The sequence below is a fragment of the Ictidomys tridecemlineatus genome, chromosome 6 (assembly GCF_052094955.1).
Source record: "Ictidomys tridecemlineatus isolate mIctTri1 chromosome 6, mIctTri1.hap1, whole genome shotgun sequence".
Classification (NCBI taxonomy): domain Eukaryota; kingdom Metazoa; phylum Chordata; class Mammalia; order Rodentia; family Sciuridae; genus Ictidomys; species Ictidomys tridecemlineatus.
Window position 1 is genome coordinate 195,215,784 of NC_135482.1, and position 1,132,749 is coordinate 196,348,532.

General features: G+C 42.9%; 4 protein-coding genes and 7 long non-coding RNA genes across 16 annotated transcripts; 7 read left to right on the plus strand and 4 right to left on the minus strand.

Moving 5' to 3' along the window:
• The first annotated feature begins 149,850 nt into the window (after nucleotides 1–149,850).
• On the plus strand, nucleotides 149,851–152,378 carry LOC144378448 (uncharacterized). The gene is made up of 2 exons (XR_013440090.1): nucleotides 149,851–149,996; nucleotides 152,110–152,378. It is a non-coding gene; the product is annotated as an uncharacterized LOC144378448 (long non-coding RNA).
• A 32,312-nt stretch (nucleotides 152,379–184,690) lies between these two features.
• Nucleotides 184,691–736,698, minus strand: Nalf1 (NALCN channel auxiliary factor 1). 3 transcript variants are annotated; one of them, XM_021729643.3, is made up of 4 exons: nucleotides 734,347–735,993; nucleotides 209,455–209,626; nucleotides 188,355–188,400; nucleotides 186,633–186,771 (listed from the first exon to the last, which is right to left on the minus strand). In XM_021729643.3, the coding sequence occupies exons 1-3, from the start codon at nucleotides 735,283–735,285 to the stop codon at nucleotides 188,378–188,380; spliced, it is 1,134 nt and encodes a 377-aa protein (XP_021585318.2). In that variant the 5' UTR covers nucleotides 735,286–735,993; the 3' UTR covers nucleotides 186,633–186,771; nucleotides 188,355–188,377. The 3 variants fall into 3 exon arrangements, with proteins under 3 accessions (XP_005317050.2, XP_021585318.2, XP_077872452.1); XM_005316993.5 differs by lacking the exon at nucleotides 188,355–188,400 and having other exon boundaries at nucleotides 184,691–186,771; nucleotides 734,347–735,990; XM_078016326.1 differs by lacking the exons at nucleotides 186,633–186,771; nucleotides 188,355–188,400; nucleotides 209,455–209,626 and adding an exon at nucleotides 400,963–402,504 and having other exon boundaries at nucleotides 734,347–736,698.
• On the plus strand, nucleotides 209,626–224,787 carry LOC120888525 (uncharacterized). The gene is made up of 2 exons (XR_013423524.1): nucleotides 209,626–210,230; nucleotides 223,855–224,787. It is a non-coding gene; the product is annotated as an uncharacterized LOC120888525 (long non-coding RNA).
• LOC144365215 (uncharacterized) lies at nucleotides 305,336–311,129 on the plus strand. Its single transcript, XR_013423521.1, has 2 exons — nucleotides 305,336–306,872; nucleotides 309,816–311,129. It is a non-coding gene; the product is annotated as an uncharacterized LOC144365215 (long non-coding RNA).
• Nucleotides 346,557–355,949, plus strand: LOC144365216 (uncharacterized). The gene is made up of 2 exons (XR_013423522.1): nucleotides 346,557–352,503; nucleotides 352,590–355,949. It is a non-coding gene; the product is annotated as an uncharacterized LOC144365216 (long non-coding RNA).
• LOC144365217 (uncharacterized) lies at nucleotides 622,945–634,139 on the minus strand. Its single transcript, XR_013423523.1, has 2 exons — nucleotides 625,158–634,139; nucleotides 622,945–624,084 (listed from the first exon to the last, which is right to left on the minus strand). It is a non-coding gene; the product is annotated as an uncharacterized LOC144365217 (long non-coding RNA).
• A 135,228-nt stretch (nucleotides 736,699–871,926) lies between the features above and the next one.
• On the minus strand, nucleotides 871,927–883,139 carry LOC144365218 (uncharacterized). The gene is made up of 3 exons (XR_013423525.1): nucleotides 883,060–883,139; nucleotides 872,590–872,638; nucleotides 871,927–872,163 (listed from the first exon to the last, which is right to left on the minus strand). It is a non-coding gene; the product is annotated as an uncharacterized LOC144365218 (long non-coding RNA).
• Nucleotides 883,140–947,458: 64,319 nt separating this feature from the next.
• Lig4 (DNA ligase 4) lies at nucleotides 947,459–954,070 on the minus strand. Of its 2 annotated transcripts, none has more exons than XM_005316992.5 (2): nucleotides 953,956–954,070; nucleotides 947,459–950,932 (listed from the first exon to the last, which is right to left on the minus strand). In XM_005316992.5, exon 2 carries the CDS (start codon nucleotides 950,896–950,898, stop codon nucleotides 948,163–948,165), a length of 2,736 nt encoding a protein of 911 aa, XP_005317049.2. In that variant the 5' UTR covers nucleotides 950,899–950,932; nucleotides 953,956–954,070; the 3' UTR covers nucleotides 947,459–948,162. The 2 variants fall into 2 exon arrangements, with proteins under 2 accessions (XP_005317049.2, XP_077872453.1); XM_078016327.1 differs by having other exon boundaries at nucleotides 947,459–950,272; nucleotides 953,956–954,011.
• A 2,893-nt stretch (nucleotides 954,071–956,963) lies between these two features.
• Nucleotides 956,964–969,354, plus strand: Abhd13 (abhydrolase domain containing 13). Of its 2 annotated transcripts, none has more exons than XM_078016329.1 (2): nucleotides 956,964–957,250; nucleotides 968,190–969,354. In XM_078016329.1, the coding sequence occupies exon 2, from the start codon at nucleotides 968,210–968,212 to the stop codon at nucleotides 969,221–969,223; it is 1,014 nt and encodes a 337-aa protein (XP_077872455.1). In that variant the 5' UTR covers nucleotides 956,964–957,250; nucleotides 968,190–968,209; the 3' UTR covers nucleotides 969,224–969,354. The 2 variants fall into 2 exon arrangements, with proteins under 2 accessions (XP_077872455.1, XP_005317048.1); XM_005316991.5 differs by lacking the exon at nucleotides 956,964–957,250 and adding an exon at nucleotides 957,378–957,646.
• A 138-nt stretch (nucleotides 969,355–969,492) lies between these two features.
• Nucleotides 969,493–1,026,499, plus strand: Tnfsf13b (TNF superfamily member 13b). Of its 2 annotated transcripts, XM_021729618.3 has the most exons (6): nucleotides 985,321–992,735; nucleotides 992,827–992,914; nucleotides 999,620–999,676; nucleotides 1,021,257–1,021,369; nucleotides 1,021,452–1,021,602; nucleotides 1,024,893–1,026,499. In XM_021729618.3, exons 1-6 carry the CDS (start codon nucleotides 992,247–992,249, stop codon nucleotides 1,025,003–1,025,005), a joined length of 1,011 nt encoding a protein of 336 aa, XP_021585293.1. In that variant the 5' UTR covers nucleotides 985,321–992,246; the 3' UTR covers nucleotides 1,025,006–1,026,499. The 2 variants fall into 2 exon arrangements, with proteins under 2 accessions (XP_077872456.1, XP_021585293.1); XM_078016330.1 differs by lacking the exon at nucleotides 999,620–999,676 and having other exon boundaries at nucleotides 969,493–992,735.
• A 56,659-nt stretch (nucleotides 1,026,500–1,083,158) lies between these two features.
• LOC120888526 (uncharacterized) lies at nucleotides 1,083,159–1,090,229 on the plus strand. The gene is made up of 5 exons (XR_005732228.2): nucleotides 1,083,159–1,083,698; nucleotides 1,086,136–1,086,216; nucleotides 1,086,389–1,086,510; nucleotides 1,087,374–1,089,342; nucleotides 1,089,682–1,090,229. It is a non-coding gene; the product is annotated as an uncharacterized LOC120888526 (long non-coding RNA).
• Nucleotides 1,090,230–1,132,749: the final 42,520 nt, after the last annotated feature.

Consider the following 1,132,749-nt stretch of genomic DNA (forward strand, 5'->3'; position numbering starts at 1 on the left):
CACTGCAGGCACTTTGAGGGAGTGGGAGATGTAGCAGGATGTTTGCACCTTCAGGGGTACTGTTCATGCTGGAGTTCATGGAGAGGCAAATACTCAGAATTGTGCTTTAACAGAAAAGGGATTGCTCGCGCTTGAGAAGAATAATAGGCTGAAAGTAGGCCAAATTAAAACTTTAATAAGTTAAAACATTCTGCACCTTTAACCAAACTTACAATACTTAAATTGTTGGATGTTAGGGTCCGAGATCCGCCACAGCTGGGTGAGATTCTCTTTTCAGGATTTGGGCACATTCCCCCCAATTCACTGCTGTATCAATTCAGCTTCATCAGAACCAGATCCTGTCTGTTTTCTTTCCCTCCAGGACACGTAGCTGTCCTCTCCTGGGGTCACCAGCCACTGTCATTGCCTCCTAGTTGTACAGCTCTGTAGAACTGTTTCAACGTAGATTTTGAGACAGCTTTCTTTCTATGGCCAAGTCTGGTCCCACGAACACTGAGCAGCCTTCAAACATAAAGGCCCTCATGCTTTGTATTCTGCTGTTCTCACTGTGGTACTAGTGGTGCTGTTACTGATCTTGGTTACCCATACTATTATTTATTTTAGTAATGTGATTTGAGAAAAATAGGCAACTAATGTGAAATGAAAAACCTGAGCTTGCTGAGTTAACATTGTGTATGTGAGAGAGAGTGTGTGTGTGTGTGTGTGTGTTTGTGTGTCAGTTGGTCATCAAACTGGTATCAGCAGTGTATAAATAATATTCGATCTCTCACTTATAATGCTTTCTCCTCTGATTATTATTATTTTAAATATAATTAAGTGCATAAAAACTTGAAATCTGCCACAAATAATGCACTACTTTCAAAACCTGTCAGCAGTGTATGACTCTGAGACCTGGCTCTACCAGTAGAAATGATTATTATAATATTGTAACAATAGGTAGATAGAAAGTTCCAAACCACATACAATCCATACAGTGTTGCATCTTTTAAGAGGATAGTTGAACAGCATTCTGCAAATGTAAATAATGCCCTTTGTGGGAAGGTGACAAGCTTGAGACAATGAGTGGCATCAGACACTGTGTCCTCTCTCCGTGCTCTGCAGCTGCGGTGGCTGCCCTGACATACATCCCTGTGGGTGCCTGGCCAGAAGCGGCCATTATATGAGGAAGGGAATCATGGAGGAGCACATCAGCAAGCAGAGAGAAGGAAGAAAGAGGGAGGAGGAACGACCAATGGACGCGTGGCAACGCTTCGTAACCACACAAGAAAGCGGTGAATTCTACATCATCACGGGGATGACTTGACTCATTCGACAATTCCTTTTCAATTTTTATTTTTTTAAAAAAGAAATACTATCCGGTTTTAGGCAAGAAGCTTCAATGCCCCCAGAAAAGGCTTCTCACACAGGAAACCATGTCGCATGTACAGTTTATAAAATCATCGATGGGAAAGTGTCTGTTGGCCGAGTCTGAAGAGGGAGGGCTTGCACCTGTGCTGACCCTGTTCCGCACTGCACAGGAGGAGGCGAGGGGAAGTTCCTCCAGATGCCATTCTTCCGTTCCATCACAGAATCCTTTACTTTCCATCACTTGCTGTAGAAGTAGCCCTCCGCTTAACTATTTAACCAGCCAAGGCTAAAGCAATTAGGCTCATCTTTTTTTGATGTCCTGGAAGAAGCGGTTGGGTGACTCTCGGCTGCCTCTGCTGAGGGAAATGCAGTTCCAGCTGACTGCAGATATTTTTACAGTTGTCTCTCCTTAGTTCAGAGCTCTCCAAACAAACGAAGACTGGCCTTGTGGATTTTTTTAAAAAGTTAATCTCAGACTAGAAATCATGTTAGCTGGTTCTCATGCACTCCGTGGATGAATCCATGCTGTAACTCCATTTTAGCACTTACAACAACATTACATATGCAATACTGATTTCTAAAGATTTCTTCCTCCTTATTACTTTTCGAGTCTTTGAATTTGCTTTTTAAATCTCTTCACTAACTCACTGGTGAGTTTCCTTAAAGAACATTCTTCTTTTTTACCATAATTTCCTTTTCTTCCTGGAAGTCGTTGAGGAAATGAAGGGCATTTGAAATATTGTGAGGATATTAACCATACAAAATGAGAACATGGGAGTTGAGCTATGAACTGAGAAAAAATTTGTGATACGTGGACACGTGCCAACAAGAGACCGTCAGAGGAACCAGGTAATTGCAACGCTGGGTCACATTTTCTCCTTTGCTCTGGTTTAAGAGAACTTTTCCTCTCCTGAGGCAAAATCTCTCTCAGTTGTTATTTATTAGCTGAGTAGTGATTTTTTTTTCTTTTGTAAGGTCAAAGACTCAAGCAAGCCACTATTCACTGTCTTCACTCAGAAATATGAGGAATGTGGCTGGAGAGAAAGAGGAGATCAATGCATTGTGTTGATATGATCTAAGTGGACAATAATCTCCTGAAGTTTGCAGATATTATCTCTCCACTATTCATATTAGGTTTTGCTGGTAGACTTTGATGCAAGTTTAGATACAATGGGGAGAAACTCTTTTCCCTTCAATTGAACAATTTAAGAGATAAATAAAGATGATGGAGCTACTAATATCGGTTTATCCATGGGGGATGCTACAGAATGTAGGGAAAGAGAGCTGTTACTAGCCTGGGCTGGACGAGGCAGGGATGCAGAGATTTCCCATGGGATTCTTCTGAGCACAGCCCTGCATCTCTGCTGTGTGCACATACAGCACTGGAGGTCAGCCTAGCAAAGGGCTGCCAATATTATCATTCATTTTTTTATTTGAGAAAAATATATTGGTTTTATAATTACCGTGGAGTCTTGTTTGATTTTGATAACTGAAATTGATTTTTTTGTGAATTTGGCAAAAATATTCTTAATCTTGGTAATTCACATATAACCTTACTTAAAGGAGTCCAGCCGAAAAACTGAGAAGACATGAAAGACAGGAAAACCTGGATAGTTTATAGTCCCTCACCCATTTTTTAAAAACAATTAAGATTCCATGATTTTGATGACAACTGGTTGGGTCTTTTCCCCCCGAGTTGGATGGCTTCACTCACTGCCTGCGTTAGCACTAATTTTCCCAGAAGGGAGGGGGCAGGTGGACCAATTGCAGTCAGCGACTAACTGTCTTTCCACCTGTTTCTCAAAGGTCTCTATTTTTGATCCGATCATTCAAAATCTTCTCACAGTTAAGAAATATTGAAAATGATTATATCGAATAAGAAAGACAAGTTTTCTTCTGAAGTAGGAATTGGCAGAAGGCCCTTTCCCTTCAGGCAGGAGGGATGCTATTTAAGTCACTGCATCTCTTCCCTCCTCCTCTGTGGGAGTCCTGTGTCCTCGCAGGCTCCTTTCTCCAGCCATCCTTAGGACCATTCCTGGGCCTCTTTCTATAGTTCCCAGTCCACCTGTGGGTTTCATGCTAATTAGCTATCACACACAGGTATATGTGTACTCATATACACACATGTAGATGGTTGTGAAAACCACAAACGAATACACAAAACTCACACATGGATACACACACACTTGCACACATTTGTACCTATATGCAGATTTACATACCTGCACACACACACATCTGTACACACACAGATACACAAGGCACACACATGAACAAACATGTGACCAAACATATGCATACACAAACATACTCACATTGACATGTACACATGTGCATGCACTAAAATATGTAAATGTAGGAATATATGTTCATATATGCACACACATGCCTGAACACACATGCATGTTTGAACACACAAACACACATGCACACAATGCTCACATAATACAGACATACATCACATGCAACCAAGCGTGTTTACACCCACACAAAATGTGCCCATGTTAACATGTGCACACACACAGAAGCACACATATGAAAACACGGACACATGTGCACAAATATAATGTTTGAACACACATAAAACAAAAACAGTTGTGTAGCCATGCATGTGCATGTGTATATATAAACATGCAAAACATGTGAGCAAACACATGTGCAAGTACACATGGAAGCACTCACACACATATACATACCCCAATGCAGAAATGCATGCTCACATATGCATACATGTACACACATATGCATGCATGTACATGCATGTGCATCCACATACAGAGCACATACAAATGTGTGCACATGCAACACACTTGAACATACACAAAATAAAGGTACACATGCATACACACTCATGTTCAGTCACATGCACACTCATGTGTGCACACATGTGCACACAGATTCACACACTTACACGGACATGTGCAATATTCACACAGGTCCATACAGGGGTGTGTGCACACACATACATGTACATACATGCACTACACACACAGACACACGTGCACACACACATGCATGCTTGTGAGTTCAGGACAGTGGGTTTCTGCCTCAGAAGCTCGCCTTCTCTTGGCATCAAGTTTGTGAGGGCCTTGTGTCTAACCCTCCTTCCAGATCTTATCTCAAATAGCTTTCTGCTTCTGAGAGCCCCTCGCCTCCCACATCTGTGCTCTATGACATCCGGCTCTACAGAAGTGTCAACCTGGGGACGGAGACTCCCCCACATAAATGCCTGGTTTCCCAGTTTTATTTTGAAAAACTTTCTAAATAGCTCCCTTGGCTCCATGAAAGGAAATATGAAGACTGCATCTGGATTTTGTAGGAACTGGATCCCTGATGGCCTCTTCACCTGATGTGGGGAGAGGAGACAGGTGCAGGTGAGGTTTTAATAGGAGACATCTCACGTTGTCAAGGAGGCCAAGGAGGAAAGCTCTAGACTTGACTCACTTGACAGGTAGCAGTTGATGTGGAAAGTAAGTGGGAGGGGAGCAAGTAGAAAATTGGGCATAAACATAAAGGAATGCACGATTCCATTTTCATTGAGGCTTTCAGAGAAGCTCTCTAAAGGCAGTCTAAAGAATGTTTAAAAGCCCATCGGTCGTGCCAAGCTACAAGAAGTTCCCGCAGAAAGGCCTGGACGGATGCCGCAGCTGAATCCATCATGTGGCGATTCTCACAACCTGGTGCTATGGCCAAAGTATTTAGTTTTGCACAAGCAGGACATACGAAGTACTGTGTTCTGAAAAGGCACATTGGAAGCATTTCTCTAGGTGCTACGCAACACACGTGGCAACAGTGCATGTCTGCAGCCCCCATAGCGAGTCTTTTACCTTTAGCTCCATCTCATGCCAACTCAACCTAACATTATGTGCTCTCCATGCATGACCTACTTGAGGATGTGGGCTGTCCTTTAGTGTGTCCCCAGATGGCCCACACAGAAGCAGGACACAAATTCACACTTAGACACGGTCGCTGTGACTCTGTCCTTTATGTTTTCTGTTCCTCCTTGTGATGGCTGACTGTGTGTTGCGTTTGCTGGGCCATGGTGCCACTTTGTTTGATCAAACACAGTCTGGATAGGTGGGTATTTGGGGATGAGATTAACATTGAAACCACAGAACTTTGAGTAAAGTGGATGCTAGGCCTCATCCAATCAGGTGAAGATTTAAATAGTAAATTAGATCACTGGGAGCTGAGCTCTCCTGAGTGTCAAGGAATTGTCCATCAGGATGGCCAGCAGCCCAGAACCGCCACACCAGCTCTCCTGCCACCTCCTGCAGAGGACTAGCCAGGGACTTCAAACATGCAGGCTCCACTGCCGCGGCAACCCATGCCTTCAACTCGCTGTCTCTCTTCTACGCACCTGGGCACCTGGACATGCACACGAACATCCTCATGTTCTGTTTCCTGGGAGAAATCTGGTCTCTACAGCCTTCCTACCCCTTTCCTCTTTTTCCAGTGCAGGTTGCAGCCATGAATCCCTTCCATTAACCACAGGTCATGATGAGACGAGCCTTTGTCAGGTTGAAACGTTATCTAGTCCTCAAAGGAATAATGAAAGTCTAGAGCTAATCACAAAAATAAAACATGTCACTGATTGACCCTAAAGTCAATTAAACCTTATCAAGATGTTTCTAAGACACTTATATACCAATTGTTTTCAATTAATTCCCCAAGAATGTTGAAGTAGAATAGTATCTATGCTCATCTATGGTCTTGTTTCATTTTATCTTTATAAAAATTAGTTCTCTGGAAAGTATCCCAGTGAGGGGATAATAGAATTTAAAGAGTCAAAGTCATCTAACCTGGGAAAGAATCGCAGGACCTCCTGATCCCTGGTACGCTGGACACAGTGTGGTTGCCCAATGGCCTCTTCTCTTCTTGACTGCACCACAATCAAAGTGACCCTCATAATACTTCCTTGCTTAAAAATTCTTTGTGCATTCCCTTTGCAGAAGGTTGAGCTCCAGGGTGCCTGGCTGAGCCTATGAAGCTCCTCACTATCTGAGTTAGACATCAGTTCTGCTCTCTTCCTCCCTCACCCCCCCATTTCAGCCTGACAGGCCACTAGACTTCTCTCTCCATCTCTCCCGTGATGTCTTCCTGAACACCCTTCCCTCCTGGACACTCTGGTGTACCTAGAGTCTCAGCTCAGAGATTTCATCTGCTGCCGACTTTCCCAATCTCTAAAAGTTGCACTGGGTTTTCCTCTAACTCCATACTGCATATTTTCATTAAAATATTTTTGACCAAAGTGCATTGCATAATGCTCTCTCTTGACCACTAGGCTGTGGAACCCCTCCCGGGAAGGGTCCATTCCTTCCCTGTCATTGCACAGCCTCCCAGAACCAGAAGGTGGTGTGTTAAAAGTCGGGAAGGAACACGGGCACAGCGGAGAGGTTCACTCGACACTGCTGTTGGAAAGTCCCTCCTGCTGCCCCTCCACACACTCCCACTCACAGCATGAAGAGGGAGGCCTCAGCAGAAAACCAAAGACACACAAAACCGAACTAAAGTCAATACACAAAGAACAGAGTTTCTTAATACACAGGAAGGACTATACGTTTCCTTTTTAGAAGAAACATGAAAAAGGAGACCCTCATCATTACACAGAATACATGTATGAAGTCATGAATCTGGTGCCAACATACCTTATATAATCAGAGATATGATAAATTATGGTATAATGGTGTATTAAGAATCGTAATGCAAAAATAAAAAAAGAAACACGAAAAAACGTATTCTCCTTTCCTTTCCAGAAGAAATTAGAAATAAAAGAGAGGCTGAGACACGGAGAAGTGTGGTGTCCGGTCTTGTAACCCCTCTCAGCAGCAGGAAGGCCGGCCTCAGGTGAGCAGATGCAGGAGAAGTCAAGAGCATCTGGCAGGATCCAGCTGAGTAAGGGGCTGAGGTCAGAGGTCAAAGGCATGAGGAGAGTTCAGGAGGCAGAGGTCTTGGTCTGAGACTCTTTTGAAACCTTTCCCATAGATGAAGTTTGGGAGAAGAAACTTCAAGTACATGTCAGTAAGTGAATCCAGGGTAGGGGTCTTCCAGGATCCAAATAACATTTTCTTACCTTCCCCCCTTGTGGCCCTCCTCCCCTGTCCCTCTCCCTTCCCTCCTTCCCTCCTCTTCAGTGCTGGGCTGGAACGCAGGGCCTCACACACGCTACCACTGAGTGACAGCCTCAGCCTTAGTTCTACCTATGATGTGGCTGAGCATGAGCTTTCAACTATTATACAGAGCAAAGTAACTCTTTTGCAATTTGAAAAAACAAATCACTGTTTTTTCATGATTGCTACTATAAAAAATATTTGACCTGGAACAAAACTAGAAATTGGTCATGTTGGGAAACTGTCTTAATGCAACAGTGAATGCTTTCAGCATTCTGGGGAATGAGTGAGGATTTTTCTTGGGGTTCTCTCCTCTCGTTCTGGAGGAGGTACTTGGTGAGCCTGGAATCCTACTGACATGGAACAGGAACGTATGCAGGGCCACTGTGGGCTTGCTTCAGACCTGGTCTCTGAATGTCCTGTTCTTACTGGTGTCGATGGGCTGGCACAGCAGAGCAAAGCTGTCTTTCTGACAAATGGAGCTGGGCTACGCTGGCTTTGAAAAATGGTTCTTTGGCTCATGAGGTGTGTGCATGTGCAAATGTGTGTGCACGTGGACGTCCTGAGAGATGCCCATGGGGACCCAGCGAGCTGATGAATGCCAGGAAGGACGGGGAGATGGAAGCTGACCTAGTCCCTGAAGTCGCTACTGATGGCCTTCACACCATAGAAACCTGGGATCTTTGTTCCTTCTCTTTCACTCACAGTCGCATTCAAGCCACCAGCAAGGGCAGAGTCCCCTTTCAACACTGCGGCTCCATTAATAACTCAAAGGACGGTTTTCCTGTCCTGCTTCCACGCTGTGCCCTGCCATCAGGTGTCCCTGCTCTGTCTTTGCTGTAGGGAGCCCAAGTCCTATCTGGCTAGTCCCATCCTGTCCCATCCTCTCAGAGTAAAAGGCAGTCCCGGGGCTCTCTAGGTCTGCCTCCCGTCCAGAATGCCTTGGCTCAAGGCCTCGCCGCCCCCTTCCCCATTTGCAGAGGCCTTGGCCTCGATGCTGTTGCTCCCACGATCCAGCCCCCTACTCTGAGCTTTAGCCCTTCCTCCTGGAGCCCTCCCTGCATGCCAGCCCTGCACCGCTCAGTCTCTGCTCAGCTATCTTTCCTACGAACGTCCTCCCCCACCTCGCAGCCCCACTCAACACTAGACCCTCTTGATCTCTATCCACTTTTCCTGCCCTCGTTGGATGATTGCTCAGTACTGTACTCAAGTATTTTTAATATATTATGCCGACAAAGTTAAACCCCCAAAAGGCACAGATTTTAAAATTTAAGCCATGATCTCTGTATCATGGTTTCTAGTCTTTTGCCTGGCACCAATACTAATTGAATAAATAATTCTAGGTCAAATGCTGTTTCTATATTTCTTTCTTTAAGAGCCATGCATTAGGGTAGGAGGAGCTTGGAGCCAGAATGGTAGAAGAAATCCCACATTTCCCTCCCTTTTAGCACGTGTAGTGTGTAAAGTTTGGTAGGAATGACCTGAACATTCCTGGCCAGGCCCGGGTCCATGAAGCCATCATAGTTGTGCAGCTGGCCAGGCTGATGGTCCATGCTCAGGCATTGACTTGGGGGAATGTGCGTGTTTGGTGAGGGTCACCTGGCTGGGCTCCTCTGGCACAGGATCGGACGCCTTGTTCTCTCCCGAGGGGAAGGTGACACCTGGTGATGCTGTCACTGCACTCAGCACACTTCTGTCTATGTTCAGAACCTCTTTCACGTTGAGTGTTTAATGATGGGATTGCTTTGGGGACGAATCCTGGGACTCTCTCAACTGTAACCTAATGAGCAGGTCAAGTGAGCCAAAGGCAACATGGCTGTTTCACAGCATCGGGGCTTGACACAGGCTTCTCCAGCTTCCCCACCAGGCTGCAGTGACACTACCGAGCTACGGCCCCCTCATTCTTTTTCACTCTGCTACACAGGCCCGCCAGCTCCCATCACCTTCAGGGGTCAGTGCAGCTGTCTAACTAGTACTTGTTAATCCATCTCAAGTCTGCAGGGTGGCGATGCAGGCAAGGTGGCCTGTGATTGCACCCAGGAGGGCGGGGTCTGGCTCTTCACAATGGCTGTGATATTTCCAGAACTGTGGGCGACATTCCTGCGGCCCATCTCAACCCTTGTTAAATTCCAAAGCTGCGGTGACATATAGGGAAGCCTGGTGCACTCCCAAGCAATAAGCCAAGGCACCCACCAAGACTCCAAGGCACTAACCCAACCACAGAAATGTAATTTAGTACTGCGAGGGTGCATTTAAATAAGAAATATATGCAGCACGACTCACTTTAACAACGCAGCAATGCTTGCAGTCTTGTAAAATAGCCAATATTTGAAAAATATATATTCAGTAACATGGTCGAGGAAGTAATCCGGGAAAAGGAAAGGAAAAAGAAAGGTTAAAAGAGGTGGAAATAAGGGAGAGAACTCCGAGGGTCCACGTTCTCTCCTACGCCTGCCTTAGCTTACTTAGCATCATTCACAGCAAGGATTCAAGGTCATCGTGCTGATGTTTGCTCACTTTAGAAAACCGCTTCATACTTCTGAATAAGTCACATGAAATCCAACATTTTCCAAACCGAACCCACCATCTTCTCCACTTAAAAGAGCTGTGCCTTTCCCTACATCTTAATGTCGCCTTCTTGGAGACACTAACTCACACAGTGACGCTTCACACTTTGCTTTACGTGGATTTAATTGTTACATTTTGGATTTGCCATTAAAATAGCATTTAAAAAATCTTCCATTTCATGTCTCTCCTGCTTTAGCTAATGACAACACCGTGCCTGTCACTACTCATCTCGGCCTTCCGTCTCTTTTCCTTTCCACTTTGGATCATGTGATCAGAGCTCTCTCTTTATGCCAACGTTCTCAAGTGCTCAGACACTCAAGACAGGTGACTCTCACATGACCAATGCTCCCGTGGACAGGGCCAGATTTTGACACATTTGTACACCTAAATGAAGCAAATATTGCATTTTTTTCAGTATCATATTTATTAAAATTTCTTAAAAGCATGAAAGTATTGAAATCAGCCATTTGTAGATATCAAGAGTGTCATTAAACTGAAAAATAAATAAATATGCCCATTTCGATTTTAAACATTTTTTATTTTTATACAAAATATTTTAAACACGTAAAAGGCAATGAAAATAATGTAACAGACATTCATGTTCCGACCACCCAGATTTCACAGATGTTCACATTTTTCCATATTGACTTCAGAGTTCTCTTTCATGTCTTAAAGAAAAAAAATGGAGACACAGCTACAGTTAGGCTTCCATCCACACCTCCTTGGAGGCTGGATTTTTGTATCTCATCACTATACATACATTTGTACTTCGTTGTGTACTTTTCTTGGCTTATTAAGCAATTTATTATTATTATTCTGCTTAAATTTTTATTTAAATTGTATCACACTGTATTCACCCTTCAGCACTCAGCTTTCTGTATCAACGTATGTGGACACATGTTGATACAGTTCATTTAGTCAGTCCCTTTGTGAGAATCTAGTATGGGTTTAGACCAGTTGATTTATATGTTCTAAACTGAGGGCTGGGAGCTGGGGTTCAGTTCTCTCCTTGTTTGACTAGTGCAAATACTGCTGAAACAAACACCATTGGGGGTATGTGGGAGACTGAGGTCCAGAGAAGAGGCAGTCTGCTATAGTGCACCCCCACGTTTAGGGTCACAGGACTCAGGTTGGCTGACTCTGCAGCTGGGTGTGTTAAAGCACCCAATAGCCATGGGTGAGATTTCTTCCTCTGAAGGACATAGGCTTGGAGTGGTGAAGGGTGTGTCCAGTCTGACAAGCTCAAATGGAATTTCACCGTTGGTTGAATCTGCATTTCCCCAATTCCTAATAATGAGCAGGAATATATTCATATGTTAATTGGCTATTTTTTTTTCCTTTCTGTGAATGGAAGAATAGTCACAATTTTTGCCCAATTTTCTTTTGAGTTGTTTTTTTCACCCCTCACAACTTACCACATATTCTATATTCTTATTTCTTATACAAGCATAACTTGTATGCTTATACTCTCTTCCAGACTGTAGTTTCCTCTCAATTTAATTATGAAGGGTTTTTTTTTGTTGTTGTTGTTTGTTTGTTTGTTTGTTTTTTGGTGAAATTAGTTTGTATTTAATTTTCATTTTTATTGGGTCAACTTTATCAATCTTTGTGAAATACCAAATATTTTATATTTCTTAAGAAAGGTATCTAATATGGATGATATATCTTTTGTTTTCTTTTAAATATTTTATATTAAATCTTAATTTAAATAAGATTGCATGCTCCTATGTTTCATTTAAGGACCTGATTATCCTTAGTATTCGTGGTCCTAAGTTTGAGCACATCATCCAGCAGTTGGCCACCAGCAGTTTCTGCCATGTTTCTACTGGTGTGCAATGTGACATCCATCATTGGTCATCCTTACGTATATTTGGGTCTGCTTTTTAATCAAATACATGTTTTAACAGGTGATCTTATGTAAATGGACTCTCAAGTGTCCACTAGTGCTTAATGTGCTTTTCTGCATGTACATATCTCATATTAAAAGAGATTTAAACCTTAATTTTGAACTTTTTCCAGACCTTCATAATGTACATAATATCACTTTTTAAAAACCAAGCAGATAAGTGAAAAACTACACAAAGTCTTACTTTATTTAAAAAGGCATACAATTGAATAAAATTTCAGCACATTATTATATGCATTCAATATGCTACTTGGACATTAATGACTGCTTTGCCTCTGGTTTTTGTTAGACTGAATGATATATTTTTAGGATTAGTCTATTCTACATATAATGCAGAAGTGAATACTTAGCAGATAGACATCTTAAATTCATGGTTGGCTTTCCCAAATCATCCATATTTAAAATTAGAATTTAATCTAAATAAATTAATATTAGTAGTAATACTGATAACATAATGGTGAGTTTTTTTTTCTTTTTTAACTAATGCTGTTTTATAAATAAACTGGCTGTGAACCAGAACAATACTATGAGACCTGCCTTTAATTTTTGTCCCTCTTATGCAAAGTTGAGTGCAAGTAACTGGGAGAGGCATTATTCTCCCGGTTAATATTTTGGCAGAGATACTTGCTGGCCCATGAATATTCATGGACTCCCTGACTTCTCCCATCCCTCTTGCAGTTACGTGAGGCTGTGTGACCAGTTCTAGAAAAAGGGCCTAGAATGGAAAGGAAAAGCGTGTGCTTTGAAGCCAGCATCTGAGAGCAGCTGCCTGGCGCTTCAGCACTCTGTGCAGTACCACAGTTGCAGATGGCAGCATTATGAGATGCAAAATCTGGATCCTTGAGTCTGGAGAGCTGCTGTTAGAGGGAGGCCCTTCAGCACACGTTGATCCATAAGGCAGTGATCCTGCATATAAAAGAAATCCTCCTTATGCGGTAGGACTCGGATTCCAGGGCATGTTTACTAACAGAATCACATACCCTCCCACCCAGGAGGGACTGATCCAAGTTTTGAGTTAGGGTGGAAGCATCATAAAATCAATAGGAGGTTTGAAAGTATTTCTATCATGATACAAAGAAATTGGAAATAGGCACATTCTGGACAGACCATTTAGATCATTGCTTTTCAAATTGTGGTCCAGCAACATTGGCAATACCTGGATGGGAATTGGCTAGAATATCAGGTCCTGCCCAGACCTATGAGCCTGCATCTTGGTGTGTTCAACCACACCCAAGTTCAAGAGCCCTCAATTTAGATCATCACCTACACACGTGAGTGCATCCCAGCCTCGGTGTTCACTTGGCTTCTATGTTTCCTCCTTCATTGCTGCCATGCAGCACTCTTTGAACTGCATAGGCTAATGTGAAAAGAACATTCTACCGATATGGAAGCTAAATATCTAGCCTATGCTCCGTGAGTTCTTTGGTAGTTTATCTAGAGAAGAGTTCAGGCAGCACATGGCACCCTGTCGTATAGACAGGTGTAACTTACAAGAATCAAGACAGTTAGCCTGGTGTGGTAGTGCACGTCTGTAATCCCAGCGGCTCTGGAGGCTGAGGCAGGAGGATGATGAGTTTAAAGCCAGCCTCAGCACTTTAGCAAGGCCCTTAGTAACTTTGTGAGATCCTGTCTCTAGATAAAAAATAAAAAAGGGCTGGAGATATGGCTCTGGAGACCTGCCAGTGAGAACTAGTTCAAACTGCAACAGTGGCTCAGCTTCTGCAGTCACCAGTCGCTTGGCCTCCTATTGCTACTCAGTTTATTGGCTACATAATTTCCTTTTTCCTCCATTTACAATGGAGATGGAGATGTATTAAAAGTGGAAAAATAAAGATTTTACACGTTGATGTTTGTACATCAACCTCTCAACCATCAAAATCATTGGTAACTGTACTAGTTTCCTACGGTGGATATAACAAATTTTTAGAGATTTGGTGACTTAAAAGCTAAGTAAATGTATCCTCTCACAGTTGTGGCGATCTAAAGTCCCAGTCACTCTCACTAGGCTGAAGTCAGTGTCACAGGACCACATTCCCCCAGAGGCTCCAGAGGGTCTCTTCTTGCCTCTTTCAGCTTCTGGTGGAAGACAGAAGCCTGAGCTGGTGGCTGGAACTTCACCCTGCTCCGTGTCTTCAGGTCTTCTAGACTGGGGGTGTGGGGGTGTCAGGCTCGCTCTGCCTCCCTCCTGCCATGTCTGTGGCGGCGACCCCACATCCCAACCACCGTCTCCCTTTCGTTGCTGTCCGAGGTGACATCTGCAGTTCCAGATGGCAGGACACCTCCATCCTTGGAGGAGGGGAGTGTGTCCTTCAGATGACCGCAGCAGTGGTACCGCGCGTGGCCGCTCAGGACTGAAGACTCACCGCAAGCTCTGTTTCTTGTTTTCAGTTTCTCAAACTCAAGTTTGAGAAGCTCTTATTATTATGGGAATGATATTGATTACACCTAATTTAATACCAAATAAACCACGAAATTTGTTACTCGTGATAGCTGGCCACAAAATCAGCAACACCTATCAGAGATTAGCAATTTCTTGGATATGATGAAGGACACAATCATATCCTTTCTCCTCAGTTGACATTTAATTTGTTTTACAACCTGGTTCCTGGCTCTCAGCTGACTGGACAGTTTTTTTTTTTTTCTTTTTCTGTTGTTCATTTTTTTCCCCCTAGAATTCTTCTCTTCTCCTTTCCCTTCATGTCCCCATTCATGCAGACACCAGGGGATGGCAAGCAGCTGAAAATAGTGAGGGTGATGAAGAGATCCGGTTTAAACCAAGGCTTACCAACCCCACCAGGTATCAGCATTGGGTGGGGGAGACGGGGTGGTGGAGAGGTTGGGTTTAGATGAGGTGTTAGGCTCCTTCTCTGTGCAAGGCAGAGTGGAAGCCCCGTCAGTTATCAAGAGGGACAGCTGCACAGCTGCTAGGTGACCACATAGTGGCTCCAGAGGAAGAGCTGGGTGCTGGAAATGAGTGTCTCAGAAGCATCTCAGGGATGGGTCTGTGGAGGGACAGGAGCCGACATTGATTGAATCGGGGATTTATTATTATGTTTTTCTCTTCTGTCTGGATACCTGGTGAGTGATCATTTGGTGACTAGAATGTTTGGCACGCAGTAGGAGCTCATTACATACATTAATTGCAAACTCTTCATTTCACTTTGCACATGTGATGCTTCCCACCAGAAGGCTGCAGAGGAGCTCCAAGCCAAGGAGGAGAGGGGAAGAAAGGGAAAGATTAATCTGGGGACTGATTATCAAGGATCCAAAGGCCAAGCTGAGATTTATTTCTTAGCAGGAGATTGGTTATGGTTGTCGTTCTTTGCTAAAACAACTCTTGTAACAACTTAAGGGAGGTTTCTAGGGGGTGTGTGGGTGTCTATCTCACATGTTATGTGCTTTGTGTTGTTTTATGCTCAGAAGTTATTTTAGATTGTGTTAGAATATCACCCAATACCAGAAATTTATCTTGGAAGAAAACTAATGTGGCCTAAGCATTATATGGGCATTTTAAAATTAAACTAAGTTTAAAATCAAACTTGTGGGATTAACTCCAGATCGCTCTTGCATGTTTGCTCTCTCAGAGGTGATTTCCAGATTGACAGCCTCTAGACATAAAATATTCAGGGTTCTATTCGATCTCTCTCACTGACCACAGTGGGGGTGCATCTATGGGTAACTTCGTATAGATTCTGCTGGATCTCACATAAAGCAGTGTGGTAAATAGAATTCCGCTTTTGTGGTTATGTTGTAGTACCTGCTGTGGTTCAAAACCTGGCACAGAGGGACTCGATCCTCAAGTTTTACTCTTCTTCCCAAAGTTGGATCCAAGAGCTCTGAACACAGAAAACACACTAAAAAGTGTTTGTGAGGCCAACAAATGCTCAGTGTGTTCGTGGGGTGGACAGTCAAGTGGGGGACCGAAAAGAGGTTTTTTTTCTTTTCTGGGAGGTATTCACTTCTGAGGGATAATTATCAAAGCTCCATAAACAGGGTGCATTAATTCAACAGCAAGTCTTCCTCCACAGTTCTGGAGGCTGCAAGTCTCAATGGAGGGGTTGGCAGGGCTGATTCTTCTGGGGACCTGGGAGGAACCCAGTTTCCTGCAGTGTCCTTGACCCTTACTCTTCCTTGGCTTACAGATGCATTCCTCCAGTCTCTGATGCAGGGTGTCTTCCCTGTCTGTCTCTTTCTTTCTTTTTTTCCATTTTAAATAAGAATGCTGGTTGTGGGGCTGGGATTGTGGCTCGGTGGCAGAGTGCTTGCCTCACACATATGAAGCACTGGGTTCGATCCTCAGTACCACATAAAAATAAATAAATATAAAAATAAAGGTACTGTGTCCATCTACAATTTAAAAAAAATTAAAAAAATGAATGCTACTTATATGGATTGAACGCCTCATTTTCATCTGACTAAACACATTTGTACTACTCCTATTTTCAAATTAGGTCACATTTTGAGTTATAGAAGGTTAGAGTTCCAATATGCCTTTGTGGGCGGGGGGCACAATTCAACCCATATAACAGCTTCTGATAGAGAATTCCTTTCTAGAAACACCTCTATTGATCTTTACAACAACACTTTTCACAAACAACTTTTGATAGATGCCATTACTGAAAAGAAGGAGATTTGCTCACAGATTGCAGGAAACAGAATCTAGAACTTCAGAATATAAAAACCTTCTGAAAACCATAAGTCTGATTATTTTCTTTTATTCAAAATAATAAAAATAAACTCTTATGATAAAAAAAATCCAATCTTGTGGAAGCATGGAATTCCTTTCTCATATTCTATTCTGATCTTGGGAGAAAAATCAATGTTAATTTTCACATTTATTCTTCCTAAAATATTCCTGTTTATTCAGAATATGTATATGAGTGCATATATATTCATGTATGTACATATTCATGCATATGTGTATGTACAAACTGATATGTATATACATGTGTGTATAAATGGAGTTAGACTAAATATACTCTGCACAATTTAGCTTTTTCATTTTATAAGAATTGCAGCTCAAAGATGTAGCAAGCCAGTTTTCAAAATGAGCCCTGTATAGCCCTGGGCTCTATACAGGTGTTTCTGGGATTGTAAAAATTAAATTATTGCCAAATAATTCAAATGTACATTGGCTGAGGGTCTCCTTGATCATGTTTATTTATTTTTTAATATTTGGGGGCTCCTCAATACAATTTTATTTAAAATAGAGGCATTCTTGGCAAGACAGGTAAGGTAAAAAGAATTGATTGAAAAGCATTTGTCTATTTTATTCTCTTATTTTATTGCCCGGGGGCTGGAGGCTCTGAAGGGAATTAAGGAACTAATGGGAACAGTGAGTGGGCCCCGCTCTGCCCGGCTTCCCACACACAGTAAGTAGTTCCTGTGTATCTGCTGGACACTGAGGCTTGTTAGGGATCACTCCTGCTTCTTTTGTTTCTCAAAGCATGTGAAATACCTGGGTGTAGGATCTGGAGAAAAACAAGTTGAGACTTTATTGGAGGGGTGGGTGGTCAGAGTGAGAAGGTCGCGCAGGTCAAACCGTATGGATACTCCTCTGGTTTGGATATGGATTGAGGGTCCATCACAGGCTCTTGTGCTGGCACCTTGGTCCCCAGGGGAGCCATGCTCAGAGGTGGCGGGCCCTTTAAAAGGTGGAGCCTTGTGGAAGGTGCTTAGGTCACTGGGAATGCCGCTCTGCTGGGACACCACTTGGTGCCCACAGGAGTGGCTTGTCATGGAAAGAGCCAGGCTGCCTCCAGAGTCCCTCAGGCTTCCTGTATCATCATCTGATGGCTCCCTTCCACACATGCCTGTGCCAAGAAGCGGTCTGCCCTGTGGCAAAGTAATCAGCGGCCCTTCACCAGAGGCTGAGTTGATGGGGCCTCCAATCTGGGGCCTCCAGCCTCTCAAACTGTGAGCTCCTTCAGTCCCTTTCCTTTATCTATCACCAGCGACACAGGTCACACTGGCGTGGGGAGAAGAGAAGCCCACAGGGTCTAAGAGCAAGAAGAAAATGGGAAGGGAAGAGTGGGGGGCCGCGTGGTCACCGCATTGACACATACCTTCGCCTTATGACCAAACTGCCGATGGACGGAGAGCCACCTGGGCTTCGTAGGTGCCACTGGCATGGGGGGTGTTTGGACATTTAAAGACAGAAGTATCACAGGAAGGACGGAGGGATGGTCAAGAGCAGCATTCGCCTCCGTGGTGCTGGGGCCCTGGGACCAATCCCGAGGAGGGCTTTGGGGAAGTAGTTTCCGGGTGGGGTCAGGAAGAGGACAAGAGTCCGTGAGGAGGAAGAAGCTGTGTGGAGTCCACTTCAGAGGACGCCAGAAGAACTCTGAGAGGAGAGAAGCTCGAGGGGATGATGTCCACCAAGAGGAAGAGCCGAGTAATGAAGTGACTGTCCCTAAGGGAGGACTCACAGCCCTGGGCCTTACGCTCCAGGTCCCGGGAAGGCCATGAGGACACTGGCAGGAGCAGTAGGGTGGCCGTCAGCTCAGAGGGCTCCCTGGCCGGGTCGCCATGAGCCCCCTCCGTCAGGCACCGGCTCTGAAGGCCAGCGGGCTGTGCTCAGAAGGGCGAGGTGAAAACCCAGACGGGAGCTGCTCCAGGCTGTTCAGGAGCTGAGTGTGCGTGGGGTCCAGAGGGCAGCAAGAACTGGACCCCACAGGAAACCCCATGGCCAGTGCTACGGGGGGGGGGGCGGTGTAGACGGCTCCTGACTCCCCAGGCCCTGCCTGGGCTGTTTTCCCCGAAGACACGATGCTAGTGAGACTGAAGGACGGCTCAGCCACAGGACGGTCGGCTGTGGGTAGGGAGGCCAGAATCAGGACAGAGAGGGAGGGCAGTGGGTCAAGGCGTCTGGGTGGAGCTGGGGCAGGGGCCTAGGAATGCACGGCTGCGCAAAGGCAGGGTCCTTTCTGTGGTGCTGGGGGCTGAACCCAGGGTGTCGTGCGTGTGAGGCACACACTCTACCCACTGAGCTAACCCCCTAGCCCCAAAGACAGGGTCCTGGGAGGCAGGCTGCAGGTTTGGGCTGTCTTCTGTCCTTGAGCCTCTGAGCAGGAAGTGGACGGCTCCCTGATGTGGCATGGGCACGGGTCAGGTCCCGTCGAGGTTCTGACCCCTTGCTCAGGCGGCTGTCCTACCCTTTGGATGGTAGGACCTAAGTGACTGTGTAAGAACCTCGACCTCCCAACAGGGAGACCCACCGGCAGCATCATGGCAGTCCTGCTGACCAGTGTCTGTGCATCCAGCGGCTCCTCCACATGGCCACGTGCAGGTTCCCATAGCGACACCAGGACAACCCGCACTTGGAGTCTGTGCTGCTGACTCATCGACTGCTGCTCCCAGAGGTTGGAGAGCTGTGAGAGGTGGACGGGACAGACCACATGGACTTTCCCCCATCAGGCTGCAGGCTGTTCACCTGCGGGTGTTCTTAGATTCTTTTCATTGTCTTTCGCATGTGGAAACCTTCCATCATGCATTACTGTAAAGTGACGCGTTGAAGATGTGGCTTTTGATGAAGAGTGTCCCCTTGATAGATAAAAGGGCATGTAGGATTCAGAGAGGCACCCAGCCCCTCTGCCAGGCCACTTAACAGGAGTGAAGGAGTTCTGTGAAGGAGTGATAGGACACAGATAAGGGGAAGGACACAGGCCATCTGTGTGGACAGAGGCTTTGATCAGAGAGTGCACCTAGCAACTGATCTGCACCATCTCAGAGTAAATAGTGCCAGGGCCAGAATGGATTCATAGTTTAATAAATAATCTATTAAAGCGAAGAAATTGGAGAGCATTCTTTTTATGAACATTGACACTAAAATAGGTGTGCTTGCTGTGTTCTGAAAGAGAGAAATAATACACTTTGAAATGACCCTGAAGAATTAGAAAATTATACCTCCAAACAGCAATGTATTTAAAAAGAAAATTTTATGGCCATTAGAGATTTACATTGCACTAATTGGTCTTATTTCTTACACTTCAGCCATATTCATAACTCTGAATCTTTTTGATGTTTTCCCAAATACTGGGAAAAGAGTATTTTTTTTTTCCTGGAAATGGCCTGAAATAAACAAAATCAGTGCTAATAAGACAGGATTTATTTTTTTTTCATTTTCTGTGTGCTGTGTACCAGATTTTTCCCCTTCAACTATTGTGGAAAGAAACCAGGTTTTTAAATTCCCAATTCATTTGCAAACTCATGCAAAAACAATCAAATACCAGGAAAATGGAAGTAAAAGATATACAAAATGCAAGCATCAATTTTGTTATTACTAGATTCGACAGACGTGAAATCACTCTGTTAAGCTGTTCTAGAGGTTTCTGAATAGTTTCTCTCAATTGCAGGTCCTGTCCAGCTGAGGAAAGTAACACCTTATAGGAGCTTTCAGCACCAGGAGACGTGGCCTCTGTTTATGAACTCTTTAAACAAGGAGGCCTCCTGTCCTGTCCCCCATGTCCCATGTCCCATGTCCACCTAGCAGAGTGCCTGGAGTGGAGCCTCCAAGATGAGAGTGAGCCATCAGGCCCCAGGAGGCTCACAGTGGGAGGCTGCATTTCTAGGGAACCAGCCAGCGGCTGGCTAAATCTATGTTATTGTAATTTTGTTGGCAACCTCTTTTATTAAGTAATTATTTTTAAATGTAAAACAATGAATTTGATAGTCTAAAAATGCTTTTAATCATTTCCAAATTTCTTGTTGTAGAATGATTTTCTTTTGTTAAATAATTATCAACATGTATTCTAGTTTGCATTTTGAATCTTAATCTTACTTTTTTTTTTCCATTTCAATTTGTACTTGAAAATTCTTTCACCGTTCTTTCTTTAAGGATTTCTTTTCTTGTTCAACAAGAAAAAATATGCTTGCATGTTTTCTTAGGCTGTAACCTCCATTCTGTTCATTATTCCAGTGTTATTTTGAATTCTAACACTGTTGCTAAAGGGGATAATTACACTTCCTAGGTTATTGCTGGGTTATTTGCTAAGCATATAAAGTCCACTTTCTATATGGTAAAGTTGAACCCATTATGTGGTACCAGATCCCAAATGGATCCCAAATCCTACTTTATTAAGCCATGACCTTGAAATACCATTATAAACTGATGACTATTGGGTGAATCACCATAGTCCTGTGTCTGCGACCGTCATTTTATTATGGCCCTCCCCCCGCCCATTCCTGTCTACTCAGACTGCACAGGAATCTTACAGGAGACAACACACTTGATTAGTGAAGAAATATGGAACCATTTCTGCCCTCTAATTTACCTGGCTTCCACTATTATAGGAAGAAATTATAAAACTTTGAGAGCCTTTTGCTCCACGACGGTCACTTCACTGAGTTATTACCCAGTGGCATGTGCTCTGCTCCGTGCTGGCAAATTGATTTTTGGATGATTTGTTCCAGTTTTTCCAGGTAAGGAAAATAAGCTGACGCCTGTGGTTCCAGGGTAATTGTTCATCCTATTTTTAAATATAGACACTACATTTGCCCTTTTCAAGTCCTCTGGCACCTCCCCAGTATCCTCCATGAGTTCTTAAAAATAATAGCTGGTGGCTTTCTGAATATTTCAGTCAAGTCTACAAAATATTCTGACATATGAAGTTGTTAGTCCCATAAATTTGAACAAATTTACTTTCTTAATCTATTTCCTTCTTTTTTTTTCTTTTTCTTCTTTCTTTTTTTTTGGGGGGGGCGGGTGTACAAGGTAGAGGGAAGGCTGCCTCATTAACAAGGTAAAGATTACAGGAATCTACTTGGTTCTGACAGAAGAATATCAATGAGGTTTGACAGAAGGCTCCATGAAATGCGGGTGCTATTGGCTGTTGTATAAACAGAATCTAGTTTTCCAATTGTAGTGTGTTAACTTTGTGCCCTTTTTCCATGATGGATGCAAAAAAAAAAAAATGGTTGGCACTTGTCACTCTTGTCAAGATTTCGACCCAGTTGCAAATTCTCCTGTCCCCTACGCAGTCTGAGCTCTCGGCAAAACTGTCTTGTTCAATATAAATTTGATGAATATAAACTGAAACCTGTGTTCAAGGACTCAGAAAAGGCTCTTTGAGCTCCCTGAAGGCAGAGACCGTGTTTCTGGGAGAGCCCAGGACACATCAGAGTGTGCAGGTGAGCTCTGCAGGTCAGTTCTGCTCAGGTTAGCCCAGGTGACCATGTGGTCTGACCTCAGTTTTTGAGAGGTGCAATTCTTCTCGACCCATCTCAGGATGCCATCAGACGTCCCCCCAGAATCCAGCTGTGTGTCAGCACTGGCTGTGGGCACGGGACATGGATTCTATTAACCTTGCAGGACCAACCTAATGAAGGGCTTGCACCTGCAGGGAGCCCCAGGTATTAATGTGTGACTTCAAGGTGGTGTGAAAATGCAGCAGCAAGACCAGCCTGAGGGCCCCAGATTCAGTTCTGCGTAATTGTGTCTTCTGATACCTACTCCTGAAAATCAGATGTTGAACTAGTCATCTGGCAAGCTGAGCGTATGGGTTAATTTGCTTATAAAATATTTAAGGAAAGGATATCTGTTTCCCGAAGCATACAGACATTTACATGCATAAATCTGGCTACTTGGAGCAGAGAGTTTTGCGAGACTCTTCCTGACTCTCCATGTCTGGGGAAATGGAATGCGTGTTTTCTAGGCTTTCAGAACCATCTGGAGTCGAGGGGGAGGAAAACTTCCTTTACGGAATGGAGCTCTAAGTCTCTGCCGAAGCCAACCTTCCTCCCTCGTCCCCTCTCATCACAACAAGTGACAGGCACATCAGAGGTGCAACAGGGTGATGTGAACGCTGTTAACATGAAATGCCAAGCACCGCTCACACGAAACCTCAGTTATCCCAGAGAGTGCAGCAGTCCTGCTCAGTCCCAACGAGGGTACTGGAAAAGCAGAGGCCTAAGTGACCCCCCAGGATGAGCAGATAAGCCCTGGGTTTAGCTTCTGTGGACCACTGCTCCTCTAGTGCAGAGCGAAAGGTAGGACAATGAGGTTGCTGCTCTGCCCCTTCCCCATGCTCCTTGGCTCAGCACTTTCTTCCCTCAGGGGAAGTGGGGGAGTCCCTGTGTTCGCACTGCAGGTTTTATTCCATTTGGCTTCATGTGGGAAACACTTGCTGAAGCGGATGGCCATTACTGGGCATTACTGGGTAAAATGTGCGTTTCCACATGTCCAGGAAACATGCAATTGTTTCTTATTAAGAATGTGTTAGAAAATCTATGGGCATTAGTTTGTGTCATCAAGGGAATTTGATCTTCAACTAAAGGGAAAAAGAAAAATAAATGAAACATAAGAGTGAAAAGATAAAAGGAGAGACAAGAGAAAGAGAGAGAGGCCCGTTTCATCTTCTATCCATTTGCACTGAAGAGAAACGGGCGCTTGACGTGCCCTGAACTGGAGGTGACCTGCCAGAGTCAGTAGTAAGCAGCATTTTGTTGTATAATTTAATGACCCCACATACTTCTATCAAGGTGTCTGAGGCAGTTTTCCTCTCTCATACAAATCTCATGGTAACCTCTGCTCCTTGGTGGTTTAAATCACATTCTTAAGGGATTAAACTGTTATGACAAAAGAAGAATGTTTAGATATTGTGCTTTGCAGCTCAAAATTTGTCAGATTAGAAACTGTGTATTTTATAATCTTTAGATCAAAGAAGCGCTCCATCAAAGCTTTGTGTCTACTGCAGTATTTTCCCAACCTTTGTTGAACCTGAATTGTTTTGGATTATCTCACATTGGGTTCACTGCGTCCGCCTAGCCTCATGTGAAGGGAGAGGCGTCCTTCCAAGTATTTTAAACATTTCGCTGGCAGACTCCGGCGCTAAGCCCCAGGTATTAGTTTGCAGAGTGGCCCGGCTGCCTTGCCTTGACAGTCTTTTAGCTGTAGTCTTATACGAGATGTTTTTTGAGATTAGTATGACAGATAAAACCCTATAGGGCAACCGTTTATCTTCCATTAAAAACACTGCTTACTTTCTTTAACCGGCTGACCGGAGGGTTCTGTAAAGGAGCCTTTTTATAGAGTTTTTACATCTCGATGGATTAGGTATCATTACCCCGTTGGAAAAAGAACAGTTCAATTTTCTCAGAAGAATGGTTGGTCAGAGTCGAGTAGTTTGTCTTTATCCATCTCTAAATCCAGCAATCATGCTGCCCAAACAGGCACAAAGCAATGATCACTCAAAGTTCAAATTGCCAATTAATTTAGAATCCGCTCCCTGAATTCCTTTATTATTGTTCTGTCATGAATCCAGTGAGGCGAGCCAGAGGCGGGCTCAGTGTATCTATTATAAATACCTGAAGGTCCAAGAGAAACAATCAATGCAATCTTTTCCTTGAGCAGAAGACAGTTTTAAAATCATATTTTTTGATATAAGATCTTTAAGGAAAACTAAAATTTAAATTAAGTGTTTAATAATATTTTTGGTATGATATAATAGAAAATATAAGGATGGTACATGCAAAAATGTATTTCAATTGCAGTTATTTCTGCACTTAAAATGCTTTTCATTTTACATAAGTATGTACTTTTAATAATACATAACAGCAAGAAGGTGAATCACCAATTGTTATGTTTCAGGAAAGCAAAACACTACAAATATGAATGTTGTTGTTGGTATGGATCATCACCTTCATTACAACACGCTGTCACATTTCCTGAAGGAGCCTATCAGGACCAGTACTGAAAGGCTGCTGTCCTTTCTGCAACATGTGACCCAGAGAGGATGGTGTTTGCCAAATGAAAGCCAATGAAGAAATTTCGGGTTTTTGATTTTTCCCTCTAACTGTGAAACTTTAGGCTTCACAATAGTCGAGACTCCTTTTAGCAACCACTTTGTTTCTAGCTTAGGAGCACGGTACCTCCTGCCCTTACCGACTTCATCTATTGTACTTGCCAGAACATTTCAATCTGGTTTGGGGTTCAGCTCTGGGAAAGAGAGGAATTCAGGACACGTCTTTTCAATCTAGGTTCACAGCAGATCCAACTCTAATTTTCAACTGTTCATACCACCTTTATGTTTGTTTTGTTACATTTACTGTATTAATTTACTGCATCTTGTTATATTCTATGAATCTTTGCAAGTTAACATGCAAACTAGGAACAAGAACAGGGTGAGTAAAAAAATAGACATTGTCTTCTCATGAATAATCTCGTAAAGTAAAAGGAAAAAGTGAAAATGCCAAGCTTCCGTGGTGGCATGAGTACAGCCTGAAGCTGTGTTGGTTTAGAGTGGATTCCAGCCATCTCTGTTGTTTTAGCAGGAGCTGTACGTTAACTTATGTCTGATCAGGGTCCTGGCCTGATGTCCCCCAAACCAAGCACTTGTGCAGCAAGAAACTGTCTTACACAAATGTCTGTACCATTATAAGAAGATTCTTTGTGTCAGAAAATATCTCCTTTTTCTTGAGGATCCAGAGCTTTACAGCGCTTTACTGAGGAAGCAGACTGAATGTACAAAAACAGAATTGGTTTTGACACAACTAATGTTTATATAAATGGACGTGACTAATAGTGATTTTGCAGAGGTACCTTTATGCCCACATGGACAGTTGTAGCTGGGTGGTCAAGGGAAGAAGAACTGGGGAAAGTTAATTAGGGTCTATTCAGGAGAATATGAAGGTAGGGCTTTGTTAGAGTCTGTAAACAAGTCTGGATGGCGCCTGGCATTTTGCCAGGGGGAGTGGTTTGTGAAATGGCGCCAGTGAGCCATTAAGTGTGGAGATTCCTTATTGGTTGACTGCTGTATCTAGTTTATGCTAATTAAGATAAGCTGTGTGGAATGTATATATACCCCTCCTGTCCTACAGTAAACGGCTCCCACTCCTGCTGTATCAATGTACACAAGTTGCTCGTCACCCCCCGTTAGTTTGCTGCAGCCAGACTGCTGCAGGGCTTGGTAGGACTCCTGTCAATCCTAAACAATGTAGTAGCTGGAGTTAGCCCACCTGGATTTCTTCCAAGTTGGGTTCTTTGAACGGCTAAGCTGACTCAGTTTGGTAGGTAAGGAAAAATAATGGAGGAGACATCTAAGTTTATAAGTTATAGGAAAGAGCTGCCAACTTATTTGAAAATTAACATGCATAATAACTACTGTTTATGGAATCTTCTCTGTGCTTGGTCCATTCTGTGGTCACTATAGTCTATAATCCTTGAATCCATCCTAGGAATTAGCTGTTACTATTTTCACTTATAAATGAAAAAACAAATACAGATACACACTTATGTGGTCATTGGACTGGTTGGTTTTCCAGAGAAACAGAGCCAGCAGGACATAAGGTGCAACTTATGCAGCTGTGAAGGCCGAGACGTCCCGTGGCCTGTTCTCTTCCAGCTGGAGAAGCAGAAGGCATCAGAGTTTGTTGGAAGTCCAAGAGTCGGTGAGCAGATGGCACAGGTCTAGTCTGATCTGTAGGCCTAGAACCAGGCCTCAGGTAGAAAATGGTTGGTGAGCATGGTGAGTCAGCCAGTTTGACTAAGCATCACCGTGTGTGTGTGTGTGTGTGTGTGTGTGTGTGTGTGCGCGCGCGAACATAGGATCATAATCTATAAATGCACATAATTACAATTTGGCAGTTAAAAATAATGACCATGAAAAGCTGAGCTTTTTTGGAACCATTCTTGCAGACATGCTCAGAAATAATGTAGAAGCAGTTTTACAGCATCCCGTGGCCCAGGCAAGTTGGGACAGAAGTTTACACATCACGATCACTCAGCAAACCAGTGACAGCAAGACCGAACACAGGTGCGTCTGATGGCAAAGACCACCTTTCAAACCACTCAGTGCCAAACCCATGCACTGAGGAAAGTCTAATTTTCTTTCTTGCTGCTTCTACAAAGCTGGTTTGAACTTAGCCTCTTCTGGATGTTTCACTAAAATATGTGGTGTTGAGCCATGGTCGTGTCACGGTGGCCTCTTTCATTTAGCATAGAGTCTTCAGGTTTGTCTACTGGGTAGCATGGAGCAGTACCTTATTCCTTAGTCCTAATATTTTGAATTAAAGTGATATTTAACTGGCATATAAAAACATAAATGTCACACACATTAATGGAGTAACAAGTATTGCTCAACACACGTACGCATTCTGTGATGTCTCCGTCAGGTTGAACGCATCTATCTCCTTAGACATTTATCATTTCCTCATGGGATAAAACTTTTAAAACCTTTTCATGGGGTCTTTTGAAATACATAGTACATTATGGCTATCTGCAGTACCCTGCTCTGCAGTAGAACACCAGATCCTCCTGCTCTCTTCTGACCATACCTTAGTACCACTGACCAAGTGTCCCCATCCCTTCCTCCTGCTTTCCCTTGCTTCTGGTAGCCACCATTCTAATCTCAGCTTTGATTAAATTGATATTTTGAGATTCCGTTCATGAGTGAGATCAGGCAATGTTTGTCTTTGCTGTTTCTGGGTTGTTTCACTTCACACAAGGATCTCTAGTTCCACCCACATTGTTGTGAATGACAGTACTGCATTGTTTTTATGGCTGAATACTATTCCACGGTGTATACATACCATATGTCCTTTATTATTCATCAGATGATGGACATTTGGGTGTCCCTAACCGTGTCTTACAGTAAGAGCACGCTACATTTTACTAGCTCATCCACCCATTATGTAAACCATGTAAATTTGAGTTTTGGCCACCTTTGGCTATTATAAATCATGCCAGAATGAACACATGTGCACATTTTGTGTGGACACATATTTTCCTTTCTCTTGGATATATTCTTAGGAGTGGAAGTGCTTGACCATATGGAAGCTGTAGGTCTAACATTTTAATGAACCACTAAACTGTTTCCGGGTATGTACCTCAAAAATGAGATTGCTGGACCATGAGGTAGTTCCACCTGTGACTTCCTAGGGAAGCCCTGAATCTTTCCCTACGGTTGCTGCACCATTTGTGGTGCTGGTTTGCATTTTCCTGATGGTTGGTGACGTTGAACATCTGCCTTGGAGAATGTTCGTCCAATTCCTTTGCCTGTTTGTCAGGTGGATCGTCTGTAGTTTCGTTCCTGGTACTGAGTCGTAGGAATAGATATGCAAGTGCTTTCTGGGATAAGCTCCTTACCTGACGTGTGGTTTGAACATTCCCTCCCATTCTTTAGGTTGCATTTCACTCTGTTGATTTGTTCTTTGCTGAGAAGCTCTTGGATCTGATATAATCCTACTTGTCCACTTCGGTTTTTGCTGCCAGTGCTTTTGGTGTCTAAAAAAAAATCGCATTCATATATACATAATCCTATATATGTGTGTGTGTGTGTGTGTGTGTGTGTGTGTGTGTGTGTGTGTGTGTGTCATTTTGACAGTCACTCATGCCTGGAATTTGATTTGCTCCATTCCAGTCCCCAGTACCTCCTCTTTCCCTTCCCTCCCCTGCCCCTCAGCCCCCTTGCTTCTATTCTACTCTACGGGTCTCCTTTTTATTTGTTCACGTATGTATTTTTAACTGGTGCTTTCTAGATACACAGACCATTTTCTTGTAGGAGTGTTATTGGTTCAGGTTTTGCATTCAGGTCCTAGAGCTATGTCTCACACGCTGCGTAAAGTGCGGTCTGTCTTTGTTCTCTTCCTCGTAAGCACCTGGCTTCCTTCCTCAGCACCAAGGTTGGGGAGCTGGTCCTTTCCCCATTGTGTGGACTTTATATCCGGGCCCTCCGTCTGTCCTGCTGGTCTCTGTCTGCCTCCTTGCCAGCGGCACTGTTTTGATCACTGCAGCTTTGAGGTATATTTCAGAGTCAGAGACTGTGAAGTCGGTTTGTTCTTGTCGTTCCAGATCGCTGTCGCTATTTCTGCTCTTTTGTGTCTCCATATAAACTTCAGGGCTGCATTTTCTGTTTCTCTAAGGTGACTCTTGGAGCAGGCGACTTTGGTCTCTGACTGTGATCTCTCCTGAGCTATTTCTTTTCCATGGCACCTGTTCATCTGCAGGCTCTTGCTCTGCTTGCGACTTTGTGCCGACTCCCATCTGATCCAATCTGGGCTCCTTACCAGGGGCAGTCTTTGAGGACAGTCTTTCCAGTATATTGCAACCCAAGAAGGCTCCTCTTGCCCAACTCTCTCCCTGGTAATGCAGCTGGCTTCCGGCTTAGTGGCTGGCCTCTTCCTGGGCTTCACCACCCAGATCTTCATTTCCTCTGACGGTGGTAGACTTGCCTCTCCCGGCTGCTCTGTTTCAATAGTCAGTTCACGTGGCGGGAGGTGCAGTGGGGCACTGTTGTCATCTGCCTTTCCCCCAGGCTGTACCTCTGAATGGCCACCTCAGGGTCCACTTCTTCTGATGTGACAACCCTGCTTCATGACCAGTGGCCTCTGGTCTTCACAGTTTGCGTCTCCTAGCCTATAGATAGAAGGGGCCAAGATGACCGAGAGGGGTCTCCCCTCCAGGCTCCCAGCCTGGCACACTCAGGCAGAGCTTCCACGATAGACCAGGGCTGTGTGGAGAAAGAGCACGTCCGACAGCTGTTCTTCTTTGGAATAGACCTGCCAAAACAGGACTAGAGGAATGAGAAGCGCAGCAGCCTGTCTCTTGGGAAGGAACCAGAGTCCTGGGCTGGGAATTTTGAGGAGGCAGAGCTTTGCTGCAACCAGGAATGGAGCTTACATCAGAGTGCGTAGGAGCAGGAGGCAGTGGCCACGCTTGCCTGGACACCAGATTCTCGGCATTCTGACTGAGGTTTAGCAGAGACGCTGTCTTTGTCTTGCTTTGTTTTTGGCTCTGAGGATTGAACTTAGAGGCACTTTAGCACTGAGCTACACTCCTGCCTACCCCCTTGTCTTTATTTATTTTTTGGTACAGGGTCTTGCTAAGTTGCCCATGTCAGCCTTGGCATGCGGACCTCCAGCATCAGCCTCCTGAGCGGCTGGAGTCCAAGTGTGTGACCACACTTAGTTAGTAGATATTGTTGTTGGAGTAATTCTTCTCTGCTGCTGTAGGTCTTTAGCACACTTCCTGGAGACCCATTTGGAAGGGTGTTCAATGGTCTCCACCAGCCATGGTTGTCTCACAAGGAGAAGGTCTTTTTACCTCTTGCGCCCCTCCAGGCCTACTGACAGATGATGTCAGCAGCTTCCTTGATTACCCCTTTAGCTTGAGGCCAGGCCTAACTGCTGTAGGGACTTTCTATTGGATTCTGGATTTCCCTGAAGTTCACTTGCAGGCTCCATTTCAATCACATGTTCTTATTTCCTTTTGTCTGTGGGCTCCATTTATCCACATTCTATATCATTGTGGTTTTATAGAATCATATTTCAAATTGATATGATGATTTTTCATTATCTATATTACGTAGAGTAAGTGCTAGGGTTTCCACCTAATGCAGCACATAAGGAGTCATGAGAAATAACCCTTTCCAATAGTCAACAAAGTAGTGCATTAACTTCTAAATATATATTCATATTTGATTATCAGATTCTTTGTTCTTCCAAGTGTAGATCATCAATATATAAATTGAAATCATTTGTTCTAAAGTCATTCTTATGGTGCATTTAAAATTGACATCAAGCTCCTAACATTTGGACGTCTCTGGAACAGCATATTTAACGGAAGTGGTCAGTTGCATTTTCCTAGTAAAGAGAGTCCCTTCCACACCCTCTCACACTCTCTCAATCATGTCCTAAGCCTGATGATGATAATGTGACAGAGATCACAGCACATGCCTTTTCAAGGTCAAGACTGTTTATGTGTTTTGTTTCCGTTCTGCTGGCATGATCTGCCATTTTGCCAGAGAAAGAAAATATATCAATTTGTATCATTTGCCTCTCTACAAGGTCACATGATTGTTCACAATGGGGAGCTCTGGTAGTATTACAGACTGACAAATCCTGTCCCTGTGTCCCTTGTGCATAAGCTTAAGATGTGCCACACTGATGTAGGGGAGAGAAATCCAGGTGCATGGTGGCACTGCCACTAACCTGTGTCTGCTCCTAGTGTTCTCTGTGTTGTCTATCTCTGTATGTATCCAGGATAGTGAAGGGATTCCATATATTTCTGAAAGGAGTTTATAGACTTCAATGGCCAATTTAACTTGCTCATACATATTACTCGTTGAATTTGCTTTTACCAATTTCATTATGTGTCAGCATCATATTTTGTTCAAGAATTCCCTGAAGTATCTTAATATTACAAGCTTTATTTCTTTTTATTTTTTTCCTCTTCAACCCTCTGTTGAAGCTGAGAGGTGCCTCTCCTCACACACCCCTGCTCTTCCCTTCCCCTCCCCGACAGCAGTGGGCACGTTGGTGTCAATGAAGACCCCGTGGAAGGTCAACCTAAAGGGTGCTGGCCTTTCCACAACCAGCGGAGTCTGCTTGGCTTTTATGTCAAAGGCCATCCCAGAGCTGGAAGCCATGGCCATCACCTGCCTGCACAGTGTGGTACAGGACAGACGAGAGCTCTGCGATCCATCAGAAAACTTCAGAGAGGCCCCACCGTCATCATGAGCTTTCCCGTGCGCCTACGGCAGAGTCAGAAAGGTAAGCTGCATCTCTGTTACGAGGACGTTGAATGCCGTTCTTGACTTCATCTTTATTTGTAAGATAAAATCAGGGAAAACCATGTAGCCTTGACTGTGTTTTACACACACACCACACTAAGATCAAGAAAAGGAAGCGACCAGCCCAGAGCGGGAGCCTACGCAGCATAAGATGGTAAAGTGAGGACTTGACTGCTGGAGTCTAGAACAGACAACATGGTCCCCAGAGCTGGAACAGCCCCAGGGGAAACAGGGTGAATTTTTATACTTTTTATATTTTTATTCTCTGAAGAACCAGACAAGACTCAGAGGGACCTTTGAGGTTTCTGTACAGGTAGGAACACTGAAATCGCTCTGAGAGTCCTCGTTTGGACCAGATTCATGGTGATTGCATGAATAAAATGTGGACATCTGGGATCTGAGTGGTTTTTGTGGGGAAGGTAAAAAGCTCATTCGACATGGAGTTTGACACGCCTGTGGCATGTCTGTAAGGAGAAATCTGACCCAAACTCAAAAGATGTGGATCCAAACTTAAAAACATCCTACTTGGAGATGCAAAGAGAATTGGTGGCTGGAGAAATAAAAGGGCAATCCATACAGAGATGGCCACCAAAGCTGCAGGGGTGGAAGCTACGGGCAGGAGGAGGACGCAGAATGAGAAGAGGAAGAGGGGAGAAAATTAAAGAAAACCAACCCATGCAAGATGAAGCAACGAGAATTCCTGCAGTCACAGTACAGGAGGTGACAGAGAGAGATGGTTCATTGCATGATTTCCAGGGGAAGACCAGCTTGGGGAGGGTGGAAAGAGGCATTGCAATCCAACCAGGAAGTGGGCAGGCCTGACCTTGAGAGCCACCTGGGCAGGGTGCCATGGAGAGCTGGACTGCTGAGAGAGGAGAAGTGACAAGCTGAAGAGATGGAGACCGTGCAGCATTCTGGCAATGACTGTGACCATCTGAAAGGCCAGGAGAAAGGGAGACACTAAGAGAATCTCTGTGAGAGTGAAGCTGAGATTGCAGCTGGAGATGCCTCTGCTCCCCGGTCCATAATCCTCTCCTCCTGGATCCAGAATCCTCCACTGCACCCTCTGACTTGCCCGTCCCTAAAGTCACATGGGCCTTATGGAGAGCTTGGGTACAGAGAACGGAGAGGGTCCTGTTTTCCCGGCTCTGCAGGCTCTCTGGCCCCTGTGCTCCAGCTCTGAAGCCCCGGTGTGTTCTCCATCACTCGCTGGTCAGCTGAGGTCAGCCAGAGGGCCTGAGCCAGTTCAGGGCCCTGTCCTGGGTAGCATGGTCCTAGGGCAAGATGCTCCAATTTCCAAGGATGTTTTTAGAATGGAGCCTCCTACGTCTTGAGGGTATCTGCACAGTATTCATAGTATTCACTTCACTGTGTCCTCCTGTCCTCCCAACTTTGTCTGCCCGAGGCACAGAATCCACTCCCCTAACCCTCCACTTCTCTCCACCCCAAGCATGGAGTGAGTCACAGAGGTGAAGTGAGCGGTTGGCAATTCCATTCTCTGGAGAAGTGGGTGGGAGAGGCTGGTCTCGATTCACCACTCACCAGGAGGACCTCACTCCTCAGGGAAGGAACTGAATGAATGCTGGATTTTCCTGCCACCCAGAAAAGTTGTCCTCTTTTCCTGTGGAGGCAAATGTGGTATGTATCTGTCAACAAGGCTTTTAATCCCTCTTCTTAATATTTTGATTATCTAGACATGAGCCTTTCCAAGTAACTGTCTGCAAGCAACTGAGGTAAATTGACACGGGCGTGCTTTCAAGGGGTCCACGCATCATGAAATCTACCTTTGCAGACTCCATTCTATTCTGAAGACACCAGTCTGGGGGGAAATTCGTGTCCTTTTGTTAATGTACATAGGCAAAGGGCTCTAAATCCCCACCTTTTAGCTGCAGTCCTGATCTGAAGAGTAAGGTGGCTAGTGAGCTGGGCACAGTGGCGCATGCCTGTAATCCCAGTGGCTCTGGAGACGGAGGCAGGAGGATTGTGAGTTCAAAGTCAGCCTCAGCAAAAGCGAGGCAGTAAGCACTTCAGTGAGACCCTGTCTCTAAATAAAATACAAAATAGGGCTGGGGATGTGGCTCAGTGGCCAAATGGTGGCACATGAGGTGCAATTTTATTTATCTGTGTAATTTCAAAAGTCATGAGTTTTTTCTTTACAGTCATCTTTTTGAAATGTTGAATTGTATTAGATATTATCTTGAATAAAATTTATAAGAAAAATAAGTCTTGTCAATATTTTACAGATATATGTATACACACATATATATGTAATAGATGTAGTGACTGGATAGATAGGTAGATAATTTGAATGATGTTTAATGAGAATGAGATAATGTTTAATGAAATAACGTTTCTGAAATATTTTGCACACTCTATCACAGTAAATACACGTAAGACCTTATTCCATTCTTGTCATTTTTGGTGAAGATTCCACTGTAAACATACTGGATCTATTTCTGCCCCATTTTTATCGACTTTCTCTGCAAAACATGCTGTGAAAATAAATCACCTGCACAGTTCAGTACTTGAGGTATGGCCTGTGGATCGTCAGCATCAACAACACCTGGAAACTTGTCAGAAAAGCAGAACCTCCCTCAGACCCACAGTGGAGCATGTATAACTTGACACCATCTCCGTTAAGTTCTCACACTTAAGAAGCGTGGTTTATGAGGCAGGCTACTAACTATACCTAAGGTGGCAGCACAGTAGGGCAGTGATGTTATTAGGATTGGAATCAGGTTTGGTTAATCACCTGAACCTTGGCTTTCCCATGTGAAGAATAGGTTCTAGTTAAGAACCACATGTGACACGTGAGAGTATGTGACGCTATAGAGAGATGGCAGGGGCCTCCTAACCACATGCCCATATTGTCATCTTTCAGCTCCTGGAGAAAGGAGAGAACACTGGAGAATGTTGAAACTTGCTATTTAAAGATGCATCGGGCATCAGCGATCTCTTTCCAAGCCCTGTTCTTCCAGCTCTCCTCCATGATGCCCCTCCATGGAGACACTGCTGCCCATCAGCCACCAGCAAAGCCACTAAACGCAAATTCCTCTAAGCACCTTTTGCTGCCACTCACATTAAGCACCCAGAAGACTTACAGGTTCTGCAGCCTATTTCTCCTTTTCCTACACACAGGCTACCCTGCAGGCCAGTGCTCAAACTCCTCCTGTTCTTTGCCCCAGTCCAAGTTCACAGTTTCAGATTCTTGCTGACAGTGCCTCTCACTTGCTGCCTCTGGGCATTCAGTGGTGACTCTGCATCTGAATACTGGGGGCACCTGGCCACTCTTCTGCCTTACTGCCTTATAGTGTAGGTGTTCCTTTGTGGTCCTTAGGAGGCTGCAAAATCCGAGGGCACCTTTCCTCCTCTCTGCAAGCCTTTGCCTGTCCAGAGTGACTACATCCAAGCAGGTTTGGTGAACTGAATGGAGCCAGTCTTTCCAGGAATGTGGATTTGGCTCCAGCCAGCAGGACGGGGTGTTCTGGGAAAGCTCAGGCTCAGTATTTGTGCTCGGGCTTCCTTCCCTCTGGGACATATCTGTCCCCCTGTGCACACAGGGGCCCTGCAGGCTGTTCTCCACACACCAGCAAGTATACTTTGAAAGAAGAGGAACTAGGCCCAGTTAAGGTTTGTTTTTTCTTTATTTCTTTCTCTTTCCATTTCTTTGAAAGCCTGGGGATGATTTCACATCTTAATTTTAGCATTTCGTGCCACATTTTTACAACTTGACATTCAATGTTCTGGCTTGGTCTTCATATTCAAACTATTCTCTCTTGAACAAAAATAAAGTGATTCACCATCCAAAATGCACTAAGGAATGAAAAATAGAAGTCAGTCATGTGAGCATTTTAATCAAGCCATCTCAGAAATCTGCGGACATTGGTTACCAAAATGAGGCTTCAAAACCCCTGTCTGAACTGTGTCATACCATGTGCTTTTCAGTGCAATTTAGAAAACAAACAAACAAACAAACAAACAAAACAAAACAAAAAACAAACAAACAAACAAAAAACACACCACACACAAAGGCAGTTCACACACACTGTCTGAGTATTTCAACAGAAGACTCTTTTTTGCACCAGGGATCGAATCCAGGGTCTTTTAACATCTGAGCCACATCCCCTGCACACCCCCTCCCCAGCCCACACCTTTTTATTTTATTTTTTATTTTGAGACCCACCAGGGTCTCAGATGGTTTTAAACTTGTTGTGATCCTCCTGCCTCAGCCTCTAGAGCCACTGGGATTAGGCTCAATGGTGAAATTTCTTAAACTTGAATCAAACATTAGGATCGATTCTAGAATGATCCATTTTTATGATTTTTTTCTAGTTTTGTTTATTTGGTGGAAGAATTTGTAAACCTAATAATTTTTTTTGGCAAATATTAAAGCATTTATTTCATAAAATAAAGCATTTTTGGTCTCAATGTGACACATAAAAACATGTCTTGACTTGATCTATAAAATAGGAGTGAACTTATGATGTGACAGGCAGACGAGATCCTTTGGACACAAGAAATCAGTTCTCAGAAGCAGAGGTGACTTGAACCTTCTGAAACCATCTCCTTCCTGCGTTAGAAGACTATTAGAGACCTTTGCTCCAGGGAAGCAGGATGTAAGGAAGTAAGACAGAAAGTATTTACTTGTGATAGCAGTTGCTGCCTTAGAGATTAACAAAATTAGGCAATTGCATTTTCAAAACGAATGAGTTGATTTTTTCCACACTATTTTAAGCCAAAATCAATGTATGGCTGCAGCCAAGTATTTGTTTGTTGTTTTATATATTTATTTTTTTGAATGAAGGTAACAAGTTTATACATAGTAGCAAATATTGTCTTCTAAACATTTCAAATCTATCACTAAGGTTAACTGGAACATGTCGGGATGCAAACGGCCAGCACCTTCTCTCAGTCCTCTGGGATGGACAGTCATCTTCTGGTCATCTGCCCCCAAGGTTTGGTGGGCATCCACTTTCTTCACATCCAGGCCACATTTTCAGAATTTTGGCGAAAACTAGGTTTGTCCTGGAGAAGTTGACAGATTCTAGAACTGCTAATCGTTTTCTAACCCATAGCCTTTGGGGCTCAGCTCAAGGGTTTGTTCTGGAAGTTGGTTACTGGCTCAGACTGTGGTGGGGAAGGTCTTATCGCCCTGTGTTTTAGGAGTCTTTATTGTATTTGCATTGGCCATTCTCCCGCTATCATCGCCAGAGTGTGTGCCGACATTATCATGCTGGAATCTTCTCGGACATTAAGTCCTCCTCGTTTTCTTGACTCTCTCCGGGTTGCTAGCCAGTGTGTTTACTGAGTGTCTCTATCTGGTCATTGTACACACTTGGGGCTGGGAACTGCAACATCATTTGGATGATTATAATCTCACTTTAATGTTGACAGATATGATCTATGTGTTTTATATATATATATATATATATTTACACATATATGTTTTAAATACAGATGTCCAATCTGTGTTTATGGCTACATTTTATGCCTTTTAAAAATTATAAATATTTAATGAAACATTTAACAGACCTCTTTGAAAGAAGATATAAAGTTGTACTCTAAAGGGTGACAGTTAATAGCCTATAAACACTAGGTACGTTTTTCTGCATTTAGAGCTCAGGAAGGAAAACTCAAAATGGAGTGAGTGGCCAAAGTTAATGGTATCAAAGCTCACGTATGTTTATTCCTGTATTTGAGAAACAAACAAATCATATACTTATTTGATCAAAGGACTTAAACCTTGCCACAACTTAAAAAATAAGATAGAAAAGAGACATTGATCCCAGGTAGATAGTAGTGTTTTGCGATCAGCGGGTGCAATCTTAGCTAATATTATCAGAATTCAAGCAGCCCAGATACCGAGCCCAGGGCCACCTAACTCCCTGTTAACATGATTTCCAACCAACACTCCTAAGGTGATGTATGGAAACACAAGACTGTAACTCACCCCTTATATGGCTCTTGAGAAGCTGTTTTTATTACTGTGCATATAGACTTTTGTGTAAAAAGCAAAAGCTTTTGACTTAGCATTTTACCCATACCTTCAAAATGTTCTCTGCCTGATCCTGCTTAGAAACCTCTGCGAAGCGTGGGTAAGGTAGGAGCCCTGCCGTCTGCAAAGCTGACCTTGTGCTGGAGCTGATATGATAAGTCAGCTTTAGGCTGTAGTCAATAAATAATCTTGGTGCTAAGGAAACTATCTTGGGACAGCTCTTCCATGAAGAGCTGAAAAACCACGATGTCAACGCCTGGCTCTGGCTGTCACCACCTGCTCCTCCTCCAACCCAGGCCCTTCCCGCTTGATTAAGACACAGTCAAGTTCTTGGCATCTGGAACTACCCCACAACAAATTGCACAAACCAACAAAATCAAAACCTGTTTCTTCAGTTTACAAGCCTCCTCTGGTGGGTAATGCTGTCCCTTGATTAGTGAATCTGGAACCAGAGTGTGTGCCAGTATCCCAGCCCTGGGACAGTGTCACCGAAACAGACTTCTGGGCCTCATTCTGGTTCAGGAGTTCTGGCTGCCCCCTGAGAATCTGCATTTCTGCCACGCTGGGGTGGAGCTGATCCTTGCAGAGCATTGTGAGAACCTCTGGTCTAGCAGTTTGTCATTTCTGGGTTCTGCTTGGAAACAGTTTGATATCACATGTTAAAAACAGTAATGCTCCCTGAAGGGAAGGTTTATTCTTCCATTATTCCCAGAAACAAATCACAAAAATGTCAATCAAGTACTTGTGTGCGTTTGCAACCCTCCTCTGGGTTGCCAGATGAGACACAGGACACGGAGTTAAATTCAACTTTAAATAGCAAGTAGATTTTCAGTGTAGGTATGTCTCAGGGATGCACTGGCTAAATGTGGAGAGCCTACATTTGAGTCATAGAAGTTAATTCATGTCCTATTTGTTTTGCGCTCAACATAACCTTTTTAAACAAGCCAAGTGACATTTCAATAAAAATGTAGAGGCATATGTGTATAGTTTATAGTTATATTAAAGTCTATGATTTCTGTAAGTATAAATCAAAGTGGAGGTGAATTTAAGTGATGATAATACAAATTTGAAATGATCAATTTCTCTTAATTATGAGGTCTAATTTTATTCCCCAAGTGTCTTTTATAAATAGTTTCCACCAAATTAAGGCAAGTGCTACAGGTTTAAAACAGCAAACCAGCTCTGTTCTGTGGTGTATGCCTGTAATCCCAGAAATGTGGGAGGCTAAGGCAGGAGGATCAAGAACTCCAGGCCAGCCCCAGCAACTTAAGAGAGACTCTGTCTCAAAATGGACAAAAATAATAAAAAAGACTGGGAATACAGCCAGTGGTAAAGTACCCTGATACCTAAATAAATAAATAAACAAACAAGTAAACCAGCAAGCTGACTTGGTTTTCTTAAAGAGGCTAGCACTGACCTCAGCTTTCTGGAGGGAGGAAGAAACTGGAGACCTGGAGATGTGCATTGGCTATGATCACAAGTAGCCGCGGGCCTGGGAGGAAATCACGGTGTCTCCTTCCTGACCTTCAACTGGGTTGCCAGGGAACCAGGCTGCACATTTGGTAAATGTTAGACTTCAGAAACTCAACATTGAACTTGGGCTCCTCGATCACATCGAGTTGATGGATGAGGATCCAAGTTACAAAGGTGTTGCCATGTGGGTTTCCAGTGATGATGGATAGAGGACCTTGCTGTGCACTGATGGATAACTTCTCACGATGCTGGTTGTAGTTCCAGGAGTAAACCACATGAGGTTTCTGATTCCTCAAAGGAGTCAAAATTCTCCTGCAAAGCCCAAGTTTTCACCTTCCTTCCCATGCAAAAGAGCATTTCTAATAGACAGAAATGGATTACCATGCCCTTTGGCCTGTGCCCATGTGCTACTGGCTCAATGAGGAGAGTGGGCTTTTATTAGGAAGCCAAGTGGTCCTCCTCACCAGGGAGATTCCATATGTATATGTACACGTATATACGAAATGCATATGAAATCTCTCTAATGATGAGCCACTTGGCTTTTCATATATATATGAAACCTCCCTAATGATATATGTATATGTATGTGTATGCGTGTACAGATAGGTACGTACAGATAAAATAACATGTCTCCTTATTTAACCGAGCATTTCTTTAACTGCCTGATGTGGAAAAGATGAGATTCCCCCTGTACTTTCAGTTTCCAGGTAGAGTCCCAGTGTGTGAAGTTCCTTCAGGAATAAAACCTAATTACTAAACCTAGTATCTAGTACTTTAAAAAAAAAAAGTCTTCTGACCTTCCCTGCACAATTGCTGAGGTCAATGCAATACTTGTTCAGACTGCAAATGTGAGTAGCTCCCAGATTCAGAAACATTCCCATGGTGGGCTGTGGGAACTTCAGGAGAAATAAAGTTGGCTTTGATTCTTATACACAAGAAAAAGCTTTTAGGAGATCATTCCTCCAAAAAAAAAAAAAAAAAAGCCATCTTTCCAGGATTTCTTAGCAGTCACTCTCTAGCTTATGATTTATGAGGAAAAATGCCTCAGCTTCTTGGACTGAACGCTGCTAGGGCACCGTTTTGGAAGATCTCTGTGGAAGGAACTTGGCCACTAGACATCCCGGAAACAAGGCAGTGTTGGCCAGGCTGCTCCAGTCACCTCCTGGTTAAACACGCGTCCCTGTGTCTTTCAAACATGTTTTCAAGGAAAAAAACCATTTATTTTTTTGGTAAAGGAGAGCTCTTCTTGTGGAGCCACTGGATAAAGAGTGGTTTGCAGCAGGAAAACCTTGGAATAAGGAGCCAGGTCCGTCTTCCTTTTCCCCAAAGGCCGCTTGCAACCCTGCACCACTGTCCACTGAACGTGGCCACCAGCAGGTCACGTGGACCTCTGCATTGTCCTCTCCATGGCCTGGGCCTTTCCTGGCCCTCAGGTGGCTTCTCCACAGCAGCCTGTGACAGAGCCGGTCCCCTGCCTTGACACAGTCTCTGCTCTTGGGCTCAGGCTGCCCTGTGGCCTGCCCCCCCCCCCACCCGCCCCAGGTCACCCTCTGCTGCTTCCCGGTCTCTCTGCAGGCTTCCCTTCCTCCCTAAGTGCTCCCAGCCTCAGAGTTTACCTCTCGACTCACGACTGTCGTTTACAGGCTGTCTCCCTGATGTCCTCTCTAATCCAGATTTCTTCCTCTAAACCCAGAAAGCCATCTCGCTTCTGGACCTTGCCACTTCACGGTCCTTCACGGTCCGGTCCTGATATCTGAGGCTGCTCCCAGCCCAGCTCCTCCCAGGCAGCAGTCTTCATGTTGTGCCCTCACTCCAACCAGTTGCCAGGGTGTCTTCGTGAGTGATCGTCTTCTCTCTTCTCTCATCCCCTGGCCATTCCATTTTTGCTGTCATCTCAACATATCCATCCTGACAATTTACCTTCATGATTTGCCCATGTCTTTTAGGATTACCTGCCCACTCCAGATCCGCTTTTTCTCTTATTGCCTGTTGCCCCCCAATTCACTACTCGCCCCTGGGTCAGGAGCAGTGCTGAGCACAGAGCAGTTGCAGGATAAACGTCTGTTGAACAAGGGAATGAATGGACCGTGAAGGACATTGTAGAGAGCCCGTACACTCGGGTGAGATTAGAACAGGTAGAAGACCCCCAGAAAAGTAGCAAAATGATCCCTCTCGACCCCAGATGCTGCAGCTGGACAGGGATTTTAAAGTCGAGGAAAGCAAGAGTCTGTTGCAGCAAACACAGGGTGAAGGATTTCAGAGCAGTTAGGGATCTTCCCAGATAACTCTGTGCATAGGTGCTGATCTTGCTCTAACAGAAAGAGTTCCAAGACAGAGGGCCGGCTCTGTCATGCTGCTGTGGGAGAAGCGACCAGAGGCAGCTGTAAAATTTCTCTGAACTCTTCTGTCATATTCTTTTAGTAACTGGTATTTTTACAGAAGGTATTCATATGAGAAAGTGGTAGTTTTTCTGACACTTCAAGTTTATGGCATTAGAAGCAATTAGGGGAAAGTGCTGAACCCACAGAAAGATAGTAGGTAAAATCTATGTAATTGAGAGGCAACTTGCAGATGGAGATGGGAGAGGCTGGCCCAGCCGCGAGGCCACTGGGAAGTAACAGCAGAACTGAACGTGGGGAGACACCACCTCAGGCGTCTTCAGGGGCTCCTCATTCTCAGGGCCCGTTCACATGTACTCCTTCTGCAGCGGCTGCTTATTAGCCTTAAGCACCGTGTAACTTTCCTGTGACATGGATGCTCAGTTCAAAAGAGCACATTGTTGTCTTCACAGAGAGCCCCTTGAACACTTCCTTGGAGAATGGCCACCAAACAAGATCCATTACTTGGAGGGTCTTTTTTTTTTCCTTTCCAAAGATCATAATGGTTTACAATATTCAGAAAAGACTCCTGGAAACGTTGAAATAAGAACCGAAGCACAAAGATGTGCTCCCCTTGGCTAACCTACACCGATAGCTCGCTGCTCACCAGGCCTCCTGGCCAGGGCCAGGCTCGCAGCAGCCCTAGGGCCTGGTGGGAAACCGCAGGAGTGAGAGCAGGAGGGGGGAGACTCTGCACCGAAGCTGGCAAGCAGCTGTTGGCTCCCGTGAGCACCAGCGTCTGCTTCACAGAGTGAGGGAGCCAGTGCGGAAAGGCAGGTGGATCTGCCATGGTAACAGGCCTGTGCGACTGGCGTCTCCGTGCCTCCTTGGAGACGGTGTGGGGCTCGCATCCACTTACATTTCCACAGTCTCCCAGGGTGTAGGGCTTCTTTCCAGCACCACTCTTCTCCATAAGGGCATGGCAAGCAGCTCCTGGGTTTTGGCAGCGGAGAATGGGGGACTGCTGAGCAGGTCTCCAGGGAGGGTGCGTTCAGCTGGAGAAGGAGGCATCTCCAGAAGATGTGTGAATCTTTGTGGAAATCCTCAGATCCATTCCTGTAGTCAGAATGACACAATATGCTCCAACCACCTGGGCCTGGTTGACCATTGCATGCGAGATGATATCTTAGGACCGAGTAACCCAGTTTGGGGAATAGCATTCTAGAAGATCCGTGAGTATTTTCTGAATACTAAAGTGATAGTGTACCTGGATTATCCGTCCAGTGTTCTGATGGCTTTATTAATCGTGAGGCCTCACAGGCTCCCTCTAATTCATCTGGCCGGAAAGGTTTGGTGGGAGCACCTTCTCCCATGAACTGCGATCCACAGTCCAGGACTTAAGCACTGAAAGAACTGAGGCTGGCGAGCTTATCAGAGGGCCAGCTCCTTAAACAGGTGTCACTCTGTCCTGGTCCTCTTCCTCCCACACCACTGCCCCTGCCTGTAGCTTGGCTCAGTCCTCCATGCACAGAAGATCCCTACTGTGTGTTTTTTATTGAGTACCTAGATGCATGTTGTTGCGTTATTGCTGCCAGAAGTGGGAGAGATGGTGTTCACAGTAACACAGTGGTATTACAAAGCTCAGAGATAAACTTTCCTGTTGAAATATTTCTAAATTAATGTGTGACACTTCACTGGCTATCACTTTGAACACAGCTATAACTTCTGAAGAAAATAAATCACTGAATCAGGCCGTGTTTATTAGCCCACGCGCTGTTATTTCCTAAAGCGCTACTTGCACTTGTGATGAAATTGGCAGCCAGGGGAGATAAAGAGAGTATTTGAAAGTGTAACATCCACGGGTCCTACAGGAGTTGAAGAACGTTGATGTGTATTACACGAAAATGCCTGTTCTTTAATATCACCTTGTTGCCTTAGAAAATACTATTTTTAAAATGTTCTTTTATCTTTCCTCTGGTTCCTTTTAATTAAAACACTGCACAGTTATGATATTAAGAGTAAAATTGGCATCCATTCATTATTCTCCTTCTTCCTTTCCACAGCTATCTCCTGGTGTTTGCAAATTACAAAGTGTTTTCTTATCTGTCTTCCATTCTGTGTTTTGCAATAATCATGCAGCTGGTACCAGTGCCTTTTCCCTAGTCACGGGCAATGTCTCTCGGTTTTATGATGCTTTTTGTTATAGCTTGGGAAAGAAAAGAAAAAAAAAAACCTGTCAACTCTCAAGAGGTTGCGGGCTAATAAATTGCAGATTGTTATGAAGCAGGCTGGAAGAAGACGGTGCTGTTTGAACCCCTAAGAGTTCCCTGTCACATCGCCTTTCGTTTGCTCAGGGGAACTTGCTCAAGGACTCAGGGAGTTTTAGGTTTTGTCAGGCATGTTGGATTGGGGAGCTCACATGGCCGATAGCTCAGCAAGCAATTATCAGGAGCAAATGAGAGGCTGGCTCAGTGGCCCCATGTGCTCTTGCCTGTTTGCTCTTTACACCTGCCTGGGAGCCGGGATCTCAGTTGGTCGACATGCCTTGGCAGCACCTCAGATCTGCCCCGAGAGTCTTGCAAACTTCTCATTTTCCAGTCAATTATTCTCCTCCCCTTTCCTCCCTGCGTGGTAGAACTGCCGTGATTGGCAGGAAAACAAACTCACGGGGCGATTGGCAGGAAAACAACACACAGGGCTGGGCGGTGATGGGCCAGCGTGGGCAAGGGGTCAGGTAAGTTCCTTCCTGCATGCGGTGGCAAGGCCACAGAGCAGACCACTTTCTCTTCCAGCTCACCTCCACAGTTAGATAACAAGTCACCCAAAGAAAGAAAACTAAATTCAAAGCTTAAAAAACACCCACAAACAAGACGCAGTCATGGACACAGGAAGCATGCAGATGCTCTGACGGCTAGCTCCCATTTCTGCAAGGGGAACTGACCTTGGCACCTAACCACTGAGCCACATCCTCAGCCCTTTTTTGAATTTTATTTAGAGACAGGGCCTCACTGAGTTGCTTAGTGCCATTGTTGAGGCTGGCTTTGAACTCGTGATCCTCCTGCCTCAGCATCCTGAGCCACTGGGATCACAGGCATGGGCCACTGTCCGTAGAACTTTCTCAGAGCTGGCTGATGACTGCCCTGGAAGCCTTTGTCATTGTCACCTCCCCTGCCTCGCTGGCCTTTCAGGCGTTCAGTCTTTTGAATTGTTCAGACAACTTTCTGGACTCACATCTAGAGCTCTTTAGAAAGCAGCCCATTGCCATGAATATGGCTTGATGCTATCTTTTGTCAGAAATCTTCTAGCAGAGTAAGGCGGATCTTCTCACCTGGAGTCTCTGTAAGTGAAATGAGATCTCTTGGCCCAGTCCGCTTGGGCTCCTGTTGGGTGCTGGTGGCACCGACCACTGGTGAACACTCCCCACGTCCCCTGTGCAGTGGACTGAGGGCTCTGCTTTCCCACCTGACTCACAGCCTACTGCAAGGAGTGCTCCTGCTGTCTCTTAACCTTGCCCCAGTGAAACCTCACACTCACAGCTCTGCGTAGTTTGGAGGAAGTGTGCTTGTCGTAAGGAGATGCTTTCTGGTGAAGCTGTTGTTGGGATCGAGCTGAAACTAGTGTGGCTCAGAGGGAAAAATTGGTGAAGAGCCCTGTTCCTGACTTTCTCCTGCAGAGCAGCTGGGAGGAATCGGTTCCCTCCACAAGCGCGACTGCGGCTGGCCAGCTGGCAGGGAGAGCTGCGGGCAGGAGCGCCAGCGCTGCACAGCTGCCCTGCTGCTGCCCCATCTGCAGCACACGCCCTCCACCAAACGCCAGGCGAGAGGGAGGGGAGCCTTTAAAAGCTGATTTCAAAGCCACAGGGGAAACGCTTTTCTCCTGTAGCACAGCCGCTTTGATCTCACGCCCTCCCCTCCCTCCCTTCCTCCCCCGTCGGAACACCCATGTCCTTTAGAGCTGGTGCAAAGGAGGCAGGGAGCATCTCACGGGGTCAGCTTCGCCAGGTCCTCCTTCAGGGAAAGAGACCAAACAGCCGTATCTATCTCTTAAGAAAGGACTCAGGCGATAATTCATTTTGAAAAGGACCCTCATGAAATTTAAAAATCATTATTTATGTCTTAGATGTCATCAGACTGTCACTGTTTGAACTTTGAACAGCACAGAGTAAGTACCTTTGGGAAATATTCCCAGATTTTCTTCATCATGGTAATTTTAGAAGTTAGTAATCCGCAGTTAAGGAGCACTATATCCCAAAAAGATCTTCTAGTCCCATTCTTTCCTTCCCAAGGTCATTGGAGATCATGAGAATTTAACTTGTGGGACAGGCTGACCAGATATTCTGTTTTATAAGGAGATACCCAGTTAAGAAATGTGAATTCTAGAATGGAGATTATTTAGAGTAGCCAACCACTCACAGAGATTGTTTTCTACTGGAAACGAGAGGAAAATATTTTCCCACTCTTTTGTGAACATCTCAAAATACAGATGGCAAGGGACCAGCGGTCGTGAGAATGGGGAATGGCACTCAGTGGTCACCAGGGAGGGCAGAACTGCCCTTGGACAGAGCTGGCAGAGCCTGGCCGGCCCAGGGTGTGGGGGCCAGTCCTGTGGGAGCTCAGCTGTGGGCAGCTGACGTTTCTGGGCATGAGTCTCATTGCAGTTCTGGGGGCGGCCACAGGACCAATATCTTCGTTGTATTCTTTATCTACTTTTTACTTTGTTTTCTGAATTTTCCCCTATTAATAGAAATGTTTTTTGATCACACACTACTGTTTTACAAATGTCTGTGCATAAGACATTTCATCTGAAGACGTGTATACTGTAGAGAATCATGATCTCCTTCAGGAAACGATTTTTGCCAGAACCTACCAGGTCAGCACTCCTGGGTAGCACAGGAGTCTATTACCCTAAGTGGAACAAGGAACCACATGGCATGGTTTCTCAAGAGAGGAGCAAAGGCACCAAGAAGTACATAAAAATGAGAGTCACTCTTTAGAGAACATTGAAGGGAATCCCTTCTCTACTTCTCAGCATCACTTCTCAAGAGCTTTCTCCACTTTCCAACTGGTTACTCATTCTCCAGATCCTGAATCGTAAAAAACCTGAGAATAGGCTGGCAAAATATCTTGCTGACATCATCAGTAGAAGGTGTGTGCTCCTATGAGTGTGTCTGCTGTGTATGACACACATGCAGCTATAATATTAACCACACATATGTTCCACACACATATATACATGAACATAATGTGCACACACACATAACATACAAAATACATAATGATACACCCATGTGTATACATACATGCAAACTCATGAATATATGTGCTTCAGTTTAAGCACAGATTCACATAAATTATAGCAAAACACGTTAGCTACTTGAGGATGGTAGAGTCATAAGTAATTTCATTTAATTTTTATTTCCACTTAATTTTTTAAAAGTTTACAATGGCTATGCTAAAAATGTGCTTCAGTTAACAAGCAGAAGAAAGAGTTTTTGCGCTGGTTGTGAGTTTCAGAGTTAGGGAATCCAGAGGAATAGATCCATATGGTCAACATGTCAATCTTTGAAAGAAGGTGGTGTCCCCAGCCTCCTCTCCAGAAGAGGTTTTGGGGTGTGCCGACGGCAGCAGGGGCCACCTCTGCAGTGAGGCAGCTTAGCTGGCTCAGGATGGCATGACAAAACCCCACTGATGAGGTGCCTTTGCCAAACAAATTTAACTATTCTGAGAGTCCTGGACCAAGGTCAGTTTCTGGTGGAGGAGTCTCTCTTCCTGTCTCTCAGATGGTCCCCTTCTCACTGTGGTCATGTGGATGACAGGCAGAGCACAGTGAGAGAGCCCACGTGGGCCCTCTGGTGCTTCTTCATCTAACCCCATAGCAGCAGAGACGGTCTCGCCTGTCACAATGACCACCTAGCTCCGTGCCCTTTCAAAGCCCCATGTCCAAACATGGTCACCATGGGGTCAGGGCTTGCACACATGAAATGGGGAGGGTCACATCACATAGCCCGTAACAGCGGCCAGCCTCCTGTGGGCTTATGGAACATCTTGGTGGGAGGCTTGGAAGGAAAGGACACACAGCTCTGCTCTGTCCCCACCACGGAGGTGAGTGAGTTGCCGAGGCATTAACCGTGTAGAGGTAGCACAAATGTCCTCCCGGAGTCTCCGTGGACGATAGGTAATGTTTTAGAAATAGCCAAGGCCCCTCAACTCAATATGCTATTTTCAATTCGGTGCAGATGATAGGAAAAAGAGGCATGTGCCGAAATTAAAAGGAAAACAAATTCAAAACAGATGTCAGGAAATGCTTTGCTCCCCAGAGGAGGAAAAATATAGATGAGAAGAATATTTAAACAAGGCAGTTTACTGAGTCAAGAAACTGGGATCATCTTTTAAAAAGGGAGACTGGCTGCAGGGCGAGAGTGGGGTAGGTAGCCACTAAATTTAGAGCTGGAAATGTGACCTTGCAGAGAGAAAAATGCACCCAGTGTGAGTCGGTCCAGTTTATTAGGCCACGTTGCCCACTGCCTTGGTCTCTCCTTGGGCATTTGAAAAGGTGTACTAAAATCGTGTTTATGAGACAGGAAATACACGTTTTAGCAGGAAATAAATCTGTCCCTGCAGACGTCGATGGCTGTGTGTTTCATTTAGTTCGGAGCCAGTTGTGCCCCCTTTCACCTTTGTTTCCACTTTAGATTCCGGCACCTTGACAGAGGCCTCCAGACGAAAGTCTCAGGGCTGCTTGCTGAACGGCTCCGGGTCAGGTCTGCAGACCAAAATTTCCTGAGTGATTATCGCAGGGAGGTCCCCGCTCCGCCTGTGTTTAACACTTTCTCCTGTTTCAGCTGTGGAGTGGCACGGCTTGAGGGCCAGGGGGGTTGGACAGAGAAAACTGGGGTCTACCTTAGAAAGGCCAGCTCGGGAGACCACACTTTTTCAAGTGCCCGAGAGCCATCACAGCGGGGTCCTCCGTCTCCATATCATCGGTCACTGCCCCGTGACTGCAGACAGCGGGCTGGCTGTCAGTGATGTCGGAAGAGCGTACCCTCCAGGAGAGGAAGGTTTTGGCAAATCCTGTACGAGAAGGGAAACAGAAAGAACTCTCTGGGGTCACTATATCCATGGTTTGGTGGAAAGTCCACACAGCCCTTGCTGCCGGGAGCAGCATCCCCTGGCACAGCTTCAGGGTCGCCATGTCTTATTCACAGGATGGTCCCAGTGCCCAGCACAAAGCCAGTGTGAAAGGCTCCAGGACTTCACTGGAGGAGCAAGCATTCCACCTGCCTATTCTTTGCTCAACCACTCGCTCGTCCTTTGTTTCCCTGCAGCACACTCTAGTTAGATGTGTCTGGTGTGCGTTAAGCCCACCTCCCGGAGTCCCTCAGGAACTGGTTCCCTGCTCCCACAAGGAATTTGTTAATTTCTCCTCTGAGCTCCCACCCACCTTTGGAATACTCTGTTCTAGAAATCATAATATTCCCTTGTGAGAATGGGTCTGTTTGTATCTCTTCCTCCAAAACAGCCACGGCCCCTTGGGGTCAGGGGGATGTGTTACTGTATTGCTTATCTCTAGACTCTGGTACATTTTCTCGCATAGAGTTAATGGCCAATAAAAGTTTATTGACCTGAAGTGATCTGAGAAATGGTGTCAGTTTGAGTTCAATGAAAAAAAAAAAAAGACCCTGAGAGATAAGGTCTAGGGAACAAGTGGTCTATTTGAAAGATAATTCCAGAAGAAAAGGCATGGGAATGTGAGACAGGGAAGGAAAAAGGCCAATATTGTCTGTGTTACTGAGCTGGATATCACTGTGAGCACCGGGTTCAAGCCCTGGGGGCCCCTCTGAAAAGCTACACAGCACATGGCTTCGAACTCTCCTCCAAAGGCAGAGAGGCTGGGGCATTTGGCCACCCCCAGCCACGGACCAGGAATGACCATCTTGGGAACAGCGCCCTCCTTGTCTTGGATGCTTTGGCTGCAGAGACTGGGTGAGCTTCCAAGGCATTTGAGAAAACCTGAGCAAAACTCAGAGAGTCACACAAGACCCTTGGGATGAGAAGCTGTCAGAATCTGTCTGTCCCAGCTGCAGGTGACGGTGGCGGCGGCTGAGGGGAAAAACAGTACCTCCTCCACCCTCGGGAAGTGCTTGCTGAGGAATTGGCGAGAGCAAGCCTTGGAGATGCTGAGGCTGAGTACAAGGTCTGTGTCCACCTAGGGTCACATGACGAGTATGGACACACTTCTCAGATGTGTCTAGGGCCCCTATCCCCCCCACCTCAGGCCGAGAGGCCTCTCTTCAGCAGGTCACAGCTTGAGAAGATGCAGAACCACCAAGAGACTTTGTAGCTGGGTGCATGCACTGTAAAACTAGGAGCAGACACTGAGGTGTGTCTTCCTCGCAGCCTCAGGGAAGGATCAGGGGCAGGCTTGCATGAGTTTGCATGTGCAGGGGCATCCTGGCAGTCCCCGCAATCATCGGGTGAGGATGCTTCAGGTTGACTTGCAGGCCTAAGATGAAAATCTGCGTCTTTGAAAACAGGTATTTACTTAATCCTCGTGGACCAGTCAGCTCACATTAAGGGTGGGAAACATACGATGCAGATATTAAAGATTCACAATCTGATAGGGGAAAGCCCCCTCCCTGATGTCTAACTCCAGCGATGTCCGCTGAGTTGAGCAACAGCAGTGAGTCTAGTAAGCACGGCTTTTTATGTAGAGGAAAGGGAGTGAACTGCCCAAAAGAACCAATGAAGAATTTCCAAATAACAGCGCCATATGCAAGTTCTTCAGGGTCCCTTTGTTGTCGACTTTCATCAGTCATTTTACTTGTAGGGTATTTTTGCCCTTAAATCATATCTGACTTGAGTAACTTAATACTGTACTTGGTAGAGAATTAACCTGATTTAGAATTTAAAGTTAGGGATTACACAAAAGAGTGAGAGTGATATTTAAACAAAAGGGGAGTTCAAAGATATGGAAAGCTGTCTAATTGGAGAAATATTGCTACATTTTAAAATAAACGAGCTGAGTATTTTCTGTAAAGCATATTTTTAGCGCATTCAGACTGAATCAGAAACAAATTGAATGTTACATTTCTAAACAAGGGCATGTGATGATCTAGATGTGTACTGTGACAAGGACTCTGGAATGTTGTGACACTGAGTTACCTTGGGGTGACAGGAGAAGAAACCTGAAACCAGAGAAATAAGTGAACAAGAAGGATCTGTTCGTTAATAGATCGCCTCAGGAATTCAGTAGTGCAGGGGCCCCGGGGTGCTGCTGGAGGTGGCCTCTGAGGGTGCCTTGTGAGTCAGCGAAGGAGGACTGCCCTCCTGGTGGGAAGTTTCAGTTCTGTCTGGTCACATTCAGAGCATCGACCTTCACAGGGATAAAACCAAGCTGTACAAATAAGGGCACTCTAGGTAACAAAGATTAAAGGTATTTAGAAAAGATAAACTCTGTGATTAGGAGAACAGAATGGTCAATAATTTATTTAGTCCAAAACACACTCTACCTATCTTCAGGAGCTGAGTAATAGGGCCAGGGGCTTGATGTGTATCCTGTTCTTAGGAGAATAAGACAATGGAAAGACCAACTAGACTTTGCAACGGAGTTTTGAGTTATTGATACACGAAGGTGGTCTAAATACAAAGTACATGATGATCCATTCTCCGCCAAACTGAAGAGAGTCTTTCCCTCTCACTATTCTGGTCTTGGTCTTAAATGAGATAGAAAATTAAAAAAAAGAATTGTCATTTTAAGAAATGGCATCTTCTCTGGATTAGAAAAAGCATCAATATTCAATTTTACTTTTATAATAAACTGAAGATTTTTCTGTATCATCTATCAATGGTCTTCAGGTATAATCTTGAATTTCAGAATTATTTCAGTGTAATTCAGTATTATTAGCATCTCAAACCTCTGAAGACAGTTTGTTTTGTATTGAGATAAATGATTTCTCTGATAGTTTACAATTCCTTCAGCATTTCCCGGTATATAAACAGATATTCCTAAAATGTCGTCTCCAGACATTTGAAAAAAATGATCTTAATGTGCAGAGTATTAAATCCATCACTTTTTAAATTAGGCAACTCTTGATGCAGTTGAATAACAAATTAGCTGTGGTTTGGCAGTCCGTCCCATTAGCCTGTTAATTTATGAAAAGCTTAATCTACCTATCACCCCACAAGGCTCCTTTATACCCGCTACCACCGAGACTGGAATCCTCAATGGCCTCCAACTAGGAGTTTTGAAAATTAAAGTCTGTCTTGCAATTTTGAGTCCAATGGGTAACCTCACTGCTCCTGTGCCAGGATGTCTGGCGTCAGATTCCACCCAAGCCCTGCACACGCCTCCTGGCCTCGGTGGCCTGGTGCACCAGGGTGCTGTGGATGCAGGCTGCAGCCTCTCCCTGCTGGGATCACTGTCCATTTATACTGAAAGTGGGGACTCCCTACCCAGGGTGACCTATCTCCTGGAGGTATTTGACAGTGTCGGAAGACATTTTGGTCGTTACACCTGGCAGGGACTTTTGGTTGTTCCTGGCTTCTAGAAGATGGAGTCAGGGATGGAGCTCCATGTGCTCTGATATACAGGACAGCCCCCACCACAGAGTCACATAGCCCCCAGGGCAGACAGGACCGAGGCTCAAGTGCCCAGCGAGGGTCACTGTCATCATTGGTGGCAGTGTGGGTCCAGGGCTCTGCTGTGGGCTCCACGGCACAGAAGGCTGGATGGAGTTGGTGCTGTCCTGTGCCCAGCTGTCCCATCAGCAGGGTGTGCCACGTATCTAGAAACAGCCAATCAATGACAACATGCTGGCCACCGAATATCACACTGACACACTAAAACGAAGATCTGTGGCCATTTCTACTGGGAGATTAGGTATCAGACATTCTTCATTTAGATTCACAGTTCAATCCACAGAAGAAAGCAGTGTGAGCCCACAGGGCGCTCTGTCTTCCCCAGAGTGAATTAAGGTGTCATGGAGCTCATCTCATTTGCACTGGCACAAGCTCTAGCCGAACAGATGAGCAGCGCTAACTGTGATTCCAGAGAGTACACACGTCTCTTCCAAATCTTTATTTTAATATATCAATTTCCAGTACTATCTCAATTAATCTCTGATGGCTTCTTTCTGTGGCCTACACATGAGGCTGCCCCACAGGAAAACATGCTTCCTATGGCAACACTAATTAATTCTTCACGGCAGGAATGAGAGTAACCCCACAGACTCGCAGAGTAACTTGATAAAGCCTGTCTTTTCCAAATGATAACACTTTATTGTCATGTTCCTTCAATGTGAAATTCTGAAGCATTTTGAGACTTTGCTGCACAACCCTTGCTTCCTGATGAGAATGGGAGAAGGCAGCAAGGGCGGCTGGTGGGAGAGGCTGCCTTCCCATCTGCTTGAGCAGCTGCCTCCAGGATAGTGCCCTCCCTGGGGCTGAGGAGGCTGGGAGTCCCGACGTGGACCTGTTCATCGAGAGAAAACAGTGTGGCTTGGAAGTTCCAGCTGCAGAGGTGGTTCCGGAGCTCAGGAGAGGAGTGAGTGGAATGCAGGTCAGAGACGCTGCATGGGAAGTCCTGGGATTGGCCCAGAGCATCTGCTGTGGTACACCATTGAGGAAGGAAAGCCACGGGGGGAGGCAAACAGGAATGAGTGGTGGTCCAGGAGGGTGGGGCAAGGGACCCAGAGAGCGGCCTGTTTCCGGGAGAAGTCACCAACGGTGTAGTTAGTGGTGAATGTTCCTTTTATTATTTATCTGTTTATTTTTGAGAGGTGCTGGGGATGGAACCCGGGAGCCCTTTACCACTACGCCACACACCTACCCCTTTTTTGTGTTTCTGAGACAGGGTCTCAGTTGCTTAGGCTTCACTGAGTTGTTGAGGTTGGCCTTGAACTTGCCATCTTCCTGCCTCAGCCTCCCAAGTGGCTGGGATTACAGGCGTGTGCCACTGCTCCTGCTGAGCGTCGCCTCTCTTACATGAGACCTCCTTCAAGGTCACGAAAGGGCCCTAACGATTTGGTTTTCATCATTTCGTGTTAGATTTGTACAGAAAATTGTTAAGCTTTGGGCTCAACAAAACCTGCCTGTCTTCACCATTTCATAGTCATATGAAAAGACATGGATTTGTTTATAGTGAAGGAAAATGTTAAGCCCACTTCTGTTCTTCTTATTGTAGTAAAATTTTAATTGTTTTATAATATTTTTAAAATATTAAAGAGAAAGAACCAACATATCCTTTAGATGTTAAGAAGTACTGGGTGAATCCAATCTTCACTCTCACGGTGTCATGGGTGGTCACGAGACCCAATGACCCCACTGCTGGGCATGTGTCTAAAGCAACTGAAATCGGGGCGTTGAAGAGGCATCCACACTCCTGCGTTCACTGCCTCACTGTCCACAATAGCCAAGGTGTGACCCCACCTAGGTGTCCCCCCAGGGGTGAGCGGGTAAAGTAAATGTCACCTCACCCCTACATGTGTGCATGCACACACACACATGCACAGCAGGATATTATCCAGCTATGAAGCACGAAGCCTTGCCATTTGCAGCAACGTGGATGGAACTGCAGGACATTACGCTCCCTGAAATGTCAGGCACAGAAAGATAAATACCATATGTTCCCACTTATAAGTGGCAGCTAAGAAGTTGATCTCAAAGAGGTAGAGAATAGAATATTGGGCAGAAGAGCCTGGGAAGCTGAGGGGCTGGGGAGGAGGGGAAGGGGTTAACAAGTAGGTGGGTGCAGCTGGCCAGGCGGAGAGACCCACCTTTCTATAGCCAGCTGGGTAACTGTGCTTAGCAACAGTAGACTTGATTTTGAACGGTAGACCGCAGACAGGGTTTTACTATCCCCAGCACAAAGCCACGGTGCCTGTCTGCAGTGATAGTTTGCCATTAGTGGGTCATTGCTATTGTCAACCTATATTGAGTCTCACTCCTCATAAATATGTCCAATTTCTATGTGTCAATTGAAACATATTTTAAAAACAACGATGTGAGTTAGGCAATGACGATCGTTCAACATTTTACATGAGGACTGGGTCTGTTTTCCGTTGCTCTGTATTTGGCTGAAACATGTATTATGTTCAGATGTGACAAGTTTCCAAAACAAATATTCAAAATCGAAGCCATTTAAGGTGGCAGCAAAATATAAGAGGGTGATAATGGGGGCTGCTTTTAGAAGATGCGCTTAAAGTCATCCTCAGGGCGACCTGCTCCCAGATCACCATGCCTTAAAAACAGGGATGGAAAGGTGTGTTTCGTTGGACGGAGACAAATCAATACCTATTCCAAGCAGCACTGCAGAACGTGAAGGTGCTCATCTGTGGCTCATGTCCAGAGGCCTCACTGGGTTGGTTAGCAACAGTCTCCTGTTTGGCCTCGTGGGAAGGGTGACGGCTGTAAACTGCGTTCCCTTTTGCTTTCCTGCCTGGTAGATGTGGCCTGCCTTTGCAGATCCCTCTGGGCTGCGAGTAGAGACAAGAATAAATAAAACCACCGCCTGCGCTCACCTGCCAAGGTCGGAGGAGCCCTGTTACCCTGTGCGCACAGCCCTGCAATCCTGAGCCTGGAGAGGTGGGCAACAGAGGCCCCGAGTCAGGGAAGACAGGAAAGGTGGCCGGGTGCAGGAGAGGCCAAAACACGCGTCCGCTGGTGCTGGCCTCCATGCCTGGCCTGGCTCCTCCTGATTTGAAAGCTGTTGTTTTCACTTCCCTCTTCTCACACTCTTCACTGATTCTTTCCTCCTCCCCTCCCTCTATTTTTGTGAAATAACTATGTGGTGAAGCATCTGCTACCATCACAATTTGTAATTAACAGACAAAGTTATTACTGTTTTTGTTTTTCCCAAGGTCAAATGCACTCAGCTCTTGGGCTTTAGGCACAGTCTTAGGCAGTAATTCATAACTTTCGACCTTTAATTTAGAAACAGTGCCTCATACAGAGGCATTGCATATGAAATTGTCAACTATTTCCCAGTAAAACAATTGAAGTTTACAGAATAAAATGACGCAAGATGTCAAGGTTAAAGCCAGGGTGTGTAATATTTTAGGCAAGTTGCTATTTCGCACATTTCATGGACCAAATCACAGGATACATGAGTCAAAGGAGAGACGGTTCCTGGAGCTATGATAATTAAACTCTCCCAGATGAAAATTTTAGCTGCATCTTTCAAAAATTTCACCATCAAATAGTGTAAAGATCCTTCTAGAAACCAAATATGTCCATTTTTAAAAAAATTTAAGCCTGACATTGCCCAAATAACAGGTCAGTAATAAGATGCTGGACCATTTATAAAGACTGAGGAAAAAACATTTGAAATAAGCACCAGAAGTTTAGGTCACTCCACCTCCCATCTCCATGCCTTGGGCAGATGTGTCACCTACTCTTCCTGATGGGGAGGGAGGGACGACCCATCCTGTGTGTGTACGGCAGCATGTGAAATCTCAGCCACTGTCCGTCAAAGTTTAGTGCTACCGTGTGAAACACCTAAGGCATTGCTGGGTGTCCATAGAGCATGGACATCACCGTGTTCTTACTTCCGGCCCCCTTTGCCTCCTTGTGTGATTCAGGAGCTTGTCTATTTCCACATCACACTGGTCCTTGTGGAAATCCTTCTTGTTGTGTGCCACTGTGGGAGTCCCGTGGTGGGTGTGGCGGACATGGTCTGTCCTCCTGTGCAGACGCACCTCTCTTGCCCAACTAGGCCATCATTTCTATGCTGACTGCAAAAATGAAATCAATTAAAACGGGTTCCTACTCTTTTATTTAGAGAAGCCCAGTTCTTGACTGTCCGTCTATCAAGCAGACTTGTTTGAGGCCTGTGTGCCTTCCTGATACATAGTAGGCATATGATGAGTGACGACACGGAACCCGCTAGGCATCAAAGCATCTGTGGTCCCGACACAGCCCTGTCCTGCTTCCCAAGGCCTCCCGTTCCCACTGATGACAACCCCTGCCTTCCCTGCTCAGCTCTGAAACTCGGAGTCATCTCCCAGCCTCCTCTAAATCTCAGCCTCACTAGCAAACGCCACCATCTCTACCTTCAGGATCCAGAGCTGGGCCTCTGCCCACCACCTCTGCCAAGGCGGCCCGGGTACCATCAACTGCTCTCTCACAAGGCACTCCAGTAGCCTCCTGGCCTCCACCCCTGCCCCACAGAGCACAAGCTGGGCAGAGGAGCCAGATGAGCCTTCTGTCATCTTGTGGTCAACTCATTCTCTGGTCAATCCTTGCAAAAGGCCAAATTCAAAGACAAGCCAGTCTCTAAAACGGCTTCTGTGCTTCTCCCAGTTCTCTCTCTGATGCCTCCATCTTTCTGCCCACCATTCTGGTCCTCCAGCTCTCACTCATTTTCCTCCAGCTGCACTGGCCCCTCAATGATCTTCCAGCATTCCAGGTGTATGCCAACCCCAGGGCCTTTGCCCATGCCCCCTTTCCCACTTAAATTCTCTTTTTCATATTACTGTGATTCATACTGTTCTGGGAGATCTGCACTCAGATCTTGTCACCTCAGTGAGGCCTTTTCTTGACCCCCCTATTTAAAGATTTCAGTCTGATGTTAACATACTCTGTGTACATGTAGCATATATTATGTTTTGCATGTATGCACTTATTACCTTGATCCTCCCTTACCAAAGAAGGTGGGTTCTATAAAGACAGGGATTTATGTGCTTGACTCAGGTTGTCCTGACAGCATGGGCAGAGTGCCAGGTGGGCGTTTGGAGCTGAGAAATGGGCAGAATGAGTGATTGATGCCACATATGTCTAAAATCTGTTTTCAGAAACGTCAGTGATCCTCTTTTCTGCTCCCTGCAGGATGGCCCCCTGACGTTGGCAAAGCTGCCTGCCATGAGAGTCCCCCCAACTCGGTCCAACACTCCTCACATTGAGCTGGAACTGCACCCCTCTTCCCGAGGCTCTGGACACTCCCTCATTGTGCACTTTGTTCTTGGACATTTATTGTCCAAACTGATACACACGTTAAATTCCTCCAAAGCAAGAGCCAGACACCTGGTGCACATTGTGATCAGTATTTACTCAGTAAATATTTGTCAGCTGACTAAAGGAAGACGTGAACAAAGGGGAAACGAATGAATGAAACTGGCGTTGCTTCTCATGAATAGGATGTGGTGCAGAATCTGGAAAGAATTTATTTGTGGGCGTGTTAGAAATATCCCAAACACACAGTGATGGATCAGGCTGCTGATACTTTTAATCACACACATCTTGAACGCTTTTCATCTGGTTGAGTCTCTTTTGGAAGAGATCATCTATTGAAAACCTACGTTATCAAAGCCAAGAGCCACATTTTAAAGATGAAAATTCCTCCCTCCTCTGCCCCAATAATGACTCTTTGTTTTTCGTGTTGACAGTGAATTTTCTTATTGCTTTTTATTTTGCTATTGTTCACTATCTTTAGTTTCAGTACCTTACATATGAAGTTTCCTTTACATAGTCCTGAAAAGAAATAGTTTTGCATGCCAACTCAGTGTTTTTTATAAATTTTCTTTTTCATGAAATTAAATGATAGGAATTTATATACTCCACAACTGCACAACTCCAAGAAATGTCATTTATGCTCCTCCAAGAGTGAAGCTTTTGTTCTTCAGCAAGAGTTATCGTGCAAATTCTGACTGATGAAACATACAAAAAAAATTTAAAGTACTAGTGTGTGTGTGTGTGTGTGTGTGTGTGTTTGTATAAACTTGCTACTTAACTGTGTGAAGAAAGTGTGTCTCTGTGTTTATATATGAAATATGTTTAAATTACATCTATATGGAATTGCTACGTGTTAAAATATAAGAAGCATAATTATTGGAGGAAGTTCTCATCTAGAAATCAAAAGACATGGGGTTTTACATAAAAACATTTATTGATTGATTTAATTGAATGGATATTTTGTGTGGAATGCTTTCTATACATAAATCATTACTTCTCGCAGGGAATGTGTGACACAAGCACTGTTATGCCATTTTGCTGACTGGGAAACTGAGGTACAAAGGAAGTCAATGCTGACAAACATCCTGACCAAGGTTACTGGGCTATACATGCCCCTCTCGCTGCAAGCCTACGTCCTTTCAGAAGATTTGCTGGTGAGATCCCGCACTGTCATTACTAGGATTTTTATCTTCAGAAATGCACCTGATGGGCCTGGCATGGTGGTCCATGCCCGTAATCCCAGAAGCTCGGGAGGCTGAGGCAGGAGGATCACGGGCTCAAAGCCAGCCTCAGCAAAAGCAGGCACTAAGAACTCAGTGAGACCCTGCCTCTAAATAAAATACAAAATAGGGCTGAGGATGCAGCTCAGTGGCCAAGTGCCCCTGAGTTCAATCCCCAGTACCCCCTTCCTCTATCCCCCCAAAAAGAAAATAGAAAAAAGAAATGCACCTGATGGCTACAATAGGCATGGTGCTCTCTGGACGGATGGGATACAGTGGCTGGCTGCGGAGGTCCTCAATATCTTTTTCTGTAAAACAGGAACATAATAGCTGCTCTGTTATCTCACAGCTCATTTATGGTAGACTCTTTACACCAACTTAATACAGGACACCAGTGTAAATTACAGCATGAGGGTGGTATTGTAAAGAGATAAATCCAGAAATGCCAATGCTCTAGATTGAATTGTTACTTTGTGTACTTAAGTATTAGCACAAACACTGTGACGCTTGGCTCAGACAACCCTTTCCTGAGCTCCCTCCTGTCCCCTATGCCACTTCTGTACGTTATTTTCTCTCATCCTGAATTGCTTGCTTCTTTGAGAGGAGGGTCCTCCTGGGCTGCTGAAGTCTAACACACATCTATCTCATTTATTTCTACACCAAGGACAGATGGATCTCAAACTTTTCTTTGATCTATTATTTTTTTTTCAGAATTTAATTAATTTCTTTACTTGCAAAATTGACCAACTATGAAGCCTTTGTGCTCCCCACTGCCTTGGCACTTCAGATCCTTTCAGATTTCTTGGCCAAGTGCATAGAGAATAATAAGAGAATCTTTTATTGATATAATTTTACTGGTCCTGCTTTTAGAAAGCACGACCAGAGCTGTGATCTGAAACAGAGGAGGCCCTCATGTGCCCTGCCTATGGTAAGGGTTCGGTTGGATGATTCCACTTTTCACACATTCATAGGGCTTGGAAGATTTGCTTTGTCTTAGTTTTAACTTTCAGATGGGACACACATCCCTGCCTTTGAAGAATTCCTGTTGAAATTGGGTACTTTAGATCTTCACAAGGATGCTTGTTGTGTGGCTGCTGGGGGTGGAGGGAGAAGTTCCACGTGACATTTGTTCCCAGCCTTCCTCTCCTCTCATCTGATAGGAAGGGTGGAAACCCTCCAGCAGCAGGCGCTGCTCAGATCTGCAGGGGGGCAAAACCAGTGCCTACCCCCCTGTGTCACATGTGAGTGCCTAAGCAACAGGGGTGCATGAGCCCAGTAACACCCACAGCAGAGAATCATTCACCCAACATTAGTGTGACAGCTGGATTCACTGGGAGCCAGTAATCTGGCACCTGTTTTCTACATCCCAGCCTCTGAGATCTCTGTGAGTCTAACTGGGGACGAATAACAAATTGCCAGAAAGAATTTACCCATTTATAGGTTTATGATCTATCATTATATCACCATATACCATAAAGCAATAAACCACAATCCAGTCATTGTAATCTTAGTTTAATAATTTTGGAAGCAATATATTTACTAGTCATCCACGTCTAAAAATTTTGTGGTAAAAGATAAAGTGTGATACCCTTATCTTCATTCCCTTTTTTCAGTTCATTTTCTTGAGGCTCACGTGTTTTCTGAGTTCATATTGAAATGTAACTTGTCCAAGGATCTCCCCTGGGGCCAGAACTCTGACTTTAGCAAATGTCTATATAAATAAAGTGCAGTGCAAACATTGTATTCTAGATCACAAAACATTATGGACAGAAGTAACTCTCTTGGAACATGAATTCTTGAAGACAAGATAAATTTACATCCTTTCTGCAATGACCACAAAGTAGATATTAACAAGTGAAATGAATATAGCCATCCCAGTTAGTTAGCTTAAGAGTGAAATTTAAAGTATGTGCTTATGCATTTATTTTGGAAAAATGTCCACTGTATCATACCTAAAAGCTAGTGAAGTTGGTTTTTTAATACAAATTGTATCACTGAGTAGAATTCCATAATATTAGCAACACATAAAATCAGACATAGGAAGTTTAAAAGAGGCATAACAATGTAAAAGAAATATTTTTGCTTTAGATTGGAAAACAGATGCAAACTGAGTTATGCATGACTTAGTATATGCTAACAACACACACATACAACTCACATATGCACACAGAGGAACAATCCACATCAGCACACATATACACTCATGCAAAAAAAAAAACACCACACAATTTACATGCCATCCCACAATCATTCAATAGTATTAACTTTGATCAACAATAAATTGCAAACTATTTTTTTTTCTTCTTCCTGGATTGCCCACAGACATGCTGTACAATTTACACACCAACACATACTGCATCCACGGTATTAAGATAACTTTTGATCAATAATAAAGCAAACTACTTTTTCTTTTTCCTGAATTGTACACTCAGTGTATGCTCAGGTACCCTGGAAAAAATGCCCCAGACTTTTGAAAAGGTGTCAATTGGTGGCTCCTAAAGTCATACCATTTAAAAAAGCCAAAGCATGTGATTTCTGAATGTGTCTCTTCTTATCATCAGCATCTCTGACCACATCACTTTTCCCAACAGTTCTCTGATTTAGCAATGATGCCCACTGCAGAAGTGGGAGGCACACTTACTGGGGAATCGTTTCCCCACGGCTGAAAGCGAGTCCATCCTCTGGCCAGACCTAGGGGAAGTGAACGTGAGAAGACAACCCTGGAGAACGATTCTTAGGGCTGGGTTGTGTGTGTTCCAAATTTGACCTGCGTTTCCACATGGGGACTAGAGTAGAAGCTGTATTCCTCCTTCTAAAAAACAAAGTGTCTTTTCTTTTTTCTCATTAAGGAGAAAACACACTGTAAGGAGCTGCTCCCTCTGCCCCAGGCTGACCTGGCAGATGGGGACACCAGCTTTCCCAGAGCAGCCCTGTTTGCCTGGCAACCAGCAATGGGCACCCCCTGCCCTGGAGCGAGGCCCTTCCGGGCAGGATGTGGAAGTCTGATGTGCGGCCCTCAGCCAGACCCTCCAGGGCGCCTAATCTAGAGTCAATAATGTCTCCGTGTCCCCAGGTGGAGAGCCCACATTCCTAGAGTTTTCTTGAGCCAGGAAAAGGTCAGCAAAAGTAAGTAAAATAAGAGCCAACCCCAACCAGACCGTCTCATCACAGAGGCGGAACCGTGCAGTGGTGCTGGGCCACCTGCGCGCCTGGAGGTCAGCGCACCAGCAAAGGAACCCAGGGCCCCAGTTTATTGGTGTCATAGAAACGAAATGTTGATCAAACAGATAATTCCACTTGATAATCTTCAAACACTGGCTAAATAATCAGTGACTGATTTGAACAATACGACAGATAGATTTTTAATAATCACTCTGGTGTGAAAAAAATCACCATTTCAGTACAAAGTGTGCTTATCTAAAAGCGTACTTGTGATGAATTGCTACTTCAAAGTGACTGTATGTTAGAGGTGTGATTCCCCACAGAGGTCTGTGTCAGGATGATGTTCAGTGGCAGGTCTGTCTTTGTCTTAGGGAACTGGAGAGGCTGGTGGGAGGGAAGGGTAAAGGTAAAGTTAGTTCCACACACCCAAACACTCACACTCTCCCCTTGGTGCAAAGGCATAGACTCTAAAATTTGCTTTTGCCATAAAATGATGTCACCTGCAGAGTAGGTGTTCTTCTACCTGAATTCCAGGTACGAACACGCGTTCTTTTGCAGATACAACACTTTCTGAAAGCTACTCCTTTTGAAGTACTGAGAAGAGACTAGAATGGCTGTGTTTTCTCTGAAAATTCATCCTACAGCCACTGGAGAGTGTGGATAAGAAGGAAAGCATTTTCATGAAAATTGGGGACATTTTGAGTTGCTCTTTAGAATAAAGAAAAGTGACAGCTATTTTCTGCCATACCATCACTTTCCCATCACGAGGTTGCCTGGCTGTGCAGCCTTTTCAGTATCACCAAAACACCTATGAATGCCTCCTCCGCTCGGGGCATCTCTAGCCCCTTTGCAGTTTATTTTGTGTTCAGAATGTGTGTAGAGCTGCCAATTTGGTGATAAAAAAAGAAAAAGTGAAGAGTTTGTTTTTGCTTCTTTGTTTTAAATTAACATCTGCCATCTTCCTGACCTGAATTCCGACAGCACAATTGCTATGAAATATTGTTTTGAACTTAAAACCAGAAATCCTGAGTGTAGCTCTCTGCCAAATAGGTGCTAGTTAGAACCAGCTGCCTGCAGCGGATCTGCTGACTGCTTCAAGGTTGCCTATGATCCGCGCGGACCTGCACCGCGCCTTTTCAAAGGGGAAGCTGCTACCTCGGGTATCTCTCCAGGAGGGATTGGGATTTATCTATGGCAAACCAATGTGTTATTTCTCTTCTTATTTAGCTCATCATTGTGGATATTCCAAACATAAGCAGAAGTAATTAGGGTTTACATGGGGTGGGAAGGTGTGTGTGCATGTGTATGTGTGTGTATGTGTGTGTGTGTGTGTAGTGGGAAATAAAGATATGGAATACCTATAGATCTGCAGAGGATAGTCAGAGGGCATGGGTTAGGAAAGAGGCCTTGATTGTGGATTTGTAGTGGAAATCAGCCCAAACAGGCTCTAATCACACCTCTGGGTATCTTTTTTTGTGCAACAGGTGACCCTGCTGCATCCACATTTCCTAAATTTCACTAATCCAAAAAATTCTCTAAGGGTGGCTCTGGCTATGGTCATCTAATTAAGCACACAGTTCTGTCTTCAATATAATTAGTCATCTAATTACTCATCCAAAATTAGTTAGTGCTTTCAGATGCCTAATTAATTATAATTTCATTCAAAGTACCCTGTTGGTAATGCTTTTGTTCTCTTTTCTGACAAATCAAATTACTGAGGGACAGATTTGATTTGGAAATTGGTTTGGGTTGAGTCTAATCATAAACATATTAAAATATTAATGAATAAAACAGTGAGAATATTAATTTCCATAATAAAGATAACCCCCCAAATGTTAACTATTTCCAAGGAACACTGGTTTCAAACACTACCGACAAAAATCTCCTAGTGTCTCAGAATGAGTCCTGAAGTTGAAAATACAAGGTCTGAGGTCAAGTCTCCACTTTTTTGGAGGTGAAATCCTATGCACCCAGGATTGAAAGTTAGCAGGACACACCTGGGGAGTTACTGGAACACTGTCCGCTGTCCATGGCCACCAGAGGAGACTGCTCTAAAAGGCATTGGCCTCCCGCTGGATAATTCACGACCTAGTATTGTTCCTGGGAATAGAAAGGAGGAGTTGCTGGGGCCTGACTGTGCACCACTCCCTCCTCCAAGGGCTTAGCATGTTCGATTAATTAATTGTGACAGCAGGTCTTTGAGGTAGGGATCATTGTTAGCTCATTTATAGAAGAGGACATTGAGGCACAGAGAGGCTAGACAACTTGGCTGGAGCCACCAGAGGGAGGCAAGAAATAACTGTTTTATTGGAAAATTCACCGTCATGACATATTATACCATGCACTTTGGGATGTGTCGTAAAAATAAAATAGCACTGAATATGAGGATTGGTTATGAATAAGGCTAGTAAAGATTTGCTCTTCTTGGGGGAGAGCCATACTGTGACTCCATCCATAGCCAGGCATGACAATGGTGAAGGAATGGGACAGAGGCCCTTTTCCTGCCTCAAGGTCGTGGGTACTAATGTGACAACATAGGATTCCCAAAGCATTCTTCCTTGAGGTCAATCTTAATTTTAATAGGGAATGAGAAGGTGCAATGGAAGGGGAAAACTGGTTGCTTTTAGAAAGGGCTACAGGAAAGACAGGGAGGAAGGGATCTCCCTTGATATCTCTTACCAAATTTCTGTTACTAACTGCTGTCCTGACAGTTTTCACCACCTCTACCACCACTCATGATTTTACCACATTCTGGAAATGTTGGTATTAGCCAACATCATCCAAAGAAGGTTGTGTGTAAGGATCTCTGCTTCATGACCTCCTTAAACACAAAAACACAAAGCAAAGTGTCCAGAATATTTAGCTTTCCATGCTGGTTGGATCCCTATTCTGATAAAAACAAACAAACAAACAAACAAACAAAAAAAACCAGTGCCTTGGTCTAGTGTTCAGAGCTCTCTCTGGAAGGTCTGAGTTTAATTTTCAAGTTTGTTCCTAGTTAGTAGCATAGACTTAGGCAGGAGACTAAATTGTTCTGAACCTCTATTTCCCATTTTGCAAGATGGAGCAATTAGTTTTTTTTTTTTTTTTCAAATCTAAGAATGATCCAGCACAAATGATTCAGCTTCGATTCCTTATCCAAATAACAAACAAAAATAGAAATAATAAGTATATCATGTGTCAGAGACCGATGAGTGGTACTAAATGGAGTGATTGTTTTGAGAGTATAAAATGACCTAATGCTTATTGCTTTGATTTGCCCTAAGATATTATATTATTTCCCCTTTCTCCTCCTCATTCCAAATTAGCATCTAAATGCATGCCCAGATGATGATTTATGCACAGAGAAGACCCTGGCATGAATTGGGGCTGTTTCCTTTCTAACTCTACTGTAAACTATGTTAAAAATCTACTTAAAAAAAGAAAGAAAGAAACTGGGCCACTGACTTCATCACTGTATCCAGCTATAAAAGGAAAGAATCAAACTCCTCAAGGGAAAGCCATGAAGCCAGAGAACCAAGTCCCCAGCTGAAACTGCAGGGCAGCTGCTACACTGGTGGAACACGAGGCCTGGTGACCAGCTCCCTTCCTCCGTCAGGCCTCTGCTCTCCCAGCCCGGTCTGCCCCCGGCTCCTAAGGTGGCCACATGAAGAACCCCTGTGTGGGTTTCCTTTCCTCAGCTCCCTCTGGAATTCAGCACAAGCCTGAACCTTCGTTTCTGGGCTTCTCCAGAGGTTTCTGGCCTTAATGAAGGCTTTTATGAGACCAAAGGAATGGAATGAGCTGGCAGGAAGGCCCCGTGCAGCCTGGAAACGTTCTCAAACGGGACAGACAGAGGAAGGAGGGGGCAGGAGGAGGGAAATTGAGAGAGTGAGGAGGTTCAGGCTCATATTTCCCCATTTTGGGCCTCCGCCTCCCTCCTCCATATTCCTCCTTCCCGTTCCTGACTGTCCCATCAAGACTCCAGGGAGCGGAGAGGCCCTTCTGGTCTGTCTTCCCACACCCCGTGGCATCAGGGGATAACGGTCTCTGCGTAATCACCTTGTGCTCTTCAAAGGCCTGTTCTTGAAGGGAGCTTTACACTCTGTTTCAGCCATTAATGTGTGTGTTTAATTGGCCCTATTCATGATTATTTTGTCACCATTTTCTAAGTGTCCGGGATCTACATTTGAACTAAGACACTTTAATTATCAAATTAACACAATTTCATGGTTGATATGTTCAATTTCTCACTACAGACATTTTATTTGTTTGTTTGTTTATTTATTTATTATTAACTGGCTCCTTTCTGGTCCTTTCACCTACTAGTACAAAAAGCAAATAAAGCCCTTGTCTCACATCTATGAGGCTTTCCATAAATATCCAGAAATTAAAGGTTGCTGCAGAACACCTGTTTCTGCGACAAAGACTTTCCTTGTATGTTTTTCTTTATTGATTTTTCATCCATCAATGACATTTATTTATTCACAGGTCAGGAGCTCCAGTTCAGCTGGAAATATCAAAATTTCATAGCCTTTTCTACAACTAATTGTTCAAACTCAGTAGTCTCTTGTACAAAAGGACTCTGTATTAATGAAAAGGGGCATCCAAGCCTCTTGTTGACATTAACACAGGAAACCAAGAAATAGAAAGTGTTATTTTTTAGGTTGTCAGAGAGCAATGATGGAGTGAAGGGGCAATGGCTGAATAAAGAAGACAATAATTATAGAGCTAGAATAATTCCTTAAGTTCTCTGCAGAACTTGATCATTGGAAAGTACAGTTTCCATCATGTGTTTGGAACCCACACGTTTTTGCAGTGTATCTCCTGCAAAGGTCAGCGCTGCCTCTGATGAGCAGACCCAGAGGCAAGTGCCCGTGATGACTCTCAAGAGGCCATGTTCACGAGGATAAGGACAACTGACTGAGGTCCCCTGCCTGCACCACCATTTTGATGAACATAACTTTTAGAAAACAGCTTTATTAAGATATAATTTGCATATCATAAAACTCACCATTCAGGGGCACGATTCAATGAATTTTAGTAGATTTACAGAGTTATGCAAACCTCACCATAATTCAGATGTATAAATCGTCATTACTAACTCTAAAGATCCACTGTGTCCATGTCCAGAGAGTCCTTCTTTCCACCTGGATCCCAAGCACAATACCTGGAATGTTTTTCTCTCTATATTTCTCTATACAGATAGTTCATGGAAGTGAAATTGTAAAACATGTGGTTTTGGTGCCTGATTTTCTCTACTGATCATAGTGTTGTTGAGGTTCATTCATATTAGGGCAAGATGACTTTAGTAACCTCAAATTTACCATTGCAGACTCTCTTCCAGGAGGTTTTGGATCAAATTGCACGCCCCACCCATGGCTCTGCAGTCATTTTTGATGAAATCTGCTACAATGTGCAGTACAGTTCATTAATTATAAAGATAAACCATACCAAACTATGCTGAACTGGAAAGATCTTTTTTAAATGATCAAATGAGTATCATCAAGAAGTCTTTGAGTGATATGCAAGTCAAAATACAATTAGAAGAATGGATTGTACCTAACGTCAAAATATTTGCAAGTGAGAAATGGTGGCATTAGGGAGGTCACATTTGTTAAAGGAAGCGACTCTGAATGAAGGCACAAAGCAATGACTGAAAAATACTTGGTCATTTACTATTTACATATGTCAGTGTGAAAAATGTCAGAAATGGAAATATCCTCAGTGGGAAAAGAGAGAGGCAAGATGCGTCAATAAGATTAATCAATCAGAAACAAAATGGAAGCACCAATATTTATTGAGTAGCCAGCGTTTTTAATACTATGACAATGAAAGTAAATCTTTTTCCTGAAGTAGCCAGCAACTATATTCATTTCCATAGAAGACTCTGCCTTCTCCCTGTATATGTTTCATAAAAATCAAGAATGAATCCAGCAAACAATTTGCACAAGGGGAAAAATCTGCAAAGATTCAGCAGGATTTTCTTTAGAAAGCATAATAGTATTGCTTAAATAAAATTACCATCAATAGTTTTCAAAGTTTCATTTTGTGGTGACTAAATTAGAAATAGAATCTTTTTCTTTTTTGTAGACCATGAGTTTTTTTTTCTTTTTAAACAAAGTATCCATTTATTGAGGGTTAGACATCTCAGAATCATGCCATACTCTTGTGTTTCTACAGATTTGGGATTTTTCCTGTGAGAAATTCTGATTCACACTTAGTGGAAACACATCTGTAATGCAAAAACAAATCTACAAAACACTGGGAACTTCTGGTCCAATGATGCAAGGGAAGCAGCCAGTACATGGCTGACCATGTCGGAGTTGGAAGCAGCGGTGAAAATCAGCGGTGAAAATCAGTGCCTTTACACATGAGCTTTTATTGTTTTTAACAATAGACTTTAGAATTACAGGAAAATTAAAATATACCGGAGAGTTTTCATGATCTCCTTACCCAGTCTCCTCTATGGTCATCTTATCTTGCTGGGCTACATTTGTTGCAACGAATGAACAAGTGTTAACACATTATTATTAATGCAGATCTGCAGCTTATTTGGTTCACTTTACTTCCTACAGTATGTGCTTTTCTACTCCGGATCCTGTTGAGGGTGTCACTCGCATCCAGGTTCAAGTCTCCTTAGCCTCCTGTAGCCATGGCAATTTCTTAGACTTTGTTTCGGATGTTCCTGACTCTTTCAAGGAGGACCTCAGGTCTTCTGTGGGATACCTCTCTATAGAATTTGCCTGGTGTTTTGCTCCTGATTAGCCTTGGGTTATGCGTTTTGGGAGGCAAAACACAGAGGTCCCGTACCAGTCTGACATCATTTCAATGGGACGTGCTATGGACATGAGTTCTCACTGTCCCCTTGCCTGGCTGGGAGCTGTCAGCATCTTCAAGCCTACTTCTGCATTCTTCTCCTCCGACTGAGAAGAACCACGGCAGGAGGGAGGAGGTAACGCTCGCTTTCCACAGAGCATCCTGGAATCCTGTGGGGGAGGTCTGTCTCTATTGACTCATACCACTATGGGCTTCAGAGTGTTTGGAGATTGTGATACGCTTTGGGTTCAATACTGCTTTATATTGTTGCTCAAACTACACCAGCTGTGACCCTTGAGCACTCCATTGAGTGGCTCCCATGTCCTGTGACACACCCATCAACACAGAGCTTCCTTTATGGTTTTCTGATGAGATTTCCTTGTTTTCTGCCACTACAAGGCATGATGGCCCCCGTGTGTCTCTCCCCTGTGCCCACGATGGATTCAGCCAGCTCTGCAGGGAGCCGTGGCTCCTCCTGAGACTGTGATGCTAGAAGCCAGGATCTGGGCACTCTTCAGGCTTGTTTTGGGTACATCATGAGGGGAGGTGTCAGCTGACAAAGGAAAGAAATATGTGCATGATTAATATTTAATAATGATAAGATATATTATAGGTGTTGAGGTAGTGGTAAGTGAAAATTGAATTATTTTAACAGGATAATATTCTTATTTATGATGTTTTTAAATTAAAAATATTTAAATGTTTCAGACAATTTTCTCATCTTCTTCATTTAGGATATTTTCACACAACTACTATTTTCATAAGATTCTTTTGAATGTGTTTTACAGGAATTAAATTTGGGTGCTCAGAATTCATAGCCCTTCCAAATTCACTCTGTTATATAAATTTATTCAATTAAAAAATAAGACTCTGGTCAATTCATCGCAAAATACAATTACAGTCACGTGTGGCTTAACAGTGGAAATATGTGCTGAGGAATTCATCACTGGGAAATTTTGTTGTCGTGCTGATACTGAAGCAGAACGTGCTTGAACTGAGATGGTATGATGTCACTCTGCCGCACACAGGTGGCACAACTCTTGCATTGCAGTCCATCATTCACTAAAATGGAACATCATATTTAAATGTAGAACAAAATAAGAACAACTCAACACCCAAAGTAGTAGAAGACAGGAAATAACTAAAATCAGAACTGAAATCAATGAAATTGACCCAAAAGAAATAGTTGAAAAAATTGACAAAATGAAAAGTTGGTTCCTTGAAAATAAATAAAATTGATAAACCCTTAGCCACCATAACAAAGAGAAGGAGAGAGAAAAATTACTGAAATATGTGATGAAAAATGAAATATCATGAAATACAGAAAATAATTAGAAACTGTCTTGAAAGTTTGTACTCCAGTAAAAAAGGAAATGTCAAAGATATCGACAAATTTATAGAGTCATATTATTTACCCAAACTGAATCAGGGTGATAGCCACAAGTTAAACAGATCAATTTCAAACAATGAAATAGAAGATGCCATTAAAAGCCTACCAACCAAGAAAAGCCCAGGATCAGATGGATTCACAGCTGTGTTCTACAAGACCTTCAAAGCAGAACTAATACCAATACTCCTCAAATCATTCCATGAAATAGAAAAAGAGAGACCATTTCCAAACTCATTCTATGAGGCCAATATGTCCCTGATCCAAAACCAGACAAAGACACATCAAGGATAGAAAACTTCAGAACAATATCTCTAATGAACATAGATGGAAAAATTCTGGCAAATCACATACAAAAATATATTAAAATAATAGTGCGTGGACTATCAAGTGGTTCATCCCAGGGATGCAAGGTTGGTTCAACATACAGAAATCAATAAATGTAATTCATCACATCAATAGACAAGAATAATATGATCATCTCAATAGATTACAGAAAAAGCATTTGACAAAATACAGTACCCCTTCATGTTTGAAACACTAAAAAAGTAGGACTAATAGGAACATACTTCAACATTGTAAAAACTTCTATGCTAAGCCCAAGGCCAACATCATTCTAAATGGAGAAAAATTTAAAGCATTCTCTCTAAAAACCAGAACAAACAGGGATGCCCTGTTTTACCCCTTCTATTTAACATAGTCCTGAAACTCTAGCCAGAGCAATTAGACAGACAAAAGAAATTAAAGGGACACAAATAGGAAAAAAAGAAAAAAAGACAAAAAAGAAAAACTCAAACTATCACTCTTTGATTTCTTACCACTTGATTTGTGTGGTTCATCTCTTGCTTATAACCAAAATGTTAACTTAAAACATTTTTCAATTAGGAAATTTTGTTTTAAATAATTTCAATTTGTTAGAGTTTAATCAACCAACAATTTCTGCCACTTTAATCCTTGAAAAACTGATTGAAGATTTTAAAAGATTTTGAACAAAATGCTAATTATAAACAAAGGATCATGTTACCAAAGTTCAGAGGTATTTTTGGTGCTCACTTGATTGTTGCTTGGCAACACAGAACATGAATGAAATATTTCATTCATGCTGAAATATTTTGTATTTTTTATTCCACACCATTTTGTCCAAAATTTTTATGTTAATATTTTCTAAGCATGAAGATATCAAAATATTTGTCATCATTCCACACTTGATTAAATGTAGAGGCTTATTTTTAGGTGGTTATAAATCATGTGTATACTACAACTGAATCCACACCTTTCTTAATTCGGTATAAACATTGTTTTACCATAATGTTGTGCTTGACCAAAATTTATGTTATGTATTATCATTAGAAACGAGCAAACAAGCACACACATTAACTTATCTTCAACAGTGAACTTTTAAAATTTTATAACAGCATTTACAATTGTTTCTCCTTTGACAGAATTAACTTGCCTTCCTTTGATTCTGTGACCTGGATGGAAAAAAATAGAATCATTCTCGGGATTAACTCACTTTACCTTTAAAGCATTTGATGGCACTGAAATTACACCAGCAGTCTGACTCTTAACAAATTCTGCAGCCCATGCAGGGACAGTGATTGCTTCACTTATTTTAGATGCATAAGAAAACACGCAGTAAAAGAAGCTAGTGAAATTCATTTAAAGAAGAGCCATTGCTCTAAATGAATATCACTTTACACTGTGCGACACATGAATGGGCCTTTTCTAAATCTATTCAATAATATTTGGGCCCAGTCTCAACAATAATGAATAGTGTGAAGTGGCTGCTGATGCTTCCTAAGAAGAGGTGTCTTGGGTGCTCAGGGCTCCAGGGCATTCCTCTGGCCCTGTTACCCTTGTCTCTGGACAGTCAGGGTTGAACACCAATCTGATCCATGCAAGTTACATGCTTATGAACAGCCTTCTTGGAAACTGAAACTCCAGGTTTTATTTACATTGAAAATGCACCTTTTTAAAAAGTTCATGGCTGCCAGAAATGTTTATTGTAAATAAGAAAAAAAATCATCAAACAATTTTATGTGGATTTCCACTGTGTATTAAAGAAGGGATGGACTCCTCTCCCTTTGCTTCTCAGCATCTCTTTCCGGCTCACATTTTCACGTTCATCTCTCCTAGAATTTCTCACACTTGCCAGCCACTGAGCCTACTGTCCTGAACCCAGGGACTTCCTGACACCGGTGGCACAACTGGCCACCATTTTGAGATGGCAGATGGAAACAGTCGCATGGAATACTTCTCTTCTGCTGTGCAGACCACAAGAGTCTGCTGACCCCATCCATCTGAGTTTCAATCCACTTTGTTCTGAATGTCTGCATATTCTCCTTGAAAGGAAACCCTGGCTGTGAGCGAATGTCTCCATCTTGCACATGGGCCTTAAGCCGTTGAAAATAAAAAACCTGGGGCTCAGGAACCACTAGAAACCTACAAGTGGGTTTTCGGAGATCATGGTCTCCTCCGAATACTATGTGTAAGTCTGCAGGTGAGAGGTCCATAGGTCTCATCAAATTCTCAGGACAACTGTCATTAAGAAAAGTTATATAAAACTTAGAAATAAGGAAAATATCCCAGTGGGTGATTATTCAATAAGGCCGCTCAATGTTTATTTTAACATGCTTGAATTTGTTGTTATTTGAATAGGGCTTAGGTACCAAGAAGTAACATTTTAACTGTAGATTTCTGTTCAGTAGTAAAATGTAATCTGACAGATTCTGGTTTTGTTGTCCTATGAGACATCAAGCAATTCTAAATCTAACTTACCCATGTCTCTTCCTCATAGTCTGGTTATAAATGCATTTCCTGTGGATCTGTCCACCCCTCTCTTTCCTAAAGGTTCTGGGATCCAGCTCTACTTGTTCTTACTGGTCCCATCACTAGTCAGAGCGTTGCATAAAATCTCTCAGTACATTTACTCTTCATTGGTATTCAGACATGTTTTCAACTTTTTGGAAGTGGTTCTTTGACACTCCCAAATACCAAGGTCCCCTAGAACAGATGGCTGTGTGAGAGTCACAGGGATGGGCTGGCTCCGTCAGCTGCTGGCCTCCACCCTGGAGACTGCCAAGCAAAGGTAGGGATGGGACCCAAAACCTTTGCTTTAGAAATCAATAATGAACAAGGACCTCTGTATACAGAGGGGCCAAGAAGAGAACTCAGGGCATCCTCTCACACCAAATCCACTGCCATAGAGCATACAGACCATGAGAGGGGAGCTTTCAAGAATGAGCACCAACAAACAACCCTTCTTCCACTTCCAAAGTACCTCTGTTCACACAAGGCCACACGTTAAGGTTGGAAGCTGCAGCCACAGGGAAAAGAGAAGTACAACAGAAATCAGGGGACACAGAGGGACCTCTGTGTCGGTTAACTCATTTCTTTATTTCCCCAAATATACATTAATTCTTTATTTCATTTAAAAAGTTTTTGTGAGTGCTTCCTTAATGGCAGATACCAGTGTAGTATCTGGGCTTTCAAAGCAGACGTGGGTGAGAGATTAAGTATTAAATAGAAAACTCAAATACAGTGACACTTGCTGGGCACCATGGGAATTCAGTGGGAAAAATCCTACCCACATCCTGGAGGAGGTGACGAGTATGGTACCTCCTAAATATCAATAAATATTACCCTGGGGAAAATATGTTCGAATCTGAAGCAAAATGAAGAGCATATGCAGACAGCAAAAATGGAGAAAAGAGATGGTACCTGCTTGTGCGACTGAGAGAAATTATGGATGGGGAAGCGTAAGGTTTTAGAAATGGGGTGAAGGCAGGGGGCAGAGGTCAGCTCTGGGAGGTCCTGAGAGCCATCTACACAGTTTGATCTTTTGATGTTTTTAAATAAGGCTTTTAACTAGACTTCAACTATGCATATGATCAGGTAGTGCTCAAAAACTTTGGAGTGTTTGGATTTGAGAAGATAAGAGATTTGTCTTCCCTTTTACCTGCCCATTCTTTCTCTCTCTCTCTCTCTCTTTATCTTCAGATTTAAATTGAAAACGTAACCCATTATCCCTACTCTAAAGGTTAGCCCAAATGATCCATGCATTTAACTGCATGATGGTAGGAGCAGACATTAGTCAAACACCAATTATTTTGCATAGGAAATAGTGAGGAAGTGAGATCATAAGGTGATTTGAGGAAGAGAGGCCAAAGGATAGTCAGAAATGACTGCAATGGTTAAAGGCAGAAGGTGGAGAGAACTTTGAACATTCCCAGCGCAAAGATGTGTAGGATATTTGAGGTGATGGATATGCCAGTTGCCCTGATTTGCACATTACATATGGTGTGCATGTATTGAAATGTCACACTCTGCCCTATCAATACATAAAAGTATCATGTATCAATTAATCAAAGATAGAAATATATGAAATTGTATTTTAGGATTGGAGGAAAAAAAACAATGAATGAATGTGAAGAAAATGACTTTTAGAATTATACATTAAAAATTATTTTAAAGTAAAAAAATATCATTTGTTTTTAAGTGGCAGTAAACAGGTAGCCACACATATTAAGGTGTACTATACAAGTGACAAAAAATTAGATTTTCTTTAAAATATCTCCTTTTCCAAAAGACCCTCAAAGAGTACCTTAGCTGATTTTAAAATATATTTCAATTTACATATATTTGTAATACACATGAAATTACTAGGAAGTAGTTTATTTCATGTGGGATTATAAACTTATAACTCCAAATGTAGTATTTTTATGTCATATTTTTTTCCAGATCATATTCTATTACAGTTTTCTATTTTTTTTCTAACATTTTACTAGTTGTTGATGGACCTTTATTTATTTTTATGTGGTGCTGAGAATCGAACCCAGTGCCTCACACATGCTCTGCAAGTGCTCTACCACTGAGCCACAGTGTCCGTCCCAGTGTTCTATTTTTAATCTCAGTTTTATTTTATTTTAATTTTTTTACTGACTACATGTTTGTTGGCCAGCTGGAGGAGTTAGCCGCAGTTGACTTCTTAGCATGCCCTTTAGTGGTTGGGTCCTATTTGATCCCTTCTCTGTGTGACCCCTCAGGCTGTTCATCACACTGCTGGCTATATTGGGCTCGCCCTGCGGAGGAACTGTCTCTTCTCAAGGATGCTGCATCTGCTTAGCAGCCCTGGAAGTGAAGTGAAGGAGGCGGTGTGTCAGGCTTCCCTTAATTAATTCCCTAATCTACTGCTGTTTGTGTTGGAAAAAAAAATCAACCACAACCCAGCTCCACAAAAGAAAAAGTTCCATGTGCAACTTCAGTGAATTTAGGAATTGAAGTAGCTGCAGCAAGGACCTAAGACCACCTTTGTGCCAGGGTTTTAAATTTCTGCAGTGTCCTCTGTATTATCTGCACAGCTCAGCCATTTTGGATGGTATATTTGAAAGCTATAGGTAATTTTTACTTCGACTTTTACAAGTAATTATTTACATTCACAAATAGAATATGAAACAAAATTTCCAACGATATTGTGCTTCTTACACAAGCAGGATGATGCTCTGCATCATATGTGTGAGTGTGTGTGTGTGTGTGCGCACACATGCAAATGTAAGTGAGCAGTAAGGAACACTGAACTGTCTGTTCAGAAGCTTGTAGTCCAACTAACAGAAATAAACACTTTCCATTTTAAAACATGCTCATTGATAAGTGAGAAAATTTTGAGTCTTTTTTTTTTCTTCTCCTAAAATAAAACAGGTCGGGATGAGTAACTTTTCAGGCAGAGGAGTTCCATCCACCTGTGCTGGAAGTAATATTGGAAAGGTAAATTTGGTCCACTTTGGAGGAGTCGTGCTCACTGCTAAGCTGACAGGCAAGATCTCGTGGAAGGAGGAGGCGGTGGATGTGTCAGCCAGGAGTGTGGGGGGCAGGCTGCTTTACCTGTTCTCTGGTTGAGGGCTTGAACTATAGTGATGGCCAGAGAAGCTGCAAAGCAACTTGAACGACAGAGGCACAGCGGCCAAAACCCACGTGGACCACGGTGGCGGGACACGGTTTGAGTAGCAGCTAAACTTCTGGTCTAGGTGTCCCGGCTGTGCATCACCGTGCCTGTCTCACCCCTCACCCAGGGCAGGGCACAGCATGGAGAGCACACCGTGATGAATGAACAAGCAGATGGGTGACACTGAAGACAGCTCCTGTGCTTTGACCTTCTCCAGCTGAAGAGGACAAGGAAAGAGACTGTTAGGCACAGAGCTGTACAATAAATCAATACAGTGAGTTGGATTTAAGTGTGCTGAATTGAAAGAGACAGATATTCTCCAAGAGAAAATATTCAGCAAGTAGTGCAACTCAGGAAAGAACCGAAGGCTCCGGAGAAAGGATTTGCTAACCTCTTCCATGATACAGAGTCAAAAGAGGAAGCCGTGGGACTGGATGTATATTCCAGGAAGAGAGATGAAGAGGAAGGAATCAGATTCAAATGTAGATGCCACCCCTTTTAATTTCCCACTGTACCCAAATGACATCGTCACCTCCTTTACTCTTCTGTGTGATCTGGAGACAGCGCTAACGCCTCACGCATAGCAGTGGCAGAACCTGAGGTGGGAGGGCAGCAGGAGGATCCCAGAGAGAGGGGATGGCACATCCTCAGAGCAAGTGGAATCCGAACCTGCCTTGTACCTGTGCTCCATGCTTGCTCCCGTCTCTGCTAAAATTTCCCCTTCTGGCACCTTTTGGTCATAAGTATAGCTATCTCACATTTCAGTTAAGATGTGAGTCATTGAAATAACTTATAAAGTGTAAATCGTTCCCCAACAAAAGACTGATTTATAGACTTTTTCTTGAAAATAATTAAGGAGTTATTCATTTTCTTGGGTTTCTTTCCTCTGACATACATTTTTGTGACACTGTGAACAAATGATCAAAATCAGATGCAGAAAGATCAGCTATCTGCCGGAGAAAAGTGGAGGTGGACAAAATCGCCCCTAGCTAGTCACACTTTGGCTTTCTTAAATATTATTTTATAATGAGGAAATGAGAAAAATCCCAGCCCAATCTTAGAAGTAGGTACACTAAGACTAGAAAGAGTCCACTCAGATGTGCAGTTCTCACGAGCTTGGTGTGTCCCTAAGAATTTATAGTTGCTGTTGAGCATGTTCCCAAAGAGGGGAAGGCCTGAAATCAAGAGTGGTTCAGAGGAAGACCTGATCAGTCAACCTCAAACTGTCTCTCTGCACGAAGATTGTGCAAGTGCTGGGCCTAGATTCTTCCATTGAGTGGAAGTAACATCGCGGTCACATTTCTTTCCCCTCACAGTTCATTGCACAACTTGGACAAACTGAGGCCTGTAGAAGAAGTTCATATTCCAACTGATCATTTCCTCCTTTTCCCTCTCTTCTCTTTTTCCAAGATTATAAGTGTGTTTTTGACAGAAATCTATAGTTAATTCTTTGAATCCCCAATTGCCTTTGACAGACATAACCGCTACCAAATACTTGTAGAGTGAATGCAGGAGTAAGTCCATAGCCATGAAGAGACCCATGAATGTCTCATTTACCTTTTATATTTCTTGTCGTTCATCTTCACCCCACTACCACACTCATGGGTGTGTGGACCTTCTTTTCTCTTCTGAGGGCCTTTTCTTTTGGATCCTCCCACCTCCAGAAAAATCAAAGAAACAACATGGGAAGAAGTTGGAAGAGAGAATTTACTAAAACACCAATGAAGAGTCTGAGAAATTTGAATCACGGAGTTTGATTAAATTGACAACTTTAGCCAGATGGAGACAGTAGTGAAACTGCAGCGGGGTTTGACATCACACTCGTTGACTCTACTGCTTCCGTCTTGCTGAGCAGCAAAGGTGATTATGAAAGTTGTGATTTTCAAGCTATGACTGAGATTCATGAAGGTTGAAGAAATGAATTTATGGGTTGAAGTGGTGTTTTGAAAAGGTTGTGAGGTGAACTGGAGAGACAGAATTCATGAAATTTTTGGTTCACTTAGGCATGTACCTATAAGTGGCTATGATCACATGGATAAGGTAGAAAGAGTTGAGAAACACTCAAATCAAATAAATTATGTTCTTACAGTTTATCAATTTAACTTCTTTCCAGACTAGATAAAAGACATGGAACTTTCCACCTAATCATTTTGGCACACCATATCTGAGCTCTGACAAGTTACTAGCAGACCAGTTCTATAAAGTCATCGACTTGGTGTGAAATAGGCGTAACCTCCGCATGCAAAAGGCCCTGGTTTTCATGTGACATTTTTCTGAGCTACTGTGAAACATCTCTGGCTGTGGGCAAGGTCAGAGGGATTTTGCTCTGTAGCAGAGAAGCCTGTTAGAGAACATGTTAAAAGCAAGGCACTTTCATCTCTTCCTCATCCGTGTGGCTCTTGGCTGACAGGGACAGGCTTGGAGCATCTGCTAAGCGCTTCACAGAATAACTTAGAGCAACCATGAGGTGCACGCTCATTGTCTGAATGCAAATTGTGGCGACAATGGTTTAACAAGCATTTATTGACCTTTCCTGCAAAAAAAAAAGCTCATTAATTACCCTTCATTTTCTTATAAGGCCTATTTTCACATAGCTTATTACTTAAAACTTTTATTTTTAGAATTTTATTATTCATATTAATAGTATTTAGGCAGCAACTGTGTACAGGCATTGTGCATTCCTTCCTTCCTTCATTTATTCTCCTTCATTGAATTTTTATTCTATTTCAGGTTATGAGCTAGATGCCAGAGAATGGGGAGACATGGTTTCTACCTTTAGGAAATCTGCAGCTTACTGGGAGATAAAGATGAATACAGCAGCCTCACAGGACAGTGGGTCTATTCCAATGGGGTGCTGCTGGAGTGCTGAGGAGGGGTGTCAAGAGAGAGAGTGTCAGGCTCTGCGGATGCTGGAGTCGAGGACCGAAGAATGAAAACTTGGTAGACCAGTGAGGAAGGGGCTAATTGATGGGTTCAAAGTGTTGGGAAGGTGAGGACCAGTAGAACAGTAAGGTTAGAACATCCCAAGGGTACCACTCCAAGGGACTTTCAGACCATGTCCTTGTTAAGACTTTCTAACTAGCGTCTTGACTCCAGCTTCTTCCTCTAAAATTTTTTCTCTACTCCATAACCAACTTAAGGTTCCAAAGCCTTCATTCTCCTCTTATGATTTCCCCCAGGTGTGGGAGACACCCATTGTTCTAATAGTTAGGATTCTCCCCCTGCGTCCCTCTCTGTTCTTACCCTTGTTTTCCATGCTTACCCGTGATTCTGTGCCATACCAGAGCTGGCCAGCACCTGCTCTGCTTGCATTTTTTTCTTATTTTCTATTACCTGCATCAGAGAAAGCAGAGCTCATTAAATAAATCACCTTCCGACTCTCTTGTATTTGTGCCCAACTCATGACTCCATTCCCCTGGCCCTGGGAGAAGAGGACTCTCCTTCTCTCCTGCCGTTCACTGTGCCAGGTGGAGTCAGTCTGTCTTATCTCATGCACGTGTATGTACACATGCGAAAGTGTGTTCAGTGAACGGCCAAGCCAGGGATCACTCTCAGAGTTAGTAATGCACAGTATGTAGCAAGATAAAATGGCCCAGAACTCAGAAACAAACTTTGGCTATCGCTTCTTATGTGTTTTTAATTTTTATAAAGTTTGAAGACTGATGACAATATTTGATAGAAAGGGTAACTCTTTGATAGAATATGGTTTTTCTAAGTTCCTGGGGAAACGAAGACCAGTATTTCTCAAAATCATTAATTAAGAGTGCTTGGGGCTGGGGATGTGGCTCAAGCCGTAGCGCGCTCGCCTGGCATGCGTGCAGCCCAGGTTCGATCCTCAGCACCACATACAAACAAAGATGTTGTGTCTGCCAAAAACTGAAAAATGAATATTAAAAAATTCTCTCTCTCTCTCTCTAAAAAAAAAGAGTGCTTACCTTTCTCTTTTCACTGTTATTTATTTATTTATTAAATAGGAGTCCTTAGGAAATAATGATTTCATTTCTATGAAGCCACAAATTTTTTTGTGATCTATTATTTGTGATTACAAAGTAAAATATTCCTGCAAAATTTCTTTCTTTTTCCCTAAAAATGAGAGCTAACTGCTGAGATGGCTCCCACGAAGAAGCAGATAACACAGGCCTTCAATGTAAGAAAGAGCAAAAGTGAACATATGGAAATGCCTTACAGACCTCAGCCAAGGGAAAATAATCATGTTCCTGACTAGTCATTGAGGTCATGAAGATAAACAGTGTAAGACTGATTGCTTAAGGTCAACCCAGGGTACTAGGTTTCTATTCTTGTGGATTCTTATCTGTTTCCTGATCCAACAAACTCTCTCACAGGCTCAGAAGCTGTCTCCATGTTATTGACAAATCAAAATAAAATGTCTGTACAGAACTGATGCTAAACGAGAAAATAAACAGGAAGAAGACAAAAATGATAACTGTTAAAGTTGAGTAAACACTTCCGGTGGTGAATTTGACTTGTGGAAAATTTTCTAGTTATTTTCAAAGACCAATGGAGAAGGACATAATTTTTCACATTTTTTCCCAAGAAGTGACAGATTAAAAAAAAGTAACTAAATATATAGTTTTGTCAGCATTTGTATTCTTTTTGTTCCCAAAGAAAACTCTATTAAAATTCCTCAACTTTATACCTTCTCCCTTCCAGAACATTCCAGACAAGTTCTGGTTGAAACTGCTATGCTCATTCTTTGGATTTCGGTCAAATATCTGGGCACTAGTTGTGTGCTTTCAACACTCAGGGGTGGGGCTAGAGTCTCTGGTTGACTTCCATTCCTGTGTGATTGTCAAAGCACTACAGGCCAGAGCCTGGTGACTCATGGTGACCAGCTCCTGATGCTTAAAAATGATGTCTGGCACAGAGCTTGCCATCTAATCAGTGCACCAACCACCCTCTGGCCATGTCTACATTAGATAAGAGGTTTTGCCCTTCCTGGTTCTTTCTCACTTAAGTCATGTTTGCCTTGATTTTTTAAACAAATGGTCTCATTTTTGCTGTATGCTAAACACCACATTATCACTTTGAAATGTGTTTTTGGAGTAGAAGATAACATTTTCCTTGAAAGCTGTCACTGAGTCTTTTCTTAGAAATATTGAACTTAGGGACTGGTTAATAAATAAGTGACTCTCTAGGTCCCATCTGCAGCAGGTGGGGAACCTGTACTGGTCACTGAGCAGGCCCAGCTCCTCAAGTGTGAGATAGCACTTACTGAAATGTACCCTTCTAGAGCTGTCTCAACCCAGAGTTCAAGGTGAAGCAGAAGGACTCCATTTCACAAAAGCTTGTTTTTCCTTTAAAAAAGCCATCTCTAATAAACTTGTGATGATCTTCTATCGGAGATGTTATTCATGATGCTGAAAAGCCTTGGGTGTTGATCAGGCAACTCCTGCATTTAGAAAACAAGCATCTCCTCCATATTTACACTGATTAAAAACAAATTAGAATTGTCCCACACCGCCTTCCCACATTAGCTTAAGGATTTTATTTTTATTTTTTTTTCCCATTTGATTCTTTTAAGAATCTAATTATTTTTCACAAACTCCTTTTCAGAATTATCTCTTTTGAAAGGTAGTCAATATGTGAGGACTGATCAGCAGTTCAAACCATGATCTCCCAATTTCAAGGTCAGCCAGCTGTCACCTGCAAACTAACCGTCCAGTTATCTGCTGGTCCTTTGAGCAAAGTCTTTATTGCCTCCGGGAAAGTGTGATACTGACTCAGTTCTGGAGGCGGCCCTTTGTGTCCTGAACAGAAGCAGTGCAGTAGAAGTGCAGTCCTGAGGTGAGGAGCATACCAACTCCAGCCAAGAAAAACGAATTCATTGGTTCAAACCAGCCATACCTTTGGCTACTGGTACAATAAATTTCACACTTAATTCATCAAAAATAATGGTGACTATCATTTATCAAGATGGTAGATGGCTTCAGAAAGGTCTAAGCAACTTACTCAAAACCACAGTAAATTGCAGAGACCTGTATCATCATTATAAGGGCTAATGTCACAAATGCTCCTGATTGCCTGACAGGATAGGAGACCAGCCTTGCTGTTGTTTAATTGGGATTTTCCAGAGAAACAGAATCAATGGCTGTACATGAGTATGTGTGTATCTAGGTTTATTTATATCAACATATACTACACGTGTGTTTATCTCTAACATCTATCATCTATCAGCATTATCTGTCATTTATCAGTCCATCTGTTTAATACTTGTTTAATACATTTATTCAAATTTTATGTATCTATCATCTATCTACCTATTTTTTTTCCTCTGTGACCAAAAGTTCTGACAAAGACAGTTCTAGAATAGGAAAAGTTCATTGGGCGCTCATGGTTTTAGAGGTCTTGGTCCCTAGATGGCCAAGTCCTTTGTTCTGGACTAGAGGTGTGGCACAACATCATGGAGGAAGGGTGTGGAGCAGGAAAGCAGCTCAGAAGCTTTTGGGGGACACCTCATAAGTAAACCATAACGTTACCTTTTCCTCTTGAGTGGAAGGCTGGCAGGGGACAGAGGCCTCTTTCCCTCGGAGGAAATCAGTCTTTTCTCTTGAGACTTTCCACTGCCTGCACAAGGTCCACCCACCTTATGCAGGAGAATCTACTCCACTCCTAGTTTACTGATTTAAATGTAAATCCCATTGGAAACACCTTCATTGTAATATCTAGACCGGTGCTCCACCAAAACTAGTTAAACACAGAAACAGCAGTTAAACACAGAAAACCACAGTGATTCTCAGGTCGGAATGCAGTCAAGTGTCAAGTGTCTGCTTGGTGACTGAGGGTTTGCAGGTCATTCTGAGGCTCTGTGATGTACTTTGTGAACCTTTCAGCAAAATGGAAGTAGAACGGAGGATTACCATCCAGCCTGGAGACAGAATGGCCACAAGGAGTCTGCTGTCAAAAGAGAAAATTGCTGTGAACACAAAAAATTCCCAGTAAGGAGGAGTTCATGAAGTGGCTTCCTTGATGTCTTATAAATAGATGGTGGGCGTCCGCCAGTGTCTTTCAGGCTTGACCCCTCTCCAGAGCTGTGGGGGCTTGTCCTTTCTCAGGATGAGGAAGCAGAGATCAGAAAGGTCACTACCATAGGTCAGAGGGACTGAGACTGAGCTGGGAGGGTTATCTCACTCCCACTCCTATCCCTGCTGTTTTGGTTTCTGCCTCTGCTTTGTCAGCTCAGCACAGTTGGGGTAAATGAAGGATTCTGGGCACAAAATCAAAATCTGGGTATAACTCCGCCTTGGACTTTTAGTGAGCTGCAGGACTACTTAAATATCCTTGGCCTAATGATGACCCTCTGGCTCATGGTCAGTGAGGAAGGAAGGCTTTGCTAAGAGGAGATCACCGGGTCAACCCGGTAAACCACTGTGTTAGAGACACGACCTTCCTTCCACTGTCCAACCTTGACCTGGGATGTGCCTGCTGAGGAGAGTGTTGCTTGTTGTCTGGGAACTTGGATGAGACCTGCGCCTGCAGGTGACATAGCACAGTTTTAAGCGTAAAGTCAGTTTACAGGAAATATGATTAACATACTCTTCGCCCCTGCCTGCTCCAAAATTATTCTTCCAGGAAATATCAGTGAAGGCTGGAAAATAAATGATCCTCCTTTATTTCTAACCAGATTTATTGTGCCAGCTGCTTTATGGCCCCTTCATCTTGCTAAAGGTCTCAAATCATGACCTGAAGAACAGCAACAGAATTTTATTAGTAAGGCTTTTTATAAATACTCTTAATTTACTTCTAGAATGAACAAGCCATTAAAAATCAAGCCTGTCTTCTGAAAAAATATATCAGCCCCCAGCACCTTGGAGTTTCTAATATAAAGATAAGATTTGAAAAAAAAAGCAAGTTACTTAAAAATCCGAACAGAAACTTCACACCTGCAGATCATCTTAGAAATGTGCAAAATTCAGACACATTTTTAACAAATATAGAAATAACATCCACACATTAGAAATAGAAACCGAGAAACATGAAATCTTACAAACTTGCAATAAACTTTTGAAACGAAAAAATTAAATGGCCCCCAAAAGAACAGATCAGTGACTTTTAATCATTCTAATGCTAAGACGGGAAGACATTTACCATCTTTTCTAACACATTAATTTTTATCTGAAGACATTTCAAAAATCCCTTGACTGAAAATATAAATTTAAAACATTAGTGACTTTTGCTGGGAGGAGGGTCTGCTTTAGTCGAGGGCCCTGCTGAAGTTGAATGATGATATCAGCTGAACTGATTCTGTCACTGAATCCCACTTTGCATTGCTGTGAAGAAGGGCCTGCCCTTGGAAAGCATCAGAAGCTCTAGAGTAACAAGAGCAAGTCAGCCAGCAATGCCTGGCCACGCACGCGGTCACCGTGGAGTCTTGATGGAGCAGCTGTCTACAGGAAAGGCCACCGGGACCAGCCAGGGAACTCGGGGCAAACTGAATATCCTGTGGGACGTGAAGTGTGCCCCTGACGCACCTTTCAAAATGTTATCTGCTTTCTGTGGCTGGAGAACATTGAGCTATGTCTGCTAATGCAATCACTCAAAATTTGAGGGGAAACAATATCTAATCTTGACTATTTCTGTCATAGCCACAGTATTTAAAAACCCAATCAATCAGAAGCCTGATTCAGCTTTATTATCCAAATTTCTTTTGCCTCACTCCTAAATTTATCCCCATTATCCTTGCTGAGGTTCAGGTCGAAGGTGACTGGCCACCTAAGCATATGTGTGTGTGTGTGTGTGTGTGTGTGATGTCCATGGGGGTTCTGGCAGGGGCCTGATTGTGTGTGGCCAGTTCTTCTTGCCCCTCCTTCTTCCTTTCCCATCCCAATAGACTTGCTAAGTGCTAAACGGACACAACAGTTACAGGTCAAAAATGCAAATCTGACCCCTCCATCTCGGTCCTAATTCCCTATGTCACTCATTCTTTCCTTCATCTATTTATTTATCATAAAACTACCACACTCCCACATATTCATAGTTTTTATAAGAACTTCTGCACTTCTCAAAATAACACTTCAGCTACTTTTTTTTTTTTAAACTTAACTTTTACATTGCTTTTTTACTTCACTTCAGCAAATATTTGATTAGTACATGCCAGGAATTTTGGCAGGCTCAGGAACAGTCAAAGCCTTCTTAATGGGAAGCCACCCATCTCTCCACGCTCCCAGCTGCTCCTCAGCGTAAATATTACTTTCCAGCACTTTGGAAAAATCTACAGCTATTGCTTGCAGACTTCCATGCCATTCTCTGACTTTTGGCTTTAGCATGTGCCATTACCTCTGCCCAAAGTTTCTTTTCTGTCTCACTGTAATGTCCAGCTGTTGGGAGGCCTGGATTATTACTGTTAAAAACCAGGCACCTCCAACAGTGCCCAGAACATGGTGTTCACTCCACAAATGCTTTCTAAGTGAACAACTGCTGGGCATTGTGCACACTGCTGTCCTCTGGGAATCACTGGGTTTCCCATGACACATGCTCCCACGGCTGGCAGGGTGGGGGGGGAGGTGTTTCAGGGGACCTCGGGGCTTTGCGTTCAGGATGGAGTTGAGAAGCTGGCAGCAACACCCTAAGCCTTTCCTGAGGACGGGAGCGCTAAGGAGCCCGGCACGCTGGTCTTCAGGTGGGCCCATACTCTGAAATCTGCACTTGTTTTGTTTGCTTTATTTCACTCATCTCTGACCAAATTTTGGATGACTCACACAAAACACATTTATCCTCTGTGAGTGGGCTGAATACATGCACAATTCAATGGGGACACAAGGAAAGGGGACCACAGACCTGCCAGAACAATGCCAGGAAGGCTTGAGCCGTGACAAATGAAGCCCATGAGCAATGCTGAAAAAAATACAGCTCTTTTTGTCTGAAGCTCAACCTTTGGGCAATGTGATGTCTTGTGGGCCGAAGGCCAACTGAGAGTCCCACTGGGATGTAGTGCCCTTAACTCAGAGGACAGCCCCAAACCATGAAGGCCAAGGCCAGGGTAGTGGGAAAAATCCAAACTCGAATCAGCTGCAGAGAACACTTAAAAATCTCCCAATTTAAGTAAGTTTAATTTCCTTGTACATAAGATTACATCAAAACATGTTAAATAAATTCATGCAATCCCAGAAAAAAATTGTCATTAATTTTTAAAAATACAGGGTTATATGCTGACTTTATTTTTTGAATAATGGCAAATACTTCAAATCTCTTGGACTTTCTTGAAACCATATGCTGTTGTGAATTTTGCCAGGATATAATAGATCCTTTTTTAGGTGATTGTATTTAGAAAAGAATATGGTGGTACTGAGTTTTCTTAGAATATGTCATGCCCAGCCAGACCAATTTAAAGTTTTTGTCAGAATCACGAAGCATGCGACTCACGTGGACCAGAAGCCATTGACAATTGCCTTTTAGCTCAATGACTAGGACCCTGGTACCCACAAAGCACCCCTGGATTCCACTTGCTGTTTTGTTTCAGAGGCCAGGGAAGGAGCTCAGATGGGCCATGTGTGACTGTCCCCAGAACCATCTTTCTCAAGACGTTTGTTAGAGTCTTAAAATAAATGACCAGCATGTCTGTTCTATGCTGACAAATTATTTGAGGAATAAGTCATATACCAAACGGTAAGCACAGTGAGATTTATTGTTTATTTCAGAATATCTGGAATACTGGCAAAGCATATTTGGGGGGATAATGTTAATTATCTTACAAAATGAAATCCAACATTTAACATTTCTAAGACCTTGAAATACTTGCACTATTACATAGCTGCTCGGGTATTAATAAGATGGTTCCTGTGGAATAGTAGTTTACACACCAGGTTAGGATCTACTGAAAAAAGACCACTTTGGTGGCCTTCACAACCAAACCACCGAATGCTTCTCTAGTTGAGCTCCACTCCTCTGCTGTAGACACTCAGTGTGCCAGTCCTGTTTTCTGGGTCAATATCATGTACAACAGCAAAGCGTCCCAGAAATACATCACAGGAACAGTATTTGGAGATGAGGATGAGCAGAGCTCTTGTGGTGGGCTTACTGTGTGTGGTGGAAGACATGCTGCTGTAGGACCCGGTTTGGAGGGAGTGGAGTAGCCCAGCCTGCCACAGCTAAGTTATTTGGTAATTTCCATGACAATGATGTTTATTTAAATGTCTCTCTCTGCTACTAAATGTTAGGGAATCTGGCCCGTGGTGGCATTAAGGAAGGTGTGAAATATCAGTACTGACTCATGTGTCTTCATTTTCCCACCTTTACACAATTTAAGAGCAGTTTTCTAAGCCTATTTTAAGATGAATTCCTGGTGGCTGGCTGATGTTCCTGTCCATTCCCACAGGACCTGTTCTTTGAGGCTCTGACTCACTTTTTAATTTCAAACTCAAAGAAAGATGGTTGCTTCGGTAGAAGATGGGCTCCTATTATTTTTTTTCTTTTTTGAACAATCTTTTAATACAATTCTAGAAAAAGCCAACACTGACTTTTCTGTATTAGCCAAAGCAGCAAATCTGTCTCCAAAAATTTCAAGCAGAGGCTAGCAGCTATAGAAACAACTTTAAAATCAGCTCAGAAACAGATTTTCTACTCTTGGTATGCAACACTTCTGTCTTGGCCAAGAGGAGGACCACAAGGTGTTTTGAAAGAGGGCAGAGGTTATGCTGCTGACTAACTTGATTCTTCCTGATTGGAGGGCATTTCCAGGACCACATGAGCAGCTCCAGCAAACACAGTCTAAAGACCTTTCCACACTCCGGGTTAGACGGATGGTGAATGGGCACCCAGGTTAAGGATGAGCATTTGCCCTCCACGCCGATGCTGAGTTAAAGCCACTGGTTGCCCTCCCGTGCCCGTTCTGTCTGGCATCCTGGTATAGCCAATGGTCCTTTTCTTTTCAGCATTTATGTATACCTTTCCTCTCTCTCTTCCTCTACCCAAGGACACAGTTCGTACTGACCTGGACAGGCTTTGCTTGTCCCAGCCCCACCACTTAGAAGCACTGGGGATCCGTGCCTGCTGGGACAGGCTTGCTCCTGTGACCTGTTCTCTCAGCTACTACTTCCTGATACCCGCTTTCATCAGCTGACACCCCAAGATGAGCTACAAGCGGTGGTTCAGTCAGGGCTCTGGAAGACACTCAAGTGTCCAAGGGGGAAGTTTAGCGAAGGCAGTCCATGGAGCAGGGGTGGGAGAACCAGTGAAGGGGACCAGAGGTGGGAAGCTCTTGCACTCCTGGCTTGAGGAGGTGAGAGGTTGGAACCATGTTTCTGGAAGCCTGGGGAAGACTGGAGCCTTGGAGAAAGGGTCTCTCAGCAAGAACAAGAATTCAGCCACTGTGAGAATTAACATCACAGATGATCTGTGACACTGGGCTGAATCCACAAGAATCCAGAGGTGAGTGAGTTAGAGGTCAGAGCAGAAGGAGGATGATCTTGGTGTGGTGAGGCAAATGTAGAGTGAGTAGCAGAGGCCAAAAGAGGGACTCCAGGGGACAGAATTCTTTGACACTAAGGAATCTTTCACCGAATTGGAGTTTCAGGCATGGAAAGCACAGCTTGCTTTCAGAGAAGCTAGGAGGCTGAAGTGGACTGTTTGCGTGATGTACCTAGAGAGATGAAAAGGTCTCCACGTGGTGGTGGCCACCACGTTCCTGAATCCCTATAGCAATCCGAATTCCTGCTGGAAATCCTGGGTGAAAAAATGATTCATAGCTGATAGTAAAATCCGACCATAATGAATTGTAGGATGCTGCCCCCTATTCCTGACAATAGGGAAGGGAAATTGCACAATGTATTTTTTAAGAACAATAAAACATTTTATGAGACACATAAGTATAAGCTCTGAAGTGAGTGGGTTTCCCTTCCCTGGAATCAAAGTCACACAATGGTCACATTCTAATTTGTATTGTGGGATACAATATCATGTGACCATAAAATGAAGGACTTTTTTCTATAATTTTTATTTTTAAATTTTGAAATAAACTGTTTTGATAGAAAAGTTGTGAGTACAGCATAGAGAATGTTCTTTCCCTGAGCTATTGGAGAACATGCCAACAGGACACCCCGTTACTCCCTAATACTCCAGTGTGCATTTCCTGTAAGCAAGAATCCTCTTTCATACAGCCAGATGCGAACATCAAAACCAGGAGAAGGGCATTCATATTGTACTACCATAAAACTGCCAGAGCCCATTCAAGTTCTGCCCAATTGTTCTCACAATATCTTTTGCAGCAAAACGTTTGGGTTCTGAGTCACACATTACATTCGATTGTCACGAGCGGTGAGCTCACTGAATCAGGAAGAGTCCCCCATCCCACCTTGGCTCTGGGATCATGAAAACTTGGAGTATATAGGCCATCTGTTCTGAAGAGTAACCCTCAATCTGGATTCGTCTGAGGCTTCCTGGTGACTGGGTTCAGGTTAGGCATGTCGTTGGCAGGACCAGCTCAGAACCCTACCTGGGGGAGCACTTCATTTGGTTGGGTTATTGATGACATTACTGTCCACGTTTTGTTTAAGGTAGTGTCTGCTGGGCATCTTCACTCAGAAAAGTCTTTTCTCTCCCTTTGTAATTGATGGCTGTTTGTGCATGTAGTGTGTGTGTGTATGTGGGGGGTGTAGATTACTTTGAGGTTATATAAGAATGCTCATCAAACTTGTTCACATGTATGTACTATCAGTATGTACTCAGAGGTCCCTTCGCTATTCAATGGGTAAAAATCCGTCATTATTATTTATTTATTTTAATGGCCAACTGTCCCAGATTTGGCCAATGCAAGCCTCTTTAAGATGGTCCTTTTGACATGTTCTCATGATTTTTTTAAAGAACTTTTTTTGTTTCCTGGCACAAGGTGTTTGGGTCTTCTTGGGTTCAGGCTGCTGCTGCCTGTGGGGGCCCAGCCAGTCCCCGGATGGCCTGGCTCCTGCCCTGAGGGAGAGTCCACAGAAGCCAGTGTCATGCAGACATGTGGCTGACCTCCCAGTCTGGGCAGTACTACTAATCCCAGGCCCTCTCGTGGACGGAGATCAGGACTGTGCCAGACAAGTGGCTCATTTAGATGATGCGAGGCAGGTTCCTCACTGTGGGCGAAGGGAATGGCATTTGTACACACACTTCTGCCTTTCAGTTATTTCCATATCTACTTGTAGATATTGGAAATCATGAGGTTAATCTAATTCCTCATTTCCAAGCCAAATGCAAGGAATGCTTTCTAGGTTTGCCTCATTTCATGTTTGTAATTCTTCTCTCCCAGGGGTGAGGAATGTGCCCCTCGCAGCCCTGTCATGATTTGCTGACACAATCGGGTTCCCTTGAGTCCCTAGGCTCTGATGGCCAGCTATGCTGACCCACATGGGTGCCTTCCTCATGTCGCTTGGGCTCCAACCCTCACCCTGGTGGACCGTCTGCTCCTGTGACACTGCTCTCATTCCCCAGGGGCTCAGGCTCCCTGCACTCCTGGCTTCCTTGGGCCCCAACTCCCTGCAGGGCTCTTACCTCCACTCGGATTGTGTGGGACTTTCTCAGGATGAAGCTCTTCCATGGCTTTTTCAAACTTTTCTCTTTATTTATTTATTATTGTGAATAAATGTGTGGGGAACAGTGATAAAATTCTACACATGTATATAACATGTAAAGATAAAACCAGGGTAGTGAACATTTCCATCTCCTTAAACATTTTTTAAAAATTTTTTTGATTCACACAGAATTGTACATATTTATGGTTGCAGTGTGATATGTATGAAACATATGCATCATCTTAATAACACTTTTCTTCCATTATTTGGGGCTCAGAACAACATAAAATGTGAATGTTACAGGCAAATATTACCATCAAATATTAGAGCAATAAAGGCTTGGACGTTGGGTAATTGCATGAAAATTGTCCATGCCAGATTATAATAATCTAAAAATAATTCCACAGCACTGTGGATGAAAAAATCTCCAGATCAGTGAACGTGGGTATCATTCACTGAGATCCATATCCCATTTCAGGGCGAGAAGCTGTTTGTTTTTTTCCCTACATCTTTAAATGGACAGCTGAGCACTTTGTTAAAAAGTAAATTTTGACCCTTTCGCTTCTTTGTTTACACTGCAAGGAGACTGTTACCAGACGGAAGAGATAAACCAGTTTTGTGCCTATTTCTGCTAACTGATGCAGAGAGATCCATGGTTTGTGAAATGCAAATATTTTAGACTTTGACGCTTAAAAGAGACGACTTAAAGGGAAATTTTGCTTTCATCATCTTTATTTTCCACCTTTTGAAGAGTCTCCACTTAGTATCCAAGCCTCTGGTTCCCTGTTTCACCACTTGCTCCCCATTGCCCTGGGCGCTGCCTCCCATCCCCAGCCTGGGTCTCTGGACGGCGCATGCACACAGGCTTGTGTCTGAACCCTGTCTCCCACCCAAGCCTTCTGTGCCTCTGATCTAGGCAAATGCAGTTTCAATATCTGGGCTAGACAAACACAAAAAGTAGTATCTTTTATTTTGTTTTTCCACTCAACATACTAAAATTTCTTGATTTTATGAATAAAATTTTGGGGAAAAATCTACTGAGGAGGAAGAGAAGGGCTTCTCCCCATACCTGCCAGATGTAGCTTAGCATTATGTCATGAGCAGATTTCCTTGTGACCATGTTGGGAAATGTGCTATTTGTTTTGTTTTGAACAGTAAATTAGGCTAGTTCCGTTACAAATGAGGTTATAATGATCTTAAAATATGAAGCAGATTTTGGTGTGCTTTTATGTATTTTATGGCCAATGCATATGACCATAAAGTTTCTCTATAGCCAGTATTTTTCCAACAGATGGAAACAGGGCAGACGCAGGCAGGGGCCTGGAAGGGGACAGCAGGTAAGAAGCACACCTGGCCTCCAGCTCATAGTTCAGACAGGAAATCACCGGCTTCTCTACATTTTCTGTTTTCTGTCTTTCAGAGTACATATTTAAAGTGGACTTTCATGAATAGGTACCACACAATCTAGTTTCATAGATGACAAAGGGCTTGCAGGAAGTTAATGTTTTGCTACTATTAACTTATCAAGCAACTACAGTTCCAAGACATTCTTTCAGGCAATAACCCATACTTTTTTTTGTTGTTGGATCACCCTTTATTTTTATGGTCCATTAACTAGTGCTGAATTAAAATTTGACATAGTTTTTATATAAATAGTCTTGCAAACTAGTTAGTCATCTGAATATCCAGCACATTGCAAGGCCAAGATAAGGTTATGAATCAAATGCAAAAGTAGATTTTAAGTGATGGATGGTCAAAAAGATACTTCTTCTGGAATCAATACTCATATCTGGGAAGGAAAATGTTAAAAAGGGGCCAAACGGATAAATTTAGAACAATGTTGCATTAACAGAGCAGAGCAGGGTTTTGTGGCTGAATGAGTGATACACACATTCTGTGTGCAGAGTGCTGCTTCTTTCTTAGAGTCTCATTTTATTGGTTTTTGGAAGAGATGAATGTTTTTGGACTAATTTCTGCACTTTTCAATACCAACACCATCAGAATACACAAGAGCTTCCATTCACAATCCATTTACCATCCTGGAAAAATGAAGACTAAAGAGGATTTTCAAATGGGAATATTTCTGTGATACTAATGAGAGGTTTAGAGTTCAGTGAACCAATAATTATAATTGTTGGATTGTGATGTACTTCCTAAAATAAAAGAAGGGTTTTTTTATTTTTGAGAAAGAATTTAACTAATTCGTTTTCCTCTAAGGTGAGCATCTCAGCTTCCAAGTCCCGAACCATAGAGACTCTGCCTGCCTCACTCTCAACCGTGGTCACATGAGTGACCTCAGAGACATCCTGCTTCACCCCTCACCCCCAAAATGGCCACGAAACTGACCACAGAGACTCCCTGCCCAACCCCCAACCAGAGTCAAGTGACTGGCCACAGAGATCCCCAAACACCTCACCCACTACCATGGCCACGTGACTGTTGGGGAGGTCAGAGTGTCACTGGAGATTCGTGCAGTCATGCAGAACATCTTTGCTTAGCAGAAGGTCTTCTCAGAGCTCAGTCCTTCCTGGGAGGGCATGCAGGGTGGCCGGCATTTCTCCCGCAGTGAAATAAACTACTTCCCTATGTGTTTCTGCCAAAAAAAAAAAAAAATTATTAAGTAGACACATACTTGGATGGAGCTGCTAGAACTTGAAATGAGAGGAGCTTGTGTGGTGTAAAGATAGGGCCTTCAAGTGAGTGAGCTTGTTTCCAGTCCTGCCTCTCTTGCAATCCGCAGGCTGTGGAACTCTTGCAAAATGAAGATGATGCACACCCACCATGGCAAGCTTGGTAAAAATTACCTGAGGTGGTGTGTGCCGTGTGGTTTGATGCCTGGACACAGCCGAAGCACAAGAACAGTGAGCACTCCTAATAAACCAGAAACCCACATGAGTAGACTCAGGCATGTCAGTCTTCACTTGGACACATTCCATGTGTTCTCCTCTGGGCCTCTGGTGCAGTTTATGCAGTGAGAGAAAGAGAAAGGGCATGGGATATGGACCTCGTGTTTGCAAACCTCACACCCTCTTTAAAAATCTTCAATAGATTTGCACTCCATATATAATCTAGAAATGAAATGTATTGATCAATTAAAAATATCCAATTTTAAAAAATGTTCTCATTATCTTAGAAAGGAGAAATCAAATCAAATCAATTTAAAATAAAGTAGCATATGTTCCAGAGAACAAAGCATGCTACTGTAAAAGACACAGCCAGATGCTCATTCCCTGCTGTGGTCTTAATGTTGATGTCCTTCCAAACTCATTTGTTGAAGTCTAAGTCCCCAGGTATTGCTAAACCACGGGGCCTCGGGAAGTGGCTAGGTCATGAGGGTGGAGCCCTTGTGAATAGAAGTAGTGCCCTTAGAAAAGAGGCCTGAGGGAAGTTTGTCTCTTCAGCCACGAGGATACCACAGCTAGGTGCCATCTATGAGAAATGGGCTTTCACTGGGCTCTGAAATCTACTGAAATGTTGATTTTGGACTTCCCAGACCCCAGAACTGTAAATAATAAATTTTATTGCTTCTAAATTACCCAGTATAATGTATTTTATTATAGCAGCTAAATGGACTAAGACATTCTTATATGTAAAATCTCCGTGAGTACAATAGATGCAGATGAGGATGGGATAGACAATAGATAGAAGTGCACATACAATAGATGCTGACTTGGATATTTCATGATGGTGATGTAAACACTGCAGACAATAGCAGGGGATTTTCTAAAGTGATGAATAATTCTAGGGGAAGTTTAGGGAGAAAGACATCTTTCCTTGTTTTACATGAAGTTGCATTCCTGGAAAACATGGTTCATATTAAAGCTGCACAAAAGTAGTCTGCATTCATGACGTAACAGTTTCAAGACAAAGCGTGGGGAAGGTTTTCTGCTCCATAGCAGTGTCCTGTGGCTGGAGGGAAGCCATGGGGGACAGGACTGCTCCTCACTGTGTAGGGAAGGGAGCTTCCAGGGGCCTCTCTGCTAAGTGCTTGTGGAGCTGCTGATGACCGGACAACCACAGGACACAGGTCCACAGGTTTCACAGTCCCCTTTGTGTCTGCTTCTCTCTCTAGGGGAAGAGGTCCCACGGAACAAGCAGGTGAGAGGCCAGCAGTGGTCACCAGGCACCTGCAGCAGAGGAAAACATTAGGAAAAACACTGGAAAGAAAGGAAGACTTTGTCAAGAGCTGCCCGAGCACAAGGGAACTGGCCAGAAGCAGAGGCTGGGGACCTGGGAACTGGGAACAGATGACCATCCCATGTAGGTTCTGAGCCAAGATCCTCTTAGTCCCCCTGGGCTGCTGTATCTGAATACTGTAACTGGTTTATAACAAGAGCAATAAACTATTCCTCATAATTCTGGAGACGGGAAAGACTAAGACCCTGGGCATATTTGGTGTGTGCTGAAGACCCACTTCCTGGCTGGTAGTGTTCTCAGTGTTGTTCACACGGCGAAAGTCAGGGGCAGGGCATGTGAGTCCTTGGGCCTCTTTTACAAGGACAGTCATCCCTTTCATGAAGATTTCGCTATATGAATTTTGACGGGACACTAACATTCAGACTATAGCCAGAGACCAAGTGGGTCTAAGTCTCAGAAACCAACCCTAAGCTGAATCAGATCACAAGAGGCAGGTGCCCCTGTAGGGGGAGCAGAGTCAGATGTTACAGCTCCTGCGTGTTCTGCCACTTTGGAAAGCAAGAACAGAGCCTCCTCTGCACCCAGAGTCTGAGGATACTTGGAATACTTGCCCTGAGAGTATTTGCCACTGGAGATAAGAACCATCTCCATAACAGCCACTGAGTATTTCTGCCCACACATCTAGGAGTCAGAAGAGAGCAATCTTCCAACTTGATCTGCCTTCTAATGAGTCTGCTTCGGCGACTCAGAAAAACACAGCAAGAGCTTTTTGTCTTTCTCTGTACAAATATCTTTGATTTTTGTCTCTAGTGTTATTCTGTGAAGCCATTCCATTGGTGGTTCAATTGGAGAACTTAAAGAAAATAATTGTTAGCAAAATATTATAGACCCGCAAGTCATGTAATTATAAAATTTCTACTGTTAAAAAATAAACCTCATACACAGGGTACTGCTTCTTACTCCTTATTGTGTACCCCAAACACAAAGCTTACCCAGAGTCTTTCCCAGGAGCTTTCAAAAGAAGAGATACTTGCAACTCAAGATTTGTTTCTACGAGCAAGGATTCAGTATCTTCTATGATATTACTTACCATTATAAAATTTGGTTAACAAAAAAGCCAAGAAGTGTAGCTGGACTCTGTGCTCTGTTTTGCTTAAAGGTCAGGACACTGCTCTCCGTCTCCTCGATGTGCCCTTCAATCACTCTAGTGCACCTGAACGCACCTGCAGACATTTGCCTCAATGCTCTGTTTCTTGCCCTGGCTTTATTGAACTGTGGCTGGTTAATTTTGGACTTCCTGTCTGCAGGTCTTCATAGAAGCTCTGGATGATGTATATCAAGCACATGTAGCTGGCTGCCACACAGCCCGCACGATCTTGCCCTTTTACTGGGCTCCCTCGTTACAGGGAACTTGGTTATCTTGTTTTCCAGAACCTAGAATAGCTTCAGACAAAGATTAGACGCCCATAAGTAGTCATTGAACCAACGAGTGATAAGAACTAATTTTCTGAATGTGTAGAGGTCTTTTTGCTCAAACTTCCAAGATCATCTATTTAAATTTTGGGGCAGCTTTATTGGGATATAAATCACATACTGCACAATTCTTGCATTTAAACTGTACTATTCAATGATTTGTTATATACTCCAGTTATGCAGCCCTTGAAAGAATCCATTTGAGAACATTTTCATCACCCTTGAAGAAATTTGTATCTGCTAATGGAAACCTTGTATCATTTCCCCCATTTCCCCCAAAGACTCTGAACTCTGAACAGCCATGAATGCACTGAACATTTTTGTATGGACACATGTTTAAAATTCTCCGGGGTATATATGTGGCGAATTCGCAGGTAATATAGTAACTCTAATATTTTGGGAAACTGCCAAAATGTTTTCCTAATACTGTGCCTTTTAAATTTATATAAGCAATATATTCAGGCTCAGATTTCTCCATCACCAATACTTGCTACTGTCTAACTTTTTAAATTTCCTATCTTAGTCATTGTAGAGGGTTGAGATAGAATCTTACTGTAGCTTTGGTACCTATCTTTCTCATGAATAACAATTTTGAGTTTTTTCATGTGGTTATTGGCCACTTGTATACCTTCTTTGAAGAAATGTCTACTAAAATCCTTTGCTAATTTTTAAATTGTCCTTTATTTTTATTCTTGAATTGTAAGTATTCTTTGTTTATTCTGGACATGAGAATTGTAATTTGTCAGATATGTGATTTGAAATATCTTCTGTTTCACTTTCTTTAGAATGACACTTGGAGCACAAACGTTTTTAATTTTTATAAAATTCACTTCATTTTGTCTGGTATCTTGTGTCTTGTAATGGCTAAGAAACGATTGCTAATCCAAGAACACAAAAATATAAATAAAAATATAAAAATGCTTTGTTCTACTAGCTTTCTATTTCTGTCTATTGCTCTTAGGTCATTATGGTTTGGATGTGAGTTATCCCCCAAAAGCTCACGTGTGAGACAAGGCAAGAAGGTTCAGAAGAGATCTAATTGGGTTGTGAGAGTCTTAACCCAACCAGGACTAATCCTCTGATAGGGATTAACTGAGGGGTAACTGAAGTGGAGGGTGTGGTGGAGGAGGTGGGCATTGGGGACATTGCTCTGAGGGTGTTGCTCAGCCACACTCTTCTCCTAGGATGTTGTGCCTCACCTGGAGCCCCAAGGAATGAGGGATGGAGCCCGTCTTGTGTGGACTGAGACTCTGAAACCATGGGCCCTCAAATAAACCTTTTCTCCCTTACAATTGTTCTGGTGTGTCTGTAAGTCACAGCGGAGAAAAAGCTGACTAAAACATGGCTCTGGGTCCATTTTGAGTTAAGTTTGGAATACAATGGAAGGTAGGGTCCAGTTGCTCTAGCTTCTTTTGTTGAAAGGAGTTGTTGTTTTTTTTTTTTTTCCCCAGTGAATCATCTTGGCTTCTTTATAAAAACTCAATTGACCATAATACATGGGTTATTTCTGGGTTCTTTTGATTACATTCAATGGTTCTATGTGTCTATATTTGTACCAGCATTATCCTATCTTCATGTTGAAGCTTTATCATGAATTTTGCAATTGGTAAACATGAATCTCCTAATTTTAAAATTTTTCTTCCTTTTTTTTTTTTTTTTTTTTTTTTTTTTTTAGCAGTGCTGGGCATTGAACCTACATGATGGCCAAGTGTTCTATCATTATGCTACATCTCCAAACTTTCTCCAACTTTTTTCTTTATTTTGAAGTTTTTTTTGGCTGCCATGGATCCTTTGCATGTCCACATGAATTTAAAAATCAGTTTGTCACTCAGGTGCCATGGCTTATGCCCACGATCCCAGTGACTTAGGAGGCTGAGACAGGAGGCTCACAAGATCAAAGCCAGCCTTAGCCCTTAGCAACTCAGTGAGGCCCTAAGCAACTTAGCAAGGCTCTGTCTTAAAATATAAAGGGAAAGTCTTGCAATGCCACTTAGTGGTAAAGTGGGCTCAATCCCTGGAAAAACAAAATAAATGCAAAACCTGAATCAGTCGTCAATTTTTGCAAAAAGTGACAGCTGGTCTGCTGTTAGGGATTGTGTTAAATCTATAAATCAATATGTGGGAGATTGCCATTTTAACACTATTAAATCTTCCAGCATATGAATATTGAATATCTTTTCATTTATTGAGGTCTTAAATATATTTGAAATGTTTTTTAAATTTTTAGTGTTCCACTGAAAACTTGCATTTCCTTTGTTAAATTAATTGCAAAATTGTAATTTTTCCCCCTGTGCTGGGCTCAAACCTGAGGCCTCACCCATGCTCAGCTCTGAAGCCAGCCCCCAGGTTTGTATTCTTTGATAAAATTGATCTCTAAATTTTATTTTTGGGTGTTCAATTATAGAGTTTGGAAACACAGTTGATTTTGTACACTGACTCTGCAATGCTGATGAGCTCATTTATTATCTAGCAGATTCAATCATAGATTTCTTAGAATTTTGTATCTGCCAGATTATGTCACCTGACCGTGTCTGAGGTGGCTTCATGTATTTCTGTGCAGTCTGGATATTTTTGTTTCTTTTCCTCGCCTAAGACAGCTCTCAGTCAATTTTAAACAAGTGCTGACAGGATTAAATTTGCATAGTTCCTGATTTTACATGAAAGATTTTTAGATTTTACCAGTGAGTGTATTATATCAGATTGAAGAGGTCTCTTCTGGTCCTAGTTTATTGAAGTTTTTTGTTTTCCACCATGAAAAAAGTGTTAACATTTGACAAACACTTTTGTATATCTTAAAATGATCCTGTGGTTCTTTGCTCTATTAAGATGGTGTTTTGTATTATATAATTTTTTATGTTGAAGTAATTTTGCATTCCTGGGATGAATCCAACTGGTAATTGAATTCTCTTTCATTACCTATTTCAATAATTTGAATCCTCTCTCTCTCTCTCTCTCTCTCTCTCTCTCTCTCTCTCTCTCTCTCTCTCTCTCTCTCTCTCTCTTCTTGGACAATTGAGCTAATAGTTGTCAATTATATTGATCTCTATTTTTTTTTACTTTGTTGACTTTTTCTCTGTTAATTTTTTAAATTCTCTATTCCATCTAACTTCACTCTCATATTTATTGTTTCCTCTATTCTGCACACTGTAGATTTTAATTTAGTTTGCTTTTCTTTTCCTAGTTTTTGACCATGAATGGTTATTATTTTGTTACTCTTTGAACTTACAGCCCCTTCCATCTATCTATAAATTTCCTCAAGAAGTCTTTCTTAGATATAGTTCCATTAGTTTTGATATGAGTATGATTTTTGTTTGTTTGTTTTAATTCATTTCAAAATTTCTTAGTGTCTTTGGCTCAGGTTTTTTTTTTTTTAAGGAATGTTTTATTTAATTTACTTGTTTGTCAAATTCCCCAGGTTTCCTTCTGTGATGGACTTCTCAGTTTAATCCATGTGGTTGGAGAACATATCATTTGTATGGTTGTATGATTTCAGTCTTTTAAAATGCCTTGATATTTCTTTTATACCCTAGCATATGGGCTGTCCTGCAGCTGTCCATGTATACCTGAGAGCAATGTACATTCTGTTGCTGCTGGGTGCTCTGTAGGTGCTTTGGGGTATAATGGCCTTAAAGGGTGAGTTTAGTTTATTATTTACTTGTTCAACTTTTGACCTATTATTCTATTCACTATGGCAAGTGAGTATCCAAGTGTGCCAACACTATAGATGAATTACATCTTTCTTCTTTTTTTCTGACAATTTTTGCCTTGTGTATTTTGAGAGTCTTTTGTTAGGTCCCTGTGTGTTTAAATTATTTTGTTTTCATGATGACTTGACACTTAGGCCATTATACAAAAATGCTCTTTGTTCCCAGGAAAAAATTTTGTTTTAAAGTCTATTTTGTCTTATTTTGGCTACTGTTTGAACGGTATATCATTTTCAGTTCTTTGACTTTAAACCTATCATTTGTTTGAACATAGTGTGCCTCTTTTAGACAATATAGGATTGAATTACATTTTTAAAATCCATGCTGCTAATTTCTGCCTTTACCAAAAGTGCTTTATCCACTTATGTTTAGTGTAATTACTGATAAGATAGAATTAACCCTAGATTTTTTTTTTGTTCATATCTGTCTCCATTACTTCCTTCTTTTGTGTTAACATATTTTCTAGTGCAGTATTCTAATTCCTTGCTCATTTATTTTTCTTTTTTGAGTTATTTTCTATGTGATTTAAATGGGGATTAGAATTAATATATTAATTTAAGATAGTTACATTTATGTTGATATCAACTTAATTAAAACAGTATATGAAATCTTTGTTTATGAGAGTGTTTTTGTTCATTTTGGTTTTGTTTTGCAATCTGGAAGCACAATAAATTGCTGATGTGAATTACTGCCATTATACTAAAGACAAACCCATAAGTCATTTTTCATAAGAGGGTCAATGACAAAATATCACATATACTACCCAATTCTAACATTTATTTTCAAGAACCAAATGTACCTTTATATGTGATGTTTTTTTCATTGATCCTGTTATGTATAATGATTTTTACGTTTGATTTAGGCCATTTTATAAGCCAAATTAAATAAATTAGGTCATTACTAAAATATATTTTCTTGTGACTTTTATTCAGAAGTGTCTTATTAATATATTAGCTTGTTATTAAGCATTATTTTTATTTAATATTTCTGACACACATTCTTCTCAAATACAGAATGACTATTTAATTTCAGAATTCCTTATATTCTAGATCTTCAATTAGATAATTACAGAGAACAAGCTCATCTTGTACTTCAAGTTGTGTTTTTCCATAATACATTCATTTGAACTTATTCATATCAACCCAGTTGTATATTTCAACTTAAGTTTTTAGAAGATACCGGTGTATATCACGATATTTAAGTTCTGTTTTAGTTTTAGGTAGATAGATAGATGGATAGATAGTCTTAATCCTGGGGAACCATCATCATCATGGAGCAACACAGAAAAGAATGAAAGCTGTCTCCAGTGAATCTACCTGAAGATCAATAAAACATAAGAAGAGGTTTCTTGTGTATAATAAGGAAACTTGAAGTGCATGATACGTGAAATAATTGAAACCTCAAAGTAGCCACCCTAGGGACAGGGAACATGTAAGAGGAGTCCAAAACTTTAGGAACTGTCACTTCATAGTGAGTAATGAGACACTGCATCATGTTTCCACATGGGCAAAGGAGCGCAGTGACTTTAGGCAACCAGGAAGGAGATGATTGTGACCGGGCACTTACCCAGGGGAAGAGCTGGTGAGGTCCTTGCCCGGTTGAGTTTAAGTTTGGACAGGGAGCGGGCCTGGTGACCATGCAGGTGCTCATAACCCTACCACATTGGAACCCGTACAGTTGGCCTTCAGGAGCACTCCAAATCCATGCCCCTTTGTTTTGTGAAAACCAAGGACCAAGAATTATTAAGCTATAAAACTCAGAGGGTCCTGGCTTTAAGAAGTGAGTTTCAGAGGTGGGAGGATTAAGATGTTTTGGATGAGGGAGGATGGGAGTATTTTTTTGTGGAAGATTGGGAGCATAATCAGGGTGTGAGAGTGTTCTGAGGAAATCTGCAGAAGAGAGGGAATGGAAATCATCGAACACACCCAGTGATCAATTTGTGTAAAAGCTGGGTCTTGTGATTTTTATTGTGCTTCAAGACAAGGAAGGAGAGGAGACTTGTCAACTGGAAAATACTATATACCGAGAAATACGAAAGAGGTGTTAAGTATTACTCTATTTCCATCAGAAACTTGAACCAGGTGATGAATTCCAGAATAATCTGGCACCAAGAAATACCCAGGCCCTAGGTGGACCAGAAATCCATGACTCAGTGAATCAAGAGACCTCCTGTTTTCAGGAAATGGGGTTCTGTGCAAGCAGGTAGTGTGAAGGGACAAGACTTTTACCCACCTGGAGAGGCCAGTGAGAATAAGGGAAGGAGTGGCCAACGTGCCCTCATCAAGTGACCAAGACAGCAGCTCAGACCTGGCACCTGTACAAAAAATCTCAAGGAACAAGTCAAAAACTTGATGAGTGGTGTCAGCACCGAAGATCAGACTGGTCCTGATAACGAGATTGGTTTGTTTCTGGATTTGTAAAATGCTGATCTGAAGTTTCTTAGATGATTTTGCTCTGGAGGTTGGTCTGAGTTGATAAAGACCTAGAGATGGAGGTCAAAAGGTCCTAGCCACAAAGATTGGAAAAGAAGTCAGCAAGGAGCAGCAGATACTTTTAGCTTGCCTGGCCACTCCAATGTTGAGCACAGACCCCTGGAACAGACACTGTGAGAACCTGAGAATATCTACTGCTATTTAGCATGAACCAACGCCACAATCACATTACTGTCTGAAGTGGGCCTGGCATGGGTCACAACACTTGTCACCTGCTCACCCTTTCTGCACAAATTATGGAGAAAGCTCTAGAATGAATCAGAGTGTAGCAAACCTTGATTACCAGATCGAAGGATCATGATTTTGAGAGCTAAGGGACATCATGGGAAGATCATGACCAGCAGAGACGTGCTCTCCGGGTTTTTGAGCTGGGCTAACTGAACAGGTTTGCAAAGACGACGGGTTGATCGGGATGGCAACAATTCTTCAATTCTGTGTTTGTGGCTCTCAGATTTCACCCTAGTGTGAGAAATGGGATTCTGTGCCGGCGTGTTAAATTTTCTGTGCAGTGAGTTGTAAAAGCAATTGCCAATAAGAATGATTTCATGTACACATAATCCCCTGTGCAGCATGCTGCAAATTTATTCATGATCTTCTCTGGCTACTAGGAGGAAACTCAGCTGCAGCGCCAAAATGACAGGATGATTTATATATAAAACTGAAACACACATTAAAATTCCTCTATTTGATCTTCTGCTCTGGAATCTGAAGGGGAGTACAACGAATCTTTAAAAAATAGCCCTTCCTAAGGTGAGATGTGCACACACCAATGAGCATCTTTGGCCAGGGAAAGTAGAATTTATATGTTGCTCATGACCAGAGTGGAAAAAGACACTAAATAAACCACACCAAAATAAGGAGTAGAATGAGAAAAAAATATATAGATTTTTAATTAAAAAAATAAAATATATATTTAATATACACACACACACATATATATTTTTTCCACTGAAAACCAAAAATTTTATTGAAGAAAATAGGCCCTGAGAATGGTAGTGCCTCCTCCTTAGAGCTTTGCTGACATTTAACAGCAGAAACTTGCCTTGATGCTCCTTCCACCCACCATGTGGAGAGTGTGTTTGGATTCTGCTTCCCAGGGTGCCACGATCGTCCTCCAGTTGGTAAGCCTGAAGCTCCAGATGGTGTTGACTGCACACGCCCTCCTGTCCTCCTTGATGTCCCACCACTTTACTCTCAAGTGCAGGTTTATGCCCATTCTGCCAGCCAAACTCTTTCATTCATTTCTTCCTTCTTTCTTTCCTCTTAAATTTCTCAAGTGGACTTCTGTAAGAGATCTCCATTAGCTTAGTGGCTCTTGTATTTTTTTTTCCTCTTTGTCAGATTCCTTAAACCATCACCAGGTTGGTTTATAACACAAATTCTATCTTCTCTCCCAGGTATCTCTCAATGGCATCCTGTTCCTTCCTGTTCAGGTCCAACTTCTCTACATCCTCCCCCGGAGGATGGCATTCCACTAACTGAGCCCCAACTCCAGACCCACCTCCAGAGAAAAGTGGTTCTTGAGTGCTTTGTTCATATTTCACGTAGCATGTTTGTATATAGACATAACACACATGCACACGTGATGTGTGTCACCTTGGCCATGTGGACACATTTATTATATTCCACCCACTGTGCTAAATTCCTCATATGGTTCTCCTTTGGTCTCTTCCAAGAGGCGTCTCACACAGAGAACTGGTCCGATCTGACTCAGGGGGCTGCTCAGTCTCATTTGAGGTGCTCAGAGATTCAGTGAGGGAGTGAAGCTGCCTTCTATTGGCCCATCTTATCGAGCAGGATCACTGTAGGCTCTGCCCCAAGAACAGCCTTGTGCTGTGGCTCGTCTGTGGGCTCTTTCCACCAATCTCTCTCCTCCCTACACACCACCCAGATTGGGTTCCTTCCTACCACTGCATCTTGCCTGTTCTACTCGGATACACTTCCTGTGTGCGGCCTGTCTTGATGACGGCAGCCGGCAGGACTCTGACCTACTTTGGATCTGTCACTTGCAAACCTGGATTCCAGACACTGAGGACAGGTGCCCCAAAGCCTGTGCGGCAGTGGTCTGCGTGTTTATTCCTGGTGGACGACAGGGCTGCGTTCCCCATGTCTGTAGTTCCTGGAGAGGTTAAGCTGAATGGAAAAGCAGATCTGAAAAGCTGCTTCAACACAGAGCACCAACCTTATTATTTAATAAGATACTAACAAAAAAGCGCTGCCAAATGGATAAAAAGGGTGCTGTGAGCAAATAGAAACCTCGAGGAACTTCCAAAAAAGGTTAAAAAAGTTCCTCAAAGATGTAAACTGATGGATGTTTCACCACTCCCTGGTTAGAAAATCTCCAACTTAAAAAAAAAAAAAAAGCAGGTATTAAATGAACATGCAACTTCTCTTTGGTAAAATCTAATGCCTGGTGACTGTGGAATGACAATCACAACAGCTCCAGGCAGGAAAGCAAAGTAAGGAGATTTCCAACATAAAGAGATTCAGAAAGTCTCTTTTGCATGCACCTTATATTAGTCTATTTTCTCTTGCTATAGCAAAATGCCTGAGGCTGGGTAATTTCTAAAGAAAGAAGATAGTTAGCTCAGAATTCTGGAGCTCAGTACAACCTGGCTTCTGCTCTGTGGGGATGAGGGTCTCATGCCAGGGGCATTGCAACCCAGGAAGGTATAGAAGAGCGCTCAGGGCAAGCGGGAAGCCAGAGCACTGGAGGGCGGGGGGCGGGGGGATCTTGTTCTTCACCTCTCTCTTGAGAGAACTGCCTACACGAGAAGATCAGCATTAGTGCCCCATGGACTAACTGTGGTAGGCCCCATAGTGGGGACCGGGCTTCTCGCACATGAACCTCCAGGGGATAAACCACATCACACCTTTTAACAACCATAAAAAATACAAAATCCAAGAAACAAATCCAAAAAGAAATCTGAGAAAGAAGATTCAGTTTTAAGAAATGAGGGAATAACTTATAATGAGAAACAAAACAAAACAAAACAACCCCTCAGAATGATTCTCTTCTTGTACAGAACTACTCCAAATTAGACCGCGAAGCCTGAGCACCACGTGGAAACATGCTCAAGGAGAAAACGGTGTCGTACAAAATGAGTGATGGTTCTTTCTGACAAGAAAAAGAAAGGCAATTATAAAGTGAGGCTTAAAAAAAAAAGATAAATAAATCATGGTCCCAAACAAAATCTGCCTTTTTTTTTAAAAAAAGTAATTGGTGCAGTTTGAAGATGAGAGCCTTTTGAAACAGCAGTCAAGCAAATCGTGTCCAGGGAGTCTGGATGTGTCCTCAGTTCAGTTGTTACCACTTCTGATTTATGCTCTAATTACTTTACCATGATTTACTTTTCTAGAAAGTGATTTACTACTTGTTGTTTCATGACCCCACCTCTAAAGTCTTAGATACATTTTACCTCCATGAAAATCTCTTAAGAATTTACAGATATTGTTGAGAGGAAATTTTTATTATAAGTTCAGTAATTTCTTCAATTTTGTTTTGTAATTTTTCCTATACGTTTGAATAAAATCAAACAATGGTTAACTAAAATATTAAATTGTTTTCCAATAATTATACTTTTCTTCATTTTTTCAAATTTTAAAACACAAGTATATATCAATTTATAAAACAAAAGCATAACATATTAAGCGAATGAATAAATGTATTGACAATACCAATGAACATTTTCAATGTTTTTATTAAGAACACTATAAACAAACGCCAGGACAGCTTCAAACATAAGGTGATGAGGTGGCTTCTTAGACCATTGTGCTGTTGAGTTCACACACTTTTAAAGTCTAAAACAAAATTGAAAGTGAAAAAATATTACCATTAATTTTTAATCTGTAATCATTTTTCTTTTATTTTATGAAAAGTAAACTTTAAAAATTTTAATGAAAGTCCATCAGGATTCAGTAAGAATTTTGCTCCAGAGGCAAGGGAGAAGGACATCTGAGGACTGGGCCCTTCTTACTTACTGATGAAACATAAAGCATTTAAGCCCTGCCCATCCTCTAGTGAAGAGCACTCAGCCACGGACAGCAAGCTCCAAGCTGGAGAAGACCTGAGGAGGGTACTGGTCAGGGGCAAAAGAGAGACGGTGTGGGGATCTGGGGACACCATCTGGGATGAGCTGGATGCAGAATCATCATCCAGGAGAAGAGGAAGCTGCTGGCAGAGCTGGGTGGAGCTGGGTGGGACCGGGCTGCCGAGCTGGCCCTGCTCTGGAGGGGTTAGGTAGAAGTTTGAGGGAGGGGAGCTGGGGACCAACATTAGTGGTCCAAATAGATTTGTAGCCTTTGGAGTCAGAGAAGCCCCAGATCAAATCTAGCACTGCCATTATAGAACCAAATTATTTAACTTCTCTGAGCTATATTTTTCTTGTCTTCCAACTGGATTTTTTCCCCCAGATTCTTATCTTGTAAACTTGGTATGAGGCCAAACGTGGTTTGTGCAAAGCTGGTGGCATAGTGCTCGTAAGTAGTGCTCAACTCAGTTCATCACTATCATCTCTGTCCTTCTGGTAGCCATAGAAACCAGAGAGCCCATTCTAGGGGAGGTCCAGGTACCTGGCCATTCTGGACAGTGACATTATCGTGATCCCAGAAGATCTGTTCTTGCAGAGCATAGAGGAGTTTAAAGCTGGAAGCAGGTTCAGGAGAGCTCCGGACTGCATGTTCACAGGATAGTCATGCAGGAAGGAATTTAATGAGATCAGTACACTCAGGGGTTGCTGGGAATGGCCGGTGCCTGGGTTTGCTCCAAGCACACAGGCTACTGGACTCTTGGCACAGCCAGCTTGCTCTGGACCTCTGTCCACTAGGGTGAGGAGGGTCTCGTGATGTTCTCTAGGCCTTACCACATTTCATTCAAAAGTCGGTTGAAGTAAATTTACAAGTAGTGACTCTCTACTGTACCTTTGAATGATTGATAAAGTTTGTTAAAAGATGTGATCCTGAAACCCCTTCCATATGATTTTTATTTAGTTGGTATAATGTATAGCCAGGATAGAAAGCCACTGAGCTGAATTCATTAGTGTTTACAGTTGAAAGCAGTTGACAAATTTAGGAGAGAAAATAAATTCCTCAGTTACATAAAGATGCTACCAACCACTTGCTCTTGACGTTAGTTCTAGAAGCAATAGTTGTCTTGGGTTCAGCATCAAGTTCTAATTCAGTTACTGTGAAGGCATTTCAGAGGTTAAGGCTATGAGATAGCTCTTTAGTTAGCAAAGTCCCTATAAGGAGCCCTCTTGAATAGTGTCTGAAAGTAGTAGGAAGCTCCAGGGAGCTTATGATCAGGATGTCAGGCCGCAGCTGTATTTGTCAGGTGTTTAAACACACTCTACGTATTTTTACATCAAAACAATCTCCTTGGTGATTTGCTCAGCTATGGGAGGCAGGCCCCAGGAGGGCAGGACTTTGCAAACCTTCTTCTTGACTGCTTTTTGCACTCACCCTGTGGGTGGTGCCTGTGGGCCAAGGTCTGCCTCACACAACCTGTTGATTGACAGACAAGAGCTTATTTATTTATTTTCTATAAGAAAAGATGTCTTCGAGGTGGCAACCTTGACCCCACTCCCACACCGTCCCCTCTACCACGCATCCCAGGGGTGCAGCCCTGCTTCTCGCGCAGGGCCTGTTGGTCTGTCTGCTAAACCTTGACGTCGGGATGTGGCTGCGCCTGTTCATTTATGCGTCGCTCCATATGGCCCATTGACAGCGACACCAACTTTACTCATCATTACAGTTGGGTGGTTGACAGATGACAGATGTCAGTTGGAGATGGCGCTCACACAGGGCCAGCCAATCACCAGGCACTCCCCAAAGGTGCGGACGAGATCCCAGGCAACAGATGGCATGGCCTGTCTGGATTAGGCAGTAATTAAGCATTCTGGCTGGAAATCTCCCTTTTTAGGGTTCCATTAAGAAGTTGTCACTCAATCCCACAACTCACTGATTCCCTCCCTTTCTAGCATTGTCTCGCTGTCATTCAGTCTCCGGAACTTGATGCAATGCATTCTCAGGGATTCCCGTGTAAACTTTGGAAAACTAAAAGATGAGGCCCGCAGTCTGCGCGTCCCGGAGCACCCACGGAATTCCGCTCTCAGCGCAGCTTGGTGGAGCCAGTAGGAGAACACCCACTGCTTCCCTTCCCAAGAGGACCCTGTACAACGCAGCTGGCTTTTCCGACGGCTTTCTTCACAGTGTGGCTGACGTTGATGGTTCAGGAGGTGTTCTTTTTCTCAACTGGGGAGCTCTGCTGAGTATTTGCATCAGAACTCCCACAAATTTGGGGCTTTTTCTGACTGGTGCCAGTGAGCTCAGTGCCAGGCACAGGGGTGCGGGAACTGGGAAGCAAGGACTGCATTCAGGTGGAGGGCAGACTTCCCCAGGCCGCCCTCCCGCTGCTTCTCCCAGAACCACGCCTGGGGACTCTCTGCTTGATGGCAACCCCCCACCAAAAAAAAAAACAACAAAACCTCAAACCTTAAAAATCTCATGTATGCATCACATGAAGGGATACCTTAAAAGGGTTATAGAATATTTTAACAAAAATATGAAAGGTGCTATTAAAGTCCTGCTTATTTTATTCTTGTCTTTTAACAAAGGAATTGACTTTTCCAACGCAAATGGCAATGCTTTGAAAAACCATACTGAACAGAGATTTTTCTAAGGGAAACAAGGAAAACCCTTCAAAAATCTAAATATCTTGATCTCAGCAAGTTTTTTAGAAAAAAAAAATAGGTGTGTCTATACATATTTAAAATAAATTTCTATCCAAGGATTATTGAATGAAAGACCTGCAACTTACTATATTGTGATTTGATTGAATCATTTCTCTTACAGACTTTTGGTTAATTTTAATTTCAGTATTTTTTCTTAAATAAAAATTAAACACAGAAGATCATTAACAATATGGACCTGGGCAGTGCACCAGCTGCTGCTCCATGGGCTCCCTGCAGGGCCTCACATGCAGCTGCCTGCAGTGCAGTGATCATGCCCCCATGGAGCTTCATGGCTTCCCCAGTCATTACCATGTGTGGTGGCAAAGTATACCAGCTCCCAATCCTCGTGTCTTGCACAGGACTGAGGCCATGCACCTTCAAGCCACGTGATATCAGCCAGAGGATGCAACTAGGCCCTGTTTGGGTGCTGTGTGTTATTGATGCAATTCCTTATTGTATTTCCTCGGGAGTGTACTTCATTTACAACATTTAAATTTATTCAAGAGTGCCCATCTTCTGGAACTTATGCAGCTCACTCACTATACTAATGGTGTATTTAACACACATTTACAATCTATATACTTTAAAATCAAGTCATTGAAAAATGATGTGTAATAATTTCTGCATTTTGTTTAACTTTATCTTCAAATGTTTTTCCTTACAAAATTCCCACTTGTAAGACTCCACAGAACTAGTCTGTAGCAAGGGAGCTAGGTAAACATAATTGGTTTCTAGATGCTGGTCCTTATAGAAGCTGTTATGGCTCAGCCTGTGGCTGCTGCCTCTTGTGATCTTGGGAAGACAGAACTTGTGTCAAATCCAGGCATGGTTACCCTTTGGTCATGCAGCCACAGGCCTGTCTCCCAGGAGCAATTCCTGAGGCACAGGCTTCCAGTGCAAGCGAATTATTAAAAAGTGCTCCCAGGGGTCAGGAAAGCAGGACAGAGAAGCGAGGAATTCAGATGAAGAGCCAGACTCAGCAGAACTCTGCAGGGGACTCCATAAGGTTCTCAAGAGGAAGAGAACCAATAGAATATATATGATTCTGCGAGGGTTTCATTAGACTGGCTCATCTGATCAGAACTGGATAGCCCCGTGGTAGCCGTCTGCCCGCTGGAGAGCCGGGAAACCAGTAGCTTCTCAAGGCTCCAAGAAGCTGGAGCCTCAGAACAAGAGGAGCCAATGATGCAGCCCTTGTCTGAGGCTGGGGGCTGGAACCCCCTTGGAAAGGGCTGGAGAATCTGAATTCCAAGGTGTGCGAGCCATAGCAGCAGGAAATACAAACCTGCTCAAGAAGTGTCCAGGGGACACTGGAGAGGGCTTCCTTTCTTCCACTTTTTCTTCCAAGCAAGCCCCCAGCCAGTTGGATGGTGATACCCACACTCAGAACAGACCTTCCCCACTCACTCCACTGGAAACACCTCAAAGACACACCCAGACTCTTTACCAGTCAAGCTGGCAGCCAAGGTGGACCATCACCAAAGGTAGGCAGCCTCCAAGAGGACTTCCGGCTGCCTTGGGCCAGAGCTGGTGCTGGTGTAGCTGGTGGAGGGCGTTGGAATCTCTGGGCCTTTCTGTCCTCTCCACAGCTGGGCAGCTGATCCTGCTGCCCACATGTAGTCTCCGAAGGTGGCCTATGTGAGTCCTGTTGCACGATTCACAGAAGCTCATGTTTACAGATGCACAGAGCTGATGAAAGGTACAGACGTTATGGTACCTGGAGACAGATTCCACCTGCTACAGGGACCTGGGGAAAATCACACCCTTGGAAGACCAGGTCCTTACCCACCGTTACAGAGTTGCCATAGGTAGACGAAAAGACGGTGCTCTGGGGCGGGTAGAGCATTCAGTGAACCATACTTGTGAGCCTCTGGCAACTCAAGTACATGACTTAATTAGTGATCTTTAGTTCACCTCTACACATGCCATTTCCTTGGTTAGGAATCACCATAACTTGGTTCTTACAGAAAACATCTTTGGTATTCAGAGTCATAGTCCGTGTGAAGCCAGCATTTTTTCCCCCATTATTCCATAGATATCGAAGATGAAGGTGTTGGAATTGGTGAATCTGTGAGCCCTCTGAGATTGTGCAGAAAATGCAGATCACACATTCTTCCAGGAAAAGCAGAGGCAGGGACATGCCCAGCTCACCTCTTATTTGCAGATTGACTTTGGGCAAACCTCACGGAAGCCTTTTGCACTTTGGTTTTGTCGTCTGTTGAAGAGGAGGCTGCGACCCCACTACCTTGTGGGTCCTGCTGAGGACTGGATTAGTTAACATACAGAAAGTACTTATATGAAAGACAGCACAAGGAGACATTGAAACTGTGTGCTACAATTCACAATCTTGCCATTATTGCTGTATTATTTCTATTATCATCAGTTCCTCCCATTCTCAGAACATGAATGGGAGCTACTGCCCTGGAGACACTGGCTGCTCTAACACAGTTGTCCTGATTTTCTCTTGGGCATCTGTGTACCCTGGTCTCCCCTCAAGCCCCCTCTCCTCATAGCCAATCATCCTTCTCCTTCAAGGGCAGCTCCTCCATCACCCTCTCTCCACCCCTGGACTCATGGTCTGCCTCTGTCTGCTGGAATCCAGTGTGTCTTGGTCTTCCCCCTGAGATTCCAGTTTTAAACAAGAGTTGTTGGCACTCTGGGCAGCCAGTCCTCCAGTCCAGGACGGGATGCTCTTTTCCCTGAGTCTCATAGCACGAGTGATCCTAACACACAGAGTCAATGCGAAAACACACATTAAACTGTCCTTCTAAGACAGCTCATCCACGTTGCCACGGCACATCCCACATAGCAGGAAAGAACTCTTTGTTATGAACTCCTAGCAGAATGCCTGACACCTAATTGCTCAATAAATTGGACTGAGCAGATGCATAAGTCATTTGTAAAGTTGGACTTACGACACTGTGTTTGGAGTTAGTACCATCACTGATGATTTTTATGGTTAAAGAACTTGGTGGCAAGTTATGGTTGAAGAAGTTTTAAAGAGGAACAGGAAGTGATACTCTCTCCCAAACACTACCATTTTGGAAGTAGCAAAGGGCGTCACTAACTGGAGCCGTCTATTGCAAAGCCCTGAAATAACTGTTGCTGTGGGGCTGGTTAATGATAGCTCATTAGTGATGGAGATAATGAGATGATAAGGGCAAGATTCATTGACCTTTCAGAGGCTTTTGATTTACTAAATGACACTGTTGGATAAGCTAATTAAATTTGGCTTTTCTCCTGCAGTGATAGCTGGGTTCTGATCTCATTTGATTAGCAAGAAAAATCAGGGGCTGTTTTAAGGCTATCAGCCTGATTTATTACTGTTCCTATCTGATGGTGCCTCAGGGCTCAATAACTGATTGGCTTTATTTTATTTATTTTAAAATTATCTTTCTGATGCTGGAGATAAGCTAGGGATTCACTTATACAGCAATGATAATCCCACTTCAAATAATGTTTCTCTTCGTGTCCTGGAATTTAATATGCTCTCCTTCCGAGTCGCTGCAGTAGCCAACTAGAAGATTATGAAAGATGAGTGCACTCATCACGAAGACAGGACTTGGTGGCAAGTATCCTCAAACACGTGAGTCCAAACAAACCTACACTGAGGTAGAGCAGAAAAGCAACCAGGTTGGTAATAATTGGTGAGCAAGCCTACCTAATTGTCAGTTCCCAGGTGGTTTTCTGCAAGTCTGTGAAATTCTATTTCACTGGTAAACACTTGACATGTTTCTCAATAAATGCCAGTTGGCCTCTATCAAGCCAAATCCTACATTAAACTACAGACTGCTCAGTGCTGGAGAAAAAATAGCTACATTTATTTTTAGACTTAGGAATAGATTTAAAATGTTGAACACCTACAAAAAGCTTTTAGTTCTGTTCTTTCTTGAATGTAAATTTTAATTCTATTCTCCATTGATTGAAGTTAAATGCAGAGAATGTAAAGCAATATTCTTTGTACATTAAAATGAGTTTAACTTTTAGATCTTGAAAGTGTAGATTTATTTCCTGAGAACTTTCAAAGTCAGGCCTGTAAATAGTCATTCAAAAGGTTGTGTTGAGCTCTAAGAGTGAAATAAGTCATAATTGATAGCTTGAGTTTATAGGACAATAATAAATTTGGCTTCTGATATTTCTATTATGAAACAGAGAACAGCACTAAGTTAAAAGCTTATTAGTAACATGCACCTACCAGGTGACTGCCCACATTTTCCTCATAGGCATTTATCCAAGAGAAACCAAACCATGCTGCCCAGAAAAGACCTGCACACATGTGCTCATAGCAAGTTTATTTGTAATAGCACCCAGGAAAGACCCTCAAATGTTCATCCGCAGGTGAGTGGATTTAAAAATGTGGCATGTACATATTGATTCAATAACTTAAGATTTGATTCATTACTGCAACAACAGTGATGAATGTCAAAAGTTCTGTGCTAAGTAAAAGGAGTCAGACAATAAGAGTACATGCTGTATTTTTTCATTTGTATAAAGTTGTTAAATCTGAAGTAATCTAAAGTGATAGCAAGAAGAGCAGTGGTTGCCTTGGGAACAGGTGTAGGGAGAAAATGTGGATAGAGATAGTGAGTTTGGAATACAGCTGTGAGAGAAACACTACCAACAGAGTGTGTGCATGTGTGTACAGGATGGTATGTATTTTAAGGAATGGGCTCACAGGATTGTAGAAGTGCAAGTCCAAAATCCAGTGGGGCTGGAAGGGCCATCAGGCTGGAGACCCAGAGAGAAGCCCCAAGGCAGTCGGCTGCAGAATTCTTCTTTGCTAGAATCAAATCGATCAATCTTTATTTGCATAACACCTTCAACTGATCGGCTGAGGCCAACCTACACTGTGGGGGAGCACGTTTTCCTCAAAGTCCACTGAGTCAAACATTCATCCCATTCAAACAACACCTTCCCAGAAACACCCAGAATAATGTTGGACCAACGTGGCTGAGTTACTCAACATAAAGAAGGAAAGGGAAAAGGATTCTTAAAGGGTATGGGGGAATTGGGGGGTTATTTATGTGCTAATTTAGGTTACTCATGATTATAGTTGATCGGTGTATACACAAGTTGAAGTTTATCAAACTATGCACGTGCACAGTTCACTTCATGCCCATTATATCTCAATAAAGTTGTTTTAAAATTGCCAAAGGAATGAACTTTTAACACTCTCACTAAAAAAATTCAAAGAAATGGTAAATTGGTGAAGTATGGATTTGTTAGTTTAATCTTTAATAGACACAAAGGTGGAAATCATACCCTACACAAACAGACAATTATTATTTGCAATTAAAATACATTTTTAAAAATTGTACCAAAAAAAAAAAGTGAGTTATTGGAATAAATGCCAGCTGAGCCAGGGTGGTGGGAACAGCAAGGGCTTCCGGCATCGTCACTGAGGTCATGCACAACTTCTGAAAAAGTGCGCAACCTCAGAGAAGTGAAGTTCTCACACAGGAGTGTGGTTTATGGAAACTCCAGGGCCTGCTTTTTGGAAATCACCTCCTGAAAAGGTCTGTTTGGGACAGAAATGCTCTGACATTCTTCCCGGCACCACAGAAGACTCCGCATTTCTAACACTTGTTTATTTATTTTTTAAGAAAGTGCTTAGGTGGTTGTCTGTCTGTGTGGGATGAAGAGAGGATATGTCATTTTCTGATGCACACATTCACCCTGATGGGCACTCTGGGCTGGTGGCTGGGGACTGGCAAGCCCACCTAACCTGAAATGGAGCACCCTGGTTGCTCTGTCTCTTTCTCCAGAAACCCACTTGCACCCCACTAGCAATCAGTACATAGGAATTTTAGTAGCAAGACAAACCTACAAATTATGCACTCTTTGTTGTGAGAAAAATGCGTTAAATTCATCTCATGGTTGTAAATGCTAATGAAAATCTGGGAGATGTGCTAATGAAAGTCCCTATTTCAAGCTAATATTTTTAAGCCCAGTAAGGCTCACATCCTTCCAAAAGAATGATCAGTCCTTCCTGATAGTAAGAGGAATCTTTAAAATCATCACTCAGTTTAGTTTTTAAAATTTCATTTTGAAGAATTTTCCGATCTTGAATGTCATCATTTCAAGGGGACAGGGCTCTCCAGGAGATTCAGGAAGCGCTCTTTGACAGGTGGTCTCTCTCAGCCATCTTCACTTCTGACCATCCACTCACCGTGCCCATCTTGTGTCCAAGATCTGCCCCACATCTGCCCAGGCCAGCAAAGCAGAGATGGGATTTTTCCAGAGATGAAGCAGATTCTGAATCCTGCCTGGCCCTGAGTTCCCAGGTCTACCTAGGGGATGAGACCAATGTTCACCCTCCTGCCAAGCAGCCCAGGGAGGAAAGATTGACTCTGAGACACGCGGGAGAGGGTAGCATCACTGCCTCTTTACCTGCACCTTCCAGCACACCCCCTCCTCATCTTTATGCAGAGACACACTCTGCACAAGTCTAGAAAGCTCAGGTGGAAGAAGGGACCAATGCACCTGGAGAGCGTCCCTTTTCCTGTGTGGAGAATCCGGGCACAAACTTGCTCAAGGGGTGTGTTTCCAGAAGCAGCTCTCTGTGGATCTTTATTGGCATTCTCCCTGGGCTGTGGAGCACCTTGCCTTAGTAACCCAAAGGGGCCAGCCATATGTCTCTGCAGTTACTCAATAATTTATATTTCCCCAGCACTCCTGTTGGGGAGTTGCTGAGTGGTCAACGTCATTACTTCCACTTGACGTGGGAGGGCACAGGGAAGAAGGGAGTTGAGTGACTGGCTGAAGCGCAGACTGGCTCAGGCAGGGAGAGCAACACTGTGGTCACTGTTGCAAACAGGTATAACTCCTCCTGGGCTGGGTAATTCCCTTCTGCTCTGGCTTCCTCCACTCCCCAGTCTCTTGTTATGGAGCTAAGCCAGTGCTTCTCCCATAAATATCTGTCTTCCTGCCCTAACGTTGCAACTAGGACTTGCAGCCATGGGCCCAGGCAGCTTTGCTTCTGAAGGCAGCGTGTTTATGGACTGTCGCTTTCCCAGCAGCATTAATGGCCGCATTGGTCAAAGAGCCGTCTTGAGCACAGACAAGGGTATTGTGCGAGCTCTGAGGAAAGCAGCAGCAACCAGGAAGCGGAGCCATTTGCTTTAGGTTCATTTATTTTGCATTGCTACAGAGTCAAGCAATACTTTTTCTAAAAGGCTCATATGATGTCCCCAAATTAAAACCATGTCTCTGAGCCAGCATCCCCGCTCCCCCCCGGGTGTCCCCTGTGATCACTCCTCACCCAGACAGGAGGAATCGACTTGGGTAATTGCCGCCCTTAATTGTCAGTGTGGCTCTCCAGGCTGTACTTGCGTGTCTTGGCATGTCTGCTGGCCCCATAATTCTCAGTTGCTCCAGAAGCACATCGTTCCCAAGATGGGCACCGCGCATGGTTCCCAATTGCAATCACTGCACTACACTCAGCTCTGCAGATTTCGCCAACCTAGACTGCGAGGAGGGAGAGGGAACACCTGCAGCCTCCTTCACAGTCACATGGAGACTCCTTTATGGGTTTCTGGATGCTTGTTTGCAAAGCCTGTGCATGACGTCAGCAGCTGTCGGCCCTCAGCTAGCGGAGAGTGGGGACCCTGTGGTACAGTCCACAGGCGGGGGCTGCGGCAGGGGAACTCAGGCCTAGGGATTCTCTGCAGGCTGGAGATGAGATTGCTTATTGAATCTGGAAATAAAAATAATGAAACCACAAGATCATAGAAACCCAAGGATTTTAGAGTTGAAAGGGACAATAGAGAACATCTAACTTAATTCCCCTTTCTAGGATAAAATGTGAATTGGAGTCCCAGTGAGATTAAGGGATTTTGGAAAGCATCATTTTATGTTTCTTTTTGTTTTCTTGCTCAAGGACTTATAATATTTCTTGTTTGTTTTGGTCCTTGTGGTGCCGTCTTTGAGCTTTTGACTGTGCTCGTTAAGAGGAGAACAGCTGAGAGAATCTTGATCTTTGGGACTTTGCATGTGAATGTATTCACGTGCATGAAGATGGTAGAAGGTGCTTCCTGTTAAAGAGGAAGCTCCACTCTTGTGGCCATTTTGATGTCATGCTGTAAGTTTACTGGAAGGAGGTCAGATTCTTGTCCTCTGTTCATGTCCAAGTCCTATTTTCTTGCCGAATTAGGCCCTGGGAGATCAGAGTTGACCATCTTTATAAACTCTCTGAAATAATTAAATATTTATGCTGCTTCTAAGATGAAATACAATGTTCTGAATGCAGATTGTATCTGCCAACAGAGGAGGTGGAAGTGCCAATACACATTTCAAGGATCTCAGAGCTCTCCCATTCTGCTCCTAGTTCAGAAACTCTTTCTAGAATATCCACATTCCTTTAAAGTCACAAAACTTTTGGAGGATCTAATAAATATTGGATCCCACAACCAGCAAATAACATGTCCCCATGTTAAATTCTATTTACAATCTAAGGAATGGAGGAACCCCAAGTCAAGAATGCCTATTAAGAGATTGTCTGTAAGAAACTTATTCCATCTTCAGAGTGACTTAAGAGCTGAACTTAAGTTTATTATCAAACTGTACTAATTGGGGATTAACTAAGAATAAGGAGGGATACTAGGAGATTAGTAAAATGAACTGAGAGCTGAGCCCAGGGGAAAAGCCATTAGGAAGAACAAAGATATTTGATTTGGCATAATAGTGACTCATCAGCCAAAACTGTGAGATACTTTAGTGCTAAATATGCACAGATGAAAAGTTGTTAACACAATGTTTCAGTATGTTTTATTATTTCAATTGAACCAAAATTATGAGGTACAGGTGCAGCTAAAATAAAGAGTTTTCTAAAACAAACCTCCCATCAAAGGTGAGCCACAGGTCAAAATAATATAGCCCATGTAGAATGTGTATATTTTAAGAAAAGAAGAATTATGTGATGAAGTTGCAATACATGGAAATTAAAAAAAATAAATGTAATGCATTGAACCTTGAAAATTCCTCACTTGACTCTTGGATGAAATACCAGAAACATTTCAGAGGTGGAATCTCAAGGAGGATCCACTAGTCAAGACTCCTAGAAATTCCAGAAGATTGCATGAAAGCATACACATGCTTTGATAATTAAACAACATGATTTAATAAAATAATTTATCGAAAATTATTACTATTTTTGTCTTGAGGTTAGACACGATGCAGAGGACAGTGACCTTAGTTGACTATAAATCATGGTTTTTATACTTGAAAAGATTACCAAAGGGCATTTGGAGTGGAGAAAGAATAGGTAGGGGTAGAAGGGTACAGCTGGGTAAGAGTGAGAACTTCTAATATTCTGTAGCACAACTGACGACAGTTCACTGTTGGTCATCTTCACAGTACTACAACAGAATTTAAAAATAAAAGAAAAGGTTTATATAATTCACAACTTTGAAGCTTCAAAGTCCAAAATTGGCAGACACCTTTGGTTTGGCGTCAGATGAGGGCAGTGGATGCCGCCCATCGTTGAGGGAGGCACACATGTGGAAGAGCTTAGATCACCAACAGGATGTCACACAAAGAAACCGGCATCCCAGAATCCCTTCTGAGAGCAGGTCCCAAGACCTACGGACTCCCTCTAGGCTCCTTCTGATTCCTGTGCAGGAGGTGGAAATGGGGTTCCCCTCCAGGAAATGGGCTGGCTGGGGAATAGAAGCTAGGAAAAATAGAATGAAGAAGAAACCACAGGACACAGAAAATAGCTCAAAAGTGGGGACAAGACGAGCAAGTGATCAGGGCAAGGGATCGAGCTTCTAGACTCGGCAAAATGGAACCTGGGCCTGCTTTATTTATACTGGGAAATATCAAAGGCCTTCCATGGAGTGTTCTTCACCAGAAAAGGTTAAAGTTGGGCCGTCCAGTTCCCAACCGGCTCTGCCCGTCTCCAGAGCTACCATGAGGGATCCTCCTAGCAGAGTGGAAATAAAGGTCACGTGCCTTGGGCAGTCTGTTGCCATGGGAGAGCTGTGGAGAGTTCGCATTGCCAAACCTAAATCTCCCCGCTGCCATACGTACCCAGAGAAGAGCCTCATGCGCTTCACGATGGCTTCCCTCACCTGATGGGGTCCAGCACCTCCCAAACGCACCACCCTGAGGGCCAGGCCTTTAACCAAATGGGCCCTGGGGAACACTCAGATCCCGCCAAACCATAGCCATTGTGTATTGCAAAAGAGCTAACGAGAAGGATTTTGGTTTCCTAACACAAAGAGTGATACATGTTCAAGGTGAGGGGTACACCAATTGCCCCAATCTGGCCATTACACATGGTAAAGACATACATAACATCACAGTGTAGTCCCCAAATGAGTACAACTGGAGTGTGTTGTTCAAAAATTTTTTAAAAGCATGATCGTGGCTAACAAAGGCCATGAGCCTCTCAGGCCAATTCATAATGATGCTGTGGATTAATTAAAGTTGAAGCCTTGCTTTTGAAGTGAGAGAGGAATAGTAAATAGTCTCAGAAATCTGAGATTGAAAAGAAACTAAGTCCGTCATTGCTAAGTGATGATGCACACGTGAGCACCAGGAAAAATTAAAATTCAGAATAAGAAATTTGAAGGAAGACATGTTTGGGGGGAATTCGGGGACGTTGGCGTGGAGAGGATGGGAGGGGGGCGAGGTAGGAAAGGGGAGCCTTTTGGTTTCAGCTTTCCCTCCTGCAGCTCTGAACGTTTTCCTGCCCACCACGTTGGAGGCTGCAGGAGATATTCTGGCCAGGTCCCCAGGTACCAAGCAGCAGCCAGGAGGTGAGAGCCTGCAGGTGACCCTCCAAGGTGGTACTTTCAAATGTAGGCTAGCCCTCCCCTGCTGCCCCCTCAAGAAGCACATGGTGACTGTGTGGTGACACCCCGCACAGCAGGGTGCTCCTGAAGGTCTATCACAGATGTGACCAATTAACTCAGCAAAAATGTTAGACAACAGGGTTTGTTGGTGTCATACAGACAGGCCAACCCATCACAGTGGCCCAATCTTCCGTCATAGTTATCGAGCTATTACTTGAAAACCATGTAACTGTGTGTCTCACTCTGATTGCAGGCTTTGAAGCTACTGGTCTTCTTGAGAATGTGGGAACAAGGTGACCTGAGAGGAGGGAGAGCCATGTCTTCCCCAGGGGACAGGATTGCCTTGGCAGTGGGACTTCTTACATGGCCATTTCCAAGGAAGGAGACACAAAGGAAAGAGAGGAATGCTATTCACTGAGGGAAGGTGGAGGAGATACTAGGATGTATCTCAGAACATACTGCGTTTGCCTGAAAGATGTTAAACAAACACATCATTGGTTGCTTACATGGTCTATCTGAAAATTTCAAGTATGAAAGTACTTTTATTTATTTATTTACTTTTGTATGATTTGGACTTGCAGAGACTCTGTGATCTCAGCTTGAATTCTGCAGAAACAATCAGATTCCTGCTCCAGTGGAGCCCAGGGAGAAAGGCTGTATGCTTGTTTTGTTTTTGTTTTTCAAAAATCTGTTCTACCCTCCATAAACATAGAAAAATCCTTCTTTACTATCATTTGAAATGTATTCATTTGTAAACAGAAACAAAAAAAAAAGAAGCTATAACATTGAGTGTGAGATTCTAACTACTCCATCTCTGAAGATTCAGCCCTTCTGCACTGGTGACCTTGACCCCAGGCAGACCCCTTGCTGGGCAGTCACTGAGGAGTGGGGGAGACTTTAGTGGTTTTGGCCCTGGGACTTATTTTCCTTTTTATCTTTTATACTCTCTCTCTCTCTGTTTGCAACACACTTTCAGCTGAGTCTTCTTAAATTCAAAAATGCCACTTTGACACCGGGGTAAGCAAATAAGAAGGTGAGACTCAATACCAGTCAGAGCTTATATAGGCACAGGATTCAACCTAGGACTGACAAACCTGTCAAGGTCGTAGGTGAGAAGACTTTACCGACTGAGTGACGAGAAAAATCGGGAACAGGTAAAACGCTAGCAGGTTCCGCAGCCCAGAAAACCAAGGCTGTGCGCCCTGGGACAGGATGGAGCAGTCCTGGAAGGGGCGCCCCCACCTCAGAGCCCTTCCCTCCCGAGGCCGGAGCTGCAGAGGGAAATGGGGGGCTTGGGGGGCACATGACAGTGGCAGAAGGCTGACTCCCAGCTGCCCAAGACCCAGGGGATTTTCATGGCAGGGACAACCCACCACGGTGGTGACACTGCAGTGAACCCTGAAGCTCTGTCCATGTCAGGAGAGTCTTGGATTTGAGACAGCTTCTGAATTCTCCAGATGGGGACTGACCCAGGGATCCTGTTATTGTTACCCCAGGAAAACATGGGACACTCATTTTCTTGGTCTAGGCCAGGATTTTTTGGGGAAAAAAAAAGTTTCTCATGTCTCTTATTTCCACTGAATAATAAACCATTGAGTTTCCATCAGTTCTGCCAGAAGTAAGATGCCCCAGGGCTGGATTCTAGCTCCCGCTGTTCACTTGCCATCTGGCTTTGGTCAAATTACTTAAGCTTTCTGAACCTCATTTTTTTTTCTTTTTAATCTGTAAAACATGATAAAGTAGCTACCTCATCAAACTGATTGTGCATTAAATGAGATGTACGGAAAATGCTCCTCAGTATGTGGTAGAGACTGGGCAGTCAGGGCCTGAGACGCCTCTCTGCACCTGCCTCTCTGCTTCTTACCTCAGACCCCTGGGTTGACCCCCATCTTCGTGCAGATGACACCCGTGTCCTCATCCCTCTGTCCAGCCTCCATGTTGAGGTCTAGATCTGATACCCACCATCTATAGGGCCACACGAGAGGTGGCAGCATGATAGAAGGGTCACCCTAGCCGCATCACCTCCCACCCCATGCCAGGTCCCTCTGTGAGAGGCGTTTTCTGTGCCTCAGCTTCCTCACTGGCTTAGGATGGTAGTGGTGCCTACCTCTGGTGTGGACACGCCCCAGTGTATGACAACGTTGCATCCTGATAAACCCACTGTAAGCAAATCAAAGATGCATTTAACACTTGACCCACCAAATATCATAGCTGCAACATCTTGACTCTCTTCAAAGTGTGGCCTGATGAGGCCTGACCCATCTAGAATATACCCCCTTTTCATTAACTTAAAGTCAACAGCTCAGAGACCTTAATGATATCTGAAAATCTATTCCCTTTGCCCATGATGAAAACTCATCATGGAAATGATAGTTTGACATAAGCATAGTCTTGCCACACTCATAGGGAACAAATTATGTCTGGTGTGTCCACAGGTTGAGAGCAATTGCAGTAGCCAGCTTAGGTAGGTGGGATACCCCTGCTCTGTTGGAAAGAGGCGAATCTGCTGTACACATCTGCAAAATGGCTACCCAAACTTTCACTCATGATCATTTTGGGGTTTAAGTGGATAAAGCATCCTCTCATCAAAACACCCAGCAGCTTTGGTCACGCCCAGTATAACTTACTAAAGAGAAAGCATTACCTAGCGCAGAACTCGGTATTCCTTCATATTCCGTCTGTCTCCAGCTTTGCATATTTTAAGGTCATGATGTGCCCTGCCATCCAGCCTTCCTCCAGGGACTCCCTGGGTAGTCAGGGGATGAAAAGGTGCCATGGTGTTCCTGATGACAACAAGTGGCATTTGATGCCATTATGGATAAAACATAAGCAATGAAGATGTAACTGGGGTAGGTCGGAGGGGCACCCAGAGCCCAGTTCCAAATAGTTAAATATCAGCAAAGCACAAGGAACATGACAACAACAGAGGCCAGGCTGACATCTGGAGCTGGACTTAAATCCTCCTGGGAAGCTGGACATTAACCCTCTAGTTGCTGGAGTGTGGCAAAGTTCCATGACCCCAGTGTGGGGCTCAGGGGAAATGAGCAGCTGTTATCTTCCAAAAGGTATGGAGCTGTTTGGATATTTTATCAAATGTCAGGCAGCATGCACATACTAGCTGTCTGTCTATTGGCCCTGTTTGTGGTTTGAGAATATTTAGTTCCCAGGAAAGGTGATATTTCAAGCCACTGTCAGCCAATGCTGGGGACTAAATCACCAGATACAGAGAAAAGACTGTTCTAAGCAAAATGCACTGGTGCTGCCCAGATCTTCATGGTGGGGCAGGGAAAAAGACATTCAGAAAACAAAGCGGTTTTCCTAAGTCCAGTCCATCTCCTCCCCTCTGTCTTTCCATGAATGTCTCCACCATCCGTTGCCTGTGTCAGTCACATTGCTTCAGAGCTTTGGTCCTGCTGTCGAATACACAAAGCCACAGTGAACTGGCTTTATTAATTAGAGTGCTCGCCCAATGGAACTGTTTGCTTCTATTCATAATTCATTGGCATCCTTGCTAAATAAATATTGGAGTATTCACTCATCCCCAATGATTATCTAAAAGAAACTGTATCTATCACAAAGGCTCATAAACTGGGAGACTGGAGTATAAAAAATTCTAATTAAAAGAAGTCTACTTTTAATAGCAAAGGCCCCCATTCTCATTCATACGTGCTAAGTACACACCAGTCCTGGGAACGAGCTGCTAGCTAAGAAGATTCATTAAATCTCAGCCACTGGCCTCTCTCCTTGCATGCACATATTATAGCAGGACATTAAAAAGTTTCTGTCACTGCTTGGCAGTGAACGTAGACGTTCTGGGCACCCACTCTGCAGTTCACGACCTGGCAGAAGGGCCCGAGGGCCTCAGCTCCTTTCTGTGTTGTCGGCAGACTCCATACCGCCACAGCCTGGGCACACACCCTGACGCCCAGGAGCCAAGCTGCCAAGGAGAAAATTGGGACTAAGGTATGATTCTGGCCTCAGAGGTGGCAGGTGCTCAAAGAGAGGGTTATGGCTTCCTTCCCCTCTGGATGCTCAAGGGAAGTGTCCGCAACAGCATGTCCATCTGACGTCTTTCTGCTTCTGAGCAACCAGTCCTGAGGGCTGGCTCCAGGCTGGGTCAGCTCCCAAGGTAAATCATCATGCAAGGAAATAAGCAGTTTTACCCTGTCCTGGCCCCTGTGCGGGAGACAGCAGTTTGGCTCTTATGACAAAGTGCCCCTGCTGACTTGAGGTGGCTACTTGGATATTGGTTGAAATGAGTTCTTCCTTTGCCAAAACTTTTCCATTGCTTTTACCTCTGTGGAAAAAAAAATGACCTCTTTATCATCCTCATTATCCTCCAGTCCGTTCCTGGTTATCTGCAAATATCTGTGCTACAACTGGTTCTGGAAATCACTCAGGAAGCCTTAACTTTCAACTCAGCACCATCACGCTGGGTCCCCATTTCTTCGCTGAGCGATGACACATACACAACCAAGTCCTGATGTCTGAGCAACCCGTTGTTTCCACGTACTACCTCACGTTTCACCAAACACTGATAGTGATCTGTTGTGGGGAATGACAAATACTGTGCTTTCTTAAAAACAGAACAAAATAGCAGGCTAGAGGTCTGTGTTTCTTATTTCACAGCATGACACAAAACTAAGAGCTAACCAGCTTGTGTTTTCTAGTCCCAATATGAAGTCTTTTTGGACCATCTTGAGCCAGTTTTTTGAGAGGCATAGGATGGGCATGGCTGGAAATAAGCAGTCTCATTAGTGAGTTTGAAAGGCAGTGAAACTGGGCATCAGGTTTCCAGCAGGCGGCCCGTAACTAGGGAGGTATGGCTACTGTTCTCCCTCCACATCCACAGGTGCCTTTGTTTGCTTTTCCTGTCTTGGGCAGTGAGCAATGTTATCTGCCAACTGTCTGTTATGAGAATTAATGAGAAGATAACTTTATTGCCATTTGGAATTATTTTTACACAAGATTCAGTCTTAAGCGTTGAGCAGTTTGATCTACTTGTTTGTTTAAAGCGATGTAGATTTGAAAACATCACCCTTAGGAATTTCTTCAAGAGTTTCTCCCTAGAGTGAATTGTCAGTTACGGTTAATATTAGTCAAGAAACGATTCTTGAGCGCACATTGTGTACAGCAGCCATGCAGCACATCTACACGACCAAGCCAGGGCTCGGCTGGAAACAGCACAGGTTGTGTAGGTTCTCCATCCTGGGAAAAGCTCTCCTATCCTCAGGAGGCTCTTACAGAAAACAGCAAATCAAGCCTTTATGTAGGTCCCTCTCAGTTATCAGAAATTCACGTGGCATCTTCCAAAGAAAGAAAAAAAATATTGACACATGGATTTTTTCAAGGTTTTGAAAAAAAAAAAACATGCTTTAGATTTCAAAAGACAGCTTACCACTTTGTATCAAGTCGTTAACATGGTGTCAATTGCTTGCGTAGTATGATTTGAGGCCATGTAAGAAAAAGAAAATGATTATGATTATATCTCGAGCTTATATGACACTTATTCTGGAAATACTTAAAGTCACTTACAGTCTTATTTTGTTGTAAAACCTCTGAAAGTCAGTAGGATGCAGTATTCTGAAATAAGTACAAAGAAATGCTATGTAATTCAAAAGTCAACAATAATCTGCAGGTAGACTCACAATTCTTACATCCTATAAAATTATTTTTCATCAATGATTATTTATAAAATATTTGGGAGAAAAGCAACCAATTTCTATGAGATTTTTTTTCTTTCTTCTTTCCCACAAATATTTATTTTATTCATTGATTCACTCTTTCCTTTATTTGTTCAATGAGAATTTATTGAGTATCTACTTATGCTGCACATTTTACTAGGGGCTGGAAACATTGCAGTGAATCCAAGTTTAAAAAGCTCTGCCGTGACTGACCTATTGTCCTGGCATGTGTAGATGGGAAAGGGAAAGATTGATGGCTGTCTTTTCTATGTCTCTGTTTCTCTCTCTCTCTCTCTCTCCTCTTTTGTCCTTACCTCTACACACCCATATGCACACTCACATACACATATGTTTTGAGGGCCACAGCCGAGCTGGGATGACGCATGGCATTTTTGCCAGAAGTAGTGGTTGAGAGGTGACACTAGGGAGCCATTAAGATGATGACTTTTGAGTTCTGGTGGAGTTCCCGTTGAGTTCCGCTTGAGCTCTCGTGGGGATTCCCGGAGAGTTCCCATTGGTTGAAGAAGTACTGGAGGAGGGATATTTTCGGTTGCTGGTTCCTGGAGGAGCCGCGTGGTTCGGGGGAGAGCCAAGGAGCGTGTGTGGAGTGTGCTGGTGGAGTTCAGAAATAAAGTTTGTTCCTGCTACAGTGGCTCGTGATTTGTGCCCAGCCAGACTGCGGCACATATGGGTCATGTGGACACACATGTGTGTATCTAAATATGCATATTTGTAGTAACGAGATAGTACAAATACTATCGAAACAAAAGCAGGAAATAGGGCAAAGCTGAAGTTGGGAATACTTGACAGTGTTAAAATTTAAAGTGGAGTGTGCATGGAGGGACTCACTAGGGCAGTGTAGCCAGGTGCTGAACATGGCCAAGGAGTGGACATGAAGCCATCCAGCCTGTTGCTGTGGAGAACATGCTGGCACAACGAATGAGGAGCAAGGATCGACAGAGGGGGCTGGTGTGCTAGTAGCTGTATGTGGCAGACACTAGAGATTTGTTCTCCAAGACCTATTTGAACCCTGCTCCTTTCATCTCCTTCTACTCGAGTGGCAAGATCTATAACCCTTACTACTCCAGCCTCCACTACTCCCTAGGGATGTCACATGGCCAGTCTGGCCAGCAAGATTCCTGCAGAAGTTCTCAGAACAAATTTTCCTTTCCAAATAAGGCCTCTGGGGGAGTAGCTCAGCAGTAGAGCACTTTCCCACCTGTGTGAGGCCCTGGTCCCCCCTCCCCAGCACCACAAAAAAGAAGGCACGTCTTGAAGGAAGACACCACCCATTTTCCTCTCTGCCACCTGGAATGCTGAGCAATGCCTGGAAATCCCACAGGCTCCTGGGTGATCCCAATATAGAAAACTGAGGTGTTCCCTGAGCTCGAGCCCCAGAACTGCAAAAACAAACAAGAAAACTAAGATCCTTGAGCAAAAGAGAGGAAAGAAGTCGTGGCCCCAAAGACATCACAAGCAGGTTCTCAACCCCGGGCTGTAGGTGCTGCGCCTCCGTTTCTAGAAGAAAAAGAGTCAGTATTTGGAAATCAAAATAACTCAAGTGTATTACTGCCAGAAATATGTCTTTAGGTTGTCAACTTGAAAGAAAACAGGGTGCTGTAAATACACAGTGGGCATCTTGATAGTTGTGCTGATGGGTGTTACCTGCCAGGATTACTGAGCTACGGGGTGCCCAGATATTTGGTTAAATATTATTTCTGGGTGTGTCTGCAGGGGTGTTTCTGAAAGAGAGGAACAGTTGACTCAGCAGACTGAGGAGGAGCAGAGGGCTTCCCTCCTGTGAAGGGGCCTCTGAATTTAGGCCACTGGAAGTCCGAATATAATAAAAGTCTGGGAAAGAATTCTTTCTGTCTGCAGGGCTGTATTTAGGTTGGGTTGACCAATCAGTCTTCTGGCTTCAGTCTCAGACCCACACTGCACCAGGCACAGCAGGTAAGACTCCAGCTTTCCCAGGAAGGGAACGGATCTTTGTGTGCGGTGGGCTGTAGGTGGGATGGGGCACTCACACTTTCAGCCCTTGTAGCACAACCTTAATGATGGACTTAGCCTCCATAATTGTGTGAGCCCAGTAAACACATGCTGTATTTTATCAATGATACGCATTTATTGAGTGTATGTGGGGGGCCGCTTTGCACCAGACAGGGCAGTCGAATCGATTATTATTTATCAGAGTATATTTACCCCCGAGTTTGGAAACAGTTAAGAGTAGCACAGGGTGACCTCTCCCTGTTCCCTGACTTTGTGAAAGCCAGTGCTGGTGGTGATGATTTTAGATCAATAAAACATGCTCTTGATTCTCCTTCCTTGGAGAACACACTAATGCACAGACTGGGATACACCACTCTGATTGAGGCTATCCATGAATTACTGGTAATGCATTTTATTTCAAGGGTGAAGAGGTCTTGCTCTGTTTTCTGAAACATTTCTGGATCCAGGAAGCTCCTGCTTATGTCTGTGGCATCCACAGCAACATGGCCTCTAAGGAGACCTGTTGCCGGGCCACCAGCTCTCAAGGTCTTCAGGCTCCAGAGAAAAAAAAAAGCGAGCCTCTGATCTTGTTCTACCTGTCAAAGAAACCTCACAGAATAAAGAAGGGCTACCTCTCCAGGTTCTAGAACAGTCTTCAAGGTTGCTATGTCTGAGTAACTTTGAGGTCATTTCAAGTTAAACGAAGGGTGATGGATGAGGAGGGTAGACAAGCTCTCATTTCACATATCAAAATAACTCAAAATGTCCACACTTTAATTACTTTTGTCAAACCACATATTTTAGATTCATTGAGTTCGGGAAAGGATGGTTAAACGTCATGAAAAATTGAAAATGAATTTTTATTTCTGCAGTGATAAAGTGACATTGCATTTCTCAGGGCCCTGCTGTTAGCTGGTTTTCCAAAATTTATTGACAAGGTACCCTGGTCAGCCCCTAAGTCAATCAGCATTATTAAATATTTAATTTCTGCTAAGGGCAACAACATGAAAGTGAGATACACTAATAATCAAGGGCACGACTAGATATCAAAAGAAGTAATTGTTAAGTGAGATCAGATGTGTCCCTTTTCATTTCATGGATAAATAATACTTCTAGATCTTTAAGACATTTTCTTTTCTCCAAGGTACAATTTACATTAGACTAGTACAAGTACATTTTTATTTATTATGGTTAGGTTTTCCGGCATTCACACACTTTTGAATTACTGGAGGATTTAAGTATAAAACTTAATAGTATACCATCAAATAAGGAAAGAAGGGATGAGACCCAGTAAGGGAAGATGTTAAATCACACGTTTTAGCTGTAGTGGGTGAATAATTCTTAGAAAAGAATAATGTCCAAGTTCTCAGGACGAATGAAGGTTTTATTGATCTAAAATTATCACCGCCAGCACTGACTTTCACAAAGTCAGGGAACAGGAAGAGGTCACCCTGTGCTACTCTTAACTGTTTCCAAACTTGGTGGTAAATATGTTCTGATTGATAATCATCGATTCGACTGCCCTGTCTGGTGCAAAGCCCTCTGATTGGTGCTGTTGCAGAGTCATTCACCTTAAACAAATTTTGGTTTGTATTTCTTTCCAACTGAGCCCTGTGCTTACCCATCAGTTCCCCAGTTGTGCTCAGAACCACGCTGCACCACACATCCCCAGGCAAAGCTCCCGTGCCAGGAAATGGATCTTTTACGATGGGGGCTGTCCGTGTGATGGGGCGCTCCATATTCCAAGTGGCATCCCCATATAGACCTCAAGTGTTTCCTGGGGCATGCCTACACCCTCTCTGTTCATCCAAACAGGCTATTTAGGGACATATAGTAAAGCTCTAGGAAATTGTCAAAATACATTGAAATAATACCGAATAATTGCTTAATAGCAGCTGAGAACTTAAATAGAATGCATGGAATCAGGCAAACCTCCTTGCCAACACCCCTTCTTCACCTCTTGTTTTTCCTTCCGAGGCTCAAAACCCCCAGGCAGGAGGCCGAATGCAAGGGCCCTGCTTGGTGCTGGCTATGGTGCTTCTCGAATGAGACCTGGGCGCCTGTCATACTGATGAAGACAATTGGAGTATTGCTCTCAAAGCACATGGCTGTGCAAGGGGGAAAAGAACGTTTTCAAGAGAAAAATGAGAGCCATAGATCCAAGGAGTGCTACGTGAAGGGGCACACTGTGACTGCCAGGGACCAACTCCCAACTTCTCTAAAATTTGCACTTTAGGCTTATTACTGAATGTGAAAAGGAAACTCTCAGGAATTCAAAAGATTTGATTTTAAAAAAAATACATACTATCAAATGTGCAAGGAACAAGAAAGAATTTTTGAGAATATTTGACTAATAAACTTTAGTCATGTTAATTCAATAAGAAAAAATTGAGGCTTGGTATTTAGCATTTGGTAAACCATAAACAGATTTCTGCCAACAGTTTGTGGATGCATTAATAATGACCTAAGTTGACTCTTGTTTGGCATGGTGTTGTGCACTCCAGAGAGCACAAGCCTGTGGCACTCAAGTTCTTATCTACAGCATTATGACCCTGTAAGTCACAGGTTAAATCCTTCAAGAATTAACTACTGGAAGTTCACTTACAGTGAGCAATAGTTAAGGATGGATGATATATTAGCAAATAGGGCATCTCAGTCAAATCAGAAAAGCAGAGGATGGACATCTAGAGTTGAAGTGATCAATTGTGAATCATCTAAGATGTGATTAGAGTGTTGACTTAAATTGACTTTTTTACCTGAAAAAAGTCAATATGAACCAAAGAGTGGAGATCTATCGAGAGCTCAGAAAAGTGGAAATTAAAAAAATTATGGTACTCATTCAGTTTCTGAAGGAGAGAAATGATCTATCTACTACATTTAAATATCCAATACTAGAACAGTGTGCTCAAATTGAGAAAATGGGAACCTACTACATTTGTATATGACCTGAGGAAAATAATTATTATTGTTACTGAAGGTTTTTTTTTCTGATTCTTATTCTTAACGTTTCCTAAAACTAGTAAAAGTACATTTTTGCATAGTAAGTATTTTGATCTGTGTAAAACACTCTTTCTCTTCCTTAATATTACAACTTGGAATACTGACTTATGCATTGATCTCTTGTAAGTTTTCAATGTAAGTCAATTCTTCAAACTTACTTCTTTTTTTTTTTAAATCACCAATAAAAGAAATTTATTAAGAAATTGCCAAGGGCTGGGGATGTGGCTCAAGCGGTAGCACGCTCGCCTGACATGCGTGCGGCCCAGGTTCGATCCTCAGCACCACATACAAACAAAGATGTGGTGTCCACCGAAAACTGAAAAATAAACATTAAAATTCTCTCTCTCTCTCTCTCTCTCTCTCTCTCTCTCTTTCTCTTAAAAAAAAAAGAAATTGCCAAGGTGTCTTTTTTTTTTAAAGAGAGAGTGAGAGAGTGAGAGAGAGAGAGAGAGAGAGAGAGAGAGAGAGAATTTTTACTATTTATTTTTTTTAGTTCTTGGCAGACACAACATCTTTGTTGGTATGTGGTGCTGAGGATCGAACCCGGGCCGCACGCATGCCAGGCGAGCGCGCTACCGATTGAGCCACATCCCCAGCCCGGTGTCTTGCATATTGGTTATCTCATTTTGCATCTTGACCAGCAATAAGTGAGAATTCCTGTTCTCCCTAGGAAAGGAAGATAAATAATGGCAAATTAAGATATGAAACATTCTTCAATATCCTATGATGTGACATTACAGAACAAACTTACTTCTAAATACACAGACATAAATAAAGCTTCAAGACATGAAATCTGAGAGCCCAACGCTTTTCCATGGCCTTCCCACCAAATCCCTTGCACCCAGTTAGGTCCTGGCCTAAGAGACAGCCAGTCACCATCCTCTTTCCCTAAGTGCAGCAGTACTTAGATTTTTGCTTTGAAGTTGTTATCACCAACACGTTTCAATGGGTCTGTGCCACGTAATCTCTGGACCACCACAAAACCAAAGAAAATAGAAGGGAGACAGTGGAGTAGTGGAAAGGGAATGAGAGGGATATGGGAGGGCAAGGGGTGGTTCTGGGAAAAGAATTCAATCAAATTATGCTATGTCCATGTACAAATGTACCACAATGAGTCCCATTTGAATGTATAATTATAGTGCATGAATTAACATAAACAGGAGACTAGCAGTGTAGAGGAAGAGGGGTGGAGGGAGAAGGAGGGGAAGGAAAAAGGAAGTACTAGGGAATGAGATTGATCAAATCATGTTATGCGCCTGTATGAATATGTCACAGTGAATCCAACTATTGTGTATGATTATAATGCATCTATAAAAAACAAAAAAGAATGAATTTGGATGTGCAAATTTGAATGTCATCTATGAACCCATGTCTTGGGGTGAGGGTTGGGGTTTTGCCTCTTTCCTAGATACTCACGTCATTGCAAAGATCATCAAGGCTCCTCTGCGCTTCTCTTCCTAAGCAGGTTGCGTTGAGCGGAAACCCTGATCAGCTTGGCCTCTGCACATCTGCAGAATTAGCGGCTGGATGTGTTGCTTGAGAAATGCTAGCTAGCAGCTTTGCATGGTTGTGAGGAGCTGTGCTGCAGTCTGGCTGGGCACAAATCACGAGCCACTGAAGCAGGAACAAACTTTATTTTTGAACTCCAACAAAACACTTCACACACGCTCCCGGGGAATTCTCCCGAATGCCCCTTGGCTGGTCTGGAAAATATCCCCTCCGGAAATCCCTCCTCCTGCACTTCCCCAACCAATGGGAACTCTCCGGGAATCTGGGAATCCCTAGGAGAACTCCAAAGTAGCGGCGAGGCAGATAGTAAGGGCTCGCCTGTCAACCAATACTATTGGCAAAATGCCAGGGGCCATTCTGACTCGGCTGTGGCTCTCAGCAGAGCTGCACTTTAACAACCCACTCCCTGGGTCTTCCTGAGGGGCCCTTGGCGTTAGAGTTGTGGGAGACAGTTAGCGTGTCCGATTTACATTATCTCACCGAGTTACCAGACTCTCCACTCTCCAGAGCCCACAGCGTCACAGCATTTAAGAGCTAGAATAGGCCTCTGGGACTGTGGCAGGGAAAGAGAAATGGGTTTCAGTCCCAGCCACTTCCAAGGGGCCAGCTGTGTCACCCTGCTCAGTAGCCAGTGCTGTGCGGTAAAAAACTTGGAGGCTGCGTCTAGATTTGGAGTAGAGCATCCTGGGCACTAGTCAAGTCGGTTATACAGGTGAAGAGGCTTCCAAATGCCAGCACTCAAATCTCATTCAAGCCCCTCATCCCAAACTGGGGAAGCTGAGATTGACCGGGCCCAGTGGCTTTCTGCTGGCTTACCTATCCACAGTGAAGCATCCAGGGAAGTGAGAGAAACAGAGTCCTCATCCTTGGGGACAACTGCTCTTTCCTTATCCTCTGCGCAATGGAGGATAAAAAGCCCATTCCTTTCAGGGAAATTCACTGACTCTGAAAGTCAGTGTCTCGGGTTTACATATAGAGTTGAAGTTCCTAAGCTACAGCTTAGAACTAAGTCTTGTGAATATTTAAGAGAAAAAAGATTTTATGCTAAACAGTTTACATTTTTAAACATTCATTGCTAAAATGTTGGATTCTGGCCCTACCTATTATTGTCATTGGCAAGGGATAATGTGAAATGAAGACATCAGGGTCAAATTTCGAGGGACTTCGGTGGTGAGTGGAAGACGAGTGTTTGATGCAGGACTCCGAGGCGGGCAGAATCTTGGAGCTGGCCTCACAGACCTGGGCTTCTCAGCCCTGGCACTCTTGCACCTGAGCCAGCGAGTTCTTCATGGAGAGGATCTCCCGGGCATCACAAGGTACCCAGCAGCAGCCCTGGCTTCTACACAGAGGCGAGAAGCATCACCCCCACTCACTGCGAAAACGAAAAGATGTCCCCAGACATCGCCACGTGTCCCTTGGGGAAAGAGTACTCCCAGCTGAGAACCACAGATCTAATGACATTAGTGGTTACAGCATCTGGGAATTGTTGAGGAATGGAGCCCAGAGGAGGGCTTTGAGGAAGGTTAATCTGTCCTCTGGAGCAGCCTAGATGATTTATTTAAACTTCGTACACTATCTCCATGGTAATGTGGAGTGTTTTGGATGGATGATTTAAAAGAAATAAGGTAGAAGAGATGTCATTTAGGAAGCCACTTCATTTGTTGTTGTTGTTGTTCATTCAAATATATTCGTTGACAGCCTACTGTGCCCCAGACTCAGGAAGCTCAGAGTGATGGGAGCGCTGGCTTACGGTCCACGGGGGAAGGCAAGCACCTGGCGGGTTCTGTGGAGCCTGCTCCTGGGGGTGGGCTGGATTGACTGGCCTGCAGGACCTCTCCAGCTGGAGGGCTGGGCCTGGCTCCCAGTGTTTCTGGTCAGTCGTGGGGGCCAGGGCATCTGCATTCTAGCCCAGCTTTGATGAGGTCATCACCATTGCAGCGGGGGAAGCCAAGGTCCACCCGGAGAGCGTGGGTCCCGTCCAGCTGAATGGGGAGGCCCCTGCAGGCCACAGGAGGTCCTTCTAGATGCAGACCTGGAGGTGAGAACCAACTTGCCACAAAAAAGTTAGCTCTTTCACACATTTAACAGAAAGTTATCTTTAAACCCTATAACATCATCAGCGTTAGACACAATGTGGACTTAACCATAAACACACAGAAACGTCAAGACTCTTCTGTCATGACATAGACCATACGGTACTTTATTTTTAACTTTATTTTGTGGACAAATGATAATTGTCTAACTTTTTAAAGGTTTTAAAATATATATATATGTGAAATATATATATGTATATTAATAATATATATAATTAGGCTAAGCAAATTAATATATCCATCATCTTCTATACTTCTTTTTTTGTATCTGTGGTGAGAATATTTCCAATGTATTCTTTTAGCTGTTTTCAGTTATAAAATATATTATTATCAACCATATTTTGGTTGAATAGTATTCCATTAAATCACACTATATGTATATATTTTTTTAGTTGTAGATGGACACAGTACCTTTATTTTATTTATTTATCTGTATGTGGTTCCATGGATCAAACCCAGTGCCTCACACTTTTGAGGCAAGCACTGTCCCACTGAGCCCCAACCCCAGCCTTGATCATGCTGTACTTCAAGTGTCAATTTCTCTGTGTGCCTTTCTAACTGAAGTGAATGCAGAGGTTGGGCCACATTCAGTGTTCTATCCCAGGTCTCAGCCCACGGCCTGGCCCAGTGAGGGCCTCATCTCACCTCGACAACAGCACTAGGAACACTGGATCTTGTGTTTTCTGTAGGTTTTTGTTTTCTGTGTCCACTATTTCTGTGATAGCTCACACCTCTGCACATCCAAACACAGCCATGGTTTTCGGAAAATGTGTCAACACAGGCTCTTCCTGGCGTTTCCCGGTTTCATGGATGTGAGAATCCTGTGCCTTGGGTTTTCTACGTTTGAAACAATGTCCCCAGTCTCAGGACTGGTGAACTGGAACATGGAGTCTTTGTAAGTGACTGCAGGTCTTGCCCAACGTGCTCCTCGTGACAGACGGCAAGGCGCCTGCTCAGGTCTAACCCTGTGACTCAGGGCACACAGCAGGCTCACGGGAAGGCCTCTGGCATCACCCAGGTCTTCTCGGACCCAGTACGGTGCTCTTATCGCTCTGTGTCAGCTTGGTCATATCTGGTGACACAACTGGCTGTGTATTTAATGTTATGTTAATTGCTTCTGGCAACTAACTAAAAAAAAAAAAAAAATCCCTGGGTTCTCTTCCTAGGACAAAAGGGGGCGGGGGTGGACCTGTCCTGAAAGGAGTTTAAGAGGCGTCCTCTTCTCCCTGCTGGTGGGCCACCCCCTCCCACACTGAGTCTGGCCTGGAGAGGACAGGCGGTAGCTCCCGTCTCAGAAAGGCCCCAGCTTATGGGAGCACGTTCTAGAGGTGGGTGCAGCATCCCACTCCTACCTCCGTCGGACACGATCCCGTCAGCCTCGTTCTGTGAGAATTAGTTTCTCACGGTTCCCTTAAGCAGTGCTGTGTTCTGGGCACTCGGTGACTCTCCAGGCTGGCTGTGGAAGTGTCCTTTACAGGACTGCCGGCCAGGGTCTTGGGGGCTGTCCAGGCCACACTGACCCTCCGTCCTCACCAGGGATCACGGCGCTCCCACCCATTCCCACCTTCCTGGAGTCACCTGTCCACCCAGAGCGAAGGGAGTCCTTTACCCACAACCACACCGCGGCTCGCTGCTTTGCTTTCTTAATTTCAAGGTGAAGTATTTCTACTCAGTCCATGATGGCACTTTTCATGAGAATATTAGAAACTGGTGATTTTGGAAATTGGGAAGGTTGCTTTTTAACATTCAATCAGGCTCTGCTTTTGAAATTCAATAATGAAACATTTTCCCTTGTAGTTTGATTGCCTTTTTCTCCCAAGCATAATGTGAAACTCTTAAGATGCTGATTCTTTAGATGAATCTTATAAAATTGCTTCCTGCTTGTGGTTAGGAGTGACAAAGACCCTGAAAGACCAAAGTCCTTTTCTAGCCCTGCCTCATTTAGCAGGCTGATGAGCCCATGAAAGGGCCAGGCCCGGAGCACGTAGGTTATCATCACCAGAACCTCGGCCTCAGGGAGGGCTTGACGGAGACCCCGGGTGGCTGCCGGCCCATGATGACAAACAACAAAGGCTGGGCCATCCCGAGGGGCCATTCCGAGGAGCCCTGACCAGGCTTCTTTGTGAAGTTCCGTGAGAGTGTGCCAGAAATGAAGGAAGCAGTTTACCAGTGCTGCTACACCTGGGAAAAGCCAATGTGTCCACTTGGGGACTAGTTTTGAGGACAGATGTGTGACTGGCCATCAGTGCAGATGAGGCAACAAAGAGTACACCTGTTGTGGTCACAGACAGAGGACCACGCGGTCCAGGTGGGATGCGGCACCTCTGACTGAGCAGCACGTTTTATTCTCAGCGGTGTGCTTGCTATTCACAAAGTGGACTGCAAGGTCACCAAGGACGAACTAATTAATGCCTGCTGGTGACACATCCTGCTTTGTGAATCCACTGTGATGGAATCTACTGTCCCAAGCAGTAGTATAAGAATGACAAGGAAAAAATCATCATTCTCCCGTACAGCTTGACACGTAACTAGTTCTTTACCAAGTGAACATGAATCACAAAACCTTTCAATCTTACCTCAGAATGACAGAAAGCGAGCACATGACAAATACGTACAGGCAGAATGGTCGTGGAACATGGAGACGTACATGACAAACGGCAGAACCCCAGGGACGTTTTGAACAAACTCAATATGCATCTCAGCGTTTTCAGTTCCTCCAGTAAACAGAACTAATGCCTGAAAGTGGTTTATATATATAATAAATCATGTAGAAAATAGAGATTTTCTTCCTCCAGCCAATTGCCCTATCCTGGGCTTTTATCATCAATTTAACAATTAAGATTTTATGTAATTTTTAAAACTTTTTCTGTTGTTTGTGCGATGTCTAGAGCTAGGCTGGATGTGCCCATTGTTAGTGAGCTCTTCGGAATGATTGCATGTTGTGGAAGTAGGTGAGTGGAGGGAGCCCCTCGCTAGGTGCTGAAGCTTCAGTCCGTGATACCCACGCTCTAGACGCAGAATGCTGCACGTGAGTCCCCACGCCCAAAACATGGTCAGTTCAGTTTGCATCTGCATATAAACCTCCATGAAACATTTTAAAAACCTAAAATGTATTTTTTGTGGTGGAGAAAGATGTTACTTAACAGGTAATACTCAGGTTGAAATTTAAAAAAAGACAAAACAGTATTATATTTGTTTGCTTTTTTTCAGAAGCACCACAGATGCATCCTACAAACGCTAAAATCTTCAGTGCACCCACCCGAGTACACCCAATTCTCTCATTTCTAAAGCTCTCTTCATCCCTTTAGATTGTTCCCACTTCAGATGCTCTGTATAGCTGAGAGCAAATTGAACTGAAATGGAATTCTTAGTAGGCATAATTTCCTCCACCTTTATAAAGAAGCATTCTGGGCCAGAATCTGATGAGCTGATCTTAAGGCTCCTGCAACAGTTAGATAAGCTGAGAACTGATTCTCTCACTGCTGGGATGGACAGAGCTGCGGAAAACTCAGGTATCAGCCTGCATCAGAGGCACTTATCCCCTGTTTACATAAACTTCTGTGTTCTGGAAGTCAAAATCCAATTTACCTAAAACATAGTCTCAGCTGTTCATTAGGAAGGTCAGGCCACGATGCTGGTTGACAAGTCCAGTCTTGGGTCCCGGTGACTTGCACTGGCCTCTTTGCTCACGTTCCTGCACCTTCATCTGCTCTCACTGGCCCAGAGGGTCCGCGTGATGCTCATGTGAGCAGGGACACAGCCTCTGGGCTGTCCACTTTGGTCATCCAGCCATGCACAGACTGCTTCCACCGACCCCCTAGCATTCTGAAGGGACCCATCTCAGCTCCTGAAGAAGCCCAGAGACCCAGCTGGTCTGGGTGCTTCCACGTCATACCTGTTTCTCCTCCCATCTGCCATACTGGTCATCTTCCTCACACCTATCATCCTGCAGACAGTGCGCTGGGGAAAACTGGAAGTGACATTGAGTGTCTGAGCACAAATATAAGGAGGTCACGAAGAAGACTCCTTCCCAGCACAGGGCCTTCCACAGGCTGGAGGCAAATACATACCGCTTGTGGAAGGGACTTGGCGTCTGCGCTACCAATCTGGAGTTTCCTTTACCTGGTGAGTCTGTGGATCTCCCAGAGAGGGCTCTATTATTTGATCTCTTTTATTTTCTTCCTCTGCATGTTGTTATGAAAACAAACAACCAAAGTGTATTTCCTTGGCTTACTATACTCAATAAACCCTAACCAATCATTCAATCAATCAATTCTGGTTCATGGAGATATAATTTATAACTTACCCCAATAAAAAAAATAAATTTGAGGTGAAGAAAGGTAGAGATAGCGATTGGATTTCTCTTACAGACTGTTGCTTCTTTGCCATTCTCCTTCAATGGGCTCAGTGCCTGATCATCATTAATTACATCCTGTTTTCTTTAAGGCCCAAGGTGTGCAGACTACAACTTAATTCACAGCTTCACTGCAATGCATTTAATTTTTATATTTAATTAACAAAATGGCAATAAAATTGACACCCAATTTATTCAGCCAGGCTGAGATTGTGTCTGAGATGTTTGATAGCTTTGTGTCAGTTGAATGAAATATGATGTTTGACAAAGTCCTCCTTATGATATATGGCACTTAGACTTGCTTCTGCACATTTCATCACCACGAAGCATGATTTATGTTGTATTCTTCATCACTGAAATAAAACCCTGAACAAATTCCCCTCACTATATATCTAGATCTCTCACCTTATTAATGATCTTTTGTGGCTGAGAAGAGTGACTGCTAATAAGCACTCTATACGGATTATAATACGGTAATAAATAACTATCTTTTGAGGTTATGTGCATGCTGATCTCCTCTCACTTTAAATTACTCAAGAATAAATACAAGAATGCAGAGAGGATTTCCAGGATGAATGGACGATCCCATCAAAAGGCACATGTTATTCGAGTGCCTCTCCATCTGCCCACCTGTTATTACCACCTGGACCATCTTGCCGTCATACACCATCTTTCTTCCTCACCCACATGTGGCCACATCCCAGGCTATTTCCAAAATTTCTTTATTCAGCCATATTATTTGCTATTTCTGAAGTACGTTTGGGTTTAGCCTGGCTGCCCTGTGCCTGGGAGAACTTCTGTGAGTTCATTGTTGCTTTGTGAAATTCTGCTCAACTCAGAGAAGCACCACTCTTCCTGGAAGCCTGGCCTAGCTCCTGCAGACGAACACACTCATACTTTCTTGCCAACTGCTCTTGTGGGAAATTCGAGGAGGGTAGTCTGAGGAATGAGTGAAGTAGAATGTACTCATTGTAAAACTATCTTAAAGGAAAGAGCCAGTACTGTTGACATTAATTTATAGAACTGTTGTTGGGTTTAACTCCCTGAAATGTGCTGGCTGTCAGATTGACACTGACCACTTAACCTAGCTAGAATTGTGGACCAGAGAGTGTTTTTCTGTGACTTCTTTCTCACTTTCTGTCTTCCCCATATGAATAACAGTAGAATCCTTGACTTGGGTTTTTTTCTTTTGACAGCCTATACTGTTCATGGCATGCAGCAGAAGAATAGGGGAACGTTCAACCCAAGGCACAGCTGAGTCAATGTCTACTTCAAGAACCCCTCTTTTACTTAGGTGTTCCAAACATTTTGGTGATGATGGGAGAACTGGCACTTTTCTCACCAGGGAGATATTCTGGGCCAGCCTACAGGGTAGCCTGTCACCATCCTGGTGGTCTGTCTCTAGAAGGACACAATACAAGGCCCAATATCAAATCACATCTGCATAAAATGCAAATACAAGTAGTTTTTAGAACAGCTAAAATTTCCAGCAGAATTTCAGATCGTTGGGTTTCAAGAGAAGTAAAGACATAGTCTTTGTCAGGAATCTCTGCAGATTATGACCCTTCAGGTAGTCTTAAAAATGTGGATAGCATTTGAAATACACAGTAAGAAAAATCATAAAGATTGAAAAATTTAGGTAGTAGTCAGCAAAATATTATTCTGATGCACAAACTGAAAGTTTTCAATTTATGAGCTATTTTGTCACAAGTCAAGAAATGGTTTGAAGCATCTCACTTTATGTTCCCAAGATATTTGACTCACTTGAGAGTGAGTTTTATTACCATAGACTTGGCCAGATTCTAAGTTTAAGGTCACCATTCAAGATTTTAACACTCTTTTCCATGTGAGGAGTTAATACTGGGAGGATGTCTATTGAATGAGGCAAACATGCTAAAAACAAGAGAATCATTGTTTTTAATTTGCTGGAAGAAATAATTGACTCAAACTTCTTTTGTAACATTCATTAACATTCATTTAACATTTTCTTATGTTAAGAAACAGAAATAGATAACAACAACAATCCTAGAAATTAATTTCAATAGTACTGGCTCTTTCCTTTAAAATATTTTTACAATGAGTTCATTCTACTTCACTCATTCCTCAGACTATCCTCATCACAGATAGATAAAATAGAAAGAGATAGAAAACGCAAAAGTCTCAGAAATAAAGGTGGTTGTTAAGGTTTAGGTAAGTAGTGTTCCTTAAAGCTCACGAGTGAGATAATGCAAGAAATTTCAGAGGTGAAATTATTAGATTATGAAAGGTGAGGCCTAATCAGAGGATTAATCCACTAATATGGATTAACTGGGTGGTACCTGTAGGCAGCTAGAGTGTGGCTGGAGGAAGTAGGTTAGTTTATGTTTTGTCCCTTTGTGAGCAGAGCTGTCTCCCTGCTTCCTGGTGCCATGTTCTGAGCTTCTTCCCTCTGCCATCCCTTTCTGTCATGATGTTCTGCTTCACCCTGGGCCCAGAGCAATCAGTCAGCTGATCACAGACTGAAACTCTGAAACCATGAACCAAAATAGGCATTTGCTCCTCTCTGTTGTTCTTCTCAGGTCTTTTGGTCACAGCAAGGCAAAGCTGACTAATATACTAATAAAGTAACTAAAATACTATGTTTTTTTTTTAAGATACTAATATTAACTATTTGGAGGAGAACATGTGATGATTCTCTTTTGAAGCCCAAAGGGCACTCACTTGGGCTATGGCCCACTCAGCTACCCAAGCTCCTCACCTGCAGACCCATTCCTCAGTGGTTGGGGCCTACGTTGGACTCTGTGCTCATGACTGTCCTTCCTGGAGCCGTCGAAGAGGCCTGTGGGATCTCGCTGGTTAGGTTATAACCTTAACCTCCTACCTCTCCATGTTTGTTTGTTCTGGGACTGAATGTCTGCTTTGCTTCCTGTCTTGTACATTTGCCCCTTTGAGAATGGAAATCCTGCCCTGAACTCTGGTAGACTTGGATCTGGACTGGTCAAACCATTCTCAGGAGGTGAATGGGTGCCCATCTTCCCAGTTACCCATTGCTTAAATCATGATGTACCTGGAGGAAAAATTCTGGAGAAAATTCTCTGTGTTTTCTTCATTGCTGTCCTTCCCCTGTGCTGTGGTTTAATTTGAGGTGCTCCCCAAAAGCTCATGTGTAAGGCAATTTCCGAATGGTCAGAAATGAAGTGATTCAGGTTATGGAAGCTGTAACTTATAGTGAGTTAATCCGTCTGATGGATTAATAATTTGAACGGGTTTAGGTGATACCTGTGGCAGGTAGGGTGTGACTGGATAAAGCAGGTCGCTGGCAGTTTGTCCTGGGGGATCACACTGTGCCTGGATCTTTACACTCAAGTTTCCTCTGTCACAGCTCTGCCATATCTTAAGAAGTTGTGGTTTCTGCTCACTCACCTTGGGCCTCGGCTCTGCAGTTGTAACACTCGACCCCGCTGGCTTATTCATGCTTCCCCACTATCCCCACTGCCACACTCTTGGGACCACAGATAATTATTCTTGGTCTCAAATGAGAATAAGGGTGCAAACTAGAAACTCTATGGTGGTTTCCAAGCTCTAAAGTACTCCCTGGAGTTGTGGGTACACCTCCCATGAAAGGAGATGAGGGTGTTGGTTAATTAGCCTTGTAGGATCGATTTTCCATCTGAAATATGTTATTTTAAAGTTAATATTGAGAGCTTGGCCATTTTTATTTAATATATTCTGGCAAGCAAAATGTTGTCAAGTACAATTCAAACCGGACCTAGGACATTAAAGTCTACCAATGTCTATCTAAGAAGGACTTTCCAAAATGTTTTCATTTGATTAGAGCTTATATTAATATGCAATTCAAAGTATTGTTATAAAAATCTTTAAAAAACTTAGTCCGTGGAATGAGATGATCCTAGAAAACTGAAATAGTTTTAGCCATTAATTATCCAAATTTTTTAAAATGTTGATTATTTGACCAGAAAAAAAGTGTACAGCATTGTTTTATCTTTATATTGAATTAATCACTGGGTAAAATCCTTTTTCCTACCGTAATATTAACTTTTGGATATGAGTTTTGTTTTACTCATATAATTGTAAAGGTAAATTTTAACAATATTTTATTTCTACATTTTTTTCTTCAGTATAAAAACTTTTAGAGTGAAGACAGAAGTCATCACTGCATTGAGTCCCAACTGCTCCCAAAGAGGAAGGCAGACATGAGTTCACTCCAGCTCTGATTGAGTCCCAGCTGATTCCAGAGAGCAGGGCAGATGTGTGGGTCCTCCCAGTTCTTGCTGGCACGTTTCCATTTCACGGTTTCACCTTGACCCTTTAACCCCAGTCACTCATACACCAAATGCACAGGATGGTTATAGGAATCAGAACTTGGGGTTGCTTTAGGCCACACTTGAACAGGATGCTGACCAGCACACTTCTTAGTGCTAAAGTCTACATTCTGAGAAGACCAAGAGGTGAGGGATAGGAAGGTGGCCTTTTGAGTGGAGTGTGTGACAGGCAACATGCTACTGTGCTTAGGATAAATCAGTCTTCTTCTATTTTTTATTATAATCCTGATGACATATATGAACATCTTCATTTTATAAATGACAAACTAAATCTCAAAGGTATTAAATATTTATGAGCAAGGTTACCAAGTGGCTAGGCAGAGTTGAACGAGGCTTGTCTACAGCCACAGCAAGTGTCCTGTCTACAATATGGTGCTGCAGCCATTGCCTACCCAAATCCTGTTATAAATCTAAAACGGAATCCTAAAATCCTAAAATTTATTTCTGCTCACACGTCTGCACTAAAACAGTCCTCCCCAAAGTCATCAGCATCCTTCAAACTCCAAACCGATGTTCTCCTGTCCGTTGTAGTTGATCTGGAATGTTCTCCAAAGGCCCACGTGAGGAAGGCGTGGGCCCAGTGCTGCAGTGTCCAGGGTGGGTTCTAGGGCGAGTCTGAAGGGCCCTGACCTCTCGTGGACCCATCCACCAAGGGTTGCCTAGCTCAATGGATTCTTGGGAGGTGGTGGAAACTGTGGGAGGTGGACCTAATTGAAGGGTGTGGGTTCTTGGGGACATGCCTTGGGACATGCCTGGGGACTCTATATTGTCCCCTGTCTCTTCCTTTCTCTCTTTCAGCCTCCTGCGAAGCCTTTCTCTGCCATATCCTTCTATGTGATGTTTCTGCCTTGGAGACAGCTGACGAGAAACCGAGACCCTCAAAATGGTCAGCCAAAATAAATCTACCCCCACGCAGTTTTCCTCAGGTATTTTGTAACAGTAACAAAAAGCTGGCTAAAACATCAGTTGTTGTTCTCTGTGACTGACAAGCAGCATGTCATCCTATTGACCTCAGTGCTTCTTCTTCTCTTTCATCTTTAGCTCCCAAGAAAACTCCCCGCTTCCCCCTGCCCTGTTACCCTCATTTCTTGGGTCACTTCCATTGTGGTTTCCACATTATTTTGTTTCCTAAAGTGAACACATTCCAGGACTCAACACCAAAATCCGTTATTTTTCCTTTTAATTTCTTTTTTTTGCGTTTTAGTCTCATAGTCATCAAATTTGTGTAAGTAACTCCATAAAGTCACTGTGTGCTGAGAGCCATAGCCGAGTCCGAATGACACATGGCATTTTTGCCAGAACGGAGTGGTTGAGAGGTGAAGGAGTGGTTGAGAGGTGACTCCAGCAAGCCATTGAGATGACAATGGTTATGTTAAGCTGTGTACATTAGACCCCTGCTGTCCGCCTCGGCCTGCTACTTTGGAGTTCTCACGATATTTTGGAGTTCTCGCGGGGATTCCTGGAGAGTTCCCATTGGTTGGGGAAGTGCTGGAGGAGGGATTTTCCGGTTGGTGGTTGCTGGAGGAGTCACGTGGTGGGTGGCATTTGGGAGAGTTCCTGGGGAGCGTGTGTGGAGTGTGCTGGTGGAGTTCAGAAATAAAGTTTGTTCCTGCTTCAGTGGCTCATGATTGGTGCCCAGCCAGACTGTGGCAACTGTGTAATCTACTCTAGGGGATCTCTCCACCCCGATGCCTTTCTCTTATGTCTGCTATTTCTTTTGATGAGCTGATGAATCCTTTTCAGTGTTTTGAAGTCAAATCTCATCCTATGCATCATCCACTCCTCGTTTTGCCACAGTCCTGCCCCTCTATTACCCATACCTTGCGAATCCACATATTGTGCTGCCTGGTAGACATCTCAGGCAGTGACACTTGTGGTCTTTCAAAAATCAGCCTTCAAGAATCAACACATCTCAATTGCTATCTTAGGGGTCATCAAACTACAGTCCACTGACCAAATCTTGTTCTACAGCTTGTTTTTATAAATAAGGTCTTATTGGAACACAGACATGACCGTGTGTCCACCACTACTTGGATCCTGGTCGTAGAATTAAATAGTGCTGATGGAGACAACACAGCTCCCCAAATAAAGACTATCTGGCCTTTTACAGAAAAAGTTTAGCCACCCAGGTCCTGTGCCTATTCCAAGGGTCTTTATTTTGAATGATGACGCTATTATTCATACTATCTTCATTCTCTCATATTTCTCTCCTTTGATTTCTAATCAGTGAAATGTTCTGTAAATTTCCAGTACCCATCACACTGGTCCACATCATAATTATGAAGGTCCTTCATTTAATTTCCTCTTTCACTTCTGTGCTCTTAGTCATCCTGCAATGCACTCCTTGTTAATTCTCCTAACTCCACACAGTGGTCTTTCATTCAGAAGTCTTAGAGTCACTCATTAGAATAAGTCATAGATGTATAATAATTATGTACTATGTATTATATTATATTTGATTTATGAAAGCATTAGCAATCACAAACTCTGTATGCTTTAACACAAAGAAGTCAGATTAAATCATTTGTGTAAACAGGATAAATAATTTATCCAAAATAAAGTAGTCTGGCCATGGCAGAACTGAAGTTGTAATCCAAATCTCTTGGCTGCTAGTGTAAAACTCTGTGCTATTTAGTCTCTTCCAGCCTCTCTCTCCCTATCAGACCTAGGGGAAGACTCTGAAGGTTTCCTATTACCATCTTAAATAAGTCCTACAGTTCTGCAAAACATTCCCATTTCTCACATTTGCCTTTTACTCCCCCATAGGCCACCTCAACGCCCCTCCACTGCAAGTTCACTTGTTTCCTACTTCCTTGTGTTCTCCACTTTTCTTTTTGTGAGATTCATTGTTTGTAGTCATATTATATACATCAATGACCCATGTTTTATTTATTTTGCCAGCCATACATTTTTCTAACAACTTTGTAAACCTACTCTGGGTACTGCTGGTAGGATTAGTGGACTTAGTGGTGGGTCATGCGGGGACCTAGGATACTAAATCTGATGGAATGGTGGGGAGAAAGGGGCCAGGCTTAGAGAAACGGAGGACCAGAAAGCAAGACTGACCACTGGAAGGTGCACTTGAGGAGGCTGACCAGCTGTCTGTTGGAGATTCTCTGTGTTGAATGATTCCGTCTACATAGTTCCCATCTTGGTTGAGAGGCACTTCGACAAACAGGCTGTTTATGGGGAATGCTCAGTGTCAGGTGGGACACAGGAGAACATGCAGTCCTTCACTTGAGAGTACAGTTCAAGGTCATTCTTAGCATATGGAGCCAATGTTAGCCCAAGTCCTTGGAGTCATGTTAAGACATCAATTACAACATAGAAAGAGAAGACAGTTGAAATAAAAACACTGAGCCAGAAAGTCTAGTTACAACGACGGGTGAGCGCTGTGAGGTTGGGGAGTCCCATGATTTTGTGAGCTCATGTGTTCCTGGTCCTTATGAGATCAGCCTGACCCAATTTGGCCAGATGGCAACACAGGTTGGCTTGGTGAGTTTGAGTTGTGAATCAGGCTGAACGGCTTTGCTGATGCTGACATGTCCTCAGATCACAAGGTCTGGGGAAGACAAACCAATGGTTTCCTACGATGCTTCTCTTGAAGCCAAGCACTTATCACAGTGCTCGGCTCACATCAGGCTCTCAACACATTTGCTGCTGCTACTGGAGAGAGTTCGGAGACCCCCTGTGTTTACTTAACACACTCACAGAAGAGGGATGTCAGGGAGGGCAGGGAGACCGGGAAGAGTGGAGACAGAGAGACAGATGTGGATGGAGGGGTGAAATGTCAGTGCTTTCAGATGGCTTCCATTAGGAGAAGCCTGGCTCTTCATTATTCTGCATTAAAAGGCAGAAATTACTAACAATGAAAATGAGAGGCAGGAGGAGAAAGGGCCTGAGAAGAATGGAAGATCCCCAAAGTCACAGCGGTGACTCGTCTTTCCTCAGAGTAGATCTGGTCTGTGATGCAAGCCTGGGAATGTGGCTACTGATGGAAAGAGAAAACAGGAAAGAAAATTGGAGCATTCAGAAGAAGGTGCTAATATGGAAATTGACCATATAACCCAGTTTTGTATTTGCAGAAATTAGCTGAAGAGAGGTTTTCTTGATATGCCTAGCACATCGCATTCACATGGCAGTTAGCCTGCGAGGATATGCAAGGAGACGGAAGGCAGATTTGCCTAACTCTTATTCAGCCGGTGACATCTATTTAGATAGGGAAATGGCATCACTGAGCGGCCCTGACTGTGCTCACCTACAGAGCCTGAGGTGGATCCAGGAACATTTCATCTTATGCTGGCTCTTGTCACCTTCCTCGACACCATTCCCTACAAGGGAAGCAAATGGCCCCTGTGGTCAGAAGAGAACACTGTATCCTTCAATTAAATAAATGGGCAGCTCTCCTGCCGGTCTCTGCTTATCTAAATAATGGATTAACATTTAAAGTGAGAGAGGAAGAGTCCTGCTTGACTGAGAATTCTACTTCAAGGTAATTTTAAGCTCCGTTAGCATTAGTTTCATGGATCTTTTTGGGAGCACATTGGAGCCCACAATCAGCCCCCACGGAGTCTATTGTGAGCCCTGAGTCTGAAACCCTACCCCAAACAAAACTCACAAGGGTGTTTATTTAAATTATATTCTTTTATAACAAACTGGGATTTATTCTTAGAGCTTCTGATTGAACACTTTAATTTACAAACGGGTTTCCCAGAGCTTCGTGAAGCCAGCAGATGCAAAGAGAAGTGGCCGCATCCCCGCGCTCAGCCTGTTTAATGCAGGCGATATTGTAAACAGCACTCTGGGGGAAGGTTTCAGAGTGCATTTAATTGCATTTTCCACTTCTCGTAACAGCAAGGGATTAGGCTGAGATGGAACATAATGGAACCCGCTCTGTCCTACCACCTCAAAGGCAGAGAGGAGAGGAATACACAATGGCAAGTGTATCAGGACAAATGCCATCATCTTCATTCTTGTTCATGAATGATTACAGGCACATCAATTAATTTCTAGTTTAAGTTTTCTGGTGGTCAGTTGTAGCGGCATCGATCATAGGTAATTCACATTTACTAAGCATAATTTCCATTTCTTATAATGGAATCTCAATTTCAGAAATAAATTCTAATAGGCATTTTATATGCAGCACCATTTAACTTGTTTATATTATATCGACCCACACAATGTATCAGAAGGAGCAAGTGGACTGGAAAAGCAGATAAATCCTATTTGCTAACCTTTCAGCTTCCTGGGCTGTTGTGATGCCAAGAGCAACGAGAGGAAGCGGAGATGAGCTGCGCATTTGTTCCCAACATTCCCCTTTAGGCTAAGTCCTCAGCACCACCCACTGTGTCCTTTCCATAGGTTCTGGCTGTGCCTTCCTCTACAGCATACGTAAAATATGTGACTTTATATTCTCATAGTTAGTCTGGAAACATCTGGGCTACATCAGTAGATTAGAGAGTAGGTGATTTTTCTCTAGGTGAAGTTGACCCTTAGCCATCAATATCAGAATCTCCTGGTTATTATCTGAAGTGAAAATCTCAAGCCCCACATTTGGGAAATCAGAGTCTGAATTTTTTCCCAGGTGATTATTCTACACACTCAATTTGAGGATTGGTGTTCTACGAGAATGCTACAGGCCCTGTTTGGTCTATGCATACATAGACTTTTATTGGGTTGGTTAGAAATTATTGCAACAAGAATTAGTAAGTAGTCTCAAAGTGCATCAACTGCAGTTTGCTACTTAAGTTGGGAGAAGATCAAAGCTTTCACTATCTTCCTGTAATTTTCCTGAAGTTCATGCAAAAGACCTGGACACCTCTAAGTCCTCTACCAATAAAGACTTTCTCACTCTCTTATACTAAATCAGCATCCAGCATACTCTGGCAAACTGTTGGTTCTGACAGTCTGTAGCTCTTGGTGGCTGAGCTCAGTAAAGTTCTATTTGTCCTTGAAAGACACTGTCATGTGGCTCTCTGCTGTGGCCTGTGGATTACAGTCTACCACAGGACATTTTGCTGCAGCTGGCACATGAAGGAAGGAAGAGAGAGCAGGTGGGCGCCTGCAGGAGGCACCTAGAGTGCTGGACTCACTTAAGCCTCATAAGAGCGTCCTCAACTCAAGGGAGATCAGAAACGGCAGTAGTTATATGCCCACCTGGAGCAAGTCACAGGCAGGCCTGAAACACCTCAGGCACACTTGGTGTTATTCCAGCAAGTGGGGGCCTGGTCTGTCCCTGCCCCTCCTGTCCACTGCTGCTGAGCCACATGGGTTTTTTGCACTTACAGAGTGGCATATTAATTGCTTCTGAGCCACACATTTGGGAATTAAATAAGATAATGAATGCCAAGTGCCCAGTATGGTGGACGGCACAAAATGCATGCTCAGTGTAAGAAAATTCCCTGTGCCTCATTACTAAATAATGGTATTTGAAACAAATCATATTATGGGGTTTTTCCCCCTTTGTCTGTATGTTGTCTTCTGACTATTTTCTCCAAGGCAGAAAATTTCCTTGATTTTTATTCTTCTAGTGCTGTGGCCAAATCCTTTGTGTAACTGCAGAGGTGAAGGCTCTGGGCTACTCGTCTAACATCTGCTACCTACTAGCTCATATTTAACATCTCTGCTCCAATTCTCAATCCTTAAACCAAAGATTAATCCTCACTCCATGGAGCTGTTTAAGAATTAACAAACACAAGTGCTTAGTGGAGTATCTGAAAAACAACAGACGATACCCGTCATTTCCTGTGGGCCTTGCCCTGCTGTGTAGAAGGTATAAGTCTGGTATAAGATGTTGTGAAGCTGAAAAGTCAGAGAAAACTGGCATGACTCGGATCAGCTTTTCTGTTCAGAAAAAGCCCTGTGAAATAACCACAGATTTAGTAGGAGAGTAAATAGTTAAGTAGAAAATTTATAAGTGTGCAGAGGGATACTCACAATGACATTTTAAATTTTATTGATAAGATCATAAATATCCCCAGTAAGACTGTACATAACCCCATTTATTTATTTTTAATTAAAAGGATCTTACTTTCACTTTGTCATATTGTAAAATTTAACTCCCCTTTAGAAATTAACAAACCTAAGATCTCACATGTTGAGGGAGAGGTGGGAATGCTGCAGACATTTCCTGAATAACCATAATGACTCAGTGGTAGATATAAAATGTCCAAAAAGCTCTCTGGAAAACCACAATTTGATTTGTCATTTGGAGCTAAAGTATAAATGCTGATAACATTTTCATTCAAAAGATCAGGAAAATATGTATCTTTGTTGTCAGCACATAATAGAGTCGGGTATCAGTAATTATTAATACTTCAAAGTGTGTTTGAATTTGCTTAAGCCTAGTTAATAAGAAAACCTTTCTTTTTCTTGTTATAAATTAAGCATTAACCAGGCTTTCTCTTAACAATGCAGCTTGGGGCCATCCCAGAGGACCCTCCTACGGCAACTTCCTGTCCACACAACAGGACCCGCGGATAGCATAGGAGGAGGCCAGGGACTTGACCTGCAGAGGGCTGGGGTTCAGGTTCAGGTAACACCTGCTTCCTTCTTCATGCCCCCTCCCAACCCCAAGGATGAACGTAAAGTTGAAGGGAAAAAATAAACTTAGATTAGTTCAGAAATCATTTCCGTAATTGTCCATTATTGAGAGATCTCAGATAAGTCATTTTTAAGAATGCCCCATTGACCATCCCTCCTGGGAGGGATCAATGCCTTTAGCCCAGGGTGTGGCTGATTCCTCCTTGCTCTAAAAGCAACAGAAGCCCCAGAGGATAAAAAGGTCAGTGAAAATGAGAAAAGGGTCCCAGGACCTCTGTACTATGCCGTTATGAATCAGAAACCTGGCCAAATCTAGAACTGGCAGCCAGAAGACGGGTTTCCATTCTGCTGCATCTCAGAATGGCCGTGTATGGAGTGGGCGTGAATGACCAGGAGATTCCCTCTATGAGGGGTTGAGGCCCTTAATGAAGGACAGTCTGGTCTAGAACTTAGAGCAGTGAGAGGCTTACAAGGACGGAAACCACAGGTCCACCAAGCTGTGGTTTCCCAGGTGCCTCACCTGAAACCCCAGTCTGAACCCTCTCTTCCTGAATTTCAAAGCCCCTTCCCCTTAAGCTATTGCTCATGTGAAACTCTTACACCATGGGCTCTGACTTGGTCTCCTCTTCTGCCCATGTTAACGGCCCCAATACTTACTGAACTGACTTTGAGGACAGCTAAGTACTCGGAGGTTTAAGGATGCCTCTGACCAGCAGGCTGCTTCCTTGGCCCCAATGTCAATAAGATGCTAAGTGGCTGCCTTCTTGTTAAACTAAGATTAGAGGATGCTGTACTATAAATATGTGCATATTACAGAGGTTTTGTTTTTCCCAGATGAATTCACAGCAACCACCATTTAAATTATCTAGATTCAAATGAATTATATTTATTTCAAAACAGCCCACCAGCTTGGACCAAGTCTAATGTGGCCAGCACTGAAGCCCTGGCTAGGAGAATTAGACACGCCTTGCTTTGAAAAGGAGCATCATTACTTGGGATTTACGAATTTACCTTGGGCAGGTCACATGACTCATTGGGACTTGGTGGCTCCTAGGTAACACATCACAGAGGGTCATTGCCAGGTAGCCCTGCATGAATTGGAAGAGCTATTTTATCCCAAATTATTACTTTTTATGCTACAGGAATAATGTTATAATTATAGTCAATCATCATTTGCTCTGACTACATTCAAGGATTTTTTTAGGTATTTGATAAGCGTTTTCTTACTTGCGCTTTTCACTAGCCCTATGAGGAGCGTGTGATTGTCGTCTCTGTTTACAAATGGAGAAGAGTGTAGCTCAGCAGCCTAACACCACAGCCTGTGCCCCCTCTGCTCATGCTCTATGCCAGCCAGGGCTATGTCCAGACACGGCATTAGGTCTACCGTCACAGCAGAGAACAGACACACACACACCTGCTAACAGGATTGGCATTCGGGGGCTACTGCCAGCTGAAACAGCAGCCGTCATTTATTGAGCATTTGCCATAACTAGATGGTGTGATAGCCTGATATATTTTATGACCTATTCCTATGAGATAGGTAACATTTTTATTGTCCTTTATAAATAAGGAAAGCGCTATCTCTTAGTTGCAAGTGTTTCTTACAACCACACAGATTAACAACACTGAATAAGAGACAAACTTCATGTCTCCACTATTTTCAAATACTCTGGGTTAGTAGGATCAGTTGAAATACTGATTTGGATCAATTTTGATTCTGGAGATTCTTTAAGTCTCCTGCAAGAGTTTTAGGAAGTTAAGCAAAATAAGCCTACTGTATTTACTAGCTACTAAAAGTTTTGACTCCTACACACATTAATAGTTGTTTTCATTTATGTTTGGACCAAATTGGTGTAGCAAGGGGCTGGCTTTGTTCCCAGGCTGTTGCATTGATTAAGGTTCCAGACATTTATCATGAATTACTTCTTGTACTGAACTTGTGCAGATATTGTGCACATTAACTGCAGTGGCACCCTTGAAGCCTGGCAAGAGTGCCTGTCCTCGTCATGCAACGTGGAGCTGACGAAGACCCTGGGGGACAGTGGGGGTGAGTGCTGAAAGACGAATGGGCCGTGACAGACCAGGACCTGGGAATGTGTCCATAGGTGCTGCCGGAGAAATCACTTTGGAAAACAAGCCCTGTGCAGATGAGGATGACTCGAGGGATGAGGGAAGACCAACTCTTGTGCTGTGGACAAGAGGCAATAGGAAAGCAGCCCAAGTACAATGAGCCTACAGAGGTGCAGATTTTGGGATCGGCAGGGAAACCACAGGGAGCTTGAAAACTTGCTGTTCAGTGTTGTACTCAGCTTCCACGCTCATTGCCTCACGCAGTCACCGAAGAAAGTGAAATAAAGACAAGTCCATTCCACAATTTCTGTTGTTATAGCTTGTACCTATTTGTGAAATTTGGAAACAAACTGTTTAGAAATAGGAGTCAGGTTCAGTTTGGAGGAACAGCGAAAGGACCGCCACTATTCCTTCAGGCAGGTGCAGAATAGCACCACATTGTAGTTTGGGCAAGACGAAGGCACCCGGGGGTCCACAGACACAGTTTTCTGTACCCAGCAGATGCACAACAAGTGTGTGCTGACTTTGTAACATTCTGGATTTAAGGACTTAAGGACCACCCAGTTGAACTTCGTTAGCTGCCTCAGTCTTCCATGGGTAATTGTCCATGCTCGGTGTGAAACTCAGGTAAAGTTCATTGCTCATGGAAACCTTATTCCATTCAGTGGTTTTAACTGTTAAAATGCTCTTTTCTGAGTTGAACCCGAATCTAGCTTGTTATCATTTCCATTCCCTGTTCCTGGTTCTGTTGAATTTATTTTGAATTGTGGAGCTGGTACCCAAATGGAACAGTCCCCCATAAGCACTGCATACTTGAGACTTGCTTGTTGACCTTTCACTCCCCAGGGTTACAGAATGGGATTCCTGGTGCATCAACACATTCCTCCTCCCTTCTCAGGTTGGGATGAACCCTGTTCCATTTCTCAGACTCAGAGGGAGGCGTGACTCAAATACACACACCACTCACCATTAAGCCAGGTACAAACCTGGGCCAAACTGATGGTTTGGGTTTATGTTTTTTTGATAGATTAAACTATAAGTAAGAAAATTATATGGCTTTAAAAACAAAACAAAACAAAACCCTGAATCTGTTAGTTTTATTTCATTCAAATTTCAAAGTTTTTGGTGAGAAATTTAAAAGCTATAAAACAGTAATTTGGAGATGATTTGAATTATGGGAATACTAAGTAAGATATTCAAATCAAACCACAGCACATAGAATTTAATCCATGAAGGACACTGGGAGATATTTTTGATATCACCTGTGATAGCTCATTCAATTCAAAGATGAAGGGTAAACCCCAAAGCAACAAGACTCCAGAGTGCTTGGTACACATTTTACATGTAATCAGAACTAACCATTTCTTTTCATTTATAGAACATACTCCAATGACCTTTGAGGTTGGTGGCAGGATAGGACATTAGCTTATAATTATTCTTTGATTTGCAATGAAAAATTGGAATGACTATTCCTGTCCAATCTAAGACAGACTATTAGACTTGAAGTGCGAAGCGTTACTGCCCTCTCCTGATCTACTTGGGTATAGCATCTTCTAGAAAGGACTTGAACAAGAGACCAAATTTTAAAAGTCATTTTACACACTAGAAATTAGTATTTTCCATTCTGAATACACATCTAAGTCCTTGTGAGAATCATTATTTCACATAGTATATTTTTTAAATTAAATATAGTACATTCATCATTTGATAAATTAATGAGCCAGAAAATGTAGGAAAAAATAATGACAGCTGTTAATATCATGCATTTATATGACATTTTGAAACAGCACTTAATACATCTTTTCTCATTAAGTCTCACATCATTCCCGGGAGGAAGCAACTTCTTAAGTCTGTTGTTGCAGTTCATAAATGACTGCGAGTGCAAGTTGTAGCCATTTAATTTGCCTGCTTTCATGACTCAGTTAGGCTTGTTCATTTTACAACCTGGAAAAATCCAAATCCTAGGTACATGTAAACACATAATGAAGTCCCTTGCAACACCACCTATCCCCATCCAGATCCAAAAGGACAACTACACAATTCCCAATGAAACATAATGCATTTAGGGATTTCCACTTCATCTCGTCTTTAAAATAAAAATCCTCAATCAAAAGGTGAGATAAGGCACTGTTTGTATTTAATTATGTTTTATGATCCACTTAAGCATCGACACCTGCCTCAAATCAGAGTTTACTTTCTTATATTTTTGTGTCTAGAAAAGAAATGGGCATTTATCCTTTGCTTGAGGACTTGAGGGACTATGGAATGATTGATTTTACTCCAGATTCTATCTGTGCTCACACAAGGGGAATCCAGATGGGGAATATCTGCTTTACATGCGTGCAAGATATTTCCGGGGTTTTATTGATGTTTATTTTTTTCCTTCAGTCTTCCGAAACCACATTTTTAGGGTTTGTAACCCTTCCTGCAGCTGACCCATACATTAGGTCATTTCATTAGCAAGTTTCACCTGGATAGTGTAGTAACCAAATCTCACAAACTTATCCTAATTTTACTGCTAAATGAAATCCAATTGCCTTTTATATGTCTTCTTTTACAAAACCCTGGAGCGTTCTCACGTTAAAGTGTCTCACAGAAAGTTTCTTTTAGTGCTAGGACCCGTATCGGCAGACTGTCTTTTCCCCTCAGCTGACAGGTAGTGAGATTCATGCTGGAACCTCCCAGAGGAGCTTCTCCACTCACTGATTCAGTGAATCCTCAACACATGGCCAGATCCTCCTGTGAACCAGTCTCTCTGCTGGCAGAACACACTGTGGTCTGAACCAGGGATGCTGCTTAGTCTTCAAACACCCTGTCTTAGAAGTAGCTGCAAAACAAAGGAGTCAACTGCTTGATGATTGAAATAAGCCCTTAGGAAGAAAAGAATTTCTGCTGCCGGAATGACAGGGCTCCCGTTCAGGATTGGGTGCTCCACGTGAGATGTGGTAATGAACTTCAGCACATCTCAGATGCACCCATCACAAGACACGTTGATATGCTACATCCCACCAATGAGGTCGATGAACCCTAACCCCGCTCTCCTTCAATTAGAACCCTTTATGTACACTCATCAGAGGAGATTATCTTAGACAAATTTAGACATCACTTTTTAAAAATCAGACATCACCTCTAGGTGAACATAAGGAAGAAAATGAAAGGGAAGTCGGTTAATTAAGACAATTGTAAAACTCTCTGCTGTTTGGAGTTCGACCAGGAGGGCGTGGAACACACAGCAGAGAGACGGCAGAGGAGGCGCTGAGAAGCGGGGCTTCCAGAAGAGGAGATGCAGCAGCACAAGAGCTGTGGGGACAGTCGGGAGGTGCTCCGGAGGAGACGAGGAGCACTGATGGGAATAGCTCAGGGGAAATAGTGGGGGACGTGACTGACGGGGAACACGCACTGAGTGGTCCTTGCAGAAGAACAGAATGAGACCTGCTAGAGGGGCGGAGGTTCTGTGGGGCCGTGGTGCAGGAGCTCTGGACCCTGGGCCCCTGCGCTCAGTGTGCTGTGTGCTAGTCCACTTCCTGCGTGGGGAACGATCAAGGTGTCTGTGTTGTGTGTGTTTGTATTTTTCCTGTTAGAGTTTGCCCAGCAGAGATTGTAGGGGAAACGCCAAGAGAGTCAACGTGATCACAAGGGTGATATTCTAGCAGAGAACTGGGCGATGTTCCCAAGCACTCTGTGTGCCCCCTCTGGTCTGCATGCTTCTCCACAGGCCTTGGCACAGCACTGCTAGCTGGGAACAATCTTTACAGGTGAGGAAACTAAGACACAGGAAGGTTAAACAACTCATCCAAGGCTACAACCAGGAGGAGGCTGGGATCCAAACCCGGCTGCCACTACCTGGAGGTGGTGGTGGAGACTCCTGTCAACAATCCTTTCTTTCTTTTTTTTTGATACTGGGAATTGAACCCAGGGGTGTTTTATACGTGAGCAACATCCTCAGTTCTTCCTTTATTTATCTAAATTTTGAGACAGGGTCTTACTCAGTTGCTGAGGCTGACCTTGAACTTGCAATCCTCCTACTTCAGCCTCCCAAGTTGCTGGGTGGGTTTATAGGTGTGCACCACCTCACCCAGCTCCTGTGCTCCCTACATAATAAGGCCATAGATATGTAAAAGAGGCTGATGAATGGAAAGAAGCCTGGCCCAGATTCCTCCACAGAAGAAGCCGGGGACAGTGTGGGTGGCGGGTGCGCCTGGCTCCAGGGCCAAGGATGGCCAGCTGGAGCTGCCTCCCCAGAAATCAGGGCTCTCTTCATCTCAGAGGTCTCCCCACACTGCCTGGGAGTGGGGCCCAAAATAAAGAGAGTTTCTCCAGCCTCACCAGGTCACATTGGAGGTGATTAGAGACCTGGAGCATTAAGCTGATACAAAGAAACGTGAGAGTACAGTACACCTTGAGGTCAGGCCTTACGCAGCCAGGACTGCTTGAAACCAGGGATTGAGCTCTCCAGCCTCCGTTGTAGTTCTCAACACATAGTGCCGTCCAAGAAGTGGGGAAAGAAGTGCGTGTTCGGGCTGGGATTTGGCTCAAACGGTAGCACGCTCGGCTGGCATGCGTGCGGCCCGGGTTCTCGATCCTCAGCACCACATACCAACAAAGATGTTGTGTCCGCCGAGAACTAAAAAATAAATATTAAAAATTCTCTCTCTCTCTCCCCTCTCTCACTCTCTCTTTAAAAAAAAAAAAAAAGAAGTGCGTGCTCATTTTTTGTTCTTTTGGGTTTTTTCCTAGCGGTGTGTTGCTGTTGTCGACGTGACATTTTCTACTTCTAGCTGTTTGACATGCCATCTCGAGGGGTGCTCTTGCTTGATGGATCATTCTGCTAGGGCTTACATGTATCATTTCTACCCGGGCCTTTTCCTTGGTATTTCCATGACCTTCACAGGGCGTGATCCCTGTCTTTCCTCCCTGGCACCTTCCTCTGCCTCTGGCACCATTCTGCCAATGATTGGACCCCTTGCCAACGCGGCAGGTGGCATGGTTGGGGCGGTGGAGCCCTGACTCTGAAGAGGGAGAGAATGGGCTGAGTGGTTGGGGCGGTGGAGCCCTGACTCTGAAGAGGGAGAGAACGGGCTGAGTGGGATTGCCGGCTAATTTAATTTTCGTCTCTCTTGAGTATCCGTGAGCAACGTCCCCGTCAGGTTGTGCCCAGGCCTTCTCCTGCAGAGCTTCTCAAGCTCTGACTCCGATTTAGGTGCCTTTGGTAACCACAGCTGCTTCTCTGTGTCCTTGGAGTTTCGCTCTGATTATGATGCAGGAGGAGAATGGGGATGATGTAAGTCCTCCAATCCCCCTGGGTCTCCACAAAGGGCCAGTGAAGGAGGGTTTGGCCACTGTTTCCCAGGTGAAACCCCTCTTCAGGCACCTGTCTGCTCTGCACTGCTGGAGGAGTGGCCTGGGAGCCATGGCGTCATGCCTGCAGACCTGAAGCTGAAACAGGAGCAAGCTACTTTCCAGCGGGTTGTCCTATGCCGGGGTCTCCTTCCTGGGTGGGTGGTGGGGTTTCCCTTGCCTCTTCCTTCCCTCCTGGGTCTGCCCTCTGGGTGTTCCCATGTCTCTGTGCCTCTTCTCCTGAGGACAGGGGTCATACTGGAGCAAGGCCTTCTCCGTGACTTCATTTGAACATAATCCCCTCTCTGAAAGCCTGATTCCAAATCCAGTCATATTCTGAAACACTGGGAGTGGGGACTTGAGAAAAGCCATGGTAATTAAGAATGTAGAAGAGTATTATAATGCTCCTAATTTTAGCATTGCACAGTGCAGGTGACCTATGGTGAGAAGGTGTTAGTGACACACAGGTGAGAGAATAGGAAAGGCCAGGGTTCTCTCTTATAGAACAAGGAGGCAGGAGGCAGTTTTTATTGGCCAGAAGTTGAAATGAAATCATATGAAATAGCAAAGCTAGAAACAAAAACATCTAATAATTGTGTTATGGTTGTACTACACACAGGAAATGGCAGAGGTTGAGGTGGCGCGACATGTTCCTCCCCAATTATTGTAGCAAGAAGAGATGCATTAATCTGATAAAGGGATAACAGGATACCTGAGTATAAAAGGCCAAAACATCACAGTCACTCCTACTGCATGGTTTCAGAGTGGGAGGCCACGGTGGCTGGGAGCTCTGGGTTCAAATGCTGGCTCCTTTACTCCTTAGGGCTGTGACCTTGGGAGACGTCATTTAACTTACGTAGGGTGAGGTTAAGCCTCCTGTATGTAGGGGCAGCATGGCAGCTGATGGTCTAGGGCTCTGGATAAAACATGATGATCGTACCTACAGACCTCGGCAGGCCTCTTGGCCTCTGTGAAGACGCCTTAAGTGATAGTCAGGCACAATTCTCAGAAAATCATTGATGTCTTTTTTTTTTTTTTTTTTGACAAAGTGCAATAACTCCCAGATGGATTCCCAGGCTCTAAGCTCTTCCTGTTTTCTTACACATGGTTCTTCCAGGTTCCGTTCCCTATAATCTGATCTGATCTTGTCAAAAACTTCCTTTGGGGCTATGGTGTGTTTGACAGAACATCACAGTCCTAATCAGAGAATATGATGGTCTAAATTTTGGGCACATGCTACAGATCGCCCTCTATCTCTCTCCCAATCACTCTCCCTCAAGGCTAGAGAAGGCCACCTGGTCTTTTCCCAGTCCTTGTACACACCCTGCAGGCCCAGCCCATCCAGCTAGCTTGGTCCTCGTCAGGGATGCCTCTCCTGCTCCCAGCTTGTGCTTCCTTCAGAAGTGCATTCTGGGTGCCCCTCCAGTGAGCCCCTGGCCCAGTTGTCTGTCTCATCACCACATTCCCCTGGTACTCTGGAAGTTGTCCCTTCAGCTCATGGCAGTGTGGTGTGACAGATGTGTGTCCTAGACATCTTAGGATGCAACTCAAGGGTGCAAAATACATCCTTTATTAATTTCATTTTCTCGTTCCTATTGTTGTGGTATGTATTCAAGCTCTAAAATGCAATTGTGCAGAAGGGAGAAATCTCTAACTACCTGCTTCATAAGACCCACTGAGACTCTGAAATGTTTCTTCTGATGTTTTGGCCTTTTATACTCAGGTATCCTGTTATCCCTTTATCAGATTAATGCATCTCTTCTTGCTACAATAATTGGAGAGGAACATGTCGCGCCACCTCAACCTCTGCCATTTCCTGTGTGTAGTACAACCATAACACAATTATTAGATGTTTTTGTTTCTAGCTTTGCTATTTCATATGATTTCATTTCAACTTCTGGCCAATAAAAACTGCCTCCTGCCTCCTTGTTCTGTAAGAGAGAACCCTGGCCTTTCCTATTCTCTCACCTGTGTGTCACTAACACCTTCTCACCATAGGTCACCTGCACTATGCAATGCTAAAATTAGGAGCATTATAATGCTCTTCTATATTCATAATTACCGTGGCTTTTCCTCTCAAATTAAATCTGTGACTTGAAACTGAATATGCATTTGGTACTATCAAATAAATATTCGTTATAAGACATGCCCTAATATGATGGCTTTTCGTTGTTCAAATTTCTTTTATGAAAAATTTAATTGCTATTTTCTTGTATTAATCATTTTTAAATTGCTGCAAGATTCTAAACTCTCACAGCTGCTGTTCCATGGAGCTCCATTTTCCCACAAACCTCTGGCCTCCTGGGCTGTCAGTCCACACCCAGAAGAGGGCGCTGGCTGGGCCTGGGCCCCTCCTTAGCCCCTTTCCTTCCCTGCAGCAGATCCACTATTCCCACCTGAGTAGGTAAAGAGATGTGCTATTTTGATGCTCAGGATCATTCTTCTGTTAAAACTGAAACTCCAACTTTTTTCTTGGGGAACATCCTGTTCCCTCTCTTGAGCTATGTGGTTCTGGTACTGTGCTGCCGTGGACGCTCTGAACATGGCCAGTTGAGATAGCAGGGAGGGGCCAGGAGAGTCTGGAGGATACTCTCAGGCTGAGCCACCTTCTCTACCTGAAGGGAAGCCCCCTCTGTAGTGGACGCTGTTTGGTAAACAAGCACAGGATGCCAATGTCTTCACACTCTGCTCACAAAGAGGAGTCCTCCATTGTGCCTCCTGTCCAGTTCCCTTGGCCCTGAACCTTCATCCTTCTCTTCATTGATTTCCTGAAAGCCAGCTCTTTAGCCATCTCTCGTAAGTCCCTAAAGTTTTAACTTTTTCCTTCTCCTTTCCTGGGTCTGGAATAATTGAGCATCCTCTTTAGCATTCTCTCTCAGGAATATCCTAATAGAACTGTCAAGTGGCAAAATTTCATTATATCAGGTGCCAGAAAAATGTAAACTAGGCTAAAAGTTTTCCTATTTCTGTCCACTTATCACAGAGAATTGCTTGTTTGTCCACAGGTAGGACTGAATGAATAGCAGATATAATAGCCATCGGAACCATGTAAGATATAGCTGGGCCCATTGGGATCACCTTGCCCCTACATTTGTGAATAAGCCATGCATAATGTATGGTCGCATAGTCACTCAATGTCACAGGGCAGAGATGTTGACCTTTGCCAGGCTAGTGTAACAAGCCAACCACTGTTTTTAAGAATATAATAATTCTCTGGAGACCAGGAGATGAGTTTTTCTTCCAAATTACAATGGTCTTTCTTAAGATCTTCCTAGAGGATGCTGTAGAATTTTCCATATAGCATTTTGATTTCCACAGATGTGGTCACCTTTGGATCTGTGGGATCCTAACAACTGGTTAGGGAGCATCTTCCCCTGCAGACTTGCTGGGGAAGTCTTTTCTTGTTCTGGGCATGACTCAACTCAGGTGTCCTAAATGATTTCCTGGTCACTGGGCTTCAGCAATGCCTCCAAGCGTGGAGTAAGTTACTTCTGAAAGAGTCCCAGACAGCATTTTGCTGTTTTTCACATAGGGGAGATTTTGTCTTTTGTGTTAGGGAGGAAGCCAAACATATGTCTCCAGAATACTAGAAATCCACTTACGATCACAGGGCCTGGACGTGTCTTTCTCCCATTTTGCCACACAACATGTCTCATGGCATTTCAGTGGTTCCCTGGCTCCAGATAACTATGTCCAATCAGTGGGAAACCATTACTGCAGAGGAGCACTGGGATATTCTCTGTAAACCAGGGTAGTCAAAGTCCCAAAGTCCCATTAGCACAGAGATGTAGAGCTGATGATGCCCTTGGGATAAGGCCGTGGAGGTGTACTACTAGCCCTCCCAGGTAAAAGTCCATCACTTCGCACTGTATTTTTTCCTAATTGGGTTTGAAGAAAAAATAAAGCATGTGCAAAACACTAGCATTCCACTGCAAATTGGTGCAGCCAATATGGAAAGCAGTATGGAAAATCTTGAAAAACTGGGAAAGGAACCACCATTTGACTTAGCTATCCTGCTCCTCAGTCTATACCCAAAGGACTTAAAAACAGCATACTACAGGGACACAGCCACATCAATGTTTACAGCAGCACAATTCACAGTAGGTAAACTATGTAACCAACCTAGACGCCCTTCAGTTGATGAATAGATAAAGAAAATGTGGTATATATACACAATGGAATATTACTCAGCACTAAAAGAGAATAAAATCATGGCATTTGCAGGTAAATAGATGGAGCTGAAGAATATAATGCTAAGTGAAGTTAGCCAATTCCAAAAAGCCAAATGCCAAATGATTTCTCTGATTTAAGGATGCTCATCCATAATATGCTCCTGGGGGTAGGGGGTGGAGATGGGAGGATTAAATGAACTCTAGATAGGGCAAAGAGGAAAAGGAGAGGGACGGGAAGGGAGGGGGGATAGGGTAAGAAAGATGGTGGAATGCGATGGTCATCATTACCCTAAGTACATGAATGAAGACATGAAAGATGTGACTCTACTTTGTGTACAACCAGAGATATAAAAAATTGTGCTCTATATGTGTAATATGAATAGTAATGCATTCTGCTGTCATATATAGCACATTAAAATTTTAAAAAACTAGCATTCCTTATGTTAGGGTACTATATTAAGAATAATTATCATAATTGACCCATCCAGCTTTCTCTAAGACCAGTCAAGTACATTAAACAGCGTGAATTTATCTCCTCATCCCTGCATACATCAAATTATTGTGGGTGGCATTTATTTCCAATAAGCCTCTGAGAAAGATGGTATTTCTTTCTATTTACTCTTTTTGTTGGACAGAGGAGTACTAGGGTTTGCTGCTTGGTCATTCTTAGGAGACCATTTCTTGACGACTGCCAATATAGTGAGAGTTCCTTTGGAATAAGTTTAGTCCAACCATTCACTCAAGAATTGGGAATGTCACCATAGAACAAGTTCACAGACTCCCTCGACCCAGAGTCAAACGGTCCCAGGCCACCTTATAAAGGGTGGAGTCTTAATTTTCATCAGTGACTCAGTGATGTTTTAGTCTCCAGAATTGAGGGCAAACAGAATCAGCATGTAATAAACTCTCAAAGTCTAGACATCTTCCTGTCTCCAGAGTACAGCCATTCTGACAATAGGGCAGGGGAAGGCAGGATAGGATGAAGATTTATAATATGTAATATTGACTGTGGCTATGTTAAAGGAAACTTCTCCAAGGATACCCAACCTCACTTCCAACCAGGAAGATCTGTGTTTCCAGACAGACTTGATTCTGTCAGTTAGGAAAAAGGACGTGAATTCTCGTTGGAGGGATTCAAGTCAAGATTCAAGAGATTATGCAGTCAAATAAATCATTAATTGCTTCCCATCAATTTAATTCCGAGGGACAAGGGGACCAACTCATCACTTTGTGTCTTTGTCATTTAAAAACAGCCATATGGCTGCTGTCACTCAGCTTTCAACATTTCCACCAAAATTAAAGACCCTGTTTCCACGGAGGCGTCTCCCACTGTTGTCTCAGCCTCGAGCAGTTGCCAAGGAGCCCCCCAGGTGGGTGCTTCTCCCACCTCTGAGCTTTCTCAAAGCGTCTTCTTGGCCCAGCCAGTTAACAGTAAAGGAAGAGCTGAAAGATTTCCTCAATGACCTACCACAGCTCGGCCATTCCTCCCAGGTATTAGACCCTTTCTCCACATAGTGTCAGTTTCAGCACTTCAGTCATATTTGATTCAGTATACTACCAGATCCACGGTTCAGTTATTCAAGCAAAAAACCTAGTTTCATCCACTTTCTTCTTCATCCACACTAAATTCAGATTTTCAGAGAAGTGTGCTCAAACCTTTATATTTGGTCTGATCCAACATCATATTGATCTCTTTGGTCTAGCTATCTTAGAATAAATTCTCACACATATTTTCTAATTTTCTGCCAGTTTACATTGGCATGACTTAGCAATGATTTGTGTGTACAAATTGTCTCTTCCCAGATGAAATGTTGCAGTTTCCCCACCCTAATGCATATGCCAGAAGATGATTGCATTTGAGAATCTGGAGCAAAGGGAGTTAGGTTAACTCCATACAGCTACACTCTCAGATGAGATTTCTCGTGCTTTTAAGTGAGTGGATATTAGTCTCCTTGGATGGGGAGAGACAGGCACATCTGATGGCTAAGGAATCTCAACAGGATTGGTTTTCAGAATTTTCATTTTCAACCTATGGTCCTACTTCTTCTCTTTCTTTTATGTTTTAATGTTTTTGTTAGCGCATTACATTTATACATAATAGCAGGGTTCATTTAGACATAGTCATGCATGCACAGATAATCTGCTCCATTTCAGTCCCCAGTACTTACTCTTTCCATCCTCCTCACACCCCCTTCCTATACTACTGGTCTTCCTTCAATTTATGTATTTTTTAAGTGGTCCTACTCCTTTCTAGTTGTTTTTCTAGCCTCACCTAAGAAATTTAGCCAAGGTACACCTTCAGCTTGCTCCATAAATGCACAACCTGCATTATGTGACATTTGGTTGATGTCTTAACATACTACTTGGTGGCTGTAAGAGCCACTAAGGAAAACCTCTCACTCTCTGACTATAAGCTGAAGCTGAGTAGGCAGGGCAGAGCCCATAAGGTCTCCACTGCAGTCAGAATGAACCCAGGCCATGATCCCTGCAGACACCCTACATGCACACATGCTATGACAGGTGTAGCACCATGTCAGACCTCAGTGCCTGCACTTCATTTCTGGTTCTATTGTCTCTTGCATATTAATTCTGATGTCACTTGATATATTAGTACAGACTAATATTTTAGTGTTTTGAATAAATAAATTTGAATAAATTTATAATTAAAACATATTTGTACACATGAGAATATATCCATATGTTTTAAATAATTTAATTTCTAACAGGGGCTGGGATTGTGGCTTAGAGGTAGAGCACTTGCCTAGCATCCGCAAGGCCTTGGGTTCGATTCTCAGCACCACATAAAAAAATAAAATAAAATAAAATAAATATATGAAAAAAAACAATTTAATTTCTAACAAAAAATTAAAAATTACTTTTTAAAAATAGTAAATTAGAAGCTATAAACTTCAAATTCTAAGTGATTCGTTTACTGCAAAAGTTCTCTGAACTTTCCTATAGTAAAGCACAATGCATGTGACAGATCTTTGTCCCCAGCTGATCTCACTGAAGTATATTCTTGAAGACGTGCTTAGGAAAGGCAGCTTTACGTCCCAGAGCCTCATGTAGCTCCTTCCACTTTCCTGGTGTAAAAGGCTTGGGATTTCTTCTTGCACTTCTTTTCTGTTACTGTGTAACAAATTACCACAAATACAGCGGCCGAAAGCCCCCCATCTCCCCCGGTCTCTGTGTTAGGAGCCCCAAAGTGGCTCAGCTGGACTTGGCGCTGCAGCTCATATTAGAGGATAGTCAAGGACTGGCTGGGGCTGCAGTTCCATGGGACCCAGCCGTGAAAGGTCCAGGAGCTGGAGGGGTCGGCATGGGGATCATAGATAAAGCCTCGGACTCTGCTGACACTGGCCTTCGCCCTCAGCTACCTATGGGGCCTGCGCCCAGTTCCTTGCTGTGAGCATCCCCCACCACGGGCCAGCCATTGTGCAGCTTGCTCCTGGAAGCCGCCCTGGGAGCAAGGAATGCAAATACAATAGCTACTAGCATCTTGGTAATGACAGTGTAATCCCTTCTGTCTCTACCGCCCTCCCTCTATTCTATGGTCAGGAGGAAGTCCTGCAACCTGGCCCCTACACATGCTCACATTTGAGCCCGGGATTTCCCAGAACAGTGAATACCAGGGGACAGGGATTGTAGGTGGCCCCCTAAGAGTCTGTCTGCCACACTTCCCGCTTTTGAATGGCCTTTTGTTTCTCTCCGGTCACAGCCTGTTAATTACCTCATTGGGGGAAAATGATTAGGCTTCTGGGTATGACCTAGGCCAGAAGATTAGGTTTGCTGCCACCTGGTTCCTCCAGAGAAGAATACAGGTAGACGTGATGACATCATCGCCAGCTCAATAGGCGAGAGTTTAAAAATACAGGTACTTCCTCTTTGCTGTGTCCCGTTACCTCCTCTCCACTGCCCCAAACTTTCTGCCTCAGCTCTAGATGCGAAGATGGAGTGAGGAGGCAGAAAAATCAGATCAGGGTCCAGACAATGGAATTCCCCTTGGGGAATCCAGGATACTCAAAAATTTCACGCTCAGCAAAAACAACTTGCCAGAGGAACCCAGAAGGGTCTCCTCCCTGCCCCAGTCTGTCCCCTCTGTAGGGCAGATGATGGCAGCTGCTTCTTTTCTGTCCTCTTTTGTTTTCCTCTGGCCGTCCTGGGGATTAGACCCAAGGCCTCAGACAGGCTAGAGAAGCCACATCGCCAGCCCCCCATTTGTTCCCTCAATATTTCCAGGCATATCCATTCTGTACCATATGAAAACACATTTTTTAATTCAAGGACAGCTTCTCTCAAGTGGTCCTGTTTCTAAATGACTTCAGCCTGCCATCATTTGTTAATGCCCAGGAAATACAATTTTTAGAAGTAAGCAAATATAATTGTTTGGGTGAATCAGATGCCAAGAATACAGAGTATCTACCAAAGCCAAGCGTTTGCGACTTGAGGTTATTCATGCTTTGGGGACATCTCAGCTTCTTCTCTTCTCATTAGCATAGATAATTAACAGTTTATTGGAACTTGAGAGCAGCATCTGTGTTAGACGGCCATCCAACTCATAACATCTGATAGTTTCCTGCTTTACAAATATCCTCTTAACTAATTTGCTTTGTTACCATTCCAAGACACGTCCCTTACGATTTGAGTAACCTGGAACGAGGTGGCCCATCTGGCTCAGCTTTCTCTTCCGTTTGGCTCAAAAACTCCTACAGAACAGTACACCAGGCTTCACAATCGGAGGATGGAAACCGCTCTGCCAACATCTGCTAATGACTCTCTCTCACCACGGGACTGCTGAGTATCCTCCAGGTAGACCCAGAAAAGCAAAGAGGTATTTGTTAACTTTATAAATTTTACTTTGACTGGAACTTTCTTTTGAAGCAAAGGAATGCCTAAGTTTTTGAAAGGAAGACTAGATTGATCCAAAAGTTGACATTACTTTGTCTGCAGGATTTAATGCATTTTCCCATAAATGTAAAGCTTCAAATTATGCCTAGATGCCTGGTGGAGTAATCATGATTTGTCTCTAGCCTGCCTCACGTCACGGTGTCATTGTTCCTCTCTTCCCCAGATTTCTGCTTCGTCTGTTGTAGAGGTTGGCCGTCTCTGTCATCACCAGGCCATGCAGTCTGTGGGTCTTACAGGCCTGTGTGTCCGTCACAACCCAAAGGCAGCACTGACATGCCACAGCGTGCACAGACATACATAAGTCAAGATAGCTGTATTTCCTAAACTTTTATATCAGGGGCATGGAAACTTGAATTTCACATCATTTTCATCTGTCACAAAGTGTGATTCATCTTCTTTCCCTTTATTTTAAAACGTGAAAGTCTTCCTAACCCCCAGTTAGACAAACACGCAGCAGCCTGACTTGCCCCAGAGCCTTAGCTGGGGAACACCTGCTTTCCTTCAGTCCTTGGATGCCGCTGAACTCTCATGTTCATGCTAGGTCCCTGCCCGTCCCTCAGCTGGTCAGCTCCTCATTTTCCCCCTCCTCTTTCTTTCTCCCTTCATTCCACCAAAGCCTTTGCACCTAGCCCCACCACGTCCAGGACTCCCTTCGGTCACCACTTTCTTAAGGAGTCACACCGGGAACCCAACACCTGCTCCATCTCTGTCCTTGCCACAGCGGCTTCCACGGTGCCCTGGAAGCTCTCCTCACCACTATGATAAAGCAGCAGCCGCAAGTTTGGCCGTGCAGTTGTGGCCCTGCCCTCCAGTCTGCAGAGACTATGTTGAGCCATGAGCCGCTGTGAGCCCGGGGTTTAATACTCTGCTTTGTGTCCAGTAGGCTCCATAAATGTGCACTGAGAATAAAGCAATCTCTTACTGCTTCATACAAACATGCAATGGAAGTATCTTCATCTATGGACAAATAAACTGGGACCTCAATAAGATCACATTCTACTAGAGGCTAAAAGGTGACTGAGGTCATATTTGCCTGACTCCCAACATCTCCACTTTTGTACCACATCATAAATCGGTCTATATTAAAATATTATCTGCTTGTTTGCTATCTTAAGTTTTATGGCTTTATTCTTAAAGACCCCTGGCTGTAATCATGATTTCTATCTTTTTTTTTAACGTCTTAGAGACATTTTCCTGTGGTTTTCTGGGCCACAAATTCAAGCCTTTACAACATTCAAGTTGGCACCTATTTGGTTCAGAAATCAGATTTTAAAAAATGTTCCAGCCATCTGCTTTCTTATGTACCTTAATATCCTTGCATGCTCTTAAGTTTTTGAAGTTTCCATTGATTTATTTCATCCATCAGTTCCAGTTCATTAAATAACTGTCTTGTTTATTCTTTCTGTCTCTTAGGCCAGGGTTTCTCTGGTCCTTTGAGTAGTGGAGAAAGGGCCTTGGCATCTTCCATAAGATGGAAGAACACCATATTCTGCAGAGTGGAAACATGGTTCAGGAAAACTGTTCTCTCTACCCCCAAGTCTTTACCTGTCTCTGCCTAAGCATTGACTTCTCCTGACCCCGTCCTGGGCCCTCCCAGGTGCTGGTCTGAGGCTTTCTGCTTGCAATGCGTTCTTATGATGTTTGGAAGGGGCTTCCTCAGAGACGTGTGGTGTTGGAAGCTAGGCCACGGATGAGCTGAGACCCTTGTGTTGTTCTGGATGTGATGGGTTTTTACGTGTAACCCTATGAATTTCCTTTCAAGTAAACCGAATGCCAGATTCAACACTTAAAATCGCACGTGTAGGAACACAGTCAGTAGCAAGCTGTTTGTTGCTGTGTTGTTAAAGCCATCGTCCCAACACAGACCTGCAAGGGTCCCCAGCATTGGAGAGGGATGGCACAGGACCTCCAGAGTAATCCTTGGTGACAAGCTTCCAGGCACGTTTCCACCAAGGACACCAAGGACAGAGGCATCACATCATCTTTGTGGGGAGAGCACGTTCACTCATGGAAAAGCACATTTTCAAAAATCTCCGTTATCTTATTTAAAATCACCCTTTATAAAAATGTTATTTTTTCAAAGAATCAAAAACTTAGATTTTAATATTTGTGACCTTTTAGGTTAGGTAAAATCTTTTTGTCCATATCAGGGTTAGGACATGTGAAACCGCTTGGGCATGTTGTTCACTTTTCAGTCTGTGATTTAGTTCTTGTTTCAGCCGCTTTGGGCTCACAAGCACGTCTGTAGGGTTCCATAATGCCCTAACTGCTTTTTTTTTTCATATTTATTTTTTTTTAGTTCTAGGTGACTGCTTTTTCTATCCCATTTCTCTGACATTCTCTCTCAGTTGTAAATTGCTGTTGATGCTTCCATTTTGTACCGGGTCCTGCTGAGTCTGCTTGCAGGAAGCCTTCCTGTGCTTACTAGAACTGAGGCTTCACGTTTCAAAAGACGCTTCACTCCCTGACTGAGGTGTGTAAATCAGAAGACCTGGGCTCCAACTGCAGCCAGAGGCCTGAAGAGTTTTCACGGACAAGGATAAGAGTTGCACCAGTTCCTTTAATGGCCTTATGACCCCGGCTGGGCTGCAGCTCTCAGCCAGGGAAGATCTTGCTTCTAGGAGACGTGGCAGGTCTTCAGACACGTGTGATTGTCACAAGGAGCTGAGAGGATGAGTTCTATGGCATCTGGTAGGAAGAGGCCAGGGGCAGGGGACATTGGGACTGTTGAATATAGACTTCATCAAGAAAAGGGACCATGGGGATACTTGTTCTCTGTTGTGCAAAGCATCACCAAACCTGGTGACGGCACGAGTCCTTGGGAAGGGCCTGAAGTCTGAAGCTGGAAAGGAGACTATCAGGAACCCGAGGAACCCGGAAGAAGACTCGTTTAAAGGTCAAGGGGAACCTGGAAGGAAACAAATAGTCTGCAAACAGTTTTCTCAGAAAGTCGATTCCTGTTTAGGTGACAGTCAGAATAAGGGGTGGGGATGCAGAGTGGCCTCTTTTCCTGGTTGGGCAAAGTGCTGAGTCCCTTTGGGCTGACGGGACAAGGCCATCCCAGACAGTTAGCATTGCTCCTCGGACGCAACTCTTGTTGAACTCGAGTATTTGAACATTAACTTGCCAGTTAGTACTAGGTTACATTCCTAATGAGAACTAATTTGTGGATATTTTTCTTTCGTACAAAAGCAGGCTTTGTTGAATTCTGCACAGTTACAAATTAGGGTTTATGGGCAGCTTCAGAGCACAATTGGCCCATGAACAAACTTGCCCAAAAGAATGGAGAAGAAAGTAGAGCAAATGGAATTCTTTTATGAAGAATTAACACAGTGTTGGACCTACTGTTGACAGTGACCAGAACTTATCCCTCAGGCAAAACGCTATTACTTTTATGGGTCAAAATTATGTTCCCCCAAAAGCTATGTGAAAGTCCTAACTCAGGCCTGTTTGGAAGTTGGGCTACTGCGGACGTACTGTCACTAAGATGAGACCATTAGAGTGGGTTCCCCAGGACAACTCACAAGGAGAGGAGAGAGTCCCAAAGGAGCCCACCAAGTGAGGTATGGGGGGGGGGATCCCTCATGAAGACAGAGATCAGAGCCATGCGTCCACCAGCTGAGGGACCTCCGTGGCCAGCAAAGCTGTAGCAGGCAAGAAGCACCCTGCCCAGCAGGGTCAGCAGGACCCTCATCATCACACCTGGATGTGGGATTCTAACCTACTCAGCTCTGAGAGAAGGAGCTGTGGTTTTAAACCCTTTAGTTTCTGGTATTTCATTTTGGCAACTCCAGGAAAAAAGAAGAGATTTATTTATGTGAAATGTGTGTGTGTGTGTGTGTGTGTGTGTGTGTGTGTGTGTGTGTGTGTTAGGGGGTCCTTTCCTGAAAAAGAAAATTATCTAATTGTGAAAATAAACAGCTCAGTGATTTTCTCTCCTGTGCGGGATGATCTAAGGACACTCTTGGGGACTCACAGCACCATCCTGGGCAGCCGCCTTAATTACTCAACCTGATGCCAAAGCACTTTCCTTGCTTGCAGGGATAAAAGGAACATTTAGTGAGCAGCTGCTCAGTTCAAGGCACCTGTGGTCTTCCAGGGGAACAGGGCAAGCACCGGAGCAGCTGCAACACAAAAGAGAAAGTAAAAGGACTTAGAAGACCACATTCCAGGACAGAAAGGGAGCACAATCATAGTTTTCTCATGAAAAAGAACTAAAAATTCAACTAGTGTATAATATTTCACGTTCAAAAAAATAAAAATAAACTGTTAACTGCTTGTTTACTGTTCAGTAGTCAGTAAAGTGTTTAATTCAAAGAGTATTTCTCTCAAGTAGTTTCAGGTTAATTTGCATGTTGAGACACTTACGGTCTAGCAAATCTATAGATATATGAAAGAGCCTGCATTGGGTTCACAATTAGTACCACCATTTGCCAAAGAAATGATATAAGTTAATGTTTACAACCAGATGAGCTTATACTGTAATCATATGAAATAACCTAGGGAAAGCAAAAGCAATGCACACGAATATTTAAATGCTGGTAATACACTTTATGTGTATTTAGTAAGGTCACTTTACTGACTGAGCATAGGAAGTACATGCAACCCATGTTTGCTTATGCATGTATTAATAACAATTCCACAGAATCCTGTCTGGCTTATTTGGTCTTTAGGGGGATGCTGTAAGAGGAAGTATTGATCAGTATTGACCCACTGACCATTATTCACTAAGGCAAAGAAAAGCACATGGTTTTGTTTAGTTGCCTTTTATTTTTAGGGTATTTGCTTGTCTCAATGCTGGGCATTAAACCCAGTGCCCACACCTGTTAGCAAGTGCTCTCCCCTGAACTACCTCCTCAGCCTCCGGTTGGAGATTTTTGAGAGAGTATGGTATTTACCAATATGGTAAAAAAAGACCCTTATAATTTGTATGTCGTATTTTTCTATCCAAAACATACAAAATCCAATGTGAATGCAACTAAATTAAAAATTCTATACACATAGTGACATTGCCAATAGGACTTCAAATTTCAAAGAAAAATCAATTCAAACAAAAAAGGTCAGCTACCTTGGACTTACTGACGTCCACCTATCAGACTGGACAGAGGAAAGGAGCTGGAAACTGTGTCGGGCTACTGCAAAGTGAGCAGTGTACCGAGTTCAGGGCACTCGCAGACCTGGCTAGGCCACCGCCTCTCACCACCGCTGGCTGCTGTGCAAGGTGTGGCCTAAGCTTCAGCCTTCTCTCCCTCCCTGCTGGTGCCTGGGGTGAGAGCAGAGTCAGACGCCCCAGTGAGATGAGCAGGGCAGGACAGGGGGCCACAGCAGAAAGGCAGAGGGGCCCGGGGTTCTGCTGACGTCACGGATCTGCCCAGCCGGGGGTGGTAGCCAAAGTCCTTCATTAGAAGAAATAAATATGTAATGTCGACTGAAGTCACAGTAATCAGGTGTATTTCAATTGTTGCCAACCAGTCCTAATTAACAGAATTTATTTTAAGGACATATTTTCAGGTAAACCTGAAAAAAGAACCTGTTGATGGGTTGAGTGTGTAGTGGGCAGAGAAGGGACCTGTCACCTGTGATGGGCCACACACAGGGAACCGCAGCAGTACCGCCAGGGTCAGGAAGAATGACAGAAGAGCTGGTTCAGTAAGTTGGAGGTAAATATCGGTGTGGCTTTCACTTTTTGACTTGCTAAGGTGGAGATGTGGGCAGGTGGAGACAGGAGACAAGGCCAGGATCCCAGGGGTGGAGCTGGCAGGAAGATCCCTGGGACTGCGTGGCTCACCCCCATGTGAGTGTGGCCAGAGAAGGGACCAGAGGAATCACAGGGAAATCTAGGAAATGACCAAGTGGAAACTTCCAGAGAGGAGGGAAGATAGCATGTCTTAGAGACGGATGGGGAAGGAGGACGGCTCGGCTCCGGTAGCCATGGTGATCTGTGCACCTTCATAAGGTATTGCAGAGTTTTCTACGATATATTTTATTTACCATTATCTAAGAGATTTTCTGTTTTGCAGGTTTTGTGACTGAACCCAGGGTCTGCACAGAGGTGGTCTCCCCCTGAGCGACCCCCAGCCCTTTCTGCTGCACCCCAAAGCTGCCCTGAGCATCTCTTCCACCTCAGTCCAGGGTGATGAATTCCATCAATTTCCCATTACCTGGGAATCATTAATTTATCTGAGAAAATCTTCATTTTGCTCTTATTTCAGAAGTTTCTCTGGATATAGTGTTCATGGTTTGTTTTACAAATTCCAAACCAATGGTTTTTTGTATATATATATATATAGTTTTAAACAGTAATATTTATCTGAGTGACATTAAGGACAAAGTCGTGTTTCACCTCCACCCACGAGCAGCCCTTCAGCCCCCTCTGGTTCGACTCTCCTTCAGCCTGAAGCCTTCCTTTCTGCATTTCTCGTGGTGCGGGTCTGGCTTTCGTAACTTCTCTCTGATGTCAGTGGACACTCTTTTTGTTCAGCCTTAGCTCCTGAGGGCTGGGCTCTCCAGCTCGAGTTCTAATGGACAGTTCTTTCTCCTTGGTTTCTTCTGCCCCTGAAGAAGGTGCTTCTGTGTTTGGCTGCTTTTGGGATTTTTCTCTGCATTCACGATTATTTTGTCTGTTTCCCTTCCCTTTTCATCTTTTTTAATGATGCTCAGGCATGGGACCACCTCTTCATTCACACAGTCATGGACAATCACCATGGTGGGGACGTGATGGGATGCACTTTCCTGCCGTGCCAGAGAAGATCAAGAGCCTCAAGCTGGTAATGTGGAAAGATGAGACAAACTTTACCCAGGGACTTTAAAACTAACTGGCCACTCCTCAGCATGATGCAGCCACATCAAGGTTTACTTACAGCAGCTCAACTCACAATACTTAAGCTATGGAACCAACCTAGATACCTCCTCTTCAACAGATGAATGGATAAAGAATATGTGGTATACACACACAATGGAATATTACCCAGCCATAGAAAAGAATGACTTATGACTTTTGCCAGTAAATAGATGTATCTAGAGACTATCCCCCCAAAATTAAAGGCCGAATGTCCTCTCTGACTTGTGAATGCCAACTCATAACAAAGTAGGGGTGGGTGGGAAAGAATAGAAGTTCAGTGGATTAGACAAAGGGGAATGAAGGGAAGGGAGGGGAGATAAGAACAGGAAAGACACCATAATGAATCAGACATAACTCTCCTATGTTCATATATGAACATACCACATTGAGACTCCACATTGTGTACAACTACAAGAATGGTACCATGATTAGAATGTTATACTCCATGTTTGTATAAATGCATAAAAATGCACTCTATGTCATGTATATCCAAAAAGAACAAATTTTTTTAAAAAGTTAAAATAACTGGCTTATAACTTTCAAAAGTATCAAGGTCATGTAATCCTAGCAACTCAGGAGGCTGAGGCAGGAGGATCCCAGCCGTGGGCCTGCCTGGATGAGTTAGTCAGACTCTCAGCCACTTAGCAAGACCCTGTCTCAAAACAAAAAATAAAAAGTGCTGGGGATGATGCTGAGTGGTGCAGCACCCCTGGGCTCAATCCGAACCTCCTTTCCAACCACACAAAGGTCAAGGTCATGAGGGCAAGGGCATCCTGAGGAACAGTTTTGGACTGAGGGCATAAAGAGGCGCGGGAACTCAATGCCACATACAATCTTGAGTTGGATGTATTTGCTCCAAAGGTTAGTTTGGGGATGAGGGTGAAACTGCATAGGATTTGAGGATTAGACTGCAGTCCATTTCAGCTGAACTTTCTGGAACATTGTAGTTATGAAGGAGAATGTTTTTAATCTAGGAAACACAAAACATTCATAGATGAGGCTTCAGGTCAGCAATTTATTATCGATAAATAGTTTGGAAAAATAGAAGTAAAATCTGCTTTACTGTTCTTGAAACTCTTCCGTATTTTTGTAATTGTGTTTAAGTAACAAAAACATCAAAAAAAATCTCTAAAACATTTTCCATAATAAAAAAAATCAGTTTTATTAAAGCAATTGGAGCCCTATATTAAAAGGTTATAGTTGGTTAAGAATTCACTAGATTATTATGTTTAGAAGTATTATACCATGAATTTGAGTGAATTTTGAATGTTTTGACTAGCTACAATGTGGCATGGTTTTCTCTTATTTTCATTTGATAATAAAATAAGAATTTAACTATGCAAATGTGGTATTTGTGCTGCTCAGTAACAGGTATGGGGGTATCATTTAGTTACTAATGTGATAAGTAGGTAGGTGCAATTGTTTTAAATGATCAGTTCTCTAATGTTAAGTAATATTGAAATAGATTTTCCATTAATTTACTTTAAACCTCACTAAATTCAATTAAATTGCCATTAGCAAAGCCCCTGGTCTCTTAAGCCTACACTAAAATGGAGACCTTCTATAAAGTGGAAATGTATTCATATTAACCTGGGAATTGAGTTTTAACCTTTGCAAAGATAATTGCAGACAACCCAAATACAGGTTTATTAGACCATTCCCAAGCTTATTGTTCCTCAACTATATTTATATTGAACAGCATCCCTATAACACCAAAATGGAGGTCCGTTAACTTTAAGTGAGCTCTTGTTGACTGTGTTAGCTCACAAATAAGCCTGACATTTTCATAATAGTACCATTAGTATATTACATAATGCAAATAATTTAGAATTTTTGTACATAAAATCTAGCATAAAATCTAATTTTGGCTTGCATTCAGAAAGTAGGACCAAAGCCAACATAGTCTATTATGCTCAGAATCCCCTTGGCACTCACAGGATGGGTTTTATTCACTGGCATCATTAGACTGAGCCAGAGCACCACCCATTCAGCCAACCATCAATTGGAAAAGCCACTACCCAATGCTCTCAAGATCAAAGCAATCCCAGAACACATATTTTTGAAATTACATATAATACTGTATTTTTTTTCTGAAAACCAAGTAAAAATTAAACTAAAAGTCACTTAATTGAATGCTTCCTTGAAAAAATGCATGGTAGGAATTTTCCCAGGTGTGGGTAGATTTCAAGAATTCATATCCCTCCAGGAGATACTACGTTGACTCTGAACTCGGTATGATATTAGGTATATGAGACTTTCCTTAAGTCTTTAAGTACACATTGGTAACTCTGATATTCTCTCTTTTAATATATTTCCTTCTAGAGAGCAATTATTGACTCTACTATGTTGGAAGGAATGAATTTCAGTCATTAGGTCTTTGGGCACAAAGATTGTTTGGTTACCTGCCAATAGGCCTAGGATATAAGATGAATATTGTGCTTGCCAGTTCTATTGAAGTCATCGGCCTGTGGCATTAGCTAATTTTTAAGCTTGTCAAAATAGAAGGTAAGGTCTATTATTCATCTTGACCAGCAAGCACTCTGGACATGCTGTTATGATACTTCAATTAGTGCTGACCGATTTTCTAAGCAATTCTATAGAAATGGAATATGGTCATACTTGGTCAATATTGACCCTGATTCTGAATTCTGAGACTCAATGTTTGACAATTATAAATCTAAGAATAGAAAATTTTATAAATTCACTGACTCCGAGGACTAAAAGGCAGGAATGGAGAAATGGAGAACGCATTCCACGAAGTAATTTTCACTGTTCCTCTCACATCTTCAGCAATCAAACAATGCACTTTCCTTTTTTTTTTTTAAATGAGGATAATGTTGAGTTTTAAATAATTTCACTTATTATTTCCTTTTCTCATATTTAGAAGAGCAGGGCTGTATAGAGTGTGCTGTAAACAGAAGGGGGCCTCACTGTGGGAAAGTCCACCAGAAACCAAACACACATGTTCACTCACTTCTGGTGCAAACCTGACTTGCAGGTCCTCCAAAGTTTAGCTTAAGAAAACTGTTGTGTGCAGATGTGTCGTGAGAACCACAAATGAATTGGAAAAACGGGGCTGACCTGACAGATGCTGAAAGACAGAATCACGTCTTCTGTCATCCTGCCCTTTCTTCTGGGAGCCATATCCAGGGGTTCACTGCTCCCCCAGGGCTGATTCTTTAGAGCTTTAACCTTTTAATGTTCTTAGGACAGGGCTCCTAGAGGCTGAAGTCTGAAATTGAACATGAACGTCCAAAGATTTGATGTGCACTGTTGGAACAACGAAAAACTATGATTTCTATCCTTTAAATATTTCCCCTACAACGATAACATAATCTAGAAAACTATTTTTCAACCTTTGGAGCATATTCCCTTGGGATAAGGCAGGCAATGGCTTCATGTTAGATGTATTTTTAAAAACACATATGGAAAATATTTTGATTCACATGTAAATTAATATTCTGTAATTGAAGAATTGTGCAATATGATATTTTATATATTTTTGATTAATAAAAACGAAAATTGTTACTGGTGACACAATGAGAGGATCTTCTAGGTGATTTATATCAAAAAAGACACTCTCAGAGCAAAGAGGAATCCGGTCATTCCATCAGGTTTGATTGTCTGTTTGTTTTTTGAGGATAAAGTTGTATAGAACCTAGATTTTGAAATTTAAAAAGTAATATCACTTGAAAATGACTGTCCTTGTCCAATTTCTTCTAATTTCTCACATCTGTGGTTTGGAGACCCAAAATCTTTTATTCTTGTTTGGCATCTCTTCACTCAATAATGAAGTCCCGATGAAAAACAAGACTATAACCACCATGTGTGTTCCTGTGTTCGCCTCCAACATCAAATCCATAGTTCAGAGAAGAATCAAAGACCTGTTTCCATTGTGGAAAATACTTTCAGTGCAGGTGCAGTCGGCCAACAGGTGAGCATCTGCCCACATTGGTAGAAATGTGGTGTTATGGTTTGGACATGAGGTGTCCCCCAAAAGCTCATGAGTGAAGGTTCAATGCAAGAAGGTTCAGAGGAGAAATGATAGGGTTATGAGAGCCTTAACCCAGTCAGTGAATCAGTTCCCCTAATGGAATTAACTGAGTGGTATCTGATGGCAGGCAGGGTATAGCTGGAGGAGGTGGGCATGGGGGATATGCTTTGGGGGTACATATTTTGTATCTGGCAGGTGGAGTCTCTGCGTCCTGATCATCTTGTGAGCTGCTTCTCTCTATCACGCTCTTCCGCCATGATGTTCAGCCTCACCTTGAGCCTGTAGGAATGGAGCCTGCTGTCTCTGGACTGAAACTGTGAGCCTTCAGATAAATGTCTCCTCCTCCACCATTGTTCCTGTTAGGTCTTTCGGTCATAGCAGTGAAAAGGCTGACTAAAATGTGTAGGTAGGACAAATTGAAAACACATATTCAGATATTGATGATACAGTAGCCCATAAACTTTCTTTAGAAAAAAATGTTACCTTTAAAGACCTTAAAAATGCATGAGAGTGGTTATTGCAGCATTTAATGCAATAATGGAAACTTGGGTTGGAGGTTGATAAGTGTGATTGCTGGCAGCAGAGCCCTAGCAGAAGGATGAGAAGTGCTGGGGTCAACGGGGTTCCTCTCTGATTCTGGGACCTCAGGTGGGTGAGTCGGCTTTCCGGCCGGCCTGCTGGAGCCCACACGTCCCCACATGCTTCTCTAAGATGAGCTCTTTCCAAATCCTCTGCCTGTCTCTGAGGGAAGATGCAAGAGAGGGACGCCCACTTGGCCCAGCGGATTTCCACATCCACATTGTTGGTCCCTGGTTTGCAGGAGTCAGGACTTGAAGCCAACACTGCTCCTTTGTCCTTACTGTGCCCTCAGGTTTCCTGTGCCTTTGCACATGACGACAACTTCTATCTGTTCTCAACTTGCCGCATCCCAGTTGACTACCAAGATGTCTGTGTATCTATGAAACTTAGCTTCTGCCAATCAGAGTTAAATGCTTCTAGAGGACTCTCAGTTGGCCATGTTTGTGACAGCTTATGCATTATAATGTCCTTCTTCCATGCCTAGAGCATCAAAATGCACTTTTCACACCCGTTCCTCCAAAGTCCAGCTGCCTGTTGCTTTTGTGAAAGCTGTGAGTGTTGATGGTTGATGTCTATGTTTCATAAACTGTACAGAGAAGTGTCAAATGACATGCTGCTCTCAAACTGGAAAGTGCTAGGTATTAATTTTAACCTTTGGTACTCCCTGCCCCCCACCGACACTTTTCTGGAACCAATAAAATAAACAACATGGAGAAGCTATATGATATACATCATGATAACTTTTAGTAGCAAAACCCGGATGTCCATTACCCACACATTTGATGAGTATTTTTGATGTAATTTAATAGCTATCACCCTGCATCCTCAACTCCAGTTCTGCTGGGATCTCACTATACCTTCAGAGCTGCTTCTCACTCTCCAGAAAAGCTTGAGGAAAAAAACATACAAGGTTAATTTGCAAAGTTTGCAGGTAATAATGGGGAAAAAACCCTGGAGTTTATCTGTTTCTCTGAATAAAATCATGAAATCGATACATTAAATACATAATTCATAGGGTTTAGCTGTCATTTGTAATTGCACAGGAGTAAAAATTCCAGTATATTTTTCTTTAAAGGAAAAATTGCTTTTATATGTTTATTAACTTTTTATCTTTTAAAATATATCTGTGTCTGTAAAGCAACAATCTTAAAATACTATATAGTTTGCAAAATAAACAACCTTAAAATACTATATAGTTTGCATGGTCAGGGGTGTTTTGAGTCTTAAAAAGGAGGGTAGACTCATATTATAGTGTTAATTTTCCACAAAAATTTTAAGATAAATAGTTTCCTAAGAATTCTATTAGTAATATAAACAGCAAAACTGGATTTTTGTGGAGGTTACATTTCCATTTTGATTGAAACATGATTTTTTTCAAAATCAAAATTTGGAACTAAATTTTCTATATTTTTATTAGAATATAAATTCAAATTGCTAACACTGAAAAGGTCAAAGATATCATTTGAAATTTAAAATTTATTTTTATGAGATAGTTTTCTAGTATATTTCACAGACTCTGCTAATTTCCCTAAGTCATAGTGGAAAGAATTTTTTTTTTAAGTTTTTAGTAGAAAATTAAATGGTCTTGATTACTCGACTGCACTTATTCTAAGAAGACAATAGCTGATATATTGCCCATGCTTAATATATTTTCTAAAAGGCTCTTTTAGTCCTCTTTTCCTTTCTGAGAGTCCTGGACAGCGTAGTGGACTCAGCTGCATCCTGATTCTGTCCATTCATTTCAGATTACATCTTTCCTGGAGTCGAGAGGAGCAGGAAAACCATCAGAGAGCGAGGGAAGGAGTAGGAAGAAGAAAGAAAGGAAACAGGTAAATGCAAGTAATTAAGTTGGCACATGTTGGGAGTAACAGATGAGGAGAGAGATTTTAGTTTCATGTTTTACTTAACAGAAGTATGACTGTATAGTTCCAAATGAAATTTGAAGAGACCCAGAAAGCGATTTTAACACACACACAAGTACACACACACACACACACACACACACACATTAATTATATAAAAAGCTATGCTTTCTTCAGGGGAAAGGAGAAATGCAATAAGAACTATAAAATTTTAGACTCTAGCAGTGGTAAAAGTATCTGAAAATATTTTACACATATATAATAATAATCTTTATAGATCTCCTTTGTTTTGTTTTCCGTACTGGAGATTGAGCCCAGGTGCACTTAATCACTAAGTCTCATTCCCAGCCCTTTTTAATTTTTTTTTTAAATAGGGCTCCCTAAGTTGTTTAGGGCCTTGCTAAACTTTATGCTGAGGATGGCTTTGACCTTGTGATCCTCCTGCCTTAGCTTCCCTAGTGGATGGGGATGACTGTGCCTAGGTATGATATTCAAAATCTCATTTCACTGTATCACATTTCAGAAAAAAAGAAAATTGCATTAAATAGAAATACCATGGTTCAACTTGAGTTTTTTGATTTTTTGTTACTTTGTTTTGTTAGCAGGGATTGAATCCAGGGGTTTAACCACTGAGCCACATCCCCATCCCTTTTTAATATTTTATTTACAGACAGGGTCTCAATGAGTTGCTTAGTGCCTTGCTAAGTTGCTGAGGCTGGCTTTGAACATGAGATCCTCCTGCCTGAGCCTCCTGAGCCACTGAGATTATAGGCATGTGCCACGGCCTGTGGCTCAATTTGATTTTTGGCATTAAGCTGTAGCAAATGTTTCACTATTTTCACCAGTACTGAATCACCATTTATAGGTTTAGAAGCCAGGTTTTTATCCTATTTGATTTCATTTACTGATTACTGTAACATGCCTTTTAGAATAAAGGGAATGAAAAAAATGCACCCAAATATTAATTTCGGTTTTTCTGATAATGAAATCCTTGGTAAGTGCTTCAGTGGTACCATGTTTATATCTTTAAACCATCCCATGGTCCAACTGTGGCATCAGGAAGGTAGATGCCGGACTCTTGGGCCAAGCTTCCAGCAGAGAGTCCTAGTGATCCAGGCTGCCTTCAGTGAGAGGTTCCCTGCTCCTCTTGTTGAGCTCATAAATCATCAATCGACAGCAATGGCCACGTTAGCTGTGCTGCCCATCATCTCACACCACACGTACACAGACCAAGAAGGAAAGATGAGAGTCAGACACAAAAGAGCAAAGAGAGCCAAGTGCAGCCCTGACCATTCACAACTGTGCAGATGCATTTTCTTTAAAACTCAATCAGCAAAGCCAACAGCCCTAATATAAATATTCGCATAAGGAAGTTTGGCCAATTCTTGTTGTGGGATGCACCAGTTGGGTCAAACACTTGACAATAATGACAGAAAAAAACATGCACCTAAATTATGTAAATCAATCAGTGACCAAAGAATTAGGGTATAAAGCAACCTTAGCAGTGGCCTCCAAGCCCTCTTGGGATTTTTATTTTAATGTATCAGAATATAACATTGAAGAAATCTGGCATTTGTCTTGTTAGGAGCAGGCCACACGTTTCCACCTCTTTTGCTCCACATTCTTCTCAGTCCTGCAGAATCGATTGGCTTTAGTACTCTTGTTCTGTTTCCGTTCACCTAAAAATTGTATTTGCATGCATTCAGAAAAGCAATTTAAAAGTAGTATGTGTTTGTATTTGTTCCTATTCTTGATGTATCACACATAATCAACAAATCCAAGAGAAATGAAAGATTAAGTTTAAGTGCAAACACTCTGATGCTCTTCATGGGGTGGAAATGAGAGGCATGTGGAGGAGGAAGGCGGGCACAGGGAAGCAGGAGCCACCTGCACCTGAGCTCCAGCTCACACACCATGCACATCTGCGCAGCGCTACCGTTTCCACTCCCAGCGATATCGTCCACTTTGCAATGAGGTGGTCAATGGGAAGGGACCACAGTTGAAACCTGTATCTCAAAACTAGTGCTTTAGTTAGGTAGTGCGCAGGCACCAAGGATCCAGAAGCAACCAGCGCTGCGATGAGCTGCGAGCTTTAGGAGAGACACTGAAGAAAGTCTTTATCCACAGATCAATGGCCAAACTTGTAAATCCAAAAGCATTTGAAGACGTTGGTATTAGCCAGAAATACAGAGCAAGAAAGATACAAGCCAAAACATTAAAATATCTATTAGGTGGGTGGAACTGGAAGAGATAAGGAAACTTAATCAAGAAGGCTGCCTAACCCATTTATGTATACTTTATCAAAAATTCATAGATTGCTTAATTATTTTCTTCACTGTGATTTCATCCTATGGAAATTACAGTATTCATTTAAGACAAAGGAGATATTCAATTCAGGAGTATATTTATCTTGAGTGAGTTCAAATTTACTATAGAATTGGTTGCTTAAAGAATCCAGAGACATCCAACATGTACATTTAAAATCACTTGTAATTTAAATCCCACTTTGAGGCTACATCCCTATTCCCACTACTCCCCTAGACCTAGCTGCATGTACTTATGGAACGAGGCTCCTCAACAACATTTCTGGGGAGAAGACATCTAAAGGTACAAAACTGTTTGCATTACAAGTCACCAGAGCTCCCTGAAATTCTGCAATACATGGAAACTCCTTGAAACCATGTTAGAAATACACCAATGGTCAGTTTTCTCGACTAAAGATGTGAGTAGTTTCTAAAAATACATAATTAGGAGATAAACAATGCAAGTCAGAAACCCTGAAAGACTTCCAGGGCCAGTCCCTGCAATCGGGGAGATTGTTGGTGACTGTGAACACTCCTGATAACGGTTAATGGGACTCACTGTGTCCAAGAACATGGCCTCACTGCTCTCTTGTGAAAGCTTCTGTGAGATATTTCATCCCCTGAGGTGAAATCTGCCGTGGATTTCCCAGGGTCACGTGGTGAGGGTAGCTGGGCTGCTCCCCAGACCCTGGCTTTGCCTAGATCTGCTCTTCTCTCACACTAACAGATGCTTTGAAGCCCTGACACCACCTCCTCCTACCTAGGTGTTCCATCCAGATGCTTCCAGAGACCCCTTCTCTGTTTCTTCCAAAATATTGAGTAATAGATGGCAAAAAAAGTGGAGCAAAATATGACTTGGGCAAGTGGCTCTTTCAGATGGTTTTGAACCTTTCATATTCAAAGTTTGGTGAGAAAAGACACTCCACTGCCAAAGCGTGTGAAGCCCTGAGCAACCCACTGTGCTCCAGAGCGACACCCACAATCTGCTCTCCAGTGCTGCTGGAGTCCCACCTTTGCCCCACCCCGCTGGGTGGCCTGACAACACATAGGTGGTTTTCAGCTTTAATCTGAATATCTTGTGTCAGTAAAAGAGGCCTGAAATATCTCAAGAACAAAGGACGTGTTTCACATCGCGAATCATGCCTTCAGCTTTATTCCAAGGCTGAGAAGAGTATGCATACATTTTATGATGTAGAGAATTCTCTAGAATTTTTAGCAAAGTTTTGTAGCTCTTATAAATGTAGAGATCTTGCTTTAAACTGTCCTCTGGCTTTCCCTCCTCCCACTTGAGGTCTTGTTATTCCTCTTGGCCCCATTCTTACAAGCCGTAAACAGTTTTCTCTAAACATCATTAAAGCTTGAAAGATGGGGAGAGATTCTGGTTTTGTCAGAATTGTTTTCCCTTCACTAATGGAGACATGTTGAGAGTCTGTTTTCCATGTCAAAGCAGGTATGGTTTTTAAATGAGCATGCTGCTCAAACATTAACAAACAGGAACCATTCATCAGAATGCTGTGCCTGTGCTGTAGCTGTCCTGGACTGAATTCTTCTGTGCCTCAAGTTTTACTTGCAGGTCATGTGTATGCGAACCTATTGTATTCCTTCCTAGTTCCACGACTCTATGCCTGGCATATATCAGTGCTTCTCCTTACATACATGGGTGTGCACATGGAGTGAAGTCCTGGGCCGCTGCCCTCGCAGCAGCAAGACACCTTTCACTTCTGTGCTGGTACAATATCTCCAGGGGCAAAAGCTCTGTAAATTCAGTTCCTACCCAGAAAGGATAAAAGTCACATTTCATATCTACTAATGTTGTAGTGTTGCTCAGATCTCAGATGTCATCTGCTAATTCAGGCATTTGGCATAGGAATCTGACTCCAGCTACATCATTCGTTATTTTGTTTCAACTGACAACAATGAGGTTCCTTCTTCCTCATTCATTTAATATCTCAGTTTTCTTTCCTCCTGTTTTCTTTCCTGGCCTACCTTCTTTTATTTTAAGAACCATGAGTAAAGTACTGCATTCATCGGTAAGAAAAAGAATAAATTCCACTAAGTGTATAGTGGAACAAGGTAACAATACTATCTTTTTAATGACAGAAAAGTCAATCTAATGAATCACCAGAATAGAAATGGCGTAAGGAATGACTTTTTCCTCTATTGTGTTATTTGACATTTAGCTTAGCAGTACCAAAATATTCCACAGATTGAGTTCTTCCCCAGCAGTCGACCTCTGTCCTACCCATTCCCCCAGCATCTCACCTCCAGCACCATTGAAATCTCTAACCACCCGGGACAGAGCTATCAAAACACTCACTTCCACAAATGTTTGACAGTCAACAACTCAGTGCAGTTAGTGTGTCCCCCCAGAGTCACCCAACTCACCCACTCCTGTCCCCAGAAGAGCTCCATGTTTACTTAAGTTAAAATGCAGTGCCTGTGCATATGTGTACACACACGTGAATGCATGTGTGTGGGGAAAAACAGTTTTAAAAAAAGGAACAAAAACTGGAGAATTTTGCATTTTTGGTGTTTTTTTTTTCCTTGTATTTGCGCAGACCATTTTAGGATTTTTCAGTCTCAACAAAACACTATTTAAAACAAAGAATCTAGTAAAATATTTGTGCATGTACTGCTAAACAATTCTAGCAATTTTATTAAGCAATACCTTTATTATTTTTTGAATATTCTTAACAGACTGGAACAAAACATTTTTTATTCAAAACAAAATATGCATACTGTACGCATGTTGCAGGGGTTAGTATGATGCAGAGGGTAAAGTCTGTTTGAACAAAACAAATGCCTGGGGGATTTCATAGCTATAAAGTCAATAACTAAATTTTGTTCGCTAAGAGGACCTTTTCTATGGATTTCCTTCATCTCCCAGCCACACAGAAACCTCCCAAAGTGCACTTCCCAAGTATACTTAGAGAATAGGAAGGAATGTAAAGTGTTTTTTTTTTAAATTATTTGTTTTGTTTGTTTGTTTGTTTTTTAAAAACAGCCCTTATTAACTCTTCCTTCCAGTGATTCTACTGTAAACTCATAAAAGCCATTTTTAGAAAGCAAATTCATATACACTCAGCAGGTGAAATGTTCCCACAAAGAAAAAAAAATACAAACAGAGTGATCAGACTTCTCTCTTCCTCAAGTCCCTAGAGCGTGTTGGAGTGATAAAGTTTTTGCACTGTAATAAAAATGGCTGACCTATTTATTTTCTTTAAAAAAAGTAGTTGTTCCTCTGTGATAATGCAGAATTGCATATACTTTATACCTGGAATAATTCAAAACCCTATGTTGGGGAAATACTGGGATACAACTGTATATAATGTGTATACTGCAGATGTTGGAGCAGTTCTAGAATCTCTTCCACCACCATAAAGGAGGAAAAGTCCTGTTTGTGCCCTCCTTGGTCTCTCTGACACCATCACAATGGCCCAAATGTGCTCGTACATTACGGAGCTGAACTCAGTGAGAGCCTCCTCCATGGTCAAGGGAAGGCCCTGCCCCTCCCTGCTGCAGTGCTGGACGCTGCTCCTGTCCAACTGACCAGCAAGAAAGGACTGGATTGCTTGGGAATGGGAACTGGAGCAACTCAGTTCATGATAACTTTTGTTTCTTTGTTTTGTTTTCAACGTAAATATGTGTTACTGCCGGATTCCACTCTGGTGGAACACACTGCTTGTTCAGCTGGAAGGGAACCCCCACCGGCCCCCTGGGTTCTGCTCCCGTCGGGCTGTGCAAGGGCTTGCACACCCATCACTGTAGTTACACAGACAGAAGCAAGCGGATGTTGTCTGCTTAGGGGACGAGAAGAGGGAGGGCAGGACGGGCTGGGAAGGGTGTGGGATTCATGGGTAGAGGGAGACTTAGGGAATTTTTTTATTTTTATTTTTTGTTGTTTTCTTTTTTTTGTCTTTTTTATCTTTTTATTCTTTTTTTTTGTTGTTGTTGTAGTTGTTTTTTGCTATACCGTGAGGTCATAGCAGTCATCCTCTAATAGAAACTGACAGGACATGAAGACAGAACTACCTGGTGGACACACACGATGGCTAGAAATAGAGACAGCGAAAAGACTTCGTTCACCTCGGAGAAACCATCCCGAAAAATAAGTCCTGTATTAACAAGTGCAGAGAAATAAACAAACAAACAAACCCAGACCGGAACGAAAGCAAATAAAACCTCCAAACATTAAAACACAGTGTATAAAATGGTGTGAGAAACTGAAAGTCACTTCACAGCCTTTTAGTCAATAAAACGCTGCGGGGTGTCCTTTTTGGAATCAGGCCCATCTTCTGAATTTTACCCTTCAGGCCTTGCAAGAAGAGATCCAGGGTAAAAGCACCCAGTTTCTGGTGGGTGGGGCAGCAGTCGTTGCTCTGGTGGGCCGCTGGCTGGGGACGCTGTCCCCCTAGTCCTCGTTGGTGGCGTTTTCCTCCAGCGAGGTCATGCCGCCCAGGCCCAGGCCCGCGGCGTTGTGCGCCGCGGAGGCGGTGAGCACTGTGTGTAGGAGAATCAGTACCAGGACACACAGCTTGAGTCTGCCACTGCACAGTCTGGTGGCCGAGGACACGGTGAGCGACGTCCTGTGGCAGGCGTCGCTTCGCTGGGGCCTCCCTCTGCGGGGGCGGTCGGGCTGCTCCCCTGTCCGGACCTCACAGCATTCCGGTTCATCATTGGTGAGGAAGGTTTCGTAGAGCCCTGCGGGGAGAAGCGCACAGGTTAGCGAAGGGCACGGGCGGCAGGAGGCGGGCTACAGGGCACCCCATCACCACCTAACGCTGAGCTCGGTAAGGGCGGCACCTCCGCAGCCCAGAGCCGGCCCTGGCCTCCAGCTCAGGGTGTTCTTGGGTATTCCTGCCACTTGTACCAAGTGCTGGTGGGTCCTGAATACCGAAAAAAGATGTCATCAGGTCGCAATCCGAACCTGTGGTTCTGGACTGACTTGGAGAGCAAAGACACTCGGCTGCCTTTCCCCTGCACCCCTGAATGCCATGCATGGGCGAACGCTGGCTGCGCTAAGGGAGGCCACCACCAGCGGTCATGGTGCGCTTCCAGGAAACACGGAGGCCAGCGCTTTGTGCTCACGAACTTCCTCTTGCCTTGTCGGAGCAGAACCATCCGTGCGGCTAATGGTGCTGGGGTGCTTTGATTTATCTCCTGCTGTGGTGTCTCCCCACATTTGCATTCGCTACCTACGGAGGACCTTGCCTGCACTGGAGGGCTGCAAGGGAGCCCCCTTCCCATCCACCCTCCCACTTTGCCTTTCAAGAGTATCTGTCTCTCATTCTCCTGTTCCCTCTCTTGCTCTTTTTTTCTTCCTTGCTGAATATCTTCTTTTTCTCCCCTTTTTCCTCTGAAAATACACGTTATTCTTATTTTGAAATTGATAAATACATATTTTGAAACTTTGGGATTGATGAAAAGAATAAAAACTGCTTGTCTGTAATCGTTCCAATCTTGTGCATTGCTGTGTCATGCCTAACACTTTTATCTAGCTGTGTAAGCCATTGTGCTCCTATTTTTTTGTCTGATTGAATCATTCCCCCATGGGTGTTAGAATGAATTTTCTACGCACATTTTGTCATAATACTCTCATGCTTGGAAAAAAAATAAGGATAATAATAGAGTAGTTGTAATGATTAAATGAGATTTCTCATGTAAGGTGCTTGGCTCAGGGCCTAGCACTTAGAAGTAACTTGAAAAATCTGGCTCCTGTTAATAGTGATAGTTACCAACCCCATTTCATTGCTTCTACCCATATAGTAACATCTAAAGACCCTTCCTTTCTCTCCAGATGTGGTGTTTGATGTCTTGGCAAGCCTGGGCCGCTGGGGTTGCCCATCCATGGAGTCTGTACCACTTGCTTGGCTGCTGTTCCTTCCTACCATGTCCCGTGTCACCATCTGCCTAACTCTCATTCAACTCTTAGATGTAGCTCAAGTGGAACTGCTTGTGATGTCTCTGCTCAGACTCCCAGGCTGCCAGTGCACTTTGCCTCACTATTCACTAGAGCAATTATTATTATTTTTAATTACAATTGCCCATTCTCTCAAAAATTTCCTTACTCATCTGTCAACTTAAAACATGAACTACACAGTTTCAGCATTGCATTCCCAATAAGTAGCAGAATGCCTAGATAAAAATATTCCATCAGCATTTATCACATGAATACACTAAGTGCATCTGGTTACTTAATTTAAAAGAATCCTTTAAATAAGATACGTTTCAATCTTCAGGTTCTTTTAAAGAAATGACCAAGATATCCTTATAACGATGCTTACAATATTCATTTCTTCTTAGGCATTCAAAGGTAAACTTCACCTTCGCCTAGGAAGAATATGGAAAAAAAACTGAATTAATGAGATCTGCAGCTGCGACATTTTTACTGTATGATATTTTCTTTTTTTTTCATATAAGATACCTCACTGGTAGGCTAATCATTTATTGAAGTATGTTTTCCAGTACTATATTCTACAATGAAAAGAGTTCATACTGAGATAATAAAAACAGGAATCTAAAGGTCATGTAGATCAACATTTTAGAATATTAATAGAACATATTTAACAATGTCGTGTGAGGAAGAAGTTCTTGGGAAGTCTTTCAGAAGCTGGCCTGCTAATCCAACAAAAGTCACTTCACAAAGAATGCAGTGCATGCAGGCCAATAAAGGAACACTTCTCTTTGAGAGGCACAATTGATATTCTTTCTTTTCCCCCTGCCCATCTTTTAAACGAGGTTTTTTTTTATTAAGTTATACATGCATACATACTAAAGTTCAAACAATGCCACAGGGTATGTTACAAAATAAAAAAAAAAAATAAGATCTTCCCATCCCTTATCTCAGATGTTTCCTTTCAAAGGAAAATATCAGCAAGTTTTTTAGCTCCAATTTGGAATGTTTTACATTTCCCTTGCTTTTCGCACCCTCTGTAGACTCCTCCTTAGGAGATGCGGGGTAATACATATGGTCCTCCTCCAGGAAGTAGCTCCCTCCCAGCCATCCCCTCTTCCCGAAGGAGCAAGTCAAGTCGCATGCTCTGTGTTCCCTTCCTTCCTGAGGATGCCGCCAGCCGGTCCTCCACCCGCCATGCGGTGCACTGGCTCTCTACTCCCAGGCCCTCTGCTCCTCCTGGAGCTCCTCATTCTGTGTACTGACTAATTCTGCCCCAAACAAGCAGTTGGTTCTTTCCATGCATCAGGGTGTTCCCCTGCTCATCTTCCCAAGGAAGTGCCTGTTGGACCTCGGCCAGTCTGTAGAGGCACAGGCACGCCCTGGAAACTGCGCGGCAACATTGTCTTGAGATCATTTTTTAAAAATTAAATTTACTTTTCACAGAATATTTAAAAGCCATACATATGTATGGGTTCCCAGGTGACATTTCAATATGCATGTACACTGTACCATGTTAAAATCAGGTTGAGCATGTCTACCTTCTCCAACATTTATCACTTCTTTATGTCAAAAATATTCAAAAATCTTTTCTTCTAGATTTCTCTAGTACAAAGTACATTACTATGACCTAGAGTCACCCATACAATAGCACACCAGAACTACTGTTAACTGCCACCTAGACCCATCAATCAGCCTTCCCTCCCTCTCCTCTTTCCCCTGCCTTAGTAACTGCCATTCTACACTCGACTCCATGAGATCTGCTTTTTTCAGATTCCACTTATGAGATTATGTGATGCTTGTCTTGCACATTTCCCTTAACACAATGCTCCCCAGTCCCATCCATTTTATTGCAGATGACAGGATTTCACTTCTTGGCCAATGCGAGTGGTTCTGTAACAAACACAGGAGTACAAGTGTCTCTGACACAATGATGTCGTTTCCTTTGGATAGAGACCGAGAAGTGGGATTGCTGGATCTTATGGTGGTTCTGCTGTAAATTTTTGAAGAACTTCCCATGGTTTTCCATAATGGTGATGCTAATTTATAATCCCACCACCAGCGGGACTGTCCACCACCCATTTATCCATGTCCTTCAGCACTTGCTATCTTTTGGGCAACAGTCACTCTGCCTGGAGTGATTTGATATCTGGTGTTTTGATTTGCATTTCTCCTGAAGATTGTTGTCACCTCTCTCCTACGTTGGACTTTCTGTTTCTTGTATCTGTGCTTGTATCTCATTTTGGAGGGCCTTAACATCTAGTGCTTTCAGGAGGAAAGCCTCATGGCAAATGTCCAAGACACTGTATGCCTAAAAACGTGGTTTTTCTATTTCGTATTTATTTGGTTCTTTGACTGGGTCTGGAATTCTAATCTAGAAATTGTTATCCTTCTGATTTTTTTCTAACATTGCTCTCGTATTTGGTTGTTGTATTTCCAGAACCTGTTCTTTAGTTTTTTCTCTCTCCTATTTCATGTTGCTTTATTTTTTTGTTGTTGTTGTTCTGTTTTCTAGAATACTGGCTGGGTTTTAGTGTATAATTATATTCATGAGTTTTATTTATGATATTCCTAGGAGATTTTTCTTGTCATCTGAGGTTGCTTTTTTGAAGGGACTGTTCTCATTTCATGATTTCAATAAATATAGCACACACACAGTGTTGACATAGTGAATTGCTTTCTTCCCCCTTTATTTTCCTCCTTTTCCTCAGGGGAAGGCTTTGCCTTCTTGGTTGTCCCCCATATTGGAAAGCACTGGAGTCCAGCAGCTAGGGAGGGCTATTGATGATGAGGATATAGGATGTAGAGGCATAAACTTATAAAATTCTGTTTTCAGGTTAAGTTTCCCAGAAAACTCTATCCAGTATTGGCCAGGAGGATGAGGCTGGGCTGTCTGTTTTCTGAGCATGACGTGGGAGGAGGAGCTGAGGGAGAAGTCACACATGCAGAGTGGGTTCAGGGATCTGTGCGCCATGGGGTCCTCCTGCCTTACCTTCCTCCTGGGTTTCCCAAGTCAACAACTCATTCTCATCTCCAAATTCTGGTTTCCTCCTGAAACAACTGTGCCACCCGTCTTCCTCCAGGGTGGGGGACAGGTGTGGAGAGCAGGCCTGGCACAGCTCACTTGGTCATCTCCTCCTGCAGACTTACAGGGAGCTGCTCTGTCAGCCGAGTCTGGGGTGGAAACGGATTGGCTGTGCCTTCAGCTGCTTCAGCAACCTTTAACACACATCTTTTTCCTTCCTATTTTCTGAGGGGTTTTGGTTGGTGTCTTCTTATCCATTGTTTTGTTTTGCTTTTTGATTTATGCCTTAAAACATTTCTTTTGGTTTGGACTGTGTGGGAAATGCTGCTGCTCTTTTTATTCATGTCAGTGTGCCCTGTCCTAAATCCTGACAGATGCTGCGATTTCTGCTGGACACTTCCCAGTAAGCAAGGACATAGAGCCATCTGAGGACATCATTTCCAAATAAACAAGGGCTACAGCCATCTGAGGATGTCACTTCTTTGCCATGTGTGGTAGAGATGAAAGGGTCACCCTAGGGTTCCCTGACACCTGGGGACACTTGCTTCTTCAGGTGGGGAAGGATGACTGCTGATGGTTCTGTCTTCAGAGTGTCCTACAGGTGCTGCCCGCTGGATTGTGAGAGTGGTGACCCAATCAGCCCACCCTAGTTTGACGGACTGGCTGGGTGGGAACTGTGGGAGGAGGGGTGGGGCTGGAGGAAGTGGGTCACCCGGGTGTGCTCTGAAAAGGCTGCTATTCCTTCTACCCCTTTCCCCTTTCCTCCCACCCTCGCTCCTCCCCATCTGTCTGTCTGTCTGCTGTGATCTCTCCATCCTACTCTGAGCTGATCAGCCTTCTTCTCTGGCCCTTCCCCTATAATGTGCTGCCTCACTTTGGGCCCACAGCAATGATGTTAGAGTCTGTAAACAAGTCGGGATGGCGCCTGGCATTTTGCCAGAGGGAGTGGTTTGTGAAGTAACGCCAGCAAACCATTAAGTGTGGAGACTCCTGATTGGTTGACTGCTGTATCTAGTTTATGTTAATTAAGATAAGCTGTGTGGAATGTATATATACCCCTCCTGTCCTACAGTAAACGGCTCCCACTCCTGCTGTATCAACCTACACAAGTTGCTCGTCACCCCCGGTTAGTTTGCTGCAGCCAGACTGTGGCACAATGAGTCCTTCCTCTGGGCGGAGACTTCTGAAACCCTGAGCCCCAAGTACACTTTCTTTCCCTTCAGTTGTTCTTGTGGGGAATTTGGTAACAGTGACAGGAAAACTGACTAATCAGATAGCAAAATCTCACCTAATATTAACTATTTCTGTTATGAGTTGGGATAAACAGTAGAATCCAAATTTATTATTAGGAAGAGTTTTAAAGAACATTAAATTCACATTATTTCTCTGTTTCAGTTAGACTAAGTCACAGAAGAACCTCATTTTTTTCACAGCTCAACAATATTATAATGTGATTTTAATAAGTATTACCTAAGAACAGGTAAGTTAAATATCTAATGAAATCCTTAAAATAAATACATGGTCATAGAATTCTTACTTATCTCATGTATTTACCTTTTAGGATATTTGCACCTAGGAATATATAAGGATAACTTTTCAAATATTTGAACTAATAATACATTTTAAAATACTTTGAAATATTTTTAATTATGTAAGCTTGGAACACATTAAAGTTAAAGGACAGAGGGAAAATCACCCTCAATTAGAATTTTTTAGCATGAAAAAACAAAAAATGAGAAATTACTAGATATTTTCCCCAGTCCTTTTTTTTTAATCAATGAAGATACCCACACCTGTAACACACACACACACAAACACACAAAGATGCATATAATTTATAGATTTCAGACATAAAAATGTATTTAATGTGAGATTTGTTTCACAATATTATTTGATTCTAGAATATTTATTTTCTTTTATGCATGTATATTATCAGAGAGATTGTGTATAATATGTATATATTAAAATCAATAATTTTTACTTATTTTAATCTTTAAAAGAACTTACATTAGCAAAAAATTTATTTTATACTCTAGACAACCTTACATGACATAGAATTTATAAACTAAGCAAATAAAATTTCATGATTTTCATTTTTTTCCAGTGGTTATTAATCTATTGAGATTGTTTTGTCTCACTCTTAATCATATTTCTCTAAAATATATATCATTTTATAGAACATTTTACACTTATTAACAGAGTTGTTCATAATGTCTAATTTAAAAACTCTAAAAGTGTCTATATCTCTTCCCTATTGTTAATATTTTATTCCACTTTATTGTTTTGTGATCTATGATATAACATAAAAAGCTTTATTTTTTAATGTTTGCTTTATCAATAAAGACACAGCTCTGGACAGCATGTGCACTTGTTCTGTTTGTCCACACATTTATTTCTTCATTTGTGCTCAGTATGACTCTGTCTTTTGTCCCATTTCCTTCTATCATTTCCCTCTAACTGCATTGTATTGAATGCCACTTTACTCTATTAAAGTTTATTTTAAAGTATAAAAAATGTTTTGCTCTAAATTATCTAATAATAGCATTAGATAATTCTCTTATTCATATTCAGTGATTTTACATATTTTTAATTGTAATTTATATTTCCTTTTCTATTTAAATGTCTTTGAGTCTTTTGCTACAATTTTAATTAACACATTTTAGGACTATTTTGTAACTAACTTCAAGTTTATTTATATTAAAGAATTTATTTATATTAAAGAATTGGGCATTTAAGTGTGCCAGGCCGGATGGTACATGCCTGTAATCCCAGTGAGGCTGAAGCAGGGGGATTGCAAGTTCAAAGCCAGCCTCAGCAACTTATCGAGGCCCTAAGCAACTTGACAAGGCGCTGTGTCTAAAAAGAAAAAAAAAAAAAAAAAGTGTGGATGCAGCTCAGTGGTTAAGTGCCCCTGAGTTCAATCCCCTGTACAAATAATAATAATAATAAATTAGTTCTTTTTCTGATTGTTTCTTTGTCTTCATTATGCAACCTTTTAAAATAAACATCTATGTTTAAATAAACATTAACTATTAACAGAAAAAAATGGCACTCTTTAACCAAAAAAATATATTTCATCTGTTTACTGGGGTTTTATCATTGTAGTTGCTTTGGGGGTGACCTTGCATACATTCTGTCAGGGTCATCTCTACCCCCGAGGGTGTACCTTTCTGTTCCACCTTTTGACCTCAGTGCTTCTGGCTGGCCTGCATGTTTCTCTGTGCTATGTCTCCGGCTGGCCTCACAGTGACTGCAAAGGAGAACTTAAGACTTTGTATGTCTATTGCCAGGCAGGTCCGCAGCGTTGACTGTGGTTTCCTGATTGCACAGTATGGCTTCCATCATTTGATACTGAATGTCCCCTTACCATTCTCTCTGCACCCTGTCATTGGCTATGTGAGCATTCACTGCATATTTTTTTCTGTTTTCGAAATTCATTTTATTGATTTTATTACACCTTTTTAAAACAATAATTATATACACTTGAATCTATGCTTACCTAGTTACTAGTGTTCATGAATGAGTAACAAATTCTTACTTTCTTTAACTCATTCCTCATCATTTTTGGAGTGTTTATTTAGCTTCAAATTATTAACATTTTATATCTTCCCTCCCAGTAACTTTAACACTATTTCCATATTATTTCTGTATTATGATTTCTGTCATAACCCTGGGCTATTTGGTTATAAGCAACAGAAACCTACTGCAGCTAATTCAGGCAAAGAATAGAAAGCCAAATGCGGATCCCTCCAGGTCTGTTGGAGGCTGGCTCGTCTCCTCGGCAGTCCCTGGAGACCTCAGCTGCAGGCCCCTGGCTCTTTCTCCACTCCCCCTGGCAGGCAGTGTCAGTTCTGATTGTGTCCCACTTTCAGGTTTCATTGCTTCTGCGAACACATCCTACTCTGTCGTTTTCACTTCAATTTCAGTAGGATTTAGGAACAGACAGGAGGTCCGGTTTTGGCTTCAGCCTGCCAGCTTGAACCAGAAATCACGCCCATTCTTCAATGCAGGGATTTGATTATTACCAAGACAGTTTTTGTCAGAAAATGTTTTTGGAAATTGGTGTTTTCACATTAATATCTGTTCATTTTATATTTGCACAATGGTGATTTCACCTATATACTAAGGGTTACTTAAAAATAACTTACCAAAATAAATAAATAAACCCACTTTCAGTGTTACTCAAATGCTGCTACTTTTTGCCTCTAAACATTAAAAAAAATAGGAGGTTAAATAATACGTACAGAATTTGCTGCTTTTTCAAGGGTACTTCTTTATTTAGCAGTAGTTGGTATTGAACCCAGGACTGTTCTACCTCTGAGTTACATCCCAGCCACTTTATTTATTTTGTTTTCCGATGATTTAGCTAAGTTGCTGAAGCTGAAGAAATTGCAATCCCCCTACCTCAGCCTCCTGAGGATCGCTGCCGTGTGCCATAGCTCCTGGCCTTCAGGGTTCTTTTATAACTGGACAAGTAAAACCATATAAAATGAGAGTGGTATCTAAGAAATCTAGAAAAAATTCCAAATTGTAGCGACTATCTGAAAAATGAAAAAAAATCAGACTTTGGAATAGTTACATGTTTATATAACTATTATATAATTAAATTATAAACTATATGTTTATAATTTTTATCAAATCTTTTAAGCATGAGCAAATTTTATTAACTAAGTCATTCATTTGTAAATGAGTATTTGGGGGCGAGTCAGGGTGGGCATATCAGATCCTTAATGGTGAATGAAGTTCCACATTACTACAGCTAAGAGACATGAATAAAATATATTACTTTTCTTGTGTTTGACATTGTTGAGAGTGAAGATTGTTCCTCCACTCTGTCTCAGAATTATCAACACCTAGCAGGTTACTTGTCTATGAAAGAAAAATGAACATTGATTTAATGAGAGAGAGAGCCAAGGAATGATAGAGCTTGTGCTGTAAGAGAATGCCACACAGAACTGAATGTGCTAGACCACAAACCACCTAGATGGAGCCGCACAGTAGCCTCTCGTGTTACATAGAGGCAACCCTCTGAGTCCACAGGCTCAGCGTCCATGGACTTAATCAACTGCAGGTCGAAAATATTAGGAAAAAAATGCATCTTTAATGAAAATGTATGAAGTTTTTTCCCATCATTAAACTAAACAATACAGTCCAACAACTCCTGACATAGCATTTACACTGTATGGTATTACAACTGGCCCAGAGATGATTGAATGTGAATGGGAGCATGGGCATAGGTTACAGGCAAATCCTATGCCATTTCATCTAAGGAACCGGATCATTTTGCCGATTTTGGTATCCCTGGGGGGTCCTGGGCCCAATACTCCAATCCCAACAACTGTCCTGGATAAGGAAGAAAAATCACAGACTCTTTAAAAAGGCCCATATGGACCTGATTATGTAAAGGCCACTCAAAGCTAAAAGTTAACTGCACATAAGATAGAGTATAGATTACTCAAAAAATTGAAAAATGATACTATATGAAATTAAAATCAAAGGCCCACACTGAAATGGCAAAGAAGTTTTACAGAGAATTTACTTATTCATTAAGACCATAAGCTAAATTTGGGAATAAATTGGGCATTTGAAATGTCTTGAAACTAAGCAGAGAATTTCCTCAACCGGTGTTCCCAACGTCTTTGAGCATTTTACTAAGAGAACAGACTGTCTGCAGCCAGAGAGAATATAGTCTAAACAGAAACCTAACACACGCTGTTAAATATCACATTTCACATTGTTATTTTCCCAAGATGGTTACAGTGATTTTTTTTAATTATGAAAAATGTGTTCTGAGAAAATAAGAAAGAAAAAAATGGACAAAGAAAATGAACATGCACCAAACATTGAATTTCCCACCCGACCCCTAACAAATCCTTTGAAGTTGGCCTGGGTGATCACTGGACTTGATGGCACCCTGCATAGGGCACCCCACGGATTCCGGGGAAGGGCCAGCACACTGCAGGACAACTGTCCGTGTCTGCCCTGAGTATTAGAGCAAAGGAGGGGTCATGGCAGGGGCAGTTCCAGGGTAATATGGCCTTTGTCCCTCGTCCCTACTCTGAGAAGTTACCAAGTACCAGGATTATCAGGTGGAGACGGTGGGAGTTACCATGGCCAGGAGTAAATCAGCAGTTCTTTCTCTTCCGTGGCGGTGAACCCAATGTTCTTCAAAATGCATTCACTTTGCAGATTGGATTGGCTCTCTCAAATGGAAGTGCATTAAAAGAATCTCACAAAGTGCCTTAAAGAGCTCAGGTAATTCCAGCGCTGCCTAGGAGCCTGAATTTCAGGTGGATGTGAAGGAGCTGGATCTCCTTCAGGATGTCACCCTGCTTCCTGCTGAGTGCTGCTTTTGTTCCCTTGGATGCCCAAGAAGCCACTTAAAGAAAACTGCATGTTCCTCATTGAGAACATTATCCATTGCTCTCTATTTTTATTTATTTTTCATCATTTTTCTCTGTGAAACGGTACTGTCTGGATAACATGCTGTAGACCAGTATCATTGCTTAGTGATTGCCCACAGACTTTTTAAAATTGGAAATCCTGGTTACTACAACGCTGTAAAGGAAATATTCTTGTAATAGGAAACTACACAAATAATTCTGAGACTGCAGTATCTTAAGTCATGAGCTGTAATGGAAAAGACAGTATTGTTAATGCTTTGATCCATCAGCATATTTAGAGTACAAACAATATTTCCTTTTTTTTTTTTTAAAGAAAACCAGGCATTTTGTGAAATCACAGAGTACATATGCAACTACCCCACTGTCTGCATGCATACAGTTAAGTCTACTCTACATGAGGCAAAGGTTTAAGGCATACAAACACCTCGTAAATAGGTCCTGATTCCAGAAATGTGGTTGTTTTTCAATGAGTTAGAAGGGAATTATTTTTCTGATTTGATTCACTGGTTTTTGAATTATTAAATGTTAAAAAAGAAAACAGTTGTGATTTTAAACAAAACTTTTTACTCAAAACAAATGTTAAAGCTTAAGTTGGTAAGACCTGGACTCTAAGAGGAAGCAATGTTCTGTTAAAGAAAATATAAGATAGCAATCCACAGAGCAGGTCTGAAAACGAGACTCAATATTTTTGAGTAGATTTTAAATTTGACAAAAACATTATCTACAATAATTAACCACCTTTATATTTTCAGATTTGAATTGAATCGACTTGCAGTACTTTCACCATTTGAAGTAGAACATTCAAATAAAAATAACATGAGACAGTAATTTTCTAAAAGGAGTCTCAAGCACTTGGGAAGCAAGGTAGGGCTGGCAGCAGGCAGGGCTGGGGGTGGAGCCTTGGTTTTGTGGGCCTGGACACCACTCCACAGAACTGCTTTCTTCCATCAAAAATTAGACTGTTATCTTGGAGTTGCACACTTTCTGCAGAGTAATGGGGAATAATCATCCAGTTCAGACTCTGGTATGCCAGGTGCCAAACAGAATGTCTCTGGCAGAGTGATAGTTTTTATTCCCCTAGTTACAGCGTCAGATAGGGAAATAAAATTATAACTCATTGCACCCAATGGCATCTTGGATCTTTTCTGTTTTGCTTCCCAAGCACAGCCCTTTGGGGTCATTGGTTTACATGTTGTTATTGTTGTTATTATTATTATTTTGTATCAGAGATTAAACCTGGGGTGATTAATCACTGAGCCACAATATCAGCCCTTTTTATTTTTTATTTGGGGACAGGGTCTTGCTAAACTGCTTAGGCCTTGCTAAGTTGCTGAGGTTGGCTTTGGACTTGTGATCCTCCTGCCTCAGCCTCCTGAGCCTGGGATTCCAGGCGTGTGCCACCACTCTCGGCTGGTGTACATATATGATTGAAGACAAAAGACTCTGAAGTTTTAGCACATTGCAAAGGATCTGATCATTATCACTAACTAGTCAAAGAATGAATTTAAAGTGGTAGAGGTATTTTGCCAGGGAATCATCCTTTTCTTTTTCTTTTATAAACAACAGGATTTAATATCCAATTGCAACTCTTAATTAGGATACCTAGAATATCTATTCTTCAAAATGACCAAGACAGTCACTTTTACTAGTTTACATGTCTTTCTGAGGATTACTTTTTTTTCAAAAACACATTTTGTAGAAGAGTTAGAAGACCTACTAAAGGAAAAAAAAAAACATAAAGAAAGATAATGTCATTTTTGAGTCCTTGTCTCCTAGAGGCAGTGCAGTGTGAGCCAGGGTTTGCAGGAGCTGGCTCCTGGGCCCCTCTGCACTGGTCATCTGCAGTGTCTGACGCCTGTCCCCAGTGGGACAGCATTCTTTATAGTTCTGTTTCCCACAGAACCAGAGATGAGGAAAAAGAGAGGCCACCTGGTAATGAAGGAAGAATGGAAGAAGGAAAGGAGAGAGAGAGAGAGAGAGAGAGAGAGAGAGAGAGAGAGAGAGAGAGAGAGAAAGTCTTGTGCATTCACTTAAGAATTAGACATTAAGAATAATGTAAAAGGAAACAAGAAGGACCAAGGAAACAGTTCCTCTGTCTTCCCTTTCCACTTCTGTGAATTTTCAAAAACAGCCCTCTCTATCCTTAGTTCTTTCCCTCTCTATCCATGCTTAAAACTGAACATGCAAAGCTTCTAGGCTGGTATGTGTTAATTGCTTACTTCTGCAGATGAACATGTGTTTCTTAGGTCATGACCAGGTCTATTGATCCCTTTTGTATTAGCAACATGCGGCACAAGATTGGTGCATTACAGATATGGTAGAAAGAATGATGGATCACTATTAGAAAGAGGGTCCCCCTCTTAATCTTCAGAAGTGTGCATAATTTATGGAACATGACAAAAAGAATTGAGGATGCAGAAGGAATTAAGTTAGCTTGCTGGAAGACCTTAAAATAAGGCGATTTTTCTGGATTATCCATGCAGGACTAATGCAATCACAAGAGCTCTCAAAGTGGAAAGAAGGCAGAGGGTGGATAAGAAAGAGATGGCGTATGAAGGATCTCAACCACTGTTCCCTTTGAAGATGGAGGAGGGAGTCAAGGAACATGGTGGCTTCTGGAAGCTGAGAGCAACCGTCAGCTGACAGGCAGCAAAGCAACAGGGCCTGAGTGTCACAACAGTAAGAAACTGCATTCTGCCAACTGTCTGAGAGATGACACCTGTGCAGGTGAGCCAGCCTATAGACCCGTGATTCAGCCCCAGGAGGAGCTTCTGACCTACAGAACCACGTGGCAATTAGTTCAGTCGGCAGTGGAATATGTAACACAAAGAGCTTTTAGGAAATGATCATCGAATGAATGAAGAGGCAAGAGAAGGACTGAAAATGTAAGAGGAGATACTTAGGGGCAAAGAAGCAGGGTGCACTTCTCCATTGGAAAAGTGTGAAGGAGGAGGAAATCAGCTTAGATGTATTCCGTGCAATTACTCATTTGCATTTCTCCCTAGCACAGTAAGCCTAACAAGTATTTTATAATAAAAGCAGGGAAATAACCTGCTGGAGCCAAGCTCATAACAAGAAAGTCACTATTAGAAGAATTTCAGCTATTCCAATTACAATCTAAAGAACTGGGGAAAGGAAAGAACAGAAAAGCGCAATGGACCATGCAGTGAGCCGTGAACCAAGGAGACAAGGCGGCATCTCTCTGCCCTCCTGGAAGACCTTCCTCATTGATCAGGCCGACTCTTCTTGAGGACTCAGTCTCAGTTCTCCTGCTGTGTGGGGCGACCAACACGAAACCCACCGTCAGGCTGCCATTGCATTTGGACCTTCTCTCATGGACTCCCATTCACTTCTTAGGTCATTTGATGGAGCTCCTGATTTATAATAAATTTGATGCTTTTACTGATGGTAATTCTCCATGTGATTGAAAGTTACTTATCTCTCTGTGTAAAAAAAAAATTATAGAAAGGAATGAAGAGAGAAGTCATTCATTTTGAAGGGATGCAGATTGGGAATTGGGCAGCAGGCCGACTGCAAATCTGAGGGCAGCCTTGCAAGTCAGCAAGACCTGCCTCAAATAAATAAATAAATAAAGCTGGGGATGTAGCTCAGTGGTACAGCACCCTTTGATTCAATCCTCAGTACTGAAAATAAATAAATCAAATTTTTAAAAGATTGAGAATCTAAAAGCCAGTGAGGAATTGGTCAAACTGTTGCATAAAGCAATTTGTCTTTATCTCTTTTCAAAACCACATGAGAAGCTCATAAAATCAAGTTGAAAGTGATAGAACAAACATATTTCCTAACCAAAGGAAATTTCCCTAGAGACAAAAAGCTTATTCTGCTAGACTTATATATATATATATATATATATATATATATATATATATATATATTCCCTTTTTTCCCTTTTAAACAGGCTTTATTATTTAGAGCAGTTTCAGGGTTTCAGCAATATTGAGCAGAAGTTCAGAGCGTCTAGATATTTTTCAAAGGGAAAAGTCACTGAGTACAGTTTTCTCCTGAGATGAAGGGTTTTTCAGTCTCAAGTCTAAAATCTTCCAATTATTTAAACATGAAAAATTGGACACAGCGTGCACAACAGTGTCACAGATTCACACTGCTATGTTCCTTCAAAGGAAGATTTGTGAAATTTACAAAAATGGTTTCATTTTGCAAATCAAGATGATCCATAATGCTAATGCCGATTCTCCACATGACGATGATCCTCCAAGACTTCTGGACGGGGCCCGTGCCCTCTTTAAAATCCCTTTTTACTGCGTCCTGACCTCTAATCCTGTAGAAATTTTGAATTAAAAAAATGTTTCCATGTGAAAGTTACAATTTATTCACAGAGCAACCTTGAACTCATCTGTTTCTCTGCACCATTGCAAGCCACTTCTCTGGGCATGGCTCTGCCAGGGCAGCAGACAAAGTTGTCTTCTTCACTGTCTTTGCCCACAGTGCATCCATGTGTCCAAACTTTCCCTTCTCACAAGAACCCTGTTATGGGATGAATTTATTTTCTCCCCAATTTCACACAGTTAAATCGTAGTCCCTGGGGAATGTCCTGTTTTTGGAGAAATGACCTTTAAAGAAATGATTCGGTGAGAAGCAGATCTTTGGGGTGAGCCCTAATCCATCATGACTGGTGGCCTTAGGAGAAAAGGGAATTGGGACACACAGAGAGACACCAGGAGCGTGACAGAGGAAGCACTCCATGTGGAGGGGGAGGAAGCCATCCACAGGCCAAGCGGAGGCCCCCGGAGAAGCCAGACCTGCCCCCACCTCCATCTTGGACCTACAGCCTCAGCACTGGGACAGCTCATTTCCTCTATATCAGCCACGCACCCCGGGTGGCTCCAGCCTAGCAGACCATACACCGTCACACAGGAAGAGAGCCCAGCCTCTTGGCCGCAGTCTAACCGAACGGACTCCATTAAGACCTCAGAGACACCACCCATCACCATCCGAGATGCAGGAATCAGGATGCAGCATGTGCGTTTGGGAGACACAACTCAACCTGCAATGCTCAGTTTGGGGAACCCACTTAAAATGTGCCTTGCTTGAGGTTAGAGATCCCAACAGGGCAACAAAGGTCAAACTAGAGTCCTCAGAGAGCATTCCGGAAGATTCATTTTCAAGGAAGCCTAGGGCTTTCAATTTTCTCCTTGGGGAGGCCCCACATTTCCATCAGAGTTGCCCTATTGAAATTGTCCCCAAACCCTTCTTCTCATAGTATTGACTTTAAAGCTATTTTTAAAGCCCACGCTTAAAAAACTGAACTTCAACATTTAAATCTAAAATATTTCCTCTTTCAATTACCTATATATTCTTGAGAAATTTAACCATTTCATAAGTATTTCATGCATTTACATGTACATGTAATAATACATGTCTACAAGTGTTACATGCATATATAAATAATATATGTGAATTTCACATGTAAATATGCTATACATTGATCTACGCTACAGATATTATCTAGTATGTGGTACCTATAACACAAATTAGGCTGAGGTTATTTAGATTCAGATGAATACCTTAGCCGTGGTCTGTCTTTCCCCTTTACATCAGCACAGTTTTGGTGTGTTCATGTACAAACTGAAAGCCTTCCTCACCAGCCCTACTGACAATGTTAGCGGTCTAAGCACAATTTTTTTTTCAGAGAACAGTGAGACAGACTGTTCTCTTATTTAACCAGAAAAAAAAATGGTCTGGGTTGAAAAATGCTTGTAGCATTCATTTTTAATGGGGTATATGCTGTTGAGAAGCCAGGGCATGTTTGTGGAACCACTTAAGCATGCAGGGACTGCAGGCTGTGGCTCCTCCCTCTTCTGCGGAAGCCACTGACTGGCTTTCCCCAGCTCCACCAGAGTAGGGACACCTTTACTCACACACTGATTCCAGAATGGACTGGCTGGCCATTTCCTGTTCCACTGGAGATACACACACTGGACTCTTAGCTGGGAAATGTGGAGCTCTTCCTGCTTCTTCAGTAGCAGGGGTGAAACCTGGGCGAAAGCAGCACCAGATCCCAAGGGGTCAGTGAGCTGGGGCGTTCCTGCATTGATCTTACAGCCATGTGGTGTGATGGCGCTATTCAAAGCAATTTGGTGTCCAGAGCAGCTGCAGAGGGGTTGGTTCTTCATAAAAAATGTTTTTTTTTTTGTTGTTGTTGTTTTGTTTCTTTGTAGGTGAACAACCTCATTGAATAAGATTTTGCTGTCCTGGGATATCTCCTTACAGAAATCACCCTTCCTAAAGTCCTAAAACTGAGGAGCTCACGGCTTCCGCTGCTGCAATGTCACGGATGCCTGAGTCTCCTCTCTGTCGTGGGGTTCAGGAAGCCATGCTGTATGGGCACCGTCACCTCCTTGTGCTGGGCAGGGGCGGGAGGTATCTCTGAATGGTTTGATTCCTTTCCACCCAGGGTGCACCAACCTACTCGACTCTGGGCAGCTGGCACTGCCATACCTTAGGGTGGCATCCAGTAGTCCAGCTGGACAAGGGGGCTGGAGAAGACTGCATGCGACTGCCAGATGCCATGCCATGTCACTTCTGCTGGAAGGTCAATGGGCAATTGTTGGCTGGTGTCACTAAGATCTTCCTCAGGGACCTCAAAAAGCCAACTACCCTGTTCTCTGCTGAGTGTCCTTGTGCAGCCACAGTCTAGACCTCAGTGGTCCCTGGAGCAGTGAGCTCAGTGCTCACTGCCAGGAAACCTCTGCGGACTGGTTCCCCCAGTTCATGCAAATGCTGAGCTGGTTTCCTCAGCCTCCTGGCTGGACCAGCTGTCTCCCTCCCATTGGGTGTTCAATGGGCTCAGCAGCGTTAGTTGCCTATAGAGAGGAGGGGCTGTTTGGGGGGGCCTGACTTTGCAAAACTACTGGCAGAATCCAGGCATCTTTACATCTACTCCAGGTTTTATTTTTTTGCCCCTTACATTCTGTGTCCTTGCAGAGGCAAATGAGCTGTTGGGAATACACATGAAGGTAGAAGTCAGGAAGAGCAATCTTAAGTGTGAAGGATCTGAATGCAGAGCTACAGATATTAACTGGAATAAACCTCACAAGTACAGTATTCTAAGCCAGGTGTGTTGCCACATGCCTGTAATCCCAGCTACTCCAGAGGCTGGTGCAGAATTACAAGTTCAAGGCCAGCCTCAGCAAGAAGACCCTGTCTCAAAATAAAATGGGATGTAGCTCAGTGGTAGAGTTTTACCTACCATGCAAGAGGTTTGACCACTAAAGAAGCATAGAATTCCAATGGAAGATATCGCAATCATATAAAGTTACTAAATTTCATTTATTTTTATAACTTATTCTCTTATTTTAAAAATTTTATTCTAGACATAGCATCTCTCTTCACATTTCTTCTTTGGCCCAAACTTTGATAAATTTTTTCTAGGATCAAATAATCCTATAACTAAAGTGGCATTTCTTTTTTTCTTTAGAAAAAAAATTGTAGTTTAAAAAGCAATTAAACATAGAAACACACTAGGGAAAATTCAGAAATGGAACATAGTATGGGTGACTATTTTGAAAATCTCTGGGAAGCAGATTTTTTTTTTCTGCCCAAATCCTCCTTTAATGAGAAAAATATGTTCTCTTAAAATCCTGCTCAGCTCGCTGGTCACTTTGAATGGGATTTGGGGACCGTTTGGTCTTTCTCTCTTGGAAACTCTCTCAAACGTGAACTTTAAGGCAGGAGACCTTTGGAAACTCCTCTGTGGTGAGATCCCCACGCCCATCTGTTATCTCCCGCGGGATTCCGAGGGTCTCGGCGGCGGTGCAGCGGCGCGGCGCGGCCGCGAGGGGGCGCCGTCCCGCGCGCTCACCCTGCCCGTCGCGGGGGGAACCGCAGCGGCCCACGGTGTTTTCCCGAGAGGCAGAAACAGAACCTCGCTCTTGTCACAGCTGAAAAATGGGATGCAGAATTTACGTAGAATTCTGAAAATATGTTTTATCTTCGTTGTCAGTAACCCTCAGCGGACCAACTTTTACTTTTGTTCTTTCACTAATTTCCCTGCGAGCAGATCGCGCCAGGTCTATTCTACCCGTCAATCAAAGGGTAATTTCCCCTGTTTGTTGCCATAGCACCCGCAGCCTGCGATCCTCCGCTGCCTCTGTTTTCCTAATCTCGGCTCCCTGTTACAGGTAAGCCATCAAGGAGTCCTCTGGGGACTCAGATGGAGGCGAGGAGGTTGGAGAGGGAAACCCACGTAATTACCCCGTGAGGCTGAGCCCAGAGCCACCCACGCCCTGGCTCTGCAGAGGGAGCTGCGACCGCGGTGCACGGTGAGCTGGGGCCGGGGCTGAGCCCACCCACCTGCAGCCCTGCAGCTGGCGGCCCCACACCGACTCAGGGGTCCTGCCCCCCCACCACCCACAACTTCCCCCTGATTAACCTTCCACCCCTCCTTCATAATGAGGAGGTTTTCTTCTTTAACTGGGAAACCATAGAGATGGCAGGTACAGTGTCTTTCCTTTTTCTCCTAAAACAGAATCAGAATGAAGCATTGGAGGCTGTGGCCTTGCCACCTGGGTTTGGTCATGAGCTTCTGTAACACCCTGGATCAAAGGCACTGTTCATCCTCAGAGGTTCCTTCTTAATAAGGTATGGGTTTACTGAGGATCACAGTCACATATAGTAATGGATGATCAAAATAAATTCTGAACTTGGACATTTAGCACATGGGTCTGTCACATACACATTATAAAGAAAGGGTACACTGAATGTTGAACTTAATAACAGGTACCAAAATTATGAATAAAACTTGTTTATTTAGAGAAATTTTATCTGGTCTGAATCTTCTAGTTCACTAATAGCAGTTGCTGAGATTCACTTTTGTAAATGATAGGAATTTCCAGTATCAGCATGTCTCATAAAACAACATGAAGAAGAACTTGGGGTCCCTCCAATGACATATCCCTAAAAGGCTGGGTACAGAGTACTTTGAGGAGAAGCAGTCACAGTACCACTGGTTTGTCACAAAGGAGAGAAGCACCTTGAACAAGGTTGTTCATCACTTGTACCTGTCAGTGACACAATTATGCACTCACTCAATAGTGGGGACATTGACAAAAGGAATAAGTTGAGAGTCCTCAGCATCAAACAGGGCGCTGTCTCTCCCAGGAGCTGCCAATCCTGTGCATTTTAGATAGTGAGGAAATGGCTGAAGTGAATGTGTTGAATTTGAAGAAAACTGCAACCATGCCTTCAATCCTTGATGATAAATGGTAATTTTCAGTATAATACCTCACTTACTTTTTTGTGTTATTAAAAAAAAATTACCAGAGGTAAAGATTAAGATGAGCTTGACACACTCCTCGTCCTGGGATGTGTGGGACGTGTTTGATGGCTGCCACAGAGCCGGGTTTAGTGAAGGGGCTACTGCTGGTGCATAGGCCCTGCTGCCATGAGCCGCCACCCAGGTGGCCTGGGATGTCAGCAGCCAGCTGGGGGTGGGGAAGATCGTCCCCCTGTGTGGAGTCTGCTTGTTGGTTGGGAGGGAATATGATTCCCCCAGTGTGCACTAAGGAGCCTGCAGTGGCTCATGCTCCCTCCACTCATACTTAGAAGACCAGGTGGCCCAGCCTTTGAGCACACTAGGAAGAGGAACCTCTGAAAAATGTGCGACTTGGAGTTTGGGACCGAATGCTGAGCACGGGGTGCTCCTCCAGCCAGCCCTGCTGCATCTCTGAGCTGACTTCTTCCAGCCGAAGCCTGTTCTCTGGGGACCCTCCTACATTTGGCAAGGTAGCAGTGCACAGAGGAGCACTCATCAGGGACACGATGATCCTGTGTGGTCACAGAATCTCCAGAGGCCTGGCCATCTCCAGGAAAGAAGACCAGTCTGAAACATGATCTTTCCTGTCCAAGACTTTCACAGAACTTCAGGGCAACATGCCTGCGGCGTTGACCGTGCAGCTCCAGTGGCTCAGTAATGAAGCCACATGGAGAGTGGGGGAAGAACAGCAAAGTCCCAGAGGCTCCTATAGGCAGAGCCCGGGTGGCCTCCCACGGAGATGAAGGAGGCACTGTGTCCTGAGCCAGCCACACAGCTCTCTCTTCCTGTGGGGTTCCTTAACGATGTGATTACGGAGAGGAAGTTTTTACAAAACTTAAAAACAATTAAAAATACCAGGTGTGCTCTGGCCCACCTTGTGTGGAGGGAAATGCAATCCTGACTTTCCCTTTCTGGTGGCCTTGAAAGTCTGAGAAAGGAGGTTAACGTCCAAGTGCATCTTTGAGAGCCACAGATCTGGATGAAGACGAGGAGACAATGGAGGATAAACAGCATCGCCCACACCCCTGCCTGGGCTCGTGTCCACATTAAGAACCAGGTGCAGGCTGCCGACCTTCTGCAGGAAAAAGCCACACTCGTGCCTGTGACAGCAGACAGCATTCCACAAGACACCGAGCCTTTCCCCAAAGTCCTAGCACCGCTGACACCTCCCTGGCCCATAGTTAAAAACTGAGGGCCACAAATTTTGACAGCTGTTCATGGGAAGTTCCATGTAAACCTCAAGATAAATTGAAAATTGCCTGTGCCTGGTGAAATTGATCTCAGAAGGCAAGAAGATAATATTGTAAGTGGGGAAAAAGGGAAAGATGTTAGTTTCCTTCTTCTTCCTCCCTCCCTCCCTTCCTCCCTCTCTCCCTCCCTCTCCTTCTCTCTCCCTTTTCTCTCTTTTCTCATTTTCTCCCCAACAGAGAAGGCACATAAAAAATGATCTAAGCATCAAATCCGTAGAATAACAAGAACAACTGCTAAACCATTTGACATTTCAAAGATCACCATCTTGGGTACAAGGGCATTTGCCAATCTGTGTTGTTGGGTGCTCTGCTCATCTGTGACCCTTAGAGCAAACTGGCATGGGTTGGGAAGGGCTATTGCTCTTGCTGATGTGCCAGGAAGGGTAGCGTCACAGGAAGAATGCATGAGAGAAAAAGCAGCCCACATCTCCTCACCTACAGCCAGGGGTCCTTCCCCCCAGGATGACATGAGACACCCATCCATTCCTCCAGGCAGGTCTTAGGAGGAGAACTGCAGGGCTGTCTCTTGCTGGCTTGTCACTTGCACTTAGAATAATATGGCTAATGCACAAGAGATCTGGAAATAATTTGATGGATTTCACATTTGCATCTCAATATCACTGTGTTTAAGAGGAGTTTCCTAAAATCTAAGATAAGAATAGAGTTTTCATGTTTGTCTACTCTTACGATAGTGTTTCATCCTTAAAACTTGAAAACTAGACGTAGTATGTATGAGTCAAGACATGTAGTTACAAGGATATTATGTTTTCCAACTGTAAGAGAATACAGAGAAACAACTTGGATTTTCACTTCACTCTGGCCAAATATCTCGTTCTCAATGTAGAGTCATCATTTCTTTTGTCAAAAATGAACCACTTTTGTCCTTTGCATCTTACTCTAAGTTATATAATGCTTATAAATATCCAGACAATGCATGCAGTTGCTAGTGTTTCTCCCCATCTCAGTCCTCCACGGAAACAAGTAAACATTGTTAATGGGAAATATAAACTCAAATTGTATCTGGCACTTGTGCAGCTCTAACACACAAACGACATACATAACAACTTGTACAGATATGTTATGCTACTGATACTTAAGATAACATAAAGTTCTTAGAAAATAGACATGGAAACATAAACATGCTAATTTGGAGAAGCATCACCTTAACGGTCTTTCCCCATCATCTGTTCTTACATAATGTAGAGAAAATGCAAGCAGAATCCAGCCCACTCCTAGTCACATGTAAGTGTCTCACTATTGCTAACATGTTCCCTGCAGAATTATCCTCTCACAGAGTTCATGACTGTGGACTCAGTGGTAGCATAGACAGTGGAGCATAAACACTGAACAGTGTTCAGATCATGGGGGGGGGGGTGCTTTCTGTGCCTCTACCTGGGCAAGCATGGAAAATTACCAGCTGCATCTTCAAGGCTGTATGGGTGGGAGGAAGCAGCAAATCAAGGAAACATCACAAAAGAAGGAACCCCGAGAGACGCCGGGCAGAGCAGGCCCGCGCCTACCTGTGCAGATGAAACTGGAGAGGCCTCCGTAGATGACTTCATCATTGTCGGGCAGTATAAACGGACACCTTGTCTGAACCTCCAAACAGTATTGCTTGCAAGGAATTGTCTTTCTGCAGTTAAACTGTGTGACTTCAAAATACTGGGAACACAGCCAGGCTTTGTAGACAATCTGAAAAAAAAAAAAGAATAAAAAATATGGCGGGGTGACAAGAGCTCTGCCTACAGTAAAGGACATGCTGTACTGCGAGCAGCACGCCGTGGTTTCAAGTGGATCATAAGGAAACCTCATTTTCAGAAAGCATATTTACACAGTGGCAGCTGCATGCGATAAGAGCGTAGCAACAAATTTCTGCAGTAGGAGAAAACAGTCAGTGATTGAGCACTTACTAAGGTGCGAGGCGAATTCTGGCATTTGGTTTACCAGATGCGTGTCTTTGGACAACAGTGGATTTAGTGAAGTTTTCAGACCCAGGGATACATAGGGGAAAAGGCAGAATGACCCTGTGCATAAGCTGTAGCTATTTACTGCAGTGAGCAAGGTGGCAGTGATTCCCTGGACCACATACCGCTGGCGCCTCAATGGGACACTAGATGGCGCCAAGGTCCGTGAAGAAGGGCTGCAGAAGCACCGGCTGCTGGCCCGGCTCGCACCTCTGAGGCGCAGAACAGGAAGGCAGGGGCATTTACATGATGACTCACGTCAGATGCAGAAAAAAGCTCCTTGGAAGACCGGAAACACTCAGCATAGATCAGAAATGACACGCCGTGGTGAGGTCAGAGGAGGGAAACCTCGTCAGAGCCACAGCGTCACCCGTGTAGAGGTTATGTCATCCCCGTCAATCTTGGTTCTGTGTTTTGTTTTGGTTTTGATTTCGGTCCCAGGGATTGAACCCAGAGGAGCCACACTACTGAGCCACATCCCTAGCCCCTTTTATTTATTTGTGTGTGTGTGTGTGTGTGTGTGTGTGTGTGTGTGTGTGTGTGTGTTGAGACAGGGTTTCTCTGAGTTGCTTGCTAAATTGTTGAAACTGGCCTGGAATTTGCACTCCTCCTGCCTCAGCCTCCCTCCGGAGTCAGAGTCACGGACACTGGGATTAAAGGCGTGTGACCCAACGCCCTTGGCTGTTTGGTGTTTATCTAATTGAATGTGATGCGAAAGGAGTCTGTCTTCATTTTTCTTTGGTTTTTGGTAGCTATTCAGGGAAATATTCATTGGGGAAGATGACTTTTTCCTTACATTAAAAATAACCCAAATTTAAATTGGAATAAGCAATGGCCATAGTATCCACCAAAGGGATGGATCACTGAAATTCAGCCTTGTCTTGGGTCCTTGGCCGTGATGGCTTTGTTTCTCTGTTTCTAGGTTTTTCTGTTACTCAGATAACATTTTGCCCATTGTGTGCTAGGGAAACATCAATGGTTTAGAGTTCCATGTACACTGAGAGATTAGAAGTTCTAGATAAGAGTGGCAAGAATAATCAATCATTTGTCATGTTTACTCTGTGTTCTAAGCATGTTACAATTACCATGTAATTTTTGGCATAGAGTTAATGTGTTAAGGGGCTATTAGCCCCTTTGCTCAAGAGTAATGATAAATAAAGGGGATAAGGGGAAAACCCACGATTTAAATTTATATTCTAGAGGACTCTCAAGGTCATGTTCTTAATAATTTGTCTATGTTTAATTTGAAAACTTTCTCAAAGAACTTAGACAATCACAGGGAGTTTTTGGATGTACCCAGAAGCAACATGTGTGCTCCTTTTCAAAAGGCACTTGCTAGAAGGAGGATGGCATAGAATTTCTGTTTTTAACTTCTAATTAATTCCATTAACATGTAGTTTTATTCTCTGGTCAAGGTGCCTCCACAAGAGTAAGATGGGAAAAAGTAAGAAGCCAAAGTAATTCTTATTTGCTAAGTATTGTCAGTGGTCCATAGTTACCCACATAACCAAAAGCAGACAAATAAATCCTATTCTTATAGGTCGTTTGAGTGAGTCCTAAATGTAAAAGTATACAATGAAAATTTTCACCAGAAAAAAAAAATGCTCTCTTGGCTGGGAATCCCTTTAAGAGTACTTAAGTTTCAGCTAGGAAGGTGGTGGGAGTGTGCCCAGGCACTGTGTGACAGGTGGAAGTGGTACCCTTGCATCATCAGAAACGGTTTGGAAGCATCGGCTTCAGAAGAGAAAATGAAATGGGTATTAACCATTCTTTGGGGCTAAAGTTTGAATTGAAGATACTTTGGAGAATACCACTTGATATGCGTGTGATATAATGTGAAAAATGAATATATGATATAAACCAAGATGATCTAAGACTGGTCTGTGTTCACTGTGTGAATCCTGGTTCTAATTACCTACCAGGTACCGGAGGGGTTTGGGAATGGTTCTGTCTACATCCCAACAATAAAGTTCCATTGTAAGGAAAGCTCACATTCTGGGAATTTTAAAGGGATTCCCAGCCAAGAGAGCATATTTCTGAAACTCTGAAGCCTAGAGTTACATTGTTCTAAGATTTTTCTTTTAACGAGTATACCTATGTAATTCCAGACAATTCCATGTATTTTCATGGGCCTTGGGTGCATGTTCCCACTCTTGCTCTCCGGGGGCTTTGACAGAGTCGGGATGGTGTCCCAGTGGCCTCTCATGAGCAATGGGGACAGACAAGGTCTCTGGGGACACAGACCAATCCTCTTTCCCAGTCTTTTCCTCTGCATTGCTCTATTGGAACAGAACCATTGTTCTTCTAGTTCAACTGAAATTTGTGTGGAGATTTTTCACTCAAAAAATGCATAAGGGATCAAAGCAAGTGTTATAAGCAGGAGGTAGATGGCCTGCCAGAAAGCGGCCACTGCTGCACAGCTGTCTGGGGGCACTCAGGCCTCGCACCATATCCAGCCAGGTCCCCTGCATGTCAGCTCCTGATCATCCACATAGCAACATTTAAACACGCTGCCAAGAGCTCTCATCTGAGTATTAAACATTTTCTAAAATTTGAGTTCTAGGCACAAGACAAGTCAGAAAGCAATTGGAAGAAACAGTGAGAATCAAAACAAAATAAAGACGGGAAAAATATTTTATTGCTACTTAAGAGACTAAGTCTGGGGTGGGGTTGTGGCTCAGTGGTAGAGTGCTCGCCTCGCACGTGCGAGACCCTGGGTTCGATCCTCAGCACCACACACAAAAATAAACAAATGAAATAAAGGTGTTGTGTCCAACTACAACTAAAAAATAAATATTTTTTTAAAAAGAGAGAGACTAGTCTGAGAAATAATTTTTCTATAAATGGGGATTCATCTTTTCTCTGTGTAGACATGTTTCTGATAAAAGAGACAAGGCCTACATACAGATATTTGCTAAAACATTCCAGAGGTAACCGGAAAAGCTTTGCCAGGGAAGTAAGAAAATTCTTCTCTAATCTAGACAAAGATTACTTGAAACGTGAAATACTGGGTTAGCAAGACATCTGGAGACTGTCATGTGGATAACAGAAATGGCTGAGGACGCGCAGTAACTGGAGGAAGAGAGGGGCGGCTACCTGCAGATGCCTCAGTATCTAAGGAGCTGCTGGGTGCTAATGACGGTGGCTTTTTTTTTTTTTTTTAAGTGTAGAAACAGAAGGTAAGAGTGAAAACAAATAGGTAAATATTGGCACAACATAAAGAAGCGCTTTCTTGCCAGAAGAGATGTGTTGGAATAAAATGGTCTCTCTGCTGAGGCACTGAGCTCTCTTTAACTGGAAGAGCTCAAACTGACTTGAAATTTCTGGTCAGAAAACCTCCAAGAGGATTCTTGGGTGAGGAAGCTGAGAGAAATGAGTGGCTCCAAGATACTTCTAACACGTTTCTGGAAGTTTCTGAAGGAGGGAGGTTGATAAAATTGGATGTTTTGTGGTGGCATGGAGCTAAAAGAAAACCCTTTTTTCTTTTCTTTTCTTTTTTTTTTGGGGGGGTACTGGAGATTGAACCCCAGGGTGTTAAACCACTGAGCCACTTCCCCAGCCCTTTCTATATTTTACTTAGAGATACGGTCCTGCTAAGTTGCTTAGGGCCTTGCTAAGTTGCTGAGGCTGGCTTTGCACTCATGATGCCCCTGCCTAGGGTTTGACAAGCAAAAGCATGTGACAAGAAATGAATATACTTGCATCGTATCATTGGAACTATTTAGTACAAGGAGGTAAAAGACCTTCTCAATCATAGCTCAGCCTTCCCCTATGGGAAGGCTCTGGACAGGCCTTCTGATGGCTCATCTGTTGAGAACCTTTCACAAAATGCCTACAATCAGCATTTTTTTTTCCAATAGGAGGCCAGATGGTCTTTACTTTTTAAATATACTTTGTTTCCCTCTCCAAATCCATACCTATATCTTAGAGTTAAGTGGCAGATTTATATTGCAAATATGTGTTAGTCTGCAGATAAAAAATATCATGCTGGCTGCAAATTTTTAGTACCAAGAAAAACATCAGGTGTTGACAATGGTTGTCATCTTCAAACCAAGAGGTCCCTTTCTCTTGTCCCCGGTCCTTTTCTGATCTGCCACATTTGTTGATGCCTTTTGTTGGGTCCACTTCTGTGGGCTCCCTGCTTTGCTGGCCTGTGTCTGGGCCACATATTTATGAGCTCTGGTCTGCTCTGGCACCTGCCTCGGGCTGCTGCAGTTAGGTGCTTAACACATGCTACAGGTTTAAGCGGGCCTAGAACTCAAAGTCAAGCTCCCCTTCGTGCACCGGACCGCCTGCTGCCAGCTCTGCCTGGGTCGGTGTCTCCTGAAGGCACGTGCACCCGGAAGCTGCCGAGTGTGGTACTTTCTGAGGGGGAGACGTGAAACCAAAGCACTGCCTGAGGCCGAGCCAAGTCTGGGAGGATCTGCAGGGAGGCCGAGTGCTGGGGCCCTGGGCCACCAGAGGCAGACAAGGGCAGCAAACGGTCTTTCTGGCCCCCTTCTCTGAAGAAGGCTGCGAGCGCCTCCCTGCTCTCGCTGTGACCCACTTTTTGGATCCTGCTGTTGGGCTTGGGCTTTTCCCTGGTGCCGCAGAGCTCCCTGAGCCCCTGCCGCGGCCCCACATTCCCAGGTGCGCCCACACCCTTCCCAGCACCAGGCTGAGGCCCTGTGCTGCCCGTGGCCACCGGTGTCCACTCACACAGGGACAGAGCTGGTGTGGCCATACTGTGCCAACCTCAGCCGGCCTGCTGCCTGGGGCACGGCCACGTGGAGGCCACAGAAGCTGACTGCAGAGAAGTCACGCAGCCTGTGCTTTCCCAAGGAGAGGCGGCGTGGCCCAAGGCCGAACCTGCGCCCAGGGGAGAAGGGAGACCAAGAAGAGTCTGCCAGCCCCTCAGCACGCTCAGGAGAAAGAGGGCCCTACTTAGGATCCCAGGGGGCTTGCTCCCTCTCGCCCTCCTTAATCCACTCTTCGGTCCCCCCTTCTGTCCTGTCATCTCTCCCTCTTGATCTCACCATGCTTGGGCAGGAGCCTCTCCGTGATGCTCTCCATTCTAAGCTCCCTGGCCCAGCTGCTGAGTCAGTCATCCCCATCTGACTTCTGGCCAGCACTGACTGCGGTGGGCCCAGAGACGGAGCCCCCCGACTTGGTGGCTTGCAGTACCCTGGCTTCCCTCCTCCTCCCGCCCGCCTCAGCCTCCCTCTGTGTGCTGTTGTCTTGGGTTCTTGTCTGTTTTCCTCCACAAAATGTCGGTGTCCCTTAGGCCCCAGATCTGGTCTGCAGTCCGCCCTCATGATTCATGTGTTATCTGGGAGAGAGTGAGAGCTACATCTATTTCCAGGGCCATCTCTCTCTCTCTCCCTCATCTAATCTGTTTCAGTTAGACTCTTCAACATCTCAAGTTCAGGACAATACCAAGTCGGAATCAGCATCTTTTCAGAGGAACCTGGGAGCTGCCCTAAGCCTCTTCTGCACTCTCCACGACTCCATCCCCCTCTGCAGGGCCACCCCTCGACCTCCCTGATACCTGGACACCTCTTCTGCTTTCCGCTGACACCTGCGCTCATCCCCGTCACTGCCTCTCCCTGCCCCGTGAGCTCTGCCTTTGTGCCCTGCACCGTGAGCTCGTCCTCAGCCGCAGATGGAGGGTTGGTGGCCTAGTTCATGGATTTCGCCACTCCAGGTTGTCATCCAGCCCTGACGGCACCAGGGAAAAGTGCAAAGCCCCAACAGCCTCAGAAGCTTAATGACCTTTGTCCTGCTCTGCACTTCAGCCACCTCATGCCATTCCCATCCTTTCAGTGGGCTCTCAGGCTGTGACAACTGACAGGCAGTCACTAAGTGTGCCTTGTAGCTCCTGCCTGAAGACACCTCCCTCCAGCTTGGCTGCTCAAATCTCGTCCTGTGAAGCCCTCTGGATGCCTTCCTCAGTCCCCATTTCAAGCCCCTGAATGGCATTCCAGTGGACGTTCACTGGCCCCCCTCTTGTGGCTTCCTTTCTGGAGTGGACACCCTGGCAACCATCAGAGCCTTGAGCCTTTTTGTATCCCTGTGCTCTGGATGTGCCTAGTAGAAGTTTACCTTCAGGGGACTTCTCACTGGGAATTAGCTGCGTGCCTTCGGGTTTGCGTACAGAATCCTGTAGTTGGTGAGGGACTTCCAGGCCAAGACTCTGAGGACATGCAGACCCAAGGCTCAAGCCTTAATTGAAGGTCAAATAAATGTTAAAGAAATAGAATTTCAAAAACCCACTTTATATAGTGAATCTCTCTTCCCAAAAGATGCCATGGTCCAGGTGCCCAGGGCAGGGTGGGCCCAGGTATAAGCTAAGAATGTCCCACACAGCAGAGGTGAGGTGGGTTGCCACCCAGTGCTCACAGGGCCTAGCAGAACCTCAGAGAGCAGAGATGAGCTTAAGCTTGCTCTTTAAATGAGCACAATGATTTGGTTGGAATTCTGCAAAACAGGATCGTTGCTCTAATTCATACCTTCCAAAGTAGTTCTGCCAGACCTCCAACAAGAAGTGTTGGCAGTGGTAGTAACCTAAGTTTAGCTCTTTCCTTTTGGGGTAAGGACTCTGAGGGAGCTGCCCTCCCCTGGTCCCCGTGACTGAGACAACATGGTGGGCATCTGAGAGGAAGGATATCCCTTCATAGAGGCCGCTGTGGCACCCTGGCCATCCAGGGTAGCTGCGGTTTCCCCACAGCCTTTTCTGAAGTTGGGACAAGGCAGGGGGAAATTTGCAGCTCCTCCTGTGGATGGTGGGCACCTGGGGACATGGTGGCAATGCAGGGCCCTTTGCCCACACTTCCTGTGAACCCAGTCTGCTGACTGTCATGGAGGTGGCAGGGACCTGCTGCGATTCGAGCAGCAAAAGGACAGCGAGTGAACATGTCCACGCACACCCTGTTCCAGGCGCCGCGGCTCAGGCTAGCTGAGCATGTTGAAGAAGGTTTAAAAAGTGGTGAAAATCTGTCTTGTGAAGAAGAGGAGTTGGAAGTGAGTCTCAGATCCATGCTGAGGCCAGAGGTGCAGAGCAAGGGAGAGACTGTCGCCTCCACGGAGAGAGGAAGTATGCATGAGGCTGAGGCAGGAGGGTCGCAAGCTCAAGTCCTGCCAGGGCAACTTAGGAGACCCTGTTTCAAAATAAAAAATAAAAAGGGCTGGGGAGGTGGCTCAGTGGTAAAGCACTGCTGAGGTCAACCCCCACAAATCTCCCCTCCCTGACTCATTATGAGACATTTTCCCTGACTCGAAAAATAGTCCAATTAAAGGAAGCAGGTGAGCCACGTCAGGCCGAGGGTGCAGGGGAGAGAGCGAGGTGCAGAGCAGCAGGGGCCTGCAGGTTTAGGAGAAGAGGCATCCCACAGGAGGGAGGGAGCGACCTGGGCATGAGACAGGGAAAGCCGGCGGGAGGGATAGTGTCACTGAGGACTGGGGAGAGAAGGAGGTGACACTAGCAAGGAAGGAGTGGTAGATGCTTCCCGTCCCTGTTCATTGTACCAAGTGGGTTCAGCACTTCATCATTGACATGGGGCTCTCACTCTCAGTGTACACACATGGAAACCAAGGCCTGGGCACCTAGCAATCTGGTCTGTGGAAGACCCTAAAGGCCAGAATGAGGAGGATGAGCCCATTACCCTGCCCACACCCCTTATCGACACCAGCCAGGAGTGAGCAGGTGTTAACACAGGTGTTTGTGGGTCCCCGGAAACCCCTCTTCTCAGGTTGGGCTTTGGAGGTGGACCACTCTCTGTCTACTCTCCACAGCTGCAACTGTTACAGGCACCTTTCCATAATGAAATATGTAAAATATAGCTAAGGATTCTTGCTTGTGTTTTTCTTAACACAGGCTTGAAATGCTTTAAACCCTGGCATAAGCAATGCTATTGGTAGTGAGGAAAGATCAAGAATTTTACCTGGAAAAAAAAAAATGCCTGCTACCACAATGAACAGCCTCCTCCAACTAAGCAGCTTATTTTTCTGGTCCCGATCCTAAGTCTGCACCCCCCACTCTGGCTATTTCTCCCACGATCATTTATCCAACCATTAAATTATGTAGAAATGACACTAAATTTTGTATGTTTTAAATAGGATGCTCCAAACACTTTTAATACTCACTCCATGAATTTAAAGCTTTTGACACATTTCCCTTACATAAATAGGTATTTATAAAGCACATATACAAACTATTATGTGTACATTGTAACACACACACAAAGTGTAAGTGTTTGCACATGTGAGTGGTGGAGTAAATGTGATGGTATGGTGCCCGTCCTGGATGGCCACACTCCACTTGGAAGCCTGTCTTAAGTTAAATGGCAATTCTCAACTTTTAAGTGCTGAATGACGTCATGCAATTTGCCCAATTATGTGGCACAAACACTTAAAACTGAGCATTTGCTTGGATTATGAAAGCCAAGTTTAATGAATTTTATCTGACTAAACAAAACCCCAAAATCACAAAGAAGGCAAGTACCTAGTCTATCTTAACTCAGCAGTTAATGTCACAGAGTGGGGGCCTGGCCTTGGGCAGGGCTCCGCCATTGTTTCCTGAATGAATGGATAAATGGATGAATGAAGGCATCCAGACACTAACTGAAGGTGGCTAGCACAGGCCTAGGCAGACTCGTCCCTGTCCTCCCCTTTGTCCTCCTCCTATTCTTCTTCTGATGTGGGAAATAATGGTGACACTGAGCAAATAAGTATAATTTTGGATATGCTGCAACATTTTTCTTCAATTGAAGATAATATTGAGGTTCATTGCTGACGCAGTAGCAATGATACTGGTGATGACTACAGTTTTTTTTTTTTTGGTCCTGGTTAGTATGACTTAGCACTTTCTAGAATCACAGTAATATTTAAGTATGTACTTGCTGATACAAAACTTATTGGTATTGTATTCAAATGATGTTAGATATGATCATATATAATATATGTGTATATCATATTTTATATATGATCAGATGATTTGTTGAATTCAGTCACAATGCAGTGTTTACTCATTTCATGCATTCTTGAATGTTTCACCAGTTTGGGTACAGGAGAAAAGGGAAATGTGAAATTTCCTCAGTAAATACTGAGATTAAGGAAAACATTCTTCTGACATCTTAGAGCATGCGACTTGCTAAAAAATTAAACCACATTTCTCCCAATGATACGATCAAGATGTTTGGTGTAAGACAGGAATAAATTTCACTCATGCAAATTGGGACAAAAGGTTAAGTCCACAGGCAGGACTTGATCTGTTCCCTAAAACATTTCTAAAGACAACTTTTAATCAGTTCTTCTCTGTGTTCCATTCATTTTCTACTGTCTTATGCTGGTGAAATCAGTGAAATAAAATGCATGTCCTGTTTAAGAAGTGTGTGACACATGTGAGGGAGAAGCAGGTGTCAGGCTTTCCACAGAGCCAGTGTGGACATCCCGCCAGTGTGCTCAGGAGCGCAAACCAGGCAGAGGATGCTTTTGTTCCCACTCTGCATAAACCCAATCTGTGTGTGTCACCCTGAGCTTAGTATCCATCAAAAATATATTTGACATAAAATGCTGTTCAAGATAATACTATAATCACCATTATTGAAATCTATTATCAATGGAATATTAGTAATGATTAGTAAAAAAAGCTAGTGGTGACCCTGGAAGGTGCAGCTTCCGAGCAGACGGTGACAGTGCTGGTGTTTGGATGGCAGGGCAGCATCATTTTATGCTCACAGTCAAGTCTGACAAATTGCATAACGATGCTGAAGCAAGCCTGAATTAAACTAAGAAAGTGTTTACATCATTAGGTAAAACTGGTACCATAAAATCTGGACATTGAATCTTAAGATTTTTCTGTTTTGAAAATGCATGTTTATATTCATCATTAAGATATGCCACTGAATATACAACGCTACTTCCATGTTTTGACATTAGATTGCATTAGTAGCCCAAAGCAAAGCTGAAGGATAAAAAGCTCCTAAGTGAGGCTCTGTACAATGCCTCACATGGAGACAACGCTCTGCCTCCACATTGTGTGTGGCCATGCTGACCACCATGCGCCCTGAATTGAGCACTTTAATACATTTTTCTTCAATTGAAGATAATATTGGGGTTCAAAAAATCATCATAAATGAAATGTAATAGCAATGATAAAGATTTACTACTTAGTACATCTCCAGGGGAAAGCATGCACCTGGGGCTGCCCAACACAGGCCGTGATAAAAACTGTGCGTTAATATACAGATCTGAAATTAAATGTGGGCTAAAAACCAGACCAAATATTAGGAATTAAAAGATTATCCCTATATAGATAATGCAGTGTCTATAATTAAGATACTGATTTCTTTATGCTTTCTCATTGGAAAACAATAATAATAAAAAAAAAATGAAAATAAAACATTCTAAATAAAAATGGGAAGATTCAGGCAACTTTTAAACCCTAATACTGATCAATGAATGGGGACGGGGAGGACAATCGAGTATGGAAATGGAATAGATGTAAGGTACACAAAGACCCCAACCACAAAGGGAACTTATCATTCAACTTCCTCTTACTAGAGGCATTTTATCAAAAACCCCTCTGCCTGTTCTCTTTCCAGAACCGAAACTGAGCTACTCTTTACGTGTGAAAACAAAGGGACAGGCAACACTTACTCCTTGCCATGAACACCTGCCATAAACAGGCACATTCCTAAACTCGTCCCCTGGGTTGAATCATGACTGATGGAGGTCGGTTTTCTGAGAGTCACTGACCTGCAAGCAAACAACTGACCACAGTGACTGTCTGATCTGGCATATGGGGTCTGAGCCCCCGAGTGCAGACCACGACCAGGGGAGGATCTGAAAACATCGACAGCGATGCAGTCTGATTTAATCCTTGGAACTTAGAAATCTCTATTTAAAATTGGTTTGAGCCAGGAAATATCCTCTACATTTTCTAACAGAAGAGTAAAATAGTGCTAAGTGTGCATTTGTTTATTGGAATATATAAATACTTTGATGAAAATTCTTTTCTTGGAAAATTAACCAATAGACTGTGTCTCTCCTACAGTATAAATGTCAGAAATGACTAAAGACAGGTTCTCACTCAAAGCAGAGTAAGTGAGCAGGCGCAGGACAGGGGACCCTGAGGCTTGGCCTTCCCCGAGATCGGGAAAGCATGCACCTGCGGCTTCCTGACTTCCTTCCTAATCCTCATCCACCTGAAGCCATGAGAGTGACGGTCGCAGCCAACAGCCAACTCTGACCCTCACGGTGGACATGTGAGCCAGAGGAGATGCTAGCAGAAACGGTTGTTGAAAGCATCACCTTCCTGAATAGTAATACACCTCCTTTTCCTAAGAATGTGGAAACATGAGCCCAGAGAATTCAGGGACTGGACCCAAGTGGCCAAGCTAAGCTGCAGAGCCAGTTTTAAACCCAGACTGTCCAGTGGCCTCAGATATTTGGCCACAGTGACACCTATGACTGCTAGATACTTTGCCTTCATGGAAGGGTGCTGGGTCTACATGTTGTACCAGCATAGCCACCATGTCACTGGGCATGTTGTAGGAGACAACCTCTATCATTCCAGGAAATTTCTTTTTGCAAAATATATTAAAAGTATAGACTAAGCAACTCAAGGTGCCATCAGGGTGAAGGCAAACTCCTGGAGACCCTGTGTGATTATCGCCGCCCATTCTCTTCCTGTTGAAGTCAGCGCTCTGTCCCCCTCCACCCATCTTCTGTCTTAGGAAACTTGAACACTTTGTGCGTGCTTCTACTTTGAGTATCACGTGTATGTAAAATCTTTTTCTTTCTTTCTTTTCTTTTCTTTTTTTTTTTTTTTTTTTGTAGGAAGGACAGTATGACCCTTTTCAGCTGCCCCATTGCAGGCCCATTTAGTACCTGCGAACCCTGTGCTGGTGGCGGAGAAGCTCTGCCGCTCTCCCTTTGACTATGATCACATTATGGTTTCTCTCCTCTAGACTTCCTGGGAAGGACACTTGGGTACTTGCTGTGCAGCACTGTGCCTTAATCTCATGCTGTCCTGAGTGCTTTAAATAGTATGTGTGCAACTCCTGAGGCAGATGTGTAAATACCATGTCTGTGGAAGCGCTTTTAAAGCATCTACCTGGTGATCATGAGTGATCCAGACCTTCTGAGCAGACCGTCTTGATGGTTTGCTGGAGTTTCATGGAGGTAGAGTTTTTGCAAGGTTGTGTGGGAGACAAGAAAGCCGTGTGGCGAAGACCAGCAACACCCCACAGGGGCCAGTCTTACATGATGATTGACAGTGCAATGGAGAAGGGAACGAGCTCTCAAGTGGGACAGCCTACCATGTGCAGGGGCAGTGTTCATGTCAGTGTTCAGCTTATTGCCTTGGATTTCAGCCAGCAACACCCCGCTCAGGATGTTAGGGAGGTGGGAGAACCATACCTGCATCAAATCTTGTAGAATCAAATCCTACAAGACTGCTAACGACGGGAATTGCCAAAGGCCCCTATTTCAAAACATGAGCTCTTTGTGTATAATACCTAAGAGCAGAATTAATGGAATCAAGTTTTTGATTAACTAATTAATTCTACCAACATCCCCCAAGTGTCTATCATGTGAAACCCAGAAGCCAGCAACATTGGTGAAAGCAGAGGACCCACTGTTGGCCAAGCCATATTTACCAGGTGATTTAGATCAACAGTAGCGTCATCAGGGATGCATCCCAACAAGGGTCAATGGAAGCTGCAACCCATTAGACCCTATTTGGAAAAATATATAGTGAAAGATCATGAGGTGCATGGAATTATGAACATAGAACCTGCCATTCCGCTGAGCTGGTCTCCTTACTGCCAAGTAGAGTCTGGTTCATTAAAATCCAACCCTCAAAGTACAGTGCACACCTCTGCCTGGGAGCAGAAACTGTGATACATACCACTCAGTATGTTCTCTTGCCACATTCATCTCAAGTATATGCCAAGAAAGTAATCCAGTCCTTTTGAGCTGTTTATGTTGTTATTGGGAACAGCACCAAACACATATGCAAGTTGAAGGGCTTGGGTGATTTTTGTCTGTGTGCCAAGCCCTCCATTTCAAATATTAAAGTCTCTTCTGAAGATTGATTGTCCTCTCTGGTTTAAGCCAATGCTCCACAGAAGCTATGTCATTGGAATGCTTTATAAAATTTTCTAATATTGTTTTGCTTTTATCTCCCAGAATAATGCTAGTGGAACTAAAGAGATCTCAGATAAAACATAAACCATGTTTTAGACACACACACACACTCAACTATATTCAAGGAATACTAGAGCTTGGTGAACATATTCATTTTGGATTTCATTAAAAACATTTTAATGGGAAAGTACATCCAGGAAATACACGCTAATCTAAAATCAATACCAATCATGATGATGGGGACTGCGCGCTGCTGGGGAGAGGCACTCTGGGGCGGACCTGGTCTCCCTGAGTAAGGGAAGGTTTCATTATGTCAGGCCAGTGATAAAGAGCGAGTCGGGGATCGGTTCTCATGCTGGGGGACGCACAACACCTGCAGCATAATTAGGTACTCAAAATCTGTGAGCATTTTAAAAGTGCTTTCTATAACAGTTATTATGCATCAGGGGATGCCTGGGCTCAGCTGCTAACCTTTCATAGCAGAGTTCAAGAGTGCAGGAGAGGAGTCCACGGGAGATGCAGAGTGGATGGGAAGTTTGGCGGGGGGAGCTGCGTGCCAGGGGAAGTCAGCCGCCATACCCAGGAACATTTTATTTTTATCCCTGGTGTTAAATCAATTCCCCTCTCTGCCCCCGGACTCAGGGAGCAGAGATCATTAAGAAGATTTAAGTGCTTAATTGGGTTTTGAAGGAGGTTTCTCCACTAACATTAATTAAAGTCTCCCTGGGCTCGAAGAAGTTCATGTGCCAGGTGGGGTTTCCAGGTCCACATCTCTTTCCATTGCTTCCTCCGTGAACCATGGTTTTCTTTTTCTTTTTGATTCCAAAGGAACCTTCCTGTGCCTGCCTACGAGGAATCCCACTGCACACTGGGAGAGAAGATTTGGCAAAGTATGAAGAAGTCCTTTCTCATATGGTTTTGCTCTGGAGAAGAAAATAAGAATGACCACCCACAAGCAGAGAATAAGGTCAATGACTTTATCTTCAGCTGCCTGTTGGGACAAGAACGTCTGGAGGTCTTTTTGTGAGTGTGTGAATGTACTGGCACTATTATATTTACCCCATACAGCCACCTGCATTTTTTGTTGTTTCTCAAGAAGTATGAAACAGTGGAATTATGTAGGAAAATTACAAACTTCAAGGTCATAAATATTTATTGCTTGTCCAGTAGGGATGGTGAAGAAAACAAAGAAGAGATAAATGGAAGAGATCCAAAAGGAGATGGGGAAGGGATAAGAGAGAGAAGAAGACTGTGGGCCAGGCAGGAGGGAAGTCAGCCAGCCTGGGCCAGGTGTGGAGATGGAAAACCAGCCACAGCCCTGGGGTAGGCCCTGAGCACCGGGAGGTTGGCAGTTTAACAAAGGAAAGCCAAATAGCATCTGAAATGGAAAACTGGTCATGGTTTTTACAATTCTATCCAGTGTAGGGTGAAAGGGGGAAATAGATGAACAAAGAGGAGACATAAAACTGTCCATGTGACACGAAGATCTTTAAATAAAAAATTTCACATTTCTCAGGTATTGGCATATTTTTTTTCTTTGTTATCTCAAATGTCTTCTACAGGATAAATGGTTTTAAATCTTATGTGGGTAAAATGCATTGGAGAATAATGGTTTCCACATCATGGGCCTCTCAGGGGCTAACCTGAGCAGTGATTTGTTCCCCTGTGCTATGGGTAATTGGAAATCTATGTGGTGCATTGTCTTCAGACCAGGAAAAAAAAATAAACATGCCTTAACATGGAAAACCTGCACATAACAAATCTGTGTTGCGTGTCCTTCTCCTCTTGCTTCTTAGCCCTTTTATCGACCGACTGCATTTTGGTTTCACGGGGACCTCTTCTTGAAGCAGTTTTTTAAAGTTGGGAGGCCATTATCTTTTTCCGTGAAAGGGCTATTAATTTTTAGGATTTTGTGTATCAGAACTGATTTGTGCATTTCCAACAGCAACTCAGAACCCACAACTGTGGCGTGAAGTGGCTGGGCAGAGCCGAGAGCAGGAGGGGCCTGCAGAACACTCTCAGGCCTTCTTCCAGCCGGGGACTGTGGGCGCTGCAGACGGCATCCTGAGCAGCAGGAAAGCTCTGGGGCTTCATCTCGGGAAAGTAGTCTAGAATTTTTAAGCACTTCTAATTTTTTTTATTTTCTAATAATAGACTTCAAAATGGCTGTGTGTCAAAGGAGATGTGTTGGAACTACTCTGAGAGCGAGGGCACTTACAATAAACACTCCTTGATCAGCCCTTGGGTCTAAATTTAAATGTTCACAAATGAGTTCTGGGAGCAATGGAGGGACGGAACGAACGTCAGTCCTGCAGATCACAGCAATTTCCTCCTCCACAGTCACCGTGACGTAAGCACTTGGAATTAAAGCCATGGTAATAAAGGGCATGCCTGATTATCCCAGCCATGGTGCCTGGCATCTACTTGAGAGAGGGAACCAGCGGGCAGTTCAAAGTGAGGGGAACAATGGAGCTCATTATCGGGCATCTGATGATGGACAGCTTGCTCCAGGCCCAAGAGTCTAAGGCACTAGGTGTCACCCAGGAGCTCATGGAAAGTACCAGAGTTTCAATAAGGAGACCAGGAAGCCAGGCTACCTCTCTGCAGACCTCTTCTGTTGCTAAGATTCTATGCAAACTCACCTGGCACAGCCAACAGCCCTATAAGTCACCTGAATCCACTGTCCTGGTCACCATCATCTCACCTAGTCCTTAACAGTTTCCCATGGTCGCATGGCAGCTAGTCTCAGAGCAGGACTGAGCCACATTGGCTCCAGACCCCATGGTCCTCTCTGCTGTGCTGTACTGCTCTCTGGGAAAGTGTGCTACATTCAGAGGGAAGCTTTTTCTTTCTTTCTTTTTTTTTCCAGTTAAGAATTGACATAGATAACTAAAATAGTAAAGCTTTAATTCAGAATTTTGAGCAAGTGCATCTGCAAAAACAGTTACCTCCCAGGGCAAGGTATCCGGAAGATGGCACATGGCAGCCAAAAGTCTAGACAGAGGAGCACAGGGAGGCGGGACCCACCACACCACAGAACCCAGCCAAGAGACAGCAAGGGACGGGTCATGATCATGGTCACCTCCTAAAAAGTTTTCAAGCTAAAACCAGAAGCATTTTCAGTTTGATCTACATGAAAACATAAACTATCCACTTAATGAAAGGTTAAAAGTGCTCTAGAGTGTGGGCCCATTGATTCTCCAGCACTTTCATTCTTTATAAAATCTTTAGTTCATGGATCTCTTTGGATATTGAAAGATAACCGAGGGGAAAGTACCCCCAAGAGACAATTGCAGCCAAGATTTGGGGTAATGAAGAAGACAAAAACATATGTCAGTAAATTGCTTACAGAGTTCTGAAGGCTGATTTCTGCCTGGTTGTGCTTCACGTTACATAAGCAGATCTCAAGCAGGAGGAGCAGGGCACCAATCAATATGAGCTAAATTGAATTCGGTGCCTGAACAGCTACATTTACCACCCAGGGCCACAGAAAGAGGCAAAGCTTGAAATAACAGAGTCTGCCTGATTCCCAACATTAATTATCAAGTAATGAAGTCAGCAACAATTTTATCCCCTTATATTAAAAAATATAATTTGCTATTGTTGCAGAAATAAAGAATCAGAGTCTTAATTTTGAAAATAATTTTTCGCACAACTCTTTAACCAACAGAGGAAAAAATACTCATTTCTTTCCCATCTTATTTTTTTAAAGCCTTTGTTTAAAAATGGTCGTTTAAGGGAATATACTTTTTTAAGGTCAAAGGAGATGTTTTGAATAGGTACCTTTAGATACTACAATGAACCAACTCATGGTAACTCTAAAGATCACAGTGTAAGACATGTGCATTAAGTCCTAGCTTTTAATCACTTTTTAAAGTTATTCATCTTCAAATACAATGAAAAAAATGATTCATATCTACAATCTATGTGAAGAAAACATGGAAAAAGACTTGCCGATGATATATTATTATCTATATTGTACCACATGGGCTTATTCTATTACCAGACTGCTCTTATTACATTATTATATGAATTATTACATTACTGTACAAATGATATGAGGAACAGAACAGCAATAGAAATAAAGAAGTATACTCATGAAAAATCCTAATTTTCCAGTAGTGCTCTCTGACTATACTTTCTGGCATTCAGAGTTTCGACTGAGAAACTAAACATTAGGGCCAATGTTACATTTTAAATGGAGCCAGCACAGTTAAATGGAGACTTTGGGTTTGCAAAGAGCGAGGAATCGACACGTTCTTCCAACCCCCTTCTTTCCTCCTTGCTTTTCGATGAGACAAGCGTCCATCTGGTGGGAATCAAAGGGCGAGGGAGGCCTTCCCCGCAGCCCTGGTCGCCCCCGGCCAGGGCAGCGCAGGCACCGCCTGCTTTCTCAGGCAGATAGCAACCTGTGCAGCAGGGTCCATGACAAAGATGAGCCGATTATCCTGTCACCAAGGAGCACGTGTCCCTGAGGTGGAAGGATCTCGTGTCCTCGGCTTTAATGAGGATGCCACTTATAAGCATCCGAGTCAGGCTGGACAGCCAGTCCTGGCAGGGCCTCCAGGTCCCTCCCAGCCCTGGCCCAGCAGCACACTGTCTCTGGGCCCAGCAGCACACTGGGTCAGGTGGACAGGAAACAAACAAGGCCACCCTCCCCGGGTCATGTGCCCTCCTTCACCAGGGTGGCAGAGCTGTGCTGAGAGTTACCTCAGGTGAACTCCCCACCCCACACTGTAGCCAGGACCCGCCTAGTAAGGAAAAGTAAAATAGGAACATGCTCAGCTCTTCCTCTCCTGCCGTGGTTACTCCTAAGTGCTGGCCTGTGACAGCTCTATTTTTGGTGATCACAGCTTGACTGATTGACGCTCAGAATCCCTTCCTTAGATTTCAGGAAGACTGGGTGACACGAACCTCCTAACACTCTCCCTTCTCAAATGCCCATCTCCTCCCCCCCTTTCCACTTCCTTCATCCTAATGATTCTCACAGCAAATTAATCCCCACTCAGCCTTCCTCTGAATGCACCAGGCTGAGAAAACACAACACATCCATCCACCTCTTAGCTTTTATATTCCTTTTCTGTACAATTCTGTTTTTAACTACGTTAATTGACTAATGTTCTGTGATACCATTAATCATTTTACAACTTATTTGAAATCTCTGAAGAAATCAATAAAACAAGTAAAAATCATTATCAGAATGCACTGTCTTATTATTCAAACGATCCCTGAAAGTAGCAAGTTAATTATTATATATTTGCTAATAATTTTGCTCTATTGAAATGTTCTCCTGCCTAACCAGGGATATAAAAATAAGCCCAGTTTGCAAACACCGATGGTTTTTAAAAAGCCATTGCATTCAGTGAAATGTATTCTCTTTTTGCTTTTATGATTCCAAGAGACACCATCTTCAAGTGTACATTCAATCACGTGTTTTTGAGATAATGGTGACAATTACATACAGTCACAGTGGTAGAGACGGACACTATTCCACCCAGCTCAATCAGTGCTCCTTGTGAGTCTAGGGCCCGAAAGGTGTGTGTCCCATCATCACCTCTGGGTTTAGAGGTTCAGGTTCCTTCAGTTGTGAGCCCTGTCGTGAAGAATGAAGTCGCTCTGAGAAGAGAAGACATTCCCAAGAACAGCCATGTCTCATTTGAGCTCCGTTTCTCCCTGTCTCCTAAAGGGCATTGGGAGCAATCTGCAGCAGGCATGCCTGCCCCTCTGCCACCTCCTCCTGCTCCGACTCCTGTCCCCTGTCCATCTGCCCAAGATGGCAGGAAAGGCTGGTGCGGCAGGCACTAGAGCCCTTGGCCTGATGCTGCTGGCTCTTCTCTGGCTCGCGCTGGAGTTTGTAGGTCATCACGTCCTGTCTGATCTCAGACATGCCATCCACGCCAAGGACACATGGAAGGGGCATGGTGTAGGGAGGAAGAGCCAGACAAGTCTCAGAATTTCTCAGCCTTGTGAAGCAGGGACTCTCAAACATCTCTAGAATTGCTTGCTGACATTCCTGGTAGATGCACTGGGCTGGAAACCAGTCTTTTCTGCCTCCTTGCCCTGCTAGACCTAATGAGACCCAAACTGCAACGTCCATGTTACAGGAGTCCACATGTTTCCAGTTTTGAAAATTAGACTACAGATTTAAGTGGGAATGTTTCTCAATATTAACGATCAAATTGATGAACCAGAGACTGCAAACCTCATCTCTCCATTCAGTGGTTTAAGTATATTTGACAAATTTGGACAATTATTTTCCTGACACGATATATCTTTTATTTTCTGTTTTTAATCCTTTATTGTTTTATAGGAGATTACTATAAATACAAAAATACAGAATTTACAAATTATAAGTGAATTTATTAGCAACTTAAATACTTTGAATTGTAGAACTAGTAATATTTAATTATAACAGATGGGAATAGACCAGGAGAAAGTTTACCTCTGTGGATAGTGAGTCCTGAAACATGTGTTTAGAATATAAGTATTATTAAATTAGAATATAAGACAAAGGACTTTAAGTCAGCATATTACAGTGATGCAGCCACATCAATGTTTGTAGCAGCTCAATTCACAATTTCACAATAGCTAAACTATGGAACCAACCAACTAGCCAGATGAATGGATAAAAAAGGGATATATATATATATATATATATATATATATATATATACACACATATATATGTATATATATGTATACACACACATACATATACATATACACATACATATATATATATATATATATATATATACACATATTTCATCATATATTTCTATCATATATGATGTACATATATACATATATATGATGGAAATATGATTATGATGGGATATATATATGTATATACATATATATGATGGAATATTACTCAGCCTAAAAGAAGAATGAAATTATGGCATTCACTGGTAAATGGACAGAGCTGGAGAATATCATGCTAAGCAAAATAAGCCAATCCCAAGAGACCAGATGGGTGGGGGATGGGAGGAATAGAGTTACTTTAGGTACAGGGGAGTGAAGGGAAGGAAGGGGGTATGAAGGTAGGAAGGATAGTCGAATGAATCAGGATTATTACCCTATGTACGCATATAAATATACGACTGGTGGGTTCTACATCATGTAAACCAGAAAAATGAGAAATTATATTCCATTGTATCTGATATATCAAAGCACATTCTATTGTCATATATAATTAATTAAAACAAATTTAAAAATTTTAAGAAGAATTAAAGAACTAAACAAGAAAAAAATTTTAAAAAACATTTAGAAATGCTAAATATTCTAACTTCTCAATTTTGATTCAATCATCTCAATATTTTTCCTAAAATGACATCTATGTGATAGATAACGATCCTTGTGTTTAATAGAGCATGTAAATGTGAAGTTAAACATAAGAATTTGGGGCTTAGGATAGACTTTGGTGTTCAAGGTAAAATTCCCAGAGTCATGAACATGCACATACCAGGTAGACAGGTAGGCACATAGGTAGGTGGGGAGACAGGTACAGAGACAGAGCATATATGTGTCTGTGCCTGAGTGAAACCTCCCACGGGATGCATAGAAACCCTGATGAACTGGTGCATTATACCTAGTCCAGAGGACTACAGAAGGCACAGGCTAAGAGTATATTAAGGCTCACTTTGTAGGATGGAGGTGACAGTGTCCAGAGGGTCTCTACATATTAGAGAGCTGTCACTTGTGGTCAAGGTGGAAATCGTAACACATGAACTCAGTGAAGTGTGGTGCAGGACGTTGAGGATGTGAAACCACTACTAAGCCACCATGGGCCCACAGACAAGCCATCAGCTGCTAAGACGTCATCTTTCAGTCAGGAGGAGTTGAAGGCACCCAGCAGCATCCCCTGGGAAGTGCTGGGCAGCGGGGGTGGGGGGAACACCAGGGCCGTGGCTTCTTCCCAGGGTGGGTGGTGGGCATGCCTGAGGCGAGGGCTCAGGAGAGATGGCAGTTGGACAGTGTGGGATGAGGCTCTGCAGCACGGCACTGCTGCTGAGGACGGTCCTGCCTCAGGAAACTCAGCCACCAGGGAGTGAGACAAGGATGGTCATCGCTGCCACATGAGACCAGAGGCTCTGTCACACACACATGGCCAGGTGTGGACAGATCAGGTAGGGAGGGCAGGGCTCCGTTCTGAGTCAGGCACGGTCAGCAGGGGCTCTGGGGGATAGGCAGGGACAGGGTTTTCCGACAGTGGAGCCCAGGGAGAGAGCGGAACACCGTGCTCTCCTGTGGGCAGAGAAGATGGAGCGATTTGCTGTTCTGGTAAATTACAGGGCAGGCAGCGAGTGTGATGAAGCCCCACGGTCATGGAAACGGGGCCTGGTAATTCATTCCAAGAAACTTGGACTTTCCCTTGTGTTTCAAAAGGAGCCAGAATAACACAGGACTTTAGGAAGGGGAACCTTATTCAGAGATATTTTAGTTAGATTACTTGAACAGCTGTGTGGGGGACGGATTTTAATTTCGCATGATTATGGAAGAAATAGCATGCAGTATTTAAAAAGGGAGCCATGGAGGCCTGAGCCGGGGCAGGGGCAACGTCAGCGAGGGGGAGGCGGTTGGAGGACTCACACAAGGTCAAGTAAGCACAGGAGGGAACTGATTGGCTGTGGGGGACCAAAGGGAAACGTACGATGTCAGGTTCAGTTTGGGGTCTGTTGTCCACACACGAGGTGGCTGAGAACAGCCCGGAGTTACTCTCCCAGAGTAACACACGACCAACACAGGTGTTCCAGGGGCCTGCTGGCCAAGGCTCCGGGGAAACCGCGTCCCAGGCCTCTCCTAGCAGCCGGTGCCGCAGCTCCCTGGCTGGCAGCCGCCTGATCCAATCTCCTCCTCTGTCATCAAAATCCTTCTCAACTTCTGGGTGTCCTCACATGGCTCTGTTCTTAAAAGGATGCCCGTCATCTGGATTAGGCCCATCCCAATGATGTCACTTTAATTTGATTACAGGTACAAAGGCCCTATTCCCACCCACCCCTACTGCCTTTCCATTATCTCACCTACTTGTGAACCTAACTCAAGGCAGAAATTCTGTATGGGTAGTTCCTTCACTTTTATCAGCAACTGAAATTGTCTATCTAGAGTTATTCAATCACTATGATCAGATAACCTGTTATAAATTAAACATGGAAATATAGGTTTTAATCATCTAAGTAAGAGATATGACCATCTTACGTAGAAATAACGGGAAAGTATTTGTCCACGAGCTTGGTTACCTAGGAATCCTCATGGAGAAGACTCCTACCTTGCATACACACAAATGCTTGTTTGGCACGACAAAACAAAAGGTTGGCTAATAGACTTCACCTTGAAGCTGAAAAATGAACCTGAATGGTAGCTAAATCCAATTTCAGGATGGTTTTATGGGGCCAGCCTGATTTCCTCAGCTTATTAGATTCTAAGCTTCCTCCTATTTACTATCTTGGCATTTTACTGAATGGTTCTCGTTTCCTTGCTGGTCTCTCCCCTGCAGAGCGTGGGGCTACAGGTGTGTGGAGATGGAGGGGCATGGCCTTAGAGAACGGCACGGTTAGATCCTGTGCCTTTCTATCTTGAGGCTGCAGACACTGACATTTACTTTCCACTCCAGACAGAGCACCTTGTTTAATGCACTTGGACTTTGCACCAGCCACAAAGGTATTAGGACCCCTGCTGCCTTGGGTCCTCCAGCTCTGAGACTCCGTGTTGATGGAAAAGCACTGCCCACAGAGCCAAAGGCACCGTTTTAGGTCTTGGTGCTTCTCAATATTCCTGATAGGAGATGAAGACTGTGGAAGCAAAAAGTGCCGCCGTGTTCCCTCCGATCGCCATGCAGTTCCATCTTCTCCAGGACACAGGAGGGAGAGATGAGCGGGAGCTGGATATTGGTCCTAAGCAATTCCCCTCAACTTGGCTCAAGTCAATGAGGCCTGCTGGACAAGAACGCGGCTCTCTTCAGCTCTGGCCGCCATCAGCAGGTAGCTGGGAGCGTGCTGAGGTAGCCCTGGGGGCCTCAGTTCCTGCCCACATTAATAATGGCTGGATGGTGGCTCTGAGCTCCTGGTGACCTTGAGGATGTGGTGATTGACACAGGTGAAGTCCTCATGTTGCCGCCCGGCATCCCTCACACACGGGTTGTTTGGAGAGCTGAGCAGATGCCTGCTCAGGCACCCATTTCATAATCCAAGTCTCTCTGCCGGGAAGTGGGGAGCTCCTGTTTTGTGCACTGACTGACACTGCGTCTAGGAAACACACAGCTGTGAAGTGGGGGTCAGAAGAATTGGTGGGAGCAGGTCCCTCCCTCCATCAGGAAGTGTTGGCCAGCCAGGGCAGAGAGTATAAAGCGCCTTGGGAGGGACACTTGGAAGGGCCTGCTGCCCCTGGAAGATGGGGAGAAACATTGTTTTCCAATCAGCACGGTTGCTGCCATTGGGGAAACCCCCCAGTTGATTGCAGCTTTGGAGGAACAGGGCATGATTCACTGCCCCCTACCCTCTCAATAGGTCCACGTTGGCCTGAGCGCCCATCCCCTCTCCCACACTCACCAAGAAGCATGCAACCCATCTGCTACCATCAGCATGTGATCCTTGAGCAAGAACTGGCTGCCACCTAAGTGGTCTCCCCCTCTGCCTGTCCACACTCCCCTGCAAGCAGCCTGGGGCCCTCCGCCTGGGGGCCTTTCTCTTATTTATTTTACAGAATAAAGTAACATGTTGGTTTTTTTCCAGTGGTAAATTACTTTCCTTACATAATATTTGAACAAGTTATGAATGATATGTTTTGAATTCATTTACATTCATTTTAATTAATTGAGCAACATTAATTAACACAGAATTTATAAATAATTCAAAGTGATAGCTGTGTGCTCGTTGTTTGTTTCTCTGTTTATCTAAAGATCTATTTTGCAGCGAGGCATAGTGCATGGAAACAAGACCCCGAGAAGAAGACCGGGTTGGGGCCTCTGCTCTCCTTAGATGAGATTCTCAGCGGGTTCTAACCGCCTCGGGGTCTTCTCAGTGGATCCAGTGAGCTGGGCAGGAGGCCTCTCAACTACCTTACACCTTTGCTCTGTGAGCAAAGAAACCAATACTCATAGCTTTTAATCATGTCCCAAAAAACCATGGGGACATCCCCAGGTGGCTCTGCCATTGCCACTGCTGCAGTTTCAGGCCAGGCCAGCCGCCTCAGCAGCCACCTCTGCACGGCAGGAAGAGCATGGCACTCAGGACTCTGACTCCTCTGGTGCTCTACTGACTCTTACTGCTCCTGCAGTTGCACCAACTCTCTCCCTTCTGAGGCCTGGACAGGATCTGCCCACTGCCTAGCTTCCACTGTTCTCTGAAATCTCTTTCCCTGAAGCCGTCCCCTCTGTGTTCCGTGTTTCAAACAGGCTGAGCTCGCGCTGCATCTTAAACGTCGCATGTCAAGGCCATGTCTGTCTTCAGCTGTTGTCCAGCCTCGATCCTGGGCCCTGGAACGTGCTAGGCCCTCAGCAGGTACAGCTGAGAGGAAGAACGGGTGGTGAAGGGGCTGCGTGTCCATGCGTGCAGAAAGAGGATGAAGACCCTTTCCTCTTCCAGTCTCCTAGTGACTTTTTTAAACATATTTTTTTAGTTGTTGATAGACCTCTATTTTATTTATTTATATGCGATGCTGAGAAACAGACCCAGTGCTCACACATGCCAGGTAAGTGTGCTACGGCCACAGCCCCAGCCCCTCCTAGTGACTTTTAAAGCTTCCTTTTTAGTTCTTCTACCTATAGCACTAGAGGAGCTTTGCTGTGGAGGCAAGCAGAGCTGATGTCAAGAGACCGTGAGCAGAGGGACACTCTCTGCTGTGGTCACAGGAGGCATCTGGGGGCAGGGTAGCCGCGTGATCTCCTGCTCTGAGTTATGAGCCATTTGATTTTGTCAAAGACAGGCTGTAGGTATTTTCCACACGTCCCCCTCCACCATTTCCCTAATTCTGAAGGGAAATACTGGATAAGGCAGTACAAGAGCTTCCCAAGTCATAAAACCCAGGTCAGCCTCTTGGACCATGAGAAGGTGGCATTAGTGTTGAGCTCTTCGTTAAAAGGCATATCAAGGCCTCAGCATCAATCTGTGAGCCATTTGGTGTCAAAATTAGCTCTATAATTCTCCTACAACTGGAAGTCATTTCAAATTCTACAATAAATAACTCCTCTGTGCAAACTGACTCTTACAATGGCACTGCAAAGCCTGGGCCAGAACAAAGTTAGGAGCATTAAAATAAACACCAGTCGCCATGGGGATTTCGCTGGGGACATCCTTGTAATTTTCTGATGATCTTATGGGCAAAGAAGCATAGGACTAATAGCGTATCAGCTTTAAGGACTGTGTGCTAAGACAAAATCTACTGCATTTTTATTATTCAAGAGCTGCGTGAGCTTTCTCGTGGTGACTAGGCATGTGATGGGAGGAGGCCTGTTTGCCATCTGACCCACAGGGAAAGTGGTGTGTGAATGTGAGTCTCAAGATGACTGATTTCTTTTCTGATTGGGTAGGTGTGTCTATTCTTCTGACAGGGACCCTCCAATTCAGTGGTCAGTCACAGACAGTATTTTTGGAATGTCCATGATCTGGTTCCTGAATAGCTTTTGAGGTTTATTCCCCCAAGGAAAATAATATCTGTCTCCTTTCCTTCTAGTGTGTCATGAGGAAAAAACTGAGATAGATATGGGTTGTGTTTGGAAAACCATTTTACAAATTATAAATCCATTTCAAAATATAAAAATTTGTTATAAAGTCAAAAGACTTTAAAAATACCATCATTTTTCAATTGAACACTACTTTTAAATTATAATAGTTGGAGATAGGCCATTCAATTTTGAGGTAAAGAATCAAAAAGATACATCAAAGATGCCATTGTGGGACAATTCCCTCACTATGGCTCTGTAACATGAGGAGTCTATTTTTAAATTTGAAAGGCATTTACAAAGCATCTGTTGATTTTCTCTTGAGTTGCGTGTGTGTGTGTGTGTGTGTGTGTGTGTGTGTGTGTTTTATGATAATCAGTTGGAAGTCACAAATTTGCAAAATTTTAAAATTTACTTTTCATTATGTTTTTAGTCCAGGGTAAAATCCAGCTTAAAGTTTTACCTCGTTTTATAAGATTCACGCTCAAAAAAAAAAAAAATGCTTGCACCATGGATCAGAATTTTTGTCACATTGAAATATATCTTAGATTCATATATCACCAAGCAACAACTCTGATTTCCAAGTCAATACATTTTAATAATGATTTTTTAAAATAATAAATCATTTCTGTAAAAGAAACTATTTGTTTTATGCCAGTACCTTATATTCCTTTTGCTTATTTTCTCCTCGATGTCTTTTTTTTCCTAGAAAATTTGCTATAAAAGGCAGAATTTCATATCCAATAGAGAAAAATATACTGCCTACTAATCATTCACATAGGAATATTTTTTCTAGAATAATTTCCTCTCACAAGTTTAAAATAGAGATTTATTTCTTTGACATTCAGTCCAAATTAAGCTGCCCATTCATTCCCTGCTTTCATAGGTATGTCACTTAAATATGAATGACCCCATATTCAGAGGTCTTGTCTAGCCTTGTCTTTCTCCTGAGATCTAGCCCACAATGGATCTGGCATGGAGCATACATGTGTCCTCTGAAGCGTCACCTTCAACTAGAGCTCAGCACTTCTAAGGTACAAGTGGTCTCTGCCTGCCTACCCAGCTGTGCTCACCTTCTCCTCCTTTCACTGTCTGTACCCACTCGCCCCAGTCACATCCTTCACCAACAGTGGTATTCTACCTCTCCAAAACTCAGACCATTCCGCATTCCTTCATCTATGCATTTTTTAACCTGATTCTAAGATAAGCAGGAAGCAACATAAAATATTTTTGTGTGTGAGAATTTTCAAGCATAAGTTTTCCTTACAACAACAAAAATGATTTTCTTTAGTGCAGGTCAGGGAACTGTTTTTCACATGAGTTGGGGGTTTGTTACACGTAACCATTTTTTTAAAGAGAACAATGTAATTAAAGTGAGATTCTGCCAGAAGATGGTATGTTCAAGCTCCAATCCCGTTAGAGAATGGAGGGTATAGTTATTCTTTCATCTTCTTCACTCCCTCCTTCAAGATCAAATTGTTTTCTTAAAAATCCTTGGTTTGTTTTTCAGAGCAGGAGAGAGGTCATCTAGAATTCTCCTGGGGCTAAAGGTGCACCTCTCCAAGACATAGGTCAACCATGTTTATGCACTTGGACTCCCGAGGAGTATCACCAAAGATTGTGATGATCTGATTATCACAATTTCCCATTCAGAATGGGTTTGTCAGTCTTGCCACTGATAAAATGAAAACCGAATAAGACTATTCAAACAAAACAAAATTATAGTTTGCATTTGCTCTCAAAGCTATTTGCAACATTGGAAATTATTCTTTATGGTAAGTTACTAAATATCATGCTCATGTTTAGATGTGGGAAAGAGGGAATCAGACAAGCCCATCTTCCAATGTTACTTTCCAAAATTATAATAAACTACCCATGAAGAGGCAACTCTCTAGTTAAAGAATGCATTTCTATCACAATTGTTCCACACATTTACAAAGAATCTATTGGAGTGTTCTAGTCAACACATGGGAGAGTTCACTTATAAGCCTATTTGTAAGGATTTATTTCTCATCTGTAATATTTAGTCAGAGTTGCAACTGAATATTTCCTAGCCAAGGAATAAGTTCTCAGATAATTTAATTTTTAATTAGTTTGGACTTTTATCTGCTTGAATTAATAGAAATGAGAAAAAAAGAAATAGTTAGAAATGCTACAGTGAAAAATAATATCTTGGTTGAGTTTTGTAATTACAAAATATTATATGAATCATACTAAGCATATGGCTTTCCCCTTCTTTTATATTAACTTTTAACAGGATATTCACTTTTAACGGGAGAGTTTTAAGCACATCAGAAAAAAAGAGACTCTACCAAGTGTAGGATCATTATTATTGCTATTAAAACCACTTTGTTGTAGCAGTGATGACTGGGCAAATTTTAAGTCAAGAATTAAGATTTCATTAATCTTTAAAATATATCTAGCATCATCCATTCCAATAAAATCCAAGAAAGATGACAACAGATAAAATCTGTTTACTCACAATGTTGTGGTGGATAATGGATAATCAAAGGTCTTGGTGATAAACCCCAAATGAGTTGTTCTCTAGATGAGACCAAAGCAAAAAAAAAAAAAAAAAAAAAAAAAATCACAATGTACTTAAATCTTCAAGAACTCTAAAATAAGTGACAGGTGTGCAGCTCAGGGGTGGAGGAGGTACAGGGAGCACTTCCCCAGCATGTGAAGGTCCTGATTTCACTCTCAGCAAAAAAAGAAGAAGATGAAAAGCATCTTTTAAAAGTCCCTGGAGAAGATGTGTTCAATGGGCAACAACTGAAAGAGCTGCCTCAAATACTAGTAGCAAAAGAGTATTGCACACTGAGGTGATGAGTTAAATGCACAGCTGAATCACACATACTTGAAAGAGCTGCTTCTCAAGGGACTCGTGGGAATATCAGTTATTTGGACTGAAAGGGAATTTAATTAATTCAATGTAGAAAACAAAAAGCAATGATGATGGAATGAGATTAGATAGTAGAAGGGAAAGCATGGATATTAAGAAATGACTTTGGGGTTTTGAATTCACAGAAGCAGGAATACATAATGACAGCAGGAGCCTCCCCAGGCTCAGGCTGCCTGACTTCTGCAACACGCAATGATCTGAATATCAATAAGACGCAAGGTCTGCGGAGGTCAAGCCGGGCGTCTTGCTCAGGTTTAGCACATTACAGAGGCTTAGTGAGGAAAGGGAAAGAAGTAGCAAAGAGCCCAACCATTATCTAGCATCTTGGAGGATATTCAGTTTTTTTGTGTTTTTTTTAAGAGAGAGAAAGAGAGAATTTTTAATATTTATTTATTAGTTTTCAGTGGACACAACATCTTTGTTTGTATGTGGTGCTGAGGATCGAACCCGGGCCGCATGCATGCCAGGCGAGCATGCTACCGCTTGAGCCACATCCCCAGCCCAATATTCACTTTTAACAGGAGAGTTTTAAGCACATCAGATAAAAAGATGCCCTACCAAGGGTAGGATCATTATTGTTGCTATTACAACCACTTCGTGGTAGCAGTGATGACTGGGTGAGGACAATCATTTTAAAAGGTAAAGATAAAAACAGAGTCCAAAGTCAATAGAATGTGGGCTCTTCAAAGGGGTGGCCAGGTGCGGGGGTGTCATCAAACAAAAAAAGGGAAAAAAGACTTAAATATTCAGAGGAATTTGGAAGGAATTTCTATGTAAACACTTTTACTGTACCAGGTGCTCCTGCTGCAAGAACACTGTCTTAGAATCCAGGCAAAATCCCATCATTTCCTGCTGAGGTCCTGCTAGTTGATTATGGCTTACTCTGAGGTACTGCAGGCAGACATTGAAAATAATCTATTCGTAAGCTTAAATTCCTGCAAAAGTTGAGTAGATCAAGACTTTCAAAAATCTCTGTGGGGTACAGAAGAGTTAACAGAAAAACTTAAGTTAATAAAATCTCTCTCTTTTTTTTTAACTATTTTTTTTTCCTGGTGTGCATGATCCAGTATGGTAGCCACCAGTTACACGTGGTGGCTTTTAAATTTTAAATAGATTAATTTAAATCCCAAATCCAGTTCCTTGGTGGTGCTAGCACATTTTATGTTCACATTGGGGTGCATGAACAGAAACCACAACTATCCTTCAGGATGTTCTAGTGGACATTGCTGTTGCTTAATGGGAAATCTTGATGATATGGAAACTTTGAGTGTATAGATTAGTGCACAGTCTTTTATAATCACAATATAGAATGCAGAAGCAGGTGTCTGATAAGTGAAGGAACTTCATATTGATGAATATGGACAAAGACACTGCAATACAGGATTTTAAAAAAAAAATTCTGGAAAGCTAATTTAAGATGAAAAGCAACACTTAGATACAAACTCTAATATGTGTTTTTTTTTCTTAAACAATGTGTTGCTAATTGAAATCTCAGAATATTCTCAAACTCCAGAGTGTGCATTTTTGCCCATATTGTGCAGCATACTCTTGTACCCACAATATTGAGGATTCTACTCAATATTGTGGGTACAAGAAGGCAGAAAAGTATTCAGATCGCTATGAAAGCAGAATTTGTGCTTTGGGATTTTAATAAAGATATAATATTGAGGTAATTTATTTTGTCATAGGTTTATACTCAGAAATTGTGATGAATCATGGCAAGAAAATTTAATTAAATAGAGTTTATTGAGAATCTTATTTTTTTATTGAGGAAAGGTAGACTTATGTAATAGAAATATTACCCAGATACTTTCATTTTTACTAACTTCCTGTATTATCACGTTCAGAAAAAAATTGGAAAATGCACAATGTCATTCTTAATGGTTTGGGCGCACGGGTTGAACTGAGTTTTTTCTCCTGTGAACAGCATGGAATTAAGCTCTCTCATAACTACACCCTGGCATGCTAACATCTGGCATGCCCACGTAGTTACAAGTTTGCAGATTGTGTGGTGACATTATCCAAAAGTAAACAAACCTAAACGACTGTATATTCAACTATGTAGATCAGAAAAAAAAAATAAATAACTTTTCCCCCAAAAGCAGTTAAAAGCAGTCTTTGATGCCATGGGCCTCCATTTCAACCTTTTCACACAGAGCTTGTAAGTGCAGAAAGCAGCAAAACCCGGAAGGCCACCAAAGTCAGATTTTTGGCAGATGGGAAAAGGAATCACAGAATGAGAAGAACAGTATTCTCTATTTCATCTTAAATTTAAAAGACACAGATTTGTTGAGGCTGAACATAAGTTTTGGCCTTGAAGGAGACTTCGCCCTTAGCAAGGATGGCCCAGGACCTTCATTAAAGACGGGCACCTGCTGCAGCCCAGCCAATGGGCAGCAGCCTCAGGCTTTGCCCTGGAGAAGGAGATTGCAAACTTTCCAGTGGCAGCAAAAGAACTGAAGCTGAACGCACCTGGATTTTATCATAGCAAATCCAAGAAGGCATGGTGACTGATGCATGCAAGTTAAACTGTACAGAGAGCATACATGGAGTTCCTGGGATTTTGCTACCAGGTGGATTTTTGGTAGCCACATTTAATTGGGAGCTGCATAGTTGGATTTTGAAAGAAAAGAGAGATTGTATACACTTATTAAAGAATAGTGAATAGAATGTATAGATTTTGATTTCCTAGAAATATCCTAATTCTTTTAATTGTATGTTTTCCAAGACCAGTACATACAAAGAGCTAAAGAAGCATGCTACAGAAGGCAGAGGAACACCCCTGGGTCTCTGAGAGAGTGTACCTTTCCAAGGTCCTCCTTCACACAAAGAGAGACTGTGCACAGTCTCAGGATGCTTACAGGAGAAGTATGAGAGGCGGAGAGAAGGGAGATTGTCTTGGGAGGAGGTATGTGGGGACTCCAATCCCACCGCCTCTGCTACACTTCAGAACTGAGACAGGTGGTGGCAAGTTGGGCTTGTCTCTGCATGGGAACAAGACCCCCTCCAAGCTCAGTTGCATGGTGTGGTTGTGGGAAGGTGTCAGTTTGTTACAGGTTGCTGGATGGAGGGCCTCGATTCCTGTGAGCTCCTGGCACAGGGCTTCAGTCCCAGCCATGGCACAAGGCTTCTTCTTAGGGATGCTCACAGCATGGCATCTGGCTTCTCCCAGTGAGTGATGGGGTGGCACAGAAGGAGGAGAGAGAGGACGGTGGGGGGAGCCCCCTCATCTAGGAAGGAGCAGCACCGCACTGCTTGTATGTTCCTTGCTGAACACTGGAGCCTTAAGGCGGTTCTTACTCACTCACAGCTGGAGATTAGAGGAGGGGAAAATGGGAGGAGGAGCCACAGTTCAGAATTACTGTTGCTACTGTAATGTTTACTGCCAATTATTAACAATGTGACCATATTCTTGTCTAAAGATAACTAAAGTTCCCTATAGATACTTGTCTCAAAGCCCAAAAGATGTGTGTCTAAGCAGTGAAATGCCTGTTAGCTAGCATAAGAGAAAGTATGGTATGAAAGGTTGTCATTGGACTTTATTAACACTTTAGTATCATCTTTTAAATTCAATTGTAATTATACAATGTCATACTTCACTCATTGTCCACATTGAACTCAATTCGTTACTTTAATTTTTTTTTCATTTTAAGTCTCTATTGTTTAACCTTTTAGTTATGAACAGAAATAGTCTGTAAAATATTAATGATGAAATGCAAATCTAAATTAATGCTCAAATTTTTAAAAAAGCAGATTTGAATCAATTCATTTACAAAGATCTTTGGAATAGTGAATCTTTTTTGCACCAATCCTTTCTTTCCTTCTTTGATCTTTCCTTCTTCTCTAAGAGTTATTTCTTACCTCCTCTTAGCAAGTGGTAACTTGGTTTCTGAAGCACTGAAGCACATTTGCTTAGCAACAAGTTAGTCACCCAGCAGGCAGATTTGAAATCCGCATGCCCATAAATCAAAGCGACACCAAGTGATTGATGGCAGCTCTTCCCTTGCTCACAGCGATGTCGCATGTGTGTTTCTCTGGTGCCTCTGTCTGCTCACGCCATCACCTTCCGTCTTCAGTGAGCTCTGAGAGAGTCCACACAGACACAGGGCCAGTCCCCTGCGCCATGCCCCTCCACTACTAGTTGGGTGTCATCAGCATCTGTAACGCTCATTCACACGAGGGGACCTGGATCAGCCACCCTGCAGTCCTTTCTCTGCCAATTGACTCCTCTTCTGAGAGACCTTCCCTGTCCAGTCTCAGAGGGTCACTGGACCCGTTAGAGCCTAAATGCCCCCTCACTGTACTCTGGGTTCAGGCCTTCGGTCGTCCTGTGTCTCCTGCTCACACGTGAGCTTTGGGATGGCAGGTGGACTGACCTGGATCCCCGTGCCCGGGCTCCCCACAGGTGACAGGTGGCTGAATGACGAAATCCTAATTGTGTTTCAAACAAGTAGACAGTCATCGGACCTCACTGGGATCCAGACCATTAGTCCTCCTGGCTGCCGTGGGGTTGCCTGGATCCTCATTTCAAGGGTCATAAAATCATTACCTTCACTTATCCAGGCGACACAGCTAGGAATAAAGAGTCAGAACTTGGACTCTTGTTCTTGGGTTGAAAGTCCAAGTTCCGACTCTTCGTTCCTAGCTGCGTCGCCTGGATAAGTGAAGGCCATTGATCCATGACTGATCTGGCCTCCACGGTACTGGAAAGCATCCTGTCTTTAACTTGGCTGTTGAGTCTGACCTGAAGAAACAGCACTGTCGGAGGGGGGGCAGGGCGTTTCCCCCTCAAGAGACAGAGGCCTAGGGACAGGAGCGCAGGTGAGGGTAGCAAAGGCCAAGTGAACGGACAATAAGCCCGATTCTGAGGGCTATGCTGGGGGGGGGGGAAGGTGACACCCACAGCCCCCATCACCACTCTTGGGCTTACGGATGCTCATGGACTTGTCCCCAGGCATGTGATGGGGCGCAGCAGGCAGGAGGTGACTTTTGAAGGTGCTTTGTCCCTGTCTGAGCGCAGCATTATTACTTATCTGGTTCTCTCCAAATGCATCCAGAATTTGGGAGGGGGATTATATTGCGGTTTTACATAATAAAATCAAACCAGTCTGTAATTACATTTGTTAGCCTATTGGCTTACAAGGCTCAGGTGTCCAGTCAGGTTACCCTAAGTCGAGGGAAACACAGGTAGGTGCAGGTAACAGATCCCACTGGACCTGCGGAAGGCTGGGGTAATCTCATCTCTTCAGAATCAGCTTATTTCATAGACGCTGTAAGATGGATGGTCAGGATATATTCAGTCCATCTAAGTTGTCTCGTTTACAGGCATTTCACAAACCCCTTCTGATCTCCGGCCCCATAGGAAAGAGGACTATCGTGGTGCCTGGGAAATGCCTGACCCTTTCATTCACAGAAGTACCATTCTGATTTTAAAGCAGAAATCTGCATAGATCTGGATACTGCACTCTCTCCGCCTCGGCAGTAGTGGGCTGGCTCCTCACTCTCTCATTGCAAGAAGGCCTTTGTCTTTCCTCCTTTCTGCAAGACAGTCCTTTCTTTTTTCCTGGGCATTCCTTCACATCTTAATATCTCCTAAAGCTGAAGCAATCTCTTTCACATTAGAGCCTGGGTCAGTATTTAGTTTTTGTGCCACCACAGTGAGGGATGGCTGGCCCTCTTACCAGAGTACAGAGTGACGTTCTCAGCCCCTTCATGTCATGGATTGACAGACCGACCAGCTCTGGGAGTGGCAAGGCTGACCAACCTGTCTTGTTCCTATGAAGAAGACTAATCAAAAATTTACAAAATTTTTACAAAAATTTGCAAAAACTAACATTCATCAAGTTCTTTATATGTGTGTAGCACATACATTGCATACAGTGTTTCATTTAATGCTTACAGCAACCTTTAATGTTGTTATTGTTATTGCTGTTGTTGTATAACTTGGGATACTTAATTTTTTCTGCATAACCCAGTGGCAGAGCCGAGATTTGAACTCAGTTTTGTCTATGTCTGGAGTTGTCTCTTTACCCACTTTTCTCTACTGCCTTCAAATAAAGGAGATGTAGAATCTTCTCAGTTGATTCACACCTTCATTGGTCATTTAATACAGGGAAGCATTATCAAAAGAGCAAGCAGCTGGAGAGATCTTATATCAGCACAGACAGTGAAAATAAGCATTATTTTACAGTATATATTCAGTGCCAAATTATGCTTATTAAACAACATGGACATTCATGTATAGCCAACTCATACTGGCTCAGGAAAGCCCTCTGTTAAATGTTGAGCAATTCCCTAAAGCAATTGCTCAAAAGAGACATTACTAAGAATTAAATTAGACAAATTTACAATAAAATAAAATTGTATTTGAAACAAAGATGAAGACTCAAAACACTCTGCTTCTTAATTATTCTGCCATGGTTGGCTGTTATCTGTGCCCTTAAGACTGTTTACCTGGAGTTTTTCCACGTGGTGGAATCCACATGACAATGTGCTACTACAGGCCTTTGATGCCTCTGAGTGACATAAAGTCAGTCACCTGGAGGCCACCATGATAGGAGTGTTTCTAACACAGAATGCAGCAAGCAATGCAAACCAGGGTTTGGTTTATTGTATGATTTTAAGAAGATGATGGGGAAATGTTATTAAATTGAATTAAACCACAAGTGGTTCCTGTCCATAACTGCTACATTTTGAGGAGCACAACAGTGGCGGTAATCTGTCAGCCAGCGTTCAGACACATCCAGCCCAGTAGAGTAGTGGCTCATAGGATTGCTTGACAAATGAGGACAGTTTAAATACATGTTTCACTGTATCATTTCCTTGTTATTTGTTAATGTAACTAAAATCATTAACCAACATGTTGGTTTTATACTCACATAGGGATTATACTCATTTGTCAGATGCAACCATTTGTCTACAGGTACAAGAGTTTGCAAAAAAAAAAAAATCAGTAAAAGCATTTGTGAAAATCACTTGGTTATATGAAATCTATGGCAACAGCTATTTGTATTTTTTTATAGCGCATGTACTGCACATCTGTGTTAGTCCCTCTGCAATTGCCATAAAAGTTACCTGAGCCTGGATAATGCATAGAGTAAAGGGGTTTGATTGCCTCACAGTTGGGAGGCCGAAAGTCCAAATTCAGACAGCTCCACTTGTTTGGCTTCCAGTAAGGGCCACATGATGGAGGCATCATGGTGGGATGAAGTCACACCTGGAGGCCAGCATCATTCCCTTACAAAGGCAGTAACTCAAGGACGCACTAGGCACTGCCATTTAAAGGGCCCACTATCTCAGCACCGTCACACAAAGGGCCCAGTCCCCAACACATGGACCCTTGGGAGCAAAACTTCTTCAACATCATAGCAACACCCTTTATTAGTGAAATAGATAACAAACTTAGGTTCACACACACCTGCCTTTTGCTGGTACGTCCATTGTTCGCCACTTCACCAGTAAATCACGGAAGCTGGGCGTGGTAAGACCATCCTGATGTCAGGGCTCCTCTCCTGGAGCACGGAGTCACTCAACTACTAACAGGAAACTTAAAATGTGGGGGGTTTGGAGAACGTGCAAGTGGGTACAGCAGCAGTCAGGGGCACTAGGACAGTCCACAGCTAATCTCCACGTGTTTCTGCTTCGAATCCAATCTCCTGGAGGCTCTAATAGAAGGCACTGGATAGTCACCAGGAGCCTCAGAGAACCATGGAGATGGGATTTCCCTTCCATCTGGAGAAACTGCAGCAGGGAGTGCTCTTGTCACTCCAACCCCTGAGGTGGCTGGATGCTTGTGCATGGCCCTGTCTCTGCAGAGCAAGCATGCAGCTGAGTTGTGTGACTATACAAGTCCAGCTCTGGGGACTGTGCATGGGGTAATGTGACACTGTATGGAGCGTCAAAGCCTACTGGTGGTTTCTGGAAGTCCTTCCTGTTCCTTGGCTGTACAGGGACAGCTCACTCAGCAACACACACCTTGCTGGGAGCATGGAGCTGCCGGCTGAGCTTCCTTTCATAGTGACATGGGCTTTTTCAGGAGCTAATCCATAGTGAAGGGCCCAGTTTACATAAGCAGAAAATATTTAATGGAGTTTAGTTTATACTGTACTGGGTGTGTTTGGGGTAAGATGATTTGCTTCACCCAAGAGGATATTTTTTGAGAAATAGGCTAACCCAGCATTTGGTTAGATCAAAGACTGCAAAAAAGTTTTGGTTCTTATCTTAGGTAAAATCAATAGAAATGAAATATTTTAATAACTTCTACTGAATTAAATATGAGCATTGCTTTTTTATATTTTAGGTTTTTAAAAATATCAACTTGCTAAATCTGCATTTCAAGCAAAATGAACTTTGTCTTTCGTTGGTTTATGTCTTTACACTTTAGGATCCCACTCTCATTGCCACCAACGTGTTTGAAAGCCAAGGTAAAACAAAATGTTTACATCGCCATGCCTCATTCCTCTACCCAAAGACAGAGCTGATAGATGCCACCAAGTCAAAAGGTCATAATTAGCTAGAAAGCTACAGTTGTGAAATTTAATTAGGATAAGGGTAAAGTCCCTTCCCAAGCCCTCAGCCTAACTGTGTGAGCGCATGAGTGTCTTCACCCACAGGTAATGGCACCTCCTGCTTTGATCCATCAGGATGACAGGGAGGTCAGTGTGCCGGCATGACCTGGGGGTGCCTGCAGAGGCAGACACTTCTGGCCTTAGCAGACAGTCGTCCAGACTCCCTCCGCACAAGTGGCACCACACAAGGAACCTCACCCTGCACTGCAAAAGGAAAAGCTCCTAAAGCCAGGGGACAAGAGTGACAGATGGTATAGAGGAATCATGCTAATGGAAGGCTCAGGGCCATGCAGATGTAGGGCAGCAGAGACAGAAGGAACTTAGCTGCTGCACACACTTGAAGGATGCTCATGGGGAAGCAGGAACATGGCCCAGCATCACAAGCTTTTAAAGTGAGTGTAACTTACAGTCATGGTCCAGCTCCAAGTGGGAGGGAGCACATGGTCAAGCTGTGGAGGTAGAATGGGCTTCCACACTGGGCTCTGCATTATAAATCTTTAAAGCAACCAAGCAGAAACTAGGTGATCACCTTGAAGAGTTTAAAGCCCACAGATTTAAGTATTTGTACCTTTCCAAATATCACGACTGCCATTCCATTAAATCCTACTCCAGTGTCAAGACCCAGAAATAATCCTGGTAAGAGTATTGAGTTCTAAGAAAGCTGAGATTAGGAAGCCAATAGGGGAAGGCTGCAAAACACATTCAGAGAAAAAGTGGGTGGGGACCAGGGAAAGAAGATAAGGCTCTGATAAAACATAGGGGATCAATGTCGAGAACCAGAGCTGGTTGGTCCAGAAGCAAGAATTAGTGGTGTAATTTCTTGCTTTCCATGGTTTATGTTTTCATTAAGGCAGAGGAAGCATGTAGAATTATCTTGATTTGATAACTAATTAATTAGTTTCTCATTTAGCACCTGTGATTAGCAGGGGGTTAATGTTGACACACAAAGCCTTCTAGAAAGGTGACAACACTTCCTATCTTCAGGATGTATGAAAGCAAAATCTGCACATAAAACATGTACATGACAATGGTCTCCAGCTCCCAGAAAGCAAGGACTGTGCCTGCATTGCTCCATGCCCTAGCACCGTTGCCTGGGATCAATTGGAGCACAGTAAAAAATTTTCCCCTGAATGAATCAGTGGTCCAGAGAATAGACATAGTTCTGAGACACAGAAGAGACACGGAAAGTTTCATGGAGAAGATGGGACTGCATTGGGACCTTCATATTCTATCTTACACATGTGAACTATGCTCAGGTAAATGCTGAGATGAAGTCGACTTTACTGGTGTTCATAACTAAACTTGGACTCTTTTGTCCCATGATCTCCAGGTAAGCTGTGAGCAGGTAAGGGATCCTGGGTGAAGTCATTGCTGAAGACACCACTTGCATGCAATAACTACTCTGCAAAACAGTCTAAGGATGGTGGCACCTACTACTAGCTGGAGACAGAAGTTCAAGAAGATGCTCCTTCTGGGATGTGTCACCTCACTTGCAATGGACTCATAGGTTCGAAATAGAGTTCTGTTACACTTGGAAATCTGATGAGGGTGTTTGATAAGGACAGTATTGTGTTAAAAAACAAAACAAAACATGGACTTTGCAACTTTCTTGCAGATTTCTGGATTGCAGAGCTCTCCTGAGCCTCCCCATTCTGGCGGTCCACTCCCAGGCTTAAGAGTACAAGTAGAGCTGATGTGGAGTGGTCTGAGCTCCTGGTGGCTTGTTTCAGGACAGCTTCTGGGTGTGATGATGTCCTCTTCTTCTCACTGCAGAGTCTGAATCCAGAGGAGCTGGACAGCCCCTGTATTCTGAACACACCAAAACCACACTTGTGTGGCCGACACCCCCCACCTCTTCCTGGTGCCCCCCCTTCACCGCCCTTCCCAGCCAGGCTTCGAGGGAGGAGGACTTTGGGCCCAGCTCTGCTAGTGGAGTGTCATTGACACTGATGCCTTCTATTTCAAGTGAGGTCCACATGTATCTCCTAAACCCAGCCCTCTGCTCTGTCCTCTTCTATGGTGGTTGAATATGGTTGTCTCCATGAGATGAATGGACCATGGGTCCCAGATGATTTCTTGGAGGAAATTCACCTGACCTGTACTGGATGGTAGCAAGAATAGTAAAGAAATTAAGCTACTAAAATTTTGGATTATTTTTTTAGTAGTTACACTAAAAAGGATCTATGCTGCTTGTACTTGATCAGTGTTTCTTAAATATTTGAATATTTGTCTCTCTTTCTCTCTTTAATTTTATTTATTTGTTTAATTTTATTTTGAGACAGGGTATTGAACTCAGGAGCATTTTACCACCGAGCCACATCCCAGCCCTTTTTAATTTTTATTTAGAGACAGGGTCTCCCTAAGTTGCTTAGAGCTTTGCTAAGTTGTTGAGGCTGGTTTTAAACTTGCAATCTTCCAGCCTCAGCCTCCCAGGTGGTGATTATAGGCATGCACCCCTTTCACCTCCTATGGTTAGGGACAGCATGACAGCTAATTGTCTAGGGTTCTGGATAAAAGGTGACAGTGCAGCCACAGAGCTCAGCAGATCTCTTGTCCTTTGTGAAGATTTCTTAACTGTAGCTCTGCACAGTTCTCCATAAGGACCTCACACCCAGCTAGATCATTTCCTTCTGAAAGTTAGATTAATGCTCTCCAAATTTCAAACTCACAGTATCAGATCCGGCTTTAGATTTTATAATCAAATAAAATAATAAGTAATATTTCTTTGTTGGGCTGGGGATGTGGCTCAAGCCGTAGCGCGCTCGCCTGGCATGCATGCGGCCCGGGTTCGATCCTCAGCACCACATACCAACAAAGATTGTGTCCACCGAGAATTTAAAAAAAAATAATAAATATTAAAAATTCTCTCTCTCTCTCTCTCTCTCTCTCTCTCTCTCTCTCTCTCCTCTCTCTCTCTTTAAAAAAATATTTCTTTGTTTTTGTGCAATAATAATGTAAACTAACAAAAAATCATATTTATTAATTAATTTGTTATTTCCTTATTTGCTTACCTGTTTAAGACTCATGTGTAAAAGATAAATAAAATTGAACAAAGTTGTACGTACAATTTTAACAGGTAAAACCAGCTGCCATAAAAAGAACCTGAAAGCAGCAGTAGTTTTCAGTTGATATTTGTACTCTACACACCGCATATATAAAACCAAAACAAGAGTCTCTTCCATATATCTCTTTTCCCTGAGGAATTTATTCACTTTCAATAGGTATTTGATACAGGCACAGGAAACAGCTGCTCATTCTAGTAAACATGATTTATTCACATGTAGAAATTTCCATTATAATAAGAGGAAGCCCTGCTTATAAAAATATATCACTTAGGCTACCTGAGTAGGTGGATGCTCCCATCTTGCAATTTTCCAATATTATCAGGGCAAAAATATATAGCACAGAACTCTACAAAGTTGCACAGCTCACAGGCTCTCCCTCATTCTCAGGCAAGATCACTTCACTGCATATGGATGACCTCAATATATCATGGAAATCAAAGTGACAAGTCACTTTATGTTGTCTGCCATAACTATAATGCATACATATGGCATCCAATGTACATGAGTATTCAGTAAATGAATAAAATTACAAATTTGATGCTTATATAGGGATGATTCAAAGACCCGCCATTAAATGATTACTATTAAGAGTAGTATCAGAGGGGAGGACAGGCCAGGGAGGGTTGGGGTGGCTATCAGTCCTGGTTTTCTGGACTCTCCAGGTATGTTAGGAAACTCTTACATCTCGGGGAATACTTCAGTCCATGGCAGACTACAATAATTTGTCACCACAGGAAGACTCTCCTTAGCCTACCTGCTAAGTTCTGTGTTTTGTGTGATAAAGTTTAGGCTCCTAACACTCCACAAAATGTCAATAACTGCGCACGTGTATACACACACACACACCCCAGTGGACTCTCCATCTTGGTGCATGGAGGTTCCTGGTATCTTCTGGATGCTATCCTCTATTTCTCCATTTGTTTACTCATGGTTCATGGAATATACCCTATTATATCTCTCTACTGTAAAACTGCTCCAATTCCTTTGCCTCAACTAGAGCCATATGCAAAGAGCTGAAATCTTCCCCTTCTGCCTAACTCCAGTCACCTCCCAGCACTAACTGAGGAAAATCGTTTGTGTTAAGAAGACAGTTGACTGTCCTTACACAATTGTGGCCAGCTTTGATTTAATGAATGCAAAAAAAAATACATTTGACAAATTCACATATGAAATAGATTTGAGGGAAAAAAGGAACCTTCACATTGTCTTCCCTTTCATGATATTCAATCCTCCAATGTAAGAGCAGGTCTCCCTGATTATTATGAGATTAAATATTTTTATACTTTTCTGAACAATTATTTTCTTCCATGAACTTGTGCATGCATAAATATCTTTCCAAACTTTTATTGAATTGCTTGTCTTTTCCTCATTGATTTTTAAAATTTCTTTCTATATTATTCTCTCATCTAACCAGATTGCCAAATTCAGTTATTGTTAAGTTTAACATGATGCTCAATCCTCTTTATTCCATGCTTTAAAAAATATTAATTCAGTTGCTAAATGTCAAAACTGTCCCTAAGCAGAGATTTTAAGGTATGGATAACATTTCATAAACTGAAACACATTTAGAGAAATAATCCCAATTACTTTGGTTTATGAATTTGAGGCAATTTTCCCATGTGATCTTGAAAATCTTGTTCTTTCATTCATAAGAAATGATACAAACCTAGACTATGTCATTTACGTGTTCCTAAAATACACCTTGATAAGGAGGTCAGAAGTGCTGTGTTAGCCCGGGGGCTTGAGCTCTGGCCTGGCCATGATGTGGGCTTGCTCTCGGGAAGAGATCTGTGTTTCCAACACTGTCTCATTGGTCTTCCCTAACCTCATGGAGGCAGTAGCACGTGTTTCCATCTATGTCTAAGATTAGCAAGTAAGACACAGAAACCATAAACCTTCTGACAAAGCAGCCCAGCAAAAGGGAGAGGCTGGGAGACCAGGTCATGTCACATACAAACTGCAAGCCAAGGCAGTACAAACATCCTTCTGCCACTTCATGCTCCTGTCTGTCACACTGACAGACAACAGCCACCTGGCTAGTCTATGGTTTACTCTTGCTTCAGCCAATTCAAATTTCTAAACTGAGACATTACTGCGTGAGTGCCACTTGATGTCCTAATTGGTTTAATTTTACACCTGCGTTAATTGAGGTCCATGAGTCAAGTATTCCACAGTTATACATCCAGGTTTCCCTGAATTCCTTGTTCCTGGACATGGCTCTGCCCACCATGCATCTATTCTGCTTTCCCTTTAGTCCGTCAGTCATCCAGCGGCTGCTTATTGATCATCTTTGTGCCCAGCAGTATGGCAGACGCTGGGGAAATGGAGAAGCAACAAAGAACGCAGTCTACTGGGACTATGAACGTTGAACAAAAGGTGACCAGGCCCAGTCAGGAAAAGTGATGTCAGAAGTATAAACTAACAAAAGAGAACTGGAGAATAGCTGGGTGGCCGTCGGGGTCAGGAAGAAATGTGCAGAATGTGGGGCTGGCTGTTAAAAACACGGGACACTCTTGGGGTGGAATTGGGTTTTGGTGGGGATGGTGCACACCGAACTGTGCGCATGATAACACTGTATACAAATAAAGAAACACTCAGACACCCAAATGAGCACAAGCATACCCGGGAAACAAGGACCGCATCTATGGACTGTGCTGTTGCATCCTGGTTACGGTACTGTATTGAAGTTTGCAGATGACTCCATTTAGGAAACGGTGCATAGGCTACATGGGTCATTCTGCGTTACAATTGCAAGTGCACCTAAGGTCATCTCAATAAAAAGTTCAATGACAAATGAGAATGCTCTAATGTAGTCTGGTGAATCAGGGAACATTCTTGAAGAAGTTGTATTTAAACTGAGACCCAAATGGTGTGGGTTAGAGAACTTGGGCAAAGGGGATGGTAAAGAAGCAGAGCACTCCAAAGCCCAGGGGCAGGGAAGGCAGCTGGCTGGAGACTTCAAAGTACAGCGAGCAAGAGGGAAGTCTCCGGGGGAGTCTCCAAGAAGGCAAGGAGCCAGGCATTCCAAGTCACTGAAGCCAGAATATATATTTTGCTTAATGTTTCTCCAAGAATAATTCATTTTAAGGAGAGGAGTGATGCGATTAGATGAGTGTTTTTCTATTCTCTCTCTGGCTGTGGAGTGGAGATTGGATTAGAAATCAGGGAATTGTGGATGGGAGGAGAACACTTTAGAAGCTGCAGCCATAGTCAAGGGAGACCATGAGACCCAAGCAAAATGACAGCAATGTGACTGGAGAAAAATGGGTGGATTGGGGAGGTACTTAGGGAGCAAAAGAAATGGACTTTGAATGACGAGATAAATGTATCTCTTGTTTAGCGGACAGTAATGTTTGCTACTGAAACCAGAAATCACCTAAAAAAAAATCACAGGGATCAAGGCATCCGACAGTAAGGTGGATTTTGAATAGGCTCTAGAGGACAGTATGATTATAGTATTTTTGAATAAGACTCTGCATAAAAGTTTGGATTTACTAATCTGGTAGGTCAATTTCTGCATGGTAGACCATCCCATGGTTCTCAGATCATGTCCAGAAATGTCATAACGGACAGTATCTTTCTTCTCTCCCTCTGCACTGTGCCCTACACAGTCACTATGTAAGAGCAGGTGGATTGGAGCTGCATGTCTGATGGCAACCACAGGAGGGAGGACACATCTGCAGAGGGAGCCGTGGTGGAAAGCAATGCGATGCTACTAGAAACTCTACTTTGTAATATGACAAAGACATATGTCTCTTATAATGTCACTTTAAATTGTGAATGATGCATGGTTATTTAAAACTGGCCAGCTATATGAAGCCATAAAAGTTTTAATGTTTCTATTCTAGGAATAATCAAGTTTTTTTTCAGAATATTGAAATTTTAATTTCTTTCTATCTCAACCATCGGGTCATTCCTTTAACTGAATTATTGATGGGTTCCAAGAACAATTTCTCAAGGGGGTGATTTTATTGCAATTTCATTTCTTGAGGCAAAACATGCACTATACACCATGTTAATATTTAAGCGGGACTCAAGATACAAAAATCACAACTTTCAGCACTTTCACGAAATATTGCATTTATTTTGATAAATGTTCATCCAAAGTTATCGGTTCTCTTATTATGAGCTTTTAAATAATTAGAAGACATTGTTCATCACTCTACGTGCAACTGCACATACTTTATTTGGAATTTTTAAGGTAGCCATGAAGTTAGAATTTCCCATTATGGTCTTAGAGGCCTGTGGACTTGGTTTCCAGGTATGACCTCTTTCCTGCCACTCTTGCCCTCTCAGGCACCCATAGTTCCTTCAGCTCCTTGGCTGCTAAAGCCTTTCCTGCCTTGACCTTTTCCCTCCATGGCAGGCCCTCATTCCTTCAGGCCTCCAACCATATGACTTTGCTGACCGAAATCATACTCTAGCAAATTAAGTCAGCTCTGGTTGAATGTTTTTATTGCATTTACTCCAGGATCCAACTCTATCAACCTATGCTTATTATTTATCCTTCCATCTATCTATCTTCCAATTAATTTATCTTCTTTCACACTATCTATCTAATCTATCTTCCAATTAATTTATCTTCTTTCACACTATGAAAACAGAGAAAGGCACTTCTTTGCCATCCTTGCACCTTCTGGACTTAGCATAGACATGTAACATATGTGACATGCTTTGGAGAGATGAATGAAAAAAAAAGAATAGTTTTAAAGTATTGATCCTTCAAAAAAATTGCTATGATTTTAAGTTTAAATGTAGTACTTTTTTAAGTGTAGGTTGCAATGTAAAATTAAATTATTTCGATGTAATAAACTTCGTGCTTTAGTCAAGTCACAGAGATGATAAGATCAGTAAGAAGCAGGCTTTGCTAAGTCTGAGTTGCTGCCATTAGGTTATGAGCTTTGTCCTCTGAACACAGGTCTCCACGGCCATCTACCCTTTATGAACCTGGCATAGCGACATTCAGTTTCACCTCTGTTCTTGGGTTTTGATTTCCTTGTGAAGGAGACTGTGGCTCATGACTTGCATTAAGTAAATTTGCATGCTGTTCTCTGGCTGGTCCTTCTTCTGCGGGGGGCCTCAGGGGGTGTTTGGGATGGAGGAGAGGTGGCACTCCTCCCCTGCAGTTCTGTGCTCATGCTGTGATGCAACCTGCTTTCTTAAGAAGCTTTGGAGTGTTTATGTAAGTCTCTGTTGATGTGACAGCAATTTATTAATGTCATCCTCAAATTTCACTTCTTTTCAACAGTGGCCAGAGACTATCAAACACTGCAGCAGGAATCAGCCCCTCACGGGAGCCTGGCCCGAGAGCAGTGCTCAGAACAGATTGTCCTCATTGTTCCTGAGGCTTGAGTAACGGTCTTGGAAAGAATCTTCTGTACACATGTGTCAAGAGAAGACGGATGAAACACTGAGCACCCCCAGCACACTAGGGGCCGTGGTGACGGGAGGTGACTTCAGCAGGTGAAGCAGAGGAAGCGGGCAGCTGGAGGAGCCACCGGAAAACACTGCCCTCTGTAGACGACGGGGCCACACTGCATCCTGAGCATCCCACAGGACACATCTGGAGAAGTGAGAGACCTGGCAGTCTGCCCACTGCCCTCTGATCCAAAGGCAAAGATTCAGTGACAGTCCCCTGCGGCACAGTGCAGCAGTCGCTGACGGCAGCACCTCCCGTAGACAGCATCGTGTTTTGGACAGTGTTAGGGATGGAATATTGTGTCCCCAAATTTGTATGCTGGAGTCTATTGCCATTTGATGGAGTTAGGAGCTATGGTGGGAAACGATTGGCTTGAGCTGTCATGGCAGGGTGTGGGGTGGGGGTCCTTCCTCAGGATGAGATCAGTGTCCTCGACAGAACTGACCAGAGCACTCCCTTCTTCCCTCCCTTCCTGCACGTGTGCGCGCACGTGCACAATACCGCAAGTTTGGATGGGTATCTTCTCTTCCAGCTGAAGGATGACACTCCTTGTCATTTCTTCGCCTGCATGGACCGTGGACCTGTTTGGGGATTTTCTTCTGGAAGGCAGCTGTGTCTTTGTGCCTCCTTTGTCCAGAGGAAGGCCTTGGAAGCCACACATGGGCAGACTGTACACAGGGGGAGTTCCAGTACCATGGAGCTGCCCCACCAGGGCCTCATGGACTGTTTCCACTTCATTGAACCAAGAAGATAACAAGTTCCTCTGATGGTTAGGACCCTCCTGCTTCAGTCTTGGTTCCTTGCAGCCAAACCCAATTCCTCTTCATAGACGGAACCTCTGACGCAGGCGCATGTGTGGCTGGAAGGAAAGCAACTGATGGATGGAAAGGCCTTTTAGAATAAGTAGGATTTCTTTATTTTCAGTGGTCCTAGAGTCTCTTTTTTATTTGTGCAGAGGACTAATCAGAGGGCTATTTAACCAGACAGTTACATAAGATCTAAAATCTTGATCATTAGGCAGATAGATCAATCATACAGCATCACATGAAAATAAAAATATGATTAGATGATATTACCATTTGTTCATGTAGGAAAGAGAAAAGAAGGCCCTGGCGCGCCTATCTTCCTGTAGAGGAAGGATCTGTTTCCACATCGTACAAAACCAAAGTGTTTGGTTTTCGCCTGAAAAACTGATATGATGTTATGAAGATAGACAACCATTTTGGTTAAAAATTAGAGTTGAAATTTTGAGCTGAGACACAAATGTATTTCTTTGGGGTGCAAAGTGACAAGGCCCAGAAGAAAGAAAAATTGCATTAGGAAAAGAAAGAAGAACAAAGAAAACTGTCAAGGTCCTTTCCTGGCGAAATAACTTCTGGGTGGGTCCGCGGAACAGACTGGGCCAGGCAGCCCTTCGGAGGGAGAACAGGGCGATTTCCAAGCTGAGGTGCGGGGCCAGGTACCTCCTACCTCCAGGGAGCAGAGGCAGGGGAAGTGCTCTAAGGGCACTCTGCGTCTTGCTCAGAGAAAGCCATCATGCCCACGGCTTCTCCACAGAGCCCATGACACCTACAGAGTCAGAGCCACCACCCCAGGGAGCCTCCAAAGAAGGACAGGACGCTGCAGAGGTCAAGCCACCTGCCGGCATTTCCCCCCTATGTTTTATCAATGCTTCATCTTTGGTTTATACTAGTGAATTTGAATTTCTAAATAAGTCCCCACAGAGCCCATGTCCACCTGGGATAAGGCACATTACTGAGTTTCCAGGGTGTGCTGCAGCTCACACCCTCGGCGGCGTGTAGAGGCACCTCCCTTCCAGGGAAGACCCAGAGCTCCCAGTGCAGCAGGGAATGTTCTGTCATGCTGGTTTCATGGTCTGAGACAATGTGACAAGACCTGCCAGAGAACAGGTTCATCCAGGTCATCACGGAGGGCCCATGAACGTCCTTTCCTCTCTCTCTGGATTAGGGAAAGTAACTAGAGCTTCCAGGGTATGGTGCGGTCCAAGAGCCAGGGGACGTCCCATGGCAGTGCTGGGTATGTTAGCAAATGTCGGCAGGGAGATCAGCCAGTGAGGTGTGATCAGGAACAGGGAGCGTTGCCAGGAGTCTCACTTGCGGGGATGGCGGTAATTGAAGGGAAAAGCAGGGAGGGGATTAGAAACGTTCCCCAGAATGGCCCGTGGTATTTAGCGATTGGTTAGGTTTGAAGGGAGGGAAAGGATTCCAGGATGCTACTCCTCTATTAAATCTGGGGAACTCGTGGGTCATTATAAGATCTCGATATAAATTTTTTGACTGCAACAAGGAATAATATTCTTAAAATATACATATAGTTTCAAAAAAAATTTTTAAATACCTTTCTTTGCTTCAAAATAGCTATTGTCAACCCTTATAATTATTTTTGTTTACTAAAGATTTTTTAAAGAGGTAAATTATTTTTAAAAATTAAAATTTCAAAATTACCTATGGTTTCTCCCAGACATCTCTCTCTAGTGGGACCATGAATATCCAAAGTTTTTTCTCAATTAATAGTGTTTAAATGTAGATTGCATCTCTCTCTCATCTGTAAACTAACCAACTATGTTGTATCCTAGTGAGATGGCGAATGTAAAATCAGAATCATTGGCTTTGCACTTGAGAGACCAATTAAAACACATGCTGATTTATTTAGTCAATCACAAGGGCTGTGCAGACCATCATCTAATTTTGAATAAAGTATTAGTAATGTGCTGCTCCATAACAAGTTGCTTCAAAATGTCCCAGTCGGTCAGGAAGCTGAGAGAGGCTTAGCTGTGGCTCCAGCCCCAAGTACCTTGTGCCTAGGGCTTCCAGACAAAGTACAGACACGATTTAAGTGTCAGGCAAGTAAAACTCATGTATTGGGCTTCAAGCATTGCATGGGACGTGCTCACACTTTAAAAAAATTCTCTCTGTTCACTCACCTTGCATCTCATGTGCTGATCCCCACCACCTTACTGGGGAGGTGGCAGTAATATGGTGGCTGTGTGTTCATTGGCTCAAGCTCTACAATGCCACTTCCATGCCCACTCGCTGGTTGAGAGCACAGACTCCTCTCTTATGGGCTATTGAACTAAAACCCCGAGTTCCCTGACTGCTCATGGACTGGAGGTCTCTGCTCTTCGCCCACCACACGACTGGTCACAGCCCGCTGGCCCCAGAGTGCTAAGAGAGAAACAGCCTAACCTGCCAGTCCCTGTCTTTCAGATTCCCAGATGTGACATCCCATCCCTTCTGCCACATTGTACTCAGTAGAAATGGACCAACAGGCTCAGTCCACAGGGAGCCTGGGGTTATACGAGGACGTGAACATGAGGGGGCGGGCATCAGCAGGGGATTCTCAGACTGGTAACACGGATTCCTGGTAAATTAGACGTTTGTGAATCATGTTCAGAACAGCCATAAACACACATTCCGTCCTGCTCCGAGGTTCTTCCCCTCTCTCCTCAGAACATAGTCCAAGCAAGAAGCGGTAGGCTGTGTGGCCTAGCCAGTCTAGCACACACTCGGTTCATTGTATTTCATAGATGGAGGAAGCAGCGCGGCTCGGCATGATTGACGCTGGCACTCCTTCCTACACACAGACTCTGGGTCCAGTACAGGGAACCTTAACACTACCTTCCTTCACACTGAACTCCATGTAGATAGCTATCCATATGTCTGCTCTTTTGATGATGATAAAATGACTTCAATGTATTCCATTTTACCGTTATATAAATTATACAAGAATATAAATTTTTTTCCTGCTACAACAAGAAATAAACACATCATTTATTCTAAAAAGTTTTAAAAAATATGCATTTAGGTTCAAAATTAAAATATTTCACAATCTGAAAGCTATGTTTTAAATTTAGTAAATACAAAATTCTTTTTTCACTACATGTGTTATGCCTGTCTGGTGGACCCAGCAAGTATATTTAATCAAAAGCTATAATGGAAGAGAAAAATATAAAAGAAAATCCCTCAAGGAACGTTTCCAAATTAACAAAATTAACTTCCTCCTAAGTAAGTTATGCATGATACAGAATGTTACATCCACATTCTAGTTTTTCACTGGGTTTTGGAAATTATTTGACCTTTCTGATAATTTAAGATAATTGTTTTCTTCAATTTTGATTTAGAAATAATGTGTACCGGGTTTCTGCCAGAAAACTTTCAATTTATTACTTTAAAATTATAATGTCATTTTCCCCCTTCATGTCTGAGAATCTTTTTGAGCACTATAGTTAAAAATATCTTAACTATTTGTGCAAATCTTCTTCTTTACATAAAAAAAAAATCCAAAAATCCTGATTATTCATACAGCTAAGATTTTGGTTAGCAAATACCAAATAACTCTAAGAGTTAGATAATGGGTTATTATTTTTAGTTTTGCCTCAATTTCTTTCTCTTCCAAAAGAAAGCATGACATATTCTCTTCCACTTTGGGCAATTTCTTCTAAAAAGTCAACTACCCTGGAGGAAAGCTTTCTATCCCTCTCTCCATCCACAGTCAGCTGCTTTAAGATATCCACAGGCCAGGAAGAGCCGTTGTCAGTGTCTAAATTTGGATCCTAGCTGTCAGGTTCTCATTAGCATGCTTCGGAAAATGGCTACTTGAAGGCACTTGTCCTACTAATGAAATTGGCTTCTAAAGCCAGTGCCTGAAAGATGTGACAGTGTGTCCTATTTGGGGCTCTTTAGGCTCTCCAAGTCCCTAACTCCTACCCTGGTCCCCACAAACCAGCTCCTAGTGCTCCTTTTACTACCTGTTATTCCACAAAGCATCTGTGACAGTGTAGAGGGATGATTCTAAATTGTCATCGTTCAATCAAATTTAAACAAACGAGAACATTAGAACATACCAGAAACATCATCTGGTCAATGCAGCTTCAAAGAACAAGCAAGCTGGTGGGGGTCAGCCTCTGGGTAAACACTTTACATACGCTGTCCTGCACCATCTTCCCAGGATCTCTCAACAATACTGCCAGGTAGATGTTCATCCTGTTTATTATTAACTCTGTTCCTTTGGCATTGAGGTTCTGATATTTGTGCAGGGAAATTGATCAAAAGTAAATATGGATTTCCATTTTATAACACCATTTACAATGAAGAATGGTTTTCGCAGCATGTTTAAGAACAGGTCATAAGATATTGATCACCTTGTTAATCATAGGCCATACTGATCATCAAGTCATCTACCAGATGCATTTGGGGGTTCTTTCCTGGCTGTTTTGTTTTGAGGTACTGGACATTAAACCCAGAGGTACTCTACCTCCTCAGCCGTTTTCAGTTTTCATTTTGAGACAGGATTTTGCTACATAACTGAGGCTGGCCTTGAACTTGCAATGCTTCTGCCTCAGCCTCCTGCATAGTGGAGATTACAGGTGTGTGTCACTGCACCCAGCTAAATCCGCGGTTTTAAAGGAAGGATGATTCACTGATTTGATTGTTTTCTAGGATGTTTCAGCCCCATTTGTACTCGGAATAGGAGGGCACTGATGGTTGATTGTTTTTTTCTAAACTCAGGGTCTCACTTTCTTTTGTTCATGCTCTGCCAAAGCAGAATTTTACATAATCAGAATCAACTCTAATACCTATGCTATTTGATATTTGCTTATACAGTAAACATAAAAAGATTGCATAAAACGTAGTACCACATCATCTCTAACTTCTTGGAATTAAGTGGGCTATGGATTACTTTTCCTGCTCTGTCTCCAACTCTGTCATGGTCCTGGACACTCAGGGTCACTACCTTGTGATGAGTGAATAAGTACATCACATTTTCATCACCCAAGAGCCCGGAGAGGAAAACAGCACCGCACTTTCCTAATATGTTTGCTAATGCTAGATGCTCAATAAAGAAGCTTGTTTACAGAAAATGAAGCCAGCTAATTAAGAGACATGAGCTGTTGGTTTTTCAAAAATCTGATAATGATGGTACTTTTGCCTGATCCTATTAAGCTACAAATTTGTGAAGTGACTGACTGTAAAGCCTAAGAGTTTAAAGAACATACTAGAAAATGACCATTAGCTATTTCATAATTTTACTGGTATATTATAATTATACCTAATAGTGGGATTCATTATACCCTATCTGTACATGCACATAACATAATTTGGTAAATTTCATTCCCCAGTATCTCCTGTTTTCTTTCCATTTATCACCTGGCTTTGTTGAACTGATCTCCCTTCTATTATCATTATTGCTATTTTAATTAATGCATTATATATATATATAATACTCATACAAGGGCATAACATAATTTGGTAGATGTTTTCTATGATAACGTTGGGCTTTGTTACCAAAAGCAAATTGTCTGTTGTACAAAATTTCCTCTTCCAAATTCCAGCGAAGTTTCTAGACAAAGCCAGAAGGCACAGCTGGTTGGATTCAAGGAGGATTCAAGTCACCTATCCTCTTTGTTCCCTCAGGGCCATTTCCCTCATTTGTACCCTCTCAGAGTCCTGATCTCCGCATCACCTCCTACTGACCAGAGGTCAAGGTCATCTGGATGAGCAAGCTCCCAACTTTCTTCTTGTTCTCACACATTCACCCTTAGACTCCCCTCAAGCTTTGAGGAGGAGAGGATGGCTGTCCTGCCCCCCAAGGCCTTGCTAAGGTGAAACACTACAGGGATGTCCTTGGTCCTCCTTCCCAGGCCCCACCATTCTGCCTCTGTCTGCAGTCTCTCCTCCCTGGGCACTCGGCTGCCCACACACTGCCTCTTTGCCCTAAGCATTTCCTGTCCTTGATCTTGATTCTGTGCAACGAGCAGTTTCATCTCTTCCCCTTCCTGCTTCAACACCACTTCCATGTCCCCTTGGCTCCCTGTCACCTGCTCTACAATGGCTTGCGCTGGCCTTCTACATGTTAGTAGAAGTTGCCCTCCCAAGGTCTCCAGATACCTCCTGAGTGCCAGTTGGGTGGCCTTGTCTCAATTCCTAGTCTGCTGCCTTCCACAGCCACTTGAACTACCTCCCTCTCTAAATTCTCCACTCTCCAGATGCAATGAACCATCCCGAGGTCAGTGCACGGCTCACACCTCTGAAGCTGGGCCTCCCCTCCAGCAACCTCCGACGGTTTCCCTCTTCACCACCCAGTGTCTGCTCAGATGCTCCTCTCCACAAACATGATCTCACTACTCTGAAATTTCAAGGCTCTTAGTTTTATCTGTCTTTAAGAATTTAATTGTAGTATCAGTTACCTGTGTATTACTTTATCTCATTTAACTTAGTGAACTGCTTGAGGGTTGTTACGTTTTATTTATCTTTTTAATCTTCTCCCAATAGTGTGATGACGTAGGTTCACACAAGTCCTTGGCACTGCCCCATGTTCAATCACTGTGCAGCTGTTGATTGGCTGAATGATAAGTGCATGTTTATTAACTTCTAAAATATTAATCATAGAAGGCACAATCAGAATGTAGGACAGTGCTGAAAACTGTATGTCAATGATTAATGTTAATTCTCAGCACAAAATTTGTTCAGAGGCTCATTTGTCTTTATTTTGATGTAAATTGAGGAAACCTATGAATCCTTATACTCTGAAAGGCCATCTTTAACCAAGTTATGACCAGCAAGCTCAAACTCAAGTACCTGTGTTTATTAAGGAGTAGTTTGCACGTCTGTCTTCTGTGCTACTTTTCTATGAAACTCAGACAAAACTAACCTTTGTTTCAAGCTTCAAAGTCCCACAAGTAGGGACTATGTCCCTAGTTTTTCTAAAAGGCTGAAAGAAGGTATATTGTAGCCCTTTGTATTCCCACTTTTGCACAATAAAGCCATATCTTTACTTAATTTATTTAATCTTTTCTCTGAAATATTTCATGACATCTCACTACTCCACTTTTATTTGTTTTTAATATTTATTTTTTAGTTTTGTAGTTGAACACAATACCTTTATTTATTGTGGTGCTAAGAATTGAACCCAGGGCCCCACATGTGCCAGCTGAGTGCTCCACCACTGAGCCACGACCCCAGCCCCATATGTCCACCTTTCTGTATCTCAATGTGACCTTCAGATGCAAAGTTCTGTATCTATGCAGTCGCTGTATCCCTAACCTTATTCATCGCTGGCATTTTAATGTATTTCAAAACTATCTATTGAGAGCTCGATAGGTACAAGTTACTGCTAAGTGATTTGGGGATATAAAAATGAATTAGACAAAAATCTTACTCATAAGGGACTTGTAATACAATGGGAAACAAAAAAAAATACACATAATTCCTGTTCAAGGGTGACAGTGGTAAGTCCCACAGGAGCACTACAGAAAAGATGAAATGCCATGGGAGTTTTCTAAATAATCAGGAGCAAACAAGAAAGGAAAATGTGGAAACTGGAACTGATCCTGCAATAATTTGTATAATTTGAACATGAAAGAAGAAATATTTCGGCTAGACAAAACACAGTGAGAAGAGGCAATGAGGTCATTTCAGGGGCACCCAGCCTGCTATGGGCTTCATAATGCAGAAAGAAAAAGATCACAGAGGCACAGGACTGCCGAAATGGACTGTCCTCTGGCACTTGAGAAGTGAGGTTTCCCCTGAGGCCTGAGTTTATGCAGGTGGGAGTCTGTAGTCCTGACCACCTTAAACCTGACTCAGAAGTCTTTTCATCTGCAGTGTGCACCTGGCTGACCACTGAAGCACACCAGGATGACAGAAGAGGAGACCCAGGGTCGCACTTGCTGCAGGGGTTGAAAGCTCACCTGGCAGGTGCATGCCTGACATTGCGTGGGGCAAGCCTGTCGGTTCTCAGGCTTAATGCAAGCAGGAAGTGAGGGCTAAGGCAGAGTTGTAGAGCATCTGGGGAAGTGTGAGGGGGCCCAGCACAAAGCCAACACACAAGCACTGGGAAGGGGTTTCTTTCTTTTTCTTTTTTAAAAAATAAATGTTAGCTGATGGATTGCAAATAAATCTCTTTCAAAGCATTAGTTGAACAGCTAAATGAACAAAGACTTTTCTAACCATTCGTGACAAAGAGTTCAGTCTTTCCAAGAAGAGTCTGGAGTGTTACTAAATCAATGGATGACTCTAGTCTTCAACATCCAAAAACACCAAGTACTTGGAAGGAAAGACTCTCATTTACAGTTACCATATTTAATATTCAATGTCCAGTTTTCAACCACAAAAAAATGACAAAACATAAAATAAACAGGAAAGTATGGCTCATTCAAAGGAAGAAAACAAAATTATCAGGTCTCATTGCACTTACTAAAAAATAGTTTAAATAAAATGGCTTAAATGTACTAAAAGAATTAAAGGAAATCATGGACGAGGAAATCAGGAAAAAAATGTATGAATAAGGTGGGACTATTGGTGAAGAAATGGGAACCATAAAAGGTAACTTCTGGGGGCTGAATTTTGTCCTTTCAAAATTTGTATGTTGGCGCTCCAAATCCAAATATGATGGCATTTGGAGATGGGGCCTTGGGAGGTGACTGGGCTGATATGCAGTTGTGAAGCTGGGGACTTCATGGTGGTGTGACATACAGATAGCCACCAAGCCTGTTCACTGTGCTTCTCAGCAAGTGCATGAAGAAGAGGTTAGAGGAGCAGGGTGAGAAGGACATTTGCTATGTCAGAGAAACCGCAGAAGGAAGCCACCTTCACCTTGCCCATGGACCTCAGCTTCCAGGATGTGAGAAGTAAACTTTTGAGGTTCACACCCCCCAGCCTGTAGCATGCTGTTATGGCAGCCTGAGCTGATGGAGGCAGTAGCAAATGCAAATTCTGAAGCTTTATTTGGCAATAGGTGAAAAATTCCTTCGAGAAGCTCAATAGAACTTTTGAGCAGGTGGAAGAAATGATCAACAAATTTAAGATAGAGCAGTTGAGCGTATCCAGCCTGAAAAGCAGAAAGAGAACAGAAAAATTTAAAATAAAAGGCAGAAACAATATCTAAAGAAAGAGAACCCAGGGCAGGAAGAGTGTCTGCAGACATATTGGGGGAAACTTCCCAAGCTCATTGAAAATGGAACCCACATATGCAAGAAGCTCTATGAATTCTAGGTAGGATAAATGGAAAGAGCCCGACACTGAGACACTTTATAATCAAATTACTAAAAGTCAAAGATGGAGGACAATCGTGTACATTGCTGGTGGGAATGTAAAACAGTTTGGCTGCCGTGGAAATGTTTGGGCACTCCTGAAAATGTTAAACATAGAACCACCATCTGTCCCTGCATTCCACACTCAGTGTATGTCCCCGAAGACGGGAAAATAGGTGCTCAAGAAAATATGCGCACACACTGAATCATACCAGCTCTGCTCAGTACAGCCTTGAGGTGGAAGAGCTCTCCCACCTGGGAATGGACAAACTGCAATGTATGCACACAACCAGTGAACCTTGAAAAGATCCTCCAAAGTGAAACAAGGCAGGCCCCAGAGATGGAATGGTAAAGGATTCCACACACATCAAGTTTCTGATCTACATGCTTCCACAGAGAGAGAACACACACTGGTTAGGTTCCAAGGGACTGGGAGGAGAGTGGCCAGGAGAAACGGATTGTTATACCATGTGGTCACCCTGAAGAGATGAAAGTGTGTGGACCTGCACAGGGGGTCTGGTTGTGAGCATTAGGTTCTATTATGTTTAAAGTACTGTGTACTTTAAAATGGATAACTTTGAGTTATTCACATTCCACTGAAATTAACTGCTTCCCAAATGGATGGACACAGGAATAACATTCCTAGGAGGATGCACGATGGATTTCCTGCTGTGGAACTGACAAGAGCTGTTTGTGACTAGAAACATACCCTAACTGGTCTTGTCTTGGTCAAACCAGTGTTCACATGGAGGCAGTGGCTCTAATTCAGGATGTCCAGCCTCTGTGGGGTCAGTCTGGCCCACTCCACTTACCACCTGATTGTCCCCTTCAGCAGTGACATGCACGAACCACATACTGCCCGTCTTGACCTCTCTCTTGGGAGCTTGGGTTGTGTTTGATTTCCCTGGGACTCTGAGACTCTGAATGTGCTGAAGAAGTGGTAAGCAATCGGATTCCTTCTAGAATTTGCATAGCATTTTTCCATACAGGTTTGTCACCTTCTAGGGAATCTGATTACACAAAATGAGATTTGTACCCTAGTCTAAATGATCTTATAAAATTTGTTTCCATTTTATAGTGTCATTAGTCATATATTTAAGCTATCATTTGGTCCTGTTTTCAGGGTGTGGGATATTTCAAGAGGCTCCATCCCTGTCTTCTAGGTCCTTCTCTATTAATATTGGATAATAAAATGATAAATATAAAATTTTATGATCTAACTCTATATCTTAAACCTAAAATAAGCCTGCCTTTTAAAATTCTTGGTCATCATTTAAAATATTTGAAGGCATATTTTAATTGACTAGTATAAGTCATATTTAATAGAAGACCAGTCTTGTGTCTTGGTAGGAAAAATATGTGATGTTCACATATTTTCAGCATGAATAAAAAAGAAAGAATGTCGCACCTGGCACTCAGGTGGATTCCCGGTACATATTCATTATCGCTACATTTTGAAATTAATACAAGGACGAGTCCATCAGATAAAGTAAGCAGTCAGAGAAAAAACACTGGAAAGTATGAAGAAGACCATGTGAAACGCAGTCACAATTCCCCTTCATGGCCTCTCGGGAACTGTTAGGAAAGGATTCTGTTTGGGTTCTCTTGGCATCTGCCATTGTCCTGGAGACTTGCCCTTCGCGTCAGAGCCTTTTCTCCATCCTCTGTCCTTTCTGAGGTCTTTGCCCAAAGGCTCCTGACATGTTCTCTGAAAAAACACCTCTTCAGTTCCCTTCACATGAACACATGCCCTTCTTTTTTCTCCTACAACTTATCCCTGAGGCAGGAGCAATAGGCATAAGCCTGCAATTCCAGCTACTCTGGAGGCTGAGACAAGAGGACTTAAAGTTCTAGGTTAGCCTCAGTAACTTAGTGAGACCATCTCAAAATAAAAAAATAAAAAGGTCTGAGGAGGTAAAGGATCCCTGGATTCAATCCTGGGTATTCCCTAAACCAACACAAATCATTTAAAAACCTAATCACAGGCACAGTGTTATATATCTTAATATTTATCATTGGTGTTATCACTAAAATAGATTCTCCGTGAAGTATCAAAGCTGGTCTATTCACTTTTGAACTCCCACAATACAAATGAGTACCTGGCACAAAACAGGTGCTCAATGGATAGAGCCAGTGAGTGTTTTCCGTAACTATTGTACCTTCTGCATTTCTGTTATAGTACCTGTTGTACATTGTAGAGATGTTCCTCTGTAACATACATATGGTATACGCTCTGTTTGGTGTGTGTGTGTGTGTGTGTGTGTGTGTGTGTGTGTGTGTGTGTAGTTATGTGCACACATGCATACATTGAGGACCTCAAAGCTGCTTATGGGTGGTTCAGAGACCAGTGAACTGGAGAATGATCAGCTCCAATCTGAATGGGCCTTTCAGAGGGTAGAATCCGAGTGTGCTCACCCACATCCATTAGCCTCCATCTGCAGCCATCCAGCTGAGAGCCATTTGGGGATAAAACGAGCTATTTCCTGGATGGATTCGTCACCAACTCTCCACCAGAATAGCTTGGAATAGAGATGTTTCAATGACTAAAAGAACATTAAAAAATATGGCCATTCATATGACTCACAAAGAGTAAATGAAGAGACACTGAAGAAAATGTGAATTTGAAAGACAAGCCTTTCCTAGGCCCAGCAGCCACAGGAAGAAACCTGTGTCAATGCAGGAGGGTTGAGACTTGTGCGTACGGGGTTGGGGGTCTGGGGGTGGGTGCTGGTGCCTGGATGTTCTCTTGGTGATGGTAAACGTAAACCATGTTCAGTGGCCTTCATTGATAGAGTTACTTTGTGAAGCTTCTAAATTTCTTTGGTAACCCTGCTCAGCACACCCTCACCCCGCTACACACACCATCAGGGAAACTGAATGTATGCTTCTATAAATCATGTCCAAAGAGTTGGATGATTTCATCATGAAATTAATTTTAGTGATTTAAGTAGCTCATGCAGCTTCCTCATCTCTTACAAAATACGAGTAAAAGGAGAAACAAAAAGAGAAATGTAATTTTTGATTAATATCTTGTAATAAATTCAATGCATTTTAAATAAACTCACACTGAGGCATGACTATATGTCCTACTTATATAAATTTATGGATACACGATCTATAGTGTTTAATGGGCTGGCAGAAATATCTAAGTTTATGTTCAAATTTGCATGGCATTGAATAAAGGGAAACACAGTGCCACCCTTAACTGACACATTTGGAAAACAGTTATTAATTGAAGATGTAGAACATCCTGAAGTCGTCATGTAAGACTGTGAGGCAAATTTCTAAAAACAAAGGCTTTTGATTGCTCTTAGTTGGGTAAAGCTTACTCTTAATTAACCACATTGTACCTCTATCATTTGTCTCTCCTTGGGCAGATTATCTAGTTTGCCATATTTTGTAGTTTGATTATGCTTAATAAATGTTTCAAATATGCAATCAAATATGCAAAATCCTCTTCCCAAATGTATTTCTTTATTCTGGAAGCCAATTCTTTTCCCATTAGCTATATTGAGATAAACAACAAATGACAAATTGTGTTCTGATTTAGTGTTTTCTGGTTCACGTGCTTCAGCACTCAGTGACAAGAAGTAAACTCCTCCCTAACATGAGTGATACTGTGAAAGATAGCCAGCAAATAGCTCCCAAGCCAAAGATTCAGGATTAGTCACTTCTGGAGATATACAGAAATTACTTTTAATGGAAAATTTTTCCAAATGAGATTTTTATCTATCTTAAACATTCCAGGCATTTTACTTTATGGTTAGTACCTATGAAACATTTTAACTTCTCACATCATTCAGTGAGAGCACTGGAATTTATAAATAAAATGCAATATCCTACCATAGCCATTCTGCTCCGACTGAAGTAATATGACTCTTGAAATGAAAAGCATGCATTAATTCATTTATTTGTTTAGCTTTTCCGAGACTAGCAAATGTTATCTTCAATCATAAACAAGAGGCCATAGAATGCTTTCCTGGCCCCCAGGCCTCATTTCCAGGATCCTCACTTACTGGGATTAGAAAAAGCCTTTGGGAAGGAAGATCTCAGCAGTGTCCTCCCATGGGAATCAACACTGAGTCATCCTGACCTTAGACACCATGGGCTTGGGCTTTCAGAGGCAAGCCAGTGTCCGTCAAAATGCAGGATTCTTCTTGGACCTGGTGAAAAGTGTCACTTCCTGGCCCTGGTGCTCAGAATTGAGCCTAGGAATGTGCATTTAGAAGAAGTATCCAGATTGATTTAAGCCTTAATGCCCCCGGGGAATCCAAATCGAAGTACTTAGATGTGTTCTATAAAAAGCACCCCATAACAAAGGCAGTTTTATTTCAAGACTTGGAAAAAAAAGAGCATTATTATTCTATATAGGAATATGCACAGGTGTTTCATGGCACATTCAGCCTACATCTTAGGAAACATGGAGACTTGGGCCCAGGAGGACCGCTTTGCTCCCTTTACCTGAGAGCTAGACCTGGTGGAATGTTGGAAACGCAAGGCACGCTCACTACAAATTTGAGAGCTACTGATCTGAAGTGTTGCGCAGTCAACCCACAAACCTAAGATCACAAAGCCGTCGGTGAGCAAGGAAGGAGCCAAGAAGTCATGCCGAAATGCTACTGAGAACTCATTCAATCCCAGCGTTTCCCCCTTACCTCTTTTGCTATTTTATTAAATTTTATAAATGAAACGTTACAAACTTTAAGGGCAGGGTGGTTTTCCCCATTCATTCCAGTCAAACTGCAGAGTTAGTGAATGTCAGATTCAAAATTCAAACACAGATCTCTTCATGCACCTGTCTTAGAGCACTGGAGAAGCTTCTTAGTCATAAGTAACCACACAATTTAAAAAAATAGCTAAAGTGTACTAAGGAGTTCGTTCCTGGGTGGGGTGGTGCAGGCCTGTGCTCCCCGCGACTCAGGGGACTGAAGCAGGAGGACCACAATTTCTAGGTCAGCCTGGGAAATTCAGCAAGACCCTGTCTCAAAATAAAATGGTAAAAATATTAAAAAAAAGTAAAAAAGGGCCAGAAACATAGCTCAGTGGTAAAGCACCCCTTTAATTTTAAAAAAATCAAAAAGTTCATTCACTTCACCAATAGTCATTCAGTGCCTGTCACATGCAGGGTCTCCACCGGGTGTTCCAATCTACATCATCCCAGCAGGGCTGTGAGGTGGGTGCTCATAGCACCCCCATCTTAATGACTTGGAGGCTGAGGCGGAGCCTTCAGGGCACTAAGATCGGAAAGCCAGTCGGTGAGCAAGCTGAGAATCCACACCTCAGCTGTCCATCCCTCTGAAATATCAACTTGCTCAGTTTCTTAGTGCTGCTCCTTAGAAGCCCAGACTCTGGGACCAGGCCAGAGTCATGTACCCCAAACATCTGAAGTCATTGAAATGAGCCAATGCACAAAATTCAAGGACATTTTGCTGAGGAAGAAGGCAGGTGAAGCAGGCCTTTAGGCTGAGCTGCACAGGCATTGGCCGGGGTGCTGTGCCCCCGCCCTGCCTTGTTTACAGATTCTCCTCCCAGGTACCTCGCCTGCTCGGGGTCCGCCTCACCTGGCCAACTGCACCGTCCACCCTAGTGAGAGGTGGCAGCAAGTGTTCCTGTGGCTGGCACTGTGCTCCTGCTCCTGCTGCCTGCAGCTTCTCCCAGATCACTGAACAGAAGGAGGAGTGGGGAAAGAGGGGACTGAAGGGGAGGAGAAGGACTTGAAGGAGGAAGACAGCTAGGACCAGGCGGGAAAGATGAGTGGAGGACCTGCTTGGTTTTAAGATAGAAGCACTGAATTTCTGTGATTTTGAACTCAATATTGATTTTTAAACTCATCTCTTTTACTGCATTTTTGAACTGAGCCCTTATGGACATGAGATTCACCCTCATCTGTCAAAATCGGATTATTTAAGAAACCCTGTCTTGAAAGCCTCTGAAAAGTGCTCCCAGAAACTATAGCTTGTCTCTGCTCTTGCAAGGCGGAATTGTGAACTGTCAGTGTGAATTTTGAAAGAGACTGACCAAATTGCTTTAAAATGCAATAGGTTAGAGGGCTGAAAGAAACTCTTGCCAAAAGACATTCTGAAAATTGTTCAGCAAAACACACAGAGGAGTCAATACTTCTTTTAAACAAACTATTACCAATTTGGCTCCATTTCCATTTCACATACATTTCCTTATCTAATTTAATAAGACATGAATTAATGACAAAAATTGCACAATATCAAATTAATTGCAGCCACCAAATTGTATTTTCTCTTGCCAAAAAAGAAATGCTAAATCAATACTTGTAATTCATCCAATTATGTTTTCAGATTTAATCCATTTTGATGGTTTAACTTTTTTTGAAAATGTGTCTGAAAATTAACTATAAGATGCTCTAACATAGTGGCATTAAAAATAGTTATAGTTAAATTTGTTCACAGCTTATTTTTTAGGGGGTAACCTTTTAAAGAATATCTAGCAAACAGTCATTATGTAAGAAAAATCCAAAAATCTGTGGAAGTGGAAAATGCTCCCGCAGGGATGATTGAGATGGGGCAAAATGAAGGAGACTGAACTCGTCTCTTCAGAACCAGCACTGCCTTAGAGAACATCATTTTGTTCAAGTTCAGTTGTTGGTTTCAGCTACACTGAGGGGATTTTTGCAATGTGGAATTTTACTTTAAATTGGTAAACAATCAATATGAGCTGATTCCTAGATTTTGTTCTTTTAACAAATATTTATTAAGGAGTTACTCATTGAGCAATCTGGGCGGAGCAGCTTACAAATGGGAAAGTCTTAACTGGGAGACAGAGAAGTTACCAGGAAAAAAAAAAAGTCCCTAAGTTCAGAGTGGCAAGAGCTGATAAAAACAAGGTGTCGTGATCCCAGTATTTGCAGAGTAGGTCCCAAGGGAGTTGAGGACAGAGCCAGGCTGGGGGTGAAGGTAGACACCCCTATAGTGTCCGGGGCAGAAGTGGTTTGAGGTTACAGTTGGGCTACAGGGGTCAGGAGGAGAGTTAAAAGCTTAAAGCAGCGTTGTCTGTGGCCACCTGGACCCAAGTGGATCGGAATTTGTCTTGTTTCTTTTCCTTGTTACTAAAGCTACAGTGGGAAACGCAGGGCTGCCCCGGGCAGCATGCCTGGGCCTCAGCCTGCACACTGGGCCTCGGCTGCACGCTCTCAGGTGGCTTTCTGGGCGGCTCCAGTGTGACTGTCAGCTTCCTCCTCGCACAGCGGGTGGGTGCTGCAGAAGTGGAGCCTTCCTCCAGCGTTGAGGACCCGGTGAACACCAGCCAAATGCTTGCTAAATGTGCTGACCACGAATCAGTAGAGTCACGGAGATGTTCTGCGATTCCTTTGCCTGAGTCTCATGACTCTCTAAAATGAGGTGTACCAATGAGGCTACTTCCTCTCTGAAATGTCCAGAGGAGGAGGAGCGCTCACCTCAGGATATTAAAACGAAGGGAAGGGTGGAAAACTTACGTTTCACCCGGGAAGGCAGCAGGTAATTCCCCAAAGACTGTATTTCTGAAAATGTAATTCACAAGGAGAAAGAATCCAAGGACTTCAGGACTTCGGGAGAAAGCAATGGACAACCAGAGAGACTGATGGAGAATTTAAAAGCAGGTCCAACCTGGCAGGTGCCACTCAAACTTGAGTTAAACCCCTTAGGAGTAGCTTCCTGGTTTAATAAGCAGGCTTGTTTTTACATCTTTTTTAAAATAACATATCTTCCATTTTTTTCTTTATTTTATTCATTTTTATGTGGTGCTGAGGATAGAATCCAGTGCCTCACATGTGCCAGACAATTACTCTGCCTCTGAGCAACAATCGCAGCCCTTGTTTCTACCTCTTAATAATGACTTCTGACGTTGTTTAACCAGGGGCAACATGGGGCATACTGAATGAATCATTATTAAGTAGATTATGGCCTCTTGGGCTCACTGGGCACCCATAATACATAAAATGTGAAACAGGACACATTTATCAATGTTTTCATGAACCCAGATGTGTCAGATAATGACATCTGATTCTGTGAGGGATTGTTTTTGACTTTTTGGTACTGGGGATTGAACCTAGGAATGCTTTACCACTGAACTACATCCCCAGACCCTTTTATGTTTTATTTTGAGAGGAGTGTCTCTCTAAGTTGCCGCAGTCCGGCTGCAGCAAAATAACCCAGGGGGTAACGAACAACTTGTGTACATTGATACAGCAGGAGTGGGAGCCTGGTAGGACAGGAGGGGTATTTATACATTCCACACAGCTTATCTTAATTAACATAAACTAGATACAGCAGTCAACCAATCAGGAATCTCCACACTAGTGGCTCGCTGGCACCACCTCACAAACCACTCCCTCTGGCAAAATGCCAGGCGCCATCCAGACTTGTTTACATACCCTAACACTAAGTTGCTGAGGTTGGTCTTGAACTTGCAATCCTCCTTCTTTAACCTTCCTAGTCGCTGGGTTTACAGGCATGTGTGACCATGCCCAGCCCGTGAAAGATTCTTGAACAATTAAAGGAGCACACACTGCAGTGAAAGCCAGTTGTTCTGCACCCAAATATGTCCCAAACTGTTGTCAAAAAATTTATGAGCTGAGGTTTGGGCAAATTTAACAGATTAAATTGTGGTTGTAATGAATCAAGCAACACACATACACACATAACATATGCATGTTTACTTATTTTACTTTTTCTTTTGAAATGATTTTAGAGTTACAGAAATTTACAAAATTAGTTCAGAGATTTCCCATGTCTGGTTCCTCCAGTTTTCCTTAATGATAATAGCTTATATAATGATGGTACAATCTTCAGAGCCAGGAAATTAGCCCTGGTGTCCTGCTCTTAAATAAATATTAGAGTTTATTCAAATTTCATCAGTTACCATCCTAGCACCCTTGCTCAGCTCCGGGATCCAATCCAACAACACAGGCAGCATTTAGTTTAAAACATAATAATGTTTTATGTTCAGCATTTAAAACATAATAATGTTTTATGTTCTCTCTCAGTCTGCAAAAGTTTTCATTCTTTATCTTCTGTGATCTTGACAGTTTTTATGAGTATTGGTCAGATATTTCGTAGAATGGCTGATTTGGGTTCACCTGGTATTTTTCCCTGCCTAGTTTGACATTTGGCAAAACCTCCACAGAAATGATGTGAAGTGCTTCCCAGTACATGTTGTCCAGGTCCGCCATGTGGCTATCTCCTTCCTGGTGACCTAAACCTTGGTCATATGACAGTGGTGTGGACTGGCAGAACTCTTCTTTCTTTAGTAAATATCTAGGGATAGATTCCTATGCTAATATCCGATTCCCCCTCAAACTTTCACCACCTGGTTTTAGAATCCATCTGTGGATCCCTCTGTAGCAATTATTATTGAGGCATTGATAAATAATGATGTTGTATTTCATTTAATTCTCTACATTAACTGGAACACTTCTGTAAAGAAGAGCTGTCCCTCTGTGCCTCCTTACATATTTATTTACTCAGTTATTTATTTGTATCACAATGTTGTCATGGATTTTTATTGTTGTTTTATGAATTTAAATGATACATTATTTTTTAATTGCCCAAATTGTCCCACCTTTGGCTTTAGAACATTTATTTCAATTAACCCCCTTCAAAAGACTCCCTCTCCTTTTTTGAACACTTCTTTGTTTTCTGGAGTCATAAGAAGACTCCGAACAATGCAGACTCATCTTGTATTGTTTCTGCCTCATCCTGGAACCAGTCTCTTCTCTGAAGAGCCCAGGTTCTTGAGTTTGGCAAATGGTACTTTATTATCTTGAATTAATTCATGTTAATTATACAGAATAATTAGTTTCATGTGCCCTGTTCACACATGCATCTGACATACCTGAATCACACCCAGGTCGCCAGACTCTTCCCCTCACCCCGAGCCCTGTGCTTTTAACCATCTACTGTCTAATTCCCTGTCATATTCTTTTTTTCTAGATTTCACAAATGAGAAAAAATGTGATGTCTGTCTTTCTGAGTCTGGGATCATTGCTTAACACAATGATCTTGAGTTCCAGCCATTTTCTTGCAAATAACATGCTTTATTTTTTTAATGGCTGAGTAATACTCCTTCATATTACCACATTTCCTTATTTATTCATCCATTCACAGACACCGAGGCTGATTCCATAACCTGGTCATTGTAAACTGCGGTGATCAACATTGATATACAGTATCACTAGAGTATGCTGGTTCTAATTCCTTCAGATGTGTGTCAAGGAGTGGGATAGTGGGATCCTGGGGTAGTTCTACTTTTAGTGTTTTAAAGACAGGACCAATATGTGTTTTTGTGTGTGTGCGTGAGGGAAGCAGGGAGTCTGAGGGAGGGCTGGAACCTCTCCTAGGAAAGGCTCAGTTGAAAAGGGGCAGACAAAATCGCCGTCTCCCTCCGTGCAGAGTTCTAGTCCCAGAATGGGAGCTCCACTCGACTGCACCCCTGTGACGTTCCCTGGGAGCGGAAGGAGGCCTGTGATCTTTGTAAGAGTTTCTCCAGATTCTTGCAATTTTCTTCTGTGGAAGGTGCTGAGAAGTCCCAGTTCTGTCCCAGGGATCCAGAGAGCCTTGCTGGGCAGAGCCATATGGGAGGACCCTTGCCCTTTGATTTCTTAGTCCACCGAAGATGCTCCTAGAATTCTTCTAAAAGATTCAAAGGGACTGGGATCCTCTTAGGACAGTATGGGGTTATGAATTCTCAAAGTTTGCACATAAATACCAATGGAATTCATTTTTACCCAGTGCCAGGAAAGGTTTGAGGGCCCTTAGGCTACAGTACTAGAGGCTATGGCTATAAATCATTAAAAACAGAATGCCCCAAGTTTCTGTCTTCAAGAGTATTTAGGCTGCAGCCCTTTTTACCATCTCCACTGGGAGAGAGACAGCCAGGTTTAAAAACTGATCTAAAAAATCTCCACAATATGAATATTTTCCCTGCATCTGCAGCCTCAGGCCCAAATTTTAATCAAATGTGCGTGTGGTTTCATTAAACAAGGTGTATTATAATTCACACTGTTGCTTTAATTTAGCTCATTTGGGCAATTAGAATGATTCATACTAATATTTGCATTATTTCTAAACGACAGGAAATGATCACACTTCACGAGTATCCTTGCTTCATTTTGTACCATCTCCAAAGTTTCCACACTTGGTTCATCGTGATAAAAAATTTTAAAAATGTTACCTTCATCCCAAATTTTAACTGTGAAGTAAAATTTCATTCCCTGTAAGTATTTTCACTGTCACCCCTTCCTTCTTCGAGGATCATGGATGACCCAGCGGGGGACTGCCTCTCCGGGGCCATGACAGGCCGTGCAATTTACTTCATCGATAGCTGCTCAGATGTCTTCTGTTGGTGACATTCACCTTTCACTGAAGTTTTAAAGTGTGTTAGCTAAAATGTGGTCATAACAAGGGGAATGGATCAGCTGTTCCAGTTTTAAGGTTATTTCAGTTAATCTCCTAAAGCTAGAAGGGCAACTGCCCAGAGCCCTCTACACAGCTGCACGTTGAATACATTCGGTCCACGTTATGTAACGGTCTTTCTCAGGCAACCTTAGATATCAGGTGAAAATCCCCAAAGGGACGTTGCAGCTCAGTGTGGGCGACGGCCGTGTTTGCAGGCTTCCCTGAAAACCTCTTCTTCCTGTGTGTGTGGGGTTGTGAATTGATTATCCAGAGGATGTCTCTACGTTCAGCCAAGGCCCTGAGGCTCAGCCCCACCCTCTCCCTCAACTGTCACCCCCTGGGCTGCCCACTTCCACGGGCATCCTGTCCAGGATTCATCTTGCGCTCCCTCGGCTCCTTGTTCATGGGTGCACAGAACAAGCAGAGCGGAGCCGGACTCGCTCATGAGAAGAGGTGGAAAACGGAAAGACAGATAAGGCAGTGGCTTTCCATCTGGTGGGAAATATGAGGCAGATGTGAAAATCACTGCCATGTAACCAGCAGCGTGAAGCCTTGCCCTCCAAGAACAGACAAATCAGTGCCACAAGGAAAAACGACTCCAAGGGCTGTGGTCTTACCTGCCTTTTATTCTCATCTAAAAACGAAAATTTTATGCAGGATTGTATTTTAAGAGCTTATGTACTTATCCCATATAATATTGTTAGAATGTAGTTAGCTCCTACAGGTTATTTTATGATATTTTAGGCCTGTAGTTTATTCCTGAATTAACAGGCCTAGGCTACAATTCTTATAGTCTAAATTCATATAACAGCAGAAGGAAAGACCTCTGGGCAGGACTTCCCTTCCTCTCAGCTGGGCAGAACAGCTTGAGAGAGACCAGGCCTGCCGCAGGAATAACTGGGAAACCTGGGGTGTCTGCCCATAGTCGTAGAGAGCCACCCTGGAGGTGCAGACGAGGGCCTGGAAGAGCTTTAGGTTTTGGCTTCTGTTTTGAAGCATCTAGTTCCAGCTGGGAGATGCAGTGGACAAATGGGCAATAACCAGCATCCAAGAAGATGAGAAAGAACGAGTCCATACAGCTGAGAGACGAGGATCAGGGCAGGGTTCCTTGAAGAAAAGGGGACCAGGTGAATACCTCAAGGCATTCAAAGCAGGGAAAATAGAGATAATAATACTACTAATAAATAAACCTGCTCAAAGCAGTGCAGCCAGGGGTGGAGCCAGAGGCTTCTCGTCCTAGTTACTTGGGGCAGGGGGATTGCAAGTTCAAGGTCAGCCTGGGCAACTTGGGGAGACCCTGCCTTAAAATATAAAAAGAGCTATGGATGCAGCTCGGAGGTCGAGAACCCCTGGGTTCCATCCCAGCACCTCAAAAACAAAGGAACAAGCACAAAGCAATCTGAACTGCACAGATTAAGGTCCTCTTGTAACCCATTTGCCTCTCAGGCAAAATTAAGGCTCAAACAGTAATTAAAGTTTTTTAGGCCACATGTGGATTGTAACACACACACACACACACACACACACACACACACACTTTAAACATGTGAAAAATATTCCTAACTTGAGGACCGGGCTACACCCATGTTGTAGTTCACTAACTTCTGTTCCTGAGCCTCAAATAGTCCCCTCTCCCTCCTCCTCCTCTTCATACTGAGCGGAATTCACTGCTCTGACTTGACATCACCTGCTCCAGAGCCTCAACACTGTGGCTTTCGGTATTGTTTTGTTATGCTTTTCTTTTCTTGTCGCTGTTCTGCTCTGTGTGAGGGCCTCACAGGGGTGTTATCTTTTATGTTATCTTTTCACTGATAACATAACTTTCTCCCCGTGTTTGCTGTGCAGTTGTGTGCTTTCTTTGAAGAAATGTCTAAGTCCTTTGCCCATTTCTGTTCATCTTTTTTCTTGTTGTTGTTGGGTTATAGAAGTTCTTTATATATTCTGGATATTAAACTTTTATCACAAAACTGAAAAATAAAATTACTGACCAGATCAAATGACCGAAAAATAAGGAAAAAACCCTCAATGGATTATATACCCATGTATCTTTATATACATTTTTCTGTAGTTGTATTATACGTTAATTTTAGAGTATAATTTTATACTGAAAATCCTAGAGTCTAGTAAGTAAAACCTTTAGAATATTTATGCTGCAAGTGGAATTTTTTTTTTATTTTTTTCCCCTTTCTTACCTCATCCCCCTCATCCTTCAGAAACTTTTTATTATATTTAAATAATAAAAGTTTTCTGAATTATTTAAATCAGATTTTTCAAGTTCCTGAAAACCATGATACTCTTGAATTTGCCACTACTCCCTGTGTTCAGCTGTGCAAGACCTGAAACTGCAACTCTTTTTCCCACAGGCCCTGTCTTTGCTATGTGATCACATAAACAATGATGTTCTGACCCTGCCCTGAGGTGTCGGATTCAGGAAGGACTAGCTGGCCTCTCCTGTACCTCCTCCTTTCTTTCTGAACAACTGGATTGAGAGAAGGCAACGCTGATAGGCAGCAGATGCCCTCTTCTAGCAGGCTGAGGGGCCTTTCTAGAAAATAAATCCAGATGGTTGAATAGTCCCAGGGCTAGTATATTTTTAGGGACTAAGTCTTAAATTGCTTCCTTATTTCATTTTTCACTGGTAGAGTCTTTTTAAAATCAATCAATCAATCAATCAATCAAACCACAACTTCCCTTCTCTGGATTGGTTTTTTGTGTACCCTTAAAATATACAAATCATGAGAGACACAGTCACAATTTCTTCTGACCGTATCATCTCTAAGCCACAACATTCATGCAAAGGCACGAGATAGATGGAAATGGGTATCTTGAACTTAGGAATCCAGGTGGGCTCTGTCAGTAACTGGGTACTGGAGCTACACACCTGGGAGCTTCATCCTTCCATGGTGGCATCTAACTCCCTCTAGCCATCTCGACATGCTTAGATGGATTTGTCAAACTCTTCAAAGAGCAGGGGGAGCAGAGGGCCTTAGATTTCCACTGTGCTGTAAAGAACTTTCAGTGTTCAAGGTATTGGGCACATGCTGTCTTCATGGGGGTCTCAGCAATCTGCAAAATTAACCAGGAAAATACAGAGGTGCTCCTTTTAGAGCTGAAAGACAGCTTGGGAGGCGAAGTGACACCTACTATAAATGTTTAAAAGGTGGATCCAAGATGAGAATTCTCATTGTTTCATTTCCAAGCCACTTCTCCTTAAGAAACTTGAATAATAATTACACCTAAGAGCAGGACAAAATTCTAATTAAAGGAGACAGAGTTAAGAGAGACAGAGGATACACAAGACACTAGTCAGAGGGGAACCCAGTGTCAAGGAGATGACGGTGAAAAGAATGTCAATGCTGGAGAGAGGTCGGGGGCCTCATCAACTTCACAGCCCCTGCAAATGCTATCTATTATTTATTACTGTTGTTATTATTCCAAAAATGCACTAAAGGCCATTAGGTAATTACAAACACAGGAGAACGCCAGGCAAATAAATGCAAAAGTCTTCGAAGGTCCTGTTGGAACACTTTTCTGAATACAAAGTGATAAGGGCCAAATGAGGTTATTCAGCGTGCACACTGGTACAAGCTGCTAAAAATGCACGTGACCAACAGTTTTCATTTGTTTGAACAAAGTGCACATTTCCTTTCAACCTTTTACCTGAGCTTCCAGGCCAGAGCCTCAATGTCCCCAGTGAGTTGGTCCTGTCATCAATCCCACCACCTCTTAGTGCCTGGGGGACACTCACTGTCTAGGTGTACCCAGCAGCATGCTTCAGGGAACAAGGAGCAGAAGAAAAAATTGTTTTTGCTCAGTACTTTTAGGACAATCAGATTAAAGACAAGAACGTAATAACTCAAATGTCTCATGTTAGTCAGTTTCTTGTCAGAAAAGAACTTCAGAGCACCAATTGTTTGGGTGTAAAAACAAAGTTCATACTATTGTTTGCCTCCACATTAATAGGTGGCAGCATTCTATCCAGAAGTTCTTTTTATTACCAAAGAGCCAATTTTATTTACTCACATTCAGTTAAAGATCTCAAAGTCTTTGAGTCTACCCCCTTCTCAGGCTTTATGTGTTGTCATGAGAGAATAAGGCTTGTGCCCACAAAATCACACTTAGTGAGGCTGGTGGAAAAGAACTGGGGTTGCCAGGCCCAACGGTGTCTTCTCACTGGGTAAGAAGTGAGGGGCAGGAAATCTGTCTTGTATGCCCAAGGCCCTGGTTCTGTCCCTAGCACCACAGGGGAAGAAACAAAGAGGAAAAAGATGTGAAATATTGATCCACTGAGGAACTTGCATGGCGCTTACAGGCTTTACGTAGAGTAAGAGAAGCCAGACCAAAAGACTATTACACGTATGTATGTTTGCACTATATACATATGCATTTTAACATGTTAAATTCTAGAAATTGAAAATAGAATTGACACACAAAAGGACAGTGATTGACTGGAAGGTTGGTGACTGAAGGGAAAGTACCAAGATGACATCATTCTAGAAGAGACAATGCCCTATGCTATGCCAAAGTGTAGTTCACAGCAGCATATCCACACATCAAACTGGACCCTTAAGATGTACATGTTTCGATGATGGATACGGTTTTCACTTTAGACCCTGTGCATACAACAGGAGACCACACAGGGGCGCGGGGAGTGGGCAGAGAGTGATGGGAGAGCAACGGCAGGATGCTGAGGCCATGGAACTTGGGTGATATGTGCACAGGAATCCATTGGTTCTCCTCTTTTTTGTATATGTTTGAGACTTCCCAAATTTATAAATTAAAAAGTGTCCCATAGTAAACATTCATTTTATCCAAGAGTTGTTTTTTTCTTTTTTCTTGATTAACTTTTTTAAAAACAAAGATAAACTACCAGTTGGATAAATATAACACTACCACACTATGGGTAGATATCAGGTGGCGGTTATCAAAGGAAAGCACCAAGATGTCCTCCATCGCCCATCTGTGGCAGGGGTACCAGTCTTAAAGATTGTGTACCAACAGTCAAAGTCCCCTACCACTTCCCACAGCCACTTCTATGTGTGAGCTCTGGCAATGAGTTTGCTGTCCTTTGGTCTCAGGATGACGGGGTACCAGTGCTGGGGTCTGTCAGTGGAGCTGTCTGAGGGGTTAACTTGTCCTTGCCCACCTGCTTTTTCTCATCTTTCCTTTTCCTGGCATTCTGATTCCCAAAGGAAAGCCACACCTGCATGATCCAGGACTAATTGCTGGACTCAGCTCTTCCAGGGAAAAGAACTCCTAGTTGGTCATTTTTCTTAGATTCACCGAACCCAGAACATCAGCTGACCTTCAGATAACACCAGAATATGCATCAGAAAAATGGATGGGGGAAGATCAACGGCCACTCTGGTGCCCACCACCTGTGGCTGAAAGCACACTTCCTTAGGTTTCTTCCGTAAGCTTCTGGCTTGCAGTTGGTAGCTGAGGTGGTGGTTTAGGACGGTCCCATCTGCCATCTTCTGATCAGCCAGCTTGGCATAATAAAGATCTTTTCCTGCCTGATCCCTGCCTCTGGACTAACTGACTTCGTCCTGGGGCCACAAGCCCACTGAGCAGGCCTGGGTCAGGTCACAGTTCCACCATGACTTCTAGCCCTGAATGTCGAATGGATCGTCTTGACAATCTTGAGGTCTGAGGGAAAAGACTCAGATCACATCTTGTCAATAAAGGAAACTCCAAGCACAATCACTACATTTTATTCCCCATCCAGAACTGATGGGAAAAACTATGCTACCTGACATTTTCATCAGTGAAGTTGAGAATAACGTCTATGTGGGGGCTGGGGTTGTGGCTCAGTAGCAGAGTGCTCGCCTAGCGTATTCGAGGCCCTAGGTTCGATCCTCAGCACCACATAAAAAAATTAAATAAAGATTGTGTCCAACTACAACTAAAAAATAAAAATTAAAAAAGAATAACATCTACGTTCAAAATGCCCGTCTCTGCAGCCTGCCATGCTGAATCTTAACTGAAGGCCTGACTTGATGTTCTTTTCTTAATGAAACAAGATGATGCTTTTGTATTTAGAAATCAATTGGGTTCTGCTGTGTCAGCAGGAACTCCCCTAATGAAAGCCACGTGACATCTGGAGCTCTTAATTGCTGCACGACAGCAGACCCACCCGTGACTGTGTGGTGGAGAGTGGGACCAGCTCTTCACAGCCTTTGCTGCTGTCAGAATCACAGGGACTCAGGAACCCCCATACCCAGGCTGCACCCATCACTGATGAACCAGCAAATCAGAAGCTCTGGGTGGGAGCAGTTTTTAAGCTCCCCAAATGATCTCCTGCCCAGCCAGGATGGAGAAGCGCCGGCCTCAAGCCCCTGCCAAGCCTGTACTCCACTTCCCCGAATGAAGCAGAAGGCTTAGTTTCCTGTTGGGTTTGTCTGACAACAACGCCGTTACCTACATGAAGAAATGCACATTACTTGGGACAGAGGAAGAAGAAGGCTGCGGTGGGTTAAGTTGCCCTTCGCACTAAGATCACAAGGTGGAACTCTTGAACCAGGTAGAAAAAAGAAGGCCAGTTTCCCGGCTGCCACTGATTTCTCAAATCAGACTTCCATGATTCTTTTTTTTTTTTTAATTAAAAAAAAGTTGTTGGTGCTCCAGTGGCAGACACTGGATTACATGAAAGAAGATTCAGCAGGCCAATGGAATCGGTGCGGGGCCCTACTGATCGCTGCCATCCTTTGGGCAGAACTGCTGCACCGATGGTTGACTCACTCTGGAACAAAGGAGGGACCGAGGTATTCTCACACAGAACAGTTATAGGAAAAACTGCCAAAGAATACTGGGGTATATTTAGAAAAACAAAATCCTCCCATACTTTATAACATTTTTAAAGTGGATTTATGACCTTTGGGCAGTTGATTAGTAGAAGCGATGTGATGTACTACCATCTGTGACGCCATTCCTAATGCTCAGTAATGATGTTCTCATTATCTTCTAAAGAACCACTAATATTAGATACATGCTCTGTCACACCTGGGGGCGAGAGCTTCCTGTGGGGAGAGACGGGGCAGGGACAGGGACAGTGCTTATGCTGCTCCGATGCCCCTGTGTTTCCAGGGCTACACTGGAAAGCTCACTTTCTGTCTGGGTCACCCTACTCTATTTCCACCTATTTCCTCCTATAATGGACGGTTACAAGGTGCTGGTGTTAAAAGCACCGACCCTTCACCTGGGTCTGCAGATGCCCAGTGGGTAACGAAAGGCACGGTAGCTACACGGGCTCTTCACTTATGGTTGGGGTCTGATATGGTCTTTTGGAATGACCCTTCAGGACCCACCATCCTGAGGTCAGCCAGCTCCTCACAGTGAAGTTCTCTGCTATCATCTGCACCTGCCGACTTAATGACCTTGAACTTTTGGTTCAGTCCCTGTACGGCTCTGCACAAAGCCACAGCAATCACTCAAGGAGTTTCATGCCAAGTTTATTATCCCTGAATCTACCTAACCTGCCTCCTCTCTCTCCTTTAAGACCAAGGACAGGAAGAGAAGAGTAACTAAGGTACCACAGCCTCCTGATCTAGACCCCTGGCCTGGCACCGAGAGGTCTCCAATCACTGTCCTAAACCTGCAGTGGCCTTGGGTTCCAGGAACAGCAAGCCTCACAGACAGATGACCCTGTAATGAGACAGTGCCCCAAAGGGGAGTAAGTACCCCATGAGGGGCACTGAGGCTGCCCCCCTTAGGAGTAGTTCTTTCATAAGAAGTAGATTGCTCCCCAAGAGATAAGGACTTCTGTCCATCTGCCTCCAGAACCAGTCCTGGGATTAATCAGACCATGTACTGACCAAGATGACCTACTGTTCCAGCTATGCAACCCCCTCCCCGCCCACACACACACCGTGCAGGCCACTGGGCCCTGCCTTCCTTCCCTTCTTTATAGAACTTCAGCATTTTGGCCCTTCTTGAAGACTGGCCTTTGGTACCATGCACAGCCGAGTTGTCTGTGCCCCCCACCCAACATTTGTTCTCCTCAGCTGATTAAAGCTCTTTTCCTACCGGTCACCACTGATGATCTGTTTGATTTACATATTGGGATGAATGGCTGAGTCTCCTCTATCAGGACCCTCCCACATCCAGAACTGGAGCCTACTCCCCGTGGACTACAGCAACAGTCTTACACTACAGGGAAACTGTAATGCTCATATTTATTTGATCCACTAATTCTACTTCTGAAAACCTCTCCTAAATGTCCATCTTGAATGTGAAAAATTTTTGTTAGCCAAGAAAAAAATTTTTTTTTCTTTTTTGTGTGACATTACCAGTGTTAGAGAAAACAGTGGCTTGTTCAAGCACTGGGTACCTGAGTGCTGGCCATGGTACCCAAGCTGTGTACTAGACGCTCTTTAGTGGGCAGCCTCTTCAAACTTTTAATTCCTAAATGTATTTGATTTCTAATTCAATTGAATGTACTTAGGCTCCAAACCAAATATGTTTGGTTGGCCTGTGTATTTCTCCTTTACACCATTCCAGTGGAAAAGTGTCTATTTATCTAGCTCCTCTGAACTGACCAGGGAGCCTGTTAATGATGAGGACAGAGTCTCATTCATTTTTAGTACTATTAGGAATGTTGACAAATGAACAACTCGGCCAACCCACCTATCTGTTTGGAAAGCTTTCTCCGTACCTAGAAAAGGCTGGAACAACAGACCTGAATGGTGCCTTTCAGAACCACGCCATTCAGCCCTTCTAATCCTCACTTGGCATTCGCTGGCATGGCAGGCAGGATTCCCGACCGCTGGAATTATGGCCAGAAACATTCCTGCTTCTAAATGCCAAAGAGCATGATCACCATTATTTTGCTTTTCTCAAAATTCAGAGAGAAATCCCAAAGCAAACAGGACTCGTACATTGACAAGAAAAGGGAGAGTTTATTACTTGGCTCAGGAAAGCATGAGCTGACATTTAATAAACCAGCGTCACCTTGATAAGAGGTCAACACAAAGGTCCTAGGAAGACCAGGTGCCATAAAGGTCCATCTGAAAAACCCGTTCCGGCACAGCCAGGAGGCTTGCACGGAGCAGAGGCTGGCGCCCGGTGCACGGCGGCAGCGGGTTTCGTGGGATTGTTCTCGGTACTGAGTCTCGGTTAACATTTTGCTCGTCAGAGCCCTGATTATAATGTAGTTGGAACACACAGCAAATTCCTCTTTAGAAGCACACTGCTTATTTAACAAATTTGGTTAGCATGTGGCTCAAATTTCAGCCTCATGTTTACTGTGGTGCGGAGTGTTTTTCTTTTGCAATTAGATTCATCCTCCGGGTTTTAGAGCAGCGAGGATTCCTCTTAAGCAATCACTTATAGCCATTTTATTTCTTCATTTCAAAAGCAGAGCACTCTGACGGATTATCTCAAACATCCCAGATGTCAGTTCCACAGGATGCTTTGAATCGGGGCTACCAGCAAGTCAGAGCACAGATGTGGACATGGGCTTTTGCTATTTGCTTTTTGCTTTTAAGGCCTTGATGCTTCAGGTATCATGATGTGATTTCTCTTAAAACATTCAGAAAATGAGTGCATTTTTTATTTTTTCCCCCATCAGTGATGTTTTTGCATCAAAGCATCACCATGAATTTCATTCTGTAAACATTAAGTCTACAGGTAGCTCTCCTGTACATTGAATTATATAAATATATGAGCCACCTTATCATAAAACCCAGTGAAGTCACCTGTGATTATTAAAAACCCTAGGAAAGTGAAAAATTAGAAAATATGGCTGAGAGGAAAAAAAAAACAAAAACAAAAAACACAAGGCTTCAATCTGATAAGAAACAACTCGGAGCTGGCCAAATATCCTGCCTGACGTCATGACACGCTTTTTTCTGAGAAGTCAGATAGCTCTTCAGCCGTTCCCATCTCCACTATCTGTACTGTTTGTTTTATTTTTGCTTAGAGGTACTTCATCTACAGTCTCTGTGCAAGAAGGAACACTAAAGAGTGTCTAGTAGAGATAATTCCTGTTCCCTCACAGCATGCTTTTGGTAAAGATAAACATGTTTGCCATCCAAGTTTAAACAATTAAAGTCACATGTCAATTTTAGAGCTTTCTGAAATCTGAGGCTTGATGTTGCTTTTTTACTCTGAAAACTCTCAGCTCTTCAAACATACGATATCTCAGAATTTATGGACTTTCTAATTAATAAATCATCTACTTCTTTGGTATTGGTTTACTGGCTCAGATACAAAGATTGAAAAAAGGAGTTTCCTTACAACTAAACTGTGTTGTATGGTTTATTAAATTATGAGATAACCTCTGAACAAAATCACAATTGTTTTCCAAAGAAGTACTCAATATAATCCCGAAATCTATTAAACATCAGACTTCTGTTTTCAAGACAGAGAAACTCAGATATTTGTAAAGCTGCTGTAATGTACTCAGAAATGACAAAGATGAAATCAAGGAGAATCAGAGTAGAATCACTTAAAAACCCCAGAATCATAACACTTAAGGAAATGAAAGCACAGACAGGAGGGTTAATTAACCAAGCAGAGGAAGAAAGCTCCACTCAAATTGGTGTCCACACTGGGGAATTTCCCCGGGGAACTGTGAGGAGCACCGAAGTCCACAGCTGCCAACAGGAGATGACCCAAAGGTGCGGGGAGAGTCGCACTCCTCACTTAGAAAAATTAAGTTTCTATCAAAGATACATGAGAATGCTCCCTGCTGCCCTCCCGGGAAAGATGAAGCACATGACAAGGGAAAACTCGGAGGCATTTCCATGTCACAGGGAGCTGAGGAAATGCCAACACCACAAAAATTGTTTTCCTTAAGAAATACAAGAAAAACTGCCTTTATAACATAAGGACTGAGCACTATGAATAGAAACTGGAGAAGAAAGGCCTCTTGCAAATTTAAAATGTAGAATTTATAAAAAGAATGTTTGGAAGATGAAATAAAGAAACATCCAGAAACTAACAAAGATGAAAAAAATAAAAAAAGGAGACTTGTTTTTTAATGGCCAAAATCAAGATCAAGAAGAAGAGATTAAAAAAAAATAATAAATAATGAAATTCACCAAAATAAAACACAGATAATGAGGAACAGGAAATTTTATTAAAAAGAAAGAAAAGGATGGTAATGCAATGCATTGTCCACGACTCAAGGCGTGAGGTTCCAGGTCAGAAAGACTCCGATCGTCCACACAGGCTGCACTAACTCAGAAGCCAAAGTGGAGCAAGGCAAGGGACAGCCCCGCAGCAGGTCTGCAGCATGGGGGGGGGGGGCCGGGTCTGACCATCTTCCACGCAGCACTGGGTCTGCGAGGTGGCTCTTGGCCCCCACCGTCCACCCAGCGAAGCCCGCCCTCCTGTTCCAGGGCACTGGGAAGGGGCACTTTCTCCCTAGGCCTCAGCCTCCAGCTGTCCGGGCTCTGCCTATGGTCTCCTGGAGGGCACAGCCCTTACTCTCCCACAGTGAGAATATTCCTTCCTTCCTGAGGCTCTGCCCCGTGTGCCCCTACTTGGCCCTGTTTGTCTTACTCTGCACCCATTCTCTGAAGGCCCTGTCTCTTCCTCCTGGCTACACCCTCACCCAGACTCTGCACACTGAAAGACGGCTTTTCCTCTAGATCCCACACTGGACACTGTTCCCCTGACCCGCTCCCATCCCCTTTGAATATAATGTGCTCTTCATGCCTAACCGCACCAAGTCTCACCCAGCTTCTCCACACTAACATCATGTTCTCTTGAAAGCCTCCTCCCATCCTCTTCCAGGTTCCCATGCACTCTCTCTGCCCGTGAGGGTTTACCGGGTGACTTGTTTATGTCCCCATTAGGTGGTCCACCCCCCAAACTGAAGGAATGTCTATTAACATATCCAGGGTATAGAGAAATGCAAAACACTCAGTAGACGTGAAAAATATTGACTGCTAACGAATAAATGTTCATGAAATTTAAATAATGGAATCAAAGCAGACAGTTGTGAAGCCTTAGAATCTAGTACAGAAACTCAGGTGTTCCACTGTGCTTCTTTAGTTTTCCACCATGTTATCAACACACATAGTCCTGTGGTGTCCTCTCTGGGTTGCCACAACTCTCTCCAACAGTGAACTAGACATTTCCCTGAGAATTCCCAGCCCTCAACTGAAGTCCAACCGGAACAAAAGGAAAATCATGATCTGTTCTCTCCTAATGCTCCTATTTGTCACAATTCTTCATTAAATGTGAAAGAATTAAGGAATTTGGGGTTTTGCTTGTGTACATCCTCAGTAATAAGTTCCTCCTGTATCTTAGAAGTGTCTCTCTGATTTACCCAGCATTATGCTTTGGAAATAAGGTGTCCCTCAAAAGCTCAAGTGTGAGACACTACAAAAACACTCACAGGTGAAACGATCGGGATATAAACCTTACCTGAATCAGTGAATTAACCCACCGATGGGATCAATCAACTGGTAACTGAAGGCGCAGAGAGTGTTGCTGAAAGAGGTGGGTCCCTGGGGGTGTGACTTTGGGGTTCGTATGTTGTACTTGGAGAGTGGACTCCTCTCTCTCTGCCTCCTGATCATCATGTGAGCTGCTTGCCTCTCCCACACACTTCCACCACGATGTTCTGACACCCCTCCAGCCCAGAGGGAAGTGTTCTGCTGTTTGTGGACTGAGACCTCTGAAACCTGAGCCCCCAACTCAACTTTTTCTTCTTTAATTGTTCTTGTCAGGTCTGACCAAAACCCCAGTGTCCGGGCCGTCCCTCAGAGCCGGGCTCTCTTGACATCTGCTGCCTTCAGTGGCCCTCCAGGCACCACGTGAAAGAAGCTGCTCAGTTTGCTTCCTGAGCCAGTGTTCCCTGGAGCTTGGGGATAAAATCTCCCCTTTCTCCTCTCACGTCCTCTGTCTGACCTGACATAAGCTCACTCTATTACCTTCCCCTGGATACTCATTTTGTCACAAAATGGAAAATAAGCACCGAAGGCAATTTCATACTGGTTCAGAACAAATGCAATTTCCAGTGTGCTTTGCTAGGTTTTTCTTTTTTTTTTCTTCCAGATTTACTTTTGAATAAGTGTTTTCTATTGGAGAAATTGAAATCCAATCCTGTAGGTCTTCAGCCTTATCAAGAACTAACCATGACTGTCTTTGCCGTCCTTTCAAGTGGTTAGCCGAAGTCTCTACTTTCACTTAGCTGTGTTTCCAAAAGCGTTCAGCATCTTTCCCTGCTTAAGATTATCTTCGCTTTCAGCTTCTTCTTCCCAAAGTAGTAGAAATGAGCATATTCTCTTTCCAGTAAAAATAATAAATAAAATTAAAGGCAAAATAACTTAAAATCTTAGGACTTAAACCTGGACTTCTCTACTTTAAAAATTTGGCTTTCTTTGACGTTGCTGACCTATTTGCAGTGGATTACATCATTTTCCATACGTACACTATTTCCAAAGAATAGCTTCTAAATCTTTAGTTGAATCCTCATTGCAACCATCGCAAGTGATAAATGGGAAGCACTGGAGCATTTGAAAAGGAAACTTTTTTTTTAATAGAATTAGAAAGGATTGTGAAAGATGTCTTTAGGAAGAGAAAAAAAAAGATTGTTATTTAGTAGATGTGGAATTTGTCTAACGTTATAGGAAAAATATTAGTAACCAAGACTATAATTCTGACTTCATAAGCACTTAAATAACACTTAGTTTTGCATTTAATTATTTCTCATCCATGACAAAACTTGACAAGATAAATGATTATCTTGAAATAGATTGTGACTGTGAGAGATAACCTAGTGATCAAGATTACAATGTAACTGTTTTTGAGTTAGTCCATGCATAAAATCACTTGCTGAGACAAGAATTCTTGAAGAATATATTTTAACGCAAAAAAAAATCATTACAGTCTGTATGTACTTGGCACCAATCAGATTTTAACTCAACCTTTCATAAACTTTATTGAGATACAATTTTTATCCATTTTTCTTATGATATTGATGGACTTTTTAATTTTTGAAGTTGAAACAAATTAGAGTACTTAAAAAATGTATAATCCTGGGAATCATCTTTAGACTCAAGTTTTAAAGTTTTAATGTGAGTTCCATCTCCTACACTCTGTTATTAGAAACTCATAATTTTAGTTTGGATGTGGTAGGACATATCATATGCTGAATAGATTATAATTCTAATTTGATTTAGCTCTAAATTTTTATAAAGAGCATATAGTGGTCTATTGTAGGATATAGTAGCATATGATGTATGCATGTTTATAAAATGTGAAAAAAAAACTTTTGAAAAATAAGAAATCATTATATGAAGCCACCAAATTCATACCAAGGATATGAGCTTACTAGGAGAGTTCAGAGCTATCTAGCATAACTGAGATGAAACCAAGAGATAAATAAAACAATAAAAAATAAAATCTAGAATACTCTAAAAATAAAGAAGTCACAGAAGTTCTTCAAGGTATAAACAGAAAAGAAGCAAAGACTAACAAACTGAGTAGAACTTTGAAAACATAAAATTTTTGGAATGACAAGTGTGTAGACACACACACACACTCGCACACACACACACTCCAGTAGCCTGTGTTACTAGAACTGACCAGGGGCCCAGCACTAGGATTCCAGGACTCCCCTCTGTAGGCAGCACACACAGTACAGAGATGAGACTGCAGCACAGCTCTGCCAGGAACAAAGAAGGGGATGCAGGTTACCTGTGGTCTCTCAATATTCACTTTATTTTATTAGGGATAAAGCATTTACATCCTAAAGAAACTTTTTTTGAATGACAGTCATCTGACAAATATGTGAGTCAAATCAACATCATTTACAAAATAGTAAACGTTTTTGAGTTTTTTATTGACTGCAAAATTCCTGCTTTAAAGAAGTATAAGCCAGGACTCCTGTTTGTCCTTCTTGCACAGAACTTGTCTCTGCTTTAACAAGGCTCTTTCAGCTATTGGGATGTTGAATGCATGCAAACTGTAAATCATGGTGTATTCACTTTAGAATACACCATGGTACAGGTACTAATTCTTTCAAATCTTAAAAGATCTGAGAGGAGGGGCAGTGTTTCTACAGCATGACTTGCAGATAAGATAGAATTTACAGAGTAGACTAAAAAGTCTATGAGTGTGAGAGGAGGAAGAGGAATATCAGGAACTCTCCTGTGTTATGATAAGAGTGAAACTTGGGATGACTTTTGGAGGAGAACTTGGAAACACAAAGTTTAGAATCTCCACACCCTTTGTCTTAACAGTTCAACTTGTAGTAATTTTCCCAGTGGATGTTCTTGCACAGGTAAGTAACGACTAGGCACGGGGATGTGTATGGAGCATTGTTATAGAGCAGAAATGTAGGAGCAAACAAAGGCTTCACTAATTGAACATGGCTCAAAGAAAATTTATAGAACTATAATTAATAAGGACATGCACACATTACCTGTGGAACAATGCCCACTTGTAAGGTAAATTGCAAAGGTAAGGTGAAGTACAGCATATGTATAATTGCTCCCATTTGCACAGACATTTTTAAAGTAAATTAAATGAATGCATATTCCCTAGACACGTGCTTGCAGGTTCCTATGTAACTGGTGTTTGTCTAGATGAAATGGATTAAGCAATCTATTTGGGGGAGTTTAATTTGCTAAGCTGTCACAGTTCTAAAATCCTAGCAAGGTGCTCCAATAGAGAGAAAGGGCATTCATTGTACAGTACTGTTTGATGGAAAGATGTGAGAGAGACAAAAGATAAATCTGGACCACGTGGCAGGCTGACCACCAGGATGTCTAATGATGAGACTGTGAGTCAGAGAAGGACACTGAGCTAATGTACCTGGATCAGAGAATGTGGTGAGCAGATATCCATGTTGGAAGATCACTCTGCCAGGAACCAGCAGGGTATATTCAGAGCAAGACCAAAGGTGGGAAGATTAATAAAATGACAACCGCAGAATTTCAGGGAGAGATGACAGGACATCCAATATCTCCTCTGGATAGACACAATGGGATAGATAAAGAAGAAATGTAGCACATATGCTTGTTAAAAATTCATGATTAATTAGATGTGAGGAGAAGGCACCAATGAGCTGCCTTATCCTTAAGCAGTTATAAATATAAAATACCAATCCCTGGTTATTGATTCATTCAATCCCAATAACTGCTGTGCAAGATAGGTCCTGATATTGTCATCCTTGGTTAGCAGGTTGGTGACCAGCAGCACCACTATATTTAAATCACCTGTTCAAAGTCCAGCAGCCAGTACTTGGTGGGCTCGGTATTAGGAGCCTGGGCAGCCTGGCACCATCACGTTTGCATGTCACCTCCGTACTCCACTGTTCTCAGGCTCCCTGCAGAGGCTGAGCTGCTCTAATGAGGGTCAGATTTCAATTCTGGTGAAGAAGTGAGAAGAGGCACCACTAATGCAAGGAGGGAAGCCCAGGAGTCAGCTTAAGGGGTTCAAATGTGAAGCACAGGGGACGTTTGGCAGATGTTGGGGAAGCAAACGGGGCGGCCTGTTGGCAAACACCTGGTGTGTGAAGACACAGGTGGAGAAGTGGCCTTCAGGAAGGGCCCCAGCTTCCTGTGTGCTGAGGCCTCCTGTGTCTCTGCTGTACTAGGTGCGTCTCTCACCGTGCAGCAGAAGGCAAGCAGCCACGGGCACAGGAGGGAAGTGAGCTCGTCTCCATCCTGTGAGATAAGCCTGACAGCTGCAGGTGAGCAACAGCTCAGCACTGGTCTTCCCTTGGAATTTGTCTCCCATCGCCAACATGGAAACCTAAACACAGCCAACGAAACAAACTGCCTTTCTGTGACCTACTCACTGCTAGGCAGGAGAGCCACAACTGCAGCGGACTTCTGCTGCACCTTTGAGGTACTTCCTACCTTCTCACATCAGCAGCCAGTTACAGAGAATGGGGTCAAGGGACCTCAACAGAATCAGTCAGGAAGAACCCGTGTGGATACAAATAATCAATAGGACAAACAAGTATTGGAATAATTGGATACTTACTACAATCTTCCCAGTAAGAAGAATCAGTTCCTTGAGCACAAAACCAGGGTTTAGTGACTATTTACTCATGTTACTGGGATAGATATCTAGAGGACAAACTACTCATGCCACCTAACTGATCAGAGGCTTTAATTTGTAGGTTCAGTGATCTGTAATTTGCTTTCTGCCTATCAATGGCTACAAATTTTTATTAATAAGATAGCCTTATTATATCGTTAAGCTATTATATCATTAAGAATATAATTTCCTATCAATACTTCCCCCCCCCAAAAAAAAAAACTTAAAATGGGCCAAGAAGGTTTAAAACTTTGGAGGAATTTACAACATTTTGCACACTGGATTTTAAGATGCACAGAAAAAATTGAGGTGGATAAGGCAAATCTAGAGGCTACTAATTAAAAAGGGTGACAGATGTTTTTATTTTTGTTAGTAATGGACTCATTCTATTTTTTCTGTCAATATTAAACATCTAATTATGAGCCTTTAAATTCGAAAAGTGGAGTTTCCGAGATAAATTAAAGAGTTGAAAGGAACGTCCTGGCCAAAAGAACAGAACAAGCAATTTAAATTTTTTGAATATTGAGACAAAAAAATGTGAGGACATTGCCAGCGATTGAAAACGAGTGTTAATCTCTTTCCTGTAGACTGGGCCACTTTCCCTGCTAGAGGAACATCTCGAACTCCACTGGAAACGTTACTGTTGCTTTGTGAGCTGGAGAAAGACTGCACTTGGCAAGTTTGTTCAGAGCCCTGAAATGCTGATTTCAGGAATAATTAGCATGATGACTTTCTGAGGACCTGGTCGTGTGGCTGGACTTTCTCTGTGAAGAAGCAGTGCCTGCCTTTGTCAGAGGCCTAGAGGGTAAGAGGCTGCCTGGACGGACCCTGCACCCAGGACTGACCACATTCTGTCACTGGCCTCCATCAGGGCACTTACAGGACATTGGAAGCGCTCAAGCCCTCCCTAGGTGGCATCTCTGAAAGTCACTTCCAAGTGCTGCCACCTGGTTTTGTTTTGAGACTTTCTGCTGTCCCCACTTTGGGATCCTGCTGCTGATATCCCTGCTCTACATGAGACTTCCCGACCCCCCAAACAAGCACACTTGCTATCTGTGGCATCCCAGCACGGAAGAGCGCGGTTTTCACCTCCCTTCCCCATTATCGGAGCCCAAGGCCTTGGTGTGTGGTCCACGACTCGTAGGCCCCGCCCACACTTGCCTTCCACTCCTCAGAGAGCCCTGGGGAAGCCCAGGAGGTGGTCCCTGAGCCTCAGTGTGAACCCTTGTCCACCTCAGGATACTGCCCTGTCCACGGAGGGTCTTGCCCCAGCCGTCTTTCTGTAAGCCCTGGAGCTCCTGACTCCCTTTGGATTGCTATTTCCCCCTCCCCCTGGAGCTCCTGACTCCCTTTGGATTGCTATTTCCCCCTCCGTTTTCACATCACCAACCAGGAACACTTGGACAACTCTGAGCTCGCCGATGCACACTGTGAATAAACCTCATCTTTCTCTTTCATCAACAGGCTGGCATTAGACACTTGTCAAAGGCCTTGTTACCAGCAACAAAGAGAACTTGGAAAATAAAAATGATCTAAGCCACTGGACTGAGTGAGCTGATCATTCTGGATCCTCATGACGACTTGCTTCCACGCTGATCGACCACATACGCCCAGTCTCCAACCGTGGAGGTCAACCGTGGACCCTCATTCTGCTATCTGTTATCTAATTTCTTTTGTTCTCCCTTTTTTTGAATTTAGAAAAGAAGCCCTATTGCATTCCTTCCTCCCTTACCCTCTGTGTTTGGTCTTGGATGAACACCAGAGCAATGTGGGATCCGACTGGGAAGAAGAACTTCCCTCCTCAGGCCTCCTGGGGTCTCCTGCTCCAGGGAGCTGCAAGGGCTCTCAACAGCCTTGGCCAGCATCCTCCTTCTTGCCAGGTCAAGTCCCTAATTTCCTAAGCCTGCTCTGTTGACTCTTTCATAGCAGACATTTCTCTGGGAGGGAGGAGAGCAGCAAAATGGAGGTCAAGTTGTTTTAACCAGCCACAGATTACCTCCCCGGAAAACCATCCTCAGAGGACACACTGCCTGCTCCAACAGTAGCATTTGCCCTCCCAGCCACAGCCAACAGGGTCCCTATCACTCCACACACCAGATGACTCTGAATGTCACTGGCCACACTTTGATACAGTCAGAGTTTTGATTTTCTTTCTCTTTTCAACTAATATTGGAACTAGTTGCTTTTTGATTTGCAGGGCACTTAGCTTTTAATGAAGGGAGTTCTTTCCACTTCCTTGGTCCCTGGGAATACTGAGGAGCCACGACTATTGGGAGACTCCTGCTGAACCGCGACTTTCGCCTCCTGGGTTTCCAGCCCTGGGATCCAAATCCAGACCTTGACACAGCGCAGAGGCCTCTGGGCCCCTAATCAGCTTTGAAGCAGTTCCACTAAAGATTCTCTTGGCTGCAGATACTCCACGTCTCCAGAACAGCTCTGAGAGCCGCTCCCTGCTTTTCAGAGACTCAACAGTCTTGCTTCGTTTTGTGCTTTAATCTCCAAATCCCTGCTTTAAAATGTTCTGAGGAAATTCCTCTGCACTGCCTCATTCTCAGGCCCAAGTCCCGGCCACTCTCCATGAGGCAGGGCGGGTTCATCAGTGTCTGAGTTGGTTTCTGACTTGGCCTCACCCAATTTCTCTTCCTACTTTGTCCAAAGAGAGATTCTGTATGAAATACGCATCTGATCGTTGTTCCTGGTGAAACACCTTCCCTGGCTCCCACGTTACCGTCCTCTCCAACGTGATATTGTGGGACGAAGGCAAGCATGTCCTCTCAGCCTGCCCTGCTCCAGCACCACATGCACAGTAACTAAACCCCCAAGCATCCCAGTATGTGTTTCTTTGGTCTTTTCTTTATCCTTACTTTGCTGCCTCATTTTTTTTTTCTTTTAGATGTAGCTCATCAGAGAGACTATTAGGATATATCCACTCTTTGTTTCCTACAGGATTTGTTTTTTTTAAACAGTAGGAGGGGGAAAAAGTGGCTTTAGAGAATTTTCATTTTTATCATTGTCTTAACACTTTGGCAGTATTTCCCAGTATTTCCTATTATTTTTCTAAATCATAGTATTTTATATTTGTAATAAAATATTATTTCAAAAGAACTATCATTTTTTAAATAATTTGCTTCTCATCCGTGAAATGCTCTTTAAACCCCATTTTGTCGTTTCCTCCCTCTAGGTATAATGTGCTTACTTGAAGTCACCAGAGACAAGTTCAAATTTGCATTTCTGAGGTCTCTCTTGAACCACATAACCTTGAAGCTCACTTTCTGGTTAGCAGGTTAAAGTACTGTGATTCTGAGAGGGGACAGTGGGGATTGGGGACCCCTCTGGTTAAAACAAGAAATAGCACTCTCTATACCCAGAGGTGACATTCTAGAGGAAGACCCCTGAATCCAAAGACAATGTCCTTCATGTGCTCCTGCAGAGTGACATCCTTGCCTCAGACTGTAGTGGCCTGAGCACAGTCTCCTTCTCTTCACCACACATTAGCTCCTGGGATGCTGTAGGGTAGAGGACCAGTACAGGAAGCAGCCATGGATGTTCCCGAAGCATTTTCCTCTTTTTAAGAGTTTATATAACTTCTAAAGAAACAGTTATCTGCTACAGAGGAGTTGATTATTAAATGGATCAAGTATCTACTTTTAAGTCGCTCAGGCTACACCGTCTAAAGCCACAAAGACCCCCCCCCCCGCCCCCGCCCCCAAGCGCACTACAATTCGGCCAAATCCAGATGGGCTGATTTATTCACTGTATTCATCTAAAATGAGTTCTTTCTACACCCACCAAATTGATTAGCAGAAGCAACTGAATCAGTTATAAAGAGGACTGCTGTGGGCCACCCCACCCTCCCAAAGATAGTCCGTTCTATCAAGCGCCATCCTGAAATAGTCAGCCGTTTCTTTAAAGTAGCCTGTTAACACGTGATTTATTTTTAACGTTCTAAAATATTTTTCAGGAAATTTACTGTATTTTTGAAAAGCATAGTATAGATATCATGATACAAAATGGCATTATACAGTATATTATACATAAAAATAAAAATAAATAATAAATAACAACACTGTACAATGGCCTATTAATGGAATGCACAATAGTTATCTTTTCCAAGTGTTTACATTTATTTACAGTTCTTTTACATGGATCTTAAAAACAGTCCTCCAAACAGTTTTGAGAGACATATGTAGTAATTCTAATTTAATTACAGAATAATTAATGGAATATAGTTGAGTTATCCAAAACTAGTCAGAGCTACAGCCAGCAAGCAGTTTAGAAGGTTTGATTTCTCTCCTTTGACCTCTAGCATTTTATTTTACAGACAGAAACAATTTAGTTTATTGGCTTGTGTGAGCCCACGTGTTGTCACTGGGAATTGAACCTGGATCCTGTGTGTACTAATGCTTTTAATCACTGACCTATATCTTAACCTCACTGTTATTTTTAAAAAATATAATTTTATTTTTCATCTAGAATTTCTATTTCTAATTTTATTTTTCATTTCTCTAGAATCAAGTCATTAAACAAAAATAGTATACAAATTTTCAAACATTTTTTAAAAATCTCTGCGCTAGTTAAAACAATTTTGAATGTTGAAATGCTAGTAAGCAGAAACAGGAGGTTGAGGTGTTAGTGTGGCATGTGTCTGGGAAATAGCACAAGTCATCTTAACAGTGGAACAGAAGTAAGGTTTGATGGACAGACAGACCTCAGCAGGAATGCTTTCTTCCACTCAGTGGAAGGAGAGGGTGTGGGCTTCACAGGGCCACCTGATCTAGACAATAGGGCCAACCACAGGCTGGGAATACTGATTCCTTCCTTCATTAGTGATGAACCCACTTCCTACCCATCATGTTATGTGATTTATATGAATTGTTTCAATTAATTATTCCAATAAATCTGTCTTGCCCATTTTATAGAAATGAAAACGGAGACTAGATTATCTCAGCAAGTAGAAGAGTTCAGACTGGGATTTTTTGTGTCAGAACTCTTCAAAGAATTGAGTAGCTTGGGTGTTGTAATGATTTCTCTCTGAAATGAGTGTTGATAGCTTGTCAGTTGCTACGTATGTAATAGTGTAGGTGAGCTGCAGACGGGGCAGGAACAGGACACCAGGAAGTCACTAGCTCAGAATTTGTGCTCTGTAGCATGGAAACCTAGTCCTGCACCTCCATCAGATCCCAGATGTGGCCTTAATCAGGGCTGGCTGGATCCTGCCACTAGAATTCTTACCCCATAACCAGCTCTCATTGAAGGATTTTGTCACCAATGAGAATCAGGCCACAGATCTGGGACTCTCCTGAGCTTACAGAATATGGTTCTCTTGATGTCCCATCGCCAATCAATATTTGTTTAGAGAGAAATTTAATTTCACTGTAATATACTACCTAATAGCAAAGTTGCCAGCAAGGACTACAACTTTTGCTTGACTGCAAATACCAGCAGCTACCAAATTCTATCAAAAGGGTTTTCTAGAACTAGCTTAGGACCACCAGCTTACAATGGAATTGGCAGCACACCCACACTCTTTGACAGGATGACTCAAAGGAGCAAGGTATCAGATGCTTCATTCTTCCAAAGTGTAGCTCCATCGAGACTATACTTATTTCAAAAGAGATCATTTTCTGAAGTCAATGCAGTATAAATGAGATCCTTGTGTCCGAACCATTTATAACGGGGAATTTTCTAATAGGTTGTCATTCACATATTTTAATACATTCTTTTCTATTATCAGGCTTTGGGTGTAATTACCACTTAATCAAATGTCGCCAAGTGTCCTGGATATTGTAATATATCAGGCTTGTGAATAATTTCAGGTTGATGAAACATGGCGATAGCCACACTGTTAAGACTTTTTACTGACTTGATCCTTGGAACTTCATATGCATTTTACTGCATTGACACACTTTTTCTTCCCTTGTCCTATTTGGGATTGCAATACCAGCATGCAAGTGGTTAATGGTTTCGTTTCCTTCAGTTCTAGATTATTGACCTCAACAGTCTCAGATATTAAAGGTATTTTGGTGAATCCATGCAGGTGACTTTGTACACACCTATGCCTTGATGTTACCTCTCTATAGAGGGTGCCACTTGGCATCCCTCAAATCCTAGTCATCGTCCTGATTAACTCAAAAGTGATTTCTCTCTTTCCTAAACACCCTTGTTCTTCTTCCACCTCCCCATCCCAACACATACACACTCACATGTGCACGTGTGCACATACACACACATATTGTTGTTTTACACATTTACATTCACTCCTGGCTACCTGCAGAGCTCTCTTCTAGAAGTATCACACTCTGTATTCAATGCCTGGCTTACCATAGGCACTGTGTAGTTCAAGACATGTTTTCTAAGCCTCTACAGTTAGGTACATAATTAGAAAAATCATATCTAAATTATTTTAACTTAAACTCAAAAGTCCCACCCAGCATCAGAAGCCTGTGCACAGATCATCTTCCCTGTCAGGAGCCACGGGACACTGAGGAAGGCTGTGCACACCTTTGGTGTCAGGTGACCTCCCACAGTGCACGAAGAACGGTCACACTGTCATTGCTAACCAAACAAACAACACACACCTCACGAGCCCTTTACCCAATCCTGGGAAAAAAAAATACTTGAATCTCATTTTCTTAAAAGAGGAAATAGAGGAAAACCTTGCAGTCCACAGCTTCAGCCCCTCCATTCAGGGTCACACATGACTATGGTGGCACTCATGTGTACTGGACTCAGACATATGTGGCTTTTTAAAAAATCAAACATTTTTTTGATTGAGAACCTTGAACAATCATGATTCCAATGCAAATCAAAAAGAGTTTCAGGGACAAGACACGTAGCAGCCAACATGTCTACCAAAAATATCATTTTAAACTAGAGGCATGTCTCACCAGTATGTGACTTTAGCATATTAGCTATTGTAATGAAATGTAGCAGAGCTTTGCAGTAGAGTTATGTTATCAAGGTCACAAGATGTGTGATATTCAAGGAAGAAAGTGTACCATAAATATAATGTGACCATTTACTTAATCTAAGTTAGTTAGGAGCTGAAAACAAGCCTTGTGAACTTTAAGCAGACAGATAATAAGAATGAAATATAAGGGACACTTAATTTGATTTGAATAAAAGAGATTAATCTTAATGCATGGAAATTGAAAACATTTTTCTAAAAATCCATGTAATGACTTAATAGCCAAATGGCATAGAAAGGAACGTTTTGCAGAAGTAATGACAACTTGATGTCATGTACCAAGAATTGCCATGTCCTGATACAGGTACATGTTTTGTCTAATTATCACCCTCCCATCTTGACTATTGCATCAAGGAAAGACACTGTCCTCACAGGTCTTATGGCAAAACTTCATCTTGTAAAATTTTAGACTGTTTCATTCCTCCTTGTCACTTTGGAGTATAGGAGTTGAACAAGTGAAGTTTGGGAGCAAGGAATTTGCTTTTTGCTCCAGAGACATCTTGGGTTCTAATGAAATCAAGGAGGGAATTCTTGGATAAGAGCACCTAGATGTTGCCGAGGTGGGCTCTGGGCTCCAGCTTTGCCCCCAGAAGGCTGCTGGGATTCGCTGTGTTGACCAAAGTCCCAGGGAGGCACTGCAAGTGTGCAGCCCTCAAACTCCAGTGCCTCTGACTGGAATATGGCCATCAAGCCAACATGAGAGGGCTGCAGCCCCAGAAGATGCAAGAGCTCACCTGGTCATCCTGGTTCTGAGAAGGGGAATCTGAGACTATCCATTTGATGTCAAAGGGGAAAGACAGTGAGAAATACATGGGCACCTCATCTGCATGAAGTCTGATACTATTTATAAATTCTGACATAATTGAATAGTCACATTTTATGTATGTATCTGATATTATGACAATATTACGATATTATGGGGAATAACATTCTGAATCAAACTAACTCTCATTTGATTCTCAATTAGAATGAAAATATATCAAGGTAACTATTAGAGAAAATGGTTACATTTATAATACAACATTAGAATATAGAAAAAAAGAAAGCCCAGTGTGTTTTGTGCTTTGAATGCATCATACTTCACCCCTTTGTCTTGAATGGCTTCCCACACGAGACTCCTGTGTTTTCAAGCCGTGGGGCTATGTCGCCATAGTTACCGAGGGATGCTGGAATAAGTGTGCTCCTAGAAATAATTGTTTCCTATTTGTGTACAAACAGCTGAACTGAATTTTTCAATTTTAAATGTGATCAGTCAGAATTCAAGCTCTGTCATGGAGAACATCGTAGAATGTTCAAACAAGAACAGAAATGAAGATTTATGCTAATAAAATTCTTTCAAAAAACATGAAACTATTTCTATCATTGTATCCCCTTGTAGTACCTCTTTTTTCTGCTTCTCTGTTGAGACTCTGTCGACCTGTCAATGAATAATTTTAATGGCTGACTGTATAACCTGCAGTATGAATTAAAGAAATGTACAGAAGCCCAGAATTTGAAAAAGACTTGTAGTAATTACAATATACATTTTGAATACTAGGAAAAGAGAAGAAAAGAAGATGCAGTTGTAAATAGTCATGTTTTCTACAGTGTTTCAAATCAACTTCAAGAAACAATACTGAATACTAAGCTGGAAGTCTTAGTTTTATAATACTGAATGAAACTGAAGTTGACAATTGTATGCTGATTTTATATTTGATACCTGTTTGGAGACATTTCCAACTTAGCCTGTTTTTTTGGTTTTTCTTCTGACACCCTTTTCAGGAATGTAATATTTTGAAGACTGGGAAGACCCAGACAATTTATTTATAAAATAGATAAAGGCTAAGTCCTTCAGAGGGGATGGGTTTATATGGTCTTAGTTTTCCCAGATGACAGGAACCACAGAGGGAACCAGAATCACCATCTCATTTAACATTCAGGAAACCGAGGCCCAGAAAAATCAAGTAACTTGCAGAAGTTCATATACTTCACTAGTAACAGGGCCAGCACTGGAATCCCCCGTCCAACAGTCTATCCAGGTACTTTCTCGACAGTTGATTCTAATACAAAGACTTTTAGATAGTTATGATCAGGATGTGGAACAGTTAGAACAGTTTATATATAATAGAAATACTTTTCTTTCAACTAATAATTAGGGGAGATTATTATGAATAGTTTTAAAGACTCAAAAAGGATCAGATATTTAGAATCAAAATGGTTCAAAAATATTTTCGTTAAACATCGCCATTTCCTATAACTCAGAATATTAACTTCTAGTTCCCTAAAGAACACAGATCCCAAAGGACATCAAAATAGTCAACAAAAAAGCAAGAGCAAAAGTCATTAAGCACTCCATGTCTATTATGTATGTTTTAAAAGAGAATTACTCATAAAGTGTTTCCCTTAGAAAGAAAATTGCCAGTAAATTTAAATTAAATTTCAATAAAAGAGCAATTCTTAGATAAGGACATTAATGCTCAGTTCCTGGAATTGAGCCTTTCAAATAGCCACATTTCTGTACATAAGACAATTAGCTTTTGAATACACAGATTTTGTTAAAGTAGCAATAAAGAGCACACTTTCAAAAGCATTCATTTACTGGCTCCATAACAACTTTGCAATGATCCTTCCCACCCCATTCAAATCACCCAGTTTGCAGAAGGGACAAAATGGCTATATTCAACCACTGTGCCACCTGGCATACAGATGGAGAATCTAAGCAGGAAGGGGATTCAATCAAAACTGTTTAAACGAAGACAAAAAGGAAATTCTGTGGAAGGGCAGCAAGCAGGCGGAGCAAACAGGAGAAGGTAACGTTTCCCTGGGGTGAGAGGTAACCTCCTAGGAGCTCCCACCAGCAGAGGAGCAGTTCCAGGGTGGAGAGACCTGGCTGGGTTTGGAACGCAGTGGACACTTCCCAGGGCAATGCAGGACCTGGGTGTGAATACAAGGCTGCCAAAGCCTGCTGCTCAAGCTGAATTCCCTCAGCATTCAAAAATAATTTAAAACCAATAAGACGTTAGTGCAATTCTATTTTTGACAGAAATGTGAAATAAAAGGTGAAAACCCAAGGAGTAGATTCTCCTTTCTGGTGGGACCAGGTAGCCAACGCTGAGTCACTGCTCAGAGGGAAATGCAGGGCTAAGCCCCCCAGCCCTGGTCACACCCACATCAGCCAGCCAGCACCTAGCCCTGCTTCCTGCCGGTCTGCTCACAGACCCCTCCTTTCACATGACCTTGATTCCTTAACACTGGACCCAGGAGCTGCAGTCTCGGACTCACCCTGAATGAAGCTCATCTTACTCTTGTCTTCCCCAGGAGGCACACCCCAGGCTTCTCGCCCCAGGAACACTAGACAGCACCTCAGCAGTACACCCCAGGGCCACCAAACAGTGAAACAGCAACGGGACGATGGGACGACGGGACGTGGAAAGCATGGCACCATGTGGGCTACCAAAAGGACACTTGCCCATAACAGGAGAGCTGTTTACGAGAGGCAGAGCGCCACTTTGGGCAACCTGGGCTGGCTGTGTACATGGCCAGGGACTCAAATTTCCCTTGCTCTGGGCATGTCTGTAGTGACTGTGAAAGTGCTCTGAGCAGTGATTTGGGGGTTACAAATACATCTTAAAAAGCAGGTGAATGCACAGCTACAGAATCAGCAAAAAGTGTGGACTGGCTGTGTCTGGGGCAAGTCTATCAGAAACTCATGTGCTGCAGGTGACTTCAAGGGGTTGCCCCATTAGAAAGCTTGCTGGTGCACAGATGCTCCAATGCTGAGCCAGTGTCAGCGTGGGCTGCTCCCTGCTCCCTTGTGGTCAGCAAGGGCTCCCCGTCCCTAGACAAGATGCTTCCTGTTGGCTGACACGGATGGTATTTTCCTTGCTATTCAAGAACTTACTGTGTTTGCAAGTTTCAGAATTTCTCACCGATGAATAATTCAGAGAAAGAATGTTATCTTTATTTTTGTGTATTTATTGTCCTGTAAGTTCCCTTAAATAAAGGGAATGTGTTCTATTCATTCATGCCACTGATTCATTCATGAAGTTATGTATGAAAGTCAAAGAGTGCCTCTGCGAATTTAGAAATACACATCTTAAAAGAAATTAAACATACATGATCTATTCCTGTTATATTTTAATAAAATGATGGCAGATCAAATTCAAGTTATTCATATTTTTTCAACAACATCTTTATTGAATATAGTACTAATAACATTACAATTTGCATAGAAGGATAGTATTATTTCTTTGGAGGATCTTCCTCAAATAGGAACCTTAGAGTATGCATATTATGAAAACGAATGCTTTCTTGGGGAATCTGATCATCTGATGTGCTCTTTTAGTTGAAAACAGCCAGCCCATGTGATCAAGGACAGAGGCCTCATTCTTGTCTCTACTTTCTTCTTTGCATTCTGAGCCTTTTCCGGCCCCTCCTTCATAAGATCTCTGCAATATTCCTTCACGTCTCCTTGGACTGGCTGGCTTTCTGTTGTATTGTTTGGGTATCGGGATGGAGCTGATCCCAGGGGCACTCCACCACTGAGCTACATCCCGGGACCCTTCCATTTCTTGTATTGAGACAGGGCCTCACTATGCTGCCCCGGCTGGACTCACATTTGGGATCCTCCTGCTCCCGTTCCTCAGGGAGGTGGATTACAGGCCTGTGCCACCAGAAGATTCTCTGAGGAACAGCCTTCAGGAGCTCACATGTGGTGAGGTTATTTTTCCAACTTCAAAAGTAAAAACTGGGGAAAAACTGTATTTAAAATTTGCAAACAGCTTTTTCTTATTCACAAAGAAGCTCTGGCTTACGTTGGTGCTATGTGTTTTTTTTATTTTTATTTTTATTTTAACTTCTTCAAATGCTTACATAAATCCAGTGCAATTATTCTCCTTCTATTTTGGAAGTGAATTATAATGAAGCGACCTGAACACCTGACTGAGGACAAAGGGCTTGGCTGTAATTGAGCCTCCCAGTTGCATTTTCTAGCTCTCCTCCCCAGCTCAGGTTTCAGATGGAGGCTTACTGCTAATCATAGGTGGTGAATTTTGGCAGTGGGGGCAGGGGTTGGATTTGCGATTTTGAGAGCTGTTGTCCCAAATGAGGAGAGGATAGGGCCATCCAAAGGTGCTTGGAGTCCTTGCAAATCTCCTCTGCACCAAGTCAAGATGAAGTCAGAGGATGGATTTGGGGAAAAGGCTGTTCTCCCATCTGTCATAAATCCCACATCCATGTTCTGGCATATCAGAGAAGCAGACTGTTCTTCTGCTAAAGAGCAATGAGAAGTGGCTTAACAGTAATTTCCAGGACACCATTGGAAAACCCCAGGAAGTTAAGATCAGTGGCCCAGACTCTATGAGAACATTCAGTTCCTCAGACCTTTAATAAGTGACACTCGACCACGTCTGTTGTGCACTGTCACTATAACAGCAGCACCCGAATCCCTCCTATTAGAGCTGATCAAGTGTTGTGAAGCTGTAACTAATCTGCAGTCCTCAGAGGAGCTAGAGGAAGTACACATGAGACCTATTAAATCTCACAGAGCAATGACCTTTTCCTTTCTTTCATCTAAAATGGAGCATTTCCTTTTAATTTTCTACCACTTTAAAAGCAATTTAAAAATCTCAGTTGTGAGGCATGTTTATGACTTGTTCCTGGCTATGTCCAAATCTGTAGCTTTTAGAATATAATTGTTTGCAATCTTTTTTTTTAACCTCAGGCAAGATCACTATGCTTTTTTTTTTTTTTTAAATTCTCTGGTCCACCATGATGTGGTGTCTTGCTTTGAATGGGTACCAAGCATGGCAGACAGCTGATGTAGAGATGGTAAGTTGCATTTACCTTGGTTTTCTGTACCTTGCTTTCAATGCTTTTCCCAAGTGAGATATGGGGATACATTTACTTTATGGGGTAAGGCATAATTTGAGGCATATTTTCAAGATTTTAACTAGTTCCCGTTTTTAGTTTTATAAATTACATCTTTCCAATTTTAAAGCTTTTTGCTTTTGCTTTTAGAAAATGCATCTTTCAATGAAACCAATAACTCTTGATTAATTTTTATAGCTTTCCTCTGTCTTGTAGAATTAGCGTCTTCTTACTATTTAAAAATCAAATAATAAATTAGTGAGTAGAAAAGAACCTACCAGAAGTTTCACATTCCAATTTCTAAAACATATATATCTACATAGGAGATTTTCTTGTTTTGGGGCTGCTCCCAGAGCAGCAGCCACTGATGTTCTAGAGTAATGTGCCTAGGCCATGCCCAGGAGAGCATGTTGTGTTTCCTGGCTCCCGAGTAGGTGACAAGTTGGGTGACCTCACTCACTGTGTTCTCCTCTTCTCTATCAGGAGCATCTGGATGTTCATATCGTGCAGCACAGAGCTATGAGTCAAGCTCATTATCAGTAGCAGTACTTTTTTTTTCCCTTATTATGAAATAATGCTGAATAAAATAAAATGAACAGGATGCCATGTTTCCCCAACCGTCTGAGACTCTTTGAAAGGGAGAAAAACAACTTAAGTTTATAAGTGAGCTTGGTTTGATGTGTCTCCAAGCTCTTTTGTTTCCCTTTACTTTACAGGAACAATAGAATCCCGACAGAAAATCAGGGACACCTTTTGTAGTGGTGGATTCTAATTAATATCAAGCAATTCATATCCAATTGAATTGCTTGATATTAATTAGAAAGTGAAAGAGATCCCTCGAGGAAAATAAGACAGGAATCTCTAGAAATCAGCACTGTTTTTTTTAATTCCAAATTAATGGTCTTTCTGAAAAGAAAATGTTTCCTTTCACTAAGATACACATCAGATGAACAGAGAGACAGAGTTGGTGCTGGGCAGGATGCCCATCATGGTGTGGCCTAGCCTTGGAATGTTACTGAGTGGCCAGACATTTCCGATAGGTCAGAAAGCCTAGGACCAACCTTCAAAATGCCAGGTGCTGGTGTGCTAGGTCTTCCTCCTGGAGCACCATAGAAAGTGACACTGGCCAGTCTTATGGTGGTGGACTATTTTGCAGCAAAGCCAGAATTTACTGTGTATGTTCGTCAGGACGGAGACTCGCTGCTATAGCCATATTGCTTTTGAATGTAACTTCTTTCTTTTTATTTTAAGTTAGTCTCTATCTTTTAAATTTTTTTCTATGCAATTCTCAAGGGAGAGAAGGTGACCTTTGGGACTCCTTGTGGGTTGCTGAGGGTCCGGGTCCTTGGTGCATGACATACTACCTGAGTGCAAGGGACACTGGAGAATATGAAGAGCTCTTGCCTCATGTCTGGTCCTTTCCTTACCCTCCCATCCCTTTCCTCCCTTAATCCTGGGAAAGCTATTTGAGGCCGTTATTATAACTATTTCCTCTGTAGAAAAGTCAAGATCTGAGAGCTGACCAACTTGCACAGAGAAAAGAATCAAGAAAAAAACTGTTGGGGGATTAGTGATCATTGATGCATCCAGCATAGCAGGGAGGAGACTCAGGGTCTGAGGAACTTGGGCAGCAGTCCTCAGAGCACCACTTAATAGTTTGGTTTTGAAATTGCTTCACTCCTCTCAGCCTCAACTGCCTTATCTGTGCAATGAAATAATAATACTGTCTCTGCAGATGGTTGCAAAATCTAAAAATAAATGTATGCACTTTCTGCCCTGTCATGCACATAATAGGAACTTTTGAAAAAATGTCCTGGTTACAGTTTCCTGGGAAAGCCTGACATTCACCAGTGATTGAAAACCTATTAAGTATAGCATGCCATATTTCATCCATTATATGGTGCATGCATTTGCATATTTTAACATCACTTAAATTGAGATGCTTCTTAGCAAAAACAGCTGCCTGAATTCAAAGACATACAGTATAATCCTCTTTTACTCCATTTAAGATAATAATGAAAAATCTTTGCTAAATTTGAATTCTTACTATGTGGTAAGTGTTGGGTATTTATTTGCTTGGATCATTTGACCTAATTCTCTCAATAACTAAAGAGTAGAATCCCTTTATATAAGAGGCTGAGTACATTTGACATGGTGGGTATGTAGAGAGAGAGCTAAAGTCCAAGTACATGTGAGGTAGAATGCCATCTTAGGAAAGTGTTTAACCTTTCACCTTCCTCCAATGAAATAATATAAACATATTTTTTCCACAAAATCACTGTGCTTGTGCTTTGAGATTAAGACATAACCTCTGCTTCCAGCCTCCTGCCTGCCTTTGAATATTGACTTTGTTACTTGCTGCATATGCAACCTTGGGTATTGACCTAATATCTTTCGGTTTTGATTTTCCCACATGCAAAGTGAAGATAATAATTGAACACCTCCCAGTATGTTATAAGGATTAGATATATTAATATTGTGCAAAGCTCTCTCTGTCACTTACTAAGCCTTGCTTAAGATTAGCTACTATCATGACTAAATAATATGTTTTTAAGGTTTAAAGAAAAATTTGTTTAAAATGTATCTGATGCAGGCTGGGGATAAAAGTCAGTGGCAGAGAGCTTGTCTAGACTAGGCGAGGTCCTGAGTTCGAGGTCCAGCATTGCAAAAACAAAGAAACTGACAAAAAAAAATTAAAAGGAAACTATCTGATGCTGTGCAGTGCAGGACCTCTTTGACACATGTAATTTTGGAAAACATAAGTAGAGAACAGAGTTGGGTTTTAAATTCACTATATTTAATGTGTGTATCATAAGTATATCTTAAATGGGCGAGGCATCTAGGAACCAGAATGAAATGATTTGCAATCTATGTCATAAGTTTTTATCTTGTTTGTGTCCACAGACCTCTCACTGGTCACTGAGGCAGAAGGTGGAATGCTGGGGGTGCCCTAGCCCACCTGCTGTGGCAACGGTCCTCACACCTTAGGTGCATATGGGTCACCTGGAGAGTTGGATAAATACAGAATACTGTGCGACCTGGGGCCTGAGCATCTGCACTGTATCAACCCTGAGTCAATACTCATGCTGCTGGCTTATGGACCACACTTTGAGAAGCACTGGCCTCAGAATCCCCAAGGATGCTGTATAAAAATCAGAGTCAAAGGAAACAAAGAAATGGGTGTTTGATGGTAGTCATGACATAGGGGGACACATGTAAATTTGGGGAAGCTGGAGGGTTTAGTGGCCTTGAACAAGCCATTTTTTAGCCAAATGTGATTCTATCACAAGCCATTTCTTAGCTCTCTGCTAAGGTGAACATCAATAGGAATATTATTCCATGGATCTGCTGTTTGCACACATACGAACACATATACATGTGTCAATAATATCTATATCTCTCTATATAAATGTTTGCATATGTATATATGCAAACATTTCCAAATTGTGATGCACTATACATTTTATCTTAATCCTTAAAAAAATAATATTTCCCTCTCAATTCTTTCACATTTTCTATTCCTGGGTGAGTGAATGTTAGTTGGAAAGTTTCAGGAAAATTATTGTTACTGTCCAGTTTTTCCTTCTTCCAAGTGACCTTTCCTCAAGCGCCCATTCATGCTAGATATCAGCAATGACTCCAGCAGCATTGGGGCTGAGGACAACAGGCCTAACTGTGTCAACTGAGAAACACAGAGGCTGCTGAACTGACGAAGGTGTTGTGCGTGAGCCTCCCTTGGCACAAACCCTTAGCCAAGAGAGCTGAGCTCCTGTGCAGTGGAGAGTTTCACTTTCATGGTTGACAACATAGGACACAATTCAGTTGCATAATAAATAGCTTCTGCAGAGTAAGATGAACTGTGTGTGCTTATGTGTGTTTGTGTGCACATGTACAACCACTTAATGGACTATGTCCTGTTAAGAATGTGGAATCTAGAGCCAGAGTTTCTGAGTTCAGAGTCTTCTCACTTATAGCTTTGTGACCATGGGAAACCTACTTAGCTTCTCTGTGCTTTCTTTTACTTCTATGTAAAATGGTTGAAATAATATAATATGTGGATGTGGAGAAGATTTATTATCTATAATGTATATGTATATATATATATAAAAATTTGTATATAATTTTGTATATATTATCTGCATAATTTTATATATGTATATATTTGCAGGTCTATAAATGTGTATATGATATATACATTAAATAGAGTTTATGCCATCATTTCTTGATATCCATGAAGAGTTGTTTCCAGAACACCCACAGATAACAGAATCCATGGATGTTCATGTCCTTTATATAAAATGTACAAAATACAGAAAGAGAAAAGCAAAAAAAAAAAATGAAAAAAATAATAAATACAGTAAATTAAGTACTGTTTGTTTTAGGCCAAGGGAAAAAAAAAGAAAAGAAAATTAACAAAAGAATCAAATAGTAATAAGCATGTTGTTAAGTATATCTTAATTGTGTGAGTCCTCTATTAAAGTGTTATAAAATATTTAAAAGCCCTCAGGATGTCAGTAGGATGTGAGAATAGGAATTCCTAGTCCTTGTTTCCATAATAATATAGCAAACCAAACACCTCTGTGAGAACCCCAGAGAGCAGATGAGGTGCAGGACGCTGGGCAGGCACAGAGAGACCAGCCATGTGGAAGAGATGCACAGCCTCAAAGATTCCATGCATGGCCTTGGGAAGCTAAAGTAGGCTGGGGAGATGTCAGAGAAGAATGATGTTTAAAATAATGGAAGTTATAAATACAGAAAAGGCAATGTAAAAGGAATCAGGGCATGTCGACATAGAAAAAGCAGTGAAACGAAGAAAAGCAACAAGAGATGAAAAGAGGGAAAAAATAGCTACAAGCTAAGACAGAAAACAATTAAAAATGTTAATAATACATTCCTTTCTACCAATAATTGTGTTAAATGTAAATGAATTAAACTTACCCATCAAAAGACAGAGCAGCTGATAAGAATAAAAGACACAACTCTAGTTGTCGATAGATTCATCTTAGATGCAGAGACACATGGGCTGATGGTGCAAGGAGGGTGGGAAAGAGTTCTTCCACACACACGGGAAACAAGAGGGCAGATTGGCCATGCCTATACCACTCATGGTAGCCAGAAACTAGCAAGTGACCAAGAGGGTCAGTATATGATGGAACAGCTCAATTCAACAGGAAAACGAAATGATTAGAAATGCATATGCATCTAACATCAGATCACCCAAATGTCAGCAGCAGACATCGGCAGAATTAAAGGGGCAATGGTCAGTAGCACAGAGATAGTAAGCGATGTCAACCCCCCTCCCCCCAGCCCCGTCAACAATGGAGAGGACAATCAGACAGAAGACCCGCAAGGAGACAGAACAGGGAAACCCAACCAATGGACCCCACAGGTGCATTCAGAACTCTCAACCAAATGGTAATAAGGTGCACCTTTCCTCAAGGGCACAGGGTGTTCTCCAGACCATGTTAGGCCACAAAACAAGCCCTGAGAAATTCAAGACAGTCGGAATCCTACCAACTATTAACCACAATGGAATAAGAGTTGAAGTCAACAGAGATTCACAAATATTTGAAAATAATACTACACACACTAGAGCAATAAATGAATTAAATAAAAAAGGGGGAAATTAGAAATGAAAAGGGAAAGACAACATACTGAAATGTATGAGATGCTGCAAAACAGTACAAGGAGTGAAATCAAGAGCACAGAGTACGATTCAGTGTAGAGAGTGAGAAAGAAGAAAGATCCCAATCAAGCAATCGAACTTCACCTTTCAAGGAACTAGGAAAAGAAGAGCAAACTGAACACAAAGTTAGCAGAAGGGAGGAATGAGGCGTAGAGCAGAAATTTACAAAAAACATGAATAAAAAAATCGATGTTTTATAGCTACAATTAAAAAACACTGCTCCACTGATTAACAACAAGATTCGAGTGACTATAATCAGAAATGGAAGAGGTGACATGACAATTAGCGCCCCAAAATAAAAGAAATGAGACTGTCATCAGTATGTGTCACCAGGTTGGAAACCTAAAGACATGGAAAGATTCTTATATACACAGAGTACCAAGCCTGAACTGTGAAAAAGCAGAAAATCTGAACAGGCCCCATAATGAGTAAGGAGGCGACATCAGTAACCAAGAATTTCCCATCAGATAAAAGTACAGGACTAGATGGCTTCATTGAGGAATTCTATGAAGTATTTGAAGAATTGTCAATACTTCTCAAATTGCTCAAAAATGTAAAGAGAAAGGGAATCTTTCAGATTTATTTTATGAGGCGAGCATTATTCCAATTTGAAAGTCATACAAAGATACAATAAGGATGGAAAATTAGAGACCACATTACTGATGAATACTATGCAGATATTCTCAATGAAATAATCACAAGTCAGATTCAAAGTATGTTGAAAAGGGGCTGGGGATGTGGCTCAAGCGGTAGCGCGCTCGCCTATCATGCATGTGGCCCCGGTTAGATCCTCAGCACCACATACAAACAAAGATGTTGTGTCTGCCAAAAACTGAAAAATAAATATTGAAATTCTTTCTCTCTCTCTGTCTCTCTGTCTCTCTGTCTCTCTCTCTCTGTCTCTCTCTCTCTCTCTCTCTCTCTCTCTCTCTCTCTCTAAAAAATAAATAAAAAATAAAACAAAGTATGTTAAAATGATCATAAAGCATGGCCGGCCCGGCTTTATTCCTGACACACATGGATGGCTTAACATACAGACTTCAATAAATGTTATTCACCACATTAACAGAAGAAAGGGCAAAAATCGCATTATCACCTCAACTGATGCAGAAAAAGCATCTGACAAAATTCGACACACAGTCATGACAAAGACAAAATGCCCAACAACCTAAGAATAGAATAAAATGCCACAATGTAATAAAGGTCACACCTGAAAACCTGCAGGTAATTCAGCCACCGTGGTGAAATCCTGAACGCTTTGCCCAGGAAGCCCAGGGAACCCATTCTCACCACTTCTCCTTCACACAGGACTGGGAGCCCTGACAGAAGACTCAGGCAAGGAAAAGAAATAAGAATCAGACAAACTGGAAAGGAAGGAGTAAAATCATCTCTATTCACACATACACGAGCTTACACGCAAAATGACCCCGAAGATTCCAAAAAAATTGTTAGAACTAGTAAACGAATTTAGCAAAGTTTACGGGTACAAAACCAACTCTTGGAAGTAAGTTGTGTTTCTCTGCTGTAGCAACCTGAAAAGGAAATCAAAAGGAAAATTTTATTTTCCTTTTAAAATAATACACACTCCTTACCCTGTGCATGCATGCACGCGCGCATGCATACACACACACACACACTCAGGAATAAATTTAACAAGGAGGTAAAAGACTTGTACACTGAGAACCTCAGAACACTGCAGAAAGTAATGAAAGAAGACATAAGTAAATGAAAAGATATCCCTGGTCTGTGGATTGGTAGACTTGCATTGTTAAAATATTCATATTCCTCAAAGCAGTCTACAGATGCAATGAAATTTCTATCAAAACCCTGATGGCAATTTTACAGAAATAGAAAAAAAATCCTAAAATTCATATGGAATCTCAAAGGGCCCTAAAATAGCCAAAACAATTTGAGAAAAAAAGAGAAAGCCAGCTGCCTCATACTCTCCTATTTCAAAAGCTATTTCAAAGGTCCATAAACTGAGACTGTAGTGTTGGCATGCCGATAGACATGTAGACCACAGGAACAGAACAGAAAGCCTAGAAATCCATCCTCACACATGCAACCAGATGACCTCCAACCAGCAGGCCAGTGCTTCACCACAGGGTAAGAATCGTCTCTTCAATTAATGGTGCTGGGAAAACTGTCTATCCACCTGCAATAGCAAGAACATGACCCCCCAACATGTAAAATTTAACTCATGATGGATTGAAGTCCTAAACATCAAGACTGGAACTATAAAACTCCAAGAAGACAATATAGGGGGAAGACTTCATCACATTTGAGTGGGCAACAATTTCTTGGACATTGCCCAAAAGCACAGGCAACAAACCAAAAATAGATGAATGCAGCTACACTAATCTTAAAACCTTCTTACTTCACTGGAGAGGAAAATCAGCACTGAAAAGGCAACCCATGGCATGGGGGAGAATATTTGCCAATGCTTTGTTGCATGAGAGTTCATTGTTGAACATGGTTTTAAAATCCTACCCATCAATCACAGCAACAACAAACCCAATGAACATGTGGACAACAGAGTGGAATGCACATTTCTCTAAAGAAGATTCACCAGTGGCCAAACAAGCCCCTGAAAGCATACTTAATGCCAATCAAGGCCACAGTGAGATACCACTTCATATCCCTTAATAGACACCACCACACAAGCTAAAACAAACAAAGAGCACTAAAGCTCTCGTGTGGGCAAAGGTGAGGAGAAATTGGACACATTGTGCATTGGGGTGGTGGGACTGTGAATTGCTGCTATCATTACGGAAAACAGTAGGCAAGGTCTTCAAAAAATTAAAAATGAGCCAGGCATGGTGGCACATGCCTGGAATCTTAGTTTTTCTGGAGGCTGAAAAAGTCTGGCAAATTAAAGAGACCCTGTCTTAAAATGGGAAAAAAAAAAAAGACCTGGGGATGAAGGTCAGTAGTGGAGTATTCACTTAGCATGTGTGGAGTCCTGGGCTCAATTCTCAGTATTGCAGTCAATCAATCAATTAATCAATAGAACTACCACGTGATTCAGGAATTCCACTTGTGTGTGTGTGTGTGTGTGTGTGTATACACGTATATAAAAAATAACTGAAAATAGAATCTTAAGGAGATCTTTATACTCCAACGGTATACTCCAACGGTCATTATAGCATGATTCAAAATAGTTAAGAAGTAGAAGCAATCTAAATGTCCACAGACAAAGGATCGAGAAAACATGGTATATACCCCAAATGGGACATTATACAACCATAGAAAAAAAATTCTTGTCATTTTCTACAACATGGGTAAGCCTTGAGGATATTATACTGAGGAAATATACCAATTACAGAAAGACTAATCATTACATATTTCACATATGTATGGCAGATGAATGTAAAGTAATCAAACTAATGAAAAATCAGAAAATAGTGTTGATAGCCCGGGGCTGGAGCGGGGGTGGGTGGCCTTTGCTGCTCTGTAGGTGTGGAGCTCCAGTCTTGCAGGGTGAAAGATTTCTAGAGATGTGCTGAACAATCATGTGCATATAATTTAAAAATACTGTACTATGCTCTTAAGTTGTTAAGACAGTAATTTATATTATTTGCTTTTTTATCAAAATGAATTTTAAAAAACTCACTTATTTTGTAACTAACAATCAAAGAGATGGAACTGTTACCCACAGGCACATGAGAGCAATCTAAGTTGGTACTTTACAGTTAGCCCAGAGACAGAATTGTAAAAGTGGAGAATCTTACATCCCAGTGAAGGCACTCATGGAAATTGAACTGTGGCATCTCCCATGAAGTAGAAAACCAAGAGCAGTGGCCGGGGCAGCCCCTCTTGGCAGACTCCTTCTGCGCAGATGCTGCCCTGTCCGCCAGGCTCCTCCAGCGGAGGCCATATTTTCTATGGACTGTGTGCTCCGTGGGAAAAGGTGAAGAAGGGAAACAGGAGGGGTGGAATAAAAGACAGGGACCTTCTTGAGTCCATCCACCATGTAGCAGTATCTGAAGAAGACCTTCCGCCAGACCTGAATAAGAAAACAGTGCTGACGTGAAAGATGACCAAGTTCCCGTCTGCAGGGAGAAGTGCGTAGCTTAGGAGCAAGGAGAGTGGGTGGCAGCCTGCACTCAGAAGCACTGAGCCTTCGGATCGCTCTGCTCCCCGTGGGCAGTGTGGCCGTGGGTGTCCACCCCGGGGCCTGGTCTCCTCTGGGTGTCTCCCTGTCAGGCGCACGGCAGTGTCCCAGGGCCACCTCAGCTGAGCACTACACCAGGGGCGGCAGGCAGTGATCCTTCCCGCGTCCCAGCCCAGGGCCAGAAGTGTCACAGTGAGCTTACGTTGAGGATTAGGTGAGTTGTCTTCTTAACTCCTTCTCATTTAGGGTTCCACTTCCTGTTTAATCACAAGCTGGTGGCGGTGATCTCTCCTGGATCACACTCATCTCTACACCCACGCAGTCGTGACATGATTTTTATTTTATGGAGAGGAATCCAGGAAAACCATATGTGGCCCTGGCTTTGGGCACTTGAGTTCTGCCAGACTCTTATCCAAGGATGGAGAGAAGTGACTCTCCAGGTGACTTCTCTGATATCTGGGGCAGCCTGTGGGGTCACCCAGTCACTCTGTGTGGGATCTCAGATGCAACCCATTTGCCTCTAGGGGATCTCGGCTGTCCCATTGCATTTCTTTTGTTTTCTTGTGCCACCTATGAAATCATACACCTTTGGCCTCCTTTGCTAGGAATCAAGTGGCCAAGTCTAAACTTCATGCCTCTCCAGCAGAGCACACATACCAGGCATGTTTTGAGTTAAAACCAGGGCGCACAATAGCCTGAGTAATTATTACAAGCCAAGTCAGTCTACTTATCCAGCTATGACACAACCCATGGTCAAATTCTGTCTCCTCCTCTTTCACAGCGCAGGCCACCCAGCTACATCAAGTAACACTGAGCGTGAAACACCCAGCGGTGAATCATGGGCCTGTCTTCCCTGGGCTCTTGTTTAATAGTGCAGAGCACAAATACAGCTACAAAGTGTGTGTTGAGTCAGTTGAAAGCAGAAAGACGTTCTAATTATTAGCCATACCTCTGTAAGCGGCTGCAAATATTGTACTCACGCTAATAACAACGTACAAATGTAAAACTTCAACACGTCCACTGAGCGTGTGTGATGATAAGAGTTAATTATTGGTTGTCCACAGAATGTTCCAAGCTCCTAAGACGCACAGGGGCTGTGATGCAAGTGCTGCAGAATGAGCACTCCTGCAGTTGGCAACCAGGGAGCCCAGGCTGGACCCCACCTCCACACCCCAGGGCAGGAGGAAAGGCAGAAGCACTCCCTATTCCAAGAAGTGTCAAGCGCGGCTGACACTCTTCCCTAGACATCCATCCTAGAAAGCTCCAGCGATTTTATTGGCTGCACTTAATTATCTGGAAGCCTTTCTCGATGGCCTTAAGAGTAGAGCTAGCTTTGAACCTGTTTCCTTTATTTCACCTCTGAAGGAGTCATCCTAGGGCTTCTCGAACCTTGGTTGGATGGCTCAAAACTCGGGGGGTGGTTATCGATCAAATCATCTGATTTAACTCATAAGTTGTGAACCACTGCACTTCTCAAAGGCATATTTCAGTGGCCTTGGAAATGTAAGTCTACTCAGAATCAACCTTAGTACTTCAATAAATATCACTGAATGTGTTCAATTTCTTGGAAAAAATTTGCATGCATGTGACATTTTTTTTTTCTCAACCATTGATGAAAGATTTTTCTTTCTTTCATTTAGTGATAGGTCAGGCATTTCCAGAAGTGGGAACTCAATATCTTAATGATGGTTTTTGTAAATACGTGCAGGATGACATTTTACATCATTTAATAATGCCTAAAAAATCAAGGAAGTTGGCTAAAGTAAGTCCTTGATAGCTTACTCGTTGCCATTTTCTCCATAATGCCTTTGTAGGTTGTGAGGGCAAAGCTTCGGGGCCCCCGGCGATCCTGCTCACTCTTCCAGGGAGTGCTTTTGTACTGTTCCTTGGTAAACAGGAAAGCAAGGTACATGTCCTAGGTGACACAGCTTCTCCAATAGTGTATACTGACCACAGTGGACAGTGGCCTAAAAGAAACGTTTTAGATATCTGGGAATCAAACTGTGAGCTGGGATTTCGTGGGGATGTTTCTATTGCCCGTGTCAGATATTTCAAAACAGAAAAGCAGCTGCATCGTCACCTCCTTCCTTCCTCACAAGGCTTCTTTGACAAACTCATCAGAAACATATTCAGTCGGCTGCAAATATCCAAGCCGTGGCTCCCAGCCCTGCGGCACTTCTCTGAGGCTCCGCAGGCAAAGCCTCTTCTGCCTGCTGTTGACATCAGAGTCCCCCACAGTCCTCCACGGCCAGCAAGGTCCTTGACGGTATACATTTTGTCAGTGGCGAGGGGACTCTCTCTCTGCTTCCTGGTGCCATGTCCTGAGACGCTTTCCTCTACACAGACCCTCTTGGCCATGATGTTCCGGCTCACCGCGGGCCCTGAGGAATGGAGTTGGCCATCTATGTACTGAGATCTCTGAAGCCATGAGATCCAGTTAAGCTTTTCCTCCTCCACAGTGGAAAAAGCAGATTGAAATAATCCGTACTGCTCTCTTTTTCCTGGGTGCTCCTTAGGGAAGGCATTATTTGGAGTGGAAACTGTGAGGCCACGGCTGAGGTTCTCAGCTACATCAGAGTCACTCGGAGGGCCTGGGCTTGCTGACTGTGTAGTTGTGGGCCTGAGGTGAAAACTGCATTTCTACTGAGATCCCAAGTGACAGCAGGTGACACTGGTGCTTTGGTCCCAGCACCATGCTGAAGGCTGAACTGTAGACACCACCCAGGAACTGCTCCCAAGCACGTCCATTAAGTGACCCTGTGCTGCAAGCAAACACTGCCCTCTGCATTGGGGATGGGCAGGCTACCACTGAGCAACACCCAGACCTTATCATTTTTATTTTGAGGTAGGGTCTTGCTAAATTGGGATCCTCCTGCATTAGCCTCCTGAGTAGCTGGGATTACAAGCATACACCACCATACTTGGCTGGAAAAGATTCTTGAACTCTAAAATATCAGTAACTGTCAAACTCTTCTTTGTTGTGGAAACAGCTGTTAGTTGCCAGTAAACCTTTTTTCATGCTGATTTATTTTAGGAATTTATGCTACAGGAAGGGACCACTGAGGAGCTGGAGTTCAGTGGGTCAAGCTTCAGTTGTGCAGATGACTCAGTCCCAGAGATCTGCTCTGCAGACCCGCTGAGCCCACAGTTGGCAATATTGAATGGTGCGTTTAGAAACCTACCCAGCAGGGAAGGTCTCACGTTAAGTGTTCTTAGCACAATAAACAAACAAACAAAAGACAGGAAGAAGATTGTAGGGATGGGAATTCAGTCCACTTGGGCTGCCACAACAAGTCCCATAGGTTTGGTGGCTTTGAGAATTCACATTTATTTTTCATAATCTGAAAGTCCAAGGTCAGGGCGCTGGCAGGGTTGGGTTCTAGTGAGGTTCCTCATCTGGGTTCAGACTGCCAAATTCTCATCGTGTCCTCACGTGGCAAAAAGACAGCTCTGGTGTGTCATCCTGTAAGGACACTAGATCCATTCACAAGTGTCCTACGCTCACGTCCACATCCCCCTTTGAAAGCCCCCTATCACTACATGGGGTCTGGGGTTTCCACATTCAGAGTTGGGAAGGACACAAGCATTCAACTCCTTGCAGATGGACACTGTCCTCTGACACCTGCACATGTTAGCAGTTGAACTCCCACCTGAGATCCGGCAAGGGGATCTAGTCAAAACCTTTCTATTTAAAGCCTTTTGGGAAAAAAAAAAAAAAGCACTTGTGCTCTGTTCAGATTAATGATGAAATGATCAGAAGAGAATAAGGATGTGCTCACTCTCAACTGAGTCAATGAGGATTTCCAACCTCCAGAACGGTGAGATAACACATTTTTATTGTTTTAAATCACAAATTTGTGGTGATTTCATTTGGCAGCGACAGAGACTGAATCCAAATGTTGGAGATGGTGGCATGCCGACACTGACCAGCAACTGTGTTGATATGATAGGGTGGGCTAATCTGCCAAACAGGAATAGTATGTCCATTCATTGGTAAACTGATAAATATTAGTTAGTTTATTATACTCTAAAAAATGGGACAATATTAACCATGAGTAGTAGCCTGTGCCTGTATTTCCATCTACTCAGGAGGTTGAGGCAGGAGGACCACAAGTTTGAGGCAATTAAGGGAGACCCTGTCATAAAATTTTAAAAAAGTGAAGTATCTAGGGATGGGGCACCGAGGTGGAGTGCTTGCCTGGAGTGCAAAAGGCCCCAGGTTCAATCCCACCTGAAAAGGAGGAATTTCTGTTCAAATTCAGATAGAAGGCAGAACCTGGGTCTCCTATTGATTTCCAACCACTACTTAAGAGAAGTGTTAGTAGCCGTGAAGTGGGATGAATGTAATTTTTGTTCTGTTGACTTACCTAAGGAGCTGTGTACTTATAGCTGTAACTCATAGAGAGTGGCCAGCAAGGACAGTGACAGGGAGAAGGGGACCCTGTGATGAGGGAGCAATGTGCTGTGTCCAATCCGAGGGGCGTGCTTTGGATTCCTGAGCCACAGCGAGCAAGCAAGAAGAGCAGGGGGGTAGAGGGAGGGAGGGAAGAGAAGAAGGCTGGGATTCAGAACTGCGGGAGCTCCACCTGTCAACGGGCCTCTTGCAAATAAGGCCACTCGGAAGGAAGGAGTGTGGGGACCGGGAGTCCTCTCTCTGGCTCCTCCCGAGACTTCTGGATCGATCCTCGGTGCCCTTGCAAGCGATTGAGAGAGTAGGTGTTGGCCTGTGTGGAAGCCACCAGAGTTCGGGCTTCACATCGGCAATGGCATGGGCCCAGCAGCCACTCCTCCGGAGAAAGAAGATTCCAGAAAGCAGAGGGCAGAGAACCTAATCCCCCACCCAGCTTCCCCCACCCCAGATTCCGTGGCATGAGGGGAGAGGACCGAGTGCTTGCGGAGGCCACACAGAGAGAACCTCCACCTGTCTGCTGCAGGAGGCCTGGTGGGCGTGGGGGTGAAGCAGTTCCTGTTCTTCATTGTCTCTGCCTTTGCAGAACCACATGTGTGAACCAGGGCCCTTGGGGACCTGGGGAAGGATCACAGTGAAGTGACAGCAACTGTCCTCACAGGCCTAGGTTCGTCAGCTCTAATGAACAGGAGGCCAGCCTGGGAGACAAAGAGTAAAGAGCACAGCAAAAGGGGCTTTGAAGCAGAAGGCGTGGAGGACAGCCACAAGGTGTCCCAGGAAGGCCGGGTGGGCCAGTCCCTAACTCTAGTCTGAGAAATACTGGTCTTGGTGTAAATTAATTTTGGCAAAACAATGACAGTTTCTAGGAAGTATTGACTGAAAATTTCTAAAGATGCCAGTGCAGAAGATGTTGACTGGGCATTGAGAAGAGTAAAACGTGAAAGATTTTAATATTGTCCGGTTTTGTTTCTGCAGCCAGGTCTGCTAATGCATTTAATCATCTTAGGGTTGCTTGTCCCTACAAAACTCAAGGGAAACCTAGGGTTGCTGGCTGCTTGACCTCTGTTGAAAAGGCTGCTGGTTAGGTCAAGTTATCGCCCTTCTAAGAGCCTGTGAGGTGGGATCCAGGTGCCCACTCCTTAACAAGCCCACAAGCAGAGGCATCTTTGTGTCATCCAGGAACAATTAGAAAAATTTTCTCTGAAACTATAGATGCTCAAAAGGTCACTGTTGCAAGATTGGTTCAGGTTTATAACTTAGTTTTTAAAGATGATCTACATTAGCCTCCTCATTTATTCCTGAATCTACTTACCATGCTGCCAAGATGTTCAATTAATTAAATTATCAGACTATTGAAGGTCTACAACAAAACAGAACACTTCTAGAAACATACCCTTGGAAGAGAAGTTCAGTTCCATAGTGTGCTCAGTAACCAAGTGGTTTGCTAAAACTTAGTTTGGTTTAGATTACCATATATCTATTTAGGAACTTTAAATTGCTTGGAAAGTAAAATTACCATCTGAGCATTCTTTATTAACTGGGAATTAGCCACTCTGCAGGGTCTTCCTAGAATGCATTTGTGCTAACACCCTGCATCTCCCTCTATTTATCACAACCCAGTGCTCCTTGCTGAGACATGACCATGCACATAACTCCCCAGGATAGAGCTGTGGGGATCCAATAACTTCCAATAGCACTGGGCCTCAGTGTTATTTGAAGTTCATGGTTTGACTGAAAACAAAAGCAAATAAAACTCATAAAAGTTCTCTTGTTAACAAGAGTGGATAAGGATGTGGACACTGTGGTCAAATCCACAAGAGCCAGCAAATCTCAATCAAGTTGTCAAACTCACCATGAGAAACTGCAGTGGCCTTTGAACAAAAAAATTGGTAAACAAATGTCAGGCATGCAAAATCCACGGATTCTACTTTACTCAGGCCTCCGCAGTTCTCCTCTCCCGCTGCTAGGACAGAAATTGAGAGAATGCCACAGTGTCCTCCTCAGAGTGTGCGCCGTGAGGGGCAGGAGATGAATCAGACATAGAGTGGCCTGAGATTCAATTTAGCATGTACGAGATAGAACAGGAGGCAGAAATGTAATCGCCACCTTAAGAGTCATTTTGCTAAAAAAAACAAAAGCATAGCAAGTCTTCAGAGAGACGACTCCTGGTTGAGGGACCAGGGAGCAGCTTTGAAGCATTTGGACAGATAAATGGAGAGGAAGGGCATTTCAAGTGCAGGACACCTTTTATTTTCTCCACAGTACTTCATTCAACCCTATAAAACACACGTTACCACGGAAGAGCGGACTCATAAATTGGAGCTAATAATGGCAGATACTCCCATATGTTTCCTTCAAAGAACAATGCAATAATATTCGGGCATAAATTAGAGAATTATGCTTAATGGACCACTTTCCAGGGGTTCTCAAATAAACAGCTCAGGATGGCTCACTGATACTTTAGTGGCCACTACGAGGCTCTCCCCAGCCTGTTATCTGCATGGACAGTATGAAGGTTAGGTAGATACTGATTTCAGGATACCATTTGGTCTGTGCACAAAAATATATGTGTGCATGTATATATATATACGTGTGCATCTTTGCATGCTCCTACTTATCTTACAAACCTAAATGTATAATATATATGTATAGGTTTATGTGTGTGTGTGTGTATGTGTGTGTATATATATATAGAGAGAGGGGGGGGGGACATAAACTGTACTTGTTGTAGGTGGTGACACTGAAGCAGACAGCTTAGATTTGGTTCCTGCTTACTGTGTTACCTTCAGAAAATGATTGGACATTTCTGCACCTCAGGGTCCCCAGTTACCAAGAGAAGAAAATAATGGAATCTGTCACACAAGGAATTTGAGCTTCAGTGAGACACAGACAATAACTACCTGTGCTGTGTGTGCAGCTAGTAAATGCTCAGAAATAGACTCCTCTCCAAAATACTTGTACCCTTATATATTGGTTACGTGGCTGGCTGACCTCAGGCTAAGTGGTGTGGACAGGTAACTAAACTGTCGGAAGCCATGGACGTTACTGCTGGAGGAAGTCTGAAGGAGACACTTCTAGAAACATACCCTTGGCAAATAGCTATAGAAATAGTGTCAGAAATTTCAGGCCCAGGGTCTTCTTTGGCCCCTACATCACCAGTGTGTTATGTAAGCCAGTGTCCAGCAGCCCCACAGGGAGCTTGTGTCACCTCGGAGGTTGAGAGTGTGACAGTAGGCATGTAACATCCCTTCTATTTATACACAGGTTCTTTAGGACTAGATGCAGTGACAAAGCAGCCAGGGAAGTGACTGCCATTGGCCACTTCTGTCCCTGAAGAACAGTTCAACCACAAAAGCACAAAATGACATTCTCAAAATGTCACTTTGTGTTAATTCTTGATTTTAAAACTGGCTAAAAGTCCTGGAGGGTTCTGGAGGCACTGAACTGTTTGGCTGAGTCTTTCTTTCAGCTGGACATCTCTACATTCAGCAGGTCCCAGAGCTGCCCACATCATGTCCTGGGCACCCTCCCGGGACCTGTCCATTGTGCTGCCACTCCTGTGGTCTATTCTTCTCTTCCCTTCCCAATGGAGTTGTACTCATCTTCCTCTCTTGTTCCTACTTCTCCCTGGACACCCGACTACTCGTGAGCACTCCTCTCGGATGTACTGGCCTTGTAGCAGAGATTGCTGTGAGCTGCTCCTGACGGGACTGTGTTGCAGCCTCCCGAGGTCCAAGTGAGTATGGGCTCTGCCTTGTCACTCCCAAAGTTAAAAGTGGAATAATGCTTTGTCCAGGGATATTTACAACTAAAGACTGAATAACTGCGGAGAGGTCAGTGTATAAAAGATGAAAATACAATAAGCCTTTACAGATTACTAGTTTAGTAGCATTAAGGATTTATGTCATATTTTGACCAAAAAAAAAAAAAACATGAGGTTCTACTCCCTGAGAGTTTTGTTTTCCTGTTTTCTTCCTCTTCCCTCTTTTCCTTCTCTCCCTGCCTCCTTCCTTTTCCTTCTTTCCGTTGGTATTTATTTTTTTCTGCAGTGGCAATTTCTCTCTTTTTTTAGGAACCAAATAAAAACAAAAAATATTGCCACCTCTAGGGTGAGACAATTTAATCACTTTTTAAGTGGCTTTTAAATCAAAGTGCCCTTCAGGATTCTAAAACGTCTTTGTCAGTCTCCCTTGGAAATGGAGCATAAGCACCCAGACCACAGCGCCAGAAGGGACCCGCGACCACCTTCATTTTTAACTTGTTCATTTGCACTTCAATGAGTAAATTAGTATGCCACATCAGTCCTGCTCGCTGTCATGATAAAACTTGCATTTATATAATGTGTAATCATTTTCACTAGGGGCACAAGGGAGAAATTGATTTTTAAAGTGGAAGACAACAAACACGGTTATGCTATTGCCTAGACATGAGGATCTGCAAAGGACTTGTGGCAACATGCCGCAGCCAAGTTACAATTAGAAGCGTGGCAACAGACATAATTACCTTGATGATGGCTGCTATGGCGCTAATAAAGAGACAATAAAAGTAGGCACTTGTATGCATTCATAAGTCAACAAATTACATTGAAAACAAATGAGTCAGAGTCAAAGGAAAATTGCTTTGAGTCACTAGTCATTTCTGATGCAATAGCTTCCTGGAGTCTAAACTAGATTTGCATCACCATCTCCACCAAGCTAGAGGCTCAGGTCCCAAAGGAATTCTATTATTCTTCACTTGCACACAAAACCCATCAGAACCCACTTGAGGCTGAACTGATAATGAAACAAACATCACACCCTTTCACAGCATGAACCTTGCTGGAGACTTACCTGTCATTTACCAAGTTCAGATAACCCTCTCGTCTTTTAAATTATGGAAATTTTCAAAGATGAAAAGAAAACGGAGTAAGGTTGAGCCCTCCCACATCACCATCCAGCTCCAATTCATATGGCATTCATATCGGATTCATAGTTAATCAGTACCCTTACCACTTTTTCACACTCTGGGTTACTTTGGAGTAAATACCAAATATTACATCAATATGTTTACTGTGTAAAAAAATATTTAAAACATACTTTTAAAAATATAACTCCTGTATTCCTTATTTGTCACTCCTAAAACTTAAATATACTATAAAACATCAAATTTCTCTTACATCATGATTTTAATAGTTTATTCAAATCAGGATGCAACAGTCGTAATAGGTTGACTTTTAGTCTCTTCTGTATTCCCCCTCCACTCTCCCACCCTCTCTGCCTTCAGTCTCCCTCACTCTTTCCGTGTCTCTTTTGCTCACTATGTTCAATAAAGCATGCCTCTTGCCCCGTGGTTCCTTACACTCGCCAGCATGTCAGAGGTGCTGTCCTGCACGTCCTCTCTCCCACATTTCCTGCAAATTGGCTGTTACATCTATAGGCTCCACTGGTTTCCTGTTCCTTTTTTTCAGCCAAACCTTGCACACATAGAAACATTTTACTTTGACAATGAGCAGTGCGTCACATCTTTCACTTACTGATTCAATTGCCTAGACCTCTAATATCAGTGAATATGTGCTTACACAGGTGAACATGAAGCCAGTAATTGCTTAAATATCAAATATTGTAAACTGGAGGAATTGAGAGAGTGCTTATTAAAGGAAGTGACTTCTGCAAGCCTTGAAGTCTTCTAGTGGAGGCTGCTGTAAAGAGTCCATGGAGGGGAGAGATAAGGGCCAAGTTACAGTATTGCATTGTGCATATGCATGAATATGTAACAGCAAATTCCATCAATCCGTACAATCATAATGCACCCAAAAAATGAGATAAATAAAGCCATGGAAGGGACCAAGCTGGGATGGCTCCAGGACTAGCAGGTGGCAGGGGGTTGGGCTCTGGTGCTCAGGGGAGAGCTGAAGACCAGCGATGTGGCATGAGAGTAGATGCAGGTGGGCAAGGCGCTCAAATTTCTGCTAGTTATTATTTCCCCCATTTTTCTTTCTTTCTTTCTTTCTTTGGTACTGGGGATTGAACTCAGGGGCACTCAACCAGTGAGCCACATCCTCAGCCCTATTTTGTATTTTATTTAGAGACAGGATTCACAAATTCATCAGCAGGATGACAGAGTTGCTCTGAGTTGCACTGAGTTGCTTAGTGCCTTGCTTTTGCTGAGGCTGGCTTTGAACTCACTATCCTGCCTCAGCCTCCTGAGCCACGGGGATTATAGGTGTGCACCACCATGCCCTGTTATTTCCCCAAAGTTTTATTCCTTCAGTAGCATTTAGTTTACCCATGCAACCAACATGGACCACACCTTCCACTCTGCCAAATTAGTTCTTTTTACAAAGGGAAATAAAGTTGCAGTTAACAGAAAATCCAAAATAGTGGCTGTAGGAATACAGAAGTTACTATTTCTCTCAGTTTGTTAGAAACTGACTAGGGCTGATCCGAAGTCCGGTATTATCATGGACCCCAGCTTTGCCCCCGTGGTTCCTCTGTTGCCCTGAATTCATGGCTTCGATTTCCAAGCTGCTTCCATAAATGCCTAAAGGGATGAAGAAATGGCAGAAACTCGTACCATCTTAGGATAGTTCAGGATATTCCACAGGCACTTTACTTATATCCCATTGGTCAGAACGTTGATAATGGAGATAAAGTCTTTATTCTGAGTGTCCCTGTGCACAGCTTTTTAGAGGAAAAAGAGAGGAAAGGACACTGATGACCCCCCAGTCTACTGCTCCTGGAAGAAAATGAAGAGGCAGGAATGGGCAAGCCATGGGGCCCTGGAAAGAGACAATGCCATTCGCTGAGTTCTGTGTGCTTGAACTTGAACTGGTTTTAAATAACAACTGAGGGACAACTCCTACCACACACTCCGAGTCTGTTATGAAAATCTGATTCACGAATTCATCAGCAGGGTGACAGACTGAGTGTGCCCACAAGAGCTGTCGGGGCTGCGCTGCACCAGGGGCCTGTCCCGAGCACACACAGGTACTGTGGCAGAGGTCGCCTGACTGAAGCCCATCTCAGAGCCCCTCTCCCCATTTCCAGTCTCAGGCTGAGAAGCTGGAGCAGTCTCGTCCTCACCTCCTGCTTAGGTGGATGAATTGATCTTGAATTCCCTACTTGGGTAGCATCTCTCCTGGCTGACAGAGGAGAATCCAGCCCGGGGGAGGACTTCACAACAAAAGTGGCTTGGGCTTTGCTCCAGGTGGGAGGAAACAGGACCACTGCCAAGCCTTTCGCTTCCTTGGGCTTGTAGGTCAAGCACATTCCCAAAGTGCAAGTGGTGGCCAAGGGCTCTTGGGCAGGATGGTACTGACACGAGGCACATTCTGACGTCCAGCTTCATAACCCCTTGTGCAAGGTGATACAGCATTTCATCTTCCACAACTATCTTCACAGACAGAGAGGTGGGGATATCATGTATTGACAAACTACTAGGCCAATATCCCAGTAGGATAAGCAATCAATCAAGATTGAGCCAAAGGAAACGGGTTCATTGCATTTTAAAAGTGCATTAATATGCACACATTATACTGAGCACTGTGGTTCCTTATGATAAAAAATGAATGATGTTAATAGTTGACCATTTTGATCTTGCATATCTTGCATATATAAAATATATGGTTGTGAACTTAAAGTATGTAAATAAGTTGACATAATGAGGCTCTTTATTCTTCATTATATTTCTTAGAAAAAAAAAATCAATGAGCCTTTGAATCTAGGTCACAAAGTGCTGCTTCTTCTAATCAGCTGTTAACCTGAGTGTGGTGGAACTGTTCCCAAACAATCCCAGGTAAGGCTTTTCTTTATATGGCACATAATGCACTTTATAGGGTTCATACTGTTAGTTTCTTGTGGCTGCTATAACATTTGACCACTCACTTGGTGGCTTAAAATAATAAAAAGTTCTGGAGGCCAGAAGTTCAAAACCAAGGCCACATTTCCTGCACCCCTCTTGGAGAGATCTCACTCTCTGTGGCTTTTGGCTTCTGGAGGCTGAGGGCAACCCAGCATTAGCAACGGTGTCATTTTTCATAGCTTTGTGCCTTTGCACATTCTGTTCCCCCTTTGTGAAATGCAATTCCCTTTCTTGCTAACTTGCAAACTCCTACTCGTTACCTGTCAAAAATTCTCAATTATTGCTCCATGTTCCTTTCTTCAAAGGAAAATGGAGGAATCCACTTCTAAACTTCCATGGTACCTCGGCATGATGATATTAAAATGCTTGTCAGAGGCACTCTAAGATTCATTCCAAATGTTCTCGTCAGACTATGGTACCTCTGCCACAAAATTTCAAGATTCATGTCTGAATTCATCTTTGTATTTATGTTTCAATATCTGGAATATAATCGCTTTTACTAGGTGATTTATAATGTTTTCCAACCATTTTTCTTGTTACAAATAATTTAGACAATTTAAATAAACAAAAAATTGAAATCTCTATAACCTTATCTTCAAGAGTTTAAATCAGGAAACATTAATTTATGTGTATCTTTCCAATATTTATGTTCTTCATTGCTGTATATTTGTGTACGTAGCAAGTTACTAAAATCAAATCATTCTATACATTCTGGGTCCTCCTGAAACACAGTATATACTTAATAAATTTTGTTTAATCAAGTTTGAAGAATAAACCTAGCACCTAAGGAAGACTAACATGATCACAAATAAAAGAATTGGAGAAGTAGCTACGTTGGTGCAAATTGGGTTTCCCAAGCATTTGATATTAGGGTCATAGCCACGTTGTAGACAGTTTAAAGAACACAGTAGAAGAATCCTTCTAGGTAGTGAACATCATAATGGAGTTTATTCTTGAAAGCACCCATTTTTTTTTCTGATGTGCTAAGAAATAATAAATGATAGCTCACATGCTTCCTTCACATCCTTAGCCTTGCTGTCTTCCCTAAGATGCTCTTGGGACAAATGTGAGAACGTACTAATTGGAGTCTTGTTACAAATGTCTAGTTCATCCATTTCCGACACCAAAAAACATAGGCTGCCATGGATTTTTGTTTTTTATGAATTTCAATTAACATGGATTGTCTGTAGAACACCACCACCAGCCACAAAAAGGGTCACAGAAAGTGTGTGGCTGTTTGCTGTTCTATTGAAACATGCAGATTTTCCCCTGGAAAAGCTACCTGTCTGTTGGCCTCAGGCACAGAAAGTGCACATGGGTGAAGTTGACAGGAAAAGACAAAAAGCAACAGAGACAACCTGCCTTCCACTGGCTGCCTCCTGCACAGGGAAATGGGGCTGAGGGCTGCAGCTCCATGCACAGCATGGGTGGTGACATGGAGTAGCTCCGTCCAGAGGCACATGGCCTTGTCTCCCCAAAGCAGGCTGCTTCCAGCTCAGTGGGTGCAGCAGTTCCCAGAGAGTTCCAGTGTGTTCTTGCCAAGTCTGACTTTCACCCTGTGTTCTCACAATGTGGAATCTTGAAACTTAGTCCCAAGCACTAGACCGTGGGCCACTGTTCGGCCACAGGCCTACTTTTAGGGCTCACAGTTAATTAAGGGCAACACAGACGTTGATTAATCAGGGTCAGGTTGTTCTCTGGGTAAATCCAAAAGTGAATTCATGTAAAAAAAATTGCAAAGCTTCATAAATCTTTAATTTTCATTTATTAAGAAACTTGCATCTTCCTCACACACCAACTCATGCTAGGATTTGGCTTTAATCACAGAGCACATTTTAAAGCAAAGCAGCAAAATTTGAGATAAGACATCCAGATTTTAGTTCTTATTCTCTGAGCCAGGGTTCCCTTAACTGTGCACTGGGGAAAATTCTGAAATAAGTATTATGAGCTGCCATTGCCGGAAAATCCTCCAAATCAAATGACAATGGTGAGGCTTCATTGGAGTAAACATTTTTCATCAGGTCACCCTTACACCTTCTGTCAGGATTAAATCCATCAACTCAGAGAAACTGTTGTCAAAGATGCCATTTTGAAATCAGCGGGCAGGTCGGCAGGTCGGGTTCTACCTGGGCTACAATATCCCATTCATTTTCTTGTGGTGGTAGAGATTCTGAGAAACCATAATCCCAAAGATGAGTAATTCATCTTCCACTTCAGGCTATTCTTCGACCATAGAGAAATAGCAGGAGTTCAACTTGTATTACCAGTCATGGAAAATGCTGTATCTGACGAGTTAAAATGTCATTGCCATTTTAGAAATATTTAAACATGTATTTTGAATTAAAAGTTTAACCAATTTTTTTCTGGAACATTCCCATTGCAGGAGCCTACATAGTTTGAAATTAGCTAGTCAGATGATTTCTGGAGTTCTTCCAGCCCGAAATGCATTTCTTCTTTTGTCTGAGGGGTGCTTTTGGGGAACTCCAGTTTAGTGGCTCTGTCTGCAGGGAAGTCTCAGCGTGGGCTGTCACAGGGTAGTGAGGTGTGGGGAAAAGATCATTAATGACAAACTGAAGCCCAGTTTCTTTGTCTTTCAGACCTGTAAAAATCCCTTTAAACACTGAACTTTTAACAATGAGGATATAACTTCAAGGGTCTTGAAGTCTCCTTTGAATCAGGCCTTCTGACCATATTGTGAAGTCTGAGACTTCTAATTTCTGTGCCTTTGGGGGTAAGATATGTAATGCTTCTGCCAAAACCATTAAAATTCTTGTAGGATATACAACACACATGGGCATCCCAGGCGCACTTAAATCTAAACTGCAATTTGCATATCACCACATCATTTTAGTCTGACATTCCAAGCTATTTCCAGCACATCTTTTATTGAAAGGCACTGCACTTCTCTCTCTGTGTTCTCATCCTCTAGGCATTTGAAATTCAGCAAAGTTAATATGTAATGAAAACACAACAATAGAGTAAACCAATGATCAGTATTGCAAAGGACAGTCATAGAAAGAAGCGTCAGTTCAGACGGAAGCTCTGAGACTGCAGTCAGTTATCAGGGAAGACCTTCCTGCTTTGGTTGAGTGGGTGCATTCGCATGTACTCTAGAGTGCCAAGCTGGTATCAAAGATATCTGCAAAGGCACAATTGTGTAGGACCACAGGGCACGGAGACGTCAAAGGGCCAGAGAAAGCCATAAGTCTCAGTCAGTTGTTCAGCTCAGCACAGATGACCACCAGTCTCACTGTCTTCCTGAGTGACATCCACAAATCCATTTGGGTTGGGCCTGAGCTCCCCATTGATGGCCTTGTTAACTTAATGAAGACATTGACTTCCCCTCCCTGAGCCTCAACGTGAGTTAACAATGCATAAGCTGATGCCTTGGGGATTCGTTCACAGAATTAGGTGAGTTACACAATCATTAGATGAGTGCTAATGCATTCATAAGATGTATGCGGGCCTCTACCCCTGGAGACCACTCTTAGTAGTTCACTGAAGGCTGGTTTCCCTTCTTCCTTCCTTTTACTCTTCATCAAAGAAGAATTGCTCCAGAAGAGCAAAATTTAATCATTTCAAATGAAAAACAGATCTGAGACTAGCAACTGGTCTCTTTTTGTTACTAGTTCATTGTAGATACACATTTGGTGGGGTTCATCTTGACGTAGTTACACAAACATGGAAATGATCTGCTCCAATTCAGTCCCTAGTCCTTCCCTCCCCGTTGGATTTCCCCATCCTTTCCTTTTCCTGATCTGTGCTCTATGTTTACAGTTCTTTAAATCAGTACATTATAGGTGTCCATGAAGGAGTGAGTCACTGAGGTGTATTCAGAGAAGGATGTAGGACAGTGAGGGCAGATTCCTTCTACCATTTTGTTCTTTTCCTCTCCCTCCTTCCTCGCCCTCAACCTCTTCCTTTATTCTACTGGTCTTTTTCTATTTCATGGGATTCTCTTCTATTCTTTTTCTTTATTCTCTTCCCCCTTTATTTTGATCTACCCTCTACAGATGAGAGAAAACACTCCACCCTTGACTTTATGGGTCTGGTTTATTTCTCTCACATCATGTTGTCTAGTTCCCCCCATTTAATAGAAAATGCCACAATTTTCTTCTTCTTTATGGCTGAGGAAGACTCCAGTGTTGATTCATTCATCAGTTGAAAGGCACCTAGACTTCTTCCATACCTTGGTTATTATAATCTGTACTGCTATAAACATTGATGTAACTCATCCTGAAAGGGTACTGATTTTAGATCTTTTAGGTAAATACCAAGTGGGGGAATACCTGGGTCATATGGTGGTTTCAGCCCTAATCTTTTGAGGAATCTTAATATGCTTTCCAGAGTGGTTGCACCGATTTGCAGTCCCACTAACAATGTATCAGTGTGCCTTTGTCCCACATCCTCTCCAACAATAATTATTATTTGTTCTCTTGATAATTGCCATTCTGACTGGAGTGAGATAAAATCTCAGGGTAGTTTTGGTTTGTATTTCCCTGACTGCTAGAGATGTTGAACTTTTATTTTTTTTTCACGTACTCATTAACCACGCATGTTTCTTCTTTTGAGAAATGTCTCCGTAGTTCTTTTGCCCTTTTATTAATTGGGTCACTTGCTGGGGGAGGGGGCTTGGTCTTGAGTTTTTTGAGTCCGTTATACATTCTGGATTAATCCCTTATCTGAGGAGCAGGTGGCAAAGATCCCCTCCCCTTCCGCAGGTTCTCTCTTCACACACTTAATTGTTTCCTTTGCTGTGCAGAAGCTTTTTAATTTGATGCCATCCCATTTATCGATCCCTGGTTTTATTTCCTGAGCTTTAGTATCCGTGTGAGGGAAGTCAGCGTGGGCAGCACCCAGTCGGTTCCCTTGACACCTGGCTTGGGGTTCTTGAGAAGGAGGACACCGTGGCCAATAGATGGGGGTATCTCGTGCAGGGACTGAGGGTGTATGGCGGAGGGGACTGGAGTGGGTGGAATAAATTTCTGACTTTTGAGACTCTCAATGTGAGTCTGTCTAGTTACTCTTTATTGCTATGAGAACCGGGGTGCTGGTCCCCCACTCTGGACTCCTTTGGCATTACTCTGCATCTCCTACGGCTGATGGAAGATGGAAACTCAAAGGAATCACCTGGCCCGGTGGCTTTCATAAACAGACCAAATAAAAGGGGCTCTCCACATTTCCAGGGCGAAAGCTTGAACAGGAGGGGCGCTCCCCCGGGGCCTCTCCAGGCCTCAGCCTGGTCTCTGAGACAGCCACAAGGGGGCGACACTGTCCTCTCTCTTTCCTGAAAGGGAGACTTGGTCTGACTCCCTGGGCCAAGATCACATCATTTCATTTTATAGAAACCAAAAAACCTGGCTGAACACAGTGGGAAGTTCATACTATCAGTCAAAAAAAAATAGAAATATGGCTTATAGCAACTTCCATTTATTAAAATACTGTGAAAAACAGGTTGCAGATGACAGTCAATAGTCTTAACGTCATACTCAGTATTCATGACTGTGAAACATATTTTTTCCTCTTGTCACCTAAAATATATATTTAGGATGATTTCCTCTTAGTGAAAATTACTAAGGTATATTCAGATATTCACTCTTCTGAAGCTTGTCAATGGTTCTTTAAATAGCATGTTTTCCATGTAACTTTGTAACTATAAAGTGTTTGTATTGTAGCCTCCTGTTCCATCTCTGGGCTCTAGTCCAGCTACACCCAGGACCTTCCCCAAACAGATCCCCTTCCACAATATGCTGTGCTGAGACCTCCCTCTCAATTCACCAACAAGAACATGGAATTATCTTCAGAGAAGAGTTTATATGCTCTGACTCAGCACATGACCACACTAGGCCATTTCCACTGAATTCCCTTTCAATCCCATAGGAATTCATTAAAAAGCCTTGAGTATCAGGTTTTGGAATAAGTTTCTATCTATCTGTCTATTTTTTGCAGTGCAGAGGATGAGACCCAGGGCCTTGCATATGCTAGGCAAATACTCTACCACTGGCTACATCACCAGCCCTACTAATTTTACTTTGGTCAAGGTGCGTGGTGTTGGGTGTGTACCACCATGGCCTATTTCTGGTTTTTATATACAAGCTAAACTGTATGTTAAGTTTGATGACTCAAGTATTATCAAGCAGCTATCACTTGAAACAAGTATTTTCTAATCATCCAGGGCATTGTTCACAGACATAGTGATATGCCAAGACTGGCCCTGTCTTATGGCAAGATTACAATCTCTGCTCCAGTTTCAATAGGAGAAGCAAAGAGCAAGGGTATTTCATTTTTTTTTTTTAAGAATTTGCTAACTTATTCCCTGACATGATCTGACCGACAACCTATTTTGATGAGATGAGAAGTGACATCTGATAGTTGTTGGGCTTCATGAAGAAATCCCAAAATGGTACTTTCCACTGGTTTTCAACATTGCTTCTAGTTATACAAATGGCTCAATTATGTTTTCAATAGTTTCATAGAAAAACAAACAGGTATATAAATTCAATTGCATTTATTTAAATAGAATAAATAGAGCACATTTATAATTTGAATGACTATGATTCAAAGAATATAAATGAATGAAATTTTATAAACGGCATGAGCTGTGATGTCATGTGTAAGTGTGTGTGTATGTGTGTAGCTTCCAAGTATGTGGTTTTAAATCCACATCCTTTCCTACCTATTGATGTCTATTAAAGTTTTGAAACCTGCTGTTGACATTTTGTATTTGACCAAGCCAATGAAGACGAACTAGAGATTCATTTACTATTTTTCATATTCTCAAAAGGTACCTCTAGGAGATACTTGATTGAATTCTGCAAAAATACCATTAATTTTGAAAATGTACATTAAAGAAGAAAAAGCCTTCCAGAAAACATCTATCATGTAGATAATTATGCAATGCCTCCTTTCTGTGCCTTGTCCAATTTCCGTTTTTAGTAACTGCTGCTTCTTGTAATGATACATTTCATATTTTCCATCATAAATTGAGAGAAAAATCCCACCATAATAATAAGAATATATGAAAAGTTATTTCAGCCTCAGTTTTGATTTCTTTTATAGTTTAACATATTTTTTAATCAGATGAGAATCCTGCATAGAAAACAATGAAAGAACAAAAAGTGGCTCCGAGTTTGAGGGACATATTAACATTCCCATCTGGAAAAACTTCATGGATAAAAAGAAAACAATGTTTTAGACAAGGTTCAGAAAAGGCACCAACGGGGAGGAGGGAACGGTCCTGGGGAAGGCAGGGCTTCGGGAGGCCAGCCTCCAGGTGTCCCATTCCTGACCTTCACGTCGCCTCGTGAGGTCCCTACCCCCCACGCACACAGACCAAGCAGGGACCCCGTGAGCCTGTAGGGAACTGCAGAGCAGCGTGACTTCAGGGCCAGCGCTGGAGAAGCCGTCATGGGGACATGCGAGCAGCCCTCGGGAGGCCGAACGGGGAGACCTGGAGGCCTCGTGCAGCACAAGCACTGCGTGGGGTCTCTCCCTGCAATCCAGTCCCCAGCCCTAGTCAGTCCTCCTGCACCTGCATCCAGGGCCTTGTCCTATTCAGAGGACCCATAGAGCCTCCCAGCAAATTGACCTCAGGAGGCCTGACCCCAGCCCTCTTGGAGCTAATTGTATAGGAAGTGATTGACAGCTGGTTGGTGGGGTCCAGGGGAGCTTTTACCTCTCTTGTGAATGCACTTCTGTTCTATAGACAACCAACACCAGTCCAGGTGAGCAGCAGAGAGCAGTGGCTGTGTGTCTTGGTTACCTCTCCTCCCTCCTGCCTGGCTTGAAATTGGTGCTCAGTAAGTGTTGTTGACGAGATTCAATAACTGCTCTAAATTATGATCATGCCACATGTCACATAGGAAAATGACCAGAAGACCGCATGTGATCTGCCAACTTCTCCTTCCAGGGAGTCACTGAAGACCGTAACATTAAGCAGTCCACAAATTATACCTAACATTTCCAAAGCACCTCATCTCTGATGGGCAACAGTGGGCTCTACATTCATGAAACATTTTAACAACCTGTTGAAGAGAGTCCATTCACCAGGGATAAAGTCAAACCCACACCTGCCACCGAGAAAAGAGAATGGAAGTTCCCGTCCTCTGTCAGAGCTGTCCAGGGGAGAGGGGAAAGCACTGCAAAGATGGCTTTCAGGCTCACTGGCCTCAGCCACCTAGCCAGTCTCTCTCTCTCTTCAGCTTGCTCCCGCGCAGCTCAATGACAGAACCTTGAATGCCACCCAGTCCCTCTGTTTCCCTCTGTGCCAGCCAATCAGATGCCCTTGCCTCGCCTCTTCTTTCCCAGAGAGGACAAAAGCCATCCCAAGGCAACCCACCAAGAGTCCTCCTGCTCCCCTGATGGGCAGCAGCCTCTGCGGGGGACGGAGCTTTCTCCCTGACTTCCTGTAGGGCTGGCTCAGGTCAGACACAGAGGAGGAGCTGTTCGCCTGCCCTAAGGCGTGTTCTTGCTCCTGGAGGCTGAGATGAGCCCTGAACCAGCACCAGGTCGCAGTCATGGACTGGATGCTGGAGGGAAGAACATCCAGCTGCCACGTGGGGTCTGGCCCTGGGATGAAGTTCAGTGAATGAGTTTTCCTTTACTTTTAGGCCCTTGGTGCCTCAACTAGGACCTGCATCAGAAGAGGGGGACAGAGAAGCTAAGAGATGCATTTTGAAAAGAATCTCAGAGGTTCACAAAGTTAGGGAAGGAGGAAGTAAAAAGACACTGGGCAAGAGCCGTCCCCTCTAACCCAGGTCCCCAGCCCTGACCAGACTGGCCATTCCTGATTTACAAGCAAAGCGCAGCGAGACCTGAGACACAGGATTCTATTTGTTTTCAAAATAGTCTAGCAGTTTGGACTACATTTCTTAATAATAAAGGTTTGGTTGAATGCAGAAACATTTATGACTCCAAATGGGAGAGACACTTGCAGGCAGGTAGGCAAAGTGCCATGAAAATCATTTTCCAAAGCAGCTTCTTCCTTTCCCTCCTCATTCTCCTCTCTGGGCTTCCGACCAGACAGGACTTCTTTGTGGGGACCCCATCTCCTCATGCTTCCTGCTTTCCTTCTGTGGTCCCCCAGATTATAAAAAAATTTGATAAGTAGCAGGTGATACTTCTGGGTTGTTACACACAGATGCCTAAAATCTCAGCATTACAATACCTTTTGCTTTACATTTTCCATGGTGCTAAGGGAAGTGATGACACTTTCTCCCAAGTATAAACCAAGACGTTCTTACAATTACCAACAGTACATTCTCTTAGGTTTGGTTCCTAGAAAACTATCAGTGATGTCCAGGAATGTTGGCTTTGGAAACCTGAGTGAATGATAGCTATTATGCGACTGTGGCTTAGCAGGTGAACTATGTAGGTCTGTACATATGGATAAAGATGTAGAGACCTCTGTTACACACACACGTACACACATACATATAATATATAATACATTTCTAATGTGACTAATTTTTTAGAGCACAAAAACAACTTGTTTCATTATTTTCCTAAATTTCATTTCCAATTACACATTTTATGAAAGGTGGAATACTAATTTTCAGATACAGCAACGGTATCAAACATGCATAATCTGAGATGTTACTGCTTGAGTAAATGACTATTCTCTCAGGATTTCCTGGTTAAAGATGGCAAAACTAAGAAAATAGGAAAAGTGAGAAATGTTCTTCTGTAGGAAATTTATTAAACTCAAAAAAAAATTCATTCACGGGTAAATTACCCAGTTTTTAAAGAAAACTCCAAAATTTCTAGAAACATAAGACAATGTTGATATTTTTAGATGACTACACATTGATATATTTGTGTGAAAAATTGTGCAAACACTATGGAAAATGTTATTTGTTTTCATGGCCACAGAAAATATATTTTCATTTCCATGTAACTTAAACTTTTTTCTCCATCTCCCATTTTATGTCCTATAAAAAAAAATGCTATGCATCTAGTTTTTGAAACAAACTGTTGTAGGAAGTAGTCACAGCAGAGGAGCTTAACATCCCTCATACTAACCAAATGCAGCCAGCACAGTCAAAGGAGTTGTTGCCAGATTGTGAATCACCCAGCTCAATGACTGGATCTGGGGCCTGCTGTCCCAAGTCCATGTTTGAACACCATGTGGACCTGGACTCATCAGTGAGCATGGTTTATGGTCATGCACAGGTGCCATTCATCCCAGGGGAGGCAGCTAACAGGACCAGTGCTGATGGCCACGTCCAGACGTCCCATCCTCAGAGTTTTTGGCTGTTGTAAGATGAAAATCTATTTCTGAGAGCTGCTTTTCTTTTTCTAGCCATCCACACTAAGAGAATTTATTACAAATTCTCCTTCAGTTTTAGAACATTTAACTTAGTATTTCAAAATCCCCAAATTAATTTGAATTACTGTCAGTGCTCATGGTGAAAACTACAGGTAAGAAAGGTTTTGCAGGAAATCTTATTTCTCTAAAATACGCAATGTTAGTATTGAAAAATTAGACATAAAGGTTTTTACTATTGTTCTGATGAATTTTCATTGGCAAAAAAAAAAACAAATGGTGCATTAATTAACCTGGAAGACAGAAAACTCAGGGCTTAATATTTAAATGAAATATAAAATTGAGACCTCATTAATTTGGATGTTTTTGTCCTTAGTAGCAATTTGAACAAGCTACTGATAAGCACAATGGGTTGATAAATCATCGCTAACACTACTCCACATTGTATCTTGGAAGAATAAGGGCTTTTGCAAGGTCATTTGCAGGGCCCCTTGCCATAGAGGATTCTTTTATCTTTATAGACCACCTTGCAAGTTACAAATGATTTCAAATACAGTTGGAAGGCTCGGCTTCTTGTGTAGTTAAAAAAAAAAAAATCACTTTATGTTCTGTTGAGTGATAACCCAGAAATAACCATAGTAGTGGGCTGTTAATTAATTATAACTTCTCTTATCACCAAGGGAACAACTAACAACAAATAACAATGACTTTCAGTGTCCTAGTCCGAAACTGGGCTGATTTTGTTATTGCTATAGTAACTGTCCATTAGTTGCTCAGAAGGCTCTAGAATTTGTTTCCCCAAGGCTGCAATGATAATTTGCTGAGATAATGTTGCCCACTCCTTAAATTTATCTCAGAGCACATGGCAAGCTCTGAGAAGCTCAGGTCTAAAGCAAGTTGGAGGAGAGCAGAGAGAACACAGAGGGTGGTGGGAGCTGTGCCCACACCACGTGCCCCAGGAAGCCCTGCCCTCTCCCAGGGAGAATGGCAGCACAGCCTCACCATCTGGCCACAGTCTCCACCCAGCCCCTCCCAGTGCTGCCTCTGTGCTGTGACCACCTGGAGGTTTGCCTCCTCCTCCTCACCTCTCCTCATCCAAAAACCTGTCTGATTAATTACATCCCCGCCTGATCACTTCTCTATTCAACACCTGTTCAGAGCTAATCAGGCTTCAGACAAATGACATGCCCTAAGACAACCTATCACAGAACAGTTTCTATTTAGAGATGGATGATAGACTGAGCGGGTCACATGGGATTTACACTCAAGGCTGAGACTGAAAAGTCTCTCTGCTAGATCAATATGACGTGGAGACAGGAGAAACGTCGAGACAGAAGTACATGCTCCCTTCTGAAGTCCTGGACTTACTTGGGAATTTATTATAAACATCTTTTGCATTTCAAGGAAACGATGTCGTACACATGCCATTTTTATGGCATACTTGGCCCCTGTTTATGATAATGGAGAAATAATAGGTTTTTTTAATAGTCTTGTCACCTAACAGTGCCAATTTGTTGTCATTATTTGTGATGCATCTGACTCATTAATTGAATATACCTACAAGTTAGCAATTCTTAAAAAGCATTAGTATTTTTATTGATCCTAGTTCTATAATTTAAATCAATATAGCCTGAGAAATTTCAAATTTCTCAGCCTTTGCACACTTGGAAGGTTTTCTTTCTGAGACACACACACACACACACACACACACACATCATCATCATCATCATCATCATCATCATCATCATCCTGGTTGTTTGTTTGTATATAGTAGTTACAAAAGCAAAAAGCAAAAACTACTAAAGCCCTATGAACTAATCTAATCATCTTGGGAAACTCTCACGGGGACGGAGGCAGAAGGAGTATGACTTGATCTTTACCAAGGAAAGGCAAATGGTGGGTATTCACTTGTGCAGCAGAGAAACGAGTTCACCTAAGACCGTGCTCAGACATCAACCAGGGACATGCATTCTGATGTCCTCTGAAGTCTCCTTACACCACTTGAACTCCAAGATAATTGGGACTGTTACTTTCAAAAGAGAGTATTTTTCAGAAACAAAGAAAACAGAAAATAATACATTTTGGGAAAAGGAGAAAGGACTTTTTAAAGGATGAGGATGGAGAGTGGATGTTTTCGTAGACCTCGTTTCTTTCCTCTCATATGATTATTATTACAGTAAAGGACTGATTACAGAGGAGAGTAGGACTTGGAGAATAAGAGGACCAAGGTATCTCCCTTCGCCCTCTCTGACTGTCCCCCACCCTCTCGGGAGATCGAGTCTTGACTAGCAGGGCTGTGGTGACAGGTGTTGAGACTCCCGCTGGGTCTCAGACTGTCTAAGGGAAGAGGACTTGGGGGTTGTCATCAGCCAGGTTTCTGTGGTGACCGCAGACACAGTAGGCATCAGGAGGACAGCCACTCTTCTCCTCTGTGGGCTAGTTTTTTGTTTTCATAAACTCAGTACCCAGTCTCCTCACCTGGTCATTTCTGAGCTCCGCCCTCTCATTCTTCCCATTGCCACAGCCTCTGTTTGAATGGCCTTCCTAGCCTCATCCCCTGGCACTGTTTTTCCTAGAGGGTGGTGTCAGCATCTGGCCTGCTCCACAGAAGAGAGTCATCTGCGCATTTTTATTTTTCTTCTACCTCTCAATCCATTACCAGAACCTTTTGGTTTTTCCCAACAGTACTGCTACCAAAGTATCTCAAGACACTATCGTCTCTGGCTGGGCTTCCGAGATTGCCCCTCCGTCTAGTCCCTGTGTTCACTCTGTTTATTTGGGAGTCTCATCTTCCCACGGCCTGAGGCCCCTATTCAAAGTCGACATTAGACAGATCCTGTAACACTGCATCCCAACACCCTGCAAGGTCTCACTGTACAGACAGAGCTACCGCAGCCTCCTCATCAAAAGTTATAAGGAATTTGGACCCTTCCTGATTCTTCTGCAGTGTCTCCAACTAATCTCTGCCTTGTTCAGTCCCGTGTGTGCATAGGGTCTTGGCAGTTCTCAAATATTCCAACTGATTCCTTTCTGACTGGGGGTTGCTATTCTTGCCTTTTCTATAACCTAAAAATATTTTCACATTTCACTCTTTATGGAAAAAGTCAGGTCCTCAGAGAGGCCATCTTGTCCACTGGACCAAGATGGTCAGCTCCTCTTCACTACTGACTGCCTACACTACTGCATTCATCGCTCTTGTCACTCTTTTAAATTACGTTGGATATTAGTTCATGTAATAAGTGTCAATCTCTCTCAATAGAATATCAAATCTACAAAGGCAGGAGGCATATCATTTTTCCAAGAATATACTTGGGATCCAGAACAGTACTTAGACCAAAGTTGGAACATACATACATGTGTGTGTGTGTGTGTGTGTGTGTGTGTGTGTGTGTGTATGTATGTATGTATATATGTATATACACCTATATGTAGAGTTATATGCTGTCTGAGCACATAACTACATGCTCCCAGCAAAAGGGACAGTATTATGGATTTGAAATAGGTCATTTACTAAGAATGATTTTGAAATTTGTGACATTTCATGTGCAGGAGTGTAAAAGTATTGTACAATTATGACCGAGGTTGGTGATGTGCAGGATTTGCATATAGTGCATGCATGACAGCAGATACTGGCAGGCAAATAATGGTGAAGAGTAAAATTGTTTTAAATGCTTATATTGACAGCTCAGTATAAAAGAAGCCTTAGCTAAACCTCCTCAGGAGTGTTCTGAAGTCATGCAGCTATAGCCCTGTCTTTCATGTGTTTTGCTTAATTTGTTTCTACTTTTTATTTTAGATTAATTTTAGACTAGAAAAGAGTTGGAGAAATAGTGTCCTTCCCCCATCTCCTCCTAAACAATGTAATAAAATTGTATGATAATTTGCCAGGACTAAGAAATAAGCCTGCACATAATGTCCCTGACTAGATGTTCCTCGGGTTCTCCCAATGTCTGCTTCAAGAGCTAACTCAAGAGCTAACTCCAGACCCCCATGCTGTTTTTAGCTGCGGCCCCCCTTCGTCTCCCCCAACCTGGCAGCACCTCAGTCCTGGTGGCCACACATTCAGAGAGCACGGTCGTTATACAGAAGGATCCAGAGCAACGCTGGCTGAGGTTGAGTTCAGTCTTCCCCCAACAAACTGCTCTACTTTTGTGTGGTCCATCGGCTTCTGAATGAGTGACTGGTGTCGGCTCAGCTTTAGGAATAAACAGACAGTGGGCAGAGGCAGCAGCACTGAGAACTGGTTCTGAGGTACCCAGGAAGGTCAGCCGGGCAGCCCCGACGGTGGCCCCTGGCAGCCCCAAAGCATGCAGGACACATTCTCTCTCCCAGGTTTACCCCTGGTTTAAGTACTACAAGTTCGTCTCTGTGCACATTTTGCACATTCCATGACCTCATTAAACGACAAGTGTTGTTTCTAGCAAGGCTGTGGGACATGCAGCTCCAAAGCCTTCACCTACTGCAAGAAAAAGCAACAATGGCCTACGGTATTATGTGGTTACTGCCAACAGCCAAGTTTAGGAATGAAATGATTTTGTGACCTCTTCTGAAAACACAATCATTGCTTTTATAACATGCAATTAAGTCAGTCAAAGTTAGTCTATTTATAGTACCTATTGCACCATTCCACCTCATTTGTAAACTGAAACTCACCGGTGGCATTCTGCTGACCTGATTAAACTACTTATTAAATTTACATAAATATCAACCACTGAAGCACAGTAGCCATATTCACTTTGTATAGTTCAGTTTTTTTTTCTTTTACCCTACTGGTGCTTGAACCCAGGGGTGCTGTACTCCTGAGTTAGATTCCTAGCCCTTTTATTTTTTATTTTGCGACAGGGCCTCACTAAGTTGCTGAGGCCAAGTTGGAATGTGGGCTGCTTCTGCCTCAGCCTCCTGAGGAACTGGACATACATGCAGGGACCGCCCAACCCAGCCTCACTTTGTGTATTTAACAGACAGGAACAGTTATGTTGGGTTTTTAATTTTAATTCTCCAAAACTATCAAAACAGGCTAAAATGCTCTACACATTTTGAAAATAAAGTGATGTTTTTCTTTGTGAAAAATAATCGATGTTTATTTCCTTGTCATGCTTAAAAAAATATTTGGAGTGGAGAGAAATCAGATATGGGGTATAAAATTACTATTTTCTTGCTAAAGGGGAACAATTTTCCTTATAATATTGTTCATTTCCCCTGAATAACCAATTTATACTTAGCATAGTCCAGTTGAAAACTTAAAAAGCCTTTGAAAAATTAGTAACTTAAAAATTTAAGAAGCAACTGTAAAATTACAAATAGATTATTTACTTGCATGAAAGATAAATGGATTGGTTTATTTTTAATTCACTTTATCTGTGCAAGTAGGTAAAAACAGCCTTATTCAAGTAAAAGCAATTTTTAAATTATATCACAGAATTAGAATACTTACATTCCTACCCCCAATGCCCTTCACAGAAAAGAATTGGTCTTCCTTTTGCTTTTCAGAGAATCTGGGAACCTATACTTGAAGAAGAAAATTACTCCTCTGAAGTTGTATCATCTGGAGTGTAATTTCTTGTTTTGTATTTTTTTTTCTTTCTCCCCAATAGTTTAGATCCCTTATATAGCAACTAAAATGAAAATGATAATTTTTCCCAAATTAGGAAGGACTAAATTACAAGTTAAATAAGTGAAACCAGGAAAAAACATTTTTTCCTAATTAGATAGAGATCATATTTGAACTATTGTTTATGAATATTCTATCTTCATTTTCAATTACGTCTCTCCCCTTTAAGTGTAAGCAGAAGGATAACAAAGCTGAATTAGCACAGCGAGAGAAGAGGCAAGAAGGAGCTGACTGCGATCCCGTATGATACAAAAAGAAAAATAAACCATGCACATTTGTAGAAAGCCTGCCAGCTAAGGCAGGGTGCAGGAAGTAGTCTATTTCCCACTGACTACACCAGTAGGACTGGGAGTGAGACCACAGGAGAAGCTGAATGCTGCCACTCAGCTGGGAGGTCAAGCAGGCAGATCGATCTGCTCCCTGCAAATCTGCCTCTCCATCTGTAGGAGCCACAGACAATATCCACACCTACTTCATATGACTCCATAAGTGAAATTATATAATCAAAGGAAAGCAGTTAGCGATAGCTCTGGTCCACATGAAGGACTAATTAATGTTATCTATCTCCACCGTTATTATTTTTAAAACCTCTAAAGTTAAAAATAAGTGCATCTCTTTTAATGTTAAGCGTGTAAGTATTCCCCCATTGTTTTTTTCTTTTCTTTTTCTCTTTCCTTTCTAAATTCAGAATTCCTTAATTTAACTCAAAGGCACGTCTATAAGGAGGAAAGGTAAAGGCAATATTTTTAAGTTCTTGGAAATTAATTACACAGAAATCTTCTTAAAATAACATGTCTAAGGCTATTTGAAGAACAAGATTCTATTTGTTCAATAGTTTGCAATCTGTATATGTCAATTCTTAGAAAATAGTGTTAAGAGGAGCAAATTCCATATTTCTCCATTCTGGAGTCAATTTTAGAAAGTGCTATTTCATAGTTTATTTTTAAATTTTTTTTCTCACTTAGTAATGATATTGAAATTGAACAGAAAGGACTTTTCTTAGTTAGATCCAGGCTTAGAATTAGAAAAAAAAAAGGTTTGTAATACTAATAGTCTATTAGTCACAATTTCAAGCTTAAAAGTGGTCTGTTCCGATATGAAACCTTGAAATAGGTAAGGACACCTTAGCTTCTGTAAAAACCGGATAATTTACAAGTTTAAGTTTTTGCCATAGAGAAGAATCTCCACCTCAAAGTCACTTAAATCACAATTTTTCTTGAACACTATTGAACACGACCTTATTATTCCTTTATGTGCTGTTCTCAGGGAGAACATGCTTGGAAGACTTGACATGTAGTCTGGTAGAGGAGAAAAACAAAATCAAAGACATATAACTTCACTCAAAATATACCATCCTCAAAGTTACATTAATGCAATTTGCAGATGATTCACAGTCAATGTCATCTAGCCACGTCTGAAGGAGCCGGCGCGGAAGTCACATTTCCTTTAGGTTGGTATGCCGTCAAATCTCTCCTCTAACTGGACTTGTCCACACCATTTCCATTGCTTGGAAAGTCTCTTAGGTCCTCTCCTGAGAATATTTTTCTCAGTCCTTAAGTCTAGCTATTTCTGGATTTGAGATAAGTCCTCTACCCCTTGAACTCTTGTGCTAACTGTGGGACCCTTGACCCCTCAACTCCGCCCCAGGCAGAAATTGCCTGATGACCTCAAGCTTTAATATTCTAATGGAGTGCTGAAGGCTACCCCCCCCCCCCACCCAGGCAGCTCCAAGGGCCACTTCCTGCATTTATCTGCAGTGCTCTGCGCTAAAGGTTCTCTTGCCCCCAGAAGGCCTAGATTTCCACGTGGAGAGCTTAGAAAGCAATAGAAGGTGGCAGATCTCCCAGAAAGGAGTAGAAAAGGGGGATCTTTAAAGTAGCAGTGACAAGTTAGAGGGAAAACTGCGAGCAGCCACTCCTGGGTATCTGGCATCTCAACCTTTTCTCCACCTGGAAGATGCTGCCGTTCATGTATTACCTACTCACTGGAAAAAAGAAAAAGAAAACCTTCAGAATGGCTTCAGCAGCTGCTTCACATGAAGAGGACGGTGATGGGTGGATACCTCCCTGGGCTGAGAGAAGGGAAAGGCTGCATCAAAGCATTTTGGCCATTTTAAATGGCTTAGAGACTCGGGCACATCTGATGGAAATTAAGATAGTTTCTGGAAGTGAACCAAATGCGAACTTTTAAAACTCAGAGATGTTTCACAAAGCTCCATTACTCCCTGTATGAATTGATTTGTTCAGTTTGGTGACCGCAGGTGAGATAGTGTCTGACAGACAGTTCAACCCCCATCTGGCAGCACCAGGCAGCAGGTCCCTGCGTAATTCTCAAAGCTGGAGCTGCCAAATCAAACATGACTTATCTTCACACGTCTAATGGGCTACTGTCACCTGCAGCTGATTGGGTTTGGGTACCAGCCTGTCTAGTGCTATCTTGTCCAACTGAGCACATGCCCCAGCTTAGAAGGCAGCTCTTGGGGAGGGTGCAGGGGACCTGTTCCGTGTTTGAAAATGGCCTCCCGCTGTAGAAAATGAGACCGTTTCAAAGACCCAGTCTGATCTGAGATGGGACTTACATATCCACTGGGTCTTAAGAGGACAGAGGGTCCCAACACTCCAATCTTAGACTCAGGCTGTGTGCAGGAGGAAATGGCCCCAATAGCCAGCTTGCACAGGAAACAGCTGGTTAGGCAGGGGTTCTAGTCTTGGTACAAACTGGCTGAAATTCATAACTATTTGTACTTTTTCAAAGCAGGCTGTGCCTCATTCCAATTAAAAGGGAAGTCTTGGCTGGGTGTGGTGAGCCAAACCTGGAATCCCACCTACTGAAGAGGTTGAGGCAGGATCACCCCAAGTTTAAGGTTAACCTGGGGTTCGTAGCAAGACCCTGAGTTGGCCAGAGGCTGGCGATATAGCTCTTGGGCGCAACCCCTAGAACCTCAAAAATATATAAATAAAAATAATGAGAAAAGGACAAAGGAAGTCTTGGTGCCCTTGAGCGGCTCCCGGTGAAGGCTCGGCCAGCGGCCTTCCTCCAGTAGCTCTCTCCTTCCTGCTTCTTCGCCTGCTGCCTTCACTCCGCCCTCTGAAGCAGCACCATCACACGCTGATCCCACAGCCCTCCCGGCTGGCTGTCTTGCTCTCCTTCCCCTGGGAATGGCAGTGCACACCAGCAACACCCACTTCCCCCACCGACTCCCAGAAACAAACAGGCTGCTCATCTTTCCTCTAGTCATTAAGGGATCAGAGGCATCATGTAATGCTCTCGGAACATCTCTTATCGTACTTAATCATTTATAGCATAGATCATTTGAAATACACTCAAAATAGAATTTCTGAAACTCTGATCTCATGCGAGAGAAAAGCCATCATGTATATTTCATTACCCAGAATGCTTTATGTCTATTGACCAGGGTACTGAACCGAGTGACAAAAGCTCACACATCTCTATTTTTCAAAAGCTCTATGCCCAGAGCTCTGTTCTCAACTCCTTTGAACACTGTAAAGTGACGGAGGACTGGGGAGCCATGCCGAGGCGTAAATCTCTATTCCTTCCAGAGTTGGTCCCGACCGACTCACTTGGCACTTAATCATTGGGAAGAATGACCCTATATACATTTTACAATGAACAAGACTTTAGCATCACTCAAAACAGATTGTGTACAGTCGAACCTAGGCTTTGCAACTGTGAGGAAAAAGCTTAGCATGTTGTGTAATGAACACTTGTACACAGTGCTCTCCATGGGGTAGAGCCAAGAGTATTTAGAAGAAAGGAACTCGCCTTCCCAGAGCTTCTGCAAAACACTTCCCACAGAATTCTGAAGGGGAAAGGAAGAGGCCAGAGAGCAGAGCCTATCAAAAGCTACAATTCTTGAAGCAACTGTGCCCCAACCTACTATGGCAAGGACCTTCACGATCTCTCCAATCCACAGGAAAAAGTGTTCAAGAGTTGTTGTTGAGCAAGAAATGCAAGGATGTTCCGCCTCCTGCATTAAGCATTCATGCCCACTCCTCCCCAGCCTGTTATAACTGTAAATTCATTTAAAACATCGCCTCTCCATGACACAGGGAACTGTCAGCAGACGCAGCGCTTCAGCTTCAGGGAGAAAACTCCACCCCACCTCGAGGAAGGCTGCTGGCTTTCCTGCCCTGAACACACCGAGGCAGGCAGAGGCAGAGGGGGCTGGGATACGCCCCCACTCTCCATCTCAAAGGTGGTTCCCGTGGCAGGTAGCCCCTGGCTCCCTGCTGGCACTGGAGGAACACGTCCAAAGTACTTGTCACATTCTAACAGACAGCTAGGGGTTGACTCATGTGCCCCAAAGAGGACATGTTGGCGTCTTCATCCCAGTCCCTGAGAATGTGCCCTGAGTTGGAGACAGGGTCTGAGCAGGGAGACGCCAGTTCAGATGGAGTCAGTAGGGTAAACCCCAGTCCGGGGCGTGCTGACAAAGCAGAGGAAAGCTGGACATGTGCGTGGGAGAAGGACGATATGAAGTCACGAGAAAAAAGCTGGGGCAGCCACAGGCCACGGAGAGGGTCTGCGAGTCCTGCAAGGGAGACCCTCTGCTGACCCTTGGGTCTCAAACTTCTGGCCTCCAGAAACGTGAGGCAGGACATTTCTGTTCAACATACCAGGTGCGGTACTTTGTGGTTGGGCCTGACTTATTTAGCTGTGTGTTGCTTCATGGCCTGTCGCACAGCCACCCACAGACACACCAGCACAGAAGCTAGAAGTGGGGTCACCTGTGTCTGCCTACCTGCCTGGAACAGTGCCTGGCATCCAGTGCTGCTCAATTAAAACTACTGAAAAAAATGAGTTATTTTAAGAAATGAAATTTATAATATATATGTAATTGGCTCTGACAGTTGCTGCAAAAATTAAAGAACTTGGATTAAACAGCCCAATTATTACTTAATTGTTGTCTCTAAAACATGTCTTGTCAGATGTTTAAACATGAGAATAAGACTCTTAGGTTTAATTTTTCTTCTAAAACCTATCTCATAAATTCTGGGTAAAATTACTAGTTGGGCCATTTGGGCAGTAAAATATATTTCTTTGTAGAAAATTCAGAATAGCTTTTCCCTTTAGACCATAAATGGACACCAAAGAGCTTACAAGCTTTCAAATTCATGAGAAAAGGGAAGCCAGAACTTCAGCGGGTGACTGAGAGCCACAGGGCACATGGAAAAACCCCGTTTACATCTAAAACGCAGGAGCCATGACAGATCTGCAGTCCGAAGGTCTCAGTGATAACAACCAAAATAACGAGGATCTTTTGAGAATGGAAGGAGAGACTGACTGCTCTGTTCGGCATTTCTCCAGGCACCATGATCAGCTCTGGGAATAACGAGTGGTGGGAGGTCCACCAACACAGATGCACCCACCACCTGGGACGACATTCCTGGAAAGGCATACTTTTCCTTCTCTGCCCTTTTCCAACTCCACGCGTGGTTCTCTCCCACTTCTGGAGATGACAGCCTGCATGGATTCCATCTCAGGTGACAAAAATGTGCTCCACACACTGTGTCACTTCAAGTCAAGGTCCTAGCTCAGGAGCTCAAGTTCCCAGTCCAGGGTGACAGTGACAAGTGGCAGGCATCCTTAGAGAGCAGCAGCTCCCTGCCTCCTGAGCCTGAAGGTTTCCTCCTTGCCCTGCTCTCCTGCTCTTCCAGCATGGAGCCCCAAGCTGGGCAGGCTGGCGGGAGTGAGTCTCCCCTTCCTGGGGCTGTGTGGGATCTCAAGACCTTCTCCTCCCTGTCTGTGGAGATGTACCCCGTGGGACCCTTCACCTTGGCCGGTGGATGAGGGGCTCAGTCCCAGGCACCTAGACACAACTGCGGCTTCTTCACACTCTGCCCTTCAGTTGCTGTATTTCGTGAGAGATAACACCATCTGCTAGACATACTCATGCTAAACACACTTGCTTCCTTTTCTCTGAAAAAGGGACAGTGGTGACAGTCTCCCTGTGCAGCAAGGGCTCCTGGTTCTGTCTTCAGAAGGGATCAGACATGTTCTCATGGTAAGCATTTTCCCAGGATAAGGAGGATACCCTCTCTGTTTCTAAGTCATCTCTCTAAAGTCCCCTTTTCCTACATTTAAGGGCAGAGACCTTGGGGGTGAGAGTGGGATTTAGAATATACCACCTTACACCAAAAGGGCTAGGAGGGGTAGCTCAATGACAGGATGTGAGTTTAACATGTATGAGACCCTGAGTTTGACCAACCCCAGTACCCCTAAGTAAATAGAGTACATAAGAGATTCAGTCTTCAATTGTGTGTGTGTGTGTGTGTGCAAGAAATAGAGAGATAGAGAGAGGAGAAAGAGAGAGAGAGAGAGAGAGAGAGAGAGAGAGAGAGAGAGAGAGAGAGATCCCCAGGAATAAGCTGGCCTTGCTACCCTCTTATACAGAATGGACATGACTGGCCAACCAGCATTCAAGACCCACCAGGGCTTACCTCTTCTTGATTCTAGGTGTTGGGTTCACAACCTCAGTTTGGAAGAGGTCATCTGTTGCCTTTGGCCCTTGGCAGGGTCCCAGACCTCAGAGGAGGCCAGGAGGAGCCAACGGCCCTAGGAAGGATGGGAGGCAAGAACTGGATGAAGGAACAAATCGTGGCTCATTTTAAGAGCTGAAACAATGCCAGCATGTAGCAAAGTCCAGAGGAGTAGAGAGAGAAACGGAGCGGAAATTCCCATTCACAAGGACTAAGCAACCTGCGAGGCTGGGAGTCCCAGTGTCCTGGAAAGGCACCTGTGGAAGGTTTGGTGGAGCCTTCAAGAGGCAGGGGACTAGGGGTCCTTAGGTCACTTGGGGCCTGCCCTTGGGGGGTGAGAGACCGCAGCCTCTTGCTCACTCTCTCTGTTGGCTTCCTGGTTTTGAGATGTGCAGTGTTTCACTCCCTCCCTCCTACCATGATGTGCTGCCTCCCCAGAAGGCCTCCAATCTGGACTGGAAACCCCAAAACAGTGAGCCAAAAAACACTTTTTATTTTTACAAGTCAATTACTTCAGCAATTTTGTTATAGAGATGGAAAGCTGACTCTCAGATAATCCTTTAAAGAGGGTTAAGTTTCTTCCAATACTCTAGGTATCATAAATGTATATAAGGGAAAAAAAGAGCCCGTAACTTTGATTTACTTCTCATTTTGCTGTCAAAAATTCTAGAATTTGTATTTCAGAAATTCAAATGTGAGCATTTTTGTTCAGAAGAAAGTGGAGGAAGAGCAGGTAGCGGAGACTAAATTTCTAGTATTCTAGATCATCTTGGTCATTTTCTCCGTGAGAAATTACCAATATTTTATAAAATTTTCCCACCTTCTCAGTACTTGGTGCAGGCAGTGAGAAAATAGGGGTCTTGGCTGTGAGGCTGGAATGAGAGCATGCTGTGACCTGAAGCAAAACGTCCACTGGCCAGGGGTCCCTGCCTCCAGGAGAAGGAGAGGGGTCTAATCTCCAGGTGCCCCTGGCCTCCCACCATGATCCGGAAACGGTAGAGAAGATCATAATAAAAGAGCTCGGTTACACAGAGTGTGGGAACCATGCTGAGCTCCCGTCAGTCAGCAACCCTCATCAGCTAGCGAGGAAAACGGTTCTCTGGGAGTTCTCTCAGGAGACCACAAGGGGACCCGGCCAAGATAACTTGGTAGGAGTTTTCCATTTTCAAGGTAAAAACTCATTTCTCCATCAAAGTATGTGCAATTCCAATCAAAGTTGATGATTTTTTTAACAGATAAAATATTTGTTCCTCTAGAGTTTGACTCTCAAAAATGACAAAGAAAGGAAGGTGTGGCCTTTTCCAAGGTATTTGACCAAAGCAATGGACGTCAATGACTACATAAGACTTGAAGAGAAAACCGTGTCAACAGGAGATTGAGTGAGTAGCCACAGCCCTGAGCAGAGGAAATCTTGTGACAACATACAGCAGCCTGGGCCTGACCCAAAGAGACTTCTCGGGTCGGTAATAACCACCTCAATAAGCGGTATCACCTTTTTCCCTTATTACCATTCAACCTATTAAGTTACTATTTTCGTGGGTGCTCACGGGAAAGTATTAATTAAAAATTGTAATCTCCATTTTACTAGAAGTCATTAGCTCAGTAACTTATTAAAATAATACTGAGAAATATTTCCACAGCTTTCAGACAGCCTGTGGCAGCGAATAGCTAATGCACCTGAGAAAAGCTCAAAGACTTAAAACAAATATGACCTGAAATAAATGGGGCCTTTTCTGAAGTCAAAAGTGCCCTTGCAAATGTGTGGCCTCTGTGTGGTGTGAACACACAGAAGATCATTGAGTGGAAGAGGGAGCTATCTATCACTGGTCAAGCTAGGGCAGTGGTGTGCAGGGTCCTCTGAGGCCACCTGCAGGCCGTGCGTGTGTCTCATTACCAGTAGCGAGACTGGGGAGACTCTGATTTCATTAGAGTCGGTTTCTTTAAACAATCCCTTTTTGAAATAAACATGTACCTGCCTATGTATATTGCAAACTTTACTGAACCTTCAGGGCAAATTCCACTGGTGGAGGCCCCCCCACTTTTTTTTTTCATAAAAGTCCCTACAGTACTGTGAGATTTTCACAGAAGAAAAGAGAATAAGATAATTATGGACAAGAGGCATAGCAGGAAATGTATGGTCAGGCGGGACGGTCGCTGGCGGCCAACTGCTAGCCCAGAAGGAGCAGTGAGAGCAGAAACAGAAGGTCAACAGGTCAGGAGGAAGACAACAAGAAGACCGCCAGGAAGAGTGGCAGGAGACGTGACGCGTGGAACCTCCAATGGGGGCATGCAACAATGCCCTGCTTCATTAGGTGAAAAAACATACTTTTATTGTCCTATTCTGTTCTAGATGCTAGGATATATACAAGAATATAAGGTATAGTTCTCATCACTGAAGACATTAATGGACTTTTGAAGAACTACATTGGAAATGAGAATGACCAAGTTTCTTTTTATGACCAGAAAACGAATCTTACTAGTAAATGTCGGTTGCTTTTCTGTTCATGGCAACAATCCGTTGAAACTTGAGTTTTAAACTGACATCTTCCTGTAGCTCCCACTGACTGAACTGATTTCCCTGGTTATACATTCTCCTCCTGTGCTGCTTGATATTGACTCCTGTTCACTTGGTCAACACTGGGTCACTCTAGAGGATTTTCCTGAAACTTAGGGGGGTAAGAGCCCATTGAAGGCCACAGACACAGGGAGACAGAAATGGTGAGTCTCCTGACATCTACTCAGAGCATCCCAGAGAGATGCAGGAAACACAGCGCCTCCCAGCGCTCATGTGGCAGCTCCAAGGACTTCAGGCTGAGCCTTTGGGATCTGCGGATGTGACCATAGGCTGTTAGCGTATGTGGATGAAGATAATGAATAGGAAATCATCAGTACTGATTGATGGATATGGGTCAGATTAAATGTGTGTGCATATAAATACATGTAAAATAGACATACAAATACATATGAAATCACTTACGATTGTGGCAGAAGCCAAAGGAAGCAAGGAGACCCTGGGGGCACATTGGAGGTCCGAACCCCACTGTTGTGGAAGGTCTAACATCTGGGACTAGGGATCAAGGTTCTGGATTGCATCTCACCCACTTCCCTCCAGCTGTGCACATCAACTGACCAGCTCTGAGTGCTGAGCCAGCCATCCTACTAGAAAAGCCTGGAAGGACGGTTCCTGAGACTGCTCTTAGAGTCCTTCAGGAGAGTCTGCTCCTGCCAACTCTGCAGGGCCCGTAGCAGGGTGCCTTCTTCCTGCTATTGCATGCCTTTCTCTTCTGTAGGCTGAGAGGTGACCAATGGGGAAATCCTTACGGACTCTCCAGCCCTCTCCTTTGGCTCTGTGTGTTCCTGACATCAAGGTGAACTTGTATGTCCTGGGATGCGGAGGAACCCTGGTGAGACTTTGAGGTGCTGGCGAGCTCACTGCACTCACAGGCCGCTTCTGACTTAGATCAGCCTGCCTTCGGATTGCATGTGACGTCAACCAACAAAACGGTTACCAGGCCCCACTTTGTCCTTAGAGGCAAGCACCCAGGATCCTGGTTTTACTGTGTCTACCATGTTCTCTACTCAGCCTGAGTTGATGTCCATATTTCAAAGGCGGTTGTACCCACCACCATCCAAACACTTTGATTTTTGAGCTCCCCAGAGACCTGGCCTTGAGTCGCTCTCCTTGACCAGTGTTCATCAAGCCCGGTAACCGGTTACTGTTGCCAAAGCTATGCTCAGGAACCTGAGCCCTGACACTAGCTAAAGTAACCAGTGGTCACAGAAAGAAGGAGGGCTTAATATTAATATGTCTTCCTACAAATAGGCAATTCTAACGTCGTAAAAATAACCCAGGGCCTGGCGTGTCAGACTGAGGAGAGCCATGTGGAAAGTCCTTGATATGCTCTCACACAGGTGATTCCATGACGACGAGCTTGCCTGACATTCATTATTCCTCCCCCACCAGCATGATGATGTTCCAGAAGCAGAGGAAACAAATGGGCAACTTATACTTCATCTGTGCCGTTCTTTTCAAAATATGAATTTGATGTATTTTTCTAAACTTTGTGGTAAAGGGCACATACACTACCTTTAAAATTCCATTTTGAAGAAGGAAATATTGAATGTGACTCCTTGAGAAATGATCATTTTTTTATAGTTTTTCTTACTATTTTAGCTATCCAGATCAATAATCCCCAAACCTTATCACTGTCAAAGTTCAGAATTCTCCCAGTTTAGCCAATGAATTCAGAAAAGGGAGACCTTTTTCCTTAACACAGAAAAGGGGACACAGAATCTTACATGTGGACAGTTGTGACTGATTTACCCATAAACATACCAAAAATACTGAACCACATAAAATAAAAGGTCAACAGGTACATTCATCTTCAGGAATGTATATTCCCTCGGTAAATACTTCTGGAAGTTGAAAAGAAGCATTTTAAAATTGGGGTTCTTGTTATTATTTGTCTTGTGTGGAATAAATACATAAATATTATTGTAGGTTTTGATAGGATGGAAATCAATTATTTGCTGCTCTTCCCTATGCAAATTTTGTCCACAAGTCATTAATGATAAGCAAAGTTGGCCTCAACTCAGAATAAAAAAATTAAAAACCATGAGCGTCTGATTGTTGGCGTTGCTCTCAACACACAGTACAAAGACTGTCCATCGTTGGCATTGAACAGATATCAGTTGTGAGTACAAGAATGAATCGATGGTTAGGAAAACAAGCTATATATGTGTCCAACTGCCAGAGGTCAGGGAAACAAAGTTCTCCTCCTCGATTATTTCACAAGTAGAAAACAGCTTTCCTCGCTGGTGCCCCAGGCTTTTTGGTATGTGTGGGGGTGGTAAGAAGCATCATGTTTAGAGCAGAAAGTCACAGAGGAACGTGCATTCCCACACCTGTCTCGGGGTGTAGAAAACACCCCAGTGTCAGTCTGTGACCCTGGCTCAGCAGAAGAGAGCCAGGCAAAATCTTCAAGGAGCAGCTCTCTTGCCTCTGCTTATTGAGAAACAAAGGAGGTGCGTAGCCTTATGTGTCGAATAGAACTAAGGCCAGGTTATATGTACTGTATTCCAACATGGGTGTGTGCGTCCATTCAAAGGAGCACTTACCTAGGTAACCCTGGGACACTCGAGATACAGTGAGATGTGCAATGCTCCTAACTCACCTGATTACAATGTGCTTCAAAACTAAAACAAAAAGTACACACACTTGTGCTCCCCCCAACATACCCAATGATTAAGAGAGAAGCAAGGCTCCCAGCCCCTGCCCCTGCTGGACACTGGCCCTCCCAGTGTCTGCCCAGTTCTGAGGCTCTGCCAGCTCACCATCCTGACACACGCATCCTGAGCCTTGTATGGCAACACCTGTGTTGGCCACGCTTCCTTGGTTTCCCACTTCCTGGAAGAGTTCCATCTGCACACACCAACAACACCCTCTGACACCCAAGTAATGGCAAAAGCCCTGAGGCCGATCACCAGGAAGAAAACAAGGAGCAGAACACCCCAACTCCACCATCTATTTCTGCTCATTATCTCGCTGGCTCTTTTGCTGCTTCCTTTACAAACAGGCAGGAAAAAAAAGAGAAAGAATTAAAAAAAGACTAAACAAAAAGAAAATGAGGTGTGTGATAATTATAACATTTTGTGAATCCTATTATTGCCAAGGTGAATTATTCATATCAAACGAACTATCAACTGAAATCTTTAATTAATAATGCTCTTCTAAGAAGACCATAACGTTTCAGTTTAAATGCTCTGGAAAGACCATAGCATACAATAAAAACGACTTTAGAATCAAACTTTGGCTAATTGTCTGTCAAAATATTCATTTAATGCTGTTTACTTTGAACCTCGGCCTCAGAATTGTATGCTAGTCCCATGCATTTGATTGTTTAATAAATGATTCAACAATCCTCTGATTTTTAGCTTTTCAAATATAATTAGGCATATTAACATATATGAATTTGGCTTATTATCAATTATTTATGCAAATTTAGGCATGGGTTTTCAGTAGAGTAGCTCAGTTTTTTTTTTTAAGTGGATGTTTTACTTGGTGGTTTTCCCCCCTGTGTAATTATGCTAACCATAGGCAAACCTTAAGAATAATTTTCATTTAGAGAATAGACATGAACAAAGAGAAGATGGCCTTCAACCATGCTTTTGGCAGTGATTCTCAACCTGGAGCATGCCCAGAGCAGTTTGAAGGCTGGTAAAAACACAGACCACGGTATTCTAGCAGTGCGTCTCTATCAATCCATGGGAGAAATCTGTTGTAGAAATTATTTTAACCAGATTCATTTATAATCTCTACCAAAATTCCACAAAATTTGAAGAGTCTGCAATTTTGAGGCATTTAAAATTGGTAAAATATTTAAAAGGATAATAATAACAAATTGATATGGTTGGCACAAAAATATTTTCATACAAGGATAGTATGAATTGAATAATGAAAAAGCTGATAATGTTTGCACTGAAATATTTTAACACTGAAATATAGGCACAGATATATTGAGAATAGCTTCCAATGGAGCAAAATTTGCTCTGTATTTTCCACATATCTCGGCACTTGTAAAGATTTTCTTTCCCAATAAAAGTGACATATCATGGATGGAGTAAATTGAATTTGACTACATTTTTTCAATTCTATGATGATTTTTTTTTTCAAATTAAGAAATATTCCTCAGCAAAATAAGAGAGACATACGCTTGAGAGAGAGATGGCCAAATTAAAAATAAATGAAATTGTAAAAAGAATAATTAATCTATGTTACTGCCTACTGTTGAAATAATTCATATAATGTTCATAGTATTCTTTTATTTCAATACATATTGATTTTTTTATTTTTTACTTTTGAAATAAATTTTATCATTAATTATTTTATAGATAACCTTTCTAAATCCACTGATGTAATAAAAAAAACTTGGTCAATAAATACTTTTTTTATTTATATGTTTCCAACATTCTCCTTTACTCTCAACATTGTTTCCAATTAGGAGATAAATCATGGGGTTCATCAATTTTTACCACACCACTCTTCAGTTTCCTTATAGTGTGTGTTTCAGGTCCTCTCTGAACTGTCCTTTCTTAGACCTGAATTACAAAAGAATGCCCTCAATCATGATTTTGCTTTTTCCTAGCTTGCCTGAACAGTAATCTCTAGTTTTCAGTCTTAAGAATATCCCGTATCTTTTGTAAAGACAGTTAGTAAAACAAATCTTGCTGTATTACTGAGTTCAAAAGTGAACCACTGGGCCAGTTTTGAGAGGCTCCACATGGACACTCCAGGGAAGACCTGCTTGTCGAGACCCCACCAGACAGGCACTAAGGGCTCTGCAGCCCAAGGAAGTCTGGGCTGGGTGGATGGGTGTTATGACACAGGCCACGCAGGGAAGCCAAGGTCAAACCTACAGTGCCAGAATGAGTTCATTTTCTTGCTCACTCATAACATTGGACCCTCTTTTCAAATCTGTTCTGAATATTGTTATCACAACAAACACTGGAGATACATGAAAGCAAATTATTATTTTGTCAAATGGATTTTGTATGACAGGCTTTTCTCTAGAGTAGCTCATTTCCATGTCAAAGAAAAATATTGTGTTCTCTAAAATAAATAGACCATTTGTTAATGATCCCCACCCAACTGAAACAGTTGCTAGCTTCAACAACAATGTTAAACTGCTTTTTCTGCTGCCGTGTGGTTGTCTATCAGCTCCTGTGGCATATGGCTGCGGATTTAGGATAGCAACAGAACCCCAAGCAAACCCATCTCAACTTGGGGTTACTAACGAGCCCTGCCCAGAACCTTGAACGCTGTCTTGGGGAGACCCAGTGGGGAGGTGACCGAGGCCTGCCTGGACTCCTGTCCATTGACACTGCAGATCAGCGAGTGCTGATCCAAGTCCGTGAGTGTGTGGCAATTCACCTGAAGCAGTGGATGACGCGCGTGCCTCTTGTTGTCCCACAGGACAACATGGCTCCTGCCAAGTTGTAAATTGCACAATGACAGAACCGGATTCCATCAATTCTTAAGGATCAAGTTTTAGTCAGGAGGAAAATGTTACAAAAGGCTGGTATTCATTAATCATCATTATTCTTTTCTTATTTTGCTAATAAATATAAAACTTTATACTAAGTGGCAGTTCTAAAGGGCACATGGATCCTCCCTTCCTTCTTACCCGGTGGTGGTGATAACTTGAGAAAAATGTACTGCCAGGATCTGGTACATGGTAGATACTCAGTTCTTTAAAAAGAGAGAAGGATCAAGTCCAATAAATCTCAACATCTTATCATGAAAGTAAGACTATAAATAAAAAGGTTCAGTCTCCATAAAATACCTTTAGAAAGGCTCTTAAATTCATGCAGAATGTGAAAAGGGCCAAAAAATGATCTACTATCTATCTGCCTCACTAAATTTCATTTTTTGCCTGATGAATGTACTCTCCAAACCCATAAGTCTCTAGTCTCCCCGATCTAGAGCCCCATGGTAGTGTTCTCTGTGCTCCTTGACCTCCCTGCCACTGTGCCCCCAGACTTCAAGATCCCTCATTTTCCCTCCCCTCAAATCTGCCCCAATTCCTGTTTCTTCTCAGCTGTTTATCTCAGCCAGTTGAGTTCACTGCTTAAAATTTGTGCAATTCACACTAGAAATTCAGAGCACGGTGCTGTTTGTGCATTAAAAGAACATTTTGGAAAAACACATCCATTCTCATAGGACATTTTGAGGCCTCTTGGACCACGGAGGGAGAAATGAGGTCGACAACCACATCTACGTAGGCAGATGCTCACGCTTGGGCTCAGGCCTGTGTGTGCCAAGGCCTCCAGTGAGAGATGACTTGGGTTCCTTCCTACTAAATGATGTAAGTGGTGGTAAATGAGATTAGGAGACTCTAAGCTCCTGTTTTGCATGCTGTGTCTCAGTTCGCAATCACAAATACCAGTCAAATTGGCATTAATATGATTTGCAATACATACCAATGGAAAGCAAGGATGATAATAGGGAGTCTAAGCTGCTTACCCACAGTTTTCCTAAAAGTAAATTACAGATCTGGATCAGATAGCACCAGTCACTGTGAGGGCATGACCTCATCCCACCCCTGGACTGGGGCTTCCGTCCTACCCTCAGGTCTCAAGGGCAGTGGCTCTTTTAGTGCCCACTCCTACACACACTCCTCCCGAGCAAGCCCAATCATGCCAACAGCCAATCTCTGCCTCTCCGCTGCTCTCCCAGAGTGCCATGCCTTTTTATTTTGCATCTTCCCGTGTTGGGAATGAGACAGCCTCAGGAAACTGGGGAGAAAGACCAAATAGCTCAGTTTTATAGCAGATAAGGAAAGGAAATCCAGTGGAGGTCTATGTGATAATGAAAGGTGTCCTTTACTTTCCGTAAATTCCAAATACTAGAATCAGGAGCTTTCAAGGATAGAGTGTATGACAAATTCCTGAAAATACCTCTATATATGTGAAATATGAATGCTCGGTACATGTTGGAAATGTGCTGAATACTTAAAGCTCAAGTAGGTTCAAGAAAGAATTCATTTATTTTTTTATTTGGGATGATGAAGCCACTAGGTCAATTTTAATTTCTCAACTCATTTAAATTCTCCAAGATGGTCACTCCTCTCCATTAAACACCTCCTTCCCCTGTCTTCTGGGGCACTGTGTTCTGCTGGTTTTCTCTTACTTATCCATGCTCCCTGAGGGTTTCCTCATCTCTGTACTCTGGGTCCCATATCTCTGACACAACAATGCTGTAAAAAACATTGATTTGTCCAACCAAGAGCACATAGATTCCACTGTGAAGACACTGTCCATGTCCACCAGCCCTGATGGTCACTTATGTGGACCTGGCTCTTAAGAATCATAGCAATCACATATGGAGGAACTTGAAAAGTATCAAGGACTAACACACACACACACACACACACACACACACACACACACACACACCCTTAGGCTGGAAAGCCTGCAGGGTTAGGAACTGCCTTCCCTGAGGAACTTCACAGGAGAACAGCCCCGGGTAAGTGGGACACTGCAAGGAGAAGCCCCTCCAAGCAGAGAGAAGAGCGTGGGTGTGATTCACGGCAGCCGGAAGCTGCATGTGGAGCAGACAGAAGTGCAGAATTGTCTGAAGAACAGGTGAGGGTGACGGCCTGGCAAGTGGGGAGCCGCTGGGGTGCCCTCACCTTAGGGGGTAAAGGCTGCTTCTCTGTTTCTCTATCCTAGGAAAACAGGAAGCCACTGGGGGTCTCCTCAGATTGGGTGCTCAGCTCGCAGTTCCATTGCTAAATGAGCTGTGACTCCAAGTGGCACACATTGAAACAGAGTTTTCTAGAAGAACCTTGGTTTGATCTGAAATAACCAGAATCGTGGCCAATGGTTATTGAGCATTTTTTGATACCATGCATCAGGCTAAACATGTCACAGAAATGGCCTCATTGAACTGTCACAGTCAAAATTTCTGTGAATCAGACACTACTAGTGCTTTCATCTAATGAAACAAAAAAATATTAGTGATATATATATATATATATATATATATATATATATATATTTTAAAAAGTCTTGCCAAAGTGGAAAACAAATATCTAGTAGCCATGCTGCTTTGCTACCACTCCTTCTCCCATCCAGGGTTGTGGCATAGATCATCTTCTGCATGACACTGACTGCCATCCATCACCACAGGAGAGACTGCTAAATGCCCTCTCCCACCAGCACTCAAAGCTTCTGAGGGACGGCAGTAGTACATGGCTGACCACGTCTGTGTCCCTGCAGCAAGTCACAGCTGCTGAGTTGTTATGGATCTAACATGCTTTGCAAGTCACTGTCACACAACCCTGAGACTGTGACAGCATAAGAAAATCATTCAGTTAGATGGTATGAAGAATATTTATCACGCTACAGTATCAAACTATTCCAATTCTCCCATTACCACACGAACCAGTGCAGCCTGCTGTGATGGCAGCGATCTCCGCACCAGCAGAGCATCCTGACAGGAGGAAGCTGTTTCAAAGAGGAAGCTAAGAACTCATGGCACTTGCAGAAGTAAGTGAGAGCGCTTTTGCAGAGGCAAGTTATTACTTTGTTTAAGAGGAAAAATGCGATTTTCTTGGTAAGGAAATACAATGAGAAGAATTTCACATTGAGAGTCATATATGAAAAACCACATAACATTTAAAAAGTTTAGCCTGGAATTGTTGAATATATTAAAATTAATCATCTTGCCAAAAGCAGGAATATCATTTCCAGAACCAGTCGGAAAGGAACGCGATGTAATAAAAGAATAATCCAATTTTTATTCTCTGCCAAATTAGAAAGTAGTCGTTGACTTTTCCATGAAATATTTAACATTTATGATTATACAATTTATGTTTATGCACTAATATACCTTAGCTAAGGGTTCAGAAAAAACAAAACTTTAGAAGAATAATTAATAACTACATAATTTTAAGTGGTGTTATTTTCACTAAAGAGAAGGTTAAGTGCTAAAAGTCTTTGAATATAAGAAACAAAATTGCTACATTTAAACTTCATCCATTAATAAGCCCTATGTGCATACTATAATGTGGTCATAAGAGGAAAATAGAGAAAGTAAATCTCCCATCTCCTCATGTACCCTCTAAAAATGCTTAGATCAATGTATTTGAAATAAACAAGAGTGATATAATGGAACTGTGGATGCGGGTTAATGTAAGCTGAATGGCATGATGGGTAATAAAGCAGATAGCCTTGTATTGGCCACTTTTCTTCTCTTTTTCTGAAGTCATGTTTCAGATATTCAAAAGGTTTTCTATTTGAAGCTCTTTTCCTTCCCATTAATCATACATTATATTACACATTAAAAAATAAAGGTGGTCATGTGTGTTTCAAAACCTTTTCTTAAATTTTTGATTCAACTTTTAATATTTTAAAGGAAATGTTGTTAAATAGAAACATTTCAATATTCTATTTTTTAAATGTTACATAATAAAAACTATAAAATAATTTGTTATAATTATCTGCTTTAAAAGTTTCATTGAAAATTATTTAAGAAACATATGCATATATTTCATTACTTTTATGATGCTAATATTGAAGGGTCATTTTCCCTTGGAAATTATTCAATAAAAAGTACAGAGTAGTGGTTTAGCTTCCTCCCGCCCTCCTTCCTCTCTCACTTGCTTCCTTCCTTTCTTCCTTTCAATTTTTATTGCACATGAATTTGCCATCATCCCAACCCTGATATTTCTCTAGCAGACACAGTATTTGTATGTGTTGCTGAGGATCGAACCTGGGCCGCACGCATGCCAGGCGAGCGCGCTACCGCTTGAGCCCTGGTGCTGTTTCTTGATGGAGTCCTGGAGGATTTTGTGGAGTCGGAGCCCAGGGCCCTGGGGCCTCCTCATCCTCTTTCCTCAGAACCTGACTCTGCTCCCAGACGTCCCTTCATCTCCCTTGCCTCTCCCCAGCACATTTCCTGCTTCATTCTTAGCTGTCTCTAGCTGTATCAGCAGGGAAAGGAAGGGGACAATTAACATTGACAGACACTAGTATGCAGTATGTAGAAACGTGGATGTGTAACGATGTGATGCTGCAATCTGTGTATGGGGTAAAAATGGGAGTTCATAATCCACTTGAATCAAGTGTATGAAATATGATATGTCAAGAGCTTTGTAATGTTTTGAACAACTAATAATAAAAGAAAAGAAAATAATAATGTGGAGACAAAATGAAAACGTTCAATTAAACTTCTCAACAAATATACAAAACATGTTAAGGTCTATCAAAAATGTTATGTTCTATCAAAAATAGTACATAAATATACATATTGAAAAATAATAAGATTTTTATAAATTAAGAAAATTTTCCAGAAATGGCTAAAGAGTCTTAAAGTGATAAATTATGGGGAAAAAAATAAAATAAAATGACATTAGAAGAATTTGGAAAAAAACTGAAAAGAGTAATACTGAAAATTTTACTATAGTACAATAAAGATAACTTCATTAAGTATGTCCAAGGAATGTGTATAGAAAAAAATTAACAATTAGACTATGATAAAATGCACTGAAAATATTGAAGATAGTCTTATTTATTTGAAGACCAAACTATGACCCTTGGGTTCCAAAAAAATGAAAGACTTCTTTAAGAACTGCTATGATGGCAAACTGAAAACTGCCCAACAAAGCTTTGTAGGAAGCACCCAAAACTATTGTAACCAAACTATCCAGCAGGTCTCAAAGTCCACTGTATAAGTGGATAAGAATCCATGGTTTAGTGATTTGGCCACTTGAGTCTTTTGCCAATTGACTGCACTGACTTAGATTTTGGTGCGTTATTTTGGAGAACTTCCTGTTTTCTCCCCTGAGCCCACTGCTAAACGGGATCACACATTTCTATTTGTGAGGACAAAGGCAAACTGAAAATCTGACGCTGAATTCTCCTGGTGAAGGTGAGGAAGGCCGTTCTCTCTCCTCCGGTTTCTCATAGCATCTATCTGCCTCAGATGATTTGTGAGCCTTTCTCCTCTAGAAAGCGCAGGCAAATCCTTCGGAAGAGAAGATAGTTTTTCTCAGCTCACCCTGTGTCAACTTTATCACCCAGCAAGGTCTTTCTCAAGGCCCAGGAGGGAGGACGAAGACCCCTGCCTGGCCAGCCAAATCCTCAGATCAACCATGCAACCCACCTACGGGAAATGGCCCTCAGACCCGTCATGTATTAGCATATAGTTAGTGCGTTAAAGTTATTTCTCAGTCTTGGCCATAAAGGTTTTGATAAAACCAGGGGTTTAAATGTGTAAAGTTTTTTTTTTTTTTTTAATTTTAAAATCAGTCCCCAGAAGTACAAATCATAAACACTCAGACTGTAATAAAATAAAAGCATTTAGGCCTGAGCATGTAGCTCAGTGGTACAGTATTTCCCTCCCCTGTAGAAGACCTTGGTCTCCATCCCCTATACAAAACAATAAATAAAAACATTAAAGTTAAAAAAATGAAAAAAATTAGTCTCACTCTAAGCTCTCATTTGAATTAATATATGCAGGAATGTTTTCCCTCATACAATACCACACACGTGTTTCATAACTTCAGCATATATAAAGAGAAAATCAAAACTGTCAATGCCAAATGAAGATCCAAATGATAAATTTTGATGTTTAACTTAAAAACTGCACAGGAAAATAATAGCTGCGCAATATTGTCATTTTCAAAATAGACATTACAAGACATTTTACTAAGTACAGCATGACGTAATTTTGTAAAATTCACTTTATATGCTTATTTTCTAAACATGTTTTTGATTGCTAAATGGGGACACAAAATTTTTACTACAAATTTGTAAATAGAGAATTATTAAAATTTCCTGTGTAACATATACCCTATCTTCCTATATGACAACTGCCTTAATTTCCACTTTTATGACATGAGAACTAACACATTAGAAGAATAAAGTGGTTGCTGGGAATGGTGACCCATGCTGTAATTCCAGAGACTTGGGAGGCTCTGGCAGGAGAGTCATAAATTTGAGGGCAGCCTCAGCAATTTAGCAAAGCCCTGTCTAACTAAAAAGGTTCTGGGGACACAGCTTAGGAGTAAAGCACCCCTGGGTCCTATACCCTCCAACCTTGTACCAAAAAAAGTAAAAAAACAAATGGTTAATCAAAGACTATATATTCTTTGAAATGGGGATGACTTTATTGAATTTTCTATCCACCAAAAAATACCCAGAATCCTACAAACAAATGAAGGACAAAATGAGAGAATTTCTCTCCATGAAACAAAGACAACTTCGCTTAGAAACAGCAGTACAAACTGCACCACTGTGTCTGAAACAGATTTAAGATTAGTAGTGGGCGAAAACTGGCGAATTTTCCTCCACATGGATCTTGCTAACAACACTGCAGATCTCTTTATCCTGGGGGAGGGACCCCTTGAAACTTTCCAAAGCAAGAGGCAAATAAAATATTTATGACATTGCACCTAAAATAATCCCTACTGCCAGAACAGTTGCCTCACTCTGAAAATATGAGAATTAAATGGGAATGAAATAGCCTAATCCCATCATGTGGCATCTCCATTTACCTTTCCTCCAGCTGTTAATGGAGACAGAATTAGACAGCCTTGTTGAGCTTTTACTTTCCATTTAAAATCATCTGAGACACTCCTGAACAGAGGCACCCAGGTTGCATTTTTCAGTATTGTCCTGTTTCTCTCTCTTTTTTTTTTTTTTAAAGAGAGAGTGAGAGAGGGGGGAGAGAGAGAGAGAGAGAGAGAGAGAGAGAGAGAGAGAGAGAGAGAGAGAGAGAGAGAGAATTTTCAATATTTATTTTTTAGTTCTCGGCGGACACAACATCTTTGTTGGTATGTTTCTCTCTCTTGACCTCATCTCTGAGAAATCTGCCTTGGACACACATCTAGAGTGCAGGGACTTCAGAATCTGACAGCAGAAACATTCTACTTGAAGTCTGGGGGTAATTTTTATGCAGCAATAGACAATGCAATCCATTTCTTACACACATCCACACAATACCACTGAAATAAAAATCAATTACACATACTCTAAAGTTAAAATAAGTGATCTCACTTGAGAATTCTTAACTTTGTTCCAAAAGATCATTTGACAGATGTTAAATTGTATCTTTCATTGCCTAGGACAAAGAGAAAAAGAAGATAGCAAGGGTGGCCTGATGGATTAAGCTGGAAATATAAAATTATAATTCTATTCGAATCCAATCAACAAACACTATGACAGCCTCAGTCTTGCCTTTAAGAGGAAAGGTCACTGAGTCCCCAAAGTGCAGTTCCTTAAACAGCACACGTGCCAACAAGATTTTTTTCTTCATAAGAGCTTACAGGTTTTTTTGTAAATTTAGTTTGTAGTTTTCTGTATGGTGCTTGTAAGAGTAATTCCTCAATTCAAAACTAATGAAATAGAAACAAAGCTCTATAATTTCCAAAAATTTCCAGAATCTTGAAGTTGTTTGGAAATTACATTTGGTATTGAGACTGTGCTAATGCAGCGCTAGGTATTTGGTGTGCCATATGGGCCTAGTTTGAAAACTAGGCATCTTTCTCCATTCAGGACGTGACTCATATAATATTGCTATAAAGCTATTCTAGAGTGAACAGGAAAAAAGAAAGAACAGAATTAAACAAATGGAACTGGCTCTTGGAGAGATTTCACATTGACCAAGAGATTCCTGCAAAGGTTGGAAAGTGGCTGGTGGGGCTGTGGCAGCAGAGAAGATAGCCTCTTTGGGTGGTTGAACTTGGTAATCTCTCCAATTTAAAGCATTAAATACAAAATAATTAAATGATGCTATGATTTTAATTTATTTAATTTATCTAAAGTCATTTCTTTCAATATACTTAATAAGTGTATATATATAATTATTTCATTAAGAAAAAGAGGCAAAATTATTAAACTTTTTAGAGTTAATCAACCACATTGGCAAATGGAATTAGCAAATTGATTGCCAATATATCTTTATGGTAATGAAAAATATATGTGCTGTTATCTGTATGTGCAATTGCTTTTTAATGAATTGTGAACCCATGTGAAGAAATCAGAAGTCGATTTTCCATGGAGTGCTGGGGTAATAAGTCACCCACATGTCCCACATCTGGTTCTCAGGAGGTCCTCAGCCAGACTTACAAAAGAAGTTCAAAATTAAAAGGACAAATAAGGAAATGGACTCTGGGTTTAAACTCAAGAAAGGTGTTTGCCTCACTTTCTATTTGTATTCTCAACTGCTATTAGGATATTATAATTACAGAATTCAATTTCAATATTCCCAAAGAGAACTCCAGTTTGAGTTGATACTGCTTTGAATTTCTCATATGTTTCTACAATCAGCAAAGGCAACGAGACTCTTTTTTTTTTAACTTTGAGAAAAGAACCATAAATGAATGCAGTCATTGAACTATTTTAAACCCATATTTATTTTATTTATTCAGTTTCCAAAATCTAAATTTCTCCTTCATTGCTCATCTGACATTATAAAAAGTATATTCTTTCCTGTCTTGAGGAAACATAATGTATTTTCTTTTCCTTTAAAAAATGCTATTTTTTAAAGGAAAAGCAAATATATTATGTTTCAGCTTTTTATGATAAAGTGGCACATCTCTAACTAACAAACAGGAATTCTGTTCAAGTTCACATGTGTTGGGCGCTTCTCCTAGAGCAGTCACAGCTGACACATGAGCTCCTAATGGCTGTCTCTTGGGAGATGACTGCTACTATGTCCTTGTGTCTCTTTGGGGTTCTAATGGTTCTCGTTCAACACCTTAAGGGTGGGTGTTTTCCATGTCCTCCAAGTCCTGTATAACCATCATCCATCATCCTTCCTGTATAACCACAGCAAGTCCAGGATGAAGGCACGTGGGAGCTCCCCAAAGGCCCGCGTCTCTATCCCCACCCTCTGAGCAAATGAGCTCTGCAGAAGAGTTTAAGAAAGGGATCTTGAGATGGAGGACCATCTTGGATTATCTTGGCAGGACTATGTAATTACAAAAATCTTTATAAGGCCAAGAGAGGGGCAAGAGGTTTAAGAAGGACGTGTGCTATGTAAGTTACTGCCCCGCTGGGTCCACCAGCCAGGGAACGAGAGTAGCTGCGGGCAGAGGATGGGGGGGGGGCAGTCACTCTCTGGAGGCCCCAGGAGAAATGCATCCTATGAGCTCAGTGAAGCTTATGTTGGTCTTCTGACCTCTAGAACCCCAAGAAAACAGAACTGGGTTAAGCCATTAACTGTGCTGTGGTTTGTCATAGTGGCCATGGGAAACAAACTAGGAGGATGTACTGTCCTTATAGTGCTCCTGTCCAGGAGGTGGATATGTGGACCCTGCCCCTCTGATCACAATGGACACAATGAAGGAACCCAAGTTGGAGCAAGTAATGTAGATACTGGAGAGCAGAGTCCCAAGGGCAGCGCTCAGGATCCTCAGGAATGATGAGAAGGAAGAGAGAGCTTGGAGGCCTAATGCAGGAAGAGTGAGATGCGTGAGCAGAGCCCCTAGCAGGACGCAGGCAGGAAGCTCCACAGAAACCATGCATTGTGCCCTGCAGCCAAGGGTGTCGCCTCCTGTGGGACTTTGCAGCATTGACATCTTCTCTGGTGGGGAAAACCAGTGCTCCAAAACACAAGTCTCTTTCACAAATAAATATCGTTTCAAAAAAAGACGAACAACTTGAGTGCTTAAAACCACATTTTTCTTTAGGATCTTCTAAGTGTTTCCTCTCAAACGATAGGAGAGGAAAATCACAGCAGATAGAAATGTGAACATAAGCCTTGCAATAAGCTTGACTGGCATGCCTCACCATAGGTGCTTTTGACTGAAAATCTGTAATAATCTTACACTAAAGATTTTCAGATCATGTGAAAAATAAATCCTGGAATCCTAATAGCATTTTGAGCTTCAAAATTGCTCTGGAAAAGTAATAAATTATTATTATGAGTTTATTTTTAAGACATACGTATAATCCTGTACATCTGGCAAAGCTTTAGAATAATTCTGTATACTAAAGATTAATCTTCAAATTATTTACTTACAAGATGTTTTTATGGCAATGCAAGATTGTATCACATGCTCAGAATGATTTGTTTGCATAGTCTCCTGTGCAATTATTTTTACTTTGAGAATATCCTGCAATTTGAGCATGTCTGAGTCCTCACTGTGATTAAACCCAGGGTATACACCTCAAAAGTGGCACTCTTCTTTCCCCAATGCTATGTCAGGGGCTGCTTGTGACTAAGGGGGCTAACTCTGGTCCCTTGTTTAACCTGGGGACTGACAGGTTTCTCCACTGTATGTTACTGTTTATTTTCATAATTAATAAATACTTTCTGGGAGATCCTGGGAGGTAAGGCAAACCTCTTCTTTCTTGTCACAGTGTAGGCGACTAGATTTGTCACCCATGATGCTCACTGTCTGAAATGACTATGACTGGCATGTGTCCTCAGTGGTGATCTCCTGTTTCAAGCGTCCTTCTGTATTTATAATGTGCAATTCTGCTGTGATGGAGAGCAGCCACTAATACCCCCCGTAATCACTGTAAAGTGGTAAGTCAGGGTGATGGACAAAATGGCATTTTTATTTCCCAAGATAGTACCCAGACACAGGTAACCGCTGTTACAAATCATACACTGCACATGAGTAGAAGACAGGATAAGGAAAGGAGAAAAAAGAGAGGAGGAAGAAGAGCAACACATCCATTTGCAAGATGGATGCATTCTGGTCTCCTAGTTGAGAAGCAGAAGGCCTGGGAGAGGCCAAGACCTGAACCTGCTCTTCCTGCAAATACTGCACCATGTGTCCTATCCACCTGCTTTCTCATGGCTATCCTTATCATTCCAGCCTCCCCTGATCCCCACTTGCTGATGCAGATATAAAATGTTAGCAAGGTTGGATTCTCTCGCTCTTCCACTGCTGAAAAACAAGAGGAAAATTCTCCCTTAAAGTGAGAAACAAATTTGAATCTGCCTGTTTTGTTTCACTGGATGAGAACCCCAACAGGCTTAGCTTGCTGGTTAATCACACTAATAATCTCCATCCACGCACAGTACACAGTCGGCCTGGTGGCTTTCTCTCTCTTGTCTGACATGATTTCACTGCAGGCATAACAGCTAACAGGTAGCAGATGCCCACAGCATTCCGAGAATGCTGTCCTAGCTGTATGGACAGCATTTCATTTAAGCTTGCCAACAACAGCGTGAGAAAGACACATTACCATTACCCCACTGCACGAGAAAGATATTGAGTCAACCAGAGTTTCAGGATTCCACATAAGGCCAGGCAGAGCATAAAAAGTCAGCACAATTCAAAATGCACTAACCCACACCCACTGTCAGATGAGAAGACAATGTCATCCGGGTACCCTTTAAGCATTGGCCACCTGCATAGAATATTTAAATTATCCAAAGAGGACTGAGTTGCTTTTCCACGTGTCCCAGGAGCAAACTACCTTGCAAGTTATTTAGTAAAAGACCCCTAGGAATCCTGAGCCCTCACAGCAGCCCTGCCAAGGGGACACCTAGGTCATCTCCACTTAGCAAATGCCCACGTGCTTACAGCCGCCGGGTGCCTTTGCCAAAGGATCAAAATCAACTCCTGTGGCCTCACCAGGACATGCTCCAGGCTCACTGGTTCCAGACCTGTTCATTCTGACCAACAAGCATTTTCTCTGAAGGTTTATGATGAGGTCTAGACGGGGGTGAAAAGCTAGAGAGAGAAGCACTTGGTCCCGACTCATTCCAGACCTGGAGCTGGACTACCTCAGCAACCGTGAGGCAGACACAGGAACACTGACGCCTACACAAGCCTGCTAGCCTCCAACGTCTCTAGAAAAAGTGTACTTCCTTTGACTCCTACCTTTACTTATGTTTTCTTTATCTGTCATTTTCTCAGAGGGCACGTTGGGTGTCTGTACTGCAGAACCTCCTGGGCACCTGTCCACGCTCTACCTACTCGGTCCTGTAAAGCGCACAGCCTGCTCCTGCTCTTGAGGAGGCGCGGTCCCCCAGCTCTGGGACCCAGGTGCCGGCTGTTCCTTCTGCACAAAGGCTCTCCACTGGCTCACGTCCATCCCCCACCTGCAGCTTTACTCCATCACTCCGTCCAGTTCTGAAATCCCTTCCTCAAAACACAGCCTGTGCTGGGGCAGCAGCTGTCTCACATGCGGCCACAGGTGGAGGCCCTTCCTTTATGTGCTCCTTGTTGTCATTACTTGACTGACATCTGTCACCTGTGCTTGACAACACACTCCAAGAGGACAGGCATTGTCAAAAAGATGAACAGGTTTGCCACAACAAATAGAAAGTTCCAGAAACCTCTGGACAGGACACATGCTTGGGCCTCCCTGTGATGGGCCTCAGTGAACAGGAGGTTATTTCTTTTGACTGCACCAGTTACTGCGCCTGCTGAGAAGGGCGTGAGTGTATTTGGGATCTTTTCCTCATCTTTTCACAAAGGATGATTGAATATACAGAAACCAGAAAAAACAAAGTAAAAATAGCAACAAACAGGGGCTTGTCCAAGCCAAGTCCCATGTGCCATGAGAAAAACCCAATAGGGTGGCCCCTGGCATGCAGGTAACCAGGTTCTGACCTGGTGGTCCCACCCTCGCCCCAAACATTTTCAGAATTTTTGTTCTCAACCAAGTAAGCACCATTTGGAATGCCTCAAGACTTTCATATGATTGTCTCCAGAAATTTCCCCCAAAGATCCTCTTTCCTCAGCCCACTGTCATAGACTTCTTGGAAATACTTGCTCAATGCTATCCTACCTTGAGTCATAAAATAATTTAGATTTCAGTCTGTTTAGATAACAATGAAAAATAATATACTTATTAAAATTGATCTTTTTAAAGATTAGAAATCTAGGATGAAATTACTCATCTCACATTAAATGAAACAAGTATTGAGAACAATGTACACCCAAAATAATGTGAGTCAATTACCTAAGTTATTTTTATATATTCTATGTTTTTATGTAGAGGAAATTAATATAAAAACTAAAAATTGTGTGATGATCTCAGCATGATATGTTAATGGGAAATGTTACTATAATTTTAAAAATAAGAATGCTGATATTTCTAGTAGCAAAATATGTACAAATGAGGTGGTAGAATTTCCCCTTTTGTTAAATAATTATTTTATTCCATTTCACATACATAACTACCATATTTTCCATTGGTTTTCAAAACAATTTCAGATCTAAATGCTATATTGCTCATGTTTTAAATATTCTTCTTACATTTCATCCAAACTAATTTTTAGCTCTAGAGGGTAACAACAGAACATTATTTTAAATAAAAAAAAAAAAGTGGTCCAAAACAATTTGGCAAGTAATTCCCTGCCAGTTGCTTTCAGTTTTGGGGGAATTTTATTTTATGTTTCTAAGACAGATATTTCCAGAAGAACAAAAATGCACATTTCTTTGAATTTCACTTCTTAAAAGGAGGAAAATGAATATTCAGGAAAGGAAAACATGTCTGTCAGCTTTGGATAATGTTCTTTGATCATTCTTCAGATGAGTAAACTTTGGGATGGGAAGAAAGAAAAGAAATGATGATAACAAAAAGACAAAAAGTAGAGAATTTGAGGATGGTTCCCTGCATGCCTGCTTCCTGAACAAACAGTGAAGAAAACCTGCAAGTGCTTTCTCTTCAAGGTTGCTCGAGACGGTAGCTACTCTGCACAGAAAACTGGATTTTATTTTCAAATCTAATTGCCAAGCTTCCTCCTTGAGTGGCCTTATAGGAGTTGTCCATAAGCTGTCTAAGAGCTGGGATCCAAGAAGGGAAGCTTCCATCTAAATAGTATTTTGAATGGAACAAATGATAAAACTATCTCTAGAACTCAGTATCCTAAAGGACAATGTCACTTATTCCACAAACACGTATTTAATTTGAAATATTCTTTTGGGCCTATACGGACAATAAGGAGAAAGACAAGTCGTTATTTGGAGTGACATGATGTCATCAGCAAAACAGAATTCCTGGGGAAGAGATTATTGAAATCCATTGGCAGACTGCCCCATGGACCCCTCTTCTGAGGCAGAGCTGCCTCCAGCAGGTGTGTGTGACCTTGCAGTGGGGCCCTCTTCCAAGCCCTCATGTCTACTGACTCAAGGTAAGCCTGCAAATGCCCTGTGAGGTCAGGGAGATTATCATCCTGTTCACGGTAAGAAAACTGAGGTTCAGAAGTGACACATGTTTTAGATCACCTAGCCAGGTTTGAACTCTGGTGAACTGGACCCAGAATCTGGGCTCTGCACCAGGATCGGTGCTGCCTTCTGCACTGGAAGTGAGAGACGGGGATTGACTGACAGCTCGTGTACACCATCATTCTCCAGAATTCACTTTTATTACTTATAATTTGAGACTTATATAAGACTGTACTGCTTTTAGGTTAACTTCCAGCCCTGAAATTCTGAGGACAGGGACTCCCAGAATCAGGAAACAGCCCAAGAATTGTGACTGAGCAACAAAATAACAGGGATGTTAGGATGAAGAGACTTAGGGGCACACTGCCCAATTTTGCAGTCTAAAATATCTCAGCAAGTATTTAGGAAAAAAAAAAAAAGGATCTTTAGCCAATTGAACTTTAGTGCTTTCTAGGAAGTTTTTAGATAAAAAGATAAGCACATCATTGTTAATCAATGGTTCATTGAATGAACCTTGGTTTCTCATATTATTAGCTATTTATGTTTTGCTGCCAACTAAGATCAATTTGGCTAATATTAACCTCCCACTCTTTTCACTAGTTGAAGACCCCTCTACATACCCAACCCAGTGCATCCACTGACACTTGAAAACAAGCTCTTTGGTATGGCTATTGAATGTTTACCACAGTCCAGGTGTTTTCTCAGGTCCTAATCAAACAACTGTGTCTCTGAAATGCTTGTAGTCTGGATTGTTCAAATCTTTGGAAGAAAAGGATTATAAAGACATCAGAACATTTCTGTGTGTTTATTTTGCTTACCTGCCAAATATAAATCATTGTCCTTCCTAGGGAGAGCAAAGATCTAAAATAACTGAGGGGACTGCAGGGGCGTCCATGCTTAGCAAAGCAGTAACTCTGGAGCATGGTCACTGTACTGGGGTTGTTCTGCTTCTCTGGGAACCACACTCGCCGGTGCTGATAAACTAGATCATGTCACAGAGCAGGACACAGCTCTCCCTGGTATTCAGAGCTGCTGTCAATCTCTCAGAGCCACTTGCTAATTTCTAGTGCATTGAAATTAGTAAGAAACAAGATGATGAAGTTAGAATCAAAATGAAAAACAACCAGATGCAGGGGAAACACAGAATTCAATATCCAAGGTAGATTTAATACAGACAAATGCAAAAGTCCAAAGTTCCATTAGTCAATATGCACATATATTTTTGAGGCATTATTAAAGCAATTTGTTTTATAAAGACCTGGGATTTTTTCTATGCCCTAGCTTAATAATAACAACATTTGATAAAACTGTTAAAGATATAACCTGAGACTACTTTACTTTCCTTCAAAGGATGATAGATCCTATTTAGATTTAGGTGTTCAGTCCCGAGTCCTAGAATCAGGAGGGACATCAGTGTTGGCAGAACATATTCACAGCATGGGAAAATTACATAGAAACTGTGGAACCCATTTACTCATTCATTTGTGTATACATTTGCACATATTTACTGAAAAGTTATTCCATAGCAAGCAGCCAGAACACAATAATGGACCCAACAGAATATTAAAGTAGCTGGCCCTGGACAGGGTGTGGACACAGAGCTATGAGACATTGCAGTTCCTAATCTAGCCTGACTCCAGTGTACACAGTCCAGCCACTATGCTACTTGGCTTCTCATAATTTGGCCTCTTGGTGGTGGCCATGGGAATCCACACCTACTCTCCCTTCTAGTGACACTCAGTGTGTGGCACTACCTGAGTATGACCCTCTGTTTGCTGGAGGAGATCCCCATTGATGCCTGAATTTCAGAATTAGTGGTGCCACCAGGCCACATGCTCACTCAGACACAGTTTGGACAAGAAATCTTGCCTAACACCACAATACCATTGGTCCCCTTGCCTACCACCATGATACCATTGGCCCCCTTGCCTACCATCATGATACCTTAAATTTCAATACATACCTAACAGGGATTGATTTGGTGTTTGCTTCCCACAGGGCAGAGGTAAAGTGGGGCTGTGAAGGAGCTTCAGTACAAGTTGCAAGAATGCCTGGACCCCTTAGCCATATCCTGGGATACTACCCTGTCCTGGTGTAGGCACACAACACTTGCACTACATTAGGACCAGTCAACGTATCCCACACACTGACGCCTCTGCATGTGCGGGTTTCATGTTCCCAAATGCCCTTCCCCTCCTTTTCTCCCAGGTTTTCTTAACTGGGATTGTGTGTGAAAATTGAGCCATAAACTCTAAGCCGTTGTACGTTCATCGGCTAACTTCTCTCGTGTTGATCTGGAATAGTTATACAAATGCTTGGAGAAACTGGAGAAATACATGGCTAAAATTGTTTTTGATGTTGTATGGTTAAAATGAGGAACCTCCTTTGAGAACACAAGCCATTCCAAAACCCCTGGTTGTATGGTATTTTCATCAGTAAATTTTTCTGTCGTCACAGTTTCTTGGCACAATGAGCTCGACAACAGCGCTTCTCACTCTTGGCTGCTAGAATTGTGTGGGAGCTTTGAAATGATGCTCTCTCAGATTCCCTTAAAAAAAAAAAAAAAAAGACTTCAGAATCTCTGGGCTAGGGCCCAGGCATTAGAAGGTACTAGCTCTACCCCAAGGTTACCCCAATATGCAGTCAAGGTGGAGAACACCTGCTATGAAGAAGTAATTGATTGTGTGAGGAGGCCAGAGTCCTCAGCCTCAGTCCAGCCTTAGAGCCCAGAACAGGGCCTGCATACTGCTGCCCAGTGCTACTAGAAGAGGAAGCAAACTGGCCGATTGCATACCAACTGTAGAAGTCCAAACTCTCATTTTCTGCATAAGCCATCTGTTTCCAGTACTGCATGATCCCTTTCTATGTTGAGTCGGACATGATTCTCTTAACATGAAGAGGTCTGAGAGCAGCGAGTAGACACCATAGCTCCAACCTCTGCATCAATGAAGTTAGGAACTGTATACCAACGGACCACAGCCAGATTACCAGCACACTTAAAGTCAGTGCTCACTTTTACTTTATTCCCAGTAGGTGAAGAGAAATAGGATCACGGTGATGGTGAAATTTACACCCAGCAGAATTGTGAGTGGAGACTAGACAATTGAGATGCTTGGCTGGATTTTGTGCTCCCTCTATTTTCCAACCCAACTGCCCTACATCTTTCTGTCAGTTGGCTGTAGAATCACAGAATGAATTACCTTTTCCTAAAACCAAACAACAATAAAAACTCTCAGACACAAGTAATAGCACCCTGGGAGCTGACCGATAGGAGTGGATGGAGCTCCTCACAGGCAGCCTCGCTGTAGAGAACAGAGCTGGGGTGGACTCATCTTCCTTTAAAGTCTAGCTCTGCTGCCCACCGGTAAGGACCTTAGGGACCAGAATGTTCTCTCCAACTACATTTTCCCCTCTTTGCAAATATAGAGTACATTATGTGCCAAGGAATTCTTGCAAAATGTTTTTAGGATAGTGAATATAAAGATCCCAGCTGAGGTTGAGAGTGTGGACAGCCATCAGTAAAAACCTGCTATGGATCTTCCTATGCAAGTGGCCTGCGGACGGCAAGATGGAACATGGCTACCTGGCTCTATCCTTTCTCCTGTCACTTGGGTCTTTTCATCTTTACCTCAATCTTCAGAATGACCAAGTGACCAAATGACCAAGTGACCAGGTGACCAATTGACAGATGGATTTGGGGTCAGTTTGTGTGTTTAAAGGTGCTTTTCTCTGTGGTGTTCTTGCCTCAGTTGTGTGAGGGTTAAGGACATTCATGGGCACTACCTTGGTGACTTGAACCAAAAGTCCAACATGTTGAGGAGAACTCCTCCCACTTGGGACGAATAAAACAGGTGTTCCCAGAGCTCTGGTCCTCAATCAAATTGGTGAGATGCTGCATGGTTTCTGAAAATCTTTCCCAGCTGTGCAGCTGAGAAGATATTAAAAATAACAGCACATTAGAGGTTGATTAGAAAAAAAATATATCAGAAGTCAAGTTAGCTCAAAATGATGTTAACAGACCCATTTTAGGTGTTTTCCTTCATTAAATGAATAAATAAATCATGCAGGTGTTTTCCTGCTTCTCTGGGTGATGAAACTATTAGTTCCTTCAGTGTCTACTGCTTGATTATATAGGGACATATAGTCTTATTTTCCATTCAGGAAATGATTGCATTTTGTTTTAACTTGCTGACAAATCCAGCAGTTTCAACATAGATTTTAACCTAGCCATTTGCTACCTGAGGAAAGTTATGATAATACTCAGCTTTAACCCAAAGAGGCTGAGGGTACAGGGTCCTGATGATGGAAAGAAACCACTTGAAATAGGAAACAACTTGATGTCTGAGATGTGGGAGGTTTTGATAAACATTCATAACTCCACAGAGTGACTAAAGAGTGTTGAGAGGGACAGAAACAGAAGAAGGGACAGAAGCAGAGCTTGTGCCTGCAGAACAACAATCAGACGAGACAACAGATACTTCTTTTCCAAAAGCTTTGCTTGTAGGTTCCAGGAATCACTGACTCTCGGAAAGACCTAAGTGCAACCTGCTTCACTCCACTACGGCTGAGTTTCCTCTCGGTTCCAGCTGATGCGTGTCTCCACAGCCCTTGGACGGTGCTACAGAACTGTCCAGCACTAACAAGTAACCAGATTGTCACTTACAGAGCTGGTGCAGGAGCTCACCTTTTAAAAACCACTAGATCAAAATTTTTTTAAAAGGGAAGAAACACTAATTACAACAATAAGTAGTGTAATTATGGGCAATAAGCTTGTGCACTGATTAATCCATTTTTCTGCCATTTTCAGTGTCTAATGCATTTCAAAATAACTGCTTAAGCTCATTCTAAGAAACCATATTTGCAGTTACAACTCATAGCTCAGAATTCTATAGGAAAAGGAAATCGGGTCTATTGAAAACCTAAAAGAAGTAGATGATTTTTTTTAAAAAAAATAGATCTCTGTGAATCTATAAATTGTTTTAAAAGTCAGAACCAAGAGATATATAAAAATATTAACCATTGTGACCAAGTAGGGATTATTCCAGATTATGTGACAGGTTTAACATTTGAAAATAAGTCCACATCATTCACTATATCCACACAAAACCAAACAGAAAAGGACAGAACAATATTTAGGGACAGAAAAGGTCATAATTATTTTGACCAATGACTTAAAAATATTTGACATAATTCAATATCCATTCACAATAAAAATAAACTGTCAACAAAGGATAAAAGGAACTTTCTATAGCTCATGATATGTGTCTATGAAAAAAATTTAGCAGCTACCTCACAGCAATAGTAAAATGCCAGATTCTTCCTTCTGAGATAAGGAACAGATGAAGAAGTCCACTTTCTATTTCATATTTTGCTAGAATTCCTAACTAATGTAATAAGAAAAAAAATCATGACGTTCAGGAGGAAAAAGTCAAACTGTTTTTATTTGCAAGTAGCATGATTGTTTATGTAGAAAACCTGAGCAATTTACACTTCAGAAGACTTCCTTAAAAGTATGACCTCAGATGCAGCTTGGCAAAAATATTCAAAAACATATATTTGACAAATATCTAGCATCAGGATATATAGGAGAATTTCTGGAAGTCAATGGTAAGAATGTAAGCAACTCGGTTTTAAAAAGAAAAGTCTAGCTGGGTGCAGTGGTGCAGCTTGGGAGGCCGAGGCAGGACGATTGCAAGTTCTAAGCCAGCCTCTGCAAGTCAGGGGGGCCTAAGCAAGACTCTGTCTCAAAATTAAAACAACAACAAAAATGGGCTAAGGATGTGGCTCCATGGTAAAAGCAACCCTGGGTTAAAAAACAACAACAACAACAGGGTAAGACCTAAAAATTCAAACACTTCATTAAAGAAGAGATGTGCCAGGGAGCATATGGAAAAAGAGCTGCATGTCATTAGTTATTAAAGAACTGTCGATTAAAAGCACAGTGAAATGCTACCACACACTTGCCAGAAGGCTATACATAGAAAGAAGAAAAACAACGACAAGAACTTGACAGAGCCACCCCTGCTGCACAGGAAGGAGCAGACCCACTCCTACTCTGTGACAAGAAGAATGAAATGGCCCAATGCCTCCAGGGAATGTCTACTGACTTCTCAGAAAACCCCATGGAGCTCGCTGTCCTGTGACAACTTTTCCACACCTCACTATTTCATCCAAGGGATAAGAAAGAGCCACAAGGAAATGGGTACCCGAATGCTCAGAGCATTTCTTCATGTTGTTTATTATCATCAAGAACTAGAAAGTGCCCAGGTATCCATCAACAGAAGGACTGACCAGTTTTGCTACGTGGTGCAGAGATACTCTTCAGAAATGAAGGGGAGGAAGTGCCAGGCACAGTGGCACACTCCTGAAATTCCAGCTCCTCTGGAGGTGGAGGCAGGAGGATCTCAAGTTCAAGGCCAGCCTAAAAAACTTAGCAAGACCCTGTCTCAAAATGAAAAGAGCTATGATAGAGAGAGGCCCTGGGTTTGGTCCTCAGTTCAGCAGATGGCAAGATAGAGAGGAGAGGGAGGGAGGGAGGGAGGGAGGGACAGAGGGGAGGAAGGCGGGGAGGAGGGGAGGAAGGGAGGGAAGTGTTAATGGGGCAGCAGCGTGACAGCAGCTCAGGCCCCTGGCCAGTGAGAGGCTCTGCAGGGAAGAGCACCTGCTCTGTAAATCGACTTAGAGAAATGGCCAGAACCATCCACGTGAGTGGGTGCTGGACTGGGCGGGAGTAGGAATGGGATTGTCCAGAGAGGGCAGGATGATATCCTTCTCAGGGTTAGTGGTGCATTACGTGGGTGGGCACCTTTGTAGAAACTTGCCAAGAGGCACCAACCTCATTTAGGGTAGGTCGTACCACAACGTGGTGAGGAGAGAGAAAAAGGAAAGCAGACCTGCACATTTCTTCACGGATACGCACATGGAGGGGCGCCCTGGTGAGTGGTGGGTGATGACTTGAAGGGCATTATGGGAGGGGAGTGCCTCTTGAAGGCGCCTGAGAGCACCTGGGGCAGGTTCATCACGTGACCTAGATGGGCATGGAGCTCTCCAATCCTCCCACAGGGTGGAAAATTATTCTGAATGATCTGAATATATCTTCAAAAGCATAAACCTTGAAAGTTATTTTGAATTGTATGAATTTCCTACCGAATTGGGATTCTAGCAATTTTCACCAAGGTTAATGTAAGTTGGCCTTGAACTGGGAAGGAAGATTCGTTGTTGAGAAGGAAATGCATCCTTTTGATTTGCTGGACACGGACATTTGAAATGTATATGACCTGACTGAAGTGGAGACCTGTTGGCTTAATGTCATGTTAAAGGGATTAGAAACCTTATTAAAAAATAACCTCTACGACACTTTCTAATATTGTTTTAGAAACAGAAGTAGGCAGAGAAATATCTTATGCTACAGCCTAATTGGTTGTTTAGAATTTTTGGAGAAGAATTTAAGACTGTATGAAGAGTGCCTCTGTTCTTGATAACATAGACCAGCAACATAAGTTTAGATTTGTCATAGGCACATTCATTTGAAGGTGATTTTGTTATGTGTGTGGCATGTGTATTTAAATTCAGAGAAGTCATCTATTAGAAATGAAAGTTGAGAGAAAAAGAATTCTCACAACCCATTAACTAAAAAGCACCTATATTTCTAAGACTTACAAATCCTTGTACTTTATATCATGCATATTTAATGCTTAGCAACCACAGTGCTGCCCAGGTAGAACAGAGATTCAAGGTCAGATAACTTATAAAATTGTGGTTCCGCTCTGTGTGACACTGATTAATCTATGCAACATCTCTGTGCACCTGTTTTCTCATGTGTGAATTGGGGACGATAATTTACTTATTAAGGTTGTTAGGAAGATCAGAGAAGATAATATGCATAAATATGTAGTATACTGAAGTAAAAATCTGAGCTCACAGCTTTCACTGTTCTTACTGGTAATGCTGTGATTATGGTCTGGCGATTCTGGGCACCTTCAGTTCTGTCCAGGCTGAGATGGACACTGCCCATGTTTCTTTTTGTTTTTCCTGTGATTTTCTTTTTACAAGTTTCTTGGCTGATAAATTCCTTTTCTAATTAATATGTTCATTTAAAAATATGCAGATATTCAAATTTGGTAACAATGAAATCATTGTCTTGAGGACATTTTTTTCTGGGCAACTTTGCCAGTCTCTGTTCTGGTGGATTATAGGTTGCTGTCATCTGTAGTTTAATTATGAATGGCAGCTGTGGGTCCAGGTTCCCAGAGCGAGGTGACCACGGAGCAGCTTCAGTGACTTGGAGACTGTTCTGGATCCAGGCCTGGCTTTAGGAAACCATCTTTTCATGGGTCTGATGATAATGTTCTTTTATTTTCTGTTTGAAATTATCGTTCTCTGTGCAGTTTTATTCATATGCAATTCATCAGCTCTGCTTTTTATCTGTTTTAATTATTGGGCCTCAGGTGAAGGTTTATGAGAAGGAAGGAATCTGCCACTGGAGTCAGGAGAAAATGGGATGCGTATGTACGTGCATGCACCTGGCGCACAGGTGTGGTCCTGTGTGGAGGGGAAGGATGGGGAGGGGCTCTCTTTTCCTGGGTTTGCTTTAGGCTTCTTGGATAGAGGGTTGGAGGACAGAGGGCCCAGAACACCAGCCACCAAGTGCTGTTTCAATGTACCTGCCTCCTGTGGAAATGGCTTAACAGTGGCCATAGCACAGAGAATGGAGAGGCCCTCGTGGGCAGCAGGCCGGGAGCCAGAGGGTCTGTTCAGTCCTGGGACACAGTGCTTTATGTATGAGCTGTATCTTGCTGTTTGAAGGGCCCTTGTGGCAGCCTTAGGAGACCCAACGAGCCACAGTTAGAGCTCACAGCTCCTGTGGTTTGAACAGCAGAAGGCAGGAGAGAGCAGAAATGCAGATAGCACTGCAGGGCCTCACACAGCGGCCCATCAGAGACTAGGAGAAATCAGCTGCCACCTCCTGTGGACACCGCCTCTCCAGACCCTCGTGCCTGTGTCCCTCCTCCCCCACGCTCTCTACCAGGACAGTTCCTGGCTGATCATTGTCATCCCAGCACACAGATCCCCCAGGACAGTTTAGCTACTATGATGTCACACACCACCCCACACAGGTGGTCCCCAAGTTACGATGGCCAGACGCAATGACTTGACCTGTCAGTGAGATGAAAACAACTCGTATTCAGTAGAAGCTTTGATTGAAATTTTGGATTTTGATCTTTGGCCAGACAAGTGACACGGGTCTTTTTAAAAAATATTAATTAATTAATTAATTAATCAATTAATTTTTGCATTACAATTCTTAATACACCATTATATCATAATTCATCATATCTCTGATTATGTATAAGGTCTGTTGACACCAAATTCACATCTTCATACATGTATTTTGTTTAGTGATGACAGTCTCCTTCCACCATCCATGCTATTCTCCTTCTCCCAGTGACATGGGTCTTAACACTCTCCATCCGTGCTGGGCAGCAGCAAGCTACAGCTCCCTGCAGCCACAGAGCATGAGGGGACCCACCCACACTCCCCACTCCATGGTGCTCTGTGGCACTCCTGGCTGCTCAGTAGGCCAGGTGAGTCACATGCATCTTCTCACACGACAGGTTTTTCTGGACAGAACACCAGTGTAAGTCAGGGAGCATCTGTATTTTATTTCACATTGTGTGAAAATGTTTCATGGCTGCCAGCACAGAGGGTGTTTTATGGGAAAGTAGTACTTCATCGAGTGAGGGACTAAATGAAGTACCTAGAACATCTGATAAAGAGCCAAATGTCCCACAATGTCAGCCAGCTTTCCAAAACCACATACATGACAAATGGTACTGCTTGTGGTCCAATAATCCGTGTGCACACAAAGACAGTCCCACTCTCCAACTTGGGCATACCCAGTATGATCCCGGGAAGAGTCTTGGCTCCTGGACAAAGTTCAGGAGGAAGGCTTCAGACCATGAGCCCACGGCCAGCCCAACTGGTTTCAGCTAAGGGAAGATCCCCGAGTCAAAAAATAAGTAATTCTGAGTCCGTCTCTTCCTCCCATGCTCCCTCCCTCCCTACCCCACTATGAGTCAGTCACCTTATATCAGAGAAAACATTTGCCATTTGTTTTTTTGGGATTGGCTAACTTCACTTGGCATTGGGGGCAGGGGGTTAGCAATGATGGTGGAATGTGATGGACATCATCATCCAAAGTACATGTATGAAGACATGAATTGGTATGAACATACTTTATATACAGAGATATGAAAAATTGTGTTCTATATGTGTAATAAGAATTGTGATGCATTCCGCTGTCATGTATTTTAATAAATAAAAGCAATTAAAAAAGAAAATAAATAATTCTGAATTTGAACATCTATATTTTTCACATATTTTTATTATGTGTGTGTAAAAGTTACAATGAATAAAATCTATTTTCTGAACTAGATATGGCTTTCAAATTAGCAATATTTAAGTTTTTATGTCCTTTCCATGGAAATAGCCTACATAAAAGTATCTTTGACATCTTTTAAAGTTTAGGAGTCTTATTCCTAGTGAGTAGCAAGTTATTTAAATATCTTAAATTGCTCCATGAATTAAAAAATGGCCTTTAGATATTTTCTTTACTTTTCTAAAAGTTCTAAACAGTTCTCACTATCTCTATCACTTATTTAGGTGGTAGATCAACATGGGTCACCTAGTGATTCAAGAAGGTGAACAACAAAGGTATTATAGAGGGGCCTGCCTGTTGTCTGATGATAGAAAAGCATGATAAAAAGAGGAAGTCACACTTATTGCTCTAAGTGACCTGAAACAGGTCATGATGTCTCCTGGCATTTCTCACAACTTTTGGAAAAGTACCATATATTTTAGTTAATTTTTTTTACTTTTTTAGGAGATAAAATAAACTAATATTTTATCCACTTAAAAGAAGACTGTCTCATATTTAAATATTTTTAACACACTGATTTTAAATTGGTTTGCTGTGGTTTGGATCTGAGGTGTCCCCCAAGACCTCATGTGTGAGACCATGTGAGAAAGTTTAGAGGTGAAATGATGGGTCAGGAGAGCCCTAGCCTAATGGGCGCATGAATGGCCGATGGTGACTGCAGGCTGGTAGGTGTGGCTGGAGGAGGTGGGTCACGGGGTGTGCCTTGGAGTTCATATTTTGTTCCTGGAGAAGGAGCTCTCTCTGCTTTCTGGTGGCCAAGTTCTGAGCTGCGTTCCTCTACCATAGTCCCCTGCCATGATGTCCGCCCAGAGCTGCGGCGCCGGCTGTCTGGGGGCCCGGACCTCTGAAACCGTGAGCCTCTCCCCTCGGTGTGTTCCCCCCCAGCTGATCTTGCCAGGCCTTTTGGTCACAGGGATGCAATCAGACATCACATAAGAAAATATGATATTTAATTTGTCTGCAAGTGTGCTTATTTTAATGTGTTAAGAATAATTTGAACAAACTGATAATATATTTAAATTAGCAGCATCTGTTTTTTTTTTTAGTGACATGAAGCATTTCATTTTTAGTTCTCTTTATATTGAGATAATAGCTAAAATTCTAAGAATAAACCAAGTGAAAACTGTGGACTCATGAAGTGCAAATGAAGGTATTTTGGAATTCTTTTTTTAAAATTAATTTATTTATTTCATACATGACAATAGTTTGGTGTCAACATACCTTATATACAAACAGAGGTACTTCTTTGGAATTCTGTGTTTAATGATATAGTATAGAAAATTAACTTTTTGCAGCACTTCATAATCAATGAACAAAATAATTAAAAGATTAAATGCAAAAATAAATTTCACAGGTCACAAATGATAATTTATATAAAGAGGCAGCACTCCTGGTCATTTAAAATGTGATAAGAGTGTGCAGTAATTTTGTCAAGTAAAGAAAATTTATTACAAAGGCATTAGAAAAATTACTCTATAAATTTAAAAGTCAATGCCTACTTGTGGGAAAAACATCTTATTTATAAATAAGAACAAACAGAGAAAACTTTATAAACTATCTTTTAAATTTTCAGTTACAATTAGCTCTGAATAAAGGCTTGGAGTCATCTATTTGTGAAAATGTGTGTCTACAAAAGTTTATCTTAGCATATTTATGATTAAACTATGGCAGTACTAATAAGTGCTCACTGACCATGTTTTAGATGAATATGTGGTAGGAGGTTGATATTTCTAAATTCAGGAGAAGGGGTCCTAGAAAACTATTTAAATTACAATATTTAATTTTTCCGCAAATGTGCTTATTTTAATGTGTTAAGCATAATTTGAACAAACCGATAATATATTTAATTTAGCAGCATCTGATTTTTTTTAGTGACATGAAGCATTTCATTTTTAGTATTCATATTAGCCACCCAGAATGATATTCATTTTAATTTTAGTTTTCTGTAATTATATTCTTCCAGTTTTTCTTACATATACTTTGATATGTCTAACACAAAAACTGATTATAAAATTAGGATTTTCTTTACTCTTATAATATACAACTTCAAAATATTTTACAAGAATACAATGAAAATTTTCAGTTTATTATGCTAAGATAAAAAGACTTTTACTTATATCCTACTTTAACTGAGCATTTTAACCAAGTAGTATTATTTTATGCAATGGTAACATGGATTTCCACAAAGATTTTGATTATTTAGAAGGATAAATATCTAGTGGAACAGCCTATGATTGATCCCATCATCCTTAGCCGACTTAAATGATTGATGGATTCCAGTTTATAATTTAATGTGGCAAATTTCTGTTGCCCATAGATATCGGGAGATTGCATTAGCTTTTCCATCGAGAACCAGGGGCAACTACAAATCCAGGAAACCAGAATTAACCTGAATTTTCTAAGTATTAACATGTCCACTCAGAAATTTATCTTGATTGTCCTGAAACATTTATGCAGGGTTTTGCCTCATTGTGTATACAGAGTTCTTTTCCTCACCCACTAAAACAAGGAGAACACCATTTTCTCACAAAGCCTTTTGAAAAATCAATACTTCATTTCAAAAATTGCTTTTCTTTGGTGTTTTGTTGTGGAAACTTCTAAGTATATGTAAAAATAAAATAATGGTAAAATCACCCTGACCTATCCATTAGGCAGGTTCTACAATATTAGATATTGTAGATACACAATATTGCCAATATTAGGCCAAACTTATTCACCTACTCTTATAAACACTTTAAAACAAAAACTTTTATTTTTAAAAAATAATTATAGACTCACTAGAAGTTTTAAAACAAAAGCCCCTAGAATACAAAGAGATCCTATGAGCAATAGAAATATTTTGCATGATTATAGTTAACTCTCAAAATCAGAGAACTTCCATGGCCAAGAGAGTTTTTACTTTCCACCAATTTCTCAGCTTCCGTGTGAGTGTGAATGTGGGTGCTTGGGGCTCTTTTACCAGCACCACAGGGCACACTACTCTGTTCTCCCTTACAGTAGCTGGGGGGCCCCACTCTTCTCCCTGGCCAACAGTTCTTAACCCTCAAACCTCTATTCCATTCTTCATCTCTATGGTTTTGTTCATGAACTTGATACAAATAGTCATGTGATATACTTTTTTTTTTCATTTAGTCGAATGAAAAAAAACAGCTACTCACTGAGGGACACTTGGCCAGCTTCAGTGTCTGGCGACAGCAAGCAGAGCTCACAAAACCCATGTCATGCAGTTGTTTATATGAGCACATGACTTTCCTTCTCTGGCACAAATGCTCAAGCCTGCATCTGAAGAGCTACTGAACTCTTTTGCAACATGACAGTGGTGTTCTCCACCCCATCAACCCCGTGTTAGCCATCCAAGTCCTTGGACGCCTCACCAGCATTCACTGTTACCGTTTTCCCTTGTAGTCATTCTGACAGCTGTGCAGGGACTATCCTGTCAGTTTCTATTCTCCAACATTCTATTGGTGGTGAGCTGAAAATTTCATTTTTTTTTAATTTGAATGACCCCACCCAATTCATCCCTGATCTTTAAATTGGAATTTTTTATAATGCTGCTCTCAAAAATTAATCATGGTATGGTTTGCCTGTGGGCTGTCTCCCCAGTCTCCTGTGTTAATGCAGGAAGGTGCAGAGTTGGAGTCACGGTGCTGTGAGAGCTGGGACCCACTCAGTCCATCTGTTTGAATGGACTGAGTGGTAACTACAGGCAGGGGACATGGCGAGGGGACGGGCCACTGGGTGTGGTGGGGGGGCTACCTTCCCTGCTCACCCTGCCCCCATACCTCTGCGTCCTTGCCGCCATGGCTGCCACAATGGGAGTGCCTTTCCTCCGTGGGGCCCTCCGCCATGACCTTCTTCCCCATCTCAGGCCCAGAGCAATGGATTTGGCCTTCTATAGACTGAGACTCCTAATGCTGTGAGCCAAAATAAACCTTTCCTACTCCAAGTTACTCTTGTCACGTATGTTGGTCACAGCAATGCAGAGGTGACTAACACAGTTCCGTTTGGGATAGGTGATTATTCATTGTTGACAGGAAGTTCAGGTAATTCTTTTGTATAATTCTATTTATTCGTATATTATGTACTTATTTGTGAAATATTTTGGTGTTTTCCTACATTTCTGATTAGAAAGTGATGTGTGTTTCATGGAGAAAAGCATGCAATAGCTGGAGAAAGAAGAAAAGAAGGAACAACAAAAAATTATGTTTGAAATTTCATCTTCCAGAAATAATCCCATAGGCAAACTCACACACATATTTACTCTCCCAAAATTGAAATTATACTGTACCTGATCCTTTGCCCACTGCTTTTTAAAATTAAACTTTGCTAAGTTGGTCAAGGCCAGCCAGAAGGCCTGGTAGCTAATGGCAAATTTTTGCTTTTCAGGTTTCCTTATTATCGTTTTGCATTTCCCTTGGCAAGGGCTCTGCTGTGGCCTTGGTCCTTCCTCTGAGGACTCACCTGAGCTGCCCATCTAAAGGAGTCTTCAGATCGCATTCCATCCCTCTCACCCTGACGAACTCACCATTCAGAGTCCCCTCACCTCCAGAGGTGAGGTGAGATTCTGCTGACGGGTAGGATCTCCTGGATGTATTTCTACACTACTCATACTAATAATTAGCTCACACTGAATGGTGGTGGGGTGCTATGCACCATTCCCAATGATTCACGTGTTTTCTTTCCTTTTCTAGCTCTTGCAGAAGATTGTTATTAAGATTTCCACTGCTTTATGAAATTCATTTGAAAAAAGGAGAGTCCCAGCCAAAGCAATGTTCAGTGAGAAAAGTGAAGCAGGAGGGAACACAATTCCAGACTTAAATGATACCCCAGAGCTATAATAACAGCAGCATAGTATAGGCAGTCACCAAAACAGAAGTAGACCAATGGTACAGAATAGAAGACACAGAGACAAACCCACATAAGTACAGTTATCTCATATAAGATGCCAGAAAAATTCACTGGAGAAAAGATAACCTGTTCAACAAATGATTCTGGGAAAACTGGAAATCCACATGTAAGAGAATGAAATTAGACTCCTATCTCTCACCCTGCACAAAACTCAACTCAAAGTGGGCCAAAGACATAGGCATTAGACAGAGACCCTGCACCCACTAGAAGAAAAGTCAGAGCCCCAATATCCATCATGTTAGCTTAGGAACTGACTTTCTCAACGAGACTCCTGAAGTGCAAGAAGGAAAATCGTGAGTAAAAAAATGGGATGATGTCAAACTAAAAAGCTTCTTTGCAGCAAAGGAAATGATCAAGAATGTAAAGAGAGAGCGTACAGAATTGGAGAAAGTTTTTGCCACCTGCGCCTTAGATACAGCATCAATCTCCAGGGTATATAAAGAACTCAGAAAGCCTAACAATAAAAAAAAATGACCCAATCAATAAATGGGCAAAGGAACTGAACAGACACTTCACAGAAAAAATACTATCAGTCAACAAATATATGAAAAAATGTTCAACACCACTAGCAATAAGAGAAACGCAAATCAAAACTACACTGAGATTTCATCTCATTCCAGTCAGAATGGCAATTATCTAGAATACAAGTAACAGTAAATGTTGGTGAGGATGTGGGGAAAAGGTACACTTATACATTTCTGGTGGGACTGCAAATTGGTGCAACCATTATGGAAGCAACTTGGAGATTCCTCAGAAAACCTTTAATTGAACCACCATTTGACTCAGTTATCGTACTCTTTAGCGTATATCCAAAGGATTTAAAATCAATGTACTACAGTGATGCAGCCACCTCAATACTTATAGCAGCTCAATTCACAATAGCTAAACTATGGAACCAACCTTGATGCCCTTCAACAAATGAATGGATAAAGAAAATGTTGTGTATATACACAGTGGAATATTATTCAGCATAAAGAAGAATTAAATTACAACATTTGCTGGAAAATGGATAGAACTGGAGAATATCATATTAAGTGAAATAAGCCATCCCAAAAAACCAAAGGCTGAATATTCCCTCATATGTGGACGCTGAACTACAGTAAGTGGGGCGGGGGGCGGGAGGAGGAGTGGAAATTCACTGGATTGGACGAGGGAATTGGAGGAAGAGAGGAGGACAGGAATACGAAAGACTATAGAATGAATTAGACACAATTTTCAATGTTCATATATGAATATATGACCAGTGTAACTCCACATCAACTACAACCACAAAAATGGGAAATTATACACCATATATATATATATATATATATATATAATGTCCAAATACATTCTACTGTTATGTGTAACTAAAAAGAACAAATAAAAAGGGGATGGCTAATCAGGTTCCAGGATCTGCTTGGCGATTGCTGTCCTGAACCATCCAGAGTCAGGTCCACTTGTCCATGCTAGAAGCCAGACATCTGGGATCAAAGCTGTGACTCGTTTTTCTACCAGAGGAACCCACCACTGGCTGCCATCGGTGTGGGCTCTCTGCACAATGGCCTTGGTGGGGCTGCACCTGAGAAGTCTGCAGACTCCTGCCACGCCCAGGGACAGTTAGGGGGCTTCCCATGCACCTCTGGGTTCTGGGGAACTGAGGTCTGCTCTTTGAAACACAGAGGTGCCACTTTGACCCTGGCACCTTCTGTGCACATCTGGACAGCACTGCTGGACTTGAATTGCCCCTCCCCTAGCCCTGCCCTTAGTCAGGCTTTCTCTGTCTCTTAAATTCTACATCCACCTTGTGTCCTGGCCCCACACGGCACACTTCGACCCTCAGATCCCAGCTGTGGCTCAGCATCAGACCTTGTCTCTTTCAAGCTATACCCACTCACTGTATGACGATGACTAAGCTAATTCAAACAGAAAGAATTATTTTTCATGCAGATATATCATAGTTTGGATATGTCATAAAGGCTATGTTTCTAATTCTTTAACCCTAAGGAGAAATCTCAAAATCAGGAATTTTCATGCCCTGGAATGGAAGCAGGTGGGACGATTTTTGACAAGCTGACACTGGACCATTCTCACAGTTCCTTAGCACAGAGTGAGCCTGGTGCCTGGATGCACAGAGCAGTCTCCTTACATAACACGCACAAGCACGGGGAAGGATGATGTTCAAGAGCAATGGTGGCAGGTGGGTGACCTTATGCATTTCACACATTTCTGCACTTCCTTTCTGGGCTTTTCAGCATATGGTCATTTTATCAAACGACTTGTTCACCCAATGAGAAACACCCTGTGAGCACCTGAAACTTTCAGCCAGGAGCTCGTAGGTGACAAAGCCTTAGGACTATGCAATCAGCCCACATTTCGTGTACAGAAGAGGCCCGCCATTGTTTTTGGAATTTAGGCGTCTGAAAGTGGCTTAAGACATGTGGTTCCCAAGGAAATGTGCTATTTTTAAGGTGAATTTGATAAGAGGTGATGAGGCTATTCCTGGCTGTGCTCTGTTCTGCAATGCCCGGTACCCACCCTGCAGAGCAGGGCTGTGCACATCACCTGGGCTGCAGCAGGCAGGACCCAGAGGCTGAGCTGGGAGGAGTGTAACTGGGACAGGACACACTGGCGGGGAGGCTTCCTGATGGTCCAAGCTAGGGAGGGTTAGCCTGACCCAGATTCTTGATAAAAGAAGTGTAAAGGACGAACTGGGAGAAAGAGCGAGAGGTAGAATCACAAATGGTTTGTTTGTAGGGCAAAGAGATAAAGGGACCAAGAGTGGCAGAGGAGCTTCAAGCAAGAAGCCTGCTAAGATGTAACAATGATTAAAAAAAAAAGAAGAAAAAACAATCCTCTAGGAATATAATACACAGCAGATTTGCAGAAGTAAGTAAAGAGAAACTTTATTTTGAGTCTATTGTGACCACCTTGGGGAACGTGGAGATCAAGACATTATTCTGGCCCTGGGGCTTAGAGGAGAGACTGGAGCTGGAAATGTGGATCAGGGAGCAAAGTAGAGCTCAGTAACTATGATCATTATTTGCACAGCACTTCCTGTGTGTAAGACATGATTCTTGTTTCCTTAAACATGGTAACTGATTTTGTTATCACAGTAGCCTATGAAGCAGGTCTTATTAACATTGTAAATTTACCAATAACAAGAGACACATGGAGTCCGAGTGCCTGGCCTAAAATCCCATTCTCATAGACAGGCAGAGGCGACCGTGATCCTAAGCATGCTCTTGGGCACTACGGCACACAAGGCAATTTTGGCACCAGCAATTTCTCCCCAGACTTCTAGAGTGATGTGCTTTCTACCCTCTGCAGCCTGTGGAAACCCAGCGGAGTTGCTCCATTCCTGTTGGCATGTCCTGTACAGGAGAAAGTGCTGAGTTGGAGCTAGCAGGTATAAAAGTTCAGGGTGGGCCTTATGGAACACTCATGTTGGATGACTGGGGAGAGCACAAGGAATGAGTTGAGAAGGAAAGGAAATACATCCTCAGAAAAGTGTCTACCCTGGGTCCCAGGGACTGAGAGAGCCCAGCAGGACAGGTGGCTTCACCAGCCAGTGTTGTTGGGAGATGAAAGAAGGGTGTGGCAGCAGGAAGGACCTGAACACAGAGTTGGGAAGGGGCAGAGGGCCTGAAGGCCCAGATGTTATCAGATGGATTTGTGCTGAGTGAATCAGGAAAGGCTACTGCCAGGAGGAAGCCCAGGTGCAGTTAAGAAGGACTAATTCTGAAAGTGGGCATGCTTAGGACACAGCATTGGCAGTGCAGGCAGGGGGAAGAGAGGGCCCCAGGGCTGCTGGAGATGAATTCCCCAGCCTTTGTGACCCGAGCTGGTTTAAAATGGAGAAATGAAGTGGGGCTGGGCAGGGAGAGGAACCCTATTTATTGCCAACCTCATTAGCACCACTAATCGTTATAAACAGATAATTTGCAAGGAGATGAAAGAATCCAAATTCATGTTGCCAATACTAAATATTTAACTAATGAAAAATATAGGTTCTGAATTGGCTGTGGAAATCTCAAATGAGTTAAATTTTAAATCCTCTGTGCCCTGGAGACGATGTTTCAATTCCTGATTTGCCAGATGGGGTGTGAGTCACAGCACAGGAAATAACACTGGATTTCAAGTTATTCTGCTTACACAAAGGATACGGACCTCTTGAAACCAGTCACCGTGTGCATGAAACCAAAACCCAAAGGGAGGCAATTAGGAGGGCTGTGCTCTGCCGAGCAGACCCAGCTCGGAGCAGAAGCCGGCCCGCGCTGCTGCAGGAGCCCCTCGGCAGGATCCAGGAGCCTGACAGCGGAAATGTGCTCCTCCCCGCAGGATGCGGCTGCCACACACAAAGCCCATCAGCGACACTGATGTAACTGCGGACTCCTCCGCAGGGGAGGGAGGGGGGCTGTCAATGCCGCGGGTTCTCCTGCCCCCCCCCCTTTTCCTTATTTCTTCTCTGGAAGCACATGTGCTAGACTAGATGAGCCCCTTGGAGTCGCAGTCCTCAGGACAAGGGGCGTGTGAAGTCGTGAGTGCGGAGTGGAGAGTTGGCCCCCAGCTGTGAGGACCGGGCTGTCAGCTAAGGCGGGCGCCAGTGCTGCGCTGCCGGCTCTCCCTCCTCCTCCAGCATCTTGAGTCCCTGTCCCCTGGGCTGGTTTCTCCCTCGGCTGCGCCCCCGAGGAAGCCTCCCTGTCCCCTAAGAAGAGTCCAGCTCCAGGACTGGTCTTCCCGGCGGCGGCGCTGGCTTCCCCTCCTGGACCTCGCCGCCCCTCTCCACCCAGCCCCGCGCCCTTTCCCTCTCCGACAGCTGCCTGACCCTCTGCCCTGCCAATGGCACAGTCCTGTCGAGGCGCAGACCTGCCTTGGCTGGCCCAACCCGGCGGCCTGGCTTCCCTGAGATTTGGGGGTCACCCCCCCAGAGGAGGGGGCGTGTTTTGCAGGGCGCTCCCGCCCCGCTCGCTTGGCCCCTGCTTCACCGACTGACTTCTGCTCCAGTTCCCTCCTTCCACCCCTCTCCGTCCCCTCTTCCCTACCTTCCAGGAGTGTTTCCTCCTCCCCCAGCCCAGCAGGGATCCCGTGCCCTGCTCTAGAAGGGACCCTCACCGCAGCGCATGGCCTGCACTGCTCCTGAGGGGTCTCTTTGGTCCTCTCCAAGTTTCCCTAACAGTGACACCATTTTTTTTTTAATATTTATTTTTTAGTTCTCGGCGGACACAACATCTTTGTTGGTATGTGGTGCTGAGGATCGAACCCGGGCCGCCCGCATGCCAGGCGAGCGCGCTACCGCCTGAGCCACATTCCCAGCCCCAAGTAGTGACACCATTTTTAAGTTGAGAGGTCTTTATGAAAATTTTGTGTTTCTACAAATTCCGGGCCGCACTTCTACCTGCGCCTGTTGAAGAGCTCCCTTCTGCTTGGATCATGGCTCCCCCACGGTTCCCGCTGAGGGCCTCGCTGTGTGCAGTGGAACTGGGCCCCACAGAGCCTGCACCACCACCATTGTGGCCAGGGCTTGCTCAGAATCAAATCCTTGTCATCAGACACTTAGAAGAAATTTATGTGTGATGAATAATATATCAGGTCTGGCTAGTGAAAATTGTTATTAAATGAGCATGAAGCAGAATGTTCCAATAATCCTTTTTTCCTTTATTGAGCATTGCAACATATCCTTTCTCTAGTTAAATACAAAAATGATGACTTTATCAAGAATCATAAGCAATATGAGATATTTCAAAAATCCTATTTGAACATGACTTTTGACTTTAATAAAATAATTTATTTTTACAGCAATTTTAGGCCCATGGCAAAATGCAGTAGAAGTATAGAGAGATCCCATACACACCATGGGCTCCCCACATGGACATGGCCCTCCAGAGTGGTCCATTTGCCACAACTGATGACCCCACACGGACACAGTCTTTTCATCCAAAGTCCGTACTGTGCAGTAAGGCTCACCCCTGGTGCTGTTTATACTAGAAGTTTGGACGAATATATGGACTCACCATTTTCTGCCCTAAAAATCCTGGGGCCCAGCCTGTTCCTCCTTCTTCCCTCCTAACGTTTGTTTAGCAACCACTGTTGCCTTTACTGTCTGCATAGTTTTGCCTTTGCACAACATTATAAAGTTAGAATCACACAGCACGCCGTCTTTTCAGATTGACTGTCTCACTTAGTAATATGCATTTATTCTTCCTCGGTGTCTTTTCATGACTGGGAAACTCATTTCCTTTTAGCATGAATGATGGTACATTATCAGGATACACACAGTTTGTTTAGCCATTTACCTACTGAAAGACGCTTTGGTTGTTTCCAAGGTTTTGACAATTGTGAGTTAAGCCGACAGAGACGATTGTTTATAGGTTTTTGTGTGGGTATATATTTTCCACCCATTTGAATAAATACTGAAGAAGACAATTGCTGAGTCACATGACCTTATTCTTCCTTGTTTTCCTTTTGTCCCCAGGCTGTGGAAGGGCAGGCAGCAGGCAGGCGGGAGCTATGGGTGTCTTCCTGATGGTAAAAAGGAACCTACAGCAGAGGGAGGGAGGTGGCCTGAGGAGAGCATGTCTCCCTAACATGGCATCATTCACAGTGAGAACACAATGGATTTTTCTGCTACAATGCAAAGCACAACAGTGAAAGCAGCGCTGGTGAAACTTCAGACTGGTGTGTTCAATGACAGTCATCATTAATTTTTAAAAATTGATTTCTTATTTCAATAATCTCCTTGTTGACCACCTAAGGAGTCATTGCTTGGGACCAGAAGGAATCAGGCAAATGAATCATCCCACATCTAAGTGAGACGCTCTACTTGGCCCATTTTTGTCTTTATAAAACGTGAAGGTTTCTAAGCAATGATTCCTGGTCCTGTGTTCCCTTTACTACCTAGTGGTACATAGGAAAGCCCTTTCCTCCATTTTTGGTCTCACAGCAAAGTTTTCCTTTCAGCAATTGTGGCTACTCTTTGCCCTCCCTTTATACGCTCAGGTTTCTTATTGGTTGGATTTCTGAAAAAGGACAGGGGACGTTAATGGATGTTTAGTTCTAGGAAGAGTGTATCTGATGGCACCTGATAAGTCTCATGCTGATATGTTTTTAAAATGGTATTTAAAATCATGATAAGCTCTAGGAACACAAAGTACATCATTAAAGAGCTGAGATCTGATAGTAAGAAGTTTTACCTGATAAAAACAAAGAGTAGTTATATTTTCCATCACCTCTGAGGATTTGTACACATTGCCCTGTCTTCACTTAAAATGATGAAATTTATATGGCTTCTGTTGGTGTCAGAGCATCTTGGCATTCTCAGAAGGAAGCCGGCAGGTAGAAAACTCCAATGCTTAGATAAAATCTTTGGAAAGAGTGTTTCATTATTTAGCTTTTACTCTGAGTTGAATAAATACTGTCATAATTGTAAAGAAGTTTACATTCCAACAGTTGATGGTCTGATCTAAGTACGCCCTCTCACAGATCGGCAGTGGGCGGGACATCAAAAGCCTTTATTTACTGGTGAGGAACCTGAACCCCAGGAAATGAGGGGCTTTACCCCAGTCACCCTTTAACCATGAAAGCCAGGGACAGAGCCCATGTTCTCACTGGTACTTGATGCAAATCCAAAGACTATGGAAGAGCTTCTGTTGATATTTCCCAACGTGCATAACTAATATCAGCATCCATCCAATTTGTTTAGTGACTGACATCTAGGAACTGTACTGAGGCCTAAATGCATGTCACAGGCTGCAGCGGGACAGGAAGTCACACTGGCCCTGAGCTCAGATGCCAATGAGAATGATCCTCAGCACTGAGATTCCCTAGAGGACGCCCACTATTACTTAATTTGCAAAGTGGTGACTGCATCTTCTGAGGTGAAGACAGACTAAAAGAATATGAGTGTGTTTTTGAAGTCGCTGGGATTTATTTATTGCTCAAGGATAAGTGACCAAGAAAGCAGAAAAGAGACATTTAAAATAGTCTTTTAAGAAAAAGTTTTAACATTTGTTTTGGTTAAGAAAACCTCACAAGCACTTTCCACGCACCGCTTTGTAGTCTTTTTTGCTTACTTATTTTCAGTGACCTCTGTTCACATTTATTTTGACCTTGGTTCAACATCAAGGTTTGTTCCTCTTAAGAGGACATTTCCAAGCAGAGATGATGTTTCCATATTCCTATTTGTGTTGAGAATTATTTTTCAGGTTGTCCCCACCACATTATCAACATGGCAGAGGCTCTACCACTCTCTCTGGGTCTCTCCGACTCCCTGCCCTATTGTACAAATTCAAAAGCCAAAGCCATGGGGAAAGATCTGGCCAAGGAAAATGTTGCGCATTTCTAAGAAAAAAAAATCTAATGTTGATTTCCTACTAGACACCATGTTAGGAAAACAGATAAAAAGCACATCCTATGTCAGAAAACAACCCAGTTTTGAGTGAAAAAGCAGATAGTGACCTGACCATCCTTCTCTGGTGGCCTGTAGCCAGTTTTAGAGCAGCTAAGAGAGACAGAAAGGGCACTTTTCTGGGCCTGAGGGGACCAGACACAGCAGAGGCAGAGCTTGAGCTGAGTCTCCACTCAGCAAGTGTGACCAGAATGCAGCCCCAGGACAAGTAGTCCCCAGGACAAGCAGACCCCAGAGACCAGGGCTGCCTCCAAATCTGCTTCCATTGGGAGTGGAGAGGATACAGGCTGAGGCTAGGTGGACACAAGTGCCCCTGACCTTCAGGAAATGCATCCTGAGAAGCACCAGGTTCCTCTAGTCCCCCAGGGGAATGACAGGAACGTTGGTCAGAGGAGGAAGACGGCAAGAGGTGAAGCTAAGCAGGAAGACACCACTTTGGAAAGCTCCCTTGAACCGAGGGCAGTTCATAAGGAAGAGCTGTTTTGACAATCCTCTCTGGAACTTATAAATTAAAAATTCCCAAGTTATTCAAACAGTGCAAAAATATATACATGGAGAAAAAATAAAAGCCCAGGGTTCAATTTTAAATTTTGGTGTATGACATAAGTGGTGCTTCACTGCAAAGGAAGGGGCTAAGGAATACTGGCTGCTAGGCCAATCCATTGTTCCTGTAAATTCTATAATACTTTTAGAGCATTTGGGGGAAACACTGAGAAGAAACTGCAGAGTTCCTGTGGGTACGTGACTTGTGCTTGCCAGCCTAGCTCCCCCATCAGTGACATTCTTATTAGCCTAGTGCATGGTGATAATCGATGACCTCTGGATGATGGTTGTTCAGACAGAAAACCCAAAACATAATCCGGGGAAGAGAAATATGGTAGGTTGGATTTCATTAAAATCAAAACTTCTGCTCTGCCAAGATATTCTTAACGAATTAAAAGACAGGTCTCTGACTGAGAAAATATTTTCCAAACAAATAGCCGATAAAGGACGGTATATAAAACCCCAGAGAACTCAACAATATGTAAACAAATCCTCAGTTACAATCTGGGCAACTAAGATCTTAATAGATGCTTCTCCAAAGAAGATACGCAGATGGGGAAGCAAACATGAATTATTTTTAAACTTGGAGCTCTTTAACATCTAGAAACAATGAATTATAAATTTGATAGAAAACTTTAAAATTAAAATGTAAATATAAAAAGAGAAGAAGAGTTGTTTTGTTTGTGCACAGAGAAAAGTCTTTTTGAACTTAAACATAAAAGAATACATAATAAAGCAAAAGGTTGATAACAATTTAGAAGAAAAAAACCACTTTCATCAGAGAACACATTAGTATTCTAGTCCTTGCCCCTGTGATAACTGGGCTCCAAGGCTGTGGTGTGGGAAGATCTGCAGAGTTCTACAAGCAGATTTTTTTTTTTTTTCCGTTGAAGCAAAAGTAAGCATAAGTCCCTTGTGCTTAAGAAAATCCTTCCCAAACCACTTCTGCCATTTCTCTGACATCCTTTCTTTACATGTGAACTGAAGTCTTGTATTTTGGAACCAAACCAAATGTTTAATTAAAAAGTGAAATGAATATTCCTTTATATCTCACTTCTTTCATCCCAAGCCCAAAGAGGCAGGAGTGGGAGGGTGACAAGATGATAAATTAAAAAGCAAGAAGCCCAGACATCTCCAGGGATCCACAACCCCCACTTACCCCGCAGCAGCTCATCTGTACACCCCTCCCCAGAGGCCTATGGAGGGACTGCAGTTGGGATGCAGCCACCGGGTTATGACTCTTTACATAACACCCAATTATTCTTCCAAATTTAACACACATCTCAAAATTCTGAGGCCTGGCACCTACCTCTCATGTTATGGGCTAGCAATTGACACCCAAGATATTATCTGTGCTAGGAGTAGGTGAGCTCAGGCCTAATATGCTTACCTTTTTTTTTTCCAGGCCTTTTGTTCTATAAAAGATGTTTCCGGGCATCAACTTCAGTTTCTGCCAGAGAAACACCGAATTCTGTGGTTAAGGAAAGCAGTAATCTATTCTTCAGCTAGCAAATCCCACCTTAGATTTTGACACGTGCTCTCTTTTGCAATGCACATGTTATGGGTCTAAAGCTAATTGTATGTGGTATGAACATATACATATTAAACTAGAAACTGATGATGAAAATTCACTGGAAGTTTTTAATGTGATTTTAATTCTTCTCTTTCCTCCTATTTCTCAAGGCAAAATTATTCTTAATATTTTTCTTTTAAAGATTTCTTACAGACTGTATTAAATTTTGCCTTTAAATGTAAGAACATCTCTGAGTAATGGCAGTATAATCTAATCATGGGTATTAGAGGGAAATATATGACCCTGAGGTTATCTCAACATAATACTGTTTTTAAAAAAGGAATCATTTGGCTCAGGAAGGGCCATCTTTTTAATACTGCAGTATGGGCCTCCAGACCACCTTTAAAATGCAGATCACAAAGTTAAAATATGCTGCCTTGTGTTCAACTCTCCACCTAAAAGACCAAAACTCAGAGGATTTTTTTTTTCTTCAAAGGGATCAAAACAAAAAAGCTTGCTGCAAAATAAAGACCAAAACACTGGATTGAGCCCAGAGTGTCATATTTATTGTTAACATCTTTACAAGTAGAAATAATTTTTTTCTTTTTTTAAAAAATTAGATCTAACCAAATTAGTTTCTGTAAAATTATAGTCTTCTCTTTAAATAGAAGAAAATAATTATATATGAATTGGAAATGCCATTGTATTAATCAAAACTATCATTGACATGAAGTAATTAAACTTGGGTGAGATCATGCTGATTTGCATAAATATTCACATCTAATGTCATGTATGAATCAGATTATTATAAAAGAAAATAAACTCATTGCTCAGATGCAGAAAAGAGTTTTTAAAAAAGCTTCAAGAAATACTTCTTTACCTTTATATTGAACTTCCAAATCTCTGTTCTATAGAAAAACACTGCACATGCTCAGGAGGTAGAAAGGACGAGAAACCTTCCACTCCTTTACATGCAAATTTTGTTGCCAACTAGGTAAAAAACTAAGAAATAATGTGTGCTTTTTTCCCTTTTTATTTGCTCTATCCACTGCCCAGTGTTTACTGGGTATATTCTACACATTTTGAAAACACAGTTTGAAGGATGCCTGTGAGATGGAAGGAAACGTGGCTCTCACCCCTGTTCCCCTCCTTCCTGCCTGCCCTCCCCCCCCCACACTCGCCTCCGCCCCCAGGCTCTTCCCAACACCTCAATAGATTTAGAAATCAGGCAGTAACTGCCCTGCTCCTCTCTTATTTCACATTTAAATGTTTTCCTTAGCCTGGCAAATATGGGCTTTGACCCTGTCTTTCCAGTGTTTTCTGTGCAGCTGAGCCCATCCAAGGTCTATCCAACAGGTCAATTTTGCTAGTTCATGACTTCAAGTTAAAGTAAAGATCAAGGCTGAGTTTCTTTGCTTTCTGCTGTAACTGAAAATCATCCACAAGCTGCTGAAGGCTCTCTGATGACCCAGAGAAATGCAAAATCTAAAGTTTAAACAAACACAAAGTTTATATTTTGCCTGGTTCCATAACACAAAAGAAAACAACAAAGGGAACCATCTCTCTGAATTTTTAGCATTATCTAATTACCAACTGATAAACTCACAATGCATAATACGTATGTGTAAAAGAACTGTTAGGTTCTGTCAGACACCATGCGGCCAGGGCAGACTCACAGACTGACCGTCAAAGCTCTGTGTGTGACAAAGGAAGGCCCTGGCCTGGGTCCTGGGAGGAGGCCTCCCAGTTCTCGAAACATTCTGCCTGATGTGAGTGTCGGTCTGGGGCCCAAGGCCTGACCGTGCTGTACCAGATAATGTACGACACCGGAGCAGCTTTTGGCAAATGTCTGGCTGTATGCATGAGGCCCGGGCCCTACTGCGTCAGCTCAGCCTTTCAGCGGCTGGATTAGCTGTGGACAGGTGTCCGCTGCAAGACACCCAGGTAACTGATTTCCAATGAAATGATGGACACCAATGCTTGGGCGAGCTTTCTTGATTGGGAAGACATCATGGGTGCTGTCTGACTTCGTTGCCGTTTGTAGGACTCTGGTTGAGAGGGCAACGGGAAGCCCTGGGCTTTACCATATGTGCCCTTCTCTTTGCTGCGCCCTTTAATCTGCACCTGGGCCACAGCCATGCATACAGTAGCGCCTCTGAGCACTGAGAGTCCAGCGCAGAGTCCTGGAGACTGAGGGGAGTCCTGGGGGCCCCAACACATACGGACCTGCATGAGGACAGGCAGGGACCACACAAGGAGACACCAGGGAAGATGTCCCAGAGAAGATGTGTGGTGGACCTTGATGAAGGAGGCAAGGGGCCCTCAGTCCTGAGTATGTACAGTGACAAAGAGGGTGCTTCACCTGTCATATCCATCACATCATCTAGTCTTCCTAAGGATTCTTGGATGTGGGGGCTATGATGTACCTCCAATTACTAATGAGAATTCACAGAGATTGAAGGAGTGGAAAGGAGATTCCAAGCTCTGCCCATTAGCCCCAAAGTCCACTTTGTTTCTTAACAAAGGCCCAGGGGCATGATCTTATGTGACCTATGAGAACACTGTAAACATCTAGGACAGGGTACAGAACAGCGTGGCAGGAGAAGATGCTGTTGGAAAAAGAAAGAATTTTCTTTTGCTTGTCACATTGTGAAGTTTCCACTTCCCTCTGTTCGTAATGCAGGAACATGGATGGTGAAAGAGCAAGAATTCTTCTGTTCCTCGTCAAGAATCTTCTAAACTGAGAAGCAAAAAAGATAAGTGTCTGATAATGTGATGTAACTGAGAGTGAGATGCTCCGGACAGGACAGAGGCATCCTTGCAGAGGTTCCGGAGGGGACATGAGCCTGCGCAGAGGGCTCCTGCAGATAGGGAGCCCTCAGCCAGGGGGCACGGAAGCAAGGAGCAGTGACATGTCGGGGGACAGTAAAGGACCAGGTGTCCCAAAGCAGGCACAGAGGCTGATCTCAATGTAACTACGCTTGTTCCTGGGCAAGAGACAGGAAAGGCTCAGTCTCTTGCCCTTGGGCAGCTCTTCCTCGGGCTGCGGAAGACTGGTACTGAGCAGAACCACTCAACCTGGATCCCTATGGGAAAAGGGCTGGGAAGCGAGGGCTGGGAACTTTGGGAAAAGACACTACTGAATAGGTAGGAAAACAAGGAAGTCTGTCTGGGTCCCACCAGGTGTCTGACCCCCAGCTCAGGCTCAAGGGCAGGAGGGTTAGATTTCCAGCCCTGACATTTACAAAGCTATCATCCAGAGGACTTATCTTAGGAGGGTCTATTTTTCTCATTTGTAAAATAGAAACACTGTTATTTACCAATTCACATTTAAAAACCTGTTATATGATAGTAGCTGGCATATAGTTCATTGTTGCTATGGTTACATATAAAAATAAACAAGATTTAAATAAAATCCAAATATTTGACCAAGGGATAGAAGGTACATGTTGTGGGGAGAGAAGAATCACAGTTACAATGTGAGGGTCCTGGGAGAGATCATACCATGCCAGGAATTCTGAACTCTTAACTTTTATTTTTCATTTCTTTTCTGTTTTGAGAAATTATGCCATTATACAAATAAATGCAATATGAATTTCTAAACCATTTTGCTGAGACATGACCAACATACCAAAAGCTACACATTTCATATACACAATGGGATAAAATTTTGAATGGATAATAATAATGGATAATGATGATTTTTGAACAGGTAATAATCTAGGAATTATCTGTACTTTTTTCTACAGTCATTATAAATTGGACTGTATTTTTCAGTGATGGACCCCATGAGTCTCATTATATATATTGCCTTACTTTTAAGTTTTACTATTAATTTTAATTATACCCCCAAATAGCATGTCTGGTTTATAATTTTTAAAAGTATATTACTTTTATCATTAAAAGTTTGTGGGACTTTGGTAACATTATAGATGATGTAATTTTAGATTTCTTAAAATACAAAGGTGAAATGACCTGCAATAAATGTCTTGGCTTATTAAGCAATTTTTGGTTTTCCTGGTTTCCTAAGCATTTTCATTTCCTTCATATAGATCATTAATGGGATGGTTATAATCTTAAATGGTTTAGAAGTCAACATTCCAGAACTCTTACAATCAGGAACCAGCTGAAGTGGGGTGATGGCTTACACCATAGAAATGCACTTGACGTAAAGGAGTTTCAAATTTCTGATGTGCTTTACAACTCAAGAAAGAAAAGTGCTAAAAACCCTGGTAAACTGTAATGATTTTGTTTAAGTTTAATTCAACCTTAACTTTTAAAACTTTACTTGCATAATTTTCTGAAGGGGAAATGAAAGCCACTACAACAGAAAGTTTGATTCCAATCAATACACATTGACATTCGGACACAAGAGGAGCAGCAAGTCCTGCCTCTGTGCTCTTGAACTTTAAGTCTGGAGGAGAAAGAGCAGTCAGCACTCCCGAGCCTCACACTGGCTGGCGGTGGCTGGCTCTGAAACATTAGCCACTACAAGGGTTCAGTGTAGCGGGAGTCAATAGATCCCTATTTCCAGCCATAGGCTGGACCTCATAATGCATGTGGATACGTTTTCTTTTTGCAGTGCAGAGGGTGGAAGTGCTCCACCCCTGAGCTGACCCTAGCCCACGACCTGATGTACATTCAAAATTCCAGATTCAAAACACATAAAGTGTCTGGATAAAATATGTTTCAACTTATAACCTAGTTTATAGAATAGTGAGTGAGAAATCAATGTAATTATTGGAATGGTAATTTTAAGGATGGAAGTATGAGGAAAACACTTTGATGACATATTTACTAAGGAAGTCCCAACAGTGAGAGGAGTTCATTATTTAAAGCTATCTTTGTATGGTATTGAGCAAATATGCACTCACCAACACAGGCACAATCAGCTGTTGAAATAAATATTTTTTTGTTTCCATAATAAATACTCAATTGTGTAATTAAACTTAAAAGATAACAGTGGGCTTGCCTTGTTCGATTTTGAGTCAGTTTCCTCAATGAAAGTTTGGACCTAAAATATGAAACTTGATTTCTTCTTAGGTCATTCAGGTCTTACTTTCAGAGATATACCTAATATTTTTTTAAAAAATGTATTACAAACCTAATTTAAAAAACACAGTCATGAGCACAACACTATAGGTGCCTCCTGTTCAACAAGTTATTCTGCTTTAGAGCACACTTACTATTTTTCAATCTCAGCACATACAAAATATTTGACTATATCCTTTGATTGAAACATAAAAAATGATATTGATTGTAGATGATTGTAGATTGTAGATTGTAGATGATGCTTCTTGTAAATGATCTGTCTTAAATATCATACTTCAAATACACACACACACACACACACACACACACACACATATTATTTTTTGTTGTTTTTGGTACTAGGGATTGAACTCAGGGGCACTCTACCACTAAGCCACATTTTTAGCTCTTATTTTTGTTTTGTTTTTTTGTATTTCATTGATACAGGTTCTCACTGAGTTGCTTAGTGCCTCACCATTGCTGAGGCTGGCTTTGAACTCATGATTCTCCTGCCTTGGCCTCCCAAGTTGCTGGGATAACAGGCGTGTGCCACCATGCCTGGCTCAAATATATTTTTAAGCTTACAAAATACAACACATGTTTTCTATATGTCCAACTATGGTATCAGAAAATGTTGAAAATATCTACTGTATCAATGTAAGGTATATCTTTTTAATCAAGATGAATTTATGAAAAACTTCTTAGAGGGTATAACTTAATATTTGAAACTGTTTTGGATCTCACAGCCATCGTCAAAAAATAAAACAAATTATTTCAATGCAAGCTAGAATCATTGAGGCTTGGTTGGAAGTGTCTAGTGATCAATAACTCAATTTCTTCCCTTGCTTTTGCATATTGCTATACCTAAACTATTTCTTATTTATTTTTAATTGACACACAATAATTGTGGATATAGAAGGGGTATAGTGTGATATTTTGATATACAATGTATAATGATCAGATTTGAATAATTAACATGTCCATAAACCCAAACATTTATTATTTTTTTCTGATGACAACATTCAAAAACCCTCTTCTATTTTTTTTTTCAATAGATATCATTAACCACAGTCTCCCTACTGTGTGCTAGAGCACTAGAATTCACTCTTTCTATAGCTTCGCACCTGTAATCCCCCTCCCCTTACCCCTCCCATCACTTTTCCCACCATTCAACTCTCCACCTCTATGGGATCAACTTCTCAGATTTCACAGATTAGTGAGATCATGCAGTATTTGTCTTTCAGGCCTAGTTTTTTCTACTCAGCATTATATGCTAGAGGAATATCTATGTTGCTGTAAAGAACAGTTTCATTGTTTTTATGGCTGAATAGTATTTGTGTGTGTGTGTGTGTATTTGTGTGTGTGTGTGTACCAGATTTTCTTTACTCATCCTCGTCCATCAGTTGACACTGAGATTAATTCTTGGCTACCATGACTAGAGCTGTAATAATCATAGTAGTGCAGATGTTTCTTTAACATACTGATTTCATCTCCTTTAGTTATATGCCTGGCATCTGGATTGCTGGATCATGTTAATTCTATTTTTAGTTTTCTGAGGCCCTCCATAATGCCTTCCATGAGGGTTGTACTAAATTACATTTTTTGCTTTATCAATAAGCGTTTATTCTTCTCCAAGGATGAACAGTTTAATAAGAATTTCCCTGTTACGCCATCCTTGCTAGCATTTGTAATTTCTTGTTGTTTTGTTAATAATAACTCTAACGAGGTGAGATAATATCTCATTGTGGTTTTCATTTTAATTTCCCTCATGAGCAGTGATGTCGAGCATTTTTTAACATACCTGTTAAAAATGTGTGTTCTGCCATCTTGTTTGAGAAATGTGTGTTCTGACATCCATCTGTTTCCATTGCTGTGTGAAGAACTGCATCTCCTTGCAGAGGGGATGGAGCAGACAACACAAGTCCCCTGCCTGTCCTAAAAAGGGGTTGTCCCTATAGCCCTTTGCAATTATTAAAATCACTAACGATACCGCCTCCTGACATGTTTAGCTCTTCTAGAACAATGGAGCAAAGGAGAGAGAGGAATACATCGTTGCCTGTCAAATTTAAAATCTGGATCCCAGACTGAAACAGAAGCTCCAAAAAGTGAGTGAACCCTTCAGATGGCACCAGGGGAAGCAGAGCTCTGGACAAAACGAGTCCTGCCGTTCTCCCTTCATAACAGGAATTCATGTCCTACATTCCCAGGCAGTGCTCATTTGCCACTTTCCTTGAAATGCCCTCGTATTTTCTTTTCTTTTTTGCTTTATCAATAAGCATATAGTCCTCTCCAGGGATGAACTCAGGTCAAATATCTCCATCCAGCTTTCTTTCGCTTCAACCCCCCTTACCCAGTTCTCTCCCTCTGGGAGGCCAGTCTCTGCCATTGGCTTCACATCTCATGCCCGCATCATGGGCGAGGTGTGTGTGTAGGTCTGGCTTCTTCAGCCCCGAATTCCTTGAAGCTAGGAGGTGTCCCACTCACAACATCCAGCATCAGGGGTTTGGACAGTCCTGCACCTCCACAACAACTTTGTTTTCTTTACTGACTTTAATTTTGATATGCTACTTAGAAACGGTGCCTTGTTCATACTTACTGTGGAGCTACTGTTCTTGTTCTTCTTCATCAAAATTTTTAAAAAGACAAAGCAAACATTTTTGATCACTCACTAAGTCAACCAAGGTATGTTTATGTTGCAATATGAATTTAACAAATAGTCATTGTTCCTTGTCTCGTGCCTCAGAAAATACAGCAGCCCAGTTGAGACAAAGAGAGAGGGAAGGCGTGCACATCCTGCTCTCAAGTGCTGCTCCTTTGGACACGCTCAAGTTCATGGATGCCTTTCTCTGATGGCATTTAGGACAGAACAAAATACTTTGGTCCAAACACAAAGTGCAAGATCACTGTGTCCACACTGTGATCTAGAGTGTGGACTCTGTGATCTTAGTGAGTTTTTAGCAGCTGCCTCTGCTGCTCCTAGAATCAGCTGGGCAGGTCTCATCTTCTTCCAGACCCACACCTGTTCACTAGATTACAACTGCGGTTCATAAATTAACTAAAATATGCCACACTCATCAGAAGGGATGGACGACATCATCTAAGATTTCAACACGGAAGCACTTCTGTTAGGCAAGGTTGATATTTAGAAATGCAATGACTACTTCCTATGCAGGGTTCCTCTGTCAGAAGTATAAGGCATTCTTCACAGAAAGTTAACAAGCAAATATGGTTGCTTATGTTTTCCCTCCATTAGAGTCCTTTTTATCTCACCAAATTGGAAATTTTGTGTTTTATTTAGTGAGGGTTGTCACAGTTTTCTGAAATACAAATTAAGACAAATTATCTGATAAAGGACCTGTGGGCACAATATTTGAACTTGGAACCATCCGGGAACATGGTGAAGGATGTTCTCAGTAGAGCTCAAGAGGGACACGAGACTTTAAGAGGAGAGATTGGAAGAGTTGAACGAGGGTAGGGAATAAGTTTCTGGCCCCAACACTTCAAGTTCAGCACTGGGACCTGCATCCGTATCCGGCTGGCATTTCATCTTGTGCCTTAGATGCTCATTCCTACAAGGAGCCTGACATTTTCATGTTCGTAACAATGGCTTTGTTGGAGATGTTTTAGAGCAATCAAAATGCACTTTGCTGATCAGTGTTGAAAAGAGATGCTTTTAAAAAGCCCAGGGAGGAGCTGAAGAAAATAAGCATAATAATAACCTCATTTTATTTTAGAAACTGCTAAAAAAAAAAAGAAAGAAAAAAAGAAACTGTTAAAAATTTCTGAAGGGAAATACTGTCTCCTTTAATGCAATAAAATAGACCGAAATTAACCGGAAAATAATGGAGATTGATTCCCTTCAAGAGTAGTTCTTTCCTGACTTGTTCAACCAACCAAGACAGAAAACACACACCCCACACCTTCATCAGTATTCAGACACAGTTTCCCCCATTTTTCTTTGTGGTAGATGAAGGAGAGAGAGAACTTGGTGGGGTGGATGGGAAAGAAAGCCATTCAGTCAGCGCACTGCCTGCCTCTGGGCAGGTACCCTGAAGAAGGTCTGGGTCTGCAGGGAGCTGTGTTCTTTTGGGAAATGAATCTGTGCTCAGTTGAAACATTTAATTTATGAAACATAGATATTTGAAAATTTAAATATTTTAGGACTCATAAATTACTTTGGGGGAGGAGGGGTAGAGCCTTGGAGAGATAAACAACGTCCAGTCTTTGTGGACGATGGTCTCCTGAGTATAATTCTTCCTTTCATGGATACAAATTTCCTATGCCATCAAAGCCGTGAAGAAGCTGATGATAAAATAAACTATTCTGGACTTGCACTCTCTGTGGCATAGAAGTGCAACACACAGGTGTGCACCTCCTGGTTTCCCTCCAACTGTCGACCACGGTCTTCAACATATAAGTGTATTTTTTTCATGCAGAAAATGTAAAGAGGAAATTAAATTAGATTAAAAGCTGCAAATGTGTATTATCCTGCCTTAAAAATAAATGTATTATTTAATTGATCAAATAAATTTTAATATATTATAAGCAAGCTGATCATTCAAAGAGTAAGAACTCTAAAATACTCCTTTGATATCTGAAGAGCATCAAACCATCTAACACGTTTAGAATGATCTTTCCTACAGCAGTGAATAGAGCTCAGGCAATTCTGGGCATGCTATTGATTCTCCACTTGAAACCTGTGGAGTTGGGAATTCTGCATCCAATATCATCAGGTCAGGCTTATAGATTTATACTGGAATCCTTAAATGGACTCACCTGGAAGAAATCCACTGGCAACAGAGACAACCATCGAGACCCTCTGCTGGGTCAATTAATACAAGTGTTCCTCTAATGAGTCAAGAGGTATTTAGAAGCTCAGGGATCAATTAATTTGTTAGTCAACAAACAATTTAGGTCAGTAACTAGAGCATGTAAGTGGACAGTGATTCCTTTTAGAATACAAATCAGATCCAGGCAACCTCAAAAAGTATGTCTGTGCAATGTTGGGGGTCTCATTAATGGCATTTCTGACAGGGAAACTGAGTAAAAAAATATTAGTTAAAATAATCACTCAACCCATCCCATTGTTCCACAACCTGGACCAAGAATAAAGTTCTTTACGTTGACATGACTTCAGCATGTGCTCCAACCGATTCTTGCTCAGAAAAGCCAGGTTACAAAGTAATAGCCTCACGGTTTCCTTCAGGAATGATTCCAAACCATCAGACCACCCAGAGCCCTGTCAACCCATTGCTCTCTTACCAAATTAGTGTGGTGTTTGATACTTGCTTCAAGGTGTTTGCTTCTCTGGGTCCTGAAATCCTAAACTACAGAATCACAAACTTGGCCTGATCTCCTTGGATCTCCATCTGAAATCATTTCAGTCCAGACCTCAAAAGCCCACAGAAACCCATGCTGCCCCGGGCCTCCCTTTGGAAGGACGGGGGACTGGGCTGCAGGCTCTGCCTTCCTGGAGGTGGTGACCAGAGCTGTGGCCAGCAGCGGCGGACTCTAGGAGTCTGACCACAGGGACCTTAATGCTCCCCTCCAGGTGACTGATGTCTGGACAGGCCCCTTCCTGGCTCCTAGGCCACTGGACTTCCTGTTTTAGAACCTTTGATTGGGAACCCTGTGATTGTGATTCCTTTCTCTACCTGTCAGAGATGGACCTCTCCCCCCACCCCCTCTAGCCAGGGACGAAGACAAGGCCCCTGGCTCCCAGGTCCTCTGGGGGGTGAGGCCTCTCCTCAGGAGGCAACTTGCTCCAAGTCCTGAGGGAAGGACAGTCCGGGGCTGAGGAGGACGGTGCGGTCTTCCTCACCAGCTCCAGATCCCCGCCTCCGGACGGCTGAGGGGACCTCCCGGTGGGAGCTGGCCTCGCCCCTCGCCCCTCGTCCTCCAGCAGCAGGCCTGAGTCACCTCATCCCAGCTTGTCCACCTCATTGGGTGCAGTGTTTCTGTGTCACTGTCTATCAGGGACCTGTCAGTCGACATGCACTTTCTCACACGAAAAATGAACATTTTAATAGACACAAGCACTTTTTGAAAAACTGAAGCGTGCTCACTGAAATGAACATTGGGGTTCTAAAATGTGGCTTTTATTTCTAGTTGGAGCTTTTTGTTTTCCCTTAGGGCATTCTACAAAACCTCATTAATTACATAATCTGATAAGGAAACATTTGGAAATAATTTGAAACACAGATATTTTGAATAAAATTATTTACAATATAACATCTCTAGCAAGGTAAAGAGCAGAGGTGTGATTCTATATGTGATAAAATCATTGGCTATTATTTAAATTATTTGCTATTATTTATAAGGTGCTTAATAAAATACAGGTACCATGCTTGTATTAATTCATTTAATGTTCACAAAACAGTAGGAGGGTGGTGGAACTGTGATTTCATAATACAGTCTTTAAAAAACCAAAACAAGATAAAATAATCAAAGAGGAAACAGGACTTTCACAAGGTCATATGAAAGAGTCCAACAGAGTTTGACTTTCTAGTCTGTTCAATTCACATACTTTCTTCACCTTTTCTCCCTTATAGCTAGATGCTTCTGTTTATTTTTTATATTTGATTAGGCTTTCCTTTTGCTTGACTGAGAAATATTTAAAAACTCAGCCAGTTTATGTTTTCACTAAAATCTCAGACTGGTACCATTTTGTTGCAAAAAAAGTCACTGTTACATAACTCTGTTCTACAGTTATTAAGTATTAAAATTATGAACTTGAGAAATACACAGGATCTTTAGAAACCAATGTGTTCAAATCCTAAAATAAAATAATTTCTGACTGTTTTCATCAGAATTACAGTTCAGAAGTATCTTCAGAGCTTCACCATGCAGAGCAGCTGAGAAAGCAGGAGAATGAAACTTCTTCACATGAAAGTCACTTTTTAATTCAAATGAGTTACTAGTGCCCACGGGCAGACTTGCCATGCTGCTCAGCCTCCCTTAGAAGGAGCTGTCCACATCTGTCCCTGGCACCACGTGAGGACTGGCCACCCCTGGCTCCTCTCTCCCTGCCCAGGCCCCCATGACTTCAAAGCCTCCTGGACATTTGAAGTATCTGAATCAGCAACTGGAAGTTTCAAGACAACTAACAAAAACCCACGACCTGACTTTTGAAAACCAGAACTCCTGGCCCCGTGTCTCTTAGCTTTTTATGGTGATCTTGCCTCCTTGTCTCCCTCTGTCACAGTCCTCTTACTGTCATTAAGGACACACCAAGGCTACCCGCACCTCCTCTATCTTCAGACATCCTCACCATGTTAACCTACCGACCAAGGAGACTCAGTTCCCTCCAGAGCTCCCTCCTCCCCAGGGACGTTCTTTATAGATAAGTTTGTCACTGGCACATACTCTGGGTGTCCCTTTCATTATCATGACTGCTTGCATTTGGTGATCAGAGCTGTTAAACGGCTCATTTCTAAACTGGATTAAAGTGCTAGGTTGGGTTTTAAGTGAGGTCTCCTGAGAAGATGCAGACAGCTTGGATGCGGTGGAGCAGATGATCTCTGATGGAACCCATCTCCAGTCCAGTCCCCACCTGGGCTCCCATGGTCTCAGACAAAACAAGGTCAGACCATGAAAGGTGACAGCCATGTATTAGGAACTTGTCTGTCACTGTTTTTAAATTGAAGAGGATTATTTTTCAAGAACTCAGAGGAGAAAATTAGCAAAACATAAAAAAGATATAAACTGTGTTTTGAAAATCCCCCAATTCTTTCTATTCTAATGTTTCCCCTCTCTGGAAGTTTTGCCTCCATAAAAGTGCTTCAGATGCCCAGGGTGAGAGCGGTTCTCAGGTAGACAGGTCACTTAAGAAATTTCTGGCTTAATGTAGGGGAGGGAAACACATGCTTCAAAGGACCCAATCAGTGGAGGGATTATTTTCTATAACATGGAGACAAGCCTAATGACCAAACCAGTTTATTAGCAGCTGGCTTGTTTGGGCAGCACTCCCGGTGGTATGAAATCCCTTTCTATGTGAGGACACTGAGCCCAGCAAGATTAGGCACATGGACTAAGGTCATCCAGCTAGTAAGTGGGGGGCTGAGGTGGAAGGAGGCACCCTAAACCTCTGGATAACAACACTGATGTTCCCTCTCAAGTCACTCTTCTACCAAGTCATTCACTGTCAAAAACATTGTAGTACAGCTGCCCCACAGTATTTTAACCCAAATTTGTTCATTAGTAAAACTCCAAATTACTACATGTCATGCTTGTTTGGGATCTCTGTAAAATACCTTAATATGCTTAATACTAAATGTCTGTTTAACTTTTATTCTGGTCTAAAATGCAATATTGCAGAGCGTGACTAGAGACAATATGTGGCCAGGTCAACTCCAAGCTTTAATGAAATGCATTTGCTAAAAACAGTATTCCCATTAAATCCCTAATTTCAAGCAAATGTGCTGTAGAATCTTTCTCATAGCTACTGGTTAGTATTTCAACCGATCCTACTATATTCTGAAAAAAAAAAAAAAAACAGTTTAAGACAAAGCAGACTCATGGGGCAGCATTGATCATGGCTTGATGTGGCCACCACCCTGTGAGCTTCTGGAAAGACGGGGACCTGAGCGCGGGCGTCCTTGACCACACAAAGCGTTCTGAAGCAGGAGTCCTTCTGCTCTCTGAGCCTGAAGATTTTGTCTTTTAAGATTTAATTTTAACCCAGCCTGAGCTATCACAGCAGAATTGATTCTAAGAGTTTGGTGTGATTTGGGAGCAAATGCATTCACATTAAGATCAAGGGAAAGCCACTGCGGGATTCCACATGAGACCTCTTCATGAGTGCCCAGCCCGAAGTCCCTGATAAATAAAATGCTATTGTCAAGTGTTTTGCTATAAATAATTATATTTTTCTCGTTTTTAAATTTTTTATTTGTTTAAATTAGTTATATCTGACAGTAGAATGCATTTATGTACTTTGATATATCATATATAGATGGGATATACAAAGGTTTTAAGCTTCATAATTAATATAAACTTTACCTTATGTCAATTTTATGCAAGAGCATGAGAAGTGGCCTTGAATATTTGTCCGGAGAAAACCAATGTATTTCCACCCAGATCAGCTTGGAGAATGGAGAGAGGTCATGTGTGGAGGAGAAACCCTGGAGCTTTGTCAGTCAAGGACAAGAATAAGAGCAAAACAGTCCCAAAGCAGTTCCTCAGCCAGACTGCAGAGTTCCCTATGCAAAACATAGCCACAGTCTCCTCCCTCTTCCCCTTCACACTCCCTGTTCTCCTGCCTTCAGTTCCAAGTAGCCCTACCAGGGGGTGCTACCCCAGCTCCAAGCCCAGGCTCCCTGCCCAAGGACCCCAAGAGCCATGGAGCCTGTGCTATAGAGTGTTGGGGTCCCACTTTAAGGGTGGGATCATCTGGTTGATCCTCACCTCCCGAATCACACATGTGTCCCTGTATAGAAAGAAGCACGGCGCACAGAGTCTTTTTCCTTTCACCCAGTATCATGCCTGCACATAGGAAGAACTCGGCGTGGACAGTTAATGAGCAGATGAGTTAACATGTCTGTCTGGCCTACTGAGTGCTCCAAGTCAACTTGGGGACACACACAAACATTACTCCAAGTCCCAAATTTCTTTAATTATAGAAGTTGATTTGTATTCCTGAAATCCAGAAGTACAATAAAACGAATGGTTTGTTCTATTTAATTTTCTGTTTTTGCTTTCATAATATTAAAATTGATAGTATATTAGACTTCATGAAATGTACTGTATGTACATTTCCAACTGAAACACATAGAAATTTTAATCTTTAAAGCAATGATCTGTGAAGGGTATTTCTTGCCTTTTTATCCATACACACAGATATGGGTATTCTAAGAAAGAACCCATTAGTAAAAATAGGCTTCAGATCATTTCAGAGTAAGGAATGACATTTTAAACCAGGCAGTTTCGGTTCAAGAAGCTTTGAAGCAATGGTTATTATTATATGAGGTGACAATGAAACTTACATGGAAATGAACTAGAGCTTCAACTTCAAGCTTAATTTTTAATCCCTTACATGGTACCAATATCACACTCTGGATTAAAATTAGTTTTAAAAAGTCAGCAATCTTATACATATAAATAGGTTTTATAAATATTAGAGTTGAAAAAGCTTTAGAGTTAAAATGCTAATTTGGAGCACAAACATACATTTCATAAAATTTGCAAAATTCTCACAAGAATTTTAAGGGGTAGATATTACCGGTGTTCTTATTATTATTCTCTTTTCATAATTCTTGACAATTGTGAATGTTGCTGTATTTATAGTCCCATAGCAAGTAAATGGAAAAAGTACCACTAAAGGCAATTGCATAAATCTAAAATTGTACTCTTTTTCTCACCAAATTATTCTGGTATAGTTTAGAAGGCCAAAAAAAGAATGAGAAATTCATCATTCATTGTATCTAGCTGACACAAGAAAGATACTTGAAACAAAGTAACATGCATCCAATTTTCCTTTATAGTACATTATTTCTAGAAAAAAAATGAATTATTTGCTGTTCCTACATATTCTCTATTCAACATAGAACTGGGGTAGTTTTGTGTCAGTTAATGACTTTTTTGCTTTATAAATACTTTCCAAAAAATTACTTTAGGGAATAGTCATGTTTCCAATCATAGAAAACATCAGGCATCCAAAATTTCAATTATTCTTTCAGTTTTGAAATTCTCGCTAGACCTTGGGAAGGACAAGCATTTGGCAGAAGGGTTTATGCTCTGCAGTGAGAGGACTTGTTTTTTTTTCCCCCCTTCTTCTTCTTCTCCTTCATCGAGATTAAGTGAGAAACAGTCAAGACTCTATAGGGCCTGTGCTTGTCTATCGGATATATTTTTCTTGAACAAATGTTGCATTAGTCAGCTTCCATTAGTGTAACACAGCACCTGAGGTAATCCCCTTCTAAAGAAAAAGGGTTTATGTAGGCTCAAGGTTTTGGAAATTCTAGCCTGTGAACTGCTGGTCCCATTGCTTTGGGGCCTGTTGGGAGACAGTGTGTCATGGCAGGAGCATGTGACAGAGAAAATTCATTCACCTGGGGGCCAGGGAGAACAAAAAGAAGAAAGAAAGGGAGAAAAAGGAAGGGACAGAGGTCCTGCTGTTGCCTTTGATAACTTATTCCCATTGACCTAACGGCCTCCAAAGCAGGCCCTGCCTCTTGAAGTTTCCGCCACCTTTCTGCAGCATCATCTTGAGGAATGCGCCTTAACACACGGTCTTTCAGGGGACACATGAAGCCCAAACATTATTTCTGCCACGCGGCCAGCGCTGGCTTCAGGAAAGAAGGTTCGGTTCATAAGAAATTACCAGGGAGTTTTCAATTAAAGAGACACTCTCTCATTACCTTCAGCACAGCTCCTAGACGGCTTCTCCTAGCTCCTGCCTCCAGCCACCCAATGCGGTGGCGAGGTTTACAGAAGAGACTAGCAAGAGAGAGAGAACGCCAGGGAGTGGGCTTTTATTGGGGAACAAAAAATTCCAGGGAAAGTCCCAACCAATGAAGGTTAAGGGGGACAGCATCCCAAGGTCAGGGGCCACGATTGGGTCTTCAGGGCAGTGGTCAGGCATGCCTCTGCACGGACAAGCCCTCGGACCTGGGAAAGGGTGGGGAAAGCTCTGACTCAGCTGTGTCTAAGCGCCTCTCACCCACCAGGGAGGGAACTGAAATCACGTGCGAGGATGGCCTCCCACAATATTGACCATATGAACCCATGCTCCTAAGCGACTGGCAGCCTTCACCAACATCTTGCATGCAACACCCTAAGTCTGTCGTAATAGGCAGCAGGAGAAATTGCCGAGAGGTCATCTTTGAATGAGGAAAGCATCCTTGAATCTGGACGGAGTCTAAATGATAGAAAAAGGTCCATCAAAGTCCCTGAGAACAGATCCTTGGTGGAGAAAAGAAGTATTTACTGTTTGAATCAGAACTTCACAGACATTAGCAGGGAAAGTCTGCAGAGAAACCAGGCTCTTAGCCAAGATGATCTAACCTCAGTAGAAAGCTTCTCAGAGAGAAACTGTTGCTATTGGTCGTTGGGGTATTTCCAGTGATCAAAGTAGGTGACCACTGGAACCTGATGGGATGTCAAGTTCTGCAGACGTCTGTGCCCTCACAGGACTTTCCAGGCTCCTGAATGCTGGTAACTCACAGAGGGATTAACAAGGTCTTGTCGCAGGTTTCCTGGGCAATCACTGTCCTCCCAACCCGACAGGCTCCCCTGGCAGTGCCACGGGGCTGGGGAGGCTCTCCCTCCCACGCCTGCCTCTCCGTGGAGCCAGTTAGGAAAGATGCACGACTCTCCCCTGACACTTCTGCTGGCGCTGCTTGCTGTGAGGGCAAGCCTCACGTCTCAGGTGTTCCTTTCCCAGTTCCCAGCCTTCGAAGGCTCCTGACATCTGCAGCCACAAGGGGCCTGCCTGGCAAGCTACCCCGCAGTTACACATGGGCATGGGTGGCAGGACTATTCAAGCAGGGATGTATCTTCCTCCTCATTAGCTGCAGGACATTCCCCACTTCTTGTGAACAGTCAGGTCCTTAGTGAAGAAGATGGAGGTAGGTGGGGACTGAGCTGCTTGGGAGCAATGGAGCTTCTATCTTGTTCCTTTCTGTATTTCTGTACTCAGAAGAGACGGAAGTTGGTATACACTGTTCAAGGCTCTTCAGGGAATGAACAAACAGCTGGACAAGAAGCACAGACGCATCTCTACACATCTGCCTAAAACATTTTGTAGAATTTGTCCACTAAATCTGGTTAAAGTTGAAAGAACGAACAAGGCTCGTAGTCGGAGAAAATGCCCGTTTATTGAGGAACAGCTCTGTATATTTACAGAGCCAGGGGATGGTTTGACAGTTATGACAGTTTAATGGTTGAAGGGTTAGACAGTTGGCATGGGGTGCTTTCTGATTGGTGGTAAGGATCATGTGAGCCAGCAGGGCTAGTCTGATTGGTGGGTAAGGATCATGTGAGTCAGCAGGGCTAGTCTGATTGGTGGGTAAGGATCATGTGAGCCGTTGGACAGCTCTTCTTGGGGGATGGGGAAATTAGTCTTTGGAGCCGGGGCGACTCCCAACAAAAATCAAAATCCTTTTTCATACACCTGGGGGCTTTGTTGAGATGGCATTGTATATTCAGATGGCCTCACCCTGCTTCTGCATGGCATCTCTAGTTAATTCCGAGGTAAATGCATCTGCAAGAAGAAATTCCAAATCCCTGCACCAGGAGGTGTCCTTGCTGTCCCTTCTCTTAGCACATCTCTTATTATTTTCTGTAAGTTTGTCAGCCTGTCCATCACAGGCATTTCTCCTCCTTTGTCTCCCACCCTTGTTCAGAACCCCTGGTTTTTACTGCCCAGTGTTTCTCTAGACACAACTCAATGTCAGGCACAAAGTTGAGTGTCCACCTGCTGGTCAGTTGTTGGAAAGCTCAGTTCCCTCCTGGCCAGCACTGCACACCTTGCCCTCGAGGACCAGATCTGCTGACCTAACTAACAAAATGAGATTCTAACTGACAACTGATCCAGGATGTAGCAGCCAGCAAGACTCACCTCAGGACTCGAAACTGGTAAAGAGAAAAGAAGTTGTTTTATTTTTATTTTTTATCTTTTAGCTGTCATGCCATTAATAAAATATAAAACAAGTAGAAAGGAATTATTAAAGGAAAGATTCTAGGAAGAACTTAGCAACAGCAGAATAGAACGGGGTGACGAGGTCCCAGAAATTCCCCCAAGAAATGGCTTTTTTGTTAAATTATAGCACAATATCCCTATTCCCATTACCTCCATGTCTCTGAGAAGACAGGCTGGCCAGGGACCTTGGGTCAGAGATGCCTGGGCTATGTCCTCGCCTGGCATTGGCCATCCTAGATGCACGTGACTCTCTTCTGCTAAGGCATGTAGAGATCTCCTTAGAGTCTAACAGGCCAGCGCTCTGCAGCTGGAGACGTCGGTTCCATTAGGAAAGAAAGACATGGAATCTCGGCAGGGAATATGCCCTGAGTTGGTGCTCAGAGAAACCGGGCACCTGGCTGGGATGGAGCCCAGTGAGGGGCTGACGGGGGCGTGGCCAACCAGGACCTGGGCTCCAGAGTACTCCTAATGCTTAAGGAGCTTCTCAGACACTTCAAGAAATCCCTGTAGGAGACTGGGCCAGGCAAGGGAACATGAGGAAAGGGTGAATGAGGTCGGCAGGGAAGACCCACTGTGCAGCTGTGTGGGCCTGGAGGCTCCACGGACACCCTGTCACCACAGCCAGAGGCGGAGGATGTCGGCCACACAGGGGTGGAGCTAGAAGGGGCTCTCTGATGCAGCTCCCAGTGGCACCCCCTCTACCTGCTCCTGCACCGACTAAACAAGGCAGAAATCAGAACTGCATGTGAGAGGGGACAACTGAGCACAGCAGAACCCACTGCTCCAAAACCCCTAGCTCAGTCCCTAGCCATGTCCTCTCTGTCCCCGTCCTTATCTATTCCTGTCCCTGACGCGCAGGTTCTCTTTGCAACACTTCATGAGGTTTTTGCAAATATGAAATGATAAGGGTTGTTGTACATATTTAATTCTCGTAGAAATTAGCGTAAAAGGAAAAAAATGGAGAAAAAAATTGAAGATGCTAAATGAGCCATGGGGAAGGAATGATAGAATCTGTGATTTTAAATGGAAATACCGATAATAACAAGGTCGTTATTACCCTGCTGACAGATACCTGGGCACACATCACCCTGAGGCTCTCTGGAAGACTCCAGAGGTATTTGTATCTCATTTTTGCAGACCTGTCTTCAGCTTACCCATGACACAGAGAACTGGCAGCAGCAGAAACAATACCAACTGATGAAACTCCTCATGCGCTCCCTCCGCCCCTCCCCCCAGGTTCTGAATGGTCCCCTGCAGCAACACCTCTCTGTGGTCCTTTCATGAGGGCTCCCGGCATGGCCCTCCTCCTCCAAGATACCATCCCTGCCTTACCACTTGCTGAAATGTTGTCTAGGACCCCAGGGCCACTCAAACCGGCTATTCATCTCTCTTCCTCCTTCTCTGACAAGTCTTTATTGTCAGCAAACAGGATATTTCCTTAGATACCAAAGCAACAAACTCTACAGAAAACGAGTAATGTATAAGACACTGTTCATGGATGTACACCATCAATAGCCAACAATAGATATTTCTGTAGTTCTTTAGATTCAAAAATGGTTGAATCAAAACTCAAAAAAAAAAAAAAGAGTACACAATTTTTTTTGAGGGTAAAACATCTGTGACCAAAAAGAGCCAGCTGTTGTAATGACTTCACAGTGATATTAATATGTGGAATAATTATGAAAAACACAGCAATCTGTTGTTAAGAACAAGTGTGACTGAATAAGAATTTATCACTGGCATTCTTGTAACTTGGATTATCCACCATTTCATAATCTTGAGAATTGTTCAAGGTACTTTCTTCACAACCATTATTTTAGCTTCCTGGCTTTAGCTTGTCATGACAGCTCTATGTGGAAAATAAAACCCACAGTGACCAGGAGACTTTCCCTCGCCAAGGCCCAGTGCTGTTGGAAGAAGTAGAAATGGCAACAAATGGGCTGGATATGGAGTTATCTGGGAAAAAATGTGCAACAAGAAATAACCCTAGACAGAAACCCTGCACGGTAACATTTGCTGCAAGCTGTGTCGCCATCTCCCAGGCTCCAAAGAGCAGGAGCAGTGCCCAGAGGACGGCAGTCTGCAGGGCTGATTTCCAGGCTCCAGAGGAGAGAATGCAAAATGCATCACCTACTGTTTGCAGTAGGAACTGCACCTTTGTCCCACTGCCCTGACATGGCATGCAGCAGGTACAGGGATAAGAGAGTGGTCTGAGGGAGGCGTGCACAAAAGAACAATCAAAATATTAAATAAAATAAAATTCTGGAGGAAACGATGCACTTTGTAGAAGACACATTGTCTCTTTTCAGTATTTAATCTGTCTACAAATCTGTTCAGTGCTTTTATTTTAGAACAACAACACTTATTTATCTTGGAATTTATTAAGTTTCATTCGGAAAAGTAATAGGACTTGAGACTCATCAGTTAGCAGAGCCGATTATCGAGGGGAATGTGCTGCAGACATTTCTGAAATGTACTCATGAGGACCAGCGCGTACCACCGCCACCGTTAGACAGATGGAGCAGGCCTGCGACGAGCATCTGTGCAGGCACAAGGAATCTGGTTTTGACAATCGGCAGAGCAGCCAGGGCGGCCAGCACGAACAGGTAGGTGGACCCTAGGGTTGGTGGCGTGATCATGCTCTTTACCGTCCCCAAAGAGAAATGGCCTGGGTGGAAAGAACAAAGCCTGTGGCTTTGTTGATGAAGGGGAAATGAAAAAACAGAATCAAAGGATGCATCTCCATTAAGCATGGGAGACGGACCTGGGCAGGCCCACTTTGTTTGCATGGCACTAGTCCCACTGTCTCGGATGTCACCATGCTAGTCGTTTCTCACTTCCGCAGACAGCATGCTGCTGCTGCCAATCTCAGGACCTTTGCATATACTGCTCCTGTTGCCTGAGTCCTTTCCTCTGGCTTGAGCATTGTCTGTTCTTCCTCAGACACTGAGGTCTCTTCCCTCAAGCCTTCCTTGATCTTCCTGACCAGGTCCTTTGTCCTGCATCCCAACCCCATGCCCTGTTCCTCTGCAGCATGCATTACGGTTGGATTTTCGAATGCTCTGTGAGGGGCTCTGTGGGTGACATTTCCTTCCCCACAGTGGACTGTAAGCTACAGGACAAATCTTAATTTTGACTTTATACGTGCCGATCATCCCTGACTCACACAACTTAAACAGCTTCATCCCCGCTCCGAAGGCCAGCTGCTCTTTGGGCAAGATGCCCTAGTCCATTCTTCCTGCTAACATTTCCCTCAAGAACATAAAAAATAAACCAATGCAGAAGACACTGAGTTCCCCTTGGCAGGGAGGGAACCATAGGCACCTGTTGGAGCTGAAGAGGTTTTATCTAAATCAGCCCCAGCTTTCCTGTGTGGAGTTGCAGAGGATTTGTGCATTGATTCCCCAAGCCAGTCCACTCCGAGAGCTCTCGAATCTCCTGCCTCATTCTCTGCCACACTCACTCAGAGCAGCGGCAAGTAGCTAGTAACCTCCACATTTCATCTAAATTTGTAAGATTTCAAACTGTTAGGGTTTCCCACCCCCAAGAAATTGTGATGCACAAGTCCTTTAGTTGATCAAACAAAGGAAGTGGCCTGACCAGGAAATGCTCTCAGAATGAGAAAGGTCTGGACAGGCTTGGACAAGGAGGATGTACTTTAGGGGGAACATGCAAGACCCAAATGGCAGGAGGGGGCTGAAAGCAACCCTGCTTTCCGTTTCAAGTGAAGTGGCCTCAATGTGCACAGCACCTCTTATGGTTGCTGCCGCTGTTTTTCCCCGAACCCTGAGGTCCACAACTTCTCCTGGTCCATGGTGATGGATCACGTCTTGCCCGTCTCTCTGGGAGAAGAGACTCCAATGCACTGTGGTCATGAGCCGTAACAGGCCGAGCTTCCCAAGCACTCAGGCAGTGAGAGCAAGAACAACTCCACCACACCCGCATGACCCCGGTGTCCTTGAACAAGTCAGCGGCATGGCTGTGATGAAGAGCATGCCCAGGTAACAGGATTAGGGAGGTGAACGGCCAAAACAGAGCAGGATGTGTGCTTGGGCATGTGGGAAGGGACGAGGAAAGGAGGAGACTGAATCTCACAAGTGCAGTGTAAGACGGGCCAGGGCTTCCCCAGCGATCAAAAGGGTCTGACTCCCAAAACACCACTGCACCGACAGACGTGCAGGATGCAGAATTCGGTGGGGCACAGCACAAAACATAGACGTCACCCCATCGTTCTCTTGATTGCTTGATGAAACCGAGGAAAGGCGAACTTCCAGAACCAGAGGTGGAAATTAAAATGGTCCATGCCTGAACAAAATGGAGGATTTTGGCAACAGATGTGTTGGCCCTTAGGGATCAGATTTCATAAGATCCTACAACAGCTGTGCTTTCTGTAGAACAGAGAGACCATCCAGCCTCAACAACAACAATACCCAAAGTGTTCTTCCTAGTGCTCAGGCATGTACTTTGGTTTGGAAAATGGAGTTTAAAACTGTCTTCTTGATTTCTGTGATGATTTTAGTGAAATCCTATAAAATTTAAAATTAAAAAAATGCTGATGGTTGATATCTCATCCATTGCAAAGTAGATGCAGATTATCTATCTGCATGTCCAGAAGAAAGCAAATATAAATTGTAAATTCCACTCAGAATATACATGACCTAAATGCCCTCTCCCCCGCCCATCCAAAATTAACGACCTTCTTAATGTCCTGTACACCTCCTGCATCATGCTGCCAAAATGGCATCTGATTTACTTCCCTGTGATGTTGAGACTTTGGTGATGAAAGCTCAGTCACTGTTCAGCTTTTTTGAACCATGTAGAAAGGCTTCATGAAATTTAAAAATTCATAGATCAAAAGGAGATAGTTCTGTCGATCTGACAGTGATTGCTATTGGCAGCCATAGGAGAGAGCAGAGATGCTAGAAAGATGAACTGCCATAAGATCCTGCTTTCCAATGTGGGGCAAGGAGGGTGCCCTTCCCTGACTTGGAAGTGAATGGAGAAGATGACTCCAGTAAGGCAGGTATGTGTGTGCTGCTTCTGCAAAACAGATGGATGCCCTTGGGAGAGGCCAGAAGGGTCCTTAGCAAAGGATGCACTGATGGCACCTGGGTGGTTCGCACCGGGGTAGACTGCAATGAGAACTCACACGGTTCAGGAAGGACGCATGCTTTCTTAAGACGGCTTCAGAATTCAAAAACAAACAAACAAAGAAACAAACAAAAATGTTCCCATAAGTAGCAAATGCATTAAGCAGTCTTAATTTCTTTTGTGAAATTGTTACTTGTGAACCAAGTTTGATTTCCCAAGTTCAAATTACCTCTGTGCCTTAAAGATGTTTTCCCTGAGTAGTTTAAGTCATGGCCCCATCCAATGTGTTTTGTAGTGTGCAAAACTGTCTGATGCTTTAGGGTCAGGCAGGCGGATGCACAGGACGTGACTGACAGAAGCCGGTCCACATGGCAAGCTGGGGACAAAGGGGGCAGCCCTGTTTGGAGAACAGGAAACAGTTCTGCAGTCCAAACCGCGCTGCAGCTCCTCAGCAAAACCCAGGCACCCTGGGCCCCGGAGCTTTCATGGAGAGGGTGGCAGCTTGGTGCCATCCACTGGGGTCGGGGATGCAGAGTGGCAAGGCAAAGAGAAACATGTTTGGCTCTATTCAGTTTTGCAAAAAGATTTTTTTTAAAAAAAGATAAAGTCCTATGGCTTTAGTGGCCCAGAGAAGAATTACTGGGAAAAGAAGATTTAAAATATCCTGCTCTATTGTGGAACAGAAAGCAGCACTCCAATTTATTTTTTTGAATAGTGGTAACATATGCTTAGCAAGGCCTGTTTTTATGTGTTTTCCATCCTAAAATTCTTACATTTTAGCATTTTAGAAATACATAATATGTACAGCTTACGAATCTAAGAATCTAATAAAATTTTAAGAAAAATCAAATCTGAATTTGAGAACAGCAAGAAATGTTATTGAAACATTGTTCTGTTTTTACCATACATATTGTTTGGTTAGCTTCACTTCTAATTACTATTAATTGATACTGATAAACAGTCTCACAGTTGTTTCATTTAAATAATAGCATTTAAGTAACAGAAAATTAAATAATATAATTTCAAGCAAACACTATTCTGTATATTTTTGTCGGAGCCAAAGCTCTTTTGTCTTGATGTTGTATAACAGTATTATGTTTCTGTTTTACCTGGAGTGACTGCCTTGTGAGTTCTCTGTGCTACTGTGGTCACTCTGACCACTAAACTCTCTCCCTCCGACTGATGTGCATGTTCTTCTATTACATTTTCCAAGATGATTTGCAATCCACATCCAGTGATATTCAGTAAAAGCCTTTTTGATCAATGCCATCAAAATTAATAATCTTCTCTGCTCCACAGAACTTTGGATGTAGCATCCTTGTAATTAGATTGGTATCATGGATACTTGTGTGCATGCAAATCCTCATCAAGCACAGACAGTCCAAGGTCAGGAGCTGGCCTCCTGTGACTGCTCGTCCTGCAGCACCTCCTGTGGAGGGGGCTTCAGTTAATGACGGCTAAGTGTATGTTTGCTGTTCTGACAATTCAACCAACACAACAGTGAAATCACAAATGAGTGAATCTACCATATCCATGAAGATAAAGTCAATAATTGCAACCCTTTGTGTTTCATGAATTTCTGTAAGAATAGAACAGTTTTATGAAACATAGCAACGTTGCTTGACCACCTCACCTATATTCTCATTTTAGCCAGACAAATGAGATGAAGCCAATCAGAGGTATTACCAACCTGATGTTAGGGTAGATGTGATATTGATTATTTAATAAAGAGAGGTCACAGAATATATGTGCAAACAAAGAAAAAGAAGTCAGGAAGCAATATCTGGAAATTGGCTTCTTTGAAAAGGAAGGAGCTGGGAAAATATTATCACATGGCAAAGAGAGTCAGGCAGATGACATGAGTCAAACTACAGGAAGTTCAAACAGACTCCTTCCTGTTGTGAGGCCTCTGTCGGAACAAGCAGCGGTGAGGAATACGAAGGGCTCGAGACAGCCGTGGTCAAGCAGGAGCAGTCTGTGTTGGGAAAACAAGAAAGCCCTGGAGATGTCTGCTTCCTGGCCACTGGTAAAAATGGCCTCATTTCCTAAAAGCCAATTGGATGTGAGCAGTGATTTGGGAGGTAAACAAGTTTTGTGCAGAAAGAGATATGAGGGGATGAAGACTAACCATCAAAAAGCAAGATTTATTGCTGTGATTGTAAGAAGAGAGAAAGGCGGAAGGAAGACAGAAGGAGAACAATGTGGAACTGAGAAGGGACGTTGAAACTGGGAGACTCTGGCAAGAGAGCATTCCTTGATTATGGAGGGCAGGAAAAGGGATGAGCATGCACAGACTAAATGGAACGGGAATTTGGTTTTCATCTATGTTGCAACTATTGTTTCAACAACAAATTCAAGTTTCTTCAACAAGAGGAATGAAAGCACCAATCCTGATAACTGCCATGAGTTAAGAGTGGGAAAGGAAATTGTTCAGGTGCACCCCGAATACTGGAGGAATAGGCAGACACCGTTTTCATGAAGGACATGCAAAGGGAGAATGCAGGGAGCATGGCAGAGAGCAGTAGCCAAATTCAATGTCACTGGGACTCTGTCACAAGTGTGCATGCACAGTGTGTACCACCGCACACAGCCAGGGCGCAGCGCTGCGGACCTCACACTCAGGGAAGGAGAGCAGATCAACACGCTCACAGGTAGATCTGGGAGGAAGGCTGACTCTGAGTGTTTCCATCATTTCAGCCAATAGATTGATTCTAGAAGTAAAAAAGAAAAAGGAGAAGCATATGGTCTCCTTGGAAAACTTATCAATATAGACCACTGGAAGGACAATTCTTCACAAACAAAAGTGTGCTTTTTAAGACATTTTGAGAATTCTAGTTGCATGAAGTTCATGAACCATTAGAATTACACCCCTGTCTTCTAAATTCAACTATACAATAAAGTCTGCTCCAAGTTACTTTGTCTCTAAAGCTGTGGAAATCCTACTTTTGATTAGGAATTCTGGGCTCCATGCCCACCTATGATCTTACTTAGGTCACTACCGATTATGATGTCAATCATGAGATTTTTTTTTTACAGAATTGATTCAAATTGAGGAGACTGAAAACAAGTCTGAGACGTGGGGACCAAAGGAAAAGATCTCCAACCAGGATTTTGCTGTGATTGGCTTTTTCTTATTTTTATTCATATTCTTTAATTATTCTAAATCTCTTTTATGTATGTACATTTTCTCTTTTCTTTCACATACAAATTACTTTGGGACTTTCCCTTCTGGGTGTATTATCTAATATGATTTTGTTGTTTATTTTCAAATAACATGCTGATAACAACTCTATTGTTTCTCTGAGGCAGCTTGTTATCTTTGAATTGCATTCTAACATTCATTTTAAAAGGTCAGATATAAAAGTAGCATCAAAATCACCTAGACTCTCAAACAACTCACAGGTCATCCACATCAATTATTGTGCACAAGGCTGGACCAAACAACTCACAGGTCATCCACATCAATTAATGTGCACAAGGCTGGACGTTCCCAGTTGGGTCTGTCAGGTGCAGAATCGTGGAAGTCTTGGCACTCTCACACACGCTAATTCAAATGTGGACGGGAATACAAAAGCACCTCGCTACTTTGTTTTTGCTGTAAAAAAAGGTTACATCTTGAAACATCATTTATGCCTTCCCTAGGCTACTGTGAGCTGCTGTAACAGAACACCTGAGCCTGGGTAGTTTATAAAGAGCAGCAGGGGGACCAGTTTCCGCACTTCCATGTGGGGAAGCACTAAGACCATGGCCTGCTTCTAACTCTCAATTCGACTTTTCTAACTCTTACTTTTCTCATTTTGTCCAATATTTTTAAATGCTCATCGTATATCATCCTGCATAAAGATGTCTGTTAAGAACGAGGCTGCTGAAATGGCAAATATTTTGAACAGAGTCTCAATAACCTAAAGTATTTAAAGAGAAGCTGCATTTTCAGTGTCAGACACATCAGGTGGATGTGATTCATGCCTTTACCAAGTCAAGGTCCTCACCGCATATTAAACATGGCTGTGTGAATTATTTAAGCTGTCACCGTTGGGATCAGAGCTGTACTTTTACTGAAAGGACGTGGTTTCAGGAGGATGAATAAAACAGTGAGTTGCTAGAAAATAAGAGAGGAATTGTTTTGCAATCTTCCATTAGGATAAATATGTGATTTCAGGTGTTTTTCCCCTAATGTGAGAACTTTTAATGTATATATATATTTAAAAAATAAAAACAACAACTTAACTATCTGAAAGGATGGATTTCCTGAGGGGAATTTTCTTGTTTTCCCCATGAATAAGGGTAAAAGGATCAGCTGGGGACTCGCTCACAGGGGACCGAAAGTACCCCTTGAATTGGAACAGAACAGAATGAATCTTTAGTCATTTGTAGACAATATTTGGCTGAGAACAACATGAAGATTCTTTCTAGGCCAATCTTGGAGCAGAACAAACTGTTTCTACAGCTGCGTACCTGCTTTGCAAGGTCAATATTGCAAAGTCTGTCCAGTCTTGAGTTACAGAAGAAACTGTCCTCTCCCTGTTCAGTCTTTGGCAAATTCTTAAAATAATAAAAATATGAAAAATTAGTTTGAAAATGCTTTATATTGCTAGTGGGAAAAATTTTTAAGATACAGTTAATTTTAACTTTTTTTTTTCCCCCAGAAGAGAATGTGAAGGGAGGTTTGCTTTCCAGCCTGTCCCCAGCCCTCAAGCACGCCAACTTTGAGCACACAAGCAACCTCAACCTTCTCTGGAGTCCTAGGACTTAAATCTCTTGGTAGATGTCTACTTAAAAAAGATCATTACTGTTTAGCTCCATTGTTATTAGTCAGAAGAGGAAACTCCAGAGAAGCCATGCAACTAAGGTCATCAATCAAATGAGAACTAGCATGACCTTGATGGAAAGGTTCTCCCGGGGTCCACCTGCTTCCACCAGGTTGCCGTGACTGCAGGGTTCCTCCCCTGGTCCTAGAACTTTCCCTGGAGCCTCACTCACCTACTGCCCGGGGACTCCGGAGGCATTTCTACTTTTAAGAAGCTTTGGAGGGTATTGTGCTTTTTAGAACCACTTAAAGTACACATTCTGGTTGCCAGACGTTTCATCAAAGAGAGAGAAGTGAAGGCAGACGCGTGGTAACCTTTAGATTTAGTCCCTTGAATGGAAGCTTTTGTGTGTGTGAAATTTAAGTTCCTAGAGACTTTCAGGAAATAGAGTTAATTTGATACTGATATTGTCATTGGGCATTCTTTTTTCTTTTTAAAAATATCTGTAAAAATGGAGCCGGAGCTGGCTTGCTTCTGAACTGGGAAAACAGCCCTTTCAGGCTCTCTGGTGACAGTTCCGCTGAAGGCAGCCCCCAGGGGCTGGGCAAGCTGCTTGAGGAACCCCGGGGCGTGCGGCTGGGCTCCCTGGGGCTCAGTCCCACCAGCAGGCTGCTCCTGTTACATCAGGCTCAGAACAGAAAACTGCTCCAGTGAAAGCCCTTTGCAGCCCCACCTTCCTAGCCAGTCCACCCAGACAGCTCACCCATCCATTGTTTCCTGCCACATCATCCTCACAGGCACTTGAAACTGTGGATGAGAAGGCAGATAAGACAAAACAGACCAACTTTTTAATAGATCTTGCAGTGACTATTATGGCTCAGTGTTTTTAAGAAACAATTTATTACCCAAAAGGTATGATTACATCAATCTTCAGTTTCAAACTCCTTTTAGGCATTTCAATATCTTTTCCAATATAAAGGTCAATGGTCTGGATCCTGATGTAGAAGATGCCCCTGCAGATGACCTCAGCTGGACTTTTTGATTTTATACTGCGTACTAACCTCAGTGTCCTATCTTTATTGGCCAAGATGTCTACTTGCCAAGGCCACCATCCTCTACTGCCTTCAGTTACCATCATCATCCCATCTGGTGCCACCTGAACTTCCTTGTCTGTTCTTCAAGTCAGGAGCAGAGAAGCTCCTCCTGACTAAAGCTGCCCTGAGCCCCCAGGGCTAGGACTTCCCCCAGCACACTGCATACTCAACACCTCTCTAGGGAATGTCTACTGCAGGGCCGGCCCTGTTGCCTGCTGTGCAGACGCAGTGTCACACCAATCAAAGGCCCTGCTCTCCAGGAAGGTCTTTCCTTAGGAGAAACACAATACAGGCAAACCAGTGGTTGACAGGATTGCAGGAAGCAGGAAACGGGGTTAAAGAAGACTGGAAGGCAGAGAATCCTCTGAGCAGGGGTTGGGGAGGAGAGAGCAGGGCAGAGCCTGGCTGGAGAAAGGTCAGCGCCATGGTGACACATGGAAGGATCTTCCGGGCAGAGAGTGCAGCAAGTCGGGAGGTCCTTGGGAAGGAGAGAGCTTCTCTGTGGGGTATGAGGGTTAGGGCAGCTGGTGTGCAGAGAGCACAGACGAGAACAGCAGGCGCAGGCTGTGAGGGTCAGGGCAAGGAGTGAGGAGGGCTGCTGGCGGAGGTCTGGACCTGGGAATAGCACAGTGGGGGTGTGGCACAGAGGACCCTCAAGCCACGGTGCAGGAGGTTCACCACAGAAGCAGGGAGCTCAGAGTGGCTCATGGCAGTGGTTCAGGTGAGAGATGAGGCGCTCAGAGGGCTCATGGTAGTGGTTCAGGTGAGAGATGAGGATACCTGGGATGGAGGTGAGAGCTGGTGGAGGCCTCTTCTTGTGGAAGGAAGGATGGAGGATCTGCCAGGGGTGCAATAGATGAGATCAGGGCAGAGAAAAAGAAAGTCAAAGATGAACTGGAGTGTATGGGTTGGCAACTGGGAGTGGGCAGGTCTGGGGATGTGAAGAGAGAGCTGGTGGGCAGCAGAGGTGAACAGCCCCCTGGAGAGCCTGTGGAGCTTCCAGTGCCCCATACACTAGAAATGGAGCCAGCTGGCATTTTAGTAGGTCAGTGGATGTGTGGGCCTTGAAGCCCAGGGCTGGGAACTTAACTTTGGGAGTTATCAGCCTTGATTCTATCCTGCCAAAAGACAAAATTGCAGCAAATTCAGTTATAGATCTAATTGACTTTTATTCGCAATTCATTAATCAGGCAGACTCCGTTCTACCAAACAGAATGGAGGCTCCCCCTGGGCAGTGGCTGAACATGGTGTTTGCCAGGTGGAACAAGGAGAGGGGGCAACAGGAAGAATGGGGAGCATCAGGGCACAATTTTGTAAGGGATAAAGCCTAGGGAATTTCCTTATTATGCCTATCAGGTAGCCTAAAGCTTTGTCTCCGGGGAAGAGTGATCTGCTGTGGGATTTTCCCTTAAAGTTCTAATTTGATTATGGGGCATTTAGCATCCATGATGTTATTTCCACTTGGTGTCTCCCTTGGGGCCTAATGCAGGGACTTGGTCCAAAACAAAGGCCTCCTGTGATCTCTGTTCAGCAATCCACGACATCCTGAGAGTTATGGTAGTCTTAAGAGTCTCAGTTATGGGTAGCCACCATATAAAACCTCAACGGAAAGAGAAGGTCATCTTCTGAGTGGTTTGCATAATGACAGATAAACACACATGGCTGTCACAGCAAAGGCTTGGGAAGAGCTGACTGAGCTTATTTTCTTTTCAGGTAGTTTACACACTAGACAATTTTTTTTCCCCTGAAAATCAATTCTGAAGTCACTAATGCATATTTGATATTGTTCTGTCAGCCTTACTTACTTAAAATTATGATGTAAAACACCTTAACGATACAGCTACCAGACATGGAAAGCCTTCTTGGTTGTTAATTTGTTACATCAGCAGATGTGAGAAAGTAAAGGCTTGAATTCTTCCAGAAAGACAGTTACGTAGCACTAACTTCAGAAATTGTAGTCATACCTAAATTTTTCCTCTGAATTCAAGCCACTAGTATTTATTTCTATTCTATACCCCACTGGCATGTCCCTAAAACTATACTAGATTAAAATATAAAATAGTATTCTTAGTAAATCGTAGATGTACTTGTTGACATTTAATCACACACAGTGCAGATCACCTATTTAAAGTGTGCGCTTCAGGGCTGCAGAGTCGCACCACCCTCACGCACTGTAATTACAGAAAGTTCCTTAGCATTCCCAACAGAAGTCTGACACCCACTGGCACCCCACCCCAAGGAAACCCCTCCCTTCTACTTTTGTTCCACCTCGCATTTCAGAAACTTGACGCACACAGCATGACAAATATGGGTTTCCTGTGATTGGCTTCTCTCAATTAATATAATATTTCCATTCATGTGGTAACAGGTATCAGAATTTCTGTCCCTTTCTTCCTGAATAATGTGCCATTCTGTGTACATGCATCTTGGTGTATCCACTGATCAGTAGAAGGGCATTTGTGCTGTTTCCACTTTTATGGAATAATGTTGCTAGGAGCATCCATATACAGCTTTTTAATGAACATGTTTTATCTTTGTTTTTATTGGGTACATACTTGCATTTAGAATGGTTGGGTAATTGCATTTTTGTATATTCAAAAAAATATTGTGAATTTTAGAAACTTCATTAGGAAAGTCACCTTCTTTTACTGGTAAAATAGGAGAGATAATGAATACTGTATGAGTTGGATATAGCCAGCTTCCAACTGAATAGGTGGTTCTTATGAGGGGCATGTAAAAAGTACAAGTATCCTCATTCCATGTTAAATTGATACACATGAAGGCACTAAGCTATTTTCCAAGGTAAAAATCAGTATTCAGATTGGGAAGAGAATTTCATGTTACTCTGACCTAGCTTGAGCATCTTGTTAGGAGTTCCTGGGGAGTCAGCAGGTTCTTGGGTAATTACAGATTTTTAACTATGAAAATGGCAGCGTTATCTAGCAGGAAGCTAGGGCTTCTCCAAATTTACTTTCCTTCATTTACTTGGAACGTAGAGCAATTATTTATAACCCTTAGTGAAGATTGGGAAAGAAGCAAATGAGGCCACCCAGGTTGAAGGCACCCATTCTGTAGGTTTCCATGCCCACCTTCACCTTCTTCTTGTTTTGTTGTTTAAGAGTTGTTACGAGGTGTGAATGTTTCACCTTCCATAAAGAAAGGCAGGGCAGACACACTCAAGACAACACAGGTCACAGGACGGTCACACAGCCACTTTTCTAGTGTGGAGAAACTGATATAAGATCAAATTTGGGGGTTCTTAAATTGTCTCAGTAACTTGATTCTGGATTGTTTTAAATTAAATACTTCTGTATTTATTGAAAATAGTCAAGAATAATTAGAACTCATTGCTGAGCAAACAATCAAAGAGCCAAAGACAAAGTCAGCTGGAAATCCAAAATGCTGCTCAAATAGATGGGATTCCCCAAGTGCAGAATGGGGCTCTGCCTTTCTCCTTCACTGGATGATGGCACTTTCTCTTCTGAAATCTCTCCTTATGCCTGTAATCAGACCAGCCTTAGCAATTAGAAAAAAATGGCAGTCAACTATACTGTTCCATGCTATTTAAAAATGCAACTATCATGACTTCCAACAATTGGAAATAGTCATAGGAATATTTGGCTCCTAATAAAAGCATGAAAGGCATTGTATATTATCACTGCTTCCTAATGCATGGAGTCATAAACACTAGGGAAAGCTGTGCTTGGCTTCTGAAGTCCATTCATTCAGCTCTTTGTATCACTTTGTATAATAACAAATATTTGGATCTCTAGGGGTAATCATAAATACTTCAAGCAAATAAGTAACATAAGGAAATTACTGGTCTATAATATACTAGTGCATATCAATATATGCACATATTAATTATTGGTATGTTAATTACATAACATATTCCATATCATGTATTAGTTTAAAATACTTTGAATCACTGACAAAAAATACTAATTAATATGGATAGAATGCTAACCTGGCAGAAGTTATGTCACTAGCCTGATGTGACACTTTAGCAACCATTTAATCTCTTTGAAACTTCATATTTTTATCAGTGATATATAAAGGGTAGGACAAATTAACTTTCACACTTGACAATGAAATGTAGTTATTTATTTCACCATCTTGCAAATTCATTCCAGTTTTCCTACAGTAATTTGAATATAAATAAATTATAATTAAAAGAACACCACAGGTAAACATCCAGAGGAAAAGCCCCCCTGTGGGTTGTGCTTACACACAGACCCCAACCTGTCAGTCTGATAGAAAAGGCCAACCAGATCAGCAGCAGGGACAGGCAGAGAGGCAAACAAATAGAACACAAAAAATAAGACACTTTCCAAGCTTAGCTGAAAACTTGGATTTAGGAATCTTATTTATCTTCTGCTAAAGAACACTTGATTTATCAAAAATAAGTCTAACACCTAAATTGTTATTTGCAGATCATATCTTAACTATATTTTAGTCTCTTACAAAGTCATTATAATTTTTAGTTATACATTTTTTTTATTTTCTAAAAATTGGATTCTTTATTTCAAAAAAAAAAAAATGGTTCAGCCATGTGGTGCATGCCTCTCCAGCAATTTGGGAGGCTGAAACAGGAGAATTGCAAGTTCGAGGCCAGCCTCAGCAACTTAACAAGGCACTAAGAAACTTAGCAAGATTGTGTCTCAAAAAAATCAAAAAACTGGATATAGTTCAGCATTAAAGCACCCCTAGGTTCAATTCCCAGTACCTTCCCCTTCCAAATTGGTTCAAATGTACAAATTCAGCATGCTGTTTATGAACAATTGATCTATGCAGATTAGACCATTAGTGCAGATATGTGTATTTTGCAATATCATATCCACATAATATGTTCTGATTCATAGGACTATACACAAACACACATATGCACACACAAACATCAAAAGCACTCCTAGAGGCTTTATTTTTAAATAGTGTGTTACCCCCAGAAAATCTAAGCCAAGATTTTGAAGCAGACCAATATTAAAGAACTGTGGAATAAATCTCCTCTCACCAAACCTTCACAAACAGAAGATTTGAGTTTAAAGTTTGTGAGATTATGATTAAATATTTAAGATTAAAAGAAACGTGTGTGAAATGGAAATAGAGGGGTTACAAGAACAGGTGTTCTGATTTGGGGAAATTCACTTTCCAAATGCATCAGTTTGGCCTTGAGCTATATGGACTTCCAAAAATGTCTCTTTGCAATAGTTCAGAGTTTGCTTTTCAAGATTTCAACCTTTCTTTTTAGATGTGCTTTTTAATTTGTTCTTTTTAGGTATGCATGACAGTAGAGTGTGTTTGACATATTATACATACACGGAGTATGAATTTTTAGATGTGGTTTTATCTGTTGACTTCAGCCACTAGCCATAAGAAGGAACAAGTCACCATTCGCCTTTCAAAAAACGTTCTTCTAGCTATCAGGAAAACGAATTTTAACTGACTTTCCTTGGAGATTCTCAAAAGAATAATTGGTTTAACCAACATTTAAGCTACCTAGAAGGTAGCTTTCATCTCACTCTGGTCTTTTCTGTGTTGAAATTCAGACAGATTCGCAGGCCCAGAACTCCCCGTCCTCATCAGTGTCTTCTTCCTGACAGCCTTCTAGCCAGGGCAAAGCTGCACTCTGAACCCCTCCCGCATTGCAAGTTGCAACCCAACTGGACTTGTGCTGGCTGGATGACACTGACATAGCAATACGCAAGCAGATTTCAGTGATTGCTCAGGTGACAATATGTCGATTAGCAGAAGCAAGTCTTCAGCCCTAGTCTCCTATGTCTATACCTTGTGACTAGAACCTACTGTGGCCCACCGTTTACCATGCTGACCTTAGAGTACATGGCATGGGATTGCGGTCATAAGAAATTAAAATACAGGTTTTTCGGGCATTCTGAGTAGAAAGGTCACAGAGAGCTGGTGGAAGGAGTTGGCAAGCAAATTCACAAAGGAGGGAAGGTATTTGCTAATGTGCAGAGGGAGGAAGGATACGAAATGTTAGAACATCGCTTTCTTGTCTGAAGACAGGTCAATGCGGATGCAATAGTAATAGTAAGCCTATTACAGTGCACAAATTCTGGGCTATACATGAAATAGCATAGTTTTAATAACGTTATGAACAGGACAACAGTTTTTATTCACATTTACAAGTGGGTAAATTGAGACATCAAGGAGTTAAGGTTTCACACAAGTGGTAAATGGCAGTACCAGTTCAGACTTTAAGAACAGTAGACAAAGTAACTATTACATACATTAAAACATTTATTAACTTTCCTTTCTATGTCCAAAGTTGGAGAAAATAATGTAGTGGTTCTTAAGCACGGCTATTTCCATACGTGTTTCAAGGAAAACAAAATTATCCCTTTGTTCACCCGCCCAGGTGCCTTCATTGTTGACTGACACTTGAGCCACTGTCACATCTAGATGTTTGAGTAGTGGCATTTTTGCTCTTTTTGATGACTTTACTGAAATCCAGGCCGGCTTTGGGTAAGGTGAGTATGTGGCTATTTCTGCGTCGCTCTCTGAACCTGGAGCTGAACCCCATTTAATGCATTGATGACATCAGCTTTAGCAGAAACCTCATTTCCTTCCAGCTCTGAAATGTACCATCATAAGATCGTTTATCTGCCAGAAGCAAACAGTACTTCTATGTTAAATATCTTGATTTTAAATATTCTTTAGGTGACCTATTAACTAAAAACCCAAACAGTATTGTTTGCATTCACTTCCAGCCAATACAATTTCCCATAAAATCACTCTAAAAACACATGTTCAGAAGAACACACCATAGTGTGAGGACTTGACAAGAACTCATAAGTCTAATGAGACCTTTTTTGAGACTTAACTGTTGAGAAAAATAAAGGTCACCTTGACAGTTTGGTTACAAAGCAGTTATGATCGCTGCATGGTAACCACATATTCCTGCCCAAGATATTTTCTGGCAAATGGTTTATTGAACTATTGAAAATTATTCCTTTTATTTCTTTATTTATGGGAAAAAAATGTCAAGCCTACAGCAATGTTGCCTAGATGTCTATTTCCGTGTTCTTGGGCCATGGGTCTCTCTCTCTCCCCGTCCTAGCTGTCAACAAGGCTTCTGCCTCTCCCTGCCTAAGAGGAGGCTCCTGAGGTGGCCGAAGCCCTCGTTCACCCCAAGTTCACTTAGTCTTTTTAATATTTTTCTGACATCTGAGCTAATTAAGTTTACAGCTCTTATAATTGAGGATGGACGTGCCTTTGGGGGAAAAAGGGTAGGTAGAGGCAAGAACAGAAAGCGAGACTATTGCCACAGGCCTGGACAAATGGGGGATCTGTGAGCAGAGGAGGTGAGGGTTGCCTTCTTCACATTGTCCCTGCTTCTGCGGGTGGCAGGTGTCTAACACAGTGGCTGAAGGCACAGGAGGGAATGCACCAGGAGGAGGAGCAGGCTGCGGAAGCTGGAGGGCCCCTGAGCCAGGGCGATTCAGGAGAAGCAGGTGCAGAGAGCTCTCTGCCCTCCTGCTGCCTGCTGAAGAGCAGGGCACAGATCAATAAAGACAGAAGGTGCCCTGCACCACTCTCTAAGGCAGAACGGAGGTCACCTGTGAAGACAGCCTCAGACCCTGACGTCTGCAGATGCTACCAAAGGCATCAGAATTAACCGGCTTTATTACACAGTTGTTATCTGCCATTGATTTGCTTTCCCACGAGGTGCCAGCCCTGAGAGACTCAAAGTCCTTTTCCTTTGTCTCATTGCTGCTCTAAAAAATGTACTGCTTTTTGTCCAAGATACTATATAAGCCAGAATCCAAAGGCACCTCTTGGAGAACTACCCATTCCCTGAGTGTCTGCCACGAATATGTAATATATACACAGATTAGCAGGATCCTGATTTTCTCTCATTAGTATGTTTTAGTTATAGGGATCTCGTCCAACTAAGAACCTAGGGGCTGAAAAAAAATTAAAATTCTTCCTTTATAGTTAAAGGCAATATGGAAGATCTGTGACATCAGACCTCAAGGGACACTGATTGATAGAACGTGTTTGTTTTGTTTGCTTGTTTTTGATGGATGAGTATTTATACCTTCCACGTGGAAATGTGGACTAAAATAATATACATTGCTTTTATTTACTGAATCCTGCTGTACTTTGCTGAGAAAGTTTAAAGAATTTGCTTATAGTTGCATAGCAAGTAAATCACTGAACCTGAATTCAGACCCTCGTCTGATAATCCAAAGCCCATATTCTGCCCACTTACCCATGGACTCCAGTTTGGCTGAGACATTGGGCAGATGAGAAGACCCAGGTGGACAAGCAGCCAGGCTGAGAAAGCACAGGTGGATGGTGAGTGCTGGAGAGGCTCAGAGGCCTGCATTCCCCTTTCCTCCCTCACCTCCTGCACCTCCTGCTTCCCTTTTCCAGCTCCTGGTCACCTCCTGTCAGCTCTCTAGACTCGGGCTGCGGTGGAAATGGACCGTGATTCTCACTGTGTTAATACAGATTCAGGAAGAAGGAATGATTTCAGGTCATGGAGGTTGAAAGAGGAGGTAGGTCCATTGATTTAGAAGGAAATTGTATCTCAGGGCATTGACTATGGCATGAAAGGAACTGAGACAATCTCACAAAGAGGACAATGAGTGTGCTATTCTGGGCTAGCAGAATGTGACAAGAGAGTGACACACTTTCAGGATGATTCTGAAAATAAAGTGAAAATATTCACTCTGGGCTGGGAGCTAGTGGGCATGACCTGAAGAATTTTAAGGATAAAAACACTGATAATGATCCACAAGCAATAAGAATTCCCAACTAGTTCTCTAAAGCCAGAGAAGGTAACAAAGGCAAGGTGCAGAGTCAGGGCCTGAGGACTGGAATGTGAAGAAATAAAGGGGAGGATCCAGAATGCAGCCACAGGAGCCGACCCATTAATGCAGCAGAACTTAATGAAAACAAAAGACACGGCTCTCATTTGGTCGAGATTCCATGCCCACTAATTGCATGGGATCAAGGATTAGCTAGAATTATGTAAAGTGTAGCCCCATCGCCCTTAAGTGAGAGGAGAGGCCTCATTTAATTTGACGGCTCAGTTTAACTTGCCTCAGTTTCACAAGTGTCCACTGCTGTCACAATTCATCACCAGCCTTCAGATTCCATGAAGTAACTGAACAGTTTGGGAAATCTTGTGGTCGTAGACCACCCTTTGGAAAGACACTGCGTGATGGTGACACTGTCTTAAGATCTCTGTCGTGCACACACACACACTGGGGAGGACCTAGTTGAACCCCGACTCTTGAATTGAGTGCCTCCCCCTATGATTTCTGACATCTGAGGAAGGTTTTACTAAGGGTAGGACATTCACTGGTGATACCTGGATAAAGAGGACAGTCTGTGCTTGTCTAGTTGCAAACATGAGTATGGCTTCTTTAATAAACACCAAATTCAAAACTTCCAAATTTCAGTATTTTGGACAAATAGAGGTCTTACTTTGCTGACATTTATCAGGAAGATGAGAATGGTGTCTAGCTGTCTTTGGAAATATTCCTTCAGGTTGTATGAGAAAGAGAGTCCTTACAAGTCCTTCCTGCATTTCTTTCTTTAAAGTGGTATGCACGCCCGTGTGCATGTTGGGTGCTTTCCTGGGCACTGAAGTCTGATTTCTTAGTTGTATCAATGCATGATACACACAAAGAGATTCTAACTGATCCCACGTAAGGGGATCTGGGTCAAGAAAGAGAACTTTGAAAGAGGACTCATTGACAGACAGAACTACTAGAATCACTGAAACTGCTATAACCCTCCCGCCTTTTTATTTTGGTACTGAGGACTGAACCCAGGGTTGCTCGACTGAGACACATCCCTACCCTTTTTATACTTTATTTAGAGATAGGGCTGTACTGAGTTTCTAAGTGCCTCGCAAAGTTGCTGAGGCTGGCTTTGAACTCTCGATCCTCCTGCCTCAGCCTCCTGAGCTGCTGAGATTACAACTGCATAGCACTGCACCTAGCCAAACTGTTATAACTTATAAAGGTCCTAGCAGCATGAGCAGTATTGGCATTCCACAAGTAGAGGCTCCTTACAGTGTCCCACCAAAGAGCAGCCCTATGCCCATGACAGAGGGCAGCATAAGGGGTCAGACTGCAGCTGCTTTGGCCTGGGACAGGGAAAGTTGCTAACTAAAGGACCCTATTATAACACTTTCCTAGGAAAAGTGATGTTTCAAAAGACAATATATAAAAACAAAATATTAAATAAGATGAAATCTACATGACCTATAACCATCAATGCTCCATTCCAGCCAAAGTCATACTTTTCTTTCTGACAGCTCAGTCTTTTATATTACCAATAGAAAGAGATGATGAAGAAGAAGTAGCGTATAAGATTCTCATCAGGTGTTTTTCAGTTCGAATTACCTAGCAGCTAGTAATAGAGATAGGAACTATCCCAAAGCAGAGTTAGAAAATGGACATTTTAACAAATATAAATGGAAGCACAAAAATTCTAGTTGGAATTGCCTGTCAGTCATATCCTGCATCAACATATACAGAATGTCATTTGAATATTAAAATCAAGAAGTAACATGGGCATTATCAAGAGTAGACTTTTAGTGACTCAGGATATTCTTCAGAGTCTTATGTCCACCAGTGTCAGCACAGTAAAGATCAATCATAAATTTTATAGAAGAAAACTGAAGTTCTTTTGTGGTGGCTGAAGTCATACCTGTGAAATAACTTTTGGGAGTCAAATAAATATAACTTTCCAAACATGTATTAGGGGAAATGCAAATAAAAACAGAAATGATCATTTAGGGCTGCCGGTCTCTCTGGGTTTTGTTGGGATGAGGATTTCCTAGTCTAAGCCCGTGATTGAAGCAGTGCAAATGAGTCTCAGGATGCCCTGTGTGATTTACTTCTCTTCATTCAATGTACTTCCTGTGACTGTCTAGAACTAACAAATAAGAAAAAAATAAGATTATAAAACAAGCAATAGAAAGGAAGAAGAGAGGGCCAAGATACACCTGGAGAAAAAGAGCTCAAAGAATGTGCAAGGTCTCTTGACCTAAGTCTGAGAGCTAGGGGATATTTATGATGTTGAATCAAAAGTGACCACAGGAGCTAACTACAGAGGTACATGGTACTCAACTCCCCAGTGAATTTTTTTGCATCCAGTTCCTCATGATTGAACTTGTTCGTTCAATCAGCAATTTACCACCCTCTCACTACCTGCAAGCCTCTGCAGAGGGTCTGCTCTTGCCAACTGGTGGGACAATTTTTTACTGCACATAACCAGAGGCATTGCAGAACAGATGCACCACAACCATGGAAAGCCGATGGGCTCCCCATCCCTGGTGCACAGCCAAAGTGCTTTTCCCCACATTTCTCAACACACGCCAAAGCCATACCAACCTTGGCGGTAAGCCCCTGCCGGAGAGAGCTCTTCTAGGAGCTCAGGGGCGGGCGCAGGGCCCCTCTCCCATCCAGCACTGTGGGTGCTGTCAAGAAAGGCATGCCCCGTGACGTGTGGTTTGCACTGTGTCTTAGGATGCACTCACGTCCTGTGTCTAAGCCATCAAGTCATACAATTTAACATTGTGAAAATGAGAAGGAATTCCTAGATGAAGCTTCGTCACGAGTGGTTTGGCACACCGTGTGACTGGAAGCCTGTGAGCTCCCTTGATAGTGTCAGCGGTTGTGACTTCTCAGGTAAGGCGGACTCTGATATAAAGTGGCGCATCCTGCTGACCACCATGGCCTGTCCCAACTCACCTGAATTTACCAAGTTGGGATTTCACTTGCATTGTAAAATTCTTTAAGGGATGTCAGAATTATGGTTCTTTACACTACATTAAAACAAATCATAAACCCCCGATATTTCACAGATTCAAAGAAGGAACACCATTTACCTTTGTAGGATTCATTTCTTAATGAGACAGATCATTTAGAGACCTTTCCCGCTGTTTTCTGCCTAGAACTTAAGAGCTTCCTAGTAAAATTAATTTGAGATTCCTAAGGAAATTCTTTCTGACATTGTAGTTATATACAAAATGGTTGTATTGGGTTGACTATTAAGCACTATCAGTTTGAGTATTACAGTCCAATGTGTTATTGTGTCCTGTAAGTCGCAGTGCTGGTATTCCCGCAGTTCATAATTAAATCAAGCCGGACTTTCCTCTTTTAACCGGGATCTGTAAGCTGAGACCTCTAGTGGGCCCTTCGCTGTAGTTTCCCTCGGGCCCTTCCACGGATCCCAGCCTTGCCCAGAGCAGGTGGCCCCTGTGGGTGGCACATTAAGTTCAACCTGTGGTGGGCACTGTCAAAAGCAGTCAGGACACTACGTGGTAAAGCAGAGAAACGGATCACTCTGCCCTTCCACAGGCACAACATGACTAGCATCTCGTGAAATGGCTGAAGGATGTGACGTTGGCAAGACAGAGACAGGAGACAAGCACTCTGTTTCTTCCCGTCGTCTTACACTCAGGATCCAGTTGAGATTCCACAGTGCTCAAGCTCCATGCTGGGTCCCACGGAGACCCACAGGTCAGCAGGGCAGCAGGAACAAAGCCATCACCCGCCATGGGCAGCACGGTGGGAGCTCCTGAGGTATGTCACCTGCCAGGATCCCGCTGTGAGGAGCTCTGACAATGTACCTACTCACAGATGAAGAACCGGGGTGCAAGGGGTCACTCACTGCTCAGAATGCAGCCGGGGAGCAGCCAGGCAGGGTGACTTCAGGCTGTGGGCTGCAGAGCCTCCTCCTACCCCCAGGGGTCGATGTTCTGAGAACAGCTCCCAGGGCTGCATGACCAACGAGCCAGATTTTCTGCTATTAAAATTGAAAAATGCACAGTCCACCTGGGATGCACACTGGGAACAAGGCCCCGAGTCCACACAGACACACAAGCCCTGCAGCCAGCAGGGTACAGCCTGGGTGCTGGGGCTCCCACCTGGCAGCCGGAGCAGGGTATCAGGAGACCCTGACCCCCCCAATCTTTCTCATCCCCTCCCACCTCCACCGACCCTTCTGTACGTCACACTCACACATCCACATCCCCAGACAATGGGCACATGTACACACACACTTCCCAGGTGCTATGTGTCTTTTATCAAGGGATAAAATCTCCCAAGGTGCCAAAGAACGGGCGATTAGAACTACTGGTTTGGCCAAGAGGAGGACAAGTCTCCTCTGACTGCACCACAAATCCTCTGCCATTCAAAGCAGGGAAAATAGATCTACTGGTCGACAACAAGGAAAACCTCATTTCCAGAAGTCAGGACTCTTTTTCCTCCTTCAACTTGTTGGATCTTTCTTGTATCCTGCTTCTGGCCTCCACACAAGTGAAACAAGCAAGAACAGGATTTTTCTTTATATCTTCAAATTTTTCCCCATCTCTCTTACTGACTCTTTGTTCTGTCACCTCTGAAAGTCAGTGTCTCTTTTTATGATGGCTTTAGCTTCTTCCTGAGTCTCCATCACAAATACGTCTCTCTTGTCTTTCCCAGGAGCTATTTGTGTGTATTGGGTTCCTCTCTATTGAGCACAACCAGGGTTACTTTTTAGATAAACTTTCTCTTTCAGGCTACCTCTCTCTAGTTAGGGAATGTCACTTTCCCTAGATTTATAGTGTTCAAATTCTTTCAAAAGGAGTCCTGCTGAAGAGAAGTTGGAGAGATGTAGGAATATGGAAAAAATGTGTAGGAATAAGCAGGAATTAAGCCCAGTGCATCGTAACCATCTTCTGGATCCATCTTCTCTTTTACCTTCTCAAACTGTGGCTTGGTAATAGCAGACAACCTGGTTGGTGTTTGAAAACAAAGAAGGTTGTCAGGGAAAAAAGGGAGTGGAACCAGAGAGGCCCTTCATAAAACTACAGGAAACAGGAGCAGGGGCAGGGATGGCTTCAGACCACGTTCCTCAGCACGTGCCACTGCTGTGGGACATTACCTGCCGGTAACTCGGTGGCCAGCTGCAGTCTCCACAGGTGCAGTGCTTCTCAAGTGGCCCAGGTGAGGTCTCACAGCTAGTTCAAGTGGCCTCTGCACACCAGTGCACGAAGGAGACCTGGATGTCCAGAGCCAGCCCTGGCCTCTGCTCAGCACCTCTGGCATGGGGTTCCAGGTGCTACGACTCCTAGCCACATGAAAGCTAGAGCAGGGACTGCATTCCTAAAGGTGGTACCCCAGGTGCCTGGCTGGGTGTCTGGAGGGTGGGGCTCCCTGTCAGTGGAGCTAAGGCAAGCAGAATGAGATAGCAAGACAGTTTTTGTTTAAACTGTATCCCCAAATGAAGATGAATTTCCAATCACAAAAACAATATCTTAATATTGAAAAGAAGCAATAATATGTTTTGTTACAACCTCTTAATTTTTTAAAAAAATACGATAAAGGCATATTTTATATCAATAAGTGTAAACCCACAAAAGCCACATGAAATTACATTATATGGAATCATCTTTAATTTATGTGGAGGTGTTTTTTCATGTTTGGGCTATAAAATAATGATGCATCTTGATGGTACATCTCTGTACATGTCTCTTGTTCCAAAAAGAGGCAACCACATGTCCTCAAGATTTTCTTCCAAAGACACATGAAAATTTCTAGTCCCATCTTCAGCAGGAATATGTCCTTTCAAGAAGTTTGAATTGTCAGAGAAGCCAGGAAGAATTGACCCAGGTGATTGAAATGGACGGAGTTCAGGAAAGAGGCCAGATCAGAGGGTGCAGGTTTAGAAGTTACTCCTCTGGTGAGGGAAGAAGACTCCAGAATGATTAATTTTATATGTCAAAGAAAAGTGTGTATGAAGGAAAAGAATTGATAGCTCCAGGTTCCTATCCTAACACATGTCAGCATTTCCAAGTTCCTACCTTAACAAAATGTCAGCGTCTCCCCCACTTCACGGGTGGAAGAAAGATCCACAGAAAGAGTCGGAATAAAATGATCAGCCAAGGGTCAAGCAGGCAGGAAAAGGGCAGGATATCGAAGGCAAGGTGGACAGGGTTATTTTTAAGATGGAATTAGAATACCACACAAAATAATAATTAGCACTTGAATCATTCTGTATCCCAAAGTCTCCAAGCACTTTGCAGGCTAATGGTTTGAATTTTAGAATACCCTTGGTACAGAGGTAGTAATTCAGCAGGAAAAACTTGGATAAAAAGAGGCAAGATGGATGGCTTAAAAGTTCCTCGACCTTGACAATTTCAGGAACTCAAAACCTTGGGTTCAGAAAAAAAAATGTTGACTCTGTGCTAAATTACTGTATATATAATATTTACACATTCTCAGCTTCAGATGATTTCCAGAGCCATAGTTCAGCAGCTGCAAGCTCTGAGCTGTGATTTAAACATGTCAGTGTAACAGCTGAGGAGCTCATTCTCAGGGAGGAAAAACCCCAGGAGGCCCAGGCAGTTTCCACGCTGCACATTTCACCCCCATTTCTGACTGGTCCATGTGGGGCTGTGGACGACTGGCTTGAAGTAGATTCTGGGAATCCTGAATGTTGCAAACCCCTTAAAAACTGCATTGAAATGTGAGATGTAATTCCATCCATCTGCCATGCGTTTGTTTCTGTGGACTTTAACACAGGTTCATGCAATGACCACTGCTCATGAAATCAGGAAACCATTCTTCCACCAAAAAAACTCCTTCACCCTGTCCCTGTAGTCACCTGGTCCCCTCAGCCCACACACTTCCCTCAGCTTTGAAGTTCCAGAGAGTCACAGAGAGTACTCTTTAGAAGATGCTTTCTCTCACTCCATAAACCCTGACATGGAAGATTTCAGTTTGGGACCATCACAGAGAGAATCTGAATTTATGTACAAATATATGTTTATGGTCAGACAAGGGTAAATATCCAGGAGTGAGACTTCTGGGTCGCATGATAAGAAAAATGTTTAATTTGATAAGAACTTGATGAACTATTTTCCTAAGTAGCTGTACTTTTGGGGGCTGTTTTTGCAATATTTTGCTGCAGCAACCGCCCTGTGCACTTATCAGAACTTGGTTTTGTCTACACTGCACACGTTTGGTCTACATTTGAGTAATTCTAAAGGGTCATGGCATCTTATTGTGATTTTCATGTGCACTCCCATGAGGGCTAAGGATGTTGATCTTCTCATTGTTTGTCCACTAGCTATCTATACATCTTCTTGGGAAAATGTCTATCTGCAAATGTTTTCTTTCCAATTTTTACATGAGTTGCTTGCTTTTCTTTTTTTCTCCTGAATTATAAACATGCTTTTTCATTCTGGATAGATGTTTTTTTTTTTTTCTTTTTTGTCAGATGTAGACTTTGTATACAATCCCTCCCTAGTTTATAGTTTGTGGTTTTACTTTTTAACTGTCTTTCACCAAGCAGAATTTTAATTTATTTCCCCCCTGCCTCACTCTCTCTTCCTTAACTCCTTTCTCTTCTCGCTGGGGAGAGAACTTTGCATATGGTAGGCCAATGCCCTACTGCTGACTTTGACCTTCAGTTCCCTTCTCTGTCTTCTCAATTCTCAGGCAGTTTCTATGCGAGAGCTCCCTATTCTCCATGTTAGTGTCACCACTGTCCAGGCGTTCAGATAAACTGAAGTGTGCTCCTGAGACAGCATGGCCCTAGCCGTACCTGAAACCACTTCCTCCTCTGTCCACCGTGGAAAGCTCCTCCTAGACGCATCTGTCGTGCCTGTCTCCTCCGAGGCGCTTATCCCTGAACCCTGTTTCCATTGTTGTATAATATCTGGTTGTCCTCTAGCTGGCAAAACAATGAGCCCTTGTACAACAAGGTGGTTACTCATGTGGATAATTCCGTGAGTATTGTTCATCTCATGCATTATTTTCCAAGGCGATAAAGTAAACCCGACAGTTTTTGAGACTTTTCATTCTAATGACAAATTAGATTGTTGTAGTAGGATAAACAGTGGAGAATTATTGTTTAACAAGAGGACCTTAAAAAGTGATAAAAAATAGCTGTGTTACTAGAATTGATATGATTTAAAGGTCACCACAGCAAAAGAGAGTCTGGCACTCCAGGCTGGAATTAGCAGTCGGTAGAGATGCGGCTGATGCCTCTGTGTATGGAGGGCACTAAGCTTAAGACGTGCAAACCAGTGCAGAGCAACCCGACTTTTGAAGAACCCTGACAACCAAGGAACAGCACCTGCTGCCCAGAAAAAAAATGAGCCCAGAACACACTTGCAGGCGAGAGACAGCTTTGACAGTGTTTGTCTACAAAATGGAGGAATGAAATTAAATTGAGAGCAAGTGTGGTCTGACCTAGCTGGGACCCGGTTGACCTTCTGCTGAAGATGGGCTGAGCCTCTGGAACAGGAGCACTAAAGATCAGGACAGGCAGGATTCGCATGAGCCACGATGTTTGCCAGGTAGCTTTTGGGGCTTTCTAATTAACCTCAGAGAAATTTATTTTTTTAATATATATTTTTTTATGGGTAGTTCAAAACATTACAAAGCTCATGATATATCATCTTTCATACATTTGACTCAATTGGGTTATGAACTCCCATTTTTACCCCAAATACAGATTGCAGAATCACATCGGTTACACACTCACATTTTTACATAATGGCATATTAGTGACTGTTGTATTCTGCTACCTTTCCTATCCTCTACTATCCTCCCTCGCCACCCCTCCCATCTTCCCTCTCTACCTCATCTGCTGTTGTTCAATTCTCTCCCTTGTTTCCCCCCACTTTCCCCTCACATCCTCTTCTATGTAATTTTGTGTAACATTGAGGGTCTCCTACCTCAATGTTACACAAAATTACATTGCATGCTTTTAGCCCCTTTATCAAATATCCCTTTTCTCTCCCTTTCTCTCTCCCCACTTGTCTTTGTTTAATGTTAATCTTTTCCTCATGCTCTTCTTCCCTGTTCTGTTCTTAGTTGCTCTCTTTATATCAAAGAAGACATTTGGCATTGTTTTTTAAGGATTGGCTAGCTTCGCTTAGCATAATCTGCTCTAATGCCATCCATTTCCCTGCAAATTCTATGATTTTGTAGTTTTTTATTGCTGCGTAGTACTCCATTGTGTATAGATGCCACATTTTTTTTATCCATTCATCTAGTGAAGGGCATCTAGGTTGGTTCCACAGTTAGCTATTGTGAATTGTGCCGCTATGATCATTGATGTGGCAGTATCCCTATAGTACGCTCTTTTAAGATACTCATGGAATAGTCTGAGGAGGGCGATAGCTGGGTCAAATGGTGGATCCATTCCAAGCTTTCCCAGGTATCTCCATACTGCTTTCCAAATTGGCCTTACCAATTTGCAGTCCCACCAGCAGTGTACAAGTGTACCCTTTTCCCCACATCCTCGCCAGCACTTGTTGTTGTTTGACTTCATAATGGCTGCCAATCTTACTGGAGTGAGATGGTATCTTAGGGTGGTTTTGATTTGCATTTCTCTGACTGCTAGAGATGGTGAGCATTTTTTCATGTACTTGTTGATTGATTGTATGTCCTCCTCTGTGAAGTGTCTCTTCAGGTCGTTGGCCCATTTGTTGATTGGGTTATTTGTTATCTTATTGTTTAATTTTTTGAGTTCTTTGTATATTCTGGATATTAGGGCTCTATCTGAAGTGTGAGGGGTAAAAATTTGTTCCCAGGATGTAGGCTCTCTATTTACCTCTCTTATTGTTTCTCTTGCTGAGAAAAAACTTTTTAGTTTAAGTAAGTCCCATTTGTTGATTCTTGTTATTAACTCTTGTGCTATGGGCGTCCTATTAAGGAATTTGGAGCCCAACCCCACAATATGTAGATCGGAGCCAACTTTTTCTTCTATCCGACGCAGTGTCTCTGATTTGATATCTAGCTCCTTGATCCATTTTGAGTTAACTTTTGTGCATGGCCAGAGAAAGGGATTCAGTTTCATTTTGTTGCATATGGATTTCCAATTTTCCCAGCACCATTTGTTGAAGATGCTTTCCTTCCTCCATTGCATGCTTTTAGCCCCTTTATCAAATATAAGAAAGTTGTTATTTTGTGGATTGGTGTCTGTGTCCTCTATTCTGTACCATTGGTCCACCTGCCTGTTTTGGTACCAGTACCATGCTGTTTTTGTTACTATTGCTCTGTAGTACAGTTTGAACTCTGGTATCGCTATAACTCCAGATTCACACTTCCTGCTTAGAATTGCTTTTGCTATTCTGGGTCTTTTGTTTTTCCATATGAATTTCATGATTGCTTTATCTATTTCTACAAGAAATGCCGTTGGGATTTTGATTGGCATCGCATTAAACCTGTAGAGAACTTTGGGTAATATTGCCATTTTGATGATGTTAGTTCTGCCTATCCATGAACAGGGTACATTTTTCCATCTTCTAAGATCTTCTTCTATCTCTCTCTTTAGGGTTCTGTAGTTTTCATTGTATAAATCTTTCATCTCTTTTGTTAGGTTGACCCAGAGAAATTTCAAATGTGATTTTTCTGTGTCAGACCACCTTAGGTGTCAGACAACCCTGCAGTGTGCTGGTTCTACCCAAGCTGCTGACTGCTTCACTGCAGCGTAGCTGTGCACAGAAGGACGGGCAGATCGGCACGGGTCCACGTCCCTGCACAACTCAGTTTCTTCATGATAAATTGTGGATATATGCAAAAGGGTGTAGAGGACAGGTTTGCACACACAGACACAAGCAGGGGACTCTCACGGTCCAGGAAGAGAGAAGACACTCTGAAGGGCACACGCATGTCTGACTTTGGAAGTTTAAATCTTTAATTTTTGAAACAGTTAAGACAGTGACTTTAAATCAGATACCTGCATGGGTACACACACACACACACACACACACACACACACACACACACACACACATGCACACATTTTTCACAGTTTATAATCAAATACAGACTTTTCCCCTTAACTGAAAAACCTAGCAATTTAAATTTACTTGGACTTCTATTACTTAAATAAGTTTCCAATATTTCAAAAGCAGTTTAATAAAATGAAATATAAACACAACTAATACATCACAATGGCCAAGGTGTTTACAAATATGCCCGAAACAACAAGCACCTACTTAAAAGTTCAAGAGTTTATAAATATAAATATCCTCAAATTACTAGTGGATGATTTAATAAAGATATCTCTAAATTGTCTCTATAACTAATCTAAACATAATATTTTAATTTGCATGTTAGTAATTGCAATTTTAAAACTCAACATCTTTTACTGATTAGGAAAAAAAACAGTTTTCACACTGGGGCCAATCTGATCAAGTAAGTAATAAATAGAAATTTTATATGATAATAAAATAATTTAAAGGCATGAACTCTAGCTAAAAAAAAAAACTGGCCTTAATAACTTATTCTCTTTAAGAAGATTAACAGAAGTCTGTCCAATTACAGAGGGGTTCTCTGAGTCCCAGGAGACTCGGTTACTTGTTCCATGTTATGAGTTCTTTGAATCCTCCTTCCACAGGCCTCCAGGTTCACCTCCCGGTCTCCACCTGTCCCCATCTGGAGGCAGCAAGGAACAGGCCCTGTCGCCAGGTGTGTGGACCCAGGGAGGCAATCCGAGGCAACATGGGTCACATACCGGGCCCTAGAATGACCCCATCTCATGAGAACAGCAGAGGAGCCTCCTGCCCAGGCTCATGTCAGCAGGCCTGACTTCTGTCGGAGTCACCTATGATACTGCTTTTTGTAGAGCTGCTTCATTAACATGCCCAGCGACGGACAAGAGTCGATGACTGGTAATCAAACTCCTTCTTGTCGTGTGGTTCAAAATTTAAGGACTCAATTAAACAACAGAGGAAACCAAACTCCGGCAGCCTGTCTTCATGAGTGAAGCCAGGACACGGCACCTCGAGGCACGAGTTTTGTGCACAGGCCTGGCGGCCTTGGCCAGGAAGCCTCCTCCCCTGACCAGCCCCGACAGGCTTGCAGTTCAGCCGGTTCTGTGCCCTTCCCCACGTCCAGGGGACTCCACCACCACAGCACTGCCACAGAGCCCTGGCCACTGATTTACATCCCGCTTCGTTCAGTAGCCAACCAATCCGGGAGGAGCCCAGGCTGGGGACTATAAAGTGAAGAATCCTTGAAGAGCAAAAGAAAGAGACCGCGGTCTGCCACTGACGAGCTGCGGGGCTGCGAGATGACTTATGTCTTCTGGGCCTGAAGATGACAGGAATTGGGGAGGTTCCCAGTGAGAGCATTCCGGGTAGGGAAGGAACTTCAGAGACCATCCAAAAGAGAGGTGCAGTGGGCTCCTCACCAGGCTTCACGTGGCTTCCCCTGAGGGCCACAGGGTGCCACGGGAACTTCCCATAAAGAATCACAGCCTAATCATGTTTGCTAAACCACCCCTGCCAGCCCCCACCTCCCCCCATTCCCCACTACCCACTCTCATTTAGCCAGAGCTTGTCCTCTGGTTTACCCCAATCTCTCAAATCCCCTCTTCGGGAACTTCCCCTACACTCTTGACATCACAGGCACCCCGACTTACTCTTGACATCGCAGGCACCCCGACTTACTCTTGACATCATCGCTGGCACCCCGACTTACTCTTGACATGGCAGGCACCCCGACTTACTCTCGACATCGCAGGCACCCCGACTTACTCTCGACATCGCAGGCACCCCGACTTACTCTTGACATCGCAGGCACCCCGACTTACTCTTGATACTGCAGGCACCTGTCCAAAGAGGCCCAACAACTCTCCACAGCTGCATCCCACACAGGTACTCTCCTGTTGCTTACTTCCTAACACATGTCTACAGTTGATAACTGTTTCCACATTTATTTTCCCATTTACCCATCTGTACCCCAGTGGCATGGAATCTTCTTGATGACTACTCTATCCCTTCCCAAAGTCATGAAGAACCTGGTACAGATAATTGTTAAATGAGTGAAATATATCCAAACAAGTGCAACATAATTTTGGAGATTTAATACTTCTAAGGTTAAAAATGACATAAGGTTTGAATGCATGAGCTATGATTATTTTAGTACACTCTTAGCAGATGCACACATGCTTCATATGGACTTATTCCACAAAAACGTGTCATGGCAGAAGACCATCTGCTGGTGCAACCCAGCAGTTACTCCATAAAAAACAGGAGGCAAAACAATATGGCACACCACTGAGGCCACGGGAAACATAACAGCCATGATATGGAACTATCCAGAGTGGAGTCTGCCCAGAATTCCAAGGCTAAGCATCGATGGAAAGCAGCTAACAAGTGGGAAGAAAAAACGAGAACCTGCCTATGAACTGTGAATGATTTCACCATGCTCTCAACAATACAGAAATCTTCAGAACTGCACAAGTGTGCCAAGGACACGGTCACTTTTCATGATTATTTTCATTGAAAATTTTAGTGGTGTAAAAACTCTGAAAAAGAATTCTGTCCGCTGCATTCTAGCATTAAAAAAAAAACAACTTTACTAAGCATTCCTATTCACAAATATTTGTCTCATTCAAACATATTTTCTTCTTCCTGAAAATTTTTTGCCACTTACTTTCTCAAGGAATGAAACACATTGCCATTATTTTCTCAGTGTTCAGGGATTTTGGTAAGATGCTCAGTGGAGGGTGTGTGCTCCCTCATCAACAGACATGAAATTTATCACACGTGGAGAGTTCAGGTGATTGAAAGCATCAGGCTTTAAGTGTGAGCCAAATTCATATTTCAGAAAATCAATTACACTGTATCATAAGAACCTTTTATATATATCTGTAGCTTTTGACATAAGTAATTTAAAATGTTTGACTATTTCCCACTGACCTCATTTCAACTTTGATTTTTCTATCTCACATTCCTGGTTCAGTTGTATTATTAGCCTTGGATATTAATAAAATTCTTGAGAATTTCAGTTTGGAGAAAATATACATTCCTGAAAAGTTAGCAATTTTGAAATTAATTTAGAAATATCATCATATTTTTGTGTGGGTCTCTAACATAAAATTGCAATTACATTAACCAGAGGCAAAATGTCGGCCCCTAGACATGCTTCAAATATTAAAGTCAGTAGGAGAACAATTAGGGAAATTACATAAAAATGACACACAAAAATATTAAAGATTATATAAAAACAAATTAAGTCCAAATGTGAAGCTGAGACTTTCAATTCTCATCTCTGGCAGATTTAAGTCTCTGGGGTGGCGGTGACGATCGTGTTTCAGACACTAACCCAACCCTGACGTCCGACAGTGTGCTGAACCAAGCTTTCTCTTCACAAGAGCAAGATGATTACCCTGTTGATTGTGTGTTGAAGTACAGAGGGTCCCATGTGAAGAACCTTCTCTCCTAACCTAAAAACATCACCATGCTGAAAAGTCTGCCGATGGCTGGCTGGCCCATTACAGCCTCGGGCACCACGTGGACCAATTCTACAGAAGTGTTTTATATATGACTTGTTAGCTTGATTTGGAAACTGAGTTGAACATAGAGTTTTCTATGTGCCATTTGTTTTATAATGAATGACATTAATGTGAGTGATGACTTGATTGATAGAACTTGCTCGTAGTGACTGGAATACAGTCTTCACCATTCCACTTGAGGATGTGGAGGGCTTGCATTCTTTGACCCTGTAATTATGGCTACACCTGGGGACTGCTTTTTCACTATAGAGGTTTTACAAAGTCACATGGAAGATGAAATGATTGATATCCCACAGAGGGATGTCGAACACTGAGGCCTCCAGAGCCCAGCTAGGCAATGTGAACGAGGGCAGAAAGCCTGGGATCCCCCGAGACCTGGAGGATTCTGGTGAGCTGGGCTACCCAAGTCTCTTATCTTGAGCACCCATATGGCCGTGCCCAGTGCACAAAATGCCCCCCAATTCTCCAGCCTTTCCAGAGCAACCAACAATCTCAACTTATCTACAAAACTGTCTGATACTTGAAGAACTTCCAGTCCCAATGAAATGTTGCCTGAGGACCACGATTCATCCACTCTTCACATCTGACGGATTTGTGACTTATGGTCCAACGAAGTCATTTAATAAATGCACTCCATACTTTCCGTCGTACACTTTGTTTTCTTTATTTTGGGAATTTCCTTCCACCCTTCAAATCCCCCTCATCTAAAATTCTCTCACGGGTCACTGAAGCCGCAGGAATCTTGAACTGCTTTCCTTTGAATCCCCATGAACATATTTGGTGAAACATTTCTATATGTAAAATTTTTGATAGATCTAATCCTGCGAGAAAGAAACCTATCATCTTTCTTACATTAAAGACAGAGTCTCTGGAATTCAGGTTAAATTGTTTTCCCAGGAAGCCTAGTTAGTAAAGAGCCTATATCAAGTTCAGATCCTGTCTCTCCTTGACAGTATCGTTCAAGACTCAGCCACTGAAATCAGACCTTAGTTCAAATTCTGACTTTGAGAATATTCTGTAACACGTTTCCTTTCTTCATTCACTTGTTGGTGAACACTTAGGTTGATTCCACATCTTGGCTGTCGAGAATAGAGCTACAGTAAGTATGGGGAAAGCTACTGATGATTCCTTATTGGTAGGAAGGGGATCATATATGTAGTCCACAAGGTTGTTGTAATAATTATTATAGATAATATTGATAAAGGGCCTAGCATAGTCTAGAAATAAAGTGAATGGTCAATACCGGAGTCTTTTAAGAAAACAATATAGAAATAATTGAAAAATACCATCTTATTATTACTGTTATTGTTCATTCATTTTCTACTCAAACAGGTATTAATAATAATAATAACAACAACAACAACAACAACCCAATAAATTTTGCTAAGCCCTCAATGCACATTAGTGAATACGACAAGTGTGGACTTACTGTTGATTATCTCTAGAATTTCAGCACTTGACCTTTTCCTCACCAGGCAGTGCGCTTCAAGGGAATCTCTATGCTTTGTGCCCTCCCATGTTTCAAAGCAGCCCACATGTAGGGGCCACATGCAATGAATGTTTGCTCAATACAATTTGATTCTCCCAAACTTACTTCTTCATCTATAGAACAGCAAAAATAAGACAGGTTTTACCCATTGACTATCCCAAAATAACATTAATATCATGAAATAGTATAAAATTCAAAATTATGTGACACAGAGTGAAGGGAATGGCTGTGTGACCTTTACCTGGGTTATTTATTGAGGTACAATGTCACGTGACATGTGACATATGTTTTTGCTCTCCGTGGTTGTGATTTGGGTTGGATGTCACAACTGGTGAGGCTGAGACTCAGACCCAATTCTCTGTGCCTTCATGGCATCAACCTGAACTACCATCGGCTTGACGAAGCTCCAGGTTACTGAGACGTACAGATGTACAAAATGTTCTGTCTTACCTTCCTTGAGATAGCATGATTTTAACAACTTCTCATTGTATGATTTCTTAAAATAAGATTTAAAAACAAACAAACAAAAAACTCAAGGTAGCCACCCATTTATTTTAGGCCGACTGAAATATACAGTGGCCCTAAGATTTCTAATAACGATGGCTCCCTTTGAAAGCAGGATGGTTCTGTGGACAATGCCTGCATAGTAACAGGGGGTGCCCTGTAGGTGACATGGTGCCCTGTACCTTGGGCAGGAGAGAAGGGCCTGCTCTCGGAGCACAGCCAGGGTGGGATTTCCTGAAACTCTCCTCTTCCTCTCGCCTGGCGCCAGCACATGGAGAGGTAGAGCCAGTCCAAATCCCGCCTCTGCAGAGCTGGAGAACACAGCCTATGAGAGCAGGTTTATTCGCAAACCTGATGAGACTGACTTTGAGTTTTGACTTAAGCACATTTTTAATATATTTGTACCACATAAATAACATTTGAAATTGTAACTTCTCTACCAAGAGCATTTATATGTGTGTGTGTATACACACACACACACACACACACACACACACATATATATATATATATATATATATATATATATATATATATATGCTCCCCAGGTTGCATAAAACTCAGACCTTCTAGGAAAATAATTTCCTTTTGAAATGCACAATTGACTGCAAGCTCTGGTGTCAGTTTCCATAGTGAAGGCTGGTCTCTGGTGCTGCCTGAATTTTAAAATGTTGGATTCATTAGGGGTAGAGAATATTTCATCTTCTTCCACACTCTAAACATTTTATACGAATTCAACTCATCTGATTTCTAAACTCCTGCCAACATGGCAACCACAAAAGTCGGGGCCTGCGCTTGGTGACGTGTACACAATTAGGCAATGTTTTCAGATACGGGCAAACGACGCCCACTCGGAAACACGCAAGCTTGAGCATGTGAATTAATTTAGGAGGTAGGAGACTCTGATTAAGGACCCATGAAAGTCCATGGTGTTCTCTGTATAAAGACGATTCCAATAACACTCCATTAGGATTCCCCCTGTTAAATTAACTTTACAGACTTCTAATGGATTTCTTAATTAGACTTGTTATTAACAAGAATATTAAATGAATTAAAAACAGCACTGACAGCCACTTGTAATAAACAAAAAATGAAAATGAAGATTTATGCTCCTTACTTTTCCCCACCCAGTCCAGAGCTTTTAATAACCTTACAGACGCACTGCAATTAATTATTCAGCTGTCAAAGAGTAAAAAGCTGGGATCATTGCCTGTCTGAAGAAGGCACTCTCATCAATGCCCGGATGGGGCCGTGGCTGAGGCAGCTATGTAGCCCTGCTCTTGGAGAACCTGTCCCAGCCTGGATGTTGGGTCATCCTAATACCATTTATCGCTAAAGGACATGAATTTAGGATCTGCCTCTGCAGATGCACCCTTGTTCTTGGTGTATTTTCTAACGAGAAGGGTGTTTATTTAAAAGCAAGGAGAAGTTTAATTCCAAACGCAGGACCTCTGAATGACAAATGTCTTTGAATTTTAAGACAACAGGAAGGAAGGGAAGAAGTGACAAGATTCCCCCCTGTGGACCACGCCAAGACTCTTAAGATCTGAGCTGGCCTTCACTATGTACGGCTTGAAGCAGGCACTATGAAGCTCATTTTTATTTTGATGCTGTGTATAAGTAATTTAAATGTCACAAATGAAAGATGAAGTAGAAGAACAGAGGTGCTCTTATTAAAATAAATGACCTGACAGACAGTGCTGAGCTGCTCGGGTGGGCAGTGCCTCCTGATCCCCGAAACAGCCTTTGACAGGGAAGGGTGGTAAGAGTTACGCAGACATGGGGCCACAGGTAAAGACAGGGAAGGGTGGTAAGAGTTCTCCTGGGACAAAGAGAAGCAGCTGTCAGCTTGCTCACTGATGGAACCTCTACTCTCCTTATTTCAACAGGATGTAAAGTGAGACTCAAAACACTAGGTGGTACCTGCAGTGTTCTGGGCACCACACCATGAATCAGAAGGATTGCTGGATATCAAAGAATAAGGACATCCCAAAAGGTGGCTATAATAAATACATTTCTATATATAATGCCTTTCTCCCCGGCATATAGATATATTTGCATGAAAAAGGAAGATAAAAAGAAATTAAAGCAGAACTGGGTGAAAGATTCTGTGTGACACCACCTAATGTCTGTTGGGCCTCGGTGGCCTCCGTCAGCGTGAATTTGAGTTTTCCTCTCAGGAGAATGGAGAAGGCCACCTATGACTGTGCAGGATGGAGCTTCGCCCCCACAGAGATGAATCAGGAACTCCACTGTAAAAGCCATCGACATGTTATTGAAAATTTATTCTGGGGCCTGCAGACAGTATTTTTGAAGAAAATGATCATATATGGGTCTATTAATTCCATAAAGCCAATTGCAAATATTTACCTGAATGCAACTACAGTTACTTGTGGACCCATACCTGTCCATGGCAGAGATGGGAAGAGTCCATTCAGCAAACACATAGGGTGGCCAAACACCCCAGGTACAGAGAACGCACTCCTCTTTGTAGCCCTGCACCCAAAGGTGGGGTCAGGCCAGGCAAGAGTTCAGCCCACCATGAGGACCTGCTGCTCCGGGGAAGCACAGGTGCCTCACTTGCTCGCAGGCATGGGACTGGCTGACGAGGGTCAGCTCCCAGAGACAGAGTGGCTGGTTTGGTTTTCAAGATGAACAAGGCAGAAAATGAGGGGCAGCAGGGAATGAGGGCAGAAGTGGGGGGCGGCGGGGAGTCCCACAGGCTCCCGAGCCCTGCTCTGTGGCGAGGTTTGCAGCCCCATAGTGAGGCAGACCTGGGGTCTTCTCTGGGCAGATGCCATCACACCAAGCTGATGACTTACAGTAATACAAATGAGCCAGGAGTGCTGTGGACAAAGAGCTCCCATTCTGAAATCAGTATCCCAGTTGGAATCCTGGTCATCATTTGAGAGCCGTGAGCCCTTGGAAAAGTTCATTAGCTTCAAAGTCACAAGATGGAACAAGAAGATGCCACAGAGCACATGGCACAAGGTCCCGCAGGACCTGCTGAACAACTGCTGCAGGGGCCAGGGCAGAGACCTGAGCGGCAGGGAGGAGGAAGAGGCAGGCGCTCCAGAGGCGGAGGGCAAGGAGAGAAGAATGACCGAGAAGGACACTTTCCTCGCTTTCCTTGGCAGATAAAGCCTGCCCGTGGAGATTCAGTTATAGGAAAGAATTGAAAGTACCAAGGCCAAAAATAAGCTGGACCAACCCAATAAATAAATGTGCAAAGGGTCTGGGTAGACAATTCTCCAAGGAATACAGATGCCTTTCCAGGAAATGGAGATACCCTCAATATTATCGATCATCAGTGAAATGCGAATCAAAACCAGCCCGGCACCCCACATACCCACCTACCCAGAGAGTAAGAGTTACTGGGAGGGACGAGGAGAAATGGAACCGTCCTACACTGTGGGTGGGGACATATAAGGGCACAGCCAATTCAGAAAGCAGCCTCCCAGTTTCTGAATGTTATGGATCAGCAGACTAGCATCTGCAACAAATGCTACATTATAATTTCACTTCATCTTGTTTTATGTAAAATAGCAACAACCACAAACCAAACCACATAACGTGAATTAGCGGTGATTAACTTTACAGTGTTCGGCAGGCTTCCCGACAGGGACAAGGATCCCAGAATGTCCTGTTCTTTACACCAAGAGGCAGTCAGGGGTCCACCCTCAAAGCCCTTCACTTATTATAGGTTTCTAAACAAAGATAGTCTCGGGTTGGGGTTGTGGCTCAGTGATAGAGCGTTTGCCTAGCACATGTGAGACACTGGGTTCAATCATCAGCACCACATTAAAAAAAATAAATAAACAAAATAAAGATATTGGGTCCATCTACAACTAAAACATTTTAAAAAAGAAAATAAAAATGAGAGTCAATCTTCCTTATGTATATGACAAGTTGTAGAGCTTGCAGCCTGAAGAGCAATTCAAAGGGGCAGAGAAACCGGAAGAATAAGAGTGGTAGTGTAGTGTTAAAACATCCAAGGCTCATAAAATGTTTTTATGGCTAATATATATAGCCATTTGGGTTTTTTTTTTTTTTTTACAAAATATAGCAGTGGGGCACATGGGGGTGACATTTCCAGTCAGTGAAGAATAATCTATAAGCTGAAATATAAATAGAGTATTTTGATTCTCTAATCTAACAGAGTATGTCATTCTACCAAAATCAACAAGGGGATTAGAGTAGGCAGACATGGTAATGGCATGGCGTCTGTACCGCAGTCCCAATATGAAAACTCACTCTAGGCAAACTCTCTAATCCTGAGTCATGAAGGGGGAGGGCTGACCCATGCTTTTAGCTACGTGCCTCACAAAGCTCCAGTGCATCCCACAGGAGGTCCAGAGAGAGTGGACCACTCCGACCTCCCCAAGGCATTCAGGTCTGGAAGATGCTACGCTTTAGTTTGCTTCATTCCCAGTCCAGAGGCTACTTTATTTCAAATGGGTCTAACTATAAAATCGATGTGTTAAGTGTTCGAAACAAAAACCGCAATCTTGCTCAAACTTTCCCACTGAAAGAAGCGAATTCTGTCTCGGAGCCAAAAGAGAAGCCTAAGGAGCACGCACTCAGAACGCCAGGTACTTCTCAGCCTTGTGCTGCTGAACTTGGGCAAGCCTGGAGTCTCTCAGCAGCACCCATTTTTAAGTGGCCGGAATGTCCACACGGGCTTTGGGCTCCAAGGCCCCTGCATGGCCCTGGGACCTGACTCTTTGGAGCATCTTTCTATTTTCTACTCAGGTCCTGGGAGGAGCCTCACTGTGGGTGGCAGGACTCCCCGCTGCCTTGGGATGGAAGAGGCTGGGGAACGTTCTGCAGATAGGCTGAGAAGTAGAAAAGATTCACTCGAGATGTTTTTTGCAGGTCAGTCCTGTGCCTGTCACTATGTGAGGAGCCGGAGCGGGAGGCAGGGACCATGGAGGTCCCTGAGAGCTGTCGGGGACAGGCTTGGGGCAGGAGACATCTGCAACAGCTCTCTGTGCTGAGCTCTGAGGGAATCACATGGCCTGCTCTGCAAGGAGGCTTGAGTGGTGTCCCCCGGGTTATGCCGAGGCCCTAACCCTGGTACCTGTGCATGTCAACTGATCTGGCCTAGGTCATGGCAGATGCAGTCAGGCTAAGATTCCATCCTTTGGCTAGGCCCTAATCTACATGACTGCTGTCCTTAAATGAAGCAGACAGACAGAGGGAGCAGCATACATGAGGAGAATAATGTGATGGGACTCAGAGACAGAGCTGCCCACGGAGGGGAGAACAGGGAGACTCCTGCCAGCCAAGCATCACTAAGGACCCGCAGCCTCAGAAGCCAGAGGGGGCCTGGCTGGATTCTCCCCTCAGCCTTGGAGGGTGTGGCTCTGAGGATGCCCTAGCTGAGACCTCCAGCCTCTACAGGTACAAGGAACTAAATCTGTGGTGTAACCCACCCCACTAGTTTGAGCAGCCCCAGGAGACTATGAGATTGCAGAGGGTATAGTGGGGTGCTGAGCCCATCTCCCCGGGAGGCAGGTCCACACTGCTGAATTTCCGGGGGGAGAGGTGGGGTGTGAGGCTGTGCACCCTGTGGGGTCCAGTGGGTCTAGCCAGAGAGGCAGGGCGTGATCATGGTGGGCTCGTGGACTGAGAGAGAAACCTTCATGGAGCTCAGGTAGAGCAGGGTGTGGAGGCCAGGCCAATGGCTCTTCTCCTGTAAGTCCTAATGCGTGCAAGTCCCCTGGCAAATGACACTGCCCTAGACACAGGCAAGGGCTCTCACTATACAGATGTCTTCAGTGACCTTTTCCTCCTGGGTTTCTAGTCACTTCATCAAAACAAGAGTGAACTTCACACCAAAGTGATGCTGGGCTCCGGGTCAGGCAACCAGCAACATATTCAAGCTTTGCTTTAGCTTTCCCCAGAATCCCCCACAGGTCACCTGACACCGACCGCCAGGACTTTCTTCTCCCCAGGGAGTTGCAGCCACCCACCCCAGCGAAGCTTGTAAATACCCACTGCGCCTCTGCCTCGCAGGGCCCATATGCCACCAATCCACTGCAGCTCTCTGGTCCTGTGCTCTGCAGACTGGCCCCAGGCGGGCAGGGAAGGTCGCCACTTGAACTTGGCGCTCTGCATAGGTTCCTACTGCGAAGCCCTCAGGAAGAGGAATCTCCAGTGAGCACACACCTGCCCCGAGGTCTTTCAGCCTCTGTCCTGGGCTTGCCCTGGACATTTCTGTGCTCAATTGACCTCATGGGTAATGAGGATCTGAATCTAATGACCTGAATTATTTCATTTTAAACTGTGGCCTGCACTCCAAAATACTGCATCCATTTATAGATCCTCTGTTATACTGACCTTTCTATTTGCATCTCCAGGGACAAAAGAACTCTACCCACAACCCCAAGCATGGCTCCTACAGATCAATAATGCTGCACTGTGAGGGCACTTTAATTATTTTCTTCTCTCTCTCTCTCTCTCTCTCTCTCTCTCTCTCTCTCTCTGTTTTCTATCTATGCCTAAACAAAACACTGAAGAACAATAGTGAATTTGAAAGATTCTGGCGTACAAATAAAATTGCCTCCTAGAAAAGCAGGAAAACTCTGAGACAGATGGCCCAGGTTGTGTGTGTGCCGCTTGCGACATTCGAGCAGCCCTTGCCGCAGCACAGAGCACTAACATCATAAATAACATTTTACCGTACAAGGAGGGAATGTGGCAGAACAATCTGCAGCGCAACATTATCACACCTGGTCTGCTGAAGCCAACTCAAACCTCTGTGGGCCATGACTCTGTCACTGGACGCCTCTTACCATCTTAGGGTATTTGTCTGCAAATGGGGATGATAATCCTTGCCTCATTGTTTTGTTAAGGAAAAATGATAACAAGTAAGAAAATGCTAACTTATTAGTGGATATCTTTGCTCCATGTCTGACCCTTGGACATCATTTAATAAGTGGTGGCCATGAAGGGTCTCAAATTGTATTAAAACAGTTGCAGAAATAATGTGAACCATGCTCATACACTGATCCCCAGGTGCTGTGGCTTAGCACAGGTACTTTTTCATTCTGTGTCTCTGTGGCTGGTTTCATCATCTTTTCCTGCTCTTGTTGGTTGACAGAGTGGCACTTTTCCTCTGTAGACTCCAATGTGTATTGAATAAGCACCTTCTTCTTCCGAGTGGCACTGTTAGGGTTTAGCTGGGAGGTTCCCCCCAGAGGCTCATGTGTGAGACAGTGCAGGAAGGTTCAGAAGTAAAACGATTGGATTTTGAGAGCTGTGACCTCATCAGTGATGTTAATCCACTGATGTGGCTTAACAGGGCAGTGACTGAAGGCAGGCGGGGTGGGTCACTGGGAGTGTGCCTTTGGGGTTTACATCTTGTCCAGGGTGAGGGGAGTTCTGGCAGCTTCCTGTGGCCATGTCCTGAGCAGCTTTCCTCTGCCATACTCTTGCACCATGAAGTTTCTGTCACACTTCAGGCGAGAGCCGTGGAGTCGGACGTCTACAGACGGAAACTTCTGAAACCTTGACCAAAACAAACTTTTCGTCCAGTACGTTGTTCCTGTCAGGACTTTTGTCACAGTGATGAAAAAGCTGACTAAAATGAATACAGTTATCAAAATTAGGAAATCAATCTTGGTATGGAGTTGCCCTCTAACTCACAGAAATTACTGGAATTTGACAGGGGTCCCTCTAGCATTCTTCACAGCAATTTTCCCACTTTTTCCTGGCTTCGGATGAAAACCAGGTTCCCACACTGAACTTCATGTGAAGACTCTTCGGGTCCTTCCCTCTGGAACGCTTACCAAGTCTTGCTTTACTTACTGCTTCCGACCCTGGCATTTCTGAAGGCAGAGAGCATTCAATACTTAGAAACTCTCTTTTGCAGTTTGTTTGATGCTTCCTCATGGTGATCTTCAACCATTTTAATACAATCACCAGCTTAAGCAGCAGCTGAACCATGACATCACCAAAACCATCCCAGATATGCTCCGGTGGAGGGTCTTTCCTCTGCAGATAGCTTTACAACTTCCTGGGATCTCTATTACTCCTTTATTTCATCGCATTGCTGTATTATTCTGAGGTGCTAAGGATTGCACCCAGGGCCTTGCACATATGAAGCAAGTGCTCTTCCACTAAGCAGCCACCCTTTGCTCTTAATTTATTTTGACACAGGTTCTCAACAAGTTGCCCAGTCTGGCTTCAAAATGGCAATCCTTGTGGCTCAACTTCCTGGTGACTGGGATTATAGCTGAGTGCCACCACACCCAGGACTCACTTTTATTTGAAATACTCATCCTTCTCCTCAGTATATACCTAAAGGACTTACAGACACAGCCTCATCAATATTTATAGAAGCTGGAATTACAGTAACTAACTATGGAACTAACCTAGGTGCTCTTCAATAGAAGAATGGCTAAAGAAAATGTGGTACATGCACAGAGTGGGATGTTATTGAGTCATAAGAAAGAATGACTTTATGACTTTTGAGTTAAATGGGTGGATCTGGAGATTATCACACTAAGTGAAATAAGCCAATCCCCCAAAACCAAAGGCCACATGCTCTCTCTGACATCTGGACGCTAATACACGATAAGTGGTGGGAGGGAAGAACAGAAGGTCAGTGCTGCAGACACAGGGGAATGAAGGGGAGGGAGGGAGAATGGGAATCGGAAAGACAGTAACTTTCCAGTGAATTCACGGCAGTGGAACTCCACAAGAATGAGATCCTAATTAAAATTCGTTACACTCCCTGAGTTTCTCATATGTCAAAATACACTCTACTGTCATGTATATCTAAAAGGAACAAGTAAAAAAATGATCAACCTTCTGTCTAATTTCTGACAGTTCATTTACATTCATCTCCAAGGCCAGCCAGCACCCTGCCATGCCATAAGCTGTCCGTCTCTGAATCTGCAGTGAGCCTGAGGACTTCTCGGGACCATTAGAGCAGCTATTGATTTGTTCTTCAAGAGTCCATTCATCCTCTTTGTTAAAACAAATATCAACTCATCGCATAAGGAAGCTTTGAGATTTCTCACCATGTTTATTAGTACCTGGAGCAATTGATCATTTTCTGGCTAACACTGGATTGCCTTGGAGTAACCGCTGATCTCTGTCCACGCTTACACTCTCAGCGTTCACCACTGTAGATCCCTGTCCACCGGTTTCACTCCCTTATGGATCTCTCCCCCTCATTATTCAAGAGTCTTCATCTTGGCTTCAGACCTTTTATCAAATCCTTACTAAAGGGGTTTCCAAGTCTTAGTTACTCTAGTTTCTGACCACTTTCTAAATATGAGGCTTCTTTTTTAAAATATTTTTTTTATTTATATGTGACAGCGGATGCATTACAATTCTTATTACACATATAGAGCACAGTTTTTTATATCTCTGGTTGTATACAAAGTATATTCACACCATCGAGTCTTCATACATGTACTTTAGATAATGTCTACCACAGTCCACAATCATTTCTAACCCTATGCCCCCTCCTACCCCTCTGCCCTATCTAGAGTTCCTCTATTCCTCTCATACTCTCTCTCCCTACCCCACTATGAATCAGCTTCCTTATATTAGAGAAAACATTTGGCATTTGGTTTTTTGGGATTGGCTAACTTCACTTAGCATTATCTTCTCCAATGCCATCCATTTACCTGCAAATACCATGATTTTATTCTCTTTTATTGTTGAGTAATATTCCATTGTGTATATATGCCACTTTTTAAAATCCATTCATCTACTGAAGGGCATTTAGGCTGGTTCCACAGTTTAGCTATTGTGAATCGTGCTGCTGTAAACATTGATGTGGCTGTTTTTAAGTCCTTTGAGTATAGACCAAGGAGAGGGATAGCTGGGTCAAGTGGTGGTTCCATTCCCAATTTTCCAAGAAATCTCCATACTGTTTGCCATATTGGCTGCACCAATCTGCAGTCCCACCACAGTGTATGAGTGTGCCTTTTTTCCCACAACCTCACCAACACTTATTGTTGCTTGTATTCATAATAGCTGCCATTCTGACTGGAGTGAGATGAAATCTTAGAGTAGTTTTGATTTGCATTTATCTAATTGCTAGAGATGTTGAACATTTTTTCATATATTTATTGATTGATTGTATATCCTCTTCTGTGAGGTGTTTGTGAGTATTGGCCTTCTTTAGACATCCCTTTGATTAAGAATGTGAAGAGCTAAAATATACCTGAGTCGGGGGGTTTTGCCACCCCAGCATGGACAGCTAGACCAGGAATCTGAGACCCTACTTTTGGCTCAAGAGATCTGAGATAAAAATTCAAATTTCCTGGTCTAGATCTGAAGCTTTTCCGTAACTGGAGGTTATTTAACTTTCTGTGGATTTTAAGGGAAGGTGGCTGTTCTCTTTCTTGTCCTTACATCTCATTCTTCCCATGCAAAAGCACACACCTTTGCCCTCTGCACCTCGTGGTCCTGCACAGGTAGATCCTGGACCCACCACAGGGTCCCCATTGCTCCACAGTGCCACTTTCTCTCTCACCTCAGCATCAGCTCATTCAGTCTCTGACCCTTGGCACAGCGGGAAGCACCTGTCCACCTGTGAGTGTGTCTTTTCTGAAGGAAGAGTCCCCAGGTATTGGGACCCTACTTTACATCAGTTTCCCCCAGATTTTCGTACCACCCCTTGTACTTGTGTCTTCTTTATGTAACATCCTATTTACTTGTGTTTTTATCATCGGAGTTTTATGAATCTTGGAGAGCAATGGCCATGTTTTTGTCACCCAGGACAAGAGTGTGTGGCTAATCAGAAAGCAAGCACCTGGGCACCCCTCCTGCCCAGCACTGTGAAAGAGGAGACAAAGTGCCTGCTCCTTGTGATGCGGTCCGCACGTGTGCAAGAACTCAGACGCAAGTGCCAGGCTTGGTGTCACTTCACTGGATAGAGTGCCACACGGGCACAGTCACTATTTCCAGGGCCCTCTTGTTGCCCCTCCCTCAGCATACCGTCACCTGCCAGGTCTGGGGCTGTGTGGCCTCCATCCCTCCGGTGACGGCCTGAGGGTCTGTTCTAATGGCCCCTGCATCACTAGCTGCATTTCCTCATGAGATACACCTGGCAGCACACTCTCACCAGCCTCTGGTTTCCTTAAACTGATCTCCACAAATCTTGCATTATTTCTCCAGTCACCTCCTCTACTTGTCTCTTGTGACCGAAGAGCATGTTTCTCGCCAGGAGATGCACTGACCATGCCGGTCTCCAGCTCTGGATGCGCTGCAGTCCCTGGGTCTCCTCACCCGAGAGCAACCAGGGGCCAGTGAGAGGATCAGAATCTACTTCAGTTTTCTTGCTAAATGCAAGGTAAGAAAACAAGGTGCAATCATGAAGACAAAGATTCATAAACATCTTCTTGTAAGTGTTAAGAACTAAAATTATGCAACTAAATCAGGAATCTCCCGGACAGGTCTGTGTTGCCTCCAGAGATATTTTAACAGAAAATACACTTTAAATTGATCAATAGACTGACCCCTTCAGGCTGCACTACAAGAGAGAGACTAAATCCTGAAGTCCACACATTACCTCATTAACGATAAAACACAGGGATTGTAGATTTTAGGGGGAAAGAGGCCTGTCTTTTCTGAGTATACCCTAGCACTTGGGTTTTTGTCAGCCATTGTTCACATACTCCACTGATTTCACTGAGCAAGGAAAGACACAGAAATGCAATGTGTGAGCAATAAATATGATACATGCTTACTGTTTAGTCTCAAAATGTGCCTGTTAGATTATTTAATTAATGCACCAAGCAAAGTGTGCATTTGCAGATTAAATTACATTAGGAAAATATGTGCATCATTAAACAGAATTTCTCCTTCATAGGACAAAATTTAGTGATCTTAAATGCCACTCTAAAATCTAAGAGCATCCCAGCTCCCAGACTCTTCAGGCATCAACTGCCCTCACCTGTGGGTATTACTGTCTAGTAAACAGCAGGTGTCCACAGAGTGCTCTGTCCCTCCCAGGTTCCCCCTCACTTCACAGTGCAACACCAGAGCACCACAGCGTGCGGTGGGGATGACTCTGGTCATCCTACCCTCGTGAGAACAGGGGAGAATACCACAACTGTAGCTTTGCATAAAACAGCACAAGGGTTCGGCTTGTTCTTCAATCTTAGGGCACTTAGAATATGTTTGACAGAGTTACGTCCCATCGTTAGGAATTCTTTAAAAATTTGTCTGGCTTCGCGGCTCCATTACACACACACACACACACACACACACACACACACACACACACACACACACACCTCTTCAGCAGCATCCAGGTGCAGTGAGTAGAAACAGCGGTGGCAAGATGAAGGGATGGGGAAGATTCTCAGAGGACAGTCTGCGTGATGCTGAAGGGTAAGAGGTGTTTTCCGTCTTATGCAGGCGTGGAGTGCCCTAGTAAATCTTTTCCTATGCTGTTTTAGAACATACAAGAAGCGTTATTGTAACTAATGCACTTCACTTTTCAAAAATAACATTTTGTTCTCATGCCTTGAGCAACTGTGGAGCCCACACTCTGTGACCCACTCACAGTTGAGTAGACTGTGTCCATGGTACCTACATTCTTGATATTAGATGCCCTGGAGGCTGCACTACACTAAGAATACAGAGATAAGAAGGATTTATTAAAAGATTAATTTTTAAGTTAATATTCATAAAATATATATCACTCCAGAAATCCCTTGAGACCCCTTACATGCATGATTTGGTCTTTAAAAGAAGCTTGCAGTTTCTTCTGAACTTAATATTACAGTTACTCTGGGTTATTCTTATTTGAGGTGTATTTGCCAATATTTATGATTTGCTTTTCTTAATGTCCTAGTTGAACTGCCAAGTCAATTAAACTTCTCCAACCAAGATATTCACTGATCTACCTGACACTTAGTTTAATCTAAAATAGTTAAGAAGCTTCATTAATCCATACCTATCTTGTCAATATACTTAGAACAAGCAGTCATAAGTCACTAAAGCTGTGCCAAGCAGAGGTGACTAGGCTCCTAAGGAGAAGGTGGGACCTGGGTCCTGCACTGCCAGGAGCCCTGGTGATCCCTCCCTGCAGTCACTCAAGGTTGGTCTTGGCCCTAGACCTACAGTGGCTCTACCTTCCTCAAAGAAGTGCCTGGCAGGATCCAGGTCTACTTCAGAAGAGCACGTTCACTCAGAAAGTCCTCGATGGAATTCTGAGCTTCCCACTCCCTTGGCAGCTGCCCCTGGATGTCATGGTGCTGACCAGACTCAGGAGTACCTCATCTGCAAGTGGACAGGTAGTCCTGTGACCTTGTGTGGCTGTACAGATAAAGGGGTGACATTACAGTGAGTACTGGACATCCTGGGGGGCGGTCCTGATGTATGGCACACAGTCTGGGCTGAGCCAAACTCAAGGCCAAGGTCAGACTGCATCAGAAGGAGTTGGGCTTTTGTTTGCAAGAAGTTTCATTTTCAGAATTTGGCAGATACGTTGGAGGACATAACTGTGTCTGTTCTTCTGTCCAGTTCTGTGATCTAGACCAGAGGTTCTGGGAAAAGGCTACAAGAAGAGATGAAAGGACCCTTCTCCTAGGAGAGGCTGGGGCACCCGAGTCAGAAGACCTGCTACTTCCGAGCTGCTAAGGACGCACCACCAGGTAGAGCTGATGGCTTCTGCACAGAATGCACCGCCTCTGGCCAAGGGAACCCTGGAGCAAAGCTGTGTCCATGGTCCCTGGAGGCCTCGCAGCTTGGAAAGCCCTCTACCATGTCAGCAAGTCACCCCATGCAATACCCAAGGGGCAGCAGCAGGGCCAGAGAGGCTCAGAAAGAGCACAGACCAGGATGGGAGTTGGACGGGAGTCACTGCAGCAGGTTTGACCCCCTCAAATCAGCATGCATTTTCGCTTCCAGGTTGGAAATGAAACCCTTTCTTTCTAGTGAGCTCTGACAAGTGATTCCCATGCATGTTGGCTGTCCATGGTTTAAATTGGGTCTGTGTAGTTTCCATTCCTCTCCAGCTGCCACTCTGGCACAATCAAAAATATTGCCATGCCTTTGGCCTCTGCAGAATGTATGAATGGACTGACTGGCGGGTCGGAGCACCAGTGTACCGAATGCTCAGGTTGGGGATCAGTGGATCCAGACAGCAGGATGCCAAGCAGCCCTAGGGTCTGCAGGATGCATCAGGAGTCCCAGCTCAAGACCACAGTGTGGAAGTTCAGCCTCAGCCACCTGGGAAGCTCCTACCTAGCAATTTCCTCTTCTCTCTTAAGTACAGAAAGAAAATGTTAGAGTCTGTAAACAAGTCTGGAAGGCGCCTAGCAAAATGCCAGAGGGAGTGGTTTGTGAAGTAGGGCCAGCGAGCCATTAAGTGTGGAGATTCCTTATTGGTTGACTGATGTATCTAGTTTATGCTAATTAAGATAAGCTGTGTGGAATGTATAAATACCTCTGTTGTCCTACAATAAACGGCTCCCTCTCCTGCTGTATCAACATACACAAGTTGTTCGTCACCCCCCGGTGAGTTTGCTGCAGCCGGACTGCGGCAAGAAAAGACAGGTTGAGCTCTAAAACAATCACTTTAATATGAGTGACTATTCAGGCTTTCTAATGGTTCCAGTTGGCAGAAAACAAAAGTAATCCAATTGATCACTTATGTAGCAGGCTTCGTAATTGTGTTGTGTTTTGTAGCCTCTGACCAGAGAAACTTGGGCTGTTAACAGGATGAGACAAAGTCTTTATGAAAATCATCACTCAAAATTTATTTTGTGTTGGACAAAAATGTTTGATTGTCATAAAACAAACTTGGAAAGCCCTCTAGAAACCCTAATTCACTTTGAGTAACAATCATTCACTTTTCTCTGCTTACTCAAAGTGACTTGATCTTAATTGGTATCATTCTCGAGTTGTCCTTCCAAAGCGTAACAAAAGATAATTGTGGATACTTTGGGGGTAAGCCTCTTAAATTAGAAAAAAATAAGCTTTATAGAAAAATTTTAGAATAAAGCCAGTTTTACCACCTATAAGTTTACAAGGTTATAAATTAACAACTAACAGAATGAATTATTAAATATACCTACTCAGGGTGGTTTCAATGACTGGATAAGAATGACGATGTATGTTTCAAATATTGCTTAAATCAGACAAGTACCTTAATGTTATTTAAAATTATTTACCTTTAAAGTATTATAAATCATTGTGTGTGTGTGTGTGTGTGTGTGTGTGTGTGTGTGTGTGTGTGTGTTGGTGGGGGGTGGGTTACTGGGGATGGAACCCATGGCCTCTTGCATGTGAAGCAACTTCTCTACCACTGAGCTATGTCCCTAGTCCTTAAAAATATTTTAAAATGATTGCTTAACTCAAATTGCATTTGGATATTCTTAAATTCTAAATCAGTAAATTTTATACATTTATTCCAAGAGTAACTAAATGGCATGCATTCTTTCCTTGTAAGTCATCATTTTGGTTTAATTTGTTTCAGAGAATTCAACTCAATTCTTACACATATGCAGTCTCTGAGATATATGTCAATTGATTAATGAACAAGTTAGGGGCATAGAGGGATGGGGAGGATGAGGTTATACTGTGCACAGATAACAGAATGGCAATAGTTCTTTTGTTTATCTTTAGACACGTACCTACATTCTTCTTCTGCATCCATGTGAGAAAACTTTGGGGAGTAAGATTTGCATTAAAAATTTCCCCATTTTTCTTTAACATCACAACCCAAGAAGCCTAATCAGCCAAGCTAATTCATCTGTGCTTCATTGTTCAACAACTCCTTCGAATCAGGCTGTGCTGATCTGCCAGTGTTTGGTAGAAGAAGAAAGAAGAGGAGGAGGGGGAGGGAGAGGAGGACCAGAGAAAAAATAATCTGCTAACAGATGGAAGAGAAGCCAGAACATTCCATACTACACAATTGTATAATGCAATTCTCCAGCCTCTGAAGTACTGCATGTGTTATGATTTAGTGTACAACAGTTTACCTTTCCAAAAATATAGGAATGGTTTAACTAGATTTTTAAATATTGCAAAAAAAGTGAGTAACATCTGTTCTTCAATCAATTTTTATTTATGGCCAGTGGCTAGGTTCTCAACAGGAATATAGTTTTGCTATTATTTATTTGTTTGTTTGAAGAACACTCATTCATTCATGCACCAACATTTCAGTGCTTACCATCCCTTGGAAGGCTTCTAAGCCCAGCCAGCTACGTGGGGACAAGTACAGTCTTCCTTGGGTTCCAGAAACAACTCACACGGGGCAGAGAGCTTCACAGAGTCCCAAGAAGTTCCCGGTCAGGAAAGAATAGAAGCTTTGGAAAGGGTATTGGTGGGGGCAAAGGTTTGCTTGCAGCTGGGGGGCTGAGACCAACCCCACTCTCTTCTGGCTTTCCCTTGTGTTAGCCTTCCCGTCTGAGGTGTATCAGAGATAGGCCCCCACCGAGGCCACTTCCGACAAACCCCCTTACAGCAGGATTCTGTCCCTCCCGGGGTCACCGTCCTCATCAGCAGTGCCATCCTCACCTGCCACCTCCATCGTTTTCACCTTCCACGAAGTTATCAGCTCTGTATTTCCCTGGGCTCCTTCTCACTCTGTGTGGACCCCCGTGACTATGGACCATGCAAACTGACCATACAGGGCAGAGTTCTAACTTCCAAACACAGAACCAGACTTGATCCATTACAGAACGATATAAATGGTTCAAATTCTCCAGGCCTGGAGAACCAGACGTACGGAGTGTGACATACAAGCCCAAGTCCTGTTGCAGAGCCAACCCTCCGAGGACGGTGCTTCCAACACCAGGGACACAGGTGCTTCTGCTGCAAACGTCAGAGAGGCCAGTGTCTCCCCGGCCTTGCCCAGGAAATAGGAGTTGGTTACTCTCCTCCAATTATTTTGGTTTCTCGGAAGCATGGCCTTTTGAGATGGAAGGAAACACATCTTATCGTACAGAATGCTTGGGCACCAAACATTTAAATGTTTTTCCTAAGGCATAAAATCTGTGGATCCCATGTTTTCTACATGCCGCATTACATAAGGAAATTTTCTAACAATGAGCAAATGATCAAAAAAAAAATTTGAACAAGAAGGCAGAGGAGGGGTGATTTACTCTTTCTCCTGAGCTAGGGCATCCACTGGGTACTGGGATTCCTCGTTTGGGAGCCTCTACACTCAGACTGGTACTACTCCAGTGCTTTGGGGACAGTGGGCTTACACTGGACCTGAAAAAATAATCCAAATTTTATCAAACATGCCCACAATCAATATCATGTCTTTGTGCTATAGCTGTGTGTCTATGCTTTGGGGAGTTGTGTCATTAATAGACTGCAGAGATGAGACAGAACCACAACCCAGGCCACTCCAGTCCCAGGACGTGCAGGTAACTCTGAGATCTTCCTGAAAATCTTCTAGAACACTGCTATTCAAAAGTTGGTGAAGATGGGACCTGGAGAAATATGTTCATTGCACCCAAATATGGCAGAAAATGAGTGGTGATCCATGAATAAAACGCGGATCTCTTCTCTCTTAGTACAGCATTTTGTTATGCTGAAATTCATCTCCAAAGTATTGCATACTTCTTGAGAGAAAATACTAATATAATTACATGAAATAAAATGCAAAGAGCAACCTGGTTGCTTCTGCTGTTTCCACAGTGAGAGTCTAACTAAGTCACCCTCTGCTCTTACAGGTGGTTTGCTGGTGGTTTGAGCTGGAGGTTGGGCGGGGAAGTTGGGGAAGGCACCAGAGGTGGCTAAATCTATGTGTCAGTTTGCTGGGCTGGTGCCCACATAACCAGCGACATTGTCTCTGGGGGTGTCTAAGGGTGTGTTCAGAAAAGATTGGGGTTTGAACAGGTAGACTGAGAAAAAAGTGGCCTTGCCAGAGTCAGTACCATGATCCAACCCAGAGGCTCAAGTAGAACCTGCAGAACTAGAGGGCAGCGAAGGCACAAATCTTCTTCTCCTGAGCTGAGGCATCCATTCTCTCCTGACCCTGGACATTAGCACTACTGGCTTCTGTCATTCCAGACTCAGACTGGGAGGACTCCAGTGCTTTGAGGCCAATGGACTTGCACTGGAACCAAATCTCTGGAAGCTTCTGCAGCTTGCAGATAGGAGACTTCTGGGCTTCTCCAGCTCCATAATCCCACCCCTCAAATAAAGCTCTGTCTATATTTACATATGCTATGGTTCTGTTTCTCCGTAGAGCCAAACACACACCCCCGTGGAGGAGGCATCCCTAGGAAGAGACCACAGGAGCACATGCAAGTGGACAGAGGGCAGGGTGTCTCTGAAATCTGCCAAGCGAGGAAGGGGTGGCCAGAGAGCTTTTGACTCCCCACATCTATGCACAGGGCACCATCTTGCTAAGGAGAAATGCTTCAGCTGCTTAAGTACCTCATGCCCCACCAAAACAAAGGAACCAAACAAACAATGACAAAGACATAAGGCAACTGACAAAATGAAACGGGGCAGTAAGATGAAGAAATGTCAGGGAGGGGAAATGAGATGGATCGAGATGAAGGAAGAGCTGCACTGGTGAGCGCTCCCCCCCCCCCCCAGCTTCCTAGGTCCAGAGCTAAGGGTCAGACGTGGAGCTGAAGCCTCCTCCGGCAGCGAGGCACTGGGTCCATGAATCACCGGGTCCTGCAGCGGGGAAAGGCTGCTCATCAGGACTGAAATTTCTCCTCTGGGTCTTATCAGGGCCATAAAGACCATGGACTTTATGCTCAGCACTAAATCAACGTATAAACAGCAACAATGAGACAAGATCAAGAAAGCGGCCAGTCCTTCACTTTTTTTTTAACCTTTATTTCATTTATTTATTTTTACGTGGTGCTCAGGATCCAGCCAGTGCCTCATGCTTACTAAGCCACCACCCGGCCCCATCCTTTCACTTTTGTGCTCACCAATGGCAAACTATTAAATTAAAAACTGAAATTTTTTACTGTAACTGTGACTTTTATACAGACACAGGGGTGCCAAGGGTTGGAAATCGACTGATACTGAGAGAAACGGGAAAGAGTTGGAGTCAACGGGGGCCAGTGTATATTGGCTGAAGGAGTAGAGGAGCCAGGGAGGGCAAGCTGAAGACCCTCCCCAAGTTTCTTTCTGTAAAGAGGAATGAAGAAGACACTGTTGAGCAGGCTAAGGCCCACCAGGGAGACGATCGATGGTTTTTGGAGTTGGGGTAAGTAGAGAAATTGGGTGGAATATTTGGTCTTGAGATGTTGAATTTGAAAAGCCAGTAGGATTTTTAAGCTGACATGATCAAATCTGCAGGCTTCTAGAGGATGCCTTTGGAACTGGCAAAAGAAACTGCCAGAGAAGACAAAGCCCAAGGTGGACTGAGAGGGGACGGGAATTGAGGTGGGTCTTCTGCAAGGTCGACAACAGGGGACCAGGTGGAGACTTGGGGATGTGGAGCACTGATGAGGAGGGACACCCAAGGACTGGTCTGGGGATTTTCTTTCAAAAACATTGCAAATAAGAAATCAAAATCAGGGCTGCAATTATATTCCATAGCACCCAGAAAGATGCCGCTTACTCCAAGAATGAGTATATTTTATATTTCTTTTAGTGATTTAAAATTTTATTTTTTACATTTCATTTTAAGTGATCTGAAATGCTTTCTTAAGATGGTATGAAGTAAAGTTAGAATTTGTGCTTTTTATTTAATATAAACAATTTCCTCAAGTTCTAGTATTCCCCCCTAAACCTCAGGGGGCTTCCAAGACCATCAGAGGATGCCTAAAACCACCCATGTTGCTGCATAGACTATGATTTTTCCTATACATACATACCCATAATAAAATTTAATTTATAAATTAAGAACAATCAGCTATTAATACCAATAACTAAAGATAAAATAGAACAATTATAATAATATGCTCTAATAAAATCTCTAGCCTCACTACTCTGGAGCCATTATTAAGTAAAATAGGGTCTGAGGCAGCTTCCAAGTAACCAACAGGTAGGTACCATATACAACATGGATACTCTAGGATGAGTCACACCCTGGGAAGGGTGAATAAAAATTAAGTGAAATTTCATCATGCTGCTTAGAATGGCATGCCAAATAAAACTTCTAGTTGTTTATTTTAAAAATTTATCATTTAATATTTTGAGAACACAGTTGGCCATGAGTGACTAGAACATTGAAAATGTAGTCACAGACAAAGGAAGACTACTGTATTTGACTGTCCTTGCTTTCTCCCTGCTCCACTTACATCTGGTGGCGTGCACACACACACACACACACACACACACACACACACACACACACGTGCCCTCAGTTCCTCCAGTGGCCAGAACCATTCATTTTTAAGTTGTCATCTTTATATTGGCTAGAAACATATTTTTATACAGAAGCATAGAAACAATTTCCTTAAAAATATAGTTAGAGAGTTTTCACTGAGCACAGCGCAAGTCCCCTCAGGGAAAAGAAAGGCAGAAAAGAGGACGAGCTACCCGTCTTCAGCAGCGCTGCTTCAGCCTCCTGACACCTCTCACCACTAATGTCACGTTTTTGTCACACAGAATATTAATTTTGGGGGGAGGGGTTGGTATTTTATGTCATTTCATTATTTTGGTCATTATTCAAATGTTCTAAGTGTTGAATGCCTTTGACAAACTTTTTTTTTTTCTGGATCATTTGTCCCTAAATACTCAGCTAAGTTCCTGTTGCCTAGGAGTAAGGATGGTCTCCTACTCAACAGGAGCTCTCCCGTCAAAATCAGCTGACACACATTGAAACGCTTTCGTCTAATATGTATATACCATACTGCAAATCGGACAAATGTCCCAAGAAGGTCCTTGATAACTTCCCCCGTTCTGACTGGGATTCCACCCCAGGACCACTTATTCTCTCAGCTGCCAGGTCCCTTTCGGCTTCTCTGAGTCCTTAACATCTTCTCAGCTTTACTTGGTCTTCCCTGATATTGACATATGGTGACAAACCTTTCACAGAAGGTTCCTCACTGGGGCTTGCCTGATAGTTCCTCGTGATGAGATTCGGGTGATTTCTCTAGAATCATGTTGAATGATTCCACTGTCTCCATTCTGATTGGCAAGGTTATTCTGATACTCTGCCAAGATGTCGCCTGAGATTTCCAAATGCAGTTTCTCCTCCCTCCACTTCCTATAACAGGCAGGGAGGGCCCTTGCTAGCTTCCTCCTCACCCATCTTGTCACTCTCTGACTTCCTGCCTATTCCTTTGTCCTCTTTGTGTGTGTGAAACACTCACAGCCCTGGCGCATGGCAAGATGTTTGCCTTGTCTCTTCCAGCAAAGCCTGTGTGGGTCCCTTTGCAGGGCTCGTTTTTTATGTGTTTAGGTAAAAATCTCTTTCCCTGCTGAATGTTCACTCTCACAAACAACATTTTGGTAGCACTTAACATTTTCAAGCTTGTGAATTGGTTATTTATGAACTGACTTCCTTTCTTTGAAAGACATCTTCTTAGGTTTCCCATTATAGAGACACAAAACTATGGCAAGAAGGAGCCCATTTTATAACCCTGGGATTTAAGCATATTTAGTAAAGTTGTACCCATAGTACCTAAATATGGCTGTCTAACGGACTATGAGAAATTGACAAGGAGACATTGCTGTTTCAAACGGCCTTGAACGGCCTTGACATAACAGGGAAGAAAATACCACTTTTCACTGCGGGGCCCACAGCTCAGTGTGTTGTGCGTTCTGACGTCTGCCTTCAAAGGCCTCAGCCATGGGATTAGGATGTGTTGGCACAGACTGAGCCTTCACTGTCATTCTGCAGCACATGCTACTCTGAAGGAGTCCTTATGCTAGCATCTGTGCACTTTTATTTCTAAGAGAAATGACAGTCAGAGGTGTATTTGTAATGTGTGTATTCTACCCTTACCTGCCACTCAATTCCCGGCTCTGAGTGTCCTGGAAGAGAGGAGACTCCACCTCAGCAGGCCCTGCTTTCGCGCCATCCCACCCTGGCCTCCTGCCCTCTCTATGTATCCCAGCACAGCTGCAGCACCAGAGTTTGTGATGATTGATATCTGATATAAACTCAAAAGTGCCCATTTTATTCTGCTCTGAAAAATATCCGTTGGTAATTGTAATGGATGGCTGTGGACCTTTAAGGCAAAACCTGCCCCTCTAGCGTCCCCAGGTATTGGCGTATAAATGCCAACCTCAGAATCTTATCATGCCAGACAATGCTCTTTGTTTCCAAGGCCAACCACTCCTTCTTTGGCTCGCCTTGGACCATCTACCATACCTCAGTCTACAAGCATCACTAAAGGCGGCCCCTTCCCCCCAGGAGTTCTGTGCGACCGTGCGTCCGAGGAAGCTGGGTGCTACGAGAGTCTTGCCTTCACTTCAAAGAGAAAACGACCTTCCAGCCAGCCAGAGCCTTCCCAGCTTCCATTTCTAGTTTCTTCTCCATTCTGATTCACAACTGCCAAAGCCTACTTTTGAACTTGAGGAGCTGACTCCTTAGAACTGCAACCAGTTGGACGTTTGAACTCAGTTGAAAAGGATTCTTCAAACAGGTTAATAAGGTGAGTGATGATAGGTTGGATGACTTTTAATAACTGCTCATCCCCGTCAGATCAAAAAATATCCACAGAGCACGGAGTTTAAGGCCCACGATTTGATATTCAAAGATGGAAATAAAGGAATGAGATACAGCTCTTGCCTTCAGGGAACTGCAGCCTGTGCATAAGAAGGCAACTCTTGAGAAATCAGAGCTGTTCGTTAAAATCACAAGCCCCAGGTCAAGATCACCTCTCCCAGACCCATGGGCTTAAAGACAGGCCAGATGGCACTGATCATCCTCAACAGACAGGATCAGGTGTGCAGATGCCGCCTGCTGAAAGCTGGTTCCAGAACCATCCGCGCCAGGGTCAGCAGACAGCTTCTCAGAAGAGCAAAATCTCAGGCCTCGGCCGAGAACTTAGAGTCAGAATCTGCATTGTAACGAGTTTCTCAAGTGATCTGGGCACACATTAATATTGGAGACGCGCTGGTATAGCAATTTTATTCTTCCATTTGCATTTCAAATAGTGACATAAACTCCAAAGTTGATTTCATCTGAGAGAAGATGGCACTTTAGACTGCAACATATTATTTATTTATTCCTATGAAGCCCTAGTGTCCTTTAGCTCTGTCCCTTTTTGCTGAATGTCTTTGAAGACAGAGCAGCTAAATAGCCCTATGCAGTCACAAGGGAATCAAAAGAAAACATTACCATTCTGGTCACTGGTGGCAGCAGCAGCTGTTATGTAATTCTGTTATAAGGCTATTTCCTGCTACTGGAGGGTTTGAAATAACATTTACTTGTATAATTTTAATTCTATTTAGTTTATCCATCCGGGGCCAAATAAAAAGCATAAATTAATCCACTATGAATATGTCAGGCAGATACCCATTTAAGAATATGAGAGAATTAAATGTTGTTTACAAATACTTTATCATCTTACAAAAATACCTTTCTGAAGACCTGTACACATTCAGTGTCTGTCTGACATTTGGCTTGTTATTGTTCAGAAGGACAATCTTTTCTGGACTTTCACAGTGCTCAGCGTGCGTTGGAATACAGGAGCTATCAGGACAGACGGCCTGGAAAGAAGGAGCTGTTGGGGGAATGGAGATGCCCATTCTACAAGAGCTTGGGGACGGGGACTTCCTCTCTCTGCAATCTGAGGATTCCTTCTCAAGTTCCAATATGCCTGTCATCATTCCCAGGCCTTTTGAGCTCTAAAATCTTGTTTTTCTATGACTTTGTTCTCCTATGACTTTGAGGGCTTTGGAAACCTATACTTAGAACACAGAGCAGCACTCGTGCATGAACGCTGTGTGTTTTGGAGGAGTCAGAGACACCACGCAGTCCCTGTTCTCTAGTTGGGAAGCTGAGTAAATGTCGCCTTCCAGGGTCTTCATTGACTGGAGACCCATCCTGGTAAAGACCAGAGCACACCCCACAGCAGGGCGGGTTCTCCACTTGCTCCTCCTCATCCCCAGGGTCTAGGCACCTCATCCCTGGAACTTTCTTCCTGGAGGAGAAACCCTGCTTCCCTTTAAGTTAAATATGCACACGGAGAGTCTGGTTGCCTCCTGAACACTGCAAAATCCAACTGCTGGGCCCTCTGCACCTCTTTCCTCCCTCTGTCTGGGTCTGAAGGGACCTGGAGCTGGATTTGCTGTTGGGTTGGGGCAAGGAGACAGCAACAGGAGCGTGGCCTTATGCTTTGCTTCCCAGATGCAGGCCAGCTTGCAGCAGCGGGGCCTCCTTGCACAGCAGTGTTAGGATTCTGAGCCCCAGTCTCCCCACAGAGGGAAGGCTGCGGCAAAGTTTAGAAGGGAAAGTTGGGAGCCACAGGTGAGCACTTACCGCGAGAACTTCCCAGTCTCACCTAAACTAAAGGAATCTCACGGATACATTTCATTATGCACGCAAGCTAAATGTGATTTAAAAGTTCACACTGACCAGCCCAACTAAACACAAACGCAAATGCCTACCATAGATATTTTCTTTGGTTTTCATTTTTCGTATGTCATATCTAAGCCAGGGAAAACCAGGAAGTTGAAACTGGTTATAATGAGAGGAAAAAAATGTGACAGAAAATGTGTCATAGGATGAATTAAGAGAACAATTGGAGGGCTTGCATTGTGGCTCAGAGGTAGAGCGCTCGCCTGCCATGGGTTTGACCCTCAGCACCAAGTATATTGTATCCACTTATAACTAAAAAATAAATATGTTTTTTTAAAGAGCACAATTGGAAAAGGAAGGGGCAGAAATAAAATGAATGAAATAGAATCAAGGAAAAGATACAGACAAATCGTGGAGCTGTGAAATACAAGCTGGAGAGGGTTCAGGTAGCAGCAAAGGATGGGTATAGAAATGGAAAAGTGAGAAATGAGCAATAGCTGGAAAACAGATAAGTAAAAGGCAAAGGAAAGAGAGAACCAAAGACAAGCAACATGAAATGGAAACAGTGTCACATAAGAACAGGAAATAGAAGTCCCGAAGCTCCCCAGAGAAAAGGACCAAAGATAGACATTACCGAAGTTGAGGGGTATAATACAGGAACTGCAGGAATGTAAGAAATGAATCTGCCCCAGGACAGCAGGCCCCGGTCAAAACAAAATAAAATAGAAGCCCTCCTTCCCAGGGATCAGAGAAGAAACACAGAGTTTTGTTTGTGTTTATTTCTCAATAAAATGCACCCTGAGGTTAGGCACCACCTCTCCTGGCCTGACTCAGTCATAATCCACCAGGACTCCAGGGCACATTCCCAGGAGGCCCGTTTCCCATCTGTAAAACAAGACAGCCACTGTGAGTCTAAATCAAGTGTGCCTGCATGTGTGCATGCATGTGCTTTGCATGAGTACATGTGTGCGTGTGTACATGTATGTGCATGCACCTATACATAAATGTGTGTGTGCGCATGTGTGTGCCAGTATAAGGAGAGCACTGCTTTATTTTCTTCCCTGTAACATAATCTCTTGAGGCTCAGCGCTTTCTCCCTAATCTGACTGTCCTTGAAATTTATGAGTCTATACTTATTTATGCTGACCAGATTTTAATTTCTCTATGAAAATTTGCAATGATTTCCCTGACAGCTTCTATCATTCTCTTACAGGAAACCATTGGGATCATCCAAATTTCTCTTTGGAACAAAAAATGTTCTTAGTCCCCAAAGGAACCGAGTATATGACTCGGGCCTAGGTTTTCAATTAAAGGTGATTCTGTATTTCCAGATAAAGAGTGCATTAGGGCCATGGCTTGTCATTGACCCCTGAGGCCCTCGTTCAGGGAAGCGGTGACAGGAGAACTTTCCTAGCAGTGCTAAGCCAAGAAGCCCCCTTCTCTCACCTGAATCACCATAAGCACATTCAGACACAGTGACAGGGAGGGTGTTGTGAGGGGCATTTCAAAACGATATTCCCCATTGTACAGGCAATTTATGGACGATAAATCCTCGGGGTTTGTCGACGGCTTGGGCAGCGCACATTCCAGGGGACTTTCCCCATATGCTGCAGATTTCCGCCATAGCAAAATACGAGCATGAACGGCTACCTTGACAGAGGCAGGCGCGGGAGCTTTCCTGGCAGAGGAGCATCTCTGTACTTTAAGACTGCACTGGGCTCAAATGCAGGAAAGCAAAGGTCACTGGGGCATTAGCAGAGGCCACCGGGAGCACTCGGCTCTGGAAAGGTTCACGGGCAGGAGCTGCTTCAGAACATGCCACCAACCAGGCAGTCAACAGAACGCGTGGGAAAGCAGGACCAGGCCACCGCAGCTGGTCTCGCCACCCTCGCCAGCGGGATGGGACACGGACACCCCACCACAGTGACGGTCTCGGAGTCTCAGGGCTGCTCTCACACGGCATGAGTCTGCCAATCCTTTCTAACATGACTTTTGCTATATTTTCTCCAATTCCAAATTGAGTAGAAAACTCAGTCTGCGGTTTGTTCTATGGTTGATGTCAGAATTCCCTTTGGGTTTTCTCCTTAAAAGAGTGTTACTAACACACACAAAGGACAAAGATTAAAATCCTGAGATAACTATCTTTGACAATTCAATGTACATTCTTCCAGTTTCATCTATACATATATTAACATATTGTTGATTTTTTTTAAAAGTCAGTTATTCATAAAAGTAGAAAGGGGTTCTCTATGTAGTATGTGCATATATAAACATTGCAATACCTTCTTCCCCATGCTCACCAAAATACATTAGATATATTTTTCATTTATAGAAAATTTTAAATCAATGAACTTATAAAAATCTTACCTAGCATTAACACTAAATTCAGTATCTTTATAAAAAAATAAAATCCATTAAAATTCAAAGTAATTTTGAGTTAGACATTAAGTTCAGCAAACAGTTTCATTTACTTGTCTACTCAAGATTATATCCAACTTTATGTTTTGTTAAGTTTATTTTTAAATAATTAATAAACACACAGAAGTTTTCAAACAACTCTACAGGAAAGTCATCTATATATTATCTTGGACAACTAAGAAAAATATGAAAGTCAAGAAATTGACATGCTTAAAATGATAGAATTTGCTAAGATTCTCCATTGCCTGTGCATGCTTCTATGCATGGTGGTAGTTGTGGGTGGGAACATTTGTAGCTTTACACAGGGTTATTACATAATGTGTGTGGCACAATTTTCAACAACTAAAGCAGCATCAGCAGGCCTCTCTCTCAATTACCCTATCATATCCCAAACCTCGCATCCCTGTTTGGAACTCCTGCCAATCACAAAGTTGCTCTCCACCACTGTGATGACCTCAGATGCAGATTGTTACATAAACAGAGTCACACAGTCAGATCCTTTTGAAACTGGCTTGTTTAAACCTAAATCAATTTTGAAGATCATCTAAGTCCTTGTGTGTTAGTGATAGCTTGTTCTTTCCTATTTCTGACAAGTTTTCCTTGAAGTTATAGGTATACCCTAGGGCATTCACCTACTGAAGGACATTTGGTTACTTTCTAGTTTGGGGCAATTACAAATAAAGCTGCTGTGAACATTCATGTACAAATTCATACATAAAATAAGTCTTTATTAGCTGATGTAAGTTCTGGAGAGTGCAGTTGCTGGGATGTAAGAGGAGTCCACTTTCAGTTGTAAGATACCCAGGTATCCTCAGGGCAGCAGTATCTTCTACTCTATATCCCCGTTAGCAAGACAGGAGTGATTCAGATTTCTACGTCCTCTTCAACAAGGATGCACTGCCATTTCTTATGTTGGTCATTCTGACAGGTGCAGAGCCATTACGTGGTTGTAATGGACTTTTCTCTACTGGTTTATGAAGCTGCACATCTTTTTAAGCATCTGCCATCTGTACATGCGCTTCAGTAAAATGGCTCTGGTGTGTTGCACACATTTTCAAATTCAATTTTTTTTTTTAAGGTTGAGTTTTCAGAGTTCTTTTTGTGTTCTAGACACAAGGCCGTTGTTAATTCTACAGTTTGAAAATAGTTTCTCTTAGTCAGTCATTTTCTTTTTAATTTTTTAATATTTATTTATGCATTGGAACCCAGGACATGATTCACATTAGGTAAGTATTCTACCACTGAGTTGCATCCCCAGCCCTCTTTCTATCTTTTAAATGGTCTTTTGCAGAAAATTTACTTACATATATATATTTTTTTGCAGAATATATTTAGAGAGAGATATACATATTTATTTATTTATTTTCATGGACATGATACCTTCATTTTATTGATTTTTATGTGGCACTGAGGACCAAACCCAGTGCCTCCTACATGCTAGACAGTGCTCTACCACTGAGCTACAGCCCTAGCCCCTGTATTTTTATTTTGAAGTATATTTTTTGAATGTTTCTCTGCTGATCAGGTTTGCAGCATCTGTTCTATTTGCCTCGATTTAGGTCACGATGATCACCACTCTGCCAGGTGTGCAAACCCTACAGCTGTCCAAACCCCCAACGCTGCTTTGATTCCACCTTCTATAAAATCTCCACGTCACTGTCAGCCCCTGAAACACCAGGCTGGGGACAGGGGTCTGGTTGCCTGGATGGAACCCCGTGACTTAAAGGCTTCCCTGGCTGGTTCTGAGGAGGGAGGCTGCACCTGCCCTGCCTAGTCCCCACAGCCAGGCCTCTGCCCGGCGCTCCAGCAGCAGACTCACCTGCCATCTCTAGAAAGGCGTGTGGTGTTGTCCTGAGACCCTTGGTGCTCTCTGCATGGATAATCAGTCATCTACAAGCACCAATTGTTTCATGCCCTCCTTTCCAGTCCCACACCTTCCCTTTCTCTTTGCTCCCTTCTTGCTCTTCTCCCTGCTTAAAGCGCTGATTGGATCTGCCAATTCTATACCAGCGATGATGGCAATGTACACCTTTGCCTCTCCCTGACCTCAGAGGCTTAGCCTGAATCTTGCCACACTAGATAGGATGTCACCACAAATGCTCCTTGCGGAGGTGAGGGAGGTCTCCTGTATTCCTTGCATGCTGACGTTTTTTAATCATAAGCAAGCACTGAATTTTTAAAATTCCTTTTTTTTGTAAATTGATCATGATTTTTCTTCTTTAATCTGTTGATATGGTGCATTACAAGATTGGTGTTCAGTTATCAGAGTGACCCAGCATACCTAAAATCAATCTCATTTGATTCATTACTATTTTTAAAAGCAAAAAATGTTCATTACCATGTATGCCAGATATTTTAAAAATAATTAATTAATTACACAGAAGAAATAATTAGTACTTAATATTAAGTTTGTATTTGATATCAAGTAGTGGACACTTGCATTATAATCACAGCCATACACATATTAAAACAAATGCTGACAACTACGCCTTTTGGATACTTTTTTGTGGGAATTGTTCATTTCTTGTCTTAAACATTGATGCTTGTAAATGTGCATTCACATTAAATTTTGCCATCTATCATTGCTGTAATTTTAGGGTTGTGTTGCTGTCATGCATAGGGACTAAAATTTGAAAATCTCTTAGTTTCTTGTTAAAGTTTAAGGTGAGGAAATGTCTCATGTTGCTCATGATATACCCTTTTCAATTATAGCTGAGCTGATGCTACAGAAGTGATGCTTGGAGGATAGAGCATGGGGAGTAGTTGTCTAAAAGACCAAGGCAAGATTAGAGGATAGGAATTTCAACCCCACTCTGAACCTCGCAGGAAGGGAGAAGGCCTTTGAGACAGACTTTGTTGTCTGTTTGTTGCAATTGACCAATGGTGAAATCCATCCTGACAGGTAATGACACGTCCCTAAAACCTCTGAATAACCAGGTCTGAAGATCTTCGGGCTCAGGGAGCACCATGAGGTGCTAGGTGGGTGGTATACCCTGAGGGGGCATGGAGGCTCCCCAAACTGTTCCCCTTACCTTGTCCCAGGTTTCTCTTCCATTTAGTTGTTTCTGAGTTGTGTCGTTTATAACAAACTAGTACTAGTGAGATCCCCTGAGTTCTTTGAGCCATTATAGCAAATTATGGAAGCTGAATAAGGGGTCATGGGGACACCAATTTGCAGCTGGTCAGCTGGAAATATAACTAAAAACCTAGGACTTTCAGACAACGGGTGTCTGAAGTAGGACAGCACTGTGGAACACAGTGTGTGCTGTGCACCAACTCCAGATGGCGTCAGAATTAAACTATAGGACACCCAGTTGTGCAGGCAGAGTATTGGGTAATTGCTTAGTGTGGGGGGAAAGAATATTCCATGTTAGAATAGCTCTGTGTGAGTAGAAGAGGAGGAGCTTTTTTCCTTAAACGGCCCTTTTTAAATCCAAGATGTTCCAAATCATTGATTTTGAAACTTGTGTTTAGCACATGACAACCAATTCTCAATGCCTCTAAGGTATCTTAACATTTCTTCTGTCAATATAAATAGCACATTTTATTTGTATCCTGAATAGTGCACAACAAACTTTACTCACATTAAAATGATAATTTAAAACGGATACAATTGGCATATCTTGCAGAAACACTTTCAACTCATGCTACTGACATTGCATTTATGGGAAGCAGTCTCTCAGGGCTCTGTTCCATACATGCATGGTTCTGAGAAGGCACTGACTCCCTTTGGTTGTGGGCTATATGCCCAAGAATATGTGTGTAATCAACAACCTTGGAAGACAGAGTATCACTCCATGGAACCAAGGGCAGGAGCATTCTTAATGAAGACCCATTATAAAAGATGTGGTTTCCCTAAGCTCAGGCTCCTTCTTGCAAAAGGGAACTTACCAGAGGTGCATGAGGTCACCTGGTCCTCTCTGTGTTGCTTTGTGGCTTTGGGACTCAGCATACTAACCCCAAAATGAGATACTCCAGCTGCTGCTGGGCTGTGAGAAACCTCCCTTTGCTCTGATATAGGATTCTCATTATTTCCACCAACATTCCTGAAACTATGGTGGGCAGGGTTTAACTCACCAGTTTGCAAGCAGGGTAGTCTAAGCCCTGCATTGTTTTGACAGATATAAGATGGTTAGCCATACTTTGAGTGCAATAATTAGTAAATAGAATCTTCATGATGACAGACAAATGGCATTACTGAATTCCCTAGAAAATGGAAATTCATGTAATAGTGTATCTATGTCTGAGAACTAAATTCATCATTCACTTTGATTTTAATTTTTCTATTGTTAAAAATAATTCACACAAGAAATACTTTTCTCCTAAAGCATATGTCAAATCATGTCACTTCCTTCCTCAAAACATGCCAGTGACTTCCCCATCCCACTCAGTGCAATTCAAAGTTTCATAAGCCTATGAGACCCTTTGGGATATGTTCCTGAAATTATAAGGAGTCAGCATCCCTGGGCATGCTACAAACACACTGCCCCCTGAGCTGGACTTCACACACGCAACATCCACCTGCTGAGGGCCTCTGTTTCCCTTCTCTTCAACACATGCCCCATTTTTCTGTCCAGGACTCCAGCATTGCTCTAGACCCAATGACCACTGCAGGCAATGAGCCACAGAAGTACTCCTGAAGTAGGACTGCCACAGAGGTGAAGAAGCGGAGCAAACAATTTTAATATTTTCCTAACGTGTCTCTGCCCTGATTCAATTTGTTTTTATTTGGTGCACTTTGGTGTAGATCTCTGTTAGGCTGTGACCTAATTTTGGATTTCCTTGCGCTGCTTAATTTTGCCAGGATATTGGAAAAGAAAAATAACTGGCCCCGGGAATCGGCCACTGCAGTACCTGGCGATAGAAGTGGTGTCGGGCAGGGACCTGCTGCTCCTCCACCTTGCCTCTCTGTGTCAATAGCTCCAGGTACAAGACCTCAGCTTCTAGTTGTTCCTGTATCCTGGTGTGGAAATGCGTCCAAGTTCCAGGCAGTGAGGTCTGAGAACTTGCAGGTGACGTCACAGAATGACGATGTTGGGGCTCAGAAAGCAGAACCACAGAGGGCAGTTCTCAGAACCCGCTTCTCCTGCAGCCCCCCGGCCCTCCTGTCATTCACCCTCATTCTCCCCTGAGGAAAGGCATAGAGGACAACCCCTCTCCTTCAGAGCAGCCATAAAGCCCAATGACATCCCTCTAACTTTCTTGGCTTTTCTTCAGATGAGTTGTCCACAAATTCTCTGGCCTACCTTGTCGGACAGGAGGTCTCAAGACCCCCATTCTAAGGTGCCCGCCCCACTTTTCAGAGGAAGGACTATTCCATGGATTGGCTGGGGGGAACGGGGCATTTCTGGACCGGCTTTCTGGGTTTCTCACCCTCCATTGCTATTCGATCAAACCCTTTATGTCCAGTCATATTTCTACACAGCTGTCCACGACTCACTGAATCTAAGCATGGAAACTGGATGTCCCCTGGGTCTCTGGGTTTTCATCTGAGGCTCCGTGCCATGTGAAGAAATGACAGAATGCACATGTATGTCTTTTCCTCCCACCCACCTGCCCGTTGTCGGCTCATCTCTGGGAAACACCAGAGAGGGAGGGAGTTTCCCTTAACCCATGACATACTCAGGGAACCTGAGCTAGTCCTTCATCCTCTTCTCCTTCCCACTGCAGTGGAGACACAGGTGACTCCTCAGAAAGGCAGCCCCCTGTACCTGTTACACATTAAGGTGAAACACACTTCTATCCTGCGTAAGCCAGGGTTATTTGGGGGGCTCTGTTTTGGGAAACAACGTGTGATCCTGAGAGATAAGGTGCCTGAATGGACACATGTGACGGCCCAGTCCCTCTCTGGGCCTTGGGCTAAGCCATTTCATTGGGTCACTTTCCATTGACCCCCAAGGATGCTTTTCTCATGGATCCTGTGTTTGTCTAGTGCCTGTTTCTTCCCTCCCAGCCCTAACTAGAATATAAGCTTCAGAGAGCAGAGGCACACTTAGATGGCTGGAATATTCCTAGCGCTCGAAAACAGGCTCTCAGGAAATGTGGAGTAAGTGAATGAATGAATGCTTCACCTGAGGTTTGCAAGTGATCTTGTGCTATGGACCGGCAGTGAAAGACTTTTATTGACACCAAGACCATTACTTCCACATTAAAAACATTCACTGGAAATCATGCTTTGCTTTTTTTTTTTTTTATAATGCTAAGTAAGGCTCACTGATAAAGCCTAGTGACTTGTTGGTAGCAAATCAAAGCCCCACAACCATGAAAGGCTCCATGGTCCTATTATTCTGCAGACCTCTGGTTGATTCCACAGCTTGAAACTCCTAAAGGACCAGCTGATCCTTCCATCTGCATATCAGTGAACAGTCTTCCTTTAGCAAAGATGTTCTCTTTGAATTACAAATGGAAACTTGATTCCAAGAGCAAGGGAACTTGGAAAAGAAAGTGCCTACAGTCTAGATCAGGCACCTGAGCTCTCTGGACCACAATCTGTGTGCTTGCAGTACCTGGTAGGGATACTCTGAGAGTACTGTCCCTCTGCTAACAAGCTCCTGAGAACATGCCATAAATTTTTTCCTTGAGGCTCAGTAAGGAAGTGTAACTCTTCATTGTGTCAGAACAGGGATCATAATTGAGACCTAAGTGGACAAGACCCACTGTGAAATTCTATTTTGTACTAACAATGTAAAACTGAGATGATAATACAGGCACTGATAAGTGTTTTTTAATACAACTGAGCCTTAGGACCTTGGTAAATATTTCACATTATCAAAATTAGTGGAATATTGGGGGGAAATATAGCAAAATCTTGACCTCTGAGGGACATCAATGCCTCTGATAGAATGTACCCACTGCATTTAAATCCGCCACTGTGCCACTGTCCTTGTCCTCCTCCTCCTCCTCCTCCTCCTCCTTCTAATGGGTACTGGGGATTGAACTCAGGGGCACTCAACCACCGAGCCACATCCCCAGCCCTATTGTGTATTTTATTTAGAGACAGGGTCTCACTGAGTTGCTTTGCACCTCACTTTTCCTGAGGCTGGCTTTGAACTCACGATCCTCCTGCGTCAGCTTCTGGAGCCTGTGGGATGACAAGCCTGCACCATTGCACTTGACACATTCACTGCATTTAAAAAGAGTACAGAGGTGGGAAAGCAGCCCAGGGGCAGTCTGGGAACAGAGGACCCAGTCCGGGACGGCTTCTGTCTCTACATGGCACCGTCCCATGAGCCCTATTGTATGAGATGAGATTAGCCTAGATCCCCTGATTCTCTCTCTTCTCTAAATCCTGTGAGCAAAAAATCACCACAAAATACTAAAGTCAATAGCTCTGTGACTGGGGAAGTCCAGCCCAGGAGTCTCAACAAGAACAGTTTGCTGTTCCATCCACGTGACACCACTGTCCCTCCTGGACGTGGCCTACCTCTCCACCCCGCTGCATGCCTTACTCTCCCTTTTCTGTCTCTCTTTCCTCTGATGAAGATGCCTGATTGTCACTTTCAGCCATCAGTCTGCAAGAGCGAAGGTTTGTGAAAAGATCAGATTTCATGTTAAGGTCATTTTATTCTATCTGTAACATAACCTTGGACTCTGGTTTCTAAGAGAGTGACACAGAACATCGACTGGGTATAAAAGAAAAAACATGCTAGTGTCTTTGGAAAGAGGTGCCTATGTGTGCGCACCAATGTTTAACACGTTCAGTTTCAATTGTGATCGAGAGAAGGGACATAAATTAAATAGTGGCGGGATCCAACCTGTGTCAGGTCCCCTTCCTACTTGAATCAGGAATTGAGCCTGCCACCCACCATGCTCTTCATGCTTCCCCATGAAAGTGAATCTCTCTGGCAGGTCTCATCATTGCAGATAATGAATATGGTCTTGCTACACCAGATTCAAATGTGCGAAAAAGCTCCATTTCAGAGAAGAAACACTGAATTAGCAATGTGTGCACATTCACTAACATCCTTCCTTTCTGCTTCTAAAATTCTTAGTAGTGAAACAATCATTATCCCAAAGAAGAGAGATTTTTCCTTTTCCTCTTCTCTTGAGAATTCTTTACTGGGCTACATTTACTGCGTATTAGGTATCAGGAATTCTAAGAAGTGCCAAGCAGTGCAGAGGGCAGAAAAGACTGATGCAGAATGAACCAACTACTGCACGGCACGAAGCCCTGCATGTGGGTCACCTCTATGTGGGTCACAAAAAGAAAGGGCTAATTGTCTGGCTGATTCAGGGAAGGCCTCTTCATCTGGATATTTCAGAACTGGGAGGCATAAGCCAGGCAAAGGGTGGGAAAAACGTTGTAGGGAGAAAGGATGCCTACACAACAGAGGGAGGTCTGAATGGGGTGTCACATATTAAAAACGATGCATGAGGAGGAGTGTGCAAGCTCAGGGGTGTGGAAATGAGCATTCCCAAGCTCGGTGGGGATTGTCTTGCTGGTTGTAAGACAATGGAAGACTTCAAGTGTCACTGCTAATTCCTTATCGATGCACACTCCCGGGCTACGATCTTTCCATCTCTGTTCACTTAAAAGTCTCCCATTGATCTCATCAAGACCTAAATTTTGACAGATCCAAGTAGAGTTGCTGCTTGTCCCCTCATACTTGGGTGATCCTTCTCCAGACCCTGGAACTGAAAATCTGGGTCTCTGACTCCTTCACTTATTGGCTCTTTTTTTTATTATTATTATTTTTACACGTCCCACCAACTTTTCTTTTCAAGCACATCCTAAATCAGTCAATTTGCAAACCTTGTGATTCTTTCCACCCTAGCACAGTCACTCCCAACTGGGTGCTTCTACATCCGTCATGCCTGTTGAGTTGACTTTTCAGTTCACCTGACATTCCAACAGAGTAATTTTCATCCTTTTCTGTGATGCTTTCACCTACCATATACATTTTCCTCCGCTTACCTGAATACAATGCATGTTTTGAAGTCTACTGTAGAACTTCTTCTGTTCTCTTCCAAAACCACCTTAGCCCAGGTAAACATTCTGACTTTGAATTTAGACACATCATATATTTCCTTCACACCTGTAATAAATGCAAAAATGTATGCTAACTATCAACTAGATTGCTACACCATTCTGACTTGGATCTGGTGGATTTTATCTTTCTCAGTTCTGTAAAATTATCATATACCTCATACATATTTGCTTGTTGTCTAAATGTACCTGGATTCTGGGGGGAGGAAACAGGTGTGCAGGTATTTACAGCCATGCCATCTGTTAACAGTCATTGATTCAGAACTGATTTTTACTTCATTTCTTAAATAGGCTGCTTTGTATGTTCCCCGAACCAAAAATAGGCCTCTCCTTAAATTTTCCTCTTCCCCCATCTTCCCTATCTAAATCCCCAACCTATGATTTCTACCAAACTCCTTAACGTCCATCTCTGAGGTCCAAGCCATCATTATACATCCTGAATGGCTACAAAATTGTTCTCCAGGCTCCTGTGCTAACTCCCTGTCACAACGCAGCTATTTCAACAGACATCTGTTTTGCCAGTGTTCACTCAGTATTTCCTGGGTGCTTACTCTGTGCCAGGCATTGTTTAGGTATTGGAGGCAGAGCAAGGTGAAAAGCCAAGTCTCTGATCTCATTTGAATTTTTTGACACATTCTACGATCTTTTTCTTTTCAAATAAGCCCTAAATCAGTGGATTTTCTTTCCTCTAGTTATTTCTACCCCAGCACAGAACCAGTTCCCTGCCAGGTGCGAGTCTCCTGGGTTAAATGCACTAATGCTTCACTGTACCCCCACGGCCCTGGGTGCTCTTCCTGCCTTGCCCAGAGGAGGTGGCTCCCCCTCCAGGCCTTCCACATGCTACTTGGCCTCCCACACCAAACTGCTTGCCCCTCAGGGCTGTTGTCCCTGCCTTCTCATCACCTGCCACATTTGCCTCTGTTCTGTGTACTTGATTCTATATGTCATCCATTTCCCGGTTGTAATGAGACCTCTCCAAGAGACCTGTCCTGGCAGATCTCTCAGAATCTGTCCTTCCCAGCCCCTCTGGATCACAGCCTCTCCCTCCCTTTTCTCTTTTACTGCCTCAGTATTTCACTGCTGTGCATCTTCCCTTAAGAACATCGGTGGATTAAGCTGCTATAAACATTGATGTGGCCGCATCACTGTAGTACGCTGATTTTAAGCCCCTTGGGTATAGACCAAGGAGTAGAATAGCTGGGTCAAAAGGTGGTTCCATTCCAAGTTTTCTAAGGAACCCCCATACTGCTTTCCTAATTGGTTATACCAATTTGCAGTCCTACCAGCACTGTATAAGTGTGCCCTTTCCCCACATCCTCGCTAACATTTATTGTTGCCTGTATTCTTGATAATTGCCATTCTGACTGGCATGAGATGAAATCTTAGAGTAGTTTTGATTTGCATATATCTAACTGTGGAAGCAACCTGCATGCCCTTCAATAGATGAATGGATAAAGAAACTGTGGTATGTACACACAATGGACCATTACTCAGCATTAAAAGAAGATAAAATTGTGGCATTTGCAGGCAAATGGATGGAGTTGAAGGATATCATGTTAAGTGAAGTAAGCCAATCCCCCCCAAAATAAAGGCAGAATGTTCTCTCTGATAAGTGGATGATGATCCAAATGGAAGAACTTTGATGGGGCAAAGGGGGAGAGCGTAGGGAGGGGGCATGGGGGCTGGAAAGATGGTGAAATGAGATGGACATCATTACCCTAGGTGCATGATGACTGCACATAGGGTGCAACACTACACCCTGTACAACCAGAGAAATGTAAAGTTGTGCTGCAATTGGGTGCAATGAATCAAAATGCATTCTGCTATCATATATACCTAAATAAAAAAAGAAAAAGAACATCGGTGGCATGACAGAGGGACTTTACCTGCTGGCTGCTATATTTCTGTGGCCCGAAATTATGTCTGACAGATGGAAGGTAATTCAGTAAATAATCACCTAATAAATAAAACTGTACGCACTGTTCTTGTGGGGGATTGGGTTTAATGCACACACAGCTCCTCTTCCTGAACTTAAATAAGCACTCTAGCAACAGGGGGAAGGTGCCCTGGGGGTTTGACCCCTGGTGAAGGGCAGTTTGAAGGCCATTCAGGAGTCCAAAATATGTAGCAGAGGAACAAGCGGAGAGAAGTGTGGCCCTTCCCTGCACCAACCCCAACAGGAGCCAGAAGAGACACAAAATGCACTGGAGATCAGGGAAAAACGGCCAAAGCATGGAGGGACCAGATGAGGGTGGCGTCAAAGGCTCTGTCGGTGAAAACCAAAGGAGGAAGTGATGTTTTCCAAGAGCAGCAGGGTGCAGCTACTGCTGTGCCCAGGGCTGCTCTGCATTCCTGGAGGCATTTCAGTTAGGCCAAGCTGGCTCACCACTGTTTGGGGATGGTGTTTGTCAAAGGCGGGGTAATTGCTCCATTATTGTTTCTTTTTGATATTGAATATGAACGTATGATATATTGTTATAAAAAAGCAGCAAAACAATTAAAGACTTAGAAGAGGGGCACCAAATTCACAAGCAAAGCTCTGACACTTAGTCTGTTACTTTGTCAGCTAATTCAAACCTCGTGAGCTTCCTACTTGGCACTTATGTTGACCATTGTAGTCTTGGAGGCTTAATGCTGCACTTAACCAGTCTGTCCAGAATCAAGCAATCACACCGTGTCAACACACTTTAAAAGTCATTGCTCTTGCTAATTTAATTAAAAACCAACACCTAAATCCTTGTGTAACACAAAAATCTTGTGTAGAGAGACAGATACCCAAAGTATGCACAAAGGAAGTAGACTATAATTCACTTAGACTGAAGCTTTAACAAGACAAAATGAATATTCATTTCAATAACTATCTGAATAACAGAGGCATCCATGCAGGGGCCCTTCTACACAGGGTCCCATCAGTGGACTACATTTATAAGCAAAAGGCACCCATTTCCCTGGCCCAAACCAGCTCAGAGCCTCATCAATTCACAGGTAGCTCCCGTGTTCTCAGTGACTGTGCCCGGCCATCTTCTCAGGCAGTCTGTGAGGATGGTCCTTTCTTTGATAGAACAGCCCCACTCCCAGGGACATTTATTTCTCTTGTGACTTACTTTTTGCTAAGCAATGTCAAAAGCTTTCTTCTAGAAACCTCAATGTTTTATCTCGACAGTTTTTGATCTCTCTAATGTCACAGGTTGCTTAGCCCCAAACCCTGGATCTGAAATAAATCTACATTGCATAAGAAATTAAAAATATAAGAGCAATTTTGTTGAGTGATGGTGATTAAAGTCACTATAAATGACATGAGTCCTTGAGAAACAGAATCATTTCCAAAGGCATTAAGGCCCTATTATGAATGGATGCTAAGACACACGGGGCCTGGATGAGACAAGGGTCCTGATTGGTGGAGAGGACATGACACCGGGGAACACACGGACACCATAGAGCAGGACAAGCTGGACAGTGGGTCTGGGAACACGGTGCTGGGAAGGGCCCTGTGCTGCCAGCTGAGCAGGAGAGGACCCAGACAGGCACAGTCCGAAGCCTGGGAGCCGTCCCCACCAGAGCCGTCCCCACCAGAGCCGTCAGGACCCGGCGAAGCTGGCACCACCCCCAGCCAAGCACAGGGAGGCAGGTGAGGAAGCACAGCTGAACTGCACTGGTAAGAATGGACTTCAGCCTGTGATGTAAGTTGTTTCTTCTTAAGTTTTTATTTAGGAAAAGAATCAAATTCAAAATGACATATGTAAAATATTTCTTTTATGTGAAAGCATATGTATGGGCCCCCAATGTGGAGAAGTTCATATTTAAGAAGCAAGAATCCAAACAGCAACCCTTGGATTATGAATTTTATACTTAAGTAATAATAAAAAAATGCACTCCGGACAATGCAGCAGTCTGGAACCTTCTTCTGCCACCTAGGTGTAGCCACCGAGCGTCTGCCCTGGCCCTCCCTAATCTGCTCTTCTGCTTGGGTTTTGCTGCTGGGAAATGCAAAGCCCTTCTGATCCCTGACACTCAGATGCCATTTGTTCCCCTCTCTGAAAGCTTTTAGAATCATCTTTTCATCATTAGTGGCTTGACAGTTCCCATAATGCGTCTGGAGTAGAAGCGTCATTTCCAGGGACATTTCTAGGGCTTCGTCACTGTGATGTTCTCCCTCTTATCCGTGTCTCCTTTACAGAATCGCCCAGTCTGTGATATAGAAGGAAATCAAGATTCCAAATTCGATTTAGGAAGCATACATGTACACTGTACAGCATTTATAAAACCGAACATCTGTTCCTGCAAACATGCGCTTTGTCTCCTTTTTACCACGTGTGGGCATCTTTCTAAGACTCTCTCTGGTGAGCCTTCTCAGCCTTTAGCGTCCGTGAAAGTATGTGACCAAATGAATAAGTTTTCAAATAACAGAATCAGTATTTTCACATCTCCAAATAAGAAAATCTTTACCAAGCTGATTTATATCAGGTCAATCATAAATCATGAAGTATAATTTGGTACAGCACCCACGATCTCTGTTTCTGGGTCATCCACCCTTTGCATTGGTTGTGTGGCCGGTGACGATAAAAGGCACGGTGGAAAGGGAAGAGTGAAAGCAGTTCCTCGGACTTTAAGTTTAGCATGAAACCTTGATCCTTGGGGAAGAGACAGGCTGTCTGAGCCCTGGGCGGCCTGGGCTGGAGCAGGCAGGGAGGGGCAGGGCTGCCCACAGGCTCTAACCTCAACAGGCCCCGACTCTGCATCTGGTAGCACTGGAGCACACTGTGGGAACACTGGCACTCCGGGCAATTGCAGAGTGCTGTGTGCACATACGTAGTACAGGGGTGCTAAAATGTGGCTCCAACCCATATTCAAAGAGCCTGCGTCCCTCACAGTCACTGCTATTCATCAGAATGCCCAGGGAGCCTCCTGTGCACCCCCAGGGCTTCCCCTCCCAGCAGTGCTTCCCGGGTCCCCTTCTCCCCTCACTCCAGGTCAGGGAGAGAGGTTCCCTGTGCCCCATGCCAAGAAGAAAGCCTTCCTTCAGTCTTCATAGAGGAGTGTCCGACAAGACCTGACCACAAGGTGGGACGCTGTGTTCAATTCAGAAAGGTCCCTTGTTGCGGAGTTGTAGGACATATGGTTATACTGCATAGAAAATTGTTTAAAAGTCAATCGTAAATTATTACCGATTATAAATTACCATAACCTATGGATTCTCCAATAAACACTCTCCCTTTCCTGTTTTTGAAAAGACTAGATGCATTTTCTTGAATCAGTGACACAGGAATAAGAGAGTCCAATAATCATTTGTGAATACAAGGTTAATATGCATCATATATAAAAGAAAATTAGATATATACTATAGTTACATGAGTGGCTTAATAAGAACTGTGATTTGGGTGTGAGATTGTCTGAGGTCAACAGCTGTAAGCCAGTAGAATCACAGAAATAGTTTAATGCATGGCTGTTTAAGCAAAGAAGCTATATCCTTCTGCACCTTGGGTTTGCAAACCCCATCTTTGTCTGTGATCACTTCATACCTGCACTTTAACATAAATGAAACTTCAAAGAAGCAGCCAGGAGTGCCGTGGATGGGGATATCATCAGTTAGAAGAGGCTCTAATGCTGCTCCTTCTTACGTGCTCATTCCTCATCACTGCATTAAGTAACACTAAGCCAAAGGGTGGTGTTAGCTGAGCAGCAGCTTCTACGCTTGCTTGTTCTTTTTGCTTGTGACAGTGCATCAGCTCCTTCTGACAGCAGGTCTCACTGTCATTTCTGTGGCTGCTCCTTTGCAATTCTCAGTGTCACGTGATTCACCATGGGAAGCCCACGGGTGGGATGGCCCTTTCTTGCTCCCACGGGCCTCCTGATTCATTCCTCTGGACTTCTTGAGACCCTGTTTCTTCTACTCATGGCACTGTCACAATGACGATGACGAGGACAAGCATTATCATCTTTACTATCACCACTATTTAATATCAGCTACCACTTCTTGGGAGCCTGTTACTGACTGCACAGCACTGGTTTTTAAAGATAACTTAAGAGCCAGGTGAGATGGTGCTTGTTTGTGACTCCATCGACTCAAGAGGTTGAGTCAGAAAGATTGGAAGGCTGAAGCCAGTCTCAGCAATTCAAGGAGACCTGCTCTCAAAACAAAAAACAAAAAAGGGCTAGGGGTGCAGTTTGGTGGTGGAACACCCTTGGTTTAATCAGCAATGAGATTAAATAAATTAATAAACAAAATATACCTGAATATAAATCCAATAATAAAGAATAATTGGTCCTGACTATGTCTTATAAGGAGAGATTATTCTCATTTTGTGGGTAATTAAAACAGAGGCCTGGAAAGATAAACCTATTGACTGTACTGCCCAGATAAAATGTGAGAAAACTAATTAAATTTCACTCTGACTTCAGAGGCTTAACTTTTCTATTCCATTAAAGCCCCAGTCTCTTTTGAACAACATACCAAACATGGCTTTCAAATCTTTGTTTCCAACCCAGTGTTTTCTCCAAAATAGATTCTTAATAATAATTGTTCAATAAACCAAATAAAGATTCACTTCTGCCTTTTTTTTAACCTGAAAACACAGGTAAATAAACCAGGGGAATTATTAGAACACACCTTTAATCACAACCAGTCCAGACCCTCCCAGCAGAGAGCAGACAAGAAATCCTCAGTAAGCCCAAGGGCCAAATAGGGAGAAAGAAACTCCAACCAGCCTTGGGAGAAGGGGCTTTGCCTGTGATCTCATTCAAGTGCACACCCATTAGTGTCTTTTTCTGAAGATTTCACAGAGGCAAAGAAAAGGCTTCTGTGTTTTCTTTGCTTAATGGGAAAAAAAAATACATTATTGGACAGGAGTTCACAGATGAGGTGGAGCCTGTGTCTCTGCACCCCACCCTGGCCTCTGCCCTGCTCTGGGGAACCACCAACCACTGCCCATCACCTACTTCCTGCCGCAGCAGCCAGTAACCCGCCAGACGGCCGCTGCCATCTGCTCTTGGAGAGGAGTCAAGGACTGCAAATACCTCAGAGTCCAAAGCATCCCTCTCTGGGTTTGTTTTTCTGCCATTACCACATACCAACCTCAGGAGCACACTGAATGGCATCAATTAATTTAATCACGGGTTTCGCAGTCCTTTCTGCTGGGGAGAATCATCAATTCCCTGAAGTCTCACGCAAAGAGTGGATTTATTTACTTCTGACCATGTGTTTAGTGCCGGGACACTTTCACATGACAGAGGTGGGATGGCAAGGAAGCACTGTGAGACCTCTCATGTGGACCTGGAGGTCTGCAGGAAACCCTCCCCTCAGGGGTCCACCCTCGAGGATGGCAGCAGAGCGGTCAGGTCACACCTGCCAAGCAAGAAGCGTCATGAGGAGGAGGGGGAAGGAGAAGGAGGGGATTCCAGGCTCCAGTGGCAAGAGAGCAGAGCCCTGAGGCACTGGCCAGCTCAGGGGGACTCAAAGACACAGGTGCCTCAAGTCACGCCCTCCGTTCCCTGTGGCGCCAAACACCAGACACTGGACTCAATGCGCTCTGAGGATACTACCCTTTGCCAGTTGTTTTATGAGCTATGTAAATAAGTTGCTATATTTATTTAGGGGAGTCGCTACTCATCACGTATTTTCGGATGGTAATCCTCCGAGACCACTCCTTTACTCAGAACTTCCCTGGGTTTTTGCTGGGGACAACTTTATAAAGTGTATCCAAGCCAACAGAAGCGACACCTATGAGCATGGTGGCCCCAGGGCCACCAGGCAGCAAAACGCTTGTCCTTTTTATGTTCTGCTTTTCTCAGCATTCCTCATGGGTTCTCTGTGGGCTCTAAGATATTTATACAGTGAAGAAAAATTGGACACGGATTAAAATGAATGAACAAAGGCATCATGGTAGGAGAATCGTTTGCCTTGATTAATCTACTATGCTAATGAGCTTCTACAAATTTATAACTTCATTGTAGACTGGATAACTCTCATGAGTTTCTCCACTTGGAAAAAAAATGTCTTAAACTGTCACTCATTTTCAGACTTTGCTCACGAGAGCAGTTTTCTTTCCACATCTATGGAGGGTGGGTTTCAGGATCCCCCATAATCCACAGGTAATCGTGTCCCTTAGAGTAGTATCACACATGAGCTCTACTTTCCTGTACTTCAAATCATCTCTAGATTAGTTATAACAACTAATAAAACGTAAGCACTATAAATGTCTAGGAAATCAGAACAAGAAGAAACGCCAGTACATCCTCCACACAGATGTAAAGTTTTCTTGAATGTTATGGACCCCCAGTTGGGTGACTCTATTTGATCCTTGCTTCGAGATGTGAATGGTACCACTCCTCAGGACTGCATCTGGTATATCACGTAGCATCTGTTCAACTGAAGCTAATGAAAGTCAAAAAGCTTCCGCAGGGGCTCTGAGGTTCCAGAGCCAGGAGGAACTGAGAGGGAGCACAGACCTGCCAGGAGGCTCAGACAAGTCTCTATGTAACACATGGATTTTCACAGTCATGTGTGGATTCTTTCGGAGCAAAGGCTTCAAACATCAGGCAGTGTGAAAACCAGTAACCAGACTCTTAAGAAACCAATTTACAACATGCAAAACACACGCACTGCTAAACTGTTTTAAGGGCCGGTCGTCCCTCACTCAGCTGTTTTGTTTCTAATCTATATTTCCCTGTAAAGAAAATAAAATCTAAAATACAAATGTCACTTTAGAGATTGTCATTCCCACCCAATGCTCAGTTCAATTTGTTTCACCAGCTGGGCGTAGTGGTGCACCCCTATAATCCTAGAAGCTCTAGAGGCTGAGGCAGGAGGATTGCAATTTTGAGGCTAGCCTCTGCAACTTAGCAAGGCCTTAAGCAACTTAGCAAGACCCTGTCTCAAAATTTATAAAGTGGGTAGGTATAGGGATGTGGCTCAGTGGTTATGTGCCCCTGGGCTCAATCTCTGGTTAAAAAAAAATAAATTGCCACCAGGCAGAGGGGAGCAAGGAAAGGAGGGGGCAGTAGAGTAAGGGCAGCCAGTGTGACAAGGATCTAGTGATCTATTTGCACCTCAAATGAAGAGAAGAGTCTATCAGTATGAAAAGGAGTGAAGGGAATTTCGGGCTGAGACTCTTAACTCTTCTCAGCTTTGTCTAAGAACAAATGAGAGATGTATGCATGGATGCAGCCTCTCATTGTGACTTCTGCCAGTGCTTTCATGAGCATTACAGCCGTCCCCACTGTCACTTTGGCTAGGGGAGAGCAGAAGAGAAGCCAAGCACAGGTCTCTGTTACCAGCTCAGCCTCACTGAACTACGAACCCCATGTTCCTCTCCTCCCAGGGCCTAGACAAGGAAAGGTGCTGAGTGCATGCACCACCGAGGAACGGAAGGGGGCCCAGCCGACCAAGACACTGTTGTACATTTTACCAAGAGATTTATTCCCAGAGACACCTTCAGGTAAGCTCACACTGCCGGTCCATCAAGGGCTGTTGGCACAATTCTTGCATGAAGTGGGGACACTCGTGAACATCCTCCCTTACCCTTCCCCAGGGATGACACCGGAGCCTGCAGAGGCCGTGTCCACAGAAATTCCTACCGACTCACACACATCTTGGCTGAGAGTGAGGCCCAAAGATGCTGCACAGAAATTAATTCATCAGCTAAGTTAGCAGCCCGCATTGCTTTAGGCAATTCTGAGTCTGACTTGGTGCAACGTAATTGCACATGGAATGTGGTGCAAGGTCTGCAGGCAAGGAGCTGAGGAACATGATCACTACAAGCAGAGACGTCTGTGCCCAACACACCAGCCCCAGGAAATGGAAACAGCAAGTGTGCCAGGAGGCAGACAGCTCCATAGAACTGGGCACAGAAAAGGCCCGAGGGGGAGACAGGATGGCGTCATCCTGGAACCTCTTTGGCCATTTCCTTGTTTTGATGAGGGGTGTTGGTATTCATAAATCTGTCATGGGTGATGGGGGCGCAGGGGCACATTCCTGTAACCCCAGTGACTTGGAGCCTGAAGCAGGAGGATCATCAGTTCCGAGCCAGCCCCAGCCACACAGTGAGACGCTCCCTTAATGTAAAAACAAAAAAAGGGTTGGGGGTGTGACTTGGTGGTTAAGCACCCTTGAGTTCAATCCCTGTGTTTATTTAAATACATAAATAAATAAATCTGTTATTTACGAATGGAAAAGGAAAAAACAGTGCAAGTAGATTTTACTTGACTTTTTCTTCTGGTATACCTTCTTTTAAATCTATATCTGCCTAATTCTGACTACACAGAGAAAAGAAATACCCATTTGACCTTTGTCTTTTCTGAATGGTGAATACTCAGTACCATGTCAATGGTATCCTGTATGTTTTATAGAACTGAATCAGTCATATTTGCCAGGAATCATACAAAAGAAAGAAGCCAAATCTTTGAAGGTACCCAGAGTATGTGAAACTCCACAAATAGCAATGTTGCAATTTGATGTCATTTTTAAGAAATACTTAAGCATTTAAAAATGCTGAAATGATCAACTTAATCAAAGTTAACACACATTCTACCCAAAGTAATTGAATTACAATTCATTCTAATTGGAAATTTGCCTAAAATATTCAGTACAGAGAATAGTAAACATGATACTGCCAAGATATTTTGGACCACAGTTTGTGTTCATCGTTTTTCTCAGTTTCATGGGATAGTGTATATGATGATGCATCCTCAAGAAATCAATAGTCAAATGCCAAATTCATGAATTATACAAATTGTTGTTTATCTGTGTCTCTCCCTTTTTCTGCCTTTCAAAATTTTTATGAGTATTGGCTCACTAGGGTGGTTAGGAAAACCAAGAAGATAAATTTAAATGTTCTATTTTCACCACAATTAAAAATTTAGTTACTTTGCCAGGTCACAAGTGAAGCCAAAAGCAAATTCCAACTGTTTGAATTTTGGTAGCTTTTTTACTAAATAGGAATTACTTTCTTATGTAAAAAAAATTCACACAGAAAAATTATCCCTGAAACATTTGGTGGTTTTATAAGTTCACTGAATCATCATCATCAGTGGCATATTTAGTTAAGCTTTTAGAAGACCTAACTTTCATTTGATGAATTTGTTATTAATAGTCAAACAGGTATCTACAACTGGTGCATAAAGGTCCATTCAAGAGTTTTCCCCCTGTACATTAGGTTGCATGAAGTTATGTTTGTCCCTAGCCAGTCCATTAATTGTATAAGAGCCCACCTGCTGATGCTCATTTTCAGATCCTCTCATATAAATTTTTCAGAATGATGTGTAATTAGGCTGCAATCATGATACAACACATGGAAGTGTACTATTTCTGAAACATAGTGACAATGACAGACAATAAAGAAGAAAGAGACCAACCAGTGGCCCAAACGTCTGAGAGGATTACGAGAGGTGAGAGTGATCAGAGAATTCCTATCAAGGTAACTCAATATTTCAGTGCTTCCCAAGTATTTTTATGATAAATACACACACACACACACACACACACACATATCCTGATAAAGTTTTGTTTAAGCACTGAATCTGCAAAGACAAGTCAAAAGTCAAATGAGTTTAAAATGGGAATGAGCCTAAGATGGTGTCTGGGTAGAAACATGCACTAAGTTACTGCAGTGACACTTGAGTGACAATTCTCATTTCAGTGACCAAGTTTAAGGCTGACTTTGAACCAAAATAGACTGAAGAAAATACAGCATTATTTCAGAATTCTTTAGAGGATAATTAATATATTTGAGTACATCTGAATCTACCTTTCAGAGAAATTTAAGTAGGCAAAGGCTAAATTTGATCAGAGCACTTTATGTACTTTATCATACATGTCTATTAAATGCCAAATGCAGCATGAAGAATAATTCATAATCATTTTCTTTCAATTTTTATTATAGGGTCAACTTTATTTCCAAATGAGTGAAGTGTAACTGGACTCTGGCTTCGTTGGCTTCTGTCTCTTCCCATTGGTTAAGGGAGAGCAGGGAGCCATTGCTCCTTCTGCACACATGTGGGGCTATAAAGGGGCAGGTACCACCTGTGTCATTCTGAGTAATCAAAAGTGAAGGAAACTTTTCATGGACTCTTAGTAGATATGTGCATGTGTGTGTGTGTGTGTGTGTGTGTGTGTGTGTGTACACATAACATAGATTTTTAAATGTAAAGATGTAAACACTTGGGAAAATAGTTTCTAAAAACACACTTGGTCTAAACATCTTCCCCACAACAATTTCTTTTAAAAGACTGTATAAATCAACTTTCTGGCTGCTGTTGACCGAAAGACCAGACCAGAACAACCGTAGGGGAGGAAAAATATAGTTAGGGGCTCACAGTTTCAGAGGTCTCAGTCCATTAGAGCCTGGCTCCATTCTTTGGCTCAAGGTGAGGCAGGACATCATGGAGGGAGAGTGTGGCAGAGGGAAGCAGCTCCCAGGATGATCAGAGAGCAAAAAGACTCCACTCTCCAGATACAAATGTATACTCCAAAGCCATGCCCCAAGGCCCACCTGCTCTAGCCACACCCCACCTGCTCTAGCCACACCCCACCTGCTCCAGCCACCATTCTGTGGATCCCATCAGGTGATTAACTCACTGGGTGGATTACGGCTCTCATGATCCTGTCATTTCTCCTCTGAACCGTCTTGCATTGTCTCGCACGTGAACCTTTGGGGATACCTCATATTCAAACTCATAACCATGGTTTCTACCGCTGCTGATTGTAGATGGGGAGTCTATAGCCCTTGAGATACTGGTAGAAAACTGACATTTGTCCCCTACTTTCAAATAGGAACCTAACTCAAGGCAAGGAGCTCATTCATTCCCTCAGATGAAACTTTTTACTTCTTTTATTCGATGTTTTTGGAAAATCTGGCATACCATGATTTCATTTCTTTCTGGGAAGAGAGAGAGAGAGAGAGAGAGAGAGAGAGAGAGAGAGAGAGAGAGAGAGAGAGAGAGAGAGAGAGGGGGGGGAGGGAGGGAGGGAGGGAGGGAGAGGGAGGGAGAGGGAGGGAGGGAGAATGTGTGTAAACAGCAGTATGTTTTTGTAAAAAATGTCAAATAAAGTATATAAACCATTCCCAAGCTTTTGTCTATATGTAGTAAAGATATAGTAATAAATTGCTAGGAATTTGTTTGAAGAAATTTAAATTATTTTTAAAGTACTTGAAAATGTTATATTTACTATTATGACTAAGATAGACAGAATGCTGAAAAAAAACAGTTAATTTATGGACATTTTACAAATCCCTTGACTACATGGAAAACTCGTCAATCTATGGCTATGAAAATCCCATGGTAATCATCATCATAAAATCTAGATCCTTTCCTAGCAATAAGAAAAAAATTATTTAAAAATATCATCTCAACTATTTTTATTATAGTAAATAATTTCATTAAAAGTATGTTTTGCCCTTTGATGTTATTTATACCATAGCTATTTTAAAATCATAATTTATATATTCCAAAAATAGAAAGTGCTAGAGTAAAATTTCCATGCCTTGTAACACCAGTAATATTTATTAAGAGAAAGAAAAAGAAGAGACAATTACATTTCATGGGAAAAATTTAAAGGATGTCTTAATTTGCACTGACCTAGGCTCATCTTAATGTACTGGGACTTTAAATTCTGTACAAAAGACATACACTCAGTTTTTAATTAGCATAGGCAACCTCTGGAATTCAGTACATATTAAGGTCCAGACGGATATTTCACAGATTTCAGAAACACTGTCTTTGCATGATTTTTAACAGCTTTTGTAGTTAGTGGCAAATTCTATATATATATATATATATATATATATATATATATATATATATGTAAGAAATGAAACCCTGTCATACTGCAAGCCATCTGCCTCACTTACTATCCTTGCCTAGTCTTTACTTCCTTTCATCCAAATGAAAAATAATATACTTGGCATTTGGGTATACTACTCTAAAGAAAGAGAACCAAGCATTTACCTTCTACAGATATGTAAAAATTATCTGCAGTTAACACTATTGATCTCTTCAGCAAATGTCATCACTTAATGTAGCTGACTCTAAATTTATTAAAGACAATTTTAATAATCTGTGCCTCCTTGACAGAGCACATATTTTGCTAAATTTTTCATTAATTATCAAAACAACAGATTCCAATTAGAAAAGCATTCTTGACATGTTTAGAGTCATAAATTTAACCTAGGAAGCTACAGCTTAAGAACATTCATCATATTATTCTGAATCATTTTATTTCATGTATATAAGTGAACTTCGAATATGCTGAAACTTTTTACCTGATGAAAATGATATTTACTATTTTCTCAAATATTTGCCTATGGAATCTTTTGTATTTGTGATTATTTTATTTATTCATTTATTTTTCATCTATTTCTTTATATTGGTACTGGAGATTAATCACAGTGGTGCTTAACCAGTGAGCAACATCAGCTCTTTTTATTTTTTATTTTGAGACAGGATCTTGCTAAATTGTGGCGAAATCATCAGCCTGCTCCTAACAGGAGACAGTGATCATTTAATTGGAGTATACCAAATCTAGCACATAATGAGAACATGATGTGGGCCCTAAAAAAAATCATCCTCAGTGTTGAGGTCCTCCTTCCTTAGCCTCCAAATTTGGTAGAATTGCAGCCCACACAAGTGCACCGGGTTTATGGTAACTTTCTAATCACCCAATTTTATTATAATGCTTAAGACATATTGTGTTGAAAAATGTTTACCAAATTGATTTTTACCTAGAAATAGGTATGGTCACTAGCCATTCCCAGCATGAGTAAAAGTTTTAAATAAATTTAGTTGGTAAATAAGAAAAGTTATAGGCATATAGGATTTAAGAGCTATGAGAAACCAAAGTGCATTTCCCCAAACTTTGACCTTGTATCTTCAGTAAGTGCCAACACTGAGCTCCACCAAGGCTGGGAGACATCCTTTACTTGAGATCAGGTTCACCATGGTAATGGTTAATAATCAATGACCAGTGATTAATAATCACTCGATGCCCTAAGTCTAGATCCAGAAAAAGACCTCTGGGATGAACAAAGACCAGGTTAAGAATGCAGAGAACAGAAACAAGAGCGGGCATTCCTGGACAGATTTCTAAGGCTCCGGCACTTGGAGTGTCTTTTCAGCAATGATAAGGGAGACTGTGACATGCAATGGCAACTCTAGAGTACTGAGCCTCTTTCCCTCAGATAATATGACTTAAATAGAACCATAACTTTATCATCTGCATTAGTACAAAACTTTTAAAAAATCAGCCAATTAATCAATCTTTTTTTGTTCTAAAATATGACATTGTATCCACCTTCCAGATAAAAATCCATCTCACTTTCTTCATTTCCACATTCTCTGAAACTGACAGTCAGAGCCCATCCATTTGCTCTGCAGCTCACTGAGACTGGGTTGAGAGAGTCTGTCATCTACGTTATGTCCAGGCTCTGGTTCTATGCTGTCTCAGAGCTGACAGCCCGACAGACCGAAAGCACATAGCCTACTATGTCAATCTTCCCCTCAATACACTCTCCTTTACTTTATTGCCAGGGAAATTAGGCTCCCAATAAATATTTGATGACTTAATTTATGAATAATGAATACAGAATTATTTGCATGAATTTGAATAGTAAAATATGGAGTCAGTCATGCACCCACCACCCCTCTTCCTTTCCTTGCTCTCCCTCTCTCCTTCTCTCTCTGCCTTTTCTTCTCTCTCTAGCCTCTCTGGGTCTGGGTTTACATCTGTGCATTTCTTCTGCTAGATTGGAATGGTCTATTATGATGCACTGTATATTTATTTACTGTCCTTCAAAGAATCTCACCCTGAAACTTTCTACCTAGTACTGCTCAATGCATGAGAACAAGAAATGACAAAAACATCGCCAAAATAATTCCACACGTCCACACAAGTTATGTTTAAATCATAAAATTACTCTCAATAGTTTCTGGTTGAGTCAAAAATCAACACCAATTGTATCTCTATAAACTGGAAAATAAAAATGAAGCATTGTTTCCCCTTAAGGGCTACTTTGAAAGGGTGGATTCACAAAGACAGCTCTGTTGGAAGTTGAAAAACCCTGGCCCCAAGCTCCCATCCAGGAGCCTTGCCCAGGCTCCCATCAGCAGATGTCACACGAGTTAGCCACCGCCATCCTCGGGCACACGTGCTCACACATGTGGTCAGGAAGCACTCCAGGAACATGCCAGCCACCGTGTCCCAGAGGTGTTTCAGTGTCATAGAGGGGGGGACAGGAAAGCCCTTTGGCCTCTTTGTACTAAAACAAGCCACTTGGTCATCTTGAAATCATGAGCCTGCTCCTCACAGGGGACAGTGATCATTTAATTGGAGTATACCAAATCTAGCACATAATGAGAACATGACGTGGGCCCCAAAGAAAATCATCCTTGTATGTACCGCCCCAGTCCACAGACTTCAGGGTAGTGAAACTGCCCACTGAAGCCATCTCAGATTGTCTACTGATAGCACTGATAAAAAAAGAAAGGAGCGGATTACTCGGGATGTTTTTCTGGTATCCTCTAGGTATTATGCTTTCCATGGCCCTCATCTGCATGCACTCCATTTCATAAGGAGCAGAAACAGAGAAGGCTCAACCAGTTCTGCTTTACAGCTGAGTTTATTTTCATAATAGCAAGAATGTTCCCAGTGCCTGCTTTCCAACTGTCGTATTTTCCAGATAGGCATTTCTTAAGAGAAACGCGGAGCTCTTTCTACCAGGTCTCCTCTGACTTGACTGCGCTGTCACATGCTTCCTCTTTGTCCATGAGCAACCTGTGAGCAAAACTCAACCATTCCATGTAACTGCAGAACTAAGGCTCAGAGAACTCCGCCCATTTTAGCACAGGAGTGGGAAGGTGCTACCCTACAGACAGCCACGTGGTCAGTGCGTCACCCTATTCTAGTACAGTGCGCCATGTGGCTTTTCTGCTTAGTTTTTGGAAACGCCAGGGTGCTGGTTGAGATAGAAAGAAATCAGCTAAAATTCTAAGATGGAAACTGCCAGAACTCAACCATAGCTTTGTGGTGTGTGCGGGACACAGTCCTGAGCGGAATAGGAGGAAGACCTCTTCAGTGGAGGTGGGATGGACCAAGGGGAAGGCAAGCAGGTGCAGGGTAGCAGGTTTCTGGCAAAATCCAATTCTCTGTCAGTCTCAATAGGAAGTTAGCCTTGATGTGTCAAGTTCTTTGAAGAAGTTTAAGAGTCTTCTTATAGGAAAAGGCAATACACTCAATGTTAAGCTTACCCCAGAGAAAGGCATTGGGCCTATTCTTTTAGGAAGGAGAACTTCTTAAAGTTATTACAAATCACTTAAAATAACAATCGGGTCCTCTAGGTATGTGACTTTTTTCCTGCTTCAGTTTGACATTTGTTTGACATAGTTTGATAAATTTTTAATTGAGATAAACCTTTTTTAATTGAGATCTGATATTTTGCCTGTATGAAGGGGGCTGCTTCTGACATATGTCCTTTAAGAATATCAGAAGTGCTTTTGCAGACAAGGAGAAGAAACTTTTCAAGTGGATCTCCATAAGAGGTTCTAATTATCAAAGACATTAGCAAGAAGCAGCAGGTGTGTTGCCTTAAAGACTTGGCTTATGTAACTAAGGTACACACGTGCACACACACATATTCACATACTCCTGGCCTCCTGGACACATACAGGAGGTAAATTAAGGCAAAGTTGGCTCAATGATGCTTTTGTACTAGCTTTATAAAGCATCTCCAGTAGGTTCTCCTACTGAGTACCTCACTCCCACACACTTTTCTGTTCTATAATAAGAACAGTGAAATTGCATGGGTTTTAACATGTGCAGTAAGGTCCACCTGAGACTATCAATCTCACACCTATTGAAATGATTTCTTCCCAGTTATTATGTTCTTACAAATAACACAAATAACATAAGGGTATTGAATTGTGCAAATGGCTTGTTTCTAGGGAAAAAAACAAAGTTGACAAAAGAAAAGTTGCCAATATTAGATAGTTCAATAGAATCATAAATATGAATTAGAAACTTTATATAAAACAATGGTAATAAATATCTGATTTTTTTAAAAGATAACAACTTTCACTAATTGTAAACATAATGCATAACTATTGAAAAACATTCAATCAATAGAGTAAGTAATAACAGATAATTAAAATCCATCCAAAACCTTAAGCATCTCAACTTGATGGTGAATGTTTTGGTGTATATTTCCAGAATTTGCTCTATGGACATACAAACACCCAAGTATATATAATCACACAATAAACACACACATGCAACCCTAATTTCTCATCAGTATGTGATTTTCTCTTTATTTAGTTTTGTATTATGGGCACAAATTTTTCTTGGTTCACCATCTTTATCTTTGGTAATTGCTTCCTATTTTCTTGGATGAATACTTACGTTGTCTAATCTCTAAGTACTTGTTCTCTAATCTCTAACTATTCGAACAATCCAAGGATCGTTTTCTCTTCTTTTCTTTCTTTCTTTTTGCTAGTGATAGAACCTCGGGCCTCCTGCATGACAGAAAGCAACCCTCTGCCACTCACCTACATTTCCCTAGCTGCAGTCAGTCTCATGGTTATTTTTTGAATCAGTTTATACAAGAAAGATTTTCAAGCTCACACCTGTAAGTACTGAAATTTCCTGCTTGAATGCTAGCTTTATTGCTGGCAAGACGACATCATTGATCAGATGTCTGATGAGCATACCAAATGTAAAGTAATAAAACAGGTGTTTTACTGTTCCCATCCCCAGAATGCTCCATTATCACTCTTGCCCAAATAAGCACTGGGAATTCCATTATTCCACCTCCTCTGTCCCCCACTCTGTGACCCTCCAACTTCCACACTTTGGAACTGTTCCTCTGAGGGAACGTCTTTCTCCCTGCGGTTGCCTGCTTTGCACATTTGCTTGAGTCAGGACTCTGCTCAGGTATCACTGGCTGACGGAGGCCTGGCTTGACCTCCTGGGATGGTTATGCACTTACCATCCCTCACATTTCCTCTCACTGATCATGATCTGACACAGTCTTCTCTGCAAAGAAAGTCATCTAAGCCAAAACTTGTGCTATTACTTGTTTTTGCTCATCTGTCTTCCAAGACTAGAAGACCACATGATGCTCAATAAGTACTTGTCAAAAAAAAAATCAACTCATTTTATTCATTTTATAGTATCTACAGCATGAGTTGGCAACAATTTCTTTTTCTGATGAATGCTTGTGCTATTTCAAATCTTCACAGAACATGTCAGACATGATCTGTGCACATGTGATATGTCCTGGGGTACACTACATACAACCAGTGTCTTCTTTTTAAAAGGTTGCTAGGTTGCCCTCCAAAGTAGATACAGATGTTCTGCATCCAGTAGAACCTGATTTGCAGTTATTTTCACGTCCCAGCTAATAACTTGCTATTGCTAAATAGTATTTTTTTAAAAAATCCAATGAGTATAAAATTCCACTTATTTATTTTTAGTTTAAAATAGTTTATGAGTTACTAGTGAAGTTGAACACCATATCATTTCCTTTTTCTTTTTTTCTTCTCTAGGTAGTCTAACTTCACATGTATATTTTAACTAGGTCACAGGAAAAGGAATCTAAGAAATGCAATGATTAAAAAATAAATCCAATGAACAAATATCACTTGTTTCTTTTATTTAAATAAGTTGCCTGAGGAAGTTTAGGGTAATTATACCCACTCTGCTGTAGGAATTTGGCAATTCCCTAAATAAACACATCATAAAAATATCTAGTCTTTTGCAAAGGGGCAAATTTAAATAAGTTTAAATATTTCCCCATTATATAGCTGAACATGGACATAATATGTCATTGTTACTGGAATGATACCATCATAACTTATAAATATGATCACAAAACCATAGATAAATATATTCATTTGCTATACTTCTGGTGGCTAGAGATATTATAAATAAAAATATGGCTTTTAAGGTTTAAGTATGAAGATTATGTTCTTCAACAAATGAAAACAGACACATACAAACTTAACTAAGTTTATCTAGAGAATACGAGAGTGTTGTACAGAAATTCATGGACCTGCAATAGATAGCAAGTAAAGCAGAAGAATGCTTCCATTGCATGTGTGTGTGTGTGTGTGTGTGTGTATGTGTGTGTTAGCAGGGGTAAGACCCAGGGCCAGCAGATGCGGACGGACCAGCCTTCTGCCCCTGAGCTGCATCCACAGTCTGAGGACAGAACAATGGGAACTTTACATTGGTTCCCTTGAGTTGCAAGCGGAGTTAGCATGATGAATGACTTTCATCCCACAAGGAAAGATGCCATTTGTACAGGAAGTTCAGACTTGGACTGCCCTAAACTATCAAACAGATTAATATCTTCTCAGATGATGGCCAGACATTCTAATAAAAATCTGTTATTTCAATTAATATTGTTTTAGTATCATATATATCAAAACCAAAATACTTCAACACTTTGGCTAACAGCTCACTTAGTCTACAAACTCCTCCATGCATTTCTTGCCTCACAATTGTTCAGCATCACCGGCAGCTGCTGTTTACAGAGAGGCGTCAAGATCATATTGGAAAATAAAGGATTAAAAATAATAATAATAAAGTAGCATCTGACTCCCTCAGACAATGATGGTTGTGTCAGGGTACTTGGAAGTACTCCTGAAACACAATTTAATTTCAGCAGTATTTGTTGAAAAAATGGGCAAAACTATGTGCAGGCAGCGTCTTGAAGTATGAGTGGGAGTTATCTTAGTGGAACGTGGAGGGTCTGTCCTCTCCGGGAGGGCTCTGGACAAGTCCTCGCAGAAGAGGGACAGGGGAAAGAAGATATTACGAAGCAGTAGAGTTCAGGTTCCGCTCTTTAGTCACTGTTCCTATTTCATATTAACTTCTCAATACAAGCATATTTCACATCTTCTCTTCTTTAGTAATTGAGCAGAAAAATCTTCCTCTGCTTGATAAATGACATGGCAAAGAGGCCTAGTTGTGGCAGAAGGGACAAGGTAGGTTAGCAGCTCTCTTAATACAGATTCTCTGGTCAAAGTCTTCTCTAGGAAAATAAATTCTGATCAAATCAAAACGGCTTTTTAAAAACTTAATCCTTGTTTTATAAAGCCATGTTAAAATTAATGAACGTGATCACTCTTTTTCTTTTGTTTAATACACATGCAATTTGATAGTTGGTTATAAAATTTAAATGCTACTGAAATGCTTTTACAAATGCATTTGTAACTACAATGTTCTTTCTGTTCACTTTTCCAGGTGTTGAATGGACCTGAGACTCCATTTTCTGACAAAAATACAGAGGGGCCACTTCACTTCTTAATAAGAAAGATTGACATGTTCTACCCACAGTTGTTCAGAATTCAGAATGTACTCTCGGTTGGGAAATACAAAGGTGGTTCTGTTTGATTTTGAAGCAATAATAAGTTACTTTTAAAAGGCCCAAGTCATCAACTATGTAAAGATGAGAGCAGGTAATCAATGATACAGGGTTATTTATTAAAATGCTAATCTGTAGGTAAAAGAGAAAAATGGATCAGCCGATATCATGTAGAAGTATCCACCTCTCCTTTCACACCTACAGGTAATGAACAACACAGACCCAGAGACAACAGAAAACCTGGCAGGACTAACCTGAAGAAGACACAGAAAACTAAGATCAGACCATCGGCCCCCAGAGGGTGCCCAAGGATCGGAGGCCTGTCTGAAGCTCCATTTTCTGCTGCCATTGGGGATGCCCAAGGCCAGTGGGATTGTGTGGAATAAGGTCCCTATTTTGAGAACACTGTGCTTATTGTAGGTTTGGACACTGGCAGCCTCTAGTTCCGACAGTGCTCTGGGGGGGGGTGTGGGCCATGGTGTTACCCAAAAGGGTCAGGGCAGCAAGAGGCCACACACGCCCCTCACGGACTGAGCAATGGGCTTCAACCCAAAGAATAGACTTATTTGTTCCGGCACAGGGGATCGAATCCAGGGACACTTAAACACTGAGTCATATCCCAGCCCTTTTTATTTTTTATTTTGAGACAGGATCTTGCTAAATTGCTGAGGGCCTTACAAAGTTGCTGGGGCTGCCCTCCAACTTACTATCCTCCTGTCTCAGTTTCCTGAGCCACTGGGATTACAGGCATAGACCATCCTGTCAGACAAAGAATGGCTTTTGAATTGAGAGAAAAATAATTTTCAATTTTGGGATTTTCCAGAAATAATTTGTCCTCTGTATCTGAAGTCCAAAAGGGTTCATGTAGCTATGTCTACATCTTCAGAAAGTGCATCCAAGCACACAGAAGAAAAATACCCGTAGCGTTCTACCACCAAGGTTTGCTCTATCAGTGGCCTTCGGATCAGAAACGAGTGTGGTCCTTGCACGTGCCTTCCTGTCAGCAGTGGAGATCACCACCCTCCGTGAAGACACACTGAAAGTGCTTCTTTGGCTGTTGAGGAACTTGAGGGACTGCATTGAAACTTTTGGTTTTTAATTATTTTCTCATATTTTTAGAAAACGAAAATCCATGTTTAGAAAATCCACACTTAGAATTCAGTGGGTTTTCCCCTCTTTCTAAGGAATTTAGAAACCATTTTTCTCATTTATATAATTAGACATTTTAGAAGACTCAGAATCAAAATGAAAATACTCCAAGCAGCGTAAGCTCGAACCTGAATTAGTAGATTTTTCCTTTCTTAGTAAGCATATCTGAACAAAACACTGCTGATTTCAGGAAAGTATAACACGCTATCTAGTTTACATGCTTAATATTCAAGACTCAGTTGAAAAGACAACGTTATTCTCTGTAATTAAGGCTGGGGAACAAAACACGGTTTGAGAAAAGAATCCAAATACGGCAAATTGCCTCATTAATATCCCATAATACTTTGATTTCAGAGATTTCAGTTCCCAGCATGAAGTTCATCTCGGAAGCCTTTCTCAGCCAGTCCACAATACCAAGGACAGTGGCAGACGGTATGACTTCCATGAGGCCCCTGCACCCTTAGTGTCCCAGCTGGGTCTTGCATGGAACAGACGTGGGCATGTCCCCTTCCAGCCCCTGCTGGCTAGGAGGTGGGGAACGGCATGAAGGGCAATGGCGAGAGCTCCCATCAGTCGGAGGGCTCACCATGTGCCAGCCCTCTGCTAAGCATGTCATATACAGTTTCCTGTTAGGAAACAAAAATAAAGCGTATTCTAAAGTTAGCACAGTATTGTTTCTGTTTATAGATAATAAACAGAATTGGAGGTGTCACAACATGTTCAAGGTCACAGAATGACTGGGCTGTGGAGTCTGGTGCAGAGGGACTCCGGGAGGTGCCCTTTGCCGCCCTGTCCTGCACACACTGAAGGATGATTGAAGTAAGGTGCTGCTCCAAGCCCAGCTTCCATTTCTGCAAGGGCGTCATTCATACAACCACAAACAGGAAGTCCCAGGTTCTCCTTAAATCATGTCCTAAGACCTCGATGTGCTCTCTGCCAGGGAAACCGGTTGAGCTGCCGCTGTTCCCAGCACCAAGCGTATCCTGCATCCTCCTCCTCCCTCCCCAGCGCCACAGCTCAGGACCCCTGGTCCTACAGAAGCAAGGGCTTTCCCCCACTTGCTAGGAAGTGATTCGGGACTTGCTTTTAGAGGTGCACAAGCTGAATGAGGAACTTACTTCGTCGTGTCTCACTGAGCTTCTGCTGCTTCTTACTTCGGATCTTCTGGATTTTGCCATGGGTGTTATTTTTAGGTTTTTGCCAACTAAGGACTTACCAAAGAAAATAGGCCTTTATTCCTCCAAAAGGAAGAATCCTTACTTTGTCCTTCTTGGAAATTCCCATCTGTTTGCCTGGCCTGGCAGTGTGGCCCATTTTTCCATATGGTGTGCTTACAGAGAGCCAGACAAGGATACCCAGATGATACAGAGTGGCTCCGGTCACTGCTGCTGGGAAACATGCCCTCCACGCAGTGAGACATATTAGTGGAAGGAAACATTTTCTGGAATGCTTTCTAGTAGGCGACCTGTTTCCATGCTGAGAAGCTAATGCCGAGTCTCTGAGGCGCCAGTCAATCCATTCCCAACACATGTAGACCCAGCCAGGACATTTCACTGAAGCCATAACCCACCCTGGGACACAAATCTAGGGATGCTTGAATCTTGGTATTCAGGACTCAAATCTCCCGAAATACCCTAGAGGATGCAATTCTTCGTATATGTACACACTGCAGGCAAAATGTGCTTTCATCTTAAACCCACATGTACATTAAACTAGTCTCAACATGAACACTCTGTGTTCTTTGCTAGAGTAATTACTAAGACAAGGACACTAGTGTTCACACTGGCCACAGCCAAGAGTAGATGTGAATCTACTGTCCCCCCGGGAGACATTCTCTAGCTCCCTGTCCATTCTGCATTCACTGACATTTTTGAGAGAAAATAAAGTGTCTGTAGTGGGACAGGATGTGTAGCTCAGGAGTAGAGCACTTATCTGGCATGTGTGGTGCCTTATGTTCAAGCCATGCAAGGCAAAAATCAAAACAATAAATTAATACAAATAAAGTATAGGCATTGACAAGTGAGAACAAAATCCAATTTAAATAATGTTAATTTCTTAATGTTTTCAGTCTAGATAATTAGTTGGTTAGCTGGAAATCTTCTTTTACAATATTGTCCCTCTGAGGAGTCAGTGATTTGGATTTCATTAAAATAAATTTTTTCTGTCCTACAAAGTGAAAGGATATATTGATCTTGACTTGGTGTCATTTCACAGTTAACTTTGCTTAGTTAACGAAGATGCCCTATGAACTCTGTCCCGTCCCTGTGGACTGCTGGTCACTCCTCTCGGCTGTTAGGAAGACTGATTCTCATCAGGTTTAGAACACGCGGCTGCACTTCCTACAGGATGCTTGAAGATACTTCCTAGAAAACACTTGGAGAGTCTGTAAGTGTCCTAAACCCAGGCTGAAGATACTTGAGGCATTTCATCTAAAAAGACGGCCAGGAGGAAGCCCTAATGACCCTGGGAAGTATTCAGAAAGGAACAACACGAATTCCACACACTGAGCGTGAGCAAGTCAGCTCCACTAGACTTAGACATCCCTGATGTGAATGGGTACTGCAAAGAAATAAGCTGGGAACTTGATTCTAAAGGCTAAAAATAAACGTGGCTAAATTTTTTTAAAAAAATTAAGAAAGAAACTGGTGATGGCTTCTTTGAAACTAGTAAAAATAGAAAAACTTCAGCTAGCTTTTTTTTTTTTTTTCCAAGAGAAGAGGTCCAAAATGGACAAATGAAAGAGGAGGTTCATGGGGCTGGGGATGTGGCTCAGTGGTGGAGCGCTCGCCTAGCATGTGTGAGACCCTGGGTTCCATCCTCAGCACCGCATATAAATAAAGGTACCGTGTGCAACTACAACTAAAAGATAAATCAGTGTTTAAAAAAACGAAAGGAAGAGGAGGCTCATTTGATTTCCTTGCCTCCCGAGGAACAGATTCAGCCCTCTTCCGTCCCATCTACTCTGCACCTGCCCAATGACTCCTGCAGTGGCAAAGGAAGTGTATGATTAGAGCCCTGGCTTCCAGAGTCAGAGCAAGTGGGCTGCAGCTCTTTTCTCTCACAGCTGTGTGACCCTGGGCAATTCACTTAACCACCCTGGTCTCATTTTCCTCTTTTTAAATGGGGAATAATCATAGAAGCTTCCCCTGGAGGTCTGTGAGGATCTAAGTAGAACCTGTGTCCAGACAGCAGGTTGAGTTAGTAGGTCAGCTCCCCCATCGTTTCTCTACAGAGGCTCGGTGCTTTCCCATCTCCACTGAATCGCTGGACTCTAAGCACCACCATGGGTGAAACTCCATCCTCTTTAACATTTCTATCCCGTATTGCTCTAAAACACGTCTGCAGGTTCCTTGGCTTCTCTTCCATTCAAAGGTAACATGCAATTTCTCCCCTTCTCTGCAGGGTCCCAACTTCATATTTTATCCAATGAACAGAGGGTTGGCAAGGATGCTCGGTGGCTTCTTAGACTGGGTCACGAAACACAACGCAGCCACTCCTGGCTGTCCCGGGACACTTGCCCTTGGAATCCAGGCACAACGTGGAGAGGAACCTAGGACCCCAGAGAGAAGTCACAAGTCCATGACTTCCTTCCCGCCAGCAGCCCGGAAACATGCCAAACAAAAGCCAGTTTCAACCAAAGCCAGCACGATGAGCAAGTCCACAGGTGACCCCGCTCCTCCAAGTGGCCCCAGCTGATGCCACATGGGGCAGGATGAACGGAGTCTACAAGGCTCTGCCCGATGTGCAGACCCAGGATGAAATAAAAGTTCCTGTTGTTCCAACCCAGGATGTGCGTAGCCAGGCAGTTGCTGTCACTGAACGTGGTGTTGCCAGGTTTTAGACCCTACAGCATGTGTCGGCAGCTCTAAGAACGATTGGTGGCTGGAGTCGTCCTGGGTGACACACAGCTAATTGTAGATACATAAGCCAGGATCACACCATGTGTGGTCTATAAAAATGTAATTACGCATATTTAAAACTTAAAGGAGACAAAATCATATGATACTATGAATTGATTAAGAAAAGATTTCAAGATAACTCCCACTCCTTAAAAAAAAAGTAATTTTAGCAACTATTGTCAAAAACATCATTTGTTAAAAAAAAAAATCAGAAATGGAAAGCCAAGTAACATACATGGAGAAAATATTTTCATATACAATGCTGACAAATGGTAAATATTCCAAATCAATAAAAAAAAAAATAGCAAAAGGAAACCCGAGAGAACACGGAAGCACAAGAAGAAGAGCCTGCTAGGTTTCAGGGGAGACAGCCTCAGCTCTCACCGAGATGCTTCCTGTCCTTAGATTCACACAAATGCAAATGGTTTGAAAAAGTAAATTTTGACCAGTAAATGGGAGAAATGAGCGCCCAGGCCACGCAGGGGTGAGTCAGTGGGGCGGCCCTCCACAGGCATGGAGGCAGTGTTGGGTGTCAGGAGACCCTCACCACATTCGACCTGTCCCATGTCACATGGCTGCTCACACTGTCACACTCTGGAGACAGATGAGGCGTCCACTGCATCAACATACAGTCAAGTGACAAATTTCAGAACACCCTCAACCTCCGCTGATACGAAATTGTAATGAAAAGATCTAAAGTACGATTTTAAGAGAAAATAATTAGATGCTCTATGCGTAAATTTTTCATTGATAAGCCATCAATATACTTATAACCATGCTATGTGTGATTTCTGAAAATAGAATATACACAAATACTTAAAAGAAGTATTTGAGTTAGTAGGTCAAAGTTAGTAGCTTGTCAAATGGTGGTACTGCCTGAGTCTGGGAAGACCTGGAGAATTGGGTGTCATTCAAGTTGTTATAATAAAATTAATTAGAGACACACATCGTCTACGTGGGAATAAAGAAGAGATGGGCCCACGGCAAGGCCACCTCCATGCTGGTTGTCAGGGTCCCCAAGTTCCCAGGCTTTTACCTGAGGAGGGGTGGAGTCATTCTCTGGAGAACGCTAAGTGACACAGAGAGTAGAGGACTTTGTGACAATTTGAACAAAGCCCCACCACCTCTGCAGAGGAAGTCAGGGGCACAGAGCTGGGCTGAAGGAGAAGCCTCTGCTGGGAGGGAAAGGAGGACATTCCCGGAAGAGTTTTCAGATTTGCTACTTTGTTTTGTTTCTTGCTTATTTTTACTGTAGGTATTAATTTTGGAGCTTGTCCCCGATAAAAATTTGAAATCTGCTGCTACATTCAACCTTGAATGAAGGGAAGAAAGTTATTTTCAGGGGTGACTACTGTCATCCCATCTTTTCTCCCTATTGGGCACATTAAGTGACAAAAGTGACAGGTGGGCAGCTGTCCATCAACCTGAAACTCTCCCTCCCAGCCAGGTGTCCGCTCCCTTCTTGGCGTGCAGAATGGCTGATGGCAAGGAAATCCCCTGGGTTTCCTATCCAGTGTCAAAGGGAGATGACAACCAATTTACTCTGTCAGAGACAGAGTGCCTGACACGAACGTCTAATTTTCCCCAAAGAGCTCTGTGCATCTTGGACATGAGCCGACCTGTCATTGGAAGCACCTCGACTTCTCCCTTCTGAGCCCGACCCCATCCCGTGGCACCAGAAGGGAAGCCCTGCTTCACCCGCGTGCCGGTAACTCTTCCCAAATGATTTAATGAATCGATTCAGCTAACTGAGTGTCAATGTTAGCAGAAAGTAGACATGCAATGAATATTTTTAAGTCAAATTGAAACAGGTTTTCTTAGGAATGATGCTGGATTTAATCAGGAATGAAAATTTAACCCTATTTCTTGTTAGGCAGAAAAAGACAAAGAAAAAAAGCAACTACATTGGCAAAGTGACCATGGGGGGCGGGCTCTGCCCCTGGCTTCCTCATTGCAGCCCCGAGAAGGGGAGCCACATCCTTTTTAAAGATAAAAACAGAGACTCCGAAGAGGAAAGGACTGTCTTACAAGCCCTCAGCCATGTCATTCCAGGATATTTCCTGCTTGCACGATTTTCCTCTTCAGATGTGAGAGTCAGAATCCAGTGCTGGGTGTCAGATGGCTTTGTGGAAGGGACAGGGAAAGGGCTTTTCTGTCAAACCAAATTCTAAATCTTTCAAAGCTGGAAACATGCACTCTCTTCTCTAAAAGTGACCATTTTAAATGGCCTGATACGACATCAGAAGTTCCACCTCTTCCAACATCACCAGGGACTGAGGACAGAATCTCTGTGTGGGCGCTTCTCATGGGGACTCAGGTTCTTAGTGGATGGGTCAGCTGCTGCCGTGACTCCCCTCCTCCTCACCCCAATACCTGAGCAGCAGCCTCCGCAGGGCACCCTGCTTCCTGTGCTATCCTAGGCCATTACCCAATCCCTGTCTCATTTCACCTGCATAAAATGGGAACAATCACAAGGATGTTTTGAGGATTGGATGAATCAATATTTAGGAAGAACTTAAAATCATGCTTGGAAACACGATCTTCAAGGGAAAGCTCATGAATTAAACTGGTTGACCATCTCTTCTCTGGATAAAGGTGGGAGTTTGTCCAAGGACTACAAAGACTCTCTTTGCTACTCTGAAATATTGGAATGCAACTACCCCTTTTTGGAACCTTGTTTTTTCTTTTATTTACACTCTGTATTCCTTTTATTTCTAATGACAGACGCCTAAATACGAAGTCATCATTTCAGCTTCAGTCAACAGTACACTGCTTCATCTCCCCCTTCACTTCAGTGAGCCTGTGCGTTTGTTTTCTCCCTAGTGAGGACAGGACCACGTGTCTCTGTAGGACTGCAGCAGTCTGTCTGCAGTGCACTCTGCAGGGCTCAGCCTCTTTCCCGCTCTGTCGTCCTGGCACCCAGGGGTGCGGGTCTGCTGGCTTCCACTTCCTCTTCCTGTTCTTACTGCATAATTATTTCCCCCACCACTGTTCCTGTCTGAATTCCACCATTACTTCATAAACCCTGCATGAATCCATAAAGCACTGAGCTCTCTGCAGCCCTCTCTCCTTCAATTTCCAGGACATAAGACACAGTGGCCCTCTTCATGCCATGGGGCAGGGAACGGGCACAGTAAGGCACAATATCTCCTTCAGGAGTGGCTGGAGCCCAGGGATCAGCTGCTTCCTTCTGAACCAGTCTCTTTGACTTTGCCTGAACACAAGCTTTGTATGCTGTCGTGTAAAACGTCTGGGAGGCACTTGGAAATCATTTCCTTGACTGTTTTGTTAATGTGGAGTGCATTCTGCTCTGTTAAACTGAAAGCCCTCTTAAGACCGATGAATATCATCACTTACACATATGGTAGCGGCTTGGTGAGGCATGTCTCTAAACTAAGTCTCCTATGGCCTGGGTTAAAATCCCAGCTTTTCCATTTAAAAGCTCTGTGATCTCATGGATATTTATACTGTCAATCTGTGGAGTCCCCATCTGCAAAATGGGTGCAGTTGTGAGCTCTGCATAGGGCTGTTGTGAGGATTAGATTACAAAGGGCTCTAAGGTGCCTGCCACCCAGCAGATGCTCAGTGACAGCTGCTTTCTTAGTGACTTCCAGACTGCTGCCAAAGACAGGAGGGGGCGCACTATCAATATCTGTATCAGCAGCACAGAAGCTTTGTAGAAAAGAGAAATATCAAAAAGTCAAACATAAAAGTTCATCAGCATAGAAAATGGAAATTTAAATCTTAACATTAAATTCCAGTGCATGGACACACTTGTGCACACGCACGCACAGGGCTTAGGTTTACATTGGCACCTGATCCCTAATAACTGATTTCTGTCAATGTGCTTTGCCGACAGCCTAATCTCCATGAGAATACTCCCTGTCACCACAGATGCCATCACATTCGATAGTAGTCCAAGGACATCATGCCAGTTTTACATCAATCAATGTTAAACTTTCCTTTTTTTGCCATATAGGATATGTAAACATTTTAAAACTGAAAATGAAACACAGATTTGGGTTTGAAACAGGATTCAGGGAAGCCTTCTGAGAACACTCCTGTTGCAGGACTGATCTCAGAAAGCAAGATCCTAACTTTTTCTTCTTTCAGTTAAAAGCAAATGCCAGCAACGGCTGGCTGTTTCATCCTTTGTAGAACAAATGCCAGGCGAAGGTGTGAGCAGGTGCACAGGGACCGAGGTCATCAGGAACAGGGGTAGAAGGAAAAGAAGGAGCTGGTCCTGAAGATCCCCAGGACAGAGTAACATGACCAGCAAAGCCCCCCAACAAGCTCTGCCACATTCAGATTCTGAAGGACTCCCAGACTCCGTCTGTGGTCAGAGCATGGATAGAAAGACGGAACAACAGCCATACATGGAAAATAAAAAGCTCATATAGATTAATTTCCCATATATAGCATAAAATGTGATGATTTTTAAGAATTGTTTTTCATAAAGAAATGTCAGGGCTTATACATTCAGAAATTTCTCATTTATCAAGTGAAATTCATGACAGATCCATTCCATTTGTTATGGGATTTAATTATCCAAATGAAGGAAATTAGGCATTTTATACTTTAAATCTTGAGACCTTGGATTTGAAAATCTTCATATTTTTAAATTTTAACCACAGTCAACGAAAAAGAGCCTTACTTGTGCTCTAGGAAGCAATCCAGCATGGCAAGGAGCCTTCTGTGCCAAATCCTCAGGGAAAGATTTGCTTATTTGGTCATTTATTGCTGGAATCTAACCACCTTACCACAATCTTAGCTGCAATCAACCTGTGAAAAGATTCTACAGCTTTCCTTTTAACATTGGTGAGGAAGAATATGGTGTTCTTGTAACCACCTGTTGACACAGCAACTTACTAACAGCTTAACAGAGGTTTAAACTTAAATACCTCTCTGTGAAACAAGAAGCAGCAATTCTCAAGAATTAGCAGATGCCTGGCCAAGACCACAGTGGGCAGTGCATGGCCCCACACCAAGCAGCTCAGTGAAAACGTGACTTGTGGAAGGACTCAGGGCTACAGCGGAGGGCCCCCCACCAATGACAACCCCACTGCAGCAGGAAGGACTGCAGGACACATGAGTGACAAATGAATGACAGATGGAGAGAAGAAGGTCATCCAAGGTCAAAGGTATGGGGGATCACTCTTTTAAGGTATTCTTAATTTAGTTTTCATTCTTCTTCTTTGTTTTCTCTTTAGCATTCCTACAAGCACTCAAGTCCAGCGCCAGGCGTTTACATGCTGGCGCCTGACTGACCATGATTTGTGACTGACCATTATGCTCTAGAATTTTGTAGTCACTTCCCTTGTTGGAATCTGGCTCTGGATCATACTTAGAAGTGCTTGGAACGGGTAACAGGTAACCAAGTGCACTTCGTTCTCTCGGTTACTAATTCACTAGCATATATTTACTAGTCTCTCCACAGCAAATAAGACAACACACGCCTTACTCTCACCTAATACATAACCCAAAAGAAAACAAGTGCATTAAAGCCATCTGCATTGTGAGAAGTGCCATGGGGCATCTAACAGGAGTGAGCTGGGCTGTAGAGGGGGTGCCAAAATAAGAGGGTCAGGAAAACCTCTCTGAAGATCAGGAGATACTAGTAGAGACTGAAAGAAGCCTGAAGAAACCAGCCATCCACTGTATGGATATGAAGTCCCCATAGAGCACAGAGGGATTAGCAAACTTTCCAAGGTAGGAAAGAGATTGAGGCAAGTGGAACTAGATAGCAGAAGGGCACTGTGGCTGGAGTTTGCCAGAGGTGCAGTCTCAGAGGCTACAGAGGGAGGTGGGCTGTAGTACCATGGGGATGGGGCATATCGTCAATGGTCAATGTTTTCGCTTAAGTGCAAAGGAAAGACCCAGGAATTTTTAATAAAATATGCATTCTAATTTATGCCTTGAAAAGATCATGCGGTCAATTCATCACTGGAGTATAGGAAAGCAATTTATTTATGGGTGTTAATTTTGTATCCTGCTACTTTGCTGAATTTGTTTATGAGTTCTAGAAGTTTACTGGTGGAGTTTTTTGGTCTTCTAAATATAAAATCATGTTGTGGGCAAACATAAATAGTTGAGCTCTTCTTTTCCCAATTGTATCCCTTAAATTTCTTTCTTTAACCTCATTACTCAGGTTAGAATATCAAGGATGATGTTGAATAGAAGTGGTGAAAGAGGGCATCGTTGTCTTGTTCCTGTTTTTAGAGGGAATGCCTTCAGTTTTTCTCCATTTAGAATAATGTCGGCCTTTGGTTTGTCTTAGATAACTTTTACAATGTTGAGGTATGTTCTTACTATCCCTAGTTTTTCCAATGTTTTAAACATGGATGGATGCTGTATTTTGTCAAATGGTGAATTGGTTGAAAGAGTAATTAGAAAAACCATCTCATTCACTATAGCAACAACAAAAAATAAAATAAAATATTTTGAATCAATCTAATAAAAGAGGTGATGGATCTCTGCAATGAAAACTACAGAATGCTAAAGAAAGAAATTGAGGAAGACCTTAGAAGATGGAAAGACCTCCCATGTTCTTGGATAGACAGAATCAATATTATAAAAATGGATATGTTACCCAAACTGCTATACAGATTCAATGAAATTCCCATTGAAATTCCAATAATGTTCTTCATTGAAATAGAAAAAGCAGTCATGAAATTCATGTGGAAAAATAAGAGACCTAGAATGACCAGTGAGAAAAGGAAAGCAGGAGACATTACAATGTCAGACCTTAAACTATACCAGAGCTATAGTAACAAAAACAGCATGGTACTGGCACCAAAATAGACCCAAAGGCCAATGACACAGAATAGAAGACACACATGCACTTACCTCCTTCTAGACAAAGGCACCAAAACCACACACGGGGGAAAAGATTGCCTCTTCAACAAATAATACTGGTAAAACTGGAAATGCATATGTAATAGAATGAAGTAAATTCCTCTCTCTTGACCTGCACAAATATCAACTCTAAGGGGACCAAAGACCTAGGAATTAAGCCAGAAAACCTATACCTTCTATAAGGAAAGGTAGACCTAACACTTTGACATATGAACTGACTTTCTGAACAAGAATCCTAAAGCACAGGGATAAGTTCAACAATCAATAAATGTGATGACATCAAAATAAAAACTTTCTTTACAGTCAAGGGAACAATCAAGAATGTGAAAAGAGAGCCCACAGAATGGGAGGAAATCTTTGCCACCTGCACTCAGATAGAGCATTAATCTCCAGGATATATAAATGACTCAAAAACTCAATGCCAGAAAAACAAATAATCCAGTTGCTAAATGGGCAAAGAAACTGAACAGACATGTCACAGAAGAAGAAATATGAATGGGCACCAAATATATGAAAAAACGGTCAACTTCTCTAGCAAATAGAGAAATACAAATTAAAACTACACTGAGATTTCACCCCCACTTGAGTGAGAACGGCAATTATCAAGAAAACAAGTAAGAACAAATGTTGGTGAGAATGTGGGGACAAAAGTACACTCCTACGTTGCTGGTGGGACTGCAAATTGGTGCAGCCACTATGGAAAGCAGGATGGAGATTCCTCAAAACACTAGGAATGAAACCACAATTTCACCCAGTTATCCCATTCCTTGTCATATATCCAAAAGATTTATTTATTTATTCAGTAGATTAGATACATGTGAGAAGGGAGAAAGAAGAGGGGAATAGAAATAGGAAAGAGAGTAGAATAAATCTCACATAACTTTCCTACGTGCACATAGGAAACTACCTGTGTGGACCCCACCATCGTGCCCACCACAAGAATCGGTTCTAGTTAGAATAACATACATCCTGTGCTTGTATAATTTTATCAGAATGGATTATTCTGTCATGGGTAACTAAGAAGAAACAATAAAATATTTTTTTAAAAATCACATGGCTGTTGTACATTAAGTCAATTTGAATCTGAGTGAGGGTGGGGAGCCAGAGCCCACCCTGAGTGGGGAGAGCCCTGGATTGGAGAAGCTTGATGCAGACCTTGCCTGTGACCTCACGCAAGTTTCAGGGATGCAGGAAAGCTGTGAGGGAAGTGAGAGAAGGAAGCATTTCAATGCCACCACTGTAGGGGCCACTTAGGGACATGGGGGATGTTGGGAATAAACTGGAAATTGGGGGCGGAGGAGTGGAGATCAGTGTGTGGAGGGGGAAGTTAGTAAGAGCAGGGTCTGGAGAGGCACAGGAGGCAAAGGCTCACGAGGCCCACGCACTGCTCACTATTTCTCTCCTCTGCCCACCCCTGTATTCCAAGTATTGCCACTGTCCAAGGTCTGCAGCCCTGGGATCAGGGACAGTGGTGCCCAGTGGGACTTTCTGGGGCGAAGACGTCCTGAATTTGTGCTCTGAGCACATGCAGGGTGCCCAGGCTCCGTAGGCAAGCCATGTCTAGCAGGTGGAAATGAGTCTTTGCTCCCACAGGTACATGTGGGGGAGCCATCATTTCTGACCCCCACTATAGTGGAAGCACTCAGGGGAGAGAATTGAGCTACGCAAGAAAAGGAAGGAAAGGAGGGACCTGTGATCAGAGTCATCATTTTCTGATCAATCAGGAATCTTCCATATTGATTAGGAGTAAGGCCCAGCCATAGGAGAATCCCATGGCCTCACACCATGTCCCTACTGCACGCTGACAGTCAGTGGATTTTGGAAGAATTAAAACTTAATGACAAAGCTCAGACTGGCTGCCACAGATTGCTAACCCAATCCTCTGCACACTGTATTCACTTTATTAGATCACAGCCACCATATTGTTGTTTGCCAAACTCTAACTTGTACAGATAAGAAAAAGTATCAATTGTAAGATGGACTATTGTTTTAGAGAAAATCTCTGACTACTGGTAAGGGGAGGTAGTGAGAGGTCCCAGAGACTGACCCCTGACCTGCAGGCGATGCTAGCTCAGAGAGCTGCACACTTACTCCAGGTAGACGGCCAGGTACCAGCAGAACAGAAAGGGGCACAGAGCTCCTTATTCTCTGCACATCCAGGTGAGACTTCATGACTGTTAGATGATAAGATTTGCACAAACAACAGAGTGGAAGCTGTATTTTTTTTTTTCCAGAGGAGGCCAATATAAAAATTTCAGGAGCTTAAATGCCTGGACATTCTGTTTTTCTGTCCAATTTCCCATAGCATAAGTAGATGAGGAGCATGGGAAGAACAGGTCTCCCTCTCCTTGTGTGGTCATTGTTAAGTCATCTGGCACACATCGACTCAACATTTTCTTTCCTGGTATTTTCCAACTGGTTTTCATAGCGTGATTAAAACTGAATAATCCTTAATTGTGAGGTTAGAAACCTGTTTCAAACAACAACAAAAAAATTTTAAAAAATTAAATCTCTCCAGGCAGGAAGCTTGTCACTGAAGTTTAATAGGACCCACCTGAGCTACATTGGATGGGGATCCAGGGAGAGATGTCAGGAGTGGGGCTGACTTTGCTGACTGAGGGTCTACTTGGTAGTGAAAGCTACGAAGACCTGAGTGACAAAGGGACCCGTCCTACACCAATGGAGACAATCCCTAGGAATCATGTGCCGGACAGGATTATCTGATAGTGCCTGTGTGGGAGTTCTAAGAGGAGCAGAGGAGGGCCCAGCCTTTCGCCTCTCTAATGGGATGCTCACAGATCTTCTATAGGATTCCTTGTTGGCAAGACTGGTTCTTTCCCTTACCAACCAGGGGATGTCTTCCCCATCTGTGGGTTCCCTGGCTGTAGGACGGAGGCTCTGACTCTACCCACAGGGCTTTGTCAAAGCAGCAAGATCCCGGCACCTGTGCTGTCTAATCCACCGGCACCTCTTCAGACAGTTCAGACGAAAATGCCCTCAGTGTCAGATATGCACGGCCCTAATATTAGGAGTTCTCAGCCAGCCACATTTGTCTTTTAGGGTTCTATTCTCATAGGACAACAAGGCAGAGACGTCTGGAACTGTGCAGAGAGCAGAAGCTTCTATGTCCTTCTCACCCAGGCTTCTCATCCTGATCTGCTGTCATCTCTGAGCATTTCTGAATTTTGCAAATTGTCTTTTGATTATTTGAGGAGAAACTTTAGTCCTCAACAGTATAAATAGTCCTTTCTAGTTCTCTCTCTCTCTCTCTCTCTCTCTCTCTCTCTCTCTCTCTCTCTCTCTCTCCATGTATGTTCACTCATGTCCTTCACCAAGCAAGGACCCATGCTATCTACATCTTCTGGTCATTCCTGATACTTATCTTATTAGGAACTCAAATCCAGGGTGCATGCGACTGACAACCTGAGACCATCCTTCTACAAGCAGTGCATGAGATTAGGACAGACCGACCCAGGCCTTGGGATGGCATGTGCTGTTCTGGATGACCGTCATGTCAGTGGTCACACTCTGACTGCCTAAATGCTCACTGCCATCCACTCAGATTCTTCCTGCTCTGAATTAGAGTTAACCCTGCAGTTCACTGACCGGTAGTTGGTATATGTCAGGGTCAATCAGGATGCTGATCATTATATTTTTCATTTGATAAATATTTTTAGTATAAATGTTCCTGAAGGTTAAAAGAATCGTACAGGGTGAGGGGGTCAACTCTGATAAACAGCAATGTTGAGCTTCCGAATCATTCCAGAAGCTGTGGACCATGAGAAACAAGACATGGAAGAACACTGCATCTGAACTTGTCGACTAAGCCGAGCAGACAGGATGGCAGGGAGGAGTGTGGAGCCAACAGAAGAGCAGGCCCAGCCCCTGGAGGGCCTTCTGGTGCCCTTTGTGCCAGTCTTGTGTGGTGCCCTGTGGGCAGCTCTGCTTTCCGAGGAGTACGTGACTCTCCTCTTTTGTGGCTGTTAGAACGTTACTCTGTCAGCCGATGAGCTCCTGTTCCTCGGGGACAATATGCATTGATCCCGGGAAGGCCTGAAGGTGGGACGGAGCTGCCCCACACGTCACGCACGTCGAAAACCCCCAAGGGAATCCGAGGCCTGACACTTTGCTGGGCTGCGCTGATCTGGCGAGGCTGTGACCACGGGAACAGAGATCCTGCTCTACCCAGTCCCACGGGCTCCATCCAAGCTTTCCCAGGCATGACCAGGCCACGCAGGCCACGGCTTCCTTTTTTGCACCAGTTCCACCGTGTACAGTGGGTCACAGGTTCCTTCTCCTGATGACAGAGTTGCTGTGCAGATAGATGCCTGGAACGTGCCCATGACAGGCTTTCTCTAAGAAGCATGAGTCCCTTCCACTGATGGTCTGTGTCAGCAGGTTTCTGCCTGCCTATCTGACAGGTAAAATACTGAAACCAGAAAAATATGCCCTGCCACACCCAGGGAGTCTGCAGGTCAGCCTGCCCAGGTGGAACTCCTAGTAACTGTCCACACACAAGTCTCTGTTCGCCAACGAAACCCATCTGAACTCAGATCCCGTTCAGCTTAAGTCAATTCCTTGATTTTCTTCCTCTCTGTAGACCGTGGGCCCTACCGAGGATGGTGCTCAGGAACTGTTACAGAAACTATTCACAGCGGGACAAGGGAGGGGGACTGACACCATCCATGGGGTTTTCTATTACAGTGAGACAAATACACTTACATGTGACCACATAGAGCTGAAAAACAGATTCTAGCCACATATAAAATTCATAGCCACATATAAAATTCTAGACATGTCAAGCAACCTTGATTGGACAAGCGAAATGCACAGCAGTTCGCTCTCCTGGGAGCTCCTGTGAGGGGCTGCCTGATGCCGTGGGCAGGCTCTAGAGAGGCTGGGGCGCTGCCCAGACTCGGCTTGGCACAGGGCGGGAGGGTCTCGAGCTCTCTCATAAGGTACAGGGATGACATTGGTTATAAAACACCCCTGCAGAGGCAATTCCATCTCACTGTGAGAAGCCTTGATCTCAAGTTTCTCATAGTAAAATTAAGTTGGAGGGATCATGTGTCTCCCACTGTCTGGACCTCTCCCATCGTGATTTCTCTGTTATGTAGCTTACATTCAGAGTAAAGAAACAAACATGCACCACTTTCTCCTCATAAGCATTTTTCTCATGGACGTATTGTTTTCGTGCAAGATCAGGATGTTTAAAGTGATGGTTCCGTCACCGAAAAGAAAATGTTCTCAAACTTGGGAACAGACTGAAGAAATTAACAACCAAAACAGAACACATGAAAAACGTCCCCCTGAGCCATATCTCTAAAGCGACTCTTGGAATTAACTTGAAACCTTAATAACTTTGCATTCAAAACAACCCCAAAGTGAAACGCACTCTCAGCATGACGGTTTCTTTCGGCTTTCTGCACAGTTTAAGAGAATTTCACAGAACAACTGGAAAGCAGAGGTGTGGCAGGTCTGCCATCAACTAAGGGGAAGGGACGGGGTTTGGCTCTCTGTTGCCCTAACAGCGCCCGAGAAGGCCCAGACACAAGCCATGGTCAGCAGGTGTCTACTTGTCAAATCAGCACATGAAATGGCTCTATGGGAAGATTAATTAGGAAAGTCTTTATGGACTAGGTAATATTTAGTTAAGAGATAGAAGAAGGAAAACTGGTTTGGACCAAAAGATTCTCTAGACAGGTTTTCTGGATGGAAAGGAAATGATGCACAAAAGCCTTTTGAAGCCAGGCAGAGGATGCGAAGGTACTGAGAGACGCAGGTACGCAGCACGCCAGCCTGAGGACCGGCGACAGAGCACAGGTAGCATCCAGCGTGACAGAGGATCCGAATACCATGCACTTGCATAGTGCTTCACCGTCCGTGGAGGTCTTCTGGAATAGTATAAGCATTAAGTCTTTGACAGAGAATAGCTCAGCAGGAAAGTCATCCCCAGGTTACAAACAAGGAACCCAAGGCTCAGAATTGTTAATAAACGACCTACAGCTTCCCCCAAGAAGGGAGCGAAAGTCGCCTTCACAGTTCTTCTGACTTCATGTCCGTGCTCTGTATTTCAGGGGGCAATGAAATGAGGGCCAGGACTCCGAGAGCTGGCAACACTGTATTAGTGGTGCCACGGCCCAGAGGGATTATTCCCAAAGTCTGAGCCCCAGGCACAGCAGGGCTTTCACTTTTAAACATAATCCAGTTCTGGGTACATCAAGGCAAGGGCGTTGGTGCAACTCTGTTGGAGGGGTACTCTACGTTCCCTGTATGGTACAAACTTGTCCACGGCCTCGGAGCTCTTAGCTCTACAGCTTAGGGACTCTTCTGCACTAAACCTAGAGGAGGTGGCTCTGCCCTATTGTGTTGTTTTTCTGTTTCCGCTGCTCTGCTTATCTTTTACCTGCAGCCACTGCAAGCCTCTATGGTTAGAGTCAGTATGCAGCTGCTGTGTGTCCATGTGCAAAACCACAGCCTGTCAGCTCTTAACCTGCTAAAGTTCCCATTCTGTTATACCACAGTGTGGTATACATACACGTAAGTAAGTACACATTACATGCTCTTGGGGAGGAAGGATGGCAAGAAAATTCAAGATGATTTCAGGAGCCCTTAAAACTCTGTTTACAGTAACTCTTGTGTTCATGTGAATTGAAATATCTGGGCAAAAAAAAACTTTAAAAAATCAGAAAATTCTCCATCTTTACTCCTGGAAAATACCACAGGATGTCATTCTGACTGATTTCTCGTCAAGCAAGTTCTGATTTGTTTTGAGATGGATAATATACGTATTTAAAGACAGCATAAGGCTTCACTTCCCTAAAACAAAATTTAAAAAAAATTCATTTATACATCTTAGAAACAAAAATTATTACTGTTATTATTATAATAATTCTTATTATTGGTACCAGAGATTGAACTCAGGGGTGCTTAACCACTGAGCCACATCCCCTGCCCTGCTGGTATTGTATTTTGAGACAGAGTCTCATTAAGTTGTTTAGGGCCTAGCTAAATTGCTTACACTGGCTTTGAACTTGTGCTTCCCACTGCCTCAGCCTCCTGAGTCATGGGGATTACAGGCACACTCTACCACATCCAGCCCCAAATTATTTTTTAAAATTACATATTAAAAAGTCTTAGTCCTACTATGGTTTCTATTGGTTTCCTTATCCCTATACATCAGCCTAGGTACTGTGTGTTTCTTCCAGTATTTGTCCACCTGTCTCTCTCTCTCTTTTGATCTCTCTCTCTCTCTCTCTCTCTCTCTCTCTCTCTCTCTCTCTCACACACACACACACACACACACACACACACACACACACATACACACACACACACACTTCTTCATTACTTAAAAGACAGAATGCTAGGGATACATGACTTTTCATGGGTTTTTAAGTGAACACATCCTGAAACCTTGCATTATCAATATGTAGATATGTAGATAACTCCATGTTTTAACAGCTGGAGGGTATTTCAATATGTAGGTGTACCTGGCAGGGTGGTTGAGTTCCTTCCAACTTTTGCTGTAAAATTTTGAATACTGCACTGCACAACAGACATGGCTGAGATATTGATTGACCTGCGCCTGCCGCCTTGACTGTTAGCCCCTGATCCCACTCAATGCCTCTTTGCCTCAGCAGACATTCTCACAATTTGCTCACCTGCTCACAGTGGCCCCCTGTCCTCTTCATAATAAAGGGGCAGAGGAAGGCAGGGTGGCATTATGAAAAAGATGCGCAAGTTCCAAATCCTGGAGAGAAATGCTAGATTATCAGGCCAAATTCACAGGTCCACATTCAAACGGCGTGCCTCAGTCTACCTGTGAACACGATTCCGTCTGCCTACCCTGGCCCTGCATCATTTGCTTTGAGGAATTACCAACCATCAGGCGCAGATAGAGAACTCCCATACACAGGATCACTTTTCTTGCCTTTAAAGATTAAATTTCACTAGTGCCTGATAATTTGATTCTAACCTATCTCTGCTTGCAGCTTTATGTAGACACAGAATTAAATTCATCTCTACCCAGAGGCAATGCAACTTGAAAAAATAAAAAGCAAGGAAGAAACAGCCGTGAAGGCAGTTCAATGTTTTGATAAAACAGGGCTAAATGGACAGCATCCTAATAGAAAATAGCACACAGCTATGAGCTACCTACTGCAAGTGATGTGCAACTTCCAAAGTGACAAAGCTGTTTAATGCAGACGCTGCCATTTAAAGTGATTTAAAATGCTACAGGTCAGGGTGTGTCTAAAGTACCTCTGGGACAGTACCACACTGTGCCTCCCCTTTCACACCTGCAGATCCTAGTGCTGCATTTCACCTGAGGCACTGGGATATGGAAAGGTATAAATGACACGCTTAAAGACATAAATAACCACGTCCTGTTCGCCCCAATGCCCATTCAGTCCCAATGTCTACTTGGTCTTCAACAACAGTCCCTCCTGCAGCCTGTGATCTGTCTTCTAGGCCAGGAGGACGCTACAGTTTCCAAAGAGAGATACTTTTGGAATGAACGTGCTTTCTAGTCTGTAGACGACACCAACAAAACCTGTTGTAAAGCGAAGATTTCTTCCTACCTGACACCCAATAACTGTTTTGACTGATTATTTCCTCTGAGCTGACAGGTTGTTTTGGCAACGTGGATGCAAGCTTACTCAGTTCATGCATGAACGATGCATGAAGGGTCCCATTTTCCAAGCAGAAAAATTTTACAGTTGTTCACTGAGTATTTGGGGTGTCTGTTTGGCTCAGTAGCACCTATTTTAGAGTAGATATTTTTGTGAAGATTATGAACGGCTTTTTAAAAACCTGTTAATCTTAAGCACCACACACACAAAAATGGGAAAACATTAGCATGTTGTTTAATAGATATCCTTAAAAACTGAGAAGATGATGGTCCCATCAAAGTCTTCAAAACCTACTCAGATTTCCCACTTGGGTAAATGTGCACAATCAGGTAAGTAAAGAGAGTTAAACGTGCTGCTTTTATTATTTTATTATTTATCATTATTCATAACTGGAATGACAGAAACCAACCAACAAACAAAACTGCAATAAGAAAGTGGCAAACGAAGTTAAGGCAGACTTACTTCTTGTCTGCCATCCATCCTGATGATGAATTCTGGAGCTGAGCTGAGCTCTAGGAGGGCCCACCCTCTTCCTTAAGGCCTGCTGCAACTCTCAAAGGAGCAATTCTCAAAGGTGAGTTGATTTCAAAATGGCACAGCACAGCCCAAATGGAATGGAACCCTCCAGACTCAGGTGATTTTCCTACCCCATTGAAATATTTCTAATCCAATTGACTTAGCTGTCATTCCATGTTCCAGTGAACTCAGGAAAGTTTAATCATATAGAAACTATATTATTATTTCCCCCAAGATATGGTAATTAGGGAGTGATTTTCAAAAAAAGGTATGAAAGGAAATAAGTACCTTGCAAGAGGAAGCATGGCACCGCTTGATTCTATCCCAGCAATTCATCAGAACCTGTAGTATTCAAAAGAACAGATTTCTTGAGGCCCTTTTCTCCTGATAGTTATTATTAGAAAACCCTATAATGGAGTCCCCGACTTCACTGAAAGCCACTTCGTTTTCAGTGTCATTTTCCGCGGGCGAAGGGGGCTGTGGTTTAATAGGTGCCACTGAAGCCTTGATGGAGGTGACTTATTTTCTCTGCATGGGCGCTGAGTGAACGCCAGCTCCCGCCACTCATCGTGGGCGTCCTATTTCCTATAAAACCTGCATTTAGAGCCTACACACGAGGCTGAAAAACGCCACTCGGAAGGCTACTTGGGACGTCAGCATCTCTTCCCAGAGGACACGGGATGGGCACGCGTCTGTAGGAAGCCCTTCCCTGCCTTTGCTCAGTCTGCCCTAAGCCTGGGAGCAGGTGCCGCCCCCAGCTGTGTTCTCAAACCCATCGCACAGGACAAAGGAACACAATTTTAAAGGTTTCTCCTGCCTTCAGGGTAGAAAAACAAAACCTAAAACGGATCACAGCAACTCTACTTTCATTTATGGGTTACGTCTACACAGACTCTATAAGTGTGATAAAATAACATCTGAACGTGGACAGGTAGCCTCCCAGTCCTTCCACCCCGTCCACAGCCAAGCCCCTGTCTTTCTCTTGCCCATAACTCGTCTTCAGCCACGTGCTCAGAGCTTGTTGTTCAACCATCACAGCGGCTGCCCAGTCTCCTAACACACACTTGAATCCTCCAGAGCAAGGAGTTCCATTTTATAAAATAGTCAAGACTTGGGCTTTGGCCACGTGTGGTTATACATCCACTGACACTTCTACCATTGCACTCTGCATCTGTAGGGCGCATGTTAGTTGACTTAGGGCCAAACCCAGAGCCCTGTTTAGGTAATGGTATTGTTTGTCCCCTACCCACTCTCTTGCTAGCCTCTTCAGGGCTTCATTTCTTTCAAGGAGGAGGTCAACTGATACACTCATGGACTTCTTGCTGTTCTGCTAGCCTCAATTAGAAAGCAAGCAACATTATTAATTAACAGGTTTTCATTCAATTCAACATACCCTTGCTGCACCTCCTTTTGTGCCATGCAAATGTCTGAGAAATGCCTCGGCATTTTTGCATTCCACGAAATACGATTAATGATTAATGTTATTAAAAGATATTGATTCAATGTGTTCACAAGGCAACTATACAGCAAATGGAGAAGATAATTAGCTAAAAGAAGTTTGTCAAAGTATTTTGCATATCAAAAGGTAACATGGTTTTTAAGTGCTAGAGGTAATCCTCAATGTTCTTTTTAAATGAAAGACTATCAGAGTCTTAAGGAATATCCCGGACATGACTTCAGCTGTCTTTCCTTCATTCAGCAAAGAAGCTGTTATCTAAAATGTACTGACGATTTGCAACTGTTACTAAAAACTAAACAAGACAATAAAACAAACAAAACCCTGATCATCTTTAATATAGAATGCAGAATGAAATATCTTTTAAAAATTGTTATTCATGTTTTAATTTGAAATAATTTAGATATATTAGAAAAAAATCATACGCGCAATTTTAGATTTCAGAGCATTGACATCTGTGAGAAGTGCATTTAGCGGTGAGTTCGGCCGTGAAGGGGTGTGTTCTCTCTCTGTGGTGCTTTCCCTTTCTGTGCGACCCCCACCCATGCTCAATCCCTTGGGCCACCCCTTCACTGTGTCGTAAGTGGCAGTGTGCCTGAGTCTATCTCTACCTCATGAAAGTTCACTGGACTTGCATTTTACACTTTCTCATTCATCCCATTCCCATATATACCCCAAAGAACAAGCAGACAGCAGAATTAAATTCTGGACTTAAAATTAAAGGCCAGATGAATTTCATGAAACTATTAAATTTATACCAATATTACAATTGCTTTTATCTGTCCATTGACTCTAAGTTGCTGTTGGTGAAAACAATATTAACAGTTTCTAATCATCAAAAGACTTATCTTTCTCTTGCTCATTAAACACACATGTATTCAGGTCAACATAAACAAAATCTTTGAAATATATCTTTAGATTATCTATAAGGAATTTATGGTATTTGATTTCTGTAACAAAAATATATCATGAAAATTGACATTGAGATTTTAATAATTTCGTAATTCTGACTAAATTACTCTTCTTTATTTTTGACTGACATTTCTAATGATCATATATATCTATGGAGTATCATGTGATGTTTTGATCCATGTATTCATTGTGTAATGATCAAATCAAGGTAGTTAACATAGTCAAAACATGGAATCAATCTAAGTATCATCCATCAACAGCTGAATGGATGAAGAAGAGGTGGAACATAGACCTAATGGAATACTATTCAGTGACAAAAAGATGAAATCCTGCCATTTGTGGTACCATGGACGTGGAGGACATTATGTTCAGTGACACCAGTGAGCACAGAAAGACAAATGCCATCTTCTCTCACTCCTGTGTAGAATCTAACGCAGTTGATCTGGTAGAAGTTGAGGGTGGGTGGGAAGAGAAGGGTGCCTAGGGATGGGGAAAGGTTATCAACTAAGCGCTGGTGAGATGTTGCACAGTAGGCTGAAGACAGTTAAATACTGTTTACATGCTTCAAAAGCTATAAGAAAGTGCTTTGAAAGTTTTCGCCATAAAGAAAAATATAGAAATCATTTTGGAGAGTTTCCTTTTAAATAGACCAGCTATCTGCCTGGCATTTTATTTTTTGTGTGTATTTATACATACACTATTTTAATTTACACAATTGGTCTCATATTTTTGTCCTAAATGCTATGATGTTGTTATGGTATGGTTTGAATCTAAAAATGGCCTTTAAAAGTTCATGTATTAGGCAACACATTGATATTCAAGGTAAAAAGAGTAGACTATGAGAACTACACCTTTACCAGTGGACTAATCTACTTGATGGGCTAATAATTTGAATGTACTACTAGATGGTAAGTGCAGGCAGGTGGGCGTGGCTGGAGGAAGGAGGTCGTTGAAGAGATACCATTGAGGACTGTGTCTTGTCCCTGGCTCCTGGCTCCCTCTCTGTTTCTGACTGTCACCTGCTGAGCAACTTCCCTCTGCCATGCCCATCCACCAGGATGCTCTGCTTCACCTTGGCCCTGGAGCAATGGAGTCAGTCCACACAACTGTATTTGGGAACTGTGAATCCCAAATACAATTTTACATGATATTAAAAAAAAATTGAAGTCCACTGATGATGAATCCTTTATTTTGTTTGTGAAATTGTTTAGAATGAGAGGGCTGATTACCGGTAGGGACTGGCAAGTGTTCAGACAGCAGGCCTTCACTATCCACCCACAAGTCATTCGGTGAAGCCCCCCTGAAAACAAAGGTGAGGGTGGGTGGGGTGTGAATTGGGACCCACTCCCTTCCCTTCCACAGATTCATAGGCCTGGGACCAATGGAATGAACATATGTGGATACATCAGAACACAGATTGGTCTCTGACGTGTTCACAAAATGTTACGGAATTATTATGGATTAAAAAAAAAAAAAGGCTCACGGCCAGCGATCTGGCAAAGGAAGCATGGTTAACTTGAAAGGCCACTGTTTCAGAGAAGAGCTGGGAAGACTGCCCAAGAGGGAGAGTTTGAGACTATGGTGGCACAAACAAGACGGGGAGTGGCTGTTGTGAGTTAACTTGTTTGCTGCATCGCATTTATTCACATCATGGCTAATAGAACACATGGACATGACTGAAATGCTTGGCCTAGTTAGAGTGTGTGAAGTCTTAACATCTAAGCTCCTACCAACTATTGGGCTCTTGACCTTCAAACACCTGCAGAGTGAATTCCTTCATGGACTGACACTTGCCATGGGAGGCTGGGGCAAGTTTCTAACGTGTTTTCTGTATTCAGCCCTCTACTTACTGAATGCTTATCCTTTGACAATTCACCTAACTTTCTGAGTTTCCATTCCATCCATGAAATGGGTTTCTGATAATAATGAAGTTAACAGTGTGAAGAGCACATGACTCGATTTAGATGAGTTGTGATTCTTAGTAGCAGCTCAAATTAAAGCGAAACCTCTCCATTACAGAGTGGATTGGTTTAAATGGGAAACAGGAGCCTGTTTATACAAATTTACAAGGATGATTTGGCTTCCTCTGGCTTTACTCATTTATTATTAAGCCTATAAACCTGCACTAGATTGGGAAGTGTTTAGGAAGGAAATCTACATTTGTGAGCTGAAAAAGGAAGCATTTTTTGGAGGTATGGAAGGAAAGATAAGCAGGAGTCTCTCTTGATTCAAAGACTGGGTGGCTTAATTAGGGTGGTTTGGATCTGGACCAAAGGGAGCACAAAGCAGAAGGTCAATCGAGTCCCTCCTACAAGGCTGAGAAGCACAAACTGCCACGACACCACACAGTTGAATTATTGAATTTATTATCTAGAATAACTCGATCCAAAAGTCAAAGTTGCCAAACAAGAAAATAAACTGGAATGAAATATGGATGAGTTTGCCCAAGCATCCCTGTTGAAAGCTCTTAAACAGACATGCAATTGTTTGGAATTGTTTGTGCCAGTTCTATAGAACCTGCAAGAGGGAACCAAACACTTCTTCACCCCGTGTTATTTAAACAATTGATTTGCGGTTGCCAAAAATAGACAATGATCTAGGAGAGTCCTCCTGTACCTGTTTATTTTGGGGAAAAGAAGCTACAGGTAAAGCATTCCCACCATTTCCAACTCCAGCTTTGGGAACCGTCTCCCACCCCAGGGACACTCTGTGGGTGTTCTCATCACACAGAGTTTGTCTTGCTTTCTGATTGCTTTTTGAAGCAATGGGAGCTTCTTAGTTTTTAATTCTTCTTACTTGCTTTTATAGGATGAGGGAAAATAGGTTTTAAAGTAGGAAATGAGAGTAACATTTAGGTTGGCCCTAATGTTATTAGCCCTTGTACATTTTTTTTCATTATTCCAAAGTTATTTCCTATTTTTCTTAAGACTTCCCAGGATTGTATTAGATTTATATCTCACCTTTCCTTACACTTAAAAATAAATAATCAAGGTAGAAAACTGATCCACTGATATAACTTTGTTTTCTTCTTGTAAGAACTTACATATGTGCATGTGCGTGTACATACACACAAACCTATGTACACATGTACTTTCTTAAGGTGGAAGATCATTTCTTAAGTGACTGGGGATCATTATGTAATTGTTCTATCTTTGAGAATATAGCTATTTTTCCCCTGTATTCCAACTCAAGCCAAGCCACAAGCCATACCCTAATCATAAGACTCTTAAAGCATTTCTTTCTCAGAGGAAAAGGCTTCTCCTACATGCTCCACCCAGGTGTGGAGGCAGTGCTGCCACAGGCTGGGTCCAGGTGTGCAGACTGAGTCCATCTCTGTCCTCAGTGTGTGATTACTGCTGTCAGTATTTACCTGGAGCTGGGGTGGGGCAGGGGCAGGCCTCCAACACCCTTCCCACCAGAACACCCAGTCCATGGTACACTGGAGGGATCTGCTGCACAGGGCTGTGCTGCATTCTTCTGGATCTCTTTGTTCTGCCATTCAATTGTCCTTCCAGTTGACATTGACCGTATACAGAGAAGTGCTAGGCCAGCCACAGGTAAGCCAGAGGGGTGACACACATGGAGATGCAGGCTGTTGAGAAGACACTGGGGGTGGTACAGAAATCTTGCATATTCTGTAGGACCCCGCAGGGAGTCAGCCTCAACCTCTCCCCCTCCTCCTCTTCAGCAGGAACTGCTGCCTGGGGAGCCCAATCAGGTTTCAAGGGTCAGCACTTTCAGGATGGAGGGCAGTTCAGTGGTAGACTACTTGCCCAGCATTGCAGTGGCCCCCGGTTCATCTCCAGCACCACAACAGCAAACGGCACGCTGAGTGCAGACACTCAACAGGTGTGGCCTTAGGAGACCTTGCCAGAGTGCCTCTGTGACCACAGGCCATTTTTCCCATATGTGGCATCTTAAACCACATCATCTACTCCTGCTAGGATTGTTATGAAAATCAAATGTAGCAAGAAACTCATCTATGACACTAAACTACTGCAAAAAACATCCATTTATATCGCTTGGAGAAAATATGCTATTTAAGAGTAACGCTGACAGAGTGCTTTTAACACCCATAGAAATGGCATAATTTTGCCCTAGGAATCGATTCTTTGGTCTCACAAAACATTGTGACCTGTTTGTCTACATGAGTGGAGAACTCCAACCTTGCGGCCTAGATGGGGAAGTTTCATTCCCTCATTCACAAGACCATGATTCAAAAAGCCAACTACGTCCCAGACGCTGCTCAGAGTGCCAGGCACGCTGTGAGTGAGGCAGGGGAAGCTCTCTCTGAACCCAGCCTTCTAACCTGCGAGAGGTCACAGGGAGAACAGGACAACAGGCTGCTTCGTTCTTTAGTCCAGTTGTGCCAGGCCAGTGGAGTAGGGTGTGGAGAGGCCAAGACCGTGCCCAGAGTCAGCGTGGACGTCACGTGGTTTACTGGGGAAAGCTAAGAAGAGATCACAGATGGCTCCAAGCAGAGTTGAGTGGTGACAAACTGACAGAGAGCACCTCTGTCCCTCACAGTGCTTCATCCAGCGGCAGCCAGCTGGATGAGCGACACACACCCTTTCCCAGTGCCCCAGTTCTGCCCAGTCCTGCTCATGGAGGGGTTTCACAAGTGAGATTATAGAAGCAGTGACACCATCAGCATGAGATGTTTAGCTTTCTTCTATGACCAGCGTCCCAGCCAGTAACTGTCCTGGTGCACATGCAAGAAAGTCACTTTCTGCAGATGGCATTGGCTGGCCCTGGTCTCCAGTGTGCACAGCAAAAGCCTGAGTCCTTGAAGATAACATGGATCTGGACATTCTGGCCCAGCGCACTCTCACTGTTCCCTTACCTTGGCTAGACTTTTGGGAAGAGAAAGGGAGCATTCAGGGACATGGTGTTTTACTGTCCCCCTTTGCTTTAGTGAGGCTCAACAGGTAGTCACAAAATGACTGCTGAATGAGACAGATTTAAGTGATGATACAAACTATGAAAAGAGAAAGATGGCAGTGAGGTAAGAGGGTAGCGGAGGTAGCTTCTGCAGAGTCAGGGACGACCTCTCTGGGGACCTAGAACTGGAATGAGTCAAGGGCAGGCCTCTGAAGATTCTGGAGAAAACTCTCTGGGCAGAGGGGCGAGAGAGGGAAGAGCCCTGGCGCAAGCTGGAAACTGACAGAGAGAAGGCTGGGGAGCTGGAGGACAGCGGGCTCCAGGGGAAGGAACCTGAGGTGAAATCCCAGGCACAGGCAGGGCCAGGCCCAACCTGGATGACAGCCCCCGGGGCAGGGAGGGCTGAGGCCGCCAGGGGCACACAGAGCCAGGCTTTCCACCAGCAGGAGCCCAGCCCACAGCTGCCGGTGCATCTCTGCTAGAGCATGGATTAGAGTAAACTCCAGCCAAAGGAAACTTTTCCCTGAGAGAAATAAATATGAGGGGGGGGGGCAGGCTCCTGTGGAGGGGATTATTCACCTAATATGAGCTTTGTGTTTCTCTGGAGATCAAATGCATTACTTCCAATCCATCCTCAGGGGTGGCTTCACGGTTGTGCAAGGCAGGGTCTCCAAGACTCTTATCTTCTGCTCTTTCATGGAACATAGGGCCTTGTGTGATCTGAGAACCTGTCCAGTTTGCACACTTATTAACCAACTCACCTTCCTGGTCCCTCAGTGGACCACCCAAATACAATTTATAGTTCCTACATGCACCGTGGGCCCTCTACATTTGCTGATAGTATTTACTCCAACCCGAGTATCCTTGCTATACATATCCAACTCTTGCCTTTAAAGTCAGCTATATTCGCGTTTTGAAATTTCCTAAGAAACTTCTCTGATTGCAAAACTCTGCTTGATATCCCAGGCAGAGATGACCAGGCCAGCTTTGCACCTCTGTGGTGCTTGCTGCATTCTTTAGTTTTTATTTCTAGAACAATGTATATAAATTATTTAGACTGGGATTGTGTTCTACTCCTGCTGGGATTCCTAATACCAGAGAAAGGCAGTTATTGCCTAATAAATGTTTGTTGAATATATAAACATTTGACAGGTATTACTCAACTTTTTGGTATTATGGTTGTTTTGAACCAATTTGATAACCAAACATCATTCCAGCAAATACCTGATAAAATGATGGCATATCTCATCTTCAGAAGGATTAGAATCGTTGAATATTTTAAATATTTATGATTTACCTTGCCTTCTTTTATTATGGAATTGCTTTGGTGAGTGAAAAGAAAATCATTTAAAATTATAATTAAAAGATCCTTCTGCCAAAGAAGAAAACAAATTTACACAGTGTGGAAGGTTATAAACAAATTCCATGTCTCAACCACTAAGCACCATGGCATTAGTCAGAGGAACACAATAAAAATTATAACATGTCCTCAATGACAGATTCAACAGCTATCCCGAGAAGAACACGGGTCACCAATGCAATGATGCATGTATTTGTAGCATTAAAAAGTCAAGGCAGGGATTTCAGAGTGTAATTTAAAAGTGAAATATTCCTCAGTGTATCATCTTATTTTGTTTAATTTTGGTTTATGGTGATATTTTTATGGCACTGTGAGAATGCATTCACACCGCTGAGGCCAACTTTCCTGGTATGGAGTCTTCAGTTAACCACACGTCCTTCATAGTTACTTTATGAGGTTTGGCATTAACAAATATGAAGTGAAGATAAGCATCCACGGAGGTGACCCACACATCACTCCTGGTTCAGAGCTAACTGTCCTCTCTTCATGGAAATGCATTGGCAAGTCTAGGGCTTGTGGAAACAGAGAGTATCCTTTCCCTGAAGCCTTCATTTGCATGAATGCTTTTCTAAGAAGAATATTTAGTGAAGGAAATGCATCCAGCATTGGGGTCATGCCTTTCCATGAGAGGTGTAAGAACAATAATGATGAAAGAGCCCAAAGGTAAATGGAGGCAGCCGCCTTCTCGGGGCTCCTCCTTGGTCTTCAGACCCGCAGGAGGCCTGCAGTTAAGAGCCATAAAACTGTATGAGAGGGAGCATTTGCTCTGGGGAAGCAACTACAGATTTTTTTTGAGATACTGAAATAGTGACAGCAATAAGAATGATGATAGCTAAAAATGACTGGTGACTTATCACCGTAGGTAAGGTTCTGTGGGGCCCTTGAGCTGAAATCATCTAATCCTCTCAATATTCATACGGCACAGACACTGAGACCCCGGACAGCTCGCCAGGACCTCACATAAAAAGTGGCAGAGCTGGGAACTGAATGAAGACACCCAGGATCTGAGAGTCCTGAGTCCTGGTCCATGACATCAGCACTTAGGAAATGATGCACACGGCACAGATGCTCCACAGGCCCGCCTCAAAGGAAGGGGCTGCACCCGGGGAGTCTCTGTGCCTCTGCTAATTATTCACCATGGAGTTAAAAATGGGAAAAGTGCTCTCATGTGAAGACAGGTCAGTATCACCACATTCCATCATCGTCGGAACATGCCAGAAGACCCCAGTTACTTTGGCATCAACAGACTTTCTGTCCATGGAGTTCCACCTTCTGGCATGAGAACCAAACAGACCATGCAAACTCCCTTCCTTGTTCTCAAATACCGTTTCCCTGCCCATTAGGTGTGTCCGGTGAGGTTCCACCAAACCTGAGAATCACTCTCTGTAGAGGAGACAAGGTCAGGTGTCAACAGGAGGCATGTGGCTGCTCCTTTCCTGAGCAACTGTCCCCCTACATGCACTCTTCCTATTTTCATTCAGCAAAAATAGTATTTTTATAGTATATTTCTATAAAAAAAGTGAACCACGTACTCATTTATAATTTAATAATCAATGGGAGTTTAAAACCCTGGTGCTTAAATGGATCAGTTATTGTAGGAGCCGAATATCATTTGATAACAGCTAAGAAAGAAACTAGCTGACCCTAAGAGAGTAGTCTTTTCAAAGACATAGAAATGTTTCATGGATACTAAGGGCAGTTAGGGAAGCTGAACCTCAAAAGAGCAGGGCCAAGCCCCAACGCCCCAAGGTCTCCTCGATGCTAGCAGGATTTCATTCTTCAGTCTCTACTCAGGTGCGGCTCCTGCTTCTCAAGTGTCAGAGAGCAGCAGCTACCCGGATTTACCTGACTCCGTCTCATTGGGCGGAACAGTCATACGGACAGTCTTGATTTTGCAGGCTGGAGGACGGTGGCCCTGAATGAGCACCACAGCCTGGACTCAGGCTCAGAGCCAGCTCAGCAGGGGAAAGGAGGCCAGCCATCACCGGGTTCTCCACCCAGGACTTCCTACACACTCCTGGGGAACTTTACAAACCACATATGAATCTCATGCCACACTCATGAAATCCAAATATCTATGGTGGCATTCAGCTTCAATAACTTCAGGTGACTCCAAAGTGCTTCCCAGAGTGACAAGCCAGTGCTGAGAGCAGCTGAGACCCTCCAGCCAGCAGCAGCCACCTTGCCAGCAGCACGTTGGAGAGGTGGTCTGCCTGGCCTACAGGGTCAGAGTCTGAACTTTTACACAACCTTCAAACCATTCTCATTCTTTAAAGCCAAGAAGCAGAGTTTAAGTGTGTGGGGGATCTGGTCAACAGTGGCTGCCATAACTTACAGAATCCTATTTTTACCCCAAAGTGAAGGTGAGACACACTTATTTACTTCTCTATGAATCAGTTAACTGAGTGACAATTCTAGCCCTGTCTGCACAAAAAGAAAGTAGCTGAATTGAAGTCATAATTTATCCATTTTATCCAATAACTTTTTTTAAAGTCAATACCTTGTGCTCAGCACTGTACCAGATACTGCTGAGTTTGGATTTATGAGAAATAAAAAAACAAACTTACATGATCAATGTAGTAAGAAATCGATTGTTGCACACACTGCTTGTGCATTCCCTCACAATGAACACATGGACCACTTGCATTTCCTGAAACGAGGTCTCAGAGCTTTTCCAGCTGAATCCCTAGTGATCCATCTCAGAAGCATGTACGGGCATACCTGATCATGTAGGTCCAAAGACCACAGGTCCAAAGACAGAAGATTGTTCAAAGGAAAGATGAGGGAGGGTCTGAGATTCGACACAGTGACAAGATAAAGGTCATCACTGACCGAGGACTTATTTAATCATCTCATGTGTCAGAAGGGCCCTTCTCACCTTAAGACAGCTCTTCTGCTCTGCTCTCAAAGAAGATTGGCTCAGGAAGAGGAGTTTATACACAGACCTGGTGTCGGAGCTCCCGCCTTGTCATGTGCCACACAGATGAGAATCAGCCCACAATGCAGAAAGCACCTGTCACAGCATAAGATGGCGTCTATCACAGCTGATCTTTGGCTCAAGAGCAGAGTCCTGCAGCCAGCTTTGGCAATTGGCTGTCACCCGCCACAGGGCAGTAAGGCTGATTCACTGATCCACACCCTGGCACCAATGTGGTCCCCCCATATAGACGTGATTTACAGCGAGTCATGACTGTCCTGAGAACAGAGTACCAGGAATGTTACAAAACCTGAATAAACATTGATGTGGCTGTGCCCTGTAGTATGCTGATTTTAATGTTTATAGGAGCACAATTCACAATAGCTAAACTGTGGAGCCAACCTAAATGCCCTTCAGTAGATGGATGGGTAAAACTGTGGCATATATACACAACGGAATATTACTTAGCAATAAAAGACAATAAAATCATGGCATTTGCAGGTAAATGGATGAAGTTGGAGAAGATAATGATAAGTGAAGTTAGCCAATTCCAAAAAAAAAAAATGCTGAATGTTTTCTCTGATATAAGGAGGGGCTGACCCATAGTGGAGTAGGGAGGGGGAGCATTGGAGGATTAGATGAATTCCAGATAGGGAAGAGGGGTGGGAGGGAAAGGGGGGTGCAGGGGGTTAGAGACGATGGTGAAATGTGATAGACATCATTATCCAAAGTACATGTATGAAGACATGAATTGGTGTCAACATACTTTATATACAACAAGAGATATGAAAATTTGTGCTGTATATGTGTAATAAGAAGTGTAATGCATTCCACTGTCATTTATTTTTTTAAAAAAAAAATCAATTAAAAAACATGAATAAACACGTCTATTGAAATGGTTGCGTCCCTAGGGGAGGCAGTCAGCTGCTTGAAATCAAAGATGAGAAAATTTTAATGTATGTGCACAATTAAAAAGTGTCAGAAACCGGGGTGAACAAACCAACAGGCCATTCAAAAATAAGTATGATAGCTACTCATAAGTAGTTTTTCAAAAATAGGTAAAATTTGTGGCTCAGACTTTCAAACAAAATGAGAAAAGAAAAACTCAGGATAGGCCAGGTACAGTGGCACACGCCTGTAATCCCAGTGACTCAGGAGGCTGAGGCAGGCTAGTCTCAGCAACTGAATTAAGGCTATGTCTCCATACTTAATAATTATTTTAAAAAAAGACCGGGGATGTAACTTAGTGATTAAGTACCTCTGGTTTCCAATCCCCACTTCAAATAAGGGAAAAAAAGGGGGAAAGAAGAAAGAAGAAAAACTCAGGGCGTGGAAACAGAAGTACAGTGCGATTCCCATGTACCCGTGTGGGCCATGGAGGGAGGAGAAGGAAGAAAATGCACACAGCTTACACATGGCTTTGGGGGCAAATGGAATCAATAAAGGAGGAGGATTAGTTAGGACCATGTAATTTTATTTTCTCCTGTCAAATATTATATCCAATTTTCAGATAATTACTTGATATAATGAGAAAAAATATGCCTTCAATTTCTAAAATGAAGCCACTATTTGAACCGCAGAGAAAGTTACACTCTGCCTGTTGCCAAGAAACATTTTATAACCAATCCTTTATTGCATTCCCTATTCACTAAGCAGCTTTCCAACACTGCGCTTCCTGTGCAGCCTCCAGGGAGATACAGGCCAGTTCGAGCCTGCCCATATTTGAGAAAAGGAAGGTCAGATCAGCAGAGGGCAATAGCCCTGCCGCTGGCTTTCAGATGCACTTAAACCACAGGTCTGCGTGGTTGTGGACCAGCTTCTACCTGGGCAAGGAGCAGTGCCACTGCTCTGAACAGCACCCCAGCTACTTCTCACCATGGCCTACCTGGGTAGGCATTATTTCCCTCTGATTGCACACACAGAAGCTAAGCTCAAAACTGTCTAGGGCTCAAGAGCCAATACGTGCTGGAGGATTATTTGCACCCAAGTCAAATCATTGGCTTCTTCCATTCTACGACATGTACTTAACTACTGGAATGATTTTGGCTATTTCAGCATCATCGGAAAAAAATAGCTTTACGAAAGGAACTTAGAGTATGTGACTGTTAGTTCCTAAGTTGTGATTCAGAGAAGGTTCCATTTGTCTGAGAAGACTTGGGCCTAAAATGTTGTCTTAAATATTTCCATGTTAAGTTTCATTTTTAAAACTTTTTTTTTTAACAATGTGTAATGGAAAAAGACAAAACCTCTGCACTCTATGGCCCAGCTCAGGCACTATGCTTGCTTCATTCTGTTTGATAACAAAAGTAACCACTATGTAGATTTATTTTGCCTGGTTTTGAGCCTTACACAATTGTACTCAGACTCGGTCTTATGGCATCTGTCTTGTCATGGTGAGTAGTGAGAGAGCATTTAACTCCTTGCTTTATTCCATTATATGAATGCACTACAATTTGGCTATTTTTTTTTTTTTTTTTTTTGCCACTGATGGACATTCAGACTTTATGGCTTTAGGCTATTATAAGCAGTGCTGCTATAAATACTTAAGCATTTTGATGGTGTGCCAAGGAAGAGAATTGCTGAATCTTAAGGTATGTGTGTACTTAGCTTTAGTAAATACTACCAAATAGTTGTGCAGAGTGATTGTTCTAGTTTACAGTCCCACGGATGAGTTGCCCATATCCTCACCAACACTTAGAATTGTCCTTTTCATTTTAGCCAGTCTGATGGATATAGAGTTCTCACTGTCTTTAGTCTATGTTTCTTTGATGACTGTGGAAGGCAGAGCTATGTCTCTGCCAAAGATCTTCACAGTCTAGTCCCAGGACTGAGGATGTACTGTTATATAGCAATGGGGATTCGCAGCAATGGTTAATTTTGTACAATTTTATGTGCATGAGGGAAGAACTGGTATCTCTAAATACTGATGGCAGAGTAAATTGGATTGATTATCGATCATGCTGCTCAAACTCTTAAAGTCCTATTCAACTTTTTTCTTCTTGTTCTGTTTATGAGAGTGGTCCATTTTAGTTTTCCTCTCAGTTTGCAAAGTTGTTTTGTTTTCCTTTTAATTTGAGCATAATGATTTTGAAGCTAGAATGTAACTTTATGTAACTTCTACCTGGACATTAGAATTGTTGCATCTTCCTGTGAAATAATCATTTCAAAAGTATAAGGTGTTATTCTCCATCTGCATAGTCCCTTGATTTATGCTAGCATAGCTCAAAGAGGTCTCACTTGTTTAAAGTTTAAGACATTGTTTCCCACTCTTCACCTTGGTCTTCTTGCCCCTAAGTCAAGCTGCATCTCTGTAATTGTCATATGGGTCTATTTTAGAAATTCCATTTGAGCATTATTTTTCAAGTGGAATCTTTTGACCCTATGTTTTGTGACTCAAGTCAGCTATTCTGGAATGTTGGGGATGATGTCTGCTGTGTTGCTATTTATAACCTACCGTCCTGCCCGTCCCACTTTATTTTTCTCCTTTCTGCCCTCTTTCAGAGACCCTTATTTTCTGTTGCTTTTCATCCTGAGCTGGGTTCTTCACAGTTAAAATGGCTGATGTCTTGTTGACCAGATGATTTCCTTGTATTTAATTATTGAGTAAAATATTTTTTTCTTTTTACATGAATTACTTCTCTATTAACATAATTGGCATAATAATGTGTTTAATTTCCACAATAAAGTAAGTAATATTATATATCCACTAATTGGATGAGATTCCTTCATTTAGCTTCCTTGAATCATGACATGTAAATCATTTTACATTGGCACCTATCATTTTACGACCTTGTCAGCAAAATTCTTGAGATTCACTCAAGAACCTATTAGTGTGAATTGGAATGATATCCTCATAAAATAATTCCATGTGGCGATTTTTAGCATTTTCCAAGGATAATGACATGTACGTACGCAATTCCTTTCTAAAGATTTGCGATACCTGTTGAAAACTGAAATGTACCCAGTGTGATGACCAAGCTGTTCACTCATGGAGATCTGCTCTGCAGACAAAATCACACATGTGAACAAAGACACATACTGGGCTGCCTATTGTTATTTACAAATCACAACATGGAGATGTCCTCAGGACCCATCGATGGTGACTGGCTAGACAAACGATGTCCCACATATCCAGGGATTCACTGCACAAAAAAAGTGGAATTGCTCGATAAGTGATGTGAACCAGGACAGAAATATAGTGGTATAGGAAGCAAAAGAAGTTAAATGAAATGCAGAGAATTTATAGGATGAGGATGCTCTCTGGAAAAGCAGACAAGAAACTGTGAACAGACCCCACATCTCCACCCCCACACCAGCCCCACAGTGAGAGAGACTCACTTTTACATATTATGTGCTCTTGTACTTTTTTATTTTTGACCATATGGGTAGGTTACTAAAAATTTTCTGTTTAAAAAGAAAAGAACCACATTATGTTGACATGAAGCTCAGCTTTATTCCTTTTGTGTTGTCCATGGCATTCTGTGGAGTGTTTGAACAAGTGAATTAAACATTCTCCTACTAATGGACATGTATTGCTTCCACAAAGGCAGAGCTGCAAAGTTGCCCACACCCCCACGCCTTTGCTTGAATGTCATATAGTTGGAAACGTGCCGCCCCCGGCTTCTTTCACTTAGCACGGTACCCTTCACGACCCTCCATTGTCTTTGCAGCTGATGGCTCCTTTCTCCTTATCACTGAATATCGCTGCATGGTTGGTGTGGCTGTACCAAGGCCACTTCATTCACCTAGAGGAGGGCATCTTAGTTTTGGCAACTTTCAATAAGCCTGCAATAAACATTTCATGTGCAGGGTTTTTAAGCTTTTGGTGGATTTGAGTAAATATCCAGGGGAATGAATGCTGAATCATATGGTAGGAATAGGTTCAGTTTTGTAAGAAACTGACAAAGTGTGATCTGAAGTGGCCGGGCCGACTTGCACTCCCACCAGCAGTGAATGACAGCTCCTGTCGCTCCCCATCCCTGCCAGCATCTGGTGCTGTCAGGGTGATGGTTTTAGCCTTTCTACTAGATGTTTCTTGTTTTAATTAGCATTTCCCTAATTCCCCATGTGACAGTGAGCGTCTTTTTCTTTTTTAGCATCTTTTCAAATGATCACCAGCTACCTGAAAGATGTGTCTTTGAAGAAGCGTCCATTCAGATCCTTTGTCGTTTTATGTTAGGATGCTTGTTTCCCTAGTGTTGGGTTTGGAAAGCTCTTTGTTCATTCTGAATACAAGTCCTTTAGTGGATATGCCTTTTTGCTCAAATTTCTCCACAACTAGGCCTTGTTTTTCAGTCTCTTCATAGCCCTGATTCAGTGGTTCAAGGACCGCCACTTCCCATTGCCCAGGACCCTCTGCATGGCAAGCTCAGTCCCCACAGCTGGTGTGGATACGTACACCCTCACTGGGGACTGGGACATCCTGAATTAAACATCAAGAGACACTGAGGACACGGAACTCTTCCACTTCCACTGACAGAGCTCCTGAAGCATTTTAATGTGCTGACCCTGAAGTCGTGATTTTTCCCAGCTACACTTTTGTTTTGTTTAAATTGAATAAATCAGATGTTTCTTTATCACGCATTTACATTTCAGTCCTGGGTTTTAGATTTAATTATTTCTTATAAATGACTTGTCCCATAAGGCTGTTGACTGAATAATGCTTGTCTTCATCTTTATACATTCCTGTTTTCATGGAAAAAGTATCAGTTATAGAAGAAAAACATAGTCGATTATTAAGAATTTTTAAAATGCCACGGCCCAGTTAAACGGCAACGAAAAGGGGGCGCCAACACAACTGAGAGGGCACTGCAGACTGTCTTGTGGGAGGCTGCATTTGGTGTCAGGCTGGGTCCCTCAGGCCACATTGAACAATGGCTCCAACCACAACCACAACCACAACAATGTATCCATGGGTCAGAGCTGAGCTCATAAAAGCCTCCCTAGAGTCTGAACGTACAATTCCACATAGACAGCTGCTGATGCTTATAAATGACTTCGGCCATTAATTATAGAACTTAAAAGGAGAACCACTACAGACCAAAAGAGAAAATACCTGATCATTTCTTCTAAGTTTTAAAGACATTCAATCTGCTTTCAAAATGTCTACTTTGAAATTGCCTGTTGAGTTTGAAGATGGCGTTGTGTTCCTGGTGGTGGTGTATCCTACACTGCCATTGATAATGGTCCTGCTCTATCTGGAAGGATGAGTAGATGCTCCCAAGTTAGTGTGGCCCTACAGAAGGCTACTGGAGTTGAGATGGCACAGCCGCCAGGCAGGCCAAGCTCTGCCTGGCCCTCTAGGACCCGCCGCCTGGCGGGAGAGTAAAGGAGGTTGCGCCACCTAGGGGCTGTAATTTTGAGTCTCCTCTGACAAAATCAGGAAGTTATTGGCAGATGCTTAAGGAATTATGAATTAATTACTTTATTGATTTTTTTAAATATATGAGATAAAAGTAAGAAGAGTTATTTCCCCTGTTTTATGTACGGAGAGAGAGTAAGGAGCTTGCCCTGGGTCTCACAGTACGTTATCTTTGGCGTTTGGTACTTATCCTAGTCTGTGTTCCTTCTGTGCAAAGAGAAACACTCAGAAAGGGATGGTAGTTGGTGAGATGGAGGACGCCTTAAAACACTGCGCTATTCTAACTGGACGGGGTCAAAAGGTCAAGCCACAAAGCTCCATTTTTTGTTATCTTGTTTGAATGGGTATCCAAACCTTCCATCAGCATTCTCATGTTCTAGTCCTCAGTTTGGGCAATGCCCTGAAATAAGCAAACTGTATGTAAGAGTCTTAAGACTCACATGCAGTTAAAATAACAAAAAAATATATATATATATGTGCAAACAAGTATTAAATGGAGATTTGAAAACTGGCTTTCTCAATGGAATTGTGTATTAATTGCCTGCAAAATGGAGCAGACATTTCAGTATGCTTTTCTCTTCTTGTGGAGAGGAAAGAATTGCCTGCCCACAGCCCATTTCCCAGGACTTCCCACAGCTCTGGATTCAGCAGGGGTGTCAACTCCTTGCACAAGGTCCTGAGAAACACTGCACAGAGTCGTGTCTCAACAACATCCGTTTGAGCATTATTAAGCTTCAAGTGGAAAGAGTTAGTCTAATCGAGGTAAGACTTCAGTGTAGATTGCAGGATGGTGAGAGGAAAGGATGAGCGCCACGTCCCAACGCCCAGGTGTCCTGGAGACCACCCTTGGAAGGGTCAAAGCCATTTTAATCTTGAAAGTTTTCCATCTTAACCAACGTGGGATCATAAACTAGGAGACCTGACTTTCTAAATCTTATTTGGTCTGATCAACTTGACAAAGAGTTGTATTATGGTTTTCTGAAACGTTCTTTGGGTTATGATGCAGAACTGACTTGACTTCTGATTTTGGCACTTAAAAAAAGACTGCTATGGCACCCTCTTCTCATGTAGGCAACAAGGTGCTCAGGTTCCCTAAGAACTGAAGCATCTTCCCACTTAGATTGTTTGGATTCCAAGCTGTCTGTGATGGCACTGCTGTATTTGGAATTCTGGCCCTTGTCACAAAGCTTATTGCCACGTTCACGGTGTTTAAATTTTAAAATCTTTAAATGTACCCATTAGAGAAATAGTTATGACTCTTTAAATTGAAGAAAATTATCTATAATATTGTTACAAGTTAATGGATTTCAGGCTTCTTAAAAGTAGACACAATTCATAATATGCCTGCCAAGTCCCTCCCCCATAAAACAGCAGTCACACGCTCTGGCCATAGGATGCAGACACCTCTGGGCGTTTGTTAGTAAAAAATGGCCCTATGCATCCCAGCCCCCCAAAGACCATGCCCATCTCACACTGGAAATGCACTCAACCTCATTCCAACACACCCACGTCTCAACCCGTCACATCAACAAATCAAAACCCTAAAGTCCATCAGCGTGGAGTCTGTTTCCTCCTCCAGGCCATCTGAATCAGGCCTGGCTGAGGCTGAGTGTCACCTACCCCAGAGCACAACTGCTCTGGCTATGTGAGCTCTGGGAAGCGAGAAGAGAAATGTCATACCCCCAGGATCCAATCTCAGGTGAACCCGGGGATAATACTTTAAGACGGTTCAGTTCACAACACAATGCAGAAGATCAAGGCGTCAGTGGCCCCACTTGGTCTGAAGTCCATATTCCAGGGGCTGAATAGTCATGCTCTGGGACCTGAGGCCCTATCCTCTAGGACACGAACCATCACTTGGTGCAAAAGAAAATCCTACCGAGGGGATTGCTCGCGATCCACAACGTGTTTTGATATTATGAAGACAGACTTCAAGAATGCTCTAAAGAGAATGTGGAGGTCACCCTCGATCAGTACGCTCCGTCATATCAGGTCAAGACGACATGACTCCTCCCTCTAGACCTCCCAACCCAGAGCCATCCCTTCTCAGCCAACAGTTCAACGCCTGACGATAAAGAGGATCTGGGTGAAGCCTCAGGGCTCTCTACCACACACAGACACAACACCGCCTCAGGGGTGAATTCACACTGGATGTGCAGATGCTCAGAACCTGTGTGGTGGACAGATTCTAGGCTTCCATTAAGCTGGATAAGTAATATGGGTCCTGGAGGAAGCAGGGTGCACGTGTGTTGGGGTCCAGGTTAACTTTCCCCACAGCCAGGTTGGTGCAGCACTATGTTGCTTTGATGACTGAAATTCTGAAGTCTTTTTACTCTCAAAACTTCCAGTCGTATTTCTCATCATTATTTTCAAGAACTTAAAAATGCTAACTTGGACTAGAAGTGACAGTTTTTGTCAGGCAAGGAGATGGGAATCCCCTGTATTTCCAAACTAAAGAGATGATCGGGATTACCTGTGTGGAGCTCCTTGGGTCTACGTGGGACCTTCCATTTGAGGAAGAAGCAGTCCTTGCACAGGATAGGGAGAATATGTGACTACTTTGTGCTGACTTGAGCACCAATCTGGGGAATCTATGAGAAAGGGTATGGTTATCAGAGTAGGTTAAGAGAAAAATATATGGAACTAGGTATCAGATGGAAAATGTTAACCATATTTGTTAGTATCATTAAATCAATGACTGCATTACAGATTTTTAAAATTCCTCCCAAAATCCATACATGTGTATAGGGAGCATGAATTTTTCAAGGTCATTTTTTTTTTCATTCTTGGGTTTCTTTCTATGTTTTAGACCTTCACAGCCATAGCCCTCGAAAGCTTTCAGGACTGAGTATTACTGTACTTGGGCCTTATTGCCTGTCCCTGTTCTGATGAATTTACCATTCTTATCTTGTCAGTAAAAACATTTATCCCTGGAATTGCTTTATCAATTATTCACTTCTCACAGAATGGAAAACACCAAGGATTAGAACCTCACACGACCCCAGGCCTTGGAATTGCAGCTAGAATCTCTCCAGTTTGCACCAGCCCCTTGAGTTGCTGCTACCTTTTCTTTCCTGGTTCAGGCAACGACATTTCAACAGAGTCACATGAGGACACTTATTTTCTATGAATTACAGACCGAGAGTAATTATGACTTTGGCCAGTTTGTCTCAAATAAAATTCCAATATTATGACATTTTATGTTCACGTGAATGTGACTAAAGATGATCATTGTAAACTATGGAAGAAAAAAAAAAACAGGCTCGTCCTCCTGGTCTCTCCATGGGGCTCTTGGTTTGCATCTGGAGTTGAGAAGGTCTACATCATGGGCCCCTGAAACAATTCCATGGAGACCTGTATGACATGTTTTTGTCATTTGTATAGAAACTCAAAATTTTGAAAGATGTTATTGGACTGGCTAAAGAATGAGCCACACCTAACGTTTCGTCTTGCCCATCTGAGTCTTAAATACTGTAGCCACCGTTGAAAGAGTTAAATGAAAAGGGAAAGAGAATTTTTCAATCAAAACTAACAATATTTGAAAAGGGAGCATTAAAATATAAGGTTCAAGCTGGGTAACTCTGATAAAAGTCACCCACTGATTCAGAAATCACTCATGTCCTGTGGGTAATCCCTCAATCTCCTTTATATGCTGGTGGGAAACTTCTAGAAAGCATTTTTTTCTTGACATTTAGAAAGATTCTTGTGCTGTGATTTTTTTTCTATATTGTTAATGATTATTTTGTATAATTTCTAGGAGGAAAAATGTTGGATGAAATTCATTCTCATTTTTAAAAGGCCTTTCCTTGAAAAGGAATGGCATTAAAGAATAAATTTCATTTATCTCCAATTACAGTAAGAGGCACTATTTCATTTGGGAAACAGATTTATCAAGGCAATGTGAAGCTACCTGATGTCGCAGATTCTCCGTCACTAGCTTTGATTTCGTCTTCACCCCAGATGCTTTCAGCCAGTCAACAAATCACATAAATGATAAGAAGTTAGCAAAAACCTACCTCAGAAGTTAGAAAATAATTTACCATTTCAAAAGAAATCCTTTATCAGAAAATAACTTACTCTTTTAAAAGAAACCCCTTATCAAATTCATTTTGTAATTTTTTTCTGGAGCTAAGGCATTGCTAAAATTGTGTTCATGTACCTGGCCATATAAGATAAGAAAAGTAGATTAAATTAAAAACATTAGTACTTTTTTGATAATGACATCATATTACTTAATAAACCTTTGTCTATTTTCTGCTGTTACCTTTGTGAAAGCCAGAAAGCTGATGAAATAGTACTGGTTTTTATATGTGCACACCTGAATACACTCTGTACACCCTTGGCATAGGCTTGGTGCTAGTTGGTTCTCCCGTTTATTGTGTTACGTGTGAGGGACTCGATATGTGGAATGGATCAGACAGTAGCAAAGTGAAAGGGACAGGCTATGATAGTCAAAAGCAAATTCATCTCTTCAACATATTCTTCAACACCAACATTCACATTACTGGAGGACAATCTACGTCTAACCTCAAAGTCTACCAAAATGTATGTTGCCAAAGGAAAGGAGGTGGATGGAGTAAAGTAGAAATTAGGAAAAATAAAAAGGCTTGGTAAAAATCAAAGAGACAAATATTTGTGTCATTAAATTGTATCCCTTTGTCAAATCTAATTTTGTCTATGTTAAAATAAAAACTTAGGTGTTGACAACGATTCAAATATATAGCACTATGGGTGAAATCTATAAGCATACTTAATATTAAAGTCAGAGTTCTCACACTACATATAATCAATGTTATTATAGCTGCTTTATTAAATTTCTTCATCCAAATATCTCAATATCAGTCATCAATTTTTTGAAGATTATAATTTAGAAAACCCAAGTAATTATGTGAGCCTTTAAAATAGACGAAGCCCTCTTAGATAAAAACAGTCCAATTTGAATATCTAGTCAGAGAATCAATGTTGTTCTAAAATAGTATTTCATTTCCACAGCATCTCTTAGATTACATCAGTTAAATTTAAATTGCAAAATTATTGCGTATATATGTAGCAACCCTCTGGTTTATTTTCATTTCTACTTTTGCCACAAACATGAGAGGGATGCTATGGCAATGTAATATTTGGAGTCAAAGAGGTGTTGGAGTCTGTAAATGTATCTTAAAAGGAATAAACATTGGTATATATAAACAATGACATTGATCATGATGGTACTGTTCTATATAAATAAAAATAAGCACTCTGCTTTAAAGTAAATGTTAAAATGTAAATAAGCATCAACAAATATGCTTTAGCTAATATAAATTAAGCACCTTGACCCTACTTTTTTCTTTTTTTTTTTTTTTTTTTTGGATTTTCCAGGGAACAAATTGCTTGCACTGTGCAAAAGTTTGTATGAAACTTACCATATGCTGTCACAATCAGGACAAGGATGAGTGCACATTCCCTCCGCTGGCAGCTGAGGTCGGCACTTGATGATGGCAGTGTGTCCTCCACCGTGACAATCACTGTCCTCGTGTTGCTGTTTATTTAGTGATTTATTTTGCTGTAGACTAACAATGTTGAGGAGAAGACTATGTCTTTTTGTGCTATTGTATCCTGACTCCTAGTAAATCAATCACACATGCACAGGGTTCCATAGTGCCCGCCACCAGCACACACTAACAGAAAAACCCAGAGTGGGTACGTAGGGAAAGGGATACACTAGGGATCTGCACTGCAGAAAATGAGGTTTTTGACTTGCCCAAAAGAAATATTTATCATAGGTTTATGTAAGAATTGAATGTCTCCTGTGAGATTAAAATGGAAACTGTAACTGAAACAAAAGTGGGCAATTTTGAGCATTAGTAAGAACATGACATTTCAAGGAAAACAATCTATTCTCTATAATTTTACCACATTTCAATGTGCAAAGTTGCCTTCTGCATTGTGTTTTGATGTTAGCTCAATAAACGCATACTCCTTCTTTTTCCATGTGTGTTTTTTATGGGGGAAGGTAATTGGGAATTAACCATCGGGGCCCAATTCACTGAGTGTTTCCTTACCAATGAAAGAGAAAATTAGGTGGGGGATTGTTATGCTGGGGCACCATTTCATCAATCCTGAATCTTCTAACACCAGTAAATATAATCAAGTCAGTGGTGTTCTTACCATGGCACTATTGTCTCTCCTTTTAAAAAATTAAATAAGCATGTAGAAGCGTTGGAACGTGTCAACTGTCCACCAGCTCCATTTTTTAAAAATTTCCAATGAAATGTCCAACTTTTCACATGATCAGGCCATCCCCACGTACAAATCTGTCCCCATGACTTCTACCTACAACAAGGAGGAGCAGGAGTCCCTGAAAGACCACCTTCCAGCATAGACTCCCAGAGGCCACCGCAACTTCTCACCTGGAAACAATCCTGTGGGTGTTTTCCAGTTCAATTTGCCAGTGCTTTTAGGGCCCTTCACCCCCAACACACACACACACACACACACACACACACACACACACTCACTAAAGGAGGGAAATGGTAAACAAAAATCGCAGTTCAAGTAAGTGCAAACTGGAGTTCTCACTGCAGACCCTGTGGGCCTAATCGCCCCTGCTGCCCGGGATGCACCTGCAGAGAGACGCTGCAGGGCTTGGTGGTCACCTGTGGGCAGCAGCTGCGAAGGGTGGTCTGAGGGTAAAGCAGCAGGGAAGGCAGGTGACTTCTCCCCCTGGGGGCGTCCCTGTTCACCCTGCTGGGCCACCAGGGCTTCACCTAGACCCTGCAGGGATGTGTCACCTCAAGCAAAGGAAATGGACGCAGTGCCTGGCAGCCAGCGGGGACTGCGCGGTGCCCATCTGCAGCTGTTCTCACGTCGGGGAGGTACTATGGGACCCCAAATGCCTGTGTAGCAGAAGGAGGAAAACTAAGACATCAAGTTTCCTAAAAATGGCTTCTTCCATTTGCAATTAGAAACAGAATTTCTATCCTCCCCTGAAATGAAGAGAAGAAAAGTGGGGGCGGGGTGGGGGGGCTACTAAACGTGTGATATTGGTGTGAAGCTAAATCAACAGGCACCCCAGGCGGGGGTGCCCCTGCGGGTCTCCATCCCACCCAAACGCACACGTGAATCGCAGAGAGGCCAGGGTCAGTGACAGAAGTGTCTGCGCGTGCTCCCAATCAAGGACACAAGGACCTCGCGGGTCCCCTCGGCTCAAGGCAGCTCTTCAGGTGGCGCCCGTGGCTGACAGTTTACCCCTCAAGTTGCGGGAGCATTTACAACGCCATTTCCATCCTGTGTGGAATGCAGTCCCCCAAGTCCCAGTTTCTTATAAAGGCGGCACAGTGTGTTCACAGAGGCGGTTTAAATTGAATATAGTCTTTTTCTATTCAAGGGAATTATGAGCTCTTCAAAGGAAGGCAGGCCTCCCTCCTCATCTGTGGACTACACAGACCGAGCAAAGGCCAAAAGTGATTCTGGAACAGAACCACTACTGAGTAATTAAAGTATTGTCTATAAATTAAGCAGGTAGGAAATGCTGTTGGAGACAGGGCTGCGAAGCTGGTTCACAGAGCAAGGAATGAAATCAATGGAACATGCAGGTAATTGAAAATAAGGTGACATTTGCATTGACCTTTACACCATATTTCCAAAGATTAAAAAAGGTAAAGAAAAATAAGGAGGAGGAGGAGCAGGAGGAGGAGAAAAAAAGGAGAAGACAAGCTCTGCTGAGCTCAGCGCTCAGCTCTCTATTCTGTCTTTGTAAATGTCAAAACACATGCTTATTTTTACCATTAAACTCTAACACATTATTTTAATTGTTTGAGATTAAAGTGAACTTAGAATAATATCAAATAAGCAGTTGCTGGTAAAGTTGGTTCATTACTTTCTCTCAATTAAAAAAAAAGAGTGTTGATTCTGAGTTGGTTAATTATATACATGGATTCATTGAAGCACATAAATTTTTGTATGCCTATCACTTTTTACAAATAAAATCTTTGTAAAATTATGTTTTCAGTTGCAAACTTTGTTCTGAGCCCCAGACGTGTGTTTCCTGATCTTCATTATATAAACACTGTGAGATTCTACAGGTATTAGAAACATTTTCCAAAATGAAATCACTCCTTTCTCCTACTTCAATATACCCCAAAGCATGCACAATTAGCCACTCTTCAGGCTGGAACCCCACCAATAAGTCTTGCAGGTGTTTCGTGAGTATGAGTGTTTATGTGTGCATGTGTGTAAGGTATGTGTGTGTGCATGTATGAATATGTGTGCATTTGTGTAAGGTGTGTGCATGCGTGTGTATGAGTTAAGGGTCTGATCCATAATCATAAAGTGGCTGCAGTTGTGTAATCTCAGCTTCTGGGTAGGCTGAGGTAGGAGAATGGCAAGTTTGAGGCCAGGTGTTAGGGTCTGTAAACAAGTCAGGATGGCGCCTGGCATTTTGCCAGAGGGAGTGGTTTGTGAAGTAATGCCAGGGAGCCATTAAGTGTGGAGATTCCTTATTGGTTGACTGCTGTATCTAGTTTATGTTAATTAGATAAGCTGTGTGTAATGTATATATACCCCTCCTGTCCTGCAATAAACGGCTCCCACTCCTGCTGCATCAACCTTCACAAGTTGTTCATCACTCCCCGGTTATTTTGCTGCAGTTGGACTGTGGCACCCAGGCTTGGCAATTTATCAAGACCTAAGACAATCTCAAAATAAAAAATAAAGGGCTGGGGATGTGACTCAGTGGTAGAGCTCCCTTGGGCTCAATCCCTAGTAACTCAAACAAATGAAAACATATATATATATATATATATATATATATATATATATATAAAATCATAGTGAGACAAGAAAGTTTGCAAGGAGCATTGTGGGAGGAGGGTCACAGTTTCCTGGGCTCTGACTTCCACACTGTGGAGACCTGTGTTCACCAATCCTTCTGGGGCTGTTACATCCATACTGCTGACCAGTGGGCCCGACTCAGTTTCTGAGGGCTGGGAGTTGTTCGACAGGACCTCCTGCCTGCTTCTCATGGCCTCTGAGAATGGCCATCCACTTCTGTTTTCCAAAGAATATTTATACTTCTCCATATGCCAACTACTAAAATATCAACACCGTGTGCAACTTTATTTATATTTCTCACCTAGTTTGCCTTTTCCTGGTTCACAGTTTCCTTTGACATATCAGACCTATGTGAATGTCATGTAATAGGATTCCTTTAATTGAGTGTTGCTTTTTGATGACAAACTCTCAGGTATTTAAAAAATAAAACCATTTTTATCTCACCCTCCTCCTTAAAACAGGATTTTACTGGGTGTCACTTTCAGAAGCCTGTTAGTTGTTTTTCCTGGGCACCTGTCCCCTGGAGCCCACTGATGTTATACTGGACAGTGTCCCACTCTAAGTAACTCCTAAGACATTTCTCTTTGTTATTTGGCATATATATTATGATGACTTTGGGTGTCGATTTCTTTTTATTTATGTTTATTGGGATTTAGTGACACTCCTGAAATAGAAGGAGGAGTGAATTTTATGAATTTTGAAAAATTCTCATCCATCTTTGAATTCTGGCACCTCGTCTTGTCTATGTCACTTGCTTGAGAGAAGGTTGTCTGTTGGTGCCCCATGCCTCTTGATCTACTTCGAATGCTCTTCATCTCCTTGCCTGATTTAAAATCCACCTGGTTTCTATCACCTTTCTTAACAGCATCTACAATTTCCAGGTCATTGCACATCATTATTAACAGTATACCTCAAACTGTTTCCATGCTGAATATTGATGTTTCCTTATGCTATAGTTAGATGAACTGGTCCCTTCACCTCCATCTCTCCAAGTTTTAAACCCTCATCATTATACAAAATACATGTATAAAGATGCAAATTTGGTGTCAACATACCTTATATACAAACAGAGATATGATAAATTGTGGTATAAAGGTGTATTAAGAACTGTAACGCGGGGCTGGGGATGTGGCTCAAGCGGTAGCGCGCTCGCCTGGCATGCGTGCGGCCTGGGTTCGATCCTCAGCACCACATACAAACAAAGATGTTGTGTCTGCCGAAAACTAAAAAAAAAATAAATATTAAAAAAATTCTCTCTCTCTCTCTCTCTCTCTCTCTCTCTCTTTTTTTTAAAAAAAGAACTGTAACGCAGAAAAAGAATAAGAAAGAATAAGAAATAAGAATAAGAAATAAATAATTATGTCATTATGTATAATGACATAATTTGGCATGAACATACTTTATATACAGAGTTACGAAAACTTTTGCTGTGAATGGACAATTATGATTGCAATGCATTCCACTATTGTCATGTATGTAAGAAATAAAAATAAACAAATAAAAAAAAGAAAAAGAAAAAAAAAAGCCTAGTGCAGTTTTCAAACTCTGCTTCTTGTGATCACTTGAAATTATCCTCTTTCTGAACTACCACCCCAGAGTTCTCAAAGCCTTGGACTGTCTGGACTCAACTCGGGTCACCTTGCTCCAGCTCTACCTTTTCTTCACCTCACTGCACTTTTCTTACTCTTGACCTGCTATATTCTTTCTTGCCCGTGTTATTAACAGCATCTCTGCTATGACCCTTGGTTCTGCTTTCTCTCCCTGAACACCAGGAGGGGAAGGAGAGAACATCCCAAGGCCTGTCCTCAGTACTATGAGCTTCTAGTTCTATGGATATTCACAAAAGTTTTCATCCATCCTCGGAAGAGGTGCATGAATCGACTTTGCATAGACTTGAGTTCCTCATTCACCCAGACTCAGCTGCTTCCTACTCTCTGCTCTCCAAACCTTAGCATGAAACGAATCCCTTTTCCTGTTAGCAGCGGATGGTAGCAACCATACTCCATCAGACTACACCAGATATTTCCAATTTCATCTCTAAAATGTAATCTGTTTGTCACTTTGAGAAAGCATTTTTTTTTAAAGATGTAGTTGGACACAATACCTTTATTTTATTTATTTACATTTATGTGGTGCTGAGGATCGAACCCAGCGCCTGGCACATGCTAGGTGAGCGCTCTGCTGCTGAGCCACAACCCCAGCCCCAAGAAAGCACTTTGACAGCCTGTTTTGACTTCCACATCTGCTGTTCATAACATTCAAGGACATAAAGGAAACGGCCCCATACAATGTCTTCAAAACAAATTGTAGCTCTGTCTTGCAAATGACCAACTGCACTAAGACCACAGATATTGAAACATGAGATACATGATGGAGAAGCTTCCTAACAAAATCACTAAGAAATAGAATACCTTAAACAAGACATGCCACATAACCCAAAGATTAATTCAATTAGCATTACATAAATGTTCCGTGAAAAGTGAATTACCTCCCATGTCACAGTTTGAGATAACATCCTGTCATCTATCATCACTGGGAAAATCATGGGTTCCCCAGCCCAATTCACATCAAGGTAATTATGCCTCACTAATAAGAGATGTCAAGGAATAAATATATTCTACAACAGTAATTTTGTACATATTTTAAGCCTGATATTTAAAAGTGTTACACAGTCCTATCTAGAAAAAAAAAGACAAAGGCAACGAGGAAAAGACAAACAACAAATTACATATATTTCTTACATCTTTTTCTACTCTTAAACCCAATCAGTAATTTCATAATTCCTGTGGATTATTTTTGTAGTTAGTATTTCAAAAAAAAAATCTATGAAGAAGCTATGAGTATTTGCATCTGCTTCAAGAAGGACTAAATTCATTACCATGCTAAGTGAAATAAACAAGTCCCCAAAAACCAAAGGCTGAACATTTTCTCTGATATGTGGATGCTAATTCATAATAAGAGGGGACAAGGGAAGAATAGAGGTACCTTGGATTAGACAGAGGGGGTGAAGGGAGGGGATCAAGTATGGGGGCAGGAAGGATAGTGGAATGAATTGGATATCAATTCACTATGTGCATAGATGACTACAGGACCAGTGTGATCCTACATCATGCACAACCATAAAATGAGAAGTTATTCTCCATTTATGTATGATGTGTCAGAATGCATTCTACTGCCATGTAGAACTTATTAGAACAAATTTAAAAAATAAAACAAAACAAAAAAAGAAGGACTAAATTTGTGAATCCCCATCAGAATTCACAGCAGTTGTGGTGGCTGATAGAAAGGGGAGGAGTGCCATAGGATAAATATCTCCATTCAAATGGAATCAAATCCTTTCTTCCAATATTTGGGGCTGTGGAGATCTTCTGGCATCTGTTTTCTCTCCCGCCTTGGCATCTACTCCTCTGATTTGGTTGATGTCCCCGCACCTACTCATCACTGCCTGGCCGCGGTTGGCCATGAATGTGCCAGGGGTAACGAGGTCATAGGCTACTGCAGCAAACATCCACAGGGCCTCCTTGGCACAGGTCAGCCAGATGGCAGTAGAACCCTCCACTTGCATGAAATGCAGAGCAGCCCATCAAGTAGATGAGCTAGGAAATCTCCATTTAACTGAGTAGACTTGGAAAAAATTGAGAGCGTAAGCCGACTCTCCCAGCTCTGGTCTGGGCCTCAACCCCATTAGCTAACAGGTATAGCCACCTTAGGAAAAAAGAGGAGTGACAGTTCTTTAAACTTGTACTTGTGTTCAGAAGCAATCGTCATTCATACCTGTGTGTTTTGTGCAGTGCTCAAACACCTCATCCATTAAAAGCAATTTGAAAACAAAGAATTATGCCTAAGTCCCCTTTTGCTATGTTTCAGGATTCTAAAGTTTTTAAATAGTTGAATATTTTTGGCAAACTAACAATAAGTACAAAATGGAAAAAAAGGGAACCAACTGCACTGATATGCATATTCTAATTAAGTGATAATGATTCTATTATTAGTTGTAAAAAGATAGGCTCACTTTGCCGAATGAACACAGTTGAACAAAACTGAGAATACGCTTTTTCAGGATAAGTACAATTTAGAGATTTTGGGAATGTAAGTTGAGTCATTGAAATTAACTTAATTTTTAAATTTTGGGATGCTGATACCCAGTTCACTCGGATGTATCTCTTATGCAAACTTAAATGAATCAATTCATCTCCATTAACAAAGTATGTCTCCCTCCCATACTATGTTGAAAGTGAAAGTAAACATTTACTTTGACTATTTCCTTTTCACTCCAAAGCAAAATTTTGGGTGCTTCAGGTATCATGCCATAGCTACATGCTAACAAGACTTAATAGGTAAAATTCACTGTGATATTTCATTCTGAGGAAGAAAGTTCTGCATTTGGAGAAGATGAACTCTAGTTCTTCTTTTCATGACGTAGCACATTAAGTTCGCACATCAGTTCCTTTTAAAAGATCGTCAAAGCAAAAAACCCTAAAGAAATCTTTCAAGATTAAAAATATTAGCTTTTTTTAAATGTAGATCTAGTACCTCAAACCACAGTTAATCTGTCCTTAAGAAATAGATCACCACCTGTTTCAAACTCTTAGGAAACAATACAATGTTCTATTATAGGAAAAATAAAAGTTTGGCTTATTTTTAAAATTCTCTGTGACATCACCTGCCATCAGCCCCTTGTCCTTTCCCTGTTGCAAAAACTGCTCTTGACAATGCCACCTCCTCGTCACCAAGTGTAATAGTGAATCCTCAGTCATCTTCTGTCACACAGATCCGTCCTCTTCTCATGCACTTTCTCCTGGTGGCCTCCTGGACATCAGAGTCCTCTTCTCCCCCAGGCCCCTGGGCACCCCTGCCCACCCCCTACTGCTTCTCCTTACCTCCTGCACTTTTAATGTGGCAGTAGCCAAGGCTCTGTCCTTGGACCCGTCTGTCTCTGCTCCCTCCTTGGTGATTGCACCCACTGCCATGGCTTTGGGTGCCACAGACATCTCCAGCTCAGCACCCTCCACAGCGTTCATGTCCACAGGTGGAGCTTCCACCTGACACTTCCAAATGGGTTTCTCACAGACGCCTAAGGAAAGCCTTCTGGCCTCTTCTCCAGCGAGCCTGCCCACCAAGTCTTTCCAGTGGCCTCTGTTTCCATGTGCGCTGTCACTCTTGGAGACCAACATCAGCATCACCTCCCGTGCTTCTTGCTCTCACGTCATCCACCCTGTCCACACATGGACTATGGGCTCCACCTTCCACCTGGACTCCCACCCCAGCCCTGGTCTCTGCCCGCCAGCTCTCACGTTGCACCTGGGCATCAGCTTCTAACCCATCTCTACTTGGTCCCTTGCGGGCCCTTCCCTTGGTCTACTGTCAACACAGTAGCTGACAGGTTGTCATTCCCGTCTTCCAGACAAAGCCCTCCATTGCTCCTATTTCCTGCAGAGGAAGCCAATACCAACCTGAAGCCCTGCAAGGCCGCAGCACGCTCACCGCCACTCCCCAACCCATCTATGAAGTCTTCTTACTAAACCTGGGAAATGAGTCTTTTCTACTCCACGCATCTGTGATCCACAGCTGAATTCATACACTTTTGCTGTAAATATAAACTCAATCAAATAGTTCCCTATGCATTTGATGAAGATACAGAACTCCAACGGTTTTTATTCCTTGCATCATATTATTCTATGTGTGTGACATTCTGCACTCGGCCTTGCTTAACTTGCCCTGAGCATGCACGGTGCCCTTGGCACCGTGAATGTGGGGTTTCTTTGTTCAGGAATTTTGTTTCCCTTTCCCACACCCTAACTGGCTCTGTGGTGCATGTGTCACAGAGTCCTCTGAGGACAAAGAAGAACAGCGGGGGCACAGGTACACAGGAAGTAGAGATGCCAACAACGTGCCACTGAAAGACAGTGCTTCCAGCCAGACGTGTGGCAGCTGCTCAGATAGGCTGATGTATGTCATCTATCCCTCCCCAGGACTTGACAAGACGGATGAGTTTCACCATTTAATTTCTGACTGTAGAAAATTCAGCTCTATTCCAGGGTTATTTTTCCACAATACAATCATTTTCTGCATGTAGCATAGGAAGAGTTATCATGGTTAGCATCCCATGAAATTTACCCCAAGATTGTTGAGAATATCTCAAAGACATCAGAGAATAGAAGACTTCCATTGTGGGTATCATGAGACAGCCTCCCAAGCAATGGTTTTCCTTTTACCAGATGGGCTTTGAAGGTGCTGTAACTGACCGATCTATACTAGCTTTGACTGCAATAAAGCTTTGAAGACAAGTTTGAGGATGTTTCTACCAAGCATATAGTATATATTTAGTAAGATATAGAGATAGAGATGGAGATGGAGATGGAGATAGAGATAGTATTTCCTAGGATGCTAGAACATTCCCCTGGCCAGCTTTAGCTCAAAGTTCTACAGTCGGATGCTCTATTGTTACTGGTTAAGACATCTTGGGTGCTTCCTAGAATCAACTTCTATATTGATTTCTATTTTGCCACATCCTCTCATGTTATTTGTGACCCACAAGTTTCCTTAAATACTTTGAAATATCAATAACAAAGAAAGATATTCAGGCTGGGTGTGGTGGCACACACCAGTAATTCCAGCCACTTGGGAGGCTGACGCTGGACCACCTAAGTTCAAAGCCAGCCTCAGCAACTTAGTGAGGCTCTAGGCAACTTAGGGAGACCATGTCTCAAAATAAAATAAAGTAAGTAAATAAATGAACAAGTAAATAAATACAAAGTGCTGGGGATGTGACTCAGTGGTTAAACACTGGGTTCAATCCTTGGTATCCCCAAAAATAATTTTTAAAAATGTGAAGAAACATTGAATAATAGAATTTAGAAAACCATTTCAAATGGAGAAGCGACTGTACCTAGGCATTTTTAAGGATTGCTACAGGTCATCTCCATCCCTATTCTCCCTTCACTTACATTGTGAATAAATGCAGTTTCAACTAATTTATAGACACTCAACAGCATAATTGCTTTTTTAAAAAGCATTAGATTGTTTTTAGCTGTAGGTAGGCAGAATACCTTTATTTTATTTATTTGTTTTTATGTGGTGCTGAGGATCAAACCCAAAATGCCTCCACACACTAGGCAAGCTCCATACCACTGAGCCACAACCCCAGCCCCAGCATAATTACTTTTAACATTTAATTATCAAAAAGAATATTCCTCTGGGCTGGGGATGTGGCTCAAGCGGTAGCGCGCTCGCCTGGCATGCGTGCGGCCCGGGTTCGATCCTCAGCACCACATACCAACAAAGATGTTGTGTCCGCCGAGAACTAAAAAATAAATATTAAAAAATCTCTCTCTCTCTCTCTCTCTCTCTCTTCTCTATCACTCTCTCTTTAAAAAAAAAAGAATATTCCTCATCTGAGACTCAAAAATAATCTTTGACAATATTCCAACCCACTAAAGACGCGTGAAGTCCTGAAGAATGAGTATCCACAAAATCCCAGTGTAGCAGGGGCTGCCCAAGGCCCTCCTCCCCAGGAAACACTGTTCTTTGTATTGTTGAGAGACTTCTCTCCAGGGGAGGTTCAAGATTTAAGTCCAAGTCAACAGGAAAAGGCACCCAACACTGGTGCCTAAAGGGAGAGGGAGATTGCATTCCATTTACATACTTCACTCCACAGGCTAGGCCTTGGTGAGGATTTACAGCAGTGGCCTAAGATTCTCAAGCATATCTGAAGGAGGAGAAGTAGCACAAAGTAGAGTGAAATAGAGGACTCGTTCAAAAGACACCTTTTCACTGTTCAAGGTCTATTTTTAAAACTCAATTCTTTTACTTTTCAGAAAAAAAAATGACATCTATTAAAAACAAAGTTGATTTGTATAATTACACAGCTCAGAAATAAGATCCTTAAGAAAATGTGGGGTACTGTATTTAACAGAAAAAGACACTCAGCTAAAACACTAAAAGATTATACAAGAAAATCTGAGTTACTAATTTCCTTTATGTAACTGAAAACATTTTCTTACTTTTTGTGAGGGGAAAAAGTAGATATACCACTTTTTCTCTTACATATTTATCTCTAAATCATATAAGCTTGTGCCTCATTTAATTAGCAAATTGAAAATTATAAAAATATGTGAACATAAGAACATTTCTATTATAATGATTAATGCTTGTGTTTGTGTAAATTCCACACACGTGCACCTTGTTGATCATGTCCTCCCTCCCCCTACCCTCTTACCTCTCTCCCCTCCCTCCCTTCCCTAGTGCCCCTTCCCTCAGTCCCTCTTCTACCTGCAGGTTATTTACTTATTGGTAGTAGAATTAGTCCTCACACCTAAGAGAAAACACACCTGCTCTTCTCTCTATCTGGCTTGTTTTGCTTAACGAGCGGTCCTCCAGTTCCATCCATCCTCGAAAAAGGCCCGATTTCATTCTCCTTCAGGGCTGCTGATCCTCCCAATCCGCCAAGGCGGGAGGTGTCTTTTCCAGCTTCCTCATGCCAGGTTTTTGAATGTTCCTTGGAGAGGTCTTTCATCTCCTTGCTAAATCTGTTCCTAAGCATTTTATTGGAGCATTAAAAAAAATAAAAATAAAAAACCTACCGATTTTCAGTTCAGTTTTGTTCCTCCTATTTTGCTGAGTGTTTATCAGTTTTAAGAGTCTCCTGCTTCCCAGCAGCTCAGGAGGCTGAGGCAGGAGGGGCACAAGTTCATAGCCAGCCTCAGCAATAGCAAGGTGCTAAGCAATTCAGTGAGACCCTGTCTTTAAATCAAATACAAAATAATTTGCTGGTACAGGAATAGAGGTTGTCAGTTATTTTTTCCAGGACTTAACACACAGTATTCCATGCTCTTGTGGCCTGCAGAGTTTCTTCTGAGAAATCTTCCCGTGTTCTAATTGATTTTCCTTGATACAAGACTTGGCACTTCTCTCTTGCGGCTTTTAATGGTCTTTCATTGAAAGTTCAACTATAGTTTGTCTTAGAGAGGTACTTTTCTAGTTATATCTACTTGGTTCTAAATGTTTTCTGTACTTGGATGGTCATGTCTTTCCAGAGACTTTAGAATTTTTCTGCTTTTATTTTGCTAGATAGGTTTTCTATTCCTTCAGACAGTAGTTCATTTCTTTTGTCTACTAAGATCACACAGATGTCTGGTTTTCTAAGAGTGTTTCAGAGAGCCCACATTTTCTCTTAATCTTTCTTATCTTTATTTTTTATTAACATCTGAATGTTTAATTCCTTAAACTTTCCTTCAAGCCCCGACATCCTTTCTTCCACTTGATCTAGACTATTGGTGACGCTTTTAACTGAGTTTTTAATCTGACTTTATTAAGTATTTTATTTCCAATATTTACCTGGTTCTTTTTCAAAATCTCCATCTCTTTATTGAATTGCTCATTCTTGCCTAGTTTTGTCTGCCTTCAGCTATTTATTTGTATACTTTTGGAATTCACTGAGTTTAAAAAATATATATTGTTTTGTATTCCTTGGCCAGTATTTCATCTAAGTTGACATCTTTGGAATACAAGTTTAAAACTTTAAGAGGAATCACGTGGCCTCGGTTTTTTAGTATTTCTTGTGTTTCCATCTTGAGATTTGTGCATCTGATGGAATGGACATCTCTTCCACTTCCATGTGAAGGCCTGTTAAGAAGCAGCCTTCTCCTGACGGTTGCCCTGCGATATCCTGTGTTCTGTGGTGTCATGCTCAATTCCAGTTAACTTCAGAACGTAGTTTTCCTGTAACTTATTATGAGTAGACAGATTCTGATAGATTCTGTGCCAAAGCCCCTGGGCCTGCGTCCTCTCCAGGTCTTGCGGGACTGGGGTTCCTCTGCAGTTCTGGCAGGCGGGGTGTAGAGAGCGGAACACAGGGCAGCACCCCCCTGGGTCACTCCTCCAGGCTCCTCCACAACGCGTGGTCTGAGGTCCCTCATGGAGTGGACACTCGCCACTTTCCCTGCTCTCAGGTCCTCCCTACCTGGGAGAGACCAATGCCCAGGGCCTTTAGCTCCCTCCTCTTTCCCTGCCTCTGTCCTCCACAGGGAGTGGTCAGGACCCCTCCTGGCTGGCCCTCAGCTTCCCTGCAAGCCCGGCCAACCCCAGGCTGCACCCTGAAGATCTGGCCAACTCCCCTGCTGCAGAGTGTCACCAGGCTCAGGCAGAGTCAGGAGCTGGGGACAAGGACTCCCTCTGTGCCATTGTGCCACACTCCAAGGGCAGGGCTGACACAGGCTCCACAGCTGTCAAGGCTTCCAGTGCCATTTGTGCTGCAGGGTCCCAGGGCGGGGACCGGCCATGGAGCCAGAGCTCTCTGTGCTGGCTGAGGCTCGGCTTCGGAGGGAGACCCAGTCCTTCCCGGGACTCCTGCAGCGGGCTTCCCAAACCGCCGGTTTAGAGCGGAGGCTCCTCCCTTCCTTTCCAGGTTGCACTGGGTTTCCTGCCCCCGAGACTTGGCAGGTTTCTGTCTGAGGCTCTCCCTGGGCCAGGTTAAGGCTGAAGGCAGCCACCAGCTGAGTGAGTGTAGTCACTGGGTCTCAGAGACCCAGGGACTGGGAAATGCAGGGCCTTCCCCTGCCCAGCAGTGAGCCACAGGACCTTCTCTACCCACTCCGTTCCCCTGCTGAGAATCGGCGGGAAGTGCAGGGGACTTCTCCAGGCCAGACGCCTCAGAACCCAGGCTAGGGTCTGTTTGACAGGGTGACTCCTGTGCTGGGGGCTCACTGTGACCCCCTTCTCTCACTCTACCCTGCGCTTTGCCACACTGCTGGGGCACGCTGCCTCGCCCTCTCCCACTACTCAGAGTCTCTGGGTGTCCCCGAGTCTCTGCCTGCCCAGTATTGTCACGTGTTCTGACAGGCTCCCACCTCCACATGGCACTGCTCCCCAGCTGTTCTGACTCTCTCACAGAGAAGCAGGCACGTGCCCGGTGCCTCTCAGTCACCATCTTGACTGTCACCACAGGGACCTTGGAAGGAGTGTTGCTTCCAAGCATAAATGGTGAACCACATATTTAACTGAAAACTTACGTTGGTCCTTCCAGTAGTTTTCCAATTTATTTTGAAATCAATCAGCCCTTTGAAAATTTACTGGAGGTTGGTAAACCATAGTACATTGCTGAGCAATCCAACAAATAAACTAAAAATAGACATTTGTCTTCCCAAAGAAGTAGCCTGAGGGGCTTAGAGAAGCACAGCGGTGCATGTCCTCTGGGTGCTGTCCCTCTGTCTCGAGCACTAGCTCGCGTCTCAGGTCTGCAGGGTCCTCCCCCTGCCTCTCAGCACCCAGGCAGCTGTGCTGCTGCCGTCCACTCGGGCTGGCCTTGGCATGAAGAGGGCCTGAGCTGCCCCAAACGGCTTCTTCTCACCTTCCTGTCCAGAGAGTCACCCGGGACCCACCTCCCTACACTCTCCTGCAAGTGGTGGGCCCTGCAGAGAGTTGGTTCTTCGGCTTATCTGAAACCTAGATAGATCTACCTGCTTGTTTCTTTCAATTTTCAGAATTGGTGCTGCAATATTCATGGTCAGGGATTATATTTGTTAGCAGCTTCTGAGTTAATCATGGCAATTAATTATATCTCTTTTCCCTAGTCCAGAACGTACACAAGTGCTCCCGCTGAAATCAGGAGCAAGTCTGCCCTGTGATATCTGAGATGTGCTGGGGTAGAGTCCAGGCCTCTCTGCCCTGGGAGACTGCAGGCATGAAATACTCTATTATAAATCTAACAGCTTTTCATTTATAATTTAGCCATGGCTCATCACCTACCTCAGAGGAATAGTATGAAATTTAATGAGATCAGGTCCAGGGTAGGCTTTGAGCTTCTAGGAAGACAGAGAGCTCATAAATAGTGCACTAAATATGAGGACGCTCTCCTGGGCCTTCACTTTCTGGTATCAATTTTCTTTTTAAAGCATTGATAGTTTGAGAGTCACAAATCACTAAATCATATAGAAACCTTTTTATTTTTATGCTTTGCTTTTCATGTTTATACACAAAAGTAGTTTCTTTTTAAACCAAGGTATTAATCTTGGCTTTTTTGTGCATTTTTATTTATATAGTCATTTATACAATCAACAAAAATTAGTAATAATCTATTATATTTTAGGCACCATCCAAGGTCTGACATACAAAAGAAGAGAGAGAGGAAAACTCTTACTTTAATTTTTCAGGAGATAATAAAATTAGAAAATGCTAGGGATTGCTTTTCTTAAACAAAGTTTTGCATAGGGAAAAAAAATTGTCAAGTCATGAAAATTAATGAAAAATTACTTTTTATAGTCGAAATGTAAAATATTGCTCAGAATTTGCAGAAAACTTATGAAAACTAGGAAATGCAAAACTTGGATGCTTTTCTCCAACCACTGTATCCACTGTTGCTGGAGCCACCTTAAATTCAAGGAAACTACAAACAGGAACATGTGACCATGGGCATAAGGCTCCCAGGGCACAGGGCTTCAGAACCTTCAGTGGATCACGGGCTGCTGAAAGCCCTGGACTCCCTGAAGGAGCGCCAGGCTGCGGCATGGACAGTCCAACATCTGCTATTTCCAACAGGTTTACAAGCAGAGCGGGTGTGAGCTCATCACGAGGCTTACCCACACGACCACGTTTTGGGGAGATGAAAGGCTTACAAGCATATCCCCCTCCCCACTTCCTGTCGTGTTTTCTGTTAGTGGGCCTGAACTCAGGGTCCCCACCAAAAACTAAGGAAGCGATCATGGCTCATTTTGGGAGAAATCTAGCAAGGAAAAGTAGGGGTGCTTTGGGACACAATGTGAGTCAGAACACACAGGAACAACTCAAGAGGGGCCTTCAGTACCCATCTCCTACTCGCCAGTCCCAGGTGTGGCCAGATTGTGAAGCTGCAAACAGTCAGTTATGGAAACTGGACTCTGCCAAAATGATATTTGGAATCATCAGGTTTCACACTATGGTTTTTAATAAATTATAGAAAACTCAAAACAGTTTCTTTAAGTCATTTATTTAAAAATTAGTTGTTTGAATCAAGAATGTGAAGAGAGAGTCTACAGAAAGTGAGAAAATCTTTGCCACCTGCACCTCAAATAGAATACGAATCTCCAAAACCTTACCACCAAAAAAACAAATAACCCAATCAATAAGTGGACAAAAGAACTAAACAACCACATCACAGAAGAAGAAATACAGTCAGCAATGTATGGAAAAGTGTTCAACATCTCTAGCAATTAGAGAAATACAAATTGAAACCACACCGAGATTTCATCTTACTCCAGTAAGAACGGCCATTGTCAAGAATACAAGTAACAGTGCATGTTGGTGAGTAGGTAGGGAAAGGCACACTCACGCATTGCTGGGGGCACTGCAGATTAGGGCACCACTCGGAAAGCAGTATGGAGATTCCTCAGAAAACTTGGAATGGAACCACCATTTGACCCAGTTACCCAACTCCTCAGTATATAACCAAAGGACTTAAAATCAGCATACTGCAGCGATGCAGCAACATCAATTATAGAAGCTCAATTCACAATAGCAAAACTGTGTAACCAACTTACAAAGAAAACCTGGTATATATACAGAATGGAATATTATGCAGCTTTAAAGGAGAATGAAATTATGGCATTTTCTGGTAATTGGATGGAACTGGGGACTATCATGCTAAGTGAAATAAGCCAGTCCCCAAAACCCAAAGGTCAAATGTTCCCTCTGATATGTGGATACTAACATACAATAAGGCAGGGACGAGGAAGAATAGGAGTTCATTGGAATAGACAAAGGGGAATTAGGGGAAGGGAGGAGGGATGGGAATTGCTAAGGCAATAGAATGAATCAGACATAACTTTCCCATGTTTACATATGAATCCCTGAACAGGGTAACTCCACATCATGTACAACCACAAGAACGGTATCCTAATTAGAATCATTTATACTCTATGTATGTATAATATCTCAAAATACACTCTCCTGTCATGTATATCTAAAAAGAACGAATTTTTAAAAATTTAACAATAAAATGAGTTGTTGTTGTTTGGACTTCCCCATATACTGGTGCACAGTGGTAAGTTTAAGCTTCTGATTTAGAGTCACGCATTAAAATGGCTCAAAAGATTTAATAAATACAAGGCCATCTCAAGATAATCTTCTGGTTTGCACAGAGGTGGATCTGTTCTACTGGAGAATGCACTGAGACAGGCATTCACAAGTGGAACTTCAACATGGTCTTTAGGAACTAGCAAAATCACTCACACCATCCCTCATACACACGTATGCACACACAGAACATCACACATATCACACATGCACAGACCACAGAACACAGGAAGCAGCACCTGCCTCATTTGTCTCTTCATTTTCTTACAGTTGAACTTGAAGCAAGAGTCAGAGAAAGAATCTCCAAGGATGACGGGCTGGCTCTCACCTCTGTGGGCCTCCGTGTCCTCATGGGACATCGTGACGGCGCTGCTGACAGTAGGCATGGTGGCTGGCGATGGCTGGGCTACTGTTTCCAGGATCCTCACTCTCACTGTCATAGTCCATGGTCGACTTCTGCATGATTATCACCTCTTCCCAACCAGGTGCCCGGATGCTCAAGGCCTCTGCGGCTCTGAGGCTACGGGGCTCATGGGCCAGGGGGAGCCAGGCTCACTGCTGCCCATGGGGACACCGCAGTCCAAAAGCCCCAGCCACCACCTCAGGGTGTTATGTGAAGCCACTGTGCCTCCAGGAGCACCTGTGCTAGGAGGGTGGGAATGTGGAGGTGGGGTCTGGGGTCTGCAGGCAGCCGAGACGCTTCCTGTCTCTGTTCTGTTGTCTAGACGCTTCTTCACACTTTCAAGCATTTTTAAGGAAGATACACCTTGGATCCATTCCCAGCCGTCAATCTTTAATTTTGTCACTTTGAACCAATTCTGAATCTCTCAGATTTTTAATCTTCCTTTTCAAGCATAACAATAGGTGGATATGTATCCAACTCAATTTTAATAGAAAAAAATAAATTGATTTTCACTCAAATTTCACAATTATTTTTTTTGCAAGATTTTAATGCTAAGAACTAAAATAGCAAAGAGAGTTGGAGGAAGGGAGCTTTTACCTTAAGGTAATAATATATCACATCAAGTTACGATAACGAATATTGACCCTAGCAAATAAGTGAGCAACAAGATCCATGATACAGAAACAGAGGTGGCAGAAACAGGGCGAGCTGTACAGGGAGACATTTCCATATGATGAAGTTACATTACAAAGGAAAAGGAGAAAATGAATTCTCACTGTGGGGCTCAGTGATGAGTCCTCTCAGGCCGTTCCCATTGGACTTGGTGTTCTCTTTCCAGTGTTTTTCTGTTTAATCACCATTTCTACATTCATTGCTTTTTTTTCCCCCTAAATAGCACTTAGTGGGTCCTTTCATAGGCCACGCCTGTCCTCCAGGGTTAAACCTCTAAGCAGTGGCCAAACTGATAAAGAAAACATAAAAATCAACACTTTGACTTATGATACCAGGGCAGTCCTGGACCAAGGCAGAGGTCTGGGGGGAGGGGGGTAACCAAAGCATCACTTTGCACATGAGACCATCGGACACCAATGATCACATGTGCAGAAAGCATCTGGGAGTGAAGGCCTTCCCAGCCCGCACACAGGGACAGGCAAGGGGGGGCAGGAGGGAGGGCCCAGCCTGCAGAGATACTGTCAGGGCAGGACCGCATCTTGAAGCCTCCACCTTCCCTGCTGCTCAAGAGTCAGGTCCTATCAGAAGCCTGAAGCTCAGTCATGAGGATGCTTTTCTACCAGATTAAGGAGGAGGAGGACATGGAAAGAACAGCCTTGAGGTGGACAGGTCACAGCCTGCTGCAGCATCGTCAGCAACAGATAAGGAGCTGTAAACTAGCATCAGCCAACAAGTGGAAGCATGGAGAATAGGGCAGACATTGCTCCTGTTTTTTATAAAGGTTCAACTCAAATATCATCTTTCATGTTAAATTTTCCCTTCCAGAAGAAAACTGCTGGTCTGTGTACGGTTGCCATGACAACGTGTTCATCCTTCTGTTCTGCACCCATGTTACTGGTCCCTGCACCTTTGTGTATCTGTTGAGAAATGTTCAGAGCATCTTTATCATATTGCATTACAACTTCTTCATCCCTTGTTTCTTTCTCTGGAAATCTGAAGCAGAATCATTAATCACACTGAAGTCCTAACGTAAGGGCTGACCACAGCATTCTTACCAAACAAGGAAGGATTTTCAGAGTTACAATGACACTGCGTACCCATTTCTCAAATGGAAAATGTGTCACAACAGTTCGAGCCTCATGTATGCACGCACTATTCCCACCTTCCTTCACCCCGCAGAAGCAGCCTGATGCGGCCAGAGATCCAGCCCAAGTGATCCGTCAAGAGCATGCAATATATTTAAGACCAGCTTTGCCCTGGACCAATGACTAATGTTTAGGCGGGAGGCAAGAGCCTGGCGACTGTGCAGTGCAGGCACAAATGCAGCCTTAGTCAGCAAGAAAGTCACACATCAGTTGTCAGTTACATAAGCAGAGCCACTGAACAGACAAGGAGAGATTCCCTGACTGCAAGGCCTGGGGCTGGGGGCCTGACAACTGCCCTGGGGAAGCCAGACGCTGTTGGGGTGGGGGGGGGCAGAGATCAGAGGAGCAGCATGGCACCTGAGTCCAGTTTTTTTGTTTGTTTGTTTGTTTGTTTTGTATCTGTACATTCATTTTAAAATCCACTTTTCAGAGCAATTTCAGATGGTTCTCTCTAGTATTCCAATTTTTAGGAATAAAAATTACATACTATAATACACTTCCCAAAACCTTTATCTGGCTCATCCTGTGCTCTCTGATGTTCACCCTCTAGACAACTCAAAGCAGGCCTGGAAGTTAACGTAACCTGGTGTTCAAGTTCAGATTGGAGAAAGCCTACCAGGAAGTCACTGTATACCTAAGGTCACTGCAGAACAGTCGGCTGATCTGAGACAATGAAACAACTTCACTGTCATTATTTGGCCATTAGATCTAGTATCACCTAAAGAATACAAAAAATTCTCATCTCCTGTTCTGTCTGGATAACTGGTTTCTTGTATATCACGTGGACGTGAGCACGCTGACCCTATTGGGTCCCAGAGCCCGTCGCCTGGACTCTGGTCTCCCTAGCGCTGCTACTTGGTTTCTGTCACCAGCCTCTGCAGTGTCAGTGTTTCCCAGGGTTCCAGTTCTTGTGTCCACGCTGCCCCCTTCCCCGCACGCCCTTGGGTCATCACACAGGCTTCACACGTCACCTGCACATGGGTTCTCTTGCTGCCTCCCACACCTGTCCCCAACACGGCCCTCTCTGACCACTGCCCGGCCAGTCTAGAGCCTGAGGCACTTCTTGCCTCTGCTGTACTTTTTTGGAGGTTAGGGGACCAGAGATTGAACTCAGTTGCACTCGACCAATGAGCCACATCCCCAGCCCTCTTTTGTATATTTTTTATTTAGAGACAGAGTCTCACTGAGTTGCTTAGAACCCCACCATTTTCTGAGGCTGGCTTTGAACTTGCAGTCCTCCTGCCTTGGCCTCCCAAGCCACTGGGATCCTCTGCTGCACTTCTGTGTCACCTGCCTTCCCCACGGGGGCATGCTTACGACTGCCGAGACCAAATAACTTCCATTAACTAATTAAAATCGAACTACAGTTTTGACCTTCGTTTTTATGGCAAATATAATCATGCTCTCAGCAAGGTAAAGAGGCAAGGTGCATCCCTTCTAAAAACTGAAGGAAACAAAAATTGGACAGTGACGCTGGGTGCTGCAGCATAAAGAATGGGGAGCAGGGGCAGTGCCCAGGGTGGGGGAGGGCTTCCCACCTTGTGCAGTCTGATGCGGTGCTTTCTGGGAGCCCTCCCTGTCCCACCAGTGCTCTGGCCGGCTGATGTGAACTCACATTTCATGTCATGTGGTTTGTGTCTGCCCACCAGCCCCTGCACACCCAGTCTGGTTCAAAGCGGAACCTGCAGACCTTGGGTCTGGTTTTGTGCTTCAGCTGATGGTGCGGAACGTGTCCTGGAAATACTCCTGCCGGACATGGAAAGGCAGACCGGTTCACTCAGGGGAGTCAGCCTCGACCTTCTCAGGCCAAACCCTGGACTTACTGCATTTAAGCTGCCGTCAACGTAGCCCTTGGAACGTGGCAGTGCCGCAGGCCAGTTTTCACCTTGCACAGCGCTGAGTTCCTGTAGGAGCCAACAGTCATGCTAACATCACTCCTGAGGAGGGAGCCACCTTCACGTGAGGCCAAGAGTGTCACCCCCAGTCAGAGACCGAAAGCCATGCCTTTGTCCCACCCTCCTCTCGTCACTGACAGCCGGTTTCCTGGTGTGGGAGAAAAGCAAGACTTTTCTTCTCGGAGAGGGGAGCCACCTCCCATCCATTTCCAGACGACTTAACTGGAAACTGCCAGCCACGAGGAGCACTGCGAGGTTTGGGGAGGTGCAGGTCTGCCTGGTCCCACGCCTTCCTGGATGTTCACCCACCAAAGACAGAGCCCTGAAGAAACAGTCAGGTCTGCTGAGGGGTTGGTGTTATGGAGTCCTCCCTCCCTCAACAGAAAGCAATCACAGTTCACCATATTCCCACTACAATCCAGTAACACTCAGACCTGCTAACTGGCCCAGTACATTTGCTGTAAAAATACTTATTATTCCACCAATAGTGATCTAGACTGAGAGGGATCAGCCCCTGGAGACAGAGATGTGTCAGTCAACAACCTGGGAACTCCATGGCAGGATTTGACCTTTATTGTCTTTGATATTCAACTGGAGGAATAATGGAAAGAAAAAAAATGCAGAACACGCTTTCTTTACGCATGGGCAACAAAAAAAAAATATGTGAGGTATTTGGAAAATGTAAAATTATCTGTTTTCGAGGCTACCAGCTCCACTGAAGTGACCTGGCACTTTGTCATACAAGCAAGATGTTGTTAATGCAGCAGTTTTTTAAAAAAGGAGATTATATGAAAATATAGACTTAAGAATGCAATTCTAGCTAGTTTACAGGATCACAGGGAAAAGATTCATCTTTGAAATAAAGACATGTCACATTTAAGTGCATATATACCCTTTTTTAAAAAATGGTATAAAATAGACTTACACCTATTTTTGGCTATGTGCCTATAACCATTTAACTTTTAAAATCATACAAATAATCTCAATAAAGCAACATAAAAATGAAGGACAAAGATTCATAAAATGCCAACAGGAAAAAAAGAAAATCCCATAGATAGATACAAAATAGCTACCTATTAAAACACCCTATAGATTTAAGGCTTTAATGAAACACTCTCTTTATTTGAGATCAGAATCTAACATGGCCAAGGGAATTCCGAAGCCAGTGATGTCTAAATTTGTATAACGACCAGGGAGGAAAATACAGAAATAGTCATCAAGACCCTTAATAAGGCTATTCACCCCATTTTGTAGCCCCCCCTCCTAAAAGTGTGTCATAAAATAGAGTTGGACGCACAGACAGACGGGAGAATGTGTTGCCAACAGCATTATCATTTACAACGTTTAAAAATCAAAGATAAATCATCGAATGTTCAAAATCAGGAATCATCCTGCCGTGTGGCAAATTCACATAATGGGGTGTTGATTACATAAACATTAAACTCACTTCTTATAAGAATATGCATTTAATAATGAACTGTCAGGTGAAAAACGCACAAAACAGCATAAAACACCATCAAAATATTGTCCCCAAAGCTATTTCATCCTGTTATTCACCGCCTGTGTCTAAGCCACGTAGGTCTCCAGCGTCTGCAGTCCGTGATTTCACCCTGCAGAACTAAGCTGTGAAAAGAGAGACCGGAAACGATCACAGGCAAGTCACAGAACAGAGCAGAAACACGAGACCTTTGGTGCAGAAGGTTTAAGGAGGCTTCGGTGGGACTTTTTGGAATTTTTATGTATTCAAATTTAGCTTCCTGTTTTATAGCACACGCATTTCTGTGGTTGTACATATGAAAATGCCTACACACAGAAATGACCTATTTTTCAGTTGAATTGCTGTCTTTGGGCCTCTTAATAACCAGGCCATAAACGATCATGCCAGCCACAGAAGCCCAGGCTTTCCCTGGGTGTCAGAGTGGAAAGCAATGCTGGCGGACCTCTGTGGAGCCAGCCACCTTGTGGGGCTCGCACCTGGACGGGCATTCCCTTGTCTTCCAGGAGACTCCGCAGATCCTGTACTCACCCGGGGTGGAGGGGGTTCAGCAGAGGGCCGGTGGGAAGGGATGAGAGAGAGGACACCAGGAGCTCAGGTTTTAACTGCACAAAAATTCTGGAAAGACCCATCCACCGCGTGTGGACTCTACTGCTAAGTCCGTCAGTCTCCACAGACATGGACGCAAGATGTGAGCCCGACAGGGCAGTGCCTGTGCTGTCCTGCGGCGGACCCTCTGCCCCCTTAGAACACTGCTTTCCTCTGATGTGCCTCACGAGGCTTTGCATGCAGTGTTTTTGGAAAATAACTGATGTTTGGTGTGTATTCTTTCCCTTTTCTGGAAGGATCTTCATGGCAGCTGAATGACGTCTGCAAACAGTGGTTCCCCCATATTCTATTTCCCTGACCTTTGCCTCAGCTCATCCGTTTGCTCTGTTCTGAGATAGTCTCTGTTCCCTGTGGTTTTAAAAACTGTTTGAAAATGATCAATTATTAGGCCTAGAATTGAAAGTTTAATTTTTCATAGCTTCTCAGTCTTTTCACATCATTAACCTTTGAGTAGAAAAAAATTTCTCTGCTCAGAAAATACATTCTAAAATTTTATTTAGAAAAACTGGAAGTTTCAGCAATAAGTATTCCTAGGATAGGAGCCACGGTGCTTTTATTGATTCCCTCTTGGTACATTCAGTGCTTAGCATAGAATAATTGCGTAATAAATATTTGCTTCAAAATAAATGTCAGACCCTGGGGCTGAGTGGGGGAGGGGTACTTGCAGAGCCAGGTGTCCCTATTCAGGTGACTGGTTTTAAGCAGTGAAAGTAGATTACAGTCACGACACGCAGTGTGAAGTGCAGTGGTGGGGATGGGCGACCCTTTGAGTGGAGGGACTCTGCGCTGGTGGAATGTGCTCGCCCCGTTCTGGACCTGTTTAGCGCCTCTCCCAGGGTGACAGGGTCCTGCTCCCGTGTGCCTCCCTCACTGAGGCCGTCCATGGTTCCCGTGACCACCTGACTCTGAACTAGGGTGCCCTGGTTTCTCTGAGTTTCTGTGACAGCCAGTGGCCTCTCGGTGGAGAAGATAGACGCCTGGAGCCCACCCAGCTCACGGTTACCCACTCATGGGACCTTCCGCTCTGCAGGGGCTGTATTTGCAGCTAGTGGCTGTGGATTTTCATTTCTGAGAAGCAAGGACACGTTTTTCAGGGCTCCACTTTGTCCCTCTTCCTTTAGAAGGAGACATCCGTCCCTCCACCGGACAGCCCAGTGCTTCTCCGTGTCTCCTGGATGGCCCAGGAGATGCCGCAGGGACGGCTCTGTCAGGGCTCCGCAGCATCCCCAACACGGCGCTGCCCAGGGCCTTTAGGAGGAGCCTGCTGCCCACAGCCCTTTTCCTATGAATTTCTGTCTGACTTCCACAAAGGCCATGTCCTCTCTGCACAAATACCCCTGGGACCATGATGACCAGCTGGTCCCCAGGAAGCCTCAACCCTGCCTTGTGTGTGTGTGTGTGTGTGTGTGTGTGTGTGTGTGTGTGTCTGTCTGTCCGTGTGCGCGCGCACACACACACAGCACGGTCCACTTTATTGGGGAGTTTTCCAAGTGTCCTGCCTTTTGGAAGTACACATTTCAGATTTCACTAAGGATGAGTGCATATTTAAAAACTTGAATATTTACTTTGTTGAGCAGATATTTTTTTCTTTTTTTCTTTTTTTTTGGTACCAGGGATTGAACCCAGGGGCACTGAGCCACTGAGCTACATCCCCAGTCCTTCCCTTTTTTTGTATTCTATTTAGAGACAGGGTCTCACGGAGTTGCTTAGCACCTCACTGAGTTGCTGAGGCTGGCTATGAACTCGCAATCCTCCTGTCTTAGCCTCCTGAGCCACTGGGATTACAGGGGGATGCCACTGTGCCTGGCTAAAACGTGAATGTTTAAACGGTCATTGTCAATAACATTGCTGCCCGCGTTGTGGTCTTTTCCTTGACACTGAGCTTGGCCCTACATGACACAGCAAATGAAATAGAAGCATACAGGTGACGTTAGCGTCCCTCTAACCCTGGAGATGTGCCTTTCCATCCATGTTTCTCCATCACCAAAACCAGGAAGAGGACCCAGTCGGGAGCCCAGAGCATCTGCTTGTTTGTTTGTGGAAAGACTGGCCAGGCCGACTTCAAGTGGAAACGAGGACAAAGACTATGCAAGAGTGAGGCAGAGCAGCTGGTGGCTGAGCCTGCTTTAGGAAGTCTGTGTCTGACCAGTCCCCTCCCACTCCCCACGTGGCTCTAGGTCATGCAGGAACCTTGTTTGCTGGGGAAAAAAAAATTTTTTTTGAAAAATCATTATTTTACATAATCTTTATGCCCTGCTAACCTCTATTTTCTTTTTTTAAATTCACATGCCGTCCTGAAGGCAGAAGCAGAACCAGGACCGTCACTGGGGTGAGCCAGGTAGACCAAGTCAGAGCAAATGAGGGGAACAGGCTGCCCATCTCTGCACAGGTCCAGTCTTGGGGCACTTCACCTTGTCACCTGGATCCGGCTTTTGCCTGGCTGCTGTGGGTGCCTCCTGGAGGCCCATCTTTCCCAGGGAACCCAAAGTGCTGCAAGTCCCCCCTCTGCGTCTCTCTTTGGCACTTGGCTTGTCCCAGAAGTCTCAACTATTTATAGACGCAGAGGCCAGGAAGCGGTGAGAGGGAGCCTAAAGCACAGCCTGGCCCAGTTACCCTCCTCCTCTCCACGGGCGCGGAGCAAGCTTCCCAGCTGCTTCTCTCACCGTCCCCCTAAGAGGATGTGAATCCTAAAGTCCAGCCGAAATTCTGCCACCACGGAACACCTACATGACCTCCTGCCATGCATCCCACTGATAGAGATGAATCAACAATGCACTGGAAATGCACTGGGGAAGAGGCCGGCAGGAGAGCTCACAGGCCTAGCGGAGGCTCAACCCACATTACTAAAAGCTTCATGTAGACTCAACTGCCCCTAATGAGCACCCAGTACACCGCTGACCTGCCTGTGCTCTGCCAGTGCTCAGCCCAAACATGCCGTCCCAACAAGGACCCAGGACCTCCCAGTCAACAGCACCACTGGGCCCTCTGGGACGCCCAGCACGCTGTTTCTATTTTTAGTGTATAATCTCCTGACCCGTCCACTTGTTATGTGCTACTCACCTCGAACTCTCAGCTCCATGAGGCCAGTCCCTGTCAGCCTGGCCCTGTCTGCAGGAGTGCTCAGCAGGGGTCCCAACCAGTGGGCTGCGCTGGAGAGAGCAAGTACGTCTGGGCTCCCCTGAAGACACCTGACCAAGCCCAGCGTGGCTTCCAATGGCCTGCTATCCCTGGATGGCCCCAAACTGTTTCAAAATCTTATATTATTTCTGAATAATAAATTTGAAATTGAATTATAATAGGGGCTCATCTGCATAATGTTTGCTAACAAATATTAGCAACAGGGCATTTATTCTATTCAAATTTTTAAAACTGATCACCCAAGTATAAAACGTAAGTGGAATAAGCCACCAGACACCTAAGAAAGCCCAATTTGAGTCTGCTTTGCCACCGTCTCTTTAAAGCATATTTGGTGGAGTAGTCTGTCCCGGATACTGGATTAAACCTTTTCAGAGCCTGTGTGCCATTCATGCTCATAAGTAGTCGAGAGAAAGGCCGAGGGTCATTTCATGGCATAACATACTCTTAATTCTATATTGGAATACAAGTACAAAGTGCTCTCCAAACCCCAGTGTTAGCCTAGCAGATCTCCCTCTCCCCACGCGCATGCCCGCAGGCATCCAATGGGGCAGGAGAAGGCAGGCCCTCGCTCTATACCTTTGCTGCTGTGGCTGCCTGGTATTGTCCTCTCTCAGCACTTCTGACCTGAAGTGCTGGCCTCCCCAGAGAGGCCTCTGCAGAACTGAGGCTCACTTGGTGCAGAGTCTCTTCAGGGCTGGCCTGCAGCTCCTCCCCCGACCTTCTGGTTCTGCACTGGTCCATTTCAGCTCTGAATGGTCACTTTCCATTCCTTCCTCAGCCTTTGGACTTCAGTGCAGCATGTCCTGTGGAGGCCTCCTGGACACCCGGGAACCAGGAGCCACATATACCCAGAGCTGGCTCCCACCTCCTGGTCCACATTTCTTGCACCAAAGAACTCATGAGTCCTTGCTCTGGAAACCTTGACATCAGTCCAATCCTGGTGCCACTTCCCAAAACACCCATTCAGCCATTTGCCGCCCATCTGGGCTTGCTGGACACCCCAACTCTAGGGCATTCCACCCCCTGTCATAGCCATCCTCAGCTGTCCAGCTAAGGTCAAGCCACAAAGTCTCTTAAGTCTCAAGTGTAGCACACACCCCTCAGCCCCCCAATTATTCCACTGCCCCCCAGCCACAGTGTGTCTGTGATGAAGAGCATCAGCCTCAGCACATGACCTCACAGAGGGAGGACCCTGCTCTCTTCTGAATCATTTCCTTCTTGACCTTGCTAAAGACTTTGACTCTGACAACAGCTACTGAGGGACAGGTGTGCTATAAATGTGCCAAGCAGGGAGCTCTCCTCAGGACACTAATGTCACCATGTGCTGAAGGCTGATCCCCAGGGCCATGCTATTGGGATTCAGGAAACTTTGAGAGGTGGCACCTAGTGAAAGTGCCTGAGGTCACTGGGGTATGCCCACAAGGGGATCCTCTTTTCTTCTTTCTCTCTTGGCTTCCCAGTCATGAGGTAGGCAAGTTTACTCTGCCACATGGTTCTGCCACAGGTCCAAAGCAATGGGGGCCACTGATCAGGGACTGAAACCTCCAGAACCATGAGCCAAAATGAACCTTTTCTCTTTCTAAATTCACCATCTCAAGTATTTTGTTTTAGTGCCAGAAAGCTGAGTCCCTTAGGGAAGAAGTGTGCCTCTCACTCACATTGGCTTTTGGCAAGTGTACGTTGATGCCTTGGGACCCTGATTGGGAAATATATTCATGATAACATTTCTTTATGATCCTTAGAAGACAGCAACTGCATATTAACATTTTATCCCTCGACAACTCCAGATACATAGTATTTGCTTGGAATGGGACAAGTCTCAGGTGGTATCAGAAAGTCCCTAGGAGGACCCCAGGGAAGAGTTGGTCCAGGAAATGTTCCCTGCCTAGTGTTTAACGTTGAAAACAGGTTTCTAAAATAGATTATGTAAGCAGATTCTAGAGAGCTTAACACCGTTAACGGGCAAGGTGTGACAAAACAGAGTTGTTCATCCATCTCCAGAGGATTCCTTAGCTGCTCCAAATGAGGGCGTTAGAAATATTGAGCACAGTCACCCATGCACATTCATGTCTTCAACAAGGTGCAGAGTTGCTCACTGAAGGAGCATTCATCTTCTCTTTGAACAGCTGGTATGAGTGAATCTTAGTTTCCAAGGTCTCCTAAGGTCACGGATTCCTCTCCCGGACCTCTTCTCTGTCTTTGCTGATCAGACCTTCACTTCCCCAGTTCTCTTGTGAGTCTGGGAACATGCCACGTGCTGTGGTCATATGTGTGCATACACCCCCCCCCCCCCAGTTAAAAACAGAGAACTCTCAAGGACATAAATGCCCACTTTAACATTTTAATTTTCATAGTACTGCTTTAAAGGTAAGGTAAAGGCATGAGGGATTTTGTCAGACATTATATTATCTTTAAAAACTGATCAAAAGACCAGATAGAATACCAAAAGACACCATTCCATACTAGTATGGATTATTTATTGATGTGTTCGTATGCAAAGCTTAGAAGAAGAAAGAGGGAGAAGAAATAGCATTATATTATTTTCCAAAGGTACATTTTAATGTTTATGGGGATTAGCCAATAATGTTATAAATTAATTTAATATATATTTATTTCTTTTATTTTTGTGGGTGGGGTGCAGGGGACTGAACCCAGAGCCTTGTGGGTGCTGGGCAAGTGCTCTACTACTAAGCTACACCCTCAACCTATTGTTTTTCTGTTTTTGAGACAAGGTCTCACTATATTGTCAAGGTTGGCTTCCAACTTGGGGTCCTTCTCCCTCAGCCTTTTGAGGAGGTGGGATTACAGTGTGCACCCCCACACCTAGCTGGTCTTCATTCTACTACAATATGGAATGCATTATTTTTAAAGGGAAAATTATTCTCTTCACAGAGCTCACTTTTGTTTCAGCAGCATCTGTGTAGATGCTGAACGGGTTGGTGGATTGGTGGATCTCTCTGTACTGAACTCGCATCTAACGGGAGATGACAGCATAGAAGGAAATGGCTGATTGCTCCAAGAACACAAACCAGGACCTCACTGTTGGAGTCATCTAACCGACACATTTTAAGCTCCAGTTCTCTACTGACGCTGAGTTCTTAATATTTAATAGTAAGTAAGTTAGATATGGCTTCTCTCTCAAGGACTGACTTTCTAGCTAACCAGGATGGTGAAGAGTGGAAAACAGGCTGACGTGCAGAGAAGAGGTGAAGATGTGGCCCGGGGTGGTGGGGCAGGCCTCTGAGAGGCTGCGGTGAACCAGGTCTACATAAAGGCCACGGGAAGGCCTGGGGAAGCCATTTAGAGCAATCTCTTACAGATAAAGGGAAAAGTAGCTCGGAATGCAGGAGAGACTGCCGTGGGTCAGGACTGGACACAGTGGGTGGGAGTAACCCAGAGAAGAGTGTTAGGTGAACCACAATGGAGCCACGTGGGCAGCAGGCAGGCTTGTCTCTTACCAGGTTCACTCTGCCCATTGCCTAATGATGAACGCAGGCTGAACACGCAGCTTTTCAGTGTTGGCTGGCCAAGATGTGGAGCAGGAAGACCAGCAGCTATGCAAGGAGAGCTGGTGGACTGGGAAAGTACTCCAAAGCCACAGGCATGCATGAAATAAATTTCATCCTGAACATTTCTTACACCTCTATAGGTTTGAATGTTTACAAAATACAGGATCATCCTACAAAGTTTGGCTTTATCATTCCTGTTTCCATCATCCATTGTGGTTGGCCTGGTCCATAATCCTGAAAACTTCCCTTGTCTAAATAATAGCTTTGATTTGCAAGAAAAAGTAATCAATTTGCATTTCTGAGAACTTAAAGAGTATTAGATTTCAAATAGTTATGAATTTGAAGATGGTGATGATGATCATTCAGTGACTTTTCCCTAATGATGAAGACATACAGAAGGCCCTTGGCAGAGAAGGGTGGTGGAAGGGGGCCTCCTCTCCTGGCTTGTTCCCCAGATGCACACAGGCGGAATCCGAGGCATCAACAGTACCTGGGTGGAACACAGCCTGGCTCATTCAGTCTGCCCCGGGTGGCCCAGCTTTTCCCACACTCACACTCACACTCCTCAGACACCTGTGTGTTCCGCGTGACTCCAAAAAGCCAATTATTTCTATTTCACTTATTTATCTTCTCTTAATAAGCAGATAAAATCCAATTTGGCATTATTTAAAGTACCCAAATCGTCCCATCATATCTTAAAGAAACTACATACTTTAAGTTTAGAAACTGGGCTACAAAATGTGGTGGGGTTGATCATAGTGCTCTGCCTTATATTTCCTTGTTGAGCTGGGTGTGTTCATTTTATCTCCTTGAAAACTGAATTACTCTTTCCAATCCTGTAAGCATCCATTCCATAAGGCTATTTCAGTCTGGCAGATAAAATATTTAGTATGAGTATGGCCCATGCAATATGTGGATATACTTATACTGACAAGTGTATTTGTGATTTATCTAGAGTCAAAATTAAACTGAATGCTCTGAATTTTTATGTGCTAAATATAGCCACCCCAGGCTATTTAAATTAAAATGAAATGAAATGAAATAAAATTAGAAATTCAAATTGTCAGATGCACTAGCCAAATGTCAGGCACTCTATAGCCACATGTGGTAAGTGGCTATTGCAGACAGAGCTGCTCGGTCACTGCAGAGAGCTCCACCGGACAGCACTGGGGCCAGCACCTGAGACCCTGGACCAAAGGTGAACAGAGAAAACATACAACATCAGAAGGAAGAACGTCCTTTTAAAGATCTTGGTATAGCCCTTTTACAGTTTGAAATAGAATGTAACAATAGTAACAAGATCATGCCCAATACTACTACCAGCACTGTTTAGAAGCGTAACAGTCATAGTTAACAATTATGGATTAATTCGATGTGGAAAAGACCATTGAACATCTCAGCCCAATCCTCATATTATTTTCACTGAAATCCAGTGACTCAGGTGCTGTTATTATCTGCACTGAGGCTGTGAAACTGAGGCTCAGCGTTCTTCGTCAAGTCCCCGCGGCAGGCAGCAGAGATAACAAATATGGCCCCAAGTGTCAGTACCTAGACTACGGACACCAGCCCTTGTTCTGAACTGCTCCCTCACCTCACTCCTGAGAGTTCAAAGAACTTTTAAGGCAGAAGGAGGCTGGACTGGCCTCCTGACAAGCTGAGTGAGCATCAAGGAAGTTGAAAGTACGTGCAATTTCCCTTAAGTTGGATGAGTGCTAAATGACCCCCAAATACCTGCTGCAGAAAGCCACACCTGCTTTGAAGGGCACAAGCTGGAGACGTGCTCGGCAGCACTGTTTACTTGCTGTCAGAGCTCAACAAAAAGAGAAGAATGGCGTGGATGGTTATGTCAGTGAAATGAAAGCAGACATTTACTTTTTTTCCTGCGTAAGAAATATTTTCCAGGGAAAGACCCCTGGACAGAGTCCAGGGCAGCGTCCCCACAACATTTCATCGCTGTGATTCAGGCCACCCACCGCCAAAGGCCATGGACTTGTTGCCAGAGAACAGCAGGAGAAATTCCACCCCAGGGCAGAGTCCGCTCACAACGCGGGACTAGAGTCAGGTTGGCAGAGACTGGCCCTGGGCCCTGGTGGCAGAACTGTTTTCCCAAGGAAAATGTCACTTGAGTGAGGCAGACAAGTCTTGAAGGGGAGGTCAGTGGAGGGGTCGTGGGGACAAGCAGGAGCGCCCATCTGAGCAGGGCACAAGGACAGAGTGACACGGAACAGAAAGACCCAGCCCGAACAGCTGGGCATTCTGCTCAGCCTTGGACAGGAAGGTTGTGGATCGGGCAGCCTGCTTCCCTGGGGACACTTTCTCTCTAGTCCTCCTGACAGCATCTGAGGGAAGTCACCCTGCCAGGATGCAAGGCAGGCCAGCATCTGCAGCTGCTCCCGGGGCCAGGGCTTCCGCTCACCGCCCAGGGCCAGCTCCCCTGTCCTTCTCCTCTGTCCTTGTCTACCCCCCATCCTCTTGTCCTTCCTCTGGGTTTTCTCTTCCCCCTTCTCTCCTTCCCCCCTTACAAGGGGTTTACCGCTTACATTTCATGATAAAAATTTCTCTTTTATTTGGCAGGGGGTATACTAGGGATTGATCCCAGAAATCTCTGCCACTGACCGACACCCCCACCCTTTTTTAATTTTTTGCTTTGAGACACTGCCTCACTCATTTGCTGAGGGTGACCTTGAACTTGCTATCTTCCTGCTTCAGCCTCCCCAGTCACTGGAGTGATAGGTGTGTGCCACTGCACCTGGCTTCATGGTGAGGATACTTTTATAATTGATATGATCGACTTTTCTTTCTTTTAGAATCCCAGTAAATAAATAATCACACTGGAGTTGAATTGTTTTCAGCTGTTTTTTTGAGAAGTAAAATTAAAGCACCTTATCTAGAAAATGACAACTAAAAGACATCTGCCTTCATCCTATGAACTTCCATCAAAAAGGAATTTCAGGAAACTGTTGGAGCTAAATTGGAGCACTCAAAATAATAATATTGAAGGATTCAATAACATAAAATCAGAAATTGAAGAGTCATGGCAGATTTTTTTAATGGATTTATTTTGGGGACTTCAAATTTTCCATATGAATCTGAGAATAGGAGACTCTTTTCTCATATAAAGAGCATTCAGACTCTTGGAACGTGTCAGTGCATAAGTTAGAGCAATTATGAAAATGTTCTAGATTCCGCCTCTTAATTTGGTTTTATTTATTAATTTGCCTTCATTTCTTTTGACAAATTGAAGACACCATCAAAGTAACATCTCATAAAGATGATTTATATTTTGTCATTTGAGAAATGAAACAATATAGCTCCCTAAGATATAACTAAATCTTAACTTGCACTTTTTTGGGGGTGAGGGGTACTGGGAATTGAACCCAGGGGTGCTTAAACACTGACACTCATCCGTTTTTATTTTCATTTTGAGACAAGGTCTTGTTAAGTTGCTTTGGGTCTCACTAAGTTGCTGAGGCTTCCCTGTGAACTTGCGATCCTCCTGTCTCAGCCTCCTGAGTTGCTGGGATTACAGGCGTGCACCACCAGGCCCCGTGTTTTGCACCTTTTGGATGCACTTATAGTTTAGGGTTAGCATTTCAGTAAGTCAAAGTGAGAAAATGTGCAAAGGAAAGTTTAAGAAAGGTGCTAACCATGTATTAATTTCTTCCAGACAACTGTTAAGGACAGTCGTCTCTCTCATTTTGCTGATTCTAGAATGGTACTGTTCTTTATGTGAACTCAGACTTTAGGGGTCAATGCAATCAAAGCTCAAAGAGAATGTTCCCAATGGCAGAGAAAGCACAAGAAGGAGCATCATCAAGAGAGGAAGAAGGATGTACGCAGGGAACGTCATATTCTTAATAACGCAATGTGCAGATTCAGGTGCATCTGAAACTTTCCAGGACTTGATGTCCCTGGGAGGATTCAATATAGGACATCTGGAATGACAAGTTTTACGTATATTTGTTCTGAGAAGCTAAAGAGGTTTTCATATTGTCTCTTGGGGAATTAGGGAGTGATCTGAACTAAAGAAAGCATTCAAATTGAAAGATATTTTGATCATGTGGAACAGATCAACTGTGTACACTAGAATGCTCATCTTAAAATTTAGGAAATAAAACTAAATAGGTAGTATGGTGTTGTCACAGATAGGGTACCATGGCAGTGAAAAGAAAAATGTCTGTTTACCACATTTGGTCAGAACACATACTTAGGAAGACCAGGAAGACCGTGGAAGCTGGGGGACCAATGTGCTCAGAGCGCAGCTTCACCAAGGACGGAATACGGTGGGAGATGAAGAAAGAATGAAAAGTAGAAATTTAATTATTCATGGGATGAATGCTTGTGGAGAAATTCTAACAGAGGTGAAGAAGGTTCACTCACAAAAGGGTGGTAGGAATACAGGTCATTCACTTATTCTTGCAGCAATATAGAAATACACTTAGCATTTACCTAAATTTGAGCTGTAATTTCTTATCCCTCGTGGGTGAAGTGAATCCCTCCCCCTCCGTTCATATGTTGAAGTACCCAAGAATAAGAAGATGTTTTGCAAATGCAATAGTCAAGTGAGGATGAGTTCTCACTAGAGTCAGTGGGCCCCCATTCAATAGGACAGGTCATTATCAAAAGGGACGCTGACTCAGGCTCACACAGAGGGAGGATGCCAAGTACAGATGAAGGCCAAGATCAGCATGATGCTTCTACAAGCTAGGCAACACCAAAGACCGCTGGCAAGCAACCAGGATCCAAGAGAGGGACAAAACAGTCCCTGCCAGCCTCAGCAGGAACCAGCCCTGCTGACACCCCAACCTTGGATTCTGGCCTCCAGGACTGTGAGATAATGCATTCCTGTTGTGCAAGCCACTTGGTTGTGACACTCAGTTGTGGCAGCCCTAGGAATGAGTCAAGTGTCCCAGGACGTGTTCACATCTGATTAGTCACACATTGTCAAGACATGACCTCCACACCCTTTGCCTTGGAAATCAGGATCTAAGAGATCATCCGTCTCATCAGAACACAGCCCAGTTTCTCTTAGCACAACTTTTTCAAAGTGCAAAATAAGTGCAGCAACAAATTGACAACTGAATATTTTAAAAGGCTGGTATCTAAATCCATGTGCACTGTTCTGTACAATTTATTATCAAATATTGTATATAAATGCTATGTTTCTTTTCAGGAGTTTTGTAATATATGCCACTAATTGATTAATGTGAAGATAACAAAAGTATCATTAAGAATAAAAATAATTGGGGCTAGGGATGTGGCTCAAGCAGTATCGCTCTCACCTGGCATGCGCGGGGCGCTGGGTTCGATCCTCAGCACCACATACAAATAAAATAAAGATGTTGTGTTCACCAAAAACTAAAAAATAAATATTGAAAAATTCTTTCTAAATAAATAAATAAATAACAGGCCTAATTAGGCTCCAGTGAGAATGGGGTGCAATCAGCCCAATATTTTGCTACCCTCCTTTGACCACTACCCACAAGAATGCCTGAATTTATTACATGTAAAATACAATGTTTTTTTTTTAAAAAAAAAAAACATGAGTTTTTTGATGTCATGTGAAAAAAGAAATTTGGTAAAGCAATCCTTTAGTGTTGCATGTTGATACAAATATACAATATAGACAAACAAATTTTTCTTTCATTTAAAGTCTTAATTTTCTTGAGAAATCCAATCTGGATTTTTTTTTTTTTTAATGCCAGTGTAACCCAGCTTGTAGCCATCCGGAAATTACCTTCACTCTAGCCGTTGGTGGATTAAAGAGTTAGACTTGCAGCAGAAGCAATCCATACCACATGGTTCCCATTGGTTCCTGCTGGGTCTCAGCACCAAATAAAAAATGTGAGTCAAAAGTCAATCTAGCATAAGTCAACGTGTCCTCACAAGCCTTGAGAAAGATGTGTGCAGCTGCTGTGTTTAAAATGATCCCACTCCCTCACTACTTACGGCCATGCCCAGTGACCAGGTCCACATGCATGGGTATGGCGGGAAGGCAGCCCCAGGGCCGGGGCCTGCATGGCTCCAGCCCCAGCCGTTCTAAGTGGCTTTTTAGATTTCTGAGTTCACATAAAGAACAGTACCATTCTAGAATCAGCAAAATGAGAGAGACGACTGTCCTTAACAGAATCTCCCTTAATGCTTATATGTGAGATGCTCTTTAGAAAGGAACTTTTTTTTTTCTGTTTTCTTTATAATGAGGACAGGGTGGGGATTAGTGGCACGTGGTTCATTGTCATGCTTCCTGAGTATTCTCCACCTATCACCTAATTACCCCTGGACTTTACTGCACTAATATAACATAATATTTTTCCCTGGGGAAAAAAATCCCAGTGTCTACCTTGAATAGCAGGCACACAGATTTCACACATGCTAAGATGTCACTCTTGAATTTAACAGCCAAGGTCTTTCCTAAGTACCAGGCTGTGGTCTCCCACACCTGAATCTCCTGAATCCTTGCAGGATCTCCTTAGGTTACAATTATCACCATGGTTTTGCAGGGGAGGAAACTGAGGGCCAAGTCACATGTTAATCAAGTGATGTGCCCACCCTGCTTAATCCCACCATGGGATGCACTACATTTAAGATGGAAGGAAATGAAGGTGCAAAAGTATGTCCCGTAGGTTTTAAAGTCCAAGATAAACAAGTATATGCTAGAGGGACCCACCATGAATGTGCACATGTGACAGGCTCCAGTGCTTTTTAAACCAATTTCTCTCTGCAGAAACCCATAGGCATTAAAACAAATGGACACAGCAGGTGATGGTCACCTTGGCCCAGGCCAGCCATCAGCGACTCTCCTCTCGTCTATTTCTCAACAAGTTAATATATCACCTTGGTGGCAGATTCATGACTCTGTACAAATATAATTTTGCTTATTTCTTACTACTAAGATGCCTGTCTCATTTAATTTGTTTGCCTATTCAAAGCCCAGAATGAGCTTTTATTTTAAATACAGAGATTTGTATCCAACTCAAATTATAGATGAAAGAACTGGGGGCTTAGAGACTAAAAATAATGCAAGTCAACAGTGATGAGCAAAGGATAAGGCTCTCCAAGTTTCCAGCTGACTAGATACATCATGGAGCCTTGGCTTGTCTTGATTACATGATGTATCTTTTACTTAGGGAACCTATACAATTAGATACCCCTTTATCAAAAGCACAGATAAGATACAATTTTTAACACACTGCATGGTTCAATACATTTTTTACTCAATGAATAGGTGTAATTCTAGGTGGAAACATGAGACGGGTGTGCTCATCTGTCATTGCTTTTGACTATAAGTCCTTATTAGGCAGGCATCCTTGAGTCTAGAGCAGTGAGCCTCACAGGAGTGCCGCTGCTAAAAGGTGCTTTATGTGGAATCAATACCTCAAACATCGCGGCATCTCCTACGGTTTCTCCATGGTGGACATCCATTTGATAAGGGTTCATGAAAACTCTGATTCCCATTTCACCACTGAGAAGCTCACACATACAAGAAACAGATGCACACAGGGAAAAGATAGGATTATAGATGACATGGGAGTCACATTTGTTCACAGCACTACTACCTCCTGGTTCAGGGTTTGTGAACAAAATCCTTCTCATCTTCATGCATGCAGATCTAACATGGAAATATAAAATTAATACTATTGCATAGAAATGTTAGACAATTAGATTAGATGATGTGTACGAAAAGAATTAAATCAGATGACATATATGTAAAAGAGCCTGTAGTGTCGGCATACCACAGTGGCTCCGTAAGTAGCAGCTGTCATTTACTGTTGCTAGCCAGACTTGGAGTAGTAACACGAGCCTGGCCTCTGTGGCTTTTATGTGCTGTACATCTCACAGCTGCCCGGATCCTACCCCTAAATGCTTGCTCTACCTGTTCTTTCTCTTTTTATTCTTCCCCCTCCTCTATAAACTCTTTTTTTTTTAAATTCTCCTTATTTATATGGGCAAGAAGTCAGTATGTACAGTGATCAATAACAAGGAATAAATAAGAGGTAAAGTATTTGATACCTAAGGAGGATATTTGTGAGTTTGGGAGCATAATGGTGACATAGAACACAAATTTCTGCCTAATGACATTTTTCAAGGCTATTTAGACTAAAATAGGCAATTAAAAAAATGAATATGCCGAATTTATAAGTACCTACCACTTCAGTAAAATGACTATTTCACAGAACACATACTTATAAGACTCCTGATATATTTGGGTCCACTAGATGATTTTTAATAGCACTGGATTTGTGAAGAATGTTGTATGAAGACACTAACTGATTTGCCAAATATCTCGTTTAGGTGAAAAAGGATCAGTCCTGAGTTCTGGGACTGGCAATTTGTAATACAAATACATTGATCTGCAGTCTGGCCTTCATCTATTAAGACAGATATCTCTATCCAGAAGCCGCTGCCTGAACACTGCAGAAGCTGACTGTACCACGTCGGCCACTCTTTTCACCTGTAATCCTTTCCTACCTTGGCCATTTTCACTTTTTAGCTTCAGTTAAATACTCCCAATTAAAACTTGGCATCTTCTGTCCTATCTCACTGGTTTTACATGACTTTCATTTATTAAGTAAGTGCTGCGAGTTTCTGCTGAGGGTGAAGCAGTGGCACCATATCTGCACACGAGGGTAAAGCAAGAGTCAGCAGGCAGGGACCAGTGCAGGCTGAAGGAGCCCTCAACTCAAAGTGCTGCCCTCCTTTGCAGGTGGTTCTCGCCTCTCACACTTGACACTTACATGATTGTACCTTCCCTGGAGCAAACGACCCCACTCTTCTCCAAACTCCTTAACACAGTAGCAAATTAAAAGTTTCAAACAAAAATCTTCGGAAAGTTCTCTCCGTCTCTGATGTCTATGCACCATTTCCAGCTCCAGAGGGTGATGCACAGTTTCACGTCTGTCCCTGTCCTTCTGTGTCAATTATGCCCCAGTACGAGCATAATCTGTGGCTTTCCATCTGTCCTTTGATTCTGATTCCTGATCATTTTTTGTGAAAATCTTTTCATGTCCACACATTAAAAAAAAAAATAGAATGAGAATGGTCTTTAACAGCACTGGCTTACTCTTCTCCAACATATCAATTTATTTTACAGATTACTGGTGAGAGAACTCCAGTCTGTTCCTTATCTTTCATTATTACAAAAACTAACATGTCCTTGGACATACATAATTCTCAGAAGTGAGAGCATGTCTGCACGGTTGGAAGAGGGCCAAGTGTTGTGAACTCAAGTGCGCCCTATGGGCCCTGAAGCCTGTGTCCACCTACAATCCCAGCTCACCCTCCTCCCATCCACCTCCCATCTCCTGTCCCTGCTCCAGAGGGCAAAGTTTCTCCATCTGGTCACTGCAGTGCCCATCAGGTACTTTTCTGCTTTCAAGGTCCTTTACATTCAGCCATCTCCTGCCTATTCTGGGAATCATCTATGACATTACTCAAAAACACCCATTTTAAAAAGCAGCATATACTTTTAACTAATTGTTTATATATGTGCTTCATGATTAAAATATTTCTAAAATCATAAAAAATGTAAAAAATCATTCTCCGAGATCAAAACTAAAAATTAACTCCCCTTTTATCCTCGGTGGTTAAGATTTTAATTAGTCAAAGGAGTATTTAGAATAAGAACTGTATTTCCTGGAGGCTTGTCCCGTCCAGAAAGGCCCTGAGTCTCCTGAGAGAAGCCCAACTGTCTTTCAATTTGGGAGCTTCCTTCAGGGGAAGGGTTGCCACCTTGCTTTGTCCCTCCTAGTTGTCACCTGTCAGAGGTGGGGGACATCTAGGATCATGAGGACTCAGGATCCTGGCAATCTCTGAAGTAGTTGCCTCAACATCTCGGACTTTGACAAGAGGAAGAAAACAATTCTGTGTTATTTAGGTGTTTGCCAGGAAGAGGTACTCACCACTCCTGCATGAGCCGGGCACAGCTATCCTGCCTTCCTTGGTGTAAGCAAAGGCAATACTTTGTTCATTCAATTAGCAACTCATAAATCATGGTTTATATTTCATGAGAGTAATGTCAAGGTGAACTGTTTAGTTTGTAATATCACTGATTTTTTTCTGCAGAAGCCAAAAATCATTGACCCTGCCCCCCAAACGAATAGACCATTACATTCAGTGTATAAAGAGAGAGAAGCTACTTGGAGAAGATGCATTTCTGAGAACTGGATTCTGTTTTGGTAGAGGGGGTTAGGGTAGGGGAACATCAGAGGCCTGCGCCTTGGTCAGACATTGAGTCTGCAGTAAGAGACTCAACTACTCTGAGTTACCTTGCAAAATTCTGTATCCATGGACGATCTTCCTCAAACAAACAACTGAAAATCATGCTCCCTGGAATCACGCCTAAGTAAGGCAAGAGCTCCCCAGGACTGTGCGAGTGTGTTGTTCTGGTAGGGGAGGGAGACGTGCTCTCCACGTCCAACTGAGAAGGGTGAGCAGAGAGCTCCTTTCCATGGGCTCATGCTGGCTGGAAGGACAGGCTTCTGCAACCAGCATCCGTCAGGAGCAAGGAGAAAGAAAATCACAGCTGGCTGTGCAGTAACCAAGGCACACACCGACCAAGCCCCACCGTCAGATGCACATTTGAAAGGAGTCATGCCGCCTGGTTCACTAAACAGGAAGAGCATCGGTTCTAGGTATCTCAGGCCTCGTTGACGACAGGGACACTGGGCGTGTAGCATCCCAGCAGAGAGCAATCTGACTTGAACTATGGTTCTTTCACTTGCTATCTGAATGACATCAGCAGAGTTAATCCCTTTCCTTGACTTTTAGTTTCACTCTGGAAAAAAAAAAATTGTTGGGAATAGCAACTGCTATCATTGACAGGAACAACGAAAAGTTTGAAATACCAATTTCTACCCCAAAGCTCACTATGGAAAGTGCCCCTCTGCCTCTGACTCTCCATTCTTGCTTCTCAGAAGCAACTGCTGTCACCTGCTTTAGTTGTTTCTATTCATGTTTAAATTTACATGTCTAAAAAAGAGCTCTTATGTAATTAATTCTTGAATATATTATTCTTTAATATATTTTATATTTTAATTTTCTAACTGATTTTCTGTCATGGTGGGGGGAGAAATGCTCCCTGCTGCATGGTCCGTACCTGTGCCTCTGCCCGTGGGGAGTGTGGGGATGGTTCCCCTCCATGGCTGAGCCTCCTTGTCTGTATCATATGCCAGGTTTTAATTCCTTCTCTCCTTTGACTTGTGCATTAGGCATGTGAAAGACGTGCACACAGGCTCTTTTTATGGGCCAGGGCAGGGTATTTCCTAGTCTGAGACACTATAAGATGCTGGTGGTGAGAGCCAAACCCAGCTTTGTCCAACCGTTAAGTTGACGCCGTCAACCTCCGGGAGCATCACCTCCCCCACAGGGATGCAGGGCAGATGGGTCTCCAGGAACAAACTCACGTGTTTCAGTCTTGCAGGTGATTTTTTAAGGAAAGCTGGATCTACATAAATTCAGAGAATTTACTGCATTTGGCAGGAGGTTCTTGTGAGGGGCACATGCACAGTACACCCTTGGAATTGCAATACTGGAAGTTTATGAAGGCTGATGCAGTGAGCTGTGGAAGAGCCGCACGCCACGTCCAGTAACATACACATATTCTCAGTTATAATCCAAATCAGACCACCTCTACACAGTGGGGCATTAAGTAGAAAACAACAGAATTTGTCCTTGATTATAATAAGAGTATTATCAGCCATCAATAAAATACTGGCTTGGAAAGAAACAAAGTGAAAAAGGAATATGATTGTGTGTATGATTTATTCCAAAACCAGGGCTATAGCATAAACAAAGTTTAATTAGTTACCAGCTTCTGCCGAGGGCAACACAAAAATAATTTTGCCTTTCAGTGTACAAAAACACAAATGCTTTAGTGAATGCAATGGTACAGGACTCGGGAGCTTCTACACTTATTGTAATTTTTTTATATTGAGGTCTTAAGTTTGGTAATAGATATGTAGTGCTGAGAGAGGAGTTGGTTGTTTATTTCTCCAACTGACATACTGCAGATATGGGGCGGGGGTTTCTCGGTGGTGCAGTAGCTGAAAAACTGAAGGACTGTCAAAATCTGAAGTCAACAGAGAGTCAGAGTCTTAACTCTGGTGACACTGAAGACTGTACGGGAACGTCCAGATATAGACAAGGCATTAAGTTATTCGGTTGAAGAACACATCATCAACATCCTGCTGAACTGCAGAGAAAGGAAGCACTGGAGGCCTGCAGTATTCTGGAGCCGTAAGATTCTGTCTTTGGTGTACATAAAATATGGGAACCATGCTTGCTCCAGACTCCCCCACTGAGGGCAAGGTCGATTAGAAGTCAGAAATACGGACAGAACTCCACTCCCTTCCAGACATCATCAATTTCTTCTCTTGCCCTATGTTTCGATTTCCTAGGAAATTGAAAATACATGTTCTGTAGAACACATGGGCAGGCTGCTCAGAAAGATGGATTATATTGGCAGTTACTGCACTAAGCCTAATAAGGATTCACATTATATTTAGATTTCTCACATGCATTTCTTTTAAGTAGCTGAGGTTGATCCTCAAAATTCATAGGCATATTTATTTCCTCAAGCCTAATCTGCCTGCTCCCCACCCTCTGGAACTGTTCTCAATGCAAATTTAAATTAAGCATTAAATGCAGTGTGTTTCATTTGAAAGCAGGATCAGTCCTGAGCAAACAATGTTATCCAGAAAGGCAAAATAATTTTGTAAACAGAGAGAATGTGACCCAGGTCCTCACTGTCCCAGGAAGGAATTCTCTAGAATAAATAGATGTCCTAGGCTAGCTACACGATGAAAACATCAATGGTCCCTGTTCTTTGACCTAAAAATTTCCTATCTTCTAATGGAAAACATCAACTAGAAAATATTTTTCTCTCAATAGCTCTAATCTCATTAGCAGTTGAATACAATTCCTTCATTTTTAACATAAATGGGGATGAAATTATGCCCTCCAGTTCATATTAAGGACTTTCATATTATAGTGGGTTACTTGTCCATTCAGGTAGGCTGAAGTAAATCTAATAATCTGGAAATTTTTAATTTCTTCCTCAAGGCATAAAAATGATGTATCTAATACCAGCGATAAAAGGATTAGATTGGATTTGGGGTAAGCGAGGTCTTTTTCATGGTTTGAGTGTGCTTCTCTCTGGAACCCCCATTCATGTTTGTCAAGTGTCCTACCTCTTGCAGATCCACTTCTCACAACTGGAATGAGACTTCCTGACACTCCTTTCCCATCTTGCCCCCCTGCTAGGGCACAGGGATGGGCCTTCGTCCTTCCTGGCAACCACGGGCACCCACTTCCTGCACTGAACAGGAAGTCGGAGATGCAACGTAGAACAGAACACAAGGACCTGCTCTGGATGGAGTTTGTCCTGGTGAGAGGGGTGGGAATGGTGTCTCTGCTAGATGTGATGGATAGACGCATTCTCCAGAGCAGCTTGCTTCCCTAGCCTGTCGCCTGCTGCCCAGCACTCTCAAGCACATCTGATTAAATTAGCTGATGTTTTTCACTTACTGATGAGAACTCTTACTGACACTCTGCCTTCTGCATTCTCCACTGTTTCAGTTTAGGGACATCTTGACCAGAAGACACACAGTGACCCCTGGCACTGGAAGTGTATGTTTTCCTTATGTAAACAATTACGATGCCCTCATTGTTTCTGAGGATAGACATATATGTTTTCTTTAGGGCAAGAGAAAAAGATAAATGATTAATTTATTATCTATGAAATGTTCATATAAAATTTGTATCAAGATAAAAGTGCTAAGTAACTAAATAGACAGTTCATAGAAGCATGAATCTTTCACCTCTTTTGTTAAATTGATACCCAAGTATTTTATTTTATTTTATTTTATTTTTAGGCTATTGTAAATGGGGTAGTTTTCCTCATTTCCCTTTCTGAGGATTTGTCACTGATATACAGAAATGCGTTTGATTTGTTGATGTTGATTTTATATCCTGTTACATTGATGAATTAATTTATTAGTTCTAGAAGTTTTCTGGTGGAACTTTTTGGGTCTTCTAGGTATAGAATTATATCATCAGCAAATAGTGCTAATTTAAGTTCTTCTCTTCCTATGTCTATTACTTTAATTTCTTTCATCAATCTAATTGCTCTGGTCAGTGTTTCAAGAACCATATTAAATAGAAGTGGTGAAAGAGGGTATCCCTGTCTTGTTCCAGTTTTTAGAGGGAATGCCTTCAATTTTTCTCCATTTAGAATTATGTTGGCCTTTAGTGATTCCTTGGAAAACTGGGAATGGAACCATCATTTGACCCAGCTATCCCATTTCTCGGTCTATACCCAAAGGACTTAAGAAAGTATACTACAGGGACACAGAAACATCAATGTTTATAGAAGCATAATTCACAGTAGCTAAATTGTAGAACCAACCTATATGCCCTTCAGTGGATGAGTGGATAAAAAAATGTGGCATATATACACAATGAAATATTACTCAGAAATAAAAGAGAATAGAATCATAGCATTTGCAGATAAATGGATGGAGCTGGAGAAGATAATGATAAGTGAAGTTAGCCAATCCCCAAAAAACAAATGCCAAATGTTCTCTCTGATATAAAGGGCTGATTCATAGTGGGGTAGAGAGGGGAAACAAGGGAGGAAAAGATGAACTCTAGATAGGGCAGAGGAGTGGGAGGGGAAGGGAGGGGGCATGAGGTTAGAAATGATGGTGGAATGAGATGGCCATCATAATCCAAAGTACATGTATGAAAGCACGAATTGCTATGAATATACAATTGTGTACAACCAGAAATATGAACAATTGTACTCTACATGTATAATATGAATTGTAATGCATTCTACCATCATATGTAAATTTTAAAAAAATTAAAAAGAAGAAATTAAGATTTCATCTCATTCCTGTAAGAATGGCAATTATCAAGAATAAAAGTAACAATAAATGTTGGCAAAGATGTGGGGGGAAAGGCACACTCATACATTGCTGTTGGGACTGCAAATTAGTGCAACCACTATGGAAAGCAGTACAGATATTCCTCAGAAGCCTTGGGATGGAACCACCATTTGACCCAATTATCCCACTCCTCAGTGTATACCCAAAGGACTTAAAATCAGCATACTACAGTGATACAACCACATCAGTGTTTATAGTAGCTCATTTTATAACAGCTAGACTATGGAACCCATTTAGGTAATTTTCAACAAAAGAATGGATAAAAAATATTATATTATATTATATATATATATATACACACACGATGGAATATTGTGCAGGCTTTAAAAAGAATGAAATTATGGCATTTGCTGGTAAATGGATGGAGCTGGAGAATATCATGCTAAGCAAAATAAGCCAAACTCAAAAAACGAAAGGCCAAATGTTTTCTCTGATATGTGGATGTTAATTCACAATAAAGGGGAGCTAGAGAAGAACAGAGGTACTTTGGATTATACAGAGGGGAGGAAAAGGAGGGGAGGACGTGTCAGAGTAGGAAGGTTAGCAGAATGAATCAGATATCATTACCCTATTTGTATATACGACTACACAACCAGCGTAATCCTACTTCATGTATAACCAGAAAAATGAGAAGTTATACTCCATTTATATATGATGTGTCATAATGCATTCTATTGTCATGTATAACTAATTACAACAACAAAAAAAGATAACAGCAAGGGCCTTGGAAGTCATGATAAGTCATGCTTCTGCAGAGGAGCCTTCCTGCCCGTAGCTACAATTGTGTTGCTCACATCTTTTCCAGCACATTTAGAATCGGGGGTCTCTTCACAGGGGAAACAGTGACTCTTCTTTGAGACTACAATGGCCCCTGTAAGCTATCCTCTTAAGAGAGATATAGACCAAGTGTCGTGATTTAAAGGAAGAATTTCTTACTAGTTTTGGAAATCACAGGAGGCATTCTGAGTACATTACAGTCAGAGTTAGCCACTTGCTGTCGAAACAATCTCAATCCCCAATTTGTCCCACAATTTCACTACCAACAAATTATCTTATATCTTTCCCTCTTGTTATCCATTTTTAAAAGTCTTAATTTTAACACTTTTCCATTTGTTTTCATCAGATTCACAATAAACAGCTTATAGGGCCACATAAAATAAAATTCATATTAAAAACAACTAACACTACAATAAAATACTACAAAAGATAATCTAAGGCCCAAAATAACCAAAGTTTAAAAGCCCCATAATCCTTAAGATTATCTCTTTCCATTTTATTGAAGGAAGATTTCATTTGCTTTATGAATATTAAAAACAGAGTCCACAAATACTACTTCCACTTGCTCACTGTCACTTGTACTTGGACTAGAATGTCAATGACACTGCATCAAGCCATGTGTTTGTGTGTATCACCACATAAACCAGGTCACTGGAGGTAAAGTTCATATGGCAAGGGAGAGCCTCGGCAAGCAGGAGCCCCTGTGTGCCTGGTGCTGTCCACGGTGCTGAGCAGGTTTTCAGCTGCCCTGAGAATGGAGAGGGCTCATACTCCATGAGGGTTCAGAGCAGAGGAGTGTCAGTGCCTTCAGCACATGCTGCATGCTGAGTGACCACACGTATGTTTCACAGGGGAACCCATTCTGCAATGGAGACTATCTAAACTGCTACGCTTTTGATGAAGTCCCAGAGAAAACGCCTCTTCAGGAGTAAAATCGTCTCAAAATCCTGGCTTATCAATTAGTCTGTTGCATAATCTGTTCCAATTAGTCAGCAGCTAACATTCCTTCAATATTTTCAGCATGCATACAGATTTCAGAAATTCTTCTAAGCCCTTTCACCATTGAGGAAGCACAGACTAAACACTCCACAAACCTTTCCTGATACAACCCAATGCAACGAAGAATCACCATTACAAGACGCTATCCTCAACCAGTTGTTGGCAGTATACCATGGTACAATTACTCACCTTCAAGATCTATTCCTTGACTCTTATTCCCAGGGACAGAATGTCTCTAACAAAACTTTAGCCAGCCGTTGGACATGATTGGGAGGGAGTCTGGGCATGGATAAGCAGGTGCATCTGGGAGCAGACATGCCAAACCTGTAGGCATCCATTCCATCCTCCAAGTGTTGCCAACAGTTGCTCTGGGGAAAGTCTAAGCCCCAGATGGGCTCATCCTTGGAAAGACACTTTTATTCAGATATCATAATCCTTAAGATTATCTCTTTCCATTTTATTGAAGGAAGATTTCAATTGCTTTATGAAAATTAAAAACATAGTTCCAAAATACTACTTCCACTTGCTCACTGTCACTTGTATTTGGACTAAGATGTCAATTAAACTGCATCAAGGCATGTGTTTGTGTGTATCAGAAGCCCTGCCATCAATATGGTCCCCAGCATCTGTACTATCATCATCATGGCCTAATTCTTATATTTACCAAAGACACAGACTTTACAAAGCCCAGAAAGAATCCCCAGGAGACAGAAAGTTTCCATTGAAGACTCTCAACTAACCACTCTACCACAATGTTACTATTTAATCTCCTAAACAATGAAAACTTAAGGCTCTGTCCCTGTGAGTCTATGGATGGTACTATGCAAGAAAACTATCTGCAGCAACAGAAGTACTAAGTTCTGCACCATCCCACAAGGAAGCCACTAACTGTGCATGACTTCAGGACTTGAAATGTAGTGAGGTCTCAGAGAAATAAAATGTTAACTTTATTCAGTGTGAATTAAGTTAAATTAAAATTTAAATAGTCAAACATGGTTAATGGTTAACTGTTTTGAACAATGCAGACTCGGTGGACTATTGCTAAGGTGGTGGGTTTTGAGAGCATCACAAAATATTTTCACTTTTTCATTTCTCCCTTTTCCAATATTTGATATTTACAATATCAAAAAATGTTCCTTTTATAAATCCCTTTTTCATGATGATACCGCTGGAGCACTACCATCATAAAATGAGCAACGAGTTTTATTTTTTCTCATCCACTCCTACTACTTGGTTTATACATAATCCTACCAACGGGAGTTGATAAACACATATGGAATCTTCAGTATGAATAAGATGATGGTTCCTATATGACCCATTTGTTGGGCCGCGAGGGTCTGGCCAATAGAGCAGGCGCTGGCATTGCATGCAAAGGGCCTCTGATGACGACAGGATGTCAATTATTCCAAGCTTCTTTGTAGAAAACCCAAATTTAATTTATTGTGTATAAAGTTCAAATGTACACACATGTTATCATTTTGGTTCTATAAAAAGCAATATGGCTACTCCTTTTGGGATATTCCATGGATTAGACGTATTTGAAGAAGATTTATCAAGTTGTTATAGCTTTTTTTTTTTTCTTATTTGCTTGGGAAGGGTACAATCCAGATGTTAGTAATTATTTTATGAAACACCACTTTGAGTAAAATCTACTTTGTTTGCCCTTCCTTCTTTTTTGAAACGTTGTTTTGTGCCACTTGAAGACATGTTTTAAAGCCACGATGTTATAAGAAACTAGAGGAAACAGGATGTATTTAGCATGTTCACTGTGCTACCCACATGGATTAAAAGAGTATCCTTCTTCCATTGGATGCTCCAGAAATGTGTGTGAGATTGAATCATGTATTATTCCATGAGGCCACACCAAGGTCCATGGGGGTCAGTCTTTTATGGAGCTATTATGCTAGTATGAAGTGGGTGTATTCACAAAAGAGAAAGCAGTGGGGTATATCACCTGCCTATCACCTTAGCGACACCTGTAGCCCCTAAACATTGCTGTAAAAACTTCTTGTAAGGAAAGAACATTAATGTGTGACAAACCCTGGGGTATCTAGCAGGAATTTCAAATAGCCTTTTCAGCATGACTTTTAAATACTACATCCTACAGAAATAATAAAAAAAGAAGACAGACATGTAAAAGAGTGGGGTTTTTTTGTAGCTATGGATCATGCCTTTTGTTCTTAGTTATTAAGAATACAACAGGTAATTCCTAATGAAAGCAGTATGTAATGGCTGCTGCACAGAATAAGGAGATAATGCCAAGAGGGAACTTCAAGTGGCTTTAGAGCTAGTGACAGGCATCGTGAACTACCTAAAATGGCACCCAAAAGCCCCAACACATGAGACCTTAATCATATAGATTTCTTCCACACCAAAACATATTTACAAATCTCTGAATTTTTACCTTAATTAACTTAGTCAAGTTACATTGAAGCCACAAAATAAACACTCTACTCTATGAACTGTGTCCCCAACGTGAAACAAGGAACTAGACAAATTGTCCAATGAACCTATGGCTCCATTAAACCTGGATGTTTATACGTGAACTTGGGAATTTCTAAAGCCTGTGTTCTTCCCTAGTAGAGAACATTAACCCACAGTGACATTCCCAAGAAGGATTAAAAAACAGGAAGGAATGAACCCAAAGCAGAAGACAGTAATAACAGCAATAGAAGAGAGACTGGGGCAAGGCACAGGCTAAAAATCATGTCAGATGTGAGCCATAAAAACAAACCACATCCAGCTTCTGAATTAAGCTGAGATCCAGGATGACACAAGAGGCCTTAGGAAGCATAGAAATTGATTTTGAAGGTTCTTTTTTCAAGATCTGATTAAAAAGGTAGAAGAGACAGCAGAGGGCAATGCGGAGATGGAAACCACAAAGCATCTTGCACCGCCGGGCTCCGCGTCAGGCAGAACGAGTCTTGCCAGATGGTGGACTGCTCTGCTTGTGATTTCACTGTGGCATGTGCTAGAGGAATGAAAAAACGGAGAGCCCAGAAATGTCACGCAGTGTGAAGGCTTGTATGAAAGGTGCAGGCCTGTCTTTCAGCAGACGGTCTACAAAGGCTTTTCAAATCGTCGCCTCCTAACAGCTGCACTGGTTTGATTCCTTAAATTCAAAAGGCTTTCTCTTGTATGCTATCAAAGACAGAGCTGACTTTGCTAACCCACAAACAACCCAGACACTGGGCCTGAGGGTCCGCTGAGCTGCGCTTCCATCCCCGTGAGGATGGGCTGTGTCCACCAGGCGGACCTTACCCAGGAGGAGCAGGCAGGCCCAGCCCAGGCCCGGCTGCAGCTCCAGAGAATGGTGCTGACCCGGATCTGCTGGTCAGAATCCTGTCCACACACCAGCACAGCAACTGCAAGGCAGCTCGGAAGTTTCCCTAGAACGAGCTCTCTTCCATGTATTTTGAGAGCCCAGTAACATTGTTCTAGGTCCCACTCCCTTGATAATGTAGACAGATCACATGTTGATATCCTTTGAGGGAAATGAGAGCAAACAAGTGGATTTACTCCTTCAGAGCACAAACATTTCACTGGATAGTGTTCTGCTCTTGTAGGATTGATTATGTGGTATTTTTTCTCTCCGTGCACTTTTAAAGACATTTTTATATTGAAGATGCTCAACACCCACATGCAATGACGAGGGTACACTCGTGGCTTGTCCACTGCCACCCCACGGGTAGCCACGGCCTCTTCAAGAGGCTCCCCAGGGAGGCCCTGTCCTTACCTACATCCCATAGATGAGGTGATGGACGACCAACGGGAGGTCACAGTACTCTGTCTAGGAGTGCTCCTTTGGCAACTCAGTCCCTGGTATATTTAGTGACCAACATAGTATGGAGAGAAGGATAACACAGTGAACTGAGATTCAGCACAGGAAACAGGTGTTTTACATTCTCATCAGGGACTTTCCCTGTATGACGTCTAAAGAACGGGGAGAGCGACATCACCATCCATACCCTCTCCCTTCCTGCATGACAAGAAACAGATGTCCACCTTGGAAAACCATTGTACAGTGGGAGGAACGTGTGCAGACCACAGGGGAGGAGGGTTCCTAAACAATTATGCAGAAGGCGTCAAAAAAAAAAGATGCAGAGACAGAGCAGGGCCAAAGGAAAGGTCTCATGTCTCGAGTCAGAAGCCCTGGACGGCACCAGTGAAGCCTCACGTGCACCCTTCAGCTGCCCAGATCTGAGTGGACTCCACCACGCCAGGAGATCAGCAGAAGAGAGAACTTCTAAAGCTGCTGGCACGATTCAGTTCTGCCAGGAGGAGTTTTAATGTAAGGGGTTCTTCTCATGCCAAATTCCATTTATTGTAGATCACAGGAACACTGGTGAGTTCATCCACATGAAGTCCAGCATTAGGAAGGTCCAAAGCTTTCCTCCTGGACCCTCCCACAGGTCTCCCTTCCCAGCATCTGTGCACCGTGGAATTGTCCTTCTTCATCCTTTCCCCACCAGATTGGGCCGCTCCTCCATCTAAACAGAGCATTATCTCTTAGGTTCAGAGCATTGTCTCTGTTTCAATTTACCTTCCATGAGGAGTTTGCTCTAGACAGATCCATGCCCACATTATTCATCTCCTACATTTAATGACAAGAAACCAGGGACCATGTCTGTTGCACTGTTCCTCAGGTGCAGCTTCTGTACCCACGATCCACGTTAGGAAACAGAGGACCAATTCACCAGTTCCTTCTACAAAGAGCAGAGCTTTGCCATCTGTGACCACCAGTGACTATGCACAGCAAGCACACCTTACACCAACATTGAGAGAGTCTGGAGAATATTTATGATGGGATTTTTGTGAGTAACCTTCTTTGAAGTTTCTAAAAACGTACAACAAAAAACCCAAAGAATTGGGATACACGGATGCTAAATGGCGCACAGAATTTTCTTCCCGTAATTATAAATGTCATTCTAGAGAGAAGGAAATAAATAGAACCAGACACAAAGTAAAAGCAAAGGACCCAGCCTGCTGGCTGTTTTCTCTGACTCTGCCTCATCAGACTTGTCAAGTTCAAGTCAGGGAACAATTACCCTGGGAAGATAAAACAGAAACTGAGGCTGTGAGACTTAGAATGTCCATCTCAGGCAGCAACTCGAATGCCCTCCTGTCCCTCTTGGAGGCACCCTTAATATCTCAGATCATCTCCTTCATATTTCCATCAGGACCAGGCAGACATGCGCCAAGCATCAGACTCATTTGCACATCTTACTGGAGCAGATACCAGGGATAAGAGAGCACCAAGTTCATGAGAAATCTTCACCTCTGAGACAGAGTACCTTCAATCACTCAAGCACCTGTGCTCCCCCAGTAAGGACAAGTGTGACACCCGCCCGGGGGTGCAGCAGCTCTCCTCCTTTCCTTGTGGCAAAGCCTTCGCGAGTGTCCCATGCTGAGCACAGAGAGAGGACAGCTGGACTCACTCTCCTTCCCGGTCTCAGTTCTCTAGGGTCATGGCTGATATGGGAGAGAAACTGCACCTGAAGACAAGTTGGTTGGGCAACCTGCTTCCTCTTCACCCTCTGCATAAAGAAGCAACACATTCTGAAATCTTTACAGGCCTGTGAACAGCCTCTCTGCTCTATCAAATCTCCTTGAAGACAATAATGTGTGCTGCTCAGTGTTACAGTGGCCACAGTTCCCAACATAGTGCGCAGGAAGCATTAAGAGCCTGGTGACTCCTGTTGAATTGGATTTTCAGGTGCTGCATGTGACCACCTGAGAGACTGTGGAAGCACATTAGCTAAATCAAATGACAGAAGGAACTTAGCCGGGGAATCAGAGAGCATGTTATTTCACAAGCATTACCCACCTGCTGCACTGCGGTTGTAGTCTGTGTCCTTCTAATGACAGACCACTTTAGAGCAAAGCCATGCTGGGCTGAGGCTAGTGATTACTCCTGCCTTCTGGGTAAACACAGGCTGGATCACATCTGTTCACACCAAAGGCTGCACAGGTATGTATATTTTTTCCAAAAAGGGAGAGTAACCCTACAGATATTTGTGTGTGTGCGTCTTATGGGAATTTGGGAATTGCATGACATACTCCAAAGCCAACATTAACACAATGAAATCTATATTGCCATTGGATCTCAAAGTCTATAAAATGACATATAATAAAATAAACTTAACTTTGAATTTTTGAATTAATTCAAGGACAGTATTGTGAAGACCTTTATATCATGAACTAGCAAAGCATGTTAAAATAATCTAGGTACTTAGAAGACACTGTACAAAGCCAAGGTGACCTTGCAGATACTTCTGTTGCTGCCAGTCATCTCCAGAAGCAAGCTGGCCCTGTGGCACCTCCCCCAAGCACCTAGTCCAGAGGAAATTCACTCCTCATAGTGTAGACCAGCTGCTGTGACAGTCCTTCCAGAACAGGGTGCAAACCCAACACTGGCATTCGATGAGTAAGCAGTGTGCGGAGGCTGAATTGGTATCTACAGACTGCTTAATTTCCAATGTTGCACTGCATTTCAAATGGAGCAGATAAAAAAAAATTCCAAGTTCTATGCATTCCTGAAAAAAAAAATGCAGAATCTAGCTCTCTCCACCATGAGGTGCAAATCCTGCTGCCCTTCTCTCCATGTGCTGGAACCACTTACTGCTGCAAGAAGGTGCACACAGCTGCCTCCATCCCTTTTGAAGGGATTACCCTCCCCAGGGCTCCACCCAGGATGTGCACTACTTCTTCTCCAGCAAAGTCCCACTCCTCAGTCCCCAGAAGTGCTGGGTGCTGGGCATACTCTCCAGCAGCACCACTTCTCCTTATAATCATCCTCCTCCTTGTGGTATCCAGCAGAATGTACCTGGTCCTCCCTGTTCTCTCCAGCAGGACCAGGAACTGAAGAGCAGAGGCCTCGGGAATGGTCTGACCTTCCTCAACTGAGGTCTTTTGCAAGCTGCTTATCCACGTGCTCTGGCTAGTGATGGGTTATGGAAATCACCACTGAGGGGGCCCCCATACCCACATTTTTGGGTTTTAAGACAATTACAAAATCAGGACAAAGCAGACAGCCATTTTAGAAATAGAGACATTCAGGTGGAATTATAGGCAGACATTGACTTAAATTAAAAGAGAGACAGAAATTTTTGAACTCATTAAATCTACCTTAGAAAACATAAAGCCAAACTTTATAAAGCCAAACTTTCATTTTCATCTGTAAAAGGTAAGCAATCAAAAGCTACCACAAGGTTTGAAGTCTCAACAATTGTGCAGGAAGCTTTAGGTCCCCTTGGCTCAGACTGCCACAGTGAGGATGGGTTCAGCCCTACCTTGGCCTCTCTGTGTAGGATTTGACTGCAGATGGCAGCTCCATGCACAGGGCCTGCGTGGACCCTACACGGGCTCTCAGAATTCGTTCTCCATGTGTTTGTCACCAACCCTCAAACTGAAAAACAATACTGTACAAACCATCTCATTAGAATCCTTCCCTCCAAATCTGGACGTCCTTGTGCAATGACCCTGATTCACTGTTACCTTAGTTCTTAGCATTAAGTCATGGGCCGTGTCCCAGGAGGATAAGAAGTGTGAAACTGGACATGTGATTCCTGCACTGCTGCTACACAGGGTCCCAGGACCCGAGTGCCTGCTGGTTCTGTGATTACCAAATGCTCTACATAACGTTTGTCCTATAATTCATATTTTTAGATGTGTCAGTGTCCTCTGGACCCTAAAATCTCAAAAGAGTCTAGTACACTAGCAAAGAAAAAAAAACACTTCTATTTTCTGTAAGGTCTTTGATGTATAAACATTAGATTCTTATTTCTTAGAGATGACTTCAAATCTGGAAAGAAAGATGCTTAGAAGTTCTGGAGGATGGAAACACCACCTCTCCAGCTTGCCTGGCTTCGCATCGGGAGCTGTGGGGGTGCAGGCAACTCTAACAGGAGCCAGGCTGCCCCTGACTCTCACCCAACAGCCTGCTGAAACGTTTTTGGACGTGGGTAGTGTATAAATCAAATCTGACGACACACAACAGGAAGGCAGGTAAGAGTTCAAATAAGTTAAACCTACACACCCAGCCAGATTTTGAATCTTGAAGTGTGCAGGAATTCTTCCTGGCATTGAATGCACCCAGTAGTTTCAAGATCCTAGGACCCCTGGACACACTGCTCCTGGGGCACCTTCCAGGGGAAACTCCTATGCAGACCCTCCCACCGACAGCCACTTCCCGTTTCTGCGTGTGCTGTGCCCCAACTGCCCTGACTCTTCCTTATCAGCTTCTCTTCTCCCCTTCATTGGCTCCAACCCCACTAGGAAACTTTACCCTTGGTTTGAAACATTTTGAATATCATGGCCTTTTATTCACTCAGCAAATAATCACTGAATGCCCAATATGTAGCAGGTAAAATGGACAAAAACCTCTGTTCTCATTGAAACACACATGCAGTGTGTGATCAGAATAGATGGCTACCCGAAAAAATCACAGGAACACAGCTGCCCTGCACAGTCAGCCTCTGAGCTTCCCGGGCCTCACTGCACAAGGAGACACAGGCAAACTGCACAGGAGGCAGGAAAAGCGCTTCTTTGAGTTGTTGAGTGAATGAGAAAAACAAAAAGCTATGTTTTCCATGTTTCCAAAATGGAAGATGCTAGAATTTTCTTTAAGGATCCTGTATGAAAGCCGGGATCCTAAATGAGGCTGAACTGAAAGTGAAAAGCCCTGATGGAAGCTCAGGCGGATTCCCCACAGCTAGCCCCAGATGCAGGTTCCTGCTACTCAGTGGGGCACCTGCTACCATTTCACACTCTGCAAAACAGTCCACCTCGCCTAACTCAGAAAAAGACAGCCGAGGAGCAGAGCCAGGGGTCTGGCAAGGGCAGTGCATTTGTGAACTCAGTCCATCATTCCATTGGTTCCCGTCCACAGATGCTCTCTCCTCCCCCTGACTTTCTCTTCTTTCACGTGTGCTTATGAGAAATAGCTAGTTAATGAGTTGGACAATTTGAAGAAAAATAAGTATTATCTACTTTGCATTTTAGGGCAATTTTTCTTATCCCTGCTGTTTGTCAAAGTGCTCTCTCCCCAGGTAGTAAGTAGTGGAGAGATGCAGGTAACCACCAGCTCTCTTATACATACAGAATCACTTCCTGTCTGTAGCTCAGAGCTAGGGCTAGTTCGAATCATGCTTACAAATACGATTTCATGCCCATGGTGACATTTCTAGTGATACATGCCATCCAGAACAATGATACATCTGGCATACATTATTCTTCTGATGTCCTATCTCAGGGCTCTAAAATGAAATCTTATAATTGATCTTCAGATTTAAAACCAAAGAAATCTCAATCAGTGTTCTGATAGGATGATAATATCCTCATATCTATGTGAAGCAGGCAGTGATGCTAATCATGAGACTGTGTCTCTTTTCCATACCTATGCCAACCTCTCAAAGTCATTTAACATGTGTGATGCCCAAGTACTTCTGAAATCAGTGTGTTTTATATTATTAAGGAAAAAGAACAATTAAAGACACCTATATGTCTGTAACTATGTCTATGTATCCCATATAGTTTTTTGATGTTGGGTGTTCCAAAAACAACAGCAGCTACTATTAGTAATGCTAACTAGCCTAATGTGTGTGCAGTCACATTGCAGTTAATTACCCTCAACACCTTGGTTCAATCCCCACAGCTACATGGCTGCAAACAGCAGATGTGGTTTATAGTATGAAGGGGGTGCTTATTTACTTTAATTAAGTAAGCCTTAATTTTGCATGCTTAAATTATAGAGAATAGAAAGGGTTATTTTTCAAAATAAAATCACAGTCAAAATCATATTTGATTTCTATTTATATGAAATTAAATTCTATTCCCTGAAATTGACTGATCTGGACCAGTTTCTTTGCTCTTTGGGAACAAGTTAATTGAGTTTATCAATTTATGGTGTCTTACCATTTTCAGATGACTTTGAAGTACCCACTCACAGACCCTGAAAATACACATGAAGGGAGAACGCACAGCCACACCCCTTGTTCTGCACCTCACAGTGGCATTGGGGCTCAGTCAACACTCTGACCCTGTGTTCTGCCCTGGAGAACAGGGCAGGCTGGAGAAGGGGACTGGCCCAGCTGTGGAGAACCACCACAGCCGTCCCAGTCAGTGACCCTTAGAGTTCTCCACTGGAATAAAAATGCCCCAGCAAGAATCTGTTTTAACCAACACTTGGGAAATAACTTAACACACAGTTGACAAAAAGAAGCTTTGGATGAGAGGGTGAGCAGGGATTACCAGAAAACTACCAAAAATAATGCAAAATGTCTATTTTATAGAGTTTTCTTCTAAAAATCAAGGGATGCTTTACAAATGGATTTTTGCAATTACCACCTCTAAAGGCTGAAGAGGTCCCTGGCTATGGGAACATGAGGGCACTGTTTTTTAATTTAAGTCAAATTAAATTAAGTCATTCGCACCTAACAATTTATTACTGATTTCAGTTACTTCAACATGTGTAACATGTATATAGAAAATAACATATCTAATATATATTATCTAATGTGAAATACATGGTTAGAGTTTTATATACATTATGTGTTATATAAACGGATGCTATGCTAAGTGTAAATATGTACCACATTGTATAATACATTGATATATATCTCCCAATTTCTTAGGAAATGTTCAAAACTCAAGCTTCTCTACTATCTACCAGAAACCCATATTAAATTGTTCCTCACAAATGCAGGGAAAGAAAATACTCTTAAACCTCAGAATCAATGAAGCCTGGTGAAACTCTTTAAAAATCTGGCCTTTATAGCTCACATAGAATGTATAAAGATGATCTTGAAATGCTATGTATTTATTGCCTTTTTAATTATAAAAATGATTTTAAATGAAGGAACTACCCTGGACTGTGCAACCATCTTTACCAGGTGCCCTCGGACTCCTCTGGACAGATTTTGGAGGACACGGATTTCAGAGAGCTGACTCAGAGGCCCAAGGCATTCATGACTAGTTGAAGACCTTCTACCGAAAGCACTGCTGGCAAAACAGGCTACGTTTCCTCAATCTACAAACTCTTGGCCAGTATAACAAAAGCCCTGCAGTTCCTGTGTCTGCTAATAAGTTTGCCACCAGACAGGAAAGCTCGAACACTCTCTGTGGCATCAAAGATGAGAGGGCATATCAATAAAGTAGGCTTCTAATGAAGAATAGCAATGTCAGGAGTCTTCTCGCTATTACTATTTTGCTTCAAGTAGAAGTATTTCTTTCCACAGAGTGCCGAAGATGTTGCTGACACATGAGTGCATGTCCTGTGTTCTGCACAGCACAGTGGCACTCGGGCTCAGTCAACACTTTGACCTAATGACCTAGCTGTATCCTCCTCAATATGAAAATTAAATAGGAGTCTGCTTCCTGCACTTTTAAATTTCTTTTATTATTTGAGGTTCTAAGTATTGAACTCAGAGGCTGTACACATGCTAAGCAAGTACCATGGAGCTAAGCCCCAGCCCTGAATTTATTATGGCTTTTGTGATGTCTGACATTAATTGTTTTTTCAAAAAATAAATGATGTAAAGCTTTGAATGAATACTTATGAATACTTCTGCGTTGGTCAATTTACTTTATTGGCTAGATTTGAGAACAATAATTTCTAGCATTACAAGCTAACTCTTGATTTAAAGGAAATCAAAACTGGAGGACATTCAGTATCACCTTGTACTCATCTATTGTCATCTCAGAAGAAATTTTTGAAATGTCACACAGAAATTACTTTCATTGAGGCTTTCTGTAAAATGTGTCTGATTTCTTTAACGCTTTGGGGAGACCTGATCATTTTGCCTAAATCCAGGTGATCATCTTGGATAGAATAGCACGGTTTACCTCTGGCTGTGATTCCGTGGATGAGTTATTCAGTCTAAAACAAGGGCCAGCGTCTCTACAGGAACAGGGTAGCAGCCCCCTGTGTGGTCTGACTGCGCTGGATCCCTGGGTTTCAGAGTCGGTGCACAAATGGGAACCTCAACGCACACAAACCCAGTCCACCACTGTGGGTTAGGAGGCAGTGATGAGGGCTGAGTGACCTTCTCCACTCTTATGGGGGTGAAATGACAATCCGGGGGAAGGACCTGTGGCAGAGGTGCTGGGAGGAAGCCGCAGGACCCAGGAGTAACTCCTAGGAGTTACTGTGCCGACTGACTTTGCAGAAATAAGCTGCGGAAGGAGCCTTTGCACACAGGTGTGAAAGGTCCTGTGTCCCCAAAGAGTCTGTGTGGATTATACCCCTGTGCACCCCGAGGAGATGTCACCCCGGAGTTAACAGAGCAGCGAGACCACGACTCCCTCCCAACCGTAGCCTGAATTATATGTGTGAATTGTTACGAAACCTCATGCCTTGGGCGCAAGCACTGAGAAAGTGTCCTTGAGGACCTGAATGATAACTGAGGCTACAGTGAATTTTAAACTCTTCCTCTGTCCTACAGAACCCTGCACAGGGCTGTCGACGTTCAGCACTGCACGAGTTGGTACCACAAAGGAAAACAAGAGGAACGAGGAACTGGGAACAATGAGGGGCTGCTGCCATAAAGTGACTTATTCACCCAGGTCCACCGGGTCCTCATGTCACCACTGCATTCCTATCTGAGGCTCTTTCTCAGCCCTGTGGACAGTAGTGACACTCAGCCTTCTCCCTGTCTTCATGGGGCCTTTCTGGATCCCTTTCACGTGACTTCGAACTCTGTACTGTGTAAACTGTAGGATGCGTTATGAACACCTACACAGAGCAACAATATGCTCATGGTATCATGTCGCACACTGACGCACCTATTTGGTGTGCAGGGATTTCAGCTCCAGGTGACTTGGTATCTTGCTGGTGTGCAAGTACATAGAGTGCCGTCTTCACACTGACAGTGCTCTGGCACCGCAGTCACTGTAAACAAAACAATACCACAACACTGGGGCCCTCCCACTAGAAGCAGTCACCTGCCCTGACGGAGAGCTGCCCCTCCTCCCAGTCCTCTGTGTGCGAGAGCCACTGCACTGTCCCCACCGTGCAGGAACAGGGCCACTCTCTTTCCTCTGAAGCTCACCACGTGGTCATTCACCATGTATCCAGGACACGCTCCGTGAGAGGGAAGGCAGCAGAGCTTCTCCTAGGCTCACCTGGGGCTGCGGAGACAGCAGAATCTCTGCCTTCTAGTACCTTCTATTCTAACTGCTTTTCTCAGTCGTGAGATTGCAAGCTTCCTCTTGTCTTTTACTTACTGTGTTGCCCAGGGAAACAGGAGAGTTAGAGCAATCCATTACAGAAAACATGTCCCTAGAGGGACATGGGCAGCAGGTCCTGACCTCAGAGTTGGGCTTCATCCCTCCTCCTTCCTCCACAGAGGTGTGTGTGTGTGAATCTGCACCCAGCTCACTCACTCAGAAGGAGCCCAAGTGTCCTCTGTTGCTTTTCAAAGAGTTCAGAGAAAGACACAAGGTAGGGGATGACGCACCACAAACACAGCATGCCGATTCCAGGATGAGTGTGGAAAGTCACGGGGAAGCCAGCCCCATGGAAAAGAGAAGGGATATGTAAATTAGAAGCATGTTCACTCCAATTTTCTAGAACCATCAGGTAGTTCTTTTTTTTTGGAGTAATAGTTTTTTGGTTTTTGTTGTTTTTTTTTAATAAATGACAGTGAAATTCATTACATTTCTTACTACACATATAGAGCACAATTTTCATATCTCTGGTTGTATATAGTTCTTTAAGTCAATTACATTTCCTAATACCAGAAGCATTAATCCATTAGGATCATGCCTTATAGCAATTTCTTAAACTGATCTCTGTCAGCTCATGACCTAGCATGAGGTCAGAGGCCACAGCCAAAGTGGTTCAACCCCTTTTATTCTGTCTCCTTCTGTAGAACAAACCTGTTCTACTGTGCATCCACCTGTGTCACCAAACCAACAGCAAATTCATACTATACCCATTGTGAAGGCTTCTGTTTACTCACGACTTACACCTTAGCTATGTTGTCTTATAGTTGAATTTCTATAGGCAGTGCCAAAAGTGTGATCATACGGAGGATTTCAACAGCTTACAATAGTAGTTGATCTAGATGTGTCTTTAAAAATCGAAAACATGCAAATAGACAGTGACATATATCTATTATTGTTTTGCCTAAAGCAAAAGGTAAATGTTACTATTAGACTAAAACAGAGATGTCTGAATTAATATGAAAGAAATTATTTTTATTAATTCCTAATCTACACAATGAAAATACATCAATGACCCCAAAAAACTAGTAGAAATATCATGGCATTAAAAGTCACCAGATCCATCAGTGACACTTCATTTCCCCAGCTACCTTTAGATATAATGAGAAGCCAGGATCTGTTCGGAGGGTACAATTTGTGTATATCTACCTCCCAGAAGAGGTGGGCAAAAGATGAGCTGATACTTGAAGAGGAGTCTGGTCTTGGCACCATGGTACCTATCAAGCCAATTCTCCTGACAGTGTCTGGCAGTGGGGAAGCCCACCACTGACCTAGGGGAGCACCAATAGGGGCGTCAATGATAACTGCACTGCAATTCAAGAGAAGATCCATCGATTTTCCTTCCTTAAAAAAGCATCAGAGTGGAATTCAGGGAGGAACAGAGAGCTGAGTGCAGTTAGTGAAATGCGGTTGCTTTCCTCGGCTGGACCAGTGGTCTCACCCATTGTCCTTACGGCCCTTCTTAACGGTGAGCAGTGGAGCACAGCAAAGGCTGTGGCATACAGCTTTGGTTGTGGGAAGATGCGGTTTCAAACCCAGCTTTTATTTGGTAGTGGGTTGGAGCCTCAGCTTTCGCCTTCATAAGATACAGGTGAAGAAGCTCATCTCAGAAGCACGCTGTGAAGGTGCCCTGAGATGACGCAGGCAACGTGTTCACGTCCATGGTAACAGTGGGTACTGACACTGACATGGTGCTCACTGTACGCAGGCGGTGTGTACAAACACCACTACACTAGGGGTGCCCTCTGCTCCTCCTCCTCCCGGCTCCAGTCTGAAGTTCAGACCTCGCTCTCCACCCTCCCCTCTCAGTGAAGGTGAGCCAACAGGTGAACTCCACTCCCTCTGCCTGTCTGTGGAGTCAAAGACCTTCACTCCTGGGAGCAGAACTACAGCTGTACCTTGGAGAGAGCTTGCCTTTCCATCACCAAGAGTTTTCCAGCAGGAAACCTCGAGGACTGTGAGCCCAGAAACACCCACCAAGAAGCTGGCTCACCTGCAGGGACCCCAGGAAGGCAGCAATGCAGCAGCATGTTCTTCGTTAGGGTTTTAAGGTTCTCAGAGTGCGGTGGGAGGAAGAGTCTGATCACCAGGGTTGGTTTTATCAGGTGTTAGCTGCACATATGACACCTGGACTTATGTTGAGGGGGCACACTGAAGCCAGCCAGCCTTCATGGTGGACTAAATAATGGAAATTTCTCAATTCCAAGTGATCACAGGAACACAACATGGTTGGATGAATAAAATAATTAATTTGTAGAGAATAGCCAAATGTTTTCAGCCAATTTTTGAGTTTTGGCAGCTTGCCTGATTCTCTGGCTTCACTGCTGTCTAGCTCTTTATCCAGGAAGATACTGCAAAATCAGAAACCCTCACCTCCACATTCCCCACCTGAATGCATGAATGGTTTATTACTCTTTCCTCTTAGGTTGCTTGGAGAGGGGAAGTGGCAAGGAGGGAAAAATGTGAAAACTGCAATGCTTCAAACCCAGCCCTGTGGAAGCCAGAACCATCTAATCAATTTTGATGGAAAGATCTGATCATGCTTTAGAAACAGGACCTACTGAACAGATGCACCACCTACATTTGAGTGTACATCATTAGCAGGTAAAGGAGGCAGCCCTCTTCCAGCTACCCCTATCCTCAGTTTCCCCCTGGTATAGGGAGAAGGCAGAAATGCAACTCTCCCAGGACACCTGCAGGCTACACCACCTGCCTAACAGGTCAGAAGCAGCATGTGTTTTCAAACAGCTGCCAAGTGTTTTCAGGAACTCTGTCCTCTGACCTACAGGCCCTTCCTGTGGCATTCATCTCCTGTTATCCTAGCTGAGCTATTGTATGTTAATTTGCATTCCTTATGAGACTCTAAGGACTCTGAGGGCTGGGACAATAAACACACTTGCACAGACTGGATCAACGTTCTCATGATGCTACTTGAACAAGAACAACAGAAGAGAAAAGAATCTCTGACAGGTGCCCCAAGACACACAGACACAGACACAGACACACACACACACACACACACACACACACATGCATGCCAGCTAGCACACCTGACACGTACGCTGTGCCTGTAAGAGACGTGTGTGTGATGCTGGTGGCAGGTGGCAGCAGGGCTCCTCAGTGGTGTCACTTCCTCCTTGCTGGAGTCGGCTTGTTGAAGGTTCTCCCAGGTTGATCACAGCCCTGTTGTTGCTGCTGTCAGTAGGTTTTCCCGAAAATAAGATGCTGCAGGTCAGCAGTCAGGAATAAATCAGCACAAATAAGTGGAGAGCACACCGCCTTGTGCTCTCAACACTTGGTTAAGAAGCCCTTTCCGAAGCAGCGCTGTCGGCCCTGGGGAATCAAAGCACCCAGCACAGCACCCAGCTGCTGCTGCCCTCCCACCCCTCAACCCGGGTGCTCTTAGATTCAAACGTTAGGTTTTAAATGGTCTTTCCGTTCAGCTGCCTATAAATTCCAGCCATTTACATTTACTGCTTTTAGTTAACAAGCTGTGGAAAAAGCCGGAAGCAGTCAAAGACCTAGGGCTGATTTGGGGTGCAGAGAGGCACTAACGCAGGAGGAGACTGGAGGCTGAGGAGGAAACCAAAACAGAGGCCAACAGCCTTCCCCAGAATTTAAGACTCAAAAAAATGGAGGCAGCTCCACCATATTGACATGGTTTTTCCTAGACTAACTTGGAGGGAATCCCACACAGGGAGGAAATCCTAATGGCCTGCCAGCCACTGGAGCAGATCTGCATTTCTAATTACACATATTTCCATGAATTATAACCCCGAGTTTTATCTGCTCAACCAATGAGGAAGCCAGCTGAGCACCACTGGCTTTTCTTTGATTCCAAACATTGAAACAATATGAAGTCTTCGTAAATAACATTGTTAGTAGATGCATAAGAGTGCACGGCATACCGTTCTTTTATTAGTCATTGTGTAATTTCCAGTTTTTGTGATTATTATTAATCATTTCATGAAGCCATTATTAACGGTTCATTGTGTATATATTGCAGCTAACCACAAATGAAAAACCTCGGTCAAAAGTGATGAATATTCATGAGCTTGGTAAGTTGAAATATTTCTTAAATAGGTTTTATCAACATCTCAGAATGATGCAGAATTCCAATTCACTAAATCTTAAATAGTAACAGATTATCTCCTTTAAATCAATGGATTGTAAAACAAAATAAGGGAAGAATTGGAAGATCATCATCACTACGTCTTCTATGACTTTGATAATGATAGGTGATAATCTCCCACATGTACTAGCCCTACATGTTTTCTATTTTATTCTCACTTTTTCTTACCCCTCAAAATTTTCTGATTCCTGGGGGGTGGGTGAGGAGCCAAAACAGAACTCTAAATGTTGCATTAATAACTTCCTGAGGAAATAAAGGAACTCAAGTGGAAACAAACAAACGTGCTAATTACCTGTAGATTTCTGTTTGCACTTTGTGTAACCACATCAGTTATGTATGGTCACTGCAATGATCCATGACTTTATAGAGTGCCCTGATGCCTGGGATCCTGTACACCTAAAGGAAAGAAACGGATTCTTCCTTCCTCTCAGTGGAGAATCAGAAGAGTCTTTCTGAGGAACTAAAAGATGGAACTATGTAGGACTTCGCACATGAGTGCATTAGAACATGAAGTCCAAAAATACAATGGGTACAGTTCAGTCGGATACAAGGACACAGCAGTAAAATATTTAAAAACACAAGTCTCTGAAGTCATCACTATTTTCCATGGAGGGCAAAACAATGAAACTTAAGTCAGCTTTAGTTACTTATCAGACTCACTGATATGCTTCTAAGGAAAGCTAGAAGAGATTTCTGAAAATCCTCATTAAAAGTAAGGCACACACAGTTCTTTTATACCTTGTCACCAAAAAATGGGAATGGAAACAATTTCTAGAATATTCTCCATGTGCTGGTTGCTCCTCCACATGAGGAGTTTGCCCTGGATGAGAGGCCTGCTTCCTGTCCTAATTGACTCTTGCGCATTCCGTAGACCTGTGATCTTGATGGACAGCACCTGTTTCTTCACTTGATCAATATCTGCATCAGTCTCATGTGCCTTTGATCATAGGATGGCACTTTGCCCACTCACCCTTTTTCTCTCCCTCACCTCGTCCCCTACTCTTTCTCAGTCTCCTAATAGTCAATGTGGGTCAGAGAAGTCAGGGCTAGAGAACATGCAGGTGGCAGCAGAACCCTGTGAGAGGCAGCAGGCTCCAAGGAATTTCTCCAAAAAACTTAAAATTGCTCCATAAAAGGCAGAGGAATGCTGTCAAGACCTTTCAAAATACCTGTATACTATTTACAAAGAAAAACAGTTAAATTTTATAATCAAAGGACAAAACTCTGGTGGCAGGGGCTTCTATTGATCCACTGGATAGGTGGTCTCACCAGCTCATATTGAACCAATTGAATAATCAGGAGCATATGGTTGGAAATGGGCCCTAATACATCATTCCACTGACATTACCCCGCCACCCTTACAATAAAGTATATTATTTATTAGGACCTGAAGGGACTTTAGTCTACAGTGCATCCAAACCAGTATAACTCAAACCATACTTTGCACAATTTATATTATGTGTCAAAAAATCAATTATATGTAATTTATACTGAATACCTGGAAATTACATCATTAATCATTGTCTTTAGGCTCAAATAAACTATGATAAAATGAATAAAAGTAATTGGAAAATTTAAAATATTCACATATTAATCTTATCCATTTTCAATAACACAACTATGAATGACCTAGGTTACCCCAGATATTGCTAACATACTCACTTTATTCACAGGAAAATACTTTTAGTAGGCGACATTCTGCACGCACCCCTGGCCCACCCCTTGCCAAAAGGGTGGCGCACTCTGCCAACTCCTGCAGCTTTCCTAGGGATCAGAAAACCAAAATCCCTCTAGATCCCCTATTGGGAGGTGTTGAGAGCCACAGCCAGAAGGGTCCCAGCAAACTTCCAGCTGCCAACTGATTGGCTCCTCTGCAGTGATGCTCATTGGGCTGTTTCCCCGCCCTTTCAGACCACAGAGCTGCTCATTGGGGGACTTTTTTTGGCTCCGCCCATGTGACCCAGCCAATCAGCCTCAAGAGCAGGAGGAGTGGGGGAGGTTGAGAGGCTTGTGGGAAGCCGGTGGTGGCAGTTGGGCTCTGAGGGTTTTCCTGAAGAGCTGTGTGGTTTGGCTTGTGTGGTTCTAAAAATAAAGTTTGTTTCTTTTGACAAGTGGCTCCTGAATTGTGCCCAGTCAGACTGCGGCAGGGAGGGAGTTAAGTACATGCTTTAGAATGTAAATAAGAGAAGTGTGAACTACTTCTATGGGAGAACAGGTGGGGGAATGAAGGTAATACAAAAACGTATCTTCAAATGGTATTAAATTCAAGAGCTAGGGTGGCAGTGAACCCTGTGTTCATCCACCCAAACATCTGTCCATCCATCCATTACTGTGGTCCTTACTATATATACGGCTTAACACCGGTTTTCCTTTTTACTGTAATAGTTTGCAGTTATAACAAAATAAAATTGGTGTTAAGATGATTTATTTGTAGCAATTGTTTATTGGTGGTATATTTGATACAGAATTTCAAGATTCACATTTTGTTCTGGTTCTAAGTAAATTCCAGAATCCCACTAACTATTTTGAATTTCCCTGAATATTGTTTTTTCAACTAATAAACAAACTAAAAGAATGTTTCTGTACTTACTTTAAAAAAATTCAGCTGATTATAGGAGAATTATTTGCAAAAGCATACATTGGTCAATGAAATGATCTTTATATCATTCATGTACAGTTTTGTGGGTAAAGTGAAGATATGAAGAAAGATAAATGCTTTCATGGTTGATAAGAAAACATTTATTGAGTATCTACCTCAACAGATTTACAGTTTTTTGTGGAGGCAATCTATTGGATTGAATCCATATAACTAAAACATTATATAATAACTGAAAAATGCCTCGCATACATCCCTATGATTTTTTTTTAATTCAAGAAAACAGCCACATTGGATGCTGACTGCTGTCACATTTCTCAGTCATGAGGCAGAGCTGCCTGTCCTCAATGTGATTTTGATCCTTTAGCTTAGCTGTAAGCAAACATTTCTCTGCTTACAAAACTTCTCTAAGTGTGGTGCTCCGAGGCGGTCTTGAGACATTTCCTTCTCCATCAGCTCCTGACTCTGCATCTCCTGTTCTTCCATGTGTACTATCTGCAAGCTCAGGGACAGCGTTGACAGGAGGCAGTTTTGTGTAAATGCGTCCTGTAGCAGCCTTTCTGCAGGGAACTCAGCAGTGGTCTCTACCTGGTGGTTCACCTGATGGATGTCTGCATCACGGTCACCTTTGATAACAAACTATCTCTTGAAGTCAAGTCACAAAGCTCTGAGTGAAAAGCTCTATATTTGTGACCGCAGAGGGTTGTGGTCTCCTCTGTTGGATTTGTGGATTTGGAATTGATAAAGGAGGTTGGAAGTCACTGGCCAGGCCTACTGACCAACCAGAAAAACCTCTGGCAAAAGATGCAGTCACCAGATTTTCCTTTTGTCCAAGAGACACAGTTCTACAGAGGAGGGGGCCTCTGAAGGAGCAGTAACACACAAAGAAAACAGGAACTAAGCAGAGGTGTTTTCCACATGAACAGCGCAAGGCAAGAGCAGACTGTGCAGGCCCAAGGGAGCGATCCTGAGGGGAAAGGGAACAGGGATTAAAGGGGAGCACAAGTTGGATTTCAAGGGCCATGAATACAGGGTATTGGGAGTTTTCACCCAAGTTAGCTGGTGAAGCCTTCAGGATTTTGAACAAGAACATTCTAGAATTAGCATTCTATGAAAATTAATGAAAAGAAATAATTTGAAAAGGTCTTAGGGTGTCGGAGCTATGACAGGGTTGAGAGAAGTTGAAGAATCTAGAATGACAACACATATTTCCACCTGAGTCACTGAGAAATAATGTCACTATGGTCAGGTACAGAAACATCTTGCAACAGTACCAGAGCCCTTACGAGTTAATTTCTGAGTCACTGAGTATGGGAGCTGGTGGACCATCTACTTGGAATTGTCCTGCGTCAGGCCACAGGAACTCCAGGGAGAGATTATGACTTGGCATAATTAGAAGTAATGGATGTGAGCCAGGCACAGTGTTGCAGGCCTGTAATCCCAGTGGCTTGTAGGCTGAGGCAGGAGGAGAGCAGGTTCAAAGCCAGCCTCAGCAATGGAGAGGCACTAAGCAACTCAGTGAGACTCTATCTGTAAATAAAATACAAAATAGGGCTGGGGTGTGGCTCAGTGGTCAAGTGCCCCTGAGTTCGATCCTCAGTACAAGAAGAAGGAGAAGGAGAAAAGAAGGAGAAGGAGAAGGAGAAGGAGAAGGAGAAGGAGAAGGAGAAGGAGAAGGAGAAGGAGAAGGAGAAGGAGAAGAAGAAGAAGAAGAAGAAGAAGAAGAAGAAGAAGAAGAAGAAGAAGAAGAAGAAGAAGAATAAGAATGATGGATGTGAATATGTTGAAGGTAATTTGGTGCATGTAACGTTTTAAAGACAGAGGTTATAGCAAAGGCAAAAGGATTCACGGTCTGGAATTTAGGCTGTATTTTAGTTTATGAATGAAAAGTAAAACCAAAAGCTTCTTGAAAGAAATGGACACAGGTAGCCATGAGAATCAGCACGATGCAAGCTCTCAACTGCGCCCCCACAGAGGAGGGTCTCTCCCAGGGAAGACGGCTAGTCACAGTAACAACAGATTCAAACATGAAGTTCTCACCAGAGATACCCGTGGACGCGTTTATGACACAAGGCTCTGTCTTCATGAGATGGCGCTCCGTGTCTCCAGGACCTGCATGAGAGAGTGACTGGAATTTGTTCTTCCCTCCTCAGCATTCCACAGGGAACTGCTGTTGGAAAGGACACAGCCCCTGGACAGCCTGCCCGCATGCTTGCCTTTCCCACTTATGGACAGCCACTGCCCCAGGACTCACACCGCTTCTTCTGCAGGTCTCCCTCGAGCCTCACTGGCGACAGGCCAGCTGCCCTGCCACACTGAGCATCCCCCCTGGCCCCCCAAGGGTCCTTGGAGTGTATACACGTCAGGGGTCCCTGGAGTGCAGGCTCATGGTGAGCAGATGCTACCTGCATCTTATTCATGAGTGAATTCACAACCCCTAGCAGAAGGCCTGGCCCCTAATAGGCTGAGGTTTAAAGGAATGAGCAAGATTGAAGGGGCCATGACTGAATTAGACACAGAGGCAAGTCCCTGAGGTTCTGCACCGGGAAAGGAGGACGACACGGCCAACCACACCCAGCCGCCTCCTCCCTGCCCACACATCCCACACACCAAGTGCCTGCCTGTCTGGCACCTCCTCTGCTGCCTGACATGTCCGCCCTCACGGCCAGGCTGGCAGACGTGGGGAGTGTGTGGTATCAGGGTGTGACCCTCCACCAGTGCCACAGAGCACCCAACAAGTAAATACCCAGCTTCTTCCCCTCGGGTGCACTCGGAGATTCCCCAAAGGACTGAGTCTCGGTTCCCAGAGCATAATCCTACTCATTAACACCCTCCCGTCTCACCCCATCCTGTTCTCCTGTGATTCTTCCTAGGATCAAAATAGTCACTTGTCCTCAAACCTTGTTTCAGTCTTAGCTCCTGAGAAAGCCCACCTGTGGCATGGACCTTCAATGCTTTGGGAAAAGACAAGCAGAAGCCACCCTGGGGAACAGTCGAGGGAGGAAGGGCCTTGGCTGGATGCTGACCAAGCCTATGGGAGTTCAGGGGAGACAGTGTCTCAGGAAGAGCCAGGGAAAGGCAGTGCGATAATGAGAATATTCATGTTTTCCAAATCCCCGGCTGTTCACCAGGTGGCACCACTGGCAGATGGTGAAACCTTAAGGAAGCAGGGCCTTGTCATTGGGGTGTGCCCTGGCCACTTCTCTATCCTCTCTTCTCCATGGGATCAATGAGGTATTGGTCTGTCCCACCACAATGTACTGCTTCAATTCAGGCCCAAAGCAATGGTGCCACTGGATCTTGGTTTGGAACTTCCAAACTTGGATGCCGAAATAAATCCTTTGTCTTTATAAGTCGATCATCCTAGGTATTTGCTACAGTCACAGAAAGCTAACTACCAGAATGGCACTTGGTATTTATAGAAGAAAAAAAAATTATACATAGAACTTATTAGGTGCTTTGTCTGCCTAGACCACTGCTCTGTGAGGAGGGTCAGTACAAGGAAGGCCTGCAAATGGCCTGTGAGTACAGACATGGAGTGTTCTGTGTCTGTCCATAAACTTTGATTGCTCCTTATGAACCACAGGGAGGCTCAACACTACCTAGGAAAGTGACATGATCAGAATGTGCCTTAGAAAACTGACTTTTCATTTGCATCAAATTTATTACAATTAGGAAGGGGAGGTTGTGAAATATTTGAAGAAGGCTAATCCAAAAGTCTGATAGCATAGAGTGATGCTTGGTACAGAGGGTACAGCAATGGAAATGGCAAAGAAAAGACACAAATATGTATAAGGCTCAGCTGGGTTGGCTGCGGGGCAAAACGTCCGTGAGTGGGTTTGGAGCCCTACAGGCTGGGTTTAATCCAGAGAGAGATTGCAGGCTGCTTAACTGTCTAGAATGGGAAGGTTTTCACTTGAAAGACAGTGAAAATACAACTTTTGATGCTCCAAACAGATAATGCAAGTCTAGCAGAGTGCCCGGAGAACACTAGGAATGCAGATAATTAACAGAGTATTGACATTTTAAAATAAAGAACTGATCCATCAGAAGAGGAGTGTGCTCATCAGCCTAGAGTGGACTGTGAAAGACAGAGGGCAAAAGGCAGACAGGTGCACCGCTGCTCTGGAGTCCAGCAGCCCGTCTATGTGAACAATGTGATTTATATTCCTTGCTCTGCTCTGTGACCCTGAAACCACCTTGAAATAATAAGGTGGTTTTCCAATTAGGCCTGAATACAAGGACACAAGCTGCTGTCCAGGACAATTTGAGATTTCTGCCTTTTATTAATTTGATAAATTCTCATTTTAAATTTATATGTGTCTCTTATGACAGGGTCTAGCATGATTATATTTCCACATCAGACAAATTAAAGTCTCTATGAGTAAAAACTTTAAGATTAGACTACATTTTACTTAGTCTTTCTTTTCTGCCAAAAGATATGGCAAGAACAATTAAAGAAGGAAAAGTTTTTTGTGGGGCCCAGAGTTTCAGAGGTCTCAGTCCATCGACTACGGACTGCATTACTTCCCTCATTTGAGGCAGAACCTCATGGTGGAAGAATAGTGAAGGAATACAGTTGAGGACACAGAACCAGGAAGCAGAGAGAGATCCCATCACCAAGGACAAATTCAAACCCCAAGGCCACACCCCCATCAACACAGCTCCTCAGGCCACACCCTTCCTGTTTATCAGGGGATCAATGTGCAGACTAGGTTACCAAGACAGAGCACTAATCTCTAGAATACATAAAGAACTGAAAAAACTTAACACCAAAAGAACAAATAACCCAACCAGTAAATGGACCAAGGAACTGATCAGACCCTTCTCAGAAGAGGATATACAATCAGTCAAAAAACATATGAAAAAATGCCCAACATCTTTAGTAATTAGAGAAATGCAAATCAAAACTACTCTGAGATATCATCTCACTCAGTCAGAATGGCAGCTATTATGAATACAAACAACAATAAGTGTTGGTGAGGATGTGGTGAAAGAGGCACACTCATACACTGTGGTGGGACTGCAAATTGGTACAGCCAATATGGAAAGCAGTATGGAGATTCCTTGGAAAACTGGGTATGGAACCACCATGTGACCCAGCTATCCCACTCCTCAGTTTATACCCAAAGAACTTAAAAACAGCATACTACAGGGACACAGTCACATTAATGTTTATAGCAGAACAATTCACAATAGCTAAGTTATGGAACCAATCTAGATGCCCTTCAGTAGATGAATGGATAAAGAAACTGTGGTATATATACACAATTGAATGTCAGTCAGCTTTAAAAGAGAATAAAATCATCGTATTTGCAGGTAAATGGATGGAGCTGGAGAATATTATGCTAAGCGAAGTAAGCCAATCCAAAAAACCAAAGGCTGAATGTTTTATTTGATATGTGGATGCTGATCCATAATGTGGATGGATTTGCATTTCTCTAATTGCATGAGCATGGGAGGAATGGAGGAACTTTAGATAGGGTGAAGGGGAGGGAGGGAAGGGAGGGGTGGTTGGGGGTAGGAAAGGCAGTGGAATGAGATGGACATCATTTCCCTAAGTACATGTATGCAGCCACAAATGGTGTGACTCTACTTTGTGTACTACCAGAGACATGAAAAACTGTGTTGTATTTATGAAATATGAATGAAAATGCATTCTGCTGCCATGTATATCAAATTAGAATAAGTATTTTTTTTTAATTAAGGAATATATAGGAGACTATTTTTTTAAAAAAAAAGAAGAAGAAGCTCATAACACAATCATGCTGCCCCTAAACTTTCTGGCATTGTCTCCCACATGAGCTTTTGGGGGACACCTCACATGGATGCCAGAACAGACTCTAAGCCAAACAGGATTTACTAACATGAGGCCATTTATGTTTGTTCTTCATCTCACCTGCCTCGTTACTGACCCTGGACATCTGAAAATGAAAAACTCAACCCGCTGACTCTCCGTCCCACCCCTGTCCATAGTCAGCAGGGCAACAAGGGAGTTGTTTACCCCTCGTCTTAATTCCTATTATCAACTCCAGTCAGAGGCCACTCGCCAACACACAAGACATGCATTCCAGGAGGTAACAGAGAGGCTGGGTGGCATCCTGGCTGGCCCACAGACTGGAGCCAGGGATACAAGCACTGGTTTTTAATTTAACCAAACCTAAGAGAGACAGCCTGCAGATTTTATTATTTTTAAATGAATTCTGAAGCAGGACTTTACACAGTTAGGGCCAGAAGTAGGCACCATCTCCCGTAAACAGTAGGCCAAATAATGCACTGAGAAACAGAGATGGCTGATTTCTGAAATACACTAGCTATATGAGGTGAGTCAGATGACAGATGCTTCCCACCCTCAGTTTCAATAAATGTCCAGAGATTGGGTTAAATACGTATGAACATCTCCAGAAATTCTAATGTGCTACCTCTAACTGCTATTACTCCTTGGCCAACACCGAGCTGATACTCTCTTCCTTCCTTTTTGTGGGGTTAAAATAGATAAATAATTTTAAAACACTAAAATATTGATATTGTTTTTTTCTGATGCAAGGAAACTCAAACCAGGGAATTCCTTTTCTCACACACACCACTACATTTATTATTGATTACAGCCAGCAAGGTAGAGCAAAACCATAGATCTAGGGCTCACCCAGAGGAGCTTGATAAATATTGATGACTAGCTTTGTGTGCAATGGAAACGCAGACGCTGGTGAAGAGGGAAAAATCAAGGTCCTTGGAAGGTGTTGTGGGAAAGAGTCCATTGCTGAAACTGGTTCCTCACTGTTTGGCATTTGGTTTCGGCACAGGCTTTTAGAGACCCACTGTCCTTTAATCTATCCATAACTGAACATTAACACGTAATATGCAGCATTCATCTCACATGGGAATTTCAGGACCATGAATCATTTGCATTTTGAAGCAGTTATTTTCCATATCTCTGCTTGAGATGCACTGAATTCAGAAGCTTCTTTTCACTGTGAGAAAGGAATAGGTGGTGTGGTAGCACTTTAAAGAAGGCCTTTGACTGGTTGCAAAGAGTAGATGTATTTCCAGGCTCTCCATTCTGTTCCAGGAACACACCATGAGCAAAGGGAGGTTCTTGGGTAAAGGTGTTGGGAAAGTTTCTTGGCATTATTCAGCTCAGTGGCCTCTGGCAATGATCTCAAGAGCACAGGCACAGAAGCAGAAACACTAGATAGAATTGCATCCAACTACAAAGCTTCTGCACTGCCATGGAGAGGAACAACCAGGGAGGCAGGTGGGGTATGGGCAAGGTATTTCAGGTAGATGGGTGAGCAAGCTCTGGAGACCTAGCTGCAGTGTGGTGGCCGTGCTTCAGGAGAGCAGATGTACAGCTGAGCATTTCCAAGACATTAGATTGTAAAGCTTCTCACCACAAAACAGCAATAGGTCTGCAAGCCTATTTAATCATTTTACACTGCAAACACACACAATTTCTATTTGCCCACACACCTTGATAAAGCTGGGAAGAAAGGGGGTCTTTCCGGTAAGCAAATGGAATGAAGACTGAGCCTTCCACTCTGCCTGTGGGTGCTTGACTATCCTCAGATAGAAAAGGTCTCTGCCTGTTAAAAGTTTCTATTCTACTCTAGGTAAAAGTCTAGGTTGCCTCTACATCCTGTCAAAAAGTCTGGAGGTACATGCCAAGACCCAAATGAGAAGTCACTGCATTTCTGCCCAAGAAGGTGCAAAACCAGACAGTGCACAAGCCCCTGGCCTCCTCACCAGTGCCCACTTCCAGGGTCCCCATGAGGACCCCTATGACTCCAAGGTGAGTCCAGAGGCTCACCGTCGATGACATGGGAGACCAAGACAGAAGGGCAGGGCAGCTTGGGGCCCAGGATCGTCCAACTAGATTCACAAAAGAGTTCCAGAGCCTGTAGGGACAGAAACGAGCCCAGCCACACAGGCCGTGCAGCACAGTCCAATTCTGATGACTACAGACAACTAAAACCTTGGCATGCAATAAACTCCTGTGCTAGGAAATGACACTTCAAGGAAGAATTGCGTTGGCTCAAGAGTGGTAGACCTTCTTTAGTCTGGTCACTCAAACTCAAAAGGTATGCATGACTCCCTATTGAGATGCAAAACACACGCACAAATAAAAAAAAACCCAAGATGAGGTCAGCAGAAATTTAATTATTTCTGCTGTGTTTCCTGTGTGCAGTCAGCAGGATACTTCATGAGATGATCTTAGGTTGATGCTAATTCTTCCAAGCTTTCCTGGTCTGATTACTCACAAGGAACATCTGAAGTGAGTGAGCCGTCAACTGGAGGAGCCCTTGGTTCTGCCAGAGCCAAGGTTGTCCATTGTAATGACAAGGAGAGGTCGAACCTCCACTAGAGGAATCCGCTCTTCCCTGTCAAAGTCATCCCTTTCCTCCTTCTCCTCAAGAATCAAACAGGACCTTACCCCTCAAAGCACACTGAAAGGAGACAGGGAACGGAACACCAGGAGCAGAGAAGCCACATCAAGTCAGGGTCAATCTGCTCTCTCAGCAGCTACTTCTGATTTCTTTTTAGATCTGAAGTACATAAAGATACTTTGGTTGCAGATGGTGCTTTTATAAGAAAGAATAACTCATTTTTATTTTACATTTATTATGTACAAATGGTTGCTTTACAGATCTACATTAGGTGCTTTAACATAAGGATCAAGAAGCAAATTTAATAAAAAATTAACAAATCTTCATACTAAACTTACTGGCATGGACTGTTTTGCCAAATGCATGCTATTTATTTACTGCTAACAGTCACTCTCCATGAGGTCAGGTTATTACAGTCCAAGTGCGTCTGTTCCTGGTGCCTCTTGTGGTGCCGAGCTCCTGTCTCTGGGGGAACCAGGACCTTCTCCCTGCATCTGAACTACAGAGCAGCACTGAACAATGGAAGCCAAACAGGCATTTTAAACATTCCAGTAGCCAAGTTAAAAAATTAAAAATGGAACAGATAAGGTCAACTTTAATACTGTATCATTCTGGCATATCATTCCTATACAAATTATCCTGAGCTATTTTGCACCCCCTTTCAACACTATATCTTACATTTTGCATTTCCAGTCTATCTTATTCTGATGCTAAACTTTCAGTGTAAGATAAACATAATCAATAAGGTGTGCTTAAAGTGAAATTACACTGCATGACTTTTTAAAATTTAAATTGATGAAGGTTAGACATTGAACAAAACCAAAACAAAACAAATAACTTCCTGGATCTCAATGGCCCCATTTCAGAGGCTGTTGAACCCGCATCCCAGGCCCAGGCAGTGCTTCCTGGGGAGACTGAGCTCTCCCCGTCAGCACCAGCAGAGGAGCTCAAACATCACCCACCAACACCAGGTCACACCACAAGACCCAGAGCTGTCCCACAGGGCTTGAACTTGGCCTTGCACCAAAACACCTTGGGGAAGGAAATTATCTCACCAATAGTTGTAGCAAGATGAGCTGCATAGTAATTTTTACCTTTTAACACATCACATTTCGCTTACTGTTTTGTATCTGGATGTTTTGGAATGAAATCGGATATATGAACTCCTATACTTTAGGTAAAATGAAGGTTGAGAAAGAAAAAGAGAAAATAATAAATAATAATATTGGGGGTAAATTCCTTACTTCCAAAATTTATACTGGTTTTACTAGTGTGAAAATCAGAAGAAAACAAAGAATAGTCAACAAATAAAACAAATCTACAAAAGCTACATGACAGTAACAGGTAACAACATTAAAGGAGATACTAGTTTTCTATCAAAATAATAACAGCTCTATAGTTACTTCCTGGAAAATTCTAGTGGAGAAAAGCAAATACAAATGACTTCCTCTTTTGTTTTTTGGTACTGGAAATGGAACCCAGGGGCATTCTATCCCTTTTTATTTTATTTTCAGACCAGGTCGGACTAAATTGCCATCCTCCTGCCTCAGCCTCCTGAGTAGCTGAGATTGCAGGTGGCACCACCACACCAGGCTCCCAACATGAGCTTTTCTAGAATGTTACCATGGAAGCCCCTTACACTAAAATATCAAAAACATTATTTTAAGGATTAGAAAATAAACTTCTTGAAGGAAAAATAATTTCTTTTCATAGAAAGCTAAGAGGGGTTAAATTGGAAATAACAATCCTTTAGTGTGCTCTGTAAAGCAGGATTCTTTTTTTAAAAAGCCCAGTTTAATGACTCCATCCTGGTGGACCCAAGGGACAGCTCATCAGGAGAACACCTTCATTTGGAAGCCTCTCAACAGAGCCATCAAACAGGAAGAGATTGGTTAATCTCTGAACTGCAAAGCTGAGAGGAATGTGCCACTAAACACTCTAAATTGACAACTTCATTCCTTTCAGGGCAAACCACTCTTAGGAGCAGAGCTGCTTCACCACAAAACGATCCATTTCATAGGCTCAGAAGGTTTCAGCTGGACGGCCGACCTAACTGCTCTGGAGTGCGTGAGCTACTTACGGCACATGCAGAACAGCAGGTAGGTTCCAGTGACACTCACGTTGCTGTGATGTGTGTGATCATGGCAGCCTTCACTCAGGGTTCAGGGTAACAGGACCCTGACCTTGAAGAAGGTACACTTTCTATAGTCAGAGAGAACACGGTTCAAGTAAAACACTACAGCTGCATGACCCTGGACGACTGGACTCTGACTCCTCATACATCTGCAGTCTATTGACTTCACACAAGTAGTTATTCCCTCAATCAGTCCTAGTTGGTGTTAGCGACTAGGGACTTTTCTATTCCATATACACAATCTGCAGAATGGTAGTGAACATGAATAAACTGGATCCTAATAAGACACTACCCTGTGAAACAGTTACACTGGAAATGCTAAAGTATAATCAGGAATATAACACAGAAATTCATAGAACCATAGAGCCTAAATAGCTGTTCACCCCAAAAAACAGACTTAAGATGCCCAAACTTAGTCAATGTTCTGTTACTGGCAACTACCATATTATATATATATATGTGTGTGTGTGTGTGTGTGTGTGTGTGTGTGTGTGTGTGTGTGTGTGTGTGTGTGATTATATGTATCACACATTCATATATATTCATAATTTTTAAATATCCCAGTCAAATTCATGTAATTAAGGTGTTTAGAATTTAACTCTGCATATGAAAATAAAATATAAATTTCAAATTTGGTAATGTAGCAAAATTTAAAACTTAAAGGCTAAATTTAAAAACATTGATATGTAGGGATGATTTCATTTTCATTTGGTACACAATGAAACAAAAGACATCTCATGGGAGGGGGCATGCTGCCTGGCACATCCCATGCCTGAACCTCCACTCAGTGGCTATGCCCCCACACAGACTGTAGCGTAATCTTTCTTCTATAATAGATGGTCACTGTATTGGTTTCCTAATTGTTTTTCATCATTCTATTGGCCAAGATTTAGATTTGGGAAATCCTGTCAATAAGATGCCTTATGAAGGTAAAATCAGTTCTTTTCTGAGTTTTATAATTGCTGTTTTCAATTCTAAAATATTTTATTGAATATATATATATATATATGTAAAAAATAAGGGCAAGTCACAATTCAATAAACATAGCCATTGTATAGTGAATGGCACAATAGATGAATTAACACCATCCTTACCATCTGTGGTGTCCGTGGATAAAGAAAGCGAGGGATGTGTGTGTGTATGTGTGTGTGTGTGTGTGTGTGTGTGTAGCAAGCCCTCCATGCCTTTGAGTTTCACACCTGTGGGTTCAGCCAACCACAGACAGAAAATATCTGAAATGAAGAAACATGTCTGTAATGAACAGTTTTCCTTGTCCTTGTTTCTAAACAGTACCGCATATCCTCAGCCTGTGTATCCTGTCAGGTGTGTCAGTGATCTAGAGGTGGTTTAACCCTCAGGGAGGATGCCCTTGGGCTACATGCAGTACTAAGCCATCTTATACAAGGGACAGGAGAGGGCCTGAATTGTGGCAGTCTCGATGCCCTGGAACCAATCTCTCACAAATGCCAATGTGGGTGTCTGCACATGATTGAATATTATAAAGCCATCAAAAAGCAGCAAATGCTGCCCTTCGTGACAACAGGGATGAAGGAGCTGGGCATTCTGCTAAGCGAGCCAGACACAGGAAGACAATATCAAATGGTCTAAAGATGCTGCTTCTCAATGCCAAATCAGTTCATCCCTAAACCCCTCCAAAAAGAGTATCAACTCCTAACAATGCATTCACAGTCAGCTAGTCAACCTGACACCTGCTAAATAAAAGATGAGCGCAAGAAGGCAACTCCTTCTCCTCCAAGAGCAACACAGTAAAATTCTAAGTAGAATCTGGCCACACATTTTGCTGTTATACATTCTTCTGTTCTCAGCACCAACGTTCAGTCAGATAAGCACACAGTCCTTGAGCACCACAGTTGTGTCTTAGTGCACAGGAGCAAGTCCAGATAGGGCACAATCTCGGGGTGCCACCTGCTCCCTTTTGCGCTGCTGCTTATAGCCCTAGATCTGCCTTTGTTTGGTTATTTATTCACTCTCCCCCAAACCTTTCTTAGTGTTATGGCAGAGTTCTCCCTGCTCCAAGTCCTCACTTTTCTAAGCATTTATAGTCAATTTTTTCATTTCCAATCTAATTATGCTGAGAAGCTCTGTCATTAATTTTACAATAGGGCCTAAATTCTACAGGTTTCCTGATGAAAATGAATTTTATGCACTTTATTTATGATAAGTATCACAGGTAATCTAGATCTGATGTAAACTATATAGGAGAACGCACATAGGTTATTTGCAGATCACAGGTTTTACCTGACCCCAAATTAGTTGTTTAATATCTTGGAAGCAAAATAATAAAATCCTGTTTCTTGTTGTTGGTGATTTAAACAATGTGGTTGATCAAACAAATGTAGCCTTTATTTATGTTAAGGAGACAAATACAAACCTTCAAGCCAGGAGAACATTCTTTTAAGTAGACAAAAACAGATCTGATTTTTATTTATGACGAGGTAAAGAAGCATGACACACTGTTGACTGGCTGAATGCTTTCTTCAAGCAGATTTATATAATTTTACTGCTCAATTTTTTTAACAGCCCCAAGTCATCAAAAGCAAATTCATAGATACAATACATCATCATTAATCTTAAAGTTCTCAGAAGAATGCAATACAGAAGAAAATGTTAAGCTAAGGTATGTGTTCAGTGAATTCAAAGTAAATTGCACAAAGAAGATGTGTCGGGCCAGAACGGAGTCCCCCTTGATGGAGGATGGCCAACAGAGGTATGTTGACAAGCAGCAGAGGGTGGAATGAGGGAATCCTGTTCAGTTATGACAGGAAGTTTTAAGCAGCGGTATTGACAAAAGGCTTCCCAAAAGTTGGTCTGCTCACCATAGAGACTTTCTATGATCCTCAGGAAAAAGGGGAAAATTCAGGGATACCTGGTGTGTTAACTGGCCAGGTCATCATAGAATTCAGCTGTCACAAAGGGACTCTTCATTCTGAGATTACTTCCTTACTTTTAAGCAAAATTTGTATTTTCATATATTTTGTAAGGATGAATTAGATGGTACTGATTGTTTAAAATGCAGGTTGATGAACCTTTTGTTTAATTTCATTTGGGGGTGTGTGTGTGCGTGTCCGTGTACGCTCGCACACCTGTATGGGGCACAGGAGAATCTATGCAGGTCTAGGTTAGAAAAGAGTTCCACAGAGAGGCCTGGTAATTGTCTTTCAAGTTCTCATGGAACGAGAGCTGTTGTGGGCAGGAGGCACAGACAACAAGCAGATTATTGCCGCAGTATGGCTGGGCACAAAATAACCGAGCCACCACAAAAACTTGTAGATTCCAACAGCAACTCTTTATTCCCGAACTCTCACCCGCACTACACTCCCTCCACCGGGCTCTGCGCACCAGTTCTCTCAGAACCCTGCGAGAACTCAACGGGAACTCCAGGAGCGGGCGCCTGAGGCAGCAGGATATGCCCTATTCCCAGCAGGATCCACCCTAAACCTGGAGCCACCCTAATCCAGCAGGATCCACCCGAAGCTGCCCTAATACCTGAGCAGGGTCACCTTTCATGCAATGTCACTGCAAATGACCTGGGTCCAAGGCAAGCCCATTTCCACAATGGAGAGTCCTCCCTCTAAGCAACATGGGGTAGGCTGACAAGGAAATGGCCATGCGTCATTCCTACTTGGCTATGGCTCTCAGCAGATGATCAGATGGATTTCTTCCCTGACCCCAAGAAGAGAGCTTTCCAAAACCTTTCTTGAGGCAGTGAGGAAACTGTGAGTTTGTGAGTCCCAACAAATCTGAATGGAAGGAGGCAGAAGGGTGGCTTTCCTCCACGTGAAACCTGGAGAAAATGATTCTCGGGCTGCCGTTCCTCCACCACATGACTACAGGCAACAAGTTTGAAAAGTATTTTCACATTTAGCTCCCAAATTTATTTGAGCATTTCCAGCTACCATATTAACCAGAATAATTTCTTTCTGTACTTGAGTTATCAGGAGGCGGAGAAGCAGGCATAAATGCCTAAGGCAGTGGTGAGTACAGTTCGCTTTCTTTACTTTTGGTATGTGTTAAACTTTGTCTCCATTTTCTTTCTGGTTTTCTTTTTCATACAGATTTTACTATGTGCTAGTCAAGGTCTTCTGACAATGGATATGCCACTTGGATCTTGTGCATCTTCTCTAGTCACGTTTAATGTCATCTCAAAGCTCAGCTCTAAAACCACTGATAAATTGTGATCTACTACAGAGGGGTAAAGGGTTAAAAGTGCCACAGAACTTCTTCATTTTGTCACGAATGTCTTTGGGTACAAGAACAATGAGGTCACAGAAATATCACCATAGTTGTCACCTCATGGGAGATAACTCTCAAGGAACAGAACATTCCACCTTACTTCATTCTTACAAAAAGCTACAAGAAGGGATTTTGAATATTTTCACCACAAAGAAAGGACCCTGGGTTGAGGAGATAGTCACACTTGTCCTGACTTGAACATTGCATCACGTGCACACACGTCTGGAACCGTCACAAGGGGGCCCGTGAGTAGGCACAATACGTACGTATAAGGTAAAGATGAAAATTTCATAAATAAAACTTGTAAAACAACAAAAGCCTTTCTTGTCTTGTCAGATTTCTCTGCTTGGGGCTGGGTTTAGATGGCATGACCCTGCACACACAACCTTGCAATGGCCCCCTCTATCTTATAAATAGAACTTGAGGTTGGCAGGGCAGCAAGTGACACTTGCAGGCTCTAGCTTCACACTGTCCCGTCCGTGGCAGCTCTTCCCAAGCTGTCCTCCCTGCCCCACGGCTTTCCAGAGCGGGCTCCGCGACTTCCCGGGGAACTAGTTTTCCTCCACAGTCGTGATTTCTCGTGCTCCTGCCTTACAACGCTGGCCTCCTTCTCCCGGCTCCAGGGCCCTGGCCTTCTACTTGCTGGACAGCTACCTGCACCTCAAGGTGCAGTTCAAGATCCTTCACTCCAAACCGTCTTGCAGATCACCCTGGGCACAGCTGTTATCTGAGGCTCTTTTGTCCCATTTTCACACCCAGATGACTTCTGCTCAGCTTATTCTGCAGACGAGATCATAAATGCCCAGGAGGCAGGGACTGTTTGTTCTCTGCTTATCTTGCAACGATGACGGCTCTCGTAATGAACATATGTGGATATACAAAACTATGAGAGCTGATCAAAATTAATTTTAAGTATGCTTGAGAGCACATGAGTACACACAGCTACATGTGTACCCAGAGAGGAAAGCTACACTTGACTGCAGACTGGGAGATGACCAGAGTGTCAGCTCTTTGTCACATTCAGCTTAGACCATAAATGTTGTATTGAGCACCCAGTGACTTAAGAAGCAATAGAAATCAAATTCTGCAAATTCTTTTGGCCCAATGTTTTATTTATGAATAACTCTTTAACAGTCCTATAGAACCCTTCATAAAATACAGATTGATAACTGAGGATACAGGGTTACTAAAAAAATAAAAGAGAAGCTACTTTTAGTGATCTACAGACCCACTGTCCACACAGTATCCAATAACAGTTTTTGTGTATGTGTGTTGCTGTTGTTTTGGTGCAACTCCTGAATACAATTCCTGTCTGAAATCAAGAAGTAGAAAATAAGACATTTTCAGGAAAAAATATTAAACTATTGATTCTGAGGGCTCTTGCATCACCAAATCAATGGTAATGTTTCAAGACTAAATACTGATCCATGTCTACAGAGAGTATGATTTACAGAGACACAGGCCAGCACTTGGGCTTCAATGTACTCAGGAAACACTGGAAGAGGGGGTCTCGTTAAAATTCAGTCATGGCTTCAGTTTGGGGTGGCGCCTGAGTTCTGCAATTTTAGCAAGCTCCTCAGTCGCACCAAAGTCACTAGTCCACAGACTGCCCGTGAGAAGCAGCACACAGTAAGGAGCTGTGCCGATCCATCACAAATCCTTATTAAATCAGTCCAATGGCTATGCATAGGCAAGGTGCACACAGGATGGACCACACCTCAATACAAACACGTAGATTACAGTGGAGGCTCCACATTTCAACATAAAATAAATGATGGCCCAGGCAAGACTCACGCGGCTTTTATGTCCTTACAACTATCATCTGAAGCTTTTTGTCCTTTATTAAATATGCCTTTTTAACATCTGAACACTCCAGGGATTTGTCACCACTTAATTTATTCCTGTGGTCCATAAACTGTGAATATCAATTTTCACAAGTATGTCATGGTCAGAAGCAGTCCTACAGGGGTGCGAGGGGGGGGTCCTCAGGAGAGCAGCAGTCGGCCATCAGCAGGTACTTTTCAGGAGATAAACAAGGGCGAAGCCCACTCTGCATGTGAGACTCACTGTGCGGTCCTGTAATGGCATTAGGTCTGTTTATCACATGGATCTTCACCCTTCGTCTCCTGGCTCTTGGATGCATGGTTACTGTGTTTTGTTAAGAAGCTCATATTAAAGGCTACCATCTGACGTGTGTCCTAACTTCCTTTTATAAAATTTCTAAGATACTTTGGAAAGGAAAAGAATTCTAGTGATGATGGGACACCGGATGGAAGACTTGTGTCCACACACAAGCTTGCCCTATAAAGCTTCTGACGAGATGCGAGCAGTTTTCTCTCCCTTAAGCAAGCAGTGAGGCTGCACTGGAAGCAGCATCTACAGGCCTGCGGCCATCAGCACAGAGGTGGGAAACTGCAGGATACGTGGACAGTGCAGGTGTGCACTGCCCCAAGGCTAGTGAGCCTTGGGGAGTTAGAAATCTCTACCAAACAGGCACTCACGCTGAAAACTGAATTTAGTTTAATAAGCAATAAGGAGTTATTTTAGTTATAAACAGATATAATATCATGAATCCTCAACTATCTCTTTCATTTATTTCAAATAATTCAGGTGAATATGTGTTTATATGTATATACTTACGCACAAACACACATTTATTATATTCTTTGTTGGTCCCTGAGTTTTATAACTATTATCAGACATTAAGATACACTCTTACTTTTATTGGTTATTGATACAGTAAAACATCTGTCAAATGAATCACTAGTCTAATTTGAAGTTGATTAAACTTGATGTTGAGATGCTTAAGAAAGTTTGGAAATGATACTGCATCCTTAACGGTAACACATCACCAAGAACATCTTACCTTGAACATTCTGGATGATGTTAAAGGGTTTTTTACTCTACCTTGTTCAGGGACTGATTAAGCAATATGATTTTGTTTTTGCATAAAAACACAGTGCAGTATCTTATTACAGCTCCTTTGCTGAGTCAACAAAAAACACATTATACTTGCCATAGTTTTAGTTTTTCCACAAAATGCAGGCTTAGAACAATTCCCAATGCATTATGGGGAAAATGTTCAGGTATATAATTGTTTTATTAAGAATCTCAATACAGACTTCCAAAAAAAAAACCAATACAAATCTACATATGGGTTGGGGATATAGCTTAGTGGTAGAGTTCATACTTATCAGGGTTAAGTCCCCAGCACCAAAATCAAAACCCAAAAAATTAAAAATTAAAAATCCCTATAACCAAACTGCAAGACTGCGGTGAAGGCATGCTGGATTACCTTGACCGAGAGAGTCTGAAAAGGATCAGCTCTGTTCCAGCTGCCCAGAGCAAGCAAGGTCTCAGGGCAGTAGCATGTAAGGTGCTTGTGGGTTTGTCAAAGAGCCAATGGGTTAAGAGAAAAGCCAAACAGGATGTCAGGAAAAATAGTGTCTCTGTCTGAAGGATGCACCTCTATCTTGGTAGAAATAGGTAGAGCAAGTGGGACCATGTGTACCTCATTTCTCGCTTAACAGTCTGCTTCTCATGTGTCCAGGCCTGAATTCCAGCTAGTCCCAGGGGCCTGCCCAGCACTGCTAGTTCTGCCTGAGTAGGAGCTAAATAAAGCATCACCCAACTTCACCTGTGTCCACTCTGCCCCACCTGTGAGCACCTCCGTCCATCCTCTGTTTGCAGCCTTAATGAACTATCTTCAAATGGCATTTTGCTCCTCTCTCTACTTCTTCCCACAGAACCAGTCATTCTTGCCAGAATGTTTTCCCTAACCCTAAGGACTGCAGTGAAGAAGCCGTAGAGATGGCACCATGGGATTCAGTCCATGAGAACAGCAGATTCCTGATACAGGCCAACATTGCACAGCATGAATCATCGATCGGAACAGCAATGATCTGTACTTCTACAAAAACATAATTTCCTATTCCAACCAAAATCCACACATGATTAGGATAGAATTATAAAATATGTACAATCAATATAAAACTATCAAGAAACAATAATTTTTAGAAAACTAAATTAGAAAATATGTTCCACATTTTTTAAAACACAGTAACAATTGTTTGTAAGCCTTCCCTATAGCTGGGTGGGGAGGGGGAGTGTGGGGGAATAGATGAATGCTCTCTAGACAGGGCAGACGGGTTGGAGGGGAAGAGAGGGGGCATGGGGTTATTAATGATGGTGGAATGTGATGATCAGTATTATCCAAAGAGCAGATATGAAGACAGAAATTGGTGTGAAGGTACTATGTATACAACCAGAGATATGAAAAACTGTGCTCTATGTGTGTAATAAGAGTTGTAATGCATTCCATTGTCATCTATAAATAAATATCAGGATAAAAAAATTAAGTCCAGTTACCATCTTCTATTCCATCAGAAGGGACAGTCATCGTGAGGGCACATCATCAGCAGACACAATTTATTTCTCTATTTCTTTATTTGCTGAGGCACCAGCTAATATGAAAGACTTCAAAATGGACTGAGGAGCATTCCGAATCCTACTACAGGATGACTGGAGCTGGTTATCATTACCATTTATCATGTGTTTAATATGAAATATGCTTAGGTCTGACTGCCAACGCCTCAGACTGTGACCTTTCTGGAAAGAAGGTTCCTGCAAATATAACTAGTTAACACAGGTTATACTGCAGTAGGGGGGCTTCCTACTCCCATGTGACAAGGGTCCCTAAATGAGGGCAATATGAAGTCATGGATATTCAGTGAGGACAAAATGTGACGATGGTGGATTGTCGTGCTGCTCCCTAGGACAGGAGGGACACAGAGCAGCCTCCCTGGGACCCTCAGGCAGAGCCAAGCCCTAGGACAGGAGGGACACAGAGCAGCCTCCCTGGGGTGCTCAGGCAGAGCCAAGCCCTAGGACAGGAGGGACACAGAGCAGCCTCCCTGGGACCCTCAGGCAGAGCCAAGCCCTAGGACAGGAGGGACATAGAGCAGTCTCCCTGGGACCCTCAGGCAGAGCCACTCCCAGGACACGTAGGTTTGGAAGAAGCCTTAGAAGTGGGAGACAATACATTCATGGTGTTTCCACCACTTTCCAGTCTCTCTCCTGGGTGCTTTGGGAAAGAGAAAAGGTGGGTGGAATGGAAGGAGCATGAGCAATGAGGGCACAATGCACCTCCACAAGGCCCTGGACAGCTCAGGGGCGCTGTCCGCCCTGCCCCTCTCACAGCGGTCCTGGTGAGATGATGAGTTATATTTCAAAGAACAAGCAATCTGAAAATAAAGTTTCTTATTCTTTTTTGGGCCCAAGCTGTTAGCTTCTCCAGACACCGAGGGCTCCTGAAGACCTGAGTTGTGATACTGTATCCTTCCGAATCTCAAGGTCAGCAGTGAAACGTGATGTGTGTGAGCAAAGCTTTGAAGCTACAAGTGTCACTCAAACACCAGCATCAGAGCCCCACCAAAGTCTCAGCACCCACATACAAATGGCTGTGTTCCCCTCCTTCTTCTTCTTTTTTGAATATTTTTATTGGTTCTTCTTAATTATACATGAGTAGAATATATTTTGACATAGGTAGGCAAACATCTCATCCTAATTAGAACCCTGGTCTGCGGCTGTGCATGACGTGGAGATTCACTGGGGTGAATTCCTGTGTGCACAGGACAGTTAAGTCGGCCCAGGCTGTGTTCTTCTTAGATCGGTGCTGTTCCTCTCAAGCTGGTATTGATTATAGCTCCTGGTAGCCATCACAACGTCTCTCTGACCTAATGCTCTCAAGGTGGTGGCCTCTGACTTGCTCTAATTAAGAAAGAAAAAAGGGGCGAGAAGGGATAACCTGGAGGGAGAGGTAACCTAGTCTTCAGCACCTGACACAGAGGGCACGGGGCGGCTGGAAGGTGTGAGACCTCGCCGTGCACCAGGCTCATGCTACCCGCTCATCCTAGGCCACTTGACGCTGACCACCCACCCCTGAGCTGCCTGTGATCCTTCAACAGAAATAAGGGAACGGTGTGACACGTCACGGGTGACAGTTCACACCATGGCTTCGTTTCCCAGCGTTGATGCCAGTGGCAGGTGCTTCTGAAGAAGGAAGTGGCCGGGGACAGATCTCTACCATTGCTGTCCTCTCTGCTCACCTGACAGGGGCACAGTCATGGGCCTACCGTGAAGAACTGCTGTGAGGATGAAATGAATTCACCCAGGAGAGGGTCGGAACACGCCTGGCCTGGGGAAGGTGCTCGTCGACACAGAGATGGCTGCCGCTGTGACCGGGACTGTGTTTTAACGAATATGGTTGTCATCACCACTATCACCTTAGGTGCCCAAGGATGGCGACAATATTCAACCTCAGCGTTTGGAACATAGGCCCACTTAACCAGACAACAAAGACCCCAGTGCGTGCTGTGGTGTGGGAATAAAACCTAGAGCAGGACTGGGACTCCATGTCCCTGTTGCTGTTGGTTTAGATCAAAGGGTTCAAATTCTATCAGAATAGCTGATTCTAAAAAAAACAGTTACTGTGACAGCCGGAAATACAAAGCCATGTATCAAAGCACATAGTAGGTACACATGTCCCATTTAGGGATGCCTCTTAAGTCTACATCTGAAAGGTGAGTCAGAAGCTAACCACCGAAGGAGGGGGATGCATCCCAGCCAATGAGAAGGACAGAGTAGGCTCGGAAATGGGTTGGGACACCAGAGGCCAAAAGACTCTGTCCATGGCTGTGAGGAACAGATGGGCTGGGGACAACTGACCCGGTTGGCAGGAACCAGAAAGGGGAAGTACTACTGAAGGCTGACCGGCAGCAGCAGAGAGGAGGGGGCCCTGCTCCCAGGGGCTGTGTTGAAGAGGCTCTGCAAGTCTGTGGTGCTCACAGTAGCCCTTCTCCACGTGGCCAACAGGGTCAATTCTGTGCTACGTGTTTCTCACTGCCGTTACTTTTTACAGTTTTAGAAAGAAAAGAAAGTCTAAAAATCGTGTTAGGGGGTTTTGATTTAGCCTGACTTGTAATGAGAAGCGGTCGCACACTCAGAGGGTGAGAGCAGACGCAGAAAAAGAGTCACCCACTCCCAGCCACTGGATGTCGGCTCTGGGGATGCATAAGAAGGACCACCAGCAGCTCTGTGTGGATTTCTTTTTCCTATCAGGCCTCAGATTTTAGCTTAAAGAAAGAAAAATGAAGCTATTCTTTCTCTGGGATCCAAAAAAAAAATATTTATAACTCTTTCATATATTTTTAAAAATCATCTAAAATAAACATAATACAAAAGAAATTATAAGGATTAGAAAATCTGTATCTACACAAATAAAGGATCCACAGTTTAAGTGATTTTTAATCTTCCTCCTCCTCCCAAGAATTAGTCACCGGTCAGCCCTCCACGGACAAAAATAGCACTCAGGTCAATTAAGAGCCCCTAGAGCCATCCTCCACAGAAGGTCCACTTCCAGGCTCAAGATAGCTATTTGGATGTCCTGTTATTAATTTCTTCAGAGTAAATCACTGGTTCTCAAATTACGTACTTTCTGAACATCTGGGATTTATACTGGGGTATTCCCTACTGAAATCTTAAAAACTTAAAGAAAAAGAGAAGCAGTCTGTCAGGTTCACCAGGGGAGAAAAGTAATAGACTCGGCTGCCCCCACATTACAAGTCCTTCAGAGGTGTTTCTGAAAGCCTGTTGTTGACTGTCTGGAAAAAAACATTAATCTTAAAAAGTCCACAGAGATATCAGCAGTCAACTTAGAAGTGACCTGACTTGCCAAACTGAGGGTGCACTAGTGGTGACAGGGAGCCGACGCACGTGCCCTTCCAGGAAGACGTGCTGTTTTGAAGGATTGAATTAGTCCATCCATGTCACCCAGAGTTACATAAAGATAAGCCACCAGATCCCAAGCCCTGGCTGAGGGTCCCCCTCCCTTTAGGGTCACCATCTCACCGGCTGTCACCCTGCCCTACGTGCGTCACCTCCCTACCCCATCCTCTTCCTTTGCACTGTACATTTAAATTGGCTTCACTGCCTCAGTCATGAGATCTCCTGACTTGGATCTGAGAGCCTTTCTGTCTCATAGCCTCTGTCCCCAGGCAGGGCACAGGGAAGCCCCAGGACATTAAGGAAATTTCCCTCTGGTCGGCCCTAACCCTTCATTTCCCCTTTTCACTTCTCTCCACTGGGGTGGAATATTATGGAAACTGAGCACGTTAGGCGGGAAAGCAGGCAGAATCCTGCAACACCCGGCAGCGAAGGCTCAGTACTTCTTGCAGATCTGAACAGGTGACATGCACAGTGCATAGACACACACACACCCCTACCTTGATGTCAATACACCACTAAGGACAGCGTTCTGAGAGAGGCACTGCATCTCATCCAGGTGACACCAATGTAAGAAAAGTCAACAAAGGGAAATCTGACTTCCTAGACATTTCTGTGACTCTGTCCAATTGGCCTTTCTGGGCTCTCAGACACGTAACGTTGATAGCTAATCCTGAGAATTCTCTGCTCACCAATGTGTCCATCAGATGACCTTGACCAGCACAGATGACCTTGACTTGCAAGCAGGGCAGGAGATCCAGCGCAGGGCTGGCTTTGCTTCAGTGGAGTTTACAATTTCTCCAGAAAGACCTTCTCTGTGTTCAAGTCCACTACCTGACCTCAGGCAAAGCCCTTTGGAGGCTGCTTCCCACCGGTGATTTTCCAGGCCTTGGACTGGGAGAGATGTGTAGACCGTCCTGGGCATCTGACCACCTGGGATGACCCTAGTCTTGGAGGAGGCTGGTCCCTGTCCTTCAGGACAATGCACGTCACCACATCCAGGGTTCTCGGGTGAGAGCCGCTGCTCACCCACTGAAAGAGGTGTCTAGTAGACATATCTGTCACTTTTCTGGATGACAGTTCCAACTGAATGGAAAGACGATACGTTGCTAGGATTGGGTTTCCCGGAGACCCCCGACAGCTCAGCCGCAGAGACACTGAAGTCTCACAACTTCCTTCGTTTTTTAGCCTGTCGTGTTAATTACAATTTACAGATTTTCCGTCACCACAAATGTTCAGTAAGCCATAAATAACCATTTCCAAAGAGCTGGGCGTCATCGGAAACCGCTCTGGGTGAATCCAGTCCTACGGGTTTCTAATTTTCTTCTTAAAATATTTATCCAGCCACAAAATTGCAAGGCTCCATATCAAGTCAAAGTGGCTGGCATGATACCCAGTGGGAATGTATGTAAGAAATGGCGTGTGACGTGCGACTTTATCTTCCATGTAAATGCAAATCTACTGGCATACAACACACTTGTTTAGTTCTAATTATGAGTACATGTATAAAAATGTATGTGCACATGCATACACCCTATTTAGGGACAGACTTAGAAATAAAATTTGAGTTTTCATCTCTCATGAAATAGGATTCCACCCACCAACTCTTGATATTCATAATAAATGAAATAGATACTTTATTCTCATCATCATAAAATCTGCTCTCATCAAGTAGGATGAGAGAACTGTCTTCGTTTTTTTAAGCCTGCTATACAAAGATGTTAGTAATAAGGGCCACTTTTTAGATGTGGGGCACTTTAAAAAGAAATGAAGTATGTAGGGAATGCCCTCTTATTAAGCTTTTGTAAATATTTGAGGAACATATTATGTCCATGACAAATTGCATTCTTCAGGTTCTGATCAACCAGCTGTTTTAAATTCTTCTTTTTCTAGGTCACATTGCTCTCTTTTATAAAAATAGCTATAAATTTAACTGGATGTTTTTTCTTTGCTCATTGTAAAAATAAAAGGCATAAAGAATGGGAAAATGACCTGCAAAACTCCTTCAGAGGCCGCTGCTGTTTGCCTCTGTGATGACCCCTCACGCTGCATCAGGAAGAATTCATGACCAGCGGCACGGGCCCTGCAGCAGGCTCCTCCCCTCCAGACCACCAGGGGCTGTGGTCACCTTAGAACCTCAGCACATCTCTCTGAGGACAGCTTTTGTGGAATAAGACTGTACCTTCCCTAGTGATCAAGTAAATAAAATAGATATCTTTTACTTTAGATAGCAAACTGAAACAACCAGTGACTTGGCGGAAGTGTTGGAAATACTGCTTGGCAAAAGTATAAATAGCATAAGCAATGTGCTCACCAAAATGCTTTTCATATATGGAATGAAAATCAAAATCAAATAAAGGCAATTAACATTAGGTCACTGAAAATAAAATTTCTTTCACATTCTACTACAATATCCATTGAAATGCAGAATCATTAGCATTGATGACAGAAGAAATATACTCGTTAAAATCTGTACGCATCTATTGTCTTGATTTCTCAGTGATGTGATAATACAGATTTAAGCAGATGGGTTAAGTGTCAAGCAGGATATTTTGGAATTGGTTTCATCTTATGAGATAATTTTGATCTGTGTATGTAAAAAATAAAAAAAAAACTATTCCCTCATCTTATGAACATACTGATATTTTGCCTCAAAGTCATATTCAGAATTCTGATCCAACTTAAAACACAAGTTCCACTAAAATGAATTAAGCAACAAAATTTCTAAACCCCGTGTTGTCACATATTTGAATTTCATCTGTTGAAAGCACTTGATGGAAAGATGGAGAAGGCAGACGCAGGCCCATTCTTTGTCTCCATGGCATCGGCCCTGCAGGACCGAGCTGGCAAAGTGAAAGCAAGCTTTTTTACACCTATGTATGAAATACAGAGTGCAGAACTTTGCAGAGCTCCTTAGCTCTCCTTTCATTCTGTGTGGTGGCTGAAGGAAGCAGGCAACTGCGAACAGAAAGAACTGGAGATGCAGGGACGGAGCTGGGGGGAACAAACAAGAGTAAGGCAGATCAGAGACTCAGGCACTAGAACAGAGACCCTGCAGCTAACAGAAGAAAAACAGGCCCAAATCTTCACCACGTTGGCCTACGATCTGACATCCTTAACAAGACTCCTAAAGTTCAAGAAGTAAAATCAATAATTAATAAACGGGATGGATTCAAATTAAAAAGCTATTTCTCAGCAAAGGAAACAATTAATAATGTGAGGAGAGAGCCTACTGATTGGGAGAAAATCTTTACCACATCCACCTCCAATAAAGCATTAATCTCTAAGATATATAAAGAACTCAAAAAAATTAACACCAATAAATAAGTAAATAGATAGATAACCCAATCAATAAATGGGTAAGGAACTGAACGGACACTTTACAGAAAAAATACAATCAGCAAATATATTAAAAAAATGTTCAACACTTCTAGCAATTAGAGAAATGCTAAAACTACTCTAAGATTTCATCTCACTCCTGTCAGAATGGCAATCATCGAGAATACAGACAACAATAAATGTAGGTGATGGTGTGGTGAAAAAGGCACACTCATACATTGCTGGTGGGACTGCAAATTGGTGCAACCACTATGGAAAGCAATATGGAGATTCCTCAGAAAATTGGGAATGAAACTACCATTTGACCAAGTTATTCCACTCCTTGGTTTATACCCAAAGAACTTAAAATCAGCATACTATAGTGATGCAGCCACATCAATGTTTATAGCAGCTTAATTCACAATAGCTAGACTATGAAACCAATCTAGGTGTCCCTCAATAGATGAATGGATAAAGAAAATGTGGTATATATACTTAATGGAATATTACTCAGCTTTAAAGAAGAATAAAATTATGGAATTTTCCAGTAAATGATTGGAGTTGGAGAATATCATGCTAAGAGAAATAAGCCAATCCCGCAGAACCAGAGGCTGAATATCTATAATTATCATTATTAATACATAACTAATGACAATCAACTAGATCAATTGCTATTTTATATTCACATATTAGTTTTTTTAAATTCATAAGTGTATATTTATTTATGGAATATAAATATATAATATAGCATAAAATCTTATGTTAGTAGTGAAAGTAAAAAATTATTGATAATTGGCAGATCTATTATTCATTGTGGAAAGTCTCTATGTTTGATGTGGAAAAAAAATCCTTTCCTGGTACAACTTAGGGAGTATGTCTTGATTTCCCAAGATAAATTTAATGCATACATTCATTCAGTGAGGTCTTCGAGGAGTTACATGAACTGTTAAGTGGGGGAAAAATCCTTTTTTAACAATTTAGGAAATGTGTTAGCACAGGCAAAATTAACTAATGTGAAATTTGCAACATCCTTTATAGAAGAATTTCCTAAAATATGTTCAATGAGAAAAAAACTCATAGGGTGAGATAATTGTGGATAATGCAGTAAAATAAATAAATAAATAATGTACATATATATATATATATAGAGAGAGAGAGAGAGAGAGTGTGCGTGCATCACAGCCATGCATTCAGCCTAGCATCTTAAAAGTTCTAAGGACCTTAGATTCCCATGTTCTATAACGACCTACTCCCAGTCTCTGAAAGTAGTGTCCTTTGGAACACACTTTGAAGAAAGGCCACATTTAAAATTTCTGAATAAAATTTCTCCCATATGAGATTATTCCCAGTTAAAAATTAATGTCTGAATTTTATATGATGTAAAATTTTAGGATAAATCTTTATTACTGATCACATTTAAAAGGGTTCCTAATACTTAGATTTGCTTCACTAAATAAAGACTAAATGAGTATCAAGAACATCTTGTTGAGTACAAGTAATGAAGGTTGAATAATTCACAGGCCTTACTTTTACAATTTCATCAGAGGATAAAACAAAGGCACTAGTTCTTAATTAAGGTAAACTAGACTGGCAATGCATCTGCAAATCTATTTGAATTGTGAAATATGTTTTCATTTGCAGACTTTGACGCATTTCAGCTTGGTCATAATTCCAGTTTGATTGATTATTTTCAATTTTCTCATCAGAAACATGAACTGAAACAAAGATAGCACTAGTAAATAAGAAATTCCCCAGATGTACATGATAAATCATACTTCAGGATTATAAATCACACCCAGATAATCAAGTTCAAAATAACACAAATGGAGACTGGCAATGCCTTTGTTTGGCTCTGCCATATGGCTGGAACTTGAAGTCATTCATGGAATAATCTTGAGACTACTTTGACCTGGATGGAACAAGCTAAGAAATTGATAATCTCAAAAAAAATCTATTTATTCTTCTGGTCCTGTTTATAACCCCTATTTGTCAATAAACTTTCTAAAACAGAACAAAACAAAATCATCATACAAAAAACTTTTCCTGTTTAATAACAGCATGTGTACTGGGAGCTTTGATTTCCTTATCATTACCCCCCCACCAAAAAAAAAGGAATAAATAAATCTGCTAAGTTGTAAAGTCACTTTATGCTTCCAATTCTGCTGAAGGTAGTTCCCCCCACCCTTAAGTGGTCAAGTCCAAATATTTTAAACTAATCGTTATTAAACTAATTACTAATTAAGTTAGCCTATTTTGTTTCTATTCATCAATCATTAATTGTCTACTGTGCTCCAGATTCCACTAGAATATTTACTCCTTGAAAATGCAAGAGAAACAGTTGCTCACTTCAATCATTCCTCTTGACACCCAGTGAATTTAAGAAGTCTGAATTGCAGAAGCCCTAATCTGGGTCCAATCAAATGTTGGCCCTTGTGTTTCTGCGTGTTACAGAGCTCCAGGACCTACATCGTGCTACCCTGAATGCTTTGTAAGTACTAGAGGCACCTCCTGGCCTTACTAGAGGCCCTCAGCTGATTCAAGGGACATTTGAATCCACGAGGAAAATGGAGTCTACATGCAACCACCACCAGGATTCCCAGTTAGAACTCTTGATTTTGTATGGCATTTCTTTCCAAACTATGAGGACTCTATCCTAAGAAACTATACACACATATTTTAAAGTCACAAATTCTAACTTCCTTCCTCTTTTCTATTGATAAGAGATAAACTTTTTGGCCAAATTATGACCTAATATTTTCATTAGCAAAATGGAGTTAAAACTGCATCTTACCTAACACCAATGTAATAGCTCTGGTTGTCACATCTTTGTTGTTTGATAATTCATCCAATGGTGGTCTGTTGGATAGATAGGATGTGCAGGGCACCCCTGCTAGGCTGTGGGGGTGCGGAACTGGGTCTGTTTCCTCCTCGTGGATTCTACAGCAACATAGCACTCCTGCAGTAGTGCTCAGGGCAGGGGAACCACCTCCAGGAACCAGCCCACAGCCCAGCTCCTGAGGGCCTTCCTCCTCCCTCTCCCAGGGATTCTTCCTCCTGATTTCTCCATATGAAGTTTATGTTCAGCACAGCATCCTGGGGACCACGGGACACCACAGTCATCGCTGTTCTCCTGTTTGCCTTCAGATTGTGACAGTCTCTGCAGTGAGAAGCAGGCTCCACTCTAGGCCAGACAGCACGACTGACCGGCACCTTGACCTTTTACCTTGACCTTTTATTCCACCGACTCTTTGTAACAATGTGGAAAAGCATGAGGCCACTCGTGTCAAGCTAGGGGGACAGAGGTTGGTCAGAGAGTGTCACGGCATGATTCCAAGGGTAGACTGGCTCTCGTGCCCTTGGCCCGCCTCAGATGAATGTGACGTCTTGGTGCCCTGACTTGGTAAAAGTGGCCTCAAGGAAAAGTGGCTCTTATTTCTCTTGCCCATCCAGGGCACAGTCCCCGCCCTGGTAGCCAGAGGAAAAGGAGGAAATGCTGTGGTGGCCCCTCGACTGAGGCGTCTGAAATAACCAAGAAAGAACAAAACAAATGCACAGACTGGCCCACCTCTGGAGCCGTTGGTGGTGGTTGTTGTTAAAAGGCGTTATCATCATTAGCAGCCCTGAACTCGAGCCACGTAGCAGGGTGGGCGGCAATGGAGGGCAGCAGGGAGGCAGGGGTCAGCCAGCCAGGATCTTAAGTGTGTGGTGTCACTCACCCGGAGTGACCGACCTTCTAAAAGCTTCTTATCCTCTAGTCCCCTCAGTTTCCTCATCTGTGACAGAGGCTCGTGGTGGAACTCATCATTAGGCTTGTAGTAAGGACTAAAGGAGGAACTGTACCTAAATAACGTCTGGCACGTGGCAAGCTCTTGATGATACTAGTAACACTGCAAACACGGAGGACAGGCCACGGTTTTTCCTGGCATTACATCTTCCTCAGTGTGTCACCAACCAATGTTCTAAGCACTGTGACCGATGGGCCCTCACACTGCATCAGGTCTGCACTAGCCCACTGATGACACGACTTTCCCGAGTATTTACTGAGTGCCCCTGTGTTCCGGAAGTCAGGATAGGTTTTTATGGATTCAAAATCCAGTAGGAAACCATTCCCTTGACAGATCCTGGGACAGACGGCAAACTTGAAATACACCTGAAAGGCGCTTTGATGAAGGTGCTGCCCAACAAAGCCACCGGAATCCTGGTGGCCTAACAGAAATGCTCCGATGACTTTGCCTGGCACACTTCCTGACTGGAGCGTCAATAAGCTCCTGTCGTGACAGTCGTGACAGTCACTGCCAACTTATGAGGAAGACACAACTATTGATCTCAAGTCACAGATAAGGACATTAAGGGAAGTTTAAAATGTGCCCCAGGCACACAACTGTCAGAGGCCCAGCCAGGAGCGGCCTGCTGAGCTGTGCAGGCCTGGGGGAGAGGAACACAGCAAGGGCCACACACCCATCAGTGCCTTCCCAGAGAAGAGATGCCAATTACAGAAAAGGAGCAGAAGGCGGGCATTACAGACCTTTGAGAGAATCAACTTTACAGGACCCCTCTGTTATCTAGCCCTTATATAATGTATTTGCTCAAAAAAGTGGCAAAAGCATCTTTACAACGCATTACCCAAAATATTCTTCCTTTCACTTTGCGGCACCGTGCCTTTTTATCTTGTTCAAGTTTCCTGATGGTTTATTTCCCAAATAATTAAAAATTTAACTTGAGGTAGATTAAACTGCACATTTTAGTTGTTAATAGATTGATTCCAAAGCCCAAGAGAAAGGAGACCTGGGTAAATGCAAGAGCTGGAGCGGAACATGCGGGACTTCCAGGGTGACCGTGCGCCTGGAGGAGTGAGCAGAGGCGAGGCACCCAGAACTGCCTGCAAACTGGGCCTGCCCGAGACCAGCACAGGACTGTGAGCAGAGGAGACGCCTGGCTTCTGTCCCTTGGTGGGGACTGTATTTGTGGCATCAGGCTCATATCTGGCGCTGCGTTTGAAGAAGGTGCTTAATTAGAGTGTGCCCAGCCGAGGGAACTGGGGGGCCGGCTGCTGACGTGGGGAGCGGCTACCGAGGCTGGGAAATGAGGCTGGAGCAGGAACTAGCAGGGAGCCTGCTGAAGGCGCACAGGCCCTGGGAGAAGGGGTTGCCCCTCCCCGCTGCACACACCCCACTCCTGTTCCAGCTGATGGCTGAGGTGGGCTGGAGGCCGACTTGGGACCAGGGTAGGAAGAGGACTGGGGCGAGTGAGCAGAGAGGCCCACTTGCTCCCAGAAGGAGCAGGTCCCAGGCCAGCGCAGATCCCAGGACTCAGTCTTCTTCCACAGCCTCTTCCTCCCTTCCTCTGCCCTCAGGCTCAAGAGGGCTGCCGCTGTGGCTTGGCTCCAGCTCCACTGGCCAGCGATCACCTTCAAAGTCCCTGTGTGTCCATCACCACTCACATTTTCCAGTACCAATATTTTTACTTAAAAATAGTATTATTTAACTGTTCCTGGGGTGACGTCCCTTGCAGGAACCTTGTCACCAGGTTCTGCTGTTCTTTTTTGTTTTAAGATCCTAGGATTTATAAGGACCTTGTTATTTTATATCTGGAATATTTGGGCTAGATTACTGAAAACAGAGGCACCCTTTCCACAGCTCTGTGCTTTCTTTCCATCCACAAACCTCACCGGCCTTGCTGTGTGCTCCATCATCTGATCCTTCCCATCTAAACAAGGGGTGGTCATCTCCCACCTGCCTTCTCATGACAACTCAAATGTCCGAGTTTTTAGGTTTCCTCTTGGATCATTTCAACTCTGTCTGCATTTGTTCAGGGCCACAAAAGGCCATGTGTGCCCCTCAGTGCTGCGTGTGGAAAGGCACATTTTGAAGCTGTGTCCTGCAGAGATTCAGTGCTCTCTAACCTCAGATTCTCACCTGTCGAATGGTCTGGAAATGTAAAGGGACTGCTTACCAGTTAGATCTAGTGACTTTCAAGTTACATTCCCGGGTGCCCCTGGGCTTCCAGGGAGCAGGCAAGGAGCCTGCCCTTCCGCCTCCACTGGAAACGCTGTCCCCCGTCACCTCTCAGTTGACCACGCACAGCCTCCAAAGGCACACAAAGTCCGGCATGCCAAAGGCTCACCCTTGCTGCTCTGCCTGGGGAATAGGTTTTACGTGGCATGTTCACACATCAGGCTGAGAACTCTCGCTCTTGGGAGATCTCATTATTCCTTCCAAGTGGCTTTTGGGATTTTTCTTGTTCCTCCTTTTCTTACCACCTTCTTCTAAAACCTCAGGAAACCCCCCTTTCCCTTATGGAAGCCGACAATCATACCCCAATATGCCTCTTCCATTTCACGCTGGGACCTCGGAGGTGGACAAGGTCTGTTGTAAAACTCAGAGCGTGGTTGGTGGCCCCGACCCTTTTGGAAAACGAAGCTGTACTGCCCGAAGTTAATGGGGATTTCAGTCTTTGTACAAAGGAACTCCATCACGCCTCTGCCCGCCCTGCTTGGGCCCTGCATTTGCTGCTGCTGTTCTGTTCCTGTTCTCTTGGAGCCGCGCTCTGTCCTTGACGATCCTCCCCAGAAGCTGCTGCTCTTCTTTCAAAAGTCTCCTGGCACCCAGCCAAGCTCGACCTTGTACTCACAGGTTCGATCCTTTACCCTGGTGTTCCTCATCTTTCCCCTTTAGTTTGCATGTCTTCTACTTCAATCCATCTGCATATTTTAATTTTGACTCAGGTTCCTCTGCTTACTCCAAGTTTTCCCTCATCGCCAACACCAACATCCAGCATAGTCTTTCCATGCTTTAGGAAAAAAATCTCACTATTTAAGCTTAACTTTCTGATGCATGATATGGAGTGATAAAAATGGTAGTCATTTCCCACAGGTGGAGCAATTACCAAGTGATTTAATGCTTTGGAGATGAGTCAAAATTTTTGTAGATTGCTCTTGTGGAGTAACCCCTTGCACAGAGACCCCAAAGGACTTCAGAACTTTGGCTAAATCTCCTGTCAGCACGTGCATTTTTGGAAGATGAGACCCAGTTTTCAAAATGATTACGTTCTTAATGTTTAATCTATTGCTGGTCAAATTTTAGATGTTTGTTTATTAAATTAATCAAGGTTTGCTAAGTATTTTGTCAGATCAATAAACTAAAACATAGAAGGAACATCAGACATTTACCAAATTTACAGTGGATTTATGTCACTTTTTTTTACTGGTGATGGTATTGCAAATTTCTTCTTGTGCAAGGAGAAAAATAACAAATATTGTCTATGCTAATATTCTCACATCAAATATTCCATTTCATTTCTATATTTTCTGAAACCAGAGATACCTCTGCAAAACAGAACATTTGTCACTAATTCACTGCCCCTTCCCATGTTAATCATTCTAAGACCAAACAGGCCGCTTTATGTGGGTGTCCACGGAAGCCAAGTTGGAGGATCCTCGGGAGGTGGAGAAATCCGAATTCCCTTGAAGACACAGTCTCAGGCCTTTATCGATGGTTCTTATCTGACCTACATTCTGGATCTGTGCAAAACCCTCAATCCGCTTGCTCCCACCCCATCTGTAAACTCTGCCCTTTTTCTAACCCTGAGGGTCATTTCAGTCTCTTCATGTCTGTTCTTCCCTTCCTAATAACATTACACGTTGAACTGTGTTTGAGAGTGTGATGTTTGGTCTAATCACTTCAAATGCATTAGTAGCTCCACTAATTGATGCAGTCACAAAATGTGCTGGCTGGCCAGAATGTCTGAAGCACACAGCACCCTCTAACCTCTGCTTTGCAGCCCTTCATCTGAAAACATTGTTTTGAATTAGATGCCACTTCTGTAAGCCGTGAAGGCTCTGTGCCTTGACTTCATTAGTTATTGATTGTGCATGCTTTCATTGGCTGTAATTACTATGCAGACAACATATATATATTTATAATTCACTATAGTTCCACTGCCTACCTCAGTAGAATTTGTTGAAGGAGTAAAAGAACCAAAAAGATATGGTCATATCTGTGTTTATTTACTGCACAAAACTGACTTTCAATAAACTGGACAGTTTGGGGGTTTGGTCTGTTTTATTTTGTTTTTGTGCTTTGTCTTAGTCTTTAGCAGGTGATAAAAGATGTGTAGTAAGCCTAAGTTTCATTCCTTTGAATCTATTTTGTAAGAACATCCTCTAAACCCCCTTCAGTGGTAAGAGAGGAATCTGTCCCTCTGTCACCCACAGTGAAGTCCAGCTGCCACCCTGGGAGGCAGGGGATCCATGCTAAGGCTCCCAGAGCTAGGCTGAGTGATGAAGAGAACCTCCTTCCAGAAGTTGTCAAGAATCTTAAGAGTGACATCTTAGATTGTGTTCTAGACAAGGGACATGGCATGATAGGACCATGTGTCCGTACTGGGCAGTACATATGTGTGTTTGTTTTGGAAAGGAGGATTCTATAAAGGTATGCGGTGGATGGCCTCAATAATATTGCCCTGCAGACTTTGAGTGATGGCTCTCAGATAGAGATTTGGCCTGGGCAGCTAGGACAAGAGGTGGAGCTGGACACTGCAATGCCTCAGGCTGGGACGGGTCACTGTGGCATCAGGTCCTTCTTAGCTGTGCGGTCACCCCCACAAATGCCACACAGCTGCTGCATGTGCCAGGTCACGAAAACTTTCCTAACTAATTATTCACTCTTTCCCTTCTTTACAGAGAAGGGAAACCTCCTCAGATTATCTACCAAGGTCACAATGAGCCCTTCTGAGGCCTGTTTCAATAAGTATTTAAAGTGGAGTTGAGAAACATGGTTCCCTTGAGATAATACTCTCTCTCCTTTACTGAGTTTCTAATGTTCCTATTTTGATGACAGCAGTTTTCAAAACCTAGAGACACAGAGAAGGACCTTCTAGAAATGTAGAGATCACAGTGTCAATCAGGATCTGAGGGGACACAGATGGCACCCGAGTTGGGATAGCACAGGAGCTACTTAGACACGTAGGTGTGGGCAGGAGGTAGGGAGAGGGTGACACAGGGCTTGTGTCTCAGCTACTTCTATGACCAAGATCCTAATGACCAAGGGAGGGAGAGGGCCAAGAGGAAGAGAGTTCCCAGAGATGGTCTCTTTGGAAAATCAAGGGCCTTGAGGACCCAGTGAGCAGTGAGCACAATCACAGGAAAGAAACCCAAGGTATGGACACACGACCTGAGGCTCCTCCCTCTACCTCACCTGCAGAGGCACCCACCTGCCTGGCCCATGTGTCCCGGAACTCACTGAAATGGAGCTCCGAGCATTGACTCTACAGATGTCCACTGGGGCTGGGAGCAGAGCAAAGAACAGGATGTCGCAGAGGATCTTCTGGGATGATTAGAGGCCGGGTGTGTCTTCCTTTCAGGGATAAGAGCACAAACGTCCAGAGAGTTTAACACATGGACTTAGCGGCAGAGATCTCCTGGTATTACTATTACCTTTTCATACTATCTGACTCCCGTAAGTGATTACTACTGAGGCTCACTGAAAATCTACACTGAGAGTATGTGGTGTATTGTATACTTCTGCTATTACTCACTGACTATTCTATTAAATTGTCTTCACCCTGCACTACTAAGCATTTAAAAAACCCTTTAACCAACTCTGTGTACATTCGGAAAAGATTTTTATGTTGGTGAGAAGTCTGTACATAAGTATACACACACCAATTATTTTTAACAATCTGAAACTCTAGCCTTAAACTGTTCCAGTGGTATCTGCATATGTCAGAGAACATTACCATCACAATTAGATGAAGAGTAATCTGTGCAACTAGATTTGTTCAAAGTTGCAAACTTCATTAGAGGCTCAAAAGTATTGCAAATTCAAGGAGTTGAGTCCTGGATGTGACTTTTTATTCTCTTAATGATTCACAATTTATGTGACCTTAGTTTTACAACTAGTGATACCATAACTACTGTAATGAATCTCATAATAAAGCAACTAATTAGCTCTTGCCAATGTTTCTATGTCTTAGGAGTTTTAGGGACTGTGATTCACAGCTGTCTCTTTGTACATCCCTTCAGCTAGTGTATCTTTTATCCCAGTATACTTGTAGATAAAATAATATATTTTTAAAGTCATTTCCTTGAGCAAAAAAAGCTGATGGTCTGACATCTTTCAAAGTACATGCAGCTCATGAGAAGCATTAAAACCATTCTTTCTGAAGACTGTGGTGTATGTGCTTAAATTATTAATCAGTGTATCTGCTAATCAAATCTTCCTAGATGATATAATTCATTTTCTTAGACCCTGGTGGTTTCATCCATTACTGTGATTTATGAAACTGTAACTCATGTTTACATCCTTATCTCCAGATTAGATGTGCACCTGCCAGCCAGCTGTCTTTGCTAATCAGCCCATGGTTACCTCAAAGCCAGGGTGGAGCTCCGTTCCTCACTGCTGGGCTCCCCGGGGGGACCACCATGTGAACATCCTGGCAATCTGTACTCTGCCCTCAGCAGGAGAATCTTCCTCACCTGCCACTTTGGAACCCTGCACTTCCCCCTCCTGAGTTTTCTGTTTCCCTCCCTCCCATCACCACCAAGTTACTTTCCCTTCTTTGTTTCTCAACTGAAATGCAGATTACTATCCAGGCCTCTAACTTTGCCCTGAAGATCTGTTCTCCACACTGGGGCCTGAATACCATGTTTTAAGTCCAACCCACTCGGGAGGGAGGCGCTCCACCTTCCATCCCTCTGCCTGGGCCCTGCATGGCCTGACCTCCCCTCCCCCTCCACCCTCCATCCTCCTGTGGACCTTGCTAGATGAAGCGCCTCTCCCAGAGTCTCCTGCAGCACCCTCCTCCGGCACTTCCTTCCCATAGCTCCTCCATCTGAAGACACCAATACAGCCACACTCTCCCCTTCCACGAGTCTTCCCTGAGTGCCAGTTGTTCTCAGCTGTCACCCCCACTGTGCACTCATGCTGTCCCTGGACCACAGCTGCTTGTGATATCAGTGGCCACACAGCTCTGATTGGCTGGTCCATGCCACTCTCCACAAGACGAGGTCAGAAAGCAGAGCTTATCCCAGGAACCCCAGAACCTAGTTCAAGCACAATCACCCTTTGATAACTGCAGTTTGAGTATGCGTTTGCCATTCTGCAAGTCAAGGGAAGATTGTGTCAAGTTGTTCAAGCCCAGCAGCAGTTGGAAAGAGATGGTGAAAAAACTCAGCAATATGTGATAATCATTAAAGACGCAGGACTGCAGGTGCCTCATAACAGAGAGCAAGCACGTTTAGGCTGAGTTAATGGAAGCTTAATTAGATCCAAGAGAAACCCACGTGTCTGCCACAAATGGCCTTGTGACTGTGGTGAGGGCTGTTGGGCCTTAGTTACCTGCTGCCTGAGTTGTGTTGAGTGGATCACAGCTTATCTGCACCAGACCAGAAGCCGTGAAAATGAGGACACGTGGTGGCATAACAGGGAGAAGAGTGCACGTGTGTGCACGCAGACACGCACATCAGGAAAGCAGGTTTTATAATATTGAAATTAAACATGCTAGTGGTTTGGCTTGAATTTACTGGAATTAAACTTTTTTGAGACCGCGAATGTTTAACCCTATAGTTTCTTTAGACAATAAGCGCAGAATGGTCTAACAAATCTTAAAGCTATTTTCTGCTTTCAGAAATTCTGAATTTAGAAATCCATGAGTGTAGGTGGCAACGGCCATTCATGTTGTCTTGGTGTCATGACATCCGGTTCCACCCACAGGGCCAAGGCTATGCACAAGGTAGATCACTACTCAGACAGTGTGCTCACTCCATCTTTAACACCATGCCTCTGTCCATCCTTTCAAGAAGTATACAGGATGGGAAAGGAGCAAAATAAGCAAGAATGATAAATAAAATACCATGAAAACAGGCTCCATGCCCAACACTTTCTTCTTAAAAAAGACTCAAAATCATCCTGAAATTGCAGTAATCTCCCCCCCCCCCATTTCAGAGGTTAAAAGAACTGGGCTCAGAGGGGATTCTTTTCCAGGGTCAAACAGCTGGAGTGGGGCAGAGCCAGAACTTGCACCCAGGTCTCTCTGAATCCAAGGGCCACACTCTCCCATCCTCAGTACACAGCTGGAGGAAGTGGGTTAGCACGCCCTGCATTCCTGGTAAATTGTAGTACCTGGCTAAAGCTCTATCCACCAATCATTTTTATTGAATGTCACAGATAAGCAAACATGGACAAAGACAGCTGAACATTTTCTGAAGAAAATAAAAACATGTGAATGTGCTTCTCAGGGCTTCTCCACACCCTGGTTGTACTCCGCTCATCGTATCTGGAACATTCAGTAGTCCAGGTTGTGGTTTCATCTCAGTAAAATCACTGCTCGATCTCATTGCAAAGCCAGTAAGACTTTCAAGCCAATGGCTAGTTGGGGAAATCAGGATCAACCAGACATAATATTCAAGAAGATTCCTAAAACATTTAGTAACCACCATCCATAGTCACTGAGCACTTCTGACTGTAAGCACTGTTCAGAGTCTGTCGTGCGCACTTATGTACATGAGCAGGTTGAAATAAAATGAACAGTTCCAAACAGCACACGACAAATAAGGATTAACCGAAAAGAGGTGGAGTAATACATAGAACAGGCCCAAACTATCTAAGGCGTAAATAGGCAGCCATTTGAAGAGTGCATAGCAGGATAATATTGAAATATGAAAAGACTAATTTTATTCTGAAAGCTTCTGTGGAGGTAGGTCTAGAATAAAGAAGGAAAGATTCCTCCTGGCTCACTCCGTGTTCCGCTGTGTCGTGGCCCTGGGCCTGGGGTGAGGCAGAATATCCAGGAGGAAGGGTGTGGCAGGGGACAGCCGCACAGATCACAGAAGCCAGGGGCAGACAGGAAGAAGAGCAAGACGGGCCAGGGCTAGATATAGTCCCCAAGAGCTCATCCCCAATGACCTACTTCCTCCAAACGCGGACCTCCTGCCTACAGTCCCCGTCTCTTTTCAGGAGTCCATTAAATCATCAAATGGATTAATTTACTCCTGAGGTCAGAGGCCTCAGGATCCCATCACTTCTGCAAAGCTCACTTCAGGGCACCGCTGCACCAGAGACCAAGTCTCCCACGTGTGAGCCTCTGGGGGACATTCTAGATCTCCACCCTAACCAAATCATTCACTGCATTAAGGATTTGAATCTGTTTAGTAAATAATCATCCACTGATCAACTCCTGCCTGGATGGCTCCTTTGATAATGACGACGATGAACTGGGTCAAACGGGCCGAAGCCCAGTCACAGGAAATCACTAGCAGGGCCACAGTCACAGCCAGATGATCTCCTGCCTGTTGTTAAAGGAGCATGGCGATGCTGCTCCTGTTTATGTGAAGAGCAGATGCAGCTGCCTCACTGCCATCGTGGGGAAGAAGGACGGTTCATTGCTAGCCCAGTGAGAGGATCCTACAGAGTTGGGGGGAATGTGTTATGTTTAGGCTCTTAATTTGGGGGTCCTGTGGTTATTTGATATATAAGGCTAAATGAAATCAGCAAATTTAAATTTATAAAAATATAATATATATTATAAAAAATCCTGGTATTCTTGTTCTATAAGGAAATGACAGAAGACAGTATGACAAAATGTCACGTGAGGCCTCAGATAATAACCCAAGGAGAACATGAAAACTGCCGGGAACCGGAAAACATGACCAGTCTCACATGAAGAAAACCCTGCTGACCACAGAAATGAGATCCACTTCCTCTGTGTAGTTGGCTGATTTTATTTATTATAGAAATGATATTTAATAGAGAAAGTTACTGACCTTCAGGTTTGCTGAAGATATGGTATTGATGGGGCTATAAAATGGTAAAAATCTTTTGCATCAAGTTTAGCAATTTATACCAACTATTTACTATTACCAAACAATGCAAAAATGGTTATTATATTAAAGAAAAGAGCAAAACTGAAAGTAGCATCTATGCTATACCCTAATTTTTTTAAAAAATTGTACCTATTATTTCTGTGTGCTTGTCTACCTACCTATCTATCTACTTACCTGATTACTCACCTACTTACTTATCATTTTACCTACCTAGCTACCTGTCTCCTATCCTACAGTGACTTTTCCTGGGAGTAAGAGATTATTGTTTTAAACCTTAAGGGTTTGGGGTGGGTTTTTTTCACAATTTCCATAAAGGCTTTTACTATTGTCATAATACAAAAAAAGAAAAAAAAAGTTACTTCAATTTGCATTATAAACCTTTGATTTCTCTCATGGTTATTTTCTTTTTAAAATTCCTTTTGCAGCAAGTCATTAAAAATATGCTATTCTCAGCATTTGCAAAGATTAAAAAAAAAAAAGATGTGAAAAGGGAATAACCAATTTACCAGGAATCTTAACTTTAAAGAACATTCAACACAGACCTTACAAAGTTGCTAAGTTATAAATTTTGATCAGGAGTTGAACTACATTTTTATTTCTTTTCTTTTTTATTTTTTTCTATAATTTTAATTTGTTACATATGATGACACAATGCATTACAATTCATGTTACACATACAGAGCACAATTTTTCATGTCTCTGGTTGTACACAAAGTAGAGTCACATCCTTCAAGTCTTCAGACACGTACTTAGGGTAATGATGACCAACCCATTCCATCATCTTTCCTACCCCTATGCCCCCCCCAAGCCTCTCCTGTCTCCCTTTTCCCCTTTGCCCTATCTAGAGCTCATTTAATCCTCCCATACCCCCCCACCCCACAGCATATTATGGATCAGCATCCTTAAATCAGAGAAATCATTTGGCATTTGTTTTTTGGTATTGGCTAATTTCTCTTAGCATTATATTTTCCAGCTACATCCATTTACCTGCAATGCCATGATTTTATTCCCTTTTAATGCTGAATAATACTCCATTGTGTATATATATCACAGTTTCTTTATCCATTCATCTACTGAAGGGCATCTAGGTTGGTTCCACAGTTTAGCTATTGTGAATTGTGTTGCTATAAACATTGATGGGGCTGTGTCCCTGTAGTGTGCTGTTTTTAAGTCCTGTGAGTAAGACTGAGGAGAGGGATAGCTGGGTCAAATGGTGGTTCCATTCCCAGTTTTCCAAGGATTCTCCATACTGCTTTCCATATTGGCTACACCAATTTGCAGTTCCACCAGCAACGTATAAGTGTGCCTGTTCAATTACTTGCCCAATTTATTAATTGGGTTATTTGTTTTCTTGGTGTTAAGATTTTTGAGTTCTTTATATATTCTAGAGATTAGTGCTCTATCTGCATGTGTGTGGTAAAAATTTGTTCCCAAAATGTAGACTTTCTGTTCTCCTCACTGATTGTTTCTTTTGCTGAGAAGAAGCTTTTTAGCTTGAATCCATCCCATTAATTGATTCTTGATATTAATTCTTTTGCTAGAGGAGTCTTATTAAGGAAGTTAGGGCCTAATCCAACATGATGGAGATTTGGGCCTACTTTTTCTTCTAATAGACACAGTGTCTCTGGTTTAATTCCTCTGTCCTTGATCCACTTTGAGTTTTGTGTATGGTGAGGGGTTTAATTTCATTTTGTTGCATATGGATTTCCAGTTTTCCCAGCACCATTCGTTGAAGAGGCTGTCTTTTCTCCAATGTACATTTTTGGCACCTTTGTCAAATATAAGATAGCTGTAATTATGTGGGTTAGTCTCTGTGTCCTCTGTTCTGTACCTTTGGTCTACAAGTCTATTTTGGAGCCAATACCATGCTGTTTTTGTTACTATTGCTCTGTAGTATACTTTAAGGTCTGGTATAGTGATGTCACCTGCTTCACTCTCCTTGCTAAGGATTGCTTTAACTATTCTGGGTCTCTTATTTTTCCAGATGGATTTCATGACTGCTTTTTCTATCTCTATGAGGAATGTCATTGGGATCTTGATTGGAATTGCATTAAATTTGTATAGTACTGTGGGTAGTATGGTCATTTTGACAATATTAATTCTGCCTATCCAAGAACACGGGAGAGCTTTCCATCTTCTAAGGTCTTCTATAATTTATTTCTTTAGAATTCTGTAGTTTTCATTATAGAGATCTTTCACCTGTTTTGTTAAGTTGATTCGCAAGTTTTTTTTTTCCTTGATGCTATTGTAAATGGGGTGGTTTTCCTTGTTTCCCTTTCAGAGGCTTTGTCACTGATGTACAGAAATGCCTTTGATTTATGGGTGTTGATCTTGTATCCTGCTACTTTGCTGAGTTCATTTACTAGTTGTAGAAGTTTTCTGGTGGAATTTTTTGGGTCTCCTAGGTATAGAATCATATTGTCGGCAAATAGTGCTAATTTGAGTTCTTCTTTTCCTATCCGTATCCCTTTAATTTCTTTCATCTGTCTAATTGCTCTGGCCAGTGTTTCAAGAACTATGTTAAATAGAAGTGGTGAAAGAGGGCATCCCTGTCTTGTTACAGTTTTTAATTTCTTTTCTTATAGATAAGCCACAAAGGACATGTATGTGGAATTTTAAAATGTATAATTACTTAAAGAAAACCCAGTCAACACTCTTTTTATTTCATAAAAGACACACATCTTTAGGAAGTTCATTTTTATCGCTGCTGGGGCCATGAGTAGGCAGCTGAGCCAAAGGGCTGGAGAAGCAGGGCTCACCAGGCCAGGACCAAGGAGCCCCCTGGGGCCTCTGGAATAGGACCTGCCTCCTCTGAGTGACCACAACGTTCTCACTTTTCTCTCAAGTGGCACTACTAATGCTAACCTATCAGGATCGGCAATTTTAAAAATTTACAAATGTAATCCTGCACACAGATTATTTCAACGTCATGTAGATACCACATTTTGGTATAATTACAACAGATTTTTCTTCAAGTTCATGCCACTTTCCAGAAGAAATACAGACTACACATATAGGTATCACTCAGCAAGGCTCAGGGGTTGACACCTTGCCCCCAAACAGATCTTTACACAATATAAATGCATGTCAGTTTGGGTCCATAAAAGCGATATTTATGCAACAATCACACCAACTGCAGGCTTGGGTGCCATCACTCCACATTTTACAGTCGTACTATGAAATTAAACCTCATTCTTTAGCTTCAATATCTGGCTTTTTTTTTCATATTTATGGACATGAGTGAGACTTCTACATACAATCAAAACAAAAAAAATTATTTAATAACATGAAGATATCAGGTTTTTGTGAAAATGTCTACGGTCTGACATTCATAAGAGGCCGTGGGAGAAGCGCAGATGCAGTGAAGAACTTGGTTCTGCTCCCTTTAGACTTGAAGTCAGCCAGACTCCTGCAATGGGGTAGGCAGGCTGTTTTCAGCACCTCCTCCTTATACACGCTACGGTTAGAAGAAACACGGGTAGACTATCTCTTGGCTCAATAAGCTCTCTCTACAGCAATGACAGAGTCATACTGCCAACACTATAGGCAACCATGATCAAGAACGGTCCTAAGCATAAGTCAGGACATGAACTTGAAATTCATCAGTGTGTCTGAACATATTTATCAAATAACATGACTGTCAAAGATTACGCAGAACTCCGTAGTGAACATGTTAATCTATTTTTATAATATTCCCAAACTGCACTATTTGATGCCAAGCACAGTGTCACCTGGTTCTGCTTCTATTAAGAAGAATGTTAATGTCAAAATTCTAGTATTTTTTAAATATATCAGCTTCCAAGTTTCTGCCATTAACATGTCATAAGTTTGAGTCAGACCTAGTTAATCTGAATCAATTTCCCCTGTGATTTTAGGTTATAAAGTATCTCCCACCTACATAGCCTATTATAAATCCTGGTATCCAGACATAAATAAACCCACTTCAACTCCACTGTCTTCTTTAGTCTAAATTGGCAATGAATCATTAAAAGGTTTTTTTCCTTTAAGTGTTTGAAAGTTATTTGCAATCATCTGGAAAAAAGAGGAGCATGAATATAAATTTCATTACCTTGTCCTATTCACTCTTATTTTTAAGCAAGGTGACACCTAACTTACCCTAAACAGGTGAGAGAAACTCCACTATTTTAAATTATATCCAGGAAAAAGAGTTCAATATCTTCCCTAACTTAATTTTTCCCACAACCAGTTTTATGTTAGCCGGTGTGCACTGCCTGCAGCACAGTTATTCTGTACCTCTCACCTCTTCCCTCAACCTGGAGACCCCGGATGTGGCCAATTGGCCTTTCCTTATCCAACCAAGCCTTTGATGTTTGTGAGCTTTTAATTTCTCTTTTCTCAAATGATTTTTATGCTCCTTTTTCCCAGTTCTATTCCAATGGCTCAAACTCTGAATTGGAAAGAGATACATAGGGCCTGAGAAAAGTAATGGCAAGAAGAAAAAATGTTCATTCTGAGTTGTTTTCTTATTTCATTGCAAGTGTTATCATGCTTAGCACAAAATAAGCCATCATAGGTCATTTTTTCAAAGCTTTTCTTCACTCACCAAAAATAAATAAATAGGTAGATAGATATATAAATAAATAAATGAAGTAAGTAAGTAAGTAAGTATCCCTAATAATACCTGACATAGTACATAAATTTCCACTAGCATCTTAGAATTCACAGGTTGGAATTTTTAAAAAGTCTCCTATTCAAATTTCTTACCTATAGGTCATCAGGAATAATGTAACCCCAGTATAGGGTCACTGTAAGAACTAAAGACACTTTAAATCAACTTTTGCCACAGAAGAAGCACTACAAAATTATTTTTATCCATACTTTTTCAGTTATATTTTGATTGTGTGTGAAATACATTCATACCTAAATAATATATTCATATCAAATAATTGGTTAAAGTTTTTAGTAGAAAAAATAGTTTTCTAAACAAGTTCTTCTAACATTGAAGACACAAGAAAAAGTTCTGATTCACTGATTTCCAATCATCTACTTATTTATTTATTTGCATTTTTAGTTGTAGGTGGACACAATACATTTCTTTTATTTTTATGTGGTGCTGAAGATGGAACCCAGTGCCTCATGCTTGCTAGGCGAGCACTCTACCACTGAACCACAGCCCCAGCCCCCACCTACCTTATTTATTGATAGTGTAATGAGGATAAAAAGAAAAAATAAATAAAAGAGACAAAATGAACATGAACATTACTTTCATAAAGTGTCTATTTGCATATATAAATAACTGCAAAACAAGAATACACATCAACGGGGGTGGGGCTGTGGCTCAGTGGTAGGGGACTTGCCTAGCATGTGTGAGGCCCTGGATTCCATCCTTGGCACCACATATAAATAAATTGAATAAAGGTATTGTATCCATCTACCAAATAATAATAATTCTAATACACATCAAGCAAAAGGGCAAAAAATCAGCTAAGGGGTAATTAATACATGCATATGTTTCTAGATAAAATGCAAGGGAGTCATATTCAGGCCAATCTAATTTGCTCATTCTCAGGCAACAACAATCAAAAAAAATCAGTACACATCTTGTGAAAAAGGGGGGAGGACAGAGGCTTGACAAGGTCGACACTCATAGTGACCGAGTGGGGGCCCTTTCCTAGGCACTATGGAGGGACACGGAGAAGGAAAGGACGCTCACCGACTAGCCCACCGCAGCTCAGGCTGTCCCCTTGGGGCCCTGAGGTCCGACCTTTCTGCAGTCGAGGGCTACAGGACGGCTAAGGACTCTCCATCCCCCACCCAAGGCTCCAGGGTCAGAAGCAGAGGTGGGTCTTCCAGGATCTCCAGGTATTCCCGAATCACAGCACAACACGCACACACAACAGTCAGCACTGGTCATCCCTAGGAATGCCATCGTCTCCCGGCACTGCACACCTCTGCAATTTGTAAACACACACCATCCTGCGTTAACCATGAACAAAGAGTCAACATTCCCACGACTCCACTGACCACAGTGGAAGTGTTCTTCTCTAGTTTCATCAGCAGTCTTGTCCTGTGTCAACATGTGGGGAAAGAATCCTGAAGCACGGTTCTCCTACAGGGTTAATCCTTTTTGCTTCTTCTGTTTGAGCATTCTTAAACACCCGGGTCTTCCGTGCTAAATGTCACATCAGACTGATCACTGCCAGGCTGCAGCATGCCTCTGTTAATGCTGGTGTCTTCAAATATTCCCAGGTCCCATTACTTGATATTAAAAACAATGTGACCATTACTATTGCTTTTAAATGGTTACATTGTTTTTAACATCAAAAAATTCTTAATGCTAATATAAAATAATCTTATTGTGCAGACTCATAATTCTTTTTGCATATATTTGCTTCTTAAAATGCAAAGCCATTATGATTGGATTTCTTTTTATTTATCTAAGTACTTTGCTTCTTATAATTTTTGAGCCCTATGATAAGCTCATAGTAGTTTTTGTTCAAATTAAATATCTAACATGCCCCCTCTCTGAGACTGCTTACTAACATTTCTTGATTCTACCCCATCATCCTGGTCTTAATGCAATATATTTTTTTAGTGCTTTGCTTTAAGAGTTTTTCTTTGCTATTATTATTTTCCAGGTATTTTCCTCTTATTTGACATGAGCAGGTGATGGCGACATGTTTAATCTCATATTTTGCTGGCCAGCACTTACTGATTCTTGGCTATTTCAACTCCATCTGGAATCTCTGTGAAACATGTATTTCTCCTAATCATGGTTAATAATTCTGGATGTATTTCTTTGTATATTTTGTTTGTTTCAGAAACAAACAAAAAAATATTTTTAATTGGTGTTCCTTCCTAAAGGCTAGTTTCACTCCTTTATACTTTTATGCAGTCCCCCCTGGCTCTCACCCAGCATGAAACACCAGCCCACTGCCACCTGCTTTCCATGAGACCATCCAAGTGATCATTCTTAGACAGCCATCTGATTTGCACTTAGACTTACATAGTGAAGTTACTCAAGACATCCTTCTAGTTACAGAAGGAAGAACACTCCTTATCAGGAAATGTGGAATACAGCCACATGCATATTATTTGACCACCCTTGAAACACACTTCACACTTCAGTCATATAAAGTACAACTGCCCTCTTGCAGCTCGTGAAGCCCATGAGCCCACACTCGGTCCAAAGATTCCCAGGGGCCTCCTGGCCAGTAAGTGACTGTTTCATGCCACCAGACTTCCTTAATCTCCTTACTCTGAGAAATCAGCTTGTTTTTCTTCATTTATATTTGTGTTCCTCGTCACCTCTCCTTTCTTGGAACAAGTCTGCACCCACATTTGCTTAGCAAACAATCCATACGTGCTTATGGAGTATCTGAGACACACAGAGATGGGATATCAGAGCCCTGGGTGTACTGGGATAGGTCACAAAACAAAGCACACGGGATCCATACTCTGGCAGAAGAAGGAATGAAATGGGACTGATTTTCAGATTTTACATTCATGGGTGAATTTTGCTTAATTTCCCTCTCAATATCTAAATTTAGGAAAGATGAAAAATTGAAAGAAAATATTTTAAAATACAAAGAGATACTCTAATATTTGAAAGATGTATATGACCATGCTTTCTCTGTGGTTTTTCTATTTTTCACATAAAATATTTTTAATAAAACAGATGAAATTCATTTTAATGTAAATGGCACAAGATGGCTATTTTCCCCCTATACTTAAAAGGTTTGAAAGCTATTTTTAGCAAGATAAATAACACCCACTTTTCCTCGGCTTGGGCTAAGCAGATTGCACATAGCATTTTGCTCTGCTTTGGAAAACAACATTCTTGGCCACAGGGACATGCTCATGTGTAAGGAAGGATTCATGATTTTCTCCAAGGCCTGTACTTCCTGCTTTGATCCTGGGATGCCTTGGCATCTGTCCACTCACCAAACAGATCATCAATTACCCATTGAAGCCTGTTTCAGTTTGTGCACTTGCTTGTCCTTTGAACGCAGAACTGATTTTTAGAGGAGAAATGCATGTTAAGTGTATGTTGCTAGTTGAATCTGCTCACTTCTTGTCTCTAGAAGTTACTGTATTTTCCAGAGTTGAGATACTATTTTTACAATTAATAGCACAACTTCCATATTAGGTTCACGGGGACTTCCAGCAAGCCATGGTGATGGCTTAATAGAACATTGTTTTGAAAAGACATGATTATTGTCAGGGCTTTCTTTTCTTTACTTCTCATTCTACATATCCCTTTTTAAATTCATTTATTTGTGCTCCTTTCTCTTTTCTTTTGAATTTTGAAATATACTCAAAAAACAGATAAACCAAGTGACAGAGCCATGGAAATGAGAAGAGTCGCCGTGTCCCAGCGGAGAGTGCGCGCTCAGACTGGGATGGCCTCACAGGTACCTTGGAAGCACTGTGAGATCGCTTGTCCATGTGCCATCAAACAATACTGTTTTTGCACGCTAAGTCTTTCAGGCTGATATGTCTTTGAATTGCAACCACCATCCATGAAGTCTTGGCCATAAAAAAAATCTTCCCCCCAGATACTGCAGACCAAAATTCATCTTATTCAAACGAGAAACAAACAAACAAACAAACAAAAGCATAAATTGTGGCATTTTGCACTTCTTATGTAAGTCAATATCTTTATGTTTTCTCTTTCAAATTCATAACAACTCTTTCATGGTCTCATTTTAGAGGGAAATCAGAGTCTAATTCGGTGCAAGTCCCACAACCTGGAAACTGCACTTGGTGGTCTGCCGTGGCTCGTTATCTGCCTGTTCCTAACTGCTGTCACTCTGCTACTCAACACCTAATCCTGCCACCCAGGTCAGAGGGGACCTTGTAGGCACCATGGTGGCCTTCAGCATCACCTGCTGTACCTGAAACACCTCCACCAGGCTGTGTGCTGCTGCCCTCCACTCACCACACCCTCCTCACAGCTGCCTTTATGGGGCCGGCCCAGCAGAGGCCCCCTTGTTGGTACCCATGTGAACGGGACGTGACTCTCCATGAAACAATGTGTGCAAGAGTGATAAGCTCAGTGCAGGAACATAACATGTGCTCAGTAAATACTGATGTGTTCGTCTTTCATCTCTGTGACCAAAATAGTTTATTTTTTGACCAAAAGTTTTACCACCCATCTAAACCCTTTACCCTCCTCTAACCCCTTCCTTCACCCCCGTAAGTGCCCACGTTGACACGGGAGCTGGGGGGCCACTCCACACCCAAACCCTTACAACTGGTTTTCCTGAATCTCCTGATGCGTTGCTCAATGCATTGTTTCAAATACAATAAACCTTAGTATATAAAACTCTGTGGACTGATTATTAGATGCCTTTAAAAATAGGGCACATTAAACTGTGTCATGACAAAAAGCCATCACAAACTGCTAAAAATCTTGAAAACGGTTTTAGGATTAGGTCAGTGGATGAAAGCAAAAGAGCAAGAATGAGGGTCCACCTGTGGTCAAACTGCCATGTACAGAGGAGGGAAAACAGCAAAAGCGACACTGCAGAAAGAGCACAGGGGACGGCTCTTGGGGACAATGAGTTACTTTTTTTTCCTAACAGAAGGAGAAAGCAATGTAGACTGAAGACATTCAGAAAAAATAAAAATGTAAGAAGGGCTGAAGGAAACAGGGACGAAGGAAGAATGGGAAGGGAGGAGGAAGGGAGAGACAGGGGACAGGAAACATTTTTAAGAAGTAAACTATGCCGCCACTTCCTTGCAACCCCACACTTGGCGCACACAGTTGCTATTTGTGGGCTGATACAATATGAAACTAAGCCAGAAAGGAAAGAAAGACAAAAAGAAAAGAGTCGTACCATGAAACAAAGTCTTCTCTAAGGAGGAATTTTGAATTGTCCTTAACTTTTGTAGGAAAGTAAGAATCTAGGGAATTAGATTATTCAAAATACTTCACACTCAGGCTTGATCTTTTGTAGAAAACTCACTTGAATCATTTTGTTGTGTTGATTACTATTCATATTATTTCTTCAGAGGCTCTATCATGGATACACTTACAATTAAAGTACTTAAAATAGTAAAAATAATTTCCAAATTGCAAGTGAAATATAACATCCCACTCTTCCTCTTATCACGACTTTGATTGAGTTAGAATATTATGTTCATCTCTAAAATAATAACCTCTAGATTCCTTGGGACAAAGACTTTTTGTCTCACTACAGGTTAAATGTGGACCAGTGCCTGGGGCAGTAGGCAGTGGAAAAAGAAGAAACCTGAAAACATGCACAACAAGGGAAAAGGAGGGGGCTGGCCACCTCCCTCCTCTCTGCTCCTCAGTTGAGGATCAGAGTGACCTTGTTGTCAAAGAAAGAATGCACTCATTGACCCCTGGGGAGCCCACCTGCATGGTGGCATGCCACCCATCCTATATCCTGCCCCCGCCTGCAGCTGCCCTGTGGTCCTCCACTGGCTCCTGGCCCCTGCCTAGGAGGAGGTGAGTGAAAAAGTGCCCAGACTCTTTCCCTTGAGTCTGTCCTCCACGTTCTTTCTTTGGGGTCTGTCAACAGTGTACTGGGCATGGCCATGCTGGGTCAAACAAAGCAACACAGGTGGTGTCAACCAATTGTCTTCTACTGACTGCAGTTCCTTACTCACATATTGAGGAACTGCATTTGCATAATTTACCTTGCTATAGGTCATTTTTCCTGGCCTCTATAGTGATCTGCTTTCACAGCTACCCATGCATACAAAGACATCTTCCGGAAATTTAAAAATACTAGATTAACTGGTGGACTAAAGTGATGTAAACTTGTTTGAAAATGTTTGCAAGAGAGGTTTTGAATAGCTGAGCAATTACTAAAAGCAGGTGGTGCAATTATAATCCAGTCATAGGTGATACTTGGTGACTGTGTTCATGTTCAGGGGATTTCAAGGAAATCCAGTAAAGGGAAAGAATAATAAGACAGATGGTTTTGGCGGGGCCTTGGCAGCTGTCAATAGAAAATATAGATTAGTGCATCTACCACTTGCAAGCTTTTCCTAGAAACTGACTGCAGAAAATTAAAATCTTGTCAGGGGCCAACTAAATGTGTGCCCTATATAGCTAACATAATATTCAGTTGGATGTGAACAGATTTTAATTTCATATCCTAATTAACATTGATAGAGAGCAATTTCAAAAATGTTTCACAAGGAAGAACCAAGTCTACTCCGACACTCTCTAAAATTGGCCATGAATATTTCTATCAGCCGCTGGGCTGCGTCCTCCCCTCCTTCCTCTTCCAACGGGGCACTTCCTGGCTCGAGGATGTGCGCAGGGATTACCCAGTTCCCTTTGCTGGCCTTGCCTTCTAAATTCCAGAACCTCTTGTGCATCAGTGGTTTGAGGAGCCATCTCTTTTGCCAATAATTTTAGGTTGAAATGTATTTTAGGAATTTCAAAACAAAAAGCAAATTTACATAAAATCTTGTCTTAGGCAAACACTTCATTATGAAAATCTCTTTACAGGAAAAATATTGAACTCTATTATCAAAAAAAATTGATGCTGGATGTGTGTCCTCTCAGATCAAGACATGTGTCATAGATAAATTTAAATATCAATCATTTGCAACATATTTGTAATAATTGTTTTGCTTCAGCTTATTGGGGTCTCCATATTTTTGCACTGGGGTAAACTGAGCATTCACTTATCATATTACAAATTAGGATGCTGTGTAGGTACCCAAGAAAAACATCCTTTTACCACAAACAGGAATGACAAAACCAGTCTTCCCAAAACCTGCCTTTGGGATATTTTTATTTGTTTTTTTATGCTTCTGCCTAATATATATTATATAGATTTTTTTTCAGATGGCAAAACAATTACAAACAATACTGAAATCATTTGTTTATAAAATATATCCTTCCAGACCTGTTTAATGTAGCTTTTCTAGTCATAATTCATGATTCTATAAATTTTTGAATAATTAAAATAGTTTATATTTATTTTTCTTTCTTTTGAATTTTCAGTTTTCCACCAGTCATCTAGAATTCATTCAAGCACATTCCACTGTGCACATATATGTAAAAGAGATGCGTAAAAACAAAGATTTTTTAATGAATACACAAAACAATGAAAACTGTACATATTTAAGGGGTACCAAGTGATGACTTGAGTCATGTACACACGAAAAACACAAATTTCTTGATAAAGAGTACCAAGTTCCTCATATAAAAATTTGCAGTACCTGGCACAATGCTTAGCAGAAAGTACATACTTAATAAAATCCAGAGTGTGCATGACAGGTGGGTAAGTCATAGAGAGGCTGACCAGAGTGCTGGAGAGAATGAGAAAACAAGTCCTTTATATCATCACGTGGTAGAATGCTTTCTGCCCTGTTGGTTTACGATTGAGGATCATCATTTCCCTGTTAGTTGGTTTCAAATAACTCATGCCTCAACGCAGTAAACTCAGTTCTGCCAGTGAGTTAAGCTTTGGTCAGCACCCTTTGGGCAGCAGTGGAAGGACCTCTGACATGGAGCTGCCTGGGTAATCCATTTGGGTGTCACTCATCCATGTGCACAATTATTGAAAACGCATGTACTCTGCATCCCTGGTTCTGTCATTGTGCTGAGGGCAGGAGAACCCACAGACAGGACAGGAATGACACCTGCCCTCTCAGACTCATGGCCACGGGCGGCACCTGCCAAATGAGATGGGCAAACACAGGCCCAGACAACCGGGGAGTCTGGATCCCACCTCTCTGGTGCATTGGTGTGAATTTAAAAGGAAGTTATAAATGTATATCCAAAGACGAATGGTTCTAAGTTCAACACAATGTGGTGAACGTTTCAGTAAGTTCCTCGCCCGTTTCCAGAACCCGGGAATGGGAGCTCTGGGTAACTGGCACCTACTCCATGAGGCTGAGTTTCTATGCCGTGACCCAATCTGAACTAAGAACCTTTAAGGCGGCTTCAAAATAAGCAGCTAGGTTAGAAGGACGGACAAAGACTTGATGAAAACTCGCCATTCTCTAAATATGTATTTCAAAATCACCACATTTTCCCTTGGTTGAGCATTTTTGAGTGATTCTGGCTCGTTTTCTGATGAAGAGTGAGTGATCCTCTACCCCAGACAAGTGCTGAACTCTCTGAAGTAAAAAATTTCCTGTAGAAAAGTTTCCTCAGAAATGTGGAGGTTTCACTTGTGATTTTTAAATGAACTAGAAATAAATGATTCTCAAAACAACAAACGTAGCAAGTTTCTAATGAGGGTCCTTATAAAGCAGACACTCGTATCTGCATGACTAATTAGAAGGTCCTCCGAGCAGGACGGGTTCCACAGTGGGGGCAGAGCTCTGCCCAGGACTTTCAGGTGGAAGGGGCTGGGCTCCTTCAACTCCGCCCCAGGGCAGTCCCTGCTCTGCCCATGCTTCATGCAGCTCTTGCTGTCCCAACAGCAGTGACCTTCCTCCTTCAGACAGGTGGCCCTCCCTGCTTCCCCGCCCCCAGGGCCAAGCCCTGCCCATGCCTGTCCCCATGTCTCCTGGTCTGGTCTGCATCTTCCTGGAACTCACGTTTCTAAACAGCAATGCAAGTCTGCAAGTCCCTTCCACTGGGCTGAACTCAGTGCAGGTGGACGCTGCCTGAAGGGCATGCCCACCTCTGGAGTCTCTCCCTCCTGCCCCTGCGTCCAGTCCAGGCTAGCTTAGCTCCAGTGCTTCGCTCTCGGCCTCGGGACTTTAGCACTGACCTTCTGCTGTGCTCCTTGACTGTCATTAAAAATGACCAAGGCAGCACAATTCCCAGTTGTCCAGGCATGGAACCAGCCTGCGTGTCCACCAGTGAAGGAATGGAGAGATAAAATGTGGTGTTTATACACAATGGAGTTTTTGTCAGCCATAAAGAGAAAAAAAAATGATGTCATTTGCAGGAAGATGGATGGAACTGCAGAGCATCAGAGTAAGTGAAATAAGCCCAAATCACAAAGTGAAGTTATGTCAGCCAGAGAGGGAAAAGGAACACAAAGGTGTCTGGACACTGAAGGAGGATTGGGAGAGCAGAGGAAAGGAGGCTGGGGGAGGCAGGAGGAGGGGGGAGGGAACTGGCTAGACCACAGGGTGCATTGTGCACAATGCGGATAGCAAATCCCACCACAGGGAAGACAAGTGCCCAAGGCACTGTTTGGCAACTAGGGACACAGACGCGAAAATGGGGACAAGCTGCTCCCCTCACTCCTTTCCAAGGCCCCTTCCTGCAGGCTCCAGCTCCAGGGGCCTTTCCTAACCTGCGAAGCCTGTCTTGTGTCTGCCCCTCTAAGCCTACGTGGTGTCCTCCTGCGCACACCCTGGCTCCCTCAGCCACTGACCTCTGCTGGTTCCTGAGCCCCAGGTCTCTTCTGCTTCCAGTGTGCTCAGCTCAGCACCGCCCAGAAACCGTGTTTGTTGGACTGAACACACTTCTTCTTTCAGGGCAGGACCATACAGGAGGACTGCGGCACATACAGTGGTCTTAAAGGAGACCACACGTCTATGTTATCACTCCTCGCATTTAGTTCACGGTGAAAAATTAAGGTTTAATGACAGTCACGGAGTTTGTTGTCTCAAAAAAGCACGTACAAGCTGGATATGTTGCCTGGACTAAGGAATGAATAGGAAATAAAATGCTCATTTGTCAATATAAACAGATTTGTTTATAGTGGACATAGGTGCAGATCTATATACAAATAAGTGATTTCCTGTCCTCTTGGAAGTCTTGGTTAAGCATTCTGCAGGTATCTCTTATATAGTTAATCATAATCACTTTGCTTCTAATGACATTTAAAAGCACTGAAGGAATTAAATACAATGACATACAGAAACAGAATTTGCATGGTCATTTATGTAGTACCATAAATGTAGTATGATTCAAATCAGCAAGTATCTTTCACTGACTTGGTGATGGCCCCAGATAAATGAGGTAAAGTGATCACTCTCCAGTAGAGCAGCTAAAAGGTAGTTTCCCTTGCTTTAAGATTTCATAGGTCCACCTGTGAAATTTAGTGTCAAAAAGACACAAAGTACATGGGTTGTCAGTGATGCCCCCAGGCCCCTCCCCATCCTGCAGATTCCCGAGAGCTTCCTGTTAGAGCTCATGTGCAGTCTCCTTGGTTCATCTGCTCGCTGGTTTGCTGGTTTGTTTGGGGCCATGATGGAGACTGAACCCTGAGCCTCCCTGGTGCTAGACAAGCACTCCACCCCAGCCCTGCAGCCTCTTCTATGTGTGCATGTCCCCATTCACTTCCCACTCATTCGAGCCAAAACTTAGCAGTGCTACCAATATTTGTACTTTCAGACACTTTTCTATGCACCATGTCACTTCTATGCTAAAATTTGTAGTAGAATCAAAGATAATATTTTAGAATGTCTGAGCTAGCTTTACTCTTTGATAAATATAAAATAATCAGAGGTTCTCTTGTTCTTACAGAGGGATAAGAGAGGGTTAGAAGAGGGTTAGCTAAAATAGATGATGGTCTATTTCCATTCTTCTAACTCTTGCTTTACTTCCACCAGCAGGAAAAGAAAAAGCATGGTTTTAAGTTTTATAAATTATATGAATAAATAAATATTAATTTGGTAAATGATGTTTTATTTATGCTTATATGCAATTAACCCTCATATTTAGTGGACATAGGTGCAGATTTATATACAAATAAATGATTTCCTGTCCTCTTGGAAGTCTTGGGTAAGCGTTCTGCAGGTATCTCTTTAATACCCACCAATGATTCTGTCTCCTGGCAGTACCAGGCACTGTGGCCGCTTCCTACCCAGGTCCCCAAGGCAGTTACAGCTGCCGCTCTTTAAGTCATGGGGAAAATATCATGCCTCAAATTAAAAGGGCTAATCCAAACAGTTGGATTAAGGGACAAGTGAAGACAGGCTGACTGCCTAAGTACAGTTTTCCTGTTATTCAGAATTCCAAGCAACATTTTGCAGAATTATACAGAAAGAGACATGAAGAAGACTTCAGAAGGCTCACCCCTTATCTAGCTCCAGACGATGAGTGTTTGGATTACACATGAAAACCTCACAGAGACTTAGAAAACCAGTGGACTTAGAAAGCACACACAGGTGGAGAAGGACAGCACTGAAAACATGCTGTTCCTGGGTGGCCATAGGGACAGAGGCCAGCTGCTCTGTGTCTTCAGAGATCTGTTACTACAGCCTCTAAGGATGAGGCTGGAATATTGACCTTTCTAATTTAAAGGACCCCCATAAAATAGAATATTTCATGCTTTTCCTGTAAAAATGTTAAAATGCTTTCAGTTAAATTAACAAAATCATTTCAGTGAAGAACCATTAAAAAGGAATGAGCTTGGGGCATGACTGTTTTTCTAAGAATCAGTTCTATGTTGTGCTCACCCCTTAATGTTTCATAGAATTTAGAAATTATGAGAATAGATAATATTATGCATTTGAAGCACCAAAGAATTGTTATTTATGATTAAATATGTTGTCCAAATGTGACATCTTGTTAGAGAAGAAAAACGTCAATGTGTGGGGTTGATTTCATACATTGAGTAGACGGAGAATTTGAAAACCTTTGCAGAATATCATAAATATCACTTCTATTCCCTGACCCTCTTACAATGTCTGCATTTTATTTTCTATGTCTCCTTCCAAGGACAAGAAATTGAAAATCAAGACTTTTTAACAGCTCTTGTTTTAAACCCCAGGAGTTTCAATGCAGGAAATCAATATACCCATTTGAAAATCCCTGACTCATGGACACTGTACTTTATATGAATTATTTCTTTCAAAATCAGCCTTATAAATTTAATTACCTTTGCTAGTACACACCATAATTCTCTAAGTTAAAAAAAAAAACTGGCAGGTTCATCTTATTTCCTATTTTGCTGAATTCTAATATGCAATTGAAACTCTAAATATTAAGCCACTAACCAGACACTCACTAAAGTACCTAACACTGATACATACTTTCAAAAGAACAATATATTTAGTTCCCTTCATTATTAATCTATTCTTTGAAAATTATCTTATCAAATATTCAATATGTGAGTATATCTGACTGATCTGAGACTCACTGATTCAGCTTCATAAAACAATTGGTATTATGAAAAGACGTTTTTCTCAGTATTGAATGTCCATTATGTGAATCCAAACTACAAACTCTCACCACATACAAGTATCCACTGGGACGTTACACACCTGAATGATTCTGCAAAGACTGACGCAGTCAAAGCAGGGAAACAAAAGGTTGAACACTTCCTAATGTTTCTGGGAAACCATCTACAGATGTCGAAAAACGCCCCATGCTGGTGTGAGAATCCCCAATACCAACGAGTGTCCATGAATGGGAACCAGAGGGGTCCCCACCAAAGCAGCCTGTAGATTCTGTTCTCTCCCCATCGCATTACCTAAATTTGGGGATGAAAGGAAAAGTGCTTTAATGATAAATGAACTCGGGAGATTTCCATGTGGTTCCTTCTACACACAATAATTTATGCCGGAAGCAAATGTTATCTGGTGAGTTCTAGGCCTCCGTAATTAACAGGCTGTCTGATTTAGGAAAATGACTTTTTCTCTTCAGGCCTCATTTAATTTATTTATCAAAGGGGACCATAACGATCCCCTAATTTGCAAGGGTATTGTGGAACCCAAGTGCTTCTGCGGCCCAGATACGTACCCCACAGGGAATGCCTCCTAAGGACGAGCACATAAATGATTACAGCAAACAGTGTTTACAAGGAAGTGTTTTTATATCTGTTTCCATTTTCCTACCTAAAGGAATCCTTTGTCTTTTTTTCTTTTTATCAAAAAAATAAATAAATAAATAAATTTCACTGAGACTTTCACAAAATTCTTCCAAGATTCTTTGTGCTGGATGGAGCCTCTCCTTCTGGGGACTCCTGTATGACAGTCACCTCAGCCTGCTGCAGCTCTGCGTGGAAACAGGCTCTCCGAGAAACAGGGTGACTAAGGAGAAAAGGAAGCTCCGCTGGCAGAAGGGGCAGCCTCCCAAGTCCCACTTCACTTCTGGTTGTGACTGAGTTCCCACTCCAAAAATAGACGCCTCGGGTAGAGTAGGAGAAAGGAGCAAGACACTAGGCAATAAAAGGAAAGGCAATCCGGAAGGTTCCTTCCTGAATGGCTCAAAGCGCGTCTTCCTGCTTCTGCTCCTGACATTAGCCGTCGCTGGACAAGGCACACCCACATCCACGTGCCTTGGTGGAGACTGTCCCACAGGGCCCTGTGCCCACCCTGGGAATGAGAGACGGACAGGCCGGTGAACACGGGACCTGCTGGTGTTGACCCACTTCACAAAGGGATCAGCGGCCTTGCCTTTGGAGCGCACAGATCTAGACTCCAGTGAGAGACATGCCATCTCTCAGGGCATCTGAGCCACCGAGTGGCTTTCATACCAGAAGAAGACTTGAGTTCAGAATGCGGGGCAGAGCTTCAGACAGGGAATTTGGGGATTCAGCATCCCACACTGACCTTCCTCATGGGATCTGTCAAGAAGCAGGACCTCAGTAACAGTCACTCTTTTCAGTGCTGCTGTTAGGCAGGCCACGGGTTTCCCAAGAACATAAAATGATGTTTTCAACCACACATCACAAGGCCACACGGACCACCTTTCTGCCTAGGCCACACAATCTGTCTTCCTTTCCAAAGACCCCCTGCCCCTCCCGGCCCCTCCCAACTCCTGAGCAGTCACCAGGATCGGTGAGTCCTGCACAGACTCTTCACAAGATCTGACTTGGCCGACCCCTGCTTTCCTTAGAACATACTGTTTGTTATTCAGCAAAATTTCAAGCCCTAAAATAGCTCTCTTCTATCCCTCCAACCAAGACACTCACTGTGCACACAGGGTGTGCTCCACTCTCAACAGCCAACAGAACAAGCTACCTTTGGCCTTCCTGGTCCTTGGCGGGTGGTCTGGATCCTCCTGGAGAATCATGGGATGTGCCCTCAGGTTCTGAAAGACCCTTCTTGTGTTATCCACTGTCGCGTCCTGGTCTGAGTCTCACGCCCACTGTGATGTTCTCCTCGTGGTTTACCCAGAAGGGAGGCTCTCCACAGTCGGGAAAGCTCCACTTCACGGCACTGGCTCCCAGCCCGCGTCCACCTGCACACATGGCTAAGAGAACAGCGTCCACACCCGTGGGAAGGGCCTGTAGCCTCTCAGTCCCATCAGCCCGGGGCTGTCTCAGGAAGTCACAGGACACTCCTTCCAGGCCAGCCATTCCATCCTACTTCAGACCCGCCCCTCCTGCCCACTCCCTCTCTCCCTCTCTCTTCCTTCCCCTTGAGCTAAGCAAGGGCTAGGACCACCTCTGACGACTCAGTACCCCAGCCCACTCTCCCCTCAGACAAATGTTTCTAAACAGTGAGCACATCTTCAACCTCCACTTCAATACCACTCTTCTCCTCAGAATGACCAAACCGGCTGCTTCTGCATTCCTCCATTTCTACATGGACTACGTTTCCAAGCCAATAACCACTTCTCAGGGGCAAACCCATGGTCTAGATGTGAGTCGGTATCTCCAGAGTTCACACTACTGACCAGTCGCGGGTCGTCTCCTTCCTGCCCTCTATGATAATTCACAGCCGCTTCCCCCACTCTGTCTCTAGCATTCCCTGGGAGTCTCTATATTCTTCTTTCTGTGATCAGTCATCTCAAACTCAGCCTGTCACCAGTTTCTAGCACCATTTCCTTCTCTTCTTGCTCCAGGTATCCACTTCCATAGTTCAACTTCATCACCTCTCTGCAGGTAATACCTAAATCCATATTTTGGTCCTCATGTTTTATTTTTAATCTGATACCGATGCCTGGATGTCCTAACAGCATCTCAAATGCACAAACAGCATCTAAGGAAAGACCCCTCTCCTTACACCCCCGGGGTTCTGGCAGGACTTCTCAGGACTTAAGCAAAACCTCATATTCACGTTCTACTGCCTTCTCTCCTTCATTCATTTCTAAATCCGTTGCCAAATCCTGCCAATTCCCCACACAGCCAATGTCATTCTGTAGCTCTGTGATCTCAATGCATCCACAGAGTTGTTCCTCAGCGTCTGGACAAATCCCCCATCTCCCACGCTACCCTCTTCACCTTCACTCTGCAGCCAGATTAACTCCTGCACGATTCCCCACAGGTACTGTCCAACCAGGGACTACCTGCCTAGGTGTGATTCAGTATGTAAATTAATGCCCAAATGTTTTCTGCAATACACAATGACACGTTAGAACTTTTCTCAGAAATAATTATCTATAGAGTACAATCCAAATTCCTATATATGATATTCAAGAGCTGCTACTAGGTGGGGTTTTTAGACGTGGCAATTTTCTTAAATCAACTCTGTTTTCTACTGAACCCTGGCTGAGCTGCAATCACATGGGACAATTAATTGCTACTGAAGCAGTGCTCAGTGCCACACTTGCTTGACTCATGCTGGGTCCTCAGGGGGAATGGTATTTCCCTTTTGTCCACTTATGAAATTTACCAACCCATGAAACCCCAGTGTAAATGCCACTGCCTGTAACTATCCCTGACTCCTGAACCTGAAATAATTGCTCCTTTCTTTCTGACAATATATCTTTTAATCTCTGTGTTGCATAGTTCATGTTTTGTTGATTGGCATTACACATACATATCTATGACACAAACGTCCCCTCTATTAAATGATGAATACACAGAGGACTGAAAAGTCATCCTACCAACTCTCATAACGGCCTAAAGTCTAAAATATATTTTGAGCCTTGACAAAAAAATTCAGTGTGTAAAATTTTTTCATGGTTTAAAGTGGCAAAAATTTGTATTTTTCCCAAGCCATAGCTTGTTTCTGAAGATGTCTAAATAATGCTACATTATTTATATCTATGTTGTTAGGAGATTTTAAAAAACTCATTCTACCTGGCTCCAATGGAATAACATTAGCAATTTTCTTGATAAATTATCTCTTGGGCACAGGCTTGGTGAAATTTTCAAAAACTATGAGTAACTGAGCTTTGAATAAATATGCGTATTTGTATGTTTCCTTTGCCCAAAGCAAATTATCACAGTGAACAATGAAACCAAAGCTATAATTAAGTTGATAGAAAATGACTATTATACTCTGCATGAACATTATAGGTCCCCAAGGTGACTGGTGTAGAAACACAGGCTTCCCACAGAAACAGCAGCACGTGAATCTCATGAGTCACCTGGAGAAAGAGTGCTGGACACCACACTGGCCGTGTGGAAAGTTCAAAAGTAAAGTTTTGAAAACTCAATCTTGTTTCAATATTTATTTGTTTGTGTGGTTCCATATTTCTCATAAGGTTAATTATATACTAGGTACAGCTTATTATTTATATGTACCTACATACGTGTATTTGAGTGTTTGTATGTATTCACATATATGTGTTTATATACACATATATACACTACATGCAATATATCTTATTACTGTATGTACATACTGAATTCAATTGGCTGTAAATAATGGAAATTTTCTACTGAAAATTCTAAAAAACTATATGAAGGAAACAAACAACATTTTCTATTATGGTATTGAGATGAGGCTTCTGAGTTCCAACAAGATGATGAAAATATTAATTTAATTTAAATCCACCAGACCCTCCATCTCTATAACAGACATGGGTAGACAATGGTGTGTGTGTGTGGGGGGGGTTATGTGTTTCGGAATTGCTGGGGTTCATCACCATGAGTGAAATTAAAACTACCAGCCAACCTGCTGTCCTTACTGTCCAGCTGTCCTCACTGGGAACTATGTTGAGCTAGAGATGGTGGAGTCAGACCACTGAGTAAGGTGTGTACATCAATGACTTCAAGAGCATATTAATTTTAATTCTTCTCTGATACTATATTTGCACAAAATGAATCTGTTATCTCCAAGCAAAATCAATCTCTCTCTCTCTCTCTCTCTCTCTCTCTCTCTCTCTCTCTCTCTCTCTCTCTCTCTCACACACACACACACACACACACACACACTCTCTCTCTCTCTCTCTCTCTCTCTCTCTCTCTCTCTCTCTCTCTCTCTCTTTCTCTCCCTTCTTTCCCCTCCCCCCCTTTTCCTTCTCCTTTCTCTGAAACACATTTTACTTTGGGGACCCTCCTGTAGGGCTGTGGGCTTCGTTTCTGGAGGTTTCTGATTTGAAGTTGCTTGCTTAGACACTGGTTCTAGCTTACCGTCATCCCACTGGTGAATCCATTGGGAAGTCTGGGAGCTAACACTCTAAACTGCAGGCGACAGCCGGTGCTTCCTGTTTCCCACTGGCCACGTTCCCTGCGACCCTGCTTGGTAGAGCCCAGTTCCCCCTCTGCTCCAGAAAGAATTCCAGCACCTCCATGCTTCCAGGGCAGCTTGGCAGTAGACACTTGGCACCATCTGCCCTTGGCACCCTCTGCAGTGCACAGACACTGTTTTGCACAAGGTAAGAGGGCAATCAACACCTGTCTCAGGAGTGAGGTACTGGGCGATGTGTGTGAAGGTAAGGGTGTCCTGGTCAGCTGGACCCACTGCTAGCCAGATCCTCTCCTGAGCATGGCCGTCTCCAGTAGCCCAAGCTGCACTCACACTTTGAGCTGAATGCACACACACAGCTGACATTTACTTTGGGTGGATTATTCTGAACTGTTCACAGCACATCAGACAAGCAGAGTGGAACTGCCCTTAGCCCTGCACCCTCAGCTCCCTGCCGGCCCTGTCAGGGTGCTGAGCTGCAGACTCAGTGACTCCATACCCTCCAGCAGGAGCTCCCAGTATTGAGGGAGTCCAAAAGGCTGCATGATGTGACAATTTCCAAATGAACGCTGCGGGAGATGATCCACTTCCCGTCCACCCTCTAGAGCTCTCCTTCCTGCTCAAGGGTTTCACATTTTAATGGAAATGCATGTTTCTGGTCCTGACTGCATTGGTATTTCTGTCACACTGCCTGCTGCTTACAGTGATTTTCCAGTTCTAGTCTGTAGCTTAATAACCATAGGGGACACTGATTTGGCAAAATATGGTAGGAGTTCATGATCGAGTACTGATGGATCGTGGGAACCTGGCAGCAAATCCTCCTGCCACGTTTTCACAAAACCCACCCTTCGTGATCCGCACTCTCCTATCAGGGGACAAAACGCAGAGCACTGTTGTTTCCACACTCCCCCCATAGCTATTCCTCCCAAAACAGGTTGATGAGCTTGGAGTATACTCATTGAGCACGTGGGCATCACTGCCTATGTTCTGTGATGTAAAATAAGGCTCCAGAGATGAAAATAAACATTTCTTTAAAGACTACACTATTTCTGTGCTTAAGCATAATTCTCTTCTTGTTCATTTGTAACTTTATTTACACACTTTAAGAAGTTTTGATTGGTTATAACAATATTTATAAGAGTTTTGTACCTGATTTTCAGTGGCTGCACACCACGACTTCTAAAATATGAATTTGCTTCAATGTTTGCTCTCATGCATTTACTATGACTTAACATCAGCTAATAAGCCTGGGTTTATGTAAACACAGGCAAAAATTTACAAATAGCAGATACTGGAAAGTCACGAGGATACGATGCACCCTCTAACACGACGCCATGAGACAGACTCTGCTCTGTGGAATTCTTTCCCACACCATCACCCAGGTCTGATCCTGAGAAAAACACAGACAAATTTAAATTGGGAGATGTTCTTCAGGATACCCAACCAGTACGTTTTAAAATGTCAAGAACGAAAAGCAAACAAATATTAAGAAAATGTCACAGAGCAGTAGACACAGGGGAGATGTGACAACCAAACACAAGGTGTTATTTTGATTTGATCTGAGAAAAGAAAGCGAATGTAAGGGGGGGGTGACGGGTGAAATCTTTAAAAAGTCATGTCATTAATCATGTCAAGAGAAAAAGAAAATTTTCAACTAATCATTAAATTTATTTGTAAAATAAAGTGTCATTCTCCTCATCCTTCCTCAAACCTTTACGTAACTTGCATTTTCATATTGTAATTGATGTTTCCCTCAAGAATTTTAGAATGGCTGAATAACCATATGTACAAAATGACCACAGCACATAGTGATACTCCACATGACCCTGAAACAATAGAGGTAGAGAAAGATGGTGTGGACACTCGGGTGGACGTAAAATCAACTACAAGCATGTCTCTTAGGGAATGCAGGTGTGCACCAGTTAGAAGAACGGCTTGACTTCACGACAGAGTCCCGCGTCGCAGGTGCCCAGGCAGCCAGGACGCAGGCTGGTCCTGCCCGCTTTCCTGCCATCTGTTGGCTCTAAGTGCCCTGGGGTGGTGGCCCTCTGCTGTCCTCCCACCCACCCAGGTACTTGAGGTCATTCAACACTTGCATTTGAAGTCCCCTTTGCTTTGACCAGTGGTTCCAGGAACTCCTGAGAGGTGTGAATGTAAGACAACTAAATCAGAAATTCTGGTGGCTCACGCACAGCAGCGTGTGGTCCAGTGAGCCCTAGGGGTGATTCTACTGCACCCCACACCCAAAAGCGAGGACCACCCCGACCCCTAGAGCAATTCAGCGTGCTGCCCTGGAGACGGAGTCAGCCACACGCAGTCTCACGAACGCACTTGACAAACTGAATGCGGGCTCCTTTGTTAACCTGCCTCCTTCTTTCTTTAAATTTTAGCATGAAGGTGACTGAAAATGCTTCAGAGTCTGGGTACTGCAGTTATGGGGCCAACTGTATCAAGGTTCTGGAAGAGGCTGTGAACTCTCTAAATCTAAAAAGAAAGAAAATGGAAAAATCTGGCTTAAAAAGACAAACCTCAAGATTGAAATGGTCAGTTAAACGTGAACCAGAAATTCACGGAGCGTGAATATGCACTCACCTTTCTGCAGAGGTCTGCTCTCTTCAACTGGGTCTTTAAAAAGTGCCTGCCAGTGGCCACAACAGACGACGGAGCACTGCTGTGGTCCGCTCCGCATGAGAACCTCTGGCTGGCTCTGGGCTCCACCTAGAACCGCCAGCCACCCTCGGGTCGCCCTGCCATCTGGCCCCCAGTAGCTCTTACCTCTCCATGCAGTGTCCTTAGTAGAAAACCCTGATGCATTAAAGCTGTGTCCTGTTGGGGCCACCCGACTGTCCTCGCCACCTCTCACCTCTGTTCACACACAACCGTCTCACACCCAGGAAGTGCAATGATCACTGCCCTTTCCCCGGGGGCCCTCCACCCCTGCCTGCGGCCACTCTCCCCGTGGGGCCAGCCACTCCATGGCTTCTCAGTGCGGTTTGGATGAAAAGAACCTCCTGCTGGGGTTTGAATCCTGAGTCACCCCAAAGGCCCACAGACTGGAGGCTGGGTCAGCAGCCCGCGGTGCGCCTGGGAGGGGAGAGAACTCTTAGGAAGGGGGACCACAAATGCAAGCTGGGTCATCTGGAGCGTGACGCTGAAGGGGATATTGGGACCCTGGTCCCTTCCTTATCTCTCTTTTTGAATCCCAGCTGCCATGAGGTGAACAGGCCTTGTTCTCCACGTCTTCTGCCACAGGCCCAAAGCAATAGGGTCAAGCTATCATCACAGAAACCTCGGATACCATACCAAAACAAACCTTTCCACCTTTTAAGTTGACAGTCTCAGGTATTTTGTCACAGCAACAGAAGGCTGACTAGCACATCTCCTTACGACAGTCAAGAATCCCACACTTGGACCTGCCCAGCCTACCCTCCAGTCCCACTTTGCTGTGCCTTGGTCTCATATTCCACAACCTGGGCCTCCTCTTGAGACAGCCTTTGGACTTTCCCCTCCTTCTTCACCAAGTTATTCCCTATAATTCTTCAGAGTTTAGTTTTTCAGAAGAAACTTCCAGAGCCCCTTCAAGTTCCTTCTTCAAAACAAGGTTACATAAATGTGTGCAGTAAGTACACAGGTTTGGAACTAGTGACCTGGGTTCGAATATTGATCATGCTACTGACTAGCTCTGTGATACAGAGTCAGTACTTAACCTGCACCTTCTCAGTTCTCTTGTCTAAAAGTGGGATTGATAGAAATGCTGATTTCATAGAACTACTGGGAGGAATCAATGATTCAGTATATGTGAAGTGTTTCCTATGGTGCTGGCATCTAGAAAACGCTTAGTATGATGACTGACGCTATTGTTTTAATGATTATTAACGTTCCCGACCAAATCTCTTCCTTGCTTTACAGACAAGGGTGGTTTCTGGTTCTTGTCCTGTGTAAAACACTTTTGGTAGATGGTTGGCTTTTAATAAATGTTGAATAGATAAATTATTATCTTCATTCCTGTTTTTAAAACATAAGATAATTATGATAAGTGCATAGTTAGGTTTTTCCCCTGGATGATCTATTAATAATTGGGACCCTACTCACTTTAACTGTAGCTGATGCATAATATAGAATTTGGCATGTGATATGTAAAATTGGGAAATAAATGGGTTAAAGATATGAATTGACAACTTTTCTTAAAGCTATCTTCTTCCATGATTTCCTTAACTGCTTGTATTTGAGGTGACAGTCACTGAGCTGAAAAGGCTGGACTCTTTTCTCCATGAACATTAATTCAGGGAGCATTGTCCAGATTTGAGGACACAGTAAGATAAAGGGGGGAACAGAAGTCATGAGTCTCATACTCTGGACAGGAAATTCCGGCCTACAGCCATCCAGATTAGAGGATAAAAATAACTGAGACAGAGAATTGCTTGTGCCCTATACCATTCCCACGAGAGGCAGATCCTTCCACACCGCAGACTTAAACGGAGCTAACTGCAGACTTTTGGGTAGAGGCCGTGGTTGCACCGAAGCTCTCTTCTGGTGAGGGTTCTGACATGAACGTGAGCAGGTGGGGCCTGGCGTGACGGCCCAGGAGAAGCCCCCCTCCTCTGCACCATTCCACCTGCACTCCAGGTCACCCTTTCCTCCAGCAAGGTCAGAAGTGTGAAGGCTCCCACCTCTGCTGAAGGCTGGCACCGTCGGAGCCACAGAGGCAGGAGCGGCTGCTCTCCTGCTGCCTTTCACTGGTGAGCCCACGCTCCAGGGGCACTCGGGGGTCTAGGAAGGAAAGCCAGCAAACCTGTGTTCGCAAGAGTAAAACACGACTCTCAGTCCCCAAACACTCCGCAGTAATCAGACCCAGGCTGCGGAGGAGACGTTGGGAGTCCTGGCCGATGTTAGCAATCAGCTTTGGTGTTCTGTGATAAGTACCTTTAAATGCTTCTTCCAGAAATTGCTTCAGGTGTACAATGAGGATACTGGTCTAATTTAGAGGGACTAACGGGATCTGTCACTGTGATCTCTAGGATTCTGTCTAGTTAACGTTTTATCTCTAACCTAACCTATAGAGGAGCATGCTACTTAATTGGTAAAATGTCATTTTTCAATATCAAATGTCATGTGACAGGGAAAAAAATGTTGGTGATCCTTGAATTTAAAAAACATTTAGACACTCATTTGTCAAAACCCCTTTCCTTGATCTGGACTCTTGCCTCAATTCATAATTAGGTTTCAATTCTTATGTACCATATTTTAAAAGTATCTAACAGAGAGCGTTAACTCAATAATCTAAAATATTTAAAGAAGAAATAAATTCCAGTACCTTGTAAAAAATAATCAACAGTATTTATCACTCATTCCCGTAGTTCTTAAAAAAAAAGAAAACTATAAATAGAAATGTCCTGCAGGGCACAATGGTGCACATCTGTCATACCAGTGCCTCAGGAGGCTGAGGAAGGAGGTTCACGAGTACAAAGCCAGCCTCAGCAATTTGGCAAGGACCTAAACAAATCAGCCATACCCTGTCTCTAAATAAAATACTAAAAGGGCTGGGGATGTGGCTGAGTAGTTAAGCACCCTCAGGTTTAATCCCTGGTACCAAGAAAGAATAAAAAAGGAAGGAAGGAAGGAAGGAAGGGAGGGAGGGAGGTAGGGAGGGAAATAAGGAAATAAAATTTTTAAATGAGCAATTATTGCAATAAAGTCCAAAGTGAATCTGTACTTTGTTACCCATTAAAGAATACAAGTATCCAGGTGGTTTTCTTTGAAATGTAGCAACTTTGCTGAAGCCTGCAGAGCATTTTAGACACAAAGAGAAATTAATATGAGAAAAGTCCCTGAACCAGTTATTTCTACATAGGTGCCAGGTTTCTTGTGCCACTGAGTGCACAAGTGCATTTGGGTATGCGGCAAAAGCACTCGACCAATGGCGAGATCTGAGAGAGTGCACCTTGGGGAATGCCTGCAGGTGAAGAGCTGTCACACACAGCCTGAGGACAGTGCACGATTGAGAGCAGGAATAATAAATCAGAAGAGTGTGGCTGAGAAAGAGTAGAAGAGAAACAGCTCCATACACAGCAGTGCAATGAGAACAGAGAGAAGCCAGGGCTCCTGAATAGTGCAGTACAAAGCAGAACAGGGTCTTTCAGGCGAAGAGAAGCAGGTTACAAACAGGAGCCGGCCCGAGTGAAGAGGCCCTTGGCCATCAGAGCCAGCAGAGAAAAGTTTGCCTGCTTTAGACAGCGGAGGGACAAAGCCAAGCCACAGGGGGACCTCTCCCCTGCAGAGGGGCAGGCTGTGGGTTCAGAGGCATTCCAATTAAAATCCTGCTCCACCTCTTCTTCCTGCGACCTTGAGGCCGCAAGGGGAACTCATGGGCCTTGGGTTTCTCCCTAGAATAAGAGGCATCGTGGACTTGAAAGGATGGCTGATAACATTGACAACAGTGGCATCTGCCCCTGCCTGGCACATGGCGGGTGCCTGGTCTCCTTAACTTAGGAGGAAAACAAGACCGTGCACTCGTGGTAGAAAATAATAGACGGAGAAGGCAAGTGTGCCCATCTAAGTAGGTCAGCACTCCCCAGACTTCGGATCCACGGAACTTCATTTATTTGCAAGATTTAAACCTGCTGCACGTAGGAAGCTAAACCTGATCCTGAATACTGTTTCTGGCCTGCCTTAGGATTTACTCATGTGGGCTCCCAGAATGACACACGTTGCAATATACCTGTTTTAAACCACCAAGTCAAATACTGCTTAAGTCATCTTAGAAATGCAAAAAACAAAAGCGTGTGCAGCACAGACCAAAAGCTCAGGTGCTCTCCTGGTGATTCCAGGAACAGCTCAGAGGAGGCCTCTTGCTGCATTTGAAGATTTTTTTTTTTTTCAAATTTTCTCTTCCAGCCCAGCATTTAACTGACCTGACAGACCATAAAGGCTTGTTCCTACTGACTGATGTCTTTCTTTTAGGATTGCTTCACCCAGGCATCCAGGAGCAGCCCTGGGATTCAGAGGCTTGGCTGCAGAATTGCTGAGGACAGAGCTTCTCGGGGGAAGGAAATCTGTGGCTTCTGAGGTCCTGTGTGGATCTGGCCTCAGGCCATGCTGCAGGCCACACAGACCCCTTCCCCAGGCCAGCAAGCCCGGGGAAACCTCTAGAGCAGCTCTGCCATTTGCTTTTAATTAACTACTGTCCATTTCTGTTTGTCTTTATATTTAGTTGCTGATATAATCTTTGTCCTGCAGATCAATAATTTTATTCCAACAAATACATTCAAAAAGCATTCTACGGTTAGATCATTATGTTGTTTCCCCGGGACACAAGAACAGGAAACACTGATGCTTCATGCTTTGTCAGTGGGGCAATGAATTAAAAAAAAAAAAAATTAAGGAGGTGGAAGTTGGGGAAATTTCAGTAAGGGCAGTTAAAAACACGGCTTTTAGCTCTGAGAAGAAAAGATGAACTCTTCTGGGAATATCATGCTTCTCTTTTTATTTGAACAAACCAGTAGCAGCCTGCAGTCAGGAAGTCCCAAATCTCCACTCTGCCCTTTGGTGGCAGAAGGGCACCTGAGTTTCTGACAAACCGAAGCCCACCATGAATCCCAGCTTACCCCATTTTTAATTTGGGCAATTTTCAGCTTAGTCTTAAAATGCTGATAGCATTTTTATTAAATGACACAATCTTCGTTTTCCTTTGGGAAAGACTTTTATGAGTAATTGGAATTAAAGCCCTCCTTGGTACTGCGGCCATGCTGAGTCGCCACGGTGGCTACGTGGCTGTACTCATGCCCCTGTGTGGCTCCACCTGCCATCTCTGCAGCAGGCAGAGACACAGGACACCCAAGCACAGGAGAGGCTCCCCGAGGCTACACATTGCTCTCTAACCCTTTTCATCTGATTAAATCACATCACACAGACAGTAGGGGTTTTTGAGAGTTTAGCCAGAAAGCTCCTTTATTCTTAAAAAAATTATAAAGAAATTTTGAATATGTAGTAAGTCATGTTAAATTCCATCAGAACACGAATATTTACACACACACACACACACACACACACACACATACACACATACACACACACACTCCCCTAACAACAAAAATTATTCCATTTCTAACGCTTCCCAACCCAATATCTCTTTTTAGAGAAGAGGTATTTCTGCTTGGAGAAGCAGATAAAAGCATAATGACCCAACAATTGGTCTCCAACTCAAAAACTGCACAAGACAGATGTGAAAAGTGAATTCCTCATTCCCCTGGTTAAGCTGCAGCTCGATCAGTATGAATGTGGATGTGCTTTCTGATCAGCGTGGGGGACCTTGCGGAGAACACCCTGTGGTTGTCATGTTCCTCACTGCCTGGACGAGGACATTTCCTTAAGCAGATTATGTGCACTGTCTTTTTTTTTTCTTGGCCCCAATTTCAGTAAAACCTTTATCTATCACTTCCACTTAGGAGGGCTTCCAAAAATGGTGGGCCAGAAACTGCCCCCTTTATTGTGCCCATAAAATGGTGGTGAGCCAAACGAAGGAAAATGAAGAGGCGACTCTGAGAATGAGGCCTACTACATACCATCACTGGGTTCAAACCAAGTGAGGAATGGCCTTTGGAGGAGGCGGAGAGGCTCAGAAGTGAAACTCCAACCCCCTACGTCCAGCCTGCGTGTTCCTTCCACACAGCATGCAGGGGGCACGAAGACGGAGCCAGGCTAAGCTGTGTCTCATCGTGCGGGTCACTTTACACCTGCAGCTGTGATGGCACACACTACACTCGCACACTCAGAAAATTGCTAGACCAAAAATACTGTGGTGCCCTTGACACACGCACCCACCCCCACCGTAGAAATGGAATAACGTCTAAAACTCAGGGCGCACGTTTTCATTGAATAAAATGAGGTTTTAATTTTTAAATTCTTTCAGTCAAAAGTGCTGACATTTAAGGAGCCACAGTAATCATGGAGCCTCCTTTCGACATTTTCATATTACTATGAATTGTGTCAGAGTTGAAGGCAACTCCACTGACTGCACATCAAAATACTGTTGGTACTTCAGAGTCATTTAGGGCAAAAAGATGCAAGTTTAGAAAAGTATACCTACCGATAGGCATACATATTTTCCCCTTCAGGGAGATCTGCATATACACACTTTTTGAAATTACAAATTCTCTGTATCCTTTACATTTTGTATTGTAATAGAAGGGTACATTAGATTGAAAAAACAGTCTATCTCCATTCATCTTCATCAATGCCAGTGAGGTACGATCTGCACTTTAGTCTACAGCACCTCTGTGCTGCATGGACACTGAGCCACACCACACCTGGTGGGCAGGGGCCAGGTGATAGCTGGACAGCACATACCAACTCTGCCCAGGAGAGTCCAGCACATGATGCCATGGGGACCATCCTGACCCTCAGGACCCTCTTCACGTCAGCAGGAAGCTACGCAGACCATGACACGGCCCTCCTGCCTGATCCATCCCCATCTACGTGCTCTTGGGTAGGCAACACGGGCTGACTCCTGAGTGGTCAGCAAATTGATAAAATGAGCCATTTGCACTGCCTGAACCAAAATGTCTCTTTTCCTACAGTAAAACCCTCTGTTCGCTTCATTCCTTTAAGAATTTTATTTATTTGAATGCACTAAAATGATACCAAGCTAATTTACCCTAGATACAACACACTGGGCCTCATCTCTCCTCCTCTTCACTAAGCTTTTAATCTTACTTACCCACGTGGCTTCATTATATTCCAATCCCTGTGACCCTTAGAGGGTTTTTACTTGATAAATCCTTATCTCTAAGCGTATCCATCACTTGTTACTTCATAATAAAAAACATGCCTTTTGTTTTGACTTCTTTTGGCATTATACTTTGAGAGCTCATGAGAAGAAATAGTTCTTTCTAAAATTATTGAAAACCTGTCATCACTGATATTTACACAAAATCGCCTTCTTCTACTTTGATTTTTAAAAATACATTTTCCTTAGGGAATGCCTCGTTTTTACATGTGATCAAAATCTTGGAGTAATTTTAAGTAAATAAATTTTCTTTTAGAAGTCTGGCACCTGGAGGCAAGGGGACACCCAGGTCTTGCCGCTCTCCCTCTGTGCACGTCTGCAGGCCAGGGCAAGCTGGGCAGGGGCTGAGAGTCTGCACACGGAATCAGGCGCACCCGGTTTCAACTCCCACTTCCTCTACCAGCAGGCTGCTCCTTGAGCCTTGATTTCCTCTTCAACTCTTCAGCTCTTCTGGTCATGGGCTCCCGAGACCCTCTCACCCAGCACTTAAGGATGACACTGGCAGCTGCTGCTTTGGTATGTTCTTTTCCACCGATGCTCCTGCCCTGCAGGTCTGCAGCAGGAATACCCTAGGCATTCTGGCAAGTGCTTCCGTCAGGGCTGCTAACGGACAATGGGGAGTAGCAAATTTTATCACCCACACTTTTCTGTTCTGGGAGACCTGCTTCATGGAGGATTCCTTCTACTTTGTTTTTTTTTTTTTTATTTATTTTTTTATTGTTGGTCGTTCAAAACCTTACACAGTTCTTAATACATCATATTTCACAGTTTGATTCAAGCGGGTTATGAACTCCCAACTTTACCCGTATACAGATTGCTGTATCACATCAGTTACCCTTCCATTGATTGACATATTGCCTTTCTAGTGTCTGATGTATTCTGCTGTCAGTCCTATTCTCTACTATCCCCCCTCCCCTCCCCTCCCCTCCCCTTTTCTCTCTACCCCTTCTACTGTAAATCATTTCTTCCATTTGTATTATCTTGTCTTACCCCTCCATTACATAGATCTTGATATATCATATTTCACATTTTGATTCAAGTGGGTTATGCACTCCCATATTGCCCCTTATACAGCTTGCAGAATCACATCAGTTTCACTTCCATTGCTTTACATATTGCCATCCTAGTGTCTGTTGTATTCTGCTGCCTTTCCTATCCTCTACTATCACCCCTCCCCTCCCCTCCCCTCCCCTCTTCTCTCTCTACCCCCACTACTGCAATTCATTCCTCCCCCTTGTATTATTTTTCCCTTTCCCCTCACTTCCTCTTGTATGTAATTTTGTATAAACCTGAGGGTCTCGTTCCATTTCCATGCTATTTCCCTTCTCTCTCCCTTTCCCTCCCACCTCTCAACCCTGTTTAATGATGATCTTCTTCTTGTGCTCTTCGTCCCTAGTCTGTTCTTAATTACTCTCCTTATATCAAAGAAGACATTTGGCATTTGTTTTTTAGGGCTTGGCTAGCTTCGCTTAGCATAATCTGCTCTAATGCCATCCATTTCCCTCCAAATTCTATGATTTTGTCATTTCTTAATGCAGAGTAATACTCCATTGTGTATAAATGCCACATTTTTTTATCCATTCGTCTATTGAAGGGCATCTAGGTTGGTTCCACAGTCTTCCTATTGTGAATTGTGCTGCTATGAACATCGATGTAGCAGTGTCCCTGTAGCATGCTCTTTTTAGGTCTTTAGGGAATAGACCCAGAAGGGGGATAGCTGGGTCAAATGGTGGTTCCATTCCCAGCTTTCCAAGAAATCTCCATACTGCTTTCCAAATTGGCTGCACCAATTTGCAGTCCCACCAACAATGTACAAGTGTACCCTTTTCCCCACATCCTCGCCAGCACTTATTGTTGTTTGACTTCGTAATGGCTGCCAATCTTACTGGAGTGAGATGGTATCTTAGGGTGGTTTTGATTTGCATTTCTCTGACTGCTAGAGATGGTGAGCATTTTTTCATGTACTTGTTGATTGATTGTATGTCCTCCTCTGAGAAGTGTCTGTTTAAGTCCTTGGCCCATTTGTTGATGGGATTATTTGTTATCTTATTGTCTAATTTTCTGAGTTCTTTATATACTCTGGATATTAGGGCTCTATCTGAAGTGTGAGGAGTAAAGATTTGTTCCCATGATGTAGGCTCCCTATTTACCTCTCTTATTGTTTCTTTTGCTGAGAAAAAACTTTTTAGTTTGAGTAAGTCCCATTTGTTGATTCTAGTTACTAACTCTTGTGCTATGGGTGTCCTATTGAGGAATTTGGAGCCCGACCCCACAGCATGTAGGTCGTAGCCAACTTTCTCTTCTATCAGATGCCGTGTCTCTGATTTGATATCAAGCTCCTTGATCCATTTTGAGTTAACTTTTGTGCATGGCGAGAGAAAGGGATTCAATTTCATTTTGTTGCATATGGATTTCCAATTTTCCCAGCACCATTTGTTGAAGATGCTATCCTTCCTCCATTGCATGCTTTTAGCCCCTTTATCAAATATAAGAAAGTTGTAGTTTTGTGGGTTGGTTTCTGTGTCCTCTATTCTGTACCATTGGTCCACCCGCCTGTTTTGGTACCAGTACCATGCTGTTTTTGTTACTATTGCTCTGTAGTATAGTTTGAAATCTGGAATTGCTATACCACCTGATTCACACTTCCTGCTTAGTATTGTTTTTGCTATTCTGGGTCTTTTATTCTTCCATATGAATTTCATGATTGCTTTCTCCATTTCTACAAGAAATGCCGTTGGGATTTTGATTGGCATTGCATTAAACCTATAGAGAACTTTTGGTAATATCGCCATTTTGATGATGTTAGTTCTGCCTATCCATGAACAGGGTATATTTTTCCATCTTCTAAGGTCTTCTTCAATTTCTCTCTTTAGGGTTCTGTAGTTTTCATTGTATAAGTCTTTCACCTCTTTTGTTAGGTTGATTCCCAAGTATTTTATTCTTTTTGAGGATATTGTGAACGGGGTGGTTGTCCTCGTGTCCATTTCAGAGGATTTGTCGCTGATATACAGGAATGCCTTTGATTTATGCGTGTTGATTTTATAACCTGCCACTTTGCTGAATTCATTTATTAGCTCTAACAGTTTCTTTGTAGACCATATTGGGTCTGCTAGGTATAGAATCATGTCATCTGCAAATAGTGATAACTTAAGTTCTTCTTTTCCTATTTTTATGCCTTTAATTTCTTTCGTCTGTCTAATTGCTCTGGCCAGTGTTTCGAGAACTATGTTGAACAGGAGTGGTGAGAGAGGGCATCCCTGTCTTGTTCCAGATTTTAGAGGGAATGCCTTCAATTTTTCTCCATTCAGAATGATGCTAGCCTGAGGCTTAGCATAAATTGCTTTTACAATGTTGAGGTATGTTCCTGTTATCCCTAGTTTTTCGAGAGTTTTGAACATAAATGGATGCTGTACTTTGTCGAATGCTTTTTCTGCATCTATCGAGATGATCATATGGTTCTTATTTTTAAGTCTATTGATGTGGTGAATAACATTTATTGATTTCCGTATATTGAACCAACCTTGCATACCAGGGATGAATCCTACTTGATCATGGTGTACAATTTTTTTGATATGTTTTTGTATCCGATTTGCCAGAATTTTATTGAGGATTTTTGCATCTAGGTTCATTAGAGATATTGGTCTGTAGTTTTCTTTCTTTGAAGAAAACTCTCCTTCATAATGATTGCTCTTACCAGTGTTTAATCTGTTCAAATGAATTTCTATGTTTTCATAAGATTCTGTTGGTTTTCCAAACACAAATCTCATCACCTATCCTGATACACAGGAAGACAGGAAATAGAAACATACATAAAACCCAGTAGGACCCAGAGAAAACTAGGAACTTTTAATTCACATATGATTGCAAAGCACCAAGCCCAGATGTGGCGTGCACCTTTTGAAGGCAGAATGACATCCCATCATAGGAACAGAGCACATTTGCTCCATCAATTGCTGGACTATATGGTAATTTGACGTGTAAACTTTTGGGGACCCACTATCCGATCCTCTGCAGTAGCACTGACATACTTCCCCACCGACAGTAGGAAAGGTTTCTGCCAGCACTTGTTATCTTCTGGTTCTCTGAGACTAGCCAACTGGTGGGTGTGGCATGACAGAGGGGCTTTGTTTTGAGTTTCCTGCGGTAAGTGCTGCACAGCGTCTTCCCATGCTTCTGCCCGATCTTTGTCTTCTTTGGAGAGATGCCTGCTCAAGCCTTTGTCCATTTTAAAATCATCCTGTTGGTTGTTGTGTCCCCACTCTCCATTCTCTTCTCCCCAAATATTCTCACTGTGTGATCTCATCCATTGCCCTAGACTGAAGTTTCTTCTAACTGCAGGTCTCCAAGGGGAGGGACAGCAGCCCACGCTGCCCAAGACAGTCTGCGCCAAGAGTTTATGAGGACTTTTCTTTGTACTGCTACATTGAACTATGAATGCATTCAAGCTTTACTAATAAAATATTTGGACTTTAAGGTGACTCCTCACTCCATCCTCATTCCAAGTGAGCCCAGGCCCTACGTGGAAAAAAGAGCATCCAGAGGAATAGGACTTGCACAGGTCAGGTCGGGATGGACACTGATGACCCTACTCTGGGTGTTCAGATTAAACTCTCTCCTGACAACTGGAGTTTCAAAAGATTCCTGCAAAGAAACTGGGATTGGAGTTAGACCTGTAAATGTAAATGTGTAGTTGATAAGGAAATAGAAGTACTGGGCTCTCTTCCTACTCCAAAAAGGTGTTGTTTTGTTTTTTGTTTTTGATCCACAATCCTAGATAAAAATTGAGACAGGCTGTCCAGATCCACACCGCAGACAGTTTCAACAGTCCAACGACTGAGAAGGTGGTTTGAATTCTGAACTTACATGACTACTGCTAACAATGAACTTCGTCTTCAGTGTCCTTTGTGTCCTGAGAAACTACTTTAAGAAAAATAAAATCACTGGATTTAGTAAAACACTAAAAACTTAGCTTCACCATGATCAAATAGCAATAATCCAGAGCTTAAGGAAAGAATATGTTAAAACAGAAGGTCTAGCTTGACTTCTTCATCCCATGCAGGGCGTATGACAAAGCCTTCCTTCCCACTGGGTTGTGATTTCCAGGCCCTAACAGAGGCTGCAGAAGAGGGAGCTTGCAAACCAACAGGACAGCTCCCCACTGCGCTCCCAAGGTCACTCAGTCGCCGTCCACTGCCCCTGGATGGGATCCAGTCTCTTCAGCACGTCAGCCTGAGGCCTGCTGCTGTCTGCAGCCTGGAGGTCCTCAGATCCCTCACCCCTGCCCTTGCAGTTTTTGCCTGATCCTCACATGGGCCGTGGCCTCTCTACACACTACACAGGTCACATCCTGGCTAACTCCTGTCTGTCCCCCACTCTCTGTGCAGAGCTCACCTCTGGGTGAAGCTATTGTAATGTTCCTGAGCATCCCACATGCCCCTCCTCCAAGGTGCCACTTTGAACATGTGAAGACGTATCTGAAATTATTCTAAAGGCTTCCAGAACAAGAACTGCTGCTCGCCAGTGTAGACCTGACTTACACTATCTTCCCAAGCCACACGTTTAGTTAAAGGGCGTTGGATACAGATGTAAGTGCTATTGGTACCATGTTGCATAAGCTCTCTGCTGTGCCCTGTGCCTTAGCTGGATGAGCAGCCACCCCTTCCTCATTTTTTCCTCCATGAATAGGATGTTTTGGTAAAATCATTCTTGCTATTTTTCTTATGACACCATTACTTCTGTCTCTTCAAACTAAGCTTCTACATTCCAATTTATCATGGTGAATTATGTCTAAAATTTCTGTGTTATGTTTTGATTCACTTTTTCCTCCTGTTCAATGATAACCTCCCACCTGCACTCAATCCTCTCCACTGGAAAGATGTTAAAAATAAGACACACAGCATAGAAAAGCAATGACAGAGTAGAACATTAAGTAATGCGCTAAGTCTTTGACCTGTTAATGAAATTGAGTAACAACCAGGACTTCTGGCCCCTGTCTTCTCCCATCACAGAGCTTCCTGTGCAAAGGGGCAACCCCACATGCCCTTTGCTTTCTTCTCACAACAGTGTTGAAGTCCCCAGTGTTTTGCAAACTTAGGACCAGTTGTCTTTTATTTTTAATAATGCTATTCACTAATGTATGAACTAACTACAGCAACTTAGAGGAAAAATTGAAACCTATGCTAAATTAATACTAAATTTTGTGTTGGAATGAAAGAACATGAGACTAAAACTTTTACAAATTGTTTAATGATAATGAGACTCTTATACCAAAAATGTCAAGAGGGAGGAAAATACGCAGTGGACCATGTCCCTGCCTGTCGGTCACATTGGGCCACACCAGTCACCAGGGTCCTGCCCAACAAGGTTGGCAATTAATGATGCATAACTGAGTAAACAATTAACTAGCGTAATTAAAGAGATTGTAAATCTCACATCTAAATGCAACCCCAGACATCTGGATCATCTGCCTTGAGAAAACTCTGCTCCACAATTCTTAATAAAGAAAATGGAATCAATTCCCATTCCTGTACTCCCTATTTGGATGATAAAGACAGCTCTCTCAGAAACATATACATGAAGACATTTCAACTCTGCTAAGGTATGGTGTGCAATGTAATTTTGAAAATTCTGTCAAAACATTATTCATCGATAGCATTGCTCTCCTATCTGTGGGAAGACAACTTCCTGTAGAACCAATTCTTCCGAAAGTTTCCTATGGAAACGAGGCAAGAACACCGAACTAATTCCAGGTTTAATCTGAAGCAATCGCACAGAGGGAGGAGGAGGACCACAGTCCTGAGCGCCGACTGAGGAGCACAGCAGCTTCATGCATCTAGCATCTTTCTTTCTTTCCCTTTTTGTCCTTCTGTGAATATTCACAGGACCCTGTCCACTCTGTCTGCTACAGGGTGTTGTACCAGTTAGTTACCTATTTTTTCCCCTGACATAGCATGATGTTGATTTGCAAGAGGACTGTCAAGGTATAGTATCCTGGCTGGGCATGTGCCTCATTGGTACAGTCTCACTTGACATGCAAAGGCCCTGAGTTCTATTCCTAGTACCAGGAAAAAGAAAAAAAGACCCATTGTCCTGTGGGCTACAGATAGAGGTCACAACAGCTTAGAAGAGCATGGGTACACCTGAAAACTGGCACCAAGAAGGCTTGTTCTCAGATGCACAGAAGAGCCTTTCTTCACCCACGTCGCCAATACCTCCCCCTCCCCAAATGGTGAAGGGAGAGGGGCCTCCTGCTCCCCTCCTGACTTCCTGCCCTGGTAAGCTCTGACATGGGAGCTGGGGTCACCTGAGCTAATCAGGCCCCAACCCACCTATCTACCCACTCCCTGAGGTCACAGCATGGACTACATCCTGGGATTGTCCTTCCTCTCAACAATTCTGCTCTGAAAATAAGAAAAACAGGACTTTTGTCACATGAGCCTTTTGTGTCACCTACTTGAGACAACGGGAAGCTCAGACCACATGGCCAGCCCCTCCAGAGGGTGTGACGGCAGGCACAAGGCAGGTAACACAGCTCAGGATGAGCATGTTCACAAAGTGTTGAGTAAGAGTGACACTGAATACCTAAGGTGACAAGAAGGACCCCAAGAGCCAGCTCTACCCAGTGGCTACTCCGCTGGGCTGAGGGCTTCATGTTCCTATTTTCTTCATGACAACTGTCCTACAAGGACACATGCTGCCGGGCCTCCTGTCCCACAGGTGAGGACAAGAGCCTGAGATGACCCCTGCCCTCCCACAGCTAGAAAGCCAGGAAGAGCCAGCCAACCTGGGACAGCTCAGAGCCACACGTGGCTGACTTTAAACACGCTGCAGCACATTCTGTGATGTCAGGAAGCACTCCTCGTGCAAAACTACCCTAGTGATTTGTGTCTGATGCACAAAGAGCTTGGAAGGCTGTAAGTGTTGAAACTAAGGTAGTGGAATGTTAACATCCATATGCTACTCGTTTCCGCTTAAAACATGCCAATGAGACATCATCAGAAATGAGAAATTTCTCACTGAACAATGGATTAGACCATTTGCACATGAGATAGGAGTTTTAAACTTTATAGAATTATGGCTTAATTGGGAGAGCAATAGGAAAATATCATAACATTAAAAAAAAAAGAAAATCAGAATCATACTATTCTGCATTGAATATTACTCTGTATTTGAAGACTATTTAACAGCATTTTTCCAGCAGTGAAAGTCTTGGCCTGGATTCAAAAGATTCTTTAAGATATTGAGTGGCCAAGCGACCTCAGGTGACACCCACCTACATTCAGCATTGAGGGAATTTGTGTGAAAAGCGCTCTTGAACATTAACGCCCTGGAGAGGCGGCCAGCCTGTCTTCCCAGGAGCTCCTCAGACTCAAAAAGACAGACAGGTGGAACGCAGCCGGCAGGTGCTTGGGAGGAGAAGATGCAGAGGAGAAGCCACTCCCAAGCCCCGGGTTCTGACTCTGGGGTTGAAAATCCAGTCCACAAGGTCTTTCTCGGCTTTTATTCCGTTTCTTGCCATTCAGGGCCTCCGTCTGTTCCCCTTCCCACCATCAACAAACCTCTGCAGCTTTCCCCAGGCATCTCCTAATAGAGCTTCTCAGGTGTGTTCCAGGGCACAGAGGACCCCATGTGCACACAGTCCCTAGGAAGATGGGGAGGAGCTGAGAAACAGAGAGAAGCCAGCGACCAGATGACTTCAACAGGCTGGAGCCGTGGGACTGAGCCCCAGCTGGGCTCACTCTCTGGGCTGAGCACAGCCTCTGCATTCGCCACTCCACATCAGGGCTTCACAGAGCCACCCAGGAGGAGAAGACCCTGGATGAGGATGCTGAGTGGGCGACAGTCGCCAGCTCTGTCTGCAGAACAGCCTGAAATCCTCCGGGACCATTCCACAGTTTCCCTGCAGGAACACGACCAGGCTGGCTTCCCAGGAGCCCCTGTCACTACAGTGGAGAGTTTCTGGAGAAAGGTGGGATAACTCAGGACAGACTGGGGCTGCTCCAGATGGGCGCTCTGGTTTGGCGTCAATACCAAGCAGGTGTTAATACGAAGAAGGTGCTGGAAGCACTGTCAACAGAGCCCGAGAAGCAATGGGAAGAGTGCTGAGGAGGCTGTGTGACCCTTCCCCACACCTGCCAGGAGGTCACACCTTCAGCTGTGGACTGGTTGCTCTGAAGGTGCCAAAAATAAAACAAACAAAACCAAAACCATCCTCAGCACCACCTGGGAACTTGCTAGGTAGGTTTGAAGAGATACATTTTTTTCACCCTGATAGAACGTTGCACAGTGTACTCACATATGGAAACACCATGTTACCCTCATTAGCATGTAACATTTTTATGGTTCTTTTTTGTACCAGTTAAAAATAAATTGAATTTTAAAAATGCACTTTCATACCCTACCCCATCTGACCAAATCAGATTCTGCATTTTAATGGGACCTGCAGGTGATTCACCCATGGAATAAAATTCGAAAATGATCCCTATTCATTGCTTTTCTTTAAACAACAAATGGAAATAGAACTGAATGTTTTTATTGTTCCTTTTCAGAAACAGTACTTTTTTTTTCTGTAATTGCTTACCCTGTACAGAGCATCCTAGATTTGGAAATCAGTTTTCCTGTTCACAGGAGTCTTGGGGAAGCCTGCCCTGAGGCATTTAAAACTGTGCAGCCCATAAGAGCAGATTGGTGGAAAACGTGCTTTTTGAATCCACATCCAGACAACAGCACTGATGAGAGATCTCAGCAGAAACAACAATGACAGCAACAGTATAAAAAGTGCTCTATCGATCTGTTTTACCTGAGCTATCATTTAAATTCATGCCAGACACACCTCCACGCTAGTCTTTCCCCCTAGTGATCTCACTAGGCTTAAAAAAAAATACTCTACTGGGGGTTCCACTTATTCCTGGGCGGGTGGGAGGGGGATGAGGAGCTCTTCAATCATCCATCTCCAAGAAGTCGGAGGATGAAAGTCATCATAGGAAAACAAATCCTCTTCTATTACATTTCATTGGTGAGTAATTATTATGTTCTAGCAAGTGAAGGATTCACGCTCTGCCTTGCAGGGAAAGAGCTCAGCGGGTGCTTCCCCCCTGAGCCTGCAGGTGCCTTATCTCTAGCTGCAAAATACTGACTCAATTCTGGGTCTGCATCTGGGTCTTGCCCTCCCAGAGAGGGAGGGCTCAAGATGACCTTCCCCACCCTGGATGAGGCTAATAATTTCTGTCCTCTTGGAAGAAAAAATATTTGCTATGTCATGAGACCAAGGGTAAGAGGTTGGCATTTAGCTGGTCTAACTACTTTAGCATTTAATTCTCATGCTGTGCAAATGAAAGTAAACCTATTCTGCTCTTATTCTGGTCATGTTATATAAAACTTAGCTGAGACTAATCTCTGATGTCCATCCAGTCCACCCTCCAGGCCCCAATCTCTTTCCACCTACCTGAAACCCCAGTTTTCTCATCTAGTATACTTCTGCTTCCAATTTAAATCACCTACTGATTTATTTGGGGATAACTCTAAACCCTGTAGCTTCTAACAAAAGGCTCTGCACTGTAATAATCACTGCTTGCTTGAGACTGTCAGTGTCAGGCACAATACAAGCACTTTTCATATAGTAATGAATTCACCCTCCGTGGTCAGTGAAGGATCACGCTGATTTTCTGTACACATTTTATTGGTGAGTACGTGGTCATAATGCACACATATCTATCTACAAGTGAGTTCAGAATATTGGGTATCTACTGGCAAAACAGTAAAGGATGAATGACTATTGAGAAGTAACTATCCATCTCTAGTACATGAGGATCAAAGGACAAACACAGAAAAACAACCTATTTGAGGCATCAGAACATCAGACACATCACGCCCACTGCCTAGCTCACCTGTCTTTCTGGTCTCTGGGTATTTGTTCCTGGTATTCTGTTTACCAAGAAAGTCCTTCTCTTCCTCGGTATGGTAAGGTTCTGCTGATCCTTATTGTTCAATCTAGAAGCAATTCCTATCTTAAATCTTTCCTAATCCTTCCCCGCTGAACATGACCTTTCCTAGTGATGCACAGCATTCTGGCTTGGAATATAGATAGTTTTAAACAACTCTGTTTCTCCATTACACAATCTGCCCTGGAGGGGCAGGGTCATCAGGGCATTCATTCATTTATTCAACAAACACGACTATTATTGATTCCCTCCACCCCATGTTTTCCATAAGGAAAACATTCAATAAGCAGTTGTTAAATTATGGAACCGTCACTTCAAATGAAATTTGAAGAGAACTTTAGGTTCTGCAATCCAGTGAGGGGTCAAGGTCAGCGACTGCCTGGGCCTCCATCTGACAGTGCCAAACCACAGTCTGTAAGAAGTGGGCCCTGGAGCCCCAGCCCGCTCCAGCACCCCGCCTACAGCTGTCTCCAAGCTCAAGGACAAAGCAGGTTTGGAGCAAGCGGATGACACAAGGAAGCTGAGACATGAGGAAGTTCAGGGTCATTTTCTTTCACAGAGAAAAAAAAAGTGCTGTAATTCTCAAGGGGGAAGAGAATGTCAACCCCCAGGCCACCCACGAAGCGACAGCCCAGGAGCTCTCTCCTTCACCGCTCTCCGCTCTTCCCCGGAAGCCCACTCAGGGAGTCCACTGCCCATGTAAGGGACAAATGCAAGAGAAGCTGAGTCTCTCTGTAAAAAAAATTCAAACTAGAAAAAAACAACATGTTTTCGATTTTGTGTTTTTTTTATTGCACTCTGTTTTGCTTTGTTTTGTTTTTACACACCACATTTCACAGGGACTGTTCTCACACTGCGGGAGGGAAGGCATATTGTTTGCTAAGTTCTGCAAAGAAGTCAGCTAGGTGCCTGTTTTCCTTTTCACAATATTTTCTGTATGCTTGAAATTCCATTGAAATACTAAATATTCTTGTAAAATAATGACTTTCACAAATCACTTATGTATAAATTACTCTGTATAAATTACTATCACTTCAGAAGTAGTCAGCATGACTATTAATGAATACACATAAAACAAACACGTATCAACATTAATGAATGCATATAAAAATGAACATGAATTCCTTTCTTATACTTATAAAACTTTTTAAAATGTATTACTTGGTAAAATATCCTATTCTTTTCATATATTCATGATAAAAATTTTAAAATGTTGACCCCATTTTGAAACATTTTAGCCATTTACCTTCTATACTTATAAGACAAAGGATAAATATTTTCTTTAAGATATTCAATATATCACTGATGTAAACATGGTTCAAAATTCATATATTTGTAGACACTGGAATTGAAGAAAATATATAAATACTCTATTTGATCATTTACTTAAATGAAAATGAGTTATCCCTATTTTATAGGTAATAAAACAAAAACCAAGAAAGATCAAATCATTTGTGCAAATCACAAAGAATCAATGAAACTATTATAGAACTTTGCTATATTGCCTTTAAAATTCCTTAAGTGGTGGCTATTGGGATACAAGATAATGACTGCTTTTAAGATCCAATGTGTAAATTAAATTACACGTAAAAATTGAAGGTAAAAATTTGTACGTTTCCTAAGAAATAATGGTATTTGTGGTAAAGTGCCTTTAGGGTTATTTGGTTTATATTAGTGTTTCAAATTGCTCTGGACCTAAATTCCTCACAATGTCTCTTAAAAGAATTCATGGTTTGAAAGGATTGCAGCAGCAAGTGATGCTCACACTGAACAGATAGCCCTGAAGAAATGCAGTTTAGTTCCCCTTTAGTCCCTTTCTATTGGCGCATTATACTCATTCACAATAGTGGGACTCCTTAGGCCACATCTGTCTGTCCATACACATACCATGATTTGATCCATCTCTTTCCGCACTACCTCTCTGACCCTTCCCCTCCTCCCTGCCGTCTGCTAGCTGGACCCTCCTGGCCTCACTCCTTCCATTGTTACCGTGGTTATTATTTTAACTAGTGCATCACAGCTGCATGTAAAGGTGGGATTCACTGTGGTGGGGTCTCGGGTGGACATAGCACAAGGCAGCAGGCTTTGTTCCTCTGCACTTCCCCACGCTGCCCTCTTCTTCTACTCCGTGGGTCTACTCAGGTGGTCTCCCCTCGTGACATTCTGTTTTATTCCTCGCTAGCTGCACACATGAGATAAAACATTCCACCCCCGGCTTGCTGAGTCTGGAGCATTTCCCTTAGTATGGAGTTCTCTGGTTCCATAATTCTACCAGCAAATGCCATCATTTCAGTCTTCTTTATGGCTGAGTAAACGTGTGTGTGTGTGTGTCCCATTTTCTTTATCCATTCATCTACTGATGGACACTCAGACTGGTTCTAAAACTTGACTATTGTGAATTGTGCTGCTGTAAATATTGGTTTGCATGTATCACTACACCAAGCTGATTTTAGTTCTTTGGGATAAACACCGAGAGCAGGATAGCTGGGTCATACGGTGGTTTTATTACTAGTCTTTTGAGAAATCTCCATCCTGCTTTCCAAAGTTGTTGTACTAATTCACTTCTTTTTATAGCTAATAATTTTTAGCCAGGTATAGTGCTGTAAGCCTGTAATTCCAACAACCGGGAAAAGTGAGACAGGAGGACTGCAAGTTTGGGGACAGCCTGGGAAACTTACGGCAACCTTTTCTCAAATAAATAATTTGAACAAATGGCTGGGGGTGTAGCTCCATGCAGAGCACTCTTGGGTTCAACCTGTAGTACCGGAAAAAAAGAAATGCTAATAATTCTCAGATATACTGGAGCACAAAATCCTTTATTTTTTAAAATCTCTTAACTTATACTAGGTAATCAGTTGTTCCCTAGCATATTCTTGGGAACATCTTGAGAGAGATTTAGTGCAATTTTGGCAAATATTTGGGAAGAGAGCATTTATCAGTATATTTATTGTCTGGTTTTGGATTTAGGTAATGCTGGAGCATGCCTGTCTCCCTCAGTAGCTTTATACAGATGTGTCCGAAGCCCAGGAAGCCCTCAGGCCCCATGGTCCTAGGCACATCAGCCTGGCTACTAACACTTGCCAGGTACTAGGCACGCACCTCTTAACGCCAGCAGATAGCACGAAGACTGACGGCTGGCTGGGGCCTTTGCATGCAAAGCACATTTTATTCATCTAACAAATACTTATGGTACTTAGCTTGCTCCAACACCATGGTAAGTGCTTTGCTAACCTGAATTTATTTAATCGTTACAACAGCCCCAAGAGGTAGTTGCTGGTTTTTTCCACTTATTGCAGATGAAGAAACAAAAACATTCAGTAAATGGCTGGGTGTCTTGCAGCTTGGGAAGAGCTGGACTGCAGCCTGAATTTAGACAGTCTGACTATTAACGCTCAGGGCCATTTAGAGATTCATCTATGAGATATGTCACTCCGTCAAAGAGATATGTGGTATGACGTGGTCTCTTCAAATGTCCCCTGACCAATGGTCAAGCATTATGACTCCTGGTGTGAATCAAAATCATATGACAGTGGATCTTACAAAGGGAGCAAGCTCATTTGACTGTCACAAAGAATTGATTATCAACTGAGAACTTCCTGCTCAGCTTGTAACTTCTGATTTTTATGGACATTAAAAAGGGCTTTGGGAATGGTTAGTACATGGTAAATATAATTTCACCTCACCTCAATAATCACAGAGTGCAGGGTTCACACAAGCTACCTTGATATGGCCATGCAGATATAAATGTGATTCAGTTTATTTATGCATCACTATTGTCCTCTAGAGCTGTGCTGCCCAATGCGGTCACCACCATGGATATGGAAATTAAAATTTAAACTAATTAAATATAAATAAAACAAAAAGTTCAGTTCCTCAGTTTACTAGTCACATTCCACGTGGTCAATAGCCACATGTGACTAGTAGCCATTGTACTGGGCAACAAATATAGCAAACATTTCTATTTTCAAGAAAGAATCTAGTGAACAATACTACTCTTGAATAACCATAGGGAAAGTATGGCTCAGCACTGCAGCTCCGGAAGCAAAATAGTGGAGACAGCAAGTCACCATAAATAAAGAACGCTTAGTTTCTTTAAAATAAACTTTGAAGGTCCACTTTACATTTAGGTTTAAAAAAAGTACTAATATTTTATTATAAAAATGTGGTTTTGTGGAATTATTTATATTCTGAAACAGTCTAAAAACGAAAGCTATGGTATTTGTTCAACTTCTATTTGATATTTTTAAGCACTTGAATAATTGCCTATATACTTATAATATTCTAATTTTGCAACTATAGGCTGTTTCCTTTGACTGGTTTCATTGTCTTTTGCCCAGAATCCCTACAGCTGATTAGCAATTCCCTCAATATATGAGATAAATATTATGTGAGTTGTAGGCTGCGGCCAGCATGCCCATGGAAGGTCCAGAGGGCAGAGAAAGGAAGACCAAGGTCCGCACAGAGCAGTGGAGGAGGAGGAGCGATGGTGCTTGCTCGCTGAGCTCCAAGGCCCAGAAAGCCCTGACTATAATGAGGAATGTGAAGTCACACGTGGTGAAGTCTACGTCTTCTCTGGGCCAGTGGGACTGGGGGTAGAAAAGGCAGGAGCCCCTCACTGAGGCACACACATTTCCTGTCTCTACAGAGACAGATGACAATCCAATTGTCCTGGTCTCACCCTGTACCTTTACCTGATTTCTCTGTCTTTGAGTTGCTTGCTCACATACCAAAAATAAAGGTCACCCCGAGCTAAGGCCGAGTCTCACGCTCTCACCCAAGGTCATGATCCAATGCCTGACAACTCGGGACCTCTGACTGGTCATGTTCCAGATCCCCACACTGGACTTTAAACACGTGATATTCAAGGAGTCCAACAAACTCCAACCCCATAGAAAGCTTAAATTGGAAGCTTAATGGAAAAGGACCACGCTCCTCCTTATCTGACATATCCACAGAGCTGAAGAAAATCCATAAACTGGATGATTTATTAAACAAATAATGCTTCTGACATTGTATATCTCAAAATTGTGCTAATAATGAGCATTTCAGATCATGAGTGAAATAAGTGGAATAAGTAGAATATAATCTATGTTTTAAATAGTATAAGGTTAAAAAAGAAAGAGCTCACTATCTCATGTCCCATGGGCTACATCTTAAAAATGATTATTAATTGAAAACAAAATTCTCAGGAGCCTAAAGTTGACAAGCTAAAAATTCGGTAGAATTAAAATGTATTCTTAATGATGAATTTCACAACTTATCAAATTTACTTTTTTTATTACTACTTGTAAGATTTTTTTCTTTCTTGTATTCACCTTTGATGGATAACACATTAATAAAAATCTTCAGGTGAATCTAATAAAAAAGATGGTGCCTTTTAATGTATCAATTATGATTCCAAGGCACAAAACTAAATTGGAGGGTTTTGTGAAAAGTGCAATATGTACATCTTCAAGCAAATACCTATTCTTGCAGTAGGCAGCCAATAAGCATGACTGTGTTGGGGCCAGCAGGTATATATTTTGAGCTTTCACTTGCCAATTCTGTTTTGTTGAACAATTAATTGCAAAGAAGTAGGAAAGCAATCCGTAGAGAGAAGACACAGCTTAGCTGAGTCTCGGGGAATAATCCCCATGCCACATGGTTAGGAGTGAGGGTCGCAAGAAAAGCACTCTTCCTAGAGGAGACTGAGAGAACCACTCTGCTTTATGTTCCCTGCATGGCCTGGCAGGAGGACTTCAATCAACAATAAAAGCAGGAGAAGACCAACCCCAATAAATACAAGCTCCATCCCACAGAGTGACAGAGCTCTGAGCAAGAGATGGCCTACACCTATTCTAATTTGTAGATGTTTTTAACAATTAAAATTCACACGAAGCACATATGCTTCTTGCTAACCTGACAAAGAATCCCAGAAGGCACCTCTTTACAGACTGGCCTTCAGGATACCGGCTCTTCGATGCCTGCTCAGCTGTCTTTTCCAGTGAAATAAGTTTTGGCTGTATATTGAATGTCACTCTCTCACACAGTCAGTCCTTTCCTTCACTGAGTTATTTGGGGATCTTATTAATGTGCACATAAATCACTGGAGGTTTTGTTTAAATGCATGTTCCAAGGCAGGGAGGCAGAGGATGCAGAGGCCTGAGAGTGTTTCTAACACACCTCCCATCGTGTCTGTACAGTGTTCTAAGGACCAGAGTTCTGGGAGCAATGAATCTGGGATCCTTCTTCTCTCTTGTACCCACGGCCCCTCCCACAAACATTCCTGATGCTTCAGGTTTCTGCTTAGACATCTTTTCCTCTAGGTAGACTTCCAAACCCACACACAGTACCAAATGACCCCTGGATGAGTGGTGACCACACCAAGGTGTAATTATTAAGTTACTTGTTTGCCTTTGCCACCCAGCACCTAAGAAAACACTTACACAAAGTAGGGTATCAGTACCAATTCACTTAACTGATGACTGACTTAAAATGTGCAAAAAATTTATCTGAGCAATATGTAAATTAGATATTAATGTGCACATAAATCATGGACTTGTAAATTTTAGATGTTAAATAATAAATGCCAAAGGTCTGTAAAGAAAAGATACACTGGATGTGAGAAAGTCTCAATGGGGTGACAACCTCCAACCAACCCCACAGGATGGCAGCACAAAGCATGTTCCACCTCTGCTTACTGGCACCTGCGCAGGACCTGGAAACTTGGAAGTTCAGAACCTCAGATTCCATCCCAGACCAACAGAATCAGGCTTGGCAGTTCAACAAGATCATCAGGTGGTGGAGCTGGCAAAGGTGAACAAAATTCACTGCTAAACGGACCTCGTCACTTCTACTCCTTGTTTTTGTTTTGTTTTTCCATCAGTTACATCCTGAAATTTCTAATGTGCACATCGAAAATCCCTTTCCCTGGGATGGAGGCCAGATTGACCCACACTCCATTAAGGAAAGAAGAGCCAGAAGAAAGGTAAGCCATCCACAAATGGGATGAAGCTGAAAGATGTGTTGAGAATCAGTTTAACAGCATTTTAAAGAGTTTGGAAGGAAACTAGATATTAAGTAATGGTCAAAATCCTGTTTGTCAAGTAGACATTCTTCTAACAGCAAATTCTAAGTTCTAAGGAGACAAACTGCTGTCAAAGTGTATTTCATTGAGTTACGTTCCATCCAAGCACTGAAGCACCTGAACAGGTGCGGCCGCCACCTTCTGTGTGACGAAGTCTGATGATGGCTCGCCAAGGGCAGAAGAGATCCTCCTGCCCACTCTCTAGAGCAGCCTCTGTTTTGAAGGGTTTTAAAGACACATGATTAGAATAATTGGAATAACCCAGCATACTCTTTTCTAATATTTATGACTAGAAATAAGGACAGTCTGCTGAGTAGCAGTTGTGAGTAGCCACAAATAAAACACAAGATAAGGAAGATCTAGAAAACCAGTAACTATTCAGGACAATCCTTTGGAATGGTCAGATGAAAACTGATACTAAGAACTCTGAATTTAAAATGAAAAGCCAAGTCGTTATGCCAGGCTGCTTTTTTTTATAGTATGCTAATAAGAAGTTGAAAATTCATTATTATATAGGTCATTCTTAAAATATACTTCAATGAGGTTTTAAGGAACAAAATGTCTTCCCTCGGATTCAATCATATTAAAGGAGTTTTCGACAATAACTATAACTGAATTCTACACCCAGCAGTTCTCAGACTCGCCCTTCTCACTTCATCTTCTTTCATTCATCGTAAACCACTAAAATATCTCGAGTCCTTTAATAAAGCTGATCATAATACAGTAATTATGTGAATCATGCTTTGATTTGAAGAAATCCAACAACTACTGATAGTCTGACAATGGAATGAATACATTTTCAAATGAAGAGATGGGTTCATTTAAATTCTTTTCCTCCAATTCAAACAAGATTTTGACACTGTGATTCAGCAAGATTTTCACTAAAACCACAGAAAAGGACCGTGGCTGACTTCAGCCCTGTGTCCTCGAGAGCAGAGCCCAGTGGGCTCAGATGTGCTCACAGTCACAGCAGACCTGGCTACCCAACAGTTTTTTTTTTATTATTATTTTTAATTTGTAGAACTCAAACTAGATATTTTCTTTTTTTTTTTTTTTTTTTTTAAAGAGAGAGTGAGAGAGGGGGACAGAGACAGAGAGAGAGAGAATTTTAACATTTATTTATTTTTTCTTAGTTCTCGGCGGACACAACATCTTTGTTGGTATGTGGTGCTGAGGATCGAACCCGGGCCGCACGCATGCCAGGCGAGCGCGCTACCGCTTGAGCCACATCCCCAGCCCAAACTAGATATTTTCAAATGAAAACTACTCAACAAATTATTTAGGGATCACCTGTGTACTGTGTATAATGCCAGAATCAGTGACGCTCGAGACCCTTTTACATAGCACAGTGACCTCAAGTCAGTAATCACACACAGGGAAGCAAAACAACATAGGGGTTGCTTATCAGTCTAAAAACGTTCAGGAAGACAGGGCTTCTGCCTATGGCCAAAGGGGAAATCCAGAAACATGCTTTGGATTCTTAATTTTGGTTGGATGCCCCCATTTCTCTTTCTCCATTTCCTTCTTATTTTGTTTTTTTTACTTTTTGACTTGGGTATGACCCAGGTCCAGATGAAAGGTCACTAAGCCCATTCTGTCCTTCAGATACCAAGGTGACTCTACTAGGGAGACTAGGCATGGACCACCTATCTGGGAGTAAGGATGCATCTGCAGAGATTCATCCCCCTCCTCCTCTACAACCAGAGGGCTCAGTCGGTGCTGTGGAATGGAGCTACTCATGACAAGAAATGGGGGCCGCCCAGTGGGCGGGATGGTGGCCAACCTTAGCCTAACTTTGTCGACCAACACTCCTCCTCCATAAGCAACCATACCACTTGCTCATCAAGGACGAATCCAGACTTTGAACATCACACCCCCCACCTTGTTTTCTATTTTCAATACAAAGCACTTGTTTAGACAATTTTAACTCATAAGGTGAAAAGTGGATAATGCAATTAAGATCAATCTTTCAAATCCCAGAACTCTTTAACCTTTGTGTTTTTTGATAGAGGACTTCAAATGTTGTGAGATAATATAGATAAATGATTGGATGGTAGATAGATAGATAGATAGATAGATGATATTGATTTCTGTGATATCTCTCCCGCTCCCAGGGAAGTCATAATTTACTTTCAAACTACTAACATGTATAGACTACAGGTGGAGAAGTCTCCTATATCAGCTCTATCAATTTTGTCACTGTTAAAACACTATCTAAAAGAGTGACACTAATCAAGAATTCTTTGGAACACACTCCCACAGAATATCAGCTTTAAAGCTGGAATATAATGGTTAACTTGGATTTAATTTTCACACACACACACACACACACACACACACACACACACACGTACTTTTCTTCTAGGAAAACAGTGCAAATGATAAGCCAAGTGCTTAATATTGGCTTATTCCTTGAGCCCAGGTCCTCTGCCTGTTATCTTTACCCTCTGTCATATTACACCGCTGCTTGCCAAACATTCAGGATCCCTCCCTGCTCTGTGAACACACTAGTGGCAACGTGCCTTGATTCAGTCGGGGGAATAGCTACAATGTCATGCACTGCCACTGAGCTGGACTTTTCAAAACTGAAATATGGCACTCAGTTTCTTTTCCTTCTGTTATACTCTGGAAAGAGACTGCTTTGTCAGACAGAAGCCTACGATGAAAACATACAGAAAAGGTTCTCCAAACCACAAAAGGCATAGGATAGTCACAAGAAACCAAGCTTTGGTAAAAGTTGTGGTAAGCCCTAAGCTTGTGGAGATGCCTATTAACTCGGCATAACCTGATCTTTCCTGACTGATACATCCTTCTGACTCTCATCTCACTGTGGTGCACTCATTTCTACCCCTAGGGATGCTTTAGCTCTCTTCCTAATAAGGCTATATAAAGTAAGCAAGAATTTGGGAAGTTATTTTAGTTAAAAGTGAATGTATAACAAGCATAGGCAAATAAAATTTGTACTTTCATGAGGATCAAGGAATCAAGACAAAAAATGAAACTCCCCCAAAATATCTGGCATTCTAGAATTACTTAAACACACACACACACACACACACACACACACACACACACACACACACTTACTTCTGCTAGCAGAGCCAAAGTAGTTGAAGAGAGAGTTTCCAGACCTCTGTTCATGAAGGCAGTTGCCCTAAAGTGCCTTCGTCTTTGTTTCAAATCCTATTGCTGAAACAGTTAATCTGAATTTAGTATTATGGGCAGCATTCCAGGCAAATGAGATTTGTATGTCTGGCTAAATAGTCATATGAGATTATGATGAGGGGCTAAAAACGTTGATCTTATCATGAAAATTTTCATTTGCCACTCAGAAACTGTAAGTTCTGGAGATGCACTAATTTATCAAAAAATACAAGTTTAGGAAGCATTAAATTATCATCAGGTATTTGTTTGACATTTACCATCTCATAGTTATGGCACTTTTTTTAAATTAAAAATGTTCAAGGCAAACTTTCAAATTTACCTTAAATATAAACAAATTTGGAAGTAAAAAGGAAACCTGAAAATAACTTTTCAATTTCATTAATTGAAATTGCATTTTCCCTATGCAGAGAAATGCCTAATAAAATTTTATTTACCTATGATCTTGTGGTAAAAGTCCTTTGCATTAAAACATGATGATGGTCTCCCATATTTAGAGCTGAATATTCATCAATTATTTCTGGATTTATGGACAACATAAAACAAACTGTGTATTTTTCCTGAGATGTTTTGAAAACATATGAAATTGTCTCTGATTACCTAAAGAACAATGTAGGCAAGGGATCTTGGAAAGCAGTTCAGTCTCTCGAGTGGCCCATGATTTCTTCTCCTGGTGTTCATGCCCTTGTGCAATGCCCTCCCTTGAATGTGGTCCCGACCTGAGAGTCTCTTCTAATAAATAGAAGGGAGCAAAGGTGAGGGATGTCACTTTCACAGTCACCTTATGTAAGACTGTCACATCTGTCTCACTCAGAAACTTTTCCCCTAGCTGTCTTTAAAGAACAAACTGCCAGATTGTGAGCTACCTCCAAGAGGGCCCTATGGCCAGGAGGTCAGGGCCACCTCCAGCCAACAGACAGGAAGGAGTGACGGCCTCGGTCAACAGATGCAGGGAGCAGAGCTCCGCTGAAGACCAGGAGAGCTTGGAGCCTGATCTCTCGCTGGGAGACCTTGAGATGACCCTGCCTTGGCTGGAACCTTCACTATGGCTGGGTACTTTCATTAACACAGTGAAATTCTCGACTTGTTTTTCACAAAGCAAGAAAAATAAACACAAGCTACCTCACTTAGGTCTACTCATTGAGAAACAATTAAACATAAAATTATTCTAGTTTTTTTAAATTATTGTGAAAAAGAGCAACCACTCTACTGAGAAACCTGATGGTGCTTTCCTCTGTGTCAACCTCTTTACGATCTACTCGACATTAGATAGTGCCTCTTGCTCATCAGGTTTTCCTTGGTGATTTTCGTGAATATTAACCTTTAATTATTCCCAAAATATTTAAAATAAATCAAACATGAAAATTTGCAGAAATGATTTTTACAATATTCAAAAGTGTAGCTTGTGGGTACATGATCAAGAGGCGATAATTTTAATACAAGCATGAGAATAATACTGCTGGCTCCCAAAAAAAACAGCAGAAACTTGGGCTACAAGAGAATATCATGATCATTGTCTAATTGAAATGCTTGATATTATAAATTCAGAGGAAGTGAATCAAGTTCAAGAGGACTAGTTCACTATAGTTTCTTCATTAAACTGTAACAACATCAAAACATGAGGTTTGAACAGAATTTCCTAGATAATGCAGTCTTAAAATTACTTTTCCCTTAAAAATGATGCTTTAATGATTAGGACAGTGAATTTCCATTCTGTTTGTCACCTATGGACATGAGAGAAGCACATTAGTATAATCAATGAAAGAAGAAAAATGGGTGGCTAACCTCAATTCCCAGGGCATTGTGCTGTCTCTGCAGGGCACTGTTTATATTTGCCTAAAACTATCTTTTCAGTGATACTGTACACAAATGGCTAAAAGCATCATGTCTGGAAAACATCATATATATCATAACTCTTCAAATGGTGAAATGTGCACAAGTTTACCTATGAGTATTTTCTCTACATGATTTAAATGAACTGGCACGGAAAACATCCTAACTACAGCTTCAATAACCTAACCAGCCTTGCTAACCAGAGGAGAAGAATTCAGTCAAATACATATGGCCACTTAAAATTATTTTATTTAAATTTTCATTTATTTTACTGAATGGAAACTTTCACACAGTGAAAAATAATTCAACACACTATTATTTGACACTATTCCTGTTAGTTATTGCTACATAACAAACCACCCAAAAATGTAGCTTAAAACAATCATAATTTATTGCATTGTGGATTTTTGCAGACTGGGAATTCAGCACATAATGGAGGTGTATTTTCTTTCCTATAGAATATATGAGGCTCTGGGACAATTTTAATGGCTCAGGGTGATTGGAATGACTGGAACTAGACTCCTCTGGAGGTTCACTCACATTTGTGCCTGGTCTGGGAAGATTCTGAAGCTAGGCTGAAGTGAGGCAGGCCATAAGAAAGTCTGCCTGTGCCTCAGCTTGGGCTTCCCCACAATATGGCGACCTAGGGTTAACTGAACGTACCACAGGACAGCTTGGAGTCTCAAGAAAACATGTCTCAACAAAAACCAAACCGCATGAGCTTTTGTCACCTGCCTGAGGAGTCCCAGAGCACTGCTTCTACTCTTTTTTTTTTTTTTTTTTTTCTTTTTGGTGGAGACAGGCACCAGCATGCTCAGAAGCAAAGCCATGGCATGCTATGTCCTATAAACTGAAGGATCATGGAAGAACCTGCTGCCATGCTTTGTAACCCCCACAAACTTGCTTCTTTCTTTCTTTCTTTCTTTCTTTCTTTCTTTCTTTCTTTCTTTCTTTTCTTCTTTGCAAGAAATTTAGACAAAAATGAATTACACATGACTTCTATCCTTAAGAATATTTTCAAAATGTAGTAGGAGAAGCAAAGAGGCTGGTATATAGGAAGAGATCTCATTTTATACTTTTATCATGTTTATTCACACATGTTCCAAGAAATTGTCTTTATGCTAATGTTTTAGTGATTTATTCTTGCTCAGTAAGTTGTAATATCTGAAAATCAGTATTGTTTATATACTACTATAGCAATGAGTCGTAAAATACATAAAATGGTTGTTAAAAACCTTAGTTAAGAGTCCTGTCCATTAGATCTTAGGTTCCTTACCTACAAAATGGGATTACCATCAGACCTACTTCAGAGAGCTGACCAACTTGCTTAGCACCCTCACTAAGTGCTGCTAACTACCACTGTTTCACCAGAGAAGAGAATAGTCCTCCAGCTTTTGGCATAATTTTGCTTCCTTTCTATAAGTCAAATTAAAACTCAAAAATAAAATAAAGTGAATCACTTATATTAACAAAATCAGAGAAGTTGATGACATCAGTTATTTTCTCTATACTCATATTATCGAGTGATAATTAAATTGTCTTTGAATTAGATGTCAAAGTGTTCACTATGTATATTTATGTTTATATTAGTAAAGGGCTTTTCTTGCACACACACACACACACACACACACATACACACATACACTATTAGTAGGGATTCAGCCTCTTCAACTCACTCTTCAAAGGGAAATAATACAGAAAAATGTTTGGGAAAAAAACTAAGTTGTCTGATTTCCTGGGAATGTGGGATCTGTCAGGTGATTTCATAGCTACAACAGTTCTGTGGTGCAGCTATGAACATCATAAGTAAATTTTTAGTACAGAATTTCATACTAAAGAAGATATCCATAGTTTCACCCCCATGGTTGGATCAATCAAAAAAATTCAATTATGCTGTTTCATAGGCTTCTGTTTTCTTCTGTTTATGTGGAATCTCTTATCTTTCAATCTCTCTTTAATTTTGGTATCCAACATGGTAATGTTATCATATTTTCCAGTTTCTTCAAATGCATAAACTAATCAACAGAACCAAACAGCAACATATTTTTCTATAATCTTCTAAATTTAGAACACAAATAACATTAGATTTAAAATTGCTTCTCTGGAAAGGTTCACAGATGAACAGTTATTTCTTTCTTTAAGTGGCCAGATTAAGGAAACACACATCCCTACTGCAAGCCATGGAGTAATTATACTGCTGTTTATTATTTTGAAACCCATAATTAGCCATAAAGAAGCATGTACAAATAAAATACTGTGTTTATATTTCCCATATAAAAAGCTCTGTTGTTCAACAACAAAGATATCAAACACCATATTTTATAAAGCTGGTATTTTGCAATTATCTGACTTGGAGCCCACTGTATTTTGTGGGGAAAACAATGAACCTTCCACAAACAGGCAAGAAGGAACAGGTTCAGGTTGAAATTGCAGTTCTGTCCTGATTTCAAGGATCTCAATTAAATCTCATTTCCACTGAAAGGTTAAAACTAAGACCACTTGAAAAGGAAAAGTTGCCACCAAGATTTTTTCAGTAACAGATTCCGAGCACAACAGCTTTTGCCTTAAAAGATTTACATCCATATCGAAAAAGAAAAGCAAACATCCTCCTAAGTTTTCCCTCCTTTCCCTTCCACCCTTGCTTTAACAGTCGCCTCATTTGAATATGGCATTCCTACATTCTCCATGTCCACATGTGAGTCACGCATGATCAAGTGCCTGATTATTTATTCCTTTTTTAACTAGGTGCACTGTGGGATATCTTTTATCTCAGTGACTAAATTACTATTGCCATATAATAACAGTGCTCAAATTGTCCACGAACAGTTTCCACTGAAGATCTATTTTTAAAGAGCAATATTCATTTGTCCCTATACTGCCTCTGTTTCCATGTAGGATGCCAAAATTATATAGCAAAATGCATTCCCAGAGGAAATGATGGCAAATTAAGATATTAGAATGTTCTTTATAAGGACCCCTTAGTGCCTCTGGCCAACAGTTATCACGCCCTTCGCAAAGAGTCAGTGTGAGATCTCTGAGAAAAAGCCTATGTTCTCTCCAGTGCTGACGTCTTGGTCCCTCTGCCTTGCCTGCTCATTGCACAAAAGGAATAAGCAGTCTTTGAAGGTCACCTTCCCATCAACTGGGAAGTCAGGGCCACTTGGCAGAACAGCCCCTTGGAAGATTGTCTTTAAACATCACTACATTATATGCAATACATATTGTCATGATATTTAACACACACACACACACACAGAGACACATACACACACACCATAAGTTAAGAATAGGCTCAAGGAGCCAAGCACCGTGGCTTGGGAGGCTGAGGTAAGAGGAGTGTGAGTTCAAAGTCAGCCTCAGCAACTCAGCAAGTCCCTAAGCAATTCAGTGAGATTCTGTCTCTAAATAAAATATAAAGAAGGGCTGCGGATGTGGCTCAGTGGCAAAGCACCCCTAGATTCACTCTCTAGTACCAAAGAAAAAAAGAAGAAGAAGAAGAAGAATAGGCTCAGGGTCATATGAAATACCCCAAAAGGGAGAAAGCATTACATTAATATTAACTACAACTAAACTGTTCCAATCAATCAAGGGTAGGACCTGGGCAGTCTGGAATCCTAGTCCCTTGCAATACCTGCACAGTTGCTTCTTCTTGCCCACTGTAATTCAGTGTTAGCACATTTACATAAATTAATATATTTGGATGAAAATATGGTTTTTCCCTAAACAATATCTACTATGAATTACTTTTCTACAAGTCGTCAACTGTAAACTTGACATATTGAGGAAAAAAACTGTTGAATGTATCACAACATCATTAGCTACATTGATTTTGTATTATGAATATTACCAAATTGTGAAAAAATGCAAATTTGCACTACTCAGCTTTTGCACTAAAAATGAATATTGTGAGAAACTCAAACATACATCTAATTAAAGTATAATATTGAAAAACTGTGCACCGTTTCTGAAATAGTGATTCATGCTTTTCTGACAGACTATTAGCCAAAAAAAAGTTGATTGACACAACAGTGTATCCAATGTGTGCATATTTGTAATGGTCTCTACGGTAGTTGACTATTGATCTTCATTTTCATTTCCTGTGTGGACACAATAAAAAGGGAATTAGGAAAAGCTGACAGCATCAGAACTTCTTCTTTGGCTACAACCTATTTTAAAATTCCTACCTTTTGAAATGCTTGAAGGTTCAGACTGACCTTTCAAAAAAATATGAAACAACAGAGGAACACCAAAGATGAGTCCCCAAAGCTTTAAGGAAACATCAGAAAGTTTACTATGAAAAATTCTAGTTCTTAATACCATAATATCTTAATATCACAAATTAAACTTTAAAGCAATTGATACATGTAAGTTAATTTAAATGCACCATTTAAAATTTGAGACATAATAATCCCCGAACTTTCTTAATGTTCCACAGATTTTAAAGTTACTTGGAGAGAAATACATAAAGAGATTAGGTATTCTATTTTAATGTTTGGTTTTGCTGAGAGTGAGGGAGAGAGACCCTTCACATCCTTGTAGGTGAGAAAGCATGTGCATGGTTGTCTAGTCTCCAATTCCAAAAGACAACAAAATATCAAAACACCTAAAGACTAGATCAATCATTTAAATCATTTCAAAGACCCAAGTCATTAAAATTCATTAAATGTAGAAATCAAAACCACAGCTGAACAGCTAACAACTGCAAAAATTAAAAAAAAAAAATACTCCATATATCCATGAGCAAAGCTAGCCTCTGGATGGACCTGTGCTTACCCACACTAGAATCCCTCCTCTTCACTGAAATTTTCAGACACATTGAATAAAGATGAGCATTCAGTTTGAAAAGTCAAAACTGAAATGATATGAAAGGATTCGTGTTTTATAAGTGGCTTTTAAATTTTCAATACATATTTAGAAACTTCCTGGAATAAATAGAATATATGTGAAACCTGTCACAATTTGCCAAACCTGCAAAGCAGATCAGATGTAAAGACCACAATCATGAGGACAGCAAGATCGTTTGCATGGACAAGTGGCCTTATGGGGTTTTTTCCCCACTGTTTTACTTCGAGTTGGGCATGAAGCCATTGCCCCGGAAAGTTCCTCCACCTGACAAGTCCTTGCTAAATGGCCCATAGCAACCAGACCAGCATTCACCATGGGACAGGAGGAAACCTGTTTTTAAATGGTTTAAGATTCAGAGTGACCTTTATAAAAAATTTGTTTTTCTCCAGACAGACTGTTGCAGTCTGATCCTTGATGTTGAATTTATCATAAGTGCCTGAAAAAAAAAAGGTCTATCTGGAAACCACGCTCAAGATCTCTATCCAGACTAGAAAAAGGACAACTTTGATTAGAAATATTGGAGAGAGAGGCTCACCAAGCTATCCACAGCTGGGAGGAGAGCCTGACTGGGCAGAGCAGCAGGCTGTGCCATCCGGGTCACTGGGAGGAGGACCATCGCTAGCTGGGTTCTCTAATGCGCTTGCTCTGCTCTTCTCCCAGAGACTCTCAGCCTGGACGGACACACCCCATTTTACAGTAGGTGGTGGAATAAGCCCTGGATCCAGGACCTTGGACGGGAGGCCCCCACCCATCTTAGCACCAAGCTGTGGAAACAGCAAAGGTTACAGGTAAAGCAAATTATGGTGCTTATTATGTGCCAAGTGATTTTATATTCTAACCACTCCTGAGTCCCCCATCACCCTCCTTCCCCCTAAAGCAAAATCAAAACAAGCCAGGCAATCCTAAAACTACACATGGTCAAAAATTGGACTCTGAGTGGAATGTATTCTGGTCAAGACCATGATGATAAGAGGCAGATGTTACAAGGTTGGAATTCTGGCCATGCCACCCTTGATTGTGAGGGCTCTGGCACATTTCTTAACTTCTCTAAGTCTCAGTTACCCTGATCATTGAAGAAAGTGAACTTGACCCAGGAGGCCGGATTGTGCACAGGATGAAAAAGACAAGAATGTTCAAATTTTCACAGTAAGAATGAGATACAAGAGTGGGACTGTAAAGGAGATTTTACACAATGGCTTCTGTCCTGTTGACAATAGCCCCAAAGAACTGTTGTGGAAGATTGATATGTGAAGAAGTACTCTGAGACCAATGGAGGAAAGTCCTGTGCAACTTGTCTCTACGGGTGCCATTGTGTCATGGGGTCCTGCTGTGCTGGAGCCATTTGTTTGAGAAGTTACGATAGTGATTGACATGTACAAGAGGTGAAAGAGTATGTGTTCTTGAAATTCACAATAACAAAAAAAAAATACTTATATATCATTCTCAGCTCCTATCTATCACCAGAATAAGCACATATATTTAATTTTTTTTATTTTTCAATTATTCCGATGGATAAGAACAGGAAGAGAAACCAGAGAAACAATTTAAAGTTCAAGTTAACAAGACTTTGTCTTTTAAGAGCAAAGTGCTATTACTAAGAAAGTAGTTATGATTTCCATGTAGAGAAATGTTCCCTCCCACCAGAGCAGCGGTGAGTACAACCACACTGTGCGCATCGTCACTTCTGGTGCTGGTGCCAAAGGAAGATGGATGAGGAAGTGTTTAAACTCATCAGGTCTAAACTGCAACCCTAGGAAAGACGGCCTTGCCCATGACCGTAACTCCCACCCCTCCGCACATCTTCTACAGCTGTGCGCTCCTGATCTCCTGGACAAGCTTTTCTGTTGTAGGACAGTGATGGCTCTTTTACCAGAACGTTCTTTCTTGTGTCAAGCATAGATCTTCCTGCTTCCACACCTGCACCCAGAGCCTAATTCCACCCCTAGAGTCAGGAAGCCCTCTCCTCCCTCGTGGAGACCGGCCTTCCTGTGCCCCCCTGGGTTCTGTTTTAGGGAAGAGCAGTCCCTCTCCCCATCCCAGCCTGCAGTCTTGTCTTCCACCACTCCCTCTCCTGTGTCCTAACACCTGCCACGTTGGCAAGGCTGGTGGCTCTAGTTCAGTGCCAAGGCTATCTTATTAGCTCTGCCTCTCCAATCAATAAAGATACTAATAAGAGTGGGTAAAGGTGGAGTTGGACAGAGCACAACAGAAACATTGCAAAGCCAGGAAACTAAAATGCAGGACAAATTTCCCACCTCTGCAAACAGGATTTGGAGGTGCCAGAATTTCCAGTGCTTAACAAACTATATGTGCCCCAATTTCCCCATCACTATTTATAACAGTAGGTTTAAAGAAGAGGAGATATGGTGACAATGGCTTCTCCATTGTCCTCACAGGAAGACTGTGGGCAAAAGTGCTCAACTTCCCCTCCTCAAGTAACCCAGCAGGGTGCTTCAGCAGGAGGCTGTGTGCACGTGTGCACTGTTAACCTGAAATAACTGCAGAAACATGGAGCTGTAGGAACAAAAAGTTTCTACTCCAGCTAAACTCTCACTTTCCATTTTACTTAGTGTTGTTCAAAAATTTAATCCACTTTATATTCCAATCTGTTGGTCCTATAAATTGTACTATGGAGTGTCGGGGCAAGTCATTTTTTAATAAAATATTTTTAGCAATACATACTGCTGTTCAATAGTATTAAATATATTAAACATAATATATTTAAACCATTTTCAGCAGTTGCTGATAATTTCATATTTTAAGGCAGCATTTTTTTATTATTTGAAAATGAGTTTTCTTTTTGATTTAAACATATTCAAGTTGATGTTTTATTTATTTTCTGAAATCCTGAAAGTAAATCATTATTCCTTTTTAAAATACAAACAACAAAATAAAGGGTCTGGGATGTACAACAGCATGTTCAAGATTCGACCCACAAACCTGCACCTTTCAGACCATTAGTCTCTCCTCCCCCCCACACACAGATACACACACACACACACAGATACACACACACAGATACACACACACACACACAGATACACACACTCTAACTCTTGCCCCCATTCCCACTCCTCCACCCTCTCTCTTCACAGTCTTTTCCCCCGTCTCCTTTCTGAACCCAGCCAACAGGACGAGCCACGGCCCAGTCACCTGCCTTTGTGTGTCGCTGCAGCCATCCCCAAACTATCCAGAAACCCCAGCAGGGCTACACCAGACCTGTGAGTGACGGAACCTTCCCACACCTCCCAACCTCAGCACATACCACATGGAGCAGAAACACGCCACTCTCCCTGGGTCCTGCCTGAATTCTTGACCTTCAGAATTGGAAGTAAATTAAATGGTCATATTAAAAAAACTTCAACTTATACATTCTCTTCACATTATCTGCTTTTTAAAATCACCTAGTCTATGCTCACAGCATCCAGATCAAATCTACATGAGGGTGGACTCCACTCCACACTCACTATTCCCACACTGGCTATTCCCATGATATATTTATTATTCACTGGGCATCTTCTAGTATTATGTCCAAAAATGAACTCCTTCCTTCTTTCACCAAACTCATCTCAACCTATTCTTCTTCTTGTATTTCCTATCTCATTCAATGGGGTCAACATAGACCTTGCTTTACACTTTATAAAACCCGTTTTATATCCTCCCTCTACATAAAATGGTTCACCATGTGCTAAAGTTCAAGAAGTCTCCTGAATCTGTGTTTTCTTTTCCACTTTCATAGCTACTGCAATCACTTAGAATTTCCGTGCAACTTGGACACCACCAGCCATGTCAGCTATTTAAATTTAGAATAACTAAACCTGAAAATTTCCCTTTCCCTAGCCACATTTTAAGTATTCAGTAACTGCATACTCACTGGACAGGATAGAGAAGGAAAAGGTTCCCTGGCCATTGGAAGTCCCACTGCAGACTGCTGGTTCAGAAGACTCCACGGCTCTGCACTGACCTCTCTGTCACCACTTGACCTGTTCCAAGCCCATGCTACCTGGTTGCCAGAGCTAATTTTTAAGTGAATTAAATCATCCCAAATGAGTCACTTAAAGAGAATTCTTCTCTTACATTTTAACTTATAGATAATGCAAATCAAAGGCTTTCTTGTAGGATAAATGATATGCCCAAGCACAGATCTCTCTCAAGTGGCATTTCCTACACACTTTTACACATACTGTACACAGGATTATGGATTAATTGTGTCCCCTTCCCCCCCAAATCAACATTGAAGCCCCAACTCCCTATGTGACCATACTTGAAAATTGGGTCTGCAAGTGTAGGAACACTTAACTGAGGTTTGAAAAGTGGGGCCCTCACCCAAGAGGAGTGATGTCTCTGATGAGGAGGAGCAGGCACCAGAGTTCTCCCAGGTCATGTGAGGATGGAGCAAGGAGGTACTCTGTGCCTGTCAGGAGGAGCCTCCCCAGAACCAGACTGGCGGTCACCCCGGTCACAGACTTCTTGCTCTGGACCTGTGATAAATGAACATCTGCTGCTAAGCCATTCAGTTTGTGCTATTTTGTCAAGGACCTGAGCAGACCAATATTCTCAGCCACATGGAACTTACGAACTCAGTGCTAAGAATGATCACAGATCTCCAAAGTTGACTTCCTCTCCTCCAAACCTTCATACCCACTCTTTCTCTAATTGGCTCTCGATGTGAAATCAGACACCCCTGTGTTCTTCTGATCTTAAGGCCATTCATTTATTCTGTCCCTGCGCCTTTGAAGGGATGGATTTGGCCATCCATCCAGCTGTCAGGGCTCTCAAAGCTCTGCCTTCTTAGCTGGCCATATCATCTGCAAATTGTTTTCAATAATAAGTTCAAAATAAGCAGAAGCAGCAATATGGCAAAATGTTTAACAATTGCTAATCTATGTGAAAGGTAGATGTGGATTAGTATACTAATCTTTTAATTCTTTGGGATGTTGTGAATGCTCATAAACAAAGGAAAGAGAGAAATATTTAAGGTAATGAAATGAACTTCATATTTAACATGACCCAGATGTTCAACCTTGGGCTATTTAGCTGTATGTCCTTGCTTTCCTCCTCTATGGAATCTGTGATGATGCTCATCCATGGGGTTGGCATGAGGAGTTAATGAATGAGAGGAGTTCTGACTTCTAAGATATTCTGAAGGTTTGGGTTGCTGCAGGAGCTACTTCTGTTACTGAAAACTTCAAGTAATTTTCTGAGTCAATACTGTGTTCTGATCACCCATTTGCCTATTAGTTCAATTTTAAATAAACGAAGTTGGCAATAGTTCGTAAGAAAAAAAAATTTATTTTTGATGGGAGTGGAGATGCAGCAAAGAATCCTGAACTGTGGGTTTCCCATGGGACAGAGGCTCTGGGAATGCCTCCTCCAAGTGGCGGGAAGGACACAGCCAGACGACAGCAAGGCACACTGACAGGGAGGAGAGGAAACAGGTGAAGAAGGGGAACATCATCCACTTCACGCTCAGATGGAATTCACTCTCCTGTGCAGGATGGAGCAGCCGGCACACTATGCTCATGCGCCTGCATGGGAGTGCTTACTGTACTCACTAGTCACAAAAATGAGGGGATGAGCTGTTACCAAGATCAATACTGGTATTTAAAAAGACAGGAACATCTATATTCTTCTGGATTTTTATCATTCGTGGACATTTTATTTATAAATGACTGAACATGAAAACCACTAAGGAGGAAAAATAACCACTATATTTAAGATTTTAAATACCCAAGAGTTAGATATTTGCATTCATTCTAGTACAATTCACAGTATAATCATTCACCACTTATCAAAAGACAAAGAAAGAAAGAAAAAAGAACATGTTAGCCATCTCTTGTTTTGAATGCCAAAGAATTAGAATGAATTTCATGAAGAAAACTCTACTACGTGGACTATAGTTAATGTCTTACTATATGAAACTTAGTTTTCACTTTTCATAGTATCTTGTGACATAATTCTTTTAAAAAGAGGTTTTGTTTACATCGATTTCCAAAAAGACCACTAATGTCCTATTAAAATCACTCCTGAATTGATCGGTAATAATCCATGACTAGTTAGCACCCTGAAACTTCAAAAACATGTAAGTCAACTTGTGGTTCCAGTATTATAGAGATAATTAAAAACAAAACTATAAGAAACATAGTTTCATCTATACAATGAAAAAAAAATTGAGAAGGTTTAATGAAGTGAATACATGAAGAAGGACTAGACTTGAATCAGGTGAAACCATAAAAAAAAAACAGGTTTTCTCTTAAAAATAGACAATTTTGAAAACATCTAAATTTTATCTCTTCAAATAGGATAAAAATCATAGATTTAAAAAATAGCAAGGCAGGGTACCTCATCAAATAGTTGACTGTCTCAGGGAAACATCCATTTCTGTGCTCATGGGCTTGGGGCAATATGGGGACACAGTGTCATGGGTGGGTCCTGCTAGAAACAGAAAACCCAGCCAACAGACCCCACTTCAAACAGTCAAACCTCTAGTCCTCCACATGTGCATCTCCTCGTGCTCAAATTTTCTGCCTGCACATCGCCTCCTGCTGGTGCCCAGGTAGCACCTTCTCCGTCCGCACTTCTGGTCTCTCCATACTTGCCCCAAGCCCTCTGCCTGTCTAATTGATGTCTCCACTCTTCCAAAATATGTCTGTGTTCTATTCTCATCTGCTTGGCACACGGAATATTATGTAAAACTGAGACACGGGACCTAAAAGGTCTGTCCACAATGGTTGTCACTGTCAACCAGAAAGTGCTTCTCAATCTTGGCTGCACCTTGGAATCACTGAGGCTCAGGACTCAAGCCAGATCAATGATATCAGAATCTCTGGGTTTGGGGATACCCAGGCCTTGCTGTTTCCAAGACTCCTCAGGATACTCCACTGTGACCCCAAGGACCACTGTTCTAGAGTTCCCTATTTTGAGGAACTGCTTCATGATATGAATTAATACACAAAACAAGAGAGTCGGTGCTTAGTCATTGTGAGATTGACACAGATGAAGGTTTTTCAAACTGAGAGATAAAATAAAAGCAATACCTCAGAAAATTCAAACCCAAATGGTCCTTTATTTGAGATAGTTTTCTGCATATTTGTTCTCATATGTTAAACCTAACAAGAAAATGGATTATGATTTATATGTATATAGTCTGAGACTAAGGGCTGGATTGATTGTCTTTCCTCTATGCTTTAATTCACCTTGAATAGGCACACGCTGACCTCATCTAATACAGGTGATTAAAACCAACATATATCTGCAAGCTTTCAAACCTTAGGTTTGGATAAGTAGGTTGTGCCCTATATAGCTACTAATTTGACCCAGTTACAAGTCCAAAGTAAAAATATTCATTCTTTGATCTGTAATACAACAGAAATCTACTATTAATACAAAATTTGGGGTGTTTCTCTATAAAAGCAAAACACAGATCACAAATTAGCAGTTGCATTTTGAGCAAAAAATATAAGAGATATAAATCTTGGTCATAAAAATATGTTATTGTCTTTGGTCTTACAAATAACCTTATTAGTGATTAATCATCTGCATGATCAGACTGTTGCCTTCTGTAGAGAACCATTCAACTACAAATAATTTGAAAATAATCAAGTGGCAGAATTTGAAAGAGATCTCTGTAGATGTGTTCTTCATACTTCTGGGCAGTGACCTAATATGTACAATAGTACAAAATAAGCAGCAAAATAAAATATTTATTTCAAAATTTAAATGAAAAGAAATATGAATAATCTTATTTTTTTATATAAAAATATGGAATCTAAAGTTCATAACACTAAAATAATTAAGAACTAAGATTTTTTTTTTTTAATTGCACATTATGTAACCCAAACTCTGCATTTTCAGATCAGGTAACATTGTAAAGAGTGCGTACCAAAAGACAGAATGTTGCAAGTATCAGAAGAGTTACAGAGGCCTAAGACTCACATCATATCCTTGTGGTCAGTGTCTGTTAAATATAAATAAGCAATAAAACCTTCTTTGAGATGAGGCTATAGAAATACTTTTATGGAGCATAAAGACTAGAGTTTTTGCTGATATAGGGAAGCTATGGAGGATACAATGACCTATGTAAAAATTTAACCTTAAAAATCCATGTTCTCTCACCACGTATCTGTATCTGAGGGTACAGTCCGTAAGGAAAACCTCAGTAACTACAAAAGTTTACCCATAATACAAAAAAGAATATTCATAAATGCTATGTTTTACAACATTTATTTGTAATCTTCCTCAGGAGCTTAACATATGTAAGAAAAAAATCCTTATTTAAGTAAAAATCAAGCCTAAAAATAATATACATTTGTAATTTTGAAGCTTAAAATATTACATTTTTAATATTGCCTGCCAACTTGAAGATTTTGACAGATTTGTCAGATTCTTATTATATACCAAAACATTGTTTTGAATAACACTGCAACCAAAAAGAAAAATTACTGTTATAATTTTTGCTATCCATTATAAAATGCATCAAGTTAAAATCTATAGTATAAGTGATATATGCAACAGGTATTTTTGTTCTTTATGTCTTCATATATGAAAATTTTTATATTTTAAAAAATTAAACCAGTTATTTCTTATATTACTACAAGTATTCTTGGTTGTGAATTATTCCTATAATGTGGTATAATATAAAGGATTACCATGGTAAATAAGCTCTATTGGAGCTCAAATTACTAGCAATTCAGATACCATGATTCTATTAGATATATTTTAAGTTTTTTTTTTTTAAGAAAAAGTGGTCAGAAACTATTTAAAATAATTTAAATCAAAAGTAAATTTAATCCATTTTCTTTTGATACATATGTGGAATATGGTAAGTTTTAATGAAGGGAGAGAATATGAAAACAGAAAGTAAAATATATTCTAGCAACTAATCGATTATTTGGTTATATATGGGCATAAAACATTAATATATTAATATATTTTCCTAAAATGTTAACCATACTATTTTGTAATGCTAACATAATTTTACATATCTTATCCACAATTTTAATCAATGTATTTATAAACTATTGAATTTTTCATGAATGTATTACCAATTACAGAAATATAATGCATTTACTTTTAATGTATTCCATGACTTTGTAACTTCCTTAAAAATGGAAAAATTTTCATAGAAATAATCTTTTTTAGTGGGAGATGGAGGCATATTGCTGGGATGGAACCCAGGGCCTTGCCCATGACAGACCACTGAAGCACTCTACCACTGAGCTACCTGCCTGTCCCAGAACTTTTATCTGTAACGAAGCTCTGTTTGATAGTCATTTTATAATTATAATTATGTTTGAAATAATTGATAAAGAAACTCAGACACAATCTTCAAAGACGACAAGTAACATTTTAACCCACATGACAGAGTTTGGGTGCAGACACATTTGTGGCTTTTTCAGAATCATAGATTAACTATGCATTAAACTAAGGAACTATGCTTCTATCTCATTTCTACATATAACCAATTGATTTTTGAGCCTTAATCCAAGAACACTAACACTTTAAATTTAAATTTATATATTTTAAATGGCTACCGTGTAATAAATAAATATTTCCAAATGACCAGCAACAACAACAAAACAAACAAACAAAAATCCACAAAAACCTCTACAGCAAAGAAATACCTACAAGACATCACACACAGGCAATAAATTCTGTGTCTTGGTGAGGAGAAAATTCAAAAAATTTATATTTTACTTTTCAACGTGAAGAATTTTTTAAAGAAGTTAAGATTTTTAAAGGTAATGTGCCTTTGTGTATACAGCTAACTACTCCTACTTTCTACATAAACATGATGCTGAAGTAGTTCATAACATTACAAATCTAACTCATCCTATGTCTTATAGCTATCACAATTTAAACATCAAGTTGGGAAATAATTTAGGCAAGGAAGAAAATAAGCATTTTAACATATTTGTGTGGACATTTGAACAAAGATAAATCTGATATACGTATAGAAAAATATGCTGCAGTCTCTTGACAACACAGACTATCTTTGAAATACTGAACTATGCAAATTTAAAGTGCTAGAAATTTCTATGAGGGCTTACATTCAAGGGAACAGGCATGTTCAAATTATTACCACAAACAACTTCTTCAATCTATCAATATTGAAACCTCTGCAACCTTGTTTTAGGAATAGAATTACTCACACACAGCAGTTTCCTTCCCTTTTATATTTTCAGTGCAACACATCTTGTCAAAATAAAAAGCTCCACAGTAAATACACTAAGCATTCATTATTAATTTCTGTCATTAAGATTGAGTTTAAGTTCTAGGCATGAGTAATAATGGTATTATAGAAAACTGAGACCCACTTATCTAGCAAGATAGCATTCCCAGTTAATGCCATAAACTCAGAATTACTATTTCCTAAGATGTATGCTTCTAGTCTTAAGAAATGATCCCAAAACCAGGTCAGATTGAAGTTAGCTTAATTGTCAAAAGCACAACTAATCAAGCCGAAGTAAAATGCAGCCCTTGACCCATATTTATTTAAAATAGGTATCAAATACCTATTACTGAAATAAGTCTTCTCTTGGAAAAGCAATGCAAATCCTTTATCTATACTATCATGGATACAATTTCCAGGTGCATAGCAGGTTAGAGGTAAAGAAGGACAGTTGTTCCCTTTGTGTGTAAGGTTGGGTAAGTAGGGAATAGAAAGAGAGACAGACAGTGCTGTCTCACTTCTTTTGAAAGGTAATGATATTTATTGTGTTGTTTAATAAATTACCCTAGTGGAAAACACTGAGACTTGTAGAGATTCTGTCATCATTTCTACCCTACCAGAGGTCACTGCAGTATCTTCATCTTAACACTTCCCCTGGAAAATCTCGTTTCAGCACCATGGACAGCAACACCTCTAGCCTAGGCTTGCCTAGACCAATGCAACTTGCACAAACTTCTTTGTCAGTCAGCAAAGGTTACATTCCTTGTTGTATTCAATAGGAAGAGCTTGAATATAGGCTACTAGATATTTCAGCCTATTTTTAATTCATGGCACCAAAGATTTTCCACTTAATACTTATGAAGACTAGTTACCCTGGAAAATCCAAAGTAATTAAAAAATGTGTCTGATTGATAACCTAACATTGTTAATCAACCACTAGATATTTAATTACAACTTTCCATGCCTAGTGAATGTCACATCAATGATTATGCAAATGTTAAGAAAAGATAGGAAACTTAAGTAGAGTTAACTAGGCCTCAGACTTTCCAAAGATGAAGAAAAAAATGCCCCGTAAAAGCAGTAAATGTTTTTGTTGCTTGTCCTACATAAACAACCACACTTTCTCTGGCTCCTCTGGTCAACCAACTTCATGACGTCACTGCACTAGGGTTCAATGTGCAGGTCCACAGGCCAAGCCAGGCATGGCAGTCTCTGACTCTTCTGACTACCTGTGGTCACCAGTGTGCAGTCCAGTCTTCTTGGTAAGCCTTATTCAAATTCTATTTTTTTAAAAATATGTAACCGAAATAGTTAAAGCAATGGGTGCATAATCTCAAAAGACCAGGGACTTCCCTGATCCTCCAAGGATCCCCAGAGGAAGACACCAGGCCACCAGAAATTCTTAACTGAGCAGCAAATCAAGCTCTTTTAACCAGTAAAACAACGACTGGAGCAACAAAGCCAGAGCCAGAAAATATTTCAAAACTCTGACACATCCACTGAGTGAACAGAGATAGAAAGGGACAGAAAAGGAGGTTAAAAAAATAAATAAGCCCACTGTTCCTACCTTACAGTCTTCGGGACACGACTTCACCGAGTACTCCTCTGATTGCAAGTACTTATGGAGCACACTTTCAAACTCTTCGTACTTCTCCTGAGCGTGGTGGTCGTAGTCTTGGTAAGCCGCGACGCACTGTCTGCAAGTGGTCCTCTCTCCGCCCTCCGTGAGCACCACATCCAGACTGCAGTTCAAAGTGTTGGGACTGGACAGCCCCGAGAACAACTCCCAAAGTGTGTAGGAATTACAAAACGAAAGGTAAAAATCTGACAAGTTCCAGAGCGGAGTTGGATGCTCGCCCCTCGCCTGCTGCTCCTCCCCCCCGGCCGCCGCCCCCCGACTCCAGTTCCTGGCGCACACAGCGTCCGCGCTCTCCACGGTGAAGCACTGGCCCGAGGAGGCGCCCTGGGGGTAACAAGTCTCCAGGCGCCACACGGGTCTGGCAGAGTTTCCTAGAAAAAGAGCCTTGCTCCGGTTATTTTTGCCTCGATTGCCCTTGCCGCCGCCGCCGCCGCCTCCCGGGGAGGGGGGCAGGGTGGGGGACGAGGAGGCGGAGAGGAGTCTGTGTGCCTGGGCGGCGGGCGAGGACTCCCCCATGCTGGCCAGGAGCGCGGGCCAGGAGGGCTCCTGCTGTCGCTGCCGCTGCTGCTGCTGTTGCTGCTGCTGCCGCTGCCGCTGTTGCTGCTGCTGCTGCTGCTGCTGCTGCCGCTGCTGCTGCTGCTGCTGTTGGTGATGCTCCTTGTCCCGGGTCCGGGTCAGTTTGGCCTCGGCGCAGAACCACAAGTGATCAGAGAGCAGGACTGTGAAAAACAAGAGAGATGCCAGAGACAGTCGCCATTTCTGAGCCCTCTCGGAATCGATGAACGGTTTCTCGTTCTCCCGGGGTGCTGCCAACCAGATTTTTAAGCCGTCGTCATACTGTCGACACATCCAAGCACCCCTGGTCATATTTTGGGAACGCACAGCCCTGGCCGACTCCACCGTGAGGGCTCCTGTGCGGGTGTCACCACAATATGCATTGACTTAAAGGGTTTAATTTCCTTATCCCCTCCTCCCGTTTCTTCTCTCTCTCTCTCTCCCCTCTCCCTCTTTCTCTCCCTCCCTTTCTCTCTCTCTCCCTCTCTTTTCTCTCTCTCCCTCTCTCTCTTTGCCTACATAAATATTACCAGGCTTGGGAGGAAGATCTGACTGGCTTCCGACCTAATCATCTGCCGACCCCATCCTCGGTGGAGTGGGAAACAATAATGCAGAGAGGGAGAGAGAGAGGGAGAGAGAGGGAGAGAGGGAGAGGCGGAGGAGGCTGAGCTGGTGCTGGCCGGTGGCGAGGCTGAGTACTGGAGGTGATGGTGGAGGTGGCCGGGTGGCTGGCTGGCGCTGCTCCTCTCACCCCGGCATTGTCAGAGCGCGGGTCCCCATGGCTCTGCTGAGGACAACCCGCTCTCCCCTGCCAGGGGCATGCCGCGTCTCCGCTGCCCACTGACGGCGACCAGAGCGCCTCCCCTCCTCCTCTTCTCCTCCTCCTCCTCTTCTCCTCCTCTTCCTCCTCCTTCCTCTCCTTCTCGGTTCGCGTCTCCTCCGCCTCCCGCTCCTACTTCGCGCTGCCTCTGCCCGAGTCCGGAGCCTGGGCAGCCGCCGCCGGCACGGCTCTCCCTCCCCCCCACCCCCCACCCCGCGCTCCGGCTGCCGCCGCCGCAGCCGCAGGTCTGCCCGCGGGCGCCGCCGCCGCCGGGGCTCCGACTGCTGACGCCGCCTCCCCCGGACCTCGGGGCCGAATCGCCTGGACTGGGCCTCCCGAGACCGCAGTCATCTTCAGTCCCCGGGCTAAGTTGCCGCCATCTTCGTCCTGGAGAAACACTTTTTGGGGGGGAGCGCTGAATTTTGCGTCATCTCCTCCCGCGCCGAGGTCTCACCATCCTGGCGCCTCGGCGGCAGCCCGGCCCCGGGAGGAGGGCGAAGGCGCGCGGGGCGGCGGGGGTGAGGGCCCACGCGGAGGCCCCCGCCCGGCTCCCGACCGCGCTGGCCTTTCCTGTCCGTCCCCTCCCCACTTTTTATTTTCTTTTGTCACTGAAGAAAGTCAGAATGCAGAGTGCGCGGCCGAGGCTGCGGTCTGTCTCCAGCATCGACCACCCTCTGCCTCTGAGAAAAGTCCGAGCTGCGGGCGGGAGGTCAGAGATCCCCGCGGGGTCAGGGTCCGGGTGTTGCCATCTCCACTAGGGAATGGCCTCCTTCAAATGGATGGTGGTAGAGGAGGGACGAAGTGACATTTGCTGACTGTGAATGTGCCTCGCGGTCCCTGGACAACGGAAGATTAACAGCCCCCACTGCGATAAATATCCCCGGTTGATTCTATCACCGGGAAGGGACGGTGTGTGTCTGTGTATCTGTGCAGATGGTCACATGTCGGCAGCCACATATGTACTGCATATATGTGTGTGTGTGTGTGTGTATAGTTCCATATTGGCCCACGTTTTCCACTTCCAAAGTAAACGATTCGAAGTGGACTCGGAGACTTGGGGAAACGCAGAAAGACCCGCACCACCTGGACCCGGCGGTCAACGTCTTAATCTCTGAGGATTCCTTCACCTGGGAGCAGCCCCGGCTCGGGCGGCCGCCCCGCACCCCGCCCCCGTGCGCCCAGCCCCCACGCAGTGGGCTCCTCCGCCGCCCAGGACTTCCGCAGCGGCGCGCGGGCTGCCGGCTGCAAGCGCCGCAGTCCAAGGCTCTGGTGCCCCTTAGCGTCGGCTCTCGGAGTTCTGAGAAGGGAAAGTGACAGATGCGCTGGAAAAACCTGGGGTCCCCCGTTTCCGGCTCACAAGGGTGGACGGTGCGAGCTAACGGCAGACTATTTGGATCTGAAGATTCTCTGCACTCCGCCCTGGTGGCCGCCAGAGCCGCGGCGCGAGCGAAGGCCGCACTGGGACCAGAGAGGCGCGGCGCACATTAGCAGCGCCTCCAGGCGCAGGACCGAGATGTGCTCTACCCGGCACTCTCAGGGTCGCCCCCCTTCCCTTCTTTCCAAGGACCCTAACCCAGCGGGTTGCTCGATCGCACTAGCTTTTTCTGGTTCCCTAGTGCTAAGTTACCTGAGAAACCAAAAGGACTGGTCGCGCGTATAGTTTTCCTTTTAGAAGCGCCATGGGTGTTGGGATGCAGATGTGGGTATTTTTTTTAAATGGAACGTAATGGGCAGGATTCAACCACCTGGTCACTTCCGCGGCACCTAGTAAATTATATACTAATTTTTACCCACGTAAATTGTAAACTCCTAAAAACTATATGTAATGACTATTGAAAAGCTAGGTTCAGTTCCTCCGCTGATTTATATAGAAGTGCCAAGTAATGTTCTAAAAGAAGACCATTTGTGTAAGTATGCCATCCTAGTACTTTGAACTACAATGTGTTGAATTTCTGGTTAATATCAGAATTTTTCTCCATAATTCAAACGAAAGTACTAATTATGAACCAGCTTTTTATTTATCAAGCAACTGCATTTGTTACATGTGAACCCTATCTCGCCATATGTGTGTGTGTGTATATATATATATATATATATATACACACACACACACACACACATAATTATTGTCATTATACAAGAAGTGTATACAAATTGTACAAAATTATAAAAAGCAAACGAGCAATTTGGGAGGTCACACCTCAGCGAGATACAGTGGCACCACCCTGTGATGCAAACTCCTGGAGGCTGAGGCTGAGGCTGAGGCAGAGGATCCCTTGAGCCTAGGAGTTGAGGGCCAGCCTGGGCAAAAATGGCCAGATCCCCTCAGAAAAGAAAACCCAAGTGACCCTAACACTTAGAAAGAGATCTAGAAATGGGAGAAATAAGTGAACAATGTGTAAAATTCAAAGTGTACAATTCCCAAACAAGGGAAAGAAGCAAAGCAGGGCTCTGTTATTTTATCTCATTATTATGCTAATCTAGCTAAATAATGGCTTAGAAAATATTTTAATGATACTTATGCTGCATTAAAATAACAGTGTTTAATGGGATTTCTGATATCTGTAACAGACTTGTGTTAATGCTTTGTTTTAAGTAACCTGGGCCTTGCCTACCTCCAATGCTTCTCATGACTTGGCACATTCTAGAATAGGCACAGGCCGTGGAGAGTGAACTGTCCACACCCACTCCTCCTCTGCTTGCCTGATGGTTCTGGAGTGACCAGTGGGGAGACTGAGGTGACAGAGCTGTGCTACTTCCGAAGCCAAGGCTGGGGTGGGGAACCAAGCAGGGCCAGCAACCATAAGGCAATGACTTCCCTGGATCAATTAGAGGAACTACAATTGACCTCCAACTGGATCTTGAAGGGACCCAGGGATGGGGAGGTGCTGGAGGTACTGGTGGGGATCAGGAAGAATTATTTTAGAAAATAGAAAAGGAATTTTGGAAGAAAAACAATGCTCATGGAGTCAGGGCCCTAGAGGGTATTCAGATAAGCTGTCTGTTAGAGTGAGTCACACACCTGGGAAGGAGTCAGGGAGGAGACCAAAGGATGCCGCATAGTAAGCAAAGGAGAATGGCTTTTCTACTGAAAGAATTGGGATTCATTAAGGAAATTGCAATTGTGATTTGAATGTTCATTTTGATTAACAACACTGTTCGCTACAATCAAAATGAGAAATATATTCAAAGGAGGTGCTATCTAGATTAGAAAATGTTGATTCTTGTTAGTTTATCAACTAAAATATTGCACAGTGGAAAAGAAGAGCAAATGGCTTGCTGGATGTAGGTCTCATTTATCAGGAGACAGAGGCTGTGGAGTCTAGAACTCCTGCGTAGGCTTTACCTGGGAGTGTGACTAATGGCACAGAGAAGTTTAATAGCGCTGGCATATTTCAGGAGGCTGCTGAATAGCAGACAGTTGCAAATACATTATATTGAGGGATCTGGTGCCAGGATGTTCTTTGTACTAGAGAACATTGCAGAAATGATCTGCATATATATCATGGCTCCATGTTTACTGTTCAGACAGTAGTGCATACATCCTTCAGAGATTCAAAGTCTTAAGTTTTTTGATAATGCCTATTTTCATAAGAATCTGTATTTTTATTCCTATTTAAGTGGTTGAATTTGTAACACATTAGAGGGAAGATGGGCTGCTTATTCTGCATTCATATTATAAAGTAATAAAATGATACAAATAATTGTAATTTTTTCAAATTTTTTTCCTTACCTCTTAATGTCTTTCTCAACAAATTTTATAATAGGAAAGCATTAAAATCAAGAAGAAACATCTTCTTTTCAATAAAAGCAACTACTTATATATGGCCACTCAATAAATGAAATTGATATTTTCTTTGTTCACTCTGAATGACTCGCTGGTACACAAAGATAAGAACAACCTAGAGGATGTGCCTATACAATATTTATGTTCCACACAAGTGACACTAGATTTTTATTTCATTCATATTGATCTAGTAATGGAATTTTGTGTTTTCATAATTTACAAGTAATGTGATCAGCTTGTTTACATTTTTAAGGGATTAAATATAAAGAGTAATAGAGAATAGTCTACACTTATTTATAAGCTTATGAACACCCTATCGTCTGCTAATGTAAACCTCTCTTTAAGATAAAAGCAGATTCTTGCACCAGCAGAGACCTGAGAGATTCAGTTGTTCCCCAAGATGGCAAATATGCCCAGATCTGTGCAACAAATTTTCCACCTAGACTTGATTGAGCTAATTTGATAGAGCTATAATGTCCTCTCTGTCTGTTCCACAATGCTATAGCTCAGTGATTTTCAAATTCTGGTGGACAGGAAATCAAGTTGGGGCTTAGTAAACTTCTCTGAAATCTGCTTCAGTAGAACTAGCGGGTAGTCTGAAGAAACTCTTTGACAAGATCCCTTGGCAACTTTGTATGACCAATGAATCCTTCTGTGCCAGGAAGAGACTTGCTGGATAGGGCAGTTATTGTCAATCACTGAAGGAGCATGTCTGAAATAACAATCCAGTGTCAAGATTCCTCTGCAAGAGAATGTGGTGTTAATATCATTTGTGAGTAAGAGCCAGGGTGTACATAAGTAGTTCATAAACGCTTTGCGTGGTACACCACATAGATCATTAAGAATCAACCACATCTTTATGGTTACAGAAATTGCTAAGTATTTTGCTAATATTTTTCTGAGAACACATGTACATACAAAAGTTTTGTAAGTAGAAAAGCAACCATGGGATGCATTTCCTTCAAGACATACATATCCAGCCTCACAGAGGAACAAGCAGTACTCACTGAGAAATAGGAAATTTGAACATTAGGAAAGATCTGTCTGAGTCTAAAGGGAAAATGGCTATTTCAAAATGGAAATTTTCCCTCATCAACTTGGAGTCTGAACACAGGTGTAATAATATTCCTGAGAGAAGTTATAGAAAAAGGAGCGCGCCCTCCACGTGAGTCCTTAGTCCAACATTTGAGGCATCTCTATGTTATTCCAAACTTCTTTTTAGGAAGATGCACTTTCTAAATAACATCTACCAGTGCTGGTTTTAGATTCCTGTGGCAGATGCCTGACAGAGCCAGTAACAAAAAGTCATTTTTTAAAAATAGGCAATTTTACTAATGATTTTGAGGCTAATGATTTTGTGATAGCAAGCACTAGATAGTATTTAAATAAGGATTGGAAAGATCATGGAAAAACGCAATAGACAAAGTGCATATAATAAAATACATTTTCAGGGAGAGATATATGTAGAGAGAGAGCAGTTCCACAGAGAATCCATTGAACACGTGGATTCTCTGGTTTGGCACCACGTTTTCCAGTGGTCTCATCAAGAGGAATCCAGATGACAGCTGACAAGCAGTCACAAGAGTGACATCAATGATGACAGTCCCATGGCGTCACTGTGGCTCTAGTGGTGACAGAGGTTCTGATGTCAGTTGCACAAGTAAAGACTTGGAATGACATGATTTCCTGACATTTGAGAGTATAAAAAGAGCATTTAAAAATTAATATATTACTTTATGTTTTGCTTTAAATAGTCTTGTATCTAAATCGGTGCATAAGATATTATGGGTGGACATTGGGGTATTCAGTTTTATTTCATTCTTAGATTTGATAAATACAAACATACTGAGCCTTTCTGGGGTGAGCTTCTGATTCATACAAATGGATGAGTTTGGACGGAGTATAATTGGGTTTGCTTTATATTCAGACAAGAAGATGGTTGCTTAATACAATTTCAGTTATGATAGGAATTATTTTTTGTTGACGCTGATGAATTATAGATTTTATCTAGAACCACACACAGATCTTAGAACCTCACACATAGATCTAAGGAGCTCCCTGAATGGGCTCCTCAGACAGCCTACAGTTGTTACTCTCTGCCTCCACCCTCAGTGGGCCTTGCTCTGGCTTTAAGATGGAAAAGAAACTCTTCCCTATTCAAGGATTTTAGAAGCTGATTGCAGATTGAATTCTGCATCCTGAGACACATATCCTGCACAAGCTTACAACACATCAGGTTGGGTTCCAAAGTACAGTGGCTTGTGTCCATTCATCCAGTCATGATAAAACATTGCTTATTACACAATGACTGATGTTGGTAAATATCATGGTCTGCTCAGCTCGAAAAGAACATGTATATATGCTCCTCTGGCCACAAGCTGCTTATACTCTGGAGATGTTTAAAGAAAATTGATGTAAGACTAAATAAACTCATTGCCACAAAAAAGTGTGTCACCAATCCAGTCTTCCTCTTGAACTTCTGATCACTCATTAAGTCTCAGTTCATACATTATTTTCCCCTGATGCCTTCCTGGATTATTCCAGACAGAGCTAGTCAGCCAGACATTAATTCACTTAACCAATATATACTGAGTACCATTCTGGAGGAAACATATGAGCATCTGCAAGCATGTTTTGAACACAGTTGTATTACACATTGTATTAGATATTGCACATAGTTGCAATATGGACAGGATGATTCTTAACCATTGAAGCGACGGACTTCTGCTTTTCTGATGACACCTCTGCACATTCTCTGGGAAGGGAGTTTATGGGCTCATCACTCAGTATTTTTCTGTCACTGTACAGGCTCACAGACTTTGTCAAATTCCATCAAAGTCATTCACATCAGGTTAGCAGGACCCACGTCGACCCTTCCACCTTGGCAGGTGCTCTGAAGTTTTGTCTGTATTTGTTTGTACATCTGCCTTCCCCCTCATTTTCCTTCCTATGTTGTGGGCTCCTCTTGAACAGCATGTCTTTTCATGCTTACAGTAACTAGCAGAGTGACAGCAACTATCAATACTCATTGAGTAAAGGTGGATATAGGAGAAGACATGACTGGATAGCTCTTGACATAGCTTTCTAACACTTCCACATAGCTCCCTTCACAGGACCCAGTCACACTAAGCTGCTGTTTTCCTGGCACAAGTAAGATGGCTGCTGTCAGTTAGGTTGTTTGTTTGCAAGATGGAGAAAACCTACTTAAAATGAATCTGAGTAAAGAGAAAGGAAGACGTTGGCTTTTACTATCAGCATTTCCAGGAGCCCAGCCGGCTTGATGTGCATCTGGGTTCCTCTCAGCCAACAGCGGAAGTCTCAGCCTCTCTAGTTCTCTGCGGTCCACTACGTTGGCTTCATTATCAAGGTTCACAATGTGGTCTCAGGGTGAAAAGAAGTCCCCAGAAGTGAGACATCATCCTCCTGCTTGACCCAGCCTGGCCCTGGAGCCCATCCTTGAACCTGGGAGTGTGGACAAGAGGACAGTCCAGGCTGGGGCTGAGTTTGCAGCATGTGTTACATTTGGAAACCCAGGAGTGGGGGTAATTTTTCAGGAACCACCTGGACTCAGAAGAGATTCCCCCATGAAGTCAGAGTGCTGTAATTACCAGAAGAAAGAATGATCTGGAATAATAGAGCCTACTTCCCCATCACGGAGACCCGAATCTGAGTCCAAACCCCAGATCCCTGGCTGATATCCCATAATACTGGACACATACGTGGCTTCTCCAGGGCTGATGTTTGAGGATAAATGATAGTCCCACCTCTCCCAAGCACACCAACGCCACTTTTCAGAGAGTGATCTGCCAGTTGAGGAGGAAGTTCCACTTCCACTACAGGGCTTGCTTCTACCAGGAAAACTGGACAATCATAAAATGCACCTGGGTGGCATCCCGAATGGGGAGAGCAGGCCCAACCTTCTGTAATTTCCCCTGAGGGATCTGTCAGTTGATGAGCTGCCCTGGGGCTTCCCAGTAAGGCTGACAGGAAAAGCCCTGGGACTGCGGGCAGGTCAGGGGATTTGGGTCCACCAAGGAGGAAGGACCACAGTCCACACTTATGCTATTGGGCAGGAGCCTCTAACACTGAAAAGCTGGAAGGAAAAAAGAATTAGAAATAAGACCAGTCCACGTGAGGCCCGAAGCCCAGGGCTGGAGCAGTGAGATCCCCATGGTTCTGACAAGCTCTTGTTTACCCTGAGTGTGAAGCTGGTGCGACAGTCAACATCGTCTGAGAAACATCACCCAGGCGCTCAGGTTACTGCTCAAGGGCTCATACCAGTATCTGAAACACAGCAAAAGTGGCCAGCCATATCAGAAGATGGCACGACAGAATTTCAGGAGGAAAAGTGAAAAATAGAAACAGATGTGCATTCTTTTTGTGTATATTTTCTTCTGAGCTCAGAACTGGGGCTTTGGTCTTTGGAATCGTGGACAGTTCTCAACGTCTTTTCAATCGCAGGCTGGATGCTGAGTTCTCTCTGTGTCCCACAGTGTAGTCTCAGCCTCAGTTTATGGGGACTTCCTTCCTGTTCACTTCTATGTCCTTGTTTTTCCAGCTTTTTGGTGATGACTCCCCTTCCTGCTTTCAAGGATAAATGTTGGTATTTGCAAGATGGGCCTAACTCCCTTTTGTCCCTTTAATGCCACCCAGCTTTCAGTTTAGGATCTTGTCTACCTTGGGACTTGGGCTCAGCTGCTTTTGTGACTCAGTGAGTCATACTTAGCTTCAAATGCAAAACCCTATTCTCCATTTAGAAGTCTCCATTAGTAAGGGTTCTTTGGTTCAGGTGACCAGGAGTCAAGAATGGCAGTGGTGGCAGGTTGGGTTAGTTCAAGTGACAGCTTCCCTCACCATCTGCTGCTCGTCTGGGCCTTTGGCCCACTGTGTCAGCTCTCAGACTCCTGATGATCGCTGCAGCTCCGGAGCCTCACATTTCTCAGGTCCCAGACGCCCTGGCCAGAGCTGTGCCGTGCTGCACGGACGCTGATGTGACTGAATGTCCATCTCTGGACCTTGCTCTGGAGACAGGAGTAAAATTTTCTCATTTACTAGAGCTATCACAAAGTCCTAGTCATCGGGGGCTAGAAGACCAGGTTTCCCCAAAGCACCGATGTGGCGAACAGAGAGCAGACTCTGGGCCGCGTGTCCTCCATCAGAGCGTCACCCCACCTGAGGGGGCTTCTGGAACCAGCGGCAGGAGCGCACTTACCTGGCTCATTTTGGTGGATGTGAGAGTCCAGTCTGTCGAGTTCACAGCTGGAGGTATTTGCGGAAGAGCCATATAGAAATCCACTCCAGGAAACCTTGGAGTTGTGCCCACAGGAGCGCCACCTCCGAATCCTGGAGGAGGTGAGGAGTGCTCCTCCTGACAGCCCGGCCCTGATTCCCCCGGCTGCTGGTGTCGGGGTTTTATTTCAATACGCAGCTGAGTTCCTCATCTATAATTGTCCTCAGCAAAGGGAGCTGCCTGGCCTCAAGGACACCCCCAAAATGAGGGGCTGGTGTGAGGGAATGGAGGCGCCACCCAGGGCCTCCATGGGGGCACCTCTGGAAAAGAGTCTTGCCCAAGTCCTCCCATAGGATCATCCGAGGGGGCTTCTCCTTCCCCTCGGCCCCATCCTGCTTCCATCATCCACTTGGGTTCTGTTTCAGAGTATATTCCCAATAAACCTCCTGCACACACACACACACACACACACACACACACACATCTGCCAAGTTTATTTCCAGGGTCTCAGCCTAAGACGAGTGGTACCAAAAGTGGTCTAACAAAAGGTTCCTTACCAGCTGCTTGGCGATGGTGGTGGGTGTTGTCCACTGCAGCAGTGCAGCTCTTAAAAGATTTACTGATGGTCACCCTGAAGGGGACAGCCGTGGAGAGAAACTCACTGATGACATATCTCGGTCGTGTTGGAGCCATGGGGGAAGCGGTAGGTATAAAGACCATGGACTTGCATGGCTGAGACTCCATGCCAGGAGAAAGTCACAGACCAAGGGCGAAAAATGCAAACTTCAAAGCAGCGTGGAAGACAGAGGCCCCCCAGGCAGCACATAGAGAACTCCATCTCCTGCAAACAACAGGGGAAGAACCCCGTGGGCTGTGTGGAAGTGCTTTTAATTACAGAGCTAGAGACTCTGCTGAGAAGATGAAGCTCAACCCCAGCAGATCCGCCAAACAAACCCGACATCAGATGAGAAGAAATGGGGCCCTGACATTCCGGAGGGTGAGGCCGGGGCCAGTGCTCTAGAAAACCCCGACTCCCTGGATTCCTCTGACCCTCCGAGGCTGAAGAAGGAGCCCCAGGCTCTCTGCTCAAGACCACTGCTCCTCCCGGGTGAAGCTGGCCCACAGGACTCTGCTTTGGAAGATGCTCAGTGTCCTCCCCAGAATGTATACCCCTTCCTGCTGGCCACCAGCCCCATAGTTGAGGGCAAATCTCAGCATCTTCTCACAGGGGACTTGCTGGGCTTCCAAGGGGGAAAAGGGAGCTAAAGAGCTGTAAAAGGGTTGTAAGTGAGGCTGGCAGGAGCTGGGCACGGACCAGAGGGGACGGGAAGTGAAGCTGTGTAAGGGAAGGTCCCTTAAGATGGAAATGCTCTCCTGGGGCTCCAGGAAACACCGTGGCAAGATCCTTGGCAAGTTCTGAGGTGCTGCCATGATGGATCTCGGAGGCTTGGAAGGACAGAGGCCTACTCTCAGAAGACACAGGAAATCCCAAGGCCCAGAGTGGTGGGCACAAGCCGAAAAGACCCACGGGCCAGAGCAGTGGGCACGCTTGTGAAGAAGACACACAGGCCGAACCCCAGCAGTGCGTGCATGGATTTTAACTCAGCGTAGATTTTTGGAATTGTATTTGACAGTATCTATCAAAATTTGAAATATCTGTGTCTTTGACCCAAATTCTACCATTAGGGCTGAATCTTTGAGAAATTTATATATGATCAAAATAACATGTATTAAGTGTATACATATTTTATTTAATTGATACCAAAAGTGGGGAAAATTAGTTTTCCTTCAACAGAAAACAAATAATCGTTATTGCTATTTTTATAGAGAATGCCCATTAAATAAACAAGCTTGGGCCATGCAAATGCCCATGGGGAGATTTTTAGAACATATTCTTGAAGGAACAAAACTCAATCCCAGCCAGATAAATTGATTCAAATTGAATCGACACAACACTATAGTCCACCTCGCATTGTGTACACAGGGAAGCTTAGAGATGGAACTTACCGAGTGAGGCTATGGAGCTCCGTGGGCACCCGAGGTTGAGGGTGAGGGAGCAATGGGCAGAAGGAAGTAACCTGAGGGAACAGATTCCCTTTTTCATTGTTCATATTGTGGTAAAATGCACAAAACATAACGGTTACACTCTTAATCATCTCCAAGACTGCAGTTGGTGCTAGCCACACTCCCCTGCAGCCGTCCCCACCATCACCCAGCATGCTTCATCCTGCAGGACTGGACCTCTGCTCCTGCTGAACAACCACTTCCACATCCCCAGCCCCTGGCAGCCACCCCCTGCTCTGTCTCCAGGACCTCGATGACACTAGGACCTCACATACGTGGAATCCAAAGGTAACTAAGATTTTTCCTTTCTTTGTTTCCTAATTTTTAAAAATCACTTAGGATGTGTCATATACTACTTTTCCAGATTTGCTTAAAAAGAAAAGTTTTATAAAGCGGTGACTGACAGCAGTTTGTGAATTGATAATGAAAGAAAACATTTGTGATAATATGTATTTATCTAAAATATTGAAATCTCATGTTTCTAATTCACTTTGTCAATTTTATTTTTGCAATGGTCTAGCTTTAGCTTTCACAATCTAATGAAATAGAGAACACAAAGCATCCTGAATATTTATAGTTAGAAACACAGAGAATCAAAGAAAGAAAGCCAAGCCATCATTGTTACTATTGCTACGTAGTGTAGTTTAAGGTCTGCTATTACGATGCCTCCTGTTTCACTCTTCTTGCTAAGGGTTGCTTTGGATATTCTGGGTCTTTTTTTTTTTCCAAACGAATTTCATGATCACTTTTTCTAGTTCTATGAAGAATGTCATTGGGATTTTTTATAGTAATTGCATTAAATCTATTTTGGTGACAATACTTTTGGTAGTATGGCCATTAGCACCACAATAGATATATAGACCAATGGTACAAGAAACAAACCCACATAAATACAGTTACCTCATACTAGACAAAGATGCCAAAAACATTCAATGGAGAAAAGATAGCCTATTCAATAAATAGTGCTGGGAAAACTGGTAAATACATATATAGCAAAATGAAATTAAATACCCTGCACAAAAACCAACTCAAAGTGGATCAAGGACAAAGACTCTGTGCCTAATAGAAGAAAAACAGGTCCAAATCTTCATCATGTCAGCTTAGGACACAGTTTCCTTAACAAGACTTCTCAAGTACAAAAAGTAAAATTGAGAATCAATAAATGAGAGGAATTAAAACTAATTAAAACTAAAAAACTTCTTCTCAGCAAATAAAACAATAAATAACATAACAGAATGAGAGAAAATCTTTATCACATGCACCTCAGATAGAACCCTAATCTCTAGGGTTTATAAAGAACTCAAAACACTTAACACCAAATAAATAAATAAATAAATAGCCCAATCAGTAAATGGGCTAAGGAACTCAACAGACACTTCACAGAAGAAGAAATACAATAGATCAATAAACTTATGAAAAAATGTTCATCACCTCTAAAAATTAGATGAATGTAAATCAAAACTACCCTGAGATTTCATCTCACTCCAGTCAGAATTGCAATTATCAAGAAAACAAGCAACAGTAAGTGTTGGCGAGAATGTGGGGGGAGAGGCACATTCATACATTGCTGGTGGCACTGAATTGGTTCAACCACTATGGAAATCAGTATGATGATTTCTCAGAAAACTTAGAATGGAACCACCATTCAACTCAGCTGTTTCACTCCTTGGTTTATACCCAAAGGACTTAAAATCAGCATATTACAGTGACACAGCCACATTAATGTTTATAGCAGCCCAATTCACAATAGCTAACTATGGAACCAAACTACATGCCCTTCAACAGATGAATGGATAAAGAAACTGTGATATATATATTGTGATATATATATATATATATACACACACACACACACACACACATACACACATACATACATACACACACACAATGAAATATTACTCGGCCTAAAAGAAGAATGAAATTTTGGCATTTGCAGGTAAGTGAATGGAGCTGGAGAATCTCATGCTAAGCAAAATAAGCCAAATCCCCAAAAAACAAAGTTTGAATATTTTCTCTGATAAGCAGATGCTGATCCATAGTAGGGGGAGAGGAGGAAAAAGAATGAAAAGAACTTTGGATTGTGTAGAGGGGAATGAGGGGAGGAGGGGCTAGGAGGCAGAATGGGTGGTGGAATGAGATGGACATTATTGCCCTTTATACATGTGTGACTTCTGCACTCTGTATCTAATCAGGGACAGTGTCAGAGCACAGAGAAGGACACAGAGAAGAGCAGAGATGGCCGATTCCAGGCTGTTCAATTCCTTTAACTCACAGATATGAAAGACGTCATCTGCTGCCCACTTGTTCATCTCGCAAGCTGATGGACACGCATTCCTCAGTTGTTGGCTTGGTTTTCTATTTTGAGGCAATTTAGGGATGATCGCTCAGCCAGACAGCCTGGTATTTCTTCAGTTAAGGTTTCCAGAGGGCTCTTTTCTGTTGTAAGTCCCCCCAGACACAGAAGCTGATGCATGCAAGTAGACCATGGTGTGCTAGGGGAGACCCACCCTCATCAGTAGTGACAGTCTGTATTGTTTGGTGCTGAATCATACACACAGACTCTGCTGAGGGAATTGCTTAAAGTACAAATACAAAGTTTGTCAAATATCCTTGAGACCAAAGCCAAGGAGGATCTCAAGAAAGAAAGTCCTAAAAGGAGCAGGTCCTAAACCATGTAAAAAGATCAGCAAGCATCAGAAACATAATAGCTGGCAATTGACACATTTGAAGAAAATTTTAAAACAATCCCCTTATAAATTCAAAACAATGTTCAAATAAAAATTTCAAACAACATCTAAACAAAGATCCTGGTGTCTTATAGCTGTGATTAAGTGAATTCAATACTGGATGTCATGTATGAAATGAAGTCATTCTTGGTAAGTTGATAGTAAGAAGGTCAACTAATACAACTGCTTTGCAAAGTAATGTAATACTATTGATTAAAATTAAAAATTTTTAGTTCTTTTAGAAGTCTCTAAAAATCCATAAATTTGTAAAAGAGGCCAATTATGTGATTTAATACACAATAACATACCAATTATATTGAATATATATGCATTTATATGTGCATATATACCAAAATATATATATATGTCTTTTATGAATATACAAAATAACACCAACGCACTAGTTAGCTGAGACTGCCATAACAATACCCCACAGACTGGAGGGTTATCAGGGGGTCAGTTCCAGATCAAGGTGCTGGTTGGTTCCTGTGAAGAACAGTTTCCCTGGCTGGCAAAGAGCTGTTTGTTTGCCGTAAGAGAGCCCTACCTTCACAGTCCCATCCAAACCTGAATGTCTCCCAATGACCCCATCTCCAAACAATATCACCTTGGGCATTAGAGCATCAAATATGGATTTTGGGAAAACACAATTCGGTCACTGCAGAGAGCAAACATCATTTAAGTTTTTAAAAAGTGTGGGAAAATCCAATAAAAACTTAGTAGTGGTTCACCTTGCTAGGTGAGGTGGAAAGGCAGCGAGCACTTTGATTTCATATCATATAATTAAAATTCTTGCATAATTCCAGTTATGGGATCATTTTGGCAGCACACTTTTAGAATATTCAGGATAATTTTCCTAAAGAACTAATCAAAACAAAGAACCAATCAGGATATTGAAAAAACATTATGATGGTACATTCCACAAAACAAGGTGTCAGACAGTCCCCAACAGCACTAGAGGAGGCTCAGGTGAAGAGTGAGAGTGGTGGGAATGAACGGGACCCCACATGCTACACGTCCTGCAGAAACCAATGCACTGCTGGCCTGTGCCCACCTCAGAGGGCAGGAACAGGTGTCGAGTTTGCAAGGTTAGGAGGACAAAGAGCCACCAGCAGAACTGGAAAGTCCTGTCTGTGGGTGGCTGGTGAGCACTCAAGACCACGAGCTGAGGGTCCCCAAACAATTCCGTAATAGAATCAGCCCCCAAAGAACCTCAGAAACACCAGCCAGTACTCTCTGCCACAGTCAGAGGACAAAGACTGAGGGCAAGAGCAAAGAAAAGGTTCAGATGGTTCAAAGGAGAGATGCACAGCAGGAGCAGATCCAAGATGTGCCCTGAGGATCACAGGATGCTGAGATAGGAGGCCTGCTGGGGACAGCTAGGCTCAACAGCTTTGGGGCTGGGTCACAGAGCAGGAGAGAAGAAATCATCCCAAGTGTATGAGTTGGGGTTCTGCCCAAAACAGAACCAGTGGAATGTGTACCAATATGTAGGGGATTTAGAATGGAAACCCAGAAGACCCAAGGTATGCCTCCTGCAGGCAGGAAATTCAGGAAAGCCAGGGTGACTCAGTCTGATTCAAGGGCCTGTGGAGCAGAAAGCTCATGCTGTGAGTCCCAGAGTCAGGAGACCCTAGATCAGGATGTCTGAGGGCAGGAGAAGGTGGACATCACATCTCCTCTCTAGGGAGAGAGGAACAACTTGCACATCCTCCATCTTTTCTTCCTTTCAGGTCCTCCACAGATTAGATGATACCTGCATACTTTGGAACTTGCAATCTGCTTCTTTTAGTCTCTGGATTCAAATGCAATCTGTCCTGGAAGCATCCTGGAAGACACAGCCAGACATAATGTTTCACTAACTATCTGGGCATCCCTTAGCCCAGTTAAGTTGTTGCACAGAATTAGCCATCACACTGGTTAAAACTTCATTCAGGGCTGGGCATGTAGGTCAGTGGTAGAGCACATGGGTATTGGCATGTGCAAGGCATAGATTCTGTCCTCAGCAGTGCAAAAAGAAGGAGGAGGGAGGAAGAAGAAGATGAAAGAATAAAGACTCCATTTAGATTGCCCAAGGAGTGGCTTCTCAGAGCAAAGTGAGGCTCTGTATTGTGAATCCCTCAGGAAAACAACCAACAAGGGAGCCCCAAACCAGCTGAGAAGGTCTAGACCTTCCTAGACCAACCCTTGCTCATTACCTCATGCAATCCTAAGACAAAAAAAGTAATGTGATAATGTGATCTTGTCCCAAAAAGCTATTGTCAGGAGAAAGATGGACGTAATCCTAGGAATCTCGTGACGGACAATGAAAACACACAGAAACACGTGGCAAGGAAGGGAGTGAGTGGAGTCTAGCGTTTCACATTGACCCAGAGAATTAAGAAAATGGTCATACCTTTGAAATAACCAATGAAAAATCCAGAAAGGTGTGACTAAGTCAAACCTATAATGGTATTAGTGAATTATTTTGTAAATGCATTTTCAAAAAATTGGTTCCAGATTGGTTGGAAATCTTCAATCCAAGTATTCAGTGACTAGAGTGCTAAGAAACTTCAGCATTTGAATAGCTGGATGAACCATAATTATTGAAAATAGACCTTGCAAGCAAAAAGACATTGAAAATTATCTTGACAAAAGCAAGGGAGGAACTGAGCAAATCCAAGAGGGAGGGCTCAGATGGTGCACAGAATTTAATTCTGAAGTTCTGTAAGTGTGATTTGGAATATCTTGGATTGTGAGAAGAATTTTTGATGAACTTTCTATTTTAATTCGATAAATTTATGTTCTGCCTGGAACAGAATGAAACAGAAAGAGTCCATGATTTTCCAGCTTATAAATGTAAGACATTCAAAGAATCATAGATTTAATCAAAGGACTTAATGGTATGAGTTTTATTGCATATACAAACAATTAAATGGGAAAATATTAAACAAGACTTAAATACTTAAGGGTAGCCAGAAGGGAAATATGCACATAATGTAATGTGGCACAGATGTTTGGCTCTCCTAATAATATGAGAAGAAAAGTCTTCACATTGAATACATCCCTAAATTTTTCTAAAAAGGAAAATCCAAAAGGTTGACGTTGATATTTGTGTGATTTTTCTCCATCCGATATAGCCTTTAAATCTGCATCTGGGAAACCTAGTTCCCGCAGGTGGGAGGTGAGAGGCCAGGAAGTGTGCAGATCCTGGGCTGGCAGCACAAACAGAAGAGGCAACTCCAGGTGTGCATGGGCACCTTCCTCAGGAGACCTCTACAGAGCTCTTCCTTCACTTCAGGACTTACCTTCATGCTTCTAAAATCTTCTAGCAGCCAGATGACACTAGGGACTGAATGTCTGTGTCACACCCAAATTCTTATGTTGGAACCCCAACCTGGTGGGATGCATCAGGAGGCGGGGCCTTTGGAAGTGATGAGGTCACAGGGCTGGGGCGCTCCGTGTGGGCTTAACGCCCTTATGTGATGGACAGCAGCAAACTCTCAGAGTGGAAGCATGGGGCATTTCAGCTCTCTGTGACCGACAGGAGCCCTCAGGACAGCCCAACCAGGAGCACTCTGACCTCAGACGTTCATCCTCCGGAAATAAACTTTCATTGTTTCTTATCCAGCCAGTCTGTGGTGTTTGTTATATCTAAAGTCACAGATGCTAAGTTCATACGAGGTCAAGCCTGCCTGTATTTGACCAGCTCTTTCGTCAAAAACCAAGCCCGGATCTTTGCAGAGGCCTGAGAGGTCTAACCAGCAGCAGGGGCCTGCCAGGTTTTCAGAGTCCCCACCTGGGGCTCAGCCAAACAGGCGTCAGCCCCAGCTTTGGGATCTTAGGTCAGTGCTTCCAATGCCAACGTGATTGGCAAAGCTCATCTGCTACCACCCCACTTACTTTCCCTGCATCGATTACATGAACTTCGAGGTGTTTCCGACCTTTCGTGGGGGACTTTAGTTTTGTCATTGTTTTTACGTGAGGTTTGTTCAGTGTGTGGTGAGCTTGCTTTCTGCCAGTTTTGTCTACACAGGGCTTTCTTTCCCGGCACCACGGTACAGCCCCTGGTGCCAGTGCATAGGCACTTCTGCTTCCTCGGCTACACCGAAGAGAATGGACATCAAAGTTCTCGAAGCTCTCCACTTGCTACCCACTCGCTCCGGTGCACTGTGCCTCTTTCAGCGCTGAGGCCCGGGAATTGGAAGGTATGAGACTTGATGTAATTTCTAATGCCAGGCCCAGAAAACTTGCCATTTATATCTGCCACTTCTCTCTGAGGCCCGTCATTTCTCTCAAAATGCAGTGGCATATTGTAACGCCTACTCACAATTCTCCACTCCTGGTTCTGACACTTTCTCCTACCATTGTTTTTGCTAACACCAGGAGTTCAGCACTTCGGGTGCTGGACGGCTCTGCTGTTGCTCCAGGCCCAGGGGCTCTCCTACTGCTGCCCCTGCCATGGACACCCTCCCCACGCCACAGCTGTTCCCCCCACAGCGTGGCTGCACCCCTTCTCCACTTCTCCTGTGTTCACTTAGCTTCTCGGTTTTTCTCTGGATCCCTCACACAGTTGGGATCTCAGAGGAGTTTGGTGACATCGCTAACCTTGAGGCAGTGCTTGAGCAAGGACCCTCACAGATGCTGCCTGCTGCTCCCCCTCGAGGGCTGCTCCCCCCACGTACAGGTGGTGAGGTCCATCCTCAATCTCATCCTGAGAGGTGGATTAATCAAAGACGTATCCCTTCTTAGTACAAAACTCCTGTGTGGAAATCTGCACATCGTGGAAGAATGCCAGCTCCTGCAGGATTAGGAAACACTCAGCTCTAAGCTCTTTGAAACTCTTGGCTGTTTCCTCTGAACATCTTCATTTTTATCTTTGTGTCTACCTTCTTTCTGTGTCTGCACCCCTTTGCTTTTTTTGCTCTGTGTAAGCAGGTCTCAGTGAAGGTATCCATCCTACAACAACCCACACTGAGACACTGCCAGCCCCTGGGGAGGCAGCACTTTCCCAAGAGGGCCTGATGGAACAGGCACAGCTTACCACCTCCCGCCCCCCACCCCACCTGCTGCACTTCCAAACCAAGCCTCTGGGTCAAAATCTGATAGGTGCCTGCCCCACCTTCCCAGTCATCCTTCTAGAATTTTGTTGATGAAACTTGTTGAGAACCAAATATGCGAGTTTCCCTTATGGGTGCTGTGTCAGACTCACTTGGAAATTTTCATTCCAACTGAGATCAGGTGCTCCTTCTTTGTCTACCCTGATTTCCCAAACACAGTCTTTGCACCGTTGGCTGCACTGTGGACTCTCAGGTGCCCTTATCAGCTATTTCCAGGGGGCCTCCTCCATTCCCCTAGAATCCTATTCTTTCCTCCCTCCACCCAGCACGGTCAGTGAGCTCACGCCACAGTGAACTCCCCGGACCTCCTAGCCCTTCCCGACCTGCAACTACCCCTTCCCTCTGGTGTTTGCAGTTTGCAGAGGAAGATGTAGAATCACGTTGGCTGGTCTCACAGACTCAAGCTTTCCAAATTCAATTTTGCCTTTTCTACCATGTTTAACTATTTTATTCACCCTGATCCACTATCAATCACAAAGCTCACACAAGTGTATCCTACATTTTAATTTCTCTACTTCATCTTCTAATGCCGGTCAGCAAAGGACCATATGCTACAGAGAAAACCAAAATAAGCCTGGATAATTCCAGCCCCTCTGCTTGAATTTCCACTGCTTTCTCTCCTCCTTCAGATATTACCTGCTCTTGCCAGAGTGTTCCAGCAGTGAGTACAGAGGGTTTCTCTCAGGCACAATAGGTGGTTGCATAAATTGGAAGAGGCTTCCTCGAGACCTGTCGGAAGATCTATTTCAAAATATAAAGTGCCTACAACATGTGATTCAGAAGTGGTTACTTTCCTGAGACAACCTGAAGGAGGAATAAAATTGACTACAGGATGTTCTTTTGAACATCAAAACTAGTAGTGTTAAGTATAGGAAAAGAAAAGAAATGGTCTAAATATCTATCAAAAAAGAATGACTGGAATTATAATTAATGCATCTGCAGCAGAATTGATTTTGGTCAATTTATCAATGTACTTTCCAATCTTGCATTTTGTGTGATCCAGTGTAGAGGGTTTCATATTCCGCATAACCAGTGTCCAGTCTCCTGTCTGTTTATATGGTGGCCACTTTGGGGGTGTACCAGCTGCCTTCCTCCAAAGAAACCAAGAAGTCTTACTCCTCAGTTTCCCACAGGGCATAATCAGCAGACACAGAAGACTCCAACTTCAGCAGTTGAGTGTGGTCTTGTATTTTGAATCTTGAACAAATAATAATGAATGGTTAGAGAGCCCCACTCCCATGATAGCAAGCAAGCCAATCAAGCCTTCCCAAGGGCTGGGAATCCCTCTAGATATCTGATGTGGATAAAAACCATTTACTCTGTACAAAACTCTATATGTAAATAGTTATGATCCCCTTTTGCAGATAAGAAGATGGAATCCCAGAAAATTTTATAGGCATGGTCACAAAGATAACCCAGAGTCAGAGCCACAATTTAAAGCTAGGAACTCTCGCTGAAAAATCTATACCTGAAGGACTTCACTGTTAAGGCTTATGTGGTCTTTTGAAAGCAAAAATTTTGCCTAGAAATCTTAGTGAACTCTTCCAAGTAAAGGCAAAAATTAAGCTGTTTTATGATTATGGTGCTGGGAAATAGAAGGCATAATAAAATCTATGTGGTTTTTATCCACATCAGATTAAAGATTCAAGTGTAAATGTTAGTTCAGTGTGGACGAAGGTCAGAGGACATACCTGACAGATGATCAGTTTAAAGACCTCTAAGCAATGGCAAGGGAAACCACAGAAATCCCAGGTAACCTCGAGTAATAAAAATACCATGCCCTAGGAGCTGTGACACACTCTGGAAATGAGGCAAAACTGAAACAGACCCCAGTCCACCAATAAAACCTATAACCAAGAACTGGGAGTCACCACACAGATTGCTAATCTTTAATTGCCATAAGCAAAGGGATGGATGAATGAAACCCCTTTTAAGAAGAATCTCATCCAGAGATTCCCCAGGAAATCATCCAGACTGGCTGATATGCCATTGTAAACAAGGGTACAACAAAAGGAAGGGGGATTAAATATGGGGTTACAGATTAAGGAGAGGAGAGAAGCAGACACAGAGGTGATTAAGACACTGGAGTTAGTAGACAAAGCCTTGAGCATGAAAATATTAAAGAAAGAAAATGGAGAAATACTGACAAAATAGATGAAATGATGTACAACTGAGAAGTATAGGTCCAAATGTCTTCTTTGGAAATTCTTTCAAGTAGGGAATTAAGGAAATGAAACACAAAATTTTCCAGAAAAGAATAACATGAAAAGTGTTCCAACCCATTTTATGGAGCCTACGTAGTCTGGATAGAAATACCTAGCTAGAATATTATAATAAAAGAAAACTGCCCATTACTGTATCTCTTATTTAGAGATGCAGAATGCTCTAAATAAAATTTCATAAAATGTAATTAATGTACCACAGCAAATACAAACATGAGCAAGCACACATTCAGGTCTTCCTCCATTATTTCAGAAATGTAAAACTAGGAGATATTTGAAATGAGTAAATGTAAATCTTTTCATTAAAAGTATAAAAGGGAAAAATTAATCCTCTTAATAGAGGTAGGAAATAATAGCTATGAGTGCATAACGTGGTTAGCACTTAAGTACCTTGAAACCTGTGTGGAGTTACCTGGGTTGAGGTCTCATCCCTGGTAGATTAGAACTTTGATTTTAATGGGTTGGGATATTTGACTGGAAATGGCATCTGGGGCTCCGACCTGATACCCATCTGGATCAGACTGTTGCATAAATGAGAATCTAGAAGGTTGCCACCGTTGTAGGACTGTGAGCTGACGAAGGAGTAAAGCATCATCGTCCTGACGGAAGTGCACAGGCCAGGCCTGTAGTTACTCCCTGCCCAGGTCTTTGGTCTTCAGAAAAATCAGGGGGAGAGGTATCATGCCTGGTCTCTGGAGCTGAACATTGCTTTACTTCTACTAAATTGTTTTTTATAATTGCTGAAATAATAATTATTTTAATAATAATATGAAGGAGTAATTATTCTAAAAGGAATATTTCCCTTCTCCCTTCCCAGATGATTTGGCTGATAATTGTCTGGATAAGTCACATGCAGCAGGTTTGGCCAAGCTGGAGTTCACAGAGAAGGTCTCCTGGACCCACGTGTCCACGTCACCTTCCAGCGTGCATGTGCCCACAGGAGGAGAGCTCTCTGGATGACCTGGTGGCAGGTACTCCTTGGTGTCTGCGTGGCTGCAGCTTGTAAACATAGCTCCTTCTGAAGCTCATTCTGGGCCCAAAGAAACAGTTTTTCTCACCATAATGCCGCCTATGAAAAATAAGTCTTTACTGTAGACCTGAGTCAGGCAGCTACCCCTGCTCCCTTCCCACACCTTTCACATCGGAATTCAGACAAGCGTTTCCACCCTGCTCAGTGGGTTGGGAGCCTCCTCAGACCCTCCTTGACATTTCCCAAAGATGATTCTCAATCAGGAGATATCACAGAATGCTTGAATAAAAAAAAAGCCTTTCATGACCAAGTTGGTCAATGTCTACATTAACTACTTCCAGAATCTACTAACAACTGCCCAAAGTGGGAACACACAGGAGCACACAGACAGCATATCTGGTGCTGTTAGTGCCTGGGTTGGTCTGTCTGCCTGCCCCCTAGCCTTTTTTTTAAATTAATTAATTAATTTTTTATTAGTTACACATGACAGTACAATGATCTTGACAATTCATACATTTGAATCAAATGGGGTATAATTTCTTATTTTTCTGATTGATCAATGTGATTCTGCAAACTGTACAGTCACCTAAATACGTACAGCAATAATAATGTCTATTTTATTCTGATGCTCTTCCTATCCGCCCTTCCCCTCCCCTCCCCTCCCATCACATCTCTCTATCCAACCCTTTCTCTGACAATTGGCTTAGGCAAAGCAAGAGAAGAAAAGGGTTTTTGCTGGAGGAGTCAGCCTCCCTGCTGAGCCCAGCTCTCCAACACCAGGCCCTGGCTTCTGAGTCTCCCACCCCCTTCCCTTCTCCTTCACAAGATGTCTGGGACAGAATCAGGCCCACCTGCTCATCACCGCACCTCCCAATTGTACTCAGGGTGCACCCTCTTCTTGTGGCCAAATGAGAAACACAGAACCATGAAAAGTTTTGCTTTTCAAAGAAGTTTTAAAAACTTAAACTCAAGGTGCTTCTGTCTCTGACTATCCCATAGACCAAATATTTTAACTTGTTAGTGCAATATTTCAGTTTAGAATTTCAAGTGATAACCCAAGAGGGAAGAAAAAGTCCTGTGGCCTAAGAACCTTGGGAAACGTGGACTATAAAAGCACATTTCTCAAGACTCAGATGGCCCACTCACCTGCCCAAACTGCCAAAACATCCCATCAAGGAGAAAACCTGTTTACTCTATTTAAACCAGCCTGTTCCACATATCTGACCCCCCAAATGGGGTGTATATTAGCTTCTTACTCCAAGAAATCTACTTACATACTTTGTGTCCTCTCACTAGCACAGACTTGATTCATAATAGGCATTAAAACATGTTTTCCATGAATGCGTAGAATAGATGATTGAATGGATATATTTAATTGAAAGACAACCAACATCTGTTATATATCTGTTCATTTATTTTCTGAAAACTTTCTGAATGAAACTAGTTAAAACCTTAACTAAAATTGAAAGATAAATCATTTATTTCATTACAGACTGGTGGACATTAATATGTCCCTGCCCTGTTACATTTTACTCAATCAAATAGCAGTTCCCACACATCAGTGAAGATATCCTGACCCACCACACATTTCTATGATATTTCTGGATTCACTAGAGACACCATTACTAATTGTGTTGGAAAATCCATCTGTAACTTCTTCCACCAATCCAAAGGGAACATGTTTTCATTAACATTAACTGACCACATAGCTTGATTAATTTATGCACATATTTTTTTCTGCATGTACTGTAAACCATTTCTTTCTTTCCCATTCAAAATAGCAACTCCACTTGCAAGTTGGTGAGAGTGTTGGGATTTGAAGAAAAACTCACATCTCATTTAATATTTTATATTTATTGGGAAAGAAACAATTCACTGTATTCAGCAGGAAGTTTCCGGTTACCTATTGGGCAGTGATTGTGTTTTGATTTGATTTTCTGTTTTACTGTTTCCTCTGTATCCATTCGCACAGTGAGCAATTCCTTACTCTTCAAGGAAAGGAAATTTCCAAACACAAGTGGAGAAAAATTAATAGGAAACATGCTATTTCATCTTCATGCTCTCCTGGTCCCCAGTTCTTGGCAAGTTGTAAACCATTCAGCTATGTCCCAGAAATAGAAGGGAATTTTTAAGAATACTGTGTGTGAGCAGAATAAAAACTTTGAATTAACTATCAAGTCGAATGATAGAGACGACTTCCACCTTTTACATAACTGAAATCACATCCTCAGGTGTATTTCTTTTGCACCACTCACAGCACGAGTGGGCTGTGACTCACTGTTGGAAGGCACTCCAGGGGTCAGGAAAGCATCAGCACCTGAGCCTCCAGAGGTGCACTTAGCAATATGTGCCTCTGTCACTGCATTGAGCCAGCATAGTAGAGGTTTCCCGGCAAGGTACGCCACACTCAGTATATGGTGACAAATCTATAAACGATTACGGGTCTTTCATTTCTGTGCACATACATGCTGGCTTAAAGAGTTTTTTTTTTCCTTTTTTAATTAAGTTAGGTAACCCAGAAGCTTATTTTTGGTCAGGACTCTGAATAGGTGATGTGATCACATGCTGTTGTGAAGGGCTCCTTATCTCAGGAACGTGCTGGGAGCAAGATCAGTTTATGCAGAACAGAGGGTGAACTAGACAAAGATGGGTCACTAGTAAATGCCCAGCCAGGCTTTCAAAGCCCCTGAGGACATCCCAGATGTCTGTGCAGGTGGGGTTGAAAGCAGGGCCACAGCTTTGTGGGAAGCATATTGTGGAACCGAACTTGGCAAGTACAAGGCAGAGTAGACTGGATCCTGTTTTAGCAAGTTGATTGTGTAATAGAATGTGTGCAGTGAGGATTATTTGTATAAGGAATCATTATGGAACACGTAACTGTGTCAACTTTATTCATGTAGGCAACATTTAAATGTCTACTTCAAGCAAAGTCCTGTGGTTTTCCTGCATATTAAGGTCAAAATGATGGGGGATTTTATGTTGCAAATCTTTCTTTTTTGGGGGGGGGGTAGTCCTAACAAATTGACATACCATGTGATCAAGAAAGTGTTAAAGTGTTAAAGAAAGACTGAAATCACAAGACCTCTTCAAAAGCCACAATGATTAGGGCAGTGTGGTATTGACACAATGTAACAGAACGTGCACAGGCTGATGATTGACTTTCAAGAAGAGGTGTGGGGGGCCCAGGCTCTTCATAGAGGAAGGAGAAGTGCCAGATGAACAGCCCTCTAACAAGTGGGTATCTTCATGAAGAAGTGGGACTATATTGATGCCCACTTTGCCCCATTAATTTCAGATGACTATAGAAATAAATGCTAAATCTAAAGCTAAGAAGGATCAGAGGCAATCACAGAAAACGTGATATCTCCGTGACATTGGAGGGGGCAAAGAAGACACGAATGGTGCCACTCATAAAATTTTAAAACTGTTGAATTGATTTCTCCAAAATTAAACTTTGATTACAAAAAAACTATTAAGAAGATGGAAAGGTAGGACACGGACTAGAGGAAATCGTTTAAAATGAAGACTAATAACTGGAAACAGAACTGCCAGGCGCACTCCCCCTTCCTAACCTGGCCATTTGCCCGTCCCTCATCTCCCCTGCCTCGTGCTCAGGCGTCTGATCTGTGTACAGTGGTTCAGGTTCCCCACACCTGCCACTTCCCCTGCTCTTCCTGGGAGCTACGATGATGCTGTGTGGCTGTTTCTTTCTACCTGAAAAACTTCCTTTCAGTATGTCAGAATACATTCTTAAGATTTTTTTTTTAATCTGAAAAATCTTTTTATTTCAATTCTTTATTTAAAGTTAACTTTGTGCAACCACATAACCATCACACCACTCTAGGTGCAGATCTTTCCAACCTTCCAGGAAGTTTCCTCCTCTGCTTTGAACCCAATCCCAGCCAACTTCTCACCCAAACATATCCAATTTCTGTGACTATATTATTTTCCCTGCTCTGTAGCTTCACATAAATGGAAGAAAGGCATTGGTACTTTTTGCCATTTGGGGCTATTATGATTAAAGTGTCCTGTGTATATCAAACTTTTATGGAAGTATATTTTTATTTCCTTTGGGGGGAAAATATCTGAAAAGGGAATTTCTTGCTCCCATGGTAAGGGTATTTTTAATATTAAAGAAACTTCAGTAAAATTCCCCAAAGTTGTGATACCATTTTACCCTATGCATTCTGGCTTGCTTCATGTTCTGGCCAGAACTCCTCACGATGCTCTCTCTCCCCTTTTGTGGCTGCCAAATTTCCCTAGTCTCTAAAGCATTGGAGCCCAGCCTTGAGCTTATTGTGTACTTCCATGTCCATTTGTATAATTCCCAAACAAGACTTCTGCCCGTTGTTTTTGTGTGGGTTTCATATTCTTTTTATTAGGTTGCAAGAGACGGTTAATTCCCGGATAGCAGCTCTTTACCAAACAAACATATTGCAAGTGTTTTCTTGTAGTTTGTGCCTGGAATTTTCATTTTGTTAACAGTTTCTTTTGAAGAGCAGAAGTTTTAAATTTTGATGAAGTCATTCATCTCTTGTTGTAAAGATTAGTACAATTTTGCTTTTAAGAGATTTTTGACAACCTCGAGGATGAAATTATTTTCTCCTATTTTTTTCTAGAAATTTTATAACTTTAGCTCTATATTTGTCTCTGATACATATCAAACAAATTTTTATATGATGTAACATAGCAGTCAAGGTCAATTTTCCCCCACACAACATCTATTGTTGCAAAGCTGTTTGAATGACTTTTACTCATTGAATTATGTTGAAATTGTTTTGCATATCAATTGAGATTAAATCTAATTATGGACTCTTTAGCCAATTAACTATATGTATATATTTATAGTAAGACCAACCCATCTTGTATATTGTATTAGAATGAACTTTGAAGTGTGGGAGGATAAATTCTCCTTTAAATTTTTTTTTTGAATATTCTATGCTTTTGCCTTTCCATCTTTTCTCTAGAGCCAACTTGTCAGTTTCTATCAGAAAAAAAATGGTTGCTAGAATTTTGCTTGGGACTCTGCAGATCTTAATGTTAATTTGGGACAATGGGCTTAATATTATCATGCCTCCCAGTCTATGGACAGGTTGCTTCTATTTATTTAGGTCTTGTTTCATTTCTCTCAACAATGTACTTACTTTGTTTATTAATTTTCCCCAAGTTTTACATGTATTATGCTATGAAAGATGGAATCATTTTAAATTTACCAAATTTTTATTGTCAGTATATAGAAATGCATTTGAATTTCATATACTCGCTCTGTGTCTTTCAATCTTGCTAATCTTATTAATTCTAGTAATTCTTTGGCAGCATCCTTTGCATTTTCAAGGGAGATAATAAGTCTTCTGCAATTAGATGCAAATTTTTTTTTCTCTTTTACCATATCTGTGTCTTTATTTCTCACTTAGCTGCCTGGGTAAGATCTTCAAAATCTTTAGAAGTTTTAAGAATGGATATCATTTCCTTGCTGTTTTCTTAGGGATAAATTATTCATCGTTTCACCAGGAAGTACCATGCCAACTGTATCATGAAAATGGTGCATTCTGTGGATTAAATTCAGAGTGCTGAATAAACCTTCATTTTAAGGGTAAACCCCATTTGGAACTGATATTTTATAGTTTTGACATTTTTCAAGATTTAACTTCATCTAACCAGGTCATCAAAAAGTTCCCTTACAGAGAGTCCTCATTCCCAGTAGGCAGTATAGACTCAGTATTGGGACTTTCACATGAAATCAGCTCAACATCACGAGGCCAGAGAAGTCTCCTCACAAGAGCTCGTGGCACCTTATGGGGACCGCCTAGTTTTAGATTGACAATCTGAGCTATAGCAAATATATTCATCTGATTCTTATGGAGACCCCAGCTCTGTAAAACTCCCTCACAAATCCTTCCAAGAGTCATGTTAATCAAAGGAAGCTGAGTTAAACTCCTTATAGCAAATGAGAGAGCAAACTTGGTGAGACCCAATAGCACCTACCAAAGGGGAGAGCTAGGATATGTATGTGGCTTTAGGATCTGGGACGTGGGGTTTACCGTGGGTCTTGCAAGGTGGAAACTGGGTGCAGACAGTGTAGAACAGGTGTTGAGGTAAGCAAGCTCAGCAGTGTGAAGTCTTGACCCAGGTTTGGGGGAAGGAGCTGCTGCTCTTTTAATCCGTCCACAGGTTCACACACCAGCAACACGGGAGGTTGCTTCCGATTACTCTCAGTCATTATCATCCAACACAGGAATAGGAAATTGGGTTGGTTTTGGTCATAAAAGGCATGATTATTTTTTCATTTTCTCTCTACAAGTGTTGATATTCATTCTGGATGCTTCTTATTTCCCCCATTTTATCCATGGAAGCCTTCATTTTGGTTATCTTGATCTTTGTCTACCACTCTATGTCAGGGGAAAGACTAGAAAATATCCCATGCTTTTAAAGTCACCAGATCATGAGGGATGATACTGAACTTATTACAGAAAACAGTTCTCACCCCAAGATCTGGAATTTTGAGCTAGTTTCAGGAAGACTTTGGATTTTGGTGTTTTCTCTCCTGAAAGCCAATTCAATGTAAGTGAAAAATACATATAGAAATTAAGTTGCTAAATCACTAGTTTCTTTCCAGTATTAATCTTTTTGCATGGAACAGAATGTTTAGTCCCTATCCCAACCCTAAATTCTTAATCTTTCTAGAATACTGGATAACAAAGTTTTGGCCAAAAGAATAGCCACAGGAATAACAAGTTTAATATTTGGATTGGTACCTTAGAATGGGCAGCTCTGTTCTCAGCATTTCCCCTCTGTGGTGACTGGAATCTACTCATTAAGGCAGCCATGTGGTCACAAGATGAATCTTCACAGGTAATGAGGATGAATTGTTTCTAACACCCAGAATCCTAATAGCAGAACTTAAGACTGAGTAGAGCAGAGTGAAGAAGAAATGCAAGTGTTGAGTCTGGAGGTGTGTTGTACATGCAAACCCATCTAGAGAGAACCGGAGAGGATGGAGAGGAGGAAAGAGAGGGGCAGGAGGGGAGGGGGAGAAAGTAAGGGAGGGGGAGAAGAGGTACCCTGCACGTCAGCTGGAGGAAGTCAGAAGAGCATCTCAGAAGCTAAATGAAGACAAAGTGAGGGATAGAGGGAGAGACGGGCCGTTTTGCCAATGATCTTGACCACAGCAGCTTCAGCGCATTGGTTAAAACAAGTCTAGACTGATGTTCTGCTGTCTACTTCTGCCTAACAACCCCCCCAGGGTTCCTGGCATAAGCAACAGCATTGTTTAATGCCCATGATTCCACGAGTCAGAAGTTGGATTTGGACACAGTAAGAACAATCTGACTCTGCGCCTGGCTCAGTTGGCATGACCCACCTGGGGTGAGATGGCTGCAGAACTTGGCTGACCCACGTGTCTGGGACATGTCTGTGTGGCATCATGGAGAAGGATTATCCAAGGTGTCTCCTGCTGTATGGGACTGTGGTCCACGTGGTGGTCACTGCAAAAGCTGGGCACTGGGTGGTTGCTCTGGATTCCCACATACAGATGGGGTTTCCTGACTGATGGCATCTCATACAGATGTTGTATATGGTAGCTGCTTGGCCCAGAGCTGGTATTCAAGAAAACTGAAGGCTTCTTATGACTTAGCCTCAGAAGTCACATATATAGACAGGAATACATGTGCTATAAAATGGTAAAATAATGCTGAGAGCCACAGCCAAGTCGGAATGGCCCCTGGCATTTTTCCAATAGTATTGGTTGAGAGGCGAGCCATTAAGATGATGCTGTATTGATTCAATTGTGTATTAGACCTTTATTGTCTGCCTCGGCCTGCTACTTTGGAGTTCTCGCGGGGATTCCCGGAGAGTTCCCACTGGTTGGGGAAGTGCGGGAGGAGGGATTTCCGGTTGGTGTGTGGTGTGTCCCGGGAGATGGCCGCGTGCGTGGTGTTCGAGGGAGTGCGGAGAATAAAGGAGTTCCTGTTTTGAACCTACAAGGCTGTGTGGCGGCTCGGTTATTTTGTGCCCAGCCAGACTGTGGCAAAATAACACAACTGTGAGCAAGAGTAGGTGATATTCAGTGCATAAACAAAGGGAGTACAATTACCTAGAAGTACAGAGGGGTAATTATTGTCACAATAAGTAAAACAGAGCACATGAGCATTGACACAGTTAGAAAATAATATAGTATGGGAATTGGGAGAAGCCCCAATTTCCATTTCCATGAGTAGAAAGGTTACCAGTTGAGAATGGGAAGGGGTCATGTGTTGGAGTTGCATTGTTGGTTGGACATTAATTATAATCAAGACCAGGTCTTCAATTAAAAAAATCCACCTTCACTATCAAACCCACTTCTTTCATGGCCACACCACCTGTTCTCCTTTCCACGTGGATTTTCAAACAGAAGAAAGATGCATTTGTCATATAAACCCCCACCTTCTAAATTACATTTCTAACACGATGATGGTTAAGTTGCAAACATTAAGTCAAATAACCAAGAATTATTCTTGGAAGTCCTTTACAACTAATCAAATTCTAATCCGAGACCTCAAACCACTGAGCTGGCGGTGATCCAACCTCACTCATTTTAGGGAAACTACCACAGCACAAGGTCCCAGGATCTGGAACCCGCTGTTACCTCTTATGCTGGCCCTGCTGTTGCTACTCCCTCATTTGGATTCTGGAGTTTTCATAAGTGAAAAAGTCTTTTAAAGACAAATAGCTTAGGTTCTCCTTGCAAGATGGCAATCTGCCAAGACCTAGTGATCCAGGGCTGTGTGGACACCCATTCAAAGCCCACTATTTTATTCCCCACTTCTCAGCGTCTCTCCACTTCCCGAGAAGAAGCCCAGGAGAGTGAGGTTTCCCTCCCCTAAGGACACAGAGGGATTATCCTCTGGGATCTCTGTACCTTGTCTCATCCTCACACCCTGGACAGAACCCATTTGCTCTCTCCCCACTAGGGGTCTTAAAGGATGGTCCTCCCATTACACCACTTTTTCTAGATATCACTCTACTTGTCATTGTTATGGTTTAAATATGAGGTGTCCCACAAAAGCTTGTGTGTTACAAAGTGCTAGGATTTTCAGCGGTGAAATGAGTGGGGTATGGGAGCCTTAACCAAATCAGTGGATTACACCACTGATCCGGTTTAACTGGTGGTAGCAGTAGGTGGGTAGTTGTGTGTATAGGGGTGGTGTAGAGCTGCCTTTGGAGGTTATCGTTTGTCCCTGGTGAGCAGAGGTCTCTCTCCGTGCTTCCTGATTGCCGTGTCCTGGGCTGCTTTTCTCTGCCATGCCCTCCTTCTGCCATGATCATCTGTCGCAGCTGTGGCCCACAGGGATGGCGTTGGCCATCCTTGGTTGAGACCTCTGAAACGGTGGGGCAAAATTGACTTTTTGCTCCTCTGTCTTGTTCTTGTCAGGTCTTTTGTCACAGCAACACAGAAAGCCTGGCTAAAGGAGTCCTATTTAATCTGCTCATCACTCTCTTTTCTGGCTCTCATGTTGCAGCAATGGCGTCGTGGTTATCTCAAGTACAACTTCATGGGGCAGGAAGATCACAGTTCCAAGCCAGCCTCAGCAACAGCAAGGCACTAAGCAACTGAGTGAGACCCTGTCTCTAAATAAAATTCAAAATAGGGCTGGGGATGTGGTTCAGTGGTCGAGTGCCCCTGAGCTCAATCCCCAGTACCAAAAAATAAGATAAAGTATAATTTCATGGGAAACCACTCACCATTGAAAGAGGGCTGAAGCCATAGCTAGACAGACAGACCCTGAAAAAACCACTGCTTCTCCAACACCTTGTAAAGAAGGGCCAGGATGGGTTGACTGAAGTGGGGAGGGGGCATGGCCCAGCTGAGTGTGGTGTCTACGGTGCAAGTGTCCCATCGGTAAGAGACCGTCTGTGTGTTGAGTGGACGCAGGATGCCCTTCCAGGTAAATGTCTGGTGCCTTGGCATTCACAGGGGACACATTACAGGGCATATTTCATACGTAATAATCATATGCCTTATTTATTCCTATAACAATTCTTTAAGAAAAAGATGATTAGTTTTCCTTTTTCTTTTCAAGAGGTGAAAAATTGAGCCACTGCACATTTATGCCATTTCACTATCAAACAAGAGATAGACAATAATTTCTGTAGAACCAACTCAACCTCATTCCTCTGTCCCAAGAAAAACAAAGTCTTTTCACCCTAAAGGTTTTTTTTTTATCTTAAAATCGTATTCCAAGCCCATTCTTGAAATAAAATACAATTTTTAAGCTTTGGGTATATTGAAAAGCAAATTTGTAAAGAGGAGGAATGGGCGATTGTCACACCCCTGGCCTGGAGCCCCCACCTGCTGCTGGGCACAGAGGGGAGGGAGCCCCCCCTCACATCCAGATCTGCTGCGTTAGAGGCTAATGACTGCAAGTGTATTTCATATTAGCATTCATTTTATAGATTTTCGTCTCTGACTAGAAATATCACTTCAACTCTACTCACCATGGCAACAAAACAGCTGAAGAGTCTTACAGCTTGCTTAGTGAAGAAAAATACTTGAAAATATCCTTCAGAGCTAAAATTGGTCTGTTTTCACAGTATCACATGAAGGGACGGAGGGATAAGGGGTATCACTCTACATTCAGATGGAGGCCCAGCAGGAGCCGCGAGGGCCGACCACAAGGAGAGCAAAGAGCCAAAGGGAAAGCAAGGGCGGGGAGGAGGGGGTGCAGCCCTCTGTGGGCTGGAAGGTGAACGTGGCCACTCACGGGCCACCACACGCCATGTTTCAAGGACAGCACTCGCTGGGCTGTTGGGAATTTCCTGCGGGCCTGGCCGTCTTCCCTAGTTAGATCGTGACCTCCGGGAGGCCAAGACTCTCCCATCGTCATCCCTGACCTGCAGTGCCCACTTTAAGTGTGTGTTGGATAAAAAACAAATTAAGATTTTCATTTAAAAAGTAAAGAAAAGGGTATAGATTAAGGAACAGTTAACTTCAGACGGCTTCATGAATCTTGGCATGAAAGGGATTCTCAGATCACAACTGCTCTTGATCATGATTTCTGGTAAAATATGTTGCATCTATTTCCCTGCTTCCCCAGGACAAGTTGCAGAGCTCTTCTGTTCAATGCTGTTTCCTCAGAGGGCAGAAGCCGACAGGAGTTAAGCCAAACCGATTTTAGGAAAGCAATCGCATTGCCAGAGAAGATGGGCCAAGAATCACAAAGGCACACTGAACGACGGTGCCTTCCTTTTCCCAGGCTAGCCCTGGTTTTGCAGGTATCTGAGGCCTGTGGCATCCTGCAAGGAATTGGTGAGGGCCGGGTGACCACGGTTCTGGGGAGGGAGAGGACGTTTCTTAGCCATCGGAGTCTGATGACCCTGTGATGTGTACTCGGCTCTCGGCTCCTATGGTGAACTAAAAGCAGTCTCCACTGGGGGAGAAGTGGATCCGTGGGGTATTATCAAATGTTTAACAGTCAGTTTTCTGTAAGAAGACAAAGCCCGTGTTGTGGTACTTGCCAGTTTCCATGGTGAATTTCCAATTACCATGACCAAAATCAGGCGATGGACACACAGAACGAAAGCGGAGGGGGAAGAAAGGCACAGTTATGTGCTGCAGGTTGGATTTTCCATCTCATAAGTAACCTCAAGAGCATAGACAAGGAAGAAAAAACGAGGAAGCAATGAGTCTCACCTGTTTATTATTTTGTTCTAATATAAAATTCACTTAATTATGCTTCTATAGTTTAATTTATAATAGAGGGCTGTTTTTAAACTGCAGCAATCTCTCTCTCAGAGGGGTAGAAGCAACTCCAGCAGGATCCCTGATATTGGTTCTAATACTGGCCCTAGATGCAGTGATCTGGGTTGTGACCAGATTCCTTCCCGCCAGACACCTCATGGACAGATAGGGAGGTGCATGGCTTTTCACTGTGGAATGGGGTGCACAGGGCTCAGGGAGGCAGAGCTGCAGCAGGCAGCACAGCCCCCACCCCCGGGGCTACTGCCCCTCTGCAGGGAGGCAGCCTGTGTTGGGCTGGGCTTATCTGGCCAAGGGAGACACCCCAGAAGCACCTGACCCCCACATCACTCCAAAGACTGTGGGGAATGGAGCAGAACAGGATGTCTACTGTGCCCCCGCGGTGATTTCCTGCAGAGGAAGTAGCCTGGTGTGGAAACAACGCTGCGTGGACTCAGACATGCTGAGCCAGATGTGGGGGAGCTCCAGAAAGGGAGAGGAAATAAGGAACTCCACTGTTCTGGAAGTGCTCTTCTTCCCCCGCCCCACTGCCCAAAGAGTTACTTTGTATAACCATATTCATTTCACTTCGGGACTCTCTAAAGTGAAATAAATATGGTTAGACAGAGCGACTCTTTTGTCAGGTAAGACCTTTGTGTTCCCAAGTCTTCTCTCTCCCTGCATGGTGTGGGCTGACCCCAGAAGTTACTGGCTCTGCTTATAAGGTAGGTAGCCATATGAAGTTCTTACAGGTTCCGGGCTGTTGAAGAGAAGGGTGACAACAGGTCAAGGTGACAACTTGACAACAGGTCCTGTGCTACCAGGGACCCTCATCAGAAGAGGGGAAAGGTGAGAGGCAACATAGGGACAAGTAAGAAGCAAGGTGGGCGGTGTCGGCTTCGGAGGTGACCTGGCTTTCACAAGCTGAATCTGGCTCCATGTTGGAGTATTTAGCAGAATTGCCAGCAGGATGCCCAGAGAGTGGCTTTGACCAATCACAGAGAAGATCAATCAGAAACCTCAGAACACCATGCCACATGGGAGACACCCCTCCCCTCCTGCCATGTGTCATTTCCACCTGGGGAATATCAGCAGCAATATCAATATCATACGGGGAGGTCTGCCCAGCTTCCTGCTGGACTGAGTCCTCGGACTGTGACCTCTGCTTGTGAAAAGCCTCCTGTTAATTCTTTTAGTTGATGTTTAGAATTTCTCTATTTTCACTGATTGAGTTTGGTTACTTCTAATTTCCTGGAAAATTATTTCAGTGACCCATATTTTAAAAGTTGTTTTCTCAGAATTGCACCCAAAGTCTCATGGACCTGAATTCACTCTGCGATCATTTTCCCCGTCTTCACATGTTCTTAAACTTATGCTTTGTCTCCCGGCTCCCCATTTTTCTCTGAAAAAAGTTAGCTGATGATTGTTGTGCTTTATTCTGTTTCTTTTCTTCAAGGATAAGCCCTTGGATATGTTTATTTTGACAATTTTACTAATTTCTGCATTTATCTTTATTGAGTTTTTACCTCTGCCCACCTTTTTTCTATTTTAGGTTTATCTTGCTGTTATTTTTCTAATGCCTTGGGTTGGAAACTTGGTTGTTTCTTAGTAATTGATAATACAGCTAGTTGTGGCTGTGATTCTCCCTCACGGGTGGGTTTGGCTCTGGTGATGTCACAGGGCATCCTCTTGTGACCATTTTAGAAATGCTCTTCACAGCTCTTCTTCCTGGCCTTACCTGGCCCCTGCAGCTTCCGCTGTAAGTCTTTGAAGAGAAGGTTTAACTTCTAGATAGTGGGATATTTTAATTATGAGTTTTCTTTCTTCATTTTTGCTTTAGTTTAAGGAAATAATGTCTTTTCTTCATTTTGGGGTGAGTTGAGTTTTTCTGTGCAATTTCTTGGCAGTTATTTCAGGATGAATGTCTGTTTTGTTGACAAGAGTCAATAGTAGGCAAGAGCTGTCAAAAATAACAGAGTCTCTGTGTATGAATCCAGCATGTTTAATTATCCAAAGGATCCAGAAATAGCAGCACAACAGTGGCAGGTAGCTCAGAGATCAGCAATGGTTTCACAGTTGGGATTGTTAGCCCAAACATTCCTCCGTGGAGACAACCAAGCGGCAGATGACATGTCCTGTGTGGTGTGGTTCAAGCTGTGGCAATCCTGCTAGTGGCCAAAGCTGAACCTGAGCCTGGGAACATCTGTGTGGGCAAGATGAGATTCCTCCATCCCAGGAGGCCACAGACAGCTTACTCCTGAGGGGCAGCAGTGCCACCATGAAGTCCCATCCAGCACACTCAGACTTAGGTTGAAGGGTTTGTCCTTATTTTCAAGGAGTAAAATGTACTAAATTGAATAGATCTTTTTACTGATCAAAATACTTGGGTCTTATATAAACATTTTGTCCATATACTGTGCCAAAAGAAAGGAAAGAATAAATTCTCCTGATACCCATTCTCCTGATACCCGCTCTCTGGGTCTCCTTGCTTTACCTGCTGTTTGGGTTCTGTGAATATTTAAGTTAGGACATGCATAGACATTCCTGTTAGGTTTGGGTTGTAGATTTCACACTTAATCAATACACGTTGTTCTTCTTTTTGTCTTCTGGTGTTAGCAAGTCCACATTTAAGTCGGATAATGTGAGTTTTGATTTCAATTTGGACCTGGAAAGTTTTGACCATTGATTCTTGTGAGTCACTGTTTTTGTGACTTACATACAATTAAAAATTACATTTTATTCCATAAACCCATCTGGAATTGTTTTTGGTTTCATAGATTTAAAACAATTAAAGTCTCTAGAGGTCAATGTGGTTGTTCTTAGATTTGTATTTATGCTTTACGTTGTTACGCTTCTTGTTTTTTTAAGTATTTTCACTTATGGTCTGTGTTATTGTTTGTGTTTGTATTTTTCCTTCTGACTGCTCTGAAGGTTTGAAATTTTGTTGTATGGGTCAACTTTTGAATAACAACTTTATATTGTGTGAATTCTCCAATTTCCTTTTCTCTGGCTTTTAGCAATTAGTTTTGTAAGTCAAAATGAACACCAGAAATTTTTTGTAAGTAAATGTGGAATTAATGATGATCCTCAATAGTACTTACTTAGAGATACTTAGTGACTTTAGGTTTTAACTCTTCCTACACAGAAATTCTCTCTCGGTTCTAAATTTTGCTGGCACTCCAGGGTTGGTGTGTGTTCTGTGGCTGTTTCTCTCATGGTCCTCAGGTGTGTTGAACTGGAGTAGACTCAGGAGGCTGGAGGTCACAGGCAGAGACTCACTGAGCTCCGATACCATGAGACACGCAGATTTGAGTGAAAGTGACTCAAGGAGCATGACTTGTTTGCAGAGAGAGGTGTTCTCCATGAGACCAGTTTCCCCTCGATGCCTGGCTTCTTGCTTATTTTCTTACTAATACCCCATCATATTCCTTACTAAATTAAACCCAGAGTGGGGTAGCCTGTTCCCCCCGCCCCACCAGTCTTGCTTCCCCACCATGCGCTGACTTCCGGTTAACTTATTAACTTAAAATGCCCATCAATGCTCATCACTCTTCAACTGAATATTATAATGATAATGCGATGAAACCTGTACCATCTGGAGACAAAGTAGAGGACCCTAGATACTCACAACATGCTCAGGATCAGAATCTGACTCTCAACGATTAATAACACTGAAACATTTAATCCTGATGAAGCATCTGGGGAGCATCAGAGGTTTTTGAAATTTTTGCATATAAATGTAAGGAGAAAGAGTTAATTTTAGTGTCTAAGCAAAGAACAAAAGATAACTCCCAAGCTTTATAAAGCATTACTTTAGAATATTTGGTACAGTGTTGCTTAATTAGAAGAAAAATAATGTATCTGAAAAATTTTTCACAACAAAATTTTTATTCATTTATTCATCCATTGATTGATTCAATACAATCAAATGCTAATAATACCCCCAAGGAATGTGTGTCATAAATATGACATAGCCTTTTGAATACTTAAATAAATTTTCCCTTGTTTACTAATATGAAAAATTAATTAATTAATTAATATTAAACATTTATATTACAATGGTATATTCTTTCTTAGTACTTTTTCACTTACCGTGAAATACGACAGTGTTTCATGTCATTGAGTGGTAACCTAATGCTTTATACAGTAGTCCCCCTTGACCCCCAGGACCCTGGTTCCAAGACCAGTAGTGCATCCCGGAAGCCAGGGACAGTATTGAGCCCTACGTAGACTGTGTTTTAAATGACAGGAGATTAGGGTTAACTCTGGTCCTTGTCCCTCCTCCATGGCTGGGGGCAAATTCTGCCCACTTAAAGTCAACTCATGACATGAAACTCGCTGGACACTTTTCCTCCTTGCCTTTGTCTGATTTGCCTTTCGCCTTGCTTGGATGTCATTGCCTTGTTTAGAGAAGGCACTTGGCCCATTTCCTCAGAACGATGTTCTGAAGGACACCCTGAGCATGGCACGCGGGGCTCCTGCATCTCCTTCTTTTGCCTTCACACGCCTGCTGCATTGGGCGTGGGAATGCTCTATGGGAGTGCTGTGCTCTGACCCAATAATCTGCAAACATTGTTCCACTGCCTTTAGCTTCCAGGGCTGCAAATAAGAATTCTGACTCTGTGGCTCAGGGTCCGCTTGCTGAAGCAGGGGCACGTTGGACAGCTCGGCACAGACGTGGGCAGGTGGGCAGCGTGGGTGGAGCTCCCAGCTGCACTGTTCCAGCTCCTGACTCTTCTGCCCAGCAACCGACTGACCTTGGGCAGGCACATAACATTTTCGTGCTTCATTTTCCTCACCTTAAAATAAAATTATATGAGTATACCTACCAGAGATGGTTATCGTAAAGATTAATACATTTTTATATAAAATATTTAGAGTAAATAATTAATGTGAACTAGTGATAGATCTGAAAATTTACTGCCAAGTCACTTTGCTATAATCCCAACAAAAGCTTTCTTCTCCATGGACCGTTTTCCTGTGCCCACTGACCACTCAGAGAATAAGCCCAACCATGGGCCTTTGCGGAGGGGCTCGATCTTTCTGTTTTCTACTGTTTATGAAGATTACCATTGGCGCTGTTCAAGGAGACGTCCTGGGAGCCCGTGTACCTTTGACCTGCAACAGCCACACTTCTGGATTTCCTCAACATTGGCACTGCTGTCCAGCCCTGCAAAAATAAAACTCCGTTGTTGCAGGGCTCACCTTGGCCCCTTTGGAGGGATGCTTGTCTTGCTCATCGTGCAGCAGAGAAGGCCTAACATAGAACGCTGTGTTTGGGCACAGAGTGCTGTCAGAACACTGGCCAGCGGCATTTCCTTGCTCCTTTGACAAGGAGTCATTCCCCTGTTGGTGCAAGGTCAGCCTACGTGGTGGTTTCTGAATTCTTGGTGTCTGGACTCTGTAGGATGACACGTTGTGTATCGTCTCTGGCCTATCGTGACTGTTACATGTAAACAGCACATACCCACTATAACAGCTGTTTCTGCTGTGCTATAAAGCAGACGCAGTTCTCTGAAACCATCTCCAGAGGGGCTTGTCCACGCCCTCAAGCTCCCCACAGTCGATGCTGGAAGGGCAGGCCCCTGGGCACTCTATGCCCACATAGTAAGCTAATGCTTTTCCCTTGGTCCTGGGATTGAACCCTGGGGCGTTAACCACTGAGGCACATCCCAGCCCTTTACAGACAGGTCTGGCTACATTGTCCAGGCTGGCCTGCAATGGATGTGGTCCTCCTGCAGTCTCTCCTGAGTCTCTGGGGATCACAGGCTTGAGCCACCGTGCCCAGCCTGGCATCAGCTAATTCTTAAGGTCAAAGTGAGACTAGAATCCTGGTCTCCTGGGCCCTACTCTGCTCCCCCCACCCTAAGCAGGACAGGCTGGGGTAAAAGGGAATCTGGTTTCCCCTAGATACATTATTGAGTACCCTGCTGTGACACCCAACTCTGGCCTATTCTCCATATGGCTATTTTTGAGTGGCCAATGTTTTTGACATTAACATTCCAATCTGGGATATTTCCAAACCTAACTATTTAAAAAAAAAAAAACTTTAGGTTTCTCTGGGTTCCCATGCGCCTTAGATCCCCAATACCACCGGGCCCCCAAAGGGGACTGAGAAAGTGGGGATCTGTGGGAGGCTTAGTCATTGCTGAGATCTGCACGGGAACATGACTCAGTGCTGGCGGATGGTCTGCAGAGGGAGGATCTGGAGATTCAATCCTGCACCTCACATGCTGGGCAAGTGCTTCTGTGTGAGCTACTGCAGAACTGTTTATTTTTTTAGATACTATCCTGACAGGTTGTCCAAGATCCCTGCATTTGATATCCTCCAGCCTCAGCCAAGTAGTTGGCATTATAGGCATGTGCTCAACCCAGCTGAATATTATCTTTAATAAATAATCCTAATGTCTAAATACTGGGAAATAGTCGATGTCAACACTCAAGAGGATGTCATGAAGCCACAGCATGTTTTTTTCTTAAATATTAAAAGATGGCTATGCTGCTACCGTAATGTCAGGCCATAAAGGTAAAATTAGGTGTATGTATATGTTTGTGTGTTTGTAAATGATATTATCATATACATAAGACAATACCATATGTATTGTATGTATTATGCATATATATATAATATATATATCAAATGCTGTTATCTTATATTTACTCAAGGGAAACAGACACTCATCCCAATATTGCACAGTAACTATCTTTAATTATAACCTGCAGGTTCATTTTACTTTTTGCAAATTCTAAAAGATGAACATAGATTTTAGGTCCAGAGAAATAGTGGTTTGGGTCTAGTAAACACAGGAAGTTGTTTTCTGTCCTTCTGTGCTCAGGGAACCACACCACTTGCCTGTCCACTCCTAGGTCTATTATTGGTCCTAAGTATGGAATCAATAACCACCTGTGCTGTGTTCTTCTCACCTCGAGCCCCTCAGCTCACCCATGAATGTGTGTGTGTGTGTGTGTGTGTGTGTGTGTGTGTGTGTGTGTGTGTCTGCCTGTGTGCCCAGTCTCTGCTTCCTGTGGAGTTGCTTGCTTATTGCTCTCCACTTCTCTTTCCTTTTGTGGACCTTTGGTGTCGTCCCAGGAAGACAGTGGAAGAGAAAAGTTGTTTTCTATGTGAAAGAAAACACTGGCAAATGAAACAGCACAGCTTCACGACAATTTTCTCTCTCGCAGCAGCTTAAAGGTGGTGCATCTCATAAACAAGACCCATCTTGTTTGCAAAGACAGAACTCCCCTGGTATTGCCTCTGTGAATTCTGGTTATCCACATCATTCCAGGCTCACATGGTCCCAAAATATATTTTGTTGTCAAGAAATTTCCCCACATACCTCAAAATCCATCTTGAGCCCTGAGTTTGGCATCAGCTCAGACCATCAAACTACCTACAGTGTATTTTTTGGCCTTAAAATTAATGTAATCAGGAAATCGCAAGTTAAGATATATGAGACATGGAAGAGTTTTAATCCAACAGTTGTGAAATTATTATGACTTTTTTCATTTTGCTGATGGTTTTTAGTGGGAAAAAAAGTTTCAGAGCGCTACCTCTTAATGAGACCATTGCATTACTCCTGCTAACCAGTTCCCATGGGGCAAAGTCATGGGTGTGGGCTACTTCAGTGTTCCTTTAAGCTCCTGTTTGTCCTCACACCTCCCTCTCAGCAGCCCAACTTTTCATTACTCATGGATTAATGGTCAGTACCTAAGAGATAGGGTCAGGTCTGAGTGGAAGGTACCAACAGCACACTCATAGGTCAAGACCCAGTCCCTTGGCACTGGAGCACAGGCAAAAGGGTCGACCACATTTGGACCACACTGGACACACATCAGAAAAGGCCTGATACCGTGTTCTCCTCATCACAAGGCCTTTCTCTGAGGTACATCCACCCCCGTCCTTGGTTATTTTATTATAAAGTAACATACATAGACCTTATGAATACAGTTCATTTTGAAAATCAGCCTTAATGATATAAGAAATATCACCTTCAGAAGAAATCATAGCAAGTTATTTCTGACAGCTTATAGGAAAGTAGAAAGAATGATTATAGGTTAATTTATATGCTTTCTGCTAAAATAATATTCTTACAATAATAAGTGTAATAACTGCTCATGGTAGAAAAATCAGAAAAATAATCCTTTCCATTTTTTCCTACTGTCAAGAGGGAACTTTTTGGTTTTTTTCTTCTGGTCCTTTATACACTTGTGTGTGTGTGTGGGGGGGGGTGGGTGTGCATGTGCCTCTGTGTGCACAGGTATGTGTGTGTGTGCAAGCACAGGCCACGTCTGGACCTTTGTGTTGTACTTAATGAACAATTGGTGCCCCCTCCACATTTATGTCATCAAAAACCTTTTGCCTTCAGCGCCCTCTTGACTCAGGAGAGAAGAGCTGCCAATCAAGGCTCCTTTCAAGGGTGCCTCAATGTGACATCAGTCCAGAAAGGGTGGATCCCTGCCGTCACCCTGTCCCTGACCTCTTGGATTCATTCCCACACTCACTCTTAATTACATTTTATCTTTTCACTTAGTCTTCAAAAAAATTCAAAGCTCCTAAGAAACAGATTTTGAACTCTTTATTGGAGCTTTCAGAATAATGTTCTTTCTCTTCATCAGAAATTCACTTTTAGAACTCTGTGTTGAAGTCATCTATTGTCTGCTGATCCATCCTCCGCCAGAGCCAGTGCTGACTTCTGGCGAATTCCTTTCTGGCCTCTGGCCGATGGCAGGGTGTCCTCCCGATCTCCTAAGGGGCCTCTCTGTCTGGAGGGTTCGTCTGGAGTTGCCGTGCTCCTCGACATGGGATCATCTCCCTCCTGGAATGTCGGAGTGCCTAACATGCTGGATGAATGGCACATAGACATCTTCTAACTGCAGAAATGAGGTAAAAATAGCTCCTGAGAGACAGCACCCACGCCCTCCCAGCCTGCCTTCCCGTCCTCACCCATCAGTCACGGAGACGGGATGTCAAAGGCACAAGGTCCACTTATCTCCAGCTCATGGAGCAGTGGGCACAGCGCCCTTCAGCAGGGATTCCTAGCCACACCAGGGAGCTGAGGGAGAGCGCTGGGAGGGCCAGCGGATGAGGCCTGTGAGACAGGAGCTGGCCACAGCAAGCCCTGGGTCTGGGCGCCATGGGGGACAGTGCAGACTGGCAGGAGAGAGGGCCTGGGTACAGGGGAGATTGGGTGGGTGCCTTTCTCTGCACAGTGTCACTCTCTGAAAGCTGCAGGGTATTAAGGCAGCATTCAGGACGCAGAGAAGTGATCAAGAGGCACAAACTGCCTGGCAGACCTTCGGACACAGACTCTGTCCTATTTTTCTCCCACACCTCAAAGGCAAGATGATGTGAAAGATCACCTTTGAAAAACAGCCACACAAGGAAATATGTGCAATGTCATGGCGCCAGAGACCTGTCCTGAGGCTTGCTCCTACCCTTATGCTCACCACCAAGAGCCACAGCCTTTATCGAAGCCCAGTGCAGCACATGTCACCAAGGGAAACTGAGAGGTGTTTTAAGAGCACAGCTTACGTAACTGAAAGACGGTCACTAACGACCGGGCTAGTAAATAGTGGAACAGATAACTGAAGAAGATAAAATGAGTCCCACTCAGTATTCTTCAGGAGATAAGAGAACATGTGCTCATGAAGGAGAACCACAGGCCTGTGTTGTTTTGTGTTTATTTTAAATTAACTATTTAATGACGTGGGGGAAATGAAAAACTAAACAGACCAAGGAACAGCAGAATAAATCTACTGGCCGATCAATGAGCTTGAACTTTAGACTGATACTCTCCTGGAGGTGACAGAAAGAGATGTGAGGCAGGTAATGCAAAAGGAAGTTTGAAAGAGCTGGGGTCAGAAGAAACACATCAGCAGGATATAAAGAAGCACTCAAGGACGGAAAAAATAAAAGGCAACATCGTCTGAGAGGGCCCAAGGATAAAACCAAAAGTATCATTGGCTTAATTCAAATCTTCAGAATACCAGGAAAAAGTCACACCTAGCAACATTTTTTTTTGACATTTAAGTAAACAAATAACAAAGAGATTTGTTTCAAAACCTCCAGAGAGGAAAGAAATCTTTCACAGAAAGAAAACAAATTCACCAGATCACTTTCAAAGTTGTCAACAGCGATTCTAATAGAAGAAGAAAATGAGTATTTTCAAGTGTTTAAATAAAATGACTTTAAAATGAGTTTTATATCCAACTGAATTATCATTGGATTAAGGAGTGATAGAGATTTTCAGATTTTCAAGGCAGTGGATGGTTTGCCATTCTGTGATCTGATTCGTAAACAGAGAACTCCAGCAAGAAGGCCACGGCATTTAGAGCACAGGAGTCAAGGGAGGTTTAGGATTCACGGAACAACAAAATTTCGTGTTTTCCCACAAACAAGGAACATAAAACCTGCGAAGCAATCAGCAGATGCCCATCAATAACAACTGGGTTCTGTAGTTCTGGATGTTACTGTCACACATTGGCTGAGGTCTGCAGCCTGCAGGAGTGGAGAGAGGACCCTGAACATGAGGGAGCAATATGCTCACTGTGCCAGGGGAAAGGGGCAGTGACAACCGAAAGGACAGAAGGAAAGGCTGCCCTGAGATCAAAAGTCCAAGAACCGCTACTTTGGAACAACAAAAAGGATTGAAACAAGCCACAGAGTCTCCACTGGAAAGTCTCAAACAGTAGTACAGGGGAAAGAGCAGGTTTAGCAGTATCATCCTCTTCTCAAAAGCTCATAAAGAAGCAAAACTAAAGCATGCATACATTACTTTGGTACTTGTCTGCACATGGTGACAGGTTTACACAAAAATAAGAGTAAGTTGTCCTCATCAAATTTAAACGAGGGTTACCATCATGAGTGAGAGATGAGCCACTGACTCGCCAAAGGACTGATGTATTTATTTCTTTTAGTGCAGGGCTGGCTCATGAGGGTCATTGTATTTCTATTCTTTCATTTTACATAAATGTTATTATACATTATATGCAATTTTTCCCAATATATTCTGGCCATAATAATTATTAAAATTTCTGAGATTTCTCTGCTTGGTGTATATAAACAATTACAAATTTCCATAAATAACAAATTACATGCCAAATAAAAGTTTTCATGGTTACCAATAACCATAACTTACAGGGAACCTTGTCAGGTCTTTAGCCTGTGAGGTGCTCATGCCATGTTTTTTTGATGTTTTATTGACACCATCTAAATACCCCTTTGGACTCTAGATAGCCCTATGCAATCTGGTGTGTTATCAAATAAAGAGATCATCTCGTGTGTTTAGAAAATATTATTTTCTTTTCAAATTATCCTCATGATATTTGGCTAATGCTGTCTAATCCGGACACTCATCCCCCTGGTATGTATCAGATCCCTGTCTTTGCAATTTACCACACTAGGTGCTGAGCAGTTCAGTACGTCATTTTCATGCAATATGTATGAGATATTCACAATAACGTGAGATTCAGTGAGGTAGGTTCTGTGTGCATTAAAGGTTCTTTTAAGTATTTATTGAAAATATGATTTGTGATTGAAAACGAAAACACAAATTAGAAATTGACCAGAATTCCTCCAAGAAATAAGCAGAAGATAGATGTGAGCCTCTTCTGGGCAGCCTCTAGGTCCCCACAGCCTTCCCGTAACAGAGATGAATTGCAGCTGAATTCCTACTGCTGGCTGCTGTTTCCAGAACAATCCTCGGCTATTTGTTTGGCTGTTTCTCCTGTTTGCATTCAGACGGTCCATGCATCAGAGGATTTGTTTAACGTGACCAACCTATTATTAACCCACTCTGTGATTCCAAGCGATGTCATTCCTCCAGGTTAGAAGCTGCTATCTGAGTGAGTGCAAAGTGGATATCGGGAGCTCATCAGGTGGTCGGGGTGGTTGAGGGGCATCTGAGACAGGAGTGCAAGACTAAATCACATGTGAGCATTTTTTAAAATCACATTTGAGTTGTAAATTTAACAAAGAGCCCAAGTTCTTAACTGATGTCTGCAGCTTGTCTCAGTAATACTCTGACTTATTCTGCACGCCACGAAGTGAATCACCAGGGAGATGTTTGCATGGCAAGCAGTGTACTGAGGAACAAGCAGGGCAGACGGCCTGCCTTCATTTACACCAAAGACACCGAATGCTAGAGACACAAACAAACATTCTCTTCTGCCCTCCTAACTCTATGCAAATCCAAACTCAGGAAAGGCCCAACACAATATGTAACAGAAAAGCAAATAAGCAAGAGCAGCCTCTTGACATATTTTGTGGTTCAGGAATACAAGTCTTCTGTTTAAAAAGGAATCTCAAAGTTCTGCTCTTTGTGTTTATTCTCTGTTGCAAGATGTCTGAGTTGGAAGGTTTTTTTCTTTTTCTTTTTCCTCTGGTGTGTGTTAACACAAAACTCACATGAGAGTACTGATCCAAAATAAGTATAAATATTTGTGAGAGCCTGCATGAGTGTGGGTGACCTTTATTACGTAAAGGGCATCAGCTAGCACTGTAGACTAATGTCCAATACACCCTCACAGAAAGAGAAATCATCAAGAAATCTACTTTAATAAATGATCTATGATGTTAGCACATGCACGTTGTAATGAAGATTCAGTTATTCTGTTTGATTTTTACTATTTTCGAAACCAAATTATTTCAGAAGTATTTTGCTTTGACTTCAAAATACTTCTCTAGAATTCACAATGCTTACATAAAAAGCATGCACACCAAAATAGTACAGCTGTCATTATGTATGCACAATCACAGGCATGTATACAGGAAATAAGGATATGCTAGAGAAAGACAGCTTTAGTTCAGAAGAAAGGCGATCGCATTGGTCTAAAATGCAGTATCTCCAAAGGACCAACTAGTGTGATGGAATACTGTCCACACAAGTCATACCCCACCGTTGCAGCAGACCTGGATGCCTATCTCGAGCACAGCCTACCATTGGTGTGTCCTGCACGGAGGACCCTGAGGACTATGAAGAACGTTAGGAAATCCAGCCGTATGAGGAGTCCAGAGCTCCAGGTGCACCACTTCCTGGCTCCAGGCTGCCATTGCTATCTTTTTCTAGCATGAAGACAGCTTCTGGCACTGTCCTTTCCCAGTGTGGTCCAATTCGCTCTTTCAGTACCGTGGTCTGGTTCTGCCCCCTCATGGTTGGCTCTCTGTATCCTCAGGACCCTGTTCTATGTGTGTGAGTTTGGGGTTTTCTTCCTTTTTCCTTCTGCTCATGACCATCTGTTCTGGAGGCATCTCTCCTGTGGCTCTGCAGTCATTCTGTCCACTTTACCTGCTCGGGGAGCTGAGCATGCCCTCCGCCCTCCCCAGAGGGGGGCACGGGAATCAACCTTAGCGAGTCAGAGGGCTCCAGGAAAGAGAAAAGGGCCCCAAATGTGCCAGAACTTTGCTTGTGTGTTTGGAAGATAATAGTGGCAATGGTACCCTCTACAAAGATGCTCAGACTGTAGGGCAGCCAGACATAGGAAGGAGCTAGGTTGGCTCCTGAGATGTCTGGTTCTGTCGCTGTGACCCAATGCCACCCATGGAGACTTCTGTACAAGGGAAACATTAATTCTGCACCTGGATCTGAAGGCTGGGAAGTCCAAGACTGGGTGCTCACGTCTGATCAGCCCAACGTACTGCAGGCATCGAGTGACAGGACACACGCCCAGCCAAGCCTCTGTGTCAGAGCCTCAGTCCCACTGCAGTAGCCCCCACCCTGACGGCCTCAGTTAATCTCAATTTCCTCCCACCTCCAAGTTCCATAGCCAGATTAACAACTCAGAATAAGGACTAATTCAGCCTGAGTTTTGGTGGGGACTTTCAATCCATAGGATCATCCTTTTGTCAGCTCACGGAGGATGCACCTGTCACATGGGAACCAAGGCCAAGATGGAGATGAAAGGCCAAGAAGGCGAAATGTGAAGGCCTAGAGTCCATATTCTTTCAAGTAGATAAGTACAGGCTTTCTTGTTTCTCCTTAAGTTTAGTTGAGGCAAATTTATCTTCTTAAGTGATAAAGTCATTAATAGGATATTCTTCCATTATCCTTTGAACAAGGACATACTGCAATGCTGAAATTCTAGTGCTCTCTAAAGCAGCTCTGTTTTTTCACGCGTTCATGGCTTGGCACAAGAGCTCTCATCTACAACTCTGTCCCATTGCTTCTCAGCCTAATTAAACACTTATCACCACTTTGCTCCCAACTGAATCGCTTTTCCACGGTTCAGATTTCTCTGACTCCATCAGAAATGTAGCTCATCCTTCTCCAGCTCTCCTCTTGCCTACACAACAAAATCTGTGTCCTGTAAAAATGTCCTTTTTCATGGTTGTATCTCTGTTAATTGCATCACAAGTTATGAGCAGAAACTGTGAAGGCTGAAGCAAATCCTGACAGTCTCTCATAGATACCAACTGAATAAATAAAGGAATTTATTGTCTCACAGCTGAAGTCAAAGGCTTCGGCAGGGCGGTCTCCTCGGGACACTTTCTGTGCCTCTTCCTAACTTAGGTAGCCAGCAAACTTTGATATCTCTCGGCTTGCAGCTGCTGACACTCGGCTCTGTAGTCTCTGCCTCGGGTGTCATACAGCTCTCTTCAAAATGAAAGTGGGATTACTATGAACTACCAAGAAACAAAAGACATAATGATAATCAGAAGACCAATCCGTAGAGAAAGAGTAGTTAGTTTTAACAAGTGGTCTTGAGATAAATTTGGACATATGCCTCAAAAGAGCTAAAACTATCAAACCCTTAGAAGAAAACATAGGTAAAAATTTTTCTGACTTTTCATTAATTGTACTTTCTCAACTATGACACCAAACATTTAAACAACAAAAGAAGATACCTTGGATTTCATCAAAATTGAAAATGCTTGAATTTCAGAGAATCAAATCCAACTCACCAAATGGGGAGACATATTTGCAAATCATATCTCTTAAAAATATCAAAGACCAGGCTACATAAATAATTGTGTAATGCAATAAAATTAAATTTAAAAATGTAAAATGCACAAGAATATGAATAGATTTCTCTAAAGATACATACATAGTCAATAATCACATAAAAACATTCTCAATGTCATTAATCATTATGAAAAAAACAAATCAAAACCACATTGAGATACTAATTCACATGTACTTAGATCATTATGGTAAAGAAAAGAAGAAAAATTAGAAGACCCTTTCTATGTCAGTTGTAGGAATATAAAACAGCAAGAAAAGTGTGGAATATAAGTTTCAAGGCTCTCAAGTGGTTAAACAGAATGTCCATATGACTTACCACTTTCACTCTTAGAAACATATCCAAGAAAATCGACTACAAATACAAAAACTTAGGCATGAATATTTATATTAACCAAAAAATAGAAACTTCTCAGATACCCAGCAGACGATGAACAGATCTACAGAAAGTGGTCTATCCCCACAAGGGGATATTACTTGGTCTGAAAAGGAATGAAGCACTGATACACACTGCAGCATGGTGAACCTTGGAGACAGCGTGCTCTAGGAAAGAAGTTAGACACACCTACACACACGCACAAGCACACACACTCACACTCACAGGCCAAGATGCCTTGTATGTAAAATGTCCAGAACAGGGAAATCCTTAGGAACAGACAACACAGGATGAGTGGCTGCCAGAGACGGAGGGTGGGCAGGAATGGGGTTCAAGTGCTTATCAAATGAAGTACACATTGGGAAATTAGAGGGTGGGGAAGTCTGCACAGTGTGGTGGGCGTCCTAGATCTCACAGAGCTGGGTACTGAAAGGCGTCCATTATGAATGTATGTTCCATAAATTTTCCCTCAACTGAAAAGGGAAAAGAGCAACATCTGGAATGTACAACAGAGATCCTCCAGAATTATATTAATGTCATCTCCTTTTACTTAATTAAAACCTGATTAGAGGTGGTTTTCTACATCATCTAAGTATTTTTCCTTCCATTTAACACATTTTTTGTCATTTATGTAAAAGTAATATAAATTAATATTAGTCTGCGTAATAACTTCACCCATTTTGCATACTTGAAGTATTGCTCAAAGATTGAGACCCATCAATTTTCTCTACACGTATACATTAATCTGAAGTCAAGGCTTCAGATTAATAAATCTGACAATAAAAATCATTGAAAACAATTGAGTTGATTACTTTTCACAGAACTCTATCATCAGACATTTTTTAAAAAATGAGTGAGCAAATATTTTGCAAGAATTCTGTACCATGGAGGCTGCCGGTGTGACTCCTTGGCACAGTGCTTTTCTGGAATGTCCAAGACTCTGGGTTCAATTCCCAGCAATAATTAAAAAAAAAAAAAGAAGTCTGCATCTTGAACACTGAATTTTATCTCTTTCTACATTGTCGATCAGGGCAAAATATCTAGATGAAAGGAAAATCCTAGATATCTAGATGACACTGAAAATTACAAAGGGTCACAGCAATGTGGGGGAAGGCATGGAGGACCCATGGAGTCTCTGTGAAGATGGTCCATGGCACAATCAGAGTGTGACAGACTCTGGGGACACCACCTGTCTCAATGATGTGTGGGGGCGGCACCATGAAGCGATTCAAGGATTGCCCATGAAGATTCAGTGAGGGGCAATCATGAGATGATTCTCTGTCTTCCTGGTCTCCCCTGAAGACTGCAGTGACAACCCTCAGAATGTTACAGGCCATACCAAGGACAGTGGCAGCTGGTGCCAGTTATTGGTGAGAGGCTGAGGCTGGAGGGTCCCCATTGCCTAGAGTCCCTTTGGTTTTTCTTTGATTTCCAGCCCTATCTAGACACAAGTGCTTGATTCTGCAGTTGTGAAGTGTCCGACAGAGGTATTTCAGGGTGAAAAGAGATCTAGAGAAATGCGGAGGTCAGTTTTGTTGCTTCTTTCTCCTCTGCGGCCTCAGATGGGCACCAGTGCCGTGGAGAAGGGGGCAGAACCACAGGAGGGATAAAGACCTCCACGTCTTGTCCCTCGTGGTCTTTGAGAGAACCTGGCATCAGGCCACTTCCCTGAACAGCAATCGCTGCGTCTCTTGCAGACGAGTGTCAAGGGTGGCATGTCCCCCTACATGACACTCTACTGGGCAGGCACTTGCCAGCGTGAGCCCTTCCATACATACCCTTCTGTTAGTGCTTCCATTCTGTAATACACTGTTTGACAATTAATTAAAGCCCTATGGGAAAAATGTATCATCTGGAAAAAAGAGTAGCTTGAAAATCTAGAAAGAATAGGGTGCATTTGATAGAAGGTAACACAATACGGTGCAGAGCGAGGGCGCTGCCCCTCTAGCTCCCACTGCCCCTGCTTAGGAAGGACCGGGGCTGCATCAGGCCTCCTCCCACGGCCCATCAGCAGGTTGCACACATCAGCGGGTGGATTATGGCCAATTATGTTCTCCTCTTCAGCACATGATTATCTATGAAAAACTATGTGCATAAGCACCCCAGGGAAAGACCTCTTACCCCCTGTCCATCCCGACTTCCACATCTCCTGGAAAATGAGACAAATCAAACAGAGAATCCTGCAAAACAGTGCCTTGCTGTGAATGACCTCTCTTCTCACTTTAGCTCCTATTAGACCATTATTTCTGTTATGTAACATTCAGCTAAACATGTAATGATGTAGTGAAAAGCAAGCTAAGAGGGTGGCCTTGTGAAATTTAGAAGACTAATGACAGTAAAAATCCTCAATCTGTTTTAGAATATGTGAAGAAGAGGCTTCACACCTGACATCCATGCCCCGTGCCTCACTGGGAGAATGACACATCGAATTGTCCAGTATGAGTCATGAATATTAATTATTAGAAGGACTGCTCATTATTGATGACCAAAATAAGCATTCTAATAGCTCCTGATTTCATCTAACACTATTAATATAATCAAAGAAAAAACCTACCCATTTTGCAGCTAATTTTTAAAGCAGATGACATCAGATTACATCTAAAGAACAGTGTAAAATTAAGTGCAGGGTTTGACTAGTGAACTCAGGTAAATCAGTTCCTACACACACACACACACACACACACACACACACACACACACACACACGGATGACCAGGTTATATCTTAAAAGATATGCTTCTTATAAGAGAAACTGCTCTGTCTCTAACGGGTGACTATTTACTGGCAAGTAAACTCAGAGGGCCAGATGGCCAAGACCAGACGAGATCATTAGACAGTTCCTGTTGAAATTTTGGACAACAATTAACAGAAGCGCGGCAGGAGTCCCCCACTGTTGACCCCCTAAAGGGTGGCTAATCAGCAGCATATGTGTTTATTTATACCAGCAGGCCCTTTTAATTAACAGCTCCGAGGTGTGCACTCTTTGGGACTTAGTACAGTATATGAGGAACCAGTTCTGAAAAGGCCCAGCTATAAAGCATAATTCATAATGAAATTGAAGGAGGAAGACAGGAAATGCCAAGATGTGTAGTCATGGTACAGAAGGATCGACTATTGCAGGATCCCAGTCCAGGGGTGTCAAGAAATGGACCTGTTTTCCATCTTCCCTCACTTGTACATTATTAAATGGTGAAGAAGCACAATACTGTTCTAAAAACGATGTCAAAGAGGCTGAAGGCGTTGTGCAGGTTGATTATTGCTGTCTGAGAGTCGTTTCATGATCCAGGTAGGATCCAACACTCCCAGATTGGAACTTGAAAGTGAATCTTCAGCTGGAGCATTCTGGACCAGTCTGCATAGCCACTGACCACAGCACCCCCTGACACCTGGAGAGTCACAGCTGAACTGCATCACAGGACTCCCCAACCTGTGCTTGGCGAGTTCAGCCCGAGAGCTTCTTCATCCCAGAACCAAGCTGTAAGAAATACCCTTTACATGACTGGAAACCCATAACATTCAGAGATAAAAGATGACATAAATTGTCCTTCTTGGTCTTCACCTAAAATCTTGATCTTTAAGCTCAGGGATCTTAGAGTCAAAGGCTGATGCATGAAGAAGCAGAAAAGCAGCTTTCCCCAAAGATGCCCTTCTGTGAGTCCCTGAGACAATTATGTCAGGAACAGTGTGGCTCAGGACAATGACCCGGTGGACTCAGCACACCCTGGAGTTTCTGAAACACCCTGGCCTTACTTTCAAGCCCTCCGAAGGCAAAAATAGCCAGTAATATTAATAAAACAAACATTCCCATAAACCAGTGTTCTTTTTATTCATTTAATTTAGTTAGGAAATTATTTGCTTAAATTTATCCTCATGAAGTAATTTTTATTCTAAAATAATTCTGAAAAGCATAGTGATGTCTGATCTTTCTCTGTATATTTTCCTTTGATCTTTGAACATGTAGTTCACTCCCAAATTTTCAAATTGATTTGAAATCTAATATTTCATTTGACTTTGGGAATAGCCATGGGAAATGGCCAAAACAAAAGTCATCATTTCTATTTTATAGGCAAGGAAAAAAGAAGTCTAACCAATGCCCCAGCTCCTGTGACCCCTGACCCTGATCTTGTAGGATCCTGCTCTTGCAGGTTGTCCCCTGAGCACTTTCCAATGGCCAAGCCTCCTCAGGAAACAGGTGTCCCCAGCTGCTAAGGCAAGGGCCAATTTTCCTGAAATACTTATCATTTACACATTATTGAATGGTGAAGAAGCACAATACTGTTCTAAAAACCATGTCAAAGAGGCTGAAGGCATCGCACAGGTGTGTGATTATTGCTGTGTGAGAGTCGTGTCATGATCCAGGTAGGATCCAACACTCCCATATTGGAACTTGAAAGTGAATCTTCAAATTGAGTAAGAACTTTATGTCGCTGCTTTTCTTGAGATAAAGTAGCAGTTAATGAGTCCAAGAAGTAAAGCAATAGATGAACATATTACATTTAATGAATGGGATTCCAGTATTTTTTCTGGATAATAAGAAATTTCACTTGATATTATATTGGGGGGAAGATGAAGTCTTAGCTACCCACTTATATAAAACAAAACATAATTTCTATGTCTGAATGCTAAAGGCTTTAATTCTTAGTTTATTTCAAATCATAATGCATTTATTTAAAAATAAAACAAGTTTAGTTGTTCTCTCTAGTGACCTCACTGAGAGGCAGTGACTCCTTTATAAAATGCATCAACTGAGCAAGAGTAAGCTACGTGGGGGGACCTGAGGTGCGCTTTGCATGCTGAACAAGACAGTGCTACCTGGTGGCGTCAGCGTAACTGTTCAGGTCTAGATCTCACAAGGCACTTGAGCAAGTGACTGTTTTCTTCAAACTGGAATGAAATGCTGAGACAACGCCACGACATTCTGGATTGGCTGCCCTGTTACCAACGCTGCTGCAGATCCCTTACATTCTGCTGAGCTGGGCTGGCGGCGGTATTACACTGAGAAGCAGCAGACATGAAGGACTGTGCTGCCACACAGCTACAGTACCAGGGCTGCGCAGAACTGCACAAGACTCCGAGCTCTTGGAATGCTCATGAAATCACACCGAGATCAGAGAATGTTGACGGGACCTCATCGAGTATGCCATGGGTGCCTTGAAATCCATCAACTTGTAATTTATAGGGTGATTAGTAACGTTTTGATGACATAATGAAGCAGAAATCCTAGCCTCACAGTAATCTAACAAATGTGAAGAAACCACTTATACATATGCTTAGTAGACCAGCTTAAATAGTAGAATCAAAAGCTCTAAACGCTCTTCAAGTTTTAGTAACAATCGAATCAGAATCATATAATGGCTCTACAACTTCAGGAGCTTCCTTTTAATTTTACAACTTAACCAACATTCTACACGTAATTTTGGCAGAACAAAGATTGCAACCAGTCTTTTGATTTGCTCAATACATTTCAACCACTGTAAAATGAGTCCTAAACATTGGGTGATCCATGAATTGTTTGGGGACTAAGAATGAAGTAAGTCAACAGTGCTATTTTATACTGTATTTTATACAGTTCCCATGTTCTGACGCATACTTGAGAGTATCCTATAGAGAGAATACATTACTAGAAATTTTTAAGCATGAAGACATAATATCATTTTGAAAAACAAATGTAATTTTGGTAAAGTATCATTTTTAAATGGAACTAAAAAGCTTTTAAAAATAGATCTATACTTATTTTCTTCTTATAATTACTCAATTGTAACCAATGCATTTGTTGTTAAATATACTTATTTAGAAATGGATGTGTTCTTTCCAGAATTCAACTTTCTCAGGAACTTTTATTTCTTTCTACCACTTGTGTTAGAACTTTGGAAGACAATACTCCAGTGGTAAAGTGCTGCAGTCCGGCTGCAGCAAACTAACCGGGGGGTGAAGAGCAACTTGTGTACATTGATACAGCAGGAGTGGAAGCCGTTTATTGTAGGACAGGAGGGGTATATATACATTCCACACAGCTTATCTTAATTAACATAAACTAGATACAGCCGTCAACCAATAAGGAATCTCCACACTTAATGGCTCGCTGGCACCACCTCACAAACCACTCCGTCTGGCAAAATGCCAGGCACCATCCAGACTTGTTTACAGACTCTAACATTATGCCAGGCGCCATCCAGACTTGTTTACAGACTCTAACATTAAAGATAATGTAAACATGGCAATTTGGAAATGTTCTAATATAGGCGTCTTACAATTCATCTTCATTCCCCAAAAAATATACTCAACTCTTCTGATGTTGCTGGCTATGGTGACATATTGTGACATGTAAGTCACACAACAAGGTGTCCACTCCAAAGATGGAGTTAAGGAAGTCTATTTAAAGTCATATAAAGAATAAATAAAGAACAGGAAGCACCGCAGTCACACAGATGAGCCAGAATCTCTCCAAATGCCATGTGCATATGGACATAATGAGAATGACACCATTTGCCTCCACAGAAGGTGTCTCCTGCTTCCCACACTGGGATCCTGCTGTAACTGGAATCTGCCCCCCTCCATATCTGTTTTTATGGCCTCTCCTCTAGTTACCACCACATGTCCATTTTCTCCAATTTAAATCTGAGTTTCTGGTGAGCTCTGTGAGCCTGTCTTCTCCAGGGCTCATGCACCAGTCCTCTAGGGTGGTGGTGGCAGTTGCTTGGGATAGGTGGCTTTCCTGTATCCATCCATGTGGGGCAGGGATGGCAGACTCATGTGCAAGAAGACATAACGACATTTCAGAAGAGGGTGTGCTCACGTGCTGAGGCATTTGAAAGGGCAGTGATGGAACTCTCAGATACTGGTTTTAAACTCTGAACCCTGGTACCCAGCTGGTCTTGGCTACCATCTTCCTATGGTAACTGTCACTGTGATGATGACGATCATTACAGGCTTTCCAGCTCAAAGTCACAGGATCTCAAAGGCGTAACAGTACCCAAATAATAAAAGCGTTCCAACTCCGTCCCGTGTATTGAAGCACTGTTTGGGAAATGGATGGTAATTCCTCTAGACCCGTGCTTACGTTTGGAGTGTGGTTCCTTAGGAATGAGTGTGCTGGCATGGAAGATGCACCTCAAAAAAGAAGCTACCCTGCCCCCATCACACTTGCTTCCATTGTTGGAGTTGGCCACTCGGGTCTTAAATCAAAATCTCACCTCCTGGCCATGGGAAGGGGCAGAAGTACTTAGGTGCCCTGCCACCTGGGGCAGACCCAGCCTCACTCTTCATTTTTGTGTTGCCCATAGAACGGACGGTGCGTTCTCATCAGCCCTCTGAGAAGGGCACCCGTGAGGCCAGCATGGACAGTCGTCAGAATCATTCAAGCTAATAGGATGCTGCTATTCCAATGATGGATCTTTGACTTTGAGCATTTCTTAGGCTCAGAAATCTTGAAAAATGCAAAGTAAAGCAATACTTTCTAGTAGGATTTTTTTTAATAGAAAAATGTACTACTATAAGTATATGCAAAATATGAAATGGAAACCAAGGTAAATATTTAGAAGATGGAAGCAAAGCAATGTAATATGCAAACCACTGAAAGCACATTCATGATTACATTTTAATCTATTTGAAACATTTATTTTTATTTTATTAATATCCCATTGCCTATGTCATGGTTTTCTTATTATATGGTACTTGAATATTGCCCAAATGTTGAATCTTGCTCCAATCAGCAAACTAAGATCACTTTTAAAAGAACTTTACTCAAAAAGAATTGAAAAAATGCGTAATCACTGAAAAGTTACACAAAGCTGTTCTGATTTACAATGTGCGTGGTAAATCCATTAAATGTTAGTAAAATCTAGCCTTTTTTTCCAAGTAAAAGAAAAAATAAATAAAACCAGATCATTTTCTCTTATGCATATTACCAAGTTAGAGGTTTTCATTAATATTTTTAAATCTTCCATTTAGAATTTAGAGTATGCTCTTGGCCAGAAGTAGGAAGTATTTTAGAAATAGTACACAGGTGAATATAATCACACAAAGAAGTGTTGGTTATGAGTTACATCATGCTCCCAAGATAAAAATATAATAATAATAATTAAATAAAAATCTGTCAAAATCCCACCCCCTGCGACCTCAGAACGTGGCCTTCTTTGGCAGCAGGATGTTGCACTTGTTAACTGAGAACACAATGCAGCCGGGGTGCCTACTCCAGGAAGACAGCCCTGTGAAGACAGGGAGGGAAACGCTTCCTTAGGCCCCACGGGTCACCCTACAGACCCCCGCCTGCGGGAAGACTGGTGGACCTGCCTTCCTGCCGCACAGGAGCAGCAAGGTGTCCTGGGGCAGCGCGGGCGGGCAGCATGGTCTGCTCACCGCGGTAGGCGCCTGCCCGTAGTGAAAAGGGTCCTTGGAAGCCTTGCAACTGGGTTCCTCCAGAGGGGCGAAGGAGGATTGGGTGAGGGCGTCAAGGAGGAGAAAGACGGAGAAGAGGAAAGAAGCACTGTTTTCAACGAAGCTGAGAGAAGCGACATTTTTACTTCCCAGAATGTGTGTGCTTTCCTGAACGCGCTTTCTCTCTGCAGAGCTTCGCCTTCCTGTAAACCCAGCAGCTAACCATCCCAGCAGAAGGCACCAGCTTGCCTGCACAAGTGCGTCTAATATAGCATAATTCATGGACTTGGGTTTCAAAATAAGCATCGCTTATCCCGTCTGACACCTCTTCCTCCTCCTCCTCCTCCTTCTCTCTCCACAGTGTCACTGTGAGTGGAGTAGCCTCCAGCAGTGAGACCACAGCAGCTGCCCTTCCCTCCCCACGCCCCTGAGGCTGACAGGTGCCTGTCCCTGCAGGGTGCTCCCTGGCACAGCAGAGGCCATGCAGTTTGGACCACGCCTCTCCGGGGGTCCCTGGTGGGGTACTTTGATGGCTGCCCAGAACTCATCACGTGGAACAGAATGGTGATTCTGAGGTAGCAGGCTCATGAATTTTCCCTGGCTTGGGTTCAACCACAGGAAGGGGCACGATTTGGCTGCTCTAACTCTAAGCACGCAGAGAGGAAGCACTTCCTGGTAGGAGGACAGCAAAGGTGAAACCAGCCCAGTGGAGCATCCCTCTGACAGATACCTGCTTTCTTCAGACACTAGCTGCCTGATATCAGGGACCCGTGAAGACAAGAATGTGGAGCCACCCTCCTTGGAAATTCTTAAGAAGAGCAGGACTGCAGCGCCAGAGTGCTGGGCCAAGCGTGGGCCTCTCCACCCGCCCCTGTGGCTGCCGGGTGAGCTCTGCTTGGTGGGTTGACTCAGTCCTACGCAGGGCTATTCCACACTGTTGGATCCAGACTTTCCATTCAATACTGATCCATCCTGTGTTTTAAACTTACAGTGAATGAATTCCACTTTCATTTATCAATAAATGAAAGTGACAAAGTAAATGTCTGCAGTTTTTTGTTTTCTCCACTATTAACAGATTATCAAATTCTTTCTAGGCCTAAACTGAGGATCACTAAAATAAATTCATGATTCTGAGTTACCAGAATAGATCATGAACTACCTGAAAATCAAGAACCATCCTGCTCAGATCATAGCTTTTAGTAATAATCTATTAAACAGTAATTAGAAATACCTTATATGAAGCTCCAATTTTTTGTGTGTGTACTTTTCACTGACCTGTCATTCTGAACTCAGCGCTGATGAATAAGGAAATACTATCCCCACTTTTAAAAAATATTCAAAATATTAAGAACATAGGCAGTGAAATTTCAGAAACCAAACATATCTCCACAGATCAGCTCTGTGCTAGTTGACCTGTGGCTTGTGGGCCTACGGATCCAATCCCACTCCTCTATTTTGTGACTTGAAGAACCCATTGACTGTTTTATTCTTTATTGAGAGAGAGCAATAAATATCTAAATCAATTATCCTGATATGCATATGTAGCTTTCCTTCATAGCTTTCCTCAGGTATGTTTTACATATTACAAAATCCACCTATTTCATATATACCATTTGATAATATTTAGAGCTTTGGCCCAAGATGAAACCATCATTAAAAATCCATTTTAGAATGCTTTCACACACTGAATGACAGCCCTCATGCCTCTCACACCCTCAGCCCAGGAAGCCACCAATCCTCTTCCTGTCTCTATCAATTTACTTTTCTTGGACATGGCATGTAAAGGTGATCATGCACTTCATGTTCTCTTGTTTTTGCCTTTTTCACTTGGAAGCTTCTGAGGTTCATCCAGTGTGTGAGGACCTCCGTAGACCGCCGCTTGCTGAGAGGCACTCTGCTGTGGAGCTGTGCCACAGGTCTGACCAATGGCTCCCGTTGGTGAGCATCAGGTTATTTCCAGGTTGGGAGTGTCATTAATAAGGTGCCATGAAGATTCACATGCAAGTCTTCAGGCAGACATGTATTTTCATTTCTCTGTGTAGACACCTATCAGGAGAATCTCTGGGTCACACGGTAGTTTCACCTTCAATTTTTTGATGATTTTCTAAACTCTTTTCCAGAGTAGCTATACCACTTCATGCTCACAAAACAACTTGGCAAGAACATGGCCATCTCGTCATGTTCTTGCCAGTATTCCTTTTAGTCTGTCCCCTGTGTTACAACCATTCTGTGGGCATAAAGTGGTATGGCATTGTGGTTTTTAAAATTTGTTCTAATTAGTTATACATGACAGCAGTATGCATTTCAATTCATTACACACAATGAAGCACAACTTTTCATTTCTCTGGTTGTAAACGATGTAGAGTCACAACATTTGTGCAATTGTACATGTACCTAGGGTAACGGATGTCCATCTCATTCCATCATCCTTCCTGCCCCCATCCCCACCACTACCTCCCCTTTGCCCAATCCAAAATTCCTCCATTCTCCCCATGCCCCCACCCATTGGATCAGCATCCACTTATCAGAGAAAACATAGCCTTTGGTTTTGGGGATTGGATAGCTTTGCTTAGCCTGACATTCTCCACCTCCATCCATTCACCGGTAATACCGTAATTTTATTCTCCTTTAATGCTGAGTAATATTTCATTGTGTTGGTATTGTGGTTTTAATTCACCTTTTCATGATGATCAATGATTTTGAACATCATTTCACATATTTACTAGCCCTTGGTATTAAAACATATCTTTTGCCCAATTTTTTATTGGTTTATCTTTTTTTTTTTAAGTTGTAGGTGTTGTTTGTAAATTCTTTACTGGATAAACATTATGGAAATATTTTCTTTCATCTGGTCCTTATCTTCTCATTTCCTCAATAGTCTTATTTGAAATGTAAATTTTGAATTTTGAATGTTGGGGAGATTCAATTTATATATTTTTTTCCTTTTATGAGCTGTGTTTTTAGTGTCATATCGAAGAAGTTGCCACCTGGCCTGTTATCTCCGTTTTCCCATCTGTTTTCTCCGCAGTCATTGTTTTGGCGACTTCAATGAAGTCTGGGATCCCTTCAGAGCTCATTTGGGGTGGAGTGAGGTGCAGGCTGAGCTCATGTTTGCATGTTGCCATCCAGTTGTCCCAACTCCATCTGTTGGGCAGGCTCTCCTTCCCCCAGTGAATATTTTTGGCAACAGAGTCAGAAATAAATTGACTATAAATATAAATATTTATTTCTGGACTCTTGATTCTGTTCCGTCTGTTCCCGGGTCGGTGTGCAGTGTCTTCAGAACTGGAGGTTTCTGTTGAGTGCTGAGGTTGGTAAGTGAAAACCCCCAGCTTTGTCTTTTCCCAAATGTTTGGCCCTTCTATGGATCTCAATGCAAATTTTTTAAATTTGTTTATTAATTTCTGGGAACAAAAAGCCTGACGAAATTTTGATAGAGATTGAATTGAAATGGGCAGAGATGCCCTTTAAACAAAGAAATGGTGTATATCAGTTTGTTAATGGATATTTTCTTTGATTTCTTTCGGAAAAGCTTTATGATTTTTAACATAGAAGTATTCTCTTCTTAAACTTATTCATTAGTATTTTTCTGATGCTATTGTGAATGAAATTTCATCCTTAATTTGATAGTTCATTGCTCATGAGCATATGTTATATTTGTTATTTACCTGAAACAAAGGAGAACAAAAAGACCAGGCTCTGTACATGGAGGAAATAAGGAAAAATTCAAAGGGAAAAATGGTTGGATAAACTTATTATCCAAGTACATTAATGTATCATACATTCACATCTTTTGAAATTAAAAACAAGCCAAACTTGTATATCTCTTTTTTTTTTATAAATACTGACTGTGGAAGAGATAGCGATAATATTGGGGTCACTGGGAGCTGCAAAAATAAAGCAGACGAGTCCCATCTGTGACCACAGCAGTACATGCCAATTCCAGATTCTTCCTCCTAGACAGGCTGAAGAGCTAGATTCCAGTTTTAGTTCCTGCACATGTTGTGAGACCTCCAGGGGTTGTCAGCCCCTAATCACTCCTGTTCCCGCACTTGTGACGGGGGTGAGAACAATCTTTGTTATTCCCTCCTTCCTCTGTCTTCTTGCTCCATCCCTCCCTCCCTGCCTGATCTCATCAATCCAGTGGTTTGTATCATATTCTCACTCTGAACTTGCTGCTCCTGAGAAGTGCATCCTATCAGACTCTGTGATGCCAACCGCATACAGCTTTACCTTCTTACTCTAATCTGGAGAGAGAATTCCTAGGACAAGTATTGTCCCCCACAGTCGATCTCTGTTCTCTCCAATGTGCCTCTGGTCTCCCTCTCCCCCAACCTCTTCATAACCCATATGCAAGTTGGGGAAGTTGAAGCCCTGAGTCCCAGGTTTAGTGATGGCATCACCCCCCCCCACACACACACACACACACACACTATTTTCTCTGAGTGCGTGGTCTGATCTACACTCTGCATCTGAGTGCCAGACCTAAGGCTGCTTCACGCTGATGCAGTGGAGATCTGGGTCCCTTTACTATTCACTCTGTTAAAATCCACTCACACTCACGTCTTCAAAAACGTGATAACCTCCATGAAGATTCAGAAGACAAGGAGCAAAGCTTGCCTCAGGAATCACATTCAGTCTGGCAGCTTCCTTGCTAATCTCCATTCACCTGGAACAGCCCATCATCCCCAGGTGACCTCTGCAGAGGGCACCATCTCACCCACACCCTTCTCAGGTGGAGAAATTGTGCCAAGCACAAGTGCTTCTCTAACACTTAGGAAATTCTGACCCAAGACACATGGGAACTTTAAAAATCCATAAAATAACCAAAAGGAAACAAAACACCTGTATTTTAGTTACTCAGAGTTCAACACCAGTTTTATAATATTGGACATTATTTCCTTTTCATATGGTGTTATGGTGTAGATAGGAGGTGTGTCCCAGTAATCTCACATGACGGACAATGCATGAGAGCTCAGAGCGAAATGGTCAGGTTATGACAGCTATCACCTCATCACCCATCAGTGGATTAGTTCATTTGATGGATTACAATTTTACCTAGAAGTAGCTATAGGCAGGTGGAGATGGAGAGAAGTAGGTCTCTGGAGAGGAAACCTTGGAATTCCATCTTGCCTCCCTTCGCTTCTCCCTGTCCCCTGCTTCCCAGCTGCCATGGCCTGAGCAGCTTCTCTCTTCCACTCCTTCTGCCTCTCCTCCAGCCAGAGAAAGAGAACTGGGCAGCCATGGACTGAACCTATGAAACCATGAGCCATAAAAACTTTTCCTTCTCTAAGTCGTTCTTGGTGGGTGTTTTGGTCACAGTGACAGAAAGCTGACTAACACATAGGGTTTTAAAATTTTCAGATATAACATGTATGTGGGATGCTTGAGGCTCATTCTGAGTTATGGCTAAAGTAATGAAATTATTTAATTATACTAAAGTAAGCCCAAATAAATAAGTGAATAATTTGAAGGAGCCACTTTGATTTACCATGGATTGCATTTTACCAAGATGCCATCCATGCTACAGAAGGTACCAAAGGCAGGAATCTCTTCTCCAGTCCTAATTACATGTCTGTAAGCAAGTAACTTCACTTTGGGGCTTTGCTTTCCTCTAATTGTAAAAATAAGAGGTTATTTTAATTAGATTTAAGATCCCACTTGTCCCATAATCTACAGATTCGTGAAATAGATGTGCTTGTTCTAATTTCATGCAAACCTAAGCAGAACATGTCCTCTCCACCTTGAAAGAGAATAAATGCAGCCCAAGTCAAACTCCCTAACAATGGGTCAGGATAATCTTACCTTCGTATGTTGTCCTCTTCATGTGCGCAAAAAGCACTCAGACCATGGTATTATAAAATTAATATATTATATTATAAAAGTAAGCTGAAAATCTGAACTGTGAAAATTTTTTCAATATCATAGACCATTTCTACGGCAGATTAAAAGAAGACCTGTGAGGTTCCTTGGGATGCTGATTCTTGATTTTGGATTTAGAGAGTGTTTACTGGGTTTATCTCGCAATTTCTCCATCCTTTCCAATAGAAGAAAAGTTTCTAGTTATTCCTCATAGGCAGTTTCATATGTTCAGTGATTTAAAATGACTTCAAAACCCAACTGGGGACTACTCATCAAGGACAAAGTGTCTTCGCACCACTTAGAGTAGAAAGAGGTTGAGTTGGCTCTGAGGGTTTGGAGCTGCCCAAGGAAGGGATTAAAGTGTTCCTCAGTGACCTCCGTCTTGACTTCTCGCCTCGTATGTCACGTGGTGAGCATGCCTCCCAGGGCCACCCATCCTTGTGAAAGGAGTAATGCAATCCTTCATTTGTGTAGTATCTTCCATCTCTAGCTCAGGAGTTAAATGCGGTTACAAGGCTCTCTCTTAAAACTGCCTTTGCATTGATTTGCTTTGACTACTGATGTGCCTGGAAATCATCTGAAAAGGGAAGAGTTGGGGTTGTTATGCTACCCGCTTCTAGGAGCAGCTAGGTGGGTACTTGTGACAACGAAAGCTAGTGCCAACACTGAGAGTCATATGGGATGAGAGTAAATGAACAGCTCAGGTGGGAAGAGAACATGAGCACGCTCTAAGTGAGTGTAGCGCCAGGAACAGAGCAACTGTCCAGCCATCTCATCCAAGGGCTCTCAAGCCAGCACCAGTGTGCTCCAGCTGAGACCGGAGGCAGACCTGGCACAATCCGACCTGCAGGGTCCAGCCCAGAACCTGAGTCAGGAAGGCTCAGGACTGCAGGGCACTTGGAAGAGCAGCGTGCTCACTGCTCTCCTCCGCTGCTCTCGTCACAGCTTCTAATGATTTCTAAGCAAGCCCCTTCCCCAGAATTTCCTTTCTTCTGAGTCTTACAAAGTCACACGACCCAATCCAGACATAGCATTTTTGCCTTGAGTGTCACATGGTAAGCATAAGATCTTTCCACGATTCTCTATGTGATTTAGAGAAATAACGTTAATTTTTATTACATATAAGATTAAATGAGAGAAAATCAACTGTAAACAAAGGGCTTTATGAAGCCCAGCTCAAAATATTTGGTCAGCCCTCTGAATACTATACACTGTAAACTGCCTCTAATATTGATGGTGCTGATTCTGCACTCTGCTTTCACATGCTTTTGAGCAAGGTATTCTGTGCATCACAGAAGAATAGCCACTTGGTAGAAATAGCAGTATCCACAGAGACATCCCCTAGACTTGTTCAACGGTTTCCCAGACACTGGGCGGATGAACCAGTGTCAAAAGACAGGTGTCTGTGAAGCCGGACACACCTGGGCTTGGTCCTGGCCTTTGCTAGAAGCAAGTTAACTACAAAAAGCCCAGCTAACACAGGAGACCTCAGCACTTCCTGTCCACCGAGGAGAGAGACAAAGTCCACCAGGGCCACGTGACTCATGCTGGCAGGGTCCTGGCAGGGGAGGTGAGAAGGCTTCGGGCGATCCACTGCCTAAGCACAGGAGCCACTGGCACAAGCAGCATGTTTGCAGCCAGGAGGGGACGGTGTTTCTACAATAAGCCCGTCCACCTGGGAGACTCCAGACAAGTTAGAAAGTTTAACTAGTTCAATTTCCATAGAAAAATTGGAAGAGTTCCCTTGATGACTTCTTAACCAAGAGAATGGGGCCTACTCGGTTCCAAGGTATATTCCATAAATCTTCAAAAAAATATGATTTCAGTGGAAATCACATTATTCCCAAATTATACATGAGAAAGAAAGCTGATGACTTATTTGAAGAAATAAAATAATAAAAATGAAAAGATTGGCCCCAGAGGACATTTTCAGACCAATTCCTTAATGAACAGTAAATAAATATCCTATTAGCACATAGGATTCAGAAACACCTTTAAAAGGATGATAAAACTGATTAAAATGTGGTGAATCCCATCAAAGTACTTATTCAGATTCAAGGAATGTATTGATATAATTTATCATAGCTGTAGATCTAAAGTGAAAAAGAAAAGATCTTTGCAAATGCTGAAATACCTTTTTAAGATTCAAAGACTGTTCCTGGTTTAAAAAAAAAAAGAAGAATGGTAAAGTATAAGTAGATGAATATGTTCATAATATGATAAAAGTAAAAGCAATAAGTTTAATTGAGAAACACTAAATGCCTCAGGAAAAGGCTAAATGTGTTCTGGCTAGTATTATCTGCTCACTCCCAGTGCAAGCTGGAGAGGGGACAAATTACAAGTTTGCAGCTGAGAAAAAAGAGGCAAGATGTTCATTATCCTCAGACAGCATGACCTTATTACTGGAAAGCAGCATCAAACCCATTATAATCATTAGGAAAGATTCAGTCAATGGTCTGGGTGAGAACAGTCATATTCAATAGCCTTCATTAACACAAAAGAACTTTTAGAACTTATACTTGGAAAGGTGGTTCCATTCACAATAACTGACAGCAATGATAGAGGAAGGTATAAATGTACAAATATGGTGCAATGCCTATATAAAGAAATGTTTAATGTTTTAAGCAGACACAACAGGATTAATGTCTAATATATAAAGAGTGCTGACAAATCAATAAAGAATACCAACATCCCTATAGATATACAGGCAAGAGACGGGGTCCAACAGAGACTAATCCTGACCTCACCACTCACGCTGTGCCCAGAAAGGCTGGCCGTCAACCTCTAAGCAGGTTGATATTTGGGTTCCTCTCATCACAGAGGAGGCAGCCTGTAGTCCTCATTAGAATAAGTCTGTATCTTGTGGTAGAGATGAATTAGCTTTTCTGAGTCCAGTGATTACATCAAAGCACCCAGTGGGCCTGGAAGTGCGAATTAAGTGCTGTGGCGTACCACCATGACTTCCTAACAGACAGGAAGTGTGGCAGGCAGTAGGTTTGGTTCTGGAATTCTCTAGTCTTGCTTTGTACCCCATCGATAGAAAGCCCTGTCCTGATGAGTTAGTGAGACCACCAGTCTTATCCCCCGATAGGACAAAACACCCTAAAAGTTTGGGTTTCTGTCTTACATGATTAACTAAGAAGTGAACATAGGGTCTCATGGTTGCTTTTGCTTTTCTGTTCGGTTCCTAACACACGTATTAAACTTTCATTGATGGAATGACTATTTATCCCCATTTCTCTGTCAAAGTATCTGTCTTTGAAGCTTTTCTGACTACACCATTACCAACACAATAAGATATTTCCCTCAGTTGCAATTTCTTCATTTTTTCCTTGAGGAAAGGGTATTCTCTGATATATAAGGTAGATTTTATTTTTGTGCCAGCATTAATGATATTATTCTAATTTCATAGACTGCCCTTAGCATTCTTGATTTTAGACAGTGTTTGCAATATTATGAGCACTAATACAATTCCCAGTCTGAGTATTTTGAAGTGCTAAACTCATTCTCTTTCTTATTGAAACTTAATTAACTTTAAATAACTATGTTAATGCATTGCACTGAAATAGGAGCCCAAGCACAACACCACTTTTAAAACCTTAGTCATAAGTTCCTTTGTACATTTTCCTGGGTGAAATTGATGTATGTCTACACAGTTGACAGACTGCAGTGTGCCCATGACACACAAAAACAGAGAGACCAAGACCCTGGACAGGAAGCATGCTCAGTCAGGGGGAAAATGCAGGCTAACGTTAAATGGTTTACTTAGACTATTAGAAAGTTGAATTACATCAGTCCAGAATTTGTCAATGCCCATATGACCTTACGAAGATGAGTTCTTTAGTGATTACATAATCAAATGATGTCTCCTTGTCACCATACATTTCTGGTTTGGTTAAATAAATAGTCACTTTCTTTCTTGGTAATGAATTTGCAACCAATATACCATTGGTCTTTAGAGTGTTTCCCAATTAATGGCTTTCAAGAAGTACAGTCACTGCAAAATACCGTTTTATAAATAAAGCCCCTATCTGTAAGCTCAGAACACTGCCATGTCATGAAAGAAGGGAACTGATGCTGGCTGATTTCTGCTACACACATAAATGCACGTGGCTCTGTCATGTAGGCTTAAGGATAATTTAATATCCAGTGAGTCACAGAAAGCCTCAAGCATGTGTCCCCCTTAAATATGATAATCTACTAAGAAATGTCTTTAAATTCTGTAAGTGAACAGGATCGAACTTTTAAAGCTTCACTTTGGCAAGTGCACTGCCTCTAACAGATTTTATTTGAAGCTTTTAAGGAACAGACTGCTGAAGATAATGTGGTGAAAATATTAAGTGCAGTTTGAACCCAAAAAGACTCCTTCAAAGTTCCTACTTTGGGGGGCCCCACATAAAGCAAATCACTCAAAAGAGTAAATTTCCATCTAAATGAATTTCCTTTCATAATAACAGCAAGAACAAAGCTTAAATTACCCCAAAGGAACAATAGCTGGATTATAAAGTCCTGGGGAAAACTATTTTGGAGTGCTCTGGGGAGCTGGACCTGCCATGGTGCCCCAGCAGCCAACTGTGTGGATCTGTTCTTACTCCCACAAGAGGCAGAAGGACAGAGGTGACCCCCAGGGGTCTACCAGGGGCTGCACTGCCTGGTCTTCAGGTTGCCAAATGTTAAGGAAAAGCAAGTATTGGAAAAGGAAAATGTTTAATCAAAGATTTTCTACTCACTAAACTTCCCCCCAGGAATTATTGGCACAGCAAATGAGACTGGAGAAAAAAAATAATATTTATCTTGTGAGTACGAATCTTTTTCATTATTATTTTATGTTTTGAATTAAGTATCTTTCCCATTTAGAAGTTTTGGGGGAAAAAAGACTCACAAAAATGCTCAGGATCATACACCTGGGCTGTGGCAGAACTTAAAGTCAAGGTCAGATTTGTAATAATGCAAAGCTTGCAATCTTTTTGTTTTCTATTTTTTAAATATTAAAAAAACATTTATTATAACAAAATGTCACACCTACATATCAAACGTCGATGGCATACATAAACATATATGTACATAGTTATAAGAATGGTAGTTAAAGAACACTGGCCCCAGTGGCCCATTGCCTACGGTGATCACCAAATCCCTCCTGCCTATGATAACCAGCAAGGGATCCGTTCAACCCAGGAAGGACACCGAAGCTCACAGCTCTTCCAGTCCAATCACTTTACTTCTGAATATCTCCGTAATAGCACCGAAGCCTGTGCAGGGGACACCTCACAACCAAAAATAACAGGCACTGATCCCCTCTGCACTGGACACCAAGGCCGTCCTGAGGAGCTTTGCAAAACCCTTCTCCAGTGGGAGTACCTCGGGCTACAGCACTTTCCTGACATGCCCAAGGCCCAGAGGCGTCAGGCACCTCCCCCTGCTCTTCTCTGCCATAGCAAAGATGGTTCTTAATAAATTTCTGTTTCTTGCAAATTGTATAATAAAATTGATGTTCCTGATTTTTTTGTTTTGCTTTGTTTTATAAAGTAAATTTTGAAAATAAAAGAAAATTTAAAACAAAAAAACATAATCAGGGATAGGCCTTAGGGCAAAAGCGTGAGCCCAGCAGCCATCCCATCCAAGGTCTGGACCACTGGGCCTCCCTCTTCTCCTTAGTGTAGATACTCATGAGCCTTCAGCCAGTGCATAGGGGGACTTGCTCCCCTTCACCTAGGCTGTGAACACCTAGACAGAGATTCTCTCCTCGAGTCACTGTAGACTTTATTCCATTGGAGCCAATTGCTTTTGCCAGAAAGTATCCCTTTCCTGGTCTTCAGGCCCCTCCCTGAGGTGTACGGAGAGGGTGGGTGGCAGCTGTTGGACAAGACTCATCTGGAAAGGCACCAGAGACTCCTGAGTGTCCTGTGGCATCATCTTCAAAATCCCATGAGCAGAGAAGCCAGAAGTGGGCAGTGGGCAGGGGTGGGCCTGCTTGCAGCAGTGGCTGGTGCTTCCCCACATGCCACACAGCCTCCAAACCCCAAATCTCCTCCCGGAGGCTGCTAAAGGTCATGGAGAGGTAGCACATGGGCTTTTGGTACTGGAGAGTTTAAACCATCATGTGGGGTTGCCCTTATCTTAGTGTTTGAGGGACACTGAATTTGGTAAACTGAATCACGCACAAATAAAGAGTCAGAAACCCTTTGGTCACTCAGGGAGGGGATGATGGATGTTTGTGCAAGTCCACAAGTCAGAGGAGTTTATAGGGCACAAGTGTTCAGGAACAGGGAAGTGACAACCATCCTCACAGACCCTGGACAGAGGCAGGACTCAGTGAGAGCAGGATTGGAGCCCTGAGAGCCACTCTGTGTAGGGTGCCCAGGAAGCCAGGTGACAGGGAACCTGAAGACAGATCAACTGAATCTGCTCACAGCAAACAGTGGAGAGAAGAAAATGTGCTGCTGCTGCTGCTGCTGCTGTTACTTTTAATGAATAGAGAGCTTCAGGGACCTAGGAGATGGCCAGCATTGATGTCATCAGATCCCAAATTGCTGAGAGCCATAGCCAAGTAGGAATGACGCATGGCATTTTTGGTTGAAAGGTGATGCCAGCAAGCCATTGAGATGATAATGGTTATATTAAGATGTGCATTCAATTGGAGATTAGACCCCTGCTGTCCGCCTCAGCCTGCTACTTTGGAGCTCTTCTGGGACTCCCAGAGAGTTCCCATTGATTGGGGAAGTGCAGTAGGAGGGAATTCCGGAGGAGGGAGTTCCTGTTGGTGTAGTGTGCCCCCGGAGAAGGCCGCGTGTGTGGCATTTCGTGGGAGTTTTGGAAATAAAGTTTGTTCCTGCTTGAGTGGCTTGTGATTTTGTGCCCAGCCAGACTGCAGCATTTGGTGGCCCGTACGGGGAACACCTGAAGCTCGGAGGTAAGTGAAATTGCTCGCCCCTGAGGGAAGGCGAGAGAAAGGGTGACCATTTCAAAAACAATGTGTTCTTGTTTTGTTTTGTTTTTGTTTCAAGCTGCCTATCCCTAGAACTTTCTCAGGCAAACTGGGAAAAATGGTTGGCTCAAGGTTTGAAGTTGTTCGCCCCTGAGGAAGAGATAGAAATAGACGACAAATGCACATGTCAAGAAGATAGGAAAACTGATACAACGATTTTTTTTTCTGTTTTTGTTTTATTCTGTTTTGGTTTTGTTTTTTGTTATCTTATTGGTTTGCGTTATCTTTATAGCAGATTAGAAATTAGTGAAAAACAAACCGAAAGAGTGTTAAGTAAATTATTAGAGGTTTAGACCATGGAGAAAGACATTTTAGATCAAGTAAAAGAGAAGGTCTCTCAAGCTAGTCAGATAGAGGAAGAAAATTTAAAGAAAGAAAGCTTAGAGGAAAAACAGCTATCAGGGGGGAAGCTACAACAGGAGGCTGCTACTAACACCGTTGAGTCAGCTGAGTGACCCTCAACCCCCGTAGTTGATAGATGAGATCCTGAGACAGGACCTCAAAGATTAGTATGCCCTGTACTTGAGCAGGCAGGAAGGCAGTGAATTCACCTTGCTCTAGATTTCAAAACAGTGAAGCAGTTAAAGAAGGCTGTAACAACCTATGGTCCCCAAGCACCCTTCACTGTTAGCATGGTCGAATCCATTACCAACTTGGACATGATGCCAGCAGATTGGGCTAGCATGTGTAAATCTGTGCTAAATGGAGGACAATATTTGTTATGGAAGGTTGCCAATGAGGAATTTTGCACGGAGACAGCTAGGCTAAATGCAGCAGCCAGTTATCCTCAAAGAAATCTAGATATGTTGTTAGGAAAAGGACCTTATGAGGGTCAACAGCAACAAATTGAATATGATCCTGCTATATATTCACAAATTGCTGCAGATGCAGTTAAGGCAAGGAAAACTTTACAAGGACATGGAGATTTACAAGGTCAATTATCTAAGGTAATACAAGGAGCTAATGAACCTTGCGCTGAATTTGTAGATAGGCTATTCAAAGAGCTACCAGAGTTTTTGGGGATACAGAGCAAGCAATGCCATTATTCAAATACGAGTAAATCAACTCAAATCACTTATTTCACCTGTGTAAAGCTACAATGCCTTTACTATTGTCTTATGTGTTGTATGTTTATATGCACACTTGTGTTTTGTGTTGTATGTCTATGTGTGCATATGTCCATAGATCATATATGAGGAGCGCTCATGAAAAAATGGATCTGAATTTTTTTTATTCACGTGATTTTGATGGTTTAATTTAAATTGGGTAAACAGCTGTTGAAAATTGTTTTAATATGTGAAAAATAAGGAGGTTAACACTTCTGTTTGTTTACTTTCACCTTTCCTTTTCATTATATCTAATTCTATTCAGGAAAATGTAAATTGTTCAGAAAATTGTTTTCTTAGTACCTGTTGGAATGTTACATAATTTTTTTTTTTAGCCATCATTGCCAGAATTCCTATCTTCATCCCAGTGCCAGTGAAGACAAAGATAAAACAAAACTACAGCTTCTTCGATAGTTATCACAACAAACTGTATAAACTGATGCATCAATGAATAATACTCAACAAGTAATGCTCAATCAAGGAGTCAATTTACTTTGGGAGGAAATGGACATATTGATAGATTCAACTGCTTTGAACTGCTTGCAGAACTTGCCTGGACTATGTATCAATCTGTTGGTGCAGCGAATTGTGGTAGTGCTGGCGTATCTTTGCTGATGGTGTCACTAGTGATACAATTTTTCCAAAGGAGCCGTCAATTGGCTTGGTGTTGTGGCATTTCTGTATCCTCCTCCCTTCTACTAGTGATGGTCTAAAATTTGGGGACCAATAGAGGTGAGGCAAAGAAACTCACCCCCCACTGGCACCAAGGCCAAATTTGGGGGACAACAGAGGTGAGGCAAAGAACCTCACCCCTCCACTGGTGCATAGGCCTATCCACTAGTATGGCTGTATGCTGGACCCGTAGTCAGTGAGAGGTATGATCCAATTGCAGTGGTACCAACCTAAGACAGGAGGCTGACCCCTAGAGGTCAGCTCATCCAATGACGGGTAAGGACCATATGTAGTATTGGACAACCTAACAGTCACAGTCCCTAAGCCACATTGCTTGTTGTTTAATTAAACAGAAGGGTGGAGATGCTGACAGCCATAGCCAAATAGGTATGACACATGGCATTTTTGGTTGAAAGGTGACCCAGCAAGCCATTGAGATGATAATGATTATGTTAAGATGTGCATTCAATTGGAGATTAGACCCCTGCTGTCCACCTCAGCCTGCTACTTTGGAGCTCTCCTGGGACTCCCATTGGTTGGGGAAGTGCGGTAGGAGGGAATTCCAGAGGAGGGAGTTCCTGTTGGTGTAGTGTGCCCCAGGAGAAGACTGCGTGCGTGGCATTTCGTGGGAGTTTGGAAATAATATTTGTTCCTGCTTGAGTGGCTCGTGATTTTGTGCCCAGCCAGACTGCAGCACCAAATGAGAGGATGGAATGTGGCACAGAAAACATCCAAATGCAGTGACAGACTTGAACCTACAGACTTCAACAGCTTAGCGACCCTCGGTAGGAGCAACCCAAAGAAGCCCATGCCCACACCCACCCACCTGGGGCCCTTACAGACCAAGGATGAAGGAAAACACTTGAAGTAGACCACAAGACAATGATACCTTACTGACAGAGATGGAACCATATAAATAACTGTGGAATCCTACAGAAATGACATAAGATCAAAGGCAGTGAAGGAACATTTTTAAAGTGCCCAAAGGAAAAACATAGGAAAACCAAATTTCATGGATACCAAAAATTCTTCAGAAAGGAAGGCAAAATAAATATATATCTTTGGAAAAAGAAAAGTTAAGAGCCAGCAGACTTGTTGTTGGTCCTTCAGGTAGAAAGAAAACAGTGCTGAGAGGAAAGGGTCACGAGCAATAAGGGGAAAGCAACAAAATAACAAACATGGGGGTGAATACAAAAGGCTACTTTTCTCTGTTCGATTTTGTTGAGATGCATTTCAACTACTGAAAGGAAAAATTGAGAAAATATCTGGAACTGAAAAAAAAGTTGAAATACAACGTATCAAAATTTGTGAATGCAATGAAAACCTTGCTTAGAGAGAAATTCATACCATCAAACACTTATGTTAGGCAAGAAGAAAGTTACCACGTCAGTAAACTCCCACTTTCAGAAACAAAAAATGGTGATCAAGGAATCTCCATACTGCTTTTCAGATTGGTGCACCAATTTGCAGTCCCACCATCAACGTATGAGTGTGCCTTGTCCCACACATCTTTGCCAACACTTATTGTTGCTTGTGTTCTTTAAAACTGCCATTCTGACTGGAGTGAGATGAAATTTTAGAGTAGTTTTGATTTTCATTTCCCTAATTACTAGAGATGTTGAACATTGTTTCGTATATTTGTTGGTCAATTGTAAATCTTCTGAGAAGTCTCTGTTCAGCTCTTTAGACCGTTTATTGATTGGGTTCTTTGTTTTCTTGGTGTTGGGTTTTTGAATTCTTAATATATCCTGGAGATTAGTGCTGTATCTGACGTGTGTATGGCAAAAATTTGCTCCCCAAATGTAGGTTATCTCTTCACCTCACTTATTGTTTCTTTTGCTGAGAAGAAGCTTCTTAGTTTGAATCCATTCCATTTATTGATTCTTGATTGTGTTTCTTGTACTTTAGGAGTCCTGTTGACCCAGCTATCCCACTCCTCAGTCTATACCCAAAGGATTTAAAAACAGCATCCTATAGTGATGTAGCCACTTCAATGTTTATAGCAGCACAATTCACAATTGCTAAATTGTGGAAGCAACCTAGATGCCCTTCAATAGATGAATGGATGAAGAAACTGTGGTATATACACAATGGACTATTACTCAGTATTAAAAGAGAATAAAATTATGGCATTTTCAGGTAAATGGATGGAGTTGGAAAACATCATGCTAAATGAATTAAGCCAATCCCAAAACTTCAGGAGCTATTTTCTCTGATAGGTGGATGCTAATCCATAATGGAGGTGAAGCATGGGATGAGTGGAGGAACTTTGGATGGGCCAAAGAGGGAGAAGGAGGCAACATGGTAGGAAAGATAGTGAAATGAGAAAGACATTATTATCGTAGGATATGTATGAATGCTTGAAGGGTGTGACTCTACTTCATGTACAACCAGAGAAGTGAAAAATTTTGCTGCATTTGTGTACAATGAATCAAAGAGCTTTTCACTGTCATGTATAATGGATTAGAACTAATAAAAGAAAAAAGAAAAAAATGATGATCAAAATAAACCCGAGACCAGCACAAGAAAAAGAAAAGGAAAAAAAAGATGCAGACTAATATCTGTGACCCTGTACAAACTGTCAGTAATGGACGGAGTGGACGGTTTCTGGAGAAGCATGAACTACCACAAGATGATCCAGTGACCATCGGGAAATTAAGTTCCTGATAGGAAAAGCACCCAGAGATCCTCAGGTATAGATGACATCCCTGGAGAACTCTGTCACACATCTGAAGAATAACTAAAACCAAATGTATACAAACATTTCCAGGAAGTAGAACAGGGAACAATTTGTATGTGTTTTATGAAGCTGGTATTTCCCGAGCATCAAGCCAGAAAAGATGCTGCCAGAATAAAACCATGAAAGAAACCCCACTTCGCCAGACCACAGTCCATCATGAGTATAGACACGAACATCCCTAGGTAATGCACTTTATCGAAAAGCAAAGAAAGACACATCACGGCATGAGTGGACGTAGAATAATTACACGACAAAATTCAACACCTATTGATAAAAACTCACAGACAGGTAGGACCAGGGAGTGTCATGAGTAAATTCTATCCTCCAAAGACACTTGTAGATTCAAACCTTCACACCTAAGAGTGAGGTCTTTTTGTCAGAAATGGCACTGTTAGGATGTAATTACCTAAGACGGGGTCATCGGGGATTAGGATGAGCTCATGGTTCAGGGTGGCTTCCCTCCTTATGGGGAGACCAGGGCAAGTTGATCCAGTGTGACCTATGTTGTTATGTGACGATTTTCTCTCGGGTTCAGTTGATGTTTGTGGTGAAACACTTGAATTCCCTTACCTCTCTTATTGGGTATGGTCTACAGGTGTTTCTTTGTGGTCCCCATAGGGCTTCCCACCTGATACACAAAACAGACACCACTTGATGGGACTCTGGGCAGGGCCACTTCACTAGTGTAGAGAATGCTGCTGCTCTGCCCCTCCATCCCCCTCCCTCAGCCAGTGATGCCACAACGTTACATGCGTACACACTGTGTGCTCAATATTACAGAATAAATTGGGACTTTTGCCATATAATTCTCTTACATCTTAAAGAAAACAAAGAGGCACTAGCTTTTATCATTGTCATGAATTTGCTTTTCCAGAGATCTTTCTGTCTTCATCGAGATCTGAATACCTAATCCAATGTCCTCCAGGTCAACATGGAGGACTCCCCTCACACAGGGCACCTCTAGTGGGGAGCAACTCCATGAGGAGGCGGTCAGACCATGAGGCTGCAAGCCCCGGGATGGGATGTGTATTTTAAGGGTGCTCCTCCAGCACGTTCAACACCTGGTTTAGTTCCCAGCAACGCACACGCACACAAGTTTATTTGTGAGGCTGGGAACAATGGCCTAAGCCTGTGTTTCAATTGACTTTATCAGCTCTATGTCCCAGACACCCAACAAGAAACACTTAGAGGAGAAAATGTTGACGCGGGTGTCAAGGTGTAGGTGGTCTCAATCCATAGATTGCTGACTCTATTGCTCTGGGCTCAAGTTGAAGCATCCATCATGGTGGAAGGTCCCAGTGGAGGAAAGACACTCACCAGCATGGAGATTCCCCAGAAAACTTGGAATGGAACCACCATTTGACCCAGCTATCCCACTCCTTGTTTTATAACCAAAGAACTTAAAATCATCACACTACAGGGACACAGCCACATCGATGTTTACAGCAGCACAATTCACAATAGCTAATCTATGGAACCAACCTAGATGCCCTTCAGCAGACGAATGGATAAAGAAAAGATGGTCCAGTATTTGTTATCTTATGCACATCTATAGCTGCTTTTTTGGTAAATACATATTTGATTGGAATTGCCAGGTCATTGATGTGTACAACTTTAATCACATCCTAATGTGGAATAACTTATAAAGTGCACAAACAAATTTAAGAATCTCAGAAACAGAAAAAGAATTCTATTTATTTCATATTCCCACAAACACTTGGTTATGAAAGACTTCTTATAATATACTAATCTTGTGGGTGTGAAATAATGTATCATACTGTTTTGCATATTTTATGTTATTGAAATTAAATAGTTTTTAAAAATCTTTTCATGTTCTTTTCTTATTTTTGACGATAGTCAAATGTTTATGTATATTTTTACTCCCTTATCTAACTTATTTTATCCTTCCTGATTTGTGGTAATACTTTCTATCATGGATATTAAATGTTGTACAGTTCCAGGTATATAGTGTTTTGCTTCTTTTCTTAATTAAATTTTAATTTTAATTCCCTACAGATTCACATGCACAAGCAAAAAAGAATAAAAAGTTATCCCATGTATGCTTTATCAAATTTCCCCCAATGGTAGCATGCTGGTAAAAAGACATACTACAGAATCACAAGGAAGGTATTTTAACACATGGAATATTCATGCTGCTTTTTATAACCACATATGATTCCCACTTGCCCCCACCCCCTCCTTAAGCTTTGGCAACCATGAATCTTTTCTCAACTTCTAAATTCTATCATTCCAAGAATGTTATATAAATGGGATCATGTGGCCTGCATGCAACCTTTTGAATTGGCTTTTTTGGCCCAGCATGATGACCTGTAGGTGCACCCTCAGTCCGTGCATCGAGAGCTCATCCTGCAGTCTGATTGAGTTGAGCTCCATGGAAGGAGTGCCCTATGGGACCACACTTCATTAACCAGGCTCTTATTGAAGGAGATATAGGTTCTTTCTGATCTTTGACCAACATAAATTAAGCCACTATTAACATCTCTGCACAGGTTTTTGTGTGAACCTGTGAACCCCATGCTTTTGTTTTTCTCAAATGAATTTCCAAGAAGGAATGGCAAGAGAAAACTCAGGAGGCTGATGGAATAAAGACTGCTGATCCTCTGACCTTGAGGTGTGAAGGTGATCTGTGTCGAAGGCATGAGCTTCATGAAATCCCTGAGATCTTTTTAAGTGAAAGATGGAGGCAGAGAATCGATGGCAGAGTCAAAACAAAATAATAGAAAAAGAAATATCTTGAAGATGCCATGTGGCTGGTGTGTTGAAGATGAAGGAAGGAGCCGTGAGCCCAGGAAGGTAGGCGGCTCCGAGAAGCTGGGAAAGGAAGGGAACTGATCTTCTCTAGAACAGACAAAATTAATTAAATGTCAAATGTGGCATGAAGCATATTCCATCTGATTTTCAGGACCTGCTTGCTGTTGGATGGAAATCCTTTGTCCTCCGACTTTCTCCAGTGAGATGGTAAGAAATTGAGTGGTGACTGACAGTATGAGGTCTTTTACGATAGGTTCTTCACTGCCACCCAGCCTTCTTTGGTCATGTTTTGTTGGTTAAGTAAGGCATCCAGACACTCCTCCTGTCCCCTGAGTGTGGCTTGCTCAGAAGTCATGGTGGCCATATTTATGGTTGGAGCCACTTACCACCTCCTGCTCTCAGTTTGGGGAATGCTCCAGGTGCGGCTCCTCATCTCACCTCAAATCCCCTTCTGTCCCTGTCCCAGTAGCTCCATCTCCATCCCTGCCTGGGCCACCTAGCCGCACTTGCCTATGAGTAAGGACATAGCACATGACAGCCAGTCGGGAAGGAAGGGCCACCACAAATCTGCGTGTGCTACCCCTGCTGCAGGTCCTCCTTCCAGGCTGGCAGGTGGTAGGCTCAGAGGACACCACTCATGAGAGCTCATTGATGGCGGTGACGTCAGTTGTCAAACAGGCTCCTCTCTACGCACCAGGATATTGAGCTGACTCCATCCACCTCCTCCCTCGGATCCTTTCCATGGCTCCTCAGCTTTTCTTCCAGCCTACCTGTGCCACACCTGCTAATCCATACTGTCCTAGGCAGACAAGCTCACCCTTGCACACTGTGGGAGATGTGCAAGAGTGTGCATCCATCATCTTGGTTATTGATGTCCAAAGCTGATGAAAAAGCAAAGGAAAATGATAGTCGTTATTCACACAATGAATGGGCTTGCACAGCTAATGGCTTTGCAGCCGATCCTATTTTGCAGAGCAGAAGTGTTTAATTTGTATTCCTTCTGTAACATGACTAATCTTCTCTGCAGGCAAATGAACCGCCTGGGGCAACTGTGCTTAGCATGAAACATTAGGAAAGACATTTGCAAAAACACATTAATACTTCTCTGTTTTTTTCCCTCCATTGAATAACTTGTACCAAGTGAAGGGAGGGGAGGGCGAACAGGGGTAGGAAGGATAGTAAAATGAACTGGACATTATTACCCTATGAGCGTATGTGACTACACAACTGGTGTGATTTTACATCATGTACAACCAGAAGAATGAGAAGTTGTATTCCATTTATGTATGATATATCAAAATGTATTCTACTGCCATGTATAACTAATTAGAACAAATAAATAAAAAATTGAGGAAAAAGAATACTAAAAAGAAAGAATCTGCTGTTAGTTAGTCTTATGTTAGGAAAGTTCATATTCAAGGTGAAGAGTAAAGAATGTTATAAAAAAAAAAAAGGTGAATTGTGAAACAGGAGTTTTTTTTGTTTGTTTGTTTGTTTGGTAACTTAGGCACCAAGATGCTTTTGAGACAGAGACAGTAACAGGAGCTCAAGAACAGGATTAATCCAAATACCAACCTCAGATGATCATCTTGGAATCGCAGGGCCACGTGTTTGTAAAATGAGACCATTGGTGCTCATCTCCCCCACAGGAATTCCAATTCTGTGGATTCAGATTGGCCCGAGATCCAGACTTTTAAGAAAGAAAGTTATATAGTTGTTTGCAGTGATCACTTAAAGGAAAAAATTCAATCTAAGCCAAGCACTTAAGTGTATCCTTCATGACACCCCACTCCTCAACATATACCTCATCTGAGAGAAGCACAGTTTTATCTGGAATTAAGGAAAATGTCTCCACCTGTCCTTATAAAATTAAGAATTTGTAAGACACTGGGTAATTTTTATTCTGGAGATAAGGTGTATCATCTACAGGTAGTGAGCCAAAGTGGGGAAAAAGATTAGATGATTCATTGTTTATTCCCTTTGTTATTGTTTTGTTCATTATGTGGGATTGGTTGTTACATATTGTTATATGCAAACAATGTAACAATATGGTTTGCTCAATATCCCTCCCCAGTACTTCCCCTTCACCTCCCCTCCTCCCTCCTGGTCCCCCTTCTCTCTACACCGTTAATCCCCTTTTATTTCCATGAGATCCCCTACTTTTCCTTTTCCCTCTCTAGCTTCCACACATGGGAGAAAACACACGGCCCATGTCTATATTACTCAGGGTTCTAGAAGCGGATGTTTTACTACTGCCACTTTTCCAGCCCACCTCTTATCAATAGTGCAGTGCTGCTCTGTCCAACACAGTGAATACTGAGCACCATAATGTGCCCAGTCTGAACTGAGGAGTACTGAAAATGTGGAATATAACATGGTTTTCAAAGGCTTAGCATGAAAAACATCATGTAGAATTGCCGTAGTCCAGCTGGGTTAAATAACGGAGAGGTGACAAGCAACTTGAAAGTTGAATCGGGACCTACTTTATTGCGAGTGAACTCAGCAGGAACTGAGAACTCAAAATAGCGGGCACCCAAGGTAGCAGGAGCCGCTTCTCTGCTGGACTGCAGAGGTACATATACCCAACTAATTCCACACAGCTTAACTTAATTGACATCATCTAGACACAACAGTCAGTCATTAAGGAATCCTTCCTCATCATCTTAATGGCTCGCTGGCATTGGCTCAGAAACCACTCCTTCTAGCATATTGCCAGGTGCCATCTTAACTTGATTGTGGCCCTCATCATAGAATATTTCAATAATTAATACATTTTAAATGTTAATGTTTTATTATTTGTGATTAAATAAAATACTACTAAAATTAATTTTACTTGTTTCTATTACTATTTTAATTCATTTTTCAGAAAATTTAAGATTACACATGTGACCCTCATTTCAACTTGCATTATATTTCTATCAGATAGTATTTTAAATACTTGTAATCATGTTTCTTCAACAAGTGCTTTTGCCTAGATTTGTTGAGTAATATTTTAAGTAAACAAAAAAACAACTGCTATGTAAATATAGCAATTAAGCAATGTGCAGCAAGAAAAATCTTGTTTGGTTTTTTGAAATAGAAATGTGCCTAAAACTTTCAGCTAAAGAAAATTAAGCTGAACAATTCAAATTTTCTTTGTATTTAAAAAGTGTGAATTTTTTTTGAATTACTTTAATGTCTTAGTGATTAAACACAGGCATATGTAGTTGTATATACTTGCATGAATTATCAAATCGCTCATGGTTTTACATACTTTATGATTCACTGTCTCTACCTTTTATCAGCTTATATCCATATTCACTTCCCAAGCATCTTAGCAAAATGAACAATCTAAGTTTTTTACATGGTCAGATTATCACTTATATATATGCATATGCTCCAGTTCTGCCAGTTGGTGACCTTAAGGTGATACTCTATGTGACTGTAACGAGTGTCCTAAACTATTAATCAATTTTGCTTTTGTTTTTTGTTTGTTTTCTTATTGGCCATTTGCTTTTGATCCTCTTTTGAGCAGCAATCCTCAATTCTATCTCCAGAGGTAGGAATAGTCTCTTGAAACAGAGCAGCTATGACTGCGAAAACAAATCTTAACTTGGCTTGATTTTTTAACTTTGATTTAAGAGTCACACAGGTCCACCAGTTAAACTAATTAGCTGTGCAGATATAATTCCTTTAACCAAATACAGTGTGTTTTCAAACTTCTATTTGTATTTCAATAGTTCCTATTTAATAAATGCCTTAGTTTTTCCAATTTTTTAAAAATTTGTTCCGTTATTCCAAAAACCAGGGTGCCCGTCTGCCTGTGTTGGCAATCTGTGTCTGTCTCCCTTTACTAAAGATGAGAACAAGAGTGATGGGCCAGGATTTCAGTGGGAATCCTGACTGGGACAGGGATGCTGAGGGCTTGGTTAACTCTCACGTCTGTCTCCTTGGCACTAGGATGGACCAGGCATCACGAACAACCTGCAGCCTTATTTTTATACAAATTTGACTACTGTACAAAACTAGAAATTCATGGAACAGATTGCTGAGCATTAAACTGAGGTGACATGGTTTAAGAAAAAGGATATTTTAAAATTTGAGTATCCATTCGAAGTCCTACCTATGGAGTAGGTAACTCTGGGGATGTACCTGGGATGAGAGCACAATGAACCCTGACATCATCTCCCCTTTCCAGCATGCAGTGCTTTGAAAGTTAAAGAGAGGTTTTATTTTTATTGCAAAGCAGGAGCAATAAACATAAGGCATTGTAGTGTTTTTCACCCCAAGAGTGTGAGATGCCTTCCCAGAGCAGACAATGTCTATGTTTCAGCAGGAGATTCAACCATGCGATTCTCTTGAGGAAGCTAGATGTTCATTCACAGTCCACTACACCATATACTCTATTAGTGCCATTTCACTAGAAAAACTATCTTTGATTTATTTGGAGATAATGGATTTTGACATTTAACACTTGACTATTGTTTCCATAATAAAGTAAATTTTAGTGCCTGATTGTTGAACGGTATTTAGAAAATATGAAAAACCAGTAAGTTAAAATTAAAATCTAAAAAATAGAATGGAGAGAAAAAAAACACAATGAAATAGATCTCAAGTATTAAACTACAGAGACACATTTTATTTATTGACATTATGCAGTGTAAACCATCTTGAAAATGTTTAAAAAGCATTATGTAACTCATACCATTTGCAATACAGTTTGTTTTGATAGATGGCTTTTCATACAATCACAAGCCAGGAATGTTAAATCATTCCATGGGTGCTGTCATCCACAGCTGATGAATTGAAGATTTCACCATGACGCCACAGTGCAATTGCTGACTGTAGTCGATAAATCTAAGTTTTCAACATCCTGGAACAACAAAGGCTGCAGACAAAGCCAGGCAGAGTGAAAATCTGGCTATTACAGGGTCTTTACTCATAGATGAACTAAGACAATTCACAAATGTTTTCAATAAATGTCTGTGTATGTCTGAGTCAAAGGCTCATGTCTTTGAGCTTTAGGGCCACATGTATATATGAGCAGTTCTCTTCTAGTCTCTTTACCCGATTTTATATTTCTAAATTGAGGTTCTTCTTTTTCCTCCTAAAAGTTGAATGTCCAGATTATATAAGCTTCAAATCCTATAAATCCTGGATTCACATATGATAGTAGTTAAAATTATTTTCCAAACTTTTTTTCATAGAAAACAATGCTCTCAACCAAAAGTACTTTGCAAGGTATAAAGACATTAGTCTTCTCTGATCCAAGCCACATGAAGATTTGTACAATGTGTAAATAAACTTTTGTAAGCAATCTTTCATTTATATAAAGTCAATAATTCATTTAAATATAGCAGTTGGCTTTGTTCTATACTTTGTTCTCTTTGCTTATGATTTTCCTTGAGAAAAGGACAATTTAATGTAGAAATGTATGTCATCTGCACTTTGCAGACAAGTCTCTTTCGTGTGTTCATTTTTGCATCCATTTGTCAAGCCTGGGCCCCTGAGTCATATGATGTCAGTCTATCTGTTAGCCTCTGTGTCCTGTTGGAAAGGTAAAAACATACTATGTTCCTACCTATACCATAGACACCTTGCTGAATTTTGTTCTTAATCTTTCCTCTAGTTTTCATCCTTACATGCTCCCACTCATTTTTCTCCCTTTGGTGAGTTCATTCTCCAGAACAAATACATCATATTAAAAGAGTCTGTAAATTAAGAAAGCCTTTTCACATAATGGTGAGAGAAACTTTGGAAAAAGAACATGAATCAAAGTCAATTTGTGGCCACGAGGAGGGCTGTTTTGTGCACTCATTCATTTATCTCGCCAGTTAACGAAGAAGATGTTATAAGGGTTAAGAACTTGTGCTCTGAACTCTGATGGAGGTCAGGTGGACTTGAATTCCATCACCAGGGAAAATGTGTCATTCTCATGCACTACACCCACAACTCTAGCATCTGAAGTGACACAATCCGTGAAGCTGGGCTGGGCCTCCCAATGCCGGGACAAGATGGAGGGCATGGGGGAGGGAGGTCTAGTCCCCAATGTCAGGACCCAGGTGGCATCTGCAGAGACATCATCTGCTTCTCCTCTCCCCTTGCTCATTCATCACCAGGACCTTTCTGCTCGGTCCCTGGAGCACATGGACCATCTCTGCTTTTGAGGACTTGGGATGACCTCCATCAATCTTTCTCTGACCCTTGCTTTATTTAGTTCTGCCTTAGAGCCATCCACAATATTTTAAAGAGTCGAATAAATATGTAATGTACTGTGTAAAGTATATTTCAAAATAATTATCTCTATGCCAGATTAAAGTAATAATACTAGTCATTTAGTAATCAATCGTTATATAAGAATGTATCAGTATTGGTTCACTAACTGTGACAAGTGCATTGCCCTAATAAAGATGTTAGTAACTGTTGAAATGGTGGCGTATAGAAATTCACAGAAGTGTTTTTGCAGCTTTTCTGTAAATCTAAAACTATTTTTTAAATTTTCAAAAATCTCATTTTTAAAATTTAATTTTCTAGGAAAAAAACAAAGTTGCATTTAACTTTTGCGTTGTGTAACAGGTGGTAACCAAACTAGCTTCATCAAAAGTGAATCCATAACAAGAACAAGCCATGGCAGGCATGAGTTGTGATTTCAGGCAGAGGCCTGCTGGGACGCCACATCAGAGTCAGAGGTTGCTGGCCTGGTCAGCAGGGGTCCCACTGAACACTCTGCAGCATCCCTTTGAGTTTCATTCCTCCAATGTTAAAAAAAAGAAACAATTTCATTGCTTTTTTTATTTATATTAGTCTTCACAATCCTTTTTTATGCATTAAGATATGAGGTCTTTTAAATATGAATAGAGTTGAAAGAAATATTCCCATGTAAAAATAAGCTTTCCAAATTATGTGCCAAATATCAGATGCTTGCTGTCAGCCCTGGACTCAGGGGACCTTCCTGGAAGTCTTCTCTTGCTCCTCTGTGATACCTTCCCAGAAATCATTCATTTATTTCCCTGTCAGCTAGGATTTTGCATTTGTGAATTAAACATTACTGATCTTCTATTCAGCAGAGACAAAAACTACATGGAGAGATTCTGCCATGTTTCATTTATTGGCTGTTAACAGGACCAAGTCCTGGGGAAGGAAATGAATTATGAATTGGTAAAATGCCATTCATCTTAGACTCTAATTTATTTCAATTGATGGTAGGGTTTTCCTCCAGTAAAATGAACTGGTAAAAAACAATCTAGATATTTTAAAATGCATTTTTAGAGTTCTGTGCTTTAGGGAAAGCTGAAAATAAAACAGCTTTCCACAACCTCTTCTTTCACTAAGAAAAAGAAAACCATTCCTGGTTCCTGGTAGCTGGTCAATATTTTTTGTTTACTTTGTTTGTTTTTTTCTGAAAGCTGTTGTTTGATTATCAATTAATTTTCCTGATTAATTAAATAAGAAATAAATTCAACTTTGTTATTATCCAAAGGATTAAATTAAATCTATGTTTTCAGAAGAAGTACATTGATATGGCAAACAAAAAAGTCATCTGCAGCTCCTCATTACTGTGAGCTTCAAAGCAAGTATATGTCCAGGGAGTTATTTCTAGGGAGTATTATAAGAACAGAGTCCCAGGTTGTTTAGAAATTTTTGACTTGTCCAAAATTGACTGATGAATTTAAGAAAGAAAGTTAAGTTTCTTTCTCTCTTAAGAAAGAAGATGTGGGAGTATAAGCAACTAATAAATAAACTTTAGCAGCAGAGGTGGGAGATCTGGCAATCTGCTGTGCATTCAAAGGCTCAGAATGAATTTATCCAGACTTCCTCTTTGAATCAAGACGGAATGACAGATATCAGCACCTTGGACAGCAGAGAGCAAAGTACTCTAGTAGGAGACAGGAAACAAGCGAAAGGAGTTCCATTATGTCCTGATTTCTGTCTTAAGAATTCACAGGCTGCAATGCAGGAAAGGGAAACCAGCAATCATGCTGAGTTGAGGAGAGAGGACTGGGACCAAGGAGAACAGGAGCCACAGACTTTATGGAAAAGAAAGTGCTAAATGGAAAGAGAGAATACAGAGGTCTGCAGAGGGTCTCCCTTGAGTATTCCTCTCATCAACAAATGCATGAGTGGAAAGAACAAATGGTCACAGAAGACCACCAGAGAAGTAAGCAAGCAGTGCTGTCCTGCAGTTACTCAGGGCCAGGAATAGTGGCAGTTCACAGCAGCCATGCTAGAAGTCCCCACAGCTCATGGAACACTGGGCGACGTGTGCAGAAGGGATGTGGCTCAGCAGGGGAGGAAAGCTGGCCCTGGTCCTGCTAACAGATGTTCAGCCAGTGTCTGAAGGGATGAAGCTGTTTTCAAGTAGATTGACTATGCTCAAGAACACAGCTCAATGGTACTTAAAATAATACGAAATCACCCAGCACTGACAGAGTGAAATCCATAATTTCTGAAATTTGATAATAATTACTAGATGTTCCAAAAAGCAGAAAAATATGGTCCAAAAGGAGGAGCAATTCTCTCAGTGATAGATGTGAAAATTAACATATATTAAAACAGCTATTATAACTGTATTATATGTATGAAAAATTATGAGTGGAGAGAGAAGAGCTACGAAAAAACAAACCTTTTTCCTATGCAGTGTCTAAGATACAAAATGCATAACATCATATTAAAGGCAGATTAAGTATCATAAACAAAAAGATTAGAGAACTTAGCCAGCAATAGACCCTATCCAAAATGAAACGTAGAAAATACTTCTTTAAACATTTTACCATTTCCCAGTGCACAGTTAAGTGACATCAACCCCTTGCACCGTTCAGCAGCCATCACTTCTGCTCATTCTAACTTTGTAATCATCCCAGCTGAAGCTTGGGATCACTGACACAATAACTGCCCTTGAACCTCTGTTCTGCTTTCTGACTCTTCTAGGTACCTCACTTCAGTGTAATAGCATTTGTCCTTTGTGTCTACCCTATTGTACTAACAGTGGCTTCAAAGACCATCTGCATGGTAACATGTGTCAAATTTCCATTCATTTTTAAGATATAATACTTCCAAAGGATTTATCAGCCACAGTATGTTTTTGCCATCTTTCATTGATGGACACTTGGGGTTTTTCTGCATTTCAGCTAATGTGAATTTGCTGCTGTGAACAGGGTGTGAAAGTCCGGTTGGGGACCTGCTCTCTGTTCTGTGGGACAGTCAGCAGCAGCACGGCTGGATGGTAGGACACTTCTGGGCAAGTTCTGGAGGAGAAGATGCACCACTCCCACCAGCAGCCCAGGGTGTAAGTTCCCCATATCCTTGTCAGAATTTTCTGTCCATGTATTTGATGACTTGTCAATAACTGATACTGGAACAATATAACGTCCATATAAAATTAACTTCAATCAATACTTCATATAAGCACAAAGTTAACTAAAGTGAATCATGGACCTAAGTTTACTACCTAAAGCTATAATACTTACAGAAGGAAACAAAAGAGAAAGTATTGTGACCTTGGACCAAAAACATTTGTGATCAAAAGGAAAATGTCTTACAGAAGACATTGCTATATTGGAGTTCTTCAGAACTGATAACTTGTGTTCTTTCTAAGACATGGTTAATAAAGAGAAACCTATGGGCTAGAAAAATATTTCAAAATCATATATATGATAAATTAGTTTGTTCAGAATATTCAAATAACTAACAAGACTCAAAATTAAGGAAGTGTTCAACAACCAAATAAAAAATGAGTAGACAATCTGAATAAAGTCTCACCAGAGAAGACACAGAGGGAAATAAGCACGTGAGATGCTCAACATCATTAGAATTTGGAGAAGTAAAAATAGATAAAATTAAATTAATCTAATTAATAGCTGCAAACTTTTTACTAGAGTGGCTATAGAATCAACATATATGAACATATCAAGCTCTGGTTTCCACGTGGCACAGCTTAAACTCTCATGCACTCCTGAATAAGTCATGCATTTGCTTTGGAAAACAGTTTGGCTGTTCGTTTTAAGGCTGAGAGACCTTACATCTGTGGTTGGCAGAAAAATCCTCCATAAGCCAAGGACAGCTGGTGGTCTCTAGAAGCTGGGAATGACCCTCCACTATCTCCCAGCAAAAACAACAGCATCTCAGCCCTATCATTGCAAGGAACGGGACTCTGCCTACAACTCAGACAGACAAGGCAGCAGATTGTCTTCGAGGTCTGCCAGCATGAAGTGCATCTATTGATTCATTGGTTTAGTTCAGAGAGAGCCACATCAGACTTCTAATGTAGAGGAATCTAAGACAATTGACGTGCATTATTGAACAGCCAAGTTGCACTCAGCTGTACGGCAGCAATAGAAAACAAATGTACCATATGAGTCCAATCCTCCTCCTACAGATTTATTTTTATATGGTAAAACGAGTGTTTGGAGAGGCTTTCTTCCTAATTGCCAACAACCTGACCCAACTCAGATGTTCTTCAGCAGGTGAATGGGTAAGCAGGATGGGGCCATCCATCCATCAGAGGACCTCTGACAATGGAAAGTACAGGGAATCAGATGACATGGTTACAAGGTGCTTCATTTAGTGCATTCAAAAGTGAGAAAGCCATGCAATTTTATCTTCATTTAAATCATCAGTGACATGATAAAGTCAACACTAAACAGATATGGAAGCTCTGCTGCTGGGACCAGTACCCAGACCTTAACTAATAACTTTTATCACCCATTGTTGAAATCTCTTTGCTTTGTTTATAGTTTTAACAGTGATAAAACTAAGTTCTGAGTTTATATTAATAATATATTTAGTAGCAAAATTTTCATACATGTTTTGTTTATTTTAACTTTGGCAAAATGTTAAAACATTTCTTCATTGCAGACCTTTTATTTATAGTTATTATAAATGAAGACAAATAAAATCTCTCTTCTGGATACCTTCTGCAGATTTATCTGTCTATTCAGTCTTTAAAAGTGTCCTGTTTTATTCTGAGAAAACCAAACCTCATGACAAAACAGGATCAAAGATCGCCTGATATGCCACGTTGAATATATAGAAAGTAGGAGGTCATTTTCAAGCATTGAAGGAAATATAAATCCATGACCCTCACCAGGTGAATTATAACTATACACAGTAATGGGATTATGTAAAGTTGGAGGGGACACGCCTGCTCCTTAGAATTTGGGGAACTCAATCTACAAAAATCTTCTACATTTTTATGACCTTATCTTCTTTTTAGTACTTTTGCCTTTGGAAAACTATTTAGTCCCAAAATAACTTAAGTAAATTCTTTGGCCTTTTGTTGTCTGCTTGGACCCTCCTGTTCTTCAGCCTGCTGAGGACTCTCAGGAGAATGTTAGGACAATACTATTTAACCAGCATTTGGTAACTGCTCGCCTAGAATATTAAGTTTACCTGAGGTAATAATTAACGCAAACACAAAAGAAAAGCCCTGTGTAGACAGATAAAAACCTTGGTTTTCACAAGCAGTCTTTATTTCAGTTTGCTATTTGAACATACATAGAACACACAAATGTGAGACTAAATATTTTAATTCTTGATTCTTGGCTTGGAAAAAAAATACAGTCCACTTATAGATAGGTAGTGTATGATTATATGTTAGTTTACCCAATTGGTAAAATATAAAACTTAACATTCATTTTATTCTAGTATTTACATAGAGAAATGGATTATGGAAGTTGATTTTTAAAAAATTCAAACAGTTCTGGGAAGCATACTGAGGCAGGCTTCACATCAATCTAAGACTGTGTATAAAAGCAGAAAAAATCATTTTCCTGCCATTTAAAAACTGACATCGTGTAGACACAGCTGAAGATTTGCTTCCTTGAAGTGCAGTGAATTCTTTTCTGTATTCACTGTATACAACTGGGATCTCTCCAGGCAAAAGAGACCCAGGTAAGTTCCGGGGAGACTGCAAAGGCCAAAGTACCATTTACTCTTCCTCTCACATAATTCACTTTCTTATAAATTTTAAAAACATTACCTAGAATTTGTTAGATAATCCATGCACTTAGAGCCTACCTGTTGAATTTTCAAATTCTAACTGGTGAAGCGGTTACTACCTTGCATCAGAGTGTCAGCAAACTGGAGAAAGTTGCATTGCCAAGTCCTGTTCCTTAGCTAACAATGCAAACAGGAGTTTGAATAATCAAAAATATTCATGAAAATGTTGACCTGAAACTATCATGAAATTTCTGATGTATCAAAACCACAAACCATGTTTCATTTTAACAGATAATTGAGCAAAATATTTTCAAGATTTCAGTTTTTGCAATTCTCAGTAAAACTTGCTTTTATCTCTCAAGAATTTTATTTTCTTAACTTCTGTTCAAATGATAGCCATTTCTGCCAACCAAGTGTTTCTAGCTCTTGAGGGAGCAGTAATACATTTTGTCTGGAAGGAAATGAGGGAATATGTATGAAGGAGACCAAAATAACTAATAGAGATAGAAAAATAATGCTTGAAAAATAGCAAATATGACCTTTCACAAGACGAATGCTATAATAACCACTTTGCAGATATATTTTCTTTTTCAGAAAGAAAATCACTGAATACTGATTAGGATATGAGGTGTGCATTTTTATGGACAAACTTTCCATGAGAACTGTGCATACACATTGTGCTGGCTGACCCCTGGGTAATGAGTAAAATTTGTGATTAATTATGTTTGGGGGATTAAAAAAAATTATTATAGAAAAATATCACACTGAATAACTAAAATTTACATGACTTTTATTTTTCAGCCAATTTTATCATGGGCCAAAAATCTTCATATCCTCCCAAATTTCATTATTTTCACTCATGTCTAAGTCATAACTATGACACTGCTGGCAAAGCCATTAGGTTAGCAGGCTGGTGCCTCTGTGACCCTGGCAGCAACCCAGGCAGTAGAAGCAGCTGCTGCAGCCAAGCTATGTTCTTGGTGACTGCCTAAAAATAAGTCTAGCTCCTCTACCTCCACGTTAGAAATACTGACCAGTCGTCTGTAGAAGAACAGATAAATTTCTACAGAGCGTGCACAGAGGATGTGAAAATAAGAGAGCTGTTGGGGTTTACTTTTCCGCCTAGTTTGCGCCAGGAGTAACCCTTCCCTGAGACAGCAGTTTGGGCTTTTGGTAGCAGGTGGTTCTGTTTCCACAGGTAGGATGACGGTTGAACTTACGGTCTTCATCTTACAAGGACAAGGCCATATCTAATGGAGGTGTGAATTTCGACCATTCCTTCCTGCGACAGCTGTGTGGAGTATGACACTCTCACAGGAAGCTGGGCAGCAGCAGACGGGTCCCAGTTCAGCCGCGCTTCTCGCAGCTCTGGATGGGCAGCGCCGGCCAGGCAGTGCCCCGCCTCAGTGCACAGGGCTCCACACACAGGCTGTGGACACAGGCCACCCTGGCCACACAGAGATGCTGCCCCTGGCTGCTCCCCAGCTGGGAAGGACGGCTTTACTTTTTGTCTGGGCAGTCTTTGAGATGTTACTCTTTGTGTGAAACGTCCTTCATAATGTTCTGTGTCCTAGATCATCAAGGTCATAAGGGCCAAGAAACTTGTTTCCTTCCATCGTCGTCAAGATCTTCAATTGTATGTGATACCGACGCAGCTTTAAATCACGAATCTCTGCTGTGGGAGACCCGAGACCCTGAGGAGTGCTTCTCCAGCTGGAGGAATTCAGCATCAGTTATTTAATTTTTTTGTTTGTTGGTTTTGTTTTACTGTCATTTGGATGATCATTAAAGCATGTTGATCTGGATTCCTGAAAACTGCAGGAGACCTCGGGGTCTGTGTTTGCAATTATTATTATGTTTGTCACCATTGTTTCATTTTAGTTTCAATACATGAGTTTGCTATTTAAAATTACTTGATTTTGAAGAGCTTATCCAAGGAAAAAAATCAAAAAAAGATTTTATTAAAAGAGAAATGTTGTGTTTGTTCCTACTATCAAAGAGATTGAAAAGGGATGTGAATTTAAGATGTCTTACTTAACAAAACACAGCATTAACCAAATGACCCCCCAAGCTCCTGTCAACTGAAATCAGGCTTTATAATGTATATTGTCATAGAGAATCGTTGCTCTTGAAAACCCACAAACTAATTTCCACTATGTAACTTTACAGGCTTGGTTTTTTAAAACACAATCCATTTAACAATTTATAGTTACAAAAATAATGGCTGAGAAATGCATAAGATTTTATAGGATTTGAAAACATGTTGACAACAACAAGCATTAAGATAAGACTCTCCCCCTCCCTCTCTCTGACTTCTCTGGGACTTTTTGTGTAAATGCAGGGCTGCAGAGTGGAAATAAAACCCGCCGCTGACTGGACCCATCCTTGGGTACCAACACTGTCTGTTCTGGATCTTGCACGAGTGTCTGGGGCTAGCTGCCTGTCCAAGACGGAGACCAGGGACCGCAGTGTGCTGGGCCAGAGCCACTCTGATGTTGGATTCAGCACTGAAGCCCTTACCCGTTGGACGCCTCCCAGCTCATTGGGTGCCTGGCTGCGGCTGGAACTGGACCACTCTGGGGTCTCTGCAAGGTGTGGTGCTTTGGTGCTGAGGGTCGCACCCTCGGCAAGAACTGGCCCATGAACTGGCAAACCAAGCTCTCAGTGAGAAGCTAATCAAATGAAACAGGTAAACCACCCACTTCCTTCCCCCTGTTCACACATCTCTAATCCTGCTTCCCACCCTGGCAACCTAATTTTCTTCCACACAAATACATGACAGTTCATCAGAACTCTGGTTAGGTTCTGACCCAATATAATCCAATAGAACACAGTCAGACCCAATATAATGGATTCGTCATGTTTTCTTACTTAAACTAACATTTTAATCATTTTATTGTTTTCCAAGAATGTGCTACGGTTTCCTCCCCTTCCTCTTCTTTGCTTGTTAACAGTGGCTTTCTATTTCCTCACCTTTGAAATACAGGAAGCTCGATTAAATACTATTGGATTGTATGTCCTGGTCATAACACACAACACATAATTCAAAGGCAGTCGTTGTGTTTGGGTAATTACCTTTAAGAGTCCAGATTTAAACTTTATGGAAATAAACTTTATTTTCTTATGTTTACTGCATTAGAAGGGTCTGCAGTTTAAAAGTTATTGGGCTTGCTAATTTAGTGTACAATTTTGGCTTCGGAGCATATGTCATTGGTTTTACTTCTCAACATATAACCACAGATGGCCACAGTGGTACATAACTGTAATCCCAGCAACTCAAGAGACTGAGGCAGGAGGATGGCAAGTTTGAGACCAACCGCAGCAAGTTAGCAAGGCACTAAGGACTTAGTGAGACCCTGTCTCAACATAAAATATAAAAAGACGGCTGGGGATGTGGCTCAGTGGTTAAGCAACCCTGGGTTCAATACCTGATACCAAATAATACAGTTAGATGGGTAAAGAGAGACATACGTAGGTAACTACAATTTTTAGTTAGTCTTGGTATACAATGTCTATTTCTTATTATATAAAGTGGTTGACATCAGCATCAAAAATTTGATAGTCATTTGTTGGTGTTTGAGGAAAATCTTTAAGCAAGTTGAAAACATGTTTTTGCAGATTTGCAGTAGCTCTCCTATTTCCAGACAGCCTAGTTTGTTTGCTTCACCTGGAGGTGAGGTTTAGCAGTCCACTTCTCCCACGGCAGTAAGTGGACCCCTGATACAGCACAGGGGTGTCCCAAGGGAGTCTGCTTCTTAGGCAAGTGGCTAGAAGTGGCCCGAGCAGCTGTCTTATTTTCACATCTCGTGTGCACTTTCCCTAGGTCTGGTCACCTCTGTCCTGATGGCCCACATGTGGGCAGGTGGTGGCAGCTGGATGTCCCCACCATGTAGTGAGTTGATAATGGTCATTTTCCCTTTGTCTCTTCAGCGCTTTTCACAGCAGCAGGCAAGACCCTGCTCCAGCCCCCATTCCCTGCCAGAATCTGTCAGGAACGTTTAGAGAAAAGAGAGAATTTCACCGTCGCAAAACCGCTTGCCCGCTGCTCACCCTGGCCTGCTTCTGCCCAGTGATTCAGGGACCTGCTCTGACAGGTGCCACCTAACGAGGGAGGCACTGTTCTCTGAAGAGTTGCCGACTTTCTCCTAGAGAGCTCAGCAATGTCACACGGATTAAAACACAAGTCTGGGCTGGAGTCGTGGCTCAGTGGCAGAGCACTAGCCTCGCATGCGTGAGGTTCTGGGTACGGTCCTCAGCACTACATAAAAATAAATAAATAAAGATATTGTGTCCATCTACAACTAAAAAAAAAAAACAAGTGGAAAAAAAAAAGATGCGTCCCTTTTTACAATCCCACAAATGCATCAGTAAATCCCACATTTATATCCAAACTCAAAAGTCCCTTTACTTCTTCACGTAGCATCCCAGTTCCAACGTTTGAGAAATGCTACTGGTGTCCCTAACAGCGACATCTGCTCCAGGAGGATAAAGTCTGGTTTTGCAATTATACATTTTCAGTTACATTCCAATAGTGTAAAGGAAACAGAGGTAGGCTTTTAATACCAACTAGCTTGAAAACTGACAGGTTCACGTTCAAGACAAGCTGGCTGAAGCCTTTCCACTCCACAGCTACAGAAATACAACACATTTTGAAATAAGCCACAAGAACTGTTAGTGTTGTTTCCATGAATGTCACTAAATCAATCACGACAGTACACACAGTGAGAGACCAAAGCCCAGAACCTTAATATACACAAGAAAAAAAAGGAATATTTTAAATATTCATAAAAATACTAAGACATGAGTCAAGCAATATTTCTGAGCATTTTATGTTAATGTAATGTCTGCTTATACCTTGCCAAACACTAAGTCCTATTCTTAAATGTTTGTTTCTGAATCATATAAATGAAATATTTATAAAACATCACCTAGGAAAAAGCTCACGATAAGAATGCTTCATTTCAGGAGAACTCTCTGAAATGGTCAAGCTAGCCTCTCAGTCATTTCCATAGGTTTCAGATACTTAATGATAATCATCCTGCCCAAACTGTGTATTACATTGTCTGCATAGACTAGGCTCAAATGAAATTTTTCTGATGGGTTTCAACTGAATGGACTACAAATGAAGTTGGAAATAAGACAAATGCATCCCCTTAATATGAGATGTTCTAGATTTCAAAGACATTTCCTCCAAAATATAAAAATATACGTTTTATTATTATAATATCTATTTTATAATATTATATTTATATTATTACAATAATATGATAATTCCTGTGAAGCAGCGTTCCTGTGTCAACAGTACTTGCTTAGGATCATCCTGGGGGTGAAGCCGAGGGCAGCTCTCCTCCAGACACACATTACACGTGTCAATCAAAGGGCTGTGACAGGCAGTTGCGCCTTTCATTCATTTTCTGCCTGAAGGGCCGCTGTGGAGGGAAGGGTGGCTGCTGGAGGCGGGGAAGCAGCCCAGCTCCTCTTCTGCAAGCAGCTCACTCTCCTCAGGACAGCAGCTTCCTCCGGTTCTCCCTCCACACTCCTTCTCAAAGTCCAGGCGCTCTTCCCTCGGGTTCTTCCCGGTTCCCAATATCCCTCCGGCCCCCTGGAGCCCAGTCAGGTGCAGGCGTGTGGCCACCAGCCGTTCCTGGACTGGGCCAGGCTCTGCGGAGTCAAGGGGACGTGAAGCCTTGGACCACACTGACTCCCAGCAGGGACGGTGCTGACCACTTGGAAGTCGAGGGCTGTTCAGGGGAGGTGGCTGCTGTTTTTCAGGGTGTTACCAGTTGTTTGGTGATGGTGGCTGGAAACCAGAGGTGGCATCTCCCGTGCAGACCCGGGGGGCACCCCTTTGGAAAACACGGAGGCAGCACGCGGAACACTGCGGTTTGTGAACATTTACATCAGTTGGGAGGGGTTGGAAGGGCTTTTGATTCTTCACCCTGCATTTGAACAGGAATAAACAGTTTTTGGGGAAAAAAATAATGAAGGGATTGGAATTTCAGAAATCCTTTGATGAAGGTGGAGAAGGAAGATAGGATCAAAAGTAGACACCAACCAGCTGTGACAGGGGACGGGAGGGGAATCTCCTTAGACGGTCAGGAAAGAAAAGGTCTCCAGAGCCCCTCCCCCTGGCCCAGTAGTGCTGCCCGTCCGTCCTGCCGTGGGCTCCCCTGCAGCTACGTCCCTGTGGAAAAAGGGTGAAATAAACCCAAACTTTGTTCCCATCCCCTGTTCTGACGACATTCATTTCACCTAGCAATAATGAACATCTGGACCTCCTCCAGGGGGAAAGAAGCCGACAATAGGTCTCTGGAAGTACTCAGTTGCTCCAAGAAGAGGACTGTGTCTCTATGGGGAGAAGCGTGGTGGGCTGGGGCTTGAATCCACCCTCCCCCTGAGCAGGAAGGTGGAATCTGTCTACATGGGAGCGCAGGGAGGTGAACTGAGCACAGAACCTGGTATTTACTGGGCAGAAATTGGCCAAAGGGGGGAAGTTTGAGAGACTCACAGGGTTCTGGGGTCAGATGGACACCAGGACCCACGCGGTCAGGCATATAATGGAGATTCTTCTCCCATAAGCTGGGCCCCATGCACAACTTCATCAGAGTAAACCTCTACAAGAATTAGCCCTGATCACACACCCCAGGACAGCGGGGGCATCACCTGGGGCTCTGCGGAGAGAAGCGCTGGTCCAAGAACCAAGGGCCACACTCGCATTCCTGGCTGGACTCTAGAATCCATGCTAAGTAACGCTGAGAGTGCCACTTGGAGCAGGCAGAGACCCTGTTCTCCAGAACCCTGTTCAGTGCAAAGGAAGAGCCTCCTGGGAAACCGTTCTCATCCCCAGCCCTGCTGCTATCCCCCAAACAGAAAGCCAGAGAAACATTCAACCCAGACCAGAAAATAACTGAGCAGAAGGAAAAGAGGCCCCAGAGGCAAAGCCTGGTGAGTGGGACAGAAAACTGAGTAGACAAAATCAAGATGTTGGATGTACCCGAGGTGGACTGTCAATCAGCTGAGATGCCCAAGGAACACGTTTGAGGCTATATGGACAAAGAAGCTAAAGAATGAAAAACAAGACCAAAAATATTAAAATATAACTTTAATAGTCCTTAAAAAGACTCCTAAAGCTCAAGAAGTATGTGTGGGTGCGCTCTCCTCCAGTGAGGAGGTCCACGGAACAGGGTAGAGTGTGGCTGCGGAGTCGCCAATCAAGACCTCTGGGGACCAAGCAGGAAGCAGGTCTGATTCTACTTCGCAGTTACCATGGATGCATCCTCAGGCGGCAGCTAAGCAGGTTCCAGGCAGCCACCAATGCAGTTTCTGCTAACTGTCCTGGCAGCAACCAATCGCGGACTGGGCCATGGAGCAGGGACAGGGACTGCAGCACATGGCCTCATGCCCAGGGCTGTGCTGCGGGGTAAACGGCCTGCTGCTCAGCACCTAGCAGGAGGGGAGTGGCCTGCCACTCAGACGCCCTTAATGTAAGCCATGTAAGCCCTGTATATAGTACTCCATGCACTGTCCCCACAGAAGTAAGATCAAAGATCAATAAGTGGGATGGCACCAAGCTAAAAAGCAAAGAAAAAAAATCAAGAGTGTGGAGAAGGAGCCCACAGAATGGGAGAAAATCTTTGCCACCTGAACCTCAGAGAATTAATCTCCAAGATACAGAAAAAAACTCAAAATACCTAACCCATACACCCAAAAATATCCCAATCGATACATGGGCAAAGGAATTGAATAGACACTTCACAGAAGAAGAAATATGAATGGTCAACAAATATGTAAAAAAATGTTCGACATCTCTAGCAATTATAGAAATTCAGTAAAAACTACATTGAGGCTCCATCTCACTCTATTATCTCACAATTATCAAGAATACAAGTAAGAAATCTTGGTGAGGATGTGGGGGGAAAGGTACACTCACAAATTGCTGATGGGACTACAAATTGGGGCAACCACTCTTGAAAGCAATATGGAGATTCCTTAGAAAACTTAGAATGGAACCGCCATTTGATCCAGTTATCCCACTCCTCAGCATATACCCAAAGGATTTAAAATTAGCATACCACAGTGCTGCAGCCACCTCAATGTTTATAGCAGCTCATAATAGTTAAGCTGTGCAACTTAGGTGCCCTCAACAGATGAATGGATAAAGAAAATGTGGTACATAAACATAATGAATGGAATATTACTCAGCCATAAAGAAGAATGAAATTATGGCATTTGCTGATAAATAGATGGAAATAGAGACTATCATGCTAAGTGAAATAAGCCAATCCCCCCAAAAACAAAGGCTAAATATTCTCTCTGATATGTGGATGCCGATTCACAATAGGCAGCGGAGGGATGGAGTGGAGGTTCACCAAATTGGAAACGTGGGAATGGGGAAAGAGAGCGAAGATGGGAATGGGAAAGACAGTAGAATGAATTGGACATAACTTTCCTATGTTAATATATGAATACAAAAACAGTGTAATCACATAAATGGGAGGTTTTATTTCATGAATATATAATATGCCAAAATACACTCTACTGCTGTGTGTATCTAAAAAGAATTTTTTATTTTATTTTTTATTTTTTTAATATAAGACAGCAGAATGCATTACAATTCCTATTACACATATATAGCACATCTTTTTATATCTCTAGTTGTATATAAAGCATATTCCCACCAATTTGCGTCTTCATACATGTACCTTGGATAATAATGTTCATAACATTCCACCATCATTTCTAATCCCCATACCCCCCCTTTTCCCCTCCCACCCCTCTGTCCTATCTAGAGTTCATCTGTTCCTCCCATGCTCCCCCTCCCTACCCCACTATGAATCAGCCTCCTTATATCAGAGAAAATATTTCGCATTTGTTTTTTGGGGATTGACTAACTTCACTTAGCACTATCTTCTCCAATGCCATCCATTTACCTGCAAATGCCATGATTTTATTTCCTTTTATTGCTGAGTAATATTCCATTGTGTACATATGTCACATTTTTTTATCCACTCATCTATTGAAGGGCATCTAGGTTGGTTCCACAGTTTAGCTATTGTGAATTGTGCTGCTATAAACATTGATGTGGCTGTGTCCCTGTAGTATGCTGTTTTTAAGTCCTTTCAGTATAGACCGAGGAGTGGGATAGCTGGGTCAAATGGTAGTTCTATTCCCAGTTTTCCAAGGAATCTCCGAACTGCTTTCCATATTGGCTGCACCAATTTGCAGTCCTACCAGCAGTGTATGAGTGTACCTTTCTCCCCACATCCTCGCCAACGCTTATTGTTGTTTATATTCTCAATATCTGCCATTCTGACTGGAGTGAAATGAAATCTTAGAGTAGTTTTGATTTGAAATTCTCTAATGGCTAGAGATGTGGAACATTTTTTCATTCACTTGTTGATGGATTACATATGTCAGTTGGTGGAGTGCTTGCCTTGCATGCACAAGGTCATAGGTTTGATCCTCAGCACCACAAAATAAATAAATAAAAAGAATTTTAAAAATACATTTACATCTTCAGCCATAACCTGAGTAAAGACCATGTTCATAGCCTCACCCATCCTTGGAGAGCAAGGATAGAACAAAAGAGAAGGGAAGGCTAATGCTCTCCTGAGCTGGGATCTGGGCTACTCCTGACCCAGGGCATTGCTCCACTGGTCATCAGGCCTTTGTGTTTGGACTAAATTACACCATAGCCCTCCTGGGTCTCCAGCAACCAGAATGCCCATCATGGGATCTTGCCGTGATGGTGCGGGAGCCAGTTCCTACACCTTCTCAGGCAGGTGCCTCCCAAGGGTGCTGCTTCCCGGGGCCACGTGCAAGCACACACCAGACACCCTACAATGTCACTTAGGGGAACGACACACAGCAGTCCAAGAAGCACTTCATTTTAACGATGGTCAAACAGACAAGACAAAAGATCATTATACCAAAATTCTGGGTTGTGTTTGCATTATGAAACAAGATTGTTCAACAATCAACAGGAGTTTAAACAAATCATGTTAAAAAGAAAGAGTGAGGATGGATCTGAGTAAATTATCAAGAATATAGAACAAAAATAGGGAATACAAAAGAGAGATCTGTGTACGTAGAGGAAAGAGTGACACTGTCAAGCTGGAATTCCAAAGGTCCCAAAACGCAAAAGGGCCAGCGGAAATATTTGAAAAGACAAAATCGGAGAGTTTTCCAGAACTTTTTAAGTCACAGATTCAAAACACACAATGAATTGTGAGCAGGAGAGTACAGATAATTACTGGGTGATAGAGCGCAGACACAGAGAGAGCCACCTGAGTTCTCCTGTGTTAGCGTCTGTGTGAAGGGTTCCTGGCACTTCTCCCACTGACGCCTGGTCGGCTGTGTCCTGGTTGTTGCTGAAGTCCCCTGGTGCCTACACCTCTGCTGATGCTACCCCTTGAGCATTCCAAAACAATCCCAGGATCAAAGCCACCTGCTGTCAGCCTGAACGGACCTTCCTCCCCTTCTTTTCTTAAACCTACATCGTAAATGGGATTTGTTGTTTCATGTAGGATTGTAAATTACACTATTTCGACAACAGTATAAATAATTTTTTTAAAGATCATATTCTCTAACATTCCATATTTTTTTCATAATGAGTAAAAACACTTGTTTTTCAAGATTTCCACAGTTATGTCAAGTGTGTTTCCTCCAATTATTTTAATAGTTTTGACATTTTTCATTAGCTCATGTTGGGAGTCGACCTGGCTCCAAAGACTAACTTCCCCATCCCTGAAGAAGAGCCTTCTATTGGTGAGCCTTGCTGACTCACATGATCCTTACCCACCAATCAGACTAGCCCTGCTGACTCACATGATTCTTATCCACCAATCAGACTAGCCCTGCTGACTCACATGATCCTTACCCATCAATCAGACTAGCCCTGCTGACTCACATGATCCTTACCCACCAATCAGACTAGCCCTGCTGACTCACATGATTCTTATCCACCAATCAGACTAGCCCTGCTGACTCACATGATCCTTACCCATCAATCAGACTAGCCCTGCTGACTCACATGATCCTTACCCACCAATCAGACTAGCCCTGCTGACTCTCCTGATCCTTACCCACCAATAAGAAAGCACCCCGTGCCAAACTGTCATAACTGTCAAACCGCCCGGCTCTATAAATTTGCAGAGCTGTTCCTCAATAAACAGGCACTTCTCCAAGGAGCCTGTCTGGTCATTCTTTCAGCTCAGGCTTCAGGTGGTTTTTCTCAGCAGGTGCACAAAGGAGATGAGTCTGATGAGTCCCAGGCCTCGGTGATAGACGTGGACACACTGCCTACATGGCTTCTCCCAGAGATTGTGGGTATCACCCCATTTTCTGAAAGGTTCAATAACTATGAAGAGGCCTGGGGCCACTTTAATATGTAAACTGCTTTGTAAACAACCTGTTACTTTTTAAGGTATGAATGTCAATAAAAAGGTCATCTGATTACAACCAGGTACACCCTTTCTTCATTCATTCTTCAACCTTCAGGTAACTCTTTCTTCTAAAAAAGAAAAAAAAAGTGATAATATTTTTGTCATCATATAAAAACCATTTTTCTCTATATGTTTGATATTTTTCCTTCAGCAGTTCTATTTTTTCTTATATGTCATGCCAAGATGTCACATCTTTAGGTTTTTATCCCATTTTACAATAATCTTCTACTTTTCATTTTTCTGTCCTCCCTGTGATTGGTTCACACAGATGTTCTTAAATAACTGTACATTTCTGATACATAAACCTATTCTTTAAAGTGTCACATTCACTCTTTTTTGCTTTTTGTTTTTAGCATAACATTTCTCATGCTGCTATTCTTGATTTTCATTATAATGACCTGTACTTTTGTCTAATTTATGTTTCTTATGGAGAGCATGAAGAAATTACATTGTTTGCAAAACCTCAACTTCAAAAATATGCATTTCTCATCTGTTCTTGACATATGCTCTCATTTCTTTTTGTGGCAATATTTTTCCATACATCCCAGTTGGATTCTTCTCTGTTTACTCAACAATTCAAAAAGACATCTATTTTGATAGCTAACTCTCCTCCTCGCTCCCTAGAGCATCTTCTCAGGCAAGTGTGCAGTGGAGCCAACGGCAGAGCCAGAGTGATTCACACGTGTCCCTATGTCTTTACAGGAGTGTCTCCTGGGAGCACGCTGCAGAAGAAATAGCCCCGAAGGGCAGGGCTGGAGAGGGCCCTCGGGTCAGCACAGTGGGCTGTGTATCTGCCTACAGACCCTTTTCCCACTAATCCAGCTTCTTCTTCTCTGCAGGGATGCTCCATAATGTCATCAGTCCCTCAGGAAAGGGAGCCTCTCCCAGGAAGTGGGACGGCAGCCGCAGTGGAGCAGGGGCCTCAGGCTTCAGTGGGGGGACAGCCCCCACCTCTGAGGGCAAGGAGCCACAGGGTGAGGATAGAGCGGCCGAACAGCTCCACGTCCAGCTCAGGACCCCTTTGCCTCTGTCCATGGGGCTTTAATTCCACTCTCAGGCGTGACGCCTGGAGTCTTTGAGGAGAGGTGTGGGTCGGGCTGTCCTGTCCTGAGGAGGGGCCAAGAGCAGTTCAGAGGCTGTGGCAATAAGGCAGGTGGGACGTGGGTGACGGGAACAGAATGAGTGGACGTGCTGGAGGAGCCACGGAGCTTGCCTACAGGATGGGACAGAAAGAGTTGCTGGGGGACTTCCAGGTTTCTCTGAGCCACTGTCAGAGAGCAGGTGGACTGCAGGACAGGCGATAGGGGAAACAACCCACACAGAACACGAAGCCCACCCCTTCTCCCGCCTGTGGAAACTTGAGAAAGTCGGCCTGAAGCTGGGTGGGCAGTGGGTGGAGGCGAGAGGGCTTCCCCTCAGGAAGGCCAGCTGTCCGTCCGGGGGGGCCGGGATACCTCTGTGGACTGAGGTGAGGATCGGGGGAAATTCTCTCACTGTCACTGTTTTCTGCTTTCTGCATCAGCTAAGAGGCAAGATTGGGAGGGAAGCTTGGGAGGTTTGAGTAGAACTGGACTCGGTGGGAAACGGAGCATCTTCAGAAACCAGGGGCCTTGCTAAGAAGCAGCCGCTTTGCTAACAGCGACCAGGCGGGGTGCTTGCCTGGAGACCGGAGCCCAGGCCACTCTCTCATATAGTAAGTGGCTGGCTCAGGAGTCCAGCCACAGGGGTGGACCATAGGCCTCAGACCCGTCCCTGTGGCCTCTCCAGGGGTCGCTGGGGTTTTGCCAAGCTCCAACTGCTGGACCATAAGAGAGCTTTCCAGGAAGAGCCAGTGTGTCACTTTACGGCCTGCCTCAGATGTCACGTGGCATGAATTCGCCCAGTCAATGGATCAGAGCAGCCCCCAAAGTCCACCCAGGTTCAAAGAAAAGTGGTGCAGGTCTCCCACTTCTGTTGGACACATTTCAAGTTCAGGTTACAAGAAGCAAATGTGATGAGGGATAGTGTTGCTGCCCTCTTTGGATAAAATGATCTGTTACACACACACACACACACACACACACACACACAGTCATCAGGAAGAGTGGCAGGGCGGGTGGGCCTGAAAAATGATTCATGACTGCTGGTGTCCTAAGAATGCCCAGAGATTAATGGTCAGAAATTTAAGGAATTTCACTGTAAGTGTGTTTTCTACTGACATTCGCATAGGGAATCTCATTTGTGTCAGCAATTGTTATAAAATGTAAACACGCTTTGGATTTTTCCAGTCAAAGAATGAGTAGCAAAATATGCTCATGAAAGAGAGAAAAACAGCAGCTCAGGAGGAGGGAGGATGCAGGGCTGCAGTGGGTCTGCAACAGTGGCTCAGGGTCTCAGAGAGATGCAGAAACGTCGGGCTGTGCAGTATTCAGTTACCTGGCAGAGCTGACTTGAGAGAAAGGTGCTGGACACAGAAGTCAAAAGGGGAAAGTATGATGATAATGTCAGAATGCAGGCAGCTACCACTAAACAGGAGATGGACAAGGAAGTGTGAGTCTGGAATGGACGGAGACCCTTCCTGGACATTAAAAACACCAGGAACAACACAGGAGTGAGGTGCTGAAGTCCACACACAGTGAGGAGCCGGCAGGCACCTGAAGGTGACTGCTACTAACTGTGGTTTGCACAGGAGTGAGCAAAACAGAGCCCTCCTTGCCCACAGCAGAGCCTGGGTCACCCGCTCAGCCCCAGCAGACTCTCTCTTAGCACTCACCCTCCCAGGATGGGGACACAGTGGGCCTCGTCCTGACCATCACCTTCTGTGTAGGGTAGCTTTTATTAAACCAGGAAAAGAATCTCCATGACCCGTAAGTCTAGTAGGAATTTAAAAACTGATTCCATGCAGACTGATTTTCTTCGACTCATGTCTCTTTTCTTTGATGCCTGGGATTGAGCCAGGGCCTTTGCTATGCTAAGCACACACTCTGCCCCTGAGCAACACTCCTAGCCCCTTGATCTGTTATTTCCCATGCTGTGGCACCTGGTTTCCACTCTAGACTATTAAATGGCATGCGGATTATTTTTTCTACATTGGCAGTAAAATTCATAAGCTGCCAGTCATATGAATTGATTGCATTGTGGAGGTGCCACATAAATGATTGCACACCCACTTCTAACAATGGCTGCATTTGCGTTTATAGGGTGTGCTCATACACACCGAAACATGTGTCTCCATCATACACAGTGGGAATGGGGCTTGCTTCAGTCGCCTCTGTCAGGGCCAATGGGAGGGCAAGTGGTGCTAACTGGGGGCTGAACACAGCCAGGTGTCCCTGAGAACAGGCCCCGGGGCCCAGTTTGCCTCCTACCTGTGGGTGGCTCTGGGTGTTCTTATCTAAAGCCAGGTGCTCCTTGGGTTTCTTTGCTTCAAAGCCTCGTGTAGAAGCACAAACAGGCATGCCAAGACAGTGAAGGGAAGCTCGAGCACAAGTGTTTTATTTTCCTGCCTCTGTGTATGAAGTTCTGTGGGTGTTTACAATGTTTACAAGTCCAAATAGCCAAGCACTCCATCCTCCTGGCAGGCACCCTTTGAAAGCTCGCCCTCTCTGATGCGGATTTCTGAGAACAAGCCTGTGAGAAGTGCTGTAAGGAGCAGCACAGCAAGAAGCCAACACATAGAAACCAGCCCACCTGCACAGAATCGTCCTCCCCCAGAGAAACTCGAGAGACTTAGCAAACATTTTTGCCTGACATTTTCCTAATGGCCGAAACCAGATTGCAAGTCTTTCTGTTTGCACCCAATTTTGGACCACGTAATGTCAAGTAGATGGGATTTTACAGGAGACTCCCAAAACTCGTGTTTTATTTTATATTTATCTTGTCTTTTTCTAACACAATTAAAAAGCATCTTGCTTTCTTCACAGTAATCAGAAATGAAATATTACCTGGTGTTCCAAAATGTGGCCCGTGGGGTTGCTTAGCATGTCTCTACAAGACTCTCAGGAATTCTGCACAAATGTTGGAAAAACACATGCTGGCAATGTCATTAAGAAGGAAGAAAACAGATGGCTCTTTGGCTTGTATTTGTGCAGGCAATTTTATGTGTTCAGGACAAGTTCAATTGAATAATGATTTCAATAGGAAAGTAGCTAACAAATAACTGTCCACCCATTTTCTGTTTTAAAAAACAAATAGTGATTCTGGCCTTTCCCTATTTCTTCCTATTCCCCTCCCCCAGGTAAAAATAGTTTTCATTTTCAATCTTAGTGTGCTTTGCTGTCACAATGCCAATCAGCTTTGGCATGGGGAAGTCACCTGGCAAGGTGGTAGGTAGTTCCTGCTCTGGGGTAGACAGGTTGAGTGCCAGGACTTGGACAACTAATTATTCTGAGCATCAATTGTCTTAGTGTCTAACATAAGGAGGAATAACAGAATCTACTCCATAAATCTTTTGTGAAACAAATACTTGGAGAATGGAGCCTGGTAACTGGGAAGCACTCAATCAAATTTCAACGGCTTGACAGATATTTATGTGTTTGGAGATACAGGCACGGAGTGATGCCTATTTTCCCCGGGTTTGTGGTTCTTTAATAATGCAGTTTAGAATAGATAGGAGACCAGCTTGGTCTCCTTTATTTGAAAATTTTCCCTGAATGGTTCTCCAGTCTGATCTTGTGCATAAAGAGAAGCAAATGCAAAAGTGGGGAGGATAAGGGGTCCCCCTTTCCCACCCGCACCACAGTGAGCCTTGACAGCTTCTCGGACCATTTTCAGCCCATTGGGCCTGGAAGACAGCTTGCTGCCCCAGAGCCAATATTTGAGAGAGAAAGAAAAGTAGCACTTATTATTCGTTAATTGTGAATAACTGAGGGGTGTTTCCAGTCAAGTCTGCTTTTCCTTCCCAGTGTGGCACACAGTGAGTGCACAGCGGAAATCAGAGAGGCAGGTGCCCTGGGCCAGAATGTGCTGAGATGGCAGAACACCCCATTTCCCACAGCCAGCAGCACTGTCCTGCAGAGCTGCAGCTCACGGGGACTGCCTGGGTCTTTCCAGGGCTCCGCAGCATCCTGATAATGGAGCTCTTCATGGGTCTTTCTTCAGTTTCCCTTAAAGAAAAATCATGTTTTTAGCTAACAAAAAAAAAAAATGAATCAAGCTGTATACTGCTTGTTGCCAGTTCCCAAAGAATGAAGAAGGTTTGGGCTGCGGCTAAGAGAGAAGCACACTGATTTTATTGCACTCAGACGGCTGTGAAGCCCATTTCAAGAGCTTAATTTCATGTTTTTGTACTTGTTTTTTCCTTTTCTTTATTTGACAGATGACATCGTTTGTATTTATCACGTGCAACATGATGTTTTAAGGTACATACACTTTGTATAATGGTTAACTCCAGAAATGCATTACCTCACAGTCAACCATTTTATAACATCTTCAGAAACATAGCTAGAAATGCAGCCACAAAACCCAACACACCTGTGATCCCAGCCACTCTGGAGGCTAAGGCCAGAGGATCTCAAGTTTAAGGCTAAGTTTAATACCTAGAAGACCCAAAAAATCCACCAGAAAACTTCTAGAACTAGTGAATGAATTCATCAAAGTAGCAGGTTATAAAATCAACACCCATAAATCAAAGGCATTTCTGTATATCAGTGGCATAGATTCCTCTGCCTTTAACTTTTTCTTTTCATTCTTCTGAGATCAAAATATTTTATCATGCTCATTGTTCTGTATTTCCTAGCAGAGATGGATATCTAAGGAGTGGCATTCCATGTCTCCTGGCTCTTCTGTAAATCCACATTTGGTCAGCTGGTTTCTTCATGTAAAATTTTTCTAAGCCTCTTTTTATTTTTTCTTCTGTTTAATATTTTATGATCTACAACATCAAAATGTAAGTGAAGAAAATTCTTTGAATCCAGCTGTCTAATTGGGGGAACATGCTCCTCAGAAAATCTTTTGCAATGACAGACTGAACCAGTCTGACTCTTGTCAACTTAAAGATACAAAAGTGTTATTAAATCATCTACAGATTTGTAGAACTGTTTGGTTGGGTTTTTTGTTTTTGTTTTGTTGTTGTTTGTTTTGTTTTTGTTTTTGTTTTTGAGACATACTGGCTTCAATTTTCAAGAACTGAAAATATTTCCTAATAGACTTAACACCCATGTGTTGAACAATTCATGGATTTTAATTAAAAATTTATAATGTACTTTTATTTAATGAAAATATAATGATGAGGTAGACAAAAATGAATGAATATTCTTAAACTAATTCAAAATATTTCTGCTTTCCTTAATTCAGAATTCAAACCTGTTGTATTAGTCAACGTGTTACCAATTTAAAATTAGAAAAACTAAAATTTATTAAATAGGGGATTGACAAAAGAAATCCATATTATATTCCTACCAATCCACTATAAAACATTTAAAAAATGTAGGTGCCACAGAAGAAGAGACAAACTCAATGCACAGATTTTCTAAGTTTTTGCACACGGAACAGGTGCCGGCTACCCTAGCAGGGAGGAAAACACCAGGAGGAAATCGTGTGCACAAGTAGGAGACAGCTGCAGATCTAGGGGACATAGTAAGAAATGCTAACGTAAGTTTAGAAGATGATTTGTAAAATTCATGATATGATTGACATGAAAGGAAAAAACACTATGTAAACACGTATATGGGAAAACACAGCTCATTAATAAGAGAACTGTAAATTACACTGAGTAGAAGTAACTTTGGGCACATTGGCCAGGCGTCCGTAGAAGCTTAAGTGCCTTAAAAAGTTTCAGGGACATGGTGATTATGGTGGGCCCGACCTTTGCCGAACCTCATAAAAGCCCACTAAGGCTAAAACACTAAGGCTAAGTGCAGGGAGACAACATAATTTTCATATTCTTGGATTAGTATCTCATATCTCATAAATAATTCAAAACAAACTTTATTAAATATGGAAAATGCACATAAGCGGTAAAAAGGGTTTGCATCATTTTAACATAATTAAAAACCAGAAACAAAATTATTCAATAATATGAAATGTTAATGGAAACTATTTCTTTTCAGTGGGGTGTTATGATGATGCTTAGAATGATAGTTAAGACTGTCCATAGCAAAAACCATATGAATGAGGCAGGAGGAAGGGTTAAAGTGAGCAGGCAGGAAACTTCTATGCAGCAGGACTGAGAAACCACAGACCAAGCCGGGCCTCATCAAGGTCAGGTGACAAAGAAATGATGGTGAGACACCTGCTCTCTGGTACTTGGATCCTGAGCAAAACAGGGGTAACCTGATAAGACCCAAGAGTGCAGAGGAGCCTGTGGACTGAGAGCCTTCCTAGGATCAGGTGGGGGCCAGCTTCCACAACCCTGTAGAGCCACGTAACCCCTGGACAACAGCTTCTCCCCCACGCCCCTCTCTCGGGGTCCTTTCCCTTCAGGAGCTCTGTTTTCTTTCTCAAAATTACTCTAATAAATCCTGCCACTTTGCTCTCTGCCTGTGTCCATGGATTTCATTCTTCAAATTCACAAGACAACCCAACCCCGCATTCCGTACTATATGACCATCAGAAAATACAAAGTCCTCCTAAGTCCAGATGAGTTTTCCTATCATTAAGACTATGTTAATGAACGTTTGTGGGAGGAGGGTCAAACTGTCTTTTTTTCTATTTTTGTTCCCACACATCATACTCACTTCAAAATACTTGTATTGAAACTATTCAGCAATGAAACTAGATAAAATGAGAGACAATCTAATTACAAGTCCTTTGGAGAGAAAGGAAAAAGAAACTTCCTTCTCTTCCTGTAAACTTGCGAATTTTGTCCCTAATGTTTCATGTGAATTTATTTTTGTAAATGTGCTAAATAAATGCAGAGTTGAAATAAACCACCTAAGTCTTTGCTTGAAAAAAACAGAATTAAATGCCAGTGATCTCTCTAGTAGTCAGTCCATTGGTCTACTAAGATCTGCTCAAGAGCTACAACACAGTGGGGAGGAATGGAGGGACAGAGCCAACTGGAGAGGAAGAATATTGACCTGTTGTTTATTCTATTTTTTGATGTTTACAGGGGAGCATCCCCCATAGTCCCCTAAAAATAATATAATTACCAAGCCTGTGAAAATGGCTTACTTTGTTGATTTATTAGTATTTGTACCATTCCAAAAGAGCATGCATAAAACCAATGTATTACTACTAATGGTTAAGTCAGTGGTGATAAAACCCTTAGTATTTAATACTTGGTAGTATTTGTATGACACGTGGTATTGTCAAGAATTTAAAATCATTTCCAGAGACAGTAATGGTACACAGCAAGATCACAAGAGACTGGTGCACACTGCGGGTGGCTCACTCTCTGCCGGGCCATTTTACATATCCAGTTTGTCCTCATGCCAATCCTTGAATGCACACATTAGTACACTTACTCTGTAGATGATGAAACCGACCTCATCATAACAGAGTCAGTTATTTGTACCAAGTTACAGTGGAGGGAAAACCCTGAAGGATTCACACTGTAAGATAAGTGAATTTGTAGATATTTTTATAATGTCAGAGCTATAGTAAAGTTTTATTATTGAAATAGTAACCTTCAAAATTCAAAAATGTTATTTAATGTGAATTAGTTCTTAGTTCTAAGAATTTAAATGTTGGGGAATATTATATGCTGAAAAGAGGGCATTGCCGTTCCACTCAGCTGGACAGGAGTAGGTGCATAAAAATGCGTACAGAAGGTCTCCTCCTTTGTCATAGCATTTAAGAGAACATCACCAAAAGTCTTCTGGGACATTCTCAGTTCTATTCCAAGAGAGGCAAAGTTAAGTTTCTTCCAACAGAGAAGGACGACAGTTCATGACATATGTAAGGAAGGAAAAAATTGGGAACACAAATTTTAGTTGGGAATTCATTGTCATGGAAAATAAGTTTGTTGAAAAGGGGGTAGATGTCAATCAGAGGAGAATGTAATGAGTTTCATTATTATTTTTATGTATTCCAGTATCAGAAACTTCTAGTGCTTGTTATTTCTTTAGGTAATGTAAAGTAATGATGTTCTTTAACAATCACGTCTTAATGACAAAAAGAAACCTAGAACATATAATGAATGAAGTGCTACTGTGATCCATGAAAATATAAAAATAGTGTGATGCATAAAAATATAAAAATTAAAAAATTAAAAAGCAAGTAGTTCCAGCTCTGCTCAGTCAGGATTATAGGGAGGAGTTGAAAGAAACTTAACTTCTGTTGCTGACATTTTTTTTTTTTTTTTTTGCAAATTCAATTTTAACCCATCAGAGGCCTGAAGTCATGGGGCTCACCTGGCCCACAAATCCAAGGAGGTACCGCAAGAGGCAAGAGGAGCGCCTGTTCCCTGGGATGGACACAGCAGAGTCAGAGAGATGATTGAACCATCGCCCAGGACGGCTCCCAACTCAGAGCCCCTGATGCAGTCCTCTGGAAGGGGGCCTATCCCAGGTCCAGCCTAGACTTTGAACCCTGGGGAGGCACCTTGCTTAGGAAAAGTGCAGGGGGAGGACAAGGGCAAGGAAGCCAGCCAAGCCTGAAGGTGGTCTTCCCGAGGCCGAGCCCAGCGCAGGTCACCAGGGCTTGCGCCACTGTTCTACAAGGGGCCTGGTCTTCAGCTCCCGAGTCTTCCCTTGACTGGACGCCTGAGGGAGCACCAAGGGCAGAGCCCGGGGCAGGTGACTCCCACTTCAGCACACCCACCGGTGCCTCCGGATTAGCAGGTTCTGTGTGAATATTTGTTAAATGATATTATCTGCTTAAATGTCCCCCTGGTTACTCATGTTGAACGCAGTCTGAACTGAATTCAGTTTTCCTTTCTCTAAGCCTGTTTCTACACCCACTTATCCTGTCTAATCTTATTATTATCCTCCCAGACACGGGAGCAAGGGATTTCTAAGTCAAATTTACTTCTTACTTGCTTTTATTCACTCATAAATAATTCATTAATTCTACAAATATTGCTGCTAGAAACTAAAATAAGTGCTGGTGACACAGAGTCAAATAAAACAGCCTCTGCTCTAAAGGATGACTGTATCTAGCAGGGGAAGAGACAAGTGGATCAGGACCACGGGACAGTGTGGAAGTGCAGGGGCAGGTCTGGGGAGCAGGGCCGGAAGGAGGAGCACCAGGGAGCTCTGGGAACGGGGCGGCACAGAGGAGATGGCCCACACCAGGACAGAAAGGGCCAAGTGTGAGTGTGTCCACCAGGCTGCAAGCAGTGACTGGGTGCAGCCCGAACAGGAGGAGGGGCCTGGCAGGGGCAGCCAGGTCTTCCAAACACAGACACCCTGGGGCAGGGAGGGAGGACGTGCCAAGCAACCCTGCTCTGGTGCTACAGAGTTGGAGAGGGCCATTCTGTCTTAACCCTGAGGTTCTGGAGTGAGTGTGTGTGTGTGTGTGTGTGTGTGTGTGTGTGTGTGTGAGAGAGAGAGAGAGAGAGAGAGAGAGAGAGAGAGAGAGAGAGAGAGAGAGGTATTCATCTAGGAAGAAACTTCCTCAATTTTTTTATATGGTCTCCCTATCCTGTTTATAGCAATTTGCATTTGTTGTGAATTAACTTAAAATGGAAATATCTCATTTGTTTCAGGGACAGAGGAGTCAGATACAAATGGGAACTGGTCCTGACCTGGTCGCCATCCCTAAGTAACCCAAGTACATGGGTTTAAAGTGTCAGGCCTGACAGGTCTTAGCATGAGCTGTGAGCAGACAGCGTCCAGAGCACAGAGGAGGACAGGGGACTCCCCGAGAATGACTCTCCCACACCACCCTGCCAGGTCCCGGTGACCACAGGTCCTCTTCCAGTACTCAGGAGCACTCCTTATATAACTTCCCAGGACCCTCAGTGGGATGGACAATGAGCACATTTGCCTGTGGATGGTGGATTCTCCTTGGAATGTCAATTCAAACAAAAACTTGTCTTTCTTAAAATATTTCCAATTTACCATTTCATTGGTATGAAAATTTAAATGGTATAAACATTCTTTGGCCAAATACAAACAAAAAAGCTACTTTGAGGACAAATTCATTCCTGGTGGACATGAACTACAGTTGGTGCTATTATCTGCAGAGTATAAATATCTCCTAGTGATGGTAAGACCAGGCTATAAGTCACAGGTAATTAGGTTCCATTTGAGTGAAATCCTCAGAGGAGTGTCCTTTGCAGTCATACTTCATTTGGCATTATTTTATTTGTTTTTTAGTAGAATTATAAGATGTTACAGTTTATATATTAAGTGTCCCCTAAACGCCCATGTGTGAAAAAAAATGCAAGAAAGTTTAAAGCAGAAATGATTGGTTATTGGGAAATTATTTACCTAATCAGTGCATTAATCCACTTGAAGAGAGGAGCTGGGTGGTGACTGAAGGCAGGTGGGATGTGACTGGAAAAGGCAGGTCATTGGGGACCTGCCTTGGGGACTTATATTTTGTTCCTGTCTCTCTCTCTCTGCTTCCTGGTTGTCAAGTCCTGAACTGCCTTCCTCCACCACACTCTTCCTCCACCATGTTATGTCTCTTTTAGGCCCAGAGCAATGAATTTGGCCATCTAAGGCAGGGGCCTGGGAAACCAAGAGCCCTAAATAAACTTTTCTTCCTCTAAAATTGTTCTTGTTGGATCTTTTGTTCACAGAAGCGAAAAAGCTGACTAAACATAAGCAGATCTCATTTGCATGTTAATGTCACTCTTTACAGTATTGCAATGAAATTTCCAACAAAATAATCTTCATACTCTAAATTAATTTGGAAGATTTAATCATTTGTGTTTCTTAAATAGTCTCCAAAAACACCTGTTACAAATTTGACATTTGGTAATTTGGGGTCAAAAGCAGTTTACATTTTTCCATTTAAATGTTAGACCAAATATAAAGCAATTTGTTAGGGAAAAAAACCTACAAATAATGAATGGGCACATGAAAAGATGCTCAACTAATTATTAGTTCAATAAATGCAATTTAAAACCATAATGAGATATATCACTTCATACCTAGTATGTTGGCTATAATAACTTTTAAGAACAGAGCCAGGCATGTGGCACATGCCTGCTATCCCCCAACTGGGGATTCTGAGGCAGAAGGATGACAAGTTCTATCTCAGAAAAAATAAAAATAAAAAACTAAAAGGGCAGGATGCAGCTCAGTGGTTTAGTGCCCCTGGATTCAATCTCTAGTATTGAAATAAATAAATAAGTATTGGAGAAATTAAAACCACCCCAGGGACACAAACCCCAGCAACAAGTTGACCATGACTTCTGAATTTTGAACTGGAACAGAATTCAATGAGAAAGTAACACAGGCAGTAATGGACCAGCACAGGGGAAAACCTCGCCACCCTTGGGAAGAGCTTGCTGATATAGACACTGCTTCACTACTTAATCGGCAGGTTCTGAGCAACAGCATCTCTCATTCGTTAGCTCATTTGACAGGGAGAAAAGGGCAGACACGCTCTATAGGACAAATCGGATCGCCAGCTTCCAGCACGCACAGCCTCTCCATGTCAGAAGTGAGCTGGCAGCAGGGCTCCAGGGGCTGATGTTGGTTTAAAACTGTTTGCTAGGAGCATGACAGACAAAAATTGTGAACCCATTCCTAGAAATTAGACAAACTGTTTATGAGCATGATTACCAAGACTATTCAAAAAAGGCATGGAGTTTACATCTGATATGTAAAAACAGAGAAACATCCCTTTTATTGAGAAAATTCTGATGTACAGGTTATTCTACCTTGCACTTGATATACACAGTGCTATGTGAGGTGTCCCCCAAAAGCTCATGCATGAGACAAAGCAAGACCATTCAGAGGCGAAATGTTGGGTTACTGGAGCCTCAGCCTCATCAGTGAATTAATTCCCTAGGACTGGGGTCAGGCCAGGGGAGCAGGGACACTGGAACTGCCCACAGCTCGTGCCCTTTCCACATGCCCCTCAGCAGACCTTTCCATTCAACGGTTATTATCCTGCAGCTGTAAGAGTGACATAACCAATCGAATCAACCAGTTATTCCCAGCACCTCTCTTTTGATGAGATGCTTATCTAAGTCCTCTCTATGAAAACTTAGAGCTAGTTTTAGGTTTAAAAGATATCCTAAGATTCACATTTTAACTTCTTTGTATTTAGATCTGACGGGGGAGTGCAAAATTTTTTTAAAAAAGTTGTTGGGGGAAATGTAGACTCTAGATTAGAAGGAAGCCTGGGCTCTAGAGCAGTCACACTGTCATCCAACTCACATTTGAATTACGTGGAGAAATAAGTCCACAGGAGAAACAGGAGCCAAGGGCTTCCTTGAGGGCAGACAGCACGGGATTTCATACGATACGGTAAGACACTTCCAGCACCCCACCAAGGGCCAACTGAGGACGGGCCTCAGGGTGAAAGCCCCGGGGACGCTGCTAGAAGGTCTCAGGCGACTTCTTTTTCCTATAGGAAACCCACTCGGCACGAGAGGAGCTGTGGTCCTGGGCTCCTGCCCCCTCTGAGCGTAAAGAGGCTATTTGCAGAAGGGGAGCGAGGGAACACGGCCCCAGCTGTGGGAGGGAGAGGATGGGAAAAGACACTGCTCACAGGAGGGAGCGTAACCCTAGAGAAGGCCACGCCCAAACCCACGTTCCCGCGTCTGCAGTCAGACCAGAACATTATAACTGTAGTACATACCACGGTGTGGCCAGTTACGTGTCGCCCCCCAAAAGCACCTGTGTGTGACCATGCAAGAGGGTCTAGAGGTAAACGACTGGGTTCTGATAGCCTTAACCCAATCAGTGAACCAAACCCCTGACTGGATTAACTGGGTGGTGGCTGAAGGTGGGTAGGGTGTGGCTGGAGGAGGTGGGTCATTGGTGTCATTGGGGGTGTGCATCTGGGACATATATTTTGTGAGCTAAGCTCAGCCTCTCTCTGCTTCCATGTTGGGATACTGTGAGCTTCTTCCTGGTCACACTCTTCGCCGTGACGTTCTGCCTCATCAGCCCCAAAGAATGTCATTGGCCCTCTATGGACTGAGACCTCTGAAACCTTAGGCACGGATGAGATTTTCCTCCTTAAATTTGTTCTTCTCAGATCCTTTGGTCACAGCATTGAAAAAGCTCACTTAAACACAACAGCCACACAAACAAGCCAGGAGAGAAAAATAAAAATGAGATTTCACTAGAGAAACTGCAAGCCGCTGTGTCCATGACAACAACTCTGTAACTAGAGCAACAACGCACTTCAAATCCAACCCCATCCTCAGTCGAAACAACCCCAGAGCAGAGCAGAAGGGATATGAGAAAGACATGCCTTACTCTCTGTTGTCATGTACCACATGTCACCTTTCCACACAGAACAACTGGCAAGAGAAACACCCAGAGAGTGAGAATCAGTCACGAATCTCATGCTGTACCCATTGGACACTGTTAGAAAGCATGCCAGATCAGAGGGCGATTGGAACAGAGAAGGACAGGGTAAGCAATAGTTAGATGGGTACACCAGCAAGGGTCAGGGTAACAACCGACCTCTCAGTTGATGCAGCTGAGGAACTAGCAAGTGCACTTGAAGATAGGTCAATGCAACGACACAAATTCAACACAAAAGAAAACAACGGTGCACACAGAGCAGAGCCTCCAAGGGCTGTGGACCACACCAGACTTCCTACCCCACCGCACCTGGAATTCCAAGAGATGGAAGTGAGAACAGGATGGAAGAACTATCCCAAGAAACAGTGGCTGAGAATCTCAGAATTTTCTCCAATTAATAACAGACACCAAATCCCCAAACCAAAGACAAGGAGAATCTTGAAGGCAGTCCAGGAGAACAGCACCCTTCCTGCAAGGATCCAGAAGAGAGCCCAGGCACCCTGTGTGACAACCAGCTGATGTTGGGACAATGCAGGAAGAACGCAGCTGGCCTGGAGTTCCACAGCCAGCCATAAGGAGCTCCGGGAACAGAGGGAAAGGATGCTCTCCAGGCGGGCCGAAGCTGAGGGGTTCACTGCCAGCAGCCCCCTCCACAAGAGGAGTTCAGGGCTGTGAGGCTGAAGGAAGATGTCAGAGCCGGGAAGCTTGGAGCTCTAGGAGGGAAGGAACTGTTGGAGTGGAACAAAGGGACGGAATGCCACTATTGGGTCATCTTGCAATGATGCCATTGGATCACCTTGCAATAATGCCATTGGATCATCTTGTAATTGGTCTGGTAGGAAAACATGGAGCGTATCCTCTTCCTGCACATGCAACCGTGAAGGAGGGGCAGGCCAAGGAGCTCGCTCCACACTCGGAGCAGGCAGTACTGCAGGGAGACTTTGTAAAACTGTGTGTCACTCCAGGTGGAATCTTCTGCAGAGCAGAGGAGTCCCATTGCTTTCCTCTGTTCTGACTGTTGCATTATTTGCACATGACGATCATCATAAAGACAGAGGCCATGCTTTGTTCTCAAGTAATTAGAGCTGCAATGTCATCTCATTCAACTAGATATTTTTTCCTCCATAGGCTTACTTCATGTTATTGGCTCACTTCAATCCTTTGCAAAATGTGAACATTTTACAACTTCTTACTCTGAATTTGTTTCTTTACATTGCTTTGGTGATTGATACAACATTCTTTTCTTTCTTTTCTCATCTTTTGTGGTACTGGAAATCAACAGTGTAACTTTCTTTAAATGGGCTGACTTAATGTGACCTCAATGCACTAATGAATTTGAATACATGTTTTTTTCCTGCAAAATCCAACAGTCTCTTTCTGGTCAATGGCACCTCACAATGTTAGGAATCTCTTACTGAATCTCTTTCCCAGTGTGGCAGATCTCCTTCAAGAGAGCTGGCCATGGGGACATCACTTACCAGCTCCAGCTTTGACACTGATCCATGCCACATTCTGCTGCCATCACGACCCCTCTGGGTGCTGCCAGTCAGTGACAAGCACAGTGCACCTCTACCTCTAGGAGTGACTTTGGAGATCCCCCAGTGACGGGGGCTTTCTCATTCCCCCCACACCCTGACATTACCCGGTACCCGATCCATTCCCCAGTTCTCTGACGTGCATCATCAGACAAGATATTCCCTGACTGTCACTCATACACTGCTGGTGGGACTGCAAATTGGTGCAGCCAATATGGAAAGCACTTTGGAGAATCCTTGGAAAACTGGGAATGGAACCACCATTTGACCCAGCTGTCCCACTCCTTGATCTATACCAAAGGACTTAAAAATAGCATACTACAGGGGACACAGCCACATCAATTCACATTAGCTAAACTGTGGAACCTAGATGCTCTTCAGTAGATAAATGGATAGGGAAACTGGTATATATACACAATTGAATATTACTCAACTTTAAAAGAGAATGAAATCATGGCATTTGCAGATTAATGGATAGAATTAGAGAATATAATGCTAAGCGAAGTTAGCCAATCCCCCCCCCAAAATGCTGAATATTCTCTATGATTTAAGGATGCTGATTCATAATGGGATTAGGATTGGAGCATGGGAGGATTAGACAAACTCTAGATAGGGCAAAGGGAAGGGAGGGGAAAGGAGAGGATATAGGGGTAGGAAAGACGGTGGAATGAGATGGACATCACTATCCTAAGTAGATGTATGAAGACATGAATGGTATGAATATTCTTTGTGTACAACCAGAGACATGAAAAATTGTGCTCTATATGTGTAATGTGAATTGTAATACATTCTGCTGTCATATATAACTTAAAATTTTAAAAAAAAAAGATATTCCTTGCCTGTTTATAAACATTTTCTCTAGTAGATTCTTTTGCTCTTTCAATCTCATCATGATACTGGCTCCTTAGAGAACTCCAAAAGGCAAGTATCATATGTAAATGCTTATTAGTAACTAAAGCTAATTTTCACAAAGTAAGCATCACTATCCACATTTTTTAGTGATAGAATTATTTCAACTTTGAAGTACAGAACCAGAATTTGAACTTTCAAATTTGATCCTCTTTAAACACCACAACAATAGTTGACTTTGGTCCCTTTCAAATAAACCAAATCATGCATGATGACTGCATATTATATTTTTATGCAAAAATTATATATATATGTGTGTGTGTGTGTGTGTGTATCTCCATATCGCCCCGTGTGTGTGTGTGTGTGTGTATCTCCATATCGCCCCATATGACATCCTATACTGATTCTAATTTGACCAACAATGTATGAATGATCTGCCTCAATCTTCACTAATTGCTTGATCGCAGTGATGAAAACTTGCAGAAGCATAGAAATCTGAACAAGTCGAAAAATACAAATAGCTCTTATATAGTTTTTTAAAAATAATTTTACATCACTGCTGTACCATTGCTTAGAGATTTATAATTTTATCTAAGGGGACATATACCAAAAATACTAAGGCATTTCAGCTCCTAAGCAAGTTGGAAAGATTTGCAATAACAAACCCAAAACTTGTCCTGAAACCCTGGATTGAAGGGAAAAGCATGAAAGTTTGGCATTAGGGAGCAAAGAGCCTCATTAAAGTGAGTTATGATTAGGTGACATTTTTATACCTGGATTCACTGGGTAAGAACACAGCAAATTTTCCAGCCTTTAAAAATCTGGCAAATTTCTTTAAAATGAACAGCAGTGCCTTTGCTTCCGGATTTCGCCTGAGTTGGTGGCACTGCTCACGATGCCAGGCTCTCCACCACTCATTACTCTTCCCAAATGCGCAGGCAAGCCACCCAGGTGTCAGGCCGTGTGGGGGAGGGGGGCTGGTTCTTTTATAAATGAGAGACTGCTCTCTATTTGACACAGCAAAGTTGATAAGCCATGATTAATATGTTCCCTATTCAAGAATGCTAACACCTTCTGGAAGAAGAAGGAGCCTTAAGCTGCTAGCACACTGCAATTCACATTTCAGCATTTTAGCCAGGGAGCCGAGAATGTGCCGCTGCATTAGTAGCAGTTACATAAGAATTTTATTATGTCAAGCAAACATTTTAAAACTCCAACTGATAAGGAGAGGAGGAATGGAAGTGGGGGCACAGGCGGGACAGCTGGGGAAGGGTGCTGACTGGCCTGCGAGTGACCAAACCAAGGAAGCTCTGGGCAATTTTCAAGGCAATAAAAAGTAATGATCCCTACTTTACAAGACAAGTATCAATGCACTATTCTTCATTAATTAACTAGAAATAATGTGCATGGATCTTCCTTTGATCTGGTGACCACGTACACAGAGGCTACTGGTTAAGAGGTTGGGGTTATTGTCTTAGAACATGACCCCACCTGTCCATTACAATCCCCACCCAGCGCTTCAGGCCTCTGTTAGTCTAGAAAGGACGCTCATGGACCACCTCCACCTACTTCTTTTCACCTGTGACAGGTCCTGTGTTTTTTCCAAGCTGACAGTCATGGCCATTTTAGTTGTTCAAGTAGAGAGTTTTTCAGCCTCTGAATTTCCTATTCTTTCCCATACCCCAAACCATTAAAACAAGACCAACCACGATAAGTTATCCATTAATGGGAAATAGTCACTGGCACATTTAGGAGTAAAGACAGACACATGACATGTGGCACTTAGTCTGAGGTAGTTAGGGAAAAAGGAACAGTAAAATACTCACGTTTGAGGATTCTGTGTAGAAGACATCTCATGACTCTCTACAATTTTTGTACATTGCCTGCAAGTCCTCAATTTGCAGGAATGGCTTTTATCAAGTCTGCAGCCAATAAGTTTGCTCTGATGATTCAGAGAGGGTTGCAAACCTGAAGGACCTCGCCTCTGTGCCGGTCCACACAGTGGGGACTGCCGGGCAAAAGTGCAGGATGTGTATAGAGAAAGGAACAAATACTATTAAAGATCATCTAATATTTATTAAAGGTTTCCACAATAAGTTTTTGTGTATTGTGAGTTTCGTTTTAATAAATAATGGCATCAGCAATAAGTAATATTGCTGCATCAGTATTCCAGCTACTTAAGTAGAACAAAAGGTGTGTTAAGTATTTGCCAGGCTTTGTGTTAGGTAATTTCATCTGTAATCCCACCAGAGCTCCTATGAGGCTGGGCCCATTTCACAAACGAGGGCCTGGAGTGTTAGAGAAGTAACTGTCTCAAGGTCATAGACACCCACAATGAACCAGGTTTCAGCACAGGGGTTTTTCTCCATGTTGGGCCTTAGACGGGATGCCATTACAACATAAGGGACGTGGCTGCCGTGTCATTCCAGCAAAGTGCAAGGGATACCAGCCCTGGAAGAGATAGCTCCGTGGTCATAATCTCTGTGTGGGTTCATCTCTAGAATTATTTTTGGTATTGGTGACTGAGCCCAGGGTTGCTTAATCACTGAGTTCTCCAGCACCCACTCCCTGCCTCTTTTTGGGGTGAGGGGGGGACAGGATCTCACTAAGTTGCTTAGAACCTTGCCAAGTGGTAGATCTAGCTTTGAACTTGCCCCATTAAGTTTCTATGGGTTAAAAACAACCGTGATGATGAGACCCAGTTTTCATAATGGTGGAGAACGAAGCTAAATGAGAAGGCAGGAAGGAACACTGCAGCGCAGGACTGGAGTCAGACTTCAGCGTGACCTCGTGTTTATTCCGACGGGTATGTATGGTGGGGTCACAGGCATGTGTGCCCAGGCTGGAACACAGGCCCTGGCAGGAAACGTGGGCTCCTCCCCCGTGAGGTCCCGGGTGATACTGGCCACGCATCCGAGGTCCTAGGCCACCCAGAAGATTTAAAGGAAAGCTGCACACTGGGAAGCCAAGAGGAAGGTGGTCACTTCAGCTCTGAGGAATCTGTTTGAAGGACAAAATACAATTGTCGCTTGCCAGCATGGGCCGTGACATGGGTGGATCAACACAGCAGAGAAGGACGTCCTGACAAGTCCTGCGGATGTGGATTGAAATACTCTTATTTGCAGAGGAAATCCATGCTTGACCAAACTTTTGATTATCATTCCTGGAGCTTCAAAGGATCCCAGGACAGTGAGTCGCCCGATAAATACCACAGGTGTTGTGCTTTTCAAGCTGCAGAGCATTTTCCATGGGGCCAGTTATTAGATATAAAGAGAAGATTGGGGCGGGGGGCCTGCTCATCGGGTCCCCTCAGTTAGAAAGGAAATTTTGCCTTTTGGTTACCAGGAGGCTCAAATAAAACCTTACAACAGGCTATTTTAGGCTGATAAAAACTTAAATTTGAACACATAAAATAACTGTTTCGTTCTACTCCAACATCACATTTTATGTTTCTGATGTCATAATTTATACCTAGGTTAGATAGCATGACTTAGGCATTTCAAAATGTAAGCATATATCAAAAAACCGCGTGGTATGGCATGAATATAGATAAATTTTACTTGTCAATTCAATATAAGTGAATAAGTAAGTACAGATTCATTCAAGAGGGTGAAAGCAGCCTGTGTGGCATGTGGCCAGGACACATGTGGACCTATTTATAATGATTCCACTTATGATTTTTTGACTTCCTGGTGGTGTGAAGGTGAAGGTGATATACATTCAGTAGAAACCGTACTGCAAACGAGGAACTGCAGTCTCTTCCCGGGCAGTACAATGCCCTCTTGTGATGCCAGGTGACAGCAGCTTGGGGTCAGCCACCTGGTGATGGAGGTCAAGAGATCCTCTGCTGTGGACCAGGGTGCTAAGCTGTGCAGTCCAGTAGGTTGGCAGTATGAAATGTGTCTTCTACTTAGGACATGTTCAATGGTGGTGGGCTTACCCGGGCATCACCCCGTCATCAGTCTAGGGGCATCTGTGAATAAAAACTGCATCGTTTGCCAACGTGTGAAATCATCAGTGCTCAGGGTGATATGTTATATTTGTAGTAAAAACAAAAAAGAAAAGAAAAAAAAGAAAAGACCTCACATAACACAAATTTACCCTCCTAACAATTCGACAAGCTGCTGTTTTGAAGCTCCCTGGTTTTGGGGCGATTCCTTGTGTCTAGTCTTGTGAAAACAAGGTGGAATCAATGCAAGCCGACTTTCAGCCATGACCTTGAGCTGGGGAGACTCACTCCAACCCCACCACAATGGTTCCAGCTGTTCCCTCTGGTTAAAGAAACTGAGTGACTGCTGTAGCTGGGACGCCCTGGGCAATGTGACCCTGAGAGGAGGGGCATGTCCGATGGACACTTGGGGGGATTTCTCCTGTGCTCCGGGCCTCCCTGACCAGGGGAGACCAGGGGAGCCGCACACGGGGATTTGCGTGGGAAGTGGTACAGTGCGTCAGGTTTCCCTTACATGAAGGGCAGGACAGATGTGACTGCAGCTGGCACGGCAGCGGGTTCCGTCCTCACGGTCCAGCCACAGGCTTCCTGTGAGGAGCGGCTACAGGCACAGCGCTCAGAGCTCTGTGACTCCTGCAGAGGGACAGGTAGGTATGCAGGTCTGAGTTTGGCAAAAACAAAAGGAAATGTAATAAAATGCCCTCACACAACTGTCCCGCACTCTGAATCCTCTAGTCGTGGCGCAGTCTTAATGAAGTCCTGAAGGTGCAGCACAGCCTCAGGGTGAATATTTCTCAAAATTAAGTGGGGTGTAAACTTGGCCAGTGACAGCCCTGATCAGGGACTAGCAATAGTGTTGAGGGAAAACTATGGCAAAGGGCACCAAGATTGGCACATGATTTGTTCCAAACCAATGTGACAGGAGCTGCTGTGGGACTCCTCCTCCGTCCGCATTGCCAGGCCTGGCTGGATTCTGTCTGGTGAGACCCAGTTGAAGAGGCCACTGGTGACCCTGGGTGGCCTCGTGCTGCACTTCGTATCTCCAGCCAGTTCACGTTAACTGTTGTTCAGCGTCTCCACAGCAAGAGAACACGCAAACACCAGGGGAAATACACCTGCAGTCTCGACATCTTCTTACATTTGGATCATCGTACTCTGCCAAGACACTTCTGCCTTTTCCCCTACTCTGAAATGTGTCTAAAAAAAATACCAGTCTACCCTTCCTGTGTTCTTGTACGCACCAGAGAGGTGACCCTTTATTCTAAGACTATTCTCCGCTATTTTGCAGCTGAGATAAGTTGTCCTTTTCTGCTTCTGGAATGCTCCTTGTGCTTTTATAAAATGTGCTTGGGTCGCCCACCAATTTTTCTGGAGTTAGTGTTATCGACAACACATGCGTACGCTCCTGCACCACCGGAGCTCAAGAGGGTGAATGCGGCCTGTGGTCAGGACACTTGTGGACCAACCCTTCACAGGGCCAAGAGACCATGTTGCTTTCTTCATGTTTTTATGTTGCTGAGTCAGATGACTGAGTTTATCTCCTTCCCTAAGAACATGGAAACCGCTTGATACACAGACTGACACGTAGAATAAGGGACGTGGCCAAAGGATGCAGGAGCAGGACCACAGGAGGAAAGCAGAATCCCACATTCAAAACTGACAACACTCGCCAAAGGGCGGGAGGGTCATGAAATTCAGGAGGAAAGTGTGTTGGGTGGCCCTTGTGATCCATCACGCCTGGCCTGACCTTCAGCACTAGGGCTCTTTAGTTTTAGATGACATCAGTCAACAGACTGGCTTAGGCACAGTGATGTGCGGCTGGGAGGTCCCAGAGCTCTGACAACCCCTGAGGTTACACAGTCTCATTCCCTGCACATGGCCCTTGCAGGATGGCCAAATAGAGACAGGGGATCCCTGCTTACAGCATCCTCCGGCCAAAGAAACCCAGATCAGATTCCTGCTGATTGTTCCAGCAGACGAGCATGGCCCCACCAGGGTCAGAGCTAACCTGCCGGCTGATCCCTGAACCAGGTGAACACAGGATTCTCGGGAACTTTTCCTCATTATGCCCAATTCTGGTGTTTGAGAAAGGGAGAGGGCTTTCTAAGTCATGCGACGTGAGTTCTATATAGGATTACCTTTTAGGAGAAGTGGGTGGGTCAGCAGAAGAGAGACCATGGTCCAATGGACCCGCAGCCTCCATTGACCACCATGTTCTTCTTACCTCGTGGAGGCTGCCAGGGTTTGGAGCATGGAGCACACGGCCTTCAACAGAGGCTCCAAAAGAACTGAAGGCTGACTAGGGAGAGCAGGCAGATCTGTGGGGCTTTCAAGCCTGTTTTTCTGGGCAATTTTATCCTAATCTTTGCTCCTATCCTCAGTTGAGATTTGCTACCTCTGCAAGAAAGGCCAGAGTCCCTTGGACGTAGAGCTTTTGACAATGCTCTGCATTGTTTATCAATTTCAATTTCCTCATTTGTAAATGCTCCTTTAAGTGTCTTGGAGACAATGTCACAGTTTGTTAACCTGAGTTCCCTGCAGCATCTCCTGCAGCATCCTAAAGGGTTCCGGGTTATTTCCTCTAAAAACACACAGGTGACTTTTAACTGAGGACAGCAGAGAGCCTCCTGCTTAGTCCCCCCCTCCCATGCACCCCTGTTACACGAAAACCTCAAAATAGAGGCCTGTCATCTCCTTTCCAAATCCCTGGTGGATTACTCTATCCCAAACCCCCACTGGTTAGTACTCGACACCCAGGCCTACCGCTGGATGGTTCAAGTCTGCCCTGCAGAGTCCACTGTCTTTCTGGATCTGAAGAGAACGTCCCGGGAGTTGATTCATCCTAGATCCCGACTCCCAGGCCCACGGGGCACTCTGCAGAGGTCTGTAGCGTGGCTGACTCCATGGGCTTGCTGGGGGAATCATTTCTGCCGTTCCTGGATGGGCGAGATAATCAGCAGTGGCTGGTTTTGAGTTCCACAGCTTTTCCCCCTTCCAGTGGTATCTCAGAGCCCCGTTAATGACCCCCAGAGAAACGCCGCGGGAGGTCTTCCAGAGAGGCGACCTTGGAAATGTCTCCACTTCGGGGCCTGCATCCAGGAGCTGGGGAAGATGGTGAATGTTTCCACTGAATACAGAGGGCCACCAAGGAGAGGGGGCTGTGCCGAGATGACCTCATATGACAGCACACACTCAGGGGAGTCCACTGGGCCACCTGGTTCCACCACATGTGTTGAACATGCCTCTGAACCTGACAGTCCACCCTCCCATGCCTATGTCTCAGGTGGGAATTCATCGAGAACATTTGAGTTCTGTGTCAGCAAAAAGAAGGAATGATTGTCAGGAGCTGATGGCGTTTGTTCCTTTTGGGTAAGAAATGCTGACTCCACTGACCCGTGGAAAGCACGGGGCCCTTCCTGAGTCTGCAATGTCCCTCAGCTCTCCTAGAGTGGGTTACAACTCTTAGAGGGGGTTTTGACCTGGAAACGTCCCACACCACGCAGGATATGACAACACCTTACGAAGCTTATACAACCCCCATGATTGTTTCAACTCTGTAAAAAGAGACCTTGGATATTGGAATTTAAGGTTGGCTTTGCCCTGCTGAGGAATCCAGAAGAGAGAAGCTGTCATTATGACAAACCCACCTGTGCCTCTCAGTCTGCCTCCCCCAGGATTCCTGGTAATAGGAGGTCCCAAGAGCCACAAGAATTGTGCTCCAGCACATTTCACAATCCTCACCTCATTCCATTTCTCCCTGGGATTCTCTGTAGAAATGGGATGTTTGAAATTGCCTTTAATGTAACTTCTCCAGCAAGTGCAGCTACTTCTTAACCATTCTGAGGTCTGGAGATCTGGACACCAGGCCAAACTGGCAATATCTGACAGATGTCATTATCACGGAAAATGTAGCAGTGGCTTCCATGTCATCCTCAGTGCCAATTCCGGAAGCCAGGGAGACAGCCACGTGGTGTCAGCTGAGTCCACCAGTGGGCACAGCCTACTGCTAATTTCACTCTTTCATTGACCACATGAATAAATTCATCAAGAAGCAAATAAACATACATGCAATCGGGTGAAAAGTCTAGATTTTCCCAGAGGACATTTAGAATTCTTTTTCATATTTAATTCTTGAAGCACAGTTTTCTATGAAGATTTCCCACAAACTGCTGTATCTAGGGATGGCTTTAAATGTGGTTCCAAAAGATAAACCTTCCCAAACCTCAGAATGTGACCTTTTTACAAACATGGGTCTCTGCAGATATAATTAAATAGGGCTCTTAACATGAAGCCACCCAGGATTAGTGTGGGTCTTTATGACTCAGAAAAGGAGACACAGGGAGAAGCCACAGGAAGCAGGAGGAAGCTAGAAAACACGGGGAGCCTCCAGAGGCTGCAGGGGGCTCTCCCTGGGGGACCTGCTGCCTGCTTCCTCTGGAACCTCTGGCCTCAGAACTTCTGTGGAAGACTCCACACCTGTTGCTTGAAGCTTCCCAATTTGTGGCAATTTATTAGAGCAGCCCTGGGAAACCCACAGACATCTCTAAGCAGGTGACGGATCTTCAATGGGAAGCTATGTAAAGCAATGAAATCACCTCCTGTGGGGGCTGGCAATGGCAGGAATCATAAATTATAGCAAAAGGACTTACTGTGATCATCCAAGTGTACAACTGCTATTTATTTTCAAATATTTTACCTGAGTCCTAGGAAGATGTTAAAGAGGCCCTTCATCCTAAGTAGTTCTGAACGGAATAAGGTGATTGCAGTTATTAACGGACGGTCAGTGCCGAGAGCCTGCTACAGCCTGGAAAGTGACTGGAGTGTGAGACAGAAAATCACCAGGTTCTAGACTCTGTGAAAGCATCTTGTAAGAACAAGGGTGAGGTGGAGACGGAGAAGAAACAGGGCCAAAAGGGAAAACAGGGAGTAAATAGCAAAAACAAAATAGAACGTGAAAATAAATCCACATGATCAAGAACCACAGTAAATGAAAATTACTGAAGTCCATCTTTCTCAAATGCATGCACAAATTTTCAAAAATAGCCACAAATAGTGTGAGACGATTGAGGGTTTATTAAACCTTCAGGTGAAGCATCTTCCAACTGAGACTGAAATTCCAACCTGAGAATCTTGGGGTGGGAGCCCTGCACTGGTGGATGTGCTACTATCGCACATCCTTTTCATTCCCCTGAAGTCTGTTTTCCCTTTCCTCCACGGCTGGTTTCTGTCTTCTCTCTCTTCCCTTGAGAGCCCTACTGCCTGGGGCCACTAATGTGTTCCGTCTCTAGATTTTAGGATATTTAATGGAGTATTTGAATACAAATATGCCCAAATATGTTTGCATCCCTAAAAAAAGGTAGTGGTGTTTTTAAAAGAGCATGAGTGTGAGAATTGTGTGTGTCAACTGTCCCCTTCACGTAGGAGCAGGGAACCCAAGAGTCAGAGGAGTGGGAACTCAGTGGTGCAGCTGGCTTCCTGCGAGGGAGGCCAGGTTGGAGGAGTGAATTTTTTCCATGGAGGACTTCCAGGGAACTGGTGGGAAGAGCCTCAGACACCGAGTGCAAAGCAGACCAGAGACTCCATTATGTCAGGGTTCCCAGAACCAACAGAAGCCGACTGGCGCAAAGGAAGATCTCTGGTTTTGAGATTTTGCAATTAACATTCTGATCTGTTTTAAACTAAAAATGAAGAGACCAAAATTTAGGAGTTCACCTCAGTTCTCTGGGGTGGGAAGTCATTGGGGATTTACCTACATAAAGCAGGGAATGTCTCTTAAATCCATACAATAACAGCTGTTTCGGAAAATGAAAAAGGAAACTAGGATTGGGGATCCCAGTTGAACATACTGAGCAGTAGAGGGTTTGCAGGGCGCTCCATGGACAGCCAAGTGGGTGCCAAGTCACCTTGCCTCTGCAGGTGCCCTCTTGCATGGCCAGTTTTAGGACTTACTTCTTTGTTACCATGCTCATATCCTAAGGTTATAGTGTGGATTTTTATAGTTAATATTCTTGTGATAAATAAAATATGAATCTAAGTTATAAAAAAATTCCAGATTTTTCAAGGAATTCAATAAAGCTCTTCTTACTTCTTGGAATGAAAATAAGGCACCAAAGACTTATTTCCCTTTTCCCAAACTTCCCTTTAAAAGAAAAAGTTGTTCTTTCAATGAGTATTTCACCTCTCTTCTATAAAACTGCCTGGGTGTGCAAATATATTGAAATAATGAGTGGAGAAGTCAATTTTTTCCTCTCTTAAAATGTAAGATGCATCCATTTGAGATTCTTCTATGCTGATCCTTGAACTTTCTCTGGGAAATCTCCTTGTTATTCCTGTCACTTCACAGTGACAGCTGTGCACATATCTAACCTGGGTGTGGAGAGCCTATAGAAAAGGAATGTGGGCCCTGCCCACCATCCCTACTGCTCAGACACGCACAGAGATATGGAATGAAAGTGAGTGTAGGTGCATAATACAGGGAAAAAGAAGTTTTAAATATGAGAGTAGACAGCATAAATATGACAAACTCTAGTGCACAGTTTAATCTAGGTGAAAACCAGCTCTCCTGAGAAGAGGGCTCCGTGGGCATGTGGCTGGATGAGAGAGCAGAGTGGTGCATTGTGTCATAGCGCAGTTTCAGGAACCCACCTCATGGCAACTTAGTGTCCTTTAGATACATCCTTGGAGGGATTTATCTTCACAGGAAAGCCATCTTTCAAGGGTGACATGTTCCACATGCTACAGGATAAAGTTCAGTCCACCCTGACATAGAAAACAGTGTGAAGGTTGGGTTTGTTTGGACAAAGGGAAATAAACCTTCCTTCTGTAATTCAGAGAACAGGTGAAGAAGAAAGTGGCTAATTTTTTTTTTTCTTTTTTTGCTCTTTGGCCATTAATTCATTCATGGCCAATATCTCTCACAGTGTTTTCTTTAAACACTGCATTTTCAAAACTCTGGGATAAGGACAAAAACTATTTGGAAAAACAGGGAGGACATGGGGACAATATCAATGGCCAACTAGCAAAAATATTCCACGTTAAAATAGAAATCGGGGGTATCACTACACACGTTCACACTTTATGAGATAATTGTACAAAGAATTTAACACATTATGTTAAGGGCCACGCCTGACTTTCCTAGCTAGTTTTATCATACATGATGATATCATGAAAAAGTGGACAAAGCAACCCCATTTTCACAGTGAAAAAGATTCTGATATTTGCTATTCTAATAAAGATCAGGATTATTGACTCACCCGCCAGCTCTTTTATGGTTATCTGAAAGCTATAAATAAAAATGAATGAAATTAACTTGGTCAACCGAGAAAAAACTTAAAAGTAACTAAGTCAAGAATTGCAAATTTTTAAGATATGTTGATTGTCGGTGAGGATCTGGCAGTGAAAAACATTCTCTGTCTGGAAGTGAATAATTAGTATGAGGAGATTACATTTACTATTTAATTTTATTTCATCTCATACATAAATATAACTGACCTACCTATTCCCCAGTGTTAACCAAATTGAATCACACCATATTTTAGCAATCAGCAATAAATTATTCATTCTTTGGGCAGTTATTACCAAAAGACTAGACCAATCATTTTTCTTGCATGTGAAGTGGAATCTATCAAATTTGAATTTTTTCTTAGCTTGATTATAACAAATTTTCATCAATTATAATATATTACTTGCACATTTGAACCTCTGTATAATCAGATGCATTCTATTACAGACGTGTCTCATAGTTTAAATGGCAATGCATTTTCTATATTAATGGTATGTGACACAATGTATGTTTTATAATATTGGCATCTTAGTTTCCACGCAAAATGTCATCAAGATCCTCCTTACTTCTATTAATTCAAAGTTTAGAAGGGAAAAAAAATAAAAACTTGTGTGTTTTGGGGGTGAACATAGAGCAGCTCAGCCAGAAATCAAAGGCTCAATCTTGGTGTTGGCACTTGGTTGTAATGTCTGTAAGTAAAACTTGCCCAACCCCCACTTTTTTTACCATACAGATGGGTTTGGATGAAAATTAAGTGGGCTAAATAAACATTTTTTGACTGTAATATATAAAAACATAGTAATTCCCTTTATTTTCTGTGATTTAAGAAAAAAACTTTACCATATAAGTGTATTTGTGTGTGTGTTTGTGTGTGTGTGTGTGTGTGTGTGTGTGTGTGGACTTAGATGATTTTAAGGACAATAAAATAATATAGCAAATATGAATCGTAATGATTCTTGCAGGGTTAGTAAATCCAACTCTCTAAAGTAAATATCCTCCCTGAGCTTCCCTCTGTCCTGTGCTGCCCCTTCCCAGGAGGTTGAGTGAGTTCTCCGATTGGTGGGTGACAGCCCCTGGGCTTCATTCAGGCAGTGGCTACTCCTGAGACAAGTCGGCCTCCCCCAACCTGGGACTCCCCTACAGATGCCCAGAGAAGGGGCAGCAGGTGGGAAGCAGGAGTGACCATGTCGCTGAAATACCTCCATCAAAGCAGCTGCCAATAGGAATCACGGCTTGAGTGGGTGGGTCTGGGCCTCTCTCCGGGGCAGCCCTAACCTGAGCAGGGTCCAGGAGAACCCTTGCTTCTGGTTCTGCCCATTTTGGGCTTGACTCTCACTACTAGAAAGATGAACCGTGGTATTCTGGCTTCTTGCCTGCACTTTCTGAGAAGTGAGACATTACTTACCTATCACACTGTAGGTCCCCTCCTCTAACTCACTTCAGACCCTTCTCATGGCTTCTGTACCATCGCAGCTCCTCTTAGTAGCTCCCAAGAACGCCTGGGGATGGGCCTGGGGTCTTAACTGCCATGACCATCTGCTCCGGTGTTTCAGAAGGGGCTGGAAAAGCCGCAACCTGCAGGCTCCTTTCTTCCAGAGGTGACCCTTTTCATGTCAGCTTATAGGGCTGGTGCAGAGTCAACCCACCCTGGCCACTCTCTGAGAAAGTTCCAGATTGTTTAAGACTTTCTCAGTCTGAAACGTTCTAGTCTGGGGCAGGGTGAATATGAACAGCCCTGCAGCAGCAGCACACCATGGGGAAGCCAGCTTCAACTAGAGGACACCGGGTGCTCTGCAGAAGGTGCCGGCATTGGGACTTTCTTGAAAAATAAAATAAAAAAGAAATGGAAATGAGTGATGGGAGGAGGATGTGGCGATATGATTTTCAAAATGCACTTTGCAACAAAACCTGGAAAGTCACTGACTTTCATTAGCTGTGTTAATAGAAACCATAATTGACCTTATTCAGGGCTGTAGTAGTTTTAGAATCACTTTCTTGTGCAATATTTGAGCAGCCCCATGAGGTTCCCATTGGACTTATGTACAACATTTCAAGAAAAACTTGGGGGGAAACATGTTAGTGCGTATGGATGAAATCTCATTTTTATTTATTTAAGAACAAAAGCTGTTCTGATTATTTGCTTGGGAAGTTGACTGTAGACCAAGTTTCCATGAGGTGAGGAAGGTTGGTTGTAACTGGACTCCTGATGCAGTATCTTTGCATAGCTGATATTTACTTTAGTGATGAAGAATACGTTTTTCTGAAATGTAAAAGCTTATAGGAGTTATCAATCAAAATCAAATTAAATAATAACTAGTGTCAGGTTTTCTGTCTCTTATGCAGGAATCAATTGCTCAAACGGGGGTGCAGTTCCTGTCCAGTGAAGGCAAGTGAGCTGCTTGAATTGCAAGACACTGTTAAGCAGCCCTGGTATGTCAGCTCCCCCAGTAGCTCCTAACTGAGCCTCGGCAAGCCTGGCTCCACAATCCCTAGACCCGGACTCCCTAGTCTACTCTCCCCACAGGCGCCTTTCCCAGCTCTGAAACTCTGCTACCCAAGGCTGCCAGCCTAACAGTTCCCTCAACCTGGCCTCTCACCCACAAATGGATCATTAGTGGCCATGCTCCGGGCCTCCCCAGAACCAAACAGATGTCATTCTTGGCTAGAAATCCTGCTGCAGAGTGACTTTATCCTTTTGCTCTTATGATAAAACCAAGTTTTCAGTCTTTTAATCATGCAGAATTTGAAAGCCATGAATTCAGACTTTCCATGGGTCTTAAAGATCTGGGTAGCTAGAGTATAAAATTAAAGATGATTTATTTTCAAGTTCTCATTTTCTATTTTCTAGTTTTTACATAGAGCTCCATGTCTATTTTATATTTTCAATAAATAACTCTTTATTTTCAATAAATAACCCTTTACCAAGGTGACGTCATTTGGTAGTCACTGGTTCAGATCCATGATCCACCAAAGAGCTACTCCCCAAAGAGCTCCGTGTGCCCCAGCACTGCCTCACGCCTCCCGTTGGCATGGCACACAGCAAAGGCATCTGCAAAAGGTTGCTTAAAGTGCCGGTGCTGTCGCATTCTGAATACCCACTGTGTTCTTTAAACTCATATTCTCCAGTTGGTGACATGGTTGGATTTTCAAGTGCCAGAAAACTTTAACTACCTTAGGAGGTTTAATAGGGGATGATTTTTCTTTAGATTGAAACCTGCAGGGATCACTGATAACAAATCAACCTGTTTCACTTCACAAAAAAAATAACAGAAATTCAATTATGATGCGAGGAAAAATAAGCTTGAACCAGTTATTTTTTAATTCCAAATTATTACATAATGAATTCATCATAAAAGTTCAAATATGTTGATTTACTTTGAAAGAAAGCCCTCTACCCCACCGTGGATTGACTGGTCATCACAGTGCTTGGCGCAGCTTTGGGAACCCTGCTCACCGCGCTCTGGCTGCCCCTTGGCACAGCAGGTCGGATCACTTTCCTGCTGGAGAAAGTCCCCAGGAAGTGAAATGTCACAGGGCCCGAGGCTCAGGGTGGAGGAAGGGGCAGCCGTCCTGCAGCGAGAGCCTCTGGGCGGCTCCAGAGTCGAGCCAGGGAGACCCCGTCCCTGGAGGGAGAGTGTCCCTGGCCCTGCACTCCTGTGTACCCAACGGCCACTCAGAGGCCTGAGTCTGGGAATCCGTGCATTATTAGTGTGGCTGAGCCCAGAACCCGACTGCTCACAGCGGCTGTCTCCAAAGGGTTTCCAGACGGGCAGGATACAGCTGGCCGCCCGGGTCCCATCACCAGCTAGGGGACAGTGTGCAGGTTCTCCATGTGCCAGTTCTGCTCAGGCCAACAGAAATGTCCTATGTCTTGATTTGGGGGAGAGTTCCTCACCTCATGGATCTGAACGCGTTTGTAACATAGAAATTCTAGTTAAGTCACATTTTGGAAATGCCTCAGTGACACAATTAAACTGTCTTCAATAGCGAAAGTGCAATTTATAATCAATCTTAAAATAGTGTCTGGACCACAATCTTTCCAATCATGAAATGATGGAGGAAATTCAGAAGGAATAGACACACACAGTATCTGTATTTCTTTTGAAATCTTTTATTTCTAACTTAAAGTTGACAGATAAATAGTTAATAATTCCATTCACATAAGCATTTAAAATTCAAATAATGTATCTGTAATATTGTGTTAGCCAGGTTTCTGCCACTATAGCAAAATACCTGATAGAGTTAACTTATGGAGAGAAAAGGCTTATTTGGGCTCACATTTTTGGAGGCTCCAGTCCAAGAGCAGATGGACTCCTTGCTTTGGGCCTCTAGCAGGCATCCAGGTGGCAGTGGTGGTAAGTTGCCCACCCCATATCCAGGAAGTAAGAGAGACAGAGAGGAAGGGGCAGGGGTCCAGCATCCCCCTTGAAGGCACACTCCTAATGACCAAGGCCCTCCCTCATGCCCCCTCCTGCAGCTTCCCACACCTCCCAGCAGGGCTGTCCTGGGGGCCAAGTCATCAGCACATGGTCTTTGAGGGACAACTGTCCAAATCACAACAAATACTGAGGTCATGACTCTCGCTTTCCTCACTCATTTCAAGTTGCTAGGTGCTGTAGAAAACTGGCCCTGATATTAATATGGAAAAATATTATGTGGTCCTCTTAAAACTCTAGTCTCGTATATACAGTGTTTATAATTATTTCTTAGCATAAGATTATTTTTCTGAGTTGAGGAAACATTGCTTAATAAAGAACAGATGTGAGGTGGGTTGGGCTGGGGTGTGGCTCCGTGCTGGAGAGCTCTCCTGGCACCTGTGAGCCCTGAGTTTGAGGCCCAGCACTGCAAAAAGAAAAAAAAAAAAATGGGATAAAAGAGAAATGAAAAGGCTTTTTCCTGCTATTACTTGAGTCATGAAACATGTGTATTTCTATAAGTACAATAATCAAAAATGTTTTGGATAACTTTCTGTTTTGAATAAAAAAAGGAACGAAATTAGAAGTAAAGTCCACTAGAAGCCCTGTCTTTGTACATCATTCTTTAGTTTCCTTTACGTAGAGAAGTGCCCCTGGGTCGTGAAGTGACCCTTGAAACCCAAGCACGTGTGACTCCAGCATTGTCTTTATATTTGAGCAATCATCCACATTCATATTCACATCTCCATGTATACCAATGTTTATGTCCAGATATTTTAAAATCTGAAAACTGAAAGTTATTATGATTAACTAACTCACATACTCTTTTATGTAACAAACATGCGCTAAGTATCTGCTATGAGCTAAGAATTGAATATATCGAGAAATCTTAACCTCACAGGAAACCCTGGTTTTGAAAACCAGGTAGAAAAATCCCTAAGGCAAAAACATAATAATGGAAATTATAAGGGAAATGATGAACACGGCCTGGAAGAAAGATATTGGAGAGATAAGTCATGAGTAATGAGAGTCCCAGACCAACCTCACAGGAAATTAGCCCAAGGTGAAAAGCCACCCTGACTCTGAATTGAAAGGCATCCCAAAGTCCATGGAGAATTTTAGGACTTACCTGATATGATTCCTGATCCTAAAAATGAAGAAAAGGTACTGTCTACTTTGTGATCAGAAAAATAAGAGAATAAAAATGACACTGAGTTCTTTGTGGAAATGCCTGGTGGCTGGAGGGCAGGCAACACTGGTGCCAGCTTTGAAGGGACCAGGGCCAGGCCTGGCGAGATTCACATATGAGACCCAAGGTCCTCGGGGCATTGCTAGATGCAGACGGTATTCTGCCTGGGCTGCTCTTGGCCTGCTGGCTCTGAGGCCAGGCCTGCCTGTCCCCGGGGTCTACATGTGTGAATCACACTTCCCAGGCCCTTTCTCTAGCTGGTTGCTCACTAGGTTGGTGAAGAGAGGCCCTGACAGGGGCCAAGTAGCAGGAGGGTGAACCAGGACATCTAACCCACATCGGGCTGCACCCCAGGCTGGCAAAGTCCTGAGTTCCCCTTCCACCATGTTTCTGGAGACACCTCGTTGCCCTCTGGTCCTCCAGCCCTAGTAGAAATAGCTGCTCTCTCTTGTGACTGATCCACAGGGAAGAGGGAGAGAGGATTCAAAGCAGCACACAGAGGTCCATAACAGTTCCACAGCAGAGCTGCTGGGGGGTGGGGGGAGGAGGAACGGCCTCCTCGGCTCCCAGGATCCGGCAGCAGTGATAAAGGGTCGGGCTTCCTGGACTGAGGGACCAGAGCACCCTGCAGGTCTCCGTCTCTCTTCTCTGCACACTTACTGCAGGGCCATAGCACCTGGGCAGGGTAGCAGGGCTCCTGTGAGTCACTGCCTCAGCGTGGATCCAGCAGCCCGCCATGTGTGTACCTCCACATTCACACCCTGTGGCAGGCAGTTCTCAGCTATGCACACTTGCCCATGAGAAAAGAGATTTCTCCCAGCTCAGAGAAAGTTTAAATCAGCAACTAACTTATAGCAAAGTATCCCCAAATGCATTTACACGCTTGGAACTTCAAAAATGTTTCCCAGAAGATCAATTAAAAGCAAGACTGAATTTCCAATCTCTGTCCCAAAATCATCACTAGAAGAAAACATGCAAAATACTCCCACGGATCTCAGCTCAAATCCTTTTCAATGGTATTTCCTTCACATCTCCCTTGCCTACTATCCCTTCTTAGGTTAACTCTGTGAATTACTTCCTGACTCATTCTGCATATCAGGAAGGAAGACTGTAAAGGGAGAATCGGAAATATCTACTGATTAACTGGATATAAGAAGTAAACGTGAAGAAGAGTTAAAACGTTTTTAAGTTCTTCAGCCCAAATGGCTAAAAGGATGCAATAGCACAGAGACAGAGCCGGGCAGCTGACCTCTCAGGGATAGAAACATATTGCCGGGCAACAGTCTAGTGGAAATGTTCGTAAGCCTTCTGGGCAAATGAGACTCATGCTCAGAAATGGTTCACGGTTTAGAATTTGGAAGTGGGAATGATTTGCATAAAGGGCTGGTTAGAGTCCCGGGGATGTGTCAGTTCAAAGAAGAATGGAGAACAGATTTGAGGACAACGTGGGAGAAGTCAAGTGAGAAAAATCAACTAAGCAATTAGTTTTCTCGTGTGTGGAGTATAATGTGCTCCAAAGAATATATTATAATCAGAAAGCTGTAGTTTACCGAAACGCCCTGTGCTTAAACACAAAGTACTCACACATTTGGAAAACATTGGGAAATATTTTCATATGAAAAATGGAGAAGGAAAAGCTCATAAAATACAAAGTGAGTAGACTCTGTTGGTAAATTGGGCTCTGGATGAGGATGAGAGCTGTTGGAAGGAGGAGAGGGTGCCCCTGTGCAGCCCGCATAGCAGGAGCACAGGGACCCTCACTGCTGGAAGGTGTCCAGGGAGGAGTCACATGGTCCACTCCAACAGCAGATGGTCTTCCAGTTTCTAGATCCTTATAAGACAAAAGCATATGTGAAGTTTCCATTCCCCACCCCATATTCCTTCCTTCAACCCCCCCTCCCTCTCCCTCTCTCTCACACACACAAACACACACACACACACACACACACACGTATGAGCACGAACCCTTCACTCAGTCCACTCAGGTTCTGATCTGGCGTCCACCTCATTTGCTTGCTCTCGTAGATACGTTCTCCCCAATACTGTAACTCCGTGAGGGAATGGGTTATCTGATTCTTTCGTCATGTGTTCCCTGTGTCTAGAATTTTTTTTGCATGCTATTTTCTATGTACACACACACACACACACACACACACACACACAGATAAAGCACACAAGCACATACATAAACACATGTGCAAATATACATATCATAAATTGGAAAAAGCACATTTGGTAGCTTTATAGTACCACATACCCATGACTAAAAGCACCGGCTCTCTTGGTACAAATTTTAAAGAACCAATCTGTGGAAATAAAATGGGAGAGCATGTCAGTGTCGGGGAGCTACCAACAAAGCACTGGCCACATGGCACCATGAGTACACCAGGAGTGCAGTGTTCACTAGGCAGGATGGCCCTGGCCTGGGACTGAGCACCTAAAGGCACCTCTGAGAACAGCTCTCCCATATAAGGTGGTTTAATTAGTTTCTAATTTTTACAAAACCAAGAATGTGGACATAAGTACACAAAGACCACTTAAGATCTGAAGATGCATCTGTCGTTAGAAAGTGTGCTGTTGTATTTGGTGCCAAGTCAGACCATCTATTGACTATGACTTTGTGCCAGAGAGTAGCCACAGGGAACCACCACTACTAGGAATTCAACATTGTAGGGAGGGAGGGTCAGAGCAAAATTGAGGATTTGGCCTAAAATCCCCACAGTGGTAATTTTTTTAAATAGGTTTTCCTAATATTTTCCAAAACTTCATAAATATCTCGTTCTAAAGCATTATGCAGCACTAAGGGCAGAGGAAAATCCATCTAACCTCTAATTCCTTACACAAGATCCAGAACATATTTATTTTTTACCCTCTGCACTCACTGTGGTACAAGTACAGTCTTAATTTTTTTTCTGAATAATTGAATTCTGAATTTATAGGGATGGATTGCCCAGACAGGAATTCATCTTCATCCTGCTGAGTCAGAGCCCAGCCGGAGAGCTCAGGGGTCTGTCCCAGCCTGCCCATTAGTGCTGGGCTCTGCAGCGCCCTCTGCTGGGAACCTTGTCTCCGAGCAATGTGGATGCCCTCCCCAGTGACATCAGGCTGGCTCTGGTGTCAGGAACCAGGAGTGGAGCCAGCACCTTCTGAGGTGCCTGAGTCCTCTCACCTGGGAACTAGAATCCCTTGCAGAGTCTTACAAGGGGCAAAGGCCACTGGACATATTTTACACTGTTTAAAATTTACATTTTGTTCAACAGTATCTCTGAAGCAACATTGTAAACACCTGTGCAACTCCTGACCCCTCCTCAACAGAGGAGAAAGAGAAGAAAAAGGAGGAAGGGGGGAAGGGGGAGGGGGAGGAGGGCTCCTAGGAGAGGAGGGAAGGAGAGGGGAAAGAGGGGTGCCAGGTGAGGTGCTGACTTCTCATGTAATTGCTCTGGGGTGAAGCACTTTCATTAGTGGGGGTTCTGCTTTGTTTTTTTTTTTTTTTGTACTTTTACTTTTATATCACGCTCTGCTTAGCTTCCCCTACTCCATAGGAGACCCTTCTGTTTAATACATTCTCTTTTAAAATGTGCATTTTCATTGTACGCCTGCATTTTAAGGTCTTACTGTATCACACAAATATGCCACTCTATTTCTCTCTTCACCAAGGACATGTCACGTAGACTGTCAATCCATTGCCTCTATGTGCTGTCTCTAACTGCTCCATGGCACTTCTGGGTGTATCTCCACCAAATACTGCTATCCTTTCTCACACGGATGGACAGTCAATTTAAAATCAACTCACAGAGACACAAACAGCTCTGCAATGACTATTCTTGAGCATGTTCCCCGAGGGACCCGTTGGAGGATGTCTTTGGGGTATGCAGCTAAGAATGGAGCTTCTGTGCCTTGTGCATGATTTGGCTTAATAATGACAGTTTGCTTCTCCAAATTGCCTCGCCAGTCCCTACTCCCAATAGCCAGTCAAGAAGGTTTATGTGTTCTCATTCTCACTCATCCTCGGCAACATACAACTTACTAAATTTGTCTTTCCAAGATTTCAAAATGAATATTTTCATTTTTGTTTCTATTTTGCATATTGATCAATTATCCCAGATGACTTTTATGTTAACTCATTTTAGTGGTTTTTATTTTTCCTGTAGAGATTCCCCCTTTATATCTTTTTCTCACTCTTATATCAGGAGGGTTTGACTTATGGCTAATTTCCAAGATTTCTTTGCACATTCTATATATCAAGTGCCAGATTTAGACTTGAAAGACATTTCTTTGCATCATTATCTGTCAATTAATTCCACCCCTAAGGTACTTCATTTAATACCCTGAGGCTTTTCCTTATTTTTTTGCATTGGTGCAATTTAAATGATTTTGCTGTGAAGCCAGGGCTTGCTCACTGTTCTGAACCCATGAACTAGACAGATGTTCAGGAGCCAGGCTGCTCATGCCAGTTTTTACTCTTGCCTGTCTAGAGCCGTTTGTCTGTCAGAATAGTGCTTATAAAGAACTGACAATAAGCACAGCTTGATATTTGTACCAAAAGCCTTCTGACACACTATGTTCACCTTGCAATTATTTTCCAGAAACTGAGCATACAAATAACATGGGCATCTTCAATGTTTGCAAAATTTCCACATTAATTTCTATTGCTTATCATCCCAGTTGGAAAAGCAGAAGGAAGAAAATGAAGCTGGGGGCTCCCTATCAAAACAATAAAATATCGCCTTTGGTTAAGAAAGGGCTATAATTCCTTTTGAGTGGCTAGTGTGAGGTCAGTAAAAATTTCTGTAATTTGTCCCTTGCTCTCTGTACTCTGTAAGTAAGACTAAAATACCAGCCTACCAAGCTAACTTTGAAATGACGAGTGATGTTAATGGAATGGAACCCAGAGTGGAAGAGGCAATTCTGTTCACCTGATTCCGCCCTGGATGAGTCACTGAGCTCCATCCTGAGCTCCATCCTGGCTTGCAGCCTTATGTGAATGACACACAGGTAGGCCTTGGCCACAAATGGTGGAGGTCTAGGTGGGTCTGTCAATAACATGGGCCTGCATTCTGTTCTTAAAAACTAGGAGAATGCACACAGACACATTTGCTGTTTGAATCTTTGTGTGATCTCTGCAACAGTTTTAACTACCTGAGTCCACATCATGCCTCAAAAAGGGGATTAGACTAGATATTACTCCCACTACTGTGACCCCAATGTATTGAAAAATGTCTACCAAGTGTTACCTTTATAAAACTACAGCAGTTATTGTCAAACTTTTTCTTAACTTTTTAAAATTTTTAGTTGTAGCCATCTACATCTAAAAATACCTTTACCACAATACCTTTATTTTATTTATTTAATTTATTTATGAGGTGCCAAGGATCGAACCCAGTGCCCCCCACATGCAAGGCCAGTGCTCCACTACTGAGCCACAATCGCAGCCCTATGGTCAAACTTTTATGATGTTCAGTTTTTCCTTTTATAAGGAATGCAAATTCATTCCCTGGTATTTTGATCAGTCACTTAACCCTGCCCAACCTGGTCAATCCCTTAATCTTAGCAGTTTAGATGTGAAGTGCTTCCCAAAAGCTCCTGTGTGAGACAATGCAAGAATGTTTAAAAGTGAAATGGTTGGGTTAGGAGAGCCTTATCCCAATCCCCTGACAGGGATTAACTAAGTGGTAATTGTAGGCAGGTAGGGTGGCTGGAGGAAGTAGGTCATTGGGGAGTGCCCTTGGGGTATGTATTTTGTCCCTGGCCAGTGGCATACTTTCCTCCCCCTTCTCTCCATTGCCATGTTCCCAGATACTTTTCTCAGCCACACACTTCTGCCATGATGTTCTGCCTCATATCTGGCCCTGAAGAATGGAGGTGGCCATCTATGGACTAAGACCTCTGAAACTGTGAACCCTTATTAAACTTTGCCTCCTCTAAAATTGCTCTTGTGGGGTCCTTTGGTCACATCAGTGACAAGGCTGACTAAAATAACCTATAAGATCAAAATAAATATAAAATAAATGACCACAAAGCTTGAAAAGCCAATTCCTTTCATATTAATAATATTTATCTATATTGTTATATTGAAATTAAATTACAAATCATGGCCATAATAATTACAGTATATGCATTTAATAACAGGAAAGATTTAGCCTAACACCCATTTCATTTTCACATTTTCTCCCGTGTCGATTTAAACATACTGATAAAGAAATACTTTTTATGCATAGAGAGGTTTCATAAAATGTTAATGTTAAGACTTGACTCTGTGAGCTAATCAGAGTTCTTTCTTTGATGAAACTCTGCCATAGAGGCTTCTAATGCTGGTTTTAATTAGGAATCACTTATTAATGTTGTATTGTTGTCTGGTCTACTTGAATATAACATTTGCATTACTAAATTTTGCATTTCATGGGTACACATTGCAATCACTGTCACTAATGGATGAGAAAGAGTCTTCATTGACAGTGAACTGCTACAAATTGATACCTAAAAGAAAAGCAGCCAGGTGGTACCCCTGCTTTCAGTGTGATCATGTGAATGCCTATTGTGGCTGAAGTCATTTTGAGGTCACCCACACTTACCAGTGAGTAATGTCCCAAGGCTCAATCCCTCAAAAATTTATTTCAAATTATTGTAAAACCCTCATTCCTGCAATATGCTGGAAATATTTGCATTTGATCTTTACCTGGAGTGAAGCTAAATACAAAGGAATTGCTGGAGCAGAAACAGAGCCCTGGTAAAGTAACAGGCTGCAATGCAGACAATTCCCAGCGTACTTTTATTAAAGGCTTAAAGATAAATCAAAATTTTAACGTAAATATGGAAAACCTAAAGGATTCTAAAACTATGTTGAGCTGGTAGGAATTTTAGACCACGGTTTGAGAAATTGTAAATTCTGGACAGAATAGCCAATAATAAATAAACTCCTTATAAGTGAATACTCATAATGCCTTTCTTCCAGTGAGAAATTTAAAACTAGGAAACCAATGGAAGAAGCCAAATATTTTATTGAGGTTCTAAATAATCTCATTATCTTATGCTAATTCTGATTTTCTAATGGAAACTGGAACTGGCAGAGGATGTGGCATTCAGCTAGTGATTTCCACAACCGACGCAGATGAGGATGGCAGAAGCCCCAGCTACGTCCTCAGAGCCCGGGTGTGCTCGGCTTATCTGTCCACTCGTCCTCTTTGAAACAGGCAGGAGGAAACCCCTCTCTCCGTCCTGCCCTTCTCAGTGTGCGGCGGTGATGCTAATGAGCACACCATGTTCAGAGAGCAGAGAACAAGGAGGAGGCAGGAAGTAAGAGGTGGAGAGTGGGCTAACTGGGTGCCCTGCTCCCCTCCAGGAGACCTGGCTGCCCTCTGCAATAACGAGGCAGAGTGGTTTTCAAGTTTTGCATTTCCGGTATTATGGGAAAGATCAATGTTTGTCAGCATGACTCTTGTACCATATGAAAAGGAAATTGTGGGTGTACCATCCTTTCAATTAAAAGAGGTAAAAACGTTAATGGACAAATGATCGGCCAAGCCATTATGGAATGCCTTTGTTCTCCACAGGGCAGCGACAGAGCTCTGGTGGATACCCAAAAGTCTTCTGAAATCACAGACAGAGCTTGAAGGCCAGTCACTGAGGTTTGTGGGAAGAAAAAGGAAGTCGGCCTTTTAAGAGCACAGGATTACCATTCTTTAAATCTAGAGTTAATCATTGTTTTTGAGACACAGACCTGGAATGGAATCATTGGTGATTGAGGCTAAAAGGAACTCGGCATGGACTAATCCTGCCTATTTATTTCAAAGTTGAGCCTGATGCAGGGAATAGCTCCATTGTTATGGCCTTGGGAATTCTTATCCAACAGAAGTTGGGTGTGGAGTCAGTTATGCGATTAACAGTAGCACGGCCAGGGGACAGATATCACTTTCCTCTGGCTTTCTGCATCCACTATGGACAGTAGCACCTTCCAGGTGGGGCCAGATCGGAGCACAAAGCACCAAGGTGCGAAAAGTACCTAATAAATGGCAGCTGGGGTTGTTAGTGCCTGAAGCCGTGTGGTCAGTGGTGATTCTGGGGGTGCAGGACACAGAGGGCTGTGTTCTCCGGGTCCTTATCCTGTGTGACACTAACCGTCACAAATGATTGCAGAGCAAACTGCACTAAAACCAAGACTCTGGTGTTCTTGTCTGACCTTGACATCAACCACGGATGTGATCTGGGATGTGTTCTAACTTCTTTCAATCTGAGCTTCCTCCGATTAAAAGATCAACTAAGCCCACATGTTGTCTAATGCCTTTCTGGACATACATTTGTCAAGACAAATAAATTCCTTTTTAGACATTCATTAAACTATCAATGAAATGCAGAGCCCCCCTCAACCCTTTTATAAGAGAAGGTTCAAAAGTGTGCACTTGGGTTGACACCGTGCTAGAACTACTAACTGAAGAAATGGTGGAAAGTTTGACTTCACCAACCCCCAGACACTCTAGTGGCCTAGAACAGGACCAGTTAACAATGGAGGAATACTGTGAAACATTTCTGATGAAGGAAAATGTGTCATCGTCATAACATTTCTCCTGCCCCGTTTCTATTCACACCCCATCATCTACGGTCATTCAGAGACATTCATTCTCTACTGCTGGACGCACCTGCTCCTTCCCACGGCACTCTCCTTGCGTGTGCTGCTGCCACTTGTCACACACGCTCCATCACCTTTCTGAACGACTATAAAAATTCCTTCTCATTTTTCAAAGCCCCTGCAGATTGCTCTGCTCTTTCTTCTGTACCCCCAAATAGCTGCCAAGAGTGTCTAACAGAGCCCTCGCCAATTTGTATTGTAAGACACTGCCTCGCACTGTCTGCCTCACCTAACTGGGTCACGAGTCTTCAAAGGAACAATGTATTGTTCATTTTTGTATCAGCAGTGATTTGGGTTGAATCAAGTGGATGGAAAAAATTCAGGGTCTTTCTAAATTTTAAAGAGCAAATGTAGGTGTGTGCTGACAGCAGGTGGCTTGAAAAGGGAAAAAGACTCAAGAGTGATGGGAGGCTCTCGGAATAAAACTCTAAAGACACTCCAACATTGGGCCCTACCAAGGAAAAGAACGCCATCTCACTGGGGAGCCCATGCAGCCGCGCAGGCTGCTCTCTCAACAGCTGAGCTGGGCGTCAGCGCATTTGTCAAATGGAGGGATGACCAAGAGCAAAATCAAGGCAGGACTCGGGAGCAAGGGAGCCACCCAGAGGCCCGGCACTGTGCACAGAGCACTACTCCTCCCGAGTAAGCAGAATGGGGAAGAAAAGTCACAATGGCCACCGGGTCATGGGAGATGGGTTCTGGGATTGTCACTAGTGAGGTGATGGGGGCCTCAGGCAGGTAGGCAGCAGTTCCTGAGTTTTCGTGGACGCTCAGTGGCACTGGATCCTGCCAGGGTCTGCAGTGCAGGCCACACCTGAGCCCGCGTGGAGAGAAGGAGATCAGCAATGGAGACAAGGGTCATGCTGCTGGAGCCCCGCTCAGTGAGTTAGTGGGAGTTCATTTCCAGCATGGTACAAGAGCACAGAGCAGTCCAGGGAGGCATGTCACAGGCTGGAGACCCGGGACACGGTGCCGAGAGGTGGCTGTTGGCTATCTATAGAAACAAGGAGGTGGAGGCCAGAGAGGTCCCCACTGAGGACAGGAGATGCGGGGACGAAGCCATGGGATCAGATGGAAGTGGAACTAAGGTATCAGTGGATGTTTTCACTGGGTCCTGCAGCATAGCAAGGTTAGTGAGATTGAAAACAGATGGATGGGTCATCAGTGGAACGTGGCTACCACCACCTCTGCCATCCTGATTTTCACAGCACGAGTAAATTAACAGAAACATTATTATCGTGAATAAAATATTATCAGCATTCTCAATTTTTGTACTGCTTGGATCATTCCTAGCAAGTCATGTTGTATTCTCAGCACGGATTTTAAGATGGAAAAAATACATACATGAACAAGTTGAATGGGGATAGACAGGCAGAATCCCAGGTAAACTCAAACAAAGCGTTGTTTTTAGTCAGAAAAGATAAAACCATGAATCTTTACAGCATAATTTAAATGTAGATGAAGATTTCACCTAGAAGGTGTGACATTGGGATGAGGACCACCGACTGAAGTGGGAGAAGGTTCCTACTCCGTCTAAACCTACAGACCCTTTCTCCAGCAGTAGGGCTACTCAATTGGAAGCAGGTGGATTTGTCTTATGCAAAAGGTACACCGACATAGAGCATGCTAACTGCTCAAGTAGGTTTTAAAGTCCGTTTTGTGTTACAGCAAACAATGTCCTATGTACTTTGGGATCCATGGCCGAGAACTCTGCAGGGAATCACCTGGGACAGGATGTGCTCAAGGTCACTCACTCCCCTACCATGAGTGTCCACTGGGGATCCTCAGCGCTGGCTGACATGGTGAGATTTCAATACCTGACCATCTGATCCATGTGAAACAATTGAGATTTCTAACTTTCAAACTAAAAGATATTATTTTCATATACTTAAAGCTTGTAATTTTTTGTGGAATACTATTCATTTCTTTAACCATTTTTAGTTGGATAGTACTAATTAGTCAAAGTAATTTGTTTATTTTGCATAGTGATCTCTTACTAGCCCATGTGTATCACCCTTTTCTTTTTCCATGGCTTTTCCCCCTTTCAATTCAGTATCTCTTAAAAACAAAATATTTTTTTTAAATTAAATGATGCTTCCTTATCTTTATTGGTGCATTATGGTTGTCGATAATAGTGGGTTTTGCTGTTACATATTCACACATGCACACACATAAACAACGTGATTTGGCCACTGCCATCCCCTAGTATTTCAATTGACAAGAAAGAGAACAAAACATTTTAATTTTGATTTTTTTTACTTATGTTTTCCTTGTTTCCTGTGTTGTCTTTGGAAACCCTTCACCACTTTGTTGTAATGAAGACACCACTTTATCATCTTGGTACCTTATTCACCTGGTGTTGCTCTTAGCTGTGGCACTAGTAAGAACCCTGTTGCTTTACTCACACGTGGATATCAGGGGACTCAGTGCCAGCTACTCACCCTCTGCCTCCCGCTCCCACAGAGCAGCTCCGCTGTCCCTGGGCTTTCTCAGATTCCAGGGTCTGCTGCTCTCCTTCAACTGCCCCTCAGCCTCACCTGTGCCACGTGCAGCCTCCACCACTGCCCCTCTGTACACCAGGTCTCTCAACTGTTTCCTTTTTCAAAATTACCTTGACCGTTTGTGGCTTTTCCAAAACATGAAAAATTAGCTCGTCCTCTTTTGTGACAGCCTTGGATTAGGTTTGTACTGAGGTGACTTGAAGTTATCCACCCGGGAAAGTGGGCATCTTTACCATGTCAGACCTGCTGCCCTTGAACTGGCCTTGAACATTGTCTGGCCTTTCACTAAGATGCCTCCTCCTCAATATTTTTCATAAGATTTTATAACTTTATTCATAATTTAGACTTGATGTTTAATTTTTTTTTAATTTCATAATATTTTGCTAGATATACATTTGGACTCCTTGTTATTTTTTCCTTTTTGATACTATAAACATTACCTTTTTTAAAATTACATAGTCAAAGAGATTATTATTTGTGAGCAAGAATACAACTGATTTTTGCATATTGATCTAATACCCAGCAACACTGATGTCTATGTTATAAATTATAAATTAATTATCATACTTTATATGCGTACAAGAATATAATAGTAAGATTATAATTCTTCCTTCTCCGGGGTCACTCACAATCTCTTTTTATTATCCCATTATAAATAAAGTTTTAATTCAATGGCTAGCTTCCATCTACAGTTCTTTTATTGATGCTATAAAAAGTAAATAAAATGTAATAGCTTAATTTTCACTTACATATACATATTCCAAAAACAAATCTGAAGAAGAGGTAGTTAAGAGAGACTGTTTCTGTATTTTATCAAGAGTTCATGATTGATTGACAGCTAAAGGTGTCTTCTCACACTATCCACTTTGTGTTTTATTGCTTCATTCTGCACTTGTGTGGATAAAGGATCCAATTTCCATTTCCACAGGGTCTGAGTCCCTATGGGTCTGACCTATGTGGCCTGGCTTATGTCTTCTATGAGTTTTTAACATTAGAATGAGGTGCCCCAATGGACACCCCGGGCTCCTGATGCTGTCCTCCCCCCCCCCCGCCCCCCGACATCTCCAATGGCTGCCTATTCCCTGTGCTAGGCAGCAATAACAACCAGCTGACAGGGAATACTTGAGGCCTGCTGGATCAATGGCAGGAGCAATCAAAATGCTCAAGTCAATGAACTCAATGAAGATATTACTAAACCCCATGTTGGATCACCTCTCCCTTAGACCCAAACTTGGCCTGACCAAGGAGAGCTCAAAGTCATCGTGACAGAGAACAAATGCTCTGTACATGGGCCCTTAATTAACAGGGGTCCTTGTTCCCCTCACCCATGGGTTCCTCAATTCAATATTTTGATGATGGGTCAAACAGAATTCTTTCTCTGTGATCTTTCGATGTATTTGTGACATCCTATGTGACAACAGTCCCTATCCTCAGGTCTCTTCTCCCAGTCGATGGTGTAAGTGAACGGTCAGTGAGCCAGCTGTGTCTGATGACTGAGTGCCTGTGAGCAGGAACGTCACTGTGACAGGCTGTCACCTCATTTATTTCTGAGGGGCTTTTGAAGAGGGGCACTGGAAGAAGAAACGATGGAAAGACGACTTACAGAATCAGAACAGCCGAGGGACTTGTTCCTTCCAGGTCCCAGCTTCTCTCTGTGGAATCCCTAAGAGAAAAATAGATTCCTGTGCTGCCAAGAATCCCACAAGGTTTGGCAACTGGACTATGGCACTCTACCTGGGACCAAGGCAGTGAATGTGGCACCGCTTCACCCAGACCCACAGAAGTAATCCCCCAGATCCTTACACGAGCCCAGGGGACAGTCCTTGTCATTTCCTGGGAGTCCAGTGTTTGAGAGGCCTGAGAGGGTGGTTGCCTGCCCCAGAGATCCCTGGAGCGCCACATCTAGTCCTTTTCAGGTCTCAATTAAGCATTTCGCCATGACATCGTTACCTCCACACTGAGCCACGATTTCTTGATGGTGCTCTGGGTGTTTTCTCAGAAGCAACTGTTTAACTTCAGCATGGTCTGGCACCTGGAGAACTGAGAGTCTTCCCAGCCGGCAAGTCACGCCTTATCTGTGCTGAACCTGTGCTTTCCCTGACCTTATAACACATGGCGGGAGAAACCAAGTTCTGCCTGCAGCACCCTGGTTGGGAATTTCCTCAGCTAAATCCTTCAGTAAATGAGGTCCATTTTATACCATCGTATACTTTCAGGTGACAGCGCTGCCCCAGTGTCTCTAAAACGGCAGTCCTCTACCACCTGGACATTTTAATCCATAGCTTCATTCATTAGGAGAGATAGTTGAGTCTCTGAAACTCACATTAAATTTCAAGTATTATATCATGAATCAGTACTTCAACCCTCAATGAATCATGCCATTTTCAAGGAACTGAAAGCAAAATCTGGTGGTAAGAAGAAAAGCAGCTGGACAAAGGAAGAGATGAAGTGGGGGGACAGCAGCCCAAAAAGACAGACACCAGTAAGCAAAGATAAATACATGGTGACAAAGCCATGAAGTCTAGGGGCCCAGGGCAGGATATGACATCCATCAGTAAGATACCCGATCTTTCTGTCTCGGCTCCAGAGGTGCTATTGTCTAACCACATGATTTTGAAAGCGACTCTTCCTCCCTGAGTCTCATGTTCCTGCTCTGAGGCATGTGGATCCCCAATGCTCCTCTTGGCTCTGAAGCACCAAGCCCTGGCACACACTGCCTCCCTCGTCCCCCCAAGTCTGTGGATCTGGCCTGGCAAGGACACCCTCAGCAAGCAGTGCCACCCACCCAGCCTGCTGCATGGGATCAGACACCTGCTTCCCCAGTCCACACTCAGACGTGCCCTTTGGGTGTCTTCGCCGTCTTGCCTGTTTCTGTTTGGTTTGGTATTTTAGCTTCTCCAAATTGAACAGCATGAACTCTGACTGTTGGCTGTCACCGGGATCACACCTGCCTCCTTATTGTTCTCTTCTATAGAGGACATCTCCTAACCCTTAGGAGACAACAGGGAGCTGCTATTACCTTTCCTTCCCACCCTGGGCCACATACCTGCTGGAGTCTAATGTCATAGAATATTTTCTGAAACAGTAAAAACGAAAATGAATAAATCTAAGACCATTTTTTTCTAGACCTGCATGGTCCATGAGGAGAAAAGAACATTGAAAATGTTGTAAACCAGTGAAGACAACCTTGGAAAACTATAACAGAAAAAAAGTCTATGTAATCGACTGCAGCATCTCAGAGAAAGAAAACAGAAAGTGGATGTTAAAATAAGTTATTATCACTTAGAGAAACCTACCCAGCATTAAATAGAAGTTCAGAAACAAATTTTTCCATGCTAAAGTCAAATCTTGACTCTTTCATTTGGCATATATCTACAATTTATCCACATCATTAGATTTATCCTGAAGATCTTACCCAAATATATTGTAAGAATCTTATTTTAGGTACTCAATCCATACATTTTCCTTCAAATACTGTTAGTTTCATGTCTTATGAAGCACTATTGTTATAGTTAAAGCTTCGTCCCAGGGTTTCATAAACTTTCAGACCACTCACGTATAATCGAATCAAGCCTTTATTGAAGCACACTAGTGGCGGCTGACCGGAACATAAAGCTGTTCCCCTAATCAGCCCTGAACAATTGCAAGGGCACTCCTTATAAGCCTGAAAACCGCAAAAGGGATGTTCGGGGGTCTAGCCAATGCAAGCAAGCCAGTTTACAGAAGCGGGACAGTGCAGTCAAGCGGAGGGAAGCCTAACCAATCACAGTTATCCCAGTCACCCCAGTTACAGAAACAGCCCTGTTACCTTAGTTACAGAAACAATGCCCATTAGGTACTTCTGTGTTCTTAAAGGTTTCTATAGCAAAAGGAAAAGAACATCTTGCCCCAGTCATGACTCTTTTACTTGGCATGGTTGTTTTACAGGATGAAGTCATAAAACATTTGCTCCTACTATCACACTATGTGATGTGAAGGGTGGAAGTAAAAATGAAATTTTAGGTTTCTAACTTCAAGAATCTGACCACTTATTCAAGCCGAGTGTCATGTTAGTGAATGAGGCTAGGTAATGACTAATTAGTAAGTGAAATGTTCAATGTTAAACACAAAATGAAAATTGTTTTCTGCACTGAAAATTATTTTTATACATGGCTTTGAATAGCTTTGACAAAGGAAGACTCACCTGTAACACCTTTTAACTATTGTCAAGCGAACAGGGGTTGTTATGCAATCCTTGCTCCTCCCTGCTTTTTTCTTGCCTTGGCACCTCCATCCTGCCTGAGCCCACTTCCCGCACCTTAATCCATGAGACCTCCACTAAATGCTGAGCAGGTGTTGCTGCTACGTCTTGTATTTCCAGAACTGGGAGCTAACCAATCCCTTTATAAATCACCCAGCCTCAGGCATTCTGTTATAGTAACAGCAGATGGACCAAGAATACCAGTAAGATGGAGCTTACACTATTGGCCTCAGTGCTCAGATGGCACTAATACGTACAATATGTCTAGAACAGACTTGACATCAACAACATGGTGTTCATCTCTCTCCTGAAAATACTAGAATCTCTGTGTAACAAGAATTTATGGAACATTCTCTGTGCCAGTAAATGGTTTGAAATTTCTGCAGATATCAATCCAAGTTTCACAACTACACTATGAAGAAAGCACTACCATTACTCCACTTACAAGGAAGACATCCGGTCCGTTTTACAGAGGACTATATCAATGCCCATGCATATCACCTGTCTTGCTCATGTGTCCACAAGTTACAGAGCTGGGGCTTGAAGCCAATGTGGCATTGTAGTCTGTGTCCCCAGTTATGAAAATGCCAGGCATTTGCAAGAGAATTTTCTCCCAATGTAGTTCAACATCTAATTTTCAATTAAAAATTTTGTCACAGTTTCTTTCATTAATGTATTATGATATTGAACATATTTTAAATTTATTTTTCATTATACTTCTTTTGAAATTCTCTAAATTTTATTTTTTCTTTCAACTCTCTTGTTTCATTTTGTCACTTTAAAATTTTTGATTTCTCAGAAATTTTTGGATTAAAAACTCAGAGGTAGGGATCCAGCTCTGTTCCAATACCTTGTCTGGAATAATCCATCCTTCACGGAGCGTCCACTGCTCTGCAGTCAACTTGGGTAGGAACCATGTGAGTCACAGATTTATAAGCATTGTATTAATTGTAACAGCCTTACAGAGAGATCATTTTCACACCATAAAATTAACTGACATATACAATCAATGCACACCATAATCCAGCTTTAGAATAGTTTCAAAATCCCTGCCACATCCTTCCGCCATGATGCTTCTGCCCTGAAGTTGGTGACCATGGACCAAATCCATTAACAGTCATTTCTTTAAAGCATTCGATTGAATTATGCAAATTTATGCAGAATATGTACTACATATTCGAGTATAATATTTCCACTTTTTGTGCTCCTTTGAAGTTAAAAAAATCAAAGATTTGGAAATAATGCTAATCTTAGACATATCTTTCCTGGATGCAAATTGTAAATATCCTATTTTTCTGTAGGGATAATCAAGTAACAAGTTTTTACACTTTTAAACACATATTTGAAACACATATACACATGCACATACCAGAGCTTTCATGTTAATGTTTGTTTTGAATCTTTAAGACAGGTATGTAGTATGTAGCATTTTATAAACTTTTAGAATCCTTTGTTCTCGCTAAACTAGCCATGAAAAGCTCTTAAAAGAAAAAAAAAAAAAAGACTGATTAAATCAATGCAAAGATGGGAACTCCCAGAAAGTGTGTTTACAGATTGAAACCCCTTTAAAAATAGCTTATTTTTTTTCTTTTAAAAACAAAAGATGCTATTGGTGGGAAGGTAAAGTGGTGCAATCTTTGTGAAAAACAGTGCAGTGAATCCCCAAGAAAATTAAATACAGGATTATCAAATGATCCAGCAATTTCACTTCTGGATATATATGTATACATATATCCAAAAGAAGTAAAAGCAGGAACTCAACAGATATTTGCACACCCACATCCATGGCAGCATTCTTCCCCACAGCCCAAAGGTAGGAGCAACCCAGTGTCCAATGATGAATGGTAAACAAGCATGTTGTAATCACAGAATGGAATAGTATTCAGCCTTACAAAGGAAGGAAATTCCAATACATGCAACATCAGGGATGGACCTGGAGACATGGCGCTATGTGAAATAAGCCATGCGAAATGACCAACGCCGTATGATTCTTTTCACGTGATGCTGTCAGAGCAGCCACATCCAGAGACACAGGTCTACAGTGCTCTGTGGTCCCATCTACAGTGGTAAAGTGGCACAGACAGGGTTTGAACTGAGTTCTTTTCGTTGGAATGAGCTCCCCTCCTGGCACCACCAGGTCCCACAGGGCCACACAGGTGTCTGTAGACCATGAACTGCTGGGCAGGTGTGCGAGGGTTTCACAGCTGTGCCGCCAGAGCACTTAACAGGAGATCTATAAGCCATGAACTGCTGAAGAAAAGAAATGCTGACGGATGTGAGTGTTCTTCCTCCAGCCCCGTCGAGCCGCTCCTGTGGGCCAGTCTCAGTCCTCTGTGTCAGAGATACAGAGCCTGCAATTTGCTGGGAAAGTGAGCAGGAAATGGTCATAATTATTTTAATTAATTTAATCATTCCTGTTGATGTTCTGTATATATGAACATGTATATATTTTCCCCCACCGATAAAAAGTAGTAAGTTTTGGCCATCACAGTTGGCCAATTTGTATTTCCATTCGGTCACACGACAAACCTCACCAGGGGTCACTCTGTGTAAAGTCTGTGCCAAGCCTCGAGATGGAAGGAACAGCCCTTCTTGTAGCCCCCTGAGGACTTACAGTCAACCGACGGGCAGAGACTTTCAGGCCGACAAACCTTTTTTAAAGGGTCTTTCCGTTTGATCCTTTGAACGTTCTTTTCTTCACTTACTGTCTATGTGACTATGATTGTTGGGGTCTGGAATGTTCCCCAAAGTCTCATACGCTTAGAGGTGGGCTTTGGGGAAGGGATTGGATCCTGCAGGCTCTGACCTCATCAGTGCATTAATCCCTGGAGGCGGCGTGAACTCCTGGGGTGGGGCCTAGCTGGAGGAGACAGGTTGACCTTCTCCCAGGCCCCTCCTCTTTCTCGGGGCCCTGGCTGCCATGAGCAGAGCAGCGCTGCCACCTCCTTCTGCCACCATGCTTCTGCCCTGGAGTTGGAGACCATGCACCAAACCCTCTGAAACTGTGAGCCAAAATAAATCTTGCCTCTTCAAATTTCTTGTCAGGTGTATGGCTACAGTGGCAAAAAGCTGACTAACACAGAAATAGTGGCAAAACATTGATGTCTCTTTGCTTCCATTTCCTTATTTATATAGGAGAGGTGACAATGTTGTCCACCTCACGGGGTCATGGAGAGGACTAGATGGCTTACCCATGGAAATGCCTGGAAGACACAAGGAACTCTGCCTCCAGGTTAGGGACAATGGTCCCAAGTAAGCGCCAGACACTAGTGAACAAAGGCTGTGAGCAGGTGCACACTTGTACCTACTTCATCATGATCGTCCCTCCGAGGAGGCTTGGAGAGGGAGTTGCTGGAGTGTGGGCTGCGAGCGAAGGGTGGGCGGCAGGGCCAGGGTGAGGCGCAGAGATTCTACTGAGTTATTTGGAGCACGGGCCACTTACAATAGGAGGAGGAGAGGGCAAGCGTCAAAACAGCGCAGTGTTAGGCTGACACATGGAAACACAGTCGTTTCACAGTTATGCTTATTCTTATGTCTATTTATTCATAAACTGCAGTATTACCCTCTGAGAAATGTTTTTCAGATGGTAATTCTGATAATGAGTTCAAAACAGACTCATTTTAAATAAACCTTTATGAAGCAAATTATTTATTTGAAAAGGACAGGAGTGAAGATAGTGTAACTTCACGAAGATCACCACCTGAGGTCATGCATAGATTATTAAAATGAGTCCCTGGATGTGAGAATGGTAAAACAGACAGTGTCTGAGTCACTGTGCTGGAGTAACAGCGGTGGATCCCGCAAAACCTGACAGACAATGAACACACAAACTTCAAAGGCCAACACCCGGCCAAGACCATCAGCTCCATGGGAAGTACTATATTTCATTACCATTGAAACTGGTAATTGTGTCATGTAACTCACTCACAAATATTGGGCATCAAGGAAATTGTTAAAGTTTTATTGTATCCATTTCCATAATTGCAGAAATGCTAAATGATTTTTTCAAGGTCACACAACCAGTGAGTTCTAATTTTGATGTTATTTCCACCATACCACTGTGTTTGAGCCTGTGCATACATGCTCACACATGTTTACACACACACACACACACACACACAAACACACACACAGAAACTGTGGTTCATCAAGAGTTAGTCCACCCAAGCAGGAAGAAAGCTTTGGAATTTGGCAACCCAGAGGGTAATGTGCAAATAATACCATAAGTTTTTATCCTGGAAAATAAGACAAGCTTTGTACTAACTGCCACTTATTGATCATCTACACCCACCCACCATCTTCAATCACTTAATCTGTAAAGTATGATTTATTTTAGTCTAATTTTAGCCCAAAACATTGAATGTGATACAGTAAGAAATACCAAGAGTTTTTACATTTCTTCGGAACACATCTGAGATATTAAAAAGTTTTAATGATGATGACTTAGACTAGTAGCTTACAATGCACCCAACTTGGTCAAGGAGTTTTCTCAATTTTGTTGAGATAAGATACCACAATGACCTACAATGAAAATCACCAGGAAGTGAGTAACTTGTTGAAACTTCCAAACGTCTATAGTCATTTTACCAGCACCACAGTAATCGGCTGAGCTCTTCCATTACCAAGCTCCTGCACCCTGACTTGGCAGGGTACCACTGCCCGTCCCTCCCCACCACCATCGAGCTCTCTGTCACAACAGTTTTACTGGCTCTAGAGGCCTGAACACAGAATCCTAGAGTGAGCAGTCTTTTTTTTCCCTTTTGTCTGTAAAACCAATAACATTTGGGACCCAAGTGGGCCCTGCTGGGGGCTAGTGCCACAGAATTAGAAGCCTCCCCCCCACCAGAAACTCTCCTTGCAGTGATGATATTTCTGTGCACACTTTCAATGTTCTCTGGGAAATATAACCTGGCCGTACAATGCAACTTCCCTGAGGCCCGGGAAGTTCACGGGATGAATGACAACTACTGGAACTAGACTACATTCTGCCGAACCCTCATGTGAGCCGGAGGAGATGGCAGAACATGTAGTGGACATCCCAGTATAAAAGAAGTTGAAGGGGTTGACGGGAAGGGCGTGCCAATTCATACCATGAGACTATCTATAATGCTGCCCCAATTTCTTATATAGAGAGAATCATGAATCACTGTTTCAAATCCCTTTGATCTGTGTTTCCCTGGTCTTTGCTTCAGTTTTACTTACCATTACCTTCACTTTATTTTCCATGTCACACTCGTGGCTCTAATTCTTTATTCAGAACTGAGCTAACACCTATTTCACGGCATCCTCCCCTGAGTGAGACCAGAACCATGAGCAGGTCCTTGCAGAAGAAGCCACGGAGACCTGAGGGGATTTTGTGAGCAGAGGGGCAGTGGCGGGAGCCAGTGGAATGGAGCCTGCGGTCTCCGTGCTGAGTGACTAGAGTGCTACGGTGTGAAGTGTCCCCAGAAGTTTCTGGGCTGGAAACTTGACCACCCAGTGCACAATGACAGGCGTTTGGAGGTGGAGGCGTTAGACGAGGTCCTGGGGTGGCCCCCGTGATGGCATCAGCGGTGTGCTAAGCAGCACAGACCCGGGCTGGCACACCTGCTCTGTCTCCTCATGTGCCGTCTGCTTCATGGCATCTTTGGGCTGAGATGGGCATGTTATGGCACAGCAAGAGGATGCAGCCAGGGCCAGGCAGACATCAGCACCCGCTCCAGGGCTTCCCAGCCTCCAGGTCAGGGAAGAAACCCAGCAATGAGGAACTCGAACCACACTAGGACCACACCAAAGCTCTCTTTTCACCACCTCGCCACAAAGCCAGGGTTCCTCAGCCCACGCAGGTTCCCTGCCTGCCGCCCTGGACACTGGAAGGAGGGGCGGACAGGCTCAGCCACGCCCTCAGGACTCCAGTCCGACACAGGGTCAGTATTTGAAGCCAGTCCTCCTGTGAGTCTGCCTCTAGTGAGGCATCTCTGTGTCTCAAGACTGACTTCCTCACTCTGATGCTCCTACTATGGTTTAGATGTGAGGTGTCCCCAAAAGCTCATGTGTGAGACGATTCAAGGGGGTCTAGAGGTGGGATGATTGGGTTGTGTGAGTCTTAACATAATCAGTGCATTGACCCCTGATAGGGATCAACTGGGAGGTGACTGAAAGCAGGTAGGGAGTGGCTGGGGGAGGTGGGTCATTGGGGGTGTGCCTTTGGGGTCTATAGTTTGTCCTTGTTGAGCAGAGCGTCCCCCACTTCCTGGTGCCATGTCCCCAGCTGCTTTTCTCTGCCACACATTCCACCATGATGTTCTGCCTCACCTTGAGCCCCAAGGGATGGAGTCAGCCATCTATGGACAGAGACCTCTGAAACCATGAGCCTCAATATAAACTTTTTCTCCTAAAATTATTCTTGTGAGGTATTTTGATCTCTATTCCTTTAGCTCTTAACTTATTCATGCACCGCACTAGCCACTAGGCATGGTTCCTACCCAAGGAGGCCTCACGGGAAAACACCCATCTCTCACTGCAGGGCTGGGCTGGAGGACTCCGCGGACAGGAGGAGCAGGCTCCTCACATGCTCTGCTGTAACAGGATGGCCTGGCCCTGTGCCATGGGCTGAGGCCTAGAGGAAGGCGTTGGCAAGCAGGAAGAGCAGACATGAACATCTTCCTGCGCACAGGAGGGAAACTTGAGCGAGCTTCTGCTTTGGTATTTCCAAGACATTTAAATCTTACTGTGCTTCCTCTTCCCAACTAAAGACAGGGGACAGTTGAGAATGATTCAGCGCATGCACCAAGCCAACTCTCATTCTGTTCACCACGAATCCCTTAGTCATCCCTCATTCAGTGTTGATTAATCCCACTGACCTTTAGACTCAGAGCACCGGGCTTTAGGACAGGGCCCCACCTGCTGAGGACTCGCTTCCTGCCCTTTTGCTCAATGTCCCCTTGGGCTTCATTCTCCTGAGCTCGCTCACCCTGTGCTCCAGTTTGCCCCCGACATCATTTCCTCTCTGCTCTTGTTCTCTAATGAGGTCGAGGCCTGTTTGAGATCTCTGCTCCTTCTGCCTCATGCCAACCGGCTGCCCCAGGCAGGGTGACGTCTCAGGGCCATTCCTCATTAGCCTGGAAATGGCCTTCTTGCTTTCCTAACCACCTTTTAGCATCTAACACCATTAAAATACAGGTGAATTCTGCCCACTCCCTTGTGAAGTGGCACCCCCATTCTGCACCAGGGCTGATTTTAGGACTGTCAGCAAAAGAGTCTCTGAAAAAGAGTCCAATGTAGACAGACTTCCTATTTTCATGTCGCCATGTTTACTTGGCCACTGGCCAAGAAGATACCAGCACTCCAGGTGCTGGACACCCCCTTTACTAGTTTTTTACAAACGTATCCAGTACAGTACTTTGTAGAAATGTGCAAACAAGGCCTCTGGCCTTGAGCTGGGCTTCACAGAGATGTCTATATTTTTAAGATAAGTTACAAATGGGCTCCATGGTAACAGCTGGCAGGGGGAGGAGAGAGAGGGGAGAAGAAACTCTCCCCTTCTCAGGTGTGGTCCTTGAAGAGTTAACATGTCCAGAACAGTGAAAGAAAAAGCTGATTTTATGTGAACTGCTGCAGACTGTGAACTTCTGAGCCCCTCCCCTTACACACTGGGTATAAAACTTTGAAACTCCCTGAACTCGGGGTTCAGGGGATTAACTGATTAATTGAACCTGGCCGCAGCCAAGTAAAACTGTTTCCTGCTATCTTCGGTGTCTTGCCTCGTTTGTCCCTACAACACTTGAAGCTCAGAATAGGAGCTAAGCTCACATGAGGCCCCAGACCATCTTCACGTCAAGTCCAAGTTCTTATATAGAATTACAGAAAGGTAGGTCCAAGATGAACAGGAAAAACATGCTTAGCGCCTGAAATGACAGGTGAGTTGAAAAAGCCTCTTCTGACGCCTGACTGTCCTCATCCACAGAGATCTCTGGAGTACACTTTTCATCTCTGCATTAATTCAAAGGCGCAGATACAAAGCCCAGGGCTCCTGGGCTTCAGGGAGTTACCACAAGGTGAGGAAGAAGACATTAAAACGTGAACCTCAACCATTGGGTGCAGCCAGTTAGAATGGTGAACAGGACTTAGGGCTTGATGAGGCTTAAGAGTAAAGGCCGCTGTCACCCTCTCTAAAAAGAAAGCACCACCCACAGGACCAAATACAGAGCTGCTGGTTCCTCGGCCACCCTCCAGTTCCCAGCTGACACAAGTTCACTCCTGCTGTGGTTGAGCAGGGAGCGAGCTCGCACTTGTGAAGGGCCTCCCTGTGCCTGGCTCTGCCCTTTACGACGCAAGTTCCATTGACATAAAACCCATTGCAAACCCCCAGAACATGCTACCAGCAGTCCCACGGGAGCCAACAGAGGATATCACCTGAGTTAGCTGGAGAACTAAGTCAAGCATTTTTAAACTGTGCTCATTGTGCCCCAAAGAAGAAACAAGAAGTTTTAGAGAAACGTGGCTCCAACCATACAATCCCACCTTCCTGACACCTGCTCTGGAATCACTCTGGTGCTCAGGGTTTTCCTCTTTAGAGTCTGAGGCCAGATGGTAACACTTCAGACATACATTTCCAAAGATAAGTGTGATTAATAATAATAGGAATAGCTAACATTCGCTGCATGCCCGGCCCTCGGTGTTTGGCAAAGACCAGCAAGACTAAATCCCACAGCAACCTTCAGAATGCATTTGACTTTGGGCCCACGTTCCCAGGTTCACAAATGAGCATCAGGGTTCATTTTGCCCAAGGTCATAGAACAGATACACGTTCTTACAATCCAGAAGCATCAATTCATCCCAGATCCAAGACCCCCGAAAAACACTCCCTCACTCTCCAAAGACTTTGATGTTTCATGTTGCCTTCTTTCCTTGAAATAGAATGTCAAAGGTCAAGATTGTTTTGGGTTTTCTGTTGAATTTTGAACACACTTTTATGAAAATTAATTCATCCAAATAGTACCAAGGGTTTTCATAGAAGGTATTTTATTGTAGGAATAGTTTACTTTTATATCGATACTCAACTGTTTGGGGGTGAACTTTGACCCCATATATGTAGCAGTCCTAATCCCCAGGACCTCAGGAAAAGGTCCAATTTGGAAACAAGATGTTCACGTTAAGACGGGGTCATTAGGCGAGCCATAACCAAGGTTATCAGTGTCCTTGTGAGGAGGAGGATGCCGAGGAAGAAGCCGCACAGAGGCTGGGAGGAGATGGCTCTGTGAGTCCAGGGAAGAGCCTGGGGCAGGGCTTCCCGCCCAGCTGCACCTTGCTGTTGGACCGCCCCCTCCAGAGCTGTGGGACAGTGAGTTCCTGGTGCTGTGTTGATGGCACCCAGTACCTGACACCCACGGCCCACCTCCCCCACCTCCCCCCAGCCTGCAGCTCAGGACCCCAGCACCCCTCTGCCTCTCACTCTCCCACCAGGGAAGCAGTAATCTTAGAAATTCGTTCACACCAAGGCTTTGGTCCCAACTAGAGATTTTTACTTCATTAAAGATGAAAAGCTCACTATTTGTGCCAAGAAATAAATTTCAGAAATTATAATTAGAAGGAAGAGAACTTGTGATCCAGAAGAGCAATTTGCCTTTCCTGTCTTGTCATTCCCCGCTTTACTGTCCTTAGTTACATGTCACATGTTCCCACTGAGAAAAGTCCCAGATCTGATATCAAGCTCCAGTTTCATTACTTTAGCTAAGTATAAAACACACAAGTGGAATGTACTCATTCTCATCAGGAATGGGTCCAGCCATTTTCAACTAATCCGCTTCATAAATGACTAAGTATAACCCAAAAGAAAAAATGAAACATATCTTAGAAACAATAGAATATCTTTTAATAAATAAATAAATGAAAAGAAATGAAGAAATAAACTGAAAAAATATTATCCAGGAGCAGGGGCCCACACCTGTGATTCCTGAAGCTCAGGGGGCTGAGGAGGAGGGTTGCAAGTTTAAAGCCAGCCTCAGCAACTTAGTAAGGCCCTAAGCAAAATAAAAAATAAAAAGGGCTGGGGATGTGGCTCAGTGGTTCAATCCCCAGTGCCAAAAACAAAACAAAACAGATTAATTTGTATAGTCACAGAAATCCGTGAAAATGCTGATCTGAGGGAATAATACTGCAAATCTTCATCCCCATCCAGTCCTCTGTTGCCCTGCATTGCGTGTCCGTAGAGTGGCAATCATGCCCAGTACTTGAGATGAGCAGGGAGCATGTGGCTGGTCCTGGCCCAGGAGGTGGGAACAGAAGTCACATGTGCATGTCCAGTGTGGGGCGGGGAAGCCCTTGCCTTGCTGTCCAGATCCTCTCGTCCATCCCTGAGACAGACAAGGAGGCACAGGGCTCATGGTGCAAAGGAGAGCTCCAAGCTGCCTAGGTAGTCATGGCAGGAAGGACGCTTGTGATATGCCTCACAGCCAGAGGCTCTGCCTGGTCAAGAGTGCAGGCTGGAGGCATGTATGGAACATCACAATGAACCCCATTAACAGGTACAACTAACGGTGACAATGAAAGTAAAATAATAAATTAAGATACTTTAAAAAATAATAATGTGCATCAGGTCAGTAACCAGTACTGGGGTGTGACAGTGGCAAAGCCGGTTTCATCTTCTTCCTCATGTGTAGTCTAGGTTCAAAGGGAACCTCTAATGCTCAGCTTTCCAGCCTCACCGACAAACATTTCCACCCCATCCCACATCAGACAACTAGGTTTCTCATCCATACACCTGCTCTCCCCATCTTGGTCACATTCCCCCCGCTCCTTCATTGCTTCCTCATGCTCTCTCCCAAGCCGACAAAGCATCAGGTGCCCAGGGATAGGTTCCTGAGCCCTGGAGCACTGCTGATTTGTGGTTCCATGTCATCTGAGGAAAAAATACAGTATTTTGTTAGCCAACATATTAAGTCCTAAAGTGACATACCATTATGTATGTGCACATGAGTGGTTTGTGCCTCCATGTCTTCTCTTAGTCTGTATAAGATCTCCCTATCATTTCAGAGTTTTAGAAAATGTGTCTAATATGTAGGGGCTAACAGTTGGGCTATTACACATCTAGACCCAATAAAAATCCCGACTATTGAGACTTTTTGTCTTTTTAGTTGTCCCCAGAGCACCTTGCCTAGCTCCCGTGGAAGATGGGTACTTAATACATATTAATACACTTGACATGAATAATGAGCTCTGCTATAATAGGCTCATATTGTATCAATAATTAAATTTTTAGTCAAATCCTGTGATAGAGAACAAGGCTTCACCCACCTTGGAAAGGGCAGGAAGCCCTTGATAATGACAAGATTAAAGGCCTATTAATGTCTCCGAGAAAGTACGGCCATTAACATCTACCTACCCTGCCTCCTACTTTTAATGGTATGTCACTTTAGGACTTAATATGTTGGCTAACAAAACTCCATTTTCTTCTTATTTGATGTTTTTCTTTGTGGCCTGTCTACTGGAGACTAAGGTCAACAAATATGGAGCTTTGGGGCACAGAGAAGTCCTAGGAGACATATCTCAAATTGCCTATGGAGAAAGAACTATTAAGCAGTTGTAAAACAAATAAACTGTGCCTATACATGAAATTGCCCACCTGAATTAAGGACACTTAAGTTCCATTAAAGAGAAATAATCTGATGATGAGAGAAAAGCATCTCTTAAAAAGAAATGTCTGAGACAATAGTCATCATGGTGAAGGGTTACGTGAGATCACTAAAATAGCAGACACTGGAAACAGATTGGGACCAGCTCCTGAAGCACGGATCTGGGTGGCAAAATTTTCTTCTTGTGTCCTCTGGGTCTCTGCAGAACAATGCTCTCTGCTTATAAGTGAATACAAGGCACTTTGTGGAACTCGAGATGTATTTGTAGAGAATCCACTATGAGAATGTCATTTTATCATGATGACATTGATGCTATATTGTTAGCCAGGCACAGAGTGTCTGTCCGTCTTTCTTCTTTCATTATTTTTCTTTCTTTTCCTTCACCATGGGCCTCTCTCACTCCATAATTTCTATCCACCTCTCTTCAACTACATATATTTCCCCAAAGCTGACAACTAACTAAAGGTCCCCACACCCAAATGCACACTTTAAATTATGCTTCACACAGAATTGCTGTGGAAAATATTTTTTATTTAGAGGAAAACCATATTATTAGGAATTTAGTCTTATTAAAATCCGACTTTGGTTTGATTTCCTATCTCTACCAAGGCGTTATTCCACAGCAAGGCCAGTACTATGGTGTTCTATTAAAGGTGCCTTGACTTCCTGGGCCTCAGGATGCATTATTCCTAATATAATTTCACTCTAGCATTTCAACAAAGCAAATGCCCTAAAAATAAGTACCCAATGAGGCCTCCTTGGCCAGATTTCTCATTTTAGACACAGTGTCATTGAATTATTCTGATGATTCAAATGAACTTCCCTCCGTTTCCTCGTGGCTTATGAATTTTTACTGTTGAGATGAAGTGTTGGCAACAGAGTGGAGTAACTGAGAGATGAGCTTTGGAACGAGAACCCCTGGATGCAGTGCGTTGGGCTCCGCGGGCCGTGCTGGGGCGCACACTCACTCCGAAGAGCCCCTTTCCTCATCTGTAAAATGATCCTGCAGGAGTAGGTTATTAAAAAGGCCAAATGAGGGGCTGGGATTGTGGCTCAGCGGTAGAGCGCTCGCCTAGCACGGGCAGGACCCAGGTTCCATCCTCAGAAAAATAAAGGCATTGTGTTGTGTCCATCTACACCTAAAAAAATAAATATTAAAAAAAAAGCTAAATGAATGAGCACATATAAAATACTTCAAAACATACCTGGTCATTGTCCTTACAGGCCATCTTTTAAAGTTCAACTCTTAAAATTTGTCAATGATTTTGTTAGTTTTATGCCCTGAACAAGCTCCGAGAAGTTCATTCTAATTCCTATAAAGAGATAAAAGATGACTTTGTCACCGGTCATCAGACAGAACTGAACGCTTCCTAACTGCCACTGGGCCTGTGCTCCTCAGCACACCCTGCAGGGCCACCTCCCTGTGAAGTGTCCTGGGCACCTGCACACAGCCTGCTCGCCCTCCCTCACCCGCTTGAACCTACAAGGAACTTTCTGCCCTGCAGGCTCAATGCACCCACCTAGGATGCTGAACAGGACAAAGGGGGAGACGCACAGAAATGCCTTAAAAGCTGAAGTTCCACAAAAGAGAAGGAATGAAGAATTTAAGTGAGGTCAGGTGGGGTGGAAAGTCACGTGGGTCTGCACCTACAGATTAGGGCGCACAGGTGTGCGATCATGCCAAGAGAGCCCCAGGACAGCACCCAGGAGTGCTCTAGTCCACTCAGGCTGCTCCCGCAGAACACCTTGCACCAGCCAGTGCCCAGAGGACAGGCAGCAGACCCCAGGTTCCTGAGGCCCTGGAGGCCAGGATCAGGGACAACCAGTAGGTCAGACGTTTGTGAGGACACCTTCCTAGGAGCGGGAGCCGCCGTCTCCCTCAAGCTCTTCCTTGAGAGTGCAGAGGTCCCAGGACCCCATCCTTCCAAGGGCCCCCTGTCTTAATACCAAGATGCATTAGGTTTCAACGTGTGAATTTTAGGGGCACATAAGCTTTCAGACCACAGGGTAATGTGTACCCAGCACATTCTGCCGGGAAGCCTTCCATTTAAATGAGAGGTGTATAAGTTCCTCACATAAGCGAATGATTTACAAATGCCATTTTACCTCAGAAATCTCTGAGTTTATCCAAAGACATCAATAACAATAATGAAGGCTTTCAGGCTTCACTGAGTCAGAAAGAGCCAGGTAATATTCATACAGTCATCCCAACAATGTTGTGGCACAAGGTATACTATGGGAAAAGTGCACTAGTTATTAAAAGGCAATTCTGAAGAATTGATGGCCACCCTAAAAGGTTTGTGCTTCTTTTGTTTCCTTTTGGAATAATCTTATCTCCTAGATGTTTTCCTGGTTGTATTTTGTCCTGGAGACGCAATATCATTTTATTGAAAAGTTGCCTTCAATGCCTAGAGTTAGAAACAATTATAAATGGTTCTCACGGATTCTATCTTAAATAGCATAGAGAAGCTGCTGATCAGAACTGCACTTGCTCCCCTCCTCTGGCAAATGGTGTGGGAGTAAAAGGGCACAGATAACAGAGCTCAGTGCCGACAGCAAGGCCTGCCTTAGCACAGAAGCCTCAAATACATTGGCTCTGCCCTAGTGAGGACAGTGGATTAAGTGACCCTGAAGCAGGAAGAGACGAGCAAGGGAACTAACCGCCCATAGACTGGCGCACAGGGGACAGCGGGCACTAGTGAACTGCAGTCTCCTCCCTCAAGGTCCCTTCCCAGGCCTTGTGTTCACATGGTCATCTGATTCTGAAAATTCATTTTGTAGAGCAGGCTCTCTAAATTTTATAAGCTTCAGGCCCCACACCTTCCCAACAGCTCCCCAGGATAGCGTTAGAAGGAACAAGTGAGAAAGTGTAAAAGCAAAGGTGACCAGGGCCGCTGGGGCACTTCTAACAGAAGCCCCTCTGCTGGATTTGCAGCTCTCGGTGTCATTTCTGCCCTGTCCTGCAAGTCTTCCCTCCCAAGGGTGCCTCCTGGCAGGATGGAGGTGAGGATGCTGTGTCTGCCTATGTAGGCAGCAGCTCTCCCGCACAGTCTGAGTCTCCACTCTGGGGCTCCGATTCTTCCATCCCCAGCCTTTGGTGGGCTGGCTGTGGAGCTGTGTGGCTGCTTCTGAGCTGCTCCCAGCCCTAGTCTAGGTAACTCTTCCTGCTGGAGCAGCATCAGCTGCTCCTCTGCATTTCTTTCCAGCTCCCAAACATTTGCTGGTGTCCCCCCTCTTGCTTCTCTCCCTCCCTCCACCCTTCTCTTTCTCATTTGTGCTTTTGAAAATTCCCACCCAAAGTGCCAACCGTATCTGAGAGGCAAGCCAGACCTTGTGATTCCAAAGACGGGCTGGAGAGGACACTTGCCAAAATGGCCAGGAGAGCTCCAAAGACTAAGTCATGGGGGGAGTTTATTTTAAAAGATACCACCATGGAGAAATAATCAAGAGTGAGATGGTTAGAGCAGTTCAAGAAACAAACCACCAAAGACAGGAAGGAAGCAGTGGAAAATGTGGACACGCACAAATTTTAAAACTATCATGAGGAAAAATTCACCATAAAAAAGCAAAGGGAAGCACATAGTAGGAGAATAAGTGCCTTCAACCCAGCAGGCCAAGAACAAAACCAATAGTGGACACAGAGCTCCCAGCAAGGCAGCTCCAAACCTGTCCTGTGCATATTCTTAGGCCCAGCTACCTACCTCAATGGACTCACCTGGCCGATTTCCTGGCACTTAAATAAAACAGTATATTAAGAGCATGGATACTCACTGCATCATTGCAGATGAGCAACGCATTTTTAAAATATCCACTAAAAGGGCTGGGGTTGTGGCTTTCCTAGCACATGTGAGGCACTACGTTAAAATACATTAATAAAATAAAGGTATTGTTTCCATCTACAACTAAAATTTTTTTAATATTCATTAAAAGTTTCAGTTAAATAATCTATGGCATATTCATAAAAGTCATAAAGAATAAAGTAGACTTTTACTTGCTATTATGGAAATAGTTTCCAGATAATGTTAACATAAAGATTTTATAAACACAAGCCATTTATAGCAGTGCGCAAGGTCCATTCTCCTTGGTTTATTTTCATACATGCATGAATTGATGTACCAAACATTTCTAGAAAGAAATGTAACAAATTACTATCTCTGGGAAATGAAATGGGGTTTCAGGCACAGAAAGGAGATGCCATCTTGTATATGTTTGATTTAAAAATAAGCATGTAAATAGCTTGTATTTATGTAAAAAAGAAAAGTAAAATTTTTAATATTTAAATATTTAAAATGAAATTTTATTTATGACAAAAAAGAGTACTCAACAGAGAAATAAAACAAAACAAATACTCAAGAATACTTATCTACATCGTAAGGAGAAAGCATAATACAAAGGGTAATGTTTACTTAGAACAAGTTGTCCCAAAAATAACAGCTTTCTTGAATCCTGCTTTCACTTTATAGTAAGATGTATTCTAGCCAAATCTCAGACTTAACAAACATTCGGCTGTTAATTAAGCCATAAAATAATTTGAAGAAAATATAAATAAACCTTTAATAAACCAATGCATTTCAAGACTATTCAAAAATAAATGCCAGGCTCTGCTTGACGGTGCACACCCAGAGTCCCAGGTGCTGGGGAGGCTGAGCAGGAGGGTCACAAGTTCAAGGCCAGCCCAGGCAACTCAGTGAGACCATGTCACTCAATAAAACTAAGATAAAAAGGGTTGGGGATGTAAAGTGCTCAGGTAAGCCCCAGTATGAGAGAGAGAGAGAGAGAGAGAGAGAGAGAGAGACCTACGTGGTAAAGGGGTCTGAATTTCTGTTTGGTTATTTCCAGTGGAACCCACTGTTGCATTCCCAAAGGTAATGGACATGGGTGTTGTCAGAGATGTCCATTGTCTGCTTCCTGTCCTTCAGGAAACCACTGTGCCTGGGGTTCTGATGAGGTAAGCCAACCCAGAGCAGGGACGGGAGTGGGGAGGGCCAATTGCCTGTCACCAGCCAACGAGGCCCATTTCCTGGTCACAATGCAGGGACAGGGAGTGTTGAGTACATCCCAAAGGATGAGCGGCGAGAAGATGTTTGCTAAGGTTTTCTGGAACAGAGAGGTATCTTCCTTTTTCCAAGGAAGACACTAGGAGATCTCTCTTTTTTGAAAGCATGTGATGTAAGAACCGAGGCCTGGAACTATCAGAGTCACTGTTGCTGCTGGAGCAGAGTGGGAGGTACAGTGGCACTCCAGGGCTAGAATGAAACCAAGGAGGTGGCCCAGGGCAGGCTGGGAGCCAGTGCTGGACCCTGGACTCTGCTGGAGTTGGCGGATGTGAACTCTCCGCTGCCGGGCTTTCCCTTAGAAAACCCAGCAAATTAACTCGGTTGTTTAAAACAACTTGAGTCTCCCATGACTCCCAACACAAATGGTCCAAATCATGCATATTGAAGCAGATATTTTTTTCATGGCAGTTTTTTTTTTCCAAAGATGATTTTGGAGTCATCCACAGACAGCTCAAAAAGTATGAAGATCCAGTTACACAACAGGAAGAAATTCCTTTTTGAATAAATAATTCATGAAGGGACTCCACTGAATAGAATCCACCCAGGCACACTTAAAATGGGAGCTGGTTATAAACAATTTATATTCTTTTAACGTGAAAGTAATAGCCTTCATCTCTTAGGATTTCGCAGTTTGTAAAGCTGTTTTATGTGCATCATCTCATTCAATCTAGGAAACCAGAAGAAGCGTCCGCTGGCCAGGCTCCCAGGAGGACATTCTCAGGAGGAGCTGACGTCTCTCAGTGTGGCTGACACTGATGCTGGTTCTCCCTGCTGGGTTCTGCCGTCCTTGCACCAGTGCCAAGCACCCAGAATAGCCGTGCCCACCACTCACCTGTCACCCCATATCTTACAAAGCAAACCCACAGTCTTTCTGTGCAACGGCCCCTGGTTCCACAGCCTCACTGCCAAGAGAGAGCTCTCGGGCTCGTTGGGAGACAGATTGAGCATGAAACTGCCCACATTTACGGAGCATCTAACATTTGGGAAGGATATTTAAACACCCGAGTCTTTGATTTATCATGTTAAAGTGGGAACAATAAACACCCACATCACAGATTTTTTAACTACTAAGCAAGAAATTCTCTTTACATTCTTCTATTTTTCCTTTGACCTGTCAATCTTCTTCAGTTTTTCTGTTATAAAAACATGCCGTGTCCCTTCTCCAATTTATGCTAGATCATGTTGTTCCCAGGCTTAAAGTCTCTCAATGGCTACTCATTTCTAAAGGGTACAGTGTGAATCCCACATCGGGTCTTCACACCATGACTGGGGCCCTCTTCCCACTCTGCGCCCATGTCCCCGTGTCCTGCCAAGTACCAGTGCTGCGGGGTGCCCCTCCTGCCTTGCAGGGCCTGACATTCCCTCAGCAGGACTGACTTAATTCTGGCCCTTTTTCTCTGGCCCTTTTACTTTGGAAAATTTGTAGGTTCTTTCTCCATGTACTTAAATCTTTCTGAAAGCTGATGGCAGACCTTTATAACCACGGACTGTGTTTCTTGGGGCCTTGAAACCATCTTTTGAAACATAAAGCTCAGCAGAACGCCATCTCCCTGTGTTTCCCTTGAAGGTTGGGGCCTACCTCGGGGCCTTGCTCCGCCGAGTTGTCACTTGGGTGGGGAAGCTTCTGTCCGAGGCTCTGTGCGCTCCCTCACCCTGGACTTCGACCCCCTGGCGCTGTGCTGTACATTTGATGTTTCGGAGGTGGGGCCTCTTGCTAGTTGTTTCTCAAGATATTGCTTTGGCTTTTCAAGGCCTGTGGTGGTTCCATATAAGTTTGGGGATTATTTCTTCCATTTTGAACAATGTAAGCTCAAGCTCACTCACTCCCAGCCTAAGAGACTGCACTGCTCAGCCTGACCTCATTTGTCTCTCAGGGAGAGGGCCCCTGCCATGTGTTCTTTTCTAGGTCAGTGGTTCAAGTCGCAAACATTTCCAGGAAAACCCACAAGCCCACCTACATCCTACTTGGCAAAACAATATACCCCCCACTGCTGGCCTGAGGACTTCAGCTCCCTGGGTCTGAACTCATGACCAAACCACAAACAAGCCAACCAACAAAAAGCCTGAAACACCTGCTCAGCTCTGCAGACACTAGCACCCAGCACTGTCGGTGGTGCCTGGCCCTTTTCCTCCCCGGAAAGTGAGTGCAGTGTTGTCTTCTGCTCCCAGTTTGGGTACTGTGAAAACTTTCACTCCCTGTGCACCTGTCAGAGACCAGGTTGGCCGAACGTCAATAAGAAACTTTACTTCTTAAGTCCTCTCCCGAAAGAGACATTTCCAACCTGTCATCACCCTCTAGTTGAGGTCTGCCTGAGGGATGCCCACATCACCCTCTCTCTGTCACTGAGACTTGGTAGAGATTCTGCTGAGACCCGAAGTTTCTCTGAGTTCGATTTGGTGGATGTGCCGCCTCCGCACTTTCAAGCCGAAAATGTTCTCCTGTCCCAGTTCAGTCCCCTTCGTCCTTAGAGTTGTCAGTATGGGCACAACTCACTCAGCCCCACCAACGGGCTCCTCTCTGGAACCCGGGACAGAGCCATCTTAAAGAGAAGACCCTGATGTCCCATGGAGATGTCACCTGGCCCTGATATAAACAGGAGGACCAAGAGGGTCGGTCCCAGGGGTGTTCCTCAGTTTCGGTACTGTCCTCCAACTTCATCTCTCAGGCTACTGTTTCCAAGAGTGGCCCAGTGTCACCCTCACTAATGACCTGACATGGTGACATGCTCCTGCTCCTTCCACTTCCTGACTCAGTGAGGACAAAACCTAAGGCCAAAGAATACCCGGAGGCTCACCCTGCCAGCAACCTAGTGAAGACCCCAGGCCTACTGTGGTCCCGTCCCTGCATGAGAACCGCCTGGGTTTTCAGTCTCGCCCATGGTTCCCAGGCAGTAGGCAGGAAGGCCAGACTCCATGAGCTGACCTGCTCATTGAGGGAAATGGCCGGCCACCCAGCCTGTCGGTGACGGTAAAGTGAAAGGCGCCACTCAGGCAGAGAGGAGAACCCCTCCCTCCTCCTCCTCTGTCCACCTAATACCTCCGCCTTTTCACCAACTTAAATCTCTAGTCACCAGAGGGAAAATCTGTTCCAGCCAGGCATTCCATCCCAGTCCGTACCTGATGTCCGTCCAGACTCCTAGCACGCTCTCCCTCCCCATCATGATCATCAGGATTGAAGTGAAACTCCCAACACCCCAAAGACTCCTCTTGTTCCTGGTGTCTTGGAGACGAGTTGTTTTCACGTTCATTGTTAGTCATCACCAATCGCTTTTACCTCTTGGTCAAATTTGTTCCTAGCTATTAGTTTGGAGAAAGGCTGTTGATTTTTGAAGTTTGGATTTTGTATCTTGCACTAAGTTCATTTATTGATTTTAAGAGGATTTTGATGAAATGTTGTGGGATTTTTTTTTAATGGTTTTTTTTTTTTTTTTTTGGTACCAGGAATTGAACCCAGGGGCGCTTAACCACTGAGGCTCATCCCTGCATTTTTAAAATACTTTTTACATTTTATTTTGAGACAAGGTCTCACTGAGTTGCTTAGGCCACACTGAGTTGCTGAGGCTGGCTTTGAACTCACAATCCTCCTGCCTTAGCCTCCCAAGCTACTGGGATCACAGGTATGTAGGTGGGTGCCACCGTGCCTGGCTTGATGGAGTCTCTAAGATTTGATATTTATAAGATCATGTTGTCTGCAAATAGGGGTAGTTTGACTTCTTCCTTTTAAATTTGGATGCCTCTTATTTTTTTTTCTCCCTACTTGTTCTGACTGTGACTTCGTGTTGAATTAAAGTGGTAAATGTGGACATCCTTCCTTTATTCCAATGTGATGTAGCTATGAGTTTGCCCTATATGGTCTTAATTGTATGCAGGTATATATATTATGTATGTTCCATACTTAATTTGTTGAGAATTCTTAACATAAAGAAAAGTTCAATTTTGTCAGATGCTGTGGTACTAGCATAAACACCCACATAGACCCGAAGCACATCCACATATCTAATTCTAGCTGATAAGGGACAGCATGTCTGATCGATGGTGCTGAGAAAATTGGATGTTCACATGCAGATGATTGAAATTTGATCTCATCTCTCACGATATTAAAAAAAAAATAAGCTCCAACTGGATCCAAGATATAGACTACTAGAAGAAAACTTCAGGGAACGACAGCAGGAGACTAGATGAGGATATTTTGGGATAAGATTACAAAAGGACAGGCAACGAAAGCAAAAGGAGATAAGTGGGATTGTATCAAGCTCAAATGCTTGTGCCCAGCAAAGAAAACAGAGGGAAGGACTAACACATAGATAACGGGGAAATATCTGTAGACTCTATATCTATAAGGCATCAGTATCCAAAATGTATAAGGAACACTAATAGCTCTACAACAACAACAAAAAATCATCCAACTTAAAAAATAGCACTCAAAAGACTTTCATAAACATTTCTCAAGAGAGGACTGGCAGATGGCCCACAGGTGTTTGGAAAAACATTCGACAACACTGATCATGAGTGTGTTGACGACGCATCTGCAGTCCCAAATCATTTCACCATCACGCACTAGAGCCATGACTTGGAACCAACCTGATGATGAATGGACGGATAAAGAGGGCACATAAATGACATATCCTTCAGCGTAATGGTTAAGAGATGTCGAAGACTGAGAGGCTTCTGGGTATGTCAGTGAGGGTGTGTCTGGGAATAGCTGGCATGTGGAATAGTGAAGTGGAGACCCTCCCTAGGCGAAGGCAGCTCTGACCAATAGGGGGAGGTTTGGATGCAGTAAAAGTCAGCAGAACAAGGAAGTAGCAGCAAATGCAAGCTCCATTCTTCTTGATGGGGTCCTTGAATTTTTAAAACTTTTTTTTTAGTTGATGGACCTTTGTTTGTTTGTTTGTTTGTTTGTTTGTTTGTTTGCAGTGCTGAGGATCTAACCCAGGGCATCACACATTCCAGACGAGTGCTTTCCCCCTGGTCCACGACCCCAGCCCCTGAACAGGCTCCTGATCGCTGCTGAGATCACTGAGGACATGAGACTCCTGATCCTTCACTCTTCTAAACCACATCTTGCCAGGGTTGTCCAGGAAGTTTCCAGAAGCTCTCAGTCTTGGACTGGGGCAGCATCGTTGATCCTGCTTGTTCCGAGGCGTCAGCATTCTGGACTGCACACCTCTGTTCCTCCAGCTCTCCAGCCTGCGACGGTCATGGTGGACTGTCCAGCCTCTGGCTGTGTAGGCCAATCTAAAAAATCCCCTTTTTATAAGCATAAAATCACCACTGATTCTGTTCCTCTAGAGAACCCTGACTCATGCATTCAGCCAAAACCAAAGTCCCTTTCCTTCCTGATGTGGATGAAGCTGGAATGTGTGTCAGGTGAAGAAAGCCAGGCACGGAAAGAGGAACACTGAACGAGATCAATTCAAAAGGGCTGGTCTCACAGAAGTAGAGTAGAGAGGGTGTTACCAGAGCCTGGGAGTGGGGGAAGGAGGGAGTGGTGGAGAGAGGCTGGTTGAGGGGCTTCCTGAAAACAGAAGCTTGACTCGCAGTTTGTTCTGAGGTTCACCAGTGCTGGGTGCTCAGTGACTCCCCACAAATGCTTGGTGGCCATCCACCAGAAGGAACAGAAAGCCTCTTCCCGTGCTCCCGTCTCAGAAGCCTGAAGAAGGCTGTTAGAGCTAGAGCTGAAGTTGGAGGAAGACCCTTAAGCAGACCAGGAACAAAATGCTCGTGTTGGCTGTTCGGCAAAGACAATGAGGGTTCCCACTCCCCACCGTGTCATCTATTCTTTCTTGAAATAAGCTGCCTTTGCAAGGAAGTGGAGGCAAACCAACAAATGGGAAGCGACCTGGAAAAGTGTGGTTCCTCCAAATAAAACGGATGCACTTGTTTGATATTTCCACATGTGTCAAGCCTGCAGTTCTCTCCCTAAGTCTGTTTTAAGTATGAAGAAGACAAATGCATCGTGACTGTAAAAACAAGAAGAGGAGAAAGAGAACCCGCCACCTGAGTGCTCAACAGGAACTGTTCTAAACAGCTGCAAGTGGCCACGGGTCGGGAACTATTCACACTGAGGCGGAGGGCAGCCCAGCCAGGACCGGAAGGAGGCAGCCTGCCTGGGCACCCGAGACCCTGCGCTCTGCTCGGCAGTGCAGCAGTGTGCTCGCCTACCTGTCGTGGATTTACACACTCTAGTGCACACCATGTTGCTAGTGCCAAGTTACATTTGATATGTGTTTGCACATGGTAACGAGTGTATGGAAAGCAGTCTCTAACTTTTGCTTACACCAGCCCAATATTTAAGGGAGAAGATGATGGAAAACTCCTTCCCACCATGCTTTGCTGACCACATCCACTTGGGAAACAGATGATCAAAGAAAATCAAAGGTTGGGTACACAGAAGACCGTTTTCACCACTTGGCTCTCATGCACCTTCTAAATCTCTCCACTTGGAATAAAGTAATTATGAGTGAATACTATTTTTTCTATATAAACCTTCTATGATTTGTAGCAAAAGTTTTCAGATCAGGCAAGACAGATTTTTTTTTCCTCCATCTAAATGTAAGTACCTAAAGTATTATATTAGCAGCAAGGAAAGTCATATTTTCACAAGAAAAGGGCAATTCCACTTGTATAGACTGTATTCTGTTTTGGAATCATGAAATCCTCAGAGGAAATCATCACATGGCTGTAGGGTGCTCCGGCGTCTGTGATTGCCCAGCTCCTTATGTGACGTTCCTGAGGGGTCCCATTGGTCACTGTCGGTGCATACCAAGCCAGCAAGGGAACTGGCAGTTGAAGAGTGTTTTCAGAGGAGAATCAAAGGTATGCATTTCAAATTTTAATAAGAAAATTCAGAAAAGCTTAAGAAGAAAATGCTTCAATTAACTTCAATTTTGTTATTTTTTGCAATGGTAGGAAAGAAGCTTAGATAGGAAATAAATCAATTTTATCCTCTGTAGAGACTTCACATCCATATTAACTATGACCTTTAGAAGACACACAGGTTATATATATTATGAAATGAGAGTACATCAGAAGTTAAAAGCCATTAGTAATAGTGGGTTGAGATATTCTGTATTTTATCTAACACTTTATGACTTTGGCTTGAGGCATGCACTAATGAGGTGACAGTCAAAACTAGCCTTTTTTTTTTAACTTGAGTAATTACTCTTTCTGCAGAAAGAGGTCAGCTTACATTTCAGTAAAGTATAGCCTAGATAATACACTTTTGATAAATATGTTGAACTTTCCCTTCTCTCTCCCTTTCCCTCCCACCACTCGTCTCTGTTTAATGTTAACCTTTTCCTTATGCTCTTCCTCCATGCTCAGTTCTTAGTTGCTCTCCTTAAATGAAAGAAGACATTTGGCATTTGTTTTTTAAGGATTGGCTAGCTTCACTTAGCATAATCTACTCTAATGCCATCCATTTCCCTGAAAATTCCATGATTTTATCATTTTTAGTGCTGCGTAATACTCCATTGTGTATAAATGCCACGTTTTTTAATCCATTCATCTATTGAAGGGCATCTAGGTTGGTTCCACAGTCTAGCTATTGTGAATTCTGCTGCTATGATCATTGATGTGGCAGTATCCCTATAGTACGTTCTTTTAAGGTCTTCAGGGAATAGTCCAAGAAGGGCGATAGCTGGGTCAAATGGTGGTTCCATTCCTAGCTTTCCCATGAATCTCCATACTGCTTTCCAAATTGGCTACACCAATTTGCAGTCCCACCAGCAATGTACAAGTGTACCCTTTTCCCCACATCCTCGCCAGCACTTGTTGTTGTTTGACTTCATAATGGCTGCCAATCTTTCTGGAGTGAGATGGTATCTTAGGGTGGTTTTGATTTGCATTTCTCTGACTGCTAGAGATGGTGAGCATTTTTTCATGTACTTGTTGATTGATTGTATATCCTCCTCTGAGAAATGTCTGTTCAGGTCCTTGGCCCATTTGTTGATTGGGTTATTTGTTATCTTATTGTCTAATTTTTTGAGTTCTTTGTATATTCTGGAAATTAGGGCTCTATCTGAAGTGTGAGGAGTAAAAATTTGTTCCCATGATGTAGGCTCCCTATTTACTTCTCTTATTGTTTCTCTTGCTGAGAAAAAACTTTTTAGTTTGAGTAAGTCCCATTTGTTTATTCTTGTTATTAACTCTTGGGCTATGGGCAAAGGGAAATTGCATGGAAACGGAAGGAAACCCTCAATGTTATACAAAATCACGTACAAGAGGTTGTGAGGGGAAAGGCGGGGGGAAACAAGGGAGAGAACTGAACAACAGCAGATGAGGTAGAGAGGGAAGATGGGAGGGGAGGGGAGGGGGGATAGTAGGGGATAGGAAAGGTAGCAGAATACAACAGTCACTAATATGCCATTATGTAAAAATGTGAGTGTGTAACTGATGTGATTCTGCAATTTGTATTCGGGGTAAAAATGGGAGCTCATAACTCACTTGAATCAAATGTATGAAAGATGATATGTCATGAGCTTTGTAATGTTTTGAACAACCCATAAAAAAAGAAGAAAAAAAATATGTTGAATTTCTTCCATGAGTATGTATTACAATGTTTTAAAATAATATTAAGATTAGCAAAACCAGAAACAAAACTAACCTAATCTAAGTGGTCACTAAATTGAATGGTTAATGTTTCGTTCCTGTGTAATCTGACTTTTCTCTAAAATTTGACACTATCTAATGTTCTCCTTGAAACTATCACCCAATCATCTATCACAGCACTGTTTTACTAAATCTCAGGTGCATCCCCCACTAGTATGCCGTGTAAGAGTCTTGAGCAAATGTCTGTAACTTACACAAGAAAATCCAAAAGAGCTCGTGTTGCCTGATTTTTCAATCTCCATCTTCCTTTTCTCCACATCTGCACTTTATGCAACAGTCATTCTGAGCTACTTAACATTTTGTAAGCAAACCATGCTTCCCCTCCCCCTGTGCTTTCCCTGTGCAGGTCTTTCTGACTTGAAAGATAGTGTGCTGTGCACCCCACGATCCTTCTGTCAATCTGTTCCCCTGACACAGCTGCATTCACCCAATCTGGATGTCATCTCCTCTGTGAAAATCCCCACATTAGTCTCTCCCACTTCTCAGCCACTCCCTAAGTCACGTGCTCCTCCAAGGTCATGGCTCTGTCCCGCACCACCTGTGGAAACGTGTGGGGTCAGATCCGTGCCCTGCTCGCCTTACCCATCTCGCTCACCTAGAGAATTGCTGAGTGTCTGTAACAAAATAGGCATCCCACAAATAATCTGTAAACTGAATAAAATATTCAAGTTGGGTTTTCCTAAATATTTTCAAATGGTTCTTGTTGACCAGTTTGCTTTTCAAAGTGTTTTTAGGGAAATGTTCACTGAAAGTCCACAATTGGCATTTTCGAATTCTTGTTTCAAAATTAAGAAGCAAGGACAAGAAACAGTCACACTATCACCTCAGAGTATTAGACGGATTGAAAAGATAGTCGTAAAAATATAATGACCACATTCAGAAACTAAAATGAATTTAAAGGACCATAACTTAAGAATTGCTGAAAAATCGAAAGTACACCAGCCAAAATGTGTCCACCAGACTGTGGCCAGAAAATGTGGATTGGCACTCAAAGGTGAGGGCACAGGAAGAGGATTTTCCAGTGTAAGTGATGGTTTGGTTCAACATACAGGAGTGGCTAGGTGGAGCTGGGCTTTTAAGTACACCAGTCCCACTTCCCAAAACAAACATTTCTCTTTCTTTCTTCCCTCCCCGTTGTCAACCAGGCTCTCTTTCTTTCTCTGGCAGTAAATAATGGTGGGAAGTCTACCTGCAGGGAAAGGAGATGGACACAGAGCTCAGGTAAGAGAGACAGACCAGACCTGGTGTGTCCAGGTAGAAGAGGGAATGTTCATGCAGCAGAGGAGATACCATGGCCCTTATGAAGTCTAGCCTCCTTGCCTCCAAGTAAACGCAGCTGAGGCCAAGAGCTCCTACTCGGAGGCCCAAGCTCCAGGAAGCTATGCAGCCAGTCACAGAAGGCCATCGAGCAAGGAACCTCCACCATGTGCCTCAGAGGAAAGCACAAGGCACTCAGAAACACACACACCACAAAAGAGATCAAATGTTCTAAAACAAGAGAATTGACTGGCAGGCTGACACTGCAGTGAGGGACATCTGCTGCTGCCAGAGAGAAGCAAAGTAGAGTTGTACGCACAAAGTACCAGCAACTAGACATACTGAAAAACATTAAATTGATTATTGAAATTAAGACTTTAACAGGAGATCTGAAAAGCACGAATCTAAAGGATGATTAAGTGAGCTGAAAGAAGGCGCTCAGAGTCACCCAGAAAGCAGCACAGGGGGGTGAGAAGTCAGACTGTGCCCTGGGGCAGTCCCCCGCCACAGTGGTTCTCAACCTCGCAGCACTATTTCCAGGTGTTTAAATGATGGAGGCGTTAAAAGACATTTCACAAAAGAAGATATCCGAATAGCCCATAAACATGAGAATATGCTCAGTGGCATGGCATGCCCATCAAATGCAAATCAAAACCAAACAAGATGCTCTATACACACTGATTTGAAGGTCTAAAATTTAATACTGAAAATACCAATCGTTTGGGAGAATTCAAAACAAATTAAACTGTCATGGCGCATCATTGGCGAGAAGGTGAGATGGATTGTTCATTGTGGGAAATGTGGCAGTTCTCTTTCAAGGTACCACTGTACACTCAGGCAGTTCTGCTCTAAGACTAGACCCAAGACACATCAGCAGGTATACACACAAAAAAATCATGTACAAGGATGTTCACAGTAGGTTTGTTAACTCAAAACCATCCAAATGTCCACGAGCAATAGAAGAATACATAAACTAGAACACTTCAACAGTGGAACACTGTGTGTAGGAAAATAAAACAAAGTGAAATGAAACAAAAAATGCTAATAAATGCAAAAATATTTGTGACTCTCATAGACATTATGGTGAGCAAATAAAGAATGTATTTAAAAGAAGTGCAGGAACAAGAAAATCAATGAATGACCATGAAAGTAACCATTTTCATCTACGTAGTTTGAGTATAGTCTGAGAAAGGGCAAGATAAAACTATGTGAATTAGTAGAAATATTTTCCATTCTGGAGCCCTTGATGGTCCCATAATTGTGCACATATACAAGTCCGTGTGGACATGTTTAGAAACCGCTCAACAACATTACGATTGGAACACTCTACCCTCTCTCCTAGTGTCAAAAGGAAAGCAAAGTCCTCGGATATCCACATCCTATCCCTGGATACTGGGCTGAATTGTTTGACTGTGACCTGTACATTTATCCCTCATGGGATTCAGAAATTGCGCCACTCACAGAACAGTTCTGGAGGATTTATTAAAGAATATACTTCCAAAGACAGAGAAATGAACCCAGAAGAGAGTAGTGTAATGCAAAAGCAAAAGTGAAAATGGAAAATTTTTAAAGCGAATTTCCAGAAAGTGATTTGCAAGTGGAGTGTACAAAACCCCAACCGATTCATGATAGAGCACACGCTGTGTGTGCGTTAAGAAGTCCATTGCCACCTGCTTGTGTTCTCAGGCTCCTCTTTGGCTATGACTATCTCTCAGACTCTCCTTGATTTTAATATCTCGATGGTTCTGAGGAGCACTAGCCAGGGGCTCGGCAGGATGACCTGCACCCAGGGTTTGTCAGATGTTTCTCTCATTATCGGGTTGGAGCTACTGGTGTGGGGGAGGAAGTCCCCAAAGTAAAATGCTGTTCTTGTCATAGCAAACCGAGGGTCCACACTGTCACCATGATTTGTCCCTGTTGACGTCCACCTTGATCACCTGGCTGAGCCACTCTCTGCCAGGTCTTCCACTCCAGTGCTCTCTCCCTCTCTTTACGGTGGTGCTGGAAGGCAGTCGGGCAGTGCAGGCCACACTTAGGAGTGGGGAGGCAGGCTCTACGCCTTGAGAGCCGAGGACCCCTGTATGGTACCTGGAATTCTTCCATACCAAAAAGCACCCCTTCTCCCTTGGGTATAGACGTCTTCAGTCACTTACGTACATCAGCATGACTCCTGGATATCTGTTTTATAGGCTGTGCTGCAATGCAACGCTACTTTACATATCCTGCAGTGGTTGGAGACTTGGCCATCAGGAGCTCTTTGAGGTGCCTCCTGTGTCTCTGGGACATGTCCCCGTCACTTTGGGAGTTCAGTGTGTGTTTCAAGTACTTCCTTATTTTCTGGCACTTTAAGGTGCTCCAGGCTCCCTGCCACTTTGTGTCAGTTTTCTTTTAGGTCCTCTATGTTGACAGAGCAAAGAAGCATACGCATGTATCCTGAAGTGGTGCATACACGCGTGTCTGTAAAAGTTTCTACGTGTAAATGCCTGTACTTACAGTGAGTTAAACCTGAGTTTTTACTGATATCTTTGCTACAAGGATCACTCTGAGCTCCTCCCCTTGCTTAGCTGTGAATCCCGCTCCCTCAACCTTACAGCTCTCCCTCATTTCCAGCTGGTTAGATCAACTTTCCTCCACCTCGCCCCCTTTAACGAGGTTGTTTGACGCATTTGCAACATAGTAGGATTTTTCTGCCATTGTCTGCAGTCTCCAGGATCCCCTTGCTTCTCCAATGCCTTTTCCATCTGTGTGTATTAAAGTCACTCTTTGTGCTATAAAGTTCTATGGGTGTTGACAAATGCAAAGTGGTGTATATCTACAGTTTCAGCACAGTCACATCACCTTGGACATCCCCTGGGCTCCAACATTCTCACCCTCCCACCTCTGCTCCCCCACCCCCACCACAAAGACCCTGCAACCACTAGTCTTTCTGCCTCTACAATTTTATCTTTCTCAGAATACCATATTATTAGAATCATATCATTTGGCTTATTTCACATGGTCTTTTCAGGCTGGCTTCTTTCACTTAGCAATATGTATTTTAAATTCTTCTGTGTCCTTCTGTATACTGATTGTTTATTTCCTTTTACACTGAATGATGTTTTGTTGTAAAGTTTGATATTTCATGAAGCTTAGAAAAACATTTACCCTGCATATTCTGTATGTGGAATAAAGGAGGTTTGTTTGCTGGAATCCAGTCCATCATAGCTAGAAACAGAAATATCTACTAGAGTATTTTAAAGCAAATCTCAAGTACCATATCTGTTTGTCTGAAAATATTTCTATATGTATTAGCCACAATATGCAGCATCGTTTGCTTTCCCAGTCTCCTATTTGTTGAATTATATCATCATTGCTTTCAGTTTGGGAAATCATGATAAAGCTATCATAAATATTTGCAAGGAGGTTTTCTTGGGAGCATGCTTTTTAGACCAGGTAAGTATGTAGGATTGCAATTGCTGGATTATGTAGTAAGACTGGTTTAGTTATGAGCAATGGTCAACCTGTTCTTCCAACACAGCTGCATATTTCACATTCCCACGAGCAATGAATGAGAGTTCTTCTTGCCCCATATTCTTTCCAGCAATTGGTACTGAATGTAATCTGCAATATAACCATCTACTTCAGTACTGTATTTCAACTGAACATTTTCTTAGAATTCTCTTTTAATACACTTAAATTCCCCATGTTGTCATGGGTTTTTCTGAACCTAAAAGTCAGTTATTGGTAAGTATGTATCCAACAAATCCATTACCTGATTCAGCTGTAATTCTGCTTCTAGTCTTTGTCTTTTCTTGCTTGTTGACCTACTTGGTAATTATTGATTTAATGTTGGATAATCAGCACAAATAATTGGAGAGATGATGGCTTTGATAGAGAACCTACCTTTGATAATCATTCAGAACAGAGAAAAGTCCTCATGTGCCAATTGGGAATCAAGTTTTGCAACATGGATCTGTCTCCCTCCTGGGTACAATTTTGCTTTTCCTTAAGCCTCTGGCTGCAGAAATCTACCTCCTCATTTGGATCCTGGCCTTGGGTTTGGGACTTTTAACTGCTGAGCTCGATGCTGGCTTACATATTTCTTATGACGTGGTCCTTTGGACTCCCAGGTGTCCCAAGTGGACTCTGGCATGTCTAACACAGTGCCGCCTCTGGGCATGCAGAGCCTCAGCCCATTCCTCCCCCTGTGACACTGCAGAGCTCCGCTGACTTCCCAGACTCGAAGCGGAGATTCCTTCTTTCCCCTCTCAGCAGACTCCGAATCCCTCGGGTGGAAAGCCTCTAAGGGTGCCACTCTCATTTTTGTCTCTACCTTCTTTCTCTTGGAATTGGCCTCACAAATCCTATCTGGCTTTAGAGCTTGAATTTAAATTTCAGCCTCCAGGTACTGCGAGAGGGCCAAAAGCTCTGCTTAGCCTATGGTTTCCGTCCCAGTTTCTCCCTGGTTTCTCAGCCTCCTGTCCAGCTTAATTTAAAAACCACCAAATGCTTCAGGGGGAAATAGTGTGTGGAGAGTCGGGCTCAGCTCAGTGGTTTTATTTTCTCAGCCACCATTGACCGTCATCTTCTCACTGCTGTGGCTGCTCTCTGATGTCTCTGAATGGGTTCCTGTTTGTTGTTTCTGGGAGGACAGTTGTTTTTCAGGAAGCTTGGAAAAACGTTTACCCTGCATATTCTGCATGTGGAATAAAGGAGGTTTGTTTTGCTGGAATCTAGTCCATCGTAGCTAGAACAGAAATATCTACTCGAGTCTTTTAAAGCAAATCTCAGTTACCATATCAGTTTGTAAATGCTTCAATATTTATTAGTCACAAGTATGTTTTCTTAACACCATTCTGTGCCATAAAAATAATAATAATTACATGATAGAACCTAACATCAAGTCTATCTCAAATCTTTCCAACTGTCTGAAAAGTCTCCAATGGTTTATTTGGCTGAAATTGAATTCAAACAGGTTCAACATTGCAATATGCTGATGTCTCTTTATCTATTATAGTCACCTCCAATTATGTCACTCTTGTTTAAAATGAAATGTGGTTCATTTTCCAGTCAATTTCTCTGTATTTCAATTTTGCTGGTTGTGTCTTCTTTTTTGACACTTAATTGTTGAATCCCCGTGGACCCTATTAGTTGGAAGTCGGATATAGATATTTCTGATCTTGTTCAAGTTTTTGAGAACACAACTTTGGAGTATTCAGATAGTTTTAATTATTATTACTTTTATTATTCTGTTAATACAGGTCAGGTGTTACTGGTATAAACTACTTTAGGGGAATCAGGACGTTGTCAAAGGCATATCTATGTGGTTCATTTTGTAATTGGTGCTCTTCCCAGGACGTATCAATGAAGGCTTCCATTTTCTTATGTTTCTAGCATCCTTTGTTTGGTTTTATTAAAAAAGGTTTGAAAGGACATATAGGTTTGTCTCACTATATTCAGTTGCTTTTAGAGAAACTGTGTTTGCCCTCAAAGAACTGTCAGAAATGGAAAGGAAAGAATCAAACTTTACTAAAACTATGGTGTAGAAAAAGACTTGGTCACAGAACTTTAACCATGATGAAATACACTTGCAGCAGAGATGGGCATTTTGCAAATTTAGATGCCTTTTTATTTTGTTTTGTTTTTTGTCAAAATAAGTGGACAGCTACTGCCATTTCACAAGAGGCCCCAGGAGAAAGTCCTGCAACATGCTGGACATTGCCAATACCCAGACTCTTCCTATGTCCCCCCATATGGTGACCCTGAGGACTTCTTCTCTGCTGATGTAGATGTTACCTGACACACTACTTTCCCACTTAGAGGTTAGGGTGTAGCTCAGTGGTAGAGCACGTGCCTGGCAGTTCAAGGCCCCGAGTTCCACCCCAGCACTAAATACATACATACATACATACATAAGTGCAAGTAAGGCGTTCATACTGATTTTTTTCAAAAACTATGTATATAGTAGTTTACATTCTTTAAATTTCATTTCACTCATGAAAGAGTGTGTAAAAATATTTCTAATCAACAGGGAGCATTGAATCCACCAAGGTGAAGAGCCCTACCTCTTCGGAGTGTACAGTTCCGAGACTTCCTTGATTTCTACTCCTGCACTTTTGCGCAGCGTCTCCAGCAGCCTGACCCTCCCGCCCGACTTCCTGCTCCTGCTTGGGCAGAGGCTGCGCCATGCGCGGCCCTCCTGGTGTGTGCCTTCCCTTCTCTTCCTGACCTGGGGACGTGAGAACACTCCTGGATCCCTGGTGGCCCGCAGAGCGCTTCTGGGCGTATTCTTCATTTTGCACACCCTGACCTACCTCCCCTGACCATCCTCTCCAGGGCCCTATTTTGTAGCCATTTGCTCTCTCCCCAAAGGGAGGAAGCAGCAGCGCTGCTGGATTCCAGCTCCTTGGGCCTGGGTCCTGGCCCATGGCTGCTGGAACCTGCTGGAGCTCAGGCAGGATGAACCAGGGCCACCTGAGCTGGACCTCGCGCCACTCCACACAGGGCACCAGCGATTCCGCTGGGGGCAGGCACTGGGCCAGGTATCCACAGGTAAGTCTGGGGGGGGGGGGGCACACAGCCAAACGTGGCGGGTGCTCTCTAAGCAGCGCACTTACAGTGCCGAGAAGGGACCCGGGGCGCAGGCAGAGCGAGCTGCGCCGTCCTGGTGTTCAGGCGGCTCCTTCACGCCCCCCTCGCGGCCACTGTCCACCTCTCGAGGTCAGTGCGGGCATCAGCCCTGGCACCATGACTGAGGTGGGGGCCGCCTCCAGGGACAGAAGTGAGGGCGAAATTCAGAGAGTGACAAGGACTGGGAGTGAGAACAAGGACTCCAGGAGAGGCGTGGGGGAAGATCTATCGGCAAATCTGAACGTTTGTGGTGTCCATCCTGCCGGGGAGCGCGGAGGGGTGGACCGGGAAGGGGTCCGTGGGAACTCAGTTACACTGAAGAGCAGCGAGGACTTGTGGCTGCACATGACAGTAATGTGCTGCACGCATTAAAAAAAAAAAAAAAAAACAAGAACACGACGTTCTTAATGTTTTTGCCATAAAAGATAGACGTTGGAGGAGAAGGTATGGTTAATCTGATTTGAGCATCACACAATGTATGGATGTACCAAAGCCACACACAGTGCCCCACGAACATGTAGGGTTTGTGTGCTTTTAACATATCAGTTTAAATAATGCATTAAATACATTCTAAAAATTAGTTCTAGAATCTGTTAAAATTTTAATAAAATAATAATAAAACCATCTTTAAATTTCCTTACTCCTAATATTCACACAAAGAAAAAAGGATGGGTGCAGGTATTCCATGAACCTTATGATATTCCCAGTTGTGGGGTTATGTAATCTAGTTTCAGCACAGATAGAGCTAACATGAAGAAATCTTCTGGAACTGGAGGAGCCAGAGAAGACCAGAGACAAGATGAAGATCACAATAATGCTCAGTATTGCCCGCCCTCACTGCCCCTGTGCACCCGCCAGATCCTGTGTGTCTGCATGGGCTTCTCTCCATCTCCTGCCCTGAGACACTACCCAACCTTGCCATAAGCCAGGCTGCTCCAATACATACCATTTAAATCCCACTTTCTCTCCCACTTGAATGAGCTGCTGATTGACCAATAATTCCTTTATTACTGCAGGCTTTTAAATAAACTAGTAATTTCTCCAGAGTTTTTCATTATCATTAGTATAAGTGTCTCTTTTATGAAAACTTCCTGTGTCCTTCCTAATACTTTCACCTTTATTCAGTTGTTACATCTCCTACTATTCTGGTTCGGTGATTAAAACACTGGCCACTGGAGCCAGACTCTTGGTCTAAAATATCACTTCCTCTACTTAGTAGCTCTGAAAACTTGGAAAGTCCGTGGTTCAATTTTGTGTGTAAAACGGGCACAACAACGAATATTAACACAGGTAGATGTCAGCATTTAATGACATATAGAAGCACTTAGAACAGTGGAAACAGAATTCATCCTCATTGAAACCTAGCTCTTGTTTCTTCTAACCTCAGGATAATATGTTATCTCTGTACATAAAAGTCATTTCTCCCTTTACATGCAGCATGTTACTTTCACATTATAAAGAGCCTGTTGGCACAGATTTTCTGAGGCCATTCAGTGCTTTTCTGACGTGGCATGCTGCCACCTGCTGGAAGAATGAGGAATCGTTCCCATCTCTTGAGGGGATCAAAATTGCTATGTTGCTTGATGTCATTATACATCATACAAAATAGAAAAACCAAATGTATTACTCAGATCTTTCAACTAGTAGCACTGCGCTCGACCTTACCCCCGTTGGAAAGGCTGCATAGTCCACTACATGATGACCTGCATGGTATTTAAGGTAAATGACTATAAGCCCCTTGGAGCACCTCCCTTCTGTGTGCTCTCCATAGTTTCAGTTACCTGCAGTCAAACACAGGCTGAAATAGTAAATAGAAAGTTCCAGAAACAGACAATTTCTAACTTCTGAATTGAAGGCCATTTTAAGTAGCGTGATGATACTTGCACTATCTTTAGCCCCTGCCCCCCCACAAAGGGCATCGTCCCTGCCCAACGGATCCATGCTGTATATTCTACCTGCCTATTGGTCACTTAATAGCCATTTTCACTATCGTCATTCTATTTTATTATTTCTGTTAATCTCCTACTGTTCCTAATATATAAATAAGTCTTTATCATAGGTATGTGTATATAAGGAAGAACATACAGGGTTCAGTACTCTACCCTTTTTCAGGGGACTACTGTTGTTATACTCTATACCCCAGGGAGTATTGTACTGAAATTACAGACCTGCTCCACAACGTGCAGCAGGGGGCACGTTTTCCAGGAGTTATTTATAGCAGTTTTAGCACTTGAAGGACCCTACACCATTAAATACTGGTTCTCTCTCTTGAAGGAGCACAAGGGAGGATTTTCTCACGAAACAGGTGAGAAAATGTGGCATTTCCTGTCTTGCCTCTGCAGGAGCACACTTCTGTCTCCCTCAGGACCCTAACCCTGACTTGTGGTCATCGTACTGCATCACGTTCAGCGGCTGGGTTTCAGGGACCCAACTGAGATTAATGGAAAACTATGAATATCCTTCCAAATTGTTGTATGTATTCCCCTAGATGTGGATTGTCAAACAGACAGACACATACACACACAGAGACACGATCCTGTGCACTAAACCCTTTACTATTTCTTAAGAAACAGACATGAACTTTTTAATACTAAACTACAAGTAGTACATTTAGTCTTTGATTGGAAAAAAAAAACATGAAGAAATTTGAGGAGCAATTACATGTGTCGTCAAATATGCCAGGCAGACCCTAACCCTTGGCCTATGCTCACTGGTGCAGTCAGAGAATCAGGATGTGACTCACGCCCACCCTGCTCCTCTTTGGGCCAGAGCAGGACAACCTCAAGAGCAACTCCAAGGCTCCTGCCTTACATACCACAGGACATCCTAACACGTCCACGAAGACTGAGGCACTGACGTGGGTGCCCTCTCGGCCTTCCCAGCCCAGCAGGCAGAGTTGGGAGAGCTGGGGTGCCCTGTGAGCAGCTTGGGCATGGGGAGCCATTGACCCCTGGAAGGAAGGTGGCACAGAGACAGAAGGAGAGGCACCCAAAACGTCAGCACCTGTCACAGTGGGGGGAAGGGACCCCAGGGACACCCAGCAGCTCCTGCACAAGAGGGTTGGCTGTCTGTGTGGCCAGGAGCCTTGGAGCATCTCTTTTGAGGGAGTTCTAGAAGCATAGAATACTTCACAATCGGCAATGAGGGCTGAGGCTGGGGCTCAGGGGTAGAGTGCTCACCTAGCATGCATGAGGCACTGGGTTCAATCCTCAGTTCCACATAAAAATGAAATAAAGATACTGTGTCAATCTATAACTAAGAAATAAATTTTAAAAAGTAAAAAGGTAGGGAGCGTGAATGCTCAGAACACTCAAGATCGCGGTCACACGTGTTTGGAAGATAGAGGGAGGTGATGTGGCCGTACAGCTCTTCAGAGCCCCACATGATGCCAGACCAGCCCCCTTCTGGAAACACCTGCCTTGCAAGGTGGGTCTCTGTGGGTGCCGGTCACACAGTCCACCGTCATCTCTTTGACTACACCACTGGTCGGTCAAATGGAACCCAGAGCTCGGCCAAGCCTTGCCTCTACCCCACGCACGGGGCACGATACAGGAGACTCTGTCTCGGGATTTGCTTGCGCACTTTCCTTGGTCCCCAAGCCTCGGTGCCCTCAGTGTGCACAGGCACACAAACCTCCAGCAGTTGTAGGTGTGATAACATGTAAAGAACCGGGCTCACACGTGTGACTTCACACGTACATCGTGCATCTTCTAAATTCCAATCCAGGGCTCTTCCACCTGGAAAGGGGAGAAGAAAGGGGAAGACACAGGAAAGAGTCACCGAATCAGCTGTGATTATGATGCCAACAGAGACCAAAGCTGAGCTATTTTACTGGGAATGGCAGCCAAAGCTGGTGGCACAACTCCTGGCTCGGCCCAGAGGGGGGGATGGCAGGCAGCCAGGGCGGCTGCCCTCGGGGTCACTGGCCTGTGCTTCCCAGAAGGATCGCTCAGAGCAGGGCAGAGTGACCGGAATTTAGATCTCAACACATGGATGGCCTTCAGTGTGTCTTTCACGCCACATATTGAAAGATCTATATGTACACAGATTTACACACAAAGCAATTAAAAACTGACGACCCTGGAGGAAGACGCTGCAGGTGAGCAACTGGAGCTCAGGGAATCGAGGCTCACATTCGGAGTCAAACGTATGTACACTGCTGAGTCACGCCAGTGATCGGTGCCTCTGGTACTAGGGGTCCCCAATATCGTGTCCCTCCTACAGCCAAGTGGCTACAACCTTTGTGGGTAGGGTCGAGTCTTCTCTTACTATCGTTAATATTAAGTTCTATGCCTCACTGAAGCTAAATATCAAAAGCCAACTAATTTGAATTCATCAGAAGAAAGATGTTATATAAATATCAAACAAAATGATTCTTTACAATGCACTTGATTGATTTGTTTTTCTGCCGACACTGTGTCCTTGCTCTTACTTTCCATTTTTAGTACATATTTTGGAAAAACATCTGCCAAAACACCAAAGACGCTCTTTCCCTGGCTCGTTAATGCTCACAGTCAATGTTCCCGGCGGCTCCAATATCATCACTATTCTCCAGGTTTAAAACTGCTGAATCACAGGCTCCCAGGGACTTGAGAGGCACAGGCTCCGAGGTACAGCTCTCACTCCCGAGACCCGGCTCCTTATCCCGCAGAATCCAGGGCCTTAAGGGTCTTAGTGGCATGTCTGCTACTTTTGCCATTATGACCCCAGATGCAAATGGAGCTGTTCATGCAGCGTGTCTCAGGCTTCGAAAGATAAAATCCATGCAATGAAAACAACTTTAAAATTCAGATTAAGATCTGAGCGCTGTGAGAGCCAAGGTGCCTGCTGGCACGCTCCAGGCCGCGGTGCTCCGAGACCCTGTGGCCTTCCGAGTTTTGAGAATAAGTGACTTTCTGATATGAATGAGTATCTAGACACTTTTAATTCCTTACTTCCTGTATTAGAATCATGGTTTTCCCATGGCTCAGAAGTAGAACCACAGACACTGCTGCTCCTCTGCCCCGGGTTTCACAAGCCTGGAGGCCTCTGGGGTCTCCAGGGAACCCCTCTGCTTCTGGGGGAGCCGTACCCGGCAACCCAGCGCGCTGCACCACCACCCGATTTCCCAGATTTAAAAAAAAAAAAAAAAGGAATTGATCTGTTGTAAGCCAACTCTCTAAACAAGACGTGTTTTTTCTGTGACCCAACAAGTTCTTTGTCCATGAAAACAACACATGGAATAATAAAATCAATAATGATACAGAAACAGATAAATGTGTGGGCTCTCTTCCAATTACAGTGAAGCATTTGAAAAGTGGCATGCATTGCTCCTTTAACTTACACTGTTAAATTGGAGCCAGGACTCAAAACAGAATAAATCCTGCGAGTCGGAGTCCCGGCTGGACACAGTGCAAATTGTGGCATCACTGTGGCCAAGTCGCTGGTCCTTTCAGGACTTCTGTGTCTTTCTGAAGTCATTGTTTCCTGGTCTGCACCTCCCTCTCCTTCCTACCCCCTAAAATGTCAAAATGTTTCCAGTCCAATCCCTGAACAATGTCTCCCTACAGCACCACATCCAAAACCCTGGTTTTAAACACCATTTAGATGTTGCCAAGTCTAAATTCACGTTTCTCCCAAACTCCTATTCCACTTTATTATCTCATTATTTGGCATCTCTTTGTAGATTTCCAGTAAGCATCTACAGCTTGACATAACTAAGTCATAATTTTGGTTTACATGCCTTAGCAAGACTACTTTCCTGAATTTGAATATTGAGCCATTGCTGTAGTTAGTCCAGGAGCGACTCCAGTTGTCCAGGGATTGAGCTGGAGACATCTTGACACTGTGGGGACTAGGAAGGGATGGCAGAGGCAGAAAAGAAAATAACGATTTCAGAGAGAGAATTGAAGTCCACAAAGGGTAAATGACTGTTCTATATGGTTATGTACAAGTGGATAAGAAAAAAAAAATAAGATAAAGGACATTTCAAAAAAAATTTAACTGTTTAATGGATACCTTCATTTATTAATGTTAGACACATACTGTTTGGTGGCAAGATATCAAATTTTCATGTCATAATAGCAACCACAGAATTTTTTGGTATGGCTCAATCTTTTTAAGAGCCACATCCCCAGCCCTGGAATAATACTCTTTAATACTAATTTATAAAATACTTGTAAGTACTTTAAGTATTCTAATTTTGTCTGATTTTTTAAATTTCTATTGCTTAGTAAAAATAATCTCAATCATAAAACTCCTTGCTTTTTTTGCTGTACTGGGGATTGAATCAAGGGCCCCATTTAAGCCAGGCAAGCATGTATCGCCGATTTCATTTTTAATTTTCATTATGAAACTGGGTCTCTCACTAAGTTACTCTGGCTGGCCTTGAACTTGCAATCCCAGCTACTCTGGAGGCTGAGGCAGAAGGATTGCAAGTGTGTGCCACCACACCTGGAAAAAACTATGTTTTACCCAATTCTGTTCCCTCCTCCAGCTCCATGTTCCCAGACATTCATCATAAGGGCCCGTGGACAGCCTGGGCTGTCGGCATTGGCATCCTCCCTCACCCCAGCACATGCTGACCTGGTGCCCAGTTAGTTCTCAGAGAGTGCTTTATTCTGGATAAATGGGTAAGTAAAAGTTCACCACTGACATTTTGAACAACAGACGGATGTGACATCAAGGTAAGAGTACAGCACTTGATGAAAGTGAGGGTGGTCCTTGGGTAAATATGAAGTGTGGGTGTCCAGCTCCATCGTCCCCTCTTCACCTTGCCCTCCAAGAAGTGCTTCCACTCCTCTCCAGTTCATCTCCCCAGTTTTAAAGAGGCTAAACTGTGATAATTTTTATGAAAGAAGGAAAGTTCCACAGTCATTTATTTCTCAATCAAAAAAGAAGAAAGAAAGAAAGAAAGAGAGAGAGGGGGGGAGGGAGGGAGGAAGAAAGATCGATTCAGGACAGGTATAACACGGAGTGTGGGGTTGGGTTCTTCACCTCACAAATGTGAAGAATAAAATCCATGCACACAGGGGTAAGAGCAAAGTGACAAGATTTACTAGATTAGTATAAAGAAAGCAGGGCTCCCAAAGAGGGAGGGGTCCCAAAAGAGGGATACCAAAGAGTGGCTGTTGTCTAGGGGTTTATACAGATCTCTAGGTTTAAGGAAGTCAGGCCCTGCTCAACCCTAGGTAAGGCACTCGATGTCTACAAGGTATTCATGCAGATTTTAGCCCAATCAAAATATCAATCAGGCAAACTTCCTTCTTTGGAGAGGCATGGATCCCAGTCCCATAAGTCCCAATTTTAAAACAGCCTTTTTTTAAGTTTCTTAGCAAATATCTGCAAGTACTATTTGTGCTGTACTTCTCAGGAAGTAAACTAGCGGCCATCTACCTATCCTTCCAGGTTTATCTCATCTTCCCGACACCACAATTGTTTCCAGCCATTGGCCTTTCCCCATTCCTTTCCCCATTGTACTAATCCAGGGTCCAGGTTGATTTCATCAGCAGCTCCTCTGGATTGTCAATTTCACAAGACTGAGAGATACCCAGGAAGCATCTAGGATGAGGAGACTTGTTTGTCCGTCACACACACAAGGTAGTATCAGTGGGCACATGCTCACAAGAAAATGTCTGTGACCTTGAGTGATAAGCTGAATCGGTGTGCTCACGGCCCTGGGTACATACTACACATAGCCAGCTGGAAGCCTTGATAAGGGAGCCCAGCACGCCATCCTGGGCCTGCCCTACAGCTGTGGTTCAGAATTGCACAGGGGGCTTAAAAAGACAAAGTTCTAGGTCTTGTCTAGGATTTCACTTAGTGCTTGAGAACTTTATTTCACCAGCACATCAGGCAGTTCTGATGTCCTCAGGCTACATCTTTGTCCATCGTTAATATGGATGTGATCCTGCTGCCCTGAGGATGCTCAGAGAACTGGGATGGGCCTGCACTTTCATCAAGCTCCCAGGTGATGTCACTGCAGCTGATCAAAGGAGACACCTGGAGTATCCAAGAGGGAGCCTGCCAAAGACACCAGGCAGAATGTAGATGGTAATGGCTCCAAAGAAGAACCACTGTCCTGCGGTATGTTCGGACACCAGCACAGGGGGTCCCACATCTGACCACCATTCTCTAAGGGCAAGTACCTGTAGGAGGAACTACAATTGTCCCTGAGCAAAGAGTTATGTTGGCAAGTCTGATCTTTTACCCCACCCAGCAGACTGTAACCACCTGGAATGGTGCACAGAGTGCTCAGTGTCCTGTGAAGTGAAGGTCCTGGTCCGCCTCCGAGACCCTGACGTGGCTCCACCCAAAACAGTGGTGTCTCCCCACCGCCACTTTCCCAGAGCTACCCCAAAAGCTCGTTCCCTTTTTGGAAAAGAACATCAAAAACGGACCCAGGAAGACCATGTGTACCTCAGCACCACTGTTCATTGAGTGAATTTGTACAAGTTTTGTAACTTCCGACTTCCCATCCGAAACATGGCGACAGCACCCATTTCAAAGGATTATTGAGAAGGCCTTGCACACAGAAGTGCTCAACAAATGTTAGACTTGACTATTTTCATGAAGGCCAGTGAAAATCTAGAAAAGGGACAGAATGTTCAACTGTTGGGATAGCACAGCAAACTGAAGGTGACACCTAAGGAAAATGGACATTAATTAATCAGGTGATGCCAACCACCAGGCTTGGATCATCTGAGGCAGGCCTGTGTGATTCTGGAGGACAGTCGCAGGTGCGGACACACAGGTACCTGGCACCCACTCTCACTCCTTCCCTTGGCCATCCATCACCCTAGAGCCAGACAGAACCCTCAGTTTGTAAAACGGAACTTATTAGCCCCTTCTGAATCCCCCAAGGAAGCGCCTTGCTTGAGAGTGAAGTGAGATCAGTGGTATCTGGGTGCCTGCCCTCCTCCACACCCCGAGTCCTGCTCTCTGTAGTCAGGGTTCCCCACACAGATGCCACCTCCCTGGAAGGCTTTTCCAACCGCATGTGTCCCCAATCCAAGGACCTTTCATGTTTCCACATCTTGGTTCTCTGTGCTCTCCCCTAAATCTGTAGGAACAAGGCACAGGTGTTTTCCTTGTTTGGGGCTCTTTTTAGCCCCAGCAGCTACACACCTCCTAGCACCCCACTGTATTTGGTGAGGGACGTGTATTACTCAACTTCAATTAACTCTTGTAAAGAAAAGGCTCTTTTATCTTCTTAAAAAGTGCTTCTGTGATCCACACTACAACTACCTCTTTTGTGTGCTTCCTATAAACAATAATGTTCCTTGATCAACAGCTTTATACCTCCAACTGTGCAGTATGTATAAGCCATGGGTTTTTTGGATTTTCAATATTTTCGTCCTTTTCTCTTTTTACAACAAAAAAGAATTGCATGTTTTAAACATCAATACAAAAATTATAATAAAAAAAACCCACCCATGTAAATCACTGTGTTCCCAAATGCTGGGGCCCTTGGCTGGGGCATCAGACAGCAAGGTTCCTTGGTTGGTGAATACAGACACTGCCTGAAGGAACGACACGCCACATGGCAGGCCGAGTTGTGACTTGGAGTTCCTTGTCCTGTGGAAGAAAAACAGAAGCTGGCCACACAAATCCTCCCCCCACAGACCCTCCCTGCTCAGACCTTCCCTCTCCTGGGTCGGCCTCCCCAGCAGGGCTGCTCCTCGGGTGGGGGCTGGTCCTCTCTGGCTGGGGCTCCAGGTGTCACTTTCCTGGTGATCTGGCGAGTGCCAGCCCTCCTGTTGGTCAGTGAAAGGCCAGACACTTATGGAGCCCTGTGCCATCTCCAGGCGGTGGAAGGCAGCGTGGGAGAGTGAGCAACCTGCCCCTCTCCAGGAACCTGGGCTGGCAGGGAGAGCACTGGGCGCTTGTCCCACAACAGCACAAATCTGCCACCTGTGCCATTCAGTGGCCTTCCTCATTCCCTTCCCAGCAGTCCCAGCTTACAGAGAGTTTTGAGTGGCCTGGGGCATGGCCACCTCCCCACAGGTCTGCCAGAGCATTCTCCCCTCATCACTGGAGGCCAGCCTGTGTCCCAGGGTCCATCCCCCTCCCTCCTCCTTCCCTTGGGTGCCACCAGGAATCCATGCATGAGAATCTGGGACAATTTTACCCTCATTCTGTCCAAGAGATTCACTTTTATTGATCTAAAGATGAACACGCAAAATCAATATTAAGACAGCAGGGGCAAGGGCTAGGGTATAGCTTGGAGGTGGGGCACCCTCCTGGCACGCAGGCAGGAGACCTGGCTTCAGCCCCGCCCTTAACTGTGAGGTGGCAGCACTGGAGAGCTCCAGAGGAATGGCCTGGGAGCCGGCCTGGGAGGGAGGGGCTGTGGGTGCAGCTGGGCCAGGGCTCTCGGGGGAAATCTCCTTGCTGTGCGAATAGATTCCCTCTTCTCTAGAACCCCCTGTCCAGCCCCAGAAACAAGAGTGGGATTAATGGTTCTTCAGCTAATATCATTTCCGTTGAACCTACTTTCTACTCACCTAAATTATTAAAAATGTATTTTCAAAGAACAAAATGGGTTTGTTTATTTTAGTCATCTAATTAAGCTCTAATTTCAATATGCATGGAACACGTGCCCCCGCTTGAAAGCATTCAACCTCTTTGTGGTTCAGAGAATTTCTGTCTGTAATTATGACACGATATTGGGGAAAAAGCAAGTGGTCCCAAACTAGAAGCCACGCATGCTGGGGAAAGAGGAGGAAACCCATGTGGGCAATGCTACCTGTAGATCTAACCACAAACAGTCGAGAAGAGACAGCAATAAAATGAGTGCTCCTCCCAGACACTTGTATAAATTCCCACTCCTTATGACACCATCCAGGCGGTGCCAAAGTCTACTGTGCAGTGAATCCCTGGGAACTTGCTGAAGTACAGGTCCTGGTCAGGGAGACAGGGGTGGGCCCCAGAAGAGCACTTCTAACCAGTGCCCAGGAGAGGCTGGTAGTGCTGGACCATGGACCACCATTAAGGCAGCAAGGGCTGGAACATAATAGTGCCAGAATTTAAGGACAAGGAATGATCTCAGCCTTAAATTACTGGCTATCTGAGGGCCTCTGGTTCAACTTTTTTTTGGAGGGGAGGGCGGGTACCAGGGATTGAACCCAGAGGCACCTTATCACTGAGCCACTTCCCTAGACATTTTTTTCTTCTTTTCATTTTGAGACAGGTCTCGCTAAGTGGTTGAGCCTGAACTTGAACTAGCAATCTGCCTGCCTCAGCCTCCTGAGCAACTGGGATCATAGGCGTGCACCCCCATACCCTGCTTTGTTGACTCTTACTGGTACTGGTATTTATTAATCTTATTACTTATTTTTTTTTGTTCTGATTAGTTGTACATGACAGTAGAATGCATTTTGACACATACATGTTAATCTTATTTTGACTTAATATACTTAGATGAGTTACTATGTTACCTTTTCTAAAGTCACTTCCTTAAATTAATATTATACCTCTTTCTAAATAGATACAAAGTTTAGGTATTGAGTTATCTACTATTGCATAACAAATGATCCCAAGATACAGTGGCTTTGAATGACCATAATTTCATCCTATTTCACAACTTCATTGAGTGAGGTCACCCAGCAGTATGCAGGTGGCACCAGTGTGGTCTGCAAGGGCCCGGTGGCTTCATATACCCGGTGGCTTCATATACACGTTGGGAGAACAGCAGCTGGAAGCCTGGGCTCAGCAGGGCCTCTGCTCTGCATGGTCTCAGGGCCTCTGGCCATCTCACAGAATGCTTTGATTCCAAGACCACGAAGGAAGCTGCCAACCCTCTTGCAGGCTGGGCATGCAACGGGCAGTGTCACTTCTACCACACATTTAGGTTTGCAAGTATGTTGTCACTATTGTAAAATGTATCTGATCTCTGTAGGTGTCAGTCTTCTTACTTATTCAATTAAGAGTAAGAGTTTACTGATGTCAAATTTCCCTGGGCTTCCCATGATTCCAAGGTATTTAATCTATTCTGTTCTCTCCTGTGTAAAATACTTATAATTCATTTTTAATATTGAATTCATTTAATGTTTTAAAAGCATACCAAACCAAACCAAATAGTGCATGCATCTGGACAGATTCACTATGTCATTAGCTGTTTACACCCTGACTCCCTGCCTCATCTTTATTTCCAGCGAGGTCTTCAAGAGCTTCTTCATAATTTAACTACCACTTATTTAAAGATTTACCACTTTAATTATAGACAGCCTCCCTCTTTAAAAATCCTTCAGATGTTCAGAGAAACATTATAGCTCACTTGAGCCCATGAAGTTCATTCATATAACATAATTTTAAAGCTCAACTTAAATATCCCCCAGCCCAAGTTATTATTGCTGCTTATCTTCTGACCTTACTATTTGTCCTTACCATTCTCTGGCATCCATAATTTCAAAAAGTTAGAGCATCAGAAAATGTCGTGCACCTCCTACCTCTGGCTTACCCTACAAATGGGTAACAGTGACTCTTTGGATTACTTCCTAAAACCTAGGAAAGGGAAGGTAAAGAAAGCTTCCATTACCATGAAGAAGTCACCAGCATTTCTAGAACTTTCTCTGAAAGTACTAATATATCCAGATTTTTAAACAGAGTTTTAAAAAAAAGTGTGATCATACTGCACAGTAAGGGTCTCAAAAGGAGGGTGTCTAGGTCAGGAGGAAAGGACGACCCAGGCACCTCTGTGCAGGCCAGGCCTGGGGCCAGTGAGGCCCCAACAGGAGAGGCTGGGTGGTCAAGGGGCTGCGGGAGGAAGGAGGGCTGCAGGCCAGTCGGGGTCAGCAGCCAGCAGCCATGGCCAGCCAGCACCCCACAGGACCTGGATGGCCAGCGAGGTACCCAAGAGGACATAAGCAGGACTTGCAGCTCCGACAAAGGCTTTCCCACAATGAGATCAGCCAAAACTATCACCTGTTCCTTTTAATTAAGATAATCACCTGATCTCATTACTTTTCAACTTTTTTTTTTTTTTCAAATTTTCTTGTTTGAAAGTCAGAAAATTGTATGAGTTTCAGGCCCCAGAAAAATGTCTCTGTCTCTGGGGCCAGGCAGTTAGGCCCCTTCCAGGTACCGACTCATCTCCACTGGAAGTCCTGTTGTCACGATGGATTCAGGGGTGGACAGATGCCCACAGCTATTAAGTTTGCAGTCCAAGGTTCCCCAGCTGGGGATAGTGTGGATGCACTGACTCCAGAGCCCCACCATAAAATTGAGGACGCTGCTTCCTGCCACCGACGAGCCCCAAGCTTCTCCTAAAACACATGTCCAGTCATCTAGTTTCTGCATGATTCTCTTTTGGTGCATTTTCCAGAGTTCACTTCCATGATTCCTGGTACCTATTCTGTGTTAACCCATATATTTTTCCCTTTAAGTTAGGCATTATTACCCCACCACAAAGCTTCTTTTTTTCCGTAACCATCTATTCAAAGTGATGAGTCCCCCCAACTTATGCATTGGCAAACCTTCACAATAACCTTTACTTATCAGCTTTTCATTACTGTTACTGTCTATTTTTGTTGAAACACTACTGATATAAAATGCAAGCATAAAATATGACAGTGCAATGGTACCTAAGGAATCCATCAGTATATAAGACATGCCTGTACAGATTATAAGTGAAGTGGGGAAAATCCTAAAAATACAGGCAGGAAGCTAAATATTTTTTTTGAAAGAACTATTGAGAGTTCCTAAGTAAAACAGAGCAGTTCAGATCAGAGGGTTTAGGCAGAAAGCAAGTAGGATTTGAGAGGTGAATGGAGCAGCTGAGAACAGGATGTTCACAGGCAGAGGTGGCTGCTCCGGAACCTGTGAGCACAGGAGAGTACAGGCAGCAGGGCCAGTGCATCTCCTGTACTTCCCCAGGAGTCATTTACGACAGGCTGTGAGAGCTGGGCCAGTGGGCACCCCATCTAGGACAAAGGCATCACGTGAAGAAATTGAAGCACGCTCGGAGCGCTGCAGAGGAGGCAGGGCATGGGGGACGGGAGCATGGGTAAACCAGGGTGCCCTGCCTCACCTGGGAGCCAGGCGCACAGGTATTCAGCCCAAGCCATGATTGTTTATGGTCCCCTCCTCTTATCACATGCCCTTTCCCCCTCTCTCTCCTTTGATTTTCTGTCTGTTGTCTTTAAAAGGCACAATCTTCAAGCAAGATTTATGCTCTGCTCATCCAAAGACTCTGGGAGGACAGAAGGGGCCAAGAGTCACGTGATGTGGCCACAGCTCCTCGGCTCAGTTTCTCTCATTCATACAAAGGACATCTGGTGAATTGTCACTTCTTATTTTACTTTATTTTGATACACTGTGCTACAAAGTCAGTTATTGCTTAAAGAAAGTAAGTAAGTATCCACATTGCTGGGGGCGGGGGGCCTTGCAGTGCTGTGTTCTGTGACTAGGTTGTGCCACTCCTCCCCGCACCTCCTCAGCTCCATGACATCCCAGTCTTCGTTCGCAGTCAGCAAGACCATCAGTGGACTCTAACTAGATCTCACCTGAAAACTTACCGTGAGGATGGAAACACAAGTCTCCTTTGCCATTAGTAAAAACTCTGAGGTGGGCTGGAGATGCGGCTCACCTGGGATGCGCAGGGCGCTGGGTTCGATCCTCAGCACCACATGAAAATAAACATGTTGTGTCCACAGAAAATTAAAAAATATTTAAAAATTCTCTCTCTCTCAAAAAAAAAACTTGTGAGGTAAATGAAGGGATCATTGGTTGGAAAAGAATAGATATTTTTAAAATTTGAATTACTCAAGAGAATAAAATGGGAATATATTATGAATTCTATTTGGAGAATAAAATAAGATTTCTGATTCAGTGTTCAGTGTCAGTGCTCAGTATCTCATTTTCAAGGTCATACCAATTGCATTTTATTAGAATTCTTCCTTTGGTACTAAGCTACTAGAAAAGTTCAGAAAAAACAAAGAAATTAAAGCATCCATAATTACTCCACCTACATAAAATCAGTGATCACATTTTGATAATGGTCTGCAAAGTCTTACTTTCTTAGGCATTCAAAATATGTCTTTAAAGGTTGTATACCACTCAGCCACATCTCAAGTCACCAAGACTCCTCACTGGCTGGGTGTGATTCAGTGTAGGGCACGTCACATCAGAGAAATAGAAACCTATGATGGAGAAAAGGAAATCCAACTTGCAGACTGATGCTCACTTCCTGGTCTTGGGGCGGCACATGGCTAGGATGGCGCCTGGCCATCAGCCAGAAGGTGTTACCGTGGGTTATGACCAAAAATCAGCCACCTCTAGGATAGGCTCAGAACCCTTCCGCCCTAGGGGACAGTTAGTGTCTCCCCTTACTGCCTGTAGAAAGGGTGTACACGTGAATACTCCCCACCCTGCTGATCTTTATCCTGATTGGCTCCTGTGCCTTATATTAGCTGTGTGTGCTTCCTCAATAAACGAGCTCCAGCCTTGACTGGTCTCCCTGACGCGTCTGATTGTCCTCTGGTGAGGGAGGGCTGGGTGCAGGCGGTCAGGGCGGTCAGTCGACCCTCTCCTTTCTTGACTCGTCCTGGTTGGGCAGGTCGGGAGGGAACGAGGACTAAAAACCCCGACAATTCAGCACGTGCTATTACAGTCAGCATCTAGATTGTTCCCAACTGTGCCCTGTCTATTGCAAAGGGTACGAGATAACTGCCCTTGCATATGCTCCTTTCCAAGCATATGGGATTTCATTTTAAAGATTGACACTAACTAAGGAGGACATGATGACACTGTGACTCTCCCTTCTCACCATGCCCAAATAAATGAATATAATTAAAATTTGCATATCATCTCCACCTCTCCCATCAGGTATTGGAAGGTAACTGATAATTAGCAACTGCCCCTACAGTGATCTCATTTATACTAATTAACGAAATCAAGTAAGGTTGAAATGTACTGTCCTGCTCAGTGAATCATGAGTCTGGCAGCTGTTAGGACCAAGGCTGCCATTTGTGCCTGGCTGTTAACAGACAGTCTGAGAAAGCACTTTATGGATTATCTTCCAAAAAAATGTATTCTTAGGAGACAAGAAACACATCACTAAGTTTCTGTATTGAAAAGTTAAACTGATTTTACTTTGGTTTCCCATACAAAAGAGGAAACTCCTTTAATTCATAAATGTATATTAAGGAAAACCGCCACATCTTGGAGAACATACATTTTGAGGTCCGTGGAGGAGGACACTCTTAGCCCGGGGTTGTCCTGGGGATACTGAGAAAGACAACACTGTTGGGTGGAACCTGGGACTTCCCACCTCACCCTCTGTCTAGAAGAGGATCCACTCTGGACAAATGGAGAGGACCCAACTGCACCAACATCCCAAAGCGTTTGTCTTCAGTCCAGCGACATCAAGGAAAGAGCAGCAAATCTCAGCTCTGTTACACTAACTTCTTAGGATTATGGCTTCTTGAAAAGTTTCAGTTGAGCTCGTGCCCACACCACCCACCATGAACTTTAATCTCTATAAATGTGTCCAGAATACAGCGGAGCCTCCTCATGGAGCACCCCTCAACCCCAGTGACATTTCACTGTGATCAAGGCGGCTTTGTTGCTGTCTCTTCAATAAACAAACAGAAGGGTGATCACAGCAGAGTCCCCTGGCGCGGGCAGGAACACCCCCATTTTTCGAGAGGCGACAGACACAGACATCAGAACCCTCTCAGGGCAGCAGGGACTTGGGTCGGTCACATTTTGTTAGAGGGGCCACAGGTGTCTTTCGTCAGTCTTGTAGCCATTTGCTTGCTTAGACCCACATTTTTATGCTTTTGAACATTTGACTATCTACTTAGATTTTCTAATAGGAGCTCTTCGTGTAATTAAAAAAAAGTCATTTTCTGGGACTTCATTACAAATACTTTACTTACTGTACCATCCATCTCCTTTGACTGACTTATGGTGAATTTTATGAAAAGCATTTTTATACATTAAATTTAGCATTATTTTCTTCTGTCTCTTGGAGCATTTTGTTGTTGTTTTTGTTTACGATAATTCTCCCCTAATTTTATATTTTTTGTATGGCTTTTTTTTTCTTTTAAATGTCTGGTTTATCTGAAATACATTTTTCTGTAAGGAATGAGAGAATTCCAAATTTACTGTCTGTCCTCCAGATGGCTGTACCATTGTCCCCAAGCTACAGATGGAGTAAGACATGTTCCCCTGTGGACAGGGATCCCGGCCTTCACTAAGCACTAGATTCACACACAGTGGAATCTATTCTGTGCTGTCCAAGCTGTTTATTCTTGTAAGAGAGCCATACTGTGTCTAGGACTAAAGCATCATACTACTTTATACAACCCTGTACAGCTGCCACCAGTGAAACTCAATTGTTACAACCTATGTATAGTCATTCCCCAACATTTTTCTTCCTTAATATTTCTTGATATTTTATTTTTCCAATCAATATTTTGAGTCCTATTTTCTAGATTCTAAAAATTCTAACTTTATTTTTAAGCCTCTTTCTTCTTTCTGACACTATACTATTTCTCAGGGTTGGGGAGAGATCAAAGATATGTTCTTCCTCATCCAGAAAGTTTCTAAATTTCATCCCCCCAGTGAGGTACCAGGAAATGGATGTCACCAGTATAGATGCTGAGTTGAGTGGATTCATATGTGCAAATGTTAGAATTTGACAAAGCCGAATCTCACAACTCAACAGGGACACTCAATCTGCACCTACCCCAGGCCTGCAGGGAGGAATGCTCTATGCAGGTCAACGCCGAGCTGGAGAGCACTACAGACATTTTAGCAGAATACAGTACAATCAGTGTGCAAACCAGGAGGTTAGGCTCTGTTTCCTAACAGCAAAATGACATAACCAGGAAAGCAAAACCAAGCGCTGCCTTGACACGTAAAGACTTTTTTACTGTGTCAAAGTATAAAATTACATTTACAAGATGTGATTTATACTTTGCATCTAGAAGAAAAAAGCATTTTATCATACCCAGATCTTAGGTTTTTTAAAAGTGTAAATCATTTTATTGTGTTCATCTGTCAGAACAATCTAAATTACACTGTGATTTATTGGTGGAAGAAAGGCAGTTTATAAATATAATAGAAATTCACTTCCATGAATTTTTTGTTTCTTTATAATCATTTAAACTTGCATTGCAGATTCATGCTTCTACCTTCTCATAGAAGTATCGCATAATTGGAAATGTGCTCCACCATAACCAGCAGATCCCAGAGCAGAATCTAAGTTTTCCTGATCTTAATGAGCCCATTTATATACAGTCGTATCCCAGTATCTACAATTCACTTAGGTCCCCGATGCCTATCTTTCTCATTAAAAATGCTCCAACTTACCAAAAATAATTCAATCTTTCTTAGGTCTTTGAGGGTTGGCTTTGATAGAGAAGAAGTAGGACTCACAGCATAGGCCTTCCAGAATGGTAATTAATGGTAAGTAGCATGTGTGTAGGGCTTCACAACTTCAAAGGACTTTGCAAACACTAATTAACCCACCTACTAACCTTTTAAAGGAAGTAAGCAGGAATTAGCATCTGTCTCATGGGTGGAAAACGGACTTGCAGTGCAGCTTAAGTGAGGCTCAGGGTGACATGACATCTCTTCACATCACGCTTTAGATGACTCCGAATGGCTTTCTCAACCTCAGCACCATAAACACCTCAGTCTGGATAACTGCTCACCATGCAGGGCTGTTATGTTCCTCTTGAGATATTTAACAAAAGTCCTCATCTTTACTAACCAGACTCTGGCAGTGCCACCTGAGCCTGAGGGTCAGTCTCCAAATGTCATCAATTGGAGAGGCAAAAAGCACCCCCAGATGTGAACCACAGTCCAAAGGAAGACAGAAAAGGTTCTTGGTGATTTTGTAAGGTTTTCCTTTATGCGTCTATCACAGCACCTCTGTACCAGTGTTTTATTCTCATACCACGTGCAAAAATTTACTGATAGAGGACACCTTTCTAAGCATCATTCTGATGCACCCTCAGCTACAAAACAACTCTATAATCTAAATGCCCTAATTATCCCATTTTGTAGAACAGGAAGCTAAAGCGTGGGATATTATCTGACATGTCCAAGCAGGGACACCAGGTTTCAAATCAGGATCATCGGTTTCCAGGTCCTTGCTCTTAGCTACAGAGCCATATATGAAGGTTTTCCTTGTTGTTCATTTTTTCATTCGAGCAGAGAGGTTTAAATTGGTGGAATGGTTATTTTCATATGTACCAATATTAAAGTGGCATGATCGTACTCCAAAGAAATTGATAAAACACTGAAACATAAAAGATTCATAGGCAATTTTCATATCCTCTAAAAAGCTAAACCAGAAGGTGAAGTTAGATAAACAGATTATGAGGCAGAAAATAATAAAGAGCACAAAATTTTTGAGCTTTTTAGGTGTTGGGAAGCAGGGTCTTCTTTTCTGAAGAAAAATGATATATGACCTGTGACTTTAGAGAATGATAGAATTTGAGTTTGAAGACTGCCATGTCACTCCTCAAGGAGACCTTACAGACAGAAGGAGCAGGAGAGACATGGAGTTAGAATGTGTGAAATACAGAAAGTCAGTTTGACCAGAGTTGGCAAAGCGAGAGAGATTAGAAGGAAAAAATAGTTAGAGATCAATTATAAGTGGATTACAATCAATTTATACTTCTTTCCGGCCAGCTTTGGATAGCCAGCCAGGAAAGGGGAATATTTCTTCAGAGCACCATAGACTGCTGAGCAGTTTGACAAAAAATACCTTATTGAATCATTCTAAGGCTCAGAAAGACGAGAGCATGAGGAGTCCTCATCTGCAAGCTCAGTGGGAGAACAACTGCTTCCCGACTCCCAGGGTTTTCTTCCTCGGAGCTGGGTCTACAGCAACTCTCTTCTGTCAAGCTCAACCTCAGTTTCCCGCCACTGTCATAAACACCCGAGATGATCACCTTATAGAGATAAAAGGTCCGTTTTAACTCACCATTTTGGAAGTTCTCCTGGTGATGGATGGGTCCTATGGCTTTGGGCCTGGGGTGAGGCAGCACACATGGCAGGACTGTATAGCAGAGCACATGTGGGCCACCAAGACTAAGAAAGGAAACAGGTGGGCTTGAGGTCCCACATCCGCTTCAAGGATACCCTCCTTATGACTCAAAGATCCCACTAGGTTCCACCGTGTAAGATTCTGACACTCCCCTTAGTACTGCTCTGGGCACCAGCCCCTGGGTGCACGTGGGCCTTTGGGAGACATCCAGGATCCAATCTACTGAAAGGTGAGAGAGGGCAGAGGAGAAGATGGAGGGGGGAGTGGGGGGGAAAAGAGAGATGGGGTAAGTCTGCTGTGAGAGTGACACTCCATCACCCCACCAAGTTCTGCTGGAAAGATGAAGATCACAGGTCTTTCCACAAACGGAAGGGGTCCTACCAGACAGTGAACGCCAGGAGCCAGAGGTCATGGGGTCATCTTAGAGTCCACCCAGGCAGTGTCTTCTCTGGCCCTCAATGATTCACTCCCTGTCAAGGTTCTCTCCCCAAGGTCCCTAGTCTTATGCCCTGCAGCAGTCTACAGCAGAGCATGAGAGTCCGCAGCGGACCAGGCTCCGGGGATGAGGCTGCTGGTGCACACTGTTCGGTACGCTCTCCATCTCCACAGACGGAGCCGAGATGTCGCCTGCCTCCAGGACACCCACAAGCAGCGGTGGCCCCCCAGAGATGACAGCCATGGGCACTCCCCTTCAAAAGGGAGGAGGGACGGAGAGTGAGAGTGGAGCCTTGTCCACAGCAGTTCTGGAAACCCAGGTATGGGCTCACTCCTCCTGGTTGGCTCTCGAAGCTCCCAGAGAGCACTGGGCTGTGGTCCACCCTCAGGTCTCAGGCCTCTGCCACCAGTCGTCCCTCTTTCTCCAGGGAACAGGCGGTTTGCTGCTGGCTGCATCCCGCACCTGCTTCCTGCCCGTGGAATTCAGGCGCCGCCTCGGCCTCCCTTCACTCTCTGCCCTCAGCGCTTTCTGCTCTTTACACTTCCGGAAGCAGATTCTTAATGCTGACAGCTTTTGCTTTCTGGATATACTGAGAATGTTCAGAATCATCAGTTTTCTATTCCTTCGTGTTTAACAAACAGGAAATGGATTTGTGTGGCTCATCCACTTTTGACGACAGGCGCAGGAGGCCCGGGGTCGCCCTCTACACTGCTGGATGCTCTCCTGATCTGTAGGACCCTGTTCACCACTGGAGGTTCTGCCTGTCCCAGGAGGCGAGGTCCCCAAGCTCCTTCCCACAACGACCCTTCATCCCCTGGCCTCCTACATGCTCCTCACTTCCGTTGAGACCCCTCCAGCAGCCTCCCTGGGGCCTGGACTTGTGCTGAAGCCCACTCAGTGATCTAGGCTCCTCCTCTCGGGGTCCTTCACTCCCCTCCCGATTCTGCCCACCCCCGTGTCTGCATCGGCCTGAGGAGACGCTGGTTAAGCAGCTCACTTCTGGGGGCACACGTCTGCTTGGGTTTGCTGTGGCGGCTTTGAAACCTGGAGAGTAAACTGGGGAATGGTCACTTCCCACCGTCGAAGCCCCTGTCGGAGTCCAGCTTCCTGAGGCTGTGAAACCCAGGGTCAGCAAGGACAGAGCCTCCACTGCCAGCTGAATCCCCAGACAGAAGGGGACCCAGACGAGTGGCTGCTGCGGTGGGCAGGCTGAATTCCTGACCATGTTTTAGATCCCTAGCTTTGGACTGATGTGTGATGCCACAATATCTGGAATAATATTCATAGTATGTGAATGAAATACTGTTTTATAAGTAATTTTTAATGAATCACAAAAGTAGCTATGAATTGTTGGCAAAAATTTAAAATAGCACCGTATATGCTATTTGGAAACCTATTAAATATTAAAATATATGCTAAAAATTAACTGCTTCAAAATTGAGAATATATAAAAACAATTTCCTGATATCTAATTTTGGAAATTGGACTTCAAAAAAATCAAGCGGATTATTTTTTTTAAATGGTCATTTTCTAAAAACCTAGAGAGAAGAAACATCTGGGATTATTTGCAAACACCTGTTCTACAAATACATACATCAGGACTATGAATAATGCTAAATTACTAATAAATAAAAGGCAAACAATAGGATTATCAGAATGATCTATCATTGTTTTGTTCAACACTGCTTTTGGAACTGCTAGAGGGAACTTGCTATGATAGATGGGAACTCGGACCTGGGGGACACAGCCTGACAATCTGCACTTGTAGTGTTCCTATGATGTGATCTTCATTAGCTTGCTTTATCTTAGTTAATGCACATTTGGTTTCCTTTTTTATCAAATATATATTGAGAAACTAATTTATGTGACCGAGAATTTAAAAAATCCAACTTCCCGGCTGAGGGCTGAGTGATGACCCTAACTTCCATGCTGCCAAGCAACGTCCCACTGAGTGATCAAGGGACCCAGTGAGTCACAGAGCCACTTGTCAGAATCAGCAACTATAAGTGCTTGCTTAATTTCCAGAGGCTTTCAAATCACTCCATTTCACAGGGAACAGTATACATCTTATTTACCAATTCACATAAAAAGCCAAAGACATTAAAACAATTACAAACTTTAGATGGAAATGTCCTTGTAAACCCTGAGGTCCCCGGACAATCAGCTGAAAAGCCAGACACTCAGGGTCTCACAGCTCCTAACCCCACCAGCGCTGCAGCAGAGGGGGTGACTTAGAGGATGCAGCGGGAACAGGAATGGAATGACTCCGACTCTGGGGGACATTAGTTTTGGAACACTCTGGAACCTTGCACCAATCCTTGTAAAAGCCAGAGTTGTAGGGGGTAAAGGTACCTTATTGACATGAACTATACAAAGCATGGAATTTAGAGAATGCATTGGCTGGATGACATTTTTGCCTTTGAATGCTATAATATACTTTTTAAAGAATTTGAGGACCTATGTTATTCCTGAGTTCAATTTGTTTTATTTTTTTTGTAAGAGTACCCCTTAAGCTCAGCAGGAGCCTTCATCAGCAAGCAGAGAAAGCTAAGAAACAATAATTCTGTCTATGAAGACTGCCAGTAGCTTTGTCATTTTACAATCATTAATTAACATGGAATGACAAAATTAAACTCACCACGACTCCAGAATTCATCAATTGTGCTTCATTTGCCTGCCTTTTCCCATGACCAAAAGCATGCCAGCACTGCTAGATAACCAACACTCTGGCCTGGACAGCAGCCTCATGCCACTGAGGATAAGGGTGGCCTTTTGTGCACTATGCTCTGCTGATCTGGGTAGGATTGGGGGAGTTTCTGTGGCTCCTCCTTTTCTACAGAGGTTCTCTACAAGGAGGAGCTTAGAGAAGGCAGTCTGATTAGATATGTGTTTGTACTGTGAGGACAACTGCATGATGTTTTATCTCGAAGATGCATTTGTTTAAGGGAACAAGTTTTCCACACTTATATTCATGTTGAAGACTGATGAGAGTGTCCCATCTGTGAAGGATCTTTTTATTTACATAAGTAGAGGAACTTCATATGTCCAAATCAAAAGGGTGATGGAAATGAAGACTTGCTCCTTGGGAAAGTCGTCATTAGATCCATATTTGGGGATTCCTGGCCTCCTCTGGATCTGCCCATCAGCTGTCCTCTCAGGTGCATTCATCAACCAAATCAACGATATTAGCTCAAGATCTCCTCATAAAAATAAAAGGCATACTAATAAATTAACTTGAGGCCAATCAACAATGACTCCTAAACTTCAGCATGTGCTCACTGTAAGACACCTCAGAGGTCATCACATTTGTACCCACTGAACGAGAAGGACCAGAGGCTATTTGGCCTTCTCAAGAGTCAGACATAAGGAAGAGTGATGTCAATGAGGCCATGGAGTAAAAAGTGCCCCTTTACCCCCAAACTGACTTGACAGTGATAAAAAGACCAAAACCTTTAAGATTCTGTGTAGACTCTTGTGGTCTGTAGTTAGACACGTTGCTAGAGTGCGGATTCTGTGGGCCCCAAAGGCCCAGGAGCTGAAGGTGGGATTCCCGAGGTGGCACTATCAGGAGACTTGGAACCGTTAAGAGGTGGAGCGTTGGAAGGTGTTTAGGTCACCTCATGCCCTCCAGGGGGACTGTGGGCCCAGCTCTGCCTTCTCTTCCCCCCGCGAGGTGAGCAGTCTTCCTCCACCACCCACGCCCAGCGTGACGTGTTTTCTCGCCACAGGCCCCAGAGCAAAAGTAACAGCACCACCCAGTCCCGCACTGGAACCTCCAGAACACAACTGTCCTCTCCGAGCTGACTGTCTCCTGTGTCTGTTAAAGTGGTGGAAAGGGAAATAACACCGTCACTTCTTCTAAGGGTTTAGATTACTAATTACAAGTAGAGTTTACATCCAATTCCTGAGTTCTGTCACCTTATTTCTGAGTTTTTCTGAAATGTGTCATTTTTTCCAGAGTTTCTTCATTCCTACTTTCCTTTTCTTCTTCTATTTTGGCGTGTTTTGGTGCACTGGAATCCACACTGACCTTGGTGTCCACCTGCTTGCCCTCACCTACGTGTACATTGGGTTTGGGGGGTACCTCATCACTCACTGTCGTAAATACTGTCTGTGGGGTTTTGTTTGCTACCTGATCATTCTGTCTGGTTTTTATGTGGGAATTTGAGAGATTCAAAAAACATGCTAGATTGTCACCGCCACCCAAGAATGCCAAAGATTTGCTCTTTTATAAAGTATTATATTTAATAAGTCTCCATTTTACATCATTCACTTATTTATTTTCTCTATGAAAAATACTGAATTTCTTAAACCAGCTTTCATTGCTGCTTTTAGTACAGTTGCATGCCTAATATAGATCTTAATATTGGTTCATCCTCATACTCCTTAAAATTGAAAATTGTTTGGAAATATTTTATTGATGTTCTTACAGCATTCATTTAAAAATACTGGGATATTTTGTCTCTATAAGACTATGAAATCAATAGTTGTTTTTAATATTTAAGGAAATTATTAAATATAATTTAGAAGCAGTAAAATAAGAAAATCTTAAGAGCCCTGATAAGGATGTACATCAGTGTAACCAACATGTCAATCAAGGTAATTAAATTTCTATCATTTCAGAAGTCTCTTTGTTCCTTTTCAGTTAACCCTCCTTCCCAGAGACAAGTCGGCTCTGATTTCTATCACTAAGGATTAGTTTTATCTGTTTCTGAACTTCATAGAACGGGATCATACAATATGTGTGCTATCTGCATCTGGCTTCTGTCACTCAAGCAGGAATGCTCACTCCTGTGGGCATCAGCTGGCACTCGGAGGCTGCTGAGGAGAGTTCTGTGATGTGAGCATATGGAGTGATTGATTGATCCATCTCTGACTGAAAGATGAATGGCTTTCTGGTTTACAGCTATCAGGGAAACAACTTCTTTGAATATTCTTGTACCAATGATTTTGTAGACTGCTTTTCCTCCTTCTCTTGTGACAGTATAGACTTGATGAGTTACAGATCTACAACTTTAAAAGTTACCGGTTTTTAAAGGTGGCACCATTTTCCACTCCCAGTATTGAAATGATAAGGAAACAGACTTTAAGGAGGGTGAATCGAGACTTCAGCAGAGGAAACAGTCTTCCCCTGTTCCCAACTGAAGTGCCTGAAATACAGACAGGGACGTCTGTCTCACCAGGAGACAGAACAGAGCCTGGAGCTCAGGAGGCACTGCGTCTGTGAATGGTGAAGAGGTAAGAGGAATCAGTCAAGGTGAGAGGAGGTGACTTTTTGAGTTAATAAGTTTGTGGCCTTGATTGTGACAATGATATCCCAGGTGTGTGCTTATCTCCAAACTCATCAAATTGAATACATCAAATACATGGAGTCTCTTGTTTCAATCAAACCTCAATAAAGTGGTCTAAAAACTGAAACAGAAAAAACAAAAACAAAAAACAAAATGAAATAAGCAACCTGATCTGGGATCGATACCTGGCCTGCAACTCTTCAATTCACTTTCCTGGAGCACCAGATACAATGCACATTCTGTAGTGTGGCATTTCATACCTTCCAAAATCTACCCTAACCTCTGTACCTACAGAAGTAGTACAGTGAGTGCTCTACCACTAGCCCCACACTTCTGTATTGCCTTCCATACCACGATGCCTGACGTTCTACTTCTTTCTGAATCTACTCACTTATCACATTGCGGATGGCCTGGGTAAGAGTAGCAGATAGAAGCTGAAGGGACCTTACTATGTGCTGTGCTGTGACTCTGTGCTCCAACCTTGGAAATTAAGAAACTAAGGTTCAAAGAGGTAGTTGTGGGTCAAAATAATACACAAGTGATAGCAGGACTGGAATTGAGCTCCAGGGGACCTGGCTGTAGAAGGTGTCCTCTCCCTACTCCATGTGGCCTTTTAGGGCAAAGCCTTGCTCCCTTCACTAGGAAAACCCTCATCTTTGGCATCCAATTATCTATCCTTTGTTGCATCTGGAGTTCCTTGAGGACAGAGACTGCCTTATTCATCTTTTTACCATGAGGATTACCAGAGAGAGAAGGAATTTCTTATATTGGTTGGAAATAAGCTGTAGCAGTTTTTACAGAATAGCTCTGGAGCTAAAGAATGCCACACTAGACAAGCCCAACCCATTTTTTCAAAAGTGAGGAGTCCAAGGGCCCAAAGTGACCCTGTTACTGAGACCTCAGGCCAAGCCACGTGTGGGCAGCTACTCCAGCCTGAGGAGTGAGTGACTGAGCCTGGATCCAAGTCTTCAGTGACTCAGAGGCGGCTCAAGTTCCTGGTAAATCCTGTCCTGCTTCCTGGAAGAAGATGCCTGGCCTTGGGGAATAGGAGCCAAGCGTTTTCTCAGTGGGCTTCAGCACAGATTCCATCAATAGCCGAATGAAGACTGTGACAACGAACAAGACAAACAGTTGTCCTCGTCCGTGAAAGCCACACTCTGCTGGTGGGCAGCAGTGCTTTGAGAGGGGGACAGTGCGGGCTGGGTGTGGGTGGGGCAGATCCAGAGAGCGCTGCGGTGCAGCGGTGCGAGCAGTGCAGTGGGCCGTGAGGCACAGAGGGTTCTGAGTAGGCAATGACGCCAGCTAACCAAAGCCAGGTAAAGCCGGGCCAGCTAGCCCAAACCAGGCCATGGTACAGGCTGGATATTATGACTGATAGCAAGTCAGTGGTTCTAACAGAGGAGTAACACGATCTGATCTGCATCTTTAAACCTTTGTTCTGGAGAACAGAACATAATGCAATGAGAATGGAAGAAGGCAGGTTAAGACACCGGTGAAACAAACCGGGGGAATGGTTAGGTGCTGGCCACTGGAGTGAGGGGAGAGAGGTCCTGTTCTGAATAGATGTGCTAAGCATTGTAGGAATGAGGACAGATGGGCTGTCAGGGATAACTCCACACTTTTTACCTTGAGCAGGGTGAGTAATAAAGAGAAAATACTGGAAGAGAACACACCCTATTTGAGATATCAAGGGTTCAATTATGGTACATGTGCAGATAAAAGCATGTGATCTAGATTACTTTAAAAATAATCTGAGCAGGCATGGTGGCCCATACATGTATTCCCAGCAGGGAGGTTGAGGCAGGAGGATCACCAAGACTGAGGCCGGCCCGGGGTTGTGGCATGAGCCCATTTCAGAATAAAAAAAAAAAAAAAGTGCTGGAGATGACGTTCTGTGATTGAGCACTCCTGGGCTCAGTCTTGATACTGATAATAACATAACATCTTGGAGAAACAAAAGGAAAGATTGATCATCCATAACTATTCAAACTGGAAAGAGTACACAGCGGGTTCATTACACTAATTTTTTAATGTTTCTTCAATGGAACTTTGTAAAAGAAATCACAAACATTGGGTTTGAGAGGCCTATTAGATGTCACATGGAAATGTATATAGTTAGATATAGGAACTGTAGTTCAGCAAAGAAATGAGGGCTAAAGAAATGTGGGAGTTGTCAGTACACGGGAAGCCACCCGGTCAGAATATACACAGGGAATTAAAGTACAGAACAGGTTCAGCAATGAGAAACCGAACCTCCCGCGTTTGGAGATGGGGAAGAGGAGAGGAAGCAAGAAAGTCACCTTCACTGGGGTTTTTAAACACATATTTTACTGAAAAATACCTAAGAAACAGCATCTCCACTTCTAAGGACTAAATCCCCAAAACTCATAATGACACTATGAAGATTTATCACACTGCTTCACAGGAAATAAAAAAGGGAAAGAAAAATAAAAATAGAGGAAGCTCTGTGAAACAATCCAAGCCGAGCAATAATGGCTAACCAGATACATCACGGTGCATCCAAGAATGCGCACAGCCACCAACAGGAGGCAGGCAGGTTCCGGTGACCAGAAACAGCATGAGGACTCCCAAGAGGTGACAGTGTTGCTTTATGTCTGGGAGCTGCACTTCCCTTACGATGAAAACCTACCAGGTAATATGATCTTTGGTGGCAAAATAATGGGCTTTCACCCTCAACACACTTACATGTATTCAAAAAATTTTCCCATTAGACAAAAAAGTACAAGTTTTAAATTTATAAACGCTCATTCCATAACATGACACACGAAGTACTTTGAAAAGGAACTTGATTCAAACCAGTTAAAACTTACATTGACAGCACAAAATCTGACAGAAAATAACTACTGAGGAGTTTTCAAAATAAAGATAACATAAATAAAACATTATTTTAATATATTAAATACTTTATTTAAATCAAGTATAAAAATAACACATTTGTTCTATTGTTTCACAAAACTTCTAATATCACATTATCTATACACAGTACCAAATTCCATTCATTTCGACAATCATGAAAGAATATTTTTAAATATAGGCTGTATTTCAAAATTTGATATATAAATACAGATAAAAAGTGTATTATACACATTGACTTTAAATAATCTATTTACAAAAGCTATTTTAAAAAGCCAAAGCAATTTACTGGCCTCTGAAGAAAATTATGACACACATGCCATTTCGACACCTACTCAATGGATTATACCTAGAAAATTACTTGAATACTATATACTGGAATACAAATTCACATAAAATTACTTGATTTAAAATCTGTTCAATTTTAGAAATAAAAAATTAAATGTAGGCTCACTTTTAAAATTGCAATTTTTACTGGGTGCAGTGGCACACACCTGTAATCCCAGTGCTCAGGAAGCTGAGGCCGGAGGATCATAAAATACTATACTACTAAGAGAATTTCTTGGCTTTGGGTCATTCTATTTCTTTCCTCTTAAAAGTTAAAATTGTTTTACTGTGTCTAATAATACTTTTTAAGTATAGATTAAAAAAAGCAAAATGCAGTCTGCCACTTCTTCATTTCTGCATATTGCAATGGGTCTACCAGATCCAAGGCCTTCCTAAGAAAGCTGGCTTATATCAAATACTGATTTTCTTCCTGTAACTCACACTTGTCTATCGAGTCAGTTACCCAGCGTTCTTGAAGGATCTTAAACTTCTTCTTAAGAGTTCTTCTAAAAGCTTTAAAATCCGAAACACGACTGCGATCCTCCCCAACAATTACATGGGACACTCCCTCAGCTAAGTGAGCAGCCACCTTTGCCCCGTGGAACCGGAGCTCCAAGGCGCTGATGGCTAATCTCGTTCCCTCGATTCTGGTACTCGAGTCATTAATAACAGCATACATGTCCACATAAATGGTGTGGTGTCGAAACATACTGAGAGGAGAGCAGTCCCAGGAGTATCGATACTCCAAATCAGCAATCACAGAGGCCATTTCTTCAGGAGTCTGTTCATTAGAATTTTTAATTCCTGAGAACACTTCTTTCAGTAGGTTCAAATCTGTATCAACAAAATAACTGTCACCATAGGGATCATATTCACGGGCAAAATGCTGTTTTGTTGATGGGCACATGTGAATCATAAAGCGAGGCTGCCATGGAACACAGCTTTTGGTCTCAAAACATTCTAAAAGCCACGCAGGCTTGACAACATCATGTGTATCAGAAGAAATAATGTTTTTCACTCTGATGTTCTCAGAACCTGCAATTACACAGTATGTGTCTGGGCCTGGATTCTGTACAATATAGCCACCGAACTCTGCAATTCTGTTCTCCAGGTCAGGCTTTGGATGGCTGTCTGTTCCACTCATTACACAAAACTCGACATCTTCAAATATATTGGAAACTTTGCTAACGTTAGAAAGGTTAGGTGCCTTTAGGTGTTCAATAATTCCAACAGCCTTCTTCACCTTTGGGGGTGCTCTCCGCTTTTTCTCTTGCGGTTCATCATCTCCACCTGGGTAAAAGTGCTTTGAAGCGAGCTTTCCAGAGGCCTTCCCCCGCAGCTGTTCTAAGTCCTCCAGGGTCATGCACTCATGCCACTCCTTGTCATCCCTGATCTTCTCAATCCGCGGAAAACGCAACGTGCAGCCAGTTCTGTACATATCACTGGGGACAATCTCTGCGGCCTTAACCTGGACGATGACAGAATTGCAAGGCTCGATGTACACTTCTGGCTTCTCTGTTCCACACAAAATGCTGCCTGGTGGAGCTTTTCTATGAAAAGCTTTCCAGTACTTGGCCAATTTCAAACCTAGATCATACAGTTCTTTCATGGTGTATCCTGAGCCAACACGACAGAGAGTATGAAACACAGACGGCTTCTTACCAGGAGGGGGCTTCTCTGCTACTGCACACAAAAAATGAGACATCATTCCACCCCGCAAACCTTTACCCCAATAGCCTCCCACAATTAAGATATCCAATTCATCCATTAGTCCAGTGACATACTCGGGCTTAATTTTTAACCATCCTTCACCTCTTTTGTCTGGCTTGTAAATGGACAAGGGATGTTTTATCATGATCCCCTCCTCTCTCTTATCTATTGCTTCATTCAATGCGTCGACGACTTCATTCTTGGTATGAGCTTGTGCTTTCTGCACTATCTCCACTCGGCCTGGTATTGGTGTAAAGGTACTGCCAAGGATCTCATACCTTTTCCTCAGGATCTCACGTCCTAGCTTTTTATTATTAACCATCAACACGTCAAACACACAATAACAAGTCTGCAGATCAGAATCTTCCACCATCCTTTTAATATCAAACTTATTGCCCTTTTGCATAAAAGTCTGTGTGTTCGGGTTGTAGGCCATCATCTCTCCATCAAGGATACAGGTTTGCACATCTGGCTGGAATGCATTATGAATGAATGGGGTGAGAGAACCCTCTTGCGGAGAGGCACCAAACTGTTCAGTGTAGTTATAGCCATTTCGGGAAAAGTACTGATAAACATCGCCATCTTTGTGCATCTGCATCCGCTCACCATCAAGTTTGGTTTCGATGTAGAAACTCTGGTGTCTCATATCCTTCTCGATGTGCTCAATGTTTGCTATTGCAGCTAGCATTGGTTTGAAGGCAGAAAACAAAGTGATGGAAATGTCAGTGAGTCCTACAGAGGGATCATGCAGCTGTGTACAGACTTTTTCCAGATCCGTGGTAACATTATGCAACTCGACAGCATCGCTGTGAAAAACAGAAAATATAGTTTGCTGACTAACACCAAGCTTTAAGTCCTTCACAATCATTCGTATAAGCCACTTTTGTTCCAATGCTGAACTCTGAGTTATAAGCTGAAGAAGACTCTTTTTCACCAAGTCTTTTCTTTTGGCAGAATTATTGCTGGCAACGGAATCTAAAAGTTCATTTACTTGCTGTATGGTCAAACTTCCTTTTTGCAAACATCGGGGCTTCAGCACAAAGTAGGCAATCATTGCAAAGTCCCCAGCCTCTCCACGCGTGCCAGTGGGGGTCCTGTAATTGAGGAGCTTAAGGGCATCTTTCCCTTCCCTGGGCAAATTAAGCAATTCGATATAAAGCTTGGCCAGCATAGTTTCTTTGATTCCATAAGCCATTCTCTCTCGTTCTAGCTGAGGAAGAATAAGTCTCATGGCCGGATAAAAAGAATCTGTAACATTTTTTTGGTTCTTATGAAGTGCATCATGAAATTTTCTCCAAGAATCTAAAAATTCCTTGAAGTGTCTGATTTTTTCTACACGTCCTTTACTTTTCTGTATTCGCTCTAAAGTTGAACATAAATCTGCAAAGGGAACATGAGATGCAACAGTCTGCGGAGTTTGTGAGGTAGCCATGGAAGCAGTGGATCCTTTGGTTTAACTAATAATGCTAAAAGAGAATAAGAGAAATGTAAAACTCAGCTAAGTATTTAACATAATGGCCTTACAGAGATCACCTGTTTCATAGTGAATATTTATTAATGCTTAGTAAATGAAAATGTATCAATTCTATATAAGACATATGAAATGTGTTTCAACCTCTACATATAATAACCATTTTACTTAAACCTAATTTGCATGTTAACAGTATGACTTTCTCCATTTCCTGAAATTATAACAACGAAAAATAATTTTGATCTTTCTCCCTAAATGCCAACTTTCATTGAATCAATTCTTTCATTGCTTACTTATTTACCACATAATACAAAAGAAAAAAAGCTAATAATAAAGGTAGAAAAACAAAACCAGGAATGATACACTTCATTTGTAGGTCATGAAGTAAGGTCTGCCTTTTCAAGTATCTTTTTTCTCAAACTACACTGCCCCAAACAGATGTTCTTTAACACATAACTCCCACACTGAATTGAAATTTGACTTCCTAGGAATTTTGAAACCCTAATCATAGAAAAGGTCTTTGACAAAACACTTGTATCTGTCTACTCTCACTTCTTCTGATAGCTACGCAAAATCATTCCAGCATTCAAGACCTAATTCAGAATTCTCTCCCCATGAATTCCTCACTTTAACTATCCATTTCATTACAGGTACTTGCAGATTTATAAACACAAATTCATTAGCACACTCCCTTTGGCTCATGCCCTATGCCAGTTATCCCCAAGTACTCAGTGACGGTGCCCACACCAGGCACTGCACTAGGGCAGATACACCATGTTTCTGCTTTGAAAGAGTTTACATTCTGTAAAGAAAAAAGGGTGTAGTCAGAGCTAACTATAATAAAATGTTAAGTGCTTTAGCAAAAATAAAACAAAGTAAAATGTCTTGAGATAATTTTTTCACTGAAGTTGTCTAAAATCAAATAATAGATCCTTTGTTGGGTTAGGGGCTAGACCATTTCCTACAATGGTTACCAAACATGTAAAATTCCTTTGAAGTTTTAAATATTAATGTTAGTTTTTCTAGAATCTATAATATATCAGCTATTTTAATTAAGGCTTAATGTAATACTAAAATAAGCTATTTTTTTCCAAAATAGACTTCAAGTAAAATGAGTGCTCTACAGCTTCTCTCGAGATCACAGCTTCTCTTGTCATCTCATATCCTGTCTGGCACACCAGCATGCAGTGGAACCAGAGGCTTTTTATGAAGTAAAGAGCTCTACTATAGAGTAAAAGCCATGGGATTCCCCACTTCAGCACACAAAACAGATACACACCATCTCTACAGGTCAGAAACCATGTTGTAATTTCAGCTACCAGTGGCAAACCCATAGTAGCTTTGTTTGCCTGTCACTAAACCCCTACAGTTGGTTCCTGGGAAAGCATATGGGGAAAGTCCTGCTGGTCACATATGTACACACCAACCCACTAGTGGGATACAGCCTGGTTCTGATGGCACTGGCAATGGTTCACAGCTGCCACTGGGCAGCCTGCAGAGAAAAACCATGGCCCTCTCAGTCTAATTTTTGACAAAGCAAGCCCCACTTCTACTGAGCAGTTTAGATCAAGAGATAAGCCCAGGACAGACCACTTTCCTCAGACTTTGATTATAGTAACTGCCTTCCCTTTCATACTCTGGTTTGCATAACTGACTGTACCACCTGGTTCTCTCAAGTGGATATACTACAGCACACACACTGCATCTATAATTTATGTAAAATACATATAAGATTAACTTTATTAAGAAATACTTCTCTGAATATTCGAACATTGATATAGTTTTATAGATCTGTTTGTAAATGCCACATGGTCTCAAAGTCAAAATTTCACTCAAGACTTCAATTGCTTTACAAAATGACAAAATTTAGGCAATGGTGTGAATATACATGTATCTTAAAATAACTATATGTACAGGTAATAAAATTACAAAATTACTATAAAAAGAATAGACAATTTTTGCTTATTGCCATTGCATAAAAAGTCAAATATTAGGATCTCAATTTTCTTTTACATGCACTCTAATTTTATTTTTTGGATTCTGAGCTTTTTAGCTAATTCTTTCCATTTGCAATGAGACAAAAAAAGCTTTGTTGTTATGCTCAGTTCTGGAGTCTAATAAATACTCAAACATGGACTATAGCTGTGTGATTAATATGGGACAATTTCTTAAAAGTTTCAGCTTAAGAGTACAATGAAGTTTAAAAATTTTTAAAAAATTTAAAAAACCTTTGGAAATTAGAATGGGGATGAAATCAGATCATTTTTACATACGTGCTCAACACAGTGCCCTATTAGGAAATCCTTGAAACTATCAGTACTTTAATGTTTACCGATCCTCACAGCATTTAAAATCTAATAGTGCAAAATATTGAGCAAATAAGAATGGGTGGGGGGAGGAGGATGCTTCAGTTTTAACACTAATAAAGTGAAGCTTTCAAGAGACCGGAAGCAGTAATTAACACAACGAATGCATCGGGCTGCTGCGAGATGCCACGGCAAGACCAGGGCCGGTTTTAATTAGTGGTCACAGACGATGTTCAAGCGCTGTTTTATTGGAGAAAGAGGAAGTGGCAGCACAACTGAAGTCCCCGGTGCAGCCCCGGACCAGCTGCTGCCCTCCGAGACAGAGGTCTCGCGGGGCCAGCGCACCTGCCCTGGCACTTGGCGACACTCTGGGCGAATCTCAAGGAGAAGAAACTAGCGGCACCGAACAACCGAGGCTCCGGGACCCCCAGGTGCGCGCAGCCGAGTGCGGGCGCGCCAGGGGCGACTCCCTCCAGGCCGGCAGCCTCTGCAGGCGGCCCCGCTGCGGTCCTCCGCCCGCTCCGAGCCCAGCCCCAGCGCGGGACCCAGGAGCCCGGCGCCCACGCAGGCTGGCCGGGCGCACCCCCAGGTCCAGCCGCTGGCACGCGCGTCTCCGCGCCGCCCTAAACGCACAAAGGAATGGGGGCTCCGACCGCACGGCCGCCGCGCCCAGACCTCGACCCGACCGCGCCCACCGCCGCGGAAGCCTCACCTGCGCCCGCCGCCCTCCTACCGGACGTCCAGAGCCGGAACCTGACACCAGACCGGAAACCCCGCCCGCAAGAACGCCACTTGCAGTTGCGAGCCGCGCAGGCGCAGTGCAAACGCGAGGACCAGCCGTCGCGTCAGAGGCCGGCGCGCGCAGGCGCAGTGGAGTTCGAAACAGCCCCCACCCCGCAACCCGTGTTTGGCCTGGGGAGAGAGGACCCCAGTGATTGCCCGGGGTTGTGACTGGGAACTCAAAGTGGTCTTTGCAATTAGCCTACTACCCGCAACTGTGGATTCCGTCATGAAGCACCTGCTATGATATAGTAGGTGTGCTAAATATCCAGTATTGAGGTGCTAGATATCTAGTATTGAGGAACAAAAACAAACTCAGTCCTTATGTTGCAGGAACTGCTGCTTTGCATTGAAATTTTGCAGTCATCTCTCCTCTTTCGCCTTGGAGAATGAGAAATTATCTATAACAGGTGGGGGGAGAAACCGTTAGAATTATTTCCTTTTAGGATAAAATAATATTGATTTAAAATCAAAGTGAGATTTTGCTGCAGTGGGCTCTGATAATAATTCTAAAATGTTTTAACTACCATGTTGGATTATCTAATGTACAAAATCCTCATTTTACAAAACTCTCACTTAACTTAGTTCACAGTGCTAGTTTGAAGTGGACCTAGATCCTATGGCTTCTTCCATGTTAGCAACATTGTTACTTTCTTTGTATAGTTTAGTTTAGTGGAATTACTGGATATTTGTCAGAAATCATCTGTGATGTTATAAAGCCACATGATACCGTTCTGTCAATATTATTCCCCCACCCCCACTATTCAACTTAAGTATCAATTTACATTGGAAAACACCCAGTAATGTTAAATTAGAAGAGGTTCCATTTGCTGGTCACATGCAAGAGCTCTTGTCTGTCTACTTGTCTTGTTCAGTATTTATAGTGTTCTTACAATTTCAGGTGCTAGACTTTGTATTACTGAAATGAGGACCATGAATTACCTAACTAGATAAACCAGAAATTGATTCTAAGCCCAGTCCCCAATTTGTGGTGTGATTTTTGCTGCTTGGTTCAAAGAGAACCAAGGTTTTTTCTACAAAGTATTGTGAGAAATGAAAAGCCCAGAGGCTGGGGATATAGCTCAGTTGGTAGAGTCCTTGTCTCACATGCACAAGGCCCTGGGTCCAATCACCACCACTACACACACACTAAAAAGTCCAGGGTTCCATTTTCAGAATACAGTATTCAGCCTTAAATTTGAGATGACTTGGGATATAAAATAGGCAGCTTCAAGTACAGCAGAATAAGAAGTTAAAAGCAGTTAACACTGGAATGTACAAATTTATAGTCCCTTCACCAACAGGAAGTGAGAAGCAAGGGCTGACCTGAGATAAAGTGTGTCAAAAGGTGCTCAATCCAAGGAGACTTTCAGCCACAAGAGAACAAAGGGAGATGGGGACAACTAAAGGTAGATTTCTTTAAATAACCCAATAGGAGACAGTAAAACACCCCATAGTACTCTGCCAATGAGGAACCAAAGGCAGGATCTTGAGTTCTAGGGCATAAAATTCTGGTAATGCTCAGTTTGTGCATCCTGACCACCAGGCACCCTGATCTTGCAAGACCATCATTAAAGTAAACCTTCACTCCTGCCTTGTGTATATTAGTCCATTCCTTGGCTTTAGACAGGTAACTTTTTCTCATAGTATCTTTTAGAGTTGCTGTGACTGTTAATTTATTTATGTAAGTCATACTTTAAGACTTTCCTGGAGCTTTTTATCTAGTAGCAAGATACATTTGTTAAAACCAACCAAACTGTCAGGGGACAAACAGATGAGCACCGTGGGGACATGAGGTTAAGAGAATAATTCTAAAAAAATGGGCTCACGGTATGGACCCCCACATGATTTCTTTTCCAAGAGTCAATTCACCTGCCTGGCCTATTGGGACAAGATATGTCACATTCGATTGCAAACTACCTGTTAACTGCAAGAGAAATGCAGGCCCAAGATAATGTTGTTGGAAGAACCCGGGAGTCTTTTGTGATCGGATCGGATCCTGAAACTCTGGGAGGAAGGGTAGTTCCTCCTAACCATAAAATCTGTAAGAATGTATGGTTAAGAATCCAACTGGAGTCAGCACGGGCCAAAATGACCTAGAGTTACTATGACAGTAACTTGGGAGTCTTATGTCCCTCTGCTGTCAAAAGTCAAGAGGTGGACCTCAGGTGGGATTCTCTGGAAATTTCGCAGGGATTTCCAAATCTGAGGTGCAGGAGAAGCAGGGCATCCCTCTCTCATCTGAGAGGACCCACTCCCTCCTTTGAGTGTGGCCTTGCCCATTCCTGTTACTCCCGTCAACAGGTCTAAAATCTGATTTGGTCGCAAGAATCGAGATTTGAATGGGGGTATTGGGGGGTGTCTTTGTGTCGCCTCAGTTTCTTGGAAGGCCCCAGTTGTGTAACAAAAACAACAACTTAGGAGATTTCCTCTTTATATATAAAACAGAGCTTACAGAATGGGACTGGCCCTGGGGGAAAGCGAGGCAGACGGGTAAACCGGGGTAAACCAGCTCCTTGCAAGGGGGCAATGCTGGTCCACCTGAAGCAATGACCTACGCGTCCTAACACGTTCCCGCAGGCTTGTGTTTTGTGGAACTTGGAAAAAATAAATCCTCTTTTCCTTCGAAGAACCCTCCCAGTGTGCACGACTCAGGCCTGCCTCTGTCCTGCCACTCCGCCCGTGGGGTCAGAAGGGGGACCCTAACAACCCCATGGGCAGACAGGATTTCTTTGTCAAAACAAAGAAAGGCGATGTCGTGGAGTCCCCGGGGTCAAGGTCTGATGGGCTTTTGCGGGGTGAGAGTAGTGATAGCGAGCGCCTTTCGCGAGGCCCAGGGTTATGAGACGCACGAGCGTTAGCCACGCAACCTTGGCCGCAAGGAGGCGCTGAGGTATCTTTACCCTGTCGGCCACCGTCGTGAGCCTCTCGGCCCGCGGTTTCCGCGCATGCTCGGAAGGGCGGCCCGGTTCCCACCCGGGAGGACGGCGGGGAGCAGGTTATGTGGGAGCCGGCGGGGACATTTGCCGGCGACACTCGAGCGCTGGCCGGAAGTGGAGCCGCCAAGAGCCGCGCCGCTGGATCTCCGGGCTAGACCGTGGCGACGGCGGCCGCCCTTCGGCTGGAGGAGGACGATGAGGAGCGACGGAAGCGGCGCGGAGCGACGCTGCTGCGCGGCGCCCGGTTTCGTGCCCGCGGCCGACCTCGCAACCTGCCAGCAAGCCTGAGTAAGTGCAGCGGGACCGCGGCGCGGGCGGCGCAGGCCCCCGCCGTCGGCTCAGGGCCGGGACGTGCGCACGCCGGACCCTGGACTCGCCCGCCCGGCGCCCGCCCGCGCGGAGCGCAGAGGGCTCGCCCAGCGCCGCCTGGTCGCGGCGCAGGTGTGCTCCCCCGCCGTCGGCGACGAGCTCCGCCTGCCAGTGCCCCTGCAAGAAGTTCTGGGGCTTCTCAGAAACCTGGGGCAGCCCACACAGGGGAAGTCACTTTTGCTGTAAACGTCTGTCATCGTTCATCTTAAGCAAAGTGCATACTAGTGTGATTGGCCAAGATAAGGACAGAAACAAGTCTTTCCGTTCAGCAGCTCTTGACCTGTGCGTCCTAAGTAATAGCGACCGAAGAGAAAGGCGAGTGCGGGCTCCAAGTTTTCATGCTTGGTTTTCATCGATCCTCCTCCCTTTTGTCGTAGATTAATAAGTCATTTTTCTGCATGCTTAGATTGGTCACATCTTTGACTAAAATACTGAATTTCCTTCTACTGCATGAGAGTAGAATGTGTCCTTCTGATGTTTTGTGTCATATTATCCTACTTAGCTCATCACCCAGTCAATCACTGTTAGTAGGGGCTCGCTGTGTATTTTTAGTACATAGCAATGTCTGCTGCAGAGTTCAGCAGGATGAAGTCTCTGTCAGCAAGGAACTCACAGAGTATAATAAACCTGCTCACACCGGCTGTAAGTCTCACCAGCAGAATTTACACCACCTGCAGAATGGAGAATGTTGGCAGTAGTGGCCCAAGGAGAGCTAGAGAATCTACCACCTGAGCCGATTTTGACAGAAAAATGAGGCATTGTCTTATTCTCTGTGTGCAGGTGGCACAGTCTTCAACGAGTCATTTCCAGTATTAAATCCAAATCTAGCAGGACTCCTAGTTGTACGTACTTTTACTTACGCAGCTCTAGTAGGTAATGAAATGGTTTAAATTTGTTTAAATAGAAGTAGCTGCATTTATTAACACTACTATATTTGATCCCAGCAGTATTTGACTTAGATGTTTCATCTTCCTTTTACATACAAGGAAACACATATTAAATTGAGTTGGCAAAAGTTACCTAGCTATTGGCAGACCACACCCCAAAACACCCACTCCTTCCACTGCACACTCCTGATAGTCTGTGTGGAACCATGAGGACAAGCCAGCTTCTGCACCTTGTGCCTTCAGGGAGCGCTGGGCTCACAGCTCTCTTTCCAGGTATGCTATAGTCCCCTTGTTGTCCCAGTAGAAGGATTTACTCAACTCAGTCGTCCTGGGCCAACAACATGACGTAGTGTAGGCACAGGAAACTGTTGGACCTTACATTTTTTTCTGGTTGTACCTCTGTTGTCACTTATCTCAGGAGAATTTATTTCTATTTCTCTGTTTTCATAAATTTAGAACTCATTGAACCATTACTCAGATTCCAAGTTCCAATTCTTGTTTAGTTGACTAAAAGTTGGAGCCTATAAATACCCTATTTGAGTAGATTTTTAAAAACATTTTAGTTCTTTTTCTTTCAATTAAGGATTTTTCTTCAAATGACAGACTTCATGAGACATTATTACATTTTATGTTGTTGTTTCATAAAGGTCTTAACTCCTAAAATAGTACATTCTGCTGAAATCCCTTGTAAGGGTATAGTATTTCCAGGATGTCAAGTGCATGCATTTACAAGCTAGCCAGAGAATCCAGCTTTTTTGTAGCATTGGTTTCATATGAAAAAATAAATTCCAAGGCTTATCCCTCCAGTTCATAGATTAAATTTTAAAACACTACCCATTTATAAGTTGCAGAATTCCTGAATTTCACTATCAACCTAACCTAACGTCAGTATTTACATTTAGAGACTTGTGGTTTTTCTTATTGCTTACCATCTTCCTACTTGCAGATATTATAATCTCAGAACAAATTATGAATGCTTTGCTTAGTTACAAAATCTGACATTTTAGTTTTCCTCAGAAGAAAGCAACCACAAAATGTTACTAAGTTGCTACGTAGTATGATTTTTGAGGTATCTACTTTTGGAGGTACATAATGCTCTCTAAACCACTCAGTTGACCTCTGCCACCTCCTTAGAGGGTTACTGTTCATTTGTCCCATAGGACTATTAATACACACATTTTCATTATTGATGGCATGTGGGTAACCATTAGGGAAATAGATAATTCATTCTGTGGTGTCTCCAACACCCTGATAGCAGCTATTTGTGTTTCCATTTCAGCTAGGCAGCTGGCACGGTTTCTTACCTTTCCAGTGATTATCAGGAGAGAAAATACATTGATGTAGAAATGCTGAATCAGTTCTGTGTTGCTTATAATGTGATTGTGATTGGAAGCTGTGAATTGCCCTAGAGTCAGTGAGCTCCATGAGGTCCTTGCTATCCTTGTGATGTGGGTGTCACAGTGACCCATGAACTGACTTTCTCCTCTTTGCATTCTTCACTTAAAAATGCACATCATTGACAAGGCAATGGTGCATGTTCATGTGTAAACAATTTTTATTTTTAGACAAACGTCTAACATTATCAATTTTAAGGCCAACTGAAGGACCTTAAAACATAATCGTGTATTTGTGAATTAGGACTTTATAATTCTATTTATAATTGTTTAGTCTTATAGCAAAATTGCTTTTTGGGAACTCATTCACATAAAACATTTGTAGCTTTCAAAGTTCTTTTGCCCTTGGTGGAATCAGCAAGTCAAATATATATTTGCAATATGTTGTTCACTTCTGCAATTAAAACATAATTTGAATAATTAGAGTTTTATTGTTCTGACCTTCATTAAAATATAATTTGTCTTAAAAAGTTTTTGGTCAATAGAATGGTAGATCTGTCCCTTTTACTCTCCTAGTTATTAAGGCAATGATTATTGAAACATGTCTTGTTGGTCTTCAATTTTTATTAAAACATTACTGGGTAAAGAACTTTAAATAAATTTATAATTTATGATATAAGGCACAAAGGATTTAAATAAACATACTGTGTCATTCATAATTTAAAGGAAGCAAGTTTCTTGGAGGGAAGGCAATAAAGTTAAGCAGTTAGAAGATACAGTACAGGTCTCAAACCTTTGGTTTCAGGACCCCTTTATTTTAAAAAATAAGTTAAAAATTATAACTGGGAGTTTCTAAGTCTATTACATGTTAACATAAGTGATATGTTTCATGTAAAACAACTATAATGACAAAAGGATTATGACATCGTTTACCATTTTCTAAAATAATTTTTAACGTCTGCTTAATAGAAGACAGATTCTCTTGTTTCTGCATTCAGGATCCTTGAGGTGAAACATGGCCAAGATCAGGCTCATGCCAGGTTGTAAATATTGTAATGATTTTCTCAGGAGTCGTGAATTTCTTTGGTGCTACTCCAACACTCACAAGAGTTGGGTCCTTAAGGTCAGTTACATAGTGGCTTCTGGAACCTGCATCGAATAGTGTTTGTTTTGATGTATTAGAATCTGTTGGTTTATCTTCCAACAAATGTTTACTCATGTCTAAATTTGTGACATTCATTGGTCATTTAGGCTATATTGTTGGTTAAGACAGATTCTTCCAAATGGTGGCATGTTTAGTAGATTCAGAATTCACATTTGTCAACAACATCACCACAGTGGCATTAGAAAAGTAAGGAAGTGTTGGGGAGCAGTTGGAAACATGCTTCTGTTTCCAGAAGGTGTCTGCCAAACACCTAAGTCTGAATAATTGGTTTGTCAGTTGAGTTTCCAAATGAAAATATTGCCACCTAAAAAAAGCAGCCAGTGCAGCTTACAGTTCAGTTGTACTTCAGTATATAGCACAGGTGCTTCCTGTGTGCTTGCCATTTTGCGACACACGTCACACAGCATGCTGGAAAACTGTACTCATTGGTTGAGATACAAATAAATGAATAACATTGCTTCTTTGGTGCCATTCTTCAGTGAAATGAACTTTTCCCCCTCTTCTTTACTATGAGCTTAGGGTGATAATCCTACACATTAGCACCACTACTTTGATTCCTGCCAAGGCATTGGCAACTTTACCCATCATTGTTTGTATACTGTTACTGGAGATGTCAGTCACTAGGTAAAGAACGTCTTAGTGTTATTAGGAGCTTAATTCTGAGCTTGTGAGGCCCAACAGTGTGTCTTGAGGACATCAAGGGGTCTGTAGTGACCTCTTGAGAAGCACTAGCATAGAAAGATTTTGGATTTAATAGGAACATTTAAAGTTCACCAAGTTTAATTGCTCTAATGTCCTCTCTTTTCCAAGTATTTATTTAGATTATTCAAAAGAGCTAGCAGTATTTAGAATAGTTGTGCTGAGTGATTAAAAATAACAGACAGCTGCTTGATAAAAAAAGTAAGATTCTGAACGCTGGAGTCAGACAAACTTAAGAACCAAACAAAGCAGAAGTTTTCGCTTGGTGTCTGTAAGTAAACAAGCTTTTGAGATCCAGGTAGATGGTATTGTGAAGGTTGTTATTTTCTTAAGCTGTTTTCAGGACAGTTGTGATCTTTGATTTTTGTCTCCTCTGTAACTGAATGAACCTGTGTTAGACATACAGTCTTGTATATATGTGTGTGTCTCCTGAGTGGCTCAGGAGTTGCTTGAGAATTATTTGGTGGACCCTAAACTATGTGAGCGTAAGGACTGAAATGCATTTATCATTGTAAATAGCCTACACTATCCACACACTCTGATCAGCACAGCAGATATTCGCACATGTTACTTGTGGCATTGCCTTTTATCTTTACATAGTGTAGTAGGATGTATTGGGTCCTGATGGCCATTGCTTGGGAAGAGACTGGGAAGCCATTTGTAGGATTTTCCAGTGGTCCAGACCAGATTTGACAGCTCCTTGGGGGCACACAGTGGTATTCTGAGTACTTAGAATCTAGGGTTGGTCATAAATTCAGTTTTCAGCTTTATTTTTTTAAGCACCCATTTATAGAATAGTAACATAAATATTTTTTCTTTCAAATGGAGCCATTTGTGATCTTCAAGAACATGAAGGAGCATGAGCACATGAGGTTATCACTGGAGGTCAGACAACTGTGACCATTATAGTAGACTTCTCATTCAGCTAGCACTTCTGGCCACATGGTGACATTTTAATTTTTATTTACAGTCTTGTATGGGTTACTGTCCACCCAAACTTGAATTTAAAGACAGGAAGCATACAGAGCATTTCAGTTAACCATACCAAGTTAATCAGGACCATAAAATTCACAAGGAGACCAGCACCACCTCTATAAGGTACATGATGATCAGAATTCCTGCACCGTACATAGGATGTCACTGATACTTGAAGTTCCATACGCCAGAACTATTAAGGGGGATGGAATCATAATTGTATCTATTTGCCTGAGCATTATAATAAAGATCAGTTATGCCTCAATAGATTTTTTGAGAGGTGCCAGATATCAGTAGGATCCCTCAAAACACATCAGTTAGAAAGCACCAAAATTGTTTCTATGGTTTTTTCATTCTAATATAATCAGTACATATTATAAGATACTTATTTTTTGCTTCCGTAATACATATGTAGTGACTTTTGACACGAACACATAATTCTTAGTATGTATATATCTTGACTCATTGAATTTATACTTTAGACATAGTTGCTTATAGGCTGTTTTTTTTGTTCATAATTAATGTAATGCATACAGAACTTCGGCTGGGAGGAAGAGTTGTTTGGAGAAGTTTGAGATGTCAATGAAGTGTCAGATATTTCAGAAATAAATTGAGATTGCAGATGAAGAGACTGGGATTCACTCACACACAGGTGTGATAATTGAAATCATGAGAAAGTGAAGTCCCTGAGTGAAAAGTCCAGTGCGTTAGCCAGCCTTCTTTACCTGAACCAAAATAACTGAGGGAATAACCTTAAGTAAAGATTTATTTGGGGCTTAAAGTTTTAGAGGTTTTAGTCCATTGCCGCTTGTTCCCATTGCTTGGGCCTGTGGAGGGGCAGTATGTGATGACCCAGAGCACATGGTGGAGGAGACCGCCCACCTGATGCTGAATGGCAAGCAAGGAATGAGAAAGGCCGGTAGGTCCCAGTGTCCCCTTCCAGGCCACCTCCTGTGACCTCACTTCCTTCCTGTTGTCCCGGCCTTCTAAAGGTTCCACTACTTCCCTGTAGCACTACAATTTGGCAGCCAAGCCTTGAACACATTAGACTTGTGGGTACAATCCAGATCCAAACAGTAAAAGGAACCTGAAAGGACGGACCTTGGGAAATGCCAGTGTCTAGGGAGATAGGTTAGAGAGAGGTAGGAATGGGAGCATATTGATGCTGGAGGAAGAGTCCACAGTGATCACCAGTTGGAGGGCAGCGTCTTACAGCATGGACAGAGAAACATCCTTCAGATACAGCAGTAAGTGAGCTTTACTCTGAGATTCATGGTAAGAGCTTGCTTCTTGGGTTCTCAGCAAGTGGTGAAGGAGTTAACTGGGAGTTGTTAAAGCCACATATTAATGGGTTTTAGAGATGTTTGACATGTGAGATAAGATCTGATAACAGGGCAAAGGCAGAATTGAGAAATGGGGATCAGTCAGCTGTTTAAGATGCAGGGGTAAGGTTAAAATTACATAGCCGTACAGATGGGTGGAAGCGGAGAGGTGATAGGCTGACTGTCATGTGGTCTTCAGAGAACAGGTCTGGGGTTTCTTCCCACTGTGCAACCCTTCTACTCGGTAAAAACTCTGATTTAACTTTGACCATATTAAAGTCATGATTTCTTTTGATTGTATATGAGGCTAAAGTGTTACCAGTGAATACATTTTAGTATGCAACAGAGCTTGTCAAATAATTCTCTTCCAATGACACATTTCATAGATGCTTTGCCACACAGGACTTCAAAAGGACAACCAATTACCTCAATTATCCTGCATAATCAAGTCTTGGGATCAACTGGACACTCAGTTCACAAGATCCAAATATTATAGTGAGCCTCAGCCTCTGCTTTGTTGGAAGATATGGCTAACACGCCAGCATGTCAGCTACCATCAAGTGTGCGTTTCCCAGGTGATAGCTCAGATCTGGTGGCAAGATAACACATGGATGGATGTGGGTCTGACCTTACTTAGCTGCTTCATGCTTATCAGGAAATAGCATCCTCTGTAACACATGGATATTGCATCTAGGAGTCAGTAAAGGATAAGGCAGTTACAAATCATGTTCCATTCAGAGAAACCCCTGTTTAAGCTTTCAATGTGGTTGGGGGCTCTGTCTTTGTCATCCACAAGCGCTCACCAGTAGGAGTCTTTTTTTTTTTTTTTTTAAACCACAAACAATGTTGCTTAGAAACACAGCTGATATCTCACCTTTATTATGTTTCCAGGGAAACTGCCGAAGGGTTAACCAAAGGCCAGTTTTTATATGGAAAAGGAGAAAGGTTTTGTTAACCCTTCACTATAATTTATTAACAAAATACAGCAGGCCCACACCACGTAGGCTGCAGCCCCTGTGCAGTCTGTTCGTGTCCGTTCATGTCCATGGCATCAGAACGCCCAGTCTAGGAAAGGCTGTTGGCCCTTAACACATGGCACTGGTCATTGTGCTTTGCCATGGTGTCAGCTAGTTTAGTAAATAAAAAACCTTCCTGATATGAAGTGTGCTTGATCCAGTTCTTCGAATAACATCTTCGAGGTGGTATAAATATGATTCAGAGTAGGGAGGAGAAACAGACAAAAATGGCGTGAGGAAAAGAGCGCAAGCCGTGAGTCTGACCCACCTGCAGTGGCAGCGTGTCAGAGGACACACGCCCTCAGAGTGGATTCCTGCTGTGGAGGCCACTTCTACTGTAAGTTTTGGTGTTCATTCCCAGTCACTTGGAGTGACCCTTCTGGAACATTTTGTGGAAAACCCCCAGATTTCTTATTCCTAATCAATAAAAGACTTAACCAAATGTGCCATTTGTCCCTGACATCCAGTCTTAAACATATACCTGTGGCTTAGAATATTACTGTGTTTTCTTGGAAATCTAATAGTTCAGATAAGTTATTAGGTTATTCATGCATGAAACATTTTGATCTTGAGTATTTGTAGTCATTTAGGGATACAGTAGTGAAAAGGGAAACAGTTCCTGGCCTTAAAGATTTAAAGTCAGTATTGTTTACTGAAATTAGACATTAAAAAGGCTAGAAAAAACAACTTTTGAAAATTTAGTAGCTGAAAAATTTAACTATAGATTTTTTATCTAAACAGATGTGAATGTATTTTAAATTTCAAAATATGCTTTATCGGGCTGGGGCTGTAGCTCAGTGGCAGAGCACTTGCCTAGCATGCATGAGGCACTGGGTTCAATCCTCAGCACCATATAAAAATAAAAACCAAATGAAGATATTCTGTTCATCTACAACTACAATTTTTTTTTAAAAAAAAACATGCTTTTCCACTTATTTAGAGCTTTATATTTGTGGTGTTGTTACCTGACTTTATTTAAAACTTTGATTTGAAAGCCAAGGCTCCCCATCCCTGATTATCCAGATAATGTGTTCCTCATATTTCTGTGTCTTCCTTGTCTTATAATTACTCACTAAATTCTGGTGTTATTGATTTGAACAGAACAGACAGGAGCAGTAAAGCCAGAAATGCTCATCACAGAAGCAAAGAAGAGAAACATAGCTATAGCAATTTTAAATGTTTTTATTACTTTGTTACTGACTAACCTTATATGCAGGCATTTTAAAAATTTTCACTCTTGAACATTCAGATTGGAAATGGGTGTTAAATAGAAAGTTATTCACAGATTTTAAGGGTGATGTAATGTCAATATGCCATTACCTACTATATCACCAAATAAATTATGTTTGAATCACTCATTTTGATACCTCTGTCATAAATTCACAAATGACTTTTTGGTTTAGCTGTAGAAAAAATAGTAAAAATTTGACATTTTTTACCATAGCTTTTTGGGGGGATGGGGGCAATGGCGGGTATTAAGGCGCTCAACTGCTGATTTGTACCCAGACCTTTTTATTTTCAGACAGGGTCTCACTAAGTTACTGAAGCTGGCCTTGAATTTAAGATCACCTCTTTCCTCAATTGCTAAGGTTACAGTTGTGTGCTACTATGCCTGGAAAGAAACAAATAGTATCTTATGATACATTGTAGGACTTTAGCATACACACAAACACAAATGATCCCAGAAATTTTAATTCAAATCATTGTGCCAAAATTATTTTATTTTCGTGTATGAAGTTTGTTTTTAGATATCCCTAATGAAACTTTTAAGCACAAAATTGTTCAGATATCACTTACACTTTAAAAGATAAAATGTAGTAACTGTTATAAGGGACGTTGAAGTGCCCGGATAAGTTGTGTGAATTAGCTCTGCCCAATCTGCTGATGAATAGCTTGGCAGATCATTAAAACAAACAGTTCAGTTCAGCACAGGAGGCTTATTATTCAGTCTATTACATCTTTGAATCTAATTGTAGGCAGGTTTAATACCAGCAGCATTTGGGCATTGCTTATAAGTTTTTAATCTTGGACTTTATAGATTGCAGGAGGCACCCCTTGTAATAAAACTTCCTGCAACTGGGTGGCAGTGTTGGTTTCTCTGAATCCAGAAAAGTTCCACTTGTGGGTTTAGAAAGATTCATTTTAATAAGAATTCTAATACAAAAGTCTGTTGAGTGAAATAATAGTGAAAATCAAGTTCTTTAAACCATTCAACGCATTGTCTTAATAACCAATGTAATTTGATTTTATGATGTTCTTTCAGTTTTAAATTTCATATGTACTGAAATGCTTTTTTTGCTCATGGCACACAATGAGTTTTTAAAAATCAACAACAATTATTTATTGAAGATAAGTGCAATTTCTTTATTGTGGTATATAATAAAGTATAAAGGGAGATTTAGTGTTTTCAAAAGTTTAGTAAATAAGCCTAAGTAGATAAATATTACCTGAGAAACCTGATAAAATGGCAAAAGAACTCCAGGCAGGTTAAGATAGCTTGTGTAGACTACTACTTTGTAACAAAGAAAACTGTGATAGTTTCTTACTTTTTTATGTGTGTTATATGCTGCAGTAACATTTTAAAGTTTTTCTCAGCCTTTTTTTTTTTTGGTTTGCCTCTGGTTCTTAAGAGAATTACTGTGCATTTGTTCCACATTATCCCCCCACATGTTTATTGGTATTAAAATATGTTATAGCGATCAGTGGTAACACCTTATCATGAAACGTCTACAAGTGTTTTGTAGGAGATCCTGTACCTCGCAAAACACTGGCAATCTTAAACTTATGTTTAGTGTGAAGGACACATTATTAAACTTTTTCTCAAAAATAATCTTAAAATTGATCAATATTCTAGTATTGTATTAACTAAAAACCTTTGGGTAGAAGGAAATATTTGTTTTTTTTTTTTTAACTCTGGTTTACTTATAATTTTAAATATAAAAAGATTGAAAATAAACTCTATTGGCTTGGTTTGGCAGGGTTGGAATCGGGTAGTTACCTCTTTAGCAGAACTTGCCCTAGATGGACATAGCTTAGCAGCTGATGTGCCGTGAGCTTTGGGGTCGTGCATCTTTGCTTCTTCGCTCCTTTGCCTGTGGAGGTGGGACTATGGTCACATCCACTTCAGCCCTTGAACTCCATCTCCTCTTTGTAAAATTGAGAATGGCGTCATCATTTTCCTGTCACATCATTGAAAACACATGAATGAAGGTACTTAGCAGTAAGTAAGCACTTTTTAAAAACTGAATAATTTCAGTGAATATTTGCATTTCATAAGTATACCTCTGAAGGCTCCTTTAGATTAGAGATTGTTGTGAAGGAGTGGGGCAATGAGAATTACAGCAGCTTGTTTCTTGTGGCGTCATGTAGGCTTCCAAGGATACTAACTGCATTATTTCACAGATCTTTAAAAGTAATGGGTATATGGTGAATTATTGATATCCTTTATCTTTCTCTCTAGGATACTTACGGAGAGCTACAATGGAAAAGTCCTGGATGCTGTGGAACTTCATTGAAAGATGGCTAATAGCCTTGGCTTCGTGGTCTTGGGCTCTCTGTCGTATTTCTCTTTTACCTTTAATAGTGACTTTTCATCTGTATGGAGGCATTATCTTACTTTTGTTAATTTTCATATCAATAGCAGGTATTCTCTATAAATTCCAGGATGTATTGCTTTATTTCCCAGAACAGCCGTCCTCTTCACGCCTTTATGTTCCCATGCCCACTGGTATTCCACATGAGAACATTTTCATCAGAACCAAAGATGGAGTCCGTCTAAATCTTATTTTAATAAGATACACTGGAGACAATTCACCCTATTCCCCAACTATAATTTATTTTCATGGGAATGCAGGCAACATAGGTCACAGGTTACCAAATGCATTGCTTATGTTGGTTAACCTCAAAGTTAATCTTTTGCTTGTTGATTATCGAGGATATGGAAAAAGCGAAGGAGAAGCAAGTGAAGAAGGGCTCTATTTAGATTCCGAAGCTGTGCTAGACTATGTGATGACTAGACCTGACCTTGATAAGACAAAAATTTTTCTTTTTGGCCGTTCCTTGGGAGGAGCAGTGGCCATTCATTTGGCTTCTGAAAATTCACATAGGATTTCAGCCATTATGGTGGAGAACACATTTTTAAGCATACCGCATATGGCCAGCACTTTATTTTCATTCTTTCCAATGCGTTACCTTCCTTTATGGTGCTACAAAAATAAATTTTTGTCCTACCGAAAAATCTCTCAGTGCAGAATGCCTTCACTTTTCATCTCTGGACTCTCCGACCAACTAATTCCACCAGTAATGATGAAGCAGCTTTATGAACTCTCCCCCTCTCGGACTAAGAGGCTAGCCATTTTTCCAGATGGAACTCATAACGACACGTGGCAGTGCCAGGGCTACTTCCCTGCACTGGAACAGTTCATCAAAGAAGTGATAAAGAGTCATTCTCCTGAAGAAATGACAAAAACGTCATCTAGTGTAACAATTATATGATGCTCCCCTTTTTGATTAATGCATTGTATTTTAATTTGTGCAGAATGATAAAGAATGTTCATTTCTTAGAAGTGTGTTACGTCTGTACTTGTCTGAAGAATGACATTAAACTTTGAAAGGACCTCAGTGTACCTTTATGATGATCCAAATGGTTTTTTACATTTGAAGAACTGTAATTATTGGGATTATTTGACACATGTTCATCAAAACTTTCAATGTGGTTATATATCCATAACTTTAGTTTAGTACATCAGTATAATAGAGGTTATTCAAAAGTTTCTTGTTGCTTAAGTGACATATAATCTGTGTCACATTTAGGCTAATAGCTGGCAATGAATGAAAGGAGACACATGAGCAAGAAACCTTTGGATGTAATTCCTGTAGTAAATATTGGGACAATCATGGTAAGAAAACTTAATTCTATAACTGCATTTTTCACCTTAAAAGTTAAAATGAAATGCATGATGGTATTTTATTCCTTGACTTATGCAATGCAACATTTTTAATGTAAATAGCACTGACCATATACTGGTGTATATGGTTATCTGGGTTATATCTATTTTTATGTAAATTCTATTTTGTTTCTGGCAAGAAGTGGAACTGAGGCCTGTGTGCAGGTTGCCATTGACCTTTGCTCTGGTGGACGCCGAGATCCAGCTTTTTCTTACAAATAAATGGGACCCTGTTTTCCAATATAAATGTACCGTGTTTTTGTTAGGTACAGTCTGGATCATGGCATGCAGATAGAAATTTAGAGTCTTACTGCAGCTTTCTGTGCATATTTGAACTTTTTAATATTTGTAATTTTGGTGGCAAAGAGAATTTTAGCTTCTGTCAATTTTGTAAGTCTTAAGCTGAACCACGAATACCAGTCCCATAGCGAAGATTAGAACTTGCTTAAGAATTAAATTAGGAAGTCCTATTACATGATTGTACATACCATTTTACATAATTCCATATTGGATATTTAAGCCCCAGGACCTAGGATACACCTAACCCCCCACCAAAGGGTTATGATCATTTATTAGAGTTTTTGAAAATAAAAAAATATATATAAAGCAAAGGCAAAAACACCTAGGTTCTTGACTTAATATTCCAGTTGCTGTCAAAGAGAACTGTATCAAAAGACAGTTTGGGGAATTTAGTTTTTAAATTTCGTACGTGAGGACAGGTGAGCATGAGGAATTAGAGCTCTGTGACACAGCCTGATACCATGTGTCACAGTTGAATGGCTTATGCAGGGAGCAGTGTGTAGACACATACATAGAAAAGAAGGGGAAATTTTTCTTAAGTCCCTTGAAACTTAAAAGATTTACCTTAATTAAATATATAAGCTGTGAGACAGAATTGTGCCAGATTGTTCCAAGCAATCCTTAAAAGTTAATTGTAACTGAGCTCCATGCATTGTGATGTCAGTTTGAACACATTTTGAATATTTTGCTTTCTACAAAGCAGCTAGAGCAGAGAAACAATGAGTCAATAATCTTGACTGTAATTTAAAGACATATTCCATGGAAATAGGGCTAAATAGCATTCTTATCATTGACTTTATGCTAGGATTTAGAAAAGATAAATAGCAAATATGATTTCTAAGAATAATGTGTTTCTATACATTCTTAATTATAAGAAGTCTTGCTTTTGAAAGTTGGTAGCACATATTACGGGAGGTGTATTTTGTGTCAATTCTCCACAATTGCAGGCTGCCTTTCATCTTGTAAATCCTGCTATGTACAGTGACGATCCTGAGTAGGAATGTATTGGAAAGAGAAAATTAAAATGTCCGTCTTTGGACCTGAGCTCTCATGGCACAGCTCCGCTGTATCTTTAAGGTTTCCTGGGCACTCTGCTGTTACGTATTCATGTAATAATCCCTCAGCTGCACTGTGGAGGAGCTGATTGACTCGGTTGGAAACATGCTGATGAAGTGTCAGGTTTTCTTCATCAGTGCTTTTTTATTTTGCCTTTTTTTTGGGGGGGGGTATACTTCAGGTTTATAATCCTCCTGGGATTTTAAGCCAGGACTTAAGATGTTACGGAGCTCTCGTGTACCATTCCTGCCCTGTCTCTTCCTAAAGAGCCTCTCTCCAGTGAGGGGCAGGGCCACATGGGGTTGTACTGTCTGTCTGTACCAGCTTCTGTATTCAAGGCCACTTGCTTGTGTGGAAAGGGGTGGAAGATAAGCTCATGTTTCTAGGGGTCCACAAAGCATTATTTTTTAAAAAAATTTCTAAATTGTAGTCGAAACACTTGGTCTTAGTAAAATGTGACTTGTACATGAGCCATGCCTTCATTTTGGCCCCATCTCTGAAGGAAATGAAGTAAGATTATCTTGTGTGTTCATTTCTGGCTCATTCATAAAATTCATTTGTGAATTACCTAGCTGCCCTTTTAAGTTATTAAGCTAAAAATTTGGAAATACTAAAATGATCTTAAGTATGGAAAGATAAAACTTATTTAGAAATAAAAATCAAATTTATTATTTTAAAGATTATTAGGACCCTGGGCTGGGGTTGTAGCTTAGTGGTGGAGCACTTGCCTAGCACATATGAAGCACTGGGTTCAATTCTCAGTACCACATAAGAATAAAAGTATCGTAGCTATCTACAACTAAAAATATTTTTTAAGAAAAAGAAAAAAAAATTATTAGGGCCCTGTAATCCCAGCAAGTCTGGAGGCTGAGGCAGGAGGATTGCAGGTTCAAAGCCAGCTTCAATAACTTCCAAGGCAACTAAGCAACTTAAGACCCTGTCTCAAAAATAATTTTTTAAAATAATTTTTAATATATATTTTAGTTTTCGGTGGACACAACATCTTTATTTTTATGTGGTGCTGAGGATCGAACCCAGCGCCCCACACATGCCAGGCGAGTGCACTACCGCATGAGCCACATCCCCAGGCCAAATTTAAACATTTTTTAAAGGGCTGGGGATGGAGCCCAGCAGTTAAGTGCCCTTGGGTTCAATCCCTGTTAACCCTCTCCCTTGCAAAAGACAAGAAAAGAAAAATCAGGCAAAAAATGGTTAAAAAACAAATCCTGAAAATACACTGCAGCCAGGCGTGGTGGCACACACCTGCAATCCCAGCAGCTCTGGAGGCTGAGGCAGAAGGATTGAGTTCAAAGCCAGCCTCAGCAAAAGTGAGGCACTCAGCAACTCAGTGAGACCCTGTCACTAAATAAAATTCAAAATAGGGCTAGGGATGTGGCTCAGTGGTTGAGTGCCCCCGAGTTCAATCGCCAATACCAAAAAAACAACAACAACAACAAAAAAAAAAACACTGCAAACTAAGGAACTGAAAACTGCAAAACCACATTTGAATGCAAAACAGTTCTAATGACAAAGTGGACAGTTCACATTGCCACTACCTTAAGTTTTTGCAAAAGGTTTGACTAAATTTTTATTTTCTTTAAATGCTTTCTGAATTCTGTAGACACATTACGGCTCTGGTAATAGTCACTGGAATGACCATATTGCAGTCATCACTGCTGAGGGTTTATGCCCTCTGATGCTCACCTATTTATCTCTTGCCACCATTGGCTTGGGTCAGAATAGGTTTGGTAATTAACTTTGAAGGCCGTATTTTATACAATGATCTTGTACGTGGTGTACGTTAGTGAGCCCCTCCCCTCCTTGAGGCTAGGGTAAGGTGAACTTTAGAAGAAGGATGTCACAGAAGTCACTTTCATTTAGGTCATGATCAAGATCCTGAAATCCTCCAATATTCCCCTGTCCCTTTTTCCTATTATATTTGAAAATTATGGGAAAAAATAAAAGCTGTGAAAGGAAAATTTAGTCATAAGTAACTTTTGGATTATCTCTTAAATTCATGTATTTTCATATCACTCAGGTAAAGCTGGAAATGACAGAGCACAGACATCTATTTTTTAAATGATAAGGTAGAAAATGAAAAATATTTGTTTATTCTTATTCTCACATATGCACCTCCTCTTAGCTCATCAGAAATAATATGTCCATTTGTATGGCAAAAGAAATAATCATCCTAATTCCAGTCAACACATTTTTTTGCCAAATGGCACAAATATACCTCCATTTATATTTTGTATCTTAAAAATGTAGTTTAAAAATAAGACTAAGCGACACTTTTTTTTTTTTTTTTTTTTTTTTACAAAAGTGCCATATATACAAATGTAATGGGTGTGTGTTGAACTTAATTTATAACAATTTCTGTCAGTACAGCATATATTGGAAATTCAAATTGTTTTCAACATACTGAAGTATATTCAGGATAAAGCGAGTCTAATTTCATAATGTAAATCATATTTTTATTATTGACCATATTTTGTTTGAAGTAGTAATAAAATTTTATAACTCAGATTTGAACGTCATAGTACATTATGTGCTAGCCATGGCAAGGACACTTTTTTTTTTATTTCTTTTAAGATATACTTTCTATTTTTCTGTACTGACATATGCAATAAATTGATACATTAAAAGTTTGATTAATGTCAAGTTAGTTTGTATTCAGTCTTTTTAGAGTTTCTGTTAATGTAAAGTCTATCATAAGACATTTAAGTTTCTTCTGATGGTTAAATAAAATTCCTGAGTTTGCACTGAATTTAGTTAATTTTATTCTATTAATGGTATGGATAAAAGATAGAAGCAAGGTTTCTATTTCCTTCCAAGAGTATCACCCTCCCGCAACATCAACTTTCAACTGATACCACAGGTATTTCCTTTAAGTGGACCACTGGTGAATGACTAGGCCCCAAAGCACTCCCCTAGTTACATTGGGGATGAAAGTTTTCCTGTTCCTAGGCATGTGCCTTCTGACGTTGAGAAGTGCTTCTTCAATAAGTCAGTTCTCTCTCCCATTGATACTTTAGTTCATGGTTTAATTTTGTCAAAATGGATGTGTTGGCTGAGCCCTGTGTGGTCTGTAACAGGCCTTCCCTCAGGAGAGAAGATGTTTTCATGCCTGGATGGACTCTGCACAAGTTGACTGACAAGTGTAGACAAGCCTTCAGTGTCCCCGAGAGATGTGCAGGCACGCACTTCCTGAAGACTGTTTCTGTGGGATCTCACACACTGGCTGGAGAGGTCACCAGCCTGTCCAGGGCAAAGTAATTTTACACCACTTCCCGCACCGCCCCCCCAAAAGGGTTGTTTTCACATTCTCACTTTACTCTCCAACTCTTCCTTCAGTCAGCTACATCCTGAAAAGCATAGAGTTAAATCTCAGAAGACAAGTCCCATCATACTGAGGGAAAGGGACGTGGAAGATGTTTTGAATACTTAACTGCAGGGCCCAGATGTTGACTATTGACGTCACCAAGTCAACAGCAACAGCAACTTTTAGCCTATTTTATAAAAGTGAGCTCCGAAGGGCTGAGTGACAGTGTCCGCAGAAAGGAACCTAGATTTGCACTCAGATCTCCAATTCTGAGTCTAGAGCCAACCATATTTGTCATTTTCTCAATGAAGCAATTCAAACCAGTTACTCATGTTGGAATAGGTTCAAAATGTTGAACTGGAATCAGAAGTGGACCAGTTCAGGATCACTCCCAAAATTGCTGTGAACTGCAAATTGGAAGTATCAAGCAGTGAACTACACTTTCTTCAAAGTAATTAAATGTTCCCACAGGAAAATCAAGATGCCAAGCCTGGGACCGTTGTCCTTCCTCAGCCTCGAAAGTAACCACAGCTGGAGGACTCGGAGCCAGCCTCCCGAGGCCTCATGAGTCTTTTGAAATGGATCTTGCTTTCTTTCTCAAGTGGCAGTTATTTCCAAACTTGCCTCTGCTGCCGTTCCAGTCCCTGGAGCCCTTCTGTGACAGCTGGCACTTTCCTCGAGTGCCTGTTGGGTGCCACCTATTGCTCCGACTCCTTTGGCGTTTATTCTTAGCAGTCTTTGAACATTTCCAACGTCACAGGTCCCACTCCTCAGCCTCGCTGCTCTTCTCCCGCTTGGGGAGGATTCCACGCCCCTCCCTGTCCCTGGGTTTTTGTGGCTGCATTTCTCAGTAGATCAAAGTTAGACTTCTCTGTCTGCAGGGCAGAGTTGGCATACAGAGCTTAGCCTGGTGCAGAGGTATCTGTTCTTTCTCCTCCATGAATCAACTCACTCCTCCTCCCTGCTTTGCTTTAGGCCCGATGGGATTTCCTCTAGATCTGATGTGCTCCCACTTCAAGGCCTCTGGGTCCCTGACGCAATACCTTGGTAGCTCTAGGCAATGGTTTCCTCCCCTTTCCAAATACTCATTACATTGAAAGCATTTTGTACTTTGATACTTGATTATATCTAATTCAGTTGTTACATACTGTCTTGTTTTTATTTGTACAAGCCAAGATCTGACAGGGCTGTCACTTCTTTCCATCTAACATAGCACCAGACACAGTGCTAAGCAACTTGTACCCACCAATTATAGTGTTAGTCCAAACTTCTCCCTCTTTAGGAAGAAAATGAAGCACTGAGGTATTTTACATTTTTTAAGGCTCCTGGCCTAGACCTACAAGCAGCAAGCCTGGAAGTTAAATGCACACATCACAAATTAATCATTGAAGTTGAAATGTTGGAAGTTACCCACATAACAGGAGGGAGTCTAGCGTAAGCTGAGCAGAAGACAGAGAGAGGGGCAAAGAGCAGAGGTGTGTGGGGGGCAGGGCAGTGGAGAGCGCTTAAGCCCAGAGCACCAGGGAAGGTCACTTTTCGTGTGTGTCACCTACTCAGTAACTACCCACCAGCTTTCACGTCATTTTTTTTTTTTTAATAAACACCATGTACCTGCAATTTCCTTTATAAAAGTTGATCATCATTAATCTTAAAACCAAAGAGTGACCCTTGGGATAATGTCACCCACTGGCATACCTTGGCCTTTCTTTTCTTCACTCCCAGAGGTGTGAGTTAAGACTCCTCCGTGCTAAACTCATGTGGTGGACTGGCCAGGGATCGTGGCTGGGGAAGGGCAAAGTCGGCAGGCATTACAGGCTGAATGCTGTGTCTCCAAGTTGCATGTGTTGAAACGCCAACCCCCAACAGGATGGTATTACAAAGAAGGTTCTTTGGGAGATAATTAGGTACTGAGGTGGGTCATGTTGGGATCCGTGTCCTGTGGCAGGAGCAGAGCCAGGCAGAAGGCCCTCCCCAGACACAGGCTCTGCTGACATCTTGGTCTTGGACCCTTCTACTCTCCGTAACTGCAGAACTAAATTTATGTTGTCTATGGCATCTTGTTACTGCAGCCCACAGGAGTAAGGCAGCACAGTTTTAATTCTTTCTTACAAGTGATCTTGGAGACGACCTTGGAAGTGAAAGAGAACTAAACTCATGCCAAGTCCTCTATCCCCCCAGGTTATCACTGTCTTTCACCCTTATCTATGATCTTCTGCACCTTAGTCACAGCATCTTGAGTTAGACACCAAGTACACAGCTTCCTAGATATAGATTTTATGTGAGAACAATTATCTTTCCCCAACGAAGAGACCAATGTGTTGGACATGTAACTGGGATTCAGTAAACATTCAATGGATGAAAAAAATCCATGTTTCATGGTAAGTCCTGCACTCCCTGTACTCCGTGATGACATCTTCAGGAAATATGGAGTACCTTTGCTCTCCAGAGATGTACTTAGGAGCAGGAAACGCTTGGCTCGCTCTGTCTGCACCACTGACCTGCATACTGTCCGCTTTACAAGCATCGGGGCAGCCCAAAGTAATCCAGGTGTTAAAGCTAAGATGACCTTAAGGGTCACAGCCCAGCAAAAATTATAGTTATTAAAGCAACTAAAACATTTTTATAATTAAAATATGATCATTAAAGCTGAACCATACATAGCATTATTTTCATTACTAGTATTCAAGATAGTTGGCGTGGATGGCTAACAATGTTTATACATTTTTTAATTAAAAACAAAAACAGAAGCCTTTCATGGGGAGGGGTGAATTCAGACTCTTCAGATGCAAATTTGCCTTCTGTGTAGTACCTGTATATTGCACACCTTGATTATTTGCATTCCATTTCAAAGGGGAGTAGCTAATCTAAAATATAAGTCATTTTTGTTCTAATAGTACAATTGATTTCCCTTATCTCAACAATTATTGCTGCGTGGAGGCTTAAATTCAAGAGGCTTAAATTCAGTACCCTTTCTATCTTAATTAATGGTTAAATCTGGAAGAGAAGGAGAGCTGAGAGCAAATCTACCTGAGGACTTGCTCTTGAGGTCACGGTAGCAAAGCATGTTCTGGTCTCCTATTGGGAGGCGAGAAAGAATTACCAGGGAGTAAGAATGTGGGAATGGAGGAGAGTACACACCTACATTACAATGTGGCTCATAAAGTAGATTGCTTCTTGATCTTCTTTGGGAGCAAAGGGTGCTCTGGCACTTTATTGAATTCCCCTTCCTACTTGAACTCACTTCTTCCTCTAGAGGTCCTCAGTTTGTACCCCCCTCCCCTTCCTTTTCTTCTATCTACTTCTTTATGATGTTCTTGTTTTTTTTCCTTACAATCATGAACTTACAAAAAAGTTGGAAGTAAAGACAATGTTTGAATCATGTTTCCAGTAAGTTCCCAAGCTAATGAACCAGCACCCATGAGTATTTCATTATTTCCTGAAAACGTTCTCTTACATGCTCAGAATGCAACCACTGAAATCAAGAAAGGAACAGATACATTGTTTCATTGAATGTTCAAATCCCTTTCAAATCTTGCCAATTATTCCAATAATGCTCTTGGCAGCAAGAGAATTCACTTGCAGACCACATGCTGCATTAATTCACCAGGTGCCTTTAGCTTGGGTGTTGGCTGATCAATGGCTGCAAACAGCAGATTCTATCCTGACATCTGCATGTTACCTTATAGGGAAAGTCAGTCTTTGCAGATGGGATTAAGTTAAGGAACCAGACTTTGGGAGTTTATTTTAATCTAATCACAAGTGTCCCCAAAGAAGCAGAGGGACACTTAGAGAAATATTTGTGAAGATGCAGGTAGAGATTGTAGTGATGAGCCCACAAGCCAAGCCCCCCACCTAACACCAGCAGCCACCAGGAGCTAGCAGAGGCAAGGAACCAACTCTCCCTGAAGCTGCTCTGGAGGGAATGTGCTCTGCTGACCCCGATTTCAGACTTCAGACCTCCACACTGAGAATGAGGTTCTCTTGTTTGAATTCGAGATTGGACTAATGTTTTACAGCTATGTAGGGAACTGAAATTGATTTTGGCACAGGAAAATAGGGTGCTGCTTGTAACAAAACCTAAAAGATGTAGAAGCAGCTTGCAGTTGGACAGTGGATAGAGGCTGGGAGAATTAAGATACACTGAACAAGGAGTGGAGACTAAAGATGAGACTTGTGGTAGGAGTATAGTCATAGAGGTGCTTCTGGTGAGCACTTGGAAGGAAGCAAGAACATATTAAGAAAAGCATGCCCACACCCCCAGGGCAGTTTGCACTAGCACGTGAGCTTCATTAACTTATTCTCCAAATTGTTAAGCTGTTATATAGGCTTGATCCACGCAGAGAAAACCTGGTCAGTTACCAATTTGGAGAGAGCTAGACCACAGTTGCTCCAGTGACGACATAATGGTCCCTTCAATTTGTCTATCACTGGACTCTGCCAAAGAGACTATACTTATCAGTTCTAATAAATATTGAATATTAGATAATTTTAAACTAATCTTTTTAGAGCAACAATAGTACTTTTTTATCTGTTCTTTTTAGATATGACAGTAGAGCCTATTTTGACTTATTGTACATACATGGGGTATAACTTATTCTACTTAGGTTCTCATTCTTATGGCTAAATAATGTGGAGTATCACTGCTTATGTATTCATATATGAACATAGGAAAATTACACCTGATTCGTTCTACTGCCTTTCCTATTTTTATCCTCCCTCCCTTCCCTTCATTCCCCTTTGTCTAATCCAATGAACTTCTTTTCTTCCCTCTCCCACTTTATTGTAGGTAAGCATCCACATATCAGAGAGAAAATTTGATCTTTGATTTTGGGGAACTGTCTTATTTCACTTGGCATAATAGTATTCAGTTTCATCCACCTTACAAGCAAATACCATAACTCTGTTCTTTATGGCTGAGTAATATTCCTTTGTATATATGTATCACATTTTCTTTATCCTTTCATCTACTGAAGGGCACCTAGGTTGGTTCCATACCTTAGCTATTGTGAATTGAACTTCTACAAACATTGATGTAGCCGCATCATTGTAGTATGCCGAATTTAAATCTGTTGGTTATATGCCAAGGAGTAGGATAACTGAGTCAAATGGTGGTTCCATTCCAAGTTTTCTAAGGAATCTACATACTGTTTTCCAGAGTAGTTGCACCAATTTGCTGGGATTCCACCAGCAATGTATGAGTGTACCCTTTTCCCCACATCCTCGCCAACATTTGTTGTTACTTGTATTCTTGATAATTGCCATCTTGACTGGAGTGAGATGGAATCTCTGTAGTTTTGATTTGCATTTCTCTTGTTGCTAGAGATGTTGAACATTCTTTACATATTTGTTAACTGTTCACATTTCTTCTGTGAAGCATCTGTTCATTCCTTTACCCATTTACTGATTGGGTTATTTGTTCTTTTGGCATTAGGTTTGTTGAGTTTTGTATATCATGAAGGTTAATGCTCTGTTTGAGGTACAGGTGGCAAAGATTTTCCCTCATTCTGTAGGCTGTCTTCACATCCTTGATTGTTTCTTTTGCTATGAAAAGGCTTTTTAGTTTGAAACCATTCCATTTATTTATTCTCAATTTTACTTTTTGCACTTTTGGGAATCTTGTTGAGGAAGTCAGTTCCTAAGCTAACACGATAGAGATTCAGGCCTCCATTTTCTTCTAGTAGGCACAGGGTCTCTGGTTTAATGCCCGACTCCTTTATCCATTTTGAATTGAGTTTTGTGTCAAGTGAGAGATAGGGGTTAGATTCATCCTGCTAGATATGGATTTCTATTTTTTCCAAGCACCATTTGTTGAATAGGGTATCTTTTCTCCAATGTATGTTTTTGGTGCCTTTGTCTAGTATGAGGTAACTGTATTCATGTGGGCTTGTCTCTGTGCCTTCTATTCTGTTCCATTGGTCTTCTTGCCTGGTTTGGTGCCAATATCATGCTGTTTTTATTACTATAGCTCTGTAGTAAAATTTAAGGTCTAGGTATTGTAATGCCTCCTACTTCACCTTTCTTGAAAGCTGAGTATTGCTTTGTCTCTTATTTTTCCAAATGAATTTCATGACTGCTTTTTCTATTTCTATGAAAAATAACACTGGAATTTTAATAGGACTTGCATTAAATTTGCATAGCACTTTTGGTAGTATAAGAACATGGGAGATCTTTTCATTTTCTAAGGTCTTCAATTTCTTTCTTTAGTGTTCTGTAGTTTTCATTATAGAGGTCTTTCACCTCTTTTGTTAGATTGATTCCCAAGTATTTTTCCCCCCAAGGCTATTGTGAATGGTATCTTTTCTAATAATTTCTCTTTCATCAGACTCATCATTGGTATACAGAAATGAAATTGGTTTATGGGTATTAATTTTATATCCTGCTACTTTGCTAAATTTGTTTATGAGTTCTAGAAGTCATGGTGTTTTTTGTTTGTCTTGTCTTAACATAGAACCATGTTGTTGACAAAGAGGGATATTTTCAGCTCTTCTTTTCCAATTACTATTCCTTTTTTATTATTATTTCCTTTGTCTAATTGCTCTGGCTAGGATGTCAATGGCCACGTTGAATAGAAGTGATGAAAGAGGGCATCCCCGTCTTCAACAAGACGATAGGTCTTTAATTTCAGAGTCCCAATGACTTACTCTCTGTTGATTGACATAAAGAATTAAAAATGTAAAGAGAATTTGAGGAAAGGGAGCTTTTAAAAATATTTTTTTAGTTGTAGATGGACATAATACTTTTATTTGTGTATTTATTTATAAGTGGTGCTAAGGATGGAACCCAGTGCCTCACAGGTGCTAGGCAAGTCCTCTACCACTGACTACAGCCCTAGCCCAAGAGCAAGCTTTTAAAGTATTTTCATCCATCTTTTAGAATTTTCTATATAATGATGCAGTTCACAGTTTGGAGATATAAAGCAATGTTTCTCTTTTGCCTGCAAGTACAGTTTATGTTTATCAAATGCTTATTTCCTTCTAAAAACTCATTTTATTCAATCTGGTTGTAAATAGAGTTTAAAGTAATTCTCCTTCCATTATGAGGAGTTCTGTGATTCAGGGATAATATTTCACTGTCTAGGGTCTTGGTTTCCTCATAGCAAACTAAGGGTTTGGCTCGGTTGGGCTCAAAGGTCTCTTTTAGCAAGGGCCTTATGTGATTCTGAGGATGTGAACCTTTAAAGCCACTTCAGAGTTTCATGGTGTTGATCGAAAGCTGTTTTGTAGACACATGTGTCTCCTTTGACTAAGAGAAGCTCATGATTGTATTTATGCACGTTATAAATAAATGCAGTCCAATTGTTGTTTCAACTGTTCTTTATCCAGTGAAATGGAATAGACGACAATTTGTCAGCAATGTTTGGATATATATATTTTTGGATCAATTTAAATGCTATGGTCCTCATTCATGGAACATCTATGATAGCTCCTATTTTCACAGGTAAATTGAATATTTAAATTAGCACATGGTTCTCATTGATTGATGACAGCATCAATGTGCATTAATTAATATCATTATGCTGCATTAAACTTGGACTGATAGAACAGTATTATGAGTAAAACTGGGTCTATGAGCTGGAGAACAAATTTTTTCACTGACATGGGATAGGATTATGCAAAAACAAGGGAAAGTCAACATATCAATAACATTCCTTAAGATTGTGTAAGCCACAGGCAGCAAAACTTTACAATAATTTTATAGTACATTTTTTCCCCAAGCTATAACAACTATATATGTATTTATTACACAGAAGAGGTAACACATTTGTTTCAGGAAAAATATCACTATTTATACTTTTTCGGACTGAAATATTTAGGGTCTGCTTCCAGTATGTTTGAAGAAGAGATATCTGATATCAGATTTCAGACCAGAGGTAAACAAAGATGGCTTCCAGTATCAGATAGTTAACATTTTAGAATAAGAAGCCAGCTTCTGTGTCATCAACTAGAGAATATAAAAAAAAAGAATTGTTTCTTTTAAATGAGCCAAATGGTAATTGTAGAGTGAGAATGCACAATAACTGAAATTAAAGACTTTTCAGGTTTAAAGTAGTCAAACATGCAGCATTAGAGCTTGGAGACGGATTGCTGGGGACAACGCAACCTGAAAACAAGAGAACTGCCTCAGAGAGATGCAAAGTGTGCATCAGGAGAGAGCCAGAAAGAAGCACAGCAAGACCCAAAGCAACAGGGGCTGAGAACTTCCAAAATTTGGTGAAAAATATCAATCTACACATTCAAGGTAAAAGAGCTCCAGGTAGGATAAGCATAAAGTGGTCCTCACTTAGGAACACATGGTAAAAGTCCTGGAAGACAGAGAAAACAGCAGGAGAAACAAGGAAACCCCAGCGAGATGGACATCTGACTAACTGTTAGGAACAGTGGAGGTCGGGAATCTCTGGAGTATACAGTCCAAGTGCTCAAGAGAACTGTCAAACAGGAGACTTGATAACTTATAAAGGAAAGAATTCTATTTGGCCTCTTGGTTCTGAAAGTTCAAGAGCATGGCACTGGCATTGACTCAGTCCAGCCAGAGCAAGAACTCATTCCTACAAGAAAGGCATGAATCCCCCTTTAATACCTTGTCACCTCTTAAAGGTTCAACCCCTTTTAATACCATTACACTGGGGATCAAGCTTCACTTGAGTTTTGGTGGGGACCAACGGTACTTGAACCATAGCAATGTGTATCCTATTTGAGCTGAAAAACACCTGACCTGAAGAGGTTTGCAGAATGAAATGGGGAACCCTCAGCTGGGCAGGGGAGGATTACAGATCCATAGGTAAATGACATGACAGAGAAATTGAAGAGTGATTTTAGAAATGGTTGAAATGGTAAATTTTGTATAACTGCATTTTGCCCCAATTCAAAGACAAAAGTGTCTATAGCTTTAAATTACTGCTGTACATGTTTAAGGATTTTAATTGTCACTAGAAGGTACAGTTTACATCTACTTTTTTATCTTTGGTTAATTATTGCTAATGTTGTGAATAATACATGAGAATTTCACATGAATTTTGTACTGGATCATGATTCCTTGTCCTAAATGTGAAAATATCAAGGGTCTGACTTTTGTTTGATTTTTGAAATTGTTGGAAGCACATTATTCAATTGAAAATATGTAAACAGCTGTAGCCATGAGATAACAGATTATGCTTTTGGCTAAAATTCTGGAAATCACCCCCCTTTTTTATACTAGTGATAGAACAAAGAGGCTTATATTTAAAAGGAAAAAAAATCAGCAAGTTCATTTTAAATTCAGTAAGTTCAGAACTGATTTTCTATTATGAGTTAATGATGAGTTTTTGCTAATTCCTATATCACGTTTTATGAATGTCTACAAGTACTTAAAACAGCTTTTATAAATTTTACATAAAATTATGTTTCTGTAAATAATCAGACTTGGTAATGAAACCATTGAGAACAAATGTCTCCAGCGTTTTATTTTAGCAGTAGGAAAATAAATCTTTGGCTACTGATATAGGACAAAACAAAATGGAATTTAATTTTACTTGAGATAATATATATAGTCTTTCTCTGGGGCTGGGGCTGGGGCTGAGTGGTAGAGCACACACCTAGCACATGCCGGGCCCTGGGTTTGATCCTCAGCATCACATAAAGATAAATAGAGATAAATAATAATAACAATAATATGGAGTCTTTATATACATGATCCTCTTCTGTTCTCCGCCCTGCGTGGGGGTTCTCCACAGCAAGGCTCTGGAGATGAGGTGTGAAGGTGCCTCAGTGTCTTCTGGTAAAGTTGGTGTCTAAACCACTATTAATTTTGAGGAGTACTCAGAGCTCACCATGTGCGTCTTGCTCTTTTCCATTATCAGAGCAGAATACCTGAGGCTCAGTGATCTTGAGAGATGAGTCGACTCGTGGTTCTGGAGGTTCACGGGCACCTGACTGGCTCTAGGGGAGGCCTCAGGGTGGGTGGCACAGGGTGGCAGGAACGCAGGCCTGGGCCACACAGGAAGCCAGCGAGGGTCAGCTCACTCTCAACAGGGCGACCTCCAGGTCCTGGAGAGCTGAGGGCGTGGCCAGTGACCTAAGGACTGCCCACTAGGCCCACCTCTTAAAGACCCGTCACCTCCCACACCACCACTGAGGACCCAGCTCCCCACACAGCAGCACCCAGAGGACAGCCACACGCCCAACACAGCACCTCAGTGGCCCTACGTAGCTAAGGATTATCAAGCTCCGATCGTAGTCAACGGTCATCATTATATGTCATAGCCTGGGCTACTCTGATATTCGTGATTTCTCCACGGGTGTCTAATTTCTTTGGATAACATTTTGTTTTTATGGTAGCATTGTTTTCAATGCTATCGTGCTTTTACAATGAGTGTTCTTTGCTGTAACGCATGTGTCTTGTCTTTTGGTGAATTGTTTGGTTTCATTGCTGAGTTTTATCGTAGTGATTTCTATTGAGACTGTAAACACTGAGTGTGACATTATCAGTCATCTCTTGCTAGTAGCATACCATCCTAGTTGAGTGGCTTGTCAGTCTTGAAGATTGTTTGATGCTGTGGGTTTCAGGTGGGTCTCTGGCAGCCAGGCAGGCTGGAGGGTCCCAGGAAGCTCACTCACATGTTTGCTGTAGTGCTGGGTGTCCAGTCACATGCCTGGTGGCTTGCCTCCTGTTCTCATCGCCCAAGAGGCCAGACCAACTTGCCTCCTGGTGGTCATGGGGAAGGAGTCCAGGAGTATTTAAGAAAGTCAGGTCCTGCCTGCTAAATTCTTCTGGTCAAAGCCATTTGCAAGGTTAGTTTAGAATCATGAGGCAAGGAGACCAAGTGACCTTTTTATGGCAAGAGCTACAAAATCACATTGCAAAAAGCAGCTACCAGAAGGGCTGTTCTAGTCTTGGCAAGTGACCCTTCCTGGGAGCCCATAGGCTTTTTTTTTTTTTTTTTTTAAAGATATTGTGGATTGAACCCAGAGTTGTTTAACCACTGAACCACACCCTCCTCAGCCCTTTTAATATTTTATTTTGAGACAGGGTCTCGCTAAGTTGCTGAGGCTGGCTTTGAACTTTTGATCCTCCTGATCACAACTTGCCTCAGCCTGAGCAACAGGTGTAGCCACCTTGGGATTACAGGTGTGCACCACGTTGCCTGCTAGAAGTTCAACTTTTTATAATGTTGATTAAATTGCTACCTTCCTTGCATATTTTGAAAAAATATCTGATAGCCATAAGTTGTTATCTTGTTTTTGAAGATCTTTGCATCAGATAATGGAATGTGAAATAATATAGCATCAATAATGACGAGGATAAAGCCACAGAAAAACAACTGGAAATACACAGGAAAGACGAGTCGTAGGACACTTTCTCTCAGTCTGTGATAGATCCTATAAATACTACCAAAAAATGGTATTTCAGACTATAATAAGAAAATTAACAAGGATGTACCTTCTTTTAAAATACCTGTTGTAATGTCAGTATTGTTAATCCCTAGGAAATACTAAGTCTTACAAGTAGAAGTACGTAGTAAAATACCTAAATGCAATACCACAATACAGAAATTAGTAAGAAAAAAAATTGTAAAAAGTTCCTGGACATTAAAACAAATTAGTATCTCTTAAGTGACTTAACTTGAAGTGTGACTCCAAACCAAATTTTCAGATTTTCTACAAAAGTTAACAATAGAAAGCAATACATATCAGATACCAATGAATTTCACTAAGCAACCTTCCTGGGAAATTTCAGAGTCTATGTGTTTATGTCAAGAAGTAAGAAAGGAAGAGAATGAGAAAAACTTAAACTAAGGAAGTCAAAGAGCAATCTAGAGAGAAGTAGTGAGAGACAATCATGAAAATAAAACCATCTGAGACTCAACAGCAATGACAAAACTGATTAAGTTTTAGCTATTTTTTAAAGAAATAAAGAGAAGTCACATGTGGAGTTTTTAAAAATACAATTACTAAAGATACAAAAGAAATTTAAAACCAGGTAAGAAACAGTAGTTTTGCACAAGTTTATCAAATAAAATTTGAAATTGTTTGAAATAATCCTGCATAATAGAATTTGAGCTTCATGGAACAGGAGACTTCAATCTGTCTTTCACTTTGTGTGTGTGTGTCCTAGTATCCAGAACCCTCCTCTGGTAACTTCTTTTCCCATTTTTCTTTTGAGTTTTGTTTGTTTTTTGAGTGTAGGAGATATTCTAGTGTATTTCAAATTCCCCTTATTTTTTACTGCATGACTTTATTCATAATGCCTTCTTTGAGCCTGTAAAATAGGTCTAGAAGTGTACCATTTTGTTTCATTTCTGTCCTGTATGTTGTGTAATTATTATGTTTTACAAACTTATTTTTCTTTTTGTATTTCTTTTATCTTCAAGCTTAATTTACTTTCACATTTTTAGCTTTTTAGGACTTCATGAACTATGTGCTCAGTACATCATTTTTCTATTATCCTTTTCTAAAATATTCAACTTTAACTGCCATTTTTCCTCATAAGAAAGCTATAGATGCACTTCACAAGTTTTAATATGCTTTATTTGCCGGTATCTGACAAATCTTGCTCCATAGGGGTTTCGCCTAGCCCTGCCTGTGCTCCACCCTGGGCCTGCGAGAGCACTTTCAAACTGCACCTGCAGGGCTTTTTCCTACAAGATTTGATGGCGTTGCCTCTCTAATCTATCCCACCTCCTTTTACATTTCCTGTATTTTGCGTGTCAAGTGTAAAACATTCTGCTATTTGAGGTTTTAATTTCACTCATTCCTTCATGTTTTAAGTTATTAAACCATTTAATTGGACAATTATTTGTCCAATTGTTCTGCACCTGCAACTTAAAGTTCTGGGAAAGCGGGTTGGCTTTGTCCCATGTTGCTTGTTCCAAGCTCTCCTCCTAGGAGGCTGGGTCTCACAAACCTCTGCTCAGTGGTGCAGTCCAGGCTCCCGTGTAGGAATCCAAGTCCTCAACCTGGGAGTCAGCCTTCAGCCAGCAGGGAAACTTCTGGTCTCCTGATGGTGGCTTTTGTTTCCTGGGAGCCCCTCCCAAGGTCCCTTAGCCCTGGAGGGACATGGAGGACTCGCCCCAAGCATTTCATTCTCCAATCTTGGAGGCTCCAGGAAGTGGCACATTCTGTGAGGCTGATGGTGGTCCACAGATGGCGGATTTTTGATAGAATGAGCAGCAAAGTCTCTGATCTTAGAAATAGTCTTGTAAATTTTTATAGTGGAGAAAAAAACTCATCATTTTTCTCCGCCTAGAACCAATGACAGCCCCAAAGGCCTCCCTGACATCCAGCTGCCCTGGGCTCAGAGGAGAGCCAACTTGACACTGGAGAAGAACAAAGCCTTCCTGCACATTCCTGTTGTGTTTCCTCAAACTGCGGGGCCTCCCTGGTTTCTCCTTAGTTTGAGACTGTCTTGTTCTTCCATGGAGCCCCACAGTTCTGGTTTGGTATCCTCCCTCCTGAAAGGGGCAAGTAGGTACATTCTGGTTCTACGCAGAAAAGACAGGTTGATCAAAGAGCTCTTCACATAATAGCAGTTTAAAAGACATTGTTTTCTTATGTTTCCTAACATTATGAAATAATTCAATAACTTTATGGTAGAACTGGAAATAAGACTTTTCTTAAAAAAAATAGTTTTCTAGCTATGAATCCTGACCTTTATCTCCATATTGCACTTTTAAAAACGTGGACATCTGGAAAATTTCTGAAAGAACATACAAAATTATGTTATGCAAAGTTCTTTGGTATTAGAAATACAATTCTTGAACTAGCAGAATTAGTTGGGATATCTTTGGATGCATTACTGTCCAATCTTGTGTCATGTTGGCTGAAGCAACAAGGAAAACATGGGGCCCTGTGTGGGACACAAAAAGGAGATGATTCAGCAGCAGAGGAGATGCTTCCAGGGTCCTGCCCTCCTGGCCTCAGCCTGGTCATCACAGCAGCTGCAGAATGGCCTCTGCAGGGCTAGGAAGTGACATGCAGACGTGCATGTCCAGTGGACTGAGTATCTCTTTCTCGTGCTTCTTCATAAAACATGACGGGTATGGCAACAAATATAGCAACAAATATGCTCATCCTTTGGGCTTGGCAATCGGTGGTGATGTGGATGGAATGGATGAGGATTCCCCTTTGTAGGATTGTGTCAGCATCTTGCAAAGATGTACATCTGAACAAAGTCAGTCTCTGGATTTGGGCTCAGGACACGTCTGATAAGATGATAAAACAACACTGGAAATGTGGCTATTTCTGCCCTCAGAGTCTGACTCCTCATCCCTCCTTTCATGTCTGACATTTAATAATAAAATAGATATTTTATTTGAAATTTTGCTTAATTTTTAAAAGCAGAGGACATCACATAAGTTTCATAAATGATCTTTCCTGCATGGGTAGAACTAATTTATCATTTCTCCCAAAGTTTTTGAAATGATCATATGTGTACTTGCCTATGTGTGTCAATATGCAGTGTGTCTGTGTGTGGAAAAAAGAAAAATTCATTCCTCAATGTTCTCACATCAACTGACATTAATTATTAGCAAAAACACTCTTGTCTTTATGGTCAAGAATGACAGATTAAATTATACTCTAATTGAAAATAGTGTTGAAATAAACAAATTTCTTTATAACACACTGATTCATGGGCATTAAATCCAAAAGCAATTGCACAACAAAAAGAAGGTAGGCTTAACCCAGAAATCTGAAAGATCCAACTCTTGGGTTCAAGTTCTTAGAAAAGTAGATTATTTTCCCAGAAGTGACAAAAATTCAGCCCCAATTAGTGTATGCATGCTCCTTTTTATAGAAAAACTCTCAGGAAATGGGTATGAGCATCCCAGCCACATCACCCTTTTGTAAAAGAAATGTCTGGAGTCACCTCCATAAATAACCCACACACCACTTCATGGTTAAAGTCAACTTTAGCTAAAACTATATGAGTCACTGACTGCAAGTTGTTCTACCAAAAACAAAATGATTTTTTGTTCTGAATTATATAATTATTTGTATGGGATCATTTTCTGTGCCTGAGCCCTTTCAGCCAGCAGCTGAGCTGTGTATTCAGGCCGTCCTCACATCTGGAAGAGCTGTGGTCGCCACGCTTGCTGTGACCACCATGCTGGTCCTCATGCGATGCCTTCTCCTCAAAGAAAGCGGAGAAGACGACATCTGCTGAACTTTATAATTCTAAATAGTTTTCTTAACCAGAAACTTATAATTCAGCTTTTTGAATATTTTTGAAGCAGCCAATGTAAAAATAGCAAGTTGGCAAAGACTGAATGTGTATTTTGTCCTGTGGTTCTGCCCCTTGGTTGAACTGATAACTCATTTTTTTCAACCCTACCTGCCCATCCTGAGTGCAGGGGACAATTTGGACAATCCCAGGCCATGGTATCTCAATCATGGTGTTTGTTACATGGAATATACCACCCACAGTACACAGGGAAAGTGTCTGGATGCTGACAGTGGACACTCGACCAAGTTCCGTGGCTCGGGTTCGGTGGCTTTCCTCCCTGGATAGACTGTGCTGTGTTGTTCAATGAATACAAATGTGCTCTTTGTTTAACAGAACTTCGGTTAAATTATCAAACCATTTCCTCTACCGGAAACAGGTCTTTGTTTTATGGAGAAATAACTTCCTTTTGTTCATAAGAAGTCATAGAAATCTAAATGGCATCTATGGCTCTATCTGTCTTTGGAGAAAATCTAGTTGTGTGTCCTCTAAGAAGGGCATGCAGACAGCAACACCTGCTTGCCCATCTGGGTCACAGGGGCTGCTGGCCACCTTCCCTGGAAGGAGTGGTAGCCTCTCTGTGCACAGTGTCACCCTCGGCAAACAACCAGCAGATGCTTGTTTCAGAATGGCCTGAACATAGGCTGACCAGGGACTCTGTCTTGTGGAGGTCAGCATGAAGTTCACTGCCCTGTAGAGCAGCGGAGACAGAGGCCATTCTCTAAAGCAGCTGGGTCATTCTGCTTAACAGCTTTGACCCAAGCACATGGAGAGGGGGCTCATCAGAAGTCACATTAAATCACAGGGGAATGAGGTCTCCAGGGTGTCCTCATGAAAGTAAGGATCATTGGTTCCTGCTTTGCCTGGAACACGGATTTCTGTATGTATTTAGGGAATATTACCACACACCGAATGAGTTCTGTCTGTTCACTGCCAGCCTGGAGGGCTTTGGACCTCCCCAACTAACCCCATTTGTCATTGCAAGTTTGTCCAGGATGCCTCACCCTGATCCACCTGCAGCAAGGACCCTGACAGAAGAACTGTAGTGTGATGTTTGACACCACAGACCCTGCATGCGAACCTATAGAATAAGGCTCCCACCCGAGAAAGCAGAGGCAGAGAGCAGCTTGCTTGGGGGAAGGGAAGTTGGTGCTGGTCTAGGATGAGCCGTCAAGATCAGATAGGACTGGAAGGGCTGAGGCATGTCCTGCAGCACGCGAAGTCCACCACACCAGACCAAGTGACTCTGGCTTGATTCAGGCCACTTTGTGTCTGCCTGTTGAGTGGGATTTATAGACTTGTCACTGTGGGTTTTATAGACAAGTCATTTTTAAAAAAGCAGAGGAAAAAAGGGATAGCTTGATGACCTCAACTCATTGGAAAGACAACAGGAAATGGGAACTTATCAGAGGGTACTTGGTGTCACCTGGTGAAAGTGAAGATGTACCTACTCTCAGCAGGTGCTTGCTGGATACATTCCTACAGATGTTACAGGGGCAATTGAACAAAAGTACTTCTTGCACCACAATAATAGTGAGAATATTTCATTTATCCTTTGAATATAAACAAAGGATAGTGAATGGAAAAAACAGTAGTTTTTAAGATGTAGTTTGTTAGCACCTTCCTGTAAGCCTGGTTCTGCACCTCGGGCACAGTTCCTGTTATCACCCCATTTCACAGAGGAGGAAATTAAATTGCACAGACCTTCCACGAATTGCTTAAGGAGGGCAAAGGGTGGAAGCAAGATTAGAATCCTGGAAGTTTGAGGTACTTACCTTTATGCTGTATCACTTCTGTAACCTTATTAAGGCTGTAAGGAGAGGGGGCTGTGAGACAAAGCTACCGCTCAGTACCCCCAGCACATGGAGTAGTGCGCACCCAGGCTTGCTAAGTCCTCCCTAACTTTGTTGTAAGATGAATCACCATTTGGACGCTGGGGCAAAGCAGTCAGGAACTGGTGCTAGTGCAGGAATCAGCCATCAAGACAGGGCAGGATCCAGATGAGTGAACATTCCCTGCAGTGCACTACCCTCACTTCCAGATGAAGTGATTGGGTTGATTCAGGACCTTGTATGTCGGTAGCTTTTGGACAGGCAGGGTCAAGTGGGAATGAGGAGTTTGGAGCTGGAGATAAAGCTAAGACTCCTCCAGGGAGCCTCACAGTGAGCAGGGTGTCCCAGTGGCAAGGGGGAGGTGCAGTTGGCTCAAAGCTGCGTCACATTCTTGTTATTGCATTGTTAAGATAACAAGAACAATCCCCAGTGGGCTTCCAAGCCTCCTTTAAGGATTTGCCATTTGTCTCCTCCTTGGGGACTGTTCATAAATCACCCTCTAGCTAAACACAACTCGGTGCTAAAGCACTTGGCTTATCCGACCTTCCAATTGTTGTCGTGACTCCAGCGGGAGCTTTCAATGTTCCCTTTCCCTTTCCCTAGAAGCCATGTGCTTCCAAGTAGACCCCATTCTCCCCTAAAGCTTGGGGGTGAATCTCCTTAAATTCGTCTTAAGCCTTCTCTTCCAGAGCACCAGCTTAAACCGTCTCCTCAGCGGGCGAGAGGGGCCTCGCATCTCCTTGAGCATGAGTCCTTTGAGTTGGCATTAAAATTCTTACAAAAACTGAAAGTGAAATGAGGAAGACAGATTGAGCAATCCACAGAAGGGCAAACGCCAGTAAAGCCAGGGCCCAGGAGGGGCAAAGATGCACAAGGGGAGAAAGAAGAAAAGCAGGAGAGCGCTCCGGAGGGGGAGAGCCCGGGGCTGCCTCGCAGTCAATGCGGGACCTCGAGGCACACAGATAACAGGAAATGATCCGTCCTCTGTGGTCACTCATTGTAAAGGCCCCAGCCTTCAAAGTGCAAGTCGGGGAATGGATGACTCCACGGAGTGGGAGCAGGCACGCCTTTCTTCTTGCCTCAAGAAAGGGGGAGAAATGAAACTAGAGTGTGTTCCCATCCTCCCACAGAAGGAAAGCCCCTCGGTCCGATTCTCCAGAGATGCAAAGCTGCTGGCCGTGACCCTGCTGCTGGCCCTACTCTCCAGTGGCCTCACGCTTATCTCTTTCTACCGCGTGTCCACCCTGCAAGCGGACCTGGAAAGCCTCCGCGCAGAACTGCAGGGCCACCGCGCACCAATGCCCACCCCGACCCAGGCAGGAGCCGCGGCTCCCGCGGCCCCAGCGGGACTGAAAGTGAGTCCTGCGCCTGCACCGAAGCCCCCAGCCCCGCCGCCCCCAGCCCCGCACAGCCGCCAGGCCAATAACCTCCCTTCTCTGTTCACAGGGCATCTTTGCCGCAGCCGCTCTGGGGGAGAGCCACTCTAGCCCCGGCAGCAGGAACCGGCGTGCGCTTGAGGGGTCCCAAGAAGCAGGTAGGTGGTGGGCGGGGCTGCGTGCACACAGGTGCGGAGAAAGCATCCCGCCTGCAGAGCTACAGGTGCGCATAGCCTCTCTAAACCTCCAAAGTACAGACTAGGAACTTTGCCATCTAAGCCACAGGGCTGGGGGCAGAGCGCCAGCACCCGGGGCTGCCTAGGCGGCACAGCCTGCGGGTCCTCGCAGGGGGCTGTGCGGGTAGAAGCATCCCTCCCTGGGCGCTACTTCTCTGCGCTGCGTGGCGAGCACGCTTGAGGCCAAGGGGAGGCAGGTTTGTCCTCCAGTGCGTGGTGCCCTCCATCCCTGCGGAAGCACAGCGACAGAGCACCTCGTCACCGCAGAGGTAGACCCGCTACCTGCATCTCCCAGAGTCCCTGGTGTTGCATGCAGGAGCCCCAGGAAGGGGATCCCGGGATCACCCCGGGATGCGAGTGCTTTTTCCCCGTTTCCTTTAAGGAGATTTTGTACCCGCACACGCACGCACACGCGGATTTAAAGATTCTCCTTCACCCAGACTTCCCCAGCAGAGCCATGCGTGTGTGATCACTTCTGCCACGCTCAGGTCCTCTGGTTCCCTTGAGCTTTTTACAGAGTTGAAGTAGACCGTCAAGGTCACCTATTCATTTCCAAGATGGTAGGAAGTGTTGGCATTGGGTTGGTCCGCATGATGGCTTCACGGATCTGGGCACTGCTTCCCTGCGGTGTCGAGGGAACATACTTGAACACCTGGAAGGTGCCAGGCAGGTGTGGCCCTGGATCGGCTTTTCACCCGATTTCACGTCACCTTCAGAGTCTGGGGGCCACAGAGCACTGTCCCCCTGTGTGTGCACTTCAGGAGAGAAGCCTGTGACCCGGAGAGGGGACAGGTGTCCTGCGCACACGCCAAGTGCTGACTGGAAACAGTTTTTAACCACGTGCCATGTTTACTGAAAATTCTTCCTCATCTCAGATAATCCTTTTTGTATCTGGTTAGCTTGTCTTTGGGCTATTTAACAACTGGCTTTAAACATTTTTTTTAAACTAGGAAACTCATTGTTTTAACATCTTATTTTTGTATTTTGTATTTATCATCTATACTTTCTACATAAAATAAGAGCATGTAATGCTATGATAGATTTTTTTTCACTTTGACAAGCATTTAAGCTGTTTCTAGTCATTCTCACATCTGTATTAAGTTGTATAATTTTAATTTGACCGTTTTCTTTTTTGGCTATAATAGAACATGTAAAATTTTGTGCATATCTTTCATTTCTGAGGAATTATATATTCAATATAAATTTTGCAACATGAATTTCTGAGCTTAACAGACTGGACATGCTACTTATTGTCACAGCATTTTCAAAATGAGTTATAAGCCTATGCATACAAAAATGTACTATACCAGTTTTCCACGTTATTGCTAGCATTTTGTCTTTAAATATTTGTTTTGGCTAATTTAGTAGTTGTAACATAGAATCTCAAATTTACTTTAATGTGTTGCTTATTTATAATAATGAATATCATTCTGTATATTTTGATTACTTCTAACTAGATGTTTTACTAATTTTTAATTCTAATTTCCCACCACCCTAATATTTTATGATTTTGTATAAACTCTGAGGCATTATTGATCAAAACTGTGATGTAAATATTTTCACATAATTTTGCTGCTCTTTTAACATATGTATATAAGATTTTGCATCTGTGTTAATGAGGTCATCTGTTCCTTTTGATTTTCTCTAAGTAAGCTAAGTGTGTATGTGTTCATAATCTCTTGTTTTACTCTATTTACTAATACTTAGGACTCGTTCATAGTTTAGTGTTTTTTGTTTGTTTTTTTGTTTTGGGGTTTTAACACATCGATCCTTCTGGTATTTATTTTGGTGAATCATCTCATGCTGGCATTTACTTCCTCCTCTCTTCTTTTCTCTTCCAGACTGCTACCTTATCCCAATGTAGTAGATGTTTATATTTAACTCCTTTGTGTTGGGAAAGTTACTGGAATGTGTTCAGTTCCTCATACAATTGAAACCGAGTCTTTTTTTAATCATTGATTTATTGTTCTATTTATCTGCTATAAATAAGCCATGTTGAGTATTTTGTATTATAATGGGCTTCAGTATCTAGTAAGGTCAGGATTCTTCAGTCATTTTTAATCTCTGCTACCATTCCACTGCTTCTAAATTTATCATTCTAAAGAGAACATACTCATTTCTACATATTTAAGAATAGATTTAAAAATAGCTTCCTGAGTCACACTTTGCCAAGATTTATCATATTAGATTTTAAAATTTCCTTCCATTTGCATATTTTTAATTATTTCTGGATTTGGGCATCCCCAAATTGTAGGTTGAAAAGTGTTGTGGTATTGGTTTTTTGTTTGGGGCTCCCCCACCCCCGAATAACTTGCAATTTGTAGCAAGTTTGGAGAATAAGAGAAGACTAACAAAGTGAACCAAAACATGACCCTCATTTCTGCAGCCCACATGCAGTCGCCATCACTATTTCCATGATTTACCTTAGACTTTTTCTAACAATCGTAGAGCCAAGGTGGAGGGTTTGAGGGCAAGACTCTCGGGGACAGGTGAGAGCTGCCGTCACTTGTCAGGGCACTTCACCTGCATTGTTTACATAGTAAGCTTTTTCAGAGGAAGTACCAGTTCAGAATTCATGTCTCTGTTCCCAAGAGAAATGGCTGCAATACAAGGGCTTTTTGTTGTTTGTTCAGAAAGGTCTTGGTTTGGGATTGAGAAGATGCACGCAGCTTAAATCTATGCTTCTTTTTGATTTTGTCTCCACTCCAGTTGTTCTGGTTTCTTTAAGACTAAGTGTGGGCTGTCCTTTGGCTTTCAGAGGGTTCACTTATCCTGGTTTATCAACTGTCCCCAGGTTTTTTCAGAACCACTGACGTTTCTATTGAAGTTTATGAAACAGTAGGTGTGGATGTGATGGCTAGCCCACAGCCCCCCCTCCAGGTCCTCCCAAGGACAATTGCTGCTTTTACTTAATTGGAAAGCTTAGCTTTTTGGCTTGAATTTTGTTTCTTAATTATTGTGTGTTCCATATTAAAGTTTTATTAAGCTTAATGTGCTTCAAAAGATCATTCTGATTATAGTATAACAAACAGAAATTCGGGGAAATCCAGGACTAAAAAAAAAAAAATGTCCAAGTAGCTCATCTTAGCCAATCATCGTTAAGCCCATAAATGTGTTTGGAAATATTCCCAATTAAAAAAAATTAAAGCAATTGGCTTCAGAAATGTTATATAATACAATTTTTGTACAAATGGAGTTTTGATAATCTGGGTTTTAAAAACTCACCTAAGGGCAATTTTCATTTTAGGATCCTAAGGATAAGCATCTTCAGACTTCATCAAGAAAGTGAATTCTTTCAAATAAGTTGCTACTGAACAATAACAGTTGTTGCTCAGTAACGTTGCAAGTAACGTTTGCATTTCCTCCCTCATTATTCAATAGAAAATTTAAGAACTATTGAAAATATGTGCATTTTAGATAAAATAAAGTAAATTTATCTTTATCATTTTTATAGTTTTCATCAATGTTTTACTGTTACAATTGAGATAACAAGAATAATACAAAGAAATAGAAATGAAAAGATTGCCCATATTTCAAAATTTTACAATAATTACTTGGAAGATAGCCAAGTTTATTTTTCCCCATGTTTACCTTAGATCAGTTATTTTCAAGTTACAGAAAAGTTGCATGAACATGACAGAGTGGGTGTATCTGCATCCATCTTCCCCTAGCATTACCACCTTCCATGAGCGTGGCCCCATGGCACAAGGAAGGCACCAACATGGGACTCCACTACTAACCAAACTCAAGGCCTTCTTTTTTGGATTTTGGGATTCCTCATGGATGGATTTCTTTTTTTAATGTTTCAGGGTGAATCAAGGATACTACTTTACGGTTAACATTTTTTAAGGTGAGAATTTCAAGTATAGTGCACATAATTAACACCTAATATTGTAACATAAGCATTTCTCTCAGATCATCTTTTTTAATTGTGAGAAGTGAAGATATCAGTGTTATTTTTGAGTCTCCTTTCTTGAACTCCTAGTCCCACTCATTCACAAGGGAAGGCGAGCTACCTGGCAGGTCCTCGGTGTTTCTTGTTTTCTGGTATTTCTGGCTGAACTGTGACTTGTGAGGCAGGTCTGAGGGTTAAAGTATGAAATGCAGAAGTCCGTTGCTAACTTGGCAAAATCAGGCCAGTTGGAGCCTCTTACCCAGCAAGGACGCGCTCTTCCTAGAACCGCTGGCTGCTCTCAGGCAATGTTTGACCGCAGTCTTTCCTAAGTGTAATTTTTCTTTTCTCCTCTTCAATAGTGAGACTTTTTTTTCCTCTTCAGTGTTGCAAGAGTTGGCTTCTTTTCAATTTCCAAAGTAGTGTTTAAAAGAGCGACCTGATAACCAAACCTTTGAACCCTGTTCCTATTAAGCCTAAAGTTTGGGGAAAGGGAAGATCCAGGAAACAAGCCCATCAGTGCAGCCAAATGTGACATCGAGTCTCTCAGATTCTTATATTGCAGTGAGGTGGAGATAGAGAAAAATAAACCATACATATAATCGTTGAGTAAATTGTAACACCAGAAAATGGCAAATACATTGAAAAAATGAAAACGTTAAGACAGTGTTATAAAGTTCGATGCTTCTTTGTACTTTCAACTTCTTTTTAAATACCTATTCATGTCTGCAGAATAAAACATGAATTCATAGTGTTGAAAGATAAATGGTTCTTAATTTTACACAGAGGGACAATATTAGCTTTAATATTTAAATATTGCTGTTGTAATTCAGCTCCTACTTAAAAAAAAACTGCTTTGGGGCAGCTGCATTTTTGTCACGAGTTTGGGGGACATTGCAGTTCTGAAGAGTTAGAGACAGCATTTCCTCCAGACAGATTCCCACTGTTTGAGCAAATGTCCCGTGCAGGCCCTCCAGAGCATGTGGGGAAGGAGGGAGGGAGGGAGGAACCCAGGTTGTACAGCACTTCCACCTGCTGACCGTGTGCCAGGCTCCCCGGTGTTTTGGCCTCTCGCCCCTCAGAGCTGACTTGCTGAACACTGCCGTCTTCATTTTAGAGGAGAACACAGGAACCCAGAGCAGGCCAATCTTTCCTCTCAGCCAGCTACTATAGGTGGAGAATTAAAGCCTTCCTCACTCTGCTGCCCATTGTGATGCCTCTAAGGACTGTCATAGGGGAGTGTCAGCCACAGGAACCATACTGTCCCTATGGCTCAGGTGTGGCTACCTTTGTTCCTCAAGATCAGTAAAAGAATCCACAGAGGAGATCAAAATTCTCTGCTGCAAAATGATTAGATTAGCGTATAAATAAGTCAGAAGTTCCACGTCTGTATAAGCAAGTTGTAATTTTGGATGTTCCATTTCCACCTTTAAATAAGGAGGGAAATTCCTAAACAGTTTTTAATGCTATCAACCTTAAGAGTTTTCTTTAACAGCCTCAGAGTAGTACACAAGTATTACCCCATTATGCAGAGTTTTAAATGTCAGAAATTTTCAGCTTGATACCAAGGCAGGCATCCCCATCACATCCACTTGGTAGAAAGCACACGGAGAAGCATGTGTTTATAAAATATGAAGGTTTTTTTTTAAGAGGGGGGAGAGAGGGGGGGGGAATTTTTTTTAATATTTATTTTTCAGTTCTCGGCGGACACAACATCTTTGTTGGTATATGGTGCTAAGGATCGAACCGGGTCGCACGCATGCCAGGCGAGCTCGCTACCACTTGAGCCACATCCCCAGCCCTAAAATATGAAGGTTTTGCTGAAGAGTATTTTCTTCAATTAAAACCTGCAAGCTTAGGTCCAGGTTTTTCATGCATACTTACTGCTTTCCTTTTATCTCAGAATACACCCCACAGAACCTGCTCTTCCTTGGCTTTACCCAAGGCCTTTCTCTTTCTTCATTTAAGGCAGTTGTTATTTACTGCTCCGAATGTCATCTGAAATAGTCCACCTGTGATTTGGGATGTGAATTGACATTCCCCAGAAGCCTCACTGACAACTCAGTGTCACAAAGTCCTTACATTTTATTTTTAAACAATGTTCCCTCTTTCTCTCTTCTGTCCAAAGGATTTTGCCAAAAATACTTGACTTTGGCTCCCAAGTTAAACAGACAGGACTTAAATTCTTGTCTGGTCACTTTATCTCTGAGGTCCTGAACAAGACATGTACACTTTCTAAACCTTAGTTTAAGATACCTAGTTTTTAGGGTTCTTGGGAGGATTCAAGGATGTAGAGTAGGCTAAGCCTTAGTTTATTTCCAATAGCAGTGAGTCATTATTTAATGTTGGTTTTATGATTCAACAAATGTTTCAAACTGATCTGATAAGTTTATCTGTTTTATTTATTTGGCTAACTTGAAAAACAAAATAACCAAGTATGTTTTCTATGTAGCTGTTATTTCAAAGCAACTTTGATTCCACTCCACAATGCCACGCTTGCTGTGCCTCCACAGTATGAAGCATTGCAAAAGTGTCATGAATTTCCAGCACAGATATTAAAGTGAATGGGTCAATTTCATAAAGTGACTTAAGACTAAGATCACACAAGTAATGCAAGAGGTGTGTTTGATTTAGCCTCCCCGGGAGACCGAGTCTGTGGCTTTGTATTTTTAGTCATCTTAGCTCCCTTATCATTCCTACTCAAGTAATTAAAATGATGAACTTTTGCTTTTCAGTTACTCAAGACTGCTTGCAACTGATTGCAGACAGCGACACACCAACGATTCGTAAAGGTAAAGGGATAGCCCAGTAGTGTCTGCCGTGACTAAGTCCAGTACAATCACACTTGAAAGTTCCCAGCTTAGAGACTGTATTTCAACAGCATCTCAAGACAGCCACTTTGAAATTCTTATAGTCACACACAATATAATTCACTTACATTCAAAGTGAATGGGAATTATACATTCAAAGGGAATTATATTTGCACTAGTAATTATCTAATAAACAGAATGCCTTAGAAGCACTGATACTTAGATGGTGTAAATCATTAGACTATCCTACAACTAAATATTAAAGTCAAAAGTAACTTTATTATTTGGAAATCACTTCCGTTTCTATAATGATGGAAGACCAAGCTCACAAATAATAATTTTACTATATGTGGTAGTGGAAATCCCAATAGATGAAAATGGAAATAGGATTAACATTCTATAAGATATTTTTGTGAAAACTCTCTAATGTCAAATACATGCTTAGTAGTTTACCATTTTCTTAGGTGTAGAGTGTTTTAAACTTTTTCACTTATTTGAAGTTTTTGTTTGCTTTAATTCTAGAGAAGTATTTTTGTAATAGTGGCCAAAAACAAGGTCATGGAGAATGACCTTTTAGCATCATCTGCCAAAATGTGTGACCCAGAATACTAATCCAGAGAAGTGGCCCCTGACACAGGGTTTTACAGTAAGTTTGGAAACATAGCATCCCGTATTTACTTCCCTTTGGGATTCACAAGGCACATTAACAAATCATTGAGTCCAAGAAGTCCTGCTCTGAAAAGTAACTGTTTGACCTGTGGAATCCGGTTCGCTGCACACTCCTGTGACCTGGCTGCACTGATATGAACTATTTCCCGTTTCCCGAGAAAAGGACCAAAGGTACAATTTAAAAAAAAAGAAAAATTTACACATTTGGCTAAAAACCCCAAACACAAACCCCCCCAAACGTAAAGCAAGACAGTCACACTCCTGCAGAAAGCCACAGTGTCTGTGCTCAGGTGTGGTCCTGCCCTTTAGTGATGGCTTCTCACCACTCCAGCATGCCAGGGCCACCCTGGAGAGCGCAGAGCTTCCCCCCTCTGCGGGAGGCCTGGGGCTGGGTGTGCAGGGCCTTCCAGAGGCAGCGTTCATTTTGTGAAGAAAAGCTGTGCCCAGTGACCTGTCCCCCCTGCACAGGCCCACAAGACTTTCTGGAAGAGATAGTCTATTGTTAAGTGACTGCGTCACATAGCATCTCAAGTCTGCAGATGACCATGTTACCCAGGCCACAGGCAAGGGGGTTTCAAGGAGAAGGGCTGTTCTCATCTATTACTTTGAATCTCTTATAATTGCTAAGTCTTTATCTTAGCATTGCATTGCTACGACAAAATAAGCCCCTCTCCCCACCCCCAAAGAAATAAAAAAGAAAAAAAAAAAACAACTTGAAAGCAGAAAGATTCTTTGTCCTGTGGTTTCAGAGGTTTCCATCCCTGGTCAGCAGCTTTGTTGGCAGAAGGGTGTGGTGGAGGGGCTTAGGACAGCTGGGAGGCAGGGGTGGAGATAGGGATCAGGGATAAGGCATACCCTTCCGAACGCCCCCAGTGACCCACGTGCTCAGCTAGCCTCCAGTCTCCACTTAAATCATGAATCAGATGGATCCATCCATTGACAAGTTCAGAGCCCCGATGGTCCACTCTCTTCCCCAGAGCTTCACCCCAGAACACTGTCACACAGGGACCAAGTCTTCAGCTCGTGAAACTTTGGGGGACCACTCATCCACAACACCCCATACTTTTCAGGGAAAAAGGAAGCTGCACAAATCAGCAAAAGGCAAGAGGGGCTTTGTAGTGTAGGCCAAGGTCTTTTGTTTGTTTTTCCCAGAATTTTAATTTTTAAATACCTAGCACATAAATAAATGCAATAAATGAAAAAGCACAGAAGTGTGGATTGAAAATTCTTGCTCCTCCTTCAATCTGTTTCCATCCACTCCCATTTACCACATTTTTTTTTCTTGTGTAGACTTCAACCCTCTCTGTAGGTAAACAAAGAAATTAGAATCTAGTTCTGATTCCCCATTCTGTAAACTAAACATAATGTTCTGTACTTGCAACACACAGCGTTTGAAAACAAAATTATAACCAATTTTCTTTACTTAGCAATGCTTATTGCAGTTATTATGTCTATAAGTAGACAATTTTCTTCACCATTTAAAAAAGAGCTTCTCAGTATGACATTGTATGAAGATAATGTATTCAACCAGTTCCCTACCAATAGACATAGTGGCAATCTTTTGCAATGATTATGCATCAAGGAATAACTATGTACATGCCTCAATTCTCCTTCCTGTGTCAGTCTCTCTCTCTCTATATATATATATATATACTTTGAGTTTGCACAGTTATTTTCAAGTGGTTCTGATTTTCCAGTGGTTACTGAGTGTTATGCTACCACAAGGAACTGAAGAACTTCCAGTAAAGAATCAGTATCTCTTAATTTGATTTCCTTTACTATGACACACATGGGTCCCTTTTTGTATACTTTTAGACCAATTGGTATTTCTGTCTTTATATTCTTGTGATTTTTCATTTTATTTCAGTTTCCTTTTCTGTGAGTTTCTTGTTTCTATTCTTCCCATTTATCTGTTGGGCTGCTGGTCATTTATAAGTGGATTTCTATAGGCTCTTTATCTGATAAACACTAGTTGTTCAAATTATGAATTACAAGCATTTTATATCTGAATATCATTTGTCCTCTGATTTTTTATAACAGTGGAATTATTTTGTGTATGGAATTTATCAGTGTTTGCTAAATGAGTCTGGAGTTAGAGTTGCGATTTGAAAGGCATCCCACTCTTCAGAGACACCCACAAAGACTCCCTAGTTCCTTCTAATGACTTCATCATTTTTTATAATGTAATATTCCATCTATTTGATCTTTATCCTGGCATAAAAGGTAAGGTATGTAACCAGTGTGTTTTACCCAGACAGCTATGCATTGTGCCAGAAATTCATATTAAATAGCTCATTGTTCTAACATTGCTTAACAATGTTGTTTATATTAAATTTCTATGTTTGAGTCAATTTGTTTTATTTCAACATTTATTTATTTTACTTTTCTATTATGTTGATTTATCTCTCTATTCAAGACCCAAAAAATGTAATTTGTGTTATTTGGACTTTATATTGCCATCTGGCGAGTAATTTTTTCCCCTCATTTTAAAGAATTTCTTGTTCTTATTTCTAATTAATTTCTAATTAACGTAGAATTAGCTTATCTGTTTATAAAGGAAAAAGGTCTAATATTTTTGTTGCATCTCATTATATTTATAAATTATGGAATATTCTGCCATGATAACAAGTCCTAGTCAAATCCTGCCAGAGAACATGATATATTTTTACATTTGTTCAGTCTTCTTCCATCTCCTTCACTGTGTTTGGAATTTTCTTGTAGGTGCTGTATATATCTTAATAGTTTTACATGCCAGTTTTATCTTTTCAGATTCTGTTACAGACAGGGGGTATTTTCTTTATTAAGTCTTCTAGCCGATTATTTTATAAAGACTTTGAGAGTTCCATTATGTCTTTTCAATATAGAGTTGAAATACTTTATTTTTTTTAAACTTCTAAGTCACATTTCTTCCTTTAATCTTTAGGCAATTTACTATGTTCCCTTTAGTTCTAGGGACATAATAATGAAGATGTTAGAACTGGTTCCTGCCCTGAAGAGCCTGATAGTCTAATGAGGCAGACTGACAACCATTTGATTTTATGAAATGTAGAAAAATATTGGATGTGTAGGGAGAGCCAAGTGGAGGACATTTGGGTGGACAAAGTCTCTTAAGAGCAAGTAATTCTGAACTTGCTACTTATCATTTTTCTAGAGCGCTTGGGAGTTATAAAATGTTCAAAATTTAAAATGATTAAATAACATTTAAGACAATAACATCAACTAACCAATACAGGCTGGCTATTAATAGCCAATGAGTGTTATTTTTGTTTTAATGCACTTGTCACCTTATTTCTTGATGCTGACATTAATGTGACAAGCATTACAGAACATATTCAGTAATTTAAAGAGTAAAGGGATTTTTTTAAAAACTAGGAGAAACTGCCATAGTGGCAACATAATATTTTTTCAGTTATTCTTCCATTTTATTTTTATTCTAATTTGTTAGGTATGACAGCAGAATGCATTACAATTCATAGTGTACATATAGAGCACGATTTTTCAGACCTCTGCCAGTACACAAAACAGTCACACTATTCATGTCTTCATACATGTACTTAGGGTAATGAGATGGACATTACCATCTCATTTCCACCATCTTTTCTACTCCCATGCCCGCTCCTTCATCTTCCTCCCCTTTGTCCTATCTAGAGTTCATCTAATCCTACCATGATTCCCCCACAAATCCCATTATAAATCAGTATCCTTCTATCAGAGAAATCATTGTACATTTGATTTTGGGGGATTGGCTAATTTCACTTAGCATTATATTCTCCAATTCCATACCATGATTTTATTCTCTTTCAATGCTGAATAGTATTCCATTGTGTATATATACCACAGTTTCTTTATCCATTCATTTATTGAAGGGCATCTAGGTTGGTTCCACAGTTTAGCTATTGTGAATTGTGCTGCTATAAACATTGATGGGGCTGTGTCCCTGTATTGTGCCGTTTTTAAGTCCTTTGGGTTTAGACCGAGGAGAGGGATAGAATGGAACCACTATTTGACCCAGCTAAGTTTTCCAAGAATTCTCCCTTCCGCTTTCCATATTGGCTGCACCAATTTGCAGTCCCACCAGCAGTGTATGAGTGTACCTTTTTCCCCACGTCCTTGCCAACACCTATTGTTGTCTGTCTTCATAGTAGCTACCATTCTGACTGGAGTGAGACGAAATCTTGAGTAGTTTTGATATGCATTTCTCTAATTGCTAGAAATGTTCAAGATTTTTTCATATATTTGTTAATGGATTGTATATCCTCTGAGAAGTGTCTGTTCAGTTCCTTGGTCTATTTACTGATTTTTTTTTGTGTGTGTGTGTGTGTTAAGATTTTGAGTTCTTTCTATATCCTAGAGATTAGTGCACTAATATGTGTGTGGCTCTCAATTCACCTCACTGTTTCTTTTGCTGAGAAGTAGCTTTTTAGTAAAAAAAAAAAAAAAAAAAAAAAAAAAAAAAATCAAGAATCAATAAGTGATATGGATTTAAATTCTTGTGCTATAGGAGTATTATTAAGGAAGTCAGGGCCTAATCTGACATAAGAGGAGAAAAAGTAGGCCCTAATCTCCATTAGGTGCAGTGTCTCTGGTTTAATTCCTAGTTCCTTGATCCACTCCGAGTTTTGTGCATGGTGAGATACAGGGGTTTAATTTCATTTTGTTGCAGATGGATTTCCAGTTTTTTTTCAACACCAGAGGCTATCTTTTCTTCAATGTACATTTTTAGCACCTTTTTCTAATATGAGAAAACTGTAGTTATGTGGATTCTTCTCTGTGTCTTCTATTCTGTACCTTTGGTCTACAAGTCTATTTTGGTGCCAGTACCGTGCTCATTTTATTACTATTGCTCTGTGTATTGTTTAAGCTCTTGTATATTGATGCCACCTGCTTCACTCTTATTGCTAAGGATTGCTTTAGCTATTTCTATGTGGAATGTCATTGGGATTTTGATTGGAATTGTATTAAATCTGTATAGTGCTGTTGGTAATATGGTCATTTTGACAATATTAATTCTGCTTATCCAAAAACAAGGTAGATCTTTCCATCTTCTAAGGTCTTCTTTAATTTCTTTCTTTAGTGTTATGTAGTTTTCATTGTAGAGGTCTTTCACCTCTTTTGTTGATTCCCAAGCATTTTTTTTTTTGAGGCTATTGAAAGTGTTTTTTTCCCCTCGTTTCCCTTTCAGAGGATTTGTCACTGATATACAGAATTGCCTTTGATTTATAACTACTTTGCTGAATTCATTTATTAGTTGTAGAAGTTTTCTGGGGGAATTTTTGGGGTTTTCTAGGCATAAAATCAAATAATGGACAAATAGTGCTAATTTGAATTCTTTTTATATCCGGATCCCTTATTTCTTTCATCTGTCTAATTGCTCTGGCCAGTGTTTCAAGAACTATGTTAAGTAGAAGTAGATAAAGAGGGCATCCCTCTCTTGTTCCAGGTTTTAGAGGAAATTCTTTCAATTTTTCTCCATTTAGAATGATGGTGGCCTGGGGCTTAGCATAGATAGCTTTTACAGTGTTGAGATATGTTCCTGTTATCCCTAGTTTTTCTAGTGTTTTGAACATGAATGGGTGATATATTTTGTTGATTGCTTTTTCTGCATCTACTGAGATGATCATATGATTCTTCTCTTTGAATCTATTGATATGATTGATTACATTTATTGATTTCCATATGTTGAACCAACCTTGCATCCCTGGGATGAACCCCACTTGATCATGGTGCACAATCTTTTTGATATGTTTCTGTATTTGATTTGCCAGATTGAGAATTTTTGCATCTATGTTCATAGAGGTATTTGTCTGAAGTTCTCTTTCTTTGATGTGTCTTTGTCAGGTTTTGGAATCAGGGTGGTATTTGCCTCACAGAATGAGTTTGGAAGTATTTCTTCTTTTTCTATTTCCTGAAATAAATGTGAAGAATATTGGTATTAGTTCTTCCTTAAAGGTCTTGTAGAACTCAGCTGTATATCCATCCAGTCCTGGGCTTTTCTTGGTTAGGTTTCTGATGGCGTCTTCTATTTCATCGCTTGAAATTGATCTGTTTAAATTGTGTATATCATCCTCATTCAAATTGTGCAAATCTAGTGACTCTAGAAATTTGTCAATGCCTTTGATATTTTTTACTTTATTGGAGTACAAATCTTCAAAATAATTTCTAATTATCTTCTGTATTTCTGTAATGTCTGTTGTGATATTTCCTTTTTCACCATGTTAGTAATTTGAGTTCCCTCTCCTTAAGTAGCACAGCTAAGGGGTTTGTCAGTTTTATTTATTTTTTTCAAAGAACCAACTTGTTTTGTCAGTTTTTCCAGTTGATTCTTTTGTTTTCATTTCATTGAATTCAGCTCCAATTTAAATTATTTCCTTCTTCTAACTGCTTTTGGTATCAATTTGTTCTTTTTCTAGGGCTTTGTGAAGTAATGTTAAGTAGTTTGTTGCCTTTTTCTTCTTTTAAGGAATGAACTCCATGCAGTGAGCCTTCCTCTTAGGACTGCCTTCATAGTGTCCCAGAGATTTTGATATGCTGTATCTGTTCTCATTCACCTCTAAAAATTTTTTTACTCTCCTCCTTGATGTCTTCTGCAACCCACTGTTCATTAAGTAGCATATTATTTAGTCTCCAGGTGTTGGAGTAGCTTTTTAAATCATTGATTTCGAATTTCATTCCATTGTGATCTGATAGAAAGCAAACATAAAACAGCAGAGATAATATCTTGCAAAGAGTGGTTTTGTGGCATAGTATATGGTCTTTTTTAGAGAAGGATCCATGAGCTGCTGAGAAGAAAGTGTACTTGCCTGTTGAAGGATGAAATATTCTATATATGTCAGTTAAGTCTAAGCTATTGATTGTATGATTGAGTTCTATAGTTTAGCTATTGTTTGGAAGATCTATCCAGTGGTGTGTGTATTTAAGTTACCGGGAATTATTGTGTTGTGGTCTATTTGACTCTTGAACTTGAGAAGAGTTTGATGAATGTAGATGCTCCATTGTTCAGAGCATATGTATTTATAATTGTCAAGTATTGGTGTTTGGTTCCCTTGAGCAGTATGTAGTGTCCTTCTTTATCCCTTTTGATAAACTTTGGCTTGAAGTCTACTTTATTTGATATGGGGATGGAAACCCCTGCTTGCTTCCTCAGTCCATATGAGTGGTATGATTTTTCCCAACCTTTCACCGTCATTCTGTGGATGTCTGTTCCTCTGACATGAGTCTCTTGGAGGTAGCATATAGTTGAATTTTTTTTTTAAATCCAATATGCCAGTCTATGTCTTTTAATTGGTGAATTTAGGCCATTAACATTAAGGGTTATTATTCAGACATGATTTGTATTCCCGGCCATTTTTGTTTATTTTTTTGTATTTAATTTGACTCGGTTTCTCTGTTGATTAGTTTTCCCTTTAGTATAATACCTCCCCCTCTGCCGATTTTCTTCCTTGTTTTTCATTTCTTCTTCATGGAATATTTTGCTGAGGATGTTCTGTAGTGCAAGCTTTCTAGGCTCTGTCAGGTGTGTGCTGGTCGCTGGAGGAGGCCCTGTCTGAAATATTTTATTTTTCATTTATATTTCCTAAGCATAAAATTTTGGAGAAAGTCATACTTAACTTTCTTAAAGTAATTTGTTTCATGTGTGCCCATGTTCACAGAACACAGCTGGACTTTACTTTTTGATCTCATCTTAAAATGAGGCTCATCTGCTGGTTGATATAATCATTCACATTTACTAATTTGAGAAATTTGGTTTGATTTTATTCATCATATGCTGATACATTGCAGTTTTACACCTTAAGAATTTCTATTTTATGGTTTGAACCGGTTGCCTACTGTGTCGACTATTTGCCATCTTCCTTTGAGTGTGAATCCCTAGTGTTTATAACTATCTGTCTACTGAAGCCAGACACACATAATATAAAACCAAGGAGCATACTCATTAGCGTTTAGCACACTCAGTGTTTTGCGACCAGCTCTCTCCTGCTCATTTCATCAGTCCAAGAGAAAACCCTGCGTCCGTCAGCCGTGGGTACCATTTCTCCACCTCTCCACCCTCTGGAGCCCCACTCAGCTCTGTCTCTATGGTTATTCACATAAACGTGATCATGGCATGTGTGGCTTTTAGCATCAGCTTCTTTTGCTTACAATGACGTTTGCAGGTTTGTCCATGTTGTAGTCCATATTTGTACTTGTTCCTCTTGATGAATGGGTGAATGATGTTCCATTATAGGTGAGCCATAATTTGTCCATCCATCCATTGATGGCTATTCTGGCTATTGTGAATAGTGATCCTATGGCATTTGAGTAAAATAACATTTCAGCACCTTTGTCTCTTATGACAATTTTTGGCTTACTTTGTATCTTGTTTGATATCAGTATAGCTATCCCAGAAATATTTGGCTACTATTTGCAAAATGCACAATTTCCATTGTTTAATTTTTTGACCTACTTGAGTTTTGGAATCTAAAGTGAATCCCATGTGATCCATTTGTAATGGATCAAATTTCTTTAATCTATCTCGCCAATCTATTTTAATTGAAAATTTAACCCATTTAAAGTGATTACTAATGAGGAAATAGTAATTCTGTCATTCTGATGTTTCATAATTATGTTTTGCTTTTCAGTTCCTTCATTACTTTGTCTTTAGTGTTAATAGACATTTACATCTATGCCATTTGTATTCTTCCTAATTGCCTTCCCTGCATTTCCTACTTAGTTCTTACTCTGGGCAATTTTAATAAGCACCCTAAATTTATAACAACCTTGTTTGAATTCGTTATAACTTCTCTTTATGTCACCAATGTCACAAAAGTCCATGCTTATATATTATGTGTTAACATAATAATTATTGTTCTATGTATTTGTCTTTTAAACCACATAGGAAACAAAATAAGTTACAAGCTAAAACCACAACAATGGTTTTTCTATTTATCCATACAGTACCTTTATCTATGTTCTTGTTTCTTCATGTATCTTCAGATTTCTAACTAGCATCCTTTTATTTCAATCTGAAGTCGTCTGTTGAACACTTGTTTTAGGGTAGGTCTACTGCTGATGAGCTACTATGTTTTTATGTATGAAGGAGCATTCTTATCCTCTACATTTGAAGGATATTTTGCAGATCTAGAATACTAGGCTAACAGTTGCTCCAGAAGCACTGTGACCACGTTCTCATTGCCTTTGGTCTCCATGGTTTGAGACTTTAGCTGTCAATCTTATTCAACATAGCAAAGAGAAGCAATCTTTCAAGCACAAGCTATCTTTCAAGATACCCTCCTTTGTCTCTTTCAATAGCCTGGTTATAAAGAGTCTTGGTGTGGATACCTTTGTGTTTATCCTGCTTAGAGTGTATGTTTATCCTGCTTCTAGCAAATGCAGATTTACAATTTTGTTCAAATTTGGGAATAGTTTAGCCATTTTTTCTCTATATATTTTCCCTCTGTGACTACCATAATGCATATGTTAGTCTGCTTAATGGTATCTTAGAACGATGTGTTGATTTTTTTTCATTCTTTTAAAACTTTATTGTTAGAGCCAGTTTGGTTCAAAGAAAAATGGAGAGGAAGGTATAAACATTTTAAGTCACTTGTTATCTTTGTGATATGCATTTGATTTTCCTCCATGTCTTTTCATGGCCTGAAAACTCATTTCTTTTTTGGTGCTGGATAATATTTCATTGTCTAGATGGTCAACAGTTCATCCATTTACCTACTGAAGAACATCTTGCGTGGTACCAAGTTTGGTAATTATGAGTTTTGAAGCTGTTATGAACATTGAAGTGCAAATTTTTGTATGAACAAAAGTTTAACTTCTTTAAGTACCAGGAAGTGTTTTTGCTAGATTATTATAAAAATATGTCCAATTTTGTAAGAAATACTTGCATAACAGATCCACCATTTTTCTTTATCAAAAGCAACAAAGAAGAGCTCCTGTTGGCCAACTCCCTTGCTGGATTTTGGTGTCAATATTCTGGTTTCTTGCCATTCTAAGAGATGTATAATGCTATCTCATTGTTTTAAATATTCATTTCTCTGAAGACATCATATGGAGTATCTCTTTATACCATTATTTGCCATCTGTATATCTTTTGTGAGGGGTCTGCTAAGGGCTTGACCCATTTCTAAATCAGATTAGAATAAATTTTAAAAGCAAATAATTAGTTGTACATGACAGCAACATGCTCTTCAATTCATTGTATACACATGGAGCACAATTTTTCACTTCTCTGGTTGTACAAAAAGTAGGGTCACACCATTCATGCAAGCATACGTGTACCTAGATAATGACATTCGTCTCATTCTTCCGTCTTTCCTACCCCGTGTCCCCTCCCTGCCGTCCGCTCTCCTTTGCCCAAACCAAAGTTCCTCCACTCATCCCCATGACTTACCAGTTGCTTTCTTATGGTTGAATTTTAAGAATTCTTCATATTTTCTTGGGTAAGAGTTCTCTCTCAGATCCATCTTTTTGGAAATATTTTCTCCAATTATGTGATGCATGATTTCATTTTCTTGACAATGTCTTTTGCAGACCACGAAATTTTACTTCTAATGAATTTCAGTTTATTATTTTTTGGTGTGCATTTTTAGTATCATAACTAAAAAGTCATCACCAATCCCAAGACCATCTAGATTTTCTTATGAGACCTTCTCGGAGTTGTGTAGCTTTGTGTTTTACACTTTGGTCTGTGATCCATCTTGAGTTAATTTTTATGAGAGATACGAAGTTTGGGTTAATTTTTTTTTTTGCATATGAATGTCCAGTTGTTCAGGAGTCTTTTTTTAAAGACTTTTATTTTTCTTCCATTGTACTACCTTGTCCTTTGTCAAAAAAATCAGTTGAATTTGTATGAGTTTATTTTGGGGCTCATATTGGGTTCTGATCTGTTTGTTCTCTAACACCATACTCTTGATAACTGCAGCTTTTCAGGAAGTCCTAAAGTCAGTATTAGTTCTCCATCTCTGCTCTTCAATAGTGCATTGGCTTTCTTGGGTCTTTTGCATCTCCACCTATTCTTTAGACTCTCTTGATACCCATAAAATACTTAGCTAGAATCTTGATTGGGACTGAATTTATATATTATGTTGGGAAGAACCAACATCTTGACAATACCGAGTCCTCTTATCTATGACCATAGAATATTTGTGCATTTAGCTTCTCTTTGACTCATTTCAGTTTTGTAGATTTACTTATATTGGTTTTATACATTTATATTACACACAAGGATTTCATTTTTGAGTGCTAATGTTAATGGTATTTTTTTTAAATTTCACATCCACTTGTTCATGACTGGTATATAGGAAAACAATTTACAATTAATTCTATATCCTGGATTCATATAACCATGAGTTTATTACTTTTTCTTTCTTCCTCTTGGATAACTTAAATTCCGATTTTGCATTGCCTGCTCAAGTCTGGTTTAACCCCTTCAGTGGTGGCTTTAATTTCAGTAGTTTTACATTAGCCTCCAAAATTTCTATTTGGTTCCTTTCAATACTTTTGACCTTTCAATCAAAATCATCTAATTATTTGTAAATCATTATCCTCATTTTCTGAAGTTGTTTATCCATGGTTTTCCTTAGCCATTTCAGAGATTTGAAGACTTCACCTTGTGAGTTCCACATTTGGGCATTCTTAGGGATTTGTTTGTCAGTTTTTCATCCTGTGATTGCTCCATAATTTTCCTCTTTCTTTGTATGCTTTAAACTCTTGTTGAAAATCGATCCACTTCAACATCAAACGTGGTAATTCTGGAAATCAGACACCATCACCCCTGACATCTGCAGAGTTTTCTGTTGTTTATTGTTGTGAGCTGAAGTTGTTCATTTGTTTATTAACTTTTTAAAAATATTTTACACAAAGACTCTTCCTTGTCCTGTGTGGCTGTGGAATCCGATTCCTTAGATTTGCAGTCAGTCTGATAGATTTCCTTCTCTTTACACCAACCCTGATGAAGATTCTTAAAACAATAGAAACCAAAAATAAAGTTTAAATAGGTTTCTTATTTGCAGATCGACTCCATCAATGCCTGGATCTTTCAACAATCTTAGTCAAGTTGCCTGCAGTTCTGCCTTGGTCTTCACCTCCTGCTGGCACAGAGCCCAAAGATAAGCCTGAGGGGCAAGACTGGTGTCCTCTCAGCCCATTTTTGAGGATGCCTCTGGTCCTCTCATGCTCAATTGCACTCCAAATTCTCCGAGGATGTGCAGTATCCTTTCAAAGCCTGTATTTTCCGAAGTCTTTCTCCCTAGCCTCCTCTTTCATAGGATTGTCGAGAAGTCTGTTGCTTACCCGTCTTCTGTCCCAAGCTTCAGCTGGCTGGGCTTGGGTATTTCTGTAAGTGCTTTTGGTTGATGTCAGCCTGGGAAGCTATTTCTACATAAACGGAGGCCCCAGGCAGCTCTGAATGCATGGTCCTAATATTTTGTAAGCAAATGCTTGTGTCAGACACAAGCAAACTGCCACTAGAATTCAGGTCTCCGTCTCCATGCATGCTGCCAAACTGGAGAGTTGGGTATGGAAAGTGGGCAAGAAGAAGTACCACAAGTTGCTGAAATTTTGCACTAAACTCTGCTCGTCTTTCTGCACTAAGGTCTGCCTTGTTTGGTGTAGGTTTCTTATTAGATTGTACACCCCCCAAAGTTGATTACATCCTTTCTTAACAGTTTAGTTGTTGATTCAGTGGGTTGATTCTTTGAAATTTCTACTCTGCCATGTTTTCCACATTAGTATGACATCTACAATTATATTTTCAGAAAATATCTATTGATTCTTTTCTCTGGTCTAAGATATTATTCATGTTCTTCTCTATTTCTTCTGTCCTTTTGTTTACTACCATTTTTAAATTTTTTTGGACAGTACTATGATACTTGTCAGTGTTTATCTTTGTACTTTTACAATATTTGTATTTCCATGACTTGATCTGTCACTTTACATTGTATTTGTTGAGCCCCAGCTGCTGTGAGGCAAATGATGAACTTACCATTAATATATCTTGCCCTCTACTTGCCAATATTTGTTACCGATATGATTTCTACACTGGGAAGTTGTAAAGCAATTTTCCTCTTTTCCACAGATGCACTTTCCCATGTGTTCTTGTCTTGCCTCTTGGATGACTGTGTTCAGCTGTCCTGGCAAATCCTGGTGCTGTCCCTCTCCTTGCATTGTTTGCTTGAATTTTCTTCTGTGCTGGTTTACTGAAAGAGCACCTGGGGGCAGTGCGTAGCCAGCATTTGCATTATCATAGCTATTTCTTTACAGTCATTATACTTGAAGGGTTGGTGGCTAGAAAGAATTCTGTTCCCCTCTTCACTTGAGTATTTCCTAGGAATTTCACCATTGTCTCTTGGTGCTATTAGGCACATTGAGAAAAGTAAGGCAAGAATTGTTTTTCTTCTTGTTATGTGATTTTGACTTTCTCACCTGAATATACTCAAGATTTTATTAATTTAAAATTCCACACTTTTTTGGTGCTCAGAGTGTTGATTGTACGTAGAATAATGCCTCCCCCAAAGATGCCCACAGCCTGGTCCCTGAGTGCTGGGATGGCAAAGAGGAGCTCACAGACGGGACTCGGCTCTAGCTCTGGGGTCGTCACAATGGCCAGGTAGGTGCAGGCCAAGGACAAAGGCCCCCCTAAGAGCAGGTCAGGAGTGCTGGGCTCAGAGGGGGCAGTGCGGCTGGGAAGCAGGTTGTCAAGGTGGACGGGCCGAGGGTCAAGGAACGTGGGCAAGCTCTAAACCTGGACATGGTCAGGAAATAGATTCTCCCCAGGAGCCTCATGGGGAGCACAGCCTGCCAGGATGAGAATTCTGAAAGCCGCGTTGTCGGAAGCCGCTCAGTTTGGGGCTATTTGTTGTAGCAGCCATAGGAAGCCAGTGAAACCGCACTCCACCAGCCCTCCCTGGCACACCGTCACCTGAGGACTCTGAAGTCGGTGCCAGTCCTCGTTTCCAAGCTTCCATTCTGTACATCCTGGGAATCCTCGACTCCTTCTGTGTCTTTCAGTTTTCTGTTTCTTCAAATTCTAAACACATCCCCATCTCATTTTGCTTTGGACAAGTTCATTTTCTCTAACCTTGGTTTGAAGGAGTGTCTTGTTCCCTCCTAGACTTGCCCAAGGTCCCTCGAGGTGGTACTGGACCTTCCTGGGTTGTGGGGCGGGCGATTCTGAGATGTGAGAGCCGCTCTGTGGCTCCTGGAGCTGTGTCCGGGCCTGAGCGAGGTAGCTGCGGCAGGGCCCCTCACCACTTCCTGCTTCCTTCACCCAGCCCCAGGGTGGCCTCCATTACTTTCCCCACCCTCCATTACCTAAGAGAATGTGCCTCTCTCTGCTTCTCCCGTTTTGCTCCCAGGAGGTAGAAAAGGAGGCCGTTTTAACCCTCGTTGGTGGTGAAGTATCTTGACCTCCTTTTCTCGTGGAGGTTTCCCGAGCTCCGTTTTTACTGTCTCCGTAGAGGTTGATAGCCAATGACTCTTCTCCATAGGAGTCCCATTCCCTGAATGTTTCTCCACCCCTTTTTCTGCGGGCTGGGCGCTTCTTTTTAGCCTTAGATGTACTTCTGAACATTGGTGATCTTCAGACCCCCCACAAGTCCCATTCTCTCTCCATTCCCCTTATTCCTCTGGAATTCCCTAGTCTTCCTTGAGGTCATTTGATGCTGCATGCTGGTGGCCCACAGGTGTGTCCCTAGTCCACATCACTGTCCTGAGCCCCAAGCCTACGTAGCCTCTGTTACTGAGCATCTCGAATATCCTGGTGCCTCTGTCCAAGTTCTAGAACTCTGCCCACTTCTCTTCAGCCCCCAGTGCCCACTCTCCACGACCACGTGTGCCTTCGTCCACTTCAGAGTCCCGGGTGTTATTCTCGACCACCTCTTATAATCACATTGATCTAAAGCTGTCAGCTCTCTCTCCCAAATGCGTTTTCAATTAGCCTCCTCCTCTCCGCTCACATCTGCCTCCTGGTGTGAACCGCGTGGACCTTTTCTTACATGGTAGCCACAGAGCAGATGTTTCTAGAATATACAAGTGCCCACTTCTCTCCCGATCACAGCCCCTCAGTGGCCTCACTGCCTCTCAGGCAGGTCAGCCCACATGGCCCTGCCTGGCTTTGTTTTCTGTTAAGTTCCTAGCACTGTGCACAGAACCAGCATGCGACAACTTGGCTGCAAGACTAAGTTACCATACCAAACTATGTTTGTTTTACAAAACAAAACCCTGCTTCTTTAATTGATTTACTTCATCCACCTTTTGAAGAGTGTTATGTTTTCCATCTTACAATTATTCATTTCCATCAGTTTTAATAAAATTTTTTAAAAAAGAAGTAAACCAGTGGACAGCTAAACATTGGCTGCCCTCTGTGGTCCCAGGGAGCCAACACTGGAAGTGCAATGTTGGGAGTTTGACTTTCAGAAAATAGTATAAAAACAACCATTAGTGAAGCACAGATTTTCTATAAGATTTTGCATCCTAAAATTTATCTACTGCTCTTTGATGCTTATTAGAGGAGGAAAGACGTTCTTGAAAGGCAGACATTTTCACAAATACATGAAAATTGTGTTCACATATTAGTTTGTCACTCTTATTTCACATGTTAATGTATATGTTAATTGTAAAAATGCTTGAAAACATTTAAATGCACTGAAGATTTAAAACTGGAAATTTCATACCTTATATATGGAGATACACCAGCATTTTACCTATTGACTAGTAATAAATATTAATGCTCTTGGAGTTTGCTTCCAATATAAGATTTTATATATATATAACATACATACATACACACATATACATATACACACACAATTATAATATAATTTTTTTTTTAGTTGTAGATGGATGCACAATATCTTTTTTGTATTTAGTGCTGAGGATTGAACCCAGTGCCTCATACATGCAAGGCGAGCGCTTTACCATTCTGCTACAGCCCCAGCCCCCCAAATTCTTAAGCATCTGCTGTAAGGAGTGAGGCGTATTGGTTTAGAAAAGTACTCTACAGGGAAGGTTTTAACGCATGTTTTCTTCTTTGCATTGATCTATAGTCTAACTCTCATGTTAAAAATCTAAATGAGTTTAAACATATATAATTGGTTATAATATTTATGCTTATAGTTAGCTTTTAACTTATTGTTTAGCTTGTTTTCTTAAAGGATCTGAAATTCATTCACTGGCACATATTCATAGAATGCACACTGTGTGAGGCTGTCTCACTGGCAAGGATTGGGACTGCAGCCAACTAACTCTTTGATCTTACAGATTATGATCTCTGTGTTTACGTGCACAGCGTGTATGGGGGTGTGCTTGTGCACACACCTGTGTTCATGGGTGGCTGAGGGTGTAGAGTGGAAAAGGAATAAGACAGCAAATAAGAACAAGTAAAGAGGGGCTGTATCTTTTTAGTAAGAATATTGCCAGAAAGAGATGATGTAGTGCCAAAAGAAATATCTGGTAAAAAGAAGTAAATTTAAATCATTGCAAAAGGAATTTTAGTAAATAACATCCCTAGCCAGAATGTAAACAAGGGCTCTCATGAGGACATCCTAGCTTTTCGATGGCTGGCATTTCATTTCCCAGATTTCAGAAACTAGCAGCAAAATCCTTCTAGAAGAACAGTAGAGTGCTTGTCTAGTTGCCATAGTACGTCGTCATTTAGTATTTTATGTTTAAAGTTGGATTAGTTCATTTAATAAGAATTTGCTGCGCGCCTTCTGTGGGCTGGTCATCATTTTAAGCTTGAAAAATTAGTAGGGAACCAGACGTGAAGAGTCCTTGAGCTCAGGGGAGTCAGGATCTAAGGTAGGTGTCCTGAGGGGGAAAGAGCGGTCCTGGGTCAGAGCATCAAGTCGTATTACCAGACCGTGGAGACAGCCTGTCATCCTGGTGTCTGCCATCACTCTTCCTTGTGATTTTCAGCACTTAACATTTAAAGGGCCTCAGGCAAATCATCTCATTTAAACAAAGCTGAATACAAAAGTGTACCGGGCTCCTTCACTGAGAGTCCATGGGGTCTTTGGAGAGGACGTTGCCTTTGTTATCTTCGGCCGCCTTCCAGTGTGGCCCTGGGGGTCTTCAGGTGAGGAGAAGGTTCTCCAGAGCCCTTGTTTGGCAAGAGCCACCAGACGTGCCCCACGTCATGTTCCCTTCTGAGGACATGAAGTTACTGTGTGAGCACACTGGGTTGGTTGTCTCTGCTCAGCAAGAGCTGAGCAACAGGACACAGGGACAGCAAGCAGCAGGTTTATCTCAAAAGGGACAGACACACTTCTCTGAGAAGGGGCCCCTGAGCTGGGAATCTGGTGGGTGGTTTGGGCCTGTTCTTTATGGTCCCTGGAATTTCTTCCTCTCATCTCCTCCCTGTCCACGCACCCTCTGTCCACGCGCCTGTTTCTCTACTGGGTCCCCTGCTAAGGAACTCCAGCAGGAAGTGCCAGTCTGATTAGGTCCCCGCTGTGTCCACGACACTTTCCTGGAGCAGGAAGCTGACCTCATCTGAAGACCCTCTCCTGCCCCTTTGTTCCGGCCCTGCCCTGACCCTCACTCGCTGCCCTTGTATGGCTCCCGCAGTGACAGTGGTGGGGGTGGCTCCTGGGAGTGAGCACAGAAGTGTCCATGAAGACCAGCAGCACATCTCTGCACAGCCAGCCTCGCTCCAGCCTTCCTGCCCCCGCTGCCCTGGTCTTCTTGGCACCACCCTCCACAGCTGTGAAATGTGAACTTGAAGAGATGCCCAAAGGAGCCCTCGCTTGCTTTTAATTGAAATCACAGCGCAGTCGGTTTTGTTTTAGCATCTCTGGCTCTTTGACTTCTTAGAAACATAAAATAAGAACCACATATTTTCTTTATATTCTTCCATCAAGAATATTATTTGGATTGAGAATATAAATTCATACAGCCATTATGGAAAACAGTGTGGAGATCCTTTTAAAAATAAAAATAGAACCGTATGGCCTAGCAGTCCCACTATTGTGTATCTATCTAAAGGAGTGGAATCGGCACTTCTGCACCGATCCCAGCATTATTCATATGAGACAGAATGTGACCCACCTGAGTGTGCATCAGGAGAGGGATGGATGAAGATGAGTGCCACACACAGCTGCATGCCTGCAGCTATTGCAAAGGAGGGAGTTCTGCCATCTGTCACGACACAGTGAACTTGGAAGACTATGTGTAACTGCAGTCAGCCAGACCCAGAAAGACAAACGCCGCATGGTCTCATTTGTATATGGGATTCAAAGTCATTGAACTTGTAGTAGGATAGTGGCTACTGAGGCAGGGGCTGCAGATTGGGGAGAATCGGGCCAAAGAGTTTCAGTTTCACAGGACAAAGAGGTTCCAGAGGTCTGTCCACAGCATGGTAATTACAGTGATAACATGTCACCTTCCTGAAAAATTCAAAGAACACGTCTTAAGTCTTCTCTCCACAAACTTACACAATGGACATTTATACATATTCATATTTGAGTTTTTCCTCACTTATAGCATTTTTGAGGCCAGTTATTTTTCGTGGATCAGTTTTTTTGTAAACCAGACTGATTAGTATGTTTTAATTTTGTTTTTTGTGTTCTTTCAGTTTTAATTTGATCTTAATTTTTACTGTATAATTTTTCTTCCTACCCGTTTTCCTTGATTCCTTCTGCCAATCTCTATTGCTCTTTCACTCTTAGTCTTTTACTGCTTTTTCCTTCCTCCTCCCTCATAATCATCACATCCTATTATCACTTCTGTTCTATCCCCGTCTACCATTTGAAATTATAAACCTTTTTGCAACTTGCTGTTTTTATTATAGGCAATAACTGATCATCTATTGTGATAATTAACATTGTAGACATCAAAGTAGGAAATATTTTGTTTATGCTGTGAATTGTTGGTTTAGGTTGTTGTCTCCCCCTCAACAATGAGGTACTAGAAGCCTTCAAAAGGACACTATAAGTCCACAGGGTAGAAACTCGCCTGCCTCAGATCCATACTGTTAGGTGGGTAGACACACAACTTGAGAAAGCAAAGGAACAACTTGCCCAAGCAAACCAAAATACTCCAGTCACAGAATCCATCAGCACCAAAGTGGAAGAACCGTCAGAGGAGTTTAGAATGTGCATAGTTAGACTGAAGTAAAGGATTATGTAAGAGCAAATACAGTCATAGCAAAAGATCAGTTCAATAAAGAGATTCTGAAAAAAAAAATCCTTGAAATTAAGGAAATAAACTAAATTAAAAATTCAGTAGAAAACATCACCAACGGACCAGACCACCTGGAAAGACAGAGTCTCAGGCAATGAGGACAAAGTATATAATCTTGACAATAGAGTTGACCATGGAGAGAAGATGCTAAGAAACCATGAACAGAAAGATGGGATAACATGAAAAGATCAAATTTAAGATTTATTGGGATAGATGAGAGTGTGGAGATACAAACCAAAGTAATGTACAATCTTTTCAATGAAATAATATCAGGAAATATCCCAAACTTAAAGAATGAAATGAAAAAAAAATCAAATACAAGAGGCTTATAGGACTCCTAGTAGACCCACACCAAGGCACATTATAAGGAATCTTCCTGAGATATTTATGTGTGTGCCGTGTAATTTTTAAATAGTTGACAGATGGGGGTGGGGTTCTATATCTTAAGGTGATTGATTTCTACTGTAATAAGTCATGCAGGAAACAAGTCTGCATGATTTCAAATTTTAAAAAAGTAGTGGAAATGCTTTTTGTATTGATAGTATTGATTATATACATGTCAAAATGATCAAATTTCATACTTCAATATATGCATTTTATTGTGCTTTAGTTTTACCTCAATAAAGCTATGAGGAGCCTGGGGGAGGGAGCTCTACAATTGTCAGCTGCATGTCACTCTGAGCCCTTTTGAGGATCCCTGGGTGGAAACTCTTCAGCCTCAAATCCAGGAAAAGCTGTTCTTTGCTTGAGTTTCTGGCATATTCTGCCGTTCACCTCACCCTCCCTTTGCTATGACCAAGGTGGAGTTTGGAGACACACGTGGCTCAGCTTTGCCAGTTATCCAGGAACACTGTAAACATGGCTTCCAGCCTCCACACTTCATCTTGCTGTCCTTACCGCCATCTCTGTAGCCTTCCGTTTCCCTGTTTTGCTTCCACTTTATGTGATCATCTCCCAGTGGCTAGACGTCAGGTCCCCCCACACCAGTATTTGCATAATGGAGCTGTGAGGAACCAGACTGAGCTGGAGCCCAGGGAGGAGGTCTGTCTGGTCACCGGGTGTGGGTGTCGAGATGCCCAGGCCTGTTCTGGCTCAGCGACTCCGGACCTTGCCTGCTTGCTCTGTGGCTGCATTTCCTGCCTGCCCTTCATCAGATCTTGAGCAAGTGTTTGTCTCCCTGTCACTCCTCACGTGCCAGTGAACGCGCAGTACCTGAACTTGATGCTAAGGTCACCGGAGCTCCTTCCCTTCCTGGGAAGCCCGTGGCAGCCCAGTGACCTTCCCCTCTGCTTGGCTCTGCTCTGCTGCCAGGGCACAGCGGGCTGGTTTCCTCTCGTGGCTTCTGCTAAGCTCTTCGCATGACTCACTCCCTGAGGATCAGAGGACAGTCTCTACCAGTGTGCTGTTGGGACCTGTGTCCAGCCTTCCCTGCAGGCTTTCCCTGCAGACCAGCCTGTATCATGACACAATGTCAGGAAGCCCAGACATGCCCAAGGTGCCAGCTGTCAGATCCTGGAATGTGACTCTGGCCCGGGTCAGAGCATAAGAGACCAGAGAATCCAATGGGTGTGGCGATTCGTCGTCTTTTCCTCTTTTATGATTTTTTAAGTAGATGAAATTCACGTTAAGTTTCAGATTCAGGTAAACAACTACTTATTTAAAAAATTAAGTGGAAACTACTTTTCTCAGGTCCCTTTCTTATGAATACTTCTCTTCCTTATAGGAGCTTACACATTTGTCCCATGGCTTCTCAGCTTTAAGAGAGGAAGAGCCCTGGAAGAAAAAGAGAATAAAATAGTGGTGAAAGAGACCGGGTACTTCTTTATATATGGCCAGGTAGGTCCACAGCCTCCTGTTTATAGTCCGACGCCTCCCGATCCGTGCACTCCTCTGGCAGTGTTCTTTGGTTTGTTCTCAGGTTTTGTACACCGATAGCACCTTTGCCATGGGACACCTCATACAGAGGAAAAAAGTCCACGTCTTTGGGGACGAGTTGAGTCTGGTGACTTTGTTCCGATGTATTCAGAATATGCCAGAAACACTACCCAACAACTCCTGTTATTCAGCTGGTAAGTGACCGTTCTCAGACCTGCTTATTGTGGAATGCAGACAGACTGGGCTGAAAATCTAGCTGCCCAGGGCAGGAAAGAAAGGACGGGCCATAAATATAAACAGGCAGACGTTCCTCAGTACATTGTGTTTTATTATCTTGAAGGATGAGCCCATCTGTTGAGATGGTTGGAATCATTACTAATAGTTGAACATTTTTATATATATTTAGAAAGCAGAGCAACTTCGTAGAGCTCTACCTTGACAGCAATTCCAACAATACAACAACTACACTAATACCTAACAGAGATCTCCATCTGCCAGGTACTCTCCCTGGTGCTTACTGAATCTTCCATTTAAGGGAGGAGGAAGCTGAGGCTCAGAGAGGTAACATAACTTCTCCCAGGTTGCACAGCTGCGAAGTTCCAGAACTTGGAGTAAACCAGCTAGTCTGGTCCACAGTGGGAGCCAGCAGAACTTCCACCTTCTGGGAAGAATGGCCTCAGGTGGGCATGAGTGCACAAAGGACAGGATGCACACCATCTCCTTTCAGACGGGTGGCCTCTGGTGCCAAGGGACATCTGGCAGGTGACTTTGGGATGTGAGTGTAGGAGTGACCTTGCTTTTGAACTCAGGAGAGAGCAGAGGCACAGGGAAGCAGGCTTGGTAACAGCCCGGAGGGCTGTTTTATTTTGGGGGGTTGATTTCCTGTTCAAGGCTGGTTTTTAAAAAAACTTGCTCACCTTGGACACACTAATTCCCCCCTGGAGATTTTGACACATCAGTTCAGAGCCCAGAGGAATGTCTTCTGCCTCAGGCAGTGCCTGGGAAGGGCACACAGTGTGGTCACAGGATTGGGAAATACTTGAACTGTTCTAAAGGCAGTTCCAAACAAACACCCAGTCAATCAGAAATGGATGCATAGTGACACAGGACATAGGACAATGGTGCATAGTGAGGAAGGTGGCATCATTCTGGATGTGAATAGCTACAGTGGGGGCAGGAGGAAGTCTGAAATTGGAATTCCCTGATTTTCATACAGGCAACTTTCTTTGTGCTCGGTGCTGACTAGCATTTTGATATTGCAAAATCTTTATAAATGTCAAGGCCACTCCTGTCTTATTTATATGCATTAGTACTTGGAGTTTCACAACTAACTCTTTAAAATTTTCTAATCATCTACTCATCTCACATTCACTTCCTCAGAGAGTATGCTGCCAGATTGCCTGGGTGCCTGTTAAAACAATAATTGTCTTGATTTTAAAGATATTTCTTAGTACTAATAACTCTGTTACATAGGAGAACAATTCTCTAACAATCTTCAGGCTTGCAATTTTAATGTCTTAGGTTGAATTTGTTTAAAGTCATTAAAAACTGCATGATAATGTATGATTGCATGAACTACTTCCATAGTTACCTGAAAAGACTGAAAGGGTCAGCTTACGAAGCCCAACAAAATACTAGGGACCACTAATGAACCTGAAGCTGAATCTTACTCACTATTAGTAAATTGAGTATAATTATTGTTCAAAAAGTTACAGCCAACTGTTACAGTTGGAAGAGTAGAAATAGTCCCAAACAGTGTCAGAGTTTTAAATAAGACTTATTTACTCTTCATCTTGAGGTATTATTAATTAGTGCTCTGTGAGCTATTGCCCTTATACGATAAGCACAAGTGTATTCAATAAGTGAGAAAAATAGAAAAAAGATCAAGATTTATTTAACTATTAATAGTCAATTTTCAAATGCTTTAATGATTCTAGAAAGTATACTCACTACCCTAAACAATGTCTAAGACAGTGTTGTCTGCCTTGGCCCATTACAAAAAACAAGACCTTGGGGACAGGAAGCTGTCGTCCTCCAGCACTGCTCCTACCTAGAGGAGCAGTGAATGTGCATAGAACGGACTCTATAGACAAACGCTGGCTGTGTGCACCCAGGAGATCTGGTGCTTTGAGCCTTAGGTTGAGTAGAGGTGTGTATGACAGTCAGTTTCACTGTGTGCTAACGGTACAAGGCACCACTTTCTAAGTTGTTACGTTTAGGTCTTGACCATTTAGGTACTAGTTATTTGGTGTATTTGTTCTTCGACTCCTTGCCCCTGTTCTCCATATTTTTTGTTCATGATAGCCAACAAGTACCCCTTATATTTACTGTAGGTCTTGAGTTGTACTTTGTATTCTTAATTCACTGGATACATCATTGTAAATTAGACACACAGATACCTGGGTCATTTTTTTTTGAGAGAGAGAGAGAGAGAGAGAGAGAGAGAGAGAATTTTTTAATATTTATTTTTTAGTTTTCGGCGGACACAAAATCTTTGTATGTGGTGCTGAGGATCGAACCCAGGTCACATGCATGCCAGGCGAGCGCACTACCGCTAGAGCCACATCCCCAGCCCCCCTTGGTCATTTTTAAGGAGCTAATTTCTTTGTTTCTTTTGATTATGAGGCAAACAGTTATTTAAGGAAACCCAATACAAGGAAGGCTTCTCCCCTAAAGAGTGGCTCAGTGGTAGAGCGCTTGCCTCACGTGTGAGAGGCACTGGCTTCAATTCTCAACACCACATATAATAAGTGAATAAAATAAAGGTCCATCAGCCCTAAAAAAAAAATAAGTGATCCAAAATGACACCTAACACCATAGCAGGAACTCTAGAGGAAGACTGCCAACCAATGTGCTTTGCTAAGCAATAGCTTTTTTTTTTTAAAGTTCTTAATATTTATACTTCTATATGCTCATTTAAAAGTATTATTAAGACTATCGGGCTGGTGATGTGGCTCAAGCGGTAGTGCACTCGCCTGGCATGCGTTCTGCCTGCGTTCCATCCTCAGCACCACATACAAAGATGTTGTGTCCGCTGAAAACTAAAAAATAAATATTAAAAAAAATTCTCTCAAAAAAGAAGACTATCCTCTGTGTGTATTTTTATTTTTGCATTTTTATTTAGTATTATTAGAAAAGGTTTCCTTTTTCAATAAAATTAAGCAAAACCCTTCTCTATGTAATATTCTATCAAGGGATATGCTACATAACTTATTTAACTTGTTTCTAAAGTTTGATTTTTGGGTCCTTTTCTGAGTCTTCATTTTATAAACAGATGATAAACCTATTTGTTTCTGTTGTACCTCCTCCTGCGTATTTCTTTATTTTACTTTTAAGGCCAATAGTGTTGCAGCTGGTCTCTTGATGCACCTAAAATGTGTCTCCTTATTTTAATAATTTTTTTCTGAAACATTTTGCTTTAAGTTGTTTTCTTCCTTTATCACAAAACAACCATTTTAAGTCCTTGTAAATCACTCTTCCCCAGGCATTGCGAAGCTGGAGGAAGGAGATGAACTTCAACTTGCAATACCACGAGAAGATGCAAAGATTTCTCGGGACGGAGATGGCACCTTTTTTGGGGCATTGAAACTTCTGTGACCCACTTGTGCCGTGTCTGTGGCTCTTTGCCCCTCTTCCTCTGCACCTCTAAGGGGAAATCACTTAACTGGAAGTGCCAAAAGGGGAAAAGTAGTTACCATAGCCTTTTCTGTGAGCTGTTTATTTTGGTTTGCTGAAAGTGGTCCAAAACAGGAAATTTAACAGACAACCACAGCCAAAGAGTGTCATGTGAATTACAAGAAATAGAGCCCGTATTCAGAAAGATAGAATTAGAAACACTTTTCAGTATAATTCTATCTTGAACAATGTACCACAGCTTCTTCTCTCAGAGGCGGCACATGGTTCAAAGAGCAGAAGTGACTTCTCCAAAAGTGATCTTCCATCATGTCCCCTGGAACTTGTGCCCACATCTGTAGGACATGGAGACATCTATGGACAGTCTCGGGTTTCATTTTTTCTTGTTAAAAACGCCCCTCTTGGGCCTGGGGTTATGGCTCAGCGGTAAAGCTCTTGCCTCACGTATGCAAGGCCCTGGGTTCGATCCTCAGCACCACATCTAAGTTTTTTTTAAAAAAATGCCCCTCTTTAAGTTAATGTCATAGAAAGTTTAACAACAAACAACAACAAAAAAAAAACCTCTAGAAATCTTGCATTAAGTACAAGAATAATTGAAAGTTTAGTGGTTTTGATTTTAGGTTCCAGTTAGAAGAATAAACAACTTTAAAAAGCTCAATTTTAAATATTGCACAATTAGACTGAAAAGAGGATAAATGTACCACTTAAGTTTTTGCTTGGTTCAACTATGCAATTTTCACCTCTTATATTATCTATTACCCAGACGTTTCACAGAAGGAAAAGAATTTTCTCCATTGTATATGCATGTATGTATTTTTTATAATTAATTTCACTTTAAACATTTAGATGTAGGTCAATTTCACCTTATGCATATAAAGCACTAATTAAAAGTAACTAGTTGCACTTATATAAAGTAAAGTCTCCAAGAGAAATGAAGACATTTATGATGAAGTAATATAACTTCCCTTTATTTCTGGTTTTTCTGTTTCAAACTGCTGCTATTGTAGTCCACGTATCCCAGCCTTTCACACACACCTGGTACTTGCCTTATGGAAGCAGAGGTGTCACTGAAGGCCTTAGCATCCTGGAGTTAGGAGCATGCATGTACTCTTGCAAAGCTCCAGCGTCTCAGAGGACATGATCGTAATTCTAATTTTATCAGGAATCATACTTGACAATGCCGTAGTACTTAACATTTTTGTAACAGCTGCCTCCTTTGTATTTTGTCATCTTATCTCATTAACAGTAAACTTCACTAAGTAGTTGCCTTCATTTGTTTAAATAGTATTTGGAAAAAAATGCCCCAGTCTACATCAACTTTCCATGTAGAAAGTTTTTAAAGACACTTTTCAAAACTAAGAAAGTGTTTTAAGATTGTATCTAAAACCAAACTTTGTTTAAATCTCTGGTTCTTAAGTTTTTCCTTGTTGATCCAAATAAAATATATTTAGCAATTCATTTTGCTTTTTTTTTTTTTTTAATAAGAAGTGAGGACTGGGGATGTGGCTCAAGTGGTTAACTCGATCGCCTGGCATGTGTGGGGCACTGGGTTTGATCCTCAGCACCACATAATAAAAAAATAAGTAAAGGTGTTGTGTCCACTGAAAAATAAATTTTAAAAAATTCTCTCTCCTCTCTTAAAAAAAAAAAAAGGAGAAAGGAAGAAGAAGTGATAGGAGGAGGAGGGCTTTGATGCTGGGGGAGTGGTTGGTCCCCTCCCCTGCTGGCTGCTGACAGACAGCCCAGTAACAGGACTCAGAACCTCTGCCTCCTCTTCCATCTGCATTTGTATAGCACCACGGGTCCTCTGGTTTCATGTAATTGTCACTTGACGATCAGGTGAGAACCACTATGAAGTGTTGTGAAGTGTCTGGAACCCCTAATGTGTTCCACATGTGCCGAGGGTCTGTTCACCTCTATACCCACTTATTATCCTCCTCTCCTGGAGCAACAGGTGTTTAAAGAGGTAACACAGAATCACGTCACAGGCTCACGCTGTACACTATTGCAGTCTACAGCATGTGCATCTATAGCTTTAAAAGATGAACATTTTGTCAGTGGATGCAGAATGTGGCCATGTAAAATAGTTTTAACTTTTATTTTCCTTTCAGTTTAAACCATTATTGAAATATGAATCCCGTTTTCCTTGTATGATTTATGAGGAAAACACTGTGGTTATGTAAAAGTTTATTTAAAAACCAGGAAACAGACTAGGTGCAGTGGCACACCTGTAATCCCAGCGGCTTGGGAGGCTAAGTCAGGAGGATCCCAAGTTCAAAGCCAGCCTGAGCAATGGCAAGCCACTAAGCAACTCTGACCCTGTCTCAAAATACAAAATAAGGCTGGGGGCATGGCTCAGTGGTTGAGTGCCCCCAGTTCAATTCCTGGTACCCAAACAAACAGAAAACAGGAAATGGGATCAAGAGTAGGTGAACAGTGCATGTGGGAATCTCTTGCAGCCGTAGTTGGCCAAGTTGCCTTTTTTCTTCCTCAACTTAGTTAAGGGGGGAAAAATGATTTCATTCTAGGTTTTCCTATAACAAAACATTTTTAAGTTTTAAGTATATGGGCCCAACCTAGGCATCCTTTTGCCTTAAATCCTAAGTCAAGAGCAGTGAGTACAAACACCTGCTTGAAGCTTCCTTTGTGTGGGAACTATGAATTAGCAGAACATCCCAAGGGAATGATTTGCAGCTCTCAATGGCACTTGGAGAAATGCTCTGTGAGTCACTGTGGGAAGAGGTCCTTGCCCTGGGCTGCGTTATGGATGTTTCTGTCATTGATGGAAGAATGCACAGATCTGAATTCTCAGTTGAATTAAAGGCACAGACACAAGGTGCATCTTTACAAAGTGGTGGTACCCTGGGAATGCTGCCCGGCCGTTGCCACACCCCGTCTTTCTGCTCCTCTGTCCTCAATGACTACTGCCTGCTGACTGCTAGCCAGGCGCGGTCTCCCCTCTCCAGCTCTGCAGGGCGCACTGGGTGCTGGTGAGCTTTCCATTACTGGGACAGAGATGAACGACTTCTAAGGAGAAGAGGTTTGCTTTGGCTCATGGTTTCAGGCCTTGAGCCTGTGGGAAGGCAGGGCATCCCGCTGGGAGCCCACAGCAGGGAAACTGGCCTCCTCATGGTCCCCAGGAGGCAAAGACAGTCCGGAAGAGGCTGGGTCCCCATGTCCCCTTCAAGAGCATGCCCCAGGACCTCACCTCTTTCCCAGGCCCTGCCTCCTAGAGGTTCTACCACCTCCCAGTAGTGCCATGAGCTGGGGACAAAGCCTGCGACCCTTGGGCTTTAGGGGGTGGCTTACAAATCCTAACTGTTGGTACCGGATGTTCTCGTCTGAGTCCACCGGCACTTACTCGTCATTGTAACTGTGACGTTTGCCATGTTGTTGCATGTAGCGGTTCTTTCCAGCTCACAGCTCCACAGCATGTCACTCCAGGACAAGTCACAGTGCATTTCTCTTTCACTATGGAAGGGTCTTTGGAGTATTTCCGGTTGTGGCTGATATGAGTAATATTTCTATGAATGTTTTCTTAAAATATTTTGAGGAAGCCATGCACTTGTGTCTTCTGGATGTGGATCTGAAAGTGGAATTTTTGCTGCATAAAATAGACGCTCAGTTTCGGGAGATGCCGCCCCAGTGGTAAACCATTTGCAGAACCTCTAACAACCAGGCTATGGTAAGCAGCACTTGACTTGGCTCATGACTGCCACTTGCTTCTGTCAGGCAAACATGCTCCTCTTTGTCTGGGACCCCACTGGGCTCTCCTTGTGCTAGTGCCTACAGTGGACTGGAAAATAGCACTTATTCTCGGTTAACAACAGACACTTTCACTCCTGTAAGTAAATTTTGTAAGCCTTTATAAATTAGGTAATCTTTCACACGTTGATCATGGTAGGCAAAGGGTCCCAAGGGCAGGGGCTGTAGCTCAGTGGTAGAGTGCTTGTCTAGCATGAGTGAGGCTCTGGGTTCAATTCTCCGCATCAAGTACAATGAAAATCCATCGACAACTAAAAAATATTAAAAAAAAAAAAAGAAAAGAGTCCCAGGCCCTCCGAGCAGTTTCTTCCTTTGGGTTCTTCTCCTATGGTCAAGGCCCAGGTGTGAGGGCCTGGAGAGGGGCAGCCAGCAGCTCTGGTCACTGAGGAGACCCTGCTGATCTGCTCCCAGATGAGGAAGAGGCAGAGGCAGAGTGGGATCCTCTTACCTTCCCCGTCACCATATTCCAGTGGATTGTCTCTTATTTTAAAAATGGGGTGATTTTATATTTGTGATTACTTTTCTAAAAGTTACAATAAGAATAGGAGCTGTTTACCCGTGAACCCTTGGCGTGGTTGCCCACTCCCATCTATTCCCCGGTGTCAGTGCAGAATGAGCTGGAATATGTTCAGAATAGATCATTTCCCCCTGCACACCAGATTTCTTGCATGTGAAATGTTTTAGGAATTTGCTTTGTTTATCTAATTTTAATTCTTATCTTGTTTTTGCCAGGTCTTGCCTCAATCACACACTGTATTTAAAACTAGTCACAAAGACAGGAGCCAGTAGACGGACTGAAGGGGTGGCTTCCTGGTGAGGGCCCGTTTGTTGTGCTGTTGTGATTCTGAATAGCCATTTTAGGTTTCTCAGTGGCCTATTTGCCATTTCAGAGGACTAAAAATACAAGAAAACAATACAGAGACAATGATATGCCTGGTATATGGCAGAGCAGTTGGTGAAGTTTTTTGTCTCATGTTTTTCATCTACAAGTGCTTCCCTGGTTTGCTTTCACAAATGAATGCATAGACCCAGATCCATTTTAAACTATTTAGCACACATTCTTCATGGAAGAAGAGTGTGGTTATACCATTATCTCTAGAGTTGTATTTATAGCAGCAAAATGTCTGAGATTTTACCCGTGTCTCTACACAGGCGAGTCTGTGTGTGTGCAGGCATGTGTGCGTCCATGGTATTGGAAGTCTTAGCATGCCAAACATTCTTCTCCGTGGGGCCGATTATGACCTGGGGTGGTGACAGGCATGGACATGGTCCCTGAGGCTGTCTTGTGTCCTATCACATCAGGGCCTGACCCTGCTCTCTGGTTATTAGCAGGTACAAAGGAAGATTCAGCCTGTTACTAGTTATCATCCGAGATTGGACGATGGCATTGAAAAGGCAGGAGCTTCACAGGCCTGGAGAAGGCAGGGATTCTTGACTTCCGAGTTCATAGGTTGACACGTTTTTAAAACTTTGTGACTTCATTTTGAAGTGATTTTGGATTTTTAGAAATCTAGAAAAAATTAAACAGCACAAAGAAGCCTCTTTACATTCACCAATTGTTAACATCTTACAGTACAGGATCAAAAATCAGGACAGTAACACTGATCCATCCCTTAAATAAAGTTGAGACCTTATAGAAATTGACTGCAGGCTGTTGTAAGATATAATTTAATATTAAGTAGCTGCCTTTATGCCAATTATGATCTTATCACAGCATTCTTCATGAATAGAAAACACTAATTAAAAAAATCAAAAAATATGCATTGAGAAATTATAGTAGAAAAAGCCATTCTAAGTAACTTATGGGTTAAAGAAAAGGGATATGGAAATGGGAAAATATTTAAGGTTACATGATAATGAAATACATCACAAGAAAATCCTTGTTATATAAATAAGTTAAAGGCCCATTGACAACTAAAAAAAAAAAAGAAAGAAAAAGAAATAGATGAGAATGAATATTTTAAGATAGCCATTAGAGTGCTGAATCACTAGCACAGACTAAGCGTCCCTAGACTGAAAATGTTCCAGAATCCAAAGGCTTAGAGTGCAGATTCACAAGTGGAAGTCCCACACCTGGCCCCGTGTGGCGAGACCAGCCCAGTGTGCATGGGAGGATGGCACAGATTACCCTAGGCTGGGTGGAAAGGTGCCGTCAAACCTGAGTGGATTGTGTGTGGACCCGAGTCTACTCCGGGATCTTAATCCATTTTGTGTAAACACTTCAAAATTCAAGAAAAACTGAACTCTGAATGACTTCTGGTGCCAAGCACACAGGACAAGGGACACTTCACTAGCAGTTTACAATTTGCATAGAAAGAAGTGGTCAGGTCAAGATATGCAAATTCTCCCAAGCCTTCAGGGGCAGATTATTTCAGTAACTTAGAGAACTAGAACTCCAGCTCTTAGTAAAATATATCATTGATGGCAATAAAATATCAAGAGGAAACAAATCACTTCAGTAGGTCCAGAAAGATATTTGTACAACTTGATATTTATGATAAACACTTTCAGCAAACTGTGAATAAAGAAAACTTCAATGGAATGAAGCAAAAAATTCTTCTGTAATCAGGACAAGACTGCATTAGATTGAAGGGCCCAGGCATTTGTGCTTTTACTTAAGTATTTAACGAACGCCCACTTCATCCCAGCAATGTTTCAGACAATTCTTCAGTGGAGAGTGATGTCCAAAATAAAAAAAAAGAAAAAGAAAAAAGAAAAAGAAAAAAAAGACAGTGCAAACATGGGATATTCAGGTGGTAACCAATATCTGCCTGCTTCCCTCAGGACACCTCCCCCAATGCCTCCATCCAAATGGGGAACCCCCAATTCTTCTGAGGGTGCTCCATAGGAAGAACTATGCGGTGGTGTCCAGATACCCCACCAGCATGGAAGACATAACTCAGTGTGGACAGAGCTGGTTTAGGGAGTTGGATGGAAAGCAAACACAATCGTGTTTAATTTGCTTTTCCAATAAGACTATTGCAAAATACATGCAATTTGACTCTTGAAAATTAAAACAAATTCTTTAATTTTTTTCTCAAGGGGAAGCTTGAAAACTGAAAGGCTTCCAGATGAGAGTTCAAATGTCACAGTAAAAATGAACCAGATGTTTTTAAACAGCATCCCCTTGGCCAGCCACAGAAGGTGACCATCGGATTTCACATGGAGATTTGTAAGGGGCTGGGCCCCTTCAGTGTCTGAAACCGGCATCTCCTGGAGTGAGCATTTCTAACTGCAGAGAGAGAGAGAGAAGAGGGGTGGAGGAGGGAAAGGGGGGAGAGAGAGAGAGAGAAAGTGAGCTCTTGCACTTGCTCACGTGGAAGACAGATAAGCTGTATTGAGAAGGTTCCAGTTTTGCCCCTGGCCTCCCTCATGGGGCTGGGTGTGGGCCTCCACCAAGATTCCTGCTGAGAGGGGTCATGGAGGGGAAGTTCACCGTATGAATACACTTAAGTATGAGGAACTTGAAATTAGAGTCCAGGGAAGGAAGAAACTGAGAGGAAGGTAGGTGTGATAAAAGCCCTGAAGCACCCTTGGGGGAACATTCCCAGTGTCCTTAGACTTGGGAACAGATTTGGATTTCTAGGCTGTCAACAGAGGCCTCACCTGTTGCCCTTCCTGTGCCGCAGGACTGCATCACGGAGGCTCAGCGGACACTGGCCCTGGCCCTCCTTACTCACTCCATTGGAGCTTGCGCCCCTCCTGCTGGTGTCCCAGGAGGCCAGGCTGTGCGCCTGGGAGCAGGCGCTGTCCCTCCTCCGGCTCCCTGTGGCCGGCGGAGCCTGCCTCCCTGTGCTATGAGACCTCGGCGGCCCTAAGGAGTAGCCGGCGTCCTGTGGTGCCCCTTCACCTGGGGTTGCCAGGGATTTCCCTCAACGTCACCAAGTGCCCGTGTTGGATGCTGCGGTGGCGCAGTCGGTTAGCGGGTACTCGGGGGCCGGTGCTTTGGAGGAAAAAGCCGCACAGGACTGGAGCCCTTTTCATCAGACAAGGCACGCCATCACCTCTCGGGTGGCGTTTGGCAGGTTCCCGGGGATGACTTCTAAACTCAGATGTTTGTCTAGCCGTGAAACCGGGTGACGGTCCTGCTGCGCTCACTTGGAAACGCGTCCCAAAGTCCAGGTTCCCCATTCGCCTGGGCGCTCCCACGCGCGGCCACTAGAGGGGAGCAGCGGCAGCCGCCCCACCTGGCCCCTGGGACTGGGCCAGGGAGCAGCAGTAAGAGCGGGGTCAGGAGTTGAAGAAGGCGAGGACCAGGCAGGCGCCAGCGGCACTACAGAGCCCCGATGACCGTGGAACCCTCTCCAGCTTCCGTTTGTTTCTGCTGGAAACCTTAGCTCCACTTCAGTTACGTAAAACCAGCTGAATACCTGAGGACAGCGACGTGCTCACAGTCCTCAGGACGTCCAGCTGTGTGCCTGGGGACTGTTGCACTTGGTCAGAGGGGAGGAAGGACATTAAGGAGCTCAGGGGACAGCTCCTCCTAGGCACAGGCTTTGCAGGAGCCTTTCCCAATACCTCTCTAAGGACCTGGATTTACCGGAAAATAGGTGACAGACTTTTCCTTGATCCGACTCCCGCCCCCCCCCCCCCAATTCTTCAAGTCTCGACTTCCTAATCCCTTCTCAGATTACCAATCCTTTTTTATCTTCAGCTAAAAGCATGCACATTCTGGATCAATGTGAAATGATATCTGTCAATTAAAGACATTAATAATATTCTGATACCTGCATGCAGTGCATACTTGACTGCTTTTGTTTTAATGTTTTAAATTATCAGTCACTATTCCAAATCAATTTAATCTGATTTTTAAAAATCAGATAGTAGATTAAATTGTTACTTTATGTTACTTTTAATTTTTAACACAGCTTTGGGGTTTTGGGAAATACTGAGCAGAAGGCCCAGGGCTTCCATGAGCTCCCTCCCACCCTGCAGTTTCCCGCGATTCCCATCTTACCTTGTTGTGCTACATTTATACCGTTAGTGAACATTTCCAGTGTTCATCAGTGAACATTCATACGTTGTTATTAACTCAAGTGCATAGTTCATGTTAGGGCTCACTCTAAGTTGAACAGTTCTGTGTGACAAACAGTGTCACATGTCTGTCACCCCACTATGACAGAGGACTGACATTGCTCTAATATCCCTGGAGCTCCACCACTCCGTCTCTTCCTCCCTCTGCCCCCAAGTCTAGGGTACTTACAGATGCGTTTACTTTGCCTTTTCTAGAAGGTCTCACAGTGGAAACATTTTTGGATGTGCTCTTTGACTTGGCTGTTTTCATTTAATGTTCTTCCACATCTTCTCATAGTTTAGCATCTCATTCTCCTTAGTGTTGAGTAGTGTTTTATTGTATGGATGGTCCAGTTTATTCACCTACTGTGCACATCTTGGTTGCCCTTGATTTTGAGCAATCAAGAAAGCTGCTTAAAGTCTCATGTAAAAGGTTTTTGGTTGGATGCAAGTTTTCAATGCAGTTGGAAAATGCCTTCTAGAATGGTCCTCGGTCATGAGCCGAGACTCTGATTAGCTTAGAAACTGCACAATTGTCTTCTGAAGTGGTAGTGCCTGTTCACCAGCCCTGAGTAAGCCCCGGATGCTCCTTATTATCAGCATGGAACAATTCCTTCAAGGGTCACACGGAAATCTAGAGGGAATTTAGCTTTTTCCTTTATGTAAAGGAAAATGCGTCTTTGAGGGCAAGATCATAGGGGTCAACAAATCTTACTTAATCAGCATGACCTGGAAATGTTCCGGGGGAGAGCTTAGATGTTTCCTTAATTGAAAGACTTCTACAGAATAAAAGATGGGTAAGTAGCATTGTGGGTACATACCAACCCATCTTTCTCAAAATGTTCTTCGAGATTACCAACATCTTAAAACTGTCACATTCAATGACATCTTTCAGGTCTGGCCTGGTTCAAGTTCTGAAGGTTTAGCAAGGTCCTGGATGCAGGACCTTGGTCCTGTTTACTGTGTTCTATTTCAAGTCCATTCTTCTTAAATGTTTCATAACTTTTCTCCCCCAGAGGATTTGAAGGATCGTGAGGACCCATGACAACCCAGATGACAGATCTGTGAACATGTGACCCGTGCCTCCCTGCTTTCTCTCAGGGTCCTGCTATCTCCTGAGGCCTCCTAGTCTCAGGGGATCAATGACATGGCTCCCTTCTATCTTGGTGGAACAGTTTTGCCACATCCAGGTCTCTGGAGTCTCACTCTTGATTTACCAATGTATTTTCACCAAAGTAGTAATTTTTTCCTTCCTAGCAGTAATTCTGCCAAAAACATACATGTTTTCTCTCTCTCGCAAATATTAATATTAACTTTTACATAAGGAAGGCTGTCATGTCCACAAGGAAGCAGACACATCAACACCAGGGCATTTGTGATTGTCCCGCTTTGCCCCAAGACGGCATGTCTACTTCCTGACAGTGCTGACCATTGCTCCTCAGAGAGGCAACCATCACCACGTAAATGAAAGCAGAGAAACAGGTCTCTGGTCTTGTCCAAAGACCTGTGTCTCAGCTCTGTGCAGGGCCCATTCTGTGACCAAGGACATTCACCACTTGTTCCTTTTCCCCCTGAGGTTTCTTATTCACAAATTTGCTGGAAATTCCCACTCTATTCTTCATAACACATTATAGAATTTTTTTTTTTTAAAGTTTGCGGGTTTTTTTAAATTGTCAAGCTGAGGTAAGTATAAATTCTTATATACTTAATTCTTTTAAGAACCAGTATACTAAGTATCTATCTTATGACCAATTCAAACAAATTGAACAGCTCCAAATCTAAAGTGCTTTTTAGCTTTCCATTTTAACCAAACACCACAGGAACCTCATGTTGGTGACAGTTAAAGATTTGTCCTAACATGGCCTCAAGTTATTTAAAAACAGGAATTACTTTCTGGATGGCCACACTCATTTGTAGAATCTAAAATAGTTGATCCCATAGAAGTGAAGAGTAGGCCAGTGGTAACCAGAGGCAGGGAGGTTAGATGGGGCAGGGTGATTGTTGGGTGCTAAGGTACTGTTGGACCAGAGTGAGGAGTTCTGGGTGTTCTCGTCCAGCAGGGCGACTGCAGATGATGACAATGCACTGCGTATTTCAAAAACCTTAGAAGGAAAAGTTGAAGTGTTTTCACACAAAGAAATGCTAATGCTTGAGCAGATAGGTATGTGCCCCCTCTGAACATCACAGTGCCTGCATCAAATCGTCACATGGTCCCCCAGGAGCATGCACAACTTTTATGTGCCAGTTAAAATAAAAGCAGCTAAGAAAGAAGAATTTATGACTGTGTAGGGTGCAGGGGTGGAGGTGAAGGGACGTCACCTCCTGGATATTTACAACTAGACAGAAGGATGAGGAACCCAAAGCCATACTGTGGGCACCTCAGGGTCCCAGGCACCTCGCACTTGGCCTCCACCGTTGTCCCTGCTGCCGAGCCTCATGGTTGCTCTGGAGCGTAACCCTTGGTGCTGGTTAGTCTGACTCCTGAACCGTTTATGGAATTATTTGGGGAACGGCGGTGCTGCGTGAAGCCTTGCCTGGGGAGGGGACACAGGCACCTCCAGGAGGTGGAGGGCCTTTTCCTCGCTTCGGCTCGCCGCTCGTCTTCTCTCCTTTAGGAATACTGGCCACTCCTGGGTATTTTTTTTTTCCCCTTCCTGCTGTTATTTCCACCAATCGGGGGAATCTGGGGCTGGAGGCCACTCGGGTTGTAGAAGTGTTTGCTAGCCAGCTGCAGACAGGCCTATCTGTGAGCCCCGTCCTGGGAAATGACCCGATTTTGACACACAGAGTTCATCATAAATTAAGTGGGAAGAAACAGGTCTGCCTTCCTCCCACCGTGTCCTTGGTTTCCCGCGGTTGTGAGTGTTTTGGAGACACCACTCGTGACAGTGACAGTGCTTTGCTCATGCCCGGGGGCTGCCTGACAGTCGCCACCGTTGGTACAGCTTAAATTCTCAGGGCTCTGGAGCCAGCGAGGGGCTCAGGGGCAGCAGAGTCTGCTTTCTGACGCTTTTCCTCAGCTTGCAGACACGGGCATGAGTCCTCGCACCTGTGTGTCTCTGTCCCCTCATCTTTGAGGGACCTCGTCCTGTGGCATTAGACCCATGCTCATGGCCCCATCTGTCCCATTGACCTCTTTACGGGTTGTGGCTCCAAGAAAGGCACACGGGGGTCTGGGCATAGGGATGAATCGGGTGACATGACTCAGGCCGTCGCAGTGTGGTTATCTCTGCTCAGAGTGGTTCCTCTGGCCACAGACTGGCTGGGTTTCCTGGATTCCCAGACTCGACCGTGAGCATCAGGAGTCAGTGCCCGCTGCCATGGTTGTCTGTCATGGCACATTGTGGATCCAGTGCTCATTTGTTCTTCTGATTCTTTGAAGCTGTCTAGACTTTCAACTGTTTTCACTCGGGTAATGAGTTTGACATTGGCTTTTTTTCCCCCAAGATGGTAAGTGAACATTTGAAGATGTAAGCCTTGATGCTGTACTTCGATGTCCTGTAGTTTAAGATATTTTAGTCAGGAAATGAAGAAAGCAGAGGGAGAGGGAGGGAGGAAGGAAGGACCTCGGAAATGAGGTGGAGGATTATGGAAGCAGGCAAGAATGTTACCTTTGAACAACTAAAGTGCCATCTTTAAGTTTCTTTTTGGGGGGGGCGGCAAATGAAAAAGATCTTTTTCACACTTATCCTACGAGGTCAGCATTACCCTCACACCAAAGCCAAACAAGGACACAACAATAAGAAAATAGACCAATACTGCTCAAAACAGATGCAAAATTTCAACAAAATGCTAGCAAACCAAATCCAACAGCACCTCCCAAAGACTATGTACGATGATCAAGTGGGATCCATCGCAGGGATGCAAGGAGGGTTCAACAGAAACAAGTAAAGACAGGCGATACACTAGATGCACATAATGAAGGCCCTAGTCCATGAGATCCTAGTGATCATTTCAATATTTACAAAAAGACTCAATGAAGTCCAGCACCTCTTCATGATAAAACTCATCATCAGATGATGAATGTAGGGAACATACCTCAATAAAGGTCACAACAAGCCTATGGAGAGCATCAGGAGGAGCATTTCCTCCAAGATCTAGAGCTAGGCAAGGGTTTCTACTCACACCACTCCAGTTCCAACGTAGAATTGGAAGTATAAACTAGAGAAGTTAAGGTAAGAGGCACCTAAACAGGAAAGGGGGAAGCCAGAGGAAAACCTAAAGACTCTACCAAAAGATTGTTAGAACTGATAGTCTAGTAAAACAAGGGGCACAAAATCAATAGAAAATCAGAAGCACTATACACCAAAATGATATTGCTGAAAAGCAATCAAGAAAGCAATCCCACTTGCGATGGGTACAAAAATTAAGTTAATAAATGTAAGCAAGGAAAGGAAATAATCTGCAATGGAAGTTACAAAATTACAAAACATTGATGAAACACACACACATACACAGGGAAAGACTTCCTGTGTTCATTAGAAAAGTTAAAATTGTTAAAATGTTTACACTACCCAAAGTGATTTAGAGATTTAATGCAATTCCCATAAAGATACCAGTTATTCTTTATAGAATTAGGAAAAAAACCCAAATTCATATGGAACAAAAAACCTAAATACCCCAAGCAATCTTAAACAAAAAGAACAAATCATGAGGCGTCACAATACCTGATCTCACTACAGGGATATAGTAACCAAGGCAGCTTGGTACTGGCATTAAACCTGACATACCACCAGTGGAACAGGTTGGAGATTCCCAAAGTGAATCCACATATCTATAGTCAATTAGTATTTAAGAAAGATGCAAAAAAAAAAAAAAAAAAACAGATTGGAGAAAGGACAACGTATGTTTTGGGTACAAAGTGACTCCCCCAACTCCCGTATTAATGCAGAAACATTCAGAGGTGAATTAAATTATGATGCTGTAACCAAGTCAGTTTATCCTAGTTTGAATGGACTGAGTGGTAAACGTGGGCATGGCGGACATGTCTAGGGGGAGGTAGTCTTTGAGGGCTTACACTGGATGGTGCATCTTTTCTGTGGCCCCTTCCCTGGTCTCTCTGCTTCCCAACTCTGCCATGAGATGAGCCCCTTTGTTCTGCTGGGCTCTTCCTGCATGATGTGCTGTGGGCAGGAGCACAGGTCAGCTGACCAGGTGGGACGATGAAGAAAGGCACATGTTGCTTTTCCTTTGGGGACCTAGTGAGGGCTGGGACTTACTGAGTGTGAGACAGGACTTGGGTTCTTTTGCCTTCTTTCTCAATACTTTTTCCCCCATCAAATGGGTGTCAAAAATCCAAAGGTCCAATGTCTTATGCCATACTGAACTTGGTGGTTCTAGTCTTCAGTGTAAAAAAGGCAATAATGAACGAGCTAATTTTTGTGTGTGTGTGGTGTTGGGGATTGAACCCAGGGCCTTGTGGATTTGAGCAAGCAACTGAACTATATCTACAGCCCAGAGGTAACTTAATAGTTTACCTGAGCCACTTTGAAACTATAAACCGAGCTATAGTTAGGAGAAAGGATTTTGAAATGATAAGCATTGAGGTGCTGGAAATACTGTTTACTATTTTGTCATTGCATGTTGTATATGTGTATCAAAATATGACACTGTGCCCCATAAATATGCACAATTACATGTCAATTAAGAAAATGACCCAAAGGCGTTGTTGAGGGCAGGCTGGCCCACCTCTGCCCACCATTGAAACCCCTCCCTCTTCTCCTGGGAGCCGCCATTTGTGTGTGGACAGAGCCAGCTTCTGAGCTTCTTTTCTTGCCCTTTGTACAGTGGTAAGACATCCTCTTCAAATTGAAGACCTACAGTCTCACTGAGTTTCTTGGACATGAAGCTCTATTCAAGCTTAAATTATCATAACCTTCACATTGTTTAAGTCCAAGCTGCTTTAATTCCTGTTAAAGAATACACCTGCCTCTCCCTTTCTTTGCCTTTCTAATTAGCTTCTGAGTTGAATAATGAGGTAAGTTCAACAGGCCCTGGGCCCTGTAGGCAGTTTTAGGAGATTCACTTGCTTTTGTTTGAGCTGTGTTGGCCAGGGGCACCCGGAGTGAAAGCATTTCTCCACACTGTGGACTTAACAACAATGTACTAGAGAAATCGTAGAATTTAGATTATACGACCAATATCTAGAAATATTATAATTTTAATGATTGCATTATTCACATTTATCTCAGAGTTCCAGATCATTGGTTTTCTTTTGAATTAATGCACTAGACCAAAACAATATAGCAATTCAGGGCCTTTTGGTTATTTCAAGGGCCATGCACGCGCAGGTTAGTGCAGTTTAGTCTTCAGTCAGAAAAAGCATTCTGTAACCTTCACCCATACCACCTCTGACCTGCAAACTGTGCAATAACAATTGTGCGGGAGGATGTACCTCTATCTAACTCAGCAGCTGGAGTGGAATACCTTCTGTTTTGTTTGATTGAACAACTGAATACCAGAATTTCTGCTTTTCTCAGCCAGGAATGTTTTACAGAGCTCTCCACCTGGGATTGCTTAAGCCTCTGCAGTGGCTCAGCACTCCAAATCTGATGTGTCTTATTACAAGTTCTTGACAAGCGTCCTAATGTCATGACAGCAGCATGGGAACTGGATACCCAGGGACTAACTGGTTTGAATCCCAGCCGTCTTCATTTTAGATGTCCATCTTGAGCAAGGTCTCCATTCCCTGGGTCCTGGTTCCCTGATCTGTGGCAGCGTTGAGGTGAGAATTAGAGAGAAGTTTAGAAAACGTGTCACTCAGTTCCTGTGCAGGGCGGTATGGTAGTTATTCGTATCTCCATGTCACCTTCATGAGACTGGAGCTGACCAGGGCAGAGCTATTTCTGTCTTGTTCCCTTTCATTCAATCTCATTGCTTCACAGTGTTTTACTCATGTTAATGTTCATATGTTTTGATTAAGAAAAATCAATTATTGAATAACCTACTCCCCACCCCCTGTAAATGAACAGTAAAATCTGGGAGGCTCTTATTTCTGTTTTCCTGCCCTGTATCAGTTTCTTTCTACCTATAATACAGCTGGTAGCTTGATAAAGGACCTGTCATATGCTTTGTCAGACTATCTAGAAGAATAAGGTACTTTTTGCACACATGAAGTAAACAGAGAATGGCAATGCCCATAAAGGATTTGTTAAGTACCTTTTCTGGGTCCACAGTTCCCATTACATCAGCTCAGTGGCTCCATGCACTTGATGTCAACAAGCCTAGTAGCTAAACTGGACTCCAGGTAGACAATTCACATCACAGTGATTAGAAGTGAAGAGGTTATTTCTTTCATTCCTTATGGGTAAATGGTCTTTGTGAGAGGTTGGTACATGTTTTAACATAGAAATACAACGTGTATTTCCTAATAACAGGACCAATCATTTAACAACAGCAGTCATTTCTTCCACCCCTGTTCTTGGGCTCAGTGTCACAGGCCAAGCGCCTGCCTACTGATGTTGCAGGAGAAACTGGGGGCATGCCCTTTACTTCCTCCCCACCTGTAGTGGGTGTCCTCTGCCTTGGACTGGTATTGACGAGGGAGCTGAAGGCAGGGTGACAACTGGAGAGCTGTTCCGTCCAGTCTCTGCTGACATGGACTAACCTCATCGGACAAAGCTCCAGGAGACAAAAAAAAAAACTTGCACCTGCCCAGAGGTGGTGCGTGCCCTGGAGAATGGCAGACAGACTCCAAGGGTTCTCTCTTCCTGCAGTGTGCCACGTGTGGAGTAACCTGGGCTTTCTGTTCTAGGAAACTGGAACAAGAGCTGGTAACACAGGTCTGTGGGGAAGAGAGGGAATCCTCAAAGGAAACACCCCAAGAATGGACTTTCCACTGACCCCCCAAGTGTGCTGAGGAGATCCCCGGGAGCATGGGCATCGTCAGGTGAGTCATTGAGAACAGATGTTAAAGCACTGGCTTGCGGCTTGGCGGGGGCTCCACAGCCTGGTTGCAGAGTACCCGAAGCAGGGGACCCGGGGCAGCAGTGGAGGACGCCGTGGAGAAGGGGTGCCAGGCAGTGCGGCGCTCAGAGGGGTTACCTGAGGGACCTGGTCCTGCTCAGAGGACAGCCAGGAGGGAGTGGAGGGAAACTGAAGAGCAGAGATAGGAGTCCACCCTCTCCCTTTAAAAATGAGGGGAGGGAAGGCAGGACACCACCCGCCCCTGCCACACTTTTTAAATAATTTTCTTTAGATAACCTGCCCACTCTTTCTTGGAAATGTGAATCATTTAAGGTATGTTTCTTGCTGCCCAGCCCAGGCGTCTTTCCTGAGGACCTGTGACAAGTGGCCATCTGTGTGGGGGAAGCCTGCGGCAGGTAGTGCCTGGCTGTAGCTGGAAACTGCTTCCTGTGACCAGGATACTCAGAGCGACCAAGAGATGACACTCAGAGCGACCAAGAGATCTTTATTGCAGCCGTGTCTGACAGGGGAGGAAGAGAGAAAGGGGTCGGGGAGAGGGAAGGAGAGAGAAGGGAGAGTTTTTATAGCCTAAATGGGGTCTTTGGGTCTGCAGGGTGCCTTGTTGGCTACAGTGATTGGATCGTGCAGTGGTTGCTAAGGGTGTCCTCTTCTGCCTTCAGGCAGATGGGGCAGGGGTCAGATGTGGGTTTCCATTGCACCAGATGGGTGGGGGGAGTGTTCAGCCTTGCGTGGGGTTGAGTGTTCAGCAGTTGAGGCAACCAAGTGAGAAGGAACCAGACAGATGGGGGTCGAGTGTTCAGCCCACCCTGCAGCTAACGCTTGTTTATCTGGCTCCGCAACTAACAGGGCAACTGGACCAATCAATATTGCTTAGTCAGTCTAACCTGGGCCCCAGAGCACTGTAGTCAAAATGAAGAACACATGCGTCTCGTCTTTGAATACTGATTCTTTTGTAACTTGAGTTTGTAACTTTCTGTCTTCAAATATTGTTTCCATGTTTTATTGGTACCATGTTTTATTGGTACATTGTGGTGGGATTCTCGTTATGTATCTGTACGTGTACCTGAAATAACGATGTAACTTGGCTAAGACCAATCCCTACTATTTCTCCTTTCCCTTCCTCCCTCCCCCTGGTCCCCTTTCAATTTTCATGAGTGAAGCCAGAATTGGGCAGTTAGGCAAGGCTCAGAGGAGACACTGAAAGGCTGATGACTTGCCGGCAGAGTGGCAACCGCCTGTAATCCCAGGGCTTGGGAGGCTAAGGCAGGAGAATCCCAAGTTCAAAGCCAGCCTCAGCGATCGTGAGGCACTAAGCAACTGAGACCCCACCCCTAAGTAAAATATGAAATAGGGATGGGGAGGTGGTTCAGTGGTTGAGTGCCCCCGAGTTCAATTCTTGGTACCCCGCCCACCCACCAAAAAAAATTTGAGATGCTGATGTCTTCAGAGCCCTTCCTTCCACCCTTGTCATAACCTGCCCCAGCTCCAACTGGCTGCTAAGGTCACCTGTCCCAGGGATGGTCTCTCCCCACAGGGAGTTAATTAAGTCCCCTTCCTGCCCCTGAGTTGCTCTACCTTGGCCCCTCCAGCCCATCTGCTTCTACCTTTTGGCCATCCCACCAACATCTCCTGGGCTGGTCCTGTGGGCAGGAAGGAGAGGGATAAGGAGCAGAGCAGGAGAACAAAGGAAGCCTAGGACCTATGAAGAGGCAGGACACCTTCACTTCCTGGGATGCCATGGTACCAGGTATGGTTCCTTCTCCCTCCCGGGAGAAGTCTATGCGACCCCTTTTAAATACACCTGCTTCATATACTTGCCTCTGCGTGCTTCTCTAATGTCATACCCGTAACTGTGGACACCTGTCCCTTTCTTTTTCCTCTCTAGCTTTCACATATGAAAAAACATGACCCTCGACTTCCTGAGTTTGGTTTATTTTGCCTAACATACTGTTTTCAGATTCCATCCATGGTCCAGCAAGTGACAAATCTTCATTTTCTTAAAATATTTTCATCAAATTTTCAGATCTTTATCAATCTTCAATTTCTTGTTTATGCTTTTCTTAGTTGTTTTAACTTTCTAAACAGACTGAAGTAGAAAAATATTATTCCTCCTCAAAAAAAAACAACTTTCAAAGCTAATGACCCAAAGCTTCTCAATTTCTAGTTTTTCTTCACTCTTGTTACAAGTAGCAATATAAATTTTAAAAATAAATTAAGCAACAAGTGTAAATCTTTCTCCTCAAGTTCTTAATAGCACTTAGATATTTTAACAAGTCTTTTTAAAACGTTCTATATGTAAAAAAAATCATTTGTAAAACATTCTGTTAGGCTTTTATGTCAAACATCTTACTCGGTTGCAGTAAGCCAAATTACTTTGCTAAATTGCTTTCAGCCTAATCATATGCTATTTCTTAACCCAGTGCCTGGTGTAACTACTACCAATTAATTGAAGTAAGCTTAACAGGTTCTTTTTCATTAGGGAGATTGTCATTAGGGATGATAATCATTTGCTTGGAGTTTGTAAGAAGAAAAGTCAGGACTGGAAAAACAGTTTCCAACGTGCAGAACATTACCCACATCTGTGCTTGTTTAAACATCTAATGCCGGAGGTAGGTGCAGCTCAGTGCTAGTGCACGTGCCTAGTGAGGAGGAGGGCCTGGGTTTGACTCCCAGTATTGAAGAAGGACTAGACAAGAAATAAACATGAAATCCTAAGCCTTGGGCAGCACCTTGCATAGATAAAGGATGCTTGGTGCAACCCATAGTAGTAGAGATTACTATCCAGAAACCAAGCTTCCAGCAGCGGGAAATTAAGATTCTGTTTTCCAGAGAAGAAAGAAGGCTCAATAAAAGGTGAGCGATGATCTATTTAAGGTAGTTGTGCCGTATGAAGGCATTTTAAGTTGCTCTTTCATCTAACTTTAATATTAGAAGAAATACTTTTCTTCACTAAGCATGACAGAGCTTCACGGCCTCATTCTCATTGCTTAAAAAAAACAGTAATTTTTCTGGTGGTTTAATCCATAACAGGGAGCTGTTGAAGGCCTCAGGAAACTTGGCTTTGAGTCTATCCCGATTCTCCATTTCCCACATAAAAGGCTGCTCTAGGTCTTCCTGAGGGCTGCCACTAGGTGGGGGACAATGACAAGGCCTGCTTCTTCATTCTTAAGTGGCCAATAGAAGAAAGCTGTGCTGGGGACCTCTTAGAACAGCCAATTGTCCTGTGAAAACCAGGAACTGGTCACTTGGTCAAAGGTGGGATTGCCTCTGTGGCACCTGCTGTTGTGGTAGCCCTGGCTGGCTCCTGGCTCCTGCTTTGTGCTGCTATGAGGTCCTTCCAAGTGTAACCCAAGGGCGGCAGAAAGTGACCGCCAGGCCGAGAGCAGGAGGAGGGAGAAGGCGTGCAGGGCGTCTTGCCACCCTGAAGGCCAGGAAGGGAGACCAAGGTTTTCCCTCTCCAAGGCCGAGATGGGTCTTGAAATCTTGTACAGGAGAGAGAAGGGAGGAAAGACCTGGAGAACCAGGGAGCTGGGAGCCTGGCTTCTGCCCCCGCCCCGAGAGAGCACAGAGGAGCTTTAAGGGGGTTCCCGGTCAGGAAACCAAGAACAGGAGCACAAGACGGAGGCAGGAAGCCACCCTGGGACCAGCAAGTCTTCATCAGAGGAGCCCGCAAACACCCCCCAGGCTCATCTTCAGGACAGAAAGGGCCTGGGGCCAAGCCAGGGCCCGCCTTTTATAGGCCCTATGTAGGTTGGGGCAGAAAGGTAATTCTTGGGGTTTATTGGGTTCAGCTGATCCCGTAGGGTGGGGAGTCAAGTCTAGCCAGGTGTGAGTTCTTTTGTCTTCTCCCAGTTTCCCTTCTTGCCCACCTGTCCTCTGGCTGGTGCTGGGGTTGAACCCAGGGTGTTCTATCACTGAGCTGCACCCCTGAAGGATATGGAAAGTCAGTCCAAGGACATTTTCCCTAAGCTTCCATCTTCAAAACCCAGGCCTCAGCCAGAGTGAAGGATCACAAAAGGGACTGGCACCTGACGCCCATGCAATAAGCCCCAGGATACTCCCTGTTCACCTTCTTGTCCTACTCTAGTGAATCAGCGGGACCCCAACAACAAACCCCAGTATTGAAGGAGGGGGCAACGGCCAGCATCTCTTTGTGGGGTTCTGTCTGCCCAGGGGCATTCAGCCACCCTAAAACTTACCATCTTAGAGAATTAGTAAGTAACAAAACACAAATACTCAGAAATATACTTACAGAATGCAAAGCCCTGATACATCTGGTCCACATGGGTTCTGGAACTAGACAAAGGTGGCTGTGGTGGTGTACTTGAGGGGGTCCAACAAAGGCAGGGATGAGGTTTCAGGGGCAGAGTCTTCCTTCCTGGTGTCCGGCAGTCAGCAGGCTGATCGACCTCTTGGCAGGTTCTCGGCCATCTCTGGGGCAGGGTCGGATCTTTGGCAGAGCTTGAGGGGGAAGCTCACCTGCATCCGGTGGTGGATCCCTGTGGGGGTGCCACGGGGATTTCCCAGTGCCAGACTAATCCCTTCATGAGGCTACGATGTGCAGCAGTCCACACACAACCCAAGGACTCGTGACACCCCAGGAATCCCCTGCCTGCCCCACCCTAAATGGAGCCTACGTAACCCAGACCCTGGCTTCAGCGCACGGCCATTTTTGGCCCTGAAAAATGGGCCACACCAGGTTCCACCAATCGACTCCGCTGCTGAATCCTGAATAAAGAACAGCTTGCTGATCCGAGGTTGGCTTCCCGTCTGCCCCTTCGTCATCGTGTGTCATTTGTCCTAACACCCCCAGCCCTTTTTATTAGTTGTATTTTTCTGTTTGTTTGTTGTTTTGAGACAGGGTCCTGCTCAGTTGCTGAGGCTGGCCTCAGACTTGTAACCCTCTTGCCCCCTCCCCGAGTCACTGGGGTGGCAGGTGTGTGCCACCTCCCTGGCTGGTGGGAGTGGCTTTAACCCTCCAGGAGTACAGAGCTGAAGCAGTGGATGGGGACGTGAGTGGAAGGTCCCGGGTGGGAGTGGAGGGAGGGGTTCACCGCTCGGTGAGCCCCTCTGTGGAGGGAAGGCAGAGGCGGACAGAGATGCTCCCGATCTTGTCAACTGAAGTGCTCTTTAGCTCCAGTAGATGGATGGCTCTTTATTTTAATGCTTTGCTATAAAACCTATTGATTGCATGATTTAGTATGAAATGCTAATAAACCCGACTTTCCATCCAGGTATTTTTTAAATCATCAAATTACTTCCTCGCCATTGGTAAATCCGTATGTATTAGCAATGACTTTTTTTTTTTCCTTATTTAGAACATGACCTTACTTGAGGCTGGGTTTTTAAGTCCATGAATGTTTCAAGGTGCATCTCTTGCCTCCTCTCCCATGCCACCCAAATCCCCCAGAACAAAAATTCTTGGCACGATTTGCCAGCAACAAATCCTGCCAAGTGTCATGGTAGAAACTTGGAAATACCATGCTGAAATCTGAACCCTTGGGTAGTTCAGACTCACTGTGCTTTCTCTTTCTTTGAGTAAATGTTGATATTTTTTAGAACAGCTCTTAATTTACAGGGGAAGAAAAGAAGACAGTGCAGAGTTCCTCACATACTCCGCACCATGTGCTACAATTAATGAACCAGCACTGATGTGTTTCTTAATGTTTACTTACTGTGCTTTCTGTGCCAGGACCCCCACTAGAATCGACAGGTCCTAATCCACTTTGTGTGGTTCTCGCAGAATATCCCAGCCTGGGTCATTTATCATCAACAGGGTTGGATTTGCTCATGGTTCCGGAGTCTGGGAGTCTAAGACGGAAGGGCATTTCGCCTCTGGTGGGGGGCTTCTTGCTGTGGGTAGCATGGTGGGAGGATCACAGGACTAGAGAGAGGGCAGGAGGCCAGCTCACCCCTACAGCAGGACCCCACCCCTGGGTGACCCATTCCCACTACCATGGCTGACCCATGCTGAGGCAGAGCCCCAGTGACCTGAGCTGCTCTTAGGCTCTCCTCTCAGCCCCGTCCGTCCTTGGGGTCGCAGGAGCCTGGGGACTCATTCCACCAGGCTGCGGGGTCCCCTTTGGCCCCCCTTGGCCAGCTCCTGCATCCTGGCCTCGAGGGTTGTGAGGACGTGGCCCAGGTGCTGTGCAGCCTGTGCCCTGTTGGGCGTTGTCTTGTTTTTCTCGTGAAAAAACTGGAATCCTGGGTTGCTGGGCAGAAGATTGCAGATGGAGTGCCACTTGTGGTGTCACAGGAGTGTACACATTGCCAACGTGACTTAGGACTGCTGAGCTGGCCTCCTTCCTGGGCACCTGTGCAGAGGGAAGTCCCGCTCCACTTCTTTGAGGGCAAAGTATCTACTTAAATTATTTGGAATTCTTCTGTTGGGAAGATTTGCCTCCTATCCTCTGTTTATTTATTCAGACTTTTATTTATTTCAGTCAGTTTTTTGTATGGATAGTTACTTTAAACTTTGGGTTATAACCAGTACTATATTTTAGTGCTCAAATGATTCTAGCTGTGGCTAGATGGTCTCTGTACTCTTCTGGCATGCACCTGTGCGTGATCTACTTTTTTCTCATATATATGTCTGGAAACAGTGTCTGGCCAAGGGGAGGGGGGCTCCTAAAATTACACTGGTTTTTTTGTTCCTTTTTGTATTAAGCATTGAATCCAGGGGGGTTTAGCCATGAGCCACTTTTTATATTTTTATTTGGAGATAGGTTCTGGCTAAATTGCCGAGGCTGGCTTTGAACTCACCATCCTCCTGCCTCAGCCTCCCAAGCCGCTGGGATTACCCGTGTGGACCACTGTCCTCAGCTACACTGGGGTCTTTGACACCCTGACTCATGTCCAGTCCATGGATACCACTTGCTCTGAGATGCATTTCTGTTTTGCATGTCCACCAGGGCTTCTTCCTCATGCAAGAGCTGTTTTGTTACTTGGTGCATAAGTATTTACACTTCCTACATCTTACTATGAAATATGGAAAGTGACTAAATGATATTTAATTCACCTCAGTGAACGTTTTTGACCAGATTCCTGCTGGCCTGCTGTCTGGATCCCCATCCCAACTTTCCCATGGATGCTGTTTTCCTTGCACACTTTGTAGGCCTGTAAGCTCTTCTGAATCGCTCTGTTTTGGGTGTCACTCTTGTGTGTGGCTTGTGGCTGGTGCTTATTTTGTGAGATAAATTGATAATATTGATCTGGCTGATATGATAGCTCTCAATGGTCATTAGTTTGGTTTGATTTGCTGTGTTTTCCATTATTTCATTTTGTTAAGACAGTGTTGTAAGGTTTTATTTGTTTGTTGTTGATGTCGAGCTATACTGTGTTCTAAAAGACCGTTATATGATTTAGATTTAGTGACTGCCATTACCTCAGCTGCACAGAAGCCCCCCACCACTATTTCTGTTTAATATTTATCTCCCTTTTTAGACAAAATTGCTTTGAGGTGTTCACAATGGCTACTATGATTTGTCACATCCTTTTGGGGAAAGAATGGATAAGGCCTTTAACAAGGAAATCTGAATGTACCTGGCATTTTTAAAAAAGCCAATTACATTGGAAAGCATTATTTGTTCCTCAATAGTTGATTCTTTCAATATAAATATGTAAATTCAGTGAGATTATAATTAAAATTCCAAGAAAATTTATCCAATTTGGAATTGAATTAAATGGTTTTAAAGTTTATATGAGGTGCCAGCCTTTGGGAAGAGCCAAGCACTCTTAAAACCAATTTACAGATGTCAGCCAACACTGTCCAGCCACTGGGGTTGGCTCAGATAAATAGATGAGTTTACCCACAGAGTAAAGCAAACAGTTTTAACTGAGTGGAACCCAGAAGCAGGCCCCAGTCCCCAGGAGATAAAATATTAGATAAAAGTGGCCTTTAGTTCTGTGGGAAGGAGCTTCTTGGACAGGGCTGGGTGGCAGCCTTTCCATAGGTAAGAGAGGGTCTCAGCATTCCTCAGGAAGGACACAGCGGGGCTGCCCAGCGGGAGCCTGGAGACCCAGGGGGTCCTTGTGGGTCACAGCGCCGCAGAAGTCAAGCCTGTAGGCAAAATGGGGACTCCCTTTTTGTATTAAGTAGAAGAAAAGCCAGCATATGGGTGTCAGTGGAGGTGGGCGGAAACGCCAAGACTTACTGCAGGGGAGGGACTGAATGGCAGAGGACGGGGCCAGGGCAGACCCAGGGAAGTCGGAGCTCCAGAACCCGCACAGCCCTCAGTCACGGAGGGCGCACACCCCTCCCTCAAACTTGCTAACTCCCCTCAGGTGCCCAGCCTCACGGTCCCTGTGAATGTCCTGTGCTGCTCCCCAGATCCCCTCCCTCCCTCCCTCCCTCCTGCTCCAAGGTCGGGCTGCCTGGCCGCTTCCCTCTGCACCTGTGTTTCTCCTACTGTCAAGGTGCTCCCTTCCGGTTGCCAGAGCCAGTTCTCTGTCCAGGACTCCTCTTAACCTAACCTGGCGGGTGCTCTCCAGTAAGGGACACACCCAGGGACCCTGAAGATGGCCTGTTCAAAGCCAGCCCCACCCTTGGGGCCTGAGGGAGTCCAAGCCCTGCCCTGGTCTGCAGCGGGCGCAGCTGTGGCGGGTGCTCCGACCCAGCTCCAGTCCCAGCTCGAGTGCAGCTGCTGTCAGATGGCGGGTAGCGCAGCTGCCACACCAGGCGGGGACTGTTTGGACAGGACGGCCGGGAGTAAATCCTTCAAAGTCAGAAGCAGATTGGGTTTAAAGTCGATTCAGACTGTGTCGTGCAAAATGTCTCTGCAAATCCAGAGCGCACGCAAGTCCGAAGGCCTGGCACCGTGCCCGCCCCTGTTCCTGTTTTAGGGCCCCTCCTCTCCTGTGTTCTGCAAGCTCTGTGGAGACCGGAGGGTCCAGGAGGCAGGGCCTCTCCCAAGGCTTTCTCCTGGTACCATGTCTACTGTTAGGAGTGAGCGTCTTGTTCTCACTTTGGATTTTTCAAATGCTCTAAAAGGAATGTTTACTCTTATTTTATGCTTCGTTCCCAAGTCGTTGATTCTCAGAATTATTTTATGAATCAGAACTCTGGGCATTCGGGAAGATGAAGTGATTTTCCCGAGTCACAGAGCAAAGTACAGTGAAGAGTCTGTACTCTGAGTGTGCAGGACGGCAAGGACACGCCCTCCCCACACTTCCTGCCCACCAGGCCCCACAGCTGGCTGGAAGGGAGCCCTGTGAGAAGCAGGGCCTGGAACGCCCAGGCTCTGGGTCTGTGGTCTGGGTGGAGTTGGAGGAGTCACCAGGCATTCTGATGGGAGCCCTGGATCAGAGGACACTGAGGCTGACCTTTGGTCTCTCTCCCTGGCCCCTTACTGACCAGATTTAGGATCTGATTGTCATTAGGTGCTGACTTAAGACAAGTCACTTCAGTTCTCTAAACCTCAGTTTATTCCCTTCTAAATTGTTGCGTTCTACACATTAAACAAAAATTGATAAAAACAGAGAGAGAACCACTAGGAAGTTAGTGATGGTCGCATCATATTCACCCCTCAGATCTGCAGAGCTTTCAGACCCCTAGAAGCTTACACGTCGCCCTTCAACATTCTTGGGTGAAGATGGCAATTGACCCAAAGAACATGGATCTGACCGTGGAATTTTATATTACAGTAAACAAAGGGAAAAAAGAACTCTTGAGCTGCGAGATCTTCTCGGAACACTCTTGGACCTCAGCAAGTTGGCATCTGAGTTTTGGCTAGCCTCCAGGGAGCGGCACCGTGAAGAGGGAAGGACCGTGAAGAAAGAAGGACGCGCCTGGGGGGCAGCGAGAAATGTGTCGTTAAATAAGCCATTCCTGTAAAACAAGTTTGGGGACTCTTAGTGGTTCATTGCCATTCTTATTGAGTAGTGTTAATGATGATTGCTTCATCCTCTTGGCCTGATGTCAACACAGCCACAAGGGGCGTGGATCCGCTGGGCTGGCGTGAAGATGAGGAGCGACCTTGGGTGGGAAGGCAGAGGCGCTGGCAGCTCCCTCAGCTGTTGACAAGAGACTGGCAGAGGGTGCAGTGCTGGGATCATGTGCCTGTAGAGACCAGGGGCATGGTGGTTGGTCTGGAGGGAAGTCCTGCCACTCTCTCCTTAGGTGCAGCAGACTCTGCCAGGAGACGGAGCATCACCCACCCCAGCTCCTCCTCTTGCCCCTGGGGATGACTTTCTTTTTCTAAAGAGCCCAAGTCTCCTCTGCACTGCTTCCAGGAGTCTGGAATCCCCTGGCTGCCACAGGAAAAAAGGAAGGTCGTCCTGCTGCTGGGATTTCTTAGGCTGAAAGTACAACTCAAAGTCTTTGTCAAGTTTACCTCTGTCTTCCATAATCCTCCCAGAGCGATGCTATTTAAAGTCAAATGGAGTCAGAACTCGTTTACACTCCCCCCAGAGACTCTCAGAGGCCTCTCAGCTGTGGAAGGCACTTTTGTCCAAAGTGATGACACAAATGTCCAATTCTACATAGTGTCAGAGAGGACGACGTGGGAGGTGGCTGGCACCGTTTGAAATTCGGTGTGTAGGAAACAGGGTGGTCAGAGGTCCTGTCATGGGGACCCCGTGACTGAACAACCCCCCACGAGAGCCTGAGAGCAGCCAGGAGAGAGGGGCTCAGCTGCCCCTTCCTCGGGGTTCCTCGGGGTTCCTCGGGGCAGGGAGTAGCCCTCAGTGGGGGAAGACCCACAAGCAAGCCCGACAGACACACTGGCCGGGTCCCTTGCTTTCATCTAATGGTTCACTTGGGTGACACATCAGCTTTTATTTAAAATGCTCAATAGAAAATTGGGATGCAAGAGCTTTTCTGAAAGCTTCACGTCTCACTCCATCACCCCCATGTCTGAGTGAGTGCGAGATGTTAGCCTGACAGTGCTCAAGACGGAAGCACCACGGCCCCTCCCCAGGAACAGTCTCAGCAGTGTTGCCAGACCCGTCTCTGCAGAACAGACCCTGGACCTAGGCAGACATTTGTTAAATTTTAATCCAGCTCTTCCTTGTGAGTGATCAGCGGCCAGGAAGCGACTTTGGCAGTCTTTTCCATTCCCCACATGTTCCTATCATATTCTTTGTTTTTTGCTGAAGATGAAAACAGAGGGTCATGTAGAAGGGACAGTTCACCCAGGAGGGACGATGACCCAGCTATCCTGAACTCCATGAGACAAGACCGTGCAACTTTTTGCTCCAGGTGCTTTTTATACAGAAGCAGGTTGACTCAGGCAGGAGGAGGGACAAAGAGTCTGTAATTGTCAGCTAGGAGTTAACTGACCACACAAGTTGACTCTAATACAAGGGTAAACTATTCATTTCTTTAGCTGAGTTTACTCTCTCGACCAGCTGTTTGAGGACTGCACGTGCAAAATTACAAGCCCAAGTCCTGCTGTCTAGGTCCCACATCTTTAAGACTCATCCTAAAGGACTCTGTGCAATTGTGAACCAAATTTTAATTGACAGCCTCGTAGGTGCCAGGCCCTGTTCTGGTGTGAAGAGATGAAACAGGAGGTGAAACTGACAAAAACATCTGCCAAAGGAGTTGAGGTCCCAGTAGAGAGGCAGACAATAAAGAGCTTGAATAGATAAAACACGGAGTCCGTGAAACAGTGACGCTTAGCAGAAAACGTGGGCAGAAAGAGGGCTCGTGTGTATGAAATGTCAGAGCGGGCGTTAGGAGTGAGTGTGAGGTTTAGGAGAGGGAGGTTCAGGGAGGCCATGACTTTTGAATGAAAATTGGAGGAAGTGAGGGACATGGTCCTTGGCTGCAGGAGGAGGCCGGGGGTTCAGCAAGTGGCTAAGTGTTGGGGTGCAGGGTGCCTGACAGTGTGCGGAGGGACAGTGTCAGGGTGAGGCTCTCCACACGCCTGGAGAGGGCAGACAGAGGAGGTGACAATCCCAGGATGAAGTCAGACAGGAAACCTGGCCTTGGCTCTCAGATGGGAATCTCTCGTTGAGGAGTAACGAGATCTGACTGACGTGAGAACACACAGAGAAATAAATAGAGAAACTGAGGCAGCAGAGGGGGAAGGAGTTAGAGATGCACCGAGGCAGGGTGCAGGGCAGTTGCTCTGAGGACAGTGACAAGAGACGGCACAGGTCTCTAACAGAAGCCTGGAGATGAGGGGCCAGAGGAAGAGACACCTAGAATGGTTGTCGGCCAGAGTCACAGTCACCTGAGATTGGACACCATGGGCTGGGACCGCGGGGGACGCACACGGGCCCTTCCTTTTGGACATAAGCTATTGGCATAGTTACACGTGGAGGACCAGTGGACATCTGCTTCTGAAGCCTGGGGGACAGTCTGAGCTGAGGACATAAATATGGTAAATATGGAACTCACTAACAAACTGGCATTATTTAAAGCTACCAAACCGTATGGCACCTTCAAGAGAATTAGTTAGATTTTGCCAAAGTCTTCATCAGAAGAGACAAAGGCAGGGATTGGAGCAGAGGCGTGGCCAGGGAGAGGGTACAGAGTAGGTCAGCAGGAGTCTCTGGGTGTCAGAGAAAACCAGGCTCTGCCTTGGGAGCAGCTCTCTCAGACACAGTGGGCCACCTGGCTGGGGAAGCTCAGCACTGGGAGGGGACTACATGCTGCTGTGGAAGCCATGCCTGCCCTGTTTGGAGAGGAGAAGGGGCGAGGCAGGGAGGACAAGATGTTCAGTCACAGCCCTTGTGCTGGCACAATATTGTCACAAAAGTAAATACACCTAAGCATATTGAAATATGAAATTAATATACTTATATATTAAAATATATGAAATCATATATTTCATGTGTATATGTGTGTATACATACATATTTACCTATTCAACAAAAATATTGCTCCCACATCTGCACCATTAGTTATATCTGGTGTACATGAAATTTTCCGAATCAATGATTCTGAAAACTTGGAGTTGACTCTTACAGTTACTTATCAGACTAGCAAATCCATTTAAAAATATTGTTAACATTTATAATTTTAAGATTTTAAAATAATTGCATATCCCAGAATATTGTTAGTATCTTAAGACATTGTCAATGTTTACCTTAAAGAAACCACTGTGGGTTGAATTTGACATGAGCATTTCTTATGTTTTTATACATGAGCATTTCTTTGCTGAATATAGTCAGATATTTATTATTGCCCAAATCAAGTGCAATAATTTGTGATGATGGTGGTTTATGTATAAACAATTAAGAAAGTTCAAATTGTTAATAGATATGTTGAAAAGTAATGGTGAAAGTAGCAGTAAGAGCATTAACTAGGTATCACTGAAATGTCAACTGTTTAATGTTTGAATGAAGAAATAAATTAAAATTTAAATAATTATATGAGGCAGCATAATATGATTTACAAATCCCCGATGTAAACTCTTGAGAAATTATATGTAGTATTCATAATATAAAAGATAATTTTTAAAATCTATATTTTTCTTCAGTTTCAAAATCTGTTTTGGCCTTTAATTTTCTAAGTAAATATTCCATTAGGTATTCTTGATAGCTTATAAAATTGAAGTAGAAGCAGAATATATGCTTCTTCACTTCAAAGTTTGAAAATAGGGAGTATGCCCAAAAGTTTATAAAAACATCAGAGATACATATGATTTAATCTATGTAGAATAAGAAATATACGTATTGGTAGAAAAAAAGGAGGTGTCTATAAGTGAGAACTTGAGTGGAAAAGGAGCAGTTATCTGCTGTCGCCGAGGCGTGGCCCACTGCCTGCGGAGACGTCTGCAACTGTGCGAGGAATTCTGGCTCCTGTGGTCTCCTGTCAAGCCTTTAGAAAGAAGCCACTCCAGTATCTAAGAATAACAGGCTTGTATCGTGAAATTGATATTTTAGGTGGAGAAGAGTAGGCTGTGGGTTTTGAGCACAGAGAAAAGATATTCTTTGTGCAGTTTTGCACAATTCATAAGAAGATTAGACACTGGCAAGTACTCAGTAGATATTTTCTTGTTAAGAAATAACAATTTTATAATCATCTGTTTTCCTCTTTTACCAGAAATGGTCATGATCCTGAAATCAGGATTCTTACAGAATTTGATGAGACCACTGAAGGTGCATTCAGGACAATTTATCTCCATCATCATTCATCCATCCTACCATGAAGGTGCATTTGTCATCTCCATCAGGGCTTAGTTATTTGCAGAAAACAGAAACAGAACGAGAAGCAGCTCCGTTATATTGTGAGAATCTCCACATGATCTTCTAGCTGTACTTGGATCACTGCCTCCTTATTTAGAGTGTGTGGTGCTAGAAATAGTATCTGGGACAACTGGTTGCAGTTCATCAAACCGCAGCTGTTTGGGCGCAGACTTCTGATGGACGTCATCTGTGCAGTTGTTGATTCCTACCATAGCAGAGGGTTCTTTTAAAATTCGCATATTCCAGAGCATTGTCCCTTTCATGGGGCAGGGTGTACCTCTAAAAGCCCCCCCAGTACAGTGACACAATATAATGAAGCATGCAAATGACGTGAGTGAATGGAGTACCACTAGAAGGACCAACGGGACAGTCCTGGGCACATAGCTAATCACAGAACGATGAGAGATTGCTGCACAGTCAGGGGAACACGGCAGAGTCTCAAGGAGATTTATAAACTGCGTTTACTGTGTTGCACTCGGCAGACACAAGCCGCGGCCTTCTCCCTGGGCCTGGCTGACGTGACCTGGGCCTCGGGCGTCCAGCTGACAGCGTGCACCTGAACGACCTCCTGCACTCCTTGCTGCGTACAGTCTTTGGAACACGTGCTGTTTTCAAATTTTTCTAAATGTGAAGACGAAGGCTCACATGGGACAGAGTAGTGACAAATTACCCACTCCTCAGTCCTTGTAGGTTCCCAATATAAAATTAAGAGTTTCAATAAAGTCAAAGTATAAGACTGAAAACCAGCAGAGGGTAGAGGAGTGAAGGCTATTCCACGGGTGGATCCCACATCTACACAGTGAAGCCCTCCCCCTAGTGAGTCAGAGATATCCCCTTCCTTCCAGAAAGACAGCACTGTCAGGTTAAGACAGTGATTTAGAACCACAGATGGACTAGTGTCACTGTTTTTAACTCAGAGTGGAAGTGACATGGCATCTGGTGTGACACGTTATTAGACAACTGTTTCTGTAGCTATAAGATTATGTAACTAGAAGGTGCGTCACCATCAGCAAAACATTAAGAGCCGCAGCTCTCTGGAGTGTCCACGCGTTTGCTCTGGGTTAGTTCCTGCTGGTGCCATTTTGCTAAGTGCTTTGTGCTCGGCTGAGGGAGGGGTGTGCTTTAACCTCACAAGGGGTTCTCTGAGGTTCCTCCTCTCTTTTACATTGTCCCCACCTTTTAGGGACTTATTGTCACTGGTTTCAAATGTGAAGAAAACTACAAAGCCAAGTCTATCAGTGAAACACAGCTCACTCCACACAGCACGCTGGAGCCATGATCAAGACTTGAGAGAGGCGCTTTCCTCCCCATCGGCACCCCTGCCACAGGGCGTGTAAGACCCATGGGGAGATTTGAGCCCAGCTCTGGAGTTTCCATGCCCACTTCCCACCGTTGAAAAGAGATGATGTGAATTGTTCTGACTGCTTCTCAAGGACACTGGGAAAATCAACTGTGGTCCTGCTGGTGGTGCAGGGGCAGGACCTCTCTGCCTGGCTAGACACTGGAATCACCAGATGGTGGAGGAGGCCATGTTAAAATTTCCAAAGCCCAGGCCACAGTGCAGAGCAATTCAATCAGAAACTTGGCTTGAGCCTCTGGCCTTAGTGCACTGATTCTTTCTAGAGCAGCCCCCCGATTCCCAAGGGGCGGGTTAGGAACCACGTGGTTAGCACAAAGTGCTTCCTCCTCCATCTCCAGTACCTCCTACGCTGCCAGTCATGCTTAGACCTCTTACCTCTCATACCCACACTGCACACCTCCCTCTAATAAGTGGGAAAAGATCAGAAAATAACATGATTGCAGTCATCGACAGTTTGAGATGTAAGGAAGTGAGGTCTATAGGAGCCATGGAGAGAAACTTTGGAAACAAACACCACATATCTTACAACCTGTTCCCCCAAGACCCAGTCCAAAATACCAATGATAAAAGGAATACAATGTTTCTCACCCACAGGAGAAACAGCCTTCTATTGAACCACATATGGGTGTTCCCATTTACTTGACTCCTGTGTCCATTGCACTTAAACATTTACAGAAAGTGGGGAAGATATTGAGGTGCCAATGAGCATTTCAGGACACACATTCCACCGACACCACGGTGCCCAGGAAGGGGTCAGCAGGTGTGCCTGGCCTCCCTTCACCACAGCAGCAGCTCAAGCCAGTGCCTGGGCTGCATCCTGCAGGCTCCTTCAAGATGCTGGACAATGCCTTGACCTCTCTCTGCCTCAGTTTCTCCATGAGGAAAGTGGGGCATATTGCTAGGCTTTATAGAGTTGAGAGAATTAACTCTTCTTGAGAAAAGCCCTAAAAACAAGAGCAGCTGTTATGTTCTCAAAAGCCTTTTACACAGAAGACGAAACATCTGTCATCATAAAACCACTGAAGTGTCCATTAGTGTTCTCCCATCCTGGCCTGCTTCCTTGGGTGAGATAACTTGGCAATTCCATCCCTGCGGTAAACCTCCATCAATGGGTGGAATTCATCTTATTACCGAACACAGCAAAAACTCGACATTTGAAGGCTTGAATATTTTGTATATAATGAAGAGAATATAAAAATACAGATGTTTATGAGAGCAAATAGTGCCACACATAAGAACTCGAGGTCCTGGCCCCATGTGCATGCTCTCGGGAATAAACCAAGAACCAAAGCGATGGGTTCTTTTTGTAATTGAAGAATCAGGTGCACAGGGTGGGCGTGTGGAAGGTGAACACACTCATTCAGTCAACCACCGGGGTCAAGCTGTAGACTGTGACATAGGGGCTGGGACATGGCTCAGAGGTGGAGCCTGCGTTTGGTATTCCCAAGATCCCAGGCTCCACCCTCGGCACCACCCAAAACAAGAACTGGGATGTCCAGTGCCTGTGGCCGGTCAGCACTTGTGATGCCCTGATAGAAAGCCATAATTGGCATATTTCTTGGAAAATTTTTAGGTATATTTGAAGCAAATATGTGAATCTGCTTTGTATGTGTCAAACTGATTGAGAAGTTTGTTGAAACGTTAGGGTCTGAACTTTGATGGCCTGTAAAGTGAAATGCAAGTAGGTGCAGAGGCAAGCTGAGAATGCAAACACCTCAAAGCGTTTCATGCTGATTTCTTGTTGGGTTGATAAAATGCATGAAGGTAGTTTCTTCTGGAGTTTTCTTCATGCAGTATGGTTTCTAAACACCTTACTCACGTGCAGCTCACAGGGTACTTACCCTGACCTCTGCTGCCCGCCCTTGCAGGAGTCCTTGTAGAGCCCCAGAGCCCATCCCACTGATGAGTGCACCCATTCATTTACTCACCTTCCACCAGTGCGCTTTGGGGTCATTTCCTGTTTCTTTGTCTTCCTGCTATTTGGTTCAAAAAGCTAAGCTTCACTGACCCTTCAAGGCCATGATTTTTATAGACTATTCTTGTTTCTACGATTTCTCCATACAATTTCTTTCTTGCTTGCTTGCTTTCTTTTGCTTGTGTTCTGGAGGAACACATGCATTTGTTGTTAAAATTTAAATCTTTAAAAACTGACACGTTTTGACATGAAAATTGGACATATTTATGGGGTACTGTGCATGAATTTTCCATGGAATCATAGCAATTAACATATTCATGATCTTAAAAATGGATCATTTGGGTTGAGGACATTCAAAATTCTTGTAGCTATTTTGAAATATATGGTGAACTGGTGTTGACTATAATCACCCTACTGTGCTCTGGGTATTAGAACTCAATCTTCCATCCAAAAGTTTTTACTCATTAACCAATGTCTCCCTGCCCTCCCTCCCACCGCCAGCCCTTCCCAGCTCTGGTAACCACAATTCTCCTCTCTATTTCCATGAGAACACTTTTTTTTTTTTAAGGTTTAGTATATGAATGAGAACCTGGGATACTTAGCTTTCTGTGCCTGGCTTATTTCACCTGTCATATGTCCTTCAGGCTCATCTGTGTTGCATTCTGTCTTTTGCTGTGTGGACACATGCACTCTACTGGACCAACATCCCATTTTACATTCTGTTTTTCATCTTTAACGTATGTCCCTGCTACACAAGTGTACACACTGAAGTCTAGTTGAATGTGTCCCATTGCATACCATGAACTTCCTGGAATTGACCCAGCAGAATGGTTGGATGACCACCCCACCCTATTGCAATACCAAGGCCACATATTTTAGATTTTTATTGTATTTGTAGCTCAAGGCAAGGTACCAACTTCTATTTTAGTCAGAGTATGTGAGCTGATGATAAAAAGCCCCCAGATCTCAGCGTTCTACAACAAAGCTTATCTCTTGCTCATTTCACAGCATTGGCTTAGCAGTGGGTGACTGCCGCTCTTCACACATCGACCATCCGTGAACCTCAGTTCTCTTCTTCAGACGCCTCCACCATCTTTACAGTTTTCGGTATCTGAATAAGCCATCTGAACTCAGGCAGTAAAGGAATATAGAGATGGAGATGGAGACGGAAATGATGGAGATGAAGATGATAGAGATGGAGAAAAATTGGAGATGGAGAGTTAGAGGAGATATAGCGATGAGGCAGAACTGGAGCTGGAGATAGGTAGAGGTGCCAAAGTACTCGGGGAATAACAACAAGTGCCCACAGTCTCCTGGTACGCCCCAGGAGAAGAGGAATCATCTTCTCTTCTACAGTCTTCTCTACTACAAAGCCCTCCTGAATTTCCCATTGCTTCTTCCTATTCGAGCTGTCCTGCCCATTAGCTTAGTAAATTATAAGAATTATTCCTTAATATTTTGTGTTCTTTGGCTTTGAAAATTCCTATAAATTGCAAGTCGTACCTGCTGTATTGGCAGTCAATGTTATATTATCTCTTCTTGCCAATTTGTGTATTCCTTTTCTACTTCTTGAATTTGCAGCTGCCTCCCTCCCACTTGATGTTCTGCCTTTTATTTGTTGTTGTTTTCTGTTCCTTGAGTTGTTTTCCTGGGTCATTTTGTTTATTTGACTTTCCCCTGTATATCACAATGGCTCTTGAAATGACCTTTCTTTGGGGACTCACATTTAAGACAAAGAATAGAAATTTGCAAACTCTGCCATGAGCAGGCAAGAACCAGCAGGTGATTTGGCGTATCCCTGAATGTGAAGAAAGGGTGGGCTTCACCTTGGGGTTCCAGACCTCCAGTCCTGGTTCTCCCCTGACAGGGGCCTCTGAGGATAACTCCAGAGTCTGCTGGCCTCATTTAGGAGTCACCTGGACACACGTGCTCTCTGGAGGTGGTTTTGTAGAGAGGCTGTTGACTCCATTCTCCCGCCCTGGCTCTTCTGCTTAAAACCTCCCCTTGGGGAGAATCACAGCCTTCAGGAAAGTTTAGCAAAGCACTGAAACTTCTGCAGTTAAAAAAAAGCCCCTCCCCCTTTCCATCCAGCTCCTTCCTCTGCCCTCTGAGACCTCTCCATTATGACCCATCAGTCCGCTCTCTACTTCCTGTCTTCCACATACTCCATCAAATCATCCTCTGAGAGTCAGTGCACACATCTCTTAAGTGCTTCTAGTTTTCCCCTTCATTTTCACTTATTCCAACTCTGAGGAAGGAGCGAGTGTTCTTCATGTGTCAGGAGTTCAGCCTGTTACACTGATCTGGGAGGGGGCATTTCTCATTTTGGAGGCCAATCGAAGGGTGAGATGGATGAAAAGTCAAAAGATTGTAGAGCCGTAGACAGAATATTGACTTCACTTGGCTATTAAAGGAAAATATGTGGGCCAGAGTTCCCCGTGGTGTTCTGGGGTTTCCAGGCTCATTGCAAGGTCTGATTGACTGCACAGCCAGCCCTCTCTCTCCTCTTGAGGGCTCAGTATTTGCCGCAGTCTGGCTGCAGCAAAATAACCGGGGGGGCGACGAGCAACTTGTGTACGTTGATACAGCAGGAGTGGGAGCCGTTTATTGTAGGACAGGAGCGGTATATATACATTCCACACAGCTTATCTTAATTAACATAAACTAGATACAGCAGTCAACCAATAAGGAATCTCCACACTTAATGGCTCGCTGGCCCTACTTCACAAACCACTCCCTCTGACATTTTGCCAGGCGCCATCCTGACTTGTTTACAGACTCTAACAAGTATTAGTGTTGCTGTAAAAGTGTGGTTTGTACCATGTTTGACTGGTGTTTCCTGGGAGACGGCAAATCCAAGGTTGGCTCCCAGGTCTGGCCTCTAGGTGAACCTCCAAGGTGGCCTTGAGTGCACCGTTGAACATCACATCAGTGTCATCTAAGGTAGCTTCACTCCATTCAGCTGGGTGCTGTCATCCGTCAAGGCTCTGCTTCGGAATCCTCCCTCTTGTAGCAGAACAGATCAGAATTCCAGCAGAGCCAGGTTGGACTGCTGCATCAAGATGCCATAGACGAGTTGGCTTAATTAACAGCGTTTTGTTTTCACCGTTCTGGGGCCTGTGAGCCCAAGGTCAGGGTTCTGGTGAGGGCTCTCTTTCTGGCTTATAGGACAGCCACCTCCTGCTGTGTCCTTACATGGTGGAGCGAGACCATCTGTTTCAAGTCTCTTCTCAGGAACACTCATCATATCTGGCCGTCTCCACCACCGTGATCCAAGGGCTCCCAAGGCCCCACGGCCAGTAGGATCCTCTGGGGCCCACACAGCACATTAGCCTCTTGACATATGAACTCGGGGTGGGGCAGCAGATTCTATTGAGTTTTATTATTTATTTATTGTGGTGCTGGGGATTGAACCCAGGGCCTTGTGCATGCGAGGCAAGCACTCTCCCAACTGAGCTAAATCCCCAGTCCCCTCTAATGCCTTTTAACATCCAGCTTAGACTTTTCTTCTACATTTCTCATGATTGTAATAAGAGCTTGGTGATAAATGGATATTGAATGCCAGCCGTATGTGGGTATCACCTAAGTAAGTTGGTTATTTCCTGGGAAACTTCACTCCTAAATCAGAAAGACAATCCAGCAAAGCAGTTTGGTTTGCAGATTAAAAATATGTATATTATTTACACTGAAGTAAGTAAAAGCACCTTCTTTGTGCATACAGAACTGTTAGCCTCAGCACATAGGTAGACTTGTGCCACACCAGAGTCAGGGTACTGAACGGTCCCACCATCCCCCACTCCCTGACGTTGCCCTTTTTAGACCCAGTGCTGCCCCGGTGCCTGGTGACCTCTGGTCTGCCTTCGGTTCTGTCTTGTTCCTTTTCCAGCATGGCATATAAGTGAAACCCTATGGGAATCTGTGGGGCTGGGTCTCTTCCCTCAGTGTGTGTCTTTGGGATTCATCTGTTTGCTGAATACAGCAGTAGTGGATTTCTTTTAGGTGCAGAATACTATTCTAACTTGGGACGTACCACAGTCTGTCCATTCCTTCATTAATTTGAGGATTAGGAGACATTGGGAGTTCTTTTGGGGGAAGGCTACTGTGAATAGAAGTGTTATAAACATTCTTGCCCAAGCTCTTCAGTGAATATCATTCTTCATTTTTTAAAATAAATTCCTCAGAGTGATAGTCTACTCACAGGGTAAGTTTATGTTTGATTTTATAACAATCTGCAAACTTTCCCAGAGAGCCCTCATGCTGGTTTGTGTTCCCAGCAGGGTTGAAGATTTGCAGTTGCTCTGGACCCCCTCCAGCATTTGGGGTCATTATCTGTTATCCATCCGTCCGTTTAAAGTGTTTGCCGTCCTAATGGACGTGTCGTGCTATCTCATTACGGTTTTCTCTAGCATTTACCTTACAGCTAGGGACATTAAGCATCTTTGCATGTGTTCATCTATTCATAAGTGCCTACTCAAAGATTTCCCCATTTTCATTGGACTGTTTTCTTACCCTGAAGTTCAGAGAGGTTTTTTTAATATTCTGAATAAAAGTTCTTTATTATGTTTGTGATATGCAAATATTATCTCCTAATCCATAGACTGTCTTTTCATTCATTTAACCATGTCCTTATGAGAAAATACTTTTAATTTTTATCAACCCCAATTTATTTTCTTTTTACTGTTGTGCTTTTGATGTTATCTTCAAGGATTCTTTGCTTAACACAAGTCATAAAGTCTTTCTCTGTTTTTCTAAAAAACAATAGTTTCCTTTTTTACATTAGTTGGATCATCAGTTTGGAGGCTGTTTTTTCTTAGCCGGGGTGAGGTTTATGTTGCGGTTCCTTTTGTATGTATGTGCATAGTTTTATAATTCTTCAGTTGCCTCTTGTTGACCAGATGACCCTTCCTCTGCTGAAGTGCTGTGTCTGTGTCTGGTGGTTGATGTGTGTCTCTCCTTCACCAAGATGCCCAGTTACTGCAGCCGTACGACACAAGTTAAAAGGGAACACTGTGAGCCTTCATTTTATTCTTTTTTTTAAAAAAAATTGTTTGGGTTATTGTAATTTCTTTGCATTTTTTGGTTTCAATTTTAAAATCAACTTGTCCATTGATTTCAATTTTAAAATTTCTCCAGAATTCAGATCTTAGTCCCAGTGTGGCCTTCAATGGAATTGTCTAAACACCAACTCTCCCATTATCCTGAATCGCCAAAGTAGAGACTGTACAGTTAAAATCACTAAATCATTAGCCTTCTTTGGGCTGCTGTGCATTTTATATTATTATTTTTTCCTTTTTACGTAGTAGGAATCAATCCCAGCGCCTTACACATGCCAGCCAAGACTCTACCATTTCCCTACACCCCCAACCCTTAATTTGTTTTCTAAATTATTTTTTATATCTTAATGACTCTCATTAAGTTCAATCTGAAAAGAGAGGCCTTCTCCAGCAGTTATTCAAAGCTTGACACCCAGTCACAGGGGCATGGCCCTTGAACTTCAGGCTTGCTTGTTTCCTGAAAGGTTCAGAGAAAATGGAATAGAAGCTGTTAATATAAATAAAGCCTAGAACTGCTGGATTTCATTGTCCACATCTATCTTAGTCATTGTTAAAGCCTCACAGCTTTCCTTGTCGATTTGTTAAGGGAGAAGAATCAGTGTCTAGGATTTGTGCCTCTACTTTTTTTTTTTTTTTTAAGAGTAGCTACTACAGAGATACTTGAAGTCTGGAAAATGAATTTTTGTGTGTGTGATGCTGGGAATAGACCTCGGGGCCTTGCACCTACCAGGCAGGTACTTTTCCAATGAGCGACATCCCCAGCTGTGGAAAATGGATATTTTGATCAGGAATTCGATGCTTGTGGGTGTGGGAGACAAAGTGTCAATGTCCAGTCCAATCTTATTTAGAGAAATGAGAGGTGTCATCTGTGTTTCTGTGCTCCCTGGGGTCCGGCAGGGGTGATTGCCTCTCCATCGTGAAGGCCAACCTACTGAACACACCACTGCAAACACATCAAAGAAAAGTGTGTCAGTTTCAGAGCCAAATTGTGTAAGTATATCATATTCTGTTAAACTGACGAGTGCACTAAGGGCTCTGTTGGGAATCATCAAAACCAGGCATTTCTGAGAAGCTCTGCCTTTTAGAAAACCCACATGGATAATCGGGCGGTCCTCCTCTGCAAGCTCAGAAATACCGCTGATTTGCTTGAGAAGGGAAGTCATCCTGGGAACCACTTGTCCCTAGGCCTGGGCTTACCTCCTGGGCAGTGTTGCTGAGGCCAAGGACAAGGGTCCTTCTGTTCTGCTCAACTGAGTTGTTTCCACAGCAATCACTTCAATAGGGACCAGTTTCCTTCTTGGGAATCACTGTGCTTAGTTGATATGAATAAATACATCTTTATTTCTCCAATCATCTCATCTTTCTCCAGAGCTTTCCCTCTTGACACCTGTGCTGTATCCCTTGCTGAGCGTACTAGAAGAGGTCTTTAGGTATGGTGTAGCCTCTGAACTAGGATAGTTCAAAAATTTGAAAGATAGCGTCATTCTAGTCTGTAATCCAGTTAGAAAAGGTTTCCATGGCATGATAAGATTGACATTTTTTTGGCGGGGGGTGCTGAATAATCTCTTTGGTGGCTGTGCTCAGCCTCCTGAGGTCGTGAGCAGCATCCTTGGCCTCTACTAGTAGATACAAATGCTCCTGCCCCTCCATACTGGACATAACAGGCAAAAATGTCTCCAAGGATTGCTGACAGAACTTGGGGGCTGGGGGAGTACAGTGGCCCAGTTGAGAACCACTGAGTTAGAAAACAGTAGCACAAGTGGCAATGTCTGTGCAGTGTTTGTGAATTTAGAGAAAGTTACATTAAAAACTAAAGACAAAATAGATCACATTTTTTAAAAATCGTGTTAAAATCAACTGGGTGTGGTGACACACACCTGTTACCCCAGTGACACTCTGGGGACTGAGGCAGAAGGATTGTAAGTTTGAGGCCAGCCTCAGTAACTTAGAAAGACCCTGACTCAAAATAAAATAAAAAGAAAAAGAACTGGGAAGGTAACTCAGTAGTGAAGAACCCTCAAGTTAAGAAACATCATCATAATAGAGGTGAGCCCTAAAATGCACTAACATTGATATTGAATTACCCATTAAAATACTTGTAATGCTGTATAATTTCCCAAATCTTCAATATTTCTTTGGAGCAAATATTACTTTAAAATCATGTATTGCATGTACAGTCAGATTTGTTTACTTCTGTGATTTTTTTATATAAAATATTTACTTTTCTTTCATAAATAAGTCTAACTTTCTGGCTGTTGGATATCTCTATTTTATGCTGAATTCAGTGCACTATTATAGAGCAGCTATTTGTGGAGTCATAAAAATACTCGAGTCATTTTATTTTAGAATCACACATCTTCGCACTCAGTGCTGCCATTTTATGCAGCACACTTATGAAACAGATCTATTTTGATCATGTCTTAAACTCATTTTCACCCGTCTCAGCCGCTCAGCAGTGGGCTTCCATCACCACGATGGTGTACCGCGTTCTGTGTTTCTGTGTTCATTTCCCTGTAGAAGGCTAGTGACTAGTGATCTAATTGTGTCCCCTCCCCATCACGTGACAAGTGAAATGCTGATTTTTGTTGGATGTTAAATGGAGAATAGAATTATTCACTTGGGATCGTAACCCATAAACTCTTTCATTCATATTGGAGCTACTTCAGATTCAAGGGTGTGGATGAAAGGCTGTAATAGCATGATCTGTTTCAGAGTAAGTTTTTGTTAGGAAACAACACATTTTGAGCCATGCCGTTTACACCACATATTCAACATTCCTGCTCTGAGATAAACCTCAGACAATTCAGTTGTAATAGAAATGTTTTCGTAATTTGAAAAAAGTGTTCACCATTGCAATAGAGTCTCATTATGTTTAAAACATAAAATCTTATCTATTTTTAATAGCCACTTTTTAAAATGGACATTGCCCTATAATCAGTGAAAGCAAACAGTTACAGTTTGACTTTGTGTAGCAGCACACCTTTGACCCGGATGTGGACTCCGTGTTAGCAGGCCACAAGTCCCCCTCTCATCAGGGGTCAGTGAACACGGCCTGCCTGTGGGCCAGCCATCCCTCCAGCACACGGCAGGCTTTGCCGGTCCATCGGCCTGTCAGAGACTCCCACCAGGGCCCTGCTTCCAGCAGTCCCAGGGAGCCACTACCATTTTAGATAGATGAGGCTCGACTTGAAACCTCTGCCTGGCTTTTGTTTGTTTGTTTGTTTGGTGGTGCTGAGGATTAAACTCAGGGCCTTGTGCATGTGAGGCAAGCACCCTACCAACTGCGCCACATCCCCAGCCCTCTGTGTGGTCTTTGCCTCGTTCCTGCTGCTCTGGTCTATGGCCTGTGGTCTATGGTGTCGGCTGCTATGGTCTTGGGCAGTTGCTTGGCCTTTAGGTCTTGACTTTTCCGTCTGTAAAATAAAAGGAGATTTATCTTTTCATTTCTATTGCCATTTGCCAGACTGGAAGAAGAAAGGCAGGACACATAAAATCTGATACTTCTTCTAATTCATAATTCTACTATGAAAAATGAACATTACCAGGTTCTCTGTGAGAACTTGAATACTTCACTGCTTATTATGACATATATGTGACCATAGAACATTAATCTAAACTATTTTAGCTCTTGAAAATCATTTTATTACAATTTTATATATAAAGCAAACCACATTATTACCCAGAATTTATTTCTTGGAGACAATCAGGAATTCTTAAGTTAAAGCCCAAAAGCAATAAACACAAATGTCTTCCCCCCCCCCCCACAAATGTCTTTTTTTAAAATAGCATACTTTTTTTTCTCATGTTTGTTTCTAAAAATTTTCAAGTCTTAGTAATTAACTCTAGCTTCTAATTACACTGTTTTTAGCACTCAGTATTCACGAGAGAACAACCCGACCCAAATTCACTTAACATATGGAGCTGCAGCTGTTACCGAAAAATGAGCCCAAGAAAGCACTGATGCTCTCCTAAGTCCCAGGTAGAGTGACTAAACACCAAATCAAGGTTTGCAATCAACTTCCAGTTATGCAGTATTGAAAGAACTACCCTTGATAGCAGTTTGAATATGTCATCAACACTCTCTTGGAATTGGCTAGACTTTCGGGGGAGGAGCTAAGCCATGGTTGTGGGGCATGAGGTCATGGTGATTGAAAGACTGCTTCTGGAGACCACTCTCTTGATGCAGGCATTTGTGCGACCTTGTGTGACCTTGGGAAGTTATGGAATGTCTTTGTGCTTGGTTCCCACATGTGCATAAAGGAGACAGCACCCCCACATAGCACACTTAGGTGGATGAATTAGATAATATCTGCACCATGTAGAATGCCACCTGTTACATCAAGGAGCCCCACTGTAGATCAAGTTCCCATGACAACAGCCATGGAACCGCAGAAACCATTTCTATACTTTTGTGTTTCTCTGATGCATGAAATTCAGCATCTACACCCACGCCGTGGGCTCTTTGCACACATGTGGACTGGTTTCTGTGGTTCCTGAAGCCACCACAGGGTGCAGAATTGCGGCCTGTTCAATGTCATGAGGCCACAAACGGGATCCATAGTGGTTTGGGGATCGGAATGAAAAGTTGCACCTCTGAAGACCAAGACATCCTGAGACAGTCAAGGAGGAGGGAGCTGTGGACCTTCCTCTCCCTGGAGGATGGAACACTCAGCCCAGGGACACCACTGTGTGGACGACCGGGAGCCCAGGGATGCCTTCTTTGGACACCTACTTCTGGTATCTGCTGGGCTCTCTCAGGAGAGGTCCCTCCTCCCTCTCCCACCAACTAGAAGCTCTTCAGAGTGGGCTTCTCCTATCTGCCCACCACAGGACAGCGTAGCCTCCTCCAGAAACACCACAGAGATCTGGTGGGCCACCCTGGGCCTCGTTCAGGCCTGCTGAGAGGAGGTCTGGCGTCGGGACAAGTCCTACCTGCTGCAGTGTCCTCAGGGCCTGGGGCCCGCCTCAGTTCTGGGTGTGTGTGGGTGTGTGTAGGGGGTGGCCTTGGTTCTCGAATGAGGACCCAAACCCTGGCCACCCCACTGCCCAGGGGACATAAACCAGGTGAAGGCAGCACACCCTGCGAGGACGCAGCCCACAGTGGTCGTTTCATTCCTAAAGTGCATAAGCTGACCCACCGTGGCCCACCCCTGGCCTGGAGACCTGGCCCTGCCCTTGGGGGCTTGTTAGGAATGCAGACCCACGGCCCCCACTCCAGATATGGATTAGGATGTGCATCTTTGTCAGGTCGTCCGATGATGAGTGGGCACAAGAAGGCGGACAAACTGTGGTCCAGGGACTGCCCCATTTCCTGCTGTCTCAGCAGTGTCCCGACGTTTCGCACGTTGCCTGCCACTGGCCTGGTCGACTGGGTAGGCAGTGAGCTGCGGCGGCCAGCTGTGCTGCACCCTGCGCCCCACGTGGCTGCCAGCAGGCGTTCAACATCAGAGTTCTCTATCCCTATTTTTTCTTTTTCTTTTTGGTACCAGGGATTGAACCCAGGGTACTTAACCACTGAGCAATATGCCCAGCCTTATTTATTTATTTATTTTGAGACAGTGTCTCACTAAGTTGCTTAGAGCCTTGCTAAGTTGCTGAGGCTGGCCTCAAACTTGTGAGCCTCTTGCCTCAGCCTCTGGAGCCACTTGGATTAAGGCAGAGCCACCAGGCCCAGCACTCTCTCCCTAAAATTTTAAATGATGACTACACTCACTAATTTATACTGGACAATACTTAGTGAGGTTGGACCTTTGGCCATGATACATTTATTATTAAAATGTATTACATAAGGGCTTGGGGGAGGTTTTTGTTTTGCTCTGTTTTTTGTTTGTGGTGTGTGTGTGTGTGTGTGTGTGTGTGTGTGTGTTGCTCATTATTTGCTGCTGGGTCCCATGACTTCAGGCTTTAAAATCAATATTTTATTTACCTAAAATGAAAAAGAAAAAACAATCCCTAGGATTCTGTTTTATTTAGTACAACTGTCTAAGAACAATTGCCCCGTGGGGTGGAGCAGCAGGCATGGCTCCATCCAAGATGCGGCCCTGGCGACGAGGGGATGGGCGCAAGGCCACTGAGACCAGAGACTTCTGGAGCCTGGACAGAGCTAGTGCCAGGCCCTGGGGGGGGGGGCAGAGGGTGAGGCCAGCGGGCACAGGGTGGTGTCTGGAGGTGCGCTCTGCTGCCCAGGAACCAGGAGAGGCCCGTCTTCCAAGACCTCTGCCTACCCGTCAGGGGAAGCTCCGCTGGTCTGAAAGGGCGTCCTTCCATGAGAGCGTGCTTCACCCACCGTGGACCAGAGCCATTCCCTTGCTCTATTCTGGGGAATCATCCCATCTTCAAAGATGGAACGCTGGAGGGCTGTTTTCTCTGGGGTCCTGACAGCCAGTCCCTTACCCGGGCTTTACGGCTTTTCATGCTGATGGGGTGCTACAAACCTGCCCTCCTGCCCGCCCACCCTGGCACCCGCCTAGGCACTGTCTTCCTTCTCTCTGCTCCCTGACACTCGCACCTCTCACCACCCGACCCTCGTGACCCACAGACCAACATCCTAACGTGAAAGTTTCCCGTCAACTTTTAAGATGTAACATGGGGGTGAAATTGGGTAAAGAATACAGGAGATTTCTTTTTCTTACTTCCTAAAGCTGAATGTAATGGACGATTACATAAAAACATAAACGCTTCAGTTGAAAACGGCAATAGCCCTCTCTGCAAGGGGTTCTAAATACTTCCCACACTCACCCTTCCTCAGGAGAATGGCCTCGGACGTGTTGTCCAGCCTGCCTCCTGGCTCCCACAGCCTCCCGCTCACCGTGGGGAAGAACCCAACACCAGGGTCCGCCACGATCCCTCCCACCTCTGACCTGCAGAGGGGGCTGCTTTGGCTTGAAGCCATCTTCCCCCTTCAGATTCAGGTGAGCCTCTGCTTGCTCTCTGGGGCCTTTCCGGGAGGCCCGGAGCTGACCTGAAAGCCTCCCACCAAGACCCCACGACAAGTCGTTCCGTCCTCTCCTCAGGAACGTGCTCCTCATAAAGGCTGAATGCATGGTTTTCGCCGGTCTCCTCCCTACCATCGGCCTCTTGTGAACCGGCCCACCCACTCCTCTGTATTTCTAGTGACTGAGACAAGGCAGAGCTTAATAAGCATTTCTTATATGAACATGTAGATACTTTCTCTTGCTTTGATTCAATTTAACATTTGTCACTGTTCCCAAATATCACTGATAAATTTAGTGTATTATTTCTGATGCCTCTTTTAAGCTCTGAAAGTTTTGTGAAAGTTTGTGCAAAGTTGTGTGCTGATGATAAGTTTATTGAAGACAAAAATATCAAACAAAATATATACCCAGCCACATACTAAACTCGCATGTCAATTAAATCAGTAACTCATTAAACCATATTGCACAGATACTTTATTGGAAAAAAATGAAAACCGTGTCTTCCTTAGAGTTTCCATTTGTCCTGTAATGAAAGATTTTAATATCAAATAGCAACACATAAACCAACATCTCTGTGAGTTGTACAAGAGTTGGTGAAAAGAATATTAAGAATTAAATAGGGATATAAATAATAATATCTCAAGTGGTAGTTATGCAACCTTAAACTGTTTTTAAGGTATTTTAAATTATTAAGGCATTTGGGATTTTCACCATGGACGAAAACCTACGCGGCTCATGAATGCAAAGGTCTGGTGTGTGATCTGGCTGTGGCTCCAGAGGGTTCACGCAGGACACTTTCAGGGTATGCTGACCTGACCCACAGGCCTGCCATCCACTCCTCTGGCTATGCTTGGGCGTCTGGAGGTCTCACCTGTGGGGAAGGGCTCTGGTGGGGGCGGATGGGGGTCCACTTATGGCAGACCTACTTCCCTGGAAGTCTGAATTTCCATGGTGGTGTCCATGTGCAGGGCCCGGCAGCCTCTGGGAGCACTCATAGCCCACCCAGTGCCACCTCCCTGGAATTAAGTGGCCGCTCCAGCTCAACACCACCTGGGGGAGTCCTCCTTTCTGGGTGATCCGCAAAGCTTGACTTTTTAATAGAAAACTTTTAAAATCAGAAGCAGCTCTGATGAACAGATTAATGTGAGGATTTTATTGGGTAATTAGAATAATGAAAGTGAAATTGAGCGACTTAAATTAAATCCAAACTGCCATTACTTCTGCTCATGCCACGCCACCCACACCCAGGCGGAGAGGTGATCCCATCACAGGTCTCCTTTCCCTGCATCACCATCACCGGGATGTTCAAAATGAGTTACGTCATGCATTGAATAGGTGATTTCCAATGAAGTGCTCTGGATTTTAGGAAATACAGTTAGTTCAATTAGATAGAATAATGCTTTTACTTAAGTTAATCAAGTCCTTACTTCTGTTTTTAATAGAATGTATACCAAGCACAAAAACCCTGCTCTGTCACAAGGTTAATATAATAAATCATTAAAATGAATGTAAATGTAACACCTACTTTTTAAAGAAACATTATAACGGAGTGAAAAATAATTTATTGTATTCTCAATTTATAGAAATTTTATACAGACTCTTAAAATTATTGGTGAATGCTATTTCAAAAATACACTAACTTGTGTTGAGAACAGTGGCATGCATATATCTGAAAGAAGCCTGGTTGGCAAAGCTCTGTGGGATTCTGTTCAAAGGAAAAGTTGTCTTGTTAAGTGTACATGCTACATATATGACACACATTCTCTCTCTCTCTCTCTCTCTCTCTCTCTCTCTCTCTCTCTCTCTCTCTCTCACACACACACACACACACACACGACTTCTATCAAACCCAAGGAAGGATGGTAAGTAGCTGGTGCTGGGGTGCAGATCATTAGAATAGCTGGTGATCTGAGAAATTGGAACAGGTCTTTGTCAGCTGAGCTACATGTTTTCATTTGCATCCCAATGGAAAGACAAAGTAGTCAAATGGCTTGTGCAATATCCTGGAAGTGGTTGAGTTTTATATCCTGAAATAGATTGGGGATTTATTAATACTGGGAAAAGAGTTAATTGCTATCCAAAATTACAAAAGACAAAAAGTGACTCTTGGTTGTGGCTCAGTGGTAGAGCACTCACCTAGCATGTGTGAGGCACACTGGGTTAGATCCTCAGCACCACATAAAAATGAAATAAAGATATTGTGTCCACCTACAACTAAAAAATAAATATTAAAAAAATAAAAATCTAACTCTTGAATAATTGTAAAATAGCTATCCATTCATATCCCTGTGGCTTTTGCTAAATTCTTTAATGTCTCTGCACCTGTTTCCTTTAAAACAGAACAACCAAACTCCAATACCTTGGCTAGGCCACCCTTTTGGGAAGCACCCATGGACAGGAAAAAAAATCCCTCCATCTTCTGTGTTCTCTCTTTCAGATCTTGATTATGATATGTATTATAGAAGAGTTAGTTAAATATCTTCCGGCGCACAGGAGCGAACACATACACACACAATTCAGATGTTTCCCAACAAAGACAAGTCCCTTACTTTATTTCCTGCACTAATCAAGGGGACTTTGCCTATTTTTGACTTTCTTTCTTATTAGGGCCAAATGAAAAGCATTGGTTCTTCTGAGAAGTGATGTGGATTGCATGAACTCCTGAATGCAAATGCCTGCAGAATGCTCGACACAGTTTAGGGCTCCACAAAGTGGAGTGTATCTGCATTAGTTTGAAAATTCTGCAAAATAACCAGATCTCACCTCCACTAGATTTCAGGCCAAGCAAAATTCTCCCAGCAAAATGAGCATAGATCCACTGTGGGTGCAAAGAGAGAAAGGTAAACATGTGAGAGAGACTGGCCACAGGGCTTTGGACCCCAGAGCAGGTTGCAGGAGTCTGCCCACAAGGGAGTGCTGGCTCTGAGACAGTGTGGAGTGCACACTGTATGTCGTCTCCACCACCAGCACCCTCTTGTCTCCACTGCAGGGTATGAGCACCATCCATTCACCCATCAGTAACTACAAGAGACACAGAAATGTGAAGGGCTTTGTCACCATTGGAACAGGGGTTGTCAACTCAGTGACAGAAGCTAGGAAGAAACATTTTTTTTTAAAAAAAATATGTATTTTTTTAGTTATAGTTGAATACAATACCTTTATTCCATTCATTATTTTTATGTGGTGCTGAGGATCAAACCCAGGGCCCTGCGTGTGCTAGGTGAGCTTTCTACTGCAGAGCCACAATCCCAGCCCCTAGGAAGAACAAATTTTAATTATCAGGTTGGTAGGGGGCGTGGAGAAAAACCTACACCACTCAGGTGAGATCTGAAATTCCCTTTAGGAAACAGAAAACATCTTTTAAAAGGTGGGAAGAAGATATTTTCTATCATTTAACATCTTATCTGTGTCTCAAAGACCTGACAAGGAGATAATTAAGTTCTTGGTCTCAGAAATAGAGTAAGAGATACTGTAAATCTTTAAAAAAATACACAGAAAACAGGTTGGACCCAGCGGTGTGGTGCATTCTGTAGGGTGTAGAACCTCTAAGTAGACAATAGGCAGAGGCTGACAGGCAAAATCCAATTAAGGGAGGGGCTGTCAATCATGATTTGTACACCAATATGTTTCCAGTGCCAGAAGTGGACTTGGAAGCCTGTGGATCCTGAAGGAAGGAGACACTGATATACAATATCAAAGCCATTTTCCTGCTGGACCTGGAGGTGGACCGGTTGCATGTGGATCTGCTGTCCAGCAGCAGATATGAGAAGTTCCAACCACGACAGGGCAGAAATCAGAAATCTGACCAAGACCTCATTGTCCATCCCAATTTGTCAAACATTATTCCCTAAGACCTAGGGAAACACACACACACACACACACACACACACACACACACACACACAATAAGTATGGTTCTATAAAGAAATGCCACAAAGTGTAAGAACAGACAAGACAGGAATAAGCTTACCCTGAAGATCATATAGGGACAGGAAGTCCAGATCAATGGCTGGATGATGATCAGCATCTAAAAGGTGACACTGCCCTGTCTCAAGGGGATACAAGGACCCAGCTCCTACTATTACAGAATGGGGACAGGAGCTCAGTATCACCTACCCAGGTTTTTCAAAATTTAGCTGAAGCTCCAAATTCCTATGGGAGCTGTCCCAACATTCATGCAAGTGTATGTGACAAATTAAAATAGGTTCTTTTGGTCACATGTGGTCCAGAGAGCTGACACAATACCTTGCTCATGCACTGAGTAAGAATGATTGAATACTTCTATCTGAAAATATTAGAAACACAAAAACTTAACTGCTATAAATGTAATATTGTACACTGGCAATTTGGCAGAACAAAGAAGCTAAGCACAAACAAAAATAACAACGATGCCTACATGCTGACATATGTGTGTGTGTGCTTGTGTGTACCCATGACCACTCAGATTCATTTTGAAAATGCAAGCATACCTCAGCATTTGGACATCATATGTTATATAAAATACCCTTTGAACAATAAAAATCAGATAATAAAATGTATTACCCATTTTTAATTTAAAATTTATATTAAGGAGGATTGGGTGCTTCTAAATATGTCAACATGAAAATGAAAAGAAAATCCAGGGAACAGAAGAAATATTTGCAAATTACATACCAGATAAAGGATGTGTACACAGACAATATATAAGGGAATTTTACAATTCAGCAATACAAAGAAAAATAGGCCAATAAAAATGACCAAAGATCTTTGAATAGATATTTACTCAAGGAAGGTATACAGTAGTGGATAAGCACATGAAAAGATGTGCTTATTCAATAATAAAATTAGTTACCAAGTAAATTCAAACCAAAACACAGCAAGAAACTATTTCATACCCACTAGGATGGCTAAATAAAAATACAATAAAAACCTTTGGCAAGGATGGGAAAAAATTAAAATCACCATATATCACTGGTGCCATGTAAATGGTGTAGCCTTTTTGTAACATGGGTTGGAATTTTCTTAAAAAATTGAACATGTAAAACTACTATGGGACCCAGAAACTCTAGGTATATATTCTAGACAACAGAATATCTTCATGCAAAGCATCACATTGTCCATAGAAATGTCTCCTCCCTTTGCATAAAATGGAAGTGTGACAAGTCAGACTGCAGAAGAGTTTACGTCTTATGAATAGAAGGGACCTTAGACACAAAGGATAGTGGCAGGAAGAGTCCTGAGCCAGCAATAGAGCCAATCATGAGAGCTGAAAAATCTTTGTAAGAATCTACAAAAGGCTGGTCAGTGTTTTCAAACTTAAAGCATGACTGAGCTGGTAAGTCAGTCAGGAAAGTTCTTTATCAAAATTGAGCAAGAATGGGACTCAGAAATAGAAGGCAGCACTGATGCTTTTGCTGCTGGGAGGAGTCCTCCTAGGCCAGCAGCCTGGGCATCTGGGTGGACAGCAGGGACCCAGGGACCAGCCCTTGTCAAGAATATGTGCTGGGGACCCTGCAGGGCGACACTGGTTCATGAAGGTCCTGGCTGGTTGGGAAAACACACACATCAGTCGTTTCTCCCGGAATGCACCTGCAGCCGTGGGTTGTAAGCTCCAAATGACACGCGTATGCTTTGATTTTTTCCCTGTGGGAGAATAAACTGTGTTAACTTTAGGGAAGTTGATTTGGCAAAAATGATCAAATGAAAAATGTAACTGTGATCCAGAAATGCCACATCAAGATTTATCTACTCCAATGGGCACCCACACAAAATCTCCTTGGGGTTGTTTTTAAAGGTTAAAAAAAAAAAAGAGAGAGAAGAGAAATCAGCCATTAATAAGGGTCTTGAGCAACTATTTTATGCAACAAATAATGGCAGCTAAGAAATCAAGTATAACTAAGTAAAATGTGATTCAAGTTGAAATTTTATTTGAATCTTTAAGTCATTCAAGATAAATAGTGACTGCTCGTCTTCACTTTTGTTTTCGGAGACAGAAGCACTGAATGTTAAATTCTACTTAGGAAAAAACGCTGGGGAAAGCGTCTGCATCCCCCAGAGGAAAATGTAATTAAAATAAAATGATACACGTGAGAACAAGAGTGCGAAAGTCAACAGGATCCAAGGCAACCTGAAGAGTAGCTGGTGGGCGTCCCGATCGCCACGCTCAGTCAGCAGGCACGAGTATCCCCCAAACTGCGGTATGCCAAGCATTCTGAGCCCAAGGAGAGCAGAAAGTTCGCCATTACTTATTCCCAGGGCCTGAAGAGGTCTTATTAACATCATAAGAAAATGGGGAGTTTCCTCCTCTTCCATCTGCCCCAGATCCTGCCACCTGCACATTCCTAAGTCACAGGAGCCTGCTGGGCACAACTGGGGACCACACTTCTACCACCCTTAGGACTCGGATGTGATTTTCTATTTGAGGCCTTCTACTTGAAAAGCTCTAGAACTTCCCTAGCCCAGAGGCATGGACAGGGCAGAGCCCCTGTCCAGGAAAGCCTGCCCACAGGAACCATGGGCCTTGCTTCCCTGCAGGGTGTCCTGGGTCCCCTCTGCAGTCTCCCAAGGTTTTCCTCCTGCTCAGAACCAGCCAGATGGGCTCCTGATAGCTGCGGGCTCCTACAACACACAGGGAGGGGTGGGCCGCTCATGTTCTCATCCCAGCCAAAACCCCCTGGGGAAGAATTTTGAAAAGAATTACAAATCCCAGCTACTTGCTGGAAATGAGGAGAAAGCAAAAATTACTGGAAGTACAAAAACAATTTACTATTTCAATAACAGATCTTGGCTGGATAAAGAAAGATTTAAGCTTGCCAAATTTAAACCACAGTGAAAATGCTCAAGGCCAGAATACATCAGAGACTTTTTCTCTAGTTCCAAAGCACAGTCTAAATAAAACTGCTGCATCAAATTCAAAGAGAAAGGCCAACACATCTTTGGAAGCCAAAGAAGTGAACTAAGATTGACAACTCAAAGCCTGCAGTTTATCAGGGTCTTTTCTCTGAGTAGAGCAGTGTGGGCGGATGATCCCTGTTCAGGAGGGTCTACATTGGGAATTCTGCACCCAACAATGTGCACAGGACAGCACCATCTGCTTGCTCAGCCCTGGACGAAACTGTTCCCCTGACAGCGAGACATGTCCCAGCTCTGAGTGTGGCCCTTGCCCGAACAGATCACATCGCTGAGATGCTAGAGCAGATAGACCTGGTTCCCTTCAGGATTCTGGGATCGTAGGGAACAGGTGATAGCAGTTATCACCTTCTAAATCAAGTTAATTTTCTAAAAGAGTGATCATGTTTATCCCTGCATTTCCCACATTGTAAAATGTCAACTGGAACACACATTTCACCATCCTGATTAAAAAATCCAAGTGAACAAACAGACACATAGAATTCATATGTGCATCTTTGGAGATAAGGAGTGAAATTGTCTCTCGGAGTTTTTCTTTGAGGAGAAACAGGAAGCTGAAGTCCTTGGAGTTGGAAAAGGGACCAGCAGAGGTTTCTGTTGGTTTCAGTCTTGAGCCCGGGCCCCATGGGGAGAAATAACAGTGTGTGCATGCCGATGGGCCTGACTGCTGAAAGGGAGGTTGGAGGGGCAGAGATGGCAGAGTGGTGCTGAGCAGGGCACGGGATCTTTAGAGGGCTGGCAGAGCAGGTGACCTCAGCTAGGTTTGCAGCCAGCCTGTGCTGGGCAACAGGGACACAGCCCCACAGAGCCTGGGCCCTGGAGGAGGCTGCAGGTCCTGGGGCAGCCCCTTTGCCACTTCTCGGCCTGTGAATGGGGGGGGCAAGTGCACCAGCCACCAGTGAGAAAGTGGGAGATTAGTTTCTGGCACTGCCCGGACACCGGGCCTCCTGCTCCCAGGGCCCCCGACCCCTTAGCCAAGCTTCTCCCACGACTTGGACCTTCTCCTCCCTTGCCTCCTTCTCCTCCGCACAGTGCTGGTTGAAGCTGGCTCCACCTGGAGCAGCAGTGACCTCCTTGGCTGCGGTCATCAACAGCGGCTCTTTGCCAGACCCAAGCTGATGCTAAGGATCCGAGACGCGTGCGACGTGGTCTCTTCCTCCTGCACCCACCCACTGAGGACTGCCTCTCCCTTCCCTCTGTGGATCAGGATCTGGGAGTGGTTGTTTGTCCTTGCTGTCTCCATTTCCTCGTCGCCCGTCTGTCTTTTGCTTCCTGCCCCCACTGACTCACAGGGATGCTTCTGGGAGCCCGGGATTTCCTAGCAGACAAACCAAACCCCTGGTTCTTGTAGACCACCTGAATGTTGTGCACACACTCGGCTGTCATGCTCCCTGATCTCTCCTTCTGGAATTCAAACCTTTCTGTCACCCCTCCCTTGACCGAGGGCAGCAGCTGTGACCTGCTTCTAACCAAGAGACTACGGCAAAGGCTGTTCCATGCACCATAGCTCACAGTAGGCAAGACTCCTTCTTGGGACACTGGATTGGGGATTCTTGCTTGATGAGATGAGAAGCCACACCAAGGAAGCAGTGGAGAACTGTGAGGGTCTGTAGGACCAGAGCGGCCTGGTCAATAGCTAGCAAAAATTGAGGCCCCTTGGTCACGAGACCCAAGTTAAGGGGACACACCAAGGAGCCGAGTGGGCTTGCGAGTGGGGTCCCCTGGCCAAGCCTCTGCATGAGTCAAGTGCCCAGCGGGCACCTTGGTTGCAGCATCCTGAGGTCCTGGGCAGACCCCTGACCTATGGAAACCAGTGAGGGCTGGTACAAGCCTTCAATTCTATGTTCTATGTAGCAAGGGAAAACCAGTGCCCTGAACTCAGGGTAAGGAACATCGGCAGCTGCTTACCCTTTCCCCCTTGTTGACATTCTCCCCACCCTTTACTTTGGGGACACCATTCCTCCATGATTTTTCTGATTCTGGAAAAATCCACACATGTGCTGCGTGGCTGCTCTCCCCACACCCCTTTCGCTGTCTGTTTTCTGTGGGTTGCACCCTCCCTGCTCCCTCTGCGTGTCGGGGTGGCTTCTAGGTCTGCCTCTCTAACCCCCCTCTCTGGCCAGACAAGGCTACACATTTGTGATTTCCTGATTGGCCTGACAACACCAGCTGGAGTCATCCAAGCCGCGATGCCTCTCTGTGTACCCTGTCTAGGAGCTTGGCACCTTCATGCATGCCCCAGGGCCAACTGTATGAGTACCTGGCCCTCACTCCACCCAGGAAGTTCTGATTTACCTGTTGACTTAACTTGTGAGGGTCTCTGCAGCCTTCCTGCTCTCCTGCTCGGAGGGGGACTCTGCCCATCCCCTTAGCAGGGCTGCCCCAGGAGCTGGTGCACAGGGAGAGATGGTGCTGGAGTCAGCCTGGAAATCATTGCCTCACTCTCTTCTTCAAGAAAGTGTATTTTTAAAAGAAAATCGACTAAATGAAGTTGCACTCAGTAAAGGAGTGGCTTACAACTGGAGGGAGGCATTGGGCATCTTGGAACCGTGGCAAAGGGTCTGCCGGCTGGCAGCGGGTGTGCAGACGCGCTCCGGCAGGGCCCTCTGGCAAGGCAGCATCAGCCTGTTTCCTGCTGTTACCAAATGACTCTTGTAGGGGAGAGCAAGGCTGTCGTGCCTTTCTCCATAATTTTTTCCAATGGCTCTTTCACTTATTAGATAACATACAAACTCCATTTATCAGTGGGAAAAAAAAATCGCTTCATGAACTCGCCCCTGCCTGCTTTCTGGCGCCTATGCGCATCTTGTTGTGCTCCAGGCTCGCTGAGCCATGTGCATTTCTCCGACCTTGACATTTTCTCTTCCTTGCACTGTAGGTCATTGCTTCTCTGTAAGAGGACTTGCGTTTTCCCGTCTCCTGGCGAAATGCGAACTTACTCTTCAGGACTCGGGTCTGTGCCAACATTCATAGGAACTCATGTGCCTCCTAACTCTTCGTACCAACCTCTCTGCACCTTAGGCTTTAGGCCATCTTTGAGGACGGTCATTGCCGTTCACCACAGACAGTTCTTCAACACCGATGCTCTTGATCTCTCACCAGTGCATTCCCAGAGCATCCCAAGTTCCCTGGAGCTTGAAATATAGGTGAAATAAAATTAATCAGTCCTCACTCTCGGAGCTGTCCTCCTCTCTAGATGTGTAGGGCTGTCATCTGGCACTTGGTGAAGACGCCCCGTGTGTCTTGGATACTTTGTTTGTCTCTTAGAGACACTATGTCAATGTAAGAAGACGATGGATGGGAACTCCAACATTAGAGTGCACCGTTGGAGATGACATGAGAGGGGGATGGAATCTCATGTGTAACTCAAGCCTTGGCTTCAAACCCAGTTGGCCCAGGGGGGCAGTTTACTGAGTGGTGGCATGGGGGCGGAGGAGAAGTGATGGCATGGAGCAGAAACGGGGCCACCTGCTCTTCACCTGTGGATTTCCTTTGTTTCTTGTCTCTGTTCCCATCAGTAGGTTCTGGTGTGAGGAGTCTGAGCACCCCAGGCAGGAAGAGCCGCACTTTTGATGAGGAGGCAGTTGTGAAAGGAGGTTTCGTCCTCTCTTGGCTTACCAGGGCACTGCCGCACGGGTTCTTGTAGTTCTGATCACTAGGTGGGGTTTTGGTCCTAACTACCCAGCCCGGCGGCCACGGGCCTTTCTCTCACAGGAAAGCAGGGATGTCTGCCATGGGGCTGGGCTACTCTGTCCTGGTGATGCTCCCTCCCCCCCTTTGCTCCGGGGCCTCCAGGGTTCCCCCACAGGACCTTCCACTGGATCAGGCAGGACAATGACCTTTCTTCCAGTAGTTAGCCTCGGTGGAGACGGAACCAACACATTCCTTAAACAGGATACGTGGCAGCTTCATATGTGTTAGTATTAGTTCCTCCCTGATTGTTTTAGTCAGCTTTTTCACTACTGTAAAAAAGAACAATTTCAGGGGAGAATGAGTTTACTGTGGAGCGCATGGTTTTGAGGTCTCCGTTCATTAACAGCTGGCTCCCTTCCTCAGGCCTTGAGGTGAGGTAGGACATCATGGTGGGAGAGTGTAGTGGGGGAGCAGCTCCCATGATGATCCGAGAGCCAGAGAGACTCCACTCTCCATAATAAAATAGAGACCCCAAAGCCACACCCCAATGCCCACCTCCTCCAGCCACAGCCCACCTGTCTTCAGTCACCACTCAGTTCCCCAACAGGGGATTAACTCACTGATGGGGTCAGGACTCCCACAACCCAGTCATTCCTCCTCTGACCCTTCTTGCATTGTTTAACACATGAGCTTTTGGGGACATCTCACATCCAAACCATAACACTGGTTTGGATGATTCATGCAGAGCCTCAAAAATAATTTGACAACTGAATCAATTTTACGGGAAAACGAATTCACTAATTTTTGGTTCCAGATTCACTAGAGTCACAATGGGATGCCTTAGAGTACTGCATTTTAAAAGAAAGAAAGTAAATAGTAAGATCATCAATGACCAGATATCTTTTCCCTTATGAAATTTAAAGGGTTCCAACCATAGAATGTGTTCTTTAGCTAAGGGATCTGCCCTTCTCTAATACACAAACTCACTTATACAACTTTTAAAATGTTAAGTGAATGAAAGCAAATGTTACTTTACTTCTATGTAGGATTAAGTGTATCTGAAAGAACAGAATTTGGCCACTATGTCTGATGCACTGTATGTAAAATGCCCAGGATGGGTAAATCTGTGGCGATAGAAGGGTCATAATTGATGGTATGGAGCTGAGGGGAGACGGAGAGGGGGTGTGCCTGCTAATGGGTAGGGAGGTGGGAACGCTGTGGGACTAGGTTCTGGCGATGACTGAATCTCCTGGATTATGTACTTCAGAAGGGTGAGCTTTCTGGCGTGTGAATTGTGTCTCCACAAATGACCCGTAGACGCAGTGTGACTCACGCTGTGCTTCTGCAGGCCTCCGTGCGGAAGCCACAGGGCTCTTCCTCCTGATGATGCCCACTGTCTTGAGAACAGGAACACTGAGAAGGGCTGCTCCTTGACAGGTACACTTGTGCAAATTCTCTGTGCACATGCACGTGCAGGATGAGGACAGCTAGCTGTCAGTGTGTGCCTGACCTCCCACAGCCGTCATTCCGTGATGAGAACACTCAAACCCACTCTCTGTCCGATGTTCAAGAACATGACATGTCATGGTTAACTGTAGTCACCATGTGACGCGCAGCGGATCTCCTGGACTCATTCTTCCAATCTAACCAGAAAGAGAAGGAGATCCTGCCATGGCTGAGCCTGGAGGGCATTCTGCTGAGTAAAACATCCAGCATGGGAGCCAGGGAGCAGAACAGTGGCTCCCAGGGACAGGGGCGGCAGCCCTGAGGTGGAGAGAGGCTGGCACGTGAATTTTTCAAGTTGACATCATCTCTTGAATTCGTGGAATATCAGATATGGGAGTTCTTTACTGATTAAAGCTTTGACATGTAGATTCTCTTAAGGACATTTGTCCCTGAATGCATTTCGGATTTCACCAGCCAATCGCATGTGTTCCTCCAGCCTCTGCCTCCCTGCAGTTCCGGTTCCCAGCAGAGCTGATCTTGAATCTCCTGCTGCAAAGGGAATCTGCTTCCCACCTCCCGGGCACAGGTGGGCAAACGCTGCATGGTGGCCTGTGTTCTACTGGCACTGTCTGTCTGAGAATTAATCAATGTCTTGGCTTTGTTAGGACAAACTGACTCATGATTAGCCTCCATAGGTAGGAAAGCAGCGGGAATTGACCACGGTCTCAGTTATGCTGTTTGCCTTTAGTTCAGAAAGAACCATAAACAGAACAAAAGAGTAAAACCATATAAAATGAGAAGAGTATTTAAATATTAACTAAGAGCATATGTTGGAATTAACACCCAAGTAAGGTCTAACAAATTCAGGATTAAAGAAGGAAGTTGTATATTTTTGGATTTTACTAATTTAAGAAGCTTTGCTAGTGCTGTTTCTTTCTTAAGAATTCAGCTAAAATTAGTTTCTTCTTCGTACAGAACTTGAATACATTATAAAATAAAATAATAATTGGCTTTCACACAATAACTCAAATTTACATTTCATTTTCTGTTCTTTAAAAATGTTTACCCAGGAAGTAAAATATATGCTAAGTTCTGGATCCAAGTTTACAAAAAACTAACTGTTACAGACATTATAGATGATGAAAAATCCTCATTTTTTCCCTGTAGTTTATAAAGTGTGCTGAACTAAAATATAATTCACAGTAGATATCAGGTACATTAAATCATCAAAAGCCTTAACAGTTTATATAGCTGATTTTGTTTAAGTAGCTAGTCTTGGTATGCAAATGTTTATATATATTTTAAAGTGAACAGGAAACTAGAAATATTGTAGCTAGAACCAAGAACACATTAAGGTTTAAACTACCTAAAATTTTTAAAAATATGTACATGTTACTATAGTTAATATTTCGAATGCCTGGCTTATTTAAGTTCCTAAATATGGCACTTTTGAAAATGTCATGCAATGCATTCTAAACAATTTATCATTGTAGTAATATATGTGCTTCAGCAAGCCTCTGGGCGGAAGCCACAGGGCTCTTCCTTCTGATGATACCACTGCCAGCTCCCTAAATCTTTTATGTTGCTTTGTTGGCCCTTGAAGGGGGCAGGTGGACATGAGCCAGTGAACATGTCCAACCTGCTGGACTTGCCTGCTGCTAACCAGGTGTAACCTGGATGCCCAGCACACCTTTTAATAATCTGAATCCAAACAGTTTCTATAGATAAATTCTTGCTAAAAATACTTCAAAGAAAATGTCCAAAATGATAATTCTACAGTAGAAGCTTACAATTTGAGCAATGCTAAAATTATGTGAGTTGTGTAATTAATTTAGGCTTAAAAGACTTTTCACTGCCTGAAATAGTCACTTTTTTACCTGTCTATGTGCATCAAAAAGTGAAGATTTTATTTATACTAGAATTATCTGCTCACATTATACAGGTGTTAAATTATGTAAAAAGACTACCCAGGGTAGATTTTTTTTTGTTTATACATTTGTTTGCATAATATTTATTTTCTACTGCTAGACTGAGGAAAGCCATTGAAGAACTAAGCGGGAGGCTGGCACAGGTGGGGCTCCTGCTCCATGGTGGGGGGGGTCTCTGCATAAGCAATAGTAGAGCATCCCTCTGGGTCAGCACACAGACACCAGCCAGTCATGGGCTCAGACCCTCCTCCAAAAGCATGCTAGGTTTCTGAGGAATGGTGTGTCTTTCCTACTCACCACTATATCCTTAATGCCCTGAAAAGAATTTGGAACATATTAGATGCTCAGTAAGTATTTGCGGAATTGACATCTATTTTTGGGAAAGTTGAATTAGAAAAAAAAAAAACAATTTATCTTTAGCTTTCTATTATTTAAGTAAATTAAGGAATACTTCAAAGAATGAGAATTGCTTTGAAATTTCCTTTGTAAGAAGTGTTGTCCAGCGGCTGGGGATGTGGCTCAAGAGGTAGCGCGCTCACCTGGCATGCGTGCAGCCCGGGTTCCATCCCCAGCACCACATACAAACAAAGATGTTGTGTCTGCCAAATAAATATTAAAAAAAAATTCTCTCTGTCTCTCTGTCTCTGTCTCTGTCTCTCTCTCTCTCTCTCTCTCTCTCTCTCTCTCTCTCTCCCCCTCCCTCTCTCACTCTATCTTAAAAAAAAAAAAAAAAAGAAGTGTTGTCCAAACTCTGCTACTCTCTGTGAGCTCTTTCTTACTTGTGTTGTGTATCTGATGATTCTTTAGGTGGTTTCAAGATCACTAAGGCTCATGTGAAAAATTGTTCATGGTGGCCCACATTTTTCTTCAGTTTGAGAATACTGTTACTGAAAATGGTGTTGTTTTTAGATGATTTCATCCTAATCTGTTTTGGAAAACAACTATTTTTAGCACTCCAATAACTTGTTTTATGTGCATGGAAAATCAGCAGGGAATCAAAATTCCATTTTCACCATTGTACCTTTGTACCTTTTGGAGATATTGAGTATGATTTGTTTTGTTTTAAAAATAAATGGATGATTCGTCCTTCTGAAGATCATCTGCAGGAACATAGAGATGTGTGTGGCCTCCTAACATCTACTTCCAGTTGCAACCAGATGGCCATCTTATTTTGAGGTACGTATGGATCATTGGTTCTAATTAGGCTGGCTTTTAATATCTGCTAATCCAGCTTTATGGCACTCTTTTATGTGCATCCTGTTGGTGGTGGCAAATTTGTATGCAGATCTTAGTTAGCTACAAGTGATTCTGGGAAATGTGATTTCCACCTTCTCTTCTTTATACATAGGAGATGATGGGGATGGACTTGCCCAGAGCCAATTGATCCAGTCATCAAACATATTTGTCACTTGTTTGTTAGAGAGGCTGCCTCCGACCCCAGTCACCTCTGTGCTCAAGCGAGATGAAAAGGTGAGGCCCTGAGTCCTGTCTGCCCCGAGTCTCCCCAACACCTCAGCCTTCTTCCTGCTTGGCCTTCTGCGTTCTCCCTGGCATGGTGGAGTTGGAGAGGAGGGGAAGATGTTCTTACTGGGCAGGCAGCCCTGGTGAGCTAGGGATCCGGATCAAGCAGGACAAACTTTATTTTCCGAACTCCCAGGAACACCACCCACGCGGCCCTCCTAGGCACACCACACACCAACCAGAACTCCCTCCACCAGAACTTCACCAACCAACGAGAACTCCCCAGGAATCCCCAGGAGAACTGCAAAGTAGCAGGCGCCAGGGGCGGACAGCAGGGGTCTATATACAGTTGAATACCCAGCCTGTTGCAATCCAGCATCATCTTAATGGCTCGCCTCTTAACCATGACTTCTGGTAAAATGCCAGGGGCCATTCCGACTGGCTGTGGCTCTCCACAAGTACCTCCTGCCACTAAACAAGGAGCCTGCCCCAGACCTGCTCAGCTGTAGACCTGGGAGGAAATGCCTCTCCCTGGGTTCCTACACCTGTGGGTGTCAGATGCCTTCTACAGAAGAAGCCAGAGGCCCACATTTTGTTAATTTTACAAATGAAAAAGTTACAAAAAAATGTGTATAAAAACATAAAACAGACTTTTCCCCCAACTTTGCTGCCATAGAAACATGGGACGTTTGGTCCACGTGTAGGTTGTCCTACCACCCGATGCTCAAAATGAATCCAGTTGAGGGGCCCAAGACTGAAATAGGCTTAGATTGGTGCCGTTATTTAAACTTAGAACTAGACTCAGTCAGTGGTGAGAAACTATATTTTTCTTACAAAAATAAAAAGCAGAACGTGGGATTTAAATCTTGCAGACTCTGAGTATCTCTTCAGCGTTTCTCACACGTCTCCTTGGAAGACAGAGAGCCTGCTTGTTCCTGGAATCCCATTTCCCTTCCTGCCCCTTCAGCTGTCGCCTCCCGACCCCTGCATTGTGTCGCATCTCAAAACAAAGAAACATCTACATTTATCGGTGAGACTCATATGTTTCTATTTTAACTGAAAGTAAGACAGATGCATAAAATTTAACAACATGATGCAGTGAAGAGAGAATATAATAGTGCCAACACATACTGATAAGAGTTGAGCAAAGCTAAGAATATAAGCATTTGGGACAAAACTAATATGAATTTATGTCTACCAGGCTGTTTCATGATTAGAAATGGGATATTGCTCACCTTGAACTTCTGCCATTGGTAGAGAAGACTGGAATAGTTTGAGAGAAAATTATATCATCCTGGGTTCAAATTGCCACAGAATAAATTGTCTTTGGATGGATTCAGTCCTCATCCTCGTTCTGAAACTGTGATGGACAGCAGGGATTTGTCGGTGTTCAAGCAACGCACTCTCTCTGACTTTCAAGTGTGTCATGTTTCTCTATATGGCTTGGAAATACTAACTCTTGTGTGTTTTTGCTGTTTCTGCATTTTTTTAAACAAACCAGCACATCTTATTTGTAAATAAAACTGTGTTATCACAGATCTATTTAGTTATTCTTTTCTGTCTCTGATATTCGAATCAGAGACCGGAGGAGAAACCACAGCCCTATAGCTTCTGGCTGAAATTTCTATTAAAATGGAATGAGATTAAACCCACATTGAATTTGTATTTAGATAACCTTGTCACTTTTCATTACCTAATTCTAAACAGTTATGAATAAGTGAGAGCCCCAGTGCTCCTTCCAGGGTGATGCCAATGGAAGGGAAATCAACAGTGTCTACACCAAATTGTGTTATTATTGCGTGCCTCAGCAGCTAACAGGTTCTATTTGAGCAGGACTGATAAGCTATCCTCAGATTTTTGGTGGGATCAAAATTTATCATTAAGACTTCTTTGTTGACCGGTATGTTAGAATAACTCTTTTAATTAATCTGAACTTTAATAATTTGAAATTTCCATTCTTCCTTAACAGAATACAAGTGCTCCTGCCCAACAAGCAGCCCCCAGGGCCTGGGCAGTTAAGGGATAGCCCTGCAGGCTGCCCATAAGGACAGAGCTCCCACTCAGCCCTGACCAGGAATAGCAGGGACAGGAACCATGGCCATCTTCAATGACTGCCCTGTGCTTTGAAAAATCACCTTTCAGAAGAATGCACCATGGCGAGCACAGTCACTGAGAGCATTTCTTAGCCCTGACCAGTGAGAGTCGGCATATCCTATCCAAATCTATTTTCCAAAATGGCACTAGTTTCTTAATATGCTACAACAGAGGCCACCGAACTGTAGCCTACAAGCCAAATCCCAATGCATACTTTGTACCATAAACTATGAATGGTCCTGATGTTAAAAAGTAATGGTTTGAAAATATCAAAAGAAGAAAATTTCATGATACATGAAAATTATGAAATCCAGATTTTGGTCCATAGCTACAGTTTTATAGACCCACAGTGACACTTATTTACATACTGTCTGAGGACTTCGGGCTGCACGGGCAGAGGGCTCCAGCCGGGTAACTGAGTCAGCTTGCACACCAGCTGAGCCCTCTGAGGCTGTCCCATCTAAAGCTGGCTAAGGATGCCTCATGTGACAGGCTGAGGTCCAGGCCCATTCCAGCAGGGTGACTAATTACGGGTCCCTTTGTGTCACTATCTGAGAAAATATTGCCAAGTGTGGCCACCGACACCTCTGTGGAGGGATCTCCACTGGCTGGGGAGGCGGTGAGAGTGCCTACCATTTTTCAAAATTGTTTTTAAGACATTTTTCTTATGACCAGATGACTTCATTATGACTGGATGAGTAGCACATCAGAAGGAAACCCATACGTTAGAGTCGCAGGTATAGCAAGGTAAGCGCACGTCTGCACAGTGCTTATGTTTGAGCAGGTGCCGTCCATCCTGGCCCAAGGCCCAGCAGTGCAGGGCCAGCTAGCCTCAGGTCCAGTCTCTACTCCCCAGAGGCTGGGGCTGGTTCCCAGGGGAAGCAGGGGACAAAAAGAGAGGGGCTTGCTGCTGGCACAGGAGTCTGGAGGCTGCCTCGGGGTCTCTGGCCCTGGCCTGATGCCCACAGCCCCAGGGAAGATGGTGGGTGACCTGATTCCCTTCCTCTGCTGTTACCCATGACTTGTCGTGATCCCAGGTGGGGGCATTCCATGTCTTCTCCTAATTCCCTGAACTTCCCACCACAGCTAAAGCAAAGAGGAGTCTTGCCACAGGCCTGGACCTCACCTGCCAACCCAGGGTGAAAGCAGCACGGCCCAGCCTTTGGGGGTCACGGTGTTCCAAGTCAACGGCCTGACAGGGACTCCACCCGAGGGTCATCTTTAACAGTCATCTCCCAGACTCTTCTGCAACCTCAGCTGTTTCCTCTCCTCATTATAAGCCTGATCCCTCTTCCGTAGCACGACCCACTGTCACAGGTAAGGCAGCTGTCACGTTTCAGCCTTCATTTCCTAGTCAGTCACTCCTGTGTCTTCTGGTTCTTCCATGTAAACCCATCTGCACACCCTCCCACACAGGACACACCTTCCTTAGCTGCTCCGCAGTCTGGAGACTGGGCGTGCTACGTTCAACCACAAAACCTCCTACGAGGATTATGCCACAGATGCTCAGATGTGTCATTTGATATTTTGCTTGGTTTCGTACCTTTTCAGCACCTGTTTCTAAGCAAAACACTAAAAATGAGCACAAAGACTAATCAAGGTAGTGCTTTGGGGCATAGACCGTTTTTTTCTCAGAAGCGCTTTGTTAATTAACAGAAGAATCTACAAATACTTAGAACTTACTCTATCTCACAAACATGTGGCACCAAGTATCACTCAAGGTTAAAAACAAAATTATTTCAAAATACTTCGCTAAGATGTGGCACATAATATGTAGGAAGAAAGGCTGAAGAAATGAAATTAGCCCATAATTACTTAGAGCTGAAGAGTCAAGTACTAAAGAAACCTAGCAGAATAATGATGTTCTGATTGCAGAGTGACTTACTGCTTGAGGCCCTCAAGAGTAAACACTAAACTCTGCATCTTTATTTTTGGCTCAAAAAATGAGGACAAACAGCATTTCCTTTTGTTATTTCTGAACCAATTCCAATTTGGAACATGTTACAAGCACCACCAAGGAAAGAGGCCTAATATCTAAAGCAGAACAATAGAAGTTAAAAATGCACCTGGGAAATAACAAGGTAATGTTTAGCCTGGGTAATTCGAGTTAATGGATCTATAGACCAGCAATCTGGATCGCAGTCAGCCAGCGGGGACTGCGGTGGAACCCAGAGCCCTGTGTTAGAAACGACTGTTAGATGACAAAAAGATACGGTTTGCAATCGGCAGTAGACAAATCCAGTGTGGCTGACGTTCAGTGCACCTCCATGACACCGGGTGTGATAAAATTTGAAGGGATGCAGGAGAGCGACTGTCGGGGGAAGAGAAGAATTTGTTGAGAAGATATTTTCAGCCAACCAGAGTGTGCAGGGCACTGCAGCCCCACTGTGATAGGAAAAAGCCAGGCTACATCGTAGGGGATGTCTGATCAAGAGCATGGTGTTAGGGAATCACCGTGTGATTCCATGCACATGACATAGGCACAGAAAAGAAGCAGCTTCCATGGGAGGCCTGCACTGGATACTGGAAAGATGTGAACAGGAAGGGAGAAAAACAAGTTGATTCAAAGACAGACGGACAGAACCAGAGTTTGAAATTCAGAAGTGGTACCACTGAACACGTAGGTGTCACGCTAAGTGGTTGTCGCATTCTGCCTTACTTCCAATATGTAGCAGCTTGTTCCCGTTCCCTTTAATATCAGTAGGACCATAGAGCAAGACAGATGGCACTAATAGCCCTCAATGCCAACATTCAAAATTCCCTGCCCAACTGTAACAATAATGTCCTTTCAAATTTTAATAACACCTGTCACCCAGGGGACTCATGACCCTCCTCGAATTTCATTTTGTGCAGTTTTTCCCGTAGGTTGGTTGTCTGTTTTGTTATTCTCTGCCAAGGAAGAATCATTTTGGGTGTGCAAACGGGCTGTCATTAGGATTCAACATTGGTTGACACAATTTTAAAAGTCTTGTATAGTATTTGAACTCACAATTCCCTACACATGGGATTATAGTGTATTTTATTACCATATTAATATTTACCAGTCTGTATCTTGGCAATTAATGTATTCATAGAAGGCAAAATCTAAAGGTGCTGGGCTGGGGATGTGGCTCAAGCGGTAGCACACTTGCCTGGCATGCGTGCGGCCCAGGTTCGATCCTCAGCACCACATATAAACAAAGATGTTGTGTCTGCCAAAAACTGAAAAAAAATAAATATTGAAATTCTCTCTCTCTCTCTCTCTCTCTCTCTTTTAAAAAAAAATCTAAAGGTGCTGTATCCCTCAGCCATGAGCAAAAAGCATTGCCGTTTTAATGTGGTCACTCCTGTGCATCTTATTGCCTTGGAACTGAGAGCCACAGGACATAAGACTACCCCAGTTATTCACATGGGAATCTTTAATAGGACAAGGGCCCATGGATTCATTGAACAAAAATTCTCCTGCTGAAGGAAACAGAGAGCAGCCTGGGATCCACCCCAACACACGCCTTTGATCCATGATGCTCTATACTCTCATGTTCCCCTGCCACATCCTGTCACCTCCCCATGCCTCCAGACACCCCAGCCAATTGCCTCTGTATTTAGGAGAGCCCATAACAGGATCAATGACTTTATTACCAATCATTCGTGGGTTTTTTTTTTTTTTTGAGCAAAAGAAGCACCTATTTGTAATCCACTGATAAGACAAACCTGAAGTTCTCTCCAGCCTTAAATATAATGTGGGTATCTACAGTTGATCTAGGGGGCATTTAACTATTGGGTCCCAATTCAATCATTTCATTGAAGATGTCAGAAGTGGCCTTTGATCTTTGATGTATCGATTTTGTCACTTTCCATATGCAACTTGGTGAGTTAGTGTTGGTGACAGGGCTCATGGCAGGGACTGGCTCTACCCCCCCCAACAATTCAGCAGAGCTGGCGACAGCAGCAATGACTGCTACAGCTGCCACTCATGGGGCCATCCTGGGCCACCTCTGTGGCCTGTACACTGTTTCTGGGAATCCTAGGAGTGGACTTGTTACCACCCCCACAGAGGTGACCAAACAGAGGAACAGAGAGGTGAAGATCCTTCCCCCAGGTGCACAGGCCGTCGGTGGGAAGCCCTGCACTAAATGGCATCAGCCCTGCAGGTCCTTGTTTTAACACTACACGGCTCTGTAGAAGGACCGCCTGCCTCATTTTCAGGGCCAAGAACAAAATGAAATCAGGGCCTACTTGACCAAACCTTAGGAAGAAGTTCACAGCAGTGATAGAGACCATGAGACAAGGATACTGTTCCTCTACGTGGGAGCCCTGGACAAAGGTGTGGTCCCTGACCTGAGGCCAGCTCTGCTGATGAGCCTTCATTTCCTCACCAGAAGACTCGATCAAGTGCCAATGGGAGTCCTCCCGGTCAGTGACGTGACCCTGCCGGGCACTTCCTAACCTGACTGCATTTCTGCCATTAACCAACGAGAAAGGAGTGCCTATGTTTCCCAAATCAAAAGACACTTCCTAAATAGGTAACATTGGGCTTCATGGCTATGCTATACCCTGGGACCATGTGCAACCTGGAAATTGCCGTGGCTGATCCTTTCACTCTGCACAAGCACACACACATGCACATACAAGCACACACACATGCACATACAAGCACACACACATGCACACAGAAGCACACACACATGCACATGTCTCTCAATGTATATCTCTGTTATCAAAATAAATACAATGCTACTTTCCTTAAATATGAAAATTGGCACCTCTCTAAGGAAGATGATGTTAATAAATCACCAGTATTGATAGATCACAAAATCATTAAACTCAAATCATTTATTGCTGAGTTTCCAAAAGTTTGTCTTTGGGGGGAACGCTAGTGACAGAGAACTGACGGTTTTATATTCCTGTTTATTTCCTACTTTCTGCAAATCAAGGAACTTCAGATTTACTCTGTCCTCATTTTTTATATTTTGAGATACACGATTTCTAATTTTTCTCATGAAAAATGCTCATCTTATTTATTCAGGATGGTGCTGTTCGAGCCTGACATCCAATTTGGACCCCAAGTCCAAGAAGTTAAAAGTGACAATTGCTCCAGGTTCTTCACTTTCACTGCATTTCACAGGATCTGGATTCTCCATCTGTCTCCTTGAACTCAGCTCGCAGGAGCCTCCTGCTAGGATCACCTCGAACCCTCACCATCCAGCTTGATTGCTCCTGTCTGGAGTTCTGAAAACAATACATCTCACCTGCGCTATAAAAGGGTTCTTGTTTGCTTAGGATTCCTAACATAATCTGCATGCGAAGTGGTCTTTAAACAATGCCTTATCATTCATTCTGTTAAAGTAAAAACATCAAGACTATTACCAGCGTTTTCTTCACTCACCTCTACTGTCATCCATGATACACCTGGTTCCTCCCGGACACTTCTGCTCCTCACACCTATAGGAACCTAATCTTCCTATTTATTCCAGACCTGATATTTTGCTTACAGAACTACAAAATTAGCTAATTTTGGTTAATGAGCTTCAAGATAATTCAAATGTTCAATTTGAAACTCATTCCACAAAAAAGATATTTAAAAAATAAACAACCCCCCCCAAATGATTTTAATATTGTTATTTTCATAACTCAAAGAGAGAAGTGAGGACTGTCTCACCTTGCTAACGTGAAGGACAGGTTTTAATGCAACACTGGCCAAAGCTAATACTTTCAGAAGCAAAAGCAAGCCCTATTGCTGACTGTCTGTCTCAGTCCCTTACGGAGACAGGGCAGTCTATAAGGAATAGAATCTTATTTCTCCCAGATCTGAGGCTGAAGTCCAAGGTCAAGGCCCTGGCTTCTGAAGAGAGCCTTCTTGCTCCTGTGATGGTGTAGATGAAAGGGCAGAGAGGGAGAGAGGGGTGGACTGGTCCTGGCCTAGCAGCAGTCACCTCCTGTGAGGGAGGAGTGCCCGTGGCCCCGTGGGCACCATCACTATTGCAGTCCAGTCTCAGCCGAGTGTGGGAGGGCCAGGCGTTCAGACCCCACACTGCCAGGCCGGTTCTGCACGGCCAGTGTGCCCAGCCTCCCGCTGGGTGTGGGCTGCACGGATGGACTTCTTTCTGCTATTAGAATGAGACAGAGGTGATGGGGTGGGCCAGACACCAGAAGGTGCACAGTCACGCGGTCTCTCTCAAAGCCAGTGACTGTGTGTGTGGCTGCAGGCCTGGTAGCTCACAGTGAGGCAGGCAAGGAACAGACCTGCACCACAGCCAGGGAGTCACGGCCTCTCTCTGCCTCGTGAGGAGCTCAGAAGCAGAGCCTCCAGCCCTGTCACCTCAGACGACTTCCAGGTCAGCCACGGTGACCTCCCGAGAGGGCCCCACCTGCAGAAACTGACTCAGTCAACAAACATCTATTGCTTTAAGCTACCGAGTTTCTGGGGAGATTTGTTACAGAACAGTTAGCTAACTAATACCCTGCCGGACACGACACTGGAGAGATGGGGCCATGTCTAGATACAACTTTCATACTCAACAGTCAACCCTCACACTCCCTCTTCTAGGATCATCTGTATTTTAGGAAATAGTTAAAGAATATTCAAATTGATGAGGAAATAATATCCTTCATTTAGATGTAACTTTCTTTACTACACCAAAACTCATCTCCTGGACTTTTGACACCCTCTTTAATCTGGCTGGGCTTCCCTGCTTAACCCCATTTTGCACCACTTTTAGCAGAATCTGTGGTATAGCCAGGCTTCATTCTACACCAGGAGGACAATGTGTGACAACAGGTCCTAACGTCTCCATTCCAACACCCCGACTCTCCTTCAAAGCCCACCTACCTCGGTGACGGCTCCTTCCCAGGTGGAGTCTCTGGAGTTTGACCTATTTCAAATCTGGCCACTTTATGTGCCACTTATATACCAAGCTAACCTTCTTTCCTCCTCAGAATGATGAATTCCTAAAACCCAAGACTTCAACAACTGCTGGCTGCTCAGGGAATGCATTTGATTCACATAATTAAACTGTGGGAGGTTGATAGATGGGTCACAACAACACCAAAAGCATATACTGTAGATACTTTATAGTTTACCAGCAACTTGTGCAAACTTTACCTAATTTAACCCCTAGGCCTCGGTCAGCTAAGCCATCCTTAAGGGCTGGATTGGGTTCCCCCAGCACTCATTTGCTCAAGTCCTGACCCACAGTACCTCTGGCCATGACTGTACTTGGAGACAAGGCCTTTGGAGGGTGACTGAGGGAAAATAAGGTCGGTGGAGTGGGCCTGAATCCAGTAGGACTGGTTTTCCTGCAAGAAGAGGTCAGCACACACGGAGGAAAACACGTGAGGATTCGGGAGAGGACAGCATCTGAGACCATGATGGAGGCCTCAGGAAAATCCAAGCCTGGCAGGATCTCCGTCTCCAGGTCCGGGAGGAATCCTGTTGCTGTTGTTCCAGCCACAGAGTCTGTGGACACCAGGGAGTGAGCCGAGCACCTGGGTATTGCTGAGTTGGGCCGGCACCTGGCCCAGGATGCTGGCGCCATGTGCAGCCTCTGGCAACTCCAGCACTTGCTCCCTGGGAGTTCATTAAGCATTTTCTCCTTTATTTTAGGTCTCGACCTACTGTTAAACAGCTTTACCGTTTAAATTTTTTAAGATAAGAGTCCATGTGGTCGGTTAGGGCCAAGCAGAAAGGCTTGTTAATTGCTCTGTCCACAGTGACATGAAAAGACTTACCCTGAGCAGCTCCTGCCACGCTTCAGTTATCTCTGAGGACCGTGGAGGTTGAAAACTCACTGTGCTGTGTTCTAGGTGGAAACGTGCAGGTCACATCACTAACCTCACACCCCCACTCGGCTTCTTCATGACCCTCATTGCAGTGATGTAGGTTTGTAAAAAGCCATTTTATTTGGAGCATTAAGAAGAGGGTGAGGTTAGCAGAGATTAACTGACATGACAGCTGACATTTGCTTTCCGTGTGAGGAGCACACAAAACAAGATTGGAAAAATGTTAGTTGTTCAAACTGAAGGATGAGTATATGGGATTCATCTTAATGCGATGTACTCTTTTGTATGAATCTGATTTTTTTTTCCTAATGGAAAAGCTCTCCAACAATTGGCCTTGAAGTTGCTGACTAGTATTTGGCAAGCTTAATTAGAAATATTCTCAGGGACATAAATACAGAGAAATGATACACGGAGCCTACTTTGTCACGAGGGCAAAAAAGGGAAGCATAGGGCCATTTTATGTGGCTGAGTGGGGTTACCTACTAGATAGACTATTTCATGAGCTTCTTCAGCCATATAGTATGTGTATTGGAAAGACCTGGACCCTTTTCAGAGAACTAAGCTCTCCGTGAGGCTTAGACTCCAACTTGGAGGAGGCTGAGTTGACAGGGAGTGAGATGGTGCCAATAAGAAAACAGTCCACCTGGCACAAGTAGTTAGGACTGGGACAGTGACAAGCTGGAGGACAGGGCCCCAGGCACCACCCTGAGCCTGCACTGTGGTGGTCACTCCTGCAGGCATGACGCAGCAGTGGGAAACCCGTTCTGCAGGGATTGGATGGACATGCACGGTGGGCGTGGATGTGCGGTCCATCTGTGATGGTGGACTCCAAGGCTGGAGGTGAGGGGATGGTCAGCCTCAAAACGGAAAGTAGGCAGGAGGCATAGAGTGGCAATACCATGGTGGAGGTGAACAGAGGGAGGGCAACTGCTTAGAATTAAAAATGGGAAAAGATTGGCGGGTACTCAGCTGACCCTGATGGCTGTGGCCAATGAGAGCAGGGTTTGTGCCTTTGAAAAGGACCCCTGAAGAAAGAGGTGTTTTAACAGAGCCCTATTAATACTCCTTGGGAGGGGAAATTTTCAGGTACTGATATGACCCTTTCTTTGAAATCAGCTCAGGTAATGGAGCATTTCTGTAATTGTAAGTGTATATGTGCAATTAGGATGATTTCCCCCAAGACAGAGACAGAAGACCATGGGAGGTTACTAGTGATTTGTTTCTTGCTTTAACTTTTCAAACACAAAAATTTCTTCCCAGTTCCCAGATGGCTCCATGTCCAGTTTTCTGTAGGTGGAAAGAAGAGATCAAGTGTGAACTAATTATCTTTTCAAATTTTTCTTGACATGGAGGTTGTTGAAAGGAAAGAGCGTTGACTCCGCCTGCTTGTTCCTTGAGTTACACATTATTTTTAACCTGGAGCTCATCCCTCAAGCATCTTTTGTGGGTTGAATGGTGTCCTCTAAAAAGATAATGTTGAATTCCTAGATGCCAGTATCTCTGAATAGGACCTTATTGGGGACCAAAATCTTTGCAGATGACTCAAGTTGAGACACAGGGATACATGGGAGGATCCTATGTGACAACAGAGACAGAGGTCGAGGTGAGGTGTCTACAAGCCAGGAAAGTCCAAGGACTGCTGCCAATCCACAAGAATTAGGGAGAGCCCAGAAAAGGCCTCCGGAGCCTTCAGCAAGAGTGTGAGGCTGCAAGCAGCTTGATCTCAGACTTCTGCCCTGCAGAGCTGTGGGAGAATACGCAGTTGTTATTTCAAATGACCTAGTTTGGGTTATTTTGTCATGGAAGCCCTTGGAGCCTAATGCTACAGCCAGTGAATCAAGATTTCCAGCATGCAAACTCATTATTTTCTTACATTTACCATATAATGACACACATAAAAAGTGCATTATTGCTGTGGCACCCTGGGTAAGTTTGAGGAAATATGACAGCATGGTCATATGGAGCCTTGTAGAAACACATTATTACTCTTTCAGTACACTTTATAATTGTTGAGAGACAATTGTCCATGATTCTTCCACAATTGTGTATGTCTTACAAGCATAATCACAGAGGTTTGCAGAAAATCAGTAGTGTTGTTCTCTGGGGCAAAGGGCAGGCATGCCAACTGTCCTGCATTAAACATGTGAGTTCCCTAAATTCAGGATTCCTGTGCTGTAATGCAACCCAGTGTGTATTCAGGTGTTACCTGGCCCTGATCATATTGCCTAGAAACACTTGAGAACTGATGCAAAAATAGCACAATGTTAGTGGGAACACTAGTGTCACTGAGAGTGATCAGCCTTCTTTCTTCTCCAACCTATGAGTCTCATGTCTTCTCTCATTATCTTTGAAATTTTGGCAGAGTACAAGTAGATTAAAATCCAAGAGTCTTTGCAGTTCTTAACAGTAATTTGACAAACACTGAGATACCAACATTAAAGTTAATGTCAAGTATTAAATTTGTGCCAACCCTTCAGATAACTTCTCAGATATTTGCATGATAAACTAGGTTCTGTGCCCTTAACTTTTATATCAGCTTGTTTTTTCCCCTTCAAAATATCCACATTTCAGTGTCTGAGCAAGGCAGTGAAAAAAAAAAATGGATCTTAAATTCCTGTCACTCAACAAGAAACCTTGTTCATACAAGTAAATAGTAAAATTTTAAATAAATGTTTTATAACCATGCAAAAATGTACATGTGTTGAAATTATATTGTAGAAATGCAAATGGATTAAAACCCAATACATCTTTCAAATTAAGTAATTTGAAATAATGATGAAGAAATGAGCCCACTTAGCAGCATCCACTTAGCTTGGACACTGCTCAGTGGGCTCCTTAGTGGAAACCATGCCACAGCATCTGATTTAGGGATCTGATCTGATCCCCTCCTGGCCTCCCTGGCCCCTTCTCCACCACTCTTTAGGTTTCCTCTTTACATCTTGAGACCAGAAATACCAACACTCTGGCCGCCTCTGTTGCCTGTGTGTGAAGGGCGGAGGCCACTCTGCAGCTGCCGTGGGTGTGCTGGAAGCAAGACAGTGGAGACCAGGTGAGACTGAGTGCTCATGCTCTGACTGAGGAAAGGGGCCCAGGCCAAGCCCCTGAGGCTGACTAACCAGCCTTTGGCTTCTGCCGGAGCCACACCAGGCTCCCAGAGGGCTGAAGACGTCAGTCACTATTTCGAGGCATATCCCCAGCTTGCTTACAGGACCCTCCCTTAAACATTCCTCTCTAACTATATGAGTAAAAAATGAGCCCAAAAGAGTCAACGCACATTTCTGGGATCACTGCTCCTATCAAGTGGAAAACTGCACATTACAGGTAGGTTGTGCAGCCTCTGCCCCCTGCCTGGCCTCACTCAATTTCTCAAGGCTGCCAGGCCCACCTCTTGTGCCTTCTCCCCACGGAACACCTGGATCCTTCCAGAGGTAGTGTTCTGGAATGCTCTGACTGGCACATCCTGACCCACCGTGCTGTCTGGAGCCGTGGATGAGGGTGCTGCTGCCTTGGCCTCCCCTCTTACCTGGACTTGGGGCTAGAAGAGCTTTCCTCTAGCCACATCACTGTCCTGGACACATTTTGGTTTTTGCTGCCCATTTCCTGTGCTAGCACGTTCCCTGTGATAATAGCTTTTTGGATGCTTCATGCTTCAGAACGACTCATGCTGATGGGCGTATTTCTGGGGTCGACGACAGCACTAGTAGAAGCAGGGTGAAGGAGAGCAGAACCCAGGCCAATCAGTTAGGCGATCCCCAAATAGATTTCCTCCATATCTCTCTCCAAAGGGAGATATGGAGGAAAAACCAACGTAGAGATACACAGAAGAAAAATCATTACAGAGAGCTAGAGTAAGAGCTGTGGGAACAGGAGTCAGGGCGCACTGTTAAAGAGAGCGGTCTCAGGGCTGAGGGAGGCCTCTGCAGTGGAAGGAGGCCGTCTTGTCAAAGGGAAGGGCAGGCACCTGGCACCCCTGAGCTCAGCCCAAGGATGGCGATGAGCTTATCCCTCCTTTCCCTTCCCATTACCAGCTTGCAAAGAATATCCTCTGTGCCACACATTTCTGAATCAATTTATTTGCCAAAATTACATTAAACCTCCAGTGTGTGTAGGAACCCAGGTGACAGTGATGAACTGGATAAAGTCTATGTCTTAGCTTTTGATCTGGTGAGACGCTCAAGGAAATACACTTTATGTGCAAAATAATGCATTGAGACATTGCTCTGTGTTGAAATTAAGATAAATTGAAAAGCAGAAACCTTGACTCTAATGACGTAGTTGGCATGCATTGAGCTCCTAAGCCTGCAGGCTGGGGACAGGCTAGTCTCAACTGGTGGCTCCTGTGGTGTTCGCTTGCCTTGCTCTGCTCTGTGGCAGGTCCAGGATGACTTCTGGTGGGCCAACTGCTCTGGTCTACATGTCACTTATTATCCTGTGGTCCAGGCTGGGCACACACTCATGGTGGTGGCAGAAGTGAACAAGACCCAACTTTCAAGCCTCTGCTGCACTACTGTGCTGGACACCATTAGCCAAAAGGGGTCAAGTGGCCAAGCAGAGACTGAATGGGCAGCACTGTGAGGGACTAGCAAGGGCTGGAGATGGGACCATTGAGGCCACTGATCCAGCAGTACACGGCAGAACATGGGCCACCACCTTGGTTCCTCCATCAGTCCCCAGAGTGGAGAAGGGTTTTCATTTATGCCATCAATGACAGGATATTCTTAAACATCCAGGTGAGGCACATACAGATCAGAGACTGGCGTGTTCCTGCCGTATTCGTACAGCCTGAGATCTCTCACTTAAGCTGCAAGGTCTCCCTGCCGAGTTCTGACGATCCACTGCTTGGTCTTGGTTTCCTCTTTGCTATCAGCCTGCCCCAAACTGTGGACTCAGCTGGGCACGGAGAGTTGGGGGTGGGCAGAAAGGTCGCTGCAAGCATCCCTATCACTCCTCATCCACGATATCCTCAGAGCCTGTGGTGACAGTGACAAGAGGGCTCTCAGCCAGCCTTGGAGCAGTAGGACAACCTCTTCTCTGTAACACGGATTTCTTCCAGGACACCCCAAAGTCAATGGGCTTCCTGGGGGGGTCCTTATTGTCTGTCTGGGACACGTAATGAGCTCACATGCGATGGAGGGTGGCAGGCCGTGTTGAGAACTCTGTGTGGGAACAGCAGATGGGTCTTCGCCACGGAGGGGAGGCCACGCTAATTACCTGTGAAGAGCAAAGGTGACTGCTGTCTCCCGCCCAGACAGACCACGTCCACCCCCGAGGGAAACAAGCCTTCCTAGGCCGTCACCACTGTTCAGCAGGCGTGATTCCCATGGAACTCTGCGTACTTTGAGTCCCGGAAATTAATTATTTCAGAGCATTAGCTATCCATCACAAGTTTTATATGTGCCTATGAATATGTTAATATTCGATCAAACTAACCATGATTCTTAAAAGTATCTTTCATCATTTGGGCAAATTAACTAAACTAGATTGCTTAAAGGAAAACAGCTTTTCTTTCTCTAATTGATGAATGTAATCAGAAAAACTCCATTACCAATACATAACTCTCCAAAAGATGTGGCATTGGGTTTAGATCACACTGTTTATTGGTTGTGTACAGTGCGGCAAGTTACTTTTCTCCCTGTTCCTCACAGAAAAGTCACAAAATGATGATATTTGTTGTGCTTGTGCATACAGTTGTTATGAGAATTAAGCTCATTATATAAAAAGCTTAGCACAATTCCTACAACTCTGCATTGGAAATTACTGTTATACCCTAGAATCTTCTGTGAACTGTTAACTTGCTGGTTCTGAGGTTGAAAGCCTCCTACCTCTCATTTAAAGACTGATTAAGTACCTACTCTGTGCAAAGAATTCTACCAAACTTTGGAGGTCTAAAAGTGAAGCCATCTGCACCCTGCATCTAAGTCACTTATGAACCAGTAGAGGTTGCTCTCACTGTGTGCACAAGATACAGTAGCCTGAAATGGTAGAATGGAACAAAACCTACAGAACCAGACAGAAATGAGGTCACTGGCCAGAGGAGGGAGGACGCTGTGAGAGGGGTGGGCACTGGACCTTCCTGCAGGGAAAAGAGGGCTTTTGAATGGTGACAAGGGAGAGAGAAATCCAGGCAGAGCAACCACATGAGCAGATGTAGGGGTCTGGAAAAATCAAGTTCCACATATATCTCAACTCCACTAAGCCTCCTGAGAAATGAGTTGTAAGACATCGTCATTGTTGGTACGCATGACTTTTGGGTTTATAATTAAGCAAAGATTAAGGTTATTGAGGTGTCAACACTTGCTGGTTGCTTAGTGTCTTCCCCGATGTTGAAGACCTCATGGTCAGTGGACCCAAACACATTCCTTGTGCATCACTCACTCAGTTAGCACTGAGGTCGTGCCCAGGAGATGCTGGGCTCTGCAGCAGGACTCACAATGCAGGTCACAATGCACACTTTGTTCTCAGGGAGTGTGAGTGGACGGGGGGCCAGCGCACAGGCCATTACAGTGCCCCGGGGCAGCAGGACACCCTGGCGCTGGGAGCACTCATGTGGGGGGAGCGGCAAGGAGGGCAGGGAAGTGTCTGGAAGCGGCACTGGTCCCAATCTTGCAGTGTAAGTAGGACTCAGAGAGGGGAGGGAAGGGAGTGTGGACCACAGAAGCCACAAGCCAGAGGCAAGACAGCAGCAAGCACAGGTGTGGACTGGCTGGTGAGACTTAGGGCTGGCCGGGAAGTGCAGAGCCGGGAAGCACAGGCCTGTTTTGTAGTGCTGCGGAGATAGAGTCTGCTCCTTCAGAGATGGAGGACAGACTTTAGGTAACAGAATAAAACCTGCAATTAGGAAGGCCACCTGGCCACAGCATGGGGCAAAGCTGAGGACTTCAAGTCTAAAGAGGGGGACAGTCGGGGTTCAGATAGGCATGGAGTCTGGGCTGGAAGGCAGCTTTGGGGACCAGGGCAGATGAGGACTCAGTGCTCCCCGGCTCTTGTGCCAGCAGGGGCACTTGCAGATGTCTCTTGGGTGTTCAGCTTGGTGACTGTGTTATTCAGCGAGCAAGCCCAAGAGCACCCTGGCTCAGCACTACTCGGTTTGCTTCTCCAGCACTCCCTACTGGACAGACCCCCCCAAACTGCGGCTTTCCCCTGTTGCTGAGTATGTGAGAAGTGTGGGACGTCAGGGAAAGGTCCTCAGCCACAAGACCCCTCCGGGTGCAGGGATGGCTGGAGGATATGTTTTCCCTTTGTTCTGAGGGGAAAAGCAACAACAACAACAATAAAAAAAAAAAACCCACAATCTAACACATAGAGTCTGTGCCAGCCTGTCTTTGGACATAGGCGACACTGTAGGAGGAGGAACAGTCTTGGGGTAATAAAACTGAAAGTTTCAAACCTATTAAGATTGAAGGAACTAGAAGACATTGGGGTCTGTAGGTGGAGATGTGCCACCTCACCTATTACAACTCATCAGTGTCTATGGAAGCAAATGGAACGTATGAAACCCACAGAAGGACATCCAAGGAGAAACCTGGCTGAAAGGAACTTCTGGGGACAGGGTGGAATGACAGGAGTCTACAAAGTCGAGTAAGAAGGAGCCACCAAAGGGGAGCATTCTAGAACCCGGAAGCTGGGTTGAAAGATGACATGGTCACAGGAGAGGTGAGTTGACGGCAGGCAGTAAATGTTACGGAGACGTCAAGACGCCAAGCTGGATATGGCAAGACAGTCCCCGCTGAGAGAGTGTCAGTAAATGGAGGGGACCTGGAGACAGAGGCAGAAGGGGACAGCAGGCGCGTTTCCCAGCGGACCCGCTGTGTGCCCCGGGTTGAAGAGGGCCACGGTCTCCTTTCTCTCGTGTCCGGCAGCTTTCCATTGTGATAGGACACCTGAGATGAGCGCCTGGAAAGGAGCGGTCATGGTCGCAGAGGTCTGAGTCCATGGTCAGTCTGCCCGTTGTTTTGAGCCTGGGGGGAAGCAGGGCATCAAGGCAGGGCCACTATGGGGCTGCGCACCTCGTGGTGGCCAGGAGTTGAGGAGAGAGACAGGAAGAGCCAGGGTCCTGAACTCACCTTCAGGCATGCTCCCCACGACCTCCCCTCCTTCCACTCAGCCCACCTTGGAAAGGTTCCACCACCTGCCAACGGGCCCCCACCAAGACAGCAACCCCCGAGCCTTTGGGGACATTCAGGAACCAAACTGCAACATTTCTTTCTTACTCCTTTTTTGATATAAGAAGGGAGAGACTTTAGTAATCATAAATCCTGATGGGGGTAGGGAGCTGAGCCTTTGGAAAGCAGGTCAGATGGGTTAACTGATGGCCTGAGACCCCAAAGACAGCAAGACCCAGAGAGGCCAGGGATCCTTCAAGCAAAAGGCCACCATCCCCTCACATTAGGGGGCCCAGGTGGAGGGCAGGACAGCTTCAGAGCCAGCTCTCAGGGGCACCAAGACTGCAGCAAGGTGCTCTTGCAAATCTTAGCTACTCAGCTTTCAAAGGCTCAGCACCCATTCTGTCTGGTTTTATACAGAGTAGTGGGCATCACGAGTGTCCTCCGATCTTACCAACAACTTTTCCAAAGGCAGAAAATGGCATAAGCAGCAGGAACGACATATATTTTTGTAAATAAATCAAACAAACTATTTTTGAAACATTTGTGAGTTGCAAACACTTGATCAATGTGCTGTTTATGGTGCGTTTTGTGACATTTCTAAAAGGAGAGTGGGGTCAAAGGGCATACAGCTTAAAATTTGGTACATTATTTTAAAACGTTTTTCCCTACAGGATTTATGATTTTTTTTAACCTAGTGCACTGGTGCAACAATAGTGGAGTTGTGTCTGTTTTTTATGCTTTGCCAATAAGTGGTTTTGTTTGTTACATTTTAAATTTTTGTTGAGAACGAAAAATGATATTTTGGTGGCACTTTTATTTTTATTTTCCTTACAATTAGTAAAGTCAAATAACATGTCCATATATTAATCAGGATTTCTATTTTTTATACATAGTTTTGATCATATGCCTTATTAATTTATATTGGTGTGTGCAGTCAATTTGTAAGTGACTTCACATTTTCAGGAAAGTGCAATTTTCTCACATGAATTGCAAATATTTCTTTATTTGGTCCTTTTTGGCTTCTGTTCTTACAGCACATTGTGGTCTTAACATTCTCCCACCCCTGCTACAGTGTTCCAGTTCAGTTTGTCAAGATATTTCCACCTCCCCCCCAGGATACCAAAATCTGCAGGTACTCAACTCTCTTGTATAAAATGAAGCATCTGCAAATAGCCTGTTAAATCCTGTTGTGTGTTGTAATCATACTTAATGCAATATAAATGTTCTGGAAATAGTCACTATACCATGTTGTTTAGGCACTAATGAAAAGGGGGAGAAAGTCTGTTTATGTTCAGTACAGAGGCGATCTTTTTCCAAAATACTTTTAACCCACAGTTGGTTAAAACTGTGTACTTCTTTTTTTTTTATTAATAGTTTTTCTGCTGTCTTCTCCTTTGTTTTATTTTGACTTGAGTTTACTAAATTCCCAGGAAGTGTCTTGGTCTGATTTAATTCATTCGTGTCTAATGTCATAAATATTTAGTTCAATGAATTTTATCTGAGCCCTGCCTTGGCCTCGTGTTAGGTTCCTGTCATGCAGTCAAATATCTGTGCTTTCTTGTCCTCTACAAATGCTCCAAGGTCCTTCAGACTTCGGCAAAGTAAAACCCGTCCCTAGGAAAGTCACGACGTCAGCAATATCATCCCCTGCCTGTGGGAGGGAGTTCAGATGACCTTTTCTAAAAAACAATTTGGTTATGCATTTAAATGCGTTTAAAAATTTTATGTCTTTTACAACCACATTTCTAATTTATCCTAAGGAGATCATTAGAGATACACAAAGAGCTTTATGTGTGAGGATGTCAATTCCATTTCTACTTACCCCGATTTGGGAACCAGCAGAAAGGTCAGATAATAAGAGCAGCAATTAAGTACCAGTTTTGGTGCATTTGTGAGAGAGAACATTCTACAACCATGCTTTTTATTCTAAAAACAGTCATTAAACCCCTGAAAGTTGTTTCCTTGAAGAAGAGTCATGGTAGCTTCTAAAATAGCAAAAAATATCTAGTAGGATAAGATGTCTCTAATTTTGCAAGAGAATCATTTACAGATTATATGCCAAAATATGATGGTCAGTTCTGAGTGGTGGAGATTTAAGTAATTCATACTTCATAACCTTTCTCCTCAAATTCTTCACATTATTCATGGCTTGCTTTTATAGTTATAAAGGGGGAAAAAAGGCTAAGCATTTCCTACAATAGGAGGGATACATGGTCCCTGGGTGGACATTCGGGGCGTGCATCTGGCTCTAAGGAGCTGTCTGGAGAGCAGCTGGTGACCTGTTTTGTTCAGAGCAGAAAACCTTGAGCTCTTCTAGATCCCAGCAGCTGTCAAATATTTAACTTCCCAAAGAACTCCTCCTCGCTCACACTTAGGTACAGGTGGAAATGAAGTCCGCTAAACAATAGAAGCCTTCAGCCTGGCCACAGGGTCACCACATTACCTAGGGTAAGGTTGGGCCTGGCCTAAGACTTGGGCCAGGTTTGTCCCTTCAGCAGACAGAAACTGCCATTGCCGGTGTCCAGATGGCACTGTATTTACAAAGTTAATTCTGTAAAAGGTTCTAAAATCTTTTATTGTAATAAAAGAAATCAAAAAAGTGTATAAGGTGGAATCAAAGCTGCTCTCTGAATTCCAGGCCCAACGTGCCACCAAGGGCGAGTCGGTCTGTGCTTCTTGAAGACCTGTGTGGTCGCGGGCGCCTCTTTGAGATCTCTAGTGGTGCAGAATTCTGAAAACACAAGAGAAGGAAAAGCCGACTGCGAAGTGCGTTTCAGTCTTTCAGCACTGAAGTAGCAATAATTAATGGTGGAAGGCTATTCCCGTAAACGGAAACTAGAACATAAAAATGAAATCTGTCTTTCTCATGGAGAAATGTGTAAAATTCATTTCATAAGCTAATTCACAAACACAGGTGGCCTTTCCTAACCAGCCTGCCCAGGTCAGTCAGTGCCCAGGGTCCCCCTCGCAGCTGCCCTCCCCGTCAGGTCAGAGTGTTCACAGAGAGTGGTGTTCTCCTCAGTCTCCTCCCCTTCCTCCCTCCCTCCTCCCCTTCCTCCTTCCCTTCCTCCTCCTTTTCTTCTCTCTCCTTTCCCCTGTTCTTTCACTTCTTTCTCTCCTCCCCCTAATAACATGTTTAGTCCATGAGGGCAGCTTGTCTACCCTGTAGGTTCTCAGGACATAACCACTTAACAAAGACATCAAGAATGATTATATAGTCAGTGATATTTCTTTGTTTATTTTAAATATCCTTTTTGGATGTGGATGGATCTTTATTTTATTCATTTATTTATATCTGGTGCTGAGAATCGAACCCAGGGCCTCACACATGCTAAGCAAGCCCTCTACCACTGAACCACAGCCCCAGCCCCCTAGTCAGTGATATTTAAAGTTTTTGCAGGGGACCAGGTGTATGACTGGATTATTTTAATACTTTCAACAGAAATCAATCTCAAAAACAAGCAAATTTGTTATAGGTATGGGACCTAGTATAATTTCATTTTTTACTGCAACAAAAGTAATAAAAGGCAAAGGACCTTACATTTATCCTCAAGTGGAATTTTGCATTAGGTACCAGGACAGTTTATGATGCGGAAATTCAAGTCTTCTCACGCTCCTGACGTCAGCAGGATGGAGCAGCAGAGTTGTGGGGTGAGCTGTTCTTACTCTGAGACATGAAGTCTTCTAGACTCAGAGTGTGGTGTTGTTATGTTTTTTTCTTCTCGTGGAAAACACGGAAGCATGACAGTGAAGCTGTGGCTTCTCAGTGAGGTTCCAACCGCTGCTGAGTCAGGTTTTGTGTAGAAGCTAGTGGCCAGGAGAGCAGCCCTGGGTCCTGAGGCTTCCTCTCCATGCAGCACTCCAGGACTTCTCAGCCTCCTGCTGTGTCTCCAGGTTCCAGTGTCCACCGGGAGTCAGTCTGGGGTGCTGCTCAAGAGTGTGGACATGGCTGTCACCCCGCCCACCTCATTTGAATCTGGGTGGCCTTGTGCCAGGTCCTTCTGTCCACATGGTCACTGTCATGGTCATCATCCTTGTCACTAAGACTGTTTGACTCCATAGGCAGCTACTCGACCCCGAGAGCTGGCTGGCTGCTCAGAGGACACGTGAGCTGTTGGCACTACGTTTCCCATATTGCAGATGAGCAAACTGAGGACAGAGCATTTGAGCTGTGCACAGGGACACGCTGACTCTCAGCAGCAGGATCACAGAACTGGGGATGGTGCATGCCCATGGCCAGCACACCAAGGCCCAGGGCGTGCCGTGCACACCCACAGCTTCTCAGAAGGTGTTAACTCAGGTGACTCTGCTTGAACTGCCTTAAGGGCACCACAGCGTTTACTGGATGCCATGCTACCTTGATTTTCTTCCTGAACTCAGTTGGAATCTAGTGCAGCACTTTTCCTTGTCCCACCAGTTGCCCTGTGCAGGATCTGCCCTGCTGAGGCACCCTGACAGGCCCACGAGGAGGAGCCCTTGCACCTACCTCCCAGATTTTAAATTCATAGCAATTGGGAGTGTTTTTCAGAGTGTCATGTCTAAGGCAGGTCACAGCCAGATCCTGTTCTCTGGCCTTGAGAGCAGGACTGAAGCTCAGTAAGAAGTGACACGGGAGGGTCCAGGTCATGCCCACCTGCGAGCAGGACATGCCTTGGTGCTGAGCCACCTGCCACCTGCCCTGACTGCTGGGGCTGCACCCTGGATGAGGCAGGCCTGCTGCTGGAGCACCCAGGATGGGGATAAGCCGAGAGTGTGCTAGGAGGCAGGGAGACCAGTGAGGCCCCAGGTGCCACCTGTCCCCACTTCCTGGGGTCGCTTTGCATTAGGTGTTAACAGGTTTGACAATGTTGGTGGGGGAAATGGCAACAGCCAAGTTCAAGTTAAGGCTGTTGTCAGTTCCTGTACTGCAGCCAGGCTGTGTGGTCCGACTTCACGCCGGTCACAGCCAGGTTCCCACTCAGAGCAGGGTACGGGTGCTCCTGGGTGAAGGCCACGGCAGGTCCTCAGCAGATAGCGCTCACCACTCCCGAGAGCATCGCCTACTTGTTCTCACCGTCTCAAAGTCCCCTGAACATTCCACACGCGACATTGGTGCACGAACTTGTGACGCTGGAGCTCTGTCATTCTGAAACTACAACAGAGTCATAGGGTCACTCCAGCACTTTTAAATGGTTTCACATTCAAATTGAGTGATCGGTATGAGAGAATCTGAGTTGAAAGGGCGTGTTAGCCTGACATTCATGTTAGCTGAAGTTCATCGTGATTTCTGAAAGTCATTCTATTTCTATGTAAAAAGAATGGGTAAGTCCAAACATACAATTGTATGAAATCTTGCATTAAACATACATTTTTATGTGTCTGACTGAAGCAAAGAAAGACGAAAACGCTGTGGTCTTTCCTCATCCAAAATAAATAAATAAAAAGGAAAGAAAAAAGAAAGGCCTGAACTTTCCTCAGCCTTGATAAAAAAATGTTTGAAGTGGGTCATAGAAAACCGAATAAATTTCTAAGGAAAACATGATGTGCAGTTCCCTCTGGATCAGCAGTACCTGTATCAATGAGAATGACCTAAAACACTGCTCAGAAGCCTTTGTGGCAAGGCCATTTCCTCCAGTAAACCCTCAGCTGGAGTGGGGTGGGGAAGACTGCATCCCCCACAGTGGTCCACAGGAGCCATGGAGAAGGGAGTAGCGGGACTTCTGGGTCCGGGCTCTCCCAGGGACCCCGAAACCTTCCTGTTCATCCTGCGTCTGCAGACCTGCCTGTCTGGTGCTACCTGTCAGGTATCATCGGCAATACCTGGAGTTGTCCAGGCGGCCTGGACCCTGCAGACCTGGCTTTAGCCTGCTGAATTCAGAAAGTTCTACCCAAAGACGGATTTGAGAGTTTTATCCATAAAAGTGGTATAAGTGACTGGTAAAAGTCTTACAGGGAAAAAAAATTGTGCTGAAATTAGCAAATGTTTGTTCTGCGCTCTCAGAATGACATTCTGCAGCAGGGCGGGGCGGCACCGGGTGCTTTGGTTGTAGAGCACCTGCCACTGCCTTGGTTCTGGTTTCTACGGACTACCTCCCTTCTCCAGGAATCTGCTCCCAGGTGCTGACTCTCTTTCACATATTGAAATCAAGCCTACTTCACACCATGGGAGGCCAGATTGGTTATTGTATTTTAATAGACTTTCATTCTTTTCTTTTGTTTTGCAGACTTTTTGAAAAAGAGCAATTAAGCAGAACTGAAGAATAATTAGTAGGAGCCAAGGATTTTAATTGTGCACATTTAAAATCATACAGGAATATCTAGAGGTCATGGAAGTGTGTTAGAAAATGTCAAATATAATTAACAACAACAAAAGGTAATTTCTCAGTCATAGAGAAAAATCTGCTGAATTTGCAGTCAAAAGCAGAGCAGAGCCAAGTAGAGAACATTTCCTTTGGCATGGGAGCTGGAAACCCTGTGAACCTGTTGAAAATATGGGATCCAAGAAATAAAGAATGAATAAAAAAAAAAAAAAACTAGGCTCTGAAAATGAGTGTTAACACTTTTGTAAATCTGCCAAGTTTCTCAATACAACTGCCAAAGTTTTGATATTCAGAAAGACACAGCGGAATTGCTGACATGCATGCTGTATAAATGACTATTCACTGAATGAATGCTGTGGCTTGTATGTGACTGCTTTCCCTGGCTGACTAATATATCAAGCATGGTCCTTGTTCTGTGCTCTGGAAAACTTGCCCCATTACCATAGTAACCTCTTACATGTTGACGGAAGCTGATGTCATTCAAGGTATTATTCATTCCCAGTGAATGATACTCAGAGTGCTAATAAGTCTCAGGGAGATAAAAAGAACCGAGTGTACATACTGCTTAAACATTACTTAACCCTTTCACCCACAGGGTCCTCAGACGCCCACTGAGAGCCCTGCTGAGGGCCGTGGAGGGTGCCATCGACACTCAGGATGCTGCACAGCTGGGGTCTCTGTTAAACCACACTGACTCAGCTCAGCAGGTTCCCATCACTGGCTTCCTCTGGTAGGACTCTAGCAAAGTATCTCAGATGGGGCCTTAAACAAGAGAAATGTATTCTCTCACAAATCTGGAGGCTGGAGTCCAAGGTCAAAGTACTAGGAAACTTGGTTCCTGGTGAGGGTTCAGTTCCTTGCCTGAGAGTGACCACCTTCTCACCGTCCTCAGATGCAGGCCAGGAGAGGGGCTGTTGCCAAGAGCAGGGGAGCGAGAGGGCAGAGAGGAGGAAGGGCTCACCAGCCGGGACAACAGAGGTCACATAAACAGAGAAGCAGGATTTGATGACGTAGAGATTATTGGTGACCTTGGGAAATGTGGTTGTAATAAAATGGTTGAGACAAAAACCATATTCCAGTGCCTGGAGGAATGAAAAGAAAATGAAATAGGAGATGTACAGAGTGCAATTTATGACACGTGAAAATGGAAGAGAGTCTTAGCTCAGGAGACGCAGTCAGAGACTGGAAGACAACATCTGTGGACTCACTGGAGCATCCGTCTATGCGACAGCAAGAGTAGAGAAACAAATTGGAAGACGGAAGAGACGGAGACCTCTGTGGGGCAAGGTCACAGAGGGGAAGGAGGGAACAGGTTCTCCATGAGAAAGGAGCTTTGTAAAGACCAGGATAAGAAGACAGGGGCATCTCCAAGGGTTCCCTTCGATACCTGGCTTCCTGGACACCTTCGTTGCGGAGGGGGCCCTGCACCTGGGGCTCAGTGCAGGAAGCTGGGTTGGAAGCTCTTTTTCCAAGCCCTGTTGAGAATGATGGTGCACCCCCAAAAAGGAGGCTTTTGGTAAGCTGGGTGTGATGCTATGATTTTTATCCAGAAAGAGAGCTTTTTAAATTTTTGATATTTTAAAATTCCAAGATCACAGTCTACAATGGTCATCTTTGGGTAATGAATACTCCCATCTAAGCATTCTGTGTTTGGAGCCAGCAGACTCCTCCTCTCTGCTGGTTCTTCCCAGAATGTATGATAGGTTGTTTTAACCTGTGGTGGCCCTACTGTGCTGTAGAACACTAGAACTTACTCCTCCTGCATAGCAGTACTTTGGTACCACTTATCCAGCCTCTTTCCCCACCCCCCACTCACCCTTTCTGGACTCTAATAATCACTATCTTCTTCTCTGAGACCAACATTTCAGTTTCCCCATGAAGGAGAACTCGGGCTCTTTTCTCAAAAGAAGATGCACAACTGGCCAACAAGTCCGCGAAACTGGCCCAGCATCACGGGTCAGCGGAAAAACGCAAATCTAAATCACAGTGAGACCTGGTCAGAGTGGCAATTATTAAGAAGACAGATTAACCAACGTTGGTGAAGATGGAAAGAAAAGGAAAGTCTTGGGCACTGTTGGTGGAAAGTAAATTGGTATCACCATTAAGGAGAAAAGGTGGCGGCTCCTCATAGGACAAAGGAGTGGAGCGACCACATGGTTCTTCTCTCTCGCTGCTGGTGTATATCCACAGGAAACAGAACCAGTGCATCAGAGACACCTCCACCTCCGTGTTATTGTAATACTCTTCACAACACGTTCAGCAAAGACATGCACTCAGCAGAAGTGTCCACCAGGGGATGGGAGGATAACAAGATGTGGTGACATGCACACAGGAGTACCACTCAGCTGCTTGCAGAATGAAATCCCATCGTTTGTAGCAAAATGCATGGAGCTGGAGGACAGTATTTGAGTGACAAGGTGCAATTTTCAGACCCTCAAGGTAAAGGTCTATAGGTGTCCATATGTACAAGTAATTTCACCTCTGCCTGTCAAAGGACTCTGGCGTCTATCTTTGCATTTGGTCTTCATAAGCCCCCCGGGGGGCCATGCTGCTATCCTCTTGCAAATTCTTACATGAGGGAAATGAAACTCAAAGAGTTTAATGTTTGACAAGAAAACTCGATTACAAATATAAAAAGCAAATCTATGATTCTGTAAATCTTACATGAGGGATATTGAATTCTGAACATTCAAGTGCTGCTGAACGTAACTGAAACTTCATCCAGGCTGAAAATTGTCCAGTATTGATCATGAGGGGCACGGGTGTCAGCTTCTCATAGTTAATCTCTTAGATTTTGATTTACTCTTATTCCTTTAAAAAACAGATCAAGTGAACGGAATAGTATTGTGGATGTTCTAATGTGTAACAACAAATCCCACCGTTACATACAACTATGAGGCACCAATTAAAAAATGTGGAGGAAAAGAAGAGACCATCCCCGTGTTCCCCTGGGGCAGTGGGGCAGCAGGAGCACTGCAGCTAATGTCTCTAAAATCGTGGACATTGGGACAGTAGTCCCTGCTGACTCATTCCTCCATTCAAAGACACAGCTGAGCAGCAACTGAGTGCCCTGCTCACAGAGGACAGAGAAATTAACAGAGACCTTGCTCCTCCTCTACAGAGCAAACTCCCGCTGAGGCAGGGGAGCAAAGAAGCGAAACCCACCAAGTTGATAGGTGAGGACTCTCCCTGGGAACAAATAGAGCAGGGAAGAGGAGGGAGGCAGCACAGCGGGATTTTAGTGGACTGGGCAGGAAGCGTCCCTGGTAGGCTGCATTTGTAAAGGACCCAAAGGAAATGAGGGGTGCACCCTCTGCAGATGGTGGCAGGGAAGAGCATGGCGCTCCAGGAACCAGCCTTGGGGAAGCGAGCGCAGGAGGGGGAGCGAGCGCAGGAGGGGGAGCTGCAGATGACCACAGAAGGAGGGCCACCAAGGCCCTCTCAGGACCTGGGAGCAAGTGGGGGGCCTTGGAGGGATCTGGGCAAAGGAGAAACAACACCTCACCGGATTTTCAAAGATCACTGTAGCTACTGTGTGAAAAACACATGAAGAAGGAGAGGAAGGAGGAGGAAGAGCAGGAGGAGGAGGAAGACGAGGAGAAGGAGGAAAGGATTGCGAGACGACACTGAGTGAGGGCAGAAGTAGCCCAGAAGCTGATCCCACAGCCCAAGCTGCAGTCGGCGATGGCTGAGCCAGGATGCTGGCCCCAGGGGTGCGTGGATTGGAGTCAGCCTGTAACCTGAAGACACCGCCAACGGAATTTGCTTGGCAATTACTCACTCAAAAAAAGGGAAGGCTGCTGCCCTGAAATTGGATGGATCGTTCCAGTAAGTGACATCAATTGGTGTTGGGCAAGGGGTCAGTAAGAAGCAGTTTGAGATGACACCTTGTCTCCAAACAAGGGTACACTTAGGTCATGGCCTTTGGATCCCTGTGGAGCAGTTCGGTCTGCTTTCTCCAGCACAGGTAGCTCAGCCTGCGCCCTGCAGTCACACGCTGGGCAGCAGGCGTCCAGAAGAGAGCTGTGTAACCTGCGAGGCTTTGGGTCACCATGCTCAGGAATAGACGTCCCAAATGCTAGGAACCAACTGTGAGTGTACACTCAGTTTGTAAACCAAGCTTCTAACAGCCACAGAAGAAGGAGTTTCCAAGGGAACAGGGGTTTGTCCGATGCCTGTGATACCCAACACCCGGCTCAGGATTCGTGCCCTGACGGCCTCCTTCCCTCCCCACCCGTGACGAGCATTCTTGTTTCAGGTCCTGTTTCCTGGGAGCCTGAGCCAAACCCACAAACACACCAACAGTCCTAAGAAGGGGTCACACGTCTTCTTTCCTCAGGAAGAAAGGACCACTGGGCTGGGAAGGTGGCTCAGTGACAGAGCCTTACCTGGTGTGCACAAGACCCCGGGTTCCATCCCCAGCATGGAAAACAAACAAACCAAAACCTTGCTTCTTTTTATTATATAAAGTAGAGATAAGCAAATCACTGTCAACACCTCTGCCCACAGACGGCCTCTGTGAGCATTTTTATATTCTGTAAGTCCTCTTTTCTATGTATACAAATGTGTCGACGATTAAATTGTAACACCAGCTATGCAATTCTGCACTCTCTTGTTCAAGATAATATAAACTTCGACGTTGTCGTCTGCCATTACACATTCTTCTGAAACCTTGTAAGAGAAGAATTGCATAAGAATTCTCTGATTTGGACAATGGAAATAGCAATTGGGGTTACCCTCCTTCCCGAGCTGTAGATAAGATTGGCTCAAAATCCCCATGTAATAGATTGTAGAGAGTTCAATGGCCTTAACAGGATTTCTGTAAATTACTAGGGGTGTTATTTTCTCACCGTCAATCCCGGTCCTATGTTCAGCCTTCTATTAGATGAGATCTCTTAGAATCTTCTTAGTGTCACACATAACATTTTCTTGTCTGTGCTACACTGACCCAGATATAATTTTCAGTTATTTTCTTTAAATTAAAAAAAAGCAGCACAGAAGACATTTGTGTGTGACTAAGGTTCAGGGGACGGGGGCTTCCAGTGCTGGAAACTGGCATTGGACCTCCCTTCACAGGCTTCTGGGTTGAGGGACAGACCTTAAAGGCACTGGGTCCCCACATTGTGGAGGGCACTCCTCTCCCTCCCTGCTTCTCAGTCTTTCTGCGTGTTTGCTCTCTGTTCTGCCCCTTTCTCTCCAGGGAAAAACTGAAAGCTTCCCTTTTGCTTCCCTTTTGCTTCTGTGAGCTGAGCTCTGGCCCTCTCCTCATGTCCTTGCACCTGGAGGAGAACCACGCATTTCTGTGTGGGAGGAGGGAAAAGGGCAGCCTTCATCCAGAAGAACATGTCGTGACCCCCCCAGTTTGGGGTATTCTCAACACTTCTGTGCTTTGGTCATTGTGAGTGATGGCATGATGAACCCCTCGGCAGCTCATCTGCATCTGTGTTCTGCACCTCCTCACCACATCTGCCGGGGACCTGCGCTACTGGGCAGAATGTACAAATGCTCGTTCAAGGTTGTCGCACTAGTGGGCAACTTGTTTCTGGAAGACTTAAGCCAACGTGGACACAGTACCAGCGCATGTGTAGACCCCAGTCTCCTTCAGCTGCTGTAAGGCTTCTCAGATTTTACCTCTCTGACACTTGATACACGATCTCCCTTTTTAATTGGTGTTTCTTTGATTGCTAATATTACTGAATATTTCTTTTATGTTTGGTGTGGATATGTCTCTTTCTTTTCTGAATTGGCCTTAGCCTCCTAGAAGTTCTTTTTAGTTTAGTTGTTTCTTTTTTTTTTTCTTATTGATTTTGTGTGTGGGGGGGGTACCAGGGATTGAACTCAGGGGCACTCAACCACTGAGCCATACCCCCACCCCTATTTTGTATTTTATTTAGAGATGGGGTCTCACTGAGTTGCTTAGTGCCTCCCGTTGCGCTGTCTTTGAACTCACAATCCTCCTCGCTCAGCCTCCCAAGCTGCTGGGATTACAGGCGTGCACCACCGTGCCTGGCTTCTTACCGATTTTGTACACTTACCTGGCTCATCCCCTGTCCTGATCATACAGGGATCTTCGTACCCTTAGACCCTTGACAAGCTCTTGTCAACCACTTCTTCAGTCTGTCGTGTGCCCTGGGGCTTTCAGCCTGCTGATGTAGAGGTCTTGAGTGGGACCAGGGTCCTCTTTTCCTGCATGCCTTCTTCATATGAGATGGAGCAGCTCCAAAGATGGCCCTGAGGGGTGTGAATTAAAGCCACCAAGCTAAACCTCTCCCAGTTGTGACCCACAGACTCTGAGATGACGTATGTTTGCTGTTTTATTCCGCTGATATTTGGAGAACGTTGTTACACATCAACAGATAACTAAAACTGTGGTTATCTTAAGAAGTCTTTCAAACAAATATTGTATAACAGCTCACCCTGTATTTTATTCTAGTTATGTTATGGTTTCATTTTAACAATTAAATAAATGTCTACCTATTTGAAATGTGTCTCAGAAGGGGAATTACACCCCAGAGGAAAATAGATTGGTTTCCTTCTGTGAGATGCAGATAACACGTCTTTATCTTCATGGCAGGAACTCACGTCAATCCAGCAAGAAATTGTTTGTGAAAATGCTTTATAAGCAAAGTTTTAGAACAACTTTAAAGGAGGCTACATACAAACAAAGAGAACTGTTCACGTAATGTTTTAATTTATTATATATTACACTAACCATGTTTTTTTTTTAAAAAAATTTCTGTACTCTTGGGCCCCAGATGACCCTGGGGAGACGGGCCTTCCCAGGATGCCCAATTCCTAGAGATCCTACAGCACAGACCTAGAACATGCCTTTCATACTGGACAGGATGACCTGGAGCCCACACTCCCCACCATCTCACTCTGGCCTGGCTCACCCCCTGTTCTGAGCTTTACCAGGGCCAGGGCCAGGGCCCAGACACTAGGGACAGATCCTGTGCTCCAGGGCCTGTTGCAGTGATTCCAACCAACCAGTCCTAAGCCTGCGGACCCTGTGCCATGCATTCCTTCCTGAAGAGCCACAACAAAGTCTCTTTTCAGAAGTCTCACTTTGTTGCTCAGCCCCTGGCCTGACCCTTGTGCTCCGCTGTGGGGACCTGGATCCCTCTCCATGGGTAGGTAAGTATAACACCTCTTGGTCACCATAGCTAAAGACGATGAAACCTGTATTTTAAATGACATCTATTTCCATATGTGCTCGTGATTATATGTACAGTTGTTCTATTATATGCAGGCCTAGGCGTGTATATATATACATGAAGTATGTGGGGTTGCTCTTCATTTTCATGAAATTACTTTGCTAAGTTATTTTGAACAGAGAGCTTTTTGTTCTCCTTTGTCTTCTCGGTGCCTGCTGTACTGACTGCGTGAACAAATAACTGGGGGAAGAAGGTCGTACAGTCTGCGGTATTCCCTTCTAAACCTTCCTTGGTGGTGGCAGACCTGGCTTGTAAGCTCTGTTTCTTTAATCAGGTTACTATGGACATCAGGAGCCATCTCTGCCTCCACAGTGGGGGCTGTGGGAGGAGCGTCACCGCCCTGTGCGGGAAGACCACCTTGCTGTCATGGAGAGCACTTCCGTCTCTCTCAGAGAGGTTTATGGTGCTTCCTTTACCAGCAGATGCCGGCCACAACCTTTAAACTTTCCCTGAAATGATGCTTGGACCATCATAGCCATGATTCAACATTTCTGGGCCTGCAGTGTGAAGACGGTACCCCAGGAGCTGCCCTTGGCTGAGGAGCCAATCATCCAAGCCTCGTAGATTCTCCCTACCAAGATGAAGGCCGTTTTCAAAGAAAGTGACAGAGGTGGTAAAAATTGAAACAAGAGATTAAAGAACAAACACATTTTACAAAACCCAGACATACCACATTTTTCTCACGAGGCAATGAAAGAAAAAGGAACAAAAGAATCAATACATTTCTGACCACTTGGCTAATCCTACAGGAAATTATTTTCTTATGTATCTTTAATAGAAGAGAAAGGAAGGCAAAGTCAAAGTTACATTGAGAGGTGAGGAAGGACTGCTTATCATTAACAGCAGCAAGTGAAGAGATGTGGATGCATGAAGGCTAGATAAAGATGGGCAGGAGAGAGGTGGGTCTAGCAAAGGGCAGCTCTGGGCCATAAACTAGAAGTGGCTTCAACCATGAGGATCGCTCTGGACCATTCCAGCACATTCCTGGGTCCCAGGACGGACCCACTCTGAGCAGCACCCAGGCCAGTGGTACCTTTGCAGCCTGCTCTGTAAAGGGCTAGACTGTAAGTGGGTCGCTGGGATCTAAGCTGCTGCTGGGCTTTTTAAGTTGAAGCTGCAAAATGAGCCACCTCCTGTGCTCGTGCATCTGTAGTGTCCTGGTGTGGACACACATGGCAGTGCTCAATGGTCCCAGGGCTCCGTCTTGAGGCAGTGGACAGAAGGTCTGATTTGCAATCAGAAAATCAGCCCTTTGCATGATTTCTAATCGCCTTTCCACCAAGCTGCACAGTTCTGAGCACCCAGTGACCTCTTTGAAAGACTCAGTTTTATAGGTAAACTAAGATCAATAATGGCAATCTATAGCCCACACCTTACATGGAATTTCTGTGAAATTCTCAAAGAGATACTTCATGCTAAAATCTGTAAATGGAAAAGAACCACACAGCTATGGTGGGACACTCCAGAGGGGAACTTGGTGTCGTGGGACATGCAAAGATGCCAGCACCAGCCCCTCGCACCTGCTGCAACAGAATATGAATGTTAGCAAAATGTCCAAGCGATCCCTGTGTGCAGTACAGGATAAGAAGCCTTGTTTTACAGAAACTCCGCGGAGACCAGAAACTCCACTTGCTTTCATACTCCACAGAATTCTCTGGGTAGAGTTTGGGTAACAATGAAACTCTCAATGCGTTAACATATTTCCAGTCAAGAAAAACTTTTGAATATAAAATACAAATATAAATGATGGGTTTAGCATATAAGCCTAGCTTGTCTCAAATTCAGGAGAGGCAAATGAGACTGTGATACTTGTAATCAGGAGATCTGAATTTGAGTCCGGAACTTGTCTCCTGACTAATTAGGTAAGCTGTTCAAGAGTTACAAGTTCTGTAAGCTCAAATGTCAAATAGGAACAAAGGTGTATTCAATTTGAGAATGTTATAGTGAAAAGAGGGATTTTATACATTTTTTATATTTTATGTACAAGCAGTTTTTGAGCTGTATAGAACTGCAAAATGTGATTAGTTGTTTTGTTTCTGTGTTGTCACTTTGTTAAAAACATGGAACGTCCACTTTCTTTGCATTTTCAAGAATACAATATATTGTCATTATGCAAACCCCCCGTGCCCTGTGTAAATCTTTTTAGTGTATTCCTCCTACTTATCTAATTATATACCCTTTGACCTGCGCATGTCTGCGATGCTCCTCCTGCAACCCCCAGCATCTGGAAACCAGGCTTCTGTTCCCTGCTTCTGAGATCAACCTTTTTAGAGCCCACATAGGATTAAGATACTGTGGTGGTTTTCTTAGCATTTTCTGAACAGGTATACTACAACCAGCAAGGTTCCTCATCATTACTCTTGAAATACTGTGTTTTAGAAAACCTGGTTATATATGTCTATTAATAAAAAATACCTTGTGGAGGACATTTTTTCCCAGACCAAAATAACAAGAAAAGAAAGTGTGTCACTGCCACAGGAAAGAATACACACTTATCTCGTAAAAGATGTGAATGTTGAAACATTTACAATCACTTTTCCTGCTTAGGATCTCTGAAACAACTGTGAGGTCCAAATTTAGAGGCATTCTTGCTCACTGTATTATTAAGCAATCACTTATTTTAGGTGCTATTTTGTAAGACGACATACACACTGTTGGGTACCAAGTATTTCTCTCATCTTATGCTGCTGTTTCTCTTTGTCTTTGGCCTTTATTGTTAAACATATTAATTTCACATCTCTCCTTGTAAACTATCTTACATCCTTTCAGAAAGAGGGGAAGGATAAATTTTTAAAAGTAGATACTGCAGATACTGTTTATAAGCAAGTTTTGTTTGAAACAGTAGACATTGTATATAAACATTATATATATAATACATATATGAATAATATATACATTGTATAGATTTAAAAATACATATTATGATGGAACCAAATTCAAGAGGGACAGGTAATAATCACATCATTATTCTTGTTATTGTTAAAAAAGAAAAGATGTTATTGTTAAGATTTAAGACTTGAACATGGTGTTTTCAGAGACTAATGATATTTTTGCATATATTCTTGACAGTATTCTAATAACAAAAGGATGAGAATAACCACATGAAAATCTAATGGCTAAAATATACCATGTTTTCCTTTAAAGATTTATTGGAAATGGTGACTCATTTTCTCTGGCAAATGCATTCTGGTATGAAGAAATTTCTAAAACGCCCAGAGGTAATGGCATGTAAGCCATTTATTTGAAACAAGGCAAAATGATTGATTTCCAAGATTTCAACATTGAAACAAATGGGGTCTCAGTTGCAAACCCGCATTTCCATGGAAGACCTGGGTGTGCAGAGTGGGGCCAGCCGTGGTTGAGAGCCCAGCTGGCCTCCGGCACCCTCCCGGGAGCGTCTCTCCACCCTGTTTTCTGGATTGAGAGGGTCCGGTAGGCCACAGAATCAGGAGAGCTGCTCCGCTCAGCTTCCCCCAGGCCTGCGGGGCCTTCTGCCCCTTCCCCACCCCGTAAGGCTTCTCGGTGTTCCCCACAGGTGCCCAGACGCTGTTCCATCAGTACCGTGGTGAGGGAGCCTCTCCTACCATCGCTCAGCTCCAGCTCTCTGAGATATTTTTTATTTTAAAAAGCTTTCCCTTTTGCTTTTGTCAGAAAAAAGGAAATTTTCAGCTAGTATTAGGTAAAACTCTTTGAATAGGAGGAGAAGGGGAGCCTCGGGATGGTCTCGTACCTGAGCCCAGGACTGACGCTGAAACTTCTTGTTTATTTTCATGCTCCATAAAAAGCAGAGAAGCAGAATCAGAGAGGTCACCCCTGATGGAGACAGGCCACGGCTTCCCTTTCCTTCCCTCTTCCTCTTGGATTCCTTAAGTACCCACCTTGCAAGTCCCGCTCCTGGGATCTCAGTTCTGAAGCCGTTCCTCGCAGGCTCTGTTCCCATCCGGGCTGTGGAGCGACGGTGCCGTCAGTTTGCACAACGTTTGTACCCTCTCTGCTTCTGCAGTTGCCGGGACACCTGGCAGGACCACAGCAGCCAGAAACAGGAGTTTGAGAGTCAGAAATGTGTTCTGGGGACCTGGAAGAAGATGCACCAGACTCCCACAGATGACTAGGACCGCCCAAGGCTCTGACAACACAGAGGTGGATCAGGACAGGAGGACTCAAGGGTATGAAGAGTAAATACCTAAGACTGAGGTTTCTGAATGTCTAGAAAAATTACTTTAAATATAAGTTATTAACAGCATCTCCTATGGGATTCTTTATAAATGTGAGAGTTAAAAAAAAATGAAAAAGTAGAAACTGTTTTGACACAGAAAATAATGTTAGTTATAACAGTCTAAAATAATGACTCACCTTTCTCATCTAATTAGTGCGAAGCATAATAATGGTTATGTACATCACCCAATATGTCAGACTCGGCTTATTGCAACAATACAGTCAATACACAAACATCAATCTTCTTCACAAGCTGCTGGGATTAAAATAAATCTGCATACTCAGGTTGGCCATGATCATATCTGTGAAAACATGTGGGTATCACTAATGAGCTATCTTGCCCAGCTTGGTGACATGGCAACTAGTCAGGGTGAGAGACAGAGCAGAAATGGACCGCAGTGCTCTAGAGTAAGCCTGTGGGATCAGGTGGAGGCAGAGTCAGCGGTACCACGGCAGCGTGGACCTGGAGAGGGAGCCTTACTGCAGACGAAGGTGGGCACAGACGAGGGTGGGAGCTCCTTTTGTCTTAGGTCCAGGTGTGACGCGTTTACCCGGATGAGAACCTACGTGAGTGAGGGATGATTAAACAGGAATCAGAGTCCTGGCAGCCAGAAAGCCTACTGGGGACTGCGCCTAAGGAGACAAGACCCCGGACACTAGAACAGGAGACAGAACATGGGTCCTGGGAAGGAAAGGGACCATCAATGCTTCTGAGACAGCTGAGGTTCAGAGACCACGTAATAAAAACCTGTCACCATTGGCAAAGCGAGACACAAACACGGGACAGCAATCTGACGCTTATTCAGCAAATGAGAAGCTGCCGAGGCTTGGATGCTCTCGTACATTTTCCATGTAAATCTGCACATTTGGTCATGTTCTTCCAATAAGAGGATTTAGCAGAGACACGGAGTGATCTTTCTTTACCTGGGGGTTTTCAGGACTGTTAATCATCAACATTGAGCCCTGGAAGCTGAAATGAGCGAGGAAACAACCCCAGTGAGTGATGGTACACTACAGATATTTCATACAAAGAAACGCAGGTACACCTTAGAAAGTAAGAAAGTCTTTAAAAAGAATCTGATTTTTGAGTTAAAAATGTTTCCAGATCATTCCTACATTTTATAAAATTGTTAACATGAGAAAATCCTGTTCAGAAATAGATTTCACACCACGTATGAGAGCCCTCTAGTCTCTACACCATGCCTTAAGTTGCCCAAGCCACCTCGTGCTCATCAGTAAACTTAGCATATACAATGGTATCAGCGTATCCACGTAACTTATGTTCATTGATGGGCAAAAGAAAGAGGCAAACAGCTGGGAATCAGACTGAAGATGAAAAGGTAAAAATGTGTATGGATACAAAGTCTATGAAGTAGTATTTAGTACTTTTTTTTTTAAAGAAACAAAATTCTTTCAATCTGGGTGGAAGTGAAAGCTACAGATAACATAGCTTAGATAACTTTGGGGTTAGAGAATTCGATTTTTATCTCTTACTCATTTATGGCATAGTCTTATCTTTGAAATAGCTATAAAAACTTAAGATTGTCTATAAATCTTGAGAAATTGGCAACTATGAAGAAAAATATCAGTTTTGAGAATAGTGTGAATTAAAATGTGGAATGTCCTAATAATCTACAACATAATCAAACTTTTTCTTTCTTATCATTTGCTCTGGATATTTTCTTATCTTATTTTCGTAACCAATGTATCTCTACACTTGAGATAATTTGTTTTTAAACTGATTCATTCAACCCTTATGACATACAGGCAATTTAGCATTACAGAGATTTTTATATTTGAGTCAGTTTTCAAGGAAATTCTTACTGGAGATTTGATGATGGCATTAAAGAACACGCAGCAAGAATTTTCACTTCTGGTCAAGAAGGACTTATAGGCACCACATTTACTCCACTGCCTTAACAAATAAAAAGGAATACAAAAATATGTAAATATCTAAAATCCCTCAGTTCTTCACATAAGGGCCCATCAACTCAGGTACAGAAGGAAGGTGCCTGAGCCAGGGATTCCCTACTCAGAAGAGGCACAAGAAACAATCAGTGAAGTTCCGGCAGAGCTGGGGACCATTTACACTGGCCTCAGTAGGGGATCTCATAGTTCCTGGAATAGTGGTGGATATATAATAATAATTCCTGGAATAGTGGTGGATATATAATAATAATTCCTGGAATTGTGGTAGATATATATCACAGGTGTTTTATCTAAAACATGGGGAAAACTAGACCCAGACTAAACCTTTGTCTTGTCCAGATCAACCTCTTAAGAATGCAATAATATTAATCAAGAAAAAAAGCAAAACCCAAACAAAACCCCCAAGACCTTATGGTATACAACATCCAATCAAAATACCCAGATAGGAGTCGAAGAAACAGGAAAGAAAGGTGGCTATAATGAGGAGAATATGTCAATTGAAGCCCAGCCAAGATAATAAAATTATGGAGAAACATTAAATTAGCTCCTAGGGGCCAGTCCCCCACACTTCCAGTGACTCTGGGCCATGGCTCCCTGGGAGGTGAGGGCCAGGGCTACTGTGGAGGAGCCACAGGTCTACCACACTCATCAGTTCATGGTTTCCACCCAATATTAGAGGAGGCATCCACCCAGATTAATGTGCCTCTGATTGATCCGTGGTGGTACCAGAATGTGGGAATTCATGGCAGGATTAGAGAAGGAAGATGTGGATGTAAGTCACAAGCAAGTTCTTGGTGGTGGGGAAAAAGGAAAGCCACAGCGGCCCTTCCTCTCTCGCTTTCCCCCTCACTTGCACATAGCTTGTCTTCAACTGCACAGAAGGCTGTTCTGGGAGCTGGGAAACAATGGTGAGAATCCACCAGTAATGTCATCATGTCTCTCAAGGATTTTGTGGGCAAGAGCCACACAGTGCTTCTGCAGCTGTGGACTTGGGTCCAATGGCTCAAGGGACTGTGCCTTCTCTATGGGCCGTGCTGTCATTGTCGGCCGCAGGAAGATTCTGGGAGCCCTGAAATGCACGCTACTGCAGAGATATATGTGCCCCTGGAGACACACGGATGGCCTGCAGAAATTTGATATTAAAACTGTGTCAGGGTCAAAACGAGAAGTTAAAGGAAACTTGCTACTTTACTTCCATGAAGTTTTTACAATTTGAAAGAAAAGAAAATGTATCTTTCTGGGGAGTGGAGTCTACTTAATATGGAAAATATCAAGCCCTTGCCTGGTGATCACTAATGGTGGACTTTTGAGTTTATTTTTCTTATCTGAATCATAATATGGTGAGGTGGACCACTCAGTATCAAATTAGGGAAAGACCGAAAAGAAGACAACAGAAACATTAAGACCAGGAGCAAGAGCCGAGCGCGTGCTGCGGCGGTCGGCCGTAGCTGGTCCTCCACACCGCTCTGGGGTGGAAGAGTCAGTGCAGAAGTGCCTGGGAGGAGCAGCCGGACAACAGTGACCTTCGCCGTGGGCAGCCCCCCTCGCCAGTGCCCCCACTCACCGCTGGTCACTGGAAGGAGGTGTCTGTGTTTAAAGGACAACTTCGACAGTGGAACAGGGACCTGCCACTCTAAGTCACGACTCCAGCAGCACCAGGCCAGAAGGCTTCCAAGTGGACGTCACAGAGAAGACAGTAGTGGCGCCGTTCCCAGCAGTGCTCCCGTTTCCCTAAGACTCCGTGACACAGTAGCAGTGAAACACCCGACACCAAGCTGTGAAGGGAACCTCAGTGGAAACAAGCAGGTCCCCCAGCTCAGAGGACACGGATATTGTCCCCCAGCTCAGGGGACACTCTTTCTGTTTACTTTGGAAGGTAACACTTCTAATCATGAGAGTCGTGCTGTGGGTGGGCTGAATAAAACTGAAAGTCCTCATGTTTCAAAGAACGTAGATGAACTGAGGAGCAGCCTCGGATTGGGGAGCTTCTCTGTCCAGCCCTGTTTCCAAACAGACTAAGGAGATGATGGGTCTGGTGACTGTAGGAATCAGGGATCTGGTGGTGGACTCTGGACACTCTGCTGTCTTATGTAGTAAATGCTCCCTACATTTTAACGTTCTACACTAACTACTTCCTCTGACCTTACATTACACTGTAAGTGGTCTGTAATAACTGTCTTTTATTGATTATACATGTTATACTGATTTTAGTGGCCACTTGATTTGATTCCTTTTAATAGCTTACTTACAGTTAGTTTTTTAGAATGGTATATGTATGCATGTATATATACATATATATGGAAACACCTGTTGGTTCCGTTCTTCTGGAGAACTCTGGCTAATACAATGTCTCATTGTGTCTTTGGTGCAAAGACACAATTTGTGGGGGTGCAAATTGTTAGTGTTTTCAGAACTCCAAATTTGAAGGAAATGCACTGCCCTCGTTTGGCTAGAATGCCATTTTGTGGCTATGGAAATTTTTAGCTGTGAACATGCAACTAATGAGCTGCTGGGAGAGCACCTCTGACTTGTACCCACAGCATGTCTCTTGGTGACTGCTATACTCTGCACTTACTGAATGCGTATGCTTTCTGCCCATTTTTTTTTGGAGGGGGGACCAGGGACTGATCCCAGGGGTACTTAACCACTGAGACACATCCCCAACCTTTTTTATATTTTATTTTGAGATGGGGTCAAGTTAAATTGCTGAGGGCCTCACTAAGTTGTTGGCTTTGACCTTGCAATCCTCCTGCCTCAGCCTCCCGAGTCTGGGATTACAGGTGTGCGCCACTATGCCCAGCTGCCCATTCTTTTAACCAGTAGAATTTTAACTTATCTCATGATGATGTTTTAAATCACTTGTTTAAACACATTGAATCAAATGTGTTGGATATATACCAAGCAAATGTTTAACCCAAGTTAAATTCAAAAGACAAGGCAATCCGTTTTGAACATATTAAGTGGCAGCCCTTATTCAGCACATATGTGTATTTAGATTAAAAATGTGAATGGAAGGTTAGAGTAAGTTTATGTTTCAAGGACAATTATTTTAATGAACTATTTTCTTTATTGGAGAATAACTAAATTTAATGCCTATTCTCTACATTCATTAGCAATTTCTTTCTGGAAGCACTTCTCTTAGTGACAAGGCATTATTTGATTTTAAGCAAAGCACAGAATGTTTGAACGCACAAATTTACACCTATTTAATGTTTTCAAGACTTTGATCTAAGTAGTTTTAATGCCTCTTCAGCTGTGGAGCAAGAGATGAACGTGACATGGTGGCTCTAATAAGTGGCCTGACTTCAGGTAGGAGGGGCATTTCTCTATCAAGGGACTGCTAAACTAAACCAGTCTCTTTGTTTTCAGAATTAGCCAACCTGTGTATTATTTTCCTGCACTTGTGTGTCATTCACCCATCATACTACCTCTCATGTAAGAGACTAGTGACTTAACCATATCACTGAGACATCTCATGGCTTTGACATTGTTAAATAGATGATCTGACATAAACACACAAAGAAGATCATCAAGTCTCACGCAGTTTGCATATTTTCTAATAAAGATCCCACTCAGAGTAACAGTGGGGCATGTTTTACAGATGGAAGTCCTTAAGAGGATTTACAGACAGTTAAATTACTTTTGTTATACTTTCTAACTGGATGAGCCAATCAGATGCAGGGAGTCTTTATGCCACAGCCCTCTTCCTCTGCCCTGTGACTTTGGTGCTTGTATAGAACACTTAAAAACATGCTTTGGTAACAATATTGTAACTTACGTATGTGCATGATAAGCATAAATGGTCTCAGCTCAATGATGAAAGTGCAGACATTGTATGGTTCTGTAAAATACAGGACCTAACTATGTTTCCTACAAGAAACAAACTTTATGATCACTGAAGTCAGTGGGCAGGGCATGGCATTGAGCTGCCACTCCCTGAATGTTTATGCTCCTCTTTCCCCTCAGAAATGCCACAGTAAATCCTTACTCTTCAACGTGGGACTTTGGGATATAACTAGGGCTAGATTAAGTCACGAGGTCAAGACCCTGGTGACGGGAATAATGTCCTATAAAGACAGGAAGAGAAAGGAGATCTGTCTCCCTGTCTGTGTGATGAGGAGAGGACTGGTGTCTGCAGAAGGACAGATGTGCGCAGTGACCACCTCTAGCCTGGTCTTCCCAGGTGACCACCCCCAGACTGGCCTTCCCAAGTGACCACCCCCAGCCTGGCCTTCCCAGGTGACCATCTCCAGCCTGGCCTTCCCAGGTGATGACCCCCAGCCTGGACTTCCCAGGTGATGACCCCCAGCCTGGCCTTCCCAGGTGACCACCCCCAGCTTGGCCTTCCCAGGTGATGACCCCAGCCTGGACTTCCTAGGCTTCACTGTGAGAAGTGAGTATTCCTCGTTCAAGCCTGTCTATGTATTGTGTTACAGTAGCCAGAAGTGAGATACCTGTTAACCCCAATCAACAGAAAGCTGAGTGGCCCTGTCAACAAGGACAGAGAGCAGAGTTCTCATCAAGGAACAGTACTAAGGATAAAGAGGATTACTTCGTAAAGATAAAGTGATCAGCTCATCAGGAATATATGACAATTCTAGATATTCATGCACTAAAAATAGAAATTCTAAATAAAAACTTAAACCTGATAGTACAAGAAGAAATATAGAAACCCACTATTATACTTGTAGATTCAACATTCATCTCTTAATAATTAATGAAATAGACCACAAAGGACTTTAACAACTCTATCAACTACATGATCTAATTAATATTTTAGACACTTTACCTAAGAACAGCAGAATGTGTACTTATTTCAAGTCAACTGGAAGCAGTTAACATGATAGACCATATTCTGCATCACAAACTGAGACTCAGTAAGACTCAAAAACAATTGTAATCACAGATAACTTTGCTGATCACACTGGGATTAAATTATTTAATAATGTCATGATGATATCTCAGCAATCTCCAAACCTTAGGACATCAAATAATAATTTGACCTAAATAATGCATATATCAAAAGAAGAAACCCAAAAGGAAATTGTAGCTGAAGACAATGGAAATGAAAAGCCATGTCAAAATTTTGGGGAGGCAGCCAAAGTCGTCTTTAGTGGAGAAATTTATAGCCCTCAATGCATATATAAAAAGGAGAGGCTTCCAATTAATTTTCATATTTTTACTATATAAAATAAAGACAATAATAGAATATTAAGTCAAAACAAAGCTTAGGAAACAAAATAATCACAGTCATAATACTAATAAGTCACATGTTAAAAAAAAAGAAGAACAAGAGATAAATCTATAGAACCAGATGTTAATTCTTTGAAAAGATCAATAAAATTGATAATATTCTATTCCTAACAATCAAAGGGAAAATAACTTATGAATTACCAATACTAGGAATGAGACAGGGAACCTCATTATACATTCTAAAGATGCTAAAAGAATAATCAAGGACTATATAGAACACATTTATGCCAATAAATCAGTCAGCTTATATAAAATGGATAAATTCTTGGAAAGACATAAACTGCTAAATCTTTCACAAAGAATCAATGTGTAAAGTACTCTATCAAAGAAATTCAACTTACAGTAAAAGTATTACCGCCAAGAAAAACTTAGATAACTTTACTATTTAGATAACTTTACTAGTGTAAATCTATGCAATCAGAGCAATATAATAAAGTCCAGAAATAGATGCACACATCTGTAGTCAATGGATTTTTTTTAAAGGTGCAGGTAAATTTAGGAGACATAGGATAGTCTTATTAAGGTATGAAACAACAATAATTAGAGGTCCAAAAATTGAGTACTTTTTAAAAAGAAACTCCATTCTAAACTTTGTAATACATACCAGATAAACTCTAAAATAATCTTACAATTAAATGTAAATCTATAAAATATTTAGAAAAAAAGAATAAGAGAAAAATCTTTGGAACCTTGGATCAGGTGAAGATTTCTGAGATTGGACAAAACAGTCCACTACCACAATAGAAAAAGTTGACAAATTCATCAAAATTAAAAACTTCTTTGAAATCCACTGTTAAAAGAGTGAAAACATATGTCACATTCTGGGTGAAAATATTTGTAAGAAACACTTCCGGTGAAGGAATTTCGAAACATGTAAATGATTACCCAGGTTCAAAAATAAGAAATAAAACCCACCAATGCAAAACAGGCAATAGGTTTGCATAGACAAATCTCCAAAGATGTGTGGGTGACAACTGAGCATGTACAAGTGTGGCTGGTGTCATAGTCCTGAGGAAAATGGAATTAGACTGCAATGTGATACCATCACATACTTACTAGGATGTCTTAAATTAAAAGAGACAACATACCAAGTGCTGCCAAGGATATATAGAAACCAGAATTCTTATGCATGGCAGGTTTGAAGGTCAAGTAGTGTAACCATTCTGGAGAACTGTTAGGCAAATATCAAAACATCAAGCTTACTCCCATCATCCGATCTAGCCATTCGACAGCTCTCTATTTGCCCAGAAGAAAAGAAGGCCTATGTCCAAACAAAAATGTGACATGGATATTCAGAACAGAACTCTTTATTTGTATGTAATAGCCCCAAATAAACAACTTATGTTAGTAACAGGTGGATGCCTAAACACAGTTGGAACTGTCATAGAGTCACCTGTAGTGGTCAGAGCACAAACCAGTCACTCTTAGTCTGCCATTTTGCTCTAGTATGCAATTTTTTGAATATTTAGAAAATGATGAAAAATAAAAATAAAATGTGTATACAGATGACTGGAAATGTGTTCTGAGAATATATACAGTGAAGACAAAGTGAGAAATTACATACAAAAATTGTCATGTTCTTTGCTGAAACCAGTCATCAGGGTGTTCAACTGTAAAGGGAAAGAGTAAATAGAAAGTAGGCAAAATCTTTGAAGTCATATATGGACAATTGCAAATAAAGGAAGAGGTGCATTCATGATTTTCTAATTTTACATGAAATTCTAGAAATATAAAATTCTTTGAATATTTGGTCCTATTACTCAGTGCTTCTTAAAATTCACTTTGGCACATGGTTTCAGGAACAGCTACAACAACATGATAAAATATCAGTCTTTATTGTGTAGAATTTAATATTTGCCTAATGTCAGTTATGACTGCTTTCTGTCTCTGCTGGTTGAAGAGAGATCAAACTTAGTCCATGTCTTCAGGGAACTTAAAATGGACTTGGAGAAGCCTGACTTTCATAGGAAGTTGAAGGCAGGAGTCTTAACTATGTGTTGATCAAAATGTGTTGTTTCCTAACAATATATATGAAGTCTCCCATTTACTGGTACATCCAATGCCATTAGGGACACAGCTTTAATGCCAATGTGATGGTTTATGGGGAGTGAATGTCTGTTTCCCAAATAACTGCTGAGAATTAGCCAATCGTTTTATTTCCACATTCCAGTGTCCTGTTCATTTGAGAGAGGCATATACAAGGCACAGTAGACTATAAGTATAATGAAATAATTCATTTCACATGCTTTTCTGCCAGATGAAAATAATAATGGTAGTCCTGAAAGTGGCTAAAACTTCAATTCAGAGTATAACCACAGTTATGTTCTCAGGCTTCTATTTATGCAGATCATCCGATCCTCCCGGAACCTGCTGGGGCTGGGACAGATAACAGTGGATGATGCTTCTGTGCTGGCCAAAGACTGGCCATTCTGGGACATTTTGTCTGATATTGGACAAAACAATCCACTACACAATAGATCAGAGATCACCAACACACACCAGTGCTTATACCTCATTCTAGAGACAAAACTCACCTTTGGAAACTGACCCAACATCGACATTCTTAATAAGATGCTGCCCATTCGTTTAGAAAGCATGACCATTTTTAAAGACTGATTAAATTCAGGTTGTATCTGATGCCACTCAGGTTACCACATGATGTAGAGTGAGATGGAGCTAGCTGGGATACATACATGCAATTATGATTCATGGTTTTAACTTCATGTTTTCTCTTAGGTTTATAACTCAGTCACTAACCTGGAAACTTGGATATGTGATAGATATAAATATATTAAGAATGTAACCTATATTTTATAAATATGAACTCTTTAGCATCACAAAGCATGGATGCTGAAGCTGAACACATATTAGAATTTCAGGGGCACTGTTTATTTGATGCCTGTAGAGTCTTAAACACTGGTTACTAGAAATGATTTTATGAAGCTAAAGTTGTGCATGGTGTCTGATCCTATGGAAATCTTACAGTATAAAGAGAAAAGAATGACTTCAAATACCATGCAATAGAATGAACATAGAAATGGCTAATATCACTCACACCACATTTATGTTTTTTCTGGTGCCAAATAAATTGAATGCCAGGAAAACAAATAGATGCTGAAATAGCTATTTTACTTCTAATCCACAGCCATTCTTGCCAGCTTACTTACTCTTGGTAATATACTAAATTATTTTGATAAGTTTGATAGGCTTGCAAATTATATTTAGAAGAATTAACTCCAACTGGAGACACAAGCCTTGCCACCTTATACATGGAAAACATGTACATACAGTCTCATGGTAATCACAAGTCAATTAGTTTAATTGGCAGTATCTTAAAATTCACAGAATATATTTCAAAGCACTTAAAGTGTGATAAATAAA

Bases quoted from the DNA above. Each gene is read 5' to 3' on its own strand.
- Abhd13 (XM_078016329.1), top strand. From the start codon at position 968,210: ATGGAAAAGTCCTGGATGCTGTGGAACTTCATTGAAAGATGGCTAATA.
- Lig4 (XM_005316992.5), bottom strand. From the start codon at position 950,898: ATGGCTACCTCACAAACTCCGCAGACTGTTGCATCTCATGTTCCCTTT.
- Nalf1 (XM_005316993.5), bottom strand. From the start codon at position 735,285: ATGACCAGGGGTGCTTGGATGTGTCGACAGTATGACGACGGCTTAAAA. The intron at 209,627-734,346 runs GTAGGAACAGTG...TTTTTTTTTCAG, and splicing joins CGTGTCCCGAAGACTGTAAG to ATTGTCTACAAAGCCTGGCT. The intron at 186,772-209,454 runs GTAGGCGCGGGC...TTCTCCCCGCAG, and splicing joins CTCCAGTTTCATCTGCACAG to GGCTCTACGAAACCTTCCTC.
- Tnfsf13b (XM_021729618.3), top strand. From the start codon at position 992,247: ATGCACAAGGGGAGAAAGAAGAAAAGCAGGAGAGCGCTCCGGAGGGGG. The intron at 999,677-1,021,256 runs GTAAAGGGATAG...TCTTCCTTATAG, and splicing joins CACACCAACGATTCGTAAAG to GAGCTTACACATTTGTCCCA. The intron at 1,021,603-1,024,892 runs GTAAGTGACCGT...ACTCTTCCCCAG, and splicing joins CAACTCCTGTTATTCAGCTG to GCATTGCGAAGCTGGAGGAA.